Source organism: Chlorocebus sabaeus, chromosome 3, assembly GCF_047675955.1.
Source record: "Chlorocebus sabaeus isolate Y175 chromosome 3, mChlSab1.0.hap1, whole genome shotgun sequence".
In the NCBI taxonomy this organism is placed as follows: Eukaryota; Metazoa; Chordata; class Mammalia; order Primates; family Cercopithecidae; genus Chlorocebus; species Chlorocebus sabaeus.
Genome location: NC_132906.1, coordinates 7,834,769 through 8,988,201, shown reverse-complemented (window position 1 = coordinate 8,988,201; position 1,153,433 = coordinate 7,834,769). Strand labels below are relative to the sequence as shown.

At 42.0% G+C, this 1,153,433-nt stretch overlaps 6 protein-coding genes, 3 long non-coding RNA genes, 1 other non-coding gene and 2 pseudogenes across 20 annotated transcripts in view; 7 read left to right on the top strand and 5 right to left on the bottom strand.

Moving 5' to 3' along the window:
* LOC140710719 (uncharacterized) overlaps positions 1-5,552 on the bottom strand; it is a 10,611-nt gene extending 5,059 nt beyond the window's left edge. The window contains exons 1-3 of the long non-coding RNA XR_012091825.1: positions 4,301-5,552; positions 3,558-3,833; positions 3,028-3,130 (exon numbers count right to left, since the gene is read on the bottom strand). This is a non-coding gene — a long non-coding RNA (uncharacterized lncRNA). The remainder of the gene's footprint in view (positions 1-3,027; positions 3,131-3,557; positions 3,834-4,300) is intronic.
* An 85,347-nt stretch (positions 5,553-90,899) lies between these two features.
* On the top strand, positions 90,900-163,814 carry UBL3 (ubiquitin like 3). Its single transcript, XM_007960048.3, has 5 exons — positions 90,900-91,757; positions 150,452-150,560; positions 155,983-156,069; positions 160,525-160,602; positions 160,913-163,814. The coding sequence occupies exons 1-5, from the start codon at positions 91,731-91,733 to the stop codon at positions 160,963-160,965; spliced, it is 354 nt and encodes a 117-aa protein (XP_007958239.1). The 5' UTR covers positions 90,900-91,730; the 3' UTR covers positions 160,966-163,814.
* A 94,240-nt stretch (positions 163,815-258,054) lies between these two features.
* LOC140711446 (uncharacterized) lies at positions 258,055-263,302 on the bottom strand. The gene is made up of 4 exons (XR_012092657.1): positions 263,077-263,302; positions 262,755-262,958; positions 258,758-258,933; positions 258,055-258,591 (listed from the first exon to the last, which is right to left on the bottom strand). It is a non-coding gene; the product is annotated as an uncharacterized lncRNA (long non-coding RNA).
* A 1,269-nt stretch (positions 263,303-264,571) lies between these two features.
* Positions 264,572-349,145, top strand: SLC7A1 (solute carrier family 7 member 1). Of its 2 annotated transcripts, XM_007960046.3 has the most exons (13): positions 264,574-264,681; positions 304,021-304,120; positions 322,035-322,418; positions 325,487-325,645; positions 327,749-327,923; positions 334,365-334,486; positions 335,119-335,341; positions 336,157-336,296; positions 339,049-339,151; positions 340,808-341,025; positions 341,291-341,457; positions 342,358-342,466; positions 344,036-349,145. In XM_007960046.3, the coding sequence occupies exons 3-13, from the start codon at positions 322,049-322,051 to the stop codon at positions 344,137-344,139; spliced, it is 1,890 nt and encodes a 629-aa protein (XP_007958237.1). In that variant the 5' UTR covers positions 264,574-264,681; positions 304,021-304,120; positions 322,035-322,048; the 3' UTR covers positions 344,140-349,145. The 2 variants fall into 2 exon arrangements, with proteins under 2 accessions (XP_007958238.1, XP_007958237.1); XM_007960047.3 differs by lacking the exon at positions 304,021-304,120 and having other exon boundaries at positions 264,572-264,681.
* LOC140710714 (uncharacterized) lies at positions 346,862-347,543 on the top strand (annotated as a pseudogene).
* Positions 349,146-362,261: 13,116 nt separating the features above from the next.
* Positions 362,262-998,973, bottom strand: MTUS2 (microtubule associated scaffold protein 2). Of its 8 annotated transcripts, none has more exons than XM_037986864.2 (16): positions 998,794-998,973; positions 979,539-979,611; positions 794,535-796,990; positions 787,610-787,850; positions 721,248-721,445; positions 565,959-566,120; positions 523,184-523,282; positions 506,686-506,897; positions 429,805-429,871; positions 388,936-389,150; positions 381,337-381,442; positions 375,745-375,818; positions 370,874-370,972; positions 369,563-369,682; positions 366,996-367,093; positions 362,262-365,216 (listed from the first exon to the last, which is right to left on the bottom strand). In XM_037986864.2, the coding sequence occupies exons 3-16, from the start codon at positions 796,776-796,778 to the stop codon at positions 365,003-365,005; spliced, it is 4,149 nt and encodes a 1,382-aa protein (XP_037842792.2). In that variant the 5' UTR covers positions 796,779-796,990; positions 979,539-979,611; positions 998,794-998,973; the 3' UTR covers positions 362,262-365,002. The 8 variants fall into 8 exon arrangements, with proteins under 8 accessions (XP_037842792.2, XP_037842791.2, XP_007958225.3 ...); XM_037986863.2 differs by lacking the exon at positions 998,794-998,973 and adding an exon at positions 998,301-998,637; XM_007960034.3 differs by lacking the exon at positions 998,794-998,973 and adding an exon at positions 997,972-998,249.
* On the top strand, positions 375,801-381,301 carry LOC103214205 (uncharacterized). Its single transcript, XR_489356.3, has 3 exons — positions 375,801-375,909; positions 378,465-378,756; positions 381,194-381,301. It is a non-coding gene; the product is annotated as an uncharacterized lncRNA (long non-coding RNA).
* Positions 927,439-928,748, top strand: LOC140710700 (ATPase GET3-like). Its single transcript, XM_073013109.1, is given in 2 exon segments — positions 927,439-927,958; positions 927,961-928,748. Coding segments are annotated over 2 exon segments (1,044 nt in total). The 5' UTR covers positions 927,439-927,456; the 3' UTR covers positions 928,503-928,748.
* An 8,860-nt stretch (positions 998,974-1,007,833) lies between the features above and the next one.
* On the bottom strand, positions 1,007,834-1,008,389 carry LOC103214208 (ubiquitin-ribosomal protein eS31 fusion protein-like; annotated as a pseudogene).
* Positions 1,008,390-1,080,337: 71,948 nt separating this feature from the next.
* Positions 1,080,338-1,098,095, top strand: SLC46A3 (solute carrier family 46 member 3). 3 transcript variants are annotated; one of them, XM_037986867.2, is made up of 6 exons: positions 1,080,338-1,080,446; positions 1,081,129-1,081,341; positions 1,085,373-1,086,243; positions 1,088,071-1,088,154; positions 1,094,010-1,094,166; positions 1,096,532-1,098,095. In XM_037986867.2, exons 2-6 carry the CDS (start codon positions 1,081,153-1,081,155, stop codon positions 1,096,611-1,096,613), a joined length of 1,383 nt encoding a protein of 460 aa, XP_037842795.1. In that variant the 5' UTR covers positions 1,080,338-1,080,446; positions 1,081,129-1,081,152; the 3' UTR covers positions 1,096,614-1,098,095. The 3 variants fall into 3 exon arrangements, with proteins under 3 accessions (XP_037842795.1, XP_007958236.1, XP_037842796.1); XM_007960045.3 differs by lacking the exon at positions 1,080,338-1,080,446 and adding an exon at positions 1,080,547-1,080,655; XM_037986868.2 differs by lacking the exons at positions 1,080,338-1,080,446; positions 1,088,071-1,088,154; positions 1,094,010-1,094,166; positions 1,096,532-1,098,095 and adding an exon at positions 1,086,902-1,088,064 and having other exon boundaries at positions 1,081,144-1,081,341.
* Positions 1,094,303-1,094,408, top strand: LOC119620127 (U6 spliceosomal RNA). The gene has a single exon (XR_005236591.1). It is a non-coding gene; the product is annotated as a U6 spliceosomal RNA (small nuclear RNA).
* An 18,999-nt stretch (positions 1,098,096-1,117,094) lies between the features above and the next one.
* POMP (proteasome maturation protein) lies at positions 1,117,095-1,135,842 on the bottom strand. The gene is made up of 6 exons (XM_007960033.3): positions 1,135,718-1,135,842; positions 1,132,395-1,132,492; positions 1,131,492-1,131,552; positions 1,127,496-1,127,597; positions 1,123,738-1,123,831; positions 1,117,095-1,117,969 (listed from the first exon to the last, which is right to left on the bottom strand). The coding sequence occupies exons 1-6, from the start codon at positions 1,135,718-1,135,720 to the stop codon at positions 1,117,902-1,117,904; spliced, it is 426 nt and encodes a 141-aa protein (XP_007958224.3). The 5' UTR covers positions 1,135,721-1,135,842; the 3' UTR covers positions 1,117,095-1,117,901.
* Positions 1,135,843-1,153,433: the final 17,591 nt, after the last annotated feature.

Sequence of the window (1,153,433 nt, the reverse complement as noted above, 5' to 3'; positions counted from 1 at the left end):
AAATAGCTAAAGAGAAATAGAGAGTGAACACTGGCATGAAGACAGAAATACAAAGTTTTTTAGAATGTGCAAGCAACCGTTAGCTTAAGGACATCGGTTACATATGAATTTTAGCTTTGGATTGAGAGTTTTCCATTGTAAAGTTCAAATGCTGAGGACCTCTGGGAATGATGCCACCATTTTTCTTCTGTTTAATCCTAACTAGAAAAAGGTAAGGGAGGAAATAGTGCACAGGGTTTTTTTTCTTCCCATTAAAACAAAAATTGGTGTAAAAAGGAGTGAAGTTATGGAGAAAGCTCAAATCATTATACTCAGAAAGATTTCATTCATTAGAGAGAATACATTTAATAGAACAGTAACTTTTCTTTCCTTTCTTTTCTTTTGTGTGTGTGTGTTTATGTGTGTGTGTGAGAGATGGAGTTTTGCTCTTGTAGCCCAGGCTGGAGTGCAATGGCACGATCTCAGCTCACTGCAACCTCCATCTCCTGGGTTCAAGTGATTCTCCAGCCTCAGCCTCTCAAGTGGCTGGGATTACAGGTGCCCACCACCACGCCCGGCTAATTTTTGTATTTTTAGTATAGACAGGACTTCACCATGTTGGCCAAGCTGGTCTCAAACTCCTGACCTCAGGTGATCCGCCCACCTTGGCCTCCCAAAGTGCTGGGATTACAGGCGTGAGCCACCGCACCTGGCCAGAACAGTAACTTTTCAATGAGCTTTCCCAACTGTCTCTCTGGTGAGAACCCTGTAGGGGATCCAGGGCAAGTCCTGCCACCCCCATCGTATAGTGGGGGATGAGCTTGGGGTTCCAAAGTAAGGTAGAGGTTGAGCTAAAGGTGAGCCTGTGCACATCTTACGTCAGCACCACCTTCACCCAGCGCCATCACCAAAGATCACATCAGTAGGATTCAGGATGGAGACCAAAAGAGCCAAGAGAAGGCAGTGAAGTCATCGCATAATGCTTATTAGTGAGGGTAACCACTGTTTCAAGGCTATCTCTGTCCTAGTCAAGCCGCTGGTGACACACCGAATAACACAGTGGACGCAGCCTGACACATCCCACTGTGAGTGCCACCGTGAATGAAGGCTAAGCTGAGAGATCTGAAAGGTGCAGTAAAGGAAGAGGGAGAAACTGGCAAGACAAAGGGGAATTCAATGGAGACGTGTAAGTGGCTCTTCAAATTTCATACACCTGACTGACTTAATGGCTAAAAACTCGATTGCTGTGCTTATTCATTTAGTCACTGATTTTTTAAAACAAAAGTATATTGAGCACCAGCTGCATGGCAGGTGCCGTAGCTACAGGCAAGAGATGCAGGGGCCATGGACATGGGCCCTGGCTGGAGCATCTTGGAAGGACAGTGGAGGCAACGAACATGTGGGTTGGGGCTAAGGTCTTGCCTGGTAGCATCTGAGCTCTCCCCAGCCTCCAAGTCTTCTCTCAAAGCCACAGCTTCATCCTTATGCCCTTACCCCTTGCTGATTTGCCTGATACCCTCTCAAAACTCCCATTGCACTATGTCCTGTGTTACATGCTCCTCTGCTATTTAGTTTTTAGTGGATTTCTCTATTCTAGAGCATCCTTCAACACATCCAAAGGGCAGAGACAATGTCTTTTCCGAACACGAGGCCTCCTCCATGGTGGGGAGTCTGTGCATATTTTCATTTTTTGCCAACTCATCATCACAGGTCGATCGCCCTCATATTCACGTGTCCCTTACAATTTTAGCAGATCCTCATATCCCTAAGGATGGATCCTTTCCTTTCAGAGGCTTTGCATACCGCGTTTCCCTAACAACTCTAAAAACACAGGGTGCTTCTAGGAATTTTGGTCTTCCTTTTATGGGGCTTGGGCAAGATCATAAACCAGACCTAAGGGTGCCCGCCTCTGTCAGGTGAAGAGGACACGGCAAAGCCACCTAAAATTGTCTCCTCCACTGGTTTTTCACATTATCTGAACCTCCACTATCATATTTACTCTTGTCACAGTCACTGTGTGAGAACTATAATTTTTTTTTAAGTGGAAATGAGAAGATGAAAAGGGAAAAGGAAAGCATCAGAATGCCACCCTTTGAGCCAAGAACTTCATTCAATTTTTTCCATGTCATATGGAATTGTATGTAGTTTCAGGTTTTCTTTTAAAAGCCTTTGGGCTCTTGAGTCAGGCTTGAATCCTAGATATGAATCCCACCTCTGCTCATTAGTAGCTGGGTGATTTGGGGCAAGTGGCTGAACCTCTCTGTGCCTCAGTTTTCTCATCTGTAAAATGAGATTAACAGCAGCACCTACCTCAGAAGGTTGTTGTAGGATTAAATGAGTTAATACAGTAAAGTGCCTGGCACATAGTAAGCGCTCAAAAAAATGCTGGCTGTTATGAGGAAAGCAGGATATCTGGGCAGGATTGACAAAGGAGTATGGCCGCACAACCACACAGATTTCTGTCAGTTGTCTACATAGTAACTGTTGCTTCCAAGCAGCTCTCTGGCCAAGCCTTGCCCTGGGGACCCGTGCACTAAGGACATGAGGAAGCCCAGTGGAAAGGGCACACCAAGGGAGCACTGAGGTCTAGGCCTGGCCGAGCATCTCCATGAGGGGCCCTCCAATAGCAGGTGGGAGGGCGAGATCAGGGCGAAGGGGGCCTGTGAGGAAGAGGGGATCATTACAGAGAGAACCAAGAGGAGTACAGGGTCGACTCAGCCCACTTAGCACCTTTGCACCCGCTGGCCCTGATGACCGGCCTAAGTCGTTCCATTTTGGGGCTTTTGGAGAGGTGGGGAGGTCCTGAGCCCAGCCAGGATGAGACTGGGGAGTGTTCTGCGGCTGAGTTTGGCTGTGTAATTAAAGCCCTGGTGTCTAGTGCCGAGAAGAAAAGAGAAAACAAGCGCTGGAACCCAACTGGCAGATGTGCTTGTTGTGCTGAGAGAAATTCACAGAACCTCAGGGTGCCATCTGGCTGAGAGCTGACTGTTTGGATGATGCAGTTCTCACTTAAGGAGGTGAAGCATCGAACTCCCTGGCCCCACCCACCTGCCTTTGCATCTGGGTAGCTGTAGGTAAGGACACTCGGCAGCCCCGACGTAATGACACATCCCAGCGCGCTCAGGAGAAGCCTCCAATCTTTGTTCTCTGCCTAAGGAAAGAAAAACAGCTAAAACAAAGCATTCTAGGACTGACCTTTGGTACAATGCTGGAAATATGAAAGAAGTATAAATGTAACATTTTAAATTTCTGAAATGAGGAATAATTATTAATTTCATATATGCAAAGTAAGCCCAGTAGGCAGGCCTACCAGAGCAGTGGTCTCCAAATTTTGGGGTATTAGGTATCAGTTTCATGGAAGACAATTTTTCCACAGATGGGGAGCAGGGGGGATGATTTCAGAATGAAACTGTTTTGCCTCATCCTCAGGCATTAGATTCTCATAAGGAGCACCCAACCTAGATCCCTCACTTGTACAGTTCACAATAGGGTTCATGCTTCTGTGAGACTCTAATGCCACCGGCTGATCTGACAGGAGGCAGAGCTCACGTGGTAATGCTCACTTGCCCACTGCTCACCTCCTGCTGTGTGGCCCGGTTCCTAACAGGCCACAGACTGGGACTGGGACCGGGACCCATCCGAGGCTGTGGACCCCTGTGCTAGAGACTCTCAGAAGCACTCTCCATCTCCAGATAATATTCTGTCCCTCCAATGTGAAGGAGACACAGAGCTTCCCTGATGGAGCCTGGCAGGTCTGTCTGTCTTCATACACATCCATCGTACAGAGAAGTATTCTGGACCCAGGGTATATCATGATCACTGTCAATTTTCAGAACATCTTCTGGGCTGGTGAACTGTGGTTAGATAATAAAGAGTTGCTGGTGAAATGCCTCAGGGTGTGGTTAGAAAAAAGAAAGAAAGAAAAACAAGTGGCAATATAGGGTGTGGGGGGAGGTGTGGGGAGGCTGGGTAAGTTTTCAACTCAAGAAGGAGAAAGGGAGAGGAGAAGAAATAAAAACTCTATAGTTCATCTAGAGTGAGCCAGATTGGATTCCAAATGCTAACACTTAATGCACTAAAAACTGTATAATTCAAACATCTCTCAACACAGAAGACGGGTACCATGTGCGTAGCAAAACATAATTGACCTGAGGTGAATCCCTGTCCTTAAACGAGGTGTATAAGCTAATAGTAGTGATGAAGGTGAGGATCTGAATGCTCCAGAAAAGGAAAAAGATCAGAGGAGAGATGAAATGAGATTGGCAAATTGTTGATGATTGTTGAAACTGAGCAATGAGTGTTGGGAGGCGGGGATCATTACCTGACTCTTCTATCCAGGAGGCTGTTAGTGGACCAGGAAGTCAGGACAAGATCTGAGGTGAAGAGCTGGTGAGGAGTGAGACCGCAGCCAAGGTCCTCCTTGTTCCCCTAAGGAGCCGAGCTCTTTCTCTTCCTTCCTTTTAGACAGGTTCATTAAAGCTGGCCCGCTCCACACGACCTAGAAGAACTCAACCCTGAAAGGTTTGCTCCATGGCCCAGAAGGACAGCCTGGGACATCACAAGTGCAGGATTGGAGAAGGCATAGTTGGCATGCAAGGTGTATTGACTTTTTTACAAATCAGAGCTTCATGCTTGCTGTCGAGAACATTTCACCGGGCCAGGAAGCTGCTGCAGGAAGTTTCCAAGTCCTCTCCTCCACACCTGGACCTTAACTTAGAGAGCGCTCTCGGCCCCTCCTCCCACCCCCGCGCACCCGCCCAGGTGGGCCCCACGGCTCTCCACATCCACACCCACCTGGGCGTTGCTCTCCACCGAGGAGGCTCTCCCTGCTTTGCTGTGCTTTTTTCAACCTTCCTGCAGCTTCCCTGTTCTGGGAGGCTGAGACAGAGTGGAAACTGACCAGCTTCCCCAAACAGGCAGCTCGGAGAAGGCATCTGCTCCGCGTCTGCTCCTGCTGAGCCGAGGTCCAGCCCAAACGCTCAAATTAGAGTTTGTTAGCCAGTGGCTGAAAAACTGCAGGGGACTCATTTGTAAGCACATTGATGAGACATCCCAGGATGGAAAGCCTGGTATTATTTTTAGCATTTCAGAGCTGACACCCCCAACACCTCTATAACCACCCGCCAGTCTGAAGAGGGAACAAGCAGAGCTCAGGGTGTGGCGTCCTGCGCGGGCGGTAAGTGGAAGGAAGCGGCGCATGGGGAGGGTGCCTTGGGGACCAGCGGAGCGCAGCAAGGGGAGGATGCTCAGCTCTCACGCCTGCTCTGTCTTGGACATAATGAAAAACAGCTCTGACACAAGGAGTGTATCAGAACACCACAGCACCCTCTGGGACTGTGTGGGAAAACAAAAAACAAAAACAAGGGAGACTCCTACCCTTTTACCTCGAATGGTCCCTCTTAATTCCCTGCATGGGGCAGGTGCAATGTGCTCTGTGATCTGTGATCTCCTTGCTCCGTTCCTGGCAGGGGCTCTGCTATTGTGGGCTTTCACAGTAGGACTCCAGCCTTGCTGCACTCAGGACTCACTGTCATCCAGTGGGCTGGAGCTGCCCAGCAGGGGAGCATGCAGTGCCTTTCCCTCTCTCCATGCCCTGGTGTCAGGTACACTGCTGCTGCATGCCAGCTCTTTTCTGCTGCATCCTCTGCAGCCACTGGGCCACTTGTTCCTCCCAGGCAAATGCTGAAGAGACACTCTACTCTTCAGCAGATTGGCACACACCTATATTTAGCCACATCGTGGAATAGAGTGACGATGATACTTTGTACTCAGGATACACGTTTTATCAGAGGAGTGTGATGCACTCTGCAAACATCACCAGCACAGCACCCTTGGGGAGGAAAGACTGTGCCAAGTCTTCCAATCCCCAGGCTTACAGCTAGAGAGATTGAAGCCAGGGAGGCGGGGTATCACCAGAATCTCTTAATGAGTCAGGAGGCCTGAACGGAATGATGAGGTGCTCCTGGGAGGTTTTCACCACACCTGCCTCTTTCTGAGCCTGCAGAGCCTATAGTTCCCCCTAGAGCTGGTCCTCTCTCCCTCCCTGGCACAAAACTGTTCCTTCATTCACACAGCTGTCCCTGTGCCTGGGCACACTTGTAACTTGGCTTTAAAACCCATCTGCCAGCTCAGTAGAAACACAGACATGCTGTCTGTGCTGGGGCTTGCATTGGCATCACTGTGGTGCCTCAATGCTCAGGACAGATATTTCCACTCAAATCTATACCTTGCCTGAATGGAGCTATGAGGGTGTGACCCAGAAGAAGTGCTGTGAAACTCTGTGTAAAGAGGTTAGTTCAGACGCCATCTCTTTTATGACACAGGGTAACCAATCAGATGCTCCACTTCCCAGAAGTGGCTGGACATAGCCAGCTCTGGAGTAGAGAGACAAAGCTGTGGGATGAGGGGGTCCTGCATAGGGATCCTCAGGGATTCCTTGGGCACAAGCAGGATCTCTCTTCTCAGAAAAAACCAACAATACCATATGTTAGAAGCTCAAAACCAACTGTTTCCTTTTCATTCTGTTATCACTGATAATTACTAGCATGCCTTTGTAGCAGATGCAATGGATGTGGCAACATTTCTCACACCTTAGCAAGGCTGAAATGGCAAAAAGCAAAGCCAGCCAAAGGGGCTTTGGGTAGAGAGTGTTCTGTGTGGGGTTAGCACAGTGCTTTGGTTCTGGACACAGGCTTTACGTTCCCCAGACCCCAACATAAACCGCAATACGTACCCCGTGCCACAACTGATGATTGACACGACTTCATAGTGAGGTAAGGTCTATGTCCTTCTCCCTCAAACCCAAGCAGATGTTTGCAAATTCCTGTACCACTAGACATGATGGGTGTGACTTCCAAGACTAGAGTATAAAAGGCAATACCACGTCTATCTTGGCACCTTGCGTTGCTCCCATGGGGAAGCCAGCCTCCATGCCCTGCACTCAGCAGCTCTGTTGGACAATCCTGTGTGGAGAGAACAGAGACCTCCAGCCTCCAGTCAGTCCCAGCTTCCCAGGCAGTTGTGTGGTTGGGCCATTTTAGGAGCAGACTGTCTAACCCCATCACGACTTCAAATGATGGCAGGCCTAGCCAACTCATGACTGCAATCGTGGTAGGGACCTCCCAGGGAGAACTACCAGACCTTCCTGAATTCCTCATCGACAAAGGCAGAAATCATTTTTGTTTTTAAGCCACTATGTTTGGGGATGGTGGTGTTATATAACTAAAACACCATGGGGCAATTCTAAGCAGAAGGGTGCGGTAAGATGATGTATGGGGGAGAATCAGTCTGGCCACTGTGTAAAGAATGGACTGCAATGGAGCAAGGATGGGGGCAGGATGACCAGCTATGAAAAACGGCCATCGCGGTAGTAGTTATGCCTACTTCATAGAAGCATTTAAAGTATTACGTGAGATACCAGAGGTACAGTGCCTTATAATGCCTGCCTCAGAGTAGTAGCAATGATGGGCATGTCTCATTTTATTTTGCTTTGCTCTACTGCACTCTGCAGATATTGTGTTTTTTACACGCTGAAAGTTTGCGGTAACCCTGTGTCAAGCAAGTATATCAGGGCCATTTTTCCAACAACAGTACTCACTTCATGACTCTGTATCACATCTTGGTAATTCTTGCAGTATTTTACATTATTATTATTACATCTGTTATGACGATCTGTGATCAGTGATCTTTAATGTTACTGTTGTACTTGTTTTGGGGTGCCACCAACTGCACCCATATAAGACAGTAAACTCAATCAATAAATATATGTGTTCAGACTGCCCTGCCAATAGGCCGTTACCCCATTTCTCTCCCTTTCCTTGGGCCTCCTGATTCCCTGAGACACAATAATATTGAAATTAGAACAATTAATAACCCTACAATGGCCTCTAGGTGTTTAAGTGGAAGGAAGATTCGCATGTCTCCCACATGAATTCAAAAGCTAGAAAAGATTCCGCTTAGTAAGGAAGGCAGGCCAAAAACCAAGTTCAGCTGAAAGTGAGGTCTCTTGCTCCAAACAGTTAGCTAAGTTGTAAATGCAAAGAAAAAGTTCTTGAAAGAAATTAAACATGTTACTCCAGTGAACACATGAATGATAAAACAGAGAAACAGCCTTATTGTTGATATGGAGAAAGTCTGAGTGGTCTGGGTGGAGGTTCAAACCAGCCACAACATTCCCTTTAGCCAAAGCCTAATCCAGAGGAAGGCCCTAACTCTATTCAATTCTGTGGAGGCTGAGAGTGGTGAGGAAGTGGCAGAAGAAAAGTTTGAAGTTAGGAGAGGTTGGTTCATGAGGTTTAAGATGCTGTATCTATAACATAAGAGGGCAAGGTGAAACTGCAAATGCTTATATAGAAGCTGCAGCAAGTTATGTAGATGCTCTAGCTAAGATCATTGATGGGGGTGGCTGCTCTGAACAACAGATTTTCAATATATTCAAAACAGCCTTCTATTGGAAAAAGAAGCCATCTAGGACTTTCATAGCTAGAGAGGAAAAGTCAATGCCTAGCTTCAAAGCTTCAAGGGACAGGCTGACTCTCTTCTCAAGGGCGAATGTAGCTGATGATTTCAAGGTGAAGCAAGTGCTCATTGACCATTCGAAAAATCCTTGGTCCCTTAAGAATTGTGCTAAGTTTACTCTTCCTGTGTTTTGTAAATTGAACACAAAGCCTGGATGATAACACATCTGTTTACAGCATATTTTGTTTACTGAATATTTTAAGCTGAAAGTTAAGACATATTACTCAGAAAAAAACATTTCTTTCAAAATATTACTCATTACTTAGGTGCTCATTGACAGTCCACCTGTTCACACAAGAGCGTTGATGGAGATGGACAAGGAGATGAACGTTGTTTTTCTGACAGTTTACACACAGTCATTCTGCAGCCCATGGATCAAGGAGTCATTTTGACTTTCAAGTCTTATTATTTAAGAAGTACATTTTGTAAGGTTACAACTGCTTAGTGATTCCTCTGACAGATCTAGACAAAGAAAACTGAAAACCTTCTGGAAAAGATTCACCATTCTAGATGCCATTAAGAACATCTGTGATCCCTGGGAGGAAGTCAACATATCAACACTAACCAGAGTTTGGAAGAAGTTGATTCCAGTCCTCCTGGATGACTTTGAGGGGTTCAAGACTTCAGTGGAGGAAGTCACTGGAAATAGCAAGAGAACTAGAATTAGAAGAGAAGCCTGTAAGTGAGACTGAAATGCTGCAATCTCATGATCAAACTTGAAGGGACGAGGAGTTGCTTCTTATGCATAACCAAAGACAGTGGTTTCCTAAGGTGCTGTGAACATTGTTGAAATGACAACAAAGTGTTTACTCCAATAACTTAGTTGACAAAAGGGTAAAATGCTATCAAACAGCATTGTATACTACAGAGAAATCTTCGTGAAAGGAAGAGTCAACTGATGCCACAAACTTCACTGTTTTCTTATTTTAAGAAATTGCCACAGTTACCCCAACCTTCAGCCACCACCGCCCAGATCAGTCAGCAGCCATAACATTCAGAAGTATCCTCTACCAACAAAAAGATGACTACTTGCTGAAGGTTCAGATGATTGTTAGCATTTTTTTTAGCAACAAAGTATTTAAATTAAGGTACGTACATTGTTTTTATAGACATGATGCTATTGCACAGACTAGATTATACTTTAAACATAACTTTTATATGCACCGGTAAGCCCAAAATATGTGCAACTCACTTTATTGTGATTTTGCTTTCTTGCAGTGGTCTGGCACAGGACTCACTATGTGTGAGGTATACCTGTGTTAACTATCATCAGGGTAGTCAAAGGTGCTATGAGAAGGTCGGCGTAGTGGGACACAGACAAAGGAGAGTCCTTTTTTTTTTTTTTTTTAGACGGAGTCTCGCTCTGTTGCTGGAGTGCAGTGGCGCAATCTCAGTTTACTGCAGTCTCTGCCTCCTGGGTTCACACCATTCTCCTGCCTCAGCCTCCCAAGTAGCTGGGACTACAGGCGCCTGCCACCACGTCCAGCTAATTTTTTGTATTTTTAGTAGAGACGGGGTTTCACTGTGTTAGCCAGGATGGTCTTGACCTCCTGACCTCGTGAATCGCCCCCCTCGGCCTCCCAAAGTGCTGGGATTACAGGCATGAGCCACCACGCCTGGCCGAGTGATTTTTAAAAGTGGATACTTATGCCCCTCTTCTGTTTATATCCTCCCTGCTTTGAATGCTATATGATTTAAAATTAAGTTCAGCCAAAGGGGCTGGGCGCGGTGGCTCATGCCTGTAATCCCAGTACTTTGGGAGGCTGAGGTGAGCAGATTGCTTGAGCCCAGGAGTTTGAGACCAGCCTGGGCAGCATGGTGAAACCCCATCTCTACAATAAATGCAAAACAATCAGCCAGGTGTGGTGGTGCGTGCCTGTGGTCCCAGCTACCTGGGAAGCTGAGGTGGGAGAATCACCTGAGCCCAGGAGGGCGAGGCTGCAGTGAGTCGTGACTATACTCACTGCATTCCAGCCTAGGTGATAGAGGCTGTGTCTCAACAACAACAACAAAAGTTCAGCTAAAGCAATAGGAAACCCAAGAGAGCAGTGGCTTAAGTAAAGGGAAAATTTAGGTCTCTCCACTGTAAAAAAGTCTGGAAGTAAGCAATTCAGGGATGATTTGGTGACTGTAGTGACAGGAACTCAGGTTCCTTGTGACTTTTGCCTTACCACATGCAGCTCCCATTCCCAAGGTCACCTCATGGTCTACAATGGCCACTGGAGTGCCAACCATTACATCTGAATTCCAGCTACCTGAATGAAAAGAGAGACAAAGAAGAGCATGTCCCTTGCATTTAAGGACATGTACCAGAAGTTGCATACATCAGTTCCACTTGCATCTCACTGGTCAGAACTAGGTCACATGGTTACACCAATCAGCAAAGGAGGCTAGAAAATGTATAGTCAGTCTTTATCCTGTGAAGCCAAGTGCACAGTTAAAAACTGGGGGCTCTATTACTAAGAAGAGGAAAAAAAGAATACTGGAGAAACAGCAAGCAGTCTACCACGTGAGGACATCAGCAGATGCGCAATCCCGAGTATCTAGCATACTCAAAGACGGAAAAGACCATGTTTCCAACAGAAATCTAGGTAGAGGTTTGTACCACCCCTCAGATTCTCTGGTCTCACATCCCTAAGGTCTTTGGCCCCTTGTTCTATTCCAGCTGCTGCTGAGCTGAGCAGCACTGCACGGGCTGTGACCAACTTCTCAGGAGCTTGGAACTACCTCCCATCCTAAGCATGCATGAGCAACTGCTTAGTGCCTCGCCTCCAGCCTGGGGTTTTTCTGTTGAGCTCTGTCGTGAGACATCCACGGACCGTATAGCATCTACATGTGTCCAACCAGAAGCAAGGGGTGTCACATCAGCCGTGCCAACCTTTGACCCATAGATGAATGCAGCAAATGGCTAAACTGCCTCCTTCTCTTCCCACAGAAGGGCTGTCTTGAGATGTAGCCATTCGCATGACCTGTCGGAAGATGGTCCTGCAAGATGGCATCATCTATTGAGCTGAACAACCAGTAGTGGAGAGCTCGGTTAGAGCGCCTTATTGGCTCTCCCTTTTTTCCTGCCTTGTTCCCCTCTTCCCTCAATCTTCTGTCCTTAGGAAGGCCCTCCCCAGTCTAGAAATAGCCCACATACTTTGCCTCAGGGTCTGCTTTCTAGGGAAGTCAGGCTAAGGCAGGTAGGTCCCTTCCCTCCGTTCAGGCTCCCTTCCTCTCTCCTCCCCATTTCCCGTTGTGCTTCTGGTTGAAGAATGCACAGTTTTGGTTAACAGAACTGAAATGTGTCTTCAGGCAGGTTCAAATGAAGCCCTTCCTGGTCTAATGCTTTCTAATCTTTTTATCCCAGACAGAATCAGCCTCTCAGATTTAACAAGGTTTCTGGTTATCCCAAGGGAAAAAAAAAACAACTTTCAAAATTTTTAAATAGCCATTTCTTTTTTCTTTCTTTCTTTTTTTCTGAGACGAATTTTTTTTTCTCTGTTGCCCAGACTGGAGTACAATGATGTGATCTTGGCTCACTGCAACCTCCACCTCCCGGGCTCAAGCGAATCTCCTGCCTCAGCCTCCAAGTAGCTGGGATTACAGGCACCTGCCACCATACCTAGCTAATTTTTGTATTTTTAGTAGAGATGAGGTTTCACCATGTTGTCCAGGGCTGATCTCAAACTCTTGACCTTAGGTGATCCATCCGCCTTGGCCTCCCATAGTGCTGGAATTACAGGTGTGAGCCACTGTGCCTGGTCTAAAATGGCCTTTTCTAATCAGTTTTTTTTATGAAGAAATTTATCTGCAGGGCTCCTTTTTGATAGACTAAACTGAATACATAAAGAAATTTAGGGATAAAATCCAGTTTCCCCAGAAACTTCATTCCAACCTCACTGCCATGCCCCCATATGCATGCATTTTTTGGGTCTGTCTTCTGCTGGTCCTCATTTGGACGCCATGGTTGTGTCTATAACACCCGTGTTATTACTACAAGGGATATAGTAATGCTTAGCACTTTTCACTGTGAACTAATTCTCAACACAAATCTAGTTCACAGGAAAGTAGGCAATGCTCTTGTTTCTTGAAAGAGAAAAGTCCATAAAAAAGACATGGAAGTATTAAGTGCTAGTTCCTTCCCTACATTCTCATTTAGCAACCTACTAGTGATTTTAAAGCATTTGGGGGACATTTGGTTAAAAGAAAATGAGTTTCATAACCAAGTGGTGTCACTTTATGGAGATTATACTAATTGAGATCATTTATTTCTGAAAGAGTAGCCCAACTTAATGGGACTTAAAGCACCAAATATCTATAATCTCTCTGATTCCCAGAGAGAAGACCCCCCCAGGTTTGGAGCAGCAATACTGTTCCTTAAAGTAATATAGGTTGAGCATCCCTAATCCAAAAATCTGAAATCCAAAATTATCCAGAATCTAAAACTTTTTGATTGTCAACACGCCACAACAAGTGGAAAATTCTGCACCTGGCCATAGGTGACAGATGGCAGCCAAAACACAGTCCAAGCTTTGTTTCAGGCACAAACTCATTTGAAATATTGTATAAAACTCCCTTCAGGCCATGTGCATAAGATGTATATGAAACATAAATGAAGTTCGTGTTTGTTCAGACTTGGGTCCTACCTTCAAGATACCTCATTCTGTATATGCAAATATTCCAAAATCAAAAAAAAAAAAAAAAAAAAAAAATCCCAAATCTGATAAGAGAGGCACACCCTGTGGAGCAAATCCAGATCTGGAAGCTCAGAAACCAATTCAGTGATGACTGCACTTCCGGTGTTTGCAGTTTCCCATAATTAGCTGGATGTCATAACAATCCCTTTTCCCTTTTTTACAAGGGCACCATGACACCTTACAAAATACTTTAAAGGATTTAATGTTATTTTAAGAATCTTTGGATAAGTTCTTTAAGCCCATTGACAAAATTAAAACAATCCTGGGGGTTGTGAAATCTGGATTGGAGATCATAGAATTTTGTTTTTTAAAAGTATCATCTTTCCCTGAATCTTTCATTACCTACCTGATTTATTCAACTCTAATTCTGCAATACAATGGAATTCTTTTCCTCTCAAATTTGTTTCCTTAAATCAGAACACCCAATCTAATTCCCATCTGTAGTTCTGCAGCTTGTGGAATCAGTTCATGTCATTCTTTTTAAATTGGCCAACAGCATCAATTTAACAAGCCACTTCCCATAGCAAAGATATCCTTAGTTACGTTTTTGGATTTAAGCTGCACTAAAATCTAAGGAAATATTGAAACCTTTGAGGAAAGCACTAACTTTACCTCCTTCTTCCAGATCTAGGGGTCCCTGGTTACTCCTGAATTACTCCCATCGTCCAAAGCTGCTGTCTTCTGTTTATATATCATTTGAGGGAAACACAATTATTCTAAGAAGTTATGAACCACCCCTAAGTTATGACTTTTCTAAACCTTCCAAGTATTGTGATGACTTTCAGACTGGGGACTTGTGCTGTCTATCCAGTCAAACTCGATCAGCCATGGCACATTCAGAACATGTGTCGTCAGCAAAAACTGACATCACAGAAATGGCTAAAGCTGTACCTCGCCGGCCTGGCGTCAGGTTCATCAGAGGCGCTGCACATTGAGAAACAGTGGGGTAAAGTGACATCACCAAGGTGAATAGGTGAAATTGAGCTCCAGCTTCAAAAGTTATTCTTAGGGAAGAAAATCATCTCTTCTCTCTTCCTCCTTCGGCTCCTCTTAGCCAGTCCTTTTCTGAACCTGAGGAATGCCTTTGCTCTTTCCAACGCCCACATTCAAAACAGAGTCTTACAACTCAGCCACATTTTCTGCTGAGCCAGCCACTGGGAACCAAGTGCCACCAAGGTCTATGGCGACCAAAAGTGTGCGTGTGTGTGTGTGTGTGTGAGTGAGTGTGTGAGAGAGAATGTGAGTACATATTTGTTTGTTGTGATTGTGTGTAGTATGAGTGGGTATATGTCCATGTCTGAGTGTTTGCATGTGTGTGTCTATGTGTGTGTTTATGTGTGCATTTGTGTGTGTTGTGAGAGTATGGTTGTGTTTGTGTCTGTGTGGTGTGAGTGTGTGCATGTGTATCTCTGCATGTGCGTTTGTGTGGGGTTAGTGTATATGCATTCATGTGTGTGGGGGCGGTATGTGTGTGTGTGTGTATTGCTTTTCTTCTAGCCTCCTCCTCCACACCATCAGCCCACGCAATCCACACCTCCTAAAACAGAACCCACATCCCCTCCTACTACAAGGAACTGGAGGGAAAAAAAAAAAAAAAACCCAAGCAACAAACCCTCCTGTCACAGCCAGAGCCCAAGGAGAAGAACTGGGTGTAGATTTCAGTCAACCCTCCCAGGTCTGCAGGTGTGAGAGAAGGTCACCTTTCTTGAATATCATGACAGTTTTCAGTGAGCGTGACTCATCTATGTTATTCCAGTTCTCCTTCATTAGGGGGAGAAAATGCTTTTCTATCTTTAATGAATGCCAGTGATTCAGGAGTTCAAGAGAGGTGGGCCCTAATTAGTCAAGCAGGGTTTCCATTACACAGAAAGCTTGAAAGGAAGGATTTTGGCTATTCCTGTACCGCCAGCCAGAAGCCCAAGCCGGACCAGAATAGGGAGGTGTCGTTTTGTTGTTAGTCACCAAGAGAACCAGAGAAAGAGTTGCGAAACCAGGCTAAGGCCCTGGCACTGGCTTCCTTGTCTGTAAAATGTGAGTGCTGGACTGGAGTTCTGGATCTCTGCCAGTTCACAGATGGTATGACTCTCTAAAGTATTTGGTCAATATTAGGCAGTCCCTGCTGGAAAGCTGGGTTAATAGACAACTTGTAGGCTTAGTCCTGAGAAAGCCTCACGACGTCACTAAGGAATATAGTAGAGAATCCAAAGAGGAGAGGGAGAACTTTACCTACTTTGGTGGAATAAACAGAATTTTTTAATGAGAGAAGAGTAAGCCCTAGCCCAAATTGTGTAGCAACCACGGTTCACATCCAGCTCCTGCATAATCCTTTTTCCTTATCAATCTCAGTAAAGGATTTAAAATCAGTGACTTTCTGTTTTGATGGGTTCGAAGGTCACTGTTTTTCTGTCTAAGGGGTATGTGCATTTAAATCTTATTTTCAGTTGTGGGGTGGAAGGCCCCTCTCTGTGGCAGGAGTTGCAGGCATGAGCAGTGGCTGCGGGAATGGGTGTGCACAGCTGCAGCCTCAGGTCTCAAGCCTGATGACCTTACTTCTGGTGCAGGGACTTTGTAGGTTGGGAGGTCCATTCTCTCTCTCTCTCTCTCTTTCTCTCGCTCTCTCGCTCTCTCGCGCTCTCGCTCTTGCTCTCACTCTTCCCTCTCTGCTGATGGCTTATGCTTTCCCTCAAGAAGCGCTCAGAACTTTCTGTGGCCGCTCCTTGCTGAGTACAGCTGGCAATCCAGAAGCCCCAAGTCCCCCAGCAGGAGTCCTTCCCAGAGGAGTCCTTCCTCCATGGAAAAACGCACCAGGAAGCCCTGCTTGGCAGAGGGCTGCCCTCTTTTGCCCTGAGCACCCTGGAGCGAGGCTGGAGTAGCTGAGGGCATGATGAGCAATGCGGGGCTCTCCTCTCTGTTTGTTTGCATTCCATTTGATGAGGCAGCTGGCGAAGCTTCTCCCCTGTCTCAGCTGAGGGGTGAGCAGACTGCAGCTGCTGCCTCTGATGTGCTCACCGGAGCATCACCTGCCTCCAGCCAGGAATTCCACCTGCCCCAGTGACACCAAAGATGTGAAGGAAGGATGTCCTCATCCACCTCAAACAACTCCCAAATGAATTTCCTTCTTTTGAGGGGACTGCCGACAGGAAAAAACATGGCTACCAGGCACTGAGAAGTTTAAGCAGACAGAGCCTCTTGTAAAATAGGAAGCGGAGAGCCTTTAAGTTGCACATGGCATGAGCTGCCATGTCTTGAATTTGGGCAACCAGTCCAGGCAGGCAAACCCAGCTGGAGAGGAACAAGACAGGGTGCCCAACAGGGGGCGCTGTATTGCACTTGCCCTCGGAGACAAAGGCTGCCAATGGGCGGGTGGGTCCTAGCCTTAGCAAGGACGCCAGGAGTGTGACTCAGGTGCTGTTGTTGATTAGAGGAGTGGCTAAGGCAGGAGAAATCCTGAATCATGCTGTGGCCACGTGGCACCAGAATCACACACTTGGTGAGATTGTGCTCATGCCCTGAGCCATTTCCTGATCTAAAACAAATATTTGAGTTTAAAGAGTTGAGTAAAGCTGCAGAACGTTTTGTAGATTTATCATATTTTCTCTGCTGCAACTATAGGCCTTGGAGAGCCTCACTTGTGGCAGTCCACACAAGAACCTTGTTTCTGTAAGTAGTTTACACTGAAAGCCAGTGACTTCATACATAAAGAATGTCCTCTCTGGCTGGCTCACCCAGTCTCCACTTCTTCTGTTTTGTTTGTGTAATTGGTGCCGAGACAGAATTTTCAAAAGCATTCACCCAAAACTGAAGGGCCATGGGATATATGGCTTGGGAACAGCCTCCGTCTCCAGCCGCGGCCGCAGGCCATTCTGGGGCTAGCCTGGCATTCCCCAGCTCAGACAAGGAACCCAGCAAGTGCATGGCTATTGGAAGGCAGGTGCTTGTCCTGTTTCTGTTGCAGGCATGATATGTGATCTGGGTGACTTACTTACCCTCTCTAGCTATTAGTCTCCTAACCTGTAAAAATTATGTCCAAGATCCTGTCCAATTAAACTTTTAAACCTGTCTGGACTAGGCTCAAGGCATTCTGGGGCTTATGGAAGCAGCTCAAAGTTGGATCTGTGGTTTGAGTCTCCTTAGGGTGTCCTCTACCTAAGCCAGAACTTGGGCTCTGGAGCAAATGGAGCCAGTCCTCAGAATCACCTTGATATTTCATGGGCCTTTCATGTGGGTTTTTAAGTTACATTCCCCAGGCTGTTAGAAAAACAACTGCAACCACCAGAGACCATCCGGAACTAGAAGAGTCTAAGGGAATAAAGAAAGAGGGAATCTAAGAGGACGTGGGTAAAGGGGGATTCCTCAGAGCAACTGCTTCCCAGCAGTCATTTTATCATGAGACTTCCATTTTTCCAATACTCATATCTCCAAAACACATACTCTGTCTCTCTCTCTTCAGAGATCACATTGCCTCTGCCTTTTGGCATTATCTGCCATGTCTCAAATTTAATCAGTCTTTTTTCCCCTTTGTCTTGGCAATAGAACTACTTGTCTCAATGCTTAGACTGTGAGCCTTGCAGTTTAAAGAGAAAATTGAGTCAGCAGAACAGGACTGACTCAGCATTCGCAGGTTGGCCACAATGGGGCCAATTCTCCGGTCCATATTTTGGCCTAATTCCCATTGAAATCCAATGCCCAGTAAGAAGTACAAGCTTTATATCTATAATTATGAACAAAGGCTTTTAAGTGGCTACAGGGCAAAAAATAGGGATCTGCATCTCTCTATCAGCAATTACCCTAGACTTGTTATTATAATAGCCCGACTGCCCATGCAGTTGCTCATGTGGGCACAGGGGCCAGGCCATTCCTATGCATGCCCTCAACTCGGCCCTCCCCACTTATGGCTGATGGGATCAGGCCTACCACTCATCATGAGTTAGGGAGGAGAAATGAGAAATGGAGAGCTGGAAAGATTTTATGTGTTCTTCTTCCCCTACTACTCACCGCTAGTTCATGTTTTTATTACTTAGCAGTAAGTTATCCTGAACAAGTACTTTACTGTTACGGAAATAGAAGGAAAACCAAGAGGTATTAAGAATGCTGAGTCATCATGGGAGCTTGGATGGAATGACCGGGGTGAAGTTACAGAAGGTGAAATGTACATCTCTGGGTATTAATAATAGAATATTCTGGAGATTGAATTGCCCCAAGTTACAGCTTGTTACTCTAGAAGTAAGGGCCAAAGGGACCTGTGGTAGAAATGGTAAGCTATCTAGTGATTTGCAGGGGTTATCAATCCTGGATCTGCATGAGAAATACTCCACAAACAAAAATTAGTCACAGCTAGACCGCACCCACTGAACCAGGGTTTCTGTGGGGTGGGTCTCAGGCATCAATATCTTTAAAGGCTCTCAAGATGATCTCAATGCACAGCCAGGAATAAGAACACCAAAACATAGCAAGTACTTTTTTCTCCACTAAGGAAGGAAATTAAGAGATGTCCTAACAGCTGGAAAGAGACTGCTACAGCATTAAATAAATAAAATTCTATATTTTTTTTCTTTTGAGGCAGAGTCTCGCTCTGTCACCCAGGCTGGAGTGCAGTGGTGCAATCTCGGCTCACTATGACCTCCACCTCCCAGGTTCAAGCAATTCTCCTGCCTCAGCCTCCCGAGTAGCTGGGACTACAGGCACCCGCCACCATGTTCAGCGAATTTTTTGTATTTTTAGTAGAGGCGTGTTTTCACCGTGTTAGCCAGGATGGTCTCCGTCTCCTGACCTTGTGATCCATCTGCGTCGGCCTCCTGAAGTGCTGGAGTTACATGCATGAGCCACCGTGCCTGGCCAAAATTCTATTTTTATAAAATATTGATGCTAATAGCAAGTAACACTCATTATGTGTCAAGTTGTGCACTACATGCTGAACTTGCGTAAATTCATTTAATTCTGATAATCCTTCTGAAGGACTTATTGTTATTGGCCCCATTTTACAGAGAAGGGCACCAAGTCTTACATGTAGTGACTTGTCCAAGGTGAACAAATTGAGACGTAGCAGGTGAAAGGCGCATATGTGTAAGGAGTGTGGAAAATACCAAGATAAGTAAAACATAGGCTGACTCTCAAGTTGCTGGCTTTGAGTGTCAGAGCAAATGACTAGAAGTCCAAAGCAACATGACAACTGTCATAGAGCTACAAAGTGTAACGGAACCACAGGAGAGGCGGGATTAGTCAGGGTTTGGTAGTGGAGTTTGAGCCTTAAAGAATGAGCTCCAGATTCTACTAGGCAGGCATGGTCATCCACTGGTGGCAGCAGGAGGAAGAGATTCCCAGGAAAAAGCATACTGCACAGAAATCCAAGAAAGCAGCTGAAAGCTGGCAAATAGCCTGGTCAGATTCAGGTTAAAAAAAGAAAGTAATATAAGGCTAGGAAGGGCAGTTGTCCTAAATTGTGGGATTTTAAATGTGATCTAGGAGGGAACAGGGCATCCTGCAGATATCTGCACAGGACGTGTGATGGAGCAGTGTTTCCAGAGGAGCTACCAACCTGGGAGCCTCCGGGACGTCCTCTAAAGGGGAGTGAAGCAGGGTTGGACCACTAGACTCCCAGTGGACCACAGAAGAAGGAAAGAAGGCGGAAGACATCTGGGAAGATATTAAGCCTACAGCCCTCATGTTTGATCATGCCATCTTGGAGTTACTCTACACCCTCCCACAAAGCCTACCTTATTATCAGGAACCACACCCCTGGCCCTGTCGGATCACTGGATTACCCCATGTGTCATTTTTCTTTGTTAGCTGAGGTTGCTGTTAATTGTTTTCTAATGTGAAAGAGGGTGTGCAGCTATGTTCTCTATGTTCTTTGGATTCCTGTTGCGTACATGTTTATTTAGATATTGCCCTTTTTCTCAGTCTGTGATGACACATGATATTTGATTTTTTCATCAAGGAGGGAAGTGAAGAAAATGCAAATATGGGATTCTGAGCTAGGTGAGACTTCCTTATATTTCCATAAGCAGAGCATTTCAAATTTTCCACAGCAGAACCTCTTGGGATTCTGGGGGTGTGGCCTATTGCAGCCCCCTAAAAGGGTACATTTCTTTGCAATTTTGTGTTGTATCTTTAAATGCCATGTAAATTCTCTGATCCCATAATATATCCAACCCTTCCTGTTATGCTGTACCAGGTTTATCCTGTGACTTGGTGACCGCTGGCTCACCCCCATGGACCTGTCTCTGATGAGAGGCCATCCTGATTGTTTCTGTCCAGGGCTGGGTTATTGATTTGGACATGAGTCACTTGAAAGACAGCTCTAAGCTGTCTATTTCACTGTGATCAAAGAAACACGCATTTGACTAAGAAACCGTATGTCTTATTTTTATTGTATAGCTTAGTAGTTGCAAGATATTAACATATATATCACATTGACCGCTGGGTAGAAAAATGCTCTCCAATTAAAGATCTCTTTGTTTACAACAAGGTCCATGGAGGCAGATTGCTAATAAAGTCCAATCGCCTTCTCCATTGTACAAAACCTATATGGGGGAGATTAAGGAGGGAAGAGGAGTTTTAGAGAGAAGAGAAGGGGTTTGATCATTTGCCAATATAGGTTGGCAGCAGGAAACTATCCTTGACTGATTATCTTTGGGTAAAATAGGTACCTTCTTTAGAGCTCTATCCTCACACACAGTAACACGTCTTGCTCCAAAGGCTTGTGACCTCCCAGATACACTTTTAGTTGCTTCCTCTCAAGCCATCAGCTTTTGTCCTCTAATACAGACTTGTCAGCTCAGCTTTTCTGTGATTTTCCTCCTTTATTCCTTTTTTTTTTTTTTTTTTTTTTTGAGATAAGGTTTAACTCTGTTGCCCAAGTTGGAGTGCCATGGTATGATCACGGCTCACTGCAGCCCTGAACTCCTGGGCTCAAATGATCCTCCTGCCACAGCCCTCCATGTAGCTGGGACCACAGGTATGTGCCATCACACCTGGCTAATTTTTAAATTATTTGTAGAGACAGGTTCTTGCTATGTTCCCCAGGCTGGTCTTGAACTCCTGGCCTCAAGTGATCCTCCTGCCTCAGCCTCCCAAAGTGCTGAGTTTACAGGCATGAGCCACCTCACTTGGCCTTTTATCCCATCTTGATGAAGGGGTTAAGAGAGCCCATCTTTCCACTCCATTTGTCTCTTCTTCATCTCCAGAGATGTTGCCTCTTTAATAGGGTATTAATGCCGGGGTTCTCCTAGATCCTGCCTCTCTTCTTCACTCGGACTGAATGAGGACCTTCTCACCAGTCCTTGTCCCTGGCCCATCTCTATAGGGCACAGTCATGTTTGATGGGTACCCTACCCTGAAGGATGCTGTGGCTGCTCACCACTGAGCCCTTCTGCTGGGAGGGGGCCTCCCCAGGCTCCTCCTGCCCTGAATCTGCTCTGGGGCTCCTACTGTGACCTCAGTTCAGCTCTTCCAAAGACCAATGACCACAGTTGATAATGGCTTAGGGTTTATTCCAAATGTTTCATTACTAGCCCATCTATTTTCTTTTCTGGTCAAGCTAAGTTACAGTGGTTAGTATATATTAGTGACTCATTCAATATTTCTTGATTTTGATATGCCTCCATCAGAGACCCGGAGCCACAGAAACACTCATACATGAGCCAAGAGGAAAAAAATTGTGTGGCAGCTGCCCAGCTCTGCTCTGCAACCTTGCGCTTCCTGTTTACTGACTAAGAAGACCTGATGAACCTGTATCTACTACTGCCCAGGGCACATTAGAGTCACCACAACCCCTGCTAGATGACTATTTTGATATGGAGGGGAAAGAATTGCTCCCCTCAGTCCCTGGGGATAAATTTAGGACCGTCACTGGCCAGTGTTATGTCCTTGTTTGAGGAGTTGGAACTGGGAACCCAAAGGGAAAGTTCACCTGACTTGGAAATGTGCATACAAGTAGTCTCTCAACACTATGGCGTTTACAGTGAAGGAAGCATCACTGAAGAGAGTCGCGGTTCATTGGGATGGCCTGGCCATAACACACTGTCCTGAATGGAACGCTTTCATGGGGCTGCTTTGGGGATAGTTGGAGCAAAGTCGAATCTGTTCCATGAAGTCAGGGTTGGAGATGCGCAAATGATTGCAGAGTGGGTCTGAAAGCAGGAGGGAAAACACTGGTCTCCAATGAGAGGGCCTCAGGGAATGGGGAGAAGATAAGGAGAAGTCAACTCTCCCCACAGGTGAATTGGAAGGAGAACAGCTACCCAAAGGTCCAAGTGTTAGGTGGGCTGAGGTCTAACTGGGTACCTGGTCAAGCTTTTCAGATCCTTATGGGAGGGATGGAAGCCACTCCAGAGGCAGGATCTCAGCTGTATCCTGAGACTGCTAGGTCAGGTAACAGCAGGGAGGTTGCAGAGCGCCCTTACAGAGCAGCTTCATTGTGGAGAGAGCAACCATAGAGCAGATCCTGGCCAGTGGAGCGTTTTCTGGACTCCGTTCCCCCAGCTCCCTGAGTTTCTGCTCATGACAGTTGAAAATAATTACCAAAGATACAATGGGGAGGAAGCTGCATTCTTTCTTTTCTAACTACCCACTGTCAGCTTTTCTAGAAAGCAACTTTCACGCTTTCTACCCAACAGTGAAAAATTGTGAATGAAATGATCATTTCTTTGCAAAAACAGACATAATTTCATAAGGAGTACATCCAAAGCAATGAAGCTTTGTTTCTGGGTTCCATGCCTTTGCTGCATGGACCAGTTACATGAATCACATAGGGAGAGCCACTTAGAACAGACCCTGCTGTTGAGCACACTTCATGAAAAGGGGCTCGGAGTCACATTGCACAAAGGTTTTCTTAGGAAGCTGGGCCTTCAGTGATGCTTGTCCAAACGACTCACTGTTCTCTACATGTGAATGGGATTTGTTGTTGTCATGGTTACAGTTAACAGAAATTCAATTCAACATAATGACATATATATACATCAATGGTGACATCAGATTTGACCCCTTTATGTCTGAAAAGAAACACTAGTGCCTCTCTTTGGAGGTTCTGTTGGGGCTTTATGAAGCCCTGTGCAGCTTTGGGCTTCCATACATTCATTTAATTTATAGTTATTGAAATCTACTACGTGGCAGGCACTATGCTGGCACTAAGGTGCCAGCATAAATGATCCAGTCTCTGCCCCTAAAGAGCTTAGAATCTGGGAGGAAGAATAAGACCAATGAGTCTATCACATGGGGCAAGGGTATTGTGAACAGGAAGGTACTACAAAGGCAATCCTGAAAGGATGCATTCTTCAGATAAGTGGTTCTAGCTTGTTTGAATTATGGCAAATGGAGTGCCTTAGTGTTCCATTGGCCTTGTAACAAATTACATTAGTGGCTTAAAAGGAACACAAATTTATTATCTTACAACTCTACAGTTAGAATTCTGACGTGGGTGTCAATGGGTTATAATCAAGGTATCAGCAGAGCTGTGTTCCTTTTTGGGGGGCTACAGGGGGAATCCATTTGCTTGTCTTTTCCAGCTTCTGGAGGCTGCCCCCACCCCTTGGCTCATGGCCCCTTCCTCCATCTTCAAAGCCAGCCATGGTGCGTCTCTGTGACCACTCTTCCACAGTTACGGCTCACTCTGACGGCAGCTGGGAAAGGCCTTCTCCTTTTTGAGAACCATGTGATTAGATTGAGTCCTCCTGGAAAATCCAGGCTCATCTCACTCTCTCAGGGCCTGAAACTTAACCACATTTGCAAGGTAAAGTAATACATTTACCAGTGCTAGGGATCAGACGTGGACATCTTTGGGAACTATTATTCCTGTCACACTGAGGAAAGATTTGTCACTGTAGAGATCTTTTTTCTATACTTTTTTGCTTTTTTGTTTTTTCATTCATTACCCAACAGAGATGCTGTTTGCTATCAAAACACCATTGCCTGTGGTGGTGGGTGCAGAAATGTATTGGGCAGAGCTGCTGGGATGGGGAGAGAGTAGTTATTTCAATATCTCCTAGTAGAATGTGGAGTTTGGGAAAGATAACTCAATTTAATATTTACATATGAAAGGAATAATAAAGTCATGTCACATAATGCTAACTACAGGAAGCAAAGCTCAACCAAATATTCTTGGCCAGTGGAGCTAAGCAGAGATGTGGCAGCTCCATTACCTATGACTGGGAACAGGGCCAAGGAGTCGGGGGTGGACACTGAGGAGGACACTTCCCTGGGAGGTTTATATCAGACTCTTTCCAGAGAAGATGGAAAAGCGTTGAGTTAGGCCAGGATAAAAGGCTTCTAACAAGTGTCCCCACCCCCATGCTCTCTTTAGTCTAACCCATTTTCAATTTTTTTTTTCTTACCCAGTCATGGGTTCCTTTGAGGAATCCTGTGCTGAGGTGTTTTATTAATAGCTGCAGTTCTGGAGCTGGTATTGACAACACCTGGCACAGGGCAGACTCTCAGTAACATTTGCTGAATGAATGAAATACACTGAATGGCTGTTGTTCATGTTACTCCTGTCCCAGAACCTGCAACGGTCTTCCATTATTCACTGAATAAAATCCAGTTGTTCCAAACTTGCTCCCTGATTCCCTCCCATCAGCTTGTATCTCCCCAGGTCCAAAACCTCTCTTTTCCAAGGCTGTAGTATCAGCCCAAGGCTGTTTTGGCTGCCATGACAAAGTGCTACAGACTGGTGGCTTAAACAACAGAAATGCATTTTCTGGAAACGAAATGTTTGAAATCAAGGTGCCAGCAGGGTGGTTCCTTCTGATGCCTCTCTCCTTGGCTGGTAGATGGCTATCTTCTCCCTGCGTCTTCATGTTGTCCTTCTTCTGCCTCTCGGTGTCCAAATGCCCTCTTCTTGTAAGGACAATGGTCATATTGGATTAGGGCCCACCCTCATGACCTCATTTTGAATTATCTCTTTAAAGGCCTTATCTTCAAATACAGTCACATTTGAGGTACCAGAGATTAATACTCCAACCTACAAATTTTGTGAAAACATAATTGAGCCCATAGCAAATGCTTATCTCATTCCTTTCTTTATAGTCTTCTCTGATTCTTTTTTCCTTATCTCTTTTCTTGCTATCTTCTCTGCACCAAAATTTTCCCACCTTGCACAGTGCACACACACACCAACGTTCACACTCATCCTGTAAGTAATTTCTCTCTTCTGAATAACTATAGCCCTAAATATTTTTCTTGTGGTACTTACCACTTTTGTCTTGTATTATATTATCTTGTGTTATACTTTACCTTATATTATACTACCTTGTCTTATGTTATTATATATATTATATGTGTTATTTCCTCAACTAAAGTGTAAGCTCCTCCTGGGAAGACTCTAACTAATCTTTTTCTCTCTTACATGACTTGACACAATATCTTGAACATGGTAAATACTCAAGAAATATTTGCTGAGTGAATGTAGATGGTAGGAGCTAATTAAGAAGTAGTCACTTGAGTATGGGATGAGTTAAATATATTACAGATACATTTATTTCTTGCTTGAGTAACAGTTCCTAGAGGGCAAGAAATCAGAATCATGTGCAAGTTTGGAATCAATGGATGCTTTCTGACAAGACTAATAATGTACACCAGAAAAGCTGGCTGGTCTCACAGCAGCATAATCCAGTGGTATGGCCAAGAGACATTTAGCCCATTGCTGAGAGCACCAGTTCTGAGCTGGACTGCCTGGGTTTGACCTTGCCTATGTGCTATAATTTGGATGTGGTTTGTCCCCAGCAAAACTCACATTAAAATTTAATTAACAATGTAGCTGTGTTGGGAGGCGGTGCCTTTAAGAGGTGATTAAGTTGTTAGGATAGATTAATGCCTTTCTTGAAAGACTGGGTTAGTCTTGCAGGAATGGATTAGTTCCCCCAGAAGCAGGTTGTTGGAAAGTGAAGTAACAATTTTTTTGCTCTTTCCACACATCTGGTTCCCCTTTCATGTCTCTGTGATGTTTTGACCCCATGAGGATCTCACCAGAAGCCATCAGAGGCAGCCACCTGACCTTGAATTTCCCAGCCTGCAGAACCGTGAGCTAAATAAACCTTTTCCTTACAGAGGGCTTCTGTTATAGCAACACAAAATGAACTAAGACAGTGTGTGACCCTGAAAAACTTACATGTCTTCTCTGTGTCTCAGTTTCCTCATCTATCAATTGAGATAATATATATGTGTATATCCTCCTCATAGGCTCTGTGGCACTTAACATAGAGCCTGACACACAGTAAGCACACAGTACATGTTGGCTATTATTATCACCAATGATTTCAGATGGCTTTAAAGTGCCACTAACTTCTACCCCTTAAGTGGAGTCATTATATTTCACCACAAAAATAGGAAAAGTTCTTCAAAAACGTGACACTTCCTCCCAAGGATCTGCAATTAGCTTTGGGTATTATTCTCCTTTATGTGTGTGTTTCTGGACATGGTGCAGGAAAAGCAGGTAGAACTTGCTCACGTAGTAGTTGGGTCTTTGTGAAATGTGACAGCCAAGTCCCTAATTATTCTCAGAAATGTCAGAACTCACTGGATGCGACTGGGCTTGACAGTTCAAGGGCTAATGAACTCTAAACCCTGCTTCTTGAGTTGCCTCATTTGCAATTCTTGGTCACTTATTTTCTTAAGTCTTTTAAAAAATCCATTTAGCAGTTTGATAGAAGGTAGGAATGTGGCATGCAACAGATCAGTGACAAGGGAGTGCCTCAGCCAGAACCTTGTACCCTGTGGAGGTGCAAGTGAGGTGTTCGTATTCAGGGTTGTCCCTCTCCAAGGCCTGCTCTTGAAATGTGGAGTGACCCTCAGCATGTGCGAGACTCCCAGAGAAGGTCACACCGACCAATACTGAGTTCCGATTTTTCTGCTTCAGAGGAGGCTTTCTTTTCTATTTTCCCTTGACTATCTCCAATGAGATAATTGTCTCAGGACTTGCCTTTTTTTCCAAAAAGCCTCATTAAAAACGAATCAAACATACGCTATATGAAATAAATCAGTCACAAAAGAACATAGATTGTATGATTCCATTTATATGAACTATCTGGAACAGCAAATTCATAGACAGCAAATAGATTAGAGGTTACCAGGGACTGCGGGGAGAGAGGAATGGGGAGTTACTGCTTAATGGGTACAGAGTTTCAGTGCAGGGTGATGGGAGGAAAGGATTTTACAAATGCATAGTGGTTGATCCGGCACTGTGGCTCACTTCTGTAATCCCAGCACTTTGGGAAGTTGAGGCAGGTGGATCATTGGAGGTCAGGAGTTTGAGACGGGTGGATCACAAGGTCAGGAGATCGAGACCATCCTGGCCAACATGGTGAAAACCTGTCTCTACTAAAAATACAAAAATTAACTGGGTGTGGTGGCATACACCTTTAATCTCAGCTACTCGGGAGGCTGAGGCAGGAGAATCACTTGAACCAGGGAGTTGGAGGTTGCAGTGAGCTGAGATTGTGCCACTGCACTCCAGCCTGGTGACAGAGTGAGACTCCATCTCAAAATAAATAAATAAACAAACAAATAAAATAAAATAATGCATAGTGGTGGTGGAAGCACAACATTGTGAGTGTAATCAATGCCACTGAACTCAAAATGCTTAAATGGCATATTTCATGTTACGTACATTTTATCACAATTTTTTAAATGTTGAAAAGCAAAGAAAAAAGCATTGTCCCCACCCTTTAGCATCACATATAGGACTGTCCATGCTCAGACTCCTGCAGATGGGCCAGGTGTACCACATGAGGTGAAGCTCACAGAACACCTGGGCTTGCCGCCTCACCCTCCATGCCTTTGCACCTGCTGGTGCTTCTACACGAAATGTTCTCTCTCCTGTCTCCCTGGCAAACTCCTGTCATCTTTAGAACCACAAGTTAATTGTTCTTCTCTCTGTAAAGTCTTCCTGATTCTCTTGCCTGTACCTTTACAGGAAGAGCTGCTTCCCTCCTCCTTTGTGACTTGTTGTGCATTATGCCATTACAGTGCTTACCAGACCCGTTTGCAATTTGTTTTCCTTTTGTGAATATCAACTTACAATACATACAGTAAAATTCACTCCTTTTAGCTTACATCTCTGTGAGTTTTGATAAATACAGTTAGTAGTGTAATCAACACCAACAACATAGTTTCATTACTGCTCCCACCCAAAAAATCCCTCACACCTCTCTGTAGTCAGTTCCTCCCCCCAGCTCCTGATCTGTTTTTGGTCTCTCTAGTTCGGCCTCTCTATATGACATTCTCAAGACTGTCATACAATTGAAATCATGCAGTACGTATCACAGTCTGTTGCCGCTGGTTCTTGTTTGTATAGCTGTCTCGTTCTAGACTTGAGCTCCTAATATCAGACTTTGTCTTACTTATTTTTTCCCTGCACCAAGCATGGTGTGTGCTCCATGGTGGTGTTCTGTGCCTGTCAGTAAAATGATTGAATGAAAGCATGACGTTAGAACCTGTTTCTAATAAAAACAATCCCAGCACAGTGTCCTTGGCATAGGGTTCAGTGGGAGGCTTCAGGCAGGAGCAGAAGCAGCTGGTTGCAAGGCAGTCATGACCAGACATGGCAGACAGAAGTGAAGTCCCCCAGCCCTTCCTTCCAGGGCAGTGACAAGGAGCTGAAATCAGGGAGGCAACTGGCACTGGGCTGTCTGGAGCTGGAGCCCTCCTTCCTGCCAGCAATGGTTACCCATGAGGCCACCACAGCCCCACAAGGCCACACCCATCCACAGTACCTCTAGACTGGGCAGTCTGGTCCTGACCCAGGACCTTCCTGTTGGAGGGCACCTCTGGGACTCCTGGTCAGCCAGCCCAGAAGCAACCCAGTGGGATCCAAGCACAGGCAGTAACGAACCAGAATGTTGGGAGGAGCAGGTTCAGAACCTCAGAACCACCTAGCTTTTGCCTCTTCCTGCATCCTCCTCTATTCCCACCTCTCCCCACTCATTCCTACCTCCACCCTCACACACATAGCCACACATATCCAGAGGACCTTTTGCTTGGTCTATACCACCCTAATTTCAAGGAAATAAAGAATGCCACGTAGCCATTTGAGTTGCTATTTTCCACTATGGTTTTCTATTTTAGCCTTCACGGGGGACCCTGCGGAAGCCCTCATCTCCCATATCCCCATCTTGTAGTTATTGTCTCAATAGGAACAGAAGTCCTGCATCCCTATTATTCCTCTTTTCCTCCATGCTTTATTAAACCTTTTGTTAGCCCCTCAATGAGAGCTCCTCGAAGGCCAGTAGCACAGCCAGGTCCTGGGACCTTTGCACGAGCACCATCTGTGATTAAAGAGAAATCATAACACAGTAAGGGCCATGTGGTAAACACTAAATAAATGACTGTTAAATAAACTGACTCGAAAATTCATGATCAAACAAATACGGATTATGGAAGCTGCCTACATCTTTACTGACCTTCAGTTTGGAATGACCACTACCTCTGGATCATATCCTGGGGCAGAGCAAGAAGAAACCATTCACTCCGTAAGGTATGAGTAACTTCAGTTCAATAATTAATAAGCAAAAGGGTAGAAACCTGGGGTTAAAATGACATGTGGAGAATATGGCATGAATGTTAATTCTATTTCTTATTGCAACAATTGAGAATTGTCTTTTACAATAACTTTATGACTTTGTTTTTCAGTGGAAGTGAAAATTTTTTAAAAATTCTTTTCTGGGTCAGAGGACCAAGAATATGCTCCAGGATTTTCACATTCAAAGTTGCGTTTCTTTTTAAACGTGTAGACTTTGCATCATCAACCCAACAGATGTGTCTTGACTGTCTCTTTTAACTCTGAATGCTGTTTAGGATACAGAAAAAAAGACGGGAATTGCCTGAAAAGTCCTGTGGGTGTTCAGGTCCTGCTGTTCAGAGGAACCCTGCTCACATATGCACCTCGGTGGCCAATGGAACCACCTCTTCAGATGACAAATCACTGACTCGCGTCCCAGCCTCAGAACTGCACTGCTTATAGGTGCATTTTATAGCAATGCCTTGTGTATACTCATTAGATTGAATTTGCTGATTTCACAAGCATGCGCCAGGGAACCAGGGACATAAATGCACAGTGACAATATCTAAGGTTCGATAGAGGGAGAAATGCGCCTACAACAGTAACTCAAACTGAAGAACCAAGTGGAAGCTGCCATCAGAGGCTCCCAGACACAGAGCCAGGGCTCGACTGCCTCTTCAGAGGCCTGGGATCATCACACCAATCAGCAGGCACCCTGGGGTGTGATACAGCTTGCTGCAAAGGATCCTCTAGGCCAACCGTGACTCATTGGCCTGAGGCTCCCGCTGCCTATACCCATGAGGCTGGAGAAAGAACATGGGCTTTGAGCAAATAGAGCTGGAATCCTGGTTCTGTTCTGGACAGGTGCGAGATTCCCGACATTTCCAACATGACCTGTCTCAGCTTTTGCTTGTCTGGAATATGGCGCTAATGCCCCCTTCCCCCTAGGATGGCAGAAAGTATTCCATGAGATAGTGTATAGAAAGCTCTCACAAAGCATATAGAAGGCGTAATGCCTTTCCCTCCACCGCCTACCTTCAAAGAATGAAGGCCCTGCCAAAGCACGCCCACAGGGCAACACAGTACGTCACTTCCAGGCAGCAGAACAAGCACATCTTAACAGGGCCAGACCCGGGAAGTCTGGAGTGTGGAACACTGAGAGGATTTTTGCTGCAGGTTGGAGATAACCAGTGGGTGGCCCCAGGGTCATGGGTGTACTTATGAGGCTCATTAGGACAGAGGACAGAGGCAAAACAGTGGAGGGAGGAAATCAAAATCAACCTGGTCTCATATCACACTGGACCTACAGCTGGCCCTACACGCACAGTCTAATATTCGCTCCTGATGCTAGAGCCCAGGCGATGCGCTTGTTTATAACACAGAGCTCTTGCCTGCCCCCTCCTTAGTCCTGCACCAGCCGGACACAGGGCTTTGACTTCTCCCCTTGCTCCTCTTTTAGATCATTACCCCTGAAATGCCCTTGGCTGGATGTCCCAGGGGTTCACCGAGAGCAAATCTGTGGCAAGCAGAAAGAAGGGGCTGGAACGGCACATGCATGGCAGTCTGTCGAGATGGCCATTCATCAGGTCTCGGAATCGAATCTGAGACACCATCTGCCTTTGTCCTCCATGAGGATTCTGCGTTGGAGAGGGGAATGGCCCTCCTCGGTGCCTCCTCCACAGTGGCTGAGAGAAGCCGCCATCTGGTGACATGGTGGGAGGTGGTGGGGAAGGGGGGTCTACTCTGAGGAACACCTAGGTGAGGGGATGGCTTTGTGTTCATAATCACGGCAGCCCCCCTCTGCTCATGGGGCCTCATTTCTCAGCGCTAGGCCAAGTGAACATTCTCACTCTGCTCTTGCTCATTCTTGGCTTTGTGCTTTTGGCTGCTTAACTTTTGAATGCCAGACCAACCTTTCAAATGCATGTATATTCCTGGCAACACTCCATGGGAGCATTTATTGCACTGAATGCGAAATAGGAGAAGACTCTACTTAGGGCTGGGACTCAGAAAACCCCCAAGGAAGGAGGCGACTCTATCAACTCAATCAAGGACCCCTGGGAGGCATGATGTCACTTCGAGTTACCCCAAACTCAAGATTTAATCATTATAAGCCAAAGAAATATGATTGATCGTCTCTCTGTATAATTCAATCACGCACGTCCCAGTAACAGGGAAGCGTTTGGACCAGGTCGCCAGTTTTTTCTTATTCAACAATCCTGATGGCTCAGGGGTGGTACCAATAAGATATTAATTTCCCTGGAGAAATTTTCTTCTAATCATGCATATTGAGCTTGAAGCCCTTAGGCACAGGCAGATTTGGATAATTTATTTTTTTCACCTGAAGCTATTTTTTTGTTTTTGTTTTACTCACAGTTCGTAGTGTTTATCACATTCGCTTGAGAAAATTTCTCTCCACTTTCCGCACTTTATGTCCTCAGTCTTTTTGGCATAAGACAGGATGTGGCTTTGCAGCTGCCTCCAACCACGCCTTTGGAAGCGAGAGATGGCAGCTCCCAGGCTCCCCGGGCCTGCAGTCCAGATGTAAGAGCGTGAGAAGCTGTCTTCCTGGGCTAGAACGAAATGTGGGTGATTCAGTCTCATTTAGCCCCGCCTACAGAAAGCTTTTTCTTTTCAGGGGCATTTTTAAAAGATAGCAACTCTTATTCTCCAGGTAAATCGCCATCAGAAGATAATTTCTGAACATCTACCGTCATTGACCATTTTTGGCTTGGGTTAAAAAAAAAATGTAAATTAAATTAAATAAACATCCACCATCATCTCCAAGGCCTACTTATGTTAGAGAAAGTGTAGCTAGATAGGGAGACAAGAGTTGGATGGAGAGCGTCTTCATTCCACACATTGAGAGTAAATCAGAGAAGTGCCTCTGAAGTATTCAAAAAAAGTAAGAAATCCAATATGAAAGTAGACTAGGTCAACATGAGCCTCTAGGGTCCTGTAGCTATTGGGCTAGCGCAGAGCCTAGGGTTAGCGTGGATCTATTTCACTTGGACAGCCCTGGGAATTTTCCTGTGCATTTCTCACAAAATGTGATTCGGGTTGTCCCACTGCCCGGGGAAGCTGGGCTACGTGTGAGATTTGTTCGGAAGCAGTAACGAATCCAATTGGGGATGAATGTCTAGGGTTGAGGAGCAAGCACTTCTAGCCACAAAAAATATCCAAATAAGGATGGAGGGGCGAGAACAGTCAAAAGTAGCTTACTCATCGTTTTCAATAGGTGTGCTTTCAGTTTTCTTCTTCATCATCAGGGTGCTAGCAGTATTGCATCAGCATCCATATAAAGAAAGGGAGATGCAACAGGGAGCCGCGGGGAAAGCTCCGACTGAGGAGTTGGGAGTGTGAGGGATCTGCTGTCCCTGGCTGGGCGGCCACAGAGAAGTCACGGACGCCTCTGGCCCCACTGCAAAAGTCTGTTGGTTTATGTTTCGAAGTGATCATCATGTCTTTAGAAATTAGCCATGCAGATGAGCTCTCCCCAGATGTTTGTTGGAAGATTATAGTAAGTACAGATGCTCCTTGACTTACAGTGGGGTCATATCCTAATAAACCCATCATAAGTTGAAAATATTATAAGTCAAAAATGCATTTAATACACCTAAACTGCCAAACATCAGAGCTGAACATAACCTTCCTAAATGTGCTCAGAACACTTACGTTAGCCTACAATTGGGCAAAATCATCTAACACAAAGCCTATTTTGTAATAAAGTGTTAGATTGAATACTGTACTAAAAGTGAAAAACAATGGTTGTATGGGTGCTAGAAATACAGTTTCTACTGAATGCATGCCTCTTTCACCTCACCATAAACTTGAAAAATCATTTGTCAAGGAATGTCTGTAGTTGTTTTTTGTTGAATTGTGTCCCCCAGAAAGATATGTCCACATTCTAACCCTGGGTACCTGTAAATGTGACCTTATGTTGAAACAGAATATTTGCAGATGTCATCAAGTTAAGATGAGGTTATACTGGATTAGGGTGGACTCTAATCCAATGACTGGTGTACTTATAAAGAGGGGAATTTGGACACAGACGTAGAAAGAATGCTATGTGACAAGGGAGGCAGAGAAGGTACGGACTGGAGTGATGTGCCTACAAGCCAAGGGACACCAAGGATTGCCAGGCAAATACCAGAATCTAAGAGAGAGACTTGGAATGGACTCTCCCTCAAGCCTCCAGAAAGAACCAACTTTGCCATCCTGTTGAAGGGAACACCACCATCCCAGAAGTGACCACACCTTGATCTTGAACTTCTGGCCTCCAGAACTGTAAAAGGATAAATTTCTGTTGTTTTAAGCCACCCAGTTTGTGGTACATTGTCATGACAGCCCTAGAAATCCAACACAGCAGTCATCTCACACAGGCCAGTATAACTAGTTTAGAACAAGATTCATTATATCTGTTAGATGTCAAGGGAATATTTTTTGGTGTCAATGATGGCAAATTTATTTTGATAATACAACTGACCCTGCCATTTTTACTGGGAGTTTTTGGAATGCATGTTCATTTCATGCTCCTAAAAAGATTAAGCACGCATGTGTGCATGTGTATATCTATCCATCCACTAAGTTGTATCTCATTAAAAAATAAAATAAAACCAGGCTGAGTGTGGTGGCTTACACCTGTAACCCTGGCACTGTGGGAGGCTGAGGTGGGTGGATCACCTGAGGTCAGGAGTTCGAGACCAGCCTGACCAACATGGTGAAATCCCATCTCTACTTAAAATACAAAAATTAGCCAGGTGTGGTGGTGGGCACCTGTAATCTCAGCTACTTGGGAGGCTGAGACAGGAGAGTTGCTTGAACCCAGGTGGTGGAGGTTGCGGTGAGCTGCGATTGTGCCATTGCACTCCAGTCTAGGCAACAAGAGCAAAACTCCGTCTAAAAAAAAAAAGAAAAAAAAAAAAAAGAAATCCTATTTTTTAGTATCAGGAAATGAATTGAATACTTCATCTATTTTCTACAAAAAGGTGACCTATGTTTACATTTTCCACCTCATATTTAACAGTGATTGTGCAATGTTATTGCATTCTCTAGTTAGCCACTCCCAAGCAGTGGAAATGTCTGCTTGCCAGCTCTCAGTGGAGAAGTAAATTGCCCTCTGACAGTGCTGGTGAGGCGCCACTCTATTTAAAGGCAATTTGAGGAAGAGTGATCATCTCCCATGTGGGGAAGGCCAAGTTAAGACTTCTGTTCAGATCCACTGGAATTTACATATCTACACCCACTAGAGGACACTTCCACCTTGGTTCATGCTACACAAAAAGAAGCAGACCCCTGACAACTATTTGGCGACTGGCATAAGTGAAGACTTACTGAACTTGAATGTGGGCCTCAAACCTGACTTTTATTTTGACTTCATTATCTGGCTTCAGACTTTTCTTTTTTACTGATTGGCCTGATTTTCACAGTCATGTTGTCATTTTTCTCATCAGCTCACTGAAACAGCCTCGGAGTCCTGTACAATTCAACGTACATGCACACAATTCAGTGCTGCCCTTCAAAACTTTCTGTCCTACCATCGTTCCGTTTTGGTTTTTGTTTTCCGGAATACAACTCATTTAAGTAAGGAGAACTGAAGGGAGCTTTTAAAAAATGATTCTGAAAGAGTTTATATGATCACTGGGAAATATATATACTATTTCTCTAAATAAAATAATAATTTAAAAAATAAAGTGGAATATGAAAATCAGCCTGTGATTTTTAAGTAATCATGTTTTTAAAAATCAGCTTTTTAAAATGGGACATTTTCAAATCTAATTTATAAAATTACTGTTTGAATTAGAAAAAGAGAATTTCTGGCATCTCTGCAATTGGGAACTTTATGTGCCCTGGAATTAACAAGGGAGACTAAACTACACATTGCTGATTGGTTGACTGGGCAGAATGAGAAAGACAGTCTGTAAACTGAAAAACAATTTTCTTTTTCTGTAGAAAGTGTGTTTTTCAGAAGATATATAGACAAATAATCCTAAGTGTAGAATCTTAACTGAAAATACATGAACTGTTGGCCAGGGGCAGTGGCTCATGCCTGTAATCCTAGCACTTTGGGAGACCAAGGCAGGCAGATCACAAGGTCAAGAGATTGAGACCATCCTGACCAACATGGTGAAATCCCGTCTCTACTAAAAATACAAAAAATTAGCCAGACTACAGGTGGCATGCCCCTGTAGTCCCAGCTACTTGGGAGGCTGAAGTAGGAGAATCATTTGAACCCTGGAGGCGGAGGTTGCAGTGAGCCAAGATCGCACCACTGCACTCCAGCCAGCTACAGAGTAAGACCCTGTCTCAAAAAGAAAGAATATATATATAAATATATACATATAAATAAATACACAAATAAATATATATGTATATAAATAAATACACACACACACACACACACACACACACATATAAACTGCCAATATCCACAGGGTTAATATCTAAGATGGTAGGATTATGAATGGTTTCTCCCTTTTTTTCTACTCTTCTGTATTTTCTATAGCAATTATGTAGTTCTATTATAATGGTAAAATATGATTAATTGTTAAAATGAACTGAGAACAAACCTGATTCTATGAAACATGTCTACAGACAGCTGGGAAACAGCCATGGATGACAGAACCTGCTGTGACACTGTTACCAAGGATGAGAAGTGGCCCGATTTGGGTGAAAAATGCTCACACCAAGGCCAAGAGACAGGGCAGCAGCAGGCTCTCCAGGTGAATTTCCCGCTGGCCAATGGCCCCAGACCAGCCTTCTCAAGGCTAAAGTGTCATGGAGTCCAAGCTGGCACCACTTTTGTTGTGTCAAGCTCATTTTGTCTTTAATCTGAGCCTGCTTTGATGTGCTCAAATGAAATGCTGAGAATTTTTAGAGCAGAGAAAGCAATGAAGAGCCTGGCTCCCCAGTCTGTCCATCTGGATAGACACTTTGAATCCAGAAAACTCCTGGCACCTTCACAGTTGAGAACTTTATGTGCCCTGGAATCAGCAAGAAAAACGAAACTATTTATCATAGGATATCTGGCCCGGCAGGATGAAAAAGGCGGTCTTCAAATTGAAGTAACAGGCTTACTTTTACTGTAGGAAGTGTGTTTTGCAGAGGATATACTTAAAAGACAAAAATATTAATCCTGAGAATATCCAGGAGTCTGCTAAGGAGGACTTTCACATTTTCATTTATTCCTTTATCACATGCATGCAGTTAATTAACCCCAGCTGGGTGCGGGTGTGTGGCCAGTCCTTAAAGCAGTGGTTCTGAAAGTGTGGGTCCAGAACCAGAAGCACAGGCAACACCTGAGAACTTCTTAGAGATGCAAATTCTCAGACACAATCTCCAGACTGCAGAATTGAAGTCTCCAGGTGTGTGGCTCCGCAATCCGCGTTTTAACAAGCCCTCCAGATGATTCCTGTAGCCGCTCAAGTTCGAGGACCACAGGTGTTATGCATGCGTGTGTGGCAGTGGAGCTGGAAAGGAATTGCAGTTAAGTATTTCAGCTGGGCACAGTGGCTCACAACTCTGTTACCAGCACTTTGGGAGGCCAAGATGGGAGAATTGTTTGAGCCCAGAAGTTCGAGGCCAGTCGGCAACGTGGTGAGACCCGTCTCTAAAACAATTATTATTATTTTTTAAAAAGGACAATAGTGTGTGGGGTGGGCATGGTGGCTCATGCCTATAATTTTAGCACTTTGGAAGGCCAAGGCAAGAGGACTGCTTGAGCTCAGGAGTTCAAGATCAACCTGGGCTACATAGTGAGACCTTGTCTCCACAAAAAATAAACAAAATTATCCACCATGGTGGTGCACACCTCTGGTCCTCTACTCAAGAGGCTGAGGTGGGAGGATCGCTTGAGCCCCAGAAGTCAAGGCTACAGTAGCCATGAGCCATTATTGTGCCACTGCACTCCGGCCTGGGTGTCAGAGTGAGAGCTTGTCTCAAAAAAAAAAAAAAAAAAAAAAAAAAGCACAATAGTGTGTGGAAGAAGTTCATTGTTCTAGGGAAGCACAGAGTGCAAGGCATCCCCATTACCCCGTGGAGAGGACTTTCCACAGCCTATTTCTTTGCACTGAATGTCTGATTCCACTCTTAGGATGAAATGTGCAGTCTTCTTGATCCAATATTGTATTAATTTGAAGTAACCATTCCAAGTAGCTTCCAGAATGACGTAAAAGGACTCAAATTTTAAAATATCTCCATTCTTTCTTGCTTATGTTCTTTGATCAAGTTGTCTTTATTTGTGCTCTTATGAAATGGCTATAGCCCAGTCCTCACAGCCCAGCATAAGTTTGCCAAAAGGTACTGCGGGAATCCTGAATGGTTATCAGTGATGTCACCTGATAGACAGCATTAGCTGTCCACATGATGCACTTAGAACAAACACTTCCTACTTACAATGACACTCATTTTCTTTTGTTTTCCTCCTCTCTTCTTTTTTCCTCACTACATCATCTTTAGCTGAGAAGGTAGTAATGCTGCAGACAAGCCTTCCTATCAAATGTAACAGGCCTGGACACAGCTGTGTGGGAGGCAAGGCTGCTTGCGATGTGAGCCGCCTCCAGGATCTCCTGGGTCAAAAGGACTTGTTTTGCAGTCGAATCTGTTGTGTCTCATGTTTTTCTGCTTCTCTGGAGAGGAATGCCCAGAGAGGCGTGGCTCGGAGGTTAACCACAGTTATGCAGACAACAGCTGGCTGCTTTTCTCATTGCGTCCTAAGGGTTTAATTTTGGATCCTGTCCAGATAGCCAGGTTTTGGATGGAAAGTGGGAAAACAGCTCAATTGAGATTGCTTTAGTTACCTCTATCATGGACATCATCCTCATAGGTTTCAGCTGGAGGCTTGAGGTTATGTTTTCAATGACTAATATATGTCTTCGTTTAAATTCCATCATAGGAAAACCTAATATCTGCTAATCACAGCTGTTGAAAATTGTACAACTACATTCTGCCATTAATTGAATGCTTGCAATATGCTAGGCGTTATGTTGATATTTCCTGCTATAACCGCATGTTAACTCTCTAAAGGAGGTTTTATTACCCCATTTTGCAGCTATGGAAACTGAAGCTGAGAGAGGTTAAGTAATGTGTTCAGGGTAACGTAGTAAGTAAGTTGCAAGATTGGAGTTTGATTGAGGTGTGTCTGACTCCACCGTGTTATGGTGTCTCTCTGATATCCCTGTAGTGAAGGGATAAAATGATGACATTCATTTGGTTAAAGAACACCGATTCTGTCTTCTAGAAATGTGCTCTGGCCAGGCTCAGACATAGCATTCTAGATCAATGACTGCATCACAGATTTCTTATCAGGCTAAAGCTGGTCAAGTTGCAGGGGAATTTACTGACAAATGATAGATTCCAGAGCTGGCAAATAGGTTTTTTGCACCAATTCTGATTATTTGTCCATGTATGCCTGGAGTGCTGTGTTGAGAAAGTGTCTGAGGCCACATGTGAGCCCAGGGTCAAGGTGTACTCTGATGGATACGGTGACATCTGGCCTGGCATCAAGAGAGGCAACTACAGGGAATATGATAAATATTTTGTAATATTTGATGTATTGAATTGGATGCCAAGTGTCCTAAAATTTAGACTCACACCTTGAATTTAGATCTTACAATAATTGCCATTGAAAATTATGTATCATGAAAATGGGTTCAGTAAAATGTGGTGTTACCTCATCAGTTCTGTGTGATGTGGGGGATGATGAAACACCACAATAGATTGGATTAGAACTGATGCAAGCATGTTTCATTCTAAGGAAACCTACACTCATAAAATTACAAAGTATGAGATTCTCAACCTTACAAAAGGATAACTGGGATGCTTTTAAAGAGTAACATCACCTTAGCACTACCCCAAACACACCCAATGCATGCAAAGAGTCTTTCATGATCCCATTCAAGATAGGAGAGGGAGTCAGAATAAGAAACTAAGCTTGTTCTTGTTAGCATGTTGTTAATACTGTCCAATGTGATCTACAGATTCAAGGCAATCCTTATGAAAATTCCAATGATGTTTTTCACAGAAATAGAAAAAATAATCCCAAAATGTGTCCAAAACCACAAAAGATCCCAAATGGCCAAAGCAATAATGAGTAAAAAGAACAAAGCTGGAGACATCATACTACCTGATTTCAAACTATACTATAAAGCTATAATAATCAAAACAATATTCTACTTGAATCTTAAATTCAGCTGATTTTAAAAAGAGAGAGAAAAAAAGAGAGTATGGTACTGGCAAAAAAACAGACACACAGACCAGTGGAACAGAACTCAGAGCCCAGAAATAAATCTTTGCATTTGTGGTCAATTGATTTTCAACAAAAGTGCCAAGGACACACAATGAAGGAAGGGCAGTCTCTTCAATAAATAGTACTGAGACAACTGTATATCCACTTGCAGAAGAACAAAATTGGACCCTTATCTCACACCACATGCAAAAATCTAACCAAAATGGATTAAAGACTTAAATGTAGGACCTGGAATTGTAAAACTACTAGAAGAAAACATAGGGAAAAAGCTCCATGACATTGATCTGGGCAATGATTTTTTTTTTTTTATATATTATACCAAAAGCACAGGCAACAAAAGCAAAAGTAGACAAATGGAATTGCATCAAACTGAAAAGCTTCTGCACAGCAAAGAAAATAATGGAGTGAGGAGACAACTTATGGAATAGAAGAAAATATTTGCAAACCATACATCCAATAAGGGGTTAATATTCAAAATACATAAGGAATGCAAAGAACTCAACAGTAACAAAGTAAATAATCAGACTAAAAATAGGCAATGGATATGAACAGATATTCCTCAAAAGAAGATATACAGATGGCCAACAGGTATATGAAAAATGCTCAAATCATTAACCATTAGAGAAATGCAAATTAAAACCATAATCAGATATCACCTCACACCTGTCAGAATGACTATTATCAAAAAGATGAAAGAACAAGCATTGGCAGGGATGTGGAGAAAGGAAACCCTTGTACACTGTCAATGGGAATGCTGTTAATGGGTACACAAATTAGTACAGTCATTATGGGAAACAATGTGGAGGTTCCTCAAAAAATTAAAAATAGAACTACCATATGACCCAGCAATCCCACTACTGGGTATATATCCAAAGGAAATGAAATCAGTATGGTAAAGAGCTATCTGCACTCCCATGTTTATTGCACCACTAATCACAATAGCCAAGATATGGAACCTACCTAAGTGTCTATTGATGGGCAAATGGATAAAGAAAATGTGATATTTATACACAACGGAATACTATTCACCACGAAAAGAAGGAAATCATGTCATTTGTGACAACACAGATGAACCTGGAGGACGTCATGTTAAGTGAAAGAGTCAGGCACAGAAAGACAAATATCACGTGATCTCACTTATATGTGAAATCCGAAGAAGTTGGACTCTGAAGTAGGGAGGAGAGTGTTGGTTACCAAGTACTGGGGAGTGGGGTTGCTGGGAAGACGTTGGTCAAAGAATACAAAATTTCACTTAGACAGGAGGAGTAAGTTTAAGAGATCTATTGTACAACATGCTGACTATAGTTAATAACAATATATTGTATTCTTGAAAATTGCTAAGAAAATGGAGTTGCAGTGTTCTCACCACAAAAAATGAAAAGTATATGAGGTAAGTAATATGTTAATTCACTCAATTTAGCTGTTCCAAAAATATATACATATTTCAAAACAACATGTTGCATATGATAAATATACAACATTTTTATTTGTCAATTTAAAAATAAATAAAAGAAGCTAAAGTGTTGGGAGACAACTTATTGAAGTGCAATCAGGAATGCGCATTTATAAAACTGATGCTGGAGTATTAGGCAAGAGGAACTATTATTCGATGTATAGAGCCCAACTACCTGGGATGCTGAGGCAGGAGAGGTGCTTCAGTCCAAGAATTCGAGGCTACGGTGAGCTATGATTGTCCGTGTGAGTAGCCGCTGCACTCCAATCTGGGAAAAACAGTGAGACCTTGTCTCTAAAAACAAAAAGCAAAATTTATGTGCACAACTTTTTTTTTTTTTTGAGACAGAGTCTCGCTCTGTCGCCCAGGCTGGATGGAGGGCAGTGGCGCGATCTCAGCTCACTGCAAGCTCCACCTTCCAGAATACATCTATCAACAAAAGGCTTCACTATTGATATTCTTGAGGTGAAAGAAAATGTCAGTAGATGAGAAAGATCTTTATACCAAATCTTCACAATCTTCAGCTCAATCTTCAGTTGAGTTGATTTTCACAACATGGCCTTGGACTCGGATGATGCTGCATCCTCCATGTGGTCTGACATCTCCAGCAAGGTTTGGCACATTGTGGATGGAGCAAACCTGCCTCTGGAATCAAATCATTATGCCAAGGCGTCCAGGCTGAGGGTAACCCAGGATGGAATGTTTCCCAAGATTACTGGGACCTTTCTACCCACATGAGGCCATCAACTGAGAATGGCTTTCTCCAGACCAGACTTGGGGGTTGATGCTATCTATACAAGTGTGCAAAAGTCAGCAAGAGTTTTGTGTAACTTTGCTCAGGATACTTTGAATAGTTGTTTAATTTTCTATTTCTGGTTATGTATATTTTCAACTATTAAAACCATGCAAGAATCACTGTTCACTAATTAAAGCAATAATTTCATATTGAGAACATCTTGTAAATTCAAAATAATTGGGGGGTACTCTTACATTTAATGTGCTTTCAAAGTACATCTGCAATGTACTTTACTACTTCTTCTGAAGAGGTGACCATATGGCACACAATCCGAGTTTTAAAGCATGCGAAGTTAATGTGACATTTCATTTATCATTGACAGTGACTTTACAGAGGCAGTTTTCTTTTGGGTAACATGGTACTTCACAACATCCTGGATGTAGCCAGTGGTCACTGAAGCAATCCTTTGAACCAGCCCCATGCATGGCCAATAAACTCTCACGGAGGGAGTGGATGCAATGGGCCAGGATGGGTATAGAAAACTGAGAACAACATCTATAGCTGTACAACACAGTGTCCCCTAATCATTTGTAACCTTACCAGAGGCAATATGTACTTACAGAAATTAACTTTTTCACTACTTCACACTGGTGGAGGAAAAAAAGAAGAAATTAATTTATATACTATACAGTCTTGTGTAAAATATTAGATTTAAAAAGCATTAGATTTTAAAACATTAGGCTAAATAAAATCTTTTTGATCTAAAAAACTCTTTATTTATCTACTTCCCTCATGGTCCCCCTGTTCCCTGTTCTGCTGCTCTTCACCTCTCCAGTCAAAGATAACAAGAGCCTGTTCCCGTAATCACCGCTTCGCTATGCCACATGATAAAATACACAGGTCGACTACAACCAGGTGCACGCTTCCACATGTATTTACTGAAACAAAGGTCTCAAGAAACAATAGTTATCCTTATTCCATAGGATGCACTCTGATGTTTTCCATTTGATTTTGCTTTTTGAAACATGCTGCAAGTCAGTTTGGAACATCACTGTTTAACAGAACATTCTGGGATGATGGAGACGTTCTATAGCGGCGCTGTCCGTTACAGAATCCACCAGCCACGTGTGTCTGTTGAGCTCTGGAAATGTCTAATGAGCACTGAAGAAATAAATTTTAATTTCACTTTAAATAAAATTACACTTAGAGGTAAATAGCCATATTTAAATTTAAAGAGCCATGAGGATGGGCCAGCAGCTATTGTACTGAACAAGTCAGCTTTGAAAACCTCTTCGGTAGTATTTAATGAAGCTAAATACGCCGCTACCCTAGAACCCAGCCATTCTGCTCCTAGAGGGGAAAAGCACTCAGGTCACATAACACTGTTCTAGAAATGGAATTCTCTGCAAGTCTGGCTGCTGAAACCGTCTGTTGTAACCTGAGACAGGTTTTATCTGTAACTGCTGAAATAACTTATTCAACTCTAGGGCCAATTTTGCCTGCTGCTGTTGCCCACAGATGAGAGCTTCCCAGCTCCCCAAAACCATCCTAGTGTCAATGAACTTTCTCAAAGAGTAATATGTAACGTTTCTCTTTCCTACAAAACCTCCAAACTTCGTTCGTTCTTCAGACCTACCAAAGACTACCCAGTCTGTGTGTATTCTTTCTTCCCAGAGGAAGTTTTAAATCTATTCATCTCTACCTTTTTATTCTGACTTTGACAATACCCAAGGAAAATACGTGAATATGTCCATGAAGGAATATGCAATATAACAGCACAAAACTGGAAATAACTCAGTGTTAGCCAGTGGTAGAATTAATTTTTTTAAAGGATAGTGTTGTCATACAACAAAATATTATACAGCTATTTTAAACAAGAATAAACTCATACCATAAGAACATAATGTTTGAGGGAAAGAAGCCAGACAAAAGAGTTTATACTGTGTGATTTCACTTATACTATGATTAAAAATAGGCAAGATAATCCATGGTGATAGAAGTTGCCTCTAGAGGTGGGTGAATATTGACTGGGCAGTCACTTTAAGGAAACTTCTGGGGTGCTGGAAATGTTCTATATCATAATTTGGGTGTTGGTTACATGGGTATTTACACATGTTAAAAAAATCAGAGTTATACATTTGAGATTTATGTGCATTATTGCATTATTGTAAACTGTATAATAGGAAAAAAACAAACTGACTGTTTTTTCCTATTATATTCTTAACAGAACACTTCTGACACCAGATGTGTGGGGGTTTTTTTTTTTTATTTCCTCTGTACACAAAGCAATTCTCCAGTGTCTTATAATTCAACTCAATGTGGACACTACCTGGAGATAGTGTCAGATCCTCCACTGGTTAAGAGCTCAGTGCTACAAAACTGTCTCCACTTCAGACACCAATCACAGGCCCCACGTTGCGGCCTGTGCTTCTGACCAACCAGCTATAAATCAGGGTTCCCATGTCCTCCTCATCGAGTTCAATAGTTTGCCAGAGGCCAGACGCTACTGGTGGTTCACACCTGTAATCCCAGCACTTTGGGAGGTCGAATTGGGTGGATCACCTGAGGTCAGGAGCTTGAGACCAGCTTGGCCAACATGGTAAAACCCTGTCTCTACTGAAAATACAAAAAATTAGCCAGGTGTGGTGGTACGCCTGTAGTTCTAGCTACTCGGAAGGCTGAGGCAGAAGAATCGCTTGAAACCTGGGAGGCAGAAGTTGCAGTGAGCCGAGATCATGCCATCGCACTCCAGCCTGGGTGACAGAGTGAGACCCCATCTCAAATAATAACAACAACAATAATAATAATTCTTTGCTAGGGGTGCTCACAGAACTCAGGGAAATACTTGTGTTGATCCATTTTTTATAAAGAATATTACAAAGGCTACAGACGAACAGCCAGATGGAAGAGACACACAGGGCAAGGTATGCGGGAAGGAGCTAGGAGCTTCCATGATCTCTTGAGGTGCACCACCCTCCAGATACCTCCACAGGTTCAGCAACCCTGAACCCTGTCCTTTTGGGTTTTCATGGAGGTTTTATTATATAGGCATGATCGATTATGTTATTGGTCATTGGTAATCAACTTAACCATCAGCCCCTCTCCCCTCCCCAGAGGTCAGGGAAGGGGCTGAAAGTTCCAGCCCTTAAATCACAAGGTTGGCTCCCCCAGGAGCCAGCTCCCATCCTGAGGCTATCTAGGAGCCCCCAGCCATCCGTCATTTGTTAACATTCCAAAAAGGCACTTATTACTCAGAGATTCCAGGGCTTTTAGGAGCTCTGGGTCAGGAGACAGGACAAAAACCAAATATCTACTTTGTATTATACATCATGGTATCACAATTATACTTCGATAAAACATATTTTAAGCAGGGCATGGTGGCATGTGCCTAGAGTCCCATCTGGGGTGGCCAAGGCAGGAAGATTGCTCAGCCCCAGGAGTTGGAAGCCACCCTGGCCAATATAGCAAGACCCCATCTCTAAAAACTGTCTTGTCTTGTCTTTTCCTTTCCTCACTTTTCTTTTCTTCTCTTTTCTTTTCTTTTCTGGCAGAGGGTCTTGCTCTATCACCCAGGCTGGAGTGTAGTGGCTTGATCAGGGCTCACTGCAGCCTTGATCTCCCAAGCTCAAGCGATTCTCCCACCTCAGTACCACCCTCCACCTCCTCCCAGTCCCCCGCCAAGTAGCTGGGACTACAGGAATGTGCTCCACTCACCACTAATTTTCTTTCTTTTTTTTTTTTTTTTTGAGACGGAGTCTCGCTCTGTCGCCCAGGCTGGAGTGCAGTGGCCGGATCTCAGCTCACTGCAAGCTCCACCTCCCGGGTTTACGCCATTCTCCTGCCTCAGCCTCCGAGTAGCTGGGACTACAGGCGCCCGCCACCTCGCCCGGCTAGTTTTTTGTATTTTTAGTAGAGACGGGGTTTCACCGTGTTAGCCAGGATGGTCTCGATCTCCTGACCTCGTGATCCTCCCGTCTCGGCCTCCCACGGTGCTGGGATTACAGGCTTGAGCCACCGCGCCCGGCCTCTTTTTTTTTAAGTAGAGTTGGGGTCTCTTCATATTGCCCAGGCTGGTCTCAAACTCCTGGATTCAAGCATCTGCCTACCTTGGCCTCCCAAAGTGCTGGGATTACAGGCATGAACCACTCCACTTGGCCTTGTATATGTGTATTTTGAAGTAGTTGGTTCTTAGCCCTTAAATTGATTGCAGATCTACTAATGGGTAGGGACCCTGTTTGAAGAACAGTCCTGAAACAGGATATACTCAGCATTCTACCCAAGGCATGACTCCCTCACGGAAAGGAAGGGTAGAGTAATAAAAAGCATTTTATTCCAGCCTGGATTTCTCTGCATTTGCTCCCTGTCTCGCCTTGCTCCTACGTTCTGATGTTTTTCTGCCTTTGCAGAGAAGAGCTGCTATGACGATATATGAAATCAAATCAACTGACCCATTACCCCCAGGCCTTTTCCCCTTTATTATATATGGTTCTCTCTGTTCTGCTTCTCCCGCCTGTACCTGCTTTGCACGATTCCAGTATGACATGGTGAGAATCGAGGAGGTGAATGCAGGAATAAGCACGGGACTCCGCAGTCATGAGCTGGCACTTTACTTCACCTTCTCCCCCTGCTGCTACCTCCTTACATGTAGAAAGCGGCTGGGCTGGCTCATGCTTCCTGCAGACAGGGCCAAACTAGTGGCAGGAAGTGCTGTCTTCCTCACCCGGCCAGAAGGGCAATGGGTCTGTACCACACTTGCCTAATAACTGATATTCTGCCTGGCACTGTCCCCGTGCTCACTGAGGACCAACAAGGCCAGGTGTCCCAGCACTACGAGCAGCACACAGGCGGCCTGAGGGAAGCCAGGGAAATAGTTGTCCATGACAGCACTGGGATGGGAAGTGCCAGGGAAGAGAAAGCAACCAGCAGAGGAGCACCTCAGGGGCCAAGGGAGAAAGAAGCAGGAGTGTAGACAGTAAATGGGACAGGCAAGATGCGAGGCGTGGGGTCCAGGGAGAAAGCACGTGGCCAGAGAATGGGTGGGGGTGTGCCCATGTCCACACAGGCAGAGACCACCCGGTTAGGGGGACGGCGAGAACTGAGTAGTATTCCGGTCGTTTAAATGGAAAGAAGTTGTGTTTTAATAAATTTTCCAACAGGGAGTCAGGTAACATGAATATATATGTATATGTACACACACACATGTATCTGATCCCTGAGAAAGCTTTGTAAAATAATAAAACTCAAATTATTAAAGTGTTAACTGAACTTCGGAATTTTCATCTCAGTTTTCTCTAGAGCATCTGGCAACCGGATGACAAAATTTTCAGTTTTGTTCAAGTATGTATGGGGTAGATGATTAACCAGTTAACAAATTTAATCTGCCTCAGCAACACTGTTATGTAGGTCGTGTGGGGAAGCTTGACCATTCCTGAAGCATGTTGAGAGATGGTGAATGCCTCGTTTGTAAACTCTCATTGACTCTAACAGGCCCCAAGTTATCATATCTGGCTTATTGGTGATTGTGAGGCCAAACAATTAACAAAGTTTGAAGTAAATGCAAACATGACTCCCTCCTAACCAATAAGTAATTGTTCCATAAGGCTCAATAATAATACATTTAATTTATAACGAAATATATTAATTTAACCTATACATAGATCTATTTTAATGTAAATATTTCAATATATAAATGCTTTTTATTATATATTACAAATACATCATATCTGTTTTATATAATACACAATGTATATATTCTATGTAGTTTTTATATATTATAGATATAAATTTTTTTATATTTATGTTTTTATACCTATATTATATAATGTCATATATGATATGTTTTATATAATATATAATGTCTTAGATATATAACATATATGTAATGTCTTTTATATATATATACACACACACACACACGTTATGTATGTATAAAATGCCAGCCCCTTAATGTGCACAGTGCGTTATCATGGGAATTTCCAATAAGTTTGTGAAGACAGAAACAGTGGTCTATATATATAATGGCAGTTAATCTATGCAGAATAAAGAAAATATAAATTAACTTGAAATAAAATAAAAATAGCTTTGTCTTTTTTTTAAAAAATTCAATCAATAAAGACTTACCGTAGAAAATATTGGCAGTAGATTGCTGTGGTATTTGCCACCTATATAACAATTCTGATATGGCTAAAATCTTTTTTAAAATGTAATCCAAAAAAGCCATCACCTGATAGGGTAAAAGTTGTTGACGTTCATCATCGGCACACTTAGATTTTCAATTGAGTTGTTGATGCTGCCAGTTCAGAGTGATATTTGTGGCAGACCTGGGGAGTGAGAATGGGTGAAGAAGACAGATAATGAGTTTAAATGAATTTGGCATTAATGATAACTGCAGACCTTAGGAAAGTGTTTTCTTTGCCAAGAGAAAGGAAGCTATTAAACTGTGAATAGAGCTCATATAGAGTGTTGAAAATCAACACGGAGTGGGGCAGTACTGCTACAATCACCTGGGAAACCATGGCAGTTGCTAGGGCCTCCCATTGCTGCTAATGAGAACAGTGTGGTTCAGAGTCAGCGTGAGCAGCGTGCCATCAGCCAGACGGAGGCCACGATCACGGGCAGCGTTCGCCTCTTTAGGCAGACAATGCACAATGGTGCCTATCTAAGCCTTGCATAAGCCACGTTCACCAGAGGGTCAGCATTGATTTTGAGCAATTACTTCCATACTCCCGGGGCTTAGTAAAACCAGGAGCATCCTGTTCTGATCCAAACTCCCTTTTCTTCTTCTGAATGAAGGGAAATCTCTGCCTTATGATTTCCAATATTAATAAAGTGATGCCGGGAAGGGGCAAGCTTTCAATTAATATTGCATCCCTTTCCATTGGTGTTCTGAAAGTTTCCGTGAAGCCTTTGTCTTTCAAGGATGGAAAATGAGCTCCTCAAGAATTAAATATTTTTAAAAATTCATATGAAGGGGAAGGATGAACAGATACAAGGAAGTTCTTATCATCTTGGCAAATGACACAGACTATGCCTATACTGGTCCAACCATACAGGAGAAAAGAAGAAACTGTTTTCCAGATGTTTTATCTGCATAACATGAAAAACTTCTTTGATTGAATTTTTCACTTTTCATTCAGATGTTTGATGTTATAGACAAAGTCACAGATATGAGAATATGAGAAGAAAATGAAAGGTGTGCAAAAATACATCATCAAAAATGCTTTTTGATGATAATAAAGTTCCCCTTTAATATTTTAGAGTTTTCTCCCAAGCAAGATTTGATGGGTTTCATATTTATGTAGGACATATATTAGCATGTTTTTGACCTTTAGAAGCTGCTGATCTCAATGTTTAAAAATCAAAGAGGAAAGAGCTGCAGACTGGAGTTTGCAATGTCCTCATCGTGAAAAGCTCGTTCCTGGTGGTTGTTTTAGAAAATACGTTGTTAAACAAAAGTAGAAGCTAATGCAAAAAAACTAAGATCAAGGGGAAGAAAATCATGAAGTTGGAGGAAAGGCACATATGTAAGAGAGCGCCAGTAGGAAATAGATAAACAAATATGATAGGTTTGAAAGGCCTGTGGGTTTGAGACCTTCTTAGGGAGAAATCTGGGTACGAGGCTGGGGAACATGTATTTATTTCACTAGGCACTGAGGAGCCATTCAGTGTTTCTTTTTTAATTTTCTGTTTATTAGCTGCCAACAACAGAATCTACTCTGCCTAGTCCACGCTGAAAGAGAAGTTATCAAACAATATCAGGTAGCTTATAGAATCTTCAGGTGAATAAACAGTCAGCCTCTGAAGCAAGGTAAAAAGGGCTGCTGTAGTGAAAACACATCTCACTAACACTCCTGAGGCTCCAGAAACCTCCCACGCTGCAGCTGACAGAATAATGGATCCCTATAAACAGTACCCCCTCATAGTACTCACTGTTGGTTCTACCTCTCTTGCAGGAGCCCAAGGTAACTGTGATTCATAGAACTGAAATGATATACCTGAGCCTTAGCTGCAAGGGAGTCTGGGAATATGAGCCTTGTACTTTAGGCAGGCATGACCCAGAATATTGGAGGATGTTCAAAGATCTTCTGCAGATCTGCACAAATGACAAGTTTCCATTATAAGAATGACGCCACTGTAGCTATGCTTTAGGAAAAGTAATTTGCCATGATTTGTGTAGAAAAGATTGGGGTAGGCCAGGTACTGTGGTTCATGCCTGTAATCCCAGCACTTTGGAAGGCCAAAGCAGGAGGATCGCTTGAGTCCCAGAATTCAAGACTGGCTTGGGCAACATGGCAAAATTCTGTCTCTGCAAGAAACACAAAAATTAACCTGGTGTAGTGGTGTGTGCCTGTAGTGCCAGCTACTCTGGAGGCTGAGGTGGGAGGATCGATTGAGCCTGGGGAAGTCAAGTCTGCAGTGAGCTGTGATCACACCACTGCACTCCAACCTAAGTGACAAAGTGAGACTCTGTCTCAAAAAATAGATAAATTAATTAATTAAATAAAGTACTATAGTAGAAAAAGGCTGGATGTGAAAAGACGAGTTACAAGCCTATAGGAACTGTCAAGGGAAATAGTAATAAGGTCTCACGTGTAGTAGAAACACAGGGAAAGAGAAGATTCTGGAATTACTAAAGAGACAAAACTGGAAACATTTAGCAATGATGCCATTAGCAGGAATAGGGCAGTCAGGAGGGAGGTGCCATTCTGAAGCGGAGGACTGAGTCCAGCCTGGGACGTGATCAGTTTGGGAAGCAGGATGCACAGCTGGACAAACCCAGCACACATTGGGATGGTAGAGCTGGAGCTTGGAGAGAAGCATCCAGAGACATAGGCATTGGAGTTGCCCACAAAGAAATGGAAGTTGAAAGGACAGGGCTGGGAGGGTGTAGTTCAAAGTTTGTGTTTTCATTTCCCTTGAAAATTGGTTTCTTTGCATGTTGTCTGCTACCATGATTTAAGAATAGTTTAGCCCAGAGCCTTCTTTCCCTGCACCCGCAGCAAAAATAAACCAATGGAAATTTCATTCTTATCCCAGTAACACATTATTTGCTGTCTTGAGGAACCTGTCACCTGTCTTCAAATGATTCCCTTATTCTGTTTTTTTTTTTTGTTGTTGTTTTTCTTTTTTGTTTTGTTTTGTTTTGAGATAGGATCTTACTGTCACCCAGGCTCGAGTGCAATGGCATAATCATAGCTCACTCCAGTCTCCATCTCCTAGGTTCAAGCAATCCTCTTGCCTCAGCCTCCCAAGTAGCTGGGACTACAGACATGTGCCACCATGGCCAGCTGTTTTTTATTTTTTTGTAGAGACGGGATCTCACTATGTTGCCCAGGCTGGTCTCAAACCCCTGGGCTCAAGTGATCCTCCCACCTCCGCCTCCCAAAGTGCTGAGATTGTAGGCATGAGCTACTGCACCTGACTTGATTCCCTATTCTTTATGTAACCCTGTATTAGGGTTTTGAAGACAATTGTTCGTGTCTGGGAGCAGGGGAATATCATAAAAAAGGAAAGCCAAGCTTTGTTTTTATTGCAGCCATTTTTCACCTGGTCTGAGAAAACACTAATGCACAGTCTACAGTCAAGAGTCTATATCACAAAAGAAAAAAAATCTTTGGAGTCTCAAACCTGAGCAAGTCTCTCTTGGGGGAGAGGGAGGGGCTTGTTTCCAACTATTCAAGTGCCATGAGCGCTTGCAGCGCGGGGCCTCACTGTCCCACATTGCCGTTTTCTAGTCTTCTAACAATGAGGCCTTCTCTGAGGCCCCAGAGAAAGAGACCCTCTGGACAGTGAATGGGAGGCTTGTTACCCACAAAGAGTGAACTAAGGAGTTGGGACCAGCATTTTCTTTTAAATCAAGGGACACTTTTGTTTTGAGGGACAAAACTGTCTCAGAGCAGCCTGAGATGCTCCACGGGGATGGAACCTGAGCCTCCCCTCCCCGCTGATCAGGATGGCAGTGCTGCTCACCGGACTGACCAGGGCCAGGGTCACCAGCAGCATGGGAAGGATCGCAAAGCTAACCCCACCCTGGCAAATGGGGGCCAGTCAGCTGCTCCAGGTCATCAACTTGGGCACAAAGTCACAAGGGCCCTCCTTCCTTCGGATAACTCACCTCCTGACATGGAATCCCCTTAGAAGATGCTAGAGAGACCAACCTACACACACAGATGGATGGCCTGCTACAGAACCAACTCTCCCAACGTGCTGTGCCGTCCTTGCTTTCCAAAAAGGAAGAGGATCTGCAGCTGCTCAGCAGGGAGGAAGCTACTGGCACCTGGTCATTGAAACCAGAGGGGTGCTACTTCTATACACCGAGCAATCTAGTCCTCTCCACATGAAGTAGTAAATAGTTGAGTCAGTTTCAGAACTGTCTTCCCAGAGAGCATCAGGGCATTATTACATAATATCTTGGAGCACCACAAATGTGCATTATCCTGAACAGTAACTAATATTGTTCCTGAAGCAGAAAGAGTCCTTCACCCAGCTCGAAAAATAATAAGACAGCTCAGGCAGGGCGGGGCAGGGAAGGGTTTAGGGTCTCCATCAGGAGACAGATGACTCTGACCAGGGATCAGGGTCAGGGCTGGCATTTCTGCTCTGGCTAAAATTCAAATTTTACATGGATCTCTATGAGGTGGGCATTTTGCTGTCAAAGGTTTTATGGATGGTTCTACATGCGGCAACAGATTATTAAAGGGAAATGCAAAGCCTTGCTTGGCAGAGCTTACACTTCCCAAGCATTGACCCGAGTCTTAAATTTTGCAACTGTAATTTTAGAGGATGCGGGACACACGTCCTGTTTCGGAGGCTGTTTGGGAGGAGCGGGAAGACAAAAAAAGAGATGCTGTGGACTGAGTTCTCAAAGGCAAGTGGTGGCAGAGCACCAGGAAAAAAATCAGTGAGCAGGGTGAGGATCCACATGGATCACTTTCCTTCCAAAAGGAGGCATATTCTTAGGCAGATTTTTGAGGGGCCTCTCGGGGCCTCCAGTAGTGGCTGCATTCACATGTTGGCCCTGACAGGGCGTTTAGGATTGAGACTCACAGTGCTTCTGTCCAGCAGAGCTGTGATAGACAAAGAAGGAGATGTTCGCTGCAGAAACCTTCAAAGTCTCCCCAGCAGCAGCAGCAGCAGCAAATCTAGGGTCATTTTTTCTGCCCCTCAGGTACTAAACAAGCCACGGGAAGTGAGTGTCTCATAGTCCCGCAAATAATGAAATGTATCCCATATACACTTGGCAGCACCCTCAGAGGAAAGTCAAGACTACAAAGGGACTGGATATGTCAGAAGAAGAGAGGAGTGAAACAAAAAAGCAAGAGAAGTCTTGGGGGACTCTGAGGCAAGCTGCGGGGTAGAAAACCCGTGCTGCTTCTTGTTTCACACCGGCCAGAATCCTGTAACGTTGTTTACCCAGCAGCCACTAAGCAAATGTCCCTTCTCAGGCGGTCTAGTCCAGTCCCTAGGTGGAGGTGGAGAGAATAAGACAAAGGACAGGGTGACATGAGCCCACTGACCTTTCACCTTGTCACGTATTTGCGGGTGGTCTGATTTTCACTGAGCCGCAGAAAAACCTCAGTGGCCCAAGCACGGGTCAGGGCTTCCTCCCACAGTGGGGAGTTTTGCCTTCTTGCCAGGACTGGCTGCACGAGTCACCTTCACACCTATCCTTCTTCCTCCGACAGGTTGCTGATAACAGCATCATCATCTCTGTAGAGGTTTACAGACCACACAGCACACATCTGTTAACCCTCCCCACAGGCCAGGGACTAGTTATCATTGTTCTTATGTTCTCACTGCAGAACCTGAGGTCCAGAGAGGTTGACAGTCTTGTCCAACATCATACCATCTAAAGAAAAAATCACTAGCATCTAGCATTTATTGAGCACTTGCTACTTTCCAGATAAGTGCTTTATTTGAATTTATTATTCTCATAACAGCCCAGTGTTGTAGGCGTATTGTTGTCTGCAGGATACAGATGAGGAAGCTGAGAGCGTGCACACATCTTGACCGTAGGCTCGCATGTGTGGGACACCAATAGTGTGTGAAGTGGGCAGCCTGACCTCACAACCTTCCCTCTTCTGTGTCTCTGCCACAGCTGGAAATTGGCAAAGGCAGAATTTGAATGGAGGTCCTAGACCATCTTTCCCACCAGGCTGGTGCTTCTCAAACTTGAATGTGCACATTGCCATGAATCACCTGGGGATGTTGTTGAAATGTGGATTCCGATCCCACAGGTCTGAGACATGGCCCAGGTTTCTGCATTTTTAAATGAGCTCCCGGGTAACACTGAGACCACGGGACCGCAGACCCTGCTGTGGGTAATGATGTTCTATACAATTGTCACAGGGCAAACCCCCAAATTGGGAGTCAGCCCAGGAGGCCACACGGGTGTTTGGCTTCACATCGGAAAGAATTCAAGAGTGAGCCAATAGAGTAAAGTGAAATTGAGTTTTACTTAAAAAGTAAAGGAATAAAAAGGGTGGCTACCCGTTAGGCAGAGTAGCACTGGGGGCTGCTTGACTGACTATACTTATGGTTACTTCTTGATTAGATGCTAAACAGGGGGTGGATTATTCATGTTTTCTGGGAAAGAGGTGGGGAGGTCCTGGAACTGAGGGTTCTTCCCCCTTTTGGATCATGTAGGGTAACTTCAGGAAGTTGCCATGGCATTTGTAAACTGTTCTGGTGCTGGTGGGAGGTTCCTTTAGTATGCTAATGTATTATAATTAGTGTATAATGAGCAATGAGGATGACTAGAGGTTGCTTTCCTTGCCCTCTTGGTTTTGCTGGGTTTTTGCTGGCTTCTTTACTGTGTCCTGTTTTATTAGTGGGATCTTGTCACCTGTGTCTGGGAAACTAGTCGCACTGAATTCCTATCTCACTTTGGCTACCTTCTTTTTTTCTTTTTCCTTTTTTTTTTGGACAGAGTTTTGCTCTGTTGCCCAGCCTGGAGTGCAGTGGCACGATCCCACTGGGCTTCCCCGGCTCAAATGATTCTCCCACTTCAGCCTCTCAAGTCGCTGGGACTATAGGTGCTTACCATAGTGCCCAGCTAATTTTTTTGTTTTGTTTTGTTTTGTTTGAGATGGGGGTTTCAAAATGTTGCCCAGGCAGTTCTTGAAATTCTGGCTTCAAGTGTTCTTCCCTCTTGGGCTTCCCAAAGTGTTGGGATTACAGGCATGAGCCACTGCCCCAGCGGCTACTCTTTACGATTTCTGACTGCCAAATCCCTTGCGCCTGACCCCTATACACACTGTTGTCCTACCTTCTCTTACACACGCTTTTGAAGGCCTATTTGAATAAACCTTCAAAACTGGCTGAGTCCATGGTTGCACCCAGTAGGGCAATGGCCCTTAACTGGAAATTAATATAATAATAATTTGAGGGGCTCTTCCAATGCAAAAACAGCATTGCCTCAATCGTAGAGATTCTGATTTAATGTACAGTATTGGGAACGGGGCTGGGGATTAGCATAGAGTGAGTCTCTGCCCTTTACAGTATAAATCAATCCATCCTTTCTCATGTGCTTCCAATTCATCCATTACCCAAGTGATCTACATAGTAAGACCCAGAAAATGGGCTAGCAAAATCATAGTTCTCCTCAGTGGTGAATACTTACCCTGAATCGTTTTTCTCCACCACAGCTAGATAGGCCGACTTGTCTGCCAATCACACTCTGCATGTACAGGATTGGCTCTCTTTCTTCTACCCCACCTCCAATGACTTAATCCCTTATAATCAATCATAGGCTTTCCTCTCTTGCCGCGTGTAGACGTGGGCAATATGCATAAATATGAGCCTTTTGGGGAAGGATAAAAACCACCTCTGATCCAACAAGTATAAGGCTGAAGTAGCCTTGATGTTTTTTCTCTTCCCCGAAGCCCTGATCCCCAGTAACGTAGCCGCTCTGGGTCTTGGCTGAGAAAAAAGAATTCTTACAGAGGACTCCTTTCACTTTAAGGATTTTCAAAGACCAGCTCCCTGTATGGTTACGTTTTCCCCGATTTTTTTTTTTTTTTTCCTACAATTTTAAAGAAAGCCTCACATTGAGAAAAACTAGAAAGGCATGATTCAGTGATGTCAAATGCTCTCAGGATTCCTCCTTCCAAAGTCTTTGTTAATTGTATTCAGTATCTATAGTGATAAATTTAAAGACACAGGAAACAGCGGGATCCCAAAGACACTAGACTATTGTATTGTCCCATTAAGTTGAAACAATGGAGCAGAGTCTTAAGCCTGTCTCCAGGGCAACAGAAAATGCCAGTCACAGTCAGGTGGACTTTCTGATGAATTTTTTTAAAATAGAGTTGCACATACTTTGTTATTTTAAAGAAGAGAAAGTTAACTCATAAATATTTAGGTGCAATTACAAATACTTTGAACCGAAAATGTCTTTGATTTAATTGCAAGCTTTCTTTTTTGGTGTTTTTTTTAAATTCCCATAGCCAAATAAAATTCTCACACCAGGGGAAAATAGACCTTATGGAAAGACCAAAAAAATGACATATTAGAAAAAAACTGAATTTTATTTAAACATGTGTGTTGGTATTTAAATATCAGCAGATGAATTAGCAATGGGCATTCTGACATGTGGTCTTATCTTCTCTTTCTATCACCAATCTAATTCACTTTGTTTTGGACTTAGGGCCGGACCTTCCAAAAAGCGCAAGGCAATCAAATATAAGTCAGGAGCTATGAAAAATCCATAGTGGTCCTGTGTGTCCCACTAGGGACTCTGCTCTCAGCTTCTCGGTTTGGCCTTGTCTCTCTCTGGCCCAAGCCTGCCCTCTGTACTCAGCAAATTCCTTGCCATCATCTCTCGTGCATGACCACTCATTTTGGCAGCATTTTTCCTGGCTGACCTCAGCATTCTCCTTTGGATATGATTTTAAGCCCTCGCTCTCCAGAAGTATTTATGATAGCTAGGAATAAAAAAATTATAGAGCTGTGCTATCCAATATGGTGCTTATTAGTCATATGCAGCTGCTTATATTATTTAAAATTAAATAGGCTGGGCGTGGTGGCTCATTCCTGTAATCCCAGCACTTTGGGAGGCTGAGATGGGCAGATCACCTGAGGTCAGGAGTTCGAGACCAACCTGGACAACACGGTGAAACCCCATCCCTACTAAAAATATGAAAATTAGTCGGGCGTGGTCGTGGGTGCCTGTGATCCCAGCTACTTGAGAGGCTGAGGCAGGAGAATTGCTTGAGCCTGGGAGGTGGAGGTTGCAGTGAGTGGAGATCACACCATTGCACTCCTGCCTGGGGGACATGAGTCTGAGACTCTGTCTCAAAACAAATAAATAAATAAAAATTAAATTAAATTAAATGAAAAAATTCAGTTCCTCAGTTGCTCTAGCCACATTTCAAGTACTCAATAGCTATATGCAATGGACAGCACAGATATAGAACATTCCTTTCATTGCAGAAAGTACTATTGAACAGTACTGACTTAGAGACACTCTTAGTCTCACCCCAACCCCAATGGGCTGACCAATTTGATGTTGGTATCTTTCCGCAGTTCCCTCAATCCAAGTCGTGTGAAATGGAAATCCCTAAAGTCTGAAACAATCTTGTTAGCATTCTCCTGAGATAGTTCCAGGAGTGGTTCAGAGTTCCTTCAGATGACTCCTGAATGCCTATTAGCCCCATTCTGGCTATCTAGAACTCCAAAGACACCGGGTAGTTGGATCATCAGTGAAGAAGATTTAGGTTTAGGAACTCACAGGAGTGTAGAAAAGACATTCAAGGAACAGTAGAGTACCACCTTTATTACTACCCATTTCGGCAGAGCCAGACTAGTTTGCTGCTTATGTGCACTTTATTAATCAACATGCCTAACATTCCACCATTAGAGATTTATCCCTTTGGGACTTACAGATACCTTCTTTATTCTCCATACTGGGAGAGAGTATATGGACTATACCGCTCAGGGCAGATTGAGAGAGAGAGACACATAAAGTATGGAGACACACATTGCTGATGTCATTGCTTGGCTTACTCCCCACATACCCACAACACAACCCCTTGGGTGTGAGAACAGAAGTAAGGCTCTGCAGCCCCTTGCCATATGTCAGATATCATAAAGGAGAAACTACTTTTAAACATTCCCCACCATGTACCCAATATAGTGCTGGGCCCATAAGTGCTCACTACCATGTCTGATGGGTTAAATTATAGATCATTTTAAGAATATTTTAATACATTAGAATTAGAATCTAATATATTTGAATCACTCTGAAGTATGTTCATCCATCATGAATTCAAAATTAATTTTTAAGTGCCCAAAGTGAGTTTTTTCATGCATTTTTGGCTTACTGAGCAAAAATCATTCCATTCACACCTGCCACCTCAAACAAAACTTCATTTTGTTTACCCCTTTGCTTATTTATTCATTCAAAAGCAACTTTTTTGTACCTACTCAAGATTTCCAGTCTCAACAAAGTTGAATAATACCCCTTGGTCTAGAAGCTTGGCAGATGACCATTGTTGAAGGAAAAACTTTAGACAAATTAAATTTAGCACAGTTTAATTGAGCAAGGGACAACTCAAGAATCAGGCAACTCTTACAACCAGGAGAGTTTAATGAGACTCTAGAACTGCCAAGTGGCTGGATAACATTATAGACAGGAAAAAGGAAATGATGTACAGAAAATAGAAGTGAGGTACAGAGAGAGTTGGACTGGTTTCAGCTTGGCATTTGCCTTGTTGGAACCCAGTTTGAACATCTGGCTACAAGGAATTGACTGAAGCTTGGCTTCTGTGATTGGCTGAGACTTTTAGCTCTTTGTTACCAGAATATACTCCTAAGTTAGGTTTTCAGTTTGTGTATGGACTAAGCTAGGTTGCAGTTCTTTACATAGGACTCCCACAGAGGCCTCTAAAGCCCAAATTTAGTTTGATTTAACACTATGTAATTCCCACGTGAACCTGCAATAGAAGATGTCTGGCTCCTTGCTTCCTCTGAATCCTCCATTCCAAGTTCCTGAATCCCAGTCTATCAGTTAGAATTCATCCTGGGTGCCTAACTGTGGGAAGCCTAAATAATAGTAGCCTACACAAGACAGACAATTTCTCTCCCAGCTGAAAAGCCAGAGTTAGCCTTCAGGACTAATACAAACACCTCCCGGTCTTCTAGAATCCAGCTTCCACTTTGCTATTTCACCAAAACCTTAGTGCCTTACTTCCTGACCAAAGATCTGCCTTCCAGGTGACAGGAAGAAAGAAAAGGAAAGACAAGCATTCCCTCACTCATTTCGGAGCCTTCCTCTTAATCTCACTGGGCAGGATTTAGTCCTTGGCTGCACCTAGCTACAACAGAGGCTGGGAAATGTCATCCTTTTCCCATCAGGCTTCTGATACAAGAGTAAGAGTCTAGAATGGACAGTGGGGTAGACACCTAGCAATCTCTGTAGCCTACCACATGCTGTGCCCAAGGCACTGTCCTACTAGAAATATACTAGCTACAGCTGCAAAAGTAATAATCCGTGTCCTCTGATAATGGAAACAAAAGCCATTAAGTGCAAATAATATTATTCACATCACCAACATTCTTTCAGTCATGTATATTGTAAAGTGCTAATCTCATCTTTTGAATGCTTGCTTGTTAGTGTAAAACACTAAAATTGATGTTTGTAGGCATGACTATTACAAACTCTCGTATATATTAAGACAAAACCCTTGCAAGGGAAATAACAAAGCTATAAAGAACTAAAAGTTATAGAATTAGGACATCTACAATTTTACATATTAAAAAATCCATTAAATTGGTCATATTGACCATGGTATTTTAAATTTCCAATTATCCTGCTAATTGCAAAATCTTAGAATAGGACATAGAAAATAGGAAAATAAATTATTGTTACCATGAGAACGCTAATTTTTCAGATCATAACTTTGAAATAACTCCATGTCTTTAGTTTTTATGCATAAAAGGAAGAAAGACAGCGGAGTGGAAAAGCCAGCGTGTGGAACACAGTAACAAAGTCCAAGGAGGCTTTGATGTTAATACCTGGCAGAGTTAAAAGAGCAGCAGTTCAAACCTCACCTGCTGCTAATATTCAACTGGGGATAATTAAATCACCATCAGGTTTCCCAAGCAGAGAACAGATACATTATCTCATGAGATGGAAAGTTCTTCTCTACATCCTGCCCAAATAATACCCAAACACATGGAAAGAACTGCTCTTTAGATTGAGACTTGTTGAAGTTAACTGTTGGAGCCAGTGTTTCACTTGCTTTCTTCACCCTAAGGTCTGAGGTAGATCCTGATCAGCGGCAAAGTCCCCCTCCCCGTCCCGAGTTTCTGGGTTCCCAGGGTATCCCCGCCTAGTTAAACTCCAGGAGGTTGCCGCAGTGTTGCTTCTTTTCTCAGTCTCCCAGGGATCCTGGCCCTCTCTCCACCACTGACTGCCACATCTCTGTGTGTCCTGGCTCCCCTTGGCAACCTTCCACCTCTGCTAGTCACTCATAGGCTCCCTAGTCTTGCTCCTCAATGACACAAATCATAGACTTTTGGCCAGCACTGGCTAAAATCAGTAGAGATGATGAAGCATGGTGATCCCCAACAGTGGGACCAGCTTAGATGGGGGCTGTAATCCCATGGTTGAGACTCATGTCTCCCAGTAGCCTTTCTCCCCCTTTCCATAGTAATGGAACTCGCAATTTCAGCTTTGCACATGGCCACCCAAAATAAAGACTACATTTTCCAATTTCTCCTGCAGCTAAAAAAAATTTTTTTTGTGATGGAGTCTTGCTCTGTCACCCAGGCTGGAGTGCAGTGGCACAATTTCAGCTCACTGAAACCTCCATCCCGGGTTCAAGCGATTCTCCCGCCCCAGCCTCCTGAGTAGCTGGGACTATAGGCGTGTGCCACCATGCTCTGCTAATTTTTGTATTTTTAGCAGAGACAGGGTTTCACCATGTTGGTCAGGCTGGTCTCGAACTCCTGACCTTGTGATCCTCCCGCCTTGGCCTCCCAAAGTGCTGGGATTACAGGTGTGAGCCACTGTGCTTGGCCTCCTGCAGCTAAATTTAAGAGTCCATGTCTAAGTTCTGGCCAGTAAGAACATAAGTGGAAATTGAAGAGATAAATTGTGTCCTTTGCTTCTGCTTCTTCTCTTCTGTTGGTGAGAATGTAAAGGCAATGACCAGAGCTCCAGCAGCTATCCGGAGCCATGAAATGGCCTAGAGAGTGAAAATTATGCATGAGACGAAAAATAAAGTTGACAAAGTTTGGGTTCTCCAGACACTCTGGAGTACCATCTAGCTCAGAACTAACTGCCTCTGAACTTCCAGAACATAAGAGAGAAATAACGTTCTTTCCCGCTTAAGCAACAACTGTTACATGTTAGCTTAAGCTAAATTTAATCCTTACTATATGCTAAAAACATACAACTGGCCATAGTCAAAATAGTGACTCTATAAATTGGGTTTTCATCTTCTGGGCCCTCTCTTTTGATCTTTCTCCCAAGCCCCCAGACCCTCTGATGTCCTCTGTCCCCTCTACACTGATACCTTCCCTTGCAGCTCACTGCTTTGCAATTTTCTAGTCACTTGTCTTCTATCCAGACTTACACATCCTATATCTCATTCCTTCAGGATCTGGCAGTGACTGGCTAGGTAATCTGATAATAAAATGTATACTAATTTATTAACGGGAAATAATGGGTGTTCTTCTTCCAACATAGCATCCTAACAGGGTCTTGAGTGACTAGACCCAAGGAATGACTAACATGGACACTCTGGCAGGTAATTATGGAGAGATTTTTAAATAGGCAGTCTTATATATATTTCTTATTATGATATAAGAAATACAGTTCTGCAGACTGTCAAGCAGCTCCAGGTTTACACATATAGCATGTCAGATTCAATTAGGATTTCCAGATACTTAGCTTTCCCCTTATATTGCTTACTAGTGCAAAACCAATACCAATGATGTTCAAAATAAGAGGAGGAAGTACGGAAATTGACAGTTTGAAAACTTTCCATTTTTTCAGAAGTGATATATTTTTAAATTTTGCTTTATCTAGAAAGTATTACTTTTGCACCAACCTATAGAAATGGTGTTTTAAAAAGACCCCCATATCTAACATAACAATGTGTGTTAAAAATCTTAGGTTCCTCCTGTAATCTGCATCAGCTAGCCTTCAACCACTCCAAATAAGTATCCAATCTAAGTAAAAACGATGTGCTCCATATGAAAACACCACCTGGGGACATCCCCTGACTCCTGGTCCTTCCAAGAAAATTGTGACCCTCCACCCCTCAATGCCCTTCTGTATGGAAATTATGGGGCTCCCATTGACTGACACGATATCATGTTTCTTACTTATTCATCATCGAATCTAAATCTACTAATAATTGGTGAAAAGGTAATAGTTTGTTGTTAATTCCATAGCATATTCTAGTTGACTTTTCTTTAACATCTTATAACTTATAGCCAGCTAACAGGCAGGGAAATATATAATAAAGAAGTTCAGGAGACTGCCTAGCTCATCAAATACTGCCTGAATAAATATGCACTTTTGCTTAGCTTCCATTGGTCTCACTTCCAGTAGAAATACAGTAATTTGAGCCTATGTCCTGGACCCCAAAGCAACAGCTTACGAAAGACATGTCATTGTAAACCAACTTCCTTAAAGATAGCAATGCCTTGAAATGCAGGACTGGCCTTGGAAATTAGGCAAGCAAGTAACCTCATACTAAACCCTTTATCTTTCCTTTCAGTGCCCCTTATCTTATCATCCTCTTCCTTCTCCCTGTCTCTTTTATGCCACTGCTATTTACAACACTAGACTCCTGGCAGGAAATGTGTTACAAAAATTAAAATAAGTTACCCACAATAAAAAACATATATATATTTCTTAAGCTACTCTCCTCTTTTCTTATTTTCACTTTATGAAGTGTCCCTTACTATATAATTATGGTTGTTGTTCTAAGCCCTTACCTAGTAAGCTCACCAAATCAGAATGAACCTTGAGCTCAGAGTCCCTGGACACACACACAGTTGAGAATTGGAAGAACACTGGTTAGCTGTCAGCACCCTCCTAGGCATTGTCGGGGAGGACAAGGCATCTCGTGCCGTGACTGCCACAATTAACTGGTAGTCTTGTGGGAGGCAGGGCAGAATGGATGAAACAATCCAAGAACAATGCCAACGGAAGATCATTAACCGTGATGTCACGCTATAAATCAGTCCTTGAAATGATGACCTAAATGTCTAAAAATAGAGCTCAGGTGAGTAAGAAATTAGGTGGGTAGAGAGGTATAAGAACAGAGCAGGTTCACTGGGGGATGTGTGAGCCATGCCAACTTCAGAGAGAGTATGCAGAACTGCTAAAGGCAGTTATTTAGGTCAGAACTTAATCCTGTGGCAGGTCTTTTGTGAATTCTCAGTTTTGAGGCATTCAGCACTGGTTAAAAGGAGAAGGACTGATGTGTGCCCCTTGTTACTTCCCTGCAAGTGGGAAAGCCACTCAGGTGACAGCATAGGGGTAACCTGCAAATGTCTTCTTCTCCAACCAAACCCAGGATGCAAGGACGGGAAGGACAGATAGCTACTTCCATTAAAAAGCTATTAGAGGGAAATAAGCGAACATGAAATGAGGTTTTAATCTTACTTTCAAGCCATACTATGCATATATAATGTCTAATTCTAATCTTTTTGTAAAATGAGCATTAATTTAGATGCACTAAAGTCAATATTTAATTACGCGTGAGTTCAAAACAATTTGTCCCTTTGCAAATGTATAATTTTTGCCAGTAGGAAGAAAAATCCAGTCCAAAAGAAGTATGATTTTACTTCTAATTCTATATTTAAATAAAATTTACCTTTAAAAATTGGTTTAAATTGTGCAGATCCATTAATTTATAACTTGCATTCAATAAAATAGGGAGGAAATCTCGGCTCGAGATTTTGGTATGATCTCAGCTCACTGCAACCTCCACCTCCCAGATTCAAGCAATTTTCCTGCGTCAGTCTCCCGAGTAGGTGGGATTACAGGCATGGGCCACCACATCCAGCTAATTTTTTATATTTTTAGTAGAGATGGGGTTTCTCTATGTTGGTCAGGCTGGTCTCAAACTTCCAATCTCAGGTGATCCACCCGCCTCAGCCTCCGGAGGTGCTGAAATTACAGGCGTGAGCCACCGTGCCTGGCTGATTTACTGTTTTTAACAAAACTGTGTAATGAAGTTGTAATCTGCAGTGATACAGGTTTACTGAATATCCCCAATTTTTCATTAACTCAGTCATCCTGTGTTTTCCCATTTAAATGAGTTTAAATGCACATTGGGAACTATTTGAAAACATTCCATTTTTAAATTCTACTGGACCCTCCCTATAACTCTTACCTATCTGAAGATTCTGCATTAGAATAAATTCTCCTTTATGTACTTTAGTAACTATATTATTTCAGCCAAAATCTCAGGTTTGCAATTTATAATTACCTTTCCACGTCAAACAGGTCTTCACTGACTGATAAACCATTCTCTCTCTTCAAAGTTGAGATGTTTTAGTGCACATGTAGTGGATGTCTGCTTTTCAGTCATTCTTAAAGAAGCTGCTGCGGAACCAGTTGATCTCTGTAAAAGTTGCAATAACTTGTATCTTTCAGGCTTTCTTTAGTAAGTGGTTAGAATCTTTGGTCATTTGCATGGTATTGCCGGCTTTACCGGTAGAAGGGCTCTTGGTATAAATTAAATGTGAGTAAGCCAAATTATTTTACATGCAATAGAGCTTTCAAATAAATCCTTTAGTTGCTCCTTTGCAAAGTGAAGGATTCTCTTACAAAGCCAATAATTACTTCCTAATGCACGGGTTTTGCAAATCTGGAATTTAATCCATCAGGTTTGCTTAAAGCAGATAGATCTTTATTTGCTCATCTGAGGGTTGGTCTTTCGGCTTAGTGTTAATTTGAAGAATAAAACAATCAAGAAAGAACGCTCTAATTGGACTCTTATTTTGGCAGCATTGCTGATTAATGTGTAAAGAGTAATTTGGTGTCAGTGGAAGGGAATGTAAGGTATGAAGGTGGGCTGAGCAGACTGTGCCTCAAAGCAATATGGCCAAGATTGGAGCATAGCCACAGTTTGCATACTTTGATTTTCTCTTTAAATTTACCAGGATGTTTGGGAGATTACACCTTAAGAAAACAAACAAACAAAAATCCAACATTCCACATCGCTGAAACAAGAAGAACAAACCTGCCACTGCTTCTGTTTATAGAGTGGTAGCAACAAGGGTAGATGAATCTAGCACGAAGTGATACATAGGCAGAGTAAGCGAGTATCCAAGTTGATGTTGTAAATCAAAACCACTTGGATGGAAAAGGACAAAATCAGTAGGAGAAGCATGTTTTGCTAACCTGGAGAATATAAAACTAAAAATAAGACCTCCTTCCTCTTGAGAAAGGCTAAACTGTGTCCTTTAAATGTATCCTTTGTGCCCCTCACTCGCATGCTTCTATCTTGTATTGCTGCCATTTGATCCTCCAGGGAGGAAAAGAATCCCGCTTTCTCCCTGCCAGACCTTCAAAGCAAACGTAGCCCTTTGTTTGAGAGCTCTTTCTCCTTCACAAAATGCTGATACAGTTTCTACAAATCGAGGAAATCTGGTGGTGGGAGTGGGGACAGGTTTTGCAGAAAAAGAATTTTCCTTCCTGAAACCAAGACAGGATAAATTTAAAGTCAACTCCTCAGGGATAGGAACTGTGCTAATTTGGTGGCCTAGACCCTACGTGCTTTAAGAATTCCTTTCTGGGACTCTATGCCAAGCCGTGTAAAAATTAGGGGGGAAAATCTATCCCACCTAAATGCTCTGGCCCTCCGGCTATCTAAATTTTTTTCAAGATTTTTAGCCGAATGTTCTTCAAGGTGATGCATTTTCAAAAGGAAACCTCCAATTCTAACTGCTCAGCTCAATCACCCTCTTTGAACTTCCCTTTGGATTCTCTAAATCCTCAGTGTGCTTTACTGCTTGAAATTGAGTGAGAGGGTATTTCAGGGGATCAATCAAAGATAATAGGAGGGTTCTGAGCTTTTATAGTTTAAAAGAATGCTGTTTTCAAAAATCATGAACAAGAGCACTATTATGAACGTTTAATTATTTCTATGACTATATTACAAACTCCTCCATCACTAGAATGTAATAACTAAAAACTGCTTTATAATGACATTTAAATGGATTTCATTCCATGAAAATGAGACTTTCAAATCAGACAGGAAAACAATGACATTTTCCCCCTATTGGTTACTCAAAACTGTTGTTCCATCAAAACAGAAGAGGAATGTTGTCCCTGACATGTAAGACATAATATAAACATCACTTTCATGATAGTTTCAGGACCCTAGTTTGTAATATTCCAGGGTGCCTCCAGCTACTTCAAAAATATTGTGAAATTCCTTCAACGGACAACCCTAAATAAAGTTTAATACACTTCAGTTGAAAAAATATGATACATGGCATGAAGGATTTTTAGAGGTAGAAGCATAAATCACCAATTATATAAATGTATTTGTACTATTGTATATATATTCAAAATACACATTTGTGCCAATTACCATGAGCCCAAAGTCTTGCCATCTAAATGATATTAGATTGAGCTGGAATTCCCAGAAGTAAGAAAGTAAATGAACATTTAAAATACATTCAGCTGTATTTAAGAAATATTTATGCAACTTATGGGCTTTTTCTTTATTTTATTTTATTATTATTTTTGGACACAGTGTCTCACTCTGTTGCCCAGGCTGGAGTGCAGTGGCAAGATCTTGGCTAATTGCAACCTTCGCCTCCTGGGTTCAAGGAATTTTCCTGCTTCAGCCTCCCAAGTAGCTGGGACTACAGGCACACGCCACCACGCCCGGCTAATTTTTTTTTGTATTTTTAGTGGAGACGGTGTTTTACCATCTTGCCCAGGCTAGTTTTGAACTCCTGAACTCAGGCAACCCACCCACCTTGGCCTCCCAAAGTGCGAGGATTACAGGCGTGAGCCACCACACCCGGCTGGCTTTTTCTTTTTCTTCCTGAATATACCTGGACTTCGGACAATTGCTTTTTATGAGTTTCCCAAGAAGTTGAGTTTAGTAAGACAGGGGATTTGAAGGTCATATTCAAGTACCTATTCCAACTTGTATAAAATTGTTAAATGGGGAGAGTTTTTTTTAAAAAAAAAAAAAAAAAAAAAAAACTACGCGTTGTGACATAGCCTTATAATGGAAAAATGCAGCCATTCACTATGATATTTACAAAGACTTGTGATGCTGGTAAAGTGTTTATGCTAGTGGAAAAAAAAGTCAAGATTTCAAATTTTATATATAGTGTGAGTTCTAACATCTAAAAGAAATGTAGAAAACAATACTAACAGGGGTGGGGACTGGTGGTAAGGGTTAGGAGAGTTAGGGGTGGGATATGTTTTTCTGGCTTTATGTCTTTTCACATTTTTCTAATGAGGATGCATTACTTTTGTATTTGTGATTTTTCACCAAGTTTTTTAAAAAATTCATTTCTATGCCTTCTCTAGCCCAGTAATTGTTAAACCTTTCGTTATTTTTGCAAAGGTTCGAGTTAAAGAAGCCCTCTAGGTGTTGTCATAATAAATAGAGATTCCCAAGAACTGCTGTGGTCACAATCCAGTTGTACAGAAAGTGTGGATCAAATGGCTTACTTAGGCAGGTTTTCATCTAAACACAGCACATGGTACATTGTGTATGTCTGTTAAATGGCTGTCACTGATTATTAAAGGTTACATTTTAATGAGTAAACAAAAGATACTCTTTGTATTCCTCCAGAAAAAACCAGATGGCTTAGAGTCCTAGTGAAAGGGGAATGCAGGCAGAAAATAGAGGACAGTTCCAAAAGGGAGACTTAATTTTTATTTCCACGAAAGCTAAGCATCAGAAGAGACCTATTTTTTGGGCCAGAGACGTTTAACTGGGTGCTCTGCCAGACCTGGGACTAAGACCGAGAGCCCAGCAGAAACACTGCTCTGGTATTCAGGAAGAATAGCTTGGCTTCGAATGGGAAGAAGAAGAGTGGGACTCAAGAATACAGACTTTGCCGGGGTCCAGCAGAAATCAGTCGGTAAAAACAGACCTGACTCGCGACGCTGGACAGAGCCCTCCATGCCTTGGGATCTGAGTCACTGGAACCAAACTAGACTCTGTTTTACTTCCTATAACCACCTGCCCAGACAGATTGCACCCTTGTCAGTCACCATGGCGGGAGAGTTGTTTTCCTCACCATGGTCACAAAGACTGGCCTTCATGCGTGTGCTATCATGGTGATGACTTCCCAGGGAGGAAAGTAGAGGGAGGATGAGAGACTTTTTGGCCAATGGGAGCAGGAAGAACTTCAAGCTTTCCAGGAGATAAAAGCAAAGTCACAGGGCTCTGTGCTGCTGCAGCACACTTCTGGATATACCTGCCACAAGCAGCAACGCTAATTAAATTGGCACGCCTTATCACCACTGCAGTAGCTCCTCAGGAACATTTATATTTTGACATATAAGTCTGTCTCTATAATATCATCGCTGTGTTTTCTGTAATCCTTTCTCTTATGTGACAACCTGCAGTGGCTGCTGCAGTGGGGCAATTTGGCTGGTCCTGCCGACTCCATCTTACATGAACCCAGCATCCAACCTCTTGTCCTCCTCTGCTCCCTGCCAGCCACATAGTCCAAGTCATCACCATTTCTTTTTATTAAAAAAGTATTAAATTGGTGCAAAAGTAATTGTGGTTTCAGACCGTGAATTTAAAATCATTGTAACTAGGCTCAAACATGTATTTATTAATCAAAATAGGAACCATTACAGTCAACACATTTTTGCCAATGAAAAATAAGTTCTTTTATGCCTATAGCATAAAAATCTGTCCTTTGGGATTTGACAAAGTCTTGGAAACATTTTTTGCATCTTGCTGGTTGTGGAAACATTTTCCCTGCAAAAGGTTGTTGAGATGCTTGAAGAAGTGGTAGTCGGTTGGCGAGAGGTCAGGTGAATATGGCAGATGAGGCAAATCTTTGTAGGCCAATTTGTTCAACTTTTGAAGGCTGGTTGTGCAACATATGGTCGGGTGTTGCCATGGAGAATAACTGGGCACTTTCTGTTGACCAATGCTGCTGCAGATGTTGCAGTTTTCAGCGCATCTCATCGATTTGCTGAGCATATTTCTCAGATGTAATAGTTCCACCAGGATTCAGAAAGCTGTAGTGGATCAGACCAGTAACAGACCATCAAACAGTAACCATGACCTTTTTTCGGTGCAAGTTTAGCTTGAAAAGCTTTGGGGCTCCTACTTGGTCCAGCCACTGTGCTGGTCGCCGCCAGTTGTCGTATAAAATCCGCATTTTGCCGCATGTCACAATCCAATCGAGAAATTGTTTGTTGTTGTATAGAATAAGAGAAGATGACATTTCAAAACGATGATTCTTTTTTATTTTCACTTAGCTCATGAGGCACCCTTGTTCGCTTTTCCAATTTGCTTCAGATGCTGACCCTAGCATGGTGGACGTTGAGTTCTTTGCAACTTCTCGTGTAGTTGTAAGAGAATCAGCTTCGATGATTACTCTCAGTTGGTCATTGTCAACTTCCAATGGCTGGCCACTGCACTCCTGATCTTCAAGGCTCTCATCTCCTTTGCAAAACTTCTGCATGGTAAGTTCATGAGCAGTTCCTTGGCCAAATGTGTTGTCAATGTTGAGAGTTGTCTCTGCTGCTTTAAGATCCATTTTGAACTCGAATGAGAAAATCGCTCAAATTTGCATTTTCTCTAACATCATTTTCATAGTCTAAAATAAACAGCAAGTAATAAGTCATTAGCAAAAAAAAAAAGCAAGAAATGCACATTAAAATGATGTATAACATAACCACATTTATTTAAGAATGTATTTCAGTATCAAATGGCAAATTTCAACAATGCAAAAACTGCAATTATGTTTGCAGCAACCTCATACAAATAAAGATCAAATATATTTAATGTATACAATATGATTTGATATGCATTTTCATTGTGTAATGATGACCATAATAGAATGAATAAACACATCCCTGACCGCCCACGCTGTACCTTAAATCTTCAGAACTTGTTCATCTTATAACTGAAAGTTTGTACCCTTTAACCAACACCTCCAGCTCCCCCAGCCTTTGGCAGCCATTGTTCTACTCTCTGCTTTTGTAAGCTCAAAAGTCATCACCATTTCTTACCTAAATGATAGTAAAAATTGCCAGATGATCTCCCTGCCTCTCCTTACATCCTTCTATAATCCATTCTTCATATAGCAGCCAGAGTGATTGACATAAAATGTAAATCAGATGTTCATACTGCCCTGCTTCAACCCCGCACATTTTCCCCATGCATTGCAGCAACACAGACTCTTTGCCAGATCTCCAGGGACCTGCAAGAACTGCTTAACTTTGACGTCTCTAATGTCATACCATGCCATTTTCTCCGACACATAGCAAGCTCAAACTATACCAGTCTTCTCCTGTTTCTTGAATTTACCTTGAGGGTCCCTTTGCTGGAAAAATTCTCTGTGGTTTTAGTTTGATTTTTGTCATAGTTGTTTTTTTTTTTTTTTTTTTTTTTTAACTCTAGGTTTTCAAATACAATGACCGTATATCATAACTTTGGAAAATCATGACAGTTTGCTAAGCAGAGTGACCACAGTGTTTCGCAGCCACACTGAGATCTGAAAGCTTGCATAGAAAGGTGGGGGCAGGGGCCTTGCCTGGGGAGGAACACAGCTAACTGGCTCCCCAGCAGGCCTCTGGGGTGACATCTCCTAGGAAACGTTACCAAAATCCAGGTTCTGGACCTCAGTTTTCCTCCTACTCCTATGTGACTTTTCTTCTTCCCTTAAGGACTCAGCACAAGCATCTTTCCTCAGAGAAACCTTTCTAATCACCCAATCTAAGTTAACCTATCCCCTCACTCTATCTTCCTGGGTCATTTTATTCATACCACTTAATACAATCTCAGGTGGCCATATCAATTTCAGTTATTTATTTGCTTGTTTACTTCCCTGTCTTTTTTTTTTTTTTTTTTGTCTTTCCATATCAGAATGCCAGCTTCACAAGAGCAGGGGATTTGTGTCTTCTATTTCCTGCTGTGGCCCGGATGTCCAACACAGTGGCTTTCCAAAGACAGTGCTAAGGGTTTGTACTAAAGCAATTAACAGGAAATTTTTATTACCTTTCTGCAATGTACCCAATTTTCCAAAAGACTTGTACTTCCTGAACTGTATTTATTCAGTTTTTACTAACAGATTTCCTCATGAGATAATCAATGCCATCATATTCCAGCCCAAATCTAAAATATCTGATACTTGAGTCTCCTGGGCAGCCTTATCAGTCATAAATAAACAATTTCTTTTACCTTTTTAAAAGTGTTGGATTCCCCCCTACTCCCTTTTCTTTCCTGTTTTGTTTTGTTTGTTTGTTCATTTTTTTGAGTGAGGGTTTTGCTCTGTTGCTCAAGCTGGAGTACGGTGGCATGGTCACAGCTCGCTGCAGCCTTGACCTCCCAGGCTCAAGCAATCCTGCTACCGCCTCAGCCTCCTGAGTAGCTGGGACTACAGGCATGCTCCACAACACCCAGCTAATTTTTAAATTTTTGGTGGAGATGGGGTCTCACTATGTTGCCCAGACTGGCCTACTCTATTTCCCATCACCATCTCTTCAGACCCCTGGCATCAAGAAACCCAAGCTGGAAACTGAGTGGGTTGACTTTCAAGGGCTTTGCCACTCTACGATCCAGTGATTCTATGGGCCACTAGAATATGTCAGCTAATCAAAACTAAAAATGTCACCCTACATCCAGGAACATGCTTTCCCTCAGTTGCCTATGCTGGTAAAGCGTATTCAAGATCCATAACTAGTCAGGTTAGTTGAGCTGAAAACAAAGGCTAAAACCAACCAATAAACAAATTTTTTAAAAACTAAAAAAAAAACAGCTAAAAGCAAAGGAGACCATCTGCTTTAACTAAAGAATCCACGGTGAATCGTCCCACAAAAGACAATCTGTTCCAAAAATCACAGGTCTCTGTCCTTGATATGAAAGCTTTGTCATATCTTGCAGTCAGCAAAAAAAGTTTTTATAAGAATGAAAATAAACACACTCATGGTACTATAAATAAAAGGTGAATAGGGAATAAGCTCAAAGGCATGCCAACGCTACTGAAGCACAGAGGATCATTACGCAGCTGTTCAGAGAATCCCAGAACACCTCTGACGATGGAGGTGCCGATGATTTGTAATTAAGATTTTTAATTTCATCCTTGACCTCCTAAGAATCATCACTAATATGATTTGTTTGTAAACTTGAGCCTTCACACATTCTACTACCACAAGATCTGGAACAAACTAGCATGTGCCTATGTGAAGAGCATCCACATACTCAAATATAATTGGAGTTTAAATTTGTGAAAAGATGACCACCACCAACAATAACAACAAAACGCTCCCCAGAGTATCTTCATGACCATTATTTGGCATATTCCAAAGGAATAACCTGATTTAGAGTAAACTATGTTAATTTAATTACCATGCAACGTAAGTCCAGAAGAATCACCAGGTGGAGGGTGAAATCAACGCAGGCTTCCAACAAAATCATCTCTCATTTTCTTCAGTAGGCAGCCTGAAAGAAAATTTGAATTTAAAATCTGACCAGCACATCTTTAATCTTTAGAACACTGTTTTCATCGTTGTTGTTTTTGAGACGGGGTCTTACTCTACCACCCAGGCTGGAGTGCAGTGGTGTAATCTTGGCTAACTGCAACCTCTGCCTCCTGGGCTTAAGCGATCCTCTTGCCTCAGCCTCCCAAGTAGCTGGGCCTGCAGATGCACGCCACCACGCCCGGCTAATGTTTGTGTTTTTTGTAGAGACAGGGTTTCGCCATGTATCCCAGGCTAGTCTTGGACTCTTGGACTCAAGCCATCCGCATCCGTCTGCCTCGGCCTCCCAAAGTGCTGGAATTACAGACATGAGCCACTGTGCCTGGCCCTAAACACTTTTAAAAACAAAAAGAGCTTTGGACCACTTGCTTGCATCCAAACAGGACAGAGCTGGTAAGAAAAAGAAGGATAAAGAGTCAGTAGATCTGTCTAGGCCTCCAAGCATTTTACGGTGTTGGGAGGTATGTTTAAGCTTGCCATTGTTATATACTAATGAATGTTAGTGGTGTGGTTAGTTTTTAAATAAATGGTAAAATTTGATTTCACATTTTTTTTGCTACTTCCCAATACAGAGTTGCCTGTAATCACATTTGTGCAGAAGGTAGGAACACCCTTCCAGGAATAAGACAAACCGAGAGTGGATTTGATGGACAAGTTGTGTCTTTAAAAGAAAGTAAACCCAAAGGCCGGCATCTTATTAAACCAATAATTTACTTCTGGGTCCCTGAAGCTGATTACCTTTTTTTTTTTTTTCTGTTTATGGAAGAAAAGTGAATATGCATGAGCTAAGGAGAGTGAAGCTCCTGTTCGTCTAATGTCTTAACTCTGTATTAGTGAGTTAGTGCAAATTGCCACGTGGTACCTTTTCTAGTCATCCCCTCCCCTTCTCTTTAATCCTTAAACAGGCATGAGTATGAAACCCAGTGACCACAAGGAAGTTACTTAGCTTCGAGTCTCTTTTATTCACCTGTAAAAATGGGCATTTCAACGGGTTGTTGTAGTGATTAGGTGAACTGAAGTATTTATAGTTTATAAATACTTTATAAAGTATTTTTACTTTAATAAATAAATCTGATGCTTCACAAGTCCTTTCTACTTGTGCCTGACACATGGAGGTCACCTGGGGACCGTCAGTGCCATCCAATTTTCCTTCTGCTTCTGCTCCTTTTTCTTTCTGTTCTCCTCTTGTTTTTTTTTGTTTGTTTGTTTGTTTTTTTGATGGAGTCTCGCTCTGTCGCCCAGGCTGGAGTGCAGTGGCGCAATCTCGACTCACTGCAAGCTCCGCCTCCTGGGTTCACGCCATTCTCCTGCCTCAGCCTCCCGAGTAGCTGGGACTACAGGCGCCCGCCACCACGCCCGGCTAATTTTTTGCATTTTTAGTAGAGACTGGGTTTCACCGTGTTAGCCAGGATGGTCTCGATCTCCTGACCTCATGATCCGCCCACCTCGGCCTCCCAAAGTGCTAGGATTACAGGCGTGAGCCAACGCACCCAGCTCTCCTCTTGTTTTTGCTTTTGTTCGTTTTTGGCTTGTCCTCACCTTCTACATCCTCCACACAACAGATGTGTGGTAGAGCCCAGGAAGGTTTGTGGGGACTATTCCATGTTCTTTCCCCTTCTGCTGCCTGATGAAAACCCCATGCAGTATGAAAAATTGCAAGGAAAAGATCTCCACCAATCCATTCATTTCCACGCCCTTATGACTGGTTCAATTCCCCTTGGACAAGGCAACTACACAGCTCAGGCGTAATAAACAAATGCAAGAGTTGAGAGCTATGAGGGTGGGAAAGTTCAACAACACTTGCCCTGGGATTCCCTAAAGAGAAGCAGAACAGGCAGAGCCTATGGACACCCTCTCCTGCCTCTTGCTCGGGGCATGACCTCTGTGCTTGTTGCTGCTGCTTTTCAGTTAGCTCACCCTTTTGCAAACTTTGTCTATGAATATACTGCTTCTGTCTCTCCCACTTCCCTTCTGTAAACGTTTGACTTATATTCTACGTAGCACCCAGACATTTTTGGATTCAAGTGCCCTGAGCTCCCTAGGATTCAGGGAAATGACAACTTGGATTATCAATAATAGAGATTCTAATTGATCATAGAAATTGCTGGAGTTAACAACTCAAATCTTCAGACTAGCATTGTGCAACACATCAGCAGCACCCACTACATCTTTGTTCAAATTGCCGCAATGTTTTGAAGTAGTTACAAAAGAAAGTATTTTAGGGAAATCTCTCATATTGGATTTTCTATGAGTAGAAAATAACTTTTTTCTCAACTGAAGCTGGTTTAGGACCTATGCATGTTTTAATTTTCAAACTAAATCAGGGGGTTTATTATTTCAATCGTTTAAATGTCAGGACACACATTCAATGAAATAAAATTGTGAAATGTGTTCCTGGGGCTTTAAGAAAAACAAGAGGTCCTGAGCCTCACGTGGACAATGACAGAGCTGGGCGAGGTGGTTGAAGCAGGGTTGCAGCACCAGTATGTCGCTTCCTGGAGCTATTCTGGGATGGATGTGTGGAGAAGCCAGGGAAATGCCTAGATTCTCACACTGAAAATTGCCTCTCTAGCTCTGTGGACCGCTTCATTGACACCACTCTTACCGTCCCAGTCGGCTTGCCCAGATTGTACAGAAAGGAGGGCAGTAGGCCATCCCCTGGGAGGATATGAAGCAGCAAAGGACTTGTGATTAAGCAGACTGAAGAGCCAGTGGGGGAAGGTTGTCAACCCATTGTCAGGTCAGCAGCTGGCTGCTATGAAGTTTGCTGGTGCTAAAAAGTAACAGAACAAATGTTTAAAAAGTGAAATGTATTTATTTGGAATTCAGAAATTCCATGTTGTAGCATATCAGTAATTCAATAAATGTGAATTCTCAAAAAAAATTAACAGAACTGCTGCATCACTGTCTTTTCCATGAAATCCTGGTCTCGCTGAAGTACTTCTAGTCCCACTGTAAGGTCATGTAAGGTCACTAGGGTATAATATCGGGAATGGAATTGTGACAATAGAGAAAATAACAACAGGAGATATACAGAGGAACATTTCATGAAAAACCTACCCGCAAAGACAAGATGAACAGTTCCTCTCCAAATCTCCAGATAACTTTGAAAATGTCAGAACTGGGCATACCCAGGGCCCAGAGGCAGGCTGTGCTTGTAATTCAGAACATAGCAATTCCTGCCTGACTCTATATTCTTTGCTTACCCGAGACAATTCAACGAATCTTGTAAAGTAGTGATATCTCCCCAACAGGGGGATGTTAGGAGAGTCCTAAGAGATGAAAAGCACAGCACCAGAGCCTTCCTAGTTTCTTCAGCTGAACAATCCAATTCATAGCATTAATTGAGCAACTACTCTGAGCTGAACCCTGATGTTGTGCCAGGTAAGGTTAGAATCTTACATGTTTATGCATGACCTGGAAACTTCTGCCCCTAGCACTTCACTTGGCTAGCTGCTTCTTTTCATTAGGGTCTCTGCTAAGTGCCATCTTTTCCAAGGCCTTTTCTGACCATCCGCCCTTGAGTTGACCACCCTCCTTGTCACTCTTCATTTTACTACCCAATTTTACTTTATTTATAGATCTATGACTGCCTAAAATTATCTTGCATATTCATGTGTTTAGTTGTTGGGTTTATCAGCTGTCTCCTTAACAAAAACAGAGGCTGCATGAGAGCGGGGCCTCACCTGTCCTGCTCCGTGCTCTCGCCTGGTGCCTGACACAGGTATGTGAATGGATGCCAAAGCGGGACACGCTTGCCAAAGGGCTGTCAGTCAAGGGCTGCCGCACGCCACACCGGACTCCAGTGTCTTCCTCTTGGTCCCTCAGAGGCTGAAACAGATTGGTTGAGGTGTGGGGAGGGTTGCGGACTCCTTCCTGGAGGGCACTGAGTTTCAGAGAATGAGCAGGAGTTAGCCAGGTAATGGAGCAGGGGAAAGATATGCCAGGCAGAGGAAACAGCTCGTGCCCGGGGCACAGTGGTGCGTGCCTGTAGTGCAGCTACTTGGGAGGCCGAGGTCGGAGGATTGCTTGTGCCCAGGAATTCTGGGCTGTAGTGGCTGTGCCAATTGGGTGTCTGCACTAAGTTTGGCATCAAGATGGTGACCTCGGCCAGGCATGGTGGCTCATGCCTGTAATCCCAGCACTTTGAGATGCCGAGGCGGGCGGATCACTTGAGGTCAGGAGCTCCAGACCAGCCTGGCCAACATGGTGAAAACCCGTCTCTGCTGAAAATAGAAAAGTTAGCTGGGCATGGTGGCACATGCCTGTAGTCCCAACTAGAATCGCTTGAACTGGAGAGGTGGAGGTTGCAGTGAGCCAAGATTGTGTCACTGCACTACAGCCTGGACCACAGAGTGAGACCCTGTCTCAAAAAAAAAAAGAAAAAGAAAAGAAAAAAAAAGATGGTGAGCTTCCGGGAGCAGGGAAACACCAGGTTGCCAAAGAAGGGGTGAAGGGGCCCAGGTAGGAAACGGAAACAGCTCATACGAAGGCATGGTTCCCTTGAAAGAAGGTATCACACTCTTCGATTTGTAAAAGGTTTGGTGTAACTGAAGCAGGCATTAAAGGATGAAGAGGTAAAAAATTAAGTGGAGGGAAAGAAAAAGAGGGAGATAGGTTGAAAGAGAGAGAGAGACAGAGAAAGAGAGAGAGAGAGAGACAGAGCAAATACTGAGGGAGATAAACTAAGATACTTGGAATGTGATTAAAAGATTTTTAAGTAAAGAGTCCAAAAAACAGCTGTAAAGACCAATCAGGGCTTTTGAGTCACTCAAACCTGAATCCAAGTCCCAGTTCCACTAATTATAAGGCGTGTGCCCTACTATCTAAACCTCAGTTTCTTCATCTGTAAAATGAGGATAATGATAAAACCCCACCTCACACATTTGTTGTGAAGAGTAATGTATACAAAGTTATTTGGGCCTGTGATAGGCACATAAAAATATGCAAGTACTTTTAGTTTGGAAGGTTATTATTGGGGATATCATGAAAAGTTTATATTTTAGAAAACACCTTCTGACATAGGTATACAGCAGGCATTGACAGGTGTACAAATTTCATTTTTTAAAACTTTATTGATTACAGTTGATGTATAATAACCTGTTTTTGTTTTTTGTTTGTTTGTTTGTTTGAGACAGAGTCTTGCTCTGTCACCCGGACTGGAGTGCAGTAGTGCAATCTCAGCTCACTACAGACTTGACCTCCTGGGCTCAAGCAATCCTCCTGCTTTAGCCTCCCCAGTGGCTAGAACTACAGGTGTGCACCACCATGCCCAGCTAATTTTTTTTTTTTTTTTTTTTTTTAAGATGGGATCTCCCTATGTGGCCCAGGCTGGTCTTGAATTCCTGGGTCCAAGTGGTCCTCCTGCCTTGGCCTCCCAAAGTGTTGGGATTACTGGTGTGAGCCACTGTGCCCAGCCACACTGTACATTTTTAGTACACTATTTGTAAAACATTTATAAAAAACATTAGTGACTAATGCAGGAAAGCCAACTTAAAATATATATGTATAATAAAAATGACCTATTATCACCATTTCAAAATAAATTATTTTACCACCAAAAAGGCAGGAAGAACATTCTCTCCAAACAAAGGGTGAATGTTTATTTAAATTGAAAAAAAAGAAATTACTTTTTGAAAAACTCACTGCATTCTTCAACATTTTCCCCCAGATTAACAAAAATTTCATCCTGGATTGGTGTTTGGGAGGCTCTGATATTCAGGCTTTATTAGAGGGAGTGACCCTGGATGTAGGGAGGCACCATGGGTGGCAATTGGTCCCAGAAAGGACTTGTGAACGAATGAACTAAGTAAGATTGTCCAAATGGATATGGGAATGTGGGTGATTGACTCAAGAAATATTAAGAAGGTAGAACGAGTGTGACTTGGATGTTGGGGATGTGTGATGGGAAAAACTCCAGGATGGATGACGGGAAGAAGCTTCCTACCACACAGGAAGGGAGGAAGCTTAGTAAGCAGCCATGTGGTGCTTTCTTTGTAATGTGCTGACTTGGGAGCTCCAGCAGGACATCCTAGTGGAGTGGTCTCACGGGAAGGTGCGATTTATGAGTCTGGAGCAGGTGATGCCTAAGATGCAAAATTGGACATCATTAGCTTCAGCGAGGCAGTGGAAGCCACTGTGGCGGAGGCTGCTCAGAGTAAGAAGAGGGAAGGGAAGGAGGGAGATAGAGGGAAGGGGAGGGAAAAGGGGAGGGGAAAGAGACCAAAACGAACACTCTAGGGAACATCAACCTTTGAGGGTCTGATGTAGTACAGAAATTAGTGAAGGAGCTGGAAAGACAGCAAAGAGAGAGTCACAAAGCCTGGAAGGGTGTTATTGTAGAAAACTATGTGCTGTTTTTGAAAAGATAATGACAGTGAGCATTTCCAGAATGCCTTCTATCTATCAGGGACTAAGAGCTTTATAAACTATTTCCTCTGGCTCTCCTAACAGCCCTATGAAGTAGCTACCATTCCTAACCATTTCTACAGCTGAGATGCTCACATTTTACCCAAATGAAGGCAGCAATGCCCACAATGCTAGTGAGTGGTAGAGCTGGAATCCTGTCCCATGTGGTTTGAGCCCAGAGCTCATCCAAGGGCGAGGGAGTGGCCTCTCCTGTCAAGGAATCAGCGCGTTGGTGAACAATGACAAAGCCTGAAATGTATCTGTGGCATTTGGCTATTAGAAATCCTAGCTTAAGGGTCTGAGTGAGGTGTGAGGGAAGGCGAGAAAGAGGAATGCCACATGTTAGTGGATAGAACCACCGTATGTGGTCTTGATATATGTGCACTGTGTCACTCCAGGGGTGCCATTGACATTGATCACAGTATGAGCAATTCCTGGAGTTATGTTGTGTACAGTCTGCATAGCCCTTTGCAGCAGCCCTGCCTGAGGGTTACGTGGAGTACAGAGGAGGCACTCCCACATACTTTGAAGAAGTGTGGTGTTAAGGGAAAGAACAAGAGAGGGTAGGAGTTAGAGCAAGAGCACTGAGAAATGAGAAGTCCTTGTTTTTCAAGATGGGAGAGGCTTGAGCCTGTTTCCATTCTAAAAAGAAGAAGATTGGTTTGCCTGGGGTAGCCCCAACTTACCTGTTGTTGCTAGGAATGATTAATAGTGCCCCTTTCCCTGGAATATTTCCTGATTTGTACAATACATTATGTGGCCCCCATAGGTAGGAGAACCCTGGGAGCAGGAGACAGAAGATGTAAGAGATGGAAGGATTGTTTGTCAGAATAAGATTCTGGAGACAGAGGGAGTGGCTATGGAGCAGGTAGGGGGTTTTAGAAGGGAGGGGGATAGGGCTTCCCTGAAGCAGGAAGATGGTGAGGTCAGAGTAAGTGTGGACAGCAACGGGTAAGGGAATGGATACAAATGTGTGAAATTTTTTACTTGATCCCCTTTCTTTGTGAGGTAAGTGGCCCTAAGGTTACAGTTTGGGTTTCAAATTCCCAGGCCCAATTTACTTTACTCTGTTAGTCATGAGGCCAACCTTTTCATAAATATGGCTCCATTGGTCTCTATATGAAAAGGTGGATGATGTGGATAGATCTGTGCTGAGCATCAACAAATAACTGAAAACACACGCTCTAAGAGAAGTTAGATTAGTAGAGTTTCCATCACATATGAAGAGCAGTATCCCATTTCATTATGATAATTCTAATAATAGCATACGATGTGCTAGAAAGTGTTCTAAGTTTTAAATTTATGTGTTTTGATGTAAGATTCTAAATATATCCACTCTTCTACTTTTAATTTTATTATTCTTTTTAAAAACTTTATTTGTTTATTTTAAAACATTTTTTAGAATCAGGGTCTTGCCCAGGCTGGAGTTCAGTGGCACAATCGCAGCTCACTACAACCTCAAACTCCTGAGCTCAAGCGATCCTCCCACCTCAGCCTCCCAAGTAGCTGGGACTACAGGTGTGCACCACATCCAGCTAATTTTTAAAATTTTTGTAGAGACAGACTTTCACTATGTTGCCCAGTTTGGTCTCAAGCTCCTAGGCTCAAGAGAACTTCCTGCCTCAGCCTCCCATATATAATGTTGGGATTACAGGTGTGAGCCACTGCAGCCACTGCACCCAGGCCCCCCCTTTTTTTGAATAGATGAGAAACTTACTCAAGCTTCCATATCTAGTAAATGGCAGAGCAAGGATGTGAATCCAGGGCCCATACTCAACCAATATGTCATTTCCCTCTCTCTTATCTACTTTAGTTCATTTCAGGTCTTCTCTTTTATCTGTGGCATTAAGTCAAAGGTTGTGATTGTGTTAAATTAATCATGTCTGAATCCTCTAAAAAAGATGACACAGTAATCTGATATGAAGGCTCCTGGCATGCTAGACCAGATGCCAAGCAGAACAGGGTCATCAGTTCTTAATGTTGTTGCTACCCCTGTAAGAGAGTTAGGCCCCTGGCTCTTCCCTGAAACCTCTCGGGAGCATGCTGGAGGAGGTGCATGCTAACTAGATTGCTCAGTTTAGGAAATACAGTCATGAATTCAACCACGTTGCCCAATAAGGCCTGACTCAGGAGCTTAATGAGCAATGACGTAGGCCGCTCTCTGGCTGCAGCCAGTCTCCAACTGTGGTGACCCCTCTGTTAAAAGGAAGCCTTCAAGAGCAAATGTGAGGCTTGCAAGAAACCTCTCCTTGATTCTTTATTTTGCCCTATCAAATATTAATATAATATATAATACATTCATTGATAAACCATGCCGCTATCTCCCTTGGTGAATATAAGACAACACAATTTGAATGTGTGGAATAACCCATCAATCAAGTCATCAATAAAAACTAGTGTTAAAACTTTATGGCATGACTATACTAGAGGTTAATGGGGTACAAGAGAAATAGGATTTACAGTTCATGACACAAGATTAATGTTAACAGTACACTTGCCTACACTGAGGAAAATATAATTCTTATATAGGATTTTTTTTTAAAAAAATCGGGGATCGGGTATGGTGGACTGGCTCAAAAGATTCTGGAGGCTGAGGGCAGGAGGATCACTTGCATCCAGGAGGTAGAGTTCAGCCTGAGCAAAACGGTGAGGCCCTCAACTTTAAAAAGGAGACAACATTTGATAGAGTTTTACTACTTTTGGCATGAACAATTTTTTAGTTGGCTGGGCGCAGTGGCTCACCCCTGTAATTCTAACACTTTGGGAGGCGGGGGCAGGTGGATCACTTGAGGTCTGGAATTCAAGACCAGCCTGGTCAACATGGTGAGACCCCCGTCTCTACTGAAAACACAAGAATTAGCCGAGCGTGGTGGTGCGTGCCTGTAACACCAGCTACTCGGGAGGCTCAATCAGGAGAATCACTTGAACCTGGGAGGTGGAGCTTGCAGTGAGCTGAGATGGCGCCATTGCACCCCAGCCTTGGCGACAGAGCGAGACTCTGTCTCAGAAAAAAAAAAAAGGTTGTTGTTGTCGAATAGCCCTATGATAATGGGTTGATCTCTATGACAATGAAAACCAGTAACAATGATTATGTCTTATGATATCAATTTGATGATAAATTCTATATTTATTTGACATGATTTAACATAAAATTATATAATAATTCAACATTACATAATGCTACTAGAATTTGTTTTGTCTTTCTATTTCTTGGAACAACTTAAAGGAAACGCATTCTCATGTGCATTTGAAAATTACAAAGAAATTACGGCTGCCTCTCAAGAAGTTTCTATTTCGTCATTTGTGGGAAGAAAAAAAAAAGATGATGATATCATCACGAAGCATCCTTCCAGCTCCAGCACTGGATGATTCAATGACCCCATAGTGTCCGCAAAGTGAGGTCAGGTCAGGAAGAAAGGCATTGAGGGGCATCAGCAAGACACAAAATTCGAGGATTCTTTTTCTGGTAGCCTATGAATTCTTAGACTCCCCCACTCACATTGTTGTTGGCAAAATAGCAAAAAACACGTTACCATTAAAAAATGTAACTCGTTTTTTCAAAAGTGAAATTCTCCAACCTTAACATGAAAATCGTTCCTCTAGCCATTGGCATATTCTTTTAGTCATGGGAGAGCCATTGAGTTAAGCCTTGGATATCATTTCTGTGGAAACCAGACACAGCTCTAGGTCTGAAGATAACATTAAGAAGGTAATCCTTGACTTTACAGAATCACAGAACTGGGAAGGGATTTTAAGACATCACATGTTCATCTCTGCAATGCACTTAGAAGATTTTTTTGAGTGCTATTCGCTAGGTTAAGCCCTGGGGATACAAAGATGACTAAAACCCAGTTCCAGCCCTTAAGGAGAATACACATAGTTGGAGACACCAGGCACAAACTGACGGAAAGATGAATGATGGTGAAAGAGACAAATATCATTCTATTGCTGGTATAACTAGCAATTCAAAAAGAGAGAGAGAGAGAGACAAATGTCAAAGCTGCCAAATGGTAGCAAAACTGGGTGTTGCCTCTTTCTATATTCATGATGGACGGCCCAGGAGTGGTATTACCAAAATTATCTATGAATAAGAATATGATTTCTAAAGTTTAACAGATTGGTATTTGTACTCAAGTGATTTTAAAACCAAGGTTTTATGTTGCACACAAGTCCCAAACCTAACTAAGTGTGCCTGCCGCCCTGTTTCTGCTTGCTCAGCATCCACCCTTCAAAAATGTCTGTTAGCTATGCATAGAAAAAGGCCTGTAATCCCAGCACTTTGGGAGGCCAAGGGGGGCAGATCACTTGAGGTCGGGAGTTCAAGACCAGCCTGACCAACATGGAGAAACCCCGTCTCTACTAAAAATACAAAATTAGCTGGACGTGGTGGTACATGCCTGTAAATCCCAGCTACTCAGGAGGCTGAGGCAGGAGAATCACTTGAACCTGAGAGGCAGAAGTTGCAGTGAGCCGAGATCACACCATTGCACTCCAACCTGGGCAACAAGAGTGAAACTCGGTCTCAATAAATAAATAAATAAATAAATAAATAAATCAAAATATAAAACGAACAATCACAAAGTACATTTTTTTAATCTAATAAATCAGCATGCATAGGCAGAAATGATTCCAACTTTTATAAATATTTGGGGTTTCCTATCTGGTTGGAATGTGTGTTTGTGTGTGAATGTGGGAGGGTGTGAAGTGGGGACTGTGAGGGTGTTGCTGAGGCTGTGTTTGTATACCAAACACTCATTTCTACTTGGATTGTATCTCTACTTGGAGTATAGTGGAGTTAGCTGACTTTGGAAAATACCAGTGTCAGGCCCAGCCCTGGAGAGTCAATGATATTGAGAGGCTAAGACCTCCTTGCAGTCACCACTGTGCACTGCCACTGCGTCAAGGTTATGCGTGTATATTATATACACACTGATACAGCTGTAGACACATATAAGGGCCGGAGGTGGTAGTGGGAAAGCTGGACTCTCATGCACAGGTAGCATTCTAAGCAGGTAAAACCCTTTTGGAAAGTAATTTTGCTATGCAATTCAAGCACTAATGGAATGCTCAGAGACTTTGTGGCCAGTAATAGCAGTTTCTGAACTCTCACCTAAACAAGTAATTCAAAATGCAGATTTATAAGCACAAATAGTGAACAATTGCAAGCAATCTTATGCCTGCCAAATAGAAAATGATTACATATGTACCAATCAATATGCAATGTAAGAGTGTGTAGCTCTTAAAAACGAAAACGAGCAATTGAAAGATGACATGGTCATTTGTAAAAAATGCACATTTTTATTTAAAAGAAAAAACTTTGCTTTTAATATTTAAAAGAAAAACTTATGTATATTATAAATGTGTGATATCATGTACACACACCCACACATACACACACATACAGACACACACAAAACCCTGGAAGGAAATATACCAAAACCCAAAAATAGATCCTCTAATTTCCAGAATTGCTATGATATACTGATGTTACTCTTTATTTTAAAAACAGAAGGGGAAATACATTTTTACTGGGTTAAATATATATTATGTAGTAGAATGACTAAAAGTCCTCCTTGTTTTTATAGAATTTTGTTGGCAGGAGGTGGGTAGTGAAAAGAGCATTGCACTAGGAGTCAACCCTGGCAGCCCTTGACACTGGTAGATTTCCTGATCTGCAAAATGAGGAGATGGCATTTGATGATCTCTGAGACCCCTTAAGAGTTTTAAAATTATGTCAGTCCAAGAGGTCATACAACATGACAACTGAGCCAAAACACACAGACAAAAAGTACTGTTGGAGTTCTAGACCTTTTCTTTTTATCCTATTGTATCAACAGATCTTATCATGACACTCTCCAGCTTAAAACCTTTTAATGGCTTCCTTTTGCTATGAGGGTAAATCCAAACTGCTCAGCCTAAGTTATAAAGCCTTTGGTGATTTACCTCTAGTTTCTCTCTCCTGCCCTTCTCTGACCCCAGTCCTGCCTTGATTCCCAGAAGTAGCCATCTGAGTTTTAGCCACCTCCCTTCTCTGCCTCACTCTGGGCCATGTGTTTTCTTCCTGATTACCCTGTCTGTTCACCTGGCCTTCACCTGGTTAAACTCCACACGCCTCAAGGCTGAGTTAGTTTGCTTTATTTCCTCTGTGTTTTCAAAGTGCCTAGTGCGTGTTCCTGTGGTAGCATTTAACAACTCATCACATCGCATTTGAATTTTCGCCTTACTTGTCTGTGTTTCTTACTGGACTCTGAGCAAAGAGGGAAGCATCTTGTGACAGAGACTAGGGCTGCATCAGGGAAAGGTCAATCTCTTAGTTATTAGGTTGGTGCATGAATACAGTGGCATGGGGAGTGGCAGGAGAGAGCAGTGTGCTATGATTGTTCCTCAGACCACTCAAGACTGTGGCCATCGGTCACCTTTATAAATCACAGTACCTTCAGGTAAGCACTCTCATAAGAGAAACTAACTGGGAAAAGAAGGGGAGCTGGGCAGAAGGAATCTGGCATATGCAGTGTTTCTCCCCTGCACATTAGAATTACTTTAGAGATTTGGAAAATACCAGTGTCAGGCCCTGCCCTGGACAGTCTGATTTGGTTGGTCTGGAGGAGGGCTCAGGTATTTGCCTTTTTAAATGACTCTCAGCGATTCTTTTTTATTTTAATATTTTAATTTGACAAATCATGATGTACACATTCATGGGGTACACTGTGATGCTTTGATATGTCTATACAACCCGGAAGGATTACATCAAGCTGGTTAGCGTAACCATCACTTCCTTTACATAACCTTCCTCATTGTTTTTTGTGGTGAGACATCTGAAACTTAATGATTTTGAGACATATCCTACATTATTGTTGACTATAGTCCTCCTGCTATGCAACAGTTCTCAAAACTTCTTCCTCCTGTCTAACTGGAACTTCGTACACTTTGATTGACAACTCGCCATTCCTCCCCACTCCCACTCCCTCAACTCCTGGTAACCATCATCCTTGGGATATGGAATCAGCCTAAGTGTCTATGAACAGATGAATGGATAAAGAAAATGTGGTATATAAACACAATGGAATACTATTCAACTTTAAAAAGGAAGAAATCCTGTCATTTGCAATAGTATGGGTGAAACTGGAGGCCATTATGTTAAGTGAAATAAACCAGGCACCGAAAGATAAATACTGCATGATTTCACTTATATGTGGAATTCCAGTGATTCTTATGGGAAGCAAGTTGAGAATCTCTGGTTAGGAAAGTGTGAGGTTAACAAGCTGGAAGTATCTGCCATATGTGTATGGGAGTACAAAGAGGTCACCCAGACTGTCCTATCTATTCCTTTGCTTTACACAATTTAATTTCGTTCTTTATATTGCAAGCTCCTTCAGAGGACAATTTTCAAATCTAAACACACATTCATTCTGCTCCAGCAAGAGTAAAGACTAAGGGAGGAAAATCCATTACAAAACCATTCAGTAAATTATGTCTAGTTTCAGAGGAAAGCCCTTGGCCACTTATGGTAGGGAATCAACATTTCTTTGTTTCTTTCTTTTTTTTTTTTGAAGACGGAGTTTTGCTCTTGTTGCCCAGGCTGGAGTCCAGTGGCGCGATCTTAGCTCACTGCAACCTCTGCCTCCCAGGTTCAAGTGATTCTCCTGCCTCAGCCTCCTGAGTAGCTGGGATTACAGGCGTCTGCCACCACTCCCGGCTAATTTTTTTTTGTATTTTTAATAGAGACAGGGTTTCACTATGTTGGACAGGCTGGTCTCAAATTCCTGACCTCAGGTGATCCGCCCGCCTTGGCCTCCTGAAGGACTGGGATTACAGGCACGAGCCACTGCACATGGCAGAATCAATGTTTCCTGAGACCCCATCTATGTTAGAGGGTTTCACGTAGTTTTCTCATGGGAAGTTTAGAATAATTTTACTAAGCCTTTGAAGTGACTCTTACACTGGCTAGAATCAAATAAAAAGACTTAAAGAAGAACCTTAGGCATGGTTAGAGTCGTGATTGCCCTTGCACTGGGCCCCTACCCCGGGCCATGACCAGGACACATAGAGTTCCAGCTGCCCTTTGATGGGAAACTCCAGACTGCGTCTGGGGTCCTGGGTACCTGCAGATCAGGCCAGCCTTCAGCAAAACTGAATGGCGATGGCAAAGGCTATCTCTGCTTCTTATCACATTTTCCTACTGTCTGATCCTTTGTAAATGTCAGTGCATGGCATCATGAGATAATCAACTAAAGAACCACATGATAAAAGCTTACTGGTCTCACAGAAAGTAATCCTTCCATTTAGTTACTTTAACTTCATGAGGTTCCTTGAGAAGATCCTTCGGGAATGATCTTAAGATGGGAGCCATTTTAGACCCCTTACATGGTAGATGGGGGAGATATATTTGTTAACAAATGTATGAGATTTAATTTACATATTATAAAATCCACTCATTTCTCAATAACTCAGTGGTAGAAACAATTCATGTGTCTATCCATGGATAAATGAATACACAAAATGTGGTTTATACATACAATGGAGTATTATTCTGCCATAAAAGGGAAGGAAATCCTGACATGTTATAACATGGATGAATCTTGAAGACAGTTCGCTAAGTGAAATAAGCTAGTCACAAAAAGACAAATGCCATAGGATCCATTCATATGAAGTATTCAGAGTAGTAAAAAAACATAGAAGCAGAAAGTAGAAAGGTGGTTGGGAGAAAAAGGGGAGTTAGTGCTTAATGGGTTCAGGGAGCAAAATGAAAAGAGTTCTGTGAATGGATGGTGGTGGTGGTTGCACAGTGTGAACGTACTTAATGCCACTGAACTCCAAATATAAAAAAGACTAATATGTTAAATTTAATGTTATGTGTATTTTGGTACAATTTAAAAAATAAAGAATTGTCCATTTAAAGTGTACAATCCAGTGGTTTCTAGTATATTTACAGAGTTCTACAACCATCGCCAAAATCTAATTTTAGGTTGTCATCACTCCACCTTCCCTGTCCCCCCCAAATCCCTCCTACCCATAAGTAGTCACTTAGGGAAGATATTTTTAACAGGCCATGAGTGTCATGCCCTATTTTTCCAGGACTTGACACTCATAGACTCTTAGAAGGGACCTTAGAGATTTAGTTCAAGCTTCTCAGATGAAGAAATTGAAACTCATAGAGGCAAAAGGTCACATAACTAATCCATGGCAAAGCCAGGTCTTTTGAGTTCCTGTGAAGTTATTTTTCCCGTTACAAAAATGCTGTGTCGTTCACTTTCTTCCAACCGATGCTGACAATAGATTCACGGGGTCAGGAAGATGCTACCTTTTCCTGCTAGGGACAGCTGAACTCCTTTCTACAGTCTCCCATCTCACTCGCCTGAGCTGGGAAGCAGACAGGAAAGAAAGAGTGGAAAAATCTGCAACTGTGTCCAATAATGTTACCTCATGCCTTAACAATGTTAGGGATGAATTATAATGAGTTTTATTGAGAATAATGTCTCAGCCTCTCTTAGAAGAGTAACACAGGGACTTTTGAAAGACATGGCCTTTTGTAGAGGTGGCAGTGGTAACCTGTAACAAACAGCAACTCTTGCCTTTCTACTTATAGTAGCACTTAGGCCTGCAGTGCCATGGCCAGGGAGGTCACTGGATAAAAGCTGGAGTCAAGGGTGTGGTGGAGGGACTAACTCTGTGAGTTAGAGCTTACGAAATGTGCTCCAACATTCCTTCTGAGCTCATTGGTCAACTGAAGCATTTTCACCTGCCGTTATTTCCTGGAGGGCTGGTGGAGGGGTAGGGGGACCTCAGTGGTTGCTAAATATGGCAAATGAGCTACCAAATAACAAAGGCCATGGAAAATCATGTAACTATGGACTTGGAAATATCTAGGCAAAGTCTGAAGCCTAATCACAGTGAGATTTGGGCCTGTCTTCTCTTCTGGCCTTTGGTTTCTTGGAGAATTTGATCTATCCTCCTCAGGGTGATATAGTCCCTTAGGAGTGTTTGGAATTTCTCCACCCAGGCTACTCAAGAGGCAGGTACTCTAAATGTCGCATGGGTTTCCATCTGATGAGAAACCCAACTTGAGAGATTGCTGTGGGGAATCACGTAGGCTTCTAGACAATGAGCTCCCTGAGGACAGTGACTGGATTCTGCCCCTTTTCAACAGCCCTGTAGACAAGGATGTAATAACCCCCATTGCCAACCCAAGACCTTGGCATTTCTGCCACATGATGCTGCTGTTTGCTACAGTGACTCATTTTTAATCTCCTAGTGCCTAGCAGAGTGCCTGGCACATTTGTTTGCTGAAGGAGAGAATGAGTAGTGACATTTCATATCAAATGATGCATTATTATTTACAAAGTGACTTATTTCCCATGCATGAACTCATCCTCATAACTACCCCTACTTTACCCCTGGAAGGTAGGCAAGACCATTTTACCGATGAGGTCACATAGCTGTAGGTTGGAGCGGTGACTTTCAGACTCGAAATTCATTGGCATTTATATATAGGTGTCATATTGAGACTGCCCTTTCTAAAGTACTCTGTCAAAGGACTAAGAGATATGAATAGAGATTCAGATGATGACCTCAGATTTAGGAACAAAATGCAGAAATCACAAATGTCCATCTGATTGGTCTCTCAACGATGGCATTATTTTCTCCTATTTGCTAATCACTGCAAGGCATATAGGTTTTTAATTACATTATGAGTTACATAGAATAGAATTTAGGGTCCAGATGGGTAAACTGGGGAATCCCTATGTAGTTTGTAGTAGCTATTTCCTGATGCAGATTTGATAAATAACACTGTTGTATGTAATACAGTTTTGGTAATTTCAGGTAAGTTGATTGTAGCTTTATGGCCCTGGGTCTTCAAGGAAACACATGTTCAAGCATTCTCACTGCTTAATGAGATCCTTGTTCTTGTTGAACTTCTGTGACCTTATTGGAAATCAATGATTGCTTTTGTTCTTCAAAATGTAATGTTGAGAAGACCTAGATGAAATCACTCTACAAAATGCACTGAGATTGCAGGATGTGGGGTGTGTGCTGTAATTAAAATGAATTATTCTGCTTGGAGGTACAGCATATTTTAGCTCTGCGTGCATATTGTGCATAAGGGAATTTCTCTGTGCAGAATTATTTTCTCCCAACAATTCTCATGATCACAGCACTCCTGGTAGCAGGTATCACTTAACTCCTGGGGAGCAGCTTGTCCAAAGCAAGGGAAGGGAGCTTTCCTTTCCTCGCAACTGTTGCTATGGGGGGCGTGGCTTCGGAGCCTGGCGAGGACGCATTCGGCGGCTCCCTCCCCCCATCCTCGTAGACTACACTTCCCGTGATGCTCGAGGGTGGTCTCCGTGGTGACGCACTTAGTGTCCGCGGAGGGAGGACGAGGACGGGGGCGGTGGCTGCGAAGGGGGGCCCCTGCTCTCCCCGTTTCCCCTACTCTCGCTCAGGCAGCCGCCGCCGCCGCTGCCGCCGCCGCCACTGCCGCCATGTTGGTTTGAGAGGCTATGACAGGAGTCGGCTGCGGCGTGTGGGATTGAAAAGTGGAGAAGGAGGAGGAGGAGAAACAAAGCTCTGAGAGGAAACCATTCCCCGGCTGAGGAGAGGGAGGACCCGGCCTCTTCCGGGGACCAGCCGAAGTCGGCGTCGCCCGGAGCTCGCGAGGCCGGGGAGGGGAGGGGAAGGCGGAGACCGGGGAGGCAGCGGCGGCGGGGGAGGCGGAGGCAGAAGAGGAGCGCCGAGGAGCCGGAGACGATGCGCCCCGACCCGCGCTGCTGCCCGGAGGCGCCCGCGGCCTGAGCCCAGAGGGGCTGTGGAGTGTCCCGGCCGGCCGCGAGCACCCCGTGCTGTCGGTCCCCCGTCCCGGTCTTTCGCTTTGGCTCCCAACTAGTTAAATGCCCTTGAGCGCGGGTTTCCGCGGCCCGGCTCTTCGCCCCGGCGGCGCGAGTTGAGCCGTTCACCCGCGCGGGCGCCCCGAGAGCGGCTCGGCAGGGTCCGCGGCCAGCGTCCGGCCACCGCTCGGCCGCCACTCACGGCTCACGCGTCGATGTGTAGCTACATAGTTATCTATGTACATCCACGCTGGGGCATTTTTCTCCTGCTTAATGAGGACTTGACTCGGGAGCGAGTGTGAATCATTGCCGGGGCTGGGAAAGGAGGAAGGCGGATTTAACCCCCTCCCACCCCTCTTCATGTCCGTGTGTCACTCGGCTCGGTCCACCTGGCGCGGCCGGTCCTGGGTCTGCTGCTGCTGCTGCTGACGACGACGACGACAGGGGCTGCCTCTGCTGTCCCGGGGGTTTCTTCCTGCTCCGGCCACACAGCTCCTGGGGATTGTTCCTCTTCGCACCAGAACCTCGGCCTGACCGGCACTTTGGCTCCGAAATAACTTATTTTTGGGAGAGAAAGCACATCACGAACCAGTCAAAATCGTGAAGGCTTATTTCTGTAGCTTGAAGACTTCTGCTGTTTTTTCTTTTTTTTTGTTTGTTTGTTTGTTTGTTTGTTTTTTGTTTTTTGTTTTCCGTAAATATCTGGGTATACATCAACCGGCAAGATGTCCAGTAATGTCCCGGCGGATATGGTAAGTGACGGATAAGTTATGACACACTGATTTAACTGTGGTTTCCAATCTTATTTAATCGGAAAGACGGCAGGCGTGGGGCGAAGATTTGCTGGGGACTGTGGAAAAGCCACCGTGCTGAGCGATTTGGAGAAGTTGGAGCTTCTGGTTTCCCCCTTTTAGAAAGTACTGCTTTTAATATAGGTTCTCTCATTTGGTCGTGTTTTCTAAATCATTGAAGACAGTGGAGAAGTAGGGAAATGTATCATGGTAGCTTGTGGGGACAAAACATCTCCCTCTTTGCTAGAAGCCTCCGAACACTAGTATTTTAACGTTTCTGAAAACGTCAGTGACAGTGGGCAGAGCTGAGGACGGGTGTCCCTACGAGAGAGTAGGTAAGGAAACGGGAATCTTGCTTTATGACACAGATAAGATCATCAGTGCAGTAGGGACGAACTTGATATTTTTCAAGAACAGAGATGCACATCTCTTCAAGAAAAAGTATGTTAGAATTTGCCGTGAGCTTTCTGAAATGTCAGAATACGGATGGCAACAGAAATATTAAGATATTTTGGGATTTTCACAAACGTAGGCTGACCCTGTATTGGTACTTACTGTGAATATTCCAGGGCTTTTTAATGGCAAATATTTATTAGTAGTAGATTCCATATTAGACATAAAGCTAAGGAAACGTAGTATTGAGCCTCGATCACGATCACTGAGTGTTGAGAGCTTGAAACAAAAAGTACTGTTGTGTAATTGACGCCCTTCTTTTTGTTTTGTTCATAAAGGCTGAGGTTGTGAGTCTGTTGATTGACAGTAACCGTGTAACCTTACAGTGCTGGGGGCTTGGTTTGTGTGAGTGTGAAGTTACACTTTGCAGTCCTAACAGGAAGAGGAATAATCCTGTTTATGAAAGTATTGAAGTTAATGTAGTTGTGCTCACATATGTTAACATTTGAGTATTTGTGTATTCAGTGGAAACGAACATTGGTGATGATTAATTTTATTTTTTAATTTTAATTTTTTTGTTTTATTTTTTGAGACGGAGTTTTGCTCTTGTTGCCCAGGCTGGAGTGCAATGGCGCGATCTTGGCTCACTGCAACCTCTGCCTCCCGGGTTCAAGCGATTCTTCTGCCTCAGCCTCCCAAGTAGCTGGGATTACAGGCGCCCACCACCACGCCCGGCTAATATATATATATATATATATTTTTTTTTGGTGGAGACAGGGTTTCACCATGTTGGCCAGGCTGGCCTCAAACTCCTGACCTCAGATGATCCACCCATCTTGGCCTCCCAAAGTGCTGGGATTACAGGCGTGAGCCACTGCACCCGGCCTGCTGATGATTAAATTTTAAAACGCCAGATGTTTCTATAGGAGCAAACCTCATAAACAGGTTTTATAATAAAAATTAAATGATTCTAAATGGCTTATTTTGACCTTGGTTTAAAGGCATTTTGCTCTTGTTTAATTTCCCATTTAATGCAAAGGAAACACAGTGTTCTGTCTCTTGGGTGGCCACATAACAGCTTTACACTCTCCTTCCTGAGTCCTAAAACTCGTGCGTTGTCCTTTTAGTTTTCGCTTCTCTTCTGGTGTGCACACATGAAATAGCCTCCTGCCTGGTTACGGACGGTTGGACAAGGTTTCCTCCATACCACTCTTGAAGTTGCCGGGAGCGGTCTCTAGACAGAGCTGGGAAACGCTATTTCCCTTGTTTGATGAGTGATCTGTGGGTTCATCGCCTCGAGCAAAGATTTGCTCTCTCGAAAGCCTCCATTTTATATCATCAAGCACAGTGCAAGATAGGTTAACCTTAAGTACCGTCTATTCTCTCACAGAAGTTGGAATGAAATAGATGTGTGTTATTAAAACAGTGCCACTACTTCCTTTAGGTCCAGTGAAGAAAAGCTGTAATGTGCGTAGCATCAGTCACAGATTGAGATGATTTGGGAAATACAGTTTCCAAGTCAGAGAGAGGTTTGGAGGCTGATGTTAGGATCAGAGGACTGGGAAGTAGGAGCAGGGTTTTATTAATATCTGCAATTAGAAAATATAGCAGTTTATCTGTTTTAGACTGTATGTTAAGGCCTTGATGATTCTGTGGTGCTTTGAGATCCTTTGATTAAAGGTGATATGCAAGGGCAAAGCAGTATTATGTAATAAACATATAATGCCCTGATGATGCTATTTCAGAGTGGGTACTAAGGTACAGCACAGTTTGATTGTTCTGAGTATTTTTTTTATGTCTTGTTCTCTACTGTTCAACTGGTTAGAGGTTAAGATATTTTTCTTTGTGAAAGTCTTTTAAACGTTCATTTATTACTTTACTTTGCATTTTTGCTTAAGAAGTCTATCATTGCTATATGCCTAGAATTCTCAACTTTCTGAAATATAACATGACAAATATTGGTTAGAAGTTGTCGATTAAATGCTTCATAATTATTAAACTCTTCATACCATTAATTGACAGTTGATTTTCGTTTACATTCATGACAGAACAATTGACCGCTCCAAACCTTGAAGAGCTCCTCTCACCACTCCCACGGCAAAGCTAATGACATATATCCCTTGTAGCATAACTCTAAATTGATCAGGATATGTACTGTTAGAATCCGCTAAACTTGCATTTATGAATAAACACATTTTTGCTAGGTGCAGTAAAATGTTAATTAAGCTTTCTCCTAGTTGACAGTATGTGCTATTTAGAAACAAATGTTACACTTTTACTTTTTGGTGGGGGTGTCATTTCTATTGAAGTCAATCTTTTATATGTTAATGATACTTGTCAGTTGCATAGGAAAATCCTGTTGGGGAGATTGGATGGGGGTGGCGAAGTTACAATCTCTGTCGTGTTTCCAATAGAGATAATTTATTCTCGAGCTACAATAATTGCTAAATCAATTGATGTTTTTGGTAAAGTCTTTGGCCATAATTATGACTCACTTTAAAATAGGTTTTTCGGCTTTGGTTTTTGTTTTGTAGATAGAACTCACATTTAAAATTTATTTTTAAACATTCAATAATTTTTTGTGTTTAGCATAAGGACTCTCATTTTGAATAATCCAAATGTCAATTTTTTGGATGACGGAGTGGCACCCCTACTGAATGGATTTGCTGTACCCTTTAAAACATAATTTGTAGTTGGTGCTTTTACTACATTCTGTAATATATATGTCCTATAAATATAAATGTATTTACTTTAAATATTGGTTTTTCTTTGCTAAGAGTGATTGAGTTTGAACTAGATTTGATAACATCTTAGTGTAGTAACTTATTTTTGAAGAAATCTGAAAATATGTGAACAGAGTATCATTATAATATATTGTATTTAAATGATGTATTTATTTATTTATTTTTCAGCCAAGATCACAGTTCATGATGTGGCAGTATTCATTGTTTATAGTTGCAGTGTGACTTATGTTAACCACTGTAGGATTTTTGCAAGAAAATATTCACTGCCTGTGTTAGTAATAAGACCTAAGACTGGGCAGCAGTGGTAAATTTGTTTTCTGGATTGGTAAAGTTATCAAGAAATACATTCTTGTTTTTATAAGAGTATTGTATACAACATTTAGGCTACTATTTAGAGCTTTGGACTAAAATTATACTTTATAATATCTATTACATTGAAAACTTTAAGAGAGAAATTGACAGTGTGAGAATAATGGCAGAGCAATTTTGTGATTCAAAACATTTTAGTTGATAAAACAAAGAAAAGCCCCGTATCTTTAACAACTGTTAATGTAAAAATGGTAGCAGATAACAACAATTTGTAATAGGAGTTGAATGAGATAATGACAATTCAAGTTTTTTCCAGTATATTTTATGTGCTTAATGAATGTTTTTATTATAATTTTTGTTGTATCACTTCCATTCATGTAAGAATTATTGGAGCCCTCTTGTGGACAGGAAATTACTAAAATATATTTCCTTTCAAAGTGAACTTTTATCACTTTTCCAAGTTAAAGTAAAATGACATATGTTGAATATACCAGGAGAAAATGCCATGAAAGAAAAAGGTCCAGAAAATAGAAAGTTTTTAACATTGAGAAAAGTATACTGAGATTTAATGCCCAAGGACTTTTTTCTCTTTACTTACAGCTCCTTTTTATTTTTCTTTCTCTTCCTGGTGATTCTCATTTCAGGTTTAAGTTGAAGGGTTTTATAAAGCCAAAGGGTGGATAAGTACTGTTTACATATATGTGTTACTTGAATAGCTTAATAAATAATATATTAAGAATTGAATATTTCTCTAAATTTTTACTTGAATGTGTCTCATATTTGGTATTTTGAATTAGACATTTTTATTAAGAAAACGGATGACATTGTTTCCCTCAGTTTTGAATTAACTTCTTTCTACCTACCCCAGCTTGTGTCTGAAATGGTCTTTAGTTCATTTTAGGCCACAGTGATCTTTCCTTCCTGTAAACCATTTTCCTTTAGTGCTTTTGACATTCTTCTTACACAGGTATCAAATGTCTGTGGATATAGTATAACTTTTATTTCACCTCTGATAGTTTTTAGACATTCAGAAATTGTTGAGTGACTTTCTTGACTCACAAAGTATTACTGTCTTCATTACTTATGGAAAAAGTACTGTTCCGTAGTAATAGTGGTGTTAAATATGAAGTCTATAATATCTGCTTCTGTTATCACTTGAAATATGAAAACTATATTTGTAGTATTAAAGCTTGAATTTATTTTAAATTAGTGGATAAAATACTGATGGTGCTATTAGTTTTCATAATATAAAACAGTAAATGTGTTTTAGGAGACTGAAGCATATACTTAGTAAATGTGCTCTTTAATTTTCTAAGTCATCTTATTCTGGGAGGAGAAAATGAAGAGTGACTGTAGAATTCATGGTAACCTGGAAACCTTGGGTAATAAGTCATTCTGAACCAGTAAATTTTCTGAATACTTGGAGGTTGAGTGTTAAAATAGCCCAATCTAACAATGTTGGATTACCATTGTATTTGCTTAAATGAAACATACTCTGCATAAGTTAACTTATTTTTGGCGACGTAAGAGCTATAATTTGAATAATATTGCTTGCATTTAATCAGTGTTTATTGGGTACCTGTCTGTGTAGTATAGTAGTAGTATTAATAGGTATAAGCTATAACTGTAATACCCTCAGCACCTAATATAGATTGTGAAGCTTTATGCACCTTCACTAGATCAGTAATTTACAAAGTGAGGTGAAGCAAGTCGATTTTGAGAAGTAAATATGAGAACGTCTATTTGTTTATTTTATGCCCCTAAAGGGAAAAGGATTGAGCTTTTCTATTCATACTATATGAATTGGCGGTGAGGTTTTCCTAGGTCCACCTGCATTCAGGTGGTCACTGAGAGTGTGGTTTGCTAGGGGAAGATGTGTGAATTCTGTAATGTAGATGCTAGCAACAGCATCATGAGTTTCTTAGAGTTTTTCCAGTTTTTCTGTTGTATAGTCCCTTTTAAAATACTTTTTAAAAGAAGAATCTATGATACTTTGTATTGAGATGGGGAACAGAGGTTTGCTGTTAAAGCATTTAAAAGAATTGTAGAACTCAAAGATTAATCACATATTTTTATTACAGAAGATGAGCATTCTATATGCTGTTCTTATCCATGATGACAAGAGGCTACCGAAAATAAAAATTTAGCAGATATTTTTAGGAAAACAATCCCTAAGTTGTCACTTCAAGGCAAAATCGACATTTTAAATAGTGAGAAAGTACCTGCTTTTCAAAAGAAACAAATGTTACTGAGAACATTTTGAAAGCGTGTTGAGGTATTTCCTATCTGTTGAAAATCTTCCTTACGATGAATTATTAATTGACTTTGGACCATTTATTGGAAAGCCAAACATTTTGATTTGTAAAAATAACTTATTGCAGTCAGGAAAAAGAAAATTTTAATAACATTGATAACAGGTAGCTGACTTTGAATAAAAATGTTTGCATATTTGGTGATAGAATGGAAAAGTAATATGATTTAGTAAATTAGTAAGTGACATGTTCTTCTATATAGATCTCATCTTTGTAAGATAAGTTTTTCAGATATGACTTATGACAACTCTTAAAACCAAGCGTCAAAATACATTGAACTTCACAAATGAAACTAAGATTTTAAAAAATAGAGATATATTTAATAATAATGCTCACTTAATATGTTAATAATAATAGCATTTTTAGTGATTGAAAGATTAAAACAAATTAATATTTAAAATAGTTGATAGTTAAAATAGTAAAGTAAAAAGTAAAACAAAATTTTGATTTTTTAACTTCTGTTTTTAGTATGTGTTTTATACTATATGTATGTTTACAAATCAAAACACATATACTGTAGATATGTGCCTCAAGTATTTTATGTTTGGGATTTTCAATCAAAAAAATGTAGAAGCCACTGCATTAGATGACTAAAGATTTCTGAACATTTTAACTTCTTGTGTTTGATAGTTACAAGTTTTCTGTCTCCTGCCTTGTTGAGCAGCTGTTTTTTCCTGTGATCATTGTGTCTACTTATTCCTAACCATTTACAGTTGCTGGTTTTAATTTGCTATGGGTGTGGAAACCATATTTCCAAACTTTATTAAAAATAATATGTGTTTAAAATGAACAAATGGTGTCTGGGTAGGATTTTAGGAGTTACCTCACAGTAAAGTGTATGATCTTTTATTTCATGGACTTGATCATATCTGTTTTGGTTGCTTAGAATTCTCTTTTTTGGGGGGCTAATTTTCTGGCTGTTAGCTGTGTTTTGCAGATACGCAGTTTCTTGATAGTGAAGAACTGGTTACGTGATAAAAACTAAAATTACACTTATAACTTTGAGCTCATAGAGGAGAGAGAACTAATATTTGTTATGTACTTGCTAATACCAGGCAGATGCTTGGCGTTTTACATTATAGCATTTAATTTAATCCTTACAGTCACCCTGGATAAATATAGTTGGTATATAAAGAAACTCTTAATACCCACCAGGTGAAGACCACCAGGAATGCATCTGTGGTGAAACAAGTTAGGTTGACTGTTTTGCAGCTAGGAAGAGCAGATGCCAGATACCGCCAAGTGTCAGTAAAAGGGAATGGGAGGGCTGGGCTTAACGCCTGTAATGCCAGCATTTTGGGAAGCCGAGGTGGGCGGATCACTTGAGGTCAGGAGTTCGAGATCACCCAGACCAACATGATGAAACCCCCATCTCTACTAAAAATACAAAAATTAGCTGAGCATGGTGGCAGGAGCCTGTAATCACAGCTACTCCGGAGGCTGAGGCAGGAGAATCACTTGAACCCAGGAAGTGGAGGTTGCAGTGAGCAGAGGTTGCAGTGAGCTGAGATTGCGCCACTGCACTCCAGCCTGGGCGACAGAGTGAGACTCTGTCTCCAAAAAAGAAAAAAGAAAAGAAAGAATGGGAGGACTTTTCAGTAGGGTTTGGGCTGTGCTGGAAGCAGGTACTCCTGGACTGAATGCTATCATACATCAAGTGGAGGTGGGTTAGTAATTGGGTCTTTCAGCAGTCTTTGTTTAGGAGACACGATAAATGAAGGGGACTTGGAAAGTCATTGGTGAGAAAACATGATCACTTACAGAATGGAAGATTGTTGGTTATTTTGGAGCTGCAGTGTGGCCATAGGAAAAACTTTCTACCTGTTGGTCTTCTCTGTATCTTTCAGATATCACAGTCTGATTATCAACTGAGCTCATTTTTACTTTCTCACAGCCTAGGTTCAGATGGGTAAGGAATTTGTTTGCGATCACATAGCAAGGAAGAAGTTGAGCTAAAATAGAAATTTGGGTCTGGTGGCAATAGTGATAAACATCTACCTCCCCACCCCCAACAACCATAACTGAGCAAACATCGCTGAATCCCTCAGGCACATTATTATTTTTATTATCATTCAGTAAAGCATATTTTAAATTTTCCCTTGTGCTCTCAGCATTTGGGGATTTTCTAGCTATATTTTTGTTATTGATACCTAGTTTGGTATCTGTTGTGGTCTGGAATCATTCTATGCTTGTGGGTGATTTGTTGACACTTGCTTTATGGTCAGTTTTAGAAAATTGAGGACAGTGCGCCATAGACAGCAATTAAGTTTATTAATCATGTTCAATCTGTTGTATCACTACTGAATTTTTTTTGTCTTTTTTGAATCACTCAATTGAGAAACTTGTGTTAAAATTGCCACATATATAAGGATTTGTCTATATGTTTTTAGTTCTCTCAAATTGTGCCTCGTATTTGGAGGCTAAGTTATTAGCTACAAATAAATTCATGATTGTTCTGTTTTCCTCTCTAGTAACACTTTTTGCTTTAAAGTTTTTTTTGGGGGGGGGATGTTAATATAGCATTCTTTTTTTTTTCTATCCATTTCCTTTAAATCTTTCTTTGTCATTATACATAAGATGAATCTCTTTAAGCATCATATAGTTGGGTTTTTGGTTTTTTACTAAGTTTGATAATCTCTGTTTTACCTTTAATGTAATTACTGTAGCACATTATTTGGGTTTAAATTTACAATTTTGCAATTTGTATTTTGCTTCCATCATCAGTCCTTTATAACTTTCACTTCCATTTCTTGTTTTATTTTGGATTAATCAAATAGTTTCCCATATGCCTTTCTCTTAGCTTCTCTGTTATAAATTCTTTTACTATCTTTACCGGTTAGTCTAGAGATTACAATGTACATCTTTAACTTTTTTATCTATCATAAATTTTTGCCTTTGCCATTTCAGGGTAATGGAATGGCCTTTTAATTTAATTCCATTTACCCCTCTTCCAGTCTTTGCTTTGTTTTCAACCCATAACAACAGTGGTAATAAAATGTTGTTAAAATAATCATTACTCATTTCACTTTGTCCTCAAATTTACCCTTCTGGAAGTCTTCATTTCTTTCTTTTTGATTGTATGTGCATCTGGGTAATTATCCTTTTATCCAAGGAACTTTTAGTGCAGGTCTTCTGGTAATGAATTCTGTTTTTGTTTGCCTGAAAATGTGTTCATTTTACCTCACTTTTAAAGGGTCCCTACTTCATGCACCTTCAAGATGTTATTTTATCATCACCTGGCTGCCACTGTTTATGTCAACTCAGGCTTTTAATTGTATTGTTATTCCTTTGAAGTTAATGTGTTTTCCTTTGGCTGTTTTAAAGAGTATATCTTGTCTTTGATTTTCACCAATTTTGCTATTGATGTGCTCTTTTGTAGCTTTTTTTTTTTTTTTTTTTTTTTTAATCTACATAAAGCTTGTAGAGTATCTTGAGGTCCTGAGTCAATCTTTGGCTTACTATATTTTGTCATTTGAGAATTAGCTAAATTCTTTTTTTTTTTTTTTTTTTTTTTTGAGACAGAGTCTTGCTGGTGTGCAGTGGCATGATTTCAGCTCCCTGCAACCTCCGCCTCCGGGGTTCAAGTGATTCTAGTGCTTCAGTCTCCCTAGAAGCTGGGATTATAGGCACATATCACCACGCCTGGCTAATTTTTGTGTTTTTCATAGAGACGGGGTTTTGCCATGCTGGACAGGCTGGTCTCAAACTCCTGGCCTCAAGTGATCCACCCACCTCAGCCTCCCAAAGTGTTGGGATTACAGTCACCTGGCCCAGGAATTAGCTAATATTCTTTAAGTATTATTTCTATTCTATTGTCTTCTTTCCATATGGAAAGAAGTTACATGTATGTTAGGTCATGTCACTGTTTCCATTCTTTTTTCGCCCTTCTCATAAGCCTAGAGATTTTCTAGCCACCTGTTTTCGTGTTCACTTATATCTTCACTGTCCAATATCCAGTTATTTCTAATTACTGAGTTTTTCATTTTAGTTTTTGTACTTTTTATCCTAAAATTTACATAGATTCAAATTCTTACGTTTTCATCTGTTTTCTTGAGTATATTAACCATTGTTGCAAAATTCCTGTCTGATGACCATCATATCTAGAGTGCCTGTGAGCCTCTTTCTGTTGTTTTGTTTTTGATCATTCAATCCTTTTTCCTTGGGTGCCTGGCAATGTTTTATTAACATTGTGATGAAAAATTATAGAGAATCTGAATTATGGTTATCTTTCTCCATATAGGATTTAATATCCTCTGGTGAGTAGTTAGAAAAACATTGATTACTTTGATTCATAGGTGACTGATATGACGTGAGCCTGAATTCAGGACAGTCAGGAAATTCTGATAGCCTCACTATTGGTGCACTACTGGCATGTAGCCCTTAGCGAAGGTCTCGGTGGAAAGTCTGGCATGTTTACCAAGATACCTCTTCCTTGGCAAGTCCCGAATTTCAAGTGTCATGAGGCTGATGAAAGCTTTTTTAAAAAACCTCTTTTCAACATCTTTTTGTTGGGATTTCCTGAATTTCAGTCCATGCTGTTTATGATTCAGCACATTCCTGGAGAGGAAAAGTTGAACAGAATGTTGGGTTCCTTTCTTTGAGGTTCCTTTTTATTTTCCTGAGATCCTGAATTCCTGGCTCCTTGGTGGTGCAACATCCACTTTTTGTGTCTTCCCAGCCCAGTGAGACTCATACAGGTTCTGGGATGCTGCTTTCTGCTTGGCCTTTTGCTCCGTGCTGGTAATTGGCAAATATCTCAAGGGGGAATTGAAGTGAGATCTTCAAAGTATTTCCCTTCTCTAAGGAATCTTGGCTTCTCAAGTCCTAACTCTTGGTTGTTCTCCTGAAACCTTCAAATAGCTGGGGATTTAGGGGCATTTTATATAACCTTTATAGTTGTTTTCCATGGGAAATTTGGTCTGATATTGCTGTTCTCTCATAGATAACCTAATTACCTTTTCTTTTCGTACCCTGGTTTTATTTTATTTTTTATTTATTTTTTATTTATTTATTTACTTATTTTTGCTGTTTTGTGCTGTAGAATCGGCAGTCCTCTCTCTCTTCTATTCTTCTAGTTGCTAAGAACAGCTAAAACTAATTACTATGTTACTTACCATGGCACCGTCAGCCAAGCAGTTGCTTAAGTCAGACATCTCGTGGAGCCATCCTTGATTCGTCTCTTTTCCTCATTCTTTATATTCAGTCACTTTCGAAGTATATCTAGAATCCATCTACTTCTCTTCATCTCCATGCTACCAACATAGTTCAAGCACCCTGTCTCTCCTGGACTATTAAATTAATCTTGGAACTAATCCTTCTACTTTCATTCACATTCACTGTAGTACCTTTTCCAAAAATACCTCGAGTGTTTTCCATTGAAGAATAAATTTCCATAGAATAAAATTACAAATCCTTACCTTGGACCTTCAGGTTCCTGCATGATCTAGCTCCTGCCTAACATGATTATCTCATCTCATTTTATTTACTGTGCTTTAATTATATTGGCTCCCTTTCAGTTCCTCAAACATGCCTACAAGCCCTGTCCCACAGCAGGGCTGAATCTTTGCCTAGGATATTCGTCAATATACTTCTTTTTTTTTTTTTTTTTTTTTTTTGAGACAGTGTTTAACTGCCGCCAGGCTGGAGTGCAGTGGCGCGATCTCGACTCGCTGCAACCTCCGCCTCCCAGGTTCAAGTGATTCTCCTGCCTCAGCCTCCCGAGTAGCTGGGACTACAGGTGTGCACCACCATGCCCAGCTAATTTTTGTATTTTTAGTAGAGATGGGGTTTCACCATGTTGGCCAGGATGATCTTGATTTCTTGACCTCATGATCCACCTGCCTGGGCCTCCCAAAGTGATGGGATTAGAGGCGTGAGCCACTGCGCCCGGCCTGGATATTCGTCGGTATACTTCTGTACCCACTCTGCATCGCTGAGTCTTTGCTTAGGGTACTCATCAGTATACTTCTGTACAGTCTCTGCATCTGCATGGGTAGTTTTTCTTTCTTCAGAGAAACTTTTCCTGACATCTAAAGTTGAGAGCCCTTACTCCCTTGGTTTCTGTTGCAAGACCATATTGATTTCTTCTGGAGCACGTGTCACGCTTTGTAATTCAGTTATTTGTCCTCGCCAGTAGACCATAGATTCCAGGAGGGTGGATATATATATATTTTATTTGCTGCCATAACCAGTACTTAGTATAGTGCCTTTTGTATAGTAGATTTTTCATAAATGTTTGTGGATTAAAGGAGTAAAATGATTGCTTACAGACACTGTGCCAAGCTTATTACTTGGAACAAATTTAATCCATCAGAAAACTCTCAAAACAATCCTATCAGGTAGGTAGGTGCTACTGTTAACTTCATTTCATTGATAGAGAAAGTGAAGTTTAGTAATATTTGATTATTTTCCTGAAGCCAGCTAGCTAGGTAGCCTTTTTTGTGTTCTTGGATTTTTTGATTTTCTAACTTTTTGACCATTCTTCACTTTGTCATATCCTCTCTACTATATTTTAAAGCCAATGGTTATGGTTATACTAATACTCTGATATTTTAACCTCAGCTTCTTGCCTTTGCTTAACATTTAATTTTTAACATTTTAAATCAGCATGTAATTTAATAATTTAAATGTGAATTTTAACATTTGGTTATCATTAAGCCAAAATGTCAGAAAATAAATTTGAATGTCGAATGGAAGTTTTGAGAAAGCGTTAACTGAAGTTTGGTGTCTTTAATAGGACTTAAGTACTTTAAGTGGTGGATTTGCTATGTGGCTATCAAGTATTGTGATTTTTTGAGCTATAAAATCTTTCTCATTACTTTGTGACTGTAAAGAGAAAGACTGTATTATAATTATATATATTTGAATATATTATGTCATACATGAAGAAAACATTTTTGAGCCTTTTATATTTAAAGAACTATTTAGGTATCCATGTTTTTTCGTTTTAGCATCCAAAAAGATCAACAGAATTTAATCCTACACAGGTGAATTTTTCTGTTACAGAATAATAGGGCTGTTGGTTCAGTAGCAATCATCTAGTTCATGCTTTGATGCAGAGTTTGCAAAGAGATGTTTTTTATTAAATTCTTTGCACCCAGAGAAAGAGTTTTACTAGAAAAATTGGGAAATCAGATTCCCAGCTGGCATAGGAGAGAAGCAAATGGCTTTTTCATTCCCCAAAGTACTGTCTACCTTACTCCTTTGGGACTTAGAACAGGCAGCCAAGAAAAATCAAAAGCTGGGAAAACTTTTGCCCTAAATACCTTTATTCTGGGTTCATTGATAAGTTGTATGTACTGCAGACTGCAGATGTAAGCTTGTTATTATATTTTTGCTTTTCAAATTATGCCAACACGTGAGTCATTTCTGGAAGAGATGCTGACATATCTCATTTCTCAATTAGAACCACTAGATGGGCAGCTGAAGTCTTCCTTGAGTAGTTCAAGTGGCTATCCCAGGGTGGACAAAAGGGATAGCAGTCTACTCTGAAACTGTAAAACCCTTTTTTTGTTTCCCAGGTGACTTGAATAACTTATATAACTTATAATTACCTGAAAAGCACACCAAAAATAATCACAGGTGCCAAAGGGAGGTTTTCCAGAATAGGCACATCAGATTATGACAAAGATAGGAACAATGGTCTAGCCACTCACTCTGTTTGAAAACATAGTATATATGTGGTCACATATTAGATGATTTGTTTAAGCTAGAACAGTAACTTTCCCAAATTGACCATTCTTGTCTTAACATTTTAAGAACACATTTTAATTAAAAATAATAGGAGTAATTTCTTATAAATTTATAATTGATGTGACTATTTTAATAACATAAAAACAATATTTTTAAAAAATTAACTTTTCAGAAGGAAAGCTAATTATCATTATGCAGCGTCAACTAGGTTAATGTGGTTGCCGCTCAGTTATCCTCCATAGTAAAGTTAATGACGTGTATTCCTTCTGTGATTTCTCAGTGTACTTGACCAGTGGTTCCTAAAGAGAAGTATTTATGTGACTTGTCCCATTTTGTCCTTTCTTGGCCATACTCTATTTATTTTTATCTGTCTGCACTTAAAAATCTACATTTGCGGCCGGGTGCTGTGGCTCGCACCCATAATCCCAGCCCTGTGGGAGGCCGAGGCGGGCAGATCACGTGAGGTCGGGAGTTCGAGACCAGCCTGACAAACATAGAGAAACTCGTCTCTTCTAAAAATACAGAATTAGCCAGGCATGGTGGCACATGCCTGTAATCCCAGCTACTTGGGAGGCTGAGGCAGGAGAATCGCTTGAACCTGGGAGGCGGAGGTTGCAGTGAGCCAAGATCACACCATCGCACTCCAGCCTGAGCAACAAGAGCGAAACTCCGTCTCAAAAAAAAAAAAAAAAAAAAAAAACCCTGAATTTACTGTTTTGTTTATTTTTTCTTTTATTCTAATTTTGTAACTAATTAGAAAAGCAATAAGATTATTGTAAAACTTGTAAAATAGAAAACATTTTAAGGAAAATAGTGCCATTTATAAAATTATTCTTCTTACATATGACTACTATTAATGTTTTTTCTCTCTACACTCCAGATTTTTTTATGTGTGATGTGATGTGTGTGTGTGTTTGAGTGTGTGTGTATACAGTTGATAATTCATTTTGAAATGTTCTAATTTGGGGAGGTCTTAAAGATCCAGTTTAATTAAGGGTCTTTGTATGTGTCCTTTTGTGTAGGCAATTTACACTCACTCGAAAGAAAACCTTTAGTTCTTTGAGTTTTTCCATAGGATCAAACAGGCTTCTTTTTAACACATCATAGCTGTACCATATTTCTTTTTTAAAATGTAGTCTTTGGCCAGGTGTGGTGGTTCGTGCCTGTAATCCCAGCTACTGGTGAGTCTGAGATGGGATGATCACTTGAGCCCAGTAGTTTGAGACTGCAGTGAGCTGTGATTGCGCTACTGCACTCCACCTCAGGTGATTCTATAGAGTAATATAGTTGTGCCAGTGACTAGAAACACTTTTCTAATTTTAATCCTGTAATTTCACTAAGATCAAAGCAAATTAAAACTCACCTTAACCAGACTATTTCAGTAGAATCAAAAGGAGCAGAGGTTTGAGTTTATATTTGAGATTTGTGGGATGCTTATTTTAAAATCTTTGAGATCTCACAAAAGGACTGTTTTGTTTTTAACTGTTCCCTCCTTCAGTCAGTACTTTATCCTATTGCTAGATTTGTAAATACATATATGGTATCTATATACATCTCTGTAGTACACAAGACCTTTAAAAAGACTCTTTAGATTTTAGTTATGTTTTATTTACTCCCCCTTTCACCAGCTAAAAGTAAATGAAGTGAAAACAAATATCTAAATGCGTGATTTACAAAATTTACACATACATTTATCTTTTCAGAAATCACGTTTGCATAAAGTTCATTAACTGAGTTCAATGTCTGCTAATTTATAAGATACTTTCCCTGCCTTATATATTCAACCAAGGCAGCATATTCCAGTGGTGGTATTGTTAATTATATCAGAATTACGAACATCAACACTTTCTCAAAAGTACTGAATGAGAGCAAGTTTCTAGATCTTCGAATTCAGGTAATTTAATTTAACAAAGAGCTTTAGGACTAGTTGCAGTCACCTAGCAATTACTCATAAGATTGTTTTTGATTTCATCTGAGTTCCTTGAGAGCCACTGTGTTGAAGATTCTGTTTTGGGGATTTATGTGCAGTCAGATAATTCATATTTTGTATTTCTGTACAAAATCAATAGAACAAGACAAAAGCAAACTTACAGAAAATTAGTAAAAAAATTTTTGTATGGTCTCGTACTAGAGAATATAAAGCAAATAAAAGATTTTTATTGGCTAAAAACTAAACTTTGCTACCTGTGGAATACGTTTGTAATGAACAAATGATACACATACAAAGTGTTAGAAAGCTCCACCGAAGAAGTTCGTATGTTCTTTTGGAAATGAGAATGTCTTCATGTTCCAGTGACATTTAGTATCTGGAATGCAATAGCAGCCTGATCTTACTTTAGAGATTTTAAAGTTAGATCTACCAATAAATGGCTACAAAGGGTATTACATCTGGCTTCCTGAGCACTTTGATTAGTTACCCAAGAGTTGTGATTACTATGACATGACATAGTACAGCTGTAAAAAAATAAAGACAATTTTAAGTTTTATCCTGGTGTGTATACACAGCTTTGCTATGTTACAAGAAAGGTATTTTCTTTGTGATAAGTTTAGTGTAATAAATCAAACACATATATAACCTATAAGTGATAGGTTTTAAAAGTATAAATATATTGAAACACTGCTCAGATTTCATAGTCTTTTTTTTAAACAAAGTTCTTTTGGTACTTAAGTCAGTAAGCCTTCTTCTTCTTTGCATTATTTTTTAATAGTGAAATACCAGTTGCTGGCATGTATCGAGTGCCCAGGTGGGCACTATTTTATGCTTCACACATGTTAACTCAGTAAAATTTCCCTACAATGCTGTTAGGTAGGTATTATTATTATCCCCGTTTTACAGATAAGGAAGCTGAAACATGGAGATTTTAAAGCAGTTTTTTGGTAACTGGTGGAGCCCTGGCATTCAAATCCTGGCATTCTGTTTCCAGAGCCTATTGTGTGACTGCCTATTATTCCCGGAATTCTGGGAAGGCATATACTGTGCTATTAAATACTATATACATTAGAAATAAGGCAGGTCATTTTATATATGCATGTGGTAAGATTATAGAGCAAAAAGACAGCAGTCATTTAACAAATAATGCAAATAAGCTGAAGGGTTGACTTCAGCAACTTTAGTATGTAGTTATGTTTACTATTTTTCTCATGGTTGGAACTTAATATATTGATTTAAGCAATGTCTATAGTTAATTCATTAGAATGAAAGGACAGAAATATAGTGGATGATGACTCAAGGGAGAAGAAAGCTTGATATAATAGTTTTTAAATGTTTAATACTGTTTCAAATATAGGAACCATGAGTGAAAAATAAACTCCAAGATCGCAAGGAATCTGGGGAGTATCCTAAACTTAGAGTTCATTCTGTGTTACTGTAAAAAGTCTGAGGACCTCAGGCCGGGTGTGATGGCTCACGCCTGTAATCTCAGCACTTTGGGAGGCTGAGGAAGGCAGATCACCTGAGGTCAGGAGTTCAAGACCAGACTGGCCAACATGGTGAAACCCCGTCTCTACAAAAATGCAAAAAGTAGCCAGGCATGATGGCACATGCCTGTTGTCCCAGATACTCGGGAGGCTGAGGCAGGAGAATTGCTTGAACCTGGAAAGCAGGGGTTGCAATGAGCCGAGATCGAGCCACTGAACTCCAGCCTGGGTGACAGAGCGAGACTCTGTCTCAAAAAAAAAAATGTCTGAGGACCTCTCAGTGGGATTCTCATTTCTGATACATCTCTCTTTTCAGGATCGCTCGCGTACTAGTATTACTAAGGACTTAATTAGAGAAGCTTCTTTCCAGAAAAGAAAGAAAAAAACATGTGTTGGAATAAGTTAAGAGACATTGTTAGGCTTCTCCGAACACCATGAATCATCCTATACAGTTTATTTGTAGAACCTTTTACGTTTTTGAAATGGTTGACATTTTATCCTTGCAGTTGTCTATAGAAAAGTTTGGGGGGTAGGGAGTGGGGAAAAAGGATTATTGTTCTTGAATTATCTCCTGTGATAGAGGTCTCAGGTCTTGAAATCAGCCCTTTGACATTAATGAATCTTGCTCATTAATTCTTGGGGGTGGGGGCAGTGGTGTGGTCCTTGGATTCTTTCTAAATTGTTTTTCTCCAACTTGGAAATATGGTTCTCTTCTAACTTTTCCCTTTTTTAAAAAAAAAGTGATATCTTTTCTGGTAGAAGAAGATATTTTACTTTTGAAAAATGCTCATAAAAAGAAATCGACATAATTTGCAGTATCCTAGTATTTTAATTCATTATTATAAGTAAGCAGTAATTATATAGGTTCGATTACAGAAAGTATAACTGCTTTATTATATTAAATCTTCTAGTCCTGTGATTGGTAGGTTAATTTTTTTCCAGGTTTGTAGAAGTACCATTGTAACAACTTCCTTAGTTTATGGACTTAGGCAAATGTTATATTCACAGGTAACTGTTTCTTTTGAACTCTGAGCATCTTTCTTTATCCTAGGATTTCTGATATGGATAGCCTTGATGCGGTTAAGGGTAAATGCAACAAAATCACCTTACTTGGCTCTTTCCCTTTCTTTTTACACTTCATAGTTCTCCTTTTCTGTCCCAAAGCTAAACATGGGATTTAATTCTCTCAGATTGTAAAGCATTTAGAGAGTCACTTAGGTGGGATTTTCTAAGCACTTTAACTTTCATGAAAAATTTCAAACATACAGAAGTAGAGAGAGTATTATAATAAAACTTCCATGTATCCATATTTCAGCTTCAACAGCTATCACCTCATAGACAGTAGTGTTTTATCTGTATTTGTATTTGCCCTACTTGCTCCTTCTCAATTATTTTGAATCAAATTCCATGTCATTTGTAAATATTCCCAGATATATAATATAGATAGTGATTTTTTTTAAAACAGCCATAATACTCTTATCACACCTTAAAAATTAGCAGCAATTACCTAATATTATCAAACCACACAGATATAAAGCATGTAAAGATGCTATCTTTTAGCAATTGAAGGCATTGAAAAATTAACATTTCAGAATGTGATTCGTGTTAAAGTGGCTTTTGTCTTGTGAACATTGAGAAGGGGAGAACGTGTGGGAAAGGTCTTTTTAAATTCTGTCTGAGACTGTATTCTTAGAGTTCTGGGTTTTTCAGTCTTAAACTAAAATGAACTAAGTCTCAGTTTGCTATCAAAATATATAAGCTATTATACACTGGCCACTAAGGTGAAGTGCAAGCACACTTGTGATATGCATATTATGTGAAGTCAGAACTTTAAAAATAAGGAAACAAACACTTTTTTGAAAGGCTGGAAAAACTGCCTTAACATTTAAAAATAGTTCTTAGAGAAAAATTTGTCAGGTGATTGGCCTTAATTTGAGAAATTATTAGTTTTCATCTTCATTTTTATTGGAAGGAAAAGGAAGAAAATAGTTATTTGTGTACTTCTGATCAGGTGACCTAAACAGTTTTCTTTTTCCTTTGCTCTATAAGAGATTAGTAGTTTAAATAATTGATGGTAAGTGTCTCTGAATTCCTGTGGTTTGAAGGCTTTGCACATATTAACTTTCTCTTCCTGACTGAAAAGGATGTGTGTGATAGTATCTTTTTTCCTTAGTTAGTCTAAATTTAGATTTCTTGATCATGAATTAGAAAGCCTGTGAGTGTATGTGAATGTTAGAGTATGACTGTTTTCTTATTTTTAGCTACTTTTGCTGCTGAACTTCCTTTTTTCACTGCTTGATGCAGTTAAGGGTAAATGCAGAGCTGATACTGGTGTAATGCAGCTTCTAGGCCAGAACATTTGCATATAATATGTTCTATACCAGGAACTTGAAATGGGGACTAAATGCAATTTGTGAATGAAGCACATTAATTTGCTAAACTAGCAGCTATGTCAGATTTTAAAAATAAATTTTTGCTGTCAGTTCAGGCTAGCACAAGTTATTTTCTGTAATTTAAGTGAATAAAAGCAAAAGTTTAAAACATTCTCTGGATCAAATGTAATTTTGAATTCCTGGCTTACAGAGAAAGCACTTGTTTATGTCTGGTTGCCATTTACCCAGCTCCCTGCTCTCCCATCTGTCAGAATGCTGACCCAGTTTGGGATTAGAGTAGGGATTTACCACACGCGCAAGTTTATACATGCATGCACACATATACATGTGAATTTGTACCTAAGTATTTCACTTAACAAATTGGATTTCAGCATTGATCTTCTGCTAAATGGAAATTTTAAAAAATTATCTATGATTATTTTCTGCTTTTAGAGTTGGATTACAGATTACATTGAAAAAAATGGAAAACTTCCAGAAACCCTCTCCTTTCTAATACATTTCAGCTATTTTGCTTATGGTCTCTTTCCTGTTCCTCCCCTGACCCATTCTTATTTCCATCACCTCAGCCAGCTTTGTCATCATAATCCTATACCCCTCCCCTATCAAGTAGAGCGGGGACTAAGCAGTGATTAAAACATTGGAGCAAACCTGAATGGCTTAATTCATTTTAAAAATTAGAAGGTTCTGCTGCCCATTTATCCATCAGATAAGAGGCAAAATAAACAGAAAAGCTTAGCTTTAGTTATTACAGTTTATGTTTTCATCTTAAACGTGTAGCATACCGAGCTGTGGTAACTGTAGACTTCCCCAAATGGCATTCAGATTCTAAACTAGAAAATGCTTTTATTTATTTACTCCAGAATAAATAAAATGTCACAGACAAGAAGTTAATGTATTTACCTCCTAAAATGACTTTAAAGATTGAGGTGGTTTAGTATTTAGTACTGAAACTTGGAATCAAACAGTTCTCGGTACAAAATGTCCAGGAATAATGAGGAAACAGCATGGCAGCACTGCCATGGTTTTTGTCTTTGGGGGATTGTTGTATGCAGGCAGGATGACTTTTGCGTCTCACATCTTGAATCGAGAGGTGATAAATAAACCTAATTTACCTAGCAGTTAGGTATAACAGCAGTCTGCTCACTAGAGTTTATCCAAGAAAAAGGAAATGGCAAATGTCTCCAAGCAATAAAAATATTACACAGATTCTTATAACCAAATTTATAAACTTTACTCCTAGAAGATTTTCAGAGTTCAACGTTGTTCCTTTTTTTTTTTTGAGACGGAGTCTTGCTCTGTCACCTAGCCTGGAGTGCAGTGGCACAAACACAGCTTACTGCAGCCATGAACTCATGGGCTCAAGCAATCCTCCTACCTCAGTAGTTGGGGCCACAGGCATGTGCTGCCATGCCCAACACTTTATTTATTTATTTATTTGTTTATTTTGTAGATACAAAATCTCACCATGCTACCTGGACTGGTCTCAAACTCTTGGGCTTATTCGATCCTCCTACCTCATCCTCCCAAAGTGCAGGGATTACAGGCATGAACCAATGTGCCCAGCTCATTTACTTTTATTTTAGACACGTGTGGTATTATTTTACGTAAACAGTTTAAAACTGATTATTTCAGCACATAGCAAGAGATTTGCTTTAGATAGTGAAAACAGTCAGCTTCTATGATAAAAATTCCTTATTGTTATTTAGTTCTCAAAGTAGACTCCCTGAACTCTGTGGTTACATTCCATAATTTAGTCAATTTCTTCAATACCGTATTGCTTTAATTGAGAAGGGACTCTACACAAAGTAAAGTAATAATACTAATATTATTCAATAATAAAATTATGTTTACAGAGTGCTTTTTGCTTTTCAGGTAAAATACTTTCATTCATATTGTCTTATTAAAAAATAGATTATTTCTTCTTAGTCAGATCCTGGTGTCGGTGGGGAAAAAAAAATCCTTCAAAGCTGACAGAATTCCTAGCATAGCATTCTGAAGTTTAGTGGAAAATAGCCCTGAGCACCTACCTAGTATGTCCTAAAAGCATCATTGTGTGATAAATGATATTTTTGATGACTCCATGCAGAGACTGGTTATTTGATAGATATTGAAAGGTGCTAAACTTACCTACATCAGAAATGTATAGATTATTCAGCTGTTCACAAAGATAGCTCCCAAAGATAGACCTAACATAGAACTGTATGAGTTCAGTTCCTTCATTGCAGTAGGTAAGTTTTCTAGACGTCTTTCATTGAGTGCTTTTCTGTTTGAATTGGCATCTGTTTAATCACTTTGTGAATGACATAGGTATAGATACCCACTCATCTGGTAACTTTTAGGTAGATTTTTAGGCAGTTCAGAAAGCACACTGAGAATTTCCATAAAATGAAGCACACTGAGAATGTCCATAAAATGACAGTAACATTGCCTGAAGTTTTATTTTATGGTTCTGGGTTGGAAAGATAGTACATATTTGGGAACAAAGTGGCATTCAGAAGAGCAACAATAAAATGGGGTTTTGTTTGTTTAGTTTAGCTGTGGGTTGTACATATTCCTTGGCTTCTAGACTTCACAAATTGATTTGTTCAGGAAGTTAACACATTTCTAACTTGGATAAAATAATTTTAATGTTAATATCTTTGATCTATGGTAGGTGGGTCATTCATGGTCATTTCCCAAAGTATGCATTTATCATTTTTTGGTATCCAGACTAGAGGATCTCAGAAGTTTGAAGCTGATTTATTTTAAGAGATATTTTCCCCCACACACACCCATTTCCCACTCATCTAACTCGTTCTATTTGAAATCTCAGCTGAGTCTTTTTCTCTGGGATGCTGTTTCAGACCCTTGTAAATCTGTATTGGTGCTCACTCTTTGTGCCCCAGTGACACAGGATTTCTGTTATAGTACACACTGGATTGACTTTTCAGTTGCTACCGTGTTTTGCCCAGAGTTAGGACAATTCATAGGGGTTGGGAACTAATAGTTGCGAACTAACACAGTAATAATAATCTTTAAATATTTGCCCAACATATATTTAATAGAAGAGGAATAAACTGATTTTCTTTTTATAACATTTCTATATAGAAATGAATACCTACTAATTCATTTTCTGCTGGCCAATGCAGGGTCAGTTTTCTAAAAATAATTAGACAAAACATTTCTGAAGGTTTGGCAGTTTTAATCCCTTAGTTTTTATTGCATGATTTTTCTGAACCAGACAGCTTCTAAAGGGCATTTAAAATTACACAGTAAAATTTAATTCTGGTAAAAATATATTGTTCAGTTTTGGAACTTCAGCTGACTGCAACCACACATGGCCATCTTATTCCAGTGGTGTATTTCTGGACAGCAGCCCGCCTAGGTCATTCTTTAATAAAACTCTGGTCTGTCTCACTAGCTCATGTGCTGGGAGGGCATGGCACATGGGCATCTTATTCAGCTTTATAATAGGCCCTTATATCTTAGGCCTATTACAGTGCTTGGAAAAGAGTGGGTTTTAATATTTATTTGATGACTTTTTGAAAGAGTATTAAAGTTTTTCTTTTTACTCATTTATAAAATTTGACTTGGCATCTCAAAATTTTTATTATTTTTTATTATATAGTTGTTATAGATCTCTATGTATTATATGTGATAACAGTAGAAGTTCTTAGTAGGTTTTCATGTTGTTGCCATTAATTTGTTCTAGATTTTCTGTTCGGCAGAATATAAATTTGTTTTCCTTGAGAACATCTGTAAGCTAGCAGGCAGGCTCAGTTTTAGTTAAGGACTAATGAGTAAAATGTGTAACTGCGGAAAGACCTTGCATGATTTTTGATATTTGAAGTAAATAAAACAACCTGTATTTATTCATATTGGCTGTGCAATATAACTTCACAAGATCTACAGCAAAATAACATTAGATACTCTTTTAGAAGAAGAAAGATTCTAAATTGAACCTAAAACTACTGTTTCTTCTTGGATTAGACCTAATTACTGAGAATAGAAATTAACCCTCTTGAATAAGTTGAAGAAGCATGATTTGCATTCCTTCTTTTGTAAGTCTGAACATTATTTCATTAGATAACCAGAACAGTGTCACTAATACTCATTAATTACATCTTTTTATTCTGAGGATTTTCATTTTATTTCAAAAGTGGCTCTGGCTGTTCTTCCCCAAAGCATATAAGAATATTGTGGTGGTGTTTAAAGGTTGCTTTATTTCTTGAAAATAATGATGCAAAGTGAATTTAAAAAGTAGCAGTTTGAGGAATTGAATACAGTCGTCTCTCAGTATGAGGGAAGGATTTGCTCAGGACGCTACCATCACCCAGTACCAAAATCCACAGATGCTTGAAGTCCGTGATATAAAATGGTGCAGTATTTGCATATAACCTATGCACATCCTTTCCTACATGTTAAATTATCTCTAGATTACTTACAACCAATACAATTTAATGTCATTATATGTAGTGTTTTTTATTTGCATTATTTTTAATTATTATTTTCAATTTTTTCCAAATATTTTCAACCTGTGGTTGGTTGAACCTGCGAATGCAGAGTCTCGAGGATACAGCCAGCTTTACAACTGTTCATATTTTACTTAAATAAATTTGCCTTCACCTTAAGTTGTTTTGGTGTTTCCCAGACTTTGGTTCTTATTGAAGATAATTTCTTTTCTTGTTACAACAAAAAAAGGTTTATGATTTTCAAGAAGAAAAATAATTTCTGAGCAAAGAGAAAATGAAGAAGAATACTATGGCTAGCCGGAGAAGCGTTTCCTGAAGTTCTATGCAATTACTGAAGTTTGGCTGTAATTTGGCTCTCAGCAAGGCAAAGAGAGATATCTGATTGGTAGTAAGATTCATAATATTCATAAATTAAAACTATACCAATTGCTTAGGATAAGGAATTTTTTTTCTGGCACTGAAGTCTGAGAGAAATGTCTTACATAGGCCCTTATAAAGGAGACATTGACTAGCTCTTTCCAAGTAAATGTAATAGGTATTTTTAATGACATAACTCTTAGTCACAATTGGGTAAAAATGACTCTTTAGAAAACGGCACTGTCCAATAGAAGTAGAACACAACATATGTAATTTTAAATTTTCTGGTAGCCACGTTAAAGTTAAAAGACACAGGTAAAATTAATTTTAATAACATTTCACCTGATATATCCGAAATATTATAATTTCAACTTCTAATTGATACAAAATTATTGATGGTGTTTTACCTTTTTTCATACTAAGTCTTCAGAATCTAAGGTGCGTTATACTTAGAGCACATCTGAATTCAGATGTCAGATTTTCGTTAGAAATAGTCTATATTTCATAAAATTTACAGTTGAAAAATTAAATTCATATACCCAAGTTCCAAACATGCATAAGGTTTTCTGGTAACTGAATCTCACATATCAATTTTTAAATTTAAATTAATTTCAAGTGCTCAATAGCTGTATATGGCCAGTAGCTACTGCAGGGAACAGTGCAACTCTAGAGTATCTAGAGTTAGAAAAATCTTACCCGAGAGAGCACATCAGAATCACCTGATACCTTCAACATATATGACCTTGGAAATGATTTAGTACGTCTAGGGTGGCACCTTGGAATATGTATTTTGGAAAGTTCCACAAATATATTCTGATTTATACACTTGGCTAAGAATGTATTTATCCAGAAGAGAAAATGAGCTGCATATACTTAAAGTGATATAACCATGAGTGGTGGTTCTTGCAGGTAGGCTTTGTACAAGAGTTCAGCAATAAGAGCCCAAAGTGCAGATATTCAACATTCCCAGCTTGAAAACTCTTAGAATTGAATTTTGAATTGGCTAAACCCTATGCTGATTTGAAAGGGAAGGTTTACATGGGGAATAAATAATGGCGAGACTGTCAATACATTCAGATAATTGTGGACTTCGAGATGTAAACCCTGTGGCCCCTTTGGAGAGGCTTCTTGAAGGATACAGGTATTAAGCTAGGCCTGTAACAAATTCATAAGATTTAGATGGGGGAGCATTCCAAGTGTAGGAACATTAGTAGAAGTACAGCCTATATTGGCGAGGAAATTTTGAAGTGAGATGGAAAGCCAGAGTAAGGCAGAAAATTTCGAATTTTGTTTAAAGGGCAGCATGAAGATACTTGGATATTTGAGAGAAAATAGGGAGTGTATCAGTTAGGAATGCTTTTAGCTGCAAAAACAACCAACCAAAAAACCACAAAAACCCCAAACAACCCCAACTAATAGTGACTTTATCACTAAAGATACTTAATTATCTCACATAACAAGAAATTGGGGAAAAGGCATTCTGGCTAGTCTAGCAACTCAGTGATGTTATCAAGCAGCCAGGTATTTTTCATTATTGGAGGTAGGCTTTTTATCCTTGTGCTTGTTGCTCAGTAGTTTCAAGATAGCTGTGTAACTCTAGGTATCACAACCAACTGAAAGACAAGAAGAGCAAGGGGTGCGGAATGGCATGGGGGGCATGGCAGGGACAGCATAATCTACCAGTTTCCTTCTGCAGCTCTCTCTTCTTTTCAGCATAGGATTAAATTTCCTAGAAGCCCCCATCAGTCTTCCATACATCTCTTTGTCCAGAGCTAGGTCACATGGCTAGTACTAGTTGCAATGGAGTTTACTGTAGCTCTGATGTCCTCTTCACTGTGTTAAACATTGCTTCATTTTAAAATACTCTTACTTAGGAAGGAATGAAACAAACACGGCATGTATCAATTAATACTGAGTTTAGCAATTAGTAACTTCTAAATCATACTTAGTAGGTTAAAATAAGTAAAGAGTTTTTATTCTGCAACAAGAAATTTGAAAGGTGGCATTCCAGGTCTAGTACAGTGGCCTGAGAAGTGCCTTCAAGGGACCCGTATCCTCCTGTCTACTTGCTCTGCTTTCCTTAGTTTATGGATTTCCTCCCCATAGTCCAAAGATTATCATATAATAATTTCAAAGATCACATTGTGTTCTGGATGGTGAATAAATGGATGGGCAAAAGGCTTTTCCCTAGCAGTGCTTTGAGAAATGACCCTTCCTCCCCAGGTGCTTTAACCTATACCACCGTTGACTCGAACTATGTCAAGGGTCTATGCATAGCTAGTAAAAGTTGAGCACGTTTTCCAGATGTTTATTGTAAAGGCCCAAAATTCATAATTGTTAACAGTGAGCAAAAGAACACATTCCCACATTGTAGCCAGCCTTTCAAACTAAATCATTTTGTGTCCTTCTGTTGTGTGTGCAGCTACTTCTTCCTAAGCAGAGTGCTGGTTTCCAATCATAGCTTGCATTATAAACAACATTGGTTCAAATAAGGCAAATCAGTTTCCTTAATTTAAAATAACTAATTCACATGTAGAAAACTCATTGTTACACTAAAAATACCTGTATTTTCACTTAGTAGAATATTAACTAGTTGTTAAATATTTACAAAGGCTATATTTACAAAATGTACTATACACCACTGGTCTTCAGTTTACAAATCCAAAAGATGCCTTGTCTTCATCTTGCTTGGCCTCTCAGCAGCACTTAAAACAGTACCGCATCTGGCCTTTTAAACACTTTCTTCTTTTGGTTTCTGTGACCCTATATACATGATTTTTCTTGCTATCTCATTAGCTATTCCCTCTCAGTTTCTTTTGCCAACTCTCTATTTGCTTTTTAAATATTAGCCTTCTTCAGAGCTCAGTCTGTGCTCTCTTCTATCTCTCTCTTTTCTAGAATTGGATCAGTTCCCAGACTAAATACCACTTAAATGCTGATGACCCCCAAATGTGTATTTCTAGCCCAGACGATCTCCTCTGAATTCCTTAATCACATGGCCAGTTATTTTTAACATCTCACTTTTTAAAAAAACAGACATGTCAAATTTAGGATTGATCCTATTGATACCATCATCATTCTCCCAGTTGCTCAATCAGATTTGTGGAATAACCTTAATTCCTCAGTTTCTCCATTATTCACATCACAGACCTCAGCAAGTTGTATGTTTTACCCCTAAAATATACAGTTGGCCTTTCATATTCGTAGGTTCTGTGTCTGTGGATTAACCAACTGTGAACTGAAAATATACAGGAAAAAAAATTTCACAAAGTTTCAAAAAGCAAAACTTGAATTTTCTGCAGTCTGAGTACTATGTTGGATCCACACAAATGAAGTAATATATAGTGATTTGTATTAGGTATTAAAAGTAATTTAGAGGTGATTTAAAGTATATATGAGGATGTGCTAGGTTATATGGAAATACTGTGCTATTTTCAATCAGGAACCAGAGCATCCTTGCTTTTTGTTATCTGCGGGGTGGGGGTCAGAGGGCAGGGTCCAGAAACATAGTCCCCACTAATGCCTAGAGATGACTCTGTATTTAATGGAAACATACCTTCTTCACTGCCTCTACGCCTGTCCAGGCTTTTGTCATCTCAACTGGACTCTTGCAAAGTCTTCTAACTGGTCTGTCAGCTTCTGTTTCTAAAGAAAGAATGCTTTATCCATACAACAGCCATGATGGCCTTCAATGTAAATTGGACTGTGCTCCACTGCTGAAAACTTTTTAATAGTTTCACAGTCCACTTTAATATTTAAAGCCCTTCCCAGGCTGTGTGAAGTCTGACTCTTGCTTGCTCTTCTACCTCATTGGTGGCTCTCTTCCTCAGTCACCTTTCTGTCCTGATTTATTTATTTTTTCCTCAGATGTGCAAAGGCTTTTTCTTTTCTGCTTTGGAGTTTTTATGCATGAAGTTCCCACTGCCTAAACTGTTCTACCACCTACTCTTTGCTTTTCTGACTCCTCCTTCAGGTTTCAGTGCAAGTATCACTTTCTGAAGCTCCCTCTCCCCAGGTTCCCTATTCTAGGACCCTGTTGACCCTGTTATTTCTTTATAGCACTTTCCCACAAGTTGTCTTTTGTTTGTTTGCTTGTTTACCTGTCTTCATCACTGTTAGCTCCATGTTTTCAGACATCCATCTGTGTTTTACATCATGTGTGTACCCAGTAGGTGTCTAGGGTAGGTGCTCAAAATTTTTGAATGCATGATTAATAGTCATGCATCTTGGAGAGATGTTTATATTATTTTGAGGAAAAGAAAGATTTATAATTCTATTGAGCATGATCATACTGTGTTAAAAATATTAATAGTCTTTAGTTAATCCAATTTTTTTTCAATTAAAACTTAAAAACTCTTCTAACTTGCAGTTTTATACATGAGCGCAACGGGAGATCATTCAATGCAACTACTACTTCCCTAAGAGGGGAACACAGAAAATAATATGCTACTTTATATTTTTACAAAAAGTTTTAGAGCTTACAAAATACATTCATATTGTCTCATTGGAGCTTCACAGTAGTCTTCTGAGTAGTTGGAGTATTTAACTTTATGTAAGCACTGGTCTTACTACTAGGCATGTGACTTTGGGAGGTAAGTCATTTGCAAAATGAGACTATGAGGGTGGTGTGGGTATCCATAGAATTAACATATATGACAATATTTTGTAAACTACACAAGACAAAACAGATGTTGGTGATAATGATATTACAACTAAGAAACTTAGCTTCCAGGACAGTTAAGTGGCATATCTAGGATGTCACAGGTATTAAGTGGTATGGTTGATAACCAAACCCAGTCTGTATAGTGAAATGAAAAAATCAAAAGCTTGAGTGGTAACATACTAGAATGTCTTCATAAATCTATGTGTGAGGTGAGGGGAGTGGGAGCTTGGGTTTTGAAATTTTGTAATTAATTTAAAATAGTGATGTCATGCTTTATTAAGTGGTCATATACGCACTGTATGCATTGAGTATACACTGAGCAAATAAGAATACTGTGACACCTTTTTATACATTTGATACAAAATTAACTTGCTAGCTATACATTAAATATGTAACTAATTTTTTCCATCTTAAGAGTTGGAAGGAAAATGGAAGTTGATTTTTAATGATCTAGAATAGATTGTAATGAAAGCTGCCTAAGCAGCTTCTTTTTGTTCATTTTTCCCTTTAGCAAACAGAGGCTTTGAGAATTTCCTCATATATACCTGATTTCTCTTAGAAGTTCTATAAAAGCTGTTTTAATTCATGTTTGTTAATCATTGTGGTTTTTACCCACTACAAAGAATTTATAAAATAGACTATTATAGTACGTTTAACCAGTAAGTAGCAATAGACAATTCTTTTAAAATTTGAAAAATGTAGGACATATTAAAAAGTAGCAAAAAGCCGTCCATATTGTTACCTCCCAAAGATAGCCTGTGTAAATATTTTGGTTTCTGTCTTGGCAATCTTGCAGTTAACTGTTAGAGGTAAGTCTTTAATCAACTTTTGCCTTCTCTTTTTTAGAATTCCTTTTTTTTTTTTTTCCAGAACAGCAATCATCATAGCTGATTGCTTCCTTGAGGGCTATATTTGATCTGAACAGTGATGCTATTTAGACTACACTAGATACTATACTTACAGTTATTAAATTAAGTCATACTTCATTGAACAGCAATGTAAACAGTTACTTGGATAATAATAACTATTGAATAAAAAGGAGCCTTAAAAATTCATAGAATTAACAGGAAAAACTGGATGTAAAATTGTGGTTGACGCCAATGATTTGGTGGAGAGCAGAAAATAAAGGGATAAAAGGCAATGAGAATTGAAGTCTGAGGTACTTGAATCACAGAACTCAGGAGCAGTAAGGCAGCTAAACTGGCAGGCTAGATTCTTAGGCAGCTGCCCAGTTTACGGACTAGGGAATTGAGCCTTCAGCAGTGAAGTGACTTACCCAAGATTATATAGTCAGCTAGTGTAAAAACCAGGACTAGGAGAGTCCAGGTCCCTGACTTACAGTTTAACCTTTGTTTCCCATACAAGAAGTAGCAAGAACTGGGCTTGACGTTATAGAAAATGAATTCAACAAATATTAACTTTATATGAAGTTTGTGGCACCTAGGTTCTCTTTAACAATAGCTGGGTCTCTGTGGAAAAGGAAAGAAAATATGGTAAACTTTCAGATTCAAATGCCCATATTCATATTCTGACCAATTCCTTTTTGGTATCATTACCCTTTCTTTGTGATTTCATCGTTCTGAAGTATACTACATATTAGAATAACTGATAATTATAATTGAAATGATAAAATGTGGTATATATTAAATTGGAAATACAATCTCACGGTGAGAAAGAACAAGATAGAGGATATTATTATAAAACTTAAAAATTGCACCATAGACACAAAAGCTGCTGAAGAAAGCATTACAGATCACAAAAGGCAATAAAGTGAATTATGAGTTTGCATGTGTATCACTGGGTCAGAAAAGATGGCAGAGCCATGGCCAATATACCCCTTCAGGCAGTGAACACATGTGAAGCCAGTTTTGGAGTGAGAAAAATGCTTTTTAATATTTCTGAAGTTAAGCCAAAGAACGCCTCAGTATTTATAATGAAGCAAAGATCTGGGTCCAATTTAAGAAGGTGCTAGGCTGGAGTCAGTAAATATATGGCACCCTTGCACCTCAGCACTGCATCCACCATACTCCCTGCCCCTCAACGCTACCCTTTACTTAAGACAGACGTGGATGATTAATAGCAACTCATTTTCCACTGAACCTACAGATGGTTTAAGATCCTTCTTAATGGAACATATTTTCAGCAGCTCCTCTAAATTAATAATTGGCAAGAGTGATAAACTTTGTTTTCCAGGCCGGCATTAGATATTTTCTGGATATTTTTCTTGCTAAAGTAGACTAATGTAAAAGTTAGTAAATCAATCAGTAACCACACAAGAAGAGCTACACTTGCTGAGTAATAAAGGTTTTTTCTCTATAGCACAGTTTTACCTAATTGGATGCTAGTATGTAATTTTACTAACATAGAAATACAAGATACTACTTTGTGGGGTTTTTTCGTTTTGATATTTTGGTTTTGAGACAGCGTCTTGGTCTGTCGCCCAGGCTGGAGTGCAGTGGCACAATCTCGGCTCACTGCAACCTCCGTCTCCTGGGCTCAAGCTATTCTCCTGCCTCAGCCTCCCAAGTAGCTGGGACTACAGGCACACACCCCCATGCCCAGCTAATTTTTTATATATTTATTAGAGACAGAATTTTATTGTGTTGGCGAGGCTGGTCTCAAACTCCTGACTTTAGGTGATCTACCTGCCTTGGCCTCCAAAGTGCTAGGATTACAGGCATGAGCCACCATGTCCAGCCACAAGGTACAACTTTGGATGCATACCACTTTATTCTAGAATGGCATTTGTAATGCCATAGTTTTCTGGAAATCCTTAGTAGTTTTAGAAAATGGTAGAATTGTTAAGCATTGGGAGTTATACCTGATGTAAATGACGAGTTGATGGGTGCTGATGAGTTGATGGGTGCAGCACACCAACATGGCACAAGTATACATATGTAGCAAACCTGCACGTTGTGCACATGTACCCTACAACTTAAAGTTTAATAATAATAAATAAATTTAAAAAAAAAAGAATTTATTTTTAAATCTATCCTGTATATAATTTAATGTTGGATAATTGCATGGAAATTGTATATAATGAATATGTGAAATCATGTTCTATCAACTTCTTGAATGTTGTGATGTTTCAACCATTCATTCAATAAAAAATATGGGAGGGCAAGTTATAATTAAGCCAAACCAGTTGTACTAGGGAGTGATTCCCACCCCCCAAGTTAGAGGAGACTATTTTTTATTAAAAAGATATATAGCATATACAGTCATGTTTCTCAAAGAGAAGGCAGTATTGGGGATGTAAGAGCCGTTTTCTAAGTGGAGATGCCCATGCTTTCATCCCAGAGGGCAGACATATCAGACTCTTGGAAGGGGGGGCCCAGGCCAGGAAATACAATTTGAAAAATCTCCCTAGATGATTTTGAATCTACCTTGCCCTCAAGGACTGCTGAAATCTGGGAACTTTAAGAATTTAGATTCTAAAATTGGGTTTGTTTTCTAGACAGAATTCCCAAGAGAGAATTACTGTGGAAAGCTGCTATAGACCATTTAATCCATCATCCATTGTGATAAAATTGCAGACATTCTTAGTTTGGTATAGGTGTATTATGTGTTTTACATAAATCTTAGTATTTCTGATATTTTAAATACCTTTTAATTATTGAGTAGTCTCTTTAGAGAGTTTTTATTTAAATCATTAGCTTAGCTTAATTAAATGGTCCCATATTTCTGAATCAGATGGCTATTTTGACATTTAATAATCCTGGCTCTTTCAAGTTAGTACTGTTACCTGAGATACAGAATTATACATAACCAAGTTGTATATATATGTGCATGTGTATTTCAGGCCACATGCACGTGTGTTGTGTATGTTCAGATCATTAGAAGGTAGGAATGATCGAATGCATTATAAGCTGTTTCTGTAATCTCTGTTGTTTGTAGCTATAAATCATGTTCATTGTGGAAATTTGGAAAAATGTGAAAAGGATAAAGTAGAAATCTGAACTCACTCACTATGCTGTCCCCCAGAAATAACATCTGTTGCATTATTCAATTTCTTCCTGGTTCGATCTTTGGAGGTGCTGTTTGCAGGAGTTTATCCATTTCTTCTAGGTTTTTTTAGACTGTGTGTATGGAAGTATTCATAGTAGTCTCCCAGGGTTTTTTGTATTACTGTGGGGTCGGTGGTGATGCTCCCTTTGTCATTTCTCATTGTGTGTATTTGGATCTTCTCCCGTTTTTCTAGCTGGTTGTCTATCTTATTTAATCTTCAAATAACCATCTCCTGGATTTGTTGATCTTTTGTATGGTTTTTCACATCCCAATTTCCTTCAGTTCAGCTCTAATTTTGGTTATTTCTTGTCTTCTGCTAGCTTTGGGGTTAATTTCCTCTTATTTCTCTAATTCTTCTAGGTGTAATGTTAGGTTGTTAATTTGAGATCTTTCAGACTTTTTGATATGGTTATTCAGTGGTACAAACTTCCCTCTTTATAAACTTCCATCTTTAGCTGTGTCCCAGAGATTTTGGTATGTTGTATCTTTGTTCTCACTAGTTTCAAAGCATTTATTGATGTCTGCCTTAATTTTATTGTTTACCCAAAGGTCATTCAGGAGTAGGTTGTTCAATTTACCAGTAATTGTATGGTGTTGAGTGATTTTCTTAGTATTGAGTTCTATTTTTATTGAGCTGTGGTCCAAGAGTATGGCAGCATAATTTCAGGTTTTTTGATTTAGTTGAGGATTGTTTTATGGCCGATTGTGTGTTCTATTTTAAAGTATGTGCCATGTGCAGATGAGAAGAATGTGTATTCTGTTGTTTTTTAGTGGAGAGTTCTGTAGATATCTGCTAGGTCTTTTTGGTCAAGTATCAAGTTCAGGTCTTGAAAATCTTTGCTAATTTTCTGCCTTGATTATCTGCCTAATATTGTCAGTGGGATGTTGAAGCCTCACACTATTGTGTGGCAATCTAAGTCTCTTTATAGGTCTTTAAGAACTTGTTTTATCAGTCTGAGTGCTCCTGTGTTGGGTGCATATGTGTTTAGGACAGTTAGATCTTGTTGAATTGATCCCTTTACTGTTATGTAATGTCCATCTTTGTCTTTTTTGATCTTTGTGGTTTTACAGTCTGTTTTGTCTGAAATTAGGATTGAAACCCCCTCTCCCTTCATTTGCTTGGTAGATTTTTCTCCATCCCTTACTTTGAGCCTCTGGGTGTCATTGCATGTGAGATGGGTCTCTTAAAGACAGCGTACCAATGGGTCTTGCTTCTTTATCCAGCCTGCCACTCTATGCCTTTTAATTGGGATTAGATTTCAGCCTGGTTGGAGGACCCCTGCTGGGAACTAGCGTGGTCAGTTGGTCAGCTGGCATTTTGGGTTGCCAAAGTTCGTGCACTGGTTCTTTCTTATCTGTGTGGGCTGATGTTCTTTAACTGTGGTGTAATTCGAGTACAGTCAGTTAATGTCTTTTCTGGATGTTTTCAGAAGGTCAAGGCTTTGTGCCTTGGCCTTTTATTTGTGCAAGGTCTTTGTCACTGAGTTCTTGTCCTGGGTTTCACAGCAGGGTATGTTAGCAAAGTATTTTTGGTGTTGAAGTTTAAGCTGTGATCCAGTAGATGGTGCTTAAGCGTAATGGCTACTAGGTAGGCTCTTGCTGCACCGCGTAGCTCCTCTGTATTTCATCACCATTGCAGCTGTGCTTCCTCTCCGTGCTCTGAAAGTGTGGGCTCCTCTCCCACTTAAGTGCTGGCTGCAGATCTGGCCTTCATAGTCCCAGGCTGCACACTGCTGCCCTTGGATGAGCTCAGGCTTCATGTTCCCTTCCCAGCTTGGAGGCAGCAGGGGAAGGGACCTTGGCAGTAGCTGTGGCAGAGGGCCTTTCACTTGCCTCTTGGGGCTCCACCCCAGAGAAATGCAGACCCTCTACCAATCAATGTGATTGGTCTGGGGTGGGGTGGCTGCATAGTGGGCTCAAGCCAGGGAACCCTGCCTGGTGACGAGCAATGGGGAAAGAGGACTTTGAGGGGAACAGTCTGGCCTGTTCTCCTTAGGGCGGCTATGGCTTGCTAAAGGTATAGTTAAAGCACTCAGGGTCTTCACTCCTTCCCCAGTCCGAGGGCAACAAGGGCAGTACAACTGAAGTGGCAGAGGGGCTTTCAGTTGTCTCTGGGAGCAAAATCAGAGAAATGCAGAGCCATTGCTACTGTTCAACCAAGGATTGGGAAGGCTGCACTGCTGGCCCAAACTTGGGGCTCTGCTTGCTGAAAAATGCGGGGGTTGAGGGCTTATAGTGAGAAGAAGCTGAGCTCCTTTGTACAATGACTGCCATGCTTTAAGTGTGAATAAAGCTCTCAGGCTCTTTGTTTCTTCTCCAGTCCGAGAGCAGCCGGTGCAGAACCGCTACTATTGGTTGCCTTTGGGAGCCCCTCCCCAGGGAAACACAGAGTCACTAGCAGTGGGAATGCTCAGCTTGGGGTAGGATGGCTATTCAGTGGTTCCGAGAGCAGGTGTACCTGGTGAAGAGTAGGGAGTGGGGTCTCACAGAGAAAAGAGACTGGGCTTCTCTCCATAGCGTGGCTGTGGTATGCCAGAGTTGCCATCAGGCCCTCCGTTCCTTTCTCAGCTTGAGGGTAGCAAGGGCGGTACCACCCCATCTGCAGTGGTAGAGGGGCTGTGGGTTGTCTCTGGGATTTTCTCCTTAGAGAAATGCAGAGCTGCCACCCACTGAAGTGTTCGGGTAGGGGCAGGGCAGATGTGCTGGGGGTCCAGGTTGAAAGGCACCCTGCCCCTACCTGGAGGTGAAAACCCATCTGGCCCTTTTTCCATAAGGCTGCTGCACTGTGCTGGGGTCCCTGTCAGTCCCCAGCCACTAAGCTGCCTTCTAAGCCTCAAGGCAACAGAAAAGAGGTCTGGTGAGCAGCAAAAATGGCAGCCTGTCTGCTCCCTCTGGGAGATCCATCCCAGGGAGGTGCAGAGCTGCTACCAGCCTGAGTGTCTGTTCCTTTGGGCAATGTTGCTCCAACGATTTAACAGACTGGCAGGTAACTATCATGTCAAAAGGTTGGCTTGACTTATTCTATCCATGTTTTATAAATTTTTATGGCTGCATAACATTCTTTCAAGTTAGTCTGCCATATGTTTTCTTTTATCTTCTGGTTTTTTAGTTGTATTAAAACATTCACACTTTATCGTTAGGATTTTAGAAGACGTTTTTATATGTCATAGCTTTTTTTCTTCTGCCTTTTTTGAATTATTTACATTGAATCAATTTCTAGGAATGGAATCTCAGTTAAAAAGAGGGAATATTTTTTACAGCTTTTGATATTAATTGCCAAATGACTTTTCAAACAGGCTTACACTGTTCAAGTGCTCCTCTGTCTCCTCAAATCTGCCTACTCACTGGCCGTCAGAACTTACTAACTCATTCAGTCAGGGCTTAGGAGGAGAAATAAGAGGCTGAAATTTAAATCCATCAGTCTTGTTACTTTGTTGGTGTCTCGTCATATTTTCAGCAGAGCAAGTGTCAACACTAGCATTTCAAAAGATATTTTAAAAATTAAATGTGAAATTCAGTGATTTATTGATTTGAATTGACTGCAGGGTGTTTGTGGAAGTAAGACTTAAATAATCATGAATATAAGCTTGAAAAGGAATTACTGTTCAGCAGCTGGATTTTAAAATAAACGTTTGAGACCTTTGGATGTTAGTATAGTCATCCCCCAACTCCCTGCCCTAGTCATCCTAGGAAATTTTATTCTCAGTCCATTGGTTCTGCCATTGCATAAAATACTTTGACTTTTTTGGGTTTTTTTTTTTTTTTTCCAGTACCCACAATGTGACAAATTTTGTCCTTTGATATTTGGACTCATTTTGAAAATAGCAATAATAATTCAAAACAAAGTCTAAAATAAAATGGTGATAAACTGCGTAATATTATCCTGGCTTAAAAGAAAAAGTCAAATGTGATTTGTAAAATAATAAGGCAAGGTTTGTAAATCAATGCCATGTAGAAGTGAGGTGATGGAGAACAACAGAGAGACATATTCCTGAACGAGGTTTCAAAATACTTCCAAAATACAGGATTTGACTCTTCTTTTCCGTTCAGTGGCAGCAATTGGGCACATCCTGTCCAAAGGGACCACTTTGAAGAACCACTCATATGCATAGAAAAAGTTCTATTTTTGTTACAGACTCTTAATTTTATAGTCTTAGTGTATGGGAACAAAGAAAATAATATGTGATCATGTAATTTATTGCATTTAGGTACCTTTTAGACATTTTTGCTTAACCATATAACATCTTCAGTTAGTCTTATTTTCAAATGATTTTAAATATCCTATTTGCCGAGTAGTTTAAAATGTGTGAAGTTATTGTATTGCTCTAGATTTCTCCAAGAATGTGCTCTTGAGGGTTCATCATGGTAAAGGTATGAATTAAGTAATACTTTACTTAGCAATGATTCTCAACCGAGGAAATTTTGCCCCCTAGGAGACATTTGACAATGTCTGCATACATTTTTTTATTGCCACAACTTTGCCGAGGGCTGGGGGAAAGGCGGGCAGCAAGGGTGGAATGCCACTGATATCTAGTGGATAGAAGCAAGGGATGATATTATACCTCCTACAATGCACAAACCCCCGCCCCCACCACCCAAATGAAGAATTATCTGGTCTAAAGTATCAGTTGTGCTGAGGTTGAGAAACCCTATCTTAGCCTAAGATCTGTTCAGAAACAGAGCTGTATTCAGTTTCCCACTTACCTTTGGCAAGATGTTTAACCTCATTCACGCCTCAGTTCCCTTATCTGGAAAATAAAGAGAATAATATTTACCTTATATAATTATAGTTAGCACAATCTCCAAGACCGTGGTAAGCAGGCAACACATACTGTTCTCATTGTTGTCACCACCAATAATATCAAGCATGTCAAAAATTACTAAAATTATAAAGTTTGATGAGTACTTAAATGCATCTATAGTTTTTGGGTTTCTCTGTTAATTTTGCTCATTTAAGAAGAATTCACATATCCTTTGTGAAATAGCTGTGCTGTTGCGAGTATGACTACTTAGAAGTTTTTGTTTTCCATGTGTTTTCTAATTACACTTGATTCAGACTACTCTATTCATACTTGTATTATCAAAATAATAATGGCTTAAATGCTGTGAAAAATTTGTAGAATGATTGCACATATTTAGTGGACTCTGAGTCTTTAGAATAAGGACTGTTAGTAAGTTTATGGACTGTGGCCTCTTCTTTTTAGGGCTACATCTACAGTAGTAGCTGTGGCTTATTAGACATCTTGTCTGTAACCATAGTAATTATGGTATTTTTCTCTTTCTTTCTAATGGCCCCCTGATGATTTTATTGATGTACTTTAGGGAGGACGATCAGCTGATTTAGTACTTGTACCATGCCTTCTTTAAAGATGTTTAGGGTCAGGCACGGTGGCTCACACCTGTAATCCCAACACTTTTGGAGGCCGAGGTGGTCGGATCACCTGAGGTCAGGAGTTTGAGACCTGCCTGACCAACATGGTTGAAACCCCGTCTCTACTGAAAATATGAAAAATTAGCTGAGCGCGGTGATGGGTGCCTGTAATCCCAGCTACTCCGGAGGCTGAGGCAGGAGAATTGCTTGGACTCAGGAGGCAGAGGTTGCAGCGAGCCAAGATCGTGTCATTGCACTCCAGCCTGGGCGCAACAGAGTGAGACTCAGTCTCAAAAAAAAAAAAAAAGTGTTTAATATGCCATCAAAAAAAAAAACACACACACACAAAACTACATTGATCATATTTATTTTATTTGATCTTTGCGGTAGTCATAAAAGGTGAATGAACAGTTATGTAATGTGCCTCCCAAATGCGTGTAGGTAATGTATGTAATGTCAGATTATAGATTTGAAGATGTATTAGTAAAAATGTAATGGTAAAAAAATGTATTGGGGAATGTCAGTGTAGAATTTGAAGGGTTCTTTCTCCAACACTATCTTGGCCAGTGTAAATAAATGTATTTCAAGACCTTAAAGAGAATTAGGGGGATTCACCAGGGAACCACATCTTGGGGAAAATATTCTATAGAGACATTAAATTCCTATAATTCTAAGATTCTGTCTGTACCCTTCAACTCACATTTTACTCACTAACTAAGCCTGCTTCTTTGACCATGAACATCATATCTCTTTCGCATGGAAGCAAAGTACTAGCATATAATTTTCTTTCTCTTTTTCCTTTTCTGACGTGAAGAAATGTACAGTTTCAATGGGGAGACAAAGACCAACCAGCCAACAGAAAACTGATACTAAAATATGAAGAATAAGAAAAATACATTAAGAATTTTTTTCTTTAGAGCCTGCTTGATAATGTTTTCAATAAATAATTTCTACTAATTAATTTGTAAATAATTAATTTCTAAGTACGTTAACTGCTTATTCCATGGCAGTATAATTGAAATGTCAGTGGTTAAAGAGACATTTAGACTATGTTCTTTTTATATGACCCATGCTTTCTGCCCTTAAATTTTTTCCTAAAATCTTCCTGTTACTTTTCTAAATCTGGAATACAAAGCCCTTGAGGAATAGCAGCTGAGTTTAAACAGTATCTAGTGAAAGGCTGAAAGAATCCTCAAACCTTTTATAGAAGAATGACCTTAACTGTTGTGATCAGAATTCAGACCAAGTCATGGGAGAGATCCAAGATGAAATCATTTTATCACCTAAAAGATTGTCAGCATTTTTGATTACAGCCATCTTAGTGGGTTGGAGATGGCATTTCACTGTGGTTTTGATTTTGATTTTCCTGATGACTAAATGATGCTGAGCATCTTTTCAGGTGCTTACTGGGCAGTGTCACTTCCAATTTAAAACATGTACTTGAGTAGTGATTTTGCTTGTGATTTTTAGGAGAAAGGCTTAGAAGTTTATTTATAGGACCATAACATTAATGAGAATTTCAGGTTGACTATGTTTATAAGTTTAGTTTATTAGATTTATAAGAAGTACAGGTAATTGGGAAGATTCACCAGCGGTTAGTGGAAATATCTAAAGAAGAAATTGAATCTGTTCAATTAGTAAGTGCAGTTTAAAATCTAAATAATTGAAAGCCAGTGGTAAGTGATACATTTTGACAGATTTGTAAGTTAAGTAAAAACTTAAAGCTAACTTTAAAAGCTGGGACTAATTTTTTGAATTTTTTTGTAATTTTCATAAATCAAATATTAATTAAAAAATAAAATTAAACTTCTAGATTTTATTTTCTTTGCACAAAAACTACTCTTGGCACAAAAACCACTTCCAAGGGCTCCAAAAGCAGCTCACATCTTCAGCCTTTGAGCAAATGGCTTAATTTTAATCATCTAATTATTTATATTAGGCCAGCTCTAACATGCTTCTTCCTTTGCAGTAGATCTTTCAAGTTTTATCTTCTGTTCTCTTTTCAGGCTTTCTAATTATAAGAACCGAACAATAGAACTAAGTATTTAAAAATATCGTTAAAAAGAAAAAGTTAAAATTCTTCTCCTTATTAAAAAAAAAGAAAAAAAAGAGAGCCAAGTTTTCCTCTGCCACCCAGGCTGTAGTACAGTAACACAGTCATAGCTCATTGTAGCCTCAAACTTCTGGGCTGCAGTGATCCTCTTTCCTCAGCCTTCCGAGTAATTGGGACTGCAGGTGCATGCCACCAGACATGGCTCTCTCTTTTTTTTTTTTTTTTTTTTTTTTGAGATGGGGCCTTGCTATGTTGCCCAGGCTGGTCTTGAACTCCTGGCCTCAAGTGATCCTCCTGCCTCAGCCTCCCTGGTAGCTGGGATTACAGGCACAAGCTGCATGTCTCCTTAGGGTTGCGGTGAGAATTAAATAAGTCAATATATAAACACCTAAAAGAGGATCTGGCAAGAGGTATATGGATTAGCAATTACTAATAGTGTTATTACTTATTAATAATGTTAGTAACACAATGTTACTAATTGTTACTAATTAATAATATAACTAATGTTAGTAACTGTTACTAATATTATTAATGTTACTAGATCTTGACTAGAGGATCTAGTAAGAGTTATATGTATTAGTAGTTATTAATGTTACTACTATGTACCACATATTAAGTATATATTTTTTATATTATTAGATTATATTCTTAGGAGTTTGCTAGGATACTTGCTGCCATATATAGCTCATTTTTTCCCCTTTGGAAAATGTAATCCAGGTTACAAACAATGGAGTTACAAGTTAAGCCCTTAGTACATAAAAGTTTATAAATCAGCATTGGTCAGGCTCCAGATTATTTAGTATTTGCTAGATTAAAGCCACTGGTAGTAGAGTTATTCCTTGAAGGCATTAGGTCTTATGCACATAAAAGTTTATGTATGAACATACATGATCAAAATCACTAACTCTGTTCATGAGTGAATAGCCTGAGTACTTGAATTTGGAATGAATGTTTGCTGTCTTATTTGAGAGTGTCAAGATAAGAATGTTTTGGCTACAATTCGTAATAATTGTCTCTTTGAGTAGAATTCTGCCTTTGTTATTTTGTAGTCTTGATGCATACATTTAATTCTTCCCTGTACCTGCTGCAAGAAAAATGTAGTCAAATGCATAGCCAATTTCATGATCTCAGAAGCACATATTGAAGTGTACCTGCTAATTTCTGTTGCTTTTGCAGGTCTTGAATATTTAAGCATTGATTTGATAAGTACCTGATAAATACATTTTGCATGGACAAATTAATACACAGGATTAACTGGAGCAAGATATATTGGAGAAAGGGCACCCAGTGCCTGGGAAGACCCATTAGTAGATTACTTACCTAGTGATAAGAGTCTAAACTAGGATACTGACAGGTGAATGGAGAAAGAATAAAGGATAAACACTGCAGAAGAAAAATTAATAAAACCTGGTGACTGTGTAGCTCAATAAAAATAGTTGTGATTAAAATACGATTTAAAATCATATCTGCTACCAACCATGTTCTTTATATCTTCTTCTAACTTCTAGGATCATTATTATTCTCTAAATTCAATTAACCTGTACCTGGGTACTTAGTTTTCACCTAACAAACATAACTAAAGTAGATTAGAAAAGGTCAACCTGCACATAGGTAGGGGTGTGTGTGTGTGTGTGTGTGTGTGTGTGTGTAGTGTTAGTAAAGATTCCCTCTTATTAATGTTGAATTGCTATTGAAGAAAACTGAGAAAAAAATAATTTCCTAAGAAAGCAGCTTTTATGGCATAGTCATACTTTCTAAAACTTTTAAGATAAAGTAAGATAATACCTTCAGTATTGGTAAGTGTTCAAACATTAACATCTTGACTATTATGAAAATAAGAGAATAATAGGCCAGGTGCAGTGGCTCACACTTGTAGCCCCAGCACTTCAGGAGGGTGAGGCAGGTGAATCTCTTGAGGCCAGGAGTTTAAGACCAACCTGGCCAACATGGCGAAACCTTATCTCTGTTAAAAACCTAAAAAATTAACTGGGCATGGTGTCACATACCTGTAATCCCAGCTATTTGGGAGGCTGAGGCAGGAAAATCTCTTGAAACTGGCAGGTGGAGGTTACAGTGAGCCGAGGTTGTGCCACTGCACTCTAGCCTGAGCGACAAAGCAAGATTCTGTCTCAAAAAAAAAAAAAAAAAGATGGGGGGGTGGAATCTAATAGAAGAAATGAAAGTGGTAGTAACACTTAGTAACACATGTTAGTTCTTGTAATGAGAGGTCCAGAGACTAATTTAAATCTTTTCCAGACTTGTTAGTTACTCTGAGTTATCATTGATATATAGTAGCAACTTCTGGCATCCCTCAAATATTCTTGAGGATTGTAGATGTAGATAATTGTAGATAATAGATGTGAGTATAGGCTATATCATTGATTAAAAATAGAACATTTGAGTAATTTATGAACAAAAGAGGAAGAAATTTAGAATATTAAAGTAATAAAAAAGAAGAAAACTAAAATAAATAAATAGAACATTGCTAAGCAAATAGTTCATGTCAGAGGGTTGCCATACCTATACCAGTTTATTTGGAATTCTGTCTTGTCTTTTATAACCTTAGATAATTCTCTACAAACTCTGAGCCTCTTTCTAAATTTGCGAAAAATATGTGATATTTTCTAGCTCAGTGCCAGGGATCCATTAGTTCTTGAATTGTGTCTCTAACAATGAAGCATTCTGCTCTTTTCATGTCCATGGCTTTGGATAATTGTCTAATCTGCATATACCAATCTTTCCTATTCATGAATATTATTTCTGCTGTCTGTTAGTTGTTGACTTTTCCCCAGGAGTTTATCTGTTCTTTTCCTTAGCTGTTTCTTTTTAAATTTTTTCCTTTCAATTTTAATTTGAACTTTACTATTCTGTAGTTCTCTTCTTTATTTCCCGGGACTCTTTGAAGCCATCTGCTGCCATTTGTTGTGCTCTCTGTATTGTAATGCGAAGTGTTTTGATGCTACTAGATTTATATTCCCTAACAAGGAGCTTATGAGCATTCTGTTTTTTAAAAAAACGTAAATAGTGTGATGCCTTCACCTCTAATAAATAGCACTTAATGATTATGTTAGTGAGCATTCTTAGTTTAGAAAGTATGCATAGATGCAGAATTTTGTGCTGTATTTTATATTATGTAGGGACAGGGATGCATTTGTCACTTTTGCTTGTCGTTTTCACTGCTTGTTATGCAAAGCTATCCTGAATAATTTGTCATACCAATTCTAAGTAAATTGATAAATTATGTATTAGGATTTTAAAATTTAATTAATAACTATTAATAAAACACCATTGTATTCAAGTAAGAATTCATGAGTATTCCAGAGACATCTATTTATAAATAAGAACTTCAATATTAAGAGCACATGAGATCATGGCTCTCTGGGGCACCACTAAGTGACAGTATCACTAGTCACAGGTTGATGCAAATTGTCTGTGCGAGCTGAATAGGACTGCAAAGCAGAGGCAGTGTGAAACAATCGTTTTCTTCATAGACAGACAGACTGTATTCTTTTTAAACAGGAGAGCTTGCTATCACTTTTGAATAATGAGTTAACTGACAACATATTGTAAAGAATAGGATGATTATTTGTTTATTTTTATTTTTTCCCTCTTTAGAGCAATTGGTTTTTATCATCACTGTGATCTGTTTCAGAGCTTGTATTCCAAAATGGTTGTGGGAAATAGTCTGTTATCACTTAACTGTGTATAACAGTAAAAAATATTGGAAAACATTTTTTCTTGGTAATTATTGGTAGATCCACTTGCTGATTATACATGAAGTGTCCAGTTGCATGTATATCTTTGAAATATTTTAGTAATGTTGGCTATAGTTTGGCATACATATTCTGGTACATTATTCATTCATCCTTTCAAAGTATTAAATACCTACTTTTTTCAAGCACTGTGACTGAGGTTAACTATATGAATTAACTTAAAATGAATTATTTTTCCTTTTTTGATTTAAAAGCAGGATTTAATTGAGAAACAAAACACAACCAATGGAACCTCATCTCCACAATTGTTCTGTACCCACATACACATAATAAATGTGCCTGGTGTAAGAGAAATAAGACCAGTTTAAGTTTTAAGATTGATTTTCTACCTTCAAGGACCATGATTTAAATAGGGGAGTTGGTAGGATATGGACATAAATGGTTTCTTGCTACAATAACAGATGTGATATATGTAGGATGACCTTATAATTTATTGTCTAAATTGAGGTACTTTTGAGAGTGAAAGGGGGCACAGTAATAGTGAGACATATAGTTCATAGTAATAGTGAGACAATAAACACGAATCAGAATTGTCCTAGGCAAGCATGGACCCTATAGTGACAGTGATTGGATATGCCAGTGATTGGATGGAAACTCTGAGGAAGGAATGAGTAGTGTAGGTTTGAGTGGTCACTTAGGCTTCAAAGGTGACCTCAGAACCAAACAAGAACAATCAGAAAGTCATTCTGGTGATTCTTGCCAGGATAGGATTTATAATAAATATATTGCTTTGGCTGAAATAGAAATTTGGATAGGGAATTGACAGTAGTTGGACTGAAGAGTTTGGATTATAAATATTTGATCTTAAGAGTTGTTTAACCTCAGTGTCCCAGTTTACCATCTGTAAAACAGAGATAACAGTACCTGTCTTATAGGGTCCTGTGATGTTTAACTGTGTACATCATAGAAAGTACTGTGCAGCACTTGTAGGTGATCAGTAAATGTTAGCTGTCTAGAACACCCTGACAGAATTTTAAACTTTTAAGAATATGTTTGAGAGTACACGATGTATTGGGCTGAGAAACTGGCAGAGAGAATTTGAAAGAATTAGTAATTGGGTAAGGGCAAGTGAGAACAAAGGGCAGGAGTAAATGATGACTGAGCTTTCAAGCCTAAAGGACTGGGAGACCAGGAGAATTCAGCAGAAATAAATAAGTCAGGAAAGATATCTGTTGTTAAGAAATAAGTTCAGTTTTAAACATATCAATTTTGAGGAGACAGTAAGCTATCTACCCAATCAGAAATGGGCAGCTAGCAGTTGGATAAATGAAAATGGTGCTTCATGGATAATTAGTTTGGGAATATTCCAAATGGGTGACAGTAGAAACCTTGAGAGTAAATGAGATCTCTCAAGGATGGAGCAGGGGTTGGGAGAGAAACTGATGAGGGAACCTTGGAAAACCCCATATTTGGATTATAAAAGGAAGAGAAACCAACTGAAAGAGAGGATCAGAAGATTAAATAAGCAGGAATATTCTTCCCAAAGGATGTTTTACCAAACACTAGTTCTGTGAGGTGGTAACAGGTAATATGGGAAAGAAAATTGGTTCTATAGTTAAATACTCATTCACTGCAAGAATTCCATGCCCTTTTACGGGAGGCTGAGGCAGGAGAATGGCATAAACCCGGGGGGCGGAGCTTGCAGTGAGCGGAGATTGTGCCACTGCACTCCAGCCTGGGTGACAGAGCGAGACTCCATCTCAAAAAGAAAAAAAGAATTCCATGCCCTTTTAATATGTTAACATACATGACACATCTCCAAGAAGGAAACACATAAAGTAGTGTTTTGTAGATGTATCTGACATCAGAACCCGTTTCTCCCCAAAATACCTCTTGGGGGTTGGTGTTCCAGAAAACATACTTTGGGAATTACAGGAACCTAATGAGGAAAGACGTTTCAGAAGTAAGGGGTTAAATTATGTGGAACGTTACAGAGAGACTAAGGAAGATGAGAAATGAGAAGAAGGTTTTTAATGTTTTCATTAGATGGTCATAAGCAACCTTTAAGAACCCAGTTCAGTAGCATGGCTTCAATAGACACAGGTTTAAAAGGAATGAAAGATAAAGAGTTAGTGGTAAAGAAATTAGAGCATGGGATTTATGTAATTTTACCTCTATCCAAGTCTAAAGTGTGACTGATAGGAATGAATTGGTCATTATTGAATGTTTATGTGTCCTATGTATATTATTATATTCCTAAATAACGTTCTCTTTTTACTTAATAATTTTCATATATTAGTGAGGAACTTTAACAGTCATCTAGAACAATACCTCTGAGAACCATTAGTTTCCTTTTTATAGGGCAAAGTCATACACTAAAATTCTCTTATTTTTTAGCCATGGCATCAAGCATTAAACCATTTCCTTATGTTTTCTTAAAAGTATGGGGAAAGATGCACCTTTTTAAATTCTGTGTTTTTACAGTGTCCATCTTATGTGAATTTTATTCTAATAAATATTAAAAACCATCTCTGGGTATATTCTGCTCTTTCATGCAACAGTGATACAAATATTTAATTCATAGTTATGCTATAAAAGGGGGAGTCATTTTTACATTCCCTAACAATAAGTAGATTATTTTAATTACAGTTATTTTAACATTTTTAAAGGTAGCAATGCTATGTCATAGGACTTCTGGCTGACTTTCCATTACAAGTAAAATTTTGTTTCTACATCAATATATTATGCCCAACAAATTTGAAAATCAGCAAATAAACTTGAATTTCAGTGACCTGTTTGTGTTAGCCCCATTGCCTGCTGAGGTGGCTGAATGCCTTATAGCAAACCCAAAGTACTGTGGAGCTAGCAACTGTGTTTGATCATCTCTGTATTTTCTAGTACATCTAGCCTAGTGCCTTTTTAACACACATTTGTGTGTTCAGTCTTTTGAAGAATCAGCTAAAAGTAGAACAATCTTGAACACACTAATAATACAGGTATAGCTCTCCTCCCTCTTAGAGATTTTGGCATATGAAAGATTCTGAATTTTGCAGTGAAGAAACTTACTTGAATTGAAATTTTCTTTTATATTTTTAAATTGTGATAAAATACATATAACATAAAGTGTACCATCTTAACCATTTTAAAATGTGCAGTTCAGTGGTATTGCACATTTGTGATGTTTTGCTACCATCACCGCAGTCCGTCTCCAGAACTCTTTTCATCTTGCAAAACTGAAACTCTATGCCCATTAAACAATAATTCCCGCTGGGTGTGGCGGCTCACACCTGTAATCCCAGCACTTTGGGAGGCCGAGGTGGGTGGATCACCTGAGGTCAAAAGTTTGAAACTAGCCTGACTAACATGGTGAAATCCCATCTCTACTAAAAATACAAAATTAGCTGGGTGTGGTGGTGCACGCCTGTAATCCCAGCCACTTTAGAGGCTGAAGCAGGAGAATCTCTTGAACCCGGGAGGTGGAGGTTGCAGTGAGCTGACGTCGTGCCGTTACACTCCAGCCTGGGCAACAAGAGTAAAACTCCGTCTCAAACACACACACACACAAACACACACACACACACTATTCCCCCATTAAGCCCCACCTCCATTCCGAGGCAACTAACTGCATTTTTTGAATTTTTTAACCCATTTCCAAACTTATTTCACAGTAATTAAGAATTCTTTTTATCTTAGCATCTATTTATATTCCCTACAAGTTCCATGGGTCAGAGAAATGCAGGATTCGTTTTCAGTTAGTATATAGCAGATTAATTAAGGAATATTTTGTCTCAAAAGTTGTGTAAATCGTAAGAGAAAACAAGCTTTTCTGGAGAGGCTATTTGAATAAGATAGAAATCAAATATTTAAAAAGAAATAGGAGGAGTCTTGAGCGGCTGTTTTTGGGGTGGCATCGAAGTGTGCTGGAACAAGCCCTGACCTAGGAGGGAGAAAACCCAGGTTCTAGCCAGCCTCTCAGGGCCTCTCTGTCCTGGTTTTTTCCTTATCTATGAACTGGATGAATTCTGAGACTCTTGGTTTTAAAAATTATTCTGTGTTGAATGATTGAGGAATATTGTGAAAGGCATAGAATTTAAAGTAGTACTGAGAATTTGATAATGGCATAGAATAAGTAGGAGAGAGGGAATCTGGGAATTGACACAACAAAGGAGCAGACAGCTCAAAGGGGATATTGTGGAAGGCTCAAATAATGGCAAAGCTAGGCAAATAAGTGTAGACATAAAAGATTTATCCTGTATCATACCTGGATTTATTGGAATATGTAGATGGTTAGAGAGAAGAGAAAGTACTATATAGTAGGTGCTGGAAATGTGCCTTGTACTAGAACTATTCAAAAGAAAACTGGTGCCTAGTTGATCTTCAAAAAATACTGGTTAATTTCAGGCTATCTTATCCAAAAAAACTTCCACCATCATGCCCCCACTAATGGGAGGTGGACAGAGGAAATAGAATTGTCATCTTCCTGAAATATATGAAACTGTATCATGAATATATACTACTCTTCCCCTCCCTGCTGTCCTCTCTAGTGCTTTGCCTTTACTATTTCCCTTTTTCCTTTCTTAGTTTAATATCTTCAGCTTTTGGGTGACAGAAACAATTGTCCTGAACAGTTGTTCTTAATTTACTGAGCCTTGTGACCTCAAGATACTCCCCAAAACAAAGATTTCTCTAGAAATCAATCCAGTGCCCTAGAGAAAGTACTTTTGAATTCATTCAAATTTGTTATTTAGTTAATAGTATGTATAGAAAACTAGAGGGCTACCATTGCCCATTGAAATCAGGTTAAAGCTGTTATCTTGTATCCTAGATGCAAGGGATATCCTACAGTCAGGTTTTAAAGTGATACAGATTATAATTTAATTCAGAATCAATATGCTCTGTAAGCTTACAGGATTTTGAACTTGCGAAAAAAGTAATTTTAAGAATAAGTTGCAGGAATTCTCAATAATATATACTGTCAGTCTTCTCATGGAATTTTAATTTTATCAAAGTTTCCCAAACTGAAAGTAAATGTACATTTTAAAGTACTAAAGGAAAGAGCATTATATAGTTAGCGTTACGTTATTTACTAAACTGATGATGGATATAATAGTGATGATAATTTGTGATAATATCTAACTATAAGGGACTTATGTGCTGGGCACTAAATGCTATATGAATTGTGGGTTTTATACTTTGATTCTGAAATGTATTTATAAGAACCCAGAGTTTTCTTTGTTTCTTCACTGATGAAGGAAAAAAAAAACAGTGTACATAGAAAGCAAGGAGGCTAATTAACTATTACTATTCATTCATCTCCATAGCCCAACAGCTTTTCGTTCATGTTCATGAGTCTTCTCCCGAAAATATTTTAGCTAATAAGTAGTTGAATGGTTTCTGTAATTCAAAAATTATTAAATGTTGCTTTGGAATGTAGTTTTCCGCCTACATTTTAAAATGAGTTAAAATGTTCTGGAAGTTCACATTCCAAGTAAATGAGATGTCGTAAAAATTTTATTTGGGAACTTAAGCTAGAGGACTCTCTGACCTCTCTTATCTACCTCATAGGGTAGGTAAATGTTTCCACAAGTAAAAGCAGGAATCTCACTGAGTGTTCTACCTGTAATGATTTAATATTAACATTTAATAAATATTAGAATCTACATCATACTAAATGGTAAACAGGATATAGAAAAAGACCCCATAGCTTCTTCCATTCATTTAGCAAATCTAAATGTACCCTAGTTTACAACTTCCTGCCTTAGTCTACTGAATACAAGTAAATTCATAGTTAGGAATTCAGATGTATTATAGGTTAAAATCTCTTTTCACAGATGGCTTAAATTACTTCTTCACAAATATGATTGCTGCCCCATTTCAGTGGGGGAGAGAAATCCTTTCTTGACTTCTCCAGTTCTATTTTGACATTCTTTTTCTACTCTTTTTTTCAAAACATGGGTCAGTATTTCATCCAGGATGATTAGATGCCGAAGGATTTATTAATGCCATTCCCTCTCAAACATCTAGAAGCTAGAATGTGTGAATTGGGGTAGAGGGTGAGGAGTGCAAAGCATTCTAGGCGGAAGGAAAAACCTGTGTAAAGGCCTTGGGGCAAGTAAGAAATCAGCAGTTTTGACTGAAAGACCCCTGTGGTTGGAGCCTAGTGAGGGGAAGAGTGGTGGAGATGATGTTGGAGAATAAGCAGGCCCATGTAGGGACCATGGTAAGGAGTTGCTGGGTCAGCTGGTCTTTAGCAGAGTGATATGGCAGCTAAGTGCGGTGGGCTCAGATGCACCTGGGCTCAAATCTCAGCTTATCTGCTTACTAAACTCTGTCCCACAACTCTAGAATGTGAGAGTAATACCTTTTTCAGAGATGGGCTGGGTAGAATAACCAAGTGCAGCACCTGAAATATACTGCACCACTCAGTAAATGACAAGCTATTATTTTTACTTTTTATAACTCACTGTTCCATACCCTACTCAGGAATCTCAGACCCACAGCTGCTTCCTTTTTATTGTTTTTAAAATTCATCCAGCAAATATTTATCAAGTACTTACAATTAACATATCCTAACTACCCCTCCCTCCCATAGTTATCTGTTTGTCTCTCATAGCTTCAAGGTTATGAGATCCTCAAGGAATTTCATATTAACCTTTTGCAATCCAGGTACCAAGCAGTGTCTGTTTTAGAAGATGTTTGAATAAGTGAATAAAAGAAAGTTTATGAAATATGTAATTACTGTATTTTAGCACTGCAATTGTTTGAATAATTTTTATTTTAAATTAGCCTTACATAGGAAAATGAATATATCACTTCCTCATTCTTTGTTTCTTTTACAGTACAGTTAACAAAAATTCAAAGTATGCCCTTTATAAATTCCTAACTCTAGAAAATGTTTATTTTAAAATTTATATATTAAAATAAGTCACTGATAGGTTTATATATATTTTTTGTAGATCAAGTAGCTGTTTTAATATGATATTATTTTTTAAAAACTATTCATTTTCAAATGCAAATAAGAAAAATAACCAGAGACTGACATAAACAACAAATTATCAGAAAGTTGAGCACTTAAAAAAAATCTTTTTGTTTTGAGACAATTACAGATTAACCATGCAGTTTTCAGAAACAATACAGAGAAATCCCAAACACTATTCACCCAGTTTTCCCTAATGGTAACATTTTACATAATCACAGTGTATATCACAACAAGAAATTGATAATGATAGGCCGGGCATGGAGGCTCACGCCTGTAATCGCAGCACTTTGGGAGGCTGAGGCAGGTGGATCACCTGAGGTCAGGAATTCGAGACTAGCCTGGTCAATATGGTGAAACCCTGTCTCTACTAAAAATACAAAAATTAGCCAGGCGTGGTGGCGTGCACTTATAGTCTCAGCTACTTGGGAGGCTAAGGCAGAAGAATTGCCTGAACCCGGGAGCCGGAGGTTGTGGTGAGCCGAGATCCCGCCACTGCACTCCAGCCTGGGCGACAGAGTGAGACTCCATCTCAAAAAAGAAAAAAAGAAAGAAATTGGTAATGATAAAATTCACAGACTTTATATTTGTCCAGTTTTATGTGCATTTGTGTGTGTGTGTGTGTGTGTTTGTGTGTATGTATTTAGTTCTATGCAGTTTTATCACAGATAGATTCCTGTACCAACTACCACAGCCAAGATACAGGACAGACAGTTCCATCACAAGGATTCTTTGTGCTACCCTTTTATAGGCAAAGTAACCCTTCCTGTCTCTTCCCTTCCAACCTGGCCATTCTCCATCTCTATAATTTTGTCATTTCAAGAATATTGTATAAGTGGAATCATATAGTATGTTACATTTTGCAATTGGCTTTCTTCACTAAGCATAATTCCCTTGATATAAGTTGGGAGTTTGGTTTTTTTTTAAGATTTGCAAAAAGGTTCTAATACCTTTCCCACTGGCTACCTGCTTCTTGTTGCCATTTAGCAAAGAAGGCAGGAATGAGCAGTAGAAAGGCAAAGCGTGCTTCTGTTGATGGTTTTCTCTAAGGAAGACTGGCATGTGAAGTAGAGTATCCCAATACTCATTTTAGTCTTAAGAGATTCTCAGACGAGAAGTGGGAATTCCTTTTTGGATCAACGTATTTGTCTTTCAGCAGAAAACAGTCTTTTTAAAGGGCATGGTCCATCTCCATAATTATATTTTATACCCGAAGACCATTCTAGTCAGTTCCATCTTCCATCCTTCCTCTTTCTTTCCCCTCATTTTTTTTCATCCTGACTGATTAAAAACATATTATTTTATAAACTAAGTTCTATATGAAATTTCCCCAAATTGATACTGTGTAACAAATAGAAATGGCAGTTTGAGTAAAAATGGTTCTAACTTGAAATTACATGCGTTGAAGAGTTCTTGTTGTATCCATTGGCCTTACAGGAAATCATCATGGTAGTTCTGCCTCACTAATAGTCTTGTTTGATTTGTTTTGCCTCAAAAGTAAATATAAAAAAATATATAATTCATTTGAGTGATCTAAATGCCATCTCTTAGGAACTTTACTACATATTAGCTCTCATACCAAGTCAGAGTCCTTATTATCAGTTTTCTTTTAGACAGGTATGTACACAAAGTATATTACATTTTAAGCTATAAATAAGTCTTATTTTTAACCCATTGTTGCTGTGTCAGGGATCCTACAAGCAGAGGTTTTAAATGTATTTTATACTTAGGCTTAGCTTGGCTTCAAAGATGTAAAAAGGTCTTTCATTAATAAATATTTAAATAATAAATACTTAATATTTTAAAGGAAACTAGCTCACATTTATAGAAATTGTCATATATTTACTGAGAGGAGCTACAATTAACATTATTTATCTGAATAAGCTCTGGAAGATTCTTACTGTAGCATAGGAGCAATTAACTAATAACCAGCCTGGGTATCCAGTTGTTTATCTGCATGATTGCTTTCAGGATTTCTTCTAAAGGAAATTATGGGAATCCAGTGTTTTTCTCCATCTTTCTTACAGTCCTAAGGTACACTTGACAAGCATACTGAGGCAGATTCACGGCTGTAGTCTAGTAGCAAGCTTGTCTCATAGATATGAGCATAGGCCCAAGTTAAGACCAATCTGTTAATTGTATATATCTGTTAACCTAGTCCATTCGAAAAGTAGGCCCAAACATATATGTTAATATGGTGACTTAGAAATAATTTTACTTTTCAAAATACCTTACTAAATGATAGCATTTATGTTAACTGGGGCATGTTGCTGACAGTAAAGATCCAGAGCCCAAATCAAAGATTGAGGTGTTTACACATTTGAACTATCTGCATGACCATAGCACTACCAAGAAACAGTTATCCATTCCTGTTCTACCTACTGTGCCACCCCTTCAATACAATGCCAGAATGCTGCAGCTCAGGTTTGAATCAGCTCTGACCTTTCTAGTCTGCACTTTCACTTGCATCTTGAAACTGAAAAAACTGAAATATTAGTTCACAGTTACTGACTACCTACTATGCGCCAAACACTGATACAGGCACTGGATGTTTCAGGCAAGAGTTACTTTACTCAGCAATGCAGTGTTGTGGTTTGTTGCTGCTCTTTTCAGTTGTAGACATAAGCTTCTTTCCTGAAGCAGTTTTACTGTAAGACTTGATAAATTTTTAGACTTAAGTATTTACACAGTTACTGTTGGCAGTTGTCATTTTCTCCCCCTTCCCCACCCAGAAGGGTGATTATGTTTCCTCCGAGTAGAAGATTTTAAAATCTTACCCTGCTTTTTGTTCTCATTTTATACTTCGAAACCACTTTCAGACTCTACTGTGAGTTACCAAACTCAAATGTTTTCTGGAACTAGGCAGTTTCCTGAGTGTTTGAAGGAGGCCAGGGGGAGTAAGGAGGGAGTAGTAGGGTCTCTGTCAAACCGAAGATGCATAACCACCTATAAACATTAAAATAATATTTTTTAAACTTGGTTCAAACGTATTTAGAGGCTATGAGTTTCCAGCGTTCTGAACATCTAGATAAATATGAACTCTTTAGACCATTGATTTTTGAAATATGAAAGTATAATATCAGTTTATTGGCAACTGTGATGTGTGTTAGTTTTAAAATAGGAAATGCTGAGAATTTTGTGGCACGAACCCAGACAGTTAAATTTATGGAGTGCGGTATGTGTGTCTTGTCTTGTTTTGTTTTGGTTTGGTTTTCCTCTCACAAGCTTAAAAGCTTAAAAGCTTGTGAGAGGAAAAAAAGAAATTGGGAATGTTCAAAGATAATTTCTTCAGCCGGACATCTAGAACAGAAGGTCTTAGGTGCAATGAATAGCCTTCAAAGGATCCATGAATATCTTCTAACTTCATTTTTAAATGTTGTATTTCTATATTTCTGTGCTTAGTGTTTTCTATAAAAAGTAGACTTTGTTGATTTATTTTTATTTTATCTTTTTTTAGGGATGGGGTCTCATTCTGTCACCCAGGCTGGAGTGCAATGGCATGATCATTGCACTGTATCCCCACAGCCTCAAACTCTGGGTGCAAGCAATCCTCTTGCCTCAGCCTCCGGAGTAGCTAGTACTATAGGCACATGCCGCCGCACCTGGCATTTTTTTTCTAAAATTTTTGTAGAGTCAGGGTCTCACTTTGTTGATCAGGCTGGTCTCAAACTCCTGGCCTCAAGCTGTTCTCCTGTTTCAGTCTCCCAAAGTGCTGGGATTACAGCCATGAGCCACTGTACCTGGCCAACTTTATTTTTTACAGCGGTTCTAGGTTCACAGTAAAATTGAGAAGGTGGCAGAGATTTCCCATTTACATTTTTCCCCCATGCATACATAGCCTTCCCCTACCAGAGTGGTATATTTATTACAATTGATATGCTTATTTGTCTACTTAAGAAAATCATTTGTATTTCTTTGAAAGCCCATACTGATATAGTACTTGATAGTTTTAAGTTTTTTTAATATTAATAGTTTATTATGAATATCCTGAAATGATTGAGTACTCTTTGAATTAAATGTTACTCTATTTTAAAAGTAATACAGACTTACTGTAAAAATTAGAAAATGCAGGAATACACAAAGAAGAAACTAAAGATGAAATAAGTACTGTTATATTTGGTACATACCTTTCAAGACTTTAGTTTGTACATATATATGTGTGAGATATACACACCCATACTATTGAAATATAAACAGAGTTCTGCTTTGTATTTTAGGTTTTTAAACTGTCAGAAGCACTATTTATTTATTTATTTTGAGGTGGAGTTTTGCTCTTGTTGCCCAGGCTGGAGTGCAATGGTGCAATCTCGGCTCACTGCAACCTCCGCCTCTGGGGTTCAAGTAATTCTCCTGCCTCAGCCTCCCAGATAGCTGGGATTACAAGCACGCACCACCATGCTCGGCTAATATTTTGTATTTTTATTAGAGACAGGGTTTCACTAGGTTGGCCAGTCTGGTCTCAAACTCATGTCCTCAGGTGATCCACCTGCCTTGGCCTCGCGAAGTGCTGGGATTACAGGCGTGAGCCATCGCGCCTGGCTAGCACTTTCATTCAATTCAAAGTTATAAACTTATAAACTGCTGTACCAGAGAGACAAGAAACCAAGTTGCTGTAATAAAACATTTTGGCAACAAGAGAGTCCTGATCTCTTTATATGGAATAACGGGAAAACAAAGTAGAAAAATTTGTCATTGAAGATAGAAAATATAGGATAGTTAAATGTAGTCTTAGTTACACCTTTTCTCAACCTTGTTAGTAAACAGGTTACTTGTTCAGCAACCCATGAATAGTCTATATTTTCTAGCCTCTTATAGGACAGCAAAGGAATTTATAACACAAAAGTTGAATAAACAAGATGTTTTTAGATCCAAGTAATTTAGTTTTTAGTTTTTGTTGATTTTTTTTGTCAACCTTCTCACCAATCATAGTTTCTATGAAAAGCTGCTTCCCTTTTTAAAGGGAGCCTTACATTTCTTATTTTATATTTTTCTTTGTGTGTATTATTCAACTTAGGCTGCCACAGCAAAATACAGTAGACGGCAAAATACCATTGCCTTCTTGTTGTCCCCACCTGGAGGGCAGGAAGAGAGAGGGAGAGAGCAGAGGAGCCGAGCTCTTTCTCTTCTTGTAAGGCTGCTGTTGGACAGACGAGGACCTCACCCTTATGGTCTCCCTTTAACCTTAATTACCCTATCCTCCAGACACAGTCACTTTGGGAGTTAAGGCTTCAATACAGAGATTTTGGGGAGACGTGAGTCAGTACATAGCAAACAGGCATGTGTTCTTTTGTTCCCACAGTACTGTTTTATACCTGGCTGCTTTCTCTCACTTAATGTGTTGTGGCTGTCTTTTCATGTCAGATCATACAGGTCTTTATCTCATGTCGTTTAACGCTGCATGGAATTCCATGGTAAGGATATACTATCATTTGTTTTCCCATTTCCATATTGATAGACATCAGGGAAAATCAAAAGTAGGCTTTGGTGTCACCTTTACAGATCCTAAAGACTAAATCTATTTCCTTTCATCATTTTTAAATATTATAATTTGAGTAAAAACCCAATGGAAATTAATTTTAAGCGTAAAACAATTTAAGAAGTAGTAAGTTCACATAATTTGCATTACTCTTAATTAGGAAGCTTGAATTTAATTATATTTTTTCTAGTTAAATACAAGTGGCTGAACTATTGGGGCAGAATTTCTTGGACATTAATGACTGAAGAACCTTAAATATTCCATATAAGTTCATAGGATAATATGTATTTGTTATTCATACATTAAGAGAAAGCCATGAGTAGTAATGTATCTGTGATGACTAAAATTCACATTGTGTTGCGTAGATGTTAGGTTCCTTGCTTGAAGAATTGCTCATTACCGATTTGCTATAGGAAATAAATAAGGTGTTACTTTCGTAGAGCGTAATCATTCTTGCAGACTACTACTTGAACTCGTTCAAGTGGAACTCAAAGTTTTTGGATCACTTCTTTACGGCAACATGTTTTTATCAGGTCTCTTCCTGTATTCAGCTATTTGGTATAACTTCATTCTAATTAGAAAAAGCAGCAAGAAATTCTTATTGGGCATATTGAAAGGGCTTTTCACCTGGAACGTAGATTATTTTCTTTTATCTTTTAAAAAACTTTTAATTGAAATATGTAGATAGAATATGAAATCTACTTCCACTCCATCTAATATGAAATTCATTTGCATTACATTGAATCCAAAATTGTGTATATGCATTTTTATAGGGGAGATATTTTGTAACTTTCAACAAAATTTTCAAATAATTTTCAAATTGGTGAGGTGCTGGAAGTGACACTGGCCATGCTGGTAAGTGAATATAGTAAATCAGTGACTGCTATAATAGGCACCAATTTATTCATTGTAGACTCTGACATCTTAAAGATTTTCTGGTATTTTTAATAAGAAAAAAAATCAGTAACTAAAAAGGAGAGCTTGGGTAACCTGGGACCTGGCACAGTTCAGACTGGTACAATGAGATTGTCTGTTCTTTACATATAAAGAAACTAGGCTAAATTGCCTTATCCCAGGGCACAGCTCTGGACTGGACCCAACTTTTAGTAAGATCTTACTTACTTTTTTAACAAAGGCCAGGAGTAATAGAAACAACACTTGTATTTCTGTGACTTACAGGGGAATACATAGATATGGTGTTTTTAAAAAAATAACATTAAATTAATTACAACAGATAAAAATTAAACATTTGTGAAATATATTAACAATGGTATAAGCAAATATATATTGACTTGGAAATGTGAACCCAGTAGATCTCAAACACTTTAATTCTCTTATCCCCCTTAGAGTTATCACTGAAGGTGAATTTATATCCTTTGTCCCATGTGTCCTGCCTTACTCCGCCTAAAAAATATGTGGTCATGCAGTTGGGAGTAAAAGAGCTACTATTATTGATTCCTTCTTTAACCATGATAAAGTTCTTTAAAATTAAAGTTTCTTGGCCAGGCACGATGGCTCACACCTGTAATCCCAGCACTTTGAGAGGCTAAAGCGGGCAGATCACTTGAGGTCAGGAGTTCAAGACCAGCCTGGCCAACATGGTGAAACCTCATCTCTACTAAAAACACAAAAATTAGCTGGGCGTGGTGGTGGGCATCTGTAATCTCAGCTATTTGGGAGGCTGAGGCAGGAGAATTGATTGAGCTCAGGAGGCAGAGGTTGCAGTGAGCCAAGATTGTGCCACTACACTCCAGCCTGGGCGACAGAGCGGAGACTCTGCCTCAAAAAATATATATATAGTTTCTTGTTAATTTGTCTAGGTTTTAATAATTTTCATAGGATAAAAACTTGTATATAGGTTTTCTTTTAATTATATTTTTTAAGAAGTAGAGTATCAACTAATTTTTTTTCTGTTTAGTGATGAGATCTTCAGTGCCAACATTTTTATTAATTTTTGGGTAAAAATGCATATTCTGTAATAATAGTGATAACTTGCAAAAGTTCAATTCTGCACATTGTTGGAGTAATTAAATTTAAACGCATAATGAATTTTTTTTTCCTGCGTTCATTTATTATGGCAAATATGTCTGACACACACACACACACACACACACACACACACACACACACACCCCTTAAATAATAGGCAATAAAATCAAATATCAAATTCCCATTCTTTTTAAAAAAGTTTTATAGAATTTAAATAAAAACCACAATATGGCATTGGTAATAATTTAGGATGTGATTGAAATGAAAAGCCTTTGAGTCTTCTTTTTTACTTAAAAGATTTTTAGATTTATGTTAAAAGAATCATTGTCTTCTTACAGATAAATTTGCGCCTCATTTTGGTAAGCGGAAAAACAAAAGAATTCCTGTTTTCTCCTAATGATTCTGCTTCTGACATTGCAAAGCATGTATATGACAATTGGCCAATGGGTAAGTGATGTTTTTTTCTTGAGTATGAATAATGTTGATTCTTTATGCCCTACCTTGTCTCACAAACATTTTGAAACTGTTATAAACATATAACATTTAAAAGAACAACCAAAAATTGGGAGTGTAAGTCTCAGATTTAGAAGATCATTGTATCCTTCCTTATCTTGCTCTTCAGCAGTCTCATTCCCAGATGGTAAAGGAGCCCAGGATGCAATGGCGGCTTTTGCCTTAGAACTGTTTTAATGTAAGTGGAAAAAAAAAAATTTTTTTTTTTTGAGATGGAGTCTCACTCTGTCGCCAGGCTGGAGTGCAGTGGCGCGATCTCAGCTCACTGCAACCTCTGCCTCCCGGACTCAAGTGATTCCCCTACCTCAGCCTCCTGAGTAGCGGGGACTACAGGTGTGTGCCACCACACCCAGCTAATTTTTGTATTTTTCGTAGAAACGGGGTTTCACCATGTTCGTCAGGATGGTCTCGATATCTTGACCTTGTGATCTGCCCACCTCGGCCTCCCAACATGCTGGGATTACAGACGGGAGCCACCGTGCCTGGGCAAAAAATATTTTTAATAAAGAAAAATGCAGCCAGGGATTGGGGTTTTTACCTGTAATCCCAGCACTTTTGGAAGCCAAGGCAGGAGGATTGCTTGAAGCTAGGAGTTTGAGACTGACCAGCCTGTGTAACATAGCAAGATGTCATCACTACTAAAAATTTAAAAATTAGCCAGGCATGGTGGCACATGCCTGTAGTCCCAGCTACTTGGGAGGCTGAGGCAGGAGAATCACTTGTGGCCAGGAGTTTGAGGATGCAATGAGCAGTTATCACACCACTACATTCCTGCCTGAGCGACAGAGCAAGACCTTGTCTCAAAAAAAAAAAAAAAAAAAAAGGAAAGAAAAAAAAACACACACAAAATAGTGAATATACACACACCTTCATATGAGTAAACCTATTTTTACCAAAACACAAAGTAAGAGGAAAGAGCAACATTTTAAACAGATAATACATTCTCTATGGTCTTCTCTAGATAGCCTATTTAAAATTAAGTTTGAAACAAAATTAACTTCTAATTCATGTCAGTTCTTATGTTCTCTGAACTACTATAAGGTCAAGATGATTAATATCTGTCTATGCTTTCCATTTTCAAGCCAGTAACCGTAACAATCTTGGAAAATGTGTTTGATATTTCTTCCTTTCTCTGATTTTTTTTTTTTTTTTTAATATAATAAGACTGTCTGTTGGGTGTGGTGGCTCAGGTCTATAATCCCAGCACTTTGGGAGGCTGAGGCAGGCAGATCACTTGAGGTCAGGGAGTTCAAGACCAGCCTGGCCAACATGGTGAAACCCAGTCTCTACTAAAATTACAAAATTTAGCTGGGCGTGATGGTGCACCCCTGTAATCCAAACTACTCGGGAGGCTGAGACAGAAGAATCTCTTGAACCCGAGAGACAGAGCTTGCAGTGAGCTGAGATTATGCGTCTGCACTCCCGCCTGGGTGACAGAGCGAGACTCCATCTCAAAAAAAAAAAAAGAAAAAAATTGCCTCCCTCAAGTGAATTGTTGGTTCGTTTTCTTCCTTTGAACTTCCCCAGTGTCATCTTGATCCTTATGTCATGTATCATAGTGATACGAATTGTTTTCAGCTGATTTCACTTAATTTTTTTAGCAGAAGCAATTTGAACTTTTAAAGGACCAGACTTGTTTTGACAAAGAACATAGTATATGCACAAAATGAGTCAATTAGATCAGTGTTTCTCAGCCTTAAATAATATATGGAACTTTTCTAAAGGAAGATAATTCTTGTAGATCTCTAGTTGCTGACTTAAATTATTTTTATTACAATGAGTATTTTAAAATATAGAAACATAAACCCAGTTAAAACTCTTTATTCTTGTTAACTCATATGCATAATCATAAAACTAAAAAAGATTGATTCAGAAAATGCAAATATAACTCTCAAACCAATAATGTTCAAATTAACAACATTAATGTGCTAGGTGATGTATTTTTGCCAAAGCCAACTCACTGCTTACCCCATGAATACTATTGAGTTTGCCATGCCTATGTTCCTACATAGTGTTGGATGATCAAGTTATCTGTAGAGTCACCATAAAACCTTTACTTATACAGTATAACAAATTGTTACTCAGTTTTCTCTTAGATAGAATGCATCATTTACCTGTTAAGTGAACCTCCTTATCTCATTAGACTCTTAACAATTAAAGAGGTACTGACTGCTTGGCACCAGTACAATCATAAATTTAATGCACACTGAGTACTAGATACCCCAAGGCTGCGCTTGGTTATAAAATGACTATTTAAATCATCTAGACAATCTCCTCCAGATTTCATTAAAATGTAAATACAGATTTTCCAGATTTTCCTTACAATGAAAATACAATTTAAAATCTCTTGAAGAGGACTTTTAGACCCTAAGGACGTGTCTTTGTGGATTCCTAGGCCTAAATTTAAGAAATACTGATTTAGACAAATACTTTCAACTACTGGATCTTTCTTCGCATTAGTGACCAAGCGGCTGATTTCTAAATCAGGGAGATACTGAAGCTATAAAGGTTATAGCTAAGAAGGAATTTCAGAAAAGCTAAAGACGACTAAATTTGGGCTCTAAGAATATTGGCTATTCTTTATAGCCAGGTGAAAATAGATGACTATCAGTATGAAAAGCATTTTTTTATTGGGAGGCTGAGACGGGCGGATCACGAGGTCAGGAGATCGAAACCATCCTGGCTAACCCGGTGAAACCCCGTCTCTACTAAAAAATACAAAAAACTAGCTGGGCGTGGTGGCGGGCGCCTGTAGTCCCAGCTACTCGGGAGGCTGAGGCAGGAGAATGGCGAGAACCCGGGAGGCGGAGCTTGCAGTGAGCTGAGATCCGGCCACTGCACTCCAGCCTGGGCGACAGAGCGAGACTCTGTCTCAAAAAAAAAAAAAAATACCCAACAATGATGTTATTCTAAGTGTGATACAAAAAGATTACCTTTATGAGATTTTTTTGGGGGGGAGTGGTCATAGTAATAGCTTTTGATGTATGGATATTATAGATGAGATAACACAAGGCAGAAGAAGGGTAATCACTCTGAAATTTATTTGGGCAGTATCATAACTTAAGGTAAAAGAAACACTTTTACTTTCATAATTACTTAGATATTAAAATTAGTTTAAATTCCAGTATAAGTCTTTGCCATAAATAGTATCCCAAATGAACAAACCATCTACCAGTACTGAAAATTGATTGTATCAGTGGATGTTCCTTTATTTTCAAAAAAAAAGGTTTTAATTCCCAGTATTTCCTCAGGTTGCTAAATCTACTCAGCAGTTTTAGACACTGCAAAGAATAGAGAAGTACCTTAATTTTTATTTTACATAAAATATTTAAATTAAAAATGTAAGTCTGTATTATATCACATAATGTACTAAAAATCAGCAAATTAAATACTTATTGATGCTAATAATAAATGTGTGGCAAATATTAAATCAATAGAAGAAAATACTTAATGCACTATACTTGTTGAAGGAATTAGTTTTCCTTAGCATACCCTTATGCTATTTAGTGGAAATATTACTAACAGGTGGAATAGTCAGACACATAGCTGTTATTGGGTCAAAGGTTCAAAAAAATCTATTAAACTTAGGATATGTTAATAACACCTGAAATTCTTCATTTAAGCTATATTCTAAGGTTTCTCTAAATTTTAGATTGTTGGAGAGGGGAAGGGAGATAGCATATTACACCGGTGAAGTACGTGGAAATCATGACACTCTGTATAAGATAATGAAACATGGGACTTCAGGTTTCTGCACCTCAAAAAAAAAAAAAAAAAATTCAAGTATTTTTAGAATATTAGTCTTTGTTTCCTGTGAATTAAACAATTACTGTAATTTACCTTTGTATCTATGGAGCACTTCCATCTTGACCAGAAATATTCTATTAAACAATAATTTTGGAAGTGATGAATTCAAAACAATTTGTACTATAGTGTTAGAGACTTATTTGATCTTTCTTCTGGAATAGGAGGGACCTGGGAGTAACAGGATCAGAAGGCAACAAAACCTTGCAGGAGGGAGAAGAGGGAAGAGACTAAAGGCATGGGTCAGGGGCAGGAAATGACTGGGATTTATTTCTCCTCTGCTCATTTCAGCTGTGCCTAAGTCACTTATAGGCAGTGGTTTTATCAAATTCATATTCGTCGTTTTGAATAGTCAAAAAAAGGGCAAAAGAAAAATCTGTAATTACTTCCTTTCTCTTCTGTCACTCTTTCAGAATACTTTAAACTTTTTTTTGTGTGTTGCCCGTTATCTCTTGCTATAGGAAACACACACGTGAGAATTGTTGACAAAAAAGACGAAGGAATTCTCAGATCATTAATAAACTCAAGGCTTAAATTGTTACATCTACAAGCTCATGTAAATTACTAACCCTTTACCCTATCATAACACTAGTGTCCTTAAACCTTTATTTTAATGGAGTGGCTTCCATCTTTTACTATTATATAAATTATAGGCTGAAGTTAAATAATCTTTTACCCATTCTACCTACCAGTTTGTCTTTTGATTTTCTTTGTGTGTACACTTTTCTAAGTTTTCATGTTTGTACAGTACCTCCTAATATATATTAGTTTTTCAGTTTCTTCCAAGTCTTCATTTTGGGTGAGGTGAACTAAAGTTGTGTCTTCTCTAATGTTTACTAATTGACTTCAGATAGAAAATAAGATAATAAATCAACATTATCCAAAAGCAAACACAGTTTTTTTGTTATTCTTTTTTTTTTTTTTTTTTTTTTGAGACGGAGTCTCGCTCTGTCGCCCAGGCTGGAGTGCAGTGGCGCAATCTCGGCTCACTGCAAGCTCCGCCTCCTGGGTTCACGCCATTCTCCTACCTCAGCCTCCCGAGTAGCTGGGACTACAGGCGCCCGCCACTGCGCCCGGCTAATTTTTTTTCTATTTTTTTAATATCAATATATTAACTGTTTTTCAGATATTTGTTAAACATGCTGTTTTCTAGCCTTAAATGTACATTTTAGCAGGTACAGATATTGGAACATTATAATACTATCTGTTAATTACTGATAATTGAAATTAATTTTAAAATGGTATTTGTTTTTACTTGGTAGGTCTTTCCCAACTCATTTGTATTAACTTTAAACTTGGGGACTACAATTTGGTACATTTTAGTATTCTTTAAGAAGCAAAATGAGTCTTTTTGCAGCTCTTGCTACTTAAGAAGAATAAGCAAGAACCAGGGTTGCGGTGAATATATGAATAGTGACTGTTTCTAATAGTAGGAAGCTCCAAGGGCCTTCTTTATACTCTAACTGATTTGAATCTGAATTTTTAAAACAATATAGTAGTACATTAATTATGTGTTAGAATATACCTAACCAGTTCACTGGATTCTTTTCAGACTGGGAAGAAGAGCAGGTCAGCAGTCCAAATATTCTACGACTCATTTATCAAGGACGATTTCTACATGGAAATGTCACATTAGGAGGTAACAGCCACCTTTGTAGTGGGATTTCATGTCTGTCTCATGGTAGCATGATTCGTTTGTTTTAAATGCTAATGTCTTTGAATTTACTAAAAAAAAAAGACAAATTCAAACTATGAATTCTGCCTGCTTCTATATGCCTACTCCTTCACATTGTGTATTCTGTTAAATTTAATTTTAGGACTGTAATAAATATCTACTACCTTGTAAAATAAACTGTATCCCAGTATAGATAGAATTCTATACCTACTATTTTTTAAATGTAATGTTATTGTATTTCCAAATAATGTAATTCAGATATAGTATTTTAAACTTAAGACTGGACACACAAACTAGGAAAAATTTATGATAGTTTTCAAATATATGAAGGGATGTTTTCAGTTGTTCCTACCTGATATAGTTGCTAATCATGTGAGAATAAAGTAAATGACTGACATTAGAGCAGCATTTTAGCGTAATAGTTGAAAGAAAAGATTTTGGAACTAGACTATTTAAGTTGTATTAGCTGCACTACTTACTGGCTGTGTAAACCTTGGGCAAGTGACTTAACCAACCTGTGTTCCAGTTTCCTCATCAGTAAAGTGGAATTACAATAGTGCCTACCTCAGAGGTTAAGAAGGGTAAATTACTTTATATATTCAAAGTGCTTACATGCATGGCACATAGTAAACACCTTTAATTGTTAGCTATTATTATTCTTTATATAGGATTGGAGAAATGTAGCTCAATAGTGCCCCCTTATGGGGTACATTTTCTACCATCAATAGGATTTGTTTAGTTTTGAAAATAGGTATTTCAAATATATTCAGATAATTGGAAATGTATAGGCAAATTAAACGATCTATCTAAATATATATTTCATTAAATATAATCTGACTTTTTCCTCTAAACCTAATATTTAATCTGTTTTTCCTTAAAGGTAGAATGTTTGCATTCATTCATTCAGCATGTATTTATTAAATTCTTATGTGCCAGCACTGTGCTAAGCACCTGGCAATACAGGATTGAATAAGACAGAAGCTCTCCCTTCAGGTTGCTCTAGTGTTACACAGGACAAACAGATCAAAGGCACTGGTAAAAGTCCTGGGCAATAAGGGCTAAAGTAGATGAATGCGAATGATTTTATCACAATGTCAAGTGAGTAAAACATTTCAGGCTATAATCTCACACTGAGTTTCACTAGTGGTTTTATAACTGGTCTAAAAAATGCTTCTATCTACTAAGATATCTGGTACTTTAAAATGGAGCTTTTTTGATTTGTAGCTTTTTTTATAGCTTTTGTGTAAATAGATGGACCAACTCTTAATGCTCTTTGTGTAAGAATTGACTGTTAGCTCCCGGGCTATACTGTACATTCATTAAGGATGCGACCATGTTCTGGTCGTTTTAAAATTATGGCTCATACAAGATCTTACGTGAATTAAAAATTGGTAAATGATGGTTGAATTTAATCTATTGATTATATGAGTGAACCTTGAAATACTCCATTTCCCTTTTGAGTATTGATCTATGTGAGCAATTTCCCACCAACTCCATTCCTTAATTATCTTTTCTGTTGTGACCTCAGAGTTTGAACTTCATATTAAAGCTCATAGAATTTGTGTTAAAAATCAAAATTATTGATTCATTCTCACTAAAGTATAATTTTTTACCAGTATTTTTTTGAAATTGTTTTAGAATAATTACCAGATTGACTTATATAATTATTATTGTCATTCTGTATTGCTGTCCTTCTTTTCAAAAACAATAAACTATCTCTAGCATAGAAGCATGGCCTGGACCTCCGCTTTAATAATTATAACTGGATGTTTGAGCAAGTTTGGATAACGATAATCAACTATTTGTCTTTTGGGTCTCAGTTTTTCTTTTTACATCCCTGTGTTCTTCAATGTGAATAATAAAGAAGATAGCGCATAGGGAAATGCAACCATCTATAAATATTTGAGTGGCCTGTGTGGAAGGCGGCTTTGTGTGGCCCTAGAACTTGCTCTGTGTAGCCCTGTGAATTAGACTTCGGATCAATAACTGGAAATCAAAGACAGTTTTCTATTCAATATAGGAAAGAATATGTGAACACATTGACCTACCTAAAGAAAGACTAGACTGCCAGGGAAAGTTAGTGAGATCTTTGTTATAGGTGGTGGTCAAGCAGTGGATGACCATGAAGTAGTGGGTATACAGCCATGGGTGGAATTCAGCCATTATGTGGACAGTTAAAGTAGGAAGCCAGGGCATTCTCTGCCATTCTTGAAATTTTCTGGTTCCGTTAAGTTTCGGATTGAAATGTTCCATTATCAAATGTCTTAAAACATAGCCCTGAATCCCCCTTTTTGAACTAGAACCTGTATATAGTCATATAGAGTTTCATTTCATTAAAGGAAAAGTGTGACAGCGCCTTGTTAATCAGAGGGTGAAGATGATGATCAGCTAAAGCTTTGGCATTCAGTATGGCCCAGATTAGCATTTCCCAAAATGTGGTTCTGAAATAATGAGCATGAGGCTCATCTAGGATACTTATTTTAAAATACAGATTTCTGCATGCCCTCTCTCCCCTACCCGCGTCTCCTGATTTTACTACAGAATTGAATTCCTGGGTGATTTTTATGTACTCTAAAGGTTGAAAACCTCTATTCTGGATATTGCACCGTGTCATAGGAGAAAGCAGAAGCGTCCACAGTGAAAGGAATAGAACGCATTTTAGATTCTGGCATTCCTCTTCTTTCACATTTTTAAATGTTATTAACATCAATACCTACTATTTCTAGTTAAAATTCAGATGAAGAAGAAAAAATAATAGCTCCCACACATTACATTTGTAACTTCAAATGGTAAGCCTCTCGGGAACTTTCCAGGCCTGTCTGACGTGTTTTTACATTTATATCTCAGTTCACCTACCTTTTTTCTCAGATTCATTTTCCTTGCTATCTCAAAATGATGATGGTAGTATATACTGAGTGCTTTCTTTGTGCCCAGCTCTGGGCAAAGCACTTTGCTTGGATTGTTTGATTTAATAGACACAGCTACAAAGGGCATGTAATGGAATTAGTATCTCTGGTTTAGTTGAGGAAACAGAAGCTTAGAGGATAAGTAACTTGCTGAGAGTTACACAGTTGGAAGCAGCAGAGATGAAAATTTTTAATCCAGGTCTGTCTTACTAGAGCCCAGAAGACAGGTATGAGAGTGATACACAGCCTGGTATGTGCACATTTTAAGTTCAGTTCAAGGTTTGAAGGTATAAGAATGATATGCAGCCTGGTATGTGTGCATTTTAAGTTCAGTTCAAGGTTTAAAATGTTGATCAGGCTTTCCCAAATATTTAGTGAAATTTTTCATAACATAAAGTCTTATTTACATTTTAATTTAAGTTAGGCCTAGGAAGTTATTCTAAAAGCCTCCCTTTTTTCGTTATGTATTTATGGGCCGTCATGCTTCATTTGAACATCAGAGGTTAAAAGTGTAGACCAAATAATGGCTGGCCAACTTTAAATAAGATGGGAACTCACCTTAAACATATGGAATAGTACCAGTGTTGAAGATAATTAGGATTCTTTTTAAAATCTACATGGTAACCATCATCCTATAGAGCAAGTTTTAAAAACAGGGATCTGGAGGGTCATTATTGCTAAGTAATGATCTTTGGCCTTACTTCAGTTTATAGTTTTTGAAGACAGGGTAATTTGAGGTGTCAGAACTAAAACATGACAACTATAGAAACAGTTCTAGAAGCTAAATATACCAGCTGCTTCTAATTTTATACACAGAGTAACAAAGGGATTTACCATGAAACTCAGTGTTTGTATTTGCCTTAGTGGACATGGGTGTGTATTCTATGTCTGAAATATTTCATGATAAAATTTATTAAATTTATGAGTGAAAACATGTTATAAAGACTTGATTAGGAAAACAGTGATTATTGATAACGCCAAGACAGTGATTATTTTAACCTAATCTTTTTAAGAAAATTCTTTTCTAATGGACGAATACAGGGATGAGAATAAATGTTTAAAATCAAGTTTGTTTCTTGCATTTCTACATCATAGTAGCCTGTTCAGTGCAGTAATTTTATTAGACAATTGACAGGTAATTAGATTTAGAAATGAATATCTCTTAATCTAAACTTTTACCTAATATAGAAAGAGTATTTTTTTTTTTAATTTAATCCTTTTTCCTCTAAAGGTAGCCTCTGATATTAGCCAATTACATATTTTTTCTTTTATCATTTCTTAAATAATATGGATAAATGTGTCAAGCAAATGGCTATATAACTGCAAAAAATTTTTAAATTTTAAATGTTATTTCTGATCATATTAATCTAATTTTGTGAAGGTACTCTGAGTTAAGTTCAATCTGTTAAAGAAGTCAAAAAAAGCAATCAATTTTTAAAATGGTTTAAAATCTGGATAGTGATTTTAATAGGTCGATATATGTGTAACTAATCATCTTTTGCTTTTCACGTAGCATTAAAACTTCCTTTTGGCAAAACAACAGTGATGCATTTGGTGGCCAGAGAGACATTGCCAGAGCCAAACTCTCAAGGTAAGCCATGCACTGGAAAAGTGTCTCAGTTGAGGCACAAAGACAGGCATTCAGAAATGCTGGGTTTTTCTTGGAGATTCTGAGGGAAAGGAAGTTTACATAGTTTATGAGTAGAGATTGTCAAGCAAATAACCAGACATTTTTGAAACATGCTAAAATTAAAAGAACATTTATTATAGCTTCTTAATTTTGAAAAATGCAAACATTTTTAAAAACCCAAAACTACTTCTTCCTATACTTGATTGCCTAGCCCCTTTTCCCCTCCAGTTCTAGAATTTTTATAAACGAGGCCCTTCTTCATTTTCCCTAGGTCAGAGGAATCGTGAGAAGACTGGAGAGAGTAATTGTTGTGTAATCCTGTAAACACTGTCTGCCTAGTGTGATGTGATATAGTCTTTGTCTTTCATGCTGCTGGGACAGAAAAGACCCGACATTGCTTCAGAAACCATTCAGAACAGTCTGACTATAAACCCATGGAACTGAATTACCACATGAACACTGTCATCTTTTCTCATGAAAGTAAAAGAACCAAGAACATTTTTCACTCTGATTTTTTATTTCTCGTATTTTTATGTTGAGCTGTTTTAAAACATATTGGTTTTTGAATGTCAATCTCCAGGGGAAAAGTTAACAAGTTATCTTTCGTAGCAGAAACCATTTTGCTGCCACAAAATTTTCATCATTAGAACTAATAAAGCAAGTGTTCCAAATACAATTTGCACTAAAAAGATTGGCATTATTTTCCTCATCAGCAGAATTTATAACAGTTTATGTACCTAGAAATACTTACATATACAATTCCACACTGGAAGACACTCAGCAATTAATGGAGTTAATTACTGGGCCAACTTGAGAGGAAAAAATGGAAAAGAAACAAAAATGTTGGGTGAATTCTACCAAAGTCAGCCGTGGTGGCTGCACTGGCACAGAATACTAAACTGAGTGTGACTCTTTTCACTGCAACAAATGAAAAAACAAAATGTGCCTGTTTAAAGCACTCAGTAGAGGGCTGATGAAACTGATTTTTTTTCCTTTAAGACATGCACTCTTGAGTCCTACAGTAACTGAGTGCTTGTTTAGACAGCACAAGAAGGGGTGAGAGTGCGTCTCCTAGCCTTAATGTGGGAGGGTAGTTCCAGTCACTCATCGGCTTTCATTATTGTGCAGAAATATTAGAAAACCTCATTGATCAATTTTATGTATTTGAATATCAGTGAATTGAAATTTTCCATAATTATCATTCATTTGTAACCACATCCAGTGTCATTCTTACTCCTTAGAGAGTTCAGATGAATTCTTAAAATTAAAAAAAAAAAACTCCATAGTACTAATTTTGTTTCTTTATATAGTTTGCATTTGATATTAGTGCTTGCAATTGTATTAAAGTCAAAAGCTGATTTTTATGGCATACACAATTAAGAATGCCACTTTTTCTTTTATTTCATACCAATAATTTAAAGATTGATACGCTAAAAACAATTTGCACAGCACTAAAGCATGAGCTAGTTTCATCTAAACCTGTAAAAATATGAAAGATTTTATATTTTTTCACTGGGAAGAAATTCTTCCTGGGTGAAATTACAAATATGTGTAGAATATATTTAATAAAAGACTTATAAAGTACCTAACTATAGGACTTAAAATATAGATTGGCTTGTAGTATATAGAACAATATTCCATATAAATAAGTTTAGCCTTTATAAAAATGAAGTTGCAGGCTGACATTACATTCTGTACTTACTAAGCATCAACAGCCCTTAAAAACATTAAATGTAAATGGTTTCAAATGGTCAGCGTTGTTTAAATGTAATCAGGTTATTTTATTCATTGTTAATGCTTTGATGAAAAGGCTTTATATGCAGTAGATCTACGAAAATATTGTTCATACTGATCAGAATTAAATTTGTATAGAGCAGAGTTTTAAAACGAATGTAAATAGCACTAAACATTTTCTTTCTGCAACCTGTACTTATAGATTCTTCCTGTAAACTAAATAAAAAAAAAAAATCATAGTGCATTTTGGTGGTAATTTTAAAGGTCTTGATTAGGTCAATAATTGTTAAAGCACTGTCTCATTCATGTTTTCTACTTTTATTTCTTAAGCTTTTAAAATTCATTTAATATTCTGTTGTTGGTTTGGAGAGTATTCCCAATGTATCTTTGATATTTAACATGGTTAATTTGTGTACAGTCACAACAATGGATAGAATTATGTAGTCTGTGTTATCACTAAAATGTTATATTCAAGAGATGTTAAATATATGCTTTGTTGACTAGCTGAAATGTGAATTCTGTTAGTGTTGACTAAAGAATCTGGTAGTTGCTTAATTGGGCAATTAAAACAATTTATGGCTCTATTCTTTTGTAAAACAAACTACTGGTAATTATTTTTAATACTTATTTTCATTCTAATTACTCTTTTTTTAAGTTAAAGACTATCAGTTAATTAAGATTGAGTTTTTATGATGTTTAAAAATCTCTATTGGTTTTTCAATATATTTTTCTGTGTGTTCTCAGATTATATATTTCAATCAATTTAGAGTTTGCTAAGTGAGATAAACTGGTTCACTATTAGAGAAAGAATTATGTCGCTTAATACCTAATATCATAGTTGTACAACATGAAAAAAAATAAAAAGTAGCAGTAAAAGTATATACTGAAAACACCAAAAATTTAGATGCCTTAATAGTATATACGTGAAAATACTCAGCTGCCCCTTTAAAAATAATTTCTTGGACTGCCTGGTGGTTAAAATACGATTCCTCATATCCAAGGCTACTTTTGAAGATCCCTCTGCCAAAAATACAGCTTGCTTATCTAAAAGTGAGAGCTGCGTAGATCCAGTAATGTACATAAAGCCTGAATGATGAGCCTATGTCCCTGCCTAACGCTGGTGTCTCACTCATCTCTTTTATCTGAATTGTCCTGAACTTTGTTAAGTGTTCCGGACGAGGCCAAGCTTTTCTTTATTAAAACCTTAGCATGTCTCCCTGATCTGAACTATTTGCTTTCTCTTCAAGATAAGTTGTATTTTGCCATGAAAAAATACAGTATCTAACATTACCATTCACATTAAATGAAGTTTCCTCATAGCATCTATCTTTAGTTTTATGAAGTCATCGTGACCAATGTTACAGTAATTTCTGTTAGCTGATTGTGGTAAACAATGTTTAATGTGAAAAGAAATTAAAACTTCATCTGTTGTAGAATAATTCTCTAGAATGACTTCCATTCATAATTCTGGTATATTTGCCTATTCTTTATTTCACTACTGTTTTTGTCTGTCTTTCTTTCTTCAGTTTATGATACTCTTCAGTAAAATTCAACATTGGGCCAGCCTTTACTCTGCTGTGGTTTAGCAAAATCAAAGAGAAGTATCAGCCAAAATTTAATATGCCTTCATATTGTTTTTATTTGTAACTTTTGCGAGCATTCCAGTTTTTTTTCCATTTGTGTGTTGTAATATGGTCACTTGTTAGCCAAATGGAGTGATTGGGGTGGGGCACGTGACCTGTAATTACAAACACAGCTATAATTGAAACACAGCTGCAGGCTGTGCTGGAGTCTAGGCACAGTTTTTGTGGCCGGGGTAGGGTGGGGTTCTTGGGCGTGAGCGGTTGGTGGTTGGGTGTGACTCCTGGTTTACGCTGACCCCCACCAGTTGGTGTGCTTTCTTCAGAAGGCAGCGGCTTCTATGAGCCTTTTTACACAGGAGACGGTTGACTTCTGAAAGAGATCATGGATAAAACTAAGTGAGAAACATCGAATTCTTAAATATCAAGAGTTCAGCCAGTACTAAAATGTGAAAACCAGTTTCACTTACTACATTATTTGTAGTCTTCGACAGTGATGTCAGATGTTTGTCTTTGAATATTTTTCATATTCCTCTTTTTCAAAATGACAGCTTTCAAGAAATAGGGAGTAGGCATAGTAAGTTCCCATTTGGGGAAAGGAAATGCCCATCTCTTTCATGTGAGTCAACCAATAAAAAAGGAGTTGGGTAAACACATTTTCTAACTTGGCTCTGGAAGTGGTTTGTTGTTAGAAGTCTTAGGCCAAGAGTCTGGCTGGTTTTAGAATGTGGTAATTATACATTCAAACATTATTTGATATCTTTTATTTTCTACACATGTTCTTGAAGCTTATTTGATGTAAGGGAAGTCTTACAATGAAGTGGGAGAAACTTTGCTATAGTTAAATAATAAAAGGAGGCAGCAGAACCTAGAAGGGAACTGGGACAAGCCGTAGCAGAGCGAGACCCTCAGAATTCTTGTAGGAACATACAGGAAGTTGGCCAATTCTCAGTTGTCTGCCAGATAAGATAGTTTTTCTTTTTCCCTGCATGCTGGAGCATGGTTCCCCTTATGTCCTTCTTCCTTATCACTTGGTTTTCTCTGGGCATCACTCACCTGGGTTCCATTAGTTAGGGTGCCACTCTCCCCCAGTGTTTCTCAGTAGCATTTTTTTTTAAGTCTGATAATTTTAACACATCTACATTTTGACTGATACTGTTCTTCAGTCCTCAGAGTTCAGAAAACCAGAAGAATAGCTGGACTTTGGAGTCAAGCCTGGCTTTGTTCTGGGTGACTTTGAACAAGTTAATATCTGAGCTTCAGTTGTTTCATATATAAAAATTAACACGTAGTTTAGAGAGTTGCTGTAAGGATTATTTTAAAATAAATATTTAGAGCACTGCTTTGTCCGAGAACAACTGCAAGCTAGCAAACCTGTCAGAAGGCCTTATGTTGGAAATAAAGTGCTGGACATTGACATATACTCTAAACTTTATGAAAGTAGCTTATGAAGAGGCCAGAGAAAATGTGGATGATGCTGGGTTCGTTTAAAAGGAAGATGAGTGGGGAGATCTGAAAAATAAGCTCTGGAATAGAAGGAAAGTAGGGGAGCCAGTAATGACACAGCTCTGGATGTGTAGATACGAGGTACCAGGTCATACATAGAGCTTAGACATGTTAACATAAGGCCGTCAAATGACTGTCAAAATCTGAGATGCTGCTTGTTACTAGGGTACAAAAATTACACTGTTCAAAAGAAATGGGTCTAATAAAGGTGGGAAACTACTATACATCAAGAATACACAAAAGGAACTTAGACCTGAGAGGGAAAGTAAATGAGGAGTATGTGAATACTGATGAAAAAAGACAAAAATATGATGGTTGGGTTATATTGTACTTTTCTTCATCAGATTAAGGCTATGGATTTCTGTTCTGAATCTGCAACAGGAAAACACAAGACATGGTAGGGATGCAGTAGTTGGGCTATAAAAGGCCTTCCTGGATATCTTATTTGCTAAGAGTCCGATTAACTCTTGAGTTGCTGATAATGCCATCCCATTAGGTTACCAGAAGTAACAAAACTGCTGCTCTGGGATTCATTTTGACCCAGTGGGAAAGAATTACTCTAGGGGAAATGTTAGGAGCCTGTAGTGAACATACGTGTGCACTCAAATGTTAGTAATGATGAAACTAAGACAGACACTGGTGATTGCTTCTCCAGCATCCCTGCTGCTTCCTGGCTGGGATATTGAGGAGTAACTGCTTTCCCCCTCCTCGTGGCTTAGGGAAGTAGGATGTTATCCCAGCTCTGTTACCTTGGGTGTAATTGCTTTAGAAGTGGTCGTGGGACTCCATCCTGGCAAAGGAGATGTGAGGGAACTCTGCTGAGGGTGTTTCTGGGGAAAGTTCCTTCACTCCCAAGGAGACCTTGCCGGAGACTTTTTGCCTGTGGACATTATTTTGCCTGAATGTGATGATTGAAACTGCTATAGCCACATTTGGACCTGGAAGGGATCTAGCCTGAGGGCAAAGCCAGCATATTGAAGCTGTAGAGGAGAAAGGAAAACACCTGCCCTTGCAGAGCTGCTGATTCTTTTTTAGCTTTTAAGTTCAGGCATACATGTGCAGGTTTGTTATGTAGGTAAACTCATGTCACAGGGGTTTGTTATACAGATAATTTCATCACCCAGGTATTAAGTCTAGTACCCATTAGTTATTTTTCCTGATTCTCCCCCTCCCACCTTCTACCCTCTGGTAGGCCCCATTGTCTGTTGTTCCCCTCCATGTGTCCATGTGTTCTTATCTTTTAGCTCCTGCTTATAAGTACGAACATGCAGTATTTAGTTTCCTGTTCCTGCATTAGGTTCCTAAGGATAATTACCTCCAGCTTCATCCCTGTCCCGGCAAAAGACATGATCTCATTCGTTTTTCATGGCTGCATAGTATCTCATGGTGCCTATGTACATTTTCTTTATCCAGTCTACCACTGATGAGCATTTAGGTTGATTCCATGTCTTTTCTGTTGGGAAGAGCGCTGCAGTGAACACATGCATGCATCTTTAGGATAGAACGATTTATTTTCCTTTGGGTATATACCCAGTAATGGGATTGCTAGGTCGAATACTATTTCTGTTTTTAGGTGTTTGAGGAAACGCCACACTGTTTTCCACAATGGTTCAACTAATTTACACTCCCACCAACAGTGTATAAGTGTCCCCTTCTACACAACCTCTCCAGAATGTGTTATTTTTTGACTTTTATTTAGTTACCTTTTATTATTTTTGAGACAGGGTCTCACTCTGGCCCAGGCTGGAGTGCAGTGGTGTGAGCTCGGCTCACTGCAACCTCTGCCTCCTGGGCTCAAGCGATCCTCCCATCTTAGCCTCGTGAGTAGCTGGGGCTACAGGCTTGTGCCTGGCTGATTTTTTATATTTGTAGGGATGAGGTTTCTCCATGTTGCCCAGGCTGGTCTCAAACTCTCGTGCTCAAGCAATCCACCAGCCTCAGCCCTCCAAAGTGCTGGGATTACAGGCAAGAGCCACCACACCCAGCCAATTTTTGACTTTTAATAATAGCCATTCTGACTGTTGTGAAATGGTATCTCATTGTGGTTTTGATTTGCATTTCTCTAATGATCGGTGATGAGCTTTTTTTATACGCTTCTTGGCCACGTGTACTCTTGTGAAAAGTGTTCATGGTTTTTGCCCATTTTTTAATGGGGTTGTTTATTTTATACTTGTAAATTTGTTTAAGTTCCTGATGGATGCTAGATATGAGACCTTTGTCAGATGCATAGTTTACAAAACTTTTCTCCCATTCTGTAGGTCGTCTGTCACTCTGTTGATAGTTTCTTTTGCCTGCAGAGGCTCTTAAGTTTGATTAAATCCCATTTGTCAATTTTTGCTTTTGTTGTGATTGATTTTGGTGTCTTCGTTATGAAATCTTTGTCCATTCCTATGTCCAGGATGGCATTGCCAAGGTTATCTTGCAGGATTTTTATAGTTTGGAGTCTTATATTTAAGTCTTTATTCCGTCTTGAGTTGATTTTTTTCTGGTGTAAGGAAGGCGTCCAGCTTCAGATTTCTGCATATGGCTAGCCAGTTATCCCAGCACCATTTATTGACTAGGGAGTCCTTTCCCCATGCTTGTTTTTGCCAGGTTTGTTGGAGATCAGATGGCCATAGAGTGCAGCCTTATTTCTGGGTTCTCTATTCTGTTCCATCAGTCTGTGTGCCTGTTTTTGTGCCAGTACCATGCTGTTTTGGTTACTGTAGCCCTGTAGTATAGTTCAAAGTCAGGTGGCGTGATGTCTCTGATGTCTCCAGCATTGTTCTTTTTGCTTAGGATTGCCTTGGCTATTGGGGCTCTTTTTTTGGTTCCATATGGGTTTTAAAATAGTTTTTTTTCTGGTTCTGTGAAGAATGTCATTGGTAGTTTGATAGGAATACCATTGAGTCTATACATTAGAAGAGCTGCTGACTTTGCTCGGTGTGGAGCCCGATGCTCTGGGCTTCTTGGGAAGTAATCTGTTGGAGCTTTTTCCTTCTTCCAGTTCAAAGCATCATATACATAGAAGAGAGTGTTAGGCATCAACATCTACTCCAAACCTTATGAAATTAGCTTACAAAAACATGAGAGAAAATACAAAGATACTTCTATGTATTCAGATCTCTGAAAAATAAGTATCTGCTGTGTAGTCACAGATTATTCTGATGAAGGGAAAAGAGGCATCAAAAGAGACCATTGTGGCTACAAGTCAGCTCTCCAATCTCATCATTTTAAAAAACATGAACAGAAAGTGGGAGTTTGGATATATAAATCAAGGATGAATATAATAAGTGCCAAACACTTTTGTGAATAATGTTGGAAAGGCCTGGGATGAGCTAGAATTGACAGGAAAATAATAAAAGCTACATGTTTGTTATGGTCACACAAAAACCAGCAGGGATACACCCCATATTTCTCAAGTGTGGCTGTGCATTAGAATCACTCAGGGAGTTATCATTTTTTTACTTTTTAATATCGATGCCTGGGCCTCATACCAACCACGTTAAATCTGAACACCTATGGCTTGGAGCAGATCCCTAGAAGGGAGCACACGCTAAAGCTGGGAATGAGGACAGTTAATGTGGCACTGGAAACCAACCGAGGTGACGACGACAGGAAGCAGGTGCCCCGCTACCTTGGTTCAAGTCACCAGACCCAGCTAAAGTTATATTTCGGTTACATTTCCAAGTTCTGAAAGAACTTGTGCACTCTGAGTAACCTGTTCCTCTCCCAGTTTCATTGTCAGAAGTGGAGGGCAAGCCCTAGGCACTCTCTCACAACCTTGCCATCATCATCTGCTCTGAGACCAGAAGGAACCTCAGACAGCCACATCCCCTCTCAGTGTCCTCACTGGAGTCTCTACCGGCCCAGGACATCCCCTTTTCTATTCCCACTTTCTGTCACACACCCTCCCCCATTCCAGAAACCCTTTACTGGCCTCTGGAGGTCAGGCCCCATTGGAAACTTGCCATATGCCTTCGACCTCTCTGAAAGTTCCCTTCACTTTCTTGCTCTGACCCCTGACTCGCCTGAGGGCACTGCCTCCTTTGCAGTCCTGGGAGTGTTCTGTATTTTAAGGCTGTCATTTATTGACTGTTTACTTAGTGACAAGCACTGTTCTGTGGTCAACATAGGCCCATGTTACAGATGATAAAACAGGCCCAGAGAAGTCCCATTTATTCTTTGAACATTGAAGGTTCATTTTCTCAGGCAAAGACTATTCTTAAAAATACGCCTTATCATTTTTTTCTGTTTTTAAAATTGATATTTTTCCATTTTAGGACTGTAATCCCATGATTACAGAAAAGTATGAGGGGAAGAAAATGAATCCTACTATCCAAAATCAGCCCTTAATATCTTGGCGAATTTCCACTAGTCCTCTTTATGAATATGTATACATTAAAATAGAAGAGTACTGTATACAGAGTTTGTATGTGATTTTCATCTTTACGTATCACAAGCATATTCCCAGAATATTAAATCTTTGAAAACGCATTTGCTTACAGCTCTATAATACTCCATTTTATAGGCATGCCATTTTCATCCAAGTATCAAATGGATTGACATACCATTGTTAATAATCTTTACTTTTTATACTTTAAATGCCATAGCATCTGTAACAATATCATCTGTTTTCATTCCCGATACAGGTAAGTTTTGTCTTTTCTTTCTTTTTATTTCAGTGTAGCTAGTGGCTTATATACTTTATTGCTCTCAAAGAAACAGCATTTTATTTTCACTGTTTTTTGATTTGGATTACTTACCTCTTTTCTATTTCATTGATCTCCACTGTTATTTTATTTTCTGTTTCTATTGTTAATGTGCTCTCACTTTTTCTAGCTTCTTGAGGTAGAAAGCTTAGATTAATTTTTTTCCTTCTGTGTGCTGCTTAGGCTGCATCCCACAAACTTTGCTATATTGTGTTCTCATTTTCCATCAGTTAAAAATAATTCTAATTTCCCTTGTGATTTCTATTCATGGCTTATTTATCAATATGTGTTTTCTTTCCAAGTAGGAATTTTGTTTTGTTTTTCTTTTTTTTTTTTTTTGAGACGGAGTCTCACTCTGTTGCCCAGGCTGGAGGACAGTGGCACGATCTCGGCTCACTGCAAGCTCCGCCTCCCGGGTTCATGCCATTCTCCTGCCTCAGCATCCCAAGTAGCTGGGACTACAGGCGCCCACCACCATGCCAGGCTAATTTTTTTTTTTTTTTTTTTTTGTATTTTTAATACAGATGGAGTTTCACCATGTTAGCCAGGATGGTCTCGATCTCCTGACCTCGTGATCCACCCGCCTCGGGCTCCCAACGTGCTGGGATTACAGGCGTGAGCCACCATGCCCGGCCCCAAGTAGGAATTTTAAAGATATCTTTTAATTATCAATTTTCAAATTAATTCCACTATAGACTGAAAACATTCTCTGTATAATTTTAATTAAGTGTATTGAAATTTGCTTCATGGCCCAGCACAGGGTCTATTCCAGTAAAAATGCCATGTGCCCTATAATAGGATATATATTCGGGATAAAAGTGAATGCTGCTATTATTGAATGTTGTTTTCTATAAATCTCAATTAGGTCAAACTTGTTGATAGTGTTGTTCAGGTCTCACTGATTTTCTGTCTGCTTTTTCTATCTATCACTGAGAGAACTGTAAATCTGGATTTGTCTAACTCTCTATTTTGTCAGCTTTTGCTTCATGCATTTGAAGCTGTGTAATTAGGCACATACACAATTAGGATTGCAATATCTCTTTGTTCCTTTTTTTTTTTTTTTTCAAGACGGAGTTTCACTCTTGTTGCCCAAGCTGGAGTGCAGTGGTGCGATCTCGGCTCACTGAAACCTCCACCTCCCAGGTTCAGGCGATTCTTCTGCCTCAGCCTCCCAAGTAGCTGGGGTTACATGCATGCGCCACCACGCCTGGCTAATTTTGTATTTTTAGAAGAGACGGGTTTCTCCACGTTTGTCAGACTGGTCTCGAACTCCCAACCTCAGGTGAACCACCTGCCTCAGCCTCCCAAAGTGCTGGGATTACAGGCATGAGCCACTACGCCCGGCCTCTTTGTTCCTTTTATCATTACGTTTCTCTTCATTTCTGACGATGATGCAGGGCAGGCGAGCCCCAAAACTGAGGCTTAGTCAGGGAGGGTTTTTGGCTTTGTCCAGGAAAAAACTGAATGGTGAGCTGGTGGTATCAGACAGCAGCTTTTATTGAAGCGGCAGTGCATGGTAGCAGCAAAGGGGACTGCTCCTTGCAGAGCAGGGCAGGGAGGCAGGGAGGGAGGCCCCATAGTCATTGTGTCCAGGGTAGTAGTTTAGAGGCAGTTTTGTAGTCATATTTATATTTATTTTTAATTATATGCAAATGATGGGGCGGATTATGCAGACATGTTTAATAAAGGGCTGTAATTTTCTGCTTGCTGAGTCATTGTCATGGAAAGGGGCGGTAAGTGCTGGGTGTTGCCATGGCAATGGTAAACTGACAGGCACACTGGTCAGCATGATGGAAAGGTGCTTCTGCCCTGTCCCTGTTTTAGCTAGTCCTCAATTTGGTCCAGTGTCTGAGCCCCGTCTCTTATTTCAATATGACTTTTCCTAAATTCTATTTTTTTCCTGATACTAACATTGAAACTGCCTTTGCAAAATTATAACTAAGGAAATTATGACCGTGAAAGATATCAGACCTAACCAACTCCATCTTGCTTCTAACCTCTAAACTGTCCTTGCCCATTCCTGGGTATAGGCCGAACTAGCCTTGGGAAGGAACTTAGTTTAGGGTTTAGATAATAGCCCTGACCAAAAGTGAAACTCTTCTTGCAAAACAAATCAAAGGTCACCAGCCACGAAGTTAAGGATGAGAGGGGCTGGAATTCTCAATATTGCCCGCCATTATTCCAGAGGTCATAAGATTGCAACTTCCCCGGTTACTCTTGAAGGTAACATCACCATTGTGAACCTAAGATTGGTCTGTTGAGATGTTTTTTCAGGTTTTTGCATTTCTGACAACTGGGTGTCCCCAGCCTGGAGGTGCCAACCAGTCCAGTGGCCCCCATCCAGGAACTGACTCAGTGCAAAAGGACAGCTTGGACTCCCTATGATTTCATCCCCAAACCAACCAATCCGTACTCCCGACCCACTGGCCCTACCCACCGAATTATCCTTAAAATCTCTGATCCCTGAGTTTTCAGGGAGACTGATTTGAATAATAATAGAACTCCAGTCTCTCCCACAGCCTGCTCTGCATAAATTACGCTTTCTCTACTGCAATTCCTTGTCTTGATAAATCGGCTGTCTAGGCAGCGGGCAACGTGAGCCCACTGGGCGGTTACAACATCCCCACTTCAGTTTCCTCATGACTAGAGCTTACGTGGTGTATCCTTTTTCATTCTTTATTTTTAACCTATTTATGTGTTTAAAGTATATTTCTTATATACTGTGTATAGTAGATTACTTTTTTTTACAAAAACTATTCAATCTCTACCCTTTAATTGGAGTGCTTTTACCCTTCCTTCCTTCCTTCCTTCCTTCCTTCCTTTCTTTCTTTCCTTCTCTCTCTCTTTCTTTTCTTTTCTTTTCTTTTCTTTTCTTTTCTTTTCTTTTCTTTTCTTTTCTTTTCTTTCTTTCTTTCTTTCTTTCTTTCTTTCTTTCTTTCTTTCTTTTCTTTCTTTTCTTTCTTTTCTTTCTTTTCTTTCTTTTCTTTCTTTTCTTTCTTTCTTTCCAGTCTTGCTCTGTCAAGCTGGAGCACAGTGGTGCGATCTCGACTCACTGCAACCTCCGCCTCCCAGGTTGAAGCGGTTCTCCTGCCTCAGCCTCCCGAGTAGCTGAGACTACAGACATGCACCACCACACCCAGCTAATTTTTGTATTTTTAGTAGAGATGGGTTTCACCAGGTTGTCCAGGCTGGTCTTGAACTCCTGGCCTCAAGCAATCCACCTGCCTCAGCCTCCCAAAGTTCTGGGATTCCAGGCGTGAGCCACTGCACCAGCCTTTTTACTATTTACATTTAATGTAATTATGGACATATCAGTTTAATGTCCTGGCATTGTGAAAACCAGTTATGCCACACTAAGGATTGTCTCATCTGTTCTCTTTCTAGATCAAGCATTTTTCTTTTTTTAAATTTATAAATGGGAAGCTTACATCACGGTATTTTTAATTCTAACTCTACGATTGGCTTAATAGCTAGGGCTTACAATATATATTTGAAGTTTTCGCAGTCTACCTTCAATAACATTACACTACTTCACATGTCATTCAAGACCTGAAAGAAGATTACTTCCACTTCTCCACCTCTGTCTTTTGTGCTCTCATGCCATACATTTTGCCTTTATATGTTACAAATCTCGGAACATATAATCATTGTTTTAAATAGCCAGTTATCTTTTAAAGAAATAAAAAGATGACTTTTGAAAATGCTTTTATATTTGCCCACATATTTACCAGTTCCTAAACTCTGCATTAGATATGACTTTTCATTGGATATCATTTTCTTTTAATCTTTTGCCTTTTTAAAATATCCTTCCTTAGAACCTTTTTTTAAAAAATATAATGCTATGTTGTTCTCAATATTTTTTAGTGTTGAAATAAAATCCAATAATCGGAGAGCTCCTGGAATCTATGATGTGATCAGAAGATGGAGCAGTAATTTAAAACTGATTTTAGCCTCCGTGTGACCCAATGTTGTTGAAGGGCTGCCAAAAAGTAAGTTCTATCTCAGACTTTATTAACAGGACAGTAAGTCTCAGGATATGAACAATAATGTTGTGCTCCAATTTCATCGATGACGTGGAATGTTGTGTTCAGTTCTAGGTTCCACATTTCAAAGTTATTGACACATCTGAAGTGTGTTCACAAATGACCAACCAGGATCATGTAGGATCTAGAAATGGTGTCAGGGTGGGGCTGTCAGAGGAAGTGGAGATGTTTAACCCCCAGCCAGAGAGAAGAAACTTAAGTTACTTGAAGGGCCGCTGTGTCAAAAGGCATCATACCTATTGAGAGTTGCTGCAGTGGTCAGAACAGAGCTAATGGGCAGAATTTGCAGGTAGACAAAGTTTGATTCAGTTTGGCTCAGCACTGTGCAAAAAGGAAAGGAGTTATATTTGATAGTGAGCTTCCATCGCAGGAGGTGTTCAAGTAGATGCTGTTAGAAAGCAAAAATGCCCTGCTTAGTAGGTAGGAGAGAGAAGAGTCATGTATTGGACATAAGGATGAATTAGTTTACATCCAAGCACATTTCCAAATCTGATTCCATCCCTCCTTAATTTCTCTGCTGGTTCCTGCCTTTCTTCCCTTTGTCAGTGTTATTTTCCTGCCTATACACATTCCTATTTTCTTTTTTTTTTTTTTTTTTTTGAGACGGAGTCTCGCTCTATCGCCCAGGCTGGAGTGCAGTGGCGCAATCTCGGCTCACTGCAAGCTCCGCCTCCCGGGTTCATGCCATTCTCCTGCCTCAGCCTCCCGAGGAGCTGGTACTACAGGCGCCCGCCACTGCGCCCGGCTAATTTTTTCTATTTTTAGTAGAGACGGGGTTTCGCCATGGTCTCGATCTCCTAACCTTGTGATCCGCCCGCCTCGGCCTCCCAAAGTGCTGGGATTACAGGCGTGAGCCACCGTGCCCGGCCTACACATTCCTATTTTCATCTCTTGGCAGCCCGTCCCTTCCCTGCCATCTCCTTTCTAGTATGTTTTTTCTTGACAAGTCAGGATGGTCTTGGGACTTGTACTTAATTATAAAGACCTCCTTACATCATCAGTTTCTCCAAAGAACCACTTTCCTGTTGTAATGAAAATGTGACCATCCCTTAGTATATTGTCTAAGCCAAGATTCCCTGCCGGATAGAGGCTTGGACAAAGCTTACATGCCAAGACTAGGGAAATATTGTGGAAAGAAAATGTATATAAACCAGGCTTCATAGAGTAGGCTGGGTTTCTTGTATTCCATGGCCTTACTTTATTCTCACTTTTCTCTAGTTTTGCTTACTCAACTTTAGAATATAGTTTTCTCAAAGTAAGATTTCAAGGCAGTAATCATGGCTTGGGGCACTTTGTTTCCTATTTTTATTTATTTATTTATTTATTTATTTTTGAGATGAAGTCTCGCTCTGTCACCCAGGCTGGAGTGCGGTGGCGCGATCTCAGCTCACTGCAACCTCCACCTCTCAGGCTCAAGCAATTCTCCTGCCTCAGCCTCCCGAGTATCTGGGACTACAGGCACACGCCACCACACCTGGCTATTTTTGTATTTTTAGTAGAGACGGGGTTTCACCACATTGTCCAGGTTGGTCTCAAACTCCTGACCTCGGGTGATCCGCCCACCTCGGCCTCCCAAAGTGTTAGGATTACAGGTATGAGCCACCGCACCGGGCCAGTTTCCTGCTTTAAAGGTGTTTTCCTAGTCAGCTGTGCTCATTCATCCTCAGCCCCTAAGTCTACTGGTGGCCTGTGCCCACAGCAATGAGTGTAGACTCATTGGACCCATGCTTTCAAAGGCAGCTCCATCCACCTTCTGGGACATAGGCTAGTTTCCCTTGTGAAAGGAAAATATCTTGGGGTCCCAAAACTACTGAGCTAAAGGGAAGAGTCAAGCTGGAAACTGCTTAGGGCAAATTTGTTTCCCATTCTATTCAAAGTCACCCTCTGCTCACTGAGATAAACACATATCTAATTGCCTTTTTTGGAGTGGCTAATCAGAAACTCAAAAGAATGTATCCATTTGTCTCTTATCTGCCTATGACCTGGCAGATAAGAGACAAATAGGCAGATAAGAGACAAATGGATGCCCTTCTCCTACTCAAGTTGTCCTGCCTTTCCAGACGGAACCAATGTTCATCTTACATATGCTGATTGATGTCTCATGTCTCCCTAAAATGTAGAAAACCAAACTGAGCTCTGACCACCTTGGCCACATGTCGTCAGGGCCTCCTGAGACTGTGTTACGGGCATGCGTCCTCAACCTTGGCAAAATAAACTTTCTAAATTGACTGAGACCTGTCTCAGCTTTTCGGGGTTCACATCCTCTTAATGTGACTTTCTGCTTTATCCTCACGTTGGATCCGAAAAAGGCATGTGTGTGACTTGAGAAGCTATGTGTGATGGTCAATTTTATGTTTGACTTGACTAGGCCACAGGGTGCCCAGATGTTTGGTCAAACATATGGGTGTTTCTGTGAGGGTGTCGTGGATGCAGTTAGTGTTGAAATCAGCGGACTGAGTAGAACTGATTGTCCCTTCCATGCGGGTGGGCCTCGTCCCATCAGTGGAAGGCTAGACTAGAACAAAAGGACTGATTCTCCACAGTTTAAGAGAGGATTCTTCCTGCCTGACATTGGCTTTTTCCTGCCTTCGGACTTGAACTGAAATGTTAGTCTGGGTCTCAAGCCTGCCAATATTTGGAACTGCACTGCTGGCTGTCCCGGCGCTCCAGCTGGCCAATTTCCCCTGCGGAGCTTAGTGCTTGCCAGCCTCCGTAATTGTAGGAGCCAATGCTTTGTAATAAATCCCTGTTTCTCTATGTATACATCCTGTTGGTTTTGCTTCTCTGGAGAACCTCACTAACACACTGTGCAACTGAGAACTCTCATGAAAGGTAAAACATTCAGCAACGTGGGTGGGGGCTCCTGCCATAATAGCTCCCAAGAATAGGACATCTTTGGAACCCGTGCCTCACCCTTCCTGTTTATTTGGTTTTCTGGCTTTGTCTGGGGTATTCTTATTTTTCTTTTGAGACAGGATCTTGCTCTGTCACCCAGGCTGCAGTGCAGTGATGCAATCATGGCTCACTGCAGTCTCAATCTCCCAGGCTCCAACAATCCTCCCACCTCAGCCTCCCAAGTAGCTGGGATCACAGGCATGCTCCACCACATCTGGCTAATTTTTTAAAAAAATTTTTGTACAGACAGAGTGTCTATGTTTCCCAGGCTGGTCTCGAACTCTGCCTTAACCTCCCAAAGTGCTGGGATTACAGGTGTGAGCCACCATACCTGTCCTGTGGGATTCTTATCCTCTAACATCAGAGGTCCAGCTGTATTACTAGAATGTGTTGCAAACCTGGACAGTGAAACCCTTTCCGCTATAGTATTGACTGTTGCCTGTGTTCTAAGCATTAGGTGAGCTTGTAAGGATTCCGAGTCAAATGAAGTGATCTCTACTCTCAAGAAGCCCATAGTCTAGTGGGGAAGATGGCAAGCAGAACTTACAAACCAGCAATTGCAGGATAACCTGACAAATAAGATGGTGTATACACAAGACATCACAAGAACACAAGGGGTAGGTACCCAACCCCAAATAGGGAAACCAGGAATGGCTTTCAGAAGATGATATTCAGCAGGAATCCTTACAAACGAGTAGGACTTGTGCGTTAGTGATTATAGCAGTATTCTCACAACAGCCAAAGGGTGGAAATGACCCAGATGTTCATCAAAGGACATACAAAATGCAGCATACACAAGATGCAAATGGATATACAAAATGTAGCATTATACACAAGATGCAAATGGATATACAAAATGTAGCATTATACACAAAATGCAAATGGATATTTAAAATGTAGCATGTACAATGGAATATTAGTCAGCCTTAACAAGGAAGGACATTCTGACACGTGCTATAAAATGCGTGAACATAGAAAACACTATGCTAAATAAAATAAGCCAGTCATAGAGGGACAAATACTGCATGATCCCACTCATGTGCAGTCCCAAGAACAGGTACATTCACAGAGACAGAAAGTAGAATGGTGGCTGCCTGGGGCTAAGAGTGGGGCGTTGTTGTTTGTTGAGTATAGAGTTTCAGTTTGGAACAGTGAGAAGGTTCTGGGAATTGAAAGTGGTGATGGATGCATAACATTGTAAATGTACTTAACACTTTTGAATTACACACTTAAAACTGGTTAAAATGGGGCTGGGTGAGGTGGTTCATGCCTATAATTCCAGCACCTTGGGAGGCCAAGGCCGGAGGATTGTTTGAGCCCAGCAGTTTGGGACCAACCTGGGCAACATAGAGAGACCCCATCTCTACAAGGAATTGAGAAAGGGGAGGCTGGAAAAGTAAGCAAAGAATGTGACTGAGGAACCTTGGAAGCCCTGCCAATGACTTTGAGGTTTGGGCTTTTTTCAAAGACAGTTGCACAGGTATCATCCACATTCACATCACGTAGAATGAACTCTGGTTGTCTCCTTGGCTTATTTCCCTTCAGTCTTTATATTGCAAGAAATTATAAATTTTTGTTTAAAAAATGCTTACTATAAGGAATTTAAACAGTCCTAAACATGAAGAGATGAAAATGTTTCACATTACCCCAAGCCCTTCACTCTTTTTTTTTTTTTTAGGAGACAGGGTCTCCCTAGGTTGCCCAGGTTGGTCTCCAACTTCTGGCCTCAAGTAAGCCTCCCACCTCGGCCTCCCATAGTGCTAGGATTACAGGCGTGAGCCACTGCACTCAGCCCATCACTCTTAAGTAAGAATATTAACGGAATATTTTTCTTTCATACAGATAGTTGAAATGGTTAATAAACAAATTCACATTTAAAAACTTGGGATCCTGTAATTGCAGCCATTTACAATTTTTAGGTATTTAATTTTAGTTAAATTTAACATAAGAAACTGAAGTGAAACCAAAGGACACACTGACTGTCACATAAAAATATCTTCACCACTACAGGATGATTTCTTAAAGATCTGTCTAGGATTAAGAAAAGAGTAATTATGAGGGACACAGAAGAGAAGACACTGGCATTATTGTTTGTATTACATATTACGTATCAATTTCAGAAAGTACTGACTCCCTGCTATGAAAGACGAAAATATTAATACTTCTTCCACCTAACCCCCTCCGTATTTTGTAGGTTACATGATTATCTCAAAATGTTCCATGCCGGGTGCAGTGGCTCACACCTGTAATCTCAGCACTTTGGGAGGCCGAGGCAGGTGAATCACCTGAGGTCAGGAGTTTGAGACCAGCCTGGCCAACATGGTGAAACCCCATCTCTACTAAAAATACAAAAACTAGCCAGGCGTGGTGGTGGACGCCTGTAATCCCAGCTACTTAGGAGGCTGAGGCAGGAGAATCTCTTGAGCCCGGGAGTTGGAGGTTGCAGTGAGCCAAGATCGCGCCACAGTACTCCAGCCTGGGTGACAAGAGTGAAACTCCGTCTCAAAAAAAAAAAAAGTTCCAGGTTTCCATCACTTGCACTGTGCTCTTTAATTAGCATTCTCCTAATTGTTCAGTTTTAATTCAATATTTAAACGAGTTTCACTTACTTGTCAGTCTTTTATCAGGACTTTCCTACTCCTTGTCATTTTTGTTTTTAAATCATGATTCACCTAAAGTTGGTAACTTTTTTTTGCTTGTTTTTTTTGTTTGTTTGTTTGTTTTGTTTTTGAGACAGAGTCTCGCTCTGTCACCCAGGCTGGAGGACAGTGGCACGATCTTGGCTCCTGCAACCTCCACCTCCTGGGTTCAAGCAATTCTCATGTCTCAGCCTCCCGAGTAGCAGGAATTACAGGTCCGTGCCACCACACCCAGCTAATTTTTGTATTTTTAGTAGAGACGGGGTTCTGCCATGTTGGCCAGGCTGGTCTCAAACTCCGAACATTTTATGGTAAATGTTTTTTCGAGAAGATTCATGACATTGTGTGGAGATGTCTGCCTGTTCCCTTTCCATTTGAAGGGCACCTTGACAGGTTAGTCTCAGGTCACACTTCCTTCGGAACTTTGTTGACGTTACTCCATTGTCTTACGGCTTTGATTGCTATGAAGAATTCTCAGGCTGGTCTAATTTGTTTCTGTTGTAGTTGATTTCTGTTGCAGTTGATTTGTGTTTTTCTGGATGCCTGGAGATTTTTTGGCACAGAACCTCCTGGAGTATCAAAATCTCCAAGAACATGGGGTGTGCTTTTAATTTGCAGAGTCAATCCTGCCTGGGAGAGCCCATGTAGATATCTTTGAGTAAACCTTCTCCACCCCTTTTCAATCCTCTGCTTCAGGAACACACGATTGTTCTTATGTTGGTTTCTCTTCTTTTCTGTACCATATCCATTCTCCTCTCCGTTTTAACATCTCTGTTGTGTTCGTTTGCATACACTGAGATTACTGGAAACCTTTCTTCTGTGCCAGTGTGCTTGAATTTTTAGCTATGTCTAGTCCTTTGATTTTTAAATAATCTACACGTTAGTTGTCTAATTACAGTGTTCTGGAGTTTGAGGAAATGGAGTGGGGGAATAGAAGGAAAGGGCAGAAAGCTTGACTGTGGCCATGTGCAGCCTGTTGGAGAAGCTGCACCCTGCTCTTTGCTGCTGTTTTGCTGTGGAACCTGGGATCACTCTGCCTGGCTGCAGGGGTGGTGTGGGAACGGCAGGTGTCAACATTCCCACATGGGGCTTCAGATGGTTCTTCCGATTTAGGCATAGTCCTGGAACCCTCCTTTCTGCTGGGGAGTCAGTTCTATGCTTCACTTTTCCCATTTCTCCCATTCCTCTGCCCCTCAGTATCCCCAGTCTCCGCCTTGACTCTTTGACTCTTTGTAAAGTGCTCTGTTTACTTCTCAGGCTGGTGGTCACAAAGAGGGGAAAATAGCAAAGTCTATTGACTCTCTGTGTTTTCAATAGTTATTTTAAAACGTTCCTTTCGGTGATCACTCGCCATCTTTGACTTTTCCCTTTCATTCATTTCCTAGTCATTCACTGGGCACGTATCACATGCCAAGCACTGGCAGAGATACTCGCAGTTCAAGGACAAGTGGCATAGTCTCTGCTCGTGGAGTTTATGGTTCATTTTATTTCTCATTTTGTTAATCACCAAATCTTCCCAATTTGCTATTAGTTATTATCCTCTTCCTCTCTACTCTTGTCAGCCTGTTCCAAGGCTTCATTATCTCTTACGCATATGATGCAATCACCTCCTATACATTCCTCCTTATCCGAGAATTCCTGTTGACAAGTCAAGCCTGCATAATATCTTTAGAGAAATCATTTCAAAATCACTTTCTTCATGACTCTCTTCTAACCAAGAAATTATCAGCAACTCCTTACTTGTGACGACACAAGCCCAGGCTCCCGATCACAGGTCCCTGTCCTGTGTCTCCAAGCTCTCCACGTGCAGTGAATACTGTGGAGTGGCTTGTTCAGCATCCATCCCAAACCCTTCCGGCATTCCTTTCATAAGCCGCCCAAATTGAGAGCTAAAAATTACATTTTTCTGACTCTACTGCAGTTAGAATCCCAGCTGTGAGGAGATTCCGACTGTCAGATGCACTTGGTGAGATCTGATTCAAAGCTGAGGTATGTGGAAGAGAACTGGGGGTGAAGCATCCATTTTGCCAGCGTGGGTTGCAACAAGGGCAGGGGGGTCTGGTTTGGAGGCAGTGGCTTCCTGGTCTGGAGGCAGCTTCTTAATGTGGCAGCTGCCAGGTCATGGCAGGGCCCTCTGCTCTCTTGGTGACCACGTCTACAGTGTGGTTAAGAGTCATTCTTGGTTGGCCAGGTGCAGTGGCTCACACCTGTAATCCCAGCACTTAGGGAGGCCAAGGCTGGCAGATCGCCTGAAGTCAAGAATTGGAGACCAGTCTGGCCAACATGGTGAAACCCTGTGTCTACTAAAAATACAAAATGTTAGCTGGACTGGTGGCACATGCCTGTAATCCTAGCTCCTTGGGAGACTGAGACAAGAGAATCACTTGAACCCGGGAGGCAGAAGTTGCAGTGAGCTGAGACCACCCCATTGCACTCCAGCCTGGACAACAAGAGTGAAGCTCCATCAAGAAAGAAAGAAAGAAAGAAAGACAGAGAGAGAGAGAGAGAGAGAGAGGGGGAGGGGGAGGGAGGGAGGGAAGGAAGGAAGGAAGGAAGGAAGGAAGGAAGGAAGGAAGGAAGGAAGGAAGGAAGGAAGGAGGGAAGGAGGGAAGGAAGGAAAAGAAAGAAAGGAAAAAATAGTCATTCTTGGAAGCTTAACCTAGAGACTGGAGGCTTTGTTTCTTCTTTCCATTGTCCAAGTAGCATATACTGCTAAGTCCTTTCTGCTTTAACTGTCTAGCCTGGCACCTGGTTCCTGCGATTATTGCCTCTGACTAATCAATGTATTCTACTATCCAACTTTAATCCTCACTTTCCCCCAAAACTTACCAGGCTAGTCTCCTCTCTGGTTCCAGGAATATATCCTGTTCACTCCTGCCCCTGGGCCTTCATTCTCATTCTCATTTGTCCCCTGCCCTGTAGTGATCTCCACTGGGCCCTCTAATTCCAGATCTACAGCCAGATCTGTCTCCTGGAGCCTTCTTTGACGGCTCTTGTCCCTACTGATCATCTCCAAAAGACAGGAAGGCACAGCCCTGAGAGTCGGGCGCAGGTTTATAGTCTCGGCTCTTCCACAGCCCAATTGCAGTACTGGAAAAACCAGCTCTCAGTTTCCTTCGCCGTCAAACATGGAGGCTGGACCACATGGACGCTCCATTCTCTTCCAGTTCTGAAGTGGTTAAGACTCTTACAGCTCCAAGAAAAGCCACTTTCCAATTCAAGAGAGCCAGGCTGCTCTTAAACACATTTTATTTCAAATTCTGTGACATCTTTATTTCCTGACACCTTTTTTCTGCAAGGTTGACTGTGCACATGTGGAATTGTTTATTTTCATTGCTGGAGAGTCCCTGCAGCTGGCAGAGCCAGGCATCGAGCGATGAGGAACAGAGTATTTTTTTTAACAAGGCAATTTCTCCTCCGAGTGTGGTCACTGCTTTATGGACAAAATAAACAACTTGCATATGTTCAATTACCCGGCTTGTCTACTGAGACCTCCTGGCCATAGCGAAGGCCTGATTGGTGACGATCCAAAACAAGCTCTCAGTCCACGTTCCAAGAAAGGCAGACGACGAGGCCCGGAGGACACAACGCTAGGCCATGCTGGGCCTCATTAGAGGCTCCACGAAAGTCAGCACCGAGGAGCAAACGCTTTGGAGCCTCGGGGGTGATTGACTTGGCAGAACAATGAGGTCTTGGGGTGAGATCATTCCCAGCCTTTTCCTTCAGAGTGAGAAAGAGAACGTGCTGATTTCCACACCCCTGCAGAGGCTGTCACGGTCATCTGGTGGACGGAGCGGCAGGAGGGAGCACATCAGAAGCCTGTCGAGGCAGGTCTGCCGCTTACCAGGCGTGGGAGACGCCCAGCTAGTGTGTATGCCCCTTTATCCAACGATTCTTAGTCTACTCTTTATCCAAGAGCTACATCCCTACATCACATTACTTCAATCATACCATGCAAGGCCTTCATAGAACTTGATGGCAGTGTTATCTTTATTTGTTTATTTATTTTTTGGAGACAGAGTTTCGCTCTCATTGCCCAGGCTGGAGTGCAGGGGCGCGATCTCGGCTCACTGAGAACTCCGCCTCCCGGGCTCAAGTGATTCTCCTGCCTCAGACTCCCAAGTAGTTGGGATTACAGGCACCTGCCACCACGCCCAGCTAATTTTTTTGTATTTTTAGTAGAGACGGGGTTTCACCATGTTGGCCAGGCTGGTCTCGAACTCCTGACCTCAGGTGATCCGCCAGCCTCAGCCTCCCAAAGTGCTGGGATTACAGACATGAGGCACTGCATCTGGCCAATGTTATCCTTATTTTTTAAATTTTTATTATTATTATTTTTAAGACGGAATCTCCCTTGGTCGCCCAAGCTGGAGTGCAGTGGCGTGATCTCGGCTCACTGCAAGCTCCGTCTCCTGGGTTCACCTCATTCTCCTGCCTCAGCCTCCCGAGTAGCTGGGACTACAGGCACCCGCCACCTCACCTGGCTAATTTTTTTGTATTTTTAATAGAGACAGGGTTTCACCGTGTTAGCCTGGATGGTCTCGATCTCCTGACCTCGTGATCCTCCCACCTCGGCCTCCCAAAGTGCTGGGATTACAGTCGTGAGCCACCACGCCCGGCCTATCCTTATTTTTAAATTATTATTTTTGTTTTTCAGAAATGGGGTCTCTGTTACCCAGGCTGGAGTAGAGTGGTCCAATCGTGGCTCACTGCAGCCGCGAACTCCTGGGGTCAAGTGATTCTCCCACCTCAGCTTCCTGAGTAGCTGGGACTAAAGGCATGTGCCACCGTGCCCAGCTCATTTTTTTATTTTCAGTAGAGATGGAGTCTCACTGTGTAGCCCAGGCTGGTCTCAAACTCCTAGGCTCAAGTGATCCTCCCGTCCCTGCCTCCCAAAGTGCTAGAATTGCCTTTGATCAAGCGATGACGTAAAAGATAACCAGCTGGAAAATGCCTCTCATTTCTTCATGCATCTTACATATGCATCTCGGAAGCCATGGATGCTACTTTAACAGACACAGCACTTAAGTGGCCTAATTTGGGGTCAGGAATAACTCCAGATTTTTATCCTATTTCTATCTGCTTTGTTCTCTTCAGCGCATTGGTGCCTTCTCTTACTCACACACGCACACACATACACACGTACAACCTTGGCCCAGATTCACATGTCTGGGAGGCCTGGCCCTACTGCTTGATTCTGACCCTGGCCTGGGACTGCCTTGGGGTTTTTTTTTTTTTTTTTCTAGTAATTGCCACTCCACATATTGCCCCTACTCCTGGACACCTACCTCCTACAACATGAACCCACATCATCTTGACCCCACTTCCCAAGGGATGGAGATTAAACAGTTCCTGAGTGGTAGAAACCATCAGACATAATTATACTGATCCCATAATTGCAAAAGATTTTCAGAGCAAATTTCTCAGAAAGTGTATCTTCATGAATTGCTTTGACCTATGACCCACCGTAGCTATTTTTGGCTTATGTGTTCATGAGTGCATTGCAGAGACAGATAGGATATCCACACCAAACAGGAAAACAAACATTAAAATTGGGGCTTTGTGTTGTCTGACCCACAGCTGCAAGAATGAATGCCCGGATTTTAAGCAATGGAACAGGTAGAACTTAGCCTTGCCAGATGGGGTAGGCGCATGAGCCACAAATGCAAATTTGGTCCCTGGTCTCAGTTCCCCAGAACTGCTATGGGGATCCCCAAGATGAGCTCCCAAGTAAAAAGAAAGAACTGTAGCTGTAAATATTTGAGAACTGTCTCCAAGATCATAGACAAGAGTGAAAGCCAGAAACGAACGTTATTGCACAGCTTGTGCTTGACTCAGGAACAAATGCTGAGCCAGTTCGAACTCTGCACCCACCTACAGATAGGCTTGTGCTGGTAAGCTTGAGTGCGTCGATGCAAAGCTCGCTACTTCTGATCTGAACTCTTCTCACTGTTCCTCATTACTTTAAGCAAATGACGATGTGAGTAGCACTCAAGAAAACATTTGATTCATTGGAGGTAGAATGAGACATTCTGCAGTGAATAAATAGACCTTATTCCTGTCACCCAAGGTCCTACACATTCTTATCAGGAGGAGAGACAGCAAAAAAGGACAAGAAACTAAAGAGAATCAAATTCAGCAATGATTTATAGGAAGGGGAGCCATATGTCCCAGTGATGCCTATGGCCTGAGTGTAGCTGTTAACGGTGCCTCTTTTCACTCTTTGATTGATTGATTGATTGATTGATTGATTAAGGCAGAGTCTTGCTCTGTTGCCCAGGCTGGAGTGCAGTGGTGTGATCTCGGCTCACTGCAGCTTCTGCTTTCTGGGTTCAAGCAGTTCTTCTGTCCCAGCCTCCTCAGCAGCTGGGATCACAGGTGCCGGCCACCACACTTGGCTAACCTCTGTATTTTTAGTAGAGATGGGGTTTTACCATGTTGGCCAGGCTGGTCTCAAACCCTTGACCTTAAGTGATCCACCGCCTTAGCCTCCCAGAGTGCTGGGATTACAGGCTTGAGCCACCACACCCGTTCTCACTCTTTATTGATACTTACTGTATTTGTTTGCTAGGACTGTCGTAACAAAGTACCTCCAACTGGGTGACTGAAACACAGACATTTACCGTCTCCCAGTACTGGAGGCGAGAAGACTGAGCCCCAGGTGTCTGTAGGACTGGTTTCTCTGAGGGCCGAGAGGGACTCCAGGCCTCTCTCCAGTGCCTAGTGGCTGGCTGGCCATCTCGGCTTTCCTCGGCTTGCAGACACATCACCCCAGTCTCCGATTTCATGTTCACATGGCATTCTCCCTGGGTGTGTCTGAGTCCAGATCTCCTCTTTTTTCATAAAGACATCAGTCATCTTGGATTAGGGCCCATCCTATTCCAGCATCACCTCATTTTAACCAACTACATCAGCAACGACCCTATTTCCAAATAAGGTCACATTCTGAGGTCCTGGGGGTAGGACTTCTTCGACGTATGCCTTTTGGTACGACATAATTCAACCCGTAATAAGCACTATGTGGCAAACCCATGTGGATGTTGAGAAACAGAGGAGACACCCAGGACACGGCTGAGGCAGGGCAATGGAACTGTGAATGAAGCTCCATGTGAGCGTGAAGGAGAGGCTCGGAGAAGCGGCGTTTGAGTACTAGCTTGAGAGGCACCACCTTCACATTGTATCCTAGTGAAGTTGCAGGAGATTTTTGTATCTAAGACTTAGTTTCTGAGAATACATTTTCTTTTTTTTTTTTTTTTTTGAGACGGAGTCTGGCTCAGTCGCCCAGGCTGGAGTGCAGTGGCGCGATCTCGGCTCACTGCAAGCCCCGCCTCCCGGGTTCACGCCATTCTCCTGCCTCAGCCTCCCGGGTAGCCGGGACTACAGGCGCCCGCCACCTCGCCCGGCTAATTTTTTGCATTTTTAGTAGAGACGGGGTTTCACCGTGTTAGCCAGGATGGTCTCGATCTCCTGACCTCGTGATCCGCCCGCCTCGGCCTCCCAAAGTGCTGGGATTACAGGCGTGAGCCACCGCGCCCGGCCAAAGTCACGTGCCCACCTAGAGTGCAAAACTGCGTAGTTGTTGTTAAAACCAATACACTGTGAAGCACAAACAGGTTAGAACCAGAAACAGAGACACTGCGTTAGCGGCCGCACTGTGCTCCTGAGATTCCCATGCTGAAGTCCATGCCCTGGTCCCTCAAAATGTAACCATTTTTGGAGACAGGGTCTTTTAAGTTAAAATACAGGGTGGGTCCTAATGGAATATGATGGTGTCTTTTTTTTTTTTTTTTTTTTTTTTTTTTTTTTTTTTTTGAGGTGAATTCTCACTCTCTTGCCAGGCTGGAGTGCGGTGGCACAATCTTGGCTTGCTGCAACCTCCACCTCCCGGGTTCAAGTGATCCTCCTGCCTCAGCTTCCCAAGTAGATGGGACTACAGGGTTGTGCCACCACGCCCAGTTAATTTTTGTATTTTTAGTAGAGAAGGGATTTCACCATGTTGGCCAGGATGGTCTCGATCTCTTGACCTCGTGATCCACCCGCCTCAGACTCCCAAAGTGCTGGGATTACAGGCATGAGACATCGTGCCCTGCCAATTGTGTCTTTATAAGAAAAGGGGATGAGGACTCACTGGGAAAAAAGAGAACCCAGGGCTGCACATGCACAGAGGAAAGGCCGTGTGAGGAAGGGGGAAGACGGCCTTCCGCACGCCGAGGAGAGAGGTGGCAGAAGAAGCCACACCTGCCAACACCTTCGTGCTGGACTTCCAGCCTCCAGAACTGTGAGAAAATAAAACCGTGCTGTTTGGGCCACCCAGGCGGCGGGACTTTGCTGTGGTAGCCGAATACATGCTGTGATTAGTTCAGAATCCTTGTGCACTTTTTGTTTGTTTCTTGTTTGTTATTAGTCTTGTTTTGCTTGTTAATGTTTAACTTCAAAATCTTACATGAACACATCTACTTTCTGCCCAAACCTCCTCTTCTCTCCCATGTTGCCACTGTTTCAGTTTGGAGTGTGCAAGCATATGCATATACAGGATTCTTTTTAAAATTAATGGGATGGTACTGGGCATAGTATTCAACAACTTTTCTTTTTTTCTGAGTAATGTACCTCTGAGGTCTTTCTATATTTTAACATTTTCTTTACTGATGTACTTTTAAATTGTTTCCAGTGTTTGCTATTCAAGTCTATTTTTAAAAAATAGCTCCTTAGGAATGGTTGACGGTTTAAATAGTCCAGTTTCTTTAAACTTACATGGGGAATAGAATGGTTATTTTGAATAAACTGCATGCCTCAGAAAATTGAAAAAATTAAGTCCTCAGTTTCTTAAGAATTCAGCAAAGCCGTATTCCTTAATTTTATGGTTTTAATTTTTAAAAACTTCAATAAAACAGTGTCACATTTTCCAACACATAGAACTTACCCCCAAACCTAAATGTGTTTCTGACTTTTTAGTGCTTAATTCCCTGAAACGTGGATTGAACGTGGCCTGCAAGGCTTGGTGGGACTCTGTGTTTACTTATTTATTGATCTATTTATTTTACTTTTAGGACAGAGTCTCACTCTGTGGCCCAGGCTGGAGTGCAGTGGTGCGATCTCGGCTCTCTGCAACCTCTGCCTCCTGGGTTCAAGAGATTCTCCTGCCTCAACCTCCCAACTAGCTCGGAATACAGGCGCCTGCCACCATGCCTGGCTAATTTTTTTGCTTTTTTTTTTTTTTTTTTTTTCCAGTAGAGACGGGGTTTTGCTATGTTGGCCGGGCTGGTCTCTAACTCCTGACCTCAGGTCATCCACCCACCTCAGCCTCCCAAAGTGCTGGGATTACAGGCATGAGCCACCGCGCCCGGCCAACTCTTCATTTTTAGTCTTTAGCTAGAATACTTAGAATGTACACGGCCTGGTGGCTGTTTGCATTTTACTGTAATCCAGTATGAGTCTGAATTGTTTTGAATTAAAATCAACCCTTGGGCTAAGAAAGGCTGATATAATTTATTTTAGGCTTTCAGTGACATACCAGATGGGACAGCCCCTTGGGTTTGCCTTTACCTGTGAGAGATTTGACTCTAAGTGTTTTACAGTACTTTGGGTGCATACAATTGTTTTAATCTACTCCCAAAGGATTTTTACTTCATCTGTAAAATCTTGGTCTCTTTATCTTGGTCTCCCAAGATTATAGACAAGAGTGAAAGCCAGGAATAAATGTCACTGCACAACTTGTTTGTGACTCAGGAACAAATGCTGGGCTAGTTCAGAATATGCACCTACAGATACACTTGTGCTGGTAAGCTCGAGTGCGTCATTGCAGAGCTCACTGCTGTTGTCACGATTGCTTAGTCAATTATTACTCAGACGTCTTACCCATCCAATTTAGCAGGGAGTAACTTTTATTTGAAGTCAAAAGCAAAGGCAAACAGAATAATCTGACAGGATGTGTGCTGAATTTGAAAATCTAGGAATTTTATTTAAAAATCAATTTGAGACAAATAGCATACAAAAGGTCCTGATGCAAGTTGATATTATTAATAAGTACCTAGTGGATTATAGTTAGAATATACAACCTTAACTAAAAATAGTAATAATTTGGCCGGGCGCGGTGGCTCACGCCTGTAATCCCAGCACTTTGAGAGGCCAAGGAGGGTGGGTCACGAGGTCAGGAGATGGAGACCATCCTCACTAACATGGTGAGACCCCATCTCTATTAAAAATACAAAAAAAATTAGCCAGGCATGGTGGCGGCACCTGTAGTCCCAGCTACTTGGGAGGCTGAGGTAGGAGAATGGCGTGAATCCAGAAGGCGGAGCTTGCAGTGAGCCGAGATCGTGCCACTGCACTCCAGTCTGGGTGACAGAGTGAGACTCTGTCACAAAAAAAAAAAAGTAAAGATAATTCTTTCAAATAGTTATGGCATCAATTAAAATATGAACTTTGTGGTTCTGTGCACAAAAAGCAGTAAAAAGCTTTTATTTTAAATCATCATCAACACTCCCATCCCAAAGCTTCATCAGTTTCTCCACAGATGATGAATTCGCTAAGAAGCTGCAGTTGAGGAGAGTCAAGTTAGGTTTCTGAAAATGTTAACCAGTAGTAGTAATAACAGTAGCAGTATTATTGATAGCAATAACAGGATAGTAATAACAGTAGTAGTATTGATAGTAATAACAGGAGTACTGATTATCGAATTTAATGAATGAAGCATCTGCAATTAAAATTGTACAGAATTTTTGGTGTTTCCAGGGATTTGAACTTAGAGAAAGCCTCCATAGAAGTTCCCATCAAGGAGATTCTCTTCTCTCCTCTTAGCAGGTCAAGTGCCCTTGCGGGCAAGAGCAAGGAAGAGACCACCCTTCTCCATTTTATATTCAGCTAGGAGCAAGCAACAGAAGGTAGGGCAGCTCCACATGGTGCCCTCCCTGGTCTGTTGTTGGGATCACTTTTTGCAACCCTGAACTTGGTTCTGAAATTCTATCCCAGGTCCAGTACAGCACAAAGCCGCCTGACCCTTCTCTCTTAGAGACGCCAGAGCTGGTTATTGCCAAAGTGCAGTTTCTGGTGGCTCCTGGCATCAGGAAGGGAGGCAGAATGGAAAGGCTTTGGTGTCTGACTGGCATGGGCTCAGCTATTGGCTCCCACACTCACTAGCTGTGGGATCTGGGGAAATTAACCTCTTTAAACCCTAGTGTCCTCAACTGAAAATAGTATCAACGCTACCCGCACGGTAGGACGACTGTGGTGGTTAAAGGGACACACACCATGTGTTCCATGCAGGGTCCTCCTCTTTCCGTGGATGAGTAACCACAAAACCTCTGCTTGGATCAGGCACGCTTGGATCAGCCCAGTCCAGACCGGAGGGGATAAGCTGCGAACACCTTGATCCTCAAACCTTGATCATCAGGAAGCATCCTGTGATAGACAGGGTGCCTGTGATAAGTGGCAGCCTGTGAGAGGCGGGCACAAGCACCCTGTGATAGATGAGCTGTCGGCTGCTGGGGCCAGGCGAGGGTGGCGATCGCTGCGCTGGAACAAAACAACAAAGCTGTCATGTTGTCTGCTCTGTTTAGATTTATAATAAAGCAGTAGCACTGGTACTGATATTCTTATGAGTGTGGCATTTATTTTAAAAATTAGTGAAAATGGCTGGGTGTGGTGGCTCATGCCTATTATCCCAGCACTCTGGAAGGTTGAAGTGGGCAGATCGCTTAACTCCAGGAGTTCAAAACCAGCCTGGGCAATGAGGGGAAAACCTGTCTCTACAAAAAATACGAAAATCAGCTGGGTGTGGTGGAACATGCCTAATACACCCCCAGCTACTCGGGAGGCTGAGGTGGGAGGATCGCTTGAGCCTGGGAGACAGAGGTTGCCATGAGCCGATATTATGCTGGTGCACTCCAGCCTGGGTGACAGTGGGAGACCCTGTCTCAAAAAAAAAATTAGTGAACACAAATATTCAATACCTTACATATCAGAGAAATTATAAACATGTTTTAAACAGCAATAAAAACATTTATAATTATTATATTTTATCAAACACTAAATTATTGAAGACTAAAAATGAGATACTCAAAAAATAAGCAAAATCCACATAAAATGAAGAACACTTAATAAAATATAATTGAAAATATAATTTGATATATTTTTTAAAGTTCATGTGAAAAAAATAAATTTATCTTAAATAATAGAGTGACTCAGTGGTGTCATTGTTGAATGGTGAACATATTTTTATTGAAAATGTTGCAACCGTTGAGAAAACTCTTTCTCACCTTTCACTAGTTAGCGACATTGTGAGGAAATAACTTTACGTGTCTCCTTAGACTCCCGCTTCAAGGAATCTCATCTGCTTGATAACTCTGACAGATTCTTTTTAAATAACTTCGTGGGGTTTTTTTGGTGAGGGAGGGTGCAGTGGTCAGCAGGTCAGCAACAGAAACGTTTTGATGGCAAGTGGTAGCTTTGTTTCCAAAAAAGGATCTCAGTTTTATTTTCACTCTTTTCCTTTTTTCACATATAGATACAGATTCCTTGGCAGTTTCCTATCCATTTCAATAATAGTCCGCTTAGATTCTATTTGCTAGCAGCATTTTTGATCAGAGTAATAAATAGTCTTGCCACAGAAATTTTCCTCCTCTTGTACCTACCAAAGGAATATAACTTTGTTCTGTTTGAAAATTCATGCAGGCTGGGCGCCGTGGCTTACACTTGTAATCCCAGCACTGTGGGAGGCCAAGGTTGGTGGATAGCCTGAGGCCAGGAGTTCGAGACCAGCCAGGCCAACATGGCAAAACCCCATCTCTACTAAAAATACAAAAATTAGTGGGGCATGGTGGTGGGTGCCTGTAATACCAGCTACTTGGGAGGCTGAGGCAGGAGAATCACTTGAACCCAGGAGGCAGAGGTTGCAGTGAGCCAAGATCCCACCATTATACTCCAGCCTGGGCAACAGAGTGAGACTCCTCAAAAAAAAAAAAAAAGGAAAGAAAAGAAAATTAATGCAGCATGGAATTCTCTGAGTTCGCCTTAAGACATAACATGATCTCAATTCCAGGTCATTTAAATATTTCAAAAAAAGTTTCACCCACAGAACATTTACAGTTCGGCACTCAAAATTAGAGCTCTGACTGACATAATGGTAGTTATCTTGATGCTATTTGTACTCATCATTCAAAAGCCATTCCTTGAGTATACATTATCTGCCAGGTCTTAGGCTAGTCATTAATGAGAACTAGAGAACATGACAGATGTTTTTATTCCTGTCCTTGGAATCTTTCTAATGTGAGACACAGTAAACAATTAAACGAATAAATGATTGCAAATGATCATTTGTACTCGGAGAGAAATAGCTGAGTGCTAAAAAGCAAAAGTCTTTCTGAGGAGGTGATATTTAGGCTGAGTCATAAGTGATTAGAAAAAAGATAACGACAACGAAGCAATTAGAGAAAAATGTTTCCAAGTCGGGGAAAGAGTGAGTGCAAAGGCCCCAGGGCAGGGAAGAGCTGTGTGTAGTCCAAGAACACGGGGGCGTGTGACTGGTGCAGAGCAAAAGAGCAGGAGACGGTTATGGGATGAGGCTGTGAGGTTAAGAGGAGCCAGAATAGGCGGAACTTTGTTGGCCTTTATCCTCAGGGCAATGGAACATCAGCGAAAGGATTTCAGTAGGGAAGTGACATAATCTGCCTTTCAAAGAACACTTTGTGGAAAATGGTGGGAGGTGGGAAAAGAGGAAACAGGGAGACCCGTGAGGGGGCTGCTGCCGTTGGCCACGTGAGACAGGACTGTGGCTTTGACCCAGATGGCTGTGGTGGAGATAAAGAGAGATGGGCTTGTACCAGATATAGTTTGAAATACAGACAACAGAACTTGCCACTGGGTTAGACAGAGGTTAGATAGAGGAGAATAGACATGTGAGTCCGGGATGGGATGCAGTAATTAGGGGCGCTAGTACCCAAGTGAATGGCAGTGCCTCTTGCAGAGACAAGAAGGTATGGGGAGGATGAGACTTGGACTGAGTGAAGGGCTTCAAAGGTCCTGTTTTCATGTCTGAATTGGAGATGTCTCTAGGACATCTAGGTGGAAATGCTGATCACTGAAACTACTTAAAGGGAGCACATAGACAGACACCAGAAGAGAGCCCAGGACCAAACCTTGACGCTGCCCAGCAGCTAGGGAGCAAGGGGAGGAGAAGCCTGCAGAGGAGAATGAGAGAGGTCAGGTAGTAGGTGCAAAACCGAGAGAGTGCAGGACCTTAGAGGCCAAGAGCGATGCCCAGACGCTCAAGAAACGATAAGGTTTCAAGAGAAGTGGACGAGTGTGTCCAACAGAGCAACTTAAAGACCAAAACACCCCTTGAAGTTGGCGATATGGAGCTGTTGGTGATCTAGTCCCGCACAGCTTCAGTGGGGAGGGAGGCACACAGGGTGGGAGGATGCCACACAGAAGCATGCTGGTGAGAGTGCACACAACTTTTGCAGACAGCTCTTTGGAAAGGTTTTCCTTTTTGCCAAGCAAAGGGGTGCAGAACAGAGTCCCACACTGCTCTGGACAATCCCTTTTCCCAATTAACCACTTTCAACCTCTCAGCCTAGACACCTTTCCCAAACGGCAGAAGCCTCTCCCACTGCCTCCACCCCTGACCTTTCTCCTAATGGTCTGGTTGGGAAGGAGAAGGAACCACTTGCTTTCGGCCTCCATGTGGACACCTGTTCATCCCACTGCCCAGGATTCATCTCCTCTCCTTCTGCTAATAAGGCCCCAAGCTCTGCTCTACTTGATTTTTGACTCTGGCTAGCTCAAATTAAGTTTCTGTCACTTTCATGCAAGAGACCCTAAAAAATTCACCCTTTCCTCTCAAAAGGCTTAAGGCCAGCTTTTCTTGGCTTTCTCACTTAGCCAACAATGAGGTAGGACATGAAAAATGCTAAGAAATGCCAAAGAGTAGAAAATGAAGGAGAACTTGTAGGAACACAATCATTCTTACAATGTTTTGTTTTCTCAAATTTTATTTTGTTAAACTAACCGCGTTATGGGAAATTGCCAGTGGGGGAATATTGACTTTTCAAAGCAGAGTAGTGCTTTAGAAAGACATTATGTGGCTTTGACTGAAATCGCAGGATAGCTTTATTTTGTACATGCCCACTATCATGGCCTGGGGAGGGAGGAAGATGTGTAATAAATGTGAGGAAAGGAATAAAGGGAGTTTTATTAAGGGTGGGATGCTAGGACATGAAGATTCTAGCCCTTACATAACTGCGGAAGTGTAGAAATTGGGTATCAGGAACAAAAAGAAATAAATAACATAAGATGCAGCAAATTTAATGGATTTGAATATCACCAGCCAGTTAGACTCTCCTTTGCAGACCAACATATTTTCCCTATTTGCAACAAAGCTTCAAAGCCTCAGGCTGGCATCAGGCCATCAGAATATTCAAACTTCAGTGAGGACATTTCCTGGAATCCAGCACCTCACTCACATCCCTCTTTCCCCTTATCTTCCCCTACCCTGTCACCAAAACCCAAACATGATGGGAAAGAAGAAGAGTGTTTCCTTTTCGCTCATATGCTTGCTATGCCTCCCAACAATACAATATATTCCTCAACTTGCCCCATGTCCCACGTCCCATCACATCCGGGCAGTTCCAAGCCATGGGAGACTGGGCAGACACAGGAGAATGCATGCTCTTTTCTCTCAAAGCCTTCATGGGAAATTCCCAGAATTCTGCAGCATAAAACTGTCTATTTTGTTCCCTCTATTTCCGGTGGCTGCACAGTGCCTGGTACATGGTAGACCTCAATAGCATTTCTTGAAGGAATAAATGGAGGACTAAGCTAAGCTTTTTCAGAGGAGATGTTCACATGCCAAACACCCCATCTCCATGTCCAGATGCTTCCATTTACCTCTAAATAAATTTATCCTGTTTGTTTTTGTATCTTTCTTCCTTGAAGTGGAAAAAAAGTCAAAATGGCGAAATGACATTTTTGTCGAATCATGAGGCATGGAGGTAAAAGGACCAGAGTGTGGCAAATCTGTGAAGGTGATGATGACCTTTGATGCCCGACTCCCCTGCCAGGGTCTCATCCGCAGTGCCTGCCTCCTGATCACCTCTCCATTTCTCTTTCCTCCCGCCTGCCTCTTGCTTCCCCATCCCACTCCCCTGATCTCCAGGGCTCAGCTGTCCATTCAACTGCCTAAAGTGTAGCTCATGAGGACTGAGCCTTCCTAGAATTATTTGGATCTAGTGGAAGATTCTTGAAGAGCAGCCCACACGAGGGGTAACATTTCCAGAGGGGAGGAGCAGGTAACTTAGGAAGATTTGATTCTCCCACTTCAAATTATCCCAGAGGCAGCAATATATTCTAGCCATTCAGAAGGCTCTATCTGGCCACTGATCACGTTGATGAATAAAATTGGGTTAGGACCCAATGGATTCTCATATCACCAGCCAGTTAAACTCTCCTTTGCACATCAATATCTTTTCCCTATTTGTGGCAAAGCCTCAAAGACTTAGCCTGGCATCAAACCACCAGAATATTGCCAACTTCAATACTGCAAGATTGTCTTCAGTGAGGAACTACCATCCATTCACCCATCTATTTCTTTCATTCATTTGCTAAAGACCAGTGGTGAAAAAGAACTACACGTCAGTTCTCCAGCAGCTTACACAATCATGGAGACAGAGAGATAGTAACCAACTAACCCAAGAAGTGAAAGAAACACCTGAGATAAAGGGAGGCAGGATATGGGGGTTCATTCCACAGGAACCACAGAAGCTGGGTGGCTTGAGAGGTGTCTTCCAGAGGAAGGAGGAGAAGGAGTTAAGGGTGGAGAAAGGAGAGACGATATTCCATGGGGAGAGAGCATGGCTTATTTGAGGTACAGAAAGCAGGCTGCAGTGGCTGCAGTACAAATATCCAGGTGGACAGAAAGGCAAAAACCAGACCATTTGGGCACTTCGGTTGTATAATAAACAACAACACTTTTCTAAATAAATAATGCTTGCAAAATGAACATCAATCCTTATACATATATCCTGGGAATGAAATTATCTATCTTAAACAGTCACCACTAGCTGCATCTAGTAACCCCATAGAGCCAAGCAGCCTTGGGAGTGGCCGGCCCTCTGGTGCTTTGGGAAAGGGTGGACATGGGAAGACAGCTGTTTCCTGTGAAAGCAGAAGAACCAAGGATGCAGTACAAACCTGACCATGAGAAAATTCCAAGTGGTCCATAGAGCTGGTTCTTCCTTAGGCCATACCTTCCAACAGGAAGACTAGCAGGGTGGCCTCCTATGTCTATCCACACGTCAAACTTGGGGTATCTTCCTGTTGGCCTCATCTGCCTGTCCGGAGGTTGTCCACCACCCAAGATGAATTCAAGACCTCTGCCCTTGTTTGCCCAGGTCTTCAGTAATGGCCCCATCTCTGAAGTTTGCTTTGTACACTCTCTCTTTCACTCTTCTGTTTCAGATGTATGTAGCTTTTCAACTAATTCATACTTGACTTAAAGGCAAGTAATTCCTACTTTCCTTTTAAGTTCTACCATGCTTGTCATGGAGCTAGCCACACAGTACAAATAGTACTCAGTATTTCTACAGAATCCATCGTTCATGATGGGATCCATCCTTTTGTTTTGGTATCTGTAATTAACATGAAAACACTCCAGCATAAACTCATGCAGTTGCTGGTTAGTGAAAGCTTCAACTCTAGAGAAGTCAGTTGGTAGTTTTGAGAATCCACACTCCAGAAATGACACTCTCCAGAAGCAGGTGCAGCAAATGATTCTGATACGCAATTCTCGAGCAATTCTTGAGGCTTTATTAATAAATATGGCAAATGTCTGAAAGAGTATTGATGAGTAAAATTAGTTGCTAACTCATTAATGTTATAAATATTAGAAATGGGCCTCATTGGTGAAAATAAAGGCATTCAGGAAGTGTGAGCTGGTGAAAATATTTTAAAGACACACCCCACCCTGCACAGAGAATAGAAATCTGTAGCCTGCACTCACACAGACGACACTCAGGCTCAATCCATAAAGAACCCTGTGTCTAGCCATGGCTTTGGGAGCACTCCTCCCAAAAGTGTCTGATACTGACTATGAATGTCAGAGCCTGTATCAGGGTGGTGTTGTGTGTGCCTTGGGGTTCTTTCACACAAGGTAGGTCCACCTGAGCTACAGGGAGCTGAGACATCAGCAAACTTACAAAACAGATTATATGAAATCTTTTTTGCCTCCTTTTTCATAAATGTTTGGCTGAAAAAAAAAAAAAAAAACACATGGCAGAATTTGATCTGAGATTTGCTTTAACTAAAATCTGATAGCAAGGCTGTGGGGAGTTCTAATCCACTCTCAGCAACACCCACCAAAGAGACCCTAAGAGCTGGGCATGACCAACAGTTTGCCTTTTATCGGTTTACATGAGATTCAGACCAATTAAGGGGGTTCTGTGTTTAGAAAAAGCTTGGCAAGAAGGAATTTGTATGGTTCCTTTTGAGTTTCCATGAGTCTCCTGCTGAATCTCTCTGAGGGAGTTCATGCTCTGCCTTGCACAAGGATCTCCCGTAAAGACATCAGAACACAGTCTCCTGTAAAGACATGAACACAATCACCCTTTGGGTCAAATGGCCTTCAAATGATATCCACACGGAGCTCCAGGAAATCAGCCCTTGGGAACTGACTTCAAGATGGATCCTTCCTGATCCATGTTCTACACAGTGATAAACAGCTAGGTTCCAGATCCTGCAAACATTTGCCTAACTGTGCAGGAGGCAAGGTCATTTATGTTTTCTTGTTTATTCTTCAGAGAAGCCCCATGAGATAGTTATTATTGCCTTCATTTTGCAGATGAGGAAACTGAAGGCTGAGTAAAAGATTTATCCAGGGACTCACACTAGAAAAAGACAGAGAATTAGGACTCAAGACAGGTCTTCCAGGCTCACTTTCCACAGCAGCAGTTTCTACACCTGACACTGATGGTTTTGTTGATAAGCCTCTTTCTTCCCTATTGCTTCCTGACAATGACTTACACTATTCCAAGAGTGCTTACAGTCAAAAGAAACCCAGACTAAGCAAGATTGTATTCAGACTGAAGGACATTCCTTCAAGCCACAGGAAGGTGTTTAAAATCCAGAGCCCAGAACAGGGAAGTCCACGGGGTTCCTCACTCTTTGATAGGACAGCTGGGAAGGCCAGGAGAACGGCATTAGTGTGGACCGATGGTTGAGGCCCAATAGCTCCAGCTCCAAAGCTGATGTGAGGCCTGCCCCATGCCAGCTTATAGCTCACGCTTCAACCAATCAATCACACTTAATGTGATTGTTCTTCAGGGAGACAGTAAAATCTCAGATACGCTTTATTCTGGATGAAATGTTGGGCCACAAGTCTGGAAGACTGTCATCTTGTCACATTTCAGCCGGTGGCTCCATGCTGGGCACTCACCCCCTATCAGCCTTGAGCACTTTGGCAGGAGATCCACAGATATTTAGAGCAGTGTACAGGGCTGGCTGTCCCCACAGAGGAGGCCCACATCCATGGTGTCAGCAAAAGCAGGCCTTACAGTTCTATGGCTAGGCATGCTGGTGGCTGCAGTTTAATAAGGGGATAGACTTGGCCATTTATAAAATCTGTCTCTAGGATTATGTACATCATTGACTCCTGCCCCGAGTGACCAAAGATGATCCCTGCTCCCCATGGGCTTACTGCCCAGCAGAGGACAGCAGGCAGGAACGGTTACTGCCTTCTCACATTACTCCTGGTAAATCTGATAACTCTGGGTGCAAGGGGCTGAGGACAAAGAGCTTTAAGCACTCAGGAATAAGAGAGGTTGCTTCTGGCTGGGCAGGTCGGGGAGGTGGCCAGGGGTCCCCGGGGTGGGTATTGAAAATTATCCTGGGAAAGAGTCCCAGAGGATTCCCCTCTAGCTGCCTAAACAGTCATCTTCACTTCAGCCAAGCCCAGGCAGTGGGGCAGAACCATTTTTCTTCTTTTGCATCCTCCCATAGTCAAAGCCTAAAAATGCAGGTGTCATTCTCAAGTGGCTCTTGCTATGGAGCTGAGGACCCTCAGTAGCAGAAGCTAATGTACCAGAGACATGTGTACCCTCACAGGTGGCAGGGACCAGAGAGAGCCAAACGCTTGTGCCCAAAGACTGCAGTAAGAAACATTGACTGTGACTGTTTCTTCAGAACAAAGTTAACACTGATCAGTCAGGTACCTGAGGTCTTAAATCCATTTAATTAACCCAGACACAGGTTAGATATGAGACATGTGAGGTGTAAAAAGTGTGCTTACTAATTTTAAAGATTCCCTTGAGGAGTCCAGGAGCCTTGGCTAACAGGAATTCCTTCTGAATTGTATGGGAGCCAGCATTTACCTGCAATTCCACGTCTTCCCCACCAGAGTGCAGCAGTGCACAGTCAGCTCTGGCTTCAGAAATCAATTTGGAATTCATTTATTAATAGAAATCTGTACACCTGTATTTACAAGAAAAAGAAAAGGCATGGGCTGAGGTACATCCACCGTAAAGACAAAATCCAGAAGTATACTACTTTAAGAACCAAAGTTATGTAACCCTTTTGTGCCTCCGTGAATGCAAGCTTGCAGCGGTTTGTGAGAAACAAAGCAGAGCCTCTCGATTTTTCATGCGCATACAAGTCACCTGGACATCTTGTTAAATGCATATTCTGATTTCGGAGGTGAGACCTGAGAATCTGTGTTTCTAACATGCTCTAGGTGATGCTGCTAGTCTGTGAGCCCTACAGACTTTCAGGAGCGAGTGATCAGAGCACTGTCTTATCCAGGGTCTTCATACATGCTGTTGCCTCCCACAAGGAGGGTCCCCACCTTGTGGCACAGAGTAAAAGTTTATTAAGCAATATCAAATGTATATTATGTCCCTTGAGGTACAGACATGCACTGTCAGAGGAAAGCCCAAGCAGAAGGCAAATCCAGGATTGGCAGAGTCAGGCCAAAACCTTTCTATATTCCCCTTGGGGAAAAAGAGGAGGAAATTGCACTTTTTATGAACGAGTTTAGCCTGGCTTCCTTTTGACTCCACACTCATCATGTACTACATGTAGTATTTAACATAGTTAATGTAATGTTGATCATCAGTAAAGCAGAGGGAGTTTTGGAAGGCTTGACCTTCAGGGTTAACCTATGGTGGCAGGACAATTGTTGGTGACATTGGATCCTTCTCTTCCTCAGGCCTTCAAACTAATGGCTCCTCTGGGGTGACTTCGGTCAAGGTGAAACTGGTTTTGTCCTCTCTGTCTTCAGGTTTGACCAGGGGCTCTTCACACTGCCCACAGGCTGTATACAGAGTGCTCCATCTGGCCTCCAGGTTCTACGGCTCCTCCCTCTGCTGTATCCCCTGGACTTTTGTTGGACTCTTCATGCCCAGGAACCAGGTGGAGCAGTCTGCATGCAACCTATGGGGTAGCATCAAGAGCATTTGTCTTTGGAGCCAAGAAGCCTGGAGATAAAGGGCAGCCGTGCCACCAGGTGGCTAGTATTTTGCAGTTGGTGATGCCCTGTATCGATATCACCTGGGTGCTTGTTTAAAATGTGGCTTTATGGGGCCCATTGAATTAAGACCCCTGGGAGTGGATTAGCGAGCCCCCCACCCCACCCTTTTTTTTCTTTTTCTTTTTTTTTTTTGGAGACAGAGTCTCGCTCTGTTACCCAGGCTGGAGTACAACAGCGCAATCTCAGCTCACTGCAACTTCTCCCTCCCAGGTTCAAGCAATTCTCCTGCCTCAGCCTCCCAAGTAGCTGGGATTAAAGGCACCCACCACAATGCCTGGCTAACTTTTTGTATTTTTAGTAGAGACAGGGTTTTGCCATGTTGACCAGGCTGGCCTCGAACTCCTGCCCTCAGGTGATCCACCCGCCTTGGCCTCCCAAAATGCTGGGATTACAGACATGAGCCACTGCACCCAGCCTAGAGAGCCCTTTTGCACACTGAATTTTGAGACTGACTTCTCAGCAGGAAGCCAGGGATGCCTTTGGGAGAGCACGAATGGTAAAGAGGTTTCTGCCTGTGGCTCTGGAAGTGATGGGCGACTTTCCCACGAGCCAGGAACCCCGAAGCCCTTGGATTTTTGCCCCGGTGGTGAGAATACCTGCTCTGTAAGGATCCACTGAGTCCCAGGTGAGGGGCTAGTTTCTTTCCCTGGTGGGGTGAAGGGAGGAGTTTTTCCTCCTTAAAATGCCATACCTATTTCATGGTGCTGCTGCCTTTCCTGGACCTTGAAGGTGAGGCAAGAGATAATGGTCTTAAACATGCTACATACCTTGAAAATACGGAGGACTCTGCACAAATAGCACCCTGTAAACCAAAAATAAAATTTAACCCTTCCACCCCCTCCCACCTCTGCCCGGCAACTGACTTAATGGACCTCACCTCTCAGCCAAGGGGATTCCACAGTAAACCTGAAAAACTAGTTTGGGGCCATGATAGGAAGGGGGGCAGTGGTTAGATACGCTTCATTATACTCTCCTGCCTTTGGAATTCAGAAACAACTGACCAGCATTAAATTAAAACAGAGATCTTAAGATTAACAAAACAGACTCTTGGTAGCAATAAGATACCAAATTCCAACCCGACTCTAGCATAACATCACATGACAGATAGCAGGCCCTGAAAGAAATCAAAGTATTTTCCCTCTCAATATATTTCTTTGACATATTTTGAAAGAGCCCTGCAAAGCTGTCTCTTGGGGAAATTTACATTCTTCCCTTTCCAGGTCTTTTTCTGATGCTGGAGAGATTAGCTGAGAGTCTAGCACCTTTGAAAAGTCTGAGTAGGAAACATTTGCCATCTATTTCCTCTAAGAGCAGCTACCTATAGGACTTTACAGAATAAGAACTTTGGTCTCCACAACCCTTTATCTTAACCCAGACACTCCTTTCTATTGATTCCAGGTCTTTAGATAATAACTTAATTCTCTCGACCAATTGCCAATCAGGAAATCTTTGAATCTACCTATGACTTACAAGCCCATGTTCCAAGTTGTCCTGTCTTTCCAGATGGAACCAATGTACACCTTACATGTATTGATTGATGTCTGCCTGTAACTTCCCTTTCCCTAAAATGTAGGAAATCGAGCTGGAACCCAACCACCCTGGGCACATGTTCTTAGGACCTCCTGGAGCTGTGTCATGGGTCATGGTCCTCACATTTGGCTCAGAATAATTCTCTTCAAATTGTTTTACAGAGTTTGGCTTTTTCATCAACAACGTGAACCAGCAAGAAAGTGTGGAAAATCGTGCTGATGAGAAAAACCCAGTTTTCTAGGCTAGAGGCGTGGGTCTGCCCAGCTGCTGAGAGGCTTCTCCAACATGGCTCACCGTTCCTAGAAGTGGTGTGTGGCTGAGCTTGTGCAGAATATCATATCAGGACATACCTGCACCGGTAAGTCTAGGCCAGATCTTTTGACTATGGGAGAGACTGGGTCCGCTGACCCGCACGTAAGATGTTTTCCATGCTGTTAGTAAATCAGTGGCCTTTTTCCCCCCGAGTGAATGAATTTGGGAATAGTACCCAAATTAGAAAAGTTTCTGAGGATTTCCCCTGGAATTCCAAGGGTCTGTAAATCCTGTGGCTGGCTGGGAGCCTACTTTGATGCAGAAGAGGATGTATTTGAGCATCTGGCCTGGAAATTGACTAAATCTGTCTATAGCATAATTGGTTCAGAAAGAGCTGGAAGACAAATCGAGAATGGTGGGCGTAAATAGAAGAAAAGGTGGCAGAAGGGGAGCCAGATGGATGAGCTGAGACACAAAACACACACACACAAAGGCTGCTTGGGATGCCAGCAGAGCACATTTGCATCTGGGGTCCAGAACAGGATGGTCACAAGGGAGCCTCCTTGGCTTGGAGATATCTAGACCCAACATCCAGCTCCCAGGACAGAGCCTGTCCCTAAACAGCAAGAACCCAACCACCTTCCACATGGGGCAATCTCTGACCACACTGGGATAGGTGGTCCAAATTGGCTTTCTTAGCGGATTCAGAACACAAAAAAATTCATTGAAAAATCAGTGGATTTCTTAGAGAATTTAGGCTCAAGGGTGATGCAGAAGTCTGATCAGAGACAGATTAGGGAAAGATGATTTCTTTGTTACTATATATAATTTTTCCTTTTGCACGGTGCCATTCCAAGGCGGCCGAAATATATTCCGTTTGCAATTCTTACAGGGTGTTGTAGAGTAGTAGCTTGCATGTGGTGGGCCCTCAATACTATGTGTGGTGATAGAAAGATTTCCTTATTGGATCAAGCCTTGCTGCAGCCAGGAGGGAATCAATAGTTAAAAATGTCTGCTGCTGAACTGCTTCTCGTGCTCATTTGCCCACGGTGAGAGAGGATGTTGTCAAGCAGCCTTAACTTCTATCTGCACCCAACAGATACCTATAATTAAAAAATAATAAATTTTGCATTTACTTACAAACACTGAAGCAATTTTCAGAGCATCAAAAAGAGCATGGGAGAGACCATCGCAGTGAGAGGTGACAATGAGCCAGGTGCATTGAACAGCACAACAATAAATAATTACATTGCCCTTTTCAGAACTGCGACGCGTGACCTACCCAATTAAGCCTCCCAGAGTCTCATTCTGATGGCCCATAGTTCACGACGTCCTTCCCACATTTGTCATAACAGCTTTGTTTTCTGCATCTGCTGTCTTTCACAGTTTGCACCCCGTGCAGTCAAATTTCATGCTTCCAAAATGAAAAATAAAACTGCCAGTTCTCATCTCTTTGGGGGAAATTAGTCTTCTTTCTCCCATAAATTATAAGCATGCTTCAGCTGTAAACAGAGCATTAGCAACTCTGGAAGTACATTAACTTCCGTTATTGGCAAGACCTGAGGTTACTGAGAGTGGTTTATTTGCTGATTTTGACTTAGGGAGGGGAAGGCAGGTAGCTGCAGAGTGGGTGGGAGGTGTGGGTTATTTACCATTTCAGTAGAAGGAAGGACGTTCTCATCCGTGCAACCCCAGTTTATGCTGCTTGTCACAGCACAAGTATGAAGAGCATCCCTTTCCCTCTAAAAGTGTCCCAGTTTGGATGACAAATTATATGGTCACTCTGATTAAAATGCAAATAAAATATGGAGCAAAAGCTTGTTTTGTGAGTGAAGCCAGACACAAAAGGCCACATGTTGTGTGATCTCATTTATCTGAAATGTCCAGAATAAGCAAATCCATAGAGGGAGAAAGTGGATTAGTGGTTGCCAGGGGCTGGGGGTTCCTGGGGGAAATGGGAAAGGGTTTCTAATGGGTATGAGATTTCTTTATGGGGTGAGAAAAATGTTCTAAAATTGATTGTGGTGATGGCTGCATGACTCTGTGAATATGCTAAAAACCATCGAATTGTACCTGTTAAATGGGTAAATTGGATGGCACATAGATTATAAGTCAAGAAAGTTGTTCTATTAAAACAAAAGTTAAAAAAAATGTTAAACTACGTAAATCCCAGAAAGGGAAAACAAACAAATGAAAAACTTGCATCTGTCTTTCTGCTCATGAGCATTCTGCCCTCTCAGGGCTGGTCCCTCTGAAAGAGCTGATTCATTTGAAGGATGTGGTGGCACATGCGGGGATCTGGAGGGCCAGCCTCTTGCACACAACTGTATTTTTATGATCTTGTTGGAGCAAGAAAGGGAGCATGAGTTTCCCACAGTCGTTGCTGAACATCAAGGTGTGTGCGTTGGCCTTTAAATGGCAGGGGAGCTGGTCGGGGGACCAGCAGGAGCATCAGGTATATAAAGGGCCCAGCAATGACAGCTTGGCTGGAAGGAAGAAGACAGAGGATTCTGATAGGGACTCACCCTTGCCCAGTCATGCCCACTGCCAGTGAGTTCCCATTTAGGGAGAAGAAGGGAGGAGTTACAGGATGAGGGTGAAGGTAGGCATGGGGGGAACAGGAGTTTCAGTCTCCCCAGAGGAATTAAGCCCATGATTCTGCAGGTAGCACAGGGGTGGGGCCAGATCTGTCCTCTGAGGTCAGGAACTCTAGGGAACAGAGGACAGCCATAGAGGGGCCTCTTGATGCTTAGACCTCTCAGCCTAGTGCTTTGAAAGGGATTATTCAAAGCCTAGTGTTTTGAAAGCCTAGTACTAGAATGAGCCCTGTTCCTGGTCCATCTTCCAGCATTGGGATCCTCCTTCAAAAGACGGGAGTTGAAACATGTAAGGAGACTAAACATTTACCCTGCACATTTGTATATCCTCACCCCCTAGAACAGTCTGGCATGCAGGAGTATGTGGTTGGACAGATGCACAATACACAGGGTTCCGTTGAGCTGATAAGGTTCCCTGGGGCAGCCCGTGTCCCAAGCCAAGGCCCAGGGTATTTGGTCTGGGTCACCAACAGAGGGTGCTAGACACCTTCAGAACAAGGCTGGGTCTGGGGCCAGGGCCTGTCTGGAGGTGATAGAGTTCTCTGCTCATTGCAGACAGAGGTGGAGCCGGGGCAGGACTTGAGCCCCAGTATCCACACGTTCAGCGAAGGGAGGAGACAAACCTGTTCCCTGTTTGGGCATTTCCCCAGCATTACAAAAGGAAAACCAACCCCTGAATGAATAGAGGACACGATCCGTGTTGGGTTTGCTCACCAGTCTATCCCCAAGGGCCAGCACACAGTGCCGGGACAGAGAGGGCATGTGAGAGGAGAGTAGGAGGGAATGTGGGAAAACCAGACAGGAGTGGGTCCACAGTGTTCTGAGGCTGTATCTCTGGCCTTTGCCTAGTGAGTCTCAGAAACAAGAGTTACACAGGAACTCCTGTACACCAGCCAGTGGGGTCTGTGCCTGGGCTGGTCTTTCAGCTGGATAGAGCTAGGTACAGACAAGGCCCAAGCAGGTCTCATTAGCTTTGCAGAGAGGACAATTCCTGGGACCGTGCGCCTCTTCACACCACCCTCCCCACTCCCCAAACCAAGTCCACAAAAACAGAGGAGACAAAGCAAAGAAGGAACAGAGCAAAAATGAGATCAAAGCCCTCCTACAGAGGGCCAGCACATTGGGCCACCACGTCTTCAGGTGAGAGTGTCCATTTGATATTTTGAGAGTCAGAGATGGGGCTGCTGGGGCCACAGGTGAATCTAGGAATGGAAGAAATGGAGCTGAATGCATCTACTGTTGAGCTGCTCGTCATATAGTTTTCTGCATTTCACATACTTGTCTACTTTTCCCTTTATTGCAAGGAAATCCTCGTTGTGTGCAAGGAAATCAGCAGGAAAAGGGTGCAGTCGGGAGTCAAAGGGAGAGCCAGACAAATAAGGGAACACTGTTCTTCAGAAGATGAAGCCTGGCGACTGTCACCCAGGGCTGGTGGTGAAACACTAATGCATCTGCAGGCATCCCCTCTGTGGGCAGCAGTCTTGCCACCTGCAAGGTTGCTCAAGGACAAATGTTGTAAGAACAAACCAAAAGAGCTTATGATGTTACCCAGTGCGAGTCCCTCACAGCAGCACATTCTGCTGAGAGGGTCGGGTGTTATAACAGTGAATCAATGAGGAGGAGTTGAAAAGTTTCTTCTTCCTGTGGGTTTAGGGTTCCAACATAAGCTTGAACAGTTGAAAGTGTTTGTGAACTCCTTATTTTTTGTTTTAAATTCTCCTGGGACACGTTCCATAGGATCTTAGGATTTTAGAATGGAAAGGAAAAAACAATAAGACCTTCAAAGTCTCTTCCTTATATTTACAGTTGGAAAAAGCCAAACACTGTGGTGGCTAGTGTCTGACCCACACCTCAATACACATACCACACATACATACTCACTTACACACTCACACAGAGAAAAAAGAGTAGTAAGGATGAATCTTCCTGATAATAAGCACCAACTAAAGGCCATTCCTTTGCATCTTGTTTATGGCTCTGCAGCTCACATCAGGGGCCCAACTCTCCCCGTGGCTGTGGACTTCCCTGAGCACCACCAGCCCTCTTGCCAGAAAGTGTGAGTCTTGGCCATGGGGTGCCTCCCTTGCTTCTCAAGGACTTGGGTTCTTAGAGTGAAACTAGAAAAATTTACCAATAAAGGATTAGCCATCTGTGAGAATTAACTAAGAAGAATTAATGGTAAACATGTCACCAAAGACATTGGAAACATCCAAAACTCAAGCTGGCTAAAGGAGGAAACATGAAATGTGGCCTGTGGTGATAATAGAGTATGTGGGGTTCTAGCCATGCCCTATTTAGAGAAGGGCAGTGAGAATCCACAGGATGGCTCGCTCTGTAGGCCAAAGGCATGGAGAGAAGAGAGGGAGTCAGGGAAGCCAAGTTCACCTCCCCTTCTCCCCACACACAGGGAGCTGGGGTGCTGGTTAAACCTCCAGAAGCCACCCAGCAAGGCTGTCCTCAGAGTCAGGAGGGAGATTCTCTCCCAGCACCTGGGCTAGGAGAACATTCTGAATGTCGACCAGCACCAGCATCTGATTTTCTGCCCTCCAACTGTCTACAGAGGCAGAATGCCCTGAGCAGGTGCTGGCCTCCCCTTCTCAGTGTGTTTCTCATTGTAAGTGCATAACTTGTTACTCTGGGGTGGAGGAAGTATAAATAGTAAAACAGGCCCAAGACAAGAGCAGGGCTCTCTTTATTAGTTTTCTGGGGCTACTGTAACAAATGACCACAAATGGAGTGACTTAAAACAACAGAAATTCATTCTCTCACAGTTCTGAAACTCAAGAGTTGGAAATCAAGGCATCAGAGAGGCCACACTTCCTCTGAAGGTTCTAGGGACTAATCCCTGTTTGCCTCTGCCAGCTCCTGGTGGCTCCAGGCTCACTGGCTTGTGGCTGCATCACTCCAGTCTCTGCTTCCTTCTTCATGCAGCCTTCTCCCCTGTGCATCAAAGCTCTCCCACTTTTCTCTTAATAAGGATATCTGTCAGTGGACTTAGGGCCCACCCTAAATCCAGGATGATTTCCTCTCAAGATCCTTAACTTAATTACAACTGTAAAGACACTTTTTCTAAATAAGGTCACAGTCACAGGTTCCACAGGTTAGGATTTGGCTATATCTTTTTGGGGGCCGTGATTCAACCCACTACACTGACCCATATCAGGGTCCCAGGCCTGCCATGCTGGGCCAGCCTCTGGGGGATGCACCCTTTCACAGGGATCGCCAACCCGTGGAACTGTCCAGAGGCAAACTGCCTTCATCAAGGTTGCCCCTTGTTGTAGCATTGGGCTCTTATTTTAAGCCAATTTTGCTGACCACTTCAACTCTGACATTGCATGCGAAAAAGCACCTGTGAAGGTGTCCCTAGCTGGTCCCCACTGCCTGCAAACCAAATGCTCAGCCTTGAGGAGCACAGCGCATGACAGACAGAGCCAACTCTCCGAAAACATCTGGGAAATTTCCCCGTCTGCAGTCAAGAAACTTCTAGAGAAGGTTGGGTATTCCCGGATATGGCGTAAAAAAAGAGGCTTGCCTAAACTCATTTATTAAAAAATGCAATTTCCTCATGTTTTTTCCCAAGGGGAATATATAAAGGACTTGTCCTGGCTCCGCCAATCCTCGATTTGCCTTCCACTCTGGCTTTCCTTCTGACAGTGCGGGTCAGCACCTCAAGGGACAGCAGCTCTGCACCGACAGGCTCAGCCTCAGAACAGTTGCCAGGTGTGGAAGAAGCTCAAAGTGCTTCAGCCGATGCTGGCAACCAGGAACAGATAAGGAATGGGAACAGCCACTTAGAGGCAGGACACACAGTGGGTCAGGCCTTAGAATCTAGACTCAGACTGGGTTTGAATGTTGGACCTGCCACTGGCCAAGGATATGACAGTGGCCAGATTCCTTAATCTCTCTGAGCTTCATCTGAAAAGTGAGCAGTTGTGAAGACTGAACAAGTTTCCCAGGTAAACTGCTGAACATTCTGTGTTTGGCTGTCAGTGTGTATTCAGTAAGCATTCGTCATTAAGGCTGTTCTAATTATTAAGAGGAAGGAAATGGGACTATTCCACTCCTTTATCGGATCCCTCAAAGCCCAGTGCTAAAGGATTGGAAACAGAACTGTGAAAGAATCACCTCTACCCTGTGAACTCCTCCACTTTCTCACCTCTCTTGTCATTGCAAATGCATTTTCAATCACTCAGAGACACTGAGACTTTGTCTTGATCATCTAATTTGTGTAAAATAATGCAAGGTTGGTTTTCTAGATCTAAGGAGCCAGGAGGAAAGAAGTTATGATGACGGGCTCTGCCATTGTCTCCTACCAGTAGTCCTGGAGGTCTGGAAGAGCTTCAAGCTACACGTTGCCTCCACAATCTGCCACTTCCTTGCAGAGTGCTCTGAACAGGAACTATTAATAATGGCTTCCCAACTAAAAAGCCCAGTGCAGCCCACAGAATACTTGACAGAAGGCCCAGCCAGTAGAGCTTAACTGGGGACTGTGGAAGGAAGGACCAAATGCCTCTCTCAAGTGACGTCCTCACTACTGCAGTGTAACAGGACCCAGCACACAAGGCATTTGTCTGATCCTCACTCCACCAACAGAAAGCAATTGGGGTGGAACCTGCCTGCCATCAGCTCCCACACAGTCCTGAACGAACTCTCTCGCCCTGACCCACTCACCCCTCATGAACCTCCTCCCCCATCAGATGACATTTTTCTCCTTTTCCTCCAATGCCAAGTTATTACTACCCCAGGGCCTTTGAACAACCTCTGCCTCCCATCAGATACACTTTTCCTCAGACCTTTTCAAGGCTGGCTCCATCTCCTCACTCAAGTCTCAACTCAAACATAACCTCCTCCAAGGCTGTGTGGTCTAAATAAATACTCCCACTCCTTCCCTGGTCAATGAGCCTGTTTTGTTTTCTTTGTAGCACTTCTCTGTATTTTATATAGTCTTATTCTATGGTTACAATTTGTTGCCTGTTTTCCTTTACCAGGAGGGCAAAAGGCTCTGTTAAGCTATGCACATTGTCAAGTTCGTGAGCGCTAATAAAGAGGGTCTGGAGGAGGCGGAGGAGGAGAGGGAGGATCTGGATGCAGAGGCTGGTGAATGACGTTACTGGGGGAGCTGAGGAGGACTGGGAAGAGTATTTCAGGTGAGGGTATGAGCAGAAATGAAGCTTGGAGGCCCGAATGTTGGTGAGACTGTCAACGCTGAGTGATTGCCCCGGTCCTTGGCAATCAGACTTGACTGCTACTGCTCTGGCAACTTCAAGTCCTACCCAGGGCGGGTGGGATCCGGGATGAGGAATGCACCCAGGAGGGTTTTGGTGGAGTCCTGGCAGCCTGTGGGAGGCCAGGAAACAGTGATGGCAAAGGAGTGGAGACCCCGGGGTCATCTCTGCGAGCTACAGCACAAGCCCAGGAGCAGGAAATGAGTCACTGGAGGCTCCCAGAGGCAGTGGGCAGGGCGAAACTTTTAAGCCAGATCCCGCAGTAAAGCAAGCCCCAACTCTCCCTGAGAGAGAGGCATTATTTAATAACTGTCCGCAGAGGGAGAGGCTGGGTGCATGCATCAAGAAGGGTGGAAAGATAGCTCTTACTTAATCACAGTTACTGATCCGTTGCTCAACTCACCGAATGCATCTTGTCCATCTGCCAGGAGTCAAGAGTCGGGTTCTTGGCTCTGCCTCCAGCTGCATCTCAGCGACCGGCATTTCCTTGGTTTTCTCTTTTTATGGGATTAGGCTGTTGACTCCCTCATCTACCTCTTAAGGAAACAGGGAAGATTATCTGATTAATATCTGTAAAGTTCTTTGGAGACCCATTCGGAATGAACCAAAGATTACTGGAATAGCGATACTGTACTTTGAGTTTACATGGCTGTTTTTTGAAAAACCTTAAATAGCCAGTGTCCAGAAGTTTTTCTTAGGCTTTCTTCTAGAATTTTTATGGTTTCAGGTCTTAGACTTAAGTCTTTGATCCAGCTTGAGTTGATTGTTGTATAAAGTGAAAGACAGAGATCTGGTTTCTGTCTTCTGCATGTGGCTATCCAGTTTTCTCAGCACCACTTATTGAATAGGGTATTTCCCTGATTTATGTTGTTGTATGCTTTGTTGAAGATCAGTTCAACAAAGTATTTGGTTGTATTTCTGAGTTCTCTATTCTGTTCCATTTGTCTATGTATCGTTTTTATACCAATACCATGCTGTTAACTATAGCCTTGTAGTATAATTTGAAGCCAGGTAATGTGATGGTTCCAGATTTGTTCTTTTTCTTAGGATCACTTTGGCTATTAGGATTATTTTTTCTAATTCCATGAAAAATGATATTGGAATTTTGATAGGAATTGCATTGAATCTGTAGATTGCGTTGGGCAGTATGGTCATTTTTACAATATTGATTCTCCCAATCCATGACCATGAGATATATTTCCATTTGTTTGTGTCATTTAGGATTTCTTTCAGAAGTGTTTTGTAGTTCTCTTTGTAGAGATATTTCACCTCCTTGGTTAAGTATATTCCAGGCATTTTTTTTTTTTTACAGCTGTTGTAAAAGGGATTGAGTTCTTGATTTGATTCTCAACTTGATTGTTGCTGGTGTATAGCAGTGCTATGCTTTGTGTACATTGATCTTGTAACCTGAGACTTTATCAAATTCACTTATTAAATCTAGGAAATTTTTGGAGGAGTCCTAAGAGTTTTCTAGGTATAAGATCATATTATTAAGCAAACAGGGATAGTTTGACTTTCTCTTTTCCAATCTGGATGCCTTTATTTATTTCTTTTGCCTAATTGCTCTGGCTAAGACTTCCAGTACTATGTCGAATAGAAGTGGTGAAAGTGGGCATCCTTGTCTTGTTTCAGTTCTTGTGGGGAATGCTTTCAACTTTTCCTCATTTAGTATGATGTTGGCTGTGGGTTTGTCATATGCAGTTTTCATTATTTTGAGGTATATTCCTTCTATGCCTAGTTTGTTGAGGGTTTTTAATCATAAAGTGATGCTGGTTTTTCTGCACCTATTGAGATGATCATACGGTTTTGTTTTTTAATTCTGCTTGTGTGATGTATCTCATTTATTGACTAATGTGTGTTAAACTATCCTGCATCTCTGGGCTGAACCCACTTGATGATGGTGTATTGTCTTTTTGATGTGCTATTGGATGCAGTTTGCTGGTATTTTTTTGAGGAATTTTGCATCTATGTTCATCAGGGATGTTGGTCTGTAGTTTTCTTTTTTGTTATGTGCTTCCCTTGTTTTGGTATTGGGGTAATACTGGCTTCATAGAATGAGTTAGTGAGGAGTTCCTCTTTCTCGATCTTTTGGAATAGTTTCAGTAGGATTGTTACCAATTCTAAAGGTCTGGTAGAATTTGGCTGTGAATTCATCTGAACCTGGGCTTTTCTTTCATTTGCAATTTTTAAAAAATTACTGATTCAACCTCACTGCCTGACTGCTGAGATAAAATCACAGACTTTTCCCACTGAGCCTCGCATTGCGCCTATGCCTCTACTAAAATAAACTTTCCACAAGCGGAAAGTTCTGGGACTGAAGCCTTGCTCTCTGAATTCTTTTGTCCCACAGGTTGCTCCCTTGATGTGGTGCATTCCTCCTTCTCTTAGAAGTAGGAGTCCCTGAGAGCCAGACTACTGTGAATGTTGCTGCTCCTATGGGTCTAGCTGCCCAGTGGGGCTGTCACACTCCAAGCTGGTGTTGGGGAATGCCTGCAAGGGATCCAGAGATGTGATCTGTCCTCAAGTCGTCCAACATTGGTACCAGCACCAGTTCTGATGGGGTGGCAGAAGAGTGATGTAGACTCTGTGAGATTCCTTGGGTATAGTCTTAGTGCACTGACTTTCTCAAATGCTGGTTGTGGTAGGAATGAACTGGTCACGTGTACAGCCTTAGGATTCCTGGTTAGCCAGGGTGATGCAGGCAATGGAGATAGTCGAGGTCACACACAAGTGGTATAAATACATATATGTGGCATAAATATATATAGTAGTGTATATATATCACATTTTATATATATTTATACATATAATTTTCCCTTTATATATAATTTTTACAATATATGCAATTTACATATACATAGTTCTATAATATATGGAAAAGGTATATATAATGGAATATTATTCAGCCCTTTAAAAATGACATTATACTAAGTGAAATTAGCTAGATCAAAAAGGACAAATAGTATACTCAAAGTAGTCATATTCATAAAGACAGAAAGTAAAACAGTGGTTACCAGGGCTGGGTAGAGGAGAGAATGAGGAGTTACCATTTAATGGGTACAGAGTTTCAGTCTGGGATGATGAAAGAGTTTTTATATGGATGATGGTGATGGTTATATAACAATGAAAATGTACTTAATGTCACGAAATTGTACACTTAAAAAGAGTTAAAATGGTAAATGTTATGTAAATTTTACCACAAAAAATAATAATAAATGCCAGAAAGGGTACTGCATTCCTTATTTTATAGGAGAGGAAAACAAGGCACAGATACCAAGGAACTTGCTTGACGCTGTAGAGCTAGGGAGGGGCAGAATTAGAACATGCCTACACAAAACGAGCTTCCAACCTATGCTCCCAGCAGTTTCCTGTATTGTCTCTTTCAAAGGCATTTTTTTGTGGTAATATTTATAATAGCACAAATATGGAAACAATTTAAACGTCCAAAGATTTGACTCAATTGTGGGCTATCCATTTAGTATATTATAGAACCATTAAACTTACGTTTCTGAAGAATTTTCTAATAACATGGATAAGTTATCTACAATGTATTTACACACTAAGTGGGGAAAATGTCAGTATATAAAAGTGAACTTACATTATGATCCCAGTTTTATTTTTTAAAATTATACAAAGGCATAGTTTAAGTATGGTTAAGCATTAAAAGAAGGGATTATATTCAAGTTATAACGAATTTATTTTGGAATTGCAAAATTTGAAGTTTTTTTTTCCGGATACTTTTCTGAGTGTTTCTGTATTCATTATCTAATTGCAGTGTAACAAATTATCCCCAAATTTAGTAACTTGCATAAATAATAAGCATTTCTTTTCTGTCACAGTTTCTATGGGCTAGGACTTTGGAAACAGGTGGACTGATAGCTCTAGCTTGAGATTTCTCATGAGGATCAGTCAGATGTGTCAGGGCTGTGCTCACTTGAAGGCTCAACTGGGGCTGGAAGATCTGCTTCCAGGTGATGCCATTCATGTGGCTGGCAGGGTGGGTCCCCTCCACAGTTGTCTTGGAGTGTCTTTACAACACAGCAGCTGACTTGCCCCAGAGCGAATCGTACCCACAAAACCGAGGAGGACGCTGCAATGCCTTCTATGACCTGGCCTCAGATGTCATACGTTATCACTTCCACAGTATTCTATGAGATCCACAGACTAATCCTAATTCGTGGTTGAGGGGGGACTGTACATGGGAATGAGTTCCAGGAGGTGTTCACCATCCTAGAGGCTGCTTCCGCAGTATCAACATTTGTAAACTAATGTGAGACAATGTAGAATCAGGATTATGCCTCTGGGTATTCCTCCTCAAAACCCATAATCTTATTCTAATGATGAGGAAACATCAAGCGAACCCAAATTGAGAGATGTTGTACAACATACCTGGCCAGCACTCAAAACTGTCTGGGTGCTGATAAACAAGAAAAGACCAAGAAGGTCGGAGGAGACTAAGGAGATGTGATGATTCAATGTAATGTGGGATTCTGGATGAAATCCTGTAACAGAAAAAGGACCCTAGTAGAAATACTGGCGAAATACGAATAATGCCTGGAGTTTCGTTGATGATACTGTACCAGTGTTAATTTCTTGTGTTTGACAAATGTACCATGGTAATGAAAGGGGTTAACATTAGTGGAAACTTCGTGGGAGGTATATGAGAACTGTGTGGACTCTATTTGTAACTTTTCTGTAAAATTAAAACTATTCCAAAAAAAAGTTATTGAAAAAAGAAATATAGTTTAAGATAAAGGTTAATATTTGACTGATTGGATTTTAGAAGTAAAGGGTTTGGTTTTTTTTCAGGCAGAGTCTCACTGTTGCCTAGGCTGGAGTGCAGTGGTGCGATCTCAGCTCTGCCCCCCGGGTTCAAGCAATTCTCCTGCCTCAGCCTCCTGAGCAGTTGGGATTACAGGCACACACCACCATACTGGGATAATTTTTTGTATTTTTAGTAGAGATGGGGTTTCACCGTGTTGTTCAGGCTGATCTTGAACTCCTGACATCAGATGATCCACCCTCCTCGGCCTCCCAAAGTGCTGGGATTATAGGCTTGAGCCACTGTGCCTGGCCTGGATTGATCTTTTCAAACATTATCTCTAGCAGTCATGTGGAGAAGAAGTGAAAGGCAGGAGAAATTGGAATTAGGGCGACAGTTAGAACTTGTACTAACGATTCTGGCAACAGATGTTGATCGTGAAGTGAGGAAGTGGTAGGAAAGTTGCCTTTCTGAGCATTTCCTTGGAGCCACGCTCTAGGGTGAGCGCTTTACATCTATAGAATCATTTCAGCCTGACAACCTTAGGAGGTAGGTACTATATTATGTCTATTTTAGACACGAAGAGACTGAGGTCCAGATAAGCTTGCCAGATAAAATACAAGATATCCGGTTGTATTTGAATTTCAGGCAAACCAGTAATACTTTTCTGGTATACATACGTCTCATGCAATATTTCATTTTCTAAATCTGGCACCCGAAGGCCCAGAAGGGTGAAGCAAGTTGCTGAAGATCCTAGCCGCCCAGTGGCAGCGCCAGAATCGGACTCGTGGGCAGGTGAGAGCCTGCACTTGGCTCCACCCTGCCTGGCTGTGCCGCCTCTCGCAGGTGGAGCTGGCTGGGCTCTCAGCCGACAGAGAGCGCTTGCAGGAGCGGAACCTTGACCAGGTCACTCGAGTTCATCTTCAGGCAGCCTCATTTACCCTTTCTCTCTACCTCCTTTATTAATTAATTAATACATTTATTTATTTATTACTATACTTGGAGCAGGTCTGCAAACCTCCTACAAGCTATCTTAGTGCTGACAGCAAAATCCTGGCTTGTGACTAAGTCACTAAATCCCCAGAACTCCAAAGGCTCCTCTGCCCTGGGGTTCAGAACATTTTTCCAGCTCTCCCCTCCCACGGAGCACTGTAATTAGGAACTTATTCAGACCTGATCTGCAGACAATATGCATTGACAGCTTTGTATACCTGTTCTCACTGGCCTGGGATATAAAGCTCAACTTAAAACTGAACTGTTTTAAGAGATTTCATAAGGTTTCACCTGAGGCACAAAATACAATCGTACTTTCAACGTTGGAATGTTTCGAACGTTTGACAAATGAATACTGGTAATACTGTGAAGTGCGGGGCAGGAATGTTACTCTTTGCACTCACTATCCTTACTAGTTTCATTGAAAAGACAGATACCAAAAAGCAGACCCAGAACAACACAATGAGTGTTACAAGGAGGGAATACAGAGGAGCGGGTGGGAGTCCAGGAAGAAGGTGGGGTCATGAGAATCTGGCTGCTCACAGACCCCCGCATTGGCACCGCCGGAGAGCTCATTAGGAATGCAGAATCAGGGACGCCAACTAGACCTACCGAATCAGACCCTGCAGTTTCCTTTCTGTTCGTTTGTTTTTTGTTTTGCTGAGACGGGGTCTCAATCTGTTACCCAGGCTGCTGTGCAGTGGGGCGATCATAGCTCACTGCAGCCTCGAATTTCTGGGCTCAAACAATCTTCCTGCTTGTAGGCGTATGCCATCATACTTGGCTAGTTTTACTATTTTTATTTTTGCAGAGACAGGCTCTTGCTATGTTGGCAAAGCTGGTCTTGAACTTGTGGATTCAAACAATCCTCTCACCTTGGCCTCCCAAAGTGCTGGGATTACAGGTGTGAGCCACCACAACCAGCCTTAATAAGATCTCCAGATGACTCCTGTGCACATTCCAGAAACATGACATTGAAGAATAAGCACCCTTCACTCCAGAGATGATACATGAAATGAATCTAGGAGGAATCGCTTTCCAGGTGGGGTTTAGAGGGAAGGCATTACAGGGAGAGGAAGCAGTAAGCAATGGCATAAAGAAAAGAGACACATTCAGGAAATGACCCAAAACTTTGGTACATCCAGAGCCCAGTGGTACATGGGGAGCAGTAGGCAGGAGCCTGCAAAGGTTGGCAAAGATGCCTTAGAGAGGGGAAGATGGTGAGTGGTTGCCACATTGGAGGGTTGGAGTTTTTAAAATAAAACTGTTCGAGCATACAAAAAAGTATCAGTAACAAGCATAAAATACAGTAATGAGTATCAAGTATAAATAAAACCTTACAGATCAGCCTCCTGTGTATTTCTACCCACCTGCATTCCATTCTCCTCCCTTCTTCCTGAACCTGACTTCTGTTCTGAGTTGGGCCTTACCATTCTTATGGATGTTTTTCATAATCTCCACACATGTGTTTGTATAGCTAAACAATACAGGATTGTTCTGCATGTTATTTTACTAATATATATTTTACTACATAAACAATATGTATTTTACTACAATTTTACTTTCTGTTCGACACTATGTTTTTTAAGACTTATTGTTGAGACTGGGCACAGTGGCTCACGCCAGTAATCCTAGCACTTTGGGAGGTTGAGGCAGTGGATCACTTGAGGTCAGGAGTTTGAGACCAGCCTGGCCACCATGGTGAAACCCGTCTCCACTAAAAATACAAAAAATTAGCTGGGCATGGTGGCGTGCACCTGTAATTCCAGCTACTTGGGAGGCTGAGGCAGGAGAATTGCTTGAGGCTGGGAGGCAGAGGTTGCAGTGAGCCTCCATCTCGGAAAAAAAAAAAAGACTTAACATGCATGAGGCCCTGGTTAATTCATTTTTGACTACCTTATAGTACTTCTTTGGATGAATATGTCACTATTGATTCTCCTAATAATGGATATTTTGTTGTTTCCAGTATAGACAATGCTGACATAAGGGTCGTATGAGTCTCCTTGTACACAGGCTTGAGTTTCTGTAGGGAACATTTCTAGGAGCAGAGTTGCTGGGTTATAGAATATGCACCTTTTCAGCTTCTCTAGATGCCATCATATTGTTTGCCAAAATGTTTGTACCAATTTACATGCCTACTAGGATAGCATGAAAGTTTCTGTTTCCCACATTCTCTCCAACACTTGATATTGCCACATTTACACATTTTTGCATGAGAGTGGGATACTCTGTCATACACATGAGATACACATGAGAGTAGGATACAAAGTGGAAGCACTTTGATGAGAGTGGGATAACATCTCTTATTTGCTTTTGTTTGTTCAGTTACTAGTGAAGTTGAGCATGTCATTGTATATTTACCATCTATAGGTTTCCTCTTCTGTGAATTGCCAGTATATACCCATTGCCCACCTACCTCTTGGGTTGGTTGGCTGGAATTGGTATGTAGGGTTATTAACATATTCTGGGCTCTACTCCGTGATTAGTTATCTGTATTTACAATTTTCTCCCAGGCTTGGTAGGCCTTCTTGTGGTGTTTATGGTGTTTTCTATTATACTTCAGCTTTAGTTTTTAGTATAATCAAATGAATCTATGTTTTCCTTTGTGTTTTGTGTATATGTTTTGGACATTATTCCCTTCCTTGATATTATAACAATATCCTCCTGTAGTCTTCTTCTAAAAGTTTTAAAATTTTGCTTTTCACATTTAGGTCTATTTGTATGCTTTTTCATATTGACAGTCAGTTGTCCCATTGCTATTTATTGAATAGTCCACTCTTTGCTTCTGAGCTATAACATCACCTCTGTCATGGAGGGAGGTTACACAGGTGCATGGTCCATTGCTGTCTGTCCTGTGAGTCTGTGTACCTTTTCCTGCCTCTATGCCATAGTCCTATTGACAGAGCCTCAGGATAAGGGAGACATCTGAAAGGTCAGTGCTTCCAATACTGCTGTAAATTTTTCGCCTTTGCTGGTCCGCATGGACTCTGGGATCATCTTGTTAAAGTACACACACACTCAACACTCACACTCACACTCATTGAATTCTACTGCACTGAACATGTAGAATAATCTGGAGGGAGATTGGCATCTTTGAAATAGTCATCCCATCCACAAACATGAACTTACTTTTCATTTATTAGATCTTGCTATGTCTTTCTATAAAGTTCTCTTTATTTTAATTTTAGAGACAAGATTTCTCTCTGTCACCAACTGGAAGGCAGTGACACAAACATGGCTCATTGCAGTTTGTACCTCCTGGCCTCAAGCAATCCTCTCACCTCCACCTTCAGAGTAGCTGGGACCACAGGTGTGCGCCACCAAGCCTGGCTAACTTTTAAAAAATTTTTCTGTAGAAACAGGGTCTTTCCGTGTTGCCCAGGCTGGTCTGAAACTCCTGGCCTCAAGCAATCCTCCCACCTCAGCCTCCCAAAGTGCTGGGATTAAGATGTGAGCCATTGTATGTGGTCTCTATAAAGTTTTATAATTTTCTAGGTAAAGGTTTGAATATCTTTAGATTTTTTCCTTAAGTATTTTATATTTTCTCTTGCTATTATAAATGATTTCTTATTTTAAATTATACTTTCTGGTTTTGTTTTGTTTTTCAGATGATTTGTGCTTTCAGAACAAGTATCTTTATAAATATGAATTGATCATGACACTTATAAATAAGAGTAACCTTCCTAGAAGCACATCATTACCAGATCTGATTGTTGATTTGCTTGTCCTGCATTCAACAATAGATACAACTAGTTTTGTGCTAACTCATTTGCTCATCTGCCCCTTTTACTAATCACTCATCTCCTAGTTTCACTGTGGGTCTGATGACCCCTTCTACATGGTAGCAGTTTCTTCTTTCATTTCTGGAAAAATCAATAATGTTTGCTTTGCTTTGTGAATTCTAGATAGAACCATCTGTGAGAGCTTTGCTGATTCAGTTCATTTCCTCAAGCAGCTAAAACTAAGTAAAAAAAAAAATACCATGTAGGTGGCGCCTTCTGTTTTCGAGATTAGTTCATAGGTACTGCACATTCATCTAATTGCCCTGAGTCCATACATTCATGTCACTAAAACAGTTTTAAAACAGACTTTTGTCCCCCTCTAAGTCTTTGATACTCATTTTAACTTCCCCAGGAATATAAAACTTGAAGGGAAGAAACACCATGGTTTGTCTTGGGGCTGTGGTCCTTGACCTTAAGAGAAAAAAAAAGAAAAGAGTCCTGCTGGAATATTAGGCCCCTTCTTCTCCACCCCTCCCACACTGACACCGCCTTCACCCCACTGTCTTTGTCTTCCTCCATGTAATAGTTTCATATTGCTACGGTAACATATCACTGCAAACTTGAGTGCTTAAAGCAACACCTGTTTACCATCTCACAGTTCTGGAGGTCAGGAGTCTTGTGGATCTCACTGGGCTAAAACCAAGGTGTCAGCAGGGCTGAATTCCTTTGGGGGCCTCCAGAGGGGAATCCGTTCCCTTACATTTTCTGCCGTCTAGAGGTTGCCGACCTTCCTCGGCTCCCGATCCCCTTCCGCTTCATCCAAGCCATCCATTGCCTGCTGTGTCACTCGGACCCTGCTTGCTTCATCACATCTTCTCTGGCTCTGACTTTCCTGGCTCCCTCTCTCACCTGTAAGAATCTTCAAGACTACATTGGCCCTGCCTGGATGATCTAGGGCAACCTCCACGGCAAGGTCCTTAACATCATCAAATCTGCTGAATCCCTTTGCCAAAGGAAGTAACATTTTCACTTATTAGGTTTTGCTATGTATATAACAGTCAACCATGTACGGTTCAAATATTCCGAGGTTCCAAGGATCAGGTCATGAACATCTTGTAGGAAGGGCATTATTCTGCTTACCGCACTACTTAGACCAAATTTTTTTAAAGAATCAAAAGCTCTGATTCATAGAATCAATTTTGTGGTTTGAAGCCAGCGTTTTTAAAAAATGAAACCAGAGCACTTTGCTTCTAATAAGGTTAAGTATTGTTACATTGAGTAAGGATTTATGTTGTTTCACAGACTTTGGGTTTCCTTGATATGTATGTATCTGTCACTGGTTACTGATATAAAATGTATTTCTTACTGTGAGTTGTGATAAAATAAAAAAAACAACTATAGAACGATCATAACAGCCTCTTAATTGGCCTTTCTGCCTCCGGGCTCTGCAGTCCCTCCTCCACACTGCTGCCAAAAAGCTCTTTCTAAAAATAAATTGGATATGCTATTCTGCTTAAAAATTTCTGGTGGCCCTCCATAGAGGAGCTAGATCTCCCCAGCTCCTCCAGATGCACTGTTCATCCCCTCCGACGCCTGACCATCATGCAGGGCTTCAATCAGGCTCCTAGAGTTTGACTACTACTCGGATATGGGCAAAGGGATCCACTGGCAAGAGTCAGAGGGCTGGAAGATAGCATCGTTTCGGGTGTTCTTCCTCCAGCATCTTCCCTGGCAGGCAAGCCAGCTTCATGGGCACTCAGTCTGTACAGTTGCACAGGGCCCCATGCTCAGAAAGACTCCACACTTGGTTTAACAGCCTGCTGTTGCCACCTTGGAATTTGGACTAATTTTTTAACAAGGGGCCTTCGTTTTCATATTGCACTGGGCCCTGCAAATTGTATCACCAGTTCTGCTTTCAGGGTAAATGTTGCAGGAACAATGTTCCTCTCCCAAAGGCACCGCTCTTGTCTGAGACCCGTTTCCTACAACCACACCTGTTGGGTTCCAGCAACTGCTCGTCCACGTGCCCTGGCAGTCCTGGCAGTTCCTGCTGTTGCTGGCCCTGGAGCACTTCACATCCCTTGTTCATTTTTCTCAGTCATACCCACTTTTTAAATAATCCCTTCGTTAAAACATTTCACCCTTTTCAAGAGCGCCATTTATTTCTCTCAAGACCTTGACTGATAAAAATAGTCCACAGGATAATATCCAAAGTCTAAGTCTTATTGTCTAAGTCTAGCCCCTCCCTATCCTTTTAGTGAATCTACCACGTTGCCTCACTCATGCTATGATCCCGCTCCGTCACACTTCATGTTGTTTTCACAAATATGCTGTGCCTTTTCAGGTCTTTACTCTTCTCCAGTTGCTAAGGATTCCCCAGGAAATCATTTCCCCGTCTTCTCTAGTAATACAATTTAAGCTGGGCACATTGCTATCCAGACTAAGACAACACATTCCAATTTCTCTCGAAGAAAATGTGGCCACGTGACGAAATTCTGGCTAATGATACCTAAGTCAAAGTGCTGTGTGTGTGACAGATTCCAGGAACCTTCCCTAACAGACTCCGGGAACATGACCTCTGCTGGTTCTTCATTCCTTCTTCCATCCTGTGGCCTCAGATGTGGGCCATCTTAGACTATGAGGATGAGAAGTATGTATACTCTAGGGCTGGCAGAATAATACTTTAGAAGGAGCCTATGTCTCTGAGGATTTATTGAACCAAACTCTGGACAAAATGCCTAGAGGCCTAAAGACTGTTATATAAGGAAGGGATAAATCACCTTTTTAAGCCACTGATATTTGAGTTTTCTTTTTTTTTTTTTAACCAATAAACCTGATACTAATTAATGCCATACCTATCACCATTCATTAAATAAATCTTTATTAAGACTCACCTGTGGGCTGGGCCCTGTTATGGGCTCTGAGATTAATTTTGAATAAGCTAGTAACAGTGAGGCCATGTACAGGCGGAGGCGATGGTAATTTGAGGCTGTCAGGGATAGACAGGAAAAGACCACCAACTGGGAATGCATATTTGGAAGAAATAACAAGGCTGGGAAGAGCACAGACGAGACTTCAAGACAGAACTCAGACAATGATAGAGAAGCCAAAGTCCCAGAGAACAGAAGAAGTTGTAACCTGCAAAAAATAAAATTCAACCATATTCTACCCAAAATGTATATTATCAGACCAAGTGACTGGGAAAGGCTAAAAGGAAAATGATGGACAAAATTTACTGTGCAAATAAATATAAGCAAAAATGGAGCAGGGGCTGAGTCCTTAATATCAAATGAAGACTACAAAGAGAAAGCATTTGAAGGACAAGGCCCTTCTACAAAAGCCACCCCAGCCCTAGGTGACTTCCCTGATTAATTTTACCAAATATGTAAGGAGGAGATAATACCAATTCTACACAAGTTTTTCTATGAAAATAGAGGAGGAAGGAACCACTACCCAATTCATATTATGAGACCAATTCTTTGTTCCAAAACACGACAAGGACATTACAAGAAAACTACAGATCAGCTTCTCTCATGAACACCAATACAAAAATCCTGAACAAAAGACTAGCAAATTAAATCCAGCAACAGAGGGCATCTCACATTGCCAAAAGGCAGAAAGTGTTTAAAGACTGAAGAGAACATGTGGAAAGGACCCTAAAGCTGACTTGAAGGAGCTCCCACTGGCCAAACTTGACACAATTTGAGCATCAAAAAGAATAATAATAGATTAATAACGATGGATTATAGGAATGGATTATAATGTATTGAATAAAAGAGAACCCACAAGCTTTTACTTGTACTACAATAAAAAGTGGGCAAGGAAATGCTCTTTACAAAAGTATTCTTAACTGATTAATATAGAAGGAATCATAGAAAAATCAGCAGTTTGCAATTCTCAGCTCAATACTTAATTCAGATAAAGATCATGAATAGCTGCTGAAATAACTGAATAAAATGTGAATAAATATACACAGTTTAGAAGTATCATCCTACATATTACTTATAAATTACAAAATGTGAAAAAGAACTTTTCAAACGGAGAGATCTGGCAGACGACAAGAGAAAGCAAGTGACACAACTGTAATGTATTTGCCATTGCCACAAAAATATGTATCATGAGCCTCCCCAAAGTTAATGACTTAGAAATGGTGACCATTTATTTTTATAACTTACATATCTCTGAGTTGTCTGGAATTTGGTGGATCGAGGTTGGGCTGGGCTAAGCTAGGTGGCTTTGCTGATCTTGGCTTGGTTCACTCAATTATCTGCAGGTCAGCTGGGGAGCTCTGCCTTAGTCTTGCGCTGAGGAAGCTTTGCTGACAATACTGCTAATAAGTCTCATTTATCCCCCCTGAAATCAATGGGCTAGCCCAGTCACATTCTGTTTGCACTAGCAGAAGTACCAGAGAGCAGCCCAAATACATAAACATTTTCCAAGATTCTCCTCACACTATATCTGTTAACATTCCCTTGTCCAAAGCAAGTCATACGACTGAAACCAGGAGCAGTAGATTGCACCCTGCTTCACAGCAGGGGGGTGGGGGGTGCTGGAAAATGATGTGGTTTGACTTTGGTTTAATTAAAAGTTGAGGGAAAGAGGGGAGATTGGATTCAGAGATGCTAAGAGCTCTTTGGGCTCTGACATTCTAGGATTTAACCATATAACCCCTTCCCCAAGTATGGGGCAAACAGGAAAAGGGAGGAGCAGAGAGTATGAACTGCTGCAGGCCACTGGAGTGGCTAGAACTGTCTGGATGATAATGCATCTGAAATGCTCCATACCTCAGGCCTTAATCTCTGCCTAAGTTATCATAGAAAAATAGACATTACTATAAATAAGTAACTTTTCCCAGCCTTCTCCATTCAATTTGTCATTTACAATTCAGAGTAATCATAGTAGCACATTTTAAATCAAGCAGAGAAATATGAATATATATATATGATAAATGCATATATTTCTGGAAGGCTGCTTCAGTTTTGTGTGAAAAAACAAAGAGCCAAGGAAGGTGAGAAATTAGAAAAGCAGTAAAATTCATAGTCTGAGCCAGAAAACTTAATTCATTATAATATGAATAAGAGAACAATGCAGTGGTTGTGATTCATAGACTGAATCACTTCAGTGTGCTGCTGGTTATATAAAGGATGGATTCTGAGACAGTAAGGTGCTGCCATGTAGCATCAGAATGAACAAAATTCACATCACAAATTCTATTCTGAGGCTGCCAGCCTTTATGGAACTTTGTATGCAACCATGAAGGAGACATTTGGGGACAGGGAAGGGAGAGACACTATGCCTGGGATAGAGACTCACATGTCTGAAACAGAACAGTATAGCCTCTAAAAATAGGTGCTCAGTAACCACTCTGTCAAGAAATAATATGCCGCAAAGTTATGCTTTCCACTTAGGAAATGTGAAAGGACTTTTCTTTTACTCTGCTGTGATGTATCATAAGAAAGTAAAACAAACCAACCTTCAAAATCTGGAAATGCAAGGACTCAGAATTTGGACAGAGGAGAATTCTGTGCCTTCTCCATCTCTATTTTCTTTTAGTTCAAAAGAAACTTTTGCTAGTTCAAAAGAAATTGAACTAGCAAGAGTAATCACATCCTTTAGGTAAGAGTTGAGTCTCTTAGAGGGCCTGGGGGTCTGGCTTTCCACAAAGCCCATGCCTTGAGCAAAATGCCCCCACCCCCTCCTCACCCTTACCTTCAATCAGAGCTCTTATCAAATAATTATTATCAAAGTATTCTTTTGAGTTAAAGATAGTTCATTCATATACTACTGCAGATGCTAATAGGAATGGGAAGGAGAATAGGAAAAAGGATAAGGCGAAGGAAAATGTTGTGGACTAAGTTGTGGCCCCCGCAATTCATAGGTTGAAGCTCTAACCCCCATGTGACTGTATTTGGAAACATGGCCTGTAAGGAGATGATGAAGGTTAAATGAGGTCATAGAATGGGGCCCTAATCCAATAAGACTGGTGCCCTTATAAGAAGAGGAAGAGACATGGGACGTGGACACAGAGCAAAGGCCCGTGAGGACACAGTGAAAAGGTGGCCATCTGCAAACCAAGGAGAGGGGTGTCAGGAGAAACCAACCCTGCCAACATCTTGACCCTGGACCCCCAGCCTCAAGAGCCATGAGAAAATACATTGTGGTTGTTTGAGGCATCTGCTCGTGGTACTTTGTCAGAGGAGTTAGTCCAAGCAGACTAATATGGAAGCTATGTTTATTAATCATCCACGAAGTGTCAAGCGCTGAGATCAACACTCAGTGCATCCATTAAATGAATCTTCGCAATAGCCCTGCAAGGTAGGTAATGGAGAGACAACTGAAGCTCAGCGAGAAGCAACTGGCTCAAGGTCACCCAATGTATGACTCTAAAATTGAACTCATGCCTACTTGATTTCAAATGTAAACTGTTTTCATTGTATTCAAGGTTCTGAAATATTGGTGTGCTGTGCAGAATCATCGGGAAGCTCGTGGAAACTTCAGAGGCTTCTATCCAACTCAGGACCTGCTGAATGAGCTGAGGATGGGACCTGCCCTCTCTGCTTTTCCTAAGCTCCCTGGGGAAGGCGATTCACAACACTGCCGTCATTTACGAGGCTGTGTGAGCCAGTCTCCTGCCTGGTGGTTCTTCAGGGTTCTGTGGGTAGAGAAGCAGCTGTCTGAACTGCTAATTTACCATCTTTCTTCACCTCTCAACTTTACTAGAATTCCAGGAGATATGGTTTTCATTAGCTTTTATGGAGGAAGTCTCCAGCAACATCAATTTAAAATACAAAAATCCACTCTGATCTGGCCCATAATTGTGGGTAATCACACAGCTATATGGTCCTGAGTTTCTGAGGGTTCATCCTACTCTACATTCTGAGGGATCCATATTCGCATGTAAAAATTTTCAGTACGGAAATCTCTGCAGTCTCTGACCCATTTGCTGTCAGCCACATCCAGTACAACAAAATTTCAGCAACACAAAAATGCATCATTGTTTTTGGAAAATGAATACTCCTTAATTCTTAATATTTTCTGAGTTTGGAATTCTCTTCATTGTATTCTCATAAAGTTGTATGCATCCATGGTTCTTTCTGGCCATTGGATGGTCACTCTCTATTCTCATGGAGAAAGATACTCACTTGTTTGAGCCATCCCATTATTTTCTAAACATCAAAGAATATCCTTTCTCAGCACATGTCATATCCCTGAAGGTGTGGATTTGCCAGACTGCTTCACTATTGATAGAGACAGGAGACAGTCAGCGTCTCCGGCAAAAGTCCACCTTCAAGCCTAAAACAGGCTGAAGGCTGAAAAACCGAACTGCTGGTCCTGGATGAAGCCTGCCCTTTCCCGACTGATGCTCTCTATGTAATGCCCACCTGCGCACTGGGGTAAGGGGATGGAGCCAGGGAAAGTTCACCCTGTTTGCAGTGGGGGAGGAGCCTGGCCTCTTGGGGTCCTGTGTGGTGGCCTGGGATTCAGTCTGTAAGGTGGGGGCCTGCCAGCAGGACTCTCACTTTGCTGAGAGCTCCTCTTTCCTTTTTTCTCTTTCACTCAGTAAACCCTGCCCTACTCACCCTACAACGTGTCTGTGTGCCTAAATTTTCCTGGTGGTGTGACAAGAACCTGGTTTTTCTTACAACACAATCAGACAGGAACACAATTTGCTAGTATGTGATTTTCTTGAGGCTCAATTCTTGATTTTTTTCCCCACTATTTTAGGAATGCAGTAAATTCAGAGACTCAGTTTGGCTTCAAGGACTGTTAGCTAGTTTCCTAACTGCATCTCTAGGGAAAAAGAGGGAGTAAGAGGAACCGAGAAGATGGCAAAAATCAACGGAGTGTATGTGAATTATTAGCGCCCTGCCTCCACCAAATATCATGAGGCAGGTTGGAGTGAGCTCTTAGCATATGGGGAGCCAGTGGGCAGTCAGATGCCAATCAATGGTAGGACTGCAGGCAGGGGCATCCTTGCCAACTGCAGGTGGGGACAGAGGCAGCTGGAGGGGAAAGCAGAGCTCCTGCTTTGTTCTAGTTCATCTTTGTCAGAGAGAAACAAACTCAGGAAGAACACCACCCAAAAGAGCCACGGCAGAGAACAGTCTGCAGCACCGAAAAGCAAAGCAGGCTCTGCTAAAGGAACAAGTTTACAATAAGATCACTGAAAGATATATATATATATATATAAAATATATATTTATATATATTATATATATTTATATATATTTTATATATATATATATTTTATATATATATATATATATTTTGAGATAGAGTTTCACTCTTGTTGCCTGGGCTGGAGTATAGTGCATCCTCCACCTCCCGGGTTCAAGCGATTCCCCTGCCTCAGCCTCCCAAGTAGCTGAGATTACAGGTGCCCACCACCATGCCCGGCTCATTTTGTATTTTTAGTAGAGACAGGGTTTCACTATGTTGGTCAGGCTGGTCTCGAACTCCTGACCTCAGGTGATCTACTCGCCTCCGCCTCCCAAGGTGCTGGCATTACAGGTGTGAGCCACCATGCCTGGCTGAATTATATACTTTAAAGTGGTGAATTTTATAGCAAGTGAATTATTATCCCCAGTTTTAAAAGATTGTAAGAGAAAAAAAATCTCCACAAAAGAATTTCATGTTAGACACCCGAAGAAGGAAAAGAAAGGTGTGGAGGAAGAGTAAGGAAGCCCCAAGTGATGGGAGATGCTCACAGCCTGACGAGGGGCAGCCTGGCTCCCAGCGCCCTGTGTCTGCACACAGCAAGTGTCCACGCATGCACTGGGGCAGCTGATGAGTCCCACTTTATGCTGGAGATTCTCATTCTGAGGAGTAGTAGAAAGAAGAGCTTTTGTCCCAAAGCAGCCATAAAGTGGCAGGCTTGCCAAGATTTGATACTTGTATCTTCCGTGACTACCCAAGGGATAAAAAGGGACCCCTCTTTAGGTCGGGACCATAGGACCACAACTCTGTTCCTCACATGTGACCTTGCTTCTGCTCAGCCGGGAATCACCCAGCTCCTGACGCTCTGAGATGAATGGCCCTTAGAAAAATCTACTTCATCTCAGTTATAAACGAACCACATGTGCAGCCTTTTTGGAGTCAGTTTAAATCATAAAACCGGCTCCATTGCTCAGTTTTGACCCATTTGTGCCCGGCCCATTTAGGCTCCTTATCTCAGCACTCAGCCCTTGAGCCAAGAGGCCTGCTGGTTCTAACCAAAAGGTCTCAAGGACCCCAGCTGGTGACTGTTGCCCTTCTGTTCCCGCACTTGGAACGTCTTGCACAAGTCTCTGGGCACATGATTCTAGGGCAAGTTTAACATGTCGCGATTTCCATCAAAATTTTTCCATTAAGATCATAGCTGTCTCTCTAATCATGGAAGTTTTCCTTCCAAACATTCCCATCCCTTCTAGCCCAGGACATTAGTCCTTGCCTCTTGCCTACCTTAAGTGATCAATGCCCAGAAAAGATGAACAAGATGCATGAGTAAAACCTCACATTACATTTGGAAGTGCAATGTGGAAATATATGTACCTATAGGAGTAGAAAATATTCTGGAAGAAGATACACTCAGCCAGAGAGATTGGCTATCTTTGATGAGGGGCGTGAAGCTAGAACAGGGATCACCCCCCCCCCCACACACACAAAACAGTGCTTTGCTCTTACTATTTCTTTTTTATATATATCTTTATCATTTAAATGATAGCAAGACATTCTTCTGAGTGGAGAAAATTTTAATTGCATGAAATAATTCTTATCTGGAACAAAAAAGGGCATACGGACATAAATAATTTATGAGAATTGAATTAGTTCCCAAAGCCCTCATATTTGAGTCTACTTTTCTTAGAAAGAATATGCTATGCTATATTTGAGATATGTAAGAAAAGGGCTAGGGAATAACATGACGCTCATGTTCTCATCACCCAGCTCAAGCTATGGAACATGACCAGTATAGTGAAGGTGCCCTGTGAACCCCTCCCTTGTGGAGTCCACTCCATAATTCCAAGAGAAGTGAGAACTACTCTTAGTCATTCTGTGGCCAACCCAGTAACTAATGTAGCAGTTGTCCTGTGTGATGCAGATGGAAATTCCAGAAATTGCCTCTCAGGAAGTAGAGAGAAGGAATTTAAGGAAAGCCTCGGGCTGATTAATTACCATTTTGTGTTATCTGCAGTAATGCTTTCTTCCTTTGGCAAGAGGGTATCAGTTGAGAGGATGTCTGAAATAAGATCAGCCAAGGGCTCTGTGTGCAGCAGACCTACACCAGCCGGGCAGTGATTGGCCCTACTTCCTGTGAACACGTTCACCATGATCACCAGGTCCACTGTGTCTGGGTGATGAGGAGTTGGCTGTCATCCACTCATTTACTGAATGTACGTCAGGGAAGGCCATCTAATCAGCGTTCCACCAGGAGGCGGCTCTGTGACCCTGTAGTTCAATGACACTGTTGCTTTCTGAAAACTGCAAATCAAAGGAAGCAGAGATTGCTGGTGAATGAAACCTTTTGTGTTCTTTTTATTAGCACTCAAAATTACGTTTTCTCTGGGGCATTTTTATGTTTGGTGAGCTCAAGAACAATGGCTGTGTCTTTGGAAATTAATGATATAATTAAAAAATCTGTCCTCCCCTAGATCCCTTGCTGGTGGTCACAAGGTGTGTTTCATCTTCTTTTTCCAGCAGAGTTGATGAAGCCCAAGTTGATTTTATGTAGATTAGCTAAAGAATGCTCCCAAATGGGTATACATAAGAAATGCACTAAGATTTTTCCAAATGACAATGACTCATCCCTCCCCACGCACATACACACACTTTTTGTTTTTGCTAATTACTGCTTCAGGTTTTTGTTGTTATTGTTTATTTTCTTGGAAAATTGCAATGTAAATAATGCACAGTATGTTCATGTACCTGTACGTTGGTGCCAGGTGTGAAAGCATGAGCTTCCGCTCAGTTTATAGTCGCACCTAGAATGGCATAGAAATTATCTTTATAGGCCGGGCACGGTGGCTCACGCCTGTAATCCCAGCACTTTGGGAGGCCGAAGCGAGCGGATCACAACGTCAAGAGATCGAGGCCATCCTGGCCAACATGATGAAACCTCATCTCTACTAAAAATACAAAAATTAGCTGGGCATGGTGGTGGGTGCCTGTAGTCCCAGCTACTCGGGAGGCTGAGGCAGGAGAACTGCTTGAACCTGGGAGGTGGAGGTTTCAGTGAGCTGAGATTGGGCCACTGCACTCCAGCCTGGGTGACAGAGCAAGACTCTGTCTCAAGAAACAGAAATTCTCTTTACAAGGATGCAGCATTCTGCTAACTGCTAGCATCAGCTTTATGTGTCAATTTGAAAAGATTCAGATGCAAAGGGACGGCTAACCCACGCCAGAATGATGCCTGTTATCCCCCCATGTTTAAAGAGAGACCTGCTTATTGGCTCTGCTCCCCACATTGAGGCACCAGGATGGAAATTGAAAAGGATTCATTAATGAAAATATCAGAAGCAGACCCATATTCTTTGGGTTTTTCTCCTTAATACCATCCACAGGATTCCTCTAACTTGAAAATTTTTAAACATAATAAAAGCATCCAGTGAGAACAACTGAAACATATTCTTTATCTATCTATCTAAAATCATAATATATGGCATCTAGAATCATACATATGTTATGCAATTTACTAAAAAGGCAACATAGATATAGGAAATATACCATACATTTCATTCACACTTATGTTTTCAAACTGGCTCCACCACCAGGCTCTGCTCCCTGCCCCTGCTCCCCACTGGCTGGCCAGGAGAGCAAGCCATGAGGTGTTTCTGCCCCGATTCTCTTCTTTCACCATCCTGATTAAGTGTCTCTGATGTACTTCTCAGTCTCATCCACATTTCATGCCGATGTGGTCATGACATTTGTCCTAACAAATCAGATAATAGAATATATGGGCCATAATTATTTTGCCCTCATTTTATAGACAGAAGAAATGAGGCCAGAGATGCTATGACTTGCCCAAGATTCCTTACTGCTGAAGTCAGAGGGCAGAATTCTGAATTCCTTGTACCCGGGCACCATTCTCCTCCCTAGAGCACCCTTGTCTTCAAAGGGAGACTGGACAATGCTCATTAAGGAAGGGCTAATTGACTAGGGCACGTAGGGGAACTCCCACCACTGCCTACGGGCATAGAGTGTCAGGAGAAAACACCCACCTCATAGGCCTCAGCTTCGACATCGTACATTTCAGTAGAGACAGTAAAACCATATACTTAGAATGTTTTTACCAAGACTTGAGAATTGACATTTGCTTCAACAAACGTCTGTTTCACAGAATCTCAGAAAACCTGAAGTCCTATGGATTTCCACCATGTTTTTATTTGTCATTGTTTCTCAGCAATTGTGTCAACATTTCAGGCCAACTAGAGATAGGCCAGAAAAATGAGAACATTAGCCAGAAGAGTCTGATGCCCTTGATTTCATACCTGCTTTCATGGAGTTAACGTCAGGCTTTTATCTTTTCTTTTCTTTTTTTTTTTTTTTTATTTTTTGGCCAGTGATGATTAATCCTTGTAATGATTCAGTTTTCTTTTGCCACAGCTTGTCTAAAATACTTTTCTCGCATAGTCTTCTGGTGAAAAAAAATACTAAGACAACAAATGAATAGAAAGGGAAATTTTTAGCCATTTCCACAGAATAAGGCTAAACTCAGGGCCCAGTTTTACCTTCCCTTTTAATGGGACTGGTGCCAACCAGGTAAAACTCTGCAAGCAAAGCAGGGAGATGTCACTCTACCAGAGTGAAGCTGATTGTCCTTCTCCTGACAGAGGGCACTCTGGAAGCGGCTGCCATATGCTGTGCCTGCCATTGCTCCAGAGACAATGGGCTGGTTGCCCTTTCTAGCCTCACACGTTGGTCAATCCTCTCAACACTGCATTTTGGAAGACAGTTCATGAGACGGAGCTACTACTCCTCTGCCTTAACGTGAGAAGGTTTTTGATGGGAGAGAACGGGGTGTAGCCTCCTCTGGAATAGTCCTTGTATTCCTCCTACGTCTGAAGTTTGTTCTGATGATCATACAAGGGAGTGTTTAACATACCAGGGAGTGTTCAGGGCAATGCTCTTTGTCCCTTTCAGGCTGACAGGGCTCTGGCTAATTTCTGAGAGGCCAAGTCGTGAGCAGTGAGGCCCCATCCCTGGAATGCCATGTGGACACATTATGGTGTTGGGAATTTTTCCTGGCCTAGGGGCGATGTGTACCCACCTTCAGAAGACTGAGAGCTCCTGGAGCGGAGGAGGCCTCTGGTTTACAGATGCCTTTTCCCACTCCGAGTTCACGGTCCTCATGAGTAAGAAGTTCTGAGTAGACAGCTTGCACGAGGCAGACCAGAGTGTCCTGTGGTATCAAAAATAAGTACAGCTTTTTTTTTTTTTTTTTTTTTTTTTGAGACACTTTGTCACCCAGGCTGGAATGCAGGGGCATGATCTTGGCTCACTGCAGCCTCGACCTCCCAGGTTCAAGCAATCCCCCTGCCTCAGCCCCCCAAATAGTTGGTACTATAGGCTCTCACCACCAGAGCTGGCTAATTTTTTTTTTTTTTTTTTTTTTTTTTTTGAGATGGAGTCTTGCTCTGTCGCCCAGGCTAGAGTGCAGTGGCCCAATCTCAGCTCACTGCAAACTCCACCTGCTGGGTTCAAGTGATTCTCCTGCCTCACCCTCCCGAGTAGCTGGATTACAGACCTGCACCACCATGCCTGGGCTAATTTTATACTTTTAGTAAAGATGGGGTTTCTCCATGTTGGTCAGGCTGGTCTTGAACTCCCGACCTCGGGTGATCTGCCTGTCTCAGCTTCCCAAAGTGCTGGAATTACAGGCGTGAGCCACTATGCCTGGCCAACTTTTGAAGTTTTCTTTAGAGATGAGGTTTCACAATGTTGCCTAGGCTGGTCTTGAACTCCTGACCTGCAGGGATCCACCCACCTCGGCCTCCCAACGTGCTGGGATTACAGGCGTGAGCCACCGCCCCCAGACAGTCCAGCCATTTTCAACTACCAAATTCGATTTCTCATTCACACTTCCTGTGCATCAAAGTTTGGCTGCAGCTCTGTTGAACGCAACTTCCCTTTGGACCCCAGACTGCCGTCACAACCTGTGTGTGGTACATGGCTGGTTAACTCAGCAGACGGGAAGGAGGACATGAAAATCATGGCCCTGCTCCTAAACCATCTCCCTGGAATGGGTGCAAGGCACTCCTGCTTGTGGTTCATTGGCCAAAGTAACTCATATGGCCACTGTTAGGTGGGGACTTTATAAGCCTCCCACAGGCAAGGATAGTGGATACTTGTGAATAACAAAACAATTAGTAATGCTAATTAAATGCTTGGTCTTCAGTATTCAGCACTTCCAGTTCACTGGCCATTTGGTAGACCACTGACCACCAAACATGCCCCTTCCTAGCTGTTGCCAAAACCACTATTTAGTTGGTTCTTGGTCTCCTTTGAACTGCATCTGTCTAGACTAATTTTTTCCTTTACCCTTAATTACATGAATAATGCATAAATATATTTTTTGTTGTAAAATATTCAAACAATAAAACTAAAATAACACTATGGTGGTTTCCATAAAATTAAAAATAGAACTGTCATATGATCCAGCAATCTCAGTACCGATTATACTGTAGTTTCCCCCCCTTATCTGTGGTTTCAGCTACCCATGGTCAACCTTAGTCTGAAAATGTTAAATGGGAAAATTCATGAGTTATAAATCACTTGTCATTCTGAGTAGTGTGATGAAATCCCACTAGGTCAGTTCTATCCCACCCAGGACATAAATCCTCTCGTTTTCCAGTGTCTACACTCCCTATTCATGAGTCACTTGGTAGCTATCTCGGTGGTGCTGTGTTTAAGTAATCCTTATTACACTTAATAATGGCACCAAAGTGCCATAGAAGTAATACTGACATATTGGTTATAACTGTTTTGTTTTATTATCAGTTCTTGCTGTTAATCACTTACTGTGCCTAATTTATAAATTAAACTTGATCGTAAGTATGTTATGTATAGGGGAAAAAACCACAGTAGGGTTTGGTACTATCTGCAGTTTCAGACAGCCCCTGGGGGTCTTGCAATGTATCTTGAGGAACAAGTAAGCAAGGATTACTTGTTCTAAAAGAAGTGAAAGCAGGATCTCAAACTTGTATTTGCACACCCATGTTCAAAGGGTGGCTGTTGTATCCATTGACAGATGAATGAATAAATGAAATGTGGTGTATCCATACAATGAAATACTATTCAGCCTTAAAAAAGGAGGAAATCCTGACATATGCTACAATGTGAAGACATTATGCTAAGTAAAACATGCCAGTCAGAAAAAGACAAATACTATGTGTTAGGAAGATTTGGGACAGGGTCTGGGTTTCACTATGTGATTCTATTTATATGAGATGTCTGAAATAGTCAAATTCATAGAATCAGAAAGTAGAATGGTGGTCACCAGGAGTTGGAGGGAGGGGAAAATTGGAGTCTGTTGTTTTGTATTTTTTATTTATTTATGTATTTATGCATGTATGTATGTATGTACATATTTATTTATTTATTGTGAGACAGAGTCTTGCTCTGTGGCCCAGGCTGGAGAGCAGCAGTGCCATTTTGGCTCACTGCAACCTCCACCTCCAAGGTTCAAGCGATTCTCCTGCTTCAGCCTTCTGAGTAGCTGGGATTACAGACACCCTCTACCATGCCCAGCTAATTTTTGTATTTTTAACAGAGATGAAGTTTCAGCATGTTGACCAGGCTGGTCTCGAACTCCTGACCTCAAGTGATTCATCTGCCTCGGCCTCCCAAAGTGCTGGGATTACAGGCATGAGCCACTGTGCCCAGCCTGGGTTTGTTGTTCAGTAGGCACAGCATTTCAGTTTTGCAAAATGAAAAAAGTCTGGAGATCTGTTGCACAATAAAGTGAATACACTGAACACTGCTGAACTGTACACTTGAAAATGATTAAGATGGTAAATTTCATGTGCTTTTTACCACAATTAAAATTTTTTTAAATTTTAAAATAAAAATAAGGTAAGGGTTTCATGACCACCTTCCAATCGCATTTACCTCACCACAGGTAACATCAGCTTACCAATTTGGAATGCATGTTTTTTAAATACTTTTAAGTTGTGTGATACATGTACAGAACGTGCAGGTTTGTATATTTCTTTTTATCGGTTTCAAACAACTTATTTATTTCTGCCTTAATTTCCTTATTTACCCAGTAGTCATTGAGGAACAGGTTGTACAGTTCCCATGAAGTTGTGCAGTTTTGAGTGAGTTTCTTAATCCTGAGTTCTAATTTGATTGCACTGTGGTCTGAGAGACTGTCATGATTTCTGTTCTTTTGCATTTCCTGAGGAGTGTTTTACTTCCAATTATGTGGTTCATTTTAGAATATGTGCTATGTGGTGCTAACAATGTATATTCTGTTGATTTGGGGTAGAGAGTTCTGTAGATGTCTATTAGGTCCACTTGGTGCGGAGCTGAGTTCAAGTTCTGAATATCCTTGTTAATTTTCTGTCTTGTTGATCTGTCTAATATTGACAATGTGGTGTTAAAGTCTCCCACTATTATTGTGTGGGAGTCTAAGTCTCTTTGTAGGTCTCTAAGAACTTACTTTATGAATCTGGGTGCTCCTGTATTGGATGCATGTATATTTAAGATAGTTAGCTCTTCTTGTTGCATTGATCCCTTTACCATTATGTAATGCTCTTCTTTGTATTTTTTAATCTTTGTTGGTTTAAAGTCTATTTTATCAGTGGCTAGGATTACAACCCCTGCTCTTTTTTTGCTTTACATTTGCTTGGAAAATATTCCTTCATCCCTTTATTTTGAGTCTATGTGTGTCTTTGCACATGAGATGGGTCTCCTGAATACAGCACACTGATGTTTCTTGAGTCTTTATCCAATTTGCCAGTGTGTCTTTTAATTGGGGCATTTAGCCCATTTACATTTAAGGTTAATATTGTTATGTGTGAATTTGATCCTGTCATTATGATGCTAGCTGGTTATTTTGCCCTGTAGTTGATGCAGTTTCTTCATAGTGTCAATGGTCTTTACAATTTGGTATGTTTTTGCAGTGACTGGTACCGGTTGTTCCTTTTCATATTTAGTGCTCCTTCAGGAGTTTTGTAAGGCAAGTCCGGTGGTGACAAAATCTCTCAGCATTTGCTTATCTGTCAAGGATTTTATTTCTCCTTCACTTATGAAGCTTCATTTGGCTGGATATGAAATTCTGGGTTGAAATTCTTTTCTCTAAGAATGTTGAATATTGGCTGTCACTCTCTTGTGGCTTGTAGGGTTTCTGCTGAGAGATCCTCTGTTAGTCTGACGGGCATCCCTTTGTGGGTAACCCGACCTTTCTCTCTGGCAGCCCTTAACATTTTTTTCCTTCATTTCAACCTTGGTGAATCTGATGATTATGAGTCTTGGGTTGCTCTTCTTGAGGAGTATCTTTGTGGTTTTCTCTGTATTTCCTGAATTTGAACGTTGGCATGTCTTGCTATGTTGGGGAAGTTCTCCTGGATAATATCCCGAAGTGCTTTCCAACTTGGTTTCATTCTGGTACATGTGCAGAACGTGCAGGTTTGTATATTTCTTTTTATTGGTTTTGAACAACTTATTTATTTCTGCCTTAATTTCCTTATTTACCCAGTAGTCATTGAGGAGCAGGTTGTACAGTTCCCATGAAGTTGTGCAGTTTTGAGTGAGTTTCTTAATCCTGAGTTCTAATTTGATTGCACTGTGGTCTGAGAGACTGCCATGATTTCTGTTCTTTTGCATTTCCTGAGGAGTGTGACATTTCCTGTCACTTTCAGGTATACCAATCAAACATAGGTTCGGTCTTTTCACATAGTCCCATATTTCTTGGAGGCTTTGCTCTTTCCTTTTCATTCTTTTTTCTCTAATCTTGTCTTCATGCTTTATTTCATTAAGTTGATATTCAATCTCTGATATGCTTTCTTCTGCTTGATCAAGTTGGCTATTGATACTTGTGGATTCTTCACGATGTTCTCATGCTGTGTTTTTCAGTTCTATCAGGTCATTTATGTTCTTCTCTAGACTGGTTATTCTAGTTAGCAATTCCTCCAACCTTTTATCAAAGTTCTTAGCGTCCTTGCATTGGGTTAGAACATGCTCCTTTAACTCGGAGGCATTTGTTATTACCCACATTTTGAAACCTACTTCTGTTAATTCATCAAACTCATTCTCCATCCAGTTTTGTTCCATTGCTGGCAAGGAGTTGTGATCCTTTGGAGGAGAAAGGCATTCTGGTTTTTGGCATTTTCCGTCTTTTTTTGCTGGTATTTCCCTCATCTTTGAGGATTTATCTACCTTTGGTCTTTGCTGTTGGTGACCTTCGGATGGAGTTTTTGCGTGGTTGTCCTTTTTGTTGATATTTATGCTATTGCTTTCTGTTTGTTAATTTTCCTTCTCACAGTCAGGCCCTTCTTCTGCAGGTCTGCTGGGGTTTTCTGGGGGTCCACTCCAGACCCTGTTTGCTTGGGTATCACCAGTGGAGGCTGCAGAACTGCAAAGTTTGCTGCCTGCTCCTTCCTCTGGAAGCTTTGTCCCAGAGAAGCACCCTCCAGATGCCAGCAGAAGCTCTCCTGTATGAGGTGTCTGTTGACCCCTGTTGGGAGGTGTCTCCCCATCAGGAGGCACAGGGGTCAGGGACCCACTTGAGGAAGCAGTCTGTCCCTTAGCAGAGCTCAAGTGCTGTGCTGGGAGATCTGCTGCTCTCTTCAGAGCTGGCAGGCAGAAATGTTTACGTCTGCTGAAGCTGTACCCACAGTTGCCCCTTCCCCCAGCTGCTCTGTCCTAGGGAGATGAGAGTTTTATCTATAAGCCCCTGACTGGGCCTGCTGCCTTTCTTTCAGAGATGCCCTGCCCAGAGAGGAGGAATCTAGAGAGGCAGTCTGGTTGCAGAGGTTTTGAGGTGCTGTGGTGGGTCCCACCCAGTCTGAACTTCCTGGCAGCTTTGCTTACACTGTGAACGGAAAACCTCCTACTCAAGCCTCAGTAATGGCAGACACCCCTTTTCCCACCAAGCTCCAGTGTTCCCAGGTCAACTTCAGACTGCTGTGCTGGCAGCAAGAATTTCAAGGCAGTGGATCTTAGTTTGCTGAGCTCTGTGGGGGTGGGTTCCAATGAGCAAGACCAATTAGCTCCCTGGCTTCAGCCCCCTTTACAGGAGAGTGAACGGTTCTGTCTTGCTGGTATTCCAGATACCACTGGGGTATGAAAAAAAACTCCTGCAGCTAGCTCCGTGTCTGCCCAAACAGCTGCCCAGATTTGTGCTTGAAACCCAGGGCCCTTGTGGCTTAGGCACCTGAGGGAATCTCCTAGTCTGTGGGTTGGGAAGACCTTGGGAAAAACGTAGTATCTGGGCCAGATAACACAGTCCCTCATGGCACAGTCCCTCACGGCTTCCCTTGGCTAGGAGAGGGAGTTCCTCCACCTCTTGTGCTTCCCAGGTCAGGCGATGCCCCACCCTGCTTCTACTCACCCTCCATTGGCTGCACCCACTGTCTAACCAGTCCCAATGGGATCAACTGGGTACCTCAGTTGCAAACGTAGAAATCACCCACCTTCTGCGTTGGTCTCCCTGGAGCTGCAGACTGGAGCTGCTCTTATTCAGCCATCTTGCCCGGGAGTCTGGAGTGTATTCTTACAGGTATTTTAAAATGTGTTTACATACATACCAACATTGGCAAAAATAGAAGTAAACAGTTTTGTGTAGATTTTTAAATTTAACATAGTATATTACATAACATGGTATTTCCCAACAATATGCTCTTAACATTTAACAGTATATGTCTTAGATATATTTCAGTGCTCATATATACTGTTCAAACTTTTTAAAAATTGCCACAATGAGCCATAGTATAAAAGTATAACAGATGATTTAACCATTCTTAATGGACATTTAAGTTGCTTTCCACTTTTTCCACTGCTACAATCAATATTTCGAGTTTATGTGGAAGTACTTCTCTACATTAGATAACTAGAAGTGGATTTTTGGATCATCTGGTATGTGTATTTAATATTTTAATTTCTACTGCCATGTTGTACTCCAAAAGAACTGTACCACTTATAATGCAGGAAAATACCATTTCCTCACCTCCTCATTAGTGCTTGCTAAGATCAGTCTCTTCCATTTTTGCCAGACTGAGGGTTGGAAGTGATATCTCATTGCTCCTCTAATTTGCATTTCCTTGACTGCTGTTGAAGTTGAGGATCTTTTCCTTTAGTTGCTGGTCATTGGCATGTTTTCCTCTAAATTGTCTTTTCAGATTCTTTGTCCACTTTTCTTTTGCATTTTCTCTTACTGATTTGTAAGAATTGCTTATATATTCTGTATATTCATCCATTGTCTCTTATTATATATGTTGCAAATACCTTCTTGCACCATTTATTTTCCAGCATCATTTATTGAAATTTTTACTTACTGGTCCCAAGTGCGGCCTTTGTCATTTACTAAATTTCTATATATACTGTTTCTAGAGTCTGTTTCTAAACTCTAAATTATGTTCCATTGATTTCTTTATTTCCTTCCTTATGTCACACTTTTTAAATTATTATAACTTACAGTGTACTTTGATAGCCTCCTTAGTCTCCTATTTCAAAATAGACTTTGCTGGTCTGGCACATATTCTCTTCCAAATAAAAACATAAAAACATTTGACATATGTTGTAAGATTTGAGATGGGGAGGAGGTTTTGAGTGGTATTGCAAAGAATTTATAGATCAATTTGGGGACAATTGACATTTTAAAAATATTGAGTCATCAAAATTAGGAACGTGGTATAACTCTCCATTTATTCAGATATTTTTGTCTTTAATAAGTTTTATTTTTTTATCCTTATGAGTGTTATATTTTGCTTATTATTCCTAGGAATTTTAGAGGTTTTATTGGTGGTGTAAATGCAATTATTTTTTCAATTTCTAATTGGTTTTGGTAAGCAAATTGAGAAGCTATTACTTTTCATATGTTGATTTTATATGCATTCACATTGTTGAACTCTGGCTAAATAGTGTTTTAATTTATTTTCTTGGACTTCATGGGTGGATAATTATGTCATTCTAAATCAAAGACATTTTTGGTTTTTCTTGTCAATATTCATGTTTTTGTTTATTCCTTATCACATTGGCTAAGGATGTCCAGCACAGTGAATGATGCAATAGCCTTTCCTTGTTCTGTTAATAGTAATGCTTCTAATTTTTCATCATTTATTATGGTATTTGCAATAGATTTCTGTCATATATACCTATTAAATCTGACTCCCAATAAGAAATTGATAACATTTTGAAATAGCATAATCTGAGAAGAGTTTGTTTATAGTCAATCCTCATTAGTCACGATTCTATATTTGCAAATTTACCTACTTGTTAAAATTTATTTGTAACCCTATAACCAGTAACCACCTTACTTTCTCAGTAATTCATGAACATTTATACACAGAATGGTGAAAAACAAATGGAGTCACCAATGTGCATCTTCCCAGCTGACGTCAAACAAGATGTCGTCTGCCTTCTTGTTTAAGCTTTCATAAGTAAACATGCATTTTTTTCGTGGTTTATTTAGTGCCACATTTTGTTGAATTTCTGTGCTTTTTCTTGTGATTTTTCTGTTTAAAATGGTCCTGAAACACATTGCTGAGGTGCTGTCTATTTAAAGAAAGGAGGTGTTGACGAAAAGAGTCAAACTCTGCAAAATATTTTAAGAGATTTATTCTGAGCCAAATATGAGTGACCATGGCCCATGACACAGCCCTCAGGAAGTCCTGAGAACATGTGCCCAAGGTGGTTGGGGTATAGTTTGGTTTTATATACTTTTGGGAGGCATGAGACATGAATCACATTTAAGAAATACATTGGTTTGGTTCAGAAAGGTGAGACAACTCAAAGCGGGGCTTCCAGGCTATAGGTAAATTTAAACATTTTCTGGTTGACAATTGGTTGAGTTTCTTTGAAGACCTGGGATGAATAGAAAGGAAATGTTCAGGTTAAGATAAAGGATTGTGGAGACCAAGTTTTATTGTGCAGAGGGAGCTCGCAGATAGCAGACTTTAGAGAGAGTGGTTGTAAAATATTTCTCATCGGACTTAAAACGGTCCCTGGTTGATTATCTCCTGGATTTGGAAAGGAAGGAAGGAAACCAAAAGGGAAAGGGTATTCTCTATAGAATGTAGATTTTCCCACAAGACACTTTGCAGGTCAAGTTTAAGATATGGCAGAGAAACATGTTTTGGAGTAGAACATTTTGATTTTCTTTCTCGTTATTTCAGAGTTAGATTGGAAAGTAAGTCACGATATACAAGGTTAAATAGAACCCATCTGATGAGAATTTATGGTTTGTAGGGCATGATTCCCCAGACTCCTTAGATAGGAATTTTGGCAAGATAAAAAAAAAAAAAAAAAAATCAGTTTAGCCCTCAGAGGCTATGTAATGTGCCTTAAGGAGAAAATACGTGTGTTGGAGAAGCTTCATTCAAGCATGAGTTATAGTATAAGGCTGTAAGTTCAATATTAACAAGTCGATGATATAGATTAAATATGTGTAAGAAACACATAGAAAGCAAGGTTATGTATTGATTGGTTAATGAAAATATTTGACCACAGGCTCACAGGTACCTAACCTTATATTTCCTCTAGGAGTGATGATTCGGTTTTTCTTAACTCAGTGTTTGTAGTGACTTTGTAGGACAGATCTACGTACAATAACAAGAATTTGCTGTATTGACAAAGGTTCAGGTAAAGGGTACCACAAGGGGTAGAGAAGCAATCCAGGGCTTAGGAGCAGCAACGCACTCAACACCTCTAAGGCAGAGGGATGAGGAGGGAGCAGGTGCCAGAATGCAGAAGGAAGAGTCCTGTGGAGTCTGCTGCCTTGAGAGCTCCAGCAACTACTCAGGTGACTTTGCAGGAAGGAGACCTAGAAAAAAATACCCTGACCCACTCTCCTCCTTCCTCCATCTTTTTGGTGAATTTCCTGTTAGTCAGTTTCAGCAGGAAACCAGAGGACACACCAGGCAGGTAGAAACCTTTGCCAGGGTCTCTGCAGATGAGTAAAAACTGGAACTTACAGGCCCAGGGAATACAGTCAGCATGTTGTATCAGTTGAAGGAAGGGTCTCTATATCCCCAACTTATTAAATAGCCTTTATTTTTCTTTTTTAAAAAAGGAATTGTTGAATGTCACACATTTTTTTTCAGCATTTATAGTTTCTCCTTTAATCAGTTAAGGTTAGAATTATATTAATAGATTTTCTAATGTGAAGCAACCTTCAATTACTGGATAATTTAATTTGACCACCTTGTCTTATCTTTTTAATAATCTAAGTCAATTTGTTAATGTCTTATTTTGGATTTTTTTGCAGGGATGTTCAATTGCAAGTGAAATTGGGCTCTAGTTTTCCTTTCTAGTTTTAGTACCATGGTAAATCTAGCCTCCAAAAATTATGTTAGACGATTTCCATTTTTCTACCCTGTAATAGTTTTTATAATGTTGGAATTATCTCTTCCTTGAATATTTTTTAGAACTCTGAACACTTTCTGAGCATTTTTTTCTTATAGTTTCATCAAATTTCATTTTCTTCCTTTACTTTTTCTTTATTATATTATTCTTTAATCCCCCAAAATGCATGCAGTAATATGCACGACAACTTTAAAATAGACATAAAAAGTAAAGATGCTCTCCTTGTTCCTGCTGTGTTACTACCCACTAAGATGACCAATATTGATATCTTGGGTGCATCCTTTCCCACCCTGTTCCACACTCACTCAAATGTACACAAATAAGTAAAGTGTGCATTTTTTTAATGAATCGCATTGTACACATTGTAAAAAGTAAAGTAGAGGTTCCTCTTCAAAGATTTTCCTCCCCATTTAATTAGGAATAAGAGAGTAACTTCTCTTAGAAGCAACATTTATTCAAAGACTTGTGCTAACATTCTTAAATATCTGCTAGCCATGATAAAGAAGTCAATGTACTTTATGTTCTTAGCTCCCACAATTTAGCTTCAATATTTGCCCTGGCATACTTATACTGGTCCAAGCAAGCATTAGGTCATAGCCTGTTCCTCTTCCTTATTTGAAGGTGTTTTTACCTTTCTCAGTATTCCACAAGTTACTTCCTCCTTCCTTTGTTCTCCTCTACTTTTGCCTCCTTTAAAAAGTTCTAAGTTGCTAGCCAATCAGGACAAATACAGAATGCGAGGTCCTGTTCCAGCCGATAGAAACCAGACACAGCAGTAAAGTGGACACGTCAGGTTATAAATGACCCTGTCTCCTTTGTTCAGTGTACTATCATGGCAAAAATGCTGGTGAGTGTACCCTTTCTGCAGAAAGTATAAAAATGGCCTTGCCGAGTAAATTAAATTTATGTTCAAGTGCTATTTCCTTACAGCACTGGGGAACAAGCATTTCAAACACCATTATTCTGCAATTTCTTTTATTCTCTGCAACCAGTATATAATTAATATCCTTCCAGGTAATGAAGATAGTGTAACTGATTGTGTGTAATAGCTGCCTAATAATCCATTGTATGAAGATACCGTGGGTTAATTGCACATCTACCATTCCTTTATAGATGGAGAGTTAGGTTTTCTTTCTTTCTTTCTTTGACATGAAGTCTCACCGTTGCTGGAGTGCAGTGGCATGATCTTGGCTCAGTGCAACCTCCGCCTCCTGGGTTCAAGCAATTCTTCTGTCTCAGTCTCCTGAGTAGCTGGGACTACAGGTACTCACCACCACAGCTGGCTAATTTTTGTATTTTTAGTAGAGATGGGGTTTCACCATATTGGTCAGGCTGATCTTGAACTCCTGACCTCAAGTGATCTGCCTGCCTTGGCCTCCCAAAGTGTTGGGATTACAGACGTGAGCCACCACGTCCAGTCCTTTTTGTTGTTACTACAAATATTGTCTCTGTAAATATTTTTGTATACCAGTACTTTTATTTCTATAAAACAGATTCTGAAAAAAGTGGGATGACTGAGTAAGGAGAATGTAAATTAACAAGATGCAAAACAAGGCTCAATTCTAGCCTGAGGTTCCAGGAGTCAGAGTAAAGAAGTCGTGATGCTTTTCCCATTCTGTAGGGTCCTGCAACAGAATATGCAGGGCTTGCAAAGGAGGGGTTAAGGGCTGGTTTCAAAAGCCAGAGGGCAACAGCCACTTAAGAGTCAGAGGGTAGAAGAGGCTGGGGTTGAGGGAGGCTTTTTCGGAGAGAGTTCTTGGAGGGCTGTGGCAGTTTCCTTCTCATGGCCCCAGGGGGCAGGGAAGAGGGCCCTTTCCCCTCATCTCAAACTGGTGAGAAGAGCTTCAGGAGACCACAGGGAGAACTACAGATGTGTTCCCTGAAGTTTGAGATCACAGTAAAGGGTTTCTAATTCTTGCCCCCCAAAGAATTCTCCAGGTGAAGGGCTGACTGCAGTCCCCTAAGGCAGCAAAGCGAAAAACTGTATTGGCCTGCACCACACTTCCACTGATGCAGGGGACAGGGAACTGTAGGTGCTTCCTGTGGACTAGAAGTAGTCTATGCAGGACAGAGGTGGCCTGGAGCAATTATGGATCTTACTCAAGAGGTTCCTCGCTTTTACCTCTTGGCTATTATGAATAATAATGCTTTGAATAGAGATGTCCAGATATAGTCATACATCACATAAGGGTATTTTAGTCAACAATGAACTGTATGTAAAACAGTGGTTCCATAAGATAATAATGGAGCTGAAAAATTCCTATCACCAAGTGACATCATAGCATAATAATGTTGTAGCACAATTACTGTATTTTTTTTAGACAAAGTCTTCTCTGTCACCAGGCTGGAGTGCGGTGGCACGATCTCAGCTCACTGCAACTTCCGCCTCCCAGGTTCAAGCAATTCCCCTGCCTCAGCCTCCCAGGTAGCTGGGACTACAGGCGCGTGCCACCACGCAAGGCTAATTTTTTGTATTTTAGTAGAGACTGGGTTTCACCATGTTGGCCAGGACGGTCTCGATCTCCTGACCTCATGATCTAGCTACCTTGGCCTCCCAAAGTGCTGGGATTACAGGCGTGAGCCACTGAGCCCGGCCAACTCTATTTTAAAATTAAATTTAGTGTAGTCTAAATGTACAGTGTTTCATAATATCCTAGGCTTTTACATCCTCACCACTTATTTGCTGACTCACTCAGAGAAACTTCCAATCCCCAAGTTCTATTCATGGTAAGTGCCCTATGTAGGTACACCAATTATTTTTATCTTCTGAATTATGTTTTTACTGTCTCTTTCTATATTTAGATATGTTTAGATACCTGGGTACTTACCATTGTGTTACAATTGCCTACAATCTTCAGTAAGGAAACATGCTGTGTATAGTACAGGTTTGTAGCCTAGGTTTATAGTAGGTTCTATTTTCTAGGTTTGTGTAAGTATGCTCTATGATGTTCACACAATGATAAACTGCCTAACGATGCATTTCTGAGAACGTATTCCCATCATTAAATGACACATGATTGTAACTGAGTCTTTGCTTTCATTTCTTTTGGGTATATGTCGAGAGATGGGATTGTTGAACCATATAGTAATTATATGTTTCGTATTTTGGGAAACCACACACTGTTTTCCATAGTAGCTGCACCATTTTACATTCCTACCAACAATGCACAAGGATTCTAATTTCTCTGCATCTTCACCAACACTTATTTTCTGTTTTTTTTTTTTTTTTTATAATAGCCACCATAATGGGTGTGATCAATTGAGTTTCAGTGATTATATTTTTCATTTCTAGAGTTCTATTCCATTTTTTAAAAACATCTATTTCATTTATTTAACACTGCTAAAGATAGTTACTTTATATCGTGGGTGTGATATTTCTGTATCTGAAGTTTTTGCACATCTGTTTCTATTGTCACTTGTTACTGATTATTTCACTGATGGTGCCTTTTTAGTCTGTGTTTAGTTGGTTTAAAATTAGGAGTTGATCATTTTATTTAGGCATTTATTCATGGGAATTTTTCCCATGTACCCTTGCTTGAAGGTACACTCTTTTAAATAAGATTTGTGTTTTTTTTTTGCCAGCAACTAGGAGACACTGCCAATATGAGACTTCTTTAAATTTAATCCTGGCTTGAGATTGTTCAGATCATTACCAGTATGAACTTGTACCAAAATTTACATGGGGTCCAGATGGAGGTGATGAATTCTCAATAAAGACTGCTATTACCCCTCCAGTAAGTGTCAAGTTCAAGACAAGGAGGTTTCTCCATTGTTTCCATTTGCATATCAGTTTTTATTTCTTTTTCATCCCATCGTGAAACATTGCCCTTGGGGTCCCAGCTAAATGCAGAAGAGGGTATCTCCTTATAGGAGTAGATCTTATAAGATTTGCTAATTTTAGTAGATGCTCAGCTTTATTTCCTTGCCTGGATCTAATTTGAGAGATATTTTATATTCCCAGTGGATAAAAGGACTACAGCAAAGGTATACATTCTTCTTAAATTCATATGTAGTCTTAAAGTAATTCCATTCAACATTTCGGAGTTCTGTGTATGGCAAGGAAGAATGTGGTAAAATGATTCTCAGAATAAATCAGCGTGAAAAATAAGAATTTTAGAAAGAGAAATGGGAAGACAGAAGACTTTACCTACTTGATAGCAAGCTACATCACTAAGTTGTCCAAAGAAAAATGATATAATAAGTAACAATAATTCCGTGGGAAAGCCTAAATAGAGTAAACCCCCAAAACATAAGCTTAATGTATGATAAATGACTCATCACAAGTCATTAAGAAATTGATTCTTCAGCAAATGGTGTTTGTAAAATATAAAACTGAGATTCATATTCTTACTTCATTGCATACACTGGAGTAAACTTGTCATAAATTAAACAACTGAAAATAAAAGAAGCTGAAAAATTTATTTTACATGAATGAATTAATAATCTCTAGTCAGAAAAAAACTTTCTAAGGACAGAAGCAATTAGAGAAATAACAAAAGGAAAGATAACTAGATACAAATGAAAAGTCTGTACAGCAGAAGACATAAAAACTTAAAGCTAAGAACAACTGCAGGAAAAATTCTTTTTTAATTTTAATTTTAATTTTTTATTTCAGTAGGTTTTTGGGGAACAGGTGGTGTTTGGTTACATTGATAAATTCTTTAGCAGTAAATTGAATGATTTTGGTGCACCTATCACCTGAGCAGTGTACACTGTACCAAATGTATAGTCTTTTATCCCTCACCCCCTCCCAACCTTTTCCCTGAGTCCCCAAAGTTCATTGTATCATTGTTATGCATTTGCGTCCTCATAGCTTAGCTCCCACTTATGAATGAGAATATATGATGTTTGGTTTTCCATTCCTGAGTTGCTTCACTTAGAATAATGGTCTCAAATTCCATCCAAGTTGCTGTGAATGACATTATTTTGTTCTTTTTATGGCTGAGTAGTATTCCATATATATTTTCTTTATCCACTCATTGATTGATGGGCATTTGGGCTAGTTTCATATTTCTGCAATTGTGCATTGTGCTGCCATAAACATGTGTGCAAGTATCTTTTTCGTATAATCACTTATTTTCCTCTGGGTAGATATCTAGTAGCGACATTGCTGGATCAAATGGCAGATTTACTTTTAGTTCTTTAAAGAATCACCACACTGTTTTCCATAGTGGTTGCACTAGTTTACATTTTCAACAGCAGTGTAAAAATGTTTCTTGTCACCACATCCATGCCAACATTTATTATTTTTTGATTTTTTTTATTATGGCCATATTTGCAAAAGTAAGGTGATATTACATTGTGATTTTGATTTACATTTCCCTGACAATTAGTAATATCAAGCATTTTTTCATATGTTTGTTGGCCATTAGTATACCTTCCTTTGAGAATTGTCTATTCATGTCCTTAGCCCACTTTTTGGTGGAATTGTTTGTTTTTTTCTTGCTAATTTGTTTGAGTTCTTCATAGATTCTGGATATTAGTCCTTTGTCAGATGCATATTTGTGAAGATTTTTGCCACTCTGTGGGTTGTCTATTTACTCTGTTGATTATTTCTTTTGCTGTGCAGAAGCTTTTTAGTTTAATTAAGTCCCATCTACTTATCTTTGTTTTTGTTACATTTGCTTTTGGGTTCTTGTCCATGAAGTCTTTGCTTAAGCCAATGTCTAGAAGGTATTTTTATGTTATCTTCTAGGATTTTTATAGTTTCAGGCCTTAAATTTAAATCTCTGATCCACCTTTAGTTGATTTTTGTATAAGATGAGTGATGAGGATACAGTTTCATTCTTCCACATGTGGGTTGCCAATTATCCCAGCACCATTTGTTGAATAGGGTGTCCTTTCCCCACTTTATGTTTTTGTTTGCTTTGTCAAAGATCAGTTGGTTGTAAGTTTTTGGTGTTATTTCTGGGTTCTCTATTCTGTTCCATTGGTCTATGTGCCTATTTTTATACCAGTACCATGATGTTTTGGTGACTATAGCTTTATAGTATAGTTTGAAGTCAGGTAATGTGATGCCTCCAGATTTGTTCTTTTTGCTTTGTCATGTTTTGGGTATGCAGGCTATTTTTTGGTTACATGTGGATTTTAAGATTGTTTTTTCTAGTTCTGTGAACAGTGATGGTGGTATTTTGATGGGAATTGCATTGAATTTGTAGATTGCTTTTGGCAGTATGGTCATTTTCACAATATTGATTCTACCCTTTCATGAGTGGGGAATGTGTTTCCATTTGTTTGTGTCACCTATGATTTCTTTCAGCAGTATTTTGTAGTTTTCCTTGTAGAGGTCTTTCACCACCTTGGTTAGATATATTCGTAAGTATTTTATTTTATTTTATTTTATTTGAAGCTATTGTAAAGGAGATTGAGTTTTTTATTTGAATCTCAGCTTGGTCACTGTTGGTGTATAGCAGTGCCACTGATTTGTGTACATTGATTTTTGTATCCTGAAACTTTACTGAATTAATTTATCAGATCTAGGAGCTTTTTGGATGAGTCTTTAGGGTTTTCTAGATATACGATCATATCATTGGCAAACACCAAGAGTTTGACTTCCTCTTTACCAGTTTAGATGCTCTTTATTTCTTTCTCTTGTCCGATTGCTCTGGCTAAAACTTCCAGTGCTATGTTGAATAGAAGTGGTGAAAGTGGGCATCCTTGTCTTTCTCCAGTTCTCAGGGGGAATGTGTTCACCTCTTCCCCATTCAGTGTAACGTTGGCTGTGGGATTGTCATAGATGGCTTTTATTACCTTAAAGTATGTCCCTTCTGTGCTGATTTTACTGAGGATTTTAATCTTAAAGCAATGCTGGATTTCGTCAAATGCTTTTTCTGTGTCTATTGAGATGATCATGTGCTTTTCTTTTAATTTTATTTATGTGTTGTATCACATAAACAGGATTGCATATGTTAAACCACTCCTGCATCCCTGGTATGAAACTCACTTGATTATTATGGATTATCTTTTTATATGCTGTTGAGTACAGTTACCTAGTATTTTGTTAAGGATATTTGCATCTATGTTCATCAGGGATATTGGTCTGTAGTTTTCTTTTCTTGTTATATCCTTTCCCAATTTTGGTATTACGGTGATACTGGCTTCATAGAATGATTTAAAGAAGAGGCCCTCTTTCTCTAGCTTGTAGAATAGTGTCAGTAGGGTTGCTACCAATTCTTTTTTGAATGTCTGACAGAATTCAGTTATGAGTCTGTCTCATCCTAGACATTTTTGTTGACAATTTTTTTTTTATTGCTGTTTCAATTTTGCTGCTTGCTATTGGTCTGTTCAGAGTATCTATTTCTTCCTGGTTTAATCTAGGAGGGTTGTATGCTTCCAGGAATTTATCCATCTTCTTTATGTTTTCTAGTTTGTGTGTATAAAGGTGTTCATAGTAGCCTTGAGTGATCTTTTGTATTTCTGTGGTATCAGTTGTAATATCTCCTGTTTCATTTCTAATTGAGCTTATTTGGATCTTCCTTCTTCTTTTCTTGGTTAATCCTGCTAATGGTCTATCAATTTTGTTTATCTTTTCAAAGAACCAGCTTTTTGCTTACTTTATCTTTTGTATTGTTTTTCTTTGTTGTTTTAATTTCATTTAATTTCATTTTTAATTTTAATTTCTTTGTTGTTGTTTCTAATCTTTGTTGTTTCTTTTCTTTTGTTGGGTTTTGGTTTGGTTTGTTCTTGTTTCTCTAGTTCCTTGAGGTGTAACCTTAGATTGTCTATTTGTGCTCTTTCAGGCTTTTTGATATAGGCACTCAATGCTTTCCTCTTAGGATTGCTTTTGCTGTATCATAGAGGTTTTGATAGGTTGTGTCACTATCATCATTCAGTTCAAAGAATTTTTTAAATTTCTAAATTGATTTCATTGTTGACCCAATGATCATTCAGGAGCAGGTTATTTAATTTCCACATATTAACATGGTTTTAAGGGATCCTTTTGGAGTTGATTTCCAATTTTATTCCACTGTGGTCAGAGGAGGACTTGATATAATTTTGATCATCTTAAATTTATTGAGACTTGTTTTATGGTCTGCTTGGAGAATGTTCCATGTAATGATGAATAGACTGTATATTCTGCAATTGTTGGGTAGAAAGTTCTGTAAATATCTGTTAAGTCAATTTGTTCTAGGGTATAGTTTAAGTTCATTGTTTCTTTGTTGACTTTTTGTCTTAATGGCCTGTCTAGTGCTATCAGTGGAGTACTGAAGTCTCCCACAATTACTGTGTTGCTGTCAATCTCATTTCTTAGGTCTAGTACTAATTGTTTTATAAATTTGGGAGCTCCAGTGTTAGGTGCATATATATTTAGATTGTGAGACTTTCCTGTTGGACTAGTCCTTGTATCATTATATAATGTCCTTCTTTGCCTTTTTAAACTGTTGTTGCTTTAAAGTCGGTTTTGTCTGATATAAGAATATTTACTCCTAATTGCTTTTGGTGTCCATTGGCATGGAATATCTTTTTCCATCCCTCTACCTTAAGTTTATGTAAGTCCTTATGTGTTAGGTGAGTCTCCTGAAGACAGAAGAAACTTGGTTGGTGAATTCTTTTTTTTTTTTTTTTTTTTTTTTTTTTTTTTTTTTTTTTTTTGAGACGGAGTCTTGCTCTGTAGCCCGGGCTGGAGTGCAGTGGCCGGATCTCAGCTCACTGCAAGCTCCGCCTCCCGGGTTCACGCCATTCTCCTGCCTCAGCCTCCGGAGTAGCTGGGACTACAGGCGCCCGCCACCTCACCCGGCTAGTTTTTTGTATTTTTAGTAGAGACGGGGTTTCACCGTGTTAGCCAGGATGGTCTCGATCTCCTGACCTCGTGATCCGCCCGTCTCGGCCTCCCTAAGTGCTGGGATTACAGGCTTGAGCCACCGTGCCCGGCCTGGTGAATTCTTATTGATTTTGACATTCTGTGTCTGTTAAGTGGAGCATTTAGGACATTTACATTCAATGTTAGTATTGAGATGTGAGGTGCTATTCTATTTATTGTGCTATTTGTTGCTTGAAGATCTTGTTTTTTTCCATTGTGTTAATGTTACAGAGATCCTGTGATATTTATGCTTTAAAGAGGCTCTATTCTGATGTACTTTGAAGATTTGTTTCAAGATTTAGAGCTTCTTTTAGCAGTTCTTATAGTGTAGACTTGGTAGTGGCAAATTTTCTCAGCATTTGTTTGTCTGGAAAGGTCTGTATCTTTCTTTAATTTATGAAGCTTACTTTTGCCGGACACAAAATTCTTGGCTAATAATTGTTTTGTTTAAAGAGGTCCTAAAGATAGGACCCCAATCTCTTCTGGCTTGTAGGGTTTCTGCTGAGAAATCTGCTGTTAATCTGATAGATTTTCCTTTGTAGGTTACTTGATGCTTTTGCCTCACAGCTCTTAAGATTCTGATGACTGTGTGCCTAGGCGATGATCTTTTCATGATGAATTTCCTAGGTGTTCTTTGAGCTTCTTGTGTTTGGATGTGTAGATATCTAACAAGGCCAGGGAAGTTTTCCTCAATTATTTTTTCACAAATGTTTTCCAAATTTTTGATACCTCTTCTTCTTTGGGAACACCAATTTTTCTTAGGTTTGGTTGTTTAACATAATCCCAGACTTCTTGGGGGCTTTGTTTATTTTTTAAAATTCTTTTTTCTGTTTGTCAGATTGGGTTAATTCAAGTCTTGTTCAGAGCTCTGAAATTCTTTCTTCTACTCGCTCGATTATATTGCTGAGACTTTCTAGTGTATTTCGCATTTGTTTAAGTGTGTCTTTCATTTCCAGAAGTTGCAATTGTTCTTTATTTATGCTATCTATTTCTCTGGAGATTTTTCTGTCCATATAATGTATCATTTTTTTTTTATTTCTTTAAGTTGGTATTCACTTTCTCTGGTGCCTCCTTTAGTAGCTTAATAATTGACCTTTTGAATTCTTTTTGTGGCAATTCAGAGATCTCTTCTTTGTTTGGATCCATTGCTAGTGAGCTAGTGTGATCTTTTGGGGATGTCAAGGAATCCTGTTTTATCATATTACCAGAATTGTTTTTCTGGTTCTTTCTCTTTTGGGTAGACTATGACAGAGGGAAGATCTAAGGCTCAAGGGCTGTTATTCAGATTCTACTATCCCATGGGGTGTTCCCTTGATGTAGTGTTCTCCCCACTTCCCCTAGGGATGTGGTTTCCATTTCAGGAAAAATTCTAAACAATGTGAAAAAAGGGAGCAAATACTCTCTCTATCCTTATACCATATGATATTGCTTCATTACATCAAAATATCTTAGTTTATCCTTTTTAACCAAACTCTTTTACATAGCCCTCAAAATGCTGCCTCCAAGTATCAGAAGCATGTCAGGCAACCCAGACAAGGATGAGGACATAATGCTCTTTGTTATTTCTTGTAGATCCAAGTTTTGATCTGTTACAATTTTCCTGCAGGCTGCAGAATGTCCTTTAGCATTTGTTATAGTGCAAGGCTGCTGGCAACAAATTTCTCAGTTCTCCTTTATTTGAAGATAACTTTATTTCCCTCTTAAGATATTTTTCTGGATATAGAATTCTGGGTTGATAGTTTGTAGTATTTTTTTTTAATGCCATCTCATTGTGTTCTGGCCTCCATTGTTTCTGATGAGAATTCAGAAATCATTCTTAATGGTTTTTCCCCCAGTTGATGATGTGTCCTTTTTTCCCCCATGTCTGCTTTCAAAAATGTCTTTTTGGTGTTCTTCAGTTTGACTATGGCCCCTTAGATATGCTTCTCTTTCTATTTGTCCTGCTTCTGATTTGCTAAGGTTCTTGGATCTATAAGTAGATTTAAAAAATCAAATTAAAAACAAATTTTGCCATTGTTTCTTTCTTATTTGTTGTGTACGATTTCCAGACAGAAATAAATATACCCTTCTACAGCATAGTGTCCTGAAGTATCTGGGCTTTACAATGCCTCCTTCTTATGGGCTAGAAGGTCATTTGGCCAAGTCATTTAAGCATTCAGTACTTTAGTTTTCTCTTCTACAGGAGAGGAAATTAAAATCCTCATGAGATTTCATTGATAAGTCAATGCAATGGTGTTTATAAAGGACATAGAAGGTATAGGTAAATGGTGGGCATTATTTTGCTTAAAGCATTTCTCCAAGAAGCCTTGCTCAAAATGCACATATAATTAATTACCTTCTGTTAACATCCTAAGACTCATTTGTTGAATTTCCTGACAAACAGCAAAGCCCCAAATAAATGTATATATTCTTTTGTTGGGTGTGGAGGAGTAAAGCACAAGAAAAGTTCCCAGCATGGGCCCCAGAGTTCTGATAGAGATGGCAAAGGCAAGTGGACACAGATATTCCAACCAGTATTCATCAACAGCCTGCCTCTCCTGACCTGTGGGCAGGAGAACCAGTTCATTAATCCTTATTGTCAAATGTGAATTGCACACAACAGAATAGGGAAAATTAGCAGTTTCTGTATTGTAATATATTTGGCTGCAGCAAAACAGAAAGGTAGAACAGATGTGTTGTCAGAATTAAAGTCTTCCAGTTCTCTCCACTCAATTGTCATTGGTTTAATCTGACAAAATGTCTGCTTTAGGCCTCGATTCTTTGTCTATGCATAAATTCTAGCACCGGAAAAACAGCAATGTCATAACTGCAAGGGATAAACAAGGTTTCTAAATTACCTGTTTCATTCCTTTATGTTGCTTGGAATGCTAATGTCAGTCTGATAAAGGCTGGCTCATTGTAAGGAAACATGCATCTCTGTTGGTGCAGATTGCTCCTGAGTTGTTCCCTGAGTGATTACATGTGATATGCAGATGGAAATCAATGCTGGAAATGAGTGGGACAAAATGAGGCGTACTGGGAGGAAAGGTGTGCAGATTAGGGGGTAGAGTTGACATATACTAGAAGGCAGGAGACAAGGATGCATGTTAAGTGAGAGAATGAGAGCCCAGCCATAACATGAGTCTGCATGTTCATATGAATGAATGAGTCCAAGTAGATGCTGCCGATGGTATCTGCCAACATCTATTGGCATATATCGTTCCTTTTAATTGGCAATGTGTCTCATGAATGGGAAGAGATTTTTGATATGAACAGAAGGTCAGGAAGCACTGCAAATGCACTTAGGTTACTATAGAGTCAATTAAGTTCTTTCTTCTTCAAGTTTTAAAATTCTACTCGGAATCAATCAGCAAATCAGCAGTTACATTGACTATTACATCAATGCTTTATGTACAGATCTTTTAAAAACTCAAGATTTCTCACATGAGAACAGAGATAAGCAAATCTAAGCCTCCAAAGAAAGAAGGTACCAACCAGGAGGAGAAATTTGTATTTTTGGTCCTTACGATAGCCGATTAAAATTTTACTCAGTCAACCTGATGGACGGTCGATGGTGAGATGATACACTGTTCAGGACAGTTAACAAATAACTCTCTCTGATCAAAACTAAAACAGGAAGTCTAGTTAAGAGCAAAATAATCTCAGCTGGGCACGTCTGTAATCCCAGCACTTTGGGAGGCTGAGGCAGGCAGATCACTTAAGGTCAGGAGTTTGAGACCAGACTGGCCAACATGGTGAAACCCCATCTCTACTGAAAATACAAAAATTAGCCAGGCGTGGTTGCATGTGCCTGTAATCCCAGCTACTTGGGAGGCTGAGGTAGGAGAATCACTTGAACCCAGGAGGTGGAGGTTGCAGTGAGCCGAGATCGCGCAACTGTGCTCCAGCCTGGGCGACAGAGTGAGACTCTGTCTCAAAAAAAAAAAAAAAAAAAAAATATATATATATATATATATATGTGTGTGTGTGTGTGTGTGTGTGTGTGTGTGTGTGTATAATAGTCTCTTAAAACAGGCACAGCAATGATCTCAGCTCTGTGCCATGCTGAGTGATCGAGACTGATCTAATGAGAACATCTGCAGAGCACAGGGATAGTCTACCTGAAGCAGAAACGGAGGAACCCTTGAGAAGAAACTCCACCTTAGGGGAAAAAGTCCAAGTCCACAGTCTGGTTCAAGGCTAGCTTCAAGGAAGATGGGCATTCCTGATGATAGCCCATTTGCTCATATTGTGTCCTTCAGCCTAGTTCCCAGGATTCATGGGGGAGAGGAGACTAAGGAAATGAGAGAGTGAAGCATGACAAGTCTATCCAGGCAGTGAGGGCACAGGCAGCACCGATGTGTGGTGTTGTGTGGCTGTGCGACAGAACTGGCCACACTGGACGTGAAGCTTACTTTCCCTATCTGGAGTAACACCGGAGCATAGGGCAGACATAGTTGGAGAGATGACTGGGGTTGAACTGTGGATGAAGTACAGATCCTCTTGGACCCTCCGGGAGTCAATTGGGAGATGTTCGAATGAGTGAGGATGTGGCATACGTAGTGGATACCTGATCATTCCTTGTCTGCTCACATTTCTTTCCTTCAGGAGTGGATTTTTCCTCTATCTCGGGATGCTTATGGAGCTGCCAATCTTCCCCAGCCCCGACAGCCCTCATAGTCCACAGAGATAGGTCTGTGACTCAGGCTAACCAACAAGAGAATACCATTCTCACTGGACTCATGAGAGAGGCACATACTTGGGCACAGGACCCTAGCAGGGCCAATCAGAGGCCTTTCGCAGGGCTGAAATGATGGCTGCAAGGGGTCTCCATCTATCATGCAATCTGTAAAGACCATTCTTCCTACCAATGGAGAGATCTGACAGAAAATCATAAAGTACCAGGGAAACTGTGAGATACAGAGAATGAGACAGATTTTGAGGACCTGGCTCTAGCCATACATACACGTGGCTCAAATCCTAAACATTTCAGTCATACAATGATGAAATTTCAAAATTTCTAAAATTCTTTTACACCCTGTTTAATCTTATGGATGACTTACAATTGAGTGACTCCTGACTAACATAGAGGAAGGATTATTTGTTTCTGTGTTTGACCATTTGAAACAGTGAGCAGCTGTGACCTGTGCAAACACATATCTCAGAGGAAGAAGGCAGAACAAATCATCCCTTCCTCAGTCTCATACCTAATATCTCCAATTGTTCCAAGGACATTTTTAATATGTACGTAAATATATGTCTGAAAATTCTTTTAAAAAGTGACAGTGACTGGTAAATCCCATGTGCTCAGGGATGCTTCCTTCAAGTATTCGTATCTCCCTTCTCTGGAATGGAACCTTGTAGTAGGGGATTTGAGACCCTGATTTCCAACAGCCTGCAATGATCTCAGGGCATCCAGAAATGAGGGGAATGGGGCCAGGCGCAGTGGCTCACGCCTGTAATCCTAGCACTTTGGGAGGCTGATGTGGGTGGATCACGAGGTCAGGAGTTTGAGACCTGCCTGACCAACATGGTGAAACCCCATCTCTACTAAAAATACAAAAATTAGCCAGCCGTGGTGGCACACGCCTGTAATCCCAGCTACTAAGGAGGCTGAGGCAGGAGAATCGCCTGAACCCTGGAGGCAGAGGTTGCAGTGAGCCAAGATCACGACCCTGTACTCCAGCCTGGGTGACAGAGTGAGACTCCATCTCCAAAAAAAAAGAAATGAGGGAATAGGAGACAATGAAATGGAAGCTGTCTGTCTGTTGGGGATAATGAGATTTCCGATCTGCATCCAGTTGGTGAGGAGTTGGGGAGAAGACAGTGTGGCTTTATCCTTACGTCACTGTTTCACGTAGAACCTGTCATTTTCATCAGGCCATTCAGCGTTCACACAACCATGCAATGTTTGAGTGCCTGCTCCAGGCCGACATTCTGCATGGCACACAATGGTGGGAAGATAGGACACTGCCTTTATGGAATTTATAGCCTAGATGGGAATGATAGACAAGCAATTAATGATGAAATGTGATAGGTGTTATGAATGAGACATTATTAATGTATTTGATTAATGTAGTTGACTGTATTAATCAACTCTTAGTGACAAGTGAGAGAATCCAAATTCAAGCTAGCTTAAATAAAAAGAATCTACTTACTGACTGCACAATAGCCCTGGATACAGATGTCTTCAGGTTTGACTGGATCCAGCACACCAATGGTGTAATCCTGTCTCCCTCTGCCCCCATCTCTGTGTCTCTCTGACCTCTGCTTTCTTCTGCATCTGCTTCATTCTCGGGCAGGCTTTCTTGCTGGCAAAGATAGCCCCCGGCAACTGCAGAAATACATTATCCTAATTATCATGAGATCCTAAGATCTCATATAAAAAGAAATCCTCTCTCTCTCAGTCTCCATAGCAATCCTTCAATTATTCCGTTGGTCCATGCCCACCACTGGATCAATAATTATGCCCAGAGATTAAAGGTTTTATTTGCAGCTGTCTGGTTTACAGGTGCAACCCAAGGCTGCACTAAGAATCTAGGAGGTGTATTCTTAAAGATTTTAGGGGCAGCCCCTAAAGGTATTATGCATAACTTATACCATGTGCTACGGGAACACATAACAGGGCAAATGTCCTGCTGTAGGGCTTCTGGAGAAGCTTATTAGAGGAAGCTCATGTGAAGCTTGAGTAGTAATTCTTTCTTTTTCCTTTTAGAGACAGAATCTCACTTGTTGCCCAGGCTGGAGTGCAGTGGCACAATCATGTATCACTGCAGCCTCGAACTCCTGGGCTCAAGTGATCCTCTTACCTCAGCCTCTGGTGTAGCTGGCGCTACAGGCACGCTTTCTACCATGCCTGGCTCAATTCTTATATCAATAGCTAATATTTATCGAATGCTCGCTATGTACCAGGCACTATGCAAAGCACTTCACATATATTAACTCACTTATTCTTCACCACAACCTCTGAAATGAAAACCAGTGTTTTGTCCATTTTAGAGAAACAAAATTGAGGCACAGAGAAGTTAAATAACATATTCACAGTCCAATGAATAGGGTGTCGGGTAAGGTAAGTGGGAGGAAAGAAAGATCCAGGTGAGAAATAGCATGTGGACAGACCCAGAGGAATCACTGAGGAATCACAGCCTGGACTATGGGAGGACAAGGAGCTCTGCAAATTGGGGATGTTAGTAAGATCATTTCCCCTCTGTCTTGACTGTCATTTCAGAGTCTTGTTTTCAGAGACTCACGTTTCCATGCAGTTTGCCAAGGATCTGGATCAGCTGCACTGAATTCCCGGCTCATTTCTAGAAACGTGGCCCAATGCTCTGATCAAAAAGCATACCTTGATTAAAACTGATCTTTCAAAAAAGCCTGCCTGATGTGACCTATTATCCTCACGGTTTTAACAACATGGCAATAATTGTGTTGTTGCTTGTTGCAGCTGGGTGACTCTATTTGGCAAGTGGGCTAATTTTAGAGAGATCAGCCAACCTAATTTATCTGCAACCTTTCCCTTGGTCCTGAATTCATTGGTACTCCAGTCACTTGGGTTTTTTGGTTTGTTTTGTTTCCTCATTTTTGTCCTATTGGAGTGCTCTTCTGGGCATAGATCAAACACCAGTGGCTACACTTCTGGATGTCTTTCACTTTAATAACAGGTCACCATCCCCACTATGAGTGCTCTGGGGCCCGAAGTCTCGAACCATCCCGTAGAGAAACACGATATGTGTGCACCACTCCGCAGCCTAAGGACACAGTATCAGAAGCGCTATATTTCTATTTACAGAAATATTTAGAGGAGAAGCATCTTTTAAAACCGGCGCAGACCTGGGTGCAGTGGCACATGTCTGCAGTTCTAGCTCCTCAGGAGGTGAAGGAGCTCAAGAGTTTGAGGCTTGTGGTCATCAATAGGGTCAAGTCATCTGAAATCCCATTCTGTAGTATGATTGGGAAAGATGGAGGAGAAGATGACAATGGGTGAAAAGACCATATAGAGGCATCGTTGGATGCCGTTCAGGTACAGTAACAACCATCTGACTACCTTTAGTCACCGTGCTGCTCTTTGAGTGAACTTTGTCTCTGCTACATGAACGACTAAGATCTGCTTCAATCTTTACTTCCTTAAAGAGACCTCAACCAAAGGCTCACCAGCATGCAGGATTTATATTAAGCATATTTAGCAGCCAACATGGCACAGGCATCAACCAATCAAAACAGGCGCTGAGCTACATGCAATGGTTCAGTTGAACTTGTGCTCACCAACTGACTCTCAGCCCTGCTGGTGGGGATCAGGAAGTCTCTTTTCACCCAAGAGACAGCATCCAATATCTACTGCAAGACAACCAGATATTCCTCTGGGCCAGTGGCTCTCAGTAGAGGCTGATTTTGCCTTCCAGGGGACATTGGAGATGTCTGAAGACATTTTTGGTCATGGTATCTGGTGGATAGAGGCCAGGGATCCTGCTAACTATCCTACAAGTCTCAAGGCAACAACAACAAAGAATTATCTGGCCCAAATTTCCATAGTAGTGAGGTTGGGGAACTGTCCTCTTGGAGATACCCTTAGCATGAGCAATAGCTTCCCATGCTGTGAATCACAGTAAACCTTTACAAGATGGTGTTGATGGCAGAGTCCTATCAGCTTGTCATCTTGGGGGTGTGCCATGAGTTCACAATAAAAAGCCGTTTATAAATACTACTGCTCCTGTGGCTTTTTTCCACTTTAAAATCTACTAGTCAAACAATAAAATGGCCAGGCACTGACGAAGGTGTGCTGCTGGTGTTTTCTTATACCAGCAGAGCATGCATTAGGTGAAAATTATTTATGGTAACCACAATAATGAAAGGCAGCTTTTATGAAGTTATTATTATGATGTGCCAGGCACTTCTTAGGGAGTTTTCAGACTTTATCTCAATTTTTACAGAAGCTCATTAGATGTGCCATTTTTGTGATGAGGAAGCTGAGGCCTAGAGAGTTCAGTGACCTGCTGAAAGTCACTCTGTCTCTACTATGTGTGTTCTCAGCCACTGTATTGTCCACACACCCCTGATAGCCCACTCTTGTAGGAATGTTCTGTGTCAAATGCAAACAGAAGAGACCTAATTCTAAGGCTGTGAGGTTAGGGTATTTCAAGGCAGGAATGGTACGTCTAGGGAATGGGCAAACTGTTTAGAAGTCTAAAATGTCTTCAAATATAATATATACAAGGCTTATATTTATGCTTCGTAGAGTTGAAGCTTCTGAGGTGTTCAAGTGGGCTGAAATCTCTTATACCTTTTTCTGTCTTAATGCAACAAGAAAGCCTTATCTGTGATGAGGATTTTCAGATGAAAAAACTACTGTGGTTAGGCTTGGCCCAGGATGGCACATCACTCACATGGCACACCCTTCTAGAAAACCAAAGAAGGGGATGGCTTCTGTCAAATCAAATCCCTGCAGACATTAGCTAAACCCAACAAAGCACATTAATCAGGTGAGCTACCTCCAGTGCCACCCAGAGCCCTATGGTTTACAGGCAGGTGTTCCCTGGTTGAGAGAGACGCATGTGTTTTGGTGGAAATGGCCATGGAAGAGAGTCAGGGACCTCGGTACAGGCCTTGCTACACTTTCTTTGATTTCCTTTCTTTTCACAAGAAGGAGAGAGAAAGGAAGAGTCAGAGGATAGAAGAAAGAAGAGAGGGGAGGAGGGAGCTAGTGATCTGACATTTCCTTTTATGCACCACCTCATCTCATCCTCACAGTGATCGGTCAAGGCTAAACATTGTTGTCCTCCTTTACGGAGCCTTTAAGAGGTTCACTAACTTGACCAAGGTCACATAGTTGGTTGATGAGGGAGTTCAGATTCACACCCATGCCTGTCCAATGCCAAAAGCTTTGCTTTTTTTCCTCTCTGCCACTCTGCTCACAGTGGGACGTCCCAGCCTTTGGGAGCTGATAGCATTGTGCTCCTATCAGTCAGAGCAAGTGGATTGCTTGTGTTGGCAGCACATCTACTGAACTGCAAATGACAGGGACGAGGATGACGTGGAGACTCTCGAAGACTTTCCTATGTTCCGCGTTGGGCACAGGAGCCAAGAGGGAGGACAGCAATTGTAGGAAACACCTTAAAAGCAACAAATTGATAAATAAACAAATGGAAGCTTCAATCTTACGTCCTGAAAAGAGCCTGGCACTGTCAGTAAGAGGGCCTGGTTCTGCCTCTGCTTGGTCCTGTGACCTTGAGGGCTGCATGGGGCTCCCCATGTAGCTGTAAAACCAGAAGTTTGCTTGGGCCATTGTTAGTCCTGTCTCTTTCAGCTCTGACAGTCAATCTTCTGTTTAAATATGATTTCCACTATATTAGTCTGTTCGGGCTTCTGTAACAAAAAAACAAAGACATGAAGATTTATAGTAATTTTTAGGCCGGTGCAGTGTTTCAGGCCTGTAATCCAACAATATACCACAGACTGGAAGGCTTAAACAACAGACACTTACTATGTCATAGTTCTGGAGCAGAGAAGTCTAAGATCAATATGCCGGCAGGTTTGGTCTGTTCTGAGGCCTCTCTCCTTGACTTGCAGACAGCTGTCTTCTCGTCGTGTCCCCACGTGGTCTGTGAGTAAGCCTCCCTGGTGTCTGTCTCTGTATGTCCTAATCTCTTCTTCTCCTAAGGACACCAGTCAGATTGGATTCAGGCCCACCCTAATGACCTCATTTTAACTTGTTTGTCTCCCCATCCCCAAATTACATTCAGAGACATTGGGGATTAGGATTTCAAGATATAATTTTGAGGAGGATGCAGTGCAGCCCATAACATACCATATGTTCCAGAATGTTCTCGTGTGCTTTATAAATTTAAATGTCAATGGATTTAACATTCATATGCTAAAAAAATGTAGCAAAGGTATGGGAAGTTAGTTAAGTACTTGCTTCATGGCACACAAAAAACTTCCAAACACTAAAGAAACCCATGCCGCCGGCCTTCAAATCAGAAAGACTTCTAAACTGGAAAGGTGAGGAAGCATCCTCTTAGTGATAATGATGACCAAGGCTCAGGTGAGAGGTCACTATCAGAGCTCGAATGCTCACCTGACAAGCTGCCTGTGCCTAAATCTTCAGCTAAATAGGAGAACCTGAAGACATTTGTTGGAAAATGTGGTATGAAAGGAAAAAAGCACTGAAGGGAATCAGAGCAGCTTGGGGAAAAAAACAATTTGTTGGCCTGTAATCCTAGGGCGCTTTGGGAGGCCCAGGCGGGAGGATCGCTTGACCAGGATTTCGAGGTTAAGGTGAAGCTGCGCTCCAGCCTGGGCAACAGGGCAACACCCTGTCTCTAAAAAGAAAAGACAATTGAAACCCTTTAAGCGCATACCAAATCTTTTATTTTGGAGAAGGAAAACTGGTCTCGAGCTCCGTGTGAGCTCCCTGGGGCCCCCCGGGACGGGGTTGGCACAGCCGGACCTGCGGCACTAGTTCTGGCCGGGGCGCTGTGGGATCTGCAGGGGACCATAGGATGCTGTGGCGCGGCGGGCTCAGATTGGCGGAGAAGCGGCCACACGCCTGCTGGCTACTGAGAAAGCGAGCGGAGGTGCAGCCCGCCCGCCCGCCGCGGGAACCGCAGGTTGAGGCGCCGGGCGCGCGAAGACTCAGCTGCCCCGCCCACCAAGGGCGCGTCAGTACTCGGCCGCCGCCTCTGGGCAAGCAGCCGCCGCCGCGCCGCGCTCCCATTGGTGCTCGGCGGTGACGCGGCCGAGCGGGCCGGGGCTGCCTGGTCCGTAGGCGGGCGCGGGGCGCTGGGCGCGAGGGGCGGGGGCCGGGCGCGCCGCTGATGAAACCTGGCGCAGGATTCCGCCAGTCCTCCGCGCCCATTCAGTCAGCGCGGGCAGGTGTGAGCCCCGGGTCAACCGCGAGCAGCGGGTCAACCGCCTGGCAGGCGAGCACGCGGCCGCCGGCTCCAGCTAACCGCAGCCTCCACTCCTCTCCCCGCGCGCCGCGCCCCCGCCCCGCCCAGTCTCCCTGGCCGAGCGTCCGTTGGTCCTTGAGCGCGTCCGACTGTCTGTCCGTCCACTGTCCTGCCGGAGCCCCGCCGCCGCCGGCTCGGTGAGTGCCCGGCCCCCGCCAACGCAGGGGGCAGCTCCTTGGGCCCGGGTTATCACGAAGGCGGCCCTGGCTCCGCGTGGGGTCGCGGGAGGGCGGCGCGGGAGTGGCGAGGGCCTCCGCGCCGGGAGCGCTGCCATCCTCCGGGAAGGGCCAGGACCTGGACCGGGCGGTCCCCGGAGTGGGCGCGCGGGGCCGGTGCCCATGCGGCTGTCGCCTCCACGGAGTCCATTTTGGCTCCTTGAAGCCGCGGCGTGGTGTATGATGCAACACCGAGTGAGTAAGCGTGGGCGACCTGGCGATGCCCGCCCCGCGCGCCTGTCCGGGGACCCGCGCGCCGCTACGCACCGGGTGGTCGGGGTGGGTAGGCGGGCGGCGGGCGCGCTGGCCAGCCCGGGAGGCATCCGGAGCCCGCTGGCAGCGAGGAGACCTTCCCTTACATGGCGCGGTGCAGAGCACCCCGCCCCGCCACGAGGTCCGGGGATGTGTCATCAGCCTTGGGTGGGGACCCTGCCCGGCCGCCCGGAGGGTGGTCCTGCGGCAGGTGGCCCGCCCGGGGACTCTGCCGCCATCCCCGCCTGGTGGTCGCCCTGACCTAGAGCACCTAGCCCTGTGCTTGTCCCTAGAACCCGGGACGCGCCGCCTGCACCTCTTGTCTGGGTCCCCAAGATTGCTTCGAGGAAGTCTCTCCTAGGTGGGCTTCTTTGTGACCCAGTGTGGCCTGAAAAGGCCGGGTTCCTCAGGCCCTCCACATGGTTTGGAGTGAGAGGAAGTTCTTCCGCCTTTGGAAAGACACCGTATTCTCAGGGTGTTCCCTTCTGCGTAGTAGAAAACTTCCCGGGCATGGGCAGGTCACAGTCATTCTAAAACCTGCGTGTACTCAGAGCGGCAGCTGCGCTGTAGTACTACAACGGCCTGTTGGTTCAGCTCCTGACCCTTTCCAGGGGATGGGGGAACCAGATAGCAGTTGTGTTTGAGTTGTGTGACTGGGATAGTCAGACATGTGCCTTAAGGGAAAAAAATAAATAACCTGCATTTCCCAATACTCACGTCATCACCGCCATGCCCTCATGTGTTGGGTTTTAGTCCAGACATAGTTACCAGCTGGTTGGGATTTCAATCCCAGGTGTATCTCCCTAAAAAATGTGCCTTTTATTTTCCATTCGACTAGTAGAATTGTGTATGTCGGCCTCTGGCTGAATGCCCTAATTGTATTTAATTCGAATTATAATTTATTTGGGATTTTTCTTAATATTTCTTGCCCTTTATGTTTGGTTCAGATAATAGGAAACCATGAAACATTTATTCCTCTGGTATTTTTAGTTGGTCTCAGTGGAAATTATCATGATTTTTATACGAACACACCTTCCTGTTATTAAAACAAAAGGTCTTATTTAAGTCACACGAACAGAATAGAAACTTAGGGGAAAAGTCAACAATAGGTTAAAATGGTTTTAAAAATAAGTTTAGCATATTACGATCACGTTTAATTATTATAAAGGTAAAATTCAAAGGATGTCAAAGGAGTTTTGAGTAAAGAGGACAGGGCTTAATAAGTGGATCAGAAACGTACTCCCTTGTCTGGGTCTGGATCCTAGAGCCACGTGCTTCTGTGCATATGATTACTTGCTTTAGGTGAAAAAAAAAAAAGGCTTGAAAGACAAGGTTGTTGACTTCAGGGAGTTTCAATTTTCTATTTGGTAGAAAAACTCATTCTTTGATGGAATTAAATACATGTTGATTGATTACGCTGGTCTGTAGTTTATTTTAACCAAAGTCCATACAAATAGGTAATTATGTTGGAGGGCTCAGAATTATGTCCAATTAAATTAATCCTTTCTCATTATCAACCATGTATTTGGAGAGACTGCTGTTATTCCGAGGGACAAATTTGAAATGTGAATAAGTGCATCCTTGTTATGGGGAAAAATATTTTTTTCCCTCTAAACCTTGGAGATACTTGGGTCTCGGAGTTATCTCTTCCAATCTGGCTGAATGCCCTAATTGTATTTAATTCGAATTATAATTTATTTGGGATTTTTCTTAATATTTCTTGCCCTTTATCTTCAGAGATGCCTGTCACTCCACCTGCGTCTTGGTCCTCACTCCAAGCAAGACCTTCCGAGGGGATGTGGTGTTTTTCTGTATAGTTGGGCCCTGCAGACCTGGACAGATTTTAAAGCAGATCCAATAGGATTGGCTGGTGGATTCATGGGAGGGTGAGAAAGGTCAAATATGACTCCAGACACATCGGAGTTGCTGTGTTAATGAGATGGGAAGGCTGAGCAAAGAACCTGTTGGGTGGAAAGAGGGACTTTTTGAAAGTCACAACTGCCCTTTTTAGAACTCTCATCCCCAGGGTCAGGGCTAGAAGACGTATCTTCTTGGAGCCCCTCTCAGGTGCCTGCCTGTGTGTTGCAGCCAGCCGTCCAGGGTGCTGGCGTCCTTCCCCTTCACCTAGCCTTACTGGCTCCTCTCGCCAAATCTGGGGGGTCTCTTCAACCTCTGGCTCCTTGCTGCCCATGGCCTCCCTTTGCTCCTCTGCCGCCTTCTAGTGGGCTGCCTGGTGGTGGGCTTGTCCTGTGGAGTGGGGACCCTCTAAACATGGGGTTCAAAGGTCCTGGGATATTCCTGGATCATCAGGACATCTGCCTCCCCTCGGGTTTCCCAGGCCTTGGGTGGGGAGGCATCAGATCCCTGGCCAACCTGCTGTCCACCCCAGGGTTTGGACCTCTCTTCCAGTGAGGGAACAGAGTAGTAGCTTCATTTGTGGCAGATTATCTGCCTTGTGATAAACTTTAGTGGCCTCCCTTTCTGTTTTGTCATCATCTGCCTCCTCCCCCACCCCCATACCCAACTGCAAAGCAGCCTTGAAAATAACCACCCCTGTGGTTCAGTGTGGGTCATGATCTGTCAAGCCAGGTTTAGTGCATTTGCCAAATGGAATTACCAGAAGGATGGGCATAAAACTGGGAAAGTGATTTGGTGGCTTGCTAGCCGTGTTCATTTCTCTCCCAAGGCATTCGTTCAGATGTGCAGCATTGGCAGACCCGGGGGATGCCGTTTACCTGGCCCATTGGTCAGGATTTGGTCATCCCAGGAACATGGACCAGATTCTGGCTGGTCTGCGGTTTGCCCCTCCTGCCACACCCAGTGGTTTTCATTGAGCTTTTTTCGTCTAATTATTGTCAGAAACAGTGGGGAATGGCAGGTATTGCATTTGGTGAACACACTGGATAACTGGAGCCAGTGCCGTGTGACTGAGGGAAGAGGCCTTCACAGCTTCAATGCAGAATGGGATGATTATCTGCCTTGAAACGAAGGATGCTGCGTTGAGGAACTGAGGGGAGTTAGGACCAATACTGGGAACAGCACTGCTCCTGGCTTCTGGAATCCTGGCTTTGCTTCTCTCTGAGGTAATTTAGACTTCCTGAACCTTATACACTGGCTCCGTCTGTGTATTGGGAGAGCCTGTCCCTCTCAGCCTCACAGTGGTGAAGTTAGGAAGCATGGAGTCCATAGCGTTCTTTGAAAGAATAAAGGCACCAAGTCCATGCATTTAAATTTCTCTCTTGAGATCAGTCCTTTTGTTAGCAGCCTGCAGTTCTGACCGTGGCAACCGAAAGTCAAGAGCAAGGAAACCTGGGGGTTTATTTGGAGGTGGGAGAGGAGGTCCCTTCTTCTAGTAGGACTGTGTGTGGCTACATTGTCTTTCCAGTTTTTTTCTGATTGTCCCCCTTGCCCCTCCCTTTCCTGGGGGCACAGAGAGCATGGCAATTTTGTTTCCTAGCTTTCCATATTCCTACTGCAGTGCTCTCTTCAGAATATTTGTTCAGATCGGGTTCTTGGCTGTGAGGACAACCAGCTGCTTTCCTGTTTCTTTAGAAGTGGATCCCCATGTCCTGCACAGTGAGTTCTGCGTTGTAGAGACCATCTAGCAGTGGTGACTCCGGGAGTGGCCTCTACTGGATGTGGGGCCTCTACGCTGTGGGGTCGAATGAGACGTCATGACCACTACTGGCAGAAAGAGCAGAGCCCCAGAGTGGGTTCCACTTACGGGATAAGTGTTTTTTCTGATAGTCCTTGGAACCACATTTAAATTCTTTTTCATATTGTTTGCATAATAATTGACTTCTAGTGCCTACCTTATAGGACTGAGAGGATTTAAATGAGATAATCCATGCTACGGATTTAACACAGCCTCTGGCACAAGTCTAAATGTTGCATATAAGTGTTAACTATTATACTGGAAAGAAGGCTCAATTCCTTGATTTAGGCGTGGGAGAAATAGATATGTCTATGTGTGTGTGTGTGTATATATATATATATATATTTTTTTTTTTTGAGAGAGGACTGTGCTCTGTCACCCAGGCTGGAGTGCAGTGGTGCAGTCACAGCTTGTGTAGCCTCCACCTCCTAGGATCAAGTGATCCTCCACCTCAGCCTCTCCGGTACCTGGAGCCACAGGTATGTACCACCACACCTGGCTATTTATTTTTTATTTTTTGGTAGAGGAGGGGTCTCGTTATGTTGCCCAGGCTGGTCTCAAACTCCTGGCCTCAAGTGATCCGCCTGCCTTGCCTCCCTAAAGTGCCAGGTTTACGGTCGTGAGCCACTTAGCCTGGCCCTGAGAAAAATAATTTTTGTAACAGCTTAATTTCGCTCTTTCATTTTACCAAGGCATTAAAATGTTGTGCTCTTTCCTTGGGTTTGTGTCTGAATTAGAAGGGGCACATAGTCCCCGGGTGCTGAAGGAGGGATGTGGGCCTCTGAGGCATCTGCTGACAGGTTCACCATCCCATCTGGTCCTAGGTCTGAGGGAAGGAACAATAGTCTCTGGGCTGTTTTGGCTCTGACTGCCTGGATGGACTTGAAGCCATCTCTCTTTGGGATCCTGGTGTCCCCCTGGCCATAGGGTGCAGGTTTGCTTAGGTCTCAGACCCACACACCTTGGGCTTGGTGACTCCTAGGACTCCTGGGAAACAGGGCTCACAGCCCCTTTCTTAGTGTTTCTGTGTGTGTGTGTGTGTGTGTGTATGTGTGTGTTTGTGTGTTTGGTGGGAGGCAGGACGGGAGTGACTGCCCTAGCTATAGTCATCCTAAACATTTTGTTCAAATTACTCTGAAGACCTTGGGTTTTAGAAAAAGCAAAACTGAGAAGCTGAAACTCTGGGCCGTGTGTTTCCCAGCTCACTCATCCCGTGCTTGTGTCAGTAGGATAGGATGCCTCCATACAGGGCGGGGTGGTGGGTAACACCCACCGGGGAACAGCAGTGAGAAGGCAGGGGCTCACCTCCCCACAAAGTGGCTGGAGTTGATCTGTTACGGATGTCTTCGGAGTGTCCTTCTCTGCATCTTGTCTGCCTACCAAGTGCCATTAGCCAAAGTCTGTTAGGCGAAGTAGGAAGGAAGGGAGGGGCCCTGGGGCTAGGTAAGATCAATCCTTGCAAGCACTTATTTCATGCTCAGCATGTACTCTATGCTTTATCTATGTTTCATTTGAGTCCTCCCAGCCACCCAGTGAGGTTGGCCCTTCTGCTTTGACTGATGCGGGGAGGGAGGCAGGTGGCCCATGGGCACACAGGTAGGCAGTCAGCGGCCAAGTGAAGATTGGAACCTAGATATCTGCCTTTACCTGGACTCCAGCGTGTCTCGGTATAGGCCTGGTCTGGCCTGCCCTGTGTACACTGAGTAGGAGGCAGACAGATCTGAAGCCCATCTGCCTGTGTCCCTCTGTTTCTGGCTGAGTCCAAGTGGTGCTGGCACCGGTCATGTGCCCCAATGCTGGATGGCACCCTGCCTCCCCTCTCTTTGCCCTGATTTCCCTCTGCTGTCTCTGAACGCAGATCTTCCCCCTCCCAAGTCCAGGCATCTGGCACAGCTGGAGCCCTGGGGTCCCTGGGGCAGCTGCGCTGGAACGTGGCCAGTGTCAGGAGCCAGTATGTATGACAGAGACTGGGCTGCATTCTTTTTGGGTCAGTAGTTTGGCATTTACATCACCAGCCTTTGGCTGGATGCAGTGCCTCCTGCCCAGACCACAAGGGAGCTTTGTCTGATTTATCACCATCCAGCCATGCCCACACTCCACCTCCATCTCCACTTGGGGAGACCCCTTTGCAGGGGGTCTTGTGGGAACCAGAGACTGTTCGTAGGGGAAAGTCAGCTTCCTTTTGTGTATTCCATCCTTCTTAAGGCCAGTGGCCTCTGTCGTCCTGCCCTTGGCTTGGCTTTGATGATTTCTACAATATCTTGCAGAGGTGCCGTCTTTCCATAGAGGATGCTTCTTTAACACTCTCAGAGAGCCTGGGGCAGGAGCTGTCCACACCAGGGCCTGCAGCGAGGGCCCATCTTCCCCAAAGTGACTTGGGAGTGTCTTCCTGGCCTGCAGCTTTCCCACAGTGTCAGGGACACCTCCTGCCCTCCCTTGGGATGAGGCCTGGTCCGGGAGCTGGGGCATTGGGGTGCAGTTTCTGGGACCCCATGGAGGCCCCCTGGGAAAGACTGGCAATTAGAGTTAGGAAAACTCTTCCCTAACCCCTTTTGCCCTTCTCCTTTTCTTCTTTTCTTTTTCAGCAGTTTTTGGATAACATTTCAAAGTTAAAAGTTACAGAGGCCAGGCATGGTGGCTCACACCTGTAATCCCAGCATTTTGGGAGGCCAAGGCAAACAGATCACTTGAGGCCAGGAGTTTGAGACCAGCCCTGGCCAACATGGTGAAACTCATGTCTACTAAAAATACAAAAGTTAGCCAGGTGTTGGCACATGCCTGCAGTCACAGCTACTCGGGAGGCTGAGACACAGGAGTCACTTGAACCTGGGAGGCGGAGGTTGCAGTGAGCTGAGATCACACCACTGCACTCCAGCCTGGGTGACAGAGTGAGATGCTGTCTCAAAAAAAAAAAAAAAAAAAAAAAAGGAAAAGTTGCAGGAGTGCAAGGAACTCCTGAGAACCCTCTTCTCAGATGTGCAGGTGGTTTATGTTTTGCCTCCTTCTATTCTGTCTCCACCCACACACAAACTCACTCACATGCACACAGACATGTACATTTTTTCTGAACCATTAGAGAGTAAGCTGAAGATACCATGCCCTTTTATTTGCTCTCTGTACTTCAGTGTATATTTTCTAAGAACAAGGACCTTCTCTCGTATAACCATGGTACGATAGCAAAGTCAGATTGCAAGTCCATATTCGACTTGCAGTCGTCCACATAATGTGCTTTATAGCTAGGTATTTTTGGGGAAGGAGTTGTGCAGTGTAGGGGTTCTTTCAAAAAAGCTGTAGTCTAATTTTCTACCTCATAAGCCTTTTTAAGAAAAAGTGTTTCTAAAAGTAAGAATGTTTGTTGTGGAAATTTTGGAAACTACAGAAAATTAAAAGAAGGAGAAAATAAAAACCATTCATAATTCCAGTTCAGAGGCTGAGTAATCGACCAGAAAGGTGGTGGGAAGACTTTCTCAGCTCCTTCAGCTCTGGTGACCTGGCCACGCAGTCCCGTGGTCCCTTTACCACCCACACACCAGGCAGGAGCCCCGCAGCCGAGTCCTGGGGCTGTGGGAGGAGCCGGCCCTGTCTGGAGCTGACGGTCTTTCATGCTCCTGCCCACCCCTTGGGCAGGTGCCCACCGAGCAGGCGGACTTAACCAGCCTTGGTGGTGCCTTTGTGGTGCATATCCTCCGGGTGGGGAAGGGTGGAGATTGTTAATAAATATCCAGAACTTGTTTGAGACTTGAAAAGAAATGTTGCAGGCCCACTCTTGTCTGGTCTATACCCCTTGCTTCCTGGACTTGGCAGAGGTTAAGGATGGGGCCTGGAGCCTGATTGAGGGAAACAGCACTGGCCCCGTGTCAATGACCTCTTGGGTGCTTCATGCGGTTGCTAGACTTGCCTTTTAATAAGCCTCTTGGCCCCTACCAGTGGGCTACAGAAGAAATAAAATGTGAAATTTTACCATGTGAAGTTTGCTGTTTGCTGATGACTGTGCGTCTCATAAGTTCCTAGGGAAAGGTTTTAAAACTGGTGCAGATAGTGAAGTTTGGATCTCACTTCTCTGCTTTGTCTGCTTAGGTGGTCCCTTCATCATAACAGCTGTAAGAGTGGCTCTCCCATTTCCTCACCCAGGAGGGGTCTTTGCTAAGCGAGTCTGGTGTCTGGAAGGATTTTGTTCTTAGAAGCTACTACGTCATTGTCCTCAGCTCCCCATCGTTTGTACCTCAGTTTCCCTGAGCTGTAGGTCTACGTTATGTGTGAAAATGGGCCTCTGAAGGTCATGATCAAAAGCCTTGAGTATTTTTCCATGTGTTTGTTTTTTCTGCTCCGGCCCCAGACCCTCTCCTTGAAGGAGCTGGCCTTGAGAGTGACTTCGGTGGGCAGCCGCCCAGACTCCACACACCCCGCTGAGTCCACGTAACGCCCAACCTGGACAGGCCAGAGCTGAAGGGCTACTCTTCAAAGAAACCCTTTGAAGTGCAAACATTTCCTTTCCTGAAAAGAAGGGAAATTGAAATGAAAACGTATTGTTCTGTGCAGACAATGTTCTTTTCGATCAAAGAGGGAGTGGGGCTTATAAAGGGAGATGCACAAATTAGAGCTTGATGTGGCCAGTGGTGTGGACGTGAATATTCATCCCTGTGGAGGAAAATAGTGGGGTCTCTGACATTCGTAAGATTGTATTTTCCTTTTTTTTCTTCTTTTTCCTTAAGGCTCTGAATCTAGGTCTAACATTCTGTTTCATGATGTCTCTCCTTTGTGTTTTTATCTTGTGGTAAGCATTTGGGAGTGTCTTTTGGTAAATCATGATACCATTTCCATGTTAGAATATTATGTAGCCAGTAAGAATGGTGTTTTCAAAGAACATTTGATTTTATGGGAGAAACTTTAATGTTAAAAGTGAAACCATCTGGGTGCAATTTTCCATATTTGGTGTTATCTTAATGAGATATATGTATTTGCACAGAAAGAAAAAATTGGTAAAGTTGGACTTTGTTTTTCTCACTCAGTGTTTGTGGCACCTAAAATAGTGCTCAACAAATATTTATTGAATGATTATTTTTATAATTAGTAAAACTGTATTTAAAGGAGGAATGTCTTTGAGCTAATGTTTTGGCAGGTGGATGGGACAATATATTATTTTAAGTTTCTGTTGTAATTTTGCCCTGGAAGCTCAGTTCTGGTTGATTTTGTTCTTTGGTACACACATGTACCCCATTTTGCACTTTGGTGCAAATTATACCGTGAATGGGTAACTTTGACATTTATATTTTTGGAAGAATCCGGTTCTACTGAAGTCAGAGTATCAGAAAGTTGCCTTTTTCCTAGTGTTCCCAGATGGAGTAAAATTACAGCTGCTTCTTACTTACTCTGTAGTTAAGGAGCCTTTGGGCCAGTTTGTCCTGCCCTGTGGTTGAGTATGTTTGCCTGATTTGCCCAAGGTCTCTCATCCTTGAGCATGCAAAGGCTACCACATGCACTGTTCATGCGTCGTCCTGGCTTCTGATGGATAGTTGTCTGAACATGCAGCTTCCCATTCTTACCTGTACTGTAGGTTAGCTCGGAAGATGTCCATCCGTGGTCTCAGTGATCTTATTCAGGGAGGGTGACTGTCACAGCTGTCCTTTCCTCTCTGGTGAGATTGTTTCATTCCTCCTTCAGGCACTTGGGATTCAGAGCCCTGTTGATTGCCTCTTCTGTACTGTCAGCTTAGCACAGGATTCTGGAAGCCCAGTGCTGGGAAAGCCTTTCTCTGGGCTGTTTGGGATGGGGCTACTGGTTACACGCACACACTGGTACTCACTGGGTGTTCCTGAGGATGGTAGCTTTTAAACTTCTTTGACTGCAGTCTACAATAAGACCTAAATGTACATTGTGATCAAGTGCACACACAGAGGCACACATATTGATACATAGATTAAAATGAAAATTTTTATGAAACAGTACTCAGTTTTACTCTCTGTGATACACTGAGATAATTTTTGTTTTTTTCTATTTCATTACAAGAAAAATTCCTGGTGGCAACTTGGAGTTTGCAAAACACACTACGTTTAGACATATGAGCCACACCTCACCTGCAACTTCACCGCACTGCCCTGAATTTCATGTTCACTGCTAGCACCAGGGAATGGGAGTTAATTCTCCATCCAGACCAGTAAGGGCAAAGAAAGTTGAGGAGTCGAGGTTTCTTTCTGTGGTGATTTGAGAGTTTCTGACTGAAGGAGACATTATTCTCTGTGGTGATGCCCAAGAAGGTGAGTAGGTTTTCAGGGCAGATCTGTGTGAATTCCCCAGTGTGGTTTGCTTATGCAAACTGGGGTATCTGTCCTTAGTTAACCTGACACACTGGTGTCCCAAAGGTGGCCTGGTCAGGCTGTATGTGAGTCTTTAGAAATGGGCCATACGTTTGTTAATTTCAATGCTCTGATTTTCTTTGAGTTTATTTTATTTGGCGTGATGTGATGAAGAACCTATCTGAAAGAGTTAAGGATTTTTGGGAAGAAGAGTGAGAAAACATACTCGTAGAAATGTTATTTTTTGACTAAATCTGATGGGCTAAAATCGAATGGTGTTGAAACTATATTAACAATAGCAGCCGTACCATTAAATAGTTCTTCTTGAAAAGGTTGGATGGATTTTTGCTTAAGAAATGCTTGAATGTTTTTTCTGTTTTTTCTTAGAAATTAAATGTCTTTTAGTCTGTGTGTATAATTCACAAAACAATTGTAAATCAAGGGAATTGACTCTGCCTAACAAGGGTATAGTGACATAACAGAACTAGAACAAGATAAATGGCCTCATTTATTGCAACAATGTGCAAAAGTCTGTCCTTGTTCTTTGGAAGTTTCTTTTATTTACTATGCTTCTCAATAAAAATAAATTTGTTGTGAGAATTCAGAGTACTTACTTTACAGTATTCTTAAAGTTTCATATAGAAGTTACAAATATTGGCTGGGTGCAGTGGCTCACGCCTGTAATCCCAGCACTTTGGGAGACTAAGGCAGGCAGATCACCTGAGGTCAGGAGTTAGAGACCAGCCTGGCCAACATGGTGAAACCCCATCTCAACTAAAAATACAAAAAATTAGCTGGGTGTGGTGGTGCAGTACAGCTCCCGAGTAGCTGTAGTCCCAGCTACTCAGGAGGCTGAGGCAGGAGAATCGCTTGAGCCCAGGAGGTGGAGGTTGCAGTGAGACGAGATTGTGCCATTGCACTCCAGCCTGGGCAACAGAGTGAGACTCTGTCTCAAAAAGAAAAAAAAACCGTTACAAATATTACCACCACCATTGTTGGTATTTGAGAAGAAACCTCATGAACTTGATCTTATGCTGTTATATATGTTAATGTTTGAAATAAGTGATGACTCTGTTATTGCAAGTGTACCGCACTTCCCCCGCAAATCTATAACTTCACAGTTTCAGCCGCTGGGTTTGTTTGTTTGTTTGTTTTTGTTTTTTAACTTTTGTTGGAAGGCATTTCTTTTTCAGATTGCTTTCTTTCCAGAGGGCAATCTTGGGAGAAATTAAGCAAGAGCATTCATTAGTTCTTTGAGTAATTTTATTGAACTGGGAAGAATGTCTGTCTTGCTGGTCTCAGAGTTGGATACAATTAGAGTTTTAGAAAATTATCAGATCTAATTTGTGCTGGGATTCAGGCCTAATTACTGAAAGACTCTGTGGTCTGGTGAGTCAAGGTGAGGGCATTGCTGTCTCATGTTTCTTGGGTGATTTGGTGTAGGGCAGTGCCCAGGGGAGGAGAAAGCTCTCTGCACAAATCCAAATCACTTTCCTGTGGCTCCTGGTTGCCCATGAGCGGTCCGGTGTGGAGCATCTGCAAGGGAGGTCTTGCTGAGTCACCTTGTGCGGCGTTTGAGTTGCTGGAAGAGTTGAAGTCTACTAAGAGCTGCTGGCCTTGACCCACAGAGGTCCCAGCAAGAGTCTCTTTCCAGCAAAGGGTCCTGCTATGTGAAGGAAGAAAGCACCATTCCGCCCTGGGGAGGCACTTGGGAGCAGGGACAGAGGGAAAGCATGGGCTTCTCCACACGGATGCTTTGTGGGAGCAAGCAATACTCCCCATACCCAAATGAGCAGTGCCTCAGACATTTGAATTCTCTTACCTCTTCCTGGAATTGCCCTTGTCGCTAGACTTCCTTGAAGGAACGGAACTGTAGGGCACACTTTACTGTGCATGCGGGCACGGGTATGGGCTCCTTACAGTTCTGGGGTGGGGCCTGAAGGCCACATTGCTGCCAGGTCTAGACCTAACGAAGGGCCTGCACCTGAAGATGCAAGCTGTGTAAAATAAAAAGTCAAATCTGGGGACAAGACTCACTGGAGCGTATTGTTTCTGGAAACGCAGCACACACAGCAGGACACGTTTCCATTGCAGTTGTGTACGTTGGGTGCATTTTGTAACGTGCGTGTTCATTATGACTGTCACTCCTTCATTACTCTCTAAAGAGCATGTGGGTGGATAAGGTCATATGGACTGGGCAGAGGTGGCAGTAGGGGCAGGCAGTAAGGATGGGGAAAAGGAACGCATCTCAGCAAGTGTGCAAGTTAAGTACTTGGCATGATGTAGTGGTGCCTTTCATATCCTAAGGTCGTACTGTGGGTATCTTTGAACTGTCTAGACCAACACATGCATACAGATCCTCCCCCGGGGATCTCCTGAAATGCAAGTTCTGATGTGGTAGCTTAGGGAGTGGGTCTGGGAGATGCATTTGTAACCAGCTCTCAGGGTCACTTGGAGTAGCAAGCACCTCCAAAGCTGCTGGAACCTGGGACAACTGCAGGGAGACCTGAGCTGCCCATTAGACCACATCTCCCTGAGGGTCTGGGAGGCATGTGTCTTTGTGCCTCCTGTACCAAGGGCAGTGCCTGGTATGAAGTAGATGCTCAAAGTGATCTCTTCAACTGAACTGGAGAGGCTGCTGTCCCAGAGCCCATTTGCTTTAGTGGCCTTGGGACGGCAGGGGTGTGGTGATCCAGTGATAGCCTGTGCACTCATCTCAGCCCAGCTTGGTTATCGCTTTACAGCCATCTGCAGATAGGTTGTGCGGATTTGGCAGCAGAAGTGGGGCTCCTGGCACCCGCAAGGAGTGATAGTCGAGGGCTTGGCAGTGAGGACAAGGGCAGAACACCCACGGAAGAGAGGCAAGAACTCAGTAACCACCACCGTCTGGGATAATTAGCCGAGTGGCAAGCAGCCCTCCTCATTTCAGGAGGTCTGTGTTGTACACCCACATGCAACTCTGTGCCTCAGTTTCCTCATTTGAGAAATGGAGAAACTTACAGTCCCCCTGTTGTAGGTTATATTAAGGATTGAAGCTTTTAGCGCCTTGCCAGGCTTAGCATGAGAGTGCAATAAATGTGAGTTGTAATTAGGACTGGTGTGTAAAGGGTTAAGCCCCAGCCTTCAGGGAGGTTTCTCCCAGAAGAAAAATCCCATTCCTGAGGCTTCACATAAATGTGTTGGTATTTTGCTGCTAAAAGAGTAGGTGTAAATTAACATGCAACGTGATTCCTCCAGAAGGCTGGGGGTGGTGAAATGGGCGAAGGCGAGGTTGCTACTTGTTCCTCATCCTCAGGAAATTCTTAATGGAGGAGGCGGATGTCAGGAGCTTTCTAATTAACAGGCGGGTGAGAGGGGAGATGAACCTGTCTCTGGGGTGAGCCTCAGGGGCAGGCATGCGCTGCCAGAGCTAGCGCTGGGGTGAAGTTCCAGGGACCCTTGCCCGTAAGACCTTAGACCAGAGTGCCACTTAGAGGGGGCAGCACATGCTTGGATGTGTGCTCTGGTGTTTAAGCCTCTTTGCAACTTACTTATGTTTGGTTCTTCAAAAGTCTTAGAAGTGGCTGGCTAAAGGTAACGGGGTGCTAAGGCATGGCTCCCACACATATCACCCCAAAGGTGCTGGGCACAAGTATTGAGGGAAACCTTGGCTGTGTCTGACCTGTGTTTACTTCAGAGCTTTATGCCTAGCCCGTGGGTTTGCACAGGGACATTTAAAGTAAGGAAGAAGAGAGCAGAGTAGATCGGTGTCTCGGGAGGCTTTGAAGGGGGCCCAAGCTTCTGTGTTTTACCGCAAATGCCTGTGAAAACTCCCAGAACATTCCTTGATCGAAATGGTTTTCTTGTACCTTCTCACAGGGGGAGAAGCAAGGGTGGGGGCGGGGGCGGGATGTCACGGGAATGGAGCGTTTTTAAGCTCAGTTGTATGTGATTTTTATTTCTCTCTGTTGCCTGGTTCATTAATTCATAAACTCCTTTAGAAGGCTGAAGAGTTCATTAGAAATATCCTATTTCTGTTAAATAGCAAGTAGAAACATGGCATTTACATTTTTCTTTAAAACTCAGAACTTGAGATCACTTATGTAAAATGTAAGACAAGCCTGTCCCTTCTCCGAGAGGCTCTGGTGTTGGCAGGAATGGGGGGTTCAGGGGATCTAGGTTTAACCTGTGACCTGTGGTAGCTTTTGAATTTTTGAGCCATGTGTGTGCTGGCCTTTTGAAAATCCCATCATGGCATGCTGCTTTGGGGAAATCTGATTTCGTTTGTATGGTACCTCTTGCAGGAATGTAGAGGGTAGCTTTTAATCACCTTCTTAACGCTGTTCAGTCTCTAGAAACTGGCATATTATTCATTTGCCTCAGCAGGTGTTAAGATTAACAACATATTCCATGGGTGAAACTTTGCAGTTGGGCCCGGGAATAGTCTCTCTGCTTTATAGCACTCATCGCCTTGCTGGAGAGGGAAGATCAATCAGGTAAGGGGACATGTCTTGATTGTTCAGCGAAGCAGCCGTGTGAGGAAATGAAGGCTTGTTTCCAGGTGGGAAAAAGGCCTGTGAAGGAGGAGGCTCTGCCAGCCATTGAAAGTGTGTTCTCCACATGTGTTTATGTATTGTCTGGGCATGAAGAGGGGTAACATGGAACAGATCTCAAAAAGGGGGAGGCAGTTATGAAGGCACTGAGAAATAAATGTAGAAAAGCAGAGAGGAAACACGGTGTAGGAGTCCTGGACTCTTAACCGAGCTTGAAGTACCTAGGAGCCTGAGAACTCAGACATGTCCCCTCTGCTGTCCCCTCCTGCCTGGCCTCAGAAGTCCTCCTGGGGACTTACCACACTCGCTGCATGGCAGTTCCCGGGTGCCCTGGCCCCTCAGCAGTCACAGCCTGGAGGTAGAGAGACCTCCACCCCACCGGCTCAGCCATGGACTCCTGTGATCCTGGGCCAGAGGCAGGCACTCCAGGCCGCATTTTTTGCCTTAGGGGTCTGAAGAGCTTGCACTAAGATGCTGCCCTCTGTGAGGTTTCCAGCCCTAAATGGGACGGGAAGTTAGGGACATTCCATGATTATGGATCCGCCAAAGAGCTCTAAGTGGTTCGGTGGCCATGCTGTGAAAGTGAACGTTGAGTGGGAACCACGCCATCAGATCTAGTAGGAACAAAGGGTCTGGTAGGAGGACGACGACAAAGACCTCTACTGAGAAGTGTCACTTTGCCTGTGTTAGCCCAGAAACATTGAGCAGGGCACCGGTTCCACCAGAAGGAACAGAATGGCTCTTGTAAAAATAAAAAGCACTTGGTACCAGCATCCATGCGGTCCACCAGGCTTGTGCCCCGTCAGAGGAATACTCTGGAGGAAATGGGCCATTCAGAATAGTGTGTTTCCAGTGCAGCTCTGGAAAGAGTGAGCAGTTGTGGACCAAACATTTCATGGTCTGATGAAAAGCTAGTGGATGCTGGCCAGGTGCGATGGCACTTTGGAAGGCCGAGGCAGGTGGATCACCTGAGGTCAGGAGTTTGAGACCAGCCTAGCCAACTTGGTGAAACCCTGTCTCTAATAAAAATATAAAAAAATTAGCCGGGCATGGTGGTATGTGCCTGTAGTTCCAGCTGCTCGGGAGGCTAAGGCAAGAGAATTGCTTGAACCCAGGAGGCGGAGGTTGCAGTGAACTGAGATTGCGCCACTGTTTTCCAGTCTGGGCAACAGAGCGAGACTCCATCTCAAAAAAAAAAAAAAATGCTAGTGAATGCTTATCCATTCGTGACAGGGGCAGCCGTTTCCTGGTGTCAGATCCCTAGCCGCAGTGTCCTGTTGTGCGGGGCGCCTCAGGTGGAGTTTGGAATGTCGGGATAGGCCATGAGAAGTTTTAGTTCCATACTATCTCACCAGGGAGGAAGCCTGAGAGAAGTTATTTTTCAAAAGGATTAGTGAGCCATACACATCAAAATATATACAGGTTTCATCAAAGGAAAGGGACCCAGCTTGAATTGAGGATGAAGCATTTCCACAGCAGAGTCAGGCCGAAGCTCTGCGTCGAGATATCTAGAGAGAGCTGGCTGCTGCCTGAAAGGTTTCTTTCAGAAAACCCTTCGCGGTGGTACCACGTGTACTTGTTTCTCTTCTGCCCTCCCGAGAAACATACTTGTCCCCAGCGGAATGAAGAAAAAGGCAATATTAAAAGATGTGTGTGAGAGAGAGTTCTTGCCTGCCGCCAGATCCCGCCTGCGGAGAGAAGGGCAGGGCTGTGGAAAGAGGCCTAGGGTCTGAGAACAAGAGGACTCATTCAAGTCTGTGGCTTTTGACAGGCTGTGACAGGGAGCCGGGGTATTGAGGGATCGCTTTTCCAGCATTGGTGGATCCTTAGTGGACTTGGAGCTCTCAGGGTACCCAGTGAAAAGGCACCAGGCCGGAGCTCCCCGGGGTGTCTGGTTGACCCAGTAGCTTGCCGTGTCCTCTCCAGGGAGAAATAGTTGAGAGTGGACTGTGCCAGATTCGCATTCCTCTCCGCAGCCCCTCCAAGGCTTCTCAACCACGGCTGGGCTCTGGGTAGACTCAGCTGGGGACAGACGGTGGACACCTGGCACCTTTCCTGGGCCTCACAACGTTTGCCCGAGGTCCTTTAGGTTTGTCTTAGCAGATGTGATCCTGCCGATGACAGGGTATTCTTATGTACACTTGCAGATGTGTGTGTATTAAAATAACACGCCCTTGGATTGAATAGAGCACATTCAGCTGTGCCACTGAGTTCACGTAAGGTTTGCAGTAGGACAAAGGATGGCAAAGAGTTCGATCTGCAAAAAAAAAAAAAACAAACTTCAGTTGTGCAGCCCAAGTTCAGATGTCTTAAATATCTGCTGTCCGGATAGAAATCTGAGAAGGGTTGTGCTACAGGAGAGGGGGAATCTCATTTGCCAGCCCCCAAGAAGCCTTGGCTTTTGTTTGGGGACAGCAAGGACTTCCTAAGAGGGTCGACTGAAAGATCCCGAAGGTGAGAGTAAGAGATGCCCTCAGTGTCTCCAATGCCACAGGCCACAGCGAGGAGAACCACAGACTTGGTGACCAGCTCTAGAAGTCAGCCTGTGTTCCTTGTCAGAACTGGCAAATGTTTTAGAATAAATGAAAAGCAAATAGGACTTTCCATAGCTGGTGACAAACCGACCCAAGCAGAGGAGTGGAGGAGGAGAGGGTCTTGGGGTCCAGAAGAACGTGGTTCTCCGTGGTTGCCCAGCATGCCAGGGCTAGCAGTGCTTGGGGTGATGACAGATCTTTTGCAAATGCTATCATGGGACATGCTGGCCCACAAAGCCTGCTTTGTGAGCTCCTCCAAAGACGGGACACTCGGCCAGTGGTGACTAAAGTTGACCAAGATGTTATTTCTTGTGATCTTGGCTCTCCAAATACAGGCTATGTGGCATTTCAGCGAGGAGCAGGACAACTTGGTGGCCAAGAGGTCCATCAGAGATGCCTGGCATGCATTCTGCACGTCACTGTAAAGCAAGTTGCAGCCCCAGCACGGACACAACCCTCTTGGAGCCAAATTTCAGATTTCCCTGTTCTCTCCAGTGTATGTTTTCCCCCTGTCCCCCTTTACTTGGGACTTCCCAGAGCCACACGCCCAGGAGACATTGCTACCCTTCAGTTAGTGTCACTTCTCCTGCACTGGGCACCCAGCTTCCTCCACAGCCTCACCAACCCCCGCACCAACGAGGTACTTGGAGCTGACTCGTGCATTTGGCTCCAACTGTGGGAGCCTGCTGAATCTGGCGCCTGGCTCTGGCTCACCCTGACCCAGTTAGGTGGGAGTTCAGAGTCAGAGCTGGATGCCAGCCCGGCCACCAGCATGAGGTGTGGGGAAAAGCCCCAGACGCATTCAGCAACAAAGTGGCTGGGAGAGAAGGTGGCTGTCGAGGTGCAGGGAGAGGAAGCCCCTGCCCCATCCGACCATTGAGTTCACTGTACCTTTTGCTCATTCAAGCTACAGTGAAAGACCTTATGCCAAATTTCATTTGAATTTTAGAACTGACCTTGTGTTTCACTGTGGATAAAGCAATTTGTAAACTTCTGTATTGGTATTTAAATTGAGGTGATTAAAAAAAGACAACCAGCGAATGGAGGTGACAGACTCGGGCCAGGGCCCTTCTGACCCAGGGCTACCGGAATGGGAAGTGAGAGGAGCAGAGGTGTTGGCGCCAGACAGAGTTGGGTTCTAGCCTGGTCTCTGGTGCTGACCGGCTGTAGGAACCTGCTCCAGGCCTTCCTCTGCCCGCTCGTCAGGTGCTGTGTTCCACGGTATCTGAGAACCGAGGCAATGGCTGGCCAGTTCTCAGTACAGAGCTGCACATTTATCAGTTGGGCAGCAGTTACCAGTTTCCTTTTTTTTCCTCCTCATTCTTTCATTTAGTTTTAAATGGCACTAGAGATGGTGCATCTGTTGTCCTGGAAGCCCAAGGGCACTCGGAACAAGGCTCCTCAGCAAATGAACAGACCAAGTGGACCATTGGGATGGCCCAGACATCCTGTCCTGTCCCCTCCTTCTCTCACTTTCTGCAGCTCCACCAAGTATAGGTTTGATTTGAACTCGGTACTGTTGGTGTCAGCCTTTGGAACGTAGGGAGGGTGTATGACGCTGAGAAATGGTGACACAATGCAAGTAACAGATTCCCGATTTCAACAGCATGTCAGTCGCATTACCTAGTTATCTGCTGTTAGAAAACTGTTCAGTCTTACCTGAATATAGTTTGTGTGGTTCTTCCTACCTGCGGGAAGCTTTAAATTTCTTTTGTTTTCTTTCCTTTTTTTTTTTTTTTTTTTTTAGAGACAGGCCCTCATACTGTTTTTTAATGATTAAGTGAATGACAGAGAACATCACACTTTTACCATCTATCTTCATCCCTTTGTAAACTAAGCTCCTACTCTTCTAAAACCGCTCGCAATTTCAATTTCCTGTCTCTTGAATTAGACAATCTCCTGATCTCTTCTCGGTCCTCCTAGAGCTCTCTCACATGCTGTCCGTGAAGAAAGCCTCCTTCAACAGACCCTAAAAATGAGAGGATCTGTAGAAAGAAATGGCCAACAGTATTAAATGTTTCACAGGCACCGCAGGGGGTGATCACAGCTCACTGCAGCCTTGACCTCCTGGGCTGAAGCAATCCTCCTGCCTCAGTTTCCTGAATAACTGGGACTACAGGTGCACACCACCACACCTGGTTAATATTTCAGAATAGTTTTTGTAGAGACAGAGCCTTGCTGTGTTCTCCAAGCTATTCTCAAACTCCTGGCCTCAAGGGATCCTCCCATTTCAGCCTCCTGGAGTGCTGGGATTACAGGCATGAGCTACCACACCTGGCCTAAATTTCTTGATAACTCCACCAGTGCCGTGAGTTCATGTTCTTGTTCATGTGAGCACTAGGCAACATTAAGCATTGATATTTGGTGAAAATTAATAAAAAATGTACTTTCAGCTCTGAATGGGGAGCTCTGTAGGCCTTTCTGGAAGTTGCAGGGCAGGGGCAGATGACCACAGTGGGCACTCATGTCCCTCAAGCAGGGACAGAAATCTCTTTCTGTGGGCCAACTTTGAAAAAGTTTGTACTGTATTGAAAACATAGACTACATTTGGAATCTAAACTTTTTAGACATTGGTATGGAAAACCTTTGGTTTAGTTTGTACATAAACTTACTTTTAGGCTTACTCTTAACTGCATCATAAAATACCTAAAAGTAGATATTTTAGAGGATTCAGGGGCACATTTGTTTTATTACAAGTGGTATTTAATAGCGTATCCAAGAGCTAAATACACCTTTAGTTCAGACTCTTATTTAAGTTTGTAAATTCTAAAGTTGGGTCCTTTAGCACAATGGAAAGTTTGCAGAAACAAAACAAGTAAAGGTTTCTTTTTAAAAATTCATTGTGTACTGGGGATTTATCATACGTTAGAAGCAGTATATAGTACTCGGCTTTTAAAACTGTATGTCTTCTTCTGTTTTTGTTGTTTGTGTTTACTGTTTTGAGAAGATCTCCCTGGGCATTCTTCCAGCACAGATCGAGACAAACTGGCACTGGGTAGAATCATACTTTTGTGTATAAGTAAGAAAATCATGGTGTTCTTAGATATTTGTTTACTTAAATGCTCCTGTAACTAAAGAACAGTTGCAGTGGTTACACAAAGGGCATAGAAAAAGTGCCTTCTGAGCAAGATTAGCTTGAGTTTAGGAGGTGGCAGCTTTTCCTCCCTGCTTGATTTGTGTGAATCTTAGCATGTGCTTCATTAGTTCTTTTTGTTCATTTGTTTGGTTTGGGCCCAGGACAGATGCTTGTGATTTGTGCTGCAAATAATCCTCCACTGACAGACTGGTTAAAAAGTAAAGAACATTAGCTGCTCCAGTGAGTGCTACGAAATGTTAAGGTTTACCCTAGACCTTGGCTTTCCATTTTTGGATAAGATTTCAAATTTCAAAACAGGCTCTTTGAGAAGACAGCCCCCATTCATGTATTCATTTGTTCCACAGGTATCGGGTGAGCTCCCACAGGTGCTGGCACTGACCTTCCCAGGTTCTTGCCCTTGTGGGCCGTAACTCCCTGGCGTCATACAGGTAGAATGATAGCACAGGCAGTTGGCCAAGAACCCTGTTTTTTAATGATTAAGTGAATGACAGAGAACGTCACACTTTTACCATCTATCTTCATCCCTCTGTAAACTAAGCTCCTACTCTTCTAAAACCGCTCACAATTTTAATTTCCTGCCTCTTGAATTAGACAATCTCCTGATCTCTTCTCGGTCCTCACCCCCTGCGGTGTCTGTGAAACATTTAATACTGTTGGCCATTCCTTTCTACAGATCCTGTCATTTTTTGGTTCTGCTGAAGGAGGCTTTCTTCATGTACAGCATGTGAGAGAGCTTGTCTAAGAACGGAGTCATTGCTTGTTAGCAGCCGGGTATGCAGAAATGCCTGTGGAAGTCAGAGCTCCTGGTCTGCAGTTAGAAAGGTGCTGGGCGAAGGCGAAGTGTTCAGGCCTGAAGCCTGAGCTGTCAGTACCCAACTAGGGTTACCAGGTTTAGCAATAAAAATACTGGACACCCAGTGAAATTTGAATTATAAATAAGCAGTGGATCCTTTTTTTAGTATAACCTTTTTATACTAAAAAATTATTTGTTGGCAATATTTGGGACATCACTGTGATATATTTGGGGCATACTTACATTAACCAATTATTGGTCATTCACATGAAATTTAGATTTAACTGGGCAGTCCTGTATTTGATCTGACAGCTCTTTGCTGAGCTACCATCGAGTCACATCGTCTTTTGTGGCTCCTGGTGCACTTTGAAAGGGGAGGATGTGGGCCTTAAGGCAGACACTCGGAGTCAGACACTCTGGTTTTGGAGAAGTCCGTCTGCCTTTGGACTCTAGAATTGCACCTCCCCGTCATTTGTGTGCTACTTCCTCCTTCGGCTCCCAGAGTGTGGTGTTCCCTGCGATTCTGCTAACAGCTGCCTTCTTTTCTCCCAGGGATTTCACTCCCAGCAACACATGCCTCTGGGTGTGCTCCGCATCCAAGTTCCTCGTTTCAGATTCTCACATCCCCGACTGCTTGCCAGATAGTTCTATCTGTTCTGCTGGACACAGGACATGTGGCAAGACTGCTTTTTGATCCGAGGATATTTTGACTGTCATTTACGAATAAAAATATTTTATCAGATACATGTCATCACCGAAGAATTTTTTGATGACAAGATTGTCCTGATTGAACTTCAGTTTAAATCATTGTGTTTTTAGAGCACAGATAAACCATTTAAATTTTTCATGTTTCATGACATTATTCTCTCCAGGATAGATTATTTGCTATCTACATTTTCAAGACGGGTCTCTTGTATGTACCAGCCACTTGTCTGTGGCAGATCTGACGGCTTTGGCTTCTGTCTCTGTTTCTCCTGGACCACTTATCCCTTCCAAGTTGAGTTTTCCTCCCTCGAATTGTTCAGCTTTAGATGTCGGTTACCATGCTGAGTTGACCTTTGCGGTTGTGTGTGTTGGCTGCTTTTGCTTGGTGTGCTGAGAGCAGTCCCATGCAGGTTTCCCAGGGTCACCTTCCCTGCCCAGCGCTGGTCAACTATAGTGCTCGTGCCCGTGTTTTATGAGCTTCTGATCACTTTGTAGATTCCAACTGGGGCAGAGAGCAACTGGGGGAGCCAGAGGGGTAGGGCCACAGTGCCTTACTGAGGGCCACCCTTAGCTCACATTCAGTGCTTCCAAGTTTAGGATTTCAGAGTTACCTTGGGCTAATTCCCTTCATATTGATAACTGATGGCATCCGGCCAGTCCTTCCTTCCCTACCCCTCACACGGTCTTCTTCCTTTTCATTCTAGTCCCACGCCCTTGTGCCGTGAGTCCTGAGTGTTTCTTCCTACCTCCTCACCCTCTGTCTTTCCAGCATCCTCCTGAGTGGCCTCTGTACTTTTTCTCCCCTGTTAAATTACACTGGCACCTACCCCTTTAGGCGGTGCCTGCCATTCTTGACAGCGTGTGCGTGGAGTAGAAATCCCAATGAGTGACTCTTGCGTGAAGCATCCTGGCTATGCCCTGAGGGCAGGGGGAGCCCGCACTGGTCCACTGGGCTTCTCTGGCGACAGGTGTGACTTGGTGTGGGACCAGGTGGCCCAGACAGCGTGTCGCACTTGGAGATGTGCTTGGGACCCACAGGCGGCCTCTGCACCCTCACCACCTGCGTTTTGGGACAGTGTTATGCATGCCACAGGCAGCCTCAGACCTGGGCATTGGTGCCTCCTTGGCCACTGGCCATCAGGCCTGCTTCCCTTGTGACATTTCACTTTGCCCTTTCCTTTGAAGGTTTTTAAAGCAACACTGTACACGCAAAGGTCAACAAAGAAGAGTGGATGATAGGTGGACAGAAATGTAAGTTAAAAGGCAGGAAATGAGGCTGCTTAATACAAGCAGGTTGGAGGGGATGAGCAAAACAAAAAATGCCCTTGAAATGATGCTTTAATCATTTGTCTTTAGAGACGTAAAGCGGGACATGGAAAACAAACATTTCCATTCAATGTATACACAGTTTGCAAAACAAATAACTGGGCTTTGTGAGTGTCCAGACCTCCTGGAAGGAGGAAAGTGGCTCTGGACTGGGCAATCCTTTTCCGCCTCAGTTCAGAGTGGAAGAAATTGGGGAAGCTGCCCCTCTGGTGGAATAAGTAAAGCAAAAGCCTTTCATTTCCTTAATGAAATGTAATGCTTCCAAATTTGGCCCAAAAGCCAAACTGAGATGAAAAGGCCTCTGGGTGGAACAGGACCATCCATGAGTGAGGACCCCCCAGCGGATGTCTGGTGGTCACTTCATTGTGATCTAGAAAGGCCACAGCCGTGGCCAGCCCTCCACCACCCCGCATTCAGGCACCGCCAAGGGCTTTGGTGGTTGGTGCTATAGAGACTGGGACCTTTACATATGTAAATGTTTTAAAATTAAAATCGGCCATAAAGTGTCATTATGTTATGCTTTTACAATTTCCCCATTTTGTTTCTGTTTTTAATAGTTTTAAGTCAATTTTAATATTTCTGGGCAACAGCCCTCAAGTCTTCCACCATCTGAATCAGGGCAGATGAAAATAAGTCAAACAATAACCTTATTTTATTTTTTAAACTGTATATTTGTGTAGTATGTTTTTGATTACAAAATACAATTTTTGCTATTTTAAGGGCAAAAACTGCAATTATTTTTGCATCAAGCTAATACCTTCATATGGTATGGCAAAAACAGGTGTCATTTTGGGTACTTAACGTTCACAGCACTTTAAAAGTTGGTTACTAATGAGATGTCTTATACATTAAGAAACTAATAATAGTAATATAGTTGACATATAGCACATACTATGCACCAGGTGCTCTGCAGTGCTTTACATACATAAATTGATTGAAACCTCCTCATCTTGCAAAGGAGAAAAGGGAAACTCATGAAATTAAATAACTTGCCCTTTTTTTTTTGAGACAAAGTCTCTCCTTGTTGCCGAGGCCCAAGTGCAGTGGCATGACCATGGCCCACTGCTGCCTCTGCCTCCCTAGGCTCAAGTGATCCTCCCATGTCAGCCTCCTTGGTTGCTGGGACTGTAAGCACAAGCCACCATGCCTGGCTAATTTTTTTTCCTGTATTTTGTAGAGACATGGTTTTGCTATGTTGCCCAGGCTGGTCTCCAACTCTGGGGCTCAAGCCATCCATCCGCCTGCCTTGGCCTCCCAAAGTGCTGAGATTATAGACGTGAGCCACTGTGCCCAGTCCCACCATGTTTTGAATCCAGTTTAGCCTGAGAGTTTAGCTTCTATCTTGTTTCACTGTCTCTTGAGCCTCACAGGAGGAACAAGGTGGAGATAGGGGGGCAGGTGTGGGTGACACTGTCATTATTCCAGTTTCAGATGGTAGAACTGAAACAGCAGCATGGAGTAGCTTGCTCTAGATCACACGGCGAGGGCAGGCCTTCTGATTCTTCATCAGATCAGTGAGCAAATATAAAATGGGACATGGAAAGAATTTTTCTATTCAATGGCAAGTCAATGACAGTGCTTGATGCAAACCGCTAGGCCTTTGTACCCAGGCACGTGGCAGGCCCTGGCCACCCCCTCCATGCTGAGCTCGGGGCAGAGGAGGCTCAGCAGAGGGACCACTGCACATAGCATAGCAGCCACTCATTTAATGCCAGAGGAACATGTGAACGAGCTTCCCCAGGATTCCCAGGCGGGTGGGGAGCTGCTAGGTAATTTCACCTGGTGGCCCACCCAGGCAATGTGATTATGCGAATGTGGCATTCAAGGAGCTTCCGCATTATGTTAGAAAACTTTTGTTTCTGGTTCTGTTTTTCTTTTAATTTGTGTAATGTGACCAGGACGTCTGTGGCCCGGCAGCCGTGTGCTTTGTTCCCTAGTTGGAGCCTGGCCAGCCGCGGAGGTGGATCCGAGGGGCCTTTGGGGCGACTCCTGCCTCAGCCTCTTCGGGCTCTGATAAGCACCACTGAAACTCTTTGAGGTTCAGCATTCTCATTTATGAAATGAGGATTGATGGTTGCTTTTCTAGGTGTGTGAAAGACCTAGCACAGTGTCTGCTGCGTACCAGCTGCTCAGATGTCATTGCATTACGTTGAAGAATTTTTAAAAAATCTGTCTTGATAGTGCAATGTGTTGTTGTAACGGATCACTGGACTCACTGTGGGTACTCTTGAGAATGGGGTGGTGGTGATTAGTCTGGTGTCCTTAGGGGCTCGATTTAGAAGGAGAAGGGCTATCATGTGATTATTGCAGCCCCCGCCTCGTGGGGTCAAGCCTTCACACTTGCAGTGGACCCGGTGGCTGCAGACATCCAGAGCTCACTGCCCCTAAGGCTGCTGCCATCAGGGGCCCTGCAGGGAACAGAGTGCTTTCTCAGGTTGGGCAGTTTGAGGTGAGTTTAAATAAAGTGACTTTTTACAAAGGCAGGGCAGGGGGTTCACAGCCTGGAGTAGTGAGGGGGCCCTGACCACTTCTGACACCCTCAACCTGAGGGGAAGGGACGGTTTTGAGGCTGCAGCTGGCTTTGTGAAGGGCCGAGCTCCCATGAGACAGCCCGCAGAGAGGGTCCTCCTTCGCCTCACTCCTCCCTGCCAGTGCTCGGGATGCACACAGGTGGGCCGGGTAGTGGGGAAGGCAGGGAGTGGCTCTGAGGGCAAACAGGATGCAATTTCAGGCATGGGGCACAGAGCCAGGTGCCCTTGGCTGAGCCGAGGACAAAAACAAGTCAGATGAGTTGTGCAGCCCACATTTTTGTTTGCTTTAAATAGGAGTCAGTTCTTAAAATGGAATCATAGTAACTGGACAGAGACCCGTTTTGATGAATTTAAGCTGGTGGCTTCTTGGGTAATCTTCCTTCACTTGCTTAGAAGCCTGGAGACCTGTGTTCAGGTGCGTCTGAGTCATTCGGTGTATTAGGACTTGAGTTGCCCTGTGGTATAATAAAGGGATGGACTTGATCAGGGCTTATCAAGCGGGTGGCCTACAGGGCCAGGTAGTACATATTTTAGGCTTTGCGGCCACACAAGGTCTCAGTTGCATGATCAGCATCTCCTTTTTCTTCTTTCTCTTTTTTCTCCCTCCAAAATCATTCGTAATTCATGGTCAATACAAAAATGAGTGAAGCGCCATTGTGTGTCAGCTCCTGGACTAGATCGTCAGTCCCCTGTGTGCTTTGTGCACTTCTGTGTGCAAGGTGATTTTAGGGAATGCATATGCGTTTTTATTTTAATGGTATGTGAGTTCTAATGTGTATTAGGAAAAATAGATGACTAGCACCTTAAGAGTTCACTACCCATAAATGTAGCTACGCGGGGCCCTCCAGGAAACAGCTGGCTCTCGCAGGCTGGGTGGTGGATGTGTTTTAAGACCTGATTCCAGGTGATTTTGGTGGCGCTCCATTTATGAGAGTAATACATGGTGGTTTTTTAAAAAATTGCCTACATTATTAAAAGATGGATTCCTTTAAGGAGAAATATTATAAAGGACAGTGTCCATACCACACAGAGCAGAACCTCACAGAAGAGGTACAGGGTAGACTGTGGGCTGGAGTGGATTAGATCAGCTCACTCCTCCCCAACACCACACTCCTTGATTATCCCATGTTTTAGATGTAGCCTGTTGGACCATTTCACATCAATGAAAATGCTCTCCGCACTTTCAGAAGTTTCGTGTAAGTTTAGAGGAGAAAACAAGAGGGCAGAGCCGTTTTTTCGATGGTGGTGGGCAGCCCGCCCACCCTGCCCCTCTGTGAAGGGCTGTCCCCTGGCTGGGAGCTCTTTGGAGTCAACCCCTCCTCGAAGTTAGAGCCACTTCACCCTCCAGGGCATGCACATTCCAGCAACACAGCTAGTGATTAAGGCCCAGGAGAACAAATTAAGTCCATAAAAAAAGTACAGAAATTCAGAGGCCAAGACTTGCGAGTGCTTGCTTAATTCCCTTTGGTAATTACCGGCTGTCAGTCTCCCTGTCCCTGAGCCTGTGCTGCTCTCACGAGCTCCTGGCCACACCCGAGACTTACTTGTCTCTGTGGGCTTCTTTAGAACTGCTGCACTGTCTGGGTTGCATCTGTGGGAGGGATGCCCGCCTGCAGGGAGTTGTACCCAGCAGCTTGTAAACGCCCAGGAGTGTGGCACGAGCTTACCTGTCAGGTGTGCCTTGGCAGAGAGAAAGCTGCGGCCAAGCCCTGTGAGCATTCCGAACATTCAGTGCTGGAAGCATCCCAAAATCTGTCTCCCACTCACTGAGTTGGGCATGTCTTTTCCTATCCTCCCGGATGACTTCTTTGCCCTGGTAGTGAGCCCTGACGGCCTTAGGAAATACTGGCCTGGGCTAAGAGACTGTTGCGTTTTGACTGCCTGATGAGCTTTTACTCTTCTGATTACCTCTCTAAGCCACCCTTTCTTTTTGAGATCCTGGACCATAGGCACCCACAGTGAGAGGGGTTCCCTCCTCACACACCCTATTTTGACCTAAAAGCTTAAAAACCATGTGTATGGCACTATGTAAACCAAAAAATGCTGCAGCCTTCCCCGTTTTTATTATTCTGTTTCCTGTCGTTGTGAAGTATTTAAGCTGTGTATTAAAACAGGAGCTTGTATTTGCAATGTAACAGAACACCAGAAGATGAGGTGGCAGTTGTAGGGAGAGTTTATCAGATAGGAGCTAATTTCACCCTCGTGAAACTCTCAAAGCAGAATGACGGTTACCTATAATAAATAGCTTGTGCAAGTAGAGTGGAGAGCCTCTTACCGACGGCAACTGGAGCCATGATGATTGATTTCTGGGGGAGTGGGGTGGTAGAGTTTTGACTTGAAGGAGAATCGAAGTATGTGGGAGGAAGTGCTGCCTTAGCAACTGAACTCGAATAGAAGTTCAAGTTCAGATCTGCCTGTTATGGTTAGTGGGAAAACTATACTGGGGTCCCTTTGGATTGGGCTCCTCTCCGCCTTTTTTTTTTTTTTTTCCAAAAAATAGTTTTATAAATCTAATTTACATAGAATAACACTCACCCATTGAAAGTATAAATTCAGTGGTTTTTAGCAAATTCACAGGGTTATGCAGTCATCGCCCTAATTTTGGAATATTTTTGTCACCCCTAAAAGGAAACTCGTACCCATTAACAGTCATTCCGCACCCATAGCCAAGCTCTGCACAACCACCGAACTCCTTTTTATCTCCATCCTGGACATTTCATATAAACGGAATGACACGGAATGTGACCCTTTATGCCTGGCTTCTTTCACTCAGCATCGTGTTTTCAAGGTTCATCCGTGTTGCAGCGTGCGTCAGAATGTCATTGCTTTTTATGGCTGAATAATATTCCTTTGTCTGGATGTGCCACATTTTGTGTATCCATTCAGCAGTCGATGGGCGTTTGGGTTGTGTCTGCTTTTTGGCTATTATGAATAATGCTGTTGTGAACATTGGTGTACATTTTCGTGTGGACACTTGCTTTCCTTTATCTTGAGCATTGACCTTAATGGGATTGCTGTATTGTACCTCCGTGCACTTTCTGAGGAATCTTCCTAGTTGTTTTGTTTTTCCATTTTGAATTGTAAGTATTTTTTAATTGTGGGAGAATACACATAACCAAACTAACCATCTTAGCCGTGTTTAAGTGTGTAGTTCAACCACATTAACTACATTTACGTTGTTACACAACCAGCGCTGCTGCCCTCCTTTACTTGGGTTTTGGTGAAACAGTCCACACCATCTCTTAGGCCCCAGAAAGGATAAATAACTTTGGCTTTGACTCAGCAAAGAGGTGGGTTAACAATGATCGAACGCACCGCCTTTTGAGAGGTGTGAGAGTCTAGGCAGGGTGATGGTTCCTTGGCCCAGAACCTCAGGATCCCTTCTCTGTACAGATGCTGCTGCGTTAGGAAGCTTTGGATAAGAGGAGCAGGGTGGGGATAACTTGAAGAGGCTGCTCAGGAACTGGGAGCAGGAAAATGGTAAGGTGGGCTACTGTCCGCGTCCTAGAGGAGCCCACCAGGCACGTTTGAGGGACACTGTCTTTCCCAGGCCTTTCTCCGGGGCAGAAGTAGGTGCACAGAGGCTTTTTTTTTTTTTTTTTTTTTTGTAGTGGTCTAAGAGCCACCTGTGCCCTGGCAGATGGCAGAAAGGGATCCTGAGTATAAAGGACTGTGGATCGGATTTACTGAGTCACGGGAGAGTGTACAAGTGTGGGCCAAAGTGTGTAAGTGTGTTTAGGGAAGACCTTCATAGACCTGGAAGAGATCCTGGAGAAGGTGGGCCTAGATCATCGACAGCAGGCCCCCTCTGCCCCACCTCTTGGGAGGCCAATGCCCTGGCACTCCCTGAACCCTTTGTGCTCCTCCAGGCCCTGTTCTGGGAATGCCTGCTGGGTCTGTTGGCTCTGCCCTGAAGTCCCCCCAGGCCTCCTTTCTCTCTCTGCTGGCCACCTTGAGATTACCCCGCTGCGTTTGTACTGTGCTCATGCATCTCCATGAGCAGCTCTCTTCCCTTCTCGGTAACATAGTCACCTCCTCACTGGCAAGGTCTGTATTTTGTACTCTTTCGGGTTAAGTCACTGGCAGACAGAAACATCAAATATCCTAATTCAGGATGGATGCCACAGTCTACCCAGGCAGCTCATTAATGAGATAATTCTTTAAAAATATTGACAACCCATTAATTAAGAGCTGATTATTCACACATCAAACAATTCTTCACTTAAACTAGAGGATTTCTTTAAATAGCAGCTCCCCCTGGCTGCGTTTATCTCTTTGTGTAGTTTATTAGCTCTTTGGCAGAGAAATTTCAGAATGCCAGCTACAAGCCAGTGCAGTTGAAGAACAGAATGTAATGAAGCGAAAGTATTTCGGGAAGCATGTCATTTATTCAAAGAAATGATCTAAGAATGTATTTATTTTGAAAAGCGCTTAATGTATTTATATACATAATCTCTATTTATTTTCTTAAATAATTCTTTGAGCTTAGCAGTCATTTCTGCATTGGAGAAGGCAGGATATTGAGATTCAGAATAATTTGTCCAGGCTTATTCAGCCAGTCCGTGGTTGAGCAGGGATTGATATCAATGTCTTCCTCAAGACTTGGGCCTCCTCATCCCGTTGCCTCTGACTGCATTTGCTAAGTGGGAGGATCGTCCGTGCATCTAATTAAACTTGTACTGTAATTTCATTATGGCTGTTGCCCTAGGGGAGCTATTATAAGTCTGGCATAGAGTTTCAGTAGTATTGAGAATAATGGAGCATCATGGATTTAGTTAGATGCACACCCTGAGGTTTGAGCTGAGATTCCACTTCACAGAACCTACTTTATGCAGCTGGTGTTTTCACATGTGAAGCAAGTGTAACAGCTGTATAACCTTCAAAGGCTTGGCTTGAGTATTAAATGAGATTACATACTCATTTAAGAAGACGTGCCTGAGGAGAGGGCACTGGTGCATCGCAGGCACTTAGCAGCAGTGTTAGCCTTTATTGTTGTTATTGTCAATGGGCCTGTAACTGACTTCACGGGTGCATTTATTGTTGACTGAGCCAGAGGTGAGCTGTGCAGGATAGTTGGTGAGAGCATGTCAAATGGAAGGCGGGAAATGACCAAGTGGAAAATCAGTGTATTCTTCCAGACCACCCCTTCCTCCAGCCCTTGTCCTCCCTTCCTCTTTCTCCCCACTATTTTCCTGTGTTAGTCATGGTTTTCCTTTTACTGTCTTGAGAGGACTCGTGCATTTGGTGACTGTGTGGTCCTTCCAGCTCTTCCAGCTTAGGACTTGGTGTTTTTAAATTCTCATTGGCCGGCAGAGCATCACTTGTAGAGAAGCTGCCCTCCCCATGGTGAAAACTGCCTCTCACCAGCTAAAGATTGCCTTCCCCCAGGAGCACCAAAACCCTGTCTTTTTTGGGACAGGAGGACTTGTTAATAAATTGGCAGTGGTGCCTTAGTTTCAGAGTTGAGTTACCTTTCCTGAGCATCAGCATCTCATCCATAAAGCGGGGATGGGTATCCCTGCCCTTGCTGGGAGACCCATGACAGCACAGAGTCGTGCTGGCAGTCCCGTCTCTTCAAGCTGCCTGTCTTCTCCATGCTGCCTGCAGGGCGAAGGCATCCCCAGCCATTGCACCAGCTGTCAGATTCACTCTTAGAAACCAGAGCCTGGATTCATTCCAGTGGGACACTTGTCTTCGTCTCCTCCATCTTTTCATCCTTTACTGCTGTTCTTCCCCTGCTTCTTCTTAGCTATTCACTACCTGGTTCAGGGACATCAAGGGTTCTCCTGGGGTGTGGTGACAAAGTTTTGCTTTCCTGTGAATATGTTTGTGCCTATTTTGCAGACAACATTGGTAATTTTTAATATTATAATTTGAATAGTGAAACATTAAAAAACCTACTCAAGTAACTTTGTAGAACACTTTGCCGTCCACCATTGCACACGGTAAGGCGGGCTTTCTCTGCCTTGGCACATTATGGATCATTCTTTGTTGAGGGAACTGCCCTGTGCATGGTACATGGATTTAGCTGTATCCTTAGCCTCTGCCTGCTAGTTGACCACCATCCTTCAATTGTGACAACGTAAAATGTCTCCAGACATTGTCAGATGTCCTCCAGGGGACAGAGTCACCCCCGGTTGAAAGCCACTGCACTGCAGGCCCAAATCTGTCTTCCCGGTCTCTCTCATTGCCCCTTTTGGAGCCATCATTAGATTTACACCAGTAGGTTAGAATGGCTTTCTCTAGCCTTTTGCAGTGCGCAGCACAGAAGGCATTTGTAGCCTTTTCTCAAAGTATTTTGCATTTCAAAGGAAGGACAAATCATGCAATTTTGAGCCAAACGATCTTTTCCTGGGCGCAAAATGAGCTGGAGTAGTTTTAATTATTGAAGGGCTGAAGGTAGGATAAATATCTTGCTGTTTCTTCCTTGACCACATTTCCTTTAGAGTTTGTCATCTCCCATCCCCTAGTAAGTATTGTAGAGCCACAAATTTTATATAGATTGTGTGGTCTTTCCAACAGCTTTTGCATTTAAATTTTGTTGCTTCCTCAGGGAGTGGACAGGAACTGGTATAGGTTCCAAATAACAGTGGAGCCAGGACAGACATTAGAAATTAGGAGAATGCCACAACAATGATAACTGTGTGAGGTAATGCATATGTTAGTTAGTGAGGTTCAGTCATTTCACAGTGTAAAGGTTGAGGATGCCTTATCCAAAATGCTTGGAACCAGAAGCTTTTCGGATTCGGGATTTTTTTCAGATTGAACTATTTGCATTATACTTACCAGCTGGGCGTTCCTAATCCAAAAAATAAATCTGAAACTAGAAATGCTCCAGTGAGCATTTCCTTTGAGCATCATTGTTGGTGCTCAAAATTTCAGATTTTGGAGCATTTCAGATTTTGGATTTTTGGATTAGAGACACCCAACCTGTGTATACACTTTAAAATATCATGTTGTACATAGTAAATATATACAGTTTTGTCTGTCAGTGTGAAATATAAAATGAAATCTTAAAGTAGGGGAAGAACTATTGACATTCTCATGTGGAGACGAATCTATTCTATGAGTTAGCCTGGGGACTGTTGAGTAACAGCTGGAAAGCTGGAACATTCACTGTCGTCAGGTAAAGGACAGGGCGTGATCATGGGGAAGCTGGCAGGCTGACAGTATGCTATGCTGGGATGGAACTACGGAAGTCAGGAATGCAGGGGAACGTGATACTTGACAGTTTTGGTTTGTAGTACCATTTGTGCCCCTTGCCATTACTCTGTATTGCTGCAGTTAACAAGAGTCTGGATAAATCTAAGATTTGGACTTTCAGGACTGGAAGGCTCAAGGACAGAGGGGATACCTCCGTTTCTGTGTTTCAGAAAAGCCTTTGGGAATCGCAGCTCTCAGTGTGTCTGCAGAACAGCCTCTAGGATGGTCACCTGTTGACACAGTCCGGTGGTGCCGTGTGTGGGACCATCACAGAAGGGGCGGAAGGACCTCAGACCATGAGAGCCTCAGAGGGCAGTTCTGGATTCTTCGGTGATGCCTGGGACCTGCCCTTGTGGTTCCAGGGATGCTGAAGTCTTTACTGTGCACATTAGGTTTTGATTTCTGTCCTCCATCACTCTCTTTGATCAGTAAAGTTATTTCAGTCTCAGCGCAATGCTTTTAACAAAAAACTCATGGAAATTTCAAGACAATATTTATGTCAAAGGAAAAATTGAACTAATTGTAGTTTGCCTTTTCAAACTAGAAACCCCCTCTTTTTCCAAGACTCTGACACCCCCGACCTATCCCCTCGGCAGCTGCCTGGGCTGTTCCACAGGAATCTGGCCATCCCAAAGGGCTCGGCTCTCACCAGAGTTATTGGTTGACTTCACAGAGGTCTCCCCACTGCCTTGAACTGTGGTCCCTTGTAGCTTCATTCTTGACACCCCCTCAGCGCGTCACTGATAATGGTGACATTGACCTCCTGCTGGGAATGAGCACCTGCACATATGGTTGGCGCTCATTCTGTTTCTCCTTGTTTCATGCAGTTACTTCAGGAGATGAGAAGTGTGCTGCCTTCATTAGGGTTTGCTCCGTTCTTATTTTTTGAAGAGGCATTCCCATTAATAGAACATTAAGTCCACAAAGATGGGGATTTTGGTCTAGTAACTTCACTGCTGCATCCCCAGTTTCTGGAACTGTACCTGGCACTCAGTACATAACTGTTGAGTGAAGAATAGAATAAGAACAGGCGAAGCTGCTATGTAAGTTGCCAAAATGTTGGGCATTATGTTTAATAAATTTAAAGTTTTTTTTAGTGGTTCTTATCAGTGTACTTAGTGGAAAGACCTGACTCCTTTTGATTTATGAATTGTTCAGTGGGATATGTTTTCTGATATTTTGGGGTTATTTTATGCACGGATTTTCTCTTGGCCTGCCAGGTATCCACTATAAATATACAGCCATGAACCCTGTAATGATGTTTTGGTTTATTATAGATCTCATCTATGATAGTAGTTCCATAAGATTATAATAGATTGGAGAAATTCCTGTTGCTTATTGATGTCTTGTCGTTTGACATTGTCCTGCTATGCGTTACTCACGTGTTTTGGGTGGTGCTGGGGTTAACAGACGTACTGCATTGCCAGCCATCTAAAAGTATAGCACATGCAATTAGGTACAGTAGATAACACTTGATAATAAATGACTGTGTTACCGGGTTATATATTTACTATATTATAGTTTTTATCGTTATTTTAGAGTGTAGTCCTACTTACAAGAAAAGTTAACTGTAAAGTCGCCTCAGGCAGTTATTTCAGGAAGTATTTCAGAAGAAGGCATTGTTATCACAGGAGATCACGGCTCCCTGTGTGTTCCTGCCCCTGAAGACCTTCCAGTGGGACAAGACGCAGAGGTGGAAGACGGTGACGTTGATCATCCTGGCTCTGTGTAGGCCCAGGCTAATGTGTATGTCTGCATCTTGGTTTTTAACAAGACAGTTGAAAAAGTAAAAAAAAAAATTCAAAATAGAAAAAGCTTGTAGAATAAGGACATAAAAATATTTTTGTACTTTTGTGTCATGTTTGTATTTTAAGCTGTGTTATTACAAAAAAGTTTGTGAAGTAAAAACGTTGCAGTAAGCTAAGCTTAATTTATGACTGAAGAAGGAAAAATATTTTTTACACATTTAGCGTAGCTTCATTGTACAGTGTTCCTGAAGTCTCCAGCACTGTGCAGTCATGTCCCAGGCCTTCACATTCACTCCCGTCACTCACATTCACTCCCCACTCATTCACGTTCACTCCCCCCACTCACGTTCACTCCCCCTCACTCACATTCTCGCCCCCCTCACTCACGTTCACTCCCCCCACTCGCGTTCATTCCTCCCCACTCGCATTCACTCCCCCCACTCGCGTTCACTCCCCCCCACTCGCGTTCACTCCCCCCCACTCGCGTTCACTCCCCCCCACTCGCGTTCACTCCCCCCCACTCGCGTTCACTTCTCCCCACTCGCGTTCACTCCCCCCCACTCGCGTTCACTCCCCCTCACTCACATTCTCGCCCCCCTCACTCACGTTCACTCCCCCCACTCGCGTTCACTCCTCCCCACTCGCGTTCACTCCCCCCCACTCGCGTTCACTCCCCCCCACTCATTGACCCTCAGGACAACTTCCAGTCTTGCAGCCTTTGTTCATGGCAAGTGCCCTATAAGGAGGTACCAATTTTTATCTTTTGTATCTTATTCTTGCTGTACCTTTTCTATGTTTCTATTCACAGATACTTACCATTGTGTGACTGTTGCCTACAGTATTCAGCACAGTAACATGCTGTACAGGTTTGTAGCCTAGGAGCCAAGGCTATCCCATGCAGCCTAGGTGTGCAGTAGGCTATCCCACCACGTTTCTGTCAGTACGCTCTAAGTACGCTGCAGGATGTTCACACAAGGATGAAATCACCTAAAGACGCATTTCTCAGAACACATCCCTGTCATTAAGTCATGACGCATGACTGTATTACAATATAGCCACATGGTGTCACAATCACACTTTCACAGTCCGCATGTCCTCCTGGAAGCCCATCAAGGGTAATGTTGGAATGCTGCTTGCTATATTTATGCAACAAATGGAATTGAACTCTTTACGTCTGAGGCGTAGCATTGCATTACTCTGCTTTTAACAAAGGAATTTTCAAATCTCAAAAATTACAATAAATTGGTTGGAACATTTTTGGATTAAAGGGAAGTGGTGCTAATGAATTTATTTGCTATGCATTCCAGTCCCGTTAATCCTGATGAGTTCATCCTGGCTTAACATATGGCATGCCTTTCTTTAGACTTTTAGGTTTAGCATTAACTGCTTTTATACCACGACAGGAGACTGCGGCTGGAGCAAGTGTCACTGCGGCAGGCTGCTGAATTCATGCCTAAGAAGCAGGACAGCAGCATTCCTCCTGTTGAGTGTATATTAAGCTTGGCTGTGTTCATTTCACTGGGCAACCTTTTAAGCACTGGTTCTCAAACTGTAGGGTCTGGAACCCCTCTGACACCCTTAAAGAGTATTGAGGACTCCCAGAAGCTTCGCTTATGTGGGTTGTGTCTATCAACACTTATGAATTGGAAATAAAATGTAGTCTGGGTGCAATGGCATACCCCTATAATCCCAGCACTTTGGGAGGCTGAGGCAGGTGGATTGCTTGAGCTGAGGAATTTTGAGACCAACCTGGGCAATGTGGCGAAACCCCGTTTCTATGAAAAATACAAAAAATTAGCCAGGCGTGGTGGTACGCACCTGTAGTCCCAGCTACTTGGGAGGCTGACGTGGGAGAATCACTTGAATCTAGGGAGGTCGAGGCAGCAGTGAGCCAAGATTGTGCCACTGCATTCTGTCGCCTGGGTGACAGAGTGAGACCCTGTCTTAAAAACAAAACAAAACATAAAAGAAATTAAAATTTAGAACGACTTGAAATAAACGTCTTAATTTACCTAAAATAACAAGGATTAAGCCATTTTGTGTTACTATAAGTAACATTTTTATGAAAAGTAACTATTTGCCAGAACAAAAATAATTCAGTGAGAAGAGTAGCATTGTTTTACATGTTTACAAGCCTCTTTAATGTTTAGCTTATGGCAGCTGGATTCATGTATGTGCTTCTGCATTCAGTCAGTTTGGACGTTTGTTTTAGTTGAAGTATGTAAGGAAAATATGGCTTCACAGGGATGTACCTGGAAAAGGAGGAACTTAAAGTATAAGGAGGAACACTTTAGTGGCCTTTTCAGGTAATTGTAGATATTCTTTCTTGATACTACATTAAAACTCCACAGGCAATAGTGGGTTCCACTGTGGGATCTGAAGCCATCTCAGTAAGCTCTTTGTTCTAAAATGATGGGTCTGTCTTAAACTTCGAATCAGTCTACACATTTATGATTCTGTTTTACTGAATTAATGTTTTACTGAATCATGTAGATCTTCCAAATGCTGGCACATTTCATCATATATTTTTAAAATATCACATTTGTTAACATCACCCCCAGTGTCATAGAAAAATTCAACTTTTAGGGAGCTGTCCACATCTTGATGACAAATACAAGTTTTCTGAAATTCCCATTTTTTTCTTGAAAGCTCTCAAATTTTATCACTCGAAGCAAATGTTGTCAGTTGTTTCCCTTCTACATTCTGCCCCTTTTTTTCCAGAGTTAACTTGTTAAACTACGAATCCCAATCATGGCCCCTTGGCACCCACCCTGCAGTGGGGCACCAGTATGCTGTGTCCCTGGTGGGCTGTGAGCCTGACTTTATCAACCTTCATTGTTCTTGGTGCTCTCATGGTACATGATAGAGCATCAAGAAAGAGCAGTAATTGACAGTTAGGGACACTTGATTATGGACTGTCTTCTTTCTTTTTTCTTTTTTTATTATACTTTAAGTTCTAGGGTACATGTGTACAACGTGCAGGTTTGTTACATATGTATACATGTGCCATGTTGGTGTGCTGCCCCCATTAACTCGTCATTTACATTAGGTATATCTCCTAATGCTATCCCTCCCCTCTCCCCCGACCCCACGACAGGCCCCGGTGTGTGATGTTCCCCACCCTGTGTCCAACTGTTCTCATTGTTCAGTTCCCACCTATGAGTGAGACCATACGGTGATTTTCTGTCCTTACGATAGTTTGTTCAGAATGATGGTTTCCAGCTTCATCCATGTCCCTACAAAGGACATGAACTCATCCTTTTTTATGGCTGCATAGTATTCCGTGGTGTATATGTACCACATTTTCTTAATCCTGTGGACTGTGTTTTAAATACTATTGAATTAATGTTCAGTTCCACTGGTGTGATCATGGCATTACAGTTTGGTAACACAGTGTAATTCTTAGCAATTACTTATTGACATGTTTAGAGGTAGTTGTCATGCTGTCTATAGCTTGCTTATCACAATGGTCATAAGGAAAGCGTATATTTGTCTAAAGAGGGATCAAGCAAATATGGCAAAATGTTAAATATTGGGAAGTGTAGATAAAGAGTAAGCATTCAACTTCTGTGAGTTTGACATTTTCAACATAGAAAGTGAAAAGGAATGAAATATCAATGTAGGATGAAATATCAATGTATGAAAGATGACGCAGGTGGGAATAGAATAAGATTCCAATTGTGGGCAGTCTGGTTTGCTGCTGTCTAAGTTATAAAACTCTAGCTGTTGATGAGCATGTTTATGTGCATTTTTTGTGTAATGATAATCTTGTCTGGGTTCACATTAGGTGCAAATCATATTTCAGACAGCTTAATTAAACCTCTTCAGCTCCCGGGCGAGTGCAAGATTCTGTGCAGAGTGTAAATGGTAAGATTTAGAAAACAAAGGACTTTATATGCCATGCATCTACAAGGTTCTTCCTAGCGTGTCCTCAGGCTGCGTTCACACCAGGTACTCCCAGTCACTGGCCAGCATTCCAAGGCAACAAGGTCCTGCTTCCCAGATTTAGGATAACCTTCTGCCCATGCTGAGACTCTTGGTGTTATGGGCAGACGTGTGCTCCGTGCTGCCATGGCAGCTGTTAATAGCACCCATAGGACTCCATCACTAAATGCTCGATTGTACGAATTGGAGTCCAAGTGTTTTCAGAAGACACCAGCTAATGTTTTCTGCCCCTGCTGACCTTGCTGGTCAATACCAGTGTCAGGAGTGGACTCACTCCCCTTCTTGGCCCCTAACCGGGGCCTCAGAGCTTTTGCATGCCTACGACTGTGCCCTAGATTTGTGGAAATTGCCAGTGTGACGCTTTTATATCTTTCTCTTTGAAATATGAGAGTCGATTTCAGAGGTAAAGCAGTGGAATCTCTGGTGTGGAGGGCATCTAGTCTGGCTTCCCATCTTCTCCCTGAATTCTCCTGATGACGCCCCATGGTGGTCCCCTTTGCCGTCAACCCTGTCTTCAGTTGCTGTTAAGGTGGCATGTGTTTCCCACAGCAGGGCTGAGCTGAATCTATTTTCACTGTACCAGCCACAGACTTGGAGATTCTGGGGTCGAAACTGAACATCTCTGATGGCTCTTCCTTGCCTTTCAGGATTCTGAAACCTTCCTTGTATCCCTCCTGACACTTCTTTGCTGCAAGATCGAGGCTGTCCTCTGGTGAGAAGGTGTTGAGGCTTCACGTCATATTCCAGGTACAGTCTACCTGTCAGCGTGACAGCAGCATGCTAGAATATGTTATTCTGTTTTGTGCTAGAATATGTTATTCATTTAGACTGCTGGTTGTCTGTTGACTTTTTAAGTTAACTGTCAACTAAAACCCCCAGTTGTCTTCTTTTTTAGATTCCCAACTGCTGTAATTTTTCAGACTCATGTGGCTAGCTGTCCAGACCCATTGACCCAGCAGAAAACAGGCTTGTCTTTTCACTTTAGTGTGTTCCTTAAATTCCTGCATTTCCTTCCAACAGAACTCTTGATATCCTGTGGCTGGCCAGGCCTTCCGTCCCTGAGGCCTGGTCACCAGGGCAGGCTCTGGGGAAGGATCAGCCTGGAGCCGTCCCACGTCATTACTGGTGCGGACATTGGGCACTGTGTCTCGTGCTCTGTGTGCCACCCAGCTCCTGGGCACTGGCGTGCAGCACAGCGGCTGTGCTGTGTCCTGCTGTGTTTCTCTGTGTGACTCCTGGAGCCTTTGCAATTCTCAAGGTCAAGGGCTGCTTACAGTTCTCTTCCTACCCCAGAACTTTTCATCTTGTTCCCATTCTTCTGACTCTTCTCCTTACTTCTCACCCTTTTACTTAGAAATTCTGCTGTAACTTGTTCTTGGTTTAGGGGCTGTAGCCATCTGCTCTAGGGCAGTGGTGTTTCAGGCTGTTCCTTGCAGCTTGAGAGTTAATTCCAAGTGGGCATAAGAGCCAAGTGGGGCAGGGGGGCAGTCAAGGCTGGCCAGTGAGGCTCTGTGTCCCCTATCTTTCTTTAAATAAGAGTAGCTTCATTTTTGTCTGATTTTTCTATTTGGGTTTGGCATAGGATGTAGTTTGGGTGCCGAGACCAGCTCGGTCGGAGACCCTAACCCAGCAGCACTAGAGGAATTAAAGAAACACACACGGAAATATAGAGTGTGGAGTGGGAAATCGGGGCTGACAGCCTTCAGAGCTGAGAGCCCCAAACAGAGATTTACCCACATATTTATTGACAGCAAGCCAGTGATAAGCATTATTTCTATAGATTATAGATTAACTAAAAGCATTCGTTACAGGAAATAGAGGGATGGGTCTGGCCAGTTGTCTGCAGCAGGAGCGTGTCCTTAAGGCACAGATCACTCATGATAATGTTTGTGGTTTAGGAACACCTTGAAGGGGTTTTCCGTCCTCGGTGGGCCAGGTGTTCCTTGCCCTTATTCCGGTAAACCAACGACCTTCAACGTGGGCATGATGGCCATCACGAACATAACACAGTGCTGCAGAGATTTGGTGTATGGCCAGATTTGGGAGCCTGTTCCCAACATTTGGGGAAAAGAGTTCTGCTATAAAATACTTTAAACTAGTTGCTCTGGCCATTTCTCCATTAAACTAAAAATGTTTACTGAGTATGGAGGCTTCATCATTATCATTGCTATTTTATTACAAAAAATAGAGCTAAAACTCTTCAGTTGAGGGAAAGTATGTGTGTGTGTGTGTGTAATGACCCTCACCTGACTTGTCTCCCATTCTCTCACATTCTTACAGTCATTTGAGGCCATTCATATAGTTAATTCTGAGACTATGGCTATATTAGGAATGCAGACATACCCAGACTCAGCAGCCCACACTGAGATCTTAATCAGAAGGACTTCTGGGGGATATAGCCAGTGACCTTTGCCACATGTAAGCAACTTTGAGCAGCCTGCCTTGAAATAAAAATTAAGGAGGAAGGAGGGGCTGCCCACAAGCTTCAAGCTCCAGGGGAGGATTAGGCTATAAGTAAGCACCTTGTTAATGAGGCTGCTACAGCCTTGTCAGTGTCAGAAACAAAGGTGCAGAATTACCAGGTGCACCTTCCCAAAGGCAGTGGGTAAAATTAGCTGCCGGCCAGCAGGGAAGTGGGAGGACATTCTGCACAGGCCGGAAGCCACTGTGTGTTGGGGTGTGTGAGCCTTGAGCACCCTTTTCTTTCCTTCCCTGTTTAGGTGCTTAATTAGTAGAATGACTTGAATTAGAGTGAGTTCATTCTGCATTCTTCGCCCCTCCACCGCCCCAGTCAGATGTGTTTCTGCTGTCTTGACAGACTATTTTAGAACACCTTCTGGTGTTACCTGACACTGGGGCTGGGCGTTGACATCTGAGGGAATAGCCTAAGTCAGAGTCTTCCGCTTCTTGGGCTGGGCAGTGCATTATCAAGGTGTGAGGGGAAGCCCTTGGGTGGTGTTGGGGCACAAGTCCTGAACCCTGTCTGAATCGGGGGAATTTATGGCTTACTGGGCACCACCATGATGTCACCTTTTCCTGTTGAAGAGAATCAGGCCGGGTGGTAACATAGGTACCACATCTCCTGGAGGCCTTTCGGTCTTGGCCACGCTTGTTGTTTGGTTTATCACATTCTGTCTTCTCTCTTCTATTCTGTTTCCTGCGCTTCCTCAGCCTCTGCAAGGAGAGAGGGCACATAGTAGGGGAATAATAGGTAGTTGTTGCATGGATGGATTATTGTGAACAGTTACTTGCTTGCTTCTTTCTTTCCATACTGTGCACTCTGAGGGCAGGTACGATGTATGGTCTCATCTTTATAGCTCCCAGAACTCCCTACAACCATGGCCCAAGGAAGATCACCCAATTTTTAAAAAATGAAGTAACAGCTATTTAATATATGGCATTTTTCCAGGAGGAGGAAATTACTTTCAAATCACTCAGCCTCTGTTAAATGAAATAGTTTCAGGCAAAGTCGTGGTTATCCCCACCCCTGAAGCAATGTATTAAAGAAAGTTGCTGCTCTTGTTCTTAGACCCACAAGGATTCAGTGAGCAAATGAACGCCAGTTCACTCATTATCACACGAGAGTGTTTGGACCATGATTAGTCATCTATTTCTCTGGCTTAAAACAACACACATCCTATTTTCTCAGTGTTTCTGTGGGCCAGGAATCAGAGCAGGAGTCAGGGCTTCGCTGGGGCCTACACTTGGGGTCTCACCGGGCTACAGTCTGGATGCCGGCCTGGGCTTGGTTTTCATCTGGAGGCTTGACTAAAGAAGTGTCCTCTTCCACGTTCCCTCAGGTTGTTGGCTGAATTCATGTTCTCTAGTTGTAGGAGTGAGTCGTGGCCTCTTTTTGGCTGACATGGAGGCTGCTGTCAGCTCTGAGAGGCCACTCGCGGTTCCTAGCAGCTGCCTGCATCTCCCAGAAGCCACCTGCAGTTGGTTGTCATGTGAGCTTCCCCAGCATGGCTGCGTGCCTCATCAAGCCAGCCCAGCACAGGTCAGCTTTCCTTACTCCTTGGAAGGGGGAGCTGAAAAGTGGTTTCCATCTGCTGTCTATTTTTATAAGAAATTATTTTCCTCCTTGCTTTTTTTCTACATTTGTCCCTGATTTTAAACCTTCTACAGGATCCCAGCCCAACAGGACCCGTTTACCCTTGCAGCCAGCATGGATGCCCTGAGCCATCACTGGCCCTGATGGCTGGTGGGTGGCTCAGGAGTGCCCAGTCCTACTTTAGGAGTGAGGTGGGTTAAATGGCTTTTTGTGAGCTGCCTTGGAACTTAACTGTAGCTTTGTCATGTTGTTTGTATAGGAAAATGTGGTCCTGGGTCTCAGATGACTGGCATGTCAGTGAACTTTTAGCAGGCAAGAGGTCCTTACAGTAGGTTTTTCTGTGGCCGTGGGGACTGTAGAGAATATTATTTGGGGCATATGTTAAAATGTCTCTTTTCAGCCTTTAAGAACTCCTTAAAAAGCAATAGAAGTGGCTGGGCATGGTCGTTCACACCTGTAATCCCAGGACTTTGCGAGGCTGAGGTGGGTGGATCACTTGGGGTCATTCAAGACCAGCTTGACCAACATAGTGAAACCCCATCTCTACTAAAAATACAAATATTAACTGGATGTGGTGATGCACACCTGTAGTCCCAGCTACTCAGAAAGCTGAGGTGGGAGGATTGCTTGAACCCAGGAGGCAGAGGCTTCAGTGAGCTGAGATGGTGCCCCTGCACACCAGCCTGGGCGACAGAGTGAGACTCTGTCTCAAAAAACAAACAAACAATAGATGTAAGCTGTGCTCTCCTTTTCTCCTGATTCTATGAAATGTAGAGTCTGACTGTCACAAAGCCATAACCAAAAAAGGAAGAATTTTGATTATGCACAGTCTGGAACATTTGAGTTGAATGTTGGCATATTGAGGGGCTGGCTCCAGGGTCAAGTTGGGGTGGCACTCCAGAGTGACAGTGTGGTTATGGTGTTGGTCTGGCGCTTTCGATGAAAGCAATGCAGGTGGCACTACTGGTGACGGATGATAAAATATGGACCACGTGGTGTGCTGAAAGTGCCGCTTCACCCTTCACCCCCTCTGGCACTCTCATGCGGTGGGAAGGAATGGAGCTGGCTTCCTCCTGGTCCATGGACACTGTTTTCTCCCGGTCTTTGATCGTTCAGGCGAGCATGCGGACACTTGGCCATTTGTTTCCAGATACCTGAAAGGAATTGCAGGTAAATTGAATTGCATTCTCCTCTCTGCTAGAGGCTATTTTCTCAGTGCCCACTAGCACGTCCGCTCCACATAAAGAGAAGGCCTCGTCGTTAGAAAAGTACAACCAGTACTTGTTGAAGACTGAAGACAGGCAAGGTGGTCAGCCAGGCCAATAGGCTGTGACATTCTTTTGAGATTAGAATTCAGATTAAAAGTATGTTCCTTCTGGAGTGAGTGTCTGAAATTCTGGTCACCAGTGAAAAAATGTGGTCGTGAGTGCGGCAGGAAGACCTGCCATAAAATGTGGCATTTCCTGGTGGGAATTACTGGTGCATGACATGAACTGCGTAGATAATCCCCATGGTAACCACGGGCGTGTGTTTTATGTGTGTGTCAGGGCTCTTTGAGAAAAAACAGGTACCAGGGAACAAAGAGATCAATAGGAAAGGTCACAGCATGTGCTTACGCAAAGGTGTTATATGAGATGGATTGAAATATTGTGCTGTAAGGCGAGCATATTGATTTGCTACCGAAAAGGAGAAGGCTGGATCTCGAGAAGTTGGAAGTCCTCGTGCTCTGTTTTTCCCCCTCAGTGTTTCTTATACAGACCAGATTAGTCCGCCCAAGATCATGTTTTGTGGATGCTCTTCCTTTGCTTTAAAAATCTGCGCCTAAATAAAGGTGTAAATCCCACTGAAGACCCCTAAAAGGGCCACCCTGCCCTACCCCAAGTCACAGATCACAGACCAGCGTGCCAGCCTCGCCTAGTGACTGACATGCCACCTGTTGTCCGGCGGGCGTGGGTTCCATCTCCCCAGTGAGGTTGTTACCTGTCGAAAGGTAAGAAGGAGTGAACCGCAGAATTCACTTGTGCTCCTTCCGATGTATGGCTTCTAAATGCGTGTGCCTAACGTTTTAGACAGCCACCAGCTTTTGAATAGCCTGTGAACCACGCCTAAGTCTGTTCCTTGGTGCTCAGATCAGCTTTTCTGGTAGAGGCTATAGTATGAGAGAGGGTTGCTTTTCAGTCTGACTTTCTGTTGATTCAGACTTAGGCCCAGAGAAGTGTCTCAGGACACTGCCAGGAGACTTAAGGACAGGTCTGCCTGTTACACATCTTTGACTCTTGGCTGTTTTTCTAGGTCATATATGGTTGAATATTGACAGTTTCATAGGGCTCAACCTAATCCTATATAAAAGACCCTTTAACTAGTTAACATGTGGCTGTCACTTACAGCATTTCGGGGCGTCCTGGCGCTGGGGTTGAGGAGTGGGGTACTCGGTGCAGGTGGTGGAGTGTCCTCAGTGTTTTTTGGGTCAGTGTTTTTGGGTCCTCAGTGTTTTTGGGTCCTTTGTTTTTACATTTAGTTTTGGAAATTTCCAAACATGAACAAATATAAAGGGAAAAGCATAATGAAGCCCCGTGTACCCACTTATCAGCATCTCCTAGACAGACTCGAGGTGGGCTTGGCTTATCCTGGGACCCTCATGCCTTCCTTTGTTCTCCCTCTTTGTTGATTTCATTAAAAGAGATTTTCTTTCCCTTAATTCAGAAGCAGTGCATACTCATTATTTAAAAATTGTCGAAATATGGAAGGAACCATTCATAGTCTTCTTCTGTCTGGAGACAAATGCCTCACTTTTTCCTGCACCACGATTCTTTGTATACACTTATTTTTGTGTGATTCTTTTTTAAGAACTGCTATAATGTTATTTTGACACTTTTCCCCTACTTTTATCAGGGACATCGTATCTCCAACGTAATATGTAATCCATCTGCTTTATCTGCCACTTCCTTCCACATACCCCTTCCAGGCCTCTGCTATCTGTATCCTTTCCACAACTTTCCGCTGAAGCCCCAGTTGGGTCCTGCAGCCAAAATTACCCACTTTTCCTCAGTCCCAGATAAAGTTCCTGTTACCTCACAGCCAGCAGGTCTTGGCTAGCAGCTGGCTGGATGGGAAGTGGATGGATTACGTTGATTCACTCCACTGCATGAATAACAATGGGCTTCATTTTTACAGGGGTGTCACATTCAAGAAGAGGTTGTCACTTAACTCATGACTCTTTTATGTTTGTAGGATTTCAGACAGGGTAACAAATAAAGTAAGAATTATCAGGCAGCAGGGAGAATGAGCTTGGTCAAAGTTGAGTCAGTTTGGCACCTGGCAGGCCATAGGGTTTCAGGAATTAGGTGACCTGGGTTCAAATCCTGGCTTCACTATTACGAGTTACGTGACGGCAGGCAATATAATCCGCCAGCCACCCTCCGTGCCCTTATTCCTACAAGAGGACTAGCAATTGTGACTCGATTGCTTCCTTGTGAGGATTTAATGCAGCAGTACATCTGTGCATGTGTGTGACGTGGAGCTGGTGTTGTGTGATGTTGGCTGTTTCTAGCCGGCCCCGCTCACTCTGAGGCTGTTCCTGGGCTGTGCCCCATTGTTCATAGCTTTTCTTTGTCTCCTCTTGAACCAGTGAATTTTCTAGGAGTTCCACGTTTTTTCACAAAAAAAGTTGCTTGTGATGGTGGGGAGACTGGGGAAGAAGGGAACATTTCCAGGAGTGTATGGATTAAGGTGTTCCCAGGCCTATGTGTGAATTGGTGGACTGCCTGGGTTTATTAAAGGTTTGTTGAGTGAATCAATGAGTGAGTAGGAAAATACCAGTCTGTGAATGTCCAGTGAAAATTCAGTTAAGTTGGCATGGAATCCTCTGCTTTGCTCTCGTTTGCAATGCTGATTCTCCTTGTGCTTTTTGAAACAGGAAATATTTAGGAGGAAAAGAAAACTAATTTAACTCCCAGGATACCTTAGAGGCTCAGAAAATTGAAGTGCTAGTGTTCTAATCTTGGGGGAGCTTTGTTTAAAACATTTCTTTTTAAATAAATGAACAAATTTGTTTAAAGAACAGATTTCTTCTTGAGATGTAAGAGCCGGTTCCATAGCCATTTCCAAGGCCCAGATGCAGTGTGCGCAGACGTAAAGCCTGTTGCATGGGAGCTCCCGCTGTGTCGGGCCAGCTCCCTGGTTGGTTCTGGCTCACTGACGCTGCACTTGGGAGGCAGCGGAGAGTCTCCCCGAGGACCTGCCCACAGGGTGTGCAGACTGATGTTTTCTTTCCATGCTGTCCAAGTGTGATGAAAAGGCACACGTCAGAGGAGCCCTGGCTCCAACAGGATAGGCTAGGATACCTGTTTTTGTTGTAACACACTTCTGCACGCAGGGCGTGGGCGTCTCTCCCGATGAAGCACCGCCCTCCCGAGTGATGATGAAAACACGTTGAGAGACACCAACTTTCCACTCATCCTGCTGGCTTCAGGAGGAAACGCTTTTCAGGTGTTCTCTGGATTTTGTGAAGATGTCCTTGATAGCTTTTCCACTGGCTTCTCGTTTTTTTAAGTCAGTCTTTGATTTGGGTAAACAGAATTGGGAGACGTGAGCTGAGTGGAGTGGGTGGTACTCAACAGTGCCTGTGGCAAAGCTTCCATGAAGGGAAACCCTGGTGACGGGAACCTTGAGCTGATGGGGATTGTCTGCCCTCTGCTTCTGTGAGGCAGAGACAGTGACCAACAGATTGTAATTGGGATTTAAAAGAAAATATTATTATGAGGCAGTAATAGCTACTAATGGGGTGATGCTGATGGTTCTTTGCATTTGAAGAGCAATGAGCTCTGTTTTCTGGGTGTTTCCTAGTATGTTGCCTCATGTGAGCCTCACAGCACCTTGCAGTGGGAGGAGCATCCCATCCCCATTTTACACATGTAGAAACAGAGACCCTGACACTGTGCCTTGTTGAACACAATGCATTTGGGCCTATGGAAACCTGGACAGGAAGAGTGGTGGGGACCTGAGCTGGTCCCCACAGTGGCATGGGGACGATGGTCTGATGGGGGTGAAGGGGGTGGGGAGAGGGCGCAGACAGAGGTTACCTGTGAGGAGACAGGCTTGGAGAGGGCTTCCTAGACAAGGTTGTTGCTTTAGATGTTAATCTGTAACTAGTATCTTTTTACATTTATATCCATTTAGAGAAACACATGTATTCCTTAGTGAATGAAACCATTCAGTATTCAGCTAATAAGATCTCCTTTGATAGAAAGACCCTCACAAGTTGTTGATGGTCATGGTGATTATTACCTGAGACAAAAGTGAGTGTCCCGTTAGCTTCCTGAATTTCAGGTCATTGGTAATTACTGAGTGCTGCGCGTGCTGTGGTCCTGTCAATCCTATTTGGTGCCTGCTAGGTGCCAGGGGCATAGAAGGATGATCGGGATGCAGCTCTTGCCCTGGGGGAGCATCATGAGGGGGCCGAGTTGAGTCAGTGGGAAGAGCTTGCCCCCACTCCGATGAGGCATGTGCGGTGTTGCCTGTGCCCCCTCCACCAGGCCATGGTGCCATCTGTGCCCTCTTCTGTATTTTATACCCTCTCCCCATGGCCCTCACTGCCATGCCATTTCCCAGAATTTGTTGATCCAGTTCAGAGGGCAGTTCAAGGCTTTGGAAGCAGTGAGGCTTGAGCCCCAGCTGCACCTTTCATTAGTCAAATGCCCTTGGGGACGTTCCTTGGGAGAATGCTATAGAAGTTGTTTTATTTGTGGTGGGGCCGGGCATCATTACTTAAAAAAAATCTCACCAGATGATTCTCGTGTGCAACCAGCGTTGAGAATTACTGAGTTGTAATCAAGCCTGCATCTCCTTGTCTCTAGAATGCAAGGTACTGCCTACCTGATAAGGGGCGAAAAGATGAAGTAAACTATGTAAAGGACTTTCATTTGGCCAGTGCCCCAGGATGTTAGGTCTGTTTTTAGTCATTACTGTTGTTTTCTCATTGAAAACGTGACATGTCATTCTAGACTACACAGCAAATGATGGAAAAGAAGAAAATAACAACAAAAACATACCTATAATCTCAGTTAATATTTTAGGATTTTACACCCACATACGTACTCATTGGGATTATATTATGTTCTTTTGGACTTGATGTTTTCTCATGACATTAAAAGTTGAAAACGGTTTACTGCAAACCATTTCAGCAACAGACTCACGCTGTAAAGATCTCCCTGGGCTCCTTCCTGGGACAGCATTGTCCACTTTCGGCCTGTGGGCTGTTAGTTTATTTGTTTGGGCCTCTTCACGGTGTGAGTGGTAGGATCCTGGCACTCCTTAGTTGCTTTTACCTGGCTGAAGCCCGATGCTGTGCGTGTGGTCTCTGCCATGCCTGCTTTGGGGCCTCTGTTGGCAGTTGTTCCTTGGCTGGGCAACTTCCCCACTGTGCCTGGAAGCTGTTCTGCAGTTGGTGGCTGCTCAGCCCAGGGAATGGCACCTGCGGTAGAGACTCGTGTCGTCTCCTCCCCGCATGACCCCCACTCACCCACTCCATCCTCCTGCGGAACCTCTGATCCCTGCCTCCTCCCCACCCCTCTCCCTCCTCCTGCGGAACCTCTGATCCCTGCCTCCTCCCCACCCTTCTCCCTCCTCCCCACCCTTCTCCCTCCTCCTGCAGAACCTCTGATCCCTGCCTCCTCCCCACCCCTTTCCCTCCTCCTGCAGAACCTCTGATTCCTGCCTCCTCCCCACCCCTCTTCCTCCTCCTGCAGAACTTCTGATCCCTGCCTCCTCCCCACCCCTTTCCCTCCTCCTGCAGAACCTCTGATCCCTGCCTCCTCCCCACCCCTCTTCCTCCTCCTGCAGAACCTCTGATCCCTGCCTCCTCCCACACTCCTCTCCGTGTAATGTTGCCTTTGCTGTAAGACTTAGAGTGGTGGGCTGTAAACCTTGTCTATGGGACCTCAGAGGTCCCTGGGAACTTCTGTCACCAGCCCTGTTGAGTCAGTAGGCAGAAGCCGTGGCGGGGAGGCGGGGCTCTCAGGCTTTCTGATTGTGAAGTCACTAAGGCCTGAAGGACTGAAAGCCCTGGTTCAGCCATCACGCTGGCCCTTGGCCCACCTGGTGCCAACTCGAGCAGTCACACTGCCTGCAGCTTGTGGATTTTAGAAGAGTGTAAAGTGTCTATAACCAAGGCCTCCAGCTCGATATACAGAAGTGCCCAAATGGCTCTGCGCCTCTGTACTTCTTGAGGGAAGGCCACCTTTTTTTTCCCCCATGAAAGTAGTGGCTTTTTGAGACAGACCTTTTCCTTGTCCCACACTCCCCTTCGGGACCCTAGTGCTCCAGGAGTCGCCGTGTATGTTCACAGCCTCCCACCCCACCCCACCACTCTGTGCTTTCCAAGAATAAGGACGGGGTTTGCTCATTTCTCTTAAACCCCAGCTGTCACAGTGCTTTGCACATAACAGGCATGGGATCAGTCACTTTGGGTGGAATTTATATCCTCAGCATGTCACTAGCTGCCTGGGGTCAGCCAGATGTAGACCCTGGGGCCTTTAAAAGAGTCTCCAAGCTCAGAAGTCATGTTTCATTCTAGGCAGAGCCTCTTCCCAGTGAGACAGGGGCCTTGCACTGTGCCATTTCCTTCTCTGCCGCTCACTGCACAAGTGGACTATTTTTTTTTTTTTTAAAGCTGCATAATTTTGAACCACCCCTCCCATCCTCATACTTTTGATTCTTTGATTTACTTTCTCCAATTCAGTTTTCTTATAGTCGTGGAGCTCATTTAGTCTTTTTTTTTTTTTTTCCCTGAAACAGGGCCTCCCTGTGTCACCGAGGCTGGAGTGCAGTGTGTGATCACAGTTCGCTGCAGTCTTGATTTCCTGGGCTCAAGCCATCCTCCTGGCTCAGCCTCCTAAGTAGCCGGGACCACAGATGCATACCACAGTGCCCAGCTAATTTTAAACGTTTTGTAGAGATGATGTCTTGCCACGTGACCCAGGCTGGTTTCGAATGAGCCCATGTGGTCTTTTTTTTTGACAGATTTCGCTCTTGTCACCCAGGCTGGAGTGCAATGGCGTGATCTCAGCTCCCTGTAACCTCTGCCTTCCAGGTTCAAGCAATTCTCCTGCCTCCGCCTCTGGGTAGCTGGGATGATAGGCGCCTGCCCCCAGGCCCAGCTAATTTTTGTATTTTTAGTAGAGATGGTGTTTCACAATGTTGACCAGGCTGGTCTCCAACTCCTGACCTCAAGTGATCCACCCGCTTCGGCCTCCTGAAGTGCTGGGATCACAGGCATGAGCTACTGCGCTTGGCCGAGCTCATGTAGTCTTTAGTGCCACTTTGCACAGTGAAAGGTTTTCTCTGCCTGTACTGCCTGTAGGTGAACATGCCTTCTGCAGTGCAGAATGACTTTGGAAAGATGGTATGTATTTTTTAATGACAAAAATAAAATAGAATTTTTAAAGAGAATTTTGAAAAGTATTACGATAGTGAATAATAAAATTACTGCTATTAATATTTGGATATACTTTTTATCTGGCATTTAAAGGATACATATGTATTTTGCTTATCCAAAAATATATGCTTTTGTAGTATTTTTCTGTGAACTTGTCATGAACATTTCTTCATTGTCCACACATAGTCTAGAAAGACATTCTTAATGGCTGCATTATTTTGTCATATGTTATTACAAGTTATTCGTAATTTTTCCTACTCTTGGATAGGAAGAGTTTTTCTCATTTTTTCCACTTCTCTTAGTGACGTCATGTTAACATCCAGAATGATCTTAAACTGTGTTCAACATTTGTGAGCGTGTCACTCATGATTTTCCCAGTTATGCTAGTCTGCATTTGTCAGTCTTCTATACATTGTATGTGAATTGAATTTTTATGAATAAGGATTTTCCCTTTGATATGTACTAAACTTGTTAAGATCAGTCCTCCTATCTGCTCCCTGCCCCTCATGCCCAAACTGGCAGTGGCTTCTGATGACAGGAGAAAGACCGTGATATCTACCATTGTAGCAGGCTCAGTTCACCCGGGATTAATGAGTCCATGTTAGGTCAGTTATGACCTGTCCTCTGATGGTCTCAGGCACTGACCACCGTTGCTTTCCTTTTCTGTTCTGAGTCTCTTTCTGCCTGTTAAGGGACCTCCATTGCTGCTTCTCAAGACCGTGTTTAGTTCTATCACATTCGTACCTCTTTTTTTTATAACACCATGCCTACCTCCTTCCGTCTCCATCCTTAGTGTCTGCCAGTCCCATCTGATCTGACTTGTTTTTTAAAATTTGAGTTCTTGCACCTGGGCCTCCTAACATCTGTGGGGAAGTGGATCCTGGTTTGAGATCACTTCCTTCAACACAGGTTTTGCCCTTGTCATTGAGACTCCACGTCCTCTCCCACCGTGACCAGTGTCCCCTTCTCCCACCTGTGGCTGCAGCTCACTCAGCTGTGCGAGCCCTGCCCCTCTGTGCACACTCAGTCTGGAGCACTCTGGGACTGCTGGGCAGCTGCCCACATGCCAGCCATGAGGCTGGCCAGCCGCTCTTGTTGAGGAAAGCTGAAAAGACGCCATTGACTATGCCTACTCATTCATGGTATCCTATAATAGTGCTACCACCCTAGCAAAGACAGAGATTCCTTAGCCTGGTTCAAACGTGGACCACAGTCTTTCTCCTGCACGGGTGAAAGATTTTCCTCTGGCTGGCTCCCGCCAGGTGCCTGGAGAAAGGGGTCTCCCGGGACCCGGCCATTCTGAAGGCCACTGAAAGGGCAAACTAAAAGTGTTGGCTTCTTAAAGATCCCAAGATGAAGATTTTCTTGAAAGAAGGGCATTTCCAAGTGTAGTATAACAGCTTGCTTTTGACTCCTCCCGTCCCCCAAGGAGGCCATTAAGCTGGAATGTATCCATGGTGGAAAGATCCGTTCAATTCAAGACTGGAAACATCACACCATCCATCCCTGCTCGCTTGTATCAGAAATCTTTAAAATAGAGCGGAAAAGAGTCTTTATCTCAAATTCTGACCCATTGGGCCAGTAAAACTCCTGGTGTTACCTAGTGGTTACTAGAATAGAATGCAGAGTTAGAATTCCTGTTGTGGGAAACTTGCTTTTCTGAGGATACCCTGCAGGTAAGTGTTCTTTGATAATAAACGACAGGGAGCAAGATGGATCCGAGACACTTGAGGTTGCAAGATTTCCATCAAACCCTCAAATAAAAGGAGGCATCGACTGTTGTATAAATTCCTCCTCACCTAATTTCCAGGTAATGCTCTCAAAGTATTCTGGCAACTTTCTGTGTAAACCCCAACAGCAGGCAGTCTCTACCAACCTGACTTTGCTTGCTGGGGTTGGAATGGTTAGACTAATTCTGTGCAGAGTAGCTTTGTGCAGCCTCACTGTTGGTTGAACAACCAGCTTTGGAGTCCTGGCATGAATGTAAGAACTGGTATAATGTGTACAAAATGCTGACAGATAAAACCACTTGGAGAACAGGTTTTTGCATTACTTCCAAGGAGACAGGATATTTCCTAAAATAAACCCAAGACAGAGTAAGTGTCTCATTTTCTCCTACCCTGGGAAGTAGGAGTGAACACCTAGCCTGAGACATTTATGTTCTCCAGATTATCAGCTCTGGGCTTCTCAGCAGCAGTTGGCCGCATCTTTGTTCTAGTGTCTTCCAAAGGAATTGAATTTGCCCTCTCCCTAGATAGCAAGCAATACTTAAGAAGTAACCAAGGTACAAGTAATCTCCTGTAGGGGTCCCAGCTGTCCCCACCCCACCCCGCTGAGGCCCAAACACTTCCCTCTAGCACTTCCCTGGGCTTGGTGCGGGGGAAACAGGCCAAGAACTGTACCCAAAGAAAACGGGCCACTGCGCACCTGTTCAGGGAAAATGAGCTGCATCTGAGCACAGACGTCTCACCAGAAAGGCCCTTTTCACATGATGTTGGAAAACCGTTATCTGTATCTAAGCTTACAGTGATGTAATCACTTGCCCCTTCATTTTGAAGGGGGTGCAGAGGTCCCCCCAGCATAAGTTGCTTGGTTCTTTGAGTGGGTTTTCAACTGGTAGCAGTGATCTGTGCTGGTGGTGACATAGGTGCATGTGTGTGCATAGGCTTTGCATCTGCGCACCTCCACAGGCGTCATTTGTTCTCTTACGCAAGCAGCCGGCTCACATTAGCCTTCTGTTCTACGGAGGCCCAGAACTATGTAACTGGAGTGTGTCTGGGCTCCGGTGCGCTCCTTGCCAAGAATCCATTTGGTTACTCTTGTGGCTTTGGTTCTGCCTAGGACAACAGCACATTTTTGAGAAAGGAGTGCAAACAGGGAACAGCCCTCCTGAAAAGCCCAGAACAGAGAAAGGCAGGGCGACCCCTTCTCACCTTCTGGGCATGTAGGTTATGTTATCCTATGAGGCCTAGGAAAGAAAATGGCTGTTGAGTAGCATTGTCTTTCCCTTGCACTTGGCCTGTAGTGTTTTTTGTTTTTTTTTGTTTTTTTGAGACGGAGTCTCGCTCTGTCACCCAGGCTGGAGTGCAGTGGCCCCATTTCAGCTCACTGCAAGCTCCACCTCCCGGGTTTATGCCATTCTCCTGCCTCAGCCTCCCGAGTAGCTGGGACTACAGGCACCCGCCACCTCGCCTGGCTAGTTTTTTTGTATTTTTTGGTAGAGATGGGGTTTCACCGTGTTAGCCAGGATGGTCTCGATCTCCTGACCTCGTGATCTGCCCGTCTCGGCCTCCCAAAGTGCTGGGATTACAGTCTTGAGCCACCGCACCCAGCCAGCCTTTAGTATTTTATGGAGAGAATCTGCTTATTCTTGAGCAGAAATGACATCTGGGAGAGGTTGGGAGCAGACACTCCCTGCCTGCAGGGCAGTGCTGAGGTACTGTCTGTGCATCCCCCAGCCACATTTCCCCACCAGATCCGAAACAGTGCAAGTCATAAGGAGTTTTCACACCCTGTTTCTCTTCAAGGCTCGTCTACTTAAACTACTCCCCTCCCTGCCAAAAGGGACATTGAGAAGTGACTGCATCAATGTTTGCACATCTCCTAGCACAGGCTTTTCAGCTGAGGGCTATGTTGCATTTTCCCTTTCAATTTACTATGCAAGCAATTGTTTACTAAATGCTTTGTTGTGATTTACAATTTGACTTGAATAAATCTGGCTAATTCCCCCAAAGGAAGAAAAGAAAAAGGCATTTCCAGGAGAAATCACCCCCTGAGCCTGCAGATCCTGGGGTCCCAGCACCACTAGGTCCTTGGTTCCTGCTCCTCCTCCTCCCTGGTGCCACTCAGAGGCTCTCACTTAACTGCCTAGGAAGCCGCAGGCATCCCTGCCTTGCTGAGACACCTCAGAACTGCTCTGGCTCGAGAGCTTGCAGAAGCAGTCCCGTGTGTTGCTGAAAACAACCTGGGAAGCCATCCGTCTCTCTCTCTTCTCTTGTCCGCCTCAGGGGCCCTTTCCTGCTCTTCTCAATCTCTGAGGTCTGATTTTCCCGCTCCATTGCTGTTCCACAAGCAGAGCTCCCTCCTCATTTCCTCCCTACTTTGCCCCACCTGCTACACCATGATATCATTTCCTTCCTACCTGTGATGCCGCCGGAACCCCAGAGGACGGCGCCTGCAGAGCCCGTGACCCTGTTTGACACTTGGCTCTCTGAGCTGTTTTCCCCATCTATGCAACAAAGGGATAGGATCAGATGATTTTTATTCCCCATTCTAGCTCACATTTTTGAGTCTTGGGATTATTCTCTTCCCTCGGCCTGTCAGATAAAACAGAGCAGGCACCACTCCCAGTTGCTGCCTGACCTGGAGCTGATCAGTGATGTGACCATTGCCGAGGGGCCCTGAGCTGCAGTCTGGGGAGGCCCTGCTGCACTGTGCCTGCCCGGGAGCTGCGGGTGCAAAGGTGTGGGCAGGCAGGGAAGTGTTCAGGTGCTTAGGCATGGACTTTTCTAGACTTACCATCTCAAGCGACTTAATTGCAGCTAAGTTAGGTCAATAAATACCAGCTAATGATCAGCATGAATAATTGATGGTTTTTTGTGTGTACCTCAGTAGCCAAAAGTCATGATGATAGCTTCTCTGTGCACATGCTGTTGTTTTGTCTTAGATTTTTAAAATAAACTCTGTTTTAGGGTAGTGTTAGATTTACAGAAGAATCGTGAAGCATACAGAGCTTGCATGTGCCCCTCACCGTTTCACATTAGGAATGTGTCTCTTATTTTGGTGGGTACATTGGTTACAATCAATATTGATATGCTGTCACTAACTGACATCCATATTTGAGTCAGGTTTCCCTCATTTTCCCCAGGTGTCCTTTTTCTGTCCCAGGATCCCATACAGGATCCCACATTGCATTTAGTCCTCACGTCTCTTTAGCTCCTCTAGGCTCTGCCATTTCTCAGACTTCCTAGTTTTTGATGACCTTGACAGACTCAGTCCGGTATTTTGTAGAATGGGATGTGTCTGGTGGTTTTCCCATGGTTAGCCTGGGGCTGTGGGTTTTGGGGGAAAGACCAGGGAGATGAAGTGCCCCTCTCATCACATCACTCTGCCAACATGACTGTCACTGTCGTTGGCCTCGGTCACCTGCTGCAGGCCGTGGCCCTCGGATTTCTCCACTGAAGACTTTATCTGTCTTCCCACCCCCACCCTTCCATCCTGGACTCTGTGGAAGGAAGTCTCTTCCCTTCAGATGTGGGGAGCAAAGCTCTGCCTTTTTGAGGGTGGCTGCTGGCCTGTCCTTGCCAAGGGCTCACCTATCACATCTGGCCAGGCAAGGTGGGCCTGTAGGTTGGAGGAAAGCAATCTCAGAGCCATCCCACAAGGCACAGGGTGTCCTGGGCCCTAATGGGGTATGTCCCATGTGAGGGTGGGATGGATGGATACATATCCTCTCGTGATAAGTGCCCAAGAGCATATCAGATATGCATGTATATCATGTACCACAGAGCACATTGGGCTGACATTTCAGCCCAGAAGAAAAGTGCTTCCTGGAGTAGTAAGTGACGAAAAGCCCTCACTGGTAATAACTCAACATTTTTCTGCTTCCACCTACCTCTGTGTTACCTTAAAAGTGAAAACAACTGGCTCCTTATCCTCAGGGGATCCTAGAAAGATCTTAAAAAAACCATTGTTATTGCTATTCAGGGCTTCTGAGTTTCAATAATTTAATAATGTAATTTAATCATGAAATTACGATATGGTTTGGTTTGCCTTCTATTACAGCATACTTGAACTAACACCTTGTTTTTCCTGGTATATTGTCTGATGACTGAGTGTAGGAACAATGTCATTAATGTGTGTTTCCTCTACTACATAATTTCCACCCATGGAAGAGTCTCCATTAAGAGGACCTGATACCAATGTGGAAGCTCAGAGATCTCGAAATGAAGTCAGCTGTATCTGTTGGCCTGCTGGGATAATTCTGTATGTGCTGGTGAAACCGGAGAAGGCTGTGTGCTTCTGACAATCGATGGAATTCTACGAATTAAAGCATTTTAGCAGGAAATGATTATGAAGGACCTGATCACTGTCTGTTTCAATAATGTGATGAGATGAGAGTGATGGAATGAAATGAGGAGCAGTCAGGAAACATCTTTGTTCTTTTTCAACAGCTCTGAACAGCAACATGGGGTGCAAAGTCCTACTCAACATTGGCCAGCAGATGCTGCGGCGGAAGGTGGTGGACTGTAGCCGGGAGGAGACGCGGCTGTCTCGCTGCTTGAACACTTTTGACCTGGTGGCCCTCGGGGTGGGCAGCACGCTGGGTGCTGGCGTCTACGTCCTGGCTGGAGCTGTGGCCCGTGAGAATGCAGGCCCTGCCATTGTCATCTCCTTCCTGATTGCTGCGCTGGCCTCGGTGCTGGCTGGCCTGTGCTACGGCGAGTTTGGTGCTCGGGTCCCCAAGACGGGCTCAGCTTACCTCTACAGCTATGTCACGGTTGGAGAACTCTGGGCCTTCATCACCGGCTGGAACTTAATTCTCTCCTACATCATCGGTAGGTACCAGGGGTCCGGAGCTTGTGCCCTCTACCACTTTTCTGTTTGTTCCCACCTCCAAAGCGTGGGCGGATGCCCCATGGGGAGGTCATTCTTTTTTTTTTTTTTTTTTTTTTTTTTTTTTGAGACGGAGTCTCGCTCTATCACCCAGGCTGGAGTGCAGTGGCACGCTCTCTGCTCACTGCAAGCTCCGCCTCCCGGGTTCGCGCAATTCTCCTGCCTCAGCCTCCCGAGCAGCTGGGACTACAGGCGCCCGCCACCTCGCCCGGCTTATTTTTTTTTTTGTATTTTTAGTAGAGACGGGGAGGTCATTCTTGTTAACACGAGAGGCACAGAATTAATAGGATGTTTCTGATTCATTTAAAGTATTTAGTTTCTTTTAGTATGTTTTTTAGTTACTAGAGTAAATGCATCACTGATAGAGAAAAACTGGGAAAATAAAGAAAAGCACAAAGAAGAAAGTAGAAATATCCTGCCTGACAATGTGGAGAAACTAATTCTCTTATTCATTCATTCATTCATTCATTCATTCTTTTAATAAATGTTTATTGAGTACCTGCTCTGTGCTGGGCATTGTGCTAGATACTAGGGATCCCACGAAGGCATAAGACACTCTGTTCAGCAGTTTACTGTCTACAGAGAGAACTATTGTTTTAACATTTTTGTGAATTTAAATGTATATTTTTGTACAGTATACCTCTTTATAAAACAACATAGAGTAAACACTTCTCATATCATTAGCTATTTTTCCATGGTAACGTTTCTAATGCTTGCCTACCCTTGTATAGATTTCTATACACAGCGTATAACGTATTGGATGTCTTTATGGGTTGTTCAGATTGTTTCCATTATGTTGTTGCTATTGTTATAAACAGTTACTTACTTTATGTTTTTGTGCTTAGCCATGATTCTTTTCCTTAAAACTGTCTAAGGAGCAGAATGGCTCTTGGTGGGTCTGCATGTTTTTAAGGCCTTTGTTGACTGTGATCCTCCCCGTAGCCAGGGGCCCCTTTCCCTGCAGTGTGGACACTGGACATCGGCCTGTAACACAACCACCCAGCAAATAAAGAAGCAAATGTAGAAAATCTTTCCAGTTTGCCAGGTGAACACGCTTTGCTTCCCTTTATGCTTTTTTGTATTTTGATTACAACTGAAGTTGAACACGTCAACTTAAAAGAAACAAAAACCTAAGTCTCAGAAGAAGCAAAGGGTGCACACGGCCACTCAACGTGCCATTTATTTTTTTTCTCAAATTTTTTGGTAATAGCGAGAAAACAGTAAGACCTGGTCAGCCGAGCCATGTGGGTCCCGCCTTGCTTCTCTGCCAGCTCCCACGGGACCCTACCACACCCGCCCTGCCACGCATGCTGCCTGCTGGGACCGTCCCAGCCCTGGGCTCCCCGCAGCCCTATCTCTGCATGGGGGGCACCACTCCCCCTTCACCAGGACAGCTGGCAGAGGGCACACACTCACGCTTTCTGAACAGCACCTTCGCTTTCTTTCCAGCAGCTGCAGTATCTGCTGAGAGCCAACCTAGCTTAGTCTTCTGGGCTCTAAAATAAAATTCATAATGTTTTCTTTCAATGCCACATCAAAACTTTACAGCCACACATGGTTCTCACAAGCTGAAGTCTCTCACTGGGAATGTAGCTATTGTAAATGGACCGTTATGTTTCCAGAGGATTTACCTGAGCATAAAATATACATTGAGCATGAACTGCTTGCAGCTTCTAGACCAGCAAATGAAAGGCTCTGCCAGAGTGCCATTTGCTTGTGTGAGAACATTTGCATGCATTATGAAAATATAGTTGCAGCCTTAGCTGCTGGGAAGGGCAGTTTTTCCAGCAAACATTTTTTTTTTCTAAAGGCATGATTCAGAAATTGGGAGAGGGTAGGCTGGGAAGAAAGGCTGGGGTAGCTCCTCTTATCAAGCAGGACAGGGTTTGGGAGCCACATTTGCCAAGAGCCAGCCGCTCTGGGGGTGACAGGGAGATGGTGAGACCATTTTTACAGAATTCATAATAGATTGGCTGCTCAGGAGGAAGAAATGTGGTTAAACTTCTGAGTTGCTGGAAAGCTACTTATCATAAGACCAAATAGTGAAATCGAATCTCTGCAGATCACTCTGGCAGTATGCGGTGAATAATTAGGACCATGGTCACCGACAAGGCCCCCTTTGAAAACAAAGGAAAATGCTCTATGAAAATACTGGAATTTTAGTGACATTTCCTGAGAAACACCAATGGAAACGCATTCTGACTCTCTCCAGAATTATATGAGAGGAGAGAACGAGAGTGAAAGACAGCAGCCAACTATTGTTGGCATTTTGGGTGCTGCCCTGTTGGTGTTCTTCGGCGCTGGAGGGTGCAGGCTGAGGGGAGAATGAGGAGAGCTGGGGTCTGTCTGCGGTCCTGCACTCTGGGGATGCCATGGCCTCCGAGTCACGTTCAGGCACAAAGTGGCAGAGGTGACTGATGCCTACTCTGAGGTGAGCAAGTGGCTTTGTCCCTGAGCTGGGGTTCAGCCCCTTCAAAGACCTCCTAGGACCCCTCTTCTTGCTGGGAGAAGAATTATGGTGCAGACGCCGTCATCTCTGCTGCCAAGAGTTTCCTAGAAAAGAGGCTTCCTGAGCGGGGTTCCTGCAGACTGCCAGCTGCACCCCAGGAGTGCATTATGAAATCAGTTTTTCATGAGTTGTCATCAATGTTTACTTTTTCAATGCAACAAAATAGGTAGCATTGCATACTATCAGAGTGCCTCTCAGGTGGTAAGGGCAACCCTTGTTTTGCAAACTTTTTATTCGGATATATATATTTGATAGAATACACCTGTGCATATTGGGTGGGATGTGAAATGCATTCCTCTGTAGGCCCTAGAAGCCTTTTCGTACTTAGCACTAGTTGACCGTCACTTCTGGCTCAGCATACACTGTGGTCTGGCTGCTGCCTCCAGATTCCAGTGCACCGTCAGTGACTCCTGCAATGATGTTATGAACATGGAGCTCCACTACAAGTACCTGGCTAACCGTTGTCCTCACATCCACTCTGTTGTGTGTGCTTTGGGGCAGGTACTTCAAGCGTAGCGAGGGCCTGGAGCGCCACCTTCGACGAGCTGATAGGCAGACCCATCGGGGAGTTCTCACGGACACACATGGCTCTGAACGCCCCCGGCGTGCTGGCCGAAAACCCTGACATATTCGCGGTGATCATAATTCTCATCTTGACAGGTAAAGAAAGCCCACACTGAAAAAGAGATCAGGTCAGAGTGATGGTCAAAGGTTCTGTGAGAGGCTCCTGTTCAGTTCTTTTCTTTACTTATCTCTTAAACCACAACCCCATTTCTTTTTGTTTTGTTTTTGTACTTCATGCGGGCATCTTTATTTGTCCCTGTCTTCATGTCTGCTTGTAGATTCAGATACAGCTGGCCTGCTTCATAGCTGCTGAGTTGTGTGCCATTTCATTAAAAGAGAATCTTAGGTGTTTATCCTAGCTGTTTGTGGAATAAGATTTTGTCGGCACTGCAGGCTTTTTGTATGAGTGTCCTGGGAATAAAAATTCTTTTGACTCAGAGGATGACCATTTGGAAAGCAAAGCTGTCATTCATCAGCCAGGAAAATGTGGAGGAATGAGCTCCGTCTGGAACACTAATGTGTGCCTGGGGCGTCTGAAGACGACTTGGATGATTTTACACCTAACAACCATCAAAACACCCTTTCAATAAATAAGTTTCATGACAGAGTTGTGGTTACAGAATTTGAAAAATCCCAAAGACTGCCTGAACACAGCTGATGGCAACTTCTTGCTAGTGACATTTGTGTGTGTCTTGGCCAGTGCAATGCGAGTTTTGCTCTGTGGGGCTGCATAAACGTGAAGCTGAAATGCAGATCAATTCTCATTTGGGGTTAGAAAATCTTGGATGAGTTTTAAAAATGACATGCCTTATTTTACACACCACATAATTGAAATAACTTCACTCAGGCTGGTCTCAGCAGTATTTCTGGTCCAGCTGGCAGAAACTTGCGTCAGAAAGTAAGTCTGCGCTGGTGAGATTTCATTTTAATAAACCCAAGAAGGAGGAACAGTAAAGAAGAAATATATTGTTGTGTTGAGGTGTTCTCCCTCTGATTAATCACACAATTCTCTTCTAACATCTGTACTTTATAATTCCATCTCAAAAGTACAGCAGATTTGATTTTATTTTACTTTATATTTGAGACAGAGTCTTGTTCTGTCACCCAGGCTGGAATGCAGTTGCGTGATCTTGGCTCACTGCAACCTCCGCCTCCTGGGTTCAGGTGATTCTCACACCTCAGCCTCCCAAGTAGCTGGGATTACAGACACGCACCACCACACCCAGTTAATCTTTTATATTTTTAGTAGAGATAAGGTTTTGCCATATTGGCCAGGCTGGTCTGAAACTCCTGACCTCAGATGATCTGCCCGCCTCCCAAAGTATTGGGATTACAAGTGTGAGCCACCGCACCCAACCAGTTTTTATTTTAAAACTATGAGGGGCATCCATGGCAGAGCAGTGGTCTCAAATCCTGGCTGTGTTTGAGTGGTACCAGCCCCTTCTGTGCCACTTTTCTTGCGCAGCAAAGACTTCAGCTACGGAAGTACCTGAATGACCTCTTCACCCTAAGGTGGTGCTGGGGCATACGCCTCAAAGGCAGCGCTATCAGAGGCTCCTGGGCATCTTTATTACTTAGTTTTCTTAATTAAAAAAAAAAAAAAAAATTGTGAGTTTGCAAGCTAGAGCTAGCCTAGCTCAGATGTTATTTTATGTCCACTGAGTCTGATGAGGAACCATGTGTGTTAGTGGTTCCAGAACCATAGTTAGTTGTTACTGTTAGTATCACTAACATCCCAAAGTCAACCAGAATAATTTCCTCTTCTGAAAAATGCCCGTTCTCCCAGGAAACTGAGCAAAGTGTTTCTTCCTGGAATCGTTCCTGGAGGCTGTTTCCCAGCAGTGCGTTCTTTTAGTGAGCGGGAGCGGCTTGGTGTGCGGGTCCAGGCTTTCCCTCCCTATGAGAGGGGCGCGTGCTCCAGGTCTCTGCAGTCCTCGGGTGCCCCTGGGTGGGCTTCTTAGGGGATCTGGAGGTCACCTAGGAGGGCCTGGGAAGCACCCACAACCTTGGTGATTTAGACTCCGATCCCTGCCCCCAGAAAGATCGTTAACCCACCCCATCCCAGAGGCTCACAGAGGTCTGCAGAAGCTCGATGCACTTGGATTCTTTTTCAGTCGCCTTCTTATCCCCATCCAGGAAGGAGCTTCCCAGTTGGTGGTTAACACTCAGACAAGGTTTTGTGTCTGTGCACTTTTTCAGGACTTTTAACTCTTGGTGTGAAAGAGTCAGCCATGGTCAACAAAATATTCACTTGTGTCAACGTCCTGGTCCTGGGCTTCATTATGGTGTCAGGATTTGTGAAAGGGTCGGTTAAAAACTGGCAGCTCACGGAGGAAGATTTTGGGAACGCGTCAGGCCGTCTCTGTTTGAACAAGTGAGTTGCTGCTTCTGACCATTTTTCTTATTTGGTGTTTAATGACATAGACTTGTATGGGGGATATAACTGGCTCGGATGGCATGTGCTTTTAAAAAAAACATTATTGGAGTATATGTTGTTAATTGTTTTGTTTTTTTGCAGTGAAGTAGCTGAGGGTATTTTGTATGTATCAAGTTTGTGTGAAGGTTTATTCCCCTGAAATGGAAAGACTGTTGTATGACAAGAAAGACTGAGGGAAAGAAAATCATCACCCTAATTCCAAATTGTGTATCATTCAAGATTCTTGTCAAACTCATTAAATGATCCCTCTTTCCCCAGATTCTGTTTGGTGGCCAACTTTCGAATTTTGTGTTCAGAAAAGATTTTTCTCTGCAGTGCCATGGTGACCTCCCTTTACCTTTGAATACCTTCCTGTTACATTAATAACGCAGAGGGAAGAGAAATAGATGAAACTGTTTTTGAAGGTTTGCAGAATGACTGAAGTGTCAGAATGTGAGCACAACAGTCTCTTTTGCCGACATTTGACTTGTGCTGCTCCAGCCCTGGCGACAGTGGCCCCATCACCCTCATGTCTCTGACGCAGACACCTGGAACTGGAGGTGACGGCTCCACCCTGTGCCATCTCAGGTCTCTCACCCAGCCCTCACCGACAAGCTCAGATAACCTAGGAAAAGAAGCTCAACAGTCATAGCGTATCTTTTTTATCTTTTCTGTCAGATCTCCGCATAATTCTTTAGGTCCCTGGATGGAGAATGGGGGCTTGGATTTTGTGTGTGATTCTTCATTAAGACTGAAGGTTGAAACTGCCTTGATAAAGAGACCCCCCCAGGTGCCACAATGGAGTGCCTTTAAAGAGATGTTTCCAGTCCTGAAATGAGCAGTCCAACTTGGCTGGCCAGCTTTACCACAGGCCTCTGTGGACCCAGACATCTTCCGTCTTTCTCCGTCTTGCCCCGGGACACTGTCCTCATCTGCCCGGTCAGAGCTGGCTGTAGGTACAAGCGTGACCCAGCTCTTCCAGAAGGGAGAAGAGAGGGTAGAGGAGAGTGTTCAGGGCTATTCAGGACCGACCAGAAGACACACAGAGATTCCACTGGCAAGAGCCCACTGGGGGCCACATCGAACTGCAAGGGAGGCTGAGAAGCACTATCCCACGTTGGGAATCTTAGCAGTCATGTATGCCCAGTTGGTCACTGGTTCAGGGCCAGGTGCCCAGCCATGTTGTCCAGTGTTGTCACCATTGGGCAGGCATTGATGTGTGACTACTTGAATGGAAACAGGAAACTATGGCGCTCGGTGCACGAAACTTCACTAACACAAATAGTTTGTGGTTAGCCGTTCTAATAAAATACCCTTGCTACCTAAACTCTGTGACAGAGAAGGGAAGACTTTGAATATGTCATCCCAAGCATTTCAGAGTGATGTTTATGCCCAACTTATGGATGTCCATTAGTTTAGGGTGGCGTAAAGCCAGTTCCAAATATGCCTTGAAGGAACATAGTAGCCTTTGAAAACTCTGAGAGCGTATTTGAGCGGTTGCTATTTACAGGTCAAGAATGAAATATAAAGAGCACCTCTTGTTAACTGCTTGCCCATCGAGATTTAATTTTATTATTTTTATGAAGAGATTGTTTGTGCCAGCCGATGGTATTTACTTTCACTGGTCAGCCTCACGCCGATGCCCTGGTAATGATGAGCTAGCTGTACCGGCCCCCAGACAAAGCAGCGTTTGTTGCCCCAACCCCCGATCACAGGTGGGGCCCCCTTAGCTACATCTGACGGCCTCACTGCCAGGGCCCAGCGCCCTGAGCACGGGGCTGGCAGGGGCTCGGCCGTGTGAGGAGTGGAGTTCCGCAGGACTGGAGTTTCCCTGGCATGCTCTGGCATGTTGTTAAAATCTCTAAGCATCTTTCTGTCTTTTGTTTTTCCAGCCATAGCTTTGTGTTTCTGACAACAGCCATGTAGTCTTGCATGAAATTGCTTGTGCCTCTGAAATAGTGGGGCATGGCCCAACCAATCCATGTAACGTACGGGGGCTTCAGCTTGCATGGGAGGCCGTGTGACCACGTGGGTCTGTGATTTCAGGATGCTGTCTTCTAGCCATCCGGGAAGGCCCCCGGGACTAGGTCGGTCTGTCTGTTGGTCTGTGAAGAGGAGTGTTACCCTGCAGTCTGGATGGCTCCTCATGCCTTTGACTCAGGCTGCCGCTGGCATTCCCACCCAGTGTTCTGTGGACACAGCGATAGTGAAGCATCAGCCCCGCGTGGAAGCCTGTTGAGAAAGTTTTGTTGGATGGTGTCTGCCAGTTAGGATGGAAGCCCCAAAATAACACTGGCTTCAACAAGATCAGGGTTTGGTTCTCTTTGGTCAGTCTCTGGGGGTGGTAAGTCCAGCGTGGTCGCTTCACCCGGCCAGAAATCCAGGCCAGGCGCCCCAGGGCCCAAGGCAGCTCTTCCCGCTCCGGCCAGCAGGATGGAGAAGGGAACAGCAGAGGGCCCCCTCCCTCCCCATTTCATCCCCTGAAGTTTCTCAGCAGACGCAGACACCATGTCTGCTCAAACCTCCTCCATCAGAACTTAGCCAGATGGATACCCCTTGTAGCTAGCGACTCTGGGAAACATGCAGCCCTGGTTCTTAAGGTTTATATGTCCAGCTGAAACAATTAAGGGTTCCATTACCACGTAGAAGAACAGGGGAGTGTGGCTTTTGAGCACAGCTAACAGTTGATGTCAGGGTGGCTGGTGTAAGTGAGGGGGGCGGAGCCCTGCTGCAGGATGTTCGCTGCTGATGCGGTGGGAGACCTTCGGGCCTGACCCCTTTCTATGCCAGGCCTTGTCTTTGCTGCTTCTGAGCAGCCAGCTGAATGGAACACAGAAGGGCTGGTCAAAGGCTGCAGGGCAGGCAGCGCCGAGCTGAGACCAGGCCTCAAGCTCACTTTGTCTCGGGGCAACATTTGCTGGGTGAGGGCTCTTGGCAGCCCTTCTCCTTCACGTGTGAGTTGCCAGATGATGAGTGAACACAACTGCCACACGCATGTAAAAGGTTAATTATTGATTATATAGAAAGAGACCGTTGAGAAATACCTCTACATGTTTTGGTTTGCGCCTCTAGAATGGATTCTGTGGTTATTTTGTGTTGATACTCTGCCACTGGCATCAGTAACACCCAATCTTAAAGGTTCAATTTAACTTTTTGAGTAGGTGAAATACTACGTGGTTCTTAATGCTTTAAAAAAAAGATTTACAATGCGTTCCTTTCTTCATCCACCTCATCTCCCACCTCCACAGGTAAACTTTCTAATTGTGTGTGTGTGTGTAAGCTTCCAGTTTCTCTCTGTGTAAGCACAAGCAAATGCAGATATGTATATTTTATTCCTTTTTCCTTGAACAAAATGTGGCATTCCGTATATATTGTTCTGCACCTTGTGTTCTTGCTTACTGGCATACCCTGCAAATTTTTTTTTTTTTTAAATCAGGCCCTTGTTCGTTGTTATGGTTGCCCAGGGTCCCGGCACCTGGGTCCTCCTGAGGTCGGGGGTAGGTCCTCCTGAGGTCGGGGGTAGGTCCTCCTGAGGTCGGGGGTAGGTCCTCCTGAGGTGAGGTGTAGGTCCTCCTGAGGTGAGGTGTAGGTCCTCCTGAGGTCGGGGGTAGGTCCTCCTGAGGTGAGGTGTAGGTCCTCCTGAGGTCGGGGGTAGGTCCTCCTGAGGTGAGGTGTAGGTCCTCCTGAGGTCGGGGGTAGGTCCTCCTGAGGTGAGGTGTAGGTCCTCCTGAGGTGAGGTGCAGTACGAGGAGCAGGTGTGGCAGGGTCACAGTCAGCGGGGCCGGTTTTCAGATGCTCACGCGTGCCTTCACCCACGTTCTGTCACCTGGAGGGTTATCCAGTGTCTCCTGCAAGTGTCCTGAGGAGCCGGGGAGGATGCCTTTTGTTTTGCCGCCTCCCTTTGCACTCACCCATCCCCCTTGCTTCCTTCTCTCCGTGCTTTTATTGTTGTGTGTGCTTTACCTGTCTGCATGAGGAAGACACATTCCAGCCCTTCTTAGTCCTCTTCTGTGAGTTCACCTGTTTCTGGGATTTAATCCTGTATGCAGTTCCTGCACTTTTCACTTGCCCTGAAATGGGAATTTCAGGACCTTTCTAGGTGCCTCTGCCTCATGGTGGCCTAAAGCTCATCTATCCATGATAGCATTCATTTATATATATTTTTTTAATTTTTAAAATTTATTTTAGAGGCAGGATTTTACTGTGTTGTGCAGGCTGGGGTGCAGTGGCACAGGCTGGGGTGCAGTGGCACAATCCTGGATCAAGGCAGCCTCAAACTCCTGCGCTCAAGCAAACCTCCTGCCTCAGTTTCCCAAGTAGCTGGGACTCTAGTCACATGCCACCACACCCAGCTAATTAGAAAAAAAAAATTTGCACTAACCCAGTCTCACTATGTTGCCCAGGCTGGTCCCTAACTTATGGCCTCAGGTGATTCTCCCGCCTCGGCTTCCCAAAGTGGGCATGCATTTATTTTAATGCAAGGCCATGTTGCTAGCTCTTGATGTCATAGGAGCTGAGTGGGGATCTGGAGGCTTTTCACTGCCTGTCTGTCACCCTGGCCGCCACAGGGGACCGAAGTGGGGCCCACAGAAGCCATTTTGACTCTTGAGTTCCCCTCCTCTTTTGGCCTCCTCCTCCCCCTCTTGAGCCATTTGGTTGTCACCTGTTTTGTCTTCAGCATAGGCCACTGTATAACAGAAGCCGTTAGCCAGGGTGGGAGTGGGCAGCCGGCAGGGCCTGTGGCCTGAGAGGCGAGGGGGTTTGGATGAGGTGGGCACAGCTCCAGCCCTTTGCTGTCCCGTGGCCCTGCTGACTTGTCTGTCCTGGGCTGCTTGGGTTTCTAATTTTAGTCATACTCTAACACAACAAACTAAAATCTTGTTTGGCCACAGTTTTTCCTACATCCATCACTTGTACATTTCTGGGGGTTTCCTCTCGTTACTGTTTATGGAACCACAGTAAACCCCACATGTACATGAGCTTTCTCATGCATGTACTTGCAGTGTCTTCATGGCAGTTTCTGTAACTGAGAGATGTGAATATCCTCTAGGAATTAGTAAGGCTTGATCCCTAGTAGAAAGTTGGGTCCATCGTATCTGTCTGTCTGTTTTATCAGCCAGTCAGTAAAACCCACTGAAAGCAAAGTTCACCAAATGGGCTGCCCAGCCAACCTGAGGAACGTCAGTGTTTATAGGATTGGGAGCATCCTATAGGGTTCCTCTCTTCATGCTGACGAGGTTTAGGGCAAGTTGCCTTATGCCGCTGCGCGGCTGTCAGTATGGTTGAGTGGGGGTGACAGGTGGGTGGTGAGCATCCTCTAGGGCTCCAGGCCAGCCAGTGGAACCCTGGCACAGGACAGAAAGCCTGGGGCCCTGCGGCTGGCAAAGGTGTGGGAGTAGGGGGTGCCCTTCTTGAACCACAAGGAGTGCAGTTGCTTTTTGGGTGGCAGCAGGGGGCCGGATGCAGAAAGCTTAGGGTTACTTGGTGACCAGCAGGGGCTATGTGCCTTCTGAGCAGGCGATGGTGGCCAGGGAAGCCACCTGCACTGACGGCGTGGTGCACCCCCAGAACGCAGCATGTGGGGGACTCAGGCCAGGGCTTTGTACATCGCAGAACAGGGGCTTGAAGGACCCCCGACGGGGCCCGGGGAGGGGCCATAGCGCCACACTGAACCTGGGCACCGTGTCTCAGAACGGGTGTCAGATTTATGGGACTGTTTTCTGAATGTTTAAGCAGCCTGCTTCTTCTGGACTCCTGGGTTTGTAAACTGTGCTGATTTTGCCTTTGCGTTCATCAGTGTAGCAAAGATGTGTTGAGACCCTCCCGTGGGCCAGAGCCCAGCTGTGCTTGGGAGCCACACACCTGGCAAAAGCTGCGCCATCCTGGACTCCACCTTGTGCATACAGACACTTAAGGAATGCCTTTGCTGACAGAGGCTTTTAGTTTAGCTTTAGCTTGTCTGGAATTATTTGTTTGGAGATTGAGTTACTGGTAAATATGGGACCCGGGGTAGGACTGGCTGGTGGCTCTGCATCCTTCCTTCGAGGGCCCTGGGGAGAAGGGTGTGGGACTGGCCGCGTGGCTGCTTTCTCCCCCATTTCCTGTTGAACCCCTGCCTCATAGTCCCCACATCTCCCTACCCTAGTCATTGTTTAGAAGATGCTTCTGGAAAGGGCCATACTCTGCAGCCTTGTGAGCCTGGGCCATGAACATCAGGGAGGCCTGTGCCCATGGAGTCAGCATGCCGTGGCTGGATTCGGCGTCTGAAGCCCAGGGCCTGGCAGCGGTAACAGGGAGGGCTGACTGCCAGGTGCCGCTCGTATCCGGAGATGAGCACAGCTGCTTACGCCAGACTGTGCAGCGAGTGACATGACATTTGTTTGTGGCTCTTTTTTCTAGTGACACAAAAGAAGGGAAGCCTGGTGTTGGTGGATTCATGCCCTTCGGGTTCTCTGGTGTCCTGTCGGGGGCAGCGACTTGCTTCTATGCCTTCGTGGGCTTTGACTGCATCGCCACCACAGGTATGCCCGCCAGCCCACTGCGGTCCCGGGTCCTCCTGCATCCCGGGCAGGCAAGCCAGTGCTGCCCACGGCTTGTCATTTCCCTCCTTGCTGGCACGGTCCGGTCGCCACTCTTTCACACGAGTGACGTGTAGATTTGTACTTTCCTGCCAACCCCTCCCACCCTCAAACCATCATCACATCCCCAAGTGTCAGCGCCTGATGGAAGCTGCATCCTGAATGAGGCTAAGGTTCCGCTGTTAGAATGCGATCACAGCTGCGTGGCTGTGGCCTGACTCCTTATCTGAGCATCTTCCGGGAGGAGTGGGGCCATTCACTACATTGTCATCCTGGTGGACTGAATAGGCCAGATTTCCTCTGCCAAAGGAAGCAAGTCTCTTCCTTGGCTGCCCACCACATTCAGGCCGAGAGCGCTGTTGCAGGGCCGCGGGCTGTCTGATGTGTCTTCCTGAGCACCACCCCTCCGCTCCCGGAAGCACAGGAGGCCCCAGTGCCACAGGGCCAAGCGCTGGGGGGAGGTTTCCCGTAGTGTTGCGTGGGTTCCCTGGCACTGAGAGGCCTTGGGTGTCATGTGGGCAGATGCGCTGCCTCTTGCTCTGTGCCCTCCTCTGCTAACCCCTTGGTGCTTCTAGGTGAAGAGGTGAAGAACCCACAGAAGGCCATCCCTGTGGGGATCGTGGCGTCCCTTCTGATCTGCTTCATCGCCTACTTCGGGGTGTCGGCCGCCCTCACGCTCATGATGCCCTACTTCTGCCTGGACAATAACAGCCCCCTGCCCGATGCCTTTAAGCATGTGGGCTGGGAAGGCGCCAAGTACGCAGTGGCCGTGGGCTCCCTCTGCGCTCTTTCTGCCAGGTGAGAGGCCTTTCTGTGCTGGCTGCTCCTAGGGGTGGAACCACCGCAGGGGTTAGGCTGTAGCAGACCAGGTACAGCCGTGCGAGACACACGTCAGCTGCCAGCATTCTTTACCCTTGAAATAGACCGAGCACCCAACCTTGCCTTGATCATGTGACTTTCCCCTTGTCAATATTCATCATCCCAAGAGTTGTGTTATTGAGATTTTCATCCTGAGGAACCTGAGGCTGGCTTTTCAGCAGCATCTGCTTAGCAAAGGACTGGCTCTCTGTCCCTAAATCTAGTCCCTGGAACAGGCTCCCTGTTTGAACACCATAGTTTGGCCCTCAGTTTGGCTGTCATGCAGAAGCTACTTTGAAGAAGGGAATAAATGCCTTTTAATGAGAAACATTTTCACCAATATATTTCCTCTTAGCCTGTATAAACAGAGCTATTTGGTAAATATTGATTTACCACGGGGAAATCTTCATGAATGCAGTGATGCTTGTATTTTCTGTTTGATTCAGCTAGAAATAATTGCAGGAATAAATACAGTTTTCCATCTGTAAAGACGGTGCAGGGTCTCATGCTAGTGTATGTTAGATAGATGTTCCCTACTCTTTACCTTAACCCTTACTCACAGTGTGTGCTCTTTCTGGGGTTGATTTATTAAATGCCAAGTCTTTCAGCCACAGGCTTCACCCAGCGTGGAGGGATGGCAGCTCTTGGTGAGCTCAGACTCCCTCTCCTCTGTGGTAAACTGAGCATGGCTGGATGTGGTGCCTTTATCCCTTATGAGCCAGGTTCACTCACGTGGTTTGCCTCTCCCCATCTAGTCTTCTAGGTTCCATGTTTCCCATGCCTCGGGTTATCTATGCCATGGCTGAGGATGGACTGCTATTTAAATTCTTGGCTAAGGTCAATGATAGGACCAAAACACCAATAATCGCCACACTAGCCTCGGGTGCCATTGCTGGTGAGTACTAGAACTCATTTCACATGTCAATATTTTACCAGTGGAGTCATTACTCCCTAGGGAGGCATCTTGCCTTGTTGTGGTCTGTGAGTAATCTCAACTGGTCTTTTTAACTCCTGGGTTTTATACTTGGAGCCTGGTTCATTGCAAGTTGACTGACCTTTTGACAAAAGGCAGAGGCCAGTTTGACAGAGGATGGGAGAGAATTTTCGAACAGCTTGCACTCTGGTTTTCATCTCATTGGGCAGAGCTTAGAACACACAGTATTCCCCCAAAACCCTTTCCCCCCATTTCTGGACATTTCCCTGAGTAGTCAAGGGTAGGCTGACACCTTCCTGCATGACACAGGCCAAGGGAGACCTCGCCAGCACCTGGAAATTCGGCATCCATTTCTGAATTCTCTGGAAAATAAGTGTCCCTTATGATCAGTGTTTTATGAAATGTGCTGCCTCTTCCCCAGAGAGTATCAAGGGTGCTGCTGATGAAACCACTTGCCGCTAAGTTTATACGTAACAGCAGACCCAGTGGAGCTTCATCTTGTCAGATGAGCATCATCGCTGAGAGGACCATTTTGATGGATGACTAATCTGAGCCATGTGGGTGTTTCAGGGCCGTAGATGATGGAAAGGAGAACCCAAAAGGAAGCTCACGTGCACACTGTACCTGTGGTTTTATGTCTCCTTTCACGGTTGCATTTCATAGCCCCGAAAGGCAGACACCAACCCAGGGTACAGATGTAGAAGTGGAGGCCCAGGGAGGTGAAGTGAGGATGTGCACCCAGGATGGTGGAGCGGCCTTGTGGTTCCAAGATTGTTTTTATGCCAAAGTAGCCAAGCTCCTTCCAGGGTCTGAGCAGAGCAGTGGGTCTTTTTGGCACATTGGAGCATGTGATATCAGTCACAATTTCTAACACAGCAACTTGTCAAATAGCCATTGGTAAGGCCCTTGACCTTCTTAAATGAATGAATTATTCACTAAGTTTTATTAGCATTTATGCCTTTAGCAAACTGTGCTTAGTTTTGTGGATTAATATTATGTAATAAAACAAACCTATTTTTAAATTATGAAACTTTTTTTTACGTGATTCTATGTTCTTGAGAGTGACCACAGTGGTCAGATTGAGAGGCACTATACATCAGAATGTGACCAGTATATTTACAGGATTAAGGATTTGGAAATAGTCATTGTTTTCTCAGGCTTTACCCGGAATTTGATCATGTTAAAGACTGGCCTTAATTTCCTTCCCCTGCTGATAGAGGGAGATCAAATCATGCTCTTTGAAGTGACTGTGAAGTACGTGCCATTCACAAAATCCAGGATTTACCCTTTTCATTTGGTGGGAGTGGTAAATAAGTATTTGATTTTCTAAAATCACCTCACATGGAAGAAATTAGTCTCAAGTTTCCCATGAGTAGGAACATCGGCATCTGTGGCATGCACAGTTGGGTGCTGTTCTGATTAACCAAAAGGCCCTCCCTCATTGCTCTTTAATTTTATGTTTAATTCTCCATTTAAATTTGTTTTAGTTGCAGTGATCTAGAGGGGCTTGAGAGATATTTGTGGAAAAATAATGGTTTTGTGTTTATATTTTAGCTTGTGTTGATTGCATGTGTTTTGAAAATATCCCAAAGCAGATCTAGCCAAGTTGTTTTTTAATGAGTACTTGACATACACACCCACATGCATTGACATGCATACTCTCCCAAAACTCACAAAAGATGTTCAAATAAGGGTGCAGGTTTTCATTCATTTTAAAGGCCAGGGACACGGTGAAGGGGCTGATACTATATTGTTTGAGAACAGCTCTTCAGATTTCTTCCATGTGAGTGACTTCACATGTGAAGAACTCTGCTCTCCTGGTCGCCTGCCTGGGTTAGGACCCGCTGTGAGTCCCTCCAGAGCACCAGACCTGCCCTTCTTTATCACCCAGCACTGTTGCCCACTGATGCCTGTGTCTTGGTGGGGTACACTCGGAAGGCTGGGGCCTGTGGTCTGCCCTGTTCAATAGTGAGTGCCTAGAACCCAGTGATGGGCACATTCTCACCAGAGCTGGATGGATGGAAGATGGATAGATGGATAGATGCTGAATGGATGGATGGGTGGATCGGATGGATGAATGGATGGATGGATAGATGGATGGATGAGATGGATGGAAGATGGGTAGATGGATAGATGCTGAATGGATGGATGGGTGGATGGATGGATAGATAGATGGATGAGATGGATGGAAGATGGGCAGATGGATGAGATGGATTGATGGATGGTGAGTGGATGAATGAAAGATGGGTGGATAGATGGATTGATGGAGAATGGATGGATCGATGGGATGGATGATGGATGGATGCACATAAGTCTGTGAATCAGCATGGTCTAGAGGAAGACACACAGGACTCAGAGTCATAAGAACCTAGTTCACATCCTTATACCTATGCTTATGAGCTGTGTGATCTTAGATAAGTCTCCTAACCTGTGTGAATGTTAACATCTGTAATGTAAGGATGGCTTACAAGGTTGCCATTAAAATCACAAGAGCGAAGGTATTCTCTATACAAATGTTAATGATTATTACTGTCTATCGAGGACTGTGTCTGTGATTTAATCACAAGCTTAAAGGGAAGCTTGACTTTAAGTCAAGCTTAAAGTGGGAGTAAAAGCAGCCCCCTTCGCTGCCCTGGATGGTAGGTGGTGGTGGTCCTGGTTGTCTGTGCATGCAGACGGCCATCCACAGATCCTGGTGTCTGTCTCTTCCCAGCTGTGATGGCCTTCCTCTTTGACCTGAAGGACTTGGTGGACCTCATGTCCATTGGCACTCTCCTGGCTTACTCGTTGGTGGCTGCCTGTGTGTTGGTCTTACGGTATGTATGGCTTTTTGGGGTTTCATGACAGAAATGCAGATGCACCTGGTAGCCTTTTCACAGTTCCGCTATGGTTTATGTGATGAATGAAACTTCTAGGTTGGTGATGGCTCCAATGGGAGCTTCCAAGGAAGAGGGGAGGACCTGGGTTGAGAGCCCAGTTAGGAGGACGTCCTTGGCAGAGTTGGGTGGCCCCTCACCCCCCTCTATCGTGTGCCCTCATTTTTATGGCTAGATGTTGGGTGGATAGAAATAGATTCTCGGCCCAACTATTAGGCCAGGATCCTGGAATCAGAATTTTTGAAGACTGATTGCAACTTGGTTCAGATTCTTGGGACAGAGAGGATTGACGGCTGCCCTGGTAGGAGTTAGGGAAATCCAAGGCCTGTGAAACCCAGGTCAGTGTAATGCTTCTGCAGCTTCGTTGCACTGTGGCTGGAGGAATGAATCCTATTACGTGGCATGGGGTGCCCTAGGGTGATGTTCAGGGACACTGTGGAGTCAGCTTGTTGTGGCCCGGCTGGGGCCAGGCAAACCTCTCGCAGTCGCAGTAAAGCTGCTCTGGGCCTGGGCTTGGTGCCTTGGTGTTCTCACCTGCCCCAGCGCCCACTCCCAAAGCGCATCCCTGGGCAGCTGGCATCCTGAGAACCTGTGCTCGTGGAGACACTCAGCACTGGTCTGCCCTCAAGAGCCTGCTCCTTTCTTTTCAGGGATTTCCACCTGCCAGGCCATTGATTGCATCTCCAAGGTGCTCAGCAGCCGATGCACATAAAGCCCGGGCTGAGCCTCAGCAGAAGCTCTGTAGAATCAGCTAAGACTATTGGGGACCCCTTATTCTTCCCAACAGGCCCAACGCTAGAAGATTCTCTGAGGTCCCCCACTTTCTTAATGGACCGAGTGGTGCTGCACAAGCGAATCCGTACAAAAATGGTTAATGTCTTTATACTCCCTCTTAGAATTGATCATATGCAAAATAATTCATACAGCACTCTGCTTTTCAAAGCTGGTGGAAAAGATTTGCACTCTGTTCGTTTTGGGTGGGAAGATAAGGCACCTCATTCAGAACGGATGCTCCACTAGCAGGTAACTCATGTCTTGGAAATCATGCTGCAGGCTCAGCCCTCCGACCAGCCGCACAGAATTACTTACTCTGAGGTACTTGGAGTTTTAAAATAAATTGATCCAATTAAGGCACGCAAACAGAATTTCTTAAATCCATCAGCCTGCAGCCACATTTCTCTGGCTCTCTGTGCCAAATAGGATCCTGGCGTTACTGCTTTCTATTTCTCTCCTTCCTTTTTGCTCCCTACAGCAGTAATTTTGTGGGAAGTGGCCTAATATCTTTACCATCTGAGGGCCACTGCCACTTCTCAGAGCAAGAGAGATCCTCTCAGGGTATTCGTCTGGGCTGCTCATGGTGGAGGTGATGTCACCCCGAAGCAGAGACCGTGGGGGATGTTCCCCAGAAGCAACAGTGGGAGGTGGTGTTCCCGGTCTCTCCTCGTCTGTCTACAACACAGCATCTGACGATATCCTTCCCATTTTATACCTTGTGTCCCGGGCAGCTAACTTTGGAGGCTTATTGAGAACTTGAGTTGGTGCATTTCCTTTTGCTTGAAGTGGATGATGGTGGTCACACAATACCTTTCCTTCCAGGTATCAGCCAGAGCAACCTAACCTGGTATACCAGATGGCCAGTACTTCTGACGAGTTAGATCAAGCAGACCAAAATGAGTTGGCCAGCAGCAATGATTCCCAGCTGGGCTTTTTACCAGAGGCAGAGATGTTCTCTCTGAAAACCATACTCTCACCCAAAAACATGGAGCCTTCCAAAATCTCCGGGCTCATTGTGAACATTTCAACCAGCCTCATAGGTAAGAGCTAGCCTTTCCCTGGGGCTTTGCTTGTCGGCATTGCATGGTGTCTAGGCAGTGGAGCTGGAGTTGGGGGAAGGTGCCAGAGAAGATGAGCATCTGTCTCGCTCCTGGACTGGGACATAGTTGCTCTGTGCTAATTGAAGTTGATGCCTTCGGAAATAGAGCCTCTCTCGCCACAAGTTTAGGGGAGAGCAGCGGATGCCAGTGGGAAATTGAGAAATGGCTGAGTTGCAGCTCGCTCTGTCTTTTCCTTCCCCCTTAGCTGTTCTCATCATCACCTTCTGCATTGTGACGGTGCTTGGAAGGGAGGCTCTCACCAAAGGGGCGCTGTGGGCAGTCTTTATGCTCGCAGGATCTGCCCTCCTCTGTGCCGTGGTCACAGGTGTCATCTGGAGGCAGCCCGAGAGCAAGACCAAGCTCTCATTTAAGGTGAGCAGCTCGGCCTAGGGAAGGAACCCTGGCACACAGACCTTGGCCCTCCTGCTGCCGGGCCAGGCTTGTGTGGGCTCAGCCGGGCCTGGGTGCTCCTGAGGAAGGTTTTTGTCAGCCAGTTTCAGGTAATATGGGGCAGGGGCACTGAAGGCACACAGAGGACCAGACCCTGGAAGGAGGCAGCAGCCCTCCTCCCCTGGATGTTTCCCTGAGTAGTCAAGGGTAGGCTGACACCTTCCTGCATGACACAGGCCAAGGGAGACCTCGCCAGCACCTGGAAATTCGGCATCCATTTCTGAATTGTCTGGAAAACAAGCGTTCCTGATGATCAGTGTTTTGTGAAATGTGCCGCGTCTTCCCCAGAGAGTATCAAGGGTGCTGCTGATGAAGCCGCTTGCCCCTAAGTGTATATATAATAGCAGACCCCGTGGAGCAGTCCCTCCGGGGTGGTGCGACGCTTCTCGTAAATGTCTGCTCAGGTTGATTGCATGAATTTTCTAAGCCTTAGAGATGGGCATGGCTTCTGCATTTTTAGATTACAGAAATAATAAAAAAGGTTGTTGACCTGCGAGGTAAAGTGGAGGTCTGTCTTCTAGTCCTTTCTTTAGCAGGAGAATCGCAACAGAGGAAAATTAGAATGGAGCTCACTTGGCCATTCAGAGCTTAGAACCAAATCCCCACCTACTCAGATTTACCCTTGGGTGTGTTTGTGTGTGTGTTTGGGTGCGGGGTGTGTGCTGGGGTGTGGGGGTGGGGGTGGGCACTCCCTCTCTCTTCCCCACGCTCGCCCGACAGTCCCCGTCTCTCTCAGGTGTGCTGCCTTTTGCTAGACAGTTTTACTGAACTGTTGGAACCGGCGCCACTGCCGTGGACTGACACTGCCTCCTGTCTCTGCAGGTTCCCTTCCTGCCAGTGCTCCCCGTCCTGAGCATCTTCGTGAACGTCTATCTCATGATGCAGCTGGACCAGGGCACCTGGGTCCGGTTTGCCGTGTGGATGCTGATAGGTATGTGATGCTGCCGCCAGCATCTCTCGGGAGCCTCCCTTGTTTCAGATTTCATAACAGAATGACGCACATGCAGTCAGCAGCTTTCTTGAAGGTGATGCTGAATCCCTGGGAGGCTGTGAGTCCTCTCCTCCCTGTTAGATACTTTTTGTTTTCATTGCGTCTTGCCCAAACTATTTATTCCATTGGGCAAGACCTTGGTATTCACAGGAACAAAGTGATGAGTCTGCTGCAGATAAGGTACCAGTTATTTTCACCCCGGACAGGAAGGTCTGGCCTGTGCCTCTTGGCCCCCCGCCTGCCCAGCACCAGATTGGCATGGACACTAGGCCCAGGCAGGGGTGGGTGTCATGGCCTCTCTGTGATGGCATCGTCTCTGTGGAAGGAGAGTGCTTTGGAGCCTATGGGAGATGCCACTGGGCTAGGGGGCTCCCACATGAGATAGATCACCAGGGGTGGGTGCAGCCTGTAGGGCCAGCCGAGTCCCACCCCTCTGGGCGTCTCGCCTCAGGGGCTGGAGGGGAGGGACCCATTTCCTTCCCTTCAGCATCCGAGTTGTAGTGCTGATAGCCAGGAGAGTGGCCCTGGCCGTTGCCCCTCAGGACCATGTCCCTACAGCCTCGCAGCCCCGAGTTTGCATGCTACGGGCAGATGGCTGCTGCCTGATCTCCCAGGACCCTCGAGGGGTGCTTTTCCTCCAGAAAGTACTTTGCGGCCTGTTGTCTGCTGGCACTAGGGGGGGTCCTCATTCTCTACAAAGTCCAGCCCATATCTAGTTAGACAGACGTCTCCTAGAGCCTTTCTGAGAAAAGACTGCTCACAGCCCACTGGCCAGTTCCTCAAGGCCTGGTGAAGGCAGAGGGTACCTCTTCCCAGCATCCCTGTTGAAGTCCCTGTGTTTGGGAGCCTGAGCTCCTTTACTGGGCTCTGGGTGGCTGAGTCCTTGCTTTCAGGCCTCTTTCCTATGTCTACCACCCAAGGTGGCCCCAATTACCTGGGGCCATCTGGCCACATTCCCTGGGCAGGTGGTTAGAAGCGTAGGTCCTGGACCCACCCCGGAGTCCTGGGCACAGGAACAGACTGTGGACTTCTGTGTGAAGTCCGTTCCCGGGGCTCGGTGGCTCCTGCAGTCTGATGGTCAGTTACGTGGAGGAAACGGGCAGTGGGACTGTCCAGGCTGAGAGCCTGGAGACCACCAGCACCTGCGGGAAACCCCGTCTCCATAGTGCACATTCGCAATACTCTCGTGGCCTCAGGGGGCATCAGGGGGTTAAGCTGAAGGACCCGACGGCTTCGGGTGGCCCTGGCCCAGCTGCTGTGTCTGCTCAGGAAATGCTGCAGCATGAGGCTGTCCAGAGGAATGTGGGGCTTTGCCAAATGTCGCAGTGGCCTTCGCGTGGCAGCTGCTCCAGATGTGGAAAGGTCACAAGGGCTGCTGGCTGCAGGCTCATGCTAGGCAGGGGCAGGCTGCCTGAGAGGGTTTGCTGCGGGGCTACCCTGGGCTCCCAGCCCTGCCTGCGGTGGTGCAACCAGCGCTCTGTTCACGCCGTCTCTGCTGTTGGCCCGCAGGCTTCATCATCTACTTTGGCTACGGCCTGTGGCACAGCGAGGAGGCATCCCTGGATGCTGACCAAGCAAGGACTCCTGACGGCAACTTGGACCAGTGCAAGTGACGCACAGCCCCGCCCCCCGGAAGTGGCAGCAGCTCCGAGGGACGCCCCCAGAGGACCGGGAGGTACCCCCCGCTCCCCACCAGTGCAACAGAAACCACTTGCATCCACACCCTCACTGCAGCTGAAGGTGCAATTACTTGAACTGCAGCCCCAGCCCACCCTCGGCTCTGCAGCCGGCTCTCCAGGTCCTGGTCACCTCCAGACAGCTGCTTGGCTGGGGCCACTAGGCTGCAGCCGGCCACTGTGTCTCCTCACTTCTCTGAACAAACAGTTCCTCCCCTATCAGCTCAGCCCGGATCTGCCACAGCCTCAGGCAGAACGGAGGTCACCTTCTCTCCTTATCTTGGGAACCAGGCCTTCCTCCCCGGGGACTGTTCTGGGATTGAAATTGTGCATACTCCAAACTTTCGCAACCATCTTCCCGCTCAGCCCCAGACACCCAGCTATCAAGCCAGATGAGTACCACAAAACAGTGTGTCCCCAGCAGCTCCCCACCCTCAGAGCCAAACGACAGTAGTGCGCTTAAAAAGGAAAATCAGGCCTGTTGTCCTTCTCCCGTTGCATTCAGATGGGTCATTAGGGCTGCCCCTTAGCTTCTCAGGGCTTTGCTCTGACACCGTGACTGGCTGGTCAGCGGGGCTGGGGGCAGCTGGTTCCTCTCAAATGAGGAAGAAGGGATCGCTCCCATTAGGGCCTACTCTGCTTATGCATGTGTGTGCACACGTATGTAAACCAGGGACCTTCTTCAGCTCATGGCCTCCAGGCCTGGGCCAGTTCTTGCTGCTCCTGCCGTCTTCTCTGACTGGCTGTGTCCTGAGTAACTGGAACATGAGACTGTATCTGCAGGACTGGCCACACGGCAGCCGAGTTAGAAGCGTGTTTCCTGTGCGTCACCACCGTTCACTCAGTCTCACCCTCCCATGCTTTGGAACCAGTCTGGTGGCTCCTGGAAAGCTCTCAAGGCTGGTGGCAGCTCAGTGCGGGTTTAGGACATGTCAGGGGCATGCGTTTCTGGCCCTGACATGAGCTGTCTGGCCTCTCTGTGATGTGATGAAATTGAAATCAATTCACAGTCCATGAAATTGTGACTCACTCCCCCAGATTAAGTTAGGGCATAACATGAACGTGGAAATGACCACGTCATCACCCCTGTGGCTGGCGTATTGCTGAGATGTGTGGTTCGTAGGGGAGATGATTTCCAGGCATATTGCTGTCCCTTTTGTGTATCTGTCATCTGGATGCTTCGTACCCCACGCCTCCACAAGTGAGACAGACCCGAGCATCCTCCCCACCCCCATAGCTACAATGCACTCCACCCCGGCCTGTCTTACCCGGGTTGGGGCCTGCGGCCAACACCATTTCACGCACACTCCTTGTAGATGGAAGCCAAAGGAAACCTGAATGTGGGTGGAGCATTCCATTGAGAGTCGACTTCAGGAGACAGAAGGCCCATGCTGATGAGGGAGGGAAAGGGAGGTAGGCATTCTGGACGCCAAGGGAAATGGAAATGTTGGTCTCAAAACTTAGTTTCCTTTCCATTTCTTCCTAGTCTGGCCTTTGACACAAATCTGGTAGAAGCCTGATAAATTGAGGGCACTTGTGTCCTCCCTGTGCCCCCAGAAGATTCTCGGAGAGAAGTGCAAGAATTTGTGAACACGCCAGTGGAGGGCAGGTGGGCAGCCATGGGCTGGGCCTCACCTTGCTGGGAGCTTTATTCTGATGTCATTTTGAATGTTCCAGAGGGAGCATCAAAAGAGCCCAAAGCTCCGATTTCCAAAGAGAGGTATTGACATTTATATAGATTGGTGCTGTAACATATTTTGATAAATACTAACTTATTTTGTTGGGGTTTTGGTTGTCTCGTCTCTTAGGACCTGGTAGTTATTTGCTTGATTTTCTTTTCCGTTATTTTCTACATAAGCAAAGAGAACTCGAGGGATAGACAGTCTCCAAGAAAAGTGAAATGGTAGGAGAGAATTGCTTTTTTTTGTTTTTTCTTTTTCTCTAGTTTTTCTTTCTGGCTGAAATTTCTGTGAAGACAGCACCCAATAGACTATTTAGAGTTGACATTTGACATTTCAGTGGGCGCCGTGAATCATTCTGTGGATTGAGAAGGTGTCTCCCCTGCTCCAAGTCTCATCATGAGGGCTCACGGACAGCTGGGAGTCTGAGGCCTTAAAGCTCGATGTGGAAGCACGCCTAGGCTCGGCAGGGATGGGACCCCCCCGCGCCCCCTCCTTAGGGGACGGGCTTCCTGGTTAGGAAAGGACACGTGGAGGTGCCTTGCATAATAGTTCACTGGTCACCGTGCTTTTATGAGTAGTTTTTTGTGCAGTTGCCAGGGGGTTTCTCTGCTGTGTGCGAGGGGAGTCATTTAAGCAATGGTGTCTGGAGTAAGCCTCACAATTTTAATAGACTTTTTTCTTATCACATCCCTCATTTCTTTGCAAACACATTGATAGTTTCACATCTCTTAGTTCCCTTGGCCAAACAAGAATATTCTTAGTTCCGCTGGCCAGGATTTTCCTACATAGTCAGAACTTACACATTACTAGAGGCACACTCGCCAAGGGAGTATTGTGTCTACTTTTATCTGTGCACCAGCCACAAATAAATACCGTCATTGGAAAGACCCATTTGTGATGGGTAAACATCCCTTCCTGTCTCCCACAACCCCCGTGACTGGCCTGCATGTGTTCATGACCTCTGAAGGCCCAAATTCATGAGGCAGCAAACCCAGCAGATCCCCAGCCCGCCTGCCTCAGGACCTCTGCTGAAGGCAGGGATGAAGAGGGTCTCCAGGGAGGCAGCGGGGGCCTTGTTGGTGGCTGGCTCAGGAGCCGGCTTACAGGAGGGCAGCTCCGCAGTGGGGAGGAGCACCATCCGGAGGAGACCAGGCCTCTGCATGCCCCCCACTCTGCTTACCATCCCTGCTCACACCCCCTTGGCCAAGGCTTTGTGCAGCGGATTTAATTTTCCAAATGAAGAGGACAGAGATAGATGCATTTTCCCCAGGCTGTCTCGGAAAGGTCGCTAAGTGTATGCTGTTGTCACAATTGCTGAGATCTCCCCCCACTTTTGGTTTTTGCAGCAGCAAAAACTCTCTCTCCACTGCAACTTCTTTTATCTCTCTCAGGCAACCAGCTCCCTGGTCCCTTGTGCTGACTCTAGTACAGTGGCCAAGAGCCGATACGAAGCCAGGGGTGACCGCAGGACGGTGGGCTCAGTGGGCTTCTCCACCTACCCCAGTCGCCAAGGCCCTGACACACTCCCTCCTGCACCGTCAGCACATCCATGTGCACAGCTGGAAGGGTGCATGGCCCGCCCACCTTCGTCCAGACGGGTGGAAATCTGATGATGCCAGCTCCTCCCTGCCGTGCCCCTGCTGCAAGCAGGCATTGTGAACTGGCTGGTGTTTGCAGTCCCACGTGGTGTGGCCTCCAGCCCAACCCATGGTGGAGACTGGAGACAGAGCAATGAGTCCTGGTGGGGGGCACGTGGACATGCCCCACAGGGGCCTCACCCAGGCTTATAGGCAAGGTCCTGGGCACTGCATGACGCAGCACTCACTGCTAAAGCAAGCCCGCCTGGCTCTGTGCCAGGGCCCCCTTCTGATTCACACATCCCATTTTTACGCAGACCCTTCCTTCTTAATAAAAGCTGACAGTTATGTTGTTGGCACCCAAGAACCCACACCGTGAAGACAGGGAGTGAGGGGCCTTTGTGCCCAAGCCCAGCACAGCTGTGTTCTGGGGTGCGTGAGAGGCATGCTCGTGGCCGTGCGCTGGTGGTCTCCTGACACAGTTCCGAGGACGGGGAAATTGCTGGGTGGTGGGGCTCTGAGGCTCGTATGTGGAACTGCTGCAGAGTTCGCTGGCAGACGGATCTGGATATATGTTATGTATAATTGTTATGTGTAATTTAAGATATATCTGTTTGCCATCGTCATAAGATTATATGTAAGACTCTTAAGGGAGAGGGAGATGTACATTCTGCCAGGCTCCTGTGGACTTTGTCTGAGTCATTAAATTGACTGTTGTTGATCCAGTGGTGCGAGAAGCTACACTCCATGTGTCATCACGCTTATGACTCCTAATGGATTTTTAAGGCAAAAAATGCCAGCCGACTCCATCTTCCCCCCTCGATTCCTCGAGTCCAGCCTTTCTGTGCCAGTGCATCCCTGAGCCACAATGCTCTCGCCATCGGGACCTGGCTGGGCCTGGAGTCTCGGGGCACAGTTACCATGGAGCCCTCCTGGGTCATCCTACAAATGTGCCGAGTGCCAGCTGAAAGCCCCACAGGAGATGGAGTGCCTTGGCTAAGCTTAGAGAGATTTTCTCAGGGTATTCGTTAGTGTGTCCAGCAGGGTCAGGAAGCAGGGATGGAAAGATGCATTCAGACTGTTAATTTATTAACAAGGCAAATGGTTTTGTGTTTCTTGATGACAAACTATTAAGTTTGGGACTTATTTTCCCATTTGAGAAGTTATAATATATATTTAAGATAAGTTTCCTGCTTAAGTTGTGCCTTTCAGCTTCAACGAGTTTAAGGAGCACTAAGGGTAATGATACCAATGAGGGTTGGTTTATTATCAAACCTGAATAGCTGTGGTTTCTCTGGTAAATGTTTTCTTCTACTGAACATGGAGCCATTATTAAGAGTTGTATGTTTTTTATTATGTACATTTGTATATTTTTTTGCTTGTTTGATGTTCTATTTTTCTAATAGTTTTCTTAGAGTTTCTTACAGTTGTGATACTAGATTTAGATTCCGATGCTAACTGCGAATCAGGTTGGTCTCTGCTGGGTCTCTCCTGCTTTTATTTTCCTTTGAGGACAAGTGTAGTTGTCGTCCACCACCTTTCAAAAAATGTGAAACTGCCCTGCCTCCCCTTTTTGCTAACAACCCTGTGTACATTGACAACTTCTTTTATGTTGTAAAATCAAACTATTTTGTGGTACATTATCTCGCACTTCCGCAAATTCTAATAAATTCTGTGGCTTCCATGTGCACGGCGTGATCTCAAGAATCCTGGCGGGTCTCTGCTGGGACCCAGGCGTGGGTCCAGATCCCGCTCTGCTTCCCCACAGCCCATGACTTTAGTCCCATCTTCTCTTTCCTGTAGCCATTTGGGGGAAATCCTTATTCCAACAATTTGAGCCTCAACCAGAGAATCCCTTGAGCCCCCATTTTGGATGCTCTGATACTGTCTGCAGATTTATTTGGCTTTGGGGCCACAGATGTCTTCCTTCCAACCAAGCTATTGGGGTAAAGCAGCTCAGAGGCTGTCAGTTGTCAGGCATTTGCTGAAAGACTTGGTCTCTGGCAAGAAACCGCCCTCGCCCATTGCCACCGCAGCCTGTGCTGGCCTGCACACACACCCCATCCTGACACACACACCCCATCCTGACACACACACCCCATCCTGACACACACACCCCATCCTGACACACCCCATCCTGACACACCCCATCCTGACACACACACCCCATCCTGACACACACCCCATCCTGACACACACACCCCATCCTGACACACACCCCATCCTGACACACCCCATCCTGACACACACACACCATCCTGACACACACACACCATCCTGACACACACACCCCATCCTGACACACACACCCCATCCTGACACACACCATCCTGACACACCCCATCCTGACACACACACCCCATCCTGACACACCCCATCCTGACACACACCCCATCCTGACACACCCCATCCTGACACACACCCCCATCCTGACACACACCCCATCCTGACACACACCCCATCCTGACACACCTCATCCTGACACACCCCATCCTGACACACCCCATCCTGACACACACACCTCATCCTGACACACCCCATCCTGACACACACCCCATCCTGACACACCCCATCCTGACACACACCCCATCCTGACACACCCCATCCTGACACACACCCCCATCCTGACACACACCCCATCCTGACACACACCCCATCCTGACACACCTCATCCTGACACACACACCCCATCCTGACACACACCCCATCCTGACACACACCCCATCCTGACACCTCATCCTGACACACCCCATCCTGACACACACCCCATCCTGACACACACACCCCATCCTGACACACACACCCCATCCTGACACACACACCCCATCCTGACACACACCCCATCCTGACACACACCATCCTGACACACCCCATCCTGACACACACCCCATCCTGACACACACACCCCATCCTGACACACACCCCATCCTGACACACCTCATCCTGACACACACACCCCATCCTGACACACACCCCATCCTGACACACACCCCATCCTGACACACCTCATCCTGACACACCCCATCCTGACACACACCCCATCCTGACACACACACCCCATCCTGACACACACACCCCATCCTGACACACACACCCCATCCTGACACACACCCCATCCTGACACACACCATCCTGACACACACCATCCTGACACACACCCCATCCTGACACACACACCCCATCCTGACACACACCCCATCCTGACACACCCCATCCTGACACACACCCCATCCTGACACACCCCATCCTGACACACCCCATCCTGACACACACACCCCATCCTGACACACACCCCCATCCTGACACACCTCATCCTGACACACACCCCATCCTGACACCCCATCCTGACACACACCCCATCCTGACACACACACCCCATCCTGACACACACACCATCCTGACACACACACCATCCTGACACACCCCATCCTGACACACACCCCATCCTGACACACACACCCCATCCTGACACACACACCATCCTGACACACACCCCATCCTGACACACACCCCATCCTGACACACACCCCATCCTGACACACACCCCATCCTGACACACCTCATCCTGACACACACACCCCATCCTGACACACACACCCCATCCTGACACACACCCCATCCTGACACACCCCATCCTGACACACACCCCCATCCTGACACACCTCATCCTGACACACACACCCCATCCTGACACACCCCATCCTGACACACACACCCCATCCTGACACACCCCATCCTGACACACACCCCATCCTGACACACCCCATCCTGACACACACCCCCATCCTGACACACCCCATCCTGACACACACCCCATCCTGACACACACACCCCATCCTGACACACACCCCCATCCTGACACACCTCATCCTGACACACCCCATCCTGACACACACCCCATCCTGACACACACCCCATCCTGACACACACACCCCATCCTGACACACACCCCCATCCTGACACACACCCCATCCTGACACACCCCATCCTGACACACCTCATCCTGACACACACACCCCATCCTGACACACACCCCATCCTGACACACACCCCATCCTGACACACCCCATCCTGACACACACCCCATCCTGACACACCCCATCCTGACACACACCCCATCCTGACACACACCCCATCCTGACACACACACCCCATCCTGACACACACACCCCATCCTGACACACACACCCCATCCTGACACACACACCATCCTGACACACACCCCATCCTGACACACCCCATCCTGACACACACACCCCATCCTGACACACACCCCCATCCTGACACACCTCATCCTGACACACACCCCATCCTGACACACACCCCATCCTGACACACACACCCCATCCTGACACACACACCATCCTGACACACACCCCATCCTGACACACACACCTCATCCTGACACACACCCCATCCTGACACACCCCATCCTGACACACACACCCCATCCTGACACACACACCCCATCCTGACACACACACCCCATCCTGACACACACACCCCATCCTGACACACACACCCCATCCTGACACACACACCCCATCCTGACACACCTCATCCTGACACACACCCCATCCTGACACACACACCCCATCCTGACACACACCCCCATCCTGACACACACCCCATCCTGACACACACCCCATCCTGACACACACCCCATCCTGACACACCTCATCCTGACACACACACCCCATCCTGACACACACACCCCATCCTGACACACACCCCCATCCTGACACACACCCCCATCCTGACACACACCTCATCCTGACACACACCTCATCCTGACACACACACCCCATCCTGACACACACACCCCATCCTGACACACCCCATCCTGACACACACCCCATCCTGACACACCCCATCCTGACACACCTCATCCTGACACACCCCATCCTGACACACCTCATCCTGACACACACACCCCATCCTGACACACACCATCCTGACACACCCCATCCTGACACACCTCATCCTGACACACCCCATCCTGACACACACACCCCATCCTGACACACCTCATCCTGACACACCTCATCCTGACACACACACCCCATCCTGACACACACCCCATCCTGACACACCTCATCCTGACACACCCCATCCTGACACACCCCATCCTGACACACACCCCATCCTGACACACACACCATCCTGACACACCCCCCCCATCCTGACACACACACCCCATCCTGACACACCCCATCCTGACACACACCCCATCCTGACACACCCCATCCTGACACACCTCATCCTGACACACCCCATCCTGACACACCCCATCCTGACACACACACCCCATCCTGACACACCCCATCCTGACACACACCCCATCCTGACACACCCCATCCTGACACACACACCCCATCCTGACACACCCCATCCTGACACACACACCCCATCCTGACACACCCCATCCTAACACACACACCCCATCCTGACACACGCCATCCTGACACACACCCCATCCTGACACACCCCATCCTGACACACACACCCCATCCTGACACACGCCATCCTGACACACACACCCCATCCTGACACACCCCATCCTGACACACACACCCCATCCTGACACACCCCATCCTGACACACCTCATCCTGACACACCCCATCCTGACACACCCCATCCTGACACACACACCCCATCCTGACACACGCCATCCTGACACACACACCCCATCCTGACACACCCCATCCTGACACACACCCCATCCTGACACACCCCATCCTGACACACACACCCCATCCTGACACACACACCCCATCCTGACACACCCCATCCTAACACACACACCCCATCCTGACACACGCCATCCTGACACACACCCCATCCTGACACACCCCATCCTGACACACACACCCCATCCTGACACACGCCATCCTGACACACACACCCCATCCTGACACACCCCATCCTGACACACACACCCCATCCTGACACACCCCATCCTGACACACACACCCCATCCTGACACACCTCATCCTGACACACCCCATCCTGACACACACACCCCATCCTGACACACCCCATCCTAACACACACACCCCATCCTGACACACCCCATCCTGACACACGCCATCCTGACACCCCATCCTGACACACACCTCATCCTGACACACCCCATCCTGACACACCCCATCCTGACACACCCCATCCTGACACACACACCCCATCCTGACACACCTCATCCTGACACACCCCATCCTGACACACACACCCCATCCTGACACACCCCATCCTAACACACACACCCCATCCTGACACACCCCATCCTGACACACGCCATCCTGACACCCCATCCTGACACACACCTCATCCTGACACACCCCATCCTGACACACACACCTCATCCTGACACACCCCATCCTGACACACACCCCATCCTGACACACCCCATCCTGACACACACCCCATCCTGACACACCCCATCCTGACACACACCCCCATCCTGACACACACCCCATCCTGACACACACCCCATCCTGACACACCTCATCCTGACACACCCCATCCTGACACACCCCATCCTGACACACACACCTCATCCTGACACATCCCATCCTGACACACACCCCATCCTGACACACCCCATCCTGACACACACCCCATCCTGACACACCCCATCCTGACACACACCCCCATCCTGACACACACCCCATCCTGACACACACCCCATCCTGACACACCTCATCCTGACACACACACCCCATCCTGACACACACCCCATCCTGACACACACCCCATCCTGACACACCTCATCCTGACACACCCCATCCTGACACACACCCCATCCTGACACACACACCCCATCCTGACACACACACCCCATCCTGACACACACACCCCATCCTGACACACACCCCATCCTGACACACACCATCCTGACACACCCCATCCTGACACACACCCCATCCTGACACACACACCCCATCCTGACACACACCCCATCCTGACACACCCCATCCTGACACACACCCCATCCTGACACACACCCCATCCTGACACACCTCATCCTGACACATCCCATCCTGACACACACCCCATCCTGACACACCCCATCCTGACACACACCCCATCCTGACACACCCCATCCTGACACACACCCCCATCCTGACACACACCCCATCCTGACACACCTCATCCTGACACACACACCCCATCCTGACACACACCCCATCCTGACACACACCCCATCCTGACACACCTCATCCTGACACACCCCATCCTGACACACACCCCATCCTGACACACACACCCCATCCTGACACACACACCCCATCCTGACACACACACCCCATCCTGACACACACCCCATCCTGACACACACCATCCTGACACACACCATCCTGACACACACCCCATCCTGACACACACACCCCATCCTGACACACACCCCATCCTGACACACCCCATCCTGACACACACCCCATCCTGACACACCCCATCCTGACACACCCCATCCTGACACACACACCCCATCCTGACACACACCCCCATCCTGACACACCTCATCCTGACACACACCCCATCCTGACACCCCATCCTGACACACACCCCATCCTGACACACACACCCCATCCTGACACACACACCATCCTGACACACACACCATCCTGACACACACCATCCTGACACACACCCCATCCTGACACACACACCCCATCCTGACACACACCCCATCCTGACACACACCCCATCCTGACACACACCCCATCCTGACACACCTCATCCTGACACACACACCCCATCCTGACACACACCCCATCCTGACACACACCCCATCCTGACACACACCCCATCCTGACACACCCCATCCTGACACACACCCCCATCCTGACACACCTCATCCTGACACACACACCCCATCCTGACACACCCCATCCTGACACACACACCCCATCCTGACACACCCCATCCTGACACACACACCCCATCCTGACACACCCCATCCTGACACACACCCCATCCTGACACACCCCATCCTGACACACACCCCCATCCTGACACACCCCATCCTGACACACACCCCATCCTGACACACACACCCCATCCTGACACACACCCCCATCCTGACACACCTCATCCTGACACACACCCCATCCTGACACACACCCCATCCTGACACACACCCCATCCTGACACACACACCCCATCCTGACACACACCCCCATCCTGACACACACCCCATCCTGACACACACCCCATCCTGACACACCTCATCCTGACACACACACCCCATCCTGACACACACCCCATCCTGACACACACCCCATCCTGACACACCCCATCCTGACACACACCCCATCCTGACACACCCCATCCTGACACACACCCCATCCTGACACACACCCCATCCTGACACACACACCCCATCCTGACACACACACCCCATCCTGACACACACACCCCATCCTGACACACACACCATCCTGACACACCCCATCCTGACACACACACCCCATCCTGACACACACCCCCATCCTGACACACCTCATCCTGACACACACCCCATCCTGACACACACCCCATCCTGACACACACCCCATCCTGACACACACACCATCCTGACACACACCCCATCCTGACACACACACCTCATCCTGACACACACCCCATCCTGACACACCCCATCCTGACACACACACCCCATCCTGACACACACACCCCATCCTGACACACACACCCCATCCTGACACACACACCCCATCCTGACACACCTCATCCTGACACACACCCCATCCTGACACACACACCCCATCCTGACACACACCCCCATCCTGACACACACCCCATCCTGACACACACCCCATCCTGACACACACCCCATCCTGACACACCTCATCCTGACACACACACCCCATCCTGACACACACACCCCATCCTGACACACACACCCCATCCTGACACACACCCCCATCCTGACACACACCCCCATCCTGACACACACCATCCTGACACACACCCCATCCTGACACACCTCATCCTGACACACACACCCCATCCTGACACACACACCCCATCCTGACACACCCCATCCTGACACACACCCCATCCTGACACACCCCATCCTGACACACCTCATCCTGACACACCCCATCCTGACACACCTCATCCTGACACACACACCCCATCCTGACACACACACCATCCTGACACACCCCATCCTGACACACCTCATCCTGACACACCCCATCCTGACACACACACCCCATCCTGACACACCTCATCCTGACACACCTCATCCTGACACACACACCCCATCCTGACACACACCCCATCCTGACACACCTCATCCTGACACACCCCATCCTGACACACCCCATCCTGACACACACCCCATCCTGACACACACACCATCCTGACACACCCCCCCCATCCTGACACACACACCCCATCCTGACACACCCCATCCTGACACACCCCATCCTGACACACCTCATCCTGACACACCCCATCCTGACACACCTCATCCTGACACACCCCATCCTGACACACCCCATCCTGACACACACACCCCATCCTGACACACCCCATCCTGACACACACCCCATCCTGACACACCCCATCCTGACACACACACCCCATCCTGACACACCCCATCCTGACACACACACCCCATCCTGACACACCCCATCCTAACACACACACCCCATCCTGACACACGCCATCCTGACACACACCCCATCCTGACACACCCCATCCTGACACACACACCCCATCCTGACACACGCCATCCTGACACACACACCCCATCCTGACACACCCCATCCTGACACACACACCCCATCCTGACACACCTCATCCTGACACACCTCATCCTGACACACCTCATCCTGACACACCCCATCCTGACACACCTCATCCTGACACACCCCATCCTGACACACCCCATCCTGACACACACACCCCATCCTGACACACGCCATCCTGACACACACACCCCATCCTGACACACCCCATCCTGACACACACCCCATCCTGACACACCCCATCCTGACACACACACCCCATCCTGACACACCCCATCCTGACACACACACCCCATCCTGACACACCCCATCCTAACACACACACCCCATCCTGACACACGCCATCCTGACACACACCCCATCCTGACACACCCCATCCTGACACACACACCCCATCCTGACACACGCCATCCTGACACACACACCCCATCCTGACACACCCCATCCTGACACACACACCCCATCCTGACACACCCCATCCTGACACACACACCCCATCCTGACACACCTCATCCTGACACACCCCATCCTGACACACACACCCCATCCTGACACACCCCATCCTAACACACACACCCCATCCTGACACACCCCATCCTGACACACGCCATCCTGACACCCCATCCTGACACACACCTCATCCTGACACACCCCATCCTGACACACACCTCATCCTGACACACCCCATCCTGACACACACCCCATCCTGACACACACCTCATCCTGACACACACACCCCATCCTGACACACACCCCCCATCCTGACACACACACCCCATCCTGACACACACCCCATCCTGACACACACACCCCATCCTGACACACCCCATCCTGACACACACACCCCATCCTGACACACGCCATCCTGACACACACACCCCATCCTGACACACCCCATCCTGACACACACCCCATCCTGACACACCCCATCCTGACACACACACCCCATCCTGACACACCCCATCCTGACACACACACCCCATCCTGACACACCCCATCCTAACACACACACCCCATCCTGACACACGCCATCCTGACACACACCCCATCCTGACACACCCCATCCTGACACACACACCCCATCCTGACACACGCCATCCTGACACACACACCCCATCCTGACACACCCCATCCTGACACACACACCCCATCCTGACACACCCCATCCTGACACACACACCCCATCCTGACACACCTCATCCTGACACACCCCATCCTGACACACACACCCCATCCTGACACACCCCATCCTAACACACACACCCCATCCTGACACACCCCATCCTGACACACGCCATCCTGACACCCCATCCTGACACACACCTCATCCTGACACACCCCATCCTGACACACACCTCATCCTGACACACCCCATCCTGACACACACCCCATCCTGACACACACCTCATCCTGACACACCCCATTCTGACACACACACCCCATCCTGACACACACCCCCCATCCTGACACACACACCCCATCCTGACACACACCCCATCCTGACACACACACCCCATCCTGACACACCCCATCCTGACACACACCTCATCCTGACACACCCCATCCTGACACACACCTCATCCTGACACACACCCCATCCTGACACACACACCCCATCCTGACACACCCCATCCTGACACACACCTCATCCTGACACACCCCATCCTGACACACACCTCATCCTGACACACCCCATCCTGACACACACACCCCATCCTGACACACCCCATCCTGACACACACCTCATCCTGACACACCCCATTCTGACACACACACCCCATCCTGACACACACACCACCCTGACACACACACCACCCTGACACACCGCATCCTGACACACACACCCCATCCTGACACCATCTTGACACACACACTATCCTGACACACACCATCCTGACACCATCCTGACACACACACCCCATCCTGACACACCATCGTGACACACCATCCTGACACACCATCCTGACACACACACCCCATCCTGACACACACAGCATCCTGTTAGAGGGAACAGAGTGTATGCAGAGCAGAGGGGCTGTGGGGAAGTGTAGCTATCCTGGTAATTGTTACTATCTCACTCCCTCAACTCCCTTGAGAAAGGTCCATTTTTTTTTTTTTGCATTGGAGGCAAATGTAGTCAAGTGGGCCTTAATTCCCAGACAGTAAAAGGCAGGGATTCACAGCGGCTCTACCAGAAGATCTGCTGCCGGGAAGATAAGGTTTGACCTTTGAGTTTTGTCAGCTGACGGATGGTGCTGAAAGCAGATACCCAGGGAGCTGTGCGGAGGGGAGGGCAGGCGAGCTGCTCTCCCAGCCCCAGAGTGCCTGTGATCTGGAATGTGTGACAAGCATCTGCACCTGAGAGCATCATGCACATTTCGTGTTCCTTGGCCACACAGAAAGCCAGACCACAGAGCTTGCGCGGTGGGGAAGCAAGACTGCAGCGTGCCCCTGGGACACAGGGTGGGCGTGGTCTCTGGCCCAGTGTAATTACTGCGGGAGGTTCTGCTGATGCAGAAGCTGATTCACAAAAGGGGCCAGCTTCGCAAAGCAGCCCAGAGAGCCTGATAGATTCCAGAATTGGGAAATAAGCACGGGACATACCTTGTTCCTGGATTTTTGTATGTGTCCTGTAGGAAGGCGATCTCTGGTCCCTAAGGATGACTTTGAGCCGGTGGACCCCAGTTCGTGCAGCGCCACACTGCCACCTAGTGGCTACTGCTTGGTGCCGCACAGGCAGCTTGAAAAGGCCATGCCAAGTCTTTCAGCAGTTTCTTCGAAAACCCTGACCGGTGGCTCCTCAAGGCGCCGTGGGGCGATGCCAGGCTGGAGGCTTGAGGGGCACCACCTGGAGAAAGTTTTCCCTTGCACAGTTTGGTTATGAAGCACCTGTGGTCATTCAAAAGCTGCCCCCAAACAGCATTCGCAGCAACAAGGAAGCCTGTGGAGCCATGGCCTGGGGTGCTAGCCTGGCTTCCAACCCAGCTTTCAGCCCAGCCCTTACACCACACAGACCTGGGCAGGGTCTGAGGCTGCAGCGGGGAGGGCTGAAACCAACTACAGATAATCAATCCCATCAAGCCCTGTTCAAAGGGAACACCAGTGTTACCAAATGTAGCCTGTCCACTCAGCTATAAATACAGCCATTTAGAAAACACAATGCGAGGAGCAGTCTTCAGGAATGAAACAGGCAATATGTTTGCAGATGAGGAGAACAGCTTTTTGGCTCTTGGTGTGGCCAAGCACTTAATCCCAGCGGATCTGGGACAGTGGGGAAGAAAAAGCTGTGCTGGGTGGGACTTTGCCATGGATGCTTTTAAATTCTACTCCTTAAAACAATGCACCTGAGTGCCAACTGATTCAGAACCGCTGTTCCCACAGAGCAGGAGGAGGGACAAAGCCCAGTGCCTGCTGTGTGAATTTGGTGGTGCAGTCATGTGATAAGCCGCTATGCAGAGCGTGGCAGGGGCTCTCTTCGTGCCTGTGGTGTGAGTGCCTTAGAGGGAGAAGGCATGGGCACCCAGGAGGTCTGTACACATTCAAGGGCAGGGCCACCTGAGCTCAGAGCTGCAGGGCATCCCGACCCTGCCTGGCTCTGGCTCTGGCCCTGGAAAAAACTTCCTGACTTAGTGAGCGAGGAAGATTGGCCTGCATCACGCTGCAGTGAGCGACCCACGCCTGGCCGTCAGAAACACCAGATGTCTGTCTTGGTTTTATTTTATGAGGTTGGGGTCAAGAAGTTTGAGAGATGCAGACTGGCTCACAAAAACGTATTTAACAAATTTAATGTAAGTGAATTAACATGCTCTGTCTTAACCACCAGAATGACTTACCAGCCTTCGGGATTTTGGGGGGGGGGGGTGTATTCAAGCATTTGACAGACTCACGTGGGCAGGATCCTCACTGCTTGGTGGTCATGGATGAGGTGACGGTGCAATCCCGGTCATTGCCCGAAGCGTACACACTGGTGCAGCAATGGCTTTGAGACCATCCTTCAACTCCAGTCGCAGGTGGAAAGCTGTCCAACCATTTGGTTTCCACCTGTGCTTAACTCCGTCACTTTTCTTGCTAGGGGGATACAAGTCTGCCACGCAGGGACAGCCACGCTCTCAAGGCTCCTTGGTACAGAGGAGGTCAGTGAGTGAGTTGACTTCCGGAGTCTCCTCTGCCTACTGCAGATTAGCCATGGAAGGGGCCACCATTCTCCACGGACAGTGGAAACCTGGCTCTAATCTCACCTCCTGCTCATGCGGGTGGCTGCCACCCATGTGCTCCTTTGTTATGTGGAGGTGCTGCCACCTGCCTTGTTTACCGCATAAGGTGGGTAAGGACAAGGGGAGGGGGTCATTAGGAAAGTGAAGGGTGCTCAGGACACCCCAGAAGAAACAAACGGGTTAGGACACGTGGCCAGGTAGATGATTAATAACTAGATTGCCATCGATACCCTGGGAGGCCTGGATGACCCAGAGGTTGCCCTGGGATGTTCCTCTACAAAGGGTCTGTCGTTCAGTACTTGTTCAGGAGGGACTCGCTGATCTCCCCAAAATAGCTGCCACTCCCATACACCCTGCAGAACCACCACAGGGAACCTGAGAGCCCAGCTCTCTCCCTTGTGACCAGTGCCAGGCACCTGTGGGACACTCTGAGGTCCAGCTGGCTAAACTGGCTGCAGCCCAAACTGAAGGCCATCAGGCTGGGGGGAGCAAGCACTTTCAGGTCAAAATGAATGAATGACCTTTTGTGTTCTCTTTCCAGCCAACTCCAGCGCACCCCAGCCTTGCAGAGCAGAGGCACTGCGCTCCCACGTCCAGGGGAGGGGCTGCTCAAGCCCCCAGGCTGGAAGGGTGGGCGCAGGGACCTGGGACCTGCTGAGTCAGGGGAGAGGGGGTCTCTAGACTTCTCGCATGGACGATCACCCAATCCCGGCACACAAAGAAAAGGGGTCCAGCCTGCAAATGCCACCCCCCACCTTGCCTCCCTGCCTGGAATCCCCAGCCTGAGAGGGACAGGACTCCAGTTAAATCAAGTAGATATCGCAGAAAGTCCCTCAAGTTTATTTTAATAGGCTTTAGAGTTAAACACAAATATGCAACACAAACTGTAGGGGCAGGAAAAGGGATGTTGTGACCCCATTCATTCAACCAATCACTGCCAGGGCTGTCCGCACCCCCATCCGTTCTAACATCCAGCCAGAACCTTGTCCCAGCCTGTGACGGGCAGGGGCGGGGGTGGCGCAGGCTGCTCATGCATCCCCCAAATGCCACGAAAAGTCAGGTGGTATCTGGTGGGTCTGTCTGAGGCAGGTGCAGAAGCTGCAGCATCTGAACATGGAAATGTCGCTCCAGCCTGGAAGGGGACAGAGGCAGACACCACGTGGAGAGAAATCTGAATTCTGATGGTGTGGGGGGTGGAAGAATCGAGGAGGAGGCACAGCAGCTGCTGCCCCATGTGTTTCTGGAGCAGTGATGGCTCAGATGAGGAGCCATACACAATGGGTGTCCGTAACAAAAGAAAAAGAAGAAAAAGAAAACACGAAACCAGGGCCATGTGGAAATTAGCTCAAGTACCCAAGGTCAGGGTGGGTTAGGGTAAAGCTCTCACCAAAGTCCACCTAATGAGGAATTACTTAGTGCTAACAATGCTACAACTCTGACCACAGCAGCCTAACACACTGTACCACGTTCTAGCATCACACAGAAGTCGGTATTGCTGTGTAACTGCGTTTAGCAGGTGCGGCTATGTAAGCGGTTCCTAATTCGGGCAGCTAAGCTGAACCGAATGTGTGTTTGCAGGTTGTGCCTGCTACAAGAATAAATGATTGTGTACTTAGTCAATGTGGCATGATCTACTCTAATGGAATGCCCAACTCAATATCACAGTATCATGCAGAGCCACTAAAGCAAAGAGAAATGGTGGCACTTCCATGTGGATTTACTGTGTATGTCCCCAGAAGGAGCAAGACCCTTGGAGGTTTGCTAGAGATGTACCTGAGGCCCGGAAGCCCAGCTTGGACTCATGCAAGGGCCAGGGACCACGTCTGCCTTCTTGTTGGCCACACGTGTGCCGAGTAGGCGCGCCCTGGGCAAGCCGACTCCGTCCGCTGGCTGTTTCTTCCCCGCTCCATGGCTCCGGCCCCTGCAGGATCCCCTCACGGTTCTTCTCGCCTTGGGCACACTCAAAGACAAGCCTGTGCTCAGGACAATTTTGGGGGGGCCTCAGGGAGAAAGTGCAGGGTCTTTGTCGCATACAGGAAACAAGCGCATCATCATCATCACCATATCTGTTAAAACTACTTCTTCCTTTTGTGTATCATGCTCCTAATCTTCCACACCACTACATGAGTACTGTTCATATCCTAATTCTACCATTTGAGAGACAGATGCCAGTCCAGGAGCTGGTGGCCCCTGGCCGGCTGTTTCACTGGCTCCTCTGTTTGGGAGAACCTTCTGGGTCTAAGATGGGCGCACGGTCAGCAGCAGCGTTGCCTGATCATCCAGCAGGAGGTGGAAGCGGGTTTCTGGGTGGTCGTGTGATGATCTAGCACAGCTCGGAACTGGTCCCCCGGGGACAGAAACGGTGTGTTTTTTCTGGAAGCCCCTGCCAGAACCCCTGGGCCATCTCAGTGTGCAGTGAGCGGCTGAGTTGTAGAACCAAACTGAAATGGGGGCTGCTATGAAATGGGGGCCTGAGGGTCCTATTTCAACGAGTTGATCATTTACGGCATCGCGTCAGAGTGAACCACATGGGAAGCTGGAGTTCCCCCTCTGTGCCTGGTCAAACTACAGACCCTAGCAGCAAGTTCCTTCATGAGGATGGAGCGCGAATGGGCACGATCATCTCCAGGGTCATCCTCACTCTCACTCAAAGGTTTTCCGGAGGGTGCAACCTGTTTTCCGGAGGGTGCAACAATAGCTTAATGACCGAGTCTGAGATGCCATTTAGGAAAAAAGCAAAACTGTGTTTACAAGACTGTTAGAGATGAGTCACTGTCATGAGAAACATCTGCAGAACTGTTAAACCCCCTTCGGGTTTCCCACTGCTCTCCCTCAGCCGCTCATGACAGGAGTCTCAATAATGAAAACTTGCGAATGGAATAATAGTGATCTCACATCATGTTGACTAAGAAGCTGATTGTTCCAAAGGCAGTTACCGTTCACAAATAGCTGGTGTTCGTGTTAAACAGAGTACCACTTGGTGGTGAGTTGAAAGGCGCTTCTTCTCTGTATCTTTTTTATTTTTTTTTCCTTTTTCTATTTTGGGTAGAAATATTCCTGGGAAGCTAGATAGAAATGCATTTTCATTTCCCAATAATTCTTAGGCACAAGTTAGAAAACTGCTGACCTTCACTAAAATATGTCAGCACTTCATATTATAAAAAATGAAATTGAGAACCGCAGCATGTGTATATACGTATATCTAAATATACACACATATCGGTGCAGTACACAATGATTATTCAATGTATATTGAAAACTGAGCTTTTTGTAACTAACCTGAAATTCTGCAGTGAAAGTTCATTGCTCAAGAACAATTGCAAGTGTCTTTCTTTTGGCTCTAACTATGGTAAAACGTTTGCACATCAGACTTTACCATTTACACGTTCCTAAGTGCCGACACCAGGGCAGTCTTAGACGGGGATCAGAGGAGGACGCGCCTAGGATGCATTCGCAGCTACTGAGCATGCGCACAGGGCCAGCTCCGGCGGCACCGGCTCGGTGCTCCCTCGGGGTGGAGACTGGAGGACGAGAAGCCGGAGCTCCCGCAGGCCGCGCAGTGGCGTCATCTGGGTGTCGTGCTGACTCTGGCTGGAGAGGAGGGCCCCGAGGAGGAGCCACGGTAAACAGGAGATGTGGGCGAGAGTTTAATCGGGCTGGTTGGGTCTCCAGTTTGGAGCTTCCAAAGCAGCTCTTCGTTGGTTCGGCTCAGTCTCTTCTTCTCCTGGGTTTCCTTCTCAACGTATTCCTGGAGGTTCGCGTTTTCCTCCGAGAGTTGTCTGCATGGGCACAATGACAAAACAAGTAGCAATCATGCTAGTGGACACCGACCCTGAGGTCACTACAATGGGTGCAGGACAAAGGGAGGAGGCCATGATGCCCTCAGGGAGAACAGGGACCAGGGCGACCCAGTGATCAAGAACTTTGGTGGAGTCATGATTTCCATTTGGCCCAATGACACACCTGTTCCCAGAGCCTCTCTGGCCAACAGCCATCATCTCACAGGCCCTGTGCCTGGTCAGGGGAGGCACTGGCTGTCCACTGGACAGAGCAGAGGCCAGCGACTGAAAGGAGGGAAGCGGAGAGCTGGAGTGGGTGTGCTGCCAGGAGGAGAGACAGCCACGGAGCTGGCAATTGACAATGACCACAGCACAAGAGCAGCGACGAGCCGCAGGCCTTCCTGAGCCTGCCGGGAAGCTGGGGGTGCCTTCTGGCCTCCCTGCCCTAGGCTTGTGCCTCCATGACAGCAGCGTCCTCCCCTGATGGACATGCTGCGCTAGGGGTCTGTGTCCGCCTGCTAGACTGGGAGCTCCGGGGGACAGAGGCCAAGGCTCCGTCTGCATGCTGAACCCCCAGCGTCCAGCTGGTGCCAGGCACATAACAGAAGCTCAGTTAATGTTTGCTGATAAAGACTGGTGGGTGAAAAAATGAATCTAAATTGCTTGCTTTGTTGCATTTTTGAAGAATGACAGCACCTTTGAGGAACTAACAGGAACAAGTACATATGTATTTTAAAGCTGGACGGACCGAGGTCCAGAAAAATCAGCTCTGTTGGATAAAGTCTGCACTTGCTCTGCTGACAGGGGCACCTTGGCAGCTTCCGGAGCAAAGGGAGACTGCTGCCCCCAGCACAGCCTTTCCTGTGTGCCTCTGAGCTGAGAACAAAATGCCCGCACTAGGGGCATAGTTATGGGGGCAATGGCTGTGTGTCCATTCGTGCATGTGTGTAAGAGCATATATATGTGTGAGAATGTACATGTGAGAATAAGCATGTACATGTGAGGATAAGTGTGCACGAGTGTGCAAATATCAGGGCATATGAATAGGTGTGAGGATTGTATGAGTGTATGTGTGCATAAGTGTATGAGAGTGTGCACGAGTGGGAGTACGCAAGTGTGTGTGTGAGCGAGCATGCAGTGCCTGTGTGAGTGCATGTGTGTGCATATGCACGAGTTACGTGTGCAAGGGTAACACACCACAGGTGAATGCTGAGGAGCCTAGTTGAGTGGGCAAGGGTTCGGGCCTGGGTCTTACTGATATGGCTGAGCCCGCTTGGCAGAGCAGCTGAGGAAGCCAAAACCCTACTCTATCCACACACTGCGCTGCGTGAGGGAGGAGCCTGAACACCCTTTCTTGAAAGCTGGGGCACCTCAGAGCGGGGCCCCACAGGGACAGGCAAGACCTGGATGGAAATTGTGAATTTCTGGAAGTTGCGGTATCAACCCATGGTGACTCTCTTTTTGGCCTGGGAACACCCAGCTGGCCCTCCTCTCCTAATCCCTTCCCAAAACAAACCCCTTTCCCTCCCAGTGCTGCAGGAGGACCCTGCCACACACTTTTGCTGATTCACTCATGTCTCCCAAGGTGGGGCCCATTGCTGTGTGGCCAGGAATAGGCAAGATGGCCACACGGGCATGCTCTTGTTCTTCAGGTCTTGGGGGAAAACAGCAAGAAACTGCGGGGAAAGACTCACAGCCCAGAGTGAGGAAAACTGGGTGTTGCAACACAAAGAAGCTCAAGAGGAAAGCCACTTTGTAGGTGACAGCCAGCCCACCTACCTGGTGACAACTGTGTTTTGGTCAATCCTTGCTCTGAGGTCTTCATTCTGCTGTTGGAGAACCTGGATCTTTTCTTCTAGGATGATGTTCTTTTCTGCCTATAAAGGAAACAGTGTTTAAGAGGTTCTAGCAAGGCCATCAAATGGGAAGTAAACCGGTGCCCTCAGCTCTGGGCATTGGAGGCTTATCAAGGACAGCATTTCGAAAATACCAGTTTGCAATGTATTAGTGGGTTGTAAAATCAGGTCAGAGGAATGTGACTAGCATTTCTTCTTTAAACGAAACAGCATAGAAAACGCCCATGTGCACCGTATGTAGCAAATTTCAGGTATTTTTATTTTATATATATTATGTGTGAGTGTGTGTTTCTGATGTAAAATGTATTTCTTATAGTGAGTGTCCCCAGGCCCTTGCCATTGTCAGAGATAAACCATGAATACCACTAGGACCTCGTTTGACTATTGGGTTCATGGTTCTTCCCAAAGGGGCAACCACACCGTAGCAGCATCCCTGGCCAGCTGTCCGTGCACGACACGACATCCTGAATCAACGGAGGGAGGAAATCTAAATAACGTAAGCACGCTTTTTCCTTTAGAGGCTACGGGCAGCCAGGAATGCAAAGCCGGAGAGCAGCTGGGTACATTCCCCAAATCCCATCATGCCATGGCTGTTACTCCCCAGCAATTGATGCTTTCCCTCTGTTAGCATGTCCCTGAGGGCCTGAGACCTGGCTGAAGTACAGTTCGATTCTAAGACCACTTTAGAAATAAATTCTTTTCTGAAAAGAGTGTGACACGTTCACTGTTAATGTAGTTAATCTTTAAAGAAAACGGTCCCTAGTCCATGAACAGGACTTCGGAATCCTAACCCCAGGACTGGCCTCTGGCCCCCTCTTTAGCAAGGCCCTTCACCCAGCCCTCACTTTTGCTCCCAGGAGATGAAGTGATCAAGTAGGTTCTTTTTTGCCTGGAAAGGTTTCTGGGATGAGAAGCCATACGGGCAGGCAGAAAGCCTGAAGCAGGGCTAAAATCAACCAATAAACCCAGAGGTTTGCTGGTGACCCAATGCAAATGGCCAAGCCAGGAGCGGGAGGAAGGGTGGCTGTTCTCAGAGCAGCTGGTCCCCACACTGGCAAGGCTGCAAGGCAGGGTTCGGCTGAGGCAGGTGCTGCCCGGTAGCTCCCTGCCAGCCCTAGGCCTGGCCTGAGCTGGGAAGTCCTGAGCTGCTGGAGGGTGCAGAGTGGTCAGCATCACCCAGAATCTTGGCGACAATGCAGCATCACCTGCTCTGCCCCCATTAACTGAGAAGCACCCGTGCAGCAAGAGATGTCTGCAAAAAGGGATGCTTCCAGAGAGAGAGGCGACATGGCCACCAAATGCAATGGGTGGTCCTAGATCAGCCCCTGGTTTGGTTGTACAGATGCAAGGGACACTTCACAAATGGGGAGCTTTAAAAATTCGATGTTATGATCAGTTTCTGCCTGACCTGGCAAGCTGAGGATATAAAACACATGGTACAGTACGTGGGTGTGCAGACACTGCCTTACAGAGAAAAAGTTCTGGAAAGTATAAGCATTGGCAGGAATATGATGCTATAATCTGCTTATTTTCTGTTTATCTTATTTCATAATTTTCCACAGTACACACATGTCCTTTTGATAGTATCAGAAGTTTATTTTTAAAGTAACAATAATAAAGGGAAAAAGTAAGAATCTGAGATCCTGGGGCCAACTTCCAGATCAAGATGGGCTGCCTTTGGAAGGAGGCTTCTCCTCCACTCCCTTTGCACACCTTTCTGGGACTCTAGCCCTGGCCGGGGGCTCGTGTGAAATCCTGGCTGTTCTGTGCTCCCCTTTGCTAGCTCTGCGGGAGCCAGGCTGGTGGGCTGAGGTGGACGAGTGTGCGTGAGAGCAAGGACTCTGCTCTGGACTGAATGTTTGTGTCCCCGAAAATTCCTATGCTGAAACCTAACCCCAAAGTGATGGTATTAGGAGGCGGAGCTTTGGGGAGGGGATTAGGTCCTGAGAGTGAGCCCCTGTGCGTGGGATTAATACTCTTATAAAAAGGGCCCCAGGGAGATCCCTGGCCCCTTCTGCCTTGTGAGGACCGGAAGCACTGGGCCAGGACTCCTAGCTCCATCTCCGCATCTGTAAAGCGGCTGGGGGCGGCAGCTCCTCCACAGGCAGCTGTAGGAGTTAGAAGCAGGCTCGGGGAAGGTGCTCCGTGCAGTGCCTGGGCACCGGGGATGCCGCATTGTGCTGGGTCACCACACGTCCCCAAGAGAGGGCGAGGAGACAGCAGGACTGTGGGAAAACCAGGGCGAAGCACAAAGAGGCCGCCCATCAGAAAGGCTCCAGAGTTGGACAAGATAAGGCCACCTCCAAGATTCCTTATGAGAGCTCCTGGCTTCCTGGGAAAGGCCCGCGGTGGGATTTCTGCGTAGGTGTAAGCAATGGGCAGGTAACAGACACACCTGGCTGAACACCTCAGTGTCAACGATGACCTCAGTGATGACAGCAGGAATGTCACGGAGGTTAGTTACTCTCACGAGCAAACGGACCAACTCACCAGCTTTTCCAGCTCAAGAATCTTCTTTTCCTGCTCATGTATTTGCTGATTCTTCATCTCTAATACCTGCTTCAAACTCTTCATGTCTTCTTCCAAGTGCTGATAAGGAGCCAACGCAATCTACAGGGGCAGAGAGCCATGAGCTGTTGACCGGGGCTCCCGACAAAACCCAGTATTAACCAATGCCACGAATCCAGCTAAATCCATCCTCCTAGGACAAGTGCCCTGATGGCAACTGCGACACCAAAGAGAGAGGATGCTACAGCCTTCCCTGATAAAGTTTCCCACTGAGAAGCCTCCTAAAATCCAGTTCTGTGGGGGAGCAGGTGAGACACGGGCATCATCCACTGGAAAGTCTGACTCCAGAACTGCTGGGTGCTGCCACCCTAAGCCCAGCAGGGAGCTCATGGGGTAGAAAGAGTAAACCCAACACTGGCTTTTCCCATTCACCCGGAAGACTTGATTCACGAGGTAGCTGGGACTCTTACAGGTCTCACCTATGCCCGTAAAGAGCCCATGCATAGGAAATGAGCCAAGTGGTTTCAGAAGCAGAAAAGCCATTTTAGACAAAAGTCACATTGGGGTAGTGCTGCTGGATATAACAAATTAAAATACAGTAGGTCCTGTTAAATTCAAATTCAGATAAATGACATTTTAAAAAATTCAGTGTAAGTATTGCACAGGACAGACTTATACTCAAAAATTTATCTGTAATTCAAATTTAACTGGGTGTCCTGTATTTTATTTGGCAACCCTACATCAGAGGGAAGGAGCTTTGCTAGCTTTTCTGGAAAAACTTCCCCTCAATCTGTTAACGCATGCTGCAGCCAAGGCTGCCCCACGTCAGCCTAAAAAGTTGCGGGAGAACGGGCTGGAAGGGGTGGCCGGGCCGGGGGAACGGGCTGGGAGGGGTGGCCGGGCCGGGGGAACGGGCTGGAGGGGGTGGCCGGGCCGGGGGAACGGGCTGGGAGGGGTGGCCGGGCCGGGGGAACGGGCTGGGAGGGGTGGCTGGGCCAGGGTGGGGGTTTCCAGACCATGCTTATCACAGGAGCCCTGGGACTCCAGCTGGTGAATGCTGCGGAATTTGGCAAAAATAACATGTAGCTGGACAAACCCACAGCTGCTGTCTGTCTCAGGGGAGAGGTGCTGACAGGAATTGTTTAAAAATCCAGGGGAGGCCGTGACCAGCTGTCACTTCAGCAGCGGATTCACAGAGAGACCTTGTCTTGGGACCGGACTGCTGAGGGAGCCCTGCCGGCCTCGCTGGGGCGGGGTCCCCGCAGGGCTGGAAGCCTGGAATCCAGAAACTACCTCCAGCTGCTCCTCTGTGTTCTTCCTCAAGGCCTCTTCGAAGCGGCGGGCTCTGTCCCGCAGAGACTGGCTCTGGAAGGTCAGCGTGTCCACCTGGTCCTGCAAGTAATGATACAAGGAGTCCAGCTGGGGCCACTACAGACAGCAGCCACCACAGCCTGGGCAACTGTGATCAGTGGGCCACCACTGTGCCCTGAGCACCCTCAGAGTGTTTCCCTGGGGGCTGGAGAAAGAGGTGCCAAAGGGGAACCCCCACAGCCACACGATGGAGGAGGGTGTCCCCCCGCGTCTGCCCTCGGCTCACTCCTCCTTGGTGCTTTGTCAGGAAGAGACCACAAAAGCACCGTGAGCCAGGGGGCATTTCACAACCTCTGATCTCACAGAGGCAGACAATCCTCAGAGAGAATCCTCAGAGGTGCCTCTTGTCCAGGAGGCACCCAGCCCCTGGCTTTGGGAAGGACCACGATGAACCTATTTCAAAGACGTATTCTCATTTAGGAAGCTCAATCCAGAACCCTTCAAACCCTCCTTAACTTCCTTCTCTCCCTCGGGACCCCTCCCACATCACCAAACCTTCTCATCACCAAGTCCATAATCAAGTCCTGCCATCCTGCCTCCTGAATGTCCCTAGAACCCACAGACTGCCCTGAGCTCCGGCCCCTCTGCTGGCTACTTTCTGGGACGATTCCTGTTTTTTTCTGAAGGATCACTCCTTTGCCCTCACACTGTAGTGAGGCACTCTTTCTAACGTGCAAACCGGAACCTGTCCGTCCCCTATCTCCTACCCCACTGCCCTCAAGCTGCAGTGCACACTCCCTAACACAGCGTCCTCCCAGCCTCGCTGCCTCCCTTTCCTCTCGTGCCAGCTCTCCTGCTGGCAGTGCCTTCCTCCAGCCAGCTCCCTCTCACTCCCGCTTCACTCTGGCTCCCACACAGCCTTCCTGGCCTCAGGACTGGGTGGCATGTCCTTGATAGGAGCTGCCACGTAAGCCAAGTCCACACAGTCTCCTCCTCCCTGCTCAGACCTGCCCCGTGGCCAGACTGGCACTCCCAGCCCTCAGCCTTCCCATGCCTGCCAGCTAGGCAGGCCGCTGGCCACTCTCCACCTGCAGGTTGAAGGAATACAAGCGTGTCTATGGAGACACTGCACCCCTTCCCCAGCTCCCAGCGCAGATGCACCTGCACTGACCCTGCCCCACTTGGCTCCGGCCATGACTCTCAGGACCACAGGCTGGCAAAGGACCGCTGATGCCCAAGGAGAGCTTCACCCTTCATGTCTCACTCGTGCAGACCAGTCCAAAGCTCTTTGCCCAGCACCATTTCTATAATATCAAAACATTCAAAACACAGAAACTAGGGTCTCCCATTAACTCTTCTAAAAAAGTATATAGATATACAGATACACACACACACACACACAAAAAAAAAAAAAAAAAAAAAGAGAGGGAGAGAGAGAGAGAGAGAGACAGAGACAGGGTCTCACTCTGTTGCCCAGGCTGGAGTGCAATGGTACGATCTCGGCTCACTGGAACCTCCACCTCCCAGGCTCAAGGGATCCAAGGGATCCTCCCATCTCAGCCTCCCAAGTAGCTGGGACTACAGGTGCACACCACCACACCCAGCTAATGTTTGTATTTTTAGTAGAGACAGGGTTTCGCCATGTTGCCCAGGCTGGTCTTGAACTCCTGACCTCAAGTGATCCACCCGCCTCGGCCTCCCAGAGTGTTGGGATTACAGGCGTGAGCCACTGTGCCCAGCCTCCTGTGAACTGTTCTGGCAAGAGAAATGGCCTCATCCACCAAATAATGGGAGGCGATATTGTGAATGCTAGTAAGTGTACACAGTGACACTAACATGGGAAGCACTGGCTTGACTGCTTGCTTGCTTATGGTGGACGACCCTGGTCTGCAACCTCCCTGAGTAGGTTCCTTTTCCTCTTTTTTTGTTCTCTTTTCCAGTTACTTCTTTTTTTTTTTTTTTTTTGAGACAGAGACTCACGCTGTCACCCAGGCTGGAGTGCAGTAGCTTGATATTGGCTCACTGCAACCTCCGCCTCCCAGATTCAAGGGATTCTCGTACCTCAGCCTCCCGAGTAGCTGGGATTACAGGTGCCCGCCACCACGTCCAACTAATTTTTTTGTATTTTCAGTAGAGACGGGATTTCACCATGTTGGCCAGGCTGGTCTCAAACTCTGACCTTGTGTGATCCACCCGCCTTGGCCTCCCAAAGTGCTGGGATTACAGGCATGAGCCACTGCACCTGGCCCACATCGACTAATTTTTTTTGTATTTTTGGTAGAGACAGGGTTTCACCATGTTGTTCAGGCTGGTCGCGAACTCCTGACCTCAGGTGATCTGCCCCCCCTCGGCCTCCCAAAGTGCTGGGATTACAGGCATGAGCCACCGCACCCAGCCTACTTCCATTTTATTTTTAAGAAATAAAAGTTTCCAGGCCAGGCGCGGTGGCTCAAGCCTGTAATCCCAGCACTTTGGGAGGCCGAGACGGGTGGATCACGAGGTCAGGAGATCGAGACCATCCTGGCTAACACGGTGAAACCCCGTCTCTACTAAAAAAATACAAAAAACTAGCCGGGCGAGGTGACGGGCGCCTGTAGTCCCAGCTACTCGGGAGGCTGAGGCAGGAGAATGGCGTAAACCCGGGAGGCGGAGCTTGCAGTGAGCTGAGATCCGGCCACTGCACTCCAGCCTGGGAGACAGAGCAAGACTCCGTCTCAAAAAAAAAAAAAAAAAAAAAAAAAAAAAGAAATAAAAGTTCCCACAGTGCCATGAAATGCAAATGCCAGTGCACTGGGGCAGCACACTCAGGTGGGAGCTTGCAGACCTATGAGCTGAAATGTTCATCGCAGCCCGGGCAGCCCCTCCAGGCCCGCAGTACAGGTCACCTGCTATACTGACTATAAAAATGACCATGGCTTCTACACCAAACCTCCTCAGTGTTGCCAGAGAAAGCATTTCTTTTAAGCCTCTTTCCCTCCATTAAAAAATAAAACAATAGCAAACTCTTCAGGCAATTACAACATAGGATGGATCTAAAATACCAAACTGATGTTTTGCCTTATTCACCATTACTCAAAACAGATCTGCAGGGAGAGAATATGCTGCTGCAGCTAACGTGGGCTGGCTTCTCTATGTCATGCACAAAGACCCGGATGGTAGCCTGACCCAGTGTGGGTCACTGGGGAGTCAACCGACATCATGACAATAACCACAATAAATGTAACAATGCTTGTTATTATTACAGTAGTCACAATAGCTGCCACTTATTAGCACTGACCTAAGCCAACCCAGGGCTAGGCACTTCTGACACGTTATTTTCCTTAATCTGTTCACACCTTGAGAAAAGTACTGTCATCATCCTTAAAGAGTAAATTAAGGTTTACAGAAGCTACATAACTCTACAAGATGTGAAAGCTAGTAAGAGCTAGCGCATTCAAATCTCTAACCACCAAACCTATTTCTCCAGGTGCCTGTAGACCAAGGAGGGTGGCCTGAGCAATTCCACCCTCCTTGCACCAAATAACCTCCAGCCCAAACGGATTGTGCTGGATGGAGAGTCACAACGAACATATGCCCAGTTCAGGACCATCTGGTGTCAGTGGCAGGGCGCCGACTCCCAGACGAGACAAAAGTTCTCATTTCTTTGGGTTTGGGATTGGATGGGGTTTTTGTGATGTCGCTGTATGGCTGTCAGTTTCCTGGTTGGTGTTCCTTTAAGGACAGCACAACTATTGGTGCAGGATGTGTACACGAGGAAGGCAGTCTGGGGTTCACTGGCCAAGGGCAAACCACACGAGCACTGTGCAGGCACAACACATTTTAGTTTTTGAAGAGTACGCTGGAGGGTGTGACCCTGGGTCTCTCCACAGTCCTGGACTCTTGGCGGGCCAAGCTCAGTGCCATGTATGTTGCCAGAGGAAAGGGAGCCCTCGAAGAAGCAGAATTCCTACCTATGTATTAAGTTATGGGATTCACCTCCCACAATTCCAGATGACAGTGTGCCTAACATTTAAAAAATAATTTTGCTGTGATTGGAATTGCCACACTTGGAAGTGGAAGCAGGGCCCCCAGCGTCCCCCTGGCTTCCCAGGCAGCTCCTCCCTGGGGCTGGCGGTTGTCAATGTCTTTTCACAGAAGCAGCTGCCTGCGTCTCTGTAAGGCAGGAAGGAAGCAGGAAGGAGGCAGGAAGGAAGCAGGAAGGAGGCAGGAAGGAGGCAGGAAGGAGACAGGTGATCCGGGACACGCTGCATTCTCTCCTTAGAGGCCTGCAGGACACAGGCAGCTCCTCTGGCATCTGAGACCAGCGTTTCCTAAAGGTGATGGTGAGAAAGTGTTTTTCATCTCAGCCACCTCCAGGTAACTGCAGCCCCTTTTGTAAGTCTCAGAGCATGTTCTGTAAGTCTCAGAGCATGTTTTGTAAATCTCAGAGCATGTTTTGTAAATCTCAGAGCATGTGAATTCTGACCTGCAAAACCCTCCTTGCACCATTTCCCCGGCCTAGAACACTCTCTTCCCCAAGTCCTCCTCTGGCTTTGAACATAGCTCAGTTACTCCTCGGATACTCCAGACCACAGCAAGTGCACAGCAATCTCTCTGAATGTCTGTGGCATTCACTAACTGTATTATTCATTTGGTGCAAGTATGTGTTACCTGTTGTCTGTCACTATTTGCATCACAGCTCTCCGAGTAGACAGCACATTTCTTCAGGGTAGGCAGTGTGACTTATTTACCTTATGTTCCAATGTTTAGTACAGGATTTAGTACACGGTAGGTGCTGAATGAATGTCTGTGGGTGCGAATAACGATGCTGCCATTATCTTGGTATCAGGTAAGAAAATTAAAGAAATTCTAACCTGCAATGACAGCCGCAGTTTTTCAAAATTTTCTTCCAATTCTTTCTTTTCAAGCTCATGAGTGGACATCAATTCTGGAAAGAGGACATGAAACTGTTACGTTGGTCTTTCTTTTGAAAAGGATACCACAAGGCTCTTTTGGCAGACTAAGAACCGTGACTTCAGGTAAATCAATGACTCCCGGATAGCAGATTCAAGCCTACAGGGACTCCTCCACTGGTTTGAAATTGTATGTGATGAACGGGTTAGTATTTAGGAGAGAGAAAGAAAGAAGGGACTGGGGAAAGGGAGGGAAAAAGAGACGATGGGGGCAGAGAGAGCACATATGAACACACACACAGCACACACTACACACACGTCACACACGCATCACATAAACACAAACACCACTCACACACACCCTACCACACACACATCACACACACCACACGCCACACATACACATACACACCTACCACACACACCACATACACACCACATGCCACACACACACCACATACACACACTACAAGAGCACATCCAATACACACCTTCCACATACATCACCTACACATACCACATGCACATACACACACCCCACACACACATCAAACACATACACCACATGCCACACACACCACACAATCGCAAACACACACTACATGCCACACACACATACACACCTATCACATACACTACATGCCACACACATATACACACCTATCACGCACACCCCTGCACACACTCCCCCACATACATATACCACACACATCCCCCACACATACCACACACATCATGCCCCCCACACCCCCACATACATACACTGCACACATCCCACATACACATACATACCACATACAAACCTCCACCACACACCCACTACACACACACCATACACATTCCTCCACACCCCCACATATATACACTACACACACCACACACATACATACCACATACACACCTACCCCACACACATATATACAACACACACACACATAACACACCCACACACACCAATCACACCCTCATAGCCTGCCACACTCGCATGCCTCCAAATCCATACACATTTACACAAACACACACACATACCCTCCCCCCACATCCTTACAGCACCCACACCTTTGTAACAACACATACCCACCCCCCCACACCATACAGCACACACACCACACACCACACACTCCCCATAAACACATCACACATATACACAGATGCACACTCACACACTGCACACACTATAAACACCCGCTCACATACCACACACACCCATCCACATCCCCATACCTCCCACACCACACACACACACACCCCCATACCTCCCACCACACACACCCCCGCATCCCCCCATACCTCCTACCACACACACCCCCGCATCCCCCCATACCTCCCACCACACACACACCCCCGCATCCCCCCATACCTCCCACCACACACACACCCCCGCATCCCCCCATACCTCCCACCACACACACCCCCGCATCCCCCCATACCTCCCACCACACACACACCCCCGCATCCCCCCACACCTCCCACCACACACACCCCCGCATCCCCCCATACCTCCCACCACACACACCCCCGCATCCCCCCATACCTCCCACCACACACACACCCCCGCATCCCCCCATACCTCCCACCACACACACACCCCCGCATCCCCCCATACCTCCCACCACACACACACCCCCGCATCCCCCCATACCTCCCACCACACACACACCCCCGCATCCCCCCATACCTCCCACCACACACACACCCCCGCATCCCCCCATACCTCCCACCACACACACACCCCCGCATCCCCCCATACCTCCCACCACACACACCCCCGCATCCCCCCATACCTCCCACCACACACACACACCCCCGCATCCCCCCACACCTCCCACCACACACACCCCCGCATCCCCCCATACCTCCTACCACACACACCCCCGCATCCCCCCATACCTCCCACCACACACACACCCCCGCATCCCCCCATACCTCCCACCACACACACACCCCCGCATCCCCCCATACCTCCCACCACACACACACCCCCGCATCCCCCCATACCTCCCACCACACACACACCCCCGCATCCCCCCATACCTCCCACCACACACACACCCCCGCATCCCCCCATACCTCCTACCACACACACCCCCGCATCCCCCCATACCTCCCACCACACACACACCCCCGCATCCCCCCATACCTCCCACCACACACACACCCCCGCATCCCCCCATACCTCCCACCACACACACACCCCCGCATCCCCCCATACCTCCCACCACACACCCCCGCATCCCCCCATACCTCCCACCACACACACACCCCCGCATCCCCCCATACCTCCCACCACACACACACATCCCCCCACACCTCCCACCACACACACACCCCCGCATCCCCCCATACCTCCCACCACACACACACATCCCCCCACACCTCCCACCACACACACACCCCCGCATCCCCCCATACCTCCCACCACACACACACCCCCGCATCCCCCCATACCTCCCACCACACACACACACATCCCCCCACACCTCCCACCACACACACCCCCGCATCCCCCCATACCTCCCACCACACACACACACACACACACAAACACTTCTACGTTCAGCTGTACCACCATCCTGCCCAAGTCAGATCCTTTGTTCACGTTATTCATTGATTCTCTAAACTGACCTCATGGCAAAATAACTAGGTAATTAACATTAAATCCCATCTTCTTCCCCTCCCAGGATCACTCTTCCTTCCCACTGCAAAGCAGCCATCTGTGGCTGAGCAAAGCAGTGGAGCTGCGAGCAGCCATCCTGCCAGCCGGGCTCACCAGCCAGGCTCAGTGCTGCGTCTACACGGACACCTTGGTAGCCTCTTGGCTGCCCTCTGAGAACCACACATCCCTGGGATTTGCTTCAGCAATGATTTGGTGTGAAGACAACTCAGATGCAAGGAAGAACTAATTGGACTGATTCCTCTTGGAGGGTCTGAAACAACTCTGTTCCGTGAAAAGTGTCATCCCAGCAATGCTTTGTAAGTTAGGCAGAAAGAGATGTCATGTGAGAGTTATTAAGCAAATGGATTCTATTTTCCTCCAGATGGGAAGAGTCTTATTAGCTGGGTGAAGCCCATCTCATTCTGGCTACACAAGCAATTTGTTTTCATGTTGTAACGAGAGGGAGGAGGGTCTCATTAATCAGCCGGGATCATAGGCTCAGAATGGTAGCATACTGGCGACCGACCATTACCATTCTGTGTGGCGTGAGCTGCAATCAGGAAAGACTTGGTGGTTTTCATTCACTCAAATCTTTTAACTAACGGTGGTAAGGGCCACTAAGAAATCCAGTTGTTACAGCTGACATTTACATTTGGAAAAGAAACGTTTGTGTTGATTTCATTGATAGAGAACCATGTGGCCCTCCGGTCTGCCTGCCTCTGACCAAATGATTAGTGTTACAGTCATCGAGAGCAGCATCCTGACCCTAATAATAGATTTTTTAGCTACCATTACCTACACCCACATGGCCTTGACATCATTTATAATTCACGGACCTTGAATGTGGTGTCTCAGTGAGACTTCATTCGTCAGAAAAATCCACCAGATCTATTTATGTGAAAATCCAGAAAGAAAAGGCAACACCACAGCTCACTGCGCCATTTCCGTTCACGTTCCCTTGCATGAGACCAGCTTCCTCTAGTGACAGATTTCAGGGTGTTTTCAAAGGATCCCAATGCCCCAAGGGAAAAGAAGAGGCAGTATCCATTCTGAAGATGACATAAACTACTGCTAATATCTGTGTCTTCATCATGTATTTCTTTATTTCAAACTCACTACACTGTCTCATGCTTAATATGGTGTTTAACACAATGGTTCTCAAGTTTTCCTGCATATTAGAATCACCTAAGGAGTTTGAAAGCCTTCTGATGCCTGGGCTGCACCCCAGAGCAATTAAATTGGAATATCAGAGGTAGGCAGCCACACATCAGTGTATTTTTTATAACTTCCAGGTGGTTCCAATGTGTAGCCAAGGGTAGGGGCCAGTACTCCGAGTGTGAGACATACTACCAGGACCCAGGCAATCCCTTTAACTAGTCCCCAGGAAAATGCCGTCACTTGCCTCCAGCTTGGTCACTTACTAATAGCTCCCAGAGGCAGCGGGAGTGGTGCTTGAGGGCGACAATAACACAGACCTTGGTGATGGCACACTGGGTCTTGTTCACAGAGAACATTTTTACAATAATACAAACTCTGATGCTAATTCTCAAATTGTAACATTGTAAAAGTTTATCAATGTATTGTTAACTGTCGTTGCTTTTAATACACATTTTTTTTTTTTTGAGGCGGAGTTTCACTCTTGTTGCTGGAGTGCAATGGTGCAATCTCACTGCAACCTCTGCCTCCCAAGGTTCAAGCGATTCTCCTGCCTCAGCCTCCCGTGTAGCCAGGCCACCGCGCCTGGCTAATTTTTGTATTTTTGGTAGAGATGGGGTTTCGCCATGTTTGCCAGGCTGGTCTTGAACTCCTGACTTCAGGTGATCCACCTGCCTCAGCCTCCCAAAGTGCTGGGATTACAGGTGTGAGCCACTGCTCCCAGCCTTTAATACACACTTTAACAACCAGCTGACTGGGAGGGAAAAGTAAAGCGAGAGGAAGTTGAAAAATAAATTGTATGTATTAATGTAAACGCATGTGAAAGTATAAAATGCTGCTTCTTTCACAAAGGAAAATCTTAGTAATGATGGAACTTAGTAATGATGCCGTTACGACCCACATAAAACCCAAAGATAATTCAAAGTTACAAAAATGTAAAAAGAAAGATCTGGAGACTCAATGCCCACCCACGGTGAATGTGGTCTATGAGTGTAAGCTCTGGATATCCCGATCCAACCAGATGCTTCAGGGGCCCGGAAAGCATCACAAATATGAGGAAAGTGTACCCATGCCGGGGCTTCCATTTGTTTTTATAAGGCCATAAAAATCATAAAGCCTAGCCGGGTGTGGTAGCGGGAGCCTGTAATCCCAGCTACTTGGGCTGGAGGCTCCAGCTGAGGCTGAAGAATTGCTCGAACCCATTGCTCGAACCCAGGAGGCAGAAGTTGCAGTGAGCTGGGATCACACCACTGCACTCCAGCCTGGAGAGCAAGACTCTGTCTAAAAAAAAAAAAAAAAAACAAGGGGGAAAAGAAAACAAAAAGTGCACTATTTCCATGCCTACTTTAGACAGTGGCCCTCAAGTGTGGCTACACATTAGAATCACCTAAGGAGTCTTAAGAAATCTTGATGTTTACACTGCACTATGGATCAAGGACATCAGAATCCCTGGGGTGGGACTGAGGCTGGCATTGGTCTTTGGTTACAGCTCCCCAGAGGACTGGGAATTCCAGTGTTCAGCAAAGTTGAGGATAACTGCATTGGAAGAAAGCAGCAGCAGCTACCTGGATCCTTAATTCCTATCTCTTCTTTTCCTAGGAGCCAACAGAAAAAAATGCAGCAGGAGGGAAAGACAGGAAAGGAGGAACAATAGAGGAAGGGGGGCTCCACACACCTGCAGCGGGAAAGGCTGGGCTTGCACCACCCCACCCCTGCCTGCTGCACACCAGGCTGGGAGCTACCTTGGACTTTGTGGTCGTGGTCATCCTGCAGGATTGTGATGGCAACTGTGTGGTTATTTTCCATCTCGAGGAGAGCAGCCTCATGGCTGGCGGTGAGATCTTCCACCTGGAGGAGAGTCGCAGTTACCGGTTAGACAGAGAGCTGCTTGGAGAACAGAAGTGGAATTCCGTGAGTGGAAAAGGTCCATGACCTGAAACATCAATGACAAGTCACAGCCTCGTGCCGAAGCAGGCGAGTTGGACTTTGGTGGTGATGTGGCAGCCCTCAGAGTCAAGTGGAGGTCACTGCCACAACCTGGCTCTTTGCAGGAGGATCCAACTCCAGGCAGGGGATCACTGCCTGAGGTACCTCTTTAGAGTCCTGAGTGCGGCTCCTGGACCATCCCCTTCCCACTCCTAGTCCATCCCCTTCCACCGCTATGAGCGATGACGGCAAAGGAAAAGAAAAGGTTCCTCCCTACGAGGTGGTCTGTTTCCCAGAGGCAGGGGGAGCTACAGTACACAAGGTCAACGGAGGGAACGAATACTTATTAGGCTGCCCGAGATACGTTACTCTACTTAACCCTCAGAGCCACCTTCTGAAGTAGATCTTTTTATGCCCAATTGACAGATGTGGAAACTGAGGCTCAGAGAAATTTGAAATGTTTTGCCCAAGGGTTAATAAATGGCAGAGCTAGCAGTGAGACCCAGGTCTGTCTGACTTCAAAGGTGAAGCTCTTTCGAATGCACTATTGTTTTGTGTTGACCTCCCCCAAGCAAGACCAGCAACGGACACCTTAGGATTCTCTCGCCAATACCAGGTGAGGCTGGGAGGTCTGCGTGTCTCTTTTTAAACACAAGGTTGCCCCCCAGATTATAACTTGGACCTTCTGCTCAGGCAACGTGGTGCTCCTGGTAAGGGCTACTGCTTCCCAGCTGCAGGAACGCTTCTAGCAGTTTAATCGCAAGTAGTGCAGCCAGTCCAGTCCAGGATTCTTCCTTTTCATGTTTCCTGACCCCCTCCCCTACCCCTCACCTTCCTGTCTACCAGGTTTACTGTTTTTGTTATTGTTATTGCGGCTCTTGTTTTAACTTCAAATACATGACTTGCAGGAATAATGGCCTAAAACGACCTCTCCCTATCATTGCAAATCTCTCCTGGATACACTACAACAGTGTTTATCCAAGTTCTCTGTCAGTGATCCACTGCAAAAATCACCATTGTACACAATACCACAGCGCACACACCCACACACAACCACACCCAAAACCAAAGTTTCACAAAAACAAAACTCCGCCTTCCATTTGGAAAAGTCTGGTTTAAAAATGCTTCCTCTGTTTTACTTCGTTTTACAAAACGCTAGTTAGAGGCGGCTACATTTATTTCACAAGCTACTCATGTGTCAAAACTTGGCATTTGAAAACCACTGAACTAGAAAATGTGCGCTGGTCTTGAAGCCCCTTGGTGGCCCAGTTAAGAAGACATTGCTTCTAGTTGGTCATATTCAGTTATCTCTGAGGCTCCCACATTTCTCTGGGGAGGATTCACGGGCTGACCTTTGATCTGAATGGAGAAAGGGTTCTCCCCAAGAAAAGAAGCCTGCCTGTGAAGTTGACACATGGGGATATATCTGATTTAAAAAGGGGTGGATTCCCATTCCGGATACTGTTATTTCATCAAAAAATTATCCCGACTTCTCTTTCTTCTGGTAAACGAGAACTTCATCCACTAAAACAAGTATCACTGGGCAGAACCAACAGCGGACCCATGGCGTTAGGAAAGCTGCGTCGCAGTGTGATAATGGACACGGTGCACAATGACTCGCTCGCATTTCAAGGCCATTCTTGATGAAACGGTATTTACTTGAAGCTCAGAGCTATGAACCCACCAGCAGAAAGGCTGATTACAACAGTATTTCATTGTCCAATTCCTGTTTACAGGAGGTTTTCATGGAATCTTTGTCCAAAACCTTTCAATCTGTTGGAAGAATAAATCACTAGCTTAAAAAGGAAATATCTCTTCTTTCTGCTCCATTATGGATGTCACTCAGGCCATAGCACACTGTAAAAACACAGCACCCCCTCCCGCACCCTCCCCCCCACCCACACACTGTTTGGAGGGCTGTCACACAGTTCTGGAGAGCAAAAAGCCTTTCGTCGGTCCTTGGCGTGATTCTCATTTATTGGGTGCTTACACAAATGATCATGAGTGGTTTCAGAAAAGACAGATGGAAGAACTAAGTTTCAGAAGAGTCCTATGAGTCCCAGGAGGTGGATGTGCCCTGACCAGCAATACTGCACTGTGTTTGTGGCATCAACATATGCCATTCTGGTTTGCTGGAAGGTAAAAAGCCTTTGATTCAGTGGTGATGGAACACCATGCCCATTGTAGTAAGGGTCATGTAATGGCATCATATATTCCTTACAACCTTTCAGAGGTGCTTTTATGAATGAAATCACGGATCTCCTAACTCTAAAAGTTCATATGGAATTAGAGAAATGCCCAGTATGTTAGGAAGGAAACTAAAGGGAGCCCACGAGTCAAAAAATCTGAACACAAGAATCCCTGCTCTTTAGTAATTTAGGTTTCATGCAACTTTATGGTTTTTAAAAAATGTTCTCTCCAAGAGGAAGGAGCTGTCTACTGTTGGCCATCCTCTTTCTTGTCATAGTATTCATCCGTACAACTTCTTCTCCTGTGGTTCTTGGCTTCTTTCTACAGCACAGGTTCACATTTATGAAGCAGCCAGTAAGAATTCCCAGCCTGAGAGGATCTTGAAACCAGAAGGAATTGGAGGAGATTTAAACAAGGTGACCCTAGGAAAGCATAAGATCTTTCTATGCATTGAAGATCACCAAATCAAAGACAAATTATGGCCTATGGCAAACTTGGGCTGGCTGAAGCATCCTTCTCTTCCATTTAGAACCCTGGTGAGGCCCCTTAGACCACCACTGGGCCGCCCTCCTCCCTCCATAGAGAGAGTTCTGGGCTGTGCCATGGAGGCGTCTGTCAACACGGACATCCGGTAGTCCTCGTTCTATGGAAAAGCAGCTGTCCCCTGTTCCCTGTGACATGACTCCATTCCCCCAGCGGCCTGCTATTCAGCTGGGCTGACTGACAGCCGAGCACAGGGCTGGAAGACCACCCTCTCAGACGGGTGAGAGCATAGCTGTGGTTTGACTTCATTTAGCCATTTACAAAATGCAACGATCTGGGGCTTTGGCAAGTCACTTGGAGAAGACTTAGATTTCAAATGAAGAAACGTGTGTTTTACATTGTCTCAGCTTCATTCATTAAACCCAAACCAGATTAAACTCCCATTTGCGCCCATCCACATGGGATGACAGAGAGGGAGCCTGAACAGGCCTACTCTCTCCCACGCTCTCTTAATGACTTTCCTTTTTAGATAATGAGGGGGCCCTCCTTCACTTGGTCATGGGTTGCAGTATCCTGGACACTGGCTTAGCCATGCCAGAGCTCCCAGTCTGCTGTCATCCCATGCCGGGCTGTGCCTCTGCCCCTCTGCAGCCCTCCACGCAGGCAGGTGTGGACAGAGGCCCCATCTCCACTGCACCGCCTCCTCCGGAGCATGGAATGTCTGGGCTGTGATGGCAGGCTCTGGTGCTGGGAGATGGAGGGCCCTCAGGGATCTCTTTCTATTTGATTAGACAGAATGTGGTTTCCGCTGCCCAGCAGCTGTGAGCCTGCTCTGCAGGAGGCTAAGGAGGCATAATGCAGATGATGGACAAAGTGGCCTCTGTACGTTTGGATTAATCCTGGGATGCTTTTCCTTGAGTCATTTAGTTTAAAATGATTTCCTTACGAAAGCATAGAAAGTGCATCCTGGATATGAGACAAAGCAACATTTAAACTCCAAAGGCTGAGCTCTGCTGCTCCCTATGGAGGAGGAATCTCTGCTGAGCCTGATGGAGCAGAATCGTCATGCATCCAGACAGGCAGTCCCTGAAGCCAGTGGCTTTGGAGCAAGTCGTGGAGTAAGACAAACTTAGGGTCTTGGAAGAATGGGTCAAAGGTCACATGCCTGATCCTTGCATGCCAGGCTCTGTGGCTGCCTACGTGTGGGGACAGTCAAAGACAGCCCAGAAACCAGGGCTGGAACCTGGGCTGAACATGTTTGGGGCCAAAAAGGAACATGTGTGTGTGTTTACAGTGAGTCTGTTTTGTGTGCTTTGATAAAGGGAAGCCGTGGCCATGTGGCATCTGTTGATGCACAGCTTGCTACAGAAGGAGAGCTGGCTTTCCCACACTAAACACTTTTATCCTTGCACCTTGAAAATAAGAGTTACATCTTGTCTTTAATCTCACTTAAGAAAGCCAAGAGGCAAGACCACCTCCACCCTCCCTCAGGTCCTTAACTCGAGCAAGAGGGTCCTGCAGCTCCCACGATGCTTGCGGCTCTGGGCCCGGGCTGTACACAGAAATCCCCTGGACAGTCCAGAACCAACCTGCTGCCCGGTCTCATCAGTGATGCTGATTCAATTAGTGTGAGCGCAGGCTGAGGAGGGGTGTTTGCCAGTTCTCCAAGTACCCACCTGTGTCGCCAGGGCACACACCATGGGCAGAGAGCCAGCCCGTGCCCCGTGAGATGACGGGGGGGCCAAGCAAGAAGCAGCTCTGGCTGGCTTTGTCACGAAGGAGGTGCTGCTGCAAAGCCAGAGGTCAGCCTGCCTCAGCCGGCAAGTCCCAGTTTGAGTAAAGTGATATTTGCAGCCTCAAAAAATCCTGTGTGTCAGAACTGAAGCAGCACCTGCCCCTGCTGCCAGCTGTTGGGGGCCACAGGGTCATGAGGAGATGCCAAGTCAGTGAACCTGATTTTTAAGGGTCCAGAAGGACAGAGATGTTGCTATCTGTGGGGTTAGCATTGCCCAGCGCAACCGTCCCTGAGGAGGAGGCCCCAAAAGTGGAGAGTCCACCAAGGACTCTGAAACCAAGGATCATCCTCATCTCCATCTCAGTCACACCCTTGAGTCTCCCCTCCCACTAAACAGGAACACTGGTTCTATCTGGTAGTTAGACTACTGGCCTGGGGTGCGTTTCATCTTCCTCACTTCCCGCATGTTCTCTGCTAGGGAAACTGAAGCCTGGGGAAACAGCCAACGCTCTGCCGCAGGAGCAGAATCAGCGGCCTAAATAATTCATAGGCTTGACTCTCTGGTTCCCCCAAACCAATGGGTTTCTGTAGGAAAGATTCAGCCAAATGGAAAGCATTCAGATATGATTTCTGACACTTCCAGCTGTGAGGATAAGATGTGAAACTCTCAATTCCTCCACACGCTGTCTGCATTTCTCACCCCCGTGACAGTTCCTTGGGCACTTATCTCGAAGCTTCCTCAATGGATAGATAAGCAAGCCCACATTTTAGAAATCTTAGTATCTCTCGCAGTATCCCGTCATGGTGCTTCGCGTACATACAATGCACATTCCATAAATATTCTTTGCACAGGTGAATCAGTCAATAAATAAACGGCTTTTCCTATCATAAAGGATCATGAACAGAGCACAGAGCTCTCATACAACAGAACACGTTTGAATTACGCCCAGGTAGCTTATGTAAGTCATTTTCATGTGGAAACGTCAAAGGCTTCTTTCCTTTCATCACTCCAGCTTGAAATATCTAAAAGGCCGTCATGTCCTGGCTTTAAAAAGAGGTGAAGCACATCTCTAGGCACACGCTTCTGCACAGGTGAGGCCTCAGCGAGGCGTCCTGGCCCCCGAGTGGACATGCCCCCCTCAGCAGTGCCTCAGCTCCAGGACACCACCACGTGAGCCTTTGTTCAGCATTTCCTGCCTGTGGACCACCTCTTACCCCTCCTCCTCACCTTCTGGCATCTTCTCAACCAACTCAGACCTTCAGATCAGAGGCCTTTGGTAAATACGGGTATAAACGTGTTCTGTGTAAAACTGAGAATGAATGGCCCATAGACACAGAGGCACAGAACAAGCTGGTGTTCACATCAGGCTTGAGATGTATAAAGCGGCCGTAAAATGAGTAAGACTGTAGACGGCAGCTCGTGCAAATGTCTCCTGACAGGAGTTACACGCAGACAGACTGGGAGGCACGACGCCGGGGGTTCAGTTTCGCATCTTAACACCAACAGGTAACTTTAGCTGTAACCTATTCTGTTTCCTAGTCTCTATGGTCTAACCCACCTCAAACAGGGAGGTGTGTCTGGTTTTTACAGGCCTCTAGGAAAGGAGAATGACTAACCTGAGATACTGCCTAGAATAAAATGTCATAAAGTAAGAGAGATTTTTTATTACAATGACAGCAATTAGTATTACTCTTAAATTTCTCCCAGGTCCCCTAAGATGCACAAGCCTCTTCTGGGGCAGTGGGAGGGCCGGGTGGGTATTGCCGTCTGGGATGTCCATTTGGAAGCAGCTGAGGAGGGCAGCCCAAGGGTTTCTGACAATGAAGAGGCCACTCGACACTAACCTGAATGCCAAGTGAGATTTAAAGGGTGCCCTTCACAAATGTCAACTTACCTTAAGCATATCATAAGCACACTATATAAAGCAACACATCAATTAGAAGGTGGGGGTGAAGGCACTGGAGCTGGAGAACTTAGAAATAAGAGAAAAGAAAGGAGCAGTGCTCATGGAAGCAGGGTGGGTACATTGAATCGTCCGCCCGCCTCTCATCAGTACTAACGGCAGTCATGGACAGGGTGGCTGCAGTGGGGGTGGCAGCACCTGCCTCCTTCTGGCTTTCATACCGACAAGCGCCCTGGGAATTATCCTCCGGTTAGTCCATGGATGCATTTTCCTTTCCAGTAAGGTTTCTGGGCAAAGGTTAACCATTGGCATTCATTCTTTCATTCAGCAAATGGATATTCCGCCAGGCATGGATCCAGGTGCCAGGATCCAGCAGGAGAGCTGGCAGGCAATTCTAACTTAGTGGCTGACAGCAGGGGTGTGGAGCCAGACTGGCTCATCCCTGGCTTCTCCATGACCAGCTCTGTGAATTCTGGCAATTACTGAACCATGGGGGCTTGGCTTTCTCCCGTGTAAAATGGGAATAAGAATGGTACCTTCCTCATTAGGGGAACTGTGAGGACTAAATGAGTCAGTTCATGTAAAGAGCTTAGAGCAGTGTCCCGTGTAGGACGAGTGCTAGATACATGTTTGCTTGTTATTCTTTCTGCCCTCATGGAATAGAAAGATGATAAATAAGGTAGAAAAGCAAAATGTATGTGTTAGTGATAAGTGGTGAAGGAACACTAACACTGGGAGGGGGACAGAAAGAGTGTGTATGTGGTGGGGGGAGGAATAATAATTTTGGATAAAGATCTCACTGAGAAAGGTGACCCTGGAGAAAAGTCTGGAAGGGAGGGCAAGAGGGAGTCATGCACTCTCTGGAGGGAGAGCATTCCAGGCAGAGGACACGGCAAGTGTGAAAACCCTGAGGAAGAGTGAAGGAGGCCAGAGTGGCTGGAGCAGAAGAGAGGACGGGGGAGAAAGGAGAAAGCAACTCAGAAAGTGAACTGTTGGAAAAGCTCACCTACTGAACAGGACTTCTTGCTAATGGGGCACTGGATCCCCTCCGCCTGCCACCTGCATCACCCAACAGCAGAGCTCGAGCGGCACTGCGGACTGACCTGCTCCTGGTGCTGACACCGGATGCTCAGCAGCTGGTCACGGTGCTCCTCCTGCAGGCGCGCCATCTCTGCCTCGAATTGCAGCTGCAGCCGCTCCTCCAGCTCTTGGAGCTCGGCCTGCTGCTGCCAGCCCAGCCTCTTCACCTCGTCCTCGAACCGCCTCTCCAGCTCCTCCTTCTCCTTTTGTAGTTTCTCGCACTTTGCTGTATGGAAGGCTGGGTGCAAAGCACAAGATCTTTCTTTAAACAATGGCTGTAGGAGGCATGGGAAGGCCTCAGCCTCCATGGTCAGATCCTCAAGGCTGGTGTGATAAACAGGGCGAGGTCCTCGGACTTCTGCAGGGGCTACACAGCTTGTAAAGTGCTTTCCTTTCTACCTATTAGATCCTCACGACAGACCCTGGATGTTGAGGAGAAGCTGCAGCCTCACGGAGGTCTGGAGACTTGCCCAAGGTCATCCAGTGGCTGCAGAAGGAGCTGGGAAGGCAAATTTGGGCTTTCTGATTGCAAGGCCTCTAGGGCAAGTTGTCACAAGGTCCGTGGTCCATAGACATAAAAAATATGGGGCATTTGGTAAAAATGTAGGCTTGAAATATGCCCTGGGTGAATCAGAGCCCATATGGCAGGAATTCAGGATCTCAACTTTTAGCAAAATCCCTGGGTGACTCTTATGTCCCTCAAGACTTGAGAGCTGCACACTATGGAAGCTGGAGATAGGAATAGGGCCTGGCCCCTAAGGCTACTCTATTCTAGCTAAAATGCCAAACAGGATGATCTCAGAGAAGGTGTGGGGGCTTCCTTTCAGGTACCCTGAAGTTTTCTACTTGGTATCTCTTTTGCATAGGCACTCCACCCCTAATCACAGAGTTGTGGTTTGCTTCAAGTGTGCCAGCTGAGAACAGGGCATGAGGCAATGACATCAGCCACCACCGCTCTTGCCTGAGCTCCCCCTCCAAGCCTGCTCTGTCTTAGTGTCTGTGCCTCCCCTGTGCCGTGGGCAAGAGCCGAGTGCTTCCATTCTAAAGACCGCTCCCTGAACTGCACACCTGCTTCCAAGACTTTGACAATCTACCACGTCTAGGTCAAATGGAGCTGATTACACACACACCCAAATGCAAATGCCGAGGTACACAGACACATCATTTACGTTCTGCAAAGGTCTACCATGCTCGCCGTGCTGTGCTACGAACTGGGGAGACACTGGCATTTACGTTAAAATCGAATGAGCAGGTATAGGTGCTGATTAACCGTAATCCAGACTCTAGTGGTGGTTACCGATGACGGGAATATACATCCAAGGTTGCCAGATGGCATTTGAAACACCCTAATTAGAAGTCCCACGCTATAGAGGCAGCTAATAAAATAGGGCTTCTTTGCCACATTTGGCTCTGAAAAGTTTAATTAGCATAAGGGATGTTAACGTTTTTTTCTTCTGGTGAAATAAGTGGTGGATTGGCTAGATATTACACAGGCACCTTGCCCTTGTGTGAAGGGTGTGTCCTAACACCCTTCACACAGCCCAGCAGCCTAACACTGTCCCCAGTGGTCTTCCTAGCCTACCCGAGGGCTTCCGTTGGGCCAGTGTCCCACATCCCATCATTTAATGCAGAACTCTGATCTCCCAGTGCAATCAGGGTGCACTGAGGGCAGGGTGGTGGGAGCCGTTCATTCCATGTGCAGGCAGTAAGGAGATGCACTGTAGGTAGAGAATTTACAAGCGAAAACCAAACTGACTTGAAAAGATCCCTGGCTTTTGATGAGCGCTTTGCACCAATAATTCGAAACAATATCGGTGAAAAGGACTCCTTCTCAAAAAAGGCTTTTGTTGCTCTAAGTTCTGAACAATTGCTACAGTGACTTACCTTTCAGGTTTTTGAACTCTTGGGGGCTTTTTATTTTTTAAATCACAACCACAGAGAAAACATAGAAGTACAGTACAAGGACATTACTGTGTAACTGGAACCATTTGAGAGTAAGATGCTGACCTGTGGCACATGAACCCCACATCTCCCCACGTACATTCCCTACAAATAAGGGCTTTCCCCAATTTAACCACAGCACCGTCATGAAAATCAGGAAAGAAACATTTGCTACAATAGCGCCGCCCAGTGCTCAGACCTACTTCAGTTTCACGAGTTGTTCCGACCACGTCCTTTCTAGCAAAGGAATCCAGCCCTGAATCCCAAGTGGCTCCAAAGGAGGCTCCTGTCTCCTTAGTCTCCTTCAGGCTGGGACAGTTCCTCAGTCTTTCCTAGACTTTTAGAACCTGGACACTTTTAAAGATAACTGGTCAGGAAACTTGTTGAATGTCTCTGAATTTAGTGCGTCTGATGTTTTCTTCTTATTCCATTGAGCTTACGCCTGGTTGGCAGGAATATGACACAACTGGCACTGAATTCTTCTCAATTAATAAATCATATCGTGAAAATGGAAATTTCTTCTTTGTAAATTATTTATGTAGTGAGTCAGGAAAATGTTGTGTATTACTGATTTTTACATGGTGATGCTGAAAATAATTTTGTGGTATAGAAGACAGGGTGTCAAAAATGGTCCACTTTGGGTATTAAGTTAGGTGTGCCCCTGAATATATTGCCACATCTGTTGCAAGCAGATCTTTTAGGTGAGGTGTTTCTAAGGAACAAAGAGCTGGAAGGCACCAAGTTTCAGGGCACAGGAAGGAAGCTGACAGTTTGCTGCCTGCTAATAATTATTAGTATGAAAGGCAGACTTGCTCAGAGACTTTGTGGTTCCTTGTACTGAGGTCGTGGCAGGGGACCCCCAGAGTCCTCCCCTTCCTCTAGTCACTGGTCCCCTTCCTTTGATCCCCTTGTGTGGGGATCATTAAGTCCCCACACAAAGAACTTAATGAACAATGACTGATAGGCAATGTGGCTCAGGTGTGGTGGCAGGGGTGAGGACATGCCTGTTCCCAGGAGTTCTGAGACCCCAGTTTACTCGAGCTCCAGCTCTCCCTAAAGACCCTCCAACGAAAAAAATGTAATCAGGATTCCACCAGGGAGTTGAGCTAGCGAACAAAGCTCTTAGGAATCATAGAAGAGGTAAGAGGTAGATATATAAAGATAGGTTTATCCTGGGATGACTGGGTGTTAAGAAAATAGAACAAAGACCATAGAATGTCAATTACAAAACAGTGATTGACAGATTGACACAAAGTCAAATTAAGTCAAGTAGAGAAGCAAGAATTTTATCTACATGGGGAGAAAGCATGAAGTCACCCTACAGAGAAAAACACAGTCCCCTGCTGCCCACGAGGACAGTCCAGGGAACGAGCTCCCAGTGCACGGGGCCCGTCTGCAAAGCGCTCTTGCCTCTAAAGTTCAGTGTGAAGTAGTTTCATAGTGGCCTTCACCTCACGTATCATGTACCTGTGGATGGGATAACTAAAGCAGTGACATTGATGTATTTGCTTGTATTTAGGTTTACCAAGAAGCTCACTGAGAGGTAACACAAACAGCCAAGGAACATGAAAAGACGCTCAGTGCCCCTGCAAATGGAAGCAGGAAATCATTTTTCATCTACAAGGCTGATAAAGATGAAATGTTCTGATAATACAGGAAGAGTATGAGGAAACTGTCACTCGATGGACTGCAGGTGAAACATAATTGATACGGCTGCCTTGGAGGGCAAAGATATCTTTCAAAATTTAAATGACAGGGACGGCAGCATTATGGGTGGGAGATAAAGAATCTGAGTTTCTTTCAGGGGTGATGAAAATGTTCTAAAACGGATTGTGGTGACAGCTTTCCACAACTCAGAATATACTGAAAACCACCAAATTGTATACTTTCAATGGGCGGGTTGTATGGTATGTGAATTATATCTCAATAAAATTTTTACCAAAAGAGAGGAAGAACATTTTTGAAAAACTAACATGACATGGAGTATATCTCAGAGGATAAATTTAGATGTTTTTATAGAAGGAAAGTTCATATTCTGATTTTAAAACTCTGTATAATAATGGTGAAGACAAATGCTGGCAAAATAAAACAACAATGAAAGCCCTACCACAACACGGTTGAATATACACACACACGTACATATATACATATATGGATATACAGTCATGCACTGCTTAATGATGGGGATACGTTCTGAGAAATGCTTTATTAGGAAATTTCATCCCTGTGCAAACACCATGGAATGTTCTCGCACACACCTAGCTGGCATAACCTACTACCCACCTAGGCCATATGGTGTAGCCTATTGTTCCTAGGCTGCAAACCTGTACAACATGTTACTGTACTCAATACTGTAGGAAAGTTATAGCACAATGCTAAGTATTTGTGAATCTAAACATATCTACACATTAACAAGATACAGAGAAAATATGGTATAAAAGATAAAAAAAAAATGGTACAACTGCACGGGGTACTTACCACGAATGAAGCCTGCAGGACTGGAGGCTGCTCTGGGTGAGTCAGTGAGTGGTGAGTGAATGTGAGGGCCTGTGACATGACTGTACACTACTGTAGACTTTAGGAACGCTGTACACTTAGGCTACACTAAATTTATTTAAAATAATTTTTTTCTGTCTTCAAAATAAGTTAACCTCAGCTTACTATATAACCTTTTACTTTCCAAACTTCTTAATTTTTTCAAACTTTTTGACTCTTTTGTAATAACACTCAGCCTAAAATGCAAATACTCCATAAAGCTGTTCAAACATGGTTTTTCTTCATATCATTATTCTAAAAGCTTTTTTCTAGTTTTAAATTTTTTATTTTTTTTTTTACTTTTTAAGCTTTTTTGTTAAAAACTAAGACACAAATGCATATATTAGCGTAAGCCCACGCAGGCTCAGGACCATCAATATCTCCATCTTCCAACTCCACATCTTGTCCCAAGGGAAGGTCCTCAGGGGCAGTAACACCCATAGAGCTGTCATCTCCTAGGAAAACAATACCTTCTTCCGCAGTACCTCCTGAAGGACCTGCCTGAGGATGTTTTACAGTGAATTTGGTTTTATAATAAATAGAAGAAGTACCCTCTAAAATAATAATACAAATACAGCATAGTAAACACATAAACCAGTAACAAAGTCATTTATATTATCAAGTATTATACACTGAACATAATTCTATGTGCCAGACTCTTTTAGGATTGCCAGCACAGTCAGTGTGTTTATACCAGCATCACCACACAGATGTGAGGAATGCATTGTGCTGTGAGGCTCTGACGTCACTAGCTGATAGACATTTTTCGGCCGCATTGTAATCTTGTGGGACCACCTTTGTACACGAGGTCTGCCGTGGACCGCAGTGTTGTGATGTGGTGCATGGCTGTACGTGGAACCTAGGAATCATTCTTACCACTTCTTAGCTAGAGATACATTCAGCACGTAAAACTCAAATGAAAATAATTTTAAAAAAATCTAACCATTTGTTTTGTCTTTAGAAAGTACTGTTTTGCATGGGTAAAAATTATTTATCACATGCCAATGTCAGTAGCTTCAACTCCAGAAGATCAAGGCAATATGTTGAACTTGTATAGATGGAATAAAACAGACAAAACGCACATAAAAGAATAAAAACAACTTATTAACATTGGTGAAAAAAATTAAATGACACATATCTTTTGACACAATAATTTCACAAGTGCACAAAAAACTGGGTCAAGGACAACCACTATAGCATCATTTGCCTTAGGGAACTAGTAGGGGCTAAATTATGATGAGAAACCCAGTACACATATAGGTTGAATCTTTGCCTTATGCCAGTAAAAAAATAAGGCAAATCTTTTTGTAGCATCATGGAATGACCTCTGTCATATATTGTTAAACCTAGAAAAGGCAACATGCCAAGCCGTGTAATTGCAAAATTACATTTGTGATAAAACTGTATCTCTATTTCTACTCTTTCTCCTTTGGGAGGTTGGAGGCCAGGGTATAAGATTCACTGTATATTGAATTCCTGTAATGATATATATTTCATTAAATCCCTATTTATTGTTTGCATGACTTAGAAGTACAAAGATTTTAAAAATTATTTGTCATAATTAAAGAGAAGTCTGGGTTTTCAAAAGTTCTGGTATCCAGCGGTCGGACTTTTCAGTTTCACTGATAGTTTTACCCACGTAAGTGGTAGGATGACTCATGGATCAGGCACTCTATCAGGGGCTCAGAAATGATTCGGTTTCATTCGAGGGCTGTCCCTGAACTGCACTGTTGTCTTAAATCAATCACAAACTGGGTAAACCTCAGTTTTGCTGTCTATAAAGTGGCAAAGTAATCACTTTTTGCACATATAGCTCCAATCCCCAAATTCCCAATTGCTATTATAAGATGAGAGGTGATGCCTACATTCTTCCAGTGGCTCTCTGTTGTAAGCCCTAGGCCTGTAGAAAATATTGGATAATAAGAGCAGCTGGCACCAGGGGAAACGGTTCCAATAATGGAGTCCCTAAAGAAATAAATATCCTGTTGCCTCTAGTAAACCTTCAGAAGTCTATCTATTTGGGCACTTTTCAGCTGGAGATTAATGTACGCTAATTTAATAGCATTAGACAACACCTGGAGTTTCACTTTCATTATTTCTATTCATGTGAAAACACTTAGTCCTTCGGAGTGAAAGGCAGACACCACTATCATAAACCCCTGTAATCTAGGGAGCTGAGAAAATACATTTTCAAATAATCAGATTATGATTGGCCAAGAGAATATAACATTTCTAATTCATAAGCATAAATCTGAAAAGCAAAAGTAGGATTATAATCTGTTGCACAGTTTTAAATAACTGATGTTTATTGACAACGAATAATACACACACATCTGATATAAAAATACCTAAAATATTATTAACACTGCATTTGGAACATCCTCAGACATACATAATATAAAGATACCAATCTACCAACTTCTGAGTATAAACCAGTAAGATGTAGTGTGATCCTTGAGACAACAGCAGACCAAAATTGCTGTTGGAACCATTTATAAGACAAGCTTAATTTCAACCACAGTTCATAAACTGAGTAAGAGAATCGAGTAAGATCAATTTGCTCTCAACGACTGTCCCAAGAGTCTTTTGAATAACTGTAACTTCACATTGGTTTTCCAAAGCAGCAGCAAAAATAGGAGGTTACAGCACTAGATTGAAACAAAAGAGAACTATCTGGCTCTATAGCTCGTAATAAAATCATAAATAAGAATATTACGTGGCCTTTTATGTCATAGTGAAAGCTTTATATATAATAGCTATAAAATAAATGATGAACCAATACTTTGTGTGTATATATAATATATATATGCTACCATTACATATACACACACATATATTTACATGCACATTATATACATTTAGGTCACTATAATAGTCACTATCATCACATACTGATGAAAGACAATACCACAGTTAGATAAAAGATTAAGTTGTTTCTTCAAGAGATTGGGAGTAATTGAAAAGACAAAATAACTGTCAAGGACAAAATTTAATTTAAAAAATTACCCTTAATGTCACTACACAAAGAAAATGAAAATTTAAATTGTGCAATCCCTTCGCAGCATTTCAGTGGTGCGAATTCTTAATAGCCTGTTAGGAATTTCCCATGTCTTCCTACCTAACATTTTACGGCGACTTTATATTCTCATGTTCATGTAACACAATTTATATTCTCTCATTACTGCACAATTAGTTTGTTTCCAAGAGTTGCCATTACAGACAATGCAACAAACATGTTCACCCATATATCATTTTGCCTTTTTTCATTTAGGATACATTCCTGGGTGTAAAATTACATGGGATTAAATATTATGAGCATCTTTATGCAGTGCAGTTTTTCTTTTTTGGCAGCACAGATCCTTGTAACAAACCTGTGACCACCAGGCGGAGCTATGCTGCCTGAAAAATGCCCTCTGGTGGCAACTGTCTTTGTCCAAACCTGTTAGGTCACAGGAACATCCGCAAGGGGGTCAGGCAGGCTGCATGAAACACAGCTGCCTGGGATCCCGGACATACTACCCTGTAGAGCCCTACTCTCTCTAATTACTGATTTTTGATGACAATGTTAAGAGGTGAGAAAGGAATGGCTGAAAATGAAGGATGAAAGTTCATGGACCATGGCTGGGCACAGTGGCTCACGCCTGTAATCCCAGCCCTTTGGGAGGCTGAGGCGGGCGGAACACCTGAGGTCAGGAGTTGGAGACCAGCCTGGCCAACGTGGTGAAAACCTATCTCTACTAAAAATACAAACATTAGCCGGGCTTGGTGGTACGTGCCTGTAATCCCAGCTACTCTGGAGGCTGAGGCAGGAGCATCGCTTGAACTCGGGAAGCGGAGGTTACAGTGAGCCGAGATCACACCACTGCACTCCAGCCTGGGTGACAGAGCAAGACTTCATCTCAAAAAAAAACAAACAAAAAAAAAACCCAAAAAAAAAAAAAAAAAAAACAACAGAAAGTTCATGGACCAAGAGTGAAAGCGCAGGAGTCACTGGGCTCTTGTCATCTCTGCAGGTCCCTGCAGCACCGCTAGGGCCTGGTGACCAAAAGGGAGCTGGCGCTGTGAAAATCACAGGTGACATCTGTGAGCGATTCCCGGGTGCCAGGCACTTGCCTCATACCGTTCCCCACGCTAAGCCTATGGGGTCCCGTAAGCATCCTAATCTGTTTGCAAAGAGCAGGCAGGGGCTCAGAAGGAGGAACTAAGTGACCTAAGACCAATGTGTGGGAGGGCTAGGCCTGCCTAGCAGAGGCTGAAGCGTAAGCTGAGGCCTCTCCTCTTGTCCACCCCTCCAGTGGGGCTTCCATGATGCCCCCATGTGGTAATATTGGGAGGGAGGACAATGCCTCACCATAGCTTCCTAAAAATACCCGCTGTTGTTGTAAACTGCAACACATCTCTTCACCTGTCTGTCTCCCTCAGCAGTGGGCAAGGACAGTGCTATCCTCATTTTTGCATCTGTGTTCAGATAGGCAGGCCAACAGTCAATAAACTGGCATTGACTTTATTACCTCTTGTGTGACAAGCACAGTTCTTGGCATAGTGGAGAACAGACGCTGTCATGGTGGGCAAACAAATGAGCAAAAAATGTAGGAAGCAAAATTTCATTTCATTTTATTATTATTGTTATTATTTTTGAGATGGAGTCTCGCTCTGTTGCTGGAGTGCAGTGATGTGATCTCAGCTCACAACAACCTCTGACTCCCAGGTTTAAGTGATTCTCCTGCCTCAGCCTCCCGAGGAGCTGGGATTACAGGCATGCAGCACGAAGCCCGGCTAATTTTTGTACTTTTAGTAGAGATGGGGTTTCACCATGTTGGCCAGGCTGGTCTCAAACTCCTGACCTCAAGTGATCCGCCCACCTCGGCCTCCCGAAGTGTTATGATTACAGGTGTGAGACACCGCACCCAGCCAGGAAGCAAAATTTCAGATAGTAAAAACTTTAGATAAGTGCAATAAAGAGAGTGAAATAGAAGCAAGGCTAGGGAAAGACCGGGGAAAGGGGAAGGCAAGTTCAGCTGGGGTGGATAAAGAAGGCTGTTCGGCGACGACGCCATTCAAACAGACTTGAATGACAGAGAAGAACATAGAGAGATGGGGAAAGGGAGTCCCAGTTAGAAGGAACTGCAAATGCCAAGGTCTTAAGATGGGAACAATTCTGGCATACTGTGGACAGAAAGACAACCAGTGGGGCCTGAGTGCCCATGGAGGAGAGCAGAAGGAGGTGAAGTTCTAGAGGAAGGTAGGGGCTAATCACGCAGGGCCTGTGGTCCCTCAAAAGAGTTAGGGTTATGCTCAGGTAAAAATGGAAAGTCCCCAGAGAGTATCAAACAGGGGATAACAGGAACGAATGAAGCTTTTAAATCCCTCTGGTAGTTGCATGGAGAATAGACCCTAGGATGCAAGGATGGAGGTGAGGCAATCAGTGAGGAGAATGTGTTTGGAGCCCAGGTGGTGAGATTCAACGATGACTTGGACTCAGGTTGTTGCATGGGGAGGAATGGATTGATGGGGGATGCATTTGGGAGACAAAGACAAATTGACTTGCTCATGGATGGGATGAGGGCGGTGTGGGACAGACAAGAATCTTACCGTGGAATTCCCCTCTGGGTCACAATGTTCAGGAAAGGCCTTTCTGGATGATGCTGGAGGTTGCCAATTAGTATGAAAAATATAAAATTCAGGACTGCTCAGTTCTGATAAGCCTTTCATGATTAATGATGGTTATCACCTGGTTCACATGCTGTGCTGTATTTTATACAGTACTGAGTTATTAAAAGCACAGAGCCTCAGGATGGACTCTAGCTATTCAACTCCCCCAGGGAGGTGGGGCAGGCTAATAGTTGTGTTTTTCTTCCTGAGGGCCTGCAAACAGTCTGCGAAAGGATATTTGACATTTGGCTGTACTAAGGTGAAGGGCATTTTGGGCATCAGGAGTTGGGGATGGGATGTAACAAATACAGAGAGATTTCTTATCAAGGTGGCGTTTTAAAGGGCACTGATGTTTTCCTTCCCTGTGAGCCAAACTTTGAGAACACAGCCCCCAAACTGGATGACTACAGAGTCCTCCAGATCCCCAAATCCATGTCAGAAGTGCTGCATTGAAGTCTCACCCCATTTTTTTTTAAATTTATTTATTTGTGTTATTATTTTTTAGAGGCAGGGTCTTGCTCTGTCACCCAGGCTGGAGTGCAGTGGCGCAATCATGACACTGCAGCCTGGAACTCTCGGGCTCAAATGATCCTCCTGCTTTGGTCTCCCAAGTTTCTGGGATTACAGGTTGAGCCACTGCACCCAGTCTTCTTTCTTAAATAACTTACTGTACACTGAATCCTGCAGGTCAGAGTTTCCAGAAAAAGAGAGATTAGAAGGGGTGGGTGGAAAAAGTGAAAGTCCAGGAAGGGGAGTGGTCAGAGGAGGGAGAAGGACAAAGCAGAAGCCAGGCAGGTGAGGCCCAGGCTCTGTCCACACCAGCTGTGGGAGCTTGAGCAAGGCACAGGCCTCTCAGGGTCCAACATTCTCATCGGTCAAATGAGGAGGTTGGGTACCTTCAGTATGCAGCCCCTTTCTGTCCTAGCATCCTAAAATTCTATGGGTATTGTGATGGTACACAGGTGTATATTACATCCCCTCTCTTCTGTTACAGCAAACAGGGAAAGGGGTACCAGTTTTTACTATAATTTCCTTCCAAAATGGGCCCCTAAAGAGATAAGCTTTAATTACAAGAACGTGCTTTTGCAGAACCACTTCATGTCCCAGTGACATTGAGAAATTCATAGCAATAACAATGCTTGGCATCTGTATGAGTTTCACAGTTTATAAAGGTTCTTAACACCCAATATTAATTTGTTCATCCTTCACTGCATATTGCAAAGATGGGTGAAGCAGGCATTTTTCCTCTGATTTAATAGAAGAAATCATGGCTTGGAGGGGTTCAGTGACTCATCTAAGCTAATACAGCTAGAAAGAGACCAGCCAGGATTCAGTCCAGGTGTTCAAATCTCAGTTGTGTGTGTGCGTGTGTGTGTGTGTGTGTGTGTTTGCTTTTTGAGACAGGGTCTCACCCTGTCTCCAGGGCTGGAGTGCAGTGATGCAATCTCAACTCTCTGCAACCTCTGTGCAGCCCAGGTTCAAACAATTCTCCTGCCTCAGCCTCCCGAGTAGCTGGGATTACAGGCACCCGCCACCATACCTGGCTAAATTTTTGTATTTTTAGGAGAGACAAGGTTTCACCATGTTGGCCAGGCTGGTCCAGAACTCCTGACCTCAAGTGATCCTCCCACCTTGGCCTCCCAAAGTGCTGGGATTACAGCAGTAAACCACTGTGCCCAGCCGCAGTAATGCTCTTTTGAAGAATAATAATATTGTTATTCTGACATATGCTTTGGAAGAAGCAAAACAAAGAAATATAAGGAAAAGCAGAACAAAAATCCTGATTAGTTTAAAGCTCTTTTTTAGTAATAAATACTTGGCCATTTTATGTATTTTTTGGGATGTTTTTGTGTTTTTCTGAGGCAGGGTCTCCCTCTGTCACCCAGGCTGGAGTGCAGTGGTGTGATCATGGCTCACCGTGGCCTCCACTTCCCGGGCTCACATGATCCCCCCACCTCAACCTCTGCCGCCGATGCTGGGACTATAGGTGTGTGCCACCACACCTGGCTAATTTTTGTATTTTCTTGTAGAAACAGGGTTTCTCAATGTTGCCCCAGCTGGTCTTGAATTCCTTGACTCAAGCTATCCACTTGCCTCAGCCTCCCAAAGTGCTGGGATTACAGGCGTAAGCCACCACGCCTGGCCTCATTTGATATATTCTTAAGCTACAGGATAAGCATTTCCACAAATGGATAATGACTGATCCTGTGTGTGAATATGACTGCAAGGTTATAACCTTCTTGGTCTGAGAGGAGAAAAATACAAGAATGATTTATGGAGGCAAAGGAAGAAAGGGGAAATGGATTTAAGAGGATGGTTGTAATTATGAGTTTTTTTTTTTTTTTTTTTTTTTGAGACAGAGTCTCGCTGTGTCACCCAGGCTGGAGTGCAGTGGCGCGATCTCGGCTCACTGCAAGCTCCGCCTCCCGGGTTTTACGCCATTCTCCTGCCTCAGCCTCCGGAGTAGCTGGGACTACAGGCGCCCGCCACCTCGCCCGGCTAGTTTTTTGTATTTTTAGTAGAGACGGGGTTTCACTGTGTTAGCCAGGATGGTCTCGATCTCCTGACCTCGTGATCCACCCGCCTCGGCCTCCCAAAGTGCTGGGATTACAGGCTTGAGCCACCGCGCCCGGCCGTAATTATGAGTTTTTGCAAAGAAAAAAAAATGCTGTCCAAGTGAGAACTAATAACACTACTGCCCATAAATAGGAAATGGCTTTAATAGGAAATGGTTTTGCAGAGAGCCCATTTCTTCCTCTCCTCCAGGTTAATTTGGGCTTGCAGAGTTTTAAGATCTCCATGGCACTGGTTCATATAATACACTACATGGGGGCCATCCAGAAGCCTCAGGCATTGGAAAGGCAAGATGAGTGGCTCCCTGTGGCTGCAGTGGTCATTTACTAGCTTTAATTTTTTTTTTTTTTTCCCTGTGCAAAGTGGCATCGAAAAGTGATTTTTAATTTTATCTGAAATGAATATTTGTTACATAAATTGTAAGGCACCATCATCTGCATGTTGAATATCCTTTTAGAAAGAGCTTTTAACAAGTTACTGAAAAATGTTTAAACAGAAGCAAAAGTTGTAAGTTTGTGACCACTCTTCGCTGTGTAGAATTGCCCTGCGGGGTTCTAAAAAATGAACTCCCGTGACCCAATCATTTAATAAGCTTCACTGTTTGGAGGGGCCTCTTTCCACAGCCTGTTGCTGACTTCATTCCTCTATCCCACAGTTTGGGTGACCTTATTTGCTCCTAGGTGAGTAGGAGACTAAATGGCTGCTAGATAAGAAATCTGAATGCATTTGATGGTAATAGGTTCAACATTTTATTCCTTTTTTCAGGTTGTCAAATGCAAAGCATATTTTCCACAGGATGTGGGAGGCACCTCTCTTCCTTTTTTTCTTTTTTCTTTGAGATGGGGTCTCACTTTGTCACTGAGGCTGGAGTACAGTGGCGCAATCTCGACTCACTGCAAACTCCGCCTCCCAGGCTCAAGTGATCATCCCACCCCAGCCTCCCTAGTAGCTGGGCCTACAGACATGCACCACCACACCTGGCTAATCTTTTGTAGTTTGGTAGAGATGGGGTTTCACCATGTTGCCTATGCTGGTCTCGAACTCCTGAACTCGAGTGATCCACTTGCCTCGGCCTCCCAAAGTGCTGGGATTATAGGCGTGAGCCACCGCACCTGGCCATATGATTGTCTTTATTATTCATCAGTTTACGGCTTTTAATTTTGCACAGGAATGGATTTATGTTTTAAATCTACAGAACCTAACTTTAAACATGGAAGACATGATTTTCCTCATCGACTCATCCCAGCTTCTCCTGATTACAACCAAATACATCCAACAGATTCCTAGGAACAAAAGAGATCGCCTTGAATTGTTTCTGCCCAGGAACTTTTAGGCATAGACACAGAAGCAGCAAGGTTTTCAGGCAGTTATCAATAGCCCAAGAGTGTGCTGATGGCAATGGCTAACAAAAATGCCTGTCCAGTGCCCCGGCTAGACCTCAGCTGGGCTGCCTCCATCTACATATTCCCACCACTTGATGCGACGCCAGGCACATGGCACATTTCCATAAATATGTGCTGACTTGAAACAAAGCAAGGCGATACCTTCCTGCAGAGTCCTCAAAAGGTGGGAGGTGGCCTCTTCCCAAGGGGCAGGCATGTCTGAGACAGCGGCACTGGAGAGCCACACCCCTTCCAGGACAGTGTCCAACCTCCAGATGCCGGATGTCCTGGCCAATGGGTGTGTGTCCCTCTTGCAGGTGTGAATCTCATTTCATTGGTAACTGTCTCCTCCTGGAATGTGTCTAGAACAGAACAGCTTTCACAGGAATTGCTGCACCCATGGTCGCGGCTTCTCCATGGAACAGAACAGCTTTCACGGGAATTGCTGCACCCATGGTCGTGGCTTCTCCACGGAGCCCTGGCTTCCTGCTAGCAGGCAGACTGCTCTGACTTAGACAGTCACCAAGACAGAGCTGACATTCAGAGAAGCGACCTTCAACTAGAAAATGAAGGTAAGGCAACCTCATGGAGCAGAGGCCAGGATTAAATGTATTTCTGTTCATGAAGCCCCCAGCACGGCGGCTGGCTGGCTCTGCCCCTCGCCAAGGTCACTGACGCTCAAGTGGAAGGAGCAGGGACCGGGGAGTTTCAGGATGTGAGGCTAGAAAGAATGATGAGTTCGAGGAAAAACAGAAACAAGCTGGGACCAGATGAGGCATCACCCAGACCCCAGGGCAGGAAACAGAGCCCTGCATGTGCAAATCGTCAACGGGGCAGAACTACTGGTGTGCAAAGATTATAATTTTAAGGGTAGCGTAAGCGATTACCTGGTGTGAAATGCATTCCCAGGGATGCCTCCAGCTATGGCATTTCTCCCAGTGCTGGGGTAAGTAAAGCACAAGTGTCTAAGAGCATGGGCTTTCGTGTCCAATGCACTGGAGCTTGAGGCCTGCTCACTGCTTACCAGCTGATGCTCCTGTGCAGGGAGTTAAGCCCTCTAAACCTCACTATCCTCATCTGTAAAATGGGGATTGCACCAGGACTTCCCTCCTAGGGCTAGCATGAGGTTTAAATGGGGTAATTCATAGTAAGTGCTCAGCACCATGCCTGGTCTCTACTAGTAATTCAATAAATATTAGCTGAGGCATTCACTGTTGATGGCTTCACAGCTAATGGGTACTGAGCTCTCATTCTACGCTGGCTGCTCTACTGTGTCCTCTGTGTAAAGAGGGTTACTGAATGTCACAAAAGTCCTGTGAAGCAGGTGTGATACCGGCTTAATTGTCCCAAGTTAAGAAAGAGGAATCTGGGCAGCAGAACCAAGTCTACCTGAGTCTATGGAATCTCAAGTCTATGCTTATCACTGCCACATCATCCTGTCCCAAGCCAGTGCTTCTCAAACTCGAGCATACACTAGAATTAGCGTGGCTGCTTAAAACAGATTTCTAGGCCTCATACCCAGAGTTTCTGATTCAGCAGGGGCTCAGAACCTGCATTTCTAACACGTTCCCAGGTGCTGCTGGTGCTGCTGGTCCAGAGACCACACTTGGAGAATCACTGCTGTAAGCAAAGACAGTGCTTCTTAAACTGCAATACAATTATCGGAGGATCCTGTTCAAATGCAGATGCTAATTCAGGTTGTGAATTAGCTGGGGTGGAATCTGAGAGTCTGCATTTCAAACGAGCCCCCCCCCCCCCCCCCCCCCCCCCCCCCCCCCGGCAACAGTAACGCTGCTGCTCTAGGGATCGCCCTTGGAATCACAAGGCCCTAGTCTCCTTACTCAGGACTCAGGACCACAGAGCCCTGCCAGCTCCGGTGTGTGGAAGACCAATAGCCTTTATCACTTGTGCCAGAAGTCTGCTTAGAAACAGAGCAGAGGGCAGACGGTGCCCTACCACTGATTACAGGGACTTGCCCAGGGCTGCCACTCTGATCCTCCTACCTGTCTGAATTCTAGATCTTTCTGTTCTCTCTCCCTGGCTTGAGCCCCTACTCCTCGCCCTAGGACTGTCTGTTCATACTTGGGTCCCAGGCTGTGCCCTCCTGGCTAGTTGAGTCTCAGGTTACTGAATTTCCTTTGAGGCTCCTGCCTTTAGCTTCCCATCCTCCACATCTCTTAGAGTCACAGAGCAACCCCTTTCTGCTCTCAGGTACCTGCTCACAGCCGTCCTCTCCACGCCTGTTCCCAGCCTCCTTGCAGGCACCTTCCACGTCCGTAAGAACAGCTTGCTCAACACCACTACCTCCAGATCCTGTTCAGAGCCAGCAGCCAGGACATCCAGAGTCTGCAGGAATGCCTCGACCACACCATCTCCACCAGCCAACATCTATCATTTCTTTTCTTTCTATTTTTGAGACACAGTCTCACTCTGTTGCCCATGCTGGAGTGCAGGGGTGTGATCTTGGCTTACTGCAACCTCTGCCTGCCAGGTTCAAGTGATTGCCTTAGCCTCCTGAGTAGCTGGGATTACAGGCACGTGCCACCACATCTGGCTAATTTTTATATTTTTAGTAGAGACGGGGTTTCGCCATATTGGCCAGGCGGGTCTGGAACTCCTGACCTCAAGTGATCTGCCCGCCTCGGCCTCCCAAAGTGCTGGGATTACAGGCAGGAGCCACCACATCTATCACTTTGAAGGCTCCCTTTTCTTTGCTCAGAAGAGGCTCTGTGGTGAAGTGGTCAAGAGTGTGGGCTCAGGAGTCGGAGCACCTGGGATTGAATCCGCCTCTGGTCTTCGGTGGCTGTGTGACCTAGGGCAAGTCACCTAGCGCTGGCCTCAACTTCCTCAGCTACAAAATGCCCCAATAGGGCATGTGCCCTTGGAGCCTACTTTGCTGGGAAAACTGAAGTCAACAGGCACAAAGCTCTCCTGTTCCTCATTCTGAAACAAAAAAAATTCCTCCTTCTAGAAGAAGTGTCTTAGTCAAGGTGATATTCCTTGATGACCATTTCTCACACTCTTGGGGCTGTGACCTCTCTAGGAGTCTCCTGTGGCCTCTCTAACAAATTCCCGTAAACTTAGGGGCATCAAACAACTCCACTTTATGACCCCACAGTCCTGGAGGTCAGGAGCCTGAACTGGTCTCACTAGGCTCAAATCAAGGTGTCGGCAGGTGTGTGCTCCCTTTGAAGGCTCCCTGGAGAATACATCTCTTCCCCTTTTCCAGCCCCTCGAGGCCATCTGTGTCCCTTGGCTCATGGCCCCTTCCTCCATCAGATGCACCAACAGTGCAGAATCTGCAAATTAGCAAATCTCTCTCTGTGTGACCTCTGCTTCCATCCTCACATCTTTTTCTCCATCTCTGAGCCTATAACTTCCCTCTTACAAGAAACGTTATGATTCCACTGGGCCCCAAAGGATACTCTCCCCATCTCAAGATCCTTGAGTTAATCATACCTGCAAAATCCATTAACCACAGGAGGTAACACACTCTCAGGCTCTGGGGACTAGAACAAGGACATCACTGGCGACATTATTCAATCTGGTGCACCTTCTGAATTTCTCCTGAGCCTCTCCCTGAGATTCCCTCTGGCACTAAGGGTTTCACTCGGGCTCCATACACACAGCCTCTACAAATGGTGGTGTCTCTCTCATCTTTCCCAAGCAGAACAAGACCACACAAAAGCACAGCCTTCCCTCCTACGATGTCCTCGAGCTATGTGGTTACCCTCCATTTCTCTCCCTTTTCTCTCCCTCTTTATATGGTCTTCCTTACAAAACAAACACAGGTCTCCTGTCCCTGCCAATTCCCTATCTCCCACTGACTTTCAAATTACTGCGATCACCATGTCAGCTCTGTCTTTTCACTATATCTGGAATTTGGTCACATCTCCCCTTCTCACCACCACCACCCTGGCTGCCACCACTATCTCTCACCTGCATAACTGCAATGGCCCCAACTGTTCTCTCTCCACTGTCCCAGTCCTTGACTCCTGTACCATTTAGTCTCAGCACAGCAGCCAAAGAGACTCTGAAGACTATAGATGGAGCATGTTGCTCCTTTGCTTAAAGCTCTCACCTCCCTCAGGGTCACTGCCAAGTCCTGCGCCATCTGCACTCCGCAGCCTTCTGACCTCATTTCTCGGTCCTCTCCTCTGTTCCCTCTGCTCCAGCCACACTTTGCCACTTCTTGAACACTTTTAAGCCTGTGGTTCTCAAAAGAGGACCCCCAGACCAACAACACTAGTAGCACCTGAAAGCATGCTGAAATGCAAATTCTTGGGTTCCACCCTCTTCCTCTGAATCAGAAACACTGAAGGTGGGACCCAGTAATCTGCATTTTCACAAACCCTCCAAGTGGTTCTGATGCTGAAGAGTCTCAGGGCTTTCGTACTTGTGATTTTCCTTGCACGGAAATCCCTTCTCCCAGCTTCCTCAGCAGACACCTGGCTCCTTCTTTTTGGGTCTGGATCTGAGCCCCAGGAATCCCTCCCCCAGGCTCAGAGACATGAGCATCAGCAGACCAGTGGCCCCTTGTCAGTCTGAGATTCACTCCACAGAGCGCCTTAGCCAAGCTTCTACGTTTAATATTAAATAATCCCAACCTCTTCCTGAGTACCCCAGCTGCTTCTTACAGTTGCTACATTCATGATAACCTAAGAGTTCTCTTTTTGATTTTCAAATGCCTAATTAACAATTCTTTATATTAAATTCTCACTGGAAGAATATCTGGTGTGGTTTCTACCTGCTGATAGTACTCTGCTGATACTCTGGTGAACTCTGGGGTCTACACACAACTCCATGCAAATGTGGCCGCAAGCAAATTGTCCTGTTTCCACCAGTGAGAACAGTGAGTGGAATGGAAGAAGATTCCTTGTCATTCCAACTGTTCTCTGTTGAATGTACTTTGATATGCACTTTGTGTATGTGTGGAGTATCTGTATGTATCTTTGTATACCGTGGGGTTGCTTCCTGGGACGGAGTGATTTGTTATCTAAAATAAAACCCTTTAAATGACCCCCTACTATGGCTTGAATGGATCACCCCAAAAAGCATGTATCAGAAGCTTAATCCCCAATGCAACAGTGTTGAGAGGTGGGACCTTCAAGGGACGACTGAGTTATGAGGGCTCTGCCCTCATGGATAGATTAATGTCATTATCATGGGAGTGAGTTTCTGATAAAAGAATGAGTTCACCTCCCCCCTTCCCTTCTCTGTCTCTCTCTCTGTCCTGCCCTCACTCTCTCTCTTGCACTTTTCCTTCTGCCTTCTGCCACGGTATGATACAGCAAGTTAGCCCTTACCAGAAGCAGCCCCTCAACCTTGGAGTTCCCAGCCTCCAGAACTGTAAGAAATAAATCTCTGTACTTTATCAATTATCAATTGTCTCAGACATTGTTATAACAGCACAAAATGGACTAAGACACCCCTAAGAAGCTATCTGGTTTAGAAACTCACTAAAGAAAAGAGAAAAATCCCACAGAAAAATACAAAACGCATTTGCCAATTTTTTTTTTTTTTAAGATTGTTGACTTTCCTTCAAGGAGTGGAACTATATTGTCTATGAATGTGTCTGTGAATATTTTTGAGTCAGAAAAAAATCAGTCTATCCCCTGATCTCATTAAAAGAAGTTGAGTAAATGTAAAGAAGGACCACACATGGAGCCTTTCCTGGGCACTCTGTGTCTGCATCTGGCCCCCTCTGGTCAAGTCTTCCATGACTTCACATCATCTCAGAACAGAGGATACATTTCTCAGCATGACAGATGAAGCCCTTCATCAACTCATTGTTGCTGGGAATGATTTAAGAAGGAAAAACAGGGTTTGGGGATAGAAAAGGGAGAGAACATGGATGGCAGAGCAGAAATGGAGGCTTTTGCACTGAAGCTTTGATGGGAAGAAAAAAGTGAAGGAAAGTAAACTTGGACCTAAACATTGAATGCCCAGCCTGTCAGGAGGAGTGAGCTGAAAAGCAGGAGCAAGTTCCTGATGCCTGCATTTTAGGACAGTGTCTCTGTGAGTAATGGGCGGGATGGGGGGCGGGGGAAGAACCAACAAATCCAGTCGTAATATTGGGAGCCACTACGATTTGAGTGGAGAAACAGAGTTTAAAACAAAACAAAAACTCTGAGGATGCATGAGAGGCACAGCGCTTATAGGAAAAACAGGCATGGTTTTGGAGCCTGATAACCCTCAAGTCAACTCCCTTTCTGTACAACTGCTAGCCTTGGGCAAGTCAATTGGTTGTTTCTCTGAGCCTTAATATTCTCATCTGTAAAACAGAGATAACATGACCTAACTTGCAGGGTTATTGTGAAAATTAGAAACCATGCATTTATGCTCCTTGATATTTCATTGGCATTTAGTAAATGGCAGCTTTGATTATAAATGATATACATGTGGTCTGCAAGCATCTGCGGAACGGCCCAGGGAGGGTGTGACAGAGGGGATGGTGGACTTGAGTCTTCTAGGAACCCTGGGGAGGTTGGTGGAGCGAAGAGAGGGACAGAACAGTTTAGAAAGAGGCAGGAGAAGTTGGCAGAACTTCCAAGGGGCATGTGGCTATCTTATGGGAGTAGCAGGAGTTGTGTGTGGGTGGGCAGACAGCAGTCTGAGGACGCTGTGCTAAAAAGCCTGAATTCTAGCTACCCTGTGAATGATAGAAAGTCACAGAAGGATCTCTCTTTATCATAGTGGTTTGATTTTTATTTTTTGCATGCTAAAAAAAATTAAAGCATTATGAAAGTGAATGCAATAAAAAGTAAATTTCCCTCTCACCCCAGACCTTCCAGCTGGACAACTGCTGTTCCTGCTGGAGGAAAACATGTTTCTAGTTACTGATCGATTTTAATCAGGGAGGGGAAGTCAGATTTGTTTTTCAAATGTATCCCCAGTGGTAGCAGTCAGGAGGGTAGACTTAGGGGCAAGGGTAGGGGCAAGGACTAGTGAGGAGGCTTTTGCAATAAGAAAGACTAAGTCACTATAATAATGAGGAGGAAGCAGAATTAGAACACACTTCCAAATTATAATCAACAAACTAATGACCTATTGGATGTAAAGTATGAAGGAGAGGAGGGAGAGAGCTGATGATCACTCCCTGATCAGGTATCAGCTTATTCTGTGAATTGTGGCATGTCAATAACGGAGCCACAAATTTGTGGTTGAACTTTTAAATCACCCTGCCATCCCCATCTCCCTTTCCTTATTTTGTGAATAAACGTCTGCAAGTTTTAACCAAAATGGCTTTCCCACTAGAGGCTCCATTTTCCAATCTCCTTGGAAGCTTCGTGCAGGCACGTGACTCCGCTTGGGTCTAAGCAATGCGAAGAAGTGACATGTGCAACTTCTAGGTCATATGGGTAAACTTCTGGCCCTTTACTTTCTCTTTCTCTTTCCCTTAGGCTGAAATATGCCCTTTGTGGGCATCACTCTTAGCCATCCACGAGGACAGCAACCTAGGGACGGTGGTGATGAGTCCCTGATGCCCTTGTGGAGCAGAGAAACACGGCCACCCCTAGGCCTCTCAACTTTGGACTATTACATGAGAGTGAAACATCCCTCTATATCATTTATTTCATTGTGTTTGGGGGTCTCTGTTGTAGAAGCTTAGTTTGCACTTGAACTAACATAGGCATATAGGAGGAAAAGCAGAGATTTGTTTTATTCTGTTTTCCTTTGAGGTGGGGAGTGTGCAGTGGGTGGAAATAAGACTGTTTTGACTATGGAGAGTTGTCCTGCCTGTGGTTCACCAGGAGGTGAGCTCACAAGAGAGAGATTAGGGTTAGAGATTAGGAGACAGCGGTTTATAGGCGGTAAAGTTGTAGGGGTAGACGAGATCATCAGAGGGATCATGGAAAGTGAAGGCCTAAGACAGTATCTAGGACAAATATTTTAAGGAAAAAGCACTTACCTCATTTTATGTTACAATCTTTTACTGGCATGCACATTTTCTCACCTGATTATAAATTCTTTGGGTTCATGAATTATAGCTTACGAATCCCCGAATAAAACCCCTAGAATACTTTCATGCGGAACAGACATTCAAAATTATCTTAAGAACAGCACTTTTAAAATACTTTATGTCTTGGCAATAGATTTGCTTTCTATTTTTCCATTTCATGACTGTAGACTTAGGCCATTCCGAGTCAGTCTTTAAGTGCTGAGATCTAGAAGGCAGGTCACAAGCACAAAGGAGTGAGGTGGGTCAGGTGGGACATGTGGCAAGCGTGAGACAGCCCAAGGGCAGAGGTGAAGACAGCAGGTGCCATTCAATAAGAAGACACATAGCACTACAGAAAATGGGCTATAGACGCTTCACAAAAGAAGATACACAGATAGCCAGTTGCCACATAAAATGTGCTCAACATCATTAGCGATCCGAGAAATGCAAGTTAAAACCATCATGCGATACTTTTTCACACTTACTAGAATGGCTAAAGCAACAACAACAACAACAAAATTACTGACAAATGCTGGCAAGAATGTAGAGGGACTGGAGCCCTCCAAGATTGCTGGGGATGGTGCAAAATGGTGCAACCATTTTTGAAAACTGTTTGGTATTTTCTCCTAATGTTAAACTCACATCTAACCTATGACCAGCAATTCTATATGTAGGGATTTACCTGAGAGAAATGAGAACGTGTATGTCCACAAAAGGCTTGTAATAAGGATATTCATAACAGCCTTATTTATAACAGCAAGACAGTGGCAACAACCCAAATGTCTACCAGCAGTGGACAAATGCATTGTGGTATATAGTTACTCATGCAAATGGAATGCTAGTCAACAATAAAAAGGAGCAAACCACAGATACACTCAGCACTGTGGATTAATCTCTTATGTGGAGCAAAAGCAGCCAGACACAGAAGAATATACACTATTCATTCTACTCATATGAAATCTAAGAATAGGTAAAACTAATGTATGGCGATAGAAATCAGAAAGGGGTTGCTTTAGAGGAAGGGGGGCTTGGCTGGAAAGAGGCATGAGGGAACTTTCTGGAGCAATGTAAGTATCCTATTTCTTGTTTTGGGTGATGATTACACAGATGTATTCATAGTCCAAACTTATCAAACTGAACATTTAAAAAATAAACTAAAAACAACAAAAATAATAGTCTTTTTTTTTTTTTCTGAGACGGAGTGTTGCTCTGTCGCCCAGGCTGGAGTGCAGTGGCATCATCTTGGCTCACTGCAAGCTCCGCCTCCCGGGTTCATGCCATTCTCCTGCCTCAGCCTCCCGAGTAGCTAGGACTACAGGCCCACCATCATGCTTGGCTATTTTTTTTTTTTTTTTTGTATTTTTAGTAGAGACAGAGTTTCACCGTGTTAGCCAGGACGGTCTCGATCTCCTGACCTCGTGATCTGCCCGCCATGGCCTCCCAAAGTGCTGGGATTACAGGCGTGAGCTACCGCGCCTGGCCTAGTCTTTTATATTTATCCACATGGTTACCATTTTGACCATCTTAATTCTTTCCTATACATCTAAGTTTCCATCAGTTTTAAAGGATATTTTCTCTAGACATAGAATTCTGGCTGACAGTTTTTTTTTCTTTCAGCACTTAATACAAATGTCATTCCACTGCCTTCTGGGCTCTGTTCATTTCTGACAAGGCTAATTGTCATTTACACCCTTGTTCCCCTAAATGTAATGCATGTCTTCACTAAGCGCTTTTTAATATTTCCTCTTTATGTCTGATTTTCAGCAGTTTGGCTCTGATGTGCTTAGGTGTGGCTTTCTTTGCATTTATCCTGCTTGGGGTTCACTTAGCTTCTTGGGTGTTCAGGTTGCTCTTTTAAAATCAAACTCAGGATATTTCTGCCCATTATTTCTTCCATTTTTTTCTCTTCAATCTCCTCTCTCTTGTCCTTCTGAAAACTCAATTACGCATCTGTTAGACCTGGGTGCTATAGCCCCACAGATCACTGCTACTGCCCTTTTTTTCCTCTCTCTTTTCTTCTGATTGTCTAATTATCTGTTGATCTATCTTGAATTCACTGACTCTTTTTTCTGTAGTCTCCAGTCTGCTTAAAAGCCCATCAGTGAATGATTTATTTCAGAGGTTCTGTTTTTGGTTCTAACATTTCCATTTGGTTCTTTTATAATAGTTTTTATTTCTCTGTTGTGCTCCTCTACCTGTTTACTCATTACATTCCTCTTTTTGTAGAAGTGCTAGAATGTGTTTATAATAGCTTTTACATTTTTGTATCTGCTAATTCCAACATCTGGGGCATTTCAATACCGATTTCTTTCTTTTTTTTTTTAACACAACTTTATTTTTATTTTTATTTTGAGACAGGGTCTTGCTCTGTTGCCCAGACTGGAGTGCAGTGGTGTGATCACGGCTCACTGCAACCTCCACTTTCTGGGCTCTGGCAATCCTTCCACCTCAGCCTCCTAAGCAGCTGGGACTACAGGTGTGCAGCACCATGCCCAGTTAATTTTTGTACTTTTAATAGAGATGGGGTTTTGCCGTGTTGCGGAGGTTGTCTCGAACTCCTGAACTCAAGCAATTCATCTGCCGTGGCCCCTCAAAGTGCTGGGATTTCAGGTGTGAGCTAACATACCTGACCCTCAATACCCATTTCTATTGACTACTTGTTTCCTTGATAATAGGCCTTGCGTCTTTGTATGTCTTACGTCTTTGTATGTTTGTTCATGCTCAACACTGTGGATGAGGTAGTGCAGGGAGTCTGTACAACATTGTCTTCCTCTAATGGGCACTGAGTGTGTTCTTCTGGCCGACAGTTCACTTACTGGATCCCTTTGATTCTGTCACACATGGTTTTATTCATCTTTCATGCTAGAGACACACTTGTTCTAGATAACGGTCATTCTACAGACCGGCCTTTCTCAGGTCTCAACTGATTGCTCACAGTACTTGGTGAGAATCTTCCCCCCGACTGGGCTGGAATTCCCATATTTCCCAGCACTGCACAACCGCTGGAACCTCCACTCAGCACTCAGACCTGCCTCAGCTGCCCTCTGCAGGCCTTCTGAATATGTGCAGCCTACCCTTCACCTAAGATCACATGGGAACCCCCCATGTAATCCCTGGGGCCCTGCTCTGCTCAGCTTACTCCTGTCCAGTGCTCACCCCACTAGTAGCTAGTGGAATTCCGAGTCACTTCAATTGCCCTGTACTCTCGTGTTTACCTCTTCAGCCCAGCAAGATGGCGGCCACAACCTGCACACCTCCCACGCCCAGGTTTGGGGAGCGGCCCCAGGCAGTAAGCTGGGGCTAACAGGGGACTGATTCATTTCATGCGTTTCCCTTTTTCCAAGGATTAAGGCTATGGTGTCAACTGTGCAGTGTTTAGAAACAGTTGCCTCATGTTTCGTCTGTTTTATAGCTGCGTACCGGTGGTTATCACAGTCAGTACCAGTTATGCTATTATGGCTAGAAGCAGAAGACAGGGCATGAATAGTTGAGAAAAGCTTCCGGTGATTCTAATAGGATTCCATCTCCTCCTGTGGGGATGTCTAAATACTGAGGACCTAGAAAAGAAATCATTATGCAGATAGCTCCTCAGGGATATCTCGGCAAAATGCCATTAGTATTGATACAGCACACGACTGACTTTGATCCACTGAGCAGCCACTGATTACAATTTTGCCTTTCTAAAATTGATCAAGTGTAGGGAAGAATAATTTGTTCACTGACTCCTACGTTTCCTTAAAGCTCAGCAGTTTCCTTGCTACGGCCTTTCCTGGACCCCTGACTGGGTAACAACCCTCCTCTAAACTCCCAGACCACTACCACCTTGCTCCCAGGTAGGTCTGCCTATAAAGAGACGTATTTCTCATTGTAAATTAATACATTGGTAATTTGGTTTTCTATATCATGCTCCAGTAAACTGAGTTAAAAGTATTACCCTGAAAGTCAGAACCATTCCTGGTGTACTAACAAGGAAAATTTAAAAAGCTGGACCACAGGGAATCCACTAACGTAAGCACCTGCACTTAGCTGCCAGCCTGGGCTCTCCAGATGACACCTCACCTGGAATCATCTTTCTGACTGGCTAAACTCTGACCATGTTCTTCATCAGGACCTTTGTAAATAGAAAACAGCTGTGTTGAAGAGCCCTGGATCTGCATCAGATTCATACTGAAACTTAGGTTTCAGTAGCAGTGACCTAGTTAGGTCTTTACATGATTACTTGCAATGCAGAATTGGTCAAGTTATCATCTTGTTCAACAGAATTAACTTTCTTTGGCTGAAAAAGTGCAATTCTTATCAAAAAGAGACTTGACCACTATATAAACATACACTGCAATTTATATATTTGTTCAAATCATCTGCCAAATTAAGCAAATAGACTGATAGTACATTTAATACCTAACCATGGCCCTGGTGGTATCAGTGGTTCTTTGAGTGAATCAGGCTAATTCATAATGGCTTAGACATGACCAAAAAAAAAAAAAAAAAAATCAAATGTTAAAAAATCTGCCAAGAATCATTTGAGCCTCATATCCCAGACACCAGCCCTGCTTTTTATGCAAGCAATAGTAAGTCTCATAAACACAAACTCATTTGCTCTACTCCTCCTGCTTAGAGATAGCCATATAGAAACAGAACTGTCTTCACTGTTTTTCCTGTTTCCCAGTAGAGAGATTAAGTCAATGTTGTCATTAATGCTGTCTCTGAAACTGATAAAGTGTATGGAAGAATCACTTGTTCACCGACTCCTACATTTCCTTGAAGCTGTTTTTCTCCTACCTCCTTTTCTGGACCCCTGACTGGGTTACAAACCCTCCTCTAAACTCCCAGCCCACCAGCACCTTGCTCCCTACACTGGATATGAATGACCTGCTATGTGTCTATCTCTCCAATACACAGGCATTTCAGGAGTGCAGAGCCCTGGTCACATCTTTCTTTTCCTCCTGGCACAGCAAAGAGTACATCTGTGTTCAATAAAGTTTATAAAATGAAGCAGCTGAATTCCCCACATTCATCGTGCTAATCCCTGGGCCAGAGGCTTAATATACCCTGAAAAATAAGAGGAGATCCCTGTTCACGAGAAACTCAACTGAGTCGATTATGTTTGCCTAATTTGCATGTGATTGTCTGTAATTTACAACATATATTTTGCAAATGCTCTTCAGCCATTTCCAGGTTAAATCTATAACACGTTACGTCTTTTTCTTGCTATTTATTATCTTCTCTCAGATACCAATTTAGATATTACAAAGCGAAGGCGGCCTGATATGGTTATGGTGGGAAGAGATAAGGATGCAGCTCTGTTCTTCTTAATAGGTATGTGATTTGGGGTTTGCTTCTATTCTGTATAACCATGATGTATTTACTGTGAAATTGATGGTGGTATTATCTCCCTTGCCTATCTCCTACTGTTGTTGTCAGGATCAAATGCAGTAATGTGTGAAAGAGCTTTGTAAACTATACACCACTATTCAAATATTAGATTTATGGAGTCCTAAACCAGTGGAGGCAGCTGACTCTGTTTCTGGAAGCTGCTTGTCCCCAGGGTGATTTAGCATTTGCCCTTGGTATTGGAGCTATTCTAGCCAGTCAGTTCAGGTTAGTTAAAGATTAAACTCACAGATTTAAAAATATTAACATTAGCAGACACAGTGGCTGACATCTGTAATCCCAGCACTTTGGAAGGCCGAGGCAGGAGAATCATTTCAGTCCAGGAGTTCAAGACCAGCCTGGGCAACGCAGTGAGACCCTGTCTCTACAAAATATATATATACACATATATCTACTATATATATATACACAGTTGGGTGTGGTAGCACACACCTGTAGTCCCAGCTACTCTGGAGGCTGAGGCAGGAGGATCACTTGAGCCCAGGAGTTACAATTGCATGTCTGCACTCCAGCCTAGGTGACAGAGCAAGACTCTGTCTCAAAAACAATAATAACATATATCAGAAAAAAGTTATCTTTATCTTTATTCATAAAAGAGTAAACATTTTAAAGGGTTACAAAACAAACACCTCCACATAAAATAACCAGAAAGTGTTAGGCATATAGATGTAAAATAATTTTATAAATATCAAAAAATACGTTGCTGCCAACTGGAATGAATCATTTTCTCAAAGCGTAGCAGTTTTGTGAAATTGTAGCTGATAATGTATTTTCCATGGCAACCAACCCTAGTCTCTGGTACATTTAAGGGAGTTTGCAGTATTGATATTACTGTGCATGGGTAAGCACCTGTTTGGGATAGAAACTAAAATGACTTTAGAAAATTACATTTACTGGAATAAAATCTAATCATGGCAGTTGACATCACTGGTCTGAAATTTTCCCCGCTTAGAACTGATATTATTTTCCTATAACAGGGGCCTAGTCATGCTGAGTGGTCCATTGTGCAAGGAAATCAGTAATTTTATTTGAAGCTATATTGTCACTCTCAAATTTCTGACAGTAGTCCGGGCATGCAGGCTCATGCCTATAATCCCAGCACTTTGCAAGGCTGAGGTGGGCAGATCACCTGAGGTCAGGAGTTTGGGACCAGCTTGGCCAATATGGTGAAACCCCGTCTCTACTAAAAATACAAAAAAAAATAGCTGGGTGTGGTGGCACACACCTCTAATCCCAGCTACTCGGGAGGCTGAGGCAGGAGAATCGCTTGAACCCAGGAGGCAGAGGTTGCAATGAGCTGAGATTGTGCCACTGCATGCCAGCTTGGGCAACAAGAGCGAAACTCCATTTCAAAAAAAAAATCCGAACAGTACACTAAACCTACTAAATCTAAACCTTCTTTCAAATAACACTCCTCACCTCACCATCAGCTTACCTAGGAAAGAGCCTGGTATATATTTTGGGTGCCCCCTAAATTTTGTTGGCAAATTGAATGAGAAGATCCAACTCTGCTAATCAGAGAGAATTTTGCATTCCATAGATTTTGATATGTTGTGTTTTTATTTAATTTGAAATATTTCCTAATTTTTCTTGTTTCCTCTTTGACCTATGTGTTATTTGGATGTTGTTTAATTTCCAAATGTTTGGAGATTTTTTTTCAGATATTTTTATGTTACTGATTTATAGACTATATTATAGTCCAAAACATTTTGTATACTTTCAGTTCTTTTATATTTGATGAAGTTTGTTTTATGGCTCAGAATATGGTCTGTGTTGCCAAATGTTTCACATATATTTGAAAAACATGTCTATTCTGTTGTGGAATACACAGAATGCACGTTTGGATGTATAGAACGGATACAGCATTCTATAATGTCAGTAAGGTCAAGTTGGAAGATAGCGTTGTTCAGGTCTTCTACAGCTGACTGATTTTCTGCCTGCTTGTTCTATTGTTACTCAGAGTGGAGTGCTGGGGTCTCCAATCATAACTGTAGATTTGTCTATTTCTCCTTTCAGTTCTATCCATTTTTGCTTCAGTGTTTTGAAGCTCTATTGTTCGGCACGTAGGTATTTGGTATCATTATGTCTTTTTAGTAAATCCACCTTTTTGTCATTATGTAATGGTCATCTTCATTCCTAGCAACATTCCTGGGTCTGAAGTCTACTTTGTGTAATATGAATACAGACACTCCAATATTCTTTTGATTGATGTTAGCACAGTATAAATATTTTTTTCATCCTTTCACTTTTAACTTATTTGCGTCTTTATGTTCGAAGCGGGTTTCTTTTAGGCAGCATGTAGCCAAGTCTCGCTTTTCTTTTTTTATCTAATCTGACAAACTCTGTCTTTTAGTCGGTGTGCTTAGAACAGATATTTTTATGAATCAGAAAACGTACATTCTTTTTGTGATCCCAAGGTTGGTTATTTTTTCTGCTGGTTTCTTGGTTTCTTAATTTTGAGTCAGCTTCTTTAAAGCTGGGCGAGAGAGGAGACAGCAGAATCTAATCTGAAATGTAAGGGAATTAACACATACTGAGCACCCACTATTCTTCCAAACATTCTGCTAGATCCTTTGCCCTCACCTACCTCATACCTACTTACGACAGGAGTACTATCCCCATCTAACTGTTGAGGCAATTGAGGACCTATGATACAGGGTGCTAGTCACATTCTCCCCTTCTTCCATAGTAATAACATAATATCTGGGCAAGGTCACCATAGGAAAAAAAGCACATTTCCTCAGCTCCATTGTGGCTAAATTTGACTTGTGACTTAGTTCTGGCCAAAGAGATGTATAGTCAAGTACAGTTCCTGGACACTTTCCCCCAGAGAGAGCAGACCCACTTTCTCTGCTTCTTTGTTCTTTCCTTATTCCAGCCTGCCACCTGCAATATAGATGTAATGACTGTCACACCAACTGTCACACTGGACCACAGTCGGGGGGGGGGGTATCATGGTCCTCCTCCTTGCGGTCATAGGACAGTGGCTGTAAGGAGCCTGGGTCCCCAAGGACGGGGAGCAGAACCACAGCTGCTCCTCACTGCTCACCTTTTGACTCCTATGTAAGAGAGAAATGAACAGCTGCCTTGATTAAGCTACCATTATTTCGGGATTTTGTTATTCACGCCTGAACTCAATCCTAATGGATATAGCCTAGGACCAATTAAATCACACTGTGTTATAATCCATGTTTGGACAGATTTATACTAGCATCTATCATGGTTTTGCGTAGAAGTCATATGGAGTTAGGAGTAACAACTATTTTATTTTGTTTATCTGATATTTTAATTTACCAAATTAAAAATTGGGAAAAAAAAAAAAAACCACTTGGTAGTCAGGGTGCAAATGCTGTGGTGAACTTAGATACTGTATGTGGGAAGAATTTAAGACTTTTCTCCGACACCAGCTGTATGCTGTTAGGAAATCACTTACTCTTTCTGACCCTCAGTTTTCTTATGTATAAAATAAGGATACCAACGCCTACTTTACTGTTTGAATAAATAAAACATGTCATATGGAAGGGCTTGGAGGTACCAAGCACTGTGTAACTAAAAGGGATTATAATCATTAAGACCAGAAGATAATTTTTTTGGATAATCATGAATGGTAAATCATCTCACAAATACCTTCCACTGTATGTGTGTGTATGTGTGGGCTGCTAGTCATAAATGAGAGCATACTGAAAAATGCATGCTAGTCAATAACTTAAGAACATAATAAATAACAATTCAGTGCTCACTGCCACAAACTTAGATTTCTACCACACCTTTATATCAAGCTCTCAAAATTTTTTCCTACATCTTTATTTTATATTATAGAAAACATTCAGGTATTATTTTGCTATATTTCAATAAACTGACCTTAATCAAAACATAGATTTAACTATTTGGATTTCTGTACAATACCTGAGAAACTCTGCTAGAAAGAGTGCTTTAGGCCAGGCATGGTGGCTCATGCCTGTAATCCCAACACTTTGGGAGGCCGAGGCGGGCAGATCACTTGAGGGCAGGAGTTCGAGACCAGCCTGACAAACATGGCGAAACCCCGTCTCTACTAAAAATACAAAAACTAGCTGGGCATGGTGGCCTGTGCCTGTAATCCTAGCTACTAGGGAGCCTGAGGCATGAGAATCGCTTGAACTTGGGAGACGGAGGTGGCAGTGAGCTGAGATCACACCACTGCACTCCAGCTTGCGTGAGAGTGAGACTCCGTCTTAACAAAAAAAAAAAAAAAAAAAAAAAAAAAAAAAATAGAGCGTTCTGTTTTTCAACTATATTCCATTTTTAGTATTTTTAAAGTGTTCAGAAAAGATAAAAAAGCAAAGTCCATCTTAAATCTGAACCCAGCAGGAAGATGAAAACCTGTGGCCTGGCTTGGGTGAGGACACTGAGAACAGAGGCTGTCACAAGCTCTGAAAAGGGCACAGGAGCAGGAGGCAGCTTTGTCCAGCAGTAATGGGGACTGGGGGTAGCTGCAGGTGAATTGGGCAATATCTGGGCAAGGTCACCAAGGGGAAAAAAACACATGTGCCCATCTCCATTGTGGCTAAATTTGCCTTGTGACTTTGTTCTGGCCAATGAAGCCAGCAGCTGGGGTGATTGAGAACTTCAAAGTTAAGAGCCAATTTCACACCACATTCAGATAGTCACAGCTTTGAGCAGCCCCAGGGAAAAGCGTGACGGGAGTTTTGCTGGGGAAGCATCATTGGTTCATCACATTTCAACAGGCCTTCCAGTCTGGCTGGCAGGGCAGCAGCGTTAGCGAGGGGTGCCAGCCGGACGGCTCCATTGTATCGCTGCTGCATTGCATGTTTTCTGTCTGGTGGAGTTTGTTTAATGCATATTGATTTTTAAGACTCAGGTTTTCTAATAAGGCAGTCACAATGTGACTATGATGTCATTTTCTCTCTCAGCTTGGCTAGGGAGAGAACCTTAAACATCCACCTGATGGCAGTAAACAAAACGTGAGGCATACGATCTTGAAAGGAGATAATCCTTTCTGGGGAACAGCATCTTATAAACCGATTTCAGTGCTTACAAATACGTCAGTGCTCTTCAATGATTCAATATTCGACTTTGGAATTTGAGTGTGGTGTTCCATCAGAAAAATCAAGGGTCATATTTTATTTTCTGGAAAATGTTTAAATGTGATTAAAAATCAAATATTAAATCTATTTCTAGCATCTTTGCTCTTCCTCCCTGGGTGTGGTGCTGGATTCTGGTTTCCTGGGGATCCAAAACGCCCTTTAATCCCCACAACCACCACCACCTGGGGAAGCCTTTTCCAAGGACACACACAATTCCCCAAAACCCCACAGACAAGAGCCATCACCCATGGTGGGTGAGTTGAGGATGAGATCCTTTATGACCAGCACTTTTAAAAACTAAAAATGGAGGCCACAGCTTATATACCCCAAGGCCAACCACCTAGAGCCAGGTAACAGAAACTTAAGTTACCCTGATTTCCCCAAACAGGCAATTATCCTATCCCTAAACAAAACACACAAGTAAGCTTTTGGTCTTTACAAGCATGATTCAATGAAATCAAACCAATCAGCTACAGATGAATATCAGCTCAAACAGCTCTATTTGCCTTAAAAAAGAATATATGACAACCAATCATGAAAAAAGTCAAAATCTTTATGCTCTAGAAATTGTGCTGCAACTGCTGTAAAGTTGAGCCTTAGTAGCAGTTTTTGATTTGAGGTCTCCCAGTTCATGACGTATACTTTTGTATGCATCATATACTCCTAAAATTCTAACTTGATCTGATTTCATTTTTGACACCAGAGTGCCCTGTCTCCAAGGAAACATATGTTGAGTATCCCTTATCTGAAATGCTTGGTACCAAAAGCATTTCACATTTTGGATTTTTTTTTTTTTTATTTTGGAATATTTGCATTATACTTACTAGTTGAGCATCCCTAATTTAAAAATCTGAAATCCGAAAGCATCCACTCAGCATTTCTTTTGAGCATCAGGTCGGTGCTGAAAAGGGTTTGGATTTTGGAGCATTTCAGATTTTGGATTTTTGAACTATGGATAATAAACATGCACAATGTAACACAAATATGAGCAAATTCAGCCACTCCATGGGGACTCTACTCTAGAACTACAAAAGGCTCTGTCGTAAACTATAGCCTGATACATACTTGGATATTATGTGTCTCTTCTCATTTGTGTGTATGTGTGTGTGCATGAGAGGGAGAGACAGAAGATTTAATTTCCTCTTTATAAGACAACCCTAGCAACACAAGATGAAATCCAGCATAATCTTTTATCTTGATTTACAGAATAAATATCCAACACATTTTGCATTATAGATACATTTGGGACAAATGTAAAATCCTCCCAAAATTATCAGTCAGTGCTTTTGAGAATATATTCCCAAGAAAATAACAAAAGAGGTAAAAAGTAATTTGCAAACACTATACTTGTTGCATAACAACAAAAATGGTAAAAATCCAAATGCTCAAAGAAAAGGAATGTATTCTAGTTTATCAGCACTACAGAACATTTTATGGCTATGAAATGACAAGTATGAAGACTCTGATACATTTTAAGAGAAACAGGGAAACACTCGTTCTGTCCTTAGGTGTGCAGAAGGGGCAGTGCCTGCAAGTGATCATGGCAACTACTGTTCCAGGGCGGATTTACTGGGGGCAGCAGGTGTTGGTAGGTGCTCCATGGTTGTGCTCTCCTCCCCTGCCCACAGGCATCTATTTGCATCTTAGCATATGAGGTCCACAGTAGACAGCACCTCTTTCACAGAGCCTTTAATTGTAAACTCTTTGAGAAGATGAGCTGAGTCTTATGCACCACAGAATCTCTAGTACTAAGCATCGGGTCAGTCTAGCCCACACAGCACCTCTGTGCAATCTGGGGAAAAAGTGTCCCTTCCTTTGAGTGGCAGCAGCCTCATGCACAGGGCTTGGTGGTGGCTGCAATATGGATGCATTTCAGCCCTGACCCAGAGGGGTGCCCTTTAAACAGTATAACCTACTGGACCACCCATGGTGACCCTGACCAGCCTGTGTCTGGCAAAAAGTAGGTGCTCAAGAAACAGCTGTTGGATGCATGAATGGACTGAGATTAAGGAGAACGAAGTTTTTCCTTTGGTGCTTTTGGCACATGTCCCAGCTTTAGCCAAGATCTTTGAAACAAGTCTGTAGACTGATCTCTAAAATGCAATGGATATGGTACTGTCACTCTGGTCTGGACTAGCCCTAAACTCCTACAACTTCCCTGTCTGGTCCACACAAGGTGCTCAGAACCTCGCTAAATGAGTGAATCATTCTCCATGACTGTAGGACCGACCTGGTCTGGATGTGGTATAAAATATATTTGGTCCTTCTTCCCAGTTTCTGGCACAAGTCTCTAAAATGCTTTCGAGTGGCAGGATTACCTTTTGTGACTCATAATTATCCCCTTTCAATCACACCTGAGTTTATGCTAATGGTGACTTAGGGTAGGGTCCCTATTTGACTTTAGGATGGGGCTGGTCACCAGAAGGAACAAGTCATTAGAGGATTGGAACTTTCAGTCCCACCCACCGACTTCCAGGGAGAGGAAGGGAGGCTGGGGATAGAATTATATAAACTTTTTTTTTTTTTTTTTGAGACACAGTCTTGCTCTGTTGCCCAGGCTGGAGTGCAGTGACACAATCACAGCTCATTGCAACATCCGCCTCCTAGGTTCAAGCAATTCTCCTGCCTCAGCCTCCCGAGTAGCTGGGATTACAGGTGCCTGCCACCACGCCTGGCTAATTTTTTTTTTTTTTTGTATTTTTAGTAGAGATGGGGTTTCGCCATGGCCAGGCTGGCCTCGAACTCCTGGCTTCAAGTGATCCACCTGCCTTGGCCAAAATTACATAAACTCTTGAACGTGATTCAGCGGGCTTTGGGGTTGCTGAGTATACCAAGGTACAGGGAAGATGGTGCACCCCCAGGGCATGGAAACTCCCCACCTTTCTCCCTGCCATATACCCTGCTCTATGAATCTTTCTAGTGAATTATCAAATCTAAGGAGGCAGTTGTGGGAACCTCTGAGTTTATAGCAGATTGGACAGAACCTTGGGTGGCTGCTGAGACTTAGGACTGGTTTCTGAGGTGGACATGGTCTTGTGGGACTGAGCTCTCAACCTGGGGGACTATACTAACACTGGGTCCTTGGTGTCAGAACTGAATGGAATCACTGGACACTCATCTGATGAGGAAGAATTGGCCGTCAGTATGGAGAAACCCTCCATACCCTGGGCATGAGAAAACAGCACTCACTAGGGCATGTTCTCAAGGTTTACTTGTAAATCAATTGCCAGGAAATTCCTACTTAAAGACTACTGGAGATTCTCTTCCAGTGTGTGAGGACACATTTCAAGTCTCTGGTAGACGGCACTAGTCCAACTACGGATCTTCTAGAAGATTCAGTCGTGATACCACCAGAGATGTCACAAATGGGAAGGTATAAAAGGTCAGTGTCTGCAAATGTACTGGGGATTGCTTTCCATGCCTTGCTCCCCAAAGTCCATCTAACCAGGAGGGTAGCTGACTTGAGAAGACTGAGTCCCCCAGGCAGACAGGCAAAGGTGAAGGAAGGAGGCGGGAGTGAAGGAAAGGGATATCCTTTGCCATTTCTCAGGAGCCAGGCCAGCCTCGGAATAATCTCCAAACAGGTGTGATTTGTCTTTCGCATCTTCCTTTTCTGCACCTTTCCCCACCCACCTGTGCTGCTCTCCCTTGGCCTGTCTTGCTGCCCAGGGCCTCCCATAATGGGATCCTGCCCTCCCAGGCCTATCCCAATTGATGTACTTCCTGCCTCAACCCTGTCCCTGGCCCAAATCAAACCGCCTGTTCCTTCAGTCTAGTTCATTGAATCTCCAACTTCACTGTACTTAATAAACAGCTGGGGGCTTTAAAAAAATGGCCTAGGCCTCCTCTTCAAATGTTTTGATTCTGTTGCCTAGGGCATCACTGCAGGTGACTCTAATATGCATCAGGCCTGTAAACACAGACAAAGCTGATTCTGACCAGATGCTAAAGTTTTTTGTATTTTTTTTTTTTTTTTTTTGAGACAGAGTTTTGCTCTTGTCACCCAGGCTGGAGTGCAATGGCGCAATCTCGGCTCACTGCCACCTCTGCCTTCTGGGTTCAGGTGATTCTCCTGCCTCAGCCTCCTCAGTAGCTGGGATTACTGGCACCTGCCACCACACCTGGCTAATTTTTTTTATTATTTTTATTTTTTTTTTTATTTTTTAGTAGAGATGGGGTTTGACCATGTTGGCCAGGCTGGTCTCGAACTCCTGACCTCAGGTGATCCACCTGCTTCGGCCTCCCAAAGTGCTGGGATTACAGGTGTGAGCCACTGTGCTCAGTCCAGATGCTAAAGCTTTTGATTGCATTTATTCACCTCAAAAGTTTGGACAATGGATGGGTACTTATTAACAGATATTGGTGGAATTTAGGGCAGCAGTTTAACGGATATGAAACAGTTTAAGCAGCAATTTTTAGATTTGGGAGACAGGGCAGCCCTGTTCTGGAATCTGCAATAAATACACCTAACTATTCTGACTTTCTGCATCTTCTTCCCTTCTTCCTGGTCTGAAATCAGAGCCTTAAAAATTCCATGTCCCCCCCACATCCCTCCACCTCCAGTTCCCATTAGACTCAGCTGACAAGAGCCTTAACTTAGGACAGGGCTGCTGCTAAGGGGAAGGGACTGGCCATACTACTCTCTCTGGGCCCCCCGTAAGCCAGGTTTGCATGCTCAGTGCTCTTCTCCCAAAAAGAGAATACATTGCACGTCAAGACTCCAGAGCTTATGCGCCTTACGGTTGACAGTTGATCCCCACATTCCCCTCCGTCTTTGTTCTCTCACCAGTGCAATCTCAGCTGTGGACTGGGTGCTTGCTGCTGAAGTGTGTGCCGGGGATGAAAGCTGGGCTGAAGGAACCAGGCAGTAGTGCTGCCAAGACCTTCCGCCCTCCCTCCAGTAGCTTTTTCATCTGGCAGATAATTCTGGTTCTATTCTTAGCACTTAGGCAGAAATCAAATAAGACTTAAACCCAAAACCCAATGTAATCCTTGTGCAGTGCCTGCTGCATTTAGAAGCTTCGGGAAAGCACAGAGAGAAGCAGCCTTGCACTTGGCACACCTGGCACCCAACCCAACTGCATCAGGGGACACAGGGCCCTCAGAGCCACAGCTTGCCCACGGGGAGTGCAGAAGTCTCTCCAGGGAGAAACTCACCCTGGAGTGGAAATTTCCATCTTTTATCTTTGGGTTCAAGGTGCTACACACCGGATAGTTAGGAGAGTCACCCCGATGGAGTGCTTCATCAGCACTATCTTCTTTAACTGACTTTCCATTTTATGAAGGGGAACCTGTGGGACACAGAGGTCTACCAGCTCACCCCACCTGAACCTAAAGCCCATGCTCAGAACTGCCAAGCCTTGGAACCCCCCAGAAACTCGTCTATTTCATAGAGAAGCACACTCAGGGATTGGCTTCTAGCATTTCAGGGCTACAAGACTTGACAGTCCTCATACAATTCAATGCTTTTCTATCACTCCCTTAACTGAGACCAACATATCTTGCTAAAAGAGGAGGAAAGGCGGCAGGAGCTATACATTACAGGGGGTAACACCGCACACTTTTCTAACTGTACCATAACTTACAAGCATCTTTCTGTTCCTGAGTCTCTGAAGATCCAACCTTTCTCATGCTCAAGTCTCTCGGCCTCTGAGGGCAGGGAAGTGTCCCCAAGCCTGTGGTTTGCAAACTGTGTGCTGAGGCACCCTGGGCCACTGCAGCAAATCACAGGGCACTGCAGGGTTTCTTCTATTAGTACTCCCAAGGGAAACACACCGATGCTGCCTCCCTGGGGGATACCATGCGAACTCCTGGTTTGGGGGTTTCAGAGTTTTGACATTAGCTCAACATTAGCTCACACTTCATCCCCTTTGATGATATCATATCTTTGCAAAGCTGAGGTTTTGGCTGCTGCTGTGATAAAAAGTATGCAGTGAAAATCAGTGTGAACCAAGATACAAGGACAGCCTTATCCAATCCGATGCCAAGGTCTGAGAAGTTGTGTGCGGCCCAGTCACAAGCAAGTCATTGTGGCTCCTTAAGAATAAAACAAAAATATATTGTTTTCTTTCCATTTATGTTCAGTTTTTCAAACGGCCACAAAGTTGTTAGGACATACACACTTAAGTGGCTTAGACCTAACCCCTTAATAGAGCTGCGAGGTATTTATTTGGCCTTGAGACTGTGGAAAAAAAAGTTACTGAGACACTGTGGTCACTGTGAATTGAGAATTTTGGAACCTCTACCCTAGGCCTCTGAGTTGTCCCTGCAGTGTCATCAGGGACCATCTCCAAGGGTCTCTACCTCTACGAGGTGGAGGGCAGATTCCAGTAGGGGACAAGGCAAGATCTCCCAGCTGTCTCCACCTCCACATTCCCTGGGAACTGACCTGAAGGCCAGCAGAGGTGAAACCTGCTCTTTGGCAGCTTCGCTGAGGAGCAGAGGCCTCAGAGTCACCTCCAACTGAGGGCAGGCCCTAAAGCGGATGGGTGCAGAGGGGGGTCTTTGCAGTTCATCAGGTGAGGAAGGAGGAACTCCTTTTTGATAAAGCAGTTTCCATCAGTGTGGAAGGAGGCGGAAGGTCCTTTTAAAGGAACCATGGGAGTCATCGAGGAGGACAGCTCTCGCGTGTGTGTGCGTGTGTGTGTGTGTGTGCATGTGTGTACAATGTGTGCATGCACGGGAGGGCAGCCAATCACATGGGACCCATGGCTCCATGGGTGAACGGTGGTGAGTCCTTCCTTAGAGAAGAACGGAAACAGTCCCTGGCACTGGGCAGGGTCACCAGTGAGTGTACCAGGAGTTTCCCTTCAGGAAAAAGTGGGGGCCACTCTCAACACTGGTCTTTGAGGCCAGATGTGGGCATCTGGATCATGAGGGGTGGCCACACTGGTGAAGAAACTCAGATGGGGGCACAGAGGCTTCACCCACGGCGGCCTTGGCAATGAGGTCATCACTGGAGCTGTCCCTGTGAATGCCGCTTGGGGTGATACCCAACACACAGAAATTAGGCTCAATCTCCAGGAAAACAACAACAATGGCGAAAAGGAAGGATGAGACTTTTCCAGCAGGAGTCTGCGGGGCATGGGGCCACTTTCACCCCTCCCGCTCCTCCTTCCAGCCAGGTCAGACACGGCCCTCATGAACCTCAGCTTCCCAGGGCTCCTCACACCCCGCCTTTCCTAGCTGACTCTGTCGGAAGCAGCTTATAACCGGCGTCAAGCCCTGGGCTTCTCCTGGCCGGGGAGAAGTGGTGTCTGGGTGTAGGTGTCCCTGCAGCAGTAGCAGGGTCCTGCTGCTCCAGATCACACACCAGCGAGGCTGGGAAGGGGCCTGCTATTTGTTGTTTTCGCACAAGCACCTGCTGTCCTTAGAGAGGAGAAGAGACCACTGCAGACCTACTTTAACATTAAAAGAAGTCACAGAACTCACAGGGGAGAAAAAGAAAACATTTTAACGAAAGGAGAGAGGAATACAAAGGGTTGGGGAAGGCTATGCTTGGATCTCACTATTCTGTCCACTGCACACCTGAGGGCCTGTGGTCCCCGGGGAAGTCCAGCCTTCTGCCTATCTGCATGGCTGGCTATGTGCCAAGGACACCTGAGATTGCTCCAATCCCCTCACAGAGGAAGCCACACCTGCACATGGTGGCCTATTCCCAGAACCACACTAGATGGAGGAGAAGTGCTCACTGATAAAGACAATAGTGGGCAATGGGAACAGACCATGTGTATTTCAGCTTTGCTGACTGATTCCTGGGGAAAGAGAACAACAGATGGTCAAGAAGGAAAATGGGATCAAGCAATGAGAACATGGCAAATATCTAGTCCTATCCTTGACCTACAGTGAAAGCCACATCCCCAGGGTTTGGGGATCATTTTATTTGTAAGGTCTCTATGGTCCAGACTGAACCAAACCATTTCATCAGCCAAAGATTAGAAATTTCAACATGAACTCTCATATTTTTAATCCAACCAGATTTGTGTTTTTGACCTTGTTCTAGATCACAGAGTATTTCACAACGGGGTAGACAGTGACAGGAAGCCATGGAACCTCTGCGTCTTACAGACAGCACCTCACTTTATCAGAGGGGACCCAGATGGATCAATGCAGACTGGTGTATGAGCTGCCGTCTGCAAATAGCAGAGTCAAGGACTGATGAGTTCCACTGTGAACTGTTAGGAAGCTGTCTTTATAACAGCAGAGACGTGAAAATTATGGTTCCCTGCTAAGGCCGCAGCAGCCCACCACTGCGATGGGCAAGATACTTCATTCATCTAGGCAGGTTTGCACTGGCTTATTATAGGAGGTGTAATTGCTTTTGTTACACATTCATAGGAATCAGGAAAAGACATTCTTTATGCTCCTCATTTTCAATGCCCTACTTACCAACTTCATCCCTGATGTTTGCAAGTTCGACTGACAGCTCTTTTTCTTTCACAAGGGCACTTTCACTCTGAAAAAACAAAACGGATACCGAGAGTCCCCTAGTTTTATGCTAGATAAGCACTTTCACATGATTAATTAATGAATCATATTAAGCAAATATTTATAAGTCTAGTCCTTAAGGAGATAATTTTCACATTATACAAGCATATAAAAACTTACGAAGTCAAGTCTGACTCATTCATTTGTATCCCATTCAAATGGCAAAGCTAGCATTATAATATTAATAACACCCGTGGTTGTGCTTTTGTCTGGACTACACTCTTGTATATCATCCTGCAATAATTCTTTGCATATTTATGTCCCATGCATTAATCTATTGCCATATATTATTATACAGTGTTTATTATTATCACTACTATGAGATTTCCAACCATTAAAAAAGTCTGTGCCATATTTCTCTGAAGGCCAAATGCTTGTTTTACCAACTGTTTTTTACACTTACCCTTTTGTCCATACATGATTAGCTACTTAATCAATAATAAAGATCAGGACAGAAGGCTTAGCATGAAACACTTCTCTTTGTAATATGACCAACAACATTTAAGGTTTCCAAGTTTTTTGTTCCACTGTCAGCATCAATAGATGAAAAAAGAGGAAACCTTAAGCTTGAAATACCATTTAGTGCAAAAAATGCCACGTATAACTAAATGACTGCTAAGTTGTTTTCAACTCAAAGTAGGGAAGCAGTTGAAGATACGCTGAATTTGTAATCTGTGTTATTGAGTCACCATAAACAGCATATTATGATTTTATTACTCACAATTACCAGAAAAGATGTGCTACATAAATTCTCTTCAAGTTTGAGATACCAAAAATACAGGCCTTCAAAGAAAGTATCTGTCATTCTGTAGCATAGACTCTCAAAGCAAACTGATTTCCAGAGAGTGAATTTTGAGTAAAATGTGGACCAAATACCTAGCATGCATATCACTGGGGCCTTGAGAATGTTTTTTCTTCCTTAATAACCGTTGCCTTTGGTTTCGGCGCCTCTGAAGGACGTGTGCGGAATGTGACCAGACCGTTCTCACAATATTGTTTCCGGTGTGCTGTTTTGAGATGCGGGTAACAAGTGTGCTGCTTTGGGTTGGTGGGAGGGTCTTGGGTTATCCAGAGGGCATTTGCTAAACTGTGTCATCATATTCATCATGTCAAAAATAAAACCCTATTTTCTTTTTTTTTTTTTGAGACGGAGTCTCGCTCTGTCGCCCAGGCTGGAGTGCAGTGGCGTGATCTCGGCTCACTGCAAGCTCCGCCTCCCGGCAAAACCCTATTTTCATAATACACTGAGAGCTATTTTCATCACAGGAGTCAAAAATTATTAGCTAATAGGTTTCCTTAAGAAAATGTAGCAATAGATCTGCCCCTGAGGGAAATGGGCCCTGCTATAGTCTGAAGGTATGTGTTCCCCTAAATCCCCCTAATATTCATGTTGAAATCCTCACCTCCAAGCTGATGATATTAGGAGGTGGGGCTTCTGGGAAGTGATCAGGTCATGGGGGTGGAGCCCTCACGAATAAAATTAGAGGGATCCCAGGGAACTGTCTTGCCCTTTCCTCCATGTAAGGATACAGCCCAGGTTCTAATGTTTACAGGAAAGTGGCCAGCACCAGACACTGAATCTGTTGGAGCCTAGATCTTGGGCTTCCCAGCCTCCAGAATTGTAAGAAATAAATTTCTGTTATTTATAAACCACCTGGTTTATGATATTTTGTTATAGCATCCCAAAGAGACTAAGACAGACCCAACGGACACCTCCCATCTCATTTCTGAAGTTCTCTCCTTCCATCCCAGTCCATAGCATCCTTGTTTTCCCTGAATTTCAAAGCTAACAGTTACATCTGAGAGCATGTATTTTCTTGCCTAATCCTACCCTGTATCTCAATATTCCTACTCTAACGCCACACCCGCTATGCAGGGTTGTCATGAGCATTAAATTAATGTATGTGATGTAGTTAGTGTCCAGCACTTAGCAAGCTCATACAAGTGTAAGTTGTTACTATATTTCTCTTTCCTTGTATTTCATTTGCAACTGGATAAAATCCTATATATAACAGGTGCTTTTCCATATTAATTATCTAAATGCATTTCGAATTTCATATCAGTCTTATCCTTTTTTTTTTTTTTTTTTTCCCCTGAGACAAGATCTCGCTCCGTCACCTAGCCTGAAATGCAGTGGTGTGATCATGGCTCACTGCAACCTCCACCTCCCACGCTCAAGGTATCCTCACACCTCAGCCTCCCAAGTAGCAGGGACTACAGGTGCATGCCACCATGCCTAGCTAATTTTTTGTATTTTTAGTAGAGATGAGGTTTCACCATGTTGCTCAGGCTGGTCGCAAACTCCTGGGCTTAAGCAATCTGCCCAATCTATAGCTGCCACAGTACTGGGATTACAGGTGTGAGCCACCGTGCCTGGCCTTATGCTCTGTTTTTGTAAGAACCTTCTTGGTCTGCCTTGATTTTGCTTAATTTTCGATGTGATTCAGAGATTGGAGAAGCCAGAACAGGGAACATGTTCTAATCAGACAGACCACAGGGATCATATGCTCATTCTAACAGCAGCATAATATGGCCAGATGACAATCAATGTGTTCCTGTAGGTTAAGCAAATTTGGTATTTTGGAGAGCGCTAATTTCGGTATTGACCCTGAAATAACTTTAACCTAGTAGAAAAACTAACTTGCTTTTACTGTCAAGAATAATTTTGAATACTCACATTCTCTAATTCCTAAACACAGCCAGATAATTGAAATAGTATGCTTATCAGTCCAGAAATAGCATTACACAGCGTTCACTCTCAGAGCAATGAGAGTTGCAAAGACGTAGACTGGGCCAGGCAGCGAACAATCAGAACATAACAAAAACAACAAATGAACTCTAATTTCTAACTCAAAGCCAACATTTCCCTCAGCTCCCTGTCATGGCCCCTGCTGGACGTTAACAGAGTCATGCCCCAGGGATCTCTCACATCATAAAAGGTCAGTCCACACTCCCAGTCGCAGAAGAATCAGGCCTGTGGGGAAGGAGTGGCTGGAAGGCCCTGTGAGAGGGACAGGCCTCTTAGGTGTGGGGCCGACTATGAGGGAGACTGCTGATGAAGACCTTCAGACTTGAATCACTTTGCTGAAAGCTAATGCTGATACTTTGTGGCCAGGCCTTCCCCATCCATCTGTTGCTTTAAGAGGAACACAAATAAGATTGATGGAAACCAAGTGAGAACCGGGGGGGGAAAAAAAAAAAAAAGCAAGTAAAGAAAGGAAGGGGAGAGATAGGCAAGGAAGTGGAAAGGAAATAGAAGTGAGATTAGAGACCTTGTATCATCTCCATTTGGGGAAGCAGAGGCTGTTAAAACAGATCACGAAGACCCAGTGAAAATGACCTCGTCCACCCTTTTGCAAGTTCAGGCTCTAAAACCAGCCAGTTCCAAACTATAGTCATTAGATGGCTTACCAAGGAAGGGTTGGCTGCCAAAGATAAGCAACAAACCTGATGACTAAAATGTCAAGGAAAATAACTTAACTCTGGCAAGTTCTGGCTAAGTATTATTTACTAATTACCACAGGTGATTCATGCTGTCCAGCACTGAACACTCTCTGTAGTCCAGGCACAATGTCAAGTAAGCCCTTTATATCATTTACTCCTCGAGACACTGTCCAGAGCGTCCCGGGTTTTATTTCCCTTTATGGAGGAGGAAACTGGGGCTCCATGGTGAAGTGCCTGGCCCCTGCACAACCCACCAGGAAATGGCAAAGGCAAGAGTTTCCACCCAATGTCCACACTCTTCATCAAACATGAGCACACCAAGATTTCCCCTCCTAGCCATACTTAGATAGAAGCAACAAGATCCAAATTGCACTGAGCCTTGGCTTGGATCTGAGCACTTACTACCAAGAAGCTTTTCATGTCTGACTGGGAGAGAGGCAGGGTCCGCTCCTGACTACTCTGTCTCCACGGAACAATGCCCTGGCTGCATTCACATCCCACTCCACAGCCTGAACTGCCTGTCTCTGTCCTGGATGTGGATTCGTGAGTTGCACGTTAGTCTGTTTGCAGCGTCTGGACCCATTTCGCCATAGCCTACTTGGGCTATAACTTCTGAGAGAGTTTAGTTTTCCCCACCAGCTTCTAGAAGGATGCTGTCTTATGACCTCTGAATATGTTGCTGCTGAAGATGCTGGCACAGCTCAGCTCTGGCTCGCTAAGGTCAGCCTGTGCAGCTTGGCGACAGCCCTTCTTCCCTAAGTGCTTGTTTTTGAAAGGATATCAACTCTTCTAATTTATGAATTCTCTGCATAGAGTAAGTTACTTTTTGCTTTCTGCAAGCCAAACCAGAATGACGTAGTGCTACCCTGCAATGAAATGAGTCAATAGCTGTGACTGCAGGAACACCGTTCCTTAGGCAAGAGTGAACTTAAAGGAATCTTCCATTCACTGTTCTTTGCCTCAAAAAGTTATTCCTCCATCCATCATGGTTCAACAGAATCCAGTGTGATCTTGCAAGGCCCATAGGTTCTGTTGAACACCGAGGACTCCCTTGGAAAGGATCTCAAGTCTCTAATCCCCTCTGCTGCCCAAACTATGCCTGGTCTGGGTGATGACACCGTGGGTTGACTGAAATATGAGCAAGGCCTCCTCTGAGGGCCCAGGGTTAGATCAGTGCCTCTCTAAACAGGGGATGAGTGGAAAATTCCCAACGAGTGCCAAGTACATGAGCTCCTGTTTTCACTCAAGAGGGCTAAAAATAGAACTCAGCGTTAATCATCCAAACTGTCCTGGTGATATAGTCCAGAAATTGCAAAGCCTAACAAGGCCATCCCTCTAAAATTTCTGTTTATTCTATGACAGGCTTAACTGGAAGTTGACACTTTAAGAACATTTATCTAAGCCCCAAACCAGCAGCTGTGTCTTCTTAGCTACCTCTTTTATTTGGTCATGTACCGCTCTCCTTTGCACGCTGCGTTCTCCATTCATTCTGGCGTGGTCTATCTCTTTATTCATAGATGAAATGCAAGACAAGCTACTCCCATGAAACATCCAGCTCACTCCCTGTACGTCTTGCCCTAAACATACCCCTGCAAATCTGCTACAGTGAAGCCTCCACTTCTTTTTAGACATGGCTCCCCATCTAAGACTTTTCACAAACTCGCGGGGATACTGCCTTTCACTTTTCCTTGCTAGAGCAGCCTTGCAGAGCAGACAACCCACTAATCATCCCATTAACCTCAAGCAATCAGATGTGTGGCCAAAGTCCAGGCAAGCCTGCCATACTCTGTTATTTTAACATGTGTGCTCAATGGGCATTATCTCTTCCGATGGTTGGTGCTACCCCGTGAAGCTGGTGGTAATGGGAAGTGAAAACGCCTGTCCTTGTTAGCATCATCTGTGTGATTCTATGCTTGCGTATCAGCCACCTGTGCCACTCCTCAAATTAGAAACCAACAGAACAGCTATTTACTACTAAAACTGAATGCTGGGTAAATTTGAGGTACTTTTACCCCAGTTCATCCAGAAATAGGAAATGTACACCAAATAACACATACTCACTGAGTGCCTACTATGTGCCTGGCAGACATTTGTGCTCTCAAGAAGCTTGACTTCCAGAGAGTCAGTAAATGGATGAACAATTACAGAACACTGTGGTCTAACCCAGCAGGGCAAGGCTGTCTTGGAGATTTAAACTGAGAGCAGCAGGATATGCAGAGAGCACCCCAGGCAAAACAGCATCTGGGACTTTTTGGGAACTTTGGTCAGCCCATCAGACAGGCCCCCTTTTCCCTCTAACATTCTGCCTCTGGTCTATGAAATTCCTGGCAGGAACTCTTGGTTGGCTACAGGTGTACTGAGGACAATTTCATAAAACTCACTGCAGATTTTCATCAGCTCCTTGTTCCCCACCTGATTTTTTTTTTTTGAGACAGAGTCTCACTTTGTCACCCAGGCTGGAGTGCAGTGGTGCGATCTTGGCTCACCGCAACCTCCGCCTCCCAGGTTCACGCCATTCTCCTGCCTCAGCCTCCTGAGTAGCTGGGACTACAGGCGCCCGCCACCACACCCGGCTAGTTTTTTTTTGTATTTTTTAGTAGAGACGGGGTTTCATCGTGTTAGCCAGGATGGTCTCAATCTCCTGACCTCGTGATCCGCCCATCTCGGCCTCCCAAAGTGCTGGGATTACAGGCGTGAGCCACCAAGCCCGGCCCTTGATTTTTTTTTAAAAAAGAAAACACATATATATGTTAATTTAAAAATACATATGTAAGCCCAAAGACTCCCAGCTAATCTTTCCTATATTTTTAGCCTGCTCTGAAATCCGTGCAGATCAGGAAAATCCAACCCTGTGAGCTGGGCCATTTTTTTTTCCCAAGCTAAACAATCGAACCACAACAGGAAATTAAATAAGAGATCTATAGAATTCAGGTATTTGAGGAAACATCCAGATCTGTTAAAATTGTGAATTAAAAAAATTCAAATATGACATGCATGCACACTAACTTGCAAAAAGTTTAAAGCTTTTCTCACGTTTCTGAGAAACATGATTGCTTTTTACCCAGGGCTCCATGAGTTTAAATCAGGGTTTAAAATCAACAGGGTAGAACTTCATCTTCAAAGGAAAACACTCTCTTTTGTATTTCAAAATGAACCAGCTGCAAGGTTACAGCAACAAAACACAAGTATCTGACTTGTTTTCATACCACCTCTTGTGGCTATCGCACTCACTTTCAATACTAATATTACGAAGATTGCCCAGATCCATAACATATAATAGCTCTGTGCAAAAATCCCATGGGAGGTGGACTGACCTTTTGTTTTTCATTTCAGTTATTATAGCTTTAAGGCGGCACTGATACTATGCCTTGAGTTAATCAATAAGTATTATTTCTTTCACATATAATTAACACTAGGGCCTCTGTGTTTTTGTATAATGATCTGCTTTTCTGCTGTGAAATGAAATTTCATATAGGCTTGTCAGAAACAAAGTATCCTTCCCATTTAATACTCTTCAATACATTTCAGTGCCTACTCGTATGAAAAACGAGCAGAGTCATACCATATATTAGAAAAAATCAACATGACTACAAATGCATAATTTCAGCCTTTGCCTTTGTGCATGTGGGGAAGAGACACTGGGTAAAAAGACATCTAGCTTTCCCAAGAGGCTGTAGTTAATAAGGGAATATCACACCATACCTGGATTACTAACGAACAATGGGAAAGGACAGAGATTAATGGGGCCAAGGAGAAGAAATGCTGATCCAAAGAAGTCATGCTGGGAAATTCTGGTCCCAGAGTAAGTGCAGCAGAAAGGAGAATTAGCCAGTTGCCTGCGTTTTAACCCATTTGTGTATCACTTAAGAAGTTTCTTGACCTTTCTGGATTCTATCTTCCTCTAATAACCCTCCCAAATGTATTACTGTCAGAGCACCTGCGCATACCTGGGAGGAACAGTGAGGTGCCTCTCCCCACTCCCACCCCTGCCAAGAATTTAGAGACAAGGTAAGTAAGACGAGTCTCTGAGATTAGAATCAACACATAAAAGGCTAGGGTAGAGATATGCAAATGAACCCCTAAAGGGACAGGACCATACCTAAACCAGCAAGTCTTGCTGTCGGACTGAATCTGTAACACGATGTGAGGAATAACAGGTCCATTACAAGAGGAGTTGGACAGTGAAGGGAGCTTAGGAAAGGGAGTCTCCAGGGCCAGGAACATTTCAGGGGAGCAGGGATATGGGAGATGAACCTAGTAGGCTCTGAGGCCACTGGATTCTTATAGAACAACTCGCTGGCTCAGATTCCATTCTCATCAAGGTTTCTTATGAGCTAGACTTTTGACTCTAAAAAGAAATAATATGTTTATCAGGCTTGTTATCGTTTGCTTGCCAGTTATATTTCATTATTTCATATGGTTAAAAAGGACGCTTGTATTCTAGTTTATACGTCTATCATTTATTCCTCTTAATAACTCAACAATTCTAACCACCATCAATTCAGGAAGGCTATGGATAAGGAGTTTCTGTGCACATAGAGCTCCTGGCTTCATCCTGGACCAGGTTGAGTCCGCAGGTGAATGGGCCCTTTGGAATCCATCTGGGTCATACCATTCCTTTCAAATACCTGTATACAAGTCTTTCCACAGACTGCATCTCTGCTCAAAAGCCCAAGATAGATCCCTACTTTTTATTTAGCTCAAGTTTAAAAACCTGAGTCTTTGGCCAGGCATGGTGGCTCACACCTATTATCCCACCATTTTGGGTGGCCAAGGTGGGTGGACTGCTTGAGCCCAAAAGTTTGAGACAAGCTTGGGCAATATAGCAAGACCCCAGCTCTGCCCAAAAAAAAAAAAAAAAAAAAAATAGTTGAGCGTGGTGGTGCACGCCTGTGGTCCCAGCTACTTGGGAAGCTGAGGTGAGAAGATTGTTTGAGTCTGGGAGTTCAAGTTTATAGTGAACCATGATCACACCACTGCACTCCAGACTGGGTGACAGAGGGAGACCCTGTCTCAAATAAAACAAAAAACAAATCAACCAACAAAAAACCTGGGTCTGGATTTCAGGCTGGAAATTTCCCCACACTCCCTATGCACCGTATCTCCCACTGTGTTCACCATGAGATTGCCCCTCTCAGGTTTCATAAAATGAGGCTAAAAGACTTCTCCTTACGTGTTCCTCGCTTGGAATACATTCTTTCTCTTTAGTTTAATAAAATTCTACCCCATTCTTCAAAGTGTAATTCATGTTCCCCTTTTTCCAAGAAACCTTGCCTACGGTTCTAGACTGACTTCTCCTTTCACTACATTCCAGAAACAGGTATGGTCAGTACCACATAATTTTCACTTAATTATACTCCAGTCTTGTGCTAATGTTTAATTGTTCTGTGTGTGTTACTGTTGCCTACCCACTTGTAAGTTCTCTGCAAAAGGTAGAAATAGAATGAAACCACTTATCAGTAAGCTACATAAGGGCCGGCGATGCCTTTTAAGAATTATTTGATGGTCCTAATAGTAACTAGGCACAGAGTAAACCAGTAATAAATATTTCCAATGGATAGGTCTTTATAAGTTGGCAATACATAAGCACAAACAGCTTTTAAACGATTTGTTCATTTAACAGTTTTTTCATTATATACTCTAGGCAAGATTCCAGTTTCCCCTAATAAATTCATGCTAAATAAGCATCCTCATATTCACAGTTTTTAGTTGATATTCAGTTTTTAGTCGGATCTCTGAAACTGATTACTTTGAAAGTATCTTTAATTGTCTCACCATGTTTTCCAGAACAGCTTTAGCTGCACTATGATCAAACTGTTAAATTGTTTTGATTTCTCAAAATGAAGTTTGCTATTTTGATCTATATGAAGTTCTGAGGAAATGGTTATTGTTTTAAGGTTTATGAAGCTAGGTCAAGGTAATCAGAAACAACTCTGTCAACAATTTTACCAGGCCTCTTTTAAACTGTATCAACCTCATTGGGGTTGTTAGAGTTGATTAACAGATTGAAGAACTTTGTTGTGGGATTTGGGAATTCTGATTCCTAGAGTTTGAAGTTGGAATGGAATCCTATCATGCTCCTGGTACACAATACCTGTCCCAATAGGTAACTATCAATTAAATAAATGATTTTGGCCTACTGCCTGTGAAATTATTCTGCAAAATAGGCAACTACATAAAACAATGTGTTTTTTAATTTAAAAAGAAAGTCCTCAATTCATTTAAAGAGCACCTACGAAAATATACGTATAAAACTTCAAATGGGAATACTATTCTGAAATATAGCAAAGAAAAGACAAGAAATGTAGGTGTGAACATAATGAAAAAGCTGGTAAAGGCAGTGTAAGTTTTAAAGTTTTCACCAGTAAAAAATAATTTGTATTGAACTGGAAGTTTCAAAACTAAAACACTGGAAAATTACTCAAACATCATACTGCTAGAGAGATGAAATAACATTAAATTATGTTCCAAAATCTCTGAATTCAAGAATGACATAGGGATAATCATTTCCAAGAACTTGATTTAAACAAAATAGGGAAACAAGATTCCCTTTGAAACATATTTTCTCAAACCAAAAGGCCTCCATATTACAGCCTCTATTTCTAAAACTTTTGTATTAGGATTTAGAAATATGAAACTTATAATATTGTTTTACATGTAGCAAATCTTTCCCTTTTATTATAACTACTGTTGTAAGGCTTCAATACTCTTTTGTGACCACTTCGCAAAAGGTTTAATCACTTCAATGTTAGATGTGCAGACAACTGAGCGCAAATGCTTTATAGTTCTTTTTGTTAAAAGCACATAAACGTGTATATAAATATTTTAGCTCATACGGTAGCAAAGCCAAATCCACTGAGGTGGTTATTTCTATTGGAGCAAAACTAGTAAGTGACTTTTAAGGTATCAGTTTAATTTTCCTAGGTGGTAAGTAACCCTACTTTAGGTCAAAGTTCATAAGCAGACTGGTAACTAATATGCTTCCAAGTGACTGCTTTTTGATGAGCGTGTATATTAAGCCACATATTTTCCTTCTCCTGGTCACATACTACATCTCAAGCAATCTAGATAGCTGATGCCCACATGGGTAGGAAGAAGGCAATTTCAACAATTCAATTGTGAAGTCCCATTTCATGCATCTTGGAGAAACCTAAATATGCATGACAATAAAATATCTCACAGAGACGAGAGTTATTGCCAACAGATTTCTAGTAATGAAATTAAAAGCATATCCTAATCCCTCTGCTAGCTCACAAGAGTAGGCAAATGTCAAAAGCAAAGAAAGGCTTTGTGTTGGAATTGCTATATAATTCTCATGCATACTCTATTTTCAGTTCCCTGGCTGTGAATTTTTCTCCAGTGAAGACTTGAACACACCCTCAACTTCTCTGGCTTTTTAAGTTTTCACCTCTATGTTTATTCATCTCTCTGTGATGCAAAGAAGTACAGAGAGAACAACGATACTGTGCGCTTTCTTCTCTGATGTGAAGAATATAAATTACAAGAATGAGTGCTGTTTTGAAAAAAGAGTGGTAAACTTTCAAAGTTAGCCCTTGGCGAAGAAAAACACGCCTAACTAATCTGAATTCCCCAGCGGAACGTCTTAGGTTTCATAGGTACATTAAAATGCATTGAGAATATTCCGAAGATCTCTTGGCAGTTTTGATTTCAAGATGTTGGAGCAGAATCCTACTATTTCAGGCAAATGCAACAGTTACATTTGAGACTGCAGGAATACAGAATTATGTAAGGCACTGCAGAGTATGTGAGACCAAATGTTTCTGTGAACACTACTCACAATTCAGCATATTGGAACGAGTAAAGAGAGCCTCCTGTTCACCAACAAAGCGCACACGCATGCTAGGGGCACAGGCACCGAGGTGGCTGGCTCACGGCTTTCTCTCTGCCCTTGCAAAGGAGGAGGGGGAAGAAGAGAGAGGGAAGGCAAAGTACCGTCTTGTCCAGGCACTGAAGGCAGTTATAAGGCTTGCAGCAGCAATGGCCCATCCCGGCAGGCTGGCAGGCAAGGGGACCTCCTTCATTCAACGTGTCAGCGGGCAACTCCTAAGCCGAGGTACTGGCACACACGAAAGGGGCGCGCCGCTGGGAGCTGTCACAACTTCCATGTGGTCCCCTCCGCTACCTTATTTCTCCTAAACTTCAGGAATCCAGGAGGCACAGGAATGAGAGGAGGAGGAGGAGAGCAGGGCGGCAGCGATCAGATCTTGCTGCTGCGGGAGGGAGGGCAGGCGGGAGCCAGGAAGGGAGGGGACAGGCAGGAGGGAGGGTCACTTTGCCACTGGAATCCTCAGGGTGAGGCAAATCAATAGTCGCATAACCACAGGGCATTTACCAATGCCGGCTCCCTGAAAGGACAGCCTGCTCTCCGCCGGGTGCGCGGCCGCTCCCAGCCCTCCCCTGGCGGGGATGCGCCTCCGCACCGCGCAGACACGCCTGGAGAGGACGCAGGAAGCACAAAAGGCGAGCCTGGGCTTCAGGGCACTGCCTGGGGACGCCCGAAAGGGCTGCCAGCGCTTGGCTCTGCTGCAATCCTAGCTCCTAGTTTTCTGGGAAGTAAAAATATTTATAAACGTGATGTATATGGCCTCTCCTCCCATGGAACTCTTCTCAGAACATTTGTTGCTAATGGGAACCACCAATTTCTCATTTTCTAATTTGCATGCCATGAACAAATTTTTTGCCTTATTTGATGAAATCTTCATATTTAAAATATAACTGTGAAGTCGCTTGCCTAGGCTGACATACACACACCATTCAACTGGCTTGAGTAATTAAAATTGGGGTTTGGGGTAGGTATTTCTCCTAGGCAAACTGGCATAAAAGCCTTAAAGGACTTGATCTTTCTAGTTTTTCACACAGTTAAAAATCAGAAAGGGAAAGCATCAGGGAGCAAAAGTTTGTTTTTTTTTTTCTTTCTCAAAAAAGACTTGGTATTTAAAAATATATTTATGTAATCCTGAAAGTAAAAGAAGCAAATATTTACATGATTGATTTTATATGCCCTGATACCCCTCAGAGGAGAAATCTTGACATTTCTCATGTTTAGAAATATACAATTACGTTTTTGCCCACTAAACTGCCTAAGGCTGTAAACAGACAATAGTTGTTAAAACTAGATGATTTTACTAACTTAACTGAGATTTTCCAAGCAGATTTTAATTAAGTAGTATAGGCTCGGAGAAAGGCAAGTACTTAGTGATCAAATAGGAACAGACTGGAATGTTTGCCTTAGACTTGAAAGAATAAATGGAAACCTTTCTTTCAAGCTAGCAGGTAAATTAGCATAATCCTTCAGGAAGGCGATTTGGCTGTACCTATCAAAATATTAAATGTACACACGCCTTGACCCAACATTTGCACGTCTATGCTATAATAATACATACATATACAAGCATGTATGCATAAGGATCTTCAATTAGGCATCGCTGGTAACAGCACAAAAATGGGGAATATTTTAGATTTTCAATGCCTTTCTATTATATGGAAAGATGATATACATTGTTGACTGAGAAAGCAAACTTTTATAAAAAGCAAAGCAAACATACACATGTGCATATGTTTGGAGTAAAGCTTTGGAAAGAGTCACACATTCATGTAACAGTAGCCAATCCTTGAGGAATGGGAACCAGGAGGGAGTGAATGTCCACTTTTTACCCTCTCATGAGCATGTTTTATTTTTACTGTTTTAAAACAGTGTGCCAGGGAAAAGGCAGGGCCCCCCATCTGGGCTCTGTGATGTGAGGTCCAGAGCTGCCTCCCGCTCACTCAGGCTAATGCTCTTTGGCAATGAGCTTGCGGAGACCTCTCAGAGGGAAAGAAGCTCACAGTACCTTAAGCTCGAACCTGTGCTGAAAGCTGTTCCTAGGGCTTTTGAAATCGGTGAGAAAAACTTTATGTTGCAAAAAGTGGTGGCTTAGTATACTCCGACGCTCACAGCAGCATTATTCACAATAGCCAAAAGGTGGAAGCAACCAGAATGTCTACCAACAGATGAATGGCTAAACTTAATGTGGTGTATGCATGCAGTGGAACGCTAGTCAGCCTTAAAAAGGAAGGAAATTCTGACAGGTGCCACATAACATGCCTAACTAATCTGACAGGTGCTACAAAACATGCCTAACTAATCTAAATTCATCTTAGGATGAATGAAACTTGAGGATATCATGTTAAGTGAAATAAGCCAGTCACAAAAGTACAAATACTATATGATTCCACTTATATGAAGTACCTAGAGTGGTCGAGTTCACAGAGACAGAAAGTGGAATGGTGGTTGCCAGGGGCTGGAGGCAGGGAGAAGTAGGGAATGGCTGAATGAATACAGAGTTTTAGTCTTAGAAGATGAAGAGTTCTGGATTCACACTACAATGCGAATATACAGACTGTTCCCCACTTATGATGGTTCCATTTATGACTTCCACTTTACGACGACGTGACACATTCAGAAGACTCCTTGACTTACCATGGAGCTATAGCAGGATAAACCCCTGGTAAATTGAAAATACCGTTAAGTTGAAAGTGCACTGTCGTAACCCCGTTGTAAGCTGAGGATCATGTGTACTTAACGATAAACTGTACACTAAAAAATAGTTAAGATGGGGAATTTTTTGTTATATTTTATCACAGGTTTTTTTTTTTTTTTTTTTTTTGAGATGGAGTCTCACTCTGTCACCCAGGCTGGAGTGCAGTGGCGCGATCTCGGCTCACTGCAAGCTCCGCCTCCCAGGTTCACGCCATTCTCCTGCCTCAGCCTCCCGAGTAGCTGGGACTACAGGCACCCGCCACCACGCCCGGCTAATTTTTTGTAGTTCTAGTAGAGACAGGGTTTCACTGTGTTAGCCAGGATGGTCTTGATCTCCTGACCTCATGATCTGCCTGCCTCGGCCTCCCAAAGTGCTAGGATTACTGGCGTGAGCCACCGCGCACAGGTTTTCTAAAAGAGAAGTGGTAGCTTGCATTTACCTGGAGGCAAGAGTTCCTGAGCTGCAGGTATGGATTAAATCAAGACAGAGCAAAGCCCTATTGTGGACAGAGCCAGGCGGGGTGGGAAGGCCGCAAAGCTATGCACCCTACATTGATTTAAAGAATGCTTTCTTCCAGCTCAGTTGTCTTCCTGAAGATAGGTCCTCTTAGGAAACAGTTTTATTCTAAATTAGAGGTTAGAGTGCACCATACTAGAAAATTACTTCGTATTCTTAGGAGATGTACGAGAGCTCTTGCTAACCAGTTGCTCCCAGGAGATTAGTGTGAGACTGGAGGATCTACACAGAGGCGGTTTTCAGCTTCTCTTCTTGGGCACAGAGGGCACTGAAGGGCACGGCACTTCCGTAGTCCAGTCTTTCCTACATTGTTGAAATCGCACATGTACTATGATCTCAGTGCACATGACCTAGATTTTGAGAAATGTATTCATGTTCTAGAATTGTGCCTTGTTTAGTTTACATGTTACAAAAATTTCAAACATATTGAAAAATAGAGCTAAATACCAAAGGTCTTCACATCCCTATTTCCAGGTTCAACAGTCATCAAAGCTGTGGGCACACTTGTTTCATCTATCATTTTTTGTTTTTATTTTTTTACTTTTTCTTCATATACCCATCACCCCACTTCAGCAATTACCAAGACTGTTACCTTATTCTCACTTGTGCCTTGTCTTTCTTTTTTCTTTGTTAAAGTATTTCTTTCCTTTTTTTTTTTTTTCCTGTTTTTTTATTTGTTTTTTTGTTGAGACAGAGTCTCACTCTGTCACCCAGGCTGGAGTGCAGTGGTGCCATCTCAGCTCAATGCAAACTCCACCTCCCAGGTTCAAGCAATTCTACGGTTTCAGCCTCCCAAGTAGCTGGGATTACAGGTGTGGGCCATCACGCCTAGCTAATTTTTGTACTTTAGTAGAGACGGGGTTTCACTGTGTTGGCCAGGCTGGTCTCAAACTCCTGACCTCAAGTGATTTGCCTGCCTTGGCCTCCCAAAGTGCTGGGATTACAGGTGTGAGCCGCTGCTGCACCCGGTCTGTTATAATATTTCTATGGTAAAGTATTTCTAAGCAAAACCCTACATGCTTTAGTATGCATTGCTAAAAATTATGAACATTTTCTTACATAACCACAATGCCATTAAAACAATAAAAGTGACAATAATTCCTTGGTATCCAATACCCAGCTCATAAAAAAATTTTGCTGGTTTCTAAAAAAAAAAAAAAAATTTTTTTCTGGTTTCTTTGTTTGAATCAGGATTCAAACTAGGTCCATGTATTACATCAGCTTTTAAGTATCTTCGGTCTCCTATGAAGAGCAATCCCCACCCCTCCTCTCCTTTCACTGCCATGCCACTGACTTGCTCAGAAACTGGGTCAGCCACCCTGTCGAATGTCCTACATGCTGGAGGTGCCTCTTTGTTTCTTTGTAATGTCACTTCACCTGTTCCTGCATCCCTTTAAGTGAAATTTAGCTCTCAAATCTGGGTTAGATTCAAGTTCAGTTTTGGGGATAACATCTCAGAGGTGACGCTGTGCGCTTCATGTTGCATTCCGTCGGGAAGCACACCACGTCTGGGTGTTCCAATTTTAGTGAGCTACAGTGGATCAGGATGTGATAGCCTCATCTCCATTGTAAAGTTTCCCATCAGCCTTTTATATAATGGATTCATTTGTTAATAATTATTACCTGAATCAATTATTTCACTGGGGACTGCAACATAATGTTCTCGTTATTTTGGTCTTTGTGCATTTATTAGATGGAATTTTTATATAAAAAAAGAATTTTTCTTCAACTGGGGTGACTTTCTTTGATATACATTTTTAATTGATACATATTTATACATATTTATGGGGTACATGTTATATTTTCACACATGCATACAATAAGGAATAATCAAATCAGGGTAATTAGGACATCCATCACTCCAAACATTTATCATTTCCTTGTGTTAGGAACATTCCAAATCTTATCTTGCAGCTATTTTGAAATATACAATACATTATTGTTAGCCGGGTATGGTGGCTCACACCTATGATCCCAGCACTTATGGGGGCCAAGGCGGGCAGATCACTTTGAGGTCAGGAATTTGAGACCAGCCTAGCCAACATGGTGAAGCCCCACCTCTACTAAAAAAAAAAAACCAAAAAACAAAAAAAAGAAAAATTAGCTGGGCATGTGGTAGGCACCTGTAATCCCAGGTATTCAGGAGGCTGAGGCAGGAGAATCCCTTGAACCCGGGAGCCACAGGTTGCAGTGAGCTGAGATTGTATCACCGCATTCTAGCCTGGGCAACAAAAGCGAGACTCCATCTCAAAAAAAAAATACAAAAAACAAAAAAAAACCTGTTAATTATAGTCACCCACTGTGCTATCGAACACTAGAACTTATTCTAACTAACTATATGTTTGTACAACTAGGGCAATTTTAATTTCCTGCAATACAGTTTGTACAGGAAGGACAGGATAAATGCCTAATCATTACCTTTTAAGTGCCAATTTCCTGAATAAAGACTTGGTGTGGAAATGGTACCCAGTAAGGCTGTTGTTGAGATGTTTCCTCTCACCTTTTAGAAACATCATTATAAACTCATGTTTTTACTTCGACACACACAATATGTTTGAGTCCACTGCACTAATTACCGTTTTTAGATGCTCAGTGTATCCCCGCTTTGGCCTGCAGCCCTTCTTTTTGGCCCCTCTGTCCTTCTGGCACACCTCACTTGTCTACCTTCCTTGCTTCCTGACACAAGATATCCTAGGCTCATCTCGTGTATTTCCTCCTCCAGTTGTGGAGTCATCTATCCGTGCTAAGAGCCCTAGTTCCGTCTAGCTGGGAATGACAATTAGGTACCACAAGCAATGGGTGCTGTTTCTTGTCTTTTGAGAGCCACATGAAGCGAGCGAGATTTCCTTTGAAGGAAGTAAGGCTTCCCACAGACAAAATGTCCTTTGAAGAAGTCACTGAAGAAATCAGCATGTGGCCTTGGGCTGGGGTGAGAAGGAAGCAACTCCTTCTCTTGGAGCTTTCAGAGGCTGGGGCCTAAATTCTAGGTAAAGCAAAAACGCTCAGAGAAATTCATTTTGAGGGAGATAAACTGGTCCTGATAATATGGCAGCTGGCTACAGGCCAGATAGGGAGGTCCCCTCTGAATAAAAATTCTCCAGGGACTCACCCCAATGCTTGGATACCTGAAGAAAGAATAAACTTAAAGGCAAACACAATGAAGGTTTAGACTGTTGTAATTTGTCATAAAAATAAACCATGGGCCGGGTGCAGTGACTCACGCCTGTAATCCCAGCACTTCGGGAGGCCAAGGCAGGTATCACCTGAGGTCAGGAGTTCGAGACCAGCCTGGCCAACGTGGTGAAACCCTGTCTCTACTAAAAATTGTAATCCCAGTTACCCGGGAGGCTGAGGCAGGAGAATCGCTTGAACCCAGGAGGCAGAGATTGCAGTGAGCTGAGATCATGCCACTTCACTCCAGCCCTGGCAACAGAGCGAGACACTGTCTCAAAAAAAAAAAAAAAGAAAAGAAAAGAAAAGAAAAAAAAACCATGATCTCACAGGCTTATGAAATTTGGGACATTTTGGCTCCCAATATTTAAAAAAGTTTGAGGTGATTTTTACTCCTGGCATATTTTCTTGCATTGAAGTAGCAACAAACATTTAGAAAAGTCATAGGAAAGCCATAGGTGGGTCTCCTTGGAGAAAACTTTATGAACACTGTGTTCTGGAGCAATAACTAATGATAAGCATTACCTGGTCGACAATAGATGCCCGGCCCTGTGCTTACGGCTTGCGCACTGTATCTCACGTAACTCTCACAAAACTGTGAGATAAGCACTATTATCATCTCCATTTTACAGATGAGTAAATGAGGCTCTGAGGTTGCACAACCTGTCAGGTGTACATAAAGCCAGGAAGTGATTATGTGGGGTCATGAACTCAAGTCTAACTCTAAAGCTTATGTCTTAAGCCACTGTGCTTTACTAACCGCATTGTAATTTGGAAGCCTTTCATCTACAAGGCCTATAGAACTTCAGGCTTGTGTGATGACCTGGATAAGGAATCTAGGCATAGGAAAATGTAAAAGGAAATTCAAACATATAAATGGAATTGCCCCACATTTCTCTATCTTACAGCAAGAGCCTCTATTTCAATGCTTTATAAAAAGTACATTTACAAACAAATATACAAACAACTTAAAAACTGACATAGTAGAAACATGCAGGTCAATGTTAAAATGTTCAATTTTATTAGTTCTATTTCTCTGTCTTCCTTAAACTTGGAATTCCTTTCCCTCCCTGTCCTTTGTCATGCTAGTCAGGCTCAAGTTTCCTTGGCTTAAACTCTGCTCCCCAGTACTCCTTAGCACCACCTCGCCTCCTCCAGGGCTCTGCCCAACCCTCCAATTTGGAGTGAATTCCCTCTTTCTCTGGGATTTCATGCATTCCATATGCTCTTGCCCCAGGATTTCCTGCCCGATATCATAATAATTGTTTACCTTTGTCTTCTACAAAGTGTCACAGCCTCCTTGCTATGCCACACTCATGTTTACACCCAGGACACCTGGAATCTGCCTCGAAGATAGGTCTCCATGAACATTTCCTAGGGCAATGCAGGATAGGACCTTGAAGGAGTCAAAGCCAAAGGTAGCTCTGTGGCAGAGGCATTCTGGTGTTCTATGCAGTTTGTGAACCTTGGTACCATTTGCAGGAGGTCAAAGAGTTAAAAACTATATCGCAGTCTCACTATTTATTTCAAGAGAAAACCATGAAAAATGATCATGAAAGAGTCTCTTACAGATTGCCAAGGCAACCATCTGTTTATTTGGGTTCCTCCATCCAGACCCCTCCTTTTTCCATGCATCTAAAGTATGAGCAGGAGCTCTAGGGCTGGATCTTAGCAAAGGGGACTGCCAGGGCCAGGAAAATATGCGTAGCTTTTACCAAACACAATCCATCTAGATTTTAAAGAGGTGAGAATAGGCTGCAGAGGGAAAATAGAAAACAGAAATCTTTAAACTGGGAATGACGGGTGGTTATGATCATCCACACACAGACAATAGATACTCTGAAGCACCTTTGATGTAATAACCAGGATTTAGAAAATTAAGAGAGAAAAAAGAAGAGAGAAATGGCATATGTGTTTTTGTTCTGAGATATGTTCTCAGATACTTGTCAAACGAGAACTAAAAAAATTTCACTTTTCTATAATACCCAAATAGGAAGGTTGCTACTGATGGAAGATAATCTTTTTTTTTCTTGTCTGTTAGTCTTTGACAGTACCCTTTTTTTCCCTTTTAAGTCAGTGACTAGGATGACTGCAAGAGAGGCAGCCTCCTTAAGTTTCTGTATATTCAGAGGAGCTGACTACTCTCATAAGAGAAGTGAAATTCAAAATTATCTTTACTAGCTGGATAAATACGTTGGACAATATTGGATAATTGATAGGTAAAATCGGATAGAGGGATGGGAAGCAGCTGGTAGAGCCCCCAAGTGCATCTGTCTATTTGACATATGTTAGACAGAAAGGATGATCGCAGTGAACCATAAGCTGAAAATCAACAAACAATGTGACTGTTGCTATAAAGAAAGAATGGAGGCTGGGTGCAGTGGCTCACGCTTGTAATCCCAGCACTTTGGGAGGCCGAGGCAGGTGATCACTTGAGGTCAGGAGCTTGAGACCAGCCTGGCCAACATGGTGAAACCCTCTCTCAACTAAAAATACAAAAATTAGCCGGGTGTGGTGGTGGGTGCCTGAAATCCCAGCTACTTGGGAGGCTGAGGCAGGAATCGCTTGAACCCAAGAGGCAGAGCTTGCAGTGAGCTGAGATCGCACCATTGCACTCTGGCCTGGGTGACAGAGTGAGACTCTGCCTCAAAAAAAAAAAAAAAAAAGAAAAGAAAAGAAAAGAAAGAAAGAATGGAAGAAAAAAAGAGCAGTTTCAACATAGATATCAGATAGATTTCAGTTCGATTTTCAGCTGGGTGATTTTGGGTAGGTTACTTAACTGTCTCAGAGCCTCAGTTTTCTTCTCTATAAGATGGAGATAAAACTATCTAGTATATAAGGTTTCTGGAACAGTTCTCTAATTTGATTAAATTTGAAGATGCTAATGATTCTATTTCCAGTAGAAAAGAGAGCATTGATAGTCCACAGCTGAACTGTTTATGGAAAGATGCAAAATATCAGCATTGGATACTCCTTATTAGCCACTTATAAGAAGCAAGGCTGCCTCTGTATATGACAGTTTCAATTTTTTTTTTTACATTAATGAACATACTGATATTGGCTGGTTGCTCTAATGTCACTAGACACAGTAGTGCAAGAAAAGGATGAGCTCAGGGATTCAAATTCCCAGCTCAAGTATTGCCTAAAGAACCTAAGCACTTCTACATGTGTCCTGAAGAAGACCCTTATCCTTTTAACTGCAGGGCTGACATTGCTGAAACTCAAACAAAAAATTTCATTCTGCCACTGGCTGAATGACAACACAAGTTGAACCCCAGCTACAGTAGCTATTGTCTACTGTTAAAGTGAAAGCACTGCTTTGGAAAGAATGGGAGCCTGTGAACTGGGATGGAGACATGTGGGAAGGCTCTGATGAAACCGAGGACATGGAGTCCCTACATTCTGTTGAGTGTTCTTTGCCAGTGGAAGAGGTCTCCTCAGCCTTGGCAGAACTGGTCTCTCCATCTCCAATGGAAGTGGCCTCCCTAACCCCAGAGAAAACGACCTTCCCACCGTCAGTGGTATCAACCTCTCCACCTCCAGCCTGTCCACCTCTGTTCTGAGTGAATTAACCCTGCACTACTTGAGGAAACTGTAATGGTCTCTCTTGAGGCAGGTGCTGTGCAAGACAACATTGACTCTCCCCAGGATCCACCCTGCCACTCCTCTTTGCTTCTAGACCTATAATGAGACTCGAGTCCCAGCAGGTGACTGAAGTTGAGGTACAATGTATGACCCATGAGGGGTATGACATTCCAAAGGAACTACTTGATTTTTCTAATTTATACAGGCAGAATTCCAAGGAACATGTATAAAGATGGACACTAAGTGTAAGGAATAATGGTGGAAGAAACATAAAGTTGGGTCAGGCTGAATTTACTGAATGGGCTCACTAAGCAAAGATTCTGCATTTAATGTTGCAGTTTCAGGAGTCCAAAAGGGTTCTAACAGTTTGCCTGGCTGAAACACAGACCAAAAGGTAGCCCATAGTGAGTGAACTGAACGTGCTGGCCATGCCTTGGTTTAATGTAGAGGAAGGGATTCAAAAGCTGAGAGAGACTGGCATGTCAGAATGGATTTGTCACTTGAGACCTACCCACCCACACGGGGAGGGTCTAGAAGGCAGACATTTCACCACAACTGTGAGAAATACATTTGTGAAGGGAGCTCCAACATCTTAGAAGAACTCTGTGATCCTTCTTCTCTGTAAGTCAGACCTCACAGTCACTGGACTGGGAAACCTAAATGCAGCGGGGGTAACTGAATCCCAGGAAAGCAGGGGCCAGGTGGTGGCACTCAACTGCTAAAGGCAAGATAGGTATGGTTACTGTCGTAGACAGCAGAGTCCAAACAGCAATCAGAATAGTCTAACTTATGCAGAACTATGGAAGCTGGCTAGCTGATCAATGATATTCCTAGAAGTGAAATAGATAGGAAGCCAATTAAATTCTTAGTTGATCCGTATGAGCAGAAAAGTTCTGGGTCAAGTGAACAAAGTCTAACCTTAACCTTTTGTAAAAACAGAGAGTCATGGCCACTCAATTAATTCCCAGACTTGGGCCGGTTTACAGACTCAGAATTCTTTGAATGAAGGGGAAGCTGGATATCCTTGAGGAAATCCCTTCCTCAAGGACCCCAATACACTACTGAAAATTTCAACTGAAAAATGTAATCTTTTTTCCGGCCTCTGCCAAAGGGACCTATTCCTTTTTACTGAGGTAATTGTTCACTGGGGGAAAAGAAATAATCGTATTTTTCAGGGACTATTGGACACTGGCTCTAAACTGACACTAATTCCAGGAGACCCCTAACATCGCTGTGGCCTACCAGTTAGAGTAGGGGCTTACGGAGGTCAGGTGATCAACAGAGTTTTAGCTCAGGTCAGGAAATGTAGGCAAGATAAAAGAGCACCAAAAAATCGAAAGGTATAAATCCCTTGTTCCAGTCACCCCCCAACTTCACTAAAAAGTCTGGACTTTGTTCCATGACAAAAGGCACCAAATTAGGAATCTTAAAAAGCAGCCCAATACTACAAAAATAAATGAAAAAAACTGAATAAACAGATACAGAGTTATTACAAAGAACTAGAAAATAATATCCAACACATCTCAACTGTTGAAAATTTTTTCCAAGAAAACAGCCATGAAGCAAGAACATTCAAAATGAGTTAAATGTACTAAAACTGGCATTTGGGATATGAAGAAAGATCTCGAATAAAAAATACAAAATGAAGAATAGAAATGGGACAAAGAACAAAAATACACTAAAGAGTTGATTAATTTAGGAAAGCAATGAAAGAAAATAACAAAGTTATCTCGAAAATGAAGATTGAATTACAAGGTGCCCAGAGTAAGATAAACTAACATGAAAATTTACTAAGGGGCATTTTAAAAGGTAGGAAAACCATCAAGAACATAAAAATGAGAAAAATAAAAGAATATCAAAGGTCACAGGGAAAACAGAGAAAATGGAAAACAGATAAAGAAGGATTAATACATAATTAGACTATCTGAAAAGAAAAAAATAAAACAATACTGATATAGTTCGGATTTCATCCTCTCTAAATCTCCTGTTGAAATGTGGTCCCCAGTGTTAAAGGTGGGGCCTGGTAGAAGGCGTGTGGGTCATGGGGGCGAATCTCTCATGAATGGCTTGGAGTCCTCCCCATGGTAAGGAGTTCGTATAGAGCTGGTTGTTTAATGAGCCTGCACCTCACCCTTCTCTCTCTTGCCCCCTTTCTCTCCATGTGATGCACTGGCTCCCCCTTCACCTTCTACCATGATTGTAAGCTTCCTGAGGTCCTCACCCAAAGCCAAACAGATGCAGGCACCACGTCTGTACAACCTGCAGAACTGTGAGCCATAAACCTCTCAATTAGAAATTATCCAGCCTCAGGCATTCCTTTACAGCAATGCAAAATGGACCAATACAAATGCTTGAGACTATAATATAAGCAAACTTTCCAGATCATTGAAACTTACTATTGAAAGGGTCCACTGGGTACTTGGGAAAGTTAATCCAGAGTTAGCAACTCTAAGACTTAATAAACCTGTTAGAATTCAGAGACTGAAAACAAAACAAAACAAAACCTCTAGGGAAATAGGTCACTTAATTACAAGGGCAAAAGTATTAGATATTCAGAGCAAGACAACAATAGAACAGTATTTTAAAACCAACAGACAAAAACCAGCTCAATGAAAGAAAATGTGAATCTTCATTTTATATAGTTAAGTTGTCCCAAGTATAGAGGCTATCGAAAAAGTGCGGAACACACAAAACCTTAGGGAATCTTGAAACTGTGAGTTTTTTCTTGAGGAACTGGATGGTGTATGAGTTTTATTCGCCTAATAAGTGACTGGAAATTTTTCAGCAAAATGACTGATATAAGCATATATATATGCTCTATATATTATATATATCAGAAAAAGGACTGATATTAGCATATATATGTATGCTATATATATATAATTGTAGATCTAAGACAAAAAGTCAAAATGAAGGTTGAAGACTAATGTACAAATGCTATATGTCTTGACAAATAGAAACAATGCAATTAAAAACTGGCTAAGGGATGGAAGACAGAATAAAGAGAGTAAAATAAGCTTGTTGGCTGTTGTAGAGGCAACAGGTGGGAGTTGAAGATATAGTTAAAAACTGGTGGCTGGGCATGGTGGCTCACGCCTGTAATTCCAGCACTTTGGGAGGCCAAAGCGAGTGGATCACCTGAGGTCAAGAGTTCAAGACCAGTCTGGCCAACATGGTGAAACCCCGTTTCTACTAAAAATACAAAACAAAAACAAACAAACAAAAAAATTAGCGGGGTGTGGTGGTGAGTGCCTGTAATCCCAGCTACTTGGGAGGCTGAGGCAGGAGAATCACTTGATGGGAGGCAGAGGTTGCAGTGAGCCGAGATCGTGCCACTGCACTCCAGCCTGGGTGACAACAGCAAAACTCTGTCTCACAATAAAATGAAATAAAATCTGGCAAGTAGGTGGTCAAAGGTTAACTAAGAAAATGGGACAATGGACATTAAAAAAAGGTGCAAATATAAAAACCACTAGAACAACAACAATAACAAACTTCTTAAATTTCATTTTTCATAATTGAAGAGTAAAGCATATAAAAGAAACACAAGAAATATGACATTTTAGAGATAGATATATATATATAATTATAAAACATTATGATACACTCAGACCAAACATATCAGCCATATCAATAAATCTAATGAACTAAAATCACCAATGGAAAGAAACACATTTTCAGTTCGGCTCACAATGTAAAAAATTCAGCTATATACAACATCCAAGATATATAAAACAAAGTGAATAAGAAGGCAAACTATAAATGGATAGATAAAGAAATTCCAGGAAAATGGAAACAACAAGAAAGCAGAGGTAGCAATCTGATATCCAACAAATAAGGATTCAAGACTAAAAGTGTTAAACACAACAAAAATTAGCACCCTTTAATGCTAATAGCCAAAATCATGATGAAGATATAACACTTATAAATATTCATGCTCCAAAAAACACAGCAGCCAACTTTATGAAGGAGTTTTTCTACTCTTGGTTCAAAATGGATAAAGTGGATTAAGAAACCCTCAACATAATCCATTATGTAAATCTTATAGCTATATATTGAACTTTATACTTTGATAACAGTGAATATACCTGTTTATCAAGTGCTTTGAAACCATTTATCAAAACTGATCACAAAGAAAATATTAGTAAGTTCCATGAGTTAGAAATATTACAAACAACACGCTGAACACAATGCAAAAAGGAAAAAAGAAATTATTAACCAAAACTAAAAACAAAAAGATCTTCCACGTGAAAAATTTAGGAAGCCTCCTATTAAACAACTCTTGAGTGAAAGGGAAAATACAAACTGAAATTAAATAATTTCTTAAAAAACCAAAAAAACTCCCAAAACCAAACATATAGGATGCATTTAAAGCATATGTCAGAGGAAAATTCATAGAATGAAACACTTTCATAAGTAAAAAATAAAAAAGTAAATAAATGACTTAAATACCTAGTTGAAAAACTAGAATACAACCAAGTGAACCAAAAGGAAGCAATTAGAAGGAAATAATAAAGATAAAAGCAGAAATTAATAAAGTAGAGAATAGAAAACCAGTGGACTTACTTGAAAAACATTAACAAAATAGCAACCGCTAACCATCCTGAACAGGGAAAAAGAACACAAATTAAAAAATTATAAATGACAAAGGAAAATAGAAAATAATTAACAACCATAAGATATATTTGAAATTCTGTATTAAATAAAGACATAGGCTCCCAAAATTGAGCCCATCAGAGAAAGTTTAAATAAAGCAAATTTCCCATAATATACAAAAACAATTATTAAACAACTATTGCATACAAAAAGCATCAGGCCCAAATATTTTCACTACAGTCTTCTACCAAACCTTCAAAGATGAGATAGTTCCAGTGTTCTATAAATTGCCCTTGAGCTTTAAAAATGCAGAAGGCAAAATAATGTTCCCCTTCCCCTAAAAGACACCCACGTCTGAATCTCCAGAACCTATAAGTTGTACACCAAAGAGGAATTAAAACTGCAGAAAAAATTAAGGTTCTGATTAGCTGATTAGTTGAATTCACCTAGGGAGATTATCCTGGATTATCAAAGTGGGCCCCATGTCATTGTAATAGTCCTTAAATATAGAAGACGGAAGGAAAGAGTCAGTGTCAGAGACATGTAATATGAGAAAAAGTCAACCGCTGCTGGCTTTGAAGATGGATTTGGGCCATGATTCCAGGAATACGGGTAGCCTGTGAAGCTGGTAAAGATGAGAAAGTGGATTTTCCCTCAGAGCCTTCAGAAATGAATGCAACTTGCCAATACATGACATGATCATAGCTCAGCATAACCTTGAACTCCTGGGCTCAAGCAATCCTCCTGCCTCAGCCTCCTGAGTAGCTAGAACTACAGTCACAAGCCACCATGCGCGGTTATTTTTTAAAAATATTTTGAAGAGACAGGGTCTCGCTGTGTTACCTAGGCTGGTCTCGAATTCCTATGCTCAAGAAATCCTCCTGTCTCAGCCTCCCAAAGCTCTGGGAATTACAGGTATGAGTCACTGTACTTGGCCTTCCTTATTCTTTTAATAATTAAGTATGACCTAATTTTGATACCTAAGCCTGATGAAATTCTACAAAAAGAGTAGAAAAAAGGAAAACTGGAGAAATCTCACTCATGAATACAGATGCAAAGGACTATATCATAGCAAACACAATCTAACACCATAGAATGGAAATCATATACTGTGACCAGTTGGTACTTATGCCAGTAATTTAAGGTTGGTTCCATATTAGAAAACCAATACCAACAGATCTAAGGGGAAAAATATTATTATCTCCATAGATGCTGACAAAGTCTTCAACAAAAATTTGATATCCATTCCAGTTAACAGCACTCAAGAAAATAGGAATTGAAGTGTTTTCTTAACTTGATAAAACACCTTAACCTGATAAAAATCCTTAGTTCCAAAGCCACTATTTTACTGAATGTGTAAACAATAGAAGAATTTCCATTCAAATCAGGAATAAAGCAAGGATTCCTACTGTCTCCACCACTATTCATGTTATACTAGTAGTATCAGCCAATGGAATTAGAAAAGAGAAATTAATTAGAGGCATAAGACTTGGTAGAAAAGTAAAACAGTCTCTATTTTTACATAATATGATCATGTAACTAGAAAGCCCTACAAATCAACAATGATAAAACTGACTCAAACAGTACAATAATTCCATAAGGTAGCAAAATATAAAAGTAACAAAAATCAATAGTCTTCATATGCACAAACACGAACTATTTAGAGAACGCAATGGAAAAGAAAGTCCAATTTAGAAAAGCAGCAAAGAATATTAAATACACAGGAAGAAGCTCATCAAAAATATGCAAAACCTCTCTCTGAGGAAAACTTTAAATGAGTCTGAAAAGACAAAAAAGTAGACTTAGACAAATGAATGGAAATCATTTCCTGTTCTTGGAAAGATGACTCAGCATCACAAATAAAGATGTCAGTTCTCACCAGGCTAAATAAGTTTCATGTAATCTCTGCAAAAATACCAACAAATCTGTGGTTTATGGAGTCAGACACATTGATACTAAAGTTCGTTTGGCAAAAGCAACACACATGCAAGAATATCCAGAAAAATTAAGGAAAATTTGTGCAGGGGGTCTCGACCTAGCAGACATTAAAACATACCACAGGCCTCTATAATTAAAACGCTGTGGTACTGGCTTATGTGTATACCATAGACCGGTGGAATAGAACAGAAAGCTCAGAAATAGACCTAAGGACATATGGAAATTTATTATAAGATAAAGCTGGCATCTTAAATCACTGAGACAAAAATAAACATTTTAATAAGTAGTGCTGGGTAGCCATTTGAATAAAGATAAAATTAGGTCTACATCACACCCTGTGCCCCGGAACAAACTCCAAATAGATAAGGGATCTAAATTTCAAAATAAAACCATGCAAGTACCAAAAACAAAACAAAACTCCCCAAAACCATGAGTTAATTTCTCTTTTAACAATAGTGTGGGGTCGGGCGCAGTGGCTCATGCCTGTGAGCGTGAACCAGCACTTTCGGAAGCCAACGCGGGTGGATCACCTGAGGTCAGGAGTTCCACACCAGCCGGGCCAACATGGAGAAACCCCATCTATACTAAAATTACAAAAACTAGCTGGGTGTGGTGGCATGTTCCTGTAGCCCCAGCTACTCTGGAGGCTGAAGCACAAGAATTGCTTGAACCTGGGAGGCAGAGGCTGCACTAAGCCGAGATCGCACCACTGCACTCCAGCCTGGGCAACAGGGTGAGACTCTGTCTCAAAACAAACAAACAAATAAACAAACAAACAAAACCAACAGCGTGGGAACGACTTTCTAACTATGACTAAAAACACGAATATGCAATATAAAATAAATGTGACTATGTAATTTTTTATAAGTTTGGATGATGAAAATTACCATAGACATAGTCAAAAAATAACTGACAAACCAGGAGAAAATGTTTGCACCATGTATCATAGATAAAGGGGTAATATCTGTAATATATAAAAAAACTCTTTCAAAATGACAAAACCAAGGATCAAAAACCCAACAGAAAAATCAACAACTTACAAGAAATATAAAATGGCCCTTAAACATATAAAAATTGTTCTAAGTTTCATATAACTAGAAAAATACAAACTAAAACAACATTGAGATACCATTTCTCACCTATTTGGCTATAATTAAAACTATAGCCCACGTACAGTGGCTTACACCTGTAATCCCACAACTTTGGGAGGCCAAGGCAGGCAGATCACCTCAGGTCAGGAGTTCAAGACCAGCCTGGCCAACATGGTGAAACTCCATCTCTACTAAAAATACAAAAATATTAGTCAGTCATGGTGGTGGGCACTTGTAATCCCAGCTACTTGGGAGGCTGAGGCATGAGAATCACTTGAACCCGGGAGGCGGAGGTTGCAGTGAGCTGAGACGGTGCCACTGCACTCCAGCTTGGGCAACAAGAATGGAACTCTGTCTCAAAAAAAAAAAAAAAAAAGAAAAAAAAGAAAAGTACAACAGCATATTCAATGGGCAAGGGTTTGAGGAAATAGTCTTATATGTGGTGTGAATGCAAACTGGTTCAAGTTTTTGTAGGTGAATTTGGCAAAATCTAATAAAACTATACATGTACTTTCTTTTTAATCTAGAAATTGCATATCTAGGATTTTACCTTGAAGATATATCTTTAACAAAGCACAAGGTCATTCATTACAGCATTTATAATTGCAAAATATGAAAAACCAACCTAAATGCCCTTTCCTAGGAGAATGGTTCCACAACTTATGGTATAGTCACTGAATGGAGTACTATGGTTGTTAAAAAACAAAAACAAACAAACAAACAAAAAAAGAAGAAAATGTCCATGAACTTATCTGGCATGATTTCCAGAGTATATTGTAAAGCGAAGAAGGCAGGATGCAAAATAATATTTACACTGTAGTATCCTATCTTTTGTGTAAGAAAGAGCATAAGGAAATAAACATGAATCTGCTCCTTTGGATAGCAGGGATAGACCAACTAATCCCACCACAAGGGGGTTGGTGAGAATGAAACAGAAACAATAGGGGAACCAATGTGTCACATACTCATCAAAGTAATCACTAAAAATCAACCCAGATGTGTGGGGAATCCAAAAGGGAATAAAATGCATCTAACTTTTGTTTTTTAAAAACAAATGAATTACATTAACAACACTGAAGAAAATGGGGAAGAAAAAAATTAACCTAAGTAACTTTGGAAACCAGTATCTTAACTATATAGCATATGAGGCTAAAACAATAAGAACTACACACAAATGGGTGAATAATTTGGTTTTCTGTTTTGTTTTGAGACAGTCTCACTCTGTCCCCCAGGCTGGAGGGCAGTGGCGCGATCTCAGCTCACTGCAACCTCTGCCTCCCGGGTTCAAACGATTCTCTTGCCTCGGCCTCCTGAGTAACTGAGATTATAGGCGCCACCATGCCTGGCTAATTTTTATATTTTTAGTAGAGACAGGGTTTCCCCATATTGGCCAGGCTGATCTCGAACTCCTGACCTCAAGTGATCTGCCTGCCTTGGCCTCCCAAAGTTCTGGGATTACAGGCATGAGCCACCATGCCCAGCTACAAGTGGGTGAACAATTGAAACTACTTTGTGCTTAGTTTAGGATAGAGCAAAAAAGTATATTGTGTGTAAAAACAGCCGTGTTTTTCATTGTTGGAGAAAGAAGTGTTTCTCACTGCTGACAAACTGAGTTAAAAATAAGCAAAGGGGACACACTAGAATAAACACTGTGGTGTTGGACTGGAATTCAAGGTCTCAATATGAACTCATGTTTTTAGTATATATACAAGTAGAAAGATACACATGTGTAGAAACTTGCTAAATGACATAGATTGCATTGCACACACATGAGAAAAGGATGGGCTATTCAATAAATGAGGCTAGGACAATGGTTATCTATATGAAAACAAAAGTAATGATCTACCTCAGCCTATAACAAAAACTATTTCCAGTTATATTAAAAACTTAAACATGGGCTGGGTGTGGTGGCTCACACCTGTAATTCCAGCCCTTTGGATGGTCAAGGGGGGAGGATCACCTGAGCTCAGGAGTTCAAGACAAGCCTGGGCAACATAGCAAGACCTCATCTCTACTACAAATAAATAAAATTTAGCTGAGCATGGTGGCCTGCGCCCATAGTCCCTGCTACTCAGGAGGCTGGGGCGGGAGGATCACTTGAGCCCAGGAGATGGAGGCCACAGCGAGCTATGATTGCACCATGGCACTCCAGCCTGGGCAACTCAGCAAGACTCTGTGTCAAAAAAATTCTTTTTGGCTGGGTGCAGTGGCTCATGCCTGCAGTCCCAGCAGTTTGGGAGGCTGAGGTGGGCAGATCACGAGGTCAGGAGATCGAGACCATCCTGGCTAACACAGTGAAATCCCATCTCTACTAAAAAAAATACAAAAATTTAGCTGGCCGTGGTGGTGGGCACCTGTAGTCCCAGCTACTCGGGAGGTTGAGGCAGGAGAATGGTGTGAATCCAGGAGGTGGAGCTTGCAGTGAGCAGAGACCATGCACCACTGCACTCCAGCCTGGGCGATGGAGCGAGACTCTGTTTTTTTTTTTAAAAAAAAAAAAGAAAAAAAAGAAAATTAACATGAAATTAAACATGTTAAAACATTAAAAAATATTATAACAAAATATCATTATGCCCTTTTTAGGGAGGGTGTTTTTTAAATCAAGACACAAAAAAAGCACAAGCAATAAAGAAAAATAATGATACATTTGACACCCCTTAAAATTAGAAGTTTGGTTTAGAAAAGACACTAAAAATGAAGTGATAAGTCACAAACTGGAAGAAAATGATTGTAATATATATAATCCACAAATAAACTAGTATCCAGATTGTAAGAACTATTTCTAATTGGTAAGATAAAGATAACATGATAGAAAAAAGAACGAAGGATATGAAAAAGCAATTCTCAGAAGAAAGGCAAATAATCCACAAACATACAAAAACACAGTCAATTCTTAAATAATAATTAGTTAAATGCAAATAAAAGCCACAATATGACACCAATTCACACCAACAGACTGGCAAAAGTTAGGGTCTGATGATATCTCATTTGGCTAGGATGTGGAGTAAGGGTACATTCATATATAGCTGGTAGAAGTATAAATTAGAACAATCAGGGCTGGGCGTGGTGGCTTATGCCTGTAATCCCAGCACTTTGGGAGGCCGAGGCGGATGAATCACTTGGGGTCAGGAATTGGAGACCAGCCTGGCCAACATGGTGAAAACTCCAGCTCTACTAAAAAAACAAAAAGTTAGCTGGGTGTGGTGGCGGGTGCCTGTTATCCCAGCTACTTGGGAGGCTGAGGCAGGAGAATCCCTTGAACCTGGGAGGCAGAGGCTGCAGGGAGCCGAGATCGCGTCATTGCACTCCAGCCTGGGCAATAAGAGCGAAACTCCATCTCTAAATAAATAAATAAGTACAACCACTCTGGAGAATAATGTGGTAATATAAGAAAAATGAAGCTATACGCACACTTTGAATCAGTAATTCCGCGTCTAGATACATACTTTGGAGAGAAACTTTTGCATAGGTGCACAATTTGACATGTTTAAAAACGTTCAGGCCAGGCGCGGTGGCTCACCCCTGTAATCCCAGCACGTTGGGAGGCCAAGGCAGGCGGATCACGAGGTCAGGAGATCGAGACCATCCTGGCTAACACAGTGAAACCCCGTCTCTACTAAAAAATACAAAAAAATTAGCCAGGCATTGTGGCGGGCACCTCTAGTCCCAGCTACTCGGGAGGTTGAGGCAGGAGAATGGCATAAACCCAGGAGGCAGAGCTTGCAGTGAGCTGAGATCGCACCACTGCACTCCAGCACTCCAGTCTGGGTGACAGAGCGAGACTCCGTCTCAAAAAAAAAAAAAAACAACAAACAATTCAGCTCATTTTTAATAGTGAAAACCCAAATAATCTAAATGTCTTTTATTTATTTATTTATTTTTGAGATGGAGTCTCACTCTGTTGCCCAGACTGGAGTACCATGGCATAATCTCAGCTCACTGCAACCCCTGCCTCTGGTGTTCAAGCAATTCTCCTGCCTCAGCCTCTAGAGTAGCTGGGATTACAGGCGCCCACCATCAGGCCTGGTTAATTTTTGTATTTTTAGTAGACACAAAGTTTCACCATGTTGGCCAGGCTGGTCTCAAACTTCTGACCTCAGGTGATCGCCCGCTTCGGCCTCCCAAAGTGCTGGGATTACAGGCGTCAGCCACTGTGCCTGGCCTAAATGTCTTTCAGTTAAGTACTGGATACCTAAATTACAGCATATTGATACAGTGAAACATACAGCAGAGAAAACGGATGAATCAGATCTAAATGTATCAACCTGGAAACATTTCAAAGACATAAGTTTGTATGTAGGATGATGCTTACAGCATGATATTTATATAGAGTAAAAATAGGCAAATACCTATACTTTTCTATGTTATCAATATTTATCTGGTAAAAATACAAAAACATTCTTGGGAATGCAGCAGCTGGCCTTCAAGATGGCCCCAGTGATTCCTACCTTCTGATATTACACTTGGTGTGGTCCTGTCCCACACCATATGAGGTTTGGTCTGTGTCATCAGTAGTATACAGCAGAAGTGATGGTATGTCACTTCCAAGTTAGGTTAGAAGACCTGTGGCTTCCATCCTAAGCATCTCATTCTCATTCTCCCTCTGATCTGTTGCTGGGGGTGCAGTGTGGGTGGGGGAAGCCCTAGGGAAAGCCCATGGGGTGAGGAACTGAAGCCTCCAGTCCACAGCCAGCAAGGATCTGACGTCTGCCAACAGGTGAGTGAACTTGGAGGAGAATTCTCCAGTCCCAGTCCAGCTTTGACGTGACTGCAGCTTCTGACAACAGCCTGACCTTGTGAGCAATCCTGAGCCAGAACCGCCAGCTTCTCCTGGCTAAGTTTCTCCCAGATACCTGATCCTTAGTAGGGTGATAAACGCTTGTTGTTCTCAGCTGCTCAGCTGGGGGTAATTTGTTATACAACAATAGATAACTAAGACAGGGTAGGTTTCTTCTTGTAAGGGACGGTCACAGGATCACGGAGAGGTGCACAGTGGGCTATACCTCTGTCTGAAATATGTTATTTTAAAAATAAAAGATCTAAAGCAAATATGGCAAGATGTTAAGGCTTATTAAACATAGTCAAGGCCAGGCGCGGTGACTCACGCCTGTAATCCCAGCACTGTGGGAGGCTGAGGCGGGCGGATCATGTGAGGTCAGGAGTTTGAGACCAGCCTGGCCAACATGGTGCAACCCCCTCTCAACTAAAAATACAAAAATTAGTCAGGCGTGGTGGCGGGCGCCTGTAATCCCAGCTACTCCAGAGGCTGAGGCAGAAGAATCGCTTAAACCCGGGAGGCAGAGGTTGTAGTGAGCTGAGATCGCACCACTGTACTCCAACCAGGACGACACAGCGAGACTCAGTCTCCAAAAAAAAAAAAAAAAAAAGTAGTTAATTAGCCCATGTTCATCATAATGTAATTCTTTATAATTTTATGCCTGTTTGGAATATCTCAGACACAGAAGATCAGAGCTTCGCAAGTGTTGCATCTCGCTGGTAGCAAGACATTCCCCACTGCCATGGCAAACGTGCAGTGGGCGACTCCGCTCTCTCACTAGCGAACATGCCAAGTCTTTTCTGAAAGGGTTCTTACGTCATTTACACTGAATTAAAATACAGAACTTCAGAAGCTGACTTTTATTGAGTGGGCTGTGCTATGTAATTTGGATTTCCGTTACAATAAATGAGAAACTGTACTTGACTTCATCTTTTTATTTAAAAATTGTGATGCTTATAAACTTTCTAAAAACCATCATATTTGGAGAGTAAAGAAGTCAAAAACAGGCTGTCGACATGATTGAAAGTTGAAAAACGTTGTTTAGTTTCCAGTAAAACGATTTAATTAAGAAGCAAATCAAAATCCTCAAGCCATAGCTATTTAACATGATTATACGTGCTGATTATTCAAATTCGAAATTCGTTACTGGCAAATTCTCCAAGGACATTAAGTTACTCCTCAGTGGCAGAACAACAGGGGATTCGACTCTTTAATTGAATGGCTGGATTATTTTCTTTTCCAGGGCATAGGAAAGCAGCAGATTAACTGGTCAGTATGTAAAGAAAGATCAGGCATACTTTAGCTCTACAACCAATACAGGAAAGGTGAACAGTAAGAAGGACTTCTTGAGGCTTACTAACTATCCCTAAAATTAAATAAAAAGAACTTGCCATTGCTGCACGTCTCCAGTGTCCCCTCTTTTACAGTGATGTGAGGATCCCAGGAGAATGGTTTTCAAACAGAGCAGAAGGAAACCCAGCTTTCCTGTTTTTCAGTTTAGCTTATTAAGTTTAGCTCAGAACACTACTTGGAGCCTATCTTCTTTTTGGCAACTAAACCACACTTTTGTCTCATTTATTTTATCATGAGGCAAAGCTCTCTAGGGTAAGGGATAAAGCACATCTTTACCCTTTATGCCTCTTCATTCGGTTTATACTTCGTGTTTAAGCTCTAGAGGTAGTTCAGGAAGGCAGGGGCTGACTCAGGTGTGTGTACAAGACTGACCAGTTAGGTGACCTCGGTTTGAGGAAAATAAGCCACAAGTCCACCTGTGGCTCTAAGAGCAATGTTAAAATTGTATCTGTGGAGAGGGATGAGGTTAGGGAGAAGACGGGACAAATACTGCTCTTGAATCTCAAGTCAAGGAGCTTGCCCTTTATTTTCTTGACCCTGCGAGGCTGGCAAGCTGCATTCAAGCCATTCTCCCGCCTCAGCCCCGTGAGTAGCTGGGATTACAGGCACCCACCACCATGCCCTGCTCACTTTTTGTTTCCGTTTTTTCGAGACAGGGTCTCACTCTATTACTCACACTGGAGTGTGGTGGCGCAATCACAGATCACTGCAGCCTCCACCTCTCCAGGCTCAGGTGATCCTCCTACCTCAGCTTCCGGAGAAGCTGGGACTACAGGCATACACCACCACACTCGGCTAATTTTTGTATTTTTTTGTAGAGATGGAGTTTTACCAGGCTGGCTAGGCTGGTTGCTGGAAGATCTTTAATAGGGAAGGTACATGGTCAGATCGGTGTTTTAGGCAGTACCTTCTCTGAAGCAACCAAGAATTGAAACCATTGTAGTAGATAGATGTAGTGAATAGAGTATAGATGGAGTGTCCTGGAAGGATAAATGTGTGTGTATATCTATACACACACACACACACACATATATACACATTTATACATATATATATACACAAAGACGGGAATATATTATATATATATACACAAAGACGGGAAAAATATGAGGAAGAGTAAGGAAGGCAGGAGAAACCAGATAGATAGGTAGGTAGGGAGAGAGAGAGGGGGAGACAGAGGGAGAGAATAAGGAATTGGCTTACATAATTACAGAAGCTGAGAACTTCCAAGATCTGAAGTCAGCAAGCTGAAGACCCAAGAGCACTGATGGTGTAGCTCCAGGCTGCAACTGGTATACTGAAGACTCAGCAAGAGCCGGGTGCGGTGGCTCAAGCCTGTAATCCCAGCACTTTGGGAGGCCGAGACGGGCGGATCACTAGGTCAAGAGATCGAGACCACCCTGGCTAACACGGTGAAACCCTGTCTCTACTAAAAAAATACAAAAAACTAGCCGGGCGAGGTGGCGGGCGCCTGTGGTCCCAGCTACTCGGGAGGCTGAGGCAGGAGAATGGCGTGAACCCGGGAGGCGGAGCCTGCAGTGAGCTGAGATCCGGCCACTGCACTCCAGCCTGGGCGACAGAGCGAGACTCCGTCTCAAAAAAAAAAAAAAAAAAAAAGACTCAGCAAGAACTGATGTTTCATATGAGCCAATACGCAGGAAAAACAAAATCAACGTCCTAGCTCACAGGCAGTCAGGTAGAAGCAGTTCTCTTTCTCAGCCTTTTTGTTCTCTTAGGGCCTTCGACTAATAGGATGAGGGTCACTCACATTTAGGAGGGAAATCAGCTTTACTCCACCAAATCATATGTTCATCTCATCTGGATACACCCTCATAGACACAACCAGAATAACGTTTGACCAAATGTCTGAGCACCCACAGCCTCATCCAAATGCACAAAATTAGCCATCACAGAGCATTCCTAGTTTCCTAGTTTCAGTGACCATGGTGCCAAAATACAAAGATTAAGTCAGATGCAGGGTGCACAGGGGCCTGGAGAGGGAAGGGAGACAAGATTGGAGCAGGTTTATAGAGTGAGAAGGAATCAGGAGGGAAAGAGCTGCTGAAGAAATACACAAGAGGAGTGGTAATGGAACAGGGACCCGAAAGTAGTGGCCAGGAATTCTTATCAAGGCACAAGTCTGTGTGCACATGGCTGGGGGCAAGGCGAAGATATTATACTTAATTTGAATTGGAGGATAGGGCTATCTATCGTTTAAGATGAGTGAGAAGCAAGTGAGATGGGCTGAGGACATGCATCTAACTTCCCTTCTTCCCTCCTGAAGTTCAGTCTTAACATTGTAAGTATTGGGGCTGGGCACAGTGGCTCACGCCTGTAATCCCAGCACCTTGGGAGGTTAAGGAGGGCAGTTCACGAGGTCAGGAGATCAAGACCATCCTGGGCAACATGGTGAAACCCTGTCTCTACTAAAAATACAAAAATTAGCTGGGCGTGGTGGCACATGCCTGTAATCCCAGCTACTCGGGAGGCTGAGGCAGGAGAATCGCTTGAACCGGGGAGGTGGAGGTTGCAGTGAGCTGAGATCGCGCCACTGCACTCCAGCCTGAGCAACAGAGCAAGACTCTGTCTCAAAAAATAAATACATAAACAAAAAGATCGTAAGTGTGTACTGGAAGAAAATACAGAGAAGTGGAAAAATAGTAGTGCAGACCAACCTCAAGGAGAACTGGAATATTATAAGGAGACAAAATAGCTCTGGCAGCTTAATAATATGAATGATTCAAGCAGGGGTCATGGTGAGTTCATCCTCCCCCAGCAACAGGTGTTCCTTGCTTCCCGCCCCTGCAACTCTGCCATCGGCATGATTCAGCTTCTTCCTGTATCTTCTATTTGTTTTTCTATGGCTGCTGCCCACTATTATCTCTGTTGTCTTTTATCTCCCGTGTAGTATGCTTATCATGAATTTTACTGCCTCTTGGCTTTTGCTTACTGCTTTCTCTTTCTCAGTTTCTGGCTCTACTATCTGCTAACACTCTACATCTGAAAAACAAATTCCCTAAGAGACAGGCTCTGCTTGGTTCAAGCAGGCACTCTCCAGTACAGACCATGTTATCTGGTAGAGTTCCTGTCTCAACTGCGGGTCAAATTTGTAAAGCCTAGGGTGGTGGGGTCTGGGGACTAAGTACAGCGACGTAATCAAAGGGCACTCAAGGATCACAAGTGACTCTCCTATATAGATAGTTGTGGACAGAGAGTTGAAAAGAGTAACAAATCTGTACACAGACTTCATATCCAGAAATACGCAGAATATGAAAAAAGTATGAATATGTATATATACACCCATATATATTATGCATATAAGTGTGTGTACACATACACACACACAATTCAAGTATTGAGTAAACGAGGTAATACCATTTCTTGTTCCTGATTCAATGACCCTATTATTTCAAAGCTGCCAATTGTCTCCAAATCAATATACAAATCCAGTGCAATTAAAATTTAAATCTCAATGAGCTTTTCTTTCAAACTTGACAGGTTGTTTTCACACTTCAACTGGAGGAGAAAATGTATGAGAATATTTATGAAAATGTTTCAAAAATAACAATGGCAAGGAGCAAATACTTGACATAGATAACTTTGTTATAAACCATAGTGGATAAAACTATGGGGTTCTAGTACAGATATAAACAAGCTGATCCATGGAACAAAAAAGAGCCAGAAACAGTACCGTTCATATTTTGGAACTTAATGCTATAATAAGAATGGCACTCCAAATCCATGGGGGATGCTGGAGTATTCAATCAGTGGTGTTGAGACAGCAGCCTACTTACGTGGAAAAAAAAGGTAAACCCTCTATCTCAAGTCATGCACCAAAATACATTTCATATGGGGCTAAAATGTAAACATAAAAATGAAAACTTTTGCAGTATCAGAGGCAAATATCTAAGAGTATCATAATCTTTGGGAGGACCTAAGTATGAATCAAACCCATAAGACATAAAGGGAACAGTCATAGATTTCACTACATGAAAAGTAAAATCTTATATATGTTAAAAGACAGCATAATCAAAGTAAAAAAATCTATAAAGGAAAGATCTGTGGCTGAGCATGGTGGCTCACAACTGTAATCCCAGCACTTTGGGAGGCTGAGGCGAGTGGATCACCTGAGGCTGGTGGATCACCTGAGGCTGGTGGATCACCTGAGGCCAGAAGTTTGAGACCAGCCTGGCCAACACGGTGAGACCCTGTCTCCACTAAAAATGTAAAAATTAGCAAGTCATGCAGTGCATGCCTGTAGTCCCAGGTATTCAGGAGGCCGAGGCAGGAGAATCGCTGGAACCTGGAAGGTGGACTTTGCAGTGAGCTGAGACTGTGCCACTGCACTCCAGCCTGGGTTGCAGAGCAAGACTCCATCTCAAAAAAAAAAAAAAAAAAAAAAAAAGAGCAGGGTGCCCAAGATGGCCAAATAGGAATAGCTCCAGCCTCCAGCTCCCAGCATGAGTGACACAGAAGACAGGTGATTTCTGCATTTTCAACTGAGGTGCAGACTGACACCTCACACCTCACACAGCTGGTTACACCTGTGAGACGAAGCTTCCAGAGCAAGAATGAGATAGCAACACTTGCTGTTCAGCAATATTCTATCTTCTGCAGCCTCCGCTGCTGATACCCAGGCAAACAGGGTCTGGAGTGGACCTCAACCAAACTCCAACAGACCTGCAGCTGAGAGTCCTGACTATTAGAAGGAAAACTAACAAACAGAAAGGACACTCACACCAAAACCCCATCAGTACGTCACCATCATCAAAGACCAAAGGCAGCCAAAACCACAAAGATGGGGAAGAAGCAGTGCAGAAAAGCTGGAAATTCAAAAAAGCAGAGTGCCTCTCCCCTTCCAAAGGAACGCAGCTCATTGCCGGCAATGGAACAAAGCTGGATGGAGAATGACTTTGACAAACTGAGAGAAGAAGACTTCAGATGATCAAACTTCTCAGAGCTAAAGGAGGAACTACATACCCAGCACAAAGAAACTAAAAACCTTAAAAAAAGAATGGAAGAATGGGTAACTAGAATAACCAATGCAGAGAAGTCCATAAACGAACTAATAGAGATGAAAATCATGACACGAGAAATATGTGACAAATGCACAAGCTTCAGTAACCGACTTGATCAAGTGGAAGAAAGAGTATCAGTGATTGAAGATCAAATGAATGAAATGAAGTGAGAAGAGAAGTTTAGAGAAAAAAGAGTAAAGAAATGAACAAAGCCTACAAGAAATATGGGATTAACCAAATCTACATTTCATTGGTGTGCCTGAAAGTGACAGGGAGAATGGAACCAAGCTGGAAAACACTCTGCAGGATATTATCCAGGAGAACTTCCCCAACCTAGCAAGGCAGGCCAACATTCAAATTCAGGAAATACAAAGAATGCCACAAAGATACTCCTCGAGAAGAGCAACTACAAGACACATAATTGTCAGATTCACCAAAGTTGAAATGAAGGAAAAAATGTTAAGGGCAGCCAGAGAGAAAGGTCGGGTTACCCACAAAGGGAAGCCCATCAGACTAACAGCAAATCTCTCGGCAGAAACTCTACAAGCCAGAAGAGAGTGGGGACCGATATCAACATTCTTAAAGAAAATAGTTTTAAACCCAGAATTTCATATCCAGCCAAACTGTTTCATAAGTGAAGGAGAAATAAAACTCTTCACAGACAAGCAAATGCTGAGAGATTTTGTCACCACCAGGCCTGCCCTACAAGAGATCCTGAAGGAAGCACTAAACATGGAAAGGAACAACTGGTACCAGCCACTGCAAAAACATGTCAAAATGTAAAGACCATTGATGCTAGGAAGAAACTGCATCAACTAACGAGCAAAATAACCAGCTAATATCATAATGACAGGATCAAGTTCACACATAATATTAACCTCAAATGTAAAAGGACTAAATGGTCCAATTAAAAGGCACAGACTGGCAAACTGGATAAAGAGTCAAGACCCATCAGTATGCTGTATTCAGGAGACCCATCTCATATGCAGAGACACACATAGGCTCAAAATAAAGGGATGGAGGAAGATCTACCAAGCAAATGGAAAAACAAAAAAAGCAGGGGTTGCAATCCTAGTCTCTGATAAAACAGACTTTAAACCAACAAAGATCAGAAGAGACAAAGAAGGCCATTACATAATGGTAAAGGGATCAATTCAACAAGAAGAGCTAACTATCCTAAATATATATGCACCCAATACAGGAGCACCCAGATTCATAAAGCAAGTCCTTAGAGACTTACAAAGAGACTTAGACTCCCATACAATAATAATGGGAGACTTTAACACCCCACTATCAACATTAGACAGATTAATGAGACAGAAAGTTAACAAGGATATCCAGGAATTGAACTCAACTCTGCACCAAATGGACCTAACAGACATCTACAGAACTCTCCACCCCAAATCAACAGAATAAACATTCTTCTCAGCACCACATCACACTTATTCCAAAATTGACCACATAGTTGGAAGTAAAGCACTCCTCAGCAAATGTAAAAGAACAGAAATTATAACAAACTGTCTCTTAGACCACAGTGCAATCAAACTAGAACTCAGGACTAAGAAACTCAATCAAAACCGCTCGACTACATGGAAACTGAACAACCTGCTCCTGAATGACTACTGGGTACATAACGAAATGAAGGCAGAAATAAAGATGTTCTTTGAAACCAATGAGAACAAAGATACAACATACGAGAATCTCTGGGACACATTTAAAGCAGTCTATAGAGGGAAATTTATAGCACTAAATGCCCACAAGAGAAAGCAGGAAAGATCTAAAATTGACACCCTAACATCACAATTAAAAGAACTAGAGAAGCAAGAGCAAACACGTTCAAAAGCTAGCAGAAGGCAAGAAATAACTAAGATCAGAGCAGAACTTAAGGAGATAGAGACACAAAAAATCCTCCAAAAAATCAATGAATCCAGGAGCTGGTTTTTTGAAAAGATCAACAAAATTGATAGACCGCTAGTAAGACTAATAAAGAAGAAAAGAGAGAAGAATCAAACAGATACAATAAAAAGTGATAAAGGGGATATCACCACTGACCCCACAGAAATACAAACTACCATCAGAGAATACTATAAACACCTCTATGCAAATAAACTAGAAAACCTAGAAGAAATGGATAAATACCTGGACACATATACTCTCCCAAGACTAAACCAGGAAGAAGCTGATTCCCTGAATAGACCAATAGCAGGTTCTGAAATTGAGGCAATAGTTAGTAGCCTACCAACCAAAAAAAGTCCAGGACCAGAGAGATTCACAGCTGAATTCTACCAGAGGTACAAGGAGGAGCTGGTACCATTCCTTCTGAAACTATTCCAATCAATAGAAAAAGAGGGAATCCTCCCTAACTCATTTTATGAGGCCAACATCATCCTGATACCAAAGCCTGGCAGAGACACAACACACAAAAAAGAGATTTTTAAACCAATATCCCTGATGAACATTGATGTAAAAATCCTCAATGCAATACTGGCAAACCGAATCCAGCAGCACATCAAAAAACGTATCCACCATGATCAAGTGGGCTTCATCCCTGGGATGCAAGGCTGGTTCAACATACGCAAATCAATAAACGTAATCCAGCATATAAACAGAACCAAAGACAAGAACCACATGATTATTTCAATAGATGCGGAAAAGGCCTTTGACAAAATTCAACAGCCCTTCATGCTAAAAACTCTCAATAAATTCGGTATTGATGGAACGAATCTCAAAATAATAAGAGCTATTTGTGACAAACCCACAGCCAATATCATACTGAATGGGCAAAAACTGGAAGCATTCCCTTGGAAAACTGGCACAAGACAGGGATGCCTTCTCTCACCACTCCTATTCAACATAGTGTTGGAAGTTCTGGCTAGGGCAATCAGGCAAGAGAAAGAAATCAAGGGTATTCAATTAGGAAAAGAACAAGTCAAATTGTCCCTGTTTGCAGATGACATGATTGTATATTTAGAAAACCCCATTGTCTCAGCCCAAAATCTCCTTAAGCTGATAAGCAACTTCAGCAAAGTCTCAGGATACAAAATCAGTGTGCAAAAATCACAAGCATTCTTACACACCAGTAACAGACAAACAGAGATCCAAATCATGAATGAACTCCTATTCACAATTGCTTCAAAGAGAATAAAATACCTAGGAATCCAACTTACAAGGGATGTGAAGGACCTCTTCAAGGAGAACTACAAACCACTGCTCAGTGAAATAAAAGAGGACACAAACAAATGGAAGAACATACCATGCTCATGGATAGGAAGAATCAATATCGTGAAAATGGCCATACTGCCCAAGGTTATTTATAGATTCAATGCCATCCCCATTAAGTTACCAATGAGTTTCTTCACAGAATTGGAAAAAACTGCTTTAAAGTTCATATGGAACCAAAAAAGACCCCGCATTGCCAAGACAATCCTCAGCCAAAAGAACAAAGCTGGAGGCATCACGCTACCTGACTTCAAACTATACTACAAGGCTACAGTAACCAAAACAGCATGGTACTGGTACCAAAACAGAGATATAGACCAATAGAACAGAACAGAGCCCTCAGAAATAATACCACACATCTACAGCCATCTGATCTTTGACAAACCTGACAAAAACAAGAAATGGGGAAAGGATTCCCTATTTAATAAATGGTGCTGGGAAAATTGGCTAGCCATAAGTAGAAAGCTGAAACTGGATCCTCTCCTTACCCCTTATACGAAAATTAATCCAAGATGGATTAGAGACTTAAATGTTAGACCTAATATCATAAAAACCCTAGAAGAAAACCTAGGTAATACCATTCAGGACATAGGTATGGGCAAGGACTTCATGTCTAAAACACCAAAAGCTATGGCAACAAAAGCCAAAATTGACAAATGGGATCTAATTAAACTAAAGAGCTTCTGCACAGCAAAAGCAACTACCATCAGAGTGAACAGGTAACCTACAGAATGGGAGAAAATTTTTGCAATCTACTCATCTGACAAAGGGGCTAATATCCAGAACCTACAAAGAACTCAAACAAATTTACAAGAAAAAAACAAACAATACCATCAGAAAGTGGGCAAAGGATATGAACAGATGATTCTCAAAAGAAGACATTTATACAGCCAACAGACACATGAAAAAATGCTCATCATCACTCGCCATCAGAGAAATGCAAATCAAAACCACAATAACATACCATCTCACACCAGTTAGAATGGCAATCATTAAAAAGACAGTGTGGCAATTCCTCAAGGATCTAGAACTAGAAATCCCATTTGACCCAGCCATCCAATTACTGGGTATATACCCAAAGGATTATAAATCATGCTGCTATAAAGACACATGCACACGTACATTTGTTGCGGCACTATTCACAATAGCAAAGACTTGGAATCAACCCAAATGTCCATCAGTGACAGACTGGATTAAGAAAATGTGGCACATATACACCATGGAATACTATGAAGCCATAAAAAAGGATGAGTTCGTGTCCTTTGTAGGGACATGGATGTAGCTGGAAACCATCATTCTCAGCAAACTATCGCAAGAACAGAAAACCAAACACCGCATGTTCTCAGTCATAGGTGGGAATTGAATAATGAGTTCACTTGGACACAGGAAGGGGAACATCACACACTGGGACCTATTGTGGGGAGGGGGGAGTGGGGACGGATAGCGTTAGGAGATGTAACTGATATAAATGACGAGTTAATGGGTGCAGCACACCAACATGACATATGTATACATATGTAACAAACCTGCATGTTGTGTACATGTACCCTAGAACTTAAAGTATAATTTAAAAAAAAAAGAAGAAAAGAAAATATTTGTAACACAGACGATAGACACAACACTAGGCTCTCTAATATGTAATTTATTACAAATCAATATGGAAAAGATGAACAACCTAAGGAGGAAAGAATAAGCAGGGGATGGGGAAGTGCTTTCTCTCTTTGGAGAATAGCATAGTGTAAAGATTTGACATTCTTAAGAAGTGTAACTTTCACAGGTTCTAATGATTAGGGGAAAAATGTATACCTGTACACACTCTGCCAAATTACCATGTGTATCCTTGAACTCCTAAGCATATTTCCTGGGGAGAGGGTTTGCTAAATGCACAGGAATGAACAGCTAATGACACTTTGGTTATTAACCCTGGCTATTGTCGACATAGGGCCATCTGATGACCCTCTATTCAGTCCATGAAGGGAACAAAGGCCAGATGTGAGAGATTCCAGAATAGATTATTGCCTTCTTTGATTAGATATTCAGTGTTTTAAATCTGTTGAGCAAATGTCATGGTGAGTGGATACACGATCTCATCTCCAGAACTTCAGGTCTTTATAAATCCACAATTTCTGTGCTGCTTAGAGATGCTCTTAAGATCTCAAGTGATTCATAAATTCTGCGAGGGCAGAGTCCCATCTTTATTTCTTCTTTATTGCCTCCCACCATGTCACTGGAGTTCTTCATGCATGCTGTACACACGCTGACCACTTATATAGATACATGTGTAACTAAACATGGAGATACATATTCATTTCCAGATGCAACATTCCTTCTATCTCGGACCTTCTGTCTGAGATTATTTTCCTCATTTTCAAGTTCCTTTAAGGAGAGTGTGTGGGTGGGTAAATCTTTAAATCTTTGTCTAAAAAATCTCTTGATTTGTGAAAGCTGGTTTCACCGGAAGTCCTGTTACAGACTGGCAGTTACTTTTCCCCACCATCCTCTGCCTTCCATTGTTATTGGTAAGGCATTCATTCACAGCATTCATTCTCAGCCTGTTTCTCCTTTTGTAGGTACTCCTTTGCTATGACTGCTATACAAGCCTTCTGTTTGTCTTTCATGTTCTGCAATTTCACCACAATGGTTAGGTATGAACTTCTCTTTATTCACCTTGTTTCATTATTCCTTTTTAAGTCTGAGGATTCATGCTACTTACGAATTTCCTATTGATTTGTTTATGGCTTTAATTTTCATTTGCCATTTGTTCTCCTTTGGGTTTTACTTATTAATTCTGAAAAATTCTTAGTCCCTATTGCTTTTAATAATGCCTCTTCCAATTCTCTCTGTTCTTTTTTTTCTGGAAGTTTCATACATTGGCCCACTTCATTCTCTCCTTGGAGTTTCTTAACATCTTCGATATTTTTCCTTTCTTGGTGTTTCCAGGTTACACTTTGGGTAATTTCTTCAAATTTTCGGTTCATGAATTACCTATTCTGTAACTGAGCTCCATTAAGTTTTGATTTCAGTTTTATTTCCAGGTTCTTGAATTTCTGATCCTTTGATAACTTTTGATAATCTTTGAACCATACTTTGGATTCCTTCTGTCAGAGGTGTTTGAACCAGGGCAACCGCATCTTCAACAGGAGATAGATAAATGAGGCTGGGACCTACTGGGCTGCATTTCCAGGCGGTTAAGGCATTCTAAGTCACAGGACGAGACAGGAGGTCGGCACAAGACACAGGTCATAAAGACGATGCTGATAAAACAGGTTGCAGTAAAGAACCTGGCCAAGACCCACCAAGACCAAGACAGCGACGAGAGTGTCCTTTGGTCATCCTTGCTGCTACACTGTCACCAGCACCATGACAGTTTACAAATGTCACAGCAATGTCAGGAAGTTACTCTACACGATCTAAAAAGGGGAAGCATGAATAATCCACCTCTCGTTTAGCATAACATCAAGAAATAACCATAAAAATGAGCAACTAGCAGCCCTCGGGGCTGCTCTGTCTATGGAATAGCCATTCTTTCATTCCTCTACTTTCTTAACAAACTTGCTTTCACTTTACTCTATGGACTCGCCCTGAATCCTTTTTTGTGCAAGATCCAAGAACCCTCTCTTGGGTTCTTGGGGATCTGGACCCCTTTCCTATAATACTTCTTTTTGTAAAAACCCATATTATAAATCCTTATTTTGAACACCATTTATGATAATTCTAATCTCAACATGTGGTTCTGTCATTGTCTCTACTGACTCTAATGTTGGGCTGTTTGTGTGTGTTTTGTGATTTTTTAAAAAAAACGTGTGCTTCTCTTTTCAGCACTTTATGTGCAGTAACCTTTGAGGTCTGGTTGGAGAATGCATTCCTCTGGGAGCTTTTCCTTTTATTTCTTCTGCAGTAGTACTTCAGGTTCAAGTTCATTTCCAATTTAAATTCTTTGCTTTTCATTTTCAGACCAGGCAAATAGTAGAATGAGAGACATCTGGGCTGGGCAGTGGACACAGATTATCAGGAGAAACTCTTAATTTTTCTTTTTTTTTCCGGCACAGTCTCACTCTGTTGCCCAAGCTGGAGGGCAGTGGCATGATCTCTGCTCACTGCAACCTCCACCTCCTGGGTTCAAGCAATTCTCCCTGCCTCAGCCTCCCAAGTAGGTGGGATTACAGGTGCCCGCCACCACGCCTGGCTAATTTTTGTATTTTTAGTAGAGACGAGGTTTTGCCATGTTGGCCAGGCTGGTCTCAAACTCCTGACCTCAGGTGGTCCATCCGCCTCAGCTGCCCAAAGTGCTGGGATTACAGGCATGAGCCACCATGCCTGGCCCTTTTTCTTTGCTTCAGCATGACCTTTTAAATTTTATTTTGAAATTATAAGTCATATCAAACACACAGAGAAGTATAGTAAGCAATATAACAGATACGTGTATTTACAATACCAAGATAAAACAGATGGTTTTTGCTCTGTTTGTTTACAATTCTCTTTCTAATTATTTTATGATTCTCTGTTTTATAGAAAAACATACATGTCAATTCATATTAACAAAATACAACAATCATGTTCAAAGATTGAAATGTAAAAGAATATAATGATTTTACTCTAATATATATTAAACAAACCTGGTTTAATTTATAAAGAGGATTATTGGTTTGAGTCAGGGTGTATAGGAAAAGGTAAGCATTTGGAATACTTGTGGAGAGAAATGGGAAGGAAATGACAAAAATAAATAAAAGGGTTGATAAAGAGCTCTGAGAGCTCAACTGTGATTGGAGGCACAGGTTGGGAATGGCTGACAATGGTGGGTACCCACAGTGCAGTGTCCACCTATGAATGGGGTTCTGCTTTGTGGGTCCAGCAGAAGGACAAAAAGTTAGGAAACCTACCAGTACAGTAATTCACAGCAGTGCTTCTCAGATTTAGTGTGGATACAAATCACCTGGGGCTCTTGCTAGAATGCAGATTCTGATTGATTGAGCCTAGGATGGGGCCTGAGACCATGTATTTCCAAAATGTTCCCAGACATCGCCAATGCTGCTGGTTTGGAGACTCCCCCTGGAGTAGCCAAGTGGTACTGGTTATGGGGGGAATGAGATAAGAAGGGTCTTGGCACAGTACAAGAAAATAGAGGTGCCAAGGAACTGGAAGTAGGTCTGTACACATTGAAGAGGGACTGCAGGAGGAAGGGATGAGAGCTGGGCAAAGAAAAAAGAGTGGTAGAGAGCAAGGCCTGATAGCTTAGAGCATCTGTTGTAGGGCAGGTCTGGGTGAAGACAGAATCTAGCCCACAACTTCCGGAGTGGCTGGTCAAGTGGAGCTGTAAAGGGATCTGGAGTTAGGAAGGTCCAGGATTGGACGGTCAGTTGTCAGTTATTGGTTGGGCTGCCAATCTAGTAAAACCTACAGTCTTTTTGATATGGTCCAAACAGCCCTGCCATTTCTCTATCCTGCTTCCCTTACTCCCTTATAGGTTTTCCTAGAGCACAACTCCCCAATAATTCATGTGCTTCAAGATCCCTGTCTTGGACTCTGCCTCTAAGGAAGTTCATAAGAGGGATGAGGAACCCATAGGCAAGGGAGGAAGGCTGTCTATTATTTGATGGCCAGGGACTGCAGGGATGAAGACCATGTTTCAATGTCACTGGCCTCAAGTATCCTAACTGGATGTTAAAAGCAACAGTAAGGTTGCCCCCATGGTCCTGGCTCACAGTGGGCTGAACAAGGATGAAAACCTTGTTTCGCTCCCTTGTTACTGGCTTATTAGCACCCCAGAAGTATCTGATTTAGGGAATTGCAGACATGCAGTTACATAATTGGAGTAAATATTTTTGACAGGAGGTGCTACAAGTTCCCTAAGCCCCACTACACGCTAAGAATGCAGTGGACTTGGATTCCCTTCTTATATTCCATGCAGGCAGAATAGCAGCTACTCAATAAATCCTAATGAATTTAATTTTATTAAAAATGTTAAGTCCCTGCCAAGCACTGTGGTAGTCACAATCTTAATTCCTAATATTACATTTTTGGATGTATGTTATAAATCATTCTTTTCAAGGCACGAATTTATTCAACACATATTATTAAATGCTCACTATACTCCAGGCACTAGTCTAGGCTCAGCTGATAGTGACTCTGGGATTTTTTTTCAACACAGCACTTACCTCTATATATTTAAATGCCAGAAAACTGAAAAAATACACACAAGGAGTTATTACATATTAATTATATGTTCAGTGTGTTGGTGCTTTTGAATGTTTGCATGTCTTGGGGGTTGGCACTCTTTCCTTCTTTGGATTATAAGATGATTATAAAGATGATGCAGACCATGTGACAATTTTTTTAAAAAGTCTTTTTTTTTTTTTTTTAATCACATCTGGCCAAATTCTGTCCCCAGTGGGTGTCCAACAAATGTCGGTGACTTAGTGACATCTTAACCACAGTTGAGCACATGTACATAAAAATACACGTTTTTTGGTCCACGAACAACCATGATTTGTTTCATGAAGACCAAAATTGTTGCTGTAGAGGAGAACTTGCTGAGTGTTATTTCATTTCAAACCTGACAGCATGAGACTGCAAAAAGGATTCTTTTCCTTCCCTTTCTCAGTGTACTGATAATAAATTTTGCAGAGTACCAGTTTTGTAAAAAGACTAGAAAGACATCATATTCTGAAAGCATAACAGGACAGTGTGCCCCCAGCATAATGAATATATTGATGAATTCTGACAAAAAGAGTTATGTTCCTGTCTTCTCGTAACAGCCATTTAAGCAAAACAAGTCGGATCCCCAGAAGGGTGTGTTGAGTTGCAGTCTAGCAAAGCCTAGTGGACTGATTACAAATATGGATTTCAGGCATTCTGATTCATAATCCTGGCCTTGCCATGCATAAGTGTGGCAGATTTGCTTAATACAGCAAACTCTGGCTGTGACTTTGTAGCTACCCTTTGAGCAAGGAGACCCTACCTTCTCAAATGGCATCTCCCTCTTGTTTTCCTCATCTCAATTAACAGCACCACAATTCACTCACTGTGAAGACTGACAGTCAAGGAGACATCTCCGATTCCTCTTTCCCTTTACTGCCTCCCTGCACTCTAATCCACCAACACTGAGTGCTCCATCTTCAAAATACAACCCAACTTTATCTTTCACCGCATCCTTCGCCAACACGTTGGTCCAAAGCAGCAGGCCTCTCGCTTGGGTTACACCAACAGCCTCCAGGCTGAACAAGGTGGTCAGACATGACACATTATACCCTCGTGCCTTTGGAACTCAGGCATGACTGACCAGCGTTAACATTAAAATAGAGATCTTAAGACTGGAAAAACAGACTCTTCGTAGCAATAACACATCAAATTCCAACCTGACTCTAGTATAGCATCTCATGACAGATAGCAGGCCGTGAAAGAAATCAAAGTATTTTATCTCAAAATACACTTCTTTGACATATTTTGAAATGGCACTGCAAAGCTGTCTCTTGTGGGAACCACCTATATTCCACAGAGCAGTGGCCCCCAACCTTGTTGGCACCAGGGACTGATTTCATGGAAGGGGCAATTTTTCCACGGACAGGCGGGTGGGGGGTTTTCCAGGATGAACCTGTTCCACCTTAGATCATCAGGCATTAGATTCTTATAAAGGAGGGCGCAACCTAGATCCCTCACATGCGCAGTTCACAACCCGGTTTGTCTTCCTATGAGAATCCAGTGCTGCCGCTGACCGGACAGGAGGCGGAGCTCAGGAGGTAATGCTCGCGCTCACCCACTGCTCACCTCCTGCTCACCTCCTGCTCACCTCCTGCTCACCTCCTGTTGTACAGCCTGGTTCCTGACAGGCCACAGAACCGGGACGGGTACCAGTTCGTGGACAGGGGGCTGGGGACCCCTGCTGGGGAGAATCCTCTTCCCTTTCTAGGTCTTTTCCTGATCCAGGAGAGATTAACTAAGAGTCTGGAACCTTTTTAGGTCTGATAAGAGACATTTACCATCTATTCTCTCTGAAGCCTGCTTCCTGGAGGCTTCACCTGCACAATAAGAACCTTAGTTGCCACAACCCCTGACCTTAACCCAGATATTACTTTCTGTTGATTCCAGGTCTTTAGATAATAACTTAAACTCTTTTAACCAATTGCCAGTTGTCCACCTAAGACCTGGAAGCCTCCCCTCCCCTCCGCTTCTAGTTGTCCCACCTTTCTGGACCAAACCAATGATTACCTGTACACCTTACATGTATGAATGGATGTCTGCCTGTAACTTTTGTCCCCCTCAAATGTACAAAAATCAAGTTGTAACCCAATCACCTTGGGCACATGTTCTCAGGACCTTTTGAGAATGTGCCTCAAGCCTTGGTCACATGTATTTGGCTCAGAATACACCTCTTTAAATATTTACAGAGTTTGACTTTTTTCTCTGACACTGTGGTATCAACCCTGTGGACAAAATCATATAGGAGCTGTGAAAGGAAAATAAATCTTGGGGCCCCCAAATCACGAAGCTAAAGGCAAAAGTCAAGCTGAAAACTGCTTAGGGCAAACCTGCCTCCCATTCTGTTCAAAGTCACCCCTCTGCTCACTGAGACACATGCATATCTGATTGCCTCCTTTGGAAAAGCTAATCAGAAACTCCAAAGAATGCAACCGTTTGTCTTTTATCTACCTATGACCTGAAAGCCCCCTCCCCACTTTGAGTTGTCCCGCCTTTTCCAGACCGAACCAATGTGCATCTTACATTTATTGATTGATGGCTCATGTCTCCCTAAAATGTATAAAACCAAGCTGTTCTTGGACTCTCTTGGGCAAATGTCGTCAAGACATCCTGAGGCTGTGTCACGGGCATGCGTTCTTAACTTTGGCAAAATAAACTTCCTAAATTGACTGAGACCTGTCTCCGATATTCAGGGTTCACAGAACACAGCCTGAGTTTTGTCTTCAGTGTCACTGAGAACTGTGATCTTTTCCCCGTGTGGCTCCTGCGTTGGTGGCTGCCTGACTGCAGGGGAAGGGAAGGACTCAGCATCTTGCTGGGGTTCTGAGCACAGAACCTTCCTGACAAGAGAACAGCCAGCCAGGTGTTATTCATCAGAAAGGTATGGGGTAGCTGCAGGTCCATTTCGGGAGAGACGCTAAAGTAAAAGTTTTTTAAAGGTAATGGTTCCACTTGGGAGCTGGGAAATGGGGCGACAAGGAGATGGAGTGTCTGGAGACAGTCACTCCAGAAATTACTGTCAGAGGAGGAAAAACAAACGGCATGTGGTGTCTGGACTCACTGTGCTACTTTTCAGACTAGAGGTTGCCCAGCAGTGCTCTGGCAAACCCTAAGAATCAGCAGAAACGACAACATACAAAAATAATAACAAAGGTCTCTGGAGGCTTTGCTGGACTGCAAGCTGCTGCTTCTGTCTTCGTCACTGCCTTGCTCACAGCTGGCCCTGGCGCGGTACTGAGAGATGCTACCTTCATTCACATGCGGGAGTGCTGAGACAGTCTCATGTATGGATTTCTTTAGTTCAGTTTACTAAATGAAACAGATGTCTTTTCTTCTTTTGGTTAAAATCATTCTGAATACCCAAGTTTCAGATATCATTGCATAGATCCTACTTATCGGTTTTTTAGGTTAATTTTTTATTGTGGTAAAATACATATACGATGTGGTTACCATTGTAACAATTTTTAAGTACACTTCAGTGGCATTTTTACATCCACACTGCTGTGTGGTATCACCACTATCCATCTCCAGAACCTTTTTATTATCCCAGACTGGATCTGGACATTTTTCCCTCCTTGCAGCCCCTGGTAATCACCCTTGTTCTTTCTCTCTCTATAAAGCTGACTACTCTAGGGACCTCCCTATGTCCACTTATCAGTTGTACCAGTTGCCAAGCTAGGAGCATTTAAAAACATCACTGCCTCAAAACTCATATAAATATACACCACAAAGGTGAATTTTACTGTAGGTAAACAATTCCTCAATATGCCTGACTTTAAACAAATTCATTCTTTGATTGCCCCAGGGCGAGAGCCATCCAGAGAGGGTGTGAGAGGAGATGTCTCCTCAGCTATGTGTCCCTGTGGCGTCTGGAGTTCAGCTGTTTTGCCTGCACTCTGCACAGATCCCAAAGGCTGAGTGTGCACATGCTACAACTGAACAAACCTTAAAGGCATTATGCTGGGTGAAATAAGCCAGTCACAAGCGGACAAACACTGTGTCATTCCACTTACATGAGGAATCCAGGCACCAGAGAAGGTCAAATTCCTAGAGACAGAAAATAGAATGGTGGTGGCCAGGGGCTGTGGGAAGAGGGGAATGGGGAGTTATTATTTAATAGGTACAGAGTTTCAGTTTGGAAAGATAACAAGTTTCTTTTGTTTGTTTGTTTGTTTTTGAGATGGAGTCTTGCTCTGTCGCCCAGGCTGGAGTGCAGTGGCGTGACCTCGGCTCACTGCAACCTCCACCTCCCGGGTTCAAGTGATTCTCCTGCCTCAGCCTCCTGAGTAACTGGGATTACAGGCCATGCCACCCACACCCGGCTAATTTTTTTAGTTTTTGTAGAGACGAGCTTCACCATGTTGGCCAGGCTGCTCTCAAATTCCTGACCTCAGGTGATCTGCCTGCCTCAGCCTCCCAAAGTGCTATTACAGGTGTGAGTTACTGTGCCCGGCCAAAGGTGACAAAGCTCTGAAGATGGATGATGGTGACAACTGTACAATAATATGAATGTACTAAATGCCACTGAATTGGACACCTAAAATGATTAAAATCGTAACTTTTAATCGCAGTTTTTGTTGTATACTTATGTTTGGTTTTTATTTACTTATTTTATCATTTATTTACTATATTTATACTTTGCCACAATTAAAACTGAAAAAAATACATTTTAAAAAAGCAAACGAAGACCAAAGAAAGACCAAGAGTGTGAGAAAGGAGGATTCCCTAAATCTCTCAAGAGCATCACCATTCTGAGATACTGCCCCTGAAGCCATGTGGAGTAAGGAATCAGACCTATTTGACTTCTCCTTCTGGGCAGCTCCTTACTCCAGTAGAATTCCTGTCATGCGCTGCAATGCCCTGGGGAAGACGGTACCATTTACGTGGTGAACATCCACTCCAGTTGTAACCAGAGTCTTCAGGGGTCCACTAAGCCTGAAGCCCACTGTAAATATAAACAGCCCCTCAGATACTTCTCAAAAGTAATCTGGTGTCCAGTCTGGCCAACATGGTGAAACGCCGTCTCTACTAAAAATACAAAAATTAGCCAAGCGTGGTGATGTGCACCTGTAATCCCAGCTACTCGGGAGGCTGAGGCACAAGAATCACTGGAACTCGGGACATGGAGGTTGCAGTGAGTCGAGATCACGCCACTGCACTCTGGCCTGGGTGAGAGAGCGAGAATGTCTCAAAATAATAATAACAATAAAAATAATATGGGATGGGCACAGTGACTCGTGCCTGTAATCCCAGCACTTTCGGAGGCCAAGGCAGGTGTGCACGTCAGGAGTTCGAGACCAGCCTGACCAATATGGTGAAACCCCATCTCTACTAAAAATGCAAACATTAGCTGGGCATGGTGGTGGGTGCCTGTGGTCCCAACTACTTCAGAGGCTGAGGCAGGAGAATTGCTTGAACCCGGGAGGCAGAAGTTGCAGTGAGCTGAGGTCGTGCCACTGCACTCCAGCCTGGGCGAAAGAGCAACACTCCGTCTCAATAATAATAATAATAATCATCATCATCATCATCATCATCATCTGGTGGGCCTATCTGCAGTTGTTCTGTTCCTAAACCAACACCAATTTCGGCCCAACAGGGACCCTAATACATATTTTCTTTTTGAGATGGAGTCTTGCCCTGTCACCCAGGCTGGAGTGCAGCGGTGCCATCTTGGCTCACTCAGCTTCCGCCTCCTGGGTTCCAGCGATTCTCGTGCCTCAGCCTCCCGGATAGCTGGGATTATAGGTGTGTGCCACCATGCCTGCCTAATTTTTGTATTTTCAGTAGAGACAGGGTTTCACCATGTTGGCCAGGCTGATCTCGAACTCCTGACCTCAAGTGATCCACCTGCCTGAGGCTCCCAAAGTGCTGGGATTACAGGTGTGGGCCACGACGACCGGCCACATATTTTCAAACCTAATGGAAATGAATCTTACAAATCCACTTTTCTTCCAATATGTAAGTTGATTTGACTCATAAGCCACTCTTGACCCTCTTACACACTCCTGATCCTACAAATAATTTGGGTCTTATGAATCTTTACTCTTGCTTCCTTTAGTCCTTTCACTCCATTAGAAAAAAATATATATTCATACACACACACAAGTGTGTCTGTGTGTGTATATATACATAGTCAGTATATACATATATAAATGTGTGTGTGTGTGTGTATATATATATATAGTCAAAACAATCTTTGGTTTCTCTAGTCAGGAAAAAAAAAATCTGTGATTAAAACAACGTAGATAATTTCCAATGAGAATAAAGGCACCAAGTATGTAACATTCTCTATGAAATGTTAATTAGCTGAGTTTACAGATTATCACTGCTATGAGGAAAGAAGGGGCTGGATGGATGAGGGTGGTTCCTTACAATGGAAACTCCATTGGGAAATACTGCTAGGGCCAAGACAACAGCCTGGGGTGAGCTATATATAGTACAATGAGACATAAAATATAACTATGCCTTTTTCAGTTCAAATGGACACAAAAGTTGAGAATGGGCCCATCAAAGATCATGTACCAAGGGAGCCAAACTCAGATTCTACTGAGAGGCGATAATACAATATAAGTCACTGACAGAACATGAGCCTTAAGACATCTGTCTAAATTTTAGCCCAACTTACAATGTCTGCTATGTAAGTTGGCTTAATTATTTTTTATTCTTAAAAGGTGGCTTAATTTTTTTTTTTATTTTTAAAATAAAATGATTCCCAGCAGGAAAGTCTAAATTGACTTTGACAATTATAAACAATGTTAACTTTCAGCTGTTTTGATAAGTTGGGAGCCAAAAGAAAACAAGAAATGATTCCAAGTTCTTTGTGTGTAAATGGAGCCAGACTTAGGCCCCTAGAGAAGGAAGTTTAGCCTCAGTAATCATTCTGCCTGGGTCATTACAAAGGAAGACAACTGGAAGCTATTTTGCTGGATTCCTATGTTTAAAACACTCAAGGTGCTACATTTGATCAAGTAATGACAAAATTAATCAGATAAACGATAAAAAAGTACTTAGAAGAGAACAAAGCCAACCTCCCCAACTCCGTCTTTATTTTCCCACTGGTGATATTAGCAACTTCACAGTACCTGTCACGGTGCTAAACTGAATGTCAACTCTGGTAAAAACATGAGGATTGAGTCAAAGAGACCTGGAATGGTTACAACCTCCCCATCCTGGTCCCAAACACCTGGATTAATTCCATGGAGACTGGAGTTGGGGGACAGTCCTTCTCGGGCTCTGGGGGTAGAGGCCATGCTGGGTCCTCAGAGCCATGGGTGTGCCATCTCATGGGGCAGGGAACAGGCACTTCCTGCAGCACAAAGCTCTGTGCTCTGGTAAACGCATATTCAGAGTGAAGCGGTGGCCCAGCTGTGTATATGTGCTTGATTTCTAGTTGTGAAAAGCGACCAGAGTGTCTAGTTTTCCTCTGAGTAACTGTAAATAGGCCTAACATGATTATAACATGCTGACTGCCTTTCATGGGACCTCAGATCACTAGATGGTGGAATGGAGTCTGCCAGTCCCAGTAAGTGGCTTTGCCACGCACGCATTAAGTAATCCAAAGCCAACGTCTCCCTAAACACCTTCCCCAAACACCCCCCATAACTCATCTTTCACCAAGGCCTACTGGTTTTTACCACACACGTGTCTCCTAATGTCACCTGCCTTGCTCCTGCTCACTTTTGTCCAGGAGGGCATCATCTCTTGTCTCGTTCCTTTAACATCCCCTTGCGGGTCTCCCTCACTTCACTCCAGCCCCTCTCCCCTCCTTTGTTCGTCCTGTACAAGAGGGATCTTCACGGGCTCATGACCTAGACTGTCACATGCTCCTGTCACATGTCCACATGTGACAGCTTACCGGCTTTCTTTTGTTCTTAGGAGAAGAGCCTTCATTCATCTGCCCACCTGTCATGCCCCTGCCTAGTCCAGCCTGGTAGTCTCTTCCCCATCCCTCCTTCTTAGGCTCTTAGAGGACTTCTCCCACCACAGGGCTTGGTGCTGAAGCTCCCTCCACTTGCAATCTGCATCATTTTGCCTCTGCATCTGCCCAATGGATTGTTCGGCTCTCGGCTCAAGGGTCACTTTAGAACTGTTTCCTTCATCTCCTCTGCAAGGTCAGCTCTGCCTTCCATGTGCAGTCACTGTGCAGTGGGCCTCTCCCCTGAGCCACTTATGACACGTCTGTGAAGTTCTGAATGTACGCGTATCTTCCAGGTTATATGTAAACTCGGTCAGGGCAGGGGCTGCTACCCTGCCCCCCAACTCAATCTCCAGTGCCTAGCGTCCTGCCTAGTACATAGTAAGCACTCAGTAAATATTTGTTGAATGAACAAATGAAAACTCTGGGATTCTGGGCCTTTATACTTTTAAACCCTTAGAGTGGTAAATCTACCCAGACACAAACAGTGAGGCTGGAGGAATTGCCTTTGAACCCCTCCCCTCTGTGAGTGGGAAAAGCAGGCCCTATCAGGATCTGTAGTCTGCTCCCAACTCAGTTCTGACTTTTGCAAACCCAGCAGGGGGAGCCATCATGCATTTCCATCTCTAAGATACCTGCTGTTTAGAATGTATGCTTTTTGGAGTTAAACTTATGGGGAGTAACTGGGCAGTTGGACTCACTGCTCTGAGTACATAATGTACATAATGTAAATGGATAAATATAGAAGAAAATTAACTCATTAAAAAATCTGTTGACAAATAGAAAGTGACAAAGCCTCTCTCCTTGACCAAATTTTGGTTAGACTCCTCTGAGCCTCTTTTCAACCAGGCCTCCTCCTTGAGGCACGTCTTCCACCTGTCCAGTCCCGCTGGAGCAAGAATCTGGCTAAGTCATTTTAGCGATAATCTCCCCTGCCCTTGTTATCTGATCACTCTCCATTGCTGATCAAAGTCCTCAACCCTCACCTAGATCTCTGATCACCCTGTCCTGCCTTCAGCAAGAAACCTGTCAAGTCAGATTAGCGCAAATCCCTTACCCTTGATGTCTCCTCTTAGAAATGTTCCATCCCCTTACCCTTCACCCTGCCCCTGGGCTGTAAGTCACTGGCTGCCTTTGTGATATTCAGAGTTGAGTCCCATCTCTCTCTCCTATTGCAAAAGTTTTGACGCTGATCACAATAGTTCTGAATAAAGCCTTCCTTGGTCTTAACAAGTGTCAGGATAACTTTTTTTTCTCTAACAAAAGGAAAGACTTTTCTGATGAGGGTCTTATACCTTGACATTTTGCATGGATTGAGTAATGCATTCTCTCCATGCATTATTCAACATTAAACTTCTTCATTCATTCATTCATTTATTCAGAGCATTCTGTATAGGTAATTCCTTTATCTTTCCCACATTTACTGAGGGTCCAAGAAGCTGACGGCCCCTGTGCTATTATAGGCTTCATTATAAAATGTGCTGTATGGACTGAAATGGGATTCCCTGTTTGAGACAGAGAGACAGTTCACTGCATCCCATGTGGGACAGCACTAGGAAAGGTTTGATCACAGAAATGAGTCATATCTTTCTTCCAGTGGGTAGGAGTCCTTCCTTTTTGGCAAACAAGAAAATGTCTCACTTTGGCTCGTGCTTGGAAGAGATGATGTTCTGGGTGCAGGTGGTTCTATCCTTGATTGGCTCAGAACACAGCAGCTCTACCCAGACATTCATTCGTGCCTAAGCTGGGGAAAAAGGACAGACAACAGCCAGGAAGGGCTCAGCAGCAGCAGCAACAGGCAAACCCGCATTAGAGACTTCAGCGCTGGGGAATATGAGGCAACTGCCAAGGATGGATGGGATGGGGCGGGGAGGCTAAAGGAATTCCCTGTCCCCATTTCTGCCCTTTCTGAAGGGTAGAGGAAGACACCTAAGAAAAGGTTTATGGAGCATTCTAATGGCTTCCTTCCACAGACCTTTTCTTGCAGCCCTGACATCTCTACTTTTTGGCCTCCTCTGTGCCTGGGCATTTGGTCACAAGAAGAGCCTGGGAATCTGCAGGTGTGAAACACCCAGCACCCAGGGCTGCTCTGAGCATCGCTCTGCAGAGAGCAGGGACAGGCCACAGAGCTACCCTAGGGACCACAGGGACAATGAAATCAGACATGATCTTCTGGTTGGACCATAAAAGAACACGTGTTGCGCTAGTATTTTGGTAGCATGGCCTAGTATTTCTCACAAATGTTGGCACATTTTCAGCCAGGCTTATGATGCTTCTGAGACTTTATCTTGTACCAACAACTGGCGCCTGGAAACCCGTGTTGGTCCTGCTCCCTGCTGAACTCTGGAGCCCAGCAGAGTGGCTGGTCCACCGTGGACCCTCAAGACAAATGTAATGAATGGACAAATGTGAACGGGGTTGGGATTAAAATTGCATCCCAACACTAACATTACCAACTGATATAGCAGTCCTCACAATTGTCCTTTTCAAAGCATAGCTAGGTGTTTTTAGGCCACCAGCATAGCTTGAATAGGAGTTGTGGTCTGTTTTCAGCTAGGAATAACTGTTAAAGGAAAGCAGTTTAAACTAAGACAGGCTAGGGGCATTGTTGGCTGGAGTCCCAGGCTGGGGGCTGCCATGTTTGAATGATATCTAGGCTGGCAGGCAAGCCTATTTCTCGTTGAAGCATTGGATGTCGGCAGTGTGTACCCTGGGGAGATGTCAGCAGCTGTGCAGACAGGTCTCGTGTTCCCAAGCTATTGTCAGAACTGTAGATAAGAGGAACAAACCACACAGATCACGGTCCCTGGTAATCACGAGTAGCAGAGGCCTTTATCTTAATCCTTTAGCTCTTGAGAGACCCAGACTTTGCTAATGGACATGGGAATTCAGAATCCAGCTTGGCCTGAGTGCCTCTCATGGCCTGTTTGGGTTTCCTCTCTATATGCTGAAACAGCATCCAAATCATGAATGCGTGCACCAGGTCAAGTCCCGCTTCCGAGGGTATTTTCTTTGGAACAGAATGTAACATGTCAGACCTTGGATTATAAAAAGCTGGTATTTTTAATTGAGTAAGGGTCATAAATAATTATAATTCTAACAGAAAGTTCAGATGATATCAGAAATCTAATGGAGACAGGATTTCCCCTGGGCTTGGATAAGTAAATGGAACTCATCATTACTTTGTTGCACTACGGAAAAGTTTCTTCCCGTAGAAGACTATTCTTTTGGCTGTAATATTTCCCTTTATGTCTATCTTTCTCCAGACATAGTCACAGAAAGAGTATTTTATAAATACCTACAGATTTTTTTTTTCTCCCTTTGGGGATTTTGCTGGGTGCACTGAAAAAGCATTCATTAGCTTAAAAGTATTTTTCAAAATGCAACCCCACTTCAGGTTTAATTATATACAATATAGGTCAACTTATTTTAAATGGTCCCAAAGTGGCTGTCCCTGAACTACTTTGTATGTTTTGCATGAGTAAGTTTTCCTATTACTGAGAAAAAGTGGACAGTTAGAAGCTAAAGACAAACGTTTCCTCTACGTAAGTGGCCTGTGCATGGTTATCCAGGACAGTAATAAGCAGATGGAACTGGAAGATGCTGCGTCTCCAGGTGCCACATCTCCTTTTCCAGCAGATTTGAACGGCCTGCCCCTCCCGTGGCACAGTCCGTGCCCTTGGCAGAGAGAGATTCGTTCTCGCCGGGCTTCTGTGTGCACTTTCTGATGGGATCTAACATGCTAGGGGCTGGTTCTGTCCCCCAAAAGGGAGGGAAGGTGGCAGGCCTGGTGTGGCAGGAATGCAAAACTGAAAAAGATTTCCCAGGATGAGAAATCTTCCCTACACAGACACACTTTTTACTCAAATCAGAAGACATTTTCCCATGTGAAACAAAATTTGAAAAGAGTCACTTAGTGATCCTTGCCTTAAAAACACGTCCCTGCCTTCGCTAGGCACAGTGACCACTCTCTCTTGCTGCGGGGCCTCCAGAGGAGCTCACTGGGTCACCCTGCTACCCACCACACTTGAGATGACTACGAACTTAAAATAGACCTCACATTTTTCCTTTTCCTTTAGTCTTCACATCTATTTTAAAATACATTTTTTACTAAGATGGCTGGTAGGCATTACACTGCCTAAAGACCTGCATGAGAAAAAAAAAAGTATATATATATAACATACTCAATTTTCATGTCATTTAAACTTGTGTTTGCCATTTGCCATGACTTGTATGTCATTTATCAAGACTAGAAGCAGCCAAGGAAACAGCCAAAAATACAAAGAATATATATCCATCATTAAATACATGTCTGTGTTAAGTGGCTAGACTCTGTGGCCCAATACTATCAAATAGGTGCACCCATCACCTGAGTAGTGTACACTGTACCCAATATGTGGTATTTTATCCCTCACGCCTTTCCCGTGCTCTTCATTTCTGAGTCTCCAACGTCCATTATACCACTCTGCCTGCCTTTGCCATACCCATAGGTTTCCATTCCTGAGTAACTCCCCTTAGAATAATGGCCTCCAGCTCTGTCCAAGTTGCTGCAAAAGACATTATTTTATTCTTTTTTATAGCCGAGTGGTAATTCAAGGTGTATATAGATAGTAGGTTGGTGCAAAAGTAATTGCTGTTTTTGCCATTAAAAGTAAGTAATTGTGGTTTTTGCCATTAAACTGCAAAAGTAATGGCTTTCTTCTCTCTGGAACTCCTATTACAAAAATATTAGACCCTTTTTAAATTGTCGGTTAGGTTCCTGAGGCTCTGTTCTTTAAAAATTATTTTCTTTCTGTTATTCAGATGGGACAGTTTCTACTGCTTTATCTTTAAGGTCACTGACTTTTTTCTCTGTCATTTCCATCCAGTGAGTTTCTTACTTTGGTTGTTGTATTTTTTAGCTCTAAAATTTCCATTTGTTTCTTCTGTGTATCTTCGCTTCCTTTGATACATGTTTCTTTGAAAAATTTCAAGGGTAACTGCTTGTACTTCCTGAAGCACTTTGCAATAGCTAATTTTGACACTTTTTGTCAAATAAATGCAACATCTGTGTCATCCTGGTTTTATTGTTTGTTGATTAGCTTTTCCCACATAACCTGAGGTTTTCCTGATTCTTTGTATGCTAAATAGTTTTAAATTGCATTCCAAGCATTTTGAATATTACATTATAAGACTCCTCTGGGCCTTGCTTAAATCTAATGAATAATCAGCAGCAGGCAATCAGTGAGGTAGAGTTCAGGTTATCAGTTCCATCCAGCCTTCTGTAAGTTGTGCTTCCAAAGTTAGCTCCATTTTCAAAGCTTTTGAAGTGCTATTAGGATCCATACCTCATGTGCCTCCCACAATGGCCAGTCTAGCACTCTGGTGATGGTTTGCCCTGTAGTTCAATTCTCAAAGTCTGTATATGCTTTTAGGATGAGAGTCACATACAGCTCAGGGGTGAGCCCAGGGGTTCAAAAACAATGTAAGTGGTCACTTTCCCACGTTCCTCCTTTGCCTCAATATCTGCTATCCTTTCCAGTTCCTTGGGTGCCCCCCTTGTTAGTCCTCGAGCCAAAAAGCTGGGCCTTTGGTTACCCTGCTCTATGCACTTTTCACAACTGTGCTCCTGTTTGTGGACAGATGGTAAGTGTACACAGAGGTAATAAAAACAGGGACCACAGCTCCTGCAAGCAGATGAGAAAGTTCCCTTCCCTTATGGTTTCCCTCTGGCAGGTTCGTGCTATCACCACTGCAAGGCTGCACATAGATTAGGGTATGGGGAAAAGAAGAAAAATGACACAGAGTTCCTTTTCCCACTTCTTGAGTCAGACCTACAAAGTTTCTCCTGGAGCTCTTTCTGTCCAGGTCCCGGTATCCACTTCTAGGTTTTAAGCTGAAGTGACTTCAGGTCAGAGAATACTGGAGAGAAAAACTTGTACGTTCAGCACTCATTTTACAATACTTTCAATTCAACTCTTCTTTCTAATCTGCCTGCTCCGTATCCTTTTAAGTCCTCAAATAGCTGCTTGATGCACTCGGTCCAGTTGTTTGTAGCTGCATTTAGTGGGAGAAGCAGGGTAGAGTGTGCCTCCTCCATCTTACCCTGAACTGGAACTCAACTGAGATCTTTTGGATCCCTTGCTTGGTTTGTGTGTTGGGTCTTCATAAAAGTTACGGTCATTCTGAGGAGCTGCTATTGCTGATAATATACATATGGATCTGAAGAAGTAAAAAAGCCGGTCCATATAAGGAAGAAAAATAATTCTGGTTATCTCAGGTATGAAAATGAGCATTGGCCTTCACTTTTGAGGGAAACATAGCAGCTTGTGGCTGTCACTTAATAGCCACCTGCTATAACACCTGAATCTCTTTCACGGCTTTATCTGGGCATGGTGGGTGGTCTTCTGTGGGTGGTGTTTGTTCCCAGGTGCAGGGTAGAGTGTTGAGCTCCTGGCCAACCTTAGAGTTAATCTTAACATATAATAATTGTTACCAAGATCTGGTAATTTAGGGCAGCAAGAAACCAGCAAGGTACTAGTGCTCCCTCACTCATGGTGTCAAACTGTCCGATGGAGCTTGGCTTATCACTGCAGACACTGAATGCTGTTCTTCATTGTCAGAAGTGAGACATCGCAGCATGAGGTCAAGATGCTATTTTGCATTGATGTTTTGGTCTGTTGGTGCTGCTAGATGTGACCAATCCATTTCCCATATTTGTCAATGGAATATCAAAGCTAGAAGAGTGGAAGGTGCACACTAGATTTGGAGGCAGGAGATCCTTGTGAAGTCTTTCGCCTGCCAGCTTTATTGAGGTACAATTGATGAATAAAATTTCCATAAATTTAAGGTGTACAATGTGCTATTTTGATATGCATAGAAATTGTGAAATGATTACCACGATCAAGCTAATTAACACATCCATCACCTTACAGTTACCTTTTGTGCTTGTGTGTGTGTGTTGGGGGGTGCTGAGGACACTTAAGATCTACTCTCTTAGCAAATATCATGTATACAACACAGAATTATTAACTATAATCATCATGCTGAACACTAGGCCTCCAGCACTTATCTGCACAAAGTCTTGATTCTATGGCTTATTGATCATGAGACCTCTGGCAAGGAACAACTTCTCTTCCTCTGTTTCTTTACCTGGAAGACAGGAACACTAAGAGTTCTCCTGCCTATCTTTTGGCAGTGCTGAGAAGATCAAATGAGGTGTTTTGAAACAATTAGGTGGGATATTTGATTGGAATTTTCTTGAAGGGAAGTCCTATGTCATATCAATTCTATTATTTGGAGAACTGCCAGGTTTTTGAGAAACATTTAATGAATAAAATAATAAACAAAATATTATTTGATCAAGGCAATCTGAGTTATCTGTAACATGGGCATCAAAATACCTACATCAAAAGGTTAATGTGAAGAGGCTGGGCATGGTGGCTCACGCCTGTAATCCCAGCACTTTGGGAGGCTGAGGTGGGTGGATCACCTGAGGTCAGGAGTCTGAGACCAGCCTGGCCAACATGGTGAAACCCCATCTCTACTAAAATTAGTCAGGCATGGTGGTGGGTGCCTGTAATCCCAGTTACTCGGGAGGCTGAGGCAGGAGAATTACTTGAACCCAGGAGACAGAGGTTGCAGTGAGCCAAGATCACACCACTGCACTCCAGCCTGGGCAACAGAGTGAGACTCCATCTCAAAAAAAAAGAAAAAAAAACCGGGTTAATGTGAAGATATTAAATGAAATAATATGCATTAAAAAATAAGTAACATATCGTGCTCAGAATACATCAGGTGTTTACAATTATTTTTTCCTCTGAATCCTGGAAGCATTTCAGCTGATTTTTGAGGTTGAAGAAACAGGACTCTCAGAACTGCAATAATTGGACATCACCTGAGCACACAAGTCACTGGAACCCAATAGAATCAGCCTGAAATATCAATAGTTACCTTCATGTTTCTTATGTTTTCTTTAAGAACAGACTCCTTTATCATTATGTGTCCCCCTTTATCTGTGGGAATCTTGTTCTACAGTCTGCCTTGTCTGAAATTAATGGGGCTATTCCAATTTTCCTTTGATTAGTGTTAGCATGGCGTATGTTTCTCCATCCCTTTACTTCTAATTTGAGCTGTATATTCAAATTGGTTTTTTCTTTTTTTTTTTTTTTTTTGGTGGACAACATATAATTGGGTGTTATCTTAGTCCATTTTCTGATTCTATAACAGAATACCACAGACTGGGTAATCCATAAAGGAAAGAAGTTTATTTCATTCACAGTCTGGAGGCTGGGAAGTCCAAGAGCATGGCACTGACATCTGTTGTAGCTCATTCCATGGCAGAAGGGAGGATGGAAGGCATAAATGAGTGCATGACACAGAGGGACAAGATAGGAGCCAAATATATCCTTTATCGAGTCCACTCCAGGATAATGCCATTAATCCCTTAATGAGGGTGTAGCCTAATCGCCTCTTTCTTTTTTTCAAGAGATAGGGTCTTCAGCTATGTTGCCCAGGCTGGAGTGCAGAGGCTATTCACGGGTGCAATCACAAAGCACTATAGCCTTGAACTCCTGGGCTCAAGTGATCTTCCTGCCTCAGCCTCCTGAGTAACTGTGACTACAGGTACACACCACCACACCCAGCCTAATCACCTCTTAAAGGCCCTACCTCCTAATACTGTTACAATGGCAATTAAGATTCCAGTACATGAACTTTTGGGGGACACATTCAAACCATACCACGTTTTTTAAAAAACCATTTTCTCTCTCTCTTTTACAGATGAGGTTTCGCCATGTTGCCCAGGCTGGTCTCAAACTCCTGGGCACAAGCAATCCACCCACCTCAGCCTCCCAAAGTTCTGGGATTATAGGCATGAGCCACCGTGCCTAGCCAGATCTGTCTTTTAACTGGGGCTGTTTAGACCATTCACATTGAAAGTGATTATGGATATCTTTGAATTACTATTGACCATCTTTGTAATTATTTTCTATTTATTATACTTGTTTCTTTTTTCCTTTCTTTTTCTTCCTCCTTCATGCTTTTGAAATAAATACAGAATTCTGACCCTGAGTTTCAACCTGAAACAAAAATTGGGGAAATATTATTGAAGAACAATTTGAGAAATAATATCACCTCACATCTATTTTGTCAGCACAATACTTATGATAAATCTTTGTTCTCAAGAGAATAGTGTCATGTAATAGAGTTGCAGTATTTTGGGATTTTAAATGTTTTTCTTTCTTTTCCTGGGAGGGCAGAAGTGATGAGTTTTTACTCTCTCCAGGGACTGAATCACAGGTATAGATCACTTTCATTGTTAGGTTTGTGCCATATGTAATTGCTTTTATGAATTATCTCATAGGCAAACTGTTTGCAGTGTACCACATAAATCTTATTCTTGCTGTTTTAGTAATTTGATTGTCAGGAATAAAATGAAAAATGAAAGGAGCTGAGCTGTGTGTTTTTAATTTCAAAACTAGTTTCAATCAGGTTTGAGGAATAGGCAGGACTGTAGCTCACACTTTAGGAAGCAAAAGGGAGGAGAGCAGCATTTGCTTTTTGTAAAACTCTCTGGAATTGAAGGTAATACTTGGCATGAGTTCTTTTCTCTGGGCAGAAATTTTCATTTCTAGACAATGTCCTGTAGATGGTGCCATTGCCACTCCTCACAGGATAAAAGAATTGGCTTCTCTGTGGGCTGAAACGAGGCAGAACTAAATAAATAAACCATTTGATAATAGAGGAACCAGGAAAAGCTGGGTGTCCTTACCTCTTTACAGACACTTTTCCCAAACTGCCAAACTCCAGGGTACTTCCTCCCACTGTAACCTTTTCTCCCGCTGCCTGGTACCTGGTATTGCAAATCACTCTCACCTGTCAGAGATGGCCCCTCCATTTGGCTTCTGCGAGATGGGATTCTCCCCTTTCCTGCAACCCCTCCCAGCAGCTCCTCTCTCTCCTTGCCAGGCCTACTGTTCCTTGCCTGGCCCCATGAAGGACGCACAGGCATTTCCCAAGATGCTGTCCCAGGTCAGCTTCCCTCCTCTGCATATGCCCTCCTGTGAATCTCATCCCTTTCATCTCACTGTGCATAAACCACCCCGAGCTTGCTTCTCTAGAGCCTCCCTTTTCTCTCCTGACATCTACACCTCCGCTTAATTCCCTCATGGAGATCTCAGCATTACCAAACAGAAAGAGTCCCGGAAACCAACACAGGGGGCTGTACCAGCTCTGGAGGGATGCAGGATGGTAGGAAGCACAAAGCGCGTTAATTTTTTTGAATTATTTTTTATGGATACATATTTGTACCTATTTATGGGGTGTATTTGATATTTTGATAAATGCATTGAATGTTTAATGATCGAATCAGGGAATTTAGAATATTCATCACCTCAAACATTTATCATTTCTTTGTGTCGGAAACATTTCAAATCTTCTGGCTATTTTGAAATGTAACAATATATTGTTGTTAACCGCAGTCACCTTACTATGCTATCAAACATTAGAACTTACTCTATCTAACTGTAAGCATTAACTCAATTAATGCAAGAGAAGCAGCAATTCAAAGCCACCTCGCAATTCCTGGAGAGGATGGGTGGGACACAGGGTACTCCCAGGAGGTGGGACAGGTGATACATGGGTTAGAAGTAGAATCTGGGAAGAAAAAAAAGAAAAACTACAGGTCCCTTGGCATTGCTTTATTCTTCCCTGGACTTGAGGACTTGAGTCACTGATGCATAAAATGTACAGTTTCAGAGCAGATTTCTTCAAGGGAATCCATGACCCCTTTAAACATTTCGGAGCCGTATGTGCACATAATTCCTAAGTTCTCAGCAGTCTGTGATTTCTGTGTGGGTGTTGTTGGGGCTGGGGTGAAGTGGGTTCATCCTTTATCGTCTGGGTATCTTGAACCCTCTTAGTTGTCAGGTTCACAGCCTGATCCTCAGGCTCTGTATCTGCCCTCTCCTTTCCACTGGGACTCCAGGTCCCCCCGACCCTTCTCACCTCTTGCCTGGATTTTTACTCCACTGGCAGAGGCTCCTACGTGCTTTCCCTACCTGGGGTTTTCTTGCTGCCATCCATCTCAGACCTGGCACAGAGTTAATCTTCCTTAAACACAGCCTAAAACACAGTGCTGCAGCTGTTGTCCAAAACTCAGGGCCTCCTGCCTGCCTCCGCGAGTGCCTCCTCTCTTTCATTTGCGATTCAAGGCCCTGAACTCTTCAGCCTCATTCCCCACCATCATCAGTTCTGCACCCAAAGCTTTAGGCAAAGTAAGACTCTTAATCTTCCACAGAGTGGTCCTGCCCTCTCCCTACGCTGCACCACTCTCTGTTCAAGTTCTTCCTGCTGCCCCGGAAGGCCCGATTCCTCCACCTTTGCCTGCTGAGATCCTATGTGTTCCTTGGCCCACTTCACAAGCCACACTCCTCTCTCAAGGCGCCCCTGCCCCGGGTACCCTGGCTGCTTGACAGGCTTCACAGTCCACTCTGCCCTCCCATGATTTCAGTGAGCATCTCTTCCCTAGAATTGGAACTCAGGGGCTGCGATGTGGTTTTCAAGTCATCCATTTACCAAGTGGATGGACCATAGACAGAATGACTAGGATGGACCATTCCCTATGTTTGGAATTGGAGATGATTCAGGGTGTGTGTCTATTGAGGAGGAGGCAGAGGGATGCAGACCCAGGGAGGGAGGCTCACGTCATAACCTGCTACAGGCGATGAGGTACCAGTTTTAGTCCCACATAACAGGCACTCCAAAAGCCACCAGGTCTCTCAACTCCTGCTAGAAACCAAATGCCAAAGGAACCAAAGAGAAGGCTCAGCCTCAACAGGCAACTACTAGAGGGCTATCTCTCTCCCCATCTCTCTTTGCACTTGGTGGTGTCTCTAGGGAATAATATGCTAGAAACAGATTCATGATTCAGATGCTCACAGATGTTTGTTATTTAAATGATTTTTCCCACAGAGAATAATCTAACTTATATTTTCAAAACTGTGATGGTCCTAATACCAGGTATGCTTAGAGCAGGCCACAGGGATCAATAGGTATACCCAACCCCCTGAGGAAGGGCAGAGCACTTTCTGGTGCTTACGTGTCATGCTCTGCCAACTGAGCAGCAGGCAATGATTTTCTGGTATGTAAATAATGCTTGATATGGTTTGGCTGTGTGCCCACCCAAATCTTATCTTCAATTGTAGCTCCCACAATTCCCACGTGTTATGGGAGGGACCTGGTGGGAAGTAACTGAACCATGGGGGCTGGTCTTTCCCATGCCACTCTTGTGACAGTGAATAAGTCTCACAAGATCTGATGGTTTTATAAAGGGGAGTTTCCCTGCACAAGTTCTCTTCTCTTGTCTGCCACCATGGGAGACGTGTCTTTCACCTCCTGCCATGATTGTGAGGCCTCCCCAGCCACACGGAACTGTGAGTTCATTAAACCTCCTTCTTTTGTAAATTGCCCAGTCTCAAGTATGTCTTTATCAGTAGTATGAAAACAGACTAATAGAACACCCCACAGAGTCAGAGGCACTGAATTAAATCACAGAGCCTGGGCCTGACAGCCCCTTCATTCTAGTCTTGTCCTTGAAACTGGACCCTTAGTAACTCCATTTTATAGAAACACTGAGGTCTAGGAAAGTTAATAAACTCATCTCTCACAGGAAAGAGGTTCTGGGGCTGAGACAACCATATTTTCTCTCATTAGGGAGTCATTATTTTTGAATATTGTTTTTCCTTTGACTTGTGTTTAGTTGGAGGGGAGTTTACAGCATTTATTTTCAAATAGGTTGCCAGTGACATTTAAGTGAAGACTTTGGTATCTGCCAGAGGCCATGGGTCTAGAAAGGTTGGGTGGGATGGCCAGGTGACACTCCATGCCCCATCTGCTCTGTGGCCTCTCTGGCCTGCAGGATGGCTATGCTGAATTCTGTACCCCAGAATATCTTAAAGGCACACACTTTTACTACAGACCAGGTTTAACCAACTGCCCACCAGGGTCTGGGGAAAGCCTCAGGCCTCTTCTGTAAAGGAGAGGCTGAAATTCACCTTTCTTCTCCCATGGCACCTATCTGCCTTCAAAAGAATGTCATTTAATTACCAACAACAACAACAACAACAAAACCCAAACAAAAAAGCACATTGATGACAAAACATAAGTGAGATGAGCTGAATGGGACAATTAGTTTTCACCTTAGTCAGGTATCTATTCTCATCTTATTGCACCTTATTGTGAAATTTATATTATCATCAATAGAGTTGGATTTTATCAGTCTTCAGTACCAAGGATCTTCCACGAATGTTGAGAAGACTTTGCTATTTTGAGTTTCATTTTCCACTGACCATGATGTTTTGCACGACTGACACCACAGGCCAAGGGTTCTTATTACTTCGAAGAGCTGCTTGGCATAGCTGGGAGATTCTATCCCTTGATATCAGGAATATTTTGATGTTTGGGGGTTCTGCTAAAAAATTCCTTTAGCTAAAGTCCTACAAGTGAAACCATACGAACACTCATGGTTCTTTTAGCAAAGCACTGTGGGGGTACTTATTTTTGTGACACATAATATTCTTTCAGAACAGCAACCATAGGAACCACTAATTTACCTTGAATTTACCACTTCACTAGCACTCTCTACTGTGTTATACACTGAATAACTGTCAGAAATGCCACCCTAAGTGCTCACATTTTCTTTAAGCCTTTGGTTATTCATGATAAAATTAAGGGAAGAGAAGATAATCGCAGAGCATCATTTATAAGTGGGAGAGGCACAAAACACTATGTTTAAATGACCATGTTTTGGATTTAGAAAGCAACAAAGAGCTTACTATTTTCAATTCTGATCAGGTATAATTACTGCTCTGAGAGCTCCACTCAGTGGGAAAATCTCTGAAATGTGAAGTCCTTTGGCTGGTGGACGTAACAGCTTCTCTACTGCTTTAGGAGCTCAAGAGCAACATTCATTCTGATGAATCCCTGAATTTAAAATCTGAATGCATTAAACAGATAAAGCTAGCGAGCCTTTATTTTCCAAAGGGGTTCTTCTGCTGTCTCTTCTCTCTTCCCCTTTAACATACACCCTGCCCTGACGCACGAACCAACCAGGTGTTATGGAGCACTCAAGGTGAGCTGGGGCCAGCTTCACTATGAGGAGTCTGCAATCCATACTAGAGCAATCACTGCACTTTTAAAAACAGTTCCCCAGTGACTAGATCTCTATTCAGAAGCCATTAACTAATTTACCAAGGGCTTAAAGATATACAGGGAGCGGGGGCACTCTGTAGACAGCAGGCGTTGGATGTTCTCATCCCAATACCCTTTCCTTCCTCTTTGCTCACCCCACATTCTGCTTCTCTCTCCATCCTGCTCTTCCAAGACTCCTTCCCATTATCAATGACGAGGCTTCCACTTGAGCACATAGCATTTTTTTATGGCAACAGCTTAAACCATTACGTCATTTTCTGTGTGTTTAACTTTTAGTTTATTGTTTCACCTGTTTTGCAGTTGTGCATTTTCCCCCTTAATACATCAAAAGCACCCTGATGATTGTGAGGAAAGGGAGAAATAGCATCATAATATAGTGGAAAAACACGGGTGTTGGGTGTGGCCTGGCCTGGTATTTGTATCTTGGCTCCATCACTTTCTAATTATATTGTCTTCAGAGGACTACGCAAACTCCCCGAGCCTCAGTTTCCCCAAGTATCACATGAGGATGATATCTACAACAGCTATGGTTGTTGTGAGGGTTAAAATAATGTCTGTTAAGTGCCCAAGACATAGTAGATGGTCAATAAATAAGAGCTATATTGTTAAAGTTCTACCTCTTTCTTTTTTGAATCCTCCCTACCTACCCACCCCGTAGGGTAGAGGCGGAGTTGCTAAAGATTGTCTACTAATATATGTGAACTGAAGGTGAAAGGCTGAAGTTCAAATATACAAAATATATAAAAAATAGACATACCCCTAACTAACAACAACAAGACATAGAGAAAGCAAATATGGCAGAATGTTAAGAAACGTTACATATGAATTATGGGGTATTTGGGTTTTATGCTTTCCACTATTCTATATGAAATTGTTTTTGTGATAAAAGGTCAAATAATAAAAGCCATAAAATATATACACACTTTGAGAAGAAGGAGGTTGGTGCACTATTAATTTTTTGGTAACCTTAGAGAGTCCAAAAATGCTTGACATTCATTTTCAGGTCTTTTATGCCTAAACTATTTAATAACATGTAAAAAAAATTCAAAACCGTAATCTACAATCACATTCATAAAGTTAACAAAAGGAGACAAGAATAGATACGAAAAATGCTGAATAAGTATAATAAATCTGATTAAAGGTAACATGAAAATCCATGTACCCTCCAAGGTAATGTATATAAAACTCCATGCTGCAGGGGGAGGACCATCCTGTGGATTGTTTCATGGATGAGCCACCAGGGGATGCTAAAGAGTAGCATTCCGGGGAACCACACAGCAAGGGCACCATCACACCATTCAACCCGACCCTGAGAAGCGCGAGTCCCTGAGAGTCACACTCATTACTACACCACTTGGGGGTCTGGGAGCACGGATTTAGCAGATCTGTTTGGCCTTTGGTGAGGAACATGCCTTGCTGCAGGGGCACAGCTGCCTGCAACCAGCGCAAGTGTGAGGCTGCTGTTGGCACCTAAGTGTGGCATCTTAGAATCCCTGGACACTGGGCTCAGGCTGTGTTAGAGCTGACAGCTTTCACAGCTACTCTGCCAGGAGCTATAAAGCCTGGGGTAGAGAAGGGAGATTCTTATCTGGGCTTCTAATTCTTTTTCTCTAGTGGTGAGGCTTACTTTCAACATATATTTAAATTAACGCCATCAGCACATTCAGGTAAAAATATATAGCAGTAACTGAAGAGCTATATTAGAAAATTATTTTCATTTTTATTTTATTTTATTTTATTTTATTTTTTTGAGAAGGAGTCTCGCTCTGTCGCCCAGGCTGGAGTGCAGTGGCGCAATCTCGGCTCACTGCAAGCTCCGCCTCCCGGGTTCAGGCCATTCTCCTGCCTCAGCCTCCTGAGTAGCTGGGACTACAGGCGCCCGCCACTGCGCCCGGCTAATTTTTTCTATTTTTAGAAGAGACGAGGTTTCACCATGGTCTCGATCTCCTGACCTTGTGATCCGCCCGCCTCGGCCTCCCAAAGTGCTGCGATTACAGGCGTGAGCCACCGCGCCCGGCCACCTTCATTTTTATTTTAAAAAAATGTATTTTGAGATAGAGTCTCCCTCTGTCACCAAGGCTGGAGTGCAGTGGTGCAATCTTGGCTCACCTCAACCTCCGCCTCCTGGGTTCCAGCAATACTCCGGCCTCGGCCTCCCAAGTAGTTGGGATCAAAGGCACGTGCCACCACACTCGACTACTTTTTTTAATTTTTTTAATTTTTGGTAGAGACGGGGTTTCACCATGTTGGCCAGGCTGCTCGGGCCTGGCCACTAAAAATTATTTTTTAAAATTATTTTTAAAGTACATTCCAGACCAAGCTCTTCAGGGGCTTTGACTGTGTTTTCACCTTCTCCCACTTGAGAGTAAAATCCTTGAGGTAGATCTTGACAGATATCTTCGCACTCAGAAAAGAATGTTTGATTATTTGTTTAAAAAGTGCCTTTGCCAGCTAGGCATGGTGGCTCATGCCTATAATCCCAGGGCTTTAGGAGGCTGAGGCAGGAGGATCCCTTGAGACCAAGAGTTTGAGACCAGCCTAGGAAACATAGTGAAACCCATCTCTATAAAGTATCTTTGCACATTAATTCACTACATTCTCACAATGACTTTGTGAAGAGCTATTATGAATTCTATTTTAAGTGGAGAAAACTGAGATTCAAAGTTAATGAGTCAGCCAGGGGGGAAGAGACCAAGGACAGGGATGTTATGCCTACAGTGACGATGACGAAGTGCACAGAGAGGCAGGAACTTGCTCAAGGTCTCCCCACTGGATCGGGGCGGAGATGGAACTGACTCTGGGTTAGCACCGTGTCCTCTCTCCACCAGAGCATACTCTGCAGATGAATATACTACAGTGTACAAAAGATACACGTGCATTCCTTACAGGACGGAATTCTGGCAGGGCCTTCTAACCAGTAGAGCAAAGAGATCATGCATTTTCAGGCTATACAGATCATGCTTCCTCAAAGCTGGCAAGCTCGACTCAGACCATATCTCATTCACAATAATAGTGCATGGGTTTCCCACAAGTGTGACATGGGGTACCTTGGGTTCTCCTGACCTGGTAACTTCAGAGGGCTCCACTGTTGAAGGTTCCAAGGCTGCTTTGCCTCTATTTTCCTAGATTCTCCACCCCATGTCACATCTCCTGGTCTAATTCGGTATTACTAGCAAATTCTCAAATCCATCACCTTAAACTACATGGCATGCATGATGGCCTGCATAAAAGATGCTGATTATGTTCAATTAGGACTTTAACTTTTAAAAAAAAAAACATTTTATCTTCTGTTTTTTCTTCTGGCATTTATCTGGCGAGAGATAGAGAGAGCGTAGAGATCAGAAAGACATAGAAAAAAATACATCGTGTGGGAGGTGAAATGCCACGGTCATTTTTGAAGCTCATTTGGAGTTACTGGTTGTGATTTACTGAAAAGAAAATGAAATTCATGTCCACTATCCGTCTTGCTGAAATGTCATGCCAAGTGCAGCTGTAGTAGCAGGGAGGTCCAGTGGAGATGCCTGCAAATCACCTGCCAGCCGCTGTTGGTCTCTGGTTTGAGAGCCACGTGTGTGCCGCAAAGAAGTAAAACCCATGGTCTGCAGGCCAACAAGGAACTTTCCTGGAACATGCAAATGCATAACTACAGGGACCCCTAATTTTGGCACAGTTACTCTCTCCCCTGCCATGATCCCAAAAGTGGGGCCTAAAAGCTCCAACTTCTAGAACATGGAACATAGTATCAATATGTTATATCAATATCTATTGCTTTGTCCATCCTGACTCTTTGGATGACGTCTGAAAGGTGAAGTCCCACAGCAGGCAGCACGGCGATATAAACTATATCAACAGGATCACTGAACGTCAAGGAACAGCCCTGTTTTCCTCTTTAGGCACAACCTGACAGTCAGTGGGAAATACGACGAAGCACCTTCCCTAACTGCAAAAATGCTCATCTTGACCATGCCCAGTCAGGCCCCTGGGCTCCTTAAAGATGTGTTTGTAACTTTCTTACAGGGGTGAGTCTTCAGCCACTTTACGCACACTTACCAGATCACGTCACGCATCATGACTAGACCAGAAAGGAAGGCATGAAATTCACACTGGCCATTTTCTGCTGGGGTTAAAATTCTGGTTGGGGAGGAGGCTGAAACTATTGGTAAAATGGAAATTTCAGGGTTGTCTATTCACCTTGTCATTTATTACCACAACAGATTGATAAATGGCTCTTTCTGTTGAAAGCTTTAAAGAAACAAAAATAACAACAAAAAACCAGCAGCTCAGGCTTCTATACTGGAGTAGAGTGGAAGGTGAAGGATGCCATAAAAAGCCAAAAAGGAAGCTGCCAGGGGACATGGAGTCACTTCACATCCTTCTGCTTTTCTTTTGAAATTGGTCGGATACTTCATTAATTCACTCTTATTTGGAGAGCATTTATACAGCACTTTTACTTCCCCCCATGTATAGATACCAGGAGGTCCATACATGAATCTCAAAAATGTGCATTTATAATGTTTATGCTTTTTCTCCCCCAAGGACACCTTGGTGACTTCAAGGTGGAGCACAAATGCAGTGGGACACTAGGCTCCTACCTCTGTCCCCCGGGGAAAGGCTGGGAAGTTTAACTGCTCCATAGTTAATAACAGATTCAGTGTACACACACAGATCCAGACATTTGCAGAGGAGAAACCAAACTCCCTGCATTTTCAGAAAAATCGAAGGTACAGGGAGAATCCGAACCTTTCCCCATGCTGCTCTGGGAACTGTGGCCATGGTCCTGAGTCCCAAGCCAAGCACGTTCCATTGCCCACCAACAACCGAGGTGGACGGGACTGCGGCCCTGTCTCCCTTTGATGTGATGTGAGCAGAAATGTGGGAAAGTAACCTCTCCCTTCGAAAATGCAAACAACCACATGCTCCATTTGCTGCAAAGATCTCACCTGCAAAAACGTTCCTGTATATCCTTTCCTTTCATTTTTCACATAATTTCCTCTTTCGGAATGAAGATGATTAATGATTCTTCCCAGACATATTTCTTTCACACCTAAGGATAAATGTGGCTCCCCGAAGATGATGGGATGCCTCAGGAGATTCTGCCTGAACTCCCGAAAATCCAAACTCCACTCTGATCAAAACTCAAACCCCAAACAGCAACACACACAAAGAACTGTCACCATCACCACCCTCTCCCCCAACCAAAATGCCCTTGGACCTTCACGAAATGGGGCCTCACCTTTCTAAAGAAATGCTGCGTGGCCACGGCAAGGGCATCAAAGCTGCAGATGGCCCTCCTCAGCTCCCCTTGCACGATGCCCAGCTGTCTGGTCTGCCGCTCACACCGCTCCTTCAGCCGCTGCACCAGCTGCCGCTCAGCCTCACGGGCCTGCGGGTCCGGCTTGGGCGGAAACCCATTTCGAGCTGCCGCAGTCCTCTGCTTTGGGTATCCTGTGAGAAACAAAACCAAACTCCAGTCACCTGTGAAAAAACACACAGCACACAGGTGACAACGGTTTCTTATTACACAAGGAGTTCTTCAAGTGGTAGAGAAGAAATTGCCCACGGTTTGTCATCTTTAAGGACTGAAAAGAAAAAACAGACAGGGACTAAAATTATTGTTCCATTAATGTGGTTCTAAGTGCAAGGTTTCCTGCTTGGAAAAAGGATAATAGACAAAATTGCCAAATTCTTCCAGCTTCCGACACTTCTAGGCTTGCTTGGATAGAGCATTTTTTTTTTTTTTCTTAAAGGAGATTGCTCTTTGAAAATGTCTAATGGGAAATCAATCAGTCCATCCAGATAGAAGTCAGACTTATGATCATCTAGCAACCTTTTAATTGGGCATCAGAGAACAACACCTTGATGCCCCTTTCTTCGCCTTAGAGGCTACTCTAGTGACCCTTTTCTTCAATGTCAAGTCCAAGTCACAGCCCTGGCCACCTCTGCTCTAGCAACTGCCGACTTTAAATTCCTACAGGACCAATGTCCTGTGAGGTTTCCTGCAACACATCCCTCCAATGTGACTTGACGCCTCCTCCGTGGTTAAAGGTGCAGTCTGAGCCATCATCCCCTCTCGCTCTCTGATAGGAAGCCCTGCTTCCTCTCTTCCTTCACTACGCCACAGCCAGAATGACCTTTGCACACGTGAGGCAGGTCATGACCCGTGTGGACCCCTCTGCTCACTTCCTCTCACAGTAAAAAGAAAGTCCACACACTTTACCATGGCCTGCAAAGCCTTCTGTGACTTGGCTCCAGCCAGGTGAGTGTGAGGGGCTGTAGGGCCACAGAAGAAGGGGCAAGGAGCTCTGCCTGGGGTTGAGGACAGGGTTTTGGGGGTAAAGGAGAGGTGATTTTTAGGTTGAAGCTCAAAAAAAGAAAAGGCAAGGTCCCCCAAAATAGCACAGAGGAAAGCACTTCACCATGGCCCAAGACCCGTGGGTGGGCAGGCGCCTTCCTCTGGTCCCTCTGTGGGAGATGCAGACAGACCCAGGACCCGCAGGTAGTCAGAGAACCCCTGCCATTGACGATGGGCTTACATCTCAAAGGCATGTTCTTTCCTTCGCTCTAGTAGATCACACTCCTCGAGGACATGACACAGACACTGACCAGCACCATCATCAATCCACTCATATTTCAAATGTTTTCTTCCTCCTCTTTTTTCCTCTCCAAGATACCAGGGAGCAACATATAAAATAAATCAGAAAATGTAGCCCCTTCAGTACCTGGTGTACTGAGACAACGCAGAGTAACGGGTTTGTGAATGTGCAAGTGGCCTCATCTTTTAAGGGGAAAGTGGTTAATTGATCTAAATGCTTCTAGTGGTTAATTTAAGGGTAACCATGCTAGCTGGGTGCGGTGGCTCAAGCCTGTAATCCCAGCACTTTGGGAGGCCGAGACGGGCGGATCACGAGATCAGGAGATCGAGACCATCCTGGCTAACACGGTGAAACCTCGTCTCTACTAAAAAATACAAAAAACTAGCCGGGCAAGGTGGCGGGCATCTGTAGTCCCAGGTACTTGGGAGGCTGAGGCAGGAGAATGGCATAAACCCGGGAGGCGGAGCTTGCAGTGAGCTGAGATCCGGCCACTGCACTCCAGCCTGGGCGACAGAGCGAGACTCTGTCTCAAAAAAAAAAAAAAAAAAAAAAAAAGGGTAACCTTGCTAATTTTTAAATTAATTCCTTCTCCTCTTAGAAAGTCATCAGAGATTGCCATGTAACCTCACATACGGCACATCTTAAATTATTCTGACTTAACAGAAAAGCAGAAAGTGAAATCACTGCTTCACAGAAACTGTCTTTACTATAGCAGAGTACATAATATTCCAGAAAACTCACTTGTTTGTTGTAGGCAAATCAACCTGAATATGCCCTTTATCTCAACATTCTCAATGCTGAAAACAAAACAAATATGACTACCAACTACACATCATCAAGAAAAGGTGAGAGATTTTATTGCCTGCATTAAATTCTAAGACACAGCTAGAGACCAAAGATAGATTTTTCCCCCCCCACAATTGCTGTTTTCCATTTTATTGCTGTGGCTGGTGATTTTATAAAACACTTCAGTGCTTTAATTAATTTGTTGAGGTACCAGGTGCCTGACACTGTTACAATAGAAGGCACTTCTTTTAGAAATCTAAAGGAAATAATAAAACAATTTCCAGCTCAGTGAATTAGAACTAATTGTAACCTATGGTACAGAGAGTCACCTCTGAGCTTGTGGACGTTAGCAGGCACTCACACTGTCATGTATTTTTGGATGTTAGATTTATTTCTGGGTAGGATAGCTCCTAAGAACGACCACCTTTAATAATATCATCATCATGATGTTAGAAATTATACTCAATGGTAAATGCACAATATAAAAGGATTCCGTGAAATTCTACTCTTGGCACTTACTCTGATATTGGTGTCATTATTATACTGCTTTTACTCACCTATTCAAAATTCCAGTGTTCTACTGAACAACAGTGCAAAAAGCTCACCTCTTCTTCTGGGGCCAGCAAACAACCCGGGTTCTGAGCTAAGACAGAGGCTCCCCTGACAACGCCAACTTTTGGGATCAACACACCAAGTGAAAGTTTGGCGGCTCTGTGACACCAAACTACCTTGTGAAACCAATCCTGGTTCAGGACCGGTGGCACTCAATCACTGTCAGAGCACAGATCAAGGCTCCGGCACCTAAGACTTTAGGAAGGAAAAGCTGAGAAACAAAGTTGATTGTAGAGTTCTCTATTGCTTTAAGGTGAAAAGGGTCCTGCCATTCTCTAAACATATCCAGCGTGACTTTGCCTAGGACTAATAATCATTGTACTGTCACTGGCAGTCTTTTGTCTTCGCTAAAAACAGTATTCTTTCTCGTGCTGTCGATCTTTGTTACTACTTCTATAGCTGATTCCCTGACGTACTGTCTGTCACCTCCTTTCCTGTCCACCCACATGTCAGACGGTCCCCAGGGTGGTGCATAAAGATCGCAGCTCAGGCTCACTGCCACCTTGGGGATGGACAGCTTATGATGAACGAAGATCACTGACACAGCCAGCTTCAGCAGTTTCAGAACAGGTGTTTGCTTCTCATTTTTCTCTCAAGAGCCAGCACATAGTGAAGCTAGAATGCACATCTGCTTAGGAAGCACCAGGTTTGTGGGATAATTAGATGGCCAACTTCTGGAGGGTGGTGGTCACAGGCAGCTCACAAGGCACATGGTGGGCCTGGGATGAGAAGTGGTGTTGGTGTGGTGGTGACCCACTCCTGACCTCTTCCCCATCATATTTCTCACCAGTGCCACCGCGCAGGCTTTAAAGGAGGGGCATGTCATGTTCCCCCACGACACTTTCAGATGTAGGAGTGTTTTGTTATCACCTCCTTCCCTGCTCCTTGCAGTACTTCTATTGCTTCTGGGGTGGTCTCAGGTTCAAAGCAGAAAAGCAGGCAGGCATGCCACTGACCTCACTGTGCAGGCAGCCAGAACCTACTTAGACGCTTTCCAAAGAAGTAAGACACTGGTCTCCTACAATGTCTATCTGATTTCCACCCAGGTGAACTAGGAAATGGATATTAGTGAATAGGGGCCTTCAACACAGGGCTTACCAATGGATTCAGAATCTTTAAATGCAGGGAAAATAGAGTAGCATTGTCCATTTTTTACTCACCGGCCCTAGTACACTACCCAACTGTTAATGAGCCTTATCTCCAATGTACTTCCTTTTCTGTGTGAAATATACAAGCAGAAATACCTAGATTAGTGTTTTGTCCTGACCTACACACAAAGCTGACTTCACATGCATGCTTCATGTCATGTGGTTTTTGGCCACAAAACCATCTGACACCTTCTCTTCAGCACTGACTCTGTGAATGAGACTGTGCAAGGCACAGCAGGAAATGAAAAGAAGTAAAGCCCAGTCCTTGCCCTCAGGCAATCCACTGTCCTGTAGGGGCCTGGCCAGGCCTGGCTCTTGGTCTTCTGACTGCCTTGCTCAGGGCTCTTACCAATTAAGCACATTGCTGAACCACTCTACAACATCTCTAAAAGATCTCCCTGGTTTGGGCGCATACTCTAAATCTAGAACACCCTCCTGCCATCTAAATGTTACCCCAATCATAATTTTTTTGCAGCCATCCTACTGGCTACATAACTCTGGTCAGGAGAAGATAGAATCCATGCTGATCTCAGTGGCAGCGGGTAACTGTGAGGCCTCCAGGGAGAAGCTGGTGACCTTCTACAGCACAAAGGTGGATGCGAACAGTTGGCGTGCAAAGGCTAGGCATTGCGTGCAAACGCTGAGCACGGGAGAGGACACGGCCTTTGAAAATGGAAAGAAAATATTAAAAATTCATCGGCAGTCATCCAGTCCCTATCCAGAGGATTGTAATGGATGAAAAAGCTTGGTTTAATTTTAAAGCTGGAAAGCTTAACTGACACAATAACAAACAGTGCCGCATGGGAACCTGCATATTTATAACATCAGAGATGGCCCATGACCTTCACACCATAGACAAGAAGGCAAATAATTACAGGACAGAACTTTGATAGCTTCCCACTTGAAGACAAAGCACGTCATGGGTTTGGTCAGCATCGTAACAGACAGCAGGACACCCTAGGGAGTCCATGCACTGATTTCTTTGTGGACTTGGACAGGCTTTATTTTTATGAAACCAATCTAAATTTATTTCAGAAAACGCTGCCCAGTGGCCCACTATTTTCCTACTTAGTACTGGCAATGGCTTGGCAGGGGTGAGCTGGTGGTGGGGAGAGGCTGAGCAGATGGCGTGTGGGTGGGGATTTCCTTCCAGTTGGTCCTAAGTACAGATGGGGGAAGGAATTACAAATTTGGGTAGCACCGGGCCATCCCATAAGTACGCCCTGTAGGAGCAAGGTACTCCCAAGGTAGGAGCAGATTCTTTCGTGTTTTGATGTACAGAAGAACCGAAAACACAGGAAGCTACAATCAGGGTTTCCAGATCCAACAACAAACACTTCGTTCATATAACCCACTCTCTAGACAAGATAAAACGTGGCATACAATATTTTCAACTTTAGGAGACTTATTGTTATTTACAAGAAGTACAGGTGCTATTTATCTGGGTAAATCTGAATCCCTTTTTTCTCCAAAGGTAAAAAATAGTGGCTTAATGGTATTACGACAATTGCCAAATTTTTATATTCAAATATAGCTACTTCTGGCCAAGATGAAGTAAGTGGGATCAGACTTACCCTCTCATTTGAAACCAGCAAAAAAAAAAAAAAAAAAAAAAAAAAAAAAGGAAAAAGCCCAAATACACAAGACAATGGTTTTCAAGACATTAAACTTTAGGCAATGAAGCACAGTGATCCCTGAGAGTCAGAAAGCAAACAAGGTGAACCTACAGTTGCTGAAGCTCATCACCCACGTGACTTTTCAAACTCTGGTGCAGGGTATCGGGGGACTCAGGTAGAGCCCGGAGGTTTCTCTGAGTCGAGAAAGTGGATCTGGGGGCTCAGGGAGGTCAGGAGTTAGAGCCTACAAGGTAGAGTACCAGAGAGGACTGAGCTCCACCGAGAGAATTCTGAAGATCTGAGGAGTGACCTCGAATTTTCATCCAGGTTCTGATCAGTGCATGCCTGCCTGTGGAGAGAGGATCTCAGGTTGGGGACAGAACTCTGCCAAGGATTAGAGTCCACCAAAGGCCACAAATAGTTCCTGTTCCGAGCAGCCAGTTTGGAACACCTCATACTTCATGGGCATCAGGTAAAGCATTCAGACAGGTTTTGCTCAGTAGTGTAGAAAAACTGGCTGGGAAGAACTGCTGATCAGTACCTGCCTAAGAAGGCTGAAAAGCAAAACCCAGAATGATCAGACTCCTTCCGAGTGACATAACTTCACTCCAGAAAAAAACTTAAGAATACTATGGGAGCTAGGCATGGTGGCTCATGTCTGTAATCCCAGCACTTTGAGAGGCCAAGGCAGGACAATGGCTTGAGCTCAGGTGTTTGAGACCAGCCTGGGCAACATAGAAAGACCTCATCTCTACAAAAACAAAACAAAACAAAACAAAACAAAACAAAACAAAACAAAACAAAACAAAAATTAGCCAGGTATGGTGGTGCACACCTGTAGTCCCAGCTGCTTGGAAGGCTGTGGGGGGATGATTGCTCGAGCCTGGGAGGTCAAGGCTGAAGTGAGCTGACATCATGCACTGCACTCCAGCCTGGGTGACAGAGTGAGACCCTGTCTCAAAAACAAAACAAAACAAAACAAAACAAAACACCTTACTAACCAAAAAATCAGTAGTGGCCTTTGTAGTAGAATAGTGGGGTGTCTAGATGGTAGCAGGTAGAGTCATTTGTAAGCACGGGGACCGGGATGGGAAACATAAACAATTTTTTCTCAAGACTGGGTGTCCAGATGGGGAGAAAAATGTGTCAGAAATATGAGGGTCAGGGGATGTTTGTTATTCTGGCTTGTTTTGTTTTGGGGAAGGGAGAGATGACAGAAAAGATAGTTCCTGCCATGATTCAATTTACAGTCCGGGGGGGAGAGGAACTCTCCTTAAATGAGACATCCAGAAAGCTTCTCCTAGGCCAGATGTCATTTGAAGGCCCAAAGGCCTGATGGAGGCACTAACCATTTCAGTTGATTTTCTTTGATATTCAGTAATCTGAATAAAGAAGCATCATCATCAAAAAGAAATGAAGATCCTGGAAAAAGAAAAACTGTCCCTCCCAGACCTCGCCACCATGGTTATGTAGCATTTCCAAGTTGCCATTCTTTAGGACTCGAAATCCACCTGTGGTGGCAAGACCCTACACTTGCCCTCAGTGACTGCCCCTTCATGTACATACCCTGCTGCTATGAACTGACTGTTTGTGTGCTCTCAAGATTTATATATGGAAGCCCTAATTCCCAACGTGATGACATCTGTAAGTGGGGCCTTTCGGAGGTGATTAGGTCCTGAGAGTGGGGCCCTCATGAATGGGATTAGTGCTCTTATAAGAAGAAATATGAGAGCAATCATCTGTCTCTCCCACATGTAAGGCTATGGCAAAATGTATTCATCTGCAAACAAAGAAGAGGACTCGCACCAGAAACAAATCAGTCAGCACCTTGCTCTTGGATTTCTCAGCCTCCAGAATCATGAGAAAAAAATTCTATTGTTTAAGTCATCCAATCTATGGTAATTGTTATTGCAGCCCAAGTGGACTAAAACAACCGCATAACAACCATGAACATGAAGGGACATCACTCTCATGACTATATTATATTACACATTAAGAGGAAGATTATCTTGGCTGAGCCTGGCCTAATCAAGTAAGTGTACTAAAAGCAGAGTTTTCTCCAGCTGGTCATAGAGCTGCATGTCAGAGATTTGAAGTCTGAGAAGGATTCAACATACCATTACTGCTTTGAAGATAAAGGGGAGAACATAGCAAGGCATGTGGGTGGCCCTGTGAGCTGAAGGTCCCTGACTGATAGCCAGCAAGGAAACAAAAACTCTAGTACTACGAGCACATGAGCTAGATTCTACCAACAACCTAAATGACTTTAAAAGCAAACATTCTCCAGAGCCTCCAGTCAAGAACTCAGCCTGGCTGACATCTTCATATCAGCCTTGTGATCATTTGAGCAGAGAATTCAAGTTAAGCCACATCTGGATGTCTAACCTACAGAACTGTGAGTTAATAAATAAATGTTAGTTTAAGAAAAAGAAAGGGAAAGGAAAAGTAGTGAGGATATAGCAATCGAAACTATCCAGAATGAAACACAGAGAGAAGAAATACTCAAAGAAATGAACAGAATATCACTTTGAACAGGAGCTGTAGGGCAACTTGAAGAGGCCTAATATATGTGTTATTGGAGTCTCTGAAGATGAAGAACTAGGACTGAAAATATTTGAAAAAACAATGGGCAAAACACCCCAAATTTGATGAAAACTATAAAAACAGATCCAAAAATCTCAACAAACTTCAAGCACAAAAACATGAAGAAAACAACATCAAGGCATATTGTAATTAAACTGCTCAAAACCCATGAAAAAGAGAACATCTTTAAAGCAGCCAGAAAAAAAGACACATTATGTACAAAGACCCAAAGATAAAAATAACAGCAGATTTTCCACTAGACATCATTCAAGATAGACATAAACAAAACAGCATCTTTAAATATTTAAAGAAAAAAAATACCAACTTGGATTCTGAACAAAGCAAAAATATTTATCAAAAGCACAGGTGAACAAAATCCAAAAGAATTCACCACCAGCAAACCTCCACTACAATAAATGTTAAAGGAAGTCCTTCAGACAGAAGAAAAATGATACCAGATAGAAATGTGGATCTACACAAAGAAATAAAAAATACCAAAAATGGCAATTAAATGAGTAACTCAAAAGACTTTTTATTATTTACATTTCTTTAAAAGAAAACTGAGTGTTGATAATCAATAATAATAACAATGTAGTATAGGTTCACAACATATGTAGAAGTAAAATATCTAATAACAATAGCACAAATGCCAGGAGAGAGATGGAAATATGCTGTTATAACATTCTTACACCATGTACAAAGTTATATAATGTCACTTGAAGCTAGAATTTGAAAGCTAATAACATATATTATGAAACATCCACTGGATAAAACCACCACTGAGAACACAAAAATAAGAGACAGATAGCTAATACATGAACAAAGGAGAAAAATGGAATCATAAAAAACTATCCAATGCCAAAAGAAGGCAGTAAAAGAGGGAAAAGAAAAGAAAGGACATATGGGTTAAATAGAAAATATGGCAAGATGGTAAATTTAATCTCAATTACATCAGTAATAACATTAGATGTATATGAAAGGCTGAGATTGCAGATTGGATAAAAACGTAAGATCTAAGATCTAATTATGAGGCCTATAAGAAGCCTACTTAAAAATAAATAGACAAATAGATGAAAAGGTTAGTACAGAAAGATTATACCACGCAGAAACTAACAGAAAGCTGGAGTGGCTCTATTAACAACGAAAAAAGGAGATTTCAAGGAAAAAATTATTACCAGGGATAAAGAAGTTCATTTCATAATGATAAAGTGGCCAATTCATCAAAATGATAAACTAAAACTTTATATACCTTATAGAGCTGATTCAGAATATATGGAGGAAAGGCTGATAAAGTTGACAAAGGAAACGGACAAGTCTGCAATTACAGTCTGAGATTTCAAGCCCTCTCTCAGCTACTGAAAGAACATGTAGAGAGAAAATCAGTGAGGGTATAGAATACCTGACAATGCTTCAACCAACCTGACCTATGACATTTGTAGAACACTCCACATAGAAACAGCAGAGTAGATGCTGTTTTTTTAAGTATGCATGAAATGTTTACCAAGGTAGATCTTGTTGTGGGTCTTAAAACAAGGCTCAATAAATTTAAAAGGATTCGAGTCATCTGTGACATAATAAGAAATATATATTTGGTCTCTGCCCCCAATTTCTGACACAGAGTTCCTAAAACCCTTGTACTTTGCTGAGTGATATGAGTGCTAGAAGAATCTTTTGTTCTAACATTTGGTTTTGATCTCAGTTTCTGACACAGAGTTCCTAAATCCCTTGGAATTTCCTGGGTAACAGAAGCATCATTTGCTCTAATGACAGCTTCTCTTGGTGGCTCCTGGATAGTTTCAGGATAGGGACTGGTCACCAGAAAGACCAAGCCATAATTAGAAGCTTGGAACTTTCAGCTCCCTCTCTCCCCTTCCTCCGCGGCTGGAGACTGAGTTAAGAATCAGTCATGTCTGTGTGATGAAGCCTTATCAAAACTCCTGAAGTATAGGATTCAGAGGACTTCTGGGTTGGTGAATGCATCCAGGTATCAACACGGTGGAGCGCCCTCTCTCTGTGGGACACAAGCTCCTGCACTCTGGACCTGACTCTATGTACCTCCTCATCCAACTCTTCATCTGTATCCTTCATCATATCCTTTATAATAAACTGGTAAATAACTAAGATGTTTCCCTGAGTTCTGTGAGTTGTTATAATAAATTATTCAACTTAAGGAGAAGATTGTGAGATCCTCCAATTTGTAGTCAGGTCAGACAGAAGTGTGGGTCACATACACACCTACTATTTGTAGTTGGCACCTAAAGTGACGGTCAGTCTTGTGAGATTGAGCCCTTAACCTGTGTGGCCTGTGCTAACTCTGGGTAATTAGTGTCATACTTGAATCAAATTGTAGGACACTTGGGTGGTGTCCACAGAGAAGTGGAGAATCGCTTGGTGTGGAAACCTCACATGTGTGGTGTCAGAGGTGCTGTGATGGGAGGAATAGGTTTTTTTGTTTTTTTTTTTTTAATCATCCAAAGTATGTTCTCCAACCAAATTAGAATTACAAATTAGAGATCAATAATAGAAAGATCCCTGAGAGGTCCCCAAATATGTGCAAACTAAACAATACACTTCCAAATAATCATAGACCAAAGAAGAAATCCAAAAGCGAAATCTGAAAATATTTTGAACTCAATGAAGATGAAAACCGAATGTGTCAAAATGTGTGGACTATAACTAAAGCAACTTGTACAGAGAGATTTACTGTACTAAACACATACATAATTAACAAAAGACCTCCAACCAATGACATCAGCTAATTAAACCCAGTATAAGCAGAAGAAGAGTAAAAAGAACAGAAATCAGAAAGTGAGGGAAAATGGCAGACGGGAGGCAGGACTAACCTACGGTTCCCACTCAGATGGACAGAGCAGCTTGTGGAGACGCAATGGGAACTTTTGGTCCAAGAACTACTGAAGAACACACGAGGAAAGCTGAGAGAATCCACAGACCCTTTGAAAGAGGTGGCTTGTTGCTGCGGGCTGCATGACACAGCTGAAAAACTATGAGTGTCCGAAGTGTGACAGGGCAACGACTGTCCCCAAACACACATCCTCACTGGGGAGCCTGAAGAACCAGATCACGGGAGAAGGATCTGACCTTATCGGGAGCTAAGACAAATTTACAGAGCTGAGCAAAATATAAGGGTAGGGGAAGCTGTGGAAGAGTCCTGTAAGCACTCTTGAACCCCAGGGAAGCCATTTCTGCCTTTGTCTCTCAGGGGTTCTTGGGGGAGGGATGCCAGTGGAACTGGGGAAAGATCACAGGGAGAAGGAAACTTCCAGCTGAACTTTAAAACAATTTGCGCAGTTTCCTGGACAGAGTCTAGACAGGAGGTGATCTGGGAGTACGGATAGGAGCACAGAAGCCGCTGCAGGTTGGGAGGCATGAAACCTGAAAGTCCCGCTTGCTTTCTCAGCAGGGAGGCTTTTAGCCTGGGGCATGTCCCTCTTGTGCTGTTGGGGGGACATGTGGGAGTGACACTGGCCTTGTAAGGCCTGTCACTGCCAGCTTTCCCCCTGGCGACCTGTGTGACCCAGCAGAGGAAGCCATAATGCCCCTGGGAACATAATTCCATTGGCTTGAAACCGCACCCCCATCCTGCACAACAGCCCCAGGGAGCCCCCTCTACCAAGGAGAGTCTGAGCCCAGACATGCCTAAATCTGCCCCCACCTGATTGTCTTTCTCTACCCACCCTGGTAGCTAAAGATATATAACACAATCTCTTGGGAGTTCCAGGGCCCTGCCCACCACCTAAGAAACCAAATACTTATCATCCAGGTGGCATTAGGGCAAGCTTGTATCCTTCCTACACCACTGCAGCTGAGGCTCTCTTGAAAGTGCCGCCTCCTGGTTGGAGGCCAACCAACACTAAGCCAGTGTACTAAACAAAACTACAACTGAGGACCCTCTCAGAGTCCATTTCACTCCCCTGCCACCTCCACTGGAGCAGGTGCTCGTTACTCACGGCTGACAGACCTTAAGACAGATGACATCACAGGAATCTTTGCAGACACTCCCCAGTACCAGCCTGGAGCCTGGTAGCTCAGCTGGGTGGCTAGACCCAGAACAAATATAACAATAGCTACAGTTCAGCTCTCAGGAAGTCCCATCCCTAGAGGAAGCGAGGAGAACACCATGTCAAGGGAGCACCCTGTGTGACAAAAGAATCTGAACAATAGCCCTTGAGCCCCAGATCTTCCCTCCAACATAGGCTACCCAAATGAGAAGGAACCAGAAAAACAATTTCGGTAATATGACAAAACAAGATTCTTTAACACCCCCAAAAGATCACACTAGCTCACTAGCAGTTGAGCCAAACCAAGAAGAAATCTCTGAATTGCCAGAAAAATAATTCAGAAGTTTGAGTATGAAGTTACACATGGAGGCACCAGAGAAAGGTGAATACCAACTTAAAAAAAAAAAGTTACAGGACATGGATGAAAAAATCTCCAGAGTAACAGATAGCATAAATAAATAAAAAACAATCACGACTTCTGAAAATGAAGGACACACTTAGATAAATGCAAAATACACTGGAAAGTGTCACCAATAGAATCAAACAAGCAGAAGAAAGGAATTCAGAGCTCAAAAACAAGACTTTTGAATTAACCCAATTCAACAAAGACAAAGAAAAAAGAATTAAAAAAAATGAACAAAACCTCCAAGAAGTCTCAGATTATGTTAAATGACCAAATCTAAGAAAAATTGGTGTTGCTGAGAAAGGAAAGAAATCTGAAAATTTGGAAAACAAATTTGAGGGAATAATCAAGGAAAACTTCCCTGGTCTTCAGAGATCTAGATAGCTGAATACAAGAAGCTCAAAGAACACCCAGGAAATTTATCGCAAAAAGATCATTGCCTGGGCACCTAGTCATCAGGTTATCTAAAGTGAAGACAAAGGAAAGAATCTTAAAAGTTGTCAGGAAAAAGTATCAAGTAATTTATAAAGGAAAATCTATCAGATTAACAGCAAATTTTTCAGCAGAAACCCTACAAGCCAGAAGGGATTGGGGTCCTACCTTAAACAAAACAATTGTTAGCCATGAGTTTTTTATCCAATGAAATTATGCTTCATAAATGAAAGAAAGATACAGTCTTTTTTCAGACAAACATATGTTGAGAGAATTTGCCACTACCAGGCAGCACTACAAGATCTGCTAAAAGGAGTTGTAAATCTTGAAACAAATTCTCAAAATATGTCAAAATAGAACCACCTTAAAGCATAAATCTCATGTATAAAACAATAACACAATGACAAAAACAACAACAAGGTATTCAGGCAACAACCAGCATGATGAATAGAATAGTACCTCACATCTCAATACTGACATTGAATGTAAATGGCCTAAATGTTCCACTTAAAAGATACAGAATGGCTCCAGCCTGGGAGACAGAGCGAGACTCCGTCTCAAAAAAAAAAAAAAAAAAAAAAAAAAAAAAAAAAAAAAAAAGATACAGAATGGAAGAATGGATAAGAATTCACCAACCAAGTATCTGCTGTCTTCAAGAGACTCATCTAACAACACATAAGGACTCACATAAACTTAAGGTAGAGGGGTGGAAAAAGATATTCCATGCAAATGGATACCAAAAGCGAGCAGGAGTAGCTATTGTTATATCAGACAAAACAGACTTTAAAGCAAAATGTTAAAAAAGACAAAGAGGAACATTATATAATGACAAAAGGACTAGACCAACAGGAAAATATCACAACACTAAACACATATACACCTAACACTGGAGCTCCCAAATTTATAAAACATTTACTATTAGACCTAAAAAAATGAGATAGACAGCAACACAATAATAGTGGGAGACTTCAGTACCCCACTCACAGCACCAGACAGGTCATCAGGACAGAAACTCAACAAAGTAACAATGGACTTATACTATATCCTAGATAAAACATAGTTTGTGGATATTTACAGAACATTCTACCCAACAACTGCAGAATGTACATTCATCAGCACGTGGAACATTCTCCAAGACAGACCACAGAATAGGCCACAAAAGAAGTCTCAATAAATTTCAGAAAATCAAAATTATATCAAGTACTCTCTCAAACTGCAGTGGAATAAAAATGGAAATCAACTGCAAAAGGAACCCTCAAAACCATGAAAATACATGGAAATTAAATAACCTGCTCTTGAATGATCGTTGGGTCAACAATGAAATCAAAATGGAAATTAAAAAATTATTTGAACCGAATGATAACAGTGATACAACTTACTAAAACCTTTGGGATACAACTAAACCAGTTCTAAGAGGAAAGAAAGTTTGGAGCATTAAATGCCTGCATCGAAAAGCTGAAAGAGGACAAACAGACAGTCTAAGGTCATACCTCGAGAAACTAGAGAAACAAAAACTAACCAAACTGAAACCTAGCAGAAGAAAAGAAGTAACAAAGGTCAGAGCAGAACTAAAGAAAACTGAAAGACAAAAATAATACAAAAGATAAATGAAATAAAAACCTGGTTCTTTGAAAAGATAAACAAAATTGATAGACCATTAGAAAGATGAATCAAGAAAAGAAGAGGGAAGATCCAAATAAACTTGATTAGAAACAAAACAGGAAATACTATAACTGATACCACAAAAATACAAAAGATCATTCCAAACTACTATGAACACCTTTACATGAAAAACACAGAAAACCTAGAGGAGATAAATAAATTCCTGGAAATATACATCCTTCCTAGATTAAACCAGGAAGAAATTAAAACTCCAAACAGACCAGTAATAAGAAGCAAGATTGAAATGATCATAAAAAAAATTGCCAACAAGAAAAAGTCCGGGACCAGACGAGTTCACAGTTGATTTCTATGTGACATTGAAAGAAAAACTGGTACCAATCCTATTGACATGAATTCAAAAGATAGAGAAAGAGGGAATCCTCCCTAAATCATTCTATAAAGCCAGTATCACCCTAATACTAAAACCAGGAAAGAACATCATAAATAAAAAGAAAATTACAGACCAATTTCCCTGACAAACATAGATGCAACAATCCTCAAAAAAATCCTCGGCTTCCCACAGAGCTGGAGCTGCCGTCGGCCAGTCTCCTGCAGGGTGAATTTTCTTTTCCTTCCAAAGTGTTGCCCCTTAGAAATTCCAGATTTATGCAGGGTCCTCAGATCTGATCTTTCACCCAACTACCAGGTTTTGTCTCCTGTCCTTCACATTTACAGCTTTAATCTATTTTCCATAAATTTTTAATTAATCAGCAATTTTAGTAAGCTCTCTATTCTCCATGCTTTTGGGTTAACAGTGTAGCAACTAACAATGCAAGTTTGGAATACAGATTGCTTAGGTTAAAACCAAGGCTCCACTACTTATTACCTGTGACTTTGGGCAAATTAATGAAATGTCTGTGCCTCAGTTTCCTCACATGTAAAGAGAGGGGCAATAACAAAACCTGTCTCACAGAGTTATTGTGGACGTTAAATCAATTAACATATTTAAAGAGCACAGGACAGTACCTGGCACGCAGTCAGAGCTCAAACATTAGCTGCTATTAAGGCCACCATTTTTGGGCTTAAAGAAAATGTTTTGAGGTTGCATTGCATACTGTTCTACAATGGCAGGAATGTCTTACAATAGGAATATTCTTCTTTTTCTTTCTTTTTTTTTTTTTTTTTGAGATGAAGTCTCGCTCTGTCACTCAGGTTGGAGTGCAGTGGCGTGATCTCGGCTCACTGCGACCTCCACCTCTCGAGTTCAAGTGATTCTCCTGCCTCAGCCTCCCAAGTAGCTGGAACTACAGGCGAAAGCTACCATACCTGGCTAATTTTTGTATTTTTAGTAGAGACAGGGTTTTGCCATATTGGCTAGGCTGGTCTGGAACTCCTGACCTCAAGTGATCCGCTCCCCTTGGCCTCCCAAAGCGCTGGGATTACAGGCATGAGCCACCATGCCTGGCCAGGAATATTCATATTAAACAATTTTTGACTTCCAAGTAACCTTATGTAGTTTGTTCATATCTGAATAAATGCAAATAAATGGTTTCCTCATTGACAGACTAACAAATCATTTGATACCCATTATCTCTGTTCTTCTTCCTTTTAGACAATATTATTTCTTGAGGTTAGATCTTTAAAGTCTATTTTTCAATTGTAAATGATTTCTACATGCTATTGGAATAGCAGATACCCCTACACAGAGAAGATCCTCCCACTTAAACGTAGCATAGCATCTTGTTTTTTTAAGATAAAATGATGTGAACAGTTGATTCATTTCATCTAGAGTCAGAAAATATCAGCATATGTATGTCAAGCTCTGGAACAATCATGTAAATCACATGGGCTGGCATTGCTCCATTAATGACATCTGAATAAGATAAATTCCAAGTTCAAGTCATCTCCCCAAGTAACACATCATATTTCCCACATACCTGGTGAATGAAGCTTGGTGGCTGAAGCTGCTGCTCTCTTAGGAGATGAAACAGCAGGTTTATTCGTATCTTGATCTTTCTGAGTGTCTTTCTTTGTTCCTATGTATAGTTGGAGAAGAGAAATAGAAAGAAAGTAAGCTAGTTAAAATTGAAATGGCAACATAAATTGTGGAAAGGGTGGCTTCACAAAAGTCAAACAGATCAACAAAAGAAATATTTGGGTGATTTGTTGCTATGGTCACCACTCCCTGTGCTTGAGGAATGACACACTTGTTTATAGGAAAAAGAATTTAGTTTTGAGTGGTCAGGGGAGGAGTAAGGACATTGCTGTCTCCGATTTGATGAAACACATGCCCTTCTCTGAAAGTCACTGCCACCCTAATGACCCTGACCAAACTATCTGGGAATTAAAATTTTACTGTCCTCAGCCACCAACTTAGTCTGCCTGCCTCTCTCTGCCGAAACAAATTTTCAGAAGACGGAGAAGGATGCTGTAGCTGCGTATAGCTGCTAATAACTTTGGCATCACCCGGAGCCAAGCCACGGGGGACATGGTCCAACTCTAATTAATTTCCATGCAGCGGGTCCACAGAGGTGACCTAGGGAGCCTTTTAGCTCTCTTGGCTGCAGCTGAGCCTTCGTGGAACTTGCTGCCAGAGCTGGTCCAGCAAAAACATGTGGATGCTCCTCACATTGTGTCCAGCGATACCCGGGGCACAGTGCAGCTTCTCCTTTGTGTTCTAGGCACAGTGCTCACCTTCACATCTCCTTTGTCAGAAAGTCAAAGAGCAGTGGATGGGAGATTAGCGAAATCACACAGACCTAGATTAACCCAAACTTGCCTTGGCTTCAGCACAGTTAGGTCATTTCAAAAACAAAGCTTGCTGTGGTTCCTTAGATGCAGACCATGAATGTCACCCCCACACTCACCCCCAAACCCTGAGACCTCACTCTTCTTTCCAGCGGTAACTGCTGCTAGCAATTTTGTGTTTATTCTCCCAGATTTTTTTCTAGGTATTTATAAATGTACACACATATACAAATACAGCTACTAGTTAAATATATGAACTAAACATTGCAACTTCTTTTAACCTACCCACATTTTCGGAAATCTTTTTCTTATCAGTGTATTTACAGATGTTTAAAAAAGAGTCACATCGTACAGATGGGCAAAGACATACTGTAATTCAGTGCCCCATGGTCTTATGGATGAGCATTTAGATTGTTACAAGTTTAGCTAATGAAATAGCTTCATGGGCTATAATAAACACTCTTCTACTTGTTTCTTTGTGCACACAGACCAGGATCTTCAGAGGACAAATACACAGAATTGCTGTTGCTGGATTGAGTCTGCTCTTTTGCAGTGTTGCTACGTACAGTCCAACTGTCCAACAAAAGGATCCACTAATTAATATTCCCAACAAACAGTGCCTGAGAACAGCTCTTCCAACATGCCCCATGCCCTACTGACACTGAAGTCTCAATCATTTAATCGATTCATTTAATTAAGCAATCATTTAATTATGATATGTGCCACCATATCAGATGGTGCAGCCCCAGATGACCTCACAGACACTGTCACTATCCCTGCCCACATCTGCCAGCCACAATGCCAGCTTTGTTGGTCCCCAAACATGCCATTCTTCCTCCTGTGGCTTAAGTTCCTCTGCACAGAATATTCTTCCTCTAGCCCTTAAGCATGGCTCATCCATTCATTCAGGAGGTCTCAGCACAGCGACGTCTCCTCACCATGCCTGGTGCTCCAGCTAATGTGGCCCTCTCACCACCTGCCGGTTTCCTCTTCACCCACTTCATTCTTCCTCACAGCATTTGTCACTGCCCAACAATCTACTGTTTCCTCACCTGTTTGCTTAGTGTCTGTCTTCCCCACTAGAACACAAACTTTGACCCAGATAGGGTGGCCCCTTGGTGTGTGCCCCTCCAACTCCTGCTCTCCTCTGGGCTTCTTCCCAGGCAGGTTTGCCCAGGCATTTCAGGGCTCACAGAAGGCTGCACCTTCCAGGTCTGAAAAGCCCAGCCGCTGCACTCTGCTGAAGTCACGGGGACCCCTCAGGGTACCTACTATATGGCTAAGCTCCCCATTCTCTTCCTTCACTTGGCTTTGGTTTTAGGTATCAACAAATATGGAAAGACATCAAGACTCCTGAAAGCTGAGAAGGGAAATGTTAAAGTCCCCAAATCTGCACTAAACCTAAAGTTTTGTGCTGAAAGGGAAACTAAATATGATTATTTATGTAGCCTTTCGGTGTTTTCCATTCAGCTTTCATGGAGTACAAATTGTATTATATCAAAAATGCAAATATTGATAGTTTGGACCCTGCAATTCCACTTGTATAAATCTCTCTTTGAAACACTTCTAAAAGTATGCAAAAACATAAATTATAACATGTATAACATAAGGTATATTCAAACCAGGGAGTACTATTCAGCCATTAAAAAGGATGTCATAGCTCCATGATGTACTGGCATGGAAAGCTGTCCATGATAAATTAAAAAGCTAGTTGAACAGCATGCATGGAATCATCCCATTTTTATAACACAAAACGTCACCTGTACTATGCTTACAAGTAAGTAAAAATATCTGAAAGACAGGCAGCAAACTTTTAATAGTGGTTACTTCTAAGCAGTAGGATTTAGGAGCTTTTACTTTTTATTTTAATATGCTTCTGCATTAGTTCCATATTTTGTAATCATCACCTTATTTGTATAATAACGAATAAGCAAAAAGAAAAGGAGAGAAACCAAACCAGTAATGAAACTAATTTGTCTGATCCATAAAAGGATAAGAAGAGATAAATCTTATCCAAGCAATCCTATAGCAATAACTCAAACCGAAAGTTTCACCCTCCCTTTGCTGGCAAACTTTACCACAGGAACACAAGGCCACCTGGAGAACTCTTGTATGGTCCGGGAATTATTGATGGCACAGATAATTATTCTGTTCTTCTTGCCATTTTTTCTTTACAATCTAGACTCAGCATAAATGTCTTCTAAATACACAGTAAGTTTTCATTTCACTCGATGAGATCTCTGAGTGTCTAGAAATGCTAGTGTGGTGTTTGGTCTCATGTCTTCCTACTGCCCCCCGGCTGTTGTCTCAGCCTTCTTGGTTACTCTGTCTTCTTTCCTTAGACCTGGAATAAGGTATTTCCAGTGCAGCCTCCGCCTTCTCCTGTCCAGTCTTCTGAGTGAGCTTATCCACTCAACAGGCTCACATCACCGACTTATGTACACTGATGACCATATCTGTGATTTCCAATCCAGGTGGGCCCAGGTATCTCTCCTGGGATCCAGACCTGTTTTCAGTTGCCAAATAGACATTACTCCTTATCTATTAGATGAAAAAAACCATTGTTCCCCAAATGGAGCTGGTTAGCTTCTTCTTAAACCCATTCTCTGTCCTGTACTTTGTTTCCTAGTCAATTGTCCTCCCAGTCACTGAAACCAGAAACCAGTCAGTCTTCTTCTCCATCCTACCATATCTAGCAGTCACGAGGTCTTTCTGACCTTCAGTAGCTCCTAAGTCTGGCCCCTGATTCATTCTCACTTTGTACCTCAGCTCAGTCCCCATCATTTCTTGCTGGTACAACTACAAACTTCTCTTCAGTAATGTCTCTGTCTTGTGCCTTAACCTCTGAATTTTTACCTAACTCACCCTCCTTAGCACTGCCAGAAAAACCTTAAGCCTTTAACAAGATCCCGTGATTTTACTGTTAAAACCTTTCCAAAGCTTACCCTGGGCTTCAGTAGGAAGTCCCAACTCCGTGGTGTGGGGTAAGCACCCACCAGGATCTCCTGTCCTCTGCCAGGTGCCCCTGCTGTTCCCATGTGGCCCCGGGTGTCTCAGCCTGTGCTGTTCACGGAGGCCGAGTGCTCAGCCTCTCCCTTGTCTGCCTGGCCTACTCCAGGTCATCTTCAATTTCAGCTCCTTCTGTTTTAGTTTTCCCATTACCACTGTAACAAATTACCACTTAGCAGTTTAAGACAACACACGTTTATTCTTTTCCAGTTCTGGAGGTCAGAAGTCTGAAATCAGTCTCACTGGGCTGAAGCCAAGGTGTTGGCCAGGCTGGTGCCTTCTAGACTCTCCAGGGGAGAGTCCATTTCCTTGCCTTGTTCACCTCTCGTGGCTTCCTTCATTCCTTGGCTAGTGGCCCCTTCTTCCATCTTGAAAGCAATCACTCCAATCCCTGCTTCCTGCATCACGTCTTTCTAATTCCTCCTGCCTCTCTCTCACAAGGATGTTTGTGATGACATTGTCTCTATCTGGGTAATCCAGGATAATCTTCCCATCTCAACATTCCGAACTTCATGCAAAGTCCCTTTTGCCCTATAAGGTAACAATGACAAGTTCTGGTGATCCATACATGGACATATTCGGGGGTCAGTACTCAGCGTACTACAGCTTCCCTAACTGGATGGCTCAACGAGGAAACTCTTTTTACTCACCAAAAACTCACTAACTGCTTGGTATCTATTAATCCCCAGAGTCCCTGATACTTATTTACGAAGCTTTTCCTTATTTTTTTTTTTTGACCCTTCTTGAATAGCAGTATTTCCTTAGACCCTACTCAGCTTTCCCTGATCTCTTTCCCCGAGTGCAGACTCCATGCTGCTAAGGCTAGCGGGCATCTCGTGCTAGGCCTCAGTAGCTCCTTTGAACAGCACTCCTGCTGACCTTTGGGGAATCGACCCTTGCCTCCTCTTGTTTCATGTGGTCAGAGTAGGGGGCTGAGGGACCAGGGCCTGGAGGGGGCGTATGACACAGGCCTGCCGGACAAGAGCTCGCACCGCTCTGGCGTTACGCAGTATCCTGGCTTGAGAATGAAAGATGTGAGTTGGGATGATGACAGCCCTACCTCGAGAATTTTGCTGGAATTACTAGGAAAAAATTCTCTTTTTGAGAGATGCCCAAGCTGGCAGGATATAAGCCTGGAGCAGCTGCTGACCATCTTTATTCTCATGTGGGGAGAGCCTTTCTGAGGATGAGGCCAAGACTGGAGAACGAGGGGCCGGGAGATGGACACGTATTCCTGCTGCTGCAGTTGAAGTACCCCCCGGGGACAGTCATGCCTCACGTCAGCATGACCTCCGGAACCTCTCAGTTCTGTGAGCCCCAAATCCCTCTGCCCTTTTGCTTTCTTGTTGCCTAAGGCAATTTGAATTAGGTTTCTCTAACATGACAGCAAACAAGACCTGGATAATATAATGCCGGCCAGAGAAAATAGCTTCTTAATCAATAAATGCACATGCTCTTCTCTCGTGGGGCCGTATGTTGGTCAAAACTGCCCCTCGTGTGCCTTCTCTACACAGATTCAGAGCTCCATGAAAGAATGTTTGTACACAAACGCCAGAGCACTGGGGCTTCTGCCGGGAAGGAAGAAGGCAGCGGGAGGGAAAGAAATGCCAGCCTCAGTCTGGTCTCAGAAGAGAAGTCTGTAAGTTTAACTTGAAATACTGGCACTGATCATATTCACCCAATGCCAATCACTACAAACCCAGATGGTCCTAGACTGTTTCGTCATAGTGTAGCAAGAAGCACCTCAAAAGCCTACAGGGATGGGTGCTGCCTAGCAATCCATAGAGAGTGTCTCAGAGAAGAGAAGAATAGTGTAAAAGCTCATTTTCTCCCACGGACAAGGGCCTTCCACAATGGTATCAGTGGCTTCCACAACAGCTGGCAGAAGCACCATTGTGTAATTCATTCCTGAACCGGACATCATAAAAGTAACTTACAACTTGTTTATTACAAATGCTGAAAACAAAGACAAACTGCACAGGACCCATGAAAACATGACTTGGCCCTAAAGCTGCCCAATCAAGAATGATGGCTTGATGTGTCAATTATAGATTTTAAAAAATGAGGAAACTCTTTTTACTCACCAGAAAGTCACTAACTGCTTGGTCTCTATTAGTCCCCTGAGTCCCTGAACATAAACAAGAATAATGGCTCACTCTGAGGACGAGGCTGTCATCTCAAAAAGAAAAAAAAAAAAGAAGAAATAACAAATGACAATAGCTAATTCAGGATCCTCACTGAGCACATCTAAATAGGAAAAAAAGATTTAAGAGAATAGCTATATACTTTTTTAATAAAAAGAAGTCAGCACATCAAAAAAAAAACAAAAAAAAAAACAAAAAAAAACACCTAAAACATTTTTATAGGCTCTTAATCTCACATACAATAGGCTGCAAATTCCTGAAAGTAAATCTCAATGTAAGTAAGAAAAGATAAGAAACAGAAAGGATAAAGAAGTATATACAGCAATAGACTTTATCCTCCAAGTATCTAAGGTTCTCCCTCCACATGCCTGTGAAAGCACAGGTCACGGGGTTGACCCTGCCCTGGCCCCACAGATCAGCTCCCACGCAGCGAACACAAGGACTGCAGATGCAGATGCAGCAAAGCAAGAAGAGGGAAAAGCAAAGGTGGCCATAATGCAAGTGATGATTATCACTCCAGTGCAACTGGAAGGAGGTGAATAGAAAACATGAATGATGCAATCAGAAAATATAGATTCTGAAGCCATTTGTGAGACGAATTGAATGGGAACATTTCAAGGTAGGATTTATAGGGATTAGATAGAATGAAGAAAGGAAACATTATCTAGATAAGAATATACAGAATAAAAGAGAAACCTGGATGAGTTATAAACTAAAGAGAGAGAGAGAGAGAGAGAGAGAGACCGAGAGAGAGAGAGCGAGAGCGAACTCAGGAGAGTTAGATGCAAGGACTAGAGGAAAGGAAATCAGTTTTCAGCTGCTAATAGTAATTTTTTAAATATTAAGAGGAATATCTGATATTGACGCAGGAGAGTTAATAGGAGAAACAATCTGAATATTGGGAAGGTGGATTTTAACCTATTTAAGCTTTGTTCCATTTCAACACCCAGGCACTGCATGCATGAAGGCAGAAATTGTAGCTGGGAATTTAAGTGAGAATAGGGAGGTTTCTGTACTCAAATAGAGGCCTAGTGAAGCCTAATTATTGCCTGGATAAGACTAAGGGATAATACATTCTGAAAATTATTATGAAAAGTTAAGGATAGAAGAGTGAACAAGTGGTTTTTGAAATACATATATATGTGTAAAAGCTTTGTAAATTCTCCCCCCAAGCCCAATACATTCACTGATCGATTCATTATTAAGCACAAAGAATCCATAAGGCACTGTCCCAGTGAAAGACAGAGGTATGAGCTGTAACGGAAGTTACACGTTTGGGAGAGATATTTATCATAAGCATTTATAAACACCAGGTACCAGGTTGCAGTTGCTTCTGTGTATGTTACCTCACCTGACACCTGTCCAAACTCTGTGGGTATTATTGTTACTGGTTCACAAATGAAGGAACTGAAAGTATGGAGTTTGTAACATATCCACATTTACCAGGACATGGCTGAACCTGCAACTTCCGGCCCTACTTAGACTGCGTTTCACTACACTGCAGTGGCCTCAGTGAGTCCTGAGAAGTAATGAGTTCTACTGCCTGCCTGCTCACCTGCCCACAGAAGCACAATGGATCCAGGTAGAGTCTGATTCCGTTTGAAGGAAAGAAGCAAGGGGAAGGGGTGAGAAAGCTTACAAGAGAGTAGGGGTGTTGGGGAGACGAAAGGAAGGCTGTGACTAAGAGACCAGGAAATGGCTTAAACCATTTGTTTTCAGACACTGGTGGCCAGTGAATCCCAACATCCTTTCCATCCCTGGCCCCAACCTTTCTCCCTCTGATGCTTCCTCTGTACTATGTGGAACTTCTTCTTCCTTTGGTAAAAAACCTCCATCCCCTACCTTTGTCCTCAATCTCTCTCAGAGTAGTTTTCTCAAATGGTTGCCACTGGTGCTTTTCCTCCACATTCAACTATATCCTGGTCAGGAGGTCTCCTTTAAACTCTCAAATACCCCACTAGAACATGAGGCCCCACACATGTGTAAAGTGCCTTTCCTTTGAAGTTCCAAGGTTCTTGCTGCCTAATCGAACGCTATTCCTACAGCACGGTTACTGCCTCTCACACCCCACAGGTGTGGTCTTCCCCTTTACCCTCAGGTACTGACACCCTAGTAATCCCCAATGCATGCCTCATCTAGCATCCCAGCTTTCAGTCCTTTGACACCTGCAACCCAAGAGGCACCCTGAATCAAGACCCTGGGCATCACTATGGACCTTGTCATCACCTTAAACTTCACCTCTGAAATTCACATATCCTTTCTGGTTACAACCCTCTATCCCTCCACCATCTCACTATGCTGTCGCCTATCAATTCATATCTACAACTCAGACAATAATCTCTTTCCCCACACCATCAGTCTCCTTCTGTCTTCACCTCCCTTATTATCCAACCTGAAGTTTACCCCAGAGTCCTGTCCTTCTACTACTTTATTAGCCACATGCTTGCTCTCATTTCACAGAGACAACAGAAACTACAATGGTCACAACTGTCTGCAGGACTCAACCCTGGCTCAATCCGTTGTCACCCTTTTCTAGCCCAGCTGAGCACACAATGACACAGATGGGGACATCAAATTTATAGTCACCAGGTATCACTGTGGCCACAGCAAAGTCCAGCAATTATTTCTTCCATTTTTTCCTTTTCATCCTTTGCATACCTTTTAAAAAACGATTTTTATTATTCTAATTGACACACAGTAATTGTACGTATGTATGGGGTACATAGTGATATTTTGGAACATGTAAACAATATGCAGTGATCATATTGTGATAACTAGCATACCCATCACCTCACATATAGATCATTTATTTGTGTTGGGACCATGCCAGATCCTCTCTTCTAGCTACTTGAATATGCAACAGCTTATAATTAACTAGAGTCATCCTACAGTTTTATAGAACACTAGAACTGATTCCTTCTAACTGTAATTTTGCATTCATTAACTAATCTCTTACTGTCTCTCCTTCTCCCTACCTTCCCAATTTATAGTAACCACCATTCTATTCTCTAGTTTTAAGAGATGAACTTTTTTAGATTCCACATATGAGTGAGAAAATGTGACATCTGGCTTTCTGTGCCTGGCTAATTTCACTTCACATAATATCCTCCAAGCTCATCTATGTTGCCATAAATGACACAACTCCATTCTTTTTAATGGATGAATGGTATTCTGTTATGTATATGTATCACATTTTCTTTATTCATTCATCTGTTGATGGACACAGGTTAATTCGACATCTTGGCTATTGTGAATAGTGCTGCAATAAACCCAAGAGTCCAGATACCTCTACAATCAATGTTCTGATCTCCTTTCCTTTGGATATATGCCCAGTAGTAGAACTGCTAGATCATATGGTAGAAAACTATTTTTCAAAACAAAGTTCTGTATTGATACCTTTCTGAAAGGTCATTCTGCAAGGCTTTAAACAACAACAAAAACCACCCAGTAGTATCTTCTCTTATCTCTCCATATACTTTCATATTCATCACTTCCACATTTTAAGTTGTTTTTTCTATGCATCTCCATAGATATAAGTAACATGTTTATAATGCTACTTCTTGATATTTATATTTTACATATATTTTAGTAACTTCTTATTACAGCAAATGACAATTTTTTTTCCCTGCAGGCTCCCTTCCACACTACCTCCCCCATCATTGCAATACAGTTGTACCATTTTTGGTTAGGTCAAAATTCAGTTCACCTTGTTAAAACCATATGTGAATATTATTTACAACTGAACCATCTTCTTGTCTGACTTTTGTTTTCCCTGGGTTTAATAGCTGCCTTGGTTTTTGTTTGCTTAGTTTTCTATGTATATATTGCTAATTCTCCCACAAGTTCTCCATCATCATATAACTTCCCTCTCACAATTATGACATGTAAGGTTATACCTCAGTGTAGTTTTGTTTTCTTGGAGCCATTCTTCCTGGAGCCCTCAATTCTCCATTTCATTCTAGACTGGTCATTTCTAGGGCTGTATCATGGCTGTCATTTGAGTTGCATTATCATTCTGGGAAATTCCTTTGCTTTTTTCCTACTTCAGGTTCCTATTTTCTGGACCCCCATGCCTTCCTCTTTCTTGATCTACTTCCTTACTTTGGTAGAGCACATTTTTTTTTTTAAGTTTCTGGAGAAAGGTATACATGAGGTAAATTATCTGACAGCTTCCAAAGCTGAAGATTTCTTCATCCAATTGGTTGCTTGGCTCAGTGCAGAATTTTAACATGGCACATGGCAGTCATTTCCCCCAGAAATGCTAAGGCATTTCTCTTTTAGCGTCCAGGGTTGCTACTGATAAGCCTATTGATGCTATTCTAAATCTCAGCCCTTTGTGTGTGATCTGTCTGCTCTCTTGGGAGGCTCTTGGTGCCTTCTCCTTTTCCCCAGCATTGTAAAATTTCATGCTGATGTGTCTTGCTGTGGACCTTTCTGCATCCATTATGCTAGACACTTAGTGTGCCCTTTTAATTTGTAAACTCTCATTCTGCAGTTCTGGGAAATTTTCTTGATATGTTGCTTCATAATTTCCTCTCCTCTGATTTCTCTGTTGTTTTTATGGAACTCCTAATATTTGCGTTCCATATATGTGTATACACATATACATGTAGATATATATCTTATTATATATCTTCTCTCTCTGTATAATCTCCAACCTATAGATGAATGTTTCTCTTCAGATATCTCCCATGCACATCACACTCCATATGTCCAAAATTGAACTCATTGTCACCTAACAAAGCCTCTTTTCATTCTTAGCTTCCCTAACTTGGAAAATGTGATTTTTGCCCAAGCCAGAAATAATGATCTCGTCTTCATCTCCTCCTTCTCTCACTTCTTTATGTTCAGTAAAATGCCAAATCTTTTGAAATACACATCTTGTGTCTCTCTTAAATCTAGTCCACTTTTTTTCATAGTCACTGCAACTTCGTAATTCACACCAGTGCCATGCCTCCTGTAGGGAGAGCTCTACGGCAGCCTCCTACCTCTTCATCACTCCTGTTGGCTCTGCTCCCTCTACTCCAACACATCCTTCACACCTCAGCCTGCTGCTCTAATGCTCTGGGGCCACAGCTTTACTGCACTACGGGTTGAATGCCTTCTCACCTGTCCATATTCCCCATTAGACAACACACTTCATGAGTATCGCCCACTTAGTAAATATCCATAAATAAATGAGTTGGTTATCATTACTAACTAATCACATTCTTCCCCCATGGAAAATAAAGTGAACCTTGAGATTAGGGGAATTCCTGACATTTTAAATAGCTTTTTATTTTATCTTTCTTGTTTCTTTTCTAGTACCTCTCTCTTCCCACATAATAAACAGGCATGTTGTAAATGATTAATGAGAAATCACTGTACATACTGCTTGAAACAAAATGAATAAAGCTTTGAATACGATGGATTTGTAGGAAGAAAATAATCCACTTCTGGGGAATCAGGACTTTGTATGATCTATTAGGTACTGACAGCATGTGAATAAGTAAGTAATGGTAATAAATACTTTGCATTTTTAAAACTACACAGGTAGATGTTTGAATTTTATCCACGGTGGCAGTTTTCATTAAGCCAAAATAAAAGAAATGATCTGGATTATTGTCTCTTTCTACCCAATAATTTACTTTCACGTTAATTCAAAAGCACAATAAAAGTATGCCCTTTTTAAAGCTAACATTCTCCCCATATAAATTTAAAAATCCCTAACATAGTCTACTTAGTATTAAGTGTCCTCATGTTAGATCCTGTAGTTTTACTTGAAAGCCTGCCTCATCCTTTAAAAAATTTTTGGAGCTATCATTTTCTCGTAAGAGCCTAAGCATTCCCTTATTCATTCATTTGTCATATAATTATTGGCTGGTTGCATTGTACTTGATAGGGTATTAGCTGTTGGAGATTTCAAAGTGAAAAGACAGAATCCTCAGCTCTAGGAATTCACCAATTAGTTGGGCGTGTAAATAAGTAATGACAAGATAATGTAGCAAGCACCAGCCCAGAGGTTTGGGCAAAGATTTCTCTCTGGGAGTGTGGAGGAAGAGCCAGGTAAGGCTTCACTGCAGAAGGTTATGTTTGAGATGAGACATGAAGTATGCGAGACTTGTCAGGAGGGCAAGGGCACTGCGGAGCAGTGCGGTTGGAGGGATGTGGGGGCCGTGAGCACGTGCAAAGGAACCAGGGGTGAAGGAATACAGGTCAGGGAGAGTAGGGTGGGGAATGAGGTTGGAGGGTTTGTTTTTGAGCCCAGCCTACAATGTTTCTAGCCCTCTATGATGTCCCACTTCGCTAGACCAAGGTAAATATTCTTACTAAGTTTCCCTCCAGTGAGTCTGAACTCCCCTGAAACTCCAATTGGAGGCTAAATCAGGCTACCTTTGATTGGATAGTAATTGTACAATTTTTTGCCTTCTTTTTTATAAATGGGGAACTTTGTGATTGAAGTTGCCACTGAATGGAAACAATGACTAATAAACAAACAGAAAGTAAACAACAAGTTAAACTGTCTTTGGCTTCTATTGCTTATGGTTTAAACTAAGTTATCTGGTTAAGATGTCAGATCGAGACTCAGCCATCCAAGGTACGTATGTATTAAAATAAGTTATTTCCTTTCTTATAAAATGACCCATAATAGAGAGAAGTAAAAAAAAAAAAAAAAAAAAGCTTTTCTTCATTTGCATCATATTCTCAACCAGCCATAACCATTTAAATGCATTATTTCAAACCAAATTATATATATTCATTCATATATTTTTATTAATCAACGACTATGATACAGTTTTAAAACATTTTTATCACAAAATACAATACTTATCTGTGCAGTTTAACACATAATTATAATACAAACATCCATGCAATTGTTACCCAGGTGAGGAGTGGGAATAGTAGAAGATCACTGGCAGCCAGAAGGATGACAGGTCTCAACCCTGCCTTTCCCATTCGAGGAAACAACCGTCAAGATGTCTGTAGCGATCATGTCTTGCTTTTTCTCATAGTTTCACCACTTCATCTGCGGCCGTAACAATATCCTGAAGTCTATTTACAAACTTGACATCGATGAAACCATACTGTCTGGATTCTGTGGTCTTGCAATTCCTACTACACATTGTACTTGTAATTTGCATCCACATTGCAGCATGTTGCCCCAGTTCACTTGCATTGACAAATAATGATCCATTGTGTGCATACATCACAATAGATTCATTTCTTCTACCACCAATGAAAGTTTGAGTTGCCCCCACTTCTAGTTTTTGGCCATGATGAACAATGCTGCTTTGAACAGGTTTGTACATGTCTCCAGATACACATGTGTATGAATTTCTCATATACCTATGAGCAGAAACCCTAAATTATGACACACAAGAAAGTTTACTAGATAACACTAAATTATTTCCCAAAGTGGCTCCGTCAATTTCTCCTTTCCGGCCAGCACTGCATAACAGTTCCCCACGTACATCTTCACCAATATTTAAAAAGTCAGATTTTTAAAATGTCGCCATTGTAATGGATACACACCTCACTGTGATTTGAACTACATTCTTCTGATTACTGATGATGTTCAGCACTATTGAAATATCTTTAATGGCTATTTTAATTTTTTACTTTTGTGGAGTGTTGACCAAATCTTTTTGTTCCTTTTTTATCTGCCCATTTTTGTGCGCTCACTTGTGAGGGTTGCAATATGTAGGCTTTTTTAAAGCTTTATCATCTTTCATGATGATATTCGTCTACACTATTTTTTCCAAACGTGAACTAAATACTAACTTAGTTGTCGAAATCATAATTCACAATGGAGACAGTAGCCACTGAAAAGTAGAAGTAGTAATTACAAATATCAATTATTTTCAAGTCGGAGGTGGAATTAGGTAAAAGACACAATGAAGAGGTTGTTGAGCATATGATTAAGGGCCCAGACATTCAGCTTTACTATGTCCTTAGCTGTGTAAATGGCGGCAGGTTACTTGAACTCTCTGCGCGTTTGTTTCCTCCAGTGTAAAATGGGTGATAACAGTAGCTACTCCATAAGGGTACTGTGAGAATAAAATGGGACTGTGGATTAAGAGTGCTTAGCATAAAATTAACACAACTGAACTCATGGAGATAGAGAACAGAATGAAGGTTACTAGAGGCTGGGAAGGGTAATGGGGTTGCAGGAAACTGGGGATGATTAATGGATACAAAAATATAATCAGATAGAATAAATAAGATCTGGTATTTGATAGGACATCAGGGTGATGACTGTCACAATAATTTTTTTGTATATTTAAAAATAATGAAAAGAGGATAACTGAATTGTTTCTAACACAAAGAAAGGATAGATGCTTGAGGTGATGGAGACGTCATTTACCCTGATGTGACTACTGCACATTGTATGCCTGTATCAAAACATGTCATGTAACCCATAAATATATATACCTACTATGTACACACAAAGATTAAAAATAAGTGCTTAGCATAATGCCGGGTCCTGATTAAGCATGCAAAATGGTATTTCTTAGCAATATTATTATAAATATTTATTTAGAACTTACTACGGTCTGAATGTTTGTGTTACTCCAAAATTCACATGTTGAAATCTAAATGTTTTTACATGACTAATGTTCATTTTTATTATTTTATTACTTTGTTCTTCAACTTCAAGTTCAGGAGTAAATGTGCAGGACGTGCAGGTTTGTTACATAGGTAAACATGTGCCATGGTGGTTTGCTGCACAGATCATCTTATCACCTAGGTATTAACGCCAGCATCCATTAGCTATTCTTCCTGATGCTCTCCCTCCCTGCACCCTCCATCCCACAGGCTCCAGTGTGTGTTGTCCCCATCGTGTATCCATGTGTTCTCATCATTCAGCACCTACTTATAAGTGAGAACATGTGGTGTTTGGTTTTCTGTTCTTGCATTAGCTTTCTGAGGACAATGGCTTCCAACTCCAGCTGTGTTCCTGTAAAGGACATGATCTTGTTCCTTTTTATGGCTGCATAGTATTCCATAGTGTACATATATGCACCACATTTTCTTTATCCAGTCTATCATTGATGGGCATTTGGGTTGACTCCATGTCTTTGCTACTGTGAATGGTGCTGCAATAAACATACATGTGCATGTATCTTTATAACAGAATGATTTATATTCCTTTGGGTGTATATATATATATATATAACAATGGGATTGCTGGGTCAAATGGTATTTCTGCCTCTAGGTCTTTGAGGAATTGCCACACTGTCTTCCACAATGGTTGAACTAATTTACCCTCCCACCCAACCCTCCCATACAACATTTACCTATGTATGTAAAAGTGTCCCTTTGTCTCCACAACCTCACCAGCACCTGTTTTAACTTTGTAATAGTAGCCATTTTGACTGGCATAAGATGGTATCTCACTGTGGTTTTGATTTGCATTTCTCTAATGATCAGTGATGTTGAGGTTTTTTTCATGTTTGTTGGCTACATGTATGTCTTCTTTTGAGAAGTGTCTGTTCATGTTCTTTGCTCACTTTTTAATGGGGCTGTTTCTTATAAATGTGTTTAAGTTCCTTGTAGACTCTGGATATTAGACCTTTGTCAGATGGATAGATTACAAGAATTTTCTCCCTATCTGTAGGTTGTCTGTTCACTCTGATGATGGTTTCTTCTGCTGTGCAGAAGCTCTTTTTAATTAGATCCTATTTGTCAATTTTTGCTTTAGTTGCAATTGCTTTTGGTGTTTTCATCATGAAATCTTTGCCCATGCCTATGTCCTGAATGGTATTGCCTAGATTTTCTTCTAAGGTTTTTATAGTTTTGAGTTTTACATTTAAGTCTTTAATCCATCTTGAGTTAATACTGTATATGGTGAAAGGAAGGGGTCCATTTTCATTTTTCTGCATATGGCTAGCCAGTTTTCCCAGCACCATTTATTAAGTAGGGAATCCTTTCCCCATTGCTTATTTTTGTAAAGTTTGTTGAAGATCAGATGGTTGGTGAAGATGCTGGTGGATTCCACAATGTACTCAGTGCCAGCATCACCCCATTTGATTTTGGAGGGATCTCGCTCCTGGAAGATGGTGATGAGATTTCCAGTGATGACAAGCTTCCTGTTCTCAGCCTTGATGGTGCCATGGAATTTGCCATGGGTAGAAACATACTGGAACATGTAGACCATGTAGTTGAGGTCAATGAAGGGGTCACTGATGGCCACAATATCCATTTTGCCAGAGTTAAAAGTAGCTCTGGTGACTAGGCTCCCAACACGACCAAATCTGTTGACTCTGGCCTCCACCTTCACCATGGTGTCTCAGGGATGTGGCTGGCAATGCGAGAGAAGATGCAGCTGTCTGTCAAACAGGAGGAGCAGAGAGCTGACCATTTTCATGATATTCTTTCTATTCATGAGCCTCGAATGTTTTTCCATTTGTTTGTGTCCTCTGTGATTTCCTTGAGCAGTGGTTTGTAGTTCTCCTTGAAGAGGTCCTTCACTTTCCTTGTTAGCTGTATTTCTAGGCATTTTATTCTTTTTGTAGCAATTGTGAATGGGAGTTCATTCACAATTTGGCTCTCTGCTTTCCTGTTGTTGGTATATAGGAATGTCAGCAATTTTTGTAGATTGATTTTATATCCTGAGACTTTGCTGAAGTTGTTTATCAGCTTAGGAAACTTTTGGGCTGAGATGATGGGGTTTTCTAGATATAGGATCAGGTCACCTGCAAACAAAGATAATTTGACTTCGTTTCTTCCTATTTGAACCACCTTTATTTCTTTCTCTTGCCTGATTGTCCTGGCCAGAACTTCCAATACTATGTTGAATAGGAGTGGTGAGAGAGGGCAGTCTTGTGCCAGTTTTCAAGGGGAATGCTTCTAGCTTTTGCTCATTCAGTAGGATATTGACTGTGGGTTTGTCATATATGGCTCTTATTATTTTGAGGTATGTTCCTTCAATACCTAGTTTATTGAGAGTTTTTTAACATGAAGGAATGTTGAATTTTATTAAAGGTCTTTTCTGAATCTATTAGAGATAATCATGAGGTTTTTGTCTTCAGTTCCATTGATGTGATGAATCACATTTATTGATTTGCATATGTTGAACCAACCTTGCATCCTGGGATGAAGCCAACTCGATCATGGTGGATAAGCTTCTTGATGTGCTGCTAGATTTAGTTTGCCAGTATTTTACTGAGGATTTTTGCATCAATATTCATTAAGGATACGGGCCTGAAGTTTTCTTTTTTTGTTGTATCTCTGCCAGGTTTTGGTATCAGGATAATGCTGGCCTCATAGAATGAGTTAGGAAGCAGTCCCTCCTCTTCAATTTTTTGAAATAGTTTCAGTAGAAATGGTATCAGTTCTTCTTTGTACCTCTAGTAGAATTTAGCTGTGAATCCATCTGGTCCTGGGCTTTTTTAGGTTGGTAGGCTATTTATTACTGCCTCAATTTCAGAACTTGTTATCGGTCTATTCGGGGATTCAATTTCTTCCTAGTTCAGTCTTGGAAGGGTATATGCGCCCAGGAATTTAGTCATTTCTTCTAGATTTTCTAGTTTATGTGCCTAGAGGTATTCATAGTATTCTCTGATAGTTGTTTGTATTTCTGTAGAGTCACTGGTAATATCCCCCTTATCATTTCTGATTGTGTTTATTTGATGCTTCTCTCTTTTCTTCTTTATTAGTCTAGCCAGTAGTCTATCTTTTTATTACTTTTTTTTCCACAAAACCAACTTCTGGATTTGTTGACTTTTTAACGGGTTTTTCATGTCTGTATCTCCTTCAGTCTGCTCTGATCTTGGTTAATCCTTGTCTTCTACTAGCTTTGGGGTTTGCTTGTTTTTGGTTCTCTAGTTCTTTTACTTGAGATGTTAGGCTGTTAATTTATGATCTTTCTAGCTTTTTGACATAGACGTTCAGTGCTATAAATTTCCCTCTTAATACTGCTTTAGTTGCAACCCAGAGATTCTGGTACATTGTCTCTTTGTTCTCATTAGTTTCAAAGAATTTCTTGATTTCTGCCTTAATTTCATTTTTACCTGAGAGTCATTCAGAAGCAGATTGTTCAGTTTCCATGTAGTTTTTTGGTTTTAAGTGAGTTTCTTCATCTTGAATTCTAGTTTGATTGTGCTGTAGTCTGAAAGACTGTTATGATTTGTTTTTTTTTTTTTTTTACATTTGCCGAGGAGTGTTTTACTTCTGATTATGTGATCAATTTTAGAGTAAGTGCCATGTGATGACAAGAAGAATGTATATTCTGTTGTTTTTCAATGGACAGTTCTGTAGATATTATCAGGTCCATTTGATCCAGAGCGGAGTTCAGATCCTGAATATCTTTGTTCATTTTCTGTTTTGATAATCTGCCTAATATTGTCAGTGGGGTGTTAAAGTCTCCCACTATTATTCTGTGGGAGTTTAAGTCCCTTAGCAGGTCTCTAGGAACTCGCTTTATGAATCTGTGTGCTCACGTATTGGGTGCATATATATTTAGAATAGTTAGCTCTTCTTGTTGAATTAAACCCTTTACCATTATGTAATGCCCTTCACCTTGTTTTAAATCTTTGTTGGTTTATAGTCCGCTTTGTCAGAAACTAGGATTACTACCTCTGCTTTTTTTCTGTTTTCCATTAGCGTGGTAAATTTTCCTCCATCCCTTTATTTTGAGCCTATTTCTATGGGTGTCATTTCATGTGAGATGGGTCTCTTGAAGACAGCGTATTGATGGGTTTTGGCTCTTTATCCAGCTTGCCATTATGTGCTTTTTAATCAGGGTAGTTAGCACATATACATTTTAGATTACTACTGTTATGTGTAAATTTGATCCTGTCATCATGATGCTAGTTGGTTATTTTTCAGATTTTTTTAATGTGGTTGCTTCATAGTGTCCCTGCTCTGTGTACTTCAGTGTGTTTTTGTAGTAGCTGGTATTGGTTTTTCCCTTTCATGTTTTGTGCTTCCTTCAGGAGCTCTTGCAAGGCAGGCCTGGTGGTGATGAACTCCCTAAGCATTTGCTTGTCTGTAAAGGATCTTAGTTCTTCACTTATGAAACTTAATTTGGCCAGATCTGAAATTCTGGGTTGGAAATTCTTTTAAGAATGTTTAATATTGGCCTCCAATCTCTTCTGGCTTGTAGATTTTCTTGTAGAAGTCTACTGTTAGTCTGATGGGTTTCCCTTTGTAGGTGACCTGGTATTTCTCTCTGGCTGCCCTTAACATTTTTCTTTCATTTCAATCTTGGAGAATCTGGTGATTCTGTGTCTTGGGGTTGCTCTTCTCATGGAGTATCTTACTGGGATTCTCTGCATTTACTGAATTTGAATGTTGGCCTGTCTTGCTAGGTTGGGGAAGTTCTCCTGGATGACATCCTGCAGTATGTTCTCCAACTTGGTTCCATTCTCCCCATCTTTTTTCAGGTACCCCAATCAGTCATAGGTTTGGTCTCTTTACATAATCTCATAGTTTTCAGAGACTTTGTTCATTGCTTTTCATTCTTTTTTCTCTATTCTTGTCTGCCTGTCTTATTTCAGAAAGATAGTCTTCAAGCTCTGAGATTCTTTCCTGCTCTTTGTCCATTCTGCTGTGATTGCTCTGTGCCACTCCCAGGTAGGCCGTCAGCACCCCCAGCTTTTCTTCATTCTCTGTGGGTTGTGGTGTTTGCCTTCTTTATTCTCTGTGGGTTGTGTTGTTTGCCTTCTTCATTCTCTGTGGGTTGTGTTGCTTGCCTTCTTCATTCTCTGTGGGTTGTGTTGCTTGCCTACTCAGTCACATTGTGAGATCTGGATATTTCAACGGAAGGTGCTGAATTCATTTGCCCCTTTTCATTCCTCTGAGTGCTGGAGACTGCAGCTGCTTCTAATCAGCCATCTTGGATCCATCCCCAAAACCTAATTTCTAATGTGATGGTATGGAAGGTGGGGCCTTTGAGAGGTGATTAAATCATAAGAGTGAAGCTCTCAGGAATGGGATTAGTGCTTTTATAAAACAGGCCCCCAAAAGCTCATTTGTACCTTCTACCAGGTGAGGACACAGCAAGAAGGCACCATCTATGAGGAATGGTCTCTTACCAGATATTAAATCTTCCAGTGCCTTCATCTTGGGATTCCCAGCCATAATTACTGGAAATAAATGTTTATTGTTTATAAGCCACCCAGTTTACGGTATTTTATTAAAGCAGCCTAAACAGACTAAGATAAAACGTATGGATTATAAGCACTGTGCTAGCATATCCAGTCATTAACAAATGAAGTTGGTGTTATTTTCCTTTTTCCAATGAGGAATTCAAGGATCAGAGAAGTTAAATAATTGAATCAGGGTCACACAGCAATTAGTGGTAATCTCGGTCTAACTTCAAAGCTCATTCCTTGTTTCCCATGCCATACAAATTCTGTGATAGAAACTGACAATTCACACTGTAGATTATTAATAAAGTTGTTCCATTCCTTTGAATACAAATCATGCAGAGACAGAAATATGGCCAAGGTGGCTTTTTTTAACCCAAAAATGTGTAGACAGCTCTTTAAAAACATGTCTATAACTTGCCATGTCTTTCTCAGGTTGTAGGCACAAAGCAGCACATGCTGGCAGCTGAGGCAGGCTGGGCCTCTGCTGGGTGACTCTGGGCCACAGCAGCTGTGTAAAGAGGGCCACCACCATCAGAATCACACCATTCCAGGCCTACAGAAAAGGTCAATGAGAGCTGCTGCAGGGTCCTAGACAGGAGAATGACAGGCCCAGGCTGGCATCTGAAAGGTGAAAGGCTACCACCAACAGTTGGGGGTGGGGGGCAAGCTGGAGGGCTTTCCGCTCATCCCTCACTTCAGCTAGGCTGGTTGGGTGACTACTGACTAGCAAAGTGTGGGCCCAAAGTGGTTCTCAACACGAATTTGCTGACTGGTGGCTTAAAGATGGAAGATGTGAAGGCTTTGCAATACCAAATAAATATGTCACTCTTCTCCAGTTATCTTATAGAATGGATGACTGGCATTTGTCTCCTTCTTCCAGTGCCTTGATCTTGGATGTTCCAGCCTCCAGAACTGTGAGAAATAAATGTTTGTTGTTTATAAGCCACTCAGTCTCTATTTTTTTATAGTAGCTTGAATAGACTGAGATAAAACCTATGGATGATAAGCTCTGTGCTAGTGTATCCAGCCATGAATGAATTAGGTTGCATTCATTTCCTTCTTATTGTTTCATCTTTTACTACATCCCATGAAGAACCACTGTCTTCAAACAATACAGCCCATGAAGACTTCACATCAAACACTTCAAATACTACTCTTAGTATTTGGTATTTCTTCAATGTAATATAGCTAGTAGAATATATAAGTCTGAAAAGAAATGGAAAGTTTTAAAACAGTGGCATGTAATTAAAAGTTTCATGCTCCTTATACTAAGAAATTGGGCCATATGATGGTAGCAATTTGCATAAGAATGCATTTATAGTACAGTAGGCAGATTTCTGAAACATACAAATGTTGAAAATCACAATGGAAAATGCAGCTCCAAAAGACCATTTGCATTAATTACTGTTGGACAAACTCCCATAGGCTCCTCAAGGCTGACAAGCAGAGTGGACAAAATACCAGGTGTGTAACCTTTTAAATACAATATGTGTAACACTCTTAAATGAAAATTAGCATTTTAGTGTCCTACTTTTGAAGAGCCTCCACAAAAGGTTTCACACCAGCCTACAAGGGGCTTAATATTAAGGTGGGTCACAAGAGTGTTATAAATTCTCTTCTGGCACTATAGGTATGTCCTGTAATGCCTTCCAAATTATCTAAAATTACCTAAAGTACTATTCTTGCTATTGTTTTGATGAAAGCATTTTAAAGGCATAGCAGAGAAAGATAAATGGAACTTTTACTTGGATTCTTCTGTGACATTTCAATGATAATAGCTAAATAGTACCCTGAGCCACTTAATTTGTAAGACAGGATGAGGTTATTAGGGTTTTAAAATCAAGTGCCCCCCCCAAAAATGCAAATTGTTCCACTGAATTTTACTGGACTGCCCAGTAAAATTAGAGACTAATTAAACTGCTGTGAATTTTCTGTGCAATTTTTTTTTCATGCTGTCTTTAGACCATTTCACAGCTTGCAAGTTTCTACATAGAGGAGTTGGGAAAAAATGGGGGAGCATATATTTTCAAATTTACAAGGTATCTAATTGTTAGTAGCCCTAGTTCAAGATTTCAAGGGGAGCAAGGTTTGAGAAATCTCTAGCTTTACAAAGAAACAACTCACATCATTAACCTGAATGGATGCAATTCCCCATCATCACTGGCCACTTCTATGAAAGCTGTAGGTCTCTGCCAGTATGTTTTCTGTGCACTATGTTATGTCTCTGCACTAAATGGCCTTGTTGGACACTCACTTCCCTTTCACAGTGCTTAGCATAAACGTAATTCAATAATTAAGTGTGTAAGTACAAGTTTCATGTTGCTCTTTCCTGTGACCCCCATCAGCTCTACAGAGATAAGGACTGTGTCTTATTCACCATGATTTCTCCAGGTATCTAACAAAGTGTTCAGCTTGAAGAGGGTATGCAATCAATATTTGTTGAACAAACGGAGGCCCATCCAAATGTTCACCGATCCTTAGTCTCTGGAGGTCTGAGAGTTGACTTTGGTGTCGCAGTCTGTGATTCCTAGTGCTTCCTGGCTTTCCTTCTTCTGGCCAGAAAGAACAGCAGACAGACCATCTAAGACATGCACTCATGTGGCTCTCCAAATGATGAAGTAGACAGTTCCTTTAACCAGAAATTGTATACATCATCTCCATTATATTTTCCTGTCTCTGTGATCTCATGCAAAGAAATGGAACTCATATTTATTATATTTATTATTCTCCCACAAAGATTCTTTTTAAACACTTCTATTCTCCTACAACCTCTTCTATCCCCAAACTAATTGCTGGTCCCCTGTTGGCTTCACAATGACAAACAAGTTGATACTGTGACAACAATCTAGACTCAGCCTTGGGGAGACCACAGTCAGCGAAGGGCAATAAGAGCATCTTCACTGAAGTGCAGCCTAATGTCTTCGACCTTGCCTCTTCTGGTCTCAAATCTGGGAGATTTCTGAACGCTCCCAAGTCAACAAGAGCTTATGAGGCACCATGATTCTTTCATTACTGGAAAATAACATGCTTTTAGAGCTATTTACATTAAAAGAATGCATGTCATACGCTACAGTAAGAATAAGCTTACAAATTACCTAGGACCACAATTCCAGTAGCAATCAAGTGACCCTATTTCTTACTTTGTTTTTTCCTAAAGCTGAATATTTTATTTTAGCAAGGTCTTCCTCATTTTCTCCATTTAAGATGTGCACAGAAAGAGAAAATGATACTTGAGAGGACTGGAGGAAGGCAGGGAGAACTTGGTAGAACAGCTCTATCTGGCACATGTACACATTATCAAAGTGCTCAACAAACACATTTTCATGATGTTAACAAGCTACATATATTATTAAATTATAGCATGACCAGAAATCCTTAAATTTGTGAAATCAATAACAATTTGTTTTTCAAGAAGCAAAACTAATTTTATGACACAAGTAGAGTTTCTTTAGCCTACTGAGTAGCAGCCTATTCCCAGGGAATGGTTTTCCTTAGGTAGACAGGAACCCAAATAATAATATACCAGTTACTTATTTTTATACAACTACTAAAAATCCTATACTTTAGTCTGAATAAAGGAATTTTATTTTCTATAATGCATCATATCAAGGTGACAAAATCAGAGGGCATATTGACAAGAAGTAATTCATCTTCAGATCAATATGTGCAGCTGGAAGTATTTTCCTATTTGCTACAACAGTGCAAGTCAGTTAGAAGAGTCAACAGGTAAAGCCCCACTATTAGTGTAAAATCATATGGCTCAATGCACTGGAGAGATTTTGTATTTGACATATGAACAGCAGAAAAGCTTTTCATAAAAATTTCGAGAAGAAGAACCACTACTGACTAAAGCTAAGTTTCAGGAATACTCGGGAGCCTTCCTTTACAGAGCACTGAATAGCATGTTGTGTGTATGTGTGTGTGTGTGTATACATACATAAAATCATTAGCACTAAATCTGTAACACTTTCCATTGTCATCACACCGATCTCAATGATCATTATTAACTTACAGGAAATCAATATAATAGGAGTGGATCACATACCTCAAACATGTTTAGGACAGGGCATTAGCTCTCGGCCTGCATCTGAAACCCCTAAGAGGTAGGCATATAAACAGACCTCAGAATTACTGTATGGGAGTTGGGAAACTATATGTAAGGTAACTAGCAAGAATAACTAAGACTCTAAGTTGTATTTTTCAATCAAGGTAACTTCAATAAAATGCAATTAATTGGCTTCCTTCAAAGTAAGAATATTTAAACAGCAGAAGTTAGGTCTATAGGTTTTAAAGGCCAACAGGCTTAGGTTGATTCCTGCTACAAAGAAGTTGTATGACTGAGGGTGTGGGGGTTACTTTATTTCTCTAAACTCCAGCTTTCTTAAGCAACAGAAGTTGAATATAAAACAAAGTCTCAGGACACAAAATCAATGGGCAAAAATCACTAGCATTCTTATACACCAGTAACAGACAGAGAGCCAAATCATGAGTGAACTCCCATTCACAATTGCTTCAAAGAGAATAAAATACCCAGGAATCCAACTTACAAGGGATGTGAAGGACCTCTTCAAGGAGAACTACAAACCACTGCTCAATGAAATAAAAGAGGACACAAACAAATGGAAGAACATTCCATGCTTATGGATAGGAAGAATCAATATCGTGAAAATGGCCATACTGCCCAAGGTAATTTACAGATTTAACGCCATCCCCATTAAGCTACCTATGACTTTCTTCACAGAATTGGAAAAAACTACTTTAAAGTTCATATGGAACCAAAAAAGAGCCCATATTGCCAAGACGGTCCTAAGCCAAAAGAACAAAACTGGAGGCATCACGCTACCTGACTTCAAACTATACTACAAGGCTACAGTAACCAAAACAGCATGGTACTGGTACCAAAACAGAGATATAGACCAATGGAACAGAACAGAGCCTTCAGAAATAATACCACACATTTACAGCCATCTGATCTTTGACAATCCTGACAAAAACAAGAAACAGGGAATGGATTCCCTATTGAATAAATGGTGCTGGGAAAACTGGCTAGCAATAAGTAGAAAGCTGAAACTGGATCCCTTTCATACACCTTATACAAAAATTAATTCAAGATGGATTAGAGACTTTAGACCTAAAACTATAAAAACCCCAGAAGAAAACCTAGGCAACACCATTCAGGACATAGGCATGGGCAAGGACTTCATGTCTAAAACACCAAAAGCAATGGCAACAAAAGCCAAAATTGACAAATGGGATCTAATTAAACTAAAGAGCGTCTGCACAGCAAAAGAAACTACCATCAGAGTGAACAGGCAACCTACAGAATGGGAGAAAACTTTTGCAATCTACTCATCTGACAAAGGGCTAATATCCAGAACCTACAAAGAATTCAAATAAATTTACAAGAAAAAAACAAACCACCCCATCAAAAAGTGGGCAAAGGATATGAACAGACACTTCTCAAAAAAAGACATTTATGCAGCCAACAGACACATGAAAAAATGCTTGTCATCACTCGCCATCAGAGAAATGCAAATCAAAACCACAATAAGATACCATCTCACACCAGTTAGAATGGCAATCATTAAAAAGTCAGGAAACAACAGGTGCTGGAGAGGTTGTGGAGAAACAGGAACACTTTTACACTGTTGGTGGGACTGTAAACTAGTTCAACCATTGTGGAAGACAGTGTGGCGATTCCTCAAGGATCTAGAACTAGAAATACCATGTGACCCAGTCATCCCATTACTGGGTATATACCCAAAGGATTATAAATCATGCTACTATAAAGACACATGCACATGTATGTTTATTGCGGCACTATTCACAATAACAAGGACTTGGAACCAACCCAAATGTCCATCAGTGACAGACTGGATTAAGAAAATGTGGCACATACACCATGGAATACTATGTAGCCATAAAAATGGATGAGTTCATGTCCTTTGTAGGGACATGGATGCAGCTGGAAACCATCATTCTCAGCAAACTGTTGCAAGAACAGAAAACCAAACACCGCATGTTCTCACTCATAGGTGGGAACTGAACAATGAGGTCACTTGGACACAGGAAGGGGAACATCACACACCAGGGCCTGTTGTGGGGTCAGAGGGGGCAGGGATGGCATTAGGAGATATACCTAATGTAAATGACGAGTTAATGGGTGCAGCACACCAACAGGGCACATGTATACATATGTAACAAACCTGCACGTTGTACACATGTACCCTAGAACATAAAGTATAATAAAAAAAAAAGAAAAACAAGTCAAACAACAAAAAAACCCTGAGAATACTGCATGATGCATATAGAATTCTTAACAAACATATCTTTTTTAAAAAGGAAAAGAAATAAGAAATGACTTTCATAAAATATTTTTGTTATTTATATGCCTGGTATCTAAAATACTTATGCATTCTTTCAATGGTCAACAGAATATTACATGTAAGACAAAGATGCCAAGGACATTCGTTAGGTAAAATGCAAGTCTCTTCACTAAATGATATTAAGAAACTGTACATCCATATGCAGAAAAATGAAACTAGACCCCATCACCATATACAAAAATCAACTCAAAATATATTAAAGACTTTGATGTAAAACTTGAAACTATGAAAATACTAGAAGAAAAAATAGGAGAAATACTTAAGGACATTGGTCTGGGCAAAGATTTTATGGAGAATACCTCAAAAGCACAGGCTACAAAAGCCAAAATATATAAATAGAATTACATAAAACTAAAAAGTTTCTGCACAGTAAATGAGACAATCAACAGGCCGAAGATACAACCTACAGAATGGGAGAAAAAAAAACTGCAAATGATTCATCCAACAAGAGATTAATATCCAGGATATAAAAAGAACTTAAACAACTCAACAGTAAAAATCAAAATAATTCAATTAATAAATGAACAAATGAACTGAATAGACAACCCTCAGAAAAGATATACAAATGGCCACCAGGTATATAAAAAATGTTTATCATCACTAATCATCATGGAAATGCAAATCAAACCACATTGAGATCATCACACCCCAGTTAAAATGGTCATCATCCAAAAGACAAAAAGTAACAAATGTTGGTGAGAACGTAGAGAATGAGGAACTTTTACACACTGTTGGTGGGCATGGAAATTAATATAGCCATTATGGAAAACAGTATGGAAGGTTCTCAAAAACCTAAAAATAGGCTGGGGGATGTGGCTAATACCACTTTAGGAGGTCAAGGTGGGAGGACTGCTTGAGCCTAGGAGTTCAAGACCAGCCTGGACAATGTAGCAAGACTCCATCTCTACAGATTTTTTTTTTTTAAATTAGCCAAGCATGGTGGTGTGAGTCTGTAATTCCGACCACTCAGGCAGCTGAGGTGGGAGGATCACCAGAGCCCAGGCAGGTCCAGGCTGCAGTGAGCCATAATTGCACCACTGCTCCCTAGCCTGGGTGACAGAATGAGACCCTGTCTCACAAAAAACAAACAAACAAACAAAAACCTAAAAATAGAACTACCATATGATCCAGCAATCCTATTGCTGGGTATATATCCAAAGGAAAGGAAATCAGTATGTTCAAGAGATATCTGCACTCCCAAGTTTATGGCAGCAGCACTAGTCACAACAGCCAAGATACAAAATCAGCTTAAGTGTTCATTTAGCAGGTAAGGAAAATGCGGTAATGATATCGTTTGGCTGTGTCCCCACCCAAATCTCATCTGGAATTGTAGCTCCCATAATCCCCACATGTTATGGGAGGGACCCTGTGGAAGGTAACTGAATCATGGCAAGTTTTTCCTGTGCTGTTCTTGTGATAGTGAATAAGTCTCATGAGATCTGATGGTTTTATAAAATGTTGTTCCTCTGCACACACTCCCTTGCCTGCTGTCATGTAAGACATGCCTTTGTTCCTCCTTCACCTTCCACCATGATTGTGAGGCCTCCCCAGCCATGTGCAACTGTCAGTCCATTAAATAAACCTCTTCTTCTTTATAAATCACCCAGTCTTGGGTATTTCTTCATAGCAGTATGAAAATGGACTAATACAGGTATATATACAACATGGAATACTATGTAGCCATAAAAAAGAACAACATTTGGTTACTTGCAGCAACATGGATGAGGTTGTAGGACATTATTTTATGTGAAATAAGCCAAGCACACAAAGATAAATACTAAATGTTCTCATTAATATGTGGAAGCTAAAAAAGTTGATCTCATAGAAGGAGAGAATAGAATAGTGGTCACTAGAGGTGGGGAAGGGTAGAGGGTAGGGGAGTATACGAAGAAGTTGGTTAATGGATACAAAAGTACATCCAGATAGGAGGAGTAAGTTCTAGTGTTCTATGGCACTATAAGATGACTGTAATTAACAACAATTTCTGGATATTCTCAAATAGCGAGAAGATTGGATTTTGAATGTTCCCAACACATAGAAATGATACATATTTGAGGTGATTAATACACTACTCTGATGTGATTATTACACTGTATAATGTATCAAAATATCACACTGTGCCCTATACATACATAAAATTATGTGTGAATTAAAAATAATAAAAGTAAAAAAAATAAAAAAGAAACAACCAGTCAAAATATTTGTTATTTTCAAAGACATACTTCCCATGACTCAGCATTTCCACTTTTAAGAATGTAACCTAAGAACATATGGGAAACTTGTGCCTCATTGTGTTGGAAAGGAATAACTAAGCAGGCTTGAATTGCTTAAACCCTGCACATTTCCAAGAAGGGCCTGTTTCATGACTGGCCACTGGTCAGCTCCTGAGAGCTGGGCTCTTAAACGTTCTAACTCACAAGAGCATTTTGCATGCCCAAGGTCCTGAGCCATACTGCATCAATTTGCCTAGTTTACACATAGAAAAGGTGCTGTGTGTATGTGTGACTGATCCATAAGAAAAACCCTGGACAGCCAGGCTCAGATGTTTTTCTTTCAACGGCAAAATCTGTTCATGTTTTCACACATCATTGCTGGAAAGATGAAGTATATTTTGTGTGATTCCACTCAGAGAGGACTTTTGGAAACTTGTGCCTGGTTTCATTTGAACTTTGCTCCATGAGCTTTTTCCCTTTGGTGATTTTACTCTGTATCCTTTCACTGAAATACATTATAATTATAAATATAGCAACTTCTAAGTCCTATGAGCCCTTCTAGGGAAATCATCAAGCCTGAGAATAGTCTTGAAAACCCCTAACAAAATATGATTTTGCAAAATAAATTTATTAAATTCATTGTACTTCATTGTTTCATGATAGTGAAACACTGAGAGCAACCTAAATCAGACAAGCAGTTCTACAAATTATGGTTAATCAATATGCAGTTATTATAACATCATTAAAAAGAATCTTTTCACATATTTATCATCATATTGGAAAGTTATTAGGATATAATGTTAACTGCAAAAGCAGTATACAGAACTATACATAAAGAATAACTGAGGTATGAAAAAAATCATAACCATATAGAGAAAAGACTGGAAAGAAATACACCAATATATGTTATTAGTGTCTAATGATAAACTGTGAGGCTATGAGATATTTTTGTTCCCTTTTTTCCTGTACCCTTCATGTTCTTTTCTTAGAACAAATTATAATCCTTTTTATTCAATTATCTATATATTTTACAGCAAAAATTGAAACATGTCTGGAAAAATCCTGACAATAGAGAAATAACAAAATTTAAAAATGAAAGTTCTTTTTCTTCATTACAACTTTTCCTCCACATTGATAATAGCTCTTGACTATTTAAATGAGATTTTCCAACTTTTTCTATAAAGTTACAAAAAGGCATACATAAAATGATTTATTTTATTTCAGTTTTATAAAAATAAGATCATGTTCTATAGCTTTCTACCTTTAATGACATGGTATGGACATCTTTCCATGTAATTCATGTAGATATATCTCATTTTTTAGGAACTACATAAGCATTTATTAATGGCTATATCATAACTTGTTTACATATTTCCATACTGACAGATATTTAGATTGTTTCCAACCTTTTTAGCATTGTAACCAATGCTGCATAGAAAGTTCCTGCACATATATCATTGTTGCTTGAACAAGGATTTTTTGAGAGGGTCCTAGAAGTAGAAATACTGCCTTACTTGTCATATAAATTTAAATTTTCATAGTGATTGGCCAATTGTTCTCAAAATAATGTACCAATTTATATTCCCACTAACACTACAAGAATGTGTACCACATTCTTACCAACCCAGGATGTAATAAATCTTTTTAAAGGTTTATAATCCAGTATTAAAAAGACTGTATCTCATTTTAAAAAGGGAATGTGTTTAGTTATTAGTAAATTTGAATATCTTTTCATATGTTTATAGCCATTGACCACTTTGTACTTCTAGTGTGTAAGATATACATTCATACCTTTACCTATTTTTCAAATTAAGTTGTTTTTTGCTTATGATTTTCAGGGGTTGTTTAAACTGCATGTATATTAACACTTCGTTGCAGCATTTTCTATCAGTTTATCATCTTTCTCAACTCTATGATGTCTTTCATTGTAGAAAGTTTTAAATTTTTATGTAATTGTATGTAATTTTGTCATTTAAAAATGTTTCTAGGTTTTATGTCATACTACAAAAGGCTTTCCCTATCCCCAAATTTTAAACTTTCTAATTATTTCATTGTCAGAAAACAACTAGGATACGTAAAGTAATTGTCAATTATGTTGTTCAATACAACTTTTAAACTTTACAGAACTAAAGTCTTTAACATTTGTACCAGGAAATAAGTTTCTCTCTCCTGATGCAATGGCAGGTTCTTTTTTTCCTTGAGTGTGTTTCTTCTTTTACCTTTAGCCAAGAAGCTCTAAGCCTAGTTTTGTCATGCTTTTCTCTCTTCTATTACTTGGAGTTTTATCTCTAGAATCCTGTGCCCTTAACTGCAAACTACACTGGATCTTTTCCAAAATGAAAAAATGAGTAAATGACAAATAAATTAGAAAATGATTAAACAATAATAAATAGAAAGTGATTAAATAAATCATCAATACAACTTATTATATTTAAATTAAACTTTTTTCAGGTCATTCTTTTCTTAATCCATCATACTGTGAACTCCTGATCTGCTAGAATTAACTGGAGTCCAGATAATAAGATTATAGGCCTCTCACTCTCACTCTAATTACTAGGTTACAAATCCGTTTACTTACTTACAAGTCCCTCAAGGGTGAAGGCTGTTTTTTTGTTTTGTTTTTTAATTATACTTTATGTTCTAGGGTACATGTGCACAATGTGCAGGTTTGTTACATATGTATATATGTGCCATGTTGGTGGGCTGCACCCATTAACTTGCCATTTACATTGTGTATATCTCCTAATGCGATCCTTCCCTCCTTCCTGCACCCCACAACAGGCCCTGGTGTGTGATGTCCCCCTTCCTGTGTCCAAGTGATCTCATTGTTCAATTCCCACCTATGAGTGAGAACATACGGTGTTTGGTTTTCTGTTCTTGCAACAGTTTGCTGAGAATGATGGTTTCCAGCTGCATCCACGTCCCTACAAAGGACATGAACTCATCCTTTTTTATGGCTGCATAGTATTCCATGGTATATATGTGCTACATTTTCTTAATCCGGTCTGTCATTGATAGACATTTGGGTTGGTTCCAAGTCCTTGTTATTGTGAATAGTGCCGCAATAAACATACATGTGCATGTGTCTTTATAGTAGTATGATTTATAATCCTTTGGGTATATACCCAGTAATGGGATGGCTGGGTCACATGGTATTTCTAGTTCTAGATCCTTGAGGAATCGCCACACTGTTCTCCACGGTGGTTGAACTAGTTTACAGTCCCACCAACAGTGTAAAAGTGTTGCTATTTCTCCACATCCTCTCCAGCACCTGTTGTTTCCTGACTTTTTAATGATTGCCATTCTAACTGGTGTGAGATGGTATCTCATTGTGGTTTTGATTTGCATTTCTCTGATGGCCAGTGATGACGAGCATTTTTTCATGTGTGTGTTGGCTATATAAATGAAACTGAATCCCTTCCTTACTCCTTATACAAAAATTAATTCAAGATGGATTAGAGACTTAAATGTTAGACCTAAAACCGTAAAAACCCTAGAAGAAAACCTAAGCAATACCATTCAGGACATAGGCACGGGCAAGGACTTCATGACTAAAACACCAAAAGCAATGGCAACAAAAGCCAAAATTGACAAACGGGATCTAATTAAACTAAAGAGCTTCTGCACAGCAAAAGAAACTACCGTCAGAGTGAACAGGCAACCTACAGAATGGGAGAAAATTTTTGCAATCTACTCATCTGACAAAGGGCTAATATCCAGAACCTACAAAAAACTCAAACAAATTTACAAGAAAAAAACAAACAACCCCATCAAAAAGTGGACAAAGGCTGTTCTAATTATCTTTGAATCCAAGTCACCTGTGCCTTAAAGCAAGCACTCATACGTTTGTTCAATGAGTGAACCAGAAAAGAATCACTCACCAAAAACTCACATCAGAAATCTAGGTTAAAGGAAACAGCCCAAGTACTTCCAGGGTATGTTCTATTGTAGGTACACACTGAGTGGACAACAGGGGGTGACGCTAATTGAGCAGGTGATGCTGACACGCAAGAGCTCAGCCATCATCAGCTTAGAGCCACCACGGGAAGGAAGCAAAGTATCACAGCTGAGAAATGTTTCCAACAAGGGTTAAAACAACAAGAGTTTGTGTTATCTCAGTAATTAAAATAACTCAAACATCTCGCAGTCCCAAGAAATCCAGTTATTTGGGATTTAACTACAATCTGCATGCCTACCTTCAGCTTTTTAATTAGCTTGATAACAGAACACGGTAATATGAAAACTGGATCTCATTTTAGAAACTGGACTTTATTTAAAACCAATGGGATACATGCAAAGCTAAAATCCTGGAATAAAATTTACCTTTTCGCAGCAATGATTTTGAAATGCAAGGAGGCCTTAGATGTTAGAGTTGGATGAAACTAAGAAGAGAAAGTCCCGGTCACATTTAAAATGAGATTCTGCTTTGTTTTCCCAACTACGTCCTGCCTTGACAACTCAATTCCATTTGCTTTGGGTTTTTAGGCAATGTGTGTGGCCTCCCATCTGAGCTGGGAAACAAAATGAAGGCCTCTTCCTCATGGATCTCAGTCTCCTGATAATGAAAAAAACAGGACATGACATATTCTAAACCAGTGAGCCCTACGACCTCAACCATCTCATGAGGTCAGCAGGACCGAGGCTGATGCAGGTGATCGCCTGTGAGCTCAACTCAAAGGCTGGAAAAGGCAGAGCCGCCAGGGGTTGCTGGACGCCTGCGATGTTCTGAGGGAGCCACAGCGGAGGGTCTGCCCAGTGGCTGGCATGGGGTTCTCTGCTGTGTAAACAAATCTTTGTTCTAGAACACCCTAGTACCTCCCCGCTGAGTCAATGATGCAAAAATGTCTACAAAGTTTTATGCCTTTTGAAAATAAAAAATGGAGGCTTAAGACACCATTGAAACTAGTTTCTCGGTAGATGTGGGCCAAGACTCAGGAACTGTCCATGGCATGTCTCACTGGCTCTCCAGTGGCTGGGGCTGCCCCTCACTGTGGGCCCTGGAGGAGGAGACCACAGGGTTAACAACAGTGGAGAGAGGAAACTAGGAGAGAGGTGCGCTGCGGGCGGCTGTGAGCTGCTTGTACAAGGCGAGCTCTGTGATTTGCTATCAGTGTCTAAGAAGCAACCTTCTCCGAACAGTTCCACAAGAGACTAGGAACTGGTAGGTTCTCGGGGTACCTGCTGGAGCCCATACTAACAGAAGGGCAAAGGGCACGTCTCTCACTTATCTTAAATGTCTGGTTTGTCTTGTTGCTTCATTACGTGACCATGTGCCACAAGACACAGGGACTTTCTGAGTACTTATTGTGGCAAGTGCTCTCACATCACTAGGGAAAACGCAACTTTCATTCATTCGGCAGGTATTTGTTGAGAGCCTGCTTTGTGCTGGGCAAAGCCTAGTACCTCCCCACTGAGTCAATGATGCAAAAATGTCTACAAAGTTTTATGCCTTTATATACATTTGTGCTAAGGATTTGGGGATGAGTACAACAGCCACGACTGCACATATGGGGCAGAGAGACGTTAGCCAATCTCAGACATCATTAGACAACTAAACTCGTCAGCAGAGCTACAAGGGGAAGAGCCCTGAACAGGCAACATTTAGGTCAAGACCTGAAGGAGAGACAGGTGTCACCAGAGTAAGGAGAGGAAGAGGGAACAGGTTGTGGGCGAGGGAATGGGTGTCAGAGATGTTCCTAGCAGAGGCACTTACAGGAAAGGGAAAGCAAGATGCAGCCTGTTTTCAGGGAACTCCCAACTTAAAGGGAACATGACCTAGGAAAGAGCTACCTTTTAACCGGTAAGTAAATATTACGGGTTTCTGGACAAAGGCAGGAAAAATCATCACTTAGAGAAAGGCGCCGAAAGTATTACAGGGGCTTTTCACTTTGCACTTTTTCTCCCCTAACTTTGGAATTGTACAGGCATCTCTATTGAAGGTATATAGAACCACAGGTAAATTCTTCATTGCAACAGGGTTTGCCTCTGGACTAGTGAATGCAAGTTTCTGAGGGGGAAATTCAGGGGAAAAAGAAATTTTGATCATGGGCAGAGCAGAATGCGGGCTGTGGAGGTGGGGTAAAGCAAAAACATCAATAAATACCAATTCTGGAGAGTACATGGTAGGTTTCATTAAAACACCTCTTCTGCCTATTAGAGACTGGAAGGGGTCTGTACCCTCTAAAATTCCTTCACATTCCAGTTAACCCTCTAAAACTCAAACAGCTTTTATGAAATGCCTACTTTGGGCCAGGTGCGGTGGCTCACGCCTGTAACCCCAGCACTTTGGGAGGCCGAGGTGGGTGAATCACGAGGTCAGGAGTTCAAGACCAGCCTGGCCAAGATGGTGAAACCCTGTCTCTACTAAAAATAAAAAAAAATTACCCAGGTGCAGTTGTGGGTGCCTGTAATCCCAGCTACTCAGGAGGCTGAGGCAGGAGAATTACGTGAACCCGGGAGGCAGAGGTTGCAGTGAGCCGAGATCACACCACTGAACTCCAGGCTAGGTGACAGAGCAAGACTCCGTCTCAAAAAGAAAAAAAAAAGAAAAAAGAAATGCCAACTTTGTTCTATGTCCTTTCATTTATGTTAATTCTCAGAACGATCCCATGGAGTAGCAACTATTATCCCCACACATTTTTTAACTGACTGAGAAATATGGAAAGACTCCTTAATGTTGATTTGTCTCGAGTCCGGTGGCTGAGACAGATGGAGCTGGATTGGTGTCCACCCAGCCTCTTTGCAGGAGTGAAGCATCTTTACCATCCCATCCATTAGTCTATACTTGAGCTTTGCTGTTTTTACAGATATAAGGCTGTTTAGTCACATATCTGTAAAAGCTAAAGCAGTTTATACCACATGCTTCAATTACTGCTTAGTTCTGGAGCTCTGATGAGCATCGGCGCTCCTGAACCAAAATCTTCTACAGTTACATGGTAGGAAAAAGGGGTATTTCAATTTGTTATACAAAAATAGGGGAACACTTATTTATTTTTTTATAAAGGTTTTTAAAACCCAGCTGGATTTGTTTTTGCATAAGCAAAGTCAATCCAGAAAAAGTAGTGGTGCAAAACCACCCCTGGGACAAAGAGTGGATGTGGCTGTTCTACAGTCTCCGAGTCTGCTTCAAAGGCAGCAGGTGGAATGCTGAGACCAGGTGTAGGTGTTACTCTGTGATGATGGACAGGCATTTGGGGAGTGCCCTGCTGTTCTGACATTCTCACTAGGGACTCAGTAGGTAGTGGAGGGGCAGAATGCGATTGACCATTTTGTCAAAACCCCCAGAATCCATCTCCCAAGTCAAGTGGAGCCTCCAGCCTTAGACAAAGCCAAAGTGGTGCAGCTCCTTTCCAATGTCAGCCCTCCCATCCCATGCTGCAGGCCGTGGCTTCCTGCCCTAGTGCCACCCCTGCCACCTAATAGGCCTGGTTCCAGGACTTCTTTACTTTTCCCCCCTCCACTCCCTCCTTTTCTTGACATTTCTGTACACAGAGGCAAGTGTCACTCATTCTAAAAAGCAAGAATTTCCTTCGCCCACTTCCCCTTTAAGCTACCACCCTATTCTCTTTCCTTTCCCTTTCCAGTCCTCAAAGAACAGTCTGAGCTCATGGCTTCCATTTCCTCAGCTGCTGCCCCTCTCTGTGCTCTGAAAGCTCTTCTTTCTCCAGATGAGCCTCCTTCGTCTGCTGCTTCCATTTTGGTATTAGCAAGGCGGCAATCCCAGTTACCTTTGCCCTTTCCATGTCTTCCCAAGCAAACTCACATCCCCATTGCCTCCATTCCCAGAGCCATGACGATCAGTCCATGAATTCCACATGGAAATCTCCAACTCGAAACTTCCCTTAGAGCTCTTGGCTTATTCCAGCTGTCTACTGGACACTGCTAGATGGAGGTTTCCCAGGAACCTCAAACTCATCTCATCTGAAGCTAAATTTACTGTCTTTCCTCTACACTTGTCCTCCTTTTGCCTTCAGTCTAGTCACTAAGCCATTCAGTTGTATAAGTGAGGGAGCCTGCAGCCTCCTGACCAGGGCTGACACGTGTTAGGCTGTACAACAGCTCATTAAAACATCGGTCAACGTTTTAATACTTGTTTCTTTGTGCTTCTCCGCCATCAGCCTGTGAACCCTGTGGGGACAGGAATCGTGTCTCACTCATCTGCACATCTCAGAACATCCTATCCCACAGCATAATATCTGGTCCCTCATCACTGAATTGGGAAATGTGGAGTGACTATTCAATGTGCTTTGGTCTGGAATAGGAAGAAAGAGCAATTATTACACCTATAAAAGTTTATACCTAGGACAGCAAGTCTAGCAAATATCAGATGCCTGTAGGGCAGCTTGAAAGAGTGTTTGAGTTTTCAACAAAGAAAGGGAAAGCTCATCATAAGAAGGGACAAGCATGTTTACAGACTTAAAATTTTGCCTCTGGAGAAAATAACACACATGTGTTCAGTGAGGGAGGGCTGGGTGAATGTTTACACACACATACACACACACACACACAGAGTGATGCCAGCTTTTAAGGAAAGGAGCACACTTCTCAAAAATGCCTTATTTTATGGAAAACGCAAATAGTGTGGGGTGTGCTCCGCCACAAGCGAGAGTAGGGAAGGACCACACAGAGGTTAAGGCATCCCCACTGGAACTCCTAACCCAGTAATCTCAAAGAGAGCCGGGCCTGAAGCACAAAGCCCTGGGCATCGCCCTGCTTAACACCATGCTCCGTTCACACACATGCAATCTGTTGGTAATGGACAAACTGCAGCCCACAGATGCAATTCTGATAGTCCTTAGCTGAATATTTATACTGTTATTATAAGAAAAGAATGGGGAACATATACCACATCCATTATTTCTGGATGCCACTGTGTGACCTTGGACAACTCGTTTCACCTGAGTCTCACTTTCTGCATCTGTAATAATTTCCCTGCCTACCTCTTATGGTCTTTGTGAGAACCAAATTAGATTCTGTATATTAGTGTTTTATAAAGTAATACAAAGTGGAAGAAAACTTTTATCAAGAGTGCATGGCTTGGTGGTTCATACCTGTAACCCCAGCACTTTGGGAGGCCAAGGCAGGCAGATCACCTGAGATCAGGAGTTCGAGACCAGCCTGGCCAACTTGGTGAAACCCCGTCTCTACTAAAAACACAAAAATTAACTGGGCGTGATGGCGGGTGCCTGTAATACCAGCTACTCGGGAGGCTGAGGCAGGAGAATCTCTTGAACCCAGGAGGCGGAGGTTGCAGTGAGCTGAGATCATGCCACTGCACTCCAGCCTGGGTGACAAAGCCAGACTCTGTCTCAAATAAATTAGATAGATGATAGATAGATAGATAGATAGACAGACAGACAGACAGATAGATAGATAGTGCATGGCTTTCAGAAATCCCCTTTGTAGCAGAAACACTTGGAAAAGTAATGAAACTTATGGTCACACTACCTGCCTTTCCTCTTTTCAACATTTGAAATACCTTATTTCCATTTAACTTCACTTCCACGAAAACAGCCATTCTCTCTACACATTTTACCATGCTATTATATAACTCTTTAAGCAGACACTAAAGTAGAGAGACCAGTTAACTTACTGTATTCCATTACCCAGCTTCAACAATGAGCAACGTGTGGCCAGTTTTGTTTCATCTTTTATATCATAGACTCTGCTCACCACCATCCTAGGTTATTTTGAAGGAAATATCAGATAGCATTTCATATATGTGAATTTCTAAAACATGACTCTTTTTTAAAAACATAGCTACAAATATATCATCAAACTAAAAATAGTAACAATAATTCGGGAGCGGTGGCTCACACCTGTAATCCCAGCACTTTGGGAGGCTGAGGCGGGCAAATCACCTGAAGTCAGAAGTTCAAGACCATCCTGGCCAACGTGGTGAAACCTCATCTTTACTAAAAATACAAAAATTAGCCAGGTCTGGTAGCACACACCTGTAATTCCAGCTACTTGGGAGACTAAGGCAGGAGAATCGCTTGAATCCAGAAGGTGGAGACTGCAGTGAGCCAAGAGTGTGCCACTGCACTCCAGCCTGGGCAACAGAGAGAGACTTGTCTAAAAACAATTAACAATAATTTCTTAATGTCACCACAAAGCCAGTGTTCACATTTTCCCAACATCTTCAAAAGATTTTTAGAATTTATGTTTGAATTTCAAATTTTTGTTCAAATGTTTGTTTGAATTAGGATCTAAAATTAGCTCCATACTGCAATTGGTTGATATGTTTACAATTTTTTGTAATCTACAGGTTCCCACGCCTTCTTCGTTTTCCCCAAAGATGTTCGGCTTTTATTTGTCACACTTTGTGGTGGTGTTGCTCTTGCCGAGAACATCAGCGGGTATGTCCCACAGAGCTTCCCAGAGTCTAGGTTTGCTGATTCAATCCCCATGGTGTTTTCAACGTGCTTCTCTGCATTGCTTTGTATTTCTAGTAAATCAGTGGTTAACTCCAGAGGCTGCACCAAATCCATTTCTCTGCCCAAGACTAATTCCCAGGTAGTTTGTATACATTTCCATCAGGACACTTCGTAATGTCTGGTGATTCCTCATACTGATGAGCATTGCTTTTATCAACTCATTCATCAGAAGCAGCAAATAGGGCTGTGTAATCATGTGTTTTGTATCCGCTGCAATACTTTTATAAAGAGAAACTTCCCCCTCACCAGCTATTTGGTTATCTTGAGATACAGACTCAGTAGGAGAAATTACTAAAAGGCTTTTCTTTTCCTTTATTTACCAGATTTTAAAATAATGAGGTCATTTCCTAGCATCTTCCAATGTGACTAGTTTTGGAGGGTTTTTTTTGGTTTTGCTTTTTATCATATGCCCTCATGGATGGGTATTAATCCATTGTAAATACTAATCTTATTGATATTCAAAGTCTTTTTCAGTTTTTCTTCTGTTTTTTCTTTTTTACTAGCAGGAGCTTATTCAGGTTGACCCTTAAGTCCTTTCAACAGAATCCTCAGTTTTTATATTCTCCTTAGCCAGCTAGTATGGCAAGATGTTCTAGGATCTACATTTCCTGTCCTAGACCTGAAACACCTGTTTCTTCAAGGATCCCTGTCTCCCTCTACTGGGAGGTCCATTTAGTCATCACAACCTGGGCCTTAGGGGCACTCATTATGACTGGTTTAGTCACCACCCACTACTTTCCAGTGGATAGAGCTGAGAATATTGTTTTAAAGATAAATTTCAGATGAGTTCTGACTTTATCCTATAATACCCCTATCACATTTATCCCATAATACACACATTCAGAATAACAGCAGATGCAGAATCACGATACTAACACTACCATCAATAATTTCAGATTTTCATTGCAATTATTTCTAAATCTGAGGTATATACCATTGAGAATGTACTTCTCTGTGTGGTTACGCCATCAACGGGCTATGCAATTACTTCCATTTGTTTAATTTCATGTTTGAGTTTTAGATATTACCTTTTAACATTTAGTGTATAATTGTGTAAAATATCTATGTAATTTCAAATCTACAAAACAAGGTGCACTCAAAATGTGTCATTAGGCTTTATCTCTATTCTCTCCTTTTATTCCTTCTTTCACCCTGAAGGTCATCATTTCTTTTTTTAAAAAAATCTTAGCTTACTCTTCTATTGCTTTTTCTTAATATAAGTTCATATATAACATTTTCCTATTGTTTAGATAAAACATAGTCTACTACATTTTTTTCTCCATCTTTTATTGCTCAACGACCTCCTGGAAATCACTTTCTAGTAATGTTAATATATAGAGCTATTTCCCCACTCATATAACAGCTACATAGTACTGCATCCTGTGGATATACCACAATCTGTTCAGCAAGCCCCCTATTAACGGACATTTGAGTTGTTTTCAGTCTTTTTCTACTTCGAAGAGTGCTGCAATGAATCACTCCGTGCACTGTATTCTTGTCAGTCTACCTTTGGAAAGACTGCTCGGGGTGAGACTATTATGTCAAAGAATAAATGCATGTATGATTTTGTTAGATACTGCCAAACTCCTCTTCCTAGTTATACCATTTTATATTCCCACCAAAAAATGTATGAGAATGCCTGTTTGCTTACAGCCTCACAAATAGAATATGTTGTCAAACTTCTGGATTTTTGCCGGTATAATTGGTAGGGTGTTGGAATCTATTGTAGTTTCACTTTGCGTTTTTCTAATCAGTGAGGCCGATTATTATCCCTTCATATGGCTAAGAGCCCTTTGCCTATCTTTTTCTAAGAAGCATCTTTTCAAATTCCTAACCCATTTTTCTACAAGTGGCTCACAAAGTGTAATTCCTAGTCTAGGGGCACCGCCTGGGAATTTGTTAGAAATGCAAATTCTCAAGCCCCAAACCAAACCTACTGAACCAATAACCCTGGGGATAGGGCCCAGTAATCTGTGTTTTTACAAGCCCTGCAGGTGACACGGATACACTAAAGCTTGAGAAACACTGGGCTATAGGGTTCATCCAACCACAGTGTTTTAACTTACCATAGGGTTGTCTAATTATTTTATAATTAAACCAAGGCCAAACTGTTAATAAATTGTAGCTGAAAGATTCAAATGCCATGTGATATCCATTCATTCATTTGTTGATTCAATAATTAACACATAGATGTTAAACACCTGCTGTGAGTCAGTCACTGTGGCAGGCAATGAGGATGCTGTGTTAAAACAGACACAGTCACCACCCCCAGAAGCTTACCTTCCTCCAGGAAGAACAAAACTAAATGAGCCAATTTAAGTCTTAACAAAAGGAACTGCAAGGTGCTGCTACAGCAAGAGGTTCCAGTTAGTCTAGTGGTCAAGGAGATGCAAAGTAAAATAACTTTGCGATAATACTTGACTCCCATCAAGCGGACCAAAATTCTAGAAAGGGATAACACCTCTTCCTAGCAGGGATACAGGTGGAGCCTCTCTGAAAGGCAATCTATCCATATCTATTAATGCATCAAACAAAGCAATGCCACTCCAGGGAACTGATCCCACACAAACAACGCCACCCACTCAAGGCTGTTTATTGCAGCATTGTTTGTTGTAGCAAATACTGGTTGCAAAATGAATGCCAACTAGTGAAGGAATGATTGAATACACCATGGCATATCCACAGCATGCAGCCATTGAAAGGAATGAGCCCGACCATGGCCAAGGGTATTTCTGTGACCTATACTGAGTAAGGAAAGCAGTATGTAGAAAAATTGATAAAATGCACTCTCATTTAAAAATACCTATAAAACTCATATGTTTACGTATGTATATACATTGATATGATACCTTGATGCAAGCATAGGAAAAATACGGAGGAATAAACACTGATAGGGATGAGCCATCTATGGTGAATTAGGGCTCAACATTCATTCTACCATCCTGATAAATCTGCCTTCTGTAGTGCAGAAAAAGAAAAGCTAGGAACAAGATACACAAACATCCTTGCAGGCAAAGAGATGCACTTGTGGGGGGGATGGGAGGAGAAGCACAGCAGGGGCCACACCGGTGCTGCCTGGGCACTTTCTGCTGACAAGCACCTGCGCTAGTTACACCTTTGAATCAGCTGAATTCTGCAGGTCCAGTCACTAGCTTTGTGGGTATGCACAGGTGGGGCACGGGGATCAGTTTTGCTGGACTGAACCCTGCAGTCCAGTCTCGAGCCAACCCTACCATGGGAACCATGGATGCATCCCTGGATCCTAGCTTTGGAGATGTGAGCCTAGAGCCAGCAGAGGCATGGAGCTCCCAGACTGTTGCAGAGACAGTACTTCTCTCTGGGGCTGTGGGGCTCATTCCTGGAGGCGCAGCCTGGAGCTTGCTCCTACAGTCCTTGCAATGATATTATGAGCACCCGCTTCCCTGAGCCAAATGCCAATTTGCTTAAAATAGTTGGTTCTTGCTTTCTGAAACGGAAACTGTGTGATTCAAAGGGTTACCAGTCATGGGAAGAGTGAGAGGCAGTTATGAGAATTTAAACATGAATATACGAAAGTGCCTTAAAAGCAGTGATATTATGAACTATCATTTCACCAATCATCCCTTCTAAATAACTGATGTACACAGGGGCTTTCAAAAGACTTCTTATTAATGCAGAAAGGGCACTCCACCAGGGAGCCTCTCCAAGGCACAAAGTCTTACCAGCGGGTGTGGAAGTGGATTTTGGCGCTGGAAGTAAACTCCTGCGGGGTGCTGCCACACTGGAGGATGCTGGAGGGGCCACCCGGCCGGCCCCCTTGGGTGTGTCCTTAGAAGGCAGAGATGCCTTCAGAACCGGCTGTTCTTCATTAACAAAGGTTGCACCTGTGGGAGGCAGACAGTGTGTTAATTATAACTTCATGAAAAATGGATGGAGCCCTCACCATTTGCACTTGCCAACCAATCCTACTGCCGTCATCTGCTTTAGAACTTGACCTGATTCTTAGTGAGTGACCTTGAAAAGTATTTTTCTGGAACCCTATGTGGAGAAGAACTCCCTTTAGTCACGGCATAAATATCTGTCACACAAATCCCGTGCACCAAAAGGGGCTCCACAAAAGCGAGGAGCAGCCTGCATGCACGCACGCACACACACAGACAGACATAAACACACACACACACACACACACACAGAGTTCGCTTATGTGTAAAATGTATGTGTATATAATAAACACTTGTTTGATAACTCAGAGAATGAAGAGCCTTTCATTTTTGAAATACAGCGTGAATGACGCAGGAGAAGTGAGTAGAGGAATGTACACGGTACCATGAGCCCAGGAATTTTATTCAGAGCTCCTGAAACCCCGCTCATTTGACCCCCAGAAGAGGAGGCTTGGGATGAAGGTAGATGGGTAGAGAGCGTGGGGACAGAGAATCTCTCTGAAACTCAAGCAAGCTTTCTGTTTGAATAGCGGAGGCCTCACCAAACTGGGGGGACCCTGAATTAGAGCCTAGTACTTCCAAGGTAGAAGACATTTATTGATAATTGCAGTTTACTAGTCAATTTAGAAAGAGCCTCTTTATAATCCACTGCTCTGAGACTCTGAGGATATGGCATACTGGGACTGTGTTTGTGTCAAATTTAAATATGCAAAGTTGTTTGGCTTAAACTTTTCTTCTATATCTTTCTAAACCTTGTGGTTAATACATTTTCAATCTCTTAAAGACAATGACATCACTATCTATTCTCTGTTAAAGGGTAACTCTTTCTAATATACTTCTGAGTACAGCTGTGAGGCTAATCTATTAATTTAGAGAGCCTGAATGCACAGAGATTACCGCTTGTTTGGAATAAAACAGTCCAGTGGTAGGAATATGACTATCTACCATGAAAAATAAGCCATGACAGCTGGAAGAAGTATATGACATTTTAGCAAAGGATTAAATTTTTTGTTTTCATCCTTTTCAAAGGTTAGTCTAAACATTCTATTCAGATAAGGCCTGCATACAAAAGATAACATTATTAAAATGGCTTTAGTGTTTATAACATCCAGGCATTTTATTCAACCATTTAGAGTAAGAGATTGTTGCTTTTCTCCCTCTTAACACCCAAAATTCTGTTCAAAATTGTGGAGATTTCTGTTGTTTCTAAAGAAAAGCATATTTAGGAAGAAATCAAATAATGTACTATTTCTTAAAACAAGACCTATGCCCTATAGTTCTTTTAAGGTGTTGTGCAAGGTTTTAAAAATAGTTCTACATAGGACTAAGAGAATGCATTTGACCTATGCAAAGAAAACAAATGCATTGAAACTCCATCGAAAGGATCTGCACTGTATCCTGGGTGTCAGATAAAAAATAATGCAGATAAAAAGTGTGTTTGATGCAAACCTAGCCAGGAAAAGCAACACCATGAACGTGCAAAAACAGTGAGCCTCAGCTTCTGAATTATCCAGTGGATGCACCAGTCCAGTGCTAGAACTCAGGGAATCTCTCAGGGGTTGAATGATATTTCACATGGGGCATGGCTCAACCATTAGAAATATTTCACGAGTAATTATCTAATGTCTAGCCTCCTGCTGACACACTGCCAGAGTAATCCGTTCACTGAAATGTGTAGCAGAAGCTGAATTGAGCCCAAAACCTCTCACACAGAGTCTTTTATTTAACAATTTATGAGAATTTCTTAAGAAGAGAAATATTTTGTATCGTCTGTAGAGTTCAAATGCACTTGTATCAAATCCTCTTGCATCCGGCATCATTCTCTTACATGAAATTTATTATTCTGTGAACACGTCAATTTAGAGATTTGGCTGCTCTCCAGGCTGGGAAGTACTTCATCTGTTTGAAGTACAAGTATCAGGGAACTATGTACTTCCCTCTGAGGTTGGGCTTGAATTACCAAAAAATAAAATAATATAAAACACGATTCTTATCTATTATTGTGGGAGACAGCTGGCAATAAACAGTTCCACTCTTTGAAAACCGGCTTAAGTTGGCTGGTAATTAAAGATGTATTATTCAGTAAACGAAAAGTACTCTGAATTTGGAAATGGCTGTTGAATTCTATAAATGCTCCAAGTACTTCACAATAATGCTGACAACATTAAACCATTGCCTGGTAAGAGGAAGAAAACAACTGGAAATAAACTGCTTCTGTGAGCCAGAAAAATGTTCTGGAGAATTCAGCCAGTGGAAATGGTTCACGTGGCTAATTCAGTCTTTTCATTCCCAACCAATCTGAACCGACTCCAGCCTGAACAACCCAGGAAATCTACCTACCCTTCCACTTGACCATAGCGCAGCAGAAACATCAGCAAAGGCGGTTCGTGGTGCAGATCTGGGAGTGAGATGGCTAGGGTTTGAATACCACCTTCTCTACCTATCACCTCTCTTGCATCACAGTTTCTTCATTCATAAGCAGGGATAATGATAATCTACCTCACAGAGCTGTTGTGAGAATTAAAGAAGCTAATGGCAGGACAGTTTTTTTAAAGTTAATGTAAGAGTTGATATGAAAAAATACTTAGTATCTGATATATAATATGCTCTACGTGTTAGTTACTAATGTACATACTAATTCTAAGTTCTAGGGCTAAGTCATTACAACAAATCAGTTTTTCATGGGAAAACTATTTGGAAAGTATTCAAAGATTAATATCAGATGGGCTGCTCGACGTGAGAAGAAAGAAAAGGATTGAGGTAAATCTGATAATACCTGTAGTATGAAAGACTAAAAAGAGAATATGATTGTCTTAAAAATAGTTGATAAACGATTTCAGACGTAGAAAAAGGTGAGGATAATAACACTATTGACCATCAAGCTTAGGAAATATGAAACATCATCAATTCCATTGACAGTGAAAAACTGCTGGGATATAGGGAAGTTTGCTCAAGTTTCCTGGATATTCAAAATTACTTTCCAAATTGCTTGTTGCAATTCACATTAACCAGAGGTAGTAAATGTAGCATCACTGGATTTTAATTTTGGCAACTGGTTTAATTTTATTAACTGTTTTTAATTTACACGTTTCTGACAGGTGGCGAGATTCGAGATTTTTTTCACATAGTTATTGACTACTCAAGTTTTTCCCTTCCGTAAGATGCCCATTCATAACTTTTGCCCATAATTGAGGTGGTGAGCCTTACTTCTTTAAATAGTCTGGACACAATCTTTATTGGATTCTATATTGGGTATCAGTATATTGGATATTGATATATTTCAAATACTCTCCCAGTCTTTCGCTTGTCTTCACACTTATGGTGCCTTTATTCAGAACTTTCTCATTTTAATGCAATTGATTTTCATCAGTCTTTCCCTCCTGATTTGTACTTTGCTTGTCTTAGACTTTCAATCTCTCTCCTGAAATCATAAAGATGTTCTACTACATGCTGTTTGAAAAGTTTTAAAGTTCTATTTTCACATTTACAGCATCATTCCACCTAGAATGGTACATGGAGAAGAGACTGAATTTTTTGGTGTTATTTTCTACATAGCAGCCCGCTGTCCCAGACCTTTATATTAAATAGTCTAACTTCCTTGCATTATCTGCCGAGCCAGCAGTTATATGCCAAGTTTCCATCCAAACATGATTTACTGGGGCAGACCCACAAACAATCCCATAATTTCAGTACTTAACATAGCAAAAGTTTAATTTGTGATCATGAATCATCTTTTGCAGGTGCTCTGGACGGGCTGCCTTGCGTGCTCTCCTTGGGAGAATTCAGGGATCAAAGCTCTCTTCATCTTGAGCTTTTGCCCTACTCTGGATCTCTTGAGAACTTAACATTCAGCTGGTAGATAGAGGAAAATGAACTGTTCACAGGAAGATTTCATGGGCCATGCCTGGAAGTGGTGTGTATCACTTCTGCCTTCAGTCTACTGGCTGTAACTCAGTCACAAGAGCCAGCAAGGGAGGCTGGGAAATGTAGTTTAGTTTATGTCCAGGGGAAAAGAGAGTGGTGTGATGAACAAATATTCACTGTATGCCACGTGAGGCTCTATTTCTCAGCTCTCTGTTCCATTTCATCGGTCTATTTGTCTATCACTGTGCCACTACTATACCGCATTTATTCACTACAATGTAAGATCAGTCCTGGTATACTAAACCTGTATAAGACAAATATCACAACCTTGAACTTTGACTTTAAAAACTGTCTTAACCATCTTTGGCCCTTTAGTTTTGCATATAAGTTCCAGAAGCAGCTTGTTAAGTTCCATGAAAAATGTCAACACTTTCAATGGACACAATTAGTCTTCTTTTCCCAACTGCAACTTAATTGAAAGAAGAGCAAGCACAGACATAAAATCAGCAAACATGCTGAGTAATAATTATACCCTAGAACCATGTTACATGATAGAGATACGAAGAAGGCTTAGTATCATGAAAAAATAAACATCAAAACAAGCGGCTCCAAAGAGGGGCAGCACTACTCCACTGGGGATCAACATTTATGAGGATAATTTGGACTGAGGCAATGCTGGCAGTTAGTGGGTGGGGTTGTCAGAAGTTAGTGGGTGGGCTCTGTTTAGAAGATATGCAGAAACGTAAGACACCATACAGAACAGAGGTTAATAACTGTCAGTTAAAGGGTATGAAGTAGACAGAAAAGGCATTTCCAGTAAACAATCATATGTCATTGAAAGAATTTCCTTACACTATTCTTTTTTCTTATTTATTTATTTATTTACTTACTTACTTACTTACTTATTTTGAGACAGAGTCTCCCTCTGTCCACCAGGCTGGAGTGCAGCGGCACAGTCTTGGCTCACTGCAACCTCTACCTCCTGGGTTCCAGCGATTTTCCTGCCTCACCCTCCTGAGTAGCTGGGACTACAGGCACCCACCACCATGGCCTGGCTAATTTTTGTATTTTTAGTAGAGATGAGGTTTCACCATGTTGGCCAGGCTGGTCTTGAACTCCTGACCTCAGGTGATCCACCTGCCTCAGCCTCCCAAAGTGCTGGGATTACAGGCGTGAACCACTGTGCCCAGCCCCCTATACTATTCTTAAATATTGAGCTGATTGGTGGCCAGCTCATTCTCCTTAATTCCCTTCCTGTGCCCATGCCAGTGGGACCCTCTGCTTCCATCATACTGTTTTCCCCGAAGGATGAAGGTATTCCACTGCTCATGTAAACTAAAGGACTATAGCCTCTTGCTTCACTGCTGAACAGAGATCATCTTCTGTAGATATCTGAATCATCACATCATCAACTTACCATTTGGAAGGTAAGATCTCCTTCATTAGAGTAAAATAAAAAGTGTGTGTATATATATATATACACCTTTATATATATATATTTATATATATATATATATAAACTGAAAAATTTCGAGGTTATATATTCCACATGATTACAGAATCCAGCTGGGTCCAGTTCAACACATAAACCAAATCTCTCTATAATTTTCTCATTAAACTCTTAGGACAAACATGCTCTTTTCAGCATCAAATCCGTGGGGAAGGCGATCTTCTTATTCTCCCTCCAGGGATAGTTCCTACAGTTCATTCCTCACAGTGTGTAGACACCCTGAGCTGATCAATTGCATCTATAAAAATCTCATGGACTTGAACTCCTACCTCACACCATAATTTGTTTTAAATTAGCAAAAACGGATTCAAAATAGATCTTAGATCTAAATGTAAGAGCTAAAAATATAAAACTCTTAGGAGAAAACATAGGTGTAAATGTGAATGATCTTGGATTAGGCAATGGTTTCTCAGAATGTGACATCTAAAGCTCTAACAAGTTGAGAAGAAGACATATATCCCACTCCTAAGTACATACCCAAAAGAGAGGAAATCAGTGTATTGAAGAGATCTCTGCATCCCATGCTTGTTGCAGCACTACTCACAACTGCCAAAATTTGGAAGCAACCTACGTGTTTATCAGTAGGTGAAGGGATAAAGAAAATGTGGTACATCTATACAATGGAGAACTATTCAGCCATAAAAAAGAATGGGGAGCCCTGTCATTTGCAACAACAGGGATGAAGCTGGAGGTCGTTATATTAAGTGAAGTAAACCAGACACAGAAAGACAAATTTCCCATGTTCTCACTTATCTATGGGACCTAAAAATTAAAACAACTGAACACATACAGATAAGAGTAGAAGAATGGCTATTAGAAGCTGGAAGGGTAGTGGTGGGTGGCAGCAGAGGTAGTAGGGATGGCTAATGGGTACAAAAAATAGAATAAATAAGATCTAGTATATAACAGGGTGACTATACATTTAAAAATAACTAAAAGAGTATAACTGGATTGTTTACAACACAAAGAATAAATGTCCGAGGTAATGGATACCCCATTTACCTGATCTGATTATTATGCATTGCATGCCTGTATCAAAATAGCTCATGTAACCCATAAATACACATACGATGTATCCACAAAAATTAAAAATAAAAATATTAAAAAAGAGTTTCTAAATCTATAAAACAAACAAACAAAAAGAAGTGAATGGACTGCAATCAAATAAAAAATTTGTGCTTCAGAGGACACTATTTAAAAAGTCAAAAGAATTCACAGAATTGGGGAAAATATTTGCAAGTCATATCTGATAAGGGTCTAATTTACAAAATATATAAAAAATTTTTATCGGCTGAGCATGATGGCTCACACCTGTAATCGTAGCACTTTGGGAGTCCAAGGCAGAGGATTGCTTGAGGCCAGAGTTTGAGACTAGCCTGGGCAACATAGTGAGACCCTGTCTCTACAAAAAACAACAAAAAAAATTAGCTGGGGCATGGTGGTAAACAACTATAGTCCCAGCTACTTGGAGTTGGAGGATCTCTGGAGCCCAGGAGGTCAAGGGTGCAGTGAGTTGTGATCATGCCACTGCACTCCAGCCTGGGTGGTAAAGTGAGACCCCATCTCAAAAACAAAAAGAATTTCTATAAATTCAATAAAAAGCCAAATAACCCAATTAAAAATGAGAAAGAGATCTGAATAGACATTTCTCCAAAGAAGATCTATAAAATCTGAAATAAGTACATGAAAAGGTGTGCACTTGTCATTAGGGAAATGCAGATCAAAACCACAATGAGATACCACTTCAAACCCAGTAGAATAGCTATAATTAAAATAGAGACAATAAAAAGTATTGATAGGGATGTGGAGAAACTGGAATCTTCATACATTGCTGTGAGAGTATAAACTGGTGCAGCTGCTTTGGAAAAAAGGCTGGTAGTTTCTCAATATGTTAAACATAGAGTTGGCTGGGCACGGTGGCTCACGCCTGTAATCTCAGGACTTTGGGAGGCGGAGGCGGGTGGATCACAGGGTCAGGAGATCGAGACCATCTTGACTAACACAGTGAAAACCCATCTCTACTAAAAATACAAAAAATTAGCCGGGTTTGGTGGTAGGCACCTGTAGTCTCAGCTACCCAGGAGGCTGAGGCAGGAGAATGGCGTGAACTTGGGAGGTGGAGCTGGCAGTGAGCCGAGACCACGCCATTGCACTCCAACCTGGGTGACAGAGCGAGACTCCATCTCCAAAACAAACAAACAAATAAAAACAAAACAAACAAACAAAACCACAGAGTTACCATGTGATTTAGTAGTTCTGCTCCTAAGTATATGCCCAAGAAAACTGAAAACATATGTTCACATAAGAGCTTGTACATGAATGTTCACAGCAACATTATTCACAAGTTAAAAAGTGAAAACTACCCAAATGGCTCCCCATCAACTGATGAATGAATACACTAAATATGGTATATCCATACCATGGAACATTATTTAGCCATAAGAAGAAATGAAGTGATGATACATGCCATATAACATGCATGAATCCTGAAAACATTCACAAAAGGACAAATATTATGTAATTACATTTCTACGAAATGTCCAGAATAGACAGAGAGACAGAAAGTTGATCAGTGGCTTTCAGGGGTTGGAGGGAAATGGAGTGACTGCTAATTGATACAGGGTTTCCTTCTGGGGTGATTAATTATGTTCTGGAATTAAATAGGGATGGTATTGCATAACCTTGTGAATATACTGAAAACCACTAACTCATATACTTTAAAGAGGTAAATTTTATGGTACTTGAATTATGTCTCAAAAAAAAAAAAAAAAAAGTCTCAAAGGATTTTTTCTCTAGATCCCCTGGCTGTAACAAGTTCCTTAAATTGTGATTCAGCTCTTCACCTCTCCCCTGAGAGACTCCTAGTGCTCTTTTCTGGTGATGTGTTTATTCCTATTCTCTGTCCCCTATCCCTGAATTGTGACTACAGTGAATTCCAACCAATCTGTCACAGGGTTCTTCTGTCTTCTGATAATATATTCTTACACAATACTAAATAAAGCATTCCTCAAACCTACTATTGCATCCCATTCATTAAAGCAAAATGTCCAAGTTCCTATGTAAGGAGGGTGATACTCAGTTCCTCCTTAAACCCCTTCACTTTTCTCTTATACTCCTGCATAATTAGGTGTAATTCTGAGCTGCTCTGGTCCTACATTACTGTTATGGTTTGAACGTGTCTCCTCCAACATTCAGATGTTGCCAGTGTGATGGTATTAAGAGATGGGGGCTTAAAGATGATTGGGTTATGAGGGCTTTTCCCTCATGAATGGGATTAAGGCCCTTATCAAAGAGGCTTCACATCGTATTTGGCACCTGGCCCTTCCTCCCTGCTTCCACATTTATTCTGCCATATGAGGACACGAAGTTCTTCCCCTCGGAGGGTGCAGCCCTCACTAGCCAACCAAACTTGCCAGTCCCTTGATCTTGGACTTCACAGTCTCCAGAACTGTGAGAAAGTAAGTTTCTGTTCTGTATTAATTACCTGGTCTATGGTATTTTGTTATAGCAGCACAAAGAAACTAGGACAGCTGCTGAAAAAGGAAGACACAAGCAAATTCAGGCCAGAGAAGCCTGTGCTAAGGGAAGAAAAGTCTCTTGTAAAATTTTTGGGACTGGGAGGAGGAAGGTAGATTTACAGGTCACTTGACATCCCCCTACAAAGTAATGAGTGATTCCTATTCAACCGCCTCAAAACGCTAATTGATTGTGACTGAAGTTCGAGTGAGAATTTAGGATTTCTGACCCATATTCGGTGCACTTTTCACTACTTCATTCATGGAGAATACCAGGAACTCAGCCTAAACTCTCAAAAGAAATAATGGCAACAGGGTATAAACACTAACCTGACCAAAATGAGGTTCTTAAGGAAGAGGAAGGCTGTAGAAGAAAAGCAAAACAGTCATCAAGAAGAAGATGGCATCATAGCCAAACTCTAAGAAACAACTTTCACTGACTTTGAATATCAATATTATAATCAATAAATTACTCTCTTCACTGACTTTTTTTTTTTTTTTTTTTTTAACAATCCCAGGCAATCAAATTGTATAATGCTCCGGCTGCATGATTAGCTAATTGATGCATATTTCACTGACTTAGCAGCATTTATCACTGGGTGATAATATTTAGTTTAATTATTAAAGTATCAACTGAACGTTTTACTTCCCCATTCTGCATATTTTAACCAAAGCGTATATTTTCTTTCTCACATTAAAGGCCTAAAGTAAACCTGAGATCTTGTCACTGCAGCAAAGCTATTTCTTTCTTTTTCAAAATGAAATATTTGACTAAGAAAAGTTGAGATTCCACAGAGAAAAAGTTAGATATGTAAAGTTTCAAATTCTGGATCTCTTTCAAAGAGGAAGCATTAAGACTAAGAGTGAGGGGAAAGTTTTGAAAGATTTAAGCACAATAAACCCTCACAGCAAGCTTTGGTGCTTATATAAATCCTTCTATCATCTATCCATGAAACATTGATTGGTCACCCTTGATGTTTCAGGCACTGTGCTAAACCTCAGGGATAAGGAGATGAGGGGTCTGGTCTATAATCCCCAGAAGTTCATATTTCATATGACTGTGTCCATTTGCAGAAATTCAGGCAAGATACAGTCAGCATTGAGCAAATGCTGGCTGATGTTATTGTTATAAACCTACACTTGGCAAATCACTGACGAACCCATGAGCTACTTGGTCCAGCAAAGGAATAAGACAGAAACACAAACTCCAATAAACAGGAAGAAAGTGAGCATATCTTAACAGTACCAAGAAAGAACAAGAAGAGCCCAGCCCACGGGGATATGGGCAGGTACTAGCAGAGACACTCAAGGTGGGTTTTGACAGTCGGGTGGGACTTGGATCTGTAAAGACAGGGAAAATCTGTGAAGGAGAAGGGATGGCATGAAGGAGAAGGGATGGCATGAAGGAGAAGGGATGGCATGGAGAAGGGATGCATGAGTAAAGACCCAGCATTAGGGAAGTGCATGATTGGCAAGGAGTCTTGTTTGATTGAAAAGTAAAATTCGGGAGGAAAACTGGAAAATTCAGGAACAAACACAGATGGAGGAAGATAGCAGCAGACTCCTCTCATAACCTCTCACTTATCAACCTTCACTCAGAAGCTGTTGCAGGGACAGAAAGTACAAGTTAGGCTGTTGCAGGGACAGAAAATACAAGTTGCCAATGGTGGATGCTGGCAGAAACCGAGAAAAGAGGAATCCTTTACTAGGAGATCAGGAAACCAGAATGCATTTCAGAGATTTGTTTCCAGTCCTATTTTTAAAGGAACAGACTAGAAGGATGCTTAAGGTTACAGGCCCCAGGAGAATTTGAAATAAAGAAGAGGGTATCTTTAACTTTAAATTTCTAACTTTACTTTCAATAGCAGAATGCCTCTGAAACTCTTCAGTTTACAAATTTGGTTGGGTAAAGTCAATAACATTTACAAGGGACAGAGAAGATGCTCTCTGATGGTGACAGGTAACAAGGAAGATCCCTGGGCTTGCCCTGAGAGTGTGCCACAGCTCCCTGATGTGGCTCGCCTGCCCGCCATCTGCTCAGGTGGCTGTGTGCCTGTCAGAGGGCCGTGCCAGCTTCAACAGCGATCAGATGCCACCAGACACAGGATAAGGAGCAGCAGCTGCTCGACAGAAAGGGCCTTGTGCTGCTGAGAGCTCACAGGGCCAGCAGCATTGGCTTCCATACACACAGGGAGCGTGTGCTCATGAGAGCGGCACGGTACCAGCCCCACGTGCCTGTCCACACTGTTCCTCCCCATAGGGAGAGATGAAACATCAGAGAACTAGAAACTCAGAGAATGCCAGAGGGAGACCTCAAAGAGGGGGAGTTCCAATTTGTACCTCTCCACCTCCATCCCTTTTCCCAGAGAGTTTCTCTCTGCTGAACTGCTTAGCCCTTAGGGATTTGCCGTCACTGAACAGTGCTTGGCTCTGACTCGCTTGGCTCTCAGAAGTAGTGCTAGAAGCTTGCTCCACGTTTTGTGACAGGCATGCGGCAGAGGATGCTGTCCACTGCACCTGAGACTTCCCTTTGGGGCCAGACTCCTCCTGAGAGGGGTGCTTTACCTCAAGGGCACCATGAATCTTTCAACACATGGTTTTTTGCTCTTTGATTAGGCTGTCTCTAGCAGGTCCCTGTGGTACGCATTTTTAAAACTGTGGCAAAAGCACTTAATAACAGATCTGCCCCCTTAAATGTAAGTATGCAATTCTGCTTTGTTAACTCGTGGCATACACCTGTACAGCAGCTCTCTAGAATGTATTCATGCTGCATACATGAAACTTCATACCCAATGAATGGCAGCACCCCCACCTTCCCTTCCTGCAGCCCCTTGCAGCCACCATTCCACCCTCTGCTTCTATGAGTTTGGCCTTTTTAGATACCTCATGTGGTTGAGACCACACAGTATCTGTGCTTCTGTGACTGGCTTATTTCACTTACGATAATGTCCTCAAAATTCATCTATGTTGTCAAAAATGGCAGATTTTTCTTCTTTTTCAAAGGCCCTATGGTATTCCATTTTATGTAGGTACCACATTTAAAAACAATGCATTCATCTGTTGATATTCGTTTCTACATCTTGGTTATTGTGAATAGTGCCACAATGAACGTGAGAGTGTAAATATCTCTTCGAGACCCTGATTTCAATGCTTTTGAGTATATACCCAGAATTGGAATTGCTGGATCATCTGGTAGTTCTAGTACTAATTTTTCAAGGAACCAGCGAACTGTTTTCCATAATGGCTGCACCATTTTACGCTCTCACTGACAGTATACAAAGGTTCCTATTTCTCCACATTTTCACCAACATACGTTATCTTTTGTCCTTTTAATAAGAGTCATTTGACAGGCGTTAAATGTCATCTTTGTGGTGTAGTATTCATTTTGGATGTGCTGATGTTAACTCTGGCTTCATATCATTTTCTTACCTTTGTTATTTCTTTTCATGATTTCCTTATCTATTTTTTTTAAGTTTTACTTTATTTTTTTGAAACTTGAGGAATGTAAAACCAATAAAGCGGTCTCTGATTTACATTCTCAATCCCTCCAGTCTCAGTTGCGTTTTAGGAAAGAGCGATGATGGCTTAAGACAAATTAGCAGCTTCTATCCACTCTCCAGTAGGGAAAGGCAGATTCTTCTCCAGGAAGAGACTAAACTGTGAATCTGACCTAAAGACAAACGGGCACTGGGGAATGAATTTAATTCTGACCTGACTATATTTATTAATTTTATTATATTACACTTGTAACTGAGCATGTTCCTGAGACACTGTTCTGCCCCTGTCCAATTCTGGAGCTCATGCTCTTGTAGTTGGGGATAGACAATAAATATAAAACAGCATAAAGAGAGGATGATAAGGCAGGAGGATTGCTTGAAGCCAGGAGTTTGAGACCAGCCTGGGCAACATAGGGAGACCGTTTCTCTACAAAAACAAACAAACGAACAAACAAAAAAGCAAAAAGCTGGGCATGGTGATGCACCTGTAGCCCCAGCTATTCAGGAGGCTGAGGTAGGAGGATTGCTGAAGTCTAGGAGTTTAAGGCTGCAGTGAGCTATGATCGCATAACTGGACTGCTGCCTGGGATCCTGGACAACAGAGAGAGACCCTGCCTCCAAGAAAGAAATAGAATAATTATGGAATAGAATTCCATAGTATGCTACAGATTGTGAAATGCCATGAAAAAAAAACAGAGCAGAGTGTGGGGTAGAGGTTGTGACCTGGGGAAGGCCTCACCATGGAATGCTGTGGAAAGATAAGACTGGAAGGAGGTGAACGAGAAGACAAGAGAGGAATGAGGGCAGGGCTCGGGCCAGCAAAAAGGTGAGCATGGCTGCCACCGACAGGAGGAGAAGAAAGTAGAGGATTTGATCTGAATGGTGATGAGGAATACTTGGAGGGACTCAGAAGCACCGTGAAGACTCGACTTTCACACACACAGAGCAAAATGGGAGTCATTGGAGGGACGTGGCTTGACCCTCAGTCTCTCCCTGTCCCTTGACTGCTTCCTAAAACTGAGCTGAGCATCCTTTATCTATTTTCTCAAAAGGCCCCTTCTGCAAATCTGCTGTCCATGTCAAAAAAAATTCTCTTTTCTATTTCATAAAAACTTTCAAAGAGCTTATTGTCCCTTCCTCATTCTTGCTACTCATTCATTGCTTAAATCTGATGCCTATCACCCACCAGGGCCTGTTGGCGGGTCGGGGGCTGGGGGAGGGAGAGCATTAGGAGAAATACCTAATGTAGATGATGAGTTGATGGGTGCAGCAAACCACCATGACATGTGTATACCTATGTAACAAACCTGCATGTTCTGCACATGTACCCCAGAACCTAAAGTATATTAAAAAAAGCTGAGGTCTACCTTCAGATTACCTTCCTTAGGATTCTAAATGATCTCTTAGTTACCAAATACAACAGTCTTTCACCTGTTTTCATTTTCCCAGCTGGTGTGCAGCACCAGAAGCTTCCAAGCACCCCCACTTCCTTTGACTCAGTGTCCCCTTCCTGCCTCCCTCCACTCTTTCTTTCTCATTCACCGGATGTCCTTTCTCCCTGCGATCCTCAGATGTAGGCCTCCCTGCTGGTCCACAGACTTTCTCTTTTTTTTTTTTTTTTCTACGCCCTCTCCTTTGGGGGCTTCATCCCTTGGATCTCATGATACCAACCATGAACCCCTGTGATTCCCACAGGGTCGTAGAGAATCCCGGTCCATCTTCAAGGATTCAGTCCTACATTGTAATGTGCCCGCTGGAGCAACCTGGTGAACTTTCAAACTCTACATGTTTACTTATTCGATTCATGCATTTATTCAATAAGCAACTGCTGAGAGCTCTGGGCCAGGCCCTGCCTTAGGCAGGGGACACAGGGAAAATGTGGGCCCGTCTTCACATAACTTACATTGCAGCAGGGGTGACAGGCCACAAACAAGTCCAGACAAAATCACCACACACTGTGATTTGTTATGAAAAAACACAAGGGACAGAACTAGAAAAGGCACTCAAGGGTGGACAAGAGGAAACCCACTTTGGGTGGCGTGGTTGGGAGGACCTCTTGGAGGAGTGGCTTTTACAACAAACATTCGTCTCAGCTGCACCCACCTCCTTTATATTTATTATTGACATCATTGTTATAGAAACCTAGAAATAAAGCATCAGAATCATCCTTGAACATATCTTTCCCTTGTATATACCAACGCAAGCCAGTATGCTTGTTTCCCTTATGGACCTCACATGTAAATCCCCTCTCTGCTTCTGTGAGGAGCACCAGGTTAGCCCTTGGTGCCTCTTGCTGAGACAACAGCAGCAGTTGTTCTTTTCCCAGCTCTTTCATTCAGTTCATCCTCCTCGCTGTGCCTGTCATTCTGTCTGAGGCACAGATCATTCAATGTAGTCTTCTAAATAAAACCTAAACTGTTCTTTCTGGCATCTGAATCTTTCCCATCCCATTTCCTGCTACCACATAAGGCACAGTGCAAACCCCAGGCAGGTAGGATTCCATCCCGTGGCTTCCTGTCCTACTTACTTCACACAAGGCTGTGCTTGAGACGTCCACTGCCCAAGCGAATAAATTACTGGCTGCAAATCTGTCCCATGGGGCCGCTGCTTCCTATCATAGCCACTTCTTTTGCCCAATTCTTGAACCCACACACTCTCTAAAAGTTTCACACTTTTTGCAACTGCTCCAGGGAGTGCAGTCACAGTGGGCATGACCGAGGTGAGCCATGTATAGTTTAAAAGTTAGGAATCATCTATAATATAGTGTGATCATTTTCTAAAATTTTTGAAAACAATATGCAGAAAGATAAAAATCAGAGCTTATCAAAATTTAGTGGTTTTATTTGGGGAGGAGGGTAATTACTGCCAAAGCACCACTAATCTTTTCCCCAAGAGAGGGTCTCATTTACCTAATAATTTTCCTATGTCATCATTCAGTTTTTACTTTAGCTTCATCATAAGCATTAATCTCTGGGTTTGACAAAGTTTGAAAGGCTAATAGTTAAGTGGTTAGGACTGCTTGGGTTCAGATCTCGGCTCTGTCTCTTACTTGTGTCTGACTTTGGACAAGTTGCTTAATCCCTCTATGCTTCATTTCTTCATCCTTAAAATGGTGGTAAAAGTGGTACCTAATTATTGGAATTGTTGTATGAAAAGAGTTAGTATAGTAAAGTGCTTAGAATATTGGCTGGAACGTAACAGCACTCAGTGGAATTGCCACTAATGTCACCCCCATTAGCACAACATGGAGCCTTAGTCACAGCCCATCCGTCTTTTGACTTCCCTTTTCTTCCTGCCACTGGTCCTCCTATGACTTCATATCTTTCCAAGGCAATAATTACGATCACTCTCGGTGGTCTGGCTCTGAAGAGGCAACCCTAGAGAACGGCCGTGCTTTTTCCATCTGTCTTTACTCAGCACCCTAAGTCCGAATGAAAAGGGGAGAAACACATGGGATGCTGATTTGGTTTTGATGTGTGTCTCCACCAAATCTCATGTTGAAATGTAATCCCCAGTGTTGGAGGTGGGCCTGGTGGGAGGTGTCTGAATCATGGCAGTGGATTCCTCATGAATGGCTTAGCCTATCTCCTTGGTGATAAGTTCTGATGAAACCCGGTTTTGTAAAAATTTGTGGCAGGCCCCCTCCTTGCTCCTGCTTTTGCCATGTAAAGTTCCTCCTCCCGCTTAGCCTTCTGCCATGAGTGAAAGCTCCTTGAAGCCTCTCCAGAAGCTGGGCTGACATCAGTGCCACGCTTCCTATAAAGCCTATAGAACCATGAGCCAATTCAATCTCTTCTTCTAAATGTATAAATTACCCAGTCTCCAGTATTTCTTTATGTTGATATAAGAATAACCTAATATAGAAAACTGGTATTGAGGAGTGGGGTATTGCTATAAAGATACTGCAAATGTGGAAGCAGCTTTGAAACTGGTTGACAGGCAGAGGTCAAAAGAGTTTGGAAGGCTCAGAAGAAGATTGGAAGATGAGGGAAAGTTTGCAATTTCTTAAAGACCATTTCAATAGCTGTGCCCAAAATGCTGATGGTGATATGGACAGTGAAATCTAGGCTGACAAGGTCCCAGATGGAAATGAGGAACGTATTGGAATCTGAAGCAAAGGTCATTCATGTTACAACTTTATAAAGAACTTGGCTGCATTCGTTCATGCCCTAGGGATGTGTGGAAGTTTGAACTAATGAGTGATGATTTATAGTATTTGGTAGAAGAAATTTCTCAACAGCAAAGTGTCTAAGGTATAGCCTGGCTGCTTCTAACAGCCTATGCCCAGATGTGAGAGCAACTAAATGACTTAAAGTTGAAACTCATATTTAAAAGGGAGGCAGTGCATAAAAGTGGAAAATCTGCAGCCTGGTCATGTGGCAGAGAAAAAGTAGAGAGGAATTCAATCAGACTATGGAAAACCACTTGCTAGAGATATCTGTATAAATATAAGGGAGCCGAGTGCTAATAACCAAGGCAATGGGAAAAAGACCTCAAACGCATTTCAGAGACCTTCATGGCAGCCCTCCCATCACAGGCCCAGAGGCCTAGTAGGGAAGAATGGTTTTGTGGGCCAGGCCCAGGATCCTGCTACCCTGTGCAGTCTTGGGATATTGCTCCCTGCATCCCAATCACTGTGGCTCCAACCTTGGCTCAAAGCATCCCAGGTACAGCTCAGGCTGCTGCTTCAGAGGGTGCAAGCTGTAAGCCTTGGCAGATTCCACATGGTGTTAAGCCTTCAGGTGCACAGAAGAGTGCAAGAGTTGAGGTTTGGGAGTCTCCGTCTAGGTTTCAAAGGATGCATGGAAAAGCCTGGTGGGAGCCTGCTGTAAGGGCAGAGCCCTCACAAAGAACCTCTACAAGGGCAGAGCCAATGGGAAATGTGGGGTTGGAGCTCCCACACAGAGACCCCAATGGGGCACTGCCTAGGGGAGCTGTGGGAAGGGGGTTGCCATCCTCCAGACTCCAGAATGGTAGATCCACTGGCAGACTGCACCCCTCAGCATGGAAAAGCCACAGGCACTCAACTCCAGCCCATGAGAGCAGCCTTGTGGACTAAATCCTGCAAAGCCACAGTGGGAGCTTAGGGAGCTGCCTAAGGCCTTGGGAGCTCACCCTTTGCACTAGTGTGCCCTGGATGTGGGACATGGAGTCAAAGGAGATTATTTTGGAGCTTTAAGATTTAGTGACTGCCCTGCTGGGTTTGGACTCATGTGGGGCCTATTGCCCCTTTCTTTAGGCCAATTTCTCCCTTTTGGAAAGAGAATGTTTACTCAGTGCCTGTAACTACCACTGTATATTGGAAGTCGATAACTTGTTTTTTATTTTACAGGCTCATCAGTGGAAGGGACTTGCCTTGTCTCAGATGAGACTTTGGACTTTTTTAGTGATGTTAAAATGAGACTTTTGGGGGACGATTGGCAGGGGATAATTATATTTTGCGATGTGAGAAGACATGAGATTTGGAGGCCAGGGGTGGGATGATATGGTTTGGATCTGTGTCCCCACCAAATCTCGTGTTGAAACGTAATCCCCAGTGTTGGAGGTAGGGCCTGGTGGGAAATGTTTACATCATGGGGGCAGATCCCTCATGAATGGCTTGGGCCATCCCCTTGGTGATGAGTGAGTGAGTTCTCATCAGATCTGGTTTTGCACTCGATTCTCTCTCTTGCTCCTGTTTCTGCCATGTGATGTGCCTACTACTACTTTGCCTTCTGCCATGAGTAAAAACTCCCTGAGGCCTCCCCAGAAGCTGAGATGATACCAGTGTCATGCTTTCTGTAAAGCCTGCAGAACTGTGAGTCAATTAAAGCCCCTTTCTTGATTGGTTTTTTAGTCTCAGGTATTTATTTACGGCAATGCAAGAACAGACTAACAGAGATGCATTTCACTACTCCCCATTCATCCAGAGAAAATACTAACTTCTCACTAAGCCAGAAGGTGGCCTTGGGTCTTTCTCAACACAGAACTCCAGGAGCCCAATGAAGAATTCCAGCCCTAGACCAGAGACCACATCCTTGCCTATACCTAATGTCCTGATCAAGAGGAAGACATACTTTTACAGGTCAGGGGCTGGGAAGAAGATGATAACTCTAGGTCCACAGGAACTGACTGGATTCCTGCTACAGGGTCTAGTTTCCTTGAGCTCTTCTGGATAGGCTTTGAAGGCAAAGTATTTAACAGTAATAATACTAAGAGTGCCATATATAGTCTAGTACAGTCAAACACCATAGGCTCTGCCCAAGTCCCATTACAGCTTTGAAACATACTAGTAACATTCTTTTAAGAAAACGAATTAATCCTCTTTTGTTAAATGGCTTTTTGTTTACCTTCTGTCATTAGACTTATCTGAGAATTAAATGACAAAGTGCATATACAGCACTTTATAAAATGCCTGGCACATAATACATGTTAGCTGACACCATCAGTACCAGCACCAGCAGAAGCAGCTCTCTTTCATCAGCTGTCATTTCTTCAAGATTCCTATCTGTCCCACAAGACCCCAGATGGCACCACATTTTATGAGATCCTGTCTCATGCAAGCCCCTATAGCAAGCCCTATGGAAATATCTTCAAGTCATCCCTAACTTCATCAGATGAATAATTAAAGCGAGTGATTTGTGCAAGTGGCAGGTATTGACACTGACAGTCCTCCCCACCTTCACAAGCTTCTACTGCTCTGGGAGGTAGTTTTCCCGGGGTCTGACTGACTGAGGACCTCAGCATCTCAGTGTCCCAGAGCTGGGCATAATTCCTTCAAACTTACTTTTTTTTACACTAATCACAATTTAATCATTGTAGGGGGGAACAAAAAGTTCTCCTGCTCTTTATCCATCCCCTCAACCACCCAGGCACTCCAGAGAAGATTCTATATCTCCTCTGGAGTCCATTTTAATATATGACAAAAAGGGTCATTTTTCTTATTTCTGTTCAGGAAATAGGGGAAATATGGGTGCAGATGAACTGGTTAAATGAGACTCATAGTCCAGGGACACAAGCGTAAAAGAGAAAGGAGGCCCAAATCTGAGAGAACTGTGGCATTCTGCAACCACCGACAAGTCTAGCAGTTCTTCACAGCCCAATTAAATGCCACCTTCTCTATGATTCAGTTTCCCTGTGGATAACAGAACTACTTTAAGAAAGACAGAGCTGGTTAACAAAGAAAGCAAAGGCCAGGAGTGCCAACATTGATGCTCTCAGTTATAGAAGTAATCATAGAAGATCAAAGCCAGCATCACCCAGCCCAGGACTTCTAACTTCTGGCACATACACGGCTTAAAGCTTTCTTTTGATTTGGGAAATTCTCTTTAATATTTGCCCAGTCACATTCACATAGGAGAGAAATCAGTCAAATATTGATGGAGGTTAGTTACTTAAAAGACCAAAGGCTAATATATCAAGAGACCTTTGACTAATTAAAAGCAACTTTTTCACCATTCCTCTTTTATATCAATTAGACCCGTTGTAATAAATCCTTTTTCCCTATCTGAAGTACTTAAAAGCTTGAGCCATCATCCATGAACACTCTAACTTTAGTTCATCATTGTCTGAATCTTTTAGTAGTTAATACCTTGGGGAAAATATTTAAACTGGAGCATTTTAATTATATGCTTAGCGTGAAAGTTGTTAAAAGATAAGAGCATCTGATGTGAACCCAATTTAAATTCTGCTGAAGTTATTAATATGGTATAAAATTTTAGAAATGATCAAGGGCTTATATAGTAGCTTTTATTAATAGAGCAATAAGAAAGTTTGGGTGCTCTATTTCTGTAGCTTGGATTTTTTTTTTTTTGTTCTAAAATAGTCTACTTTTGTGTCAGAGATCTGATTAGTTATTTTGAGGCATCTGAGGGACTTGTGGATTATTACATGTCAAACACTGCTTTAGTCAGACACTTTTGAAAGCAAACCACTCTCAAATCCTGAGAAACCAAGTCAAATGTTGAAAAGGGGATCACTGCACCTGAGCCCTAAACCCCTTTCCTGTATACGTATGAACACCTCAGGGACTGCAAGAAGGAGTCAGATTGTACCATCTGGTTGAGATTTCTTGCACTCTTAAAAAGAATCCTTTGACTTAGCTTCTGGGGCATATGAAATCTTTAAAGGAGAAGAAATTGAACAGCCTCCTAGGAAATAGACCGCATATTGGCCTTAAGGAGGTATGTCAACTTCTAAGTCAAAATAATATTTATTCCTTGAACTTGAAGCTAGTTTCTCTCCCCGCCTGGGAGCTAGAAAACCCCCTCTCTTCTTTCAGGATCCAGGTGGATGATAATCTTCCTTTTTTTCTCCTTCAGCACACTGATTTTATCGCCCGACACAGCTGCAGGACTCTTTCCCTTTAGCCTGGAGTTTTTCAACAGCAGCACTACCCACATCTTGGACCAGGTAATTCTTTACCGGGGGCAGGGGTGCTGTCCTGTGCATTGTAAGAGGTTGAGCAGCAACCCCGGCCTCTACCCTCTAGATACCAGTAGCAAATTCCCTTTCTCTCCATACCCAAGTTGTAACAATTAAAAAATGTCTCTAGACTTTGTCAAATGTCTTCCAAGGGGAACACTGCCCCGATTAAGAACCACTGCTCTAGCTGAATAAAGGACTGAAAGATTTATCCAAAATACAGTCCTTACTTGTTTCAGTGTAAAATGAGACTGGTAGCATAAAAAATCCTGCTGAGTTAGCTTTCTAGCTAAAAGCATTCGCTCATTTTGTTGGTGAGTGGTAATTCTTTAGCTACATGGGGACTATATAGATATGTGTCTTCAATATTCAACCATGTTTTAATCCATTTATGCCAGAGGCTGTAAATTTTTTGGTGTGAAAAATCAGACATTGGCAATGACCTTGAGCGGTAGGATAGAAATAACTCCCACAAGCTTAGCGTTCCAATAATGGAACACTAGGCATAAGTGGGTTCATGACTGTTCAGTGGTAGTGCCCCTTCTGCTTTCCATATTTATTTTCTGCTCAGTCTCAATCAGAAACAGGGGAATGGTACTGAAATTGTCTGATTCTGACAGCCTCAGTCCAAAACCTTAATCTCTAGGAGCTGTACTAAAGTTCAAAGAAAAAATATCTTGAAAACATAAATAGCAACTGATTTCAACTGAAACTGTGTTGTGTTCTATTGGGGAGCCCAGTGGAAAAGAGATGGTGCCACCTTTCAAGCAACTTAAACCATCATGGTTTAGCGGAGAAGATCGCATTCACTGAAAGCATCCTATGGCTATATAGAGAAATGAACAGTTTTAAAAGTGCTAAAATTACTAGACTCATCTATCAAAACAAAGTGAGTTATCCTTTTCTTTGCTCCAGCTGTTGGCTTTGATGAAAGCAGAGTGTGGTCACTGGGTTCCATGGTCACCGGGCACCATGGTAGGTGCTGCCACAGCACTGGGTACACAGCAACTCTGGGACCATCACTGACTTGCTTCAACCTGTGTTCTCCTTTGTAACATAAGAAAAGCAAGCCCTGTTGGGACTGAAAAATCATGTATAGAGTATGTGATACGTGGTGTGTACTAAAGAAAGGTTAGGCTCCCCTCTCCTGGCCTCTGAAAGTTTATGGTGATCTTTTCCATGAAAGCCTTCTTTAATAGAAAATGTCAAACATCAAAAGACCTATTTTTATTCATTTTTATTGGTAAAGCTTTGATGGGTATCTGCTGTCCCAGCTATCATCCATGCAAAATAAAATCGCAGACATCTTAAAATCTATCATAAAATCAGGCAGCTGCGTGAAAATGGACTAATAGAAGTAGGGAGAACATTCTTCCAGGGGGAAACCTAGAAAGAGAATTGGATGTTTATACTAAAGGTGTCCCTTTGGGACTTTCCTGTCATTTTACATTTTTGGCCTTTTTTTTCTTCTCAGGGCTTCATCCTGGGTTCTTTTCTCTTCTCTCTCTATAAATCACATCCCCAGCTGGTCATCGTGGCTCACACCTGTAATCCTAGCACTTTAGGAGGCCAAGGCAGGCAGATCACTTGAGGTCAGGAGTTTGAAACCAGCCTGGCCAACATGGTGAAAACATGTCTCTACTAAAAACACAAAAATTAGCCAGATGTGGTGGCATGCACCTGTAATCCCAGCTACTTGGGAGGCTGAGACAGGAGAATCGTTTGAACCCAGGAGGCAGAGGTTGCAGTGAGCCAAGATCATGCCATTGCACTCATTCAGGACCCTCCACGACTTGGAGTTCCTCCTCCAAATCAGGGCTCATTAGCATATCTCAACCATTAAAACCTTATCCAAGTAGGTATTCTCAGACCAACAATGACTTGTCAACAGTGGAATCAGGTCCTCTCACCTGCTTCCAGGTACTTCCTCCTGGAGGTTGTCTTCTTCCAACCTGACCTCCATTGTTGCAAAATAAAGGATGGACCTCGGTATTCTTTACTATATACATATACGTATATTTACTGTCGCCATCTCCCTTCCTTTGTCTCATCAACCGACTGGACCAGGTTCTCATTCTCTCCTTGCCCTTGGTCTTACCCTATTCAAATCCTTTTTCCCACTCTACAGCCCTGGTCATCTTTCCAAAATGTACAAGAAAAAAACAACCCCATCAAAAAGTGGGCAAAGGACCTGTTCAGACACTTCTCAAAAAAAGACATTTATGCAGCTAACAAACATATTTAAAACATATTTTAAAAAGCTCAACATCACCGATCATTAGAGAAACGCAAATCAAAACTACAATGAGATACCATCTCATGACAGTCAGAATGGCTATTATTAAAATATCAAGAAACAACAGATGCTGGTGAGGCTCTGGAGAAATAGGAACACTTTTACACTGTTGGTGGGAATGTAAATGAGTTCAACAATTGTGGAAGACAGTATGGCAATTCCCCAAGGATCTAGAACCACAAATAACATTTGACCCAGCAATCCCATTACTGAGTATATACCCAAAGAAACAGAAATCATTCTGTTATGGCTGTGCGCGGTGACTCATGCGTGTAATCCCAGCACTCTGGGAGGCTGAGGCGGGTGGATCACGAGGTCGGGAGTTCAAGACCAGCCTGGCCAATATAGTGAAACCCCATCTCTACTAAAAAATGCAAAAATTAGCCAGGCGTGGTGGCACGTGCCTGTAGTCTCAGCTACTTGGAAGGCTGACGCAGGAGAACTGTTGGAACCTGGGAGGTGGAAGTTGCAGTGAGCCGAGATTGCACCACTGCACTCCAGCCTGGGTGACACAGTGAGACGCCATCTCAAAAAAAAAAAAAAGAAATCATTCCGTTATAAAGATACATGCACACAATGTTTATTGCAGCACTATTCACAATAACAAAGACATGGAACCAACTCAAACGCCCATCAATGCTAGACTGGATAAAGAAAATGTGGTACATATAAACCACGGAATACTACGTAGCCATGACAAGGAATGAGATCATGTCCTTTACAGGAACATGGATGAAGCTGGAAGTCGTCATCCCCAGCAAATGAACACAGGAACAGAAAACCAAACATCACATGTTCTCACTCGTAAGTGGGAGATGAATGATGAGAACACATGGAACAACACACACTGTCATGTGTTGCTGGGGGAGGGAGCATCAGGACAAATAACTAATGCATGTGGGGCTTAAAACCTAGGTGATGAGTTGATAGGTATAGCAAACCACCACGGCACATGTATACCTATATAACAAACCTGTACATTCTGCACATGTATCCTGGAACTTAAAGTAAAATAAAATAAAATAAATTTAAAAATTAAAAAAAAGAAAATTACAGGGTATCGTATACTTTTGACACGATGGATTTTTTTTTTTTTTTTTTTTTTTTGTATTTCAGTAAGTTTTGGGGGAACAGGTGGTGTTTGGTTACATGGATAAGTTCTTTAGTGTCATTTCCAAGATTTTGGTGCACCCATCAGATAAGGAACGTATACTGTATGCAATGTGTAGTCTTTTATCTATGACCCCCCTCCCACCCTTCCCCGAGTCTCCAAAGTCCATTATATTATTCTTACACCTTTGTATCCTCATAGGTTAGCTCCCACTTTTGAGTGAGAACATACGATGTTTGGTTTTCCATTCTTGTGCTACTTCACTTAGGAAAATAGTACCCAGTTCCATCCAGGTTGTTGCAAATGCCATTATTTCATTCCTTTTTATGGTTAAGTATATTCCATGGCATATATATCACATTTTCTTTATCCACTTGTTGATAAAGCGGATATCTGGGCTTGTTCCACATTTTTGCATTTGTGAACTGTGCTGCTATAAAACATACATGTGCAAGTGTCTTTTTCATATAACGACTTCTTTTCCTCTGGGCAGATACCCAGTAATGGGATTGCTGGATCAAATAGTAGATCTGCTTTGAGTTCTTTAAGGAATCTCCACACTGTTTTCCATAATGGGTGTACTAGTTTACATTCCCACCAGCAGTATACAAGTGTTCCCTTTTCATACATCCATGTTAACATCTATTAGTTTTTGATTCTTTGATTATGGCCATTCTTACAGGAGTATGGTGGTATCACATTGTAGTTTTGATTTGCATTTCCCTGATAATTAGTGATGACAAGCATTTTTTCATATGTTTATTGGCCATTTGTATATCTTCTTTTGAGAATTGTCTATTTATGTCCTTTGCCCACTTCTTGATGGGATTTTTTTTTCTTGCTGATTTGTTTGAGTCCCTTGTAGATTCTGGTTATTAGTCCTTTGTCAGATGCATAGTTTGTGAAGATTTTCTCCCACTCTGTGGGTTGTTTGTTTACTTTGCTGATTATTTCTTTTGCTGAGCAGAAGCTTTTTAGTTTAATTAAGTCCCATCTATTTATCTTTCTTTTTGTTGCACTTGCTTTTGGGTTCTTGGTCATGAAGTATTTGCCTAAGCCAATATCTAGAAGGGTTTTTCTGATGTTATCTTCTGGAATTTTTATGATTTCAGGTCTTAGATTTAAGTCTTTGATCCATCTTGAGTTGATTTTTGTATAAGGTGAGAGAACCCAGTTTCATTCTCCTGCACGTGGCTTGCCAATTATTCCAGCCTCATTTGTTGAATAAGGTGTCCTTTCCCTACTTTATGTTTTTGTTTGCTTTGTTGAAGATCAGCTGGCTGTACATATTTGGCTTTATTTCTGGGTTTTCTATTCTGTCAAATTGATCTTTTGTGTGTATTTTCACACCAGTACCATGCTGTTTTGGTGACTATATCCTTACAGTATAGTTTGAAATTGGGTATTGTGATGCCTCCAGATTTGTTCCTTTTGCTTAGCCTTGCTTTGGCTATGCAGGCTCTTTTTTGGTTCCATATGAATTTTCTAATTGTTTTTTTTTAGTTCTGTGAAGAAAGATGGTGCTATTTTGATGAGAATTGCACTGAATTTTGAGACTGCTTTTGGCAGAATGGTCATTTTCGAAATACTGATTCTACCCATATATGAACATGGGATGTGTTTCCATTTGTTTGTGTCATCCGTGATTTCTTTTGACAGTGTCTTGTAGTTTTCCTTGTAGAGGGCTAAAAACCTCTCACTATTGCCTTTGCTTGACTCCATTGCTTTAAAACCCAAGAACCCTCAGCTATACACTCTCAGAAACTTGCTCCTAATGAACTACATCTTGGGAGAAAAGAAGCCATAGCAAGGTGTTGTTCGGGTTCAACTTGGTAGGTCTGTGGTTTTCCCTGTGACTCCATTAAGAACTTTCATGAATGAGCACAAAAAAAAGTCAAGGACCAGACAGATTCACAGCTGAATTCTACCAGAGGTACAAGGAGGAGCTGCTACCATTCCTTCTGAAACTATTCCAATCAATAGAAAAAGAGGGAATCCTCCCTAACTCATTTTATGAGGCCAACATCATCCTGATACCAAAGCCTGGCAGAGATACAACAAAAAAAGAGAATTTTAGACCAATATCCCTGATGAACATTGATGCAAAAATCCTCAATAAAATACTGGCAAACCGAATCCAGCAGCACATCAAAAAGCTTATCTACCATGATCAAGTGGGCTTCATCCCTGGGATGCAAGGCTGGTTCAACATATGCAAATCAATAAACGTAATCCAGCATATAAACAGAACCAAAGACAAAAACCACATGATTATCTCAATAGATACAGAAAAGGCCTTTGACAAAATTCAACAGCCCTTCATGCTAAAAACTCTCAATGAATTCGGTATTGATGGAATGTATCTCAAAATAATAAGAGCTATTTATGACAAACCCACAGACAATATCATACTGAATGGGCAAAAACTGGAAGCATTCCCTTTGAACACTGGCACAAGACAGGGATGCCCTCTCTCACCACTCCTATTCAACATAGTGTTGGAAGTTCTGGCTAGGGCAATCAGGCAAGAGAAAGAAATAAAGGGTATTCAGTTAGGAAAAGAGGAAGTCAAATTGTCCCTGTTTGCAGATGACATGACTGTATATTTAGAAAACCCCACTGTCTCAGCCCAAAATCTCCTTAAGCTGATAAGCAACTTCAGCAAAGTCTCAGGATACAAAATTAATGTGCAAAAATCACTAGCATTCTTATACACCAATAACAGACAAACAGAGAGCCAAATCAGGAATGAACTTCTATTCACAAGTGCTTCAAAGAGAATAAAATACCTAGGAATCCAACTTACAAGGGATGTGAAGGACTTCTTCAAGGAGAACTGCAAACCACGGCTCAGTGAAATAAAAGAGGACACAAACAAATGGAGGGACATACCATGCTCATGGATAGGAAAAATCAATATCATGAAAATGGCCATACTGCCCAAGGTAATTTATAGATTCAATGCCATTCCCATCAAGCTACCAATGACTTTCTTCACAGAATTGGAAAAAACTGCTTTAAAGTTCATATGGAACCAAAAAAGAGCCCGCATCTCCAAGACAATCCTAAGTCAAAAGAACAAAGCTGGAGGCATCATGCTACCTGACTTCAAACTATACTACAAGGCTACAGTAACCAAAACAGCATGGTACTGGTACCAAAACAGAGATATAGACCAACGGAACAGAACAGAGTCCTCAGAAATAATACCACACATCTACAGCCATCTGATCTTTGACAAACCTGACAAAAACAAGAAATGGGGAAAGGATTCCCTATTTAATAAACGGTGCTAGGAAAATTGGCTAGCCATAAGTAGAAAGCTGAAACTGGATCCTTTCCTTACACCTTATACGAAAATTAATTCAAGATGGATTAGAGACTTAAATGTTAGACCTAATGCCATAAAAACCCTAGAAGAAAACCTAGGTAATACCATTCAGGACATAGGCATGGGCAAGGACTTCATGTCTAAAACACCAAAAGCAATGGCAACAAAAGCCAAAATTGACAAATGGGATCTAATTAAACTAAAGAGCTTCTGCACAGCAAAAGAAACTACCATCAGATGAACAGGCAACCTACAGAATGGGAAAAAATTTTTGCAATCTACTCATCTGACAAAGGGCTAATATCCAGAACCTACAAAGAACTCAAACAAATTTACAAGAAAAAAAAAAAAAAAAACTCCATCAAAAAGTGGGCAAAGGATATGAACAGACATTTCTCAAAAGAAGACATTAACACAGCCAACAGACACATGAAAAAATGCTCATCATCACTGGCCATCAGAGAAATGCAAATCAAAACCACAATGAGATACCATCTCACACCAGTTAGAATGGCAATCATTAAAAAGTCAGGAAACAACAGGTGCTGGAGAGGATGTGGAGAAATAGGAACACTTTTACACTGTCGGTGGCACCGTAAACTAGTTCAACCGTTGTGGAAAACAATATGGCAATTCCTCAAGGATCTAGAACTAGAAATACCACATGACCCAGCCATCCCATTACTGGGCATATACCCAAAGGATTATAAATCATGCTGCTATAAAGACACATGCACATGTATGTTTATTGCGGCACTATTCACAATAACAAAGACTTGAAATCAACCCAAATGTCCATCAGTGACAGACTGGATTAAGAAAACATGGTACATATACACCATGGAATACTATGCAGCCATAAAAATGGATGAGTTTGTGTCCTTTGTAGGGACACGGATGCAGCTGGAAACCATCATTCTCAGCAAACTGTTGCAAGAACAGAAAACCAAACACTGTATGTTCTCACTCATAGGTGGGAACTGAACAATGAGATCACTTGGACTCGGGAAGGGGAACATCACGCACCGGGGCCTATTATGGGGAGGGGGGAGGGGGGAGGGATGGCATTCGGAGTTATACCTGATGTAAATGACGAGTTGATGGGTGCTGACGAGTTGATGGGTGCAGCACACCAACATGGCACATGTATACATATGTAACAAACCTGCACGTTGTGCACTTGTACCCTAGAACTTAAAGTACAATAACAATAATAATAATAATAATAATAATGATAATAATAAAATTCCCACTAACTGCTTGGGAGCACAGCCTCACAAAGGCTGTCCTGGCTCAGCCGACTCTCTGGTCTCTGAGTTCCATGTTAAGCAGCAGCAAGATATCTGGGCAGAGGAGCTCCAGGAGCCTCTTCTGTTTCTGGAGACTATCCCAGGGAATCTCAGAAGATCTGAATGGTCTAGGTCTAGTCTCATGGCTGAACATCTACCTCTCCTTATCTTACTAATGCTGATGCATGCCTATGATCGTCCTCTCTTACTCATCAAAAACATGGGCATCAGGCTCATCTTTTAACAGCTCAAACTGAACCTTTTATAGGATGTTTTCCATCTCCAGCTGAATGATACATCCAATACCCTAGCCTAATATGTCCTTCACATCTTCCACTCAACTGACTTTTACTTTTAATCTTACCTCATTCAACCTTAACTACAGTCAAGCACTGCACCGTGGAGCTGATACATATTAGCCTAACTTCCAGTAGCATGCACCAACCATGAGCTCCCATCCTGCCAGTGTGTTCATGCCACTCACCTTACCAGTCTTTCACCTGTATCTCAGTGGCCCATTCAGTCTCCATGCCCTTCATTTCCTCCTAATCAGCCTCCTCTGCCCTCACTTGCTTCTCTCCTTTTCCTGGGATCCATGGTTGAAAACTCTTACACTGTTCCATCAGTGGAATCTTCAGAATATACCACCCTGTCCTTACTGAGCTCATTCTTAGCAAAACCCCAGATCTGGATCATGACTATAAGTCTCCCTCTCCGCACCCAGGCTGCTGGAGGAAATGGCCCTTTTAGGTTTTATTTTCACACTGGAACTGCATTAGGACTGTGTGTCCCTAACTACAGGTGGGCCACCTGCACAAGCTCACCACTGTTCGACTACTCCTCACCCTATTCCCTCCAGCACGTATTCCAAAGTTTCACCTCCTTTCTCAAGCCATGGAGCTCCAACTCCCTTCACCTATTAGCCTCACCTTTCAACTGAGAATGTTGAATAGGCATGTGCTACTTCAACTTCCTACCTTTACATCTGTAAACTTATCTACAAACATACTCATGCTCACCCCTGGTCTCACAGACTCAGACACTTGTTCTCCTGGTCAAGGCCAATGCCTCTGTGTTGCTACTAATCCCATCTACTCCCACCCTCCTCTGAAATACCATTCTATCAATTATTCCAGTGCTTTTCAACCCTGGCTATAAATTAGGATCATGTAGGGAGCTGTACAAATTTTATGGATGCCTGAGCCCTTCTACAAGACCAGCTAAATGAGAATTTCTGCTCTTAAACGGCATCCCCCACCCCCGCCGCCTCCGGACTGCTTTCTCCAGCCCAGGTGGTTCTCACATATAGCCAGGGTTGAGAACTACTGAATTGTTTCTTTACTCTCTTAAATAAATATTTCCAACACTTCTCCTTTCTGGGCTCCCTGCCCCAAGCGTATAGGTATTCTCAAGCCTGTCATATTGAAAAGAAAATCTTCCTTTAATGCTCTAAGGCTTCAAGGCTTTAGTTCTTGAATCTCTCAAAAGAGTAGCCCTTACTTGTAATTATAGCCCATTAATTTCTAAATCCACTACCAACTGGCTTCTGACCTTGCCAGTCTTTGAAAGCAAATGTCATCAACAGCCTCCACATTTGCACAGTGAGGAGACACTTTCGGTGTCATCTTCCTGGGTCTTCATGCTGTGTTTGCTGCTTTACCTGGCTCACCTGTCTGCCTGTTGGCTCCTGTGGCCCTGCTGTCTTTGGTTCTCCTCCCATATCCCCGATGTTTCTTCTGGGTGTGGAGTTGCTTTGCTCCAGCTTTCCTGTACACACCAGTGCTCCCCAAGGCTCAGCTTCAGCTTTTGTCATTCTACGCGCTCTCCCTGAGTAGCATCCTTTCTTGTGACTTTACTCCTCTTATATGCTAATGACAATTTATATTTCTAGCTTTGATTTCATGTCCCAGCTTTAAATGAGTAGATACAAATACCCACTGAACATTTCTCCTCAAGCGTCCCACGTTATCTCAGATTCAACCTGTCTCAAACTCTCTTTATATCTTTCCCATTCCTGCCCTTTAAGAACTGTTATTTTTTTCTGAGTTTCCTATCTCAGTCACCAGCAATACCATCTACCATACATCCAGTCTCCTAAACCAGTGGAAGTTACTTGGGCTAGTTACTTAACCTCTCTGAACCCATTTAATCTATAAAAGAGGACAATGGTACTATCTTCCTCATATGCTATTGTGAAGATTTAATGAGATAATACATGTAATGTACTTAGAACCATACCTGGCAATAGTAGGTATTCAACGATGTTAGCTGTTATTATTAGACTATAAGCTCTTCAAAGGCAGGGATGATGTCTTACTTATTTTTTCATCTTTAGGATCTAGCACAAAGGTGTTCAAGAAATGTTGATATGAACAAAAATCCCAGCCTGGTTTTCTAAGGTTCTCTACACTGGAAATTACCTGTGGACAAGTTATGCTGTAGCCAGGGTGCTGATACCATCCAAACAGGTAATTCAGAGGAGACAGGGGACATTAAAATAATGACAGTTTACAGTGTTTTTGAAACATTTATTACCAAATAATTGGTCTTAAATTATAATATAGTTCTATTAGCTGGATAGATACAAGGTAGTATATCCATAAATTGGAATACTATTCAGCAATAAAGAAGGAATGAACTAATGATACCTGCTACGAGACAGATGAGCCTCAAAAGCATTAGTGAAAGATGCCAGACAAAAGAGACCCCATATTGCAAGGTTCCATTTAGAGGAAATTCCTAGAAAAGGCAAATTGATAGATAGTAGATTACTAGCTGGTGACAGAAACCGGGATTAACCATAAATGGGCATGAGGGCTTTTATTGAGATGATGAAAATATTCTAAAACTAGATATGGTTATGGTTGAACCACTCAGTAAATTGACAAAAAGTCACTGAATTGTACTTCTGAAACTGGTGAATTTTATGACATGTAAAATATAACTAGTTATACATAAAGAAAATGATAATACAGTCCTATGAAATTACTTTTAAAACGCTCTAAACATTTTCTAAATATTAAAGTAACATATATCTGGGATGAACGCTAAGCTGAATGGGATGCCAGGGTGAGCGGGCAGGTAAGGCAGCACACACAGTAACCCCAATTACAGCACACCTCTCAGAACCACAGCTCCCCTGCCCACCCAGAAATGGACAAGGTTCTAAGGTGAACTGGACAGACTGCCAAAGTATAAGTCAATTCACTTAGGGTGCGAGCCCAACCTTTACAATTGTAAAGTTTTACATTCACTTAAAAATCAGGCATCTACTATAGACAGCGCCCTATCCTAGATGCACGGTACACAGAGATAACTAAGACAGGGTTCTTGTCCAAGAAAGGCTTGATGAACTTGCAAGAACAAAAAGACTTAAACAGAACAAATGCAATCAAATGTAGCATATGATTTTTGAGAAATTTGTTCTGGGTAGGTGGGTATCTCTTCAAATTTGTTGAAGAGATACTGAAATGTCAATTCCACCAAGGCGGAGGGCAGCAGCTCTGAAAAAGCTTCCCAGGAGATGTGACTTGAGAAGGATGAGAGAGTCAGTATAGTGTGCTGGCGTTGTGCTAGATGCTGGGAATGTGAGACCCTGTCCCAACAAAGCAAAAAGGTACTACACAAGTAAATACATGAATACTTCCTTATAAACAATATAATTACTGAGAAAGGGAAAGACCAAGATATTTGTCTATGGAGGGGTGCTATATTGTGATAGGCATTTGATTTTCCCTTCAAGTCTCCATGAAATTGTTCTGTCAATTTTAAAGACAAGAAAAGAGAAATGGACAGAGGTAAGTGGTTTGCTTAAGGCTGTACAGAAAACTAGGCTCAGAACTAGAAATAACCTCTAAGCCCTGCAACCCAGGGCTGGTGCTCTTTCCACTCTGCTGAAGGGTCTTCCCCTTTTCATAATTTCACGTTAGGGCAGCCTGCATTTGATACATATTAAATGTAAAATATGTTTTTACTTTTTCCTCTCTTCTTTGTCAATAATTAATAACATAAAAGCAAATATGTAATGTCATTAAAGAAGCTGATAAGGGCAGAGAAAGGAGAAGGGAAGCATCTTTTGTCATTTAAAAGAATTATAATTTTTCTTTTTTATAAGGTTAGATTTTATAAGGTTTTCATAAAACTGTTACACACTTACCGACTTCTAACAAAAATAAAAGCAAGTCAAAAGTAAAGGGATAGGGCCGGGCGCGGTGGCTCAAGCCTGTAATCCCAGTACTTTGGGAGGCCGAGACGGGCGGATCACGAGGTCAGGAGATCGAGACCATCCTGGCTAACCCGGTAAAACCCCGTCTCTACTAAAAATATACAAAAAAAAAACTAGCCGGGCGAGGTGGCGGGCGCCTGTAATCCCAGCTACTCGGGAGGCTGAGGCAGGAGAATGGCGTAAACCCGGGAGGCGGAGCTTGCAGTGAGCTGAGATCCGGCCATTGCACTCCAGCTTGGGCGACAGAGCGAGACTCCGTCTCAAAAAAAAAAAAAAAAAAAAAAAAGTAAAGGGATAGATTTGAGATAAAAAATCAAATGCAGTTCATTAAAAATACTCTTCATAAATAAAATCATAAGAAATGTAAAAACTGCATTTGTTTGCTAAGAATATGTATCCCACAATCAGGATTCCACTGTTTGGAAATTTTAATCATATGAGATTACCCAGAACCAAATTACCCGCAGATGATAACACACTAAAATTTTTATAGTGCATTGAGAATCCAATTAAAGAAAAAGTAATACTTTATCTTTTATCTTACACTGACAAAAGTAATGTGTTAGTATTGCAACTGTGATTCATACAGGGTGAAGGCAACTGAAATAGCAAAAGTGAGAGTCAACATACTTGACTTTTGTAAACAAGGATCAGATATTCGATTTCACACTGAGTCTTTCCATCACCATTATAACAGCATTAAACTTGCAGATGGCTTCTACAGCATCACATCTGGTAGCTGGGGTTTTATATGCTCCAACTCTTACAGCTGGGAGAGATGGCTGATTAGACCACAGTTGTTGCCATACTCTATTCGTGTGGGGACTGAGTTCATAACATCTCCATAGTTAGTATTAATATTTAGACAGTGCTAAGATGGGTAAATCATGTCCTGATGAGACAGTGGCCATGTTAACTGATTCTCGTGGCATCTCTGTGTCTGTTTATTTATTGTGCGGTTGAAATGAAATTATTTCTCCTTCCAGAAGGACTTGCAATCAAAACCTGAACAGGTTTTCTCTTACACTGACTTCAAGAGTTCCTCACCCTAGGAGGTCTGCAGAGGGGCTTCAGGAAACCAGAAGCCACAGGCAAAAAGAAGTATTTTTCTGAGAATGGGGTTTATCAGTGTCTGGGTTGTTGTTGTTGTTGTTGTTTTCAGATTTTCAAAGGATTCTGTGAGGCCCCCAAAACTTGAGAACTTCTTGGACTCATCTGTCCACTCTGGTTTCTATCCCCAGAATCTAACAAGTGGCCTCCCTCCTGGATTACCTCCAGCACAAGAGAAAGTGCATAGCCTGTCTGCTCTGCTGGGCCAGGGGAGTAGGGGAAGAACAGGAGACAGTAAGGATAAAATGAGAGCAACATAAATGGGTAGCATAAAAAAGAAAAAGCAGCTATTGTATCTCCCTCACTACAGACTATTTGTCAGACATGCCCTTCCCCACACGTGTGCATATGCATGTTCCTGTATGTCACAGTTCTGTCCATCTGCCCATCCCACTAGATCAAGAATCCTTGGCAAGACCATAACTCTCATGGCACCCAACACAATAACTGCCCTGTAATACATTTCCAATAAATATTTGCTGAATTTAATTGAAGTGAATTAATAGAAGAAGACATATTGTACATAGGTCCTATAATTACATACAAACTGAGGCCCAGAACCGAACCATTAGCCATGGTATCGTTATCACTGTCAACCCAGATTCCCAGTCAACAGTGCAAATGGAATTGGAACACAGGGACCCTCTCCTTACCTCTGCCTCTTTGTTTCTCAAATGTACAAATTCTAAATAAAATAGAACAAAATAAATATCGTTTGGCTTTAGAGAGTATGTATTCTTTTCTCCCCCAGCTTCACTGAGGCATCACTGACAAATAAAAATTGCATATATTTACTGTGTGATGTGAGGTTTTAATATATGTGTACATTATGAAATAATGTAATAATCAAGTGAATTAATACATTCACCACCTTATATAGCCACCTTTTTTGTATGTCTGTGGTGAGAACACTTAGGGACGACTCTCAGCAAGTTTCAAGTGTAGAATATGGCATTGTCAACTACAGTCACCATGCCGTACATTAGATCTCCAGAACCTACTCATCCAGCATAACTGAAACTTTGTATCCTTGGACCAAGATCTCCCCATTTTCCCCACCCCCCATCCCCTGACAATCACTACTCCACTCTCTGCTTCTAGGAGTTTGACTTTTATGGATTTCACGTGTAAGTGAAATCACACGGCATTTGTCACGTGTGTCTGGCAGATTTTACCTAGCATAACGTCATCCAGGTTCGTCCACTGTGATGGTTAATACTGAGCGTCAACTTGATTGAAGGATGCAAAGTACTGTTTCTGGGTGTGTCTGTGAGGATGTTGCCAAAGGAGATTAACATTTGAGTCAGTGGACTGGGAGACGCAGACCCACCCTTAATCTGGGTGGGCACTATCCCCTTGGCTGGCAGCAGGGCTAGAAAAAAGCAGGCAAAAGAAGGTGGAATTAGCAGACTTGCTGAGTCTTCCAGCCTTCATCTTTCTCCTATGCTGGATGCTGCCTGCCCTCAAACATCACACTCCAGGTTCTTGAGCTTTTGGACTGTTGGACTTACATCAGTGGTTTGCCAGGGGTTCTTGGGCCTTTGGCCGCAGACTGAAGGCTGCACTGTCAGCTTCCCTACTTTTGAGGTTTTGGGACTCGGACTGGCCTCCTTGCTCCTCAGCTTGCAGACAGCCTACTGTGAGACTTCACCTTGTGATCATGTGAGTCAATACGCTTTAGTAAACTCCCTTTCATATATACATCTATCCTATTAGTTCTGTCCCTCTAGAGAACCCTAACACATGTTATCACAAACGACAGGATCTCCTTTTTAAAGGCTGAACAACATTCCACTGTATGCTACATTTTTAAATTCACGTATCTGTCAATGGACATTAGGCTGCCTTGCCGTCTTGGCTGCCATGAACAATGCTGTGATGAACATGGGAATGCAGATATCCCTTCAACATACGAAGTTCAATTCCTCTGGATATATATATATATACCCCGTCATGAGATTGCTGGATCATATGGTAATTCTGATTTTTTGAGGAACCTCCATACTATTTTCCATAATGGCTGAACTAATTCATATCCCAACCAACAGTATACGTGTTTCTTTTCTTTCTTTTCTTTTTTTTTTTTTACATTCTTACGAGCACTTATCTTCTGTCTTTTTGATAATAGCCATCCTAATGGGTGTGAGGTGCTATCTAATTCTGGTTTTGATTTGCATTTCCATAATGATTAACGAAGTTGAGCACATTTTCACATAGTTGTTGGCCGTTTGTATGTCTTCTTTTGATAAATGTCTACTCAGGTCATTTGCCTATTTTTTAGCGAAATAATTTTCAAGTATAAAGTTGTGCTGAAACCAAGAAAGGGAAATCTCCAGGTATACAAAGTCAAGAGAGAATCGATGTCACAGAAGTATTGCCAGAGTAGAAGCTGAAGCCAAAGTGACAACAGACATACCCTTAGTGTCTGGAGTCTTGATAGTTCTGTGGGGCTGGGTCCAGATCACAGATCACAGGGAGCTGGAGAGACTTACCCACCAAAAATCAGGACATGCAGGTCCTGGAGAATTCTACCCTCAGCTTGGAGAAGCAGCAGAGAAGCTTAAAATCTGCTTGGGGGCTGAGAGGTGCAATCAGCTGAAGAAACTAGAGCTCTCTTAGCCTGAGACAAGGAGGATGTTGGGACTCAGGAAATCCAGGCTGAGAAATGACCCAAAAAATCAGACCCAGAACCAGGGAAAGCTCCCTGAGCAGTGGTAGGAAAATAAAATCATCTGTAAAGGATACTTCTCTAGCCCAGAGCACACAGGAGTGTCCTGGAAAGCCACCACAAATGAACATGAGCCCACAGTCAAAAGACTCTAAAATGTTAAAGAACCCTTTTAAATCACCTCCAGTGATCACATTTCTATAGAACTAGACATAAATACCTAAAATAGAAGTAAGCCAGATCCGCTGGAAATTTTAAAAATGGTCTTCTGAATAACTCTTGGATCAAGGAAGGCATCAAAACCACAACTGTAGAAAATAACAAATATTTAATGGGTACAGATGAAAACAGTTGGCCACTAGGCATAAGTTGATTTTTTTCTTTGTGTTTATTTTCCTATCTTTCTCCTGCTCTTTCTAACAGAGAACAAGAATTGATAGAACTGCTCACATTCCAGGACTCAGATTGGGATACATCTGTTAGTGATCAATATTAAAAACAGATCCATAGGTCTGAATGTTCTGCATTTCCCTTCCAGAAAGTCGGGATGGTAACTAACAATAGCACCTGTTCCTGCACGGAAGAAGGCAGGAGCATCTCACCTCCTTTCTCTCTCTCTCTTCCCCCACTGGAGACCCTTCCACGGTCTAGACCAGCTGGACACTAGACATTCTGCACTAATGGCTTTTCCTTGCTCAGCAGTACCTTTCTGTTTCCATTTCTCATAGTGTTGGTGGTCATGCACTATAACTATCCTAACACTGAATTGCATTTGGGCTTGCCCATTAAAATAAGTAAAATAGAAGAGTCTGCACGGTTGCCTTTCATCACAAGCTATTTCAGTCCCTTCTGTCCAGGAAAAATTAGTGTTCCACACAGTTCATTCCCGTTTTCTAGGTTCTTGCCTAGGTTGTACTAGGGCTTGAGTTTTCAGGGAGTTTGTGGGAAAGCTGACTGACTGGGGTCAGAATTATGTGTCCTTATACTCCCCAAAATAATTTGATTTAAAAAAAATCTCACCCTAATTATGTAATAGAGCCTATAGAATACAAGATAATATTGGTAAAATAAACCTTCTGTATATAAAATAAATGAAGTAAGTGAAGCAAGTGCTCAACAGAAGAGGTTATAAAGAATCCAAAGAATTGCCCCTGGCACTGAATGACCCTGACAAGCCAAAAGATAGATTTAAAGATAAAATATATTAATAAATTAGAGGAAAAAGAGTAGATTAATAGGTTAAAGTTTTCTTTGAGGAAAAAAAGCTTAATATACCATATAAACATTTAGCTAATGAAGAAAAAATGCAAATACATAATATTGGATATAGGAGGGGAAGACAGAGATTCAGATAAAATTTTAAGAACAAATATACTAATAGATTAGAAGACTTGAGTGAAATGGATAATTTTGTAGAAAAATGTATATATTAATTGGAACACCTTAGTAGGCCAAAAATCAAAACAAAAAAAGTCATCAAGAAAGTTGCCAGTTATTGATTTATAATAAGCTCCAGGCCAAAATGGTCATGAGTGAATCATAAAGAATTAATACGCAAATAACTAGTTCAACAGTACAGAGAAAAATAATCCTAGAAAATCTATTTAAATAATTCACTGTGTCAATGAGTCAAGGAGAAAAATCCTAGAAGTCTGTCAATTATTGGTTTAAACAAACCCTTGACAAAATTCAACATTTATTCCTGATTGAAAAAAAGGATTGAATAAAATCTGAATCGGGATAATTCCTTAAAATGAACAAAGCACGCATTTCAGACCACATGTGTAATAGTTTCAAGTGAACCATTAAGATTAACAAATACTAGAAGCATTCCTAATAAAGTCCAAGTGAGATAATCATTTAACATCACTATTTCTGAATATTGTTTAAGAGGTACAGTTAAAATGAGAACTTTTTTAAGGTTTATATATTAGAAATGGTAAAAATTACCATTATTGGCTGGGCGTGGTGACTCAGGCCTGTAATCCCAGCACTCTGGGAGGCCGAGGAGGGCAGATCACCTGAGGTCAGACTGAGATTAGCTTGACCAACATGGAGAAACCCCATCTCTACTAAAAATACAAAATCAGGCAGGAATGGTGGTGCATGCCTATAATCCCAGCTACTCGGAAGGCTGAGGCAGAAGAATCACTTGAACCTGGGAGGTGGAGGTTGCAGTGAGCCGAGATCGCACTCCAGCCTGGGCAACAAGAGTGAAACTCCGTCTCAAGAAACTAAATTAATTAATTAATTAACTAAATTAAATTTTAAAAATTACCATTATTTGCAGATGATATTAACATACTAAGTCCAAAAATAATCCACTGAAAATATCATAAACAACATGCATTAAATTAAATGACCAGGTAACAGCTTGATTAGTTTCAGAACATTAAAAATCCCATTTATTTACAAATAAATAAAAACTTCTATATAAACTTAACTGAAAACATAAGGGACTTAAAAAAAAAAAAAAAGTGGTAACTCCTATTTTGTGGGGAAGTGACCTTGAAAAACTGATATCCAAAGGCCATGTTGAAGAATAAATCTGTGAGAATAGCAGCGGGTGTGGGGAATAGAAGGGGAAGCATTAAGGGGTGTTCCACCAGAGGGTAAATGCTCTACTATTACACAGTGGGAAACAGACGAATCCATGAAATGGAGGGTACAGAGGGAGATCTCAGCAGGTGACAGAAACGGCATTATACATCAGAAAAAAAGGAGTGTTTTTCTACGTGTTTATACAATTGGTTAGCCATTTGGCTACAAATCAAGCTTGACCTCATTTTCAGGCTTTCCATCAAAATAATTTTTAAATTAGAAGATAGCCTTACCTAAATAATGCGGGAAACATGCAACTGAACACTATGTAGTCATTTAAGAGTGTGGAGCATGGTTATATTCAACAGTAAAGAATGGCCTGTTGGATAGGTCATATTATGCTGCAGAACTGCTTGTGTAAGATAATCTCTTATAAAATTATCCACAAGTCTATGTGCATTTACCAATATAACGTGTGGAGGAACCTTGGGTGGAATCCTCAGTTATGGTGAGAGAGGGCCCAGAGCATGCCTGTCTGTATACTACTGAAGCGCCAACGCCTGGTCTGCATAGAACACAGTAGGTGCTCAATAGATACCTTGGAAGTGAAAAATCGAAACCAATTATTATGTGTAATTATTTACATTTTTTAACTGTTTTATATTATACAACCATATTATCATTAGAATGGAAGAGGGACTGGAAGCTATTTTCACTCCAGAAAAGCCAATTTATGTACTGCAGGGCAAAAATCGTGACTGACTCTTGACACTGAAATTCATGGAATAACTGCTGATTTTCCCATTTTTTTTCTTACAAATGTAGGTCTAGTCCTACGTAGCTTCTCTTTTGAGAAGCACCTACAAAAATAATTGCCTATTACTTCCCTTTGCCACATGACATATGGCAGTGGCAGTATTTCATTTCAACTTTTCAAATGTCTTTTTCAGATGAGAATAACCTTCTGAAATGGCAATGACTAAAATGGCTCAGGTTTTTTTCTTCCAAAGGCATTCAAAAGAGTTGTTTTCCTTCCTTTCCTGTCAATCTCCAGGTGATATGGTAGATTTACGTCTCCCTTTTTGAAACTATGGCAGAAATGTTTCCCCGGAAATAGTAACTTCTTAGACAGAATTAAAAAGCTGAGATTGGATCACCACAAATACAAAATGTCTGTGGGTGAGTGAAAATACAAAATCACGTTTCTCCCAGCACGAGGTTCTGAATTTTAGCTTGTCACTGGCATCTCCAGCAGGTTGCTGTTAACTACCAGTGGTAATAAAACTATTCAGCTATGTGCTGCAGATTACCAAACCTATAAACCTATACCAAAGAGAAATATAAAATGACATCAATCATGAATGTCGACTATACTTTTACTGTTTTACTTCTGGGTGGATTTCACAGCGTGTACACTTCCCTACTTTGTCCCAAGATGCCTGTTGGGTCAGATCACAAGTCTGTTCTCACAGATTGCCTAAGCAGGGTCCAATTTTTGGTCACCTATCTCCAACTATGCTGGGCTCAGGGTGTTTCTACATTACCCCAAACTTTTTTTTTTTTCTTAAAAAATGCAAAAACCAAAACCCTCAATAAATAACACTAAGCAATCATCCAACTACATCACAGTGAGAAGAATGAAGTGGAAAGAAAGGTTAAATCTTATTAATCTAATTTTTAAAAAGGCAACAGCAAGGCCAACACGTGATTGAATAATTTCACATGGTATTTATTAACTCTGCTTTGACATGATCTCAGGTCATTTTGGTGTTCTTTTTGTTAACGTCCAGGCTCAATCCTTTCACCTTTTTTTTTTTTTTTTTTTGAGACGGAGTCTCGCTCTGTCGCCCAGGCTGGAGTGCAGTGGCCAGATCTCAGCTCACTGCAAGCTCCGCCTCCCGGGTTCACACCATTCTCCTGCCTCAGCCTCCTGAGTAGCTGGGACTACAGGCGCCCGCCACCTCGCCCGGCTAGTTTTTTGTATTTTTAGTAGAGACGGGGTTTCACCGTGTTAGCCAGGATGGTCTCGATCTCCTGACCTCATGATACGCCCGTCTCGGCCTCCCAAAGTGCTGGGATTACAGGCTTGAGCCACCGCGCCCGGCCAATCCTTTCATTTTCTTTTTGGACAGGAGACTCTGAACGTTGAGGAACATTCACTGTGAAATTCCTCCTAATTCAGTTGGAAAAAACAGCCGAATTTTAAATTCAAACACTTTAAATCTTTTGAGGAATGCTTTCACTCCCACAATGTTGAATACAGACATTTCTCCTGTAATAGCTAATGCTACATGTTGTGAAAACAGAATTTTCTACCTACCTGAACGAAAGCAGGAAGCAAACAGTAATTAATTCTGAATCATAGGTAATGTGAGAAAACCCAGACAGTACTAACTCCCCCTTCTCTCCACACAGTCAAATCTATTAAGCTAAGAATGAGCAAAAGGTAGACAGAACTGCCCAGTTAATTCAGGTAAAAAAAATAAGCCACTTATAGCAAACTAACCATCATTCTTTGAACTCTTTCTGCTTTGATTTTCAACTGTGAAGATCAAAAATATTTTCTATAAAACAGATTAGAAACCTTTAGTGTCCTGAACTGGGAGTCGGAAGTCCATAGTCTGGTCTTAGTCTTTCCCCTTAGTGGCTATTTATTTTACATATACTCTAAAGTTCCTTCCAGCTCTCATATTCTTGGAGTTTATGATTACATAAAACTGAGGTTTGAAACTGACACAAGCCAATCAGCACAATATATACGTGTGTGTGTGTGTGTGTGTGTGTGTGTGTGTGTGTATGTGTATTCTGTTTGGCCTACACATTGTTTTTGGAAATCATGTTATTAATTAACAACATTCAAACTTGAGGAATTTCCTACAAAAATGTGAATTTCTGGCTTTTATTAATAAAACCAGAAGATCTGGAAATACTAAATAGTAACTAGCTGCAGTGGGGTAGAGACTTTGCACCTTTAGACAGGGCATGTACTCCTTTGCCACAGTCTCCACTACTCCCTAGTGTCTATACAACTCTTAGGCCAAATGTAAATTACCATTAGTTGTCAAACTGTGCTTTTCTTCCTCTTTTATTTGAATATCAGTAAAAAAATTCTTATATTCTCATATTAAAGCAACGAAATCAAGATCCAAAATACTGAATGTGCCATCAAAATGTGAGAAAATAATTTTCTTCACTTCCATGTAAAAATATGTTAGGTGTTTAATACGCAAATAAGCATATCTGTACTGAAGGAATATGACATTTTGAAATAAACCACAATAAATGCTGGCATAGGGCAAGATTTATGATGAAAACTTAACATGAGAAAAAAGAACTACTTCAATAGGATTTCTTTCTGAATGTGAACAAATAGCTGTTGCAACTGTGAAATAATGAGTTAAGTGAACTGCTGAACATGAAGCCTTTTAGGGGTGATAAGTTTATAAAAGTGTTTATTGAATGCAGCTGTAATCATGTATCCTGAACACATGGAAATAATCTTTTGTAAATGTAAGTGTAGCCTGAAACACTGCTGTTCAGTGTATTGAAGAATTAGTGCAAAACTTGCAGGACAAGTTGCATGAAAAGATAAATTGTTTGTGACATTTTCTATTGCAGCTAATGAGAGTATTGTAAGTTATATCTACCTGTGATGTGATAAGAAATGTGATGTGACTGAAGAAATGGTGGACATGGTGCTGACGAAACAGACAGCAGCAGGAAAATATTTAGTTTTGTGTGTTGGAAAAAGTTTTAGAAAACTTTTTAAAAGAAGCTTAATATAACAAGAATATCTAAAATTGTCCTCCTGGGGATGGTAATTTCATACATGCTATAAAATATAACATGTTTATGTGATAACATTCAATAAGAACATTTTATAGAAATTATTTATGTCAGTTCATTGAATCATTCACCAGGAAATTCTTTGTACTAAAACCTTAAAAACAGTCATAATAAAATGATGAGTGAGATGGCCTGAACCACTTGTGGCTTGAATCACAGCAATTCAATGCTTGGCTGGATGGATCAGATGTACAACATGGTATTTGGCTATGCTATACAAAATCAGATTATGGTATAAAAGATATTTTCTAAAGTACTGAAAGAAATAATTTTTTTTCTCATAATGCAGGCAAAATCCAATGGTGAAAAAAGGACCAAAGACTCGTCATTCTTGTGTGATGCTGCAACCCACCTAAATACTCTTCTGCATATTCACAAATGGAACACAAATATAGGAACTAACTGGTAAGGTTATCTGGCATGAATAATGCATCTCACTTTCCTATACTGAAATCAGTCTCCAGAAATGAAAATAAAGGCCTGTACTCTAGTTCCGAAATCATGAAGTTGAAGACTTAATTCTTCCAAAGTTACCTGATTTCAAAGTTTATGAAAATAAATTAATAATGCTTAATTGGCATTTCTCACTATCACATGTTCAGCCTGCTTCTGACTATAAGGAAGTTGCTCATATCAGACCAACCCTCTCACTGAAAACAGTAAAAATCACAAGGCTACTTGAAAATATTAGAGAGCAAAACAGCAGCCAGGATTTGTACATGTTAATGCCATCATGAAGCAAAACACATAAAGATGTAAGCCAGGCCTTCCCTGATGATTTTTCTCCTTGGATCCTGTGCTGACTTGCAGCACAGAACACCAAGATAAAGAAGAAAGCAGCAACCTAGAGCTCCCAGCAGTCTCACAAGGTGATGTTTATCAGTTTCTTCTCTCTTGGTTTTTGGTTATTTGGTCCTTGTTCTTGGAAAGCCTGGTAATTTTTAAAAGTCGAATGCAATACATTGTGTATAAAACTTTTTAGAGGCTCTTGATGATGCCATCTTCATTTAGAAAAAAATATAATTTTTATCTGGCTGCCAGTAAAAGTATGAGCAAATCACTGGCCAGATATAAGTTTGATGTAAATAAGGAAGAAATGTACACAGATGAAAATGGTTCACCTCTGAGGATAGAGAGTTTCCCATAACAACAGGAAAGTGTTCAGAAATTTTGGCCAAGCACTTTGTGGAAGTGTTTCAGAAAAGATTCCTGTATCTGAGGTATAGTTAGATTTTTTACCTTTAAGATTTCCTCCTGAAACTGAGATTGTGAGTTTACTTTTAAAGACAAAGAAAGTAAAATGGTAAATTGAGACAGAGTCCAACCCAAACATCCAAATTTAACTACAGGATTCATACTTTTAAAGCAACATGAAACACATTAGAGATCCACGTGAATCTCTGTCGTTAATAATATAACTATTTTGGACTGCTCCATGAAAAAAGTCAATGGGAAAGGAATCTACATTTAATACAGTACATACTAAAAGTGTCCTTGACTCTGAACCGTGATAAAGTGGATCAAGAAGACAGGCTGTTCCAAGTAAAGGTCAAGAAAATGAGTGAAAATGTTGAGGACAAAGTACTTCACAATGAAACTAACGGTTCAGATGCAGAAATTACATGAAAGCTACAGGTCAAGACAAAGTTAAAGTCAGTGACCAAAGGTGGAACACAGAAACAACCAAGAATTACTGCCGAAAACTAGAGGTCAAATCAGGTGATGCACGAAAGACAGGGGAGCCAGCAGAAATCAACCCCAGAATCAAGGTACCAAAGTCTAGAGGACCTTTCAAATGATCAGTCTGCCTCAGTGATGAAGCCCCTCTGTGTTAACTTCATGGCAGAATCAACAGGACCTTTGGGGATGCGGGCATTCCAGCAGCCGGAGGCAGTGCAGTAGCTTATCTTTGGTGGGTCTTTGTCCTAAGGATGTTGTCTTGACCACGTTTTTCAAGCCAGTATATAGCTGTTCCCAGAGCTATGTTGTTATGGGACAAGAAGAACGAAAAGCACAAACCTGTGCATTTTTTCAATTTTACAAGAAGAGAGAAAATTTGTTTATCTAAAATTTGTATTATATATATATCACACATACTTAATTTTATGTAACGATATAAAAGGGATGTTTTCTTTCCCCCTTCTCCTTTCTCTTCATTTTTGCTTCCTTCATCCTCTACTCTCCCTGCACCACTTCCAACTCAGATAATCTGGGGAGTTACTTAGTTCCTCATGCTAATATTAGTTACAAATCATATATGTACAGGTACAGGGCTGGCCTAGTGTCTCATGCCTACAATCCCAATGACTTGGGAGGCTGAGGCAGGAGGATTGCTTGAGCCCAAGAGTTTGGGACCAGCCTGGGCAACATAGTGAGGCTCTACTAAAAATTAAACAAACAAACAAAAAAAATAGCCAGGCGTGGTGGCACACTTCTGATGTTCTAGCTACTTAGGAGGCTGAGATGGGAGGATCGCTTAATCCCAGGAGGTTGAGGCTGCAGTGAGCTATGATCACGTCACTGTACTTCAGTCTGGGCAACACAGCAAGATCCCATATCTAAAAAAAGAGGTGAGCTCTTTACACTTTCTTGCATTTTACTTTACTCATGGGAATCCCTTCGAGTCATCTGGCAGATTTCCAATTCATTCTCTTTAATCTCTATACAATATTCCATGACATGGTGGCTCCACAATTTATCATGTATTTAACCACTCCCCTCCTAAATGCCATTCATTTCATTCCAACTTTTGCCATGACATGTGGTCATAAATATTATTATGCATGAATCTTCATGTATTGATGCTTTTATTTCTATGAGACAGATTCTTAGGCATAAGATTGCTGGGTGAAAGCATACATATATAACAGATACTGCCAAATTGCTTTCCAAAAAGGCTGTAATAATTCACAAATGTAAGAAAAAACACTATAATTCTATTAATATAAAACTGGATACACTTTGGAATAGAATACAAAAGTTACATAATTGTTTGGAAGACATATAAGACTTTAACAAAACATGGGACTTTCAGCCATCCACACCTTAATATTCTCTAGGTCATGTGTTTTCTTTTCACTGCCAAGTTTGAGAGGCCCTAGATTGCTTAATAGAAATAGTATGTAACTTCTAGGAGTAGCACATGACTCTCTTGTTTGGTGGAGTGTGCAACAGCAAAGCCTGACACAGTTTCATTCCAAGGATAAAGTAACTTCCCTCTCAGAGGTTAGAGAGAGCATTCTTGTCCATAATTTTATCTTCCTTTGTTTTCCACAAAAGGAAAGAATGCCAACCCAGGTAGAACCCTGAGATTCTCCTCGGTATGATGGTATGGAAGCTTTCTTAGAAGCAACTTCAAGAGACTGCCTTGATTTAATTCTTGGCTTCTTCTCTGGCAGGAAGAGAGGCCAAAGGGCTCAGGTCACTTGGTGCAGCTTCAGACAGTGAGACACCCTGGGTCGCTTGCCCTGGTGCTACAGACACAGTCATAGTAGCAAGGAGGTAATCAATAGCTGAAACCCCAAACAGGGGCAAACCTCTCTCAATTTGTCATGACATAATTCCACAGATTTTCCTTTTTAGGATGAAGCTGCTTCTATGCAGTCGCTTTCTTTTTTTTTTTTTTTTGAGACAGAGTCTTGTTCTGTTGCCCAGGCTGGAGTGCAGTGGCCCGATCTCAGCTCACTGCAGCCTCTGCCTCCCCGTTCAAGTGATTTTCTTACCCCAGCCTCCTGAGTAGCTGGGATTACAGGCATACACTACCACACCCAGTTGATTTTTTGTATTTTTAGTAAAGACAGGGTTTCGCCATGTTGGGCAGGCTGGTCTCAGACTCCTGATCTCAAGTGAGCTACCTGCCTTGGCCTCCCAAAGTGCTAGGATTACAGGCATGACCCACCGCGCCCAGCCCCTATGCAAATTCAAGTCCAGGACACATGTAAGAAAGAAAGAGAAGACTTGAGAATCCTGCTATTGTTCTGAAACCTGTAATTACTCTTCTTGAAAGGATTCTGAGATCAAACAACATCTTTACAACGGCTTAATTTTGGCTTTTAAGTAAAGCTTTAAAATTAACAAAGCTTATCTGTATGGTTATTGATTATTTCTATTTATTCAAAATTTTTTCCTTTGGCTATTCAAAGACATAGATTCCTTCTCCTCAGTAAAAATTTTATTAAAGAGACTTTAAGTATAAATAAAAGGAAATCAAGTTTTAAAGAATTTACTTTCACATTTTAGAATTCTGATGAACCCTACTGAATTTTATAGTCTTGAAAGCTTTGGAGAAAAAAAATTAATATTTATCTAATATTTTTAAATAAAAAATATCAAAACAATAAACATAGGTCCTGTTTTGGGAATGCACATGAAATTTCCTTGAAGTATCAAGTGACGGTGGCCTCTGACAGAGGGAAGGTGCCTAGCTCTCTGAATTCTTCATCTGAAAAGCTTTAATATTTTAATATTTTAAGTCAAATGCTGTCATCCCCTTCTCTTGATAGTATAAACGAGAATATGAAAAGCCACTTAAGTTTAGCAGTTAAATTTCACTATACATGTCAAATATTATTTGGTGAAACCTACAGCGAACTATTTCCAAGTATCTTTATTCCATTTTCATCTTTTAAACATGTATCTTTTAACTTAACCTAAAATTAATGTAAATCTGACAGCCCCATGAAGAATCTGTAATGTTATCTTTTTAATCTGGGGGAGGCTGTTTCCCTGGCATGGTTTAAGGTTGGATATTGGAATGATGATGATGAGATGCAGGCTAATATTAACTCAGCAGAACACTAGAAAGTATGGCCAGCACTAATCAAAATTTAATATGGCATTTTTGGAGATACCCTAATTCTAAAAGACATATCAATTCCAGGTTGATTATCATTGTTATTTTATAAGCTTCAAGTAATGAACATAGTCAGTTTACTAAAGAGAAGCGTAATTTCTTATTTACTTAGACTGTTGACAAGTTGTTGAAAAAAATTACACAGAGTATAGTACATCCCAGGACAATACTAATACTGTATTATCATTCTTGTTCCAAAACACACAGTAAATATTCTATTAACAGAAAATGTTCTTTCGGTCAGCACATGAGCACAGCAATAATTTATGATCAGCAAAACCATCAGATTTTCTGACACCACCTTACTAAACTGGTAAAAACATTTTGATGCTAATTTGTTAAGACAAGGAAACTAAAGAGAATTCATTTCAGCTATTTAAATCCTGTCACTGATGTCCATGCCTTATGGCTCAGATAAACTATTCAGATGTCTCTTTCTAATCATCTTTCTTGAATTAATCTTTCAGCTGGTGGATCATGATATGATTTACTGAAAGAATGTCACCCTCAATTTCATGACTGTGTAAAGAGAGACAGGATCAGGGGGCTGAAATGTACACAATTGCCCTGTTGTGACAGGAAAATCTTATAACACTGCGTAACTTTGAAAATTATTTTTTTAAATCAGATTTGATGAGTTGAGATGGCAAAATATGATCACACTATGATGTATATCCTCTGCTCTGACATATGCCAGTAATGGATTAAAATATAAATAGAAGAAACCATGGTCCTCTTGCAAATGAAGAAAGAGTTGTGAATCAGAATTGGAACAGAACACAAAGACAGGGAAGGGCTTGAGCCTTCAACTCACCAGGCTCCCAGGCTGCAGACAGGCTCCTACAGGAGGCAGGAACTGGGTGTGCTCTGCTGCCCAGGGCAGGCAGAAAAGGAGCCAGTCTTGTGAAGAAAGCTGAGCAAAGCCTGCTGCTCACTGATGCCTGGGCCCCAGCTTCTGGGAGGCCGCAGCCCTAGGAAAGGTGGAAGAGGCAGACACAGCCTGGTGACCAGGAACCACCGCAGCCTCTCAACTCTCATTAAACCCTGGTACAGTGATTGGATCAGTGATAATATCATCATGGGACAGGAGCTCAAGTTGCCTGTGAAGAACTCGTTCTGGATTGGAGGCTCCAGAACTTGGTGGACATAATCACTAAACAGGGAGGGCAAACACTGTGGGAAAAAGAGAAACAGTAGCAACAACAAAATGAGCCTGTGAACAAAAGCTACAAAACTAATTAAGGCACACAGTGCTAAGAAAGACAGCAAAAAGCACTACATGAATTTATTACAAAATAATTAATTTTATGGATCAGACTGACAAAGATTTTAAAATAAGAATATTTAGGATACTTAGAAAAATAAATTAAGGTACAAGAAGTTAAAAATATCCCAAAATTATGGAACAAAACAGCTATAAAACAACATATAGATACAGGAGAGATACAATTAGAATTTCTGGAAATAAAAGATTTGGCCATTTAAATAAATAAAAGTCTGGATGAGATTAACTCTAGACTGGACTATGCAATGAAGAACAGTTAAAAAAAAAAAAAAAGATGTTAAAAAAAGAGTAGCTAAGCAACATGGGAAATAAATGAAGAGTAAGAGAAATATTTGAAGGGATAATAGCTGGAAAAATGTAAAGCACCTAGGACAATATCTTACAGAAGACGTGAAGGGCCTTTTTAAAGTAAATTACAATATATTGCCAAGGTACTACAAGAGGACTCGATTATATGAAAATATCATAGGATCCTTGGGGTGTCGCTATTCTGGCCAGAAAACTTTACGGCCAGTGGCACCTTTGCCTGAGTTTTGATTGGGCCCTCTGGGCTCATTCTACCTACTCAACCCGGCAGGCTGTGCTTAGTTTGTGCTACCAGCCTGGATCCCATGCCTGCCCAGGGCAACCAGGTGCGGAGCAGCAAGGAATGTGTGAGCGAGCGAGTGTGGGGTCCAGCCACTGTGCACAGCCAGGCATGGTGGCTGCAGCTGGGCAGGCAGCTCCAGGTGCCAGTACAGGTGCTGGCTCCCTGCAAGGCTGTGGCTGGACCAGATGTACCACAAACAGCTTCCATGGCTGGCACAGGGAAAGTGGTGGCTCCTGGAAGCTTGAGGACAACAGGAACTGCAAAACTCCAAAGAGGGTGTCACAGCCCTGGCTCAGGGAGCTCCTAGGTCTGTACTCCCAGGAGGACCACGGATCCTGTCTCCTTCTCATCACCTGCAACATGGTGAGCAAGGGGAATGTTTCAGCTTTGTTTGTGTTACAGTTTTTTCAGCCCCACCATTCAGTGGGTCCCAAGTTCTTGTCCCATGTCCAGGAAGAATGAGGTTCATGGAGAAGTGGAGGGTGAGCAAGGCAAAGAGGTGCTTTATTGAGTGACAGAACATCTCAGAGGAGACTCGTGGTGGGTGGCTACTCTCTGCAGACAGGTTGTCCTAAAGTCTATTCAGCTCTCAGCAGATGGGAGACCTGCAGTGAGTAGCTCCTCTCCACAGGCAGGTTGTCCTAAAGTCTATTCAGCTCTCAGCAGAGGGGAGACCCACAGTGGGTAGCTCTCCACAGGTAGGGCATCCATCATCTGTTCAGTTCTCAGCAAAGAGGAGGCCCACAGTGGGTAGCTCCACTCTACAGGCAGGTAATCCTGTCATCTACCCCTGTCTGGTTGAGTCCAGGGATTTTATGGGCTTCAGAGGGGAGAAACTGCATCCTGATCTGTCCATGAGTGGCCATGGGCGGGCCCAAAGAAAGCACCATAAGTTCTCACTCCAGTCCACAGAACTGGCAGCCTGGGCCCCCAGGCCTTGGGCCATCCCTGACCTGAAGGTGGGGTTTCACTTGGGACCCACTCCTTTCTGCCCAGGAGCCTGCCTGCCTCCTGCTGCCATTAACCTGCCATTCATGGTGCCCACAGTATCCAGACTGTTTGTGCCATGGGGTGTCTGTAGGCCCACACTGAGCCACCCTCAGTCCTAACTCGGCCTCTGTCCCATGTTTGTTGGTGCCCAAAGTCCAGAGGGGGCCAAGGCAGATCGGGGCTGGCATGTTGGTGCTGTCCTGAGCATGCACACACCTAGCTGGGTTGTGACAGCACTGGGGATTGGCCACAACTTTGCTCCACAATTGGAACAGATATCAGGAGAGGGGAGAGGAAAGGCAGTGACAGCAGGCCCTTCTGAGCCTGCAGGAAAGGGGGTCTTCGTGGGCCTGAGAGTACAGAGACGCCTAGGTCCACAGCCACAGCTGGGCAGCTGCAGCTGCACCCAGGAGGGCGGGGCTCCCACCCCTCCAACTGAGAAGGGGTGGGGTTCTCGCCCGTTCCTGGCTCCTGCTGGCTCTGTGGAGCATGCAGCCCCAGCTACGCCTCTCCCACTGCAGCTGGCACCATGGCAGCGTCTGCTCCAGATAGGCCACCATCGCCATCATAAAGATATAGCATATTCCCATGAAAAAGAAAAGATTACAAATATCAGTTCTCCCAAAATTATTCTATTAACTCAAATAATAATTTTAGTATAAATCCTAACAACTGCACAAATTAATCCTAAAATTCATACATAAGAACCAAGGTCCAAAAACAGATAAGATAATAATAAAGAAAAAAGAATGGAAGAAATCTCCCTGCCAGATCTCAAAATTTGTGCTAAAATGATAAAAATTAAAATGGTACATTACTAGTACAGTAGTAAACAGACAGACTACAATAGAATAGAGAGCTCAGAGACAGCCTACATACAAGTAAAATCAATGATGCAGCAGTTAACCATGGACATGTGCAAAGACAAACTTAAATAAATAGTTCCTGGACCGCCAGTTATTTCTGTAAAAAATCAAATAAAATGAAGCTGGGCATGGTGTCATCTGCCAGTAGTCCCACTGCTTGGAAGGCTGAGGCAGGAGGATTGTTTGAGCTAGGAGTTCAAGGCTCTAGTGTGCTATGATGGTGCCTATGAATAGCCACCGCACTCCAGTCAAGGCAACATAGTGAGACTCTATTTCTAAAAAGAAAATAAAAAGAGACATCTATCTCATCCTATCCATAAAAATCAGTTGATCAGTTGCAGGAGAAATAAGAACTATAATATGAAAAGTGAAACTTGAAACCTTATAGAAAATACACTGGCAAAAAAAAAAACATAGGTAAGAAAGAATTTCTAAAGAGACAAAAAGGGCACAAACAATAATGGAAATGAATGGTAAACTGGACTAAAAATTTAAGAATTTCTAAAGAAACAAAGATGATAGATTTAATCTTAATTAAATCAGTAATAACATAAAATATATATGAAAGGCAGAGATTTCAGATTGGATAGAAATGTAAGATCTCATTACATGTGGTCTATAAGAAGCCTACTTAAAAATAAACAGACAAATAGATGAAAAGGTTAGTATGGAAATATTATACCATGCTGAAACTAACAGAAAGCTGAAGTGGCTCTATCAACAATGAAGAAAGCAGATTTCAAGGAAAAAAGTATTCCTAGGGATAAAGAAGTTCATTTCATAATGATAAAGTGGCCAATTCATCAAAATGATAAACTAAAATTTTATATACCTTATAGAGCTTCAGAATATATGAAGGAAAGGCTGATAAAGTTGACAATGGAAACAGACAAATCTGCAATTACAGTCTGAGATTTCAAGCCCTCTCTCAGCTACTGAAAGAACATGTAGAGAGAAAATCAGTGAGGGTATAGAATACCTGACAATGCTTCAGCCAACCTGACCTATGACATTTGTAGAATACTCCACACAGAAACAGCAGAGTAGACGCTGTTTTTAAGTATGCATGAAATGTTTACCAAGGTAGACTTTGTTGTGGGTCTTAAAACAAGGCTCAATGAATTTAAAAGGATTCAAGTCATCTGTGACATAACAAGAAATATATATATATATATATATATTTGGTCTTTGCCCCCAATTTCTGACACAGAGCTCCTAAAACCCTGGTAATTCCCTGAGTGATATGAGTGCTAGAAGAATCTTTTGTTCTAACATTTGGTTTTGATCCCAGTTCCTGACACAGAGCTCCTAAATCCCTTGGAATTTCCTGGGTAAGAGAAGCATCATTTGCTCTAATGACAGACTCTCTTGGTAGCTCCCGGATTGTTTCAGGATAGGGGCTGGTCACCAGAAAGACCAAGCCATGATTAGAAGCTTGGAACTTTCAGCTCCCTCTCTCCCCTTCCTCCGCGGCTGGAGACTGAGTTAAGAATCAGTCATGTCTGTGTGATGAAGCCTTATCAAAACTCCTGAAGTATAGGATTCAGAGGACTTCTGGGTTGGTGAATGCATCCAGGCATCAACATGGTGGAGCGCCCTCTCTCTGTGGGACACAAGTTCCTGCACTCGGGACCCCTCTGCACCTGACTCTATGTACCTCCTCATCCAACTCTTCATCTGTATCCTTCATCACATCCTTTACAATAAACTGGTAAATGTAAGTGAGATGTTCCCCTGAGTTCTGTGAGCTGTTATAATAAATTATTCAACTTAAGGAGAAGATTGTGAGAACCTCCAATTTGTAGCCAGGTCAGACAGAAGTGTGGGTCACATACACACCTACTACTTTTAGTTGGCACTGAAAGTGAGGGTCAGTCTTGTGAGATTGAGCCCTTAACCTGTGTGGCCTGTGCTAACTCTGGGTAATTAGTGTTATACTTGAATCAAATTGTAGGACACTCGGGTGGTGTCCACAGAGAAGTGGAGAATCGCTTGGTGTGGAAACCCCACATGTGTGTGTCAGAGGTGTAGTGAGGAGAGGAATAGGGTTTTGTTTTGTTTTGTTTTAATCATCCAAAGTATGTTCTCGAAGCAAATTAGAATTACAAATTAGAGATTAATAACCAGAAAGATCCCTGAGAGGTCCCCAAATATGTGCAAACTAAACAATACACTTCCAAATAATCATAGACCAAAGAAGAAATCCAAAAGGGAAATCTGAAAATATTCTGAACTCAATGAAGATGAAAACCCAATGTGTCAAAATGTGTGGACTATAACTAAAGCAACATATACAGAGAAACGTATTGTACTAAACACACACACAATGAAAGAAAGACCTCTAACCAATGACATTAACTAATTAAACCCAGTATAAGCAGAAGAAGAGTAAAAAGAACAGAAATCAGAAAGTGAGGGAAAATGGCAGACGGGAGGCAGGACTAACTTGTGGCTCCCACTCAGATGGACAGAGCAGCTTGTGGAGACACACTGGGAACTTTTGGTCCAAGAACTACTGAAGAACACACCAGGAAAGCCGAGAGAATCCACAGACTCTTTGAAAGAGGTGGCTTGTTGCTGCGGGCTGCATGACACAGCTGAAAAACTATGAGTGTCCGAAGTGTGACAGGGGAACGACTGTCCCCAAACACACATCCTCACTGGGGAGCCTGAAGAACCAGATCACGGGAGAAGGATCTGACCTTATCGGGAGCTAAGACAAATTTACAGAGCTGAGCAAAATACAGGGGCAGGGGAAACAGTGGGAAGAGTCCCGTGGGCATTTCAGACCCCAGGGAAGTCATTTCTGCCTTTGTCTCTCAGGGGTTCTTGGGGAAGGGGTACCAGTGGAACTGGGGAAAGACCACAGGGAGAAGGAAACTTCCAGCTGAACTTTGAAACAATTTGCACAGTTTTCTGGACAGACTCTGGAGAGGAGGTGATTTGGGAGTACAGATAAGCCGCTGCAGGTTGGGAGGCATGAAACCTGAAAGTCCCGCTTGCTTTCTCAGCAGGGAGGCTTGTAGCCTGGGGCATGTCCCTCTCGTGCTGTTGGGGGGACATGGTGGGAGTGAGACTGGCCTTGCTGGCTGTATGGGAATTGGGTAAGGCCTCTCACTGCCAGCCTTCCCCTGATCCCCTGGCAACCTGCGTGACCTAGCTAAGGCATGGAATCATATGTCCCTGGAATCATAACTCCATTGACCTGAGAACCACACCCCCATCCTCCATAGCAGCCCCAGGAAGCCCACCCACTAAGGACAGTCTGGCCTCAGACATGTCTAAATCTGCCCCTACCTGATTGTCTTTTTCTATCCACTCTGATAGCTGAAGACAAATAACAATCTCTTGGGAGTTCCAAGGCCCTGCTCACCACCTAAGAACAAAGCTGGATGCATCACACTACTGACTTCAAACTATACTACAAGGCTACAGTAACCAAAACAGCATGGTACTGGTACCAAAACAGACATATAGACCAATGGAACAGAACAGAGGCCTCAGAAATAGTGCCACACATCTACAACTATCTGGTCTTTGACAAACCTGACAAAAACAAGCAATGGGGAAAGGATTCCCTATTTAATAAACAGTATTGGGAAAACTGGCTAGCCATACGTAGAAAACTGAAACTGGATCCCTTCCTTACACCTTATACAAAAATTAACTCAAGATGGATTATAGACTTAAACCTAAGACCTTAAACCATAAAAGAACTTAGAAGAAAACCTAGGCAATACCATTTAGGACACAGGCATGGGCAAAGACTTCATGACTAAAACACCAAAAGCAAAGGCAACAAAAGCCAAAATTGATGAATGGTATCTAATTAAACTAAAGACCTTCTGCACAGCAAAAGAACTATCATTCAAATGAACAGGCAACCTACAGAATGGAAGAAAATGTTTGCATGGGAGAAAATTTTTGCAATCTATTTATCTGACAAAGAGCTAATATCCAGAATCTACAAGAAACATAAACAAATTTACGAGAAAAAAAACAGCCCCATCAAAAATGGGCAAAGGATATGAAGAAACACTTCTAAAAAGAAGACATTTATATAGCCAACAAACATATGAAAAAGCACTCACCATCACTGGTCATTAGAGAAATGTAAATCAAAATCACAATGAGACACCATCTCATGCCAGTTAGAATGGCAATCATTAAAATGTCAGGAAACAACAGATGCTGGAGAGGATGTGGAGAAATGAGGAACGCTTTTACACTGTTGGTGGAAGTGTGAATTAGTTTAACCATTGTGGAAGACAGTGTAGTGATTCCTCAAGGATCTAGAACCAGAAATACCATCTGACCCAGCGATCCCATTACTGGGTATATACCCAAAGGATTATAAATCATTCTACTATAAAGATACATGCACACATATGTTTATTGCTGCACTATTCGCAATAGCAACGACTTGGAACCAACCCAAATGCCCATCAATGGTTGACTGGATAAAGAAAATGTGGCACATATACACCATGGAATACTATGCAGCCATAAAAAGATGAGTTTATGTACTTTGCAGGGACATGGATGAAGCTGGAAACCATGATTCTCAGCAAACTAACACAGGAACAGAAAACCAAACACCGCATGTTCTCACTCATAAGTGGGAGTTGAATAATGAGAACACATGGACACAGGGAGGGGAACATCACACACCAGGGCCTGTCCAGGGGATGGGGGACAAGGGGAGGGATATTATTAGGACAAATACCTAATGAATGGGGGGCTTAAAACCTAGATGACGGGTTGATGGGTACCACAAACCATCATGGTACACGTATACCTATGTAACAAACCTGCATATGCTGCACACGTACCCAGAACTTAAAGTATGATAAAAAAATTGTACACCCACTGTAGAAAATAGTATGGTGATTGCTCAAAAAATTAAAAATAGAACTACCATATAGTCCAGTAATCCCACTACTTGCTATATACCCCAAAGAACTATTAATACCAGCAGGAACTGAAGCAGATATTTGTAGACTCATGTTAATAGCAGCCTTATTCGAAACAGCCAAGATGTGGAAGCAACTCAAGTGTCCACAGATGAATGGATACACAAAGTGTGGTATAAACATATGATGGATTATTATTCAATCTGAAAATGGAAAGAAATTCTGGCATATGCTATAGGATGGATAAAACTGAAGAGACATCATGCTAAATGAAATAAGCCAGACACACAACAAACAAATACTGTATGTTCCGCTCCATGAGTAGTGAAAATCAGGAAGACAAAGTAGCACGGCAGTTGCCAGGGAGTGGAGGCGGCGGCAGTGGAGAGTTACTGTTTCCTGTGTAACAGGTTTCAGTTCCACAAGATGAAAATAGTTCTGGAGATGGACGATGGTGATGGTTGCACAACCTTATGAATGTACTTAATGCTACTGAACCGAACACTTAAAAATGGTTAAGATTGTAAATTGATGTTTGTGCATTTTACCACAGTAAAACAATTGAGGAAAAAATATTAATATTTTTAAAAATCTGAGATTAAAGAAACTAATAAAATACAGGTCTGCACATTTTTATGGACCTGTAGTAGTTGCGGGCGGATCACCTGAGGTCAGGAGTTCAAGATCAGACTGGCCAACGTGGTGAAACCCCGTCTCTACTAAAAATGCAAAAATTAGCTGGGCGTGGTGGCAGGTGACTGTAATCCCAGCTACTTGGGAGGCTGAGGTAGGAGAATTGCTTGAACCCAGCAAACGGAGGTTGCAGTGAGCTGAGATCGTGCCACCGCACTCCAGCGTAGGCGACAGAGCGAGACTCCGTCTCAAAAAAAAAAAAAAAATCTGCAGTAATTTAGTCCTGTGTCATTGCGATTTGATTTTTCTGACAGCCTCTGTGATTCTGGGCTTGCACCTCTCAAATCCATCCTCCCCACTGTTGCCAGGGTGATCTCTTTAAAACATAAACTTGATTGCATCAGTCCTCCTTCAAAGCCCTGCTTCAGGCTCCACAGCCGCCACCCAGGCTTTCTGTGACGAAGCCCAGAAATTCATGAGGCTGAATATAGCCTCATTCTCCTGTTTTCCCCCATCATTTACTGCTCCCAGAAATACCAATTTCTTTTTGTCTCTTACACACATCACACTGGTTTTTGCTTCTGTGTTACTGCTGAGATTATTTCCCTTCATGAAACACTCTTCTAACAACAACCCTGGTCTCAGCTTCACCAGGACGACTTTCTGACTGGCCCAGGCTGCGCAGGGCGCCCTTCCCTTGGTCTCCACGGGGCCTCTGGCTTTCCTTTCTTTTGGTGCTTGACACTCTGTGCATCTTTCAACATGAGCTGGAAGGACTGTGATGTACTGGCTACTGTAGCTCTTAAGAGTCACTGACCTGAATGGTGTGCTCTATATTTACTACTACTTTCCCCCTTTTGAGTCCTCCCTCACTGGTTCAGCACTCCAATCTCGCTGTGTAAGAAAAAGAGAAGTGTAGTCAGAAAGTGGGAGGTCACTCTCCCACCAGCTCCTGCACCGTGTAGTGACCACAGAGGTATATACAGAGGTATATATGACCATCAAGGTATATATTAATAGCATTTCTGCAGTTAGAGGATGGAAATGATTGTCTTTCAACATTTTGCTCATTGACCTAAAATGTAAATGTATGATATTGACTCAGTCTCTCCAGAGTTAATCTTGGATAAAAATACAAAACGCATTCTTTGAGTCCTCCCCTTCAACCCCCCACCCACCCACCAGGCATCCAACTGTTACTCTCTTACATTATAATTTACCATCCCTGCTTTTCATCCACTCTGGACCTAAATTAACAAACTTAAACCATAGAGTGCTGTTCCCAGGTATAATGTAGGCAACCTGATCGTGGCCTTGGAAGAGATAATACATAGGTTTGGGTTTAAAAATAAATTACTGAAATTTCAAGTGGATTATGAGAAGAGTAGCCTAGATAGCATTTTTAACAAACAGATTTCTTTTTTTAGGCGAATTGTTAAGTTTTTTTACCTTTAAGAAATATTTTTAATTGATACATAATGATGACATATTTATGGGGTACATAGTGGTGTTTCAATATATATATGGTAATCATCTTAGGGTAATTAGCATATATATTATCTCAAGCATTTATCATTTCTTTGTGTTGGGAACATTTACTATCCTCCTTCTAGCTATTTGAAACTGTATGTTATTAACCATATTAATCGTTCAGTGCTATAGAACACTAGAACTTACTCCTCCTCTCTAGTTATAATTTGTGTCCTTTAATAAATCTCTCCCTACCCTCTTTCACCGACTCTTCTCAGCCGCTAGTATCTTCTGTTCTACTTTTCACTTCTAGGAGATCAACTTTTCCTTAGCTTCCACATATGATTGAGAACATTTGGTGAACAAAGACGTTTCATGCTTTGAACAGAGTCACATACCTAGTATTCTGTATACTTAGTAACCAGACCTTTTCCAAAACATGTCCTCACTCAATTCTAATCAAAAAAAGTCTCAGAAAATCTAACCAAAATATTTAAGACCTGGATGAAGTTTAACAGTATACACACAAACCGGAATTACTTAATTTGAATGATTTACCACTCAATAAATTTTGCCCATGTACCATCAATGCTGTAATAAAATATTTCAGCACAAAGTAAATTTTGAGATTTATGACATCCTTACGGACTTCAATGCTGTTCATCTTTTCCAAGGTTCATTTCCCACTTGGGAAATAACTCACTGCCCTGTAGTCACCACATCTCTGACAAACGTCTTTTTACAGGTGCTGTACAAAGTCTGATTTTACACAGTAAATGGAGACTTTACTGTGGTAAAGAAGAAGGTAGAGAAATTGACGATTGTGTAATTTCACAGTTATTACCAACTACTATATAATCTTAGCCATCCAAAATAGTGGGAGAGACACTCAGGGAAATGCCTTGAGTTATTTATTTTTCTTCTTGGGTGGATGACGAAGGCTGTCATGAGCCAGGGAATAGTGGGCTGTGGCTGACAGTCTGTTTCACACCCAAGATCTCCAGGAGTCAGTCAGCATCTGGCAGGAGGCCGGGGGGATTCAGTGCTGGCTTGATCTGGCCCCAGATGGTCTCCTGGACATAGGAGCCCAGTCCCCCATGTTCCCCAGCCCATCTTTGCACTTCAGTGGCTCTCCTTCACAAACATGGCAAAAGAGCTCCAAGAACACAGAGCACACAAGGCACACACCCAGTTGCCAGGATGTCAGAATATCAGTTATGTGGAGCCCAGGGAGACAAGTTCTGGCATCTGCTTTCATTATTGCCTGTCTGACTGCACAACTGCTTCTCATCGTTGTTTTTATAGCAATTGTAATTCTCCTCCTGTATCAGTTTTCCTGCGAACCAATTATGTAAAAAAAAAAAAAAAAAAAAAAAGGTATCTCAGAAATTCTAGTGCCAGTGATCAAATGTTGAAGTCACTAAGTGACTGAAATTCTGACATTTTCCCATTTCCATTCCTTGCAATGGTCTAAAAAGACAGCCTCAAACTCGGACTTGATTTCTGAATCTCCAAGGGCGGCATGGCTAAAACTGAATATAATCTGGGCAAACTGAAGCGTTATGAGGCTCTGGAGAATGAGACTGAGAGGTATATCTGACAATGCCGTGGCCAAACCTCCTGGGTTTCCCCCATACAGCTGTGCGGCAGCTGTAAGGAAACGCCACTCACTTCTCTGCACAGGATTCCCAAAAAGGCTCTCTTATAATGAGCATGCTGATGTGGGCATCTTCTCAGGGTAAATCACGTGCTTGGGTTGAAAGGGAAAAACACACAGTTGTCCAAGTTCATTACTATGGTAATGTAGGTCCCAGTGAATGTCAGGCCAACTGGTGGCCGAGGTTCACCGTCTAGTAGACCTGGAAGCAGCCCTCTGTTGACAGAGGACCAGAATACCAGAGGACCAGAATACCATCATCCCACCTAGAAAGTACTGAAAGAGACTAAGTTATATATATGCAATGCTCTAGCTTGAGAATTACAATCCCATAATTAGGAAAAATGCTGAGTTTGTCTTCTTTCTATGCAGTTCAGTCAGTACACCACACCTAACTAACACAGTGTTGCTCCCTGCATTCACCTGTACCTACCACCACAGGCTCCTGGGCTTCCCTGGGCACCACTGCCAAGGCCACACGAGGCCAAACCAATCTGGAGGCGTGCGAGGTTCCCAACCACCTCCATAGCATGGGGCTTTGCAGAGGTGGCTGAGCATGTCGGCCACCAGTTCCAGAACCAGGCGACCTGGGTGTGCATCCCAGTTCCACCACTTGTCAGCTTTATAAATATGGGCAGGTGTCCTAAGTTTTCTTTGCCTCAGTTTCCTGTCTCAATCATGGGATTAAAACAGTGCTTAACTCAAGGATTGAGCTAATATATGAAAAGCTGTTAGTATTCCAAGTGCCATGTAAGTGTTAGGTATTAGCTATGTTATTTTTATTTTTACTAGAATACATGGGTATCTTGTACATGGGTACAAAATACCACAGACTGGGTAGTTTAAACAACAGACATTTATTTCTCACAGTTCTGGAGGCTGGAAGTCCAAGATCAAGGTGCTGGCAGATTTGAATTCTAGAGAGGGTCCTCTTGCTGGCAGACAGCCTAGCTACCTTTTCACTATGTCCTCATATGGCTGAAGGGAAGAGCACTCACTCTATTATCACTTCTTCTCCTAAGGACACTAATCTCACTGTGGGAGCTCTACCCTCACGACCTCCTAATTTAAACCTAATTATTTCCCAAACGCCCCACCTCTGAATATTATCCTATTGGGGGCTAATGCTTCAATGTATACATTTAGGGGTGGAGGGACACATATTCATCCATAACAATGGAGAAAAACAAAACAGGTGGACCTTCGAAAGGTTTATCATGGAAGAAACTTTGAGGCCATAAGAGTAACTTCTTAAAGTCCACCTCGGCTGTGAGATGGAGCTTCCTAGTTTAATTCAATGGGCAATAAATTATATTTTAAGTAAATAAAGTAAAACAAAAAACATGGCGCAACAGTATAAAAGAGCAAGAGATTAGTCAAGTACATTGGCAAGTTGCATAATTAGAGGTGAAAGTTTTTTTTCTGGTTCATTTCTTTTTTAAAGTCCCTTTGCCTGAGCTAGAGAACATTATCTTTATATTAGGTGGATATTACCAGTTTTAACAGCTTAACGAAAGCAAAGGTAGCTTTACAGTCCTAATACTGCGAGGATAACACAAAGAGCTGTTATGAGAACGCACGGAAGCATATCACTCCGTGATGTAAGATAAATATTAAACATTATAACTGCCTCTTCCTTAGGAACAAAAAAGATGTCCATAACAAAAGAAATTAATTTTTGTTTTCTATCCCCTGAAGGTACTTTCTAAAAGTTCACAAGTATGAATTCCTGAACCTAATGTTTGCGAAAGTCCTGACTATTCTCTTCCCTCTCTTCCTGTGTGCCACACCTTCTAGTGATGAAATCAACATATATTTTACAGAACAGACAAGTAACTTAGGCTTCTGTGAGGGACTCTGGCAATTCGAGGAACCCCAATTCCTGAGCTCTGCCCTGCTGGACACAGAGGTGCTTCCCCAGGGTCACTGCTGATCTACTTCTTATCCCAGCCACTGGTGCTCCCCATTCTCATCATTTCTGACTTTCAGACTCTACATGTTGTTCACCTACCCTATGGTACCTGTGTAGGGAGTCTGAAGAATTTAGGGATTGATGAAGGAAAAAAGTTACGACCACAAAATGGCAGCAACACACACAAGGCTGTCCTGGATAAGGCTCTGACAGGTTTGCGTGCAGGTGGAGTCCCTCACTGCATATGACTGACCAGAGGCTACTGCAGAGGGCTGGCTACTCAGAAGGGGAGGTAGGCAAGGGAACACCCAGGAAAGAAGGGACTGGGAGGGGAAGCTTATATATGTATGTTTCTATGTGACGTCAGTGTTACTCACCAGCAAAACAAGGAGTCTCTGATCAGAGATCCCTGAAGCACAGCAGTGGCCTGAGGCTCTTTTAGGCCTGGGGCTTACCTTATGTATGATTATAGATGTTGGATAGAGTTTTGGGTATATGCAAATCTGTAGGCTCAAAATGGCTAAAACTCTGCTTAAACTATGTTTAAAACAATTTGGATGTGAAAACATTTGAGTATGGTGCTTGCAGGCTTTTGAGCTAATGGATCTCAGTCAGCTATGTAAGAAATAAACAATTTAGGGAGTGATACGCAGAGGCCATTTCGGACTCATTCATATAACATGCCTACCAGGCCAAATGAGCTCCAAGATATGTATCTTCCCAAGTAGTATAATTTATATTTAAATCACTTCACCCAGGGACCGATTTATAATTTTCCACTCATTTGCCACAGAATCACTTCATTTCTAAGAACCTCGGTTCCCATGTCTGAAGAGCTGACCACCTTCTTAGTGTTTATTCCACTTCTCCTTGTTGCTGCAACATTAAGTTCATTCCTACAGAAGATAAACCTGGGTTATCAAGATGTTTGATAAAATTACAGATTCCTGATCCCTAACAGCCCTACCAGATCTGTATTCCTGGGAGGTAAAAATCAATAATTCATAATTTTTGAAAATTCTCCAGGTGATGGGCAGTCAGGCTAGGAGCCAAGGTCCCGGTAGCTTCCATGGGGAAATGTGGAAGTGATCTCTGCTGTCAAGACCTTTCCATGTTGTTTCATTGTTGAAACAAGACAGATGTACTTTGGGAACAGATGGGAGAGGTCTGGGTAAGGAACACATTATGAATGAAGACAGGGGACCAGAAATCAACACAGAGTGTTTATGGGACAGTAAGGAAGCTGTCTGGACCTCTGTATTGGGTGTGTGTTCTGAGGCAATGAGGACCATCAGGTTGGATAAGAAGGCGTGGCTGAAATTATCCTGGGGAGTGTCTGTTAATGAGAAATAATTTTGACCTCATGTGGTAGGAAATAAGAAAAAATCAAGTGATAAGAGAATGACAAATAAGGAGTCATTCTGGAATGCAAAGTATTTTGCCATGTGCCATACATGTACAGAAATGAAATAAAAGACAAACTATGGGGCAGAATCTAAAATGACAGCTTTATAAACATCTCATTTAATGCTCAAAGCAGTTTTCTTTCTAGTAATTTATCCACTTTACTCACCTAATTTCTTTGTATACAATTGATCAAAGTATTCCTTTATAACCCTTCCTATATCTCTAAGGTCAGTAGTAATGTCCCTCTTCACACCTGATTTTAGTCATTTGAGTCTTTAATTTCTCTTGGTCTGTCAAGCTAATAGTTTGTCTATTTTGATCTTTGCTAAGAACCAACTTTTGGTTTTATTTTCTATAATGTTTTTCTATTCTCTATTTGATTTATTTTCTCTCTAATCTTGTTTCCCTCCTTCTACTTGCTTTGGATTTTGTTTGCACTTTTTTTTTTCTGATTTCTAAGTGTGAAAAGTTACTGATTTGATTTTCTTTTATATTTTAATATTTGCATTCACAGGTATATTTGCATTCACAGGTATATCCCTCTAAGCACGGATTTAGCTGCATCACATAAGCTTTAGTATGTTGTGTCTTCATTTTTAATTCATCTCAAAATATTTTCTAATTTTTCCCTTGTGATTTTTTCTTTGAGCCAATGGTTATTTAGAAATGCGTTAAATTTCCATATATTTGTAAATTTCCCAAATTTCTTTCACTTATTGATTCCTAATTTTATTCCAGTCATTGACCAGTATACTTTGAAAAATTTTAATCCCTTTAAATTCATTGAGGCTGACTTTATAATCTAACATTTTCATCTATCCTGGAGAATATTCCATGTGCACTTGAGAACAATGTGTGTTCTGTTGCTGTTTAGTGGAATGTTCTACAGATGTCTATTAAGTCTAGTTGATTTATAGTGTTGTTAAAGTTTTCCACATCCTTGTTTGTCTTTGTTCTAGGTGTTTTATTATTGAAAGTGGAGTAAAATCTTCAGTTCTTATTGTTGGATTGTATTTCCTCCTTCAATTACATCAATTTTTGCTTTATGTATTTTGGAACTTAGTTGTTAAATGGATTAATATTCATAATTGTTATATATTCTTGAAAGAATGGCCTTCTATTATTTTATCCTTCTTCATCTCTAATAATAATTATTGCCTTAAACTCTATTTTGTCTGACATTAATATGACCACATTAATTATCTTTCGGATACTGTTTGCATTTTTCCCATGTTTTTTGAATTATTTTTCCCATTCTTTACTTTTATCTATTTATGTATACACTAGATCTAAAGTGTATCTTATAGATAGTATATAGTTGGGTCATTTTCAATTCAGTGTTTAATTCCTTTTTAATTGGACTGTTTAATTCATTTACATTTAATGATTATTGATAGGATTATTTATGTTTGCCATTCTGTTATTCTATCTTTAACAATTAAAAAATTCTTTGGGAAACAGGGTCTCACTCAGTTGCCCAGGCTGGAATGCAGTGGTGAGATAATAGCTCACATGCAGCCTTTATCTCCCTGGCTCAGGCAATCTTCCCATCTCAGCCTCCTAAGTAGCTATGACTACATGCATGTACCACCATGCCTGAGCTAATTATTTTTAACTTTTAGCAGAGATGAGGTCTTTTTATGTTTCCCTGGCTGGTCTCAAACTCCTATGCTCAAGTAATCCTCCCACCTCAGCCTCCCAAAGTGCTGGGATTACAGGTATGAGCCACCATGCCAAGCCTTAGCCTTCTATGACATCCTTTTTATTCAACTTCTATAATGTCCTTTATATTCAACACAAACTGCTTTGTGTTAGATATCTTCTACTTAGACATATTAATTCCTTGTCATTTTTTAAAGGATTCTGTTTAATATTTCTTGTAGGAAATATCTGATAGTGACCGATTTACTTTTTGTTAATGTGAAAATACTTAATTTCTCCTTCATTATTAAAGGATGGCTTTGCTGGATATAGAATTCTTGAGTGATACGTTTTTATTTGAGCACTCTGAATGTGAATATGTCATCCCACTGCCTTCCGGCCTTCATGATTTTTCGTGGGAGAAATCAGCTGTTAACATTACTGAGGACCCCTTGCACTTGTGATGAATTGCTTCTCTTTTCAACATTCTGTCCTTGTATTTGGATCTCCATGGTTTAATTATGATGTGTCTAAGATGGTTCTCTTTGAGTTTATCCTATGTGGAGTTTGCTGAGCTTCTTCAACAATGTGTAGATTAATGCTTTTTAGTAAAATTGGGAAGTTTTCACCCTTATTTCTTCAAGTATTCTTTCTGTTTCTTTTTCTCCTTTCCTTGTGGGACGCCCATTATGCGTACATTGGTATGCTTGATGGTGTCCCATAGACCTCTGAGGCTCTGTTCATCTTATTTCATTCTTCCCTGTGTTTCTTCAACTGGATAATCTCAACTGATCCATCCTCAATTTAGGTGATTCTTCTGCTTGCTCAAATCTGCTGCTGAGCTCCTCCAGTAAATTTCTTATTTCAGTCATTGTACTTTTCAACTCTAGAATTTCCATTCTATTACTTTTTTAAAAAAATAACTTTTATATCTTTTTTGATATTTTATATTTAGTGAGGCATTGTTCTGATACTTTATTTCTCATACAGGGTTTCTTTTAGTTATCTGAACATATTTAAAACATCTGCTTTAAAGCCATTGTTTTATATGTCCAACTAGTATGGACTTGCTCAAGGAAGTTTCTATTGACTGTCTCCCTACCGCCATCATGATTTTTTTGGCCACACCTTCTTTATTTTTTGCATGTCTCATCAATTTTTTGTTAAAATACTAGACATTTTAAATGATATAATTTGGCATTTTGAAAATCAGATTTTTCTCATTCCCCAAGGTTTGTTGTTGCCATTTGTTCAGTGACTTTTCTAAACTAACTTTGTAAAATCTATATTTTTTGTCATGTGTGCCACTAACGTCTGTGCCCAGTTAGCTTACACAACAGCTAATGATTGGACAGAGATTGCCTTAAATATCTGGAACTAATACATCTCCCAATCTGCCAGGTGGCTCTGTGTGTAGTTAGTGCATGTCTTCAACACTCAGCCAAGAAGTCTACAACTTCACGTCCTGCTTTCCAATGCTTCAAGTTTGGCCAGAAGTGAGAATTTGGGGCTTTCTCAAGTCTTCCATGAACATGAATATAGCCCTGGGAATGCATACAGCTCTAGTATAAGCATGGCCTTTTAGATTTCTAGGAGCATGATGTTCAAGAACAAGCTATACTAATTTCTGGTGAAAAAAATCAGAACAGTGGAACAGCGATTGCCTTTGGAAGGTGAGGAAACAAGGGAGGCATCTGGGCGGGTGGGGAACAGTAATTTTTATATATTAATGGAGTTGGGTTATACATTACATGCATTTGTCAAAGGTAGTTGAATGGCATACTTGAAATTTTTACATTTAGCCACCAGTAAATTTTACCTAAAAAAACCAGTAAACAAATATTGAATTGTAGATAATGATATGCATAACACATGCTGAAGTATTTAGGGGTAAAAGCCTGCAACTTACTTTAAAATGTGCAAAACGTAACATGGCTTGATGGCTTATAAAGCAAATAAGGAACAATGTTCATTGTTGAATCTAGATGGTAAGTAAATAGGCAAAAACTGTACAGTTATTTTAACTTTTTATGTTTACATATTTTTATAACAAACTATTGGGGAAGAAAGAGTAGTAAAAGACACTATCTTCCTCTATACAGACCTGGAAAATTCTTTTTGTAGTAAAATTAGGAGTAAGATAATATGAATAAAGTAACGATGCATAACATTATTTTTAAGGCCAATCTAGCAATCTGATTTGATCCAACTGATCACTTTTTAAATAATTTTTTTCATTTAGCTTCCAGGACACTATACTCTTCTAGTTTCCCTCCAACTTCAGTGTTTGTTCCTTCTTGGAGTCCTTTGCTTTTTCTTCCTCCTTCTCCTCACCTCTTAACATTAGAGTGTCCCCAAGATTCATCCCTTGAACATCCTCTTTTCCTATACACATTCTCTTGTCGATTTTTCCAGTCTTACGGTGTTAAATTCCATCTATATGCTCACAGCTCTCAATTTTATATCTCTAGCTCCAACTTTCTCCTCTGAACTCCAGATTCCTTACTTGATATTTCCATTTGGAAGTCTAATAGATAATTCCAATTAGCCAAGTCTGAAATAGAACTTCTGATTTCTGACCCTACTCGCAAATGCATCTCCTAACCTGTTCCCCCCGCTGTTTTCCTCATCTCCACTGATGACAACTCCATCCTTCCAGCTGTTCAGATCAAGACCCTGGTCATCATCCTTGACTTCCTTGACCCTCTCTCTCTCACACCCCAACATCCAATCATCAGGACATCCTGTTGGCACTGACTCCAAACTGTAGCCAGAACTTGGCTGCTCCTTACTACCTCCTCTGCACCTTCCCTGGTACAATTCATCCTCACATCTTGCCTGTATTATTGCAATAAACCTACAGAACACAGCAGCGAGATGGATACGATTAAGACATAATGCTGCTTCTGTCATACTCTGCTCAAAACTTTTCCACTGGCTTCCCATTTCACACAGAGTAAGGCCGAAGTGCCTTCTGTGGCTCCCAGATCCTAGATTGTTCCTCCTCGTCATCTGCCAACTCAACTCCTGCTGCTCTCCCCCTGCTCCCTCCCCTTCAGCTGCACTGGCCTCAATACTACTCTTGGAACTCACTAAGCCTGTTCCTACCTTAGGGCCCTCCACAGTGGTTGTTCCCAGGTATCTGTTATTTAATTCCTTCACCTTTTCCAATCTTCACTTAATTCAACCTTCTCACCCAATTTAAGTTTCCAACTTATTCTGGTATTCCTGAACTCAGAGTTTTTCCTTCATACTTATCACCCACTAGCATGTACTTATTTATTATATTTATTACTATTTGTCATCTTCTGCTAGAAAGTAAACTTGACAAAGGCAAACCTTTTTTTCCTCTTTTCTCTCTGATGTCTCCTAAGAATCTAGCTAAGAACCTAGCACATAGTAGTTTCTCAGGGAATGTTTGCTGAATGAGTAACAGGGATGTATTGTACAAGGTATAAAGGTGACACAGAGGAGGAAATGATTGATTCTGCCAGGGATGGTCTGAAGGACTTAAGGATGAGTAATGCAACACAGTTTTACTAAACTACATACATGTTACACATGCAGTTATGAATGCCTTAGATAGACATTAAGCATATTTTACAGACAGTCCCTTGCAAGCACCAGTCATCAGTGGAGACTGTATAGATGAAAATAACGAAGCCGAAGCAGAGCTGGGGCTGAACAGCCAAGTTTTTGCTATATTTTGAAGATAGTTGTGTCGACATGTCCTCATGGATTGGATACTGCGTGTGAGAAAGAGAGAGAATCAAGGATGACTCCAAGGTTTTTGTCTGAGAACAGCCTCAGGCTCAGTCCACTCCAAGCTGTAGACATCTGAACCTTCTTCTTCAGAGATATTGGACTAGGAAGAATATCTCTAACAGTAGCCACCAGGGAGGGGCATCCAAGTGAGAAAGAGGTACACATATTTAACTAACTTAAGCAGGGGCAAAAGGAGGCTGAGAAAAACGGAGCAAATCCTATAATCCTTCTCAACTAATTACAGTATAATAAAAACATATACAATGTGAGAGCACTTTCTTAGGAATATTTAACCATACCAGAAGAATATCTGTTAGTTATTTTCTATTATCAGCAAGAAAAAAATGTTTATCAAAAATGTCCTGATCAAACACTCCAGTAAACACACACACAGAGTAGTGTGTAAATTATAATGATTTCTGAAAAAGCTCCACATATAATAGAAATTTCAAAATGCCTTTTCAAATCCTTTATTAGAAAACCTATTAAAACCACTCATATGAATTTATTATTACAGTAAAAAGCCCTGGTAACCGAGTAAGCATTTGTTTTGATCCATTAATCATACATATTAAACAAATCTCTTCAAAACCACTAAATCCTAACCCTGAGGCAAGCAAAGTGAGGAGCTCCTGCCCCAGAACCATTTCTCTGGTGATTAAAAATGGCAATGCTTCGCCTACTACAGCTTCACAGCACTGGCATCAGGAAACCAGCTTTTAGCAGTTGCAATCTATTTGCACCCAGGCTGGTGTCCGGTGTGACAATGGGCAGGCTCGGGGTCCCCAGGAACCTTGGTGGGTGGTGACGCAAGCAGCAGCTGCCCCCACGTCGGCCCTCATGTCACTGTGGCCAGGTTGTCAGTTCTGTGGGTCCCTGAGGAAGATCATTGGCTCTTGTCACCTATGGAGATGACAGGCACATTGGCAGGACACCTGCTGCCACCAGTGGCTGATAGGGGTACACAGTCAGTACTAAGGAACAGATGTTCCAGCGTAGCACTGTGGCCCCCAGGCCCATCGAGAGAATATGGCTGTGGTTTCACAGCATCACCCATTACCAGCTCTCTCCCCGACACTCAGTCGCCAAGGCTTTTGAAACGGCGAAAAGGGAAAGAATTGCTATATTGTTTCTTCCGGAAGATTTTAACACCTTCCAACTCTATGCTATAGAAAGAGTTCAACCACAGGCAAGAGAATTTTTTTTTCAGAATATTCTGAAATAACTTAGAATCAAATGGACATACAGTTGTTTTTCAGTTAGGCTTTAAAATCCTGTTATGAATATTTCTATGTTGAAGAGAATACAATGTGTGGAAAATGATACTTGCTTCAGAAGACGGGGCATGAGTGTACTGACGAGGCCAGAGGCTACCCCAGACAACCCTCTCACAGGCGCTGTCCCAAGACTTGCAAGAGCCAAATCCCATAAGCATGCAACCAACTCGACTCCCTGTTCATAAATGACTGAACCAGAGGTGGCCACTGGACTCAAGAGAAGCCAGTTCATAGGCTAGCCAGTGACCTGTGACCTGGAGCAAAACAATAAGTTTGGATAAACCTTAACTTGAAGAAAATAGAAAATGAATGAAGCACTGTGTCACATGCTATAGATTTATCTAAGGTACAGACAGACGTCCACCTATGCCCATAAATGTCCAATTCTCCCAAGAAAAAGTGCATGTACTTTTCCAAATTGAGTGACCTTAACATATTAAGAGTTGCCTAGGTAAGATTTGCAACTTATTAATTTGCTTTTAATTTGCTTCTATCTTTGCCCTACATTCTACTTTTCTTTATCTTAGGGTTGCTTATATCTTTATGATACTTGTGTTTGGCAATTAAAATTAATATTGTGCATATGTCTGTGTTCATGACCCATTTATGTGCTTTGGAGGTACTGGGGTTAAGTGACCCACTGAATTGCATATTTCATGCAGGCCTGTTGTCCTGACTAGAGAGGTCAATCAACCATGACAAAGTGCTTATGAACAGCTGGCCTTCAAGGAATAACTTCCCTCTCTAATATTAAAGATGCATAAATTATTCAACCCCTTAGAAGAGGGTTTTGCAGGGAAATATTCAAAGTCATTAAAAATCACTTTTCTTTTCTTAAAGAACATCTTCACTTGAAAACCAGCCAAAGACAAAGTAGTTAACCAAATTTAGCAATGACAAAGCTTTCCCTTCACTTAACACAGTTTATGTTCTGATTTCTGGATAAGTTTTGTCCACCTCAAATGCGTACACAGAATTGGTGCCTAAGAACACAACAACTGTTACTAGTTCTTAAAGAACTGTTACTGTTACTAGTTCTTAAATTCCTTCAGATATTTTAAAATGAAAGAGCTCAACTGTTTTCACAGACCAAGTGAGATAAACCAGAAAATCTGAAAACATGTATGAGCTAGTACAAAGTATAAGTATAATTTTAGGCAACAGTGTACCTACTAGAATAATGTTGCACACCAAATGTATTTTCAGATTTTCCGAATAAGAATAAAAATCACCACATTTTCAAAGTTTGTTTTTAATTTACTTAAAAAATATATTTACTTCCTGTGCTTTTTCCCTAGAAAATTCTATTTGCTAAGGACACATGGCATCATTGTCTAACATTTAGTTGGCTGAGAATAGGAGGTATAAACACCTCCTCAGTCATCCATCCCTTTCTTTCCTTTAGGGAGGAATCTCTCCGTATTACCACTGTTGCTGTTATGTATTTCCAATGGCATTGCCCCTGAAACCTCTTTTGAAAAAATGTAGGCAAGAAATTGATCTACTAAAATCTTAACTCCCTTTGTATTTAAGTGTGTTCATTTCTTTCCATTTTCATATATTTACTTTGGCTCATACCATATTAACTCAGGTTAAACTGTCCTCTGCATATGGTTAATGCAGAGATATTTTTTGGATGATAATCAGAGATGTGTTTTCTTTTCTTCCCAACCTCTTGGGTGTTAACCTTTCCTTCCAGTGGAATAAAACTGATTTGACTGTCTCTTCATGAACCGATCATCAATATCCATCTATTATTTTATGTTTTGAGCTTTGGCCTATGTTACATTAAAGCAACGGACACAAATAAAGTGCTCTACAGAAATTTCTGAATGTCTGGGTAAAGATTCTCAATCAACAGCACAGTTTTCTGTAACTAAACAGTGGTAGGTAGGAAGCCAAGGCCAGCTTCTACTTGGAGAGTTCACATGTGGCTGTACCATATCTCTCCTAAAATCCACTTCTGTGGCTGAGCCCTACTTTATTTACATTCTGGTGCTCCACTTTAATTTACATAGTCTTACTAAATCTTCTTCTAAAACGCCACCAGATTTTCCCATGTTTCATGTCGAATGTGATTTGGTCCATTAAACCCTCAAGTCCACAATACTCCCACAAAAGACAGGAAAAATGATAAGGTTTTGGAGAGACTTAAAATCTACACATATAAATGAGAATGTCTTAAATATGCTTCTATCGAGAAAAAAAGCTTTTTTTTTTTCTTTACAAAAATTCTGTCCTTTTGGTTATGATTCTTAACTGGGAGTGATTTTGCTCCTCCAAGGGACATCTGGCAATATCTGGAAATATTTTTGACTGTCACAACTGGACTGAAGTGCTACTGAGAGTATTGGCCAGGGATGTTGCTAATCATCCTACAGTTAACAGGACAGTCCCCGACAGAGAAGAATTATCTTGCCCAAAGTTCTAGTAGGGCTAAGGTTTAAAAACTCTGCTTTAGAACATAATTCCTAACTCTGGTTTTACAATTCATAGCATGTCTCCCAGGATTTTCAAAGGTTATTCCAAGATTTTTTAAAAAATTCATTACAATTCACTTTAAATCTGGGGAGAAAAAAAAAGCAATGTGGTCATTTGGGAAAGTAGGGTATCGCCAAACAAAAATTGACAAAGTAACAAAATTCAACAAATTTGAGTTTCATTAATACAAATGCTTTAGTCAAATTAAACAATTTTAAGCTTTAAATTTTACAGCATTTATGTTGTTTGCATTCAATGTGATCAGACCTATATGCCAAATGCCCAGTAGTTCACTGTAAATTCTACAAATATGAGCCCATCTAAGCAAACCAAGGGAGTAGAAAGAGCTCTCATGAAGGACCGCAGCCAACCACCGGGGCGCTGCAGACAACAACGCAGCTCTAGGACTTGACATTTTATGTGTTGCCAAGACCCTTGGATCCTAAAAAAGCCATGGTCATCACATTCAAAATTTTCTAACTTCTTTCTTCCTGGAAAAGAAAGCATGCAAGAGTGCACAGGGGAATCTGAGGGATCCTGGGAGATAACAGTGGTGGGTTTCCTTGACTCTAGATTCCTTCATAGAAGGTGTAGCTCAGGGTCCTCTCATCTGAGCACACACTGGAGCTTCTCCACAATGCTATGGGTAGTCCTGTACCAAGGGATAAACTCATCCAGTACTTGACTGGAGAAGACCTATTCCAGTCTGTGGGTCATGGCTAAGTGTTTTAAAGAAGTTTCCAGGAAGGAAGTTTTTTTGAACCAATTGCTACTTTGCTCACCTTAAAATTTGTATCTGTTTGGAAAATAAGTTTCATTACATGTTCCAGTTTGAATCTACTGAGAAAGTGTTGTGTAGACTAGTGAAGGATTCCAGGCCTTGGTGAAAAGGGTTCTGAGACCAATTAGGGAAGTCTGGGGATAAGGAGAAATGCCTGCCCATTTGGATCTATTCCCTACAACTTTCACAAATGAGTAAAACTTGAATATCCCATCGAGCCTTATGGCCTATGACAATTTTCTTTAAATTATTATTATTATTATTATTACGTCCAGTAGCTTCTTTTCAGTTTTCTTTAATGAACCCATTTTATCTCCTTAGTTTTCATCTATATTCTCTTCCTTTGTGATCTTATCTAGTCTCATAGCTTTAAGTATGACTTAAAAGGTTACTGACTTCCAAATTATTATCTCCAACCCAGAACTCTCCCCTAAATTCTAGAACTAGGTCTGCAACTGCCTAGTCCACTGCATGCTTATTAGATATCCCAAATGTAAGATCTCAGACTAAAAGTGAACTTCTCATGTTCTCCTGCAACCTGTTTTCTGCCCCAACATGGGTGGCCATCAAGAGAGTGAAAATGATGGCTGAGCAAGTCTAGAAAGAGATGACCCATCTCTCCCCGTCCAGGTATACTGGCATGGAAAAAACCTCAAAATCTCCCTGCAATCTCTCCATGGCAATAGAGATAGTTGAGAGTAAAGAGCCACCACGCCTGCCGGGGACTCCACAGCAGAAGCTCAGGGATGACTGTCCACAGAGAGGAGGGAGGAAGGTTGCAGGGAGGCTACTGTGCCAATGATGGTAGACATGTGGAGATGGCCAAGCCTCATGAAGAGCTGCTATCATGGTCTGAATTTTGGTGTGCCCCCGAATTGATACGTTGAAACCTAATCCCCAATGTGATAGTATTAAGAGCAGTGGCCTGTACGGAAGTGATTTTCATGAGGGTGGAGCCCTCATGAAAGGGATTAGTGAGCTTATAAAAGAGGCCTGAGGGAGCTTGTTTGCCCCTTCCACCATCTGAAGATATGGCTAGAGGTGTTATGAAGCAGAGAGTGAGCCTTTGATCTTGGACTTTCCAGCCTTTAGAACTGTGAGAAATACATTTTTGTTTACAAATTACCCAGTCTAAGGTTAGAGGAGCCCAAGTGGACTAAGACCCTGGACAGGCTCTGTGAGCAGCACCCGCTACCTCCTGCTCCAAGAGAACAGACGATGGACACCACAGTAGGGAGTGCTGGGACAATAAAGACTGATAACCAAACACTAAGCTGGATGGGATCTCTCAGTGCAGTGAGGTCTCGAGGACAGAACATGAACCAGGTCCTCTTGCCCTCCTCCATGCTGTTCCATAAGTCTCTCTCCTAACCAAGAGCCCATGGGGAACAAGGAAGAGGAAACCTGAGAAAAAAGAGCAGTACAGTCAGGGAGTTTGAAATCTGCATAGAAATAAAATGAAACAAAAAAACACCTCATTTAATATTTACTCAAAAGACAACATTTTTAACCCTGCAGAAATTGAGCTACCTTGAAGTAGCAAAATCATGTTCTCTCTTATCCACAGAAACGGTGACTTAATGACCAAGTTGAATTTATCTATAGAAAAAATGAAAAACAAAATCCTCCTTATGACCAAGTTGGGACTATAAATTTCAAACCCACTAAATACATAAAGAGAACACATACATACATACGGCTGTTGAGCTCACTCCAAGGTCAACCTGTCTCTATCACAGTTGTACTTTAATGTTTAAATAAATTATAAATTTAAAATATGTGTGATATTTAAATAAATGCTTAACAGCCACAACAGGATTAAGCAAACCTCTGTTGAGAGTTTCCAGGAAAAGGAAGGAAGGAAGGAAGGAAGGAAGGAAGGAAGGAGGGAAGGAGGGAAGGAGGGAAGGAGGGAAGGAGGGAAGGAGGGAAGGAGGGAAGGAGGGAAGGAGGGAAGGAGGGAAGGAGGGAAGGAAGGAAGGAAGGAAGGAAGGAAGGAAGGAAATCTATTGTTGAGATCCTAAATAACAAAGCCTACATTTCCAGGCAGCATTTGTCGGCCACATCCACATAAGGCCAAAGGTCTGTTTCTGTTAGCAACACCCTATTGTCTTGCTCAAAAGCAAGTGAGATCTTATTAGTGAGATCAATATGTCCAGTAATCTAACAAAAAACTGGAAATACTGTAGCCCTCAAATACCACAATGCTTCCCAAAGTCACTGATGGTCAGCACAAAAAGGTAATGACAGATATATACACAGGCTGCTTTCTTTGTTACCACCCTGAAGCAGTTTTTTTAGCCCACATGTAAGTGGAGAACACATGTTGTCTAATGGCTACTGCAATGGAGCACTGTTATTTTTTTCTGTGTTACTGCCTATGAACGCTTCAGATGGAAATGACTGTGATTATGAAGGGACAGACAGCAAATCTCCTTCCCCTGGGAGTAATGAAATCCCATTCCTTTATAATCACCCATAAATATTTATGTTTTATTGTCCATTAGTCTTTGCATTACAAAAGAGGCATATTCTTTTATCTTTCATTATTTAAAGAATAAATTTAGACTTTATATTTATGATGTACAAATAATACTGGATTTCAGGGCGAATTTTTCTGTTTTAAATTACTTTCAGCTTGTAATAAAAAATGCAAATTTTCTAAAAGCAGAATTAAACAATATGTTAAGAGCCTCAAAAATAAGATTCTCAGATCCTGATTATGTATAAGACTTAAATATCCGCCTTAGATTCAAACTATCCATTTGATTTCTGAACATCTTATTGGCTGAAAACATAATTGAGACACGAAGAGGCTGAGTGGTTGTCAGCGAAGGAAGAGTGAACCACTTCAATTTCTAGACTGGAAAGACGCGGGCCAGGCACGGGCATTTTACATTTTCTCTGCAAACAGTTCATCTTTATAAAATGTAAATCTCAAGGAATTTAATTTTTCATGAAATACTGGCCATAAATAATCACCATTTGCCCTGCTGGGATAAAGGAACAAACCCTTCCATTTATTCCACCCAAGTGTTACAATACTACGCAGAGGGGAAATTCTTGTCCACATGATATGGACTATGTTGGTGTTGTAAGAAAACCGCAATCGCTACTGTAAGCAGAATTAAACATAAAGCCCCTAATCAATGGAGAAAAACATATTTATTAGGCAAATTGAGGGTAATTTTAGAATGCAAAACAGAATGTAATTTGGCTAATCTTTTATTTGTATATCACTTGTTCTCACAGTCCAAACCCAACCCTGTTTCTGTGGCATAATACACTTTCAAATTCCATGATTCAATATGGACAACCATGACAAGCACTAATGAACAGAGCATGCAAGCTACTGTTCTGGTTCTGAGGGCTCACTGGCTTTTTAATTGTTGAGGCTTAAACAGTGTGAAGGATTTCTCAAGGGTAAAACAGTAAATAGAAACGCTCAAACGGCCAGGGGACCCTCCTTCTTTTGTGGTCAGGAAATTGGTTTCTTGATCATCTCAGAGGTAAAGAGAACACATGAAGAGTGCACCCAAACATGCAATATGCCACAGTACGCAAAATAAATGATGCAGGCATATCATTGTGTTTCTAGGTAGCAGGGAACCATCTGGGATAAATGAAGCACATTTTCCATGAAAGAAAGGCTGATTTAAGGAGGAAATAAGATGGAACAACTGTTAACTTATAGGTGTGATTTTTTATAATTAATATAAAATCAAATGAAATCAGACTGCCTTTGCAAGTACAATGTCACAATATACCTTCTGCAGGGTACAGGAGTCCGTATTTCCTGAATAGAATAGAACAGGAAAATGCTACCCAAACATCTAAATATTCATATAGGGAGGAGAGATTTTAAAACATCCATTAAAATTTGAATGTAAGTCTATGTTAAGTCTAAGTTTAAGCCTAGAAGGTTATTTCATACCAAAGATGTGTTTTTGCAATTTTAATTTCAGGAAACAGATAAGGGGAGGTTTTTTTAAATGCAGGTTTATTTCAGGTACAAAATAAAAGTGAGAAGAGCAATGTAGTACCAACCCACTGATAATCTTCTCAGAAGGGTTCAAAGAATTCATCATCTTAGCCTCCTCCAGGAGAGAATCAATATGCTATTTCCATTCTAATCATTCATCCTGAACTATAATTTTTTCCTAAGGAAATGAAAGATGTTTAACACTGTACTAAAGGTCCTAATATCTTGGATTAGTAAACCCTTCCACTGACATATGACAATTACAGATGGGTGACACACCAAACAACTCGAACTTTATAAGGAAACGCATACATTAAAATGTGAAGATGAACCAATGCTAAAATATTTAGTGTCATATAAACTTCTGAATTGTAGTTTATTTCCTTAAACTCATTAACATTTAGACCTACAGAGAAAACAAAGGACTTCAAAATCAAAACAAGTGGTTGGAGAATTCAGGCAGACAAGTACTTTTGGCTTCATGACTTACATATCCTGGGACTTGAAAATGCCAAATATCAGCATCCTTTCTCAATTTCTCATTGCAAACATAAACAAATCATTAGAGTAGACCAGATGACTCAGAAAAGGAAATATTGAGTCCACAGACATATTGATTTTAACATACCAAATATCAATAAGAAAAGTTTCCAAGTTATTAAATAAAAATTTACAATAAAAAATAAACAGATGCAACTGTTTTATACCCAGCACAAACAAGTCCCAGATAGAAGAATTAGGTGCCTATATAAAGGTGCCTGGCACATACTAGGTACACGAGATATACGTTGGATGGAAGAATGAATGAGCTAAGAGGAAAAATCTATTTTTAGAAAGTAATTTGATGATTAATTTGCTCTTACCTAGGACTACTACATAATTTGCAGGGCCAATATAAAGTAAAAACGCAGGACTCCTTGTTTTAAAGTTTTTAAATTTCCCTTCTCTACTTTGTACACATTTTAGTCACTGCATGATCACACCTTCACGTGGTTTTATGTACTTGTGTGTGATTCCACAGTAGCCTGGTAATGTCTCTTTGTCCCTAATCTAGTTCCTGGCCTTTGGTAGATACTCAATTTTTAACTGAGATAAACAATCCCCATTTCTGGGTCTCTCTTCGTAACTTTATCTTCTTGAAGGGTTTCAAGCTTGAGTGTGCAACTGAATTTTATTATAATAAATTATAATGCTAATTTCAGCCAGAGTCAAGAGTCCTAAATTGAAGAAGACATTGAACTGGATATTGCCAACATTTAATTCTCCATGAAATATCAGGTCTGACTAATTCTTTAATTCATTACACCATTTTATTCAGTTTATTAAATGCTTCGATTTGCTGGGCAAGTTTTGTCCTCAGAGGTCAAACTGTACTCACTTGAACAAGAGTCAGTCCTTGATGTACCTAAATCCCAAATAACTAAAATCATGAATCACTTTAGTCTTGTTTTGACAACCCACTTTCAGGAGGATAGAAGCCAGCATGTTTGAGAGGGAAGTTATCTTGGACATTGTCAAGTTCTGCATCCATGTTTTAAAAATGATAGGACTGAGGCCCAGTAAACTGGAGAGACCTGTCCAACGTCACATGGGGAGTCAGTAGCAAAGCCATCATGAGATTCCAGACGTAGACTCCCACAAATAGTTGTTGTTTCCATGATACCACAATCACCGTTTCTCTCCTAGCTTCACGGCAGAGACTGCTGGATGTTTCCCTGTGTGCACTCTCTCCTTTCATCTTAATACAACCCAATTACTTTAGTGGGACACGTGGCCACCTGGTAGAAACAGGACCTTTCCCAGTTTTCCTTGCAGCTAGGTGCGACTACATGGCTAAGTTCTGACTCAGGAGATGTAAGTAGAACTATGGTGTGCATCCTTTGGAAACTGCTATTTGAAAAAGGAACTAGCTCTTCTTTGGCTACTTTTCCTTCCTATGAACTGGAATGTTGACTTAATGACTGGATTTCAAGCAGCCATTTTGGACCATGAGGTAGAAGCATTGAACTACAGTTGGTAGAGAAATACAATAGAAGGAGCTTGGGTCCCTAACACCATGCCACATAAGCCCTGGACTACCTATCCCCAGATTTATTTTACACAAGAGAAAAAGAAATTCTACCTTGTTCAAACCATAATTGTTTTGAATTTTGTGTCACATGCGGACAAACCTGACCCTAACTGACGTAACTTACATGCCTTATCTTTTCCTCCATTTGATTTATCTACTTGGAGATCTCACCTCCACCATTACTAATATTAGGTCTACTTTATCGTTCTCATAAATCAGAACAAGTCCCTGTCTGACCCATCTCATCTGTGAGGTCTTATTACTGCTGGCTCAGGAAAGTAAGTTCCCGGACAGATCCTATTTTGGCCTGATCACCTGTGTTTTCTGTGTAACAGCCTACAAAGCCCACTGGTATTCAGATCCTGCTAGATTCTTATTCACTAACTGGGATTCAATTGTACTCAACATTCTATATTTATCAGGCAATGGAGGACCATGAAACACTGAAGAATGGAATCTCACTAGAACCTGAACAAAAATGGTTCTTTTTAGCCCTACATTAACCAGAAAATTGAATTTACCCCCCACCCCCAACACACACACACCACACACACACACACACACACACACACACACACACACACTCACCAAGCCTTCCTGCTAAATGAGATCCTGTGTTTCCAGGTTATCTTTGTAAGAATATGCACAATGATCCGCAGTTAAGGCAGATAAAAGAAAACTGGAAAAGGTCCAGCAAATTTCTAAAAGTCAGGCCACCAGTCAGTAAACACCTTATTCCCTGATGCAAGGACTCATGACATAGTCAGGCCTACTCCCTCGTCATTCTAGCCCAGGATGGCTGCCACATTTTTGAAAGATGTTTTATCAGTGGTGTCTAAATATAGAAAGCTGTTTCGAGGAACAACATTCCTGAATAACAACCACAACAAGAGACACACACTTAATGGGAAATAGAGTATCTGTCACTATCCAAGACTGGAGGAAAATTTGAGGTTGGTAGCATTTCTCCAAGCTGGCTGTTGGCCCTAACACCAGGTGTGAGCCTCATTCAGACACATGTGCACTTGACAGCAAATGCCCCACCCCATTTGGGAGAACTTTGGATGGAGGGCAACAAGGAAACCCAGATGGTCTGGCTCAGTTGGAAACCGGCTTAAATTACTAACATCTGTATTCAGTTTTACAGTTCACTCAGCATTTTTATATAAATCATGTCATCTGATTAAAATATTCATCCCCAGGGTTTCCTTCACCCCACAGCTCTCTTAGAAGCAGACGTGGCCTTTTTTATCAGAAGTGCTAATAAAAAGTGGCCTGTTACTAGGAGCATAATGTTGATGAACCTCTGAATAGGAGTTAAGCTCTAATTTGTAACTGCTCACACAATTTCATTTCAGGTTGCTAGTTCTCATGAGGGTAAAGTTAATATTCATGGGGGTAATAGAACAATAACAATAAGAACAAAAATAGTAACAGTAATAGCGGCCACTTCCTCTCACTAAGCAAAGCTCCCTTTGCCCTTACCCTAAGTTCTTCCTTTATCAGATGCATTGCATTCTTGTATGTTTTCCTCCACCTTTTCTAAATCAGTTTATCCTCTCACATGTGAGTATCTTCCTTCCCAAAGCTCTCTGTCCCTCCACCATGGTTCTTATGTCTGCAGGCAATTCTTCTCAGGTCTTCACTTTTTCTCCATGCTCTCATCAACCACTACTGTGATTCTTCTTTGAACCTTTGCTAATATATCAACATTAGCAAGTGACCATTTGCTGACTGTCAGGCAATGACAGGTCCTGGGGTCCCTCAACAGAGAAACAGAGTTGACAGGTTTGGGGGACTTAGCTAGGTGAGGCAATAGGAAAGGCAGATGCAAAATGTCAATTATTGTCCTAGGCCTGTCTGCAACTCGCTTGCCATCACCTTTACCTCCTGTAGGTGTGGCTGCACAGCCCTTGTGCGGTAGGAGAGGACCCTGAAGCTTCACACATGAGAACCGGCTGGAAAAATCCTTAAGGGCTCATCAAAGTTCAGCAGGATAAGAAAAAACTAAATACTTGCACGGTAAAGTGACAGATAAGAGGAGGAGTACCTCTAAATTGAGAATGAAGTATGGCATTATGTTTGTATGTATAAAATATATACACATGTATCATATCTATATCTATCTGTCTGAAATGTTTACCGAGCCCCAGAAGAGTCTCCTGTATATAATGCAAATACTGGATTAATGTCTCTGACACACACATAAATTAAAAGCCAGACTTATTCTTCTGGTAAAAGCTACTGCTGCAAGCACCATCTCTTAAATTCCAATACAAAAAAGAATGAATCACACACTCAGAACCATTTTCTCTTTCAAACACTATTTTTATTTTACTTTTAAATTCTAAGAAGCTGTCTTACCTACACATAAATCATACTACCAATGTGCTTTTTTTAATTCTATAAAATAGAAGCATATTTCACTAGAGAGCCTATAGAGAGCTCCAACTTTCGGCTAATATTTTGCTTTATTATAAATCTCACTTTTATAAAATGACAAGCATTACATTTCAGTCTCTTCAACATTTATGCAGTTTACGAAAATTAGTAAGGCCTAATTTTGATTTCATTTGCTTTTATACCCCAGCAAGCCTGGGACACAGAAATCAAGACTGAAGCAGCCATCCTATCGGAAGATTTTGGGCAGGTCATAACCTAAAAAGGAAAGTCATCTCATTGGTGGTCACTCCAAACATCTGATCCAGCTGTGACTATCAGGGCAGGGTTGACTTGTACATGACCTAGAAATGATACTGGCATTATAACATATTCTTCTCACACACACACACACGGATTCATAAAGTGAAAGGAGACAAATATGTGTGGTGGTGTCTGCAAAACAGTCGCATTCTCCCCCTGAGGTCAGGCTTAAATTCCTCCTCCTTTGAACGTATATAGTGATCCTGGAATACTGGTACTAAGGGCTTCGGATGGAATAAAGAAGGGGAAAATTTGTTCACAAGGCTAGAAATAAAATATTCCAGTTGTCAGTAGTGTCACGTTTGAACACCTATCCTGTCTTCCTGCCCAAAAATGAGGGCCTCCTTGTTTGTTCTGGAAATTAGCAGACACTTGGTAAAATTAAGAAAGCAAAGCCATGGAGAGAGATTTCTGAATTGTGAATGCTGACCTTTGCTCTGACACAGTAGTTGTTAGTTATTTATCTCTTCAACTCTAAGATGAAGCCAAGGGCAATTCTCTTCCTTGTGCCAATATGAAGAGATAATTCACAAAAGAACACTGACTGCTAGGTTGTAAAATCCAAAGCATTTTGTAAGTAGAGAGTCATCATCTAACACTATTTATTAAGGGGCTATGGAACAAGGTGCTTTTCTAAGCAGGTGGAGCTCAGCTGAAATCTGAAACATCATCAACATCCATAACAAGCACAAATTATACTCAAAGGCTAATGTGTTTGAAAAGTCAGCAGTTTCTTGTTTAATAACCTAACGTCGAGGGAAGGCATCTGAGTAACACAGAAAACATTCAGCTAATGTTCAGAATATATCCTCCTCTGTATTTTCTGAGATTTAGTTAGTTATTGTGGCTCGTTTCAAAATTAATATAAACATTAAATAAATGTGTCAAAAAAGATACATGAAATGTCAGCTGATATAATTTAAAATGATGTCAGTTCAACAAAATGATACATTGTTCCTTTTGTACTTTAGTTAAAAGCACACAAAAACACTGGTTTTGCTTTCCTCTTGTCTGTCATGTACTCCTTCTATGTATTTCAGTATTATGCATACATGAATAATACATACAATATCTGTGTATCCTTTATCTGAAACGTTTGGGAACAGAAGTGTTTCAGATTTTGGAGGATTTGGGAATATTTGCATTATACTTACTGACTGAGCATCCCAAATCTGAAAAACTCCAAATGCTTCACTGAGCATTTTGCTTTGAGCATCATGTTGATGCTCAAAGAGTTTTGAATTTTGGAGCATTTTGGGTTTCAGATTTTCAAATGTGGGATGCTCAACTTGTATTACTTTATGAAGCCGCTTGCTGTGACTTTTTCATGAAATATATTTTAACTTTTTTGGTTAAATATTTTTAAAACTGTAAAAATGTGATTTTAAAATTTTAAAAATATGATTGTCTTCTAATGGTCACATTTAGAAGCCATCAAGATGTTCTTAGTTTTCAACACTGGAAGTGATTATATGACAATTCAACTTACATAAACCACTAAGCTAGAATGACTTAGAAAGTAATTTATTTAAAAAAGAAAGAAAGAAAGAAAGAAAAAAGTGGTTACATTATTAGAAATCTTTTTTTTTTTTTTTTTTTGAGACGGAGTCTTGCTCTGTCACCCAGGCTGCAGTGCAGTGGTGAGATCTGAGCTCACTGCAACCTCCTGGGTTCACGCCACTCTCCTGCCTCAACCTCCTGAGTAGCTGGGACTACAGGTGCCCGCCACCTCGCCCGGCTAGTTTTTTGTATTTTTTAGTAGAGACGGGGTTTCACTGTGTTAACGAGGATGGTCTCGATCTCCTGACCTCGTGATCCGCCCACCTTGGCCTCCCAAAGTGCTGGGATTACAGGCTTGAGCCACCGTGCCCGGCCAGAAATTCTTCATTTTTTAAAAGCCTAATAATCAGTTCTAGAGAATACTCAAGAATTATATCTTAAGAATACAAGAACTCATCTGTGACACTAAGTAAAACACATGGCTTGGTAGATACTTCTGTTCTTCCTATCATATAGCCACAGATACTACATTATTGGAAAAACTGAACTAGGAGGAGCATACTGAAAAGCAACTGAAATCCATTTACTTTAAAAAATGATCAGTTGAGCTGGATTTTATTTTAAAACTAATTTTTTTTTCAAGACAATAAATCTTTATTTCAAGAACAGATTAAATTTTATGATAGGCTACTGACCTGGCAAGTATTTAAATGCAAAGTTCTCAAACAACTTTTTAAGGAAGCTAAAGTCTAAAAAGATGTCTATATACAATTGTGTTAATTTTGAAAGTCTAAATGTAAGTACATATAAAAACTACCAATGCAAACAGCTACTAGTCTGACTTCCCAGGGCAAATAAAAATCTATCCATTTAAATATGTTCTAAACCTAGAAACAAAACTGTATGTAGTTAAAGCCTGAACATCTATTGCTGAGAATTACTGGAGGATTCAAAAAGGCAGAGACAGATAATGGGTCTGGGGTTGACGTCCATCCACAGAAGCAAGAAGCCTCATGGCTCATTCTGTCTAGAGCTGCCGGAACAAGAGCACCGATGTTCTAGTGACTAAGAGCTGGCCCGTTCAAGAAGCTGTGTTGAAGGCTTCTTTTTGTCAGAGGGTTCATATCTGGAATTCTACTCCAGCCTTCTGTCAGTTCTCCATGTTGCCCTGTTTTTCCTCCTCAAGTCTACGGATCAGTAAAACTGTGTTTCAAAGCTCCCGCAACTTGTGTTTCCAATCCAGAAGTAAATATTATACATGTGAAATCTTAGTCCTAGAGAAATAGATATTGCAAGGAACTTAATGTCCTGTGTCCTCATTCTACTTAGAATGAGTGGTCAGGCCAGCCTTTCCGAAGTGGAAGCATAGTTCTCTTTTCACCAGTAGCTGCACCCTGCCATAAGTCACCACTACAATCAAGTTACAAAACAATTCCCTTACCACAAGGATCGCTCATACTTCCCTTCTAAAACCACACTCACCTTCCTCCAGCCATCCCACCCAGCCTCATCCATAACTTCTTGAACTACTCATCTATCCTCCATTTCTATAATTTTGTCATTTGGAGTGTTCTGGTGAAAGAGAAGCTTCCTCACTGCATCAATTTTATAGAAATTCAATTTTCATGGCATTTAATTATTCCCCACCATCCACAGTAGGGAAAAAAAAAAACTTCAGAGCAACAAGAGCTGCATCCTGAACATTTCCCTTCCACTCAGAACACGGTGGATGTGTTAATGTTGCATTAACAGCAAAAACTGTAATGATACCCAAATAAATACAGAAGATTTCTCTACCACATCGTCTACTGCATCAAAACGTAAAACCCTTATTTGAAAACACAGCAAGTGTTTTAAAAGCAATTTCTTTACCTCATATTTAAATTAGCCATTTGAGAAGGACTGGCCTCACACATTGTTTTCGCTTCCTCCCAAAATTTATATTAAGGTGTCAGGAAAGGCAACATACATCATGATAAGCAAAATGGGGCTTAATTAAGTCCCAGCTCTTAAGCAACGATGGGCTACATAGAGGTCAAGAGTTACTGTCGAATGATCTTAAATGTCACTACAAAAATGCAGCTCTGATAAGAGCTAATGGACAGAGACATGATGAGGGTGTTACGTGTGGTGAGATGGAGGCGTAGGTTAATCTAGTTTAGAAGGTCAGGACAAGCTTCCCTGAAGATGGGTTGCTTTAGCCACGATCTGTGAAGAATAGAGGAAAGGATGGCCCTGGGGTGAGAACAGAATATGCAAAGGCCCAGGGGCAGGACAGAACGTTCAGACACAAGACCCTGAAAACTGGTCAAGGCCATTTCAGTGGAGAGAGTGAGGGATTGCTGGTGAGTGATGACACCAGAGAGCACGGAGGAAGGAGTGCCTACAGTTCCATAGCATGAGCTATGAGCATGAGCTATGGAACTGTTTCCATTTTAAGGGCCACAGCAAGCCACTGAGATTCCAGCTTTTCAACATTTTCCTGGGTCTACAGAAATACCCATTCTTAGAGCTGAATTTCTAAGAAATTTTTAAAGTATTTCAGAATAATACATTTTTACCTTAAATAAGCCCTTTCCCATAATTTCAGTGCTTAAGCAGAAAAAAACTATACAATTATTTCATTTTTTTCATTTACTAATAGTAGAGCATTTTTTATAGTATTTTCATTTTTTTTATTACTAATAGTAGAGCATCTGATTTTAAAATAGTTTTACTTAGCGCGGACAGAAATGGTTTCTCACTGGAAATGACTTTATATGGCTAATAGATAATTATTCATGGTGTCAGAATTTACCCACCATTTTTTTCCTTGAAAGCACACTCTTTTGAATATTCTATAAGAAGGATCTTATCTTCAGTCATTTTCTCTTTGTGGGCTCCCACCCTAGTGCAAAAGTGCTGTGAATTTATTTCACATATACATCATCTCTAGATGAAGGACCGGAATACCTCAAATCATATCACATGATAGACTGAAACTAGAAAGGCTTTTCCCCAAGAACCCCATCAATAACCAATCTTTAAAAAGAAGTAATCTCTGAGTGCCACAGACATTTATAATCATTGAAATCACTAAGATTTAGGCAAGGTACCTACATGTCTTCCCACTGTAGTGCACATTTGCCAAAATCGCTGTCAAAAATCTAAGCCCAGTGCACACTGCTGCTGACTTCAGGACAGAAATGATGACACAAACAACATGAGCAGACCGCAAAAGTTGCGCCAGGAGCAAATGGTACTGACTGGAGCCTGGAAAGGCAAAGGGAGAAGGGAGCCCTCCAGCCTGTTGTGGGCCCAGGGCCACACCTGGTGTGGGGTTACAGAGCACTGACTACACATGGTTTGTTTTATTTTCTAGTCATCTAGCCTAACTGCCCATAAGCAGGTTTGGGTAGGTTTTATGGTGTGGAAAAGGGGAAACACTGCACAACAATTCTTTCTGGATCTTCTATTCTCTCGGGAACAATAGGAACAGTAGGGACTTGTTCCTACTCTTCTGAGCCACTTTTAAGCCAGTTAATAAAGGGTGTGTACCAAAGTTTTCAGCAACGTTTAGTGAAAGGGCACTTGAGCTGTGGGCAAGCAAGGTCAAGCAAAGGGGTCCGCACCCTGTTAGGGCATCGGGGCTCCGGATTTCTGGAGTGTAGGAAGACATTGTGGAGGTTAGTTTGAAAGGCTTTTTCTAACATGTATGACTGCATGCACTGGGAATTCCAAAAAGTGTCTCACGCATAGGTTGCAATGCCACTTAGGATGAATGAGAGCACTCCGGCTGCACATCCCTATATGGGCTCGCTCAGGAGTGCCCTGGACCACCTTGGAGTCAGCCAGAAGAGCCCTGCCCTGCTAGTGGGACTGAAATGAAGTCAAACTGTAGGGTTCATCTTAACGGAATCTGACCAACAACCACCTAACCATTCATAGATGTTCCAGAGCCAACCCCTAGAATGGACAAGTGAACACCCAACACATACATGCACACATGTGAACATGTGCACACTGCTGTGCTGAGCCATGACAGAATATAAGGCAGAAGGAAAAAAAGTGTGTTCCTATAGACATTTGTCAGCATATCCTCCCATATTTTGAACCAAGTGGAAAAAGTAAATAAAAGCTGTACAATAAAAACATAGGACCACATATAATACCCACATGGCTTATTCTGCTCACACACCACTGTCGGCCCTCAGAAACCCCCTGCTGAGGGGGCGGGAGCCCAGCCACACAGACCAGGACCCACTGGCTGTTCCTGATGACTATAATACAGTGTCATAAAATAAACAGCAGCCCATTTTCATTTAAACATTTGATAATTTGTTGTGAACTTTAATGTAATTTTTAACTTTAAAAAATAGGACACTAAAATATATTTATCTTGATTACTGAGACTTTTGGTGCCCCAGTTGTGAAAGTCTCACTCACCTCACCCTATTCTCCACCCTGTGATATACACTCCTTACAGCATACACATACAATCGAACGCATCACACACATACATGTGTGCATGCTACACACCTGTTAAAACTGAACAAGATCTAACTTCTAGAGACAAGACACAGAGTTAATTTTTTCCTGATTTTCAGAGTGCATTTGAGGCCACTGCCCATTTGCAGCCCACAGCAGATAATGATCAAACTCAGCTGCACCAACGAGCAGCAGCAAGCCTTGGGCACAGCGAGTCTTAGATTCTCAGAGGATGGTCTGGCTCCAGTGACTCAGCAGTCCACCAGAAAGCAAGGAATGAAGCAGCAGTCACTGAAAGTGCTTTGTTAGCAAGTGCATGAATGCTCTGAATTAGACTCATGCAGTTCTTTATCTCTAGAAACGATCAAACAGCAGCAAAATTTTCACCTAAATATAGCAAGAATATAGCACAATGTTTATTCCAAATGGCTAAAGAAGGTCTCTGTCTTAACTGATCACTTGGTATTTTGTATTTGTCTATCTGTTCAAAAACATGGTCACAGAAGTTGACATGTCCACATGTACTACCCCCAAAAGGGCATCATGCATTACATAAGTAAACACACTCTTTAATTTGTTGAGATTCTGCTCTTTGCTAGACAAAGCACTAGGAACTTGGGATATGACCAGGACCAAAAAAAAAAAGAGTCCTGCCTCTAAGAAAATTACATTCTAGAACCAGGAGTCAAACAATAACAAAACAAATCACTTATATAATTAATAGAGTATGGACACTGAGTTAACAGTGTCCCTAAAATTCATGTTCACCTAGATCCTGTGAATATGACCATATTTGAATATAGGGTCTCTGCAAATGTTATCAAGATGAGGTCATATGGGATTAGTATGGGCCCTAAAGCCAATATGACTGGTGTTCTTATCATAAGGGGACAATTGGTACACAGAGACACACACAGAGAGAAGGGACCTGTGTGAATACAGTAGCAGCGATTGGAGGGATGCTAAATTTTGAAGTGTCTAGCAGATATCTAAATGGAGATGCAGATGTCAAGTGTGCAGCTAGATAAATGAATCCACAGTTGGGGAGAAAGGAGTGAGCTGGAAATATAAGAGTGGGAGTAGCAGACACACAGATGGTGTTAAAGCCACGAGAGCATGTGCAGGCAGACTGGGGCAGAGGAGCAGCCACTGAGCAGGAATTCTGCTGTTAGAGGCAAGGCAGAGTGGGAACCAGGAGGCCACACACAGAAAACACAAGAGGGACGCTGCCAGCCATGACAGAGGATGCTGCTAGGTGAGGGAGCAGGGGCTGAGAACTGGCGCTGCAGTTAACACTGGTGATGTTGATACCTTTTGGGAAGACTGTGGAGATGAATCCTAATTAAAGTGAATTGAAGAGAGAATGGAAGAAGAGGAATTGGGTGCAATGAATATAAACAATGTTTTCATGGAGTTTCACGGAAAAGGGGAGAAAGTTATTAATAAGAGTCCAAAATTTCAAACTGGTTAAGTCCTTCAGTGATTGTATTACTAATTAATTTATTTCTTATAAATACCAAGCTATAACATATACTATGTATTATATACATTATAATTATGCATTATATAATTTATACAAATCTAAAAATTATAACTTTAAATTAATTTTTTACTTCAATTATATTACTCACATGAAATTCTGAGAAACAATATAGCTCAATCTTGTACACCCTACATTCAGTTCCCCCCAGTAGCAACATCTTGGAAAATTATAATACAATATCACAATCAGGATACAGACATTGATAATTTCCATGTTTTTACCTAAACTCATTTGTGTGTGTGTGTGTGTGTGTGTGCACGCATGTTTAGTTCCATGCAATTTTATTACATGTAGTTTCAGGTATCTGCCACCACAATCAAGTTACAAAACAATTCCCTTACCACAAGGGTCTGTCACACTTCCCTTCTAAACCCACACTCACCTTCCCACCAGCTATCCCACCCTACTCTCATCCATAATCCCCACTATTCTCCGTTTCTATAATTTTGTCATTTTGAGAAGGACTTGTAAATGGAGTCATGCAGTATGTAACCTTTGGGATTGGCTTTTTGCACTCAACAAAAATCACTGAAGATTCATCAAGGTTGTTGTGTTTATCAGTACAGTTGACCCTTGAACCATGCAGGGGTGGGGGATGCCAACCCCAACATGGTTGAAAATCCAGATATAATTTTTGACTCCCTAAAACCTTAACCTCTACTAGCCTACTGTTGACCAGAAGCCTTATTGATAACATAAATCATTATCATGTAATATAAATATAATGTATTTAATGTATAAAATGTAATATATAAAATATAATATATTTTGTATGTTGTGTGTATTATATACTATATTCTTACAATAAAGTAAACTAGAGAAAAGAAAATATGAAGGAAGTCAAGGAAGTCACAAGTTACAAAAAAGAGATTTACCATTTACTAGATGAGGGTTGGTATTATAGTCTCAGGGATGGCAGAGGTGGAAGAAAATCCACATATAAGTGGACCTGTGCAGGTCAAAGCTGTGTTGCTGAAGGGTCAACTGTGGTGTGTTCCTGATTACTGCTGAGTAGCCATCTGCGGTGTGGATGTGCCACAGTTGTTTAATCATGTGCCCACGGAAGGCCTTCTGGATTATTTCCAGTTTGGGATTATTACAAATGAAGCCTCCGTGAGCACTGGTGCATAGGATTTTTTGTGTAAACATAAGTCTTCATTGCTCTGGGATGAATGCCTGGGAATATGATCACTGGATTGCATGGTAACGGAATGTTTAGTTTTATATGAAACTGCCAAACTGCTTTCCAGCGTGGCTGTACCATTTCACATTCTCACCGGGAACAGAGTTGGGGTTTAGTTTCTCCACATTCTCACCCGCATTTGGTGATGTCGCTATTTTCTATTTTAGTCATTCTGATAGGTGTCTACAGTGACATCACATTGTTGTTGTAATCTGCATTTCCCAAATGGCTAATGATGTTGAACATCTGTGTATCTTATTTTCCATCTGTACATCTTCTCCAGTGAGATGGCTGCTCGTATCTCTTACCTACATTCTAACTCAATTTTATATATTTTTTTTACTGCTGAGTTTTAAGAGTTCTTTATGTATATTAGTCCTTTGTCAGATACATACTTTGCGAATATCTTCTATCAGTCCATAGCTCGTATTTTCATCCTCTTAGGGTATTTTGCAAAGCAAAAGTTTTTAATTTTGATGAGATCTAATTTATTACATTTTTTTTCTTCTGGATCATGCTTTTGACACCCATCCTAAGAATTCTTTGCTTTGTCCTAGATCCTGAAGATTTTTCTCCTATTCTTTTTCCTAAAAGTTTTATGTTTCACATTGAAGTCCAGAGTACGTATGTATATGTCTATGTGTATATACAGTATACACACACTTAGACATGCATGCACATAGAGAGAGGATATTAAAGTAAGTCCAAAATTTGTATAAAATTACCTGTTAATTTTAGTATGTGCCTTTCAAGTCCTGGATTTGTGTTATAAAGTTTACATTTATAGATGTGTATTTTAAAAGCTTATATGCACACATACATACACATAACACATGTATATAAAAACTTTTTTAAAAAAACACAAAATTAGTATTATATCACCTGAATTTTTCAGTATCAATCATGAACATTCTCTACAGTAACTTTGGCAAATCATTTTTAAAGCAGCACAGTATTCCACTGTACAACTAACTCCAATCTGTTCAGGAAATCTGCTCTTAATGGTCATCGAAGCTGTTTCCGAGTTCCCGCTCCATCAGGCTGAGCCCTCACGTTCCTGGGCTCTGCTGGTTTATGCCAGTCTCCCACTGGTGGGCCTTCTCCGGAGGCGGCTGGACATTCCGAAGACTAGACCCTGGTCCCATCCCCACTCCTTCTCATTGCTGCTATCCTTGAACAGGGGGTTCCCTGAGTATCTTAAAAGAATTAAAAACTCCTTCACTAAAAGCCAGAGGGAAAAATGAAGCAGGTTAGCATGAAGACACGGGCAGATTTCAGAGGCATCCAGCTAGAAGAACTTGTTTTTCTCTCATCCCACCTGTCTCCTTTTCTTGAGGGGTAAGCACAGAGGTAGAAGCAACTGTTGCACTCCCTATTCCTTTCAGTCTCTCTTCTTGGGTGACAGAAGCCAAGAAGGTATTTTTTCTTCCATACCTTCCTTGCTCTACGAAAAACCACTCTCTTGAATTGCTGTGGTCTGTTCTTTCTGGTCCAGCTCTCACTGTGGTCCTGATACTGCCAGGCTCTGGAGAGACAGGGTGAGCTCAAGTTTCCCTGATTGGCCTGGGCTAAGCCCTGGCTTTGACATTTCCTGCTAATTAGCAAAAATAATAAATAAAAATAAATAAAAATAACAATGGGGGAATGACCTATCTCGTGGAATTGTTGCAAGGTGTAAATACGAAAGTACATGAAAGTCACTCAGGGCCTGTACATAGTAGGTCCTCCAGAACTGGCAATCTTTTCATCTATTCTTAGGGCATTCCTTCCAGAAATCAAAGTGCTCAAAATCCCAGAAGCAAAGACATTTGAGGGAGTCGGGGAGGGACAGTCCCCTTGGAGTGAAGGGCTTTGATTGTGCCTGTGTGAAGATTATTTGCAGCAGTCAGTAAGGAGATGATACAAAACATACCCCAAGAAGGCACTCATGCCAGAAGTCGATGTTACGTTTTTAAAAGTCAGAGATATTTCACCTGATTTTCCATATTTCTTTAGAATTCCTTTCTCCATTTCTATGTTGTCACGTAGACCCACTTAACCAACTTTTTGCATTACTCTTGACTGAGAATATGCCCAGTGCTGAGCTTTTCTACCTTGTTTGATGAATCATGATTGAGATATATATATATCCCAATCTAGATATAAAGATTTGCCACAGAGTGTGTTGGAAATGCAGATTCTTGGCGCTAGCTTTGGTGATTCTGTCTTAGTGGCCACATACAGCATTTCACTTATTCCTCCTGAGACTTCTGAAAATTCAGTCTCTCCAGGACAGAAACAGATGTTGGAAGCCCATAGCAGCCACAGCCAGGAAAGACAGTGCTGGGGTTTCACTCAGCCTCAGAACTCAAGGTGCTGGGTACTTTCCATTGCTTTATGCTAGGTATTTACTTTGGTTACCATGGGTCAATGTTGACACAAACAGAATTACTGCCACTTGCTAAACTGAATCAAATTCTAATATTTATTCATAGACCCATGAATATTTAGTCATGTTCATTTAGATACTATTAAAATTAAAAAGTCAAAAACACCAAGGGTTGGTGAGTCTGTGGAGAACTGGGAACTCTTATACACTGATGGAGAGAGCAGTGCGAATTGTTAGCACTAATTCGAGGGCGTTCTGCTATCTCTGATAGTGGTAGAGATGTGTACATGACCCAACAATTCCACATCTAGCCCTAGAGAAACATTTAGACATGTGCACAAAATATATTCCGATATATGTGCAGGTATGCTCCTCACAGCTTAGTCTGCAACAGTTCCACATTGGAAACAAAGCGAGATGCCCATGAGCATAGAAGAGGATGCACGCGATGGAGTCTGGGCGGCAATAAAAATGAATGAGTAAGAGCTGTGTATATGACCATAGATGAATCTTATAAATGTTGAATGAGTTACAGGAGAATACAGAGAGTTTTGATACGTTTATCTAATATTTAAAGACTCTATTATTCACAGATGCACATTATCTCTGTGGTAAAAGTTTCACAGCAGGCATAGAAAGAGCATGTATGTGACTTGCACATGGCTCTGAGTGGGAGCCGGGAGTGGACTGGGAGGGTAACAAAGCAGGAAAAACTCAGATTTACTCATTTTGAGTGTGGAGTATCAGAATATTTGGAAAACTTCAGAATAATTTTAAAAGATATCAATATAGGTATCTTTTCATATACACGAATAACTCTTCCCATTCCAAAAGTGCTTTGGAGTTTATGAGACTCTCCAACTACACCATATCCTCCAAGTAACTCCAAAGTAGGCAGGGGATACGTTGCCACAATTTGATGAAAGAAGCTCAGAGAGTCTAGTGACTTGCTGAAGATCACACAGCAAGTAAGAGGCAAAGCCAGCATTCACACCCAGACTCCAGATTTGGCACTGTTTCCTCCCATCATCCAACATCTTTCCAGACATCTTTGATTGTAATGAACATTTCAGGGCTTTTTATTGCATAACCTTGGGAGCCTTTTGTCAACTATGGGCACGATTTTTCCTTGGCAGACTGCAAAACCAATATAGATGAAGCTACTTTTATAGATGATACATTCAAGATCACACAGCAAAGCAGTGTTTGAATCTATACTGACACCCATGAACTTTTGACTCATTTGTGACTTATTCTTTTGAAATGCTGTCAACTTTCCGGTTTTTGGAACTAAGAATCAGATTTATAATCACTTATAATTCAGTTCTTACAAACATCTTAACATGACATAATTTGTTCACTGCATGATTATTTATAACACTAGAAAATGGGAGCACCCTAAAGAATTAACAGTAGGGCAAGAGATAGGTAATTGTGTTTAATGGAGTCATTAATGCTTTACTCATAGACTCTGCAACAATAGGTAAGAATACTTTCAATCAAGGTCAATATTGAGCCAGTGTGCATGGGTATGGCACACAGCTGTTTATGGTTAGTGTCCATTCAGACCAGCTACTTACTGCCCATGCCTCCTATGTCAATTTCTGTGCTATACTAGTTGTTAAATATTTTTAAGATTACCCTGGTAATGATAGAACATTAAGCTGGAACAAGCAGAAGTTAATTATAATTAACAATCACAGAGATACGTGTGTATCTACACATGTATAATCTAGATGAGTATATATGTATATATACTTACCTCTATGACTGTAATCATAGTGTAATATAATACGTTCTGCTTTTATATATGTATAATGAAAATATACGTAAACACATATAATTTAGTTTGAAATATAGAATTTCTGGTGTTTTCCTCTCTAGATCACACATTTTCCACAATCTTATATGGATGTGTAATTTACAGACTGAATACTGGGGTATTAGAGCACATCTTAGAGCATATTCATCCTGAGCCTGCCTCTTCATGATCCTGTCCTGCGCTTTCTCTCCACTCCGCTCTCCCCACAAGGGCATGGCTTTTGTGCTGAGGCAGTGAAGTGTGATGCATTGTTGAATGAGGAGACACAACAGCTCCACTTTGTCTTCAGTGATAAGATCAAATGCACTGGACTTATTTTATATGTTTCTATTTTGCTAAGGGTACAGCAAATTATACAGTGATATGGAAAGATGAAATGCTATCAGCCTCTTTAAATGAAATTCTGATCCTCTGAAATCTCCCAGTTCACTCAAGTCTTATTTCCCCCACTGGGGTATTACAAAAACCCACACATCTCTTCAAGGCTGAGAAAGCATGCTTAGTGCTATCAGAGCAAGTCCAGTTTCATCAAATACAGGTAAACCTTTCAAATCGTATAAACCCTTGTGACAGTACTCTATGTTATCTTTATCAACCATCCTAATCATGAGAATTCATCCTTACAATTCAGAGGAATGAAATTTGAACACTAAAAACTAGTTCTGGATTTCGTGGTATAGATGCCTATGCGCTCAGGATGCTCTCATGGCATTACGCTCTAGCAGCGGAGGCAGCTTCAGTTAAACTTACCTTCTTTTCTACTACCCTGTTAAAAGGGACAATGTTACTGTGACTTATGTCTGTGTGCCAATAGCTACTTTACGCTTTTTAAGTAATTGGTTTCTTAAAAAATTATAGGCTCAAAATATAAGTAAAACTAATGAGGTTATAAACCGTGAAGCAAAACCACCAGGACAACTGTTTCCCTGTGTCATAGCTAACACATGAAATCCAATCTAGCTTAGCCATATGAAATAATTTCAAGAGGTACAAATATGTCAAACAATTATGTAAGCAAAAGATGTAGCACACTGTATGATGACAGGTAATTTGGGTTCTTTTCCTGCATTGCTTCTCCTGGCAAAAGAATCAAGTAATGTCCCAACACTTTGGCTTTTGCCTGGCATTCCAATGTTAGCTGTGCCAAAATCCCATTTTGCACTATCATTGCAGAAGTCTATTATTTATGAAATTGATTCCTGACACATTGTGCTGTGAGAAGGTTAATGGTTCATTGATTTAGCCAGTAGTAGGATTTGTTATGTTTAATAATGTATGAGATGATGGCCTTTTAATTCCTTTATATTTCCAGTAAGACAATAAACTTCTGCAATAATACAGGAAAGGTATGTAGCACGATTCTTTCATGTTGCTTTCAACACTTGAAACGCATTTTCAAACTGAAGAGTGACCAAATACATGAATACAGATATTTCACAATGACATAGTTCATGATGAAAATCCAAAGTTTAAAAGCTGGTTTTCCTATAAATCTTACATGTTCTCAACTAAGAATTTATCTTCTATTAAGTTAATCTGTGAAATGTAGTAACATTTTGCTTTCTCTAATTTTGCTAGTTGGCAACCAGTAAGTAATGAGACAGCAAGGCCAGGGCTGGAACAACACAGTAACAATGAACCGAACTCCAACAGCCAAGTGTGCCTCCATGTGCCACCCTCCAACACCTGCTGAACAGGGACAAGTAGATTCTTTTGGGTGCCCCTGACTGTTTTTTCTCTGAACCGCCTCGATACTCTTTTGACTCTAAAACTTCCTGACTGAGCAACAGGGAGTACAGAGGTAGATGTAACAGCTACATACTTCTATTACCCTTCCCACCAAATAAAACTTAAAGACTTTAAAATGTTAAAAAATACAGTGTCACCTCATGCTTTTTCAGCTTAAGTGAAACACTGTCAAATGAAACCAAATAGGAAGAATAAAAGAGGAAAATAAAGAGAATCAAAGGAAAAGAAGAATGCAGGAGGAAGTGATTTGAAGAGGACTGGGGATACTGAAGGTCACTTAGTAAGAGCCAAGGGGAGAACTGGAGGTGGGCAATGTGTAATTGAGCCCACGGCATGGAGGGTACAGACAAGCCCAGTAGAGTTGTCTTACAGCTGGAGGCAGTGCCAGCCATCCTTCCCCTCCTGGAGACGGAAGCACACAATGGGAAAGAATCACAGACTAGGAGGTTCCTGCGCCCTCCTCGCCTAAAGCATTTGCAGCTCTAATATTGTATGAGAAGAGGTTCAGGTAGGGATGCTGAGAAACAGGCAGAGGAGGGGTTGTGCCAGGCAGCCAGGAGAAGGAGAGAGTGGAATTCGCTAATTCATTTATAAGTGGAATATATTATTGTGGATTTGTGGGTGGTTAGTTAAAAATTCTGTTATGTCTGTCACTAGAAATGTGAGGTTCTTTTTTAACTTCTGAGGCCTCTCTAGGCCTGATGGTAGATTAACAGGACCTGCACTGTCTTGTCTTGCCAGGAAGCTGGGCTTCACTTTGGACTGAAGTGTCAAGAGCCATCAGAAACCACTGTTTTACCAAAACCAGGAGGCTTGCAGACAGAATTCAAGACAATTTAGCTTGAAGGCATCATGGAGTTCATCTGGCACAACTCACGTTTTGTTCATGTAAACCTGAAGTTCAGAGGGGTTAGGGTATTTCTCCAGGGTCACAGGATCTCCTAAGTCCATCAGGTACTTTCCTTTTACACATTAAGCTTCCCAGAAAAGAAAACAGAAAAAAACCTTTATCCCACTTTTAGGAAACTCCTTCCTATCTGTGGTAGGCAGTCTCTTGAGATTGCCCCCAAGTATCCCGATCTCCTGATAGACACGTCCTTGTGTAATCCACTCTCCTTGAGTGTGGGCTGGACTCATTGCGGTTTCTGACAAATAAGGCAGAATACGACAGAACATATGGGATGTCACTTCTGAGATGAGGTTGTAAAAGCTTATGGTTTCCATCTTTGGGGCCCTCTCTCTCTGATTTCTCTCTCTCAGGGAAGCCATGTCTTGAGGCATCTCTACAGAAGGGTCCATGCAGCTAGAAACTGAGGGAGGTCTCTGTCCGGCAACCGTCAATGAACCAAATCTTACCAGCAGCCATGTGAGTCAGTTTGAAAGTGGGTCCTCCTTCAGAAGAACCTTCAGATGAGACCACTGCCCTGTCTGACAGCTTACAATCTCACAGAGATCCTGAGCCAGAGGATGCCAGCAAAGCTGCACCAGAATTCAAGACTCTAGAAATTGTGTGAAGTAACAAGTATTTGCTGTCTTATCCCTCCAAGTTTTGGAATAACTTGTTATTCAGCAGTAGATACTAAAACATTTTTCCAAGTCACACACCAACTAGTCTCCTAAATCTAACAGGTACTTTTCCTCCACATATTAAATATTTCAGATTATTTTTAAATAAAAGAACCTTTTAGCATATGTTTAGGGAACTCCTCTCTATCTTAATTCCTCAGAAGACATTTATTATGGTGATTATTTAGTACTTTTTTTAAAAGGAAAATTGATTGGAAACAAATCATTGCTATTAATTTGGATATATTGTGAATTCTACCAGACACACAAAGAAGAGCTGATACCAATCCTACTGAAACTATTCCCCCCACTCAAAAAAAAATCAAACAGGAAGGACTCCTCCCTACTTCATTCTATGAAGCCAGCATCATCCTGATGCCAAAATCTATCGAAGACACAACAATAAAAGAAAACCACAGGCCAATTTCCAATTAACGTAGATGCAAAAATCCTCAACAAACTACTAGCAAATCTAATCCAGCAGCACATCAAAAAGGTAATTAACCACCATCAAGAGTCTTTACTCCTGGGATGCAAGGTTCGTTCCACATATGCAAATCAATAAACGTGATTCATCACATAAACAGAATTAAAATAAAAAACCATATGATCATCTCAATACATGCATTAAAACTTTCAATAAAATCCAAAATTCCTTTATGATGAAAACCCTTAACAAACTAGGCATTGAAGGAACATACCTCAAAATAAGAGCTATCTATGGCAAAACCACAGCCAACATCACACTGAATGGACAAAAGCTGGAAGTATTCACCTTGAGAACTGGAACAAGATAAGGATGCCTAATCTCATCACTCTTATTCAACATGTACTAGAAGTTCTAGCCAGAGTAATAAGGCAAGAGAAAGAAATAAAGGCATCCAAACAGGAAGAGAGGAAGTCAAATTATCCCTCTTCACTGATATGATCGTATACCTTGAAAACCCTATACAATACCTCCAGAAGGCTCCTAGAACTGATAAACATCTTCAGTAAAGTTTCAGAATACAAAATTAATAGACAAAAACCAGTGGCATTTTTATACATGAATAACATTTGAGCTGAGAGGCAAATCAATAATACAATCCTGCTTACAATTGTCATAAAAAATTAAAATATCTACAAATATATTTAACCAAGGAGATAAAAGATCTCTAAAAGGAGACTACAAAACACTGCTGAAAGAAATCATACATGATAATAACAAATGGAAAAACATTTCATGTTCATGAACTGGAAGAAATAATATCATTAAAATTGTCATACTGCCCAAAGCAATCTGTAGATCCAGTGCTATTCTTATCAAACTGCCAGCATAATTTTTCACAGAATTAGAAAAAAACTTCTGAAATTCATACGAAACCAAAAAAGAGCCCAAATAACCAAAGCAATCTTAGGCAAAAAGAACAAAGCCACAGATATCACACTAGCTGACTTCAAACTATACAAGGCTACAGTAACCAAAACAGCATGATTCTGGTACTAAAACAGACACATAGACCAATAGAATACCATAGAGAACTTAGAAATAAAGCTGCACACCTATTAATACAACCAATTGGTCTTTGACAAAGTCAACAAAAATAAACCATGGGGAACAGACTCCCTATAAGTGGTGTTGGAATAGCTGGCCAGCCATACGCACATGAATGAAATTGGACCCCTACCTATCAGTATATATAAACATTAACTTAAGATGGATTAAAGACTCAAATGTAAGATGTAAACTATAAAAATCCTAGAATAAAACCTAGGAAATACCCTTCTGGACACCAGCAATGGCAAAGAATTTATGACTAAGTCTTCAAAAGCAATGGTAACCAAAACAAAAATTGCTAAGTGGGACCTAATTAAACTAAAGAGCTTCTGCACAGCAAGAAACTATCAACAGTGTGAACAGAAACCTACAGAATGAGAGAAAATATTTGCAAGCTATGCATCTGACGAAGATCGAACGTCCAGAATCCGTAAGGAACTTAAGCAAAAGACAAATAACTTTTACATTAAAAGGTAAGCAAAATACATGAACACACACTTCTTACAAGACGACATACGAGGAGCCAATAAACATATGAAAAAATGCTCAACCAAATCATGAATGAACTTCCACTCACAATTGCTACAAAAAGAATAAAATAAATAGGAACACAGCTAACAAGGGAAGTGAAGGATCTCTTCAAGGAGAACTACAAACCACTGCTCAAAGAAATCAGAAAGGATGCAAACAAATGGAAAAACATCCCATGCTCATGAACAGGAAGAATCAGTATCATGAAAATGGCCACACTGTCCAAAGCAATTTATAGACTCAATGCTGTTTTCATTAAACTACTATTGACATTCTTCATAGAATTAGGAAAAACTTAAAATTCATATGAAATCAAAACAGAGTCCAAATAGCCAAGACAATCCTAATCAAAAAGAACAAAACTGGAGGCATTACACTACCCAACTTCAAACTATATACTACAAGGCTACAGCAACCAAAACAGCATGGTATTGCTACAAGAACAGACACACACATCAATGGAACAGAAGAGAGAACCCAGAAATAAGACCCCCACACCTAAAATCATCTGATCTTTGAAAAAGCTGACAAAAACAAGCAATGGCAAAAGGAGTCCCTTTTTAATGAATGGTGCTGGGAGAACTAGCTAGCCAGAGAATTGAAACTGGGCCTCTTCTTTACACCATATACAAAAATAAATTAAAGATGGATTAAAGACTTAAATGTAAAACCCAAAACTATAAAAACCCTAGAAGAAAATCTAGGGAATACCATTCAGGACATAGGCATGGGCAAAGATTTCATGACGAAGATCCCAAAAGCAATAGCAAGAAAAACTAAAATTGACAAATGGGAACTAATTAAACTAAAGAGCTTCTACACAGCAAAAGAAACTATCATCAGAGTGAACAGGCAACCTATAGAATGGGAGAAAAAATGTGTAATCTATCCATCTGACAAAGGACTAATATCCAGTATCTACAAGGAACTTAAACAAATTTACAAGAAACAAACAACACTTTGGGAGGCCAAGGCAGGTGAATCACAAGGTCAGGAGATGGAGACCATCCTGGCTAACATGGTGAAACCCCATCTCTACTAAAAATACAAAAAAATTAGCCGGGTGTGGTGGCAGGTGCCTGTAGTCCCAGCTACTCGGGAGGCTGAGGCAGGAGAATGGCATGAACCCGGGAGGCAGAGCTTGCAGTGAGTAGAGATCACGCCACTGCACTCCAGCCTGGGTGACAGAGCAAGACTCCGTCTCAAAAAAAAAAAAAAAAAAAAAAAAAGAAACAACGGCCCCATTAAAAAGTGGGTAAAGGACATAAAAACCCTAGAGGAAAACCTAGGTAGTACCATTCAGGACATAGGCATGGGCAAAGACTTCATGTCTAAAACACCAAAAGCAACGGCAGCAAAAGCCAAAATTGACAAATGGGATCTCATTAAACTAAAGAGCTTCTGCACAGCAAAAGAAACTACCATCAGAGTGAACAGGCAACCTACAGAATGGGAGAAAATTTTTGCAATCTACTCATCTGACAAAGGGCTAACATCCAGAACCTACAAAGAACTCAAACAAATTTACAAGAAAAAAACAAACAACCCCATCAAAAAGTGGGCAAAGGATATGAATAGACATTTCTCAAAAGAAGACATTCATACAGCCAACAGACACATGAAAAAATGCTCATCATCACTGGCCATCAGAGAAATGCAAATCAAAACCACAATGAGATACCATCTCACACCAGTTAGAATGGCGATCATTCAAAAGTCAGGAAACAACAGGTGCTGGAGAGGATGTGGAGAAATAGGAACACTTTTACACTGTCGGTGGGACTGTAAACTAGTTCAACCATTGTGGAAAACAGTATGGCGATTCCTCAAGGATCTAGAACTAGATGTACCATATGACCCAGCCATCCCATTACTGGGTATATACCCAAAGGATTATAAATCATGCTGCTATAAAGACACATGCACACGTATGTTTATTGCGGCACTATTCACAATAGCAAAGACTTGGAATCAACCCAAATGTCCACCAGTGACAGACTGGATTAAGAAAATGTGGCACATATACACCATGGAATACTATGCAGCCATAAAAAAGGATGAGTTTGTGTCCTTTGTAGGGACATGGATGCAGCTGGAAACCATCATTCTTAGCAAACTATCACAAGAACAGAAAACCAAACACCGCATGTTCTCACTCATAGGTGGGAACTGAACAATGAGATCACTTGGACTCGGGAAGGGGAACATCACACACCGGGGCCTATCATGGGGAGGGGGAGGGGGGAGGGATTGCATTGGGAGTTATACCTGATGTAAATAACGAGTTGATGGATGCTGACGAGTTGATGGGTGCAGCACAGCAACATGGCACAAGTATACATATGTAACAAACCTGCACGTTATGCACATGTACCCTAGAACTTAAAGTATAATAATTTTAAAAAATTAATTAATTAATTTTTAAAAAGTGGGTAAAGGACATGAACAGACACATCTCAAAAGAAGACATACATGCGGCCAACAAACATAAGAAGAAAGCTCAATATCACTGAGCATTAGAGAAATGCAAATCAAAACCACAATGATATACCATTTCACGCCAGTCAGAATGGCAATTATTAAAAAGTCAAGAAACAACAGATGCTGGCGAGGTTGTAAAGAAACAGGAGGCCGGGCGCGGTGGCTCAAGCCTGTAATCCCAGCACTTTGGGAGGCCGAGACGGGCGGATCACGAGGTCAGGAGATCGAGACCATCCTGGCTAACACGGTGAAACCCCGTCTCTACTAAAAAATACAAAAAACTAGCCGGGCGTGGTGGCGGCGCCTGTAGTCCCAGCTACTCGGGAGGCTGAGGCAGGAGAATGGCGAAAACCCGGGAGGCGGAGCTTGCAGTGAGCTGAGATCCGGCCACTGCACTCCAGCCTGGGCGACAGAGCCAGACTCCGTCTCAAAAAAAAAAAAAAAAAAAAAAGAAAATAAAAAAAGAAATAGGAATGCCTTTATACTGTGGGTGTGAATGTAAATTAGTTCAACCACTGTGGAAGATGGTGTGGCGATTAAGACCTAGAATTAGAAATACCATTCGATTCAGCAATCTCATTACTGGGTATATGCCCAAAGGAATAGAAATCATTCTATTATAAAGATACAAGCACACATATGTTTACTACAGCATTATTCAAAACAGCAAAGACATGGAATCAACCTAAATGCTTGTCAGTGATAGACTAGATAAAGAAAATGTGGTACATATACACCATGGAATACTATGCAGCCATAAAAAGGAATGAAATCACGTCCTTTGCAGGGACATGGGTGGAGCTAGAAGCCATTCTCCTCAGCAAACTAAGGCAGGAACAGAAAACCAAACACAGCATGTTCTCACTTACTGGTGGGAGCCGAATTTTGAGAACACATGGACACATGGTGGGCAACAACACACACTGGGGTCTGTCAGAGGGTGGAGGTAGGAGGAGGGAGAGCATCAGGAAGAACAGCTAATTGATGCTGGGTTTAATACCTAGGTGCACCAAACCAGCATCACACACATTTACTTATTTAAGAAACCTGCATATCCTACACATGTACCCCTGCACTTAAAATAAACGTTGGAAATGAAAAAAAAAGCTCAACATCACTAATCATCAGGAAAAAAAAAATCAAAACCACAATAAGATACCATCTCACAACATTCAGAATGGCTATTAAAAAGTAACAAAACAACAGATGCTGGCAAAGCTGTGGAGAAAAGGGAACAGCTTATACACTGTTGGTGGGAATGTAAATTAGTTGAGCCACTGTGAAAAGCAGTTTCAAAATTTCTCAAAGAACTGAAAACAGAACTACCATTTGACTCAGCAATCCCATTACTGGAATATACCCAAAGGAAAATAAATCATTCGGCCAAAAAGATACATGCATGCATATGTTCATAGCAGCAATATTCACAATAGCAAAGACATGGAATCAACCTAGGTGTCCATCAGTGGTGGACTGGACAAAGAAAATGTGGTACATATTCTCCACAGAGTACTATACAGCCATAACAAAGAACAGAATCATGTCCTTTGCAGCAACATGGAGGTAGCAGAAGGCCATTATCCTAAATGGATTAATGCAAGAACAGAAAACCAAATACTGCATGTTCCCACTTGTAAGTGGGAGCTAAACACTGGGTACACATGGACATAAATATGAGAACGATAGACTACTAGGGACTAGTACAGCAGGGAGAGAGAAAAAGAAGGGAAATGGTTGAAAAATTACCTGTTGGGTACTACACTTAGTACCTAGGGGACAGGATCAATCAAACCTCAATCCTCAGCATCACATAATATACCTGTGTAACAAACCTGTACATGTACCCCCTTGATCTAAAAGGAAAGCTAAATTTTTTTTAAATGGGCACAGTGAATTTCAGCATTGCACATACAAAATCCTTTTAAATAATCTATGATCATGAATACAGCAAGTTTCTGATTTCAAATCCTGGGTCTAACAGATACTTATGACTGCTAAAATCATGTATAACCCACTAGCTGGCGGCTTCCATTGTATCAACTGTTGAAGTTTTCCAAGGAAAGGAGTTGATGTGCGGGTGTTGGGAGCTTCCAACAATGAATTTAACCTCATTTATATCATAGCCTTGGCAAATTAACATTATCTCCTTCCCTCAATGATGGTTAAAAAAAAATGTGGCTTAGAATGAACTGAGTAATTGAATTGGCTTTGACATGACTTATAGGCTTTATTTGAATTTCTTTTACGTACAATGGGTATTACAGCCACCTTGCTAAAGTTCACAAGAATATTTGCAACAACTGTTGTTACTCACTAGTCCTTAGTGTGATATCTCATTTTTTTCCAATCCTGATTGAAAATTGACACTACAACAACAATCATCATCCTTTATTCATTCATGCAACAAACGTGCGGCATACTTAATAAATCCTGCACCATCCTAGGCACTCTAAATAAACTATCTTGCATCCTTAAAACAATCCTGCAACATATTCTACTGCCCATGTCACAGGTAGAAGATTGGGTAACTCAGGTCTATGTAGGATTAATATACTCTACTCAACTTTACCAAGAAAATGTGAAGATTACAAGCCAAATATCACAAGTCTTTATATTGGCATTTAGTCATATTTGCATAGGTAGTAGGTAGCCTTTCTTGTTGGATAATTTATTTATCTTAAGTGCCAAGTAAATAGTTTTCTCCTGACATGTTTACCAAATATTAATAAGGAGGTCTGATGTGGGGTTTAAAAATGGCAAATTATTAACTACAAAATTATGATGGCAGCTGCTGAAATTGGATGCCTAACAATCTGTAGTATGAATTGTTCAGACATTGTTGCTCTAAACATCTGCATAAAGAGCTGAAATCTTTGGATTAAGAAATGGGAATGTAACTCTGTTTTAAATCATAGTTACTGCTTCTCAAATATTTAATTCTCAAATTTGTTCTTAAAGTTACATCATTTTAAATCAAACAACAAGCTGGTCATGTATAGATATCAGTATTAGAAATTAGACACCTAAATTCTCAATTTCTAAAATACGGATAGGTCCAGAATATTTGTATCGTATGTTGTGCCTGCACACTACTCCAGCCAGGGTGAAGGAGAGACTCCCAGAGGTTATGACGTGTTCTTTATGACAAACGTGTTGGCATTCTTTGGGAAAGGGTAAAGCTTTATCTGACACTTTATTTTAAACATAAATTTTGACAAAGAGCTTTATGTAATGAACCAAGATATATAAAGAATCACCATCATCAACAGCAAAAAAGGTTTACAACAAATACAGAAGCAAAAAGTCTTATCACAATAGTAGGCTCACGAGTAAGAGTGCTGGCAGAGTCAGGTGCACCCATGTTGTCCCTTGAAGAAATAACTTTTATGGCCGGGCGCAGTGGCTCAAGCCTGTAATCCCAGCACTTTGGGAGGCCGAGACGGGCGGATCACGAGGTCAGGAGATCGAGACCATCCTGGCTGACACAGTGAAACCCCGTCTCTACTAAAAAATGCAAAAAAACTAGCCGGGCGAGGTGGCGGGCGCCTGTAGTCCCAGCTACTCGGGAGGCTGAGGCTGAAGAATGGCGTGAACCTGGGAGGCGGAGCTTGCAGTGAGCCGAGATCCAGCCACTGCACTCCAGCCTGGGTGACAGAGCGAGACTTTGCCTCAAAAAAAAAAAAAAAAAAAAAAAAAAAAAAGAAATAACTTTTGTCCAGCTTTCTTTACCATTTGAAGGTGTGTTTTATGTGCTTCCATAAATTAGTTGTGCTTGCTTCCAAAACTATTTACACTCATCATACTTGCTATTGTAATTATGCAGTTCTACTAAAATATGCCATAAGCTGAAATACAAGTGTGCAAAGAGAAATATTTCTATGAAGAAGTTGAATGCTTTGAAAAGATAATGGAAACCTGCAGAAAAAAATTTCTGGGAATCTTAGAAGATTTTGGGATGGCAGGGGTGGGTGGGGTAACATTCTAAGAGTATTTTTCAATTGGACTACCTCACACATGTCTTCAAGAGCTTGACCAGCTAAAAAGAAACCTAAACTACACACTGGAAATGACCTTGGTCTTATAATGTTGACACAGTCATATTTATGAATTTTTTTTGAGGTGGAGTCTTGCTCTGTCACCCAGGCTGGAGTGCAGTGGCACGATCTCGGCTCACTGTAACTTCTGCCTCCCCGGTTCAAGCAATTCTCCTGCCTCAACTTGCCAAGTAGCTGAGATTACAGGTGCCCGCCACCATGCCTGGCTCATTTTTGTATTTTTAGTAGAGACGGGGTTTCAACCATCCTGGCCAGGCTGGTCTTGAACTTCTGACCTCGTGATCCACCCACCTCAGCCTCCCAAAGTGCTGGGATTACAGGTGTGAGCCACCGCGCCCTTACTCATATTTATGAATTTTAGGTTAAACTGAAATATTTAAGATATATGTAAATTGTGTGCTTTTGTCTTACTTTTTTGACCAATAATTAAACAATAATTTGTTATTGCTATTATATGTGAACTTTGATAAAAGTCAATAGCACAACACTAAACGGCAATTTAATAAAGGCAGTCCTGGCAGATCCAATTATAAAGTCATCCAGCAACCTTAAAAGATTCAAGAATGTAGCCAAAATTACCAAGAGAAATGGATGAATAACATGTCTGATAATTTCCTAAATTTGTTTCAGATGTGTTCTTCAAGAGGCAGTCTGTAGTGACTGTGGTAGACATACTGTAAGGTATGACCCCACTCCCATATTACCTACCTCTTATTGTGTATGACCTGTGTAACCCCTTTGTCTGTGACTTATTTATAATCAATAGAATATGGCAGAGATGATGGGCTATCACTCCTAAGGTTATTTGATATAAATCTCCATTTTAGACCACCGTGAGAGATTCTTCTTGCTACCTTGAGGAACACTAAGGGGTTATGTTGAGCAAGCCCATGTAGCAAGGCATTGTGGGTAGCCTCTAGGAACTGAGGGTGACCTCCAGATGACAGCAAGCAAAAAACTGGGATCTTCAGTTATATAGCACAAGGAAATCACTTCTGCCAACAATTTAAGTGAGCATAAGAAACGGATTCTTGAGCTAGCCACAGTGGCTCATTCCTGTAATCCAAGTAAACTGGAAGGCTGAGGTGGGAGAATCGCTTGAGCTGAGGACCTCGAGGATGCAGTGAGCCATGACGGCATCACTGCACACTAGCCTAAGAGACACAGCAACACCCCCAATTAAAAAAAAAAATTACTCCCCAGTCAGGCCTCCAGATGAGCATGCAGCCAGCCAACACCCTGACTCCAGTTTTCTGAGACCCTGAACAGAGAACCCATGTAAGTCACGCTCAGATTCCTGACCCACAGAAACAGAAAATGTGGGTTGTTTTAAGTTACTGAGTTTCTGTGATTTGCTACACAGCAATGGAAAACTAATAGTTATTTATGTGGCAGTTTCACAGCCACATCTGGTTTACCTTTATGTCCCTCTTTCTGGATTGTCAGCTTGTTCAAAGGGAGGGACTGCGTCTTCATTTACTTTTGTTCCCTACTCACTCTGCTGTTTAGCACAACTGTCTGACATACAGATGGTCAGTGTGTACTGAATAAAGAGTCCAGCAAATGAATGAATGAATGAATGAATGAATACAGCACTATGGCACTTCTGCATTCCAATAAATGTGTTAAGCGCCATGACATACTGCTTTTCCCTCTAATATCTCTTGGTTAATCAACATGCTGAGAAAATGAAAACTACTTCCTTTTCTAAGAAAGTCATTTATCTTCATTAAAATGGAACTGCTGTCCCATTTTCTGGTCATACTGTTTGATTAGCTCCTTCTGGAATATTTCATACAATTCTCTATGGTTTTTCCTAGCCTACATAATTTTGTGTCATCAGTTACTTCAATGAGCTAGCTACTTTTCTCCGACTAATTATTTCATATACTAGGCACCAATTCCTGAGGCACCCCATCAACTCCATTCTATGAGGAAATTTGCACAAATATCCTTTCTCTGAACCAATTTAAATACATATGAGAACTTGATTTCTCATTCTGTCATTAGCAATAATAATCATATTCATACTTTTGGATGATCAAAGTACTTTACACCAATTATTGTGTTTACCTGTAGAGGTAGACATGCTACATAACCCCCATGTTTTGGATAAGAAAATTGAGGCAGAAAAATGCTTTTGGAGCAAGGTATTTATCTGTCCTGTGAACAATGTATTAAGCACTGAAAATAGATGGAGCACCATATTTAGAAAAAATGAAAGGAAAACAGATCTGTCTTGTCTGCCTTATCAAATTGAATGTTTCCGACAGTTTTATCTGTGTTTTTTCCATTTTTATTTTTTTTCTACTAGTATTTCCACATACAAAAGATAGGCTTAAGCCTTCCCTACCTGACACCTAGGAAAATACAATAGGCTTCTGTGTGCTTTGGGCTCATCCTGGCCCTGTTTATCCAGCACGGGACTTAGAGAATGCCTTGCTAAGCTTGATTTTATTGCAGCCGAGCATCCTGCAGTGAATTCCTGGCACCCATTATTCAATATGCAAACATGTTGGCTTTGTTAAAGATCCTGGTAAATACTTCATTCACCTTCCTTCCCAGTCCAATATTCTCTGGTTTTTGTTTGTTATTTCATAACCAGAAATTCTCTATGCAAAATAACTAGCTCATTGCTCACTGAAGCAAAACTTCACGTTTGTGCATGCTGCCTTGCCTTATGTACGTGTTGCCCCTTCAAGTCAATATGCCCTCTTGGCTTATGTTTGACAATTCAACTGCCCTACCCGTTTTTCAAAACAAGAACAATATTCACCTCATGATTAACTCTATCCAGCTCTACCTGGGCCTTCATGCTTTGGCTCCTATAAGCCTGAACTTTTTTTTCTTTGTTTTTGAGACAGAGTCTCACTCTGTCGCCCAGGCTGGAATACAGTGGCATGGTCTTGGCTCACTGCGACCTCTGCATCCCAGGTTCAAGCGATTCTCCTGCCTCAGCCTCCTGAGTAGCTGGGATTACAGGCACCCACTACCACACCCAGCTAATTTTTGTATTTTTTTAGTAGAGACAGGGGCTCACCACGTTGGCTAGGTTGGTCTCAAACTCCTGACCTCAGGTGATCCGCCTGCCTCAGTCTCCCAAAGTGCTGGGATTACAGGCGTGAGCTACCGCGCCCAGTCTCATGAACTTCTTTAATTTGCTTGCATTCCTATCAATGCTTCTGGACCAGCAGCATCAGCATCACCCAGGAATTTATTACAAACACAAATTCTTGGGCTTCAACTTCAAATACACTGAATCAGACATATTAAAGGTGGCCCCTCCAATTGTTTTAACAAACCCATCATGTAATTCTAATGCACTTTAACATGCAACAACCCCTGATTTATCAGTGTATGTAAATATGTAAGTTAAAATATATATACACATATAACTACCTAAATAATACATCACTAAAAAATTACATCCCCATAGCACTTTGGGAGGCCGAGGCAGTGGATCATTAGGTCAGGAGATCAAGACCATCCTGGCTAATACGGTGAAACCCCGTCTCTACTAAAAACACAAAAAAAATTAGCCAGGTATGGTGGTGCCTGTAGTCCCAGCCACTCGGGAGGCTGAGGCAGGAGAATGGCGTAAACCCGGGAGGCGGAGCTTGCAGTGAGCCGAGATCCGGCCACTGCACTCCAACCTGGGCGGCAGAGCGAGACTCCGTCTCAAAAATAAATAAATAAAAAATAAATAAATTAGACCCCCATTCAGATTGCAAGCCGTTTTGGGTAACAGGAAACGTGATAAAATTTAACTAGTATTATGATTGTTTTTCTAAATCCCCTTAGCACATAGAACAGTATTTTTCACAAATTTTATGCTCGTTACACATATTTGGCTGAATGCCACGTTTCTTTATCCCATCTTGACTCATTAATATTTATTTAAGCGCCTTTGACCAAAGGGACACAAAGAAAATAAAGTGAGCATAGCACATTATCCTCATTAAGTATGTACTTGCAGCTCTGATTAAGGCTAGGAAGACTAAATTAGTTCCACACACAAAGCTTATTGTCATGGGGCTCCACGAGGTTAGACTTCTATGACCCATCTCCTGGGGCTCCTATGTGCTTCTGTAACCACAAGGCTGCAATCAGACTGAATTATCTGCACCTCTCCAACAGCATCTCTAGGCTGTAACTTCTGCCCGAAAATGTCCTCTACTCACTATCTGCCTGCATATTTCCAATGTATCCTTCAAGGCTTATCTTCAGGAAGCTTCTTGACCTCCAACATAGTAAGACACTCCTCTCTCGTGCTCCTGGGCTACCCTCCATTTACCCTGATCCTGGTACTTGCCACACTGCATTCTGAAATAATTTCCACCTGTCTGTCTGCTCCACTGCATTGTAAGGTCAGGGGTTCTCACTGCTGTATTCCAGTGCTTATCACACAATTGGTGCTCAACATTTGTGGACTGGGAAAAATATAAGTGGGTAAAGTTTGGTATCAATGTAATTAAGTTTTCTATGTTTTAATTTCCTCAAATAATCACACATTAATATATTTTATGCTAATGACAAATTTAGTTCAGAATAAGAATGTAAATTTGTCTCTGCTGGTGGAAGGGGTCAGGGGACCCCTGAGGCTACTTCTGTACCCCTCCTAATATCTAGTGCACACTGACACCAATTTTTGTAAGCAGGTATACCAGTGATCTAGAAATAGAATGCCAGGCATGGGATGAGCATAAGCATATACTTTGCTGTGTTTTCAAGTATCACTTGCAGACACAGGATCATTTGCATATGCCTGCTTCCCATCAGGGAAGCCTTCTTGAACGTCCACCAGATGAGCTCCCTTGAAAATACAGTTAATGACTAGTCACCATGCTCAACAGAGGAAGAGGTGATTTTCTAGTGATCAGTGTTTCCTAATCACCTACCAGAGAACTGGGGCAGGCAGAGGTGAAAACAAATACCTTTCGGTGATGATCTTCAGGCCAGTAAGCCCTCTTACCATCACTTAGGATGAGGAACAATTTGTTCAGAACACCACCAAACACTAGCAACTTGATTTCCTACAAAAGGAAGACAGTCCAGAAATAACTTCAGCATTTAGCATGGATTTCTGTTCTCCTTCACTACTCTGGCATGCCGTCTGACAGGACGTGGGACTGCAGAGAAGCCAACCTCACAGCAAAGTCATGCTTGCATTGGCCACAACTGTTTGTAAGCAGTGCCAAAAAATATGGTGTTGCTTAGCCCCGAGATTCTTCAGGAGCAGGTCACCCCTGTGAGAAGATCACCTTCCCATCCTGTGGGCATCCACCTCTTCATGGCTTATTCCTGAAAGTCTGAAGACTCAAAATTTAATGTTTTTCTTCATTTATTCCTAAATAAAGATATTCTCATCATTTAAGAAACTGCTTATTTTGATGAAATCAGGAGAGATTTTATGCATATATTCGTAAATAAATTAAATCTCTCTATGTTGATGAAGAAAAGTTAAAAATTTAAAGTGACATCTGTAGCAGCCCTCAGCACAGTTTCTCATCCGTGAAAACTCAGAGAAAGAAGAAAACTCTCAACGCTGACAACCATGACGTGAAGACAACCTTGTGTTTCGATCAAAGGTTTGGAAAAACGTTGCTGACTACAGGGCAGGTGACGATTAATGGAGGAAAACCAATCCTGGAAACACTGGCTGATGGAGAGAGCGCCAAAGGAAGGGGAGGATAGTTATTCCTCTCTGCCCATGCGCCTGCTGTCTCAGAGACCCAGGATCTGTACCAACCAGAAGTCTAAGAGCACAAGAATGAGGAATCATGGCACAAAAGGATGAGTGGTAAGTGTTTAAACCAGTTAAAACAAATATGTCTCTAAATAATCATTGTATATTTTTGCAAAACAGTGCCATTTCTTTATGATGTAAGAAAATGCAATAATTACCTAGATCTGAAATCACAAAGACTAAACAGTTGAGTGAAGATAATGAGATAGTAAAAGGGTACAAAATTCTTTGTCTCAAATTGGACTAACTCAATAAAGTGAACAAAGTCCATAAACAGATATTAAATTTAGTATTATATTAGATATTAGAATTTAGCATCATAATAAACATCTCAAATGGGGGGAAATGAATAGTTTTACATACTGTTTTAGAACCACTACTGAACCATTTATTATAAGTTAAAATAAAAGTCTTGCCTAACTGTGGCCCTAAGTTAATTTTAGATAGCTGAAAGATTTAAATATGAAGATGTTACTAGAGGAAAACAGAAATGTATGGTGTAAAGAAGAGCTTTCTGAGCATTATCCCAATGCAAAATCCAAGAAAGAAAAAATACATATATGTAATCATGAGCTTGAGTTAACCGTTTTGTGCTTGCGCTTTCTCACTGTAAGATGGGGTATGATAAAAGAACCTCTCATTAGGGTTGTCTGTGTGTCAGCGCATATGTGAATGCAGCTTATATGCATGAGTGCATGAGATAATACATGCAAAGTACCTAGCGTAAGGCTGGGAACGTGGAAGACACTCAATGCAAGTTAGTAAAGGAAAAAAAAGGAGGAAACTGAACTTAACGTATTAACATAAACAGGTACTTACTCCATATCACTGGGGGCAAAGGGGAGAAACCAGCTTCCAAAGCAGTTGGGAGATCCGTTTTCTCTTAAAAAACTAAAATGACTCAGAAATTTACTATAATAATACCTTATTAAATAACTGATAATTTTTCACTCAACTTATTTAAAATATTATTCATATGGTGGTGGCTCCTTTTCAGCAACGCTGCCTGTGCAGTGGCATTTTAAAATGGCTTTATGTTGGCTCTGGATGAGTTATTTGAAAAAAAAAACAGCTTTATCAAGAAATAATTTATTTATCATAAATTTTACCCATATAAAGAATACAATGCAAATGTTTTTAGTACGTTTACAGAGTTGTGCGACCATCGCCATAAATAGTTTAGAACATTTTTGTCATTTCCAAAAGAAACCCTGCACTCATTAGTCTCCCCACTCTCGTCATCCATCTATTAATTTTTAATATAGTCCTTCCAGTAATATACTTGAGTTATAAAGTTTATATTTATATAACTAAAATATAAATATTAAAATATATAAATATAATTTATATACATCTTTTATTTATATAAATAATATACAATATTTATATTATAGATTTCGTATTATAAAAGCATATGAGGATTCTGAGCAGATGGCAAAGTAGGAAGTACAGGAAATCTGCCTCCCCACCCAGACGACAATTACACTGGCAGAATCTGTCTGATGCAACTGTTTTGGAACTCTGGAGTCTATTGAAGGCTTGCAACTTCCAGGGGAAGGTGAGGATAGTAAATTGTAGTTAATTTTGGTCAATTTCACCTCTAAGCACAGCAGCAGGTACCCGTCCCCCACTCCCCAGCCCCACAGCGGGCAGTTGTGCGCATTCCTAGAGCAATCTGAACACAACTTGCAGGAGATGGAGTGAGTAAAAGGACCCTGTCTTCCAAATGTCAAGGATCTGTGCTCCACTCCTATTACTTCTTCTTATCACAGAGGCACAGTAAAAGAGGCACTGATGTTCCACCTCCTCCCTATGTTGTTCCCCCTCCAGCTTATGCTGAAGTAACTTCCAAAGGATTGAAAGGTCAATGCCTTTTTCTTTTAACCTCTTTCATTATTTTCTCTTTTGGGAGGTAAATGTTGAAGATTAGGACATTCAACTGCAACCATATATATTGGTAGATTAGAAATTCAGAGCACATGTTCAAGAGAAGATGACCTGAGACGACCTTAAGTTTATACCTCAGGCTGACCCCTGGCACCAAGACAGCCAACAACAGTCAAAAAAACCAAAACCAAAACCAACCAAACCAAAAATAGTAAAACCTAAGGGAGGGAGAGAATCCAACTTACAGAATTACCGTATTATTAAATGAAAATGTCCAATTTTCTACAAAAATCACAAGGCACACAAGAAAACAGAAAAGTAGGACCCATTCAAAGGACAAATTAAAACAGAAACTGTCCCTGAAAAAGACCTGATGGCAAATCTTCTAGACAAAGACCTTAATTTAAAGCATTTGTCTTAAAGATGCTGAGAAAAACTAAATGATGACATGGAAAAGTCAAGAAACAATTTATGAACAAAATGAAAACATCAGAAACAGAAACAAAAAGAAATTAAAAAAAAAGATATTCTGGAGCTGAAAAGTACAAGAACTAAAATTTACAAATTCACTAGAGGGATTCAAAGTCAGATTTGAGGAGGCAAAAAAAAAAAAACAATCAGTGAACTCGAAGCAAGGATAATGGAAAATATTAAGTCTGAGGAATAAAAAGAAAAAGACTGGCTGGGCATGGCGGCTCGCACCTGTAATCCCAGCACTTTGGGAAGCTGAAGGGGGTGGAACACAAGGTCAGGAATTTGAGACCAACCTGGCCAACATGGTAAAATCCCATCTCTACTAAAGATACAAAAAAAAAAAAAAAAATTAATCAGGCATGGTGGCATGCACCTGTAATCTCAGCTACTTGGGAGGCTGAGGCAGGAGAATCACTTGAACCTGGGAGGTAGAGGTAGAGGTTGTGAGCCAAGATTGTGCCATTGTACTCCAGCCTGGGCAACAGGGCATCTCAAAAAAAAAAAAAAAAGAAGAAGAAGAAGAAGAAGAAAAAAGACTGAAGAAAACTAAAGAGCTCTAAGGGACTTGTGGGATACCATCAAGTCAACCAAAAATACACTGTGGTAGTCTTAGGAAAAAAAGGGAAAAGATAGACTATATGAAGAAATAATGGCCAAAAATCCCCAAAATTTGGTGAAAAACATGAATATAAACATCCAAGAAGCATGGAAATAGGATGAGCATGGAAGCAGGATGCACTCAAAGAGGCCCACACCAAGAAACAGTATAATCAAACTGTTAAAAGACAGAGATAATTTTGAAAGCAGTAAGACATAAACGGTTACATACTAGGGATCCTCAATAAGATTATCGGCAGATTTCACATCAGAAACACTGGAGGCCAGAAGGCAGTGGGCTGATACAGTCAATGTGATAAAAGAAAAAAACCCGTCAACCAAGAGTTCTTATAAGGATACAGGAGAAAAAAACAAAATGTTTTTCCTCTCTTTAACCACTCACAATCAACACAACACAGAATACTTCATCTCTGACTACCAAATTGTGTGGAGATTTCTCTCTACCAGCAACCAATCAATTCTTCAGCAGACACTAAATGGGTATCCTTCAATTCCATTCCGATACTACCTACCCGGCAATAACATCACATCCCACAGGTTGAGACTTACTTAGTCCCACAAGACTGGCTCCCACACCAGATGCCAGTCGCCAGGTACTAGGTTGCCACATATACTTCTGACCGAGGGTTCATGATATGCTCCTTGGGTTTTGATTAATTTGCTAGAGTGGCTCACAAAACTCAGTACAAAAGATACATATGAATAGCCAGATGGAAGAGATGTACAGGGTGAGGTAAGGGAGAAGGGGTACAGAACTTCCATGTCCTCTTTGGGCCAGCCAACCTCTAGGCATCTCCATGTGCTCAGCTATCCAGAAACTTCCTGAGACCATTCCTTTTGGACTTTTATGGAGATTTCATTATATAAGCATGACTGATTTAATCATTAGTCACTGGCGATCAACTCAACCTTTGGCCCTTCTCCCCTGCCCAGAGGCTGCAGGGTAGGACTGAAAGTCCCAACCTCCTGATGAAGACTTGATCATTCAGGTGACCAGCCACCACCTGAAGCTATCTAAGACACCACCAGCAACTTGTCATCTCATTAACAAGCAAAAGACTCTCTTATTGCTCAGGAGATTCCAAGGATTTTAGGAGTTATATGCCAGGAAACAGGGACAATGACCAAATGTATATTTCACAATATCACAATTCTGTATCTGGCAAAACTGTCCTTTAAAAGTGAGGGAGAAAGTAAGATATTCCCAAATAAACAAAAGTTGAGAGAGTTTGTTCCGAATTAACAGACATGCCCTGCAAGAAATGCTAAAAGGAGAGCAGGTTGAAATGAAAGGACACTAGACAGTAACTTAAAACCACATGAATAAATAAATATCTCATTAAAGGTAGTAACATGGGCAATCATAAAAGCTAGTATTACTATAACAATGATGCATAACTCAACTCTTTGTTTTCTATGGGACTTAAGAGTCTAATACAATTTTTTAAAAGCAATTATTAGTCTAAAAGCTAGTTTTATCATAACTTTGGTTGGTAACTCATTTTTCCTACGTATTTAAGAGACCTGAGGTCAGGAGCCTGGCCAAAATGGTGAAACCCTTTTAGTCTCTACTAAAAATACAAAAATTAGCCAGGCGTGGTGGCAGATGCCTGTAATCCCAGCTACTCAGGAGGCTAAGGCAGGAGAATTGCTTGAACTCTGGAGGCGGAGGTTGCAGTGAGCCAAGACCATGCCATTGCACTTGAGCCTGGGTGACAACAGTGCAACTCTGTCTCAAAAAGCAACAAAAAAAAGTGTAATACAGAAGGAAGATATATATAACAATTATAAACATTAAAGCATCTAATAACAGACCATCAAATATATGAAGCAAAAATTGACAGAACTGAAGAAAGAAATTGTTCTACAGTAATAGTGGGAGACTTCAATATCCCATTCTCAATAACCTACAGGAAACCCAGAGGGAAGATAAGTAAAGAAATAGAGAGCTTGAACAAAACAATAAACCAACTAGATTTATACAGACTACTCTACCCAACAACAGAATTCACATTCTTTTCAAGTGCACATGGGAAAATTTCCAACCTAGACATATACTAGACCTCAAAGTAAGCTTCAATAGATTTTAAAAGATAGATTACAAATTTTCTTCTCTTACTACAACCAGATGACATTAGAAATCAATAACAGAAGGAAATTGAAAATTCAAACATTTGTGGAAATTAAACAGCACACTCTTAAACAACCAATGAATCAAAAAAGAAATCATGAGGGCAATTAGAAAATAAATAAAGACAAATAAAAATAAAAATACAACATAACAAAACTTAGGGAATAAGCAAAAGCAGTGCTAAAGGGCAAATTTGTAGTCATATATGTTTACAATAAACAACATGAAAGATCTTAAATCAACAACCTAATGTTACAATTTAAGGAACTTGAATGAGAAGAAAAATTAAACCCAAAGCTAATACAGGAAGGAAATAATAAAGAGTAGAGTAGAGGTAAATGAAATAAAGAATAAGAAAATAGCAGAGAAAATCAATAAAACCAAAAGCTGTTTCTTTGTAAAGATCAACAAATTGACAAACATTTAGCTGGAGGACATACACTTTCTAATTTCAAGACTTACTCCAAATCCCCAGTAATCAAATCAGTGTGGTGTTGCAAAATTATAGACATATAGACCCATGAAGTAGAATAAATAATCCAAAAATAAACCCTCACATTTACGGTCAAATGATTTTAACAAGGTGCCATGACTATTCAATGTGGGGGGCGGGGGGGGTGGAAAATCATTTCAACAAATGATACTTGGAAAACTGGATATCTCCATGCAAAACAACAAAGTTGGGCCTTTACCTAACATCATATACAAAAATTAATTCAAAATGGATCAAACATCTAAACATAAAATCTAAAACTATAAAGCTCTTAGAAGAAAACAGGACAAAAGCTTCACCACACTGCATTTGGCAATGATTTCTTGGATAGGACACTGAAAGCACAGACAATAAAAGAAAACAATCTGAGCACTTCTGAAAATTTAAAAAATTTGTATATCAAAAATCATTACCAACAGAGTAAAAAGGCAACCCACAGAATAAGAGAAAATATTTGCAAATTGCGTATCTGATAAGGGATTAATATCCAGAATACCCAGAAAACTCCTGAAACTCAATAACAAAAAACAAACAATCCAATTCAAAAACAGACAAAGGACTGGAGGAGACAGTTCTCCAAAGAAGGTATACAAATGTCCAATAATCATATGAAAAGGTGCTCAACCTCACTAATCATTATGGAAATTAAATCAAAACTATAATGAGATAGCACTTCACAACCATTAGTATGGCTACTATTAAGAAAAAAAAAACACACAAAATAACAAATGTTGGCAAGAATGTGGAGAAACTGGAACCCTTGTGCACTTGTGAAGATGTAAAATGGTACAGCTGCTATGGAAAACAGTATGGCAGTTCCTCAAAAAATTAAAAATAGAATTACCACATGATCCAGCAATTCTACTTCTGGATATATACTCAAAAGAACTGAAAGCTGGGTCCTAAAAACATATTTGTAACCCCATGTTCACAGTGGTATTAATCTCAGCAGCTAAAATGTGGAAGCAACCACAATGTCCATTCACAAATGAATGGATAAACAAAATATGCTCTATGCATACAACAGAATATTATTCAGACTTAAAAAGAATGGAAATTCTAACAGATGCTACAACATTAATGAACCCTGAGGACACTATATAAGTGAAATAAGTCAGTCACAAAAAAACTAATACCGTATGATTCCAATTATATGAGGTATCTGGAGTGGTCAAATTCATTGAGACAGAAAGCAGAATGGTGGTTTCCAGGGGCTGGAGGGTTGGGGGAAACGGGGAGTTATTGTTTAATGGATAGAGTTTCCGTTCTGTGAGGTGAAAAGAGTTCTGTGGATGGGTGGTGGTAATGGTTGCACAACAATGTGAATGTACTCACTGCCACTGAACTGTACACTCAATCGTTAAGATGGCAAATTTTGTCATGTGCATTTTACCACAATAAAAAACGTGGGGAAAAAGCTATAGAAAGCTTAATTAGGATTTTGAATGCAATGACAGTAATTTATAGAAGAATTTGAAGAGAACGGGAATCTTCATAACGTTGAGTCACCCAGGATCAGGCTGTATCTCTCCAGGTTAAGTTCTATTCCTTCAATAAAGTTTTTACTTTACCCCATGAAAAAGAAAAGTAAATGTATGTGTGTATACACCATGCACATGCACCCACACAGACACACACATATACAAGCATATGAAACGTACTCATTCCTGAGTTCTGGAGTCATGTCAATATTTGGGCTGAAACCTGGATGCACTACTTACCAGCAGTGTCATCTTGGGAGCTCATTTAACTGCTCTGCTTCTCATCAGTAAAACAGAGCAAATAATACCTGCCTCACAGACTTGTGGTCAAGATTTTTAAAATGGGAAATCAGCACTAAATGCTAGTGCAGCTCCACAACGCGTAAGGATTCAATCAAAATCATGTCATCATCAGTGTCTCTGGATGGTAGAATTAGGGATGACTTTTATTTGATACTGGGCACAAACTGGTGCTTTCCAAACTCTCCACAGTGAACATGTGTTGCTTTCGTGATGAAATAAGACAACTAAACATTGTTTAAAGCCATCTAGAGGGATGGCTAAGTCAAGTGGAGGTGAGCAGGAAGCCAGGCTTCTTTAGCTAAAGAGTGCAGCCTCTCATCTTTCAGAGCGTTAATCCCTGTAGCTGCCATCAGGCTTGGACCAGCCCTTGATGCTGACCTACAGATGTCTCAAGCTGTCCTGTTTCCTTGTGGAAAAAGACAATGCCTCGTCCCCACCATTGCCATGGCCATGTGAAGGCAGCTGTCTGCCCATGTCAAGTCCTCCTGAGCTAGGCCTCAATGGCCCCCGCCTGCTGTCTGGGATCTGTTGGCAGCACTGGCTGCTGTCTCAGGGGTAACATCATTCCAGCCAGGAGGTAAGCAGAGCGTTTCTAAGTCAGCTGTCTCACATCCAGTATGTCATAGTGGTCAAGACCATCAGCTTTTGAGTCAGTAAGACCAGGGTTCAAAACCAGGTCCTGTTAATCTCCAAAACCTCTAGGGCTCTGCTTCTCTTAACTACAAACTAAGGATGACAGCTACCTCTATGACTATAAAGAGATTAGCTCAAGGCCTGGCATGTCATAAGAAGGTAAGAGGACTTTAAAACATCATCATGCTTCTCTGTTCAAGACATCTCCATGATAAACACAAGGAATATCATTTTAGACCAGTGAAAAAAATTGACCCATTGAATCTTCCGTCAATTCCATTCAATACCTATGTGAGGACCTCCTGAGTGCCAGGCACAGCTGAAGGCACTTGGGATACATCAGTGAATAAAAGGGATGAGGACCTCTCCCTTCCTGGAACAGAGGGAGATGAATAATAATCAATACACATAGAAATAAAGGCTGGGTGCAGTGGCTCATGCCTATAATCCCAGCACTTTGGGAGGCTGAGGCAGGCGGATCACGGGGTCAAGAGATCGAGACCATCCTGGCCAACATGGTGAAACCCCGTCTCTACTAAAAATACAAAAATTAGCTGGGTGTGGTGGTGCGTGCCTACAGTCCCAGCTACTCGGGAGGCTGAGGCAGGAGAATCGCTTGAACCCGGGAGGTGGAGGTTGCAGTGAGCCGAGATAGCGCCATTGCACTCCGTCCTGGCGACAGAGCAAGGCTCCATCTCAAAAATAAATAAATAAATGAAGTATGTATAGAGATTGAATACACATAATGAATAAGTGTGCTAGAGGTAAAAAGTGCAAGAAAAAAAAGAAGAGGGCTGAGTGTGCAGAGGCAGAAGGCAAAGGCTGTCATGTCATTCATGTGGGTGGTCGAGCAGGCCTCACTGGGAAGGTGAGATTGGGCAAAGGCCAGAAGGAAGAATTACCTGGGACAAGCATCTGAGGCCTCAAGCAAGGGTGAGCCCGCTGTGTGGGCTGAAGGAAGAGCAAGGACGCTGGAAGCGCTTGAGCAGAGTGAGGAGGGGAAGCAGAGGAAGCATCAGGGAAGAATGGGATCAGATAACATGGGGCTGTGGTGGCCAGTATAATAAGGACTTGGGCTTTATTCTGAATCAAAGAAAGAGCTGGAGATTTTGGAGTGGAGAGAAACTTGATCTGAGTTAAATGTGATAATTAACAACATACTCAAAATCTACACATAGTCTTGCTCCCTTCAGTAAGGGCATCCAAGGCATGACCAAATCCTCTCTCTTCTTAGACTCACTCCATTCTCTCCTCCATATGACCAAGACAAAACCCTAACCTGGCTCTTTCAACCTGTGGCTAAGCAAAGTTCTTGGCTAGAAAGCACTCTGAAAACACAAAGGGTGAAGGCTCCATGACAGCAATGATTGACAAACAGCAGTAAGGCCTCCCCAGTATCGAGAAAGGTCTTGGTGTTTCTCCTAAGTGTAAAAATAAAACTAATCCTCAATGTTCTGACCTTAATGGACCAAGAACCCTCACCTCACCCCACCTCCACCATTCTTTTCTGAAGAGAGACTATGTTCTGCTTCACAAAGATAGCCCAAGCCCAACACTGCACACCATACTCAAGCACTGAGGCTGCCCCTGAGAACCAGCATTCTGGGCACAGGCAGTTCCTTACCAGCCATGACTCGTTTTGTTGTCCTTTCACTCACAATCACATATCATCACTAAAGTAAAAAATAATCTTTAGAAATGATTCCTCCTATCATTACACATTCCATGCATGCAACAAAATATCACACAAACCCCATAAATATGAACAAATATGATGTACCAACAAAAAAAAACTACAAAGTAAAAACGAGTTTGAAAATGGAAAGAAAACAGTCATCTTCACTAACGAGGCTGAATCTCTTTGTTTAAACAACAATGATATGAAGAAGACGAGGTAGATCTGCGTGGGAAATGGATTTGAAGTGGAAAGACGGCCGTCCAGTCTTTTGCACAGGGAATCTGGCCTTCAGGAAACGTTGCCATCATGAACCCAAATGTTCTGTTTTGTAACTCCAGTTATGAAAAACAGACCAGCATACAGAATCTGGACCCTGGCCCAATGACAGAAATACAGAATTACAGTTCTCTAAAATAACAGAGCTAAATGACAGCCAGTCCTTTCTGAATCTGGAATGTCATTCCGGATGGAAAAGAAAAAAAAAAAAAAAAAAAGACTGCCAGGGGAAAGCAGTTCCATTCCAATACCTGAATATATGAGTAATCATGGTACTAAATATTTCTAAACTAGAGAAAGTGCACAGAGTGTCCGCAATTCCACAGAAATGCACTTGCCACCACATTTAGAGAAATCTAAAGAAATGTCCTACAAGGCCCGATATTTAGGGCAATGGTTTGAACTGAACCTTTGTTTTATCATTTACAATTTCCTTTTAAACTAGCGTCATCCTTTGATGCACAATATAAAGGCATCAAAGATGAAGGGTTTCCTTATGATCTTATTTCTGATTTAATCACCGAATACATTTAGACTTCGTTTTGTTGTATATATATGAGCAAAACACCGAGGCATGGATCAAAACCGAAAGTAGGCACAGAGTGAGGAATACAGTTGAAGACAACCTGGCATTTTTTTTTTTTAAATGTTTGAATTAACAACATGAGTGAAATAATGATTAGAAGATAAAGGAAAAAACTAAAATTACCCCACATGCCACCATTCAGAAATATTTACTGTTGACTTTGGGAAATTATATTTTCCATCCTTGCTCATGTAAAGATTTCCAGTTCTATTTTTTGTTTTTCCTTGATATGGAGTCTTGCTCTGACACCCAGGCTGGAGCGCAGTGGTGCAATCTCGGCTCACTGCAAGCTCTGCCTCCTGGGTTGAGGCCATTCTCCTGCCTCAGCCTCCCAAGCAGCTGGGACTACAGGCGCCGACCATCACGCCCGGCCTTTTTTTTTTTTTTTTTTTTTTTTGTACTTTTAGTAGAGACGGTGTTTCACAGTGTTAGGCAGGATGGTCTTGATCTCCTGACCTCATGATCTGCCCGCCTCAGCCTCCCAAAGGGCTGGGATTACAGGCGTGAACCACCGCACCTGGCAAGATTGCCAGTTCTTTATTTTCTTTTTCATTGAGGTGTATAATTCACCTTCCGTAAGATTTTCAAAATCATGTTATTGACATTTAATATATATGCACTCACATCTGTTTGTATCCTTACATTTTCTGGTATTTATAATGTGAGATAATCCTCAAGACCTCTTTTGTCCATCCTTTCCTCTCCTTCCTGTCACCATCTGAGTCCCACTGTATCGTCTGTCTCTGGGCAATTCCTAACCAGTCTCCTCTCCTTGAGTTTTACCTTCTCTAACCCACTCCCTATGCCGCCCATTATGTGGTCTTTCATTCATAAATCTAACTCACTCCTCATTGAACATTATTTCCTGGTCCCGCTGCACGTCTTCATGGCCTGAGGAAGGCCTGCCTGCCCGGCAGTGGCCCAGCAGGTCTAACCCCATCCTGCTGCTGCAATGCGCCACGCCTCTACAAATTCACATGGCTATTCTGTCTATCTGTCCCACCTGCAAACTCAACTGTTCCTTCAAGTTTGTCTCTTCTTCTACTGCCTTCTTTGATGTTCCAAACTCAGACACCTTTGCAATACATTCACTTACTCTGTACACACCCCCATGACAGCATCACATCAACATTTGCTTCAACACTGATCTCACCAGCCTGCAGCCCTTGAAAAGTAGGGATAGGTTCTTTTCAGGTTTGTATGGATAGCACTTTGCTAGGTACGTGGTATACCCCCAAAATTCAATAAACATCTGTTGAATACATTAATCTTTAAAACCACACTGCTTAGCAGAAAAAACGGAAGTGTTTGATATTAACTAAGCTATGGGACAAGCACACGGAGAAATGTGGCTCCTGTCAGTGTGCAGCTATCGAGCCAGAGGAGAATCAGGGCAAGCGGGGCCCAGTGCAGCCACGTGTGAGCTGGGAGAGGCTGCATCAGTCAGCCCTCTCCACAGACAGAACCAGGAGAATGTGAAATACACACATGCACAGAGATTTCAAAGAATGAGCCTACCCAATTATGGGGGCTGGCAAGGCCAAAATCCACAGTGCAAGCCTGCAGGGTGGAAACCTGGGGGCAGGAGCTGATGTTGCAGTCTTGAGGCACAATTTCCTTCTTTTCAGGGAAGCCTCAATTTTGCTCTTTAAGGCCTTTGAAATGATTGGATGAGGTTCACCCAAGCTAAAGAGGATAACTTCTTTTTCTTAAAGTCAGCAAATTATAGATGTTAACGACATCTACAACATACCTCCACGGTAACATTTAGATTCACATTCAAGTGAGTAAGTGGGTACTCTGGCCTAAATGAGTGTCCAGTGAATAAACGGGTACTCAGGCCTAGCCACGTTGACACAGAAAACTGACCATCCCGGAGGGGAAATCCAGGGAGAGTGGAAGGACAGGACAGAGGCCTCTCACTCACACTTGGACAGGCGGAGGGGGTATGATATCAGGTAAGGATCTCTGGAGGAAGTGCTACTAAAGTGAAGGTTTTAAGGCTGAAGAACAAGTTAAGTGGTATGGGAGCAGCTCGATGGCTGGGGCCAGAAGCAGGGGAGCAAGAAGCATGTGGGTACAGAAGAGAAGCCCAGGAGCCCAGACAGAGGGGGCACCCAAGACAGCAGCTGGGGCAGAGGCTGGTGATCAGAGCACTGAACACTGACTGAGCACTGACCACATGCCCGCCACTGTCCAGTGTGCTTCACGTGCATTTTCTCGTTAATCCTCACAATTGCCCCGTGATATGGATACCATTAACCACATGTGCTGATGAGAAACTGGTGTACAAAGTGGCCAATGAACTTTCCAAGGTCTCCCAGCTCCGAAGCAGAAAGGCAGGACCCCAACATAGGCATTCTAAGGTCTTCAGGCTGTAGGACCAAGTAGAGCAGGGGTGTCCAATATTTTGGCTTCCCTCGGCCACACTGAAAGAAGAACTGCCTTGGGCCACACATAAAATACACTAACAACAGCTGATGAGCTAAAATTTCTTTTAAATCACAAAAAAAATCTCATCAGGTTTTAAAAAGTTTACAAATTTATCTTGGGTCACATTCAAACCCATCCTGGGCTGCATGGAGCCAGCAGGTTGCAGGCTGGACAAGCTCGAGGAAAAGGGCACAGATGATGAAATTACTTTAGCTTTGGATACAAACAGGAAAGCAGAGCTAAAGACAGGTAGAGAAAGAGGGATGGGTGGCAGTAAAATGGGAATTCTACAGTCTGGTGAAGGTTTGGAGTAGCCACTGTGGAAAATGAGGCGAGAAAGGAAAGAATAGGGAATAGGGCCATAGGTTAGCACGGAGAACAAAGATTTCAGAGGCTGACAAGGCACAGGATGTGACTACAGGTATCAGCTCTTCGCATGGGATTGAAGGTTACTGCAGTTACAGAGGGAAGGAACTGAGAAGACCTCCTCCCCGTGAGTTCTCAGTAGAGGGCAGGAGTTAAGGGAAAGAGCAAGTCCAGGTATGAGGATAGCCCACCAACCTCAGTTGTGGTATTTGGAGAAGTTAAATGAGTGTCAAAGTAATTCACATACTTAGCTATACTCCTCTCCTCCCTGGTCTACTCCAGATAGAGTCTGTTAAAGACAGTGAACGCAGGCGTCTGAGTAGAATATACAGCTCTGGCTTCAGAAGAAAAGAGAATCCCCAATTATGGCTATCCTTTGGCCAATCCAGTGGGATCATCTCAATTTTGTACATTTGCTGCTGGCTTTATTTCTGCGGATTGCAGAATGCAGTGAGGGGATGCCTCCAACAGAAAGCTGTCACGTTTCCATCTGTTCTGTGGCTCTGTGCAGCACGTGAACTGACTCATCTAACTATTGTCTTTGTTGGCTAAGCTTAACCAAAAAGAAGTCCTCTGGATTTCAAAAAATCATCATGAAATAAAGAGTTTGCCATTTAACAACTTCCTTTTACTGAGTGATTTTTACAACTTCCCAGGTAAAGCTATTAGTCTTCAGAGTATAAATCCTGTGGCAGGTATCGACATGTTGCCTCTGGGCTCTTGAAAGACCTAAGGTGCTTTGGCTAAGAAAACAAAACACCCGGAGGGGCTGCATGAAACACTGTTCTTGTAGAAACAGCATGGCACGTTCTTGACAAAGTGTTTATATTATTCAATAAAATAGCTAGAAATGAAAACATTTAGATTCAATGTTTCTTCTATCATTTTAGGAGATACGAAATTAATGTTAGATTTGCTTCTGTTGACAGCAGTCATGTTGCTTGGCAACCTTAAGTGTTTCTTGGGTTGAATTGCAAACGACTCAAGCAGCTACTCATTTTTATTTTATTATTATACTTTATGTTCTAGGGTACCTGTGCACGACGTGCAGGTTTGTTACATATGTATACATGTGCCATGTTGGTGTGCTGCCCCCATTAACTCGTCATTTACATTAGGTATATCTCCTAAAGCTATCCCTCCCCCCACCCATCCCATAACAGGCCCAAAAGCCACAATTGACAAATGGGATCAAATTAAACCAAAGAGCAGCTACTCATTTTAAACCAATGAAGCTGCTCAAGAAGTTCAATGTGATGCCTATCACATACCCCACCACTCACACTGATGCAAGAGATTTATTTGTAAGATGCTACCACTCTTGGAGGTAAACACCTACAAGCTGTCCTATAGTTATCGAAGTGATATTTTAGCCCGCTTGATTTAGTTTTCTATTTCTTTATTAACTATGAAATAATTGGCTGACATTGGACTTTTAACATTTATTTTCTAACTGTGGTAAAATTCATGTAATTTTACTATTTTTAAGCATAAACTTCAGTGGTATTAAGTCCATTTACATTGTCGTGCAATGATTACAACTATCCACCTCCAGAATCTTTGCATCTTCCCAAAGAGACACTCTCTACCTGTTAAACAGTAACTTCCCATTCCTCCATCTTCCCAAAGAGACACTCTCTACCTGTTGAACAGTAACTTCCCATTCCTCCATCTTCCCAAAGTGACACTCTCTACCTGTTAAACAGTAACTTCCCATTCCTCCATCTTCCCAAAGAGACACTCTCTACCTGTTGAACAGTAACTTCCCATTCCTCCATCTTCCCAAAGTGACACTCTCTACCTGTTAAACAGTAACTTCCCATTCCTCCATCTTCCCAAAGAGACACTCTCTACCTGTTAAACAGTAACTTCCCATTCCTCCATCTTCCCAAAGTGACACTCTCTACCTGTTAAACAGTAACTTCCCATTCCTCCATCTTCCCAAAGAGACACTCTCTACCTGTTAAACAGTAACTTCCCATTCCTCCATCTTCCCAAAGAGACACTCTCTACCTGTTGAACAGTAACTTCCCATTCCTCCATCTTCCCAAAGAGACACTCTCTACCTGTTAAACAGTAACTTCCCATTCCTCCATCTTCCCAAAGAGACACTCTCTACCTGTTAAACAGTAACTTCCCATTCCTCCATCTTCCCAAAGAGACACTCTCTACCTGTTGAACAGTAACTTCCCATTCCTCCATCTTCCCAAAGTGACACTCTCTACCTGTTAAACAGTAACTTCCCATTCCTCCATCTTCCCAAAGTGACACTCTCTACCTGTTAAACAGTAACTTCCCATTCCTCCATCTTCCCAAAGTGACACTCTCTACCTGTTAAACAGTAACTTCCCATTCCTCCATCTTCCCAAAGAGACACTCTCTACCTGTTAAACAGTAACTTCCCATTCCTCCATCTTCCCAAAGAGACACTCTCTACCTGTTAAACAGTAACTTCCCATTCCTCCATCTTCCCAAAGAGACACTCTCTACCTGTTAAACAGTAACTTCCCATTCCTCCATCTTCCCAAAGAGACACTCTCTACCTGTTGAACAGTAACTTCCCATTCCTCCATCTTCCCAAAGAGACACTCTCTACCTGTTGAACAGTAACTTCCCATTCCTCCATCTTCCCAAAGAGACACTCTCTACCTGTTGAACAGTAACTTCCCATTCCTCCATCTTCCCAAAGAGACACTCTCTACCTGTTAAACAGTAACTTCCCATTCCTCCATCTTCCCAAAGAGACACTCTCTACCTGTTAAACAGTAACTTCCCATTCCTCCATCTTCCCAAAGAGACACTCTCTACCTGTTAAACAGTAACTTCCCATTCCTCCATCTTCCCAAAGAGACACTCTCTACCTGTTAAACAGTAACTTCCCATTCCTCCATCTTCCCAAAGAGACACTCTCTACCTGTTAAACAGTAACTTCCCATTCCTCCATCTTCCCAAAGAGACACTCTCTACCTGTTAAACAGTAACTTCCATTCCTCCATCTTCCCAAAGTGACACTCTCTACCTGTTAAACAGTAACTTCCATTCCTCCATCTTCCCAAAGTGACACTCTCTACCTGTTAAACAGTAACTTCCCATTCCTCCATCTTCCCAAAGAGACACTCTCTACCTGTTAAACAGTAACTTCCCATTCCTCCATCTTCCCAAAGAGACACTCTCTACCTGTTAAACAGTAACTTCCCATTCCTCCATCTTCCCAAAGAGACACTCTCTACCTGTTAAACAGTAACTTCCCATTCCTCCATCTTCCCAAAGAGACACTCTCTACCTGTTAAACAGTAACTTCCCATTCCTCCATCTTCCCAAAGAGACACTCTCTACCTGTTAAACAGTAACTTCCATTCCTCCATCTTCCCAAAGTGACACTCTCTACCTGTTAAACAGTAACTTCCCATTCCTCCATCTTCCCAAAGAGACACTCTCTACCTGTTAAACAGTAACTTCCCATTCCTCCATCTTCCCAAAGAGACACTCTCTACCTGTTAAACAGTAACTTCCCATTCCTCCATCTTCCCAAAGAGACACTCTCTACCTGTTAAACAGTAACTTCCATTCCTCCATCTTCCCAAAGTGACACTCTCTACCTGTTAAACAGTAACTTCCCATTCCTCCATCTTCCCAAAGTGACACTCTCTACCTGTTAAACAGTAACTTCCATTCCTCCATCTTCCCAAAGAGACACTCTCTACCTGTTAAACAGTAACTTCCCATTCCTCCATCTTCCCAAAGAGACACTCTCTACCTGTTAAACAGTAACTTCCCATTCCTCCATCTTCCCAAAGAGACACTCTCTACCTGTTAAACAGTAACTTCCATTCCTCCATCTTCCCAAAGTGACACTCTCTACCTGTTAAACAGTAACTTCCATTCCTCCATCTTCCCAAAGTGACACTCTCTACCTGTTAAACAGTAACTTCCATTCCTCCATCTTCCCAAAGAGACACTCTCTACCTGTTAAACAGTAACTTCCCATTCCTCCATCTTCCCAAAGTGACACTCTCTACCTGTTAAACAGTAACTTCCATTACTCCATCTTCCCAAAGTGACACTCTCTACCTGTTAAACAGTAACTTCCCATTCCTCCATCTTCCCAAAGTGACACTCTCTACCTGTTAAACAGTAACTTCCATTACTCCATCTTCCCAAAGAGACACTCTCTACCTGTTAAACAGTAACTTCCCATTCCTCCATCTTCCCAAAGAGACACTCTCTACCTGTTAAACAGTAACTTCCATTCCTCCATCTTCCCAAAGTGACACTCTCTACCTGTTAAACAGTAACTTCCCATTCCTCCATCTTCCCAAAGTGACACTCTCTACCTGTTGAACAGTAACTTCCCATTCCTCCATCTTCCCAAAGTGACACTCTCTACCTGTTAAACAGTAACTTCCATTCCTCCATCTTCCCAAAGAGACACTCTCTACCTGTTAAACAGTAACTTCCATTCTTCCTTCTCTTTCGCCCCTGACAACCACCGTTTTACTTTCTGTCTCTACGAATCTGACTACTCCAGGTACCTCCTATTAGTGGAATCAGGCAGTATTTGTCCTGTGTGTCTCGCTTATTTCACTCAGCACAATGTGCTCAAGGTTCATCCATGTGGTGGCATGTGTCAGAATTTCTCTTCCTTTGAAGGCTGAATTGTCTTCTGCTGTATGGATAAATGGCATTTTGTCTAACCATTCATCCATCAGTGGATGCTTGGTCTGTTTCCACCCCTTGACTGTTGCGAATAATACAACTAGGAACATGGATACATAAATCTCTCTTCACAAGCCTGCTTTTACATTTCTGGGGTATATACCCCGTAGTGGAATGGCTGGGTGACACAGTTATTCTAGTTTTAATTTTTTGAGGATTTGTCATCTTGTTTTCTATAGCAGGTACACCATTCTAGTCCAATCAGCAATGTATGAGGGTTCCAATGTCTCCACATCCTCACCAACACTTGTTATTTTCTGGGCTTTTTTAAAAAAAATAGTAGCCAACTTAATGGCAACCAGATTTTATGTGCTTTATTTTTTCATATCTCTACTTCTTTAGGTATTATACTATATTGTAATAATTTACATTAAATTAAATTACACTATGTCGTAATGATTTACATTAAATTAGAATATCAGTATCCTCCTCCACTAATCTATGACCTGCAATGGAAAGAACCAAGTCTTCTTCATCTTAAATAGCCTCTAATTCAAACAGGCAACGACATGACTAGTCCTAAAATAGTTTCCTGAATATCTGTCCCATTCCTCACTACCAATGGAATAATGAGGCTTTGGGTAAGAGGTTCAGGGTAGACTGAGAAAAATCCTGAATGCCAAGCTAAGGTGTTTACCTCATTGACAAGGGAGAGAATTATTTGTCATTTTTGTAAAAGGATGACATAGTCAAATATTTGGCAATGGTGTGTTGATCTAAGCACCTAGAGTCACAGAGTCCACTTAGCCGCACAGTACCCCCTGGAATGAGGGCAGCGGGTATCTGCAGGGGGATGGCAGCCTAGGGAATGAGGCGGGAGGCCCGGACACACTACCACCATGTTCTGAGAACACTTGGGTTTTATCCTCTAAGGAGACTCCCAGTTTATCCAGAGCTCTCAATATATCATTCAGAAAAATATGTTTTTCAAGAGTATGTGTGTGTGCGTGCATGCGTGCGTGTGTGTGTGTGTTTCGAGATGAGTCTCGCTCTGTCGCCCAGACTGGAGTACAATGGCATGATCTTGGCTCCTCCACTCCCAGGTGTAAGCAATTCTCCTGCCTCAGCCTCCTGAGTAGCTGGGATTACAGGCATGCGCCACCATGCCCAGCTAATTTTTGTATTTTTAGTAGAGACAAGGTTTCACCATGTTGGCCAGGGTGGTCTCAAACTCCTGACCTCAAGTGATCTGCTCATCTCGGCCTCCCAAAATGCTGGGATTATAGGAGTGAGCGACCGCACCCAGCCAAATGTTTGTGTTTTAAATACTAAAACAGAAATACCAATGTGGTAAGTTAACAAATGAAGATGAAATATAAACGAAAATTACATTCTCAGAGTGAGAAGAAAAAATTTAAATGAAAATTATAAACACAATGAATCACAGAGTATTTAAACTACCCATGAAAAATGAAAAAAAAAATAAGTAGCTACTATAAACAGAAAACAATAATTTTGAAAAAAGAACAGTGAAAAGAAGCAAAAGGGATAGTATTTAGAGAAACTAAAATAAGTGCTGATTGTAAATGAATAAAACTTTCAAGTATTGACAGAATATTAATGCAAAACAGGAAGTTTTAAAAAATCTGAAGCATAGAAACGTCAGGGATAAAGAAAAGGAAATATGCTAGAAATTTAAATTTTGCTCTTTACCATAGTTTTTACATTATTTCCAATTTTTAAACACTTTCTAGCACCTGGTATAGAACAGGCATGGAATTAGGTACTGGGGACAATATAGATAGTGGCTGATCATTAGAAATTGTCCACAAAAGCTACATTTTAAAAATGTCCTCCTTGAATGATATATTTTTCTGACAGAGTTTAAAAAGATTGAAGGAGAGAGCCCCTGACACGGACAGGGATGTGAATTTATTTAAATAAAGTAGCATCATTTAGTCTTTTTTCTGTTTCTGATCAAGAAGGTAGAAATTTCAATTCCTATAAGAACCTCTAAAAGGTAATCAAATAGTCATAGGTGGTGACAGAACCCAGAGTGAGGGTTGATTTAGACAGACAGTGACTTGGTCCCAGTGGAATGCTCTCCCCCTCTGATATGGTTTGGCTGAATTCCCACCCAAATCTCATCTTGAATTGTAGTTCCCCTAATTCCCACATCATGGGAGGGACCCGGAGGGAGGTAACTGAATCATGGGGATGGTTATCCTCATGCTGTTCTCATGACAGCGAGTGAGTTCTCACGAGATCTGATGGTCCTATAAGGGGTTTTTCCCCCTTTGCTCGGCACTTCTTGCTGCCGCCATGTGAAGGAGGTGATGCTTGCTTCCGCTATAATTGTAAGTCTCCTGAGGCCTCCCCAGCCATGTGGAACTGTGAGTCAATTAAACCTCTTTCCTTTATAAATTACCCAGTCTTGGGTATTTCTTCATAGCAGCATGAGAACAGACTGATAACAGCATCATTTCCACCAACCCAAAGCCTCCTGTCTTTTAGGGCCCAAGTGCAACCTAGCCCCTTCTCCCTCCTCAAAGCCTCAACTGCTTACCTGGGATATCAGATCCCTAACTCAGGGGACTCAATCCAGGGGCTGTTTTTGCATCAATAAAGAGTACAACTTTCTGCTCAAGATTTAGTTATACAATAAGTATACCTACTTGTACTACACTTGATATCCTTTAGCCTACAAGGAACCTCAATTACATGTTTTTATCCTGACAATACAGCAAGAAGTGAGGTTTTTAGAAATGAAAAAGTGGGCCGGGTGTGGTGGCTCACACCTGTAATCCCAGCACATTGGAAGGCTGAGGCGGGCGGATCACCTGAGGTTGGAAGGTCAAGACCAACCTGATCAACATGGAGAAACCCTGTCTCTACTAAAAAAAAAAAAAAAGAATACAAAATTAGCCAGGTGTGATGGTGCATGCCTGTAACCCCAGCTACTCGGGGGGTTGAGGCAGGAGAATCGCTTAAAGCCGGGAGGCAGAGGTTGCAGTGAGCCAAGATCAAGGGCAACAAGAGCAAAACTCCATCTCAAAAAAAAAAAAAAAAGAAAAAAAGAAGAAGAAGTGAAAAAGAGTGTGAGTGAACAGCAGAGCAGGGACTTGAACTCAGGCCTTCTCTCGGGAAGTTCTGTGATCTTTCCACAGCCTGGCATTAGCCAGAAAAAGCCTTGCATGGAACTCAATTTCATTATTATACATCTTTTTAAAATTCCCCATATCTATCTACATGACATTGCCTGTGCTCACTCACTCTACCTCTTGCATATGTGTGTGTGTGTGTGTATTTCGTTACATAAAATGAATTTGATATAGGGAAATAAGGAAGTCTTTTTTCTTAAGCAACATAAAGGTAAGCTCTTTAACGCCCATATCTTCAACATCCATATTGGTTTCTGCCTTGTTACTCAAGTATCCAGCACAGAATAAAAGCAATAAAGCAATGGGCTCTTAATCAATATTTCTGTAATTATTTTTAGGATGAGAGCAATCAAAGATGTTTTCAGGGATCCATGCCTAATGACATCCGTCGAGCTCATCCTAAGATAGTTTCCTTAGGGATAAATGAGACTTATTTCTTATAGCTGTCCCATAAAATGACTATATTGTTACCTCTAAAAAAGTAATAAGGACTTACAGGGAATTTTATGACCACTGAAATAACACTCCCCTGAGAAATTCAGGAAGATGGCAAAATTTCAAATGCTCTGACACTTTGTTAGGGGAGTGTTGTGGCATTTTGTTCCATGTATTGTCAATTTCAAAACATGACATGACTTATAAAAGTGGCTTTTATCATAATCTTTCCTGAACATAAGCAGGTTCTGCTTTTTCTTGCTGTATCAATGATTTTATACAGCCTTCTTTCATCTTTTAATTTTTGTCAGAATGTTGTAGAGATTGTTTCAGCCTGACTTTGATCTCCACTGCAAGAATGAACTGAATTCAATAATAGAGGGAATTGCAATGCACACGGACCCCAGGGGGATCAGCCCATCCTTCAGTGGAGGGTTCCTGCCTCACTTCACACTGAAATTTAACTCCTTCTCCGGCCCCTGGTAACTACAGGCCAATTAGCCTTTTCAGTCCCTTTCTTTTTATTCTTCTCTTATTTTTAAGTGGCGATACATTTCCAAAAAAATTCTTTTTTCTTTTCTTACTTCATGCTCCATGTTTAGAAAATATAAGTGAATAAACATTTTTTAAAGTCTCCGATAATCCCAACTACTAACATGAAAATGGAAAGTAATCTAGGAATTTATCTTTTATTATATATTTTAATATATAAGTATAAAAATAGTCTCATGCATAATACTGCCTTGATTTTTTCCATTTAAATAATCATGGATATTATGGATATTTGTGAAAATATATTTTACTATTACAACAAGAGTGAAGGCACATTGTTTTAAATACATCTGTGTATTTTCTCAAGGTAATTCCTTATGTGGAATTATTTGAAAGAAAGGTATTCATAACATGAATACCTTTAAGGTTTCTTTTTTAAATATTAGTAAAGTATCTTCCTTAAATGTAATATCAATTTGTGATTTTGACTTCAGTGTATGAGACTGCCCAGTTTGCCACACACTCACCAATACTCTATGTATTGCCATCCTTTTCAATCTTCATCAGTCTAATAATATTGTGGTTAATTTGTTTTATGATATCAATTGTAATGGCAAAAAATGTATCATAAGTTTGTTGGATATTGGCTTCGCTTTTCTTATGAATGTGCATTTATGGCCTATGCCCATTTTGCAATTGAACATGACATATTTTTATGTATTCTTTTTACTGATTTGTAAAGGTTCTTTAACATATTCTTGTGATTGCTAATTTTGTGTCAAACTCACTGATCCACAGAATGCCCAGCTAGCTGATTAAACATGATTTCTAGGTGTGTCTGTGAGGGTGTTTCTGGAAGATATTAGCATTTAAATTGGTGGATGAATAAAGCAGATGGCCTCTCCCAGTGTGGATGGGCACCATCTAATCCTTTAAGCGCCTGAATGGGATAAAAGGCCACAGGAGGTTGAATTTGCTCTCTTCCCTGACTACTTGAACTAGAACAGGGATTTTCTCCTGCCCTCAGTACTCCTGGTGCTCAGGTCTTCAGAATCAGACTGGAATCTTTCCCTGAAAATTTTAGTTGACTTTTTACCTGAAGAACATAATCAGATAATTTATATATATATCAAACTTATAATGCTTAACGAACTAAAGTTTTTACGTTACTAAATTTCACAAAAGAGATATTTTCAAAATACCACATAAAATAATATATGAAAACTTTTTGTCATATATGCTTCCAAACTTAAAATTCCTAATAGTAGATCTCTAATTGCTTTCCACTATTTACTAAGCCATTTATCAATTTTTTTATGCAGTGTCCACAAGGTCCAGCACTAAAAGAAACTATATGAAAGCAATATAATCTCACCACTATTTACATTGTTAAAATTAGTTTTGAGGAATTTATTCCTCAGTTAATCTGGCCCGATGTATATCTATGTACTGAGATTCAGGATTTTATCCTATCAACACTACCATAAGAGTTTAGATTTCCTTAAATGAGAAAAATGTATGTTTTAGATATATAGCTCTGGAATTACGAATTTCTATTGATAATACTATATACATAGGTAACATATCTTGTATGTCCTCCAATTGTGATCAGAGAAAAACGTACAAGAAATATTAAGAGCCTTTTCTTTAGAGTTTCTGAATAAAAACGTGAGAAGCAGCAAACTTGTGTTCTGGGGTGCTAAAGCATCCTGCAAATCTTCAGCTCTGGAGTCACAGGACCAGACAACTGAGATCCATGAAAGCATCCCAGGACTCACCGTCCACTCCCTCACTTCACAGGGAGGACAGTGTCACCCACAGGGATCAGGTGATTTGCCCAAGGTGACAGCGCAAGTCAGTGTCTAGAAGCGCAGTCTCCTACAGTCCTAGTCACTGTCCTGCCCAGCATGCTGCCTCCCTTGAGTCTTTGGGAAGGAGTGCAAGGTCGTGCCAATTTCTGTGCTCAACACACAAACTTTACTCACACTCTACCCCTACTGCTCTCCAGGGATCGCTCACACAGAACCTCAGCCAGTACCGACATGCTGCTAACAGACTCCCACGAACGTGGGGCAGCTGAACTCAGCTTCCCATGAGCACTCAGCAGAGGGAAGATCATAGGACACTGAGAGTCTAGTTGGCTGCCAATTTATTAATATGTTGTAGGACTTCAACAATGGAATATCATCCTCAGACTCAAGCTACACATGGATGCCTCCTCCAATAAGCCATGGTGCCACATTCAGTGCCTCTCACCCTGGTGTGCATCACGGGATGAGGACATCGGAGTGTCCATCACTAACCTCACCCTGGGAGGGTGATAAGAGTTATCTCACCTCTCCTGGCATCCGTCTCCTCCTCTGTGGAATGTCTGTGGTCACCTGGATAATATCTAGGGTGCCAGTATCACTATTCTAGGCTTCTGTGATGGTAAACAAGGGCTTGGGAAGAAGGAAGCTACTGATGACTATGAAGAGAGCCCAAGAGATACACAGGACTCTCTCAAGGCAACGTGTATTTCCTGGATGAGTAACCAGGCTCCAGGCAGAGAACACGTCTTTTCCTTAATTGTAATAAAAACCAGGGAGACCTGGTCTATTTTTCAGGCACCTTCGGAGCCACTGTTGCACACAAAACTAATAGCACCTGCTTGAAACAGTAGCAGCTCTTTGACCTCCAGCCTAATTAGCACATTTCTCCAGTGAAACCATCGTGACAGGGTCTGCCCTGGCTCATTTCCTTCATTAACAAACCTTCCAAGAGGCAACAGAAGTCTCCCGTGTCAGCACCAACCTTAGAGGCACACCTTGCGGCTGACAGGGCCCGAGGTGTGGTGGCATTTTTCGTTTTCTAATCAAAGGGGTCGGAGTAAATGGGTGTTGGCAGTTGACAGCTGCAGCTGTCTGATGTGTCAACTCCTTGCCATACACATTTTCTAATAAATCGTGCTGGAAAAAGAATTCACCCCTCAGCTTTCTGTCACAACAGCTGTGGTGGGAGATCCTTGGGTGGCCACTTTCCTGTCACACTTATCTGTGCAAGAGGTGGGGAGTATGTGCACGTAGACACACTTACATCCATACATTAACACTCATGCACAGGAATGGCATGGAGGAGCCCTGCATTACTGTGGTCATGTTTTTAATTCTCAACCCTGAACACCGACGAGAGTGAGTGGGGAGGGGCACCAGCATCTGCTAATACTTAACATAAGCATGGAAGCCACTAAAAGATGTGTAGGAGGGCAGCTCTTGGAGCTGCCGGTGGCCCTCTGTCCTCATGCACAGGTGATAAGAATGACAGGGGTCCGGTGCCTGGTCAGGCCACGGCAGGGCGTGCTAACTGGAAGTCCGCATCGGTCACAACAGGCAGGGAGACACAAAATGCTGTGACTGCAGCATCCAGAGAAACCCATCCATCTTCACCTCACACCCAAGCTGAGGGGGCTATCCAGAAAGGAAAGGATTGTAAAATAGCTCATTCTTTGCTCACAGAACCTCAGCACACAAAAAGAGAACCAAGTACTCAAACTAGAGAAAGTATCATGGACACAGTAAAGAAATACTCCCAGAAAAGGGGAAGGACGTGAGTTAATCTTTCAGAACTTCTTGGAAGAAGTAACTCTACCTAGCAATGCTGGGAAGAAACACTATACTTGCAGTCAACTTGAAATTAGTACAGGAGTCTCCCTTTATCCATGGTTTTAGTTACCCAGGGCCAATTGTAGTCCAAAAATATTAAGTGAAAAATTTAAATAACAATTTATAAGTGTTCAATTGCACGCCATTCTGAGTAGCAAGATGAAATCTCACGCTGCACTGCTCAGTCCCATCCAGGATGGGAATCATTCCTCGGTCTGGGAGATTCACTCTGTAAACCCTGCCTACCCTGAGTCACTTAGTAGCCATCTCAGTGTTCAGACGGACTGTGGTGGTGTCTCAGTGCCTGTGTTCAAGGAACACTTATTTTACTTAAGAATGGCCCCAAAGTGCAAGAAGAGTGATGGACTGGTATATTACCACAATTACCTATTTTATTATTATTGTTCTTAATCTCTTACTGTGTCTAATTTACAAATCAAACCTGATCCTAGGTATGTATGTATAGGAAAAAACATGGTATATGTATCCTTTGGTACCATTGAAGGTTTCAGACATCCACTGGGGGTCTTAGAACTCATCCTTAGGAATGGATAAGGAAGAACTGATGTACATAATAGAACTATAGACTAAGGCCCCTGATATAAGAAAGCCAAATCTCAAGGTCTTGGCTACATTGAGAGAAAGTTCTCACCAGCTCCTTAGGAAGGAAGAACTAGACAAAACCTACCACACATAATCTAAATTTGTTGCATATATTTAGGGTAAAAATAATACATAGTTAATACATCTAATTCTATCTTATGGATTTAGTTGTTCTCAATATATCCCTGTTGTCTTCATAAAGTTCTGACTTGCCTGACAGATACCTGAATGGAACCCCACACAGCCCCTAGCACAACAGAGAAGATGGGGCCTAGGGGCCAGGCATGGAAGCAGATTTATGGAAGCTGGCTCATATTTTATTTACGTCTCAGTGTGCTCCAAGTTAAAACAGCACATTATTCACAGAGATCTACATACCAATACAGCGAAGACTCAGCAACAATCCTATAATGCCTGGTGGGTCTGGTTGATATCATACCTGTTATGGCCCCACCACCATTAAGTAGAATAAACACACGCATTCTGTAATTCAGCTTAACATGTATAATACTTCTTTTTAAAAAATCATTTGGAGTGAACACTGAGTATCACTGAGTTCAAATGCTTCCTTTTACTGATGAAGAACCTGAGGCCCAAACGAGTAAATTAGCTTGCCTAAGGCCACCCAGCCAGTTAGTTTTAAGAGCTGAAGGTAGGGCCCAGTGGTCCTGGCTACCAGTCCACCTCTCCTTCCCTAGGTTTGTGAAGCTAAAGGAAATCAATAAATTATATTTTCATATGTAATTATGAACAATTTATTAGATACAAAGATATGTTATCTTTAATGCTTACAATCTTTACAATATTTAAATCAATTATCTTTTCTTATGATTTTTTGACAAGATGAACTAAGTCTAAAGAAAACAGAGAAAGAACAATGCCTAGTCTTTAGTGACTCTGGTTATTGGTTACTCTGGAATATGTGGCTGGCTGACATGCAGCCTGGTCAAAATCACCCTTACAACTAGCCAGAAAGGAGCCTTCAGATGCCAATGCCAAATTCATACATTCATATAGCACTCCTTGATATTCAAACTCCAGTTGGGGAAGCTATTTTATTGACATCACCAAAGGAGGTAAAACTGTCTCACAAACGTACGACCTGCACATATTCAACCGTGTAAGAACATTCAACAGAATGCATCAGCTTAGCGTCGAAAAGTTACCACATTCACCTAGTCTAGTCTGTTAGCTGACTAGACATATTCATGGCAGTTATTGTATTAATAAGATCTAGACATTCTTAATCACAATGTCTGCAATATTTCATTTTAGTGGTACCTGCTAGCAGATAAAAAAAATCTACATTTCACTTCATTTATCCTGTACATTTCTCTCACATCTTGTAGTACTTTCTGTTCAGATGGCTCTGGCTCAAGAATGTGCAATGCAGGTGCCTGCAGTAATTTAATAGCTCTGTCATCTGCATGGCAAATTCATGGGGGTAAGATGTGTATGCCACAGAAACAAAGTTACCTTTTTATCTAAGCACCCACTTAAACAAGTTTTCTGTTTAAACAGTATTTCAGAAGTAATCTGGCATTGCCCTTAATTGAAAATACAAATTTCCACAATTTCCACACCTTAAGAGATCCCAAGAACCGCCTCAAGCTGAGGTGTTAGCTGTGACTCTCATTGCATCCCTGCCTGGGGAGGGCAGGGCAAGCGAGCAGCTGGACAGGGGACTTCAAGAAAACTAGGAAGAGGACAACAGAGTACCAATGGCTCCTTGTTCCCTTCTCAGTTATTCCCCACCACGACCATCTTACTATCTGCACCTCAAGCCCCTCACTTTCCTTCCTTACCTCCTCCTCCATCTTTCCTTTGACTTAATGTATTTCTCTCCCCCGCCTACTCTTGTCTGTCCAACTTTACCTACCTAGAGTGAAACTATTATATTTATACACTATGAAGGTATCTTGAACAAAATGTCAAATTACGTCTGCTCTGCTGTTCTTATACATGAGGATATGGCTCTGATCACAATAGATGATTTATTCCGTCTTCTATGAACTAGTCTTCTGCTCAATGGTATGAAGTTGTAAAATAAGCAATCAGGGATAAAGACAGCATCTATGGTCTTAGAAAAGTATCCCCAGTCCCAACTCCTATACAAAGCTTTAAAGTGAAAATGTGAGATCTTCATTAGCTCTATGTCACCAACGGTTTATTAGTCTGTTCTCACATTGCTATAAAGAAGTACCTGGGACTGGGTAATTTTTTTTTTTTTTTAAAAAGGTTTTCTTAGCTCATGTTTCTGCAAGCTGTATAGGAAGCATAGCGGCTTCTGCTTCTAGGGAGGGCCTCAGGAAGCTTCCAAACATGGCAGAAGTGAAGGGGAAGCAGGTGTCTCACATAGTGCGAACAAGAGCATGAGAGAGATTGGGGGAGGTGTTACACACTTTGAAATGACCAGACTTGGGGGGAACTCACTTGCTATCACAAGGACATAGCAAAGGGGATGGTGCTAAGCCATTCATGAGAAAACCACCCCTGTTATCTAATCACCTCACACCAGGCCCCCACCTCCAACACTGGGGATTACATTTCAATATGAGATTTGGGTAGGGACACACATCCAACCTGTATCGCCAGCCCAGGACCCTAAAGCTCCAGTCTTTAGGAATTCATGTGGTGTAGCTCCACATGAAGGAAGAAATAACTGCCATTATGAATCTTGAAGATGCTACTGTCAGAAGTCTTGTTATACCCAAACCGACAATCCAATCTAGAACTGTACTATCCAATAAGGGAACTACTAGCCACACATGGCAATATAAAGTCATTAACATTAAATAAGATTTAGAATTCAGCTCCTCAGTTATACCAGCCCCAATTCAATGGCTCATTAGCCCCATGTGACTAGTGGCTACTGTATCAAGAGCAAAGGTGAACACTGCAGAAATTTCGATTGGGCAGAGTTGATCTAAAGACACATGAAGGCCCCATTACAAACCAGCAAGTAAGAAAATGCCTTTCTTGGCAATTTGACTATAGTAGTGAATTGTCTCTAGTTCTTGAGGTAAGTAGGCATACTTGCCCTAAAGCCAGCAATTTTCAACTGTGCTGCATGGAGTCCCTTAGTAACTGGTGGAGGTAGAAAGGACAGGGAAGGGGAAGAGGCAGACAGAGCAGGCTCAGGGCTCCATACACCCCTCTTCAACCAGCACCTCTGCCTCCATGGAGTTGTATGTATCACTTGACTCCAAGCTCCAAACATTATATATTCACTTTGGAGGTTTAATTGCTACAAATTATCATGAATGGGGAAAAAATTGGAGAGACGTGAGATCTACCACCACATCACTGGAGACAGCCCTAAAATCCATTAGATTGTTTCCAGTCTAAAATCATGTTTTCTAACCTCACATGGGCCTTCTGTGCAACTCTGCAATTTCCCCGTGCACCTCTTACTGACTCAGTGTATTACTCAAAGAACCATTACCTGCCTCTTTATGTAATCCCATATCCAATTCCATCATGGTTACTCTCTGCAAAAACTCTACTTCTTAATTACCAGGGACAAAGGAGGCGACCTGATATGACCTCCTTGAAGCCTTTTCTTCTCTGTCCAAAATTTCTCAGCTGTCATCCTTTATGCCTTTGTTTCTGTCTTCATGGCTATACCGCCACTTGTATATTTAATAGCATTCCCTCCTATTTGCCCCAGGAATTGCTCTATCTCCCATCCTCACTTGCTTTCATCTTCAATTGCTCCCTGGTTACTGGATCCTTCTCCTCAGAGCATAAGCATTCTTATGTGCTTAAAAAAAAAAAAAAAAAAGCAAACACAAAACAAACTAACTTCTCCTGCTACGGTTCTTTCACTTTTCATCACCACACTTCTCACCAGTAGTAGACACTCTCCACCTTTACCTTCCTTACCCCTTTGTAACCTGATTTCTGCCTTCACACATTTTGTTAAAAACTTACTTCAAAGCTACAAGTAACATCTTTTCTTTTTTCCTTTTTTAGACAGAGTCTCGCTCTGTTGCCAGGCTGGAGTGCAGTGGCACGATCTCGGCTCACTGCAACTTCTGCCTCCTGGGTTCAAGCCATTCTCCTGCCTCAGCCTCCCGAGTAGCTGAGACTACAGGCGAGCACCACCACGCCCAGCTAATTTTTGTACTTTTAGTAGAGACGGGGTTTCACTGTGTTGGCCAAAATGGTCTCGATCTCTTGACCTTATGATCCGCCTGCCTCGGCCTCCCAAAGTGCTGGGATTACAGGTGTGAGCCACCACGCCCGGCTACCAGTGACATCTTAGTCACAGTCTGCAGATCCATTCTCCTCAATATCGAAACATCTCAGCACCACAGCACAGATGGCTCGACCAGCCATCTCTTTCCAGAAACCTCTCTCCCTCAGCTTTGGTGATGCTGACACGCCTCCTCCTCGCTGACCAAGCCTTCTCCGGCTGTCTCCCGTCTCCCACCCCCACAACCTAGATAGATACTCCCTGCACAATGTGTCAGCTTCCCTCTTCCCATTTCATTCTGCAGGCACTCCCTCAATGATGTCAGTCACAATTCCAAACATCACTTATTTTCCATGGCTACTCTCCTTATTTTCAGCCCCAATCTGCTGGAGGTAGTTACAGGAATGGATGTCTGCTGGATGTAGTTATAGGAATGCTTCTCAACATGACCATACCCAGACTCATCAAAGCCCCATCAATAAAACTCATCAAAGCCCCTGTACAATCCTGTACACAGTGTGAAACAGCACCTTCTGACTCGATCATTCCTATTGTAACCCCCTAGGTCAGGCTTCCATTAACTCTCTCCTGCTAACTGCTGCCTGTTACAGGAGCCCAAATAACCTTCTGATATAACCATATAAATTATTTTCTTTTTCCTTGCAAAAAAAAAAAAAAAAGGAGAAATTATCAATCTCTTCACTCTGTCTACTGCCTTCAGAAAAATACCACAAGGGTTTTTACGAACCTTCCCAGAAGACGGCCTGCACATGTTACAACAATGCAAGAAAGCACGTACTGTTGGCAAAGTTCCCATGAGAAGCAAGATTCATCTAGAAGCTATGTTTGTTTGCTTGTCGATATTCTCACTCTGCCACAGTCTCAAGTGAAATTAGAGTTGTGACAAAATGTGACCTCTGACCTAGAGTTTCTGCTAAGATAAAAGCAATAAAATGTATGAAAATGTTTCCTCCTCTTCCTTTCCGCCTCCTTGCATCTCCTCATCTTTGTTCTGGTACCGGACTAATAATCCAAGATGCTCGGCATTAGAGAGAGGGCTAGAGCAAGAAAATAACTTCCAAGCATCTCATAGCTCTGCATTTTACAGAAAAAAGCAAGGCAGTAAAACCTTTGCACTGTTCTCTGTTATTGTTCTAAAATTTGTATCTTATTAAGACAATGAAAAAAATAACAAAAGTAAACTCTGGCCCAGAGGGAAAGCATCATTAATTTTGGCAGAACCAAGATGTCTCATGCCCAGTTTCCCTTCTCCAAACTACTTTATTCACCATTATCATACTAATTTTCCTTGAATACAATTCTATTATTCCTTACTTAAGACCATAAATGGTTTCATTTTTTTTTTTAACAGAATAAAGTCACAGAATGCCAGCTCTTGAGAGCCCAAATTGGTCAATTCATTTAATCCAATCCCTCTGAACTTCATGATAAAAATCTTAGTCCAGTAAGGTTAACTGACTTTCCCAAAGACGATTCCATTATTGAAAATGCTGGGGTTTATGCATCTTACACATGCTAATATGTCATATTTCTTATCTAAAATATGATTTCCATAGCTCCCGGTATCTTATCTTCATTAAACATACTGAATGGGCTAGAACATCCTAGAATATGGCACTTACAAACTTTATAAACCTCTAGAGAAACAATATGATTTCTAAGTTAGATCCAGATATCTGAGTTAAGGTGGACAAACTAGGAGTTACTGAAGCAATAAGAAAATATTTTCACTTATTAAAGGCAATGCTCAAAAATACTCAGAAAAAAGTGTTCTCCTTTGTAAATGTGTGGGAAGGAAGCAAAGAAAACAGGAAAGAGAAAGAACTGAATGTGTGGGAATAATTGGGAAAATTAACAGCAAGATTCAGTAAAAATGATTCTATTTTTTTCTCATAAAGAATACTTTAAATTTCATAATTACAGATTCCAGGGAACTAGATACTGAAATCCATCAGTGACATTTGTTTGACTTCCGCATTTCCAGAGGAAATCAGAAGCTTATTTTAGTTTTTGTTCTCACTCTTCTCTTTTTCACCCACCCAAATTGGGTTGAGATGTTTGACAAAGTAAGCCCTAATACAATGGAAATTAGGCTCCAGCAAAATGAGAAGCTGTGCAAAGCCCTTTAAGTACTGTGAATCAAATGTTCCCATTCTTCCAACAGACATTGAAAAGGCACAGAAATAAAATCAGATCCAATTCTCACTTTCTATTTGGAGCAGAGGTTTTAAATGCCATCAGCTTAGATTAATGTATTAGTCACCTTGCATAAGTATGTTTCATTTACAGGGAAGCCAAGTGAATATATTCACTCAAATGGTAATGTGCTAAAGGTAAATAAAGAAATCAAAACATGATTTTCATTGTCTATATTTTGTCAATGTCCAAACCACCACAAGTGTACAACTCAGAAGAAAGAGATTGCCATGAAAATCAAACGATCAACCTCCACTTTCATGTCTCAGAAATGATGCTTTTTAGCTTAACACTCACTCAGAAGGCTATTCACCATACATGTGCGAGGTGATTATAAAAATTCAGAACCAGAATATATGTCATGTGCCTGACTCAGATGTCAGCGGAAGCATTTTCTTTCCTCCATGAGAGATACATTAATCTATCATGGTCATCTTCCAACTGAGCTTCTGAATCCTCACGCACATGGCCAATGGATGGAAATGCCCACAGAAACATTATTATTATTGGGCAAAGCCCTTTTCTAAGTACTTTGCAGATATTAATTCCATCTGATGCTCCCATCGACCCTATTGATGGTTTAACTTATTTTAATCATTATTAATATTATTATTATTATGCAATGAGGAAACACAGGCACAGAAAAATTAAGTAACTTGCGCAAAGTCACGAAGCTAGCAAACAGCAGAGGTGAGATGTGAGCCCGGGCAGTATATCTCCGGAGTCTGCACTCTTCACCACGACTGTATCATCTCTTCAGTATGGGGAGGTATTGGTTAAAGGGTTCAAAGTTTCAGGTATTCAGGAGGAGTAAGTTCTGGAGCTCTAATAAACAGCATAAGGTTGATCATTAATAACGCTTTATTATGTACTTGAAATTTGCAAAGAAGGTAGATCTTAAATGTTCTCACCACACATACACACACATATACACAGAAGAGGTAACTATGTGAGGTGATGGATATGCTAATTAACTTGATTGTAGTACTCATTTCACAATGCATATGTATATCAAAACATCATAATGTCAATATACACAATCTTTGTTATAATTCAAAAAGGTTAGAAGAAAAAAAAGGTTGTCTAAGAGCCTTCCAGGGACCACTAAATGTAAAAATAAAATAAAACAAAAAAGAAATAAAAACGAATACAGAGAGAAGGTGGAATTTAACCTTCTACGGAAATGTTCAAACATACACAACAAGTCAAGGAGTACAATGAATCTTCATGGTTCCATCACCCAGCTTCAAATATTTTCAAATATTTGTCAATCTTTTTTCACCTATCTTCTCCCACCTATAGTTTTTTTTTTCCCCCTTTGGTGGAGTATTTTATAGCAAATTCAGAAGGTTGTCAATTACCTAAAACCAATGTAGAAGAATTCCATCTGAAGACATAATGGCGCAGTAGCGCTGAGCCAGCCTGGAGAGGACCTGCAGGGCCTGAGGTCTTTCTTCACCTCACTCAGGGTGCACGGATACTTCCCCCTTCCTGTGCCTCCTCCCTCCCCTGCCCACCACATGCTGTGTGGTTCAATCACAGCCTTGCTAACATTTCCCTGCATGGCTGTATGTGCATAACCCTGTCTCCCCACTCCCTGCAAGGGTTAGTGAGGACTTACCCTTCTCCAGGTCATGGCAGCCCCGGTGCTGAGCTTATGCTTACCACATAGAATAAAAGAATGTAGGATCAGGAAAGGGAAAGCAGATAATCTAATCTTCAGAAAACAAGCCAGCCAAGAAAACTGAAGCAGTTCAACTAGACATTATGTGTACTACAAATAAAAATGTTCCCCAAACCTTCAGTTTATCTTATAAGCAGAAATGGCCAACATCCTTAAAAATAAAACAAAACATGCTTGCAATCTAATCCTATCTCTGGGTGGAAATCATCATTGTCTGAGTGTTTCTGAAGAGAATGAACAAAGACATCATTAAGAGTAGTATCAAACAGGCAATGGCTTCTCTGAAGTCTGACCTCACAAGCCACCTTCGGCTGCTTTTTCCATGAATAAAAAATGACTCTCTCTTTGCTGATGAACATGAGATGGGTTAATGGCTGTTTCCATAAGAGTTATTAATAACATTTCTTGTCAACCCTGATCTTATTTAAAATGCATGTCAGACGTAGAAAATCAAATGTGTTATGTATGTAAATGTGTTTTATAGTATTCATCAGTGTACACCCTAAAGTTAACATTGCAAAAAGCTTTCATATTAACCCTCATTTTCATTGATTAGACTTCCAAAAGGCTAGCAATTTTCCACTTCAGATTATTATCGCCAGAACCCAAATCCTATTCAATAAGTAAAAGAACACGTACTTATTTTAAATATTAAAACAAGAAATAAAACTCTAGAATTTAATGAGAATATCTATACTTGATCTTAGCCAAAAGGCCGAGAATTGATTAATGAGAATATCTAACCTCGTCAAATCAAGACATCTAAGTTTGGAAATTTTGAAATTCTCTCAGGAATAGCCTCAAAAGTAGGGTTTTAGCCCAATTATTTAAAAACAATTAAGTATATGCAAGGAGATATAAAGGTTACTGGACACTTGTGAGACTACTAATCAGTCTTTATGATGTTTATCTCTGAATATAATTAGAGTTCAAAGAGTTTTCTACTCTTTGACTTAGGTAAATTATCTCTATGTATACCACAGTCAATAAAAATGGCATTTTAGAGGTCCTCGAAAACTGTGAGAGCCATAATTATGAGCTTCATCAACTATCAAAATCCAAGAATAAAGTAATATGTTCCCAACACAAAATACTCTCAAAGATACCTAAGTCAAAAATCTCTTTTTCCATGCCCTTACATAAAGAGAAAAAGTTTCTATTGGGAGAGAACTTCCCTTAAAATTCTACTATTGTAAAGGACAGTGTCCTTTAGTGTGTGAGATACTAAAATTATTAAGAGGCATAGCCCCCATCCCCTAAGAGCTTATAGTCTGTAGGGGAGAGAGGACATAAAAACAAATAACTATAACAGCTAGTAGGTAATAAAAGTGATACAAGTCAAGAGCCCTAGGGGTTTCCAGGAACAAAAAAATCACATTGAGGGATTTTTAGAGGAAGTAAAAATTGAAATGTACCTAAAAGTGATAGAATCTGCAGAGAGAGATGGCAGGTGGTGGGGGTAGGGATAGAAAGCTGGGGGAGGTGTATTCCAGAGATGAATGGTTTAAATCAAAACCAAAAGGCAGGAAAGCACAAAGCCCTCATAAAAAAACGTGAGCAACACATTTTTGTTACTCACATTTGGTTAGTTGGGAGTATATGTCAGGATGGTACGCAGGAAAGGTGGGAGGGCCAGGTCATGGAGGACCTGAAGTCTGACAGGTGAAGCAGGCATGGGGGCACCATGCAGCAATCGAAACAGGGTCAAAGAGAAAATTACCAAGGACCATGTACTTTGTGGATTAGAAAGCCAAGGTACGCCAGGAATAGCTCAGGTGAGCACTACCACAGTTTTAACAGAGATGAGGAGAGAGAAGAATGAGGATGGGGTAAGTGCCAGAGAAAAAGAATTTACCAGAAATGATGAGTGAACAGAAAATAAGGCAAAAAGCAGGCATGACATGGCCAAGTGCAGTGGCTCACACCTGCAATCCAGCACTTTGGGAGCCTGAGGTGGGCGGATCACAAGGTCAGGAGTTCAAGACCAGCCTGGCCAAGATGGTGAAACCCTGTCTCTACTAAAAATACAAAAATTAGCTGGGTGTGGTGGCATGCGCCTGTAATCCCAACTACTCGGAAGACTGAGGCAGAGAACTGCTTAAACCCGGGAGGCAGAGGCTGCAGTGAGACAAGATCGTGCCACTGCACTCCAGGCAACAGAGCAAGACTCTGTCTCCTCCCTCCCCCCCTCCCCATAAAAAGCAGGCATGACATAAAGCTGATTTTGAAATTCCCAGTCTGGGTTGCCAGGAGATCACAGATACCATTAAAAGATAGAGCAACTTCCAGAGAAGGTTTTGGTTTGTACTAAAAAGTGAAGAATTTGTTTTCTGAAAAAGTGTTCAGTTTGCGGTGAGTTGATACCCAGTTAGAGATACTTGATGGCTCATTTGAAATGCAGGTGAGTAGTTCTAGAGGGACATCAGAGCTAGAGATATAGATATGAGCATTGTGTCCAAACTGCTAAGGGCTGAAACTGTGGATCAGATGACAAGGTGAAGACTAGAGAGACCTGAACAGACACATTCTGAGAACAAATCTTGGGGAGCTCAAACATGTGGGCTCAGCACCCAGGAGACAAACAGCACCACGAGGAAGTGGCAGGCTACACCGGGAATGGCAGCTTCTCAGATTCAGGAAGTTTTCTGAATCCATCAACAGCACCGCTCCCTTACCAAAGATCTCCTAGAGTTCATTCCACCTTCCAAAAGGCGGTCTGGCTTACGATCCCTTCTGAGAAACGACCTGATATCCTCATCAGAAATTAACCCTCCACTTCATGCCACTTTGCAGGCTCTGAGAACATACATCCTTTGCCAGGATTATTTAGGCGAACTTCAGCCTCTCTGCCCACCTCCCCAGCTGTATCTCTGCTTCCCTATCATCTGAATACTTCTGTACGGCAGAAAAAAAAAAAAAGAAAAACTTCTAATTTTTATTTTTTACTTGTTTTTTCAAATTCTTTGCCCCATGATTTCTGTTCTTAGGTTATGCCATGGAGAACACACAGCAGTATGGCAGTATTTGAAAAGAGAGGAAGAAGAGAAATGGGAAAGGAAAGCTGCAAATACCACATTCTCCATGTACTTCTCTGATAGATATTTTCTGTTTCTTGGGCACCCAGTAAATGAAGTGCTATTCCGAATACATGATGACATAGGATTTTCCACATAAATTATTCTATCCTTGGGTGATATGATCTATTTTCATTAATGATTAATTTATGAAACCTACGTCATCCTATTTTCCCTCCGCACATGTTCCCAAAGGTTTTGACTTTAAGTCACATCTGCCTACCCACTGGGAAAATCAAGTCTATCCCTAATTACTGATTAATGTGATAACCAAGTACAGGTTGAGTATCCCTTATCCAAAATTCCTGGAACCAGAATTGTTTTGAATTTTGGGATTTTTCAGATCTTGGAATATTTTTATTATACCAGTTGAGCATCTCAAACCCCAAAATCCAAAATCCAAAATGTTCCAGTGACTATTTCCCTTGGGCACTGTGTCAACATTCAAAATAATTTTGGATTTTGAAGCATTTCGAAATTCAGATTTTCTGATTTGGGATGCACAACCTGTATACATTAGGCAATAGTATGTTTCCGACTCTAAATTCTACAGCACAGTCATTATTTTTATCAGTAAGTTTCTATCACCTAAACTATATTTGGGATCTTTTTTTCATCTCTGGATCTTTTTTCCATCTCTGGACATTATAAAAGAACTAAGGAGCCACACCTTGGGTCAGACCTATGATGTTAAGCTTATGCTTAAGTTCTAAGTTAGAAAATTACATTCCCTCCTTCAATGTAAATATTTTTTTGAAAAGCTATGGGTCACTAATTTAATTTGTAGTTTTATTCGAGGCTCAAAATGGGCCAACCTCATAATCTTCACGTGACAAACTGGTAAGGGAATGAAGGGCATGCTATCCTGGGGCTCTCCTGGGGGCACGATACACATGCAGGTGCTGTGTGAGTCCACAGGAACTGTGGCTACTCGCTGAAGATTACAAGGAGACAACCTGAACTCATACAGAGCACTTCCTAATGAGAGCCTCAGAGGTGGCTTCTGCGTAAAGCGGAACCCTCTCTAGCACTTAGAGTGTTCCCGCAGGGGCTGGTTGACAACCTGGGAAGTCTGAGGGGCCTCTCAAGTCAGCTCTGACTCTATGATTTGCTTTACTAAAAGAAAGAAAGTATATTCAAAGCATGCACATATCTACCCTGTATATGGCAGCTTTCAGAAGTAAACAGAGTAGAAAGAACACCAGCCCAGGACCCAGGGCAGGTCAACCTGATCTCAGTTTGCTCAGCTATAAAATGGGTGGTAAACTGGATGGCAAGACACCTTTAGGTTCTGAGGACCTATGCATATAATTCATTTCCCTGTGCCTGTCTCATCTGCCAGAACCTTGTGGAAAAGGTAAAAAGACACAGAAGGGCACCGGACTTAGAAAGCCTCTGCTCAGAGGGGTTGGGCTAATGGCCTGAAGCCTGAGCCCAGGGTGGATGGGGACTCCACATGGAACAGCTGAGACCCCAAATGGTCCTGCCATCTCATGTCCAGGGGGATGCATGGGGCTCCGATTCCCACATTCATCATCACTTGCCCCTCAGGACCCAGGGAAACAGCAAGGAAGAGTCCCAGGAGAGCCAGGCTAGCCTAGGAAACACTCATGAATTCACAATGAGCCACTTAAAAGTGTTCCAATATAGCATGCCACAGTCAGTGTGGACATTGTTTAGACTGTTAATATGCACAAGCACCTACAAATATGAATTATACATTTGCAAATACCATATGCACCACACAACGATGCTTCAGTCAACAACAGAACACATATATGACAGTGGTCCTGTAAGATTATAAATGAGCTGAAAAGTTCCTATTGCCTAGTGGTGTCTTAGCCATCGTACTCATGTTTGGGGTGTTGCTGGTATAAACCAGGCCTCCAGGATAGCCCTGGTTTATCATATAAAGGTGTATGATGATGCCCTAGACCTTCATATTCACTCACCACTCCTTCTCTGACTCACCCAGAGCACCTTCCACTCCTGCAAGCTTCATTCATGCTTAAGTGCCCTATACAGGAACACCACGATTTTTCATAGTTTTACTGTCCTTTTTCTATGTTTAGATGTTGTTACATACACCAATACTCGCTAATGTGTTATAATTGCCTACAGTATTTAGTACAGTAAATGCTCTACAGGTTTGTAGCCTAGGGGCCAAGGTTATACCATATCACCTAGGTGTAGAGTAGGCTATCTCATTTAGGTTTGCGGAAGTACATTCTATGATGTTTGCACCATGAAGACACTGCCTAACAACGTATTTCTCAGAACATATCCCCATCATTAAGCAATGTGTGACTACAGATCCTTACCATGCTCGTGTTTCAGATTTTGAAACATCTACTCTGCATGACATAATCCCTAATTACAGCAGTATTCCTTAAATGAATCCTATGTGAAAATAGTGTCTGCAAAAAGACCAGCTTTCCAAGAAGAAAAAAGGGACCAATTCTAATACCACATTGGCTATTTCCATGAGCTGAACCAGCAAAGCTTTGCTCCAGCAAAGCTTTCCACACATCATCTCTGCAAACACAAGAAAGAACAGACAATGAACAAGCTTGGAGAAGAAAGCTTTGTTGGAAAGATATATACCATATGAGAAGCTGATCTAAGGACTTTCAGCTCTCTCAAGAGCTTCATATTTTGTTTATTCCCTGCCATCAAAGCACCATCTCTTCACTAAAGAATAGAAACAAAATGTTTCTTGACATTACACCTAATAACAAGTATAGATATAATGATTTAGTAGTACTTAAGACAATTCAAATTCATGGGAGGTTTTTCTGTGATTTATTGGTGAAGTAAAAATTACACACATAGTAGGTAGCAGATAATTAAAAATCGATTCTAACATATGTCTCTTAAAATAGAAAACAATTCTGGATAGACATTCATATAAAAATGTCACTTTTAATATGAAGTCTTTAAACTGGGAGTTATTTTCTCTAGCACATACAGCTCTTATCCCCTGGGTGCTCAGGGGTCCCTCTCTAGTATCCTTTGAAGCAGAGGTGAGAAGAAAAGCCCTAAGCACACCTGCAATTATTCTGTCCACACCTGTCAGCTCTCGGTCAGCAAAAGCTGCTATTGTGTGGACATGGCTCATCTCGCCTTGAGGTGAATTTTTTTTAAGACATCAAAATCTAACTCCTTTGTTCAAAAGATATATATCATAGGATAAGTCTTTCCTTCATACTACTTTCTCTAAAAGAGGAACATGTCATCGGGAATTTTATTAATAAAAATCATGATAAATAGTTGCTCCTGTATTTTAAAATCCTCAGACTGCTAATATGCACATGCATTTCTAAAAACATGAATTACACATTTGCAACCAGTTCTTTATTACATTCATGTTTCAGATTTTGAGACCACTTACTGTGTAATGATGTAATCACTAATTACAGTGATATTCCTTAAATGTATCCTGTGTGAAAGCAGGCCTGAGCTACAGCACCTTCAGAAAACACCCTTAGAAACTGCTTACAAACACATCAAGACAAAGGGAAATGTAATGTATTACTTTTAGAAACAATGAGGTAGTAGACCAAAATTTAGAACTATGCAAATGTTCCACACATCATCTCTGTAAACTCAAGAAAGAACAGAGAATAAACAAGCTTGGACAAGAAACTGACAAAATAATCAATCAATCAATCTCTCTCTCTCTCTTTCATATTATTCCAGTTTGATTCAACTTCTACAACTCCTTCAAAACAACTCTCTACGTGGAAACCTCTAAGACTTTCCTGGGCCTCTGGCAAGGTCTTGAAAACAACATCTTAGATGTCATGGTTTCCCATCCAATAACATTGACTTTGAAGTGGAGACTGAGATGGAGTTTGGTCATCAAAGGCACAGTTGAATGGGAAACCTCCAGATCTTCCTCAGGGACAGCGGCTGTTGTAACGTGCTCTGCAGGTTATTAATTCAAACTTTAAAATGCAGTCTACAGTACCAGTCTCAGGAAACGGGCCTCTAACAGCATCATCTTGGCTAATGGGGACCTTCCTGGGCATGGCCTTAAAGAAGCTTGGCAGTGCTTTGCTACTTTTAACATTATTTATTTAACTTTCAGAAATCCAGTCAAGTGCTCTGACAGTGTGAAGGCATTACTGGTAATCACAGGTGACTAAATGATTCTTTCAGCTAATATTAAATATCTAGTATGTTTCATGACAGCACAATGTAGTAACACCTTTCTTGGATCTTTCTGTGATTTCTTATCTAGAATCTGCAAAGCAAAGGGCTGTTGGAATCTGTCTCTGGATGAGTCATTTTCTACATCGTAAGAGGAGGTTACAATCTTTTTTTCCCAGCACACTAATTCCCCATAACTGATGGTGTAAATGGGCTATTTTTCTTCAGTAGATGAATAACACAACAATGGGAAGCTAAGGGAGGTGATCCGAATTCTTAAACAATCATGCAAAGGAAATGACACACAGTTACACAGGTGCACTGGTTTTAATTCAGTGCAGATATCCCACCCTGCCCCATCCCACTTACGGGTGGCCGGCCGGCCCTGCTCTGGCTGTGCACTGTCCCCGGACTGGGTGCTGGAGACTGAGGAGACGCTGGAGCTCCGGACAAAGCCAAACGCCGCCAGCTTGGCTGCTGGGAGACGTGAGTATCCAGGAGGACGGAGACCAGATTTCAGGAGACTGGATTTTGCAGCATTTGAACTGGAAGCTTTCTTTAAATCTGCTAAAATGAACCCAAATAAAATAAAAAAATTATTCTCAGTTCATAATGAGTTAAAGAATTCCACAATTGTGAGTTCAAACCCAGCTCTATCATAAAACAGACTAAAATTAATCTTGCAAGGTTTGATTCAACACATCTAAAATGGACCTTGGAAGAGAAAGGCCCCTTATATTGTGGGTCAGGTGCCTCAGAGAACTCAGAGAGGAGGTGGTGCAGCCCGGGCCTGGACAAGTTTACCATCTACTTAGGCAGATGAATTGAGGAAGACAAATAACTCTATCTTAAGGCCATAAGAAAAGGTATCAAATGCTTAAGACAACGAGTGAAAGTGAATAGTTATCGTTGCAAGTTACCCCAGATTTGTGAAATTGAGACACACCTTAAATTGTGACATACAGTGGGCAAACAACCACTGTGGTGACTGTTCACTAGTAATTTTAAGCAGTTTGTAATAAGTCTTATGAAAAACATGTACAAAGAATCATCTAACCGTCTGTTGGCTGCAGGAATGAGGAGGAGACAGTGTAGACTATGGAACAAGCCAGGCTGGAATATCAGCTCTCCCAATGACAAGCTGTGTAATCTCAAGCCCTTGTCCTAACACTTAGAGCCAGTTTCCTTTCATGTAAAGATTGGGAATGATAACACTAACTTTGCAAATCTAGTATAAATATGACTGCTTATACCACAAGAACTTGATATGTGCTCAAACTGATGTTAGATTTCTTTTCTCCTTTTCCCACTATCTGTTATGTCAATCCAAACTTCAGAATTAGTTCCCAGATATGTGCAAAGTCAGCTTGTTTTAAAATAATAAGGCATCAAGTTATAAATCTAGCATCTCAGCATCCCCATACTCTAAGTCTGAGCCAGGCTCCCGCAATAGCAACTGTGATGATTATAACAACACTACGAGAAGGCTCTCAGCACCAGAGAGAATCAGAATATTGTCAATATACACATGCTCCTTAATAGGAAATCTAAAAGGCCCAAGCTTCCTCATGTGCTGTACTGCTGTATAACTGTCCTCACTGATTCCTTTAACAACTTTCACCAGCAGGGATATTTACCATGAGTGCCTATATACCCAATATTCAGTGGCATTCTTATGCTATTCAACTCTTCATTATCCAGTGAAATATTTACCAGGTTTCAGACTAAACGAGGATTTAGATTAAATGACCCATTTGAAAAAAAAATTCCATGTCTATAAATCCATGAAGAAACCACATATTAGAAAGCATCTATGTGTGGAAATACAGAGAACGGCAATAGATGATACACTGGGTCGAAATGGCACACAGAAAAGGACCTCTTCCTCTACCAGCAGCTCCCCCGAAAGTGAGGCTATGGAGAGCCGTGTGTCCAAATAAAGGCAGAAGCTGCACAGCTGTGGGTTCCTGATGCCTGAGTCAGGACTAGGATGGGGAGGAACCGAGTGAGCGCAAAGGAAAAAGAAGCAAGGAGCTGGGGCTGCAAATCTTCCCAACTCAAACCTGTCCTCGTGCTTGGGAAAAGCACAAAAACAAAAAACAAAACCTCAACTATGAAAAAGAAGAAACAACACACTAGCAAGTGGTAACGGCCCATTTGTATCAGCAATTTATGCCACGTTTAATGACTCCACATTGTTGTTCTCACATTATTTTGAATATTTTTAGTTCAGGTCCCCAGAACAGTGAAAATATCCCTATATATCAGATATCATGTTCACAGTGAATTTACGCCAAATTGATTTTGGATGATGTCTGTAGAACAGGAAAAGAGTTGCTAAACATCAGATGTAATTTCAACAATAAGCATACTCTAAATCCATTTACATTTTGATACTATTTTAAGTCATCTATAACCTTTCTAACCTAGTTAATCAATAATTATGCAAAATCAAATGAAGAGAATATGAACAAAATAATTTTTCTGAAAAACAACCTATATTTTGGAAGAAAAGGTAAACTCAGAATTTTTAAGAGTACCTAGGCATGCAGTAAACATTTAATACTTAAGAATGAAAGCTAAGTTTGTTAAATCATTACATAAGACAAGTCACTGAACATGTTCAAAAAGAAATTTATCTTATTCGACACTTACTTATATTCCATTATTGCTGATTTCATCAGTAGAAAAGCAGCAGTGGAACATGTAGAGAGGGGGAGGACAAGCAGCACAGGATCCCAAGTACACAGGAAGCCAGTCTCTAAATTGTTTTCCAGGTTTCCCTTTCTCATAGTCCAGATCTTTATTTTAATAAAGACACATATGGGCTGTGTGTTTGTGCCTGTGTGTGTGTGCATGCGCGTGCATGTGCTTGTGTGTGTGTGTGTGTGTGTGTTTAGATAACTTGCAAAGTATACTTTGCCCCCAACTCTCTGTGAATACAATTTTTGTAAATTTAATGGTACCTGTATCATACATTGAGTTACTATATAATGGTCTTTCCTTCCAGCAGATTAATCTCATGAATACTATACATGCCTTCAGGCTTTGCAGAAGCAAGTCTTATTCTTTTTATATCACTAGCTCCTAACACAATGGTTTCCACAATGTATTTGATAAATATTTATTTGAAGTTTACATTAGCCAAGCTTGTACCGTACAAATTTAGCCCACAGTATAAGTCAAATATCTCTACTAGTCTCTGCATGAGAGTTAGTCTGGAGTAGAGCTCAAAAGTCTGCTTTTTAACAATCACCTCAGTGATTCCGATTCAGGTGGTCCCTGGATCTTTGAAAACTTCAACAGAATATGCCAACTCACCCTGTGAAATAACTGCATTCAGCTGTTCTGACTGAATGTATCTTAATTTAACCTTAGTTTCTCATAAGAGGGACATATTTATAAAAACATATAGTCCTTACTATTTCTCAAACTAGTCCAGTGTTACGGACTGAATGTCTGTCCCCTGCCATCCCCAACATCACAGGTTTAAATCCTAACTTCCAATGTGATGGTATTTAGAGGTGAGGCCTTTAGGAGATAATTAGGTTATAAGAATGGAGCCCTTGTGGATGGGATTAGTGCCCAAGTGCCCATATGAAAGAAGCTGGAGAGCTAGCTCCTTCTGTTTCCACCATGTGAAGATATAATGAGAAGATGGTGGTCTGCAACCCTGATCTCAGACTTTCAGCCACAAGAACTGTGAGATATACATTCCTGTTTTTATACACTACCCTGTCTATGGTACTTTGTTATAGCAGTGGGAACGGACAAGGACATTTAGCATGTCAGAGGAATATATGTTTCCAAGTATTTAGTGTTCTTGGACTATTCAAGAATATAGACTTTGACAGAAATACAAATGTTATAAGTGCATAATAAGCCTTCAATACACAAATGATAGCTATAAATATTACAGGAAAGCTGGGGTGGCACATAAAAAAGACAACTTCCAGAATGGTGACATGAGGTTTTCCAGGGACACTCTTCCCAGTGAAACAAACATAATGGGTAAAATAACATTTAAAATACCAACCACCATTTACAGTTTCCAGAAATTGTTCTACGAACATGTAGCACATAAACAAACATTTGTATAAGAAACTCTACTAAATCCAGTAAGAACAGTGACAGTCAGTGGCACTTGAACCACAATCCACTCTCTTCCTCCCCTACTATCATCACAACATAATGAAAGCTCTACTCTGGATGGGTGTGGCCAAAAGAATGGGTTTCCTCTCCTAGAGTCAAGGACTATAGTATCTCCCTGGGATGGGCAGGCCACCACCATTTCTCACTCCAACCCCACCCCTAGCTCCATGTTGTACAGGCTGAATTACATGAGAGAGTGGTCAAAATGTCAGGCAATCTTCCTTCACTTGGCCCAAACATATAAGACAGAGGTACTACCCCAGGCACAGCAGACCAAACAATACTGGGGCCCCAATCACCATTTCCCTAGAAGTTCAACACTACAGAGAAAAAGGGAGAAGACTAGAGGCTACTGCCCCTACCGTGCACCTCACTTATAAACCAGGAGTGTCAATCCAAGAGAAGCAGTCCACTGTCCCCAACCCCAGCTTCAGAATGGTGACTGAGAGATTCTGCCCAAGCATAGAGGCAGGCCATAGGAACAGAAATCTCCAGAGTCCTCTGCAAAGGAATTAACTTTATTTGGAACAAACTGTGAGGGAAGTTCAGGCCTAACAGCAATCTCAAAAACAATAAAGATTTTTTATGGTAAGCAATTAGGAGGAGGCTGGTAGCTCCACGAAGCAAAATAATAAACTGTAAACAAGGTAGTTTATTAGAGAGAGCCAAGGAAATAACTGAAAAGAGCTATCCAGGGGTCAGAACTAATCTCAAAGAGTGGCTTTAAAAACTACCCTTGAAAAGGAGCTTGAATTTAACTGGATCAGACTATGGAATAATGTATGCTCCCGGACACTGTAGAAAATTATGGAGCAATCAGTCAGTAATTAGTGGAACCTGACAGCTGAATGTGATACCGAAGGGAGGAAGACAATGTAACACAGATCAGGGAAAGACAGCCCTGGTAAAACATTGTCAGTGTGATTGTGTACATGCCCAAGGCTATGCCTTCTGTGGAGTGACATTAGTGAATTCACAAAGCAAGGGAAATAGGCTTCACTACAGTAGATCAACCAAGTTGTTAAACAAATAAATAAGCAAACAACAAGCCCCAGAGAGGAAGAGAGGTAATTAGTAGTCAAGGATGCTACAATAATTATCTAAAAGTTCCATTACAACAAAAATAAAATGAGACACACAAAAGAAAAAAATACAGGAAAGGTTGATTCAGATAGAAGAAAAAAACAGGCAACAGAAACTGCCTATGAAAAGACCCAGCAGTCAAAAACTTCAAAAGAGCTATTATAAATATAATAAAATAACTAAGGAAATTATGCCTAAAGAAGTAAAGGAGCTATGATGACAATATTTCATCAAATAGAAAATAACAATAAAGAGAAATTATAAAAACCAAATTGCAAGTTTGGTGTTAAAAAGCAAAATAACTAAAATGAAGGATTAACTGAAAGGCCTCTACAACAGATTGGAAGTGGCAGAAAAAAAAATCAGCGAACTTGAAGATAGATCAATACATATTACACAATCCAAGGAACACAGTGGAAAGACATGAAGAAAAATAAACAGAGCCTCAGAGAGATGTGGAACATCATTAAGTGCAACAACATACAGAGAATGGATGTTTCCGAAGGAAAAAAGAGAGATAGGAGCAGAAAAAAAATTTAAATAGTCCAAATCTTTCAAAATTTATTTAAATGATTAATGTTTACATCTGAAGTTCAAGGAAACCCAAATAAGGTAAATGTAAAGAGATCCACACCTAGATACACCATAGTAAGAAGTGTAGAAAGATAAAGAGAAAATCTTGAAAGCAGGAAGAAAAGAATGACTCATCATGTACAAGTAAACCAATAGTTTAACAGTTGATGTCTTATCAGAAACAATGGAGGCTATAAGGCAGTGAGACGACTAATTACTGGAGGAGAAAAACAACTGCCAACCCAGAATCTTATTTCCAGCAAAACTATCTTTCAAAACATTAAGCTAAAATAAAGACACTGTCAGATAAACAAAAACTTGGAGATTTGTTGCTTATAGACCCACCTGATGAGAAATACTAAAGGAAGTCCTTCAGGCTGAAAGCGAGTGATATCAGACGATAAATCCACACAAAAAAAGCAAAGGGTACAGGTAAAAATAATTATGTATATTTCTTCTCATAACTGACTTAAAATGCAATTGTATAAAACAATAGGCATATAACTGTATTATTAAACCTATAATACATTGAAACACAATATTTAACATTAACAGCATAAAGGAGGTAGTGGGGGCAAAGCTGTATTATACTATGGAAATGACACCATATGGTAACTCAAATTCACTGAAAGAAATGAAGAACATCCAAAATGGTAAATAAAAATGTTAACATAACAAATTACAAAAATATATTTTGCTCTCCTTTATCCTCTGCTTCTTTAAAAGATATAAAATTATATAAAGTAATAACCAAAAAATATCTTACATTGGGTTTGTAACATACATAGACGTAATACATATAAGAATAATAGCACAAAAAAGGGAGAAGAGGGAATAGAGGTTTACAGGAATAACATTTCTGTATCTTACTGAAGTTAGTATAAAACTTAAGTAGGACTCCAGTAAGTTGAGATGTATATGGTGAGTCCTACAGCAATCAGTAAGAAAATAACACAAAAAATATAGTGGAAAAAAATACTAAAGGAATTAATATGTTATGCTAGAAAATATCCACTTAATGCAAAATAAAGCACCAATGAGGAGCAGATAAAAAAAAAAGACATGAGACATACAGAAAACAAAAAGTCAAATGGCACATGAATATATAACCATATTAATAACAGCATTCAATGAGGACTTATTAAACAATCCAATCATAAAGCAGTGACTGTCAGACTGAATTTTTTTAATGATTCATGCTGTCTATAGGAGACACCTTAGGTTCAAATACACAAATAGGTTAAACGTAAAAGGAAGTAAAAACACAGGCCACGCAGAGGGCAACCAACAGAAAGCTGAGGTGATTGTCCTCCTATCAGATAAAGTAGGTCTTAAAAGAAGAGATGAAGAAGGATAGTTCATAACGATAAAAAGGTCAATGCATTAGGAAGATACAATTACTATAAATGTATATGCACCTAACAACAGATACCCAAATTACCTCAAGCAAAAATGAATAGAATTGGGAGAAGAAATAAACAATTCAAAATAATAGTTGGAGACTTCAATATCTCACTTTTAATGATAGAACAACGAGGCAGAAGATAAGGAAATAGAAGATCTGAACACTATAAAGCAACTAAACCTAACAGACTTCTATAAAACATTCCACCCAAGAGAAGCATAATACATATTTTTCTCAAGTGCACATAGAATATTCTCCAGGATAAACTATATCTTAGGCCATAAAACAAGCATTAATAAATTAAAAAGCATTGAAATGATACAAAGTATGTTCTGTGGTCATAACAGAATGAAATTAAAAATCAATAACAAGGAAATCTGGGGAATTCTCAAATATATGAACACACATAAATAACCACTGGGTCAATGATAAAATTGAAAGGGGAATTAGAAAATACTACGATGAATAAAAATGAATGACATACCAAGGCTTATGGGAAGCAGCTAACGCAATGCTTAAAAGGAAAATTATAACTGTAAATGCCTACATTAAAAAACAAAAAAGAGGCTGGGCGCAGTGGCTCACGCCTGTAATCCCAGCACTTTGGGAGGCCGAGGCAAGCGGATCACAAGGTCAGGAGATTGAGACCATCCTGGCCAACATGGTGAAACCCCATCTCTACTAAAAATACAAAAATTAGCTGGGCATGGTGGCGCGTGCCTGTAGTCCCCGATACTTGGGACGCTGAGGCAAGAGAATCACTTGAACTAGAGAGCTGGAGGTTACAGTGAGCTGAGATCCTGCCACTGCACTCCAGCCTGGCAACAGAGCAAGACTCCATCTCAAAAAAAGAAAAGAAAAGAAAAAAGATGTCAATTCAATATTTTTGACTTTAAAACGCTGAAGAAATAAGAGCAAACTAAACTTAAACCAAAAGAAGAAAGGAAATAGTAAAGATTACAAGTGAAAATAAATAAAACAAGAGAAATAAAGCGAGAAAAGCCAATGAAAACAAAATCTTAGTTTTTTGAATTATCAAGAGATTTGACAAACCTTTAGCTGAGCCAGCCAAGAAAAACAGAAGGCTCAAATTACTAAAATTAGGAATGAAAGAGGGAACATCACCACTTATTTTGCAGGATCCTATGGGAATATTGTACTATGAACAACTGCATCTCAACAAATTAGACAACCTGGTGAAATGGACAAATTCCACAGAAACACAAACTATAAAAGCTGAATCAAGAAGAAACTGAAAATCCGAATGTACTTAAAACAGAGACTGAATTAGAAATAAAAAAAATTCCCACAAAGAAAACCCCAGGCACAGATGTCATTAGCGAATTATATCAAACATTTAAAGAAGAATTAATACCAATTCTTCACAAATTACAACCCCCACCCAAAAAGAGAAGAGGAGGGAATACTTCTAAATTTATTCCATGAGTCCAGTATAACCTTGATACTAAAACCAGATAAAGATATCTCAAGAAAACTATACATCAGTAACTCTTATAGATCCAAAATCCTCACCAAAATACTGCACACTGAAGCTGGCAACATATAAAAAATATTATATACCATGATCAAGTGATATTTATGCTAGGAATGCAAGACTGGTTTTACATATGTAATTAATCCATGTACTATACCATATTAATAGAAGAAAAACCATATGATCTTAATTGATTCAGATAAACCACATGATAAAAACATTTAAACTAGTAATTAAAGAAAATATATTCAATCTTATAAGGGCTTATTGGAAAAACCCCACAGCTAATACAGTAAAAGACTGAATTCTTCCCCTCTAAGATCAAAAACAAGAAAAGGATGTCTGCTCTCACAACTTCTAGTCAACATTGTATGGAAGGTGCTAGCTAGAGAAATTAGGCAAGAAAATAAAATCAGAGACGTGCAGTTTGGAAATAAAAAGGAAAACTTTCTCTTTGCAGATGACATGCTCTTGTATATAGAAAATTCCAAGAAATCCACTAAAAAGCTATTATAACTAATAAATGAGTTTAGCAAGTTTACAGAATACAATTCAACATATAAAAATCAACTGTATTTCTATACACTCACAATAAATAATCAAAAAATAAAATTAAGAAAGCAATTTTATTTACGGTAGACCAAAAGGAATAAAATACTTTGGAATTATCATAAACGATCAGACTCCATAGTTTTTTGTTTTCTTTGAGATGGAGTCTTGCTCTGTTGCCAGGCTGGAGTGCAGTGGCAAGATCTTCGCTCACTGCAACTTCCACCTCCTAGGTTCAAGTGATTCTCCTACCTCAGCCTCCTGAATAGCTGGGATTGCAGGCATGCGTCACCACACCCAGCTAATTTTTGTATTTTTAGTAGAGACGGGGTTTCACCACACTGGCCAGGATGGTCTCAATCTCTTGACCTCGTGATCTGCTCGCCTCAGCCTTCCAAAGTGCTGGGATCACAGGTATGGGCCACTGGACCCAGCCCAGACTCCACAGTTTTTGTTTGTTTGTGTTTTACGTTTGACTGCTAACAACTTTTAGCCTCAAGCCCCACTCCTTTGGCCCCATATCTGAGAAAGCTGATAAGAAAGCCCTATGCTCCCTCTTTTGATGCCGGGAAGTGGGGCAGGAATGAGGGTGGTAATTTAGATTAAAACCACACAAGCTCCTTCCCACTTGCATGGGAACCCTTAGGCTTGCCCCATTCCATAATGATAATAAAAACCCTGAGCCAGTATTCTTTCCTTGCTCTCTCAAGTCATTTCAGACGTATGAGAGGCCAGTCCTCTTTCCCCAGAGACTTCAATTGTGTAAGTCATAAAATTTGTCATACCCTCTTGCTTTGTGTGTGGCATAATTGATACATCATTCTTCTGTCACTCTGCCAGCCAGAGACCTCCACGGCCAATGATGTCTCCACCCAGGGCCTCACTTGGCCCCGGGCCTGCCGCAGAAGGTGCCCCATCCACTCGTCCTGAGGGACCATGCCTGACTTGTGCACCAGCCTGGATCCCATGCTCAGCCTATGCCTGGGCCATCTGTGCCCCAGCCCACCTGTGTTACAGCTTGTACCCACATTCAGAGGTTCCCAAGTTCTTGTCCCACATCCAAGAAGAATAAGGTTACTCTGATAATCGAAGGGTGAGGTGGGTGGAGAAGAATTTTATTGAGTGAAGGAATAGCTCTCAGCAGAGAGGGCATGCAGGGGTGGTCCCCCACCCAAAGTCAAGTGGTCACCCACCCAGTGTGGCTGGCTTTGGGGCTTTTATGGGCTTAGAATGGGTGAGTACATGCTGATTGGTTTGTTAGCATGCAAAAAAGGCTAAAACAAAGGCACCATTCAAAGGTGGGCATGACATAGTCAAAAATCAACTAGGGAAGAGTAGATATATGTAAAATGGGTGAAGGGTGAAAATCAATCAGAGGAAAGCACACCAAACAGAAGGAGAGGTTCTCAATCTGTTCCATGGATTTGACTTGTAGCTTGGCTTTCAGGCTTTAAACTGTCTTTGGCTTGAAGGCAGGGTTTCACTGGGAACCCAACCCTATCTGCCTAGGCATTTGACTGCCTCCTGCTGCTATTATAATCACTCTTGACATCTAAACCAAATTTTGAATGGGGGTTCATCTTACCTCTTCAGGGTGGCTACAAAAACAGGTGCTGGATCAGGATGCTGAGACAACGACCACCTCCACAGGGGCTCTTTCCTAGGGTTCTGGCTTGTTAACAGGCTCTGCTGCCTCCTAGCAAGAATATACTCTGCACTGTTCCTTCTTGGCTTCTTGTGCTTTGAGCTGTGCTGCTCTGTGTTGCACTGCTGAGTCCTACAGAGCTTTTGTTACAGATAATGCTGAACTAAATTGGAATATTCAATGATTAATTGATTTTTGGAATAAGAATATGAGACTGGGGTAGGACAGAGAAAAATGTATTGAACAAATAGAAAACAAAAAGAACAGGGTTGCTATTTTTATTTTAGGAAAAAAAACAGACTATGATTTAATAAACCAACTATTATTAGAAAGGATAAATAAGGGTATTACATAATCATAAAGGGTTCAATTCAACAAGATGACTTAACTACCCTGAATATATATGCACCCAATACTGGAGCACCCAGATTCATTAAAGACCTCTAAAGAGACTTAGATAACCACACAATATTAGGGTGAGACTTCCACACCTAACTGACAACATTAGAAATCAAAGCAGAACACTAACAAAGGTATTTGGGACCTAAACCCAACACTTGAACAAACGGACCTAACAGGCATCTACAGAGTACTCCACACAACAGAAGAATATACCTTATTCTCATCTGCACATGGCGCATACTCTAAGATCAACCACACACTCAGGCAGAAAGCAATTCTCCACAAATTCAAAAATACCAAAATCCTACCAACCAACCACACTCTGAGATCACACAGCACAATAAAATTAGAAATAAACACCAAGATGATCACTCTAAACCATAAAATTACCTGAAAATTAAACAACTTGCTCTTGAATGACTTCGGTAAAAAATAAAAATTAAGGTACAAATAAAAAAGTCTTTGAAACTAATGAAAACAAACATATAATATACCAGAATATCTGGGACACAGCTAAAGCAGCATTAAGGGGAAAGTTTAAAGGACTAAACACCTACACCAAAAAGTCGGAAAATCTTTTTTTTTTTTTTTTTTTTTTTTTTGAGATGGCGTCTTGCTCTGTCACCCAGGCTGCAGTGCAATGGCATGATCTTGGCTCACTGCAACTTCCACCTCCCTGGTTCAAGAGATTCTCCTGCCTCAACCTCTCAAGTACCTGGGACTACAGGCACCCACCACCACACCTGGTTAATTTTTTGTATTTTTAGTAGAGACGAGGTTTCACCATGTTAGCCAGGATGGTCTCGATCTCCGGACCTCCTGATCCGCCCACCTCGGCCTCCCCAAGTGCTGGGATTATAGGAGTGAGCCACCATATCCAGTCAGAAAATTTTTAAACTAACCACCTAACATTATACCCAGAGGAACTGGAGAAACGAGAGCAAACCAACCTGGAAGGACCCCTTCCTAACTCATTTGATGAGGCCAGTATCGTTCTGATACCAAAACCTGACAGAGACAGATGAAAAAAAGGAAACTTCAGACAAATACCTCTGATAAACACAGATGCAAAAATCTTCAACAAAATACTAGGAAACTGAATTTAGCAGCACATCAAAAAGCTAATCCATCACAATCAAGTAGGCTTTATTCTTGGGATGTAAGGTTGGTTCAACATATGCAAAACAGTAATTGTGACTGACCACATAAACAAAACTAACACTAAAATCCACATAATCATCTCATAGACACAGAAAAGGCTTTCAATAGAATTCAACATTCTTTCATGTTAAAAACCTCTAACAAACTAGGCATTTAAGGAACATACCTCAAAATAACAAGAGCCATCTATGACAAACCCACAGGCAACATCATATTGAACGGGCAAAAGCTGAAAGCATTCTCATTAAGAACTGGAACGAGATAAGGATGTCCACTCTCACCATTCTTATTCAACATAGTGCTGGAAGTCCTAGCCAAAGCAGTCAGGCAAGAGAAAGAAATAAAGGCATCCAAATAGGAAGAGAGGAAGTCAAATTATCCCACTTCACTGAGGATATGATTCTAGACCTAGAAAATCCTACACACTCCTCCAGCAGGCTCCCAGAAATGATAAATGTCCTCAGTAAAGTTTCAGAATACAAAATTAATATATAAAACCAGTACCATATACACCAATAACATTTGAGCTAAGAACCAAATCAAGAACATGACAGCCACAAAAAGAATAAAATACCTAGAACACAGCTAACAAGGGAGGTGAAAGATCTCTACAAGAATTGCAAAACATTGCTGAAAGAAATAATAGAAGACACAAAGAAATGGAAAAAAATCCATGCTCTTGGATAGAAAGAATCAGTGTTGTTAAAATGGCCATAGTGCCCAAAGCAATTACAGATTCAATGCTATTCCAAACAAACTATCAATGCCATTTTTCACAGAATTAGGAAAAAAAAATATTCTAAAATTCATATGGAGCCAAAAAAGAGACCCAATAGCCAAAGCAATCCTAAGCAAAAAGAACAAAGCTGGAGGCATTACACTAATCAACTTCAAACTATACTACAAGAATACAGCAACCAAAACAGCATGGTACTGATACAAAAACAAACACACAGACTAGTGGAACAGACTAAAAAAGCCAGAAATAAAAACCACACACCTATAATCTTAAAGACTTAAATGTAATACCTATAAAAACCCTAGAAGAAATCTTAGGAAATACCATTCTGGACATAGGCCTTAGCAAAAATTTCATGATAGTCTCCAAAAGCAATTGTAACAACAACAACATAAAGAAATATATAAGTAAGATCTAATTAAAGATCTTCTGCACAGCAAAAGAAACTATCAATAGCATAAACAGAAAACCTACAGAATGGGAGAAAATGTTAGCAAATTATGTATGCAACAAATACCTATCTATAAGGTACTTAAATCAACAAGCAAGAAACAAACCTCATTTAAAAATGGGCAAAGAACATGAATAGACACTTCACAAAAGAAGACATACATGTGGCCAACAAGCATATGAAAAAATGCTCAACATCACTAATCATCAGAGAAATGCAAATCAAAACCTCAATAACATACCATCTCACACCAGTCAAAATGACTATTTTTAAAAAATCAGTAAATAACAGATGGTGGCAAGCCTGAAGAAGAAAGCGAATGCTTATACTCTGCAGGTGGGAATGTAAATTAGTCCGGCTACTATAGAAAGTAGTTTAGAGAATTCTCAAAGAACTTAAAACAGAACGACCATTTGACCTAGCAATCCCATTACTGGGTATATAACTAAAGGAAAAAAAAAAAGTCATTCTACGAAAAAGACGTAGGCATGCCTATGTTCATCATAGCACTATTCACAATAGCAAAGACATGAAATCAACCTAGGTGCCCAAACAATGGTGGACTGGATAAAGAAAATGTGGTACATATATATCATGGAATACTACACAGCCACAAAAAAGGACAAGATCATGTCCTTTGCAGGAACATGGATGGAGCTGGAGGCCATTACCCTAAGCAAATTAACACAGGGACAGAAAGTCAAATTTCACATGTTCTCACCTGTAAATAGGAACTAAACTTTGGGTACACATGGACACAAAGGTGGGAACGATAGACAGCGGGATATACTTAAGGAGGGAGGGTGACAGAAGAATGAGTGTCTAAAAACTACCTATTGGGTACTATGCGCACTACTTGGGTGACAAAATTATTTGTACACCAAACTTCAGTGACATACAATTTACTCATGTAACAAACCTGCACATGTACCCCCTGAACCTAAAATAAAAGTTGAAAAATAAAATAACAATTACTAAATAAAAGAAAAACAAAAGAGGTTTATTTTTGCTCATGGTTCTGCTACCTGTGTGAGAAACACGGTATCATCCTCTGCTTCTAGCGAGATGTCAGGAAGCTTCCACTCATGGTGGAAAGTAAAGGGAAGCCTGCATGTCACATGGCAAGAAAGGGAGAAAGAGAGAAAGAAGGGAGAGGTCTCAGATTCTTTTAAACAACTGAATTTCCTTGCATGAATGAACTGAGCAAGAACTCACTCATCACCAAGGGGATGGCACTAAGCCATACATGAGGGATCCACCCACACGATCCAACACCATTAGCCCCACCTCCAACACTGGGGATCACATTAACATGAGATCTGGAAGGACACATCCAAACCATATCACTACTTAAACTCAGTGTTCTTAAACCCTATAAAGTAACCATTGAGGCCAGGCACAGTAGCTCATGCCTGTAATCCCAGCACTTTGGGAGGCCAAGGCAGGTAGATCACCTGAGGTCAAGAGTTCAAGACCAGCCTGGCCAACATGGTGAAACCCCATCTCCACTAAAAATACAAAAATTACCTGGGTGTGGTGGCACATGCCTATAATCCCAGCTACTAGGGGGGCTGAGACAGCAGAATCACTTGAACCCAGGAGGCGGAGGTTGCAGTGAGCCAAGATTATGCCACTGCACTCCAGCCTGGGTGACAGAGCAAGGTTCCATTAAAAAGGGAAAGGAGGACAGAAGGAAAGAAGGGAGGGAGGGAGGGAGGGGGAGGGGGAGGGGAAGGGGAAGGAGAAGGGGAAAGGGAAAGGGAAGCGGAAGTGGAAGGGGAAGGGGAAACGGAAGCGGAAGCGAAGGAAAGGAGAAAGAAAGTAACCATTGCCCCGACAATACTGATTTGAACCTCTCTGGAGGAAGGAACTTATAAATCTATGCAAAGTAGAGAGAATGCTCAGTAACAATAACAGTTGTTTATTTTTTTAAAAAAGGAGGGTGGAGGGAAGAAGAAAGAGATGGAGAAAGTAACCAGATATGAGACAGGAAACAAAAAAGTGAATCAGACCCATAGTTGGACCCAATTTGAAATCCACAATTTACTAAAAGAACTTATACAACATAAGATTTAAAAGGGCACTAATTGGCTTTTATACTTCTGCAACATAGGTTCTGAATTAACTTTAACACAATTTGAATGCACCAACTGGCAAACCTTCATGGCCTTAACACTGAGGCTCAAACTACATTTATTCCTGGGATCTCATTAAATTTAAACAAACTACCCCCTATAATTATAATCCATAATATACATTTAATTTATAAGTATTTCATCTACAGATTAACATGTTATAATCTTAGGGGAGTTACTGGACAAAGAATAGAGAGCACATAAGTATGTTTCACCTTAACTGCAGGAATTACTGTCTCCATTTTCCAGCATCATAGCATTCATTGTCCTAAAATATCCCATAGTGAGCACAGACACTCTGGCCTAATGATCAATACATTTAAATATAATTAAGATTTTGACATATACAAAATTGGCTTGGCAAAATGAGACCCCATAGACCATACCCCTAGTAAAACTAGTTAGTATGGCTCAATGTAAATTTAAACAGAACTTGCAAGTACTGAAATCCATCACATGCCTCCATTGTTCCTTCATATAACAACCCAATTTGGTCTGTTCTTAAAGTTGAAATGAATGACACTACACAGTGGATTATATAACCTTAATGCCACGGTACTACCCAGTAAGGCCCCCAGACACTATATTATTGAATTGACTGACTCCATCTAATCAGCAACTGCAACATATTTTGCTATTAAACATTTGGCTAATATGTTCCATTCAGCTCCTATTTCAACCGCTTCTTAGTCACAAGTTTCCTTTACCTCTAAAGGAACACGACATATCTTCACCTGGTGGCCATCCACAGGGTACCCCAACAGCCTCACCATCATACACAAGCCTTTGCAGGGAAGGTCTTAACTGTACCCATCTTTCTCCAAGACTACAGGCATGACATTAGATTGATGACATTATCTTCTGAAGGCATTCATTTGACACACTCGTTCAGGACGTACAAATAAAAACTCACCAAGGAGTTCACAGAAAAGAAATGGGCCATTGCCTTGTGCATAGTGCAATGTCTTGCCACTATGCTAAATTCCTGAAAATTACTTAGCAAACTGCAGGGCACTCCATCTCCTGACTCTCTTAAGAAAGAGCTAATGATTTCATCAGCACCAAAAATATTAAGGGAAGTTCAGGGTCTTTTAGGCTTTTTTGGGTTCAGGAAGCCAAACATTATTCATTTGTAAATTTTATTGAAGCCCATCTTCAATGGGCTTCCTTCCAACAAACGGCTCTAGAATCTGTTCAGATTGCAATCAACATGCATTTCCTTTAGTTCCCTCAGAGACTCCTCATTATAAAAGCTTTAGTAACCTCCTCTCATGCTTTCTGGAGTCTCTAGACCACCTATCACGGCTATAAGTTTCCCCTGGACTTGTGATACAAGAAACTAAACCCCCTGGGCCCTGCAATATACAATATAATAATACCAAATTCTGGCCACATGCTGATTTCTCCTGAGAAGAGAAACTTCGGTTCCCTGAACCTATGACTCTCCATACCCAGGTCTCCATTATGCCTTGAGTCATACAAGTGGCACCCTGCAAGCCTGGCATAGCTATTGAGGCCTCCTTGCTACAGAACAGGGCCAAACCTGGGCCCTCTGGCATATTCCACCTGCCAAGTTGTGGGGGGACAGAAGGAGGACCTCCCCTTAGCTCAGACCTCTGCCTGTTGCCACAGTGCTGGAGGAGGCCACCCCTTTAAGACTTGGCTACCTATGGAGCCACTTGCGATCAACTAATCAACAGCAATGGGAGTTTGCACACTTTACAGATGAAAATGTCACCATCAGACATGATGGAGCTCATTGGAGAGCTGCTACTTTTCATCCCCTAATCAATATGTTGCTGATAAAAGATGGGACCTATCTTAGCTCAGGCTGTCATAACAAAATGCCCCAGACTGGGTGGCTTAAACAACAGACAGGTATTTCTCACAGTGCTGGTGGCTGGAAGTCCAATATCAGGGTGCCAGCATGGTCAGGTTTCAGTAAGGGCCCTCTTTCTAGTTTGCAGATGGCTTTCTTGCTGTGTCCTCACATAGCAGAGAGGAAACTCAAGTGTTTTTTCCTGTACTTCCACCATGGGGGCTTCACCCTCATAACCTCATCTAAAACTAATTACTTCCTGAAGGCTCAACTCCTAATACTATTGCATTGGGGATCAGAACTTCAACGTATGAATTTTAGGGAGACACAGTCAGTCCATAACTGAACCCAAGGGTCACCACAGTCGGACAAACTTCAGGCAGTCATGTAACACTGGATACTCCAGCCAAAAGTTGATTCCATCTGCATATTTTTCTATTATTGGGTCACTGCCAGTGGTCTGACTGTTTGATCTAGACAAAGGTCACAACAATTTCCAGTTCAAGGTTGGCACCCTTGGGGTAAAACAAAAACAAAACAAAACAAAAACAACCAAACCTCTGGTAATCTCTTGCCCTACAGATACCCAAAATATAAAGTCACACGTCTCTACACATGCCCAAGCCACAGTAAAAGGTCTCGCCAAGACACTCCTTATCTATTAGGTTGGTGCAAAAGTAACTGCAGTTTTTGCCATTACTTTGAATGGCAAAAACTGCAATTACTTTTGCACCAACCTAATACTTTGGAGTTCCAGACACTACTGATAATATAAGAAACTTTTTGCTGCCCAGAACACACAATGCTGGGCTCTTGAACAAGGAATTCAAAGGAATGTTTGCCTTCCTTATTGGCCTCAGGCTGTAAGCCTTGTAGAATACCATAAGGGCTTATTACACAAGCTCAAATTCAATTAAATAATACATAGTATGTTTTAGTCATCAGTTAGACACCAGGGTGAATTTAATAGTCAGACTCCCATGTTTGATGTTTGAAGCTGTCATCTTTTTCAGCCTCACTGCTCTCGCTTTCCCTATGGCCCACATCTGGACTCATCACAAAGCCTAGATGCTCCCTCCTCTGGTGCTTGTGGGAAAGTCAAACCAGGCAAGTTTCTGTCTATGTATGGAAACCCTTGCCCCACTCAATACCCTAACCCCAATAAAAATTCCAAGCCAATCTCCTTTCAATGTTCTCTCAAGCCATTTTCAATCTGCTTGAGAGGTCTGCCCTGCTTTATTTATGTCAGTAATAAAGCATTGCCAAAGGAGATTAACATTTGGAGCCGGCACAGTGGCTCATGCCTGTAATCCAGCACTTTGGGAGGCTGAGATGGGTGGATTACATGAGGTCAGGAGTTCGAGACCAGCCTGGCCAACATGGTGTGAAACCCCATCTCTACTAAAAATACAAAAATTAGCTGAGCATAGTGGTGGGCACCTGTAATCTCAGCTACTTGGGAGGCTGAAGCAGGGGAATCACTCGAACCCAGGAGGCAGAGGTTGCAGTGAGCTGAGATTGTGACATTGTACTCCAGCCTGGGTGACAAGAGTGAAACTCTGTCTCCAAAAAAAAACAGAGAGATTAACATTTGGGTCAGTGGACTGGGAAAGGCAGACTCACCCTCAATAATGGTGGGCACAATCTAATCAGCTGCCAGTGCAGCCAGACTAAGAGCAGGCAGAAGAAAAGACCAGACTGGCTTAGCCTCTAAGCCTACATCTTTCTCCCATGCTGGATGCTTCCTGCCCTCGAACATCAGACTCCAAGTTCTTCAGCTTTGAGACATAAACTGGCTTCCTTGCTCCTCAGCTTGCAGACAGACTATTGTGGGACCTCACCTTCTCACAGCGTGAGTCAATACTCCTTAATAAACTCCCTTTTATATATACATCTATCCTATTAGTTCTGTCCCTCTGGATAACCCTGACTAATACACCGTGCAATCACCTCATTGCTAAAGTTCCAATTAATGTAAGAACCAAAGTAGACTAGTTTGGGTTTTTTTTCCTTTGTATTCATTTTACTTATACCAAACTAATACCTCACAAAAAGGCCACTCTGTAATATTTCACTTTGCTTTACTATAAATTCAAACTACCTAAATATTTTCCTAACACTAAATGAGAATCCAAACAAAACTGAGGTACAAATCCATCTATGTTTTCAGAGTGGCTACAACAAGTATAAAATTTAACAAAAGAAGTATAAATCTTTTACTCTGAAAACTATACAATATTGTTGAAAAAATTAAAGAATACATAAATAACTAGAAAGCATCCCATGTTCATGGATTGGAAGTCTTAATATTGTTAAGATGGCAATATGGCAATACTCCCCAAATTGATACACAGATTCAATGCAATTCCTATGTAAAATGCCCCATGGCTTACCTGCAGAAATTAACAAGCTAATCCTAAAATTCATATAGAAATTCAAAAGACAAAGAATAGCCAAAATAATCATGAAAAAAAAGAACAAAGTTGGAGGGCTCATACTCCCCAATTTCAAAGCTTAGTATAAAGCTACAATAATCAGGACAGTGAGGTAATAGCATAAAGATAGACATACAGCTAAGTAGAACAGAACTGACATTCCACAAATAAACCCAATATTTGTGGTGAACTAAATTTCATCAAGGTTGTCAAGAACATTCATTGGATCAAGAAGAGGTTTTTCAACAAATGGTGCTAAATATACTTATGCCAAAGAAAGCTAGACACCTATTCATACCATATTTTAAGAATTGAAAATGAATTAAAAGCTTCAAGGTATGAGAAAAAAACTACAAAACTCTTGGGGAAAAACAGGTATAAATCCTCATGACATCAGATTAGCCAATGGTTTCTTAGCTATGACATGAAAAGCATAAACAACAAAAGAAAAATTTAGATAAGTTGAATCTCATCAAAACTGAAAGTTTTTGTGCTTCAAAGGACACTATCAAAAAACAGAAAAAACCCTAAGAATGTGATAAAATATTTGCAAATCATGTAAGTGTCTAATATCTGACATACATAAAGAACTATTCCAACACAACAATGAAAAGAAAAATAACCAAATTTTAAAATTAGCAAAGAAACTGAATAGATATCTCTCCAAAGAACATGTACAACTGGCTAGCAACACATGACAAGATGCACAGCATTTTTAGCCATCAGAAAAAATGCAAATCAGTGCCACAATCAGATACCATGATACACTCACTAGGACAGCTATAATTAAAAAGACAGACAATAACAAGTGTTGGTGAGGATATGGAGAAATTGGAGCCCTCACACATTGCTGGTGGGAATGTAAAACAGTGCAGCCACTTTGGAAAACAGCCTGGCTTAGAAGTTTCTCAGAAAGTTAAATACAGAGGTGCCATGTGACCAAGCAATCCTCCTTCTGGTATATTCCAATGAAAATATATGTCTACATAAAACTTGGACATAAATGTGACATTATTCATAAGAGACAAAAGATGGAAAGAATGCGAACATACTTCAACTGACGAATGGATAAACAAAGTGGATTACCCATATACTGGAATATTTTTCAGCTATAAAAAGGAGTGAAGTACTGATACATGCTGCAATGTGGATGAAGTTTGAAAGGTCACGTGTTATACGATTCCATTATATGAAATGCCCAGAATAGAGACAAAATGGCTTAATAGTTTCCCAGAACTGGGGCTTGAGGGAGTGGCTGCTAATGGCTACAAGATTTCTTTATTTTGGGGATTGTGAAAATGTTATAAAATTGCAGTGATATTTGCATAATTCTGTGAATATACTAAAAACCACTAAATTGTATCCTTTAAATTGTGAATTGCATATAGTACGTGAATTATATCTCAACAAAGCTGTTATGATAAATAAAAGTTCTTCAGTCCAGGAACAGGTTTACATTAAGACAGAGCTATGGCTGTTTTCCCAATCTATATAAATATCTTCACTTTCAAAGGCCCTGTGTCAGATAGAAAATGTGGTCTCCTATTGTATGTCCTCTATAAAAACACTCGCTTCATGCAGGTGGAATAAGTGTTTTGTATGGCCAAAGACTCTTCTAAATGAATAAAATCATAATAGGAAAATTAACTTAATCCAGAAGCTAATGAACATTTTTTTTTAAAAAAACCTAAGATTAAATATTCAAATCTCATGCAAAGAAGCTGAAGTGGACTCATTTCTTTCATTTTTATCAAGGTATTATATGCTGACAAGATTTCGCCCAAAAAGAAAAGATGAAAATTTCTATTTGAACAACAAAAAAGATTGTGCTGCTGTTGAACTTTTAATTGCTGCTGTTGAACTTTTAAAAGATGTGTTGCTCTTTCAAAATAGTATTTTTTTTTAATATAAATCCTTTGAAAAAAGCAGATCTTCTCATTCTGATGAAACTTGAAGAATTGTTTGTTTTGCCATTTCCCTTTTTGTATTGATTCTCATTTTAATGACTCCGTAATGCTAGAAAAATATCTCGATCAACTAAAATCATAGTGTTTTAAGTTTTAATATTATATTGATAAAGATCCATCCATCATTGTCAAACGTTCTTGACATTCTGGGCAATCCAATGAAGAAGTTAAGAAAGTAAATATATATTAATCCAATTCAATATGCATTCACAGATGCCTACTATTGTCAAGACACTTCACAAGGTGTTCTAGAAAATTCAGAAACAAAGGAGTAGTCCGTACTGGGGCTGACAAGCTGGTGGAGCACTGTGGTTCACTGATAACCACAGCCTAAGACAAAGTGGGTAACGGCCAGAACAGAGGTGAGAGTAAATGCTATGGGAAGACAAACCTAAATGAAAGCAAAACATATCAGGCAGAATGATTCAGTGTTTTTATTCAAGGGCCATGTTTTTCTTATAATTTTATATTTGAAGTTTTTTTCTGGTATATTTATATATACAGGGCAATGTATTGTTTGGGCTATTTTTTTTTTAATTTTACCATAGTTCTTCCTAGTTGTTTTTACAGTTTCCCCTTTCACAGGTATTTTGTTACAGAGGTGGTTTGCTTTGTTCACATGGCTGAGAAGCAATTCTTCCTCTCTCACCTTGCTTGGAAACGTGAACAAACAGCAGCTGTTTTTTACCAAGCTTTCTTCACACTGGGACAAACCTCTTTAAACAAAACTCTTTAGTATTAGGGCTACAGCTCTCCCAAAGGGGGAAAAAAAAGACACAATTAAACAAAGCAAGAGAAGTGGCACATTTCAGAATTGTATTACAGATCTGCCTTTTATATAATTACTACCAAGTGTATAATCTCAAGAAAGACTCAAACCCTCTGAATTTCAGTTTTCTCACATGAAAAATGAGGAGAAAACCATTTATTCATTATAATGAAAGAAGAGAAATTGCATCTAAAATGTTAATCGTATTGCCTAACATATAATAAACACCCAACAAATGATAGGCATTGCTATTTTTGCTATCATTAATGCCACTCTTACTGTAATTGCAAAGATACCTTTCCACCAAAAGGAAAAATAGAACATAGGTCAAGGTGCACAGTAGCTAACTTCCAAGATGGCGGCTCTCCAGTGACCTTCACACCAGTGAATTCAGGGCTGACCAGTAAAATACTGAGGAAGTGAAGTGTGTGACTTCCGAGTCTAGGTCATAAAAGATACTGCAGATTCTTCCTTAGGCTCTTGGATTGCTCTTTGAGAGGGAAGCCAGCTATGCCAGGAGGACATTTAAGCACCCTCATCCAGAGGTCTACATGGGGGGGAACTGAGGCATGCCAACAGCCAGCATCAACTCGTCAGTCATGTGAGTAATCACTTCATCTCAGAAAAGGGTTCTCCATCCTCCATCAAGCCTTCAGATGTGTAGAACTAACCAAATCTGACTGCAAACTCATGGAGAGGCTCCAAGCCAGGATCACTCAGCCAAGCTGTTCTCAAATTTCTGACCCACAGAAACCATTAGATCATAAATGATTGTTGTAGTTTTAAGCATCTAAGCTTTAGAGTGATTTGCTATTCAGCAACATATAACTAATGCAGATTTCAGTACTTGGAAGAGGGGGGCTATTAATACCATAATAAAAACCTTAATCCTATAAGAGTGGCTTTGAAGCCAGGCAGTGAGTGGAAGCTGTAAGGAACTTGAGGAAAGCATTACTGAAAGCCTAAGGACCTCCAAAGAGACTTCCAGAGAAGCTTTATGCCTTTTGAAGAAGGTGTCAGTGAAGGCTTAAAGGAAGTTGAGGAAACTAATGGGAAGTGAATTCTTATTAATGAATAGCAGAAAATTGAGCAGCAGTGTTACCTACTATAATACGAAACATACAGACTGTAACCCATGAACTTAAAAATCTGGCTAAGGAGGTTTCCAGGTAGAGTTTAGAAGATGCTACCTATCTTCTTCTCACTCTTCTGGTAAAGCCTAAGAGTAAAAGGATAAGCTAAAGACTTCAATATAAAGGAATTGTTAAATGGAAAGGAGGTAGGACTTGTTAGAGGTTTCAAAAGTCCAAGCCTCTCCAGATGGTAAATAATACCAAAATTAAGAAATGACTTCTAGGCAATGATCCAATTCAGACACTAACAGGAAAATATGGTCTAATGGTGAAGCTAAAGGTGTGACTAAAATCCTTTGGTAAGACCAGAAAAATCTGAGGCAGTGTCTTAAATGACTGGTAATCAACAGGATTCTAGGAAACATAAAGTTGTTGTCCCTCAGTAACCTCAGCCAAAGCCTGAGGTAGAGAAAGGCTTTATTTTGAAGTGATTTTTTGATGTGGCTTTTGTCTAAAGGAGTGAATACAGTAATATTCATAGCAGACTCACAAACTTTTTAAGAGAATTATATTAGCAGAAACAGTCAGCTTAGACTAAAACAGTCACAGATAATACTAATTGAAAGGAGGTCTTTAGACAACAGGCAGAAAACAGGCTGAGAGATGGTTGAGGTCAGAGCCATGAAAAATCACTTAGACAGTGGAACAACTTAGCCATACCAACACGTGTCCTGATGCATTCCAGAACTGTCTGGGATAATGAACCCTGTGTGCCTCCCATTATGCCTCTTTTACAAATGGGAGAGGGCAGTTTGAGTAGATTAACACAGGAATGAAATACTGATATGTGCTGTAAACTGGATGAACCTTGAAAAAATTAAGGCAAGTGAAAGAAGTCAGACACAAAAGGTCACATAGATTGTGTAACTCCATCACATAAGATGTCTAGAATAGGCAAATATGTAGAGACAGAAAGTAGATTAGTAGTTGCCAGGGGCTGGGGCTTGAGAAATCTGGAGTGACAGTATATTGATAAGTTTCTTTTTAGGGTGATGAAATGTTCTCAAATTACTGTAGTGATGGTTGTACAACTCTGTGGATAGGATTAAAATATTTGAATTTATGCTTTAAATGGTGGAAATATATGGTGAAATACGTGAATTATATCTCAATAAAACTGTGGCTTAAGAGAGATAGAAAGTCAGAGACAGACACTGAGAGAGCCCTAGAGCTAGCTAGCTAGTTAACTAGCTCTGGGAAAGGAAAATAAAGCAGTAAGATAGAAGATACAGAAAATTGGGAAGAAGATCAGCCCCTCTCAACCAAGGAGATACGTGACTAAAATAGAAGCACTCATAGTGTCAGCATCACAGTCACTTGAGAAGAGCACAGAAGGTTAGAAAATGAAAATTATCTCAGGGAGAGTAAAGCTGAAGAAGTAGAAGGAAGAGAACAGTGAAGACATATCCTCTGCCTTCACTCAGTTCAGCTGAGTTTGAGAAATAATCATTGAACGTACACCGTCTGCCATGACAGCTCTTATGAAGTAATTTTTAAAAATGAGGCATAGTTCCTGCTATCAGACATACATGTGCAGAAAATGACACTAAAGGGTGCTAAGTGGCATGATGGAGGCATGGACCTAGACCTGTGGGAACACACAGGACGGGGGATCCCTAGCACCACCCGGACTAAGCAAGGAATGGGTTACTGGAGGAGGTAAACTTGGCCTGAGTCATAAAGGATGAAAAGGAGCTAGTCAAGTTAGGGCTATAGAAGAAACAGGGCATTATGGGGGAGCAGAAAATGCAGAGGTCAGCTGGAAGAGTCTTGCTTGACATTAAGGTGTCTGGCCTTTCTTCTGACAGCAATGTGGAGCCAACAAAGAATTTTAAAGGAGGTAGAGCTGGGTATGATTTGCTGTGTGGAAGATGGGTTGGAGAGGGGCAAGGCTGAAGGCAGGGAAAGCAGTTGGGAGGCAGCCAGTAAAGAGTGAAGTCCTGATGCTCTGAGAGCAGGAACGGGGCTGAGCGGATGGATTAAGTCACAGAATTCGCAGGTCTTGCTGAATGATGAGTTGAGAGGCTTGGGGGTGAGGAAAGAGTAATCCTCTTTGTTATAGGAATGAGAAAAGGTCTACATACCTGAAAGATCTCCAAGAGAACCACTGTAGTTAAACCATGTCCCACTGAGAGCATACACACCTGAAAATACAATCATTTGTAGGGACTTCAGGAAACGTGGTCTGAAAAGGTCTATGAGAGGGCTCTCCTAAGAGTAGTCAGACAGCCTGCAGGGTCACTCCCTGTGATCAGCAAAGTGACCCCCAGAAAGGTGAATAATGAAGAAGGGCAGGATGTACACATGGTGCCTGCACAGGCAAGGCTGTAAACAGATGGAGGAAGGCTTAGACTCTTAGGCTTTTGATTTTAAAAATCTATCTAGCAAAAGGTAAAGGGTAACCACTCCCTGCACACACAGACACACATGACTTTCACTAACCTCATTACACATGCGTACATAACCTGGGAATGATGAGCAACAGCAAGACTTACCAGAGAGTTGTGGCTCCCTGGCATTATTTAATATCCAGACCAGAAAGAGAAACTAGGCAAAGTTGTTTGTTTGTTCTATTTTGTTAATGTTTCTGGAGTTGTGAAGAGATTGGTTGAAGGTAAATGCAAAACACTAGGCTAACTGAGCAAGAAACTACAAAACCAAATAAACCTATTCATGCAGTGTGTTTTTAATTGACGTCCAAATCTTGAGTTGACTTTCTTTCAACAACCTAAGACACTGAGGTTAAGCATTTCGGGGTTACTAGAATAACCCAAAGATCTGAGTGTCTGCATTTGCACTTCTGTTTGGGTCTTGTTACATCATTGAAAATGACTGCATTTAACCCAGATTCACAAATATCTAGTGACATGTTTTCCACCAGATTAGAATAAAATGACCACCAGAGAGAGTTAACCCAATGCCATAGAAGGGAACTGGAAAGTGGAGGATTGCAGAATGAACATGACAAAGTGCTACCAATAAGAGGAAATTAGCAGAAGGTAAGGTACAAGTCGTATGAATGCTGCAAAAGTCAGGCTTTGTTGCTGGACAGATCTGCTTATAAATAGACACTGTTTGAAAAGATATGTCAAATACTGAGAGGCCTTGTACTAATATCTTTCAGAATGAGAAGAGTTGGTCAATGACTTTTACCTGATTCTAAATCTACTAAAGCTACTAAACTGTTATGTTATAAATATGGATTGCTAAAGCCCCTGGATCCTTTATAACAGTGATTTTCAGGAGAAACATCACAGGTCCAAAAGAAAATTAAAATAAACAATATTTCTGTGAGCAAATTTGGTTGAACCATGTTTGCTGATCAATGGCTTTAGCATTTCAAAATGGAAGTAAAATTAAAGCAGGGATTCTATTTGCTAAGGAAACAACTCAGAAAACTATAATATGATGACATAGGAAGTCTTTTCCATGGAGTGCCCTTAAAATGCATTTTTCATAATGCTTTTACGATACAGATGAAATGGACTCATTTTACAATACTGCAAAACACCCTCAGAGATGCTGGTCATCAACACTGACTAGATTTAAGAGACCAGGAGACCGCCAGTACAAGGTGAGACCGAACACAGGTATTTTTACCCTCTCTAATCAAAGAGGCTTAAAAATGAGAGTAATTCAATTGTAAGAGGTAGAATTAAAAATAACAACCAACATTTACTGAGTGCTTTCTATTAAGCACTCTGCATATTTAAACCTAGATCAAAAAAGAGAAAAGAGACAAGTACTTACTGAGCTAAATATGTCACAATTTCTGGCAACAGGACACAGATGGAGGCCCTAGACTGATGAACAGAGGAAGAGACTCACAGCCTGCAGCAGATGAGACAGCAATGCTGCAGTAGAGGAAGAACCTGCTGACATACCAGCCTGGAGGCCCAGAAACTCCAAGATGCAGATCCAAGGGAAGATGGAGGAAGAAATGGGCTGAGAAATGAGGTAGGAACTATATACCCCCACCCACCATCTCCTCTTCTGGGCATAGGGTAAGCACCCAGTACCCATACACTTTCCTCTTACCCCCACCCCCCGCCACACCTTGGAGTTGGAGGAAACAGACTTCTAAAGAATTAGAACAAATTAACTCAAGTTCATCCAACTCAATAATAAGAGTAAAAGATCACAAAGAATTTGAGAAAATCTTCCAGCATAAAACAAATAGAATCAAATAAAAACTGCCCTGAATAATATAAAGAGAATTCAAGCTGTAATTCCAGCACTTTGGGAGGCCGAGGTGGACGGATCACGAAGTCAGGCGTTCAAGACATGGTGAAACCCCGTCTCTAACTAAAAATACCAAAAATTAGCCGGGCATGTTGGCGCGTGCCTGTAATCCCAGCTACTCACGAGGCTGAAGCAATAGCATTGCTTGAATCCGGCAGCAATTATATTCCAGCCTGGGTGACAGAGGGAGACTCTGTCTCAAAAAAAAAAAAAAAGATTTCAAGCAACAATAGAGATCTTTTTAAAAATCTAATCAGTATCCTCAGAGAAATTTGGGAAGATATTGCACCAATAAAATAAAGAACAATGTGCTATAAAAACAAGCAAGATGCCGGTCACAGTGGCTCACCCCTGTAATCCCAGCACTTTGGGAGGCCAAGGCGGGCAGATCACGAGCTCAGGAGTTTGAGACCAGCCTGACCAACATGGTGAAACCCTGTCTCTACTAAAAAAAAATTAGCCAGGCGTAGTGGCACATGCCTGTAGTCCCAGCTACTCAGGAGACTGAGACAGGAGAATTGCTTGAACCCAGGAGGCAGAGATTGCAGTGAACCGAGATAGCACCACTGCACTCCAGCCCGGGCAACAGAATGAGACTCCATCTCAAAAAAATAAATCAATAAATAAACAAAAACCAAAAAATAAGCAATCAGAAACCAAGAAAGCATTCTTAGAAATTAAAAATACCAAAACAAAAATTCAACTGAAGGGTCAGAAAATTAAGTCAAGTAAGATTGTCTAAAATGCAGAAAGAAAACACAAGGTAAGAGAAATCAAGCCAGAAAAAGGTAATGATAAAGGTAATCACTTTAAGACGTCCAAAAGCAAATAACAGAAATTCCAGAAAGAAAGACAAAACAGAGAGGTCGAAACTGGTGTTATAGTTTCTCTCGAACAACACTGGAAGTCTCTATATTTGAAAACTCTTTCAACCTAGAAAATGATTTTTAATTTAGTAAATGCAGACTACAGACGATTTCAAAAATATAAACATTCTGTAAGTTTGCTTTCTTAGAACTCTCTCTTAGGAAACTGCCAACGATGTACTCCAGCAAAATAAATAAGTAAACCAGAGAGAAGAAACACATGGATCAACCCCCAAGAGAAAAGTGAGTAGAGGTTCCAGAGGAACATTTGAGAAGGCAAACAAACTGCAGAATTGAAAATTTCAGAGGCAGGCACCAGGAGAAACAGAAAAAGCCATCCAGAGATAGAAAGTCCAGCGCAGCTGGTGTCCAGTAAATATTTATCACATGATTCCATCCCCTCTCTCCAGCGTGAGACTCCACCTACCCAAATCGCTCAGTACTGTCCACCTTTTCAGCCTATGCTTTGAAGTCATGATTGTTATATGGTTTTGGAATAACGAAGGGAAGAGTGTAGAAGATAGGATACATCCCCTTTTTGTTATAAAATCCAGGAGAAAGCTTTGTGCTAGGAGCTCATATACAATGATAAGCAGGACAGATACCTTGAGATTTTTATATCAACCAAAGGTCAAAAGTAACAGAACAAAAAAAAAAATCCAAATTATTCATCCTCATCTTTACTATCCATTTGAAAAAACAAACACAATTACAGACGAATCAGGTCATTACAAGGCCCATACGCTTCAGCTAAATGCCTTCGAATTAGTCATGGATTTTTGCCAGTAGAGTTGAGCTAGAGCTGCTTTCCTTGTTTTTTCTTCTTTAATTATTTTCCCTTTCAAACTATTACTATGTGAATGTGGCTCATAGTGTCAGGAGGTGTCACGGTTAATTTTATGTATCACCTTGAGTAGGACATGGGTGACTCAGATATCTGGTTAAACATTATTTCTGGGTGTGTCTATGAGGGTGTTTTTAGAAGATATTAGCATTTGAACTGGTTGACTGAGGAAAGCAGATGGCCTTCCCCAATGTGGGTAGATACCATTCAATTTGTTGACAATCTGAAAACAGCAAATAGAGGAAGGTTACATTCACACTCTGCCTGACCTGACGGATTGAACTAGGACATCCATCTTTTCCTGCCTTTGATGCTCCTGGTTCTCAGGCTGCAGACTCAGACTGGAATCTGTACCACTGGCTCTCAGGCTCCCAGGCCTTCAAACTGAACGACTAGTTTTCCTGGATCTCCACCTTGCAAACAGCAGATCATGGGGACTTCTCAGCCTCCATAACCACATGGGCCAATATTGTACATTAAATCTCTTATTTCATATTGATTCTGCTTCTCTGAAAAACCCTGACTAATAAAGGAATTTAATTAAATCCACCTCCTTAAACCCATCTACTTCTCTCCATGCCCTACTCTCCCACTACCTAGGTTGGGCTGTCCTTTCCGGTATACTGCGACAGCTTCCTAAGGGGTCTCTTTATATCCAATCCTTCCTACCCCACCCTGCTCCACTCCTGTCCTCCAAACGTCAGTCCAACTAAAATTTCTAAAAAAGAAAGAGGATCATATCAATCCCTTGCTTAAACCCTTCAATGGCACCATCTTGCTCTTAGGATAAAAGGCAAACTCCTCAGCAGCACACAGTGGTGTCAAAATCTTCTCCAGTCCCTTTTCTCATCTTTGCCCCAACACTCTACAATCTACCTGTGCCAATCTTTACACATACCATTCCCTCTGTCTGAAGCACCCTTTGGCTTTCTTCCTTTCCTGCCATTTCCTCATCCTCACACTTCAAATCCTTTGCCCTTCATACCACACTATACCTAATAAACTTCCTGGACTTCAACTTGCGGTTGGATTAATCTCCGACATTCTGATCTCAGATACTCTGCCATCATAGCAGTCAATTACATGGTATCATAATTGACTGTGGAACCTCTTCTATCTGGTTTCTGGTACTATCTTCAGTGCCTCAGGAAATCTGATGCATAGCAGGTGCTCAATACTGATTAAAGATAGAGTGTTTCTCCAAATAAATTGAAAAATATTTATTAAGCCTGTGCTTCACACTCCAGAGCCACTGAAGCTGACTCTCTGGGTGTAGACGGAGGAAACTTGGATTTTTAATGTCTCTTCAGGACATTACTAGGTATGCTGAGTTGCAATGAAAGTAAGCCCAAGATAGGACAATTTTGTTTGCTGAATGCACAATGAAAATACAGGCATTGCCAATGTCCATTTCAATAATACGTAGAAATGGGTAACATTGTGATATATACTAAACACCAGAACAAATTGAATGGTTCTTTTGCAGCCTCCAAGATAAGTTCCAAGGTCAGTGGTATCATTAAGACCCAAAGGAACTATAATAAGACCATCTTCTCTTTTATACCATCTCAGTAATTCACTAGTTTGTCTTATGGGGATATTTTCCCATTTGATTTAAACTTCCTTGGTAGATAGTATAGTTATAAAATTAAGTAAAACAGTGGTGAAAAACAGTGAAGTGGCAATGAGGTGATGCCAATCAATTGTTTTTATTCTTCTCACAGGAATCTTTGCCCACTCTATTTTTCACCTATTCTTTCCCTATTTGGTCTTAGAAGAATCAATGTTCCACTTATATTCCAGGATCCATCCTTCCGCATGTGACCTCAATCCCTCACTTCCTGTTCTTCGGAGGGCCTCGTCTAACAGTTATCACCCCCACACCCTTCACCAACTTCTCTCCACAGGCCGCTGTAGCATTTCTATTTCACATTCCTTCCAAACTCTCCCACCATGCTCTGAAACATAAAACTAAACTCAATCCTTCTTCCCCCTCCAGCCAGCACCCGTGGCTCTTGTCTCCATCAGCACATTTTTAGAAACAGCCGTCTATTCTCATTGCTACCACTTCTCCACTTTCCATTCACTTCTCAACCTACTAATTAATATGTGACTTCCGCCCCCATGTTTTACTAAAATTGCTCATTCAAAACTAGGTCACCAACTGCTTCCTAATTTCCAATCCTAACAGCCTCTTTGCATTTTTACTGGTCCTCTTATCTGTGAGACAATCTGACCACTTTCTACTTTGGAAACTCCCTCTTCCTGAGACTCATACACTACATTTTCCTGGTGTCTCCCCACTCCCACCCTACAGTGTTGTGTCTCTTGCTGGCTTCTCTCCTCAGGTACCCCTTCAATATGGATGGAAAGTTCCCTTCTTGATCATCTCCTTACTCTATCCTCCCCGTTCTCTGAATCTGCTCATCTATTCCCATGGCTTCAACTCACATCCATGGGGTAATGACACCACATTGTATCTTTGGCTCAGACTTCTCCTTAGCTCCAATTTCAGCATTTTGGAAATTTCTACCTGAATGTCCCTTGGGAACCTCAAACTCTGCATGTGTCAAACAACTAACTATCTTCCACCATCCCAATCCTACAAGACATCCCCCAGTGGTCCCCTACTGAGTAAATGACCCCTTAATAACCCAAATTGACAGCCTCTCTCCTTGACAGATCTATATTCTACCTTTGCCCATGCTCGGTCTGGCAAACTTCTATTTATCCTTCAAAATCCAGCACAACTTGCCTTAGAAAACTTTCCAGAGCCCATCTCTGCCCAAGCCTAGTGGGTTCCTCTCCTCCTGTGAATTCTGCGCATGTCTCTATCAAGTATTCATCTCTTCCTAAGGTAATTGCCGATTTATCTCTTTATATACCCATTACGTTATGGACTATGCATTTAATCTGTGCACTCTAAATACACAGACCAGCATCTGGCCCATAATAGGACCTCAGAAAATCTCTGAATGAATAAAGGAATGAATCTGATCATCTCGAAGGTTGGTGATTCTCTAAAACAGCGATCACACAGCAAACTACAGCCCGTGGACTAGCCACCTGTTTTTGTAAAAAGAGTTGTAGTGAAACACAGCCATGTCATTCATTTACACATTGTCTGTAGCTGCCTTTGCACTACAACATTGGAGGTGAGTAGCGGCAACAAAGACAACAAAACCCACCCCTGCTCCAAAACATCTCAGGACCTAATCACTTCTTGATAATGATGGGGAAAACAACAATACTACTACTACTGCATTGCTATTATTAACATTTATTCAAGAGATCTTGATGTTTTAAATCCCTCTGTTATCACAGACTATACGCTGCAGCTGGGTGAGAGACGATAAATGTGTAAAAGCAAAATAAGAAAATTAAAGATCACAATAAAAAAGTGAAGAAAACACAGGGTGTGTTAGACAGCATCTGGCTGAGAAGAGGTCATTGGAGAGAGGGTGACCAGGGAAGCCTGTCCCTCAGAGGCAGAGACGTTTATATTGAGACCCAAAGGAGGAGACAGAGCCAGCCTTGGAGAGTGATGAAGTACATTCTAGAAGGCATGGCAAATGAAAGGCCCTTAGGACAGAAAGAGAGTGGCATGCCTGAAGAACTGAATTGAGGCCACTGTGGTTTATGCGTAGTGAGAAGACAGAAAGAGACACAAACAGGCTCAAAGGAGGAAGCAGGAGGAAACCTGGGGGCTTTGCAGGTCAAGTGGTGGGGGGTGGAGGGAGTTTGAATTTGTTGATTACATTCTGAATACCAGGCACTACTCTAAGAGCTTTCATTCAGTATTTTTAACAATCACGTGCTTTATGTTCTGCTATTATTTTCATTTTTAGAGATAAAGAAAGTAAGGCTAAGAGAGGTATAGATTAAGTAATAAACAGAGAATCTGGGGTGAGACTCAGAGCACCAGGACTGACTAGGAGACCGCACAGCTCTCCAACTGCTCCTCCTGACTTCTACAGTGTCAACTTAAAAACTACTGCAATCCGGCCAGGCGTGGTGGCTCATGCCTGTAATCCCAGCACTTTGGGAGGCCAAGACGGTGGATCACGAGGTCAAGAGATCAAGACCATCCTGACTAACATAGTAAAACCCCGTCTCTACTAAAAATACAAAAAATTAGCCGGGTGTGGTGGTGGGCGCCTGTAGTTCCAGTTACTCGGGAGGCTGAGGCAGGAGAATGGCGTGAACCCAGGAGGCAGAATTTGCAGTGAGCCAAGATTGCACCATTGCACTCCATCCAGCCTGGGTGACAGAGCGAGACTCCGTCTCAAAAAAAAAAAAAAAAAAAATTACTGCAATCCCACAAAAGAAACTATCAACAGAATAAACAGACAACAGACAATGTCTGTTTATTTTCTCCCAGGTAAACAGACAAATTTACAGGAGAAAATATTTGAAAACTATGCCTCTGACAAAGGTCTAATATCCAGCATCTATAAGGAACTGAAACAAATTTATAAGAAAACAACAAACAACCCCATTAAAAAGCATGCAAAGGATATGAACAGACACTTCTCAAAAGAAGGCATACATGAGGTCAACACGCATATGAAAATAAAGCTTAATATCACTCACAATTAGAGAAATGCAAATCAAAACCACAATGAGATACCATCTTACACCAGTCAGAATGGCGATTACTAACAAGTCAAAAAATAACAGACACTGGCAAGGTTGTGGAGAAAAAGGAACACTCATACACACTGTTGGTGGGAATGTAAATTAGCTCAATCACTGTGGAAAGCGGTGTGGCGATTCCTCAAAGAGCTAAATTCAGAACTACCATTCAACCCAGCAATCTCATTACTGGGTATGTACTCAAAGGAATATACATTGTTCTATCATAAAGACACACGCATGCATATGTTCACTGTAGCACTATTCACAACAGCAGAGACATGGAATCAATGTAAATGCCCATCAGTGGTAGACAGGATAAAGAAAATGTGGTACATATATACCATGGAATACCATGCAGCCATAAAAAAGAATGAGATCATATCCTTTGCAGGAACATGGATGGAGCTAGAGGTCACTCTCCTTAGCAAACTAACACAGCAACAGAAACCAAATGCTACATGTTCTCACTTACAAGTGACAGCTAAGTGATTAGAACTCATGGACATAAAGAGAGAAGTAGACACTGGAGCCTACCTGTGGGTGAGGGATCGGTGGGGAGGAACAGAAAAAATATCTGTTGGGTAGGGTATTAGGCTTAGTACCTGGGTTACAAAATAATCTGTACAAGACACCCCTGTGACATGATAAACTATATAACAAACCTGCACATGTACCCTTGAATCTAAAATAAAAGTTTAAAAAATTTATTGTGATCACAAAAGCAAAATACAGTATTATAAAAATCTGGAAAATATGAAAATGTGTAAAAACATTATTATCTTGTGTTTATACTACAATAGTAGATTCCTCACTGGCCTCCCTACATTACTTATCCACAATGCTGCTCATAACTGTCTCTTCGAAATATAAAATTATGTCAATTCTCTATTTTAAAACCTAAAGATATCCAATTCTGTCAAAAAAAAAAAAAAAAAAAAAAAAAAAAACCCCTCCAAACTTAGACTGGCGCTGAAATCCCTTCACAATCTGGCCCCAACCCACCCATCTGGCTTTATTTTCAGTGACAACCAACCCACACACTCTGTATCTATCCATAAAACTGGTCCCTGTTTCCTAAAGAGGCTGCAAACTCCATGCCTCTGCCATGCTCCTTCCGCGTGGACCTCGCTGTTTCACTTAGTCCATCTAATAAATTATTCCAGGCCCAGTTCCCATGCTACCGCTCTACGAAGCCCTCGTTAATACAGGATAAGCTGCCCCCTAACATAACATTCTGCCCCCTTTAATAACACTTTTCCACAACACATCCCAGAGCTCTGTGCAGAGCCAGCGCTAGGAGCAGGTTAACAGAATGAATCAATATATCTCTAGGCCTCAAGCTTTCTATCACTGAGCTCTGCTAGAACGTGAAAAGGTGGAGAAGCCCCTCCTGCTGTCTGAAGGGCACCCATAGGACTGACGTTAACATCCATCGCACCCACTTAAATTTGTTAAAAATTAAAACTAGTCATCTAACACAAATCAGAAGACTGAGAACTATCATATGCTTTGCTACCAAAAAGACAAGAGTCATGAAGAAAAAAAACCGTCATATTTTCAGAATTCTTATACCAGAAATACTGAGCAGATGTGTACATTCTGATAAATTTCTAACACTATCATGGCTGCTCGGACTTGTGCTTGTTTAGATTGTTCTAATCAAGTTTAACTGCTCTTTAAGATTTGTTCATAATTTCACGGTCTACAGGTTATAACTTGGTATGATTCATCATATTTTAAAAAATGACCAAAGAGGAAACTTTACACAGTATGTCAAACTCTAAAATAAAAATTATTTTAATAAGCAGAATTCATAACCAAACTGGATGTATGTTGAGAAAAACTGTCCCAACTTTTCTTATATGATTGAATTTCTCTGGTTATTTATAGAATGCAGTACTCTCATCCATTCCTTTAAAAACTTCTATTCTGACACTTCAACTGCTCCTATCAAAAAATATTACAGTTCTTTCAGGTTGCATTGTCTGACACAAAAATATTATGCTTTCGGCTACAACTGGATATTTTCATTTTAGCTGTATTTACCTTATGCACAAATTACATCCTGACATTCTGTACACTGTACAGGTTAACATTTTCTATATAATGTGTTAGGCCATTGGGGGGGTTTCTGAAGAAAGAACATGAAACACATAAAAACCTACTAAAAAGGCAGTGTAGAAAAGTACTGCCTTTTTATTTCTTAGAAATGAGGGTTCAAACAACAAATGTTTAAAATACACGCTCTTACGTTTCCCTAATAAAAATTTTATGCTCACCTAAAGTGAGGTAATAGCTCTGCTGTATTTTAAGCATTCAAATAAGATCTTGTGTTTCATACCCAGGCCTGATGACAGTCCAAACTCAAAGTCTGAAGCATGATTACAAAGTCAAAGAGCACTGGATTCAAAAACATGAAAATGATGTAAGATGTAATGAAGTGCTTAGATTATTTTATTCTCCAGAAGACACAGTCACATCAAGATATGTAAGACTCAAGGGTCTTAAGAAATATCATTCATTTACGACACAGAAACACTGGGAGGATCGTCATTGTAGACTAGCATGTATTTCTTGCACGTCCAGTTCTTTTAGGTTACTTTAAGACCACAATAAACCTAATGATACTTGTAGAATCAACATAGGAGGGAAACACCAGAAATTATTCTTGACATCTGAGTCACAGCATACCGGCCTGTTATTAACCTAAGAGGCTTCCTATCTGAAAACTGGAAAAAAAAAAACAAAAAAAACCCAAAAAAACGGAATGTAATTTATATATTAAGCCAGGTCTTAGATCTCAGAATAAAGAAAATCACTTGTGGTTGTAAATATGTAAACGCTAAATTTCAGGGCACAGCATTACGGGCCGTTTCTGTCTCCAGCTCTTATTTGCCAGTGTGATGGTACTTAGAGCCTTGAGTGAGCCTTTATTTTACATGGTAAAATAAAGATATGAAAATAGCCAAAGTTATTCTCACAGAAGTGATTCACACCAAAGACCTACACAGAATCCCAGCCTGATGAGTATGTGACACCTGTTAAACATACAAATACAACCACATACTAACATGTTTTTAAAGCATTCTTAAGGCTGGACATGGTGGCTCATGCCTGTAATCCCAGCACTTTGGGAGGCTGAGGCGGGTGGGTCTCTTGAGTTCAGGAATTCAAGACCAGCCTGCCCAACATGGTGAAACCCTGTCTCTACCAAAAAATACAAAAACTAGCTAGGCATGATGACACGCACCTGAGGTCCCAGCTACATGGGAGGCTGAGGCACGAGAACTGCTTGAACCCTGGAGGCAGAGGTTGCAGTGAGCCAAGATCGTACCATTGCACTCCAATCTCAGCAACAGAGGGAGACCCTATCTCAAAAAAATAAAGCATTCTTAAAACAGTAACAAAGTAAAACAATCATAAAAAATAGCCTGCAACTAAAAGTATAAACACAAAAGTTAAAGTTTCTTTCAGCTACAACAAAAATTATCTGATGCTAATAACCTTTGATGAATATGTAAGAGAAAGTTCACACACGAAGAATTAACATATGGAAATAGCCATAAACAGCTAAAAAACAAACAAAAAATATGAAGCTAATGTTTTCAGAAAGTATACAATAGCCAGCAAAGGACTATGATCCTCAGGGAAGGAAAACAAACAAGGTGTATCAAGTCATTGCCCTATCTCTCTGCCTAGAGAAAGTTTCCTGGCCACAGCACAGGATGGAGAAACTCAAACAGAAGCTGTCCATCATGATAAGTTGAAGATACAGATATCAAAGTTTGGAGAAGTCAAGGCAGCTAGAATGTATGGGACAGAGAGGAGAGAGACATGCACACAAAATATCCAAAAACCTACATTAGAGTCCCATTAACCCTTTGGATGAATATCAATCTACATTCATAATTTAACAAAACCCCATAAGACCGAGTAAGAACAACTTTTGAGGAAAGAACAGCTATGAGGCAGCTGTAAGATAAACAATTCCCACAACTCACACAAGCTGATAACTGTTCCACTTCACTACAGCCAAAATGGAGACATCTTGTTGAATACACAGGTAGTCAACGGAGACTTCAGAAACCAGCTCTAGAAGAAAGGTTACTTTATAGATATTCTAAAAGAACTTTAAGCCTTGAAAGAAACAAACTAATTGAAAGTAACTAAACTACCTGCCAGAATGAGTTCAATAATCTTTAAGGAAACAGAACAATATACAGCATCAAACAAGGTAAAATTCACAATGTCCAGCATCCAATCAAAATTACTAGAAATAAGAAGAAACATGGCTGGGCGCAGTGGCTCATGCCTGTAATCTCAGTACTTCGGGAGGCTGATCGCTTGAGGTCAGGAGTTTGTGACCAGTCTGGCCAACACAGTGAAAGTCTGTCTCTACTAAAAATACAAAAATTAGCTAGGCGTGGTGATGGGCACCTGTAGACCCAGCTATTCAGGAGGCTAAGGCAGGAGATTCACTTGAACTCAGGAGGCGGAGCTTGCAGTGAGCCGAGATCACGCCACTGCACTCCAGCCTGGGCAACAGAGCAAGACTTTGTCTCAAAAAAAAAAAAAAAAAAAAAAAAAAAAGGTCTACTAATCCAAATGAAAGGAGTGAAAGGGGATAAAAAGAATGCAGAAATGGGTCAAATAGAAAATGAATAACAAGATGGCATATCTAAGGCATATTGATAATTTCATTAAACGTAAATAGTCTAATTAAAATTAAAAGGCAGAAATTAGAAGATTAGATTTTTAAAGCCCATTTTAAAAAGAAAAATACAAACAGATTAAAAGTAAAATAGGCCGGGCACAGTGGCTCACGCCTGTAATCCCAGCATTTTGGGAGGCCGAGGCAGGTGGATCATGAGGTTAGGAGATCGAGACCATCCTGGCTAACATGGTGAAACCCTGTCTCTACTAAAAATACAAAAAATTAGCTAGGTGTGGTGGCGGGTGCCTGTAGTCCCAGCTACTCGGGAGGCTGAGGCAGGAGAATGGCGTGAACCTGGGAGGCGGAGGTTGCAGTGAGCTGAGATTGCGCCACTGCACTCCAGCCTGGGCGACAGAGCAAGACTCTGACTCAAAAAAAAAAGTAAAAGAATGGAAAGTGATTTACCAAGTAAATAGTAAAAAACAAACAAAAAAGACTAGGAGAAACCACACTGGGATCCATCCATCAAGGCAGCAGGTGGACACAGAGAGCAGAGAGGGGTGAAGCTGGTACCAGCTTGTCTAGGCTCAACATGGAGCCAAGAGAGCCTCTCCGACTTGCTAAAAACCAGCAACTTGGGAAACAGTGAGTGAGTGAGAGCCCCCTAGGGATTCACACTCTGCACAGGGAACTGGAGAAAACTGGGAACAGAAGAATCTCCTTGACACCCCGCCCCACCCCCATGCTTCTGAACTGAGGCAGAGAGCCACCTGGACATTTTGTGGGGGCAGTTCCCAATTCCAAGGGGACCTCCACAAGCCTTGGTCCCCAGAGCACACTAGTACCAGCACCATAGCCCCAATAGAAGCCACAGTCATGGTGCTTGGGAGCAGTAAGACTGCTTCACCCCCTTGCCAGACAAAGCTCGGCACCAGCTTCCAGCCCAGCAGTCCTGCTTTGGCCTGAACTTGGCTGGCAGTTGCAGCTTTCCTGCCCTGCCACCCAGGAAGCACCCAAATGGCAGGGTAGGTGACCCAACCCACGCCTGCCACTAGGAGTCAGGCAGGCAATGCCTGCTAGAGCTTCTGGCCCAGGAGTGCTGCTTCTGTGGAAGTGCAGCTGGCAGGCACAGCCCCCATGTTGTTCCAGGAAGCACCCAGATGGCAAAGCAAGCAACCCTACCCACCCTTGCCAGCGGTAGCTAGGTGGGCAACACATGCTAGAGCTTACAGACAAACGGTCCCACTTCTGTCTGGACTTAGCCAGCAGGCATGGCTTCCTCTTTTCCCAGGAAATGCTAGGATAGGAGAGTTGGTGACTCCACCCAACCCCAACTCTCATAGCCAGGCAAGTCATGACTGCTAGAGCTTTCCGCCCAACAGTCCTACTTCTACCTGAATTTGCCAAGTGGCACAGCCTCCTATTGCCTTGGAAACACCTGGATGGCATGGCAGGCAACATCACCCACCCTCGTCTCTCATACCTAGATGGGCCACACCTGCTAGAGCTTCCAGCCAAGCAGTCCCACCTCTGCCTGAACTCTGTGGGCAGATACAACCTTACATTCTACCAGGAAGCACTCAGAGAGTAGATTAGGGCTGATTCGGTAAGGATACGGCCTGTCTGCCAACTGCGACTCCTGCATCAGGGAGGCTGGTGGACCAGAAATGTGGTCATGGAGACAGTAATTGGAAGGGGCTCCTGCAGGACCTAGGATCAAACTAGAATTGAAGCCAGTTGACTAAATCCACCTTATGCCATAATCAAACACCCAAAGGCATCAAAGAAGATAAAAGAAAAAAAAAATTCCAAAGAACAGTAACTTCAAAGACTAAAGGAAAATCAGCCCACACAGATGAGAACGAACCAGTGCAAGAACTCTGGCAACTCAAAAAGCCAGAGTGTCTTCTTACCTTTAAACAACAGCACTAGTTTCTCTCTAATGATTCTTAACCAGGCTGAAAAGGCTGAAATGACAGGAATAGAATTCAGAATATGGACAGGAACGAAGATTGTCAAGATTTGGGAAAAAGCTGAAACCAATCCCAGGACTCTAAGTAATACAATAAATCTACATAGGAGATAAAAGATGAAATGGCCAATTTTTTTTTTTTTTTTTTTTTTTTTTTGAGACAGAGTCTCGCTCTGTCGCCCAGGCTGGAGTGCAGTGGCGCGATCTCAGCTCACTGCAAGCTCCGCCTCCCGGGTTTACGCCATTCTCCTGCCTCAGCCTCCTGAGTAGCTGGGACTACAGGCGCCTGCCACCACGCCCGGCTTATTTTTTGTATTTTTAGTAGAGACGGGGTTTCACCGTGTTAGCCAGGATGGTCTCGATCTCCTGACCTCGTGATCTGCCTGCCTCGGCCTCCCAAAGTGCTGGGATTACAGGCGTGAGCCACTGGTGCCCAGCCGAAATGGCCATTTTAAGAAAGAACCAAAGTGAACTGATAAAGCTGAAAAACTCACTTCAAGAATTTCATAATATAACCAGAAGTATTAACAGCAGAATTAATCTGGTTGAGAAAAGAAACTCAAAGACCGGTTCTCCAAAATAACTCAGTCAGACACAAACAAAAAGAAAATAAAGAAGAATGAACAAAACCTCCAAGAAATGTGAAATTGTGTAAAGAGAGCAAATCTATAACTCATTGGTGTCCATGAAAGAAAGGGAAAGTAAACAAGCAATTTGGAAAACATATTTGAGGATATCACCCATGAACATTTCCCCAGACTCAGTAGAGGCCAATATTCAAATTCAGGAAATTCAGAGAACCCTTGTTAAGACACTATACAAGATGACTATCCCTAAGACATACAGTCATCAAATTCTCCAAGGTCAAAATGAAAAGAAAAATGTTAAAGGCAGCTAGAGAAAAAAAGAAGGTCACCCCATTAGGCTAACAGCAGAACTTTCAACAGAAACCCTAGAAGCCAGAAGAGACTGGGGGCCTATACTCAAAATTCTTAAAGAAAATAAATTCCAACCAAGAATTTTATATCCAGTCAAACTAAGTTTCATAAGCAAAGGAGAAATAAAATCCTTTCCAGGCAAGCAAATGGAAAGAGAATTTGTTACCATTAGGTAAGTGGTCCTTAAGGGAGTGCTACACATGGAAACACCATTGCTGGCCACCACAAAAACACACTGAAGTACATAGACCATTGACAATATAAAACAACCACACAATCAATTCTGCATAATAATAAACTAACACCACAAATACAGGATCAAACCTGCACATAACAATATTAATCTTGAAGGTAAATGGGCTAAAAGCCCCAATTAAAAGACACAGAATGGCAAGCAAGATAAAGGACCAAAACCTGACTGTATGCTGTCTACAAGAGACCCGTTTCAAATGTAATGAAATTCACAGGCTCAAAGTAAAGAGAGGAAAATCTACCAAGCAAACAAAACACAAGAAAAAGCAGACAAAACAGGCAAAACAGACTTTAAGCCAGCAACGATCAAAAACAGAAAAAAAAAGGGCATTACATAATGGTAGAGGATTCAATTCAATGAGAAGACCTAACTATCCTAAATACATACGCACCAAACACAGGAACACCCAGATTCATAAAGCAGTTTTTACAGACCTGTGAAGAGACTTACGTAACCACAGGATAACAGTGGGAGACTTAAATACCCGACCAATAGCATTAGACAGATCATCGAGGCAGAAAACTAACAAAGATTTTCAGAACCTGAACTCAATTATTTGACCAAATGGGCCTAACACATATCTACCAAACTCTCTAACTAAAAACACAATATACAATCTTCACATATGGAATACTACACATCCATAAAAAAAGAACGAGATCATTTCCTTTGCAGGAACAGAAAACCAAATACTGCATGTTCTCATTTATAAGGGAAAGCTAGATATTGAGTACATATTGAAACAAAGAAGAGAACAACAGACACCAGGGCCTACTTCAGGGTAGAAGGTGGGAGGAGGGTGATGATCAAAAAACTACCTATAGGCTACTATGTTTATCACCTGATGAAGTAATCTGTACACGAAACCTCCACAACACACAATTTACCTATATAACAAAGCTGCTCATGTACCCCTGAACCTAAAAGTTAGAAAATTAAAATTAAAGGCAAAAAGCTAGAGTGCTATATTAATATCATAGGAAATTGGGCTTCTGAATAAGGAATATTACTATGAATAAAGATGCATATTTCATAATGAAAGGGGGTACATTCAGTAAGAAGACATTAAAATCCCAAATGAGTTTATGCACCTAATAACAGAGTTTTAAAGGTGAAGCAAAAATTGATATTACTGAAATAACGTTTTAAATCCAAATTTCCATTTAGAAATTTTACCATTCTTCTGTAAGCAACTGATAGAACAAGTTTTTTTAAAAAAATAGTAAAAACATAAAGGACTGCAATAACACTATCAATCAACTGGACCTAATTGACATTTACCAATCAGTATACCAAACATAAACACAGACCATATTTGGGAGTATAAAACAGAAGCCACAATAAGCTTATAAAGATTCATATTAAAGCATGTTCCCTGAACACATGGAATGAAACCAAAAATCAATGGAAGGGTATCTAAAAAATCCCCAAATTTGGAGGAATTAAGCAACACAATACTAAATAGACTCTGGACCAAATAAGTCATGAGAGAAATTAGAAAATCTTCTCAATTCAAAGATAACAGAAATACATATCCCAGATCCATAAGGTGTACCTAAAAATTAAAATATTTTAAATATTGGCATTAGCATAGGAAAACATAAAATACCTTGGAATTTTTTTTTTGATTGTGGTAAAATTCAGGTGTCATAAAATTTACCAGCTTAATAGTTTCTAATTATATAGTTCAATGGTGCTAAGTATATTTACACTGTTGTGAAATTAATCTCTAGGAATTTTCCATCTTGCAAAACTGACATTCTGTACTCATAACACAACTCCCCCTGTCTCTCCAGCCATGGCAACTGCTATTCTAATTTCTATCTCTAAATTTGAATTTGACTAGTCAAGGTACCTTATTTAAGGTACATGAAAACTGGAATTTATCAAAATTAGAAGTCTACTCTTTGAAAGACACTGTTAAAGTACAGAAAAATCAAGACAAACTCCAGATGGAAACATTTTCAAAAGATGTATCTAAACAAAAACTTGTATTTACAATATATAAATATCCCTTAGAGCTAAATAATACTTGGAAAAAAACACCAGATTTCTTAAATGATCAAAGGATTTGAACACACACTTCACCAAAGAAGATATATGAATACAAATAAACACATAAAAAGCTGTTCAACATCATTCATTATCAGAGAAATGCAAATTAAAACAAAATGAGATATTGCCACATGCACACTGGAATGGCTAATATTAAAAAGACTAACAATTTCAGATACTGGTGAGCCTGTAATTCTCATAGATTGCTCATGGGAATGGAAGATAGGAAAACTGCTTTGAAAAATATTTTGGCAGTTTCACATATAATTAAACATACACTTACTGTATAGCCCAGCAGTTCCATTCCTGGGTATTTGTCCAAGAAAACTGAAACCATGTACCCACAGAAAGACTTGTACATGAGCATTCAGAGCACCTTCATTTGTTAGAGCCAAAAACTGAAAATAACCCAAACTTCTATCAACAGGTGAGTAGATGATTGAATTGTAGTATATGCATCCATACAATATTCAGCAATAAAAGGAATGAACTACAAACGCATGTAACAACATGAGTGGATCTCAAAAACATTATGAGTGGCAGGCACCAGATACAAAAACAGTACATACTGTATGATTCCATTTATACGAAAGTCTAGAAAATATGATATAATTTATAGCATCAAAAAGCAGATGAGTATTCACCTGGGGTAAGGTAGTAGGATTGGGGATTGTCTAGTAAGGGGCAAAAGGGAAATTTAGGGGATTATGAAAAGGTCTTAATTAATTCAGTTAGGTTTGACCTTAACTTGCAAACCTCCCCAAACTGGAACCTTCCTATTTGCCCAAGGGGACACTGTGAACTGGGCCTTCCAGTTGCACCTACATGGCAATGCTCTGTCATCTTGCTGATAAACAGCATGAATTAGTGCCCCCATGGATCTCCACTTGGGTACTACTACTCTGAATTACTAGACTTGTGATCTTGTCAGTGTTACTTAATCACCCTGAGCCTCAACTGTAGAGCAACATCCTTATCTGTGAAGAAAACAAAAGAACAATCTCACAGGCTTGTTGGCAGATTATATAAACTACATATAATAATAACTCTGAATAGTCACATTAGTTATCATCTTCATTGTATTTGCAATGATACATTAGTATCATTGTCATTGTATCAGTTCATTCTCATGCTGCTATGAAGAATAAATTATCCAAGACTGGGTAATTTATAAAGAAAAAGGTTTAATTGACTCACAGTTCTGCATGGCTGGGGAGGCCAGGAAACTTACAATCATGATGGACGGCACCTCTTCACAGAGCAGCAGGACAGAGAATGACTGCCCAGTGAGGGGGGAAGCCCCTTGTAAAACCATCAGATCTCGTGAGAACTAACTATCACAAAAACAGGAAGGGAAAACCATCCCCATGATTCAATTATCTCCACCTGGTCCCTCCCCACAACACATGGGGATTATGGGAACTACAACCAAGGTGAGATTTGGGTGGGGATACATCACCATATCAATCATCATTATTATACTAAGGTTGTCAAAATAATTCCATATACAAGTTCAGCCTTTTAAAAAAAGTCATTACTTTCCCTGAGGCGTGTCAGAGTAACTCTTCTCCCCACAGCCTTACAATGGGCATCTTTCATTGTTTGGGACAATAGCTTACTTAACTTCTATTTATCCTCTGAAATCTCTTGCAGTGAGCCATTCAGAGGCTTTGTCCATTTGCTTGGACCATTTTCATTGTCCTTGCTTCTTTAAGATATCCTCCAGCTGCTAGCTGTTTTGATTTTCTTTTCCTTTTCTTTCTTTTTTTTTTTTTTTTTTTTTTTAAGACAGACTCTCCATCTGTTGCTCAGGCTAGCACGCAGTGGTGTGATCTCAGCTCGCTGCAACCTCTGCCTCCCAGGTTCAAGTGATTCCTGTGTCTCAGCCTTGTGAGTAGCTAGGATTACAGGTGCCTGCCACTGTGCCTGGCTAATTTTTGTATTTTCAGAGAGACGGGATTTTGCCATGTTGGCCAGGCTGGTCTCGAACTCCTGACCTCAGGTGATCCACCTGCCTCACCCTCCCAAAGTGCTGAGATTACAGGCGTGAGCCACTATGCCAGGTCTGTTTTGATTTTCTAAGAAAAAAGCTGAGCAAATAGACCTGGGAAAATGACTGCAGATAATATTTTGTAAAATGACAGCAATTAAATCAAAGTATCAATTAAATTAAAGTATCAATTACCTGTGAAGTTAATAGACTTTTTTGTGACCCAAAATACATTTGGGGATAGCTGACAGTGCTGTGTCTATTTGGGCCAAGGTCAATAGAGAGGCGACTTTCAAGGAAGTTCTGCATGTGAGTGTTGTCAAATTATTGTTAAGTGGTTTTCAGAAACTCTGACCATAACAGAATCATTCTCATTCCCCGAATCATGAAAGAGCTGCAAGTCTTGTCTGGCCATTTTTGCTATTTGCCCCTTATATTTCATAAGCTTGAGTTGGCTACACTTGGGTGTCAACTTCCCTCTCTCTGGCTAATGAGGATTGGTCCCCATGACTCCACTTAAAGTGTTCTTGTAAAGAGAATCAACGTATTTATTCCATGTTGCCAAATTCACTGATCCTTTCTCTCCCTTCAACTGCCCAGTGGCATTCAAAATTATTGACCATTTTTTGCTTCTTTGAGGCACTTTCTTCTTGTGGCTTCTGGGACACCACATGCTTCTGGTTTTCCACCCTCTACACTAGCTGTTGCTGCTGAGCCTTCTTTGCCAGATCCTCAAATGTCAGAATGTTGTAGGGGCCCATCTTGGTGCACCTTTTTCCTAGCTGCAGTCCTCTGACTTGGCATCTAGTGAGCCGCAGATTTCAATCTCCAGCCCTGACCTCTTCAAGAACCCCTGACTCATAATTACCTCTGTGAAAACTCCACAAGAATTCCCCAAAGGGAGTTCTTCATATTTCTGCACAGGCCTCGTCCCTCCCGAGTCGAACTGGTTAGTCAACCTACATGGATAAATAACATCACCATCCTCCCAGCGGCTCAAGCCAAAATTCTAGCAGTCATGATTGGTTCCTCTCTTTCCCCATCACTCGTGCTCAGAGTCCAATCCTACTGGCTCTATCTCCAAAATGTATCCCAACAATTCTATCCCTTTCTCCTTCCATCCTCCCAGCTGTCCTGACAGTAACTCTCATCTGTAAACTGTAACAGCTCACAACTGACCTCTCTGCTTCTGCTATTATCTCTCCTATTCCAGAGACTACCCAGGATAATCTTTGTAAAAACGTAAATCAGATGTTTAAAACTTTTGTGGGGTTTCCCATCACACTGGAATTAATATCCAAACTTCTAACCCAGGCCTTGAGGCCCCATGTGATCTGTACATCAACCACCTCCCTACTTCCCCTCCCACTCTCCTCCTCTCACTTACTCCACCCACACTGGCTTTATCTCTGTTCTCTGACCACACCAGGCTCATTTCCATGTCAAGGCATTTGTGTGTATTGTTTCTTCTGCCTGGAACATACTACTTGTGCAAACAGCTAGACAGGAAGTCCTATGAGAAGATGAGCTGAGAGTCCAGTGGAAAACGACATGGCATATTCTCAAAGTTTTTCAAGACATGAAGCAGAAAGTCCAGAGTTTCCCTGTCCTCTGCAGGAACACAGGACACGGGTAGAACCAGAGTGAAAGATCAGGCAGTTACCCTATGTTCAGTGGTGGTGAAGCTGGGTGTGAAGAGGGGCTAAGATGATGCTGATGGTCGTGACCGAGGTGGATGCCAAGGAAGAGTGAGAGCTCCCCTGGGGCATATTTGAGAGTCACAGATAAAGAGACGGGCTCCAGAAAAGATACAGGATAGGAGACATGAGGACAGAAAAAGAAAGTGAGAGTTTGGAGTGGTGAGGATGGGGTCACTTGCTTTGTAAGAACCAGGTGTGGATTGGAATATCTTATTTTCTCTTGGTGGCTGGAATAAGCTTCTTAAATGTCTCTGTTGAGATGAGTCCATGTGGGCCCCAGGATTTGCATAAGGGGGAGTTTCAGTCTCTGCACTTCATTTTGACTATAACAGGTAAAACTGATTGGGTATCTAGTTCCATAACATTTTATGGTAATAAAAGCATATAAGAGAAAGGGAGAGAAACAGAAAAAGAACACACTTTTTGGGTTTCCTACGGCCCCAGGCTCTTGAATCCGGGCCTAGCAGTTGTGTGTAGGTAAGGAGAGAAAGGGGCATGGGAAGGTGGAGACTCTGACCCTTCCTCATCTTCTCAGAGGGCAGTTCTTCCCGTCCAGCCTTTTGCATGAGGTTCATGCAGGAAGGGCTAGAGTCGGGTTCCACGTTGGCGGGAAATCTCGCTACTCACAGGGAAGCTCCTCAGGACCTGAGGTATGTGTGAGGTGCAGGCTGTTTTTCAACCTGGGCTTCTCTCCAGACAAAGGAAACTGGCAGCTGCAGAGCTGCTTGTATTTTAGAGTCTCCTGACACCTCACTCACTGGTTGACTATTGTAAAGATGTGGGTTGTCTCATTCTGCTGCCTCCCTGCTGCTCTGTGGTGGAAAACAAGGGCTGTGGACGCTCCTGCCTCCTATGCATCTACTCAGCCCCATTGCTCTAACATGGGATTCCCAGCCCTGTCCTGCAGGGCGAGCCTCCTGCTCTGTGGGCTCCACTGACCTGTACTGAGACCCACAGCTGAAGGCATCCTTTTTAGGTGTTTCCTGCATTTGACAGACTTCTTAGTTCCACTTTTTAAAAATCACCTCAAGGAGAAAACCTTAAGGGGTTTTGGAACGAGAGACGAGAACAGTCCTGCAGATTCCTTTAATGGTCAGTCTCCAGCTTCATTGCTAAACCTCTCAGCCAAAGGGCTGAGTTTGTCCAGATGATGTCTGGCATATGACTGACAGCTCCACAGCTGTGGTCCTGCCAGCCTTTCAGAGATGGGTAAACTTCAGCCTGCCTAAGCCCCCTGCCATCCTAAGGGCCTCATTGGAACCTCCCTGGCACTAGTACTCCAGCACGGTTCCCAATGCCTTATGTTGGGACAGCTCTCCAGAAAAATAACAAACAAACAAAAGGATGTCCTTGTGAACAGATTTCAGTAAAATCCATTAATAAAATTTAAATTCACCTTGTCTTCCATCTTAGACGCTCACTGGCCAAAGAGGTGCAAAATTTGCCATTTGCTTTTTCAGTTAAATGGCACCATTCTGAATAGTAACCTGACAATATGCAAAGACAGGGTCAACGCTCTTTTTCTTAACGGGCCAGACTGCACATATTTTTGGAAGAACTGCTGATCACTACATGCCTAATAAGTCTGAAAAGCAAAACCCAGAATGGTCAGACTCTTTCTCAGTGATATGACTTTACTCCAGAAAAAAGGTCAAGAATACTATGGGGGCTAAACATGGTGGCTCATGTCTGTATTCCCAGCACTTTGGGAGGCTGAGGCACGTAGACTGCTTGAGCCCAGGAGTTACAGCAACACAGCAAGACGGTCCGAGCAGCACAGCAAGACCCCACCTCTATAAAAAATACAAAATTTAGCTGTGTGCAGGGGTGTGTGCCTGTAATTCCAGCACTTTGGAAGGCTGAGGCAGAAGGCTGCCTGAGTCCAGGGGTTTGAAATCAGCCTGGGCAATATAGTAAGACCTTGTCTCCACAAAAACCTTAAAAAATTAGCCAAGTGTGCTGGTGCCTATAGTCCTAGTTACTTGGGAGACTGATGTGGGAGGATCGTTCGAGTCAGGGAAGTTGAGGCTTCAGTAAGCCATTATCTTGCCACTGCAGTGATCGGCAAGAGAGTGAGACCCTATCTCAAAAAAGTCTATGGCAATAAAAATATCTCCAATACTCATAAAGGAAAAATTCACAATGTGTGTCAGCTAAAAAAAAATCCCCTGGCATGCAAACAAGCAGGGTTATACCACCCATAATGAGAAGATGCAATCAATTGAAACTGACCAAGAAATGACACAGATAATAGAATTACTAGACAGGGACAGTTAAAGAGTTATTGTAAATATATTTCATATGTTTAAGAAGCTAGAGGAATAACTTAACATGCCAAGTAAGACAAGGAAGACAAAAAAGACCTAAGTAAGAATCGTAGAGAGAAAAATTTCAATGTATGAGATGAAAAATACACTGAAAGGAATGAAGAGTAGATTAGATACTGCAAAAGAAAAGATCAGTGACACAAATTTTCATAGCAGCATTAATGATAGTAGGCAAAAAGTGGAAACGACCAAAATGTCCACCAACTAATGCATGGATAAACACATTGTTTTATATCCATACAACAGAATATTGTTCAGCCATCAAAAGAAATAAAATATTGAATCATGGATGAATGTTAAAAACATTATACTAAGTGAAAGAAACAGACACAAACAGGCTCAAACCCTATGATTCCATTTAAATGAAACTTCCAGAGGGGATAAAATCCATAAAACAAACAAACAAAAAAGACTAGTGGTTGTCAGGGATCACTGAAATGTACACTTTGAAATGGCAAATTTTGGCCAGGCGTGCTGGCTCACATCTGTAATCCCAGCACTTCGGGAGGCTGAGGGGGGCAGATCACAATGTCAGGAGATCGAGACGATCCTGGCTAACACAGTGAAACCCCGTTTCTACTAAAAATACAAAAAATTAGCCGGGCATGGTGGTGGGGGGCTGTAGTCCCAGCTACTTGGGAGACTGAGGCAGGAGAATGGCGTGAACCTGGGAGGCAGAGCTTGCAGTGAGCTGAGATCGCGCCACTGCACTCCAGTCTGGGAGACAGAGCAAGACTCCATCTCAAAAAAAAAAAAAAAAAGAAAAGAAAAAAGAAAGGTTAAATTTTATGGTATGTGAATTATAGCTCAACTAATAAAAAACACTCAATAAGGATATTTTGATAGGCCAATTTGGACATGGGGCTATTTGGCGGCCATTTTATCAAAATGCAAGCATCAAAACAGCTGCATCAGAACGTTCTATCTTTAAAATATGGTCTCTGCTACCAGGAAGGCTGGAGCTACGGAAAACTGAGAGTTCTGACATGGTGGTGCTTTACATGCATCATCACTCACCTTCACCATAACCCTGCAGCATGGGTAAAATTTCCGTTTCACAGAAGAAGAAACTGAGGCTCAGAGAAGCTCTGTAATTTCCGCAAGGTTACACAACATTCACCAAATCAGGATTTAACTCAGTTCAGTCTGTTAGGTATAATGCTCAAAATCCTAAGGAAATTGAACACTCAAACGAAGGATACTTAGCAAAGCAAATTTACTTCTGCGCAGAGGGGTGCCTCCTTGGCCAGTCACCATGGGAGCACACCTGAACAAAGGGGCACGAGAGCCTTTATTCCTGATGCAAGTCCTGCTTCTGTACCCTTTCCACTTTGGCTGGGGTCGGGTCGTACAATCTAAACTAATCCCGCATGGCTAAACATTTGATTTTTTTAGATAACATGGGCACGTAAAAGAAAGTGGAGAGGAAAGGGAAAGGGGTGTCTGTAACGAGCTAGAAAGTTAGTCCTCTTTCCAAATAAGGAAAGGAATGTGAGCTGGTACTGATAACGCCTGGTACTGTGATGTGACTGGGCATCTAACAAAGGCAAAAAGGGAAAAAGGACAAAAGGAGGGGGTGTTACTATGAATTAAAAAATAAAAGATTGCTCAGGTTATTTGAAGAGAAACCTCATCATATCCCACAAGTCTATTTTCTGCCACTATCACCTGGCAAGATTTAGAAAATGCAGGGGAAGGGTTTCTAGTGAAGGCAACTAAGAACCAACACTTGCAGATGCATACAAGATAACAGGCAGATGGGGTTGTTCAAATAAGTGAAGGGAAGAAACAAGTTTCAGACAGAAAGGAGTAATCAATAACATCAAATGCCTGTGCTAAGATAAGGAACAGAACATATCTACTAAGACTAACTAAGGCCAGGCACAGCAGCTCATTCATGTCTATGATCCCAGCACTTTGAGAGGCCAAGGCAAGACAACAGCTTGAGCTCAGGAGTTCGAGACCAGCCTGGGGAACATACGGAGACGTCATCTCTACAAAAAAATAAACAAAACTAGCCAGGTATGGTGGTGCGCACCTATAGTCTCAGATGCTTGGAAGGCTGAGGTGGGAGGATTGCTTGAGCCTGGGAGGTCAAGGCTGAAGTGAGCTGACATCGCACTGCACTCCAGCCTGGGTGACCGAGTGAGACCCTGTTTCAAAAAAAAAAAAAAAAAAAAAGAGTTACTAAGAGGTCAGTAGTGGCCTTTGTAGTAGAATAGTGGGGTGTCTAGATGGCAGGAGGGAAGAGTCATTTGTAAGCACGGGGACTGGGATGGAGAACATAAACAATTCTTTCTCAAGCCTGGGTGTCCAGATGGGGGAAAGATGTGTCAGAAATAGGAAGGTCAGGGAATATTGGTTGTTATGGCTTGTTTTGTTTTGGGGAAGGGAGAGATGACAGAAAATACAGTTCCTGCCATGATTCCATTTATAGCCCAGCAGTGGAGAGGAACTATCCTTAAATGAGACACCCAGAAAGCTTCTCCTAGGCCAGATGTCATTTGAAGGCCCAAAGGCCTGATGGAGGCACTAACCATTTCAGTTGATTTTCTTTGATATTCAGTAATCTGAATAAAGAAGCATCATCATCAAAAAGAAATGAAGATCCTGGAAAAAGAAAAACTGTACCTCCCAGACCTCTCCACCATGGTTATGTAGCATTTCCAGGTTGCCATTCTTTAGGACTCGAAATCCACCTGTGGTGGCAAGACCCTACACTTGCCCTCAATGACTGCCCCTTCATGTACATACTCTGCTGCTATGAACTGTTTGTGTCCTCTCAAGATACATACATATATATATGCCCTAATTCCCAATGTGATGACATCTGTAAGTGGGGCCCTTAGGAGGTGATTATGTCCTGAGAGTGGGGCCCTCATGAATGGGATTAGTGCTCTTAGAGGAATTATGAGAGCAATAATCTATCTCTCCCACATGTAAGGCTACGGCAAAAAATGCACCCACCTGCAAACAAGGAAGAGGGCCCTCACCAGAAACAAATCAGTCAGCACCCTGCTCTTGGATTTCTCAGCCTCCAGAATCATGAGAAAAAAAAATCTGTTAAGTCACCCAATCTATGGTATTTGTTACAGCAGCCCAAGTGGACTAAAACAACTGCAGGAACATGATGAGACACTACTCTCATGACTATGTTGTATTACATATTAAGAGGAAGATTATCTTGGGTGCACCTGGCCTAATTAAGTAAGTCTACTAAAAGCAGAGTTTTCTCCAGCTTGTCATAGAGCTGCATGTCAGAGATTTGAAGTCTGAGAAGGATTCAACATACCATTACTGCTTTGAAGATAAAGGGGGGCACACAGCAAGGCATGTGGATGGCCCTATAAGCTGAAGGTCCCTGACTGATAGCCAGCAAGGAAACAGAAACTCTAGTACTACAAGCACATGAGCTAGATTCTACCAACAACCTAAATGACTTTAAAAGCAAATATTTCTCCAGAGCCTCCAGTCAAGAACTCAGCCTGGCTGATTTCCTCATATCAGCCTTGTGATAATTTGAGCAGAGAATTCAAGTTAAGCCACATCTGAATGTCTAACATACAGAATTGTGAGTTAGTAAATAAATGTTATTTTAAGAAAAAGAAAGGGAAAGGAAAAGTAGTGAAGATATAGCAATCAAAACTATCCAGCATGAAACACAGAGAGAAGAAATACTCAGAGAAATGAACAGAATATCACTTTGAACAGGAGCTGTAGGGCAACTTCAAGAGGCCTAATATATGTGTAATTGGAGTCCCTGAAGAGGAAGAATTAGGACTGAAAATATTTGAAGAAACAATGTGCAAAACACCCCAAATTTGATGAAAAGCATATAAAACAGATCCAAAAATCTCAACAAACTTCAAGCACAAAAACATGAAGAAAACAACATCAAGGCATATTGTAATCAAACTGCTCAAAACCCATGAAAAAGAGAACATCTTTAAAGCAGCCAGAAAAAAAGACACATTATGTACAAAGACCCAAAGATAAAAATAACAGCAGATTTTCCAGTAGAAATCATTCAAGATAGACACAAACAAAACAGCATCTTTAAATATTTAAAGACAAAAAATACCAACTTGGATTCTGAACACAGCAAAAATATTTATCAAAAGTAAGGGGAACAAAAACCAAAAGAATTCACCACCAGCAAACCTCCACTACAACAAATATTAAAAGAAGTCCTTAAGGCAGAAGAAAATGGATACCAGATAAAAATGCGGATCTACACAAAGAAAAAAAGAATACTAAAAATTACAATTAAATGAGTAACTCAAAAGACTTTTTCTTATTTAAATTTCTTTAAAAGAAAACTGAATGTTGACAATCAATAAGAACAATGTAGTATAGGTTCATAACATATGTAGAAGTAAAATAACTAATAATACCACGAATGCCAGGAGACAGATGGAAATATGCTATTATAACATTCTTACACCATGTACAAAGTGATATAACTTGAAGCTAGAATGTTAAAAGCTAAATACATATATTAATATTATGAACTCTAAAACAACCACTGAGAACACAATAAAAGACAGATATCTAATACACGAACAAAGGGGATAAACGGAATCACAGAAAACTATTCAATGCCAAAAGAAGGAAGTAAAAGAGGGAAAAGAAAGAACATATGTGTTGAACAGAAAATACAGTGAGATGGTAGATTTAATCTCAAACCAGTAATAACATCAAATGTATATGAAATGCAGAGATTTCAGATTGGATAAAAAGGTGAGATCTAATTATATGTGGCCTATAAGAAGCCTACTTAAAAATAAATAGACAAATAGATGAAAAGGTTAGTATGGAAAGATTACACCATGCTGAAACTAAGAGAAAGCTGAAGTGGTTCTATTAATAATGAAAAAAGGAGATTTCAAGGAAAAAAGTATTCCTAGGGATAAAGAAGTTCATTTCATAATGATAAAGTGGCCAATTCATTAAAATGATAAACTAAAACTTTATATACCTTATAGAGTGTCAGAATATATGGAGGAAAGGCAGATAAAATTGGAAAGGAAACAGACAAGTCTACAATTACAGTCTGAGATTTCAAGCCCTCTCACAGCCACTGAAAGAACATGTAGAGAGAAAATCAGTGAGGGTATAGAACACCTGACAATGCTTCAACCAACCTGACCTATGATATTTGTAGAACACTCCACATAGAAACAGCAGAGTAGACGCTGTTTTTTTAAGTATGCATGAAATGTTTACCAAGGTAGATCTTGTTGTGGGTCATAAAACAAGGCTCGATAAATTTAAAAGGATTCAAGTCATCTGTGACATAATAAGAAATACATATATTTGGTCTTTGCCCCCAATTTCTGACACAGAGTTCCTAAAACCCTGGTAATTTCCTGAGTGATATGAGTGCTAGAAGAATCTTTTGTTCTAACATTTGATTTTGATCCCAGTTCCTGACACAGAGCTCCTAAATCCCTTGGAATTTCCTGGGTAACAGAAGCATCATTTGCTCTAATGACAGACTCTCTTGGTGGCTCCTGGATAGTTTCAGGATAGGAGCTCATCACCAGAAAGACCAAGCCATGGTTAGAAGCTTGGAACTTTCAGCTCCCTCTCTCCCCTTCCTCTGGGGCTGGAGATTGAGTTAAGAATCAGTCATGCCTATGTGATGAAGCCTTATCAAAATCCCTAAAATATAGGACTCAGAGGTCTTCTGGGTGAATGCATGCAGGTATCAACAGGTTGGAGCACCCTCTCTCTGTGGGAACACAAGCTCGTTCACTCGGGACCCCCCTGGACCTGACTCTACAAAATACACTGGAAAGCATCAACCACAGAATCAAACAAGCAGAAGAGCTTCAGAGCTTGAAGACAAGGCTTTTGAATTAACTCAATCCATCAAAGACAAAGAAAAAAGAATTTATAAAATGAACAAAGCCTCCAAGAAATTTGGGATTATGTCAAATGATCAAACATAAGAATAATTGGTGTTCCTGAGAAAGAAAAGAAATCTGAAAGTCTGGAAAACATATTAGAGGGAATAATCAAGGAAAACTTCCCCGGCTGTGCTAGAGATCCAGATAGCCAAATACAAGAAGCTCAAATAAACCCAGGAAATTCATCACAAAAACATCATTGCCTAGGCACCCAGTCATCAGGTTTTGTAAAGTGATAATAAGGAAAGAATCTTAAAGCTGTGAGGAAAAAGTATCGAGTAACTTATAAAGGAATACCTATCAGATTAACAGCGGATTTCTTAGCAGAAACCCTACAAGCCAGAAGGGACTGGGGTCCTACCTTTAGCCTCCTTAAACAAAACAATTGTCAGCCAAGAGTCTTCTATCCAATAAAACTAAGTTTCATAAATGAAAGACAGATACAGTCTTTTGCAGACAACAAATGTTGAGAGAATTTGCCACTACCAAGCCAGTACTAAAAGATCTGCAAAAAAGAGTTGTAAATATTGAAACAAATCTTAAAAATACATCAAAATAGAATGTCCTTAAAAGCATAAATCTCACAGGACCTATAAAACATAATGGAAAAAAAAAAAAAAGGGTATTCAGGCAATAACCAACATGATGAATAGAATAGCACCTCACATCTCAATACTGACATTGAATGTAAATGGCCTAAATGTTTCACTTAAAAGATACAGAATAGCAGAAAGGATAAGAATTCATGAACCAAGAATCTGTTCTCTTCAAGAGACTCACTTAACAATATATAAGGACTCACATAAACTTAAGGTAGAGGGGTGGAAAAAGATATTCCATGCAAATGGACACCAAAAGTGAGTAGGAGTAGCTATTGTTGTATCAGAGAAAACAGACTTTAAAGCAAAAGCAGTTGAAAAAGACAAAGAGGAAGATTATATAATGATAAAGGACTAGTCCAACAGGAAAATATCACAATCCTAAATATACATACACCTAAAAATGGAGCTCCCAAATTTATAAAACAATTAGTATTAAACCTAAAAAAATGACATAGACTGCAATACAATAATAGTGGGAGACCTCAGTACCCCACTGACAGCACTAGACAGGTCATCAAGACAGAAAGTCAACAAAATAACAATGGACTTCAACTATACCCTAGAACAAATGGACTTAACAGATATTTACAGAACATTCTACCCAACAACTGCAGAATGTACATTCATCAGCACATGGAACATTCTCCAAGATACAGCATATGATAGGCCACAAAACAAGTCTCAATAAATTTCAGAATATTGAAATTATATCAAGTACTCTCTCAAACTACAGTGGAATAAAACTGTAAATCAATTCAAAAAGGAACCCTCAAAAGCATGCAAATACATGGAAATTAAATAACCCACTCTTGAATGATTGTTGCATTAATAATGAAATCAAGACGGAAATTAAAAAATTATTTGAACTGAATGATAATAGTGACACAACATACGAAAACTTTGGGATACAGCAAAAGCAGTGCCTGCATCAAAAAGTTAGAAAGAGGACAAACAGTCAATCTAAGATCACAGCTCAAGAAACTAGAGAAACAAGAACAAACCAAACCCAAACCCAGCAGAAGAAAAGAAATAACAAAGATCAGAGCAGAACTAAATACAATTGTAAGACAAAAATAATACAAAAGATAAATGAAAAAAAGCTAGGTCTTTGAAAAGATAGACAAAATTGATAGACCATTAGCAAGATTAACCAAGAAAAGAAGAGGAAAGATCCAAATAAACTCGATTAGAAACAAAACAGGGGTTATTATAACTGCTACTACAGAAATACAAAAGATCATTCCAGGCTACTATGAACACCTTTACATGCACAAAGTAGAAAACCTAGAGGAGATAAATAAATTCCTTGGAATACACAAGATTCCTAGATTAAGCCAAGAAGAAATTAAATTCCAAACAGATCAGTAATAAGCAGCAAGACTGAAATGTTAATAAAAATAATGCCAACAAGAAAAAGTCCAGGATCAGACAAGTTCACAGTTGAATTCTATGAGACACTCAAAAAAGAATTGGTACCAATCCTATTGATGCTATTTCAAAAAATACAGAAAGAAGGAATTGTCCCTAAATCACTCTACAAAGCCAGTATCACCCTAATACTAAAACCAGGAAAGAACATCACAAAAAACGAACATTACAGATCAATCTCCCTGATGGGCATAAATGCAAAAATCCTCAACAAAATATTAGCTAATGGAATCCAACAGCATATAAAAAAGGTAATCCAACATGATCAAGTGGGTTTCATAGTAGTGATGCAGGGGTGGTTTAACATAAGCAAGTTAATAAATGTGATATACGACATAAGCAGAATTAAAAACAAAAATAGCATGATCATCTCAATAGAGACAGAAAAAGAATTTTACAAAAGTCACCATCCCTTTATGATTAAAACTCTCAGCAAAATCAGCATAGAAAGGACATACTTTAAGGTAATAAAAGCCATCTATGACAATCCCACAGCCAACATTATACTGAATGGGGAAAAGGTGAAAGTACTCCCGTTAAGAAGTGGAACAAGTCAAGGATGCCCACTTTCACCACTTCTATTCAACACAGTACTGGAAGTCCAAACCAGAGCAATCAGACAAGTGAAAGAAATAAAGGGCATACAAATCAGTAAAGAGGAAGTCAAACAGTCGCTGTTCACTGATGATACAATGGCGTACCTAGAAAACCCTAAAACCTCGTCGTAAAAGTTCCCAGAACTGATAAATGAATTCAGCAATGTTTCAGGATACAAAATCAATGGACACAAATCAGTAGCACTGCTATACACCAACAGCAACCAAGCTGAGAATCAAATCAAGAACTCAACTCCTTTTACAATAGCTGCAAAACAAACAAATAAACACAAAAACCACTTAGGAGTATATTACACCTAAACAAAGAGGTGAAAGACCTCTACCAGGAAAACCACAAAACACTGCTGAAAAAAATCAAAGATGACACAAACAAATGGAAACACATGCCGTGCTCATGGATGGATAGAATCAATATTGTGAAAATGACCACACTGCCAAAAGCAATCTACAAATTCAAGGCAATTTCCATCAAAATACCAAACTAGAACAATTCTAAAATTCATACAGAACCAAGAAAGAATCCACATAGCCAAAGTAAGGCTAAACAAAAAGAACAAATCTGGAGGCATCGCATTACCTGACTTCAAACTATACTATAAGACTGAAGTCACCAAAACAGGTGACTATGAAAACAGGCTCATAGACCAATGGAACAGAATAAAGAACCCAGAAATAAAGCCAAATACCTACAACGAATTGATCTTCAATAACGCAGACAAAAACATAAACTGGAGAAAGCACACCCTATTCAACAAATGGTGCTCGGATAATTGGCAAGAAGAATGAAACTGGATCCTCATCTCTCACCTTATGCAAAAATTAACTCAAGATGGATAAAAGACTTAAATCTAAGACCTGAAACCATAAAAATTCCAGAAGATAACATCAGAAAAACCCTTCTAGACATTATCTTAGGCAAGGATTTTATGACCACGAACCCAAAAGCAAATGCAATAAAAAAAGAGATAAATAGCTGGGACTTAATTCAACTAAAAAGCTTCTGCACAGTAAAAGCAATACTCAGCAGAGTAAACAGACAACCCACAGAATGGGAGAAAATCTTTGCAAACAATGCATCTGACAAGGGACTAACATCCAGAATCTATGAGGAACTTAAACAAGTCAGCAATAAAAAAACAAATAATTCCATCAAAAAGTGGACCAAAGGCAAAAATAAACAATTCTCAATTCTCAAATATACAAATAGTCAACAAACATGAAAAAATGACCATCATCACTAATTATTCGGGAGATGCAAATCAAAACCACAATGTGATACCACCCTACTCCTGAAAGAATGACCATAATAAAAAAATCAAAAAACAATAGATGTTGGTGGGGATGTGGTGAAAAGGGAACACTCGTATACTGCTGGTGGGAATGTAAACTAGTACAAACCACTACAGAACACAGTGTGGAGACTCCTTAAAGAACTAAAAGCAGAACTACCATTTGATCCAGCAATCCCAGGTATCTACTCAGAGGAAGAGAAGTCATTCTACGAAAAAGACACTGGCACATATGTTTATAATAGCAGAATTCGCAATTGCAAAAACATGGAATCAGCCCAAATGCCCATCAATTAACGAGTGGATAAAGAAAATGTGGTACAAATATACTATGGAATACTAATGAGCCTTACAAAGGAATGAAATGGCGGCATTCGCAGGAACCTGGAAGAATCTGGAGACCACTATTCCAAGTGAAGTAAGAATTGAAATGCAAAAGTAAACATCGTATGTTCTCACTCATAAGTGGGAGCTAAGCTATGAGAGTGCAAAGGCTTAAGAATGACACAATGCAACTTGGGGACTTTGGGGAAATGGGTGGGAGGTGACTGAAGGATGAAAGACTTGGGGTGCAGTTTACACTGCTTGGGTAAAGGGTGCACCAAAACCTCAGAAATCACAACTAAATAACTTATACGTGTAACCAAACATCACCTTTCCCCAAAAAACTACTGAAATAATATTTTAAAAATAAATAAAAGTTAAATGAGAGAAATTACATTAGTGTTCAGAGACAATCTATTCATGGATGTATGAAGGCTGGAAATTATAGGAAATCCACATAAAATCAACATTGCCAGTGCTAAAACAAAACCTGATGACTCTCCATTTTCTTAAGAGCAAAATTGCAAAAAGCGACATTAACATCCATCCTAGAAGAATCAAACACACATCACCTTTACTGATATGAGTAAATGATTTGTTTTTCTTTGAAGGAGTATCCAAGTATATTGTGTTCATTTTCAGGCTGATCAAAGAGAGCACACTTCTGTCAACAGGCATCTGCAGTTTTCAGGACCTGGCAGAAATTCTATCTTCCTTTAAAGGTCAGGAACAAAAGTAGAGGCAGATGCTAGGCCCCTCTGCCCAGAGCCAAGTGGTTGGGACCATCAGGGGGAAGGACGGAGGCTTGAGCTTCCCTGGTCCCCCAGATCCTCTGGGTGCTGCCCTCCCCCACTGCAGCTGCCTCCTGTGACATCTCCAATTCCACGAGGTGCTGCCCTGGCCCGTGTGGGACCCCATGGCCAGAGGGATCCCAGTGCTGGATGTCTTGTGCACTTTCTGGAGTCCTGATTCCAAAGGTCACCAAGCTCTGCAATCTTGGCCCCAGCCAGAAACTTCTGGAAGCCCAATTTCTAAGGGAAGGTCTCGACCACTGCACTGTTGTCACGGGCAGTTACCTGAGCTGATTCCTGGGCTGGCCCCGGGCCAGGGTGCTGCCCCAAGCCCAGAAGCACGGGGATATGCGGTCCAGGCCCATCCATCCTCTGCTCCCAGGTCAAGGACCACTGCAAAGTCGTCTGTGTCAATGGGAAGCGCTGGGTCTGCACCAAGCCCCTCCCCACGGCCCCTCCCGACTGGGACTACTCCCGCATCCGGAGAGAGAGATGGTCCCCGAGGCCCCGGGAAACCCCGGAGGCACTTTCCCAACAGGCCACCACTCCTGAGTATCACCGGGCTGGACTTTTCCAAGGCTCACCTGGCCTACTTGAAGCGGTGGCTTTGGAAGGCATCTCTGAAAGAAACACAGCCCCCAATAAGGGGCTTATATATCAAACTCTCATCTCCCTGGGACAGAGCACCTGGAGGAAGGGGCGGCTGTGGGCACAGCTTCCACAGACTTGAACATTCCTGCCTGTTGGCTCTGAAGAGAGCAGTGGATCTCCCAAGACAGCACTCGAGCTCTGCTAAGGGTCATACTGCCTCCTCAAGTGGGTCCCTGAACCCCATCCCTCCTGACTGGGAGACACCTCCCAGTAGAGGCCGACAGACACCTCATACAGGAGAGCTCCAGCTGGCTCTGGTGGGTGCCCTTCTGGGATGAAGCTTCCAGAGGAAGGAGCAGGCAGCAATCTTTGCTGTTCTGCAGCCTCCACTGGTGATATCTAGGCAAACAGGGTCTGGAGTAGACCTCCAGCAAACTCCAGCAGACCTGCAGCAGAGGTGCCTGACTGTTAGAAGGAAAACTAACAAACAGAAAGCAATAACATCAACATCAACAAAAGGGACGCCCATGCAAAAGCAATAACATCAACATCAACAAAAAAAATGCCCCATCTGAAGATCACCAACATCAAATAACAAAGGTAGATAAATCCACGAAGATGAGGGAAAACCAGCACAAAAAGGCTGAAAATTCCAAACACCAGAACGCCTCTTGTCCTCCAAAGGATCATAACTCCTTACCAGCAAAAGGGAGCAAAAGTGGATAGAGAATGAGTTTGATGAATTGACAGAAGTAGGCTTCAAAAGGTGGGTAATAACAAACTCCTCTGAGCTAAAGAAGCATGTTCTAACCCAATGCAAGGAAGTTAAAAACCTTGAAAAAAGGTCAGACGAATTGCTAACTAGAATAACCAGTTTAGAGAAGAACATAAATGACCTGATGGAGCTGAAAAATACAGCATGAGAACTTCGTGAAGTATACACAAGTATCAATAGCTGAATTGATCAAGTGGAAGAAGGGATATCAGAGATTGAAGATCAACTCAATGAAATAAAGCATGAAGACAAGATTAGAGAAAAAAGAATGAAAAGGAATGAACAAAGCCACCAAGAAATATGGGACCATATGAAAAAACCAAACCTACATTTGATTGGTGTACCTGAAAGTGACAGGGAGAACGGAATCAATTTGGAAAACACTCTTCAGGATATTATCCAGGAGAACTTCCCCAACCTAGCAAGACAGGCCAACATTCAATTTCAGGAAATACAGAGAATGCCACAAAGATACTCCTTGAGGAGAGCAACCCCAAGACACATAATCATCTGATTCACCAAGGTTGAAATGAAGGAAAAAATGTTAAGGGCAGCCAGAGAGAAAGGTCGGGTCACCCACAAAGGGAAGTCCATCAGACTAACAGCAGATCTCTCTGCAGAAACCCTACAAGCCAGAAGAGACTGGGAGGCCAATATTCAACATTCTTAAAGAAAAGAATTTTCAACACAGAATTTCATATCCAGCCAAACTAAGCTTTGTAAGCGAAGGAGAAATAAAATCCTTGACAGACAAGCAAATGCTGAGAGATTTGGTCACCACCAGGCCTGCCTTACAAGAGCTCCTGAAGGAAGCACTAAATATGCAAAGGAAAAATCGGTACCAGCCACTGCAAAAACATACCAAATTGTAATTACCATCAACACCATGAAGAAACTGCATCAACTAACAGGCAAAATAACCAGCTAGCATCATAATGACAGGATCAAATTCACACATAACAATTTTTTTTTTTTTTTTTTTTTTTAGATGGAGTCTCACTCTGTCACCCAGGCTGGAGTGCAGTGGAGCGATCTCAGCTCACTGCAAGCTCCGCCTCCCGGGTTCACGCCATTCTCCTGCCTCAGCCTCCCGAGTAGCTGGGACTACAGGCACCCACGACCGCGCCCCAGTTAAAAGACACAGACTGGCAAATTGGATAAAGAATCAAGACCCATCAGTGTGCTGTATTCAGGAAACCCGTCTCACATGTAAAGACACACATAGGCTCAAAACAAAGGGATGGAGGAATATTTACCATGCAAATGGAAAGCAAAAAAAAAAAAAAAAAAATGAGGGTTACAATCCTAGTTTCTGATAAAACAGACTTTAAACCAACAAAGATCAAAAAGGATAAAAAAAAGGGCATTACATAATAGCAAAGGGATCAGTGCAACAAGAAGAGCCAACTATCCTAAATATATATGCACCCAATACAGGAGCACCTAGATTCATAACGCAAGTTCTTGGAGACCTACAAAGAGGTTTAGACTCCCACACAAAAATAGTGGGAGACTTTAACACCCCACTGTCAATATTAGACAGATCAACAAGACAAAATTAACAAGGATATTCAGGACTTGAACTTAGCTCTGGACCAAACTGACTTAATAGACATCTACAGAACTCTCCACCCCAAACTGACAGAATATACATTCTTCTCAGCACCACGTCACACTTATTCTAAAATCGACCACATAATTATAAGGAGGTTAGTTTTAATGTAAACAAATCTGTCCTTGTTTACCTTGGAGATCTGGGCTAAAACACGGTAAATGTACAATACATAATTATCAAAAAGTACAAGTGTTTCTTCTTCACCACAGCGTTCTGAATTTGAGTCTTAAGTGAACCTCACTCCCTTCTGTCAGAGGACTTTTTGTAATGGAGGAACAAATTGAGAGTGGCCTTGGGAAGGTACTCACAGTGCCTCCACGTGGAATCTTAGCTGTTGGGTCCCCTCCCCTCCCCTCCCCTCCCCATCTTTCCTTTCTTTTATTTATTTTTTTTTTTTTTGAGACAGTCTCACCCTGTGGCCCAGGCTGGAGTGCAGTGGTGCGATCTCGGCTCACTGTAGCCTCTGCCTCTTAGGTTCAAGTGATTCTCGTGCCTCAGCCTCCAGAGTAGCTGGGATTACAGGCACGCACCACCAAGTCCAGCTAATTTTTGTATTTTAAGTAGAGATGGGGTTTCCCCATGTTGGCCAGGCTGGTCTCAAACTCCTGGCCTCCAGCGATCCATCCACCTCAGCCTCCCAAAGTGCCGGGATTACAGTTGTGAGCCACCATGCCAAGCCTGGTTTTTCTTTGTCTTTGTTATTCCAGAAGTTATTTTTTATTCCAGGTATTTCTCTTCATTTCCTAGGACAGTCTGAAAGTTAAGCCTCCTAGATCTCAAGGGAAACTATCAATAGTGTTTTGTGGATAATGGCTTTGGCTCTGTGTTCAGTGAACCATCTAAGTCTCTTGTGAAATAAAAACAAAACAGGGATTGAGGAGCAAGGGAATATCTCTGAGGACAACATGAAAATGGAAAGCTTTCGGCAGAAAGAAGAGCATTAGTGAGGCATATTGCCAAAATTGAAGATGGAGGCACTAGGGATTCTAGCAAAGCTGTCTGACAAGGGAAAGGGCCTGCTGCCTGCAACTGGCCAAGTGACCAGAGGCCAAGCCAAGAGCTACTGGCCTGGCTCAAGGGCTCAGGGGCCAAGGGAGCTGAGTCCTTGCCCTCTAAAGCTCCCCAGTCTCCAAATTAGGAACCTCTCATTGTCCCAGAGCCTCTGGCAGGTGATCCCCCCAACAGTGCTAAGAAGGGATGTGACATCTTCCATGCCCTGTAGGAGTGATACTCGTCAGCATTACTAGTTTCGCTGGGTCTCCAATGATCAACCATGGGAACATACACTGTTCTCTAAATTAAGACACCCACAGACCCAAGGAAAAGGGTTTGAGTCCTGAAGGAGCAGGGATGGAGGCAGCCCCTCATATGTGTACTTCCAGGACCAAACTGAACTTTGAAGAAGTGACACCCTTATTACAAAAATGTGTAAATATGAACCAGCCAGCCTCAGAAGAATCTGATCTGCCTGTCTCTATCACAGCGGTATTTTTATACAGTAGTATAGTCTTAAAACCTTGACTGTTGCAAGAAAAACTCAACTAAGATTATTTGTATAACTTTGAAGTTTTTCCACATTTTGTGCATAAAGTAAAAGTGTGAACATTTGTTACACCATACTATTTCAAAGGTGCATAATTCAAGTTCACATCAAATTTATAACATCCTGATGAAGGTGTAGTCGTGGGGGACAGCAAAGGCAGCTTGGTGAAGGACAGCATCACAGCTCCGAATATCATCTGTCTGCCTACAGATAACGCTTTTATATCTCTAGCCAGGTCCTGTCCTCTAAACCCCAGTCCCATAAATCCAATGCTGTATCCTGCAGGATGACCAAAGACATTTCAACCTTCTCATGTCCTTGCTTGACTCTTATCTGCCTTTCTAAATGCACTTCTCTATGTGGCAACTCCATTCTTCCAGTTGCTCAGGCCAGAAACCCTGGAGTTCTCCATGGCTTTCTCTCTTGCAGCCCATGCCCAGTGAGTCAGGAACTTCTTTGGCTCTACCTTCTCTCTGTCTCATCACCAAATGGATCAAGGCCCTAAACAGTTATGACACTGACTCCTTAGGACCCATATACTCCAAAATATTTACTCCTTGGCCCTTGACAGAAAACAACTTCTGAGCCTTGTTTTACAGGGAGGATTAGAGAAGGAAGAAACTCTGAAAAGCTGGATGGTAGTAACAAGGGCCATCGGTTTAAAGGTGACATGAAGGATGACAGTTGCACACAGATGAGTTTCACAAATGTCTGCATCTACAGACAGATGGAAGAATAGAAAAAGGCTCTCCTTAAAGGATGAAAGGCATTCATATTTTAGACAATTATCACCATCTTACATGATGACCATCTAAACATACAGCAGGAAAAGGCAGAAATTGGATCGGTTACCTGAAGGATCGGAACTGTAGAGACTGGCGGCTGTTGTTATGGGTCCTGGTGGGTGGATGGCGCTCGCTGAAGACCTCTGACTTGCAATCAGAATCCTGCTCTTTGCAGATGGTAAACGAGACATTGCACCCAATCCTAGCTGGGGCTTAAGGAGCATGGCTGACCGATAGAAAGTTGGAGGGACTTCGTAATGAGCATAGGGAGGAGAACAGAACTCTTCTTTTCCAGGGTGGTCTGTAACCTATGATAGACGAACAAAAACTCAATCAGAGACCTTCACATCATAGTGTGAGTTCTAAACAGGACCACGTGACCAAGGTTGAACCAATGACCACTCTGGTACCACTGAGCTGCTTGATCGCAAGTCCGCTACCTTCCCTGGGCCACAGTGTCTTCGTCTCCCGATTGACAACACACCTGGATGACCTCTCAGGTCTCTTCCAGTTCTACTACTCTACGAATCTATAGTTTACTGGGGTTAAAAAGAACTCACTGGATAAGATTTTTTTAATTCTATTGTTACAAAATCACTGGAATCTGAGTGAGCAGCCAAACTATAAATGTCAATAAAGCAAAAAAAGCATTTAGCAAATGTTCATAAAATTATGGAAGTTTTATTATACCTGTGGGAAAAAAAGCCGTAATTTGTATGATAACCTAGTCTTAGCCTGACTAGATAAACTGTGTCCATTTATATTAGATCTTTACTGGGCTACTTAGGAAGCAAAAAATTGCGTTGTTAACAAGGGAGAAAATTAGCCAGAAAAATAGGGAAGTTAATGGAAAATGTGTTTTCAGACTTGTACTGTGTGTTTACCTAAAGACCTGAGCCTCAGTTATCTCCTCTGATCGTCTGCCCTAGTGAGGCGATGCTCCCAGGAAGGTTTGAGCAAGTTTCACCAGAATGGAAGTTCTAGGGCACAATCTCATCAACTGCTGACTTCAAAGCACCAAAAACAATGTCTAGCACACAGCTAAAGTCAATAAATATTTATTAAAGAATCATGTTTCCATTTTTCCCTAAGTTTAATAATAACATAACGTTACTGTTACTTTCTCCTGTAGCTAGCAGTTTGGCCTAGAATACAACCTGTGGGCAGTACCTTTTATATATGCAATTCTGTACTCATTAAGTCTGTTCATATTATCAATGATTTTTTCATATTAAACACGAAAAAAAGAGAGAGAACTAAATAATCTATTTCCTTTAAGTGATGATAAAAAATAGTGCTAAGGGCTATGCATGAAAAGATACATCTGTTAATTAACTCTGTTCTAAATCACAGCACATTTTATGTGTCAAACTTGTATCTCAGGAATCATAAGCATTTAACAATATTCTTTAATAGGGGCTATAAAAGCTTTGATCCAAGCTGTTGAAGAGATAAACCCTTAAATTGATACTCATTTAATGTTGAAATAGATACAAAGTCCTCCTTCAAATTGACATTGTAGAAACAAAAGATTAAGCCTTTAAAGTTTTATCATAATCACACTGTAAAATATGCATGATTGTTACAGTAGATAGATTGTACTTGGCTATGGCAAATTATACTCCTATGAAAGAACATTCTACATCTGCACTCTGATAAATATTTTATCATACTCTACTTTATCAATCTCTGGTTTTTCTCACATACACCCTTTTTTAATTTTAGTTTCTAAATTTTGGGTTCCATTGCACATTGCTTTGAGCAGGTGCTCTTATGAAGAAATTAATATTATTTCCAAACTACGTCTGTCAGGTTTTAGGATTGCAATATGCTGATCTTAGTAGTTACTCGGTGCCTTGAAACTAAGTAGTATTTAGGGATTAAAATTCACCACAATCTCACTCAACAATGATCTAAACAATTTCAGTAACTTCAATGCCTATCATTTTGTTGGGTAATTTGTTTCTGGTGAGATCGCAAATTCTTTAGAAGTGGGAAAACTACGCCTTTGATGTCTAGTCTGTGCATTTTTAATTAAACAAGGGAATCTACAAAAAGCTTCATACTCTTTTCCTTAATTTTTACTGACAGAATACAGCAGGTGACACGGCCCAGTCATAAACACATACAGAACAATCCCAAACACTGCCATTTCCCTCCTTCCATCCCAGTGGAGAGTTTTTAGAGAACTCACTTTGAAAGCAAACAAAAGAATCCTATGATTTCAAACAAACTCATAAAGTCAAGGCATGCAAACAAATACATTCTTACCAGGCTATCCCTCTTCCTATTTGCCCTGCACTGTTCTCACTGGGATAGTGTGCCGTGCAGACAGAGGGTACAGGTGGAGGCGTCGTTAACAAGCCACTGGGATAGTGGTGAGGGAAGGGTGTCTGGGATGGTCAATTTTATGTATCAACTTGGCTGGGTCGCAACACCCAGATATTTGGTCAAGCATTCTAGATGCTGCCGTGAAAGTATTTCTTATATTAGATTAACGTTTAAATCAGTAGACCTTGAATAAAGCAGCAGACCCTTCAGCATGTAGGTGAGTCTCAGCTAATCAGTTGCAGGCTTTATTAAAAACAGACTGACTCCTGCTAAAGAAAAGGGGATTCTGCCAGGAGATCACCTTCAGACCCAGGCTGCAGCACCAACTCTACCCTAAGTCTCCAGGCTGCTGCCCTGCCCTGCAGACTTTTGACTTGCCAGCCTCTACTTAATTTCTTAAAATCAATCAATCAATTTCTCTCTCTACATATAGATAATGTGATAGAACCTCTCTCTATATACATCTATATCCATGTCTCTGTATATATGATATATATATATATAAAATATATATTGAAAGAGAGAAAGAGACGAAGTATAGACATATATAGACCCGTGAACACACACCACACACCTATTAGTTCTATTAGTCTGGGGAACCCCAATTGATGCAGTGCCCCTCAGAGACGAGTGGCAGCAGTGAGGAGGGAGAGCAGCCCTGGATCACACCTCTGTACACTGCACGCACATCGCCTCACTCCATCCTCTCAGCCCTGCCCCTTTCTTCCCACCTCCCTTCACCAAAAATAAAAAGGGCTCCCAAGGTGTTGGAGGGAGGGAGTGTCCCTGAGACCTCAGGAGAGCCAGCGGCAGAGGGCACCTGTTTAGGAAAACATATCTAATACCCGGACATGACTAGATGCCAGATGATCCTGGAAGCCACTTCTAGAAGTTTTAAATGCTTGTCCTGCTCCTGCGAACTGGAAAAAGAGTTCCTCTCTCAGAAGAGTGCTTACTCTTGATTTTCCCACTTCTACCCATGCTACGTAACCAGCGGGGATCTGTTGATAATGATGGAAGAGTCTGAAGCTGGTTTGGGTTCTTATTTTTAAGAGGTTCTCATTTTATTTAAAAAAATCTGGTTTCTATAGCTGAAAAATACTTCTATTGCAACACATTATCACAAATGTGTTCTTGTCCTAGAGACCAGACTGCAGCCACCCCATGGTGAGCTTGGGGCACACTGGCAGAGGAAGTCGGCTTTTTTATCTCCTGCACTGAGCTCAAACACAAGAGGGGGACTCACTGGGTTACAGCATGTCAGAGCAGTAGCAGGTGGCCAAGGACCAGCCTGTTCCCCACTTTTTACGAGTAAAGAAGGTTATCATAGAAACGAGCCCAGCACAACACCTGGATATCCTTCTGCAGCCTGAAAACGGGCCTGGGTCTCTCAGATGCTCTGATGATGGCAGAAAATGGTCCCCAGGTACAGGGAGGGAAACTGACATTTCAAACGAACTTGTAAAGTCGAGGCACAAAAACAAATTCTTTGAAGACGACTTTGGGATGCTCTCTCCACACCAGTGGGGTCTCTCTGAACCCCTCAGAACCGCCAAAGCCACACAAAGTCCATACAATCCCATTTCCTTGAGTCCTGAGGTGGTGTCTAGATAATGAAGTGGAGAAAATAGTTTGGGGACAATATGCATATAATATATAAACTATTCTTGGAGGAAGCAGAAACAACACAGAGAAGAAATATACAGAAGAATACAGAAGGGCACAAAGAAAGAATTACAACGTGGGGTTTGGGCCTACATATCCAAATCAATTTCCCTCCTGAGTTTGTTTTTATAGAGAAAAATGTAGGCTCTGGCTATGGTTTGGATACGGTTTGTCTCTGCCAACTCTTATGTTGAAATGTGATCTCCAATGTTGGAGGTGGGGTCTAGGGGGAGGTGTGTGGGCCTTGGGGGCAGATGCCTCATGAATGGCTTGGTGCCCTCCTTTTGGTAATGAGCAAGTTCGTGCTCTATTAGTTCCCATGAGAGCCAATCCTTAAAGAGAGGGCTGGCACCTCCCCTATTCCCCTCTTGCTCGTCTCTCACCACGTGATCAACGCACACATGGTTCCCCTTCCCTTCCCCCATGAGTGGAAGCAGCCTGAGGTCTCACCATAGGCAGATGCTGGTGCCATGCCTCCTGTCCAGCCTGCAGAACCATGAGCCAAATAAACCTCTTTTCCTTATAAATTACCCAGCCTCAGGTCATCTTTCATAGCAACACAAATGGACTAAGACAGGTCTCTTCATGGAAACTTTGCAGTGATTCCCTGCCTTATAGAAGAGCACAGCTTCAGAGCCTGACCCTGAGCCTCAGAGGCCCAGGTGGATGAATGTTTAGAAATTAGAATGACTCACTGTAACCAAACTCAGAGACTGATGTATAAAACCAGAAGGGCAATTTGTTCACTTTTAATGGGAGACCACTGCCTAAAGCCAGACTCAAGTGTCCTCTAGCCAGAACATGCTCTCATTGCAGGGCACAGAGTAAGAAGTCACTTATAAACAAGATGTCATGCAGCCCCATACAGCAAGACAAACCCTGCCAAGGTGACTGGACCCCTGAATTGTCCAGTCAGAATCCTCTCCAGAGATGCGAGGTAGGAAGTCAGTTATAACCAGAGGCCTGGTGGCAGGCCCAGAGTCAGAACACAGGGAGCAAGCTGTGTGATCTGGTTGCTAAGGACCTGCCTCAAGGCAGCACAGCTGGTCGGCTTGTTGGAGCACCTAGTCAGTGATTGCCTAGGTCAATGTCTGCTGCCAAGAATGGATTCAACTTTGTCTTTGTGCTAGATATGACAACTTCTGCTGTGATTGATACATTCTTTAAATATGCCAATACATCCTACCAAGCTAGAGTCCAAATCTGGACTCAATCATCCTATCTCTAGAAACCCTTGGTACACTTTTTTTTGGTTCCAACACATACGGAGTTCACGATTCAGTTATCATTCAACATTTTTTGAGCACATAATTATAATAAGCACCATTCTAATTTCTGGGAACACAATGGGGAAGAAAATATTGAAAACAATCCCTTCCCTCAAGGAATTTACATTATAGTCAATGCAGGAAAACTAAAAAAGTGTTTATGGCAGGTGGAGGCAGGTGCTAGGAAGAAATAAATCAGAGAAAGGGGATTCAGAGGGAAGATCAGTGGCCTTCCCAAGGAGATAACGTTGGAGCACAGACCTAAAGGAAGTGAGGGAGAGTGCCACCTGGATAACTGGGAGAACATTCCAAGCAGAGGGAGGTACAAAGGTCCTGAAGCAGCAGAGTGAGAAAGGGAAAGTGGAAGGAGAGGAGGGGGGGTAGCTGACAGTGCCCCAGTAAGCACATCCTAAAGGCTTAGCCATCCTACAGGCTCCAGCTTGTGTTCCAAGCAACCTGGTCAGCTTTGGAGGGTGTTAGAGACAGGATGATCTCATCCTGCCTTTTTTTTTTTTTTTTTTTTTTTTTGAGACGGAGTTTCATTCTGTCGCCAGGCTGAAGTGCAATGGCGCGATCTCAACTCACTGCAGCCTCCACATCGTGGGTGCAAGCAATTCTCCTGCCCCAGCCTCCCAAGCAGCTGGGACTATAGGCGCCTGCCACCACGCCCAGCTAATTTTTGTATTTTTAGTAGAGACATGGTTTCACCATGTTGGCCAGCATGGTCTCAATCTCCTGACCTCCTGATCTGCCCGCCTCGGCCTCCCAAAGTGCTGGGATTACAGGCGTGAGCCACCATCCTCAGCTCCTGCCTTACTTTTAACTGATCACCCGGCTGTCATGAAAAGACTCCTTCAGGAGACAAATCTTTGTTCTGAGGTCTCGAAGGATGACTCACCATAGCTCCCAGGTACTTAACTAGATATACAAAATATACTTCTCCGCGGTGGTTTCTGGGTGTGCTTCCCCACACAGATCCTTTCCCTCCAAGGACAGCACAGTGCAGTCTGAAACTGTACAGGCCTGAGTGAGACTCTCAGAGCTCTCCTTCCTTCGTGGTGGGTGACTTAAAGCTCTCTGTCTGTTTCTGTATCTATATGGTGATAAAAACTGCAATACCAACCCTCATGGAATTACTGCAAGGATTAGCAAAGATCAACAAAGATCAAATGCTGTATTATATGGGCCCAATGCAGAGCTGGGCCTCAATTAAATGTTAGTTGTAATTATTATTTTTATCTTAAAGAAAGAGTCCATGCCTAACACACTGTTTTCTGCTCATTTGCTGTTCTTCACACGTACGAATAAGAGACACTCCCAGGTAGAAAATACTCCCCATTGAGGAATGAGTCTGATCTATTTGAAGAATACAGTAATTTTGCATTCTTTCTTCCTTTGACCTGGCTTATATTATATTCACTTATTTAAACATGGAAGCCTATTTAATGCATACTCATCTAATTTCATACGAATTACAGTAAGTGAAATTTCAATGTGTCTCCTTAGATATTGGGTACATCTTATTAAGAGAATCAGACTCTTCTAGTTAAAAATGGTCACTTCTCTAGACAATCTCCTCTAGTCAATGACTCCATTTCTTCACAAATGTATCCATGAAAATCTGCAATTCACTTAAAGAGGACATTTTACTTTCATAACTCATTGAAAATACATCACAGATTTTGGGACAGTCAACTTACAGACCATATCATAATGACATTCTCTTACCTCCTGCAAAAACTTTTCACTCATTTGACTGAAAGGATGTCCAGGGGGCTTGATTCCAGACACCATCAATCCGGAACTGAAGACCCTTGGCTTCTGCAGGTCTGGCTTGAATTTCTCATAGAGGTTGGCAGATGGCTTCAGGTCACCACTTGCGGCCTTCTCTTCATGGGGAAGAGGCATGGTACATGTGGGCGGGGCATATGGAAGCCCCACTGGAACCAGCGAGGCGTCCACCTGGCCCAGGGCCTGGGGACTCCTCCTGATGTAGGTGATGATCTTGGGCCTCACATGCTTGGGCTTGGGCATAATGATAGGCTTGGTTTCTGTCCTCTCCTCTGTTTTTTCAACCTGATGGTTCTCCGTTCCCTCCTGCGAGGAAGGTGTGTCCTTGGAATGTGTGAAGACAGGCTTGGGGATCCCACTGGGGCAGGCGTTCTTGTCAGGCACTTTGGGGGATGTGTTCAACAAGCGTGCACTATCAGCAGGGGGTGGTACCGCCAAGGGGGACACTGCATCCATACCGAACACGCTAACATCCTGAAAACGGCTACTGGGTGTTGTAGGCTGGTGGGTCATGTTCACAGTTGTCTCTGGCTGGAGGGGTGCTGGAATATTGAGAACTGAATCTACTCTTGCTGAGGTGCGTTCAATCTTATCTGCATTCTCTAGAAAGTTCCTGTTTTCAGCAACAGATGTGGTGATCTCTCTGCTTTCCCGTGCTTCTGAGCTGCCACTTTGAGGTTCCAGGGGCTCAGGCACCTCTGTCTGGCTCTCTCCAACAGAAGGATTGAACACCAAAACTGTAACACTGTCCTTGTCCACTGTGGGTTGCCCACTGCCCAACTGCCTTTCCTCCTCAATGACATCCAAGGGTTTGTCAGTCAGATTAGTAGCAATAAAAGCCACATGACCATCACCTGGTGAAAAGCTGCTGGATGTCCTTTCACCCAACTTCCCACCTGCACATGGTGACATTTTGCCAGTGGGCTGACTATCAGCCCCTCCTAAGGAAGCAGAGGCCTGTTTGGGGGTGGTGTGGAGAGAATCCGGCTTCCCTGGGTTGACTCCTCTCTTCTCTTCACTGTTGCCTCTTCCCACCCCAAGGTGGTGGAGGTCACTGTTTGGCAGACAGCCAAGTGCATCGGTGGTTTCTGGGTGCGCTTCCCCACACAGATCCTTTCCCTCCAAGGCTGACAGATTCTCTTCCCTGTGGCATCCCAGATACCCTTCCTGGGCTGCCTTTCCCTCCTGTTCAACCCTCCTGGGTGAAACATATTTCAGCTCCAGCTTGGCCTCTCCCTTTCCCTGACCTAATTGTGCTTCTGGCTTACTCGGGATTTCCCTCGATGCCAAAGTCAGATTCAGAGCAGGCTCTGGATGGGCAGAACGTGGTATGTGCTCACTGCACACCTGCAGTTCATGTGCTCCCACTGTCTGGGTCTCGGAGGGGGTGCTCTGCTTGGTCTCTGAGGTAGATGGTTTAGGATGATGCACACTCTTTCCCTCTGAGGTACTGTCAGTTGGAGGGAACACTGCCGGGAGAGCGTGGTCTGGCAATGTCTTCTGTGGCCCCTCCCCACCCCCAGGCACCTGACCCCGTGCTTCCTGGGAGTCGTGGGGTGCAGGTTGTGGATGCTGCGGAGTCAGGCTCCCGACTACAGCTACAGAGCTGCTTGCTCTTTCCAAAGAATGCCTCCTCAGTTCCTCATTGTTGAGGGTCTTTGCCAATTTATCCTTGGGAACGTGCCAGGGAATTTCAGTATCCCTTTTAGCCAAAACGTCTAGACTGGCCTCACCCATCACATTTCTCCAACTCGACAGACTTGGTCCCTGGATACTCCGCGGGGTCTGCAGGCTATCTGTGCCTCTCTCCATTGTGTGCTCTTCATTGAGTTCCCTCTGAATGGTTGAAGAAAGTCTAAAATCTTTCAGGCTGGTGGAGCCAGGCTGAGATCCCTTCTCAAAGCCCTGAAGTTGGTGAAATTCCTTATGGAAATGGGTACGGTTTTCTGGCTCACTTGAATTTGTATTTCCAATTTCATCTTCCAGGTCACATGTCTTGGACTCATCATGAGAGGAGCTGACCTCCAACATGATTTGATTGGCATTTGTATCTCCCAGACTTAGGATGCTCTCATTATTATTTCTTGCTGCATTTCTGTTGTCCCGCAGCTGAGTGTAACATGATTTCTTAGGAGCCACTGGGATGCTCATTGTGAACCCTTTGGTGGGGCTGCTTGCCATGCAGTCCTACTTAATGGAAATGGGCTGCCTTCAAGCTGCAATCAGATTAATAGGAAATTCTCAGGCTGCTTGTCCTCCCCTGACAATGTCACCTTGTGACACTGCTTTAATCATTCTCAGAACAGCTTGAAAAGCAAGCATTCTCTTGATATACAGCAGGAAGACTTATCTGTTAGGTTCCTGCTGAATGAGAGCCAATTAGTCCGTGAGACCTAGAGAGAAATAAAAATACATTCACATTAGATGGACAAATAGAACTTCTCAGGAGGAAAAAAGTGGTAAACACAGATTTATTCGTCATTTCTATACTATTATTTCATTCACTCAATAGTTTTCTCAAAAACCCTTCTGATCAGGGCTCCCGCTGATCAAATACGGACAAAAATTAAACATCAGAATGTTTAATGTTAAAAATGGATTATAAATGCATGTGAAATCTTAAATCCAAATTTTAAACATCCACAAGTCTATACTGATACTGATTTAAAAGGGTGGAGGAGAAGTAAAGGCTCTTCTTTACAGAAGAGTATCAATGAATGTAGAAAAAAATTTACAGAATTTGAAAAATCACTATTTTGCAATCTCTGCATTAATAATTACCTTGCACAAGGGATGCCAAAGGTGCAAACATTGGGTAAAAGATTGTTGGGGAACAAGATATTTATAGATGCTTAAAGTATCTTCCCCCCAGCTACTTTATTTCTTACAAAAAGAAAATTTGATCTTTACAATGGAGAGATCTGGTAGACGCCACATTAACCACGTGATCAAATTTAACATCACTGGTATCGAAACTGACATGACGGACTCCTGATATTAGTTAGTTCTCAGGGCCACACATCACCTATGCAGTAATGTTCAACCAGAATTTAACCATGAGAAAATAACCTGGCGAATTTAAATTGAGGTATGTATTACAAAACAACTGGCCTAACTGGTCCCAAAAAAAATGTCAGCAGAGGCTGGATTTTCAAAATATGTTAGCAAAGGATATTATTAGGGCAATGAGAGATGTAAATATGGACTGTATATAAGGTACAGGTATGTCATAATTAATTTCCTTGGGTGTATAATCGTGCTATAATTATGCCAGAGATTATCTTTGTTCTTGACATATCCATGCTTTAGAATTCAGGGGTAGTATGTCATGATTTCTCTAACTTATTCTCAAATGATTCAACCAAGAAAAACATGTGTATGTATGTGTGTGTGCATATGAGAAGGAGAAAGAGTAAAAGAGAGAAAGAAACTGGCAAAAGTCAACCATTTGAATATCTAGTTAAGAATTCTATTACATCTGCAACTTTTCTATAAGTTTGAAATTTTCCAAAATAAAAACTTGGGGGAAATGCTTCATTCTGGCCTTCGAGGCCTGCATGATCAGGCCCTGAACACCTTTCTGGCCTCGTCCCCACCTCACCGTCTGCTCTGCAGGCTGCTGTCACATTGGCCTCATTCCTCACAGTACCATGTTCATTACTCCCTGCCTCAGGGCCTTTCCACATACTTTTCTATCTGCATGGAATGTGGAACCATCCCCCAGCCTCATCTAACAAGTCCTTTGCATCCTTCAATATGCAACATAACTACCACTACCTCCAGGAAGCCTTCCTGACTGACTAGGTCGTCCTATAATGATGAATTTGTAATATCCTGTATTTTCACTTTGAAGAATTAAAAAAAAAAAAAGACTTTCTGATTTGCTAGACACTGAAAATAAATATTGTCTAATATCTGGCATACATATTAGGCACTTAGTATGTATTTGTAGCACGAAAGAATGAATAAATGACCAAATGAATGATGAGGAAGATCAGTGTTATTTCTGCCCCCAAAGAGTTTAAAATCCACACAGGATATGCTTTTCTGTGAAAGTAGACTCACAGATCACCACTAAACCATTCCACTCAAGGTTGACATTGTTTCATCCACTACTATGAATGTATTTTATTAGGCACTGGGGATAGGGGATTTTAACAGTAACAAGGTTCGGCCCTATCACCAATTCCCCCAATGGAGACTCGAAGCCTTCCACACTCTCCTCCTCATTCATCAAGAATATGCAAGCACACGTGCACACCACACAGGAGACTACTGTTATGTTTCTCCTGAAACAGGTTACATGGCAACGTGGCCACCCACCTGTTTTCCCTTCATCATTGTTAATATGTTGTTTCATATATTAAAAAGAATATGAGGGCTGGGCACAGTAGCTCCCACCTGTAATCCCAATGCTTTGGGAGCCTGAGGTGGGAGGATCACTTGAGGCCAGGAGTCCAAAGCCAGCCTTGGCAACACAGGAAGACCCTGTCTCTATTTAATAAAATGTTTATGTTATAAAGCAAAATCATATAATACGTGACCGTCCATCACCCAGCCCAAGGACACCTTGCAGCCATCCTCATGTTCCTCCTCACTGAAGCCCTCTGTGTTTCCAAATTAGAGCTCTCTTTTCTTTCACATCTATACATAAGCAGGTAAACTTTTTTACATACATAAGATCATTTCTTATAAGCTGGTTTTTGTTCCGTTTTTTAAAATTTGCCTCTTCTACCCCATACCCCAAGACACATTAACATCTAGGTCTTTCCATTTCTTTCCCCATGTTTGTATGATCATAGGAAAATACACAGTCATACACGTGCATGTGCGCTTGCATTTCCCTACCACACTGCTCTTCTGTTCTTTCCACGACTCCCTCACTGTCCTCATCCTCCCCACTCTCATGCTTTTTCTCCTTCTCCATCTTCTCCTCCCAGCCTTATCTCCAGTAAGCCAGTAGCACCCCCTGGTGCAGCCTGACCCCAATACAGCCCTCAGCCAAGTTGCTGAAACCCTGATCCCAGTCTGCGCTTCCTGACACAGAGGGGATTCTCAACAAACCCTTGTTTCTTTGTTTATTCAATTTTAAAAGTGTTTCCCTTGAAGATGCACATGTTCTCTAAGCACAAATACAAAAAGCACGTAGGCAAATCAGTAAGACTGCAGTTTAAAAGAATGCTGTGCTCCCTGGGTGGAGAGACAGGTATCCTGGAAAGTCGAGAAGGGCAAGAACGTTCATAAATATAGACCATCCACAGAAGGGAACTGCCTCTAATTTTCTGCGGGCAGAAGTGTAAATATGCAGCCGAGAGCGCTCCTCGGTGTGAACTGGTGAAGCTGGGAGAAAGAAAGCAACTTCGCTCAGCAGAGACAAACAAAAACAAAGCATCAAAGCCCACGACACATAACATGTCTGCAGGGAAGTGACAGAGAAGTATAAAACCAACGTCGGCCGGGCGCGGTGGCTCACGCCTGTAATCCCAGCACTTTGGGAGGCCGAGGCGGGTGGATCATGAGGTCGGGAGATCGAGACCATCCTGGCTAACACGGTGAAACCCCGTCTCTACTAAAAATACAAAAAAAATTAGCCAGGCAAGGTGGCGGGCGCCTGTAGTCCCAGTTACTCGGAGGCTGAGGCAGGAGAATGGCGTGAACCCGGGAGGCGGAGCTTGTAGTGAGCCGAGATCGCGCCACTGCACTCCAGCCTGGGCCACAGAGCGAGACTCCGTCTCAAAAAAAAAACAAAAAACCCAACGTCATGCTAGAAAGAGTTGTGTTTTAATTTTTAAGGAATTACATCATAAATGTTCTTTAAGTTTGTCAGTAAACAATAACCAGTGGTACTTGCTGGTAAGGGGACAGAAAAAAAGCTGGAACCTGCTAGGGGCCCAGTATTTTCTCAGCAGTTATACAAATTTGTTCAAAACATTGCGACAGGATCTCGTTGTGTTGCCCAGGCTGGAGGGCAGTAGCACGTTCACAGCTCACTGTAACCATGAACTCCTGGGCTCGAGAGAGCCTCCTGGGTCAGCCTCCCAAGTAGCTGGGACTACACGTGCACATCATCACACCTGGCTAATTTTTTTATTTCTGTAGAAATAGGGTCTCGATATATTGACCAGACTGGTCTCAAACTCCTGGCCTCCAGTGATCCTCCCACCTTGGCCTCCCAAAGTGCCAGGATTATAGGCATGAGCCACAGCACATGGCCTAAAATTTAACTTTAAATTAAAATTACACAATTATAAGTCTTTAATATTCAATTTTAATTTAGTAAGGCTCTGCCCCATCACCAAGTCCCCCAGTGAAGGCTGGAAGCCTTCCACACTGTCTGCTTAATATTTATAGCAGGCCTCCAGAGACAGGTCTTCACATCTCCTCGCTTTCCCCACCCCCCCCCCCACTTCCCGGTATGGAAATGAAAGCACAGAGGAGGTAACATTCCCAAGGTCACACAGCTCATGAGTGGCAGAACTGGGACACAGATAGAAAGCAGAAGCTGTAAGGAAGAAAAGCTGCCCATGAATGGAATCATACACCACACAGGAAGAACAAAAGGAAAACACACTATTGTAAGAACAAGAATAGAAAAAATCGAAAACAACACGTGGAAGTTCACATAAAACAGGAAAAGCAAATTTAAAACTTTCTTCAATTTTATGAGGCAAAATTATGCACAGGAAGTCATGTTTCCTGTCTCCTTCCCTCCCCCTTATGTGGCTTCATGCATCTCCCTCACCCCAGCTCCCTCATCCTGCCATAAGACAGCAGCAAAGTAAACACAAACATGAATTTCTTTCCAGATCTAAATTTCAATCCAAGGCCCTCTACTAAGATAAATGTTTTCACAGAACATATAACATGATCATAAAAGTTCAAACTCATAATAATACAGGACTGTGTGATTAAATATGCAAATAGGTCAACCAACGGTACAAACCCCTAGCTGAAGTGCATTTTCCCAGAGTGAGACATGTAACTTTCATATGCCTTAGATCCATTATTATAAAACGTTAAGAACGATGGCCTTAGAGGTAAGTGATACTTTATCTTGAAAAAACAATCAATTAGTTAAGTACTAGTTTGAAAGGAATGTAAAGATGTAGGCTTATAACCTGCCTGATGCTTAATAGTCTTCTAAGTGGTTTCCCCTGGTTCTAGGGCCAGAAAATTCACCACGCATCTGCACAGGGTCTCTGTTGGCAAGCTCTGCCTCCCTAGAGGAGAATGAGGCAATTCTTCCACCAAATGACCTTTCAGGTATTTACAAAGAGCTATACGCTCTCTTCCTCCCAAAACCTATTCTACTCCTTGTCAAAGAACTCAGATTCTCCCAACTGTAGGATTAGCTTTTGAAAACTCCCACCATCCAAACAGCTTTCCTCTAAGTACATGCACCAGGGAACCTGAAGTCCCTCCTATACAAGGTGCACAGAGCTATGCCAATACTTCAGTTCTAACTGCATCATCTAGAGTCACAATAAAGCAAGTCTTCCATTCTCTTAGTTATACTTCTAACCACTCATTCTAAGAATGACCTCCTCATGGACATTTAAATCACCCTCTAGTTCCACATCATTAATTAAAACATCAAAGTACCATATAAGTTGTCCTAAACTCCACTGACTCAATCCAAGACATTTGTAACTGGCTTTAGCACCCATGGGTGGGATCATAAAAATATACTTCTCAAACGTCATCTTGCTGATCTCAATACATCATTCTATCCTTTTAAAACTTGTGGAGCCCATCCTTAACTTTTCATCGAAAATATCTGCAATCCATTCTTGTTCCCATACTATGGCTGAAAAGCTAAGAGTTCCTTCTACACTATCGTTCATTGATAATTCACTGATAAATCACTCATTGGTGTCATTCATTGACACCAATGTTAGCAGAACACAGCAGGGGACAAAACAGCAGCCCCTGGTGCCAAAAGGATGTGACCCCACAACGCTTCCACAATGCTCATCTAATCATTCCTCAGGCACCCCTCTGCCCACCAGTCGCTGCAGCCACTGTATGTGCCCCAATCTTGTCCACGAGAGCATAAGAAACTGTCAATCATGATGCTGAAACATTAGTAATTATAATGTTGCCTCTCATGAAAAATAAAGAAAATGAAAGTGAAGACAGACAAGAAAATGAGGCTGAAGTACCACGACCGGTCCTACACAGTAACCTACAATTTCATAAGGGCCACTGTTTATTTTTCATAGTACTCATAACTCTCCAACTATCAAGGCTTTAAAAAACCTAACATGGGCTCAGCATCAGGGCTGCTAGCATGAAGCCAGAGCATCACATGCTCTCCTTGCTCAAAAACAAAATTGTCTCTGCCCATCTTTCATAATCAGGCACATCTTCAGCTCTCCTGAGCTCACAATCTCTGATAATGGTTTGTGAATACACATACATTTCTTTTTTTTTTTTTTGGTGCAGGGGCAGGGGGACGGGTGTGGTGGGGGGAGGTGGAGACAGAATCTCACTCTATCACCCAGGCTGGAGTGCAGTGGTGCGATCTCAGCTCCCTGTAACCTCCGCCTCCCGGGCTCAAGCCTCAGCCTCCTGAGTAGCTGGGATTACAGGCACACGCCACCACGCCCAGCTAATGTTTGCATTTTAGTAGAGACGGGGTTTCACCATGGTGGCCAAGCTGACCTCCAGTGATTCATCCACCTTGGCCTCCCAAAGTGCTGGGATTACAGGCATGAGCCACTGGGCCTGGCCAAATGCACATACATTTCTAAATCATGAAATCGTGAAGTGAAATGATAGCATCTACACACTCATGTAGAATTTCTTCATCCATTTTAGGCTTTGATTTCCAGTGACCCATGTTTTTTTTTTGTCCAATACAGCATGAAAGGCATTCTTGAATGAAGGGAAACTCACTGGATCCACCACGGTACCATCCAAGAATATCAGCCTGAGTGACCCAGCCAAACGACAGGCTAAGGTGACACTTCTCGGCTTGATGTTCAAGGTCCAATGAGCACAGGGCCTATATATGTTTCCAGATTTAATCTCCTTGACTCTTCTACTTAAAGTACATTTGCCCTGTAAAATCTTCCTCCTGCCCAACAGCTCCATGCTCTAAGCATCGAAGTCCAGCTCAAAGGCCACCTCCTTCATGAAACCTTTCCTAAATTCTCTCCTCTCCTCCCTTCCCCACTAAAAAGGTAGAGGTGGAACTAAATATTTTCTCTCTGTGTCCTGAATCCATAGATCTTTCCTTTTGGAACGGTCATACCATGCTTTTTCATCACAGCCATGTCCATCTAAAATAGTTAAGTGTGTCTTTTTATTACAGTTATATGTGACTCATTATTGTCATTACATGTGTCTTATTCCCTTTATGAAATTATAAGCTCACTAGGCTGAAGGTTAATAGCACAGGCACTTCTGTTTCCTATGTAATTTCTGGGACAGCACTTTGCACATGGTAGGCACTCCAGATGAGGTAATCTCATCCTAACTTCAGCTCAGAAAGGTGAGATGTTCACTACAATGTGATTCCCCTTTTTTTTTTTTTCCAATCTTTCAAGATGAAAATTGTAAAGCCACCCTTCCCAACTGAGCAACGTCCTCCGAAGAGGGCTATATCCGAATATCCAAGTAAGAGTAGACAGAAAAGTATATTCTGATCATCAGTTTGATTTATGTTTGTCATAATACTTTACTTTGAGAATAAACTAAAGAAAATTTGGGGGATTTTTGAGTTATTAAAAGGGCGCATGGGTTTTGAAAGATTGAGAAGTATTGTTGTACAGCTCTCCTTGGCTGCCAGGACTGCTGTGTAATGCTTTATCAGTTGTGAATTTTCATATATACATTCAATCACCATGCCTCTGAATGTAAATGCAATTTCATCTGACTTCATAAAACTTTGCCAAAGGAGCTCCAACTACAGATCCTGCCATGCAATCAACTATCCTGTAGAACTTTAGGATACAGAAAAATAAACAGAATATGAACCCAAAATTCAAGAGTAAATGTAACAATGCAAACAAATTCAAAATCCTAGCTTTCAAATTTTAGTTGGCATCTCCACTGGGTATGTATTTGGTGCCCACAGTGTTTTGCCACAGTTAATAAAATAATTGTGTATGTAGTTACATGTTTATGTACAAGTCAATGTATTCATCTGAAAGTCTCCCGGTAATAATACCTCCATGTTTTCTGCAGTTGTAATTACTTAGGAATATTCAGTTTCTTGGTCTTATTTCATAATGTTGGTTATGTTTATTCTCAACAGGCACAATTATAATCTAACACTTGATGCTCTGCAGACTAAATGAACCCTACAAGTACAGTGTCCTTATGATATGGTTAAAAATTGAATTATTCTTTGGGAGATGTTAAAATATATATTCAGGGACTCTGCAGCTATCTATGGTGTCACATAACACAAAGTGTAATAGCTCTCTGGAGCCTGCTTTGCTGTCCTTATCTTATGTACATAATATGGGCAGCATATCACATTTTATTCTAATATATAAATAGGACGGTGTTCAAAATATCTTTTTTCATTGAGGTAGCAGAGGCTATTTTATTTTTATTTTACCATGAGTAGAAAGAGTAAAAAGAATATATACATAAATGAAATGCTGCGATTTCCCCTCTACAGAGGACCAGGAGAGGGGGTAATGGTTTTTCCTAGTTTAGACCAAGGTGATATTTAAGCAAAATATTATGTTCATTGATATTTAAAATCTCCCCCAATCAAAATGCTGCATGTTTCTCCAAAACAAGTTTCACTCACATTTGCCAACAAAAAGCATTTCAAGCATACCCTTAAAAAAAAAAAAAAAAAAAAAAAAAAAAAAGTCCTTTCCAGGGGAGAATTTCACCCAGAAAATAAAGGACATTCATTCCTTGCCGATTGTGCTTAATGTTTATTTTGTTTTGTTTTTGTCTTGGATGACTTTTTTTCCAAAGTGGAACGACTCACATTGCCAATTATAAAAGAAATGAATCAGCCAGGCATGGTGGCTCATACCTATAATCTCAGCACTTTGGGAGGCTGAGGCGGGTGAATCACGAGGTCAGGAGTTCGAGACCAGCCTGACAAACATGGTGAAACCCCGTCTCTACTAAAAATACAAAAATTAGCTGGGTGTGGTGACACTCACCTGTAATCCCAGCTACTCAGGAGGCTGAGGAAGGAGAATTGCTTGAACCCAGGAGGTGGAGGTTGCAGTGAGCTGAGATTGCGCCATTGCACTCCAGCCTGGGTGACAGAGCGAGACTCCATCTAAAAAAAAATTAAAAAACAAAAAATAAAAAAATTAAAGAAGAAATGAATCTTTAGATATATTTTTAAAAAGGTAAAAATGTAGTATTTTCGATTTTTTGTTTTTACACACATGGAATGAGTTCTATAACCCCAATTTTTCACTGTGCATGTCATATTCTTCCACCCATATAAATACATATAGTAAAAACTTTATCATCGAATATTCCCAAGTAATAATCAATTACACTATAATCTATTCACCAGTTCCCCTTATTGTCAAGAGTTTAGATTGTCTTCAATTTTTATCTTGTTAAATAACTTTTCACAGAAAGTCAGTGAATGCACAACTTTATGGCACCCTTTACTTCCTTCAGATAAATTCCTAAAGGCAGAATCCCTGTGTTAAAGGGTATGCACATTTGCATCTTCATCCAGAACTCTTAAGCTCCAACAAGGGTTTCTGTTTCATCCTGGCACAGAATGAGTACCCTGGAATTATTTGTTGAATAAATATCTACTACCCTCAAGAGAAAAACATGCCACTCTTCATTCTAACCTTCCATTTCCCCCACTTCCTGCTCCATCCCTTTCCTTGAAAAACTCTTCCTAATTAGAATGACCATCATTCAAACTGGAACATCTTTTTCTTGCTCAGGATGTTATTTTGCTTTTTACTAAAGTATAATTGACATGCAGTTACCACCATTTTTACTGTACAGTCTTGTGAGTTTTGGAATACAGTCTTGCAACTCCCACTGAGAAGTAACAATGTGCTAGCAGCCCTCACTCTCGGTGCCTCCTCGGCCTCCGGCCTCAGTTTCCACTCTGGCGGTGCTTGAGGAGCCCTTCAGCCCGCCACCGCACCGTGGGAGTCCCTCTCTGAGCTGGCTGAGGCCAGAGCCTCCTCCCTCTGCTTGCGGGGAGGTGTGGAGGGAGAGGCGCAGGTGGGAACCTGGGAACCGGGGCTGCGCTCGCAGGCGGTGTGAGTTCCAGAGGGCACGGGTGCACCGCCGGCCCAGGGCAGTGACGGGCTTAGCACCTAGGTCAGCAGCTGCGGAGGTTGCGGTGGGCCCCCCAACAGTGCCGGCCCACTGGCTCCGCACTCAAATTCTCACTGGGCCTTAGCTGCCTCCCTGGGGGGCAGAGCTCAGGACCTGCAGCCCGCCATGTCTGAGCTCCTCCCCTGCAGTGGGCTCCCACGCAGCCTGAGCCTCCTCACATCCTCAACGGGAGCTGCCCCCAGCTCCATGGCGCCTGGTCCTCTCCACAGTCCAAGGGCTGAGGAGTGCAGGCCCCGCAGCGCGCAACTGGCAGGCAGCTCCACCTGCAACCCTGGTGCAGGATCCACTGGGTAAAGCCAACTGTGCTCCTGAACTGGATGGGGACTTGGAGAACTTTTATATCTAGCCGAGGATGGTATGTGCACCAACCAGCACTCTGTGTCTAGCTCAGGGTTTGTGAATCCACCAATTGGTACTCTGTATCTAGCTAACCTAGTGGAGGGACTAGCACTCTGTGACTCTGTGTCTAGCTCAAGGATTGTAAACGCACCAATCAGCACTCCGTCAAAACGGAACAATCAGCTCTCTGTAAAATGGACCAATCAGCAGGATGTGGGTGGGGCCAGATAAGGCAATAAAAGCAGGCTGCCAGAGCCAGCCAGTAGCAAACCCCTCGGGTCCCCTTCCACACCTGTGGAAGCTTTGTTCTTTCACGCTTTGCAATAAATCTTGCTGCTGCTCACTCTTTGGGTCCACGCTGTTGTTATGAGCTGTAACACTCACCGTGAAGGTCTGCAGCTTCACTCCTGAAGCCAGCAAGACCACGAACCCACCAGAAGGAAGAAGCTACAGGCACATCTGAACGTCTGAAGGAACAAACTCCAGACACACCATCTTTAAGAACTGTAACACCGCAAGCGTCCACGGCTTCATTCTTGAAGTCAGTGAGACCAAGAACCCACCAATTCCGGACACACCACCACCTCAATTACAGTTCTATCATCTCCAAACATTCCTCCAACCTATGGCAACCAATGATCTGATTTCTGTTCCTCCACTGTTGCTTTTCCAGAATGTTGCTTAAACGTAACCATACAGCAAGTGGGTGGCCACAGGGTCCAGCTTCTTTCCCCCAGCACAGTGCACCTGGGAGTCACCCTGGGCACTGTGTCCATCAGTGGTTTATTCCTTTCTATGGAGGAAGAGGAATCCATGCAGAATGCATCTCCCATGGAAGCCAGACGTCTCCTACCATGCTCCCGGACTTCGCTCTTGCTTCTCTAAAGAGCTGTTCTCCCTGTACATGGTAGCCAGGCGAATATCTTGGCAGATTAATCAGATCAGGTCATTTTTGGCTACAAAATCCCCACTGGCAGCCTTGCCCTGGCCTGCATGGCCCTGTGAAACTTCCCTCACTCTTGGCTCTAGCCAGGACACAGCTGTGCATGCTCCATGTCTGACTCTCCCACTTCTAACATGTCAGGTCTCAGCCTAAAGGGTCCCTCCTCAGAAGGGCTTTCCTGGATGGTCCTCCTCTACCCTCAGTCACAGCCCTTTGTCATTTCTTTCCCAGCCTTTAACAGCTATTTTATGTGTTTACTGGTTCACTGTCTTCCTCTCCCAATAGAATGAAAGCTCCATGAAAGTAAAGATGGGTAAGCCCTGCTCACCACAGATCCCAGTGACTAGGCTAGTACTCCATACATTGTAGGCACTCAATAAATTACCTGTTGAATTAATTAGTATGGTGTCATCATAAAGTGTTTCCTAATTTATTTAGCTTTCGGGGTCATGTCTTGCTAAGAGTATATTAATCACTGAATGTTAGAAGTGAGAAGAAACAGGTATTAATTAGTTCAGCCCTCTTGTTTTATAAATGAGGAAACCGCAGTCTTGAGTAACTGTGTGAATTACTCAAAGTCACACAGGTAGGCGCTGTCACAGCAGGGTGGGGCCTGGCTCCTCAGCCTCGGTCTGCTGCTTATTCCCCTTGACAGACTGCAGCCTCCATAGAACAAGGCCTCCTGGGTTAGGGAGGTGAGAAAAGCAAGGCAACGGTTCTAAGATGGACCTGATTTACTGAGCATCTACTGGCTTACAACACACAGTGCAAGGAGCAATAGGAAATGAAAGATAAAAGGGTCTTAATCCTTGAAGAAATTGCTCTCTCCTGAGGGAAAAGGATAGAACATACATATAGCTAATCACTAATAAAAGCAAGACAGGGTGTAATAAAATATGTTGTTAAACAGAAATACAAAGTACCATGTAATGGCAAGAAAAAGACAGAAATCTCAATTGAAGGGGTGGGGAAATGAGATCTGAGTCTCTCCGCAATGTAGGTATGTGTGTGTCTGTGGGCGTATATGCATGTGTGTGTGTGGCTAGTTTAACAAAGTATCAGGCTGACCTCCCTCCACTGGCACACAAGGAAGGGCTGTATCATTCAAGGTCTGAGTACAGGATTTGTAGGTGATGCCAGAGGCATATGTCCCCTCTAACCCCAGCTACCCGTTTCCTTTTTAGTTCCTTGTTATTGCCCCAGTGGTGAAGTTCTAAAGAAAAGAAGCCACTGGGAAACTCAAATCTGTCAAACACTGTTCGCTCTAAAGAATGATTTCATAAGGAAAGAGGGTAAAATAATACCTAAAATAAAGCATGGGACTGATCTATGGATTTCAATTATCTGCAACCCTATCTGCTTACCAGAAAAACTGAGCGTTCTCTGTTCTGGTGAAGGAAGGAAATTTTTTAAAATTTAGTTTAAAACACTGGCAGCTTCAAATGGCAACAAGAACACTGGCTTTGACCATCAAGAGTTGGTGATAAATTCTCTGCCATTACTTCATGAGACAGGTTTGAAAAGCCAACACATTGAAGATTAATATGCCATCTAAAAAATAACAGATAAGATCCAAACTGCTCCAATCCCAATGTTATGTGCTTGTGTTCATTAACAGAAGACTGAAAAAAGGAGACACGGATTCCAAACGGAGAGAAAAGGAAACACCCTCAATTACAGAAATGACGATGTACTTTTCCTATAGGCATTTCAACTGGCACCCCAAGAGCTGAATCAGACAAGGTTTTTGTTGTCTTGTCACAGGAGTAGGCAACGGTGCTTTTTAAAATGGAATTCAAGTGTATGTTTGCAGGGCACGCACTTTCCCCTTCTGCAGTGGTTACTTGGCCTAGAAATGCACACCTGGTTGCTTCACAGCCTCTGCTACCTGCTGCCTGGCACCTGAATGCAACTGAGGCTGGACATGCACTTTTTTTTTTTTTTTTTTTTTTGAGACAGAGTCTCGCTCTGTCACCCAGGCTAGAGTGCAGTGGCGCGATCTCGCCTCACTGCAACCTCCGCCTCCTGGTTTATGCCGTTCTCCTGCCTCAGCCTCTCGAGTAGCTGGGACTACAGGTGCCCACCACCACGCCCAGCTAATTTTTTGTATTTTTAGTGGAGACGGGGGTTTCACTGTGTTAGCCAGGATGGTCTCCATCTCCTGACCTTGTGATCCACCCTCCTCGGCCTCCCAAAGTGCTGGGACTATAGGCGTGAGCCACCGCGCCTGGCCTGGACCCACTCTTTTAGCATATCTCTTTCTAAGTAGTCACCTGCCTGAGTATTAATATAGCACTGTAATATTTCACTAATTTATTCCCTTCCTAATTCCTAACCACAAACACCTTATATGAATATTCCCAACAAACCCTCTCCACTTCTTCCTTCCTACCACAAATCTTATGGCCTTATTCTCCTCTGCAATGTGGACAGGCTGGACTGAGTAGCTGCCAGAGAATCCCAAAATCCACCTGAGCAGGTGGGAAGAAAAGCTAATTCCAGGGAGGGCAGCTGATTTCCGGGAGTGGGGGTGAGTCGGGTTGGTGAAAACTGAAAGGGCAGCATGGACAGTTACTCAAGCTCTTCTGCTAGGCCACTCGCCACCGAGCTTCTAGCCCACTAAACATGGGTTTACTTGAGAGCAGGAGGTACACTTGAGCTGCACGCCCTTGACTCTTACATACACCTTAGACTCACGGAATGGATGGAGGTGGCACATGACCCGCCCTTATCTACAGGACTGCAGGCTATAAACCTCAGGGATGGTTTGCTATCTGAAAGGAAGGAATAAATCATTCTAACATCATCAGGAGTGAAGTGAGGTTCACTTACAGCTCAAAAGCCTGCACCAGGTCGCTTTACACAGGGCTCCTTCAAATTCCTTTTTATCCTGAAGGTGAATTTCTTTTATCTTTCATCAGAAGCTCATATCCTTTCTTCTGTCAAATGAACTAGATCTCTAGAAGGATGAAGCTGAATATGTGACACCATGATGCAGCCCAAGCAAAAAAAAAAAAGTTGTAACAACCAGAAAGCAATTAAATAAACTGCACAGGTGAGCACAAAACCCTCCAACTAAATGGAAAGGTATACGCTTTCATGTCCCAGGGCTCGTCATAAGACTCTATATTTTCATTAAGTTAGACTTTGTAATGAACAAAGCATTTTGGATCAGCAGGCTTGGAGTATCTTTAAGGAAGAGATAAGGAAATGAAAATAAATTAAAAAGGAAAAACCGTATTATTCAGCTAGGAACCAACTCAGCCCAGAAACATGAAGGAAAAATAAATGATAATATGCTGGGGAGAATGACTGGTTTTTCTGCTCAACTGAGATAAATGAATAAGATTGCTTTGGGTAACTTGCAGTAATCCTCCAACATTTCACCAAAGATCGAAGAAAAATAGTGAAAGATATTTATATTCCCAACAAAATTTAAGAGGGCTTTTTAAAAGAGCAGCATGTTGATGTGTGTTTGAATAGCACCCAATCTATAATGCAAGGGGGGAAAACTGTCTTGCTGGCATTTTCAGGATGGGGTTGAGGCTTCATACATCTTCATTATGAGAATAGACAATTTCTCAATGCAACAAAAATCAAACATTCTCAAAAGCACAAACCTGAGTAAGTATGAATTTTCATGGGCATGTTTTAAATATTTAAAAATCAGTTTAGAAATTCACTGTTAAATACCCATAAACGCATCCATTTTAATCAAAGACTCTCAAAGAAATTCCATAGGTCTCAGGCTTCTTATCTTTTAAATAAAATAGTTAAAAAGCTAATTAGTCAATTCGGTTTAGTGATTGTCACATCCTCTTACATGTACGACATGTATGCATAAGTGTTAGGCATGGGAAGAGGAATGATGCTAATGCGTCCTCTCTGGCAGGTGGTCCTGACAGCTTCCTGGGAGGCTCCTGACCCCAGGGGCACTTCTCCCAGGGGCAGCTCTCCAGAACTGCAGCAACAGCCCAGACAGTCCTCCACCATCTGACTGCTAGGACTAGCACAGCTATACACTGACTCCCCTTCTCCTGACCAGAGAAATCTGTTTCAAGTCTACTGTTAGGCGGTCTTTCTAACTAAAGTGTGAGGACAGCTCTGATGGGGGAGGAGAAACCAGGAATTCTGATCAACAGTTTTCAGCTCTCAATGGGAGCACTCTCTGATGTCAAAAGGGATTGTGACAGAGCAAGTAAATAGGAAGCAAACCTCCCCACAGCAGTGGGACAGAGCTTCCCAAGCAGACGGACAGGCTGAGAGTGCGATCCGCATGTGGTGGCCTTCTCAACCCCAAAGGAAAGAAGGAAGGGGGTCCTAGCCTAGAAAATGCCAAAGCCCTGTAGGCCAAGGACGTGTGAGGAAAGTGGCGAGGAAAGGGGGACCCTTGAGATGGCAAGTCCTCTGATTAATATGGAAAGAATAAAGTAATGCTGGACAAATGATCCCTAGACTCCATTCCCCACCAAAAGCCAGATTTTGGTTCCAAGGAGGCTGGAGGAAAAGAAGAAAGAAAAAGAAGAGGAAAACCCAAGAAGCATTCTGTGTGTGACTGTAAGTGTGCAAGTGTGAGTGTGTGTCTGTAAGCATTTTACAGCTTTTTTTCTTTTTTTTTTTTTTTTTTGAGATAGAATCTTGCTCTGTCGCCCAGGCTGGAGTACAGTGGTGCGATCTCAGATCACTGCAGCCTCCACCTCCTGGGTTCCAGCGATTCTCCTGCCTCAGCCTCTCGAGTAGTCGGGACTACAGGCACATGCCACCATGCCCAGCTAATTTTTGAATATTTTAGTAGAGATGGGGTTTCACCATATTGGCCAGGCTGGTCTCAAACTCCTGACTTTGTGATCTGTCCATCTCGGCCTCCCAAAGTGCTGGGGTTACAAACATGAGCCACCGCGCCTGGCCTTTATAGCTTATCTGCCACACTCTCAACAGCTACTAGAGCAAATGCATACAACACATGATATGTGACCCTAGATTTCAATCAGCTTTTAATGCCTGATTCTTAAATATGAATAGCAAAAAATGACCAAATATGTAAAAAAGACTTGAAATGATAAAAGGCATTAAAAAATACAGAAAACATAAGAAAACCTTTTTAAAAGATTTTCATTCACAACAATATATTCATTCTTTTCGGTTTATAGTTCTGTAAGGTTTGACATATACACATAGAAACCATAAACACAGTTAAGATACAGAACAGTTGATAACCCCAAAAACTTCTCTCATGTTATCGCTTTGTAATCAGCTATTCTCCCCGAGTCACTAGCAAATATAACCTATTCTCCATCCCTATAGTTTTGTCTTTTCCAGAATGTCTTATCAATATAACCAAACAACATGTAGCCTTTCAACTCTGGCTTCTTTCATTTTTAATATGGATAAACGTAGATTATATTATTATACTATATTATTAATATTGATATATCATTAATAAAAGTAGTTGGGTATTATTTATTATAGTTAATAGTAGTAGTATACAATACATATTGCATTCAAGGTTCATCCATATTGTCACATGTATCAATAGTTTGTTCCTCTTTATTGCTGAGTAGTATTCCATTATATGGCTGTACCACAGATTGTGTATTCCCCACTTGAAAGACAGGAAAAAATATTTTAAAATTCTAATTAATTTTTTCAGAGGGATAAGAGTCTCCATAAAACAAGTATAGGGTGCTACAGAAAGAGACAGTCAGAGAATAAAGAGGTGCTTAGAGAAACAAAAAACATGACAATTAGAATGTAAAAATCAAAGAAGGCATTAAAGTCAAGGAAATGTCTCAGAAATTAGAAACCCCCTCCCAAAAAAAAAAGAAACTAAGAGAGAAAAGATAAAATAACTAGAGAATCAACCTAGGAGCTCTAAATTCTAACAGATATGCAGAAGGAAAAAAAAAGAAGAAGAATGGAGAAAACAAAAGGAGCAAATTACCAGGGAAACAAAACAAGAAAATTCTCAACACTGAAAAACATAAGTCTCCCAATTAAAATGGCCCACCAAAAGTCTAGGAAAAAAAAAATTGCAATATGCAAAGCATAGCATCAAGTAATTTCAGTGTCCTAGGAATAAATGGAAAGCCCTAAATCCTCAAAAGACTGAAAATAAATCACAGATAAAAGGAATCACAACGGCAACAGATTTCTGAACAGCAAAAGCAAGTATTTGGTAACACCACTAGAAAAAATGATTTCCACCTAGAACTCTATTTGCTAAACTATCAAATCAACGGTGAATACAGAATAAATACATTTGCAAACATGCAAAAATTCAAATATATGTATATTCCCGAAACCTCTAAAGAATATGCTTCTGTGAAATGACTATGTAAATGAAGAAGACAGGGAAGCCAGGACAGACAAACCGAAAGGAAATGGGTGGTGGCCAGGCCCAGAGATGAACCAGTTCAGACTGGAACAGAAAGGCAGAAGGCAGTGGAAAGCAGATCCAGCGAGAAAAACTGATAGTCCTGACATGCTTGGATGTTTGCGTTTAGTAAGTGATCCACAGGGTTTGTAGGGAGGATGTTTCTTCCTTGTCTGTCTCTCTAAGATAAAGAAACCTTCCAGAGGCAAGCCCTGCAGGTTTTTCCCCCCAGGGCAGGAGATGGGGCTCTATCTGTTACTGAATCAAGTGGCAAAGGGGTGAACATCACAACTAAATCAGCATTCAGCCAGCAATGAGGAAGATGAAATGGCTATTGGGCAGCAATTAGCAATACCAGCCTCATATGGCATTTACTAACTGCAGTGGCGGGGAGGTTTCATGACAAAAGAAACCAATCATCATAGTACACTAATAAGAATATCAACAAATTACAAATAATCATCACATATGGTTGACCCTTGAACAATGTGGGAGTTACGGGCACCAACCCCTGTGCCGTTGAAAATCCACAAATAACTTTTGATTCCCCCAAAACGTAACTATTAATAGCCTGCTGCTGACCAGAAGCCTTATGGATAACATAAACGGTTGATTACCATATATTTTATATGTGTGTTATATATTGTGTTATTACAATAAAGTAAAGCTAGAGGAAAAGAAAATGTTATTAAGAAAACCCCAAGGGAAAAAAAATATGTTTACTATTCTTAAATGGAAGTGGATCATCACAAAGGTCTTCATCTTCGTCATCTTCACGTTGAGTAGGCTGAGGAGGAGGAGGAGGAGAAAGAAGAGGGGTTGGTCTTGCTATCTCAAATGTTTAAGTAGACCCACACAGTTAAATAGTTACTGCTAATTTCCCAAATTTTGGAAGTCTGAAGAAAGGGACATGTTTAGTAAGAATAAGCAGTAAGACAGCTGAATTCTCCACTGTTGTAATGATAAATACCCAAAATTGATGAAAAGAAAAGATAGAAACACAGCATCTTCTTAGAATGGTGGACCTGGGTATCAGAAGAATCAGTGAAGTCATTTGAAATCTGTTGTCTCTGGGGAGTAGGAGTTGAAATGGGAGGGGTGGGCAGACCGAGGACTGCAATTTCTTGTAATAAGCCTTTTATCACTATAATAGAAATTTAAAAATTTAAAACCACTGTTTTCTTATGATATAATTAAACTATAGCAAACTGTGAAGGTTTAGATGATTTTAATGAAAGATTAAAGCTACAAACTCATTTAAAAAATTTACCTTGTGATTTTCTAAGTTTAAATTGAAATTTTAAATTTAAGGAATCTAAGAGGATCACTGTACTGGATGCCTCGGAACACAACAGATTGGATGTTCTTGCTGAAATAACAGGACATCTGAACTTGAAGCTGAATCAGTGGGAGGAAAGACACATATTTCTTGTGTATTCAGAGACCAGCAGACTCCAGATTCACCAAGGGTTGAGCAGGCAGATGAGACTGCATCCCCTCCTGTCCCTGAGTTCAACGGATGAAAGATTCCCAAGAAAAGCTGAGTTACTCTAGTGAAAAGGAAGTCACAGCATCAGAAGAGAGTCACAGATTTCGACAGACAAACACACAACAGATTTAAAGATTGTCCAGTTGCCTGTGGAATGTCAACTCAAGATGTTTCTGAATTATCCAGCATGTTCTGTCAGGTAGCGTGCTCCCTAGAAGACACAGCCCTCCTGTCACAAAGAGATTTAAATAAAAATTTTGCATCGATGTTCATCAGGGATATTGGTCTAAAATTCTCTTTTTTTGTTGTGTCTCTGCCAGGCTTTGGTATCAGGATGATGTTGGCCTCATAAAATAAGTTAGGGAGGATTCCCTCTTTTTCTGTTGATTGAAATAGTTTCAGAAGGAATGGTACCAGCTCCTCCTTGTACCTCTAGTAGAATTCGGCTGTGAATCCGTCTGGTCCTGGACTTTTTTTGGTTGGTAGGCTATTAATTATTGCCTCAATTTCAGAGCCTGCTATTGGTCTATTCAAGGATTCAACTCCTTCCTGGTTTAGTCAAGGATCTAGAACTAGAAATACCGTTTGACCCAGCCATCCCATTACTCGGTATATACCCAAAGGATTATAAATTTTATGCTGCTATAAAGACACATGCACATGTATGTTTATTGCAGCACTATTCACAATAGCAAAGACTTGGAACCAACCCAAATGTCCATGACAGACTGGATTAAGAAAATGTGGCACATATACACCATGGAATACTATGCGGTCATAAAAAAGGATGAGTTCGTGTCCTTTGTAGGGACATGGATGAAGCTGGAAACCATCATTCTCAGCAAACTATGGCAAGAACAGAAAACCAAACACTGCATGTTCTCATTCATAGGTGGGAATTGAACAATGAGAACACTTGGACACAGGAAGGGGAACATCACACACCGGGGCCTATTGTGGCGAGAGGGGAGGGGGGAAGGATAGCATTAGGAGATATACTTAATGTAAATGACGACTTAATGGGTGCAGCACACCAGCATGGCACACGTATACATATGTAACAAACCTGCACGTTGTGCACATGTACCCTAGAACTTAAAGTATAATTAAAAAAAAAAAAAAAAAAAAAAGTGCCTATTGTCAGGCCTCTCAGAATGCCTTCACAATGACCACCATCCATACAAAGCAGAGGCAAGGAAGGTGCTGGAATGTGCCACCTTCTGCTTTGGATCACTGTTCTGTCATCTTGTGGCTACGTGGTAACTCACTAATCTCATCTGTGTCCTTATCAGCATTCTAATGGACCTAAAAATAGAGGCTTGTAGCTTTGTTGGGAGGACCAAAGATATATATATATAAAAATATAACACATTTATTCCATGGGGGGTTTATTAAATAAATGGAGTATATATTATGTCACTGCATTAAAAAAATATATGTTCAGATTCATTGCTATGTACCTGGTTCATTGGGCCACAGAAAGGAGTAATGCCCAGAGATGTAAGAACGAGTTTTGCTGCTGTTTGCTTTTATGTGTTCCTAACAGCATCTGGTGCAGAGTGCTCTGTGCCTGCAACTAAACTTTTGCAACTGGGAAGATCCTCCACTGGTACCTCACCATTCACCTGCCCACTCTCAACCCCAGCTTACAGCTGCCCCACGTCCACCTACCCTCTGGTTTTGCCCTACTCCCCTCTCCAGGAACTTGCACAGCCCCTCCATACTAAATAAGAGAAATATTTAGTCTCTGTTCTAGAAACCAAATCCCTACATAGTCAGGGACTGGTGAAAGTGTCTGAGTCAGAACTGCATCTTTAAAAGAGCTAGCTACAATCAGATAAGAAAAGAATTGTTACAATGGGCCATCTACCAGAACATGGAAATAGTTTCATCTTCAAAACTCAAACGGCAATACTATTGCTTTTCAACATTACCTCCATGGAGCATATTCCTACAGAGCAGATTCTGTGTTCAACAGAGCCTCACAAGACACAGAAGTACTTTGGTGCAGACTACGTCCTAGGTTAACAATACTAGCTCAGTTTTTGTGACGAAGAAGCATGTTTGCAAGATATCAGTATCATTACTAGAGCAAAACAACAGACGAAAATGTGCCTGGTTCACATGTGCTAAAGTCAGTACGGAGTTCCCTACTTCCTTGTGTCCAAGATCACGGCTGCACTTTCTCTGCCTGTGCCTCGCTTACAGCACTTACCCCTTTCCATCCTTACTGCCCACGGTTATTCCTGTATATGTTTCCTCCTGACTCCTCTCCACCCTACTTTGTTCCCAGGACTTGGCTGCTCTAGAGGGCAGGGTCCTTGTCATTTAGCATCTGCAGATCCCTTTCTGTACCAGAACTTTCATACAACAGACACTCAACAGAACTTTCCCAAGTTCACAGATAAATTCATCATTTCCGATTTGGAGATGGGCAAGCACTGGGATCAAAGCCCTTTTTGTTCTTGCCCCTCTCCAGTTGCTGGGCCAGCACCACTTCCCCAAAGGACTTCCAAGCCCCTCTCTGGCGCACAGAAACCTGTGTGGGGCCCTCGACCATAATGCTGGTGGCTGAGCACTCATCACTGTCCACAGGAGCTCTGCTGCCAAAACTAGGTCCATTCACTCACCCTGTGTACATTAAGCATTGATGTGGTGGCAGAAGTGGCTGGGGTTGTAGGAACAAAGAAATGCCAAGACAAGAATCCTACTGCAGCAAAGGGTCTGTGAGCCCACGCTGATCTCCATGGCCTCACTGGCTGCACCATGGCAGGTACAAGGTGTTGGGAAGTCCCTCTAGAGGGCAGCCTAAGGTCCTCCTTCGCTCTGCAGCACCTGCTCATCAAGAACTGGACACCTGCACTCCTCTGAATTCCTATACATTTTATTTATTCCCTTCCCATGATCCTGATCACTTTCTACCTTATACAACTATTCGCTACAGGCTTGTCTTTTCTTCAGTACTAGGCTTCCAGCTCCTTCAGACGAGGATCCCAGCCCAGTTCACCTCCATATCCTTCATAATACCCAGCAAAGGGCCTCACCCACAGCAGGTCTCAGTTTGCATTTGCTGAAAGAAACATGCTTGTTTAGTAGGCATCAGAAATTAAAACCCATCACATTCTAGAAAACTATTATTGATTTAAATTTTTCTGGCAAGTTAAACTAACATGCTAAAATATTGTATTGGGCAATTTCTGACGATACAGATAGTCTAGAAACGACAAAGTGTTGCTTTTCATTACACAAAAGATCTATGTTTTCTTCTCACTTTTGCCTGCTTTGTTGTGAAGGTAAGAAATCCCATACTTCAAGGATCTATGTTACAAACATTCATTTAAAGACCAGAATTGTAAAAAGGTTTGTCTATTATACAAATAAGCATTTCATGAATACAGCTACTCATTGGGAGTATTTTGAATATATAATACTATACACAGGACGCTGCAGGACAAGATTTTCAAACTCAAATCAATTTAATGAGTCACGGCTGGCATTTTCTTTTTAATATCAGTGTATTACATTTTCATGGATGAGAATTATTTTCTGAAATCTTTTTCAGTTAATGCATGTACATGCATGTACGTGTGCACACATACATCTGAGTTGCAGACAGAAAATGTCAAAGCCACATTGTAGAATTATTTGTCATTATTTTGGGCTGGCAGGAACCAAACCAACTTCCTACTTTTGGGTAATTCTGTGTGGTCAGTCCTGGTGGAGGCAGGAAACTATACTCCATAAAAGTAGCAAAACGTGGGAGCTCCTCACCCTTTCTTTCCCCCGGGAAGGTGAGCCAGTGTTGGCTAAATGGGTGCCCTTACTTGGGCCTCTGAATCTGAAACACATGACACGAAGACCATGATGATGGTGAGCCTACATGAGAGACAGCACCTGTGGGCAGCAGCTGCAACCAAGAGTGGCAGCAGAGCCACGCATGGAGGCTGTGCCGGGGCCACAGGAGCACCCTGCCTAGTTTGTTCCCACTGCCCATGCCCAGCGCTCCCTTGCTCTTGCCCATCACCCACGTATCATCCATGGCCTTCCTTTTCTGCACAAAGTAACCAGAGAAGACTGCTGCTCACAACCGAAAATATCATGCTAAGGAGTCTGGCCCCTATTCTGTAGGAAACGGGAAAACACTGCATATTTTTAAACAAGAAGAATGACATCTGGTGAGACAGTACTAGGTATGTTGAATTAGAGACCAGAAACAGTTGGGGCAGAATAAATAGCTGGCCCAGACCAGGACTTGAATTAGGACACGAAGTGTTCAAGGGGAATCCCACTAATATGCCTGAACTACATTTCAAAGGGGCAGACGTGTATAGGAGACGGAATTCAAGTCTGTAAGCTGAAAAGATCCAGTGAGGCTAGCACAGAGCACGGCTAAGCGCATGAACTCCCTGGACTTGAATCCAGACTTACCAGCTGGATGCACTTGAGCTGGTTACTTGATCTATCTGTGCCTCAGTTCTGCCATTTGTAAAATGGGAACAATGATAGTACTTTACTCACAGAGTTGCTTCACGAAAACTAAATCAGTTAATTTATGCAAAAGGCTTAGAAGTGTCAGGCACACAGTAAGCAGCATATAACTGTTTCTTAAATTAAAACATAAAAAAAAAAGTCCCATCCATTCCAATCTCTATAGCAAAGCTGTTGCTTCTGGTCTAACTTGGGGAGTGAACTCCCAGTGTGTTGCTCTTCTTGACCTATTTTAACTGTACTTTTAGTTGTTTATAGTTCTGTAGGGAAAGGCTTTCACAATAGGGCTGGTGCACAACTGGAGTCTAATATTTGAGTATCTTACACTGGTATTCATGAATGTGTTCACTGCTAAAGTTCAAAGGTGCTCTATTACCTAGCATCGCTGGGGAACTAAGCGCACCAGATAAACTGATTTTCTAGCAACTGAAGCATATTTAAGAGCCAGTGCACTTTAAAGTTTGAATTATGTTGAGAGAGAGCTTGTAAAATGTACTGTAGAATTCTCTAGTTTCTGAAAGAGTGCATCAAAAGTAATCTAACATTTTCATGATGACTTAAGGTGATCATTTTGAACACTGGTCACTGAACTCAGGCTGTAATAGCACGACGATCTAACGGAGGGGTTAACCACTATGATTTAAGGATCTGTTAGCTCCTAAACTATTTGCTGAAATAGGACTGTATGAAAGCCCTTGCATCTCACTTTTTACTTTAATTTTCTCTGCATCTGCCCCTGCTATTAACTATTACATCCTGCAACTATCACTATTTCAGCTTCAAAACAGAATTTTTCCTATTTTCTTATCATCTGAAACCACTTTGTAATAGATAATCAAATTCTGTAGAAAGCACGTAGTATATAGTATATATGGGTATATAGTGTATCAATTGTGGTGTAAGCAGGAAACACCAGCCAAGAGTAGAAAACATACACTGTACATTTTGGGAAATCCACTTAGCCTACCATCTAAAAACTGCTACCAGATGTTTACTATTAAGACAGCTGAGGCTGCCAAAAGAACACGGTCATTTTGCTGAGTGATGAGTGACAGCTGAAGTGAAGGAAGGTAGGCTCTCCCTAAGCCCCAGACATATGTGTAATACAGCCCACTCCGTATCTTCATTCATTTCCTATAACTGCTGTAACAAATCACCACAACTTACTGGATCAAGACAACACAAATTTATTATCTTGCAGTTCTGGAAGTCAGAAGTTCAAGATGGGTCTTAAAAAACAAAAGTCACGGCATTGGCAGGGCCACATTCTTTCTGGACACTCCAGGAAGAATCCATTTCCATGCCTCTTCCAGCTAGAAGTTGGAGAACTGTATGTCACAAAACATGAGATACAGAGGCTGCCTGCATGCTTAGCTGTGGCCCCTTCCTTCAGCTTCAAAGCACGTCATTCCAGCTTCTGTTTTGATCATCACATCTCCTCCTCTGACTGTGACATTCCTGCCTCCCTCTTACAAGGATCCTTATGATTTCATTGGACCTACTCAGATAATCCAGGATAATCTCTCCAACTCAATATCCTTACCTTAATCACATGTGCAAAGTCCCTCTTGCCACATGAGAGAACCTACTCACAGGTTTCAGGGACTGGGATATGGACATTTTGTGGGGGACTACTGTTCTGCCTGCCACATTTGCATAGATGTTGAACAGATTTCAAGCTTAACTTGCACAAAGCTAAGCTGCTGATATTTCTGCTCACTCCCACCACCTCTGTCCAAACCTGCTCTACCAATATCTGCCTGCATTTCAGTTGATGGCAAGCTCATCCTTCCATTCGCTCAGGGCAAAGAGCCTGGAGTCACCCTTGACTCCTCCTTTTCTCTCACATTCCACATGCAACCTGTCATCATGTTCTATCAGGAATCTTTTTAAAAACAGATCCGGCATCTGACTACTTCTCCCAACCTCCATAGCCACCACCATCAAAGCTACCATCTTTCCTCAGTGAGATCCCTGGAACGATATCCCAGATTCCATCCTGTGGTTTATTATGAACCCTATAGCTAGAAGGACCTTTTTAAAAATGGAAATTAGATCATATCACTCCTCTCTTCAAGCCCCTCCAGTGGCTCTTCATCTCACTAAGAATAAAAGCCAAAGTTCTTACGAGAAGGATCCCAGCAAAAAAGGCAATAAAGAGCAGTTTTCCAGGAACTGAATGCTGCTCAGTGTGGCCTGAATAATGACTGTGAGAGGCAATGACAGATAAGCATGTGCATATGGGCAAGGGCTGGCACCCTCCCTACATTAAATAGCCTGATCCTATCCTAACGACTAGAAAGCTGCTGACAAGTGTTCAGCAGAACTGGGGAACAACCATCTCTGTACTTTGGGAACAGAGCTCTCTGGCTGCAGCCTGAGGACAGGTTAGAGTGGGCCAAGCAGAAGGAGACTGGGAGGCTATTGTAGGTATGCAGTAGTAAAGAGAAGACAATGGCAGCAGAGGGAAAGGAGAGTGAAAATATTTGTGGCTATTTAGGAGGGAGAAGTGGCAAAACTTGGTGACGGCTCAGATGTGAGGTCAGGGATGACATCCAGGTCCTGACTTAAGTGAATGGACCTGATATGTTTAAAGTGCTAAAAGAAAAACACTGTCGGCCAGGCACAGCGGCTCATGCTTGTAATCCTAACACTTTGGGAGGCCGAGGCGGGTGGATCACCTGAGATCAGGAGTTCAAGACCAGCCCGGCCAACATGGCAAAGCCCTGCTCTACCAAAAATATAAAAAAATTACCCGGGTGTGGTGGCATGCACCTATAATCCCAGCTACTTGGGAGGCCGAGGCAGGAGAATCGCTTGAACCCAAGGGGCAGAGGTTGCAGTGAGCTAAGATCGCACCACTGCACTCCAGCCTGGGCAACAAGAATGAAACTCCATCTCAATAAAAAAAAGAAAAAGAAAAACACTGTCAACCAAGAATCCTATGGCCAGCAAAACTGTCCTTCAAAAGTGAAAAGAAAATTAAGACATTCCCAGATAAGAGAAGTCAAAGCTATTCAGAGTAACCAAGGCATGAAATCGACCTAAGTATCCATCAACAGATAAATGGATACAGAAAATGTGGTAGATATGCACAACAGAATACTATTCAGCTATTAAAAAGAATGAAATACTGTCATTTGTAACAACACACATGAACCTGGAGGACATTATGTTAAGTGAAGTAAGCCACACACATAAAGACAAATACCACATCATGTCACTCATATATGGAATCTAAAAAAGTTGGTCTCTTAGCAATAGAGAGTAAAATAGTGGTTACCAGAGGCTTGGGGGGATGGGGCAGAAGAGGATGAGGAGAAGCTAGTCAATGGGTACAAAGTTACAGTTAGGAGGAATAAGTTCTGGTGTCCTGTTGTACAGTAGGATGACTATAGTTAACAATAATATAATGTATATCACAAAATAGCTAGAAGAGAGAATTTTGAATCTTCTCACTACAAAGAAATGATAAATGTTTATGACTGATTTGCTAATTGTCCTGATTTGATCATTATACAATTATGCATATACTGAAATATCACATGGTACCCTAAATATGTATATTTGTCAATTAAAAGTAAAACTTTCAAGAATTAAATAAATAAATGTAAGCCCTGTGGAAACCACAAAAAAATCAACTATAGAATATACATAAATGAAAATGAGAAGGAACGAAACTAAAATATTTCACTACAAAGAAAATCAACCAAGCAGAAAAGAAGATAGTAACACATGGTACAAAAATAGACACATAAACCAATGGAATAGAATACAGAATCCAGAAATAAAGCCACACATGTACAGCCATCTGATCTTCAACAAAGTCAATGCGATAAGCAATAGGGAAAGGAGTCTTTATTCAATAAATGGTGCTGGGATAGCTGGCTAGCTATATGCAAAAGAATGAAACTGGACCCCTACCTTTCTCCAGATAAAAAACATTAACTCAAGATGGATTAAAGACTTAAACATAAGACCTCAAACTATAAGAATCATAAAGAAAATCTAGGAAACACCCTTCCCTCAAGAGGGACCCAATTAAACGAAAGAGCTTCTGCACAGTAAAAGAAACTATCAATAGACAGACAATGCACAGGACAATAACAAAATAATGGGCATGGGCAAAGATGTAAAGAAACTGAAACACCTGTGCATTGTTGGTAGGATTATAAAATGGTACAGCTGCTAGGGAAAACGGTATTGAAACACCTGTGCATTGTTGGTAGGATTACAAAATGGTACAGCTGCTAGGGAAAACGGTATGGCAATTCCTCAAAAAATAAAATAAAATTAGAATCACCATATGATCCAGCAATCCTACTTCTAGGTATACGCAGAAAGAACTGAAATCAGAGTATCAAAGAGATATTGGTATACTTGTGTTTACAGCAGCATGAGTCACAATAGCTAAAATGTGAAATCAACCAAAATGTCCCCCTATGGATAAATGGATAAGCAAATGTGATATATACATGCAACAAAATATTATTCAGCCTTTAAGAAGAAGAAAATTCTGACACATCCTGCAACATGGAACTTTGAGGACATGACACTAAAAATTAACAAAAAAAGCAAATACTGGTGGTGACAACAAATACCGTATGATTCCACTTACATAAGGTACCTAGAGTCATCAAATTCACTGAAAGTAAAATGGTCATTGCCAGGGGCTGTGGGGAGAGAAGAAAAGTTGTTTAACAGGGACAGTTTCGGTCTTGCAAGATAAAAGAGTTCTGAAGTGGATGTGCTGATGGTTGCTTAACAATGTGAATGGAGTTAATGCCACTAAACTGTACGCTTAAAAATGGGGAAGACAGAAAATTTTATATTATATGTATTTTACCACAATAAAAAGAAAATTTTAAATATGAGCAACTAAGACTGGATTGTCCAAAGGCCCAGGGGAGCATGCAAGGGATGGTCAAACTGAGTCTTAGAAATGGTCAGGCAAAACCCGAGCTGTTGGAAGTGGCCGTGAACCACTGAAAATACAATTATTAAGGAAACAGTCATTAGTGCCTTCCTGGAAGTATGCAAGTGTGGGATATGTTCACAGTATGCAATACTGTGAAATCTCCCTACTTCTAGTCCATGTGCAGCCATCAAAAACATCTCTCCTCATCCCCCACCAGCTGGAAAAGGCTGCTCAGACTAGGCCAGTCCCAGTTCCCTCCTTCACCTCCTCCTCCCTCCGGCAGTCCTCATATCTGCTGTCTTTTGGCTCTGAAACCAAACAGTAACATCAACTTGCCACCATGGAAAAAATATTTGTTGAAATAGCAATGTCTTTCTTTCTTCTATTTTCCCTTTCTCCATCAACCTTCCCCAAGCAGGCTCTGTGATTCCCAGTCCCTAGGGAGCTTTGTGACTGCAGAGGAGGAACTGCTGGTAAGACACTTCCCTTCCTGGTTTTGGTTTCCAAATGCTTAAGCCCATGGAGGGGGAAAAAAGTTTCAGGCAAGAAGAGGTGTCACTGTGGGAACTATAGAGAAGAGAAGGGAGATTGAGAGAGTCCCCCAGAGTAAATTTCCCAGGCCCACAAAGGAGCGGACTGTAGTTCCTAGAGGTAGGCAGGCTCTGTGCTGGCTGCTCTCAAAGCCAGCTGAGCCTAGAAAGGGAGGAGTAGCTTCAGCCAAGCCTAGGCTGGGCTCCAGGATTGCACACGTTCCCAGGTATAGAGACAGAATCACACTGGCTGACCCTAAGAAACCCTTGACATCTCAGAGGTCACTGCTGTAGACCTGAGACACAGGACCAGAGGGATGTCCCTACTGCCTGGGTGCTGCCTCCAACCCAGGGCCTTTACACAAAGGGGAAGGAGGGAAAAAGTGATTAAAAAAAAAAAAAAAAAAAAAAAAAAGTAGCCAGGTTTAAAGCTCCTGCCGGCCCAGAGCAGGAAAAAAGGCTCACAGTCTAAATTAAATTAAATTTTTTAAAAATTGAAGAGACAAACCTAAGTTTCATAACTGGTATACTACCTCAATGGAAAAAAAATAAAAAAAACAGCTAGACAGGGAAGACAAGTCTAACCTACACACATGCGACCCCGTGATGTTCAGTCACATTCTATCCCACATGGTCAAGAGCAGCACAGACCCTAACTGCATACCTTAACATAGCAGCAGTCTTAAATGAGCAAAAATTCTTAAAAGTCTAGCCCTCAAGCATGCACTGGGTCACCTGCCTCATCTTGTTCCTCTGCCCAGCAGCAGCAGCTTGTAAATATGCGAATGTGATCATGACAGTTCTCCACTAAGCAGTTCCCTCTTGCTCTTAGAGCAAAACGCACACTCTTGAGCAACCGTAAAAGTCCTTCACTCTCCAACCAGGACTGAACTTGCCAATACCATCCCCCCATCCTCTCACATGGACTCAGTCTCTAACCACATAGAAAAGAGTCACTCCAGGCCAGGTGCAGTGGCTCAGGCCAATAATCCCAGCACTTTGGGAGGCCAAGGCGGGCAGATCACGAGGCCAGGCGATTGAGACCATCCTGGCTAACATGGTGAAACCCGTTTCTACTAAAAATACAAAAAATTAGCCGGGCATGGTGGCGGACACCTGTAAGTCCCAGCTACTTGGGAGGCTGAAGCAGGAGAATGGCGTGAACTTGGGAGGCGGAGCTTGCAGTGAGCCAAGATCGCGCCACTGCACTCCAGCCTGGGAGACACAGCGAGACTCCATCTCAAAAAAAAAAAAAGAAAAGAGTCAGTTCATAAACATATCAGCTCCTTCCAAAGTCCCAGGCCTCCAACATCTCCCTGGCCTGTAATTCCCCACACTTCCAACCCACCTTGCGCCTGGCACACAGTAGGTCATAGACACATGTTAAACGAGTGACTCACTCAGTGAAGCCCCAATCCACAAGACATCTTCCTGCCAGTTCACACCACCTCCCAGGCAGCAGAAGATTCCAGTACCTCCTCCCATACAAGCCCTGGTTAGGAAAGTAAAGTAGGGAGCAGAGGAGCCAGGCACACAGGTCAAATCTGACCCCGATAGGCATTTTATTTGACCCTCATAATGTCATGATTTAAACTCATTATCAATATGCACAAATCAGGGAATTCTGCAAAAAAACAACCCGAGGCCTGACTTAAGTCAGAGAATGAGACAACCTGGCATACGTGGCCCTGCAATCCCACACAGCAGCTGGCTCTCTAGAGAGCTGCATGGGCTTCCCTGTTCACCCCATCCTCACCCCTCACACTGTCTCCCCAGCAGAAGACATGAGGCGGCTGCCGTCCACCCTCGTCCTCCCAGCCAGCCTCCTGTGGGCCCTGTGGACACCTGTAGAGAGGACTGCTGGAGTAGAAGACCCAACCCTCATCAAACTGTGACCCAGCTTCACAGACTCCTCCATTCCCATCCTCAACAAGTCGAATCTAAGCGTCTTCACACCTGTGACCTCCTCCTTCTTAGAGTTTGCTGAGGGATAATTTTCTGGGCTTGGGAAGTTGGCAAGGGACTTTGTTAATGAGGCCAATTTTGTATTCAGTGTCTTAGCTGTATGTCTGAACTATATATGCCCCCCTAAAATTTCCTTATACATGTATCCCTTATCTAAAAAGGTGTCACTATCTTGGCCTCATTTTCATAGCTCCTTTCACTGGGTGAGTCTTGGACAAGATTAGAATTCATCTGCAAACGCCCAAATTACTAAGCTACCATTTTCCCCAGCCTGCCTGGACTCTGCGGCTCTTTCACATATCAACAGCTGACTCGTGTGTAGATCCTCAGCTCCCAGCACTCCACCAGCTTCACAAATTTTATAAAGCATGCCCAACAGAGCATCTTAGGTTACCAGGAATCAATAAAAATCTCCCTCGGCAGACAGGTCTAAGCCAATGAAACTGTTGACAAGAAAGCATTTGCATCTCTTGATTAGGAGCTAGTCCAAAACCAATTGACTCAAAGTACAGCCAAGTTGGTTTACAAACAACTGCCTTTGATTACAAGGAAAGCTAAATGAGCAACATCTTCCTGCTGGAAAGAGGCTTGTTCTCATATTAAACTAATATTTTAGACATGAGCTTACATCACTTCAAGCTACATTAAATTCAGGGGGGAAATAGAATTTTATTTCCCCCCTGAATTATTCAAAACCTTCTCTAATTTTTAGTAGACATAAATACACTCCCCTTTAATAAAAATGCTCCCTCTGAAGAATGCCTCAGGTCTTTGTCTACTCCAAAGGCAACTCTTTGAATATGTGATAATTAATGGACTTTTAACATTTTCGTGTTAAAAGGGATAATTACATTTTTGAAATAACTGTCTATATTCAGTGAACACTTAGTATATTCGGTTTACTAAAAGCTTCGTTAGTGGCGCTATACATTTAGATTTCATTGTTCTTCCTGATCTGTTTGCTCACAAATCCATTTCTCTAGTTTTCTGTTTTCTCCAAAATGAATTAATAACTTCTCTAGTAGTACAGTAGGGGTAGAAATGGAAAGGTAAAGTGATTCCTAAAAGATTATCACTAATAAGTATGAGACTTTTGCTTTACAACACATCTGTACAAAATGAATTCCCCGGGAACAAACAGATTTTCAGAAGCACAAAGACGTGATGACATAGTCAGGTAGGTGCATATGTCATTGCCACTTTGCAACTAGAAAAGTTAAAGACTAGCTGAGCTCAAGTCTTGGACATCATGAAATTCTCCACTATTCTTGCTGCGGTATCCTCACACCCCTAATGTAACATAATCCATAGACATCCTCACTTTTGTCCCTCCAGTCCCAGAAACAGAAGTTCCCTACACATGGATTCTTACACTATTTCTTCCTGTCTGTATCCTAATTGCTAATTATTTCACCTTCTCAACATTGGCTGTAAAATGAGATCACTTTTTCATTTTAAACAATTCTGCTACCTGGGTCCCTCCTCCAGACATTCTGACTTCATTGTTCCAAGGTGTGGCCTGGGGTTTAGGATTCTACGTGCACAACCAAGGTAGAGAGTAATGTAGGATCTATCCCCCTAGCCCAGAAGTCACAAACTCTATGTGCTTTCTGTTTTTTGGTAAAAAACACAAAAACTTTACCATTTTAACCATTCTTAAGTGTACAGTTCTGCAGCATTAAAGACATTCACATTGGTCTGCAATGGGATGTGTGCTTTTTATGGAAGCACATGTTATTTTAAACGTGTTTATAATTTGGCACATTTCACATAAAAATCCAGATGTGTGGACTCTGGCAACAGAAAGCTAATATGGTCTCCCAGCAGCAGTCAGCTGGGACAGGATGGTGGTGGCCCCCTCTAGGCAGGGCATGTGTTTCAGGGTTGGCCCCCACCCCAAAGTTGCTTCCAGCCTGGTTCCCACAGACAGTCTTTACCTTAGTCTATCAGCAGGGCCAAGCTTCCTCAAGCCTCAAAGTGTCCTGTCTTTTCATCTCATGTCTCTTTCTAGCTGCCCAACCCCATCTCCTTCTTCTCCCTCATCTCCTATTTATTCCTCAAAGCCCTGATATCCAGCTTTCTCCCCCTCTACTAGGCTGAAACAGCCCTCGCGAAGATCAAAGACTTCATGCTGCCACTGTGCAAGGCGACTCGAACTCTCTGTGCTGCACTGGATGTGCTGCATCCTTCTGGAGCCTCTGTCCACACCCTGTGTCTCCACTCTTCATCTTTTCACCCAGGGTTGCCTCCTGCCACAGACAGGGAAGATTTTCTGCATGCTCAAGGCTGACTACCACCTGCAGACTGACAAGTCCAGATCCAGTGGACGAGTCCAGAGCTCCAGGAGAGTCTGAGGGGTCCAGCTTTGAGTTCCCAGCTCTGTCACTTAAAACTGTGATTTTGGGGCCAATTATTCAGCCTAAGCTCCAATATCTTCATCTACAAACTGGGGATAAGACTTCCCACTCCAAAACACCATGGGAGTATATAACAATGTACACAAAGCTCTAGACTAGAGCATGGCTGTCCAGCCAGCTTTCTGTGAGGATGGATATGTCCCACATCTGTACTGTCCAATACAGAAGCCACCAGGTATATGCAGGGAAGTGTGACCGAAGAATTAAATTCTTAATTTACATGGGACCAGTGACTCCCCAGCGGACAGCGCAGCTCTGGAGTGATAAACACTGAACACACATCAGCAGACACAGCTATTAATACTGTCACTATTCACAAAGGGAATAGTAATATCAAGCTGTTGCAGCTCAAGCCTCCATCTAAGACTTGGACTCTGCAGGAACAGATCTCAGCTAAACTTGATGCCTGGTCCTAAGAGGATCCTGTGCTCAGGACAGTAACCCAAAATTCATCAGGGGGCACGGTGAACTTTAAGGAATTGTTTTGTCTTAGTTCTTTGCATCTGGTGAGAAAGCAGGCATGCAGCCACAGTCTCCAGGACACTGGAGGTAGCATCTTTAACACAACCAAGTGGAGTCCCAGCTGCTGGGTTTCCCTCTGGGCTCTGAAGCCAGGAAGCCAGTTTCCACCCAGTGTATGCATCAGGGACTCTGCTCTACACAGCAGGCAAGTTCTGATATCCTGTGTCTGTTAACACCTCTCCATGAATTGCCATCACCCTCAAGACCAACTCTCATCCAGGGGTGTACCGGACACCTCCATATGGATCCCCACAGGCCCCAACAGCTCCCAACTCAGCCTGCCATCTATGCCCACTCCCAAGGCCCACTCTCCTTCCTGCCCCCATCATCCCAACCCGCCAACGCTGGGCCATCCTAGATGCTGCTTTAGACCCAGATAACTTCTCACACTCTTAAGGGAAACTTTGGAAGCCATCATCTCCTGTTCTGTTTCTATAAATGAAGAAACCAAGTAAGGTCAAGAGAGGTCCATTCATCAGAGTTCTAGAGAAACAGAGATTGAGATTTATTTTAAAGAATTAGCTCACAGAATTATGGAAGCTGGCAAGTCCAAAAGCTGCAGGCTGGGCCATCAGGCTGGAAAACAGGGAAGAGCTATGCTGCAGTTGGAGTCCGAAGGCTGTCTGCAGGCAGAATTCCCTCTTGCTCAGGAGAGGACTATCCAGGCCTTCAACTGATTGGATGAGGCCCACCTACATCACGGAGGATCAATCTGCTTTACTCAAAATCCTTCAATTTAAATGTTAACCTCATCCAAAAATATCCTCACAGAAATATCCAGAATAATCTTTGCCCACATATCTGGGCCCAGCCAAGTTGACACATAAAATTAACCATCACATAGTTGAAGTGACTTAAACAAGGGCACTGAATTAAAGCCAGGGAAAAACCAAAGATAAAGCTTTTAAAAAAAAAAAAAAAAAAGTATCATTTCTTCCTTCTTCCTTTGCTAAAATATTTTAAAATATAAGGAACAAATTTTGATAAAATGCATTTATATCTGGAATGAGAATAGACAATGGCTACTTACTAACATCCCCAGTTATAATAATACACCAAATTATCATTTATTGAGTTTCTAAAGACCACACTCTGTGCCAACTGCTTTCAGTACAGTATCCCATTTAGTCATGACAATGAACCTATGACATTGTGGTGGCTTTTTGCAACTACTTTGTGTTCTGCTTTCAAAGAAATAAAACTTTGCGTAGCATGCATATACAGCCAGTTTCAAAGATGTGTCTGAATTGGGATAGTTTTCTGTCTAAAAATCAAAATCATAACATTAAGCTCTGATATCTGGGAATGTCCATATGTATTTCTGGACACTAACATATAGTTCTCTCAGGTTGCTGGCAACAATATCAACTCCAAAAGGCTGACACGTGAATCAGCTCTTAGGAATCTTCTCCTAATCTGGGGCATTCCTCAGCCATTCCAAAACAAACAAAAGCCACACATTTGCTAATCTGGGTTTATTCTGTTATTTCAGACAACACAGGCACTACCAAAGTCCACAATCCCTTATCCATTATCCTGAATGCCAAAAGATCTAAAAGCTGAGAGGCTGTTTTATAACTTATTTGACAGAAAAACATAAGCCAAACGTATGAAGCTATTTATAGTCTTTTTGAGAAATCCCATTTAGCGTGAATGCCCACGTTTCACTTCAGAAATAATACGTTTGATACAGGGCACTGCCCTAGCCCTTCTTTAGGAACGTAATGTTATATACAACACAGGCACAATGTAAAAACCTGAAGTGCAAATTCATGCATAGATTTGGCCCAGAGGGTTTTATATAGAAAGTATTGAGGACCTCCTTTATCCTCATTTGACAAATCAGGTCATAGGGGTTCAAAAAGAGCCCAAATACAGCTCCATCAGATGTCAGTCCCAGAACGGGTCGTAGGCGCAACTGATCATCTTCACGCAGTGACGGAGAGTGCGCTGCAAGCTGTGATGCGGCACTGGAAGCCATTAATTCTGTCTTGAGGACCAGGAGTCAGAAGCACTGAGAAGGTGAATGATTTGCTCAAACACATCTGGTCTCGTCAAAACCAGATGCAGAAGTCTCATAAAGACCCTTTTATTGATACTAGGAAGCAACCAAAACTTCCCCCAGAAGGAAGAAAGGGAAGGAGGGGTAGAGAGAGAGAGGAACAAATTTAGAGTCTCATTTTTCCCAAGAGATTCTCAACTGCATGAGATTTCCAAAACCAATGATAATTTAGCACCCTTCCCCTAATTCTTCACATCCTCCCCTCCCCGCCTGCCTGAGCAGAATGCAGACACCATGCAGAATTCAGCAAAGTTCACATGAGTGCTCGGCAATCGTCCTTAACTCAAGTGCATCAAGTAGCAGAAACCGGCAAGGAGGACTCCCCTTGTCCCAGGGAGCAAAGGGAAGGGAAAGTGGAATCTGTGGTCAAGTCCACTGAACATGGAGCTGGAGGCAGGTAAAGAAACAAAGTGGGTGAGAAGCCACATAAGCAGAGAGTGGAGAGACAGAATCCAGAGCAAAGCAAGAGAGCACCCAAACAACTGCGAGTGCCCGTGCTAATCTGCACCTGCAGTCAGTCCTTCCTGCCGTAAGCTGTGATTAAAGGTTAAGGTGCTTGGCAGCAGTGATAAAGCAGCCTTTTAGTCTTAGTGGTTGTTAAACTGATTGAGACAGAGTGCTCTAGAGCCCTGGCTCTCAAACTTGAGCAGATGTTAAAACACAGATTGCTGGCTCCATCCCCAGTTTCTGGTTCCAAGGGCCTGGGGTGGGAACCAAGAATCTGCATTTCTAACACATTTTCAGATGGTGCTGCTGCTCCAGAAAAATGCTAGTCAACAGAAATACAACGAAAGACACACATGAAATTTTAGATTTTCTAGTAGCCAAAATAACAAAATTCCAAACAAGTGAGATTAATTTTAATACATTTCATTGACCCCCAATACATGTTATTTCAACATACTATCAATATAAAATTATTACTGAGGTATTTTACATTGTTTTTCTCAGATGAAGGCTTCAGAATCCAGCGTGCATCTTACAGTTACAGCACATCACCATCTGGATGAGCCACACTGGAAGTGCACAACAGCCGCACATGGCTTCTGGCCACTGTCCTGGACAGAAGTTACAGAAGATCGTCACTGTACGTGAATGACAATGCATGTAGCAGGAAGATTAGCTTGATGGTCACGCAAGTGATGGCATATAAGAGAAGTTGGCCCACTCTGGAGCGATGGAGAGGAGAACCTGCCAGGGACCTCTGTGTGAGGAACCACCCACTGCAAGGGTGCCTTCTTCACACCCACCCAAAGGAGATGACAGCCAGCCTGCCTTGGCTTTGCAGGTAGAAATCTGCCGGCTTTAGCTCACTCCCCTTGAATTTTCCTTAAGATTACGTTTTCAGGCCGGGCGCGGTGGCTCAAGCCTGTAATCCCAGCACTTTGGGAGGCCGAGACGGGCGGATCACAAGGTCAGGAGATCGAGACCATCCTGGCTAACCCGGTGAAACCTCGTCTCTACTAAAAAATACAAAAAACTAGCCGGGCGAGGTGGCGGGCGCCTGTAGTCCCAGCTACTCGGGAGGCTGAGGCAGGAGAATGGCGTGAACCCGGGAGGCGGAGCTTGCAGTGAGCGGAGATCCAGCCACTGCACTCCAGCCTGGGCGGCAGAGCCAGACTCCGTCTCAAAAAAAAAAAAAAAAAAAAAAAAAAAAAAAGATTACGTTTTCATGGTAAGATATCCATAACAGAAAACTTGCCATTGTAGCCATTTTAAAATGTATTCACTAGTTCAGTGGCAGTAAGTATATTGTTCTGCAACCACCACCACCATCCATATCCAGAATTCTTTCCACCTTGCAAAACTCAAACTCTATACCTATTAAACAATTCCCCCACGTGGCTCTCCCGGACCCCTGGCAACCACCCTTCTACTTTCCGTCTATGAATTTCACCACCCTAGGTGCTTCATCTGAACGGAATCACATAGTATTTGTCTTTTTATGACTGGCTTATTTCCTTTACCATCATATGCTAATATGCTCAAGGTTCATCCATGTTGTACCATGTGTCAGAATTTCCTTCCCAAGGCTGAGTCATATTCCACTGCATGTACAGACCCCATTTTGTTCATCCATTCATCCAAGTGTCACAGGGCAGTTAGGCTGCTTCTATCTCTTGGCTATTGTGAATAATGCTGCTGTGAACAGAGGTCTACAAATATCTGTTTCGGTCCCTGCTTTCAATTCTTTGGGATATAAACCCAGACGTGAGATTGCAGGATCAGATGGTAATTCTATGTTTAATTTTTTGAGGAACCTCCATACTGTTTTCCATAGCAGCAGCAGCAGCAGCATTTTACATTCCTACCAATGGTGCACAACTGTTTCAATTTCTCCACATCCTCACCAACACTTGCTATTTTCTTTTTTTTTTTTTAAATAATAACCATCCTCATGGATGTGAAGTAGTAACTCACTGTGCTTTGATGAGCATTTCCCTAGTGACCAGTGACGTTGAGCATTCTTCTGATTTTGACTCTTGACCTCTGCTGACTTTTGCATCCACCTCCCATCCTGGACCCAGAGAATGTGCCGTTTTCCATCTGTCTTCACTGTCTTCCCGACCTTGCACCCTACTTACCTGTGGAACCTTCTGTTCTTGCCCAACTAAACATTCTTTTTACTTGGTCCAGATGCAGCAGACATTTACGCTGGCCATTAACTGGCATCCTCTGTCACAGCCAAGACTGATTCACCATGTAAGAATCCTTTCCCTATGCCACGAAGAAACAAGGGAGAATCCCTCGGGCATGCAAGAAAGACTGGAGCACTGGGAAGCAATCATCTGGCCTCCCCATTCCCTCCAGGTAAAATGGAACCAGATCAGCTCATACCCACCTGGGCCTTGGGGTGACACAATGGTGGGCCACACTCACCCTGAACCCCTGACCTTGGCATCTGCAAGATCTCTAAAACAGGCCATATGAAGCCTTACAGGACCACAGTTTCCTGAAGCAGCACGGCCACCAATGACAGCTAGAAAAGTGCAAGTGACGCAGGGGTCACTGGGCAGGAGGCCCATCGGAAAGCGGCAAGCACCACTCAGATCACGCTGCCCTTGCCCAGAAGAGAAGCCAGACCAGGCAAGACACCTTTCCCAGAGCTCAAGGGAAACAACACTGGGAACTCTACTTTTTTTCCATCACTTTTTTCATTTCTCTTTTATTAAGCTATAATTTACATATGGTGAAACGTACTCTTTTAAATGTATAGTTATACAAGTTCTGAAAAACACACAAAATCCTGTAACCACCACCATAATCAAGATATAGAACAGTCCCATCACCCTCCAAAATTTCCTCCAGCTCCTTTGTCGTCAACCCTCCCTATGCCCTCAGCCCCTGGAAACTACCTACACATTTGTTGTTTCTATAGTTTTACCTTTTCCAGAATATCTTTATGAATAGAATCATACAACATGTAGCATCTGAGACTGTCTTTTTTCTTTTCTCATTTTATCTAATTTTTTTTAGATTAATCCCTGTGGGTTCATATATTAGTAGTATGTTTATTTAACTGTTATGCTTTTTATTGTGGTAAAATATACATAACAAAATTTATCATTTTAATCACACTGAAGTGTACAGTTCCATGACACTACATACATTCACACTGCTGTGCAATCATCAGTGGCTTCACTTTTAAAGGCTGGCCTCATTAAAGGATTAATTTTGAATTTTAATTCCATTCAAGGTCTCCTGAGAAAAATCAGAAAGTCTTATACGGCATATTCTGTCAGCAAAGTTAACATTAAGTCAAGACATGTCCCAGATTACCTGGCAAAGTCCCAGCTTACGCCTGTTGCCCTAGTGTGACTATTAATAGAACCGCTTTTCACTCTCAGAAGTGCCCCGATTAAGACAATACATTACACGGCCGTGCTTGCCACAGGAAAATAGTTTCCTTCGAACATTCCTGGTGAGAAAGCAAAATTCTATTCTAAAAAACAAACGACAACAACAAAAACACTGAGGAATAATCTGACATCTATCAAAATTATAAATATCGATCCAACCATCTCATTTCTGAGATTTTATCCTACATATATACCTACACATGCACATAAAATATCACAGCAGTGTCTGTACAAGAAAAACATTAAACATGGGAAACAATCCAAGTAGCCATCCCCATGAGCTAAGAAGCAGCAGCTCCCTATTTTCTGATAATGGAAACCACTGTAGGATGCACCCTTAAGTGAGGAAAACAAACAAAAGCAACATATATACTACACTATTTTTATATAAAAAGGGGAGTAGGGAGAAGCACAATACATATTTTCATAAAGAACCGCCTCCAAAGATCCTGGGAAAATACACAGAAACTAGCATGTTGGCCTATGGGGTGGAAGGGTAGGATGGGGCAAACGAAAACGGGATTGGCAGTAAAACTTCTTGAAGCATACCTTCTAATGTCTCTCTTAACTTTTTCAACAACGGAAACAAACATATTACCTATTCAAAAACAATTAATTAAAAAGAAAAACTAGGGTGAAACGTTCTTGGGAAAAGAACTGCCAACGTTAATGGCATGGACTCTATTGTAATCAATTTATTTTCAATATTCGCAAAATCAATACATTTACCTTGTAAACAATGAATATATTCAAAAGCTCTCAAATATCAGGAAAGTGACTTCCTTTTCAAAATTCATCATCTAATTATTTCTTTTCAAAATGCATCATGTACTTGATCTAAGCATGAGAAAGTTCCTTTTGATGATTTGCTTTAAATTCAAACATGTCATCTCCAAAGCAAGAGAGTACCTCCCTAATTCTCTTCTGGGTGCTATGCTTACTTCTTTTAAGGGAGCACTGGTTCTTGAGAAGTTGAATCATTGTAAAGTCCCCCCTCCCCAAAAAAAGGTTGCTCCAAATTTTAAAACATTATCATAATATCACTGCAATGTGTACACTAAATGTTAGCATTTAACATTTCATGCTAACATTAAGATACGCTGCAGTATATGTTGGAAAACTGGGCATCTTCTGAGGCACTAAACTCAGAATCTCATCAGAGCCTCTGACTCTCCCAGATTCTCTTTCCATTTTGAACCTAGGAATCACTTCAGACCTCATGGAATTGACTCCAAGATAGCAACAAAAACCGAAACTAATGGTGACTACATGTTTTCCCATTAAACTCTTCTATTAATTTCAAACTTGTTATTTCTAAATCTTTTCCTCAAGATAATAGAACTAAATCTTTTTAGAAAAAAAACAAAGGGTTGTTTTTGGATGAGAAAAGCAAGAGAAAAGTATATACTGGATTTCTATACCTTAAAGAAATCCAGTATATTTTTTAATTTTCATATAATTTTATTCTTAAAAATGGAAAGGGCCTGAAAATGGTTTTCAGGATGAAAAGGCACTGTTACTTTTAAATGATTTTTGTTTATAACAATGATTTTTGAAAAATGATAGAGCAGCTCTAATTAGGCAGCACTGTGGTAGAATTTACAAGCATAAATAGAATCAGTAACAACTTGGCCATGGAAGTCAGACCTCTCCATGCAGAGTACCTAACAAAGAGTTTTGTTTAATTCTTCAACTGTGGCTGGTCACAATACCTACTTCAAACAAGTCTCTCTCACTTAAGCTTTCTTGCAAACTTCAGCTCCTGAAGGAAACCACTTGGAATCTGGTAGTTATCCTACAATGTTCACCGCAACTCTTTGCTATGTCTGACTGCAGAGGTTACAGATGCCTCTGGGGAGTATAGACAGGGACTTGCATCTCTTCTGAATGATCCAGGAGGCTGATTCCACAACCCTATGCCAAGGCAGTCATTTTGGGAAGGTCATATTGAGTGAAATGGGGTGGTAGATCCCAGGCAAGAGCCTCTCTGGCTGGTTGTCCTCCACCAATCTCGGCTGTCAGAGCCTAACAGCCTTTGATAGCACCACTGGCAAGACCTGGGGCAGATAGCGTAGAGTCTACTGACCCGATGTCACAAGGCCAGAGCCATGAATGCAGCCTGTTAGATCACTGGGATCCAGAGATGTGCTGCTGTCTTACAACAAAAGGATATTATCATGAGGAATTACACTCTACAGGACATACATACCTGCAATACATCTAAATCTGTATTTTAAAACAAACTATAATCACAACCATCACATCACAGTAATTTCCAATGAATTAGAGATCACTATCTTGAGTTCTAATATAAGAAAGATGGCCTGCTAAGCAGATAAGAACACTGTAAGAATTTACATAAGGAAAGGTATATTATTTCTACATCTTAAAAATGGAAACCAGTGTATAAATGACATCCCCCTTCTCATTCTTCTTACTGCAAATGATGTTGTTTATGCCCTTTGTTTTGTGTTGCTTAATCCAATAGTCAAAGTTTACATTCCTGACTGCTTCTCTGGAAATTCTATCCTATCTGCTAATCAAAACTCTACAAAGTGAGGGGTCAAAGCTTAGTCTACTGCATTGAACTGTTTTGTAGAACTAGAAAAATCCTTTTGATGTAAGAAGATCTTAAATCTAGGGGGAAATTTTTCACCACTAGGTAGCTGAGACACTTGCCTAGTTCACCTAACTTTCTATATTCTCAATATATTCTAATGAATGTCAAGTGCAATAAAAGTGATTAAAGAAAGAAAGAACACATGTGGCAAGGTAAATGTAACAGAAAAAAATACAGTTCTTTAATTTGGCAGACAAATTCTATCGCAAAGAGCAATGTCATGCACTTTCTGCAGTATTGTAGTTTAGAAGTCATTTTTCTGTCTTTGTGACCATGGCATGGCTACAAATCCCTTGGTGGTAGTCTGGGAAAGAGACAGCAAATGTATCACAGCTGGCAAAAAGTGTGATACTGAGAGAGGTTAGGTTTGTAAACTAGTATTTCAAAACTGAAAACATTAAACAGGCAAAGATGATGATTTTCTAGGTGAGTAAGACTTGAATTTCCCATTACAAATAAATGAATAAACCCTGGACTCCACCAGCTCAAAATCAAATTAGTAGAGTGCTGGCTTTTTAATAATATTTTTTTCTGTCTTCACCTCAGTGAAGGGAAAGTTTTTAAATTTATTATTTTGATTATCACAAAGGCTTTCATCTCCACCTGATAATATAGCAAAGTAACATTATGATGATTGATGTACATGTGAAGCTACTAACAGCCTATAAATGTGTGTTACAAAACTCTATTCTGTTGGATAATTACTGAATAAGAAGCACATAAGAAAACCAATTACCTCGTAGGTTATATTACAGAAAGTTTAGGAGGAAGTTGTTGGGAATTGAGAAAATATTCTCCCATAAAAATATAAAAGGTAGTAAGTTTCCCAGTTTATTTCCCAAAGTCATTTGCACCTGTTAGCAGCTGATTATAACTGCTGAGTTCTGGTCATTGAAAAGATTTCCTATTCCTTCTCCTAAGCTAAAATTCCTACTCTCTTAAAATTGGTCTAAATATAGGCCAATTGGGTTGAAATACCTTAAAATAATGTTTTTAATAATTTTAAATAAAAAACAGACACCAGAATGTGATTCATCAATCATACTTAAATCCACTGTGAAAAACATACCTACAACAACTGACTCATCATCCCCTCTCCCCCGCAACAACCCCACATAAACCTACTCCCTCACCTGCATTTGTGAACCCAGGGCTATGTACACCCAGTTCCTCTCCCTCAGTCCCCATGTCCAGTTCACACGCAGAGATCTGATAAAAATAGGTCATATATTCCCATGGCATCAAACTCAAAGGGAAGAAGGGTACATCATAAAACCTAAGCCCCTTCTCTCTCTCCCTTCCCCCAACCACCTAATTGTCCTCTGCAGAGATAACTCATACATCCTTCCAGAGATAGTCTATGCAAATTTGTTTTGTACAGTCATGATTAGCATAGCATGCAGATTATTTTGTATCTTATTCCTCCCACTCATTTCCAATGTTTCAAATTCATCCATGCCATTTACATAAAGCTGCCTGATGCTTCTTAACAACTGATCATGCACCCTAGTATACATATAATCATTCTCTCACCAATAGCCCAATTAGATATTGCCAATCACTGTTACAAAAAAGGTCCTGCTTATTTTAACTTCTAAATGTTTCTCATATCTACTCTCTCATCTCCTCCTGCTATACTTCCAACTGGCTTTATTCTGTAGCTCCTCATCCCTCCCTGGACTATCACAACAGCCACATAATTGATCTCCCTTGATTCTTACCTTCCCTCCCATTCATCCTCCAAAATGCACTGCAATCTACTGAATTATATTCTGGTCCACACCTGTTCCAAGCTTAAAATAAAACAATCACTACTACTTACTCGACAAAAGCCAGGCTCATTAGCACATTATACATGCCTCCTACAATGTTCCACCCATTGCCGTCACATTAATTTAGTAATATCAAACTGTTTGCAGTTCTTGTACAACATTAGGCTGCTTCATACCTCTCTGCCTCAGCTCATGCTGTGCCTTCTTCCTGGAACACCCTCCCATCTTATTTCATCTAATTCTTTTTTTCTTTTCTTTTCTTTCTTTTTTTTTTTTTTTTTTTTTTTGAGACAAGGTCTCATTCTGTCACCTAAACTGGAGTGCAGTGGTGCAACCATGGCTCACTGCTGCCTCGACCTCCCAAGTTCAATCAATCCTCCCACCTCAGCCTCCTGAGTAGCTGGGACTACAAATGTGCACCACCACACCTGCCTATTTTATATTTTTGCCTCCAAGGCAGTTCTGCCACCACCTCCCCCAGGAAGTGGTCTCCATCCCTCAGAATGGACAACAAGCTTTCATTGCTGCCTGTGCCCACCTCAGTCCTCCCTTGCTTGTGACAGTGGGATTTCTCATCTCCTCCACTGTAAGCTCCACGATGGAAGGAATTCTGCACTGCTCATCTTTGTAACGAAAATACAGGAGGTCATAAATGTTCACTGAAATGAACTGCTATGGAAAGCAAAAAATAAGCTGAATTTCAAAAAGGCAAAGATAATCAACATGTTACTGTGCCTCAGTTTCCTCATCACAAAAATTAGGGATAATAATATTGTCCTCGTGGTTTGTGGCAAAGATTAAATGAGATAGAATGCATCAAATTCTTGCAACAGTGTCTGGCAAATGGAATGCACTCAACAGATGTTATCATAATGTCCAGAAGGAGAGGAAGGATTTAGAAAAGACATTTGGTTGATTGACCACACTGTCAAGGTGGTCTTCTGATGGGTTTCCCTATAATGCTGAAGGTTGGGGGCTGCAGGGGAGGGTGATGCTGCCGCAGGCGAGGCTGGAAACTCCCAGTGAGTAAACTGCCTGAAGAAGCCACTATGGAACGTCAGAGCGGGGACCAGGAAAACTCTAACAGGACTTCAGGGCTGGGCAGAGACCCCACTGATCACGCCGTGCTTCTGTGGCCCAGGCCATGCAGAAGCAAGTCAGGAAGCAGGAAGAACTAAGGACCGCTCTGAAGTAATTTTTACAATCAAGAGACTTAAAATAAGACTCTGACGGCTCTGGCCGCTAGGGATGGAAAGGATCATGATCAAATTCCTAGCCACTCCACATTAACGTTTTCAATAGCATCCTGCTGCCATGGATCCAATCGGGCTGCCTACTGGGTTAAGTGCGGAAGAGTGTTAATTGTTCTAGAATTTCCTCAGCACTGCAATTTCCTGGGCTTGATCAAATGCCCATATGGAACTTCGTTTTCTTCTTTTATAACTGAAGGATTATCACTTGATCCTCACATTTCCCCTAGGGAAGAAAAGGCTCCAGATGGACCAACCCTCATTATATGATTTTCCAAGAGCTAGGCATATTTTCTTTGTATACATAGCTTTGCCATTTATTATTCATTCTACTATCTAATCTATTAATGTGCTGAGCTTTCTTTATAAATTATGAATTAGCTATGTGGCATTTTGGTGCACAGTAAAACTGTCAGGGTTTGACATGTGGAAGAGCCTTGTGCAGCAGAAATTTCCTCTTACTATTAGCCCCGAGAAAATAACAATACTGGTAAACAGCAAGCATGTTTTTTAACTCTAAGATTTTCAATTCTAAAGGAACAGGAGCTGTATGTTTTCATCATTCATTTATGCATTGATTGGACAACCATTTATTACGAACCTATTATATAACAAGCTTTGTGTTAGGTGCTGAAGAGCAAAGACAAATGAGTATTATTCAGAATTTCACAGCTTCTTCAGCACTCATTTACACACCCAGGAGGAAACAAGCAAAATGACAAATTAGGTCACAAGGAATCGACATTGGTGTTCACAATTTCTAAAAACTTAGCCATTTCACAGTTCTGTTCCCTTAACAGAGAAATTTCAAATCAGCGGCTCACAGTCTAAATTCAGATACAGTTTGTTTGGCCCAAACTGTGTTTTTAAAAACGTGGCTCAGTATTTTAAAAACTAAATCAAGAGACTTCACAAGATTAAATTAATTTTTAAAAATATTTCCACTTTCTCTTGGAAAACGCATAAAATTATCTAGCAACATTGGATTCTAATTCCCACAAAACAAAACTCCCCTAGAGCAGAGTTGCAGCTGCCCCCGCAGAGCCCACCACGGAAACTTGCCATAAGAAACCACTCACTGTCCAGTTAGCTCTCTGCACCCACACAAGCATCAAAGACAGAAAATAACAGACAGACAAAGAGGGCAGTAGAACAAGAAAATTGGGAGAGAATATATCTCTGAAGGAGTGAAGAACTGTTCCATGCATTAAATGTGCAAACATGTTACACCCAGCACGCTTCACTCACTTACATAAAAACACAGGCTGCTGAAGGCACCTACATTTTCACCCTCTGCCCTAAGTGCAACACATCTCATAACCGACAGCAGAGAACACCATCAATTCTAGTCGTTTTCTAAGGCTGAAGTCTGTAACATCAGGTATCAAAATATTAGCTATTTCTCGCCCGCCTTCTTCCTATCAACCTAGAAAGATCCCAGCCTCTCCTTTCCACGTGCTTTATTTTTCTTGTGACTATCCAATACTGTGCTAAAATTACAAAATGTAAACTTTCAAATAAATGGATGTCTAACACTTAGAACTGACTTGTTCTCAGCCTCATCAGCAACAGGGAAAAGCAAACTAGGATTACAGTTAAGAAGCCCTTGTTACAAAAGCCTAGTGCTAAAATGTGGTAAAACAGGAAGGAGCCCTGCACATAAGTTGCAGTCACTTTCCAAAGCAGTTGGGCAACATTCAGGACAGCTGAAGATGCATCTATCCTGTGATCCAGCAGTAGGTCTAAGGTACATGCCCTAGTGTGGCAGCTTCCAGCTTTTCACTGTGACCCTCAGTAAGAAATATATTTTACATCACAGCCCAGTGCACCTGCATATATACACGTCTAATGGAAAAAAGTATAACTAAACAAAACTTACCCTTATAATGTGCAATAATGACAGTTTTCAAAACAGCCTAGAGGATAACTCTCATGTGTCCATGGAGTTACCTGTCTGAAGTGTTGTTGCATTCCTCTTGCTAAGGGTGAAAAATTTTGAATAGTTTCAGTGTCTACCACAGCAGACAGGAAAAATTAAATTTTACATCCACTTCCTATTCATATCATAGAGCAGGTTAATAAATTTAGAGCAGCTAATAAATAAAATCCATTTTAATCTCAAAAAATAATGCTAGGGATTTTTTTCTAAAAAAGCAAGTTACATACAGAGTGTATGTACACTTTAAACATACAAAATAGAACTATTTTTTATATATATATACATATTTAGTAAGAAGACAACATCATGCAAGGAAATGTTCGTATCTACTCAGACTAGCAGTTTTATTGGGGGAAGGGGCATAGGGAAAGAATTAAGATAGGGGCTTAACTATCTGTGTCTGAAACATTTCTCTTAAAAAGTCTGCAGCAAATGCAAAAAAATCAGCATCTCTTAAATGTGGATGTAGATAAAGGTGAATTATTTTCTGTGTTTTTATGTTTAAATAATTCACAAAACAAAAATTCTAAGTGATTTTTAAAGAATTACCTTTTCAAGGTACACTTTCTCCCATAAGACAGGAACTGAGCTTTGAAGAATGGGAAAGTCATTCTCTAACACCCTGCAGCTCTCAGAACTTGGGGCTGTGACGTTAGTATTTAGGTTTTACTGTACCTTTGGCCAAAGGGTAGAACTAACCTAAGTGGCTGTGCTTTCAGTATTATTTACAATTTGACCCTTTGAGAAACTAAGATTGTTTTGGGTTTCTGAACATTAAAAGACCCTAGACCCAAATGCATACTGTTTATTGTGAAGCTTTGGTGATTGAGAATGCTGCCTGGTGCTGAGCAGGCACAATTTTAGCTGACTCCTCACAGGGCCACCTGCTAACACAGTGCAGAAGGACATCAAGGGGACCAATTATTTCATAGATTAATAATGCTGACTATTTTCTGCAGTCAAGTGTCCTGGAAGAACTGGAGGGTCACTTATCAGAGAAGCCATTCGTTATTGTACCTGTGACTGCTGGGATCCCAGGGGCTGCATCTTCCCCCACCCAGGGTGTGGACTCTGCCACCTTCCTCACCTTCCAAATGCAGCTTTATTTGTGCTGATCTAAGATGCTGAGAAATATTCAAAATTGCTTTGATCTAGGCAAATATTTCTTTCTCAATAGTTGCACTGCATGTAGAGTTTTAACATCCCCAGACTCAATGCCATCTATATCTTGTGAAATTTGAAAGTTCTCATTAATATTAAAGCCATAAATCATATGTTTGTTTTCACCCTTGGCTAATAGCCAAGTGTTACCATGAATTGTCCAGTATGGCTGTTTGCATGCAGCACATGAATTTCATCCATTACATTATTTACAAGGCAAGCTTTGGCATGGCAGAAAGAACATGAAAAATGGGACAAGAACATCTCAATTTGTGTCCTGTTTTGGCCACATGAAAGCTTTCTGACCTTGGGTAAGTGCTGTCACCATTTTGAAACTCAGTTTCTTTGTCTACACTTTCTCACATGTTTACATGAGAAGTAAAAGAGCTCAAGTGTGTGGGAAGCCCTGCCTAAAATAGAAAGCATTTTGAAAACGTAAAGTGGTGCTGTTATTAGTGGTAATAGCAATGAATGTAATGTCTGCACCCCCTTATATAATGCAAATAAAATCCATAAATGAGACTGCTATTTCCATACCTGTTCACTGTGGCCCATTCCATTTTTATATAGCTCTTACTGTTAAAGTCCTAATGGGTCTAACATTTCTCTCACCTATTAACTTGAATTCTTCGTTATAATTTCTTTTTCAGCTTGAGAGAACAGGTACTCAGATTATATCTCAAAATGAGAGCCCGAGGATTCCTTTGGACACATCCTAAGTACTTGGCTCACCAGACCATGGAGCTCCATATCAAAATCACGCCATTTGTTCTCCTTGTGAAACAGCTCCTTTTGCTGTGTTTCAGTGGCCCCCAACCACAGAGCTGGTTTCAAGTCACCAATATCAAGGGAACAACACTACCGGTAATGATTCAGGATATTATGATTATTTTTTAAAATACTCTAAATCCGGAAATTTTTAAAATGTTTTCAAGTGACTGCTGGACGCGGTGGCTCACGCCTGTAATCCCAGCACTCTGGGAGGCCAAGGCGGGCAGATCACGAGGTCAGGAGATCGAGACCATCCTGGCTAACACGGTGAAACCCCCATCTCTACTAAAAATACAAAAAAATTAGCCGGGCGTGGTGCTGGGCGATGTAGTCCCAGCTACTCTGGAGGCTGAGGCGGGAGAATGGCGTGAACCCGGGAGGCAGAGCTTGCAGTGAGCTGAGATCGCGCCACTGCGCTCCAGCCTGGGGGACAGAGTGAGACTCTGTCTCAAAAAATAAATAAATAAATAAATAAATAAATAAATAAATAAATAAAAAAAATAGAGCAAAACTTCATCTCAAAAATATTAATCGTCATCATAATATATTTCATGACTTCAAATAACCAGAAGATACTGAATGTTTCCAACAGAAAAATGATCAATGTTTGAGATGATGGATTTGCCAATTACCCTGATCTGATCAGTATACACTGTATATATTGAGACACTACTGTATATCCCATGAATATATACAATTATTCTTTGTCAATTAAAAAAAATAGTTCGCAACCAGCTTGGACAACACAGTTCGACTATGTTTCTACAAAAAATACAAAAATTAGCCAGGCATGGTCACTTGCACCTGTGGTTCCAGCTATTTGGGAGGCTAAGGTGGAAGTTCAAGGATGCAGTGTGCCATGATCATGCCACTGCACTCCAGCCTGGCCAACAGAGCAAGATCCCAGCTCTAAAAAAAAAAATTAATAAACTTACACAAAAAAATTGCAACCTTATAGAAACAACTTTATTTAAAATTTTGATATTATCAGTTGTAATCTGTATTTTGCCTTTCAGTTTTACTTTATAATTTCTGAATATTTTTGAAGAGAAAATTTTTAATTATTTTAAATTTCACATTTACTTTTATTTACCTTTTTGGTGAAAATATATTTATATTTGGTATACTTTGAATAAAATTTCACTACTTTTTAATCCTTTACATGATGTGTACAAGTGAAGAATGTTTTAGAAATAGAAATCATGAAAATAGAATTCAGAAAAGACAAAGTTTAAAAAGTTAAAAATCTTCAAATAAGCAATCTCCTTAAAATTTTTAATATTAAAACTTAAAAGTGAGCAGGCTCTGTAAGGCACGAGTCATATAAAATTCATAAATAGGACATGAAAAATATTTTATTTAAGGAAGACTGAATTACTGAGCAACACTAAAAACAAACAAGAAAAGTATCTCATCCAGTACAAGTTCTGAACTGGTAAGATGAAATTCCAGGAATTTTAGATTCCTTTTTAAATCAAGATTTAATTACAAAATTGGCCCATTTTTCTGCATGTAATTGCGCTAAATAATAAACTGAATCATTTGACATTTTTCTGACATTCACTGATATAAAAATCATGATTTTTAAAAACTTTGCCATTGCAAAGACATATTTGCCAAGGTAGGGAAACAGAACACATTTAACACTTTGCTAACTCAATTAAATACCTAAAAATACAGTATGTGGGGTTTTATTTTGTACTCTGCCCAGCCTCACAGTATAAAATATATTTTGGTTCATCCAAATAATTTTTAAAATGCAAATATTAAAAATTAATTTTTTAAAACTAACTTTTATGGAAAAAATGAGATGCAATGATACCTCAAAAAAATAAGAATCATTACTGCAGATACTTTCTATACAGTTACACAGCAAAAGGCAAATTGGAGAGACTTGAAGATGTTGCAGTCTAATGTTAGCAGGTATATCTTTGAATGGTGACATCACAAATAATTTTTATCTATTGCATGTTTCAACTGTGTAAACAATACGTCATTAAAGAACTATAAAAATAAATGCTATTGAAGTAATAATAGGGTGTAGTTCTGTCCACATCTGCAACATTTTCATTCATACGTGTTTTTATATGATATTTATAACACACAGGAACTATAGCCATAAAATCCCTATGAAACGAAATGCTCTCTCTATACACACAGACTCATGACTCCTGGAACATATGCTGGGCTACTTCTTTCAGGGATGATGAATTTTTGCACAGATCATCATCTGGGTGGCAAGGGCACATGTGTGTGAGGTGGCTGACTTGAGAAGGGGGAAATGAGAAGGGCCACACAGCTCTAAATCAACATCCTGCCTCCACTGATACCAGTATCTAATGCTGTGAGCCAACCAGACAGTACTTTCGGTGAATAACATTCAGAATGGCCTCCAATAACTTAATAGAGGCTTTTTCACAACAATGACGACGACAATAATGGCACATATGCTTTAGTTCCTCCAGCACGTCCTCTGTTGGGTAAATCAAGAGTCTCTTAAATAGACCAGAGCTTTTTTATTTCTTCTTACTGGCAAGACTACAGGGATATAGGTGGGGTAGAAGACACGCTGTAAGTCTAATATGCAGTAAATTGTAATTACACTTGGTTAATTTTAACCTTCCTGGAAAGTTCCTGATGAGTAGATCATTTCAGAAATGCCTCTCCTCCCGCAATATGAATAGTAAAATGGTGCACAAGGGATATTAATATAATAGTCAGGCCCCCAGGGTGTGCTTTATGTTCAAAGCAAAAGAAGTTAAATTTAGTTTGTATAATACTCATCTTCAATGACGTTACTGACCATTCCATCATGACTCCTCCCCCTGCTGGAAATGAGGTGGTAAGAACTTATTTGAACTTATTCACACACTGCAAATACAGTGCCTGGTAAGTCTTGTAGGCAGTTTCATGAGGTAGTTAATGATGTCCAGTGTATGAAATTGCTATTGCAGTACTACTACTGCCAGATCGCGGTAACAGTGGTCAGGATATACTCACATTTACCATACTTAATCAAGGGAAGTTGTGATACTATTCTCAATAAATTCAGCTTGTACAAATTTCCTCTGAGGAAGATTATCCCTCAGATCAAAAAACACTGTACAATTGTAAACTTCCTTAATATTTCAAAATGGGTATTATTTTCACGGGGTAAGAGCCCAGGTTTGCAATGCTAAACCTTCCAAGTTTGAGAAATGTTCAAAAAATAATAATCAATTCTTTTTTTTTTTTTTGAGACAGGGTCTTACTTTGTCTCCCAGGCTCAAGCACAGTAACACCATCACAGCTCACTGCAGCATGGACCTCCTAGGCTCCAGCCATCCTCCTGCCTCAGTCTCCTAAGTAGCTGGGACTGCAGGCATGTACCACTATGCCCAGCTAACTGCTTTTTAACTTTCTGTAGAGATGGTTCTCACTATGTTGCCCAGACTGGTCTTGTACTGCTGAGCTCAAGCCATCCTCCCACCTCAGCCTCTACAATGTGCTTGGATTAGAGGTGTGAGCCACTGCACCCAGCCAACAGCCAATTCTTGAATTAGGCATAAACATGAATAGAAAATTATCTAAAAACTTGCACAAAATATAAGTATTTCCAAAGCAAAGAATGTGCAAATAAACTGAATATCTTTAAACAAGTCTCTCAAATAAAAGGCTGTGATAATTAGAATCTATTCTTGCAAGCCTCTATAGAATTGCCTAGGAATTAATCATTTTTTTGCAATGTTGGTGCTAATGCAAAAGAGGGGGAGGTCATATCTTTAATTTGCTAAGTATTATTTGGAGGGGATCATAAAATAACCCCATGATTAAAGGCTCTAGCTTTTCATTATTACTTTACTTCACTATTATCATTTGGTTAACAATGGTAGGGAAAATAGAAATGTTTCATTTTTACCAGATATTCCAGAAATCTCTTTATGCAATTGCTGCGCTGCTCATCACTTTGAGCACTGTTTAGTCAGCCAGTGTGATGGTTAATTTTTATACGTAAACTTGGCTAGGCCACGGTACCCAGTTGTTCAGGCAAATCCATCTAGATGTTGCTGTAAAGGTCATTTTTCAGAAGTTATTCACATTCAAATCAGTAGAGTTTGAGAAAAGCTGATTACGCTCCATAATGTGGGTGAGTCATACCCCATCAGTTGACTGTGTTCAGAGAAAAAGACTGAGGTCCTCCGAGGAAGAAGGAACTCTGCTTCCAGACTGACTTGGGACTTGAGCTGCAGTATCAGCCCTTCCTGGGTCGCTGACCTGCTCGCCTACCCTTCAGGTTTTGAACTTGCTAGTTCCTACAGTTGATGAGCCAATTCCTTAAAATAAACCTCTCTTTATCATACATATACACACACATATACACACACACACATATGTATACATATATGCATATGTTATGCATATATACATATATAACATTGTATATGTTATGCATATACATATATAACATATACATTCTATTTGCTCCATGATTCTTTCTCTGAGGAGCTCTAATACAACCAATCGCTCAGGCACACACTTCTGAATTGTTAACATTCAATACAAAGAGGCTTCCAGGTAGTTCTCTCTCATAACCAGTGTTACAACCTATTAAAGGAATCACTGCACACCTAAGACTGTGTAGACAGGAATGAGAAATGCCAGAAAGCCCCCTTTAGAATCCAAACACTGAGATTCAAGATCTAGGCCCACCGATTACAAATGATGGAATCTGAACAAGTGACTTAGAGGCCACTTGTTTCTGCGCAGTGTCCCCAGGCGGTGAATGGGGTACCCGCTACCACTCCTGCCTACCTCGGGAGGCTCGAAATCCCATGCGGCTATTGAAGGAACTTTGTAAACTATGAAGAAATGTGCCATCGGCAGGAAGAGCTAGAAGAGAGATCATAAATCACAACCATCCATGTGAACTTCATTACGATGACATGGGTTAAAACAAGAGACTCTCCCCACTATGTTACCAAAATGGAAAGTGACACACATATGCCACGGGGTGATTGCAATTACTGCGCTGCTCATCAGCTAAAGGGAGCAATCGCACACAAACCACATGTTTCTAAAATGGGAGCCCTATCAAAACAGGGAGCATATGGGACTATCAGCTATACATGCACAGGAGGAGACCCTGCCAAGATGAGCACAGTCGAGCTCGGGAACACAGAGATGCTGTTCAGAAATGTGCGATCGAGAAAGGCCAACCATCACTACAAGGTATGGGACTTTGGGCATTAGGGTTCTTCTAACCCAAGACGCAGGCATTAAAAACACAGAAAAGCTTCTTGTACAAGACTAAAGCTCAGACAGACTGAAACACTGACCCAGTTCAATTGAGGTCCCCAAAGCAATGCCCAAAAGCAGCAACAGATTTGTTTATCCCCAGTGTCACTTGCAACTCTGCAGACACACCTGCAATCACCATCCTTCATAATTCAGAGTACCTGTCAAGTGTCAGGCAGTGTTTAGGTACAGTGGCTATGCCAGTGAACAAGACAAGGCTGGCCGCTTTGACAAACAGAGACGTGCTGCTGCTGCTGGTGTTAAGGGGTCGGGATTTTATTCTAAGCTGTACAAGGAATGACACAATCCAATTTACACTTTCAAATTTCTCGTAATCACAGAATAAAGACCAGATGAGAGGAACAGGTAGAAGGAACAGTGGCTTGGACTAGAGTAAGAGCAGTGAGGAAAGACAGCAAGGATATTCTGAAAAAAGAGGTCATAGGACTTGCCAAGATTGTTGACTTAGCAGCAGAGTCAGCAGTATCGCCATTTACTAGAATGCGGATGACCAGGTAGGAACAGGTTGCGTAGGAAAGAATTAGGAAAACTACTTTGGCAATGTTAATTTTGAGACCTCTATTAGACATCCAAGTACAGGTATCAATTAAACAATTAGCCAAATAAGTTTGGAGCTCAGTGGAATGGTTAGGGCTAGAGGTTAGAATTTTGGAAATACCACTTTCATAGCAAGGGCCTGGGGAAGACTTATGGGGAAAGTAGAACCGAAGGATGAAGAGTTCACAGCTGAGCTGAGCTGCAGGACACTCCAACATTCAAAGGTCAGGCTGGGGGGAGACTGGGAATCAGTGAAGCCAGAGGAGTGGCAAGAGATGGGAAACAGCATTTCAAAAGGGAGGGAGAATGCTATTGTGCCAAGGTCTGAGAGTATAAGATGACATCCGACGTGACCACTGCAGCTGCCAAGTGAAAGTTCTGGTAAAGCTGACAAGAGCAGTCCTCATGGAGCGATGGGATGGAAGCCTGACTGGAGTGGAATGAGAAGGTAAGAAAGTGTCCAGACAACTCTTTCAAAAAGTGCTTCTGCAAAGGGGACTGTGAAATGGATGGAAGAAGTGGTGGCGCCAAGGAAGGGGTTTTGGTTTTGTTTTTAAAGAAAGGATATAATCACACACACTCTCATACATATACATAGAGATACACTATATATAGGCATGCATGTGTATATACACATGTTTATGCTGTGTTTAAACAGACGACTTCTTTGTCTTCACAGAAAGAAACTGGGTATCTGGTGTGAAAGGGACATTTACTTTTGACTATAAAATTTTTGCATTATTTACATATATGTAGATACTCTATTTCTTTTTTTGTTTGTTTGCTTTGTTTTGTTTTGCTTTGTTTGAGACGGAGTTTCACGCTGTCACCCAGGCTGGAGTGCAGTGGCGTGATCTCAGCTCACTGCAACCTCTGCCTCCCGGATTCAAGCCATTCTCCTGCCTCAGCCTCCCGAGTAGCTGGGACTACAAGGCGCCTGCCACCATGCCTGGCTAATTTTTTATATTTTTAGTAGAGACGGGGTTTCACTGTGTTAGCCAGGATGATCTCGATCTGAGCTCGTGATCCGCCCGCCTTGGTCTCCCAAAATGCTGGGACTACAGGTGTGAGTCACCACGCCTGGCCACAGATACTCTATTTCAATTAAAAGAATGAGTTCTGAAATACAAACTTTTACAAAAAAGGAAAGGAAGGCTCAATTATAGTATGTTTATGAGCTGTTTACAAATGATAGAGTAGAAAGGGGGGACACTGATGGTGCAGGACACAAGACTCATCAGAATTCTCGGGGCATTCATCCTGCAAGCTTGGCCCACCAGTCCCAAAAGTGACACTGACCAGGGCTGGTCTGATTGCACCACACAGGATTGCACCACACAGAGACCCAGTGTCCACAAGGTTCTGGAAGTTCTCACACTGCTCTAAATCCAGTGCCTCTGAGACACCCAGAGCAAGTCCTTGGGTAGACAGGGCTCTGCAACCTTCCCAAATCTTCGTTTACTAAGCCCACAAAACCATCATGAATCTAAGACTGAGGCAAAAGAGACCAAAAAAATGCCACAAAAAAATCTTGAGAGTTTCAGGAGCAAAGATCGCCAATGGCATACACCAGCTGCCAACAGGAAACTGGTTTTTCTGTTTTCTTTTAAAGAAACTTCATTTCCACTAATTTCTCAGAGTGACCTGCCATCTACAAAGCTATGTTAAAGATATACCTAGAGAATATATAAAACAAAAAATGGCTGCAAAAGATTGAAAGCTGCAATTCAAGAGAGAATACAGATAATACACCAGTAAACTTATATTTGTCTAGGTAATTTTATTATTAAAAAAAAGTAAGAACTTTCTAAAACCAATATTCCAGAAAATTATAATATGGGAAATATTAAGGAGTTGGGGCCAGGAACAGTGTGGGAGAGAGAAGAGAGACAAAAACACAACAAGACTCTTGACTTGACTGGTGGAAGAGTACCTTTGACGTTTTTATAAGAATCATATACGTGCACATACACACTTTTCCCATCATGTAAGCTAGTATAATTTTTCAGGACAGCAATTTGTTAAAAATATATGAAAAATGTATATTCTTCATATATTTTTAAAATCTCTTTATTTTATATGTATATATAGAGAGAATATTTTAAAATCTCTTTATATATGTATAAATATATATATAAAATAAATATATATAGAAATAATTTTTCAATATTTATTCTCTGTAATCCAAGAATTCTACTCCCAAAACCCTATCCTAAGAAATAATCAAGAGATACAGCCAAAGACTGATAACCAATGATGGACATGGGAGTGTTATTTAAAATAACAAGAATTTGCAAACCACCAAAATAACCAAACATAAATCATTTTACCCTCAGAGTACTGAATGTTATGCAACCATGAAAAATCATGTCCTTGAAGACTATTTAACAAAGTGGAAAAACTCACATGATCCAAAGTTGAATGAAAAGGTACGTGGCAAAACTACGTATCTTAGATGATCCCAGTTTTGTAAAGCGTACAATAAAGAGACTGGATATAAAACATATGAAAAAGTTGACAAGATTTCCAGGTGGTAGGATTATGAGTGATTTGTAGTTTCTCTATGTTAATCCCAATTTATCAATAATTAAATTTTATTTTCATAATCAGAGGTTCTGTCATTTAAAATTTTAAGTTGTAACCAAATGGTGGGAAGGAAGAGTTGACAGAAATGATTATAATGGAGTAAAATAGAATGTGTCTAGGTTTCACTTCGCTGTGATCTCTATGCTTTCTGATGAGACATCCAATATCATTCTAATTGTTTTTCCTCTATAGATAAGGTGTCATTTCTCTAATGCTACTTTCGATATTTTTTCTTTGTCTTTTGTTTTCACAAGTTTGATTAGAACATGTTCTGGTGTGGATTTCTTTGGATTTATCCTGTTCCAGAGTCTCTCGATTTCCTGAATCTTAAAGTTCTTGAAAGTTCATATCTTGAACAAATTTAGGAAGTTTTCAGCCACCAGTTGAGTACCTTTTTAGTCCATCCTCTTTCTCCTTTTTGCAGGATTCTGATGACACGAATGTCAACAAAAATCTTTTGTTAGAGTTCCGTGGTGTTCTGTTAATTTATTTTCTCTCTGTTGTTTAGATAATTTCTATTACTCTATGTTCCAACTCACTGATTTTTTCCTCTGTCTCCGCCATTCTTCTGTTGAGCCCATCCATTGAGTTATTTATTATATTTTTCAGTTCCACAATGTCCATTTGATTTTTCTTTATATCATCCATTTCTTTGTGGAGACTTTCTTTTATTTGTTTCAAGTGTGCCTGTAATTTCCTTTTGAAACATTGTGTGTATTTACTGAGATATTTCACACACCATAAAATTCATCCTTTTGAAGTATATGATTCAGTGGTTTTCAGTATATTCACAAAGTTGTGCAACCACTACCACTACCTAATGCTAAAACATTTGTATCAAAATACAAAACCCCATACCCATCACCAGTCACTCCTCATCTCCCTTTCTCCCCAGGTCCTGGAAACCATTAATCTATGTTCTGTCTTTATAGATTTGCCTATTCTAGACAATTCATGTTTGAGTGGAATCATACAACATGTGACCTTCTGTGTCTGGCTTCTTTTACTCAGCATAATGTTTTCAAAGTTCATCTATGTCATAGTATCAATGAGTACCTCATTTTTTATAGCTGAATAACATTCCACTGTATGAGGATATGACATATTGTGTATGCATTTGTATTGTTTCTACTTTTGAATGTTATGAACAATACTATGAACATCTATGTACAAGTTTTTGTGTGGATATGTGTTTTCTCTTGGATACATACCTAGGAATAAAATTACTGAGTCATATGGTAACTCTGTCTAACTTTCTGAAGAACCACCAAATTGCTTTCCAAATTCTTTGTACCATTTTATAATCCCACAAGCAATTTATGGGGGCTCTAACTTTTTCATATCCTTCCCAACATTCTTATTACCTGTCTTTTTAATTATAGCCATCCTAGTGGGTGTGATGTGGTATTTAATTGTGGCTTTGATTTACATTTTCCTAATGGCATTGAGCATTTTATTCAGGTGTTATTGAAGCAATTTTATAATGGCTGTTTTAAAATCTTTGTCAGATAGTTCCAACACTTGTCACCTCAATATCAGCATCTACTGATTGTATTTTCTCATTAGCTTTGAGATTTTCCTGGTTCTTGGCGTGACAAATGCTGCTTTATTGAAAAATGGACGTTTTGCATATTATGTTATTTGTTATGAGAGGCTGACTCCTTTCAACCTGAAAATGCTCTGGCAGAAGAAAAAGGGAAGGGGGCTGCACCATCACATTACTGACAGGTGGTGTGATATGGTTTGGACGTTTTGTGCCCTCCAAATCCCATGTTGAAACGTACCCTCCAGTGTTAGAGGTGGGCCCAGTGGCAGGTGTTTGAGTCATGGGGACAGATCCCTCATGAATGGCTTGGTCCTGACCTAGCAATAATGAGTGGGTTCTCACTCTATGAGTTCACTTGGAATCTGGTTGTTAAAAATTGCCTGGCACCTCCTCTTTCTCCCTCCTGCTCCCTCTGTCACCGTGTGACTCACCAGCTCCCCTTCACCTTCTGCCATGAGTGGAAGCTTCCTGAGGCCCCCACCAGAAGCAGATGCTGACACTATACTTCGTGTATGGCCTGCAGACCATGAGCCATACAAACCTCTTTCTTTATAAATTACCCAGTTTATAGCCATGCAAACAGACTAACACAGGGCTAGAAGTCCGGGCTCCCTATATGGCCCCCACTGAACCATGGAAGGGGTGTGCGATCTCACTGCCATGGGTGATGAAGTCCTGCCTCTCCACTGGGCCTCCTCTTGACACCACTGCAGTGGGGATGCTGAGGTGCCCTTGGTGCTGCCAGGCGGGGGTAGAAGTCCAAGCTCCTTACTCAGCCTTCCCTACCACCATCCTGGTGGGGGCAGTTGAAACCACTCATTACAATCTTAGAAGATGGGGAGCCTAGGCTCTCCATGCGACATTCACTGGCACAGGTGGAAGTGGGGGCACACCGTTTCCGTGGTGTTCAGCTGGAGTCGAGAGGTGATCAGAGAAGTGTCCTGTCTTGCTGAACTGCTCCTTTCCTGGTCTTCTGGCTAGAGAAAGCCGGCTGTTGCTGGGGCTTTTTCCTCTGTGTTCACGGCTGTTCTGGGTTACCAGTTGCTTCTGCTCCCACTCTGAGACAGGTAAGGCAAGAAGCAAGCCCAGGGACCCCCACCGCTGTGTTCCTCCTCAAGTCCTGAGGTCTCTAGCTGGTCTGCCTAGGAGTATTTACTTGTATTCTCAGAAGCCTAACCTCTTCCCAGAAGCAGAAGTCCAGCTTGTTTTTCTAAACAAAATTTTTTTAAAACTTTGTTGCTAAATATTAAATGCAGACGTAGCTTTAAAGTGAATTACGCATTGCCTTATCCATCTGAAACACAGGCCACTGAAACGAATTTAACCTTGCTGACAAGCTCAACAATGCAAACACCCACAGCTATAGCTTTGTTGATTCCAAAAGATTCACTTGGAGTTTGCTATGTGATACGCACTCTTCCATCTGCTGTCATGTTACATGGGACCTGTTGACCCAATTTTGGAAGTTCCTGTAATTGCCTGTTCCATTTTCTACTTCTCGCTCTTGTCAATGTGGCCGCCTCCAGAGAATTTCCACACCTTTTAATCTGCTTTTACCAGCGTGCAGCCTGAGAAACCAGACAGTCAAATCTTCTGGAGATATTTTTAAACAATAGTAAACAGACTAAGAATAACAGACTCTTCGCTTCATATACAAATTTTCCAACATCGATTTAGGCTGCTCCAACATCCTTTAGGCTTACTTAGTTTCCTCACCATCTTCAGTTAGCTGAAGTTGGATATAAATGATCTTACATAGCATGCAGTGCCACCATACTTACAGATTCATTTTACATTAATAAAGATAAATCAAGCAAGCAGTGGGCTTGTGGGAAAACAGGCAGCCCGTGCCAAGTATAGACAGCTGGGAAAACGCCCTCCGCCTGGTGGCTCTAGAAACCCACTATCCAGGGGCAGCCTGAGATCACAGATAGGCTGGGAGCTGAGGATTCCAAACTACTGTGCTAATTAAGCAGGAGGCGCAAGTTAAATTCAGATGCCTAATAAGCACTTGGACATTTTTTCTTACTTTATTACTGTTAGAGCACAGCCAACGCTGACAATTCCGGCACAAAGGGTGGCAGCACCTCTTCATTTCAGAAAAAAAATGGGCTGTGCTCAGAGACCATGCCCCAAGCGTGTAGTTTTTCAAGGTGCCTAGGCTAGTAATTCATTAAAGGTCCAACCTTACAGTTTTGTCACATGTCTCCTATCCCATGCCTACCACAAAATATGGAATGCTACATTCCTGAATTCCATAGCAAATAGAACCAACTCCTGGCATCATATTGCAGGGTTCATGCACATCTATGCTTCTGAGAGAAAAGACGTGGTTCCCAAGAAAAAGTGTGAGTTTAGAATCAGAGAGTTCTAAATTCACCTCTGTGGCCTTGGCTAGTTACCTGAATACAGCCATCCCCCAGTATCCACAGGGCATTGGTTCCAGGACTCCTCATAGATACAAAAATCTGTGGGTGCTCAAGTGTCTGACATAAAATGGCATAGTATTTGCATCTAACCTGAGCACATCTTCCTGTATACTTTAGGTCCTCTCTAGATTACTAGTAATACGCAATACAATGTAAATGCTATGTAAATAGTTGTTATTCTGTATTATTTAAGAGTGACAAGAAAAAAAGTCTGTGTATGTTCAATAAAGATGCAACCCTCCCTTTTCCTGAATATTTTCAATCCACAGCTGGATGAATCCATTAATGTGGAACCAAGGGATATAGAGGACCAAAATCTAATAGAAAAAGGAAAGTATCCCCCAATTTACTGAGTTACGATAAACTCTGGAGAGAACCATGGTGCAAAGGAAACATGAGTACACAATGAATGGGAAATGTCATCACTAATTCTTTTATGTGTAAGGGAAAGACCACCTCTTCACAAAGGGAACGGATACCAGACACTACCACCTAGTGATTAGCATCTAGGCTAATGGGTCAAAGTACCAAGTTGTTTTCTATTCTAGTGACAATCCACCCATTATCTCCATGTCCAGAGTTCTTTGTGCACTGTGATACATCTTTTGGCACATGTGGAAAGGCAGGTGCAAGCCCCAGACCATGAAAGCATTGTTGTTTCTCTAGGGCAGCCTTCTTCCCTCTGTCCCTGCCACACTTCCTTCCCACCAGCTCACCTATCTCTAGGGCAGCCTTCTTCCCTCTGTCCCCACCACATTTCCTTCCCACCAGCTCACCCATCTCGAGGGCAGCCTTCTTCCCTCTGTCCCTGCCACACTTCCTTCCCACCAGCTCACCTATCTCTAGGGCAGCCTTCTTCCCTCTGTCCCCACCACATTTCCTTCCCACCAGCTCACCCATCTCGATGGCAGCCTTCTTCCCTCTGTCGCCATCACACTTCCTTTCCACCAGCTCACTCATCTCAAGGACAGCCTTCTTCCCTCTGTCCCTGCCACACTTCCTTCCCACCAGCCCATCCATCCAGCCTCCCTAGGAATGCCTCCCACGCTCCCTCACTCACTCCGTCTCCCTTTAATCCTCCAAGTTACAGCGTTTGTTTCGTTGGTATTTTGGTCTCTTCCAGGCATACACACTCCCCTGAAGTTTGGGTCTTTATTCTATATGGTTTTTACCCAGTAGCCCCCTCTGCTTTCAAGGCAACCCTCCGGACCTCTCATATCTCCAATTCTACAGGATACTCCTCTTTTTGAAAAAGGAGGCTTTGCTGGGGAAGCCCACCAAGTTTTGATGGGATGCTTCATACAAAGGTGGGAAGCCAACCTACAGTGGGGGTGGAGCAGGGAGACCAGAAGCAGCACTGGGTTGCTGCCACCATATGGAACCGATGTGGCACCATCTACAGCCTGTGGCACGTGAGAACCTTAAAGGAGATTCCTACCCGGTGCTGGGGATGGGAGTGAGGGTGAGGTGGGGACTGACAAAGGCTAGTGACAACCATGGCGGAAATGATCTTGTGACTGAATCAAGAAAATTCGTTCATATCTATGAGACTGGAGACTATTATTCTAAGTGAAGTAACTCAGGAACGGAAAACCAAACATCGTATGTTCTCACTGATACGTGGGAGCTAAGCTATGAGGACGCAAAGGCATAAGAATGACACAATGGACTTCAGGGACTTTGGGGGAAGAGTGGGAGGGGGGCGAGGGATAAAAGACTACAAATATGGTGCAGTGTATGCTGCTCAGGTGATGGGTGCACCAGGATCTCACAAATCACCATTGAAGAACTTACTCATGTAACCAAATACCACCTGTGTCCCAATAACTTCCGGAAAAATTTACAAAATGAAAATTCATCCATGTCTGGAGCAAAGCAAGGTGTCTAAAGTTCCCAAGATGGTCCAAGCAGAAAGGGGCATGCCATGAAGGCCTGCAGTGGCCCCTCTTAGATCAGGACTGGCTCAGGCAGGCACTTCTCCCTGGTACCACATCAAGTGGGTGCTGGAACTCTATCTGGCACATGAGAGCAATAAAGCGTCAACCTCGACCTCCCCACAGATGACGGCAGAAAGGAACGAGGGAGACAATGGCATCTGAAGGGAGGGGGAGTAAGAAAGGATTGGCTTAGAAATGAAGCTTTCATTTGAGCAGTGAAAATCATCTCAGATATGGCCATCCATTTTCCCAGACACAGACACCTAGAAAAACATCACATATATGGGTCACACTGAACCCCTCACTTACATCAGAGACTTTTTATAGCAGCAACATTAAGCTATTTATAGTGAGCAATTAAAGGGTACCTAAGTGGGCCACCACATTCCCATCCGGCTGGCTCTGGCTACTGTGGCAATATGCTGACAACAAGATAAAGGCTTTCCTTAAAAGCTGTGCCACACAAAAGCTGCCTCTAGATACCTTAGAAATCTGCTTTTAGTTTGTATTTATATTTTATTTTTTATAGTCAGTTCAATTATGCTTGGGGTACATTAACCACAATGCAAGCTGCATTATGCAAAACTTTACAGAAATCGTGCAATGCCAGGCTGGTGTTACTGTGGGCAGGTGGCAGGAGTACAGATGTAACATGTGGGTAAAAGACAGTGTCACAGGACAGAATGGGCAAAGTCTGTGGATCCTAGCAGACCGGACTCTGAATAGCAGCTCTGCCAATAGACATAACCCTGGGAAAACTGGTCTTGTAACTCAGTTTTCTTACCTACAAGACCAGGATCTACTGCTGACTCCACAGTGTTCTTGCATGGGAAGTGCCTAATGAACCTTGGCACCTGGAATTGCTCAGTAAATGGTAACTGTCTGGGGGCAGTCAACAGAGCACAGGCCAAATGAGGTCATGGTTATGAAGAGACTTCTGAATGGACTCTACTCCAACCACCCCTCAAAGTGACCTTTCCAAAACAAACTGAGCCCTACACGTAAGTCTCCCGTCTGGAGGCCCCACGCCTGATCATGTAGGGCTGATAACTCCCAATCTGACCACTCCCCTCTCTCCTCACACATCCGCTTCACCAAACTGTTACACATGTGTGTGTGCTTATGTCACACACGTTCTTGGAAGGCCACCTTTTCCATTCCACCTGTTAAAATCCTACCTCTGCTTCACAGTTCCACTTCAATGATGTTCGCACACCACCACCCTCCTCCTCAGAATCTCTTAGCCCTGCCCACACCCACTCCCCATACGGGCCACTATGAATACATTCCTGAATAAAGGAACACACCCTCCCTCCTAATTCTGCCCAGCTGCATTCGGTCAGGAAATGCCCCGGGTGCATGGACTCATGAGAGAAGAAACTAATGGAAGGTCACAATTTTGTTTTGTTTTTAGGTAATTAATCTTGCACCATCTGTGTCATCTGTAGTGCCTTGAAATTAAGAAGTGACCCACTGGGATATTCCCTCAGACTTGTCAGCACTTATGGCATGAGGCCAGGAAATGACTTGACTGTCACTGTCACAGTCACTGAAATACACCCAACGTGAGCCACTGAGAAATCCTTCAGCAAAGACTCTGCATTTTTCTGTGGAATTTATTTGCAAATGCCATGAATATTTGTCTGCCTTGCTGGTAAAAATGAACACACACTGCAAATTCTTTTTCCCCCCAGAATTTTAAAAAAGTAGATATATTTTAAATATACCACTCTTTTTAACAACAGAATTTAAATACCACATTGTCATCTTTTAAAATTTTACTTTTACTGAGATCTATTTCTGGAGTCTCCATTCTGTTCCATTGATATATTTGTCTATCATATTGATTTTATTATAGTAGCCCTTATAGTATGTTTTAACATCTGACAAGGGAAGCCTTAACTCCCCCTTCAATATTTTTTTGGACTCAAATAAATGGTGCTGACACCTTTGGCTGTCTATTTGGAACAAAATTAATTTGGTCCTCTTACTTGCCCCATATGTAAAAATTACGCAAAGTGATTTTACTAACATACATAAAAGGAAAGGCTAGATGTCAAAAACAAACCAATAAGCTCCTAAAAAGAAAATCTGGGGAGGGGACTACATGTACAACCTAGGAATGCATGGAGATCTTACCCCACAAAACATATAAACATAATACTAAAGATACATATTTGTCTATATGGAAATTTAAAAATTTTGCAAGAGCAAAAGATATCACAAGCAAAGTTTAAAGACAAATAACAGGCTGAAAAATATTTTCAATAAACATTTTTAAATAAAATGTTGATATCAACGGAGCTTTTGAGACAGAGTTTCACTCTTGTTGCCCAGGCTGGAGTGCAACGGCCTGGTCTTGGCTTGCTGCAACCTCCGCCTCCAGAGTTCAAGAAATTCTCCTGTTTCAGTCTCCCAAGTAGCTGGGATTACAGGTGCACACCACCATGCCCGGCTAATTTTTGTATTTTTAGTAGATACGGGGTTTCACCATGTTGGCCAGGCTGGTCTTGAACTCCTGACCTCAGGCCATCCACCCGCCTCAGCCTCCCAAAGTGCAGGGATTATAGGCATGAGCCACTGCGCCCAGCCTAGAGCTCTTAGTTGATAGAAAAGCAACTCAGTAGAAAAATGTGCAAAAAAAAAAAAAAAAAAAAAAAAGAAGAGGAAATTCCCAGCAAAGTCAAGAACAAAAACAAGTGTATAGAAAGCTTCTCAAACACAACATTTCCATCCAGATGCAAAAATCATAAAGATTAGCACTTATTGCTAACAGAGATGTCAAGAAAGGGGCATTCTCACAAACTGCTAATGGCAACTGTTACAAAAATTTTAGAAGCAATCTGGCAATAGCTATTGCTAAAGGTACATTTTAATGAGATCCCAAACATTGTCACACTTTCTAAAGTAAAAATACCAGTACAAAAGGAATGTACAAATATGTTTATTATACCCCTATTCCTAATGGCAAAAAAACAAAAGGTGACAGCTGAATAAACAGTAAGAGGTCCATACCATGGAACAGTACGTAGCCATAAAAGAACGAATGCGAGCTATGGCCAGTTGAGTTGGAGATGCTTCTGTGAAGTTCTGTTAAATGAGAAACTAAGATACAGAAAAGTGTGTTTAATATACCAGTTTAAAAAAGTTAATACATATTCTTAACCCCTTATATGTGTACATGTTCACAGATGGTTGTCTGGGCATAGAGGAAAACAGAAAAGGATACACACCACGTAATTCACATGGGTTACCGAGCATGATGAGAGACAAGATGACAAGAGAGAAAGTAAGGGAAAACAGAAAAAAATCTCAAAGAACACCCAATATGTATACGATTCCCATGTATAGCATATTAGGAAAAAAGAGATGCAGTTAGATCTGTATCTACTAATTTGCAGGAATGTACTTGATCCATTGTTAAACTGAAAAGGCAAATTGCAGAATAATGAGTAAAATATTATTCTGTTGAAATACAAATGGAATATCAGTGTACGTACAAATGAGCTCATATATTTGACAGAGCAAGAATGTTCTGGAAAGATATGTACCAGGCTGTTAACACTGACTGTCTCAGGGAGTTGTGCTGGACTGGAAAGGGCTTTAGATCCCTAATTTTACCGACATATGATCTTTGCACCAAGCTGCTTCACTTAGTAAAGCAAATATATATGACTTCCATAACTAAAAGTATCAAATAAAGAAATTTTCCTTTTTAGAAAAGGAAAAACAGTAATAATGGTGACAGGAAATAAGACATGCATCATGAATTTTTTTTTCAAAGGTCATCCAGGCATTTGCCACTGGTGCACTTCCACGCTGCAGATGGGTTATGAGGGCATGCTGCACACAGGCACTCTATCACCAGCCCTACCCTTCAACAAACGCCACCCTGCCCTGGCCAGTACCAGAAGCTCTGTCACCTGGCATCACCTACTAACAGATACTGTATCAAGTCAGATGCTTCATCTCGGTTTCCTAATCATGGTGCTTGGGAAAATGCAAGACTTTAATTTTTTTTTTTTTTTTTTTTTTTTTGAGACAGAGTCTCACTCTGTCATCCAGGCTGGAGTTCAGTAGTACAATCTTGGCTCACTGCAACCTCCACCTCCTGGGTTCTGGCAATTCTCATGCCTCAGCCTCCCCGGAAGCTGGGACTACAGGCGTGAACCACCACACCTGGCTAAATTTTATATTTTTAGTAAAGATGGGGTCTCACCATGTTGCCCAGGCTGGTCTCAAATTCCTGGCCTCAAGCAATCCACCCACTGTGGCCTCCCAAAGCGCTGGGATTACAGGTGTGAGCCACTGCGCCCAGCCTCAAGACTGTATTGTTTTTAATTAAGAGAATGCACTCACAAAACTAGGAGGAGAAGGAAACTGCCTCAATATGATAAAGATCATATATGAAAAGCCCACAGCAAACACCATACTCAGTGGTGAAAGACTAGAAAATGCTGCTGAAAGAAATTATAAAAGACAAATAAATGAAGACATCCCGTGTTCATGGATTGGAAAACTTAATATTATTAAGATGTCAATACTATCCAAAATAATCTACAGCTTTAATGCAATCTCTATCAAAATGGCTTTCAGTGTGTAAGTCTTCTGCCTCCTTGGTTAATTTCTAAGTGTTTTTTTTTTTTTTTTTTTTTTTTTGGTGTTTTGTAAATGGAATTTTCTTACTTTGAAATGTTCATTATTAGTGTAGATAAATGCAGCTGATTTTTTGTGATTATTTTGATCCTGGTACTTTGCCGAAGTTATTAGTTCTAACAATTTTTAAGTGGAGGTTTTAGGGTTTCCTAGATATAAGATCATCGCATCAACAAACAGACCATTTTACTTCCTTCTCAATTTAGATGTCTTTTAGAGGTACACCTTGTTTTACTGAGTTTCACTTTATTGTATCTCACAGATTTTGTGTTTTTTACAAATTGAAGGTTTGTGGCAACCCTGCATCAAGCAAGTCTATCGGTGCCATTTTTCTAATGGCACATGTGCTCACTTCATGTCTCCGTGTCACATTTTGATAATTATCATAATATTTCAAACTTTTTAATTATTAACATATCTGTTATGGTGATCTGTGACCAGAGATCTTTGACGTTACTATTATAACTGTTTTGGGAGCACCACGAACCATGTCCACATAAGATGACAAACTTAACTGACAAATACGTATATTCTGACTGCTGCACTGACTGGTCTTTTTCCATATTTCTCCCTCTCTTTGGGCCTCCCTATTCCCTGAGACATAACAACATTGCAATTAGACCTAAATGTAAGAGCTAAAGTCTTCAAAGAAAACATAAAAGTTTCATGACACTGGATTTGGAATAATTTATTAGACAGATGCCAAAATTACAAGCAACAAAAGTAAAAATAGGTAAACTGAACTACACTAAAAGACTTCTATGTATCAAAAATCATCATTAACATAGTGAAAGGGAAACCTATCGAATGGGGAAAAAAAATTTGCCAATCACATATCTGACAATCAGTTAACACCTGAATGCTCTTTAGAGCTCCTACAGCTAAACAACAAATAAAAACAAATAACCTGATTAAAAATGAGCAAAGGACTTGAATACAAATTTCTCCAAAGAAGATATACAAATGGCCAACAAGAGTATGAAAAGATGCTGAACAGCACTAATCATTAGGAAACTGCAAATCAACACCATAAAATGTCACCTGATACCCATAAGGATGGCTAGTATCAAAAAACAGACAATAACAAGTGTGGGCAAGGATATGGAAAAACTGGAACCCTTGTGAACTCTTGTGAATGTAAAATAGAGCAACCATTGTGGAAAACAGTATAGCAGTTCTTCAAGAAATTTAAAATAGAATTACTGCATGATCCAGAAATCCCACTTCTGGGTTGCATACATATTCAAAAGAATTGAAAGCAAAGTCGTAAAGAAATATTTATACATGCATGTTCACAGCAGCATTAGTCACAATAGCCAAAATGTAGAGGCAGTACAAGTGTCCACCAACAGATAAACAAAAGGTGGTATATCTATACAGTGGAATATCATTCAGCCTTAAAAAGGAAGGAAATCCTGGCACATTCTATAACACGGATGAACCTTTGAGGCATTATGCTAAGTGAAATAAGCCAGACACAAAAGGATCAATATTGTATGATTCTATTTACATAAGGTAATTACCTACAGCAGTCATATTCATAGAGACAGAGAGCAGAATGGTGGAGGCCAGGGGCTGGGGGAAAAACAGGGAGTTGCTGTTTATGGATATCAAGTTTCAGTTTTTCAAGATGAAAAAAAGAGTTCTAGATATTGGTTACACAAAACTGTGAATTTAATTAACACTACTGAACGATACAGTTAAAAATGATTAAGATGGTAAATGTTATATTAGGTATATTTTACCACAATTAAAACACTTTCAAAACATTAAGAGAATTGGATATTGTAACTACAAGATAGCAAGATGGGTGAAGTAATGGTAAGAAATTGTGCTGGAAACAAAGAGAAGCTGGAAACAAGTAAGCAAACCCAGAAGCATTCTAAAAGCCAGAGCCCCAAGGCAGGCCACTGGCTACCATTCGGGGTAAACTAGCTGCCCATTAAACTGGTGCCCAAACCATACACAACAGAAAAACCAATTCTTGTTGCTCAAAGTCAAAGCCTGGCTCAATGAACGGGAGAAGAGATGTATATTTTCCATCCTAAGGAGGGTCAGCCTCCCATAAAATGAGCAAAAGAATCCCTTTCTATGCAACAAAAATTGAAAAACAAGTTTCTTCTTAACTTGGAAAAAAATTTAAACATTTATGTTCTCCTACATACACATGTTCCCTTTTATATCTTACATATGAAATATACTGGATATGGTAAAAGAAAAAATGAGGCTCAGAGATGTTAAGCAACTTCCAAGATCTACAAATTGGTAGCCCTTCCAGGACAACCTTAAGTCCAATGGCGGACCCACTGGACACCCAACAGGGGAGTAGGGAGGACCACCAACCTGTACTTGAGATCTGAACTGAGCTTGTAAGACCAGGGAGAGTGGACGCCTGTTACAGTGTATACAGCCATATGCGGGCCCAAGACATGCTGTTTCCTTTCCCCACCCCTGGTCCCCCGCGGCTACATACATACCTGTGAAACAAGCAATGCAAACATGACCATACATTATAACTCCACCACGGTGCTCTGGAATATGTTACCAACATGGTTATTAAGCCTCCTGTAATATTTCAAGATTGCAAGCAGCTATTTTATGAGAGGGTAGAAATAACCTATATTGGAATAAGGGGGGAAAATCTTAGAAATCAACAAGACTAATTTTCTAAGTAATAGAGGAATCTCACCCACAGAACTTCAGACAGGTAGATGCCTGCCATCTGCTTGAATATTTCTAATTGCAAAGAATGTTGCTGCCTAGCAAGATAGTCCAGTCTATTTTGGAGCAGCTGTAAAGAGTTATAAAGCTCCTTCTTATACAGAACCAATAAATGCCTCCCTATAACTTCCACCTGTGGGCCTGAGCCTTATTTTCACAGAAGTGAGAGATTATTTAAAATTATGTAGGTGATGTAGGATCATTTGAAAACACTTCTATGGACCACCTGAGGTAACATTATTTGCTTGGAGGAATACAGAAGTCACACAAGTGAGTAAATAGCTGGTTAGTGAGCACGTGGGCACAAAGTCCCTATCCTGAATGAGTTCAGATTTAGGAGGTCAGATTAACAGCAAAATTATTTTGCTAGTGAAACATACCTAAATCGTGTTCAGTAATTTTTGATTGCATAAATATGCTAGCTCTGAAAACAATCTGTCATCTTTGAATAAGAAAAAGATGACCTGTGAATTTTGGTTTGAATTTCTAAAGAAAATTTCCTTCAAAGCACAAACAACATGCTTAAAACCAATTACAGTCTCAACCAAGCTACTGAAATTGACAACTACAAAAAAATAACCATGTGACCAAACATCCTATATATTAGAAAGTTTTAATGGGCTCTGTTTCTAAAAGCATCCTCAAGTCTTTATCAAAGAAGGAGTAGTATACACACAATTATTTATTTTCCCTTTGAGGAAAGGCATGAAAATTAAAATAAGACCAAAAAATGACTTATATTTTCCTTAAGTGTAACATTTCAAATGTGAATTCACTAGCACTGGGTAAGACCTGAGAAGTGTTGGAGATACAAGTGCTCCAGTTAGATTCTTTACATACTGAGTGGGCTGAAGTCAATAACTATAATTAGGAAGCTGCTTTGGGTCCAAAAGAGGAGCTCACTTATAATTTGTTCCCATTAACAGCAGTAAGCAATTTTTTTTTTTTTTTTTTTTTTTTTTTTTTGCAAAAACCAAAAGATCTCATGTGGCTTTGGTAGACACTTTGAGGACTCCCTGTCTAAATGAATATGTCATTCACAAACATATTGAGGTATTAATACAAAGAAGTTAATCTCTCAAAAGAAAAGTATAAAATTCAATTTAAATGTTTTCTCAAGCATTATTCTTTTCTAAAATAAACACTCACTCATGCATTCCAAAGCAATGGTCCAGCCCCTAATCTTTAATTCAGTTCCAGGTTGCACAACCATCACAAAGCACCTACTAAGCACCAGACCTTTGAAAGCACCCCCTGCTTTCAAGAAGCAGACACTCTTTTTAGCTTCAGTTCTTAACAGCCAAAACATAAAAGCCCAGGAAAACTGTAATTAGCAAATTCAAGGCTCAAATTGAGGCAGTCAGATAAAGTAATATAAAATCTTATGTAAGCCACAGTAAAGAGTGAACTCAATCACAATAAAGAGTACAGTTAAATAAACATATTCCTTCGTTATTATTTATTTAGAGATGTATATAGGCAGCATCAAAGGCAATTCAATATCCCCATAAGCTGAGAATTCACTGCAAAGACCCCAAGTATATTTCTTACCATCCTAGAGCCTTCAGTTAATTTTGTTTCCCCAAATAGTTGCTCACAATCTAGTCACATAGACTTTTTTTCTAGCTCAAAAGAAGCCTGTTCCTTTGGCTGTATCAACATCTCACACACACAAAATCAAGCTAGCCATACTTACCCAAGTCCATGCCAGTAGGACATTTGATCCACGGCTTCACCCCGGAGCCTGTTAAACATGCAGACTTCAGGTTCCGCCCCAGACTTGATTAATCAGAATCTGCATTTTAATCTCAAGCTCTCCACTTGAGTTCCAAGCATCTTCAAGTCTGAGCAGCAGTGCTTTCGACCAGGAGGTCTCAAAGGGCGGCCCTAGAACCAGCAGCATCAGCAGCACCTGGGAACCTGTTAGAAATGCACATTCTTGAACCTTCCACTACTGAATTTAAAACTCCTGAGGTGGAGCCCAGCGATCTGCACTTTAACAAGACCTCCAGGTGATTCTGATATACTCTAAAGCTTTGGAGAACCAGTGCTTCAGACAACGGGTTAACAAATTTTTTCTGTGAAGGACCAGATAGTACATTTAGGCTTTTGGGACCCTGAGTCTCTGCGGCAACTTGCCACCGTATTATGAAAGCAGCATGGACGATATGCAAACAAAGGAGCTTGACTGTGTTCCCATAAAACTTTACTATGGACACTGAAATTTGAATTGTATATTATTTTCATATGTTCTGAAATATTATTCTTTTGTTCTTTTTCAACCATTTAAAAATGTAAAACCATTCTCAGCTAATGGCCCACATATAAACAAGTGAGGAGCCGAACTGGTCCGCTAGCTGTAGTTCGCCAACCGCTGCTTTGGCCCAGGATACTTTTTTCCCAGTTCCTACTGATCTCCTTTTTTGGCAAGCCAGAGTCCTTAACATCACTGTATAGGATCCATGTAAGTCAGAGGGCTAGGCAACCTTGTGTCTCAGCAAGACAGTAATGTTTAAAACACATTCTACAATGTTGTGAAAACAATCCTATAGAAGAGGGCACGCCAATCCCGCACACTAATACTACCTAGGAAATAAAGTGAGAGTCGGTTGAGAACACATAATAAAACTTGCAAGTTTTCCAAAACCTTAATTCTAAGTGTCTGGGGGCACTGGGAGCAAATGGAAGAATTCAAAGGATTCTGTGATCTGGGTCCAGCCCATGTTTCCAATCTTACTGTCTCTACCTACTATGTCTTCCTGTGCTCCAACTGAATGCAGACTCTCTCTCTCTCTGCCCAGATCACAGTCTGGGCATTCCTACAGACACCCCCTCATCCCTTTCTCCATGAAGAACACCTGTTCCTTCAGCCCCTAAGTCCAAATCCTACTCATTCCTTAATGTACAAATACAGTTCTTCCATGAAGCATTCCCAATCTCCCAGCTAAAATTAATCCTGGTATTTCAATTTCAGTAGATCAGAAGGAAGAAGGAATGGCACGGGTGTCTGCGGGAGATGGCCTGATCAGCATCATATGTATACATCAGATATAGCCAATAGCAGCAACGACTGTGTAGCATCCTCCTAGAGGTTCCTATGATCTTCCTTTAGGCAGATCATCATTGACAGAACCAAAAGTTATTTCAGTTTTTCAGAGGATGCCTTAAAAAATAATTAGTAATTTTCTCAAACAATGTGAAATTCAGATATTATCACTTAGATGGGCTGGCATTTTCAAAAATTCAGCAACAGTTTTTTTTTTTTTTTTTTTTTTTTTTGTGGAGACAGAGTCTCACTATGTTGCCCAGGCTGGTCTTGAACTCTTGGCCTCGAGCAATCCTCCCACCTTAGCCTTTCAAAGTGCCAAGATAGACAGATGTGATTATCACATTTGATGCTTTATTTGCACAGCTTTCTGTGTCCCTTACTAGACTATAAGCTCCTTGAGGGCAGGAATAACTTCCTCATATACTTGAGTATATTTAGTCCCCTAGCAGAGGGACATCAGAGTTACATATTTTCTGAAATAATTTAAATGTAGTTTAAAATAATGTAAAAATAATTACAGAAATAGCAGCAGCAGCTACCCAAGATTGGGTCCTTAGTGCCTCATACAGTATATACAGTAATCTCCTACCTCACAGCAAAACTTCCTTTAAGGTAGGAATTCTTTGCCTATTTCCAGAGGATGACATTGAGTGTGTATGAGGTGGCCCAGGCCAGTGGTTCTCACAGTTCAGTCCCCAGATGAGTGAGATCAGCATCACCTGGAAACTTGTTGGAAATGTGCATTCACAGGCTCCCATTCATTCAGGTACTTCTTTTTACTCAGGAAGGGATACTAAACTTGGTAGGTCACAGTATTTATGTAAAAATGCAGATAGGCAATTCTTTGTTGCAGTTTCTTTCTAGAGACTATCTTGTTCCACAAAAACTTTCTGAAAGTTTCTGCATTAATGAAATGCTTACTTATCAGCCATTCAACCAAACCACTGGGAGCATGATGAATACAGAGACGCTGACAGTGTTTGGGAAATCCAGATACTTCCATCAGTCCAAATGAGCATGGACTTTACAGACTTTTTTATTATCTCAGATTACAGTGATGAGATGAAATATCAATAATATATAGAAACCAAAATGTTAAGACATCAAGATCCCAGCAGTTGAAGTATTTATTCCAACTTGTGTCAACTGAGAAGCCATTATTTGGTAGAGCAGAAGTATTTTCTAGGTCCTACTTAGAAAAAAAGAAAGCGCGTAAGGCTATCTTAGCGTCATGGAACTATACACACACACACACACACACACACACACACACACACACAAAGTGTAAAGTTAAGGGTAAAATTATAGGATTGAATATCAAGAAGTATTTCCCCAAAAAAGAGGTCTATCAAACCCAAATACAACTGCCTTCATATAGTCACACATGTATTCACCAGATCTATTTTGTTTACCATTGCCACAATGAGACTCAACTATCTTATGCAGACCAAAAGAGGCTGAGAGAAAAAAACAAGAACTTATTTCTAAAAGAGATTTTACTGTGTTTTATTATTCTCTTCCTCCTTGCCATGCATTTTCTTTCATAGTTGTTGCATGTATGTTTTAAGTTAACATTAAGCATTACCTTAAAGCCAATGTTCACCAGAAATGTGAAAAATAAAACATGTCCATCTGCATGGGCTCTCGAACATCTTAATTCATCTTGAGACCCACTTTGCTAAGTCCATAAGCAAATTCTATAATTTCTCAACAAAGTCATGTCAGTGAATATTTAGGCTGCATGAGAAACAGTCATTCGTGAGAGGGATATGCAGAATCCAGCCCCGCTGAGAAGCAGAAATTCAGTAAGAGGAGGTAAATGTTACAGAAGTTAGAGTAGCCTGAAATGTTCTAAACACAAGAGGGAACTTGAGCAGCCTGATCTATGAAATCATGTGTGTCGTGTGGTAGGGCTGATTCAAACGGGCATGGGACTCTTTTCAGTTGCTTTATATAATTAAATCACCTAACCCATGGGCAGACAGCAATAGGAAAACTATATAATGTTTAAACTCATGAGCTGGTTGCCTGGAGAGAACTTAAGGGGAAAAAAATTCTCTATATGAACAGAATGGTTCAAGCAGTCTTCATTACGTTGTACATGTAAAATGCATGTGTAATAACTGATAATTAATTAAAATAAAAACATTCCTCAGTGCAGCATATTTCAAACTTGGTCATATTACCAATCTTTATAAGCATGAATAATCATGGGCAGATGGAATGCCATTATAATTACAGTGATTCTGTTTGCTTTCATTTCACAGAAAGCCCCGAGGAATACATCTGGAAGAACTCTGACAAATCTGATTCAAAAGGGAACTTATTCTATCCTGGGGGCACTTCTTTTTTTTTTGGTTTTTTTTTTCTGTTTTTTGTTTTTTTTTATTATTATTATTATACTTTAAGTTCTAGGGTACATGTGCATAACGTGCAGGTTTGTTACATATGTATACTTGTGCCATGTTGGTGTGCTGCACCCATTAACTCGTCAGCACCCATCGACTCGTCATTTACATCAGGTATAACTCCCAATGCCATCCCTCCCCCCTCCCCCCTCCCCATGATAGGCCCCGGTGTGTGATGTTCCCCCTGCCCGAGTCCAAGTGATCTCATTGTTCAGTTCCCACCTATGAGTGAGAACATGCGGTGTTTGGTTTTCTGTTCTTGTGACAGTTTGCTAAGAATGATGGTTTCCAGCTGCACCCATGTCCCTACGAAGGACACAAACTCATCCTTTTTTATGGCTGCACAGTATTCCATGGTGTATATGTGCCACATTTTCTTAATCCAGTCTGTCACTGATGGGTGGGGGCACTTCTTACTTGCTACAACTGGACTGTAATGTTTGTAAACTGTGGCTAATGTGAACACCCGCCTCACAGGTATGTTTTAAGCATCATATACAAGATGTGAATGGTGCTCTGCGAATGCTAAAGCTCTCTACAAAGGAGAGTGATTTCTACATGGGAATAGTTCACATCAAATGAATGAAGGGCAAGAGTTAAAAACTGGTGATTGGTCAGGTGTGATAGCTCCACCTGGAATCCAAGCAGTTTGGGAGGCCAAGGCAGGAGGATCACTTGAGGCCAGGAATTGAAGACCAGCCTGGGCAGCACAGTGAGACCGCATCTCCACAATAAGAAAAAAAACCCTGTTGCCTAATTTTTGTGAATGCCAGTTCATCTAAGCTAAGTGACAATAGTTGAATTTCAAATTGTTTGAGAAAATTACTAATTATTCTTCAAAGCAACCTCTGAAAAACAACTTTTGTTCTATCAATGTTGATTTGCCTAAAGGAAGATCATAGGAACCCTAGATGATGTTACACCATAGTAGTTGTTATTGGGCATATCCGATGAGCATTTATGATGCTGATCAAGCCAACTCCCTCCAACACCTAGGCCATGACTTTTTCCTTATGATCTACCGAAAAATTACATTTGTGAATTACCTCAGCTTCCAAAAGTCCTATTTCCTTGCACCCCTCAATCCTACTCCTTAGCAGGAACTCACATGTGTGGGTACATGCGTGCACATACACACACACACACACACACACACAGACAGCGAGAAAAGAGATACCAGGAAAAGTAAAAGCACCACTGGAAATTCTTGCTAGACTGGCAAATTTAAAGTACCTTCTACATGCTAGTTACTTCTAGCTTTCTGAGTCTTCCAATTAACAAAATGTCAGTAACAGAACTTTTTCCTACAGTGTATACTTATAGATTACCATTGTTATATTAAACTATATAACCGTGAAGTTTAAAAGATGACAACACTGCTACACAAGTTCCCTTTTACATATCTATAGCTGTGTGCTAAATGCACTACTGAATACATCATCAGCCATGGTTACGGTAAAGCTGTCTTTCAGAGTCCTAAAAGACCAGTACATATATTTTTAAAAGAGTACCTATCAGAAAACTCTTCTGGACATTGCCTTAGGCAAAGAAATCACAATTAAAACCTCAAATGCAAATACAACAAAAACAAAATAGAAAAATGGGACTTAAATTATAAAGTTTCTGAATAGCAAAAGGAAATAATCCACAGAATGGAGAGACAACCTATGGAGTGAGTAAAAATATTTACAAACTATGCATTCAAATCCAGAATCAATAAGGAACTCAAACAACTCAACAACAACAACAAAACACAACTAACTCCTTTAAAAAGTGGGCAAAGGATATGAGCAGACATTTTTCAAAAGAATACACACAAATGGCCAACAAATCTCTGAAAAAATGTTGGACATCACTAATCATCAGAAATGCAAATTAAAACCACACTGAGGTATCTTACACCAGTCAGATGTTATTAAAATGTCAAAAAAATAACAGATGTTGGAAAGGATGTGGAGAAAGGGGAATACTTACACACTGCCAGTGGGAATGTAAATCAGTACAATCTCTGTGCAAAACAGTATGGAGATTTCTCAAAGAACTAAAAATAGAACTACCTACTGGTATCTACCCAAATACTCTACACTACTGGGTAGAAACCCAAAGGAAAAAAAAAAATCATTATATCGAAAAGATACCTTCCCAGGTATGTTTATTATAGCACTATTCACAACAGCAAAGATATGGAATCAACCTAAGTGTCCATCAGCAGATGACTATATAAAGAAAATGTGGTATATATACACAATGGAATACTACTCGTCCATAAAAAACAATGAATTTGTTTTACAACACGGATGGAACTCGAAGCCATTTTCTTAAGTGAAATAATTCAGAAACATAAAAGTCAAATACTGCATTTCTCACTTACAAGTCAGACCTAAATAATGTGTACGCATGGACACAGAGTGTGGAATGATAGACACTGGAGACTCAGAAGGGTTTTAAGGGTGGGAGGGGGTGAGGAATAAGAAGTTACTTAATGGGTTCAATGTACATTATTCAGGTGATGGCTGCACTAAAAGCCCAGGCTTCACCACTACGCAGTATGTCCACGCAACAAAACTGCACTTGTGCCCCTGAATACAAATTTTTTAAAAGACAGGAAAAGAGAAAAAGGATGTACCTATCATGAATGGTGTTTATAGTAAATACAGGGCTAGTCTGGACTTCGATGACAAGCTGTGTGATTTAGCCTGTTCAGACCACTCCCACAGCCCAAGGATGAGTTCCAATTTTCAAATACAAAAAGAGAAACTAAGTAATCACAAGTTTTAATTCAGAAAACACAGATACTTAGTAAATGTTGTGGCATAAATAAGCAATGTTACATTAACATAAGAAAGAGCAATAGAGCTAACAACTCAGAAGTAAATATCATTATATACAAGACGACAAAGGATTCATCACAAAGAATGGGAAACATTTAACAAATGGTTGGGACTTACTAGCTAGCCATCTGTAATATCTATATCTAAAATTTAGACAACCCATTTGAAGCACATAGAAGTTAGCCTGACACCATTTTATATTTAAATATATAAAATAAAAGTTTAGAAAAAAATAAAACAGAATTGAAAATTTACGCTTAGAAGAAATCAGACCTGATATTCAATACATCAGTCAGGGGACTATAGTTTACATTGATCTGTCATACTTTCAGAATAGCTAGAAGGCGATAATTCAAATGTTCCCAGCATAAAGAAAAGATAAATATTTAAGGTGATAGATATCCCAATTACCCTGATTTGATTATATGAATGTATCAAATGGTATCACAGTAACCCATGTACCCCCAAAATATGTATATTATGTATTAAAAAAAGAAAATTTCTGTCTCTAGAGTAACATTTTCTATGCTTAGAAATTCTAAAAGAAAAGAACCATAGATTTGCCTGCATAAAAATCTAATACCAACACACTAAAAAAAAAAAAAAAAGCAAACAAAAGACTAGGAAAAAATATTTTTAACAAATACGATTGTTTTATTTTTAAGTAAATTGATTTTTTAAAAAGAAGCATTAAGTCTTAAGAGGTAAGCAAGTAATGGATAAAAGCACTCCTGAGCATCCCCTAGAATAGCTCCTCAGTGTGGCATTCCCCGTGCTCCAGAGCCCAGGCCCGCTGTGCCTTCCAGCCACCCCTCCAGCTTCCTCCCTATGCATCCAGGGCTCTTGCCATATTGAACTGCTTACAATCTCCAGGTGAGTCAAAGCTCGAAGCCCTGGCTCATTGTGTTTTCACTCAACTGGAATGGACAACTCTTCATTCTTCCACCTGAAAATTCATCTTTCAGAGCAGCTCAAGTCTCACCTCTCTACCAGGACCCTGCGATGACCACCTCTGTCAGCCCATCACCTGCCCTGTCCAACACTGTCCAGAAACACTTGCTGCAATGATGGAAATGTTCTGTAAAAGTGTTGTCTAACATGTCACCCCTAGTCACGTGTGGCTATTTAGCACTTGAAATGTAGCTACTGTGACTAAGAAACTGAGCTGTTTATTTAATTTTCATTTAATTACCATCTGTGGCTAAGGACTACCAGGTTAGACAGCACAGTAATCCCAATGGAGTTCACTAACTTTGTCTTATTTTTCCTGGTATCGCCATCACTAGCCCAATGCCAGATACATGAGCAGAAACTCAGTAAATGTTTATCCAATGAATACTTTAAGGTGCTAATTATGAACCAAAGACTATGCTGGACACATTACATATATTACCTAACTAGCTCTAAAAATAGCAATATGAAATAAGCATTATTATAATCCTTAGCTTTCTGATGAGGAACTTAAGGAACTAAGCAATTTGCCCCAGATCACATTCTTAGGAATGTGTGAGAAGGGATACTAAGCACAATGCCAGAGGAATGTCAGCTTGAGGGACTGTATTCTTTTAACTACATTTTCAAGCTTTTTGTGTTACGGATATGGTAACCTTCTAACTCACATTTTTTCTTAGTATTAATATATTGTTTCATAAATTTTTATTAAAATATACATACAGAAAAGTGATTAAATAATTAAACGAATGAACACAAAGTATACATCTTAATGAAACTGCCACTGGAATCAGGAAATAGCACATTACCAGCACCCTGGCAGCCTCCTGTGTGCTCTCACACCTTCGCTCCTCCCTGCTGCCCTCCCTACAGATAACCGCCATCCTCACCTTTAACACACCAGAGTTGTTCTGCCTGTTTCTGACCTTGATAAAAACTGAAATCATACACTACATTACTCTTTTGTGTCTAGCTTCATTCACTCAACAGTGAGATGTATCTATGTCACCGTGTAACAACAGCTCTACTGATTGCTGTATAGGATTCCATTGTAAGAATACACCACAGGTCTATGTCACCGTGTAACAACAGCTCTACTGATTGCTGTATAGGATTCCATTGTAAGAATACACCACAGGCTGCCGATCTGTTCTCTTAGTGAAGGACATCTGGGTTGTTTCCAGTTTGGAGCTGTTAGGAATATTGGTGCCATGAACATTCTTGCACATGTCTTTTGATGCGAATATGTGCCATATTTGTTAGTTATATTCCTAAAAATGTAATTACTAGTCTATAAGGCATGCAAATAATCAGCATTTAACTAACAGTTTTACAAACTGGTGTACAAATACACATTCCATCCACAGAGTATGAGTTACAATATTCTCCAATATTGTCAATATTGCTATTTTCATCTTTTTAATTCTAGTAATTCTTGGGGGAGCGGCAGGGTGCTGGTATCTCATTGTGGTGTCGCTGCATTTCCCTGATGACTAATGAGGTTGAGCATCTTTATATTTATTTATTGGCCACTTGGATATCCTCTTTTGTGAAGTGCATGTCAAGTATTTTGCTGATATTTCTAATCAGTTGCTTGTTATTGTTTTAAGTGAGTTACTTAAGCATTACGGACGTAAGATCTTTGTTACTTTCATGTCTTACAAATACCTTCTCTCAATATTTTACCATTTCATACTCAGTGATGTTTTCCTGATAAACAGAATTCCTCACTTTAATGGAGTCCAATATTTTCCGATGAGATTGATGTTCATGAGTTTTTATACTATACAATGAAATGTGTCAACATTTGAAAGATGAAAGATCTGCATAACTCAGTGAATGAGTATTTTCCAAATGACCAAAGCATAGTGTTAGAAAACCATGCACTAGTAAAAAATAATTTAAAGGGCAAGATAGCCCAATGAATTTTAATGTAATATAGCATTAAAAGCTCATCAATATGATTCCAGGTTCTACTTTGCAAGTAAGTTTAAGAAACTACCACCTGCCAAGTTTGATGTACCAAAGAATATTCACAATGATTGAAGAAGCTATTAAAATGTCCTCTTCTAACTACACACCTTTGTGAAGCTAATTTTCTTCACAGACGTCAACCAAAATAACATATCAAAACAGAAATGTTGTCTTCTATTGCTATATCTTCTGTTAAGCTAAACATTCACAAAATTTTCAAAAATATTAAAAAGTATAAAATATTAAAATTTTAAGACAAATTTTGCAAAATTTGCAAAAATATAAAAAGATATTTTTAAGTTTTTGCTTAGAAAATAGATATTAACATGAGCATGTCTGGATTTGTTATTGTTTTAAATATTTATGTACTATATTCATAAATGTTTTTAAATTCCTAACAAATTTCTGTAGTGTATTATCCATATATATTAGTGTATATATAAACACATATAAATATATACAGTAAGTGTATGCAGAATATATGTAAATACAGTAAATATATACAGAATATACCCACATTAATGAATACAGTAAATATAAATATAACCCACATAAACAAAAGATCTTCGCAGTCCTCAAAAATGTTTAAGAGTGTATAGAGGACCTAAGACCAAAAAGTTGGAGAATTATTGGTATAGCAGTTCTAACAATGACTGAAAGGGAGGTGTTAAGATCTACAACTATGATTACGAACTTTTTTAGTTCTTTTTTTTTTTTTGCTTTGTAGTAACCTATTAGTTACCTATATATTTAGTATAGCTATCATTTCCTCTTTATGTCCAGTCATGATCCTTGCCTCAAAGTCTAACTTAGATGATAACAGTATAGTGACTCTAGCTTTCCTTGGCTTCATGTTTTTATGGTACATGTTTTCAGACATTATCTGTTCAAACATTACTTCTCTCTCTCCTTCCAGCCTCCATCCCCACCTCATTTTCTGGAATTCTAAATACACTTACCCCAGATCTTTTTACCATATCCCATGTGTCTATCATGCTTTGTTTGACACAGTTTTCTAATTCCTTTTTATGCCCATGCTTTAGCTGGACATTAATCTATTTTCTAGTTCACTATTTCCTTCTTTACCTATATATAATCTGAACTTAAACGCACTATTGAGCTCTCAATTTGTTAATTTTTTATATTCAGATATTTATACTCTTACAGTTTCCAGTTCTACTCTCTTATAGCTCTATTTCTAGTCAAAATTCTCCACCTTATTTAATTGCCTGAATACAGTCGTCAAAGTTATCTTAAAGTCTGGGTTTGGTAACTCCAATAACAGGGTAACCTCCAACCCACTAAATAGTTACTTCCCATGCCCCTTCTCCCCACAAGCCCTGGTAACCACCAATTCGCTGTCTGTATGGATTTACCTATTTTGTATATTTCATATAAATGGAATTATATAATATGTGACCTTTTATGTCTGGCTTCTTTCACTTAGCATCTTTTTCAGGTTAAGCCACACTGTAGCACGTATCAGTACCTGATTCCTTTTTATGGCTAATAATATTCCATCACATGTACACACCACAGTTCACTTATCCCTTTTTCTGTTGATGAACATTTGGGTTGTTTCCCCCTTTTGGCTGTGGTTAAGGACTACTGTGAACATAAGTGCACAAACATAGGTTTTTGTGTTATTTTGGCTTATTAATACAGTTTGGCTGTGTCCTCACCCAAATCTCATCTTGAATTGTAGCTCCCATAATTCCCCACATGTCACGGGAGGGAACCAGTGGGAGGTAACTGAATTATGGAGGGAACCAGTGGGAGGTAACTGAATCATGGGGGCAGTTTCAATTGTGTTCTCATGATAGTGAATAAGTCTCATGAAATCTGATGGTTTTATAAAGGAGAGTTCCCCTGCACAAGCTCTCTCTTGCCTGCTGCCATGTAAGACATGACTTAGCTCCTCCTTCACCTTCCACCATAATTGTGAAGCCTCCCCAGCCAAGGAAACTGTGAATCCATTAAACCTCTTTCCTTTATATATTACCCAGTGTTGAGTATGTCTTTGTTAGCAGCATGAAAACGGACTAAGACACTTACATTCTCTTGGTGGTGGTGGTTTTTTTTTTTTTTTTTTTCACCTTTCCTAGTATTTCTCAGCAGGTGAATTGGTTTGCAACAAACCAGTCCACCATCTCCAGAAGTAAAACTAAAATTTAAATTTCATTTGGAAAAACTGCAATATCAAAAAATGGATCCTGAACTAATAACTAATGAAAGATCATCTGGGGGCATAAAGCAAACACTCAATTTTAAGTAGTATGGCAAACATTTGGAAACTGTTTTGTTGATGCTTCTTAACTATTACTCAAACTTTCCTTAGGCCTAAATACAGAAACAATTAGTATTGTAAAAAGCAATTCAGCCCCAGAGACATATGCTACACAAATTAAAACATGAAAATTCCCTTTTACACACAAAATATAAACAAACAGTCTTGAGTATTTAATCTTTTATTTCTCCAGTTAAAAATGCCTAGCTTTTAGCTATCTGTTGCTCCCACACTAAAAAAGTTCTGCAGTGGCCATAAAGATACTCGCTTTTAAAAGTTAGCATCTGACAGGAAAGATATAATGTTTCAATACAAGGAAGAGCAGTTGGGCAAAAGCAACCCAAATGTCCCGCCCGAAAGAGAAAACTGAGCTTAAGAACTATGAAAGCTCTATGTAAAAAGCGAAACACTGTAATGTCTGAGAGGAAACTGAAATGGAAATACAAAAATAGACTTGCTCCACAAAGAAGAGAAAGGTGGTTACAGCGCTGTATCAGATTCCTTTGGTTAATTCCTGAAAAGTCTAGAAATGTGAAGCAGAATGAAAAAATTACAAGTGTAGAAACCTGATTGCACAGTCCACCTACTATCACATACCTATGCTATTGAAATAAGGGCAGAGAGTTCATTTGAAAAGCACAGTATTAAACGATGTTCACTTTTATGGATGCTCCTTTTAAAGTAAATACAACTATCTCATATGCCTTTCAATGTCTTAAATTCAAAGTCTTAGTATGCCCGAAGCACTTAACTCGCTGGCTTAGTCTTTAGTAAGGAAGGTGACTGGTAGAGTTAAAGTAAAACATTTGTCCTTTTTGTGCCTGTGTGAATCTCAATTTCTCCAATAATAAATTCCTTTCTATTTCTGAAACTAAAAGATCCCATACAGAGAATTTGGGGGAATCCCATAGTTGGGTACCACCATATGTTAGTAAGCAAGAAAACTTAGGCAAAATTATTTTTAATATAAAATGTTTCCTCCAGACTATAACCTCTAAAAAATCTAACCTACTTTGCAATATATATCCACCACTGATTTTAAAGAGGGCAAGAAAACATTCTTATCATTCTGATGAACACAACAATAATCAGAAGGCTACATATATTTTTTTAGCAAATTCTTTAGGAAATCAAAAAGATATTTATTTATTTATGTATTTTTTGAGACAGAGTCTCAATCTGTCACCAGGCTAGAGTGCAGCGGCACAATCTCAACTCACTGCAACCTCCGCCTCCGGGTTCAAGCGATTCTCCTGCCTCAGCCTCCTGAGTAGCTGGGACTACGGGCATGTGCCACCACGCCCTGCTAATGTTTGTATTTTTAGTAAAGACAGGTTTCACCATGTTGGCCAGAATGGTCTCGATCTCCTGACCTCATGATCTGCTCGCCTCAGCCTCCTAAAGTGCTGGGATGCAGGCGTGAGCCATCATGCCCGGCGAAGACATTTTTAATAAAGTCAGCGATGTTTAACAATAAATTACACTTTGTTATATTCTCAGGGACCTACATGCACCAAGGGATTGGATTAGGGAAGCATCCTCATTCCGGTGCATGCAGGACCTCCGGATGAATGGGAAAGTGTGGGTCAGTGGTTAGGAATCTCCATAAGTTGTTCTTCTTTTAAAGGAGTGAGGGGACCAAACCCCTGGCCTATTAGGCTCAGTGTCTTCCTTCTCCAAGTCTCTGTCTTCAGACCTAGAGGTCAGCTGACACAAATACTGGCTCCACCAGCCATAGGAGCCAGTCACCGTCCCCTTATCAGAAACCATGACACCAAGAAGGCCACTGCACCCCACTCAGGGACACTCTAGGCTGTGCCCTGAGGACACACAGGACCCACCTACACTGTCCCAAAGTGGCCAGAAACCTGGGCTTTGTGCCAGGAGGACAGCCATAACAGAGAGCTAGGAAGTCCATGAGGCAGTGTGAAATTGTGTCCAGAGTTGGTTCCTTCGTTGGGTTCTTGGTCTCACTGACTTCAAGAATGAAGCCACAGACCTTCCCAGCAAGTGTTATAGCTCTTAAAGGTGGCACGGACCCAAAGAGTGAGCAGCAGTAAGGTCTACTGTGAAGAGCAAAAAAACAAAGTTTCCACACTGTGGAAGGAGCCCCCAGTGGGTTTCCATGGCTGGCTAGGGTGGCCAGCTTTTATTCCCTTATTTGTCCCCCACACATGTCTTGCTGATTGTTCCATTTTACAGAGCACTGATTGGTCCATTTTACAGTGTGCTGATTGGTCCACTTTACAGAGTGCTTTCTGGTCCATTTTACAAAACTCTAGCTAGCTACAGAGCACTGATTGTGTTTTTACAGAGCACTGATTTGTGCATTTTACAAACCTCTAGGTAGCTACAGAGCGTTGATTGGTGCATTTTACAATCTTAGCTACGGAGTGCTGACTGGTGCATTTTACAATCCTCTTGTAAGACAGAAAAGTTCTCCAAGTCCCCACTTAACCCAGAAGTCCAGCTGGCTTCACCTCTCGAAATTACCCTCCTCCTGGGCACCACTGTTATTTCAGTCTATAGCCACAAGAACTGACTCCCCTAATACTCATTCAAATCAGACTCTGCCCCTATTTCCTCCACTTCCCCAGCAGTTCTCTTTAAGGAGTGAAAAGTACATCTCATATAGAAGGTCACATCATGTTGTTAGAGAACAAGGAACAAACCAGAACTCCCAAGTAGCAGAAGCCACACACCGTTTTGAATATTAACAGACAGGCTTCCCCGCCTGCTGCACACTTTCCTCCAGCACAAGGTCCTCATTCAGGCAACTGAGCATTGGCCACCATCTCTTCAGGATCAACATCTCAGAAGAAAGTGGAAGACAACCCAATCAATTCTCGGCCTCTGGGTTTGAAAGCCTCAGGGCACACCGCAGATGCCCAATGAGGAAAAGACTCACTTGTCACACCCCACACGACTTCCTTCAATGCTGCCAGACAGGCCAGATTCTCAGTACTGAGGTGGAAGGGGAAGCCAAGAGGGAGGAGCTGGACATTCCAGAGGAAGGCGCTCCATGCTCTTCCCCCAAGCCACACCAGACACTCGGTCCCACCCGACAAGCTCACCAAAAGGCACAGGCACAGGAGGAATGCAAAGAGGCCGGCACCACCACTGCCTTAACTGTGAGTCACAGACATCCCTAGAGACTCCTAGAGTTAACAAGCAAATGAAGGCCCTGTAAAACTAGGTCAGGATTAAAGTTAGATAAAGCATTTTTATCTACAAGTAGAACATGCAGCCAAAAGAAATCCATATTACAATTGTAAAAGGAAGAAAACTTATAAACCAAATTGACTTTCAAAGACTTAGGGTACAGGGGTAGGGGGGTGCTAGTTCGAGGTGACAAAGGTACCAGCATGCTGGCATGACACCTGCTTTCCCACTAGCATCACGTGACCATGCAAACATCATGGCAACTAACAAAGCCCCTCCCGCTCAGGGCTGTAAAGGAACATGGTGAGGCGTGATTCCAATTCAGGGTACCTCTTTATTTCCCTAATACAAAATCTTGCCTCAAAAAATGAGTCTGGGCCAGGCATGGTGGCTCACACATATAATTCCAGCACTTTGAGTGGCCAAGATGGAAGGAACACTTGAGGCCAGGAGTCCAAGGCCAGGCTGGCAACATAGCAAGATCCCATCTCTACAAAAAGCTTAAAAATTAACCAGAGATGGTGGTACAAGCCTGTGGTCCCAGCTACTCAGGAGGCTGAGGTGAAAGGATCATCAGCCCAGGAGGTCCAGGCTGCAGTGAGCTATGATCACACCACTGCACTCTATCTAGGCCAACCTAAAGAGACCCTGTCTCTTAAAAAAAAAAAAAAAAAAATTAGCCTGGTCTTTGGAATGTTTGCACCCTGAGGCTCAGTTAAAATGCTTATAATTGTATTTGCCTTCCTTCTTGGTAGTGCCCTAAGACCAGGCTCATCAGAGAATAATCCATGGGGACTCAAGGATGGGGCTTGCCAGGAGCAGCATACAATCCAAGAACGTAACCACAAGAGGACAGCATGTAATGATTATTGGTGTCAGTAAGTCACTTACACAACCCCATAAATGTGTTCCAGAGGACTTGTGTACAATATTTCAAAACCAAAGGGAAAAAAAAGGCTTTGGTGAGGATATAGAACAACCAGAATTACAAACACTGCTCACAGTAGTATAAATTGGTACAACCACTTTCAAAAGCTGTTTGGCAATCTTTCCAAAACTCAACATACGTTTGGCAATCTCTCCCAAAACTCAACATACGTTTGGCAATCTCTCCTAAAACTCAACATATGTACACCCTACGACTCAGCAATTTTACTCCTGTTCATAACAAAAGAAATGGACAAGAATGTTCCTAACAATATTATGCAGAATAACTGAAAAACCTGGAACACAACCCAAATGTCCCTAAACAGTAGAATGGATGAAGTGTGGGCTATTCATACAATAGGACACTTCACAGCAATCAAGAAAAGAACTGCAAAATGTCATGTGCTGAAGACACAGTGTACAGCAAAAGAAGCCAGACACGCAAGTGCACCTGATCAATGATTACATCTGCACAAACTTCAAGCACAGGCAAAAAAAAAAAAAAAAAAAAAAATGCTATTGAGATGAAACAGTGGTTACCTACGGGTGGAGAGGGGCTAGCAGGGATACCAGGGAGCTGCTGGGGTGCAAAAATATTTTAGATCTTGATGGGGATGGTGGTTACACAGGATTATATGTGTGTAAATTTCAATGGATTATACACGTAAGATGTGTATGCTTGTTGTATGTAAGTTATAACTCAATACAAAAGTAAATGCCTTTAATCCCAGTTTTTTGGGAATCCGAGACAGCCAGATCACCTGAGGTTGGGAGTTCAAGACCAGCTTGACCAACATGGAGAAACCCCGTCTCTACTAAAAATACAAAATTAGCCAGGCGTGGTGGTGCACACCTGTAATCCCAGCTACTAGGGAGGCTGAGGCAGGAGAATTGCTTGAACCCACGAGGCAGAGGTTGTGGTGAACTGAGATTGCGCCATTGGACTCCAGTCTGGGCAACAAGAGTAAAAGTCCATCTCAAAAAAAAAAAAAAAGGGTGAACTTTAAAAAAAGCAAATCATTCTGTAAACCCCTCAGAGGTAAAAAATTAAAAAAGCAAATCATACAGCATATTTACCACAGAGCCTGCAGTAAGCAGTGCCTAAGTCCTTAAACACTTATTTATGTAACAGTGAGTGAATCTAGAAAAGTGAACTTTTCTTTCGAAGTATGAACTGGAAAACAGACACAGGAATAATAAACACACAAGAAGAAGAAGAAGGAAACATATAAAAATCCAATGCAATAGTAGGGATACATGAAATAAACTTTAACAATCAATATCTCCACTACGCACAAACATTAGGCTGACTTTTGTGTTACACTATGCATTTAGTCTATTGTTTACAAGCACGTAAAACAGATTTACTTTATTTTCTGGCAGGAGCCTTCACTTAATTGTGGTAGTTGGTAGCAGAGTGAGAACTAATTCTGTTAACTCCACTCCTGGGAAGTGTAATCTGATAATATAAAGTGTGCACACATAAAATCCTTCAAAATTTGTTGCAATTAAAATTTATATCCATACATTCCCATTAGTCCAAATTGACTAACAGCCATCTAAGCATGAAGTCAAGGGATCATAAGTCATTTTCCGACAGAGAATGCCGTATAAGCTGCAGCTCACTGACCACTGGCCATTCTCATCTAGGAAATGGTCTCCCTTGAGAGGCAGCACAGAGAATGGAAATGGTAAAGTCTCTGGAATGGACAACTGTGTGACCTTGGTTAAATACCTTATGCCCCTGAGCCTTTGTTTCCTTGTTTGCTGAATGGTGGGAAATAAGGCACATCTTTACAGGGCTTCTGTAAAGATAAAACAACAGTCACTGGACGCTAAGCCCCACGAGGGCAAAGTCTATACCATTTCATCACTGTGGGTCTGCCCAATCATACGGCAGGCAACCCCATTAATGTATGTTGTGATGGTTAATTTTAAGTGTCAACTTGGTTAGGCTATGATGCCCAAACACCAGACAAGAGGTTGCTGTGAAGATACTGTTTTAATGGAATTAACATATATGATCAATTGACTTTAAGCTAATGACTCTTCACAGTGTGGGTTGGCCTTGTCCAGTCAGTGGAAGGCCTCAAGATCAAAGACTGAAGTTTCCCAATTTAGAAGGGATTCTGCCCCAATATTGCAACAGAGAAACCCTGCCTGAGTTTCCAGTCTTCCTGGCCTGTAGATTGTGGACTGAAGATTACAACATCCACTCTACCTGAGTTTCTAAGCCTGCCAGCCTGCCCTACAAATCTCAGACTTGCCAGTCCTCACAATCATGTGAGCCAATACTTATAAATAGGTAAGTTAACAGATAAAGCAATCTATGTGTGTATGTGCATTGATTCTGCAGAGAACCTAGACTGATATATACATGGAATGAGTAAGCAGAAAGCACTCAGAACAGTAACAAATTTCCAGTAGACACAAAACACAATGTGAGAGCCTTACCTTTTTTCCTCTTTATTTGGCTAATTCCCTTCTGTGCAGAAACTATGCCCTTTATTTTGGATGTACATCCCATATTTTAATTATTTAAAATAGCTGCAGTTTATTTATTTCATATCATCTTCTATGAGTCAGGCACTGCACTAACAGCATTGTTTTATTTTAAGCCTTATAGAACAGAACCCCCTGTGAAAGGAAGATCAGATTCCTGTTTTACAGAAGGGAGGACAAGCACAGTGTTAGTTCTCTATTGACACAATGCTACATAACACATGCAACATCTCAGTGGCTTATAACTACATTTATTTTTCTCACATATGAGTCTGCACATGGGTTGAAGTTCAGCTGGTCCAGGCTGCATTCACCTGCAGGGCTCCAGTTTGAGGTGGGTTCAGGTCTGTCCCCTGTTCTTCACTCCGTGGAGCCCTGGATAAAGGGACAACAACTCCAGGGCACATTTTTATTCAGCCTGAATCACCTGAGCCCAAGCCCAGGCACACAAGCAGAATCACGCCTCCTCTTACATCACATTTGCCAACATAGTTGTCCGTCAGTACCGTGGTGTATTGGTTCCAGGACCCCCTCAGATACCAAAATCTACAGATGCTCAAGTCCCTGACATGAAATGGTATAGCATTTGCATATAACCTACACACATCCTCCCATATATCTTAAATCATCTCTGCATTGCTTATAATACCTAATACAATGTAAACAGTCATTACTATGCTGTATTAGTCCGTTTTCACATTGCTAGAAGAACTTCCAGAGACTGAGGAATTTATAAAGAAAAGAGGTTTAATTGAATCACAGTTCCACACAGCTAGAGAGGCCTCAGGAAACTTACAATCACGGTGGAAGGGGAAGCAGGCACATCTTACAGGGTGGCAGGCAAGAGAGCGAGCGAGAGAGGGAACAACTTGCCAAACATTTTTAAACCATCAGATCTTGTGATAACTCACTCACTAACACAAGAACAACATGGGCAAAACTGCCCCCATGATCCAATCGCCTCCCACCAGGTTCCTCCCTCAATACTTAGGGAAGTTGAGATTTGGGTAGAGACACAAAGCCTAACCATATCATCTGTGTTGTGTTTTATTGGTATTATTTTTATCACTGTACTGTTATTTTTGATTGTTTTTCCCCAAAATATTTTCAATTGGTGGTTGATTGAATCCAGGGATGCAGAACCCAAGGATACAGAGAGCCAGTTATAATTCATCAGCCAAAGCAAGTCATGCGGCCATGCCCAAAGTCAAGGAAGTGTGCTCCAATGAGCGTGAGGCCAGGGCCAGGGAATAGAATTCCATAACAGAGGGTGAAAAACGTGGCTCAATGATTCAATCTATGACAAGGAACCTGTCCAAAGTCATGGAATGATTAGTTAAAACCATGACCCAGGTCCACCTGACTCCAGGTCTGCCCACCTGACTATCCTAATTCTTCTAAAACATACAGCTATAAAAGACCAATTTTTCTCAACTCCACTAGTAGGAGTTATTGCAATCACCTGTACTTTTTTCAACCCATCCCAACCCCCCACAAATCCTATACGTAACAGCTCTAGGGTTACTAACAGGAATGTCCTCCCTCTGGTGTGCTGGGGACTAACACTAACCACCATTAAGTGTATCAGACCAAGAAAAAATGTTCCAGATTCTACTCTGCTATAGAAGATGGTCCCGGTGGGATTCTACCGGGGGAACAAGGAAAGTACTCAAAAATCACCAATTAAACTAAAAATCATGGATCTTATTAAAACCTCCTATCAGTGCCTGAAGAGCTAAACAAATCTTAGATATGTGAGATGTTCTTGTTGAAATGCCAACCATTTCCCTATGCACTGAGTTCTACACACTTTTACTCTACCTTCTATTCACACCAAAAGAGAGGGACCCACAAATTTAAATCTACCCAGTAAGGAAACCAAAGTGCTATGGAGGACCAATGCCTGGCTCCCATTCCCAGCCCAGTGGAACAGAGGAAGACAGGCAGGGCTCCACCGCAGCACACACAAGCCGACCCAGAGATAAGCACCAGGCAGTCCCACCATGCAGCTTCCGGGGTAGGTGCTCAGTTTACCTTTGGAAAAAATGGTAGGAGAGCTGCCTCGAGGCTGCCGATGATCAATTATGCCTGAACAATCAGATTTTAGTGGCAAAAACATAACATAATTTTTCTGATAGAGATTATTTATTTATTTGAGACGGAGTCTCGCTCTGTCACCCAGGCTGCAGTAAAGTAGCACAATCTCGGCTCACTGCAAGCTCTGCCTCCCGGGTTCATGCCATTCTCCTGACTCAGCCTCCTGAGTAGCTAGGACCGCAGGCATCTGCCACCACACCCGGCTTTTTTTGTATTTTTAGTAGAGATGCAGTTTCACCATGTTAACCAGGATGGTCTCGATCTCCTGACCTTGTGATCTGCCTGCCTCAGCCTCCCAAAGTGCTGGGATTACAGGCGTGAGCCACCGCTCCCGGCTGAGAATCTTCTATTTAAAAGATAATGTCGATTACAAGCATACCTAATTTTACTATGTGAGGCTAAAGAGTTATTCTGAAGAAGGGAAAATGAGAGACTGTGGCCTACATTTTTTTCTTGAAAAAGTTACCACATAAAAAAGAGATGTCTCATGACTGAACCAGACCTTTGGAATAAATCTCGGTGCCATCTGGGACTCTGCCCTCTCCTCCTCACCTGCACACGCCCATCTCCTCAGGGCCCCCTTTCCCTCCTTACAGCCTCGGCCCCACCTCCTCTATCCAGTCCTCCCCTCCACAGCTCACCAGAGTTTTCTTCTTAAAACACTTCCCAGATCCTGTAACTCTCACCCTCAAAAATGCTCACATACTACACAGTAGGGTCCCCTCCAGACACTCAGCTCTTGCTGAGAGCAGGGGCTGTGACTGCCTGGACCACCAAGGTCGATCAAGCATGCAACACACACCTGACACTTAGCAGGTGCTAAGACGTGTTTGCTGTTGGGTAAATAAACCTAGGTTTCCAGACTCATTCCCTACTAAATAAAGTCCTCCTTCATTTACCCTGGATTTTGCCAAACTTCTCCATCACTCCCTGAATGCAGTGTAGACTCTCTCCTTCATACCTGTCAAGCTGGCTCTCTGCTTGAAAGAATGGTTCCAGCCACTTCCTACCCATCAAATTTCATATTTCGGGCCAAACTCAAATGTCAAGTTCTAGGCCTTCTCAGATTTTTCAACTGAAATATTTTTATGTTTTTACTGACACATAATAGATGTACACATTTTCAGGGTACATGTGGTAATTTAATACATATAATTTACAAAGATCAAATCAGTGTCATTGGGATCTCTACCACCTTAAATACTTGTCTTTTCTTTATGCTAGAAACATTCAAATTATTCTCTTCTAGCTATCTTGAAACATACAAGAGATTATAGTAAACTATAGTCACCCTACTGGCCTATCAACCACTAGGTCTTATTTCTTTCATCTAACTGTACATTTCTACCTATTAATGAACCTCTCCTTCAATCCACCCCTCCCCTACCCCTTCTCAGCTCCTGTTAACCACCAATCTTATCTACCTCCATGAGATCCACATATTTAGTTCTGACGTATGAGTGAGAACAATGCGATATTTGTCTTTCTGTGCTTGGCTTATTTCACTTAGCAGAATGACCTCCGGTTCCAACCATGTTGCTACAAATAACAGGATATCATTTGTTTTTGTAACTGAATAATATTCCATTGTGTGTGTATATGTATGTGTGCATGTGTACATGTGTGTTTCAGAGACACACACACACACATACACCTGTGGGGCGCCAGGTGATATACATATATATCACATTTTCTTTATCCATTCATCCTTTAGTAGGCACTTAAGTTGATTCCATACTTTGGTTATTGTGAATGGTGCTGCAATAAACATGGGAATGCAGATACCTCTTCGATATACTCATTTCCTTTCTTTTGGATATACACCCAGGAGTGGAATTGCTGGATCATATGGTAGTTCTATTTTTAGTTTTTTGAGGAACCGCCACACTGTTTTCTATAGTAGCTGTACTAACTTACATTCCCACCAATAGCATCTAAGGGTTCCCCTTTCTCCACAGCAGTCATTATTTTTCTTTTTCATAAAAGCCATTTTAACTGAAGTGAGACACCTCATTGGGGCTTTGATTTGCATTTCTCAGATGACTAGTAATGTTGAGCATTTTTTCATACATCTGCTGGCCATTTGTATGTCTTCTTTTGAGAAATGTCTATTTAGGTATTTTGCCCAGTTTTTAACTGGATTTTGTTATTTGCTATTAAGTTGTCTGAGTTCGTTATATATTCTGGTTATTAATCCCTTGTCAAGTGGGTAATTTGCAAATATTTTCTCCCATTCTGTGGGTTGTGTATTCACTATGTTGCTCGTTTCCCTTGCTATGCAGTAGCTTTTTGGCTTGGTGTAACCCCATTTGTCTATTTTTGCCTTGGTTATCTCTGCTTTGGATGTCTTACACAAGAATTTTTTTATCCATATCAATGTCTTGATATATTTACCCAACATTTTCATCTAGCAGTTGCACAGTTTCAGGTCTTAGATTTAAGTCTTTATTCCATTTTTATTTGATTTTTGCATATGGTGAGAAATAGGAATCCTAGTTTCATTCTTCTGCATATGGATGCCCAGTTTTCCCAGCAACATTTATTTCCCTATTGTATGCTCTTGGCACCTTTGTCAAAAATGAGTTGGCTGTAAAGGTGTGATTTTATTTCTGGGTTCTCTTCTGTGTCTGTTTTTATGCCAGTACCATGCTGATTTGGTTACTGTAGCTTTGCAGTATATTTTCAAGTCAGGTAATGTGATGCCTCTGGCTTTTTCTTTTTGCTTAGGATTGCTTTGGCTATTGAGAGTCTTTTGTGGTTCCACATAAATTTTTAATTGTATTTTCTATTTCTGTGAAGAATGTCACTGGTATTTTAATAGGGATTTCATTGAATCTGTAAATTATTGTGTATAACATCAACTGAAATGATTTTATCTCTATTTAGAACTGATTTCTTAGGATTATTGCTTATCTTTCTATCTCTTCCATTGTACAGAACTGAAAAGCAGGCATTTTGTAATTCATTTTCTAAAAAATAAAATTTTTAAGAGACAAGGTCTCATTTTGTCACCCATGCTGGAGTGCAGTGGTGCAATTACAGCTCACTGCAGCCTCCACTCCTGGACTCAAGACATCCTCTCATCTCAGCCTCCTGAGTAGCTGGGACTACAGGTGCATGCCACTATGCCTGGCTAATTTTTTCTTTTCTTTCTGTTTAGAGACAAGGTCCTGCTATGTTGCCCAGGGTGGTCTCAAACTCCTGACCTCAAATGATCCTTCAACCTCAAATGATCCTTCCACCTCAAACCCCCAAAGCGTTGGAAATACAAGCTATTTTTGTATCTTTCTTGTGCTGAGCATAGCATTTTGCAAACAGCAATGAATAAAAACTGTTTATTGAATCAAATCTCATAGGCTGCTGCAAAATTCATAAATTTTGTTTCTATTTACATCAACCAAAAAATAATTTTAGGCTATACACACTGTACGTTTAAGTAGAAGAAAATCTGATTACTATAAATGCTATAGCACCTGGTTATATCCCACAAGCGTAACAAAATCTTGATGCTGTGCTACCTTTCTGCACTTGACTCCCTAGGGAAGCAAGAATCAAACAAACTAACAAAGATTAGAATCCCATTTACGCCCACACTGACCAAGAAAAATCCAAGAACAAACACACATCAAAATAAAAAGGTTTTAATGGTCTTCAAAATTCATATTTTTAAACTATTATTATTTCAGCAACTAAACAACTTCACTGACATAAGTCCCTTGCATGAAATTACATTTTACATAGCAAATTGTATTATATAATTTTAAATATATTTTTATAAAAATGATTTGTGGGGATTTGTGGGAAATTTTTTCTAATAATGAAAAGATGATTGACAAACTACTCTCAATAAAGAGATGAATTCAGAATGCGCAATCAACTACCAAAATTAAGTCTGTACGTTTATTTTTAATAAATAAGTTTGAAAAAGCAATCAGAGTTAGACAATAAAATGGCTGGCCTCTTGCTCCTGCAGTACCCATGACTGAGTTTATGTGATTAAAACGTGACGGGGAATTTACTTAATTAAAATTAAGTACAAGTTGTCTTATTTGATTAGCTCTCTCCTTCACACTCGGGTCCTGGAACTAAATGCCCTGGTGCAGGCTCTTAGACACAGCTGTCATTTTAATGGGAATATACTTCAGTGAATTCAGCAAATTTCTGTCCACCACCAATTGTTAATCCATGTCAATCTGATTTAACAACCAGAAAAGCTGTTATGAATTTGTCAGCACTTTAATTTCCCTAAAGGATTTTAATTGATTCTTAGTACTCATTTGGTATTAACATCATCTTCTCTGAATAACAAAGTACAACAAAATTAACCAACACAAATGCACACTATTTTTAAGTCCATACCTTTTGGAAACGGATTAGCTCGGGATTTGTGTCTTCTATAGCTTGTCTCCAATTTGACTGCCATGAAGAAGGTAATAATGAGAAGCTGAGGAAAATTCCCACCCTTGGGATTAAATAAGGAAGAGGGGTAATCAGAAGTGGTAGAAGCAAAGCACTGTTCACTAAACAGGGTAACGTTGCCTCACGCTAAATATGAGCACACAGCATTTTTATTACTAGGACAGGGTATTCAAGACCCTGGTGATAGATACCAATGCCAAGGTAGTTCTATTTCTAAGTGTGTATTCTAATTCCGATGGTCGTATCTACTTTCTTTTGGTTTCATAATAACAGTAACCATCCACCATAAGAAAAGCTAACAGTTATTACGTGTTTGCCATAAGCAACATATTGTTCTAATTGCTTTGCATATATTGTTCCACTGAGTACTCACGATACCTCATACAGTAGTACTGTACTTCCCCAGTAAGTATATAAGGAATTTGAGACACCAGAGGTAAGTTAACTTGCCCAAGGCCCAAAAGTTGTAAATGGTACAGCCAGGATACAAACACACATAGTGAATCAAACCTGGGTCCGTAACCACGAGGTAGAGCTTCTCTCGCCAACGTGACCACCCCCAGAGAGAAGTGTGAGCCCCAGTGAGTCAATCAAATGGCACTTAAGATTTTCAAAAGACAGTACTAGAAATTTAGTAAATGTTTAAATAGCTTAAAAGTAGCTAATGATTAGCATTTCTTCATAAAGGACAATCAAGTATTAGTTTAAAATACTTAAACTGATTACATGTTCCCACATCTATCAGCATCAAATTCATTTTCACGTACTCAACGAAAATATGAGCCCTACATAAAACAGAAAAAACATGAGAACTTAACCAGGAATTCATTAATTCTTCAATCATTAAATGAAGAGAACCAGAATCAATATTTCAAGTTCCTTCTTTAAGTAAACTTCAATTCCACTGACTCCTGCAAAGTAGAAACTATCAACAGCTTCTTGTGTCAGATAATTAAGTACAACATTCCAATTCTAGGTAAAACGCAAAACTGAAATGACCCAACACTGCCTTGCTTAACCCAAACCATTCTACGGCCTAAAGGCAAACAAGGCATCTCTCGTCTCACTGTCCTCTTCGCATTAGAGAAAGGATCTAAGACAGGGAGCAGGAATTAAATTATTTCTTTTGCCATTTAGTATATAATGGAATCAGTCTTACCATTGGAACACATCTTGCCTGACAAGACGAATTTGATTGTGGTTTATCTTTCCAAGCAGAAGGCGATGTGTGTACCCTTTTTCAAAGGAAAAACAGCCATCCAGTAGAGATCTCATCTGCTTCTCTATGAATACTCACTCATCTTCAAGTGATTTCCACACTTTTTCTATTCCTTTTCAGTGCCTAAAGTACAGGAATTACCCCTAGATAATCCAAAGATAGTTCCTTGACTGAGGGTCCTGGGTGCTGCTTCAAGGGAATGAAACTGGGAGGCCAGATGGCCAGAGCCCTCCCCATCAGCCAGGACAAGCACTGACCACAGACACACAGCCAGAGAGAAAAGGGCAGTGCCAGCCCGGTGCATCACACACAGAGGGGCACCAGCAGCTCCCTGTCTTTATTCCCTGTGCACACGGAATTAAACTTTTGTTTTATATTAATTGGAATAACATGACTCCACACCAGCAAAATTAATTCAGCCTACTGGCACTTTGACCTTGGCCAGTCACAGTAGAGCACTGTACATCCGTACTCAAGAGCACGAGGATATTGCTTGATGGCAGGATCACTCTCAAAGCTTTACAAGACAAGGGAAATGAAAACAAATCCAGAACGGTAATGAAAGCTAAGCAACAAATACATAATTCTGAATCAAATGGCAGAGACTCACTTTTCCCTGCTCCTCCATGCTAAGTACAACTATAAACCCTGGAAATAAAACAAGAGTCAGCCAAACCAGGATTCTGAAAGGTATAAAGAGAATGGTGGAATGGTCAGGGATCTAGCTAGGACTGTATGAGCAGCATGGTGCCTTAGGACCCCCCTCCCAAAAGCAGAAAGCAACCCAGGCCTGGCATTTCCTGACGCTCGACCAAGCAAGAGAAGGTGGCTCATTCCTCCCCTGAATCAAACTGGAATCCTACTGACAATATATATGAGCCACCTAAGAAGGACTGACGGGGATTCCTGCAGACAGTAAGTGGCTAGGGGAAGCACTCTGCTCCCAGTAGGTAAAAGGTTATTAACCTCCACTGAGAATCACGGTGGGGAGGGTGGAGAAGGGCAGCTCTACCAAGGGGAATTCTACCACAGAAAGTATCCAGGGTTTGCCCCTAAGGACCTAGAGGCACCAGAAAGACCTGCAGCACAGGCAAGAGGATCCTCCCACAATAAGTAACCAGCCTGGAAGGTGTTCTAGGACCCCATAGGCAAGGTGAGCTCATCACCAGTGACCTAGCTTGGGAAGTTGCTGTGTTCCTAGGTGCCAAAGACACCCATCCCATCAAGAAGCGCTGGACAGCACCATTAAGGGAGATTGCAGCACAACAAGCAGCTGGACACAGAAGGCCTCGCTGACTCTTCTACGGTCAGGAGACAGTCTTCCCCATCTAGAGGGGCAAGGTGTCCTGGCCTGTGTGAAGCTACTCCCACCCCCTCGCTAGCACCAGCACGGACCAGTGGGAGCATCAATGGCATGAGATATACCAAACAGTCTTAAAGATTAAATTATCTTTGGAATCACAACCCACAAATGTAGGCCAGGACCTGCATACTAAAACAGGGTGACTGCCTTCTAAAATGGAAGATCTAAACAGGACTCAGAAGTTCCCAACAGAATAGCCAAAATGTCCAGAACACAATCAGAACTCACTCATCATACCAAGAAACAGGAAAATCACATCTTGAATGAGAAAAGACAACTGACAGCAACACTGAGATGAATCAGATGTTAGAATTCTCTGACAAGGATTTTAAAGCAGCCATGATAAAAATGCTTCAACAAATAATTAAAAATTCTAATAAAACAAAGAAAAAGGAAAAACACAACAGCAGAATTTGTTTTAATTCGGGGCTCGATAATGAGGCAGAAATGACAAAGGAGAGAATCCATAAACTTTAGAACACATCAATAAAATTTACCCAATTTTAACAAGAGAGAAAAGATAAACCGGAAAAAAATGAACAGAGCACCTGTGCGACAATGGAAAAAGGTCCAACATTTTTATCTCTGGAGTTTCAGAAGGAAAGGAAAAGGAAAGTGGGCTAAAAGAGTATTTTAAGAAATGTTGGTGGGACACAGCAAGATGGTCAAATAGAAGCCTACACAATTTGTTACCCCCACAGAAACACCGTATTTTAACTAACTACACACAAAAAGCACTGTCACAACAACCAAAAACCAACACTCACAGTACCTGGTTTTAACTTCGTATCACTGAAAGAGGCACTGAAAGCGGGTAGGAAAGACTGTCTAGAAGTGCCAACGCCACCCCTCCCCCATCTCTTGACAGTGGCCACCTGGTATGAAGAATCTATGCACCTGGGACAGGGAGAGTGCAATGACTGGGGGACATTAAGCTGAACTCAATACTTCCCTGTCACAGCAGAAAGCATGAACAGGATCGCACCCAGCGGACACCCACCCAGGGAAGGAGCATTTGGATCAGGCCTAGCCAGACGAGAATCACCCATCCCAGCAGATGGAGCCAGAGTTCCAGCAAGCCTCGCCAGTGCAGGCTAAAGTGGGACCCTAAGTAAACTTAAAGAGAAATCTAGGTGACAAGGACTGCAATCCCTAGGCAAGTCCCAGTGCTGAGCTGGGTTCAGAGCCAGGGGACTCGGCAGGGGCACACGATGTATTAGTCTGTTCTCACACTGCTTTAAAGAAATACCTGAGACTGGGTAACTTATAAAGAAAAAGAGGCTTAATTGACCCACAGTTCCACAGGCTGTACAGGAGTCATGGGTAGGGAGGCCTCAGGACACTTACAATCATGGTGGAAGGGTTCAGGGAAGCAAGCACATCTTCACACGGCAGCAGCACAGAGAGCAAAGGGGAAGTGCTACACACTTTTAAACAACAAGATCTCACGAGAACTCACTCACTATCACGAAAACAGCAAGGGGGAAATCTGCTCCCGTGATCCAATCCCCTCCTACCAGGTCCCTGCCCAACACGTGGAAATGACGATCTGACATGAGACGTGGGTGGGGACACAAAGCTAAACCATATCACATGACCCACCGAGACACAAACCAGCCAGGGAAACGAATGAAGTGCTTGTGCCACCTCCCCCCATCCCCTGGCAGTGGCTGCATGGCGTGGAGAAATCTGTGCACTTGGGAGAGGGAGAGTACAGCAATCATGGGACTTTACTTTGATCTCAGTGCTGTCCTATTATATCGGACAGCAAAGCCATGCTGGGCTCAGCTAGCACCCACACACAAAGGGAGCATTTGGACCAGACTCAGCCAGGGGGGAATCACCCATCCCAAAAGGTGGAACTTGAGTTTCTCAACAAGCCTCACTATCACAGGCCAAAATGCTCTAAGGTCCAAGGTAAACTTGAAAGGTAGTCTAGGACACAAGGACTGCAATTCATAGGCAACGCCTAGTGCTGGGCTGGGCTTAGAGACAGTAGACTAGGGTGGCACATAACCTAAGAGACACTAGACAGAGTGGCTAAGGGAGTGCTTGCACCACCCCTCCCTCAACCCCAGGCAGTGCAGCTCAAAGCAACAGAAGAGGCCCCTTTCTTCTGTTTGAAAAGAGGACAGGGAAGAGCAAAGAGGACTTTGCCTTACATCTTGGATACCAGCTCAGCCACACTAGGATAGGGCACAAGGCAATCATGAGGCTGTAGCTCATAGGAGACATTTCTAGAGACAGAATAGGCCAAAAGGGAACCACTGCCTTGAAGGCAAGGACCCAGTCCTGGCAGGTTCATCACTTGCTGATTAAAGAACCCTTGGGAATAGGCCATGGGCCTTGGGCTCTGAGATGTGCTGGCTTCAGGTAAAACTAAGCAAATTCTCAGCTGAGGGGGCTATGGTGAAAGACTCCTTCTTAAAAAAAACAAGGGGAAATGTAAAGGGCACACTGTCTTGTACCTCAGGCACCAGCTCAGCCACAGTGGGGTAGGGAATGAAGCAGGCCCCTGGGGTCCCTGAGTCCAGGCCTAGGCCCTTGGTCAGCATTTCTGGACCTGCCTTGGGCCAGAGGGGAGCCCGCTGCCCTGAACGGTGAGTCCCAAGTCTGGCAGCATTCACCACAAGCTGACTGGAGAGTCCTTGGGCCTTAAGAGAACACCGGTGGTGGCCTGGCAGAAACTCCCTTGTGGTGGTGGTGGTGGTGGCCACAAGAGGAGGCTCCTCTGCCTATGGAAAGGGAAGGGAAGAGCGGGAAGGACTTTGTCTTGTGGTTTGAGTGCTAATTTAGCCGTAGTAAAATAGAACTAAATATCTAGGATTTTTGACTCTAATCCCTGGCTCCCAGATAGCATCTCTAGACTCACTCAAGGCATTAGGAAACTCACCACCCTGAAGAAAGGGACACGAACTCAGCTGGGTTTATCATCTGCTGATCACAGAGCCATAGGGCCTTGAGTGAACAGAGGTGGTAGCCAGGTAGTGGTTACAGTGGGCCTTGGGAAAGATCCAGTGCTGTGCCAGCTTCGGGTCTATATTAACACAATTCCAGTTGTGGTAGCCAAAGGGGCACAGTGTCCCCTCACCCCTAGTTCCAGGTGACTCACCACAGAGACTCCGATTGTGTGGGAGAAAGGAAGGGAAAAGAACAAGACTCTGCCTGGTAATCCAGAGAATTCTTCCGATCTTATCCAAGACCACCAAGGCAGCACCTCTATGAGTCTGCAAGAAGCACACTGTTATTGGGTTTGAGGCCCAAGTCCTTTTGAATATCTAGAAAGCTTTCCCAAGAAAAACTGGCAAAAACAAGCCCACGCTGTGAGAACTACAATAAATGCCTAACTCTTCAATGCCCAGACATGTTAACTCAATAAAGGCCTAACTCATCAATGTTATTGATGAACATCTATAAGCATCAAGACCATCCAAGGAAACATGACCTCACCAAACAAACTGAATAAGGCACCAGGGACCAATCCTGGAGAAACAGAGGTATGTGACCTTTCAGACAGATAATTCAAATTAGTTATGTTGAGGAAACTCAAAGAAATCAAGGCAACACAGAGAAGAATTCTATCAGATAAATTTGACCAAGAGATTGGAATTATTAAAAAGAACCAAGCTGAAATTCTAGAGCTGAAAATGCAATTGACATATTGAAGAGTACATCAGAGTCTATTAAGAGCAGAATTGATCATGCAGAAGAAAGAGTTAGTGAGCTTGAGGATGGGCTATTTGAAAATACAGTCAGAGGAAATGAAAGAATAAAAAACAGTAAAGCATGCCTACAAGATCTAGAAAATAGCCTTAAAAAGGCAAATCTAAGAGTATTTTGGCCTTAAAGAGGAAGTAGAGACAGAGATAGGGGTAGAAAGTTTATTCAAAGGGATAATATAAGAGAAATTCCCAAACCTAGAGAAATATATCAATATTCAAGTACAAGAAGGTTATAGAACACCAAGCAGAATTAATCCAAAGAGGACTACCTCAAGGCATTTAATAATCAAATTACCAAAGGTAAAAAATAAAGAAAAAAAATCCTAAAAGCAGCAGGAAAAATAAATAATATACAATGGAGTTCCAAAATGTCTACCAGCAGACTTTTCAGTGGAAACCTTGCAGGCCAGGAGAGAGTGGCATAACAAATTTAAAGTACTGAAGGAAAAAATCTGGCAAAAAATATCCATCAAAAAAGCAGAAGAAATAAAGACCTTCCCAGACAAACAAAAGCTACGCAATTTCAGCAATACTGCACTTGTCCTATAACAAATGTTAAGGGGGTTATTCAATCTGAAAGAAAAAGACATTACTGAGCAATAATGAACCATCTGAAGGTATGAAATTCACTGGTAATAGCACACAGAAAAACATACAATATTTTAACACCCTAAGTGTGCTGTGTAAACTACTATTACCGTAAGTAGAAATACTAAATAATGGACCAATCAAAAACAATAACTACAAAAACTTTTCAAGACACAGAATAAGACATAAAGAGAAACAACAGAAAGTTTAAAAAGTGGGAGGGATTCAGTTAAAAAAAAGTTTTTTATTAGTTTTCTTTTTGCTTGTTTGTTTATGCAATCAATGTTGTCATCAGTTTAAAATTATAGGCTATAAGGTATTATTTGCAAGCCTTATGGTAGCTTCAAATCAGAAAACAAATAACAAATACACACTAATTAAAAAGCAAGAAATTAAATCATACTACCAGAGAACATCACCTTCACTAAAAGACAGGAAGGAAGGAAAGAAGGAAGACCACAAAACATAAAACCAAATACCAAAATAGCAAGAGTAAGTTCTTACTTTATAAATAATAACATTAAATGCCAATAAATGAAACCCTCCAATTAAAAGACAGAGTGGCTGAGTGGATGTAAAAAAAAAAAAAAAAAAAAAAAAGACCCAATGATCTGTTGCCCACACACACAAAAACACCACACTTCACCTATGAAGATGCACACAGAGTGAAAATAAAACGATGGAAAAAGATATTCTATGTCCACGGAAACCAAAAAAGAACAGGAGTCATTACACCAGATAAAAGAGATTGTAAGACAAAAACTGTAAGAAGAGACAAAGGTCATTATATAATGGTAAGATGGTCAATTCAGCAAAACTATATAACATTTACAAATATCCCAATGATAGAGCACCCAGATATATAAAGCTAATATTATTGGAGCTAAAAATTGAGACAGACCTCAATACAACAATAGTTGGGGACTTCAACACCCCATTTTCAGTACTGGACAGATCTTCCAGACAGAAAATCAACAAGGAAACATCGGACTTAATCTGCACTGTAGATCAAATGAACCTAACAGATATGTACAAAACATTTAATCCAAAGGCTTCAGAATACACATTCTTTTCCTAAACATATGGCTTATTCTCAAGAATAGACCATATGTTATGTCACAAAACAAGTCTTAAAACATTCTAAAAAACTGGTAATTTCAAGCATCTTCTCTGACACAATGGAATAGAACTTGAAATCAATAACAGAGGAATTCTGGAAACTATAAAAATACATGCAAATTATACAACATGCTCCTGAATTACCAGTGAAGAAATTAAGAAGGAAACTGAAAATTTTCTTGACACAAATGATAACAGAAACACAACATACCAAAACCTATGGGATACAGCAAAAGCAGGACTAAAAGAGAAGTTTACAGCTTTAAGTAACTACCTCAAAAAAGAATAAAAACATCAAACAAACAACCTAACAGTGTGGCTTAAAGAATGAGAAAAGCAAGAGCAAACCAAACCCAAAATTACTAGACTAAAATAAATAACAAAGATTAAAGCAGAAATAAATGAATTTGAAATGGAGAACACAATACAAAAGACCAATGAAATAAAATCTTGGTTTTTTGAAATAATAAATAACATTGACAAACTTTTAGCCAGACTAATGAAGAAAAACAGAGAGAATACCCAAAGAAATAAAATCAGAAATGAAAAAAAAAGACATTACAACTGATACCACAGAAATTCAAAGAATCACTAGCAGCTACCATGAGATAAATTCCTAGACATAAACCAAGATTTAACCATGAAGAAATCCAAACCCCGAGCAGATCAATAACAAATAATGAGACAGAAACTGTCATAAAATCCCCCAGTAAAGAAAAGTTCAGGACCCAATGGCTTCACCGCTGACTTCTATCAAACATTTAAAGAAGAACTAAAGTCAATCCTACTCAAACTATTCCAAAACACAGCAGATAAGGGGACACTTCCAAATTCATTCTACAAGGACAGTATTACCCTGATACCAAAACCAAACAAGGACACATCAAAAAAAGAAAACCACAGGCCAATATCTCTGATGAAAATTGATGTAAAAATACTCAGCAAAATACTAGCAAACCAAATTCAACAATACATTAAAAAGATCATCATCATGACCACGTCAGATTAATCCCTGGGATGCAAGGATGTGAATCAATCAATGTGATACATCATTCCAACAGAATGAAGGACAAAAATCATATAATCATTTCAACTGATACTGAAAATATATTTGATTAAATCCAACATCTCTTCATGATAAAAACCCTCAAAAGACTGAGGATAAAAGGAGCATACCTCAATATAATAAAGGCTGTATGTCATACACCGACAGCTAGTATCATACTGAAAGGGTAAAAACTGAAAGCCTTTCTCTAAGATCTGGAACACAACATGGATACCCACTTTCACCACTGTGACTCAAGACAGTACTGGAAGTCCTAGCTAGAGCAATCAGACATGAAAAAGAAATAAAGAGCATGCAAACTGGAAAGAAAGAAATCAAATTATTTTTGTTTGTAGATGACATATTTATATTTGAAAAAACCTAAAGACTACACAAAAACCTGATTAGAACACATAAACAAATTCAGTAAAGTTGCAGAATACAAAATCAACCTACAAAAGTCAGTAGTTGAACAATCTGAAAAAGAAATTTTAAAAGCAATCTGATTTACAATAGCCAAAAATAAAATTAAATATCTAAAAATTCACCAAACAAGTAAATGATCTCTACAATAAAAACTATAAAACACTGATGAAAGAAATTAAAAAGGACATGAAAAAATTGAAAGATATTCCTTGTTCATGGATCAGTCAGAAGAATCAATGTTGTTAAAATGTCCATACAACCCAAAGCAATCTACAGATTCAATGCAATCCCTATCAAAATACCAATGACATTTTTCACAGAAATGGAAAAAACAACCCTAAAAGGTACATGGAATCACAAAAGACCCAGAATAGCCAAACCTATCCTGAGCAAAAAGAATTAATCTAAAGGAGTTACTTTGCCTGACCTAAAATTATATTACAGAGCTATCATAACAAAAACAGTATGGTACTGGCACAAAAACAGACACATAGACCAATGGAATAGAATAGAGAACCCACAAACAACCCAAACACCTACAGCAAACTCAATTTCACAAAGGTGTCAGGAACATATAATGGAGAAAAAAACAGTTGTTTTTCAATAAATGGTGCTAGGAAAACTGGATATCCATATGCAGGAGAATGAAACCAAATCCCTATCTCCTGTCATATACAAAAAATCACATGAAAATAGATTAAAGACTTAAAAATCTAAGACCTCAAACTATAATGCCACTACAAGAAAACATTTGGGAAACGCTCCAGGACACTGGCCTGGGCAAAATTTCTTGAGTAATAACCCACAAAGACAGGCATCCAAAGCAAAATGGACAAATGAGATCATATCAAGTTAAAAAGCCTGTACCGCAAACAAGATACAACGAAATGAAGAGACAACCCACAAAATCGGAGAAAAATATGTGTAAACCACCCATCTGTCAAGGAATTAACAATCAGAATATACAAGGAGCTCAAACAACTCTATAGGAAAAAATCTAATAATCTGATTTAAAAATGGGCAAAAGACCTGAATCAACATTTTTCAAAAGAAGACATACAAACAACAAACAGGCTTGTGAAAAGGTGCTCAACATCATTGATCATCAGAGAAATGCAAATCAAAATTACAATGAGATATTACCTCACCTCAGGTAAAATGGCTTTTATCCAAAAGACAGGCAATAAGAAATCCTGGTGAGGATGTGTAACAGAGAGAACACTCATACATTGTTGGTTGAAATGTAAATGAGTACAACCACTATGGAGAAGAGTTTGGAGTTTCCTCAAAGAGGCTAAAAATAGAGCTACCATACAATCCATCAATTCCACTGCTTAGTATACACACAAAAGAAAGGATATCAGTATATTGAAGAGATACCTGCATTCCCATGTTTCTTGCAGCACTGCTCAAAATAGCCAAGATTGTAAGTAACCTAAGTGTCCATCAACAGATGAATAAATACAGAAAATATGGTACATATATAATATCAAGTACTGTTCCGCCATTAAAAAAAGAATGAGATCCTCAATTCACATATAACAATATTAACCTTAAATGCAAATGGACTAAATGCCCCATTTAAAGGACAAAGAATGGCAAGCTGGATAGAGTCAAGCCCCATTGGTATGCTGTCTTCAAGAGACCCATTTCATATGAAAAGACACACATAGGCTCAAAATAAAGGGATAGAGTAAATTTACCTAGCAAATGGAAAGCAAAAAAAAAAAAAAAAACCAGGGGTCACAACACTAGTTTCTGACAAAGCAGGCTTTAAACAAAGATTTAAAAAAAAAAAAAAAAAAAAAGACCAAGAAGGGGATTACATAATGGTAAAGGGTTCAATTCAACGAGAAGAACTAACTATCCAAAATACGCTTGCACCTAATACAGGAGCATCCAGATTCATAAAGCAAGTTCTTAAAGACCTGCCAAGAGACTTAGACTCCCAAGCAATAATAGTGGGAGACTTTAACACCCAACTGAAAATATAAGACAGATCATCAAGACAGAAAATTAACAAAGATATTCAGGACCTGAACTCAGCTCTGGATCAAGAGCTGATTTATCAGCTCTGGCCCGGATAAATATCTACAGAACTCTCCACCCAAAAATAACAGAATATGTATCTTTCTCATTGCCACATTTGCTCTAAAATTGATCACATAATCGGAAGTAAAACACTCCTCAGAAAATGGAAAAGAACTGAAATCATAACAGTTTCTCAGACCACAGCACAATCAAACTAGAACTCAAGATTAAGAAACTCACTCAAAACCACAAAACTACATGGAAATTAACCTGCCTCTGAATGACTCCTGGATAAATAATGAAATTAAGGCAGAAATCAGGAAGTTCTTCAAAATAATGAGACCAAAGAGATAACGTACCAGAATCTCTGAGACGTAGCTAAAGCAGTGTTAAGAGGGAAATTTATAGCACTGAATGACCACATCGAAAAGCTGAAACATCTCAAATTAAAAACCTAACATCACAACTAAAATAACTAGAGAACCACATAGCTAGGAGAAGACAAGAAACAACCAAGATCAGAGTGGAACTGAAGGAGATACAGACACACACACAAAAAAAACCCTTAAAAAAAAAAACAACAACAAATCCAGGAGCTGGTTATTTGAAAAAACTAATAAAATAGACTGCTAGCTAGACTAATAAAGAAGAAAACAGAGAAGAATCAAATAGATACAATCAGAAATGATAAGGGGGATATCACCACTGACTCCACAGAAATACAACCATCAGAGAATACTATAAACACCTCTATGCACATATACTAGAAAATCCAGAAGAAATGGATAAATTTCTAGACACATACACCCTCCCAAGATTGAACCAAGAAGAAACTGAATCCCTGAATAGACCAACAATGAGTTCTGAAGTTGAGGCAGTAATAAATAGCTTACCAACGAAAAAAAAAAAAAAAAGCCCAGGACCAGATTGATTTGATTTACAGCTGAATTCCACCAGAGGCACAAAGAAGAGCTGGTACCACTTCTACTGACACTATTCCGAACAATTGAAAAGAAGGGACTCCTCCCTAACTCATTATATGAGGCCAGCATCATCCTGATACCAAACTAGATACAGAGATACAACAGAAAAAGAAAACTTCAGGCCAATATCCCTGATGAACATCGATGCAAAAATCCTCAAGCCAAATCCAGCAGCAGCACACCAAAAAACTTATTCACCACAACTAAGTTAGCTTCATCCCCATGATGCAAGATTGGTTCAACATATCCAGATCAATAAATGTAATTAATCACATAAACAGAACTAAAGACAAAAACCACATGATTATCTCAATAGACACAGAAAAGGCCTTCAATAAAATTCAACATTCCCTCATGTTAAAAACTCTCAATAAACTAGGTATTGAAGGAACATACTTCAAAGTAGTAAGAGCCATATATGACAAACCCACAGCCAATATCATCTTAAATGGGCAAAAGCTAGAAACATTCTCCTTGAAAATTGGCACAAGACAAGGATGCCTTCTCTCACCACTGCTATTCAACATAGTATTGGAAGTTCTGGCCAGGGCAATCAGGCAAGATGATGAAATAAAGGGTATTCAAATAGGAAGAGAGGAAGTCAAATTATCTTTGTTTGCAGATGACATCATATTATATCTAGAAAACCCCACTGTCTCAGCCCAAAAGCTTCTTAAGCTGATAAGCAACTTCAGCAAAGTCTCAGGTTACAAAAATCAATGTGCAAATATCACTAGCATTCTAATACACCAACAACAGGCAAGCAGAGAACCAAATCATGAATGAAATCCTATTCACAATTGCTACAAAAAGAATAAAAATACCTAGGAATACAGCTAACAAGGGAAGTAAAGGACCTCTTTAAGGAGAACAACAAACCACTGCTCAAGGAAATCAGAGAGGACACAAACAAATGGAAAAACATTCCATGCTCATGGATAGGAAGAACCAACATCCTGAAAATGGCCATACTGCCCAAAGTAATTTAAAGATTCAATGCGATTCCCATTAAACTACCACTGACATTCTTCACAGAATTAGAAAAAAAAAACCTCTTTTAAAACTCATATGAAACCAAAAAAGAGCCCTTATAGTCAAGAAAATCCTAAGCAAAAAGAACAAAGCTGGAGGCATCACGCTACAAGACTTCAAACTATACTACAAGACTACAGTGACCAAAACAGCATGATAACAGTACAAGAATAGACATACAGATCAACGGAACAGAATGGAGAACTTAGAAATAAGACTGCACACCTACAGCCATCTGATCTTTGACAACCCTGGCAAAAACAAGTAAAGGGGAAAGGACTCCCTGTTTAATAAATAGTGCTGGGAGAACTAGCTAGCCATATGCAAAAAATTGAAACTGGAACGCTTCCTTACACCATATACAAAAATTAACTCAAGATGGATTAAAGATTGAAATGTAAAACCCAAAACTATATTTTAAAAAAAAGAAAATAAAAAAAAAAAGCCTGGAAGAAAATCTAGGCAATACCATTCAGGACATAGGCATGGGCAAAGATTTCATGACGAAAACTCCAAAGTCTATTGCAACAAAAGCAAAACTTGAAAAATGGAATCTAATTAAACTAAAGGCCTTCTGCAGAGCAAAAGAAACTATCATCAGAGTGAAGAGACAACCTACAGAATGCAAGACAATTTTTGCAATGTATCTATCTGGCAAAGGTGTACTAGCCAGAGTCTACAAAAAACATTAACAAACTTACAAAAAAAAAAAAATTAAAAAATAGGCAAAGAATATGAACAGATGTTTCTCAAAAGAAGACATTCATGTGGCCAACAAACATATGAAAAAAGTTCAACATCACTGGTCATCGAGAAATGCAAATCAAAACCACAATGAGATACCATCCCACACCAGTCAGAATGACAATTATTAAAAAGTCAAGAAACAACAGATACTGGTTAGGTTGTGGAGAAAAAGGAAAGCTTTTACTCTGTTGATGGGAGTGTAGATTAGTTCAACCATTGTGGAAGACAGTGTGGCAATTCCTCAAAAATCTAGAGGCAGAAATACCATTTTACCCAGCAATCCCATTACTGGGTATATACCCAAAGGAAAATAAATTATTCTATTGTAAAAATGTGGCCAGACACAGTGGCTCACACTTCTAATCCCAGCACTTTGGGAGGCTGAGGCGGGTGGATCACAAGGTCAGGAGATCGAGACCATCCTGGCCAACATGGTGAAACCTTGTCTCTACTAAAATACAAAAAATTAACTGGGCGTGGTGGTACACGCCTGCAGTCCCAGCTACTTGGGAGGCTGAGGCAGGGGAATTGCTTGAACCCAGGAGGCGGAGGTTGCAGTGAGCCAAGATCGTGCCATTGCACTCCAGCCTGCTGACAGCCCAGGACTCCATCAAAAAAAAAGAAGAAAGGCCTGGTGTGGTAGCTCATGCCTGTAATCCCAGCACAATGGGAGGCCAAGGTAGGCAGAGCATGGGGTCAGGAGATCGAGACCATCCTGGCTAACACGGTGAAACCCCATCTCTATTAAAAATACAAAAAATTAACTGGGTGTGGTGGTGGGCGCCTGTAGTCCCAGCTACTCAGGAGGCTGAGGCAGGAGAATGGCATGAACCTGGGAGGCAGAGCCTGCAGCGAGCTGAGGTCATGCCACTGCACTCCAGTCTGGGCAACAGAGCGAGACTCTGTCTCAAAAACAAAAGAAGCCATGTATGTGTGTGTTCATTGCAACCACTATTCACAATAGCAAAGACATGGAATCAACCTAAATGTCCATCAAAGATCGACTGGATAAAGAAAATGCGATACATACACTTTATGGAATACTATGCAGCATAAAAAGAAATGAGATCATGTCCTTTGCAGGGACATGGATGGAGCTGGAAGCTGTTATCCTCAGCAAACTAACACAGGAACAGAAAACCAAACACTGAATGTTTTCACTTATAAGTGAGAGCTTAATGATGAGAACACATGGAGGGGAACAACTCACACTGGGGCCTGCTGGGGAGCTTGGGGGAGGAAAAGCATCAGGAAGGGAAAGAGTAAGTAATGAATGCTGGGCTTAATACCTAGGTGATAGGTTGATATATGCAGCAAACCACCATGGCATACGTTTACCTATGTAACAAACCTGCACATCCTGCACATCTACCCTGGAACTTAAAAGCTGGGGGAAAAAAATGAAGAACAAAAAAAGAATGAGATCCTGTTATTTGCAACAACATGGATGGAAGGATGGAACTGGAGGTCATTATGTTAAGTGAAATAAGTTAGGCACAGAAAGAGAAACTTCACATGTTCTCATTTATTTGTGGGAGCTAAAAATCAAAACAATTAAACCTGTGGAAATAGAGAGTAGAAAGATGGTTACCAAAGGCTGGGAAGGGTAATGGGTGGGATGGAGGGAAGTGGGAGTGGTTAATAGGTACAAAATAAATATAGAAAGAAAAAGCCCTAGTATTTGATAGCACAACAGACGGACTACAGTCAATAATAGTTCAATTGCTCATTTAAAGATAAAAGAATAGAATTGGATTGTAACATAGAGGATAAATGCTTGAAGGAATGGGTACCCCATTTTCTGTTATGTGATCATTATGCATTGCATGCTTGTATCAAGATATCTAATGTAACCCATAAATATATACACCTACTATGTACCCACAAAAATTAAAAAATAAAAAGAAATAGTTGCTGAAAATATCCCAAATTTGGTGAAAGACATAAATCTAGAGAATCAAGAAACTGAGTTAATTCCAAATAGGATAAACACCCCAAAATTCACACCAAGACACAACACAATTACATCTTCAAACTAAACACAAAGAAAAATCTTGAAAGCAGCCAAAGATAAATAACAGATGGCCCATAGGGAAACATCAATTCAGATTACTCATCTGAAAGCATGGAAACCAGAAGGATGGTTTTTTTAAGTGCTGAAAGAAAAGAACTGTCAACTGCAAATTATTTATCCAGCAAAACTATCATTCAGGAATAAAGAGGGAAATAAAGACAATCTCACATGAAGAAAAACTAAAATAATGTATTTCTAAAAGACCTATCCTTACAGAGTGGCTAAAGGAAGTTCTCCAAATAGAAGGAATTTTAGATGAAATGGTCCAATTTCTCAAAAACCAAAAATTACCACAACTCAATCCATATGAAAGAAATGATTTGAATAGCCCTATAAATTATTGAAGAGTTTAATTCATCGTGTACAAAAGCTCTCAAAAAAGGAATCTCCAAGTCCAGCTGGTTTCACTGGAGAATTCCACCAATGTTTAAAGTAGAATTAGCATTAATTTTACACAGTATCTTCCAGAAAACAGAAAACAAGAAAACACTTTCCAAACCATTCTATTTAACAAGAAGCCACTATTACCCTGACCAAACCAGACAAAGACAATACAAAAGACAGTCCACAGATCAATATTTCTCATGAAGTTAGTCACAAAAAATCCTAAACGTAATATTAGCAAATTGAGTCAGACACTGTATAAAAACAATTATACACACTAGGATTATTCCAGGTATGCAAGGCTGGTTCCACATTTGAAAATCAATGTAATCCACTATATATGTGAGCTAAAGAAGCAAGATTGTATCAATTAATGTTAAAATTTTTTTTTTTACAAAATCCAACACCCATTCATGACAAATACTCTCAGCAAGTTAGGAGTAAAGGGGAACTTCCTTAACTTGTTCAAGAGTGAGTACCTACAAAAAAACCTACAGGAGACACTATATTTAAGTGAAATGCATTTCTTAATGCTTCCCCCTAAGATCAGGAGCAAGTTAAGGTGATCTACTCTCATCACTCTTATTCAAGATGGTACTAGAAATTCTAGCCAGCAAAATATGGCAAGAAAAAGAAATACATTTGGATTAGAAAGTAAAAAAATTAAACTATCCTGGTTTCCATATAATGTAATTTTCTACATAGAATTTCCCAAGAAAACTATTTTTTTAAATCTCCTGGAAATAATAAGTTCAGCAAATACACAGGACACAAGATCAACATGTAAATATCAATCATGTCTCTACATGCTTACAAGAACAAGTATTAACCAAAATTAAAAATACACTATTTATAATCTCTCCAGAAAAAATAAAATACTTAGGTGTGCACTTAACAAAACACATACAGAAACTTTAAGCTGAAAATTCTAAAATTCTGACAAAAGAAATCAAAGATCTACATAGAAAGACATATTGTTTTCATATATTAGAAGATTCAAGATAGTAAAGATGTCAATTATTCTAAAACTAATCTAATGTAATTGCCATCAAAATCCCAGCAAGGTTTTTGTTTGTTTGCAGATAAACAAGCTTATTTTAAAATTTATATGAAGAAGCACAAACCCTACCATAATAATCTTGGGAAAAAAACACAATAGGAAGAACTACTCTACCTATTAAGACTCACTTTAGTGCTACAGTAATCAAAGTACTATGGTATTGGTAGAGGTATAGACACATAGATCAGTGGAACAGAGCAGAGAATCCAGAGACAGATTCACAAAAATATGCCTAATATTTGATAACAGAGCAAAAGCAATTCAATGGAAGACAGAGAGCTTTCCCAACAGACAGTGCTGGAGCTGCTGGATATCTATAGGCATAAGAAAGAACCTCAACCTAAGCTTATATCCTATTGCAAAAATTAACTCAAAAAGGATCATGGACTACTTACATGTAAGACCTAAACATTTTATTTAAAAACTAATAGGAGAAAATCTTTGGGATCTAAGCCTAGACTAAGAGTTCCAAGGCTTCATGCCAAAAGCACAATCCATAGAAGAAAACATTAAATTGCACTTTTTCAAAATTAAAAAGTTTTGCTCAGTGAAAGACCCTATCAAGAGGATAAAAAGAGAAGCTACACATTGGAGGAAAATATTCGCAAACCACATATTTGAAAATGAATTAGTATCCAGAATATATAAAGAACTCTCAAAAGTCAAGAGCTAAAAAAATTTTTTAGTGAGCAAAAGACATGAATAGACTCTTCTCCAAAGAGGATATTCAGATGCAATAAGCACAAGAAAAGATGCTCAACATCATTCTTCATTTAGGAAATGCAAATCAAAATCACAATACGATACCATTTATCAAAATAGCAAAAATAGGAAGTAGCGACACCACCAAATGCTGCCGAGGATGTGGAGAAACAGGTTCACTTGTACACTGTGGGAATGTAAACTGGTACAGCCTCTCTAACATGGTTTGGCACTTTTTTAAAAGCCTAGACATGCAATCACAATACTACTGAGAAATTGCAGTCTTAGGCATTTACTCCAGAGAAATGACAAGTGATATTCACAGGAAAACCTGCACATGAATGTTAAGTGCTGAATTGAGTCTCACACTCCAGATTCACATGCTGAACTCCTAAATGTCTGTTGTCTAACCCAGTTTGTGGTGCCTTGTTACACCAGCCTAGTCAACTAATACAATGGACGATTGTAGCAGCTTTATTTGCGACAGCCTAGAACTAGAAACCACCTAGATGCCCTCTAGACGGACTGTGGTACCTCCATATCATTAATACTACTATTCAGTGAGAGGGAACAAACTATTGATACAACCTGAATTAAGGTTCAGAAATTACTCTGAGTGGAAAAAGTCAATCTTAATGGTTACATACTGTATTATTACATTTATTTTGTCTTGAAATGACAAGGTTATAAAAATGGAGAACCGATAAGTAGTTGTCACGGATTAAGGATGATGGCAGAGAGCAGGTTAGGGGAACAGTGTCTGTGGTTATAAAAGGGCAACATGAGGGATCCTGGTGGTGAAGGAATTCAGAATCTCGCCTGCGATAGTGATACACGAACCCACACTGATTAGACTGCATGGAACACACACACACACACAACTATAGGTTAAAACTGGTGGGAGAATCCAAACAAGATAAGTGGATTGTATCAATGCCAATATTCTAATTGTTGTTAAAAGAAAAACTTTAGCCAAAAGAGTTTAACTGGGGCTGCACGCAATGGCTCATGCCTGGAATCCTAGCATTTTGGGAGGCCGAGGTGAGCAAATCACTTGAGGTTAACAGTTCGAGGCCAACCTGGCCAACATGGTGAAACCCCGTCTCTACTAAAAATATAAAAATTAGCCAGGCAGGGTGGTGCATGCCTGTAATCCCAGCTACTTGGGAGGCTGAGGCAGGAGAATGGCTTGTACCCTGGAGGCAGAGGTTGCAGTGAGTTGAGATCCCGCCATTGCACTCCAGCCTGGGTGATGGAGTACTTTTTTACTCCATCTCAAAAAACGTAAAATAAAATAAAATTTAAAAGAGTTTAATTGAGAAAAACAGTTCATCAATCAGGCAGCCTCCAAAACGTTAGCAGGTTCAGAGACTCCAGTGCAGCCACGTGGTAGAAGATGATTTATGGACAGAAAAAAGAAAGTGACACACAGAAAATGGAAGTGAGGTATAGAAACAGCTGGATTGCTTACAGCTTGGCGTTTGCCTTATTTGAACACGGTTTGAACAGTTGGCCACCTTTGGCGAAAATTTGGTGATTGGCACAAGGATTGGCTACACTCTGTTTACAAGTCCATATAGGTTATACTTCACGATACACAGAGAAATCTTTCAGCTGAACTTAAAATATGTAAGGAGGCAGCTTCAGGCTAAACTTGATTTAACATTGTGATATTTTACTATTGTTTTGTGAGATATTATTATTGAGGAAAACTGGATAAAGGGTACATGAGATCTCTATTATTTCTTGCAACTGCATGTGAATCTACAATTATCTCAAAACAGAAAACTAAATAATGTCAAAGGTAAATGTGTCTATTGCCTGAAGAAGAAAAACTGAGACATCATCGTTGCCAAGCCGGTGTGGTTTGTGGTAGGGACTGAAAAAAGGTGGGAGGAAAGGGAATTTGAATTATTTGCCAAATAAAAGGTATGCATCTTCATTGAGTCTGTGTTATTTTATTCCCCTTAAGCACCCATATGGCAGGCAAATACTCTACGCATAGATCAATCACACATTTAACTAAAGATGATCTACACACCATAGCTCGTGTGAAATCAGGATTTAAGTGCCAAGAATTTCCAGCCTATTACATAACATTATTTGTAAAGTATGTCTAAAATAAAAATTTAATGTCTCCACAATGATTTCTATTTTGTTTTTTTTATGTGCAGTAGTGATTCCCATTGAGACATTCAAAATGAAAGCGAAAGTTCTGGTGTAATTGTCAGCTAACAAACTAATGAATGCCAAGCCCCCAGCTAGTGTGGCACTCAGATGGTACTTTCTAAACCACATCATTTATTTTCTTTGAAGAGATAATGTTTGCAATCAGCAGGGATGGGGTAGTTCATCATGTACTCTTGCTTTATAATGGATTCAGAAAAATAATGCTATCTTCGGTGTGATGTTCAGGATGGAAAGACAAACCACTGTGGAAAGAGCAGGGCTCTGGTCCCAAACAACAACCCTTGAGGAACATACCATGCTCTGATATGGTGAAGCTGAGACAAGAAAGGTTTTTAGGCTGTGATAGTGTTTTTGGCCATGTATGTCTAACTACTCACCTTTAGAACTCATTAGAACCTAGCCAATTTGGCTCACTCACCAGCCTTTAAACCATCCCATGCAACCCATGATTTAGAAGGCTTCTGTGCTTGGTTTAAAGCTCTTCTGTCACGGACTAGAAATACCTAAGAATTTTTACAACAGGAAACCCCATATTTTTATTTTGTACTGGATCCTCCAAATTACACAGCTGTTCCTGCATCAAACACATCTTCTACTGCCCACTCCCCAGCCCCCCAACAAAACTTCAACCTCTTCTTATAGAATGCCTCCCACTTCATCACTGCTGTTGGAATCCCACCGGTTAATCGAAAATCCAGTAAAAATTACAGCTCTTCCCTAATCATCTCAGTCTAACATCTTGTATTAGTTATTATCTATACAATTACTCCAATAATCAATCACATGCTGCCCAGAGACACTGCTGATAAAAATGTTAATTATGTTTTCTTTTATCTTATCCTTCTACACATCTTTCTATCCCAGATTTAAAATAGATTTAAAATTAATCAGGGGCAGAAAAAAATGTTCCCACCCCACATTATCTAATAGAACTTCCTGAGCTGGAGGAAATATGCTACATGTGCACAATCTCACAGAATTACCACTAGCTGTTTTGGCTAATGAGTATGTGAAATGTGGCTGTGCCAACTAAGAAACGGAATTTTGCTTTGTATTTAACGTTAATTCATTTACATTTAAATTCCCACTTGTGCTAGTGGCTACCATATCCACCAGCGGAGGTGTACTGCTTCTCTGCAGTTTCCATGGCACTGGTGCAGATGTGTGCACAATGAACAACTCAGTTGTTTTGATTTCCCAAGAACTTAATATTCACCTTCGTGGACCTATAGACAGTCAACCATATTTTAAGGGCACAAGTTTTCCAAAGATTACATACTAATTCTCCCTACTGCTTGAACTATGCCTGGTAGATACACACTATCTAATACTACTACTTAATCTAAAAGAATAAAAGTAACTCTCTAATTGTCTGAATTAATATTGGGGAGTTATGTGGTTCCAAATTCGTAATACTCAACGATTAATTGTTTTTGAATTACAGAATTCCTCAAAATAGTTTTCTATATCCTAAAAGTCCATCACAAGCACAGTTCATTCTTACACAAATTAGCATGAAAAACAAGTCAAGTAAAACCCATGAAATACTGTCACTGTATCAGCCTAGTACAATAAAAGGCTTAGAGAACATGCTCTCTTCCAAGACAGATGCTGCCTCAGAGGCCCATGAAACTGCATTCTAAGGGAGTCCCACTGCATTCTAAGGGAGTCCCACTGCATTTCGGATCTGGGAGGTATAAAAACATAGCTGGGACTACTTCCACAAACAGATATGACCGTCCCCTTCCCCCTTTGTTTTTCTAAATATAAGTTGGCATATACGAGGCTGGCCTTCAGCCACTGTGAACAAATGATTTTTAGGAGAGCTAAAATTGACAGATGGATTTCAAGATATTTGAAATACATTCTTTAATCATTTTTCTGTTTTAAACTGTTTCATCTTAGGTACTTCTTTTATTGCTACTGTGGTCCCCAAAATTGATATTAATCATAAATTAGTCAATTCATTAATCTAACTATACATCCAAGAACTTTTATATTTCTACATGAAGCTAGTAAAATACACAAAAGGCTCCAAGAGTCCATACTTAGAGCCTACAGTGTCCCTGGCTGCAAATATTTTACTGATTCTTAAGCAAAGTATGTCCTACCCTTTACTAAAATTTGTCGCACAAACCCACCCCAGTTTTTCACCTTGGCCTGTCTCTATCAGACATTTATATGTCAAAATGGATTCCACAATACAGTCTAAGGAATGTAATAAACACATGACCTTGAATCCTTGGTTGTCCCAGGTTTTGCACATGGTAGCACCATATTAGTCAGCTTGAGCTGCCACAGCAAAACACCATAGACTGGCCAGACTGGCTGGCTCAAACAAAAGAAATTTATTTTCTCAGTTCTTGAGGCTGAAGTCGAAGATCAAGGTGCCAGTAGATTTTGGTTTTGGTGAGGGTATCCTCTTCCTGGCTTGCAGATGGCCACTCTCTTGCTGTATCCCCACACAGCAGAGACAGTGAGCTCTGTTCTCTCTCTCTCTCTCTCTCTCTCTCTCTCTCTCTCTCTCTCTCTCTCTCTCCCCCCACCCCCAACTTCTTCTCATAAGGACATTAATCCTATCCCAGGGACCCCACCCTCATGTGACCTCATCTAAACCTAATTACTTCCGGAAGGCCTCATCTCCAATGCCATCATGTTAAGAGCTGGAACTTCAACATATGAATTGTGGGGCGATGGTGGAGTGGGTACACAATTCAGTCCATAGCAGAAAAAGAGATGAAGAGGGAAGTTAAACAGTGAGGAACAGCCTGGCTGACCCTGAAGGGCCAAATGATACAACTCTATAAGTTCTCAACAACAAGCTCACTCTATGTGCCTTTTGTGCATCACTATAAAACAAAGTGTGACTTACTTGCTGTACATGCAAAATCTCAAATCTTTAGCAAAACCAAAACAATGTCGATCTGGTGCCTAGCTTTACAACATATTTTTTTGAGTCATAAAAAATTGCAAATCTGCACATGACAGAAACTAAGCCTCACAACTCAAGGATAAGAATAATTATAATCATGTTCTATTCATATGGAATGTCTGTTTAACCTGTCTTCACATTTAGTCAGCTGTAGCTTTAAAAACCACTTGGAAGGATGGTATCTCATTGTGGTTTTCATTTGCATTTCTCTGATGGCGAGTGATGATGAGCATTTTTTCATGTGTCTGTTGGCTGCATAAATGTCTTCTTTTGAGAAATGACTATTCATATCCTTTGCCCACTTTTTGATGGGGTTGGTTTTTTCTTGTAAATTTGTTTGAGTTCTTTGTAGATTCTGGATATTAGTCCTTTGTCAGATGAGTAGATTGCAAAAATTTTCTCCCATTCTGTAGGTTGCCTGTTCACTCTGATGGTAGTTTCTTTTGCTGTGCAGAAGCTCTTTAGTTTAATTAAATCCCATTTGTCAATTTTGGCTTTTGTTGCCATTGCTTTTGGTGTTTTAGACATGAAGTCCTTGCCCATGCCTATGTCCTGAATGGTATTACCTAGGTTTTCTTCCAGGTGCTAGAAAGGATGTGGAGAAACAGGAACACTTTTACACTGTTGGTGGGACTATAAACTAGTCTAACTATTGTGGAAGACAGTGTGGCAATTCCTCAAGGATCTAGAACTAGAAATACCATTTGACCCAGCCATTCCATTACTGGGTATATACCCAAAGGATTATAAATCATGCTGCTATAAAGACACATGCACACGTATGTTTCTTGTGGCACTATTCACAACAGCAAAGACTTGGGACCAACCTAAATGTCCATCAGTGATAGACTGGATTAAGAAAATGTGGTACATATACACCATGGGATACTATGCAGCCATAAAAAATGATGAGTTCATGTCCTTTGTAGCGACACAGATGAAGCTGGAAACCATCATTCTCAGCAAACTATCACAAGGACAAAAAAACCAAACACCACATGTTCTCCCATGTTCTCACTGGGACTGGACATTCCCAATTGGGACATTCCAATCCCAATAGAAACGTACACAATGAACCAATAATATAGCCCATACCTGGCAGTTCCAAGATTCTTCTAACAACAAATCACATCAGTTGACCAACGGGTTTTACCTTCGGCACTGAGGAAAAGATCCTATTATTCTTACTGTTTCCTTGCCCACTTCCAGTCTATGTTTGCCCTGTGCCACTTTCTGTATTAAACTGGAGACAGAACGAATCCTTAATGATCTCAAAGCACCATGTGCCAGAACTGCTTTCCTTCCTGATTTTGTCGGTTCTCTTTCCCTATATGAATACCTCTTCCCAGCTGGCTTAATAGTTTTTCAACCTGGTTTTTCTTTCTGGCTAGGACACCTGACTCTGACTATAGCTCTGATACATCAACTGCATGTTCAAAAATCTCACCAGCTCCCGATTAACGAAGAAAATCCAAACTTCTTGCCTTGCAGTAAAAACCTCCATATACACCTGAAAATGAACCTTCAAGGTTATTTCTTGCTGTTCCTCCTCTCCAGCCATGTGGAAGGCCATCCTGTCTGCAGACATTTGTTTCTGCTGTTTTCTCCCTGACAAATGCCGACCACCCCAAGACTCCTCACACCTAAATTCCACATGCTAAAAAAAAATCATTCCCACCATGAAGCCTTCTTTGGTCTTCTCTAGATGGAAAGAAGTCCTCCTTCCTGTGAACTCTCGTAGAACTTCTGTGGCTTGCATCACTTTCTGCCTTGTTTTAGAGTCTCGTACCTGAGGTTCATTGCAAGACCATAAGCTCCCCACCAAGGTCCCCCACATGCTGGGCAATGTGTTTTACATAGTAGATTCTTACAGGAATCAGGAGATAAGAGAAAAAGAAGAATGAGAAAGAGAGAAGTGTCAAGAAGGAAAAAATGCCCAATACAGATAACCTCTCATCTTACCCCATCAGGTGATTCAAAATGCACTCAATGAACCCACAGTCATCTTCAATCTGAAGTAAAAATTAAAAAGCAAAATAGTACAATTTTTGTAATAATGCGGGTAAATATTAGGTATGCCTTGCTATAAAATGTGAGGTGTGTTTTGGGTTAAAGCATTTTTTTTTAGAATGGGATAAAAGGATAGCCTCAGTCTTGCCTCTGTGCCTTTGAACTTGCTGTTCGCCTTGCCCAGAGGGTTGTCTCTATCTTCCCAGCTTGGCAAATGCTTACCAAGACCTCAGGATGGCCCCGGCACCAGCTGCCCCCCAGGAAGCCTTTGTATACCTCACCCATAGCCCCAAGCGCCACCTGCACACGAGTGCTCATTCAGTATAGATACATCCCACACATTCACTATGCCAGGCATCTCACTGACATGACACAGGGTATATAAATACTAAGGAGACAGTCCATCCCTCAAGGAGTCCGGGAATATGGAGTGAAAAAGACTGAGAAGTAAATGGATAACGATATCTGTATTAAGTAGACTCTTACAAGCCTAGAAGGCTGCACAAGATGCTGAGAAAACAGAAAGGGAAGCCCTGGAGCCAGGCTGGTGAAGGGGTCAGAGGGTTAAGGAGGGTTTCCCAGGGGAAAACAGCAGCTGAGCTGGACCTTAGGGGAGAAGTAGGAATTAGCTGGACCAAACGGGTATATCAAGGGAGGGAAAAGCCTACAGATAAGGTTTTGTCATCTGGTTTTCTTTGTTTTTGTTTTTGTTTTTTTGAGACAGGGTCTCGCTCTGTCACCAGGCTGGAGTGCAGTGGCGCAATGTCCACTACAACCTCCGACTCCCTGATTCAAGCGACTCTCCTGCCTCAGCCTCCTGAGTAGCTGGGATAACAGGCACGCACCACCACGACCAGCTAACTTTTGTATTTTTAGTACAGACGGGGTTTCACCATGTTGGTCAGGATGGTCTCCATCTCCCGACCTCGTGATCTGCCCGCCTCGGCCTCCCAAAGTGCTGGGATTACAGGCATGAGCCACCGCGCCCAGCCTACTGTTGTTCTTATTTATGTCATCTTCTCCTTTCAGCACATTGCCCCTAGTATCTTATTGTTCCCTCAGTCAGGAACTTAACATTCACAAAGCTCCTCCCTCATACTATTTTTTAATGCCTTTCAGTTCAACAGCCTACGATTCCGCCTTTTTTAAATGTGTGTGTGTGAATTTTTGAATAGGCAATACACTGTATGGTGTAAAATGTGAAAGATAAGAGTAGATGATGAAAAGTAAGTTCACCTGCCACTGAGTTCCCTTTCAAGAGGTGACCACAAGCACCAGTTTTCCAAGCGTTCTTTAAATTACCGTTTCTGGCTCTTTACAGGGATACTGGCTGGATCCACTTTCCACCTGCAACTTTTGCATCTGAGAAGACACTGGCTGCTTCCAGGTGCTCATAGCATTTACGAGCACTAATTAGTACAAGCAAAATGTATCCCACACGTCCTCAGACAGATCTCCTCTCCCATAGCTTCATTCCCCTGCAAAAGGCTGGCTTTAGACAAGCAAGGCAGGCAGGGGCTCGCCCAGAGGGGAAGCTGACACTTTGTAGGGCTGACAAACAGGAGACGCTGGGAAACAGGACAGCTTTCTTCAATTATGCAAAGGGCTGTAATGGAGAAGAGAGATTAGAGCTGGTCCCTCTGATGTCAAAGGGTAAAACGCGACGGATGGAAGGAAGCCATGGAACTTGCCCCATGAAAAGCTGTTCTAACAGACACAGCTGGTCAAATGAAGCGGAATCCCTGGAGGCTTCAGTCTAGGGCAATGTAGGAAACAATTAAACACCAAAAAGCCATGAGACTAGATGACAGGATCAATGCTTCTCACAGAAAAAGACACACCCCATTAATCACATGTAATCTAATTTTAGGTAGCATAAAAATAGCCCACTAATAAAATCTAATTGTAAGTAGCATAAAAGTAACTTTTTATTTCAATGGTTAGTTTTATGCATATTTCTCTATATAAAAATATATAACTAATAAGAATAGCTAGCATTCTGTGAGCACTTACTATGTGCTAGGCACTATTGTAAATATTTTACTTTTTTTTCATTTAATTCTCATAAAAACGCTATAAGACAGAGATTATTATTGTCTCCATTTTGCACCCAGGGAAACAGACACACAAAAAAATGTAGTGACTTGCTCCCAGTCACCACACCAGGAAGATGTAGAGCCAGGATTTGAACCCAGATAGTCTGGCTCCAGAGTCCTAGCTGCAACATTATGAAATCCAAACAGTATGCTTCGGATGAGGCTAAGCACAGGATAGAATCCAGAGAGATATAACTAATAATGGTAGTTCTTGTATATAGCAAAAAGCATGGCTACAGCACTCAAATCACTGGTGTTTGAAACATACTTGTCTAGATGTTTCAATAAGGTCCCTTCTGAGCCATCTCATAGAATTATGATGTAACTACTGAGAGCTCTTATAACTTATGCCATTCTGTGATCACGGAGTACCAATCATCAGAAGTGAAGTTACACTGCCAAAATAAGGATGTTCCAGGGACAATACTGTGCTTTACAGTCTCATAAAAAGTTGCTATGTTGCATAGAAACTTTCTTGCTATGCCCTCCAAAACAAACACTGGAATGCAGGTGTGGACAAACGCAGCCAAGACCTTAACTGAATATCACTGGGGCACCCCACTTCCTGCATCCCTCACCTCAGCCTCACATACCTGCACTCTAGTGGAATAGATCTGCCCTCTCATGCCCAAACTCCACTTAAGGGCAGAAAACACACACATACACTAAGTGGGAGCTTATGGGGGTCATGCCTGGGTCTCTAATTGCTACTCTTAGGGGCTCTTACCCTTATTGCTATTGATTGTTTATTACGGAATCACGTAGAATCACAAAATTAGAACATCTCAGAGTTTAGTGTGTTGTCCATGTTTCCCCCAGGCATGGCTACCCTCTATCTAAGAGGAAAAAAAAATCCCTCATCTTTTCTTTCAAAATGCAAATTTCAGCATGCATCATAAGGCACCACTCTATAAGTGTTTGCAAGAGATACAGAAACCAAGGGAACACGTGGAATCCTTGAAAAAAGGACACACCCATGCTCAGTGCACACTTCCCCTTCATCACAACTTCAGATGCAAGCCCAACAACAGAGAGTTATTACCTGATAACAAGGTAGCTCACCAAAATCGGTGATGACTGCTACAATTAGAAAGTCTGAAATAATGAACATGTACCTGCAAGCATGACACGAGCACAGAAGAGAAAATGCTACTGTGGAAATGAGTTTAATTACTATGAGGTAGGCAATGCTTTTCTTCATTCAGTCATCTTTGCGAGTAAGTGAACCCTAAATGCCTCCGACTTTTTTTCCCCTTCAATGGAACCAACATGAGATCCTTTCTTTTTTTTCTGAAGCCTGCCACACAGAACCAGGAGCAGGTGAAGAGCTACACCTCCAGGGAACAGTTGAGAACAAATGAACAATGAGCCTGTCACCACCATCACCACAAGGAATTAAAAAGAAATTAAAACAATTGGATTCTATGACGCACCCTCAGTAAATGCTAATTACTTCCAAGTAGATACTTGGTTGTCGGAACTTCACTATCAATTACAGCTTTCCTGGGAGTGGGTGGAGGGGATGGTTCAAGCTAGCATACAATTTTATTTCTTATCCTTTAATCTTTCCAAATGATTTGGGTTGTCCCTTACCCTTTGCCCTGGACATTGGCAATGCAATTCTAAATGCAAAGGATGCAACCCAAAGGTTGCTGGCAATATCTCAAGGGATCAATTCTCTCTCTTGAAATATCTCTTGTTTTTCAGATTTTACAAGATCAATATGGGGTCTGCAGGCAGAATAATAATCAACAGCATCCCTTGATTAAGATGCCAAGAGGAGCCAAGCGCGGTGTCTCACGCCTGTAATCCCAGCACTTTGGGAGGCTGAGGTGGGTGAATCACCTGAGGTCAGGAGTTCAAGATCAGCCTGACCAACATGGAGAAACCCCATCTCTACTAAAAATACAAAAATTAGCTGGGTATGGCAGACCATGCCTGTAATCCCAGCCACTCAGGAGGCTGAGGCCAAAGAATCGCTTGAAACCGGGAGGCAGAGTTTGCGGTGAGCCGAGATCATGCCATTGCACTCCAGCCTGGGCAACAAGAGTGAAACTCCGTCTCAAAACAAACAAACAAACAAAGATGCCAAGAGGAAAACCAGATAGACGGGTCTTCTCCTTCTGATATATTCACATTGTGTATTAGGCATGACTCTTTCTGTTCTCTCTACTTTCACTGTCCTATTTAAAACATTTTTACCAGTGTTTCAATAGCTATTTTTATTGTGTTCATAAAATGCTATTTAGTAGAACTCTGAGACCCAAATATCATGCAAGGCCCCAGCAACATAAGGTTCAGAAGGATTCAATCCATTAAGAACTCAAACAAATATACAATAGTCAACAGTTCAAACAAATAATGGACAGAGAGGAAAGAACAGCATTTTATAGGGTCCCAGGATTAAACTGTTCTGCCAGGGAGACAGGTAGGAATAAACAGGCAGGAAAGGTTTCACAGAAGAGTGGCACTAGAGTTATGCGACTGGACGGGCACCAGCAGGTAGAAAAGGTGTCCGCGACAAGGAGAAAAGCTTGAAGGAAAGTAGAAATGGCAAAGTGGAAAGATACTTCTTGGAGTTTAGAGTTTAGGACACAGGAAGTTAACCATGTCTTTGGGACTCCCATGTAGAGATAACAGTGAGGCAGTCTAGATGTCAACAGGGAGGTAAGAAGAGAAACTAACTGCCCAGAGGATAGCTGAGATCAAGCGAAGAGATGATAGCCCCAGGGAGTGGCATGGGAGAAGAAAGGTCCTACAGCAGACCTCAGGGGACACTCCTCACACCTGCAGCCACATGGACCTTTGCTCTTGCCCGAGGGTATGAAGCTCATCCCACCTTGGCACATGCCTGCAAGGTCCAGAATGCTTCTCCCCACTCCCTTTGGCCCACTGAAGTCCAGACCTCAGTTTAAAAACCTCTTCCTCAGCTTTGAAGCTGAGTAAGTGCTCTGTAGTTTCCCCTCCCAGGGCTTAGGAAACCTGAAACCATGCAGCGGTGTGTGTGACCATTTATGAAATATCTGCTCCCCACTAGACCCTGCCTGCCTCACCCCGTGTGTCCAGCAAGAGGGCTGCCACAGAGCAGACTCTCAATAAGTATCTCCTGAGTCAATGATGGCACAGCTGTGGTCAGAGAGATGGGAGGTGCGTCAGAAATGAGCGGCGTCCAGAGAGCCGAAAGAGGCGAGTGTATCTGGAAGACGGTAGTCAGCTATGTCAAAGCTGCCCAGAGAATAAGCATGATTACACACCAAAGAGGCCTACTTCTAAGAAACCTGAGGGAATGATCAAACTTCCCAAGGCAGTAGTTCAATCAGGTCTACTACCCGAATCAACCCCTTTCAATCACAGCCAATCATCCACAAAATGAAGGCCAACTTCCTTAGCCATTACCGAGAGCCTTCCTCAAGCAGGATGTACTTCCAACCTCTACCTCCACTGATCTCCAACTTGAACCTCACGTTGGTCAACACAATTTATTCCCTGTTGCTGAACACACTCTATACCTTGCACTACTCCATAGACAATGGCCTCCCAGTTCTCCAACCTGCCAAGCCCTACAAGTGCTTCAAAGCCAAGGAAAAGCACCAGCTGCTCTTCACCGTCCACCTAATCCTAAACTGCTGTGCCTGTGGCCATCATTCTGCATCTGAAGTGCTGAAGCAGCTTTGGTCTCAATGGTGAGAATGAATGGTTTATCATTCATACACTTGGTGTACTTTGTAAGGCTGTGTGTACTTTATCTCCCCTTACTTATCAGTGAGTTTCTGGAGAGCATTTCACACTTCTGTCTGCTCAAAAGTGCTACCGTGATGATTTGCACACAGGCAACACACATTTCCCCTTAGCACTCTCCTACCTAATCCATAACTGAGCCCCTGATCTGCCCTGCCACACTCTTCCCCATCTCAGCACACTGCATTCACAACTTCATCTCTTTCCTTACTTAGACCAAAGAACTTGCAATCCTTCTCAATGCCTCTCTTCCTCTCATACCTCATAGCTAATCCATCAGCACGTCCTGTGGGCTCAGCCTGAAAAGTAAAATCAGATTTCGACCACTTCTCCCCACCTCCACCACTAACCCTGGACCCAGGTCTCCATAATCTCCTGCCTGCATTACTGCGATGGCTTTGAACCTGCCTCCCTGCTCCCCTGCTGGCCCCCTGCTTCCATCTCCTCTCAGCAAAGCCCTTGAGTGATCCTTTCAAAATGAAGTCAGATGACAGCACTCCTGCTCAAAACCCTCCAGCCACTTCCCATCTCACAAAGGAAAAGCAAAAGTCCTAACAATGGCCTATGAGGCCGTTCCTGGTATGGCCCCTACCTCCCTCTGACCTCACTCCTGACCAGTCCTCTCCCCACCAGCAACTTTGCCCAGACACACTGGCCTCTCTGTTCCATGCCACACCAAGCACACTCCCGTCTGGGGCTTGGAGACTCACTATTCCCTCTGTTGGGAATCTCCTTCCCCAACTGCTCCGCAAGCCTCACTTCCTGACTGCCTCCAGGTGGCCCAGTGCCACCCACCTTGTGAGGCTCTCCCTGATGACTTATCAAAATATCAACCCACTGCACTCCATCCTACAGCCTTCCCTTCTAAAGGTGTTCCCATAGTCCTTATCACTATCTTACATATATTTTACTTGTTTTCCTTGATTTTGATCTCTTTTGTCCACTACTATATCCTCAGTCCCTAAAACATTGCCTGGGATCATTAAAAACTCAATAAATACTTGTTGGCTATGTATCAAATCAACAGCTATTTGCTCTCGGAAATACAGTGTTGAATATCCATCTTTAAGACTGATCCAAACAAGAATGTGTTGTAAACACTTCCTGCTTATAAACCATGGCCATCCAGAGCTAAAGATCAACAAAGCTAGCAAAATTGGTGTCTTCCTAAACTTGACTCCAGGAACTCATGGTGCCATACTTTGATGCCTCTCCTAAATAAGTCTGGATCCCAGCTTGGGCATTCATCAGCTATCTAACCTTGGGAAAGGTACTCAGTGTCTCTAGGCTTCAATTTTCCCTTGTAAAGAACACTTAATTCCCTTAAACAAGGCATGTATAAAAGTATAACAGAGTTCCAAGATGGCGGCTGGGGTGGCCGGGTGGGGGGTTGAGGCAGAGGAGTTCGAAGATGCGCCTGATGTGGAGCCGCTGGAGCCTACGCTTAGCAACATCATCGAGCAGCGCAGCCTGAAGTGGATCTTCGTCGGGGGCAAGGGTGGAGTGGGCAAGACCACCTGCAGCTGCAGTCTGGCAGTCCAGCTCTCCAAGGGGCGTGAGAGTGTGCTGATCATCTCCACAGACCCAGCTCACAACATCTCAGATGCTTTTGACCAGAAGTTCTCAAAGGTGCCTACTAAGGTCAAAGGCTATGACAACCTCTTTGCTATGGAGATTGACCCCAGCCTGGGCGTGGCGGAGCTGCCTGACGAGTTCTTCGAGGAGGACAACATGCTGAGCATGGGCAAGAAGATGATGCAGGAGGCCATGAGCGCATTTCCCGGCATCGATGAGGCCATGAGCTATGCCGAGGTCATGAGGCTGGTGAAGGGCATGAACTTCTCGGTGGTGGTGTTTGACACGGCATCACGGGCCACACACTGAGGCTGCTCAACTTCCCCACCATCGTGGAGCGGGGCCTGGGCCGACTTATGCAGATCAAGAACCAGATCAGCCCTTTCATCTCACAGATGTGCAACATGCTGGGCCTGGGGGACATGAACGCAGACCAGCTGGCCTCCAAGCTAGAGGAGACTCTGCCCGTCATCCGCTCAGTCAGCGAGCAGTTCAAGGACCCTGAGCAGACAACTTTCATCTGCGTATGCATTGCTGAGTTCCTGTCCCTCTATGAGACAGAGAGGCTGATCCAGGAGCTGGCCAAGTGCAAGATCGACATGCACAATATCATTGTCAACCAGCTCGTCTTCCCTGACCCCGAGAAGCCCTGCAAGATGTGTGAGGCCCGCCACAAGATCCAGGCCAAGTATCTGGACCAGATGGAGGACCTGTATGAAGACTTCCACATCGTGAAGCTGCCGCTGTTATCCCATGAGGTGCGGGGGGCAGACAAGGTCAACACCTTCTCGGCCCTCCTCCTGGAGCCCTATAAACCCCCCAGTGCCCAGTAGCACAGCTGCCAGCCCCAACCGCTGCCATTTCACACTCACCCTCCACCCTCCCCACCCCCTCGGGGCAGAGTTTGCACAAAGTCCCCCCCATAATACAGGGGGAGCCACTTGGGCAGGAGGCAGGGAGGGGTCCATTCCCCCTGGTGGGGCTGGTGGGGAGCTGTAGTTGCCTCCTACCTCTCCCACCTCTTGCTCTTCAATAAAATGATCTTAAACTGCAAAAAAAAAAAAAAAAAAGTATAACAGCAGTTGCAGAACAGGCTTCCATAAATGTTGACAATCAACGTCAGCTTCTTTCCCTTCCCTTTATCCACAGAGGTAACCCCTACCCAGCCACTCCTCCCTGCGGACCTCTTGGTATCATTCAGTTGTCAAGAACATTTTTCTTTTTTTTTTTTTTTTGAGATGGAGTCTCGCTCTGTCCCCAGGCTGGAGTGCAGTGGCCGGATCTCAGCTCACTGCAAGCTCCGCCTCCCGGGTTCACGCCATTCTCCTGCCTCAGCCTCCCGAGTAGCTGGGACTACAAGCGCCCACCACCTCGCCCAGCTAATTTTTTGTATTTTTTAGTAGAGACGGGGGTTCACCGGGTTAGCCAGGATGGTCTTGATCTCCTGACCTCGTGATCCGCCCGTCTCGGCCTCCCAAAGTGCTGGGATTACAGGCTTGAGCCACCGCGCCCGGCCGGGAACATTTTTCAGTCTAGTTGAACACATATGTCTGTATTCTCGCCAAACTTTCTCATTAACGTTTATCAGATGATGTATAAGACACAATCGAATCACCGCAGAGCAAGAAAAAAAGCAAAATATGAATAATGCTTTTCCTAGAACACCCAAACCAAACCTGTTAAGATAAAGCTACCGTTTGGAAATGTATTTATTTACTCGAGGGGATTAATGACCAGAAGTCAAAATGATGGATGATAAATTTCAAAAAGTGGACCCTTACCTTAAAAAACACTTAAAAGGTGCAATTTTTACACACACATGCGCGCACACACACACACACACGAAGACTGACAAAATGATAAACTCTTCCAACAATTGGTAAACTTTCCCAATAAATGCAGTTAGTTTTCTCTATTTCCTGTATGCCAGGAAAATTTGTGGCTTGTCTCAAAAAATAAACAAAAAAAAAGTCTTATTTTGAAATAAAACACATGACTTCATTCACAGGAAGTAACCAAAAATGCAGCAAGGTCCTGTGTACATTTTGCCCAGCTTCTCCCAGTGAGAACGCCCTGCTTAACTAGAGTAAAATATCAAACCAGAAAACTGCACTGGTACATCTACAAACTTCATTCAGTTTTCACTAGCTTCAAACGCACTCATTGCCGTTCCCCGCTCCCGAGTGTGTATGCGTGTGTGCCGTGTGTGCGCTCGTCTGTGTAGATCTATGCCATTTTTTTATTGTGGTAAAATACACCTAAAATTAAGCTGTTAAACTAGTTTAAATGTACAGTTCAGTGGCATTAAGTACATTTACACTGTTGTACAGACATCACCACCATCCATCCCCAGGACTCTGTCCACCTTGCCAAAGTCTGTATCCATTCCTCTCTCCTCCCAGCCCCGAGCAACCACCTTCTACTTTCTGTCTCTATGAATTTGCCTAATGTAGGTACCTCATGTAAGCAGAATCATACAATAGTTGTGCATTTGTGACTGGTTCATTTCACTTTGCATCATGTCCTCAAGGTTCATTCATACCTCAACATGGGTCAGAATTTCCTTCCTTGTTAAGACTAAATAATATTCCATCATATATATATATACCACAATTTGTTCATCCACCCATCAATGGACATTTGGGTTGTTTTCACCTTTGCCCACAGTGAATAATGCTGCTATGAATATGAGTGTACAAATATCTATTTGAATCCCTGCTTTCCATTCAGACTATATATCCAGAGGTGGGGTATATATCCAGAAGTGGAATTGCTAAATCATATAACAGCTATGTCTAATTTTTGAGGAAACATCATACTATTTTCCATAGCAGTTACACCATTTCACATTCCCACCAGCAATGCACAAGAGTTCCAACTTCCCCCACATCCTCACCAACACTTGTAATTTCCCTAACTTTTTAAATAATTGCCATTACAATGGGTGTGAAGAAGTATCTCACTACAATTTTCATTTGCATTTTCCTAATGATTAGTGATATTAAGCATTTCTTCAGTGCAATCTGATAACATGTTTAGAATCATGTAATCATGGCCACAATCAGGATGCTGAACTGCTCCATCACCACAAATATCCTGCCTCCTCCTGCTACCCTTTTATGGCCAGACCCTCCCCCATTCCATACCCCTGGCAACCACTATCTGTTCTCCATCTCTATAATTTTGTTACTTCCAAAATGTTATGTTAATAGAATCATATAGTATTTAACCTTTTTATATTGGCTTTTTTTTCAATCCACATAATTCCCTGGAGATCCATCCAAGTTGCTGCATGTATCAACAGCTCATTCCTTTTCATTGTTACATAGTATTCCATGGTATGGATGTATCACGGTTGTTAATCCACTCATTAAAGGATATTTTGGTGGCTTCCATTATTTTTCTATTCTGCATAAAGCTGCTATGAACACTTTCATGCAGGTTCACGTGTGAAAATAAGTTTTCATTTCTCTGGAATAAATACCCAATAGTGCAACTGCTGAGTTGTGTAGTCAGTACATTTTTAGTTTTACAGGGAAGTGCCAAACTGGATTCCAAAGTGGCTGTACTATTTTACATTACTCCAGAAATATATCAGTGATCCAGGATTTCTGATTTCTCAGCAGTATGTGGTATTCTCGCTATTTTTATTTTAGCCATTCTGATAGGTGTGCAGTGGTATTTCACTGTGGTTTTAATGTGCATTTCCCTAATGGGTAAGGATATGAACATCTTTTCGTGTCTTATTTGCCATCTGCATATCCTATTCGCTGAAACGTCTGTAAAGTCTGCTCATGTCTTTGCCCATTTCCAAATTGGATTGTTTTATTACTGAGTTTTGAGAGTTCTTTATATATTCTAGATACTGTCTATTTTTGGATATGTGGATTACAAACATTTTCTTCCAGTCTGTAGCTCATCTTTTCATCCTCTTTTTGCTTTTCAGAGCAGAAGTTTCTAACTGTGGCTTGCCTTCTCATTTTTTTATGATGTCTTTTGAAAAGCAGTTTTTAGTTTTGATTAAGTCTATTTTTAAACAATTTTTTAGAGACAGGATCTCGCCCTGTCACCCAGGCTCGTGTGTAATAGCACAAGCATGGCTCACTGCAGCCTCAAACTCCTGGGCTCAAGTGAGCTTCCTGCCTCAGCCTCCTGAGTAGCTGGGACCACAGGAATGTGTCACCACACCCAGGTAATGTTTTGTTTTGTTTGTAGAGACAGAGTCTCACTATGTTACCCAGGCTGTTCTCAAACTCCTGTACTCAAGCAATCCTCCCACCTCAGCCTCCTGAGTTGCTGGGATTACAGGTGTGAGCCATTGCACCCAGTTCCGAAAGTGTATTTTATTAATGTTTTCTTTTATGGGCCATGCTTTTGATTCTATATTTAAGATATTATCTTACATTTAGGTCCATGATCAATTTTGAAATAATTTTTGGCCGGGTGTGGTGACTCACACCTTTAATCCCAGCACTTCGGGAGGCCAAGACAGGCAGATCACTTGAAGTCAGGAGTTTGAGACCAGTCTGGCCAACATGGTGAAACCCTGCCTCTACTAAAAATATAAAAATTAGCCAGGTGGGTAGCATGCATCTGTAATCCCAGCTATTCTGGAGACTGAGGCACAAGAATTGCTTGAACCTGGGGGGCGGAGGTTGCATTGAGCTGTGATCATGCCGCTGCACTCTAGCCTGGGAGACAGAGCAAGACTCCATCTCAAAAAAAAGAGAAAAAAAAATTGAAATAATTTTTGTGCACATGGTGTGAGGGAAGGATCTAAGAGTCTGTGTTTTGCACATGGATATCCAGTTGTTCCAGCACCATTTGTTGAAAAGATTATCGTTTCTCCATTGCAGTATCTTCGTACCTTTGTCAAAAACCAATTGGCCATAAATATGTAGGCTCATTTCTAGACTTTTTATTGTGCTCCATTGATCTTTGGCTATGGCCAAATTCAGTAATGTAAGTCCTCAAAACTATCATCTTTTCTCAAAACTGCCTTGGCCATTTCTTAAAAGATACACAAGTGGTAATCAAACATATGAAAAACTGCTCAACATTACTAATCACCAGAGAGATGCAAATTAAAACCACAATGAGATATATTTGTTAGTCAGAATGGCTATTAAAAAGTCAAAAACCAGCAGATGTTGAAGCACGCAGAGAAAAGGGAATGCTCATACACTGTTGGAAGGAATGTAAATTAGCACAACCTCTTTGGAAAACAGTATAGACATTTCTCAAACAGCTAAAAATAGAACTGCCATACGATCCAGGAATCCCACTACTGGGCATCTGCCCAAAGGAAAAGAAATCATTTTATCAAAAAGATACCTGCATTCATAGTTTATCGCAGAACTATTCACAACAGCAAAATCATGGAATCAACCTAAGTGTACATCAGTGAACGACGGGATAGAAAACAAAGATGTGGTACATACATTACGGAATACTCTGCAGCCATCAAAAAAGAATGGACTAATGTCCTTTGCAGCAATATGAATACAACTGGAGGCCATTGTCCTAAGTGAAATAACTCAGAAATAGAAAATCAAATACCACATGTTCTCACTGACAAGTGGGAACTAAATAATAGGTACACGCGGACATAAAAACGGCAACGATAGATACTGGGGTCTCCAAGTTGGGGAGTGGTGGTGAGGGCTTAAAAAATTATCTACTGGGTACAATGCTCACTATGTGGGTGCTCGGTACACTAGAAGTCCAAACCTCACCACTACACAGTATATCCAGGTAACAAACTCCCTAAGTCTAAAAACGAAAAATAAAGAAATAAAAACAAAAGTATCTCGGTGATTCTAGGTCCTCTGTGTTTCCGTAAGCACCTCATATTTACATACATAGTTCTATCAAAAATACTCACAAAAACAAATGATTAACTATAATCTATTCTAGAACTCCACCTTTTATAAGATTTCTCTCAAAAAGAGACCACGCTGTACTGTTAACCATGGGTAAAATCGTATCTGCCTCATCTTTTCAAGTAACAGGAATGGCTGAAACCTACTAAAAATAATACCTAACACTTAATAAAAGGAAAATAATCTGTACATGGAAAAACAAAATCTGGTACACTCAAAATATTATCTGTGGTTACAGCTGAGTAGTGTGACTAGTGATGACTAGGTTTTCCTTTTAACAGTTTCCCAAATTTTCCAAAGTATGCATATGTTACATTATGACTTATTTTTTCTTATTACAAATACATAGATCTTCAATGTTTAATTTTCCTTTTATTATAACCTTTGCTTTTTGACGGATAAGCACTGTGTTACCATCTAAGTTGTTAGCATGAATACACCAGTGTTTACCATGAGTCCTGGACTTCCCTTTTCCAATTCACAAAATCCGAGATAGAACAACAAACTTGATTCATGCTTTGCTTTATTCATTTGCTGCTGTGTGTCATAAATATTCAGGAATCAACCTTGCTTGATTTATTCTGATCTTAATAACATGTATTTTATTTTTTTCCTCATTATCCTGGAGTGATATGCAAATAGGAAACAATAACCAGTAGACAGGAAGGAAATGAGATTTCAACTTCACCAACAGTAAATGCTTCTGTCATGTTTTTCAGAGAGTTGGTGTGAGTTGAGCACAATGAATACAGATTTCCTCCTTAAATCACATTATTAACCGAAATGCGTTGAATAGAACAGTGAGACCACATGTTGGTGAAATGAAGTATCGACAAAAATTGGCAAGATATGTAATGAAATGGTGAATGGAGTCTTTCAGTAGCTGAATCTCTTGTCTTCTTTCAATATATCAGGTCCTTTCGAGCTTTATTTCTTTGCCTCAACCTCACAACTTCAGATATCATTAGCACAAACACCCTCAACTTCTTGCTTCCTTATCTCCCTGACCTGGATCAATTCAACCACCTCTACCTGGGTTGCTGAATATTGACCCTGAAAGCCATGTAACTGTGCCAATCACACTTACATACATCTCCAATATCAGTATCAGCTGGACACTCAACCCTAAAAGGAAATCCTTTGACCTCACTTTAGAGAGTTTTCCCTCCCATCAATTTACAACCTCTGCTAGATCATAAAGGAGCTTTATTATTGGATGAAAATCATTTAAAACTCTTAAAGCAGATAGAGCAAAATATCCTATTCAGGAGAAATTCACTCTCTCAAATTTACAGCAATGATGTTTCAAGAATGTTTTCAAACAAGGAGAGGCCCCAGGTCAAGATTTCAACATCAGCAGTTCACATAACGAGCTCACGAAATAATGGGTCAGAAGTCTCGGCGACCATGAAATACACCTTCTAAAAAGGAAAATGGAGCCCCCCCCAGGCCCTGCCCTACCCCCTATACTATGACCTTACATTCAGATTCTAAAATGTGAACATGCTTGTTGGGATTAACAACACAAAGGAACATGAACGTAAGAAAAAAATTAAAAAGAGGGTAGTAATTAAATTGCTTCCCATTGGCTTCATAAATGATTGAGGAAAACGTCATTCCCACTAGAGTTCTCCTATCCACCAGCAGGCACTTAAGGAAAATATATTCTTTTTTGAAAATCAACAGAGTGAACAGACAACCTACAGAATGGAAGAAAATTTTTGCAATCTGTCCATCTGACAAACGGCTAATATCCAGAGTCCTCGCAGACTGTTTATTAGACCTCTGTCAGATGGACAGATTGCAAAAATTTGTTTTCTTTCAAACAAATTTAAAAGAAAAAAACTCCATTAAAAGTGAGCAAAGGACACAAACAGACACTTCTCAAAAGAAGACATTCATGCAGCCGACAAACATATGACAAAAAAGCTCAACATCATTGATCACTCCAGAAATGCAAATCAAAACCACAATGAGATACCATCTCATGCCAGTCAGAATGGCAATTATTAAAAAGTCAAGAAACAACAGATGCTGGTGAGGTTTCAAATAAAAAGAAATGCTTTTACACTGTTAGTGAGAGCACAAGTCATTCAACCATTGCAGAAGACAGTGTGGCGATTCCTCAAAGATCTAGAACCAGAAATACCATTTGACTCAGCAATCTCATTACTGGGTATATACCCAAAGGAATAGCAATCATTCTATTATAAAGATACGTTCACATGTAAGTTTACTGCAGCATTATTCACGATAGCAAAGACCTGGAATCAACCCAAATGCCCATCAATGACAGACTGAATAAAGAAAATGTGGTACATATACACCATGGAATACTATGCAGCCATAAAAAGGAATGAGATAATGTCTTTTGCAGGGACATGGATAGAGCTGGAAGCTGTTATCAGCAAACTAATGCAGGAACAGAAAATCAAACACCACATGTTCTCACTTATAAGTGAGAGCTGAACAATGAGAACACATAGACACAGGGAGGAGAATAACACATACTAGGACCTGTAAGTACGACGGTGGGAGGGAGAGCCTCAGGAAGAATAGTTAATGCATGCTGGGGTTAATACCTAGGTGATGGGTTGATCTGTGCAGCAAACCACCATGGCACATGTTTACCTATGTAACAAACCTGCACATACTGTGCATGTACCCCAGGACTTAGAGTTGAAGAAAATAAAACAAAAAAAGTGTTTTTGTACATCTATGTACATATATGTACATATATGTATATATATGTACATATACATATACATACACACATATATACATATATACACAGACATATATATTCTTTTTTAAGCCACAAAGTTCAATGTTTGAAAGTATTTGGGGCCATCAGACTAAATGTCACCAAATTAGACTAAATGTCATCAAAGTTTGATTTTCATATACATCAATTAAAGCTACATACAGCTACAAAGCATGCACCCTAATCCACCAGCCACTACTCAAATGATCAACTTGGCATCATAATGAAAGAAAATACCTCAGCTCGGCCGGGCGCGGTGGCTCAAGCCTGTAATCCCAGCACTTTGGGAGGCCGAGATGGGTGGATCACGAGGTCAGGAGATCGAGACCATCCTGGCTAACACGGTGAAACCCCATCTCTACTAAAAAAATACAAAAAAATTAGCCGGGCGTGGTGGCGGGCGCCTGTAGTCCCAGCTACTCGGGAGGCTGAGGCAGGAGAATGGCATGAACCCAGGAGGCGGAGCTTGCAGTGAGCCGAGATAGTGCCACTGCACTCCAGCCTGGGCGACAGACAGAGCAAGACTCCACCTCAAAAAAAAAAAAAAAAGAAAATACCTCAGCTCATGCCCTGTGCTCAGGAGGTCAGTAGCTTCATTTCCAAATGCAAGAGAACACATTTTTCAGATATGATAAAACAGACAAGCCAGCACCTCTGAGGTCTGAACTACCCGCAGAACAATAAGCACCAGCATAGAGAATCTGCTAAGGAATCCAGATGCTAAATTTATTTTAAGTAAACCAACAATAGCACCAGCAATAGAAGAATTTAATTACAGATTATGGCATCAAGAGATAAAATACACATATCCCATATTACTGTGGATCAGCAGGAAAGCTTCTGAGTATCTTCTTATGGATTCATTTAACAAAGCATCATCATCACTACATTTGTCACAGGATTTATAGTAATCTCACACCAAATTCACTTCTTTTAACTGAACAAGTTTCGATGAGTAATGTGAGATTTTATGGCTCCTACCATATGCCATGACTATAATATGACATTCTCGGTTATACTTCTACTGTCTTACAAGCTATAAATAATGAATCAGATTTCTTTCTTAGTTTTCCTAAGGATAAACCCTTAGACTGTAATATGCAAGCAAAGCTATCTGAATATATACCTACCAAGTTGTTTTAATTATTTTTAATAATTCCATTAACAGTGAAATAACAACAGGCTACTTAAATAAGTTTTGTTTTTTTGTTTTGTTTTGTTTTGTTTTTTTGAGACGTTAGTCTTGGTCTGTCGCCCAGGCTGAAGTGCAGTGGCACGATCTCACCTCACTGCAAGCTCTACCTCCTGGGTTCACGCCATTCTCCTGCCTCAGAGCAGCTGCGACTACAGGTGCCCGCCACCACGCCCGGCTAATTTTTTTCTTTGTATTTTTAGTAGAGACAGGGTTTCACTGTAGCCAGGGTGGTCTCAATCTCCTGACCTCATGATCTGCCCGCCTCGGCCTCCCAAAGTGCTGGGATTACAGGCGTGAGCCACTGTGCCCAGCCTTAAATAAGTATTTTTTAAAGTTCTCTTAAAAGTAGACAATAAGCAACGTATAAATGTTTATCTCTCAGGAAACAAAAGCAATCATAGAACTTGAGAAATCAACCCAGAAGATAAAAGAGTGAACTAATTTAATAAATATTGACAACTTATTATGTGCCAGGGATTGTTCTAGGTATGGGAGACACAACAGAGAGGATAAGGAGCATTGTTTGGTCATTTACCCAGCATGTGTTCCCTCCTTCCTAATGAAACCCTGATTCTGTTCAGGAATTCACCTCTCCTCCAAAGCTTCCCCTCACTCCATGGGTAGGTCTGACTGATCCAAGGGTAATTCCATTCCCATCACTAGTGATGGGTTCAGGAACGTGGCCCAACCTAGGCCAAAGGCCCACAAAGAGGGTGGTAACTTTCATGGACACTTTTGGAAAAGATCTTTCTCGATCTTCTGCAGCTTTCAAGAAACAATTCTCTCTTCTTCTAGACAGTGTGCTGAGAAGCGAGCTCTGGAACTGCTGCAGCCATCTTTAGGATGGCTTGGGGATGTGGAGAAGAGAGCCAGGACAGTCACATGGAAGTGAATCTGGACCCACCAGCTGATGTCATGTGGGAACTCCACCCTAACTTCTCAGTGTCCATATTATGTGTGCCAATACATCTCATTCTTTAACCAATCTTAACTGGATATGCTGTGTAAACATCTGAAAGCAACCTCTGAAGGTCACACATTGTCTCTTTGCTTCAGAATCTCTAATCTAGGAAAGAACACAGACCCCAGCCCAGTATTCAGTATTAGGCTCTCTGTGACGCTGTGTCCACAGCTCACCAGGGTATTCCCTCATCTCTGATTGGGAATCCATAAGGAACTTGTACACTGACTAACACTCAGAAAACTACTTCCAAGAAGAGGAAAAGAAGAAAGGCAGAGGCCAAGGCAGAAAATTAGTGGGGCCACTACCCTCCTCAGAGAGTAATGTTTCCGCTATTAGCTAAGTCATTTAAATAGCAGCATTTCAGGAAAATGGTGTGCAGGCAGCTGCAGGAATGTGGTCCTTTCTGGCATTCTGCCACCCAGTCAAGTCTCATCAATGTTTAAGTTAAAAGAAAATTTTAAACGGGTTTTAGTAGACAAAACAAATCATGAATAAAACAAATTCTAGAACATTACAAATAGCTAACCTACAAAATGATCACTTAATTGTTGTCTTTTTAATAATAAAAATTCTTACCCATATATCAACATCAATAAATAGAAACCATTTTTTATTTAAAGATATAACTTTGTCTTCCTTACTCACCCCAAGCTGTTGAAAATGGTCATCAAAAATCTTTTTTTTTTTTTATACTTTAAGTTCTAGGGTACATGTGCACAATGTGCAGGTTTGTTACATATGTATACATGTGCCATGCTGGTGTGCTGCACCCATTAACTCGTCATTTACATTAGGTATATCTCCTAATGCTATCCCTCCCCTCTACCCACAATAGGACCCGGTTTGTGATGTTCCCTTTCCTGTGTCCAAGTGATATCATTGCTCAGTTTCCACCTATGAGTGAGAACATGCAGTATTTAGTTTTCCGTTCTTGCGATAGTTTGCTGAGAATGATAGTTTCCAGCTGCATCCATGTCCCTACAAAGGACACAAACTCATCCTTTTTTATGACTGCATAGTATTCCATGGTGTATATGTGCCACATTTTCTTAATCCAGTCTGTCACTGATGGACATTTGGGTTGATTCCAAGTCTTTGCTATTGTGAACAGTGCCGCAATAAACATACGTGTGCATGTGTCTTTATAGCAGCATGACTTATAATCCTTTGGGGTATATGCCCAGTAATGGGATGGCTGGGTCAAATGGTATTTCTAGTTCTAGATCCTTGAAGAATTGCTACACTGTCTTCCACAATGGTTGGACTAGTTTACAGTCCCATCAACAGTGTAAAAGTGTTCCTATTTCTCTACATCCTCTCCAGCAACTGTTGTTTCCTGATTTTTTAATGATTGCCATTCTAACTGGTGTGAGATGGTATCTCATTGTGGTTTTGATTTGCATTTCTCTGATGGCGAGTGATGATGAGCATTTTTTCATGTGTCTGTCAGCTGTTTCTTTTGAGAAGTGTCTGTTCATATCCTTTGCCCACTTTTTGATGGGGTTGTTTTTTTCTTGTAAATTTGATTGAGTTCTTTATAGATTCTGGATATCAGCCCTTTGTCAGATGAGTAGATTGCAAAAATTTTCTCCTATTCTGTAGGTTGCCTGTTCACTCTGATGGTAGTTTCTTTTGCTGTGCAGAAGCTCTTTAGTTTAATTAGATCCCATTTGTCAATTTTGGCTTTTGTTGCCGTTGCTTTTGGTGTTTTAGACATGAAGTCCTTGCCCATGCCTATGTCCTGAATGGTATTACCTTGGTTTTCTTCTAGGGTTTTTATGGTTTTAGGTCTAACATTTAAGTTTCTAATAGCAAATGATCAATTACAGAAATCAGCTGAATAATTTTCTCCCTGGTAAGAGGCTAAATCCATACAATTCAACAGTGCAAATTTACTTATGTGGTCTGTTTTTTCCCCCTTCCACAACAGCACACATACTAACAGTTCTTCTAAAAATAAACATTAACATGAATACAGAACACTGAAGACACAGGTTAACTACAACAGCAATGTAAGGGCATAGCCAGGATAATAAACAAAATGAAACAAAAAACAAATCCACTTTATCTAAGTTTGGAGCTTCTCTAATCAAGAACCAATAGCATCTACTAGATTCATTTATTCTTTCATTTAACACATTTTTACTGAGCATCTGTTATGTACCAAGTACTGTGCTACCTGGTGCTGCCTTGGACCCAGCCTTCACAAAACATTGTTCTAGAGGGGAGACAACAAAATACCTCCATCAATATATGTGAACTACAACTGTGGTAAGAATATAAACAAAAGACTGGTATGGGAGATCCTACTTCTCTCATGATAATTGACACCAAATCAAGACCTCTTAGAGGGAATCTATTTCAAACAAAACAAAATTTTCATAACTCATTATGAAAAAGAAAGGATAATGTATGTGGTAGCCAACCCTCAAGATTACCCACAATGATCCATGACTCCTGGTATTCCTGCCCTTACATAGCTTCACAACTTCATCCCATAGTGAACTAGGGTTGCTCCTTGTATGAACTGAAGTTGGTGAAAGTGACAGTGTGACTTCTGATGCTAGATCATAAAAGGCATTGAAGCTTCTACCTTGGCCTCTTGGATGGCTGGGGAGCCAGCAACCATGCCTTGAGGACTTCAAGCAGCCCCACAGAAAGACCCACATGGGAAGCAACCGAGGCCCCAAGCCAACAGCCAGCCATATGAGTGACCCATTCCAGCCTAGTCACACTTACAGATGACTGCTGTTTACAACTGTCTGAGAGATCCTAAAAGTGAGCCACCTAGCCAAGTCCTTCCTGAATTCCTGGCTAACAGAAACCATGACAGATAACAAATGACTCCCATAGTTTTAAGCCACTAAGTTTTTATAGGATTTATTATACAATATTAAATAAATTGGATGGTTTATCTTGAAAGATGGCTAAAAATGAAATTAAGTGGCCGGGCACAGTGGCTCACGCCTGTAATCCCAGCACTTTGGGAGGCTGAGACGGGCAGAACACGAGGTCAGGAGTTCAAGACCAGCCTGGCCAAGATGTACTAAAAATACAAAAATTAGCCAGATGTGGTGGCAGGTGTCTGTAACCCCAGCTACTTAGGAGGCTGAGGCAGAGAATAGCTTGAACCCAGGAGGCGGAGGTTGCAGTGAGCTGAGATTGCACCACTGCACTCCAGCCTGGGCGACAGACTGAGACTCCATCTCAAAAAAAACAAAAAGAAATTAAGTTCATCTCATCCAACACTTAAGAATATTTAAGAAAATCAATCTTAAAATGAAAATATTAAGTGTTGATTAGAGGGCAGCATAACATTACCAAATGATAGTATAATACAAAATGCTTATTGTCACTTGGAACTTTTACAGGACTATAAAAGAGTAATTTTTGTAAAAATAATCAATTTTCCCAAAAGCCTCTTTGTAATTCTTTAATTTCCAAATTATTGTCTATTAAATGTCCATTCTGTCTTCTTCAACTATGAATAACTCTGCCAGATCTTTACCAGTCATTACCAACGCATGTGATTCCAGGAGTTCAATATCACTGTCATCAAAATTCAAGAAATTCTGCATAGCTGGTAATATGTGTGATTTTACTTTGAAACCCATTTGTATTGCATTATTGTAAACATCCAACTATCCACTAGAGATTAATGGATATGAGATACTGACAGGATAAACACTAGTGTTAAGGCAAAAAGTCTGAGTGGGAACTAACTTTATATGTTGTCAGTTCACAAATATTCATGTTATGATAACTGCCCTATTCAATGTTGTGTGTAATACTCTAGTAATTAATATTTGGATATTTATGACACCCTTTACAAGAGGACTTGATTTAGTTCTAAACTAGACAGGGTTCAGAGAAGGCTTCAGGAAAGTGGCATTTGTGCTTCTATCTAAATGATCAGAGTGGGTTAACTTCTCAAAGAGATGTGAGGAAAACATCAGACAGAGTAAACAGAATGTGCCTCAAACACTCTTGGCAGGAAGAAAGTTTTCCCCCATGGTATGTTCAAGGAACTCAAACATGTGTCACTGAAATATATTATTCAATCCCACATCTCCATACTTCCATGTGGGTCTGTGGGAAATACAGCTTTTCAGTGTTCATTTGTCTAAAAATGTATTTATTTTGCCTTTATCCTTGAATGATACTTTCATTGGCTATAGGATTTTAGTTTGGCAGTTACTTTCCTTGAGTTTTAAAGACATCATTTCATTGTCTTCTAACTTTCATTGTTTCCCCTAAGAAGTCAGCTGTCAGATGTACTGTTAGTCTGTTGAAGGAATCGTGTATTTGAGGTTTGTAATTTTCCTGTATCTTTCATCAGATTTGGAAAATTCTCAGCCATTATCTCATCCAACATTGCTTATGCCCCAGAGCTCTCTCCTTGGATGGCTATAGTTTGAATATTTATCCCCTTCAAACCTCAGGTCGAAATATGACCCCTAATGTTGGAGGTATGGCCTAAAGGGAGATGTTAGGCAAATCCCTCATGGATAGATTAATGCCTTCCCCAGGGAGAGGGGGCAATGTGTGAGTGAGTCCTCACTTTACTCATTCCCACAAGAGCTCATTGCTATATCAGCTCCCTCCCACCCACTCCGTTACTTTCTCTCTTGCCATGCGATCTCTGCACATGCCAGTTCCGCTTCACCTTCCAGCATGAGTAGAAGTTCCCTGAGACCCTCACCAGATGCCCAATCTTCCATCCAGCAGAATAATGAGCCAAATAATATTTTTTCCTTTATAAGTTACCTAGCTTTAGCTATTCCTTTATAGCAACTCAAAACAAACCAAGACACCTAATATGGATCTCAATCTATCCAAAACAAAACTTTTGGTTTTTTCCCAAAACCGATTATTCTCCAAGTATTCCCCCAATGAAGTAAAAGCCATCATATCTACTCAAATGCTCAGGACAAAAACCTAGGAGTGCTGTTCAATTCCTCTCTTTTTCTCACACCCCCCATGAATTCATCAACATACCTTTCAAAACATCCTCTAAGTTCATCCACTCCTCCTCCACTGAGCCACCAGCACCAAGGTCCATACCACAGTCTCTTACCTAGATACCTTCTCCAGGAGCCTCCCAGCTGGGCTCCTTACAGCCTAATACCCACTTATAACCACAGTCAACATTTTAAAACATGAGTCAGCTCACATGCTTCCCTCTCTTCCTACAAAGCCCCAATGTCCTGTCACATGTAGAATAAACTCCATTCTTTAGCATAAGGTCCCAAGCTGTTGTGATCTGCCTCCTGCCTCCCTCTCAGCCTCCTCCCTCCTGGTCTGGCCAGACTCACCGGTCTGTAGATCTTTGATCCCTCTACCGGGCCTTTGCACTTGCTTTCCTGTCTACCTGGGCCACTCCTCCCCTGAGATATTGGAATGCTGGGCTCTCTTGCATGACACAGGTCTCTGATCAAATGTCAACTTTATAGAGAGGCTTTCCTTAACCACTCTAAAGTAATCGCCCCACTTCCGCACTATCACCTTATCCTGCTGTACTTTCTTAACAGTAGTTGTTACTACATAAAGTATTTTCATATGACTATTTGTAAAATAGTCCTACCACTAAAATAAAATAAAAGCTCCTACCACTAAAATAAAAGCTCCACGAGGACAGGGATTTTGTCCTTTTTGCCCACTACGATATCCTGAGTGATTAATAGAGTAGCTGGCATATAGTAAGCACTCAACATTTATGGGGTAAATACATGAATGTAAATCTCATTGAAACAGATGCCCACTGTAATTTCTCTCTCATTCTTCTATTTCTCTCCTATCCATTACCATCTTATAAAATAAGTGCTCATTACTATAAGCCCCTATTCAAAAACTTCACTGAGCCACTATAATCCCAGAATAAAGTCCAGCTACCCACACCTGACATGAAAAGCTCCTCATACCTAGGACACAGTCAAAACCTTCCAGCTTTTTCTTTCCAATCCAACTTACGTAAAAATTTCACTCCAGCTGAAACAATATAAGGAGATAGAAGTGCTTGTGGGCCAGTGCTACCAACACTGTGTCCTTTCTTCCAGAAGAAATATTTTAAAATTATAAAAATTAAAAATAAATAAATACTGTGTCCTATTAATTTTATTTAACTTATCTGGCATGAAGCTATAAGGATTACACAAGCTAAAGCAAATGACACTAATTGTAGCATTGAGGGTGCTTAATAAACATGTGTTACATCGTTAACGTAGGTGGGGCCGTGTCTCTCATACCTTTGTATTCCCAACACTTAGCCCAGTGCCTTGGACTTATTAAAAGCTCTGTAGATACTTGATAATGATGCACCAAAATTCCCTCCTTTGCTATCAAAAACAACTAGAACATGACAGAAATTATTACATAAATTTATAAATAGGGGCAGAATTCTTTCCATGTGCAAGCTGTGCCAAGATCTAAAACTGAACAACTGTGTGTCATTCATGGGGAAGAGGAAGAGAGGCGGATTTCAAAGCAATCCACTTTCTCCTCTCAGAAAATCAACAAGTCCAGTGACTTTACTGGTCTCCCATGCTTAAACAAATTATAACTCTGCAGTTCTTCCACTGCCAGCCAGACTATCCAAGTTAGTCTCCAGCTTCAAACCACCCTCCTATCTCTCTCAGGACCTGCTCCTACAAACTCCTTTCTAACTACCACATCTGACCAATTGCAAATTTAATCAAACAAAATAATTCTCAACTAATCAACAAGCTTAACCACCAGAAGCACAGATATCCATAACCTGGGCAGTCAATGTGAGGAGATGGGGAACGGGCCAAACAGAGAACTTCACTGAAAAAATGATGGGAGAGGCTGTGACGTGGAGTCCCACTCCGATGGGTCTCCTTCCCCCTCCCATACTCTGTCATCTGTTTGCCTTACCAAGCAAGGCCATTTGTCCAGCCAGGTAGATAATGGATAAAATATCAAGATTGTTTTTGTTTTACCACTAAAACAGTAAGAGACATTTCACTGGAATTCCCTCTTAAGATCTAAGACATTTTAAAGTAAACATTTCATTAATTTTCAATGTAATAGTATTTCACACATCTTTTTACTAATATGCATAAGGAAATCAGAGTCTGATAGTTACCAACAATGTATTATACATTTTCAAATACCTAAGAGGATATTGAGTGTTCCCAATATAAAGGAACAATAAATATTTGAGGTGATGGATATGCTAATTACCATGATCTGATCACTATACATGATATGTATTGAAATATCACTGTGTGACCCATACTCATGAATATGTACAATTAATATTGTCAATTTTAAAAATATAGAAAATGCATATGAAAGAATTTTACACATAACATTCAAAAAAGAAAGAAATTGGAGTCTGCATCCACTTAAAAGTTAACATCTTAATAATTTAAATATCTGATGGTAACAAAAATTTACGTATTGCACAGAAGACAGACATATAAAATATAGGGGTCTGCTCACTTCATTTTTGGTTTTACTACTTTTGTTTCGTTTCATTTTGGAGACAGAGTCTTGCTCTGTCACCAGGTTGGAGTGCAATGGTGCGATCTCAGCTCAGTGCAACCTCCACCTTCCAGGTTCAAGCGATTCTCCAGCCTCAGCCTCCTGAGTAGTTGGAACAATAGGAACGCGCCACCATGCCCAGCTAATTTTTTCTATTTTTAGTAGTGATGGGTTTTCACCCAGTTGGCCAGGATGGTCTCTATTTCTTGACCCCGCCCACCTCAGCCACCCAAAGTGCTGGGATTACAGGCATGAGCCACTGTGCCTGGCCTTTACTACTTACTTTTAACAAAGCTTTATGAATATTCCTGAAAGGAAAAAGAGTCTTTCTTCACAATTTCTTGTAAATTTCTTCCATGATTTACAAATGGACCCAAATCTATCCCTTGCAGAATTACTTTAAACGCCAGTAAAAACGACTTGGCATTTAACTGCTTTGAAAAGGCCCTATGATCCAGGTCAATGTGAAGTCATTTGAACAATGAGCTATCTAATTAAATTCAGTGGAACCTGAGAGAGCCAACTTTAATCACTTAACTTTGAGAACTCAGAAACCCACAGCAAGTTAAGAGAGCTAGGGCCAACGCGTGTAGGAGTGGAAACCAGGGTCAAGATTCCAAAGAGCTCTTCATTAGCTCCAAATGGGTCTTCTTTGTGAAGAATCTGCAGCTGGTGTGCAGATTGTCAAATCAACCTTGTGCAAACCTTACAGGTGAGTGGTTTCAAAAGAAATCCCAGAGAAGTTTCTGGCAATGCTCTGGATACAAGTTAAATGTCCACCAGCCTCCTCCTTCGTGCTTGCACCTAAGAGTAAAGGGAGACTGAGAACTTCCCACACACACACAAGTCATGGAATGGGATGCTGAGAGGAGCACAAGGGATCACTCAGCCCAGTGCTTCCCAAAGTCTGGTCTGAAATGAAGTTTTTATCAATCAGCCTACGGTGAAATGTTTAAAAGATGGCAGATAGGGACCTTTATATAAAACGGAATTTATTCCATTTCTAAAGGACTGATAGTCTAAAGTTATAGTTCTCTTGCTTTTCTGGAGTTAAATGTCTTTTCTTTTATGAACTCTCTATGAGCAACAAAATGTGGAGAGAATGACACTGATGGTGGCAGGTGATACTGAGGATATTTTAAAACCACTGGATTGTCAAAATAAATTTGGGGTACTTTTCCCAGGAATATCTGGTTCCTGAAATCCACAAATCTAAGGATACATTCATGTATTCCCATCCTTCCCTTTGTAAGGCCTGAATTCTCCCGCTGACAGAAGTCTGTCGAGAGGAGCACCATCACCAGACACAAAGTGAACAAAAGGAACACCCTGGGCAGATGTGACCAGAATCTGCATATAACATGGAGCCTGTGGCGCCAACCCAGCAGGTTGAAAAAGAGCTTAGTAACGAAGAAAAAACACCAGTGCTGCCACTGATTATGGTACTTCTGATAACTCAGGGTGAGAGCTAAACCACTGCAGAAATAAAGGTTCCAAGGCAAGAAACAGATGGGCAAATCTATCACAAAGAATAACACTATTATAAGGTAATAAATTATGAATTATTATATCACAATGTGAATTTTCACCTGAATAGGATAAAATGCATATCCAAAATCCTCTAGGCTTTGAATTTGTGAGAAACTGCTGCTGACATCTTTTTCCTTCCCTTTTTTTTTTTCTTTAAAGCAGCCCTGTAATCCCTTCATCTTTGTTACAAGCAGATAAAGATGAATGATTTGACTAGAAAGTGTTCTGAGTTCCTTAGAAGCAGACAAGAAATAATGCAATTGTCTATTTGTGATGGTCTCTTCAGGATTCCCAAAGAATCACAGCTATCTCAGGACATCAAACCATCAGGGCCCTAGAGTCTGAGCAAGCAACACACATCTTGGGGATGATGGCTGTGCAAAAAAGGCTTAGCAATGCCATCGCTGCCCTGGATCCTTGTACAGTATTTCAGGAAAAAGAACAGGAGCTGCAACAGTCAGTCACTTGACAAACAGTAAGCACAGGATGCAGGTGTGAAAGCTGCCGACATCCTCATGACAGCTGAGCCAAGTCACACAGCCTAGACTCAAGACCTACAATAAAATGCTGCACTCTCTACTAGATAATAGTAGCTTCCAGTATCTTTCCTCTTACTACAGAAGAAAACCCATACCCACAGATTAAGAATTGTAACAGAGTTTAAATAGGTGAGTCTTCTAATATGAAAAGCTTTAATCTTTCCCTCCGTTGGATATGTTTTAAGCAATACAAAGTGATATTTGGCAGAAAAGAAAACCAGTAGTGAAACTTCGCTCAAGAGATTTACTAAGGTTCTAAATTACGTTCTCCTTCTCCAGAAGCCCCTAGCACATTCAGTGGGTCTAGAAATTTCACTTTGTATTGCTGGTCAATATGATGCCTTCTCCTCCACATTTTTTCTTATAATTTGTTTTCTTACATTTAAAAATCTATATTAAATTAAGTCTGAGGGGAAACAGGGAAGAAAAAAGAGCTTTGGTTACATATCCCTAAGGGCTAGGGCCATGAGCAAGTTTTGCTTAGTAGTAAGAGTGACAGAAGTATCTGCTTAATATCAAAGAGCAAGGGTCCTTCAGAAGCTAACAATGTTGCCATTCTTGGCAACTTCCTTGCACAAGATTAGACCAGTTTACATTCTCTCACCATGATTCCACCCTTGCATGTCTATCAACTGCCAGTGAAATAGGGTAAGTATGATTTAAAACTTCCCTAATGTTTTTATGGTTCAGCAGGGATTTAGGAATTATTTATGTAACTTAAACATTTACTTGAGGTAACAAGTATAAGATGTTGCATTGTGATTTATTCATGATCCTACTACTGTCCTTAAAAACTTTATCTGAATTTTTAAATTCATTTTATACTTTTAGTCAATCCTCATAATACATTATTAAATATATATATTTCAAGGAGGATGTAGTGACTTTAAAATGCAGGCATGGTAGACATATACAGAAGGGTATCCTTTAATCAAATAATACAAGACAGAGGAACCTGTCTAGCACTCAAGCAAAAGTAAAGGCTCCATTCAAACTACTACAAGTTAACATGAAAATTACATATACTTTATCGAAAACCTATTCTTGGCATCCATGCTCTAAATCTTATACAAAGGCATCTGTAAAATAAGATAACTACATGAAAACAGTTTATAATAAATGTAAGTATTTATCTCAAACCATTTCAGAATAACTTCTGAAACCCGGCTTAAAACCAAGAATCAGTCATTTTAGTATTTAGATACAGAATATTTCTAACCCAAGAAGCACAGATGCCATAAGCACCAATAACAAAAACCACAAAGGCCACACGCCAAGAAGTTCGAGGCAGCACACAGCTCTTTGTTACTATCATGCTCTTCGTGCACACTTGTATAAGCATTTGTCCTTGCCAACTACTTGAAACTCAGGAAAAGAATGCTCTGATCTGAATTTCACAAGAGAGAAGAAAAAGTCACACAGCTTATGGTGAGCCATGGTTCAACTGACATTTAAGCTCACAGGGTCAAAACAATGAGATAGTGCAGTAATCACCAGAAACGTGGCACCGTGTAGTACCAGACACAAGCTCTGTGCTCACATGTGCTCCCATGCAGAGAGCAAACATCTTCTCTCTAATTAGCATCAGAACCACCTACCTGGGGAGGCACTAAAATTCTGTGCTGATGAAAATTTAAATACAGCGTCAGTGAACAGCCCTCCCCCTTGTTTATACTTGGCCTTTTACGAACAGGTAAGAAACTTAAAAGACATTCTATTCACTTTTGAAATGAAGAAAAGTAGAAATCCAAACTCTAGGCAGATTTCTCCAACTGCCTCAGATGGTTTGATTCTAGTATTGTTTTCCAGAGAACAGTCTGTCTCACTCATCGAGGAAATCATAAGAGAAAAGCAATTACAAAGACCTGCAACAGCTGAGCCTACAAAAGACCATCACTCTGGTGTGGCCAGTCAACCCAGAACGCCATCATAGGGGAAACTTGATAGTTGGCTCCCAAAAATACTGCTCTTTCTCTGCCGGCTCAATCCATGGGCTAATTTCAAGAGAAACACCCCCAGAGAAGCCATAATCCATCCATGGTGCAGGAGATTCCACCATCAGCCAAAGCCCTGACTGTTACACAGGACAAGTTGTATTTCCTCCCTGATTAAAATGTGCAGCCCATGATGGATACTTGATGCTAAAACAATTTGCATAACTAAGCTCAGCCTCTCATTATCAAGCACTTACAGAGGAATCATAAAGTCACGCTTGGAAGCACAAATGGCTGAGACAAGCATGACAATTTGCCAACTTAAGATGACGATTTCCTATTTTCTGGGTGTTTCATCACTTTAATTTGACTCTGACACATGAGTGAAGGCCTGACCCAAAGAACTGGGGAAAGACATAGAACCACCATGAAAATAAAAAGGACTCCATTAGCACCATGCTCATTCCTCCGAAGCAATGTTTCTTTACATCATGGACCTCTGCACCACCTGCAGCCCAATCTTCAATAGTGCTTGTTAGAGACACAGAGTCCTCAACCCCAGCCCACAGCTACTCAACCAGAATCTCAAGGGTCATAGGAGCCATCGAGGTCATCTTCTTCCCAGACAGGTAGATCAGCTGAATAGACACACCCCCATACACACACATACACACATATCGACACACACAGACACAGACACACACACATACACATATGCGTTCACAGTCATTTGAAAGAATTTTAGATGTTATTTCAAACTTTAAGTCAAAAGTACAAATATGGTTTCATATTCTTCAAGAGCGAGTTGCTATGTCTACACTAAACAAAAACATCACTATTGAAAGCTGTCAATTATGTACATGGGAGCAAAATCAAATATTAAAAAAACAAAAAAAGGACACTGCCCAGGAAAATAGGCTAGTGATCACAGACTTGGAACCAAGGTTCACATTTACCAGCCACCAATGTATGGGTCTCCCTCACGGGGAACACACCCAATTTTTCCCCAAGGGAGGACTGAGGTGAAAATGCCCAAGAGAACTAAGTAACTCCCTAGCATTTCAGGTGTGAAGAATCTGAGCGGGGTATTTTTGTTTAGTAAACTTAAAACCCTACAACTTCTTGATCAAGCATAGTCTCAGGCCCACACCTTTTTAATCTTCTTAATTTAGCCTGGTCACTGCTAAGATATCATCACAGGGTTTTTAAACCCATGGTCTTCAGCTATTAATTTAATGTGTTTTAACTTATGTTAATTCAAACAATTAGGACTTGTTTGAAATGTGTTAAATAATTTTTAAAAAACAGAAAAAGCCTTTAAAAAGTTTTTTTGTCCCACGCTTACTAATATTCTCTTCAAATAAGACTGAGAACTAAAGTCTTCTAATTCTCTTCAGGTAACCAAAACCTGGATTGTAAATTATAGAACAATCTAAGCTTTACCCTAAGAAACTGGATTCAGGATCCCTCACTGTAGGTCCTGAAACATCAGTTGAGCTACCACAAAACACCATCACCACCTGCTCTGATCTATGATTCCACAGGACATGGTACATCGATTTTGACATATTTACATCCTGGAATTGTTAATGGTAAATAATTGTTGTTATTGCAAAAAAGAAGCTAAGGCATCTTACCCCAGGTCATTCTAAATATTCTGTCACCTCAAATACACAATAAGCTCATGTAATGTCTAGAACTCTCAGATTTGTTTTAGCTCAAAATATTGTACTGAACCCCAAGAATATTCTGTTTCCTCCAATGCCTGTCCTCCTACACAGAGCACTGCAGGAAATCGGGGCTTTTTTTAAGAAGCTCTTTTAAAGACATGAACAGTTTTCCACATCCTTTCCCATACTGAAGACCTCTGCTGGGCTGATGATTGGTGCTCTCAGGTGGCCTTGTGCAGCTCTGAGGACACAACAAAGGACTTCTTATTCCTTTCAGTGTTTGTATGGAACACTTCATCAAGCAATTGGCTTTTAATCACTGAGAGGATACATTCTCATAGAAATGAACCCGACAGAACATTATGCCCTTATTTCATCATATTCTGAAATAGAATATTAAATTATGCGACTGCCCTTCGTTGACAAAAAAAGCAACAGAAACTTCAAATGTGCATTCTAGAGATGCTGATTAACCGAACCAAGCCACACACAATCCAACTTGGGTCTCTTGGTGACCAACATAGGCACTGGCACGACAGTGTGCTGGAGCTAAAGTCTTGCTTGTGAGCAGACAGCAGCATCTTTAAACTGGCCTGCATGAGGATTGAATATAGTTTAAAAGTTAACCAGTACCCTCTCTAACTGATCAGGCTGACAGCTGGTTTCAACATACTGGGAAAGAAACACAAAGTCAACAATGACAAATAATAGGAACTCAACAAATACACGCTGAATAACTGAATGAAGTCAGGGTCTCAGACACCTAAGTATCCTTCAAGCACCTCCTGCATCTCCACCAGTGAGATGTGCCCACATCCACCCCTGCTCAGTCTTTCAGTTCCACCAAACCACCCAGGTACCCAGTAGGACCCAGGTAGCAACTACAAGGGCAGCAGAAATCTAGTAAATTTCAGCAGCTGCTCCTCCCTCACCGACCTGATGAGTCAGAAGGTCTGAGAATCAGTCTCTCGCCACAACACATTCCCACACTGTGGTCTAACATGATATCCTGAAATCAGGTCAACCCTGCCTACCCCATAAAATAGTGTACAGAACAATCCCATTTTCCTTTTATTTTTCATGGACTTGCTATGATTAGCATGTAGTTTACAACTGTTATAGTATGAACTCATAATTGGTATGTTTCTTAGTGAGCATCGTGTGTTTGCTAATGTGTAGCGGAGGAGGTACAGACGGTTAGAATTTCACCTGAATGAATCTTCATAGATTTACAAGTAGGCAAAGTGGCAGAAGAGGAGAACCCAAGTTGCGGGGATGTAATTAGTGATTGCTAGCCCATAGCTTCTGAATCCCAGACAAGCAACAGCACGGAGGCTGGGGGCTGAAAATCAACTTATATTAAAACAGATCCACGGCTGAGCGCAGTGACCCATGTCTGTAATCCCAGCATTTCTGAAGGCTGAGGCAGGAGGATTGCTTGAGCCTGGGAGCTCAAGACTAACCTGGGTGACATAGCGAGGACCTAACTCTATAAAAAACAAAAATTAGCCAAGTGTGGTGGTGCATGCCTGTAGCCTCAGCTACTCAGGAGACTAAGGCAGGAGGATCACTTGGGCTCAGGGGTTTGAGGCTGCAGGAAGAAAAGGTGACACCATTTCAATCCAGTCTGGGTGACAGAGTGAGACCCTATCTCTAAAAACATTTTTAAATATAAAAATATAAATTAGTCTGGGTGCGGTGGCTCAAGCCTGTAATCCCAGCACTTTGGGAGGCTGAGACGGGCGGATCATGAGGTCAGGAGATCGAGACCATCCTGGCTAACACTGGGAAACCCCGTCTCTACCAAAAAATACAAAAAACTAGCCGGGCAAGGTGGTGGGCGCCTGTAGTCCCAGCTACTTGGGAGGCTGAGGCAGGAGAATGGCGTAAACCTGGGAGGCGGAGCTTGCAGTGAGCTAAAATTGGGCCACTGCACTCTAGCCTGGGCGACACAGCCAGACTCCATCTCAAAAAATACATATATATATTTGTATATTTATAAATATGCATATATAAGTATATATTTATATATACTTATGTATTTATATATAAATAAGTATATCTTTATATCTTTATATATATAAATTTTTTAAGTAAATTTTAAAAACCTCTATTTTCAGAAGAATGTAGAAGCACTCTGCGGCACCTGTGAAACATTCTTCTGCTAAGATGTGTTTTTTCCTCACGGGTAAGCCTACTCCAGGCCAACCTAGGAAGACAGGCGTACAAAGCTCACGATATGCTCGCAGCCAAGGAGCAGAAAGAAACGGTGTCTGCTAATACCTTCTTATGTCTAAGGCCAGAATTCCTCAGCCTCGGGCTATATGAGAACATTTACAAGGCTTGACACAACACCTTTAATGACACTGTGGGTTTCTATATAAAGGCTCAAGGTGGGAACCAACAAATTGTAACCGAGTGGGAGGCTTGTAGAGGACCTGAAAGGTTTGAAACAGAAAAGGGACTGGATTTTAATAAGGAACAATCTGTTTTCCTGGGGACAAAGCCTGTAGACCAGCTTCCGAGAGCCCTGGAAGCCAACTGCTTAGGAAACACAAGGAAAGCTGGAAGTAGGAAAGAATGCAGAAAAAAGTTCCTGAATTTGATGAGCTTGCGGCTCTGTTGTAACCTTCTCTGGATAAAGATGAAGCTTAATCACCAACGCTCTCCTGACATTAGTGGAATGTTTAGAAACAAAAGATGAGACAGCATGTGAGTTACTTTTACATGTTTGCATTTTCTATAATTTCTTCATTTTGATCTCCCTCAGCAGACTAAAGGTAATCACTTAAATATATAATGTCTGAAAACATAAAACAACAAAAATTTTCCACATTCGGGAAACAGAAAAAAGGAAGAATCACTCACAAAACCATGACTCTACTGGGAAGTATCTATTATGATGTATTTCTTCTTTTTCATACATATTTAATTGAAGTCATTTTGTATATAAAATTTTTATTCTTATTTTTCCATTACTATCATGTTCAATTTTTTATGTTATAATAATCTTCAAAATCATCACTTTTAATGACTGGAGAATTCACCAAGGGAATGTATCCCAATCTCTGAGCACATAAGATGTTTCCAATTTTCCACTATTATAAATAAAGCCACAATCAACAACTCGTATGTAGAAGGTTTGGTTTTGTTTTGTTTTAGAGAGGGAATCTTGCTCTGCCGTGCCCAGGCTGGAGTGCAGTGGTGTGATCTCCGTTCGCTGCAACCTCCACTTCCCAGGTTCAAGCGATTCTCCCCGCTCAGTCTCCCAAGTAGCTGGGACTACAGGTGTGAGTCACCATGCCTGGCTAATTTTTTTGTACCTTTAGTAGAGACAGGGTTTCACCATATTGGCCAGGCTGGTCTCGAACTCATGACCTCAGGTGATCTGCCTGCCTCAGCCTCCCAAAGTGCTGCGATTACAGGCGTGAGCTACCATGCCGGCCGAAGGTTTTCTTTCTTGTACTAGTTCATTAGGATGCATTCCAAACGGGACACTGAATCATTAGATATCTCACATTGACTGATCTTTGGATTACCTGTCAAATTGTTCTCCAAAGTTTTAAAATAACTTTCTATACAACCAAAAACAAATACAGTACAACCCAAAACACAGAAGAGTATGTCTTTGCCAACCCACATATTGTTCTCACTGATTTCTTTTCAAACTGTAGCTTCTTTCCGTTTTTTTTAATTCGATTGAGGCTGGCCTATTTCTATATGTTGATTAGGTACATTTCTTCCACATTGTCTATTCATGTTCTTCGCGCATTTATCTACCATTTCTCAATTTGAGTAAGCTCTTTGTATAACAAATATATTTATACTTGATAATATTTCAGGCAAATATATTTCTCACTCTGGCTACATTTTGTTGACATACATTTATTTTTATGAGCCAAATTCCTTGATCACTTCTAGTGCTTGAAAGTCATCTGTCATCCAGGAGCTTCATAAACATTACATTTATTTTCTTTTTTTCTTTTTTTTTTTGAGACAGAGTTTTGTTCTCGTTGCCCAGGCTGGAGTGTAATGGCGCGATCGTGGCTCACCGCAACCTCTGCCTCCCGGGTTCAAGCGATTCTCCCGCCTCAGCCTCCAGAGTAGCTGGGATTACAGGCATGTGCCCCCACACCTGGCTGATTTTGTATTTTTAGTAGAGACAGGGTTTCTCCATGTTGGTCAGGCTGGTCTCAAACTCCCAACCTCAGGCAATCCACCCGCCTCAGCCTCCCAAAGTGCTGGGATTACAGGCGTGAGCCACCATGCCCAGCCATTTAAATTCTATTTTCTTCTGGCTTTTCTAATGTTTGACTGCGTTCCTGCTATTAATTTACTATGTAATCATGCAGAATTTGGGTACATCCTAGCAGGTATCAGGCTACATAAATGTTTCCCAAATTTCAAACCAGCCATGCGACAATACTGCCGAAGAAGCCCATTCGGATTGATCTGTGCTATTTCCTTTGTCATACACATGCTTTCCATTTAAGTGTGAGGTCAAGGGGATATCTACAGACAAGGGGTATACACATATGCATGTGTTAGGGTCAGCTTCCAAGTTCCTTTATAAATTTAGCCTCTCTCTGTCCTACGTTAAGGATGAAAACTAAAAACTGCTTTCTTTCCCACACATTTTTGGGAATTGGGTATATATGGGGTAGAAGATTGCGGCAAAAATTGAAGGGAAGAAGCGTATGGGGGTTCCCTGGGAATCTTTAGGGACGGGTCAGGGAAACCAGCACAGGAGGGCACTTCCCACTCAAACACTCCACGGGGTCGCCACCTCCACTCACGCCTCCAGAGCAGTTCCCTTTCACACAGGCACTCCTCAGGCTGCTGGACATGGGCAGGATCTGCCTCCTCACTTTCCCGATTCCTCAGTTGGCCAGTAAGTGCCAACTGAGTGCCCACCATGTGCCAGGCACTGTTGTAGGCTCAGCAAAAACACCACTGAACAAAGACCCTAGACCCCCGATTGGTGACAAATATTCTCAAAGATGACATTGTGGCCTTCGTGTAATTGCAGCTGTTGCCTACTGATTGCTAAGCGCCAGGGATTTGGCTTCTTTATCCACATCCACGCAAAATCACCTCATTTAATCTTCAAGACAACCCTTGGCCTGTGTTAACACCATTAAGAGTTTAAAAAAAAAAAAAAACCAAGAGGCTCAGAAGGGCTACATGCCTACACAAAGGCGTTAAGTGACAGAATTGTACCCACACCAGGCCTGTCGAGTCCCACAGCCTTCAACTACAGGTAGAGCAATAATTGTGCAGAGATTAACATGGATGTGCTGACCACCTGTGATTTATTCTCTAATTCCAGCAATCATTGTTAAATGGACAATTAATCTACATACTCTCACATGAACATTTTAGAAGTACTACATTCTATCACATAGGACTTCCCATTGTATGTACCACCCTAACTCCAGAGGGTTACTTTCTCTACTTAATGCCACAGCACTGGGAAACTGCCCCCCTAAGGGCCCCAAACAGAGACACTGTCCAGCAAGGAGGCCTGCCCTCTGCCAGCCTGGTCCCTGCCCTGCAGATGTTGAACCATCTCGACGTGCTGGCTCTCCCCAGCAGGCTGATAAGATTCCCTAACAGACTGGTTACCATCATGATAAGAACAGCATTTGTTACTGATGGAACTAGCAAGGAACGGTCTGCCTGACACTGGCAAGGTTCCGTTCTCAGGCCAAGCCACGGCTATCCAGCACAGCCCTCCAACAGGTACCACGCAAAATGAGGGATGCACACTGTCACACTGTACCCGACATGGAACCTCCAGTGTTTGCAGAAACTGAGTGTGACAGGAGGAGAGTTGACATACATATGAATTTTCTCTGAAAGCAGTGTAAGAATGACTTGTCCTAGTTCTTCCAATATCCAGCAAGCACAGGGAAACATCCGAGCGGGATGGATGTAAGGAGGGTGCGGTCAGTCAGACTCCAAACATCCAGGGATAAGCCTCGTGCACGTCCCCGACTAGGCTGACACGCAGCACGCGGCGATGTTTTGGTAAGGTGCACTCTACCGCCGCCACTGCCTTGACTGAAGGCCCGATAGCCCCCTCCCCAGCCGCACTTTCCACATGACACTGGGTTTCAGAGGAGTCTGAAAAAGCCAAGACCTAGGTCTCCTTTCCAAATCCCACATTCCAGCCTGGTGATGGTACCTGACGTCTCAGGGGTTCTCTGCTCACATCATTCCAGACACTATCCTCTTAGGAGCAAGAAAGTCAAACAACCTGATTCCTACAAAAAGCTGGCAAAGGAGTGACTATTAGAAATGCTGCCTCATTTCTCCTCTAGCAATTGAGTCATTTGCATGTTTTCACAGAAAATGAAAATAGTTATCAGGAAAAAAGAAACAACAGTATTTGTTTAAGGGAGGAGGACCCTCAATAAAATCTAGAAATTGTATTTTGATTTTATCTCCAAATGGAAGCTCTCCCTACAGATGGCAGAACATCACAGCACATGGCAATTAAGCAAATTCTAAATCCATCCTGCCAAAGATTATCTACCACTTTGTCTAACTGATCACAACTAAATGTAATATAAATCAATCCCTCCCTCCAACACTGCCTCAACCCAAGCACAAGGTTCTGCATTTTAAAAGTAGGCAGGATGGAGTGTATTGATCAGCAAGATTAATCCTGAAATAAAACCCAACAATCTGCCTCTCTCTCTCATTGGGCTTTAGGGGAACATGCTACAGGAAGGGCTTCCACCCACCCCCGTCTGTGGATCCTGGTCATCCGTCACAAACTTTGTCCCTGAACAACATACGCATCTCCCATATTCTACCCTTTCTCCTGTATGTTTCTCTGTGCAGCTCCTTAAAGAAACACAGCCTTTCTTAACTCAGTCCCAGGATGATCTACCCCATCATCCTGCACAAGTTCAATATGTTTTGCAAAAATACAACTTTACCTCTGTCGTTAAGTCTAATAATGGATACTTCTACTCTGCATGCCACCGAGTTCTGCAAACTCATGAGAGCCTTCATTACCATAGCTTAGAAAGCTGCCAGATGTCCACACACATAGGGCCTAAGCAGCCAGCACACGCCTAATTCCCCAGTCCTAGAAAGTAAAGGAGCATTCAGATAGCGCCAGCTTACGAATGGGGCTAAACACATTTTTCCACATAAGTGACTGGACTGTAAGGATGAGGTTCCTGAGTTAGTACCCAAAGTTCTTTCATTCATTACGTCTCTGAAGAATGCAGCCATGCCTGCCTACTGTAGGGACTGTCTTCAGACATCCAACCACAGACAATGCCACCAGCAGCCCACAGTTCCCACTGGGCCCCAGCCACCCCTGTAGTACCAACCTCTGAACAGGGCAACACAGGGTCAAGTCCAACCTGGTTCTAGCCCCACTGGGCCTCAACTTCTCCTTCTGTAAAATGCAGCCAGCAGCACCTAATTCAGGTTGTTGTGAGACAGCAAATATGATGACTGCACAGGGCCTCCCATGTAATTATCTACTTCCCCCTTTCCCCAAAAGCAGCCTGTCTTGAGTACTTGCCGTCTCCTGCTACTAAAGTACTCTTGCTTCCCTTCCTGGAGGGTTACCCCACTTGTTGGCTGTCTTTACCGTCTCCCACTCCTCTCTCCACCTGAGTGGCAGCTCAGTTCAGGGAGTGTGTCCTGGAGGAGGAACTGACAGATCTGACCTCAACTCTAGCTGTCCCGTTTCCTCACCTGGTAAAACTCACCCTTTATCTGAACTTCATCCCCACCCACCCTGTCACTCATCCAGCTAAATCTTCCCTGTTCTTCCAGATTTTGCAGGAAGCTCCCGGACAAACATACACGCTACTCCCTGTCCCCTCTCCACACAACAGTCTGAATTAGGGGTTCCTCCTTCATATTCCGATAAGCCTTGTACATGTCCTCTGGAGAAATTAACACATTCTGTTTGAAAGTGTATGTCCCTCTCTAAGTGCTAAGTTTGAGGGTGGGGGATAGATGGTGGGCACATGCTATAATTTTATTGTCAACTTCCAATGCAGCAAATCTTCAAAACACATTTGATGTTGCCGTAGATAATGACAATGATGTTCTGCCTGTCCTGCCTGCCTGGGAGGTAGTGGATGAAGAATGGGAGGAAGGACAGCCAGGGACAGATTAGAGATACAAGTTTAAATAACTATATGAAAGAACTCAGTCAACTAGTAATTGCTATGCAATTAATATAGCTTTGTCCAGCAGGTCAGTGAAAAAGACAAATTTGCAATTCCAAGGTTTTTTCTTTAGACATGGGTTTAATTCCTGAGCCATAACCCCAGTATAATATGTTTATATAAACTAAAAATCTGATGTAAGGTAGAAAAGTCTTTCAATCCTACATACCTTCATTCAAGAATCCTTCCTGTAAAATAATGTCAACTTAAGGGAAGAGCTACGCATCCTCAAACTCCCAAGCTTATGAAGACCCAGCCTCTCAGGGAAAGGCACATTCCCACTCATGGGCTTTCTCCTTCTCATTTTTCAATTAGGTCAAACCCCTCTACTTTATATCCAGAGCACCACACAGCTCTCCTGCATGGTACCTACTGCTGTTGCAATCGTACACTTGTGCTTTTAATGAGATTTAAAACAGCAGGGGCCAAGCATGGCTTTATATACCACAGTGTTCTTAGTGCCCTGTCCAGGGCTCAGGGTATGTAGCAGAGACTCAAAAGGATTTCTGGAAAGAATGGAAAGGTAGATGGATGGATAGATGATGATGGGTAATGCTGGAAATACCGAAGTGAACCTGTAAGGTAAGATTCTGTGCAGAACACTGGAGCAAACTTGAACATAAGTAGGCATCTCTCCTGACCTTGATTTGTTCATATTCTCATTCCCTAAGTACTTTCTTACATAGTGATCATCAAAGCTCCATTAACATGTCCTTCAGTGCTTCCATATTACTATGCCAAATGTATTTCCATTCCCTTCTGTATTTACTAAACACGTGAAAAGGGCAGTTCTGTAGTTTGACTTTCAAAACCATTATCTATTTCTGCCTTTTCCCCAAAGACAGCCTGCTCTCTGGTACCGGCTGCCTCTTGATAGGAAAACCCTCTTTCTTCTCGGATACCTCTCTCCACATGTGTAGTATCTTTACCTTTTCTTTCAAGAACCAACTTTGTTCTTATCCGAGTCTCTACTCCATTTCCCACATGATTATCTTCCTAAAACCTGATCTCTGATCTTCCATCCCTCCAGGAAGTTCATGAACCCTTTGACTTTAGCCTTTCAGATTTTTAAAAAGAAGAATCACTAGTTGGATGGGCATGTTTCTACATTTAAGAAGACTTGCCTTTGTCTTCCAGAACTATCATCTTCACAAATTTTCTCAGTTGGTACAACATTCCCTGTAGGAAGCCGCCAATTCTATACCCGAGATGGTTCTTTGAAACAGTATTAATAGCTACTGTAAATTAGAGCCTAAATTTAACCTGTCTTAATACACTCAATGCCAAGGTCTTCCCCTGCCAGGTAAAGCAGGCAAATGGGCAATCAGCCCCTTCAGGAAACACCAGCTCCCCACTTCCTTAGAGAGTCTAGGGTGAATCTGCTCAACCACTCAGCTGTTTTGATTTAGTGGCTACGACGTTGTGTTAGCACGCTATAAATGACAGGAGTCTCTCTCCGCACAAGTGCCTTGCTTTTTTGGTTTGGAGTTTTAGTGGAGTTTCTTTGGGAGAGGTTGTTTGGACATATTGCAGCTTAACAAAATCATAGCAAAAAGCAAACAAAGATGTGAAACAGTACTCTTTATTTTGGCAGGGGGCAGGGGGGTGGCTTCTGTTCTATGGCCAATGAAAAATAGTCATTTTTTAAATCCTCCTTAGGCCATTTTCAGTTTGTTGGCTAGCCATAAATGTACAACTTGATATTCCATAAACAAATTTGTCAGAGAGATTTCCCCAGATAAGCGGCAGAGTTCTGCAAATATGCAGATGCACACAACTGCAAACATCAGCACCACTGCTGTTGTTGTTGGCAAAGTGACAACAGAAGCCCTGTTTCCAGCTGATGGCCCGTTATTGCCTGGGCTTCCAAGATCCTGCCAGGTTCCCCAGTGGGTCTATCTGTTCAGCCAAGTGTCAGGCCCTTGGAGACACCCAGTCTGACCAGCAATGAACTGCAGCCTCAGGATGTGTCAGACTGAGCATGCATCCCACATTGTTGGCTGCATTTGGGCCTCGCCACTGCTAAAAAAAGATTTTATGGACAATCTGGGACTTCCCTACATATGCAGCCATCCGTTTACTCAAACGATACTTAGTGTGCCTAAATGTGCCCTGTGTCCAGCTTTGCAAGTCAGCAATCTTCAAACTGGAGCTCACAGACACATTTCAAGGGTGCTCATTTTAAGGGAATCGGTTTACAGAACCTTACATTCTATTTGTACTTTTTCCTAAAATTGTTCTGCCTGGGAACATTTTTTCTCTCACAACTACCCATCACATCCTCAATCTTTCCAGGGTACATAGATGTGGGGTATAAAACCTTCCAGTGACAATCATCAGAGAAACGCAAATCAAAACCACAATGAGATACCATCTCACGCCAGTCAGAATGGTGATTATCAAAGACAAGAAACAACAGATGCTGGCAGGGCTGTGGAGAAATAGGAACGCTTTTATTCTGTTGGTGGGAATGTAAATTAATTCAATCATGTGGAAGACAGGATGATGATCTCTCAAAGACCTAGAACCAAAAATACCATTTGACCCAGCAATCCCATTACTGGTATATACCCAAAGGAATATAAATCATTCTATTATAAAGATACATGCACGTGTATGTTCGTTGCAGCACTATTCACAATAGCAAAGACATAGAATCAACCCAAATGCCTACCAATGATAGACTGGATAAAGAAAATGTGGTACATATACACCATGGAATACTATGCAGCCATAAAAAGGAATGAGATCATGTCCTTTGCAGGGACATGGGTGCAGCTGGAAGCCGTTATCCTCAGAAAACTAACACAGGAACAGAAAACCAAACACCACATGTTCTCACTTATAAGTGGGAGCTGAACAATGAGAACACATGGACACAGGGAGGGGAACGACACACACTGGGGCCTGTCGGTAGTGGGGCAGTCTAGGGGGAGGGAGAGTGTCAGGATAAATAGCTAATGCATGCTGGGCTTAATACCCAGGTGATGGGTTGACAGATGCAGCAAGCTACCATGGCACACGTTTACTTAGGTAACAAACCTGTACATCCTGCACATGTATCCTGGAACTTTAAATTTAATTTAAAATAATGACTAGCGCCTGTGGGATGATAGAATTCTGCTACTAAAGAATAATCCATTAGAATAAAATAAAATAAAATTCCAGTGACAAAACCACAATTCCTACTGGCATATCAATAAAGATTGGTATATTTATCTCTTGGGATCTAACCAAAAAAGAAAGAATCTACTTTATTTGGCATAGAGGGAATTACTGCAAGGCACTGATTAAACCAATGAAGGAAGAGTTGGTAAACCAGCTGGGAACCTCAGAGAAACCCCAAGATGAGTAAAGGGTGGAAGCTAGCACCACTCCCGAGCTAAAGGGACAAAAGGAGGAGATGTGTCACCAGAGCATCCCCAGGAGGGAGGTGGAACCACCATGAGCCCATCCAGTGGGAGCTAGAACTGCCAGGAGACTAAGCTGCTACTGGACGCCTCACGGAAGTCAGGGAGAGGGAAGACAGTGTCTGGCTCCTCCCACTGAGAGTCTCTCAAATTACCCGGGGATCAGATTCTACTGGCTAGACTGAAAAGAGGGATGTAGTTGGTTTTATTTCTTAAATGTCAATGTTTACAATAACCTAGGGATTACTTCGCAACTTTTAAAATTTATGAGGAACCAATGGAACTTTTAAAAATGGGCAGGTATATATGATCTTTCAAGGCTTTTTAGGAGGTACATGAGCCAAAGTTTAAAGATCTCTGCGCTGGGAAATAGAAAGATAGAGAAGAGCTATCCCTCCCCAAATGTGTTCATGGACTAACAAGGCAGAGGGGAAAAGGCAAGACTGAGCTGTGGCTCCTGAGAGGGCTTCACACTCAGACAACTCTTACAAACCTTCTGGGAGGCAAGGATTGTTGTCTCTGTTTTACAGATGTGGGAACAGAATCTCAGCAGGTCATTAAGCTGCCAAAGGCCAAAGTTGCCAGCGACATAACTAGAAGTAAAAATCAGACATCTTTAGTTCCACGATTTCTTGTGGAGAGAAATAACTCCCTGGTTTCAGATGCACAGAAGCAGCATGTTATAAAATACTCCACAGGAGGGTCTCCCTGACTGTAATGTGCATACAAATGACCTGGGATTCTTGTTCAGATGCAGATTATGATTCCAGAGGTCTCGGGTGAGTCTTGAGATTCTGCATCTCCGAAAGCTTCCCAGTTGATGCCTCATTTCAGACCACGCTTTGAAGAGCAAGTCCCTCAAGCAGTGGACACTAAGCTTTCTCGAGTGGACAGCCCTAACTGTAAGAAGCTTTGAGCACACATCTCCCAATACAAGTATACTTGCTTATTCATGCATTGTAGATTACATGTATTCTGACCAGTAACTACTGCAACAAGCCATCCTATACAGATAGCACAAGATACACTGTTAAAATAATAGCTATGAATCCATATTTCAAATAATCTTCTTTATGATCTTGAATTCTTTGGCCAACTTCTTATCCAGTAGGATTAGGTTATCAGTTGTTTTTATTTGGCTAAGGCAATTCTCACACAAACAGTAGTAGAAGGAATATAAATTCTGCCATCTCTTTGATGCTCATTTGCACTTTTACTTTCTAACATGATAGTCAATCTCTGGTTTTTAAGCCACTTCTCTATTTCGTGAAGGTCAATTTGGTTATAAAAAAATAACATATGGCGGGCGTGGTGGCTCACTCCGGTATGCCGGGCATGGTGGCTCACTCCTGTAATCCCAGCACTTTGGGAGGCCGAGACAAGCGGAACATGAGGTCAGGAGATCAAGACCACCCTGTCTAACACAGTGAAACTCCATCTCTACTAAAAATACAAAAAACAGTAGCCGGGCTTGGTGGTGGGCGTCTGTAGTCTCAGCTACTCGGGAGGCTGAGGCAGGAGAATGGTGTGAACTCGGGAGGCGGAGCTTCCAGTTGAGCCAAGATCGCGCCACTGCACTCCAGCCTGGGAGACAGCGAGATTCCGTCTCAAAAAAAAAAACATACTGTAATTTGTAAATCTACTCAATCCCATACACATATGCGACAAAAAGGACAAGGGTATGAAGGTGTCACTGTTTCCCCTCCACGCAACGGACCTTCCACCAGCTGCCTCAAGACACCTCGGTTCAGAGACTTACAGGTTGCCCAAGTGAGGCCAACTGTGTCGGTCCTTATAGCAAAATATAATAAAAGCTTAGTTTCTGTCCCATTGGCCACCCCCAGCAGAATTTTAGGAGCCTTCAAGGCATCTACTCCGGCCACTGCCATTCTAGAGAAGAGGAATATGTAACCAGTAGGAACATGGAAAACAAGAGATCATTTTCACAATGCAACATGCTGCTGCTTTCAGGATCAAATACATTTTCAAAAAGTTAACAAAAGCATAATCAGTGGAGAAAACATTTCAGATAGGACTTTTTACCTCTTGAAAATTAAACTCCTCTCCTACCACACACTCATACACTGAACTGTCCCCTCCCTTTCCCACTTTTCAAGATTTAAATCTCTTCCAACCAGATCCAACACGAAAGCATCTGAGACAACAGAACATTCAAGTAACTGTTAATTAGAATACAATCTCAGACCTTTTTCAGATCATCAGATGCCATCCATCCACAGGAATCCGGCACGGAAGTTTTTTCCAAGGAATGTATGTATGTATGTATGTATGTATGTATGTATGTATGTAAGACAAAGTCTCGCTCTGTCACCCAGGATAGAGTGCAGTGGCGTGATTCGCCTCCCAGGTTCAAGCAATTCTCTCTCCTCGGCCTCCGGAGTAGCTGAACTACAGGGGTGTGCATCACACCTGGCTAATTTTTGTATATTTCGTGAAAATGGGGTTTCACTATGTTGCCCAGGCTAGTCTCGAACTCCTGACTTTGGGTGATCCACCCACCTCGGCCTCCCAAAGTGCTGGGATTACAGGCATGAGCCATTGCACCCAGCCTTTTTCCAAGGAATTTAAAAATTCTGTAAATTAGTGTTGCTCAGAAACAAATACATTTTTAGCCTCTCAAAATAGAGTCCTGGAAGACCATTAGCCTCCCTTTTCACAAACTGCTGCAGACAGACCTCCCAGCTACTGTGCCCACACCATGTCTGTATTACTTTCACTCACTTTTTCTTCTGACAGATATTTAATGAGTGCCTCCTGTGTACCAGACCCCACCCAAGGTGTGGGGAAACAGCAGACAGTAAGAGCCACACTGTCATCCTCCCAGAGCTTCCATTCCAACTGGAAAGACGGATGAACAAAGGAGTATGTGATGTAGGGAGAATGCTCTGAAGAAAGTAAGTCAGAATAAAGAGGGCAGGGAAGGCAGAGGGGCACCAGATAGTGTGATTAGGTGAGGCCCCTCTGAGGACGGACATTTGAGCCGGCGGAGAGGAGCCAGCCCTGTGCTAAATAGCAGGTAGGAATCCTGCAAGCAGAGAGCACGGCAAGTGCAACCCCTGAGACAGGAAGATGACTGAAGGCTCTAAGAACAGCAAGGAGGCATCAGGAGCGAGGGGGAGTGGGAGAGATGTGGGGTTCAAGTCTCGGTGTGATGGAAAGCAAATGTGAACAGGAGAGTGCTATCATCTCACTTAGGTTTTAAAGACTCACGCTGGCTCCTGTGTGGAGAGTCGACTTCAGGAGGGAAGAGTGGAAACAGCACACCCCTACGGTGCCACCTCCTCCAGGAAGCAGTGCCCCAGGCCAAGCTGGGTGCTAAGTCCTACTCAAGTGCTCCTACCCACTCAGATACATCCCACAGGGCCAGGGGTGGAAAGTGACATTTCGGGGGTCCTCACTTGCAGAAGCCCCTTCAACATACACATTCATCTCTCTACCTCCTTTAGTAATTTTGCATATTTTTTAAGGAGGGCCTCTGGAACTGTGTGAACCTGGTCAGAGTCCTTTTCAGCAGGTACCAGAAGTACCGGATCTATACTCATCCATATTTCCTCTTAGAAGCTGAGTGCCTGGAAGGCAAGGATCATATCACATATACTTTCATATCTCTAACACCTGCATAGTGCCCAATTCGTTGTAGTCACTCAGTACATATTTTCTTAATTATTTGCAAATACATGTGATGATTTGTTTTTGAAACAGGTTCTCTGATTCCTTTTCTTTGTGGATCAGCAATACCACGGCTTTGGGAACCACTGGTCACTTACAATGAATTCCATCAAGGTCAATGGACAGATGTATGTGCTTACATAATGGCATTTAAAAACACAATGCTGAATGTTTCAGAATCACCAGGCCTGCATTTGAATTATGCAAGGTTACAGATTTCTTATTCCTCTTAGGTTCACTCCAGATATTTTTATCACTTTTCTCTACTTCCTATACCAACATAAGTAAAGGCCTTACTGCTAAGAAACAAGACAAAATAGAGTATAGAGACAGCCCTCAGAGACACCTCAAAGCCTTACAGAACAAACAAGCTTCAGGCAAGAACAAGCTTCCATCCTTTTCAGAATATGTTTTAACTTGCAAATAAATGATCATCCTCATTTAACAGGGATATTCCCCTCCTTTCTGGCAACTGAGAGATACATTCAGCTGCACACAAAAAGGGGAAATTTTCATCTAAAAATAAATGAAACCATGGTAAACAGGCAACTGAATTCTGAATGCAAAAATCAAGGTAAATTTTCTCTACCCAACCATCTCATATGAATAGAAAACAAGTGATTGTAATAAGAACAGGTATAATAATGAAATTTTATACCCAGCATGAGATTTTAATTTTAATATATCTGTCTGAGTTTTGCTATCAAATGAATCAACTGCCTAAAGACCAGTCTCCAGGATGGTTTCGAGACATCCTTAAGACATCCTGCACAAAGAATGAAAGTTCTCTGTAACAAAATTAAACTTCATTTTTACAAGTCCCTTCTCCCTCTACTGTTTAACACTTCAGTGTTAAGCATATCCTCTGGGCAATTTATGTTTTTAATATTGCTCTTGTAAACAGTGTTGATCAGAACCCACTGCTGCTGGGAATTCTACACAATATTGCAAAGTTCTGAGTTGAATCTAGAGAGAAGGTGCCCGGTGAGACTGACAGAATGCTTCGCCCAGCAGGGTTGTTGCTGGCCAATTAGCCAAGCTTGGCCCCTCTCCCTGAATTTGCCACGAGCCAAGATCAGAGCACAAGAAGAGACACACACACCTTCCATGTTGCACCTGAACCCTGAGAAAACAGGGCTGGCTTTATTCCACCTGTGTCCAAAAACTGGGATGGGGCTCTATACACAGGAGAATGTATCTCCGTCTAATGTCAGGATGGCATTTACATTTTTGTCTATTTCTAGAGCTTGCGGACAATATAAAAGTACTCCTTCAGGTCCCTTTCTTTGTCCAGGTAAGTACTATCAGAACATTCAAAGGCACCTTACACCAATGAGCAGACTGCTGTGTACAGTCTCTGGCAGGCGTCCATCCAATGGGCCCTGAGGAACCAAAGGGAGATGCTCTCCCATCCTTATGGCCTGTTCCAACAACCACGAAAAGATGAATTTGTCCCATTCATTGTTTTGAAGCACCTGAGGTTTCTATAGAATGGAATCTGATAAACCATGACAGTACCTTGTTTCCTGGATGTGGAGGGGGTAAGAGAGGGGGAAATCAGGTTGTTAAAGACTTTTCATGCAGGAAAAACTTGGGAAGGGCTTCATACAGGCTGCTGAACTTAAGCTGAGTCTCGGAAAACTCAGAGGTAGAGAGGAGCAGGAAAACAGCATTCTAGACAGAAGAATGTCATGGTCAATGAGAGACAGGCAGCACAAGGCATGTTTAGAGGAGAAGAAGGAAAGTCTGGCTGGGACAAAGGGTTCAAGCAGGAAAACGGTGAGAGAGAAATTGGGAAGTCAAGCACTTGGCTTTCTCAGCAGAGCCAGGACAGATGGCGTCCACGGGGCAGGGCAAGGTAATTTCTGAGCTGGCTGTAGTTATGTCTGTCTGTGCCCCTAGCCGCAGGTAGTGCTGCTGTAAAGCTCAGTTTCTAGTTCTCTAAGGACTCTGTATGATGCCCACTTATTTTCCTATCACAGGTTTGTGTTGAGTTTGCTTTTTGGTGCAGCTGTTTGCTTAGAGCATATTCCTCTGTGGCTCCAGACCAACTGGGCTTTCATGAACTTCTGCCATGTTTTTGCCTGTTCAGCTTTGCAAACAAGCTGATATTAGAGTTGATGACTTTCTATCTTCTCCCTCTTAGAGATCCAGGTGTCTTATTTTTACTGACCTAAAACCTGCTTTGAATCTTTGAAATGACTCTCATAACCTCCGGCACATATTTTCCATTTATCTAACTCTGAAAGTACAAAAGGAGTGTTTGGAAAACAAATAAAACGCTATTATCTCCAGGAATATATGCACTTAATCATTCAACCAACAAATACATATGAATTGTAGACTAGGTTACAGGGTCTGTACTAGACACTGGGGATACATTATTAGTAAAGTTCTCCAAAACATGCTGAGCGATCATCAAAACTATTCACCTGATGGATTAAATCATAACAAGGCTGTTATAAGAAGACCATGCAGCAATACGGGCTATTCATCCAGACTAGGGTTTCTCTACTCTGGCACTACTGGCATTTGGGGTCGTAAGATCCTTCACGGGGAGCTATCCTATGCATTACAGGACGACGAGCAGCATCCTTGGCCTTTTCCGGTTAGACGCTAGTTGCACAGCCAAAAGTGTCTCCAGACACTGCCAAATGTCCACTGGGAGAGTGGGCAAATCCTTGTAGGTTGACATCTAGACCATTCCGGCCAAAAATACCTCTTCGTCAACAGCAGAGGGGTTGGCAGGGAATAGGGTGGGGTTAGAAATATCAATTATTATTATAAAGTGATAACAGAAATGTTTACTGAAAGACTCTTCTAAGTTAATTTTCTTTAAAACTCAATAATCACACCCCTTGTTATTGAAAATACTTCTGATTTATATTCATCTCTTTTCCTACCACATTACATACCACTCACACACCAGGTACCACTAACATTACAACAAGCTTGTTTTTATTATTTAATCCATAAGATAAGTAGTATAATTTAATCCTTTTGACTATTATCATTCTTATGGTATCTAATACTATTTTTCAGAAGAGCAATTACTGTCATACAATATTACGGATATAAAACATCACAATCAAACCAATATTGGCTGACCCCCATACATATGAACCATGAGTGGCTTAGGAAGGATGGAGAAAAGGGGTTTGTGAGTCCCACCTCTGTGTTTCCCCATTAACATTCCTTTAAACTATTTTTTTGAAGTTGTTTGTATATTGGGCTATCCCAATAGATGGTAAATTCTTGGAAAGCCGAAATCAAAGTTCAACCCTTTTGACGTTCTCAGCATCTGGCACAGTGACTATCACAAAGCAGGCATTCTATATATATAAAATATATAATATATAATGTATATACAATGTACAACGTATATAATGCATATATTTTTATATTTTATATATACATTTTAATATATTAAATATATTAAATATTAAATATATTAAATATTAAATATATTAAATATTAAATATTAAATATATATGTATATATAAATATGTATACATCTATATAAAACATATATTTATATATATATTTTATATATGTTTTATATAGATGTGGGAAGGCTCTTATATTCCTGCTAATAAATCGGGGCATTATCCTGCAGATAAATGTATGCGGAGGTCAGATGACAGGAGGGCTGAGCCTGGCCAAGGCAGAGAGCCCTGGTGAAAGCCCACCTTCGACAGGGTACAGGCCTAGCTACTCGCCACCTTCCGGCTCTCCTCCCAAGCCTGAGCTTTGCATAAGATGGGCGCCCAGAGACTGCATCTATGGGAGGTCCATCCAGCATCAGAAATCATAACTCTGAGACAGCATCAGTCTGCAGGGCCGCTGCATGGTTTCCTTGGACACTGCCCTAGCAGGACTTGAGACCAGCCAGGAGATGGGCCTGGGAGGTATTGAAAAAGCCAAGAATGAAACAAAGTCTGGGAAGACGCAATCAAGAGAGACACAGATGGAAGAACGAGGTCACAAAGGAAAGGAAACAAGGCCTTCCCTGCAAAACCACCGTGCCGACTCCTCATCAATTCGCCAGAGTCACAACAAGACAGAGGACGCAGTGGAAATTGACAGGCACGGAGGAGAGGTACAAAATCACAGTAAGTCTCGAAAGTCTCAAAAGTTATCCTCAGCGTCCGCTAGAGGAATCCAGGCCTGACACGCCACTGAGTCCCATTTCTAGAGATCCTCTTACCTTTTCCTTTGGACCACTTGCCTCCCTCTTCCTTCGTGCTGAGGAACCCAAAATCAGAGCTCCTATGCCCTGTGTCCCTCTATCTGGGAGGCAAAAACTTAGACTCCACCCTCATCCCCACCTTCTCATCTGCACTAGAGCCAAACAGAAGAATCAAAGGGGCCAAAAAAAACCTCAAGTGATATTGACTTTATTGTCAGAAACTCTATATTGTTCATGCCTATTTGAATATCTTCCCACTTTGTCAAAAAAATATTACCTTAGATGATTTTCTGGCAGGCTTCTCTTACCATCCTAAATACAGTACGGCACACTGGCTCAGCCGGAACCTAACGAGGACATGAACTCTTCCACTTCACCCCCAATTAAAACTATGAGAACCACAATGAATCTGGCCCTCCGCACTTTGCTCAGAAAATCCTCATTTGATTCACCAAATGTTTATGGATCCCCATTATGTGTAAGACACTTTGCCAAATAACGTTGGGAATGAATAAGACATGGATACACCACTGAGGAAGCATAGGGCCCAGTAAGGAAATAATGTCCGTTCACAAATAACAAGGTACAAGGTACTGGGATGCATGAGGTATGAAAAATCGCCATGGAGCTAGGAGACACTAGGGAGTTTCATAGACTATCAATTTTGTTATGTTTGCCTTTGAGAGGGAAGATGAGACCTGATACCCTCTTCCTATTAAGATTCATTGTTTTGTTACGAGTGCATTTCCTTACTAAATGAAAGACTACTTTATTTTCTGAATGCATATACAAGAACTGCTTCTACATGAAGCGGAAGAAGACATGAGTTCTTCTGACAAGCAGTCTATTAAAAATGCACTGTAAGTGGCATATTATTTGCACATCTATAATCGTCTGTGGAGATTAACCTGCCCTGATAATTTAATTTCTCCTCAAGAGGAAAGAAGAAAACTACAACTAAAACATTTAAAAGCCACACACAGCTTTTGACTTGATGGACCGAGAAGTATATCTGTATGTCCTGGTGGATGTTAAAATGCTGGAGTGAACTGAAATGCCTTTTAGAACTTATAATTAGCCAAGTGTTTTCAATATAATTCTTTCATGTTCTTCAGTTATTACAGAGACCTGACAATTCCTTTAAACTCCAAAGAGAGAGCTGCCCTGGATTGGGAGACCTCAAAACCTTAGTTTAGATTTCCCCCATGGCCTCTCACGTGGGTTCCATATTTAAGAAATGTTCGTTCATTAACAAACTAGTTCAGATCAGTGCAGTTATGTAAATGCCTAAACATGATCCAAAGTGGCAGGCTATAACTCGAGCAGCTCTACTTCCTTACAGGACTCTGTTTAATACGCCCCATTCTGAAGGAGGAATAAATATTTTTTAAGAAAAAAAAACTGCATATATGTTTTTAAGCAAAGCAGTTAAATTAGCAAGTCTAGTAATGTCAGATTCTTAAAGGAGACTTAAATGAGGCTTCATTTGGAAGTGAGAAGCAACATTCACTTTGTAGCAGGCACTGTTATATTACTGAGTGCTCTCCCTTCTCACTTCATGTAATCCTTAGAGAGCTGCAAGCCAGGTACCATCCCCTTTTAAGGTAAGGAAACTGGGTAAGGAAACTGGAACATAAGCAAAGTCACATACTAAAAAATGCCAGAGCTGAGATATGACCCAGAGTGTCATCAAAGTCTACATCGTCCTTCTTTGTGGCTATCTGATGACTTATGTACCCTCTTATTCTGAGCAGCATGTATAGCAAGTTGTCTAGGTTAAAAAACAAAACAAAACAGAGAGGGAACACAACAGGGACCTCTACCACAAAGCTGGTCCTTCCATTAGTAAGTTTTACACCATAAAGGATTTTTTTTCCTTCCAATTTCTTTTTTTTTTTTTTAGTAATTAAATATATTTTATTTCTAAAATAGTATGCATACATAAAATAGAATTAAAAAGTTAAAGAGATAGTAATATACTGAGTAATTTTAAAATAACATAGGTAAGCAGTTTGGAATGTTAATAACTTAAAGTATTGGCTTTCATGGGTATATAGGGCATGTTATTTTAATCCTATGAGAAAAACATCCTATTTGCTTTCGTTTTAATGCCCTCTTACGGACTTCTAATTCTGTTTATCCTGATTCAGGCCTATATAGTTCTTTATATTTCAAAGTGATTTGAAATAGTAAACATTTCTCAAATGTCAAAGATAGAACATATGTTTATACTTCAATACTCATACCTAGCTTTATGCGTTATAATGGTTGACTAATTTGGATTTTTTTCAAGTACTGTGAAATTACCTATTGTATTATAACTTAGAAATAAATCAATTTAAGATTTATTATATAAACTAAATTATAGCAAATGTAAGTTACAATACCAATATAATGATAATGCAATATAACATCATTTCCAGCATATTTTTTAAGGAATGTGGAATTCCTCACATAATGTCATGGTTGATGGCTGTCTAAAGAATATGAGGCTCTCTGTGGTACCGAAATATTCCATTTTCTTTCAGGCATTGGTGTAAATGTGCATGATAACTGCTTTCATGCAGATGAATGATAGAATAACATTTTAATCCTCACTCTAAAAGAAGTATTGGTCACAGAGAAAAGTGACTTCAATTATTTTCTAAAAAATAAAAGGTGAAGGAAATTGTACTACTTATAAAGTGGTCATTGCTCACATAGTGACATTTCATTCAACATACATCATTCTAAAAATATAAAATAAAATAATTGACCGTCACCCTGATCTCTCAGTACGTCTCCGTGCTGCTGAAAGAATAAGCAAAAGACTAAGTAAATCTCGTTTTCCTTTGAGATGAAAAAAAAAAAGAATTCTACTTCCCAGAGATATAAGATTCAAAGCTGCTTCATTCATTCTAGAAACATTTCCTGAGTGCTCAATGCACGTTAGGCATTTATTCGTCAAAGTGTCAGGAAAATGGTAGTGAATAAACAGACAAAATCCCTACCCTTGCGAAGTTTACATTCTAGTGACAAGTGGAATCTACGGCCGAAAGATGAGAAAATGTTGCTGGCCAGGAGCGATGGCTCACGCCTGTTACCCCAGTGCTTGGGGAGGTGGAGGCAGAAGGATGGTTGTTTGAGATCAGCCTGAGCAACACAGCGAGACCCCATCTCCACAAAAATTTAATTAAAAAAAAAAATTGGCCAGGCCTGGTGACCCTTGCCTATGGTCTTAGCTTCAAGAGCCTGAGATGGGAGGATTGTTTGAGTTCAAGAATTCAAGGTTACAGTAAGCTATGATCACACCATCACACTCCAGCCTGGGTGATAAGGTGACATCCTGTCTCTAAAAAATAAATTAATAACTAAATTAAACTAAAATTTTAAAAAAGAAAATGCTGGCCAGGCACGGTGGCTCATGCCTGTAATCCTAACACTTTGGAAAGCCAGGGCAGGTGGATCTCCTGAGCTCAGGAGTTCGAGACCACCCTGGGCAACATGGGTGAAACCCTGTCTCTACTAAAATACAAAAAAAACTAGCTGGGTGTGGTGGTGTGCGCCTGTAGTCCCTGCTCCTCAGGAGGCTGAGGCATGAGAATTGCTTGAGCCCAGGGGGTGGAGGTTGCAGTGAGCCTAGACTGTGCCACTGCACTCCAGCTTGGGCTACAGAGTGAGACTCCAACCCTCTCTCTCCCTCTGTCTCTCTCTCTCTCACACACACACACACACACACACACGCACACGCACACAAATGCTGCAGACCCCTTCCTCCCTCGCCATGTGCCAAAGCTGCTCCCCAAGCCATGTGGGGTGGACAAAGTCTTCTGAAAAGGCCTTTCTCCTATCCTGGCATCTCAGAGAAATATCCCCATATTAGCAACTGAACATTAAATACACACACACACACACACGCACACACACAAGCAGCATTTTAAAAATCAGGACGCTAAGTACAATGAGGAACAACTACATAAATATGACAAAGAATTAAATACAAAATCCCTTTCAGGCAAAAGCAGATGTTAAAAAGCCATTTTTTAAATGTCATTTAATTCATTCTCCTATCTCCTAGACAGAACCAAACTCAACCTTCAAAAGAAGAACATAAATGATCTCCCTATGCAAACTCCCCAGCTTCTGCCCCAGGAAATCGCAACCAAATGGCTGATGTCAGCTCAGGTCCTCAGTGCTTCTACAAGGAGAGGGCAGAAATCACTGTATTAAGAATGTGCAAGCTGAAGCAATAACTCATATAACACTTGAATAATTACCCATCCATTTTGAATTATTCTGTAATTCCTGTGATAATTTCAAATATGATGAACTCCTTTGACATAATATGAGTATTGCAGGAAGTTTTCCAGGATTCCCATTGTAATTCATCATTAACTGGATGCATGTTCAAATATTACACAGCTCCCTGCTATCTGCTTCTAATAGCAGGAGCACAGCCACTTCGTTTGCCTACTGGCATGCTTACCCAGTTAATTTCCAAAGATGACACAGTGCCAGCATGACCCAGCCCCCTGTGTGTGCCCTGATGACCTAGTTTAATAAAATCTGGCCTCATATCAAACAGATCACAGGTTTAATTCCTGGCTACAGCAGCTACATAACAGTACATACAAGAGAGTGGTGCAGGGAAAATTGCACAGTCTTATGCACCATTTAAAAATGGACAACAAAGAAGCTTACATGGTTTCTATCATCTTAAGAGAACTGCCCATGTGACATTTACTGAATCCACCACTCCCTTTATCCCAATAACCAACATACTAAAATTCTGGGCTCTGGATCTATGAATTTAAATATTAAAATGCGTTTGGTCTTTTTTTTTTCCTCCTGTGTTTTCTGCCTAATGAAAAAGATGAATTAGGGAAAGGATTAACCTTACCCTGCCTCAAAAAACAGACTCTGTGACCGTGGTGCTTCTAATCTATTCTTGAGGAGAATTTTAAAGCAGAAAATAAGATGCACACACTGCTGAGTTTCTTCACATTCTCCAAATCTGAGGTATTTCAATGATTTAGATACTTCTGAATCACAGGACCTTCTCTGATAGAAAAATTTTAAGAGAAATAACCTTCAGAAATCTCTAAGGTCTCTAGGAAACCAACTGCAACCAACGATCCCCTCACATCTCATTATGTGGCACAAATTTAGTTCTAGGATTCCCCTGGCCTTGTTCAGCTGGTGTCCTCTAATGATAGAATTATCTGCTCAATTTTAAAGCAGCTCTGGGGGATAAGATGGGCTGGTCTGAAATGCATATTTGAGAAATGAGAAAGACATTAAAGAGTACAGCCAGTCAGGTTCCAAGGAGGCCAGAAAACCTAGTGGCAACGGGCATGGCTGGCTACAACAGTAGCTCCACCCTTCACCTCTCAGAGCTGTAAAACGAGAGCCACGGCAGCACCTCCCCGGATGGGGTTCCGGGCTCAGCACAGTACTGAACTAGGAGCACCCACTGTACGTGGCTGTTACTAGCATCTGCACAGGGTAAAGTCATTCTGTCCCATTAAGCATGCATCAAGCACACGGTGCTCTATACCTAATCTAACAGCCACTGCAGGATAACTCACTAACTCCCCTCTCAAACGCTGCGCTATCCTAAATCTCTCTTGCTGCAGAGTATATACATCTTTACAGAATCACCATGAACAACCTCTTCTTTAAAAGAATGCGGACAACTATTTGGACCATGCAATCACAAATTATTTCAATCCAAAAATCATGAAGATTCAGGACAGTGAGAATACCAGATCATCATCAAACCTATCATTCTGTTTCATTTTAATATTCATTAAGCCAGTGTTTTCACAAATATTCCCTCTGTGTTTTCTAATAAGGAATATCATTCTCTCTACTGAAAGATAAGGAAACATGAAACACAAAATTATTAGCTCAGTATCACAGGTGCCAAACATCAGATTCAAAGTGCCTTCATATTCTCACTCCCCTTGGTGTTCCACAGGCAAGGATAATATCCACAAAGTAGAACAGACAGCTAAACAACTGTAGGGGTGGGAGGAATTAATTGATCTAAGCCTTCTTTATCTGGTTTCCCTTTTTCCTTCTGCCTCCTCCACTTTCTTTCTTCAAAACATAGATCATTTGTGTGTTGAGGGAGCAGAGGGGAGGTCGTTTTAGATGTAAATAACACCGGGGCAAAAATGGTTTTTGAATGAATGGTTTTTGTAATCAATCATGTTTCTGTGCTTCTGTATTCAGAGTATCAAATCCTCCACTATATACATAGAGGGGAATGGGGGAGAAGGGGATAAATGATACAATAAGAAAACAAACTTTGGCCGGGCACAGTGGCTCACGCCTGTAATCCCAGCAGTTTGGGAAGCTGAGGCAGGCAGATCATGAGGTCAGGGATCAAGGCCATCACCAACATGGTGAAACCTCATCTCTACTAAAAATACAAAAATTAGCTGGGCGTGGTGGCACGCATCTGTAATCCCAGCTATTCGGGAGGCTAAGGCAGGAGAATCACTTGAACCTGGGAGGTGGAGGTTGCAGTGAGCCAAGATTGTGCCACTGCACTCCAACCTGGGTGACAGAGTGAGAGTCCACATCAAAAAAAGAAAAAAAAAAAAAAGAACGAACTTTGCATCCCACAAAGAGAGGGCCCCTTGAATATCCCTCTGGTCAATTTGTCTCCAGCACCCAAGAAACCAAAAGCTATTACTTAGGCCACATAATTTCTGTCCACAGCCTGGCATCTTTTCCATCTGTCATCTCTTCCTTCTTATGTGTCTTCAGCGCCACAGGGGCAGCCGCCAGCCCTCCACTACCAACCATCCAGCCACTCCAGCGGCCACCACCATCCTCACCACCCCATGACCTCCACCACTTTCACCATGACTCCAACTACCATGATTGCCACATCCACCTACCTGCACTGCATATGGCTTTTTCCCACATCTGTTCCCATTTCCTCATTAACTTTCCAATCACCAGTCATACACTCCACCTGCAGCCCCTAAATCAGGCCCCAAAGTATTTCCACATCCCACTGAGCCTGTATTTGTCAACCAATATCTATCAAATACACCTAACAGCAACATCATAGCTTTTGGTTTCATCAGAAGATTATTTACAAAAATTTGTAAGTAATGAAGAACCATCCATTATGAATGCACTCAACATTCTGAAAGCAAATCTCTTTTACGGAGAAAAACAGTCCAAGTTTAAATCATCTTTGAGAACAAGGACACCACACAGGTGGTGATCTATAGAATGAAGCTTTCACGATTAAAGTAGGGCGAATCTGAAAGCACATACTATAAATCACCACATGGCAGCAACTCAGTCATAAATTTAGTTTAAAGCACAGTGTAGGTGTTTCTTTCCTAGTTTTAGCCCTAGAAAGTTCAGGCTACCCCTTTGGGACCCCAAACCTATAGCTACTGTGCTTCCGATAAGTTGCTTTCAAGCCACCCAAGTTTCTAGTCAAAGCCAAACCTCAAACTCTTGTTTCTATCCTCTGTCCCCTATGACTAGACCTTAATAAAAAGTGTTCCTTCCTTAGAGTCTATCATGAGTTGAATCCCAACAAGGCAGAGCCAACCTGCCAGTTGCTCAGGTTGCGCACTGCGGAAGAGCACCATGTTTAAGGAGGCATCAGTCTCATCGCAAGCATCTCTCTACTCATTTAAAAGCTGTTCGTATTTTTATTAACACTTTGATGATTTAAAGATGGGTAATTTGATTATTTGTATTACAATTTTCTAGCACATGGCAATAAAATGTCTTGTACTAAAAATCAGTATAGCTGAATAATTTCCCATCAGATGGAAGTGAAATGTCTTACAGAGGGGTGCCTTGGTCTAATTTGCACAAAGCACCATATGGGCTAGCAGCAGCCTTCAGAAAAGCTTCCCTCAAACGTTTTAAGCTTTCTGTGGTCTTGGCTGTTCACTAAAGCTTCTGCTCTTAGTTTAATGGACTGTTTGCACTGCATTCACTTTTTTCCTCCCAATCTGGTCTTCTTCCCTCAGTAACTTCAGTTATCAAGCACATCCCCTACTTAAAGCTCGTGTCCCATGTCTGTCCATTAATATGACTAAACACATGCTAACATGACCCTTTGTTACAGAAGATCAATTACTATTAAGAGGTGTCAACTCTAAACACCACCTACAAATTTAAAATCACTAACACGTTACTTGAACTCAGTCAATATCTAACTAGATTCCTCACAGCTTTAAAAAAAAAAAAAATTAAGCTTTCATATATTTTCACTGACTTGTTTCATTAATAATATCACTTATTCAAAAAAAAAAACTACCACCAGCTATTTACCTTGAGTATCAGGAAGTAAACAACATTTGAGAGACAATTACAGGCCCAAATCGAATGGAATAATAAAATCAGGTAGAAATCCACACGAACTCACCCTGCTCGCCAGAAAATGAGTTTTACTGCCATTGGTGACAATGGGCCCTAGTAAACAATCCAGCTGTGGAAACCTAAAAAAGAAAAAGATACAGGAAAATTTAGAAGGAGAAAGATTCAGGAAGGCATAAACAGTAAATTTCATTATAATAGGTCTTCTCACCAAAACATAAAGTTAGTTCAGAAGTCCCTGAATCTATGCAATAATTATACCACAAACTGTTCATAATTGGAGTTGCTTCATCAACTCACCATTTTTTCCATTAGCTGAGTGTAGGATTTTAGAGATACTTAATCTTATTTTCAGATTAATCCTCAGTGGATTACATGACTTCAATTTTCTTTCTATATTAATCCCTCAAGTAGTTAATGATCTGCAAACTGATTCTTAAATACACCATATAAACGAAGTATCTTAAGGACTTACGACAGAGCTTTTGTCAAGGGAAGAACACCTCTGATATATGAACAATCATGTCCATTTTATAGATCTTAATTTTCATATTATGTACCAAATTTATACTGTCATGCTTATTTTCTTCTAATTCGGAAGCAATAAAAAACCAGAGGAACTATGAATCCTACATACAATATTAACATTAATATTAATTAAATCGTTAAGAAAACTTTAATTCAAAAAATCAGCAAATAACTCTCTTCTCTGAATTGTCCAACAGGAAGATTAGTTACTAGTGGTAGAAAAGAGATAAATTTTCCTCCCAAATGTTACTGGCATATATACCACAGAATGGCTGGTATTAGTAGGTTGACTTATACAAAATTGCTGATTATTCAACCATTTTTTACCTACACACATGGCAATTTCATAATTTTTACAAACAAAAAAAAAATAAACAGGATTGAAAATGCCGTGATTATGAAACAACTACATTTTCTAAACTACCTGTTGCTCAACATACATCATTTTTCTGAGCAACATCAATGATCTGGGTATGAGTAACTGATTCCATTCTAACTTATCATCAATGGTATCTAAAACATAAGAAAGGAAAGGAATGACCTCTAGCATTTGGAAGGGCTTAATGTGTATCTTTTCAATTCTTTCTTCCCACCCAGTTCCCCGTTTACTTCCAACCCCCTCGACTTCCCCCTTGCAACATAAGACTCTTTTCCAAGAGCACAGATGTGACAGAAAGAAAAGCTGAGGGCTAGAAGACAAAAAGGTGAGAGGGAGCATGGTGATCTCTAACAGGGGCAGGTGAAAGGGAAAGCAGGCAAGAGCTAGCGAGGGAAAAGATACAGGGGGCAGATGGATGCAGGAATAAGATGCAGAGGGAAGCGTGTAGAAGAGCTGCCCACTAGCTCAGGACAGGTGTGGCCAGGGAGCAGCACCCCACACAGGTCCAAGCCCAAGTCCATGGGGCAATGAAGTGAACATTTACTTCTGTCTTGTAATAAATGTAGTAACCCATATATTTTAGGACCTACCCACAACTACCACCACCAGCACAACAGCATCACAATCACCCCACAATAACGTAAACTCAAAGCATGCACAACGCTAATGGGAGTAAAAACTAGTGCAATCAAGGCCATTTGGGTACCCCAGGTACAGAAAATTCACAAGTTCCCAAAGGACGTTTTCTTCTGAGAAGGAATAGAAAAGGGTTTAAATAATTTTCCCTCCCACCAGGAGACCCATTAAACCAGCAGCCTACTATAAATTGTTTTGTTTTTGCATGAAAGAGCAGCCAGCTGCCAAATAAACTTTTTAATCTCTTTTTAGTACCACCCATTTCTCATTCCCTATTTTTCAGATTAATTATGTGAGGATAAAATGGAGGATGAAAATCAGCATTCTGTGACATGGTCACAGAACGGTGGTAACAAAGTCGAAGTTGATATGCTAGATGAAACCTGTCATTTTGTTCACATCCAATCAGAATCTCAAAAACACGTAAGACCATGAAATGAAATGCAAGCAAAGTAAATCTGACATTCAGAGGCACTCTGTTGTTCCAATAGCAACTTTCCCCTTTAAACAGAGATATTTGGATCTACCGTGGATCACTACAGGGTTGAAGGTAAGCATATCAGTGATGGCAATGATAGTACTAATTGTAACAGAAAAAAAAAAGAAAAGAAAATTGTCATTATTATTATTATGGGTATGGTCATAGATAAAGAGCTGCAAATAGAACAGCTCTGAATTAGTAGACCAGTTGGAATTATACTTCACGTTGTGGAATGGAGTTAGAAAGTGACTTTATGTTAACACGGAAATTAAATAAGAGCGTGAACAAAATTAAGGAGTACTGGCTAAGGTCTGTGAAGTAGATATATACATGTGTAGAAGACGTCAGGTACCATTTCAATGAGGCCAATCTATGAAGAGCAACCTAAGAACCAACTGGGCAACCTCAAACAGAGTAGCCTGAGGCCACTGGCAATTACCATTGTGATCAGACTAGGGTCTACAAGACCGTCGGCCAGGAAACAGTACATGGAAGCTGATGTAAGAGGCAGGAAGACCGGATGTTACCGAATGGCCCAGAGTCCTAGACAAGAGTTGAGGACGTGAACTCTACACATTGGTATGCAAACCCGAAACAGGTGGCTGCATAATAACCACGGAGAGGATTTGTTAAACATAGATTTGTTAAACATAGATTCCTGGACACCACCCTGAGGCTGATTGTTGTGCTCCAACAATTTATATTCTTGAAAGCTTTCCCTGGGTACTGCTGCAGCACAACTACATTGAAGAACAGGAGCTAGGGCAACAGATGGACACTACCGGAGAAGCAGTCTCTCGATTCAGCAGGAGTCTGAGCTGGACCATCAGGTATGCTTTATATACTAGTTCACTTAATCTTCATAGCAACAGCCTGAGTAGATTTCAATCACCCAATGTTGCAGAACAGTAGACTAAGGGAGCAGATCTGAAAGGTCAATAATTTGCCCAAGGTAACAACGCAAGAAAGATCAAATCCCACCTCATCACTTACTTCTTGAAGCTCTTCTGTGGGTGTTCACTGCCTAATATGAAATGCATTGTATATAAATTGACTGTATATGTATGGATCTAATTCCAGTTCGTAGTCAATTCCATTAATCTATTTGTATAACTTAAAAACTCAGCATAAATACCACACTGTCCTGATTAACGTAGCTTGATAATAAATCTTGAACTCAGATTAAAACAAAAAAAGAAAAAAGGAATGCATTCTAAAGCCCCTTGCAGGTGCCCTGGAATAACACGGCCCTCAACTCCAGCTCAGCTACACCACCCTTTCAACCAACCATTCCTGCTCCATGGGAACCAAGCTATACGCAATCGCCTGGGCAGTGCTGTTGCAAGCCTCCTCACTGCCCTTGCTCCTGCCTCCTCCTAGAACGCCTCTGCCCTCATCTACCTCCTCTTCCAAGATGGAGCTCAGACCTCCCCTCTTTGCAAAGCCCTTCCTGCCCACCACCAACTCTTTCCTAGCTAGAAATGACCACTCCCTTCCCTGGGTCTTGCAATAATTAGCACAATAAAACATGATACTTCTCTCCAGTATTCATTTGCCTGACCCTATGTAGAAATAGACTATGATTTTTGAGAACAGATGTCAGTAAATATTTTAAGAATAAATAAATGCAGCGCTAGAGCCAAAGCCAGAATCTGAATCTGAATCCAACTCAAAACCAGTATACCATGCTGTGTCTCTGAAAGCTTTGCATCTGCTTTCATGAAAATCACTCTTAACATTGTCAAGACAGTAGCCACTCAGCAAGGGGTGGCCAATGAGCACTTGAAACGTGGCTAGTCTAAACTGAGATGTGCTCTAAGTATGAAATACATTATTTTGAGGATTCAACATGAAAAAATGTAAGATTTTTCCACATGAAAAATGATATTTTAAATACTTCAGGTTAGATAAGATATATTAAAATTAATTCCATATTTCTTTTTGATTTTTAAATGCAGGTACTAGAAAACAGAAAATTACATATACAGCTCATGTTATATTTCTATTGAACAGAAATATACCCTATAAAGTATGCCTTAACTCTTCCTTATTAATAAATCCATTGACATGATGCTCAGCATAACTTAACCTTTCCGAATGACATAGAGCCAGAGCATCAAAGACTGTACTGCAGTGCTGAACAACATGGTCCTGCTAAGCACACAGAGTTTGTCCCGACACCTAAAGCTCACAGAATATTGCTTTCAGAGTTCCACTGAGCCACTAAGCTTCTACTCTACTATAGCTGCTGGCACTTCACATGTAACTCCTCAGGTTTCTTATCTTCCAATCTAGATATTTTACTGAAATCTGAGCAGGACCAGGACAAGGCAGAGCACCTGCCTTGGGGAGAACTAAAACTCTCAGAAATGAAGATAAACAATTTCTTAAATAACGGCTTTACTGATATGTAGCCCAGATACCATAAAATTCATCATCTTAAAAGGTGAAATTCAATGGTTTTTATCACATTCACAAGGTCATGCAAGCATCGCCACTATCAAATTCGAGAACATTTTCATCACCCTCCAAAGAAACCCATACCATTAGCAGATACCCCACAGCCCTCCTTAGCCCAGCCCCTGACAACCAATAATCTATTCTGTCACTTGAATTTGCCTATTCTGAATACTTCATATAAACAGAATCATATAACATGTGGTATTTTGTGTCTGGCTTCTTTCAATTAACAAAATGCTTTCAAAGTTCGGCCATGTTGTACCAGAAATCGGTACTTCATTGCTTTTTATGGCTGAATAATATTCTATTGTATGAATACGCCACATCTTATTTATCTATTAATCAGTTAATGGACATTTGGATTGCTTCCAGTTTGAGGCTACTATGTACACATTCATGTGCCAGTTTTTATATGGATGTAAGTTTTCAATTCTCTTGAGTATACACTTAGGAATAGAGTTTCTGGGTCATGTTGTTACTCCATGCCTATAATCTGAGTAACTATCAACTGTTTCCCAAAACGGCTGTACCATTTCACAGTCCCACCAGCAGGTATAAGGGCTCCAACATTTCCACATCTTCAGCAACACTTAATTTTGTCTTTTTAATTTTAGCCATCTTAGTAGATGTGTAGTGATATATTACCGTGGTTTTAATTTGCATTTCCCTAATGACTAATGTGGATTGCCTTGCCATATGCGTATTGGCCACCTGTGTATCTTCTTTGGAGAAATGTCAATTCAAATCCTTTGTCGAATTTTTAATTGGGTTATTTGTCTTTATCATCCCCCAAAAGTTATACTGTTGACTGAAATCATTTGTATATATTCTGGATAGAAGATCCTTATTAGATGTGTAATTTGCAAAAATTTAATCTCATTCTTTGGGTTGTCTTTTCTCTTTCTTGATGATATCCTCTGAAGGAAACAATTTTATAATTTTTATGAAGATTAACCTATATATTCATCACTCCTGCTTTTGGTATTACATATAAGAAAATATTGCCTAATCCAAGATCATGAAGGTTTACTCTTACTTTTATTCCTGAGACTTACTGTTTTATATTTTACATTTAAGTCAATAATCCATTTTGAGTTAATTTTGTATATGGTATGAAGCAGGATCCAACTTCATTCTTTTACACATAGGCAACTAGTTATTCCAGCACTATTTATTAAAAAGATCATCCTTTCTTGAATTGAATTATCTTGTCACCTTTTTGAAAACCAATTCATAAAAAATGCAAGGGTTTGCTTCTCGGCCTTATGGATCAGTTTTATAGCACTGATCTATAAGGACATAATTTGCCTGCACCACGTTGTCTTTATTACCTTAGTTTTATATTAAAATAGTTTTGAAATTGGGACATGTGATTCCTTCAACTTTGTTCTGCTTTTTCAGGATTACACTGACTATTCTGGGTCCTTTGCATTTCCATATCAATTTGAGGATTAGCTTTTCAATTTGTTGGAAGGAAAAGACCTCTGTTTTTGATAGAGATTACATTAAATCTGCAGATCAATTTGGGAAGCATTGTCACCTTAGTAGGTCTTCCAGTCCATGAACACAGGATGTCTTTTCATTTATGTGTGTTACCTTTCATTTCTTTTAACAATGTTTCGCAGTTTTTAATATACAAGTCCTGAATGTCTTTTGTTAAATTTGTTCCTAAATATTTTATTGTTTTTGATACTACTACAAACGGAAATTTTCATCTTCATATTGTCAATTGTAAGTGCATAGAAATACAACTGATTTTTATTAATCCTGTATATGGCCACCTTACTGAACTTGTTTTTTAGTTCTCACAGTCTGTGTATAGAGTCCTCAGGATTTTCTACATACAAGATCACATCATCTGCAAAGAGATAATTTTACTTCTTCCTTTCCAATCCGGATGATTCTTCTTTATTTTCCTTGCCTCACTGCCTTGGCTAGAACGTTCAGTATTATGCTGAATAAATGTGAAAACAGTCAACATCCTTGCCTGTTCCTTATTTTAAAAGGAAAACAGTCTTCCATAAGTACGATGTTAGCTGTGGGTTTTTTACAGATTCCCTTCACTAGGTTGAGGAATTTCCCTTCCATTCCTAGTTTTGTATTTTTATCATGAAGTGCTGTTTGAATTTGTCAAGTGGCTTTTTTTTTCCTGTTTCTATTCAAATGATTATGAGGTTTTTGTACTTTATTATATTAATATGGTATATTAAATTGATTGATTTTCAGATATTAAACCAGCATTGCCCTCCTCAGATAAATCCCACTTAGTCATGGTATACAATCCTTTTTATACACTGCTGATTTCTGTTTGGTAGTATTTCCTCGCAGATTTTTGTATCTACATTCATGCAGAATAACAGCTGATATTTTTCTCGTGATGTCTCTGGCTTTTGTATCAAAGTACTACTGGCCTCAAAGAATGAGCCAAGAATGTTCCCTCCTTGTCTATCTTCTCGAAAAACATTATGCAAAACTGTTGTTAATTCTTTAACCATTTGGTAGAATTTACCAGTGAAGCCATCCCAGTCTGGGCTTTTCTTCGTGGAAAAATGTTTGATTACTAATTCAATCTCCTTTCTTGTTATAGGTCACTTCAGATCTGCCCCTTCTTCTTGAGTCAGTTTGGTAGTATATGTCTTCCTGGGAATTTACCCATTTCATTCAGTTTATATAATTTGTTGAAATAAATGTATTCACAATGTTCTTAATTTCTCTAAAATGGTAGTGATTCTCCTTCTTTCATTTTGATTTTAATAACTGAGTTTTCTCTCTTTTTCTATTAAAAATTTGTCAATTTTTTGATCTTTTCAAAAGACAACTTTTTGTTTTTATTGATTTTTTCTATTGTTTTTCTATTCTCTATTTCATTTACTTCTGTTCTAGTCCTTACTATAGTTTATATTCAGTTTATTATTTATATATCTATAAATATATAATTTTAAATATATACAAGTTTAATATATTATGTCATATTACATATAAATATATATTTACTTAGTTTGCTCTTTCTTTACATTATTAAGGTGAAAATTTAGGTTGTTGGTTTGAGATCTTTCTTCTTTTGTTAATATAGTTAACAGATAAAATCCCTCTAGCTATTGATTTAGTTGCATTTTAGAAGTTTTATTGTGTTATGTTTTTGTTTTCATTCTTCCCAAACTATTTTCTAACTTGCCTTCCGATTTCTTCTGTAACCCACTAGGAGTGTGTTAATTTCCACATTTTCTGTATTTCTGAAATTTCCTTCTATTCTTGATTTCTAATATCATTCCATTGTGGTCAGAGAACATATTCTGTATTATTTCGGCCCTTTTAAATTCATTAAAACTTGTTCTGTGACATAGTCTATTTTAAAGTATTTTCTAGAGGCATTTAAGACAATGTGTATTCTGCTACCATTGGGTGAAGTGTTCTTTAGGTGTTTGTTAATTCCAGTTGGCTTATAAAGTTGCTCAAGCCTTTTATTTCCTTGCTGATCTTCAGCAAAAAATAAGATCTTCTCAGTTTCAACCCATTATTGAAAATGAGGTATTGAGGCCGGGCACAGTGGCTCACACCTGTAATCCTAGCACTTGGGGAGGTGGAGACAGGCAGATCACCTGAGTTCAGGAGTTTGAGGCAAGCCTTGCCAACATAGTGAAAGCCTGTCTCTACTAAAAAAAAATATTTTAAAAAAATAGCCAGGCATGGTGGCATGAACCTGTAGTCTCAGCTACTTGGGAGGCTGATGCAGGAAAATCACTTGAACTCAGGAGGCAGAGGTTGCAGTGAGCCAAGATGGCACCACTGCACTCCAGCCTGGGCAACAGAGCGAGACTCTGTCTCAAAAAAAAAAAAGAAAGAAAATGTGTACTGAAATCTCCAAATATTATTGTTAAATTTTCTATTTCTTCTTCCAATTCTGTTTCTGCTTCACATATTTAGGGGATCTATTGTTAAATACATGTATGTTCAAATTGACTTCCTGAGAAACTGATCCCTTTAACAACAGGTAATGACCTTGTCTTCTATAATAATTTTCAACTTACAATCTATTTCACTTCATATCCATATAGCCATTCCAGCTCTCCTTTTATTACTATGTTCATGTTATATCTTATTCTATTCTTTTACTTTCACAGTATTTGTGTCTTCATGTATAAAGTAATTCTGGTCAATGGCATATAGTTGAGTCATGTTTATTTCATGTTTATTAATTCTGCCAATCCATGCCTTTTGACTAGACTGTTTAGTCCATTTACATTTAAAGTAAAAACTAAAAATGGCAGGATTTTACGTCTGCCATTTTGCTATTTGTTGTCTGTTATGTCTGATGTCTTTTTGTTCCTCCATTACTGCCCTCTTTTGTGTTAGACATTTTTCAGTGTCTCATTTTCATTCTGTTTCTTTTACTATACATTTTTTAGTTATTTTCTTAGTGGTTTGTACTCTTTTATATTTACCTATACAATTACCTTTACTGCTACTCTTTATTTATTTCTTTGGATTTGTGTTACTGACTTGTGTCCTTTAGTTACAAACTGAAAGATTACCTTTAATATTTCTTGTAGGGGCAGTCTGCTAGTGACAAATTCTCTGCTTTTGTTTTTCTGAGACATCTTAATCTTTCGTTCTTTTTTGAATAATAGTTTTGCTGGGCATAGAATTCTTGATTGACAATTTTTTGTCTTTCAGCATTTTGAATACATCATTCCACTATGTTCCAGCCTCCAGTTTCTGATGAGAAGTCAGCTGCTAATCTTATTGAAGATCTTCTGTACATGATTACTCACTTCTCTCTTGCTGCTTGAGTTTTTGTCCATTATTTCATCAAGCAGTCTTTCTGTCCCCTTTTCTCATTCTTCTCCTTTTGAGATTTCAATTATATATATATGTTGGTATTCATAATGGTATCCCATAAATGTGATGTTCTGTTCATTTTTCTTCATTCTTTTGACTTTCTGTTCCTCATAGTATATAATTTCAATTGATTTATTTTCAAGTTTGCTGATTCTTTCTTCTGCTAATTCAAAACTGCTGATGAGCACCTCTAATAATTTTTTTCATTTCAATCACTGTACTTTTCAATTTCATAATTTCTATTTTATTCTTTTAATAATTTACCCCCTTTACTGATATTCTCTATTTGATGAGACATCATTTTCCTACTTTAATTCTTCAGACAAGGTTTCCTTTAGCTCTTTGAACACATTTATAATAGCAAATTTAAAATGTTTGTCTAATAAGTCCAGTATCTGGACTTTCTCAGGGATACTTTTGTTTTTCCTGTTATGGCCCATATGCTACTGCTTGTGTGTGTGGGAATTTTATGTTGAAAACTGGATTTAAAAAAATATGGCAACTCTAGAAATAAGATTCCACACTGCATAAAGGTTTGTTGTTATATTTGTTGCTATTATTGTTTCTATTGCTATTTCCCAAATTACGTAAAGTCTACTTTCTTTACCATGTTCAGCTGCTGAAGTCTAGCTTCAGTGGTCAGCTAATGATGGGACAGAGATTTCTGTCTTGAACCAATACATATCACAGCCTTTGCTGAGGGATTGTGTGTGTTGGGGGGTGGGGTACATGCTTTCAACACTCCAGGAAGTAGTTTACAACTCTTAGTCTTCTCTTTCTACTTTACTTGTGCAAAGCCTCATTGTTAGTCTGAGATGACAGATTAAGGCCTTCTTAAGTATTTCTTGGACATACAGACACGGGCCTTCTAGATTCCAAAGACTACGTCCAAGGTTTTTAAAGCCCCCATAGATCTCTCGTTTCCCAATTTTTCCTTTTAAGTTTTTTGGTTAACCCCAACTGGTGTCACTGCCTCAGGCAGCTGAGGGATTAAACAATTACTGCTCATTGTTTTCCACAAATGCCCCAGGGCTCTGCAAAACAAGCTCTGAGAATGGAGATTTTTAGGAAGCTTCTAGAGCAAACATAGCGTGACAATTTTCTGAGACTGGGGATCTTGGAGGGCTCTAAACCTGTTTTGTCCCTTTCAGTGGCTTCTAGGCTATTAGTTGTTGTTTTTGGTTTGTTTTTTTTTTAGACGGAGTCCTGCTCTGTCACCCAGGCTGGAGTGCAGTAGCACAATCTCAGCTCACTGCAACCTCCACCTCCCAGGTTCAAGTGATTCTCCTGCTTCAGCCTCCCAAGTAGCTGGGATTACATGCACACACCACCATCCCCGGCTTTTTTTTTTTTTTTTTTTTTTTTTTGTACTTTTAGTAGAGATGGGGTTTCGCCACACTGGCCAGGCTGGTCTCAAACTCCTGACCTCAGGTGATCTGCCCTCCTTAGCCTCCCAAAGTGCTAGGATTACAGGTGTGAGCCACTGCACCTAGCTTAGGCTATTAGTTTTGAGGGCTACAGTGGAGCTGCAGAGGAAAGAATGGGAATAAGGTAAGTTTAAAAATCACAAAATTCACTGTTCTTACTGAGATTCAGACCTTTTTCTTGAATAAATATTCCTCAGATTGTTATAAACCCTTGATTAATTTCCACCATTCTAAAACGGTTTATTTTGGTATTTTTGCCACTGCTTTCATTGTTGTTGTGCAGGAGAGACTTTTCGGAATGTCTTTACTCCAATAATTCAGATGTGCTTCCAAGATAAGTAATACATTAATGCAATATTTTTAAGAAATCAAAATTAATGGAAAAAATTCCATGATGAACAAAATACGAGAACTTTAATTACAGACAGAATCAGTAACAGTGCTGTTCCCAACCAAACTGGAGCCTGACACAAAAGGAAAAATCAGTAATACTGATCCTGTCTTCCTTTAAAATTTTGACATTTTGTTCATTATAGATTTTTTGCATTAATCTTGATTTTCTAAACTGCATAAAATTTTTATTTGTATTACTGACTATCTTGGTGTCCCTTAAATTTTGTGCCTGAGGCAAGGGCTCAACTAGCCTCTCTCTAGTGCTGACCCTGGAGAAATGTGGTTGCAGGCCACATTCCTGCTTTGTTATTCCCTAAACTGAGATATTAACACTAACTCACATTTATACTTTATTCCAATATCTTGCACCATTATCAAAATTAAAATCCTAAAATTTAGCAGAAAATTTTCAGTATAAAGTTTGGGGGTAGAGGACAATGCATTTATATTAAAATAACTTCAAAATCTGCTAGTAGTGGCAGATTAGCTCACTCAATATAAAACTAATTACTACCTTCCAGTTAAACTAATATAATGTGGATTTTAAAAAAAAATACTTGCTAGAGTTTTCAGAAAACTAAATGTAATGTTTGGCATGTTCACTGTACAAACTTCCAATGATAACACTAATAGAAAATGCATCAGGCTTAGAAACATCAATTTCAACCAAAATCATTCTGCTACATGATTTCAATTCTCAAATTAACTTCCCCTGAAATAAACTGATAGTAATATAAGAATTAGAAGCAAAAAATGTGTCTGGTTTAATATGTGGCAACATTTCCAACCTGAGAACACAATTATTTGTGTGTAGAAAAATACTGCCTGTCTTGAGAAGCTATTTTCAATGAGTAATGTTAAACAGCTTAGTACAAAGATAATTAATTCTGGATGATTTAAGATTACTTCTCCCATATTTACGGAAACGGTGTTCATATTAAGTTTTTAGACTACTACTTTGCAGTAGCAATCTGATGAAGTGTGGAAAATAAACTTCCCTATTAAGTGTTCATTATTTGCTTCTGCTGTTTTATTATCATTTATTGTCATTCATGGCTCTATATTCCTTGCTTTCTCTATGGTACTTTTGGGGAAAGCACTTAAATTCACTGTATCAATATCAGCCTGTTTCTGGACAAATGTATTTGCCTCATTACAGTCTTCATAGATGCTAATGCACGATGTTGGCTTTTCATTTCTGCAAGGTGAGTCAAACTTTCTAAAGTCAGTATCAGGCAGTCATCAACACTGGTTTGGCCCTAATCACATACACTGCTGAATTATCTATAGTGACTATGTGTACCCACTGTTTTGTTTTTCTATGGGAACTGAACATACTGGTACAATGGGTCTACAGTAAACACAGTAAAAAGACTAACAAGGAGAGGACCTCAGACATCATACAGCCTATCCTCTCTGGGACAAGGGAAGTACATTTGGCTGAAATATACTAATCTTGTTTTTAAAATCTCTCAACAGATAAACAGTCTCTTCTCCTTCTATCTAGTCTAACTGATAAAAAATAGCGAGACCAAAGTAATCATTTTTTATTTTAACTATTCATTCATCTAACCATTTATTTTAAATTAAATTAAAATCATTTATTTTAAATTTATTGATTTATGTACTTATTTAGCAGATGATACAACCATCTATCTAGAAAATCCAAGGAAAATAACCACAAAACAAGGTTATAAGTAATAAGAGTTTGAAAAGTGCTTGGTTACATTACATTTTAGAATACCTTTCTATATATCAATTATTGGTTATATGTAATTCAACCAACATATAGAATATATACAACCAATTAGAAGGCGGCCCATTTACAAAAGCTAAAGAAGAATATCAAATACCCAGGAATTACCTTAAGTCCCCCATTTTCCAAATACAATAGGGCACGTGAGAGACGCTTGCAAAGTAAGAGACCGCAAGAAGTCATGACATGCACAGAGAAGAGAGTCAGGAACACCAGACTCCTATAAATGCCACCTTCCCAATGCCAGCTGCATATGTTCACTCAAGCTGCTGTGATGCTCCCTAACCACCAGCAAACAATCCAAGGAAACTCTATATGAGAGATTTCTGTTTTGGTTGTTGAGTTTAAAATTGTTACAAGCTAACAGCTTAAAAAATGAAACAGCTATCCCATCCCGGTTCCATACCCCTGTCCCCATGGGTACAGGAAGGCTGTAACTAAAAACCAGCAGAGAGGCCCTGGCTGCAGCTCCCCAATGGCTTCTTCACCTTCTCCACTAAGAAATTCATGACAGCCTGTTGCCAGGTCCACGTGTGTGTGTGTGTGCGTGTGCGTGTGTGTGTGTGCGTGTGCATGTGTGTGTGTGCGTGTGCATGTGTGTGTGTGCGTGGTGTTCTGATTAGCAGATGTAGGGCAGCCATCTGGGCATACAGGAGCCTCAGTCAACGTCTGAGTAATTTCCCCTCCTCAAACCCTAACCAACCCCAGTTGCCTTTAACCTGGGGATTCTCTCCGGCTCAGTTCCACTCAGCAAGTTGTTCTAGGTTCTTGGTATTAAGACATTCCTCAAGCAAGAGCAGTGTGGTTCCCACTGTCCACAACTTTTATACATCATAGTCCATTTGTTCCCAGGGTGACTGCAGGGAGTCCAGGCTGGAATGAGCTTGCCCCCAGCCCCTTTCCTATGACAAGCCAGTGGGAGCCATCACTGAAAACATACACTCTCCCTCCCTACTCGTATTCACATATGGTCTAGGCTGGATTCCGATGCCCTAAGAGGCCCTCAGTTCCAAGCCACCACTACTAAGGCCCCAAGAATACCATCAGTGTTTGTGGGCAGACTCGGGTGGCTGGAGCAGGGGATAGGGCTGCTGTCGTGAGGAAAAGCTGGCCATGAGCAGGAGATCCCCCACTGTGGCCTGCAGCTGCCTCCTTGTGCTCCCCACCAATGCCAGCTGCACTCTGGTCAGGTGGCTCACTCTTCCATCTCCTTTAGGGCTCTGCTCAACATCTCCTCTCAGTGAGGCGTCCCCTGACCACACTACTTGAAAGAGCAATTCCCCATCTCCCACTCCTGCTCCCCCGTCTCTGATTTACTTTCTCCATAGCACTATCCATACCTGATATATTAAGTACTTAACCTCATCTGATTCATTCCATTGTACTGTAAGTTCCTCAAGGGTACAGTTTTTGTCTGTTTTTTTTGCTGCTCTATACCTAACATGTAGAACAGTGCCTGGCCTATGGTGACACTCAAACTTTCTTGTTGGCTGGTGTGGGGAAAAAAAAAAATTCTGGACATTGGTTAAAGGCAGTCAAGACAGATTTTACTCCGTGCTACTGCAGTGAGAGAAAGAGACTTCAGTCTAGAGCTGAGCTCAACTCCGATTCAGGTAGAGGTGACTGGGTGTTTTAAAGAGAGAATGAGGAACTAGCGATGAAAAATGAGAATGTGTGTGGGCTCAAGCAGGGTCAAGGACATAGAACATTACAGCAAGCAGACCAGGGGGTTTGCCAATGAGACTAGGCCACCTGTGACTGCTAACTGTCACTTGTCAAAGTTAGGCTCCTACCCACCTACAGAGACTAGAGGACAGAGCCCTATCCTCCCTGATGATTACATGTCAAAGGAATGGCTCAGACACTGAGGAAGACAGTCCAGGTGGTAGGAGATACACATATACCTCAAAGGCACAGAGAAAGAATTACAATTGTAAGTTTTTAATAAACGATCTAACAAAATGAAAGTCAGGGGCCTATTATCATTTGTGTGGGCTAGAACAAAAGACAAATTCTTTGGGGCAGCCTTGAGCTTTTGTAGGCAAGAATGGAAGTGAGGCTGGGTCATCCCAGGAACATAGCCTTAGGCTGCTAGATGCCATGTTATAAGGTTTGGCTGTGTCCCCACCCAAATGTCATCATGAATTATAATTCCCATAATCCCCATGTCATAAGAGGGACTAGGTGGGAGGTAATTGAATCATGGGGGCGATTACCCTCATGTTGTTCTCGTGATAGTAAGTTCTCATGAGATCTGATGGTTTTACAAGGTGTTTTCCCCCTTTTGCTCATTATTCTCTCCTGCTGCCATGTGAAGAAGGACGAGTTTGCTTCCCCTTCCACGATGATTGTAAGTTTCCTGAGGCCTCCCCAGCCATGCTGAACTACGAGTCAATTAAACCTCTTTCCTTTATAAATTACCCAGTTTCTGGTATGTCTTTATCAGCAGGGTGAGAACAGGCTAATACACCATGTGACAGTGTTTTCAGATCCCTCGGAGGGTGGGAGCACGGACAAAATTGTTTGTGTTGAAAGCTGCAGTTCTTACAGGCCAAGGTTGAGGCCCAGTTGAGAAGAGGGCTCAGGGGAGCCTGGCTAAAGTTTGGTCAAAAGGAGAGTCTCTGTGGATGGGTGGGTGGATGGTAGATAGATGACTGATGGATGGATAATTGATAGACAAGGTATATGGGTTGGTGAGAAGGGTCAAGATGATAAGATCTAAAGGCATCCACATTCACATAGGAAGTAGAAATCATTTCAGAGAAAAGGGGAAACTCCTTGACTCTTTTCAACAACTCATTTCAAACATGTGTGTGGTGGATATTATAAGCCTCCCACTTGCTCATAAAAACTGCTAATGGGAACAAGCTGATATTCATCTAGTCCTTCCAAACATGCATTTGTTTCCTGTAGGATATTTTCCAGGAATGAATTTGTTTGCTCACTGTTGAAAATTCATATTAGAGACCAATCCTAACAAGCTTACAGAAGGATCTCCTATGGAGCTGATGCTATCTGTTCCTATTAACATTTTATTAATGAAGTATCTTTCAGTAGGGTTTTTTCCTTCCTTTCCGCCTGGCATCCTGCCTCTGAGAGGACGAAGAGCTTTTTTAACCCACTTTCCTCCCTTCCCCACCCCATTTCCACTCTTCTCCACCTCCAGCTCACACACTGATCCAAAACAGTCCCATGCGTGTGAGATTACGAGGCAAGGAGCTGGTTCTCCAGGTAAGTGCCTGATTTCAGAGGCTCCACATAGCCCTAGGTTATAGCAGTTTGCATTTTCTCAGCAAGGCAACTATGATATTGTACAGGTTCTTTTTTTATCTTTTCAGATGACAAAAATTAAACTAAGAATAGGCAATTTTGTAAGTTAATATTCAACGATAAGCTGGAGCCTGGGATAGATGCAGGGTCTGTGGAACCTTGGGTTTATATAATTGCGGGGTGGGAAGGTAGAAAGAGTACTCTCCCTATTTTTAAAAAAAAATCCAAAAGTGCAGATACAAACTCAGGGATGACCACATGAACACACTGCCAGTGGCCCTCCCAGAGGGCTCCGAAGAAGCCTGTGTGAGGGAGGGACCTGAGGCTTAGGTTCCTTAGCTCCCCAGTCGATCTGCCGCTGCTGGAAATAGAAAGGACTAGAGAGGTTTCTGCCCCAGCATTCAAATCTCCAGACAATCGCTAAGCATAACAGTCTTCTATTACATCAATCCCCCAGACGCTATTCTTACCTCTCGTTCACAAACCACCATCCCTGCTGTTCCCTCTAATTTGCCAACAGCAATTCATTATAAAAGTGTGTATGCCGGGGTGGGTTTGGGCATCCTCCCGGATTTTGGCTGTAACAGTCTAGTTCCGTGTCAATTATGTAATAGCCAAAACAGGGAGTTTAACGGAGTACCAAAAGCACAGTCAGAGTTCTTACATAAGCCTTCATAAACCATCCATAAGATCTGCTTCTAGATTTGGATATTTGGGATTACATAAGGTAGACAGAAAACATTGCCTCAGAAGCCAGGTTTCTTTCTGACCTTAAAAACAATAAAAGCTTTTTGCACTTAATTTACTAGTTTACAGTAATACAGTAAGTTTTTAATTTGATACGGAAAATAATCTTTCCTAAGGCTTACTTTACCGTGTAAACATAAAGGAACCCTGACACTACTCCTCAACTTTCATTGGTACTTCCGCAAATGAAATATATATCACCTGAGATTCCCAAAAGTATTCTACACGGAATTATGCGTCCCTGATAAACATCAAGTACTCTTTGGAGGAAAAACAATAAAGAAAGAGCATTTAGACAAAACACGAAAGTCTACATGCTGTAGTTCTTTGATGTGTCCCCTTTCCAATACCATTTTTTTCTTCCCATGTTTCTAACAACGTATTTTTGACTTACCTTAAACCACTGTAGCAACACCATAGGCTACAAAGTGACAAAACAATGCTCCACAATGGGTCTCACTCCTTGCTACACGTTAGAATCACCAGGAAAGCTTTTTAACATTGTAGGTATCAAGGCATCACCCCAAACCAATTAAAACAGAATACTGGGTGGAGGGGGGACAAGGGGTCTTCCTAGCCATCAGTATATCTGATGTTTTCTACTTTTGTATTTTTACCTGAAAAATATAGCCACAAATGTGAGTACTGGTTTTGGGGCCTGTGGAAAGGCAAGGGAAAGAGAGACACATCTTGAATAACTGGCAACTCATTATTACCACATTTCCATCAGAGATAAAAATAAAATCATTCAATAGTTTGAAAACTAGAAAGGATACCCGTAGGATCTTTTTACCAATAAGTAGTCAAACAATTCTCACCAATTCATAATAGACTTTACAAAACCAATTTTTCAGTGCTTTACAATTTTACCTAACGACTTTTTTTAATATAGAGTGCTATATTATCTTAAAAGGGTACTTCAAACTAAAACCACTGCTTATCTCCAAGTAAACTTAAAGCATGACACTCTCTTCTTAGGTGCTCTGGTAATCACACATAACTTTACCAATGAGCAAATTTTTTTAAGCAGTTATATAACAGAGAGTACAGGCGCCTTTGGTATCCTGCCAAGAGTACTTCTTTCCGTGTTTGTATTTAAAATAGAATGGTAGTAACATCACTTGTGTGCCTGTAATTCCTTCTGTGCACAGGCTCAGAATGAAAAAAAAATGGATATAGCAAGCCGCTTCACTGCTTTGCCATTATAAAGCTTGAAGGAAATAACACACTCATACTAAATTAAGACGAAGACTCAGACCAAATTATCCAAAGCTGGGGGTGGGTAGGGAAGAACTCGCTTTAACTAACCTACCAACGCCTCTAAAGCAGGGGGTGTTGAACCTGGCAGCACGCGAAGGTGCCAAAAGAGCTGCAGTCCCTCAACCAGAGCAGGTGATGTGGGCAGGAAGCATCAGCGCTCCGGAGACGAGAGGCCGAACCAGCCCGGCGCTGCCCCGAGCCCGGCTGCGTGCTCCCCAACTCCGCGCACCTGTCTCCGGCGGGTCCAGAGGGCGGGCAACAGAGCCAGCCGACCCCGCCGGAGAGCGCAGCAGAGGATTCGCTCACCTGGGTCGAAAAGAGCCAAGAAAGATGTAATGTCCAAGAGGCCACCACTGCCCTCACCGAGACGCTCATCCCGGGCCAGGTTCCGCCACGCTGCTTCCTCCTCCTCTCCAGCTCGAGTTTTCTATTTACCGACAGGTCTGTACTCCGCTAAGCGGTCAAGGGTTTCCGCAGAAGGGAGAAGATAAACTTACCCTGAGAGCCGGCAGCGGCGGCGGCGCAGGTGGAGCACGAGGGGCGCCCCCGCACCTGGAGCAGCCGGCGCTCGCTATCACCTCTCCCCGCCCACGCCCGCGCCGCGGCTGCGCCCCACTCCGCGCCCCCGCACTCACCTCGGCGCAGGCACCGCCCAGGCCGCCGCCCCCGCTCGAGCGCCGGGGCGCAGCCGGGGACTGGAGCCGCCCGCGCGACGCCCAGGCGCTCCCGGCTCAACCGCGGCCGCGGCTGGTCCTCTGGCCGCCTCGCCTGGACAAAGAGAAGCCGCGGGGCCGGCGGCCGCCCAGTCCAACCTTCGCAGCGCGCCGCGCGCGCCTCGCCCGCGAGGTGCCGTCCGCGGTGACAGCGGCCAGGCGGCGAGCGGGCCCGAGCGGTAGGCGGCGCGGGGCAGCTGTTACGCGCACCCCCTCCTGGCCGCCCGGAGACGCACTCGCCGAGACCCGGGCGCCTCCTCCCGGCCCGCACTCTGCGCCCCGCGTCGCAGCCCCTCAGCCGGGAGTCGCAGCGCCCTCTGCCGACAGCCCCTGCGCCGGCTCCTGCGCGCGCGCCTGCCCGCCCCAGCTCCAGCTCCAGCTCCAGCCCCAGCCCTAGCCCCAGCCCCATCCTCACCTTCGGCCTCCACAGGAGGCGGGCGCGGCGCAGGCGGTTGCTCCGCTGGTCACCGCGGTGCCCGAGCGTCGGGAGACCCCAGGAGAAAGGAGGAGTAAGACTGGGTTGGCGGCTCCAGCGCAGGCCTCCGGGAATGGGTTCCGCTGTTTTCCGCTTAGAACAGAAGAGGGAGCCGCTTCGAATTAGGCGCAGCAAGAGGCATTGGGGTTCAGCATCGGGAAGAACTTTGGAGGACGCTAGGGTGCCTGATTCACAGAAGCCCAAAGCCAGTCTCTGAAAAGATTTGAGCAAAAGGCAGGCATTTCTTTCTAGAAGAAAGCTTATTTCTGTGTTTAATGAGCACCAAATGTGCCTCCCCACTGTCCGAGGGGTTCCAGCGAGACTTGACTGCTCTTATGGTAAATAGATGAATTAATGATTTCTCAAAGACCTTTTTCCAGTCCTACCTGAAATGCTCAGGCTCCCCTACGCGGTGCACCTGGAAGGTTTGAAAAGGCAAGCGAAACTAGAGGACTTTTGCAGACTCTGATTCAAACAGCAATGGAATAAAGATTTACCATTATAAAGATGAAACGATGTTGCTGGTCTTTGCACTATTTAGGTTGGCTTTTTTTTGTTTTGTTTTTAGGGGATGTCTTTCCAAACCACTGTGTTAAGCAATACTTTATGCCAGTTAATTTTTTTTTTTTTAACCAACTGGACTACTTGGTGAAGAGAAATCACAAAATGGCACTTTTTTTTCAGACCACTATCTTTTAAAATTATTCCATCAGCTCTTCCTTTTTCCCTGGAAGAATCTAGAACAAATTTCATAGCTTTTCCTGTCACTTTCAGGTGTTTATAAACAGTCAGATTTGCTGTTATTAAAAAGTCCAGACCAGGCGCGGTGGCTCACGCCTGTAATCCCAGCACTTTGGGAGGTCGAGGCAGGCGGATCACGAGGTCAGGAGATAGAGATCATCCTGGCTAACACGGTGAAACCCCGTCTCTACTAAAAATACAAAACAATTAGCCGGGTGTGTTGGCGGGCCCATGTAGTCCCAGCTACTAGGGAGGCTGAGGCAGGAGAATGGCGTGAACCCAGGAGGCGGAGCTTGCAGTGAGTCAAGATGGCGCCACTGCACTCCAGCCTGGAAGACAGAGTCTCTGTCTTAAATAAATAAATAAATAAATAAATAAATAAATAAATAAATAATAAAATTTTTTAAAAGTCTAGTCCAATCCAAATCAAAACTTTAATCACAATCCATTCAAGCCTTCCCCACTCGCCTCCCACCACCCACCAGACCCCAACCTGACCCAAGCTCAGAAGCCTGCAAGAAGGAGGAACACGACCTTTGATTCCTGCTTCTGTGTCCTCCCCAGCTAGCTCTGTGAAGACTGGTTCCACGCCAGGCATGGAGGCTCATGCCTGTAATCGCAGCACTTTGCGGGACTGAGTTGGGTGGATTACTTGAGGTCCGGAGTTCGACACCAGCCTGGCCAACATGGTGAAACCCTGTCTCTACTAAAAATACAAAAATTAGCTGGGTGTGGTGGCGTGCACCTGTAATTCCAGCTACTCAGGAGAATCACTTGAACCCGGGAGGCAGAAGTTGCAATGAGCCGAGATCATGCCACTGTACTCCAACTGGGCGACAGAGCAAGCCTCTGTCAAAGAAAGAAGCAGGGTGTGGTGGCTCATGTCTGTAATCCCAGCACTTTGGGAGGCCGAGGCGGATGAATCATGAGGTCAAGAGATCGAGACCATCCTGGCCAACGTGGTGAAACCCTGTCTCTACGAAAAATACAAAAAATTTAACTGGGCATGGTGCCACGTGCCTGTAGGCCCAGCTACTAGGAAGGCTGAGGCAGGAGAATCGCTTGAACCCGGGAGGCAGAGGCTGCAGTACACCGAATCGCTCCACTGCACTCCAGCCTGGCAACAAAGCGAGACCCGGTTTCAAAAAAAAAAAAAAAAAACTGGTTTCTCAAGTTGAGCAGGGTGGGGTTCTGACCCTGCAGCTGTTTCAGCCTCAGCTTCACTGGTGGTCTGCCTCACAGGCCCTCTGCAGGGCAACATGCCCTGGCAGTCAGTCCCAGCTACCTTCCACCATGTGCATGCTGACCCACGAACACCAACTGGCATTTGGCCCGTCACGCTATAGAAGTGCAGGCCGCTGTCACTGCAGTACTGTCTTATTCTCTGGTCACAGGCAGCTCTGACCAGCCTCTTTCCTTGAAGCTTCTCAGGCAGCTATCTCTGGGTTCTTGCATGTCCCCACACTCCAGGTGACACATGCCAGGTTCTGGAAGCATGCCTTTCTTTGCATGAAGTGAGTGGGTCCTCCTTCTTCTCCCTGTCAGCACCATGTCATTCTCATCACCAACCTTCTCCCTTGATTGCTCCCTCCTTTCCTTCAATTTGGTCTGAAGGTGGTGGAACACTAATTTTTAGCAAAGCCTACAAAGATGGTCCAGTACCTCCATTTATGTGGATTTATGTGTAGGGATACCTGTCTGTGTGGTGGCATGGAGGTGATCCCCTGAGATCTTGCAAGCTTGAGCAACTGACAGCCTGCAGCTGTCACACATTTGGATCCACCACAGAGCTCACACCAAGGTCACACATTCCCCAGCTGTTTCCAGCTCACAACTAGGCATGGTGAGAGCACTAGAGGTACGCCCTTTCTGCTTCTAGCCGGCGGCCTTTGCTCTGGAATTCCTCCCACCCTACCAGGCCTTTCTCAGAACGTGCTGCAGTCTGGAGCTCTTCCAACCCAATCTTCTTCCTTTCTCTCTCTCCATTGACAAGTGTCAGACCTGTATTGCACTGAGACCTGTCAGAAGGCTCTCCTCACCTGTATGCCAGGCTCCTCCTCCCTCCTGCACTATCCTGAACAGGCGTTGTCTTTAAAATATTTTGGCACATCTAATCCTATCTTGACATCCACTTTTCAGAGGTCCCAAACTGGCATAGTCATCTGTTGGCCCACCTAGCAGCATTCCGAGATAAGTCTTATTTTAACATTTGATTATGCTGTATTTAGAAACTGTGAAAAGAACAATGGCAAAATCATGGAGCCAACCTGAGTGTCAATCAACAGTTGACTGGATAAAGAAGATGTGGTCCATATATTAATACATCATGGAATACTATGCAGCCATAAAAAAATGAAATCATGTCCTTTGCAGTGACATGGGATGGAGCTGGAGGCCATTATCCTAAGTGAAGTAGTTCAGAAACAGAAAACCAAGTACCACACATTCTCACTTATAAGTGGGAGCTAAACAATGAGTAAACATGGACACAATGATGGAAATAATAGACACTGGGGACACCAAAAGAGGGGAGGATGGGCAGAAGGCAAGAGCTGAAAAATTACCTATGGGGTAGTGTTCACTGTTTGGGTAATGGGTCCACTAGAAGCCCAATCTCCAGTATGATTATGTAACAAACAAGCACATGTACCCCCTGAATCTAAAATAAAATTAATTTTTTTTGAGACGGAGTTTCACTGTCGCCCAGGCTGGAGCACAGTGGTGCAATCTCAGCTCGCCACAACCTCCACCTCCCAGGTTCAAGTTATTCTACCTCCGCCTCCTGAGTAGCTGGGATTACAGGTGCCTGCCACCATGCCCGGCTAATTTTTGTATTTTTAGTCGAGGTGGGTTTTCACCATGTTGGCAAGGCTGGTCTCGAACTGCTGACCTCAAGTGATCCACCCACCTCAGTCTCAAAAAGTACTGGGATTACAGGCATGAACCACCGCGCCCAGACAAATTAAATTTAAAAAAAAAAAAAAAAAAAAAGCTGTGAAAGGAAGAGTAGAATGTTCTTTTGAATTAAAAAAATATATATATATATGATCAGCAAGTATCGTAGTGTAGATTCCCTACCAAAGCAGAGACTGATAGAATGACTTGGATACAGGTAGTTAGTTTTTATTGTTTTTTACTTTGTTCATTTGTTTTTTGAGGCAGAGTCTTGCTCTGTCGCCCAGACTGGAGTGCAGTGGCGCAATCTCAGCTCACTGCAACCTCCACCTCCTGGGTTCAAGTGATTCTCCTTCCTCAGCCCCCTGAGTAGCTAGGATTACACGCGCACGCCACCATGCCCGGCTAATTTTTGTATTTTCAGTAGAGACACGGTTTCACCATGTTGGTCAGGCTGATCTCGAACTCCTGACCTCGCGATCCACTTGCCTCTGCCTCCCGAAGTGCTGGGATTACAGCCATGAGTCACCGTGCCCGGCCTATGTCATTTTTTAAGAAGTCTTCCAAATGTGATACATATGAAAGTCCTAAAATTAATCCTGTTTCTAATTGGAAAATGTTTAAATTGAAAACTCACTAAGATTATACAAATAGTTGGCCTTTTACCTGACATGTTTGTTTTCACTTTTTTTTTTTTTTTTTAGACAGGGTCTTGCTCTGTAACCAGGCTGGAGAGCAGTGGAATAATCACAGCTCACTGTAAGCTTGAACTCCTGAGCTCAAGTAATCCTCCCACTTCAGCCTCCAGTGTAACCAGCAGACTTCATGCCCAGCTAATTTATTATTATTATTATTTATTTGTAGAGACAGGGTCTCACTTTGTTACCCAGGCTGGTCTTGAACTCCTGGGGTCAAGTGATCCTCCTGCCTCAGCTTGCCAAAGTGCTGGGATTACGGGCATGAGCCACCGCTGCACCTGGCTCAAGTTTTTAATTAAATTTGCATGCTTTTTTTTTTCTTCTGAGACAGAGTCTTGCTCTGTTGCCCAGGCTGGAGTGCAGCGGCACCATCTCAGCTCACTGCAACCTCCGCCTCCTGGGTTCACGCCATTCTCTTGCCTCAGCCTCCTGAGTGGCTGGGACTACAGGCGCCTACCACCATGCCTGGCTAATTTTTTTGTATTATTAGTAGAGATGGGGTTTCACCATGTTAGCCAGGATGGTCTCGATCTCCTGACCTTATGATCCTCCCACCTCAGCCTCCCAAAGTGCAACTATTCCAATTACATTGTGTTTAACCAAGTTGAAATTAAGCTTTCATTTGTTGCCCAATTTTTCTAGAGAATCTAAATTTACTAGAACCTCATAGTAATTCACATATCTGTTACTTATTAGCCAAAATAATGACGTTGCTTTCAAAAAAATTTACTATTTCCAGTTTCTGGATTATCTTATGAAATTTCTTGTCTGTACAATCTGGAATGGAAGAATGTATACTTCATTGTTAGAAGAACTAGAAACATGTCACGCAAATGGCTTCTCCGTATTGAAGGTCTGCTGGCATGGGTTAGTGTCCTTCAGGGGAGCCTTCCCCCATTCTTCCAGGTGGAATTTGTTGCTCTTCCTTCTGTAATCCTGTAGCTCTGTGTGTGTAGAACTTGCATGGCAATGTACTTTTGTTTATGTGTTTGTTCATCCCCTTTGGCTGACCTCATGCCTTTTTCATTTCTACTTGTCTACTCCCGATCTTGGTCCTTATCACATAGGAAATGCTCAATAAATGTTGGCTGATTGATCAACTTACTGGATGGTTACACTGGTTAATGTTAAAGTGGGCGGCCTATTTGCTTAGCTCATGTTCTCCAAAACAGTTAGACCAAGATCAATGTATAATCCACTTCAACTATTGTTGAAATGGTCATTCTTTTTTTTTTTTTTTTTTTTTTGAGACAGAGTCTTGCTCTTTCACCCAGGCTGGAGTGCAGTGGCGCGATCTCGGCTCATTGCAGCCTCTGCCTCCCAGGTTCAAGCAATTCTCCTGCCTCAGCCTCCTGAGTAGCTCGAACTTCTGGCACCGGCACAATGCCTGGCTAATTTTGGGTATTTTTAGTAGAGACGGGGTTTCACCGTGTTAGCCAGAATAGTCTTGATCTCCTGACCTTGTGATCTGCCCGCCTCAGCCTCCCAAAGTGCTGGGATGACAGGCGTGAGCCACCGCGCCCAGCCTTTTTTTTTTTTTTTTTTTTCTGAAACAGAGTCTCACTCTGTAGCCCAGGCTGAAGTGCAGTGGCACGATCTTGGCTCACTGCAACCTCAGCCTCCCAGGTTCAAGTGATTCTCCCTCCTTAGCCTCCCGAGTAGCTGGGATTACAGGCACCCACCACCACACTTGGCTGACTTTTGTATTTTCAGTAGAGACAGGGTTTCGCCCTGTTGTCCAGGCTGGTCTTGAACTCCTGGGCTCAAGCAATCCATCTGCCTTGGCAAAGTGCTGGGATTACAGGCATGAGTCACCACTCCCGGCCAAAATGGTCATTCTTTTATATCTCTCAATCTAGATAATTTTTGGAGGACCCAAACACCACATAGGAGATAAGAAAGGGGGAATTTGAAAGAATCATCCCCGGTTCCTAAAGCTAAGTTATTCTAGCAATATAATAAATTGGATTAGGGTAGGAAACATGGAGTCCAAGTCCAGCTCTTCCCTGAACACCTGCTTAGTGCTTTAGTTCTCTACAAAACTAACCAGGGTTAGAATCATTCATTAGGCGACCACACTGCACAGTGGGAAAAGGGGGGTTTTTGGAGTCAGGTGGATCTGGCATTGAGGGCAAAATATCAGTTTCTAGCTTAACAACCTAGGGCACATTATTTAAATTCACTGATTGTCAGTTTTCTACAGGAAATACAATGACTGCCTTGCAATGTTGCTAAGTGAGACAAAATGTATGAAGTACATGCCACTGTGCTTAGCACACAGTAGCGTCTAGACAGGGACTTCCGTTGTGTAAATCACACTCCTGTGCTTATACACAGAGGAAGCTCATCTTTCATCAATTTTTTTTAGGCAGGGTCTCCCTCTGTTGCCCAGGCTGCAGTGCAGTGGCACAGTCACGGCTCACTGCAGCCCTAATCTCACTGGGCTCAGGTGATCCTCCCCGACTCATCTTCCTGAGTAGCTGGGGCTACAGGCACACACTACCATGCCCAGCTGATTTTTGTATTTTTTTTGTAGCGATGGAGTTTCACCATGTTGCCCAGGCTGGTCTCAAACTCCAGAGGTTCAAGTGATCCACCTTGCCTCAGCTTCCCAAAATGCAGTGGCATGAGCCACTGCCTGGCCATCTTTCAGTTTTTACTTATGCTTTACAATCTCTCTCTCTCTCTCTCTCTCTCTCTCTCTCTCTCTCTCTCTCTCTCTCTCTCTCACACACACACACACACACACACACACACACGCACAGTGAAATAGGGAAAAGACAGCAAAAGTGCACCAGGATTAACACAGTATTTTCCATCATTGCCAAAAAGACAGGTTATCATAGAGGCAGTGATTTAATGGTTAAATATAAAATTCTTTATGCCTTAAAATCATTAAAGTACTATTTCTCAGGTAATTTTCCCTATGTCCAAAAAAATAAAAAGTCACCAGATGTTGAGAACTTGGAAATGGGAGTGATTACATTATTTAAGGCCTGAACAAAAGTACCATTAAGGTGTAGGCCCATTCCAATCACTTTTAAAGATTACAAAGAATACCTCATACACAGTAAGCAAGGTTATATGATGGCACAATTAAACAGTAGAACCAACTGCTCAACATGTTATGTTTCCGCTGTACTTTGCATGGTAGATTTGGATACTAAATTTTGTGACTGCTTGGTTTTAAGCAAAAGTCACCTTCCTACAAGGCAATTCACTTTAGAATAGGCTACTCAAATCTGCAGCAGCCTTCAAAAGTGCAGATGGAGAAAATTGATGATCAAACCGTAGTCTCAAATTGGGTTTTGAAACTCGAATTGGGAGCATTTTCTTCACAGGTTTTGAAGTAGAGCTAATGCCTGCTTTGCCCAGCAGAGGGCAACAGCCCCCACGGGAACGTGCCAGAGTATTCACCTGCTTTAAAAGCCGACTTCACCGAAGGTCCACGGAGAGAAAGCGGCGGCCAAGGGGTGGGTGACACCGTTCCTGGTCAAGATCACCCAGGGGCAAGCGTAAAATGGAAATGTGGGTCCCTTGTTAAAAAAGAGGAAAAAAGTGTTTCTTCTCCAGTCTCTCTCACTTGACCTGTCCAGGTGTTTCGTTTGCTATTTAATGTCACACTCCCTCAAGCACAGAGAAGCTGGCAGGCTGGGTGCAGACCCTTAGGGCACCAGGGGCCTGCCCTGTGGTTACACGGTGCAGAGGGTCATGCCTGACCCTGCCCCCACCCGGCCCTGCCCGTCTGGTGGAGGGCGGGAGGGGCACCGTGTCGGGCCTCTCAGGATGAAGGCCAGCAGCAGTTCTGAGCAGGAGCAGGAACAGGTGACCCAGACCCAAGTCCAGGAGGTGGGGAGGAGGCAGGACCGCACACCCTTAGACAGTGGCTTAATCATGCCCTTTACAGGTAAAATATAGAAAGCCCAGAGAAGTAAAGATCTTACAGAACGTCACACAGCTTGTAGCGGCAGAGCCAAAACTAAAAGACCCAAGACTCTTTTGAATTTTATCTTGTGCTGTTTTCAGAGATCATTCTTTTCTGAACATGTGATCTGCAACCTGAGCTTGTAGTTTTATATTCAAGGTCAGGAGACAGCAGAGGAGAGCTACTGTCCTTAGCAACTCTACTTAGTGGCCCAGGACCTTGGGAGTTTACTCAGCTTGTTTCCAGAGATCAGTCAGCTTTGCTTTGGTTTCAGTTCAGGGTTAGCATATCCATAATTCTGTATTAATAAGGCCAAGCCTATAATGTTTCTTAGCAGTTGCATATCGAATATGAGAAAACATAGGGAGTGTACTATGTATTGTGAGACATTGCAACAGACAAGCATTTTCTAAGCCATGTGATTCTAAGCATTTGCTTCCTAAATGATCATTGATCTCTGGCCCCTGAGGAGTTCATTGTCTATCCCTGAACAAGCCACTTGTTCCAGCCCATTACTGCAGCTAATTAGCCACAACCACATTGCATATAAGGGTTTCCTTTGTGTTGAACTTTAATATTCAGCAGGAGAATAGACACTGCATCCCTTTAATTGTGTTTTCCTAATTAAATTGAAAATTCTAATTGTTTCTTCCTCTTGAAATGAAGATCTTAAATTTTATCGTCAAGTTCCTATGCTCAAGTTTTATTTTAACTATTTTTGTTGTTGTTGTTGTTAGTTCGTGTCTTTTATTAACTCATACAGTTACTTGTCTTCTGGCTTGTTGAAGCAATAAGTCAGACAACATTTGCCACAGTAATGTCTGTCAAAGTGGCTTGCCATAAACACCCCAGCACCACATTCATCAGATGGGCACTCTCGACGAAGGCGACTAATTTTGCCATTCTCATCCACCTTATAATATTTCAGGACAGTCAGCTTAACCTTCTTTCTCTTGTGCTTATTCTTCTTGGGAGTGGTGTAAGTAAGACTTCTTCTTCCTTTTCTTAGCACCACCACGAAGTCTCAACACAAGATGAAGAGTAGACTCCTTTTGAATATTGTAGTCAGAAAAAGTACGTCCATCTTCCAGTTGCTTGCCAGCAAAGATCAGTCTTTGCTGATCAGGAGGAATTCCTTCCTTATCCTGGATCTTGGCCTTTACATTTTCTATCGTATCCGAGGGTTCAACCTCGAGGGTGATGATCTTCCCCGTAAGGGTTTTCACGAAAATCTGCATTTTGGTGGCAGCTCCACCGCAGATGGCGGATCGAAAAGGAAGAACCTAACTATTTTTAAAACCTTGCCACATCTAAGTAACCAAGTAGACTTTACACCACAGATAACTCTTGGATACATGATTATCTAATAGTAGATGTATAATGATTACAAAAGGGACAAGAATAATACACTTCAGGGTCACTAGACAAAATGAAACGTATCCTCTCTGTCATGAACCACTGTTTCTCATTTCCTAATCTCTAAAATGGAAGAAATTCCATCTGACTTTTACTGACTTAAAAGGAGATTAAGAAGATTAACTTAACACTCTTAGAAAAAATGAAAATATTATAGTATACATTTTGGCAAGCAAAAGTATCATGTTAATAATAATATTATTTATAGCATCGTTGCTTTATTGGTAAAAATGGTAAAAATGACCGGATTTGTAGAACACAGAATTTTGAAACTAGAAGAGACTTCAAAGGCGATGCCGTTCAAATTCATTTTACAGAAGAATAAACAAAAATGCAGAAATAACAAGTTTTCAGAGTTTGAAATACCTATTTTAAAGTTATTTCTACAATGAAGTCTTTAACATAATAAAATTCTATAATAAATTAAATTTAAAGAAGGAATGAAACTTACTATTTAACTTATTTAGAATACATGACAATAGCGAAACAGCTGATATTTCTTTCAGAAGCTCCAAAGTATTTAAAGCAGTTTCTTTACTCTTCGTAGATGAAGTTTTCCAGATCCTCCTGATTACCTGATTACCCTTGATATATTTTAACTTACCAATGTCCTTCTCAAAATTACTCAGTTTAAATTATCAATCCTATTCTCACCACTGTAGTGAACTATGGGTTATCACCGTTTATTTGCTTGAAATCCAGGTGAATTTAATTAATGCAAACCAAATCACACCCGTTTTTGGAACACCAGCAAAAACTAAAACACCTAAACCTATTCTATGTACACTGTCTTAAAATCAGGGGACATCTGTCCTTTTTGACTGCTCAGTATCCATTTATTCTTCTGCAACTGTGAAACAATTTGGCTTTGGAGAATTACCACTCTCTCCACTAGAGATGGAGGTGGAGAAACTGCTCATGCACATGGTATGTCTTACCCTGGCCAAGAGTTGGTCAACTGAGTAAAGCCAGACCAACCAACTGCTCACTCTTTCTCTTTCTGGCGTCCTGAGAAAGTACTAGTAGGAGCTCATTGATTCCAGTGTGGTCCTAAAAAGAAAGTCGGTCACTTCTAGTTTCCTAGATGTTCAAAGTTGTTCTGTTTTTGGAACTTCCAAATCTTGGGTCTTCAGCCTTTTCTTTGATTCTGTGAACAACTGTGTATCTTCCCAGTAAAATCCTTCTTTTGCCTTTTGTTAAAGTTAGTTTCTGTTGTTATTAAGCAAAATCTATACCTGGTACACCTAGCCTGATATTTTCTGGTTTATTTGTTTTCTTGTCTGTTTTCTGCCTCTCAACCTCTTCTATCAGGAAAGGGATCTTGTCTGCCCTGTTTGTTGCTGGAACTCCAGAATCAAGAATTGTGTCTGTAACGTGGGCAGTTCTCAAGAATATATGTTGAAGGAATGACTGATACCCAATTCCCTAAATAATACAGTTGTCATCTGGGCCCAGTGGCTCATGCCTACAATCCCAGCACTTTCAGAGGCTGAGGACGGGGACTGCCTGAGCCCAGGAGTTCAAGACCAGCCTGGGCAATACATCAAGACTCTGACTCTATGAAAAAAAAATTTTTTTTTTTTTTGAGACAGAGTCTCGCTCTGTCGTCCAGGCTGGAGTGCAGTGGCCGGATCTCAGCTCACTGCAAGCTCCGCCTCCCGGATTTACGCCATTCTCCTGCCTCAGCCTCCCGAGTAGCTGGGACTACAGGCGCCTGCCGCCTCGCCTGGCTAGTTTTTTGTATTTTTTAGTAGAAATGGGGTTTCACCGTGTTAGCCAGGATGGTCTCGATCTCCTGACCTCGTGATCCGCCCGTCTCGGCCTCCCAAAGTCTGGGATTACAGGCTTGAGCCACCATGCCCAGCCCAAAAAAATTTTTAATAATAGTAATAATAATCCAGTTGTCAAAGCCAAGTACCTAGGGATGATCAATTAAATAAATAAGATTTCTTAATCTATTCATTTAAAAACACAAACTCAGAAAAGGGGGGAAAGTCTTACAGAGGTATGTAAAATCTGATCCTCATTAACTAAGTGCAAGTCTTATTTTCTGCCAAATTAGCCTCAAAGTTGAGCAGCTGGGCCATGGGTGGAGCGGCCCTTGTGACAGAGTTGATGGTTCAGCTCATTCTTCCTCAGAGCAAGTAAATCTCTGGGGAGGGGATATAGCTGCTGTGGTCACAGTAATGCCTCCCGCACCACTCATCTCCCAGACCAGCAAGCCAGGGACAAAAGTAACCGGGTGGAAAAGATCCATATAGATCAAATCCAGGGTGGATTTAATGTGGACCTAAACTAATCTCCATTAAAAGGAGTGAAAAGAGGCCGGGCGCGGTAGCTCACGCCTGTAATCCCAGCACTTTGGGAGGCCCAGGCGGGCGGATCATAAGGTCAGGAGATCAAGACCATCCTGGCTAACACGGTGAAACCCCGTCTCTACTAAAAAAAAACAAAAAATTAGCCGGGCGTGGTGGCGGGCACCTGTAGTCCCAACTACTTGGGAGGCTGAGGCAGGAGAATGGCATGAACCCGGGAGGCAGAGCTCGCAGTGAGCTGAGCTCGTGCCACTGCACTCCAGCCTGGGCGACAGAGCGAGACTCTGTCTCAAAAAAAAAAAAAAAAAAAAGGAGCGAAGGGTAAACAGTAAGAAGGAGAAGAGCTGTGCTGACAGGATGCTCACGACCAGTGTTTGCTGACAAAAGATAACTGGGTGCATATTGAAGACATAAGGACAATAAGATGCTCACAGACTCTTCCCCCGCCCCCTCATATAATAATGTTACTTATTGGGGCCATGGAGGCCTCAGTCAACTGTAGAGATGATCTTGAGTAAAGGCTTGTATTACAGAAGAAGTGCCAGTTGTCTCTTATATCACAAAGGCCCCAACAGAGATGCTCATTAATGATAGCTGATGGGAAGTGATCATCTACGTGTATCAGGCATGGGCTCTGCTAAGTGATTTGCACACATTTTCTTATGTGATTGCACAGTCCCCTGGGATAGGTACTACTTTGGTCTTCCACTGAACCAATTAGGAAGGTGAGGCTTAGAGGGTTAAGCAACTTGCCGAAGGCCATACAGCTGGCAAGATTTCCACTGGTTAAGAAGAGATGCTCACCCACAGAGAGGGAAATAGGATCAGATACACCATAAGGCTGGGCATGGTGTTTCATGCCTGTAATCCCAGCACTTCGGGAGGCCAAGGCAGGAGGATCACTTGAGCCCATAAGTTCAAGACCAGCCTGGGCAACATGGCAAAACGTCGCCTCTACTAAAAATGCTGACAGCTATGGGTGACACGATTAGGCATGTACAAGATCATGGGTCATGGGGAGCTTTTTCTCCCCAAAAGGGGAAACTTGAGAGCTGATGGGACTGCTGGAAAAGATCCCTTCACGACTGACAAGCGGCCACCTGAACTTTTCAGTGTCGTTGCAATGGGTGGGTCTTTCTCTGGCCTCCCTGAGCTGCTCACCTTCCCCACCTCACCACAGGTAATGCTTTTCCCTCTCTTTCTCTCCTTTCCCTTTCCTATCTTTTCTGTTACTCAGGGCGACTGTCTTGCCCAGAGACCACATGGTGAAACTCCTGGTAGGAAGTCCCTGAAACAAATGAAAAAAACTAGATGAAGTTTCCCTCTCTTCTTGTTTTATGTCCTTGGGAGCTTGACCTGGTGCACTCATGGTTAAGTCATAACCTTCCTTCAGGTTTATTGGTTTCACCTGGAAGTTAACTTTTGGTAAAGTTTAAAAATCAGAAATATTGGCAGTTTGGCATGGTTAAAATAATTGGGTAATAAGAGACCTAAAAAAATTTTTTTTCTTTAAGGAGCGCAATGGTTAAAAGTCAACTTAATTAAAAGTGGATAGAGCCCTCTCAAAATCTAAGGCTCTGTCCTGTTCTACACTGAATTAACTGATGGTTTTGACTTCTGGGGGTATCAGAAATCACTTCGCATTATCAGAGAGCTTTGGTATCTAATAACTATGTAGGAAATACAGTTTTGGGGATAGCTAATGGCAGTTACGGGGGGATACTCGGTTCTTTGCATGTTTGGATGACAGAAGCTCTTGGTCACCTGGAAGATACGGAGATGTTTCCATCCCCCCCCACCCCCCACTGAGAGATAAGACTCCCACGGGGGATGGGCTAATCACAGAATGGGCTGATTGGCTTTGGGTTGCTTTGCAATGAAATGCACGGTACAATCATGGCATTGTTGTTCTGTAGCATCTCTCTTTGAGGGATCCAGGATTCAGTACAAAAATGGAGCTCTTAATTTTGGGGATCTGTTTTCGCATCCCAGTTGTGCCTGCTAATTAGACCATAGAAACTGCATGCTTTCCTGGTCCTTTTCCTCCAGGGGTTCCACTCTGAAGCCGGCAATCCAATTAAGAAACTGGCAAATGAAAAATCATACAAGCACTGGATCTTCTGTCTGTGCATTTATGTGTGTTCTGTGGGTAATATGTGTGTAATATGAAAGAGCTTTGATTAATTGGTTTAAAAATAATCAGTGCTTAAATCAAATATTTTGTCAGAAAAGTAAAAAGTGTAATGCCTTTTAGTTCATGTGACTTAAGTAATTTTTGGGAACTAAGAACACTTTTACATGCAAAGTGTATAAGGGAAGTGAAATGTGTTTTTCCTAAAAGATTTATAACACGGCATGGGAATGTGGATTTTTTTTTTTTTTTTTTTTTTTTTTTTGCCTAGATTAAAGGGTTAAAGAATTGTTTTAAGTTGGATAAGATAAAGCTGAAGGTTTGAGCACATTGTGGAAGGATTGTGAAAAATTAATCTTGTAAAAGAAATTCTGTGTGTGTGTGAACACAATGGCTAAAGTTAAAGGGGTATTATTCAGTTTTTCCGTAAATTGAACATTGGAATAAAAGCACAACAGGTTTTTCATATAGCACTGATCTGCTTTTTCACAAAAATTTATAAAGGGGTACAAAAGGTTTATGGTGTCTTACCTTATGGTCAAACGGATTAAGATTGGATAGATTTGTCTATAAGGTTTTATTAAGAACTGGTTTTGAAATCAATAGCACACTAATGCAACGATGAGATTTGGCTTTCTCTCTTGAACAAGATTTTCATGTAATATCAAAAAAAGAAAGATTTTTGTTTGCTTTTTGAATAAACTGTAGAAAAAAGAAGGGAAAGAAAAGAGACATAAAACTTGGAAAGCTAAATCTTCCCTCTATTAATGATTAAAATTTTTTGTCTTTAAAAAAATTTTAAGTTATCATTTTGGCAAAATGAATAACTTACGATAACCTGAAATTCTACTTTAAAATATAAAGCATTTAAACATTTGAGATTTGACAAACTTTCCAAAATCAAATTATAAATTATGTCTTTGGGGGATCTGGCAAGACAGCCGAATAGGAACAGCTCTGGTCTGCAGCTCCCAGCAAGACCAACACAGAAGGCAGGAGATTTCTGCATTTCCAACTGAGGTACCTGGTTCATCTCATTGAGACTGGTTAGGCAGTGGGTGCAGCCCACAGAGAGCAAGTAGAAGCAGGGTGGGGCATCACTTCACCCGGAAAGTGCAAGGACAGGGGGTCTCCCTTTCCCAGCCAAGGGAAGCTGTGAGCGACTGTGCTACCCAGCCAGATACTACGCTTCTCCCATGGTTTTTGCAATCTGCAGACCAGGAGATTCCCTCGTGTGCCTACACCACCAGGGCCCCAGGTTTGAAGCACAAAACTGGGTGGCTGTTCAGGCAGACACCGAGCTAGCTGCAGGAGTTTTCTTTTTCATATCCCAGTGGTGCCTAGAACCCCAGCAAGACAGAACTGTTTATTCCTCTGGAAAGGGGGCTGAAGTCAGGGAGCCAGCTGGTCTCATTTGGCGGGTCCCACCCTGATGAAGCCCAGCAAGCTAAGAACCACTGGCTTGAAATTCTTGCTGCCAGCACAGCAGTCTGAAGCCGACCTGAGATAATCGAGCATGGAGAGATGAGAGGCATCCAAAATTACTGAGACTTGAGTAGGCGGTTTTCCCCTCACAGTGTTAAGGACTGGGTGGAACTCAACACAGCACAGCAAAGCAGCTGTGGCCAGACTGCCTCTCTAGATTCCTCTTCACTGGGAAGGGGATCTCTGAAAGAAAGGCAGCAGCCCCAATCAGGGGCTTATAGATAAAACTCCCATCTCCCTGGGACAGAGCACCTGGGGGAAGGGGTGGTTGTGGGCACAACTCACCGGACTTCAATGTTTCTGCCTGCTGGCTCTGAAGAGAGCAGTGGATCCTGACAAAGAGGGTTCTCCCAGCACAGCACTCAAGCTCTGCTAAGGGACAGACTGCCTCCTCGAGTGGGTCCCTGACCCCCGTGCTTCCTGACTGGGAGAGATCTTCCAACATGGGTCGACAGACACCTGATACAGGAGAGCTCAGGCTCATATCTGGCAGGTGCCTCTGGGACAAAGCTTCCAGGGGAAGAAGCAGGCAACAGTCTTTGCTGTTCTGCAGCCTCCACTGGTGATACCCAGGCAAATAGGGTCTGGAGTGGATCTCCAGCAAACTCCAGCAGACCTACAGCAGAGGGCCTGACTGTTAGAAGGAAAACTAACAAACAGAAAGGAATAACATCAACATCAACAAAAAGGACCTCCACACACAGAAAACCCATCCAAAGGTCATTAGTCTCAAAGACCAAAGGTAAATAAATCCACGAAGATGAGGAAAAAACAGCATAAAAATGCTGAAAATTGCCTCTTCTACTCCAAATGATTGCAACTCCTCTCCAGCAAGGGCACAAAACTGGACAGAGAATGAGTTTGATGAATTGATGGAAGTAGGCTTCAGAAAGTGGGTAATAACAAACTCCTCTGAGCTAAAGGGGCATGTTCTGACCCAATGCAAGGAAGCTAAGGACCTTGAAAAAAGGTTAGATGAATTGCTAACCAAAATAACCAGTTTAGAGAAGAACATAAATGACTTGATGGAGCTGAAAAACAGCACGAGAACTTCATGAAGCATACACAAATATCAATAGCTGAATGAAGTGGAAAAAAGGATATCAGATTGAAGATCAACTTGATGAAATAAAGCATGAAGACAAGATTAGAGAAAAAATTGCAAAGGAACAAACAAGGCCTCCAAGAAATATGGAACTATGTAAAAAGAACAAATTTATGTTTGATTGGTGTACCTGAAAGGGACAGAGAGAATGGAACCAAGTTGGAAAACACTCTTCAGGATATTATTCACCAGAACTTCCAGAACCTAGCAAGACACGCCAACATTCAACTTCAGGAAATATAGAGAACACCACTAAGATACTCCTCGAGAAGAGCATCCCCCAAGATACTTAATTGTCAGATTCACCAAGATTGAAATGAAGAAAAAAATGTTAAGGGCAGCCAGAAAGAAAGATCGGGTTATGCACAAAGGGACGCCGATCAGACTAACAGAGGATCTCTCTGCAGAAACCCTACAAGCCAGAAGAAGTGACAGCCAATATTCAACGTCCTTTTTTTTTTTTTTTTTTTTTTTTTTGAGACAGAGTCTTGCTCTGTCACCAGGCTGCAGTATAGTGATGCGATCTTGGCTCATTGCAGCCTCTGCCTCCCAGGTTCAAGCAATTCTCCTGCCTCAGCCTCCCATGTAGTTGGGACTACAGATGCCTGCCACCATGCCCAGCTTATTTTTGTATTTTTAGTAGAGATGGAGTTTCACCATCTTGGCCAGGATACTCTTGATCTCTTGACCTCATGATTTGCCCACCTCAGCCTCACAAAGTGCTGGGATTAAGGTGTGAGCTATCAGGCCCAGCCTCAACATTCTTAAAGAAAAGAATTTTCAACCCAGAGTTTCATATCCAGTCAAACTAAGCTTCATAAGTGAAGGCGAAATAAAATCCTTTACAGACAAGCAAATGCAGAGAGATCATGTCACCACCAGGCCTGCCTTACAAGAGCTCCTGAAGGAAGCACTAAATATGGGGAGGGGGGGAACTGGTACCAGCCACTGCAAAAACATACCAGTTTGCAAACACCATTGACACCATGAAGAAACTGCATCAACTAACAGGCAAAATAACCAGCTAGCATCATAATGACAGGATCATATTCACAATAACAATGCTAAATGCGGCCGGGCGCGGTGGCTCAAGCCTGTAATCCCAGCACTTTGGGAGGCCGAGACGGGTGGATCACGAGGTCAGGAGATCGAGACCATCCTGGCTAACACGGTGAAACCCCGTCTCTACTAAAAACACAAAAAACTAGCCGGGCGAGGTGGCGGGCGCCTGTAGTCCTCGCTACTCGGGAGGCTGAGGCAGGAGAATGGCGTAAACCTGGGAGGCGGAGCTTGCAGTGAGCTGAGATCCGGCCACTGCACTCCAGCCCGGGCGACAGAGCAAGACTCCGTCTCAAAAAAAAAAAAAAAAAAAAAAAAAAAAAAAAAAAAAAACAATGCTAAATGCCCCAATGAAAAGACACAGACTGGAAAATTAAATAAAGAGTCAACATCCATCAGTGTGCTGTATTCAGGAGACCCATCTCAGATGTGATGACACACATAGGCTCAAAATAAAGGGATGGAGGAATATTTACCAAGCAAATAGAAAGCGGAAAAAAAAAAGCAAGAGTTGGGCTGGGCATGTAATCCCAGCACTTTGGGAGGCCAAGGCATGCAAATCACAAGGTCAGGAGATCGAGACCATCCAGGCTAACACAGTGAAACCCCATCTCTAATAAAAACACAAAAAATGAGCCGGGTGTGGTGGCACGTACCTATAGTCCCAGCTACTTGGGAGGCTGAGGCAGGAGAATTGCTTGAACCTGGGAGGCAGAGGTTTCAGTGGGCTGAAATCGCACCACTACGCTCCAGTCTAGGTAACAAAGTGAGACTGTCTCAAAAAATAAATAAATAAATACATAATAAATAAAAAATTTTTAAAACACAGGGGTTGCAATCCTAGTCTCTGATAAAATACTTCAAACCAACAAAGATCAAAAAAGACAAAAGAGACAAAGAAGTGCATTATACAATGGTAAAGGGATCAATGCAACAAGAAAAGCTAACTATCCTAAATATATGTGCACCAAATACAGGAGCACCCAGATTCATAAAACAAGTTCTTAGAGACCTACAAAGAGACTTAGACTCCCACACAATAATAGTGGGAGACTTTAACACCCCACTGTCAATATTAGACAGATCAACGAGACAGAAAATTAGCAAGGATATTCAGAACTTGAACTCAGCTCTGGACCAGGTGGACCTAATAGACATCTACAGAACTCTCTACCCAAAATCAACAGAAGATACATTCTTCTCAGCACCACATAGCACTTATTCTAAAATCGACCTCATAATTGGAACTAAAACACTCGTCAGCAAATGCAAAAGAATGGAAATCCTAACAGTCTCTCAGACCACAGTGCAATCAAATTAGAACTCACCATTAAGAAACTGACTCAAAACTTCACAACTACATGGAAACTGAACAGCCTGCTCCTGAATGACTACCTGGTAAATAATTAAATTAAGGCAGAAATAAATAAGATCTTTGAAACCAATGAGAACAAAGACACAACATACCAGAATCTCTGAGACACAGCTAAAGCAATGTTTAGAGGGAAATTTATAGCACTAAATGCCCACATCAGAAAGCGGGAAAGATCTGAAACTGACACCCTAACATCAAAATTCAAAGAACTAGAGAAGCAAGAACAAACAAATTCAAAAGCTAGCAGAAGACAAGAAATAACTAAGATCAGAGCAAAACTGAAGGAGAAAGAGACACAAAAAACCCTTCAAAAAACCAATGAATCCAGGAGCTGGTTTTTTGAAAAGATCCACGAAGTAGATAGACTGCTAGCCAGACTAATAAAGAAGAAAAGTAAGAAGAATCAAACAGACACAATAAAAACTGGTAAAGGGGATATCACTACTGATCCCACAGAACTACAAACTACCATTAGAGAATACTATAAACACCTCTACGCAAATAAACTAGAAAATCTAAAAGAAATGGATACATTCCTAGACACATACACCCTCTCAAGAGTAAACCAGGAAGAAGTTGAATCCCTGGATAGACTAATAACAAGTTCTGAAATTGAGGCAGTAATTAATAGCCTACCAACCAAAACAAAACAAAACAAAACAAAACCCAGGACCAGACGGATTCATAGTCAAATTCTACCAGAGGTAAAAAGAGGAGCTGGTACCATTCCTTCTGAAACTATTCCAAACAATAGAGAGGAACTCCTCCCTAACTCATTTTATGAGGCCAGCATCATCCTGATACCAAAACCTGGCAGAGACACAACAAAAAAAGAAAATTTCAGGCCAATATCCCTGATGAACATCAACGTGAAAATCCTCAATAAAATACTGGCAAACCAAATCCAGCATTAAAAAAGCTTATCCATCACGATCAAGTTGGCTTCATCCCTAGGATGCAAGTCTGGTTCAACACACACAAATCAATAAACATAATCCATCACATAAACATGACCAATGACAAAAACCACATGATTATCTCAATAGATGCAGAAAAGACCTTTGATAAAATTCAACACCCTTCATGCTAAAAACTCTCAATAAACTAGGTATTGATGGAACAAATCGCAAAATAAGAAGAGCTATTTATGACAAGCCCACAGCCAATACTGTACTGAATGGAAAAAGCTGGAAGCATTTGGCTGGTAAGATAGCCCAATAGGAATACCTTCAGTCTGCAGCTCCCAGCGATATTGACATAGAAGGCAGGTGATTTCTGCATTTCCAACTGAGGTACATGGTTCAATACATTGGGACTGGTTGGACAGTGGGTGCAGCCCATGGAGGGCAAGATGAAGCAGGGTGGGGCATCACCTCACCTGGGAAGTGCAAGGAGTCAGGGAATTTTCTCTCCTACCCAAGGGAAGCCATGAGGGACTGAGCCGGAGGAACTGTGTACTCCCCGCAGATACTGCGCTTTTCCCATGGTCTTCGTAACCTGCAGACCAGGAGATTCCCTCTGGTGCCTACCCCACCAGGGCCCTGGATTTCAAGCACAATACTGGGTGGCCGTTTGGGCAGACACCAAATTAGCTTCAGGGTTTTTGTTTTGTTTTGTTTTGTTGTTGTTGTTGTTGTTGTTGTTGTTGTTGTTTGCCATACCGCAGTGGTGCCTAGAACGCCAGAGAGAACCATTCACTCCCTTGGAAAGGGGTGCTGAAGCCAGGGAGCCATGCGCTCCGGCTTGGCAGGTCCCACCCCAACAGAGCCCAGCAAACTAAGATCCACTGGCTTGAAATTCTTGCTCCCAGTGGAGCAGCAGTCTGAGATCGACCTGGGATGCTCCAGCTTGGTGTGGGGAGGGGTGTCCACCATTGCTGAGGCTTGAGTAGGCAGTTTTACCCTCACAGTGTAAACAAAGCCGTCAGGAAGTTTGAACTGGGCAGAGCTCACTGCAGCTCAGCAAGGCCACTGTGGCCAGACTGCTAGACTTCTCCTCTCTGGGCAGGGCATCTCTGAAAAAAAGGCAGCAGCCCCAGTGAGGGACTTGCAGATAAAACCCCTATCTCCCTGGGCAGAGCACCTGGCGGAAGGGGTGGCTGTGGACACAGCTCCAGCAGACTTAAACGTCCCTGCATGATGGCTCTGAAGAGGGCAGCGGACCTCCCAGCACAGCGTTCGAGCTCTGCTTATGGTCAGACTGCCTCCTCAAGTGGGTCCCTGACCCCTGCGTACCCTGACTGGGAGACACTTCCCGGTAGGGGCCAACAGACACCTCATACAGGAGAGCTCAGGCTGGCATCTGGCAGGTGCCTCCTGGGACGAAGCTTCCAGAGGAAAGAACAGGCAGCAATCGTTGCTGTTCTGCAGCCTCTGCTGGTGATACCCAGGAAAACAGGGTCTGGAGTGGACCTCCAGCGAACTCCAGCAGACCTGCAGCAGAGGACCTGACTGTTAGAAGAAAAACTAACAAACAGAAAGGAATAACATGACCACTCACAGACCCCATTCAAAGCTAACCAACATCAAAGACCAAAGTAGATGAATCCACAAAGATGGTGAAAAACCAGTGCAAAAAGGCTGAAAATTCCAAAAATCAGAATGCCTCTTCTCCTCCAAAGGATCACAACTCCCCAGCAAGGGAATAAAACTGGATGGAGAATGAGTTTGAAGAATTTACAGAAGTAGACTTCAGAAGGTGGGTAATAAACTCCTCCGAGCTAAAGGAGCATTTTCTAACCCAATGCAAGGAAGCTAAGAACCTTGAAAAAAGGTTAGAGGAATTGCTGACTAGAAAACCAGTTTAGAGAAGAACATAAATGACCTGATGGAGCTGAAAAACACAGCACTAGAACTAAGTGAAGCATACACAAGTATAAATAGCTGAATCAATCAAGCAGAAAGAAGGATATCAGAGATTGAAGATCAACTTAATGAAATAAAGCATGAAGACAAGATTAGAGAAAAAAGAATTAAAAGGAAAAAACGAAACCTCCAAGTAATATGGGACTATGTGAAAAGACCAAATCTACGTCTGATTGGTGTACCTGAAAATGATAGGGAGAATGGAACCAAGTTGGAAAACACTCTTCAGGATATTATCCAGGAGAACTTCCCCAACCTAGCGAGACAGGCCAACATTCAAATACAGGAAATACAGAGAACACCACAAAGATACTCCTCAAGAAGAGCAATCCCAAGACACATAATCATCAGATTCACCAAGGTTGAAATGAAGGAAAAAATATTAAGGGCAGTCAGAGAGAAAGCTCAGGTTACCCACAAAGAGAAACGCATCAGACTAACAGCAGATTTCTCTGCAGAAACCCTGCAAGCCAGAAGAGAGTGGGGACCAATATCCAACATTCTTAAAGCAAATAATTTTCAACCTGGATTTTGATATCCAGCCAAATTAAGTTTCGTAAGCGAAGGAGAAATAAAATCCTTTACAGATAAGCAAATGCTGAGAGATTTATCACCACCAGGCCTGCCTTATAAGAGCTCCTGAAGGAAGCATTAAACATGGAAAGAAAACCTAGAGGAGTTGGATAAATTCCTGGAAATACACAAACTTCCTAGATTAAACCAGGAAGAAATTAAAACTCTGAATAGACCAGTAATAAGCAGTGAGATTGAAATGGTAATTAAAAGAGAAAATGCCAACAAGAAAAAGTCCAGGACCAGACGAGCTCACAGTTGAATTCTGTGAGACATTAAAAGAAGAATTGTATCAACCTACTGACACTATTTAAAAAACTAGAGAAAGAGGCAATCCTTCCTACGTCATTCTATAAAGCCAGTATCACCCTAATACTAAAACCAGAAAGGAGCATCACAAAAAAAGAAAATTACAGACCAATGTCCCTGATGAACATGGTTGCAAACATCCTCAACAAATGGAATCCAACAGCATACAATGGAATCCAACAGCATACAAAAAAGGGTAATCTACCATGATCAAGTTGGTTTCATACTAGGGATGCAAGATGGTTTAACATACGCAAGTCAATAAATGTGATACACCATATAAACAGGATTAGAAACAAAAATAACACGATCATCTCAACAGACACAGAAAAAGCATGACAAAATCCAGCATCCCTCAGCAAAATCAGCATAGAAAGGACGTATTTTAAGATAATAAAAGCTATCTATGACAATCCCACAGCCAACATTATACTGAATGGGGAAAAGCTGAAAGCATTCCCTCTGACAACAAGTTAAGGATACCCACTTTCACCACTTCTATTCAACGTAGTACTGGAAGTCCTAGCCAGAGCAATTAGACAAGAGAAAGAAATAAAGGTCATCCAAATCAGTAAAGAGGAAGTCAAACTGTCACTGTTCACCAATGATATAATGGTATACCAAGAAAACCCTAAAGCCTCATCCTAAAAGCTCCTAGAACTGATAAATGAATTCAGCAAAGTTTCAGGATACAAACTCAATATACACAAATCAGTAGCACTGCTATACAACAACAGCAACCAAGCTGAGAATCAAATCAAGAACTCAAGCCCTTTTACAATAGCTGCAAAACAAACAAACAAAAACCACTTAGGAGTATATTACACCTAACCAAGGAAGTGAAAGACCCCTACAAAGAAAACTGCAAAACACTGCCAAAAAAAATCACAGATGACACAAACAAATGGAAACACATGCCGTGCTCAAGGATGGGTAGAATCAATATTGTGAATATGACCACACTGCGAAAAGCAATCTACAAATTCAATGCAATTCTCATCAAAATACCACCATCATTCTTCACAGAACTAGAAAAAGCAGTTATAAAATTCATATAGAACTGAAAAAGAGTTCGCCTAAGCAAGGCTAAGCAAAAAGAACACATCTGGAGGCATCACCTTACCTGACTTCAAACTATATTACAAGGCTATAGTCACCAAAACAGCATGGTACTGGTATGAAAATAGGCTACTAGACCAATGAAACAGAATAGAGAACCCAGAAATAAAGCCATATACCTACAGCAAACTGATCTTCAACAACGCAAACAAAAACATGAAGTGGAGAAAGGACACCCTATTCAACAAATGGCGCTGGGATAATTGGCAAGCCACATGCAGAAGAATGAAACTGGATCCTCATCTCTCACCTTATATAAAAATCAACTCAAGATGGATCAAAGACTTAAATCTAAGACCTGAAACCATAAAATTTCTAGAAGATAACATTGGAAAAACCCTTCTAGACATTAACTTAGGCAAGGGTTTTATGACCACGAACCCAAAAGCAAATGCAATAATAACAGAGATAAATAGTTGAGACTTAATTAAACTAAAAGCTTCTGCACAGTAAAAGCAATAATCAGCAGATAAACAGACCACAGAATGGGAGAAAATCTTCACAAACTATGAATCTGACGAAGGAATAATATCCAGAATCTATGAGGAACTCAAATCAGCAAGAAAAAAAAACAAATAATCCCATTCAAAAAGTGGGCTAAAGACATAGACAACTCTTAATTCTCAAATATACAAATAGCCAACAAACATAAGAAAAAAATCATCACTAATGTGATTTACTAAATCACACAGTAATGTGTATTACTAAAATAATCACTTATCATCACTAATCATCAGGGAGATACAAGTAAAAATCATAATGCGATACCACTTTACTCCTGCAAGAATGGCCATAATAAAAAAATAATAGATGTTGGTGTGGATGTGGTGAAAAGGAAACACTGGTATACTGCTGGTGGGGATGTAAACTGTAAAAACCACTATGGAAAACAGTGTGGAGACTCCTTAAAGAACTAAAAGTAGAACTACCGTTTGATCCAGCAATACCACTACTTGGTACCTACCCAGAAGAAAAGAAGTCATTATATGAAAAAGATACTTGCACACATACGTTTATAGCAGCAGAAATAGCAATTGCAAAAATACGGAATCAGCCCAAATGCCCATCAATTTATGAGTGAATAAAGAAAATTTGGTACAAACGTACTATGGAATACTAATCGGCCTTAAAAATGAATGAAATAATGGCATTCGCAGCAACCTGGATGAAGTTGGAGACCATTATTCTAAGTGAAGTAACTCAGGAATGGAAAACTAAACATCGTATGTTCATTTTCACACTGATCAGAGAGAACACCCTTCTGTCAACAGGCATCTGCAGTTTTCAGGACCTGGCAGAAATTCTCTCTTCCACCTTCAAAAGTCAGACACAAAAATAGAGGCAGCTGCTAGGCCCCTCTTCCCAGAGCCAAGTGACTGGGACCATCAGTGGGAAGGACGGAGGCTTGAGCTTCCCTGGTCCCCCAGGTCGTCTGGGTGCTGCCCTCCCCTGCTGCAGCTGCGCCCTGTGACGTCCGATTCCGCGAGGCGCCTTCCTGGCCGGTGCGGGACCCTATGGCCAGAGGGTGCCCAGCGCGCGATGCTTTGCGCGCTTTCTGGAGTCCTGAGGCCAACGGTCACCAAGCTCAGCACACTTGGCCCGGGCCGCAGACTTCGGAAACTTCTGGAAGCCGAATTTCTAACGGAAGGTCCCGACGATTGCACTGCTGTCATGGGCAACTACCTGAGCTGGTTCCTGGGCTGGCCCCGGGCCAGGGTGCTGCCCTGAGCCCAGAAGCACCGATCCCTGCCGTCCAGGCCTGTCCTCCGCTCCCAGGTCCAGGACCGCTGCAAAGTCGTCTACGTCCATGGGAAGCGCTGGGTCCGCACCCGGCCCCTCCCCACCGCTCCTCCCGACTGGGACTACTCCCGCATCCGGAGAGAGCTGATCCCAGAGGCCTGGAGGCGCTTTCCCAACAGGCCACCACTCCTAAGCCTCACTGGGCCCGACTTTTCCCAGGCTCACCTGGCCTACATGAAGCGGTGGCTTTGGAAGGCCCGGCACCCCCGGCCCGTCCGCAGCCTGGTGACCGTGAAAATCGCCCCGCCGGAGCACAAAGAGAAGCCTGTACAAGCGTCACCTCCCCTCGAGGCCCCAGATCCCTGTGCCAGGGAGACCGTGCTGAAGGCCCTCAGCCAGTGCAGCAAGGGAAAAAGGAAATTCGATGAGCCACTCTGGTTTGAGGTCTCAGACACCAAGCGTAGCAAGCAGAGCCCGTCACCCAGGCTGTCTGCCTTCAAGCCCATCAGGAGACATGGAGAGGTCCCCGCCTTTGTGCCCAGGCCTGGGCCTCTCAGAAGAAACCGCCACTCTCCAGCAGCAGTGTCATCGAGGAGAAGCAGCCTTCCCTCAGCCCGCCGCCTGCCCTACTGCAGGAAGTACGCCAGCCACAGCCCAGTCGCCGAGCCACCGCGGGAGCTCTAGGAGCAGGTGCAGCAATGTCTCGGTGTCTTGGGTCTTCCTACACACCAAGGAGCCGCCCCGGGGAGACCATGCACCTCTGAGCACACCCAGCCTGCAGCCCGGCTCAGAGTCAGGGCCCTGCCACCTTCTCCTGAGCCTCCAGACTGCTTCATCTTACTGACCCTTGTTTTACCCCCACAGGAGCCACTGACCCCACCAGGGCACTTCCCACTGCCTCAGCTGACCACTCTGCCAGCCCTCCAGCCTCACCTCTCCTTAGCCTGCGGAGCCCACACTGAAGAGACCTTGTTGCCCTCAAAACCCTTACCTTTCCCCTGCCCACCCACTTCTGCCTTCTCCCCGGAAACAGGAGGCAGGCATATCCTCCTTTTTCACAGTTTGCCTAAATATTTGTTCTTCTTTTAAATAATAGTAAATGTCTTTATTATTTTAAAAAAATAGAAATGAGTTGCATATCCTTAAGCAAGAAAAGAAAGAAAAATTCAAGGTACACCTTACCCTATATACAAAAACTAACGCAAGTAGATCATAGACTTACATGTAAAACCAATGAATTTATATCTTTTAGAATAAAAGAAAGGAAAAATTTTTTTGACCTTGTGTTTTGCAAATATTTTTTAGATAATACCAAAAACAGAGTCTATAAAAGAAAAAATATATGAATTGGACATGGTTAAAATTAAGAACATAACCTCTTCAAAATGTACTGTTAGGAGAATGTGAAACAAGCCCTAGACTGTGGGGAAAATTGCATATCATTTAGCTCATAAAAGAATTGTAGAAAGAAAAGGTAGAGTGGCTGGCAAGATGGCTGAATAGGAACAGCTCTGGTCTGCAGTTCCCGGTGAGATCAACACAGAAGGCAGGTGATTTCTGCATTTCCAACATAGGTACCCAGCTCATCTCATTGGGACTGGTTAGGTAGTGGGTGCAGCCCATGGAGGGCGAGATGAAGCAGGGTGGGGTGTCACCTCACCTGGGAAGTGCAGGGGCCAGGGAACTCCCTCCCGAAGCCAGGGGAAGCCCTGAGGGACTGTGCCATGGGGGACCATGCGTTCCGGCCCAGATACTACACTTTTCCCAACCCACAGACCAGGAGATTACCTCGGGAGCCTACACCACCAGGGCCCTGGGTTTCAAGGACAAAACTGGGCGGCTGTTTGGGCAGACACCGAGCTAGCTGGAGAAGTTTTTTTTCATACCCCAGTGGCACCAAGAACACCAGTGAGACAGAACTGTTCACTCCCCTGGAAAGGGGGCTGAAGCCAGGGAGCCAAGTGGTCTAGCTTAGCAGATCCCACCCCCATGGAGCCCAGCAAGCTAAGATCCACTGGCTGGAAATTCTCACTGCCAGCACAGCACTCTGAAGTTGGCCGGGGTTGCTCCAGCTTGCTCTGGAGAGAGGCGTCGGCCATTAATGAGGCTTGAGTAGGCGGCTTTCCCCTCACAGTGTAAACAAAGCAGCCAGGAAGTACCAACTGGATGGAGCACACCACAGCTCAACAAAGCTGCTGTAGCCAGACTGCCTCTCTAGATCCCTCCTCTTTGGCCAGGGCATCTCTGAAAGAAAGGCAGCAGCCCCAGTCAGGGGCCTATAGACAAAACTTCCATCTTCCTAGGACAGAGCACCTCAGGGAAGGGGCGGCTGTGGGTGCAGCTTCTGCAGAATTAAACGTTACTGTCTGGCAGCTCTGAAGAGAGCAGTGGATCTCCCAGCACAGCACTCGAGCTCTGCTAAGGGACAGACTGCTCCTCAAGTGGGTCCCTGACCCTCATGCCTCCTGACTGGGAGACACCTCCCAGCAGGGGCCGACAGACACCACATACAGGAGAACATCTAGCAGGTGCCCCCTGGGACGAAGCTTCCAGAGGAAGGAACAGGCAGCAATCTTTGCTGTTCTGCAGCCTCTGCTGGTGATACCCAGGCAAATGGGGTCTGGAGTAGAACTCCAACAAACTCCAGCAGACCTGCAGCAGAGGGGTCTGACTGTTAGAAGGAAAACTAACAAGCAGAAAGGAATAGCATCAACATCAATAAAAAGGACATCCACATAAAACCCCATCCGAAGGTCACCAACATCAAAGACTAAAGGTAGATAAATCCACGAAGATGAGGAAAAACCAGTGCAAAAAGGCTGAAAATTTCAAAAACCAGAATGGCTCTTCTCCTCCAAAGGATCAAAACTCCTTGCCAGCAAGGGAACACAATTGATGGAGAATGATTTTGATGAATTGACAGAAGTAAGCTTCAGTAGGTGGGTAATAACAAACTCCTCTGAGCTCAAGAAGCATGTTCTGACCCAATGCAAGGAAGCTAAGAACCTTGAATAAAGGTTAGACTAATTGCTAGCTAGTATAACCAGTTTAAAAAAAACACAAATGACCTGATAGACCTGAAAAACACAGCAGGAGAACAACATACACATGTATTAATAGCCAAATTGATCAAGCGTAAAAAGGATATCACAGATTGAAGATCAATTTAATGAAATAAAGCATGAAGATAAGATTAGAGAACAAAATGGAAAAGGAATGAACAAAGCCTCCAGAAAATATGAGACTATGTGAAAAGAGCAAACCTACATTTGATTGGTGTACCTGAAAGTAACAGGGAGAATGGAACCAAGTTGGAAAACACTCTTCAGGATATTATCCAGAACTTCCCCAACCTAGCAAGACAGGCAAACATTCAACTTCAGGAAACACAGAGAACACCACTCAGATACTCCTCAAGAAGAGCAATCCCAAGACGCATAATCATCAGATTCATCAAGGTTGAAATGAAGGGGCAAATGTTAAGGGCAGCCAGAAAGAAAGGTCAGGTTATGCACAGAGGGAAGAGCATCAGACCAACAGCAGATCTCTCTTCAGAAACCCTACAAGCCAGAAGAGAGTGGGGGCCAATATTCAACACTCCCCCCCCTTTTTTTTTTTTTTTGGAAATGGAGTCTCGCTCTGTTGCCCAGGCTGGAGTGCTGTGGTGTAGTCTCGGCTCACTGCAACCTCCATCTCCCAGGTTCAAGCGATTTTCCTGCCTCAGCCTCCCACATAGCTGGGACTACAGGTGCGTGCCACCATGCCCAGCTAATTTTTGTATTTTTAGTAGAGAGAGAGTTTCACCATGCTGGCCAGGATAGTCTCAATCTCTTGACCTCAGGATCCACCCACCTCAACCTCACAAAGTGCTAGGATTACAGGTGTGAGCCATTGCACCCAGCCTCAACATTCTTAAAGAAAAGAATTTTCAACCCAGAATGTCATATGCAGCCAAACTAAGCTTCATAAGCGAAGGAGAAATAAAATCCTTTACAGACAAGCAAATGCAGAGAGATTTTGTCACCACCAGGCCTGCCTTACAAGAGCTCCTGAAGGAAGCACTAAATATGGAAAGGAAAAACTGGCACCAGCAACTGCAAAAATATACCAAATTGTAAAGACCATCAACACCATGAAGAAACTGCATCAACTAACAGGCAAAATAACCAGCTAGTGTCATAATGACAAGATCAAATTCACACATAACAATATTAACATTAAATGCAAATGGGCTAAATGCCCCAATTAAAAGACACATACTGGCAAATTGGACAAAAAGTCAAGACCCATGGGTGTGCTGTATTCAGGAGACCCATCTCATGTGCAAAGACACACATAGGCTCAAAACAAAGGGATGGAGGAATATTTACCAAGCAAATGGAAAGCAAAAAAAACAACAACAAACAAACAACAAAAAAAAGGGTTTGGGCTGGGCATGGTGGCTTCCACCTGTAATCCCAGCACTTTGGAAGGCCAATGTGGGCAGATCACGAGGTCAGGAGATCGAGACCATCCTGGCTAACACAGTGAAACCCTGTCTCTACTAAACATACAAAAAATTATCCAGGCGTGCTGGCACACACCTGTAGTACCAGCTACTCAGCAGACTGAGGCAGGAGAATGGCTTGAACTGAGAGGCAGAGGTTGCAGTCAGCCAAGACTGCAACACTGCACTCCAGGCTAGATGACAGAGCAAGACTCCATCTCAAAAAAAAAAAAAAAAAAAAAGGAGGAGTTGCAATCTTAGTCTCTGATAAAACAGACTTTAAACCAACAAAGATCAAAAAGGCAAAGAAGTACTTTATATAATGGTAAAGGGATCAACGTAACAAGAAGAGCTAACTATCCTAAATATATATGCACCCAACACAGGAGCACCCAGATTCATAAAACAAGTTCTTAGAGACCTACAAAGAGATTTAGACTCCCACACAATAATAGTGAGGAACTTCAACACCCCACTGTCAATATTGAACAGATCAATGAAACAGAAAAGTAACAAGGATAATCAGAACTTGAACTTAGCTCTGGATGAAGTGAACCTAATAGACATCTACAGAACTCTCCACCCCAAATCTACAGAATATACATTCTTCTCAGCACCACATCACTCTTATTCTAAAATTGACCACATAATTGGAACTAAAATACTCGTCAGCAAATGCAAAAGAATGGAAATCATAAAAAACAGCCTCAGACCACAGTGCAATCAAATTAGAACTCAGGATTCAGAAACTCACTCAAAACCACACAACTACATAGAAACTGAACAACCTGCTCCTGAATGACTACTTGGTAAATAATGAAATTAAGGCAGAAATAAATAAGTTCTTTGAAACCAATGAGAACAAAGACACAACGTATCAGAATCTCTGGGATCCAGCTAAAGCAGTGTTCAGAGGAAAATTTACAGCACTAAATTCCCACATCAGAAAGTGGGAAAGATCTAAAACAGACACCCTAACATCAAAATTAAACAAACTAGAGAAGTAAGAGCAAACAAATTCAAAAGCTAGCAGAAGACAAGCAATGACTAAGATCAGAGCAAAACTGAAGGAGATAGAGGCATAAAAACACTTCAAAAAATCAGTGAATCTGGGAGCTGGTTTTTTGAAAAGACTTAACAAAATAGAGAGACTACTAGCCAGACTAATGAAAGAGAAATGAGAGATCATCAAATATCCACAATAAAAACTGATAAAGGGGATATCACCACTGATCCCACAGAAATACAAACTACCATCAGAGAATACTACAAACACCTCTGTGCAATTAAACCAGAAAATCTAGAAGAAATGGATAAATTCCTGGACACATACGCCCTCCCAAGACTAAACCAGGAAGAAGTCAAATCCCTGAATAGACTAATAATAAGTTCTGAAATTGAGGCAGCAATTAATAGCCTACAAACCAAAACAAACAAACAAACAAACAAACAAAAAACCCAGGACCAGACGGATTCACAGTCGAATTCTACCAGAGGTAAAAAGAAGAGCTAGTACCATTCTTTCTGAAACTATTCCAAACAATAGAAAAAGAGAGATTCCTCCCTAACTCATTTTAGGAGGCCAGCATCATCCTGATTCCAAAACCTAGCAGAGACACAACAAAAAAAAGAAAATTTCAGGACAATATTCCTGGTGAACACCAATGTGAAAATTCTCAATAAAATACTGTCAAACCAAATCCACCAGCACATCGAAAAGCATATCCACCACGATCAAGTCAGCTTCATCCCTGGGATGAAAGTCTGGTTCAACATATGCAAAATAATAAACGTAATCCATCACATATACAGAACTGATGACCAAACCACACAATTATCTCAATAGATACAGAAAAGGCCTTTGATAAAATTCAACACCCCTTCATGCTAAAAACTCTCAATAAGCTAGGTATTGATGGAACATATCTCAAAATAATAAGAGCTATTTATGGCAAACCCATAGCCAATATCATACTGAATGGGCAAAAGCTGGAAGCATTCCCTTAGAAAACCGGCACAAGACAAGGATGCCCTCTCTCATAGTATTGGAAGTTCTGGCCAGGGCAATCAGGAAAGAGAAAGAAATAAAAGGTATTCAAATATGAATAGGGGAAGTCAAATTGTCTCTGTTCGCAGACGACATGATTATATATTTAGAAAAACCCCATCATCTCAGCCCAAAACTCCTGAAGCTGATAAACAACTTCAGCAAAGTCTCAGGATACAAAATCATTGTGCAAAAATCACAAGCATTTCTTTTCTTTTCTTTTTTTCTTTTTTTTTTTTTTTTTTTTTGAGAATGAGTCTCACTCTATTGCCCATTCTGGAGTACAGTGCTGCGATCTCAGCTCGCTGCAACCTCCACCTCACGGGTTCAAGCTATTCTTGTGCCTCAGCCTCCTGAGTAGCTGGGATTACAGGTGCACACCACCGTGCCCAACTAATTTTTGTATTTTTAGTAGAGATAGGGTTTCATCATGTTGGCCAGGCTAGTCTCCAACTCCTGACCTCAAGTGATCTGCCCACCTCGGCCTCCCAACATGCTGGGATTACAGGTGTCAGCCACCACTCCCCACCTAATCACAAGCATCTCTATACACCAATAATAGTCAAGCAGACAGCCAAATCATGAGTGAACTCCTATTCACAATTACTACAAAAAGTAAAATAAAATACCTAGGAATACAACTTACAAGAAATGTGACAGACTTCTTCAAGGAGAACTACAAACAACTGCTCAAAGAAATAAGAAAGGACACAAGCAAATGGAAAAAAAATCCATGCTCATGGATAGGGAGAATCAATATCATGAAAATGACCATACTGTCCAAAATAATTTATAGATTCAGTGCTATCCCCATCAAGCTACCACTGGCTTTCTTCACAGAACTATTAAAAACTACTTTAAATTTCATATGGAACCAAAAAGGAGCCCATATAGCCAAGACAGTCCTAAGCAAAAAGAGCAAAGCTGAAGGCATCATACTACCTGACTTCAAACTCTACTACAAGGCTACAGTAACCAAAACAACATGGTACTGGTACCAAAGCAGATATACAGACCAGTTGAACAGAACAGAGGCCTCAGAAATAACACCACACATCTACAACCATCTGATCTTTAGCAAGTCTGACAAAAACAAGAAGTGGGCAAAGGATTCCCTATTTAACAAATGGTGCTGGGAAAACTGGCTAGCCATATGCAGAAAACAGAAACTGGACCCCTTCCTTACACCTTATACAAAAATTAACTTAAAATGGAATAAAGACTGAAATGTAAAACCTAAAGCCATAAAAACCCTAGAAGAAAACCTAGGCAGTACTATTCAGGACATAGGCATGGGCAAAGACTTCATGACTAAACACCAAAAGCAATTGCAACAAAAGCCAAAATTGACAAATAGAATCTAATTAAACTGAAGAGCTTCTGCTCAGCAAAAGGAACTATGATCAGAGTGAAAAGGCAACCTACAGAATGGAAGAAAATTTTTGCAGTCTATCCATCTGACAAAGGGCTAATATCCAGAATCTACAAGAAACTTAAATTTACAAGAAAAAAACAACCCCATCAAAAACAGGGTGAAGGATATGAACAGATACCTCTCAAAAAAAAAAAAAAAAAAAAAAGACATTTGTGCAGCCAACAAGCATACGAAAAAAATGCTTATCATCACTGGTCATTAAATAAATGCAAATCAAAACCACAATGAGATACCATCTCACGCCAGTTAGAATGGCAATCATTAAAAAGTCAGGAAACAACAGATGCTGGAGAGGATGTGGAGAAATAGGAATGCTTTTACACTGTTGGTGGGAGCGTAAATTAGTTCAACCATTGTGGAAGACAGTGTGGCCATTCCTCAAGGATCTAGAATCAGAAATACCATTTGACCCAGCAATCCCATTACTGGGTATATACCCAAAGGATTATAAATCATTCTACTATGGACACATGCACATGTATGTTTATTGCAGCACTATTTACAATAGCAAAGACTTGGAACCAACCCAAATGCCCATCAATGATAGACTGGATAAAGAAAATGTGGCACATATACACCATGAAACACTATGCAGTCATAAAAAAGGATGAGTTCCTGTCATTTGCAGGGACATAGATGAAGCTGGAAATCATCATCCTCAGCAAACTAACACAGGAACAGAAAACCAAACACTGCATATTCTCACTCATAAGTGGGAGTTGAACAATGAGAACACATGGACACAGGGAGGGGAATATCACACACTAGGGCCTCTCAGGGTCTAGGGGTCAAGGGGAGGGAGAGCATTAGGACAAATACCTACTGCATGCCAGTCTTAAAACCTAGATGATGGGTTGATAGGTGCAGCAAACCACCATGGCACATGCATACCTATGTAACAAACCTGCATGTTCTGAACATATATCCCAGAACTTAAAGTAAAATAAAATAAAAAGTTAGAAAAAATAAATTTTGTGTTTTCTGACCTAATTAATCTTTTAGGTATTAGGTCCCCTAAAGTACAAATATGACATATTTGGCTTATTTGGCATAAAATCATACAGGAAACATTATCAAATATGAAATGGTGTTAGGCTTTCTTTGGGCTTTATTTGTATACACATGTTGTTGGTATGTGTTCCAAAATTATGGGAAACTCCTATAATTCTGATATGACTTAGTGTCTGTTATTAATAGTTATGATTGTTATGTAAAAATTGTTGTATGCCACAGAAGTAACCAAAATTTCCTTGTCATTTATGGCTTTAATATTGGCTGTCATAACTAAGATGTTGTGTCATCCATAATCATCTTATTTTAATCCTCTTTAAAATGTGGTTTAAAGACAGCTACAGGACTTTAACAGGTGTTCTTGAATGCAAGTTTCTGATAACTTTGGAGACTGTGACGTTAGAATAGAGAAAAAACTTTGAGGACTCTCATGGAGAGCTGGAATACTCATGAATGTCAAGTAGAACAGGAGTTAACTGTATGGACTGAACTAATGGAAGACTGAAGTAATCTTTTGACTTTTTGCTTTAAACATTGCTAATCCTTCATATTGCTTTTCAGAGTCAAGGAAACTTTTTTTTGAGCTACTGACAGCTTTTAACAATTGAGCAAACAAAATTTGGAGCATATTTGTTTCTCTCTACCTGATTTCTTCAGAATTTAAAAACCATTTGTGAGTATTTTTAATTTATGGCAATATAGTTAATTACATAAATGCATTAATAATCTGTTTTCTTTTGCAATAGGACACAATTGAGAAACTGGTTATTTTAGCAAGGCTTTGCCTGTAATGGTATGCTTTCCTTTAAGGAATCATATTTGACTTATAGAGCCAATAAAAGCCCCTTGGGAAACTTGGCCTCATACCTATCTACACAGTCTCTGCACAGGCTTTCTGACCTGTGATAATTAAAGAATGTCACTTTCTGAAAGTCCCAGTTATCTTGGGACCTCAAGGGCAGTGGAATTTATGGTACAAACCCATGGTGGGCTTGGCTTTAAAAAAAAGTCTTCGGCCAGGCGCAGTGGCTCATACCTGTAATCCCAGCATTTTGGGAGGCTGAGGTTGGCAGATCACCTGAGGTAAGGAGCTCAAGACCAGCCTGCCCAACATGGGCAAACCACATCTCTACTGAAAATACAAAAAAGTAGCCAGGCATGGTGGTGGGTGCCTGTAATCCCAGCTACAGGAGGCTGAGGCAGGAGAATCGCTTGAAACCAGAAGGCAGAGGTTGCAGTGAGCCAAGATTGCACCTCTCAAAAAAAAAAAAAGTCTTTATTTGTGATTCGCCTATGGAACAAAGTTTCATCAAAGCCGATTTTTAAAGCCTATGTGAAAAATAATTATTTTTGCTGCACTTTATGCAAATAATCAGGCCAAGAATAATCAAGCAAACTGACCTTACCATGATTTGTCTTTAGTAAAAGTGGAAGATTGAAGAGAGGAAAAATACATTTCAAGAACTATGGTACACTCTGTTATTAGGATATAGTCCAATTAGTTGTTTTTCAGTTTTTTCCTGCAATTTAGACTGACCCTGCTTATTCCTGTGAACCAATCAGTGATCTCTGACTGCAGCTCAGAATAAATCAGAGGGGTTGGTAATGTAATAATTTGGATTAGTGTTCTAATTCTGGGCACATATTGGAATCAGCTAGCAAACCCATATCAGCTTGGTTCCAGCAGTTGCCCAGTTCATGGAAAGCCTTCTTATTTAGTTTATTTGGGATAGTTTTACTTACTTTGCTTTACTCTTGTAAAACATATTGCTGCTGTACTCTATGCGTAGGAATGCATGATAAGCTTACTCAATGTTCTCTTAAATTGAACACTTATTAATCTTCCAGATATCACCTTTTGTCAGAACTCAAGAGTTATGAGTGGTCCTCGACATACCCATGCTTTCTGACTGAGCTTCTCTCTACCCTGAATACAAGAGACCCTAATAGTTAGGCAGGAATATCATCACCCCTATTCAGCCTGAAGAAGTTACAGAAGATGGATCTTTGTCTCTCTACAATCCTTAGGATTAAGGGTTCCCTTGTAAAAGGGAAGGGGGAAATATATCAGAGTGATGCCATCTTGAATAGGGTAAAATGAGGCTGAGACCTACTGGGCTGCATTCCCAGGAGGTTAGGCATTCTAAGTCACTGCATTCCCAGGAGGTTAGGCATTCTAAGTCACAGGCTGGCACAAGATAAGCTCACAAAGGCCATTCTGATAAAAATATTGTGGTAAAGAAGCTGGCCAAAACCCATCAAAACCAAGAGGGTGATGAAAGACCTCTGGTTGACCAGGCACGGTGGCTCACACCTGTAATCCCAGCACTTTGGGAGGCTGAGACAGGTGGAGAATGAGGTCAGGAGACTGAAACCATCCTGGCTAACACAGTGAAATCCCATCTCTACTAAAAAAATACCAAAAAAATTAGCCAGGCATGGTGGCAGGTGCCTGTAGTCCCAGCTACTCGGGAGGCTGAGGCAGGACAATGGTGTGAACCTGGGAGGTGGAGCTTGCAGTGAGCCGAGATTGCGCCACTGCACTCCAGCTTAGGTGACAGAGCGAGACTCCATCTCAAAAAAAAAAAAAAAAAAAAAAAAAAAAAAAAAAAAAAAAGAAGACCTCTGGTCATCCTCACTGCTCATTATACGCTAATTATAATGCATTAGCATGCTAAAAGACACTCCCTCCAGCGCCATAACAGCTGACAAATGCCATGGCAACATCAGAAAGTTACCCAATATGGTCTAAAAGGTTGGCGGGAACCCTTAGCTCCAGAAATTGCCCACTCCTTTCTGAGAACACTCATGAATAAGCCACTCCTTGTTTAGCATATAATCAAGAAATAACCATAAAAATAGCCAACCAGCAGCCCCCGAGGCTGCTCTGCCTGTGGAGTAGCCTTTCTTTTATTCCTTTAATTTCTTAATATACTTGTTTTCACTTTAAAATAATAATAATAGTAATAATAATAATAAATGTAATAATAATTAATAATAATAAATGTAAGCTTCATGAGGACAGCATCTTCAGCACCTTGGACAGGGTCTCCTACAAAGACGATTCCCAAAACGATTTGTTAAATGAATTGACCACTCATCCCTTAAAATCCTTTCTTCCTTGGTTCCCATGATATTACACTGTCCTGATTTCCATCTGCATTAGTTTCCTAGGGGCACTGTAACAAACTGCCACAAACTAAGTGGCTTAGAACAACAGATATTTATTCTCCTATAGTTCTGGAGGTCAAAAGTTTGAAATTGAGGTGTCAACAGGACGGTCTTCCCTCTGAAGGCTCTAGGGACAACCTGTTCTTTGATTCTTCCCACTTCTGGTAGCTCCAGGCATTTTTTGACTTGTGGCTACATCACTCTAATCTGTCCCTATCTTCACATCACCTTCTCCTCTGTGCATATCTAATCTCCCTCTTGCCTCTCTTTTATAAGGATATTTGTCATGGCATTTAGGGTCTATCCATAAATCCAGGACAGTTTCCTCATCTTAAAATCCTTACCTTAATCACATCTACAAACACCCATTTTCAAATAAGGTAACATGCTAGGAATTTGGACCTATCTTTGGAAGCTATTATCAACCTACCACATTCTTCTACCGCATTGACCTCTCATCAGCTTCCTTTATAGACTCCTTTCTCTGGACTTTAAATGTTGGTGCTCCCCAGAGTTCTGTTTATCCTCATTTCTTTTCTCATTCTACACTCTATCCATGGTAAATCTCATTTTCTCCCAACATCTCAATTACCAACTCTAAATTAATTATTTTAAAATCAATATCTCTAGATCAGAAATTTTTTCTGAACACTAAACCCATATAACCAATGATTAGAAAACTATTCTTGGATGTCTCACAGAAACTCAAATGTCAAATGTTCACAACTGAGCCCACTGTCTTCTCCCAGATCTGCCCTACTCCTGCGTGCCTGTGTTGGTTAAAGGCACCAGTTACCAGCTGCTTAATCCTGAACCTTGACTCCTCCTCTCCCTCAAACCTCTCATTTACTTAGTCCTAAGTCCTAGTGATACTACCTGCAAAATATCTCTCCAGGCTGTCCAGATGCAACACCTAGCATCTTTATTGAGGCCAACCTCCTACCATATCTCCCCACCTACAGTATTTGACCATTCCAACTAGTTCTCAAACTACAGCCATTATTATTTTTCTAAAAGCACAGTCTAAACTTATTCCCCTTACCTAAAACCTTTCAGTCACCCCCGAAGGCATATGGGATTTTCAAAAGATGGCTGCCACATCTCCCATCCACATGCTCCTCTACAATGTCATCTTGCCTCTCCCCCTTCAAGAGGTGGAGGCTAATTCACCTTCTCTTGGATCTGGGCTGCCTCTGAGTGGCTTCCATATATAACCATATATAACCAAGAGGATGCGTCAAAACCAAAATGGTGCTCTGTGGCTTCCAAGGCTAGGGTGGAAGGAGCCTTGCAGCTTCAGCCTGGGTCTCTTGATATGACCAGTCTCCAGACAGTTGCTCTCAGAACCCAGCAGCACACTGTAAGGAGCCCAAGTCACCCTCATGGAGAGGCTATATGGTGGTCTCCAGTCCACAACCCAGTTGATCCCAACCTTCAGGCCATCCCAGTCCAGGCGCCAGACAGGTGAGTAAAGAAGTCTTCAATGACCCTGTCCCCAGCCACTTGAGCCATGTCCAGGCATTCAGTGTTTGAGCTAAGGCTCCACATACCATATAGCAGGGACAAGCCATCCCTGCTGTGCCTGTCAGAATTCCTGACCCACAGAATCTACACATAACAAAATGGTCATTGTTTGGTGCCACTAAGTTTGGGGTAGTTTGTTGCATGGCAGTAGATAACTGGGACATCCTCTGATGTCTTCAAGGTAAAAATCCAGACTTATTAATCTCTCCTTCATGACCCCATCCCTGCACTTGCCGCTTCCCCCACTCGAGTCCATCCTCTGACTCTACTAACCACTGTCAGTTTGCTAAACAAGGCTTTTTCCTTCACAGTCAGTCCTTTTGATGCTTATGGCCACCCTGATGGACTGATACATTCACTCTCAGCTTCTGTCTCCCTTCCACTTCCACGACAGTGGTTGAGATGGCAAAACACTCCTACTCTCAGTCTTCTTTCAGTCTAACCCATGGAAGTTAAGTCATGGTCTCCTGGAAGCTTCTAGGACAGGTTTTGCTTTCCTGATTAAAAGGAGAGACATTGCTAATAACTTTTCCTCATTTTTTGTGCCTTGAACTCAGAAATGATAATCAGGCAGGAATAGTTATCTTGTGACTGAAAGGGACATGCCAAGAGAATCACAGGGGTGCCACCTGACATCAGTCTGCTGAACCAAGGCCAGAAGTTTCCTAAGCCACCTCCTTAGGATGTGATGAAAATAGACTCCAACTGCTTCAAGTCACTTTTAATCAATGCAATACACTTTTACTTGAATCCAAAATCATTCCTAACTGACAGGATGTTATTCCTTTTGCCTGGACACTTGGTCCCTTCCCTCTTCATCCTGTTAGCTGTTTCTGATGCTTCCTGTCCAACCTTAGATTTCAGCTCCTCCAGGAAGGCTAAAGTCTGGATCTGACCCTGACCTGAGTCTGGATCTGACCACCCTCCCAGGAACTTGCCCAAGGCATCTTGCATTTTCCTGACTATTGCATTTACCACACGTTTTCTTTTCTCATACATCCCACATCACACTGTGTTATGGGATGAATTAGGTTCCCCCAACATTCATATGTTGAAGTCCTAACCCTCAGTACCTCAGAATGTGGCTGTATTTGGAGATAGGACCTCTGGAGAGGTGATTTAGGTTAAATGAAGCCATATGGGTTTGCCTTAACCCAATGTGACTGGTGTCCTTATAAGAAAAAGGGATTCAGGCTGTGCACAGTGGCTCATGCCTGTAATCCCAGCACTTCGGGAAGCCAAGGATGGTGGATCACTTGAGGTCAGGAGTTTGAGACCAGCCTAGCCAACATGATAAAACCCCATCTCTACTAAAAATACAAAAAGTAGCTGGACTTAGTGGTGGGCACTGTAATCCCAGCTACTCGAGAGGCTGAGGCAGACTTGCTTGAACCTAGGGGTCAGAGGTTGCAGTGAGCTGATACCATGCCACTGCACTCCAGTATAGGCGACAGAGCAAGACTGCATCTCAAAAAAAAAGGAAAAAGAAAAAGGGATTCAGACACAGACACACACACAGAGGGTGACAATGTAACGACACAGGAAAAAGGTGGCCCACTGCAAGTCACAGAGAGAACCTCAGGAGAAACTAACTTTGCCAACACATTGATCTTAGTCTTCTAGCCTCTAGAAGTGTGAGAAAGTACATGTCCTTTGCGTAAGCCCCCCAGTCTATGTCACTTTATCATGGCAGCCCTGGCCAACTAATACACAGCCAATACGGCCAAGCTGATGTGCCATCACTCCCTTGATTAAGTTATGTTACATAAGACCCTGTCTTAGCTGCTGTATAGTGAGAAATTCTCCTGCTCGTCTCAGATGCAAACAGCCATGGTGTGGACTGTTTATGGAGAGGACCATGTGGCTGGTAACATCAGGCACCTCTAGAATCTGATGGTGGCTTCCAGCCAAAAGCAAGTAAGAAGCTGAGACCCTCCATTCTATAACCACAAGGAAGTGAGATCTGCCCACAATCATGAAAGCTTGGAAGAGATTTCTGAGCTCCAGATGAGAACACAGCCTGGCTAACACCTTGATTGCAGCCTGTGGTACAGAACCCCAGCTAAGCCGTGCCTGGATTCCTGAGCCATGAAAATGGCGAGATGATAAATGGGTGGGAGCATTAAGCTGCTAAGTTTGGGTAATCTGCTACAGAGTGTAGAAAACTAATACATGCTTGATGAGGACATTTCTGTTTCCTGGTGGGAGACCAGGAGGTCTCCAACCAGGAAAGGGAGGTGGGGCAGGTGATATCCATGACTCCAAGCTAGGAATTCTCACTGGAAATTCAGGAATTGCACTGAATCTGAGAAGGAAAAAGGAAATGAGAAACATTATGCAACTCTCTACATCCTCAAACATATTTTCTCTCAAGGTTTGATGGAGTAAACAACTAATATAGTGTAACTTGAGGAACACTGAAAAGCTTGGTCAAAAAATATCTGCCCCACCTTCCTGTCTTGACATCTAAGATATCTATCTGCAGGGGGAGTCTTCATGCAAGAAGAAGCATTTGGAGTCCATGTGTAAAGTGCGCATGCTTGAGCCCCACCCTACACCCTCAAAATCAAAGTAGACATTTTAATCGGGGTTATCTGGGTGCTTCTGATGCTTGCATCTGGGGGCTGTCCACTGAAGAACACCACCTTAAGCACCTTCTGGGGGCATGTACATTGCAGCTGGAATGATGCAGTCAAGAATTTGGAAACTTATAAATTATCTTGAATAGAAAGAGGCCCTTTCTCCTGTCTCCCCTCTCAGCCCGGCCCAGGTCTCAGGGCCTGTCCTGGAGCCGCATCTGGACTTGTTCCCCATCAGGACTTGTTGCCAGGCTCTCAGGCTGCTGCCCAGCCTGTTGCAAACCTCTGCCCACCCTGGCCCCTACACACACATGCGCACACACACACACGCATACACACACACACATGCACACACGTGCACGTGCACACACACACACACAACCAGTAGAAGGTTTGAGCTCAAAGCTGCCATACTCCTGGTTCTAGAACTTTTGCCCCATGGAAAGCTGTGGGTGTCTAGGCCAGCATGGACAGAGGAGTGGGCACGGGGGCAAGCTCCTGACTTCTCAGTTTGCTTCTACAGCCCTTCCCCTCCCCTCCCAGCTCCTCCTCAGAGACCTGTGGCATTATTTACAGCACTGAGGGCCTGGGAGACCCCAGGCAGCTATTGCTGCCCTCACAGGGATGTCCCAGGTTGCTAAGGATGTCAGAGTGAGTCACTAGCATGACCCATCCCTCTAACACCACCTCATCCCGCCGTCATCTTTCCTGTTGCATCTGCACTCCAGGTGTCAGTCTCTGTTCCCTGGGCAGGAGTTCCTATAACAACCGTCTTCATCGCATCAAACACACCAGAAATACCATCAGCGCCCTCTAGCGAACCAGAGCAGACAGGGCTGAGGACCATATCTGGCACTTGCTAATGACTTTGTTGCAGAAAACTTGGAACACTCCCTCCAAGTGCCAAGACTCAGGATTAATTAGAATTTAGGGTAGAGTTCAAAATGCTTACTGAAAGCTTTGTGCTTGGTTTGAGCTATTTTATGTAATAGCATGCATGGAGTCTTAGGAAAAAACAGCATTGGAAAGATGACCATTGCTTTTATCATCACTACAGAACATTTTATAGGATCTGCTACTGCAATGGCCATTCTACACTTTTGCTCTTTTTCTTTCTTTCTTTCTTTTTTTTTTTTTTTTGAGACGGAGTCTCGCTCTGTTGCCCAGGCTGGAGTGCAGTGGCCGGATCTCAGCTCACTGCAAGCTCCGCCTCCCGGGTTCACGCCATTCTCCTGCCTCAGCCTCCCGAGTAGCTGGGACTACAGGCGCCCGCCACCGCGCCCGGCTAATTTTTTGAATTTTTAGTAGAGACGGGGTTTCACCGTGTTAGCCAGGGTGGTCTCACTCTCCTGACCTCGTGATCAGCCCGCCTCGGCCTCCCAAAGTGCTGGGATTACAGGCGTGAGCCACCGCGTCTGGCACTTCTGTTCTATTTTACAGTTCACAATCCCATATTATGTATTCTCACAATTCTCCCGTGAGGAAGCTAATATTTGACAACAACGAATTGAGCAAGTGGCTCCCCCAGGCCACACAGCTAGTTATAGAGAAGAGCTTAAAACCCAGACCTCTCTCCTTGTTCTGTGTGCTGCCATGCTTGTGCATCGATTTTTAGGCTCCCAAAGATGACCTTGAGATAGTTTCATTGGCACTACCTTCATTTTGTTGTTGTTGCAGGAAGGAAGAACAATTTTGAGACAAATCATCACATTTCCCTTCAGAAACAGAATTATTTTCATTCATCTTCCTCCAAAAGGTCATACAATTCGTGACGAAGCTGCCCTGTGTATATTGTTGCTGTTTTGGTTTGCACTGGTCTCTTTTCCCCCTTCTGAGCCTCCTCAAAGGCTTCCATCCGAGATGCTCTGGAATGGAGTGAGTCACTGAGACACAGATGCAGGGCCACCTGTGAGCAGCTTGAGTCAATTATTCTAAAACTTATGAAACTTACTCATCAGTGGGGGTTTTCAGTATGTCTTATCTTCAAGTATCTAAAAATATCAGTGCTTGCCCATTTCAGGCACTCATGGCTCATACAGATTGCCTGATATCTGGCTATGTTCATCCAGATCGAGAGCTGCTTATGGGCAGGGCCCATGTCTTAGTCAACCTTTGGTTCCAAGGCCTAGTACAGTGCCTGGTACACAGTAAGCACTCAGTAAATGTGTGATTAATCTGGTTGGGTTGGATTGCAAACCCCTGCGCCCTGCCAGTCCAAGAAGAAGCAGGGAAACCAGATGAGGTCTGATGTACTGCCAAGTCAACCAAGCATCCCTGGCTGGTGCCCCAGCTTCTGCTGCTCCTCTTCATGGACCCCAGTCCGTGCCTTTGCCTGTTGACCCCCACAACTGCGCTGCCCTCCTACTCCCCCTGACCAGACTGCGAGGAAATGGGAGGCCAAAGCGGAGATAGAGAGGCCTCCACCAAACTAAAATGGTTCACCTGACCTGTTTGCGTTCCCTTCTGGTATCCAGAATTTAATATTCTTGCACTGGTTGTCTGTCATTTATAAATGTTCATGTGCACATAACTACTTTACAGAAAAAAATCTACTTAACTAAAATATTTCTCATCCTGGTCTATATTCAAACATGAATTTTTATAGCATTAGAATCAATGATTATACTATAAATGATTGTGTGTGCTTATTTTTTAAATATCATCTGTAGACTTCCATATTCATGGTTACCTAATGTTTTATTATACTGATGTACTATTGTCTGCATGACATTTGCTATTCATTGCTTACTTGGTTTCCTTCATTTTTTCACTATTGTGAATTGTGCTGTGATAAACACATTTGTTTGAATTTCCTTTTGGTCTTTTAGTATTCCTTAGAATCTGTTTCTTAGACCATATGCCTAACAATAAGATAACCAGGGCAAAAGAATGAATGGACACACACACACACGCACACACATACACGAGCCATGTGGCATTACAGAAAGATGATAACAAATTGCTAGTTTCTATTTGACAACACTTTTTAGGCAAGGGTTTTTTAAATCTTACTTTTATTTATTTATGGGGTTTTTTGGTTTGTTTGTTTTTGTTTTTGTTTTGAGATGGAGTTTCACTCTTGTTGCCCAGGCTGGAGTGCAATGGCATGATCTCGACTCACTGCAACCTCCATCTCCCGGTTCAAGTGATTCTCCTGTCTCAGCCTCCTGAGTAGCTGGGATTACAGGCATGCACCACCATGCCTGGCTAATTTTATATTTTTAGTAGAGATGGGGTTTCATCATGTTGGCCAGGGTGGTCTTGAACTCCTGACTTCAGATGATCCACCCACCTCAGCCTTCCAAAGTGCTGGGATTACAGGCATGAGTCACTGCTCCTGGCCTTAAATCTTACTTTTAAAAAGTTAAGGTCTTCGAATTCAGGATTGAAATGGAGTTTTTTTAGAGTCAATTTGCACCAATACCATAAACAGTGCAAAAATGCCTTCTTCAACATTACAATACCTTGTTTTCACAATCAGTTATAATCTGTTGCTCAGGTTAAAGTACATGAAGAAAATCCAGCCTCACACAGATAGGTGATTATGAAAGAATAAGTTTGTAATAGTCTTTTCAGATAAATCTGGGTATTCTTTTTTGATACTACTTTTTTTATACTACACTATATATTAAAGCAAGCAAGGTAGAAGCTAAAAAAGAAGAAAAAGAAACTATATGAGTGAACTTTTTATACCCTGTTACATTATATATTAAAGCAAGCAAGGTAGAAGCTAAAAAAGAAAAAGAAACTATATGAGTGAACTTTGTACACCCTGTTACATTATATATTAAAGCAAGCAAGGTAGAAGCTAAAAAAGAAGAAAAAGAAACTATATGAGTGAACTTTTTGCACCCTGTTACATTAAAATTCACTGGTCTATCTTGTACTTTGAATGACTCTTTCGCCCATGCGTGATTTTATAACATCACTTGTTGATCAGTTGGAAAATTTAGTTCAATAGTATAGAGAGACCTTATAAATGCAGACACATTGCATTATACAGTATCAAATAATTATATTGGCCCAGGACTAGATGTCTTCACTGGAGAATTCTACAAAATATTTCAGAAAGAATTAACACCAATTCTTCTTAAACTTTTCTTTAAAAAAATGAAGAGGAAGGAACATTTCCAAAATCATTTTTTCAGGACCTCACTACTCTGATAACAAAATCAGACAAAGACACTACAAGAAAATAAAACTGGCTGCGCATAGTGGCTCACACTTGTTATCCCAGCACTTTGGGAGGCTGAGGTGGGTGGATCACCTGAGGTCAGGAGTTTGTGACTAGCCTGGCCAACGTGATGAAACCCCATCTTTCCTAAAAATACAAAATTAGCAGGGTGTGGTGTTGCATGCCTGTAATCCCAGCTACTTGGGAGGCTGAGGCAGGAGAATTGCTTGAACCCAGGAGGTGGAGGTTGCAGTGAGCTGAGATCATGCCATTGCACTCCAGCCTGGGCTAAAGAGCAAACTCAAAAAAAAAAAATTAAAAGAAAGAAAGAAAAGAAAAAAAAAATTACAGACCAATATCCCTGATGAATATTGATGCAAAAATTCTCAACAAAAAACTATCAAACCAAATTCAACAACATATTTTAAAAAAAAAGATTGTGCATCATAACCAAGTGAGATTTATTTGTGGAATGCAAGGATGGTTCAATATATGATAATCAATCAGTATAACACAACATATTAAAAGAATGAAGAAAAAAAAAACACATGCTCATTTCAATTGATACAGAAAAAAGCATTTTACAAAATTAAATACCCTTCATGATAAAACACCCAACAAACTAGAAAGAGAAGGAAATTATCTCAACATAATAAAGCCCATATGTAAACAGACCACAACTAACACTATAGAAATTGTGAAAAACTGCCTCTAAGATCAGGAACAAGGCAAGGATTTCCACTCTCATCACTTCTATTCAACATAGTACTGAAATTCCTAGCCAGTACAATTTGGCAAGAAAAATAAATAAAATGTATCAAAATTGGAAAGAAGGAAGTAAAAATCTCTCTGTTTGCAGATGATATAATTTAATATGTATAAAATCCTAAAGATTCCACCAAAAACTATTAGAAGTAATTTTAAAATACAGCAAAGTTGCAGGATACAAAAATCAATTGTGTTTCTATATACTAAACAATAATCAATTCAAAAAAGAAAATGAGAAAGCAATCCCATTTACAATAGCATCAAAAAGAAAAAAACACAAATAAACTTAAAAATACAAAGGATTTGTACACTGAAAACTACAAAAGATTGCTGAAAGAAATTAAAGAAGACACAAATAAATGGAAAGATATCCTGTGTCCATGGATTGGAAAAATTAATATTATTAAAATGCTCATACTACCCAAACTGATCCACAGATTTAATACAATCCCTATCAAAATCCCAAAGACGTCTTTTGCAAAAATGGGGAAAAAAAAGTCCTCAAATTCATATGGAATATCAAAGCATCCTGAATAGCCAAAACAATCTTGAAGAAGAAAAACAAAGCTGGAGGCCTCACACTTCCTGATTTCAAAACAGAATACAAAGCTATAGTAATCAAAAGAGTGTGGTTTTGGCATAAAGACAGACATATAGACCAAAGGAACAGAAAAATGCAGAAATAAGCCTTCACATATCTGCTCAAATGATCTTTGACAGGGGTGCTGAAATCACTCAATGGAGAAGAGATTGTCTTTTCAACAAATGGTCCTGGAAAAACTGGATATCCATATGTAAAAGAATAAAGTTGGATCCTTACTTTAAAACATAAACAAAAATTAACCTAAAATGTATTAGAGACCTAAATATAACACCTGAAACTATAAAACTTCTACAACAAAAAATAGAGGAAAAGTTTTATGATATTAGATTTTATAAGGATCTTAGACATGATGCCAAAGCACAGGTAACAAAAGCAAAAATAGACAAATGGGACTACATCAAACTTAAATATTTCTGCACAGCAAGGGAAATAATTGACAGCATGAAAAGGCAACTTACAGAATGGAACAAAAAAATATTTTCAAACCATGTATCTGATGAAGGACTAATATCCAGAATATATAAAGAATCCCTACAGTTCGATAATAACAACAAAAAGCAAATAGCCTGATGTAAAATGAGCAAGACACTTGAATAAACATTTTTTCAAACAAGAACTACAAATGGCCCACAAGCACATGAAAAAATACTTAACATCCTAATTGTTAGGGAAATGCAAATCAAAATTACATTAAGTTATTACCTTATGCCTATTAGAAAGGCCACTATCAGGAAAACAGAAAGTAAAGGATATTGGTGAGGACTTGGAGAAACTGGAGCCCTTGTGGACTGTTAGTAGGCATGTAAAATGGTGTAGTCAGTATGGAAAACAGTATCAAGGTTTCCTAAACAATTAAAAATAGAATTACCATATGATCCAACAATTCCACTACTGGATATATCTCCAAAAGAATTGAAAACAGGATCTCAAATAGTTTCACACTCATATTCATTGCAGCGTTCTTCACAATAGCCAAGATACAGAAGTAACTTAAATGTCTATAAATGAACAGACAGACAAGGAAAATGTTGTACATACATACAAGGGAGTATTATTGAGCCTCAAAAAGGAAATTATGTTATATGCTACAACATGGATGAAACTTATTGGGATGTTATGGTAAGAGAAATAAACCAGTTATGAAAAGACAAATGCTGCATGATTCTCCTTATATGTGTATCTAAAGTAGTCAAACTCTTAGAAATTAAAAAGAGAATGGTGGTTGCCAGATGCTGGTGTGAGGGGGAGAAGCATTGTTGTTTAGTGGGTGTAGAGTTTAGAGTTGCAAGATAAAAACATTTCAGAAGTCTTTTGCACAACAGGGTGCATGTAGTTAGCACTGCTGTACTGTACACTTAAATGGCTGGGATGGTATCTTTCATGTTCTGTGTTTTTTAAAACAGTAACCGAAAAATTAGTGAGAGTAGAGGAGAGAAGGAAGGGAGGAATGAATAGGTGGAACACAGGTGTAGGGGACGAAAAATATCTTTCTCTACCCATCCTAGGTTCATGGCTGAGTACCCTGTAACAAAAGACAGATTAACAAGAGAACAGCATATAAATGTATTTAAGTTTTATATGACATAGGAGGCTTCATAAGGAAATGAAGACCCCACAGAAATTGTTAAACTTGGTTATTCTTTTGGTTTTTTTTTGTTTCTGTTTGTTTGTTTTTGAGGCAAATTCTCACTCTATTGCCCAGGCTGGAGTGCAGTGACATGATAATGGTTCACTACAGCTTCAGTCTCATGGGCTCAAGCAATTCTCCCACTTCAACCTACCAAGTAGCTGGGACCACAAGTGTGTGCCACCATGCCCAGCTAATTTTTTGATTTTTTGTAGAGACAAGGTCTCTATGTTACGTTTCTCAGGCTGCTCTGGAACTCCCAGGCTCATTCCCCTCCAGCCTCCTCTTTCCTCTGCTGCTGTTAAAACCATAATAGCTTTGACCTTTGGTCAGTGCATACAAGTTTGATGAAGCACTTTTCCATTCATCATCTCCTTTGGATTTTGATCTTCAACCTTTGTGAGACAGACATCTTCCCACTTTTCCACAGGAAAATGAGGCAGGAATCTGCCCAGGTGTATAAAAGCTACCATTCTCATGTCTCTTTTCAAGATCTTTCCAAACTCCAAAAGACTAATTTACAATGAGGTTTACCTGATGGCTAGTTCCTTCACATGTTCCCTCCAAGAAAGATTCACTTTATAAACCCTCCAAGAAAGATTCACTTTATAAAATGGAATTTTTAAAAAAACACACAAAAAAATTTGTATCTAAGAAGTGATTCTCTAATTTTGAGACTCTTTTTTTTTTTTTTTTTGAGAGAGAGTCTCACTCCGTCGCCCAAGCTGGTGTGCAATGGTGCAATCTAAGCTCGGTGCAACCTCTGCCTCCTGGGTTCAGGCAATTCTCCTGCCTTGGCCTCCCAAGTAGCTGGAAATACAGGCACACGCCTCCACACCAGCTGATTTTCTTTCGTATTTGTAGCAGAGTTGGGGTTTTGCCATGTTGACCAGCCTGGTCATATTGAGACTGTTATGTGCCATTAAGGTTTGTGCCTCTCAAGGAGAATAACTACAAGGAGAAAGAGAAAATAGCATAATTTTACAAGTAAAGTGTAATGGGTACGCATTTTGCAAATTTTAATAAATAAATATAAATATTTACATTTACAAGTGACCCCAGCATCCACTGTGTGCCTTTTGCCCCAGGGACATCTGGATATAGCATGCGTTCCCCTCTGCATGACATAATATATGCATCAAGATTGGATACGTACAAGAGTTTTGGCAGAATTGACAAGGATTTCATAACCTTGCTCCTTTAATAGCCACAAACCATTTAGTAGGACAACTAAAAGCCCAGTTAAAGTAAACCACAAAGAGTTAAAAGGAAAAAGCCTAGAGTCCAAACCTAGCTAGCTGAGCCTTTGAAGTACTTTTACAAGGCTCTGGCCAGATGGGGGAGTGCTTTAAACGGAGGAAACAGGAAGTACCTAGATTTAAAGTTTGTTTTGTATCTTAGGAGGGGGTGGTCTTTCTAGAAGTGCTCTTCCAGGAATCTGCCCTTTCCCACCTAGATGTTGAGGTTTCCTGAGAAAAAATAAATAGCCTCTCCTTAGCACAGTGTAGAGGCTCAGTTAGGCAGTAAAAAGCTCAGAAATGGAGCCGGCTCTGCTCGATGTTATCAGCGCAAAGGAAGGGGAGGAGGACTTTGAAGCAAGGGCCTGGGGAGAGGAGGCGGCAGGAAGAAGAGGCGGAGTGAAGGCGGCCATCCGCAGACCTCAGGCCACCGCAGCAGCAGCGGGCAGAAATGGCACGCAGAAGCCAGGGCGTTTGTTCCTGCAGCTGTGCTTCAGGGCCGGGCTCCGTTCCCCTGGGGAACAGCATCACTGCAGAAGATGACCGGCTGGCTCTGGGATGCGGGGGCATCCAGTTAAGGCACCAAACACCGCAGAAAAGAGACCCAGAAATGAAACCCTTCTCAAACCGTCCCGTGTTGCTCAGGGCTCCACCGGAAGAACCTCCCTGGGGCTAGAATGGCCTGATCCTCGTGGACCGCACTGCCCACTGGTGGAGGCGTACTGGAAGCACCACCCGCGGGGGCAGTTTGGGACTGTGGGCCTGAGCAACGAGGTAGTCTACGTTGACTGGACGTGCAGAGTTGTGGCTTCCTGGACACGTACACTCTATCTTCCCAAATACCAGACTGCTTCTCAAAATATGCTAGCTGCAGCTGTATCTCAACGCATCCTTCTTAAAGTTACTGTCTCCCACGCCATCACGTCCAACTTCCCAGGGCCTTTAGCGGGCTCCGCCCTTTCCCTGGCATGTCTTTCTTCTTTCATATTTTACCCAGAGGCTCCTTAGTTAGATAACCAGCTTCATCTTTGCTCTTAGATGCCCAGCACGCTGCTTCTATTCCTAATCCCAGTGAACCCAGCTGCCCTGGTACTTCCCCTTTCTCCTGAGCTCCCTTCTAAGGAGGCTGGCCAGTGTCAGAGGCCATGTAATGTAGTCACTGTTACAGAAGAAAATGACCCAAGGATACTTGTTAAAGCATGGTGTGGCCGACTTTCTTCAGGACCATCGCAATAGGTATAGGGACCACCAAGCAATGAGATTTTGCAGTGGGAGACAGAGATTAGGCTCAATTCTGAATACAGCATGAGCAAGTAGGAATGTATAGCCAAGGAGCAGGGTAGGGGTCGGTGGAGGGAAAATCACTAAGAGGGAACTTCAGGCCTGAGGGAGATTTTAGCTAAAGGGACAACAGGATTCTTGCTGAAGACAGGCCGGGAAACCAGCCATCACCTGGGGGCTGGTAGAGGGAGAAGAAACCAATCAGACATGAAGGTGATCAGACAGTGTAGGTGGAGGATTCTTGCTTAACTGACTTAACAGGTTTCTTTGCTAAAACTGGATTTTACAAGGAAGTGCACAAGGCCTTAGGAGAAGATTCCAGAACCTGACTAAAGTTTGCCCAAGCAAATAATTTTTGCCGCAACTTGCCAAGCTTTCTTAGTAATTTTTATATTATTTGTCAAAAGCTTCAAAAAATTATTTCAACCAAGTGAGCCATTGCTAGTAACTGCTAAGGAGCTCTGCCCTGTCACAAGCAAGGCTGGTGGGGGACAAGAGGTCCACATGGCCCACTGGTTCTACACTGACTCTGCCACCATGTGGCTGGTTTATAAACTACAGGCAATGAGTACGTCAGGCAGTGACTCAGCACTTCCCTAACTGTAAAAGCCCAGAGAGAATATGCATTCCAATGTAGGAGTGTCTGTGTCAATATCTGTAACATTCAGCATTTCTTCCTTCCCTCCCCTTCCCTCCCCTCCCCTCTCCTCTCCTTTCCCTCCCTCTCTCTCTTTCTTTCTTTTCTTTCTTTTTCCCTCCCTCCCTCTCTTTCTTTTCTTTCTTTTTCTCTCTCTCTTCCTTTTTTTCTCTTTCTTCCTTTCTTTTTCTTCTTTCTTTTTTTAGATAGGGTCTCTCTGTGGCCGTCAATATCTGTAACATTTAGTCTTTCTTTCTTTCTTTCTTTCTTTCTTTCTTTCTTTCTTTCTTTCTTTCTTTCTTTCTTTCTTTTCTTTTCTTTCTTTCTTTCTTTCTTTCTTTCTTTCTTTCTTTCTTTCTTTCTTTCTTTCTTTCTTTTCTTTCTTTCTTTCTCTTTCTCTCCTTCCTTCCTTCCTTCCTTCCTTCCTTCCTTCCTTCCTTCCTTCCTTCCCCCCTTCCTTCCTTCTTTCCTCTTTTTCTTTTTCCTTTTCTGTTTTTAGACAGGGTCTCTCTCTGTGTGACCCAGGGGCTGGAGTGCAGTGGCACCATTGTAGCTCGCTGCAGCCTCAAACTCCTGGACTCAAGCAGTCCTCTGGCCTGAGCCTCCCAAGTAGCTGGAAACCACAGGTGTGCACCAACACAGCCAGCTAACTTAAAAAAAAAAAAAAGTTTTTGGCTGGGTGTGGTGGCTCATGCCTGTAATCCTAGAACTTTGGGAGGTCAAGGTGGGTGGATCACCTGAGGTTAGGAGTTCGAGACCAGCCTGACCAACATGGTGAAACCCCATCTCTACTAAAAATACAAAAAATTAGCTGGGCGTGGTGGTGGGCACCTGTAAGGCCAGCTACTCAGGAAACTGGGGCAGGAGAATCGCTTGAACCGGGGAGACAGAGGTTGCAGTGAGCTGAGATCACACTATTGCACTCCAGCCTGGGCTACAGAGTGAGACTCTGTCTCAAAAAGAAAAATAAACAAATTTTAAAGATGGGGTCTTGCCTTGTTGTCTCGGCTTAGCATTATTTCTGAAGAAATATAGTGCTCATATTTTGAGAGAAGTACAATTAGTACTTGCCTTGAACCAAGAAATATGATTAAATGTTATAATAGTTAAGAGATAAATAGAAATGCTGATTTCCTCATAATAAGTAAATGTCCATATACTTTTATTCAGAGACTTTTTCAATACAGGGAACTGAGATGAATGTGGAGTTTCTTGGAGGGTGAAACTCCAAGTTAATAATGTCTGTTGAGGCCGGGCGCGGTGGCTCACGCTTGTAATCCCAGCACTTTGGGAGGCCGAGGCGGGCGGATCACAAGGTCAGGAGATCGAGACCATGGTGAAACCCCGTCTCTACTAAAAAATAGAAAAAAATTAGCTGGGCGCAGTGGCGGGCGCCTGTAGTCCCAGCTACTCGGGAGGCTGAGGTAGGAGAATGGCGTGAACCCGGGAGGCGGAGCTTGTAGTGAGCCGAGATTGCGCCACTGCACTCCAGCCTGGGCGACAGAGCGAGACTCCGTCTCAAAAAAAAAAAAAAAAAAGTCTGTTGAATTCTGAAACATTTGGCGATTTCACAAAAGAGACTTTGTAGTGCCCTTGTGACAATTGTAAAATAAAGTAGGAAACAAACCTGAATAAATATATAGAAGAGAAAAACAAGTTACAGTAGTCTAAATATAAGATACAAGGTAATTCTTTTAAACTTTCAGTACAAAATATACCTCAGAACAAATAGAATGTACTGAGTACACCCAAACAATTCTCATTTTAGATGTCAGAGCCATATGATTTCTGGCATCAGGTCAGAATGTGCAGGAAAATTTTAGCATCTGAGAGATGGGTTATAAAGTGTTTGCAAGAACTAATGGAAGTCTCAAATTATTTTGTCCCCGAAGAAGTTTGTTTTTTAGAGAATTTCCGGAAAATGACGTTAGATCATTAGAAAAATAATCATTCCTGGGCATTGCCCTGTTGACAGCCAATGTAAATGCTGCATCTCCCTGGATCAAAGAAACTAGCCCTTCAAAGAAAAACTGGACAACATCATGAATTAAATATTTCAAACTATGAGAGAAATACTTCCAAAAGAAGAAGAAAGTATAGGGTGTTTGGAAAGGAGGTGGCAGATTTCTTTAAATGCAGAGAGTTTTTTAAAATCATAATAATAAAATAACTGGCATCAGCGGAGCATTTTGTATATGCCAACACCATTTGCTAAGAGCTTTACACATGCAATTTCATTTTAGCCTCACAGAACTCCTCTGAAGGAAGTATTGGCATTGTCCCCATTGCCAGATGAGGAAACAGAAGCATAGAGAGGACATTGCCTTGCCTGAGGCCACAGATGTAGTCAGACACCATGGCCTGTGCCGTCGGCTCTGCTCTAGTGCCTTCCTTCTGGCCTATGTAGGGTACAATGCTTTTAACACTTGCAATGACCCAAGCACCTTTCCAAGGACTTTACGGGTACTAACTCTAATGCACACAGCAATAGCCAATGAAAGACACACGATCAGCATCCCATTTTACAGATGAAGAAACCAAGACCTAGAGAGGCTGAGTCAGCTGTCCAAGATCACCCAGCTATGTGCCAGAGTGGGATTTGGACCTAGGCAACCTGAGCTCAGAGGCCAAAATCTGAATCATTTCACAATACCGTACCTCATGCAGTAAAAAACTTTTCAGTCTTACATATATCATTATGTCGTTTCCTTTCTTCCTTTTTTCCGTTTTTTCCCTGTCTTTTTCTTTTTGGAGGCGGGGTCTCACTCTGTCACCCAGACTGGAATGCAGTGGCACAATCGATCTTGGCTCACTGTAGCTTCATCTTCCCTGGCTCAAGAGATCCTCCCACCTCAGCCTCCTGAGTAGCTAAGACCACAGTTGCACACCACCATGCCCAATTTTTGTATTGATTGTAGAAACAGGGTTTTTCCATGTTGCCCAGGCTGGTCCCAAACTGCACCCAGCCGTGTGTCGTTTCTGAATTGCACTCTATGCAAATAAGTCAACCATTTTAAACAGTAGGGAATATTAGTAAATGAGTATTTTCTTTATTCACATTAATTTCAAATTCAGGAAGGACTGAAGAAAGACATGGGAGAAAATGCCCATGTGACCCAGATGTGTCATTACCAGCTCCTGGCAATGGCAGTAGAAGTGTGATGTGATGAGTAGAAAATGTGGGGGAGGATTCTGGTGAGAAAGTCAAGAACTGGAGGAACTGGCAGGGCCGTGACAAGAAAAAAGCCAAACAATGCCTGAGCTTCTGCACCAGCCTGGGATCCAGGTTAACGACCGAGTGGAACAGAAAAAATAAAACACCACAGTGTCCAGTACCTGATTCTTCCCACAAAACAAACCAACAAACAAAACACCGCCCCGTGCACTTGAGTTTATCCTCCTTTTACAGAAGGGTGTTATCTGACTCTGTGCTTAACTGTACTTGTCAGTCTTTTACCAGCTCTCCTTGAAGATTGGCTAGGTCTCTATCCAGTAGCTACATTACCTTGAGGGAGGTGTCGGAAGAATGAGCAGTAATGCATTGTGGACAGGACCGTTAACGTTAATTTTTTTAATAAACAAATATTTATGGAGTCCTTACCATGCACAAGAATTCATTCCAGCTCTTGACTGAACTGCCAGCCATTTGAGAAGATGAGGAAATGAAGCCTCATGGTGGTTATGATCATTGTTTCCTTAACCTGAAAAAACTCACCCCCTCCTAAACACTGCCCACACTACAATGGAAAAGAAAGCCTATGCCAGTGGGTAGTTTCCTGGCAGTTCTGCACTCACAGATGGTTGATCACACCTCCAGCTGGATGCCAGTGGATTTGCTGGAGTAAAATAGTTGAGGCTGCTGTAACACCGCCACATACACACACGCACACACCTCAGTGAACACAACAAGGCCTTCTTCGAGGCTCACGGACCACATGCAGTGTGAATTACAGCTTTCACGGGTGATGGGAGTGCTCTGCTCATTGCAACCATCCAAGGACTCTGATGGGCTGACAGAGGATCCCTTTAGGTATATGCTTCCACTATGCTGGAAGAATGAGAACAGAATTGTTCACGGGCTCTTCATGTTGCCTCCTGGAAGTCTCATGTAATTTCCACCCACATTTAATTGGCCAAAGCAAGTGGCATGATATGCTTATTTTTTAAAAAGACAACAAAATGCAAACTTAGTTTATGTCTAAGCCCATGAGGCTAGGTAATTTATTTTAAAAAGAGGTTTATTTGACTCACAGTTCTGGTGACTGTGCAGCTGCATCTGGTGAGGCCCGCAGGCTGCTTCTGCTCATGGCAGAAAGTAGAAGGGGGCAGGTGTGTGCAAAAACATCACATGGCAAGAGAGGAAGCAAGAGAGAGAAACCGAGGGAGCCAGACTTTTTTTAACAACCCACTCTCACAGGGTGTACACCTGTAGTCCCAGCTACTCAGAAGGCTGAGGTGGGAGGATCACTTGTGCCCAGGAATTAAAGACCAGGTTGGGCATCACAGTGAGACTGTCTCATTAAAAAACAACCAAGCAAACAAACAAACACCACTCTGGTGGGAACTAATTCATTCCCTGGAGAGAGAAAACTCATTAATCTATTCAAGGGAGAACCTATTAGGCCCCACTTCCAACACGACCATGTTGGGGATCAAATTTCAACATGAGTTTTGGTGGGGATAAACCACATCCAAGCCAGAGCAGTATGTGCCCAGGAAGAAGGAAGACTGCACTATTCACTTACGTGTGGCCCTAGTGACTATGACATTGAGTAAATGGCATTGAGTAAAGGAAATTGGATGTTAGAATATGGAAGAATGGGGTCACCAAAAACAGCCCCTTTTAATCTTGTGCATCTCAGACTAAAGACCTGCATAAACTGGACTCAAGAATGATGACAGGTGTTAAAAATAATTAATTAGGGCCAAGTACAGTGGCTCTTTGGGAGGCCTAACACTTTGGGAGGCTGAGGCAGGTGGATCACTTGAGGTCAGGAGTTCGAGACCATCCTGGCCAACATGGTGAAACCCCGTTTCTACTATAAAGACAAAAATCAGCTGGGTGTGGTGGTGCACCCCTGTAATCCCAGCTACTCTGGTGGCTGAGGCAGGAGAATCACTTGAACCTGGGAAGCGGAGGTTGCAGTGAGCTGAGATTGCGCCACTGCATACCAGCCTGAGCAACAAGAGTGAAACTCCATCTCAAAAATAATAATAATAATAATAATTAATTAGGAGGCCTTTAAGTTGGGGTTGCTCCCATGCCCTGGGTTCCTAGGTGAGCAATCCAGAACCCAACTCAATGTCAATGGTTGGGTTAACCAATCAGAAACCGCCAACCAACCTCTAACCAGGGACTTTTCACTGGAATAATCGAAATGAGGCTATTACTGTACTTTAACAAATCAAGTATTTTTTTTTTGTCTTGCTTCTGAATGAACTGGTCTTGTAAAAGACTTCTCCCCCACCCCTGACCCCCACCCCTTTGCCAGAGCCCCAGATTGCCTGAGGTCTGGAGCTCCCTGTTTATGAATAAGATGAATAAACCCTTTAAGATTTTAAAGCACCTCAATTTATCTTTTCACATTGGTAATGCTTTAGTAGGTATATGTGCACGTGGGGAAAGGGTCAGATGGAGCTGGCAGTGAGTGGCCAATGACTACAGAGACAAGGACAACAGAAACCTACCGTGCTGTTACCAGTTTAAGAACTTGCAACTGGATCCTGAAGTTGCCAGATGTCTGTGGGTCCCGAGGTCACAGACAGGGTGGTATGTTTGAGTTTTAGGAAGAGAAAATATTTGAGACTATTTTGCTCACAGCCCTGTGACTGTTTATGAACATCCAGTAATAAAGAAAATGATCTTATGCAAAGATGAAAGCTCAGCGCTGGCAGATTTTGAGATTTGGTTGCAACCTCTCTACATAGGACTCCATGGCTTTGGCCTTGATCTTTGACTCACTGAATGCCCACAGTCCCTGGTGTTCTCCATGCCAAGCCACTGGCACAAAATGACCTTTCATTCCTGACAAAATTTAACTAATGCTTCTTGTGAAATAAAGCAGCAGGCAGGACCAGAAATATGGGAAGGAAAATGAGAGGGAAATGTTTATGGCATTGTCCCCCAGGGCTTTTCCCAAAAACAGGATGCTGTCTGGAGGGACTGGGTTTCTCTATAAAATGGAAGTACTGGCCAGGTGTGGTGGCTCATGCCTATAATCCCAACAGTTTGGGAGGCCGAGGCAGGTGGATGACCTGAGGTCAGGAGTTCGAGACCAGCCTGACCAATATGGTGAAACCCCGTCTCTTCTAAAAATACAAAAATTAGCCAGGCGTGGTGGTGTCACCTGTAATCCCAGCTACTTGGGAGGCTGAGACGAGAGAATTGCTTGAACCTGGGATGTAGAGGTTACAGTGAGCCGAGATCGTGCCACTGCACTCCAGCTTGGGTGACAGAGTGAGACTCTGTCTCAAAAAAAAAAAAAAAATTGGGAACATGAATGTGTCTGAGAAGCTGTTGAATCATCAACCATCCACACCAAGCCTCGTTTGCACTCTGCAACCTCACTGGAAAGTATAAAGTACACTTTTAAGTCTCAAACCAAACAAGGACTCCAATTGATTGATAAGAGAGCCAAGCAGGTTAACAGCCCAGAAGGCCTGGTCTTCCTGTCGTTCAGGCCTTTCTGCTCTGTAGCTCTAAGAGGATGCAAAGCACCTGTTTGCTTCTTAGCACAAGTGTCATTTTAATGAGGTGCAAATTCAACTTGTTCAGCAATGCTACAGCAAGACAGCACAGCGCAAAGTGTGGTCCGTCCACCAAGCAACAGCAGTGATGCCCGATGCTTGTTTGAAATGCAGAATCTCAGGCCCCATCCTGACCTGCTAAATGAGAACCTTGAGAACCTGCATTTGACAATGTCCCCAGGTGATATGCAGCCACATTAAAATCTGAGGGACCCTGTTCTCCAGAGTTTTAGATCCTCCGTGAAAGAAGTCATTGCTTCTGCCCTCTATTGAACAGAACAAAGGCAAATCCAGGCTCCTCCCAGCCTGCCTTCTCTCTCTTGTTAAACAGTAAAATTAGCACCAAACACCCAAGTATTAATTCATCTGCCTCCAAGCCTTTATAAAACAATGTGTTTACATGAATGAAACTGTACTTAAAAAGAATAAGTCTATTTCAGTATGTCCCCATAGCTCCTAAAAGTACAATTAAAAAAAAAAATCTGTTTCAAATGCTGACTTCCATAAACAGCATACTTATTTCTCCCAGACTATCAATTTGGCCTTGATCTTTGACTCACTGAATGTCTGTAGTTCCTGATATTCTCCATGCCAGGCCACCAGTACAAAATGACCTTTCATTCCTGACAAAATGTAATTAATGCTTTTTGTGAAATAAAGCAGCAGACAGGACTGGAAATATGGGAATAAAAATGAGAGGGAAGTGTTTATGACATTGTCCCCAGGGCTTTTCCCAAAAACAGGATGCTGTTTGTAGGGACTGGGTTTCTCTATAAAATGATCATTTTATTTCTAACTCTCTTTTCTTTCTCCATCACCATTGTGTCAGAGGCATGTGAACCAGAGCAACTCTGTCTTGAATAGGAGTCAGGTAAAAAGGCTGAAACCTACTGGGCTGCATTCCCAGATGGTGAAGGCATTCGAAGTCACAGGATAAGATAGGAGGTCAGCACAAAATACAGGTCATAAAGACTTTGCTGATAAAACAGGTTGCAGCAAAGAAAGCGGCTAAAACCCACCAAAACCAAGATGGCCATGAGAATGACCTCTGGTCGTCCTCACTGCTACACTCCCACCAGCGCCATGACAGTTTACAGACGCCATGGCAATGTCAGGAAGTTACCCTGTATGGTCTAAAAAGGGGAGGCATGAATAATCCACCCCTTGATTAGCATATACTCAAGAAATAACCATAAAAATGGGCAACCAGCAGCCCTCGGGGCTGCTCTGTCTATGGAGTAGCCATTCTTTTATTCCTTTACTTTCCTAATACACTTGCTTTACTTTACTTTATGGACTCACCCTGAATTCTTTCTTGCATGAGATACAAGAACCCTCTCTTGGGGTCTGGATCAGGACCCCTTTCCTGTAACAACTGGCCAAGTACCAAATAGGTTAGATGGCCATTTGCATAACCTTATGTCTGTTTACAGGAATTCCATGGGATGTTGTGGCTTTTATTCTGCTCTGTTTTGTTTGAGACTAGCTGGGAAGTCTGGACTGTGTCCTGCTTGAGTACGTTCATCTGGGCTAGTCTAGTGCCTGTGTCTGAGGAATTCAGTAGAATGCTGAGAGATGCCACCGGGGAAGAAAGCTGATGTGACCCATTATCTATTTTTTTAAAAGGTATGAACCATCGTGCTTTACCTTAAAAATGCTAATGTTCAGTAGCAGAGTGGCTTAATTTGAAAGTTAAGTTTTATTGTGCTATGGGAAATGTCATCACGACGTATGTATTAATTACATCTCATCTGCTTTGAGAATTTAAACGAAGCGAGTAAATAGATGTTGTACTGAAACTCAAGGAGGCTGCATTTAAAAAGATACTTTGGGGCCAGGCATGGTGGCTCAGTCTGTAATCCCAGCACTTTGGAAGGCTGAGGCAGGGGGACTGCTTGAGCCCAGGAGTTGGGAGACCAGTCTGGGCAACATAACAAGACCTCATCTCTACAAAAAAATTAAAAAATTAGCTGGGCATAGCAGCACGTGCCTGTATTCCCAGATACTTGGGAGGCTGAGACGGTAGGATCACCTGAGCCTGGGAGATAGAGGCTGTAGTGAGCTGTGATCATGCCACTGCACTCCAGCCTGGGCCACAGAGTGAGAACCTGCCAAAAAAAAAAAAAAAAGATACTTTGCTTTTCATTAGCACTTACTTCTTAACCTCCTCTTGGCACTCAAAAGATAAAACTGGTAATGTTGGGGTTCATGACACACGACCCCAAAACATGGGTAGTCCTTCTCACCTTCCTCTCACTCTTCTACCCTGAAGCAAGCTGTAGCACCAGGGAAAGCATCTCCTACCTTCCCCTGAAGACAGACCTAAGACTGTTTTTCAAGAGGTGCCCTCCCTCTACCCAGGCAAAGGAGCATCCTGATCTCTGAAGACAAAGGACCACAGAGAGGAATCTCAACAGGACCTGCTGAGTTCCCCTCGCGCTGCGCTACCACCCAACCATACTTGTTTTTTATTCAGTTGTACTTCTCCACAACTATCTACTTCTTCATCAAAATGAACATAAAAAACACACAGGTCTACCAGTTTCTTTGGGTCTTCGTTTCCTTATAAAGTGTCTTGTATCATGTAAAACTTATATCAAATACACTTGATGCTTTTCTCTTATTAATCTGTCTTTTTTTTCTTATAAGGGCCTCAGCCATAATGGGAAGGAAAAATATCCCTTTTCCTCTACAGTGCAGTTGACGCGAATGTGTGTTTCAATATGACTGAAGGCATCCCAGAAACTGTGTTCTCTGGAGAGTTCCCAACAGCCTTTAAATAATCCCTATTAGAACAGTAGAAAGAACATTTCCAGGTGGCAATGGAGCTGGAAGTGATATGACGTTTGTACGTGATGAAATACTCATTTTCTGAAATAAAGAATCTGTGAAGAGAGGAATTATGACTAGTATTTACATCAACTTTTCATAAACATCCCCAAATTCCAGGCACAAGACAAAAGGCATGACTCATCTCACAGCAGGCGCTGTGGCCGGGGAAGTGGCCCTTATGGAGATTGCTTCCCTAATGCCTGAGAATGGCTCTGGTGAGATCTGTAGGAAGCTGATAATCGGGTATTTCACTTGAGTATCGCCTGTCAAAATCTGGTTTTTGATCAAGAGCATTTCCTCAGCTAAAAATGTCATGCTTCCAGACCTCGATTTGACTTTTTTGGTAGATCATAACTGAAAAGACTGAAAACTTGAAAAAACAATATGGATGATTGCAATTTTTAATTTCTGTGGTCTTTTGAATACACATGAGATTATCCTGATGACTGTGACTTGAGTTCTCCTATGTGCTGTAGCTTTAGGGGGCCAGGAAGTTCCTCTCCCCTTCCTATCCCTCTTCCCCTCAGCTAATAACGTCCAGAACCTGCAGGAGGCCTTCCTGTGGGTGAAGGAGGCAGTACCTATAAGAACTTGTTTAAAAGCCACACTTCAGGCCGTGCACAGTGGCTCATGCTTGTAATCCTAGCACTTTGGGAAGCCAAGGCGGGAGGATCACTTGAAGCCGGGATTCGAGACCAGCCAGGGCAACAAAGTGAGATCCAATCTCTACAAAAAATTTTAAAATAAGCTAGGCATGGTGGCACACACCGGTAGTCCCAGCTACTCAGGAGGCTGAGGCAGGAGGATTGTTTGCAACCAGGAGCTGGAGGCTACAATGAGAAGTCATGGCACCACTGTACTCCAGCCTGGGCAACAGAGTGAGACCCTGTATCACACACACACACACACACACACACACAAAGTCACACTTTGTGACCCCAGTCTCAGGGGTCCTACTTGGTCTGAGGTGGGGTTAGGAGTCTGCATTTTTATAAGCATCCCCCCTCCCGAGATGATTCTGAGGACTGATCTTCAGAATAACTTTAGAGAAACACTGACTAAACTTAGTTAATTCCTCATATTTTAAAAAATTTATATTAAAAACAGAAAATAAGTGTAAGACGAGGAGAAAGGGGAACCCTTGTACATTGCTGGTGTGAATGTAAAATAGTGCAGCCCCTGTGGAAATCAGTATGGCAGTTCCTCAAAAAGTTAAATATACAATTACCATATGATCCAGAAATTCCACTTCTGGGTGTGCATCCAAAAGACTTGAAAACAGGGACTCAAAGAGACAGGTGCACACTCATGTTCCTATTCATTATTCACAATAGCCAAGAGGAGAAAACAACCCAGTGCTCACTGACAGGATGAGTGGAGCAACAAAATGTGGTCCATCCATACAATGGAACATGATTCAACCTTCAAAAGGAAGGAAAGCTTGGGCGAGTGTGGTGACTCATGGCTGTAATCCCAGCACTCTGGGAAGCCAAGGCGGGTCGATCTCCTCACCTGAGCTCAGGAGTTCGAGACCAGCCTGATTCAGACACGTGGTGACACTCTGTGTGTACCAAAAATACAAAAATTAGCCAGGTGTGGTGGCGGGCGCCTATAATCCCAGCTACTCGGGAGGCTGAGGCAGGAGAATCACTTGAACCCAGGAGGCGGAGGTTGCAGTGAGCCAAGATCATGCCACTGCACTCCAGCCCGGACGATAAGAGCGAAACTCCATCTCAACAAAAAAAAAAAAAAAGGAAAAAAAAGAAAGAAAGAAAGGAAATAATTCTGGCACATGCTACAACACGCATGACCCTTGAGGACGTTATGCTAAGTGTAATAAGCCAGTCACAAAAGGACAAATACTGTATGATTCCACTTATATGAGGTACCTAGAATGGTGAACTTCGCACATAGAGAAAGTAGAATGGTGGTTGCCAGGGGCTTTGGGGAGGAGAGAATAGGGAGCTGTTCAATGGGTACAGAGTTTCAGTGTGAGGAAATATAAAGAGTTCTGGAGATGGCTGGTGATGGTTGCACAAGAATGTGAGTGTGTTCAATGCCACTGAACTGTCCACTTAAAAAACGTTTAAGACGATAAACTGTGTTATGTGTGTTTCACCATGATTCAAAAAAAATAATTTAAAAAAGTATTCAATACCCTGTAAAGGGAAAGGACATTGCACAAAAAATAAATTATTATCTCGGTGACTATTTTCCAGGTAGGAGATGGAAAAATATTAGTTAAAACTCACTTTTAAGGCAGGGTGCAGTGGTTCAAGCCTATAATTTCAGCACTTTGGGAGGCTAAGGCAGGCAGATTGCTTGAGCACAAGAGTTCAAGACCATCCTGGACAACATGGTGAAATTCTATCTCTACAAAAAAATACAAAAATTAGCTGGGCATGGTAGGTGCGCCTGTAGTCCCAGCTACTCAGGAGGCTGAGGCGGGAGGATCACTTGAGCCTGGGAGGCCAAGGCTGCAGTGAGCCAAGATTGCATCACTGCACTCCAGCCTGGGCCTGGGCAACAGAGTGAGGCCCTGCCTATTTAAAACAAACAAACAAACAAAAACTCTAGGATTCATAGACGTTAAAAAGACTTTCTCAAGTTCAGACATGGTATAGCCAGGATCTGACTCCAGTCAGCTGACTCCACGGCTCCTCCACAACTGTGTCCTCTGCCCACTGTGGTTCATTTCTGTTTGGGTGTAAGGACTAATAAAAAGAAAGTGTGATGCAGAATCTGATGTTTCAGGTTTGGGTTCCTGGAAGACAGGGTTTCAGTTTACAAAAGTGAGACATTCGTGGGAAGATGCTGCTGTGAAGCGGGAGGGGAAGAGATAGAAGGTTCCATTTTTGAATTTGTTCATCTGACTGACAGAAGACAGCAGTCTGTTGGAAATGCTGGCCTGGCATTCATGGGAGGGTGCATGTGGGAGCTGTTGCTGGGCTAATTAGTAAGAGCAATAAGTGGGTAAGCTCAGCAGGGAGAGAACGGAGGAAAAGAGGCAGAGAAGGGGGAAGTGAGAGGAGCCCAGAGCCAATGCCAGAAGCTGGGGAAAGGCCCACACTGTGATCAGTAAGCAGACAGAGAGAGCAACCAACCTGGAAGACAGAAGCAGCAGGTACACCCTGAATGCCCAAGACGAGACTGAGAGGCTCTTACTGTGGCAAACTGCAATGTCATGGGCTGAGTACAGATTAGCATATGTAGATCATGTTTCAGGCCCATAGTTCTGGAATCTCCGTGACAGCTATGTGAGGTCAACAGAGATGTGCCATCGTTTCCATTTTACTAATAAATCAGCAACCACAATACTAGTCCATTTCTCAAGGTCATACACCAGCACTACGTCCATATCTTCCAAGTCCAGATTCCCACTCCCTGAGGAAGAGAGTAAGGAGTAGGAGAGGGAGCCATGTGTAGGCAACAGGAGATGCATCACAAGTAGAGACCAAAAAAAAAAAAAAAATCATAAAACCAATGGTACTAGTGATTCTACACAAAATGCATCTTCCTGAGAAATCTTTTTGTGGTGAAGTTCTCAACAATTGCTGCAGTTACTGGTGAGTTTTACTAGTACATATGTAAGTTTCCAATTAACACACTTGAATTACTTATTCTCTCATAAGTATCATCTTATACTTACCGAAGTTACTCTGGAGAATCCTCAGTGATTCTGGCTTACCAGGACTCATCCACAGAAAGGTGTTTTGAGAATAAATTGGTAACACTTTAGAATCACTCAAGTTTGCTTCCAGCCCATTACCTGGCTCCAACCCTGTGGTACCATCTGCTATTGTGTTTAAAAGGCTGGGTGTGGTGGCTCACAGCTGTAATCCCAGCACTTTGGGAAGCCGAGGTAGGTGGATCACTTGAGGTCAGGAGTTCGAGACCTGCCTGGCCAACATGGTGAAACCTCGTCTCTACTAAAAATACAAAAATTAGCCAGACATGGTGGCAAGTGCCTGTAATCCCAGCTACTCAGGAGGCTGAGACACGAGAATCGCTTGAACCCGGGAGGTGGAGGTTGCAGTGAGCCGACGTGGTGCCCCTGCACTCCAGCCTGGGCCATAGAGTGAGACTAAGGCAGACTTGAAATAAATGAGGAGAGCACAGTGAGTGTGAAGATGAAGAAGCAGAACTTGTAATACTTCTATTTTGTCATTTTATGTGATGACTTATGTGATGGTTAATATTGAGTGTCAACTTGATTGGATTGAAGGATGCAAAGTATTGATCCTGGGTGTGTCTGTGGGTGTGCTGTCAAAGGAGGTTAACATTTGAGTCAGTCGGCTGGGAAAGGCAGACCCCAATCTGGATGGGTACAGAGTAATCAGCTGCCAGTGCAGCCAGAATAAAAGCAGGCCAAAGAATGTGGAAGGACTAGACCGGCTTAGCCTCCTAGCCTACATCTTTTTCCTGTGCTGGATGTTTCCTCCCCTCAAACATCAGACTCCAAGTTCTTCAGCTTTGGGACATGGACCAGCTTCCATGCTCCTTAGCTTGCAGATGGCCTATTGTGGGACCTTAACTTGTGATCATGTGAGTCAATGGTCCTTAATAAACTCCCATATATATGTGTGTGTGTGTGTATATAAAACTCCCATATATATCTTCATATATATATATATCTTCATATATATGTATCTTCATATATATATATATCTTGCCATATATATATATGGGAGTTATATATATATATACACACACACACACATATATATGTATTTTATTAGTTCTGTCCCTCTAGAGAACCCTAACACAGTTGGATTTTTTTTTTGGAAACAGAGTTCCACTCTGTCACCCCAGCTGGAGTGCAATGACATGATCATAACTCACTGCAGTCTTAACCTCCTGAGCTGAAGTGATTCTCCCACCTCAGCCTCCTGAGTATCTGGGACTATAGGTATGTACCATTATGCTTGGCTTTAGGGATAAAAAAATTGTAGAGATAGAATCTCACTATGCTGTCAAGTCTGGATTTGAATCCCTGGCCTCAAGCAATTCTCCCACCTCAGCCTCCCAAAGTGCTGGCATTACAGGTGTGAGCCACTAAGATTGGTGTGGGAAACCTCACTCCAAGGCAGCTGGAGATGCAGTCTTCTCCTACCTTTCACTCAAGGCTAAGTCTTGCAGAGTCAGAACAAATGATCACAAGTCCTTAGGTGATGTCAGTGATGAGAGATTCCCATGGTTCAGGTTATCCCAGGTCACAAGACCTGGACTCCACTTTGATTTCCAGAAGCAAGGCTGCCATCCTTAGGTCCTCTCTAAAATGGCCAACAGCCTCCCTCTGTGCATGTCTCCAGTGACAGTGACAGGTTTCTGCCCAATACCATTCACCTCTCTATCTGTTTTGCAATCACTTTAGAGCAAGGATTTTTCTTCTACCTTTTTTATATTCCATGGTAGGGTATCCTGCAGAGAAAAGATGCTCAATAAAGAGTAAATTCTCAATGAAATTCACTCCATTGGCTCATGCCTGTAATCCCAACACTTTTAAAAGGCAAGGCAGGAGGATCACTCAAGTCCAGGAGTTTGAGACCAGCCTGGGCAACATTGCAAGACCTTGTCTCTAAGGAAAAAGAAAAATAAAGAAATTCAGTCCATTGTCAATTTCATTTCTGCAATGAAATGAAAATTGTGATGACCGCAAATCTTTTCTTGTTTTGTACAAGAAAGGAAAGCAGGTTGAAAGTGAAACTGTTTGGGGCCTCTGGAAGCTTGGGAAAGAAGCTAAATTTGGCCTGAGAACAACAGAATTGGGCACATGACATGTAATTTTTGCTTTCATTTGAGCCTCTAAGCCCTCTGACTAAGGAAGAACTATCAGGCAACAATGAGTTAGAACAGGCAAGTCCTATAAAAAAGGACCTATGAAAACGTCTATTCAGACCCTTTATCTCCACCCAAATACCCTCCAGTATGGGTCACTCTTTAACTAAGTTTTGCACTTCGAAGAAGCTGTGATAGTAAGAGGCACCTTCTTGATACGCTGCCAAAATGTTCTTCCCTGGAAGAGAAATATGGAAAGGTAGAGGGCATGTCATAGATCTGGTTGCCAGGAAGCCCACTCCAAGATGGAGATATGGGCACAGGAAGTGCACTGAGGAGGTCCTGGGGCGGACGCCTGAGAGGAGTGAAGGCCACAGGAGAAGCAGCAACAACCAAGGCCTCAGTGGGCCTCCAGGGAGCTCGGGTTGTTATTTTCTCATACTTTTGGAGGCTGGAAGTTCAAGATCAAGGTGTCAGTAGGTTTGATTTCTGCTGAGGCTTGCAAATGTCTACTTTGACTTGCAGGGATGTCTGTGTTTTCGCTGTGCTCTTTCTTCTGTGCACATGAGCCCCTGGTGTTTCTTCCCTTTTTTTGTGTGTGTGTATGTGTTTTGGTTTTTTGTTTTGTTTTTGAGACAGTCTTGCTCTGTCACCCAGGCTGGAGTGCAGTGGCACAATCTTGGCTCACTGAAACCTCTGCCTCCTGGGTTCAAGGGATTCTTGTGCCTTAGCCTCCCAAGTAGCTGGGACTACAGGCACATGCTACTACACCTAGCTAATTTTTGTATTTTTAGTAGAGATGGGGCTTCCTATATGTTGGCCAGGCTGGTCTCAAAGTCCTGACCTCAAGTGATCTTCCTGCCTTGGCTTCCCCAAGTGCTGGGATTACAGGTGTGAGCCACCGTGCCAGCCTGCCTTCCTCTTCTTATGAGGACATCCAGTCCTCTTGAATTAGGACCCACTCTAAAGACCTCATTTAATCTTCGTTACCTCTTTAAAGACCCTTCTCCAAGTATCTCTGCCACATTTGAGGTAAGTTCTCAAACCAGTGCATTGTGGGAACAATTCAGTCTGTAACTGTAGGTTACATTACCTAGTGTCATTTTCAGGACTTAATACCATAATGTTTTGGAGTTGGATGAGTTATTAGAAGTGTTCAAATTTACTTTTTCCTCAAACCTAGAATCCCTGGCAAACAGTGGTTAATTCACTGGACAACCGTACTTTCCCAGTTGGCAAGTCTGGTGTATGGGATTAATAATTTACAGCAGGTAAAAGTAGAAGGAGAGGTGGGTGGAGGCAGGGTTAAGCAAGAATACTGAATTCCAAAGCAGAATTGATCTGTAGTAATAAAAGGAGGTTACAGGCCAGGGGCGGTGGCTTATATCTATAATCCCAGCACCTTTGGAGGCCAAGGTGGGGAATTGCTTGAGTCCAGGAGTTTAAGGCCAGACTGGGCAAGATGGTGAGACCCCTGTCTTTACAAAAAATACACAAATTGGCTGGGCATGGTGGTGGCATGCACCTATAGTCCCAGCTACTGGGGAGGCTGAGGTGGGAGAATTGTTTGAGCCTGGGAGGTCAAGGCTGCAAAGAGCCATGTTCGCACCACTGAGTTTCAGCCTGGGTAACAGCATGAGACCTTGTCTCAAAAAAAAAAATTTTTTTTTTTTTGATACAAGAGTTTCACTCCACCCAGGCTGGAGTGCAGTGGCATGATCTCTGCTCACTGCAAGCTCCGCTTCCCGGGTTCACGCCATTCTCCTGCCTCAGCCACCCAGTAGCTGGGACTACAGGCGCCGCCACCACACCCGGAGAATTTTTTGTATTTTTAGTAGAGACGGGGTTTCACCGTGTTAGCCAGGATGGTCTCGATCTCCTGACCTCGTGATCCGCCTGCCTCAGCCTCCCAAGGTGCTGGGATTGCAGGCGTGAGCCACCACACCAGGATTTTTTTTTTTTTTTTTTTTTTTTTTTTTTAATTTAAAGGAGGCTACAGAAAAGGCAATGAGGACGAAAGCAGAAACTGACGGCACATTCGATGCAGAGCCCAGAATGGTCAGCATAGCCCTGAGCTAGGGGCAGGGACCCCGAGGGCGTCTTAAGTCCACACCCAACAACGGCTTTCCTGGGGGTGTATCCTCCACTCCCAGGAAATGTGTGGAATAATTAAATAGTTGAGTTACAAAAATACAAAAAACTAGCCGGGTGAGGTGGCGGGCGCCGGTAGTCCCAGCTACTCGGGAGGCTGAGGCAGGAGAATGGCGTAAACCCGGGAGGCGGAGCTTGCAGTGAGCTGAGATCCGGCCACTGCACTCCAGCCTGGGAGACAGAGCGAGACTCCGTCTTAAAAAAAAAAAAAAAAAAAAAAAAAAAGGATAACAAATAGGCTGTGCAAGAAATTATAGGATATAGATGAGGAGGAGGGTGACCTCTCTCTTTTTTTTGAGACAGGATTTCACTCTGACACCCAGGCTGAAGTGCAGTGGCGCCATCTCGGCTCACTGCAGCCTTGACCTCCCTGGCCTCAGATGGTCCTCCCATCTCAGCCCTGCGAGTAACTGGAACCACAAGCACGTGCACCATGCCTGGCTAATTTTTTATTTTTATTTTTTTATTTTATTTTATTTTATTTTAGAGATTGGGTTTCACCACGTTACTCCAGGGCTCAAACAATCTGCCCGCCTCGGCCTCCCAAAGTGCTGAGATTACAGACATGAGCCACCACGCCCGCTCCCCTCTTAAATATAATTTCTCATCCAAACCTGGGCACTCTTTTAACTCCCTGTCCAAATGGAATGACTCCTATAAATCCAGCACTGTAGAGGATGCTGAGAGTGGTGCCCTGAGCCTTTTTTCAGGGCTAAAGTTTCATTTCCCAGCTGCAGGGAGTGTGGGCCTTAGGGCTGTCGGCCCAGTTGGCCTACAGGCAATCCCCCATGGAAGAGAGCTACCTCATCCAAGCTTATGTCCTCTTCCTGGGCAGTTTCTCCCCTCTCCTTCTTGCTCCTTCCTGCATTGGTTTCCTTGCCTTTCCTCCAGCATGCTGGGTACACATCCACACAGGCCATGCCTTCACTGGTCTGTTTCCCGGAATGCTCTCCCAGCTATCTGCAAGGCAAACTGCCTGGCTTCCGGCAAGTCTCCGCTCAAGCCTCTCTCCTCAGCCACAGCTGCCCTCGTCAAATGCATAATCCTACAGCCTGCCCGCTCCACCCCACCCCAGCATGCCCATCCCTCAGGTCCTTTTCTTGACTTTTTTTCCCTAACCTTTTCTTTTTATTCTTAAGAGATGGGGTCTCACTATGTTGCCTAGGCTGGTGACAAACTCCTGGCCTCGGGCAATCCTCCAACTTCAGCCTCCCAAGTCTCTGGCATTACAGGTATGAGCCACCTGCCCAGCTACTTTTAACCTTTTGGTTTGCTGTCTCCGTTCCCTAAGTCTGTTTTGTCCATAGATGTGTTCGAAGCACATAGTTGATACTCAAGAAATCTTTCATGCAGAAAACCAAACACCGCATGTTCTCCCTCATAGGTGGGAACTGAACAGTGAGATCACTTGGACTCGGGAAGGGGAACATCACTCACCGGGGCCTATTATGGGGAGAGGGGAGGGGGAGGGATTGCATTGGGAGTTATACCGGATGTAAAGGACGAGTGGATGGGTGCTGACGAGTTGATGGGTGCAGCACACCAACATGGCACAAGTATACATATGTAACAAACCTGCACATTATGCACATGTACCCTAGAACTTAAAGTATAATTTAAAAAAAAAAGAAATCTTTCATGAATTTATCATCAGTTAAAGGAGGGATATAATTTCAGTCTTTAGATAATCTAACTCTCTGACATCAGAAAGAGTCATGATGAAGAAAACGTGGTGGTCTTCTTTAGATACTAGACATTTTATACTGTCTCAGATAATTCTTTCTAAGTCTCAAGGTTCAATGCTGTAAAAGCAGTGGCATAGTGCCTAGCATGTTTGACAACCATATCAAATCATTCTTCCACACCCCCTTGGCTGTAAACAACAAAACTATTTTCAGTAATTACTAAAAATAATTTCGTTGTTATACTTAATTTTATGCTTGTTTGCTTGATTCCTTCTTTAGTTTAAAGCAATTAATAAAAATAATAAATTTTCACTTAAAGATTCTGTAATGTATTACGTGTGAACTAACATCTTCGCTTACCAAAGAAAAATATTAAGTCCAGCCCACGTTCAAGTGAGTGGAATTGGAAGGGAAGGGTATGGAAAAATTTGTAGATATGTTTTTAAACTACCACACACAGCAATTATTTAGAACAAACAAACAAGATTTGGTGAGGGTGCTTATTTTATTCATAGATGTTGTTTAGAACTGCTGGCACAAGTAGATAACAAAAAGCAAAGGATCCTTTAGTCATTTTTATCACATTTATACATCCTTTACAGACAATTGTTCCTTGTTGTCTGTACCTGGGCAGAACACTCCGGCTTCCCTGCCCTTGGTAAACCATCGAATAAGAAAGAAAGCAGATATAGAAGATGTCGGGTATTACGGTTGAATCGTGGTCCTCAAAAAAGTATGATGAAGTCCTAACTCCCAGTATCTTAGAATATGACCTCATTTGAAAAATTTGCAAAATAGGGTCATTACAGGATATAATGAGTGAAGATGAGGTCATACTGGATTAGAGTGGGCCCCAATCCAATATGACAGGTGTCTTTATAAGAGGGGCACAGAGACCCAGACACACAGAGAGAATACCCTGTGATGATGGAGGCAGAGATTGGAGTGATGCTACAAGTCAGAGAATGTCAAGGATCGCCAGCAGTCACCAGAAGCTAAGAGATGCCCATGGAATAGATTCTCCCTCAGACTCTCCAGAAGGAACTAACCCTGGTGACACTCGATTCCTGTCTTCTGGCCTCCAGAACTGGAGGGAATACATTTCTGCTGTGTAGGTCACCCAGCTTGTGGTACTTTGTTACTGCAGCCCTAGGAAACCGACTCTCGAGTCTTCGGGAAAATCCAACATAGCCACGGCTTGTGGAACACTAGATGGGGAATAGTGTGGGATAGCGGATTATTTGGGGAAGGACATTTTTTTTTAAAGAAAAAGCCAGCCAGGCATGGTAGTTCACACATGTAATCCTAGCACTTGGGGAGGCCCAGGCAGGAGAATCACTTGAGCTCAAGAGTTTGAAACCAGCCTGGGCAACATAGTGAGATCTTGTCTCTATTTATTTTTAAACTAATGAAATAAATAAATAAAATGTTTTATATATATATATATAGTTTTTGTTTGTTTGTTTGAGATGGAGTCTTGCTCTGTCACCCAGGCTGGAGTGCAGTGGCACCATCTCAGTTCACTGCAAGCTCCGCCCCCGGGGTTCACGCCATTCTCCTGCCTCAGCCTCCCGAGTAGCTGGGACTACAGGCGCCCGCCAACACGCCCGGCTAATTTTTTGTATTTTTAGTAGAAATCGGGTTTCACCGTGTTAGCCAGGATGGTGTCGATCTCCTGACCTCATGATCCGCCCGCCTCAGCCTCCCAAAGTGCTGGGATTACAGGCGTGAGCCACCGCACCTAACCAAATAAAATAATTTTTAAAAACAAAAGAAAAATTGGAGAGTTTTGCTTAGCTGTGTTCTGAATACTTGCAGATCCTTTTTTTTTTTCTTTTCTTACAAGTTCCATGGCAGGAAATACTTGTAGATTCCACTCTGATTACATACAGCTTTCCTGCATATTGCAAACCTATCTATCATCAGGGCTGTGGGGAGATAGAAATAAAGTGAACCATAACTGATCAGGATTAGAATGAATGCTGACCAGAGAAATTCCATCTCCCTTCATTTAAAGATAACCAAGGACGCAGCTCTCCTTCCCTGAGCTGGTGACTGTCCTGTTTTCATAACCCTGGGCAGTGCAGTGACCTCGAGGACACCAGTGGTAAAAACTGAGTAACATGGGAGCAGCTGCAGGAGTGGAAAGATAAGAGGGCATTTTACCCTGCTGTGGCATGAGCAGCAATCTGAGCTCCTCTTTCTCAAAACTTAAGTTTCTTAACTGCCTCCTTAAACTGCTCCTTAAAAACTCCACTTTCTGGCTGGGCACGGTGGGTCACACCTGTAATCCCAGCACTTTGGGAGGCCGAGCTGGGCAGATCACCTGAGGCTGGGAGTTCAAGACCAGCCTGACCAACATAGAGAAACCCCATCTCTACTAAAAATGCAAAATTAGCCAGCTGTGGTGGCGCATGCCTGTAATCCCAGCTATTCAGGAGGCTGAGGCAGGAGAATCACTTGAACCTGGGCGCGGAGGTTGCAGTGAGCCGAAATTGCTCCATTGCACTCCAGCCTGGACAACAAGAGTGAAACTCTGTCTCAAAAAAAAAAAAGAAGGTGGAAAACGAAGGTGGACAGATGGGTGGTAGCAGGGACTGGGTTACAGGAAGGACCCCATCCACAGTCTCTGGGCACAGGCCTAGGGCAGGGCAATGTGTTCCGTGGAAGATAACACAGTCATTTCACCTGTGGCTTTTGTTTTCTTATGGGTAGGGTGAGGGGGCTAGACTAGCACATTTCCACATGCCGTCTCACTGATTCTGAGTCTGGTTTTAAATAGGTTGATCCAGGCAGTACAAAAGGTTCCCCCAGTTCCTGCCTTCACTTCAGAACAGTTATTTCTCCATTCTTGACTTTACTTTTCTAGATCAAGGACTCTTGACTGCTAGCGAGTAGTTGACATCCACCATCCTCTTATCTTGGGCTACCTATGACAGTCCCAGAAGGTCACTTTGCCATGTGGTTGCTGATTCAGTCTTAAAGCTTGTAGAACCACTTGGAAAATACCAACCTTTGAGAAGGTCTAGGTTTTAGGAGACTAAAGCATTTTAACAAGTAGGAATGACTTTGCATGTAATTGTTCTATTGTTTTCCTCTCTCATTTCTTTTTAGTTAAACTTTTTCTGGTAATAAATTAATACATATTCATTGCTAAAAATGTGGACAATATAGAAAGTCATACTGTCTATGGTATTTAATATGCAAACAAAAATTGTTAATAATCCTACCCCTCAGAGACAATTGTTAGTAACATTTGATATATTACTTAATAGGCTTTTTTCTATGCATTTATACATATATTTTTTTTAAAAAAATTGGGATGTGCTACGCCAAATATGTTTTGTTGCCTTTTTTTCACTCAATATCATGGCCTGAAAATTTTTCATTGTAACTAAATATTCTATGAAAATAATCTAACGGCCTTTCTCAACATACAACTATATGTATGCGCTGTTCCCCTATTATTATATATCTATATATTTCTTTTTATTCGTGTCATAGAACATGTGGTTTTTATATATATATAGTTATAGTTATATCTGGGTATATATTTAGATCTTTTCAAATTGCAAACAGCCTGATAAAAATCTAAATAGCTAAATTGCTATGAAAATTTCCATTATTTCGTCAGTAAGACTTGCTGAGTAGACAATGTATAATGATTTTAGTGCATATTGTTAAATTATAATTCTGAAAAAAGTTTTACTAATTCACTTTTTACTAGCAATATATGACACTTGGTTCATTTTACCTCAGGCTGGCCAAATGAATATATATGTTCACATATATATGGGTATACATATACACACATATAGTTTTGTTTCATTTTGTTAGAGAGATGGGGTCTCATTATATTCCCCAGACGAGTCTGGAACTCCTGTCTGAAGCGATCCTCTTGCCTCAGCCTCCCAAATAGTTGAGATTATAGGCACGAGCTACTGTTCCCAGCTAATTTTATCTTAAAAACAAACTACTTGCTCATTTTGAATGTGAAAGATTATACCTTAATTGTTATCCTGGTGTGTGTGTATTTGATTACTAGCGAGGATGGACATTTTTGTCCCTCTTTCTGGTTGAGAATGAAATTTCAGATAGAATTACAATTAGTCTGGGAGTGACACATTTTAGATTGGTTTTATAAATAAAATCTTTTCCATTTCTGTTATTACATATCATATTTCAATATTGTTTGTCAAGATAGTTTGCTGAATGTTCTGATACACATGTATTTTAAGTGATTCAGCCACACAAAGCTTATTGTCATAAACTCAGCTTCTTAAAAAAAATAAATACATCAAACAATTATTCTCTGTGGTTCCCACGGGCAGATCAGGTGTATAATTCCATAATTTAGGAGTACTGAACAAAACCACCTCATTTTGTCCATTTGACTAAGATTTCCTGCATGCCAGCCCCAATTCTAGATATGAAACAGTCATACAAGAGTCAGCCATGGCCCCTGCATGCATGGAGCTTCATTGTAGTACAGGGCACAGATGACCAAAAAAGGCAAACATACAAATATATAAAACGATATAGAATGTGAAGTGTTTAAAAAAAAATCAAACAAGAAGCTACTGAGCTAGAGAACAGCACTTTCCTGCTTTGGGTGTGACAGTCAGAGAATACTTTAAGGTGACATTTCAGCTGACACCTAAAGGAAAGGAAGGAGCAGTGTGACAATCCTGATGTGGGAGGGAGTTTGGCCGGCTGAGGGTGCAGAATAGATGTGGCCAGATCCTTTGGGGTCTTTCAGGCCATGGTGAGGAGGTTGCATGTTATTCTGAATTCAAGTGGGGAGGCCGTTGATGGTTTCAGAAGAAGATGCTGTATTGCCCAGGTAGGAAACAGTGCAGCAATGCAAGTGAGAAACAGTGGTGGCCTGGGGTAAGGGTAAGGAGCTGGAGGTGGAAACAGGTGGGCTAACCTTCTAAACAAGGGCTGTATTATGAAGTCACATGCATGGGACTTTAAGTTACTCGCTGGCTTTAAACCCTTTCTTCCTGCTATTCCCAAGCCCGTTAAGGTTGAACTGACTCTTCCACAGGGGAAATGTCAATTTGGAGTGGTGGCCAGGTTGTGCTTTATAATTTCTCAAAGATAGTACGAGGTGTGTCTGATTAAGCATGAGTGAGATTCAAATCCACGCATTACTGAATACCCACCAATTGCCATCCCCTGTTCTAGGAGCTTTTACCCGCTGCTATAGGAAATAAGCCAAAATTTTTTTTTTTTTTTTTTGAGACAAAGTCTGGCTCTGTCTCCCAGGCTGGAGTGCAGTGGCGCCATCTCGGCTCACTGCAACCTCCGCCTCCTGGGTTCACACCATTCTCCTGCCTCAGTCTCCCAAGTAGCTGGGACTACAGGCGCCGCCACCACGCCCGGCTAATTTTTTGTATTTTTAGTAGAGACGGGGTTTCACCGTGTTAGCCAGGGTGGTCTCAATCTCCTGACCTTGTGATCCGCCCGCCTCGGCCTCCCAAAGTGCTGGGATTACAGGCATGAGCCACCGCACCAGGCCGGAAATAAGCCAAATTTAAGTCACTACACAGACAAATCAAATTTGAGCTTCCATCCTATTGCTTGTAAGAATTGCGTTCTTCATTCTCTGAGCTCTTCCTTCCTTGAAAAGTAAAATCCTCCACGAGCTTACTTAGTGCAAATGAGGTAGTCCTGTTTACTATCATTGTGCAGAAAAGAAACTGAGAGGTCTAGTCACTCTGCCTAAGGTTCCAACCACTGCTCTGGTGAGGCTGGTACCAGAAACAAGATGTTCAGCTCCCAGGCATAAAGGTTGTAGCAATGGGTTCTCCACACCATGGGACACTGGATTCCTGGTTACAACTCTAGTGACAGATAGTTGCATTTACAGTTAATCAGCCATTTCTCTCGACGAACCCCAGCGTCCAAGGTGGTAGATCAGGTTGTGGCGCAATCACGTGATTCTGTTCCTCACTGGCTCTCCCTCAGGATAAGACACCACCACCAACTCCACCACCACTGTCACCACCAACATGGTGGATTTCTCCTCGAGGGCTGTTATTGTACATTTCTGACAACTGAGCCTTCTTAGGACCATCCCAGGCCATCAGAAGTGTTGTAATAACTTGAGACCTTAGAGGGAAAGGGTCAGGAGTTCTGATTTACAAGAGAACTACTTGATCGCTTTGCATGTTGTTCACCTCTCCAGCAACTTTCAAATGCCACTCAGCAATAGACCAATAGCAAGACAGAGCCCATCACCTTAGCCAAGCCAAAAAAGAGATATTCAGTCTGAATGCTACTAAACCAGGGACCTACTTTCCTTACAGCCACACACCTGAAAAAGGTATAGATAATATTAATTCTATTTATGATCTAAAATATTTGCAATGCATTTAATGATCAAAAAGTCAGGGATGAGTCCTAAGTCTCCATATCTGTTAACTGGATAGGTGATGTTACTGACTGAAACAAAGATTATAAGAGGGTATCAGATGTATGAGGAAGATGATATCTGCTTTATATATTTAAAGTATACAGTTTTGTGGGGTTTGGGTTTTTTTGTTTTTTGCTTTTGTTTTTAATACAAATAAAAGGAAGTTCTGGATGTTAAGTTCAAGAGAAGAGGGTAGGCTTGAAAAAAGAGATTTGGAAATAAGAGATTTGGAAATGGTCATATTTGTGCTAGCTGATCTTAAGTGCCTATGAAATTGACTGGGAAGAGGTCAGAGCTGAGATAGGGCCTGAGGCACAGCACCATCTGAGAAGCAAGCTCACAGAGGAAACCGAGGTAGAGCTCTCAGGGAAGCAGGAAGACAGTCAGGTTATGGAACCCGAAGGGGGAAAATATTTCCAGAGGGAGGAATCTATTTCACAGTGTCCAAAGCAACAGAGGTCAAGAAAGACAAGGCTGACATCAGGTTATGAAATTCTCAAGTAGATAAGACCTACTGAGGCCTATTTTGGAAACTTATTGACCAAGGTCATATGATTAGATCACATTTCCCTTCAACAATTTGTGCTTGGAGTTGTATCATATTACTCTTATCAGAGCCATTTTGACAATCATCTACTAAGCAGTCATTGGTATAACTGAAGTCTTTTCATCACATCTTACTTTGCTGATTTGATCAGAAGTAAACAAGTCACTTTCTTCTTGAATCCAACAAAATCTCATAGCTACTCTATTCCATTTTGGCTTTTGCCACTTGACCATGGCACTGCCCAGCACAGTATGTGTTCTTCTGAGTTCAGAATGTCTATTTGTGTGTAAGGCAATGACTTAAGTCTCCCATCCATACCTCTGATTGGAATACTATGGAAACTTCTCTTGAACAGCATGATATGACATTGTTTGGACTTCACTTAGTTTGGGCATATCATTTACATATTTAGTCCACTTATTTTCTCATTAGTCGGACATCATTTAGGTACGGCTGCTTGGAGCCAATGTGACCATAAGCAGAAACACAAATATAGACACTGAAATAAAATGTCAGTACTTGATTACAAGACAATTCATAATATGCTAACATTAAAATTTCTAGGTCATTTAAATGAAAACATAAGATTTCCAAATCCGGAGACCCCTTTCCCGAAGAATACACCTCTTGATCTACATTTCAGAAACACGGCCAGGGAGATTATGTCTGGTGAATGGCCACTGCTCCTTGCACACTTGCTTTTATTTCTTATTTCTTCTCTCAGAGTCTTTGAAGGAAGAAGGCTGGAGTGGGAGTCTGTGAGGAGCAACAATAGCTGTGGAGAAACAGGAGTGACAGGTCTTGATGGCTTCCATATACTTGGTTTTAGAATTGTTTTTACTCCACTGTGCCCAATAGAGTGACAATTAAGAGTCAAGCTTCTTTAATACATACTGAAGCACTTAATATTATTTGAAAAAAAAAAAAAAAGGCTTTCATAATGACTGTTGTCACCATGGAGATCAGCAGCAGACCTCATTAAGAAGACCTGGCTTTATTCTTCATGTGGAAGAGTAGGAATGCAAAGCGTGGAAGTATATTGGACACTAATTATTTTTGCCCCATAAGAAAGGACATCTTCAGCCAGGCTCAGTGGCGCATGCCTGTAATCCCAGCACTTTGGGAGGCTGAGGCGGGCAGGTCACCTGTGGTCAGGAGTTCAAGATCATCCTGGTCAACATGGTGAAATCCTGCCTCTACTAAAAACACAAAAATTAGCCGGGCATGGTGGCGCACGCCTGTAACCCCAGCTACTCAGGAGGCCGAGGCAGGATAATTGCTTGAATCCGGAAGGTGGAGGTTGAAGTGAGCCAAGATCCTGTCACTGCACTCCGGCCTGGGAGACAGAGCGAGACTCTACCTCAAAAAAAAAAAGGACATCTTTTAAGTGCCATTTAAAATAATCTAGTTCTTAGCACAAAGTACTGCAATTTAAAATATTATGTCTTCCTTGCAAACTATATCTTACTCGTGTTTGTATATCTTCTTTCCAATATTCATGCTCCATTGTTTGAAACTCATAACAAGTGCTTCATAAGTGCTGATTTGAAGAAGCTGAGAAGTAAGATTAAGTGGCAAGTCCAAGGCTACCAGCTACTAAGTAGCAATTAGGACTCAAACCAAAGACGTTTAACTCTACATTCAGTGACATAACTGTCATTTAAGGAGTGCTGAGGAAGAGAAAGTAGCTCTGACATCCAGGTGCTGGAACTATCAGCTGGGCCTTGGTGTCGCTAAGAACTTTTCTGGACCATGGTGTTCTGTCGAATGAAAACAATTTCACAGAACACCAAAGTCAGACAAGAGCATTCTGTAACCATGATCAAAACAAAAACAAGACCACGTCATAATTTTGTCTGAACACAGACAAAATTTAGGCATTGTCTAAACCACAAAAATGACAAATATGTGTGACTGCTGCTTCTTTATCATTCATGGCTTTAGCCTCTGTCTAGTCTTGACTCCTTCTAAATAAGACTTATTAAGATACCCAATCATAGCATTACTGCCACTTCCTGACAGCAACCAATCCAGAGTAAGGCCTTGCTTTCTTGAACTCTTCCCAAAATCACATAACGCAAGCCCATAGCAAAATCTAACACCTTCTTACTGAGGTGCCCCCACGGTTCCTCACGCATGCATTCCTCCTGGCTTCAGGAAGTAATAGCTCAATTCTTTCACTACAAGCGTGTTCCTGGTGGGTGTATTGGAGAGCACTGACAGCTCCTCCTATGTGCAGGGGTTATGTTGCGTATACATGCTGAGTGTTTAATTAGACAACCCTGTAAGACTGTTGTTATCCTCACGCGGCAGATAAAGACATGGAGGTTCGTGAAAATTTAACGATTTGCCCAAGTACCCCCCACCCCCACCCCGGGAAGAGCCAGCGACTACATTCCAACCCTCCACTAACTCTGCATTGAACACTCTCTTTCCTATGCCCTCCACCGGTGCCCCTTCCCCTCTTCTGCGGGCACCTGCCTGGCCGACCGGGATCCTGCTGGGGGCTACAGCCCAAACATGTTACTTTTGCAACAGTTATTTTATGTGTTTATATGAGAAACGATATTCGGATTCAGAAACGCTTTGCAACTCCAGAGCCGCTGAGCCTGCGGCGCGGCCCAGCACCCAACAGCGGTGCTGAGTGGCTGCTCCGCCGCGCGGGATCCACTCCGGACCTCCGAGGGTGGGCGCACGATCCACTAGCCACTCTCCGGGGGAGAGTGACGTCGGGGTGGACCAATCGCCGCTGGGGCACCGGCTGCTGGGCCCAATCGCAGGAGACCCGGGTAGAACAGTGACAGCGCAGCGGCAGCCGACCCCGCCTCCTGGGCGGACAGCGATGCTCAGCGGGCTGCGGCCGAGTCACCGCCGAGCGCTGGCGGGGCCGCGGACCGACCAACAGAGGCACCGATCGGCCAATTGTCCACTGCGCAGAAGGAGCAGCCGCCGCGCGCCCCGCCGCGCCGCGCTGAGGCCAAGTCCGCAGAGCCGCGAGGAAGCCGAGGGCTGCGCGGGGAACCGTGCAGGTGTCACTCGGGACGCGGAAGTGCGCTTGCCGTGGTTTGCTTTACAATACGCTTGAGACTCCCCGATAAGGGTAATTTGGTCGAGTTCGACGGGAAAGTCCCCTCCCCACCCCAGCGCCGGCCGCGCAGCCCAAGGTTACTGTCCCCGGCACGTCCTCCGTTGCCCCAGTCCAGAGGCTGCCCTTGAACCCGGGCGCGCGCGAGCGCAGGGCATCCGAGGCGACAGCCCTGGGCACGGCCCGACCTGAGCCCAGCCTGGCAGGAAGACTGTAATCGTGGGGTGAGTTAAAAATAAGGCCCTTCTGATTGGGAGCTGCTTTTTAAAACGCCACCTCCCTGTCCGTCGTTAATACGCAGCAAAATAACAATAACAGTTGTGCAACTGTGGCTTCCCCAAAGGAACCTCGTTGTTGAACTTATGGAAAACCGGTTGGCCGTATACAGTGTGGGAACTGTACTGTGATCATTGACTAACCAAGATGGTGACAATTTATTATTTCAAAGACTCAAAGGCGGCTTGAGTCCTACAATGTCGTAATCATAAAAATGGAAAGCACAGGCAACCTCAGGTTGCTACAGAGGACTCTACTCCAAAGTAAAAGTTATTCTCTGAGAAAGTGCTTACTGCCTTTTCTGTTCTCTAGTTTGCTTGTTTAAACGTTTACTCCACGAAATTGCTCAAACTTCCCCATCTTTGAATATCTAGCCTCTGGGATGAGAGAGATGATCTTTCTCCGTTTTCACTTTTTATAGAATACAGCTACCTACCCGGGCAATATGAAGATTTTATTTGTAGAACCTGCCATTTTCCTTAGTGCATTTGCTATGACTTTGACCAGTCCGCTGACAACGCAATATGTTTATCGGAGAATATGGGAAGAAACTGGCAACTACACGTTTTCATCTGATAGCAATATTTCTGAGTGTGAAAAAAACAAAAGCAGTCCAATTTTTGCATTCCAGGAGGTAAGAAATTACAATATCCATAGTATTTTAAAAAAAGGGAATGTGTACGGGGCTTTTGAGTCAGAGGACCCTGAACTCATCATCCATTGCTGTCTCTAGGGCAGCTATCAAAGTCCTAAATCCCAAACCTAATGGCCTTTACTGGGATCTCACCCCATTTGAAGTTTCCTGATACCTTTCAAATCTGCCTCTTCTTAAAACACCCTCCTCCTCTGCGACACTAGCTCTTCTTTCTCTCGGAAAATGTCACCACGGTGTCATCTCCTCTGCAACTGTCTCCTTCCTTTGTCCAAAAAAAAAAAAAAAAAAGTCTGAAAATTGGGGCAGGGCAGGTTGGAATGGGCTACTTGGTGGACAGGGGTGGCTATCTTCTTCCCCAATCCTTTTACTGTTTCTGCATGTTCCAGTTTTCAGGGACTCTAGAAAGTGGACCATCACTGAAGATTGTGGGCCATTGTCTGTCATAGGGTGGGGTGAAGGAGCATTTATTGTTTGGTGGTGGTGTCGTGTCAAATCAGCCTTGGCTGTCACGTGTTAAGGAGCAGCTGTGTGAGGACATCTGGAGTGCAGAGTACCCCCCCCCCGGGTTGACACCAAAAATGTTTAGCCAGATATTAAGGAGGCTTTCTTCTTCCCTCTCCAGCTACCTCCCCAATTTTTTGTGTGTAAAACAGGATGCACTTCACCATTCTCCTGGTCCCTTGGGCAGTTTTTGACAAAAGTCTATCATTTCAAAATGCAAAGAGATAGTATCCAGGTTTGGAAATGGTTTTTTTTTTTTTTTTTTTTCCTACAATGCCTCAAAAACAAATCACATCTGTAAACTCTAAACTCTTCTTCTTGGGGCGATTTTGTGATTGTAAAGGAGTGGTGCTGCCTTCCCAGTGAAAGATAATGAGTTAAAAGGAATTGAGTCACCTCCTGCTGGCTCTGAGAGTCCCTGTGACCGGGAGAAGAGCCTGAGAAGGAGGAAATGGCAAATCGCCCGAGAGGCAAGGTTCTAGCACTTCCCGAGGTGTCAGGTGGAACCTTGCTGGGGTGAGGCTAGGCAGTTTGGCACAACCCCTAATCTTACTCATTTCCGCATTCCCATGGGAAACGTTTTCTTGGAAGTGATTGTTTCTGAACAGCCTGGAAGACATCAAGGTTCTGGCATAGAACGCATTATCCCGTGGTGACAAGGATAGGCAAAATGGCTCTGCACCTGAGAAGCCCAGAGTCTCTCTAGGTTGAGAAAAACACATAAATAGAATAGAGTTTAACAAATCCTCTTAGTTTCAAAGTTGGGGTCCTACGGTAGGGATGCTCTTCAGAGTTCGGCTTTGGAGACGTTCGTTAATATACATACTTGAATCCCATCCTGGAACCTCTCACATAGTGTTTTTAACCTTGACATTGGAATCACCTGAAGTGTTTTTTGTTTATTGTGTATTTATGCATGTATGGTACTTTTTGAGACAGGGTCTCATTCTGCTGCCCACGCTGGAGTGGAGTGGTGTGGTGATAGCTCGCTGCAACTTTGAACTCTAGGCTCAAGGGATCCTCTCACCTCAGCCTCCTGAGCAGCTGGGACTACAGGCCCTTGCCACTACACTCAGCTAATTTTTATTTTTATTTTTATTTTTTTTGTAGAGACAGGGTCTTGCTCTGTTTCCCAGGCTGGCTTTGAACTCCTGGCCTCAAGTGAGCCTCCTGCCTGGGCCTCTCAAAGTGTTGGGATTACAGGTGTGAGCCACCGTGCCCGGCATTATTTTATTCTTTTAACTGATAAATAATCATTGTACATATTCATGGCGCATACAGTGATGTTTTGATACATACAATGTATAGTGATCAGATCAGGCTAATTAGCATATCCTTCAGCTCAAACATCTCTCGTTTCTTTGTGTTGGAAACATTCAATATCCTCCGTCTTGCTCTTTGAAACTATATAATGTATTACTGTTAACTGCAGTCACCCTGTGGTGCTACAGAACACTGTAACTTACTCCTCCTGTCTAGCTTAATTTTGTATCCTTTAACAAATCTCTCCTTATAGGCTCATCAATTTCTGTATTTGATTCTATTCTTTCTTTCAGCTGACCCCTAGGAGCAGGCCCCCTGGTTGCAGTGGGAGGGACCTGGGAGGAGAGGACTAGAACGTCTGGGAAAGTCTGTGGCTCTTGCCCTCTTGGAGTGAGGGAAGACAGGCCTCGGTCCAGCCAGCTTGGTGGCTTCTGCAACCATACAGGTGGCAAGTGTTGGCCACCTCCAGCCTGGCCCAGCTGCTGAGCACCCTCTATTGCCCAGAGCAGTGGTCTCATGTCAACGATTTTTGCCAAATTTTCAAATTGACTTTTTGATTTATTGTTTCTTGATTGGATTAATATTCAAGAGAAACTACTACTCTGGATCCCTTCCCTTAAAGTTGGTGCTCTTAAACCTCCAGCAACCAGAAACCACCCCTAGCCTCACTCTGCCACTCACGCTGGAGTGGTGGCCTACGCTCCATTTGCTCCTTAGGACAAAGGAACATGTTTGTTTCCCAGGAGGCACCAACATTGCTTTCAGTGATTCATTCAATGACCAAAAAAGGTTTAAATCTGTTTTTTAAATCAACTTAGCATTTCCCAGTATACAAATGGCACACACTTTTTATATTGACTTTGGAAAATACAGAGAAATGGCAAGCAAAAATTGTTTTAAGATCATGCAAAATTCCTTCCATCAAATAACTAGTGTAATGATTGACACATCTTCCAATCTGTGTGTGTATGTCATCTGTCATTGTCATTTTGGTCCTTGGAAGTTGAGTTTATCTTACTCCTCAGGTCATGACATACTACCACCTTTATTTACTTTTCATTTTTATTTATTTGTGATGGAGTCTCACTCTGTCACCCAGGCTGGAGTGCAATGGTACAATCTCAGCTCACTGCAACCTCTGCCTCCTGGGTTCAAGCAATTCTTCTGCCTCAGCCTCCTGAATAGCTGAGACTACAGGCACAAGCCACCACGCCTGGCTAATTTTTGTATTTTCAATAGAGACAGGGTTTTGCCATGTTGGCCAGGCTGGTCTCAAACTCCTGACCTCAAGTGATCCGCCCACCTCAGCCTCCCAATGTGCTGGGATTACAGGCATGAACCACCGTGCCTGGCCTTTTTTTTTTTTTTTAAATTTATTTTTAGAGACAGGGTCTCACTATGTTGCCCAGGCTGGTCTCAAATTCCTGGGCACAAGCAAAGCTCCCACCTCAGCTCAGGGATTATAAGCGTAAGCCGCCACATTCAGCCATGGCATGCTACCATCTCTAGACAATGTAAGGCTCCTCTTTCAATTTTATCTTATTCTAAATGTTCTTTTATTTAGTAAATAAAGGAATATGTTTCTCATTAATCTATCTGTGAAGACATAGGTTTAAAAAAAAAGAGAAACAGCCAAGCTCTCCCTAAATAAAGGCTAATTATTTTATTTTATTTTATTTTTTGGTAGAGATAAGAGTCCTACCATGTTGGCCAAGCTGGTCTCAAACTCCTGACCTCAAGTGATCCTCCTGCCTCGGCCTCCCAAAATATGAGGATTACAGGCATGAGCCACCACACCTGGCCAAAATCTGAAGCTTTTTGATCACCACATTTTACCAGAAGTGTAGAATTCCACACACAAGTACTCAATGGCAACTGTTTTATGCACAAATTGTTTAAAATATTGTATAAAATTACCTTCAGGCTATATGTATGAGGTACATATGAAACATAAATGAATTTTGTGTTTAAATGTGAGTCCCATCCACAAGGTATCTCATTATATCCCAAAGTCTGAAAAAATCCAAAATCCGAAACACTTCTGGTGTCAAGCATTTCAAATAAGGGATACTCAGTCTGTATTGCTTTGTAAACTGGATGAAAATGTAAGCTGTATTAGTCCTGCCCATGCACTGGAGATTCCTCATCCATAACCTATTGGCCACAGGGCAAAAAGCATGCACCATGATACTTGTATGCACATTGTGTAAACTACTGTAAACACATTTCTTTTTATTTCTTTACAGGAAGTTCAGAAAAAAGTGTCACGTTTTAATCTGCAGATGGACATAAGTGGATTGATTCCTGGTCTGGTGTCTACATTCATACTTCTGTCTATTAGTGATCACTACGGGCGAAAATTCCCTATGATTTTGTCTTCCGTTGGTGCTCTTGCAACCAACGTTTGGCTCTGTTTGCTTTGCTATTTTGCCTTTCCATTCCAGCTTTTGATTGCATCTACCTTCGTTGGTGCATTTTGTGGCAATTATACCACATTTTGGGGAGCCTGCTTTGCTTATATAGTTGATCAGTGTAAAGAACACAAACAAAAAACAATTCGAATAGCTATCATTGACTTTCTAGTTGGACTTGTTACTGGACTAACAGGACTGTTATCTGGCTATTTTATTAGAGGGCTAGGTTTTGGGTGGTCATTTCTAATTATTGCTGTTTCTCTTGCTGTTAATTTGATCTATATTTTATTTTTTCTTGGTGATCCAGTGAAAGAGTTTTCATCTCAGAATGTTACAGTGTCATGTAGTGAAGGCTTCAAAAACCTATTTTACCGAACTTACATGCTTTTTAAAAATGCTTCCAGTAAGAGACGATTTTTACTCTGTTTGTTACTTTTTACAATGATCACTTATTTTTTTGTGGTAATTGGCATTGGCCCAATTTTTATCCTTTATGAATTGGATTCCCCACTCTGCTGGAATGAAGTTTTCATAGGTTATGGATCAGCTTTGAATAGTGCCTCTTTTTTGACTAGTTTCCTAGGAATATGGCTTTTTTCTTATTGTATGGAAGATATTCATATGGCCTTCATTGGGATTTTTACCACGATGACAGGAATGGCTATGACCGCGTTCGCCAAGACAACACTGATGATGTTTTTAGGTGAGTTCCAAGTGGAGCTTTAGAACTATGTATTTGATATTCATATAAAATGAATGTTGTCTACTGGGGGAAAAACTTTAATATAAAGCCCTCTATTTAAGCCATTCTAGTTCAATTAAAGGGCAATAGCTAGTTTGCCAGGAGTCAATAAGCTGAAAGCCAAATTTGCTTTTAAAAATTTAATTCACTGAATAACCACATTTCCCAAATTGGTATATTGGCCGCAGAATTGTTTTCAGGAACGTTCTTGTTATGAGTCAGTTCTTCAATATAGCTTTCACTAAAGTGAACGTTTCTTAAAATGCTACTAAGAAGACTACTTTCCATAAAAATATTGAGGACAATGATATAAGGTATACTAAAAATACTTACAAGACAAAAAACTATGTCAATTTAATATATTCAAGAAGAACTTTTTTAAAGACAGGTTTTGCAAATTGATCTTTCAGCAAATTGGCCATTTCATAAATTGATTTTTGATGAATTGCTGGTTGGCAAATGAGCCTGCTTCCTTAACTACCTACCTCATAATGGTTTTTGCAGGATTCGAATGAGATGCTGCATTGGAAAAGACTATGGAACTATAAAATGAGACTCTGGGAAAAGTCCAGTTTACTCTTTTCTCTAATAAAGGTGTTAACCCCTTATTATCTTGCAGGGAAGCAGTGTGACCAAACAGAATTGGGCCCAACTTCCATCTATAGTCCTAGATGGTCTTGGACAAGTTACCGAACTACTCTCAGCCCTAATTTTCTCATCTGTAAAATGGGCACGGTACTACCTAATTTAGAGGATTACAGTGAATATTAGGTAGCTGTCAAGCACTCGCTTAGCACAATCCCTACCGTTCAATAATGGCCAGTTTTTCTCCCTGTCTCCCTAAGAGCTGCCAAGGCCAAGTAAGTTAATCTATGTGAAAACGCTTTGGGAACTGTAAAGTGATCTGCTAATGTCATATTTTACTATTTTATGATGTCATTAAAACTACTGACTATTAAGGGTCATAACTGAAGACCAGAGGTAATTTGTCTTTATGAAGTTATTCTGCCACAAAGATGAACAGGCAAGATGATAAAGAACCAGTTTACCAATAAATGAATCAATATAATAAAGGCATGCTAACACTAAGAGTGCCAAGTCTGAAAAAAGCACAAACAAAAACGAATTCGCAGTCACAATTTGCTAAATAAGAGGTTAATACATAATTAGGAAAATAAGTAAACCAGTCTTTTTTTTTTTTTTTTTTTTTTGAGACGGAGTCTCACTCTGTTGCTAGGCTGGAGTGCAGTGGTGCGATCTGGGCTCACTGCAACCTCTGCCTCCCAGGTTCAAGCGATCCTCCTGCCTCAGCATCCCAAGTAGCTGGGATTACAGACATGTGCCACCACACCTGGCTAATTTGGTATTTTTAGTAGAGACAGGGTTTCTCCATGTTAGTGAGGCTGGTCTTGAACTCCCAAACTCAGGTGATCCAACTGCCACGGCCTCCCAAAGTGCTGGGATTACAGGCATGAGCCACTGAGCCCAGCCAGCAGATCAGTCTTAATTGGCAGATTATATAAATAGACCTAGACCTAAAAACTATATGATCTCTTGTTCTTTGTACTGGAATAGAAATTCTCAAGTAAATTAACCTTAAACTGACCTGTCCATAGTCTACTTGAATTCATCAAACAGAGTTCTACAATTAATTCATTCCATTTTTAGATACAATGAGTTAGGATGCTTGTAGAAAAGGAAATATTTAGAGAGTGAAAGTGTTTCCTGTTTTAAATTGGCCGTCAGCTTTCAGAATAAGCCAGTGATTTTGAATCCTTTCTCTCACAGCCAGGGTGCCGTTCCTTTTCACTGTTGTGCCATTCTCTGTTCTCCGGTCCATGTTGTCCAAAGTGGTTCATTCGACTGAACAAGGTGAGTTTAATTTGCTTAAGAAATATGAATCTACCATCGTTACAAACTCAAATCTGTGTACAATCAATGTTTAATGCTTCAGAATATTCTACAGCCCTTTTTATGCACGGATCTCCTTTTGAATAAAGTGGTAAGCTCTGTGAGGAAAAGCCTTACACTCTTGTAAGGGAGCCCCTGCCTAGGGCCTTGTACTTCAGAGAGCTCGCTGGGCTCTGGGCCGTGCCCCGCCCTAAGAAGAAAGGAGACCTCAGCGCCAGGTGGGAGATGCCCACTGGGAGCTCACCACATCTCCTTCCTTCTAGACTGAACTCTGCCCACCTGGATCCCTGCAATTCCCAGCCCAGACAGTTCTGGGCTCATGTCCAGTAAGGGCCTAGATGATCCTCTTCCTCAGCCACCTTCTCCTGAGGGTGGACGGTGCCCAGTGTGCTCACCTCTAGACTAAGGAAGGAGCCAAGGGGCGACTCCTTATAGAGGGTCTGGCTTGACCTTGGAATCGCAGGATGGGGGTGCTCTACACCCACATGTAAATGACCCTTTCTGAGTAGGGTGGTGCAAGGGGTAGAGCAGAATGGGGGTGGGCTCCAGCTGGGCACCAAGGGTTGAGGGCCAGTTCACCCTGGGCCACCCTGTTCCTACATGAACTCTGAAAATGTCTGAGAAGCCTCAGTGTGTGCTGGTCTTCTAGATCATTCATTACGAAGGGATATTTTTCACACTACGAAGGCATAATATATTTTAGTTAACAGTTTGTTAGCCAGATTTCAAATAACTTTAAAATCTTTAGAATATAATATAGAGGCCTCTAATCATGTTCTTACACTGGCCCCTACAAATGTCACAGCTGGGCCTGACTCAGAGTCCTGGCAGAAAACGTGGTCCCACTCAGCTGGTCCAATCAAGCGACTTTCACGAAGGCCATTATAGAGAGTGGGCAATGTCAGGGCAGCCAGAGAGATGCCCCAGATAGGAAGCAGAGAAGAAACACCGTACCCTTTCCCCCGTTTCACCCTTTTAACCAAGTGCAGCAGGAACTCAGGCCAGCACGAAAGTCCAAGCCATACAGTCTGTGGGGTCAGCCTCCCAAGTGCAGAGCAGGGCACACAAAGTCAGACAGTTGAAGGGGTGGGCAGAGAATAACCAGGATGCAGCAAAGACAAAAATTAAATGTTCAGTGAGAACTAGTTACTAGTTAGATATCAGGCATATGGGGTTGTCCTCCTTCCCTTTTGTATCATATGAATCTTATTAGACATTGGCACTTTCTTTAATGTCATATCTTAGCCCGGTGCTGTGAATGTACTTATTTGATTTATGAATAATTCATAATTATGCTACTGTATTTTTACCCATTTAGTCAACACTGGAAAAGACTACATAATTCAATAAATTAAAAATATGCTATCTTTCTTTCTTTCTTTTTTTTTTCTTTGAGACAGAGTTTTGCTCTTGTTGTCCAGGCTGAGGTGCAATGGTGCAATCTCGGCTCACTGCAACCTCCACCTCCTGGGTTCAAGCAATTCTCCTGCCTCAGCCTCCTAAGTAGCTGGGATTACAGGTTCCTGCCACCAGGGCTAATTTTTGTCTTTTTAGTAGAGACAGGGTTTCACCATGTTGGCCAGGCTGGTCTTGAACTCCTGACCTCAGGTGATCGACCCGCTTTAGCCTCCGAAAGTGCTGGGATTACAGGCATGAGCCACCGTGCCCGGCCTCTTATTTTACACTCATAAGATGAAGCTTTATATTCACGTATTTGTTTATAGATGATGTGATGATGATTACTTTGAAAACCACTAAAGAATGGAAAAATTTATATAAACTATGTAAAAATCTATCTGCTTCTTTGGATTATGCAATAGTTTCTTAGATATGATACCAGAAGCACAACAACAAAGGAAAACATTGATAGATTAGACTTCATCCAAAAATTTCATTCAAAGTTTGTCCTTTGAAAAGTTTTTATGTTTCAAAGGACAACATCAAGAAAGTGAGGCCAGGCGTGGTGGCTCACACCTGTAATCCTAGCAGTTTGGAAGGGCAAGGTGGGCGCATCACCCGAGGTCAGGAGTTCGAGACCAGTCTGACCAACATGGTGAAACCCCGTCTCTACTAAAAATACAAAAAGGAAAGGAAAGGAAAGGAAAAGAGAGGAGGAGGTGGGGGGGAGGGGAGAGGAGGGGAGGGGAGAGGAGAGGAGAGGGGAGGGGAGAGGAGGAAGGAAGGAGAGAAAGGGCAACCGACAACCCACAGAATGGGAGAAGATATTTGCAAATTATATTTGTCTGATCAGGAACTCGTATGCAGCATATTTAAGAACTCTTAAAATTCAACAACAAAAAGACAGCTCAATTTAAAAATGGGCAAAGGATTTGAACAGAAGATATACAAATGACTGATAAGCACATGAAAATGCTGGATATCATTAGCCATCAGGGAAATGCAAAGCAAAACCACAGAGTGAGACCCACTGGGGTGGCCAAAATAAAATAGGCCATAGCAAGTGTTGATGAGGATGTGGAGAAATTGGAGCCCTCATACACAGCGAGTGGGAACATAAAATGGTGCAGCAGCTGTGCAAAGCAGTTTGTCAGTTCCTCAGAAAGTTAGTTGCCTTATGATTCAGCAATCCCTCCCCTACTTACATACCACGAGAAGTGAAAGCATATGTCCACACAAAATCTTGTTCATGGCAGCATTATTCATAATAGCCAAAAAGTAAAACCTATGCAAATGTTCATGAACTGACAAATGGATAAACAAAATGTGGTTTATCCATCCAGCAAACTGCTCTTCTGCAATAAAAAGAAATATTATTCTGTTACATGCCGTAATGTGGATGAACTATGAAATGATTATGCAAAATTTAAGAAGCCAGTCACAAAAGGCCACATATTGTCATTTAAATATGATTCTGTTTACGTGAAATGTGCCGAATAGGCAAATCCATAGAGACAGAAATTCCATTAGGGCTTGACTGGGGCTGGGGGAATGACTGCTTATGGGTACACAGTTTCTTTTGGGGCTGATGAAAATGTTCCACAGATAGTGGTGATGGTTGCACAACTCTGTAACATACTAAGAACCACTGAATTGCAGACTTTAAAAGGGTGAGTTTTGTGGGATGTTAATTATATCTCAATAAAGCTGTTGGGGAAAAAATTTTACCTGCTTTGATTTAGAGCTAAAATAGAGCTGTCAAGATGTATAGTTTATTTTTGTTTATATTTGGTTTAGTTTATGAAGGCTTTTAAAAAGTCATCTCCGCCAGGTGCAGTGGCTCACACCTATAATCCCAGCACTTTGGGAGGCCGAGGTGGGAGGATCACTTGAGGCCAGGAGTTCAAGAGCAGCGTGGGCAACAGAGGGAGACTCTATCTCTATGAAAAATAAAAATAAAAAAGTCATATCATACTGTTAAATACAGTAATATTTTAAAATGTTTACATTTTGGCGTTTCTTGTTCTGAATTCCAGTAACTGTAAATTGTGACTTCATTATTCTGGGATACTTATTTTGTTCTTAACTACAAACTAAACAATCTTTTGGATGATGCCAACATTTCTATAACTAAATGTATTCCCATCCTTCATTATTGTTTAAATTGGCCATTTTTGTGAAAGTATTAGGCACTTTAAATAATGACAGGAGTGGGGAAATACTGCCGAAGTTTTCAGGAGCCTCTCGTTATTTCTATTATCTTAAATAAGAAAGGTAAGAAAATGGAATCCCGGTAATTATTTTGAAATCTCTATGCTCTGCACCACTGTGAACTCATAGCTGAAGCTGCCTTGGACTATTTTACCTGGGCATCACCCATATACTCCTTGTGATTATAAATTGGGATACAGTAAAACAGACTTGATTTTTGAAGTCTATTCCATTTAAAAAAAAAAAATTTAGAAGATGAACTCAGTTGGACTTATCCTTTAATCCTGTTTTATCTCTGGCAACTATTAAACAAGTTGAACTGCTCAGAGAAGTTGGGCAATAAGCTAAAGCCACTTCATAATAGTATGGTTCCATCAGAACAGATGGTGCACAGTCTGACCTATTTCCCATCAAGAATAGATTAAAACCCTTATATAATAGAACTAGTGCTGTGCAGTCTGTTTTCCTTAGCACTATTCCTGGCTGCAGCAGGAGATCAGAAATAAAAGAAAATAATGTAGTTAGACAAGTAGAAGAGCATCCTTCCAATTACACGGACTTAATGTATTATCATAAATCATGGAGGCAGTAAGTCTGCATGCTACTTGATGACTGGGAAATGGGATCCTGAATTAAGCTTTTATTCATTCATTTGACAAATATTTATTAAACGCCTGCCATGCAGCAGGACAGCTGAGCCCTAGGGATACAGCTGTGAGCAAGGCAGATCGACAAAGCTTTCATTTTAGTCAAAAGAAGACACATAAGTGATCACATGATATTTCGCAGAGATAGATGTATGTTTTATGAAGGTATGTCCTATCACTCAGCGAATAATTTGAAACAATATATGAGAATATGTAAAATAAAATGAAAAAGTTTAAATAGATAAAAATCAATACACAGTCTAAAAGATCAAGACCATGGGGAAAATTAGAATATAGACAAACCATATCTAATTTTGAAAGATAACCCTCAAGCTTGGCATTTTCCTTCCTATCAGTCCAAGCAAACACAATTATTTACATGATGTGTATTGTCAATAAGAAAAATGCATTGCAGTTTATCATGGAAAAGTAAACTTGGCAAAGTGGGGAATAAGCATAGTGGCTTGTTGACAAAATCTGCAGAAAGCAGAAGATACATATATAGGAACTGAGACCAAGAAAGCCAGATCAAGCTGACTGAAAGTGGTCATGAAATTTTATATCTGATGATGAGCAATTTGACAAAGAGGAAGAAAAGCACATGAAGATGGTCAGGCTGTCTTTTGGAGGTTTAACTCTTCAGTTGACATGGTCTTGGATTCCAGATGAAACTAAACCTAGGTAGAATACTGTCTGTTTCTGATTGTGAGCTTGTACTGACCACGCAGACTTCCTGAACAATGCTGAGTGGTCTACCTACCCTTGACCAGCTTTGGTGTATAGCAGGTGTGACCATGGCAGAATCCCCATTCTTCATCCTGTAAGGCACCTTAGGGCAGAGGCAGTTGCAAGCAATAAGGTGGAAACATGTGTTTTCAAGAATCACTTAACATTAAACTGTGGCATAAACCTTCACTAGAGCACAGGATGGTTAATTTGATGAGTCAAACATGCGAATCTAGTGGTGATGGAATTTTTTGGTCACATTGAAGAGAGGGATAAAATTCCAATTGCAGAATGTATGATAAGAATCTCCTCTCTTTGCCTGCAGCTGTCACTTTTGCCAGACTGAGGAGCAGATAAGGTTTTCTTTACCTTTCAAAAGGCTCTTGCAGGAAGCATTGCTTGTTAGGAGCCATCCTGCGCTTTCAGGCGTCACAGATTAGCATGGGGATGGAGGGTGGGAGACAGCATCCTGAAGAGCTGGGGTAGGTGTGGCTTTGCCTGGGGCTGTGGCAGAGAGGCGAGACCTGCAGTTTTCAAAAGAGTCAGCTGCATTGTCTTTTTAGCTTTGCCCTGTGAACGCTGGAACTCGGCTATCTGGAGTTTTCAACATCTCTCCCATCAGGTCCAAGGAGAACCTTTGCCTTAGTTTCCTCAGCTGCAGAATGCGCTGCTGACTTCCCAGGGACTTTGAGGGAATAACGTGCATTTCATTCACCAAGCAGTGCCCTCCTGTTTACTGTTTTCAATGAATAACAGTTGTCTTCGTTAGTTTGTGTTCGTTGTTTTGTAATTCTGCCTTTTCTTTTTCTCCCTCTATACCCCTACCCCAAACAGGTACCCTGTTTGCTTGTATTGCTTTCTTAGAAACACTTGGAGGAGTCACTGCAGTTTCTACTTTTAATGGCATTTACTCAGTCACTGTGGCTTGGTACCCTGGCTTCACTTTCCTGCTGTCTGCTGGTCTGTTACTACTTCCAGCCATCAGTCTATGGTATGTCATTATTTTTAATCATTTTATCAAAGGGTATATGGATTAAGTGAATTCCCTAACCTCACCAGTAAAATTACATAGATCTGTTGAAATTTTGCCTCAGAATGTGCTTTTCTCAAGAACTTTTAGACATGAAGTGCTCGCCTCAGCAGCATGTATACAAAATTGGAATGACACAGTGAAGATTAGCATGCTCCCTGTGCAAGGATGACATGAAAATTCATGAAGTGTTTCATATTTTAATAAAATGAACTTTTTTAATTAAAAAAAGAGAGCCGGTCATGGTGGTGTATGCCTGAAGCCCCAGCTACTCAGGAGACTGAGGCGGGAAGATCATTTTGAGCCCAGGTATTTGAGACCAGCCTGGACAACATAGCAAGAGCCCCATGTCATTAAAATAAATAAAGATATGTGAAAGCATCTGTCAACAATTTTGGGAGACTTAGGAAGAAAAAGAGAGTGACATGTGTAAATAACTCAAAGACTGTGTTCGTTATAACTCCCCACCTTTAAACTATTGATTAAATTAGCATCTAAGATTAGAGATATATACCTTTAAACAATGATTTCCCAGAGTACAATATCCCCTGATGGTCAAATATTGCTGTATTTAGATTGACTTTCATGTGGATTCTTGTGTAAATGACAAAAGCAGATAGGATGTGCTGACTATTCAGTTCTCTTTCCAGAGTTGGCTTGTTTAATGACTTTGTCTTGTTTTAATGACTTGTTTAAACTTCTGTTTAAATGTTTTTAAATTTAAATATTCAAATTAAAGAAGCACAAAATTCCATTTATGAATAGTACATATAATGGATAGATCAGAAGCATAAATATAAGAGCAATATTTATGTCTTCTTTTTGCTTTCTATTTAACAAAAAATGTGAGCTGGCTAGATGAATGATGGCTGAAATGTCCAAGCAAATTTATTTGACACATTAGTGAAGAGCTCATTAATCTGTTTCTGCTGAGCTCTGTGCATTTCATGTGGCTGATAGCATAGCACAGTGATGGGAATCAAGGCAGTGGGGGCACAAGAAGCCAGGCCTTCTCTGCTTTGTCCTCAGCACTTTGGGGTAAGGCTCTGAGTTAGGGAGGAAAGTACCTACAAGCATAGGTGTTAAGCATCCTGCCAAGATGGTTAACTCCTGAATGGGCCGGCTCATGTCTTACTCATAGTAGGAGCTCAGTATTTACTGTTTCTACTGAATTCTGATACCTAGATCTGTGTCAGACAGAGAACAACAGTATTTGCAGTTCCTCTAATTTTGATGAAAAGTTATTTATACTAGTTATCTTTTTAAAAAGAGACTATTCGTCTATTGAATTAACAAAATTACCAATACATACTGTGCTGGTGAGCATATAAGAAAACCGATCTTACACACTGTTGATAATAGTGCTATTCAGCTGTATCATAAAGCAATTCATGAATGTATCAAAAGCTCTTTTTTCAAAGTTCATAGTGATTGATCCAGCAATTCCTTTTAGAAACATACTCTAAAGAAATAATCAGTAATGTTGTCAAAAATTGATATATAAAAACGTTAATTACAGCAAAAAAATTTTAAATGACCAAACTGTCAAACAGTGGGAGAATGTTTAAGTAAATGATGGTACAGCCATTTCATGAAAAATAACTAATAAGAATTGTAGCAGGCACCGTGGCTCATGCCTGTAACCCCAGCACCTTGGGAGGTTGAGGCAGGAGGACTGCTTGAGGCCAGGAGTTCAAGACCAATCTGGGCAACATAGTGAGACTCCCATCTTTACCAAAAGAAAAGATTTTTTTTTTAAGTAGGAAAATAAAATTTAAATTTATATAAAATTTAAAGAAAAGAATTGCATACATGGTGAGTAGAATAATAGGTAATTCTAATTTTAGTCTTCATATATTTATAAATTCTGTTGTAACAAATAGATAAAAGGCAGTTGTCCTTTTAATAATAACGTAAATGTAGATGGGCTTCGGGATTTTTTTTTAACCTTACACTGCTCAATATTTTAAAAATCAAAATTACATGCTGTCTTACCTCCAAAGCTTCTGGGCTTCAGTTACAGCTATCGAACAGGAACTTCCTTAATAGCTTTAGTTATAACTAGTTTATGTGGACTACATAGAGTTAACAGTGGGACAGATGGGATATCTTAGGGGTGTAGAAGATTAAAAAAAATCATGTAGTTTTAAAATTATTTTAAGAACACCATGCATGAATCAGCTGGATTCAAAATGCCAGGATACTCCTCCTAATAATCTGCATAATTTATTAAAAGATATAACTGGGAAAAAAAAGTTGGAAAACAGATTACTTATTTATGTATTGTCTTAATCTCAACTCTAAAATGTCTTGTTTCCTTTTATAGCGTTGTCAGGTGTATCAGCTGGAATGAGGGAAGCTATGAACTTCTTATACAAGAAGAATCCAGTGAAGACAATAGAAGTTAATTCAATAGAAGTTAATTCAGTCCAGTTAATTCAATAGAAGAATCCAGTGAAGAATGCTTCAGACAGATGACTGTGATTTAAACAAAAAAAAAAATCTATGAATGCACATATCACATACTGTGACTTCTGAAGACTATAAATGAATTCCACAATCAGTGCTTCACTGAGAACCCATTTGACGTATCTTTTCTCCTAAACTGGACAGTCAGAGAGACAGCTCCTGGCTTTAGCTTCTTGCGGTACCATACGCTTTGCGCACTTTGTGCGTATCATGCAATATACTTGCAATACACAGAACAAATCTCAAATACGCCTCACTTTTGGACACAGAAGAGAAACATTAAAACTTAAGGGCGTAAGGCGGGATCAAGAAACTTGATAAGGTCAAAAGCTATAATCTCCCTGACATATTCCAGGCTCTTACACTGAGACCAAAGAGAAATCTTTACCTTAGTTTCTTCATCAGCAGAATGGGTTTCTGACCTCTCTCAGGGATTTTTGAAGGCATAATGAAAATTATGATGAACCACTCATTGGTAGGAAAATAATGATACAAGTTTCAAATATGTGTAATTTTACCTATACTTGGTAATGCTTGGTTTGATAGAGCCTGTTAAGCTGCTACTGACAGTCGGAGCTTATATATGTAACTTCTGAAGGCTGTACACGAATTCCACAATCAGTGCTTCACTGATACAAAATCCTTAAAAGGGAAGCACTTTAAAGAATATGTATTTTTCACTTTTCTTAGTATGTTTCATCAGTGACAGGCATGATAATGTTTCTAATGTAATGGGTAATTGGGAAAAATAGATTATAAATAAAATTGCTCTAAAGAAGTTAAAAAACTGAATGAACAGCTAATAGTGGTATAAAGTAAATAACGTTTGGAGCCAGCATTTTATCCCTTGTGTTAGTAAAAGGATATTCACATTCCATCATCCCTGGCTGAGAGTTCTACCTCTAGTCTTTCTTACCCAGCTGTTGTCTATCCTTGTTCAATTAGAAATACTGATAAAAGAATTTTTAGAATATAGATCTTGTACTCCTTAAATTTGAATCCGTCAAATTAACTCATAGGAAAATGATCAAACAAGCAAGCCAGTCATGATTTGACCCCTTTCCATCTCATTTCTGACTGCCTTACACTCATCCTGAGGTCCACCTTGGTCTCTCAAAACACCATGTGCTCTCATGCCCCCATGTCTTTTCACACACTGTTCCATTTGCTCTTCCTCCCACATTACACTGAAACTTTCAAGCCTCAGCCAAAACATTGCCTCTTCTGCATAGCAGCCTTCTTGACATCCCTTCTTACTCCCCAGTCCCTACAGGGCTTCCATAGCTCTTTATGTATACTTCAATGCCAGCATTTTCCATCAACTTGTAATTGTTTCTACTACCTGACAGTCATCGCCTTGAGTACTGGGACAACCTTTGATTACTCATATCTTCAATAAATGTTTGTTGAACTAAACTAAATGACTACAAAATTTTATTTTTACTTGTAAAAATCATTTAAATCTATATATTTAATGCCTTATGAGAGTAACCACTGTTATCATGCCAATCATTAAGCCAGCTTTGCAAACAAATTGAAAAATATGCCAGCTTATACACTTTTAAAATTGATTTACAGTATTTTCATAGGTCCTTTAATACCTCCCATTTTCTAAGTTACCATAAATAATAACACAAATGCCCTAAAGTGCAACTAAATGATTAACTTCACTGTAATCTCTTGAAAGCAGATACGATCTTTTTGTTTTATAGTATTGCTTAGGACTTTAAGGAAATCAGTGATTGCTTGACTAGTGAATAGCATATTTAATATACTAGAAATTCTTATTTCCAAGATCATTCCTTTTAGGTTAAGCTAGTATCTTCTGGGCTTGGGGGCCCATGTAATAACTAAGTGATTCTCAGACTGACTGATACATTTTTGTTTTCCTTCCTGTCCAAGGTTCTTCCCAAACCAAAAGAAAAAGCATCTTACAGTTTATAAAGTAGATATTCATTGTCCTCATTTTACAGAAGAGGAAGGTAAGTCTCACAGAGATTTGGCTTGACCGTGGTTATTCACTGCCTATCAGCATTACACATGAATGGACTTGACCCTACTGACGTTCTTCATAGCTAGGGTTTGCAGTAACAGATTATAAACCCCAAAGCAAGAATTGCATATGTGTAGCATGATGTACCCATCAAAAACACATTAACAAAAAACTGTACCCAACTAACTGCCTATAATTACCTTTTTTGAGTTTAGACAAGATGGTCTATAAAGTCTCTTCCAGCTCAACACCCCATGGTTTTACACATCTCATCTGAACTGAAGAGGTACTGTGTAATACAGTTGAAAGGTTAACAGATGGTTTCTTAGTTGAGCAAAAAGTCGATTTGAGAGGTAGCAAGTATATCAGGAGATTAGATTGAGGTAGCCAAGGGCAAAAATGTAGCACAAATGAACCTAGCTATCTCCAAAGTGTCTAGCCTAAGAGACAATTAGTAAATGTGGTACTGAAGAGATGAGAGAAGCATGCAAGCTGATGGGATGGGGAACTATAGACTCAAAACAGAAATGAAAAAAAAAAAAAGATCTAATTTCCCATCATGTAACCCAATTATCTGAAGAAAGAATGTTAATGGAAGGACTTGTCTTTATGGAGCCCATTTAAAGACAAACCAAAGAGGAAAAAAACATGTTCCATGTTATCCAGCAGTGTGCAAAGGAGGTTAGATTACTGTATCTACTAGAAATGAAGATTCTCATCATTACAGAGGACTAGTCAATGAGATTGTCCACAGCCTGCACTGCACGGCCTCAAACATCTAAATCCCTTTTCTCCAATTCCATACTCACTAAATAATTGTGTCTGGAGTTGGTTCCTTCTGGTGGGTTCACAGTCTCACTGACTTCAAGAACAGAGCCACAGACCTTCACAGTGAGTGTTACAGCTCTTAAAGATGGCCAGGACCCAAGGAGGGAGCAGCAGCAGGATTTACTGTGAAGACCGAAAGAACAAAGCTTCCACAGCACATAAGGGGACCCGAGTGTGTTGTGGCTGCTGGCTTGGGGGTGGCCAGCTTTTATGTTCTTATTTGTCCCCACTCATATCCTGCTGATGGTCCATTTTACGGAGTGCTGATTTGGCCATTTTACAGTGTGCTGGTTGGTCCATTTTACAGAGTGCTGATTGGTCCATTTTACAAACCTCTAGCTAGCTATGAGCACTGATTGGTGCGTTTTCACAGAGCACTGATTGGTGCATTTTACAATCCTCTCGTAAATCCTCCCCACCTGACCCAGAAAGTCCAGCTGGCTTCACCTCTCATAATCCTCTGATTACTCATTCAATGCCCAAGAATCTTGACAATAGAATAGTGTGCCCTGGGTTCAGTACTCTTTTAAAGAAATCCCTGCATATATGAGAACTATCTGAAGAATTTAAAAAAATAAAAATAAATTAATTAGTAAAAATAAAAATCTCTGGCCTCATGTACCGGAGATTCTGCTTCAGTAGCTCTGCAGTGAGGTCTTGGAATGTATTTCTAAAACCTCCCCGGGTGACTGATACCCATCCAGACATGGAAACTACTGCCCTAGATGAATGATTTTCAACCCTAAATGCACATTAGAATAATCAGTGTTGGGGTGGGAAGTAAAATGAAAACAAACACAAAGTCTTATTCTCATCCAGCAGTTCTCAACCTGCCGAGTCAAATCACCTGGGGAGCTTTTGAAACTTCCAGTGGCCTAGTCTCAGCTCGAACACATTAAATTAGAATTTCCAGGTATGAGATCCAGACAGTATTTTTTTTCAGACATTCTCCAGGTGATTCCAATATGTGGCTAGAGTTGAGAATCACTACTCTAGGTCAGGGGCTAGAAAACATTTTCTGTAAAGGGCCTGAGAGTAAACAGTTTAGGCTTTGTGGATTATACAGTCTGTCGCACTACTTAACTTTGCCAATGTAGCACAAAGTAACCAAAGACCATACAAAAATAAATGGGCACAGCTGTGTATGATCAAGATGGGGCCTGGCCCAAATGGTTTCATTGCTAAACATTTAAGGAATAAACATGTTAGTATTACCTACAGCTTTTCTAGAAAATAGAAGCAAGGAACACTTCCCAACTCATTTTATGAAGTCAGCATTACCTTTATGTAAAACCAAAGAATTTACAAGAAAAGTAAATTATGAATTTGTATCCCTCATAAACACAAATAAAAAATTCACAACAAAATATTAACAAATCAAGCAATATATAAAAAAGATTATATATACTGACCAAGCAAGGTTTATCCTGTGAATGCAAGGCTGGCTCAACATTTAAAAATTACTTAATCACAATATTAACAGAATAAAGGGGAAAAAACCCACACGATCATATCAATAGATGCAGAAAAGATATTTATCAAAGTTCAACATCCATTTATGATACAAATTCTCAAGAAACTAGGGATCAAACTGATAAAGGGCATCTATTTTATTTTTTTAAAACCTTACAGCTAATGAAACTTTATGGTAAAAGGCCTGACTGCTTTCCTTCTAAGATTGGGAATAAGGCAAGTGTATCCAGTCTAACAACTCCTATTCAACACCATGCTGGGAACCCTAGACATAAGGCAAGAGAAGGTGATAAAAGGGATATAGATTGGGAAGGAAAAAGTAAAACTTATCTGCAAATAACATGACATAGAAAATTCTAAAGAACCTTCATTACGATAAACTACTAGAACTAATAAATGAATTTAGCAAGGCTGTGAAATATAAAGTCGATATGTATGAATCGTTGTATTTCTGTATACTAGCCACAAACAACTGAAAAAATTAAGGTTAAAACAAACCATTTAATAAAAGCATCAAAAAACATAAAATACCTAGGAATAAATTTAACAAAATATGTGCAAGACCTGTATGCTGAAAACTACAAAACACTGCTGAAATTAAAGAAGACCTAAATAAATGGAAAGAAATTCAAGTTGATGGAGTAGAAGACTCAACATTAAGATATGAAAGTTAATACAAAATTTCTGGAAGAAAATAACAAGAAAATCTTCATAATTTTGGGTTAGGCAAAGATTTTCGATAGGACCCCAAAGATGTAAAACACATACACATAGTTTAATTGGATTTCATCTAAATTAAAATGTTCTGCTTTGAAATACACAGTTAAGAAAATAAAAAGAAGTGGGTGCAATGGCTCACACCTGTAATCCCAGCATCCTGGGAGGCTAATGCAGACAGATCATTTGAGCCCAGGAGTTCAAGACCAGCCTGGGCAACACGATGAAACCCCATCTCTACAAAAAATACAAAAATTAGCAGAGCATGGTGGTGTGCACCTGTAGTCCGAGCTATATGAGAGGCTGAGGTGAGAGGATCACTTGAACCCAGGAGATCAAGGCTGCAGTGAGCCGGGAATGTGCCAGCCTGGGCAACAGAGTGAGAACCTGTCTCAAAAACAAACAAACAAACAAAAAAGAAAAGAAAAAAGAGAAAAAAAGCAAGCTAAGACTCCGGAAGATATTTGCAGTACATATACCTGACAAATGCTTAATAACCAGCATATGTTAAAAACTTTTACAACTCAATGAGATAAATCAATTTAAACGGGGAACTGGACAAAAGATTTGAAAGGACAAGTCACACAAAAAATACAGTAATGTTCAACATCATTAGTCATCAAAGAAATGCAAATTAAAACCACAATGAGATACTATCACATATTCGCTACAGTGGCTAAAGTTTAAAAAGGGTGACAATACCAAGAGCTGATGACACTGTTAAGCAAGTGGAATGCACATACACTTATCATATGATGCAGCAGCTCTCTCCTATGTCATTTGCCGCAAGACAAACGAAAACACATGTCCATACAAAGACTTGTCTATAAATGTTTATAGATGCTTCATCTATAATAGCCCCAAACTGGAAATGACCCAAATAAACTTCAATAGATGAATAAACAAAATATAAATATCCGTACAATGGAATACTACTGAGCAATAAAAAAGACAAATTACTCATATATTCAACAACATGAATAAGTTTAAAAAACATTATACAAAGCAAAAGAAACCAAATACAAAACAATTACATACTGTATGATTCTATGTACATGAAATTGAAATTCTTGGGGGAAAAAAAAAACCCCACAAACTAATCTACAGTGTCAGAAATGAGATGAGGGTTTGCCTGGGGCTGGGGCAGGAGATACAGGGATTAAAAAGTGATAGGAGAGAACTTTCTGGGATGATGGACGTATTTTTCATTTTGATTATGTCGGTTATACAGTTATATACATTTGTCAAAATATATGAATACACCATGTTATGTAAATTATATCTCAATAAAGTTCAAAAGATTATATTGACCCTTTTGGGAAAGACAGGTAGCAAATGAAGAGGGGATTTACATAGGCAAACCACTCCAACATTCCTGTCCTTCAAAGTTATTTGATTTCTTTCTTCTCTACTAGTGACTTTCAAAGTATGGTCCTTAGTTTAGTGGAATTACCATAACCTACAAACTTGTCAGAAATGCAGATTCTCAGGCTTCAACTCAACCCTTCTGAATCACAAACTCCAGGAGTGGGGTTCAGCAATCAGTGTTTTCAAAAGCCGTCCCATGATTGTGGTGCACACAAAAGCTTGAGAATCGATGGGCTACTCTATGTCAAGGACTTCTGGCATCTCCATTTCACTTAGTGTGTGCCTGTGTTGAATCCAGTTCTACAGAGCATTAAGCCACATCCAGCTCCTTGAAATATCTGAGTCTAAAATTATTTTACATAAGGACATTGTACAATATTCCAAAAGCACATTCAAAATCTATTCCTTCATTGAGTGGTGTTGAGTCAAAAAAAAAAAAATCTATTCCATCACACATACCTGAATTTCTTTTTTTTTAAATTTCTGTATCCAGAAAAACTAAACTTCATAAATGAAGGAGAAATAGTCTTTTGCTGACAAGCAAATGCTGAGGGAATTTGCCACTACCAAACCAGCACTACAAGGAATGCTAAAGGAGTTCTACATCTTGAAGCAAAAGCTTGATATGCACCAAAATGGAACCTGCTGAAAGCATCAGACTCACAGGGTCTATAAAGCAGTAACACAAAGAAAACACAAAGTATCTAGGTAACAACTAATATGATAAATATAATAGTACCTCACATCTCAATATTAACGTTGAATGTAAATGGCCTAAATGCTCTACTTAAAAGATACAAAAGGGAATTTCCGGCAAGATGGCTGAATAGGAACAGCTCCAGTCTGCAGCTAACAGTGAGATCAACGCATAAGATGGGTGATTTCTGCACTTCCAACTGAGGTACCTGGTTCATCTCACTGGGACTAGTTGGACGGTGGGAACAGCCCATGGAAGGCTAGCCGAAGCAGGACGGGGCATCGCCTCAGCCAGGAAGCCCAAGGAGTTGGGGGATTTCCCCTTCCTAGCCAAGGGAAGCCATGAGACACTGTATGGGGAGAAATGGTACACTTCTGCCCAGATACTGTGCTTTTCCCACGTTCTCTGCAACTGGCAGACCAGGAGATTCCCTCCAGTGCCTGGCTCGGTCCCACGCCCATGGAGCCCAGCAAGCTAAGATCCATTGGCTTGAAATTCTCGCTGCTAGCACGTAAGTCTGAGATCGACCTGAGATGCTGGAGCTTGGCGGTGGGGAGGGGTGTCCACCATTACTGAGGCTTGAGTAGGTGGCATTATGCTCATAGTGTAAACAAAGCTGCCAGGAAGTTCAAACTGGGCGGAGCCCACAGCAGCTCAGCAAGGCCAACTGCCTCTCTGGATTCCACCTCTGTGGGTAGGGCATCTCTGAACAAAAGACAGCAGCCCCAGTCAGGGACTTGTAGATAAAACCCCTATCTCCCTGGGCCAGAGCACCTGGGGGAAGGGGCAGCTGTGGGCACAGCTTCAGCAGACTTAAACATCCCTGCCTGACAGCTCTGAAGAGAGCAGTGGTTCTCCCAGCACAGTGTTTGAGCTGTGATAACGGACAGACTGCCACCTCAAGTGGGTCCATGACTCCTGTGTAGCCTAACTGGGAGACACCTCCCAATAGGGGCCAACAGACACCTCATACAGGAGAGCTCTGGTTGGCATCTGGCAGGTGCCCTTCTGGGACGAAGCTTCCAGAGGAAGCATGAGGCAGCAATATTTGCTATTCTGCAGCCTCTGCTGGTGACACCCAGACAAACAGGGTTTGGAGTTGACCTCCAGCAAACTCCAACAGACCTGCAGTGAGGGACCTGTTAGAAGGAAACTAACAAACAGAAAGGAATAGCATCAACATCAAAAAAAGGACATCCACACCAAAACCCCATCTGTAGGTCACCAACATCAAAGACCAAAGGTAGATAAAACCACAAAGATAGGGAGAAACCAGTGCAGAAAGACTGAACATTGCAAAACCAGAACACCTCTTCTCCTCCAAAGGATCACAACTCATCGCCAGCAAGAGAAAAAAACTGGACAGAGAATAAGTTTGACGAATTGACAGAAGTAGGCTTCAGAAGATGGGTAATAACAAACTCCTCCAAGCTAAAGGAGCATGTTCTAACTCAATTCAAGGAAGCTAAGAACCTTGAAAAAAGGTTAGATTAGTTGCTAACTAGAATAACCAGTGTAGGGAACATAAATGACCTGATGGAGCTCAAAAACACAGCATGAGAACTTTGTAAAGCATACACAATCTTCAATAGCTGAATCAATCACACAGAAGAAAGGATACCTGTGATTGAAGATCAACTTAATGAAATAAAGTGAGAAGACAAGATTAGAGAAAAAAGAGTGAAAAGAAACGAACAAAGCCTCCGAGAAATATGGGACTATGTGAAAAGACCTAATCTACATTTGATTGCTGTACCTGAAAGTGACAGGGAGAATGGAACCAAGTTAGAAAACACTCTTTAGGATATTATCCATGAGAACTTTCCCAACCTAGCAAGGCAGGCCAACATTCAAATTCAGGAAATACAGAGAACACCACAAAGATATTCCTTGAGAAGAGCAACCCCAATACACAAAATCGTCAGATTCACCAAGATTGAAATGAAGGAAAAAATGTTAAGGGCAGCCAGAGAGAAAGGCCAAGTTACCCACAAAGGGAAGCCCATCAGACTAACAGTGGATCTCTTGGCAGAAACCCTCCAAGCCAGAAGAGAGTGGGGACCAATATTCAACATTCTTAGGGAAAGGAATTTTCAATCCAGAATTTCATATCCAGCCAAACTAAGCTTCATAAGTGAAGGAGAAATAAAAGCCTTTACAGAAAAGCAAATGCTGAGAGATTTTGTCATTAACCAGGCTTGCCCAGAGCTCCTAAAGGAAGCACTAAACATGAAAAGGAACAACTGGTACCAGCCACAACAAAAACATGCCAAATTGTAAAGATCATCGATGCTATGAAGAAACTGCATCAACTAACAGGCAAAATAAATAGCTAGCATCATAATGATAGGATCAAATCCACACATACAAACATTAACCTTAAATGTAAATGGGCTAAATGCCCCAATTAAAAGACACAGATTGGCAAATTGGATAAAGAGTCAAGACCCATCGGTGTGCTGTATTCAGGAGACCCATCTCTCGTGCAAAGACACACATAGGCTCAAAATAAAGGGATGGAGGAAGAAAGAAATCACAGATGACACAAATGAATGGAAATATGAACCACGCTCATGGATGGGAAGAATCAGTATTGTGAAAATGACCATACTGTCCAAAGCAATCTACAGATTCAATGAAATTCTCATCAAAATACCATCATCATTTTTCACAGAACTAGAAAAAACAATCCTAAAATTCATATAGAACCAAAAAAGAGCCCACATAGCCAAAGCAATATCAAGCAAAAAGAACAAATCTGAAGGCATAAAGTTACCGGACTTCAAATTATACTGTCACAGGATCCTTAGGGTGTCGCTTTTCCAGCTGGAAGCCTCAGTGGCTGTGGCGCCTTTGTGGGAGTTTTGTTTGGGCCCACTGGGCTCATTCTGCCCATGTGGCCTGACAGGCTGTGCTTGGCTTGTGCCACCAGCCCAGATCCCATTCCTGCCAAGGGCGAGCCAGGCACAGTGTGGCAAGGGGAGCGTGAGTGAGCGAGCATGGGGTCTGACCACTTCGCACAGGCAGGCACACTGGCTGCTGTGGCGGGGTGGACAGCTCCAGGCACCCACACAGGCACTGGCTCTGTGTGAGGCTGTGGCTGGACCAGGCATACTGCAAGCAGCTTCCACTGCAGGATTCAAGAAATGTGGTGGCATCTGGAAGCTCAGAGATGCCAGGAACCACAGGGTCCCAAAGAGGGTGTCACAGCCCTGGCTTGGGTCTGGGCTCCCCAAAGGGTCACAGCTCTTCTCTCCTTCTCCTTCTCACAACATGGCCAGTGGGTTCGGGGGTGTGTTTCAGCCCTGTTTGTGTTACAGATCTTTCAGTTTTGCCATTTGGCAGGTCCCAAGTTCTCGTCCCACGTCCAGAAAGTATGAGGTATGTGGACAACTGGTGGGTGAGCAAGGCAAAGAGGTGCTTTTTTGAGTGACAGTACAGCTCTCAGGAAACCTGAAATGGGTAGCTCCTTTCCACAGGCAGGTCATCTGAATGAGTGCAGCTCTCAGTGGAGAGGAGACCTGGAGTGGGTAGCTACTATCTGCAGGCAGGTTATCCTGATGTCTGTGCAGCCCTCAGCAGAGAGGAGATACAGAGTTATTAGCTCCCATCTGCAGGCAGGTGGTCCCTACATCTCTGCAAGTCTGGCTGAACCCAGTGCTTTTCTGGGCATCAGAAGGGAGAAGGTGTGTGCTGACTGGTCCATGGGCAGCCACTGGCCGGCCCAGAAAAAGCACCATTAAGTTCTTACTCCATCCAGGCTACAGACTCCTCACAGAACTGACAACCCAGCCCCCACACTTCAGGCCATCCCTGGCTTGAAAGTGGGGCTTCACTGGGGACATGCCCCTTTCTGCCCAGGAGCCTGTCTGCCTCCTGCTGCCGTAAATCATGTCATCCATGGTGCCCAGGCTGTTTGTGTGGAGGGCCACCTGCAGGCCCATGCCAAACCACCCTCAGCACCACCTTGGCCTCCCTGCCATGTTTGTTGGCACCTAAAGTTTGGAGAGGGCCTAGGTGGCAGGGGGGTGGGATGTCAGCACGACTCTGAGCATGCACACCCGGCCGAGTTGTGACAGTGCCCCGGCTCAGCCTCAACTTTGCTCAGACATTGGAGCAGGTGCTGGGAGCAGCAAGAGGCCAGGCAGCAGGAGAAGGCACTTCCAAGCCGGCAGGGGCAGGGGGGCTTCCTGAGTCTCCGAGAGCTCAGGGATGCTCGGGTCCACAGCCCGGCTGGGCAGCTGCTCCAGATGGGCCGCCACTGCTATAAATACTACAAGGCAATAGTTATCTAAACGTCATTGTACTGGTATAAAAATAGGCACTTTGAACAATGGGATAGAATAGAGAACCAAGAAATAAAGCCGAATGCCTACGGCCAACTGATCTTCAACAAAGCATACAAAAACATAAATTGGGGAAGGGACTCCTTATTCAATAGATGGTGCTGGGATAACTAGCAAGCCACACATAGAAGAATGAAACTAGATCCCTGTCTCTCACCTTATACAAAATCAACTCAAGATGGATCAAAGGCTTAAACCTAAGACCTGAAACCATAACAATTCTAAATGATAACCTTGGAAAACCTCCTCTGGACATTGCCTGAGGCAAAGAATTCATGACTAAGACCTCAAAAGCAAATGCAACAAAAATAAACATAAATAAATGGAACCTAATTAAACTAAAAAGCTTCTACACAGCAAAAGGAATAATCAGCAGAATAAACAGACAACCCACAGAGTGGGAGAAAATAATCACAAACTGTGCATCCAACAAAGGACAGAATCTACAAGGAACTCAAACAAATCAGCAAGAAAAAAACAAATAATCCCATCAAAAGTGGGCAAAGGACGTGAATAGACATTTCTCAAAAGAAGATATACAAACAGAAAACAAACATATGAAAAAATGCTCAACATTATTAATCACCAGGGAAATGCAAATTAAAACCACAATGAGATAACACCTTACTCCTGCAAGAATGGCCATAAACAAAAAGTCAAAAAACAATAGATGTTGGCATAAATGAGGTGAAAAGGAAACATTTTACACTTCTAGTGGGAATGTAAATTAGTATAACCCCTATGGAAAACAGTATAGAGATTCCTTAAAGAACTCAAAGAAGTACCATTTGATTCAGCAATCCCACTACTGGGTATCTACCCAAAGGAAAATAAGTCATTATATGAAAAAGACACCTGCATACACAGGTTTATAGCTGCCCAATTCACAATTGCAGGGATATGCAGTCAACCTAAGTAGCCATCAACCATTGAGTGGATAAAGAAAATATGGTATCTATGCACCGTGGAATGCTACTCAGCGATAGAAAGGAACAAAATAATGTCTTTTGCAGCAATTTAGATGGAACCAGAAGCCCATTCTAAGTGAAGTAACTAAGGAATGAAAAGCAAATACTGCATATTCTCACTTATAAATGGGAGTTAAGCTATGAGGCTGCAAAATCATACAGTGATATAATGGACTGTGGGGACTTTGGGGGAGATGGGAGGGTGATGAGGGATAAAAGACAACATATTGGGTACAATGTATACTACTTGGGTGCTGGGTACGGTAAAATCTCAGAATTCACCACTGAAGAACTCATCCATGCATCCAAAAACCACCTGTACCCCCAAAATTGTTAAAATTTAAAAAAAAAAAATAAACTTTTTTGTATAGATAGGGTCTCAATATGTTGCCCAGCCTAGTCTCAAACTCCTGGCCTCAAGCGATCCTCTAGCCTTGGCCTCTCAAAGTGCTAAGATTACCGTGCCGTGAATTTCTTATAGATAGAAATTGGCAAAGTCCACAGATTCTATCATGTTAGCTTGCTTTGAATTTGGCCTCCAGGGGTCATGCTGGACTCTTAACACTAGCTATGGGTTTGGAAACAGAGGGAGTTAGCAAGAGGGGGAACCGGTTTTCTCTGATAAACTGACTCCCTGAGGTGAGGAAACTGCTTCCTCAGTCATATTCCCACTTAATTCCATTCTCAGGATACTACTGGTTCTAATGACTGCTCCAACTTTCATACAATAGATCTGGTGGGGCAGCAGCTTCGACAGCTGTGCTGATTCTGGAGACTGAGATCTTGATTTTCACTGAGTATTACAGCTGCAAGAAATGAGATCCTTTAGGCTGCTGTAGGTTGGTTTGGGGGTTGGAGCTTGTTACTCACTTGCTTTAAACTTTTCAGTGTTGTTAGAAGCTGCCATCCCAGAATCCTGACTTTTTGATATTCTGATTGTTCAGAACCTTGCTATAAAATGGGTCTGTGATTTTATGTGACCAGATAGGTTAGCTATTTTACAATTGCCTGCCAGAGGCAGCTAGATTTCCTACCTAGATTCACTGCCTAACCTCTCAGTCAGGTAACTAGTTTCCAATTCCCACATTTCTCTGGAGACTTGTTCCCTGTAACGGGGGTCCCCAACTCCTGGGCTGTGGACCGCTACTGTTTTGTGGCCTGTTAGGAACTGCGTGGCATAGCAGGAGCAGCTGGTGAGCATTAAGGCAGAGCTCCGCCTCCTGTCAGACCAATGGCAGCATTAGATTCTCATAGGAGCGTGAACCCTACTGTGAACTGCACTTGCAAGGGATCTAGGTTGCACGCTCCTTATGAGGATCTAATGCCTGATGATCTGAGGAGGAACAGTTTCATCACGGAACCTCACCCTTAGTTCAATGGAAAAATTGTCTTCCATGGAACTGGTCCCTAGTGGCAAAATGCTGGGGGCTGCTGCCCTATAACACAAACTATGTGAGGTCAATTACTCATTCAGAGACTGTGATTGCTAGCAACAAAATGTACTTTTATCTTAAGCACGAGAGGCTTGACTTAATGATAACAGAGACTCACCCATTCAGTAGAAAGCTGAGGAGCAGGCTAAGAAAGTAACCAGGAAGCAAAACAGCACTCACAAAGCAGCGGCAACTACAGCAATGGCGACGCAGCATGAGAGCAGCTGTTGCTGGTGATGTAGCACCTCCCTGTCCTCCCCATGTCCTTGCTCAGGGGCCCCAGTCCCAGGAGAGAAGTTTCACTGGCTGACGTGGGTCCCGTGCCTGCCCTCTGGAGGCCCCTGAAGCAGACAAGGAAGAGAGAGCGCCCTCTTAGAATTCGAGAAGGGGGCATGCGCTCTCTCCTCAAGACCACGCACAAGGAAGAAAGGTGATTCCTCTAAAGAATTAGGTGTTAATCTTGCTGGGAAGTAAGGGTGAATGCCAGACAGCCAGGAGAAGACAAACGAGTTCTCCAAAGGAGAAGGTGAAATAGAGGGTAATGGAATCTGGATGCTGACCTTACTTATCTTTTCCCCAGAACTAAACCCTGGGGGTGTGCAGTTTTTGCTGTATTAAGGCAAGAGAGGGCTTCTTAAGCCAGTCCCCAAAATGATAAGTTGGTTCGTGCCCTTTTTATCTTTGTGAAAAACAAGCATACAAAACAAAAACATTGATTAAACAATATGCACCTTCATGACACAACAAAAAAAACCAATTGGTTACAGAATAACCTATGTTTTATGACTGCATAATGCAATTTTTATTATATAAGTATTACTGTATAATTATAATTTTTGCTATTTTGAAAATTGCTAGAAATAACAGAATAAAGTTTATTCCCTCTGCCTTTCCTATATTAACTCTACCCCTGGGTAACCAAATTGTATGTAACAGGAAGATTCTCTTTAAGACAGTATTCTGGCTAAAAATAAAGAAAGAAAGAAACAAAAAATGACATCTAGAATCATCATTTTGCAAGCCTTAATAAATAAATCTATGTATTGTGTGTCAATGGCCACCACTGTCACAAAATGGGCAATGGTTACACCTTAGGTGTCTTTTTATGGAAGAATACACCACTGGTGAAGTGACTATTTCAAAAATGATGAACCTGAACCTTATCAAGCTTATAGATTCAACTAGCAGTTTATAGGCAATACTAAGGAAAGAAAACAACATGTTAAACTATTTCACAAACAGGCAGACAGTGAAATCTAGACTGTGGGAAACTACAGAGCAACCAGCTTGGTTTTTTCAACAACTAGCAAGAAAAAGAAAAATGAGATGGCGATGAACCCATATATTTGGACAATTGGCACAATTTTTATATGACACTTATTGGACCATTAGAAATTTGAACGATGGGTATTTGTCAGGAATTACTGTTAATAGTTTTATGGTTATGCTAGTGTTATAAACTGAAATATTTACACGAGATGTCTGGAATTTCTTTTAAGGCAATATTGAGGGGAACAATGAGTGCAGAATATAGATGAAACATGATTATTATTGAAGACAGATGATGGGGACATGGGATTATGTTGTATTTTTCTATCTACTTTTGGATATTGAAAATTTTCCATAGTAAAAAGTTTAAGAACAACAAATGTGCACCACTCCTTGTGCCTTATCAGTTTCCTCCATCTTCTCTTAAATTTTCTTTCTTTTTTTTTTTTTGAGACGGAGTTTCACTCTTGTTGCCCAGGCTGAAGTGCAGTGGCGTAATCTAGGCTCACTGCAACCTCTGCCTCCCTCTGCTGTTTTGCTTCCTGGTTGCTTTCTTAGCCTGCTCCAGGTTCAAACAATTCTCTAGCCTCGGCCTCACAAGTAGCTGGGACTACAGTGTGCCACCATGCCCAGCTAATTTTGTATTTTCAGTAGAGACAGAGTTTCACCATGTTGGTCAGGCTGGTCTTGAACTCCCGATCTGCCTGCCTCGACCTCCCAAAGTGCTGGGATTATAGGCGTGAGCCACCGTGCCCGGCCTCTCTTACATTTTCGTACCCTAATGCCTACTTCAAGGCCATCACACAGAATGGGGCAAGAACCACCATCCCGTGGTCTCACTCTGGACTTGCTTATGCTGTGATCTGGCAGAACACTGGTAGTGTGAGGTTAGCAGTTGCTCCCCTTATGGCCAACATGGTATTTCTTTGGCCATAATGTCTATGATTATGATAACAAAAATATCTCAAATGATATTCAATACTCTGAAATACCATTAATGAAAAATTCTAAAATTAAACATTTTGGCACCAGTCATTTTCAAATTGAAGGCCTGTTCAATAAAATGGTTAGGTTTAGGCCATCAAAAGGGTACTGTGTAGAAATAGGCTCTAAAGCATTTCAGAAGAATCCACGAGTGCATAAGGACACTTGAGGAGAGAAAGAGAAATGTGGGGAAACTCTGCTTTACAACTGGTCAGCCAAAACAAGTAGAAAAAGAATGTCATGATTTTGTAGCCCTCTTTTGACCCCCAGGACCACGTTATAAATGATTTGGGCGAAGATTTTCCATGAATACTAAAACCTCAGTGAAAAGTTCTTAGGGAACAGAATATACACAAGGTCTCAAATTATTGCTTCACAGACTACTTATTGATTACAAAAAGAATACTGTACTTTTACAGCAAAGATCTCTGAAAGCCGTCACGCATTAACCGGGTGATCAAACGTGGCATCACCAGCAAGTGGAACACCCTGACATTGTATGACTCCTGATGAGCTGCAGTTAAGAAGCAGACATCGCCACCACCACCGTGGATGTCCTGCCAAAAATGTTTCTCCTGAATTGTCTCATGAGGAAATAAGACAATATATTAGAGACATGAAGGTTATATGGGTGCTTTTGGTATTGTTCTTCCAGATTTTCTCTAACTTTGAAATTTTAAAAATACAAAAGTCTTGAGTTAAAATCAATTCATCTCTCCCAAAGTGTGGCAAAAGGCAAAGCAGAATTCTACCTGATCCTCCACTGACCCAAAGCCATATCCTCTGTGACCTCTATTTTGTCACAGTGCTGAACAATACAGCTTTTTCCTGTCTCCACTAAGCCAAGACACTGAAAAGCAGCAAAAAGCAAAGTATAGCTGACAAAGCAGGTCTACTGGCTCCAGAAGTAACCAAATCTGGAAGCAAACCCTAAGCTTTCAAAAGTTAATTTTTCATCGTTGCAAGTTTTTAAAGTTGGCTGGGCACAGTGGTTCACACCTGTAATCCCAGCACTTTGGAAGGCAGAGGCGGGTGGATCACGAGGTCAGGAGTTCGAGACTAGCCTAACCAACATGGTAAAACCCCATCTGTACTAAAAATACAAAAACTAGCTGGGCGGTGGTGTGTGCCTGTAATCCCAGCTACTCAGGAGGCTGAGGCAGGAGAATCGCTTGAACCCGGGAGGCAGAGGTTGAGTGAGCCGAGATCACGCCACTGTACTCCAGCTTGGGTGACAGCACGAGACTCTGTCTCCAAAAAAAAAAGTTTTAAAGTCCATTACACTTTTTCAACCTGAAAACAAAAAACAAAAAAACAAAAAAAAACCCCAGGTACTTGGGAGGCTGAGGCAGGAGAATCGCTTGAACCTGGGAGGCGGAGGTTGCAGTGAGCTGAGATTGTGCCACTGCACTCCAACTTGGGCTATGGAGTGAGACTCTGTCTCAAAAAACAACAAACAAAAACAAAACCAAAAACAAATAGTATATTTTCATTCTTTAGGAATATTTAAAGATCTGTAACATATTAAGTATAGGTTCTTTTTTGAGACAGAGTCTTGCTCTGTGGCCCAGGCTGGAGTGAGTGGCGCGATCTCGGCTCACTGCAAGCTCCGCTTCCCAGGTTCACGCCATTCTCCTGCCTCAGCCTCCGGAGTAGCTGGGACTACAGGTGCCCACCACCACGCCTGGCTAGTTTTCTTGTATTTTTAGTAGAGACGGGGTTTCACCGTGTTAGCCAGGATGGTCTCGATCTCCTGACCTTGTGATCCGCCCGCCTCGGCCTCCCAAAGTGCTGGGATTACAGGCTTTAGCCACCGCACCTGGCCTAAGTATAGGTTCTTAATGAAGCATTTCTTATATATGAACTTGAATTTCAATTTTGAAGTCATGAGGAAAGTAAGTCCAACAAAGTGTCACAGCATTTTTTATTTTGTTTTATTGGAATAGCAGGTCAAAATTTGGTTAAATTTGACTTTGGCCACACTTTTTAAGAGATGAATTTATTTTAACTGATATTTAACTTACATTTCATGTGTTTGAATAAACACATTTATCCAACTGTAGAATCCAATGAAAGATTGTATTTCCCATAGTTCTTCCATTTTTCAAAAGCACTTGTTCAGATCATTTTTCTCATTCTTGAATGTCTGCATTTAAAGAAAAAACAAGCTGGGGGCATGGTGGCGTACACCTGTAGTCCCAGCTACTCAGGAAGGTAAGGCAGGAGGAGCATCTGAACCCAGGAGTTCAAGGCTTTGGTGAGCTATAATCATGCCTGTGAACACCCAATGCACTCCAGCCTTGGAAACATAGCAAGACTTCATCTCTAAAAGAAAATAAACAAAGGAATAACAAAATGTAGAAGAGCACTGACTTGTATTCCCTGTCCTCCAGAAAAAGGGATAACACCCACAATAAAGGGCAAAATTTAAAAAAAGTAATAAGCCTATTATTTACATTTTGTGTAGTGAAAAGTTGTTTAGTGAAGGAGCCATCCTGTGGTGTGCCAGTGTTCAATTATACACCAAATCCCCAACACTTCCAGAGGGTAATACCTGCCAACTCCCTTGTTCTCATGTATATTAAAGGCTTAATATAAAATTAGATTGTGCTCCCATTAGGTATGCTTCTTTTATCTTAGTATTAATAAATTTTAACCAAGGACTGTGATATCATGACTAGAAGCTTGGAATCTGCAGCCTCACTTGGAACTGCAACCTCATCGTCTAGGAAGGGCAGAGGGATTGGAGAATAAGTTCATAATTGATCATACCTACAAGATGAGGCTTCCATCAAAACCCCTGAATTTTCAGGTTGGTAAACACGTGGAGGTGTCTGGAGGGTGGTGTGCCAGGAGAGGGCATAGACGCTCCTAGCACCTTCCCCCTTACCTTGCCCTATCCATCACTTCCATCTGGTTGTTCATCTGTAGCTCTTGCAATATCTTTTATAATAAAAGGATAAATGTAAGTAAAGTGTTCCCCTGAGTTCTATGAGCTGCCCTAGCAAATTATGGAACCCAAGAAGAGGGACAGTGGGAACCCCAATTTACAACCAGTCGGTCAGAAGCACAGGTCACAACCTGGGAATTGCAATTCGCAATTGTCACTAACACAAAGGCAGAGCAAGCAGAGAAAGGGAATAAAGCATATAAAACGTTCTCAATGTGGAGCACTTTCAAAAAATATACTTCCTGGGATCCACCTCAGACTAGTCCTACTGGAACTTAAGAGATTAAAATCCTGACACTAAAATTTCTTCAAAAGATTCCCAGCTGATTCCTATAAGCATCCAGGGGTGAGGGCCACTGATATAAACACAAAGAAGGCTAAAAGAGGAGAGAGGAGGCAAAAAGATAAAGTGTTATTCATGATTACCAAGTTCTCTAGTAAAGCCTCACATTTTCCATTTAAACTACACTCTTAAACATAGTACCCTCTACTGGTCAGGAAGGGTATCTATTATTCCTAGGTTTAAGGTACAGAAGAAATCTCCAATTTCCTTATTACTAAAGAGAATATACGTAGAAGCAATTAGTGAATCTTTATTATTTCTACATTTGCTTATTAAGTGTAAAGTGGGCTAGAGAACACTGTGTTAGCAAAGACGATTCTAAACTTAATCTCAATAGTCAAGAGCAAGGTATCTATTTTAAAAATGTGTAATTGGCCAGGTGCAATGGCTCATGCCTGTAATCCCAGCACTTTGCGGAGGCTGAGGCAGGAGGATCACTGGAGGCCAGGAGTTCAAAACCTGTCTGGGCAATATATAGCGAGACTCCGTCTCTATAAAAAAATAAAAAATTAGCCAGGCGTGGAGGTACACCCCTGTACTCCCAGCTACTTGGGAGGCTGAAGTGGGAGAATTGCTTGAGCCTGGTCAGTCTCAGCTACAGTGAACCATGATCTCGCCACTGTACTCCAGCCTGGGCGACAGTGAGACCTTCTCTCAAAAAAATTTTTTGTAAGTGTACTTGACTTTTCTCAAGGTTTGTCAACTTTAGCAACTACTGACATTTGGAATCAAATGATCTTGGTTGCAGAGTGCAAACTGTATGTAGATGGTTTTAGAATGTTCCTAAGGTTTTTAAAGACATAGAATGCTACTGTACAAATAGAAACTGTGAGTTTTAAATTCATTTCCCTTTAGTGTCTTCAACTAGTTACAAGACCATCAATGGATGCTGAGGTTCCGCGCACTGTAGGATCTTCAGCTGTATTCCTGGCCTCTACCCACTGGATGCCAGTAGCAGCCCCACCCCCAAAGCTGTGACTCCAAAAATGTCTCTAGACATTGCCAAACGTTTCACATCAGTAATTATCTAATCAGAGATGCTCCCAAGAAATGGATAATCAAAATATACTTTTAATTGTAAAAGACGACCCATTCACTCATGTTCTAAAAATGTAAACTTGTATATACCAACTTCATACAGAATATCTTATGGTATCTTGTCATATCTAAATTAACAACAAGAAAAAATGAGTTTTACTTTTCTTTAACAGTGTTGCTTGGTAATATATTAATTACATAATAAGTCTATGAAGTAAAAGTTTAACCTACATCTACCGGTTGCTTTAATTTTTCACTTAAAGACCAGACCAAAATCAAAACTTTGGAACTTCTACTGTTCAACCCTGAATCAAAGAATAGCTATAACCCTAAAATAGCACTGAGACAGTAAATATTATTCTTATGAGTGTTAATGGATGATACTGATATATCTCATATTGTACTCAATTTGAAGAGTTGCCACTGAAATCAATTAAAAATGTTTATTCTGAAAGATGTTACTACAAAGTTTACAGACTCAAATGCTTATGCTTATTCAAAACGAAGTTTACAGAAAACTTAGAAAACAGGTAGAATTGAAACCTGTAGATTATTTTATAATATTCATGAGCAACATTTTTTTTAAAGACAAAGGCTATTGTTTTAATATAATTTAAGAGCTTTAACATGATTCCCCTTTAGTGCTTTTAACTGTCACATGGCTGTAAACCAAAGATGCCCCCAAATTTTAAATGATCACTGATGCTACTTGAGCAGAAATTCTCAGGTGTCAGTACTTTTAATGTTGTGTACATCAAATTACAGTACAAAGACGACTATAAACAAGATGCAGCCCTCAGTTTCCATGAACAGCACACTATTACAGTAAACCGAGTTTATATTCCACCATCAAGTGTGGCTCTCCCATGACTTCACTTTGTGATGGATCTGAAAGCAAACAAAAACAAATATTTTAAAAGACTCTCAAAAAAGAGATAAATTCAATGATTCCGCTTACATGAGAATCCAGAACAGTGAAAACTAACTTAAAGTTATAGAAAACAAACCAGTGATTGCCTGGGGCTGGAGTGGGGTGACTGACTGCAAAGGGACCAAGAGAACTTTGTGAGGCAATGAAAACATTTTACTCCTTTATTTAGGAGACCTGGCTCTATGTTGATTAAAACTCACAGAACTGTTCACTTAAAAACAGGTGTACTCTACTGTATGCCAATAATATCTCAAAATAGCAGATTTAAAAAGAAAAAAGATTGACAAAGTTTTCTTTTTTCAAAGTTCTTAAGTTTTTTAGTGGCTTCCCACATGACTGGAAACAATCTCTTAATTCACAAAAACGTTTTATCTGTATCGTCTTCTGACCTGTTGTATACACACAAATGTAAGTAAGAATTCTTAAAAAAGAAAACCTTTAAAAATCGTCACTTTTATGTTTACAGATGAGTCAGACAAAAGTATTATTTTAACCGTGTTTATAAACCTAAAAGAACTTTTAAAATTATTACCAAGAGTAAGCTTCCTAAAGACAGAGTCTTTTTCTTTGTCCTCTACTCCTCAACATAGGACTAGAAACAGAATAAAAACCTAATGAACTAAATCATAAAATCACTTTCTAAGAATGAATAACCCTGCACATAATAATGGCAGCTACCAAGAGGAACAAACAGTTCAGTGAAACCAATGTGGATGTTTCCTCACTGGATCTCCTAAGAGACTGGAGATTAATAAATTGCTGTGTATATAAAAGGCACTCAAAACCGCAACTTAAAAAAAAAGGCAATGTCAACTATTTTTCGACTATATATGTTAGTATTTGTAGAAAGACACGTAGAACAGTCTGGAAGGACAGACTAAACCAAACTAAAAGAGTAGGTAATTAGGGAACAAGAAAAATGGGATTGAGGGTCATTACAGAAAATCTAAGTTTCAATGGTAATATTTCAAATTTTTGCACAAAGAATATACTCATTTATGTAACTAAGCTTTCTTCCACACCATGCTTTTTAAAGCTTCTTTAATAAAATGTATTTATTAAATAAATCACTTGCACCAAAAGACAGCACATCATGTAAGCAAGGCACTGGCGGGAGACGGGTTTTGCACCTGTTGTACCAAGAGCTCGCCATGAGACTCTGAGTGGGACTGAGCCTCTGTGAGCTTCCATTTACTCATATTCCAGTTAGGGGATTAGAGTACATGAAAGTCCCCTTCCAGCATTAAGAAAAAGTACATTTTTGATTTTACTAGTGTACTTATATGTCCTTCTTAATCTTGTAAAATGTACAGGATTAACTTGCCTAAGTACTTCACTGATAAGCAGGCAAAAACGCCATCATCTCCAATACTGTTATAGTCTTTACAAAGTATTTAGATTAACAAGCTACTCTCTGATTACAGACTTAACACTGTGTTTTGTGTCAAAGGTGGTAAGAATGTGGTCAACAAGACCTTTAACTATGGATCAAGCACCCTATCAGGTACTGGGAACACAACAGTTAACAAGAAAAAATCTCCAGCTCTCCTGACATGTATATTTAAGTTGGACATATAATAAATAAGAAAAATATCAGATAAGTGTTATGCAAAGAATTAATATAAGGTAGGGTGACAGAGCAGGGACTACTTTAGATCAGGTAGTTGATATGGTTTGGATGTTTGTCCCCTCCAAATCTCACGTTGAAATGTGATTCCCAGTGTTGAAGGCAGGCCCTGGAGAGAGGTAACTGGATCATGGGGTTGAATACCTCATGAATGGTTTAGCTCCACCCCCCTGGATAAGTGAGTTCTTGTTCTGAGTTCACACAAGTTCTGGTTGTTTAGCTGTGTGGCAGCCCCCTCTCACTCTCTTGCTCCCTCTTGCCATATAATTCACTGGCTCCCCCTTTGTCTTCTGCCATGGTTGTAAGATTCCTGAGGCCCCTACCAGAAGCAGATAGCAGCACTATGCTTCCTGTACAGCCTGAAGAACCATAAGCCTAATTAAATTTTCTTTATAAATTACCCAGCTTCAGGTATTTCTTTATAGCAATGCAAGAATAGACTAACAGTAGTTAACGGAGGACTCTGAAAAAGTAATACTTCGGTTGGGATCTGAAAAATGAGGGTAAACTATTTGAAGCAGAAAGGAACAGCTAATTCAGGTCCCTAAGGTGAAGCCCTAAGTTATCCATATACTATGCAGTCACAGTTCCCACAAGAAAAAAACTACCCCAAATACAGTGGTCTCATTGTGATAAAAATCATCTACCTGGCCGGGCGTGGTGGCTCACGTCTGTAATCCCAGCACTTTGGGAGGCTGAGGTGGGTGGACTACCGGATGTCAGGAGTTTGAGACCAGCCTGACAAAGATGGTGAAACCCTGACTCTACTAAAATACAAAATTAGGCGGGCGTGGTGGTGGGCAAATGTAATCCCAGCTACTTGGGAGGCTGAGGCAGGAGAATCGCTTGAACCCGGGAGGTTGGAGGTTGCAGTGAGTCGAGATCGCGCCACTGCACTCCAGCCTGGGTGACAGAGCAAGACTCTGTCTCAAAAAAAAAAAAAAAAAAAATTCATCTACCTAAACAGGTGATTTTTCCCTAATAGCTACTTTAGAGAGACACAAGGAATGAATTTTAAAAGATGCCCACAAGATAGCAAGTGGCTTATTTTTTATTTTTTCGAGACAGGGTCTCACTCTGTTGCCCAGGCTAGAGAGTACACTGGTATGATCACTGCTCATTGTGGCCTCAAATTCCTGGGCTGAAGTGATCCTCCTGCCTCAGCCTCCCGAGTACCTGGGACTACAGCCACACACCACTATGCCCAATTAATTTTTAAAAACATTTTTGTAGAGACAGGGTCTCATCTTACCCAGGCTGGTCTCAAACTCCTCGGCTAAACTGATCCTCCCACCTCTGCCTCCCAAAGTGCTGGGATTATGGATGTGAGCCACCACACCTGGCCAGGTAGTGACCTTTTTTTTTTTTTTTTTGAGACGGAGTCTCACTCTGTTGCCCAGGCTGGAGGACAGTGGCGTGATCTCCGCTCACTGCAAGCTCCACCGCCTCCTGGGTTCACGCCATTCTCCTGCCTCAGCCTCCCAAGTAGCTGGGACTACAGGCACCCGCCACCATGCCCGGCTAATTTTTTTGTATTTTTAGTAGAGATGGGGTTTCACTGTGTTTGCCAGGATGGTCTAGATCTCCTGACCTCGTGATCCGCCCACCTCAGCCTCCCAAAGTGTTGGGATTACAAGCGTGAGCCACCGCGCCCAGCCGCTAATGACCTTTTTAAACATGTAATTCCATCACATTACATCCTTACTTAAAACTGCTCAATGGCCTTCTGCTGCATTCTGAAGAAATTCTAAACTTCTTTTCGTGGTCTGTAGGCCCTGGTTCATCTGTTCCTTGCTTAGCTTTTTGATCTCAACCTTATTCTATTCTCTACTTTACTCAAAACATGTCAGCTATATGGGCCTTCTTAAAGTGCTGGGAGACAGTTCTCTATTGGTCTCTCCATTCTGCAAGCTGGGAGCAGACGCACTAAACTGCCTTTGTTCTAGGCTATCTTTCCAAAGCCGTTTCAGCCTCAGAAGACAAAGCAGCACAGGACAGGCAGGTTGACTGCCAGTTATAAGGCTGAGGTGGCCTGAACTTGGAGTTCCTTTCCTCTAACATAACACACTCAATGTACAAGGCATCACCTTACCCTCTTCTTAGCTGCCCCATAGGAAGCAGGGCTAAGGGAACCAAAAGAAATGCGGACACTCTGGCTACGCTACTGCTATGAGTAAGAAACTGTCCTTTAGGAGTCTCTTGTCTTCTGTTAGCATTCGTGAATTCATGGCAGGTTAACAAGTTAGCTTGAAAGTAGAGTAAGATCTCAAACTGTTCAGAGTTCTTCAGCTGTTCTCAGGTTACAGACCCTGCACATACTGATCTCTTCTGTCTGAAATATTCTCCCACTACTTCTAGGTCAATGATTTCATGTTTCTTTCAGGAATCAACTTATGTGTTATATTCCCAGAGGTATGTGCCCTCCAAACCCAAAAACATCCTTTTTATTCCTAGAATTACCAAATTGTATATTTGTGTTAATGTGTTTATCTCCATTTGAAAGCACAGATATTTGTTTTGTTCACAGTTGTATATTCAGAGCCTAGCCCAGTGCCTGACACATAATATTTGACTGACTAGATAAATGTTCCTAAGTCCCTCTCTCTTTCTTTATACAGAATTACAGAAGCAGATTTTTAAATGAATGCTTTTATAACTAAAGACCTGAACTATATCACCTCAGTAGTTTTAAATAAGGTCTAAGTTCAATGTAAAAGCTTAAGAATCCCAGCTTTTCCTGCATCGAAAATGCTCCCTCAGGGAAGATTCTCAAAGGAGGCTCACTAGACTTCTGTTATGTCCACAGCATTTCCTTACCGGACATCAGCAGCCAAGCAAAACTAATAAAACTTAATCCTGGTGGATATTTTTGTTTCTCCTGCACTGTTGGGGCATAGTGAGCAGAGGCAGCATCGGACAGGATTGTATTTATTTATCTTCCTCAGGACCAGAAAAAATAGAGGATGCTGCATGCATTGTTCTTACTTAAATTCATTTACAATTATTCAGGGAATTTTATTTAAAATAACAGATTTGGCCAGGTGCAGTGGCTCACACCTGTAATCCTAGCACTTTGAGAGGCCAAGGCGGGCAGATCACAAGGTAAGGAGTTCAAGACCAGCCTGGCCAACGTGGTGAAACCCCGTATCTACTAAAAATAAAAAAATTAGCTGGGTGTGGTGGTGGGCACTTGTAATCCCAGCTACTCGGGAGGCTGAGGCAGGAGAATTGCTTGAACTGGGAGGCGGAGGTTGCAGTGAGCCGAGACCGCGCCACTGGACTCCAGCCAGGTGACAGCGCAAGACTCCATCTCGAAAAAAAAAAAAAGACAGATTCCTCTTCCCTATTTATCACCTGTAAAAGTACAAAAATTACGTTTTTTGGGGGCTACTTTTTAAAGAAAGATTTATCTTCCACTTGTTTACAATACTAGTCATAAAAACCCTAAAATCAAACTAAACAAACAAAACCACCACCAGTCACATCCCAACAATGTGAATTCTGTAATAATTATCACTGTTTAAGTTACCCTAGGAATATTAGACTGACATATTACGCTTGAAGCTCAGGACATGAAGTGAATAACCACCATTACTAGACTGAAATGACTATACACCCTTAGAATTTCATAAATAATTTTCCCTTTTTTTCTTTTTGAGACGGAGTCTTGCTCTGTCACCCAGGCTGGAGTGCATGACACGATCTCGGTTCACTGCAACCTCAGCCTCCCAAGTATCTGGGATTACAGGTGCCTGCCACCATGCCCGGCTAATTTTTGTATTTTTAGTAGAGAAGGGTTTCACCATGTTGGCCAGGCTGGTCTCAAACACCTGACCTTAGGTGATCTGCCCACCCCGGCCTCCCAAAGTGCTGGAGTGCTGGGATTACGCGTGAGCCACCGCACCCAGCAAATCTTCACTTTCAAAAACAGTTGAAGAATAGTTACTAGCATTAGATTTTATCTTAATGCAATGAAAAAACAAAGTTAACCCAATCAGCTGTAAGTTCCATGAGGACAAGAATTTTGCCTATTCTTTTTGCAGTTGTTTGCCTTTTAAATTACAACAGCTCCATAAAAAGGTGCTGAATGACACTTACCATTAAGAATATCCTCAAATCCAATAGTCTCATCATTACCCCTCAAAATATCCAATGAAAGATTTGAGCTTGAAAGAAATGGAAGACGCTGAACCTTTGGGGAAAAGTATGAAGGGACAAGATTAGAAAAAACTTAGGGGAAAATGACAGAATATATAGTCTAATTTCATGTTCTTTATTCTTTGTTTGAAATTTCACAAAACCAAATAAAAGATCAATTTAACAAGGGGAAAAAAATACTAGTTTATATTTTAGACACAAACTAAGTTGTAAAGACACTGAAATTATACTTTTCATTAACACTTAATAATCCTACCTGGTATGCATGTATTTTGAGGCTTTGTTTCTACTCAGGAAAACTACGGCACATACCATGTGATGAAATGCAAAACCCCAGAGCTTAACATCACACCTCATTCCTGATATATGTGGGATGATCAAATTCCTGAAGAAAAGTCCAACTCAATAGGTTGCCTAGGCTGGTCTCAAACTCCTGGGCTCTAGTGATCCTCCCACTAAAACTGGGATTACAGGTCCATGTCACCAAACCAGCTAATGCAGATAATTTTAGATATTGCCAAAGACTACCAAAATAGGTGGTCTTTGACTAAATGATATTAGCATTTTAAAAATAATCGTACCTTTAGAATCTAAGAGGGCAGTTTCTCACATTTCTCCCCCCTCCACAAAATGTATCCAGACTAAATATATTATTTTCAATTACTAATGTCCTATAGAGATATTTAAAATCTTTATAGTGTGGAAAAATTTCTCTAGATTGTCAAACCTAAAAAAAAAAAAAGGAAGTGGGAGGAAAGAGGAGGAAGAGGAAGAAACAAAAATAGGAACCTGTAAATTAAACCAGACAGCAAGGGGTCTTGTAGTTAGATCAGAGGTACAGTCCTAAGAATGCATCAAAAGCAGGGAGGAGCAGGCAGCTGTCATACATCTTGACAACCCAAAACTGCGAAAGTATAGAGATAAGAAAAAAAAAGAATTCTGGGCAAAGATATTTAGATCAAATGGTATCAAAACCTTAAGTCCAAAATTTGAGCAATCTGTAGTTGAAATCTGAGTAAGAGGAAAACAAAAAGGGAAGCTAACAATTTTGTGCCAAACGTAATTTCATTTAACCTTCAGAATAATCCTATCCTACTCTTACTGTTCTCCTTATTTCACATTAAATTAAAAAATCTGAGGTTCAGAAAGTTCTCCAACTTACTCAAGTTCTTAAGACTAGTAGATGGATAAGCCAAGATTCAGCCTTAGGTCGCTCTGACTTAAAACCATGCTTTTTAAGAGCTTTATCTTTGGAAAACAAGTAGCTTCCAGAATGACTTAGCCAAATACAATTGATGGCATTAGCAGAATTTATCTTATTATTATTTTTTTTGGAGATGGAGTTTTGCTCTTGTCGCCCAGGCTGGAGTGCAATGGTGTGATTCTGGCTCACTGCAACCTCTGCCTCCTGGGTTCAAGCAATTCTCCTGCTTCAGCCTCCCGAGTACCTGGGATTACGGGTGTGTGCCACCACACCCAGCTGATTTTTGTACTTTTAGTAGAGATGGGGTTTCAACATGTTGGTCAGGCCGGTCTCAAACTCTTGACCTCAGGTGATCCACCCTGCCTTGGCCTCCCAAAGTGCTGGGATTACAGGCATGAGCCAGCCACCCCCCATGGCCAACAGAATTTATTGAAAAAGACAATTTAGCTCGGTCAGAGAAAGGAATCCACACCAGTAGGAGAAATGTGTGCAAATGCCTAACCGTGAAAGAACCTAATGAACTGGGAAACTGCAAGTCGTTTAAGAGGATATGAAGTTTCTGACTAGAGTGTTAACAAGGATTGGAGGGGCAGCAGGGATGAGTGCTGCAGTAATCCAGATGAAGTCTGGCAGGGGCAAGAACTAACGTAGTAGCAATGGTGGGGAGAGCAAGTAATAAACTGAATAAATGATTTCGGGGAACAGGGGAGGAGGTTAGGATGGGTGCTAGGTGACATAACCAAGGCTAATTATCCAATTTCTGCCTTAGGCAGAACCTATTCATATGGGATAAGGAGTATGTGGGGGATTATGAGTTATTCTGTACTTGACCATGTAAAACTGGAGATGCCTGTGGGACTTCCAATTGGAAAAGTTTATAGGTTTATAGCTCATGAAAATTGTAACTTTGGGGTCAACAACATATTTTATGTTTTGAGATGGAGTCTCACTCTGTCACCCAGGCTGGAGTACAATGGCACGATCTCAGCTCACTGCAACCTCCAACTCCCGGGCTCAAATGATCCTCCCACCTCAGCCGCCTGAGTAGCTGGGACTATAGGTGTGCATCACCAAGGCTGGCACATTTGTTCTATTTTTTTTTTTTTTTGTAGAGATGGGGTTTCGCCATGTTGCCCAGGCTGGTCTTGAAGGCCTAAGCTCGAGCGGTCCACCCACCTTGGCCTCCCAAAGTGCTGGGATCACAGGCTTGAGGCACCAGGCCCAGTTGGAATCATCAACATATAACTGATAACTAAAGCCACAAGTAGGAAACAGGGTGAGGAAAGGACTAGAGATGGGGCACTAACAAAACTGGCATTTTAGGAAACAGACAAAACAAATGGAACCTACACAGAGACACCTGAGAATAAGGATTCAGAAAGAAGGTCATCAGGAAAGTGTGGTGTTCTAAAAGCCAAGGAGGTGGGAGGATAGCTTGAGGCCAGGAGTTTAAGACCAGCCTAGGCAATGTAGCAAGAGCTACAAATAATAATAATAATGTTAAAAACTAGCCAGGCAAGGTAGCACGTGACTGTAGACCCTGCTGCTCAGGAGACTGAGGCAAGAGGATTGCTTGAGCCCAGCAGTTCGAGGCTGCAGTGAGCTATGATCATACCACTGCAGTCCAGCCTGGATGACAGAATGAGACCGTCTCAAAAAAATAAACACAAAGTAAAAAAGTAAAAGCCAAGGGAAAGAGGAAGAAGCCACTATTAGTGTCAAATGCTACAGGGAGATCAAGTAAAGTGAAGGTAAAAATGTCCACATTGTTCAGGAGCAGCTTCATTGGTGTCATGGGAGACAGAAATAGTGGGTTAAATAAATAGGAGGGAAAGGAGTACAGAAAGCAAATGTAGACAACTTTTCAAGAAGCAAAAGCACACTCAATGAGAGACAAGTTACTATAAAGGAATTTGAAATTGATACAATTTTTTTTTTGTTTTAAAAGACAACAGAGGTTAAAATGCTACTGCTGAGACAGGGCAAGCAGAGAGAGGTTGAAGATACTAGCTTTAGAAAGGATCACTGATAAAGGGATTTTCCTGAAGTAATGTAACAGGATATTATCCAAAGCACAGGTAGGAGGGCAGTTCTTAAAAAATTGGAAGGATATTTTCCAAGTACTTGTTCCTTAGCAACAGTTATATCCAACTATATACAAATTGTATACTTGACACCTCCACTTGGATATTCTTACAGGGATCTCAAATTCAATGTAATCCCTTAGAAAAAAAAAAAAAAAAAAAAAAAAAAAAAACAGAAAAACATGAAAGCAGATGCAGTTAGTTTTCAGACACTGAGCCTGTAATTTGAAGTTTTCCATTTAATGACTTCTTTTTTCCCTCTATGAAGTAGAAATCAAGGTCATATCCTAAAAAGGGAGAGGGAAGTAGAATAGGTTGTAAGGTAGATAAGGTATAAATAGCTGTTATGAAAACAGAAGAGTCCTCATGAATGATATTGACACATATGTAACAGAGATCCATCAACTCACCTGCTGCACTGCCTTGAATTCCATCTGTAATTTTAGTGGAGCAAATAGACCCTGAATGTTTCTCAATGTGGAAAAATTCATTTTATCTTGGCTGAGCTGAAACTACAAAAGACAATGTAATTTTAAATGTTACACTCAATGCTCTGCTTTCAAAACAATTAGCAAGTGGCATATATATAACACAATAGATGAAGAATTTTAATATCCATACCTGCAATAAAAACTAAGTATTTTTAGTAATTTTTTCTGATAAAGTTTAGATCACATATGTCTATATTTTATTTAGCATGCAGGTGTACTTTTACGAGTGTAAAATTACTACCAAAATTCCAAATTTATAAACATAATAAATTAAGGAATGTGTCTCCTATTTCAGGAGTAGATTTACAATACATAATCATATTTTAGTGCTTTTGATTAAAAGTACTGCAAAACTAGCAAAGGCATAATTTGAGATCCAGAAAATGTCACATGCACTGACAAAAATAGTTAACTTCTAAGTGTGAAGGTATATATTTAAAAGAATTCAGCAAAAGAAATAATCCAACCACTAAATCATCCCATTAATTAAATTATAAACTCCACTTATTTTTGGCATTTGCCTTGGGGAAAAACAAACATCTCTCAAAAGTTTATTCAATTTGTATTGGGTAAATTTTTTTTCCTGGAATCATACTTTTACTAAGTACTGATATTACATTTAGTGAACTTTGACCATAACTTAATGTATTTCAGGCAAAATGAATCAACTTGACTCATGGATTCTAAAACAGTTTCCAAAAATGGCTCCTAAGGATAGTGAATGTGATATGCAAACAGACTGTTACAAAGATTTGTCTGAGCTAAGGTGATTATAATGAAGTAAAGTCACTTCTTGTCATTATTTTTTATTATATGCTACTCTCTTGATAACATTGTCTTCTAACAGTAATAAAAAAGGTAATTTTAATCAAAAATATATTGAGATTAGCACCTACTTGGGATATGACTATGAAGTTTGAAAGTAAGGTGACAATCAAAATGCTTTTTAATTACTTTAGCTTGACATAGCAAATTTTGACAGATGGTCCTTAGGGAAAACCTGCAGTATTTTATTATGGGTATATGATCTGAAGTTCTAAGTGAAGGGTTTGCTTTAAATATTGGTCTATCCTCATAATACAATTTTATTTTAAGAGACAGGTCTTGCTATGTGGCTGGAGCGCAGTGGCGCTCCATTCACAGGCACGATCATAGAGCACTACAGCCTGGAATTACCAGGCCCAAGCAATCCTCTGCCTCAGCCTCCCACGCAGCTGGGACTACAGGCACACCCCACCACACCCAGCAGTAAATGTAATTTTATGTATAAAAATTCAAAATTCAATGTATGTAAATTTTGATGAATATAGCCATCTTGTAATGTGATATTAATACTATAATTATCAATCAACATGTTAAGTTAGCAACTGTGTGCAAAATTAGGCTCTGTGGCAACACACAACACAACAAAACTGAACAGTCTACCTTGGAGAAGACTATAATCCAGTTTGGAAGACACTATGTATAGATCAGGGCTTCTCAACCCTCCACACTACTGATTTCTTGGGCCAGATAATTCTTCACTGTGGCGGGCTGTCCTGGGCACTGTAGGATGTTTGGTAGCATCCCTGGCCCCTACCCAATAGATGCCATTATTACATCTCCCCACCCCCACCGCACCACTGGTGACAACCTAAAATGTCCTCAGACTTTGCCAACTGTTCCCTCGTAGGGGGCAGGAGGACGATCCTCCCCTAGTTGAGAACCACTGGTACAAATGATGATGGTCATCTTCCCTTACTATCACCACTCAAGCTCCCAATCATGCAGAGCTACTAGAGGCCAGCAATATGCCAAGGATGGGCTACTACTAACTCCAGATGAGAAGACTAAGGCTTAAAGAAAACCAAGCAATATGCCCCAAGTTTACTTAGCAAAGTGGAATGCCCAAATAGTTCAACTACACAATCCATGCTAAAGGATTTATAATAATAAGTGTCACATAAAGAGTGAGACTGCCATTAGCTGGCTAAATGATTAAAGAAGAGACACAGTAGATATAAGTCAAGTCTCAAAAAGATCTCTGAAGTTTCTAGATTCTTCACAGTTCCGGCCAGTCTCACTCAGATTTGTCAGTTTCTCTTAACATGTATTGCTTAGAACTAAACCAATATTCCAAATCTAATAGCCAGAGTAATACACAGGAAAATAAAATAATCTCCCTTGATTTGAGCCCCATCTTATTAACAAAGCCCAAGACTGCATTAACCTTTCTTTTTAGTAACTAATGTAATCTACAGCCAATTAAAATAGTCAAGTTTTACACAGCAAGTCACTTTACCCTGCCCAAAGGTGTAGAACTCATTTTTCGAATCCAAATGCAGAAGTTCACACTCACCTCTATAAATGTTTTTCTTAAATTTTGGTCTAGACTTTGGTCTATTTTATCATCATGATATAGTTCAATTATTCACCAGAATGAACTATCCTTCTCAACCTTTTTTCCAAAAACTTGATATACATTCTTTCTTTGGTTGCCCACAAGTCCTTGAAAAATACTTATCCCTCCTATGTGTCCATCTGAGTACCTAAGATGTAGACAGAAGCCAAAAAGTCCTATCGAAATATTCCCTCCAAATTGACTATTCTTTAATCACTGTTCTCTGGGTAGTTATCGACCTCATATATTTTACCCTACATTACTTTCACTTGGTTCATAATCCACCATATAATCCTCAATCTTATCCCTTGTCAGGTAATTTGATCCCTTGACTGACCCATTTGGCAATTTAGTAAAAGAGTGAACTAAAATTAATTTGCTGAGTTCATTCAGATGCTGATGATCACCGCTTAAACTTTATTAAATGCTCACAGCTCACTCAACAGTCCACGTAAGAAATGGTTTCAGGGATCAGTGTTATCACAATCTTATTTTTTAGTAAGATCCTTTATACAAAAGTGGAATATGTATCCATCTACAAGCAATGATCATTTCTCCCATTAGTTCTCAAAGATGATCAACTGTGCTTTTTAATCATACTTACATACTTTTAAGTATACTCTGGGTTGTCAACTTCTGCACCTGAAACCTGAATTCACTTAAATAGACTAGGAACTTTTTTATTTTTCTCATCTAATTTGAACTTCAATTTCTTAATTACATTCTGTTCCACTCTTTCTTATAGGAAGATCTATCCTCTTATTAGAAAGTAAAAGAAAGAAACAAACAAAAAATACAGACCAGTTTTCTGTTACCTAATGACTACATCATCTTCCCCAAGTAGTCAGAAACTTTTTTCTTCTTCCTCTAAATGCTTATTTAAGAATCCATTAAGTTGTGTTTTGGACATGTATACATGCTATCCTCTCTTTAGGAGTAAACTTTCTGATCTAAAACTCTTCAGAAGTCCCTCCTCTTCTATAACGCCTTCCAAAAAAGCCCTAAGCACAGGTGGCTGTCCCATCCTTGGTCTTCTCTAGCATTTTACGAAGTCTTCTCCTACCCACTGCTTGTCTTCCTCATTAAATTTTAAGTTCTTTAAGGATGGGGATTACGTCATATTCATCAAAGTACCTACTGTGCCTAGTGGCTGTGTCCTACAGTAACTCGGAGATGCAGGACTTGAGAAAGAGGTCAAAACTAGAGATATGAACTTGGAAGTCAACAGCAAAAATGGCAGGAAAAAACATAAAAGAAACAGCATTATTAAAAGAGAAAATTCCTGTGAGAGGAATGGAGAAGTGGATCACCCTTTGGAGATATACATTAAAAAGGCAGGGACGGATGCATAGAAAGGGAGCTTTAGAAGAACAGTATAATTTTTAAGTCTATCCTACAAGGGGTTTGAAAATAAGGCCTCATATTCTTCATGGGCAAATCCTCAGTACCAAAATTGTTTTAATAAAATGAAAACAATATTACTAAAAGTATTTATCTATTGGAAAATAAAAATAAGGACACAATAATATACTTACATTTTTTTCTGATAATTCAAGAGGATGACTAGGCAAAAGTTCATTTTTCACACAAGAAAAACTGAAAGGAAATTTAAAAAAAAAAACATTTAAAGGAGATTAAATATCACTCAATACTCACAGCTCAAAATCGTATCTATAAACGGATAGCATGAGAGAGTTTTTTGGGGTAACAAAACTGTTCTGTATCTTGACTGTGGTGACAGTCATATGAATTGATAAATGTGCTAAAAATTCATAGATCCATACACCAAAAGGAAAAAAAAAGTACTATATGATAATTTAAGAATGTATCCATTATAGACATTGGTGGTCAAGACTTCAATCACTAGGGAAAACCTGCCAAAATCTGGTGCTACATCTAGAAGAAATTTAATGAATCTATGCTTATTCGTCAAAGTAAGACAATAGACTATTATTAGGCCTATTTTATCTGTAAGGACACCGAGACATTAATTATGTGATTTGTCCAAAGGCACACATCTAGTAAATAGCAGAGTCAGGATCCAAACCCAGGCCGACTGAATCCAGAGTTTAATCTCTCAACTGCTATGTTCTAGCGCCTCCCAAAGAAAAGCGAATTACTCTAATAGTTAAGACAAGAAGGCAAATGGCAAAGTTATCAGTAGTAAAAAAATAAATAAAAAGAATCCTACCAAACCATGCTAATGGGCACCACCGTCTAGGAGGACGCCCTACGTTGAGAACCTACTACTTTGATGAGATACTTCTTCCACTACAGAAAATATCTAAGCCTCTTCCCCTCTGCACCCCACGTAAGGTGTATTACTTGCCATCTGCCAACTAAATACACACGTATAGCCTATCGAAATACTTAAAGAATATTGTGAAAAATAATTCACAGAAACATAACAAAATCAAAGTCGTAATTCCCCCATATACCCTTTCCGAAGAAGATCATGACTTTCAAAAGGTCCGCTCGCTGAAAGTCCAGTAACTGGAATACTGTCCTTGAGCTCGGCTCCAAGCCCCCTGGTATTCTACAACACAAAGAAAAACATTACTAAACAGAAAAACATTTAAACACACACCTAGGCAGCTACGTCAAAAATATTGTTTAAGTAAGAGACAGAAAAATAAGAGTCCCTCAAAGAGTCCACACACTAGACAATTACAGCAAGCCTTAAACATTATGATATGATAGAGATACACATGGTACAATGAAATAACAAATGTAAGAGTGGGAAGGATTCCCGAGGTGATCTCTGAATGCTGTCACTTTGAAAGGCATTCCAGGAAAAAATAACATGAAAAAAGCCATGAAAATATAAATGAACAAGCTTCAGGCAGTTTGAGATGACTGGCTAAATGTATGTTTCCAGTGAGGCAGAAGTAAAGGCTGATGAAATACAAAAGTGCAATGTCTTACATGCAAAGAAATGTGGGTTTTATTCCGAAACCGACAGCCTCTGAAAGGTTATGGCATGACTGAATTTGTTTCCACTGGAAAAACCTCTCCCTTAGGTTAGAGTGTTTAACACAGAAAAAAAAAGTTGAGGACAGCATCCTCAGGAATACTATTCCTTGAGGACAAGAAAGAACAACAAAGAAATGGGATTAACAGACAGGATGGCTAAACAAAAGTAGTCAGAGAAGCTGGGGAAAAAAGGGAATTTCAGAAAATGTTTGGTTTCTATATGAAGATGGCACTACCTATAAAAACTATGTGTATCTAATCAGGATAGTACAAAACAAAACAAAAAAGACAGTGCATTTGGTATGGCGTATTATTACCCTACACTACAGTGAAATGCACAATCACCAGATATTTATTAGCCGTCTATTATGTGTCAGGTACTCCACCAGATACTGAAGATACATGTCTACCTCCCAGGGCTTCATCTTACGAAGATACATCAAACAAGCAAAGAAAACATGGTGTTACAACAGGCAAAGCACGAGATGCTAACTTTATTTATTTATTTACTTTTTCAGATAGGGTCTTGCTCTGTCATCCAGGCTGGAATACAGTTGAGCAATCACGGCTAATTGCAGCCTAGACTTCCCGGGCTCAAGCAATCCTCCCGCCTCAGCCTCTCAAGTAGCTGGGACTACAAGCATGCAACACCATGCCTGGCTAATTTTTTTATTTTTTGTGGAGATAAGGTCTCAGCTATGCTGGCCAGGCTAGTCTTGAACTCCTGTGCTCAAGTGATCTTCCTGCCTCAGCACCCTACAAAGTGACGGAATTACAGGTGTCAGCTGCCATGCATGGCCCAAGACGCTAACTTTAAATCACTTGTTGCTCAAGTCCAATATCCCTGCGATTCTGCAGAAAAATGTAAAACAGCTACAGGTAGTTTAGTATCAAATTTTATATTATTCTAGGAGAAAATATTGTGAGAAGTCAGCTTTGAACTATTTCTTAATTCGTTTGTATATTTGATTTGGTCAGGTATTTTATCCTTTTCAGGGTTTCTTCATTACACCACTCTTGCCTAGCCTATCACGCAAGGATAATTTCAACAGCATTCTACTGGGTCTTGTTGCCTTTAGACTCACCCATTTTCCAGTTCTGCATATCAAGGTTTTCCTCAAGCACGAAACTTCCTCCAATAAAACTGCTATAAAATCTTTGTTGGTTCACCAATGTGTGAAGCACAAAGTTCAGACTCCTTAGCCTGGACCTAAAGAACCTGCATAATTGGTTCCAACTCCCCTACATACAAGAAGCCATGGTGGACGAGGAAAAGAATCTGGACTCCAGTGTGGACTGTCACTAACCTACTTTGTGACTGCCAGCAAAGCACCAACCTCTCTGGCCTTGTTTACTCATCTGCACCAAGGAGCTGAACTCCTACCAGGACTACACATGCTCCTTGATTCATGATGGGGTTAATTCCCCATAAACCCATCTTAAATTGAAAATATCAAAAGTCAAAAACACATTTAACACACCCAACCTACTAAATATCAGGCTTTAGCCTAGCCTACCTTAAACGTGCTCGGAACACTTACACTAGCCTACAGTTGGCCAAAATCATCTAACACAAAGCCTACTTTATTAAAAAGTATTGGGTTATTTCATGTAATTTATTGAATACTGTACTGAAAGTGAAAAACCGAATGGGTACTCAAATATGGCCTCTACCGACTGTGTATGGATTTCACACCATCGTAAAGTCAGAAGATTGTTGAACCACCACAGGTTGGGGACCTTCAGCAGAGCCGTGTGATTGTTGGTTTCCAAATGTATCTTCTATTACTTCCCTATATGAACATTCTCCTCCTTCTGGACTGCTTTATTGTAAAGTGACAGAAGGTTTCAATGCACAAAGAAAACGTGAATTCTGACTTCTGGATTCTGTTATCGTCATTTTTTCCAATTTCCTTCTGTAAAATATCAGGATTAGTACTCACTGTTTCTAATAAAGGAAGGAGCCGAGAAAGGCAAATCTACGAAAACCTAACTATTAGTTACATTTGAGAGTGCCTATAAAACTTTTTAAACAATGATTAGCAGTATTTACCAACAGAAACTTTCTAGATTTGGAGGGATGGCCTACCAGCAGTACCAATATCAGAGTCTGTGGCAATGGTGACTCAGTATTCTTCTCAAATATTACAACTTCTAAGTTAAAAAGAAAGAGAAAGTGGTGGGGAGGAGAGGGAGGGAGGAGATGTACTAACAATACTGACAAACGCAGAATAGCAACTGTTTTTTCCCCTCTAACACTTAGCACACTACAAGCTCTCAAAAAAGTTTGTAGAGCAAAGCTGCGTTACACAAATGCGACCTATAGTTGTGGGCTGGTTACCAGGCAGTTACAAGGGCGGGGACTGGGGGAGATGAGGAGTCTGAGGACTCTGGGCTCTCAGAGGTTACCCCTCAAGGAAAGGGTCGGCGGCGCCACCCCACAGAACGTTGCACTTTCGCGGCTGCCTCTTCCACTTCTGCGCCAAGTAAGGGGAGGAGGTCTGGGCCTGCTGGGGTCTAAGGGATGGAAGGGCGCAAACCGAGCTAAGAGGAGCAGGATGAAGCCGAACCGCTGCTAGTGGGACCAGTGCCGCAGCCGGGTCCCGGCGACAGTCACGACCCACCCAAACCCCGTGACTCGACAGATTATGGCGCCCCAGGGCCGGCCTCAGCCCCACGCTGCCGCCGCCGCCGCCACCCGGGGACGGGTTGGGAGGCTACTGCCTGTTTCTGCCGAGCCACAGTCCCGAGCCCGCGTGGAACTCCGGCCGCCCGGGCACCCACTCACCATCTTCAGCAGCTCTGCGAACAGCCTCTCTGCCCAGTTACCGTCAGTCGACCCCGCTGCTCACTTCCGTTTCCGAGGGCTGCCCCCCCACATCCGCCGGAAGTGCGTCCGTCCGGGCGAGGAAGGAAGGAGGGCGCGGGACGCTGGAGGGAGCTGCGCGGGGCCGAGGCTCCCACGCTTGCAGTCCCCAGGGAGCGAGGGCCAAGGGCGCAGTAAGGGTGTGGGCTGGGAGGAGGGAGGGGTCGGGACGAGACGTGCCTGAGGGGAGGGAAGACACGGACTCTGGTTTATTAATAAACATCTACCGTCTGTACGGCATTTTAAGATGTGCAGTGTGCTTTTTGTAGGTACATCGCCTTATTTAACACAAAACCTCTCTGAGGTAGCTATTACATTTCACAGAAGGGTAATCGAGGCATAGGTGATTTGAGTGATTTGCTTAAGATCGTTTGGCTAATGAAGCAAAATTGGGACACAAGGCTTTTGTCATTTTTTAAATACATATTATTCTGGTATGTTCCGAACCCTGTGCTGAGGCTAGGAATACAAAAAAGGTGTGTCCTCTGGGCTAGAGGAGCATGGGTACTCCGGGGGCTGGAGGGGAGGAAGGGGATGATAGAGACTACAAATTAAGTAAATGTGATCATGACCGACTTGTGTTGGGCTCTTTGAACTGCATATCAACACAATTCTAAGGGCTTACATCCTTTATCGCCTTTAATCTTTTCAATAACCTTACGAGTACAATTGACAGGTGAAGAAACCGAGACATGAAGAGGTTAAATAAATATGCCTAGGGACATATTTATGAGTCTGGAATCCATGGTCATAACCCTATACTGTATTGTTCATACTGTATTGTTCAAATATAATGTAATAAAACAGACTTATAGTCTGCTACCACAGGATGGAGACACCTTAAAAAATCTTTGGACTGATAGCCAAAGGATAAGAGCGAACTAGTTTGGGGTAGTAGGGTATTTAAAACAACATTACGTGCAGATCTGCTTGTGCAAAAACGGTACTGGAAAAAAGGCCTAAGTCTGGCTGAAGTTCAGAAAGTGAAGTGGAGAGTACTGTGAGATGAGGTTGTAAGTAGATGGAGGCAAGTGGTTTTTTTTTTTTGTTTTTGTTTGTTTGTTTGTTTTAAATACTGGTAGGGTTTAGCTGTGTTGCCCAGGCCTGCGTTGAACTACTGGGCTCAAGCGATTATCCTGCTGCAGCCTCCCGAGTACTTGGAACTACAGGCATGCATCATGGGACCTAGCTACAAGTTTTTTACTCAGCCTTTGTAGGCAAGATTAAGGGTGAGGCTTTGTCTTTAAAAAGCCGTGGAAGGATTTGAGAGAGAGAGGGAAATTATAAGGCCATGTATGTTATTTATATCTACCGCCGTGATCATACGACTTTGGAGTTCCAGATGTTAAGTGTTCTGCCCTGCTGTCCTTTAGGTGTCTTCTGGTCCTTCAAAATAACCATGTTATTAATCCTGAGATTTGAGTTGGAGTATTTCGTTTGCATCTTTTTTCTTTCAGTTCCACCTACTGAGAAATTGTAAAACTGCGAGTCGTTTTTTAAAAATCATTTTAACGTTTGCTGATTGCTCACAGTTCAATGAATATGTATTGAACATTTGCTTGATATACTAGATTCTGGAGCTATAAAGAAGAAAAGGACATTTCCCTGTACCTGAGATGCTTATATTTTCCTGGGGAAATAGACATGTAAACAGATACTTAAAATGCAGCATGGGCCGGGTGCAGTGGCTCATGCCTGTAATCCTAGCACTTTGGGAGCCCGAGGCAGGCAGATCACTTGAAGTCAGGAGTTCAACACCAGCCTGGCCAACATGGCAAAAGCCCATCTCTACTAAAGATACAAAAAAAAAAAAAAAAAAAAATTAGCCACACATCGTGGTGCATGCCAGTAGTTCCAGCTATTCAGGAGACTGAGGCAGGAGAGTCGCTTGAACCCGAGAGGTAGAGGTTGCAGTGAGCAGAGATCGCGCCACTGCACTCCAGCCTGGGTGACACAGCAAGATTCCATCTCAAATAATAATAAAATAAAATAATAAAATACAGTATGATAAATGCTTGATAGAAAAAGGGGCTAAACCAGAACATTGTTGGGAACAGGAGAAAACGGCATTCACGGAAGAGGAATGTGGAAAGGCAACAGATTTGTGAAAAGTCATGCTGTTATCTGAGTAATGGAAAACATTTCCCTGTGGCTGGAGCTGTGGGTGAGCAGGTGGAGCAAAATGAGATGAGGTTGGAGGGACAGGTTGGGGCCAAAATGAAGGGCCTTGTGTAGCATGCTGACGTTTAGGGCTTTTTCTTATAGACAACAGGAGATAATGGAGGTCTTTTCACAAACATTTGGCATTAAAAAAAAAAAATTCTGGTGGCAGCATGAAGGACAGACTAAGATTAGGAGAAAGTAGGAACCAGGATACCATTTAAGCCACTAATGGTACGCTAAGGTAGTGTCACATATTGGAAAGGTTTTGAAAAGAGGAAAAAGCAGGAGTGAACCTAAGAAATACTAGACTTCAGAAGACAGCCGGAAGAAGGGGAGCCTGCTTTACAGGCTATGCCATCTTAGAATCAAAAGGGCAAGAAAGTATTGAGAAGTTGGAAAGTAGTTAAAAAGAAGCTAAAAAGGGATCCTAAAGCCCTGAAAATAGGCTTTTGGTGATCAGTGTGAAGAGTTGTTTTAGTGGCTCAGCAAGGAGAAAATTCCCCTTGAGTCTTACACTCAAGTTTATATCCTATTTTAAATGGTCTGTTACAGTATTAACTAATATGGGGTACTTTTGAGTATGCTAAATACTTAAGAAGTAAATTAGATTTGATTCTGGAATGATTTAATTATATTTACTTAAACTTTATGTTAAATAGCTTGGAGGATAGAATATTAATAATGATAGCTAACATTTGTTACCTGTCAGGCCAGGGTTTAGTTCTTTGCATATATTGTTTCAATTAATCCTGTGAGGTAGATGCTATCATTATGCACATTTCACAGAAAACACTGAGGCATGATATGAGAACAAGCACCCTATTTTATTTTACTTTTTGTAGTCGTCTTTGACTTTACTCTGAAGTCAGTCTGGTGACATGGATAGGCCGACTGAGGACAAGTTCAGCTTCGTTCACATCTGGCAAGAGCCCTCCTCCCTCCTAGCTCTTTCCCCATTTGTTACCTCACCTGTCCCCTGTTTGGGTGCTATTCCTGTACTTCATTTTGTCAACTGAATTTGGGTCTTCTGACCTAAATTTTAGTGCTGTCGAATGATCTGAAATTACACTTACCCTTTGCCCTTTTCTGTTATTTGCCTAAGCTTGGCCCTGGGCAGCCAAACCCTATTACGCAGCCTGCTTGGTTAGACCCCTCTTAAAAGCTGCTTTGTCTCCACAGCATACTGCCTTGCACACTTAAGGCAGGTATTCAGAAAGGTTTTAAAATCTAGTATGTAGTGGGTGTCTCTTTAGAACTTTGGAGAAGCTGGAAGAGGCATGAAAGAGGCATAGAGAAGAGAGGTCTGAAAATGTCTCAGAGCTAAGGAAGATGCAATGTTGAGATAAGGAAATGACCAGTGATGTCAGATACGATTATGGGAAGATCAGTGGGGTTTGGCAAATGGGATGTCATTTGCATAATCTTCTGGTGAGCAGTTTAACTATAAACCAGATTGTTAGGAATGAAGAATTTATAAGAAGAAAATGGCGGCAGCTAAATTTTGTAGATCATTCTTTTCATAAAGTTGTCCATTTCAAAAAATAGAAACAGGATTTTGGTTTGAATGAAAGTTGGGTTTTGTTTTTGTTTCATGTGCATGATTGGACAGACCAAAGTTTGTTAGGCAGATGTTAGAAAGAGTTGATGAGGGGGCAAGAGTAAAGACAGCAGGGGAGAGAAGCAGCAAGAAGGAATGATTGAGGTAATGATGTCTCAGATGCCCAGAACAGGTGTGAGGGGGAATCAAGGACAAAGATACAACTGTTAGAAACAGGAGACAGGCCAGGCGCAGAGACTCATGCCTGGAATCCCAGCACTTTGGGAGGCTGAGGCAGGAGGATCACCTGAGGTCAGGAGTTCAAGACCAGCCTGGCCAACATGGTGAAACCCCGTGTCTACTAAAAATATAAAATTAGCCGGGCATGGTGGCGCACACCTGTAATCCCAGCTACTAGGGAGGCTGAGGCAGGAGAATCGCTTGAACCCAGGAGGCGGAGGTTGCAGTGAGCCAAGATCATGCCATTGCACTGCAGCCTGGGCAACAGAGCGAGACTCAATCTCAAAAAAAAAATAAAGAAATTATGCTTCCCTGCAAGGCCGATAAGAAAATTACTAGGTTTTTGAGGGCCTGAAAAGAATCTATAAGTTATAAAAAATATATTCATATCTTGGGGGGAGGGATAGCATTAGGAGATATACCTAATGTAAATGACGAGTTAATGGGTGCAGCACACCAACATGGCACATGTATACATATGTAACAAACCCGCACGTTGTGCACAGGTACCCTAGAACTTAAAGTATAATAAAACATATATATATTTTCCCAAAAAAAAAAAATATATATATCCAAATCTTTAAATTATCTAAATTCTTGCAGTGTTGGGAAAGGTTCACTATGCATAATTTAGGGTAAGTCATATTTACAAATCTTCTTTACAAGCCCCTTCCTACATGTTAAGAGATGAAGAAATATCATTTGACCCTTTTTCTTTAACCCTAAGAGATGAGTGTTTCATATTTCTTCTGAAATATGATTTTACTGGCTATGATTTCAGATGCAGCTGCTTTTAAAAGAGTGTCTTCTGATTATGAAAAGCCGGATTTTGAGAATAAGTACTAGAGTAGACTATTTGGAATCCAGGAGTTTTATTTTACTACTTTACATCTGCATTGCATCAGACATGGCACAAGTTAGCATTCCATTTTTCATGCTTTTGTAGCCCTGTTTTAGGTCTGTCTGTGCTCAAAATTGGTTTATATTTTCACCATAGTCTCTATTCATTTGCCTGCACAGCATACAGCTCATAGATTATATGCAATGAATTTTAAATTCTATACCTCTTTCCTTTACCATAGCCATCTCCCATCATTTGCCAGCCCACATGTGGGAGCATGGAGTAATTTTAATATTAGCCAAATAAAATGTAATTCAGAAAGCATATCTGCCAAAAGTATCATGTGGAGGGCCTCACAAAGCCTAATATAATATACGTGTATACATGATGGTTTCAATTCCCTTATGTTTTTGGATACTAGTGTCAGTATTCCCCTCCGCTGGCAGGAATAATTGGTGGAAATATCTGTATTTTGAAAATTCAAAAATTTATTCCCTGAAGATACAGACTTGAGGAAAGAAATTTAGCCTATATTCAAAACACACCAGGCTACCTCAAAAGCAGTTTACATTAATCTTACTCAGAGTTAGAAAGTCGATGCAGAATCAGAGAGCTGAAGAAGATGGCCTACGACATTCTGATTGTATGGTTGGTATATTTGACTGTTTTGTTTTTTCTTCCAGAAGCAATGCGTGTTCACTATAGAAAATCAGACAACACCAAAAGGCAACAAGAAGAAAATAGAGAACACTTGAACGCATCACCCAGAGATAACCAATGTAAATGTATTGGTGGATATCCTCTTAGACATTCTTCTATGTGACAGACTGTATCTATTTATCTTTAGGAAAAAAATAGATTGATTCCATTTTCTAAGTGAGCTGGGAAATTTTCTTTTGGCTTTTTTATGACCATGTTATTATTTAATAAAACCTGTCATTGTGGAGACTTAGAAAACATCCTTCCTTCTTCAGGAATGAGAAATTACACGTAGGCAATTTATTCAACATTTTTCATTATGTCAGCATGATTAGATGCCAAGTGGCTATTTGGGATAATTTTTGAAGGTATGTTTTTTTGACACTTTGCCAGGGAAATCATAACTCTTAAAATTCTCCAATAACCCTAACCATACAATTGGAGTTATGGATGGATATTATGTTCCATGTTTTGTTGTTTTCTCACTGTTACAGTATCTGGGATTAATGCCAAAAGCTATTCAGCCTCACCCATTTATTAAATGAGGGTGTCCAACTAAGTTTATACAATAGAGTTTAGAAAAAAAAGAAGACCTTGTTTGTTTATCATTCTAGTTAGGTGTTTTTACATGAGCAAGAAAGAAAAGTATTGTTTCTAAAATTCCTTGATGAACTTGCCTGGTTGAGAAGTAGAGTATCATGGATAACAGAATTAATTACCTGACACCTGAGCCACAAGCAGAGATCCTTGCTTATTCCAAACTATCCTCCACACGGCTTCCAAAGTTGTTTGTTTTCTAAAATTCAAATCGATTACTTTCCTTAAAGCCCTGAATAGGTCCTCTTTGCCTGCCCTACAGAATTAATTTATAACTCTTTAGAATGTGAAACCGGCTTTCTGTGATCTGTTAACCCCACTCTTAAATTCTTTACTCCAATCATATTAAAGTACTTGGAATTCTCTGTTAATGTTGATTTCATACCCCTATACATTTCTTCCTGCTCTCCCCTCTTTTTGGAATGCACTATCAACCCATGTCAGGTCAAGCATCACTTCCTCTACAGAACCTTTCCTGACCTTCTCCGCTGCCCTACGTTCCCTACTTGGGGAAAATAGACCCTTTATGCCTCATTGCTTATGCATACATATGAGTAATTGTATCTCACTAGCAGTAACACACTGTTGTACCTCTTGTTTTCACATGTGCTTGTCCTTGTTAGACTGTAAACTCCATTCACCATCTTTCTGGAGCTGTCATCTTTCATTAGGAACATCGTAATAGCCTTTCGGCTAGTACCCCGCCCCCCTCCACTCTTACCTGCTCTTGAAGTGATTCTCCTCATCTCCAGAGTAAGTGGGCTCATCGAACTATGCTTCTCTGTGTGAAAGGTGTGGTGGTGGGAACTGGGTGAAATTAGCTCCAGGACACAATTAGCACTTGGTCTAATTTATTTACTGCAGTAAGTAACCAGTGCTGAGAGATTCCCAAGAAGGATGGGTGGGGAAGGAGTAGGAGTAAGTGGAGAAAGGAGGGGCTGAGAAACTAGGTGAAGAATCAGAATCAGGTGTAGACAGCCATACAAGTCACAGATCTGAAAAGGTCGAGTTAGCCAGAGTTCAACCAGGGCTGCCAAAACTTGTGTGGTTAGGGTGTGCCAGGCAGTGCCATTAGGAGCTACCGTGTAGTCAAGGGTTGGAGTGGTCATGAAATAAAAAGACACTGTCCAGTGACCAAACGTAGTTGCAAAATTCTGAGTTCGGAGCCGAGAGGAACATACACTGTGGGAGATACAACGAGCAGCCTAAGTCAGTCTTGTCAAAATCCATTGCACGAAAAGCTGAACTTTCAAAATAGTGTAGTTATATTTGGTGCATTGCAATGCCAAATAGTTTCCTCCTTGACCACTGTATTTATTAAAGGGTTGCTTTCAAACATCTTCCTCAAATAGTAAATGTGATTCCAAGTGGTTTAAATTCACATTTCTGTCAACAGAAATTTAGCTTTTGTGGATCTGATGGGTGAGAAGTGATAACTCAGGGTTACTTTAGTTTGGATCTTTCTGATTACTATTCAAATCATGCATTTTTTTCATGTTCTGTTTAGATTTGCTTTTCTGAAAATGCTTATTCACACATTCTTTATTCATTTTTTGCTAATATAAACAGTGATAATACAAATATTTTTGTACGTATATTGTGGTGCAAAAGTTCCTCTAGTTGGCCGGGCATGGTGGCTCATGCCTGTAATCCCAGCACTTTGGGAGGCCGAGGTGGGCGGATCATGAGGTAAGGAGTTTGAGACCAGCCTGACCAACATAGTGAAACCCCGTCTCTACTAAAAATACCAAATAAATAAATAAATAAATAAAATTAGCCAGGCTTGGTAGTGTGTGCCTATAATCCCAGGCAGGCAGGGGAGTCGCTTGAACCTGGGAGGCAGAGGTTGCAGTGAGCCGAGATCTTGCCACTGCACTCCAGCCTAGGGGACAGAGCAGCCTGTGCCTCCCATGCTTAAAGGATTCTGGTGCCTCTGGCTGTTATTGTTGCCATTGATAAATGTGCCAAAAGTCTATTGTTCCCTTATAGGTGATATGTATTTTTTCCTTCTGGCTACTTTAAGATTGTCTCTTTGTCTGCATTTTACTACAGTGTGTCTTGATGTGAATGCCTTTTATTTATCCTGCCTTGAATTTTGGGAGCATTACAAAAACTTCCATGATAAAATAAGGGAGCCTCTGTAAAATAAATTCACATTTGACCCTTGCCTCTTCCTCCCCCTCCATCACCACCACTATCTTTGATTGCAGTTATGAGGTCTGGAGCTGTGAGAACCATCTTGAAATCATAAGGTAACAAACACAAACATTGAGAAATGAGAGAGGAAGAACCTATGTCCTTGATAACTTCACTGAGCAGTCTAGAGTTAGGCACCTGGATTGCTATAGAAGAAACATAAATGCCTTTTTTGTTTAACTTATGCTCTTTGCTCAGGTATTCTTTGCATCCAAAAATGATGTTTATCAAAACACAGTATTTCCCCTGTGAAATGTGTCAGAACAGTGTAACAGAGTAAGTGTTCAGTCATGTTTTTCAAATGACTACTGATCATTTTGTATCAGGTACATGGAGAAATCTGTTTTTTGTCTTTAAGCATAGATTTAAATTAATGACCAGTAAGAAGAGATTAATCACTGATTAAAGACAACTTTAAAAGATTTCCCCTTCAACTGAAAATTCATTTGGAAAACCATACTTCTTGGAATTCCTTTTTAAACTTAATGTTGTTACTCATATTGTTATTTAAACCAAAGTCTTGGATTCTAAAAGTAAAATTAAAAGAGTGTCATCCTTTTGTTATTTTCATTGTTGGCACTCCCAGTGCCATGCCATTAATTCTCTGGAAGATTTGTTTTTGGAGGGAGACACTGTGAAAAATGTATTTATTTTGTTAGGACAAAAGTCATGCAAATGCAAGACACGAATTCTAGTAGTTAACAGATACGGAGAGTTTATGTGCATGGATACAAACACCTCTTTTGTTTGAATGTCTAGGTGTAGCAGCCATTAGAAGGTCAGCAGTTCTGTTAAAGAGTCTGGAGGGCTTGACTCCAAATGCTCATTTGCATTTTGTCTTCATAAATCTGCACACTGTATTCAAGTGATCTACACTTGGTATTTGAAAAATAGGATCCCAATTAGTCACTTCAAACAGAACCTAATACTTGAATAGCATTTTGTTTGTTTTGAGACTGTCTTGCCCTGTCACCCAGGCTACAGTACAGTGACACAATCATAGCTCACTGTAACCTCGAATTCCTGGCTCAAGCTATTCTCCCGCCTCAGCCTCCTGAGTAGCTAGGACTATAGCTGCGTGCCACCACATTGGGCCTTTTTTTTTTTTTTTTTGAGGCAGAGTCTCACTCTGTCACCCTGACTGGAGTGCAGTTGCTCGATTGTAGCTCACTGTATCCACGACCTCCCAAGCTCAAGTGATCCCCCTACCTCAGCCTCCTGAGTAGCTAGGTCTATAGGCATGTGCCACCACACTGGGCTTTTTTTTTTTTTCTTTTTTTTTTTTTGAGACAGAGTCTCACTCTGTCACCCAGACTGCAATGCAGTTGCTCGATTGTAGCTCACTGTAGCCTTGACCTCCCAAGCTCAAGTGATTCTTCCACTTCAGCCTCTTGTGTAGGTGGGACTATAGGCGCATGCCACCACAGCTGGCTAATTTTTTATTTTTTGTAGAGATAGGTTTCACTGTGTTGCCCAGGCTGGTCTTGAACTCCTGTCCTCAAGTGATCCTCCCACCTCGGCCTCCGAAAGTGCTGGGATTACAGGCATGAGCCATTGTGCCTGGCGTTGAACAGCAGTTTAGATTCACAAAATGCTTTCATGTGTATTAACTCATTATTTTTGTTGCATTTGTCAATAGTTCCCTTTTTTGGGGAGGGGAGTAGTGAAGAACTATTCATTGGTTTAGCAAATATTTACAAACTAAAGTGTTTACTGTGTTAGCTTCTTGGAGCACAATGCTTGGCAGACACGGTTCCCGTCCCCGTGGAGTTTCAGCCTTGGAGGAGCACACCTTAATCAAATGATCAAATAAACCAAAATAAAACTGCAGCTTTGCAGGTGCCACAGAAGAGAAATAAATGGTCCTCATAGAAGAATCAGTGAGGTCAGAAAAGGCTTCTCTGGTCTGATGAGTAGAAGTTAACTGAGTGAAGAAGGGAGTGAGAATAGATACAGGCAAAGGTCCTGTGATATGATGGTGCCTGGTGACTCTGCGGGGCTAGAAGAGAGGCAGTGTGGCTGCAGCAGAAAAACAAGGCTGTCTGAGGTCGGCAATGGCCCTGAACATGCAGGCTCTTGCAGGTAGAGGGGCCAGAAGAACAGTGAGAAGGCTATAACAGAGGAGAGTAGCTTGAGGGTGAGGATTTGAGAGCAACTTAGAAGTCAATGACAAGATTTGGTGATGAATTGGCCATAGGGAATGTGAGAATGTCAAGCATGACTTTTTTTTTTTTTTTTTTTTTTTTTTTTTTTTTTGAGACAGAGTCTCGCCGTCTCCCAGGCTGGAGTACAGTGGCACGATCTCGGCTCACTGCAAGCTCCACCTACTGGGTTCACGCCATTCTCCTGCCTCAGCCTCCCGAGTAGCTGGGACTACAGGCACCTGCCACCATGCCCGGCTAATTTTTTGTATTTTTAGTAGAGATGGGGTTTCACCGTGTTAGCCAAGATGGTCTCGATCTCCTGACCTCATGATCTGCCCGCCTCAGCCTCCCAAAGTGCTGGGATTACAGGCGTGAGCCACCGCGCCTGGCCTTGGTTTTTTTTTTTTTTAGAAACAGGATCTTATTCTGTTGCCTAGGCTAGAATGCAGTGGTGCAATCATGGCTCACTTTAACCTCGAACTCCTGGACTCAAGTGATCCTACTGCCTCAGCTTCCCAAGTAGCTGGTATCATGTCCAGCTAATTTTTAATTATTTTATTTATTTTTATTTTTTTGTAGAGATGAGGTCTGGCTATGTTGCTCAGGCTGGTCTTGAGTTCCTGGCCTCAAGCAGTCCTCTTGCCTTGGCCTCTCAAAGTGCTAGGATTACAGGTGTGAGCCACCACACATGGCCAAGGATGACTAAAGTTTCTAATTTGTGCATTAATGGGTGTAGTAGCATTTACTCAGCTATGGAACACTGGAAAGGTACCAGATTTGGGGGAGACAATATGAGTTCTTACTTTAGACATGCTGAGTTTGCACCTTTTTTCAAAAGGAAATCTCAAGTAGACTGCTGAAAGACAGGCTTGGTGCCTGGAAGAGATACATAAATGAGACATCTGCATTGAGGCATTAACCAAAGCCTTGGGCATGGGGAAGTTCCCGTAAAGAAAAAAATAGGAAAGAAACAGGAGCTAAAAGGAAAGTAGCTGTCACGGAACAGCACTTCAGAGTTCTCCACTGAAAAAAATCCCTAAAAACAGAAGAAGGTGGATATTGACAGAGGGCGAGGAAGGAGGGGCAGTAGTTGGGCATGATTCAAAACTGTTGACGGCTAGCACAAAATTTACACATATTTTACATTTCAAGAATGCCTAATAGATCCTTGTTTGGTTTCATCAACAACAGAAGACAAAACTTTAAGGTTATTTACCCTCAAATGAAATTGATACTCTAAGAAGATATTTATCTTCTGGCTATATACATCCCCTGACACAATCCTGAATTCTTCTAGGTATGGGCATAAATACTCCATTCTAATAATCAAGAAAGTACAATGCTTTTTAGGAGCCAGGAAATCGTAAACCAGAGAGGCCAAGAGACTGACAAAAATTGCCATCAAATCAGCAGTAGGATCTTAACAGAGCCTGACTTTCATGATTCCTAACCCGTGTTCCACTTTCATCAACAAACATCAAATATCAAACACAGGTTGATAAGTAAATACCAAATACCTGCTAAGGTACCAGGTAACGTTCCTTCTACCATGCCACAGCCATGTCAGACTTAACTGGAGTTTCATGACCCACTGATACAGTCTAAAACATGTGAAATACAAGATTCTTGTATTGTTAAGGTTTGTATGCACTCACTGAGACAAGTCATTCATTCTTAGAGAGGAAGAGCCAAGACATGAAAATCAAGATGAATTGGGAGATCTGGCTTGAGGGAGTTGCAGATGTAAGTGCAGAGAGGGAGGAAGGCGAGGAGAGAGACAGAATGGCTATAAAAATAGCCAGTTCCCTTTACTTTCCTCCTTCTCTCTCTCAAACAGCTCCGTTGTCTTTTAAAAGTCGGTGTATCTTTTGAAAAGAAGTCATCTGCGAGTGAGCTTGGGGGTAGGTGTACCATTGATTGCCTGTGGACAGCTCTTGTGTGTGTCTGCGGCTAACTGCAGCTGGGAATACAGGATCACTATAAAGGTGCTGAGACAGAACATGATCATGTCCCTCACTAAGACACTGCAGTGCCAGGGTGCTCGGGAAGCTCTGAAAGCATGTGCCAACTCTCCTGTTTCCCCATCTCATGGATGCACTTTCCACAGAACTCAGAGAGCTGGGCTACTATAGAGGCTTTCAAAAACCCAGAGGCCGGGCAGAGTGGCTCACACCTGTCACTCCAGTACTTTGGGAGGCCGAGGTGGGAGGATTGCTTGAGTCCAGGAGTTTGAGACCAGACTGGGCAACATAGATCTTGTCTCTACAAAAAATTAAAAAATTAGCTGAGCACAGTGGTGCATGCCTGTAGTCTCAGCTACTTGGGAGGCTGAGGCGGTAGGATTGCTGGAGCCCAGGAGACTGAGGATGCAATGAGCTAGGATTGCACCACTGCATTCCAGCCTGGACAACAGAGCAAGGCCCTGTCTCAAAAAACAAACAGAAATCCAAAGAGACTTGAAAGGTTTGTTAATCATGTTGACCACTGCTGGGTTTTCCCCTCCAGTGTAGGGAATACCCTTCAAGTTTTGCAGAGAAAGAGGCGTTCTCATGGCCAGGGCAGTCACTGCAGGCTTAACAGTGTTTCTACAGTAAAGATAGGGTGATTTAGAAACTTGAAATCTGGCTTGGGGTTTGAGGGCTGGTTCTGCCATTGGCCAGGTTCCCGGCAGTGCCCAGAACTGAAGCTGGCGTGAGAGGACGGCCCTCTTCCCCCTGGTCCGGCTCCCTCACAATACCTGACTGCTGTCGCCCAGTGTTCTTCACAGGTCAAAATGTCACACACATTTGAGGACAATTCATGTAGTCGTGTCTTCAGACAGGCGAAAGAGAGCTGAGCGGAGCATTACCTCCGTAGGCATTTCTGTCGTGAGAAGGGCTGCAGCCTGTCCTGCTGTTGAGGAAGAGGCTGCCTGTGGGGAATTTGGATTTCCTTCTTCTTCCACTACGTCCCTGGTCATTAAAATGGGGGATCTCCACAGAGTTAAAGGTTATTTTACACAGGAAGCACATTCAGTATTAGTACAACAAATGTTTTCCTTTCTCCAGCCGTGGAAGAACTCCACTCACAGGGAGTCGTGATAAATCAGAGCTTCAGTCCTTTCCGCTCGGATACCAATAAGTTCTGCACTTAAGAATTGCTGACCTAAAAAGGATACTCAGCAACGAGCATGCCTTTTTTTTTTTCTTTTAAAGAAAGCAACACCAGAAGCAGTCTGATTTCCTTGTACACTTAGATGCGTACAAAAAAGAAAAGTGAGTCACTCCGAGTTTCTAACTTTAGTTCATAGAAACAAAGCACTAAATCATATAACCTGTCAGGAAAGACCTAGATATAGTCCTATCTAGATAACATTCGTATTAAAAGAGGCTAGAATTCTATTTTTGTGGTTGAGTTATGGGATTGGAGCTATGACTGTCTACTTAGTAATAATTCGGCAGGTCAGGATGTAACTATAAAGAACATCCCAACAGAGATATCATAAAAACCGTCTCCGTAGCACAATCTGCCCTCATACTGAATCAGCCGCATTTCAGATCAAAGCTTGTCCTTTACGTCCAGCACTGACAAGGAACTATAAAATCAATGCTGGGAAAACACTCATAAACTCAGTCTAAATATTAACGTTAACATGCTGTGGAGGAAATGAAGGATTTTCTAAAATTATCTTTTTGGTTCATTGGAAATCAAATAAAAATCTATATATAAAACATATTGAATAGATCATAAATTAGAGCTTTCATACATTCTCTTTCTCATCGAAACCCAAATCTTTCTTCAAACAATTCTTTTAGAAGCCTGACATAACAGAATTAGTCTATATAAATACTATTCCTATTTTCTGACTCCTCCCTCAGAAAGTCGTGGTCTCCTACTGTGATCTTTTTTGTGTGTGTGTGTGAAATGGAGTCTCGCTCTGTCACCCAGGCTGGAGTGCAATGGTGTGATCTCGGCTCATTGCAAACTCCACCTCCCAGGCTCAAGCCATTCTTCTGCTTCAGCCTCCCGAGTAGCTGGGACTAGAGGCACACGCCACCACGCCAGCTAATTTTTGTATTTTTAGTAGAGACAGGGTTTTGCTGTATTGGCCAGTCTGGTTTCAAACTCCTGACCTCAAGTGATTCGCCCATCTCAGCCTCCTAAAGTGATGGGATTACAGGCATGAGCCACCGCCTCCAGCCCTCTGATACTTTAAAATCTTTTATTATCTCAAATACACATGCACTGCCTTTCCCACCGCCCTTATGAGCATGTAATTATGGAATGCTACTCAACAATCACAAGCAATTATTGATAGCAAAATTATGAAACAGTTTTTAAAACCACAGTAACAATTGAGCTGCCTCATGTCACCGCTCTGCCATACTGCCTCCCATTAAAGTAAATTAAGCAAAACAAAATAATTTGCTGATTCAGTACAATCCAAAGCCATGATCTGGGGATCTTGGAAGTATCTGGCATTTAGAATCTTTGCATTACCCAACCTTGAGAGCTTTTTGGGTTTTTCTGGTAAGATTTCCTGAAATCATGGAATATCATTTATCACACACTGTAATTTCCTTCAGCCGGATTTCATTAGAGTCTTAAAGAGTGATAGGTTCTGCATGAATATTTTGTCATTTCTGTATGGATTAGGGTCACTCTGTTTCATGACCTTCTTCCGTCTTTTGCCCTCACAACATGAGCTGTAGACTGCTTACAAACATGCATACTGGTGAGAACAGCCATGTAATTCCATGTGCTGATAACAGAAAGGAAGTGAGCTGAAAAGAGAAGTGGTGTTAGAATTCCCTCAACCACTGCGGAAAGTCTTTTGGGTTCCTTGTAACTGATTTAAGGACTTGATACATGTCCTTGTTTATTATAACAACAGTTACTATTTGATGGATTCTATCTGAATCCCAGGCCCAGTGCCGAGCTCCTTACACGTGTTAAATCCTCACAACAACCTTCCAAGTAAAGGACTACTAATATTTGCCATTTTGCAAATGAGCAAATGAGGCTTACAAAGCTTCATTAATCTGCTCAGATCACATAAGTAAGTGAGAGTCAGTTTATCTGATTCTAGAGCTCAAGCTCATGAAAACTTTACTGCCTGGGTAGAGAACCCACCAACAATGAGGTGAAAACAAAACCAAAACCAGAAATCATGATCTAGCCGTGTGCACAATAGATATTTGTTGAAGTTTTTATAAAAAACAGCAAACATTTTGAAGCTATTTCGAGGTAACACTAGACAAGAACTGTTATTTCTCTTTGCAGGACTATGCAGGGCCCATGTGAGAGCTGCAGACGGAAATGACCAGATATTACATCATCCAAAGTGGCTTTGCCTTATTACAAACAGCCCCATAAAGAAAGGGACCACCATTATACAAACCCATCTCGTATAGGCCACTGCAGATCGGACTGAGGGTACATTTTCATCTTGTCCTATTCTGACATAGCAGTCCGTTGCTGACTTAATATCACCAACTTTAAGAAAACTCAAATCTGGAAATATTTAGAGGGAAAGAGGGCTTTTATTCTTGAAAAGCCTATTTCTTCTCTTCTGTATTAAAGGTAGCATTAAAATCAGCTTAAACCTGGGTGTGGTGGCTCATGCCTGTAATCCCAGCACTTTGGGAGGCCAAGGCAGGGGGGATTGCTTGAGGCCAGGAGTTTGAGACCAGCCTGATCAACATAGTGAGACCCTGTCTCTACAAAAAATTAAAACACACAAACAAATCCCATTCAACATGAGTAGGGGTGGAACTTGGTAGCACTGGCGTTCAGTACAATTCATTTCCGTTCAGTGCTGCACTAATTACTTACTACCCATACACAGAATAAGGCAAAGCCCAAGGTAGTGTCTATTTCCCCTCTAATTTTAAGTAAGCTTGAAAGATATGCTCAGAAATGCCATTGGCTTGAATCCTATGCTATCTTTAATCAAATGTCAGCATTCCATTTTTCTAAATGCACAGTCAATGTTTTTAGTATCATAAGCAAGTTTCCCACTCTATGAATGAGGTAGAGGAAGCCTTTATCTATGTGGGGGTGGGGCAATAAAAATGCCTAGGTTCCTTCAATAGCAATCTGAATCCCCTAAAGTGAAAGTACTTGCTATTTGTCTTTAGCAAATAAAACAAACAACAATCTTTTGATCTTTAGGAAGCCCTTTCTTGTTAAGGTAACATTCTGTCTGACTTTTATGTTTCAGCATTCATTGTATATTTAATTATTTTTAAAAGTTTTGTTTTAAACTATTAAACTTTTTCAGCATTTTTAAGATAAACATGGGCATGCTTTGTTAAAGACCAAAAATAAGTTTCACACGAAACTGCAAAATGTAGCAAAGATAATACTACATGAGGTCGGTATGTTCCAAAACATGATTCTCAGGGGACCCCCTCTGAACACACTGCTTCATTAGAATTCTTGTTCTGAAGAGCTTCAGGAAGCCCCTGACTCTAACCCACCCTTTCCTGAAACTGGTGAAAGTATGAAAAAAAAAAAAAAAGAATTAGCAGTAAAGTGAAAAAAGAAGCAGAATCTCAACACATTAAGGAGGCATGTTTTGTCTGTTTTAAGATTGCTGCTATTTTCAAAAATATATTGATGCTAACCTTGTCATAGCTTAATTAATTAATTAATTAACTAATTTTGAGACAAGGTCTCACTCTGTTGTCCAAGTTGTAGTGCGGTGGTACAATCACGGCTTACTGCCACTTCAAATTCGTAGGCTCAAGTGATCCTCCTGCCTCAGCCTCCCAAGTAGCTGGGAATACAGGCAGGTGCCACCACACCCAGCTTTTTTTTTTTTTTTTTTGTATTTTTTTGTAAAGACAGGGTTTTGCCATGTTGTCCAGGCTGGTCTTGAATCCCTGGGCTCAAGCGATCCTCCTGCTTCAGCCTCCTAAAGTGTTGGGATTGCAGGCATGAGCCACCATGCCTGGCCTAATTTTGTAATAGCTTTCACACAGGAACGTACTGGGGTAACAATTAGAAAAAATAAATAAGTTTACATGTCTCCATAGGAATGCTATCAAACTACTGTTTTTAATTCTATTTGAGAGCAATGAGTAGATCCTGTTTTTATACTGAAAACATCTCATTTCAGACTATTGGACTTTGGTTGTGATCTTTTATAAATAAAGGTTTCCTTTTGGAAACATCAAAATAAAGATAGAAACGGGTTTCCCTTGGTGACTCCTTTTTCAGGTGTATTCCTCAGATGCT

Excerpts from the sequence above, each read along its gene's own strand:
- UBL3 (XM_007960048.3), top strand. The coding sequence starts at position 91,731 with ATGTCCAGTAATGTCCCGGCGGATATG. Across the intron at positions 156,070-160,524 it reads TGGAAATGTCACATTAGGAG|CATTAAAACTTCCTTTTGGC; the intron begins GTAACAGCCACC and ends CTTTTCACGTAG. Across the intron at positions 160,603-160,912 it reads GCCAGAGCCAAACTCTCAAG|GTCAGAGGAATCGTGAGAAG; the intron begins GTAAGCCATGCA and ends CATTTTCCCTAG.
- SLC7A1 (XM_007960047.3), top strand. The coding sequence starts at position 322,049 with ATGGGGTGCAAAGTCCTACTCAACATTGGCCAGCAGATGCTGCGGCGG. Across the intron at positions 336,297-339,048 it reads AGCCTCGGGTGCCATTGCTG|CTGTGATGGCCTTCCTCTTT; the intron begins GTGAGTACTAGA and ends GTCTCTTCCCAG. Across the intron at positions 341,026-341,290 it reads CATTTCAACCAGCCTCATAG|CTGTTCTCATCATCACCTTC; the intron begins GTAAGAGCTAGC and ends CTTCCCCCTTAG.
- MTUS2 (XM_037986864.2), bottom strand. The coding sequence starts at position 796,778 with ATGGCAAGCAGCCCCACCAAAGGGTTCACAATGAGCATCCCAGTGGCT. Across the intron at positions 381,443-388,935 it reads GGTGTCAGCACCAGGAGCAG|GTGGAAGATCTCACCGCCAG; the intron begins GTCAGTCCGCAG and ends ACTCTCCTCCAG. Across the intron at positions 375,819-381,336 it reads CCACGACCACAAAGTCCAAG|AATTGATGTCCACTCATGAG; the intron begins GTAGCTCCCAGC and ends TCCTCTTTCCAG.
- SLC46A3 (XM_037986867.2), top strand. The coding sequence starts at position 1,081,153 with ATGAAGATTTTATTTGTAGAACCTGCCATTTTCCTTAGTGCATTTGCT. Across the intron at positions 1,088,155-1,094,009 it reads GGTTCATTCGACTGAACAAG|GTACCCTGTTTGCTTGTATT; the intron begins GTGAGTTTAATT and ends TACCCCAAACAG. Across the intron at positions 1,094,167-1,096,531 it reads CTTCCAGCCATCAGTCTATG|CGTTGTCAGGTGTATCAGCT; the intron begins GTATGTCATTAT and ends TTCCTTTTATAG.
- POMP (XM_007960033.3), bottom strand. Across the intron at positions 1,127,598-1,131,491 it reads TTGAATTATCAGAAAAAAAT|TTTCAGCTCAGCCAAGATAA; the intron begins GTAAGTATATTA and ends TGTCTTTTGTAG. Across the intron at positions 1,117,970-1,123,737 it reads ATTTGAGGATATTCTTAATG|ATCCATCACAAAGTGAAGTC; the intron begins GTAAGTGTCATT and ends GTTTGCTTTCAG.